The sequence below is a fragment of the Camelus bactrianus genome, chromosome 1 (assembly GCF_048773025.1).
Source record: "Camelus bactrianus isolate YW-2024 breed Bactrian camel chromosome 1, ASM4877302v1, whole genome shotgun sequence".
Classification (NCBI taxonomy): domain Eukaryota; kingdom Metazoa; phylum Chordata; class Mammalia; order Artiodactyla; family Camelidae; genus Camelus; species Camelus bactrianus.
In genome coordinates this window covers 32,064,029-33,064,684 of record NC_133539.1, presented here as the reverse complement: position 1 = coordinate 33,064,684, position 1,000,656 = coordinate 32,064,029, and the positions used below count along the sequence as shown (strand labels likewise).

The 1,000,656-nt window shown below is 33.6% G+C and overlaps 1 protein-coding gene and 2 pseudogenes across 3 annotated transcripts; 2 read left to right on the top strand and 1 right to left on the bottom strand.

Moving 5' to 3' along the window:
• The first annotated feature begins 10,865 nt into the window (after positions 1-10,865).
• LOC105077981 (claudin-6-like) lies at positions 10,866-13,045 on the top strand (annotated as a pseudogene).
• A 21,283-nt stretch (positions 13,046-34,328) lies between these two features.
• On the bottom strand, positions 34,329-982,924 carry CADM2 (cell adhesion molecule 2). 3 transcript variants are annotated; one of them, XM_010966456.3, is made up of 10 exons: positions 982,207-982,924; positions 249,205-249,354; positions 178,112-178,264; positions 175,835-175,972; positions 157,891-158,061; positions 139,216-139,306; positions 121,786-121,964; positions 104,557-104,676; positions 42,803-42,928; positions 34,329-42,003 (listed from the first exon to the last, which is right to left on the bottom strand). In XM_010966456.3, the coding sequence occupies exons 1-10, from the start codon at positions 982,265-982,267 to the stop codon at positions 41,885-41,887; spliced, it is 1,308 nt and encodes a 435-aa protein (XP_010964758.1). In that variant the 5' UTR covers positions 982,268-982,924; the 3' UTR covers positions 34,329-41,884. The 3 variants fall into 3 exon arrangements, with proteins under 3 accessions (XP_010964758.1, XP_074217542.1, XP_045359892.1); XM_074361441.1 differs by lacking the exon at positions 982,207-982,924 and adding an exon at positions 313,113-313,182; XM_045503936.2 differs by lacking the exon at positions 104,557-104,676.
• On the top strand, positions 448,382-449,396 carry LOC105077955 (ribosome maturation protein SBDS pseudogene; annotated as a pseudogene).
• Positions 982,925-1,000,656: the final 17,732 nt, after the last annotated feature.

The window sequence follows — 1,000,656 nt, the reverse complement described above, 5'->3', positions numbered from 1 at the left end:
TTGGTCTGCCAGCTTTCCAAATAAAGTCGTTATTCCTTGCCCCAACACCTCGTCTCCCCATTTACTGCCCTGTCGTGTGGCGAGCAGAACGAGTTTGGACTCAGCAACATAACCAAAATCTGTCAAGATATTTACAAACTTCGCTCTCAGACATCTCTCTCAGTCCTCCTTTCCAGACAATATCCTCCACTCCACCCTCAGGGTCAATCTTAAAACTCTGACTATTTTTTTCCACTTTGTATTTTAGTAGCTACTAATCTGTATTCTTGAGTCAAGAAATTTAGCAAACTTTGAAACAGAAACTACAAAAACATAAGAATGGTCCAGAGTGATGGGGTAAAGGCCTCTGAAAATCTGCCTCTCCATAAAAGCCAAAAGAGTACTAACAAAAACTGTCAAAAGCAACTGTTTTAGAACTCTGGAAATTACTAAAGACTTGTAACTAGGGCATTTATTAAAAAGGCATTTATTAAAAAGAAGAAAGAAATAAACAGCTGAATCTCAGCTTTAAGAAAGGAAAGTGAGATTTGTGTCACTTTAATTTGCCCTAATCATATCCCTTTCTAATTCTTCAGTGGCTTTGAAAACCGATAGCCTGGCAACTGTGGTAGCTCTGAAAACCGTGCTAGAAGCTATGGAGGAGTGAGGACAGATCTGCAGTGCCACAAACCCTTATCTCCAACTGTTACTATTCGACCTGTCTGGCAGCTTGCTGGAAGCTTCATTATCAGACTTTGTCTTAATTTAAACTGATTCTAGAAGTTTACTCAGTGGGAACAGTCACATCCCCAAGGCATTTGTGGTAAATGATCAGGGCTAATTGCTTAACACTGAAGCTGTCTGGGTGGAACTAACAAGAGTCTGAAAAAAATCTTAAAAAGAAAACACTGAGAAATAAAATGTCATATTCCTCTGACATATTCCCAGGAATCTAGTGGGCCATGCATTTATGACGTGCTTTGCACGTGCCTAGGGAAGACATGAGAAGACCCGACTCTCTCTCTTCTGACTGACCTTAAGGCTCTCCTCAAGCAAGTAAAGGCTAAGGAAAAGTTGCAAACTACCTGTCAAACCATTAAACACACACCTCAAGACACACGTGGAAACTCTTGGCAGAGGCTCGGAGATTTAATGGTTCAGAACATCTAAGGAAATCTCCATCCAATCATTAGCTGACAACAGAACTAACCAGAGACTTCAATGGCCTCACATGAAACAGAATACCGACTTCAGAGAATTAGTCCAGGCAAGTCACTGAACAAACAGAAGCAGCATCAAGCAGTGAAAACAACGTATCCCGGAGGGAAGTGGTAGTTGATTTCTAGAGTTTCCACAATATATTACTTTTTAAAAATCAAGTTGTTAGCTTTTTTTTAAAATAAATGTCAACTGTAATCCACAGAGCAGGCTTTAAGAAAATAACTAAAATATATATAGTAAAAGAAGCAACAAGAGAATTGAATCGGTGTACTAGAAGATATTTAACACAAAAGAAGGCAGCAATAAAAAAACTTGAGGAACAAAAAGTAAACAGAACATATCCAAAGAAAATAATTAAATGGGAGACATAAATCATACTTTATCAGTAATTACATTAAATATAAGTGGATTAAACACTCCAACTCAAAGGTAGAAATTGGTAGAGTGAGTTTTAAAAGTGATTAACAATATATTATCATAGGAGACATATTTAAAATTAGATACAGATAGACTGAAAGTACAACAGTGTAAAAAGTTAAACAATGCAAACAGCACCAAAAACACAGCTGTAGTGGCTATGGTATCATACATAAAATAGACTCTAAAACAATTTTGGTAGACACAAAGAAGGCTATTTTAAGGTAAAAAAGGATCAACTCATCAGGAAGACATGAAAATTATAAACAGTATGTATTTAACAACTGAGCCCCAAAATACAGAAAGCAAAAAGTGACAGAAGTAAAAGTAGAAATAGACAATTCAATAATAATAGTTAGAGAATTTAATATCCAATTTTCAGTAATGCATGGAACAAGAGAGAAGATTAAGAAGAAAATAGAAGACTTAAGTAACACTATAAACCAAGTAGACTTAACAGATAGCTATAAATCATTCTATCCAACAATAGCAGGTGACACATTCTTCTCAAGTGCACGTGGAACATTCTCTAATATATACCATTTGCTATACCATAAAACAGGTTTAAATACATTCAAAAAGATTTAAAGTATACAAAATATACTTTCTCTGGCCAAGTGGAGTACAATTAAAACCAATGCAGAAGAAAATTTGCGAAACTCATAAATGCATATAAATTAAACAACTCAATTTTAGAAAAGGAAAAAAAAAAGATAAATTTTAAAAATACATTGGGATGAGTGAAATGAAAACAAAACATCCCAAAACATAGTGAATGCAGCTAAAGCAGTGCTTAGAGGGAAGTTGATATCTGTTAAATACTTATATTAAAAATGAAAGTAATTTCAAATTAATAGCCTAACCTTCCATCCTAAGAATCTAAAAAACAGTAGACAGGAACTTTCTCAACTTGATAAAGACTGTCTTCAAAAAATCTACAACTAACATCATACTTAACACACTTAATGGTGAGAAACTCAAAGCTTTCTCAGTAAGATCAGGTATAAGGCAAGGATGTTCCCTCTCATCACTCCTTTTCAACACTGTACTGGAAGTCCTTGTTCATGCAATAAGGCAAGAAAAGGAAATTAAAGGTACACAGATTGGGAAGAAAGACATAAAAATGTCTTTGTTCACAGGTTACATGATTATCTACACAGAAAATCTGAAAGAATCAACAAAAAACTCCTGTAATGAATAAGAAATTAGAGCAAGGTTACAGGATACAAGGTCAATATACAAAAGTCAACACCTTTCTTAAAAATTAGCAGTGAACAAGTGGAAATGAAAATTAAAAACATAATGTCATTTACATTAGCATCCCTTCCAAATAACATATATTGGTATAAATTTAACAAAGTATGTACAAGATGACAGGAGAAAAACTATAAAACCTTTATAAACAATAAAAAAGAATCAAATAAGTGAGATATTCCATGCTTATGGGTAGGAAGACTAAATATTGTCAAAATGTCAGTTCTTCGCAATTTGGTTTATATATTCAAAGCAGCATCAATCAAAATCTCAGCAAGTAGTTTTATGGATGTCAACAAACTTATTCCAAAATTTATATGGGAAGCTAAAGACCCAGAATAGCCAACACAATACTGAAGGAGAAGAACAAACTGTAGAGGTGATACTAACTGCCTTCAAGACCTACTTTAAAACTACGGTAATAAAGACAATGTGGTACTGGTGAAAGAATAGACAAATAGATCAATGGAACAAAAAGCCCACAAATAGACTCATAAAAATATAGTCAGCTAACTTTTGACAAAGGAGCAAAAACAATACATACACTGGAGCAGCGGGGCAGCGGAGCAGCGGCGGCTCAGAGAGCTGGAACCGCGACAGCCTTCAACTCGCCCAGGACCCGCCAACAGCCGGAGAGACCAACCTGAGGACGCGGGGCCGGGTCGCCGCCGCCACCACGGGGCGCTCCCTCCAGCGTGCCGAGTCCGGCCACCTGGTCTTCACCTCGGCTCCGGCCGCCTCAGGCTCAACAAAATGAAACCAGGAGGCTTTTGGCTGCATCTCACACTGCTTGGAGCCTCCCTGCCTGCCACTCTGGGATGGTTGGACCCAGGAACCAGCAGAGTCCTGAACGTGGGCGTCGGGGAATCTCCGGCAGAGGCAGTGGGAGCCTGAGGAACTCTGCAGTGGAACTCAGAGGGCTTCCTTAGCTCCTCTGATGCTGGACTGACGTGCTGCTGGTCACGGGCTCACCACCAAGACGCAGGCAAGGGCAGAGGGCCCACAGCTGCCCGCCTCAGTCGGCCTTGCCCACCGGCACCAGACTCTCTCTGCTTTGTCTGTGAAGACCGCCTGGGTCGAGCTCCATTGAGCTTGCTGTTTTCACGACCTTCTTCTGAGTAGTGGGTCTTTTTGATCCCTGCTTTCCTAACCCACAGAGCCAATATCTTCCCAGAAGCCACAGAATCCCACAGTATTTCAAGTGACAAACTGAGACTTCCTCTTTCACAGAGGATGGCTGGATACATGGACCAGGAGGGGTGCCTTTGATCTGCAGCCAGGCTGCGCCACCCTTCTCCTGAGCCTCACATACAGCCTAAGATCCTGAGCGCAGCCTCGGACGGATGAGAAGGATCCAGACGTGGAATTCGTTTGTACTCTTTCAGCAACTCTCAAACTATTTTTTTGTAGTTGAGAATTCGTAATAGATTTTTGGATTATGAAAAAAATTACTCAGCACTCACATTATATTGATTCAAAAATAAAGATTATGCAGTTCAACTGCACAATAAAGTACAGCTTTATGGAATGGTAAAAAAAAAAAAAGGTAGTTTCTTGAACAAATAATGCTGGAACAACTAAACATCCAACCACATGCAAAAAAAAAAAAAAAAGAATCTAGACACAGATCTTACATCTGTCACAAAAATTAACTTAAACTCTATCACAGACCTTAGTATAAAACACAAAAATATGTAACTCCTAGGGGATAACATAAGAGAAAACATAGATGACATTAGCTATGAGGATGCCTTTTTAGATACACCAAAGACACAATCATGAAAGACATAACTGATAAGTATGACTTTGTTAAAATTTAAAAAAATCCCTGCTATGTGAAAGACAATACCAAGAGAATTAGAAAATAAGCCATGACTAGGAGAAAGTATTTGCAAAAAAACACATTTGATAAATGGCTGTTGTCCAAAATACACAAAGAACACTTAAAACTTAACAATAGGAAAATAAACAGCCTGATTGAAAAATGAGTCAAAAACTTAACAGAAACTTTACTAAGAAAGATATATAGATGGAAAATAAGCCCATCAAAAGATGCTCCACATCATATGTCATCAGGGAAGTGAAAATTAAAACAATAATGAGATACCACTATACACCCATAAGAATGGCCAAAATCCAGAACACTGACAACACCAAATCCTGGTGAGAATATGACACAGCAAGAACTCTCATACACTGCTGGTGGGAATGCAAAATGGTACAGACATTTTTGAAGAGTTTGGCAGTTTCTTACAAAACTAAACATATAAAATCCAGCAATCACACTCTTTGGTATTTACCCAAAAGAGTTGAAAACTTATGTCCACATAAAAACTTGCACAAAGATATTTATATAATTTTTATTTATAATTGCCAAAACTTGGAAGCAACCAAAATGTTGCTTTAGCACATCCAGATAATGGAACAATTCAGCACTTGATCGAAACAAAAAAATGGAGCAATCAAGCCATGAAAAGACCTAGATGGACCTTACGTGCATAGTACTAAGTGAAAGAAGCCAATCTATACATACAGTATCATTCTCACTATATAACATTCTGGAAAAAGCAAAACTAATGAGTCAATAAAAATCAGTGGTTGCCAGATATGAAGAGAGAGAGAGATGAACTGGCAGAACACAAAGGATTTTTAGGATAGTGAAATAGTCTGTATGATAATATAGTCATGAATATATGTCATTATATGTTTGTATAAACTCACAGAATATACAACACCAAGACAAAACAAACTATAGACTTTGGGTTATTTTGATATGTCAATGTAAGCTCACCCTTGGTAAAAAGTGTATCATTTTGGTAAGTGACAATTATGAGGGAGGCTATGCATGTTGGAGGGATATGGAAAATCTCTGTACTTTTCTCTCATTTTATTGTAAACAAAAGAGCTCTAAAAATAAAGACTTCTAAAAAATTAAATTAATTTAAATAATAATCTAGGAAAAAAACCTAAATCAAGCAGAAGAAAGATAATTATAAAAACCAGAGTGGGAAAAATAAAATAAAGAAGAGGAAAACAATAAAGAAAATGAATGAAACCAAAAGCTGGTTCTTTGAAAAGAACAACAAAATTGGCATGCCTTTATCTATACTGACCATAAAAAAAAAAAAAAAAAAGAATCACATCTTTAAAACAAAAATGAAAGAAGGGACACAATTACTACTCTTGCAGAAATAAAAAAGGATGATAAGGGGGAAAATACTATAAATTATATAGCAACAAATTAGGAACTAGATGACATAAACAAATTTCTGAAGACATAAATACTGACACTGACCCAAGAAGAAACAGAACATCTAAGTGGACTTACGATAACTAAAGTAGTTGAATTAATATTTAAACAAACTTCCTACAAAGAAAAGTTCAAACCACATGACTTCACTGATGAATTCTACCAAATGTTCACAGAAGAGTTAACAAAAATCCTTCACAAGCCTTTAAAAAACAGAAGAGAAGGGAATATCTCTCAATTTATCCCATGAGGCAAGTAGTTCTTTGATACAAAAAAACAAAACAAAATAAAATCCCAAGGGAGGGGGGAAAACATAAAAATCAGTATCCCTTATGGACTAGACCCAAAAAAATTCTCAAAAAAAAAAAAAAATGCTGGCAAACCAAATCCAGCAGCACTTTAAAAGAGTAATACATCACAATCAAACAGGATTTATCCCAAGAACACAAGTTTTGTTCAAAATATGAAAATTAATAATTGTGGTACATACACTATAATAGAATAAGTGAAAAAACCCTCATGATCATCTAAACAAACACAGAAAGAACATTTAGCAAAATCCAATACCCTTTCCTGGTAAAAACATTCAACAAACTATTTCTCACTCTGATAAAGGGCATCGATGAAAACCCACAAATCTGATCATAGTTAATAGTGAAAGACTGAATATTTTCCCCTTAAGCAACAACAAAGATACCCATCACTTGTATGAACACTGTACTGAAAAATTTTGCCCAAGCAATTAAGTAAGAAAAATAAATAAAAGTTTCAGATTGGAAAGAAAGATGCAAAATGCAAAATTATCTCTATTCACAGGTGATATAACCTTGAAGAGAGAAATCCCAGTAATCAAAAAAAAAAAAATTAGAACTAAGAAAGTTCAACAAAGTTTCAGGGTTAAAGATCAATGTACAAAGATGATTTGTATTTTTATATATTGCCAATGAAAAATCCAAATAAAATTTAAAGACAAATTTATTTTGCAATAGGATTGCCAAAAAATATGTAAATATTTAGGAGCAAATTAACAAAAGAAGTGAAAACTTATACACTGAAAAATAAAAAAGAAAATCATTGGGAAAAAATTAAAAAAGATGACCTCAATAAATGTAAGATAGAAAAATCAACTGATAGTCTTATGAGGGCTCCCTCATTTATGCCTCTTTTTTTTTCCATGCTGTCTTTAGAATTTTCTCCTTATCTTTACATTTTTCATTTTAATTATATGTCATGATGTAGGTCTGTTTGGGTTCATCTTGTTTGAGACCCTCTGTACTTCCCTCTTCAGGCCAGAAAGGAGCAGCATGATATATTCAAAAGGCTGAAAGGGAAAAACCTGCAACCTTAGCTACTCTGCCAGGCAATATTATCATTTAGAATTGAAGGAGAGATAAGGAACATCTTAGACAAGCAAAAACTAAAATAGTTCATCAATACTAAACTTACCATGAAAGAAATGTTAAAGGGTCTTCTCTAAGAAGAAAAGAAAAGGTTGTAACAAGTATCTCTAAGAAAGGGAAAATCTCACTAGTGAAGGCAAATATACAGTAAAGTTTGAGGATCAACCACTTAAATAAGCTAATATAAATATTAAAAGACAAAAAATTATAAAATAAATTATAACTACAATAACCAGTAAAGGGATAAACATGAAGATATAAAATGTGGCATCAAAAACACAGTGACAGGAGGAGAGTAAAAAAAAAATGTAGATCTTTTAGTGTGTTTGAACTTAAAGGACTACTTATTTAATACAAGGAGACACAGTTATAGGTCAGCAAATATGAACCTCATGGTTACCACAAATGGAAAACCTAAAACAGATCCACAAAAACAAGAGAGAGAAGAACAGAAGCATACCACTAAAGAAAAATAATCAAATCAAACCACAAGGTAAAAAAACAAAAAACAAACAAACAAACAAAAAAAAACCTAAAAGAAATAAAAGAAAAGAGAAGAAATACAAAGACAACCAGAAAATAAGTAACAAAACAGCAAAGAGCATATCTATCAAAAATCATTTTAAATGTCAAGAGACACAGGGTGGCTGATTGGATAAAAAAAAATAAAACCCATTAATATCTTGCCTATTAGAGGCTCACCTCAGAGCTAAAGCACACACAGAATGGGTGAGGGGATAGAAAAAGATATTTCATGAAAGAACAAGAGAGTGGGGGTGGCAATACCCGTATCAGACAAAACAGAGTTTAAAATAAAGTTAGTAACAAAATTAAAAGAAGGGTATTGTACAATTATAAACAGATCAATACAAGGATAGGATATTACACTCATTAACATATATGCACCCAATGCAGGAGCACTGAAATACAGAAAGCAAATTTTAACAGATATAAATTTGAGAAATCTATAATAATACAACAATCATAGGGACTTTAACACCCCACTTACATCAATGGACAGATCATCCAGACAAAAAAAAAAAAATCAATAAGGAAACAGTGATCTTAGGTCCTATTTGACAAAAAAGACTAGTTGGATTTAGTAGTTATCTATAGGACATTCCATCCAAACACAGCAGAATGCATATTCTTTTCAAGTGATCATGGAATATTCTCCAGGATAGATCACTTGCGAGACCACAAGCCTTAAGTTTAACATAACACAAAGCATATCAAACTTTTTTCCAGCCACAACACTATGAAACTACAAATCCACTACAGGAAGAAGATAAGAAAAACTCAAAAAACACAAGGAGACTAAATAACATGCTACTAAAAAAATCAATTGGACAATAAAGAAATCAAAGACGAAATCAGGAAATGCCTCAAGACAATGAAAATGGAAACAGTTCTCTAAAATCTATGGGAGGCAGCAAATGCAGTTCTAAAAGGGAAGTTTATAGCAAAACAGGCCTACCTCCAGAAATAAAGAAAAATCTCAAATAAATAACCTAACCTTCCATTAAAAGGAATTAGGAAAAGAATAATAAACAAAGCCCAAAGGCAACAGAAGGGAATAATGAAGATCAGAAAGGAATTAAACAAACACCAAAAAAAAGAGAAAAGATCAATGAAACCAAGAGCTCATTTTCTGAAAAGATAAATCAAACTGATAAACCTTTAGCCAGGTTCATCAAGAGGAAAAGAGAAAGAATCCAAAATAAATAAAATAAGAGACTGAAGAGATTTAATCCAAAATGAATTGAAGATCTAAATGTAAGAACTGAAACCATAAAACTCCTAGAAAAAAACAAAGGCAGAACATTCTTTGACATAAATCACAGCAATATTTTCTTGGATCAGCCTCCTAAGGCAAAAGAAATAAAAGCACAAAGAAACACATGGGACCTAATTAAATTTAAAAGCTTTTGCACAGCAAAGGAAACCACTGACAAAATGAAAAGACAACCTACTTAATGGGGGAAAATATTTGCAAATTATATGACTGATAAGGGGGTTAATATCCAAAATATATAAACAGCTCATACAAATCAATATTAAAAAATCTGATTAAAAAATGTGCAGAGGACATGACTAGACGTCTTTCCAGAGAAGATATACAGATGGCCAATAGTCACATGAAAAAAATGCTATCATTAATCATCAGAGAAATGCAAATCAAAACTACAATGAGATATCACCTCATACTTGTCAAAATGGCTACCATCAAAAAGTTGACAAATAAAACAGGGAAAAAAGGAAACCTCAGTACAGTGTTAGTGGGATTGTAAACTGGTACTGCCACTATGGAAAACATTTCATCAAAAAACTGAAAAATAGAACTACCATATTATCATATGATCCAGCAATTCCATTACTGCATATGTATCTGAAGAAAACAAAAACACTAATTCAGAAAGATACATGCATTCCAATATTCATAGCAGCATTATTTAGAACAGTCAAGATATGAAAGCAACCCAAGTGCTCATTAACAAATGAATGGATAAAGAAGATATAGTATGTACATACAGTGAACTATTATTCAGCCATAAAAAAGAATATGTCACATGCAACAATGTAGTGGACCTAGATAGTATTATCTGTATTAAAATAAGTCATACAAAGACAAATACTTTATGTTACCATTTACATGTAGAATCTAAAATAAAACATAAATATATATTTAAAGACAGAAACAGATACAGAGAGCACACTTACTAGTGGGGAAAGGAAAGGGGGAGGGGCATGATAGGGGAACGGGATTAAGAGATACTAACTACTATGCATTAAGTAAATAAGCAACAAGGATATATTGCATAGCAAAGGAAATATAGGTATTTTTGGTAATAATTTTAAGTGCATAATCTATAAAAATATTGAATCAATATGTTGTACATCTGAAACTAATAGTATGAATCAAGAAAAGCCATTTATTAAAAGATACTAGGGAGAATTCATAGGTTTTCTAACCAGGCCAGTCTGAAGAGCAGTATCTAATCACATTTTAAATGTTTCTCTGAGGGCTACAAAGCCATGCGGGAAATGATAACCACAAACGGAATTCTGCTGACTAAGCAAATAGAGCCCCTGGCTATAATCTGGGAAATGCAGGAAAGACAAAGCATGGCCTGGCCTTGGGGAGATCACTCTAATCTGCAGGGGAGTCAAGAAAAGGCAACTAAACCTCACCTACCCCTGGACCCTACACTAAAACTTTAGGCCTTCAGGGCAAGAGAATTGCAATCTCTTTTCTAGGGCTTTCAGATAAAGTTTCCCAAGCCTTCCTAGCTGGTAAATAGTTAAAACAGGACTCCATCCAGGGTCTAGGTCTTGATGCTCAAATGTGGTTTGTGGTCCATCGGTGGCAGCACCACCAGAGCTTGCTACTACCTCACACTCTTACTGCACATTTCTTGGCAGGTAAGAGGACAGTAATTTCTGTGTTGCCTCCTACAGAGGCTGGTTGTAAAAGTCTTTGATGAAGTTTTTAGAACCTTGCAGAAAAATGAGCAAATTTAGGATAGTATAGTGAATTTTTCAAAAAGTCAATTTTAGGCTAAAGGACTTTTTTTTTACAAAAAATTACCTCCTTGCTCTTTTTCTATGATCATGTCTTTTCATGTGTGGTGGTGATGGTATACAATAACATTTTCTCTCTCAGATATCTTTATTTGACAAAATACAAAGCTGGATACACTGGTGATAATATTTTCTTCTTTTTAAAATTGTACTAGTCTGTGAAACCCCCAAGTCTGTGATCCATCATGTGAAAATGCTTGGAAAGCTACAAAACTATAATAAAACATGAGGTGTTACTATTTTTCTCATTTAAGCACAGAATACTTCCAGAGAAAACTCCTGTTTGAAGGGAAGAAGGTCATGCTCAGTGCCCAGAAATGTCAATGTCTTCACTGTCTCCTGGACTGCTTGGTTCATGGGAAGGAAGAGAAGGACCCAACTAGGTGATCTGGTCCTTGTGCCCCTCGGATAACACTAGAAGGTGTTAGGGCCCTCAAGTCCCATGCCTCAGATCCCTGAGTTTTCTGGTAATAAAGTGAATCCTTAAAGTGAAAGTCACTTTTTTGCCACAGTTTCATTTTCATTTCACTGGGCACATGCCTTGTCTTACAAGGGGAAAAGAAAAGATTTGTTGCTAGGTTGATCTTTTTTACAAACTCTGCTATTGTAGGAACAGAAACTTGTTGTAAGTGAAAATAAATGTTACCCTTTCCTATACAAACATTTAGAAAGAAAATAAATCTTTTAAAGCATTGTTTTAAAAAAAAGGCAAGATAGCTGCTGTTTATGGATGAGAAGGTTAAATATGATTGAAAGAGCAAAACACCCCAAATCTGATCTACAGATTCAATGCACTCCCTTGCAAAATCCTAACTCCCCTTTTTGCATAAATTAACACAATGATCCTAAAAATCATATGAACTGCAAGAAAACCTGAATACCCAAAACAATCTTTAAAAAGAATAAAGTTGCAGGACTCACACTTGCCACTTTTTGCATCATTGTTACTGTGACTTTGAAATCAAACAGAAACAACATATTTATTTCTGGAATCTAAAATTCCTGCTCTTTTCCATCCTTAATCTACCATACTTCCTGCTTTAATGCAAATGTTCATACATTCTTGCCAGACATACATTAACATAAATTTTTTAAATTACATAAAAATTCTTTCATGAAATATTTATTTAAAATTTGAATGGAAAAGGAACCACCCACTTAATTCCTCACTCTTTTTTTCCAGATTAGCTAACCACAATTACTAAAAATTGCAACCCACACTCAGCCAGCTACTTCGAATCTTTGTGGACTCCTTCGCAGTGCAGCTCCTCAACCTCCACCTCACCGTGGCCCTTGCTGGTCTGCAAATCCTGGGGATCGTCCTGTCACTGCTTGGCTGGGTGAATGCCCTGGTGTCCTGGTGCCCTGCCCCTGTGGAAAGTGACTGCCTTCATCGGCAACAGCATCGTGGTGGCCCAGGTGGTGTGGGAGGGGCTGTGGTTGTCCTGCGTGGTGCAGAGCACAGGCCAGATGCAGTCCTGACTCACTACTGGCGCTGCCGCAGGACCAGCAGGCTGCCCGAGCCCTCAGCATCATCACTCTCTTATGGCCCTGCTCGGCTTCCTGATCTACCTTGCGGGAGCCAAGTGCACCACCTGCGTGATGGACAAGGACTCTAAGGCCCAACTGGTGCTCACCTCAGGGATCATCTTTGTCATCTCGGGGATCTGGACCCTGATACCTGTGTGCTGGACAGCCAACACCATCATTCGAGACTTCTACAACCCCCTGGTGGCTGAGGCCCAAAAGTGGGAGCTGGGAGCCTCCCTCTATGTGGGCTGGGGTGCCTCCGGCCTTTTGTTGCTGGGTGGGGAGCTACTGTGCTGCACCTGCCCCTCTTGGGGGTCCCAGGGCTCCAGCAATTACATGGCCCAATACTCGGCATCAGCCCCACATACCACCTCCTGGGGTCCCTGAGCGCCCCACTAAGAATTGCGTCTAATTTGGGTAGGGGAGTATGGGCTCCCTTGGCAGTGGAGCCTAACCGCTGAGATGGAACCCTGGAGGTGGTGATCCATAACAGCTTTAGGGTTGGTTTTGCTTTTTATTTTGGGAGAAGGCAGGGGTTGTTAATCCATTTGGTAACCCACCTGGGCTCTGCTACTGGTGTTCCTCACCTTTGGGTTATGGAACCAAAGAGGTGATGCTTCCAAGTTTCTGGCTCTTTCTCCACCCTGGACATCCCCATCTCAGACCAACCCTTGACCTGTGGGCCCAGTGTGAAGGCTGCTTGCTGTCCAGATGCTTTTATCCTGTCCCCAAGAGTTCCCACTGTTTTGGGGGGCAGGGCCTCCCTAGGCTCACAGGGACAAGCCTTCCTGTGATGGTGAGGCCTCTGGAACCCCCAGGGGTTTTGAGCCTCACATAGCCCCTAGGAGAGCAGGCAATAAGTTATCAAAGAACCAACCACCCACCTCCAAGTCTTCTGATCTCTGGCTCCTCCATCCTGAGTTGTTATGTCCCTGCCGTGTGACCCCTGACCCTTTCATTTCCAGCCCCTGTACACTTCTGTCATGCCCTTCCCACATTCACCAGTTTTCACTAAATAAAGCATGTTTTGTTAAAAAAAAAAAATTTGCAACCCAAATTTAATATAGACACTGGAAGACAGATACATATTATTTAATGCTATAAACCTTTAAAATATCCCTCTGAATTTTTAAAGGTAATAATGCCTTACAATCAAAGAGGATTTTAGTATTTGCAAATATCACGCCAGTTCATATAAGAATGCTTTTACTAATGAAATCATGACTTAAGATATATTAAGCCAGCATATAATTGTTCTCTATTTTATAGACTGTATCTTCGTTTTCTTTCAAGAATAAACTTTGTTGGCCATACAATAATTTGAAACTCAGCAGTCCAGGTAAAGAAATTCAAACACTGACACTTCTGTATGAATGAAGTCTTACACGATGAAAAACACTTAGAATTCCAGAGCTACCAGAAATACTGATACTGTCTAGCCAAAGCTCTCACTTCTAATGACACAGGTCTCTCAGACATTTTTACCTCAATGTTTTTTCCTTTGTATAAAGAACACACACACATAATTCATGATTAATACTGTAGGAATAAAGTACAAATGAAAAACACCTTTTCACAGTTTCCCTTCTTTCTCTTACTTTCCTTCTCTAAAATTCAGTTTTATATAATTTATCTTCTCACTTTTTTTGGATGGTGATTCTAAACTCTAAGCATAATGCTCAAAAACACCATATATTATTTAAGCAAAGATATGTATTGAATGCATTCCTGTAGACATTAGGCCCCAGGGCGGCCCCTTTGAAAATGTTGCTTAGTGGTTAAGTCTAGACAATATATTCTTAGCTACAACTGCGTACCCTAATCTATTTCATATACAGTCAACTGCTAGTGCATGGTTTGTGTTCTGCTGCCACTGACAGTATCTGAAAATTCACACAGAACTAAGCTTTTTATCCCATAACTTTTTAAGCATTTCAATGAAATTAGACATTGTGACTGACAGACTAACTTGGCGGACTTTTTTTTTTCCCCTGTAATGAAATTAATCATTGCCTCTAGGAGTGAGTCAAACTTTCTCTGAATTCAATTTGACCATGCGGATTTTACAACTCACTTGAACTATTTTGCTGCTGGCAAAGAATCTCTCCGTCAGCCACTGCTGTAAACTTTGCATTTGGCATCTTTTGAACCATGAAGACAAACACAATAATAAAAGGATATGACTAAGAAGCTAACGGCTTTTGCATCAGTGTTTCTTACATCAGTGGTGGTTCAGCAGATTCTGTGTAATTTTTACCTGGGGATAGAGCTAAGTTAAGAATATGTCTTTTGAAGTTAAAGATAAAAGGTCATCATTTCCTGGGCAGGTATAGATGAAAAGGCAAATTACAAGATACCAGTAGAGTTCAGAATGGCATAGGGCCTCAACGCATTTTGCTGGAGGAAAAAAAAGTTGTACAAACACATTGAATAACTGGCACACACATCATTTTTTCCCCTCAATTCTTCTATAGTCCCACATCTGCCAAGGAAAATAGTTTCATCTGAATTAGCTCTGAAACCATCTTATTTTGAGCAGTTATTTAATGGATCTTCCCTATCATAGAAGGGTAGGGGAATTAGAGGGGAGACACAGTAAGAGACTGGATTAAAAATGGGGTGAATCAGGCTAAGTTCTCCAGAGAAATAAAACCAATAGAGTGTGCATGTGTGCACAAATATGTGTTATAAGGAATTGTCTTATGTGATTACAGAGGACAAGAAGTCCCAAGACCTGCAGTCAGCAAGCCAGAGCACCAGGAGAGCCTATGGTACATGTTCCAGACCAAAAGCCAGCAGGATCAACACGCAAGGAGAGCCAGTGTTGCAGTCTGAGTCCGGAGGCTGGAAGGGACCAACATCCCAGCTCATTTAGTCAGGGAAGAGGACTTCCTCCTTACTTAGCCCTTTTCTTTTATTCAGATCTTCAACTGATAGGATGAGGCCCACCCACAACAGGGAAGGTTGTTTTATTCCATTTACCAATTCAAATGTTAGTCTCATACAGAAACTCCCCCACAGACACACCCAGAATAACGCTTGGCCAAATGTCTGGGCACTCCACTGCCCCATCAAATGGCCACATAAAATTAACTACCACAGAGGGAAAACCAGAGTTGACCATTGAAAAGAGAACAATCATCCTTCAATTGCAATATTTTCATTTGAATTCAGGCAGAAGAATTCTGGCTGTACTCAATGAAGAGCTATCCTTCAGTCGCATGCGCCTACCCCTACCACGAACACATCACACCACTGCAGACGCCGTGCACGTGACTGCATCATCCGCTAGTTTGTGGCTCCTTTAAAGCAGAGCCTATCTGCATCACTCCTGAGTATCCAACACAATGCCTAGAACTTCTTATATATTCAATAAATATTTGCTGAAGGAATAGGTAGATGACTAATTAACATCTGCAATATAACTTAATAAACAACTCACATTATTTACATCATTTTAGAGTTGTCACAGCATTTTAACATCCTTCATCTCACCTGAGCTTTATGGTTCCAGTTCCATAAATAACACATCAAATCCAGAAATAGTATTGACACAGGGCCAGAAGTCATCAGAACAACACTTGAAACCAGAGCTCCTGAAGCCAATCTGTGCAGCACAGCAAGTGTAAGGAAGGGAAAATGACGGCAGAAAAAAGTTAACGTAAACTGACCTTCTTTAGAAGTTAATATAATTATAGATACTATTTAAGACTATAATGGAAAAATGGGGCGTGTTTGACATACATTATCTGGTTTAATAGTTTCGATACCTATATGAGACAAAGGTTATTGTCCGCATTTTACCCTGTGGAAACTGAAGTGCTCGTAAGTGTTTGATCTGCACAAGATTATACAGGTGGCAGCGGCCTTTCGAACCAGGTTTCCCCTTGAGGTCTGGCTAATCCTCAAAACCTGTCCTACTGACCGCTGTCAAATACCATAAGTTATTCTTTAACATATCCACAAAGTATGCATAATTAGATTTTATGGGTAAAGAAGTGGAATCTCAGAAATCTTAAATTACTTAACTAGGCCACAAAAACAATTAGCAGAACACAGATTTTTTAAAGTCAAGTCCAAAATGTGTCCTCTTTACCCACTGACCTCAGCCACCACGGCACTGCAGGTCCTTCGACGTGTGAGACAGTCACTGTACTTGTACTTGTAAGCATGTAGTTTAACAAATAGAAAATTTACAGAAATAGTTACTGGACTCTGAACTTACTTCGAACGTAGAGCTATTAAAGAAATCAAAATTTCTCTGTCGATTGCATGTCAACTGGAAAAAAATGGGTAAGTCCAACTGGTATCAACATAGATGATATTAAGGTAGCACTTAGAAAGAATACTGAACAGGATACAACAGTACAATAAAGGGAGGTTCTTCAAACAACTAAAAACAAAAGTACCATACGATCCAGCAACTCCACTCCTGGGTATTCATCTGAAGAAAATAAAAACACTAACTTGGAAAGATGTAATCACCCCATGTATGCTGCAGCATTATTTACAATAGTCAAGATATGGAAAAAAATCTAAGTGTCCATCAATGGATGAACGGATAAAAAAATTGTGGTGTGTATGTACAATGTAATATTATTCAGCCATAAAAAAATGAAATCCTACTATCTGCGACATGGATGGACCTCAAGGGCATCTTACGAAGTGAAGTAAGTCAGACAGATAAAGAGAAATGCCATTATCACCTCTTGTAAATGTGGAATCTTAAAATCCAAAACAAAGCAGAACAAAAAAGGCTCACAGATATAGAGAACAGACTGGTTGTTGTCAGAGGCAAACAGTGGGGATGAGAGAACTACAAAAAAAATAATAATCCAGTGCCAGGGGTACTCTTTGACACCTACCAGTACATGCTGGCCAATTCAAGCAACTTTGCTGGTGGAGTGTCTTTCCTTCATTATCAGGTCCAGCATGTCCCCATTCAGGTTATGCTGGATTTTAAACCCAGTTGTTGCCCTGGCACCCAGGGCAGATGGTGTTAAAAGCTGGAAAAAAAAAAAAAAAAAAAAAGGATAATCATGGTAGTATTGCATAAATGCAATAATCAGTATTTTAAAAAAAATTAACAGAGAGAAGGAAAAATACAAAAGGCCATTAAACATTTGAAAAATTATTCAAGTTTATATGTAATCAAAAATGAAATTTAACACTCAATCAGTAAATATTTGTAAATAACAAACAGTCAAGGGAAAATAATGAGATACCACTGAACACTTCTTAGAATGGCAAAAAATACATAAACAAATGCATGTTGTGACTCAGTAAGTCTGAAGTATAAACTGAAATTTTGCATGTTTAAAAGTTCCTAGGTAATACCACTGCAAGTAGTCCATAGGTCAAACTTATATGCACCAATACTGTAAAGTGTTTAAATTGATTGAGTAGCGAACAACTGAAAGAGGAGCATTTGCTTGTAATTCAAGGGATTTGGAGGATGGAGGGAAGATAGCATACTTTGAGCTCATGAAGAAGGTCAAGCTAATACAAACTAAAAATAGCACCAGAATATATTTTAGCAAATTTTCTTCTTCAGTAGAGAAACTTAACTATATTATGTGTTTTTACAGGCCCAGGTTGGAATAAAAAATAACCAAAAATATTGGGTAGCAGTACTGGACTAGCAGACAATAGGTGTTTCTTATTCCATCCTGATACAGATGAAGGATGATAAAGAGCTTTGACAAACACTTGATGTGATAAGCAGGACTCTCAGAAGCAATTTAGGCTTTTAGAGAAGCATGAGCAATTTGTTTAAATATACATATTTCTCCAAAGCTTAGATTTTATATTTTTCCTACATTTGAAGATTTTTTTCCTTTTTATATAAAGCCTATCTACTTTCTAAAACAGTAAAGAGGAAGAGACATAAACAGAAATAGAAGTGATTTATATTACCAACATAATAACTGTGATATTTGAGTGAGGTTTTAGTACTTTTGTCTCCCATGCATGACACAAAAAACAGAGTAAGAGACCCTAATTCTTAATTAGATATTAGACAATTTGTTAGAAACCATGCCATTTCATAGTGTACTGTTCCCGCAGTTGGAGGTACTTTTGGATGGAGAACTACATCTCTAACAAGACAACATTCTTTTTAATTCTGTTAAAGAAAAACAAAAGTAATAAAATATTTACATTCAATAGAGAGTTCAGTTAAACAGAGGATATGTAAGTGGGTTCAAAGGTGACACGAAATTAAACATGCTTTTGCAAATTTTTATCTATTTTAAACGCCTGGAAGCTAGCCAAGAACATCTGAAGAATTCATGCCAAATTAATTGTTTCCCTGGGGAGGAAAAGACATAAACAAGCTGACAAACCAATATTTATAAATGTTGATTGTCTGAATATGTTTCCTGGATTAACTCTGGGTAAGGTATCAACATGAATACGAGTTTGTCATGAACCAATCCTGGAGAGACACCAGCATCAGAAGTGTAAACTGGGAAATAATCATACACACCTGCTAGGAGGGCAGATTAATTTCCATTGCATACAGCACAGATGGGACCAGACAGAGGAAGGCAGCAAGGCCACACTCACAGTTACCCTTCTGGAGAAAGCAGAATTACAGGAAGGAAGCAGGGACTGTGGCCTGTGAGAAAGGGAAAAAAGGGCAGGCTAGGCGCAGATGTAGAAATGACAACAATTATTGGAAAATCAGTAAGTTTTCCAAAGCAGCCTTTCTGGGAGCTACCAAGCAAGAATAGTCATAGGCAAACTGAGAGCTGCCAGGTAACAGGCCAATCTCCTGGATGTCAACTTACATTTAACAGCCCTCTACCACAAAAGCAAGCAAACAAACCAATAAAAACAAACAAACAAACAAAAAACCCAAAGCCAGAGAAGAGGACTATGACATACACCTCAATAAAATGTGCAAAGAATATGAAGATACTCTTTACCTACAAATATACATCACTAATACATGAAGGATATATTCACATTAGGTACCAATGATGATTCATATACCAGGTACAAGCAACTCAACATGCAACATATCAGACAGACTCTCCAAAAATACAGCAAAGCACTGTAATTTTCCTATTTCACAGGTGGAGAAACTGAGTCTCAGTAAGGTTCACTTGCAGGATACATTGCCAGAAATTGGCAAATTCAGGATTTGAATGTAAAAGATTCTGGTTCTCAAATCCTGTGCTTAATATTTATTCTATGTGGTCGTACAATTAACAAATTGTATGCGAAACCAAGTAATGAGGTATCACTTTCAACTTCAACACTAATCCTGACATTGGTTGTTGGCAAAGGGAGCAACAGAAACCCCCAGAAGCCATGGGAAAATTATGAGAATATAAATTACTATAGTTTTTATAAATATTTTAAAATAATTATCAATAGTCCATCCCTTTGAGACAATTCTACTTCTAAGAATTTATTAAAAAGAAGTAAGAATGGATGGATATAAAGATTTCACTACAAGATAATTTTTCACAATATTCTTTAAAATGACAAAAACTGAAGGTCTCAAAACAGGGTCTTGGTAAAATAGAGTACATATAGGAGAATATATATGACCTTGAAAGGTACACTGAACATTGTAAATGGGTTAGGAGGAGGGCTTTCAAGGTAACACAGGCAAAGTTCTTTGTATCATTAATTTTTTTTTAATTTAAAAACCAGAATGTTTTTATACGTACATCAGTTTAAGAAAGAATTACTGTAGCCACTCCCTTCATTCCAAATTGAGGAGGAATAGTATAATTCATACTGGTGGGGGAATTTAAGTCTATTTCCCTTTAAGAGACTCCAAAAGGGTAAGAGAAGGTAAAATTAAAATTTTAGACTCTCTTTATAAAGAACTGGATTTGGACCTGAGATCTGAACCCAGTTAGTCCTAAAGACTGAGCTCTTAACAAATCTCCATAGTGTTTTCCATAGTGGCTGTACCAAATTACGTTCCCACCAACAGTGTAGGTGGGTTCCCGTTTCCCATACCCTCCCCAGCATTTATTCTTACCATGTGATTCAGCAATCCCACTCCTGGGCATATATCTGGAGGAAACTCTAATATGAAAAGATACATGAACCTCAATGTTCATAGCAGCACTATTCACAATAGCCAAGACATGGAAGCAAACTAAATAAATGTCCATCAACAGATGACTGGATAAAGAAGACGTAGAGTGTGTGTGTGTGTGTGTGTGTGTGTGTGTGTGTGTGTGTGTGTAATGGAATACTACTCAGCCATATAAAAGAATAAAATAATCCCATTTTGCAACAACATGAATGGATCTGGAGATTGTCATGCTAAGTGAAGGAAGCCAGAAAGAGAAAGAAAAATACCTTCATATCACTTATATGTGGAATCCAAAAAAATGAAACAAATGAACTTATTCACAAAACAGAAAGAGACTCATAGACTAGAAAACAAACTTGTGGATACCAGAAGGGAAGATGGCAGGGGTGGAGGGATAAACTGGGAGTTCGGGATTTGCAGATACTGACTACTATCTATAAAATAGGGAAACAACAAAGTCCTACTGTAGAGCACAGATAACTACGTTCAACACCTTTTAATAGCTTATAATGAAAAATAATATGTAAAGGAATATATGCATGTATAACTAAACCACTATGCTGTACACCAGAAAGTAACACAACACTGTAAACTGACTGTATTTCAATTAAAAAAAAAAAAAAAAAAAGACTGAGCTCTTAAGCAATATCCTGTATGTTTAATTAAAGGCTACTTTTCCAGGGGATAAAATGTGCCAAGCACTGATCCAAGTACTCTGCAAACACTGACTAATGCCGCTACAGCCGTTATGTGGCTGAACACTGCGACACAACTTTACGCAGATGTGAAGTAGCAGGCACGGGGGCCAAACCACGGTCACAGAGCAGATAAGCCGCAGAGCCAAGGCTTTTGACCTGAAAAAGCCTGACACCAGAACTGTGCTTAGCCAGTGTGTGCTTCAGGTTCTCTGTGTTCCCTTCTCGCCCTCCACGCCTTCTATGGCCTCATTCCATTATCTTCTGGGGAACACTGGTATGTATTATTATTTACATATCACCACTCTGTATCACGATTTTCTCCTCCCACGTTCTGTCACCTTCATTGTCAGAGTTGTGGAGCTGAATTGGCATTTACAAAGATTTTAAATTCACTAGTTTTTATTAAGTTGCTCCATTCATCTCTTTGCTAAAGCTTGTCCTCTAAATTCGCTAATTAGGATCGTGTTTCCTGAATTTACAAATTTCTCTGTTATTTTCATGCTTGAATAAGAGTTTAGCTTGATCTAAAATTTCTGAATTGCTCTTACTTTCCCAATGATTTTGAAACAATGCTGCTTCATTTTCAGATTTTCACATTGTTACAACTGAGTTCTGAAGCCAGCTTTATTTATTCCAGTTTAAGGACAAACTGAATTTTCCCTCTGAATGCTATAGGATTATTTATTTTTTTTCTTGAAGTACACTTGTGTCAAATGACTTGAATCTTTTTTTCTTTTTTTTCTAAATACAAGTTGTGATTTTAGCATATGGCTTTAAGTTTTCATGTATTTATTTTTTTAATCTTTGTAATGGAGGTTGGGGATTAACACAGGACCTCGTGCATGCCCTCTACCACTGAGCTATACCCACCCCTCAAATTTTCATTTATTTTATGCAAGTTTTCTTAAACTGTCTCTTTGAAAAACTTTTCCATTTGTTTCTGCTTTCATAATTCGTATCCCTTGTTTTGCTTTCTTTATAAGAGTTAGCAATAATGCATACATTAGATCATCTTTTCTATCATACACAGTTACTAATTTCTTTTAAAATCTTCACACATTTTTACATTTTACTTGGCTTAAGTTTATTAATTCTCTCCTCTATCTCTTTAACTATTTTTAGGATACATTTTTCTTGATTTCCAATGTAACCTTTATTTCTATAATGGTATTTTCCTCCCTCATAAGTAAATAAATGTATCACTTTTCCTCGAGTTCTTGTATTTCACTATATATATACCTTACTTACACTGAGTTGTTTCATTGATACTTACTTCAATTTACTTGATATAACAGCAAAACGTGCATTCCAAATCTCATCTGTTTCAAGGGCTATAATCTTTCTAGCATGTTTCTATATGTTCAGAAATATCTTTTGTATACTAAGACCCATTTCACATTTTATTTTCAGTTATATTTGCCAAGGCCCGTTATATTTCTTTTTACTTCTCTTTATGAATCTGAAATCTTCTACTTACAAGTTCTTTCCAAAAGTTTAGTGCCTGTTGTAAAGAGGGAAGGCAAAGTATTGAGTTAGGGTAACAGACAGATTAAGAATTAGGTGCCTTAAACGGCTGTCATTTTCTCACCAGCATCGCCACTGTGGCATGATGCAACTCTGGGACAGCTAGAAGTTTAGTCATTCCAAGTTCCAATTTAGCCTTTAATTTGTAATCACCCTGACGTTACAGAGCCTACTTAAAATTGACAGAAAAACTAGGAATTAATGTTGATAGCATGAACTTGAATAAGTAGGTATATGATGATGGGAAATAAAAAAACAAAAAACAAAAAAAAAAAAACCCATAAGGATTCTGTCTCATTTCCCACCTCAGACAATCTTGAACCAGGAGTGATCAGACTCTTGGAAACATAAAGGTCCAGCACATATATCTTCATCAGAAAAATCACTTTTGAGTTAATGTCCTCCAAATCTCTAGCTCCTCCAGACCTCTTTTCTAAGCTCCTGTTCTACATTCTCCATGTTGTCTGAAGATGCAGACATGAAATGACCACTCCCCCATAAAAGTCTTATCAAAAAACAAACTTACTGACAGATTGTGTTTCTTTTTACATTTTCTATCCACCTTATATTTTTAGACAAATGTTCTGAATACTAATGCTGCATACAAAGCCCCTAAACTTAGTGGTGTAAAAATAATTATTTGCTCACAGATTTGGTGTCTGGGCTGGTGCCTCAGCAGGGCCAATATGTTTCTGCTCCACTTCGTATCAGCAGGGGAAGCTTGAAGCCTGTAGTCTGGACTCATCTGAAATTTCATTTACTCATATATGCTTGTGCCTCGGCTGAGCACCAGAATGGCTAGGACTCCTTGGCATCTCTATTATTATGTGATTTTTCAACATAGCATTTTCTAGGTAGTTGGACTTGCTACATGGACACCCAGACTTCAAAGCATGTGTTCCAAGAGATAGTCAAGGGGAAGCTGTGTCCCTGATATGACTTTGCCTTGGAATTTACAGAGTAAGGCTTCTGTGATACTCTTTGGTTTGGAGCAGTCTGAAGCCACTTCCCAGATTCAAAAGGGTGGACAACAGATATTATCTGTCCGTGAAGGAAAATGTGATGTTTGACTGGAAATATTTCTGTGGTCGTTGATAAAAATACAATTTGTCCCAGCAAATTTATTTTACTCTCAGACATTTGCTGGAAAGTGTAGTTACTTGTAGCAGGATAACATTCTATAATTATTTATTGTCCTTCAAGAAGGATTAATCTTTGAGAATAAATTACTAATAATTATTTTTGGCTATGGATGTTCCTATGGTTAACAACTATCCCTGTTGTTTTCAAAATTCCTGCCTGATTCCAATTTTGCCTGTTCTTAAAATTGTTACTGTGTAGTGTTATTATTTTAAAATAAAGTGCAAGAGATATAGTATGCACCTATTTAGCTGATACTCATAATGACAGTTACATATTTTTCATATATTCTTCAGATCTTTTATCACATTTCTTTCACTTTCACTCTTGCTCTCCAACTCTTTTATTAAAACTTTAGGCAGGAGAGAAAACTTCTCTGGATTATTTTCCCTAGTATATTTATCTCCTCCTCTTTAATCTACCCTAAAATTCATTTGTAATATGGTCTGATGTAGGAAAATAGTATTTTCCCATATGGATAAAATTCATCCTAGTATGACTTATCATATATTCTATCCTGTCGCTAGTATTTTAAATCGGCTTCTTTGAAATATAACTTATATGTAATAAAGTTCACCAATTCTACACATTGTTTGAAAGTACTGACAAATGCGTACAGTCATGTAACTACAGTAACAGTTACAATATAGATCATTTCTATAGCCCCCCAAATTTCCCTTGTGTAGCCCCCCAAATTTCCCTTGTGTCGCTTCAGTTACCCTCCCCAACCTCATCCCTGAGAAACTGATTAGCTGTCATTATGGTTTTATCTCTTTTAGAAATTTACATAAGTGGAATCATAAAGTATGTATTATGTTACGTCTGGCTTCTTATTCATAATATAATGCTTTTGATATTCACACATCCATGTTCTAGATCAACAGTTCATGCCTTTTTATTATTGAGTACTATTATTGTATAGATATACAATATTTTCTAAGCATTTGCCGGTTGATGTATGTTTGGGTTCTTTCCAGTTTTGAACTGTTATGAATCAACTGCTACTCTGAATATTCTTGGATGTTTTTATAAGTATACATTATCTGCTTGTGTAGATACATTTCTCTTGGGTTTCCAGATTCGTATCATAGATGTATGCTCAAATTTTAAGAAATTACCAAACTGTTTTCTAAAGTGACCCACCAGAAAAAGATCAGGTTCCAGTTTAAACCCTCACCAACATGTGCATCTGTTATTGTGAATACAGCCATCCTAGTGGGTGTGTAGTATTACTTCATCATGATTTTATTTTGCATTTTTCTTGTGACTGGTGATTTTAAGCATGTTTTGTTTTCTTTTTCATTTGTATATCTTTTCAAGTGAAGAGTCCATTCATGTTTTGTCTACTTTTTATCTGGTGATATGTCTTAATTGTGAGGAAAAGAAAAGCCTTTATCAGATGTACAATCTCATTTACCAATATTGTATATTCATTTTCATTTTACTGACAGTATTTTTAAAAGAGTAAAAGGTTTCAATTCTGGTGAAGTTTTTATATAAAAATATGAAAGTTGAAGTAGTCAGGCTTTACTCACACCACATTAAATAAAATTTTGCTGAAAATATTTTTAAGTCAATAGATTATATCAAAAATGATAAATCAAAAAATCATATTAAAATCATACTGTTTAAAAATCTAGAAGAGACTACTCATACCAAGACACATTATAATTAGAGTGTCAAAAGTTAAGAATAAAGCGAGAATCTTAAAAGCAGCAAGAGGAAAATAACTTACTATGTACTATGTACAAGGGGACCTCCATAAGTCAATTAGCAGAATTTTCAGCAGAAATTTTGCAGGTCAGAAGGGAGTGGAACAACATATTCAAAGTGCTGATAGAAAAAGAAAAAAAAAACCCTGCCAGCCAAGATTACTCTACCCAGCAAAGATGTCATTCAGAATTGAAGGAGAGTTTTCCACAGAAGCAAAACCTAAAGGAGTTTATCACCACTAGACCAGCCTTACAAGAAATGTTAAAGGGAATTTTTCAAACTGAAACAAAAGAGCACTAATTAGTAAAAAGAAAACATAAAAAGTATAAATCTCACTGGAAAAGGTAAGTATATATTAAATTCAGAATAATATGATGTAAAGGTGGTAGGCTACTTAGTAATAAAGAATGAAGGTTAAAAGGCAAAAGTACTAAAAATAACTATACGATAATTTTAATGGATATGTAAAATGAAAATATGTAAATTGTATCATCAAAAATATAAAATTACAAAATTACAGGAGGGGAGTAAAAATGTAGACCTATAGAATGTGTTCAAACATAAGTTGTGTTCAAACATAGAATAGCCTGTTATAAATAAATACAAGCTGTTTTATGTAAACCTCATGGTGATCACAAAGAAAAAAAACCTATGGCATATACACAAAAAATAAAGAGAAAGGATTCTAAGAACGCCATGACAGAAAATCATCAGATCAAAAAGGAAGGGAGTAAAGAGAAGAAACAAAAGAACTACAAGGGAGACTTAGAAAACAACAAAATGACAATGACTACATACCTATGAATAATTACTTTAAATGCAAATGTACTATTTCTCCAATGAAAAGACATAAAGTGGCTAAATGGATTTTTTTTAAAAAGACCCATCTATATGCTGCCTACAGGAGATTCACTTCAGAAGTAAGGACACACACAGACTGAAAGTGAAGAAATGGAAAAATATATATATTCCATATAAATGGACACCAAAAAACAGCTGGGGTAGCTATACTTATGTTAGACAAAATAGACTCTTGGACAAAGACTGTAGTAAGAGACAAAGATGGTCATTATATAATGATAAAGGGGTCAATCCAACAAGAGGATATAAAATGTGTAAATATTTATGAACTCAATATAGGAGCACTATGTAAAGCAAATATTTTCCTAACACCAAAATACATTAAAAATTAAGTATGACAGAGTTCAAGTCAAACATATTAGTCACAGTAATAAAGGTAATTGGGTTTAACTCACCTACTGAAAGAAATACTTTGATAACCTTTAGGCAAAACTTAACTCTATGCTGTACTTAAAAGAGACACTTAAAACACAACGAATGAAAGAGACTAAAATAAAGGGATAGACAAAGATTTATCTGGCAAATAAAGGCACTAAGCAGCAGAGGTTTAAATCCTTATATCATACAGGTAGATCTCAGGCCAAAAAGCATTATAAAAGAAGAAGAGCTCTTTAAAACACTGACGACTACAAATGATGACAACATAATATTTATACACCAAATGTCCATCTAAGTCTATACACCGAAAAAACACAGCAGCTATTTGGTTTCTAGTTCTGGGCGATGTGTGGTCTCTAATTGCATGGTCTCCGTCCCCAGGATGTCGAGGGTAAAGGCTTATCGCCTCCCGGGGTGCGTGGGCCAGAGTGGGTACAGCCCTGGAATAGTCTGCATATCACAGACTCGCTCCTCAGAGAACCCTTTGCTAGCACTTGAGAACTGGCTAGCAGGGAGAGGAGCAGTCTCTCCTCAACCAGAAAGGTTTTCTAAGATATCAAAATATCATAATATGAAGAAAATTAAAAATATATACAATATACCCCGTTGGCATGGGCCCAGAGTGGGTCCAGGTGTTTGGCGTATAAACACCCTTCTCTGTTCTCCCCACTTTGAGAAGCAGAAGTGGATAGAACTCCAGAACTTCGCACTCTTCTAGAAATCTCCCTACCTCTTAACCATCAATTTTTACACTGAATCCGGCGCAATCAATGTACTTTTGTTTTTATCCAGTTTCTGTCGGGCTCCGCAAAAATTCAAAGAACCCTAGTCGTTCAGCCTCCGAATGACCACGCCCAACTGTTGGCGGCTCGCCCTCCCAGCCTTCATTAGGATTGGCCTTGGAGGTAGAGTCGGCACAACGCCCGTCTTTTCACTGCTGCTTCAAGCTGTCTCCCATCGTCTCCCCGATCCTATTTTGTATTTTGTTTCATCAGATTACAGCACCTCTGCTGCCTCCTCATATATGCTAACCCTCTAAACAATCTTTCTGCAGTTCTTGCTCCTAATTGACCACAGTTCATGACAACAGTTGTGTCAATCCCAGGTGTTTTCAATATTTACACATATGATTCTGGCCCAGCATTTCCTGCACCCCCTCTTTAGTGATATTACCTTCCACCTTAACTAAGGCACCTGCTCTCAGAATCCTACTGGAGACGTTATCATTACCAACAGCTGCAGGCTTCCCTCACTCTGAATTTCAAAAGCCAACTTTCTCTCCCATTCGCTCAATTTCCTAACCCAGCAAAGATAACCCACCGATATGACCACTTTTTAATGTCTCCCTCTCTCGTGTATTCCCTTTCTTCTTTGCCCAATGTAGAGACCATAGTCCCCGTTACACTCAAGCTTGGATCTCGCCAAGCCCTAGCATCTTTCAGGTTTCATCGTACTCACCGGTCGACAAACTACTCTCAGTCAACGAATGTGCAGAGCACAGGCGCGGGCCGGGAGGCTGGCGCTTCAGGGATCCGCGGGGAGGGACGCCCGCGCCCCAGGAAGGCGCAGGGTGACCGGCTCTCCCCGGCGCGCGTGGAGCGGCCAGCGCACAGCCCCTGGCGAGACCACCTAAGCCCCGCCGGGCGGCGCCGTCTGGCCGCAGCGGGGGCGGGAGCGGAAGTCGGTGTGCGGGTGGGTGGTGCGCGGGCCCGGCTTCCTGGGCCAACCCCTCCCTAAAATACGGTCCTGTGAGCTCCTCTGCTCGAGTCGGCCTGCCCTGACCTCTCCCAGTCTCCGTATAACCCTTCACACCTGAGAACATCCAGATCTGCATCTGGCCCCTCGCTTTGCTCTGGACCCCCAAATGAGACCTGACATGCTCCACCCTCAGGGCGACACTCCCAGACCCCCTGGCAGCCCACCCCCACATACTCCTTAATGGGACTTGCAAGAATCCATGATCTGTTTCTTGCTTACTTTTCTGAATTCACCTCTTCAACCTTCTCGTAATTTGGAGTCAAAGTTCCACCTGGTTCTTAACTTTAATTATAAGGGAATGTAAATTGCTTTTTACTGTTATTCTCTATTTGTTCTTTAACCTATTATTCAAGTTACACTATCTTGTTGGCTTTTTTTTTTTTTTTTTTTTTTTTTGCCACTTCCAATGCTACATTAAGATGATGTCTCAGAAAATAACCTGAGATGATTAGCCAAGCCCTTTCCCTGAGTTACATAAATAGCACAGGGCCATATATTTTATCTGTGTGGTTTGGATTATTTATTTTCAAGAGAATATGCTATCTTTCATTTTTGTACTTTTATCGGCCACACAGTAGTTAAGAATGTAGAAAGAAAAAAAATGAAAACATTAATTTCCTATGTAACTTCTGCCTTACAATTTTGAACCAGTAACACAAACGGTGTGTCTCTCCTGAAATATAGACGTGGAAAGATTTATAGCATGTTTAACCAAAAAATAGACGAAATCATAATTCCATATCCTACCACATACCCATAATCAAGGCATCTGAAAATAGTCGAGGGTCATTCTAAACATAATTTTGAAAATGATTTATCATTCTATACTATCAAAATGGTAAGCATTTTGCAGAGCTCTCTGCAAAATGAAAATGTGACATACATTGTTCAAAAATTGGGGGGAAAAGCTTTTTCTTTCTTGTACTGTCCCTCTTTTAACCTGTAATACTGGTCTTTATCTGCTATTTAATGTTGTCATCCCTTGGGCACAGGGATATTCCCAGATGAGTGCAGATCCCCACAGTCATTGGCCAGCCCTGCAACTCCACACTTGGGGCAAGGACATCCTGACCCAAATGTCCCCATGCCTGTGCCTAAGCCCCCACCTGGCATGGGCTGCAGTGGTCACTGGGTATGAGTCTGGGAAGGGCAGCTGAGAAATGGCCCTGTTGGGCAAAAAAGGTGGCGAGAGGCAGAATCTTAACAGGAGCGGAAGCTCCTGGGCCCCAGCACATGCTCCCTTACCCCACCCTCACCCCTTATTGGACTTCACTTACCAAACACAAATTCTAAGATAAAATTATGAAGAACTTCAAGATGGCCACTGCAGGATATTAAACCTCAAGCACGGACATCCTCTCCACTGGTCACCCACCCATGAAACCAACCCTGATGGTAAGTTTTGGATTATAGCTTCAAGGAACAAGTCATGCTACATAAGAACTAGTATTGCCTGAGATTATAAATGTAAGCAGACCCCTAACTACCTAAATCTGGATTTAAACAGATTCCCATTTGTATATTTGACACAACGTGACTAATTTTTTCAATAAATGGAGTCTGTTGCTTTGGTTTGCTTGTAATGTTGGGCTTTGATTGCCTATGATATGATCATTTCCAGCGGTATTTCAGTAACTTTGCCTCCAGAGCACCAAGCTAATTAGTACAATAAATTGGGAAGATATACTCCTCTTCACCAGGCACTTCCCAACACCTGTATGCTCCCCTGGCGTGACCAAAGCCTCCTCTAGTAGAAAGTTATTCATTTCTTACCTCCATGATTGTCACGTTCCCAAACTGTTCCTTTCTCCTTTACACACAGCCATTAAAAAAAAACAAACAAACAACAACAAAAATAAAACAACGTAACTCCGCTTTGGGTCCTACTTCCCCGTCAGCAACCTCATTAAACACAATTTACATCACACTGTATTTCAATCATTCATTTGTGAGGACACAAAAAGAAGCTCAGAATCTTAGGAGTTTACCAGCAGTGACTCCAAGATTCCTGCAATGTAGATGATGCCTCTGACAGATGAACACAGCTAATAATGTTCTACAAACAATGTCAGGGAATGTCAGGGAAAGGAGAACCTATGTTCCCAGGGGCAAAAAAACTGCATAACAGAGAGGCAATGGCATTCTGTAGTTAGCTTTATGCTCTAAACATGCTCTTCCACTAAATAGGCATGTATGTGACTTCTTATACCTGAGTTTCCTCTTTTATAAAATGTGATACTTGCTTGGGATTTTTTTTTCAAAATTATCTTTGGTGGGAAAATGATATTTCTTCTATGTCTCTGGGGAGGCAGAAAGTATTTAGATTTAGAGACTCACATGGTGGGTGAAGGGAAAAGCAACTCTCTACTCTCACTGAATATTTCTGTAGTCCAAATCTGTGGTGGAAGGGGAGGCGGGGCAGGGATTCCCACACCAACCAATTCTCTGACACCAGCTGTAAGTCCTACAATTGAACTCAATTCTAACACTAACTGTCTGGAGTTAAAGCAAGACCCACAGGTTAAAAGCTCAGTCTCACAAGAGTGCCATGACTTCAGATACCAATTGCAAGCAGTGAGCCCCCAGGTTACCTGCAACTTCTGAGTGACTTGGCTATAAATCATGGGTATCCACAAGCCTCTCAATTTTGATCATGCACTAGAATGGCTCGCAGAACTCAGAAAAAGTTTATTTACCAGATTACCAGTTTATTACAAAAGGATATACCTCAGGAGCAACCAGGTAGAAGAGATGCACAGGGCAAGGTATGGGGAAAGGGGCACAGAATTTGCTAGCCCTCTCCAAGCGCTCCACCCTCCCAGCACCTCCACGTGTTCATCGACGGGAAAACTCTCCCAGCTTCATAGATTAGGGATTCTTTATGCAGGCTTCATTACATAGGTATAATAGATTGGATAACTGGCCATTGGTAATTGACTCAACCTCCAGGAGGTTCCCCTTCCCTGGAGGTCAGGGGGTTGGGGCTAAAAGTTCCAATGCTCTAATCACCTGGTTGGTTCCCCTGGCAACCAGCTTCCATGCTGAGGCTACCTGGGAGCCCTCCACTACCAGTCATTTCTCCCAGCACAGAAAAAGACACATCACTTCTGGAGAGTCCAAGGTTGTTGTTTGTTTGTTTGTTTGTTTTGCCAGACACAGGTGTGTGCAGGGATTGGGGGTGATGGTGCTGGTAGGGGAACAAAAATTATGTATTTCTTATTATGTCGGGGGGATGGAACCCCAATGCCTTACTACCAAGATCACAGGTAGTGGCTGCGTACGAAGGGCAGACATGAATGAGGAGCATTTTCCCCCCTGGGGACATGACACTTGGTGTAAGATTATAGCAGAGAATCTTAGCCTGTAGTTCATGGTTAGACTTAAAATGTGCTCTGATTTCTAACCAAAATACTGTGTGTGCCCAACTTTACATGACTCCATCAGATTAGCAGGAAAATCTGTAAGCAAAATATGATTGCATATGCTAAGGCCTTCCATGCTACCTCAGAAAATAGTAAGGACTTCAGTGTCACCTGAGACAATACATGTGTTATTTGGTGCTTAAGAGCAGGAAGTAGCCTGAAGCACAGGAATGAATAATTTAGGGCAAGAGGCACAAAGTTGATAGGTTTACATTTTCATGGAAACAAATTAATTTTAAATAGGTACTTTTTGAAATAAATGAACATGCCATTGGTAGATTATGTAGGTAAAGTAGGAGTACTTAATCCCCAAATCCCCCTGCAGTGGAGCTGAGGAGTTTGTGAAATCATAAACCCTTTTTGATCCCATTTCATAAAGCTTCTCTGATTTCTGGAAAATGGGTATTAAGATGTTCCCATTTGGTAAAACTGCCAGACAAACCTTACTTTGAAGATTTTTCCAGTTCCCCTCTATTTATTTTTTTCTCCCAACACGTTGGAAAAAAACTCATCTTCTGATATTCTCTTAATTTGGGAGTAAAAAAGACATATAATTCTGATACACCAATTTTACTAGTTAAATATGTTTTCGTATCTTAGAGTGAATGAATGATTAGCACATTCCGGAAGTATTACGTTGCTTTCCAGAAATATTTTATTAGTGTAAAAGTCCTACACAGCATTATTATTGTATACCAACTCCAACAGACGTGAAAATGTAGTCTTTAAATTTGCCATGTGCTCATATTCTATGCACCCTGTGTAGGATTCAGTTTAGTAAAGACAAAAAGTAAAGTTTTGATAGTATGTGCAGGACACCTGTTTTTAGAACATCTAACGATGTTCTCATTCTGAGCATTGTTATAGCCACTCTTCAGAAGGTAAGTTGATTTCCTAAATTTTCTAGCATAATGAACTATTAACTTATTAATCAGCCCTATTTAAAAAAAATCAAAATAGAAAATCTTCATAGAAATAACCATTGAATTTGAGACTATGAACAATGGTTGAAAGATAGGCTATTTGTTTTTCTGTTTGTTTAAGCATGAGACTTTTTTCATAATTATACTTTAAAAAAAATTAGAATTTCCCACTTCTTTCTCCAACACAGTAATGCCAAAAATACAGAAAATGGTCAGTACTTGGAAGGATAATTTAATAATCAAGAGGTTTTTGAAGGGCTAGGCATAAGATGCTATAGTCAGGTTCTTGGGGGAGTTCATGAGGTAAGGGATTTAATATATAGTAAGTATTCACTAGTTCTGTTTTGATTAAATCACATGCAATGTAGAGTAGCACCAAGTAGCATTTAAAATGCAACCGGGAAATTGCTTCTTCCCCCTTTAATTTTCTTTCTATACATTTTTTTAATTTGCCAGGTTTCAAAACATTAGGAAAAAATTATCTTTAAATTTCCCAAACCAAAGTATGGTTTGAAAACCATTTAAGACTATTTCCTGAAAGTTCTTGTTTTAAAGGAGTGTACAATTATTTTTAGCATTATCCCAGGATTGTCACATAGTGAAAATCCTTCTCATAGACTAAAACTCCTCTGCAATTTTTTAAAATTTATTTATTTATTATTTTATTTTTGGGGGGAGGTCATCAGGTCTATTTATTTACTTATTATTAGTTGTTGTTTTTTTTTAATGGAGATACTGGGGACTGAACCCAAGACCTTGTGCATGCTTATCATGCACTCTGCCACTTGAGCTATATCCTCCCCTCCTCCTATGCAATTATTAATTAAAAACACTTAGATTTTATATTTTAGTGGATTCTGTTAAGTAGCATTTTCAGTATGCTTCCTTGATTTTAAAAGAATGCCAAATAATGCTTTGACAGAAACAACAATTGCCATTATGAAAAGATGGAACTGATTTATCTAGGAAACAAGGATGTCATGTACGTATCTGATGGAAGAGCTCGAGTAAGAGTGGGCACTTTGGGTAACTGTAAAAGAAATAAAGAATCGTGTCTATGAATGTATTACTTCAAATGTCTTTCAGTGTTGAATTGGATCTTCCACATAGGATCAAATTTGCTAACTTGTATCACAGGGCTTCTTTTGCTAGGAAAAAATGAATGAAAGTAAACAAAACATTATTTCATAAAATAAACCAGATACAAAATCTTGCCTTGTATTTACAGATAAATTTTAATGGAATATTTCATGGTCTAACACAAATATCAGACCCAATGACACTAATTCTTGTACAGCCTTTGGCTTACCCTGTATAACAAAATCTGTTATTTAAAGTAGACTATAAAATACCTTATGGTAAGTGAACTTCCAAAGACACAAAGAAAATCCTCCATAAATTTAAAAGCTTATCTCAAATTCTTATTGGCATAAGCCTAGAATGGATATATTATTAATTGCATTATCTTAGGTAGTTGAGATATATAATACTGGTTAGAGTGTGAAAATTAAAAAAAAAAAAGTTTTAGGTATTTTTGCTTCTGTTCCTAGTCAGTATTAGTAAGCACACATAAGTGTTTGTAAAATTACCTTTACAGATTTTTGGAATTTTGGCAATTTCAAGCAAATTTCCTTAAGTCAGCAACATTTTTTTTAACCCTTAGCATATTACAAGGTTCGTATATTCCAAGGAGTAACGATTAAATGTTGTACAAATAAAATAACATTTATTTTACTACTGCTTAGTTTTTAAAACTTCCATTAAGAAATTTACAAAGAAAATGGGCATCACTGAGAAAATCTAAAATGAATGGACAATGTATGAAATTGAAAAAGATATGCAAAATGATGTGCTTGGCATAAAATAGTATGTTTTGTAACATCTTTCATAATCTGTCAATGGAAAAAAAATTTTCCACCTTTCAATGTCTGTTTTCAAGCCTAAACAACTAAATGAATAAACAATTCAATAATGTCCAACATAACTAAAACTCAAATTTTATTTGTTTCCATATGTATCAGACAGTTTTTTTCTGACAAGACTTTACTGAAAGATGAAGTGCAAATGGGAACCCTGTAAGAATGTTTATAAGAGTTGTACATGACATATTTTAAGCGCCACTAAGTACACATTGAATACTTTGTAAGTATATAGGCATATCAACATGCAAGTGTCATGTACCTAATATTACAATATGCATTTTGGTTTTTGAAAATGTTAATGGTAACAGTAGATTCAGTAGTTGTGTTTCCTTATCTTCTGTGCAATATGCTTGATTTCGGTGCATCTTCTTTACAGCACAGAGTTTATTTTTATGCTGTCATAAATATACCCTTCCAAAAGTTATGAATTTCATGTCATATAAATAGGACATTTCCTTTTTGAAGCTACATTACTGGGAACACCTGCATTTCTGGGTACCATTTTCTGAGATAAGTCTTTAAATTCTTTTTAACATGGCAGACTTGTTCCGATGTTGGTTATGTTGAAATATTTATGATAAAAATGGAGCTTTCTTGAGGGAATATTTTTTGGTTGAATGAAAAGCTAAACAACCAATTTGCAAATATTGATGTGAAGTGAATATGAAGAAAATAGGTCAGTAATCCCAAACTCATAAATCCTTGGGTTACTACTTAACTGCGTCATTGAATCTACAATAAGTACAGCAGGTACAGTTAAATCAATTTGTAAAGAGATGAATTTTATACATTTAGAAGGAGAAAGAGTACTAGTTTTGAAAATTTTCTAAATTACTTTTCTTTCTATTTATGAGACTCATTCAATACATTAGAAACACAGAGAAAAAGCAAAAACGATAGAGATAACAATTCAGTTTACATTTCAGTTTTTTTTTTTTAACCAACGGGTGACCACTGCTTTCAACCATCAAATATTTTATTGCATATAACTTTCACTATCAGCAAATATAAAGAGAAAAGTATTACTAGTATCATGTACAAGGAAAAGCATCTGAAGAAAGAAAACACTTGAGGTTTGACAGTACGGTGTCTAAGTGAAATGTGGCGTTTCATTCCGCACTTAAAAGTCCATGTAGGAATCACTGCTGTTCTGACCCTGGATGTGGGAAAAGTGCTTAAGTGCTGAGCCCTGGTAGGTTTTTCTTTTGCCCCTGCAATCTTCAGATATCTTTTAAGTTTCTTCTTTTGAAATATACATTATATTTCATAGGGGAAAATATTTTTTTTTTCTTTACATCTTTTTTCACATTTGGGCCCACTCTCTCCAAAATAACTATACATTTATTGTAATATATATATATATGTATGTGCACATATATATATATAGAAAAGATGTTAAAGATTACACCAAATATCATTTGTAACATAACCACATAACAGAAATACCTTACTTTAACTTTAAGCATATTTTATAGATTCAGCATCATAATTTGAGATAATTTTTATGTCCTTTCTCTCTAAAGGAAAAAAATCTCTTTTCAAAGTGTCATTTCCTTTCAGAAGAATTAAATTACAGCCTTTGAAGAATTCATATGTCTATGCAGACAAAATAAAGTGGGCATTTGTGGCAATACTTTGCAGTCACTATTCAGGGATTATTTGTTAAGGAGGCAATTTTAAATACTTAAATATTGGTCTTACATAGATAACACTTCTTGGGAAAATAAATCACATATATGATTTTTACTTAAAAGCACAGTATTAATTTATAAGAAATTATTTCATTTCAAGTAGTAAATGAAATGTCAGCTTGGATTGCAAAGTGTTGCCATTTAAAGTACTGTTTTAAAATCAACACAATTATATCACATTGAAATAGTAAATAGGCATGAGAAGAACTATCCTTAGAAAGTTATTGTATTTTTGCTTATAGGAAAAATTACTGATAGAAAAGGAAAAACAAATGTAGATCCATACACCATCGAATACACTAAAAGTAAAGTTGGCTTTTGAGATCTCCCAGGGGGTGGGGAGCGGACTGTTATGATAGTCCCAAAAGAGTGCTTCCTGGGATATCTTGTAAATAGTTATTTCTTCTATTTATATTGAAGTATCATAGCCCATGTTAAAAGTGAGAGGTAGAAGAATTATTGTAAGTATGCATGGCAGAGAACTTACCAGCTATATCCAATAACTATTGCATTCAATATTAATAATCTCAATACATAAAAATGCTGATGAGTTTAGAACCCATTTTTACATGTTGTCCCCTTTAGCTCTCTTTTCAAATCTTGCTACTTTCAATCCATTGCCTTTGGAAGGGTATAGGTGCAAAGGGCATGTTTGGGATGAAACAGAGAGAGAAAGGGAAGAAAGAATAGAAAAAGAAAATATATTAAAAGGTCCCATTAAGATATAGTGGCTCTAACTATTAAAGGTAACCTATGTTCTTTGAATAAATTTGTACTTGTAATAAAAGTACCACTATCCATTAAAACATACCATATTCAACATAACATATCCAAATTCAACTAGGTTGAATCAAAGTTTAAAACTCAGGTTATTTCTTTCTCTCCAGCTAAAAACTAGGTGTACTAATTTTATTGTGTCATGTTAATGATTAAGTAAGAAAAACTTAATGTGTTGTTATGTCAGTTGTATTTTTAATTAATGCTTTCATATGAGGGAGGCGAAGATTAGCAACCTCTTAGATCTTGAAGAATTTTTTAAAATCCCTTTGCATTAAGTATTCAGCAATAGAGTTGCAGATATTGCACTGAGTGTATTTCCGTATTGCCAGTGTATATTTCAAAACAAATTCTATTATCTACACTAAGATTTCCTCTTTCCCAATATTCAAAATGCATATTATAATTACATGGGTTTCCAACATCCATACACAGCAAGTACAAGATACTTACATGTACGTACACTGTAGTTACCTATATTTTGCATAGTTTTTAGTGTGTACTTTGTGCCACTTAATTAAAAGCATTACTCGGTAATTCTTCTTAGGTGTTTCATTTCTTTCAGCTGTGGTTGCCAGCTGTTTTTTGGTTTTTTGTTTTGTATGGTATATTCATCACAGATTACATTTGCAAAGGGGGATTCTGGTGGGCAGTTTTAGAGGGCTGTAAGTAGTTAGCAATAGGACGGGGAAGTTGCAGTAAGATATGAGGTTTTGCACTTTCTCTATGATTAAAAAATGGAATATGAAATTTCATATTTATCATTCATTGAATTATCCTTATGGCCAAAGAAAAAGAAAAGGTATTTCAAATGTTCCCCTTGGTAACACTTTGCAATAAGTGGCACTAAATTACACGATAACTGCTATGTTACATGGAAGAACCATCACCATCAAACAGCTGCTGTACACGTGCCTATGTGGAATCGCAATGCTGTTACAATCATGAGTACGTAATTACAAGTGAGCCTGTCCTTCTAATTGAGATATTTATATTTTTACAAAGAAATAAAAATAAAGGAGGTGTTAGCTTCTTTGCCATATTTAGGAAAGTTAGTTTTCTTTCTCTATCTGTTATTTTAATTGTGGGATTTCAATGCAAGATTAAGCATCTTGAATCAATATGAGATCATCCAGTTTCTAGATTAAATTCCAATGTCAGGTTCCTTAAACTGCTGCTTGGATTCTCTGGTAAAAGAAAGCAAGATGAACTCTCTCACTTTCCCTCTCTCTCACACACACATGCGTGCACGCAGGCACATGGACACACACACACACATCGATACTTTGCTCATGCTATCTTTGCTCTTGCACTCACAAACTTTCCTTTTTCTTCTCAATTTTGATAATTGTTCTATCTAGGACACTCAAAAATGGAAATAAGAAAAAAAAGAATGCTGTTTACACTTTTTTGGATGGAGGACAATCACTTTACACTGTAAACATTACATGGGCAGAGAATAGCTACTTTGGGGAAAGAATAATGTTCCATGTTCTACCAAGGGTGTGTATGTGTGTACACAGTCCTTCCATTGAATTTTGTGGCTATGGTGGTCACTAAACAAAGACAGAGTTGGGCTCTCTGGGCATACAAGTGTGTACGTTTCAGGCATTGCAATTGACACAGTCCATTTAGAAATGTTATTTCCTATTTTTTTCCGATTTTTTTTTTTTTAGAAATGAGCAGAGTTTCTACAATTTATCTCCTTGTTTGGTGGAAATCAAGTTATTTTTAAAGATAGGAAAATATAATTCCATTGCTATTTTCTTTCAGTAATTGAAAATGATACCTAATTCAAAATCTGTTTTAACTGGCAGAATATTTGATTAGCACTCACAAACCAGTTAGTTTCTTTTACAGAGTTCTAATGAGTTTTTAGATTACTGTAAAGGGTTAAAAGTCAAAAGTCTTGAAATGCAACCAATTTTGGGTTTCTAATTTTACAGTGCTATAAATAATGATTGAGTTATTTAGGCAACAATTTAGCAGTTGGAGCCGAGCAGAATACAGATGAAATGAAGAGGGATGTAAATACGGCATCAATGAAGAGTAGCAATTTTGTAAGTGCATCCTGAAATTAGGCTTTAAATAGTAACTGATGATGCAGTTTATACAACTTACTTCTCTAATAAGAACCCTTCCATTTTGTACTAACAGGATGAATTTTGCTTTGTGGAGTCTTTCTAAAGATTATGCATTGAAAGTTATGAACAGTTTATAAACCTATTCTAGTTTCAATGTGTCTAGTAGCACCTACCTGATTCTCTCAAACTACCATACTATATTAACATATTATTGCATTTTTCCACAGATGGTATGGAGTGAACTGTAAAAACAAGCATGCAATCACATCAATGCAGACTTATTTCCTTAAAATGTCATACTGTATATGATTTATTATGTTAACACTCAACCACATCATATTATTTATGTTCTGTATATTCTGAAAAAGTGCTGCTTGACTGACATCGTCCTTTTTCTTTTGTGAGAAATCAACAAGATAAATGCTTCAACAGTCAAAAAAATTTAAAAATTCTAACGTCCTTAAAAGACTTATACTTTTCTGATAAATAATCTAAGATACAGCACCCTTGTCTTTCATTTGATAGTAATACATGATGTCATACTCAACCATTCTCATTTCCCAAAAATAAATTCCAAGATATTATTTTTAAAACCATAGGCCATCATGCTTTCAGACATCACAAGAATAGCTACCACATTGTCACATTTGTTTTCTTCATAAAGGTGCAATGCTTTTGAATGGGAAAATAATTTTTACCTTACTGGATTTTTTAATCTTCAGCATATAATAAGTCTAATGAGAACTAATCTAGTAATATCGTATTTTTCTTAGGAGAAATAATATGACTTTAGATTGACTCTGTGTCATATTTAAGAATACAGCATTTCTTAATGGTTAAATACATCAAAATTTCAGAAATAATCCAGAGAAAGAGACTTTCACCTTGGAGTTAAAAGCATGGCAGAAATTCTCTATCACTCACTGTTTCATAAGTTTGTACCTCACAAAATGCATAGACAGGAATTTAATATAAAGAATTAGTTCATTTATACAGAAAACATATCTTAAACACTTCTTTTTGGCAAACCAACATAGGTAAGCAGCTCTGGAACTGCCAAATTAAAATTTGTAAATTTTTAGCAAACTAAGAGTTTATTTTTAGGTTATTATTCAACTGTAGTTGTCATTTAAAACCTGAGGCTGTGCACTGGTTGTTAGCTTAAAATTACCTTTCCTTATAACATTGTGCTTCCATTGTATAACAAATAAAAATTAACAAGAACTAGAAAAATTTGTTGTTGAACAGTGCTAGGACATACAGACAAAAATACTAATACATGTTATCTACTTATAATATTGGTTTAAGTAATATCTAAAGGGATATAATGGACATTAGAAAATGCTTACTCATGACTGAATTACCTACAGCCAAAAAAGTTAAATATGTATCAAATAATGTTTAATTGGATTTATTATATGCACTATATACAGATACTAAAATGTCTCAAAATTGTGCCCTATGGATATTTCAATTCTGTTTAGGCAGGTGAGTCTTTGTGGAGCAAATAAATTACAGAATCAAATTAGAGAAATGAATGGAATCTCAGTGACTCTCAAAGCCATAAAATTTATTGGTATATGAAGCTAAAATAACTTGATAGTAGGATCTATATCATTATATACGATACCATGTCATGATTGCACTCCAGACACATGGCTTCTGTATCAAATACTATATTTTTAAATAGCAAATTGATACAGCTTTACCAGTATAATCGCAAACATTCCAGAATCTACACTACAGTGGGTTTTTTTTTTTCAGTTTGTGTTTTCTAGGGCATATGCTTCCAAAACATGTCTTTGAAGAAAGACATGTAGAAAGCATTGTAAACCTCTAATATCTGATTAAACATATGCACATTAGGTCTTTACCTAATCCTGTTCCTTGTGAAAGCTGTCCAGTGGCAAACTGCCAAGATCTATGATTCGAAGAGAATAAAAAATGAGGGGGGACGGGGGCTCTGCATACATTTTTTTCAATGTATAAAAACAATTCAATATCATGATCCAAGGAGATGATTAACATTGTTAAGGCTGTATATTCAAGCACTGTATGTTAAAAGAGCGATGGTGTGGAATTTAGGCAGTAAGAAATGTCCTGCATTATGGATGGTACAGTAATTAAAGAATGATGCTTTTGACAGCTGATTGTTGGTATATACTGGCTACTGATAGCAGTACAGGATGGAAGTTAATAAAGGTAGCAGAAGATGGTAGAAATGAATTCTGAAAGATGATAGCCAGTTTTCTCCAGCAGCCAGCCTGGGAAGGAAAATTCAGAATCTTGGCCTGCATTTTAAATGAAATATTCTTTTTTCTCTTCAGCATTGACTTGGCTGCCCTCAGCATTGATAATGGCTGTGTCAGCATCTGGTGCGTCTTCAGCTCCCTTTGCTTCATTTGTTAAGTATGTTCCTGTGGGCAATGGAAGAAAAGTACGTTAGTTCTGTCAGACCGGTCAAGCAGCCAGTATTCAAGCAACATTCATTTAGGAAGACACTTATGCCAGATTTCTTATATGTTGGAACATATTCTGAGACATAAGAAACCACATAGTTCACCCTGCTAAAGCTGTACGCTTTCTTTCAAGTTTCAGGTCTATGTTGTCGATGAAGCTGTGGCCAAGTTGACTAGAGGCAACAGCCAAACAGGAATGAGTAATGAGTACTTTAATTTCCTTAGTGATGGCTACAGACTATGTGATCTGTGCAGCTGTAGCAATAAGGGTCCTTTGTTAAGATGCTGAAAGCGGTCACATCAAAGATGTCACCACATTCAGTTTGGTAATTCCATTTAAAAGTAGATTATATCAGTAGTTTGCTACCTAGTCCATTGCAAAATACCACATATTCTCCTCACTAATATGGCCACATATGTGTCCAGAAGCCTACAAACAACAACACTGACCAAATGTTTAATGTTAAATAGTTAAATTTCAGTCCTAGAGATGAAGTACAAACTTGCTTGTATTATCATTATTTTTTTTTTAATGAGCCTCTGACTTTTGGCCACTGGCTCAACATTATTTTGCTAAGCCAATCCAACTTTAACATGGAGTAAAATAATCAAGAATTCTCTGAAGTAATTTAGTATTTAGATCTCTCTCTCTCCCCTCACCCTGTCTCATACACACACTCGTACAATATTTCATGATAAGGCTAATCTTCAGAATTTTTTGGCCAAACTTAAGAACACTTTATTAAATATTACCTACCTTTATGTCTTGCCAGATATCGACCAAGCAAAAATATAGAACACAGTGTGACAAATACAACTACAGCCACAATTCCTCCTATAAGAGCATGATCAGGGCCAGTCTGGCCAGCCAGAGCATTGGGATCTAGAAAAGAGAGGAACATTATTGCTCTAGTCAGTGTGTTATTTAGACATAGAGTACATATATGTCTTCAAATGAGTTCATTTGAAAATCAGCACATGAAAATAAAATTTTATTAATGAGTATTACACCAATCATCTAGTCAACAGATATTTATTGTGTGCCTATAATGTACAAGATACTTAGGGGGTATAACATTTGACACATTAATCACTGTTGGCATTGCTTTTGTATCTAAAGGGAGAACCTGGATAAACAAATACACATAAACGATTTTGTGTAGTTATATGCTTTTTCTTCCTCCTTTTCTCCATCTGAAAATATGGGGGGTGTGCATTTTTTAATGTGACAAACACAATTATCCCATGTTAAAAATACAATTATGTCCTAGGAAAGGGTGGGGTCAGAGATTATAACAAGATCTATCATTATATAAATATTATTTAAAGCTAAAATTGATGAACTCCTCAAGGGAGTGAGTCTTGATAGAGAGAGAAAAAGGTCTGAAAATTGAGTCCTGAAAACCCCCATATTTCAAAGCCTGAAGAAGTCAGAGTGGACTGAGAGAGAGAGAACAGTGGGGCAGGAAGAGATTCTGCAGAGTACACTGTAGTTGACAAAGGGGAGGACATACTTCAAGGAGAGGGGGATGTTGCAAATGGTGGTGTGTTATTGATAGAAGGAGGATGATGACTACCCAACATTGAAGACTAAGTGCCTGTTGCACTTTTAGTTTTAAAGGAAGTGGCTGGAAAGATTAGATTAATCGTATACTTTTACATTCTGCCTTTAGTAAGGTATTACAGGAAAGAGCTGAGCTCAGTAAAGGATGGCCAGTTTTCAAACAAATGAAAAAATCAAAGAAAGACCCACATTTGGGTACTCAAAAGTTTAGAAAATCAACTATTGATAAAACCTGCACAAGTACACCAGAAATGGACACATTGTAAACTGACTATACTTCAATAAAAACAAACAAACAAACAAACAAACAAAACCTAAGTGAAGTTTTGAGCAACAAAATTCACTAAGACTCAGCCCTGTGGCAAAGGTAGATTGAGTGTACTGCCTACCCTCCCAAGCCCGTTGCAAATTTAGCTTCACAGGAGCTGATTTTGGCCTGTAAGAGGGATATAGAGGAGGGATAAAGTAAAGAAAGAAATTACACCTGGTAATTATGCTTTCAAAAATCTTGAACTCTGGTTATAGGCACATAAATCTGACAAATAGATTAGGAGTCTACTTTGTTTTTAATGGACCCACTGTGTCAAAAAACATATGTCTAGCTATGGAAAAAAGAAAAAAAAAATGTCTGACTATTTAAAACTTCAAACAATTTTTGGACTCCCAAACTTGGTGAAAGTAAGAGGCTGTGTAGTCCCCACAGAAGGCATATTCCCAAATGCCCACTTCTGATTTGGCCACGGAGCATCACTGACAAGGCTGAATTTCCCACAAGGCAGGATTTCCCATAAGGGAGAAGCAACAAAGAACGAACAGAAAAGAATCCATTTTCTTCAGGGAACTACAACTATTGCCAAGGCAGAGGGACCTTTTCATGCCAATCTGGCATATTTTCATAATTATTATGGATCAGTGACTACTCAGTGTTTCCCATTCTTCCTCTATTTCCAAAAGAGAGCATTTATATTAAGGAGTGCTTTTCCTGGCTCTCTTCTAGTGTTTTATGTATGGGATGGATAGAAGCATTAAAATGTGTCTTCTGGTTCATTTGTCCCTAGACTAATGCATTTGGATATGATGAAGAGGACTGGGCATATTTGAGGACCTTGGTCTTTAAGTTGGATATATTGACTTGATGGGACGTCAAGTTGTCTCTTTGGATAGGGTCTGGCAGTGGTTTGAGTGAGAAAAAAAAAAGGTGAAAAAATATTTGGTGATCAAAATGGTATATCGGGGCAGAGATTTCTAGCTGATAATTAACTTGTTTGCTTTTCTTTCAGTGTGCAGAGCTAAACATTTACCAGCTTCACTTGCAGTTGACTGTAACCATGGGATTTGTGTTCTAGACAACTGAAAGAAGACTCAGCCAATAAAAAGCTCCCGTATGTAACCTTCCAGGGTGATCTCAGGTTTACAAGTTGAAAATAAGAGAGTAACAAGAATAAGTCAGGCCATGAGTAACTGAATATCCACTTGGAAAAAAAAAATTGCCCAACTAAGAATATATATATCGTCAAACAGCTTAAAGAAAATAAAAAGCTTTATTTTCAAAACATTGGGTATTAGAAAGTTACTCTGTTACAGAAACTATTGTTAATTTATGTTTTTATTATATATTTCTTGTATTTCCCTTAATTCCTGGCATTGGCTATAAATATCCAAAAGAAACAAAAAAAAAAAAAAAAAGGAAAATATAAATCCACCATTTCTCTGAATTCCCTATTTGTATTCCTAGCTTGGATACTTTAGAATCAGTTTCAAATTCCCCCTCTTATTCAAGCTCCCACTCAAAACCATATAGTCATAAATTGTATTCATTTTATTTGCTGAATATCTCTCAGGACTGAGCACGCTTTTGGGGAACTGAGAAGTCACCCTTGTTCAGACATCTGTACCTGTCTTACTTCCTGAAGGTAAAATGTGAGAAGTGGTATTGCTGGATCAGAGGATGTAAACCTTTTTAAAAGACTTTTGATAAATACTGCCAGATTATATTGCAGAATGATTACAAATTCATCCTCCACCAACTGCACTGGAGAGATTCTTTTTCTCCATGTAGTACTAATATCAGGTATTACAATTAAAAGAAAAATTGCCAATCTAATATTGAAAGTGTTAAATATTTTGTATTTATTAAATTATATGTTAACATAGATATGTCTAAATACTTTTGCCCATATTAATTAATTAATTTTGAAATGCCTCTTTATGCAGCTTAACTTTTTTTCTATTCAATTTTTCTGTTTTAAGAGCTCTCTCCATAAAAGGATGAACGTTTTCAGCAATTTCTTTATATTTATTTTTCATTTCTAATTCCTTCAGCCATAGATAAGTCTTACAATTTTATGTAATTAAATCTATCAAAGTTTTTAGTTATGATATCTGACTTGTGGGTCATGACTTGAAAGGCTTTTGCTGTAAGATTATACACATAGAGATTTTTGTTGTTATTTATCATTTTTATTATATTTTAATCCACCTAAAATATATTTTGGTCTATGATTTGAGACTAAGGTATAAAATATGAGTTTAATTCTTCTGTGACAGCCAGTTGTCCTCCATATTATTTCTTTCATCAATAGTTTTGTCACTTACCATAAACTAAATGTCTACCTATTTTATGTGTTTCTGTATATTCCAGTCTATTCTCCATGAGGAGAAACTAGTATCGTAGTTTTAAAAATCATTTTCATGTCTTGGAGGAGAAAGCTTAGATCAAGTTCAGAATATTTCTACAAGAAACAAAAATAAAATAAATTATTTATTAGGATTGTACTAATCTATAGATTTTTCTTTTATATAGTGCACATGCAGGAGCATGGTATGATTCTTCAATTATTTAAATATTTAGTGCATTTTAATAAGTTGTGTAGTTTTCTGATACAGGACCTGCATATTTTCATTAATGTTCTTCCCCATTTTTAAACAATATTTTTAATATTTAATATTTAGAAAAAATTAATATTGGTTTTGCAATATTTTTAAATGTTACTAATTTTTCATTAACTTTATGCCTTTTTTATTCCCATTTTTTGTACTCTATTTTCTAAAGCATTATGTCTAGAATTTGTCAAGATTATATTTTTCATTTTTGTTTCCTGACCATCAAACTCCATTAATTTTCCTACTATTTTAAGTAGTATTTCAGTTGTTCCCTTAAGGTTTTTCTTTTCAATATTATATTTTCTTTTTTCTACTGCACTAGTGCTTTGTAAACAATAATGACAATTCATCCTGATTCTGATGATCTCAGAAATGCATCAGAAATTTAAATGGACTTGCCACAATTCTCCTTTTGACACTAGTTGGTCTCTTTACTTATTTTAATATCTAGAGTTACTTTTATAGTTTTTATTTATTGGAAAGTTGATAGTAAAGGTATTTATCCTTTGATGATATAAAGCACACATCTTGTCAAAAGAAAATTTCCTGATAGCAACATTCTTGAACCATGAATATCTAAGTAAGTATTATTTTGTTGTGAATAAACATTCAACTGGCTAAAGAAATCCCTGGTTTTTATCTTTTGACTAATAATAATAGAAACCAATTTGTCAATGTTTTGACAATTTGTTTTGCCTCCATTTCTTCCTAAATAGATCTAACATCATTCAGGTTTGTTTTGCCTCCTCTCCTTTAAAGAAAATCTTTAAAAATCATTCACGTTTTAAAGTGACCTACTTTTTCTGCATGATTGCTATTAGAAAATTTTGGTCTTCCATTTTTTTTTTTTTTTTTGATATTTTAGCTGGATACATTTTGTAGTTTGTCTCTAGTCAGAATTTTGCTTCATTTGCAAACCTACTGTTTTATTAAAATCAGATTTAGTTCATTTGTCTTTTGGTTTATGCATTCTTATTTTCACTCTACTTTTGATTAACAATTATTCTTCTTTCTATTTTCTTTCTTGGAAAATCCAATTACACACTGGTAGAGACTCCACATTTTATGTTTCATATATGTCATTCCCTCTTTCCTATTATTATAATCATTTTACTAGGTTATGTTTTGTTTTCATTGTTCTTCCCAAGTTTATCACGTTTAGATGATTTGATTTTCTACCATAGATTTACCTTATTTCTTCCAAAAGGATTTTGTTTTTGATTGTGACTTTGGTTTAACTACACTTTCTATTTAATTCCACTTTGTGCTTATTTAGCAGATATTCTGAACAGTTTTATAAGATTGACAATAAAAAATGATAGCTTTATAATATTTTCTTCATTTTATTATAATAATTCCATTTAAATGTCTGGGAAAATGGTTTTCCTTGGAGAGCATATATTATTTCTCTTCTTTTATCGCAAACATTTTTCATTGGCTGCAAATTGAAATTTTAAATTCTGTTTGCACATCTTTGCATTTTCTTTTCTTATTTTTATTCTTAATGTTGAGATGTTTTGAAGATGAATTCTCTTTCCTGAGGTTGGTGTTTATTCCTGATAAGCTGTAATACTGCAGACCAATCCAGCTACAGAAACTGTCTTCATAGCAGATATACAAATCATGTGACATCTATACGTAGTGGATGGATTGAAGAAAGAGCCGTGGGATGTAGACAATTATTGTGGAAAGATTTCATTGATTCATTAGACAGAAATGAGCACTGGGTAAAGGGAGAGGAAGGGGGAGGGAACAACCCAGAAAATAACAGTAAGCCTACACTCAGGATAAGGTGCTCCAAAACCTTTTACTTTCTCTAAATGAGGGCCAGCAAAGAAGCTGGCTAGAATCGAAAGCTATGGTTGCGCAGTAGAGAGAAGGACCTGAGTTAACTTGGCACAGTGCTCATTATAATGTAATTAACATTGCAGTTTGAGCCCCATCCCATAGGTGACTCTGTGTACAAAATGAGTAAAAACATGCGTAAAAGAGATGGGTATGCCTGAGTACAAGTCCGTCAATCAATCAGCCTGAGCAGTCAATGAACACAGTAAGCTGTCAATAATCAGTCAAACATTAACATGCCCCCTAAGCAAGGATATAAGAACAGGAAAAACAAAGGGCAGCACCATTTTTCCTCTCTTGGGCTGGCCCGCCCCCAATTCTCAGGGGTGTACTATATTTTACTACCTTTTTACTTTGCTAATAAATAAAATCTTCTGTTTTTAATCAAGCTTTCTGTCTCTTGTTAAAAATTCATTTTTTCTGGGTGACAAAGAACTAAGGTAACTTTTATTTCCCTCCTCCTGGTAACAATTTCACATATTTTTCCCTAAAATCTTCACTTTCAAAATAAGAGTCTCAGACAACATGTAGACCACCCCCCACCCTGTTTTGTACAATTTATTTTTGTAAAAAGACAACTTGATCTGTTAGAAGTTGTTTTAAATCAATTTAAATTTATCATATTCATCACTGAATATACTTTCCGAGTTTCAGATGCATATATATAGATGTAAATAGATAAATATAAAACTTCCAGAGAAAGTAATCTATAACACTTATATTTATTTGACCCTACTCATGAATGTTCTGCATGTACTTTTATAATATATTAAGGAAACATTGCAACCTTTACCTTTAATCTCATCAACAAAATAAGTCAACATACAGTCCCAGGATTTTTTAAGATTTCAGAGATAATATGGTTATACAGAATGCTTCTTTGCATGTCTATTTTTAAACTAACATTTTTGGTTATGCTTTTTATGTTTCCCCATAACTGTTAGAAGTAAAAGCCTGTCCTTAATTTCTATTCTTAGCAACTACAACAAGTGATTGAGGTTGAAGATCAGATAAGTACCACTTGAACAATGCAGAGATAATATGTAATTTAAATGGTTATGTCCCAGTGGGAATCTCTCATATATCCTTGCTCTCATCCCTCTCCTACTGTCACAGTAATAAAAAGATAAGGTTCTTCCTCTGAAGGTTCTTTACAGATAGCTGAGTCTGCAGTATTATTCAGCAAATACACCAAGTGTCTTTAAAGACTATTATTCATCATCAAGCATTAGCCCATGACTTGCTGGAATTAGCCTGTTAACATGGAAGTGAGTAATTTCCAATAGATTTGGCAATATGTTAGAAATCTCTTCTACTTGACAATGCGCAAAACATGAAGAATACTGCAGAATTAAAACTTTCTGAGCTTAACATCTGTTAGTCAGGGTTACTGGACTTTTAATAAAGAACTCCAAAGAGAAAATTATGTCAAATAATTTTTAGTATTAGTAATTTCTGATATTTAGAAAATCACCATATAGTTTTATTTAAAATCTTAGTATAGAGAAGTCCTAAAATATATAATTCTGTTTCTGAAATCATTGCTGGGGATTTCTATTATCAAGTGCCTAGTCTATTATGTTTTGTCCCCATAAAATAAGAAGTGAAAACCCTAAAGAAAAATGATCTAGCTTTCTAGGATCATAGCCGGGATAAATCATAAATACTGCATAGGTTTTTTTTTTTTTTTTTTGAGTGAAGGTAGATTTATTCAGAGAGATAAATTGAAAGGCAAGAGAAAGGCCATGAGGTGTAGGGGTTGGGTGCTCAGATTAAAAGTAGGTACACATTCCATAGACAGAATGTGGGCCATCTCCAAAGAGGGAGAAAGAGGGGCAGCCAACACTGCATAGATTTTAATTTAAGAATTTGAATTATTTTACAATATATATTTCATTGCATATGATTTCCTACTTTAGTAAAATGGTAAGAATTGAAAATCGTTTTATGTAAATATTTTAAATTATGTTCTAAGATCATTTTTAAAAGAAAATGATTGTCCTTATGTATTAAAATGTATTTTCAAAGACAAATTTGCATTAACAATTATAATTTAAAAAAAGATAAATCTCTAAGGACATGCACTATACTAAGAATGCTAATTTGCTTATTTGTGAGGTTGATAAGAAATTTTTACTTATTTTTTACTGAAATCTAATAAAAACTATCTACAAAACTTTCTATGTCAGAGTTCAGACTGCAGGTTCATTATCAACAGTTCAGTATCAATTCAGAAAAAAATGTGGAGTAGTGAATTAAATAATAGACTAAAAATTGCTAGTAAAGTTTGAGACTAAATTCAAGTTAAGAGAAATCTTTGGTAAATCTAGGAGTAGACTTCAATGTCAATATCAAAAAAATAGAAGAGTAGGAAATTCTGGAATGAATAGAAGATTTTGTGAAGAGAATCAAGTACCTCTTACGCAAAACTCACCAACGTAATTTCCTAGTAACTCAGAGTCATGGAATATCAAGAGTTAAATAATCAAGAGAAGAGTAGAATAAGTTTAAGCCAAATATGATACTGGAATGTATGCAAAGAGTCACTTCAACAATAAAGCCTCTTATATTGATACTTTGCATTCATTTTGGAATTTATGGGGTTTTTTTTTAGAAGTGATGGAAAACTCTCTTAGAAATTTCAGTTTAGCAATAAAATGGTTCCAAAATTGTGAAATTAAACTTACAAAAATACATGTAAAACTGGGCTTATCACCGTTAGAAACAGAAAGCATAGTTTTTCAAGTTTAGTTTCCTATATGTGATTCTGTATCACAATCAACTGATATTTAGCAATTCCAGTTAATTCCCTATTTGCTGGGAATTATATCCTTATATAGGATATTTAAGACCTTGGAAAGTAGGATTTTCTTTTCTAAGAAATTGCTGTGGATGAATTATGTCCCCCTCAAAATTCATATGTTGAAGCTCTAACCCCAAATGTGATGGTATTTGGAGATGGGGCCTTTAGGAGAAAACTAAGTTTAAATAAGGTCATGATGGTGAGGTCTTCATGATGAGATTAGTGCCCTCTTAAGAAAATATACTAGAGAGTAAGCTTTCTGTCTCTCTCTCTCTCTCTTAGTCTCTCAATCTCTCTGTCATGTGAGGACACAGCTTGAAGGCAGCTATCTGCAAGCCAGGAAGAAAGCTTTCAACCAGAGCCCAGCAAAGCTGACACCCTGATCTTAGTCTTCCAGACTCCAGACTGTGAGAAATACATTTCTGTTGTGTAAGTCACTCAGTCTATGGTATTTTGTTATAGCAGCCTGAACTGACTAACACAGAAACTATAGTATGATATCTTTTATTTATTATCTCACTTGAATTATGTGAAAATTTAAGGCATTGAAAAATAGATTTGGGCAAGTCTGGATAATGTGTAATCGTCACCAGCTAATGGCCTGTAGACAAGCAGGCCCAAGACTGCCCAGATCAATTCCTTTTAGTGCAACTGTATTAGGTGCTGTAGTGAGTTAGACTACAAACCCCTACCCTCTCTCTGCTCACACCCCAGTGTTTCGTAGTGGTTAAGATGTAGTGAGTGATGTCAAGAGCATCAGATGAAATCATTCCTGGGGTGAAACTATGTTGTATTATGTACATATGTAGAAGGCAAATGGTAGAATGAAGCAGAAAAGTCAGTGAAAGTTTTTCAAGTGGAAGAAATTGCTCACGAAATCCTGGATTTACAGATTGTTTACACCAAACCTTAAACCACTTAACTACTATCAGGTTGACTTTGGGCCAATTTCTTAACCTTCTCATCTGTAGAATGTGAAGACTTCTTATTTCCTAGGGTTGTTACTGTACATAAAGGGCTTAGAAGAATGTCTGACACACTGTAAGGTAAGCATTATCTAAATGTCAGTTATATGAGGGAAAGAAGTTGGAAAATATAAACTGCTGTGTATAAAAACACAGCTTTCTTTTTTTTAATTTTTGATTTTTTAAAAGACTCTTTTAGGACTTTTACTCTCTGTGGTAATGGTGAAGCATCCTAAGTGTCTGAATATTTGAAAGACAAGGGACAGGAATAGCAGAAGATTTGTATAACATGAAATTGGATAAAATGAAACTTGTGGGAGTCTGATGATGGGTGAGGATTAAATGAGAGAATAATTTATTTATTTAATCTGTGCCAGGTTCTGTATTATAAATGGCTTATTTTATTCAATCCATGTAAAGTGTTGACTCAGAAAATCAGAGTTATTATTAATATAAAGATTGATAAACTCTGAGACAGCCTGCTTAAGCAAGTTTTGGATTAATTTTTGAAAAGCTTTAAAAATAATTATGAAAATTCATTTTTAAGATGTGCCAGATGACTCCTATTTTGAGAACAGGAGTTGGTTGAGAAAATATATTCTAGGGTTTTATCTTTTCACATAATTGTGTTCTCTTTTCTTCTGTCATGAAGAGGAATTCAATGCCCATCCCTGCTAAATGACCTCCTTGCTAGTGCTGTTTCTTCCTCCTGTAAAGACTTTCCTTCTTCCCTCTGGCTAGGCGAATTCCAAACCACAGTGACCCGTCTTTCCATGTCAATCAGCCATGATTATTTAACGCAAAAGTTTTTACTCTCGAATTAATTCACTTACTCTGGTTTTATCTTCCCCCTAAAAACTATCTTCTTGAAGATAAAAGTTTTGTCTTAGACTTGTAATATAGTTGGAAAAGCACTTTTACACTGATCTTAGAACCAACCAAACTGAGTGAATCAATTCTTATGCTGAATTCCAGACAGAACTTGGATCTTTAGATACCAATTTGCTGTGCTGAACAGTGGATGGCTACTCCTTCATGGTATGAAATTATTTAATTATAATAATACTGTTACTATCTAAATAGTTTAGAAATTAGTGCTAAGTAAAAATGACTCATCTAGATTTGTACTTAATGCTTCAGATAATTTGATTCTAACATTAAATTAGAATATTTTTATGTACTTAAGATTCAACTTTCCCCTCTTTAAATAGAGTAATGCTTCAGGAAGAGGGTCACTATGGCAAAACATTAGAAGTAGTTATACATAATTTATGCAGAAAAAATATATGTCCTTTGGCAGTATATGACATTGGCAACGTCCCTGGAGAGAAATAAGTCACTATGTTCACTTAAGGGTCATCTATTATCTTTTAATTTTATGTACAATTACTGTTTCTGACAAAAACCTTAAAAACAATCCCTAAAGGATAGAAAACATGAAAATATATTGTTCTTTGTGTGTATGCAGTGACTTACACATAAATTTTACTATAAACAATGTATACGGGGACTCTAAATCAAAGGTCCTAAATTAATGCTACATCATACAACAGGTTTTCATATAAAAGGAAAAAAAATCCCAGCAAGCCCACCACTTAGCCTTTCCTCTCAAGAGTGTATTTATTGTACCATAAATTTGTTTTACATCAAGCTCATAGGCAGCAAACGCCACCGTATGTTTCCAGGTATTAATGGCACATAGATTCTTATTCAGAAAGATTTTGACACTAATTATAAAATCACTGTTTTGTTTGTGTTGCTTTGAATTTGGTGTTTCAAGGTTGTTTAGCTTAGAGATATAATCAATTTATAAAGCATTTCAGCAAGTGAAGTGTGACTGTCATAGACACGAAAGTGAAGTGTTGCTGCATCCTACACTAATTTCATGCATTGAGCTACAGATTTTCTCTTCTGAGAATGATCCCCTCTCAAGATCTACTCATCATTTGTGATGACTTACAGGTTTTCCAATTACCTAACAATTGCCTTTACTAACTTATATTTCTAAACGGTTAATAAAGGGCTAGGCCCAAACAAAGTTTATACTTGGATAAGATACTCCATTTGTCCTTGAGAACAAACATTTAAGCAGAAGATTTCTCTTAAAAAGATATTTATATTTTTGGATAAAGTAGGTTCTAGCAGAATTCTCTTCATTTCACTGATCTTTCTTTCTCTGGAGAACTCAGGGTCATATTTCCTTGATTACTTCAAATGAGGAAAAGTTTCAGCTCTGATGAATTTGAACATTCCAGAGAGCACTCTCAATCAGCACAGTAACATAGCTCTTAGGGCCAGGGCCCTTCACGAAATGCTTCACCTCCTCGTTAGCACTGATATCCAAAAGGGGAGAGAACTTGCCAGATTACCTGCTTGATAACATGAAGGGTGTGGGAGAGAAGAATGGTTTTTAAGGTTATCTATGTGATCAAAGTGAGAATAACATAAGTTTTGGGGGTACCCATGGGTTATTTGCTGCTTGGAAAAGTCAGCTATGTTCTCAGTTAGACAATGACAGAGAGTGTAATTTACCTGAATTAAATAACAGTCTCAATATAAGGGTGGAGGGGTGGGAGGTACAAACTATTGGGTGTAAGAGATGTACTTACAACATGGAAAAGTAGAGCCAATATTTTGTAGTAACTGTAAATGCAAAGTAACCTTTAAAATTGCATAAAAATAAATGAAAAGGCAATTGCTCTTTAAGATCAGAGAAGATCTAAAATAGTATCACACTCAGAACCGTAAGACCCAAATACTAGTCTCAGTCTGACCTTCTAAGAGTTTCAGTTTTTACATCTATAAATAAGGATATACACCTGCTCTGCCTTCCTCAAAGAGTTATTGTTGAAATCAGTTTATATGGAATCTGTGCATATAAGTCACATCTAATAGGTATTCAAGAAATACAATGTGAGTAAAATAATCAGCTTTATACAGATAGAGACCATAAACAAATTTGTATTTTGTAGTTTTACATTGTTTTTTTCAGGAAATAATATACTCAAATTCATTCTACAGTGTCCAATTTCTTTTCTGTTTCTGTGATTTGTAGAAGCTGCTGTTTTTTATTCTATTGCCTTGTGTCTTTCTAACTTGGAACTTTTCTGCCTTCAATGTCAACAATACCTAACTCTGCACATCACTGGTCTCAGTCTACACACATAAAATGAATAAATGGGAACAACTATTAAGAAGAATACAAATGACTAGTTTATGACATTGCCATATTTCTTTTTTGGCATTGTACTCTTACAAATTGAAGAGTATGAATTAAAATATTTTAAAGCAGACTAGGGGCTAAATAAATTATATGCAATGATTTCTGCAAAAGAGTAAAGTTTTGACTTAAGCCCATTTCTTCTTAAACCAAACTAAAAAAAAAAAAAAAAAAAAAAAAAAAAAGACAGCTGACCTGATAATAATTGCATTAAATATGCTTCCAGGGGAAACAACAATAATAGGACAGATTTATTTTTTAAATACTTATAAAATATATAGAATAAATGTTTGACAATGAAAGTATAATGTTCAACATTATTCTAAAATATTCAGTCTGTACCAACTGTTTATGATGTCTGTCCATATGCAGAAATTCTTGAGATGGAAGAATAAACATTTAAAATGGTGGGGAAGGATCACTTGTATAAACAGGTTTATTTTTTATGGGCCAATACACCAGAAACACAATACTATCTCTACTAAAAAAATTTGTTTTATAAACCAGTCATCATTGAAATGTGTACTATCAATATCAACAGTCAATTCAATCAAACAAATTGCATGGTATTATCATTTCTGAATTGATTATTCTGGTGATAATTATTATAGTCATATTGACTGTGTTCATATATGTTTTTAAAACCACGATGAATGGTCACTGAACCGGTTCCACAGTTACAAAAATGAAAATATTCAGAAGAATATAATTTACATGTTCTCTTTATACACCATTTAGGAAAGGCATCACATACGATAGTGAAAGGCTTGTGCACATTTTAAATACTAAAACCTTAAGCTTATTGGATTATTACTCTATTTTTAAAATATACTAAATTACATTTAAATAGAAAATAAATCTCTCCTGTCCTTCCCTTACTGGTCCTTTATACACTAGCTGTGTGATCAATAACCTCTCTCTGCCTCATATAAAGTCTATATAACATAGAATAATAGTATGAATCACAGAGAACTTTTGTGTAAATCATATGAAGTAATAAATATAAAGGTCTTAGTACAACACCTGTCCCATAAAAGATAATAATCATCACTAATATTTATTAAAACCATAATTACTTTAATTACATTTGTTAAATGAATATTAACTAATTTTATCCATAAGTTAATATTATCACATAGTGTTTTCATAACAAATATAGTGGATTTTACTGTAAATTTTTAATAATTTTTTATTATAACTTAGGTATCAAGCTCCAAACTGAAAACAGAACCTAATGCAAGATGAATTAGACTGGTGTAAAATTATTTTCACAGGAGAAGTGCTATCAAGAGACTAGATCATGACTAATGTGTATTGCAAAGTAGCTACCTGACTTAACAGATGCCTAAACAGAAATGTTCTTCTGAACAACTTTCCCACATTTCAGAAGGGATTCCTCTCTCGAGATTCTTTGCTCTATGTGTTGTATTCTCTTCTGAGATCATTCCACGAGGAAATGAGAAATGAGATGTCAAGAAGGAAGCGTCACTGAATTTCCTCCTCACCCCATACTCCAGAATTTAATTTCCAAAATGGCCAAAGCTGTAAATGATGGCTAGATTTAGCAAGATCACAAATAAATCTACCTAGGCCCAAAAGGTAATGAAGAGAGGTATGTTTAGAGTTCAAATTATTGACTTACAAACAAAATTCAGTCTCTTAATTTAATTGATGAGTTATAGTAAAGAAATGCAGTAGGATATTTCACATGCTGTATTATAAAAAGCAATTCAGAATGTCACTTACTATTCTTGGATCTATTGCATAGACTTACTTAACCAAATATAGGAAGAACTTTGGGTGAAGGTTATACCAAACTCTTTTAACATGAATTCTGAGGAAAATATTACTGTAAAACTTCAGTGTAGTTAACTCTTGATGTACCTCCATTGTACATAATTTATATATTTAATACCTATGTGGAGCTGCTTTATCCTTAATCATTAATAGTTTAATTAAAAAAAAGATTATTAGCTTACAGATCTAGACACTGATATAATGACAGAAATAACTGTGTAAATGTTTGTGAGTTTGAAATAAACTCCATTGTTCCCAAAACGAATGAAAAAGTCTGCACAAAACATATCATGCTTAAGTTATGATAACGCTTTCAATTTAAGCATACATGAAATTTGCATATTTATGAATTAATGGAATGTGATTTTTTAAATTTAAGAAATAAGTATGCAAAAATGCAACTAACTAAACCTGTAACAAATTCTTTAGAGAAAACTGACTTAAATATTAATGAGTAGCAGATATACCTATAAAATAATTCTGCCCTTACAAGTTAATATGAAGTATGAGTATATGTAAAATTTTGTTCTACATCATTGTTAAAATTCACTGGGCCTAAATTCTTGTTATGCATAAAGTGTAATTATTCATTTTAAAAATTATTACACAGCACATTATAGTCTAAAAATACAAATGAAAAGACCTAACTAAAAGCTCTGAGATGCATTCACTAAGGTCATTCAAAATAGACTGAAGAAAAATTTGAACGGCAATATTTAAATACCTGTACTCTATATTCTAAACTATGCCATACAGTCATAAGAGTCATTTCCTAAAACCTTTTTGAAGTGGTACTTAATACCTAAGAATGTTTTAGAATTTCAATGACAGAGCCTTGTATCTTTCCTCTACTTAAGCAATATACATACCATTTAGAGGAGGAGATTAGGTCCTTCATAAATATCATTAAATATGTAACCAAAGATAAATCATATTCTAATTGTGAGTTGAAACCTAATGTAGTCATAATCATACTTGCAAATTTAGCATAATTGTTTCAGTTTTTATAATAAATGAAATGTTGCTTCATTCCTTTCTTTCCCTTTTCTCCCACCTCCACACAAAATCACTTTTTCTGCATTCTTTCCTAGAATCTGTCATTCACCAAGAGTTCAAACGGCCTTGCAAGATAACACATCAAGAAACTAACCAAGAGCTAAGTTACTTTCTCAAGGTCATATGGTAAGACTACAGACAGCTCAGTACCAGAAGTGTTAATATCCACTTTTCCATTTTGCTTGCTGACTTGTAAGTGTTTGCTTTTTTAAGTATATAAAAAAAAAATTTAAGTATATAGAATCCATAAGTTTTTTTGTTGCTGTAAGTACAAAATAGAGGAAAAAATGAGCCTTAAAACAATTCTTTACAAAGATACCATAAAAATGTGACACTAAGTGAATCATAGTTCCAATTAAATCTTATAATCCAAGAGGCTCAGACTGGATTCAATCAAGTATGGATTGAATGACTCTGAACAATTTATTTTACTCTCATTGAGCCTTGGTTTATGCTTTTATAAAATGTTATCTTTACTGATCATCTGTCTTTAGCATTTTTGTGAAGGTGAAATGAGATTTGACATGGGAAGTTCTTAGCATGGTGCCCAGCACAGTAGATGGTCAATATATGTTATTTTTGTTTATATAATTGACATTTTTCAAGGTCTATCCTAATTTGAGATGATCGTAGTGATATCAATAGAAAGGGGTCACCAAACTTAAAGACATTCTCAACTGAGATGTGAGAGAGCCACAAAATAGCTGCAGTGTATATAATACTAGCTAAAAGTGAAAAAAAAAAAAAGCTAAATTATTGATAGGATGATTTTATGTTTTTTAATTAGCATTTTAATTAGGATAAAAATCCTATGTAAGTTTATTAGGACAACAGTAATAGCCATTAAAAGAGTTTTGATCAAGTAATAAAATTTTTGAAGTCATTTCAGAATGTGCATGAGATTTAATTACCTATTTCTCATTAGTTATATTATCCTATATTAATAGAAACCTATTATTTTTTTTAGTAATCATCTGCTTTATGGATTTCAAAGTTTTAATTACATTTTTTCCTTGAAAAACAACAAAAAAAAGTGCAACTGAACACTTGGGAGGTTGTGTGTATGTATTTCTTTTTTAAAATTCCTTTTTCTGACTTTGAAAATAAAAAGATTTAATGAAAATATAAATTTACAAATATTAAAGGAAAATGTAATGTTAATTTGAAGTTTTCCATTACCCTATCCTCCAGAGATAACCTCCATCTACTTTTAACAGGCATATTATTCCAATGTTTTTTATAGATATTAATACGGTTCAGCTTTGCTTACTCATGTTTTAGTGTTATATAAAACTACTGAAGTAGAGTGCTGAAGATTAGCTCATTGAATACTAGAGTTTTGCTATTCAGTATTTTCCTAACTGGGAAGTTCTGAAAAGTAGGTTTTGTGATACCTTCCTTTTCCTATCACAAATTCAAGGAAATTTCATGTATATTCACATCCACTAAATTTAAGTGTAACAGATACTCAGGATCTGGGAGGAGACTAGAAACATGGGAATATTTCACTTTAATATGCCTTTGTTTGTGTTTTGATAAATTTTATTTTGTGAGACATTGGCCATGTAATTTATATCACATCTTATTCACTCACCACTCATTGAGGGAGACCAGTTAGAGAAACACGAGTGAACAAGAGAGTAAGTGATATTCTGGCCTGATCAGGAGCCCCTTTCTCCTCTTACATAGGTTAACAAAGCTTTTACTTTATTTAACTTCCTTAAGGTACAATGTGATTTGTAGCAGTACTCTAGTCTAGGCAGTGATAGATGTAAAGTCTACCCAGAGGGTCATGACTACATCAGTTTGCAACTGACAAACTCATTTCCTGACTTCTCTTGAGACACTAATAAAGCTTTGAATCAAAGGTCCAGTGTAATTACCATGTGGATTTCAGATTAAATAAATGTGATAAAAGCTTCCATCTGGCTGTTGATCAAACATGTGGGGAGTTGCTGATTTCCAGTGACATACTGCAATATGTCTATTGTAACAGTCCCTGATGCCTTCCTGTAAATTCCTTACATTTGGGATTACTTGACTTAGTCAGACAGAAATATTACTCACTCCTTAAGTGCTGCCCAATGGGAGTTTGTGAGATGTAGTCTAATCTTATACTTGTTAAGGAAGACGTTAAGAAATAATGGAACCATGTTTATTTTACTAAATGACAATTGTGCTCAAACTATTTGAAAAAGGCAAACTCAATTTCATACACAGCCAGAAACTTGTTCTAAATGACAGAAGACAATATCTAAGGGGACTGGAAATTAAGATACTAGATAAATGTTTGGTTGCATTATAAAGATGCCCAAATTTTGACAAATGAATGAAGTCTGGATATTTACTTTGGCAAACAACATCAATAGCATAGTAAAAGCATTGAGAGCTAAGCAAATTTTTGATTGAAAATTTCACAGATGTTGTGTCAGTCACTGTTATCATTAACATATCTATGTTTTAAAGAAAGAAAACCTAACATATTGGTTTCTAATTAAAATACTGGCAAACAGTAGAAATAAAGGATTTTTTTTGGAGGGGTGGTTTTGGAGTGGGGTATGAATAAAGCCAATCAAACCACTGACCTTTGCCTAAGAAGAAAAAACATAGTTCATTCCTAGTTTCTCTGCTAATGTAAAAGCCCCCAGGGATAGCTTAGAACTCCGAATTTCTCTATCTTGACACTACTGACATTTTTTGAGGTGGGTACTATTTTGTTTTGGGTGCCGTCCTGTGCATTATAGGATGTTTGACAGCATCCCTGGCCTCTACCCAATAGATACCAGTATTCCCCAAGTGGTTACAGTAAAACATGTCCCCAGACATTACCAAATATTCCCTAGAGAGCAAAATCTCTGGTAGTTCAGAACTAACCGCCTAGGAAAATTTGCTTAATAGAGATGGGATATCTATAAAGGATAAGAACAAATAATATAATAAATTATCACTTGTTAAGGTCCTTGATGCTTAATTTATATAGGATGGCAGAGATGTTACCTATTTTAAAAACAAATGATCACAACTGAAAATACTACTAAATTTTAGAAAAATATGCTTATAAAGGTCAGATGTAAACAAAATATTAATCAGAGTGTGTACAGGAAAGCTAAAGGAGAAAGAAAAAACCACATAATCTAAGTTAACTAGGCATATAACATAGAATGTTACAATATAAACTAGCCTTTTAAATTTTTTAATATAATGGTCCTTAATAAGTATTTATTGAACTGAAATGAATTGCATTCTTTGAGTTGAACTTTCAGAAAATGAGGTTGGAAAGCATAGCAAATGGTTGAGAGTGTGGGTTCTAGACTCAGACTTTCTGAGTTAAAATGTGACTTTTGTCACTTTCAAGTTGTGACTTAGGACAAATATGAGCTTCTCTGTCCCTGAGACTCACTAAGTGTAAAATGAGGACAAGAATAGCATTTATTGTATAAGGTTGCTGTAAGAATTCAATAGACTTACCTATATAAAGGACTTAGCCCCCACCTCATTAAAATAATTTTATTTATTATTACTATTACTATCGAGAAAAGACAAGAAAATGTATTGGCCTGGAAAAAAAAAACCTATAGTATGGAGAGAAGAATTCCAGTTACACATAATAAAAAAGGAAGTCCAAGGAAATGTTTCATTTCTGATAGATGAGAAGGCACAGAAAAGGAAAAGTTCCATGGAAACAAGGTTGGAAGGGCAGTTTAAAGGAATGTTTGCTTATGTAGTCCAATTTAGCAGCACATGTTGATATATTCCAGGGTAGATGAGAACTGGATTATGAGTGAATTAATTAACTATTTTCAATAACTTAGACTCCCTGGAAACTGGAAAGGAGCCATTGGAATGCCTGCCTTTATAAAGGAAAGGGGTGATTCTAGAGATTAAAGACCAATATAATTATCTTCAAGTTCCAGGAAGACTGGTAGAACAAATTAGCCAATCAATTTAAATGACCAAGAATAGCACAGAAGCTTATTAGCTATCCTTCCCGCTCCCAATAATGGCAGTTCCTAAAGAAATTCTAAGTACGTTTGCTGCACATACATGCAGACTAAACATTATCTTGAAAAACTGGTAGAAAGAGACTAACAGGAGCTTATGGAAGCAGTGACAGTTATGGAGGAGAGCAAAGAACAATTTTCACATTGCTGTCCTACCTTCCAGATTCTCCTGCTAAATGTTTATTCTAACACTAATTCCCAAATATCTGTCACTAGAGGCAGGAAAGGATGATGGAAATCTCATATAGGCATGGGTCAAATCCCACCTAGGTAATTTACTAACAGTATAGCCTTAGGTAAATTGCTTAACAATGCTATATTCAAGTTCCCTCAAGTGTAAATGAAGATAGTAGCTTCTACTTCATGAAACTTTGCAGGGGCAGAGGAGGGGAGCCAAGGGGAGGTAAGCACCAACTAAATTATGTTAATTAAGTTAAATTAAATTATTATATTGGTATACTTTCTTACTCTAGCTCAGAAAAAAAAGGCATAGAGTTTAGAATTATAAGGAATTTATTATGGAGAATATGGTTTAGAGAACCAGGACATGGACATGCTGGGGAAGTCGGGGGGAACAGCTATAATTGAAATTAGTCTATGGTCAGGTAGGATAAGTTTCAAAGGAAGTAGCTAGCCTGAGGATTAATTAGTTTAGAGGGAAAGGTTCAAAGAAGCCAGGTTAAGGTAGACTCTGAGTCAGAAGACTGTCATTGGGTCAGCAAGAGCTTTGAGGACAAGCCAAAACATACCCTATCTATCTCCTTGGACATGAAATTTCTCTGATAACTTCCAAGGGGCAACCAAAACTCCTTATTCTCAGAGTTCTGGGCTCACTTGTTTGTCTTCATTTCCTAGAAGCCTCACTCAGTGGATTTAATACATGTTAAGAAGAAGTTGAGAAAACAATGTAGGTTTTATTTTTCCTAAAATGAACTTTCTTTTTATTCACAAGAGGAAAAAACTCTACAACCTAATAAAAATCTTAGCCCTAAGTTATGACTTTCTAGCAGTCTCTGAGAGTATATGTTTGGCTTATGATATATTTTACTTTAGTTTATGCCTAAAGGTATTCCAATAAAGAATGTAATTTTTAAATCTTAAAAAGAAATAAGTAAAATACATTTCTAAGAACCTTACAATAATTTATTGTTCATTTGAAATCTAGCCTCTTGAGGTGTGCTTATATGTTACGTATGTCTTTTTACAAAATGTAACTATACAAATTCCATCTCTTTTAATGCCTTATTCAGTATATTTTTGGTGCCTTTCTTTTTCCAAAGAAAAGGTGTCCCTAATCATATTTCCATTCTTCTTTCATCATAGTGCTCTGTTTCTCGCTAAAAGGCACTGCTGTCATCTCTAAAGTGTTAAATTGCACATGGGAGAAAAAAAATGATTAAATTTTCCTGTTACACATCCATTTAACAGCCAATGCTTAATATAGGCTAAAATAAATGTAGCCTATAAGAAATACTGCCAACCTTCCTACTTGGACTTGTGTTTTCATATTACATGCTGTCACTATGGTTACATGTTTGTGCTTAACAAAAGTAGCAAGGGGATTGGGTAGGGGATTGAAGTTTAGCCATTAAACTAACTACTTGGTAGAAAAAAATGGAAAGCAAGAAATATTTAATTATACTAAAAAGTAAACAGGTGATATTATTGAAAGAAAACAACACTGTCATCAACTTAAAACCTGTATATTCAATACTATAAAGCTACAGTAATCAAAACAGTGTGGTATTGACAAAAAACAGACATACAGATAAAAGGAACAAAAGAGAGAGCCCAGAGATAAACCACTACCTACGGTCAATTAATCTTCGACAAAAGAGGCAAGAATATACAATAGAGAAAAAACAGTCTCTTCATTAAGTGGTGTTGAGAAGGCTGGACATTGGCATGTAAATCAATGAAGTTGGAATACTTCCTCACACTATATACAAAAATAAACAAAATGACTTAAAGACTTAAATATAAGACATGAGACCATAAAACTCCTAAAAGAGAACACTGGCAAATCATTCTCTGACATAAATTGTAGCAATATTTTCTTAAATCAGTCTCCCAAGATAAAAGAAATAAAAGCAAAAATAAATAAGTGGGACCTTGTGAAACTTTTAAGCGTTTGCACAGCAAAGGGAACCATAAACAAAATGAAAAGACAACCTATGAAATGGGAGAAAATATTTGTAAATGATGTGACCAAAAAGGGGTTAATTTCCAAAATATAAAACAGCTCATACAGCTCAATATAAAAAAAACCCCAGACAACCCAATCAGAAAACGGGCAGAGGACCTGAATGGACATTTCTCCAAAGAAGACATTCAGGTGGCCAACAGGCACATGAAAAGATGCTCAACATTCCTAACTATTGGAGAAATGCAAATCAAAACTACCATGAGGTATCACATCACACCAGTCAGAATGGCCATCATCAAAAATTCTACAAATGATAAATGTTGGAGAGGGTGTGGAGAAAAGGGAATCCTCCTAAACTGTCAGTAGGAATGTAGATTGATACAGCCACTGTGAAAACAGTACAGATGTTTCTTAAAAAAAATAAAAATAGAGTTACCATATGATCCAGCAATCCCACTCCTGTGCATATACCCAAAAAAGATAAAAACTAATTTTAAAAGATACAGGTACCCCAATGTTCATAGCACCACTATTTACAATAGCAAAAACATAGAAGCAATCTAAATATTCACTGATGGATGAATGGATAAAGAAGATGTAGTATATACATACAGTAGAATATTACTCAGCCATAAAAAAGAATGAAATGTTGTCATTTGTAGCAACCTGGATGGATCTAGAGATTATCCTACCAAGTAAAGTCATCCAGAGAAAGGCAAATATTAAGTGATATCACTTATATGTGGAATCTAAAAGACAATGCAAATGAACTTATTTGCAAAACAGAAACAGACTCACAGACATAGAAAACAAATTTATGGTTACCAAAGGAGAAAGCGGGAGAGGGATAAATTAGGAGTATGGGTTTAACAGATACATACCACTATATAGAAAATAGATAAGTGGTAAGTATTTACTGTACAGCACAGGGAACTATATCCAAAATCTTGTAATATCCTATAAGGAAAAGAACTGGAAAAAATATATGTATAGCTGGATCACTTTGTTGTACACTTGAAACTAACACAATATTGTAAATCAACTCTACTTAGAAAAAGAAAAAAAAACTGTCTGTTAAATGTATATAAAAAGATAAGTTAGTCCTTGCAAGAAAGAGTAGTAGCTAAAAGTATAGAGATAAGTTAAGAACGTTAATAGAAATAGTAACAAAGTAGAGAACAGAAGAACCAGAACTAGGATTTTGGCAAAGAGAACAGAATAGTGAAGACTGATGTCAGAAAGAACTAAATATTGCATATTTGAATCAGTGGCAAAAAAAAAAAACAAACCCTTAAAATCAAAAGGCAATTGTTAAAAATAACTACCACACATACAACAGCTTCTCTTCTATGTTCATAACTGCTCCATGATCATCACATGCAGTGACTCCTTTAATCCCTGTAACTGTTTATGAGAGAGATACTGTTTTATTCCCATCTTACAGATAAGGATATAGACATGCTGAGGGTTTAAGTAACTTTCCCTCGATACAAAACTAGCAAAGTAATTTATAAATTGGATCTAACCGATAGAGGAATAGTTTAATATCAATTTCATCCATACTAATTTTGGAGTTCTGGAGATTGTTTAACCAGAGATGTGGCAGTTGAATGTAACACTTTGGAGAGAGATTTAGACTAAAGAAAAGGATGTCTGATTGCCATGATGTTGAAATTAAAGGAGAGATTGTAGAGAGGGAAGCAGAAGAAATTTAGCAACAGGAAGTAGGAAAAGATGCTAATATAGCGGTCAAAACCTTAGTAGAAAACCCAGGAAGATGCTTAGATCATTATCAAGAAGAATAGTATAAAAAAGAAGTGTTTGTCAAAAGTTATCAAATAACACTGAACGGTAAAGGTCAGTAACTATAAAAAGACCAGTGGATTCCCTGGAGAACTGGGGATGAGAGGTAATGATCCCAAGTTGATTAGAAGGTTAAAATGAGTGAGTGACAAATTTTCAGTGGGTACAAACTCAGTGTATCAAGGCTTTTCAGGGGCATGGAAAATGTAGAATTCTAGCTAGGAAGATTGGTAGGTTGACCTAGGGCATTTTGCAATAGGAGAAATCAGAAAATAATTTAAGGGTAACACCAAAGGAGTTATTATGGAGAACTGGAAGATACGAGCTGTAAAGGGGATGATTAAGGGATCAGTGTCTGAGAGAAATTACGGGGATTCCATCAGGGGCAGAGATCTTGGACTTGATGTTAGGAAAAAAAATTTTTTTTGTGGTTGCTGTTTCTTCTCAGACCAGTATTGATGCATTTATTTACTGTTATTCACTCTAATAATATTTTTAGAGAACCTTAACTGTATCAGGCAACATGTTTGACCCAGTAATACACAAGATATAGTCCCTGTAATTAATAATAATGTTAACGAGATTTCAACTATTTGAGTATTTAGCATCTGCCAGACACTTTAAAAAATATACTACATATATTTTCTCTTTTAATACGTTTGTGTGAAGTAGGTTTCATTATCTTTACTTTGCAGATTAAAAACCTAAACTCAGAGCAGATAAGTGAGGAGACACAATATAGGAGGTAGTGTAAATCTGGAGTAGGGTCAATGAGTCTGTTTCAGGACATACGGAGTATTATCTATAGAATAGTGTCAACTTCTACTGGATAACTGAGCATACAAAGCTGGAGCTCATCAGAAAGTTCTACATTGGAAATAGAGAGTAATTCATACAGTGATTCTCACTGAAACTACTAAACTAGATGGTCTCCACCGGGATGAAGTGAAAAGACAAAAGGACAAGAATATAAACTTGAAGATATAAAGTGGATTAGAAGCCCACAAGGAAGACTAAGAGATGTTAGAGAGATTGGAAGACAAAAAAGTGTTTTTTCACATAACACAAGTACAGAATATTCAAGAATATTTAAGAATGTCACTGAAAGATCAGCTAAAACAAAACTTCCCAAACTTATGCAAATATATTCATCAGCTATCAGTACAGCAAATGCCAGGGGGGGAAATATATCTTCTTGTATCATCAACTGATCAATCCAGAAATTCATAAGAAAGAACGTTGTGTTTTATGTAAAAAATATAATCAAAACCAAGTCTTCAAAAAATGTCTTGTCTTACAACAGGGTTTATTTACCTATTATCTACAAAGCAACTTGATACATGTGTTTACACTTAGAAAAGTTCATATATACTTGAATACTTAGGTAGGAAAATTTGACAAATTTTGTTAAGATAAAGATCATGAAGTTTAGGACCACAGGAGTCCTTGGTGACTTTGTCATGTAAGTTGGTTGTGGAGTGGTGCCCAAGTCTATCAGGAACCACTGAGTTCTGAGGCGAGTAGAAGGTGAGGATATTTGCGCTGTGAGAGTGGAGAGAAAAGATGAGATGGCAGCAGACATTAAGGAATAAAGGAGTTGAAAGAGTTTTATTTTTAAATGAGAGATAAGATCAGATAAGAAGAAAGAGATTGATATAGTATGATTTTACATACAAAGAAAATAAAGAAACATTTCATCAAAGAACCTCAGTATTTGGGGGAAAATAAGAGATAAGTTAATCCGCAGGGAATGAGAAAGGTGGGGGTGGTTTTAAGGGGAGTTTAGAAAAAAATTCATTATTTCATATAAATTACAGTTAGCTCTGAATAAATGGTTTACAAAATATTTGAATATATTTAATTGCCCAGTTAGTGTTCTTACAAAATCTAAGTTCTAAATGTAAAATCAAGGGCATGTGAGCTTCATTTCAAAGTACAGCTCCAAACCAGTAATTGATCAGAATATCATCTTTTGGTCACATCTGAATTATCAAATGATAACAAATTCTTATCATTTATAGTTATAAGTATAGAGTTAAAGCAATTCCATCTTATGCTTTTACTACAAGGTTATATATATATATATATAGTTCATTGACTTTAATTTCTTCAAAGCTATTAATATACTTTATAGCTACATCAGAAAAGGCACATCTGAAGTGCATTAAAAATTTCCTTTTAGTTATTGCTGTTTGCTCCATTTTATTATAACAATTGGTAAGACAAGGAAGAAACTTTTATCCTTTAAAAGCCTAGTTTATATTTTATAGCATTGTTTACTAAATACTTAATGTCTAGTCTAGCCATAACACAGATGTCCTTTGAAAAACCAGCTGTTTTTTAAACTTTATGTACCTGTTTGATAACTGGCAGACAAATTACCAACAGTTTTATTCAGGAAAATTTCAGTGGCCTTCTATATCTCAAATTAGATGAAAGGGATATTTGAGCTTTCTTTGTGAAATATATAAAAGCCATAATATCACAGTGTCTATATGTTGCTAATTTGGTTTGTGAATTTTACTCAATGTCCACCCCAAAACTATAAATTTAGTCAAACTCAGTAACAATGGAGGAATGACTTTTCATTCACATATAGAGAATAGAAAATATCTAAGTTGATAAGATTGCTTACATCAAACTGACTGTAAGAGGCAACACTGTAAGGGTTGAGAACATGTCTTCTTTGACTTTAAACCTAACACAGGGTCTTGAAAACAGAAGGCATTCATCCAACCCTCTTCTCTCCCTGTCCCCAACATACATTAAGTCATATCTATCATTATGATTTCCTCCCCTTCTCATTTAAGAAATTGTCCACAATAAGCTCTCTGTTATGATCCAGGGTAATTAATGATTTTTTTAGCTTAATTATGTCTATCTCTGCTTTAGTATTTTTCCTAAAATGTTCGTTCAACACACCTAGAAGATTTACACTAATACCGTAACTTTTGTTTTACTGACCACATCACGAGTTTTTAAAGTATTTTCTAAAGATTTGAAATCTAAAATACTAGTTTCTTCACACGGTTTAAAAAAACAAATTATTACCTGTGCATTAAGGCATAGATAAATATACGTTCTATGCCTTCATTCATCTATTTATTCATTCATGAATGCCTTCTGTTTTCAAGACCCTGTGTTAGGTTTAAAGTCAAAGAAGACATGTTCTCAACCCTTACAGTGTTGCCTCTTACAGTCAGTTTTATCACCTGTGAACAATGTGGTGAAACTGAGTTTCTGGGCTTATAAAGCAAGAACTCAGTGACTGAACTCCCGCTCACCTGTGTGGTCAAATTTGAATGTATGTCAAACAATTTCTTTGACATTGGTATTTAATTGCCACATCATGTGATATGGACAGATGTCCCAAGGAACAGTAAATGAGAAATTCTTCAGCAGAAAAGCACAGTAAATCATAATCACTACAATTCACATTGAATTTCAGAGCTAGAAATGTCCTTAAGAGCACCAGGTGTTTATCCAGAAAAGAGAAAAACTGAAATTGGTCATTTTTGTTAGCGGTTCCAAGATTTCAACAGCGACATTTTTTCTTTATAAGACTATTCAAATCTTCTCTCTTATGATGCCTGTAAACAGCAACTCAATTCCAAAATGTATCACTATAATTCAGCACAAGTATTCTCTGTCTCCATGTTTCAGGCCACTATAATAGGAACTAAATTTTGCTTTCATCTCCTATTAGTAAAATAAAAACATCCTCTCAAACGTCTTCTTGGAATAGCTAGTCCAAAACAAGTGATATTTCTTAACCCTTATCCATTAAACCTCTCTTTATCACTCTTATTTTTTTTTGTTTTCTCCTTCCTTAACTTACAAATCTCTGTCTCATTTTAAATTACCTTTTATCAACAAGATTCAATTCTTTTTTCTTTGTTTCTCCACTGCTACTTTCTAAAAATACATCTTCCTCAATAATGTAACTTCAAATAGCCTCTCCCTTAGTACTCATTTTCCTGGCAATGTTATCCCTATGACTGTAGATTCCGTGTCGGTGACTCATATAACAATTTACCTCTCCAAAGTCCAAATACAAGTTTCAAATATCAGTATAATGCTAGGCATTTTCTCTTGAGATGTTCTCTGGAATGTTAACAGCCAACCCAGAGTAATGAATATAGTTGTGGTCTAGAATCCAGAAATTTAAAATCTTTTTATTAGCTGAGGGAACAATGGCAAGCCACTTACCCTCTCAACCTTTATTTACTCATTAATAAGTTGATGAATTGAGACAAAGAACCTTTTCCCTGTTCCCATTATCCTTGGCCCAAGAAAAGTGATGAGTGTTGAGAAGAAATGGCAACCACCATTTAAATATTTTTCCAAAATAAATCCTATTATCTTATAACACTACCTCTCTCCTGCTTCTTGTCAGCATTTAAAAATATATTCCTTTTCCTTTGTTCTCTATAAATAACAACCTATTAAATTCTTTTAATTCATTCCCATACTATTAGCTTCCTCTTTTCTGCTATGTCCCCAGTCTATGCCAGATCCTCATTTTCTTTGACTTGAACAATCATATCTTAAATTGCCTCTCAGCCTTTAGACTCTCTCCACTCTTTTGTTCAAAGGCCAATTACAAATTTAATGTGCTCAAAGCACAATTATGATCATGTCACTTCTCCATCCAAAAATACTCAATTGTTCTCCATTGCCCAGGAAGTTAAGTATCTCTTGTTGGTGTGGCATTTAAGACTCATCACAAGAATGTTCCAAAACTCATCCTCTCCAAGCTTATTTCCCTCTATTCGACATCAAAGCTTTTATTTTCCAGTCTAGCTGGCATAGGGGGATTTCATCTTCTGCCTCTTTCTCATGCTTTTCAACATGGCTCCCACAATTCATTGTATCCTTATCCACCCATAGCCAGTCCCCACTGCAGTTGTCAGGACTCTACTCATCCTTTTTTCATATCTCTGAGATAAAAATCATGCTATTGAGGAGCAGCCATTAATGTACTGGAACATTGTATTGGGTACTATAGGTGTTTTCTATAATTTAATCCAAGTGAGGTAATGATTACCCCAATTTACAGATAAGAATACTGATGGTTAAGAAAATTATATAACTTGCTCACTCAGCTACAATATAAAAATGAAGATTTTAATCCAGCTATGTCAGGCTTCACAGCTTATGTTCTTTCCTCTGTAACAGTTGTCTTCAAGCTGTTTAACCCATTTGAAAGTACCTAGAGGTAGTTTGAGATATATAAAAGGGATAGGAAATAGTAAAATATGCAGGTTGTAAGTTTCACTACCCTGGCTCCAAAGAGCCTTTGTATTAAGAAAAGAAGAAGGATGAAAGAAGAAAATACATTTTGGGAAATAATGTTAGAACAATGTCTGAATCTCTTTTATGTGACCTGCTATGCATTTTGCAAACAATTTTCTCTTATGGTTCTTGATATTTTAAAATTCACTTTTATAGTGATTGCTAGCTATGCTTCTCTTTATTAGATTGGAAACTATTTGAAAGTAATTAATAATGCCTTACTCATTTTTCTGTTGTTTATAAGACTTACATCTCAAATATTTGTTAAATGAGTAACTGAATCTACTTTTGTATGTAAGTATATATTACACAAAAGGATTATTTTAACTCAAATACTACAATCACCCTTTATTATTCACATGTAGTTCTGTAGGTTGCTTCTCCATAATCATTTACAAAGTCAACATAAAACATTACTTTGCTGTTGCTATATACATTTTTATATGAAGTTAATGAAATTCAACTTTGTGAGACACACAGTATTTCTAGAAAAGAAATTCATTGGATTACAACTTGGTATCTAGATGTTAACTTTTCAAAATGGACTGTGAGTTCTTTGATCAAAGAACATAGGAATTAAAATTTTCTAAAATAAGGTAGAGGGAATGACCTGTATCCTGGGTCTTTTGAACCTCTTTGCAATAATATGATGATATGGATATTTACCAAACTGCTTTGGGATGCTCCTGAGAGAACAAGTCAATTTTCACTTTGTTGTACATTCCTAAAGCCTAGCCTAGTATTTAATTCATATAGATCCTCTCATTGATGTTTTTGGAATTGACTACTAATATTATTATAAAGAGCAGTAATTTAAAAATTGAAAAAAAAACCCCAAAATTAAAAGCTATACAGTAAAAACTATTTTAAAATAGATTTTAAAGAACTATGTTTCTATTTTACATTTAATACGCTAAAATCACTCAAAGATAACTTTTATCCTCAAGGTATTCCCATAAACATGATGAGTCATTTCACTATGCTATGCCTCATGGAGCATTTTAAATAAACTTGAAAATCAATTATAAGGAAATGGATGTTTTGCTGCTGGTGGCAACACTCAAAAAGAAAATGAGACTTCCTGTGACAATATGTCTAATTAAGAGCAGCTATGCATTGAAAAGGTGTGTCCTAAAATGATTTATGATAAACACAATGAAAAGATGGATGAAAAATGATCATCTCCTCTCTACTGTGGGTGTAAGGGTTTTTCCCCCCCTCATTTTACTTTGGATTATAAATAACATTGTATCATAGGGATAAACTCATGCATTCTGATATGTGACACACACTGCCTGGAAGATGCTTTAAACTCAACAGAAGTAAGTATGTTGTATATAAATATTTCAATGTTATCCAACAAAATCTAAAGGAATAAACTAATGCTATGGAAAGAAGAGTGAAATGGGAGGAGCAAGGTGAGGGAACTACACTGGACAATTAAATTGAAAAATCTCTAAAACATACTTTAAAATGAATGATGATCAATCCTTTTACTTAATATTAATTCACTCTTTTTTCAGAGCAAAGAGTCTGAATTCTATTCATTCTTCTGTTTTTTTTTTTGAGTATCATAAATCTAATATTCTGTTGAGGAGAATCCATCTGGGTTGTTTCTCCTTTTGTAAGCTGTTTACAAGCTGTAAGACAGGTCCTTGCTTAGCCAAATTAACCATAAAAATACATATACTTAAACCAATGTTTATAATTTTAATATCTTGATTTTGTATCTACACAAACTTATGGAGCACCTCCTTTTTTTTCCAGGCAATGAAAATCCATTAAGCAGCTCAGGGTCTATTGGCAGAATCTGGCAGATCAAAAAGAATCACAACAGCAGAGTGGCTAGGTTCTCTAACCCTCTCTTTTATGAAGAGCTGTGAGAACATACAAGATGAGGATAAAAGAGGTCTATCAGAGAAACTGACATCTGTACAAGGTTTACAAGCATAAGTAGAAATGTTTCAGATGGCAAGGCAGGGAAAAGACATACCGAATAGCATCATTTAACAAAGCATGGAATGGCTGATAAAGTGCCAACAAAATATGTCTGCAAGACAGTGACAGTTGTGAGACTGTGGAAGACCTTAATTTCTATAGGACTTTATTGCTTACACCATGGTTTCTACTGGTCTGCACACGTGTGCACGCACACACACACACAAACAGGAAACAATGGTGCAGATATGATTACCTCAAATTTACCAAGCTCAGTGAAAAGCATGACTTACCTAAAGTTATACAGCAAGCAAATGGCATAATTGGGGCTAAAACCTCCAGTGTCCTGACTCTCTGTTTGGCTTTCTTTCTACAGCAAAGTTCTCCTCTAGTCCTCAATCTTCCATGTTTTAAATTCAGATACAAAAATGCAATGCAATGTAATGAAAGGCAGAGAATTCTGGAGTCAGGCAGATCTGGATCTGAATCACAGACTTGCCTGTGTTGAAAAACCTTGAATATACAACTTACCTTCTTGGAAACTGTTTCTAATCTTATAAAACAGCACATTCACTAGTATATAATAAATAATTAATGGTAGCTATTGTTATTTGATTATCACTATCAATATTATTTTACTTCATATGAGCACCTGCATATCTTTCAAAAATAATCACTCTTTTGGGTTGCTAAGAAATAATCTCAAACTTATTGAGTTTATTTGTTTAAATTATGTCTTCATTATTATTAGTCTTTAAATTCCTCATGAATAAGTAAACATTTTTTTCTGTATTCCTCATGCTTAGTACCACAGTTATTGCAAGGTTGAGAAGAAATAAATGAGAGAAGTCAACAAAATCTTGTCATATAAAAATTGTGTAATATAAACCATATTTTTATATTTTATTTTTTAATTTAGATGATACATTATAAACTTAAAACCTAACATCTACCTGCCCTTTCCCAAATAAACAAATTAGCTTAATATATTCCCCACCATTATCCCAAAATCTGCGCATAAGAATGAAGGAAATGTTTATCAGATGAAGACTGAAAGGAAGATAAGGTAAAATCATTTGTATAGAGATCTTAAAAATAAGTATAACTTGAACTTTAGGTGACTATGAGCCAGGAATAATTTTTTTAAGTTCCTAGAAAATAGTTTGTCCATAGCCTTATAAAAAAGATTACTTTAAGAAAAAATTTTGCTAAAAAAGGAAAGATGCTTGTGTAAGCTCCTAGTAGAGGCTAATATTCTAGACCAATGTCAAGAAAACTGACACTAATAGAGCATCACTCATTTTTATACTGACTCTTAAATATGTAGTCAGTTTTGCAAGATCTCTGAAATAACTCCAAACATGCTTGTTGGCAGAAATATTTGCAAAAATGTTTAACATGATCAAAGCTTTTGTTGGCATCTAATAAAGCCAGTTTTTGTTTTTGTTACAGATTTATCGTTACAGAGCATGGACAATTGTGGAGTCAATGTATTAATGTCAAATCAATATATAATTACTCCCAATTACTAATAAAGTCCTAATTTAAAAAGATCTCAGGCCAAAGATAATTTCAGTATTTATCTGAAGATGTGATGAGTTCTACAATGTTCTATAAAGTATCTTTTAGAAAGAATATCATTTTCCTTTATTTCAACTACTGTTCACTACATAACTTCTAATTATAACCCCTCAGTAGAGTTTCAAATTCATGATGCTCTAAGCCAGGACAAGTGAAAAATAATAAAGTTCAGAACATAAATATGCATTGGGGTGATAACATTAGAAACGTGATCTGTCCTGTGTTAAGTGAAAGGTAGGTCAGAACTTATGTAGTAAGGTTTAGACCTGTTAAAGGGGCCACTCTATCATGATAGGGCCAACTAGACAATGATTAAAGGGCTATTCTTCCCAAAGGCTGCATCTCACTGAAACTATTCAGGAAAAAGAAGATTCTAAGGTGAACAGTATCCTATTTATAAATTAATATGATTTAGTTTATCAAACAGTGTGAATTTTACATTGGCAAGCAGCAAGTAGAGTTTTGGGCTAGTGAGGAAAATGAGGGCAAATTTCAATTAAAATAGAAGCATAGACAAGAGCAGAATAGACTATGGGGTATGTCTATGGATTTACCTCTTTTGGTCACACCCGAGATTTAGTGGGAAATATAAGGAAGGAAAGAATTAAATCAGACTTTGCATTCTCCAGATTTGTTCTTAATACAGATTCCTGTCTTTGTGAAACTTTGAGATGGGGGCTGATATTAAGGGACAGTTGATAGTTCTAAAACCTAGCTCCTTCTAAATGGTCAGTGTCATTTATAAGCAGAAGACAGAACTTTAGAAGAACTGTAACTCTGGAAGACAGTTACTGCATTTCTTTCAGAAGTAAAGCAGAGATGCAAGTCATTCTCTAAAAGGTATTAGCAAAGAGCTAAAGATTTATCCAGGATAACTATCTATTTGAGTTGCGGGTTTTTCTATAGTGAGCATCTATAAAAGAATTCATCACAGGATATTCTGAGAGAATGTTGTCTCTCACAGGATACGATGTATAAACCTAGAATGTGTTAACCATTTTTAAACATATTTTGGGACTCAAAAGAGAAAAATTTCTCAATTAATATCTGCCAATATTGGAAATTCATTTAGCATATTGAGTTTTTGAGATTTTGCTATTTTTCCCCTTTTATACTATTTGCCATAGCCTAGTTTTCCTTGCACATGAACTAGAAAGAGGGGAATGAGGATAAAATAAAAAGTAAAAAGTCAACACCCTGCAGATCTTAACCAGAAAAATCATTTTCTTGGTTTTTGCCCTAAATTTTCCATTCCTTGAAGCCTAGTTTCAGTTATGTGGCAATGGAAGGGCAGCCTATATGTGAATGTTTCCATCAGGGTCACTAAAAAAAGTAACACAGCAGAAAGTTTATTTTATGTTTGAAACTGTACACTTTTATGTATGTTTTCTGTAAAAAGTGAGCCAAATTAATAACAAACTAAATTCTTAAGAGCCAGGAATATGACTGAGGCCTGTAAATATTTAAAAAATGAATCATCTATGTTATATATGTTAAATAACCATTTGGAGGTCAGAAAATGAGGAGACACGCACACCCTCTAAGAGTGAGTGTGTGTGTATATACATATTTATACGGAAAAAATAAAAATGGTTATTATGAGTATTTGTAAAGGTATCAGCTTTTACTTATGTTGTATAAGTAGGTCCTCATTTATACTTTCTGATAAAAGTAAGGTTATAATGATGAAAAGGACAACATAATTGAATACTGCAAATAGTTTTAGTTTTTGTGCCAATACTAATGCTATCTAGTGGTCAAGTTTTTTCAGCTATTGATACTTCTCAAAAAGTCCTCTAAATTTTAGGCTGTTACGGACAAGTTCCAGAAAATATGCACTTTTCAGGGCTATTAAGACTAATCTGATATTTTCAAATGAGAAATGTTTTCACTTAAGAATTGCATCACCTACTTGAAGTCACATCTTAGCCTAAATGTAATCTATCTTTGGTCCAAATAAATATGTTTTCCACCGATATTTTTGTAAATATATAAGAAGTGATGAGATAATCTTTAAAAAACAGTTTTAGAGACGACTTGTGCCATATACACACGATGAGTTTATACATTATTGTTAGCTAGGGTACATCACTGTACCGTATGATAGGAAGAAATATATTGCTCTGTGGGGCAGCATAATTAAATAACACAGATTTTCAAAGAGGAATTGAAGTGGATAAATGTAAGAAATAGTTTTCCAGGGCATACATACCATGATTTTTATGCAAAGCCAACTGCAATAACACACAGAATTTTTTTTCCTGTAATAGTATTTGCTAAATATTTTATGACCAATTAAAAGTACTTTATACCTTTTTTTCAGAAATCAAAAGACAGTTTTGAGATATCATGGAGTTAATTAGCAAAACATATCTAGAATAGGAATAGGGCATAATATCTATTTGATCAAATCATTAAGAGTCTGAGGACCTATAAAGATATCTTTTCTAGTCTGTTTCTTACTTATGTTATTATAAAATTATTCACTTATAAGATACTCCAAACTGAAGACTTACTTAGGTGCCAGTTTGCAAACCAGTTTCTCTTCAGCTTGTTCAGAGTGGTATTAACTTGAGGGGAAAGAAATAGTTCTGCAGGACAGCTAAAACCAATCGGCACTAATGCTTGATATATAATAGTTAGAAAATAACTACTGTATTATTTCTTTAGGATTAATTTTCTTATTCTGGAAAAAAATTTAACCTTGTTTTCTATCTAAATATTCTCATTCCAACTTCATCTCTTCAAAAAAGATGAAAGTTTTAAGATAAATCCTTTTGTTACTTTAAATTTATTTTAAATCCCTAATTGAGTCCTTAGTAATTTCTGTTTTCTTTATTATAGAAAAGAACAATTTTCAGGAACTGTACTATTTTATCTTGATTATACAGCAAAGACTATTAATCATCATTAAATATGAATAAAACATAATGATTCCCCTAAGTGTTAACATTATCATAAAATGCCAGAGACTGAATTCAGAAGGTTAAGATTTTAGAAATTATTTTCAGAGACAATAAAAGGATAAGTTTTAAGTTTTCCATCTTTCCCCCATTTGTAACTCCAGGCTGATGAGAATGATAATTTGGTGGGCTATGATTAAAAAACCTTGTGGTAGCTTTTATGCTTTGAGGAAAGAAATGAGAGTTACAACTAGTGGCACATTACTGTACTATCATTTAATTATATTTCCTTCCTCTTTCACCAGAAATTTTCCTTATCTGTCATTAACCTCAAACTCAAAATAATTTTTGCTATAGAATGAGAAAATATGTACACAATTTTCTCTTACTCATATCTTATCTGGAAACTTTTCAAGTGATAGATTGTAACACAGAAAATAATTCTAACAGTTTATCTCATACAAGGTGCTTATTAGTAATTAAACATAAAAAATAGTTAAGTAGGTATCTGCACATATATGTAAGTAATAGCTTCATAACATGTTTACATAGTATTTCCCTCTATTTCTTCATCTCAATAAGATATAAATTACCACCTATTATAAAATAATTGAGCTTAAGAAGTAATATCTTCCTGCAGAATGACATGAGTTAGTTACACATTACAAAATTTTCAAGGTAACTATAAAATGATTTTTTTCACTTAGATAATAAAATTATTAACTTTTCTTAAAGATGGTAATACATCGTGTGCTACCAAGCTACAACAGGCTGAAGCAACATGGGTATGAATTTAAGTCAAGCATATCGAACAGAATGGCTCCCAGAACCTTTCCATGTCTGTTATTCTATTACAATATGCATTTAATTCACTGATATATTAAATACAGTATTAAACTTACTTTATGATATAAAATATATTTATTTAATAACAAATTATAATTTATATATTTATAATAAATTTATAGTATATAAAAATAAATATATGTCTTCATGCTTAAGAAAGAAGATATTTTATATTGAAATTGATCTATTAACACATGGAAACAGAAAATTACAGTAATTTTTAATTGAAGGTTTATTCTTTATGTTTGACTTGTTTATTTCTAAATATTGTTTATATTGCCACTTAATTTTTTTCTTCTATTGTCATTATATTCTAGAATTTTTGAATTAGTGCCAGTGAAAATAATTTGTAATCATCTTTTTACATTATCTTTTACTGATTGCTCTTTTAACAGAATGCTGATTGCTACATTTTTTATAGAGTCACAGACTAAAAATAAAAAATAATATATGCTAACATTTATATAATATTTTATATTTCTATTCAACATTAAAGTATATCTTTCTATTTATTCAGTTCATTTGGGTTCCTCTAAAGTGTATATGGCATTAATATTTTTCTCTAAGGTTCTATACACAATTCTTGTTACAATTAAAAGGCTGTAAACTTTCATTATGTTTTCTAGGCTGTTAAATTTTGAACTTTGTAATCTTTCACTTTACTGAATTTCTCACTACCTATTAATATGGTTAATTATATAAATGGATTTCTTAATATCAAACCAAAGTTTAATATTTAATTATTGATAATAAATTAACTTTGTTAAAGCATATGATTATTTTAACATATTACCGATTTATTTTTGCTAGTATTTCATTTAAGATTTTTGCATCAATATTTACAAATTAAATTTGATTTCCCAGTTTTTTTTTCCTCTGTGCTATCTTTATAAGACTTTACCACTGATATTTTGCTGGCATTATATAAAAAGAAATAAAAATCTTTGCTTTTTCCTCTGTGCTTGGGATGTGTTTAAAAAGAGCATCTATTTCTTTGAGTTTTGATATAATTGACAGGCCTATAATAAAAAGCACATCCCTTCACAGTATCTAGAAATTTATTTACATTTTCTACTAAATAGATTTTTATAATTTATATTTTCCTAGAAACATACTTATTACATACAGTTTCTCAAATCTTTATGAGTTATGGAGTGCATTTTCTTTTAATTGTTTTAATCTTGTCTTTATTGGAAATCTTTATTCTCTTCATTAATTTCATATATTAATGATTTTTTTTTCTTGAAAGGATTAATTAGTGGTCTGAAAGCTTTATTGGCTTCTTTGCTGACTTTATCAGTCCTATGGCCTACTCTCTAATTAGTTAATTTCTGCTTTTATTTCCTTTATTATACTTTATTATATTAAATTTTTTCTGATTATATTCTAAGATTTGCATCTTCCTGTCTTTTTTCCTTTCTTCTTCCCTTCCTTCCTTCCTCTCTAACTCCCTCCCTCCCTTTCTTTCTTTCTCCCAATGAAGATGTTCAGTGCTTGAATTTTCCTGTGAATAACATTTCAGACAGTGCTTACGTATTTCATAAGTCTGCTGTTTTCTAAGTAGTTTTTAATTGAAGGTTTATTCTTTATGTTTGACTCATTTATTTCTAAATATTGTTTATATTGCCACTTAATTTTTTTCTTCTATTGTCATTGTATTCTAGAATTACTGAATTAGTGCCAGTGAAAATAATTTGTAATCATGTTTTTACATTATCTTTTACTGATTGCTCTTTCTTTGCTACTCAATAGATGATTGATTTTTTAAAAATAAGCTTAGTCATATGTAAGAAAAAAAATCCTTATTTGAAGGGCAAAATTGGATATATGTCTATCAGATCAACTCTATTTTTTGCTATTATTCAGCTTATTTATATTTGTAATATTATTTGGCCTGTCAAGGATTGCAATTCCTTATATGTTTCTACAACAAGTAATAGTTCACATGTGTTTTCCAGATAATTATCTGGATAATTCATACTATTATCAATTTGAAGTGACCATTTTTATTTTATTTATTGCTATTTACATGAATTCAAATTAAAGGGTTGAAAAGATTAAATAAAGCAGAGGTTAATGAGAAATTTCCCAGGTAGTCTTAGAAGGAAGAGCAAGGATCACCAAGTCTCAAGCAACTTTTACCAAGACAATCAACAAAAAACAAAGCCATCATTTAAGGTATTACCTAAATACAAAATATAAATGAGAAAATGTAAAATTCAAAAGTAATACCAATAAAATCCATTTAGAAACTTGTCTCAGAATCTTTATTTGACAATTAAAAAAAAAAAGTTTCCAAACAGCTCTTGAAAAGAAAATTACCTTTTATGTTGTGGAAAAAAAAATCAGTTTTTTGTAATTAAATAGCCGCATTGTCAACTACTTCATGTGCTGAAAATGCCAAAGCAGGCTAAAATTTATCAAAATAAGTCATATAAACATATTTTGGAGTTTTAACAAAATACCACTTAAAACTTCTCTTTAAAAAATACAACGAACAACATATCAAAGTAAGGGTATGGGAACTCCAAAAACACAATTACCTTCTTACATTAAAAAAAAAAAAAAAGGTAAGAAAACAAGCTAACTAAATTAATTAATTAATTTGCCAAAGCTTTCAAAACAGATTCTCTGCCCTTAAACTTCTGAAATAATTGAAGATCAGGTTCTAGAGGAACAAATGTTTTCTACCATTTATGGGCACAGGTAATTTTAATACTGCAGTGTAGGTCTACCACAGACACCATTTTGCTTTTGATTATTTGAATACTGGAAAGAATTATACAACACCAAGTCAGCATTTCTTCAAATGTTAGATTTCAAGCTCTTTAGCCTTTAATACGTAATAAACAACTTTATGTGTTTATCTTCAGTGAAAGTCGTTACTGCCAAAAAGCCTGTGTTCTATACTAATTGTTCTTTTCTCATATAGAAGAGATCATTTGGGGAAAAGAAAGGCTGTTTTGTTTCAAATGCACTGATATACTGAGAACACTAGTTAATTTAACATTAGTAAGTGATACTCCATATAATTGAAAACTGAAAAAAAGATAAAAATTAATAGCATTTTTCAAAGCATAATCCTCACAAATTTGTGAGAAGATAACCTTATTAATCAAATTACATAAAGTTCACCTGGGTCAATTTAGAACCAAATTGTCCTTGAACTAGAAAAAACATTAAAATGGACCTCTTTGCTTTTTAATTATTAAGGATCAAGACTGCAAATTAAAATTTAGCCCTTTAAATCCTCTTGGGTGACTAAAGATTTTCACTGTCTTTTGAAACTGTCATTTTAGTTTGCATAGATTACAAATTACCTTCTACCATCTTACCCAAGCATTGAATTCAGCATCACATAAGGTTGGTAGTTTTTGTTTGAAAATCACATTTATGCAAAGTGAATGTAATGATGAGAATCCCATTTTCATTTTTCAAAATTACATAATATAGTAGAATGATTCTACAATGATTCATAATTTTTTACAGTTTGTAATCAGATGTGTATGATGTTCAAATGTTCTGTATAAATGAACTAAAGATTTAGTGTTCTGTTTTTCTTTTGAATGAAAATGTAACTAAATGGAAAAATAAAAGCCAATTTGTTTTATGTTATAATGTGACAGTGAAAAAGAGCTGCACTTTTCTTTCATTCCCAGTCTACAAAGTAAGATTTACATTGACTAGAAAAGATACTGATTTTTTACATCTTGCTGTACTGCCCTTTGGAATAACGCTCTATTTTGGAAAACAAAATTGATTCTCAAATTCAAAATTATCTTACATGTGATGTTAGAATGCCATGGTTAGCTGGAATTTCATGATGTGATGAACCAGGAACTCCCAAGCTATAAACCACATAGCCAAGTCAGCAAAATCTATTTCCAATTCCTTGAGCTACAATTCACATTTTCCTCTTAGCTCTATTTTGGCCTGTCTGAGATTAATTTGCAGGAGATGTTCACTAGAAAGAGCAAGATACTATTCACCTAAAATTCACGATAAGAATGTCTTTTTTGCAGTTTGGTAAAAATGTCACGATCTTTCATTATTTTTCTCCACATTAACTGAACAGAACATGAAAACCTAAAATCTTAGAGGGGTCAAAAATTCTTGTAGTAATTCAAATACTTCCTTGGGCTTGACAGTATTATACACTCTTTAGGAGTGTATCAGCTAGAGAGGTTCAAATCACCAGCCAAAGTCTGATAACCTGTGAAATTCTCTTTTATTTGCTCTTTCTTTGATCTAAATCTCTCCCAAACGTCATTTTCTTGCAAAAGAAAAGTGCGGATTAGGCAATAAGAGGTAAGTCTGGTACTTCACAGCTTGATGCAAAAGAAAAAACTCCATAACTCCATTTTTCCCTTTGCCTTGGTTGCTAGAAGGCTCAGTTTGAATGTATGTTCCATGCCTAACCAGTGTGCAGAATCTTAGAATATGTAAAGAGGAATCTATAAATACTACCCAGTGTCACTTTATTCTTCCTTCCCTTCTTTTTCCTACCCAATTATACCCTCCATTGTTACTACTTTTTATCATCAGTATAATTGTTACTATTCTTTGTACTATATGCATATTTTGATAAGCCTTGTCAAATCCGCTGTGAATATAGGCAGAGTTAAATAAACACTACTAAATTGCTGGAATCTGGGATGCAGTCAAGCTCAACCTGTTACTCCGCTGTTAGATTTAGGGAAGAGAGAGCAGCAGCAGGATGCCAGAGGGACCAGAGCCAAGAGGTGGGTTCATATTCTCAAATGAACAAGACTGCTGCTATAGAAAGCTGCCACCAAAGGAAGTGCTAAAGCAGAATGGTCGTCAATACCAACAACAATGGAGGAATGGTGAAGATACTATCTGTGTAATGGGATGAAGTATGTATTTCTAACCTCAGACCCCTCTCCTGGTTCCTGACACCATGCTGACAATTCTGTCACTAGAGGTGAAAATCTTTGTCAACCTGTTGGGGCTTGTGATTGACCCCATGAGGGGACACATTTTGAACCCATGGGCTCAAAATATACATGAAAGTGTATTTCACAATAAATTAGCATGTTGTAGTATTATGAAGTGTCTTTTAAAATCAGATTATTTGGCAACACTGGACCCATCATTTTCCCACAGAACAATAATCAGCCGGACACACTAAGGGCTGCTCCCTTCCAGAGAAAGATTTTTCTCTTCACTCTGGCTTCACACAGTTCCTACCAATTTACTTCACCTGACTGATTCTAGCAGTTATTTGAGTTTGTTCCTAATTTAATGTGACAAAGAGTTTTAAGTTAGGAATTCATTATTTAAGATACGAAGTTTAGTTTCAGTGTGTTTTTGCCATGTACCTGTGAGTGATGCTGAGCGTGCAGGTGTTTCTATGGCTACTAATACTAGTACTATTCACAGGTAAGGTGTTTTGAAATTATTCCATACATACCAGGCATTATTCTAAACACTTTACATTTATTGTCTGTATACTCTCAGCAATATTATAATCACAACAATTCTATGAGATAAATGTTCTCACTTTTTAATTACAGATATGTCAAGAACTGTGAATGTTTTCAGATTGTATCCTGCTTACAAGCTAACAAGGTAACCTGCTATCGTTTCATAGATGCTGGCAGAAGGTATGAGACTCTTGGGTTAGAGACAAAGGAATTTACTGCCATACAGCAACTCCCATGCACTTCAGATTGTGTTGATTCCCCTTTTACCCCAAGTGCTGGGGGGGGGGGGCAAGGAGGAGTTGACTAGCGGATGCTGCTGTGCACAGTTTGTTTTTATCAGCTGAGGACAGAGATCCCCAGTCCCTTACAATGGACTGCCAGAAGACTTGCCCCATATTTGCCATTTGCCCTGGAGGGTGACATCATCTTTATTGGCTGGTTGGTAAACCTGCCCTCTGCCAAGAGGGGGATACTATCTCTATCTCCTAAAGCCATTTGATAAACAAACAGTCCTGAAGTGGAAGGATGTCTTTTCACAACAGTCTGAAATAGAGAGGAGGGATACATAAAGAATAATATGTTATATTGCTTTAAACCTTTTGTTTTCAAATAATTTTTCAATTTTCTCACACTAAATTATTGCATTATAAGTTTGATGACAAATAATAACTAGAAACCTGCTGTAGGTAGTAGATGGTGGTGAGAACAAGGTATCCATAAAACTGAGTGGGAACCTAAACTCTGAGGATAAAATAAGGCAACATTGAAACATGATTTTGAAAGTCTCATTTATGAACCAACTTTGAAGTAGTAGTTTCTAAACTCTTCTGTTCCAGAGAGCTTTAAAAATCATAGATTCTACGAGTCCACCTTAGATCTACATAACCGGTTCTCCAGGGGTAATATTAAAAATAAAGTTAAGGAAATTTAACTTCAGGAAGTTCCCCAGGAGAAGGTGACAGGTGGTCTTAACCGAGCCTGGAGATCATGCAGCTCTAAAGGATGACCTCCACGTAGGTGAGTGAAGCTGAATGAGGATGAGTTGTGTATCACCTCCAGGAGGCACAGTGGGATCATGACTGTACTAGAGAAAGCATAAAACTAGTACAATTTTCTACTCTTGAGAAAACAGTGTGTTAATAATAGTGCACTGTCAATATGGCATCAGTGAAAAGGGAGCTCAAGTAATAGACTCTTGCAGGTTAATTCAGAACTCTAACAAAGAGTAACACTAATTCTTGAGGACTCAAGGATTTGCTCATTCAAAAGGTATAACCTGTAGAAGAATATAGGCAGCTCACCAGGCAAATACAGGCTGATGAAATTTGCTCCTTATGTTTATACATCTTCTTACTTTGTATCCATGCTCACGTGATTAAAAATTAATTATCGCAAGTACTCTGCCATTAAGAAGAAAATTCCCTGAACTGAAGAATAAATAGTTCAGGGTCTATCAATATTTCAGATTCCTTTTATCCTTTTTGGTGGTGGCTCATGCTACCACCCACTCTTACCTGTTTCTAACCCACTGACGAATCTTCCAATTTTCTTGAACAATTTTTCTGTCAGGTTCACAAAACCTAAGTCCTTTAATGACCCTGGGAAATTTCAATATTCAGCTGAAAGAGACATTCATACATCTACAACTATACATCAATGGCTTATGAACTCTTAGCTCCAGACTTGTATATCCTAGTATTAAACATTAAATTCTAATCTAACCATTATTTCATTGCTTTAAAACCTTTCTCATTCTGATCTTATAGCAGAGTTGGGCAAACCATTCACATGGCCACCCTCTGGATCACTCAGAAGCTTTCCACCTCAGAATTTTTAATTCTAATATTCTTTATTTGGCTATAAACTCTTACTTTTCAAGATCTTATACTCCTTTCCTCTCACTCTCTGCTTGTTAATTCATCTGTGTTTGTCCAGTCCATTAGTCTATGTTTTAGATTAAAAACCATCACTCCTGAGAATCCTTGATCTCTTCCTTTCACTAATTTGCCTAATCTCAACGCCATTTCTTCTTCAATCAAAGCATCTGTACATTCATTTGAAACATGGCCTTTTCAAAAATCTGAAAATAATCAGAAAACTTTGTGACTTTGAACTACTGTAAGTTCATGGTTTCCAGTTGAAGACTGAATTTTCTGTTCTTATATAATCTATCTACATGATCCCAAACTTGGCTTTAGCCAATTCTATATGCCCAATAACTAGCCTAAGCTACAAATCTGTATATTCAATTATCTATTCAATATTTTGTTTCTACTTGGGGATATCAAATACACAACAAGCTCAATATGTTCAAAACAAGCTTATAATTCTACTTCTACCACCAATGTGTCTTATCTCAGTGAATAGCACCACCATCTATTAATTTTAGAAACCTAGAAATTTGGGTAAGTTTGGTAAGCCAGCTTGTGACATATTGATGGTCTTTAGTCCATATAACCAAAGAATTAGAAAACCTACAGATTTTTATGTTAAATTATTCCACCTTTCTGTCAATTGTTCTAATATCCTAGTCTAAACCATTATCGTCTCTCACCAAAATTATTTCAATAGCTCCTTCACCTTTCTCCCACCGTCCTCTCTTGCTCACCTCTTAGATATTTGTTCCCTGACAGACAGAAATATATTTTAAGTGCAAATGTGATTATAGTGTTATTTTGCTTAAAACCAATTTAGGATTCCCTTTTTTTCCTCCTTCCCTCCCTCTCTCCCTTCCTCTCTTCCTTTCTTCCGTCCTTCCCTATTTCTTTCTTCAATTACTCTTAGGATACTAGCTCAAATCCTTAAAATAAGTTTAAGATTCTACAGGATCTAACCCAACTAGCTACTGCACACTTTCATACCATTCTCTTGACAATCTGCATTCCAGTCTCCATGACACTCTTTCTGGATTTTTTAATGGCCACGCTCTTTATCACTTTAGGACCTTTGCATTTGCTGTTCCCTGATTGTGAAATGCTCGTTCTTCCTCCTCATCTCTCCATTCCTCAGTTTCACATCTTGCATAAATCATTCATGTCTAGCAAATATCACTTCCTTAGGAAGGTTCCCTATGATGACCTCCAGGAGCAAATTAGAGAATGTTGTAATAATTTGTGTAATGAATGAAGACATCTTTCCCAGAAATTACAATGTGTTCCTACTCAATCTCCTTTTTCATTTGTACAGCAACCATTTTAAAACTTGACCACTTTCTTAAAGATCCCTTCTATGCTCATTTTATCCATCTTGGAAAATTATCTCCCCTACTTTACAGAGAAAACACAGGCCATTGGGTAAAATCTCTTACTAAATTTCCACTTTCCCTGATCATACTTCCCATTGCTGGCAAACTTTTCTCTGTCCATTACTATTAATAACTTTTCTCTTCAGTCTCATTGTACAGAGAATGTCTCCTTGTGTTCAAGGTTAATGCTTACATTAAAAAATATTATATATTACTATATATACTACATTAAATATATATTATAAAATAATATTTTATATATAATGCCATTTTGAATATTTAGGGATTTATTCTATCAGCATATATCTTTTTTAAACCATATGTTGAACAACTTTTTTTTTTTCCGAGCTCTCTTCTCACAGCATTAAAAAGCAATGCTAAGTTCACACTGTCCTTCAAAGATGTTAATTGACTTTATGTTGCCTTCTGTCTGCTTGGTATCTCCTTTTCTTCTCAGACAACATTCTTGAAATAACAAACTTTCTGTTTTTTCACTGACTTGCTGTACTTTTTACCTCCCATTCACTTCTCAAGTCCTGCAATCTGATTTTTATTCTATTATTTCATAAAACTATTTTTTTCTAAATCCATCAAACACTCCCCGCATAAATCAAATTAAGAAATATATTTCACAGGCTATCGCACTTGGCCTTTCTGAGCCGGCTGGCGCTATGAGCCTCCCTAGCTAACTCCCACCCTAGCTCATGTGACACTTTTCTCTCTGCTGTCATCTCACTATTCTGGCCACAACTTCACACCTTTGCATTTCTCAACATGACCCTTAGATTCTCATCATTTGTTTTTTAAATTACAGGGTATAAACTTTAGCATTCTTATCTTCCTAATTCACACATTCTATTGAAGTTATATTTCTCCTCTATGGCTTACCCTTCATCTATACAAAAGTCAGTCCGAAAACTGCATTTCTATCCTAGATGACATATCTTATGTCCTAGTTATTAAACACCTTCATTTGGCTGTTGCAAAGGTATTTCAAACACTACATGTTTAAAATGGAGCATATCATTTTTCCCAATAAAATTATTCTTTATTCTCTTACAGTCTTTATTCTGATGAAGGCACCAAATACCCTGAAATCCAACTTAAAATCCTGAGAGCCATTTTGGGATTTCCTACCCTTTAAAGTAAAATCTTTTACCTAATCATTAACAAAATCTATCAATTTTACTTTCCCATATTTCTTGAAACCTTTCCCTCTTCTCCATGTCTTTGGCTCCTGTCCTTCTCCAAGTCTTTCTCTTGAATTACCTAGATTTCTTCACTGGCTTCCTGCCTTTTCTGTCTTCTCCAGTCTTCCACCCATCACACCATGACAGAGTGATCTTTCAAAGCTTAATCTAAACTTTCTTCATTTTGCTTAAATTATTTCTCATCACATCCTGAATAAACTCTAAACTTTTAAGCTTCTTATCATTTGCTCCTTCCTGTCCATAGAAAAACTTACTGAATCGATAAATGCATGGATGAATAAATGAAGACTTATCTTTCATTATGCTTCTTTTTTATGCTTAATTGTAGCCTAGCTGATTGTGTAATGCTCCATTTATATACTGTTGCCTCGCACATGCTGCTCTTCCATTCATGTTTTATATCTCCAAACCCTAGTTGTGTCTGAAGACACCTATCTTACAGATAAAAACATTTTGAAGAAATATAAATATTATTAAAGGAACCTATTCCCCAGGCTCCCAGAGAGGGTAAAATTGCCCTTGCCATCAATGTCACAAAAGTGTCAAAATTTAGAAAATTAGCTGCAGAAATAAGAAAAGCTAAGTTGTCAATCTGTTTTATCACACTATGAAATTGGGAATTTTTCCAAACAAAAATGAAAAGAACTATGCATGTATGCTTCCCTAGTACCATTTCCTAAGTATTTCAATTATGCTAACACTGTCTATATCTGGTGGGGCCCCTCTATTAAGAAACCTCTTCACATTCACTTCACCCTTCTCTCCTTTTAGGTAGGGTGATCCTTCTTAATGAAAGGTGGACCTCATATGCTTCTAATCATACTGAATTTTTAATGCAAAATAAAGATTCCAATAAATATTTAAAGAACAAATTGATAAATGATACACGTTTCTCTTGAGTCTGATCTCACACGATTCACTGATACATTCGTTTTCCTCCTGACCAAAATAAAGACCAGACCATGGAATTTCATGACTATTTTAAAAGGTACATGAAAAGTAAAAAAAAGAAGATGAATTGTTTAAGGAAAGTGAAAACATCACCTTCTCCCCATTTTACATGATTATATCACAACTGTAGCAATATTACATAAATGACATATTAACTAAATATTATGGAGGTAAAATTTCAACTGACTAAATTTTTTAAATGGTCCTTTTTTTAAAAAAAAAAGAAATGAGTATATTTTATTTGGGATTTTCTTAGAATATTTATGTTTTTCTTTTCCCACTTAAAAAAAATGATTACTGACAGGTAGGAGTTTGAGAAAGGTTTAAAAAATAAAACAGTAATGAGAAACATATACTTGTGATATTTTACAATTTCTAAACACTTCCCACATTTATAATTATGGCCCCCAGTTTATAGATTATGGATACATAGCCAAAAAGACGCTGTTAAAGTTAGTGGTTCTAATAACAAAATTAAGTTGTAGTTATGCAAATAATACAATGAGCTTCCATTAAGAGTTCATTCTGAAGGTAAATTCTTTACTCCGGTAATTATATTTATGTTGTTTTATCTTCTTTGGGCCTCATAGATAAAACTTTGGAAGTGACTCCCTTTAGTTTTCGAACACCTGAACCTTCAGGTATAATTTAACACAACACTTTCATTTTAAAGCCAAACTGCACTGAGAGAAGAAAGTGACAGCCCTGACCCTGGATAGACTCCAGAGAGGTCATTTCTGGAAGGAAGACAAAACAATTTCAGTTCCATGCTGATAATAAGATGAGGCTTTCCCGACTAGAATGTGTTAGGGGAGGAAGTTAATAAAAATAGCAGGAATGATCAGTAAGTATAAGGACCGGACTTTCAGAGGAAGTTAGGAATCCTTTATCTTGTTTTAAGACTTATTTAATGAATTGCTAAAACTAGATGTTTAAGAAAAGCCAGTGAAATAATTAATCCTAACAACTGTTTTTCAGATTTAAAAATGAGGTTCCCATCAGGTTAAGGTATGGATATATAGAAAATAAAGTATAAAATGTATTTGCTAAATGTTATGAAAAAGAATTAGGAAGTTCCTCAGAATATTGCAGAACAGTAAGGTTTTAGCCAGGTCTAGCATGTTATCTGTATGTTTCTAAAGGAATACTAATAAGACCTTCACACATGTACAAGTGGGTCAACAAAAATTAGTTTACCCGTTGTTTTTCTTTATTTGATTCTCTAAATAAACTGTTGTACTATTTGGAAGGAAGTACAGTGTAGTGAATAGAATTACGTGTTCGCCAATTTTAGTTCTAATTTTGAAACTAGCTATGTGATCATCAGTAAAAGAAAAAAATGGAAAGTCCTTTGCAGATTGAAGAGTCAATGATTCCTAGTGGCATAGTTTGAAAGAATGTAAATTCTCAAATTTTGATTCTCCTTATTTCTGTTTTATAGTATTAAGATTTTTTCAAGTGTATAAGGTCTTGTATATATATTATTTAAAAATCTCTCTCCCTTTTCTCTTCCTAAATCATGTAATTTGGACTACATATAAAATTAGAAAATGTCAATCCATGTCTTTGTCTGTAGGAAAATAATACCTAGCATGGATTACTGTCAAAGAAAAAAATGATTCCAGAGAATATGGTTTTAGGCCTGGTTAGAGCATCAAATGGCATATGGCCATAAAAAAAATCTCATTTTTCTTCAATTCAATTTTCTCACCTAGAAAGTGAAGGTTAAGGTAGGCTGCATGGCTCTGAAGATTATTTCTATCATTCTGTAATTCTGCTACCATTTTAAAATTTCCCAATAAATACAAGAATTACTCAGGGACATTGTGGCTGATAAACCTGACATCAGATAAATGTTGAGTATCACTTAAGAAAGAGTAAAGTTTTAAGGTGAATAATTTAATATTGGGTAGAAGATTATTTAAACTGTTTATCATGATAATAATAATGCAGATCTCTCATTTTATTCTGAAATCAATGAGTGTGACTTCTAAAAAATACCTTTTCAAAATAGGTATTTTTGCCACATACTGAGTAGTAAATTATTGAGATATTTAGAGCTTATAAAATACTGAGTTTTAATTAAATTAATCCACTCAGTAAAGTGGTAAAATACTATTTTACTATAATGTTCATTGGATCTCTTAATTGTTTTGGACTTCAAAAAATTTTAAAAATTGCTGTCTATCTATATTTTCAATATATATTTGGAACCATAAACTCATCTACAGTTTAATATTTCACTATAGGTAAACTAACGCTGACTAAATACAAAAAACATTCTGAAAATTACAATTTTCAGAATTTGGAGAAACGAAACACTTTTTTATATTTGTCCTTTCATTTGAAGAAGTTCATTTAAACTCAGGAAAACATCAAAAGAGATGTGGAATTATAATCATTGACAAGTAAGATAATCGATATAGAAAAGTGATAAAATGCAAAATAACATTCACAATAATTTTTGTATAAATACTATAAACATGTAGATTTTTAAAAAATTTCTAATATTCCCAAACTATAACAGTTTCTTTCAAGAGTATGGGATAAAGAATGACCTTTTCCTTCATTTTGCTTAACATTTTAGAACTAATTTATCTATGATAAACTTGTTTAAAATGAGAAATACAGAAAAATGATTTAAATTGTTAGAAGGATAAATAAATTTTGAAATGTAACTAATCAATGAGAAATAAGTCTGCTAAATCTTGAATGTGTTTAGGTAATTTCCCAAATATTTTATAGAATAATTTACTGGAGGAGTTTAAATATATTTTAACCAACTGGATTTATTAATTGGTTGTTTAAGATAATTGGTTCTATTGGGTCAATATATCAAAGATGAATATTAAGTTGCACTAATTAATGATGATGAAATATTTTAACATGAAAATGGTGTCACTTGCAATTAACAAGCCTGAATTTTAAAAAAAATTAATAGTATATAACTTTAATACATAACAATCCCCTATATTTAGAAAATCATCCATATTATGACAATAACAGAAAATTAATATTTGTTTTAATGCCTAAAATAACCCTGTAAGTAAGTTAATACAATCATTTTAGAGATGAGAAAATTGGAGCTTAAGGTATAATGTGCATATCATGGACCTGGGATCCAAACTAGATATTTCTGCTACTGAAGGCCATTTAAATGCCTGTTAATATTCAGTTAGAAAAGTAATTATAAAATAAATTACTTTTGTTTAAAAATTATGTTTCTGATTCATTTGATAATTGATCTGGTTGGACTGAATAATAAGGAAGTACACGGGGACTCTGTTTTATCTTATTGACTGTAAATCACAGAAATCCTTAAATTTTAGATTTCAAAGAGGACTTACATGATTTAAAGGATGGTCTATTAACCATACATTGTAGCCTTAACCTAGCAACTGTCAGTTCATCTCATTGATACTAACAAATATGCAGTCACTTTTATCCTACCTTGTTTAGATGGTTAAATTTTTAAAAAATGGTTAATAATTATAAAAACTAACAATTATTAAGTATTTGTTATGAGCAAGGCATTTTTTAAAGCAAGTTAAATGTAAAAATACATTCAATTTTGAAAACTACATTGTAAGGCTGATACTATTATTATTTTCTATGCTTTTTCTGTCAGGAAACAGAGGCACAGAGAGTTTAAGGAAAGTCACAAGCCGTATGAGTGGCAAAGTGGAAAAAAGAGCCTAGATAATATGAGTCCAGAAGCCATAATCTTCACAATTTTTCTATAACCATTTTAATGCAGTCAAAAGGGATATCTTAAGTTCCAATAGAAAAGAGTATCAGAAAGTTTGTCTAAGCTGTAGACTTTGGCTACAAAGTAGCTGACCAGGAGAGACCCGGGCCCAACAGCAGAATTGTGAAAATGGACTGTACACATTAGTTTTATGGCCATCATAGCTGGAACTCAATGTTTACTTTACCTCATAATGGAAGGTTGGAAATCTTACTGGTAGAGTGATGTTCAGGTGTATAAAGGTTTGTAAGAGAAAGCACTGGAGGGAAATGAGTGTGCAAATGGAAGTGACGGGAGAAGAGATGGGTCAATGGCTAGAGAAAGGTGACCAAAAGGCCAAATACAGTGAGTGGTCAGAGTCTCATAATTCATTTTTACTCTTTTAGCTTTTCAGAGCATTCAAACATAAAAAGCTGGAAGTGTAGAATGCTAAGGGAATTACTGAAATTATTTAAAATGGCAAAGGGATTTTACCTACAAGCTCTGATTAAAAAATAACCAAAATTATACTCGTCCCTGAAATCCTGGTGGAGGACTCAGAATTGAGACACACCTGGAATTCACATAGTCCACTGGGATGAGGAGAAATGAATTTCCTTGCCTGAGATCACATGTCCAGAGGCCAAGTCAGGACGAAACATAAATATCCTGCCCCCAGCAATTACTTTCACCATCTCATGATGAGTTCAGATATGGCATATTTTGTTAAACTAGTGAATCGATAACTATATGTTTAAATTGTGTTTTTTTTCTTTTACCATTTTTAGCTTTTACTAAAGCATCCTATCATTTTAAAAGTTACTTTAAAACTCCCACATTGATATACTAACATGGAAAAATTACATTGACATATTGCCAAACTGAGTAGAGAAATTAAAAATATGAACATGAACTAGTAAGAGAAGCCCTTAGAATTTACTTCTTATTTGCATACTCATTTCTTTCACCTTGGAATTAAGATGGAACATATCTGGATTTAACCTGTAAGACTGAGAGAAAAGTATATGAAGATTTGTTTGTGGTTCCCTAAAGCAGCATTCTGAGATGTAGTGCTGAATTTCCAGCTAACTTTCAGAACTAGGGGAGAGGACAGACATACCAGAAAAATTAGAATGCTCTTCTTAGTCCTTTTAAAAAACTATTGTAATATCCCACTTGGAACAAAACTTTCTGACCTATCAGAGGGAAATGCTAAGGGACACAAGCTGTCGCACAGACAAACATATTTCAGAGTGAAAACAAGCTGAACTGGTTTTCTTTTATATGTTTCCAATCTACCAACTTAACTCAATTAATAATGTACACATACTTTAAAAACATCAAAGGCATAGAGATAATGCTATATATTAAAGACTATGATTGCTCTTTCTAAAATCTTCTCTCAAGAAAATGATTTCCTATGCTGAAAAGCTATTATCTCAGGACTGAAAATTATTTGTCTAACTGACACTAAAATACCTTAAATAGAAAGTTAATAAGACATATCTATATCAGTTTATTATTAACTTATGGCTAGCTCACTTTTAGAGCTTCTGCCTCCCCGCAACTAATATTTTCAAAGCCCTTAGTTCAAATCCAATATATAGTCTGCGTTCGTACAAGTAGATTTGAAAATATTTCAAATGAGGGATCTCTCATCACCCAACAAACTAGACGGATAGTCCTCATACCAAGATTAAAAATGGCTTTCTCTTGGAAAGTAGGTTATTTAAATGATAAAAATAGACTTTAAAAACATTTCTTTGTGTCTAATAACAAAGCCAGCCCTATCAGGTTCGTAATCTGCCTTCAACCATCTAGAGCACTTGTCTCTCCAACTTAAGCCTGGAAAGGGAAATTATGTGTTAAAGTGAATTGGGAGGGCTGCTCTCTTACCACCATTACTAGTTTTCTATTATAGACTTATAATATGCATGTCTATGAGAGAAATCCAAGACTAAGATAAAATCTGACATTTTAAATCACCCTAAGTGTACAAATTAGACGACATATTCTAAGCAAATTAGATAATGTGCTAAACACACGTATCTCCACTGTTCATTCTCCATCTGGTCCCTAAATCCATCCCTCATCCTTTTGTGCCTTGATCTTTGCTCTGGGAACCTGACTTCTGTGCACTGCTTTGCTCAGGTTACTTGATCTCTGATTTTCAGAGGGATTCAACTAATAGAAAGTTATTGGACGATGAGAGAAGAAAGAGGTGTGAAATTTATCCCTCCTGCTCCAATATCCCCACCTGGTTGAGTGAGATACCGTTTGTGTCCTGTGACCACTGCTCTTCTCGAGCTGCCCCTTTTCTGGCTCCAGTTCTTCTCTGACTGAGATAACCCTGCTCACTTCCTCTGGCTCTTTAGGCCCAGTGCTGGCATCTTACTATTGCGAGCTGGACTGTCCTCCTCCCTTAATAGTTCCCCAAACTCTGTCTGTAAGTCTGTGAAAGTGTCCTCATTAAAAACTCTTCAGCTACACCCGTTTGAGACTGCCATCAGGCCCTGCTGATATCCTGAGTAACACACTATCTATACTAGGAAAAAGTAATAATCTTATAATTAATACTTAAGGAAAATGACTTCAAGGAAAAAGAAAAAAAAAATGTATCAAGACTATTGTAACTTACCCAGTTTAACACAGACTACCCTAGAAAGAGCATTTGTGCTTCCTTCCTATGAAACCTGGGCTTAGACATCAAAAATGGTTCAAATGCCTCTGAAAAAAATACGTTTCTTGGTGAATCTAATGCAATTCCTCATGTTGCTTCAAAGTGCTCCATTCCTATTTAAACTTTCATTGATCAGCATTCTTTGCTTACTAGTGGGTTAAATAAGACAGCCCTGGAAATAGTTGAGTTCATCTCTGTTTTTTCTAAAAGGAAAAATAACTAGTCTTAGGTAATTCCATTTATTATACTGAACACTTTGAACAGAATTCCCTTTACACTAATGTAATTCTTTAAACAATATCAGTGAAGAGAGCTGAGTTTCTATTCTCCCTCACCTCTTAGCATTTAGAGTAATTTTATTGACTCTTTTTTAACACTGAACTAAGATTTTTACCTGTGAAACTGCTACACATCATTGGTCTTGACAGGTTTTCTGGCAATAGTTTAAACTTGTGTATCTACTGGCACTATTGCTTTTTCATAGTCATTTTTCTTAATACTTTTATAAAGACATTTCCTTATTGAAGAGTCAGTATTATCAGAGCTTCAGCATAAGCAATTCTGATACTAAAATTGTATAAATATTACGTACATATTTGAGAAGCCATTTGGAAAACTCTGTCTCCTTGCCCTGCAGTCCCCTCACACACACTTTGCATCAAGTAGCTTTTAATTTCCTGGCCACAGCTTAATTTAAATGAGTACAGAAAACTAATGAGAGATTATTTAAAATCTAGAAAAATAAGAAACTGCTGTAGTAGTGAAGCAAGAGATGTTTTAAAATATCACAATTATCCCAGCACTTACTGCAATTCCAAGAACTTACATTTAATAGATTGTATTAGACTCTTCGCAGAAGTCATGCTTTGTGGCATTTGCTCTTATTTACTGTCCCGGCAGAAAGTTCCAGCTGAAGTCAAGGTCACCTTCTATCCCAAAGTTGGTATAATTAGTATCAATTCGGTGTTTCTCCAAGCTTACATGGGAGGTTATTAACTGTGTTTCATGTGGAGTGTCAAAGAAGCAAAGGCAGTGCCAGCAATCTTCTCAGCTTCAAAGGCACAGCTCATAAATTTAATTCATTGGTTAGTAAGAAAGACACAACCAGTTTGGTTTATTAATGATTTTTAAAATAATTTCAGAGATGTTCGGGAAATACATTTATTCATATTTGTAGCCCAAGCTTTTAAAATATAAAACAGATTATCCTCCTAATAATAAGTAACTCATTTAGTCTTAATATTTTATAGCAATGTGCTTTCTGGAATATAATAATTATGGGACATTTTAATGTAATATTTATATGTATATGCATATTATATAGAGATGAATTCAAGACAATGGCACAGAGTCTACTAGGGGACATTTTCTTCTCTCTCTTAGAGGTTGTTTTGCAGGAAATGTATCTAGTATTAGATTATATTAAATCTAGAATTATTACCATAAAATCAATTAAGATACTTCTACACTTATAGAAGTAGAAACAATATTAGAACTGTTTACTTAAAAGAAATATAAACTAATGGAACAAATATTTCTGTTTAAACTGATCTAAGCCAAGAAATAAATAAGCTTAAAATGAAACTCTTAAAAATGTTTGATGTTTTAAATTGCACAAGCCACAAGAATGCCCTTAGAAAATAGAATAGAGCATAAGTGTTATGCTTCCCTTAATAGGTGGTACTGGAGAGAAAATACGAATGCCAGTTTTCCTCAAATATTTCCCAAATGCCATAAGGAAATAAGTAACATTTAAGAGATTTTCAAACTTTGCCAGAGTTCAACTTCATAAAATTCAGAGGCAAATGCTCCATTTAGTTTTAAAAATGGTCATATGTAATAAGTGATTCTTATTCCAAATAAGATCTACTAGAATAGAAAGAATAACTTTAGCATTCTGTGCTATTTTGGAATAATCTAATCTGAAACATTGCTAATATTCAACTGTGTGCGTCCATAGCTGGCTAAAGGACCGGGAACCCAATCAGCAACCCTACTCATATCCAGACTGTAGCCACTCCCTTCAGTATTAACAATATGGTACTTTTAGTAAGGTTGAGAGCACCTCCAATTATAGATCATACGTGGTGTTTGTTCTTGCCAAGTAAGAAGCATTTTAGTATCCTATTTCCATGATGAACTATGTTTCACATATTTAATTTTGAAAGTCAACTTTATACAATAATTATTGTTTTTAAAAAGACTAGTGGAAATTGAGCTACACTTACAGCCTAATGTGGAAACCTGTCTTTTTGCAGATAAGCAGGTCCCTGTATATGGACCATCTGGAGACTGAATTATTACTTAATTTTTGTCAAGTGAAAAAAAGCCCAACATATTGACACTTAATTTTTGAAAGCTCACAACACCATGCAAATTGTGCTTTATTACCACCGATAAAACTAGAACATTTTTAATAGCTAAATACTCATAATACAAGCTCATAAACAATTTCTTGATTTGCACACTTTGGGATTTAACTGTGTCAAGATGATATATTTTACCATTGCAGATGCTCTGTTTGAATGCATTTATTTTGACTAATGCAGAGCTATAATGATTTTTACTCCATTCATTCTTTCTCAGTGCTGGTGTTCTTTTTCTTTTATTCTGATAAATGTTTCTTTATCTCTTTGTATCCTATTTTTTTTTAAGTATCTATGCCAAAAAGGAAAGGAGGGAACACATTAATGAAATCAAATAAAAATAAAATACAGATAGACTAGATTTTTTCTTTTGACCTAAAGGAAATAGAAATTAGAAGCAGGGGCCAGATCATTATTGCTTTTTATTCTGATTTAATTAAATAGATGCTTCAGATAGTGGTTTGATGTGCACATATATGCATTTTGTATTTATTTTACCTTAGCTTATTGTATTTTGAAACCAGAGAAATTAAAAAATAATTGAAGTAAAGAAATCTGCATACAAAAATACTATTTCATAATCAACATTTTAGGCAATTGTAGTTCATTAAAAATACCCATATTAAATATGAGTAGAATTGTACAATTCATCTCAATTTCTGTATGCTGACACAAAGGAAATACTTTAGCAACTTATTTGCATTTCATATAGCTTAACTGTGGATATACAATTTTTTTCTACAAGTCACTAAGATTGCTTCAAATAGGGAAGATCTTTTAAAGAGCAATATTTTAGGATTGTACTTAATGGTCAAACAGGTCTCTAAATTCACTTACGTTTAAATAGTTAAGTTTTATGATTTATATGATTTGAAAATTACAATGGCAGCATATGGGCTAAAAATTATGGATCTTTAATTCTAGACTGGAGCTATATTCATTCTAAAGCATGCTAAAATGCATTTTACTTTACATGAAGAATTTAAAATATTTTACTCAATGTTGTATTTTTAAACATAAATAACTAAATTAGTGTGTAATCTAATTGTGAAGAATTGAGTACCTATAGTGTAAGTGCTTGACATTAAGCTATTGATTGTGTAAGTGGAAGCACCCATTTCAAAAGACATCCATCTTGAATAAACGTATTGCCAGCTGTAGCAAAACATCCAGATAAGGAACTAGGCTGCCCCACCTGTGAAGTTCTTTATTTCAGAAAGCCCTGGGTAACTTAGACAACTGATCACTTTGAGCAACCTGGCTTCTACCTTCCTGAGCTCTAATTCCTACTCTTATGCTTTAAATTCGCTAATAAAGAGTGAACCCATGAAACTCAACACCCCACCTTTGAACCCTAATAAAGGCAGAGCCCCAGGACCCTGTGCTCTCTCTCTCTTTCTACCTGTGACCTCGCTATGTGGTCCGCCAGGATCTGTGAGTAGTAAATTTTGTTCTTTAAAGTTCTCTGTCAGTTTCTTGCTGAAGTGCATACTGTGATAACATTAAGAACTCAAGCTGGTCCAACCACAATACTGGCCCTAGTAGAGGAAATGTTTGTGGGGGCTCGTACACGTAATGGGAACCGAGGCAAGCATTCCTAACCTAAAGCATCACTGTCAGTAGACTGGGACCAATACAATAGGACCCAGCTATAGATTTGGTGAGATTGGTCTTTATTATTCACTGGAGGTAGTTTGATAATGACTGATTTCTTACCTTTAAAAAAAATACGTCCTTTGTTTTCATTTTGCATGGCCATTCTGAAATATGGTTCCAATGCAATTACCTCATTATAGCTAATAATTTGGTTGAGATTACAGGACAAATGATATTATTTTATTAACAAAAAATTATTTTACCCATTTATAAAGTCTGATGTAAAACTAAATCTATATTTGAACCAATAATTTATTTGGATTTTTACATAGATTATATAAACAATTTCATCATCAATTTTAGGATTTTTTCCCCTAATATATTAAAATTCATGATGTATTTGAACAGGCTCAGTTTTAGGAGAGGCAGTATATCAGATATTTCACATGTTCCTCCCATGTATTTCTATTCTTGTAGCATACTTAAGAGTCTTGCAAAGGCAGAAACAGGTAACTCCTAAACAAATTAAGAGTTTAAGAGTTTTTCTCTCTTGGTAAGTACAAAAGATTCATTTGTGAATTTTAATTTTAAAAATCATGATAAGTAGACATAATCACTAGTACATGTCCCTATGTCTCATATTTGTTTCCTGAATTTTCAATAACTTTATATCATTATCTGTGAATGAGGGTGCTGCTAAAAATTCCTAGATTATGAGACAGTTATAAAATTAAAATTATACAATATGATAAACATTTAAAAAAATGTTTTCAAGTTAAACAAACCATGAAAAAATAGTATTAATACTAGAAATCACATCAGTTCATTTGGAACAATTTTATAAATGATCATATTTAATTCATTAAAATTTATCTGATTAAAATTTACTATAGTGACCTAAAAAAACCCTAAAACATTTATAAGAGTATATGTATATAAGTGCACGTGTGTGTGTGTGTGTGTGTGTGTGTATGTATTTTCTGAATTAGATGATAGGATTGATCAGGTCACTAGTCTTAAAAAAACTGCAATTTCTAAAAGCAGAAATTAAAATGTATTGTAAAGGACTTCGGTAATGCAAAATACTTAAGAGATTTATAAAATGTTTAGATTTTAGATTTATGATACAAATCAAGAATACCATAAATTTCACAGAAAATTGATAAATTATTATATTTGAGGATATATAGTAAGTTCCATATACACTAGTGCCATTTTTAACTTTTAATTTTTTCACATAGTCATTTAAAAATAGGTTGAAATTAAAATGTAATCAGTGCACTAACACCAAAGAATTTTGCAAGAATTAAAACTAGAATTACTATGGGAAAATATACCATTTTATCAATAGTATGATGCAACTACATGTAAACACATTTGTTTTACTAAAAAGAACTGAACAAAATTGTCATACGCTGATTGCTGATTATATTGCCAGAACTTTAGATACTATCCAATCCTCAAGACAATCTTGGAATTAACTGTTTCTTATGAAAATGTGGATGCTAAATTTGGTGCACTGTTCAAGACAAAAGCCTTTGTAAAGAGAAAAACCACTGCTCACACCTAAAGATTCTCCAGGGCTCACTTATTCTCTGTCTTTCCCATGACTGCTCAAGTTTGCTTCCTTCTCTGTGTTTTAGCACCTTTATTTGTAACAAGATACTGCTAATTGCCAGCTTTCTCCCATATGGTTGAAGCTCCTCTTCCTGCACAAAGGATGCATTTCATGTACAAACTGAAGAGATGTACAAATTCTCAAGGTTATGACTGACCATTTGAGCAGCTTCTTTTCCTCTCTTTTATCTTGATTTCTAATATAGCCATAGCTGTAATTCTTTAATTTGTTTAAATTGGATGTTTATCGTATCTTAGTATAGAAAACTCAGCAACAGCAGGGGTGATGAAAGAGTGTAAATGGAGAAGTGAACAGTGATTCATTTGTGGTCATTTATTAAATATATATATATATATATATATATAAAGAAATATAGTTTATGGAATTTAAAGAAATGTCATTTAAACCTAATAAAATTAAATATGGTTATTTTACTTCAGATTACTGAATGAGAGAAAGGGATGAAATTAGTAAACTTAAAAAAAAATCTACAAGCTGAAAATATTTAGCTCTCAGCTTTTCTTAGGCCACACATTCTTATTTTTTTTTCACGTATTCTTTTTATGATATTATTTGACCATAATTTTGAAACATCTTTCACTAATTTATAGATAAGTGAATTCCACTTAAAATATAATTGCATCTGAAGACTCTAATTTAATAGGGAATGCTTAAATAAACAAATATCATATAAATTAAAAGGGACAGAGTAGAAAAATCATAACAATGTTTGTGTATTGACTGAATCCCTCATTCCCTCAAATGTGGACTAGACCATTCATCATGCAGTGGGCTTGGTGATTTCTTCAGTCCCCACTTGTTTGTTGAAGATAGGAGGGAAAAAAATAGACACCAGACTAACATTCAATGTCGGTGCTACTATTTTTTTCATGTAAATTAGATGCTATGAATTGTTATAAAATACATTTTCTTTTCACATATCTTGGTGCCATTTTCAACATATTTTCTTTCAATTATTAAATAAAAAAAGGGAATGATAAGTGTGTGTGTGTGTGTGTGTATGTCTTCTTAGAGTTTTATTTATTCATGTGTTCCTTTGAGTGAAGAATGAACTCTTTTCAGCACTTTTAAATTTCATGGTGTCAAAGTTCATAAAACATCTTAGGAAACCTATAAAAAAGTAAATTTACTTGAAAAAGTAGAAAACTGATTTCATTTTAAGAGGCTGGCTAAAATGAAATTGGTAAGACTTCACTTAAGATGCACGTGAACAAATATAAAAGAATGTTGTTAAAATACTTCACTTTGAAGTAAGACATTTTCTCTTATTTTAGTCTAATATATATATTCAAAAAGAACATAAATACTTTCTACTAATTAAGCATAGGCACTGGTTATTTGTGGGAAAATGCATTAATTTAACTGCTAGTGATTTTAGATACAAAATTCTTATTTTCATAATTTTAGGGCCTGGCATAGACCTATATATACGTAGCAGGTACTCAATAAACATTTGTTGAAGAAAGAAGGAACCATTGATTATTAGGCTTTTCTTGTTATAAGAAGGTCTTTTTAAAAAATAAAGGTTAATATATCTCTCTCCTTTTCCATCGAAAGGACTTGTTTGTACATTCAGAACTTAACATTATCACAGAGATTTTGTTAGTATGCAATAATCACACTTTATTTGAATTACCGTCTGTACAAATCTTTAGAAAGACAATAAATTAAAGCAAAGTATAACTTTAGATATCTTTCATTTCATATAATATCATGAAGTACTTTTTACCTTCTTCTTCATTTTTATTATTTTCCTCCCATTTTAATATAAATTATGAGAAAGATCTTTGAACCGTTCTACTTACAGATTTAGCTCAAATACAGCTTGTTTAGTAATAACAGGTGTTTTTGAGAAATTCTTACTCCTACTGTCATCAAACTTTAGCTCTCAATCTTATATACTGTATAATAGAGTTAACACAATTATTAAAAATTAACAATTAACAGATATTAAAATATTTTTTTCTGGAACAAGAGAAAGTAAAGAAACACAATGTTAAGTCTATCCTTGATGAAATTATAATTAGATATATATATTATTGTAAAGTACCCATGATTTAAAAATAGTTAGGCTTAACACGCATTAGTATAGCCAACATGACACAAAACACATATAAGAAGTAGAAAAAGACAGACTTAAATAGGACAAATTGTCTCTGAACATTGCTTCTGCAGAAATAAAGTTTAAAACGTGTTTTTCTATAATGCGCTCAAACAACTTTTTATTTCTTCTTTATCTACTAACCACTTAATCACTACTTAGAAATGCCTTTTCATATTTCTAAACCATGATGTAATTATGTTTTGCCCTTTAGGGTTATTACTTCAGTTTCTTTTAGGTTGTTCTCCTTGAAGCAAAGATACTTATTAGTAAACATACAAGAAATTACTCATGGAGCCAAATTATCAATTTCTGGCAATCTAGAGCATTCTGCTTTTAGAGAATTCTGTTAGTAGAATAAGTAGATCCACTCAGCAGATCACTTTAGGATAATATGTTGAATATTTACTTAAAAGTTCCATGTGGTGACTAGTTCATAGTGACCCCATGGATAAGGTCAATTTTAGAATAAATTCACGAATGTAGGTATTTTAATCTAATTGCAGAGGAATAACAAATCATAAACATTGATAGGGTCTTAAAAAAGCAAAAACTATCTCTGTATCCTTGAATATCTTATTTCTTTGTTTGCATTTATAAGGTAAGGCAAAACAACAGTGTCCCATGATAACATTTTAAATTCTCAATGTTATAGAGCTCCATATATTTGTAATTTATATTCTGAAACATTTTCAAGAGTCATAAATGACACTAAGAAAAATGATAATGTACTATCTTGGCTCACATTTTAGTCCAATAACCCTAACTGATAGTAATTGGGGTGACTTAATTACTTCTTATAATTAAGTAAAATTGGATCTCAGTTCCTCGACCCTTTTTAAAAAACCCTTTAACGCTCCATTTAATGTGTTTTCCAGGCCGTAACAAAGAAGCATACTGTACCTCTTATGTTGCTGGTTGTTGCAGATGTGGTTGGGCTGGTTGTTATGGCTACAGTGGTTGTGACTGTTGCAGTGGTAAGGGAGGGGATGATAGTAGTGGGAGGCAAAGTGTTGGGAACATCTGGTGAGTGGAAAAAAACAAAATATAAAACAAAATCATATCATGCAAACAAAAGAGAAACACAAATGATTCAAATTATAAATACATACATCTTATTTAGGTTTCACTTTAACAGGCTTAAACAGATTATCAGGTACAAAGCTGGCTGTACCTCCCAGTTCTTGTCATTTTTTTGTTCACTTCTGTTTCTCCTGCTCCTACCCAAAGCAATAAGTTGGAGCAATGTCTGAGAACAAGCAGATTGTTTGCAATATTTAGAGTGAAATTTAAAATGACAAGAATTCATTTGTCTGCTGAGTCATTTAAAAAGTTTGACATGCAGTAGCAAAATACAGATAGATAAAACAAAAAATGACATGCTTTGTCAAAGAAGTAAACAAAGAAACAAAACAACAGAAAATAAACACAAATAACACCACCATATAAGATTAAAGGAATGTTAACGATGGATGAGTATATGCATGTTAAATGCTTTTTGATTTTTTTTTTAGGAAAACTTAATAAGAAATAGGATGAAAGCAATCTTTAGAAACAAACAAAAAGGAAGCCAATTGTTATTATTATTATTTTGCTTTTGCTTTTCTCACAAATGATGTTAATGTACGGCTTAGAGTCTTGCAATTCTTACCCTGGTTAGCTGGTAACGCCTTCTAACAATTTGGCAGTACCTAGGAGTCTTTAACAAGTATTGAGTCAACTAGCACGGAACTCAGTATTATGAAATGTTGAGGATTTATTTCATTTGGCATACCTAGGAGAGGTTACTGAACACAGATTTGAACCATAACATTCAATCCCTAATCCATAATTAGTCAAAGTTGCCAAAAGTTGACAGGAGATTTCAATACAGAGCACATAATAAACAGAAATGGGTTTCCTGCCTTTCACTCAAAACCAGCTGAAAATTTGAAGAGCAGCATAGAGAACACTGAAACAATATAGCCAGTGTCAAGCTACGAAAACCTCGGTAAAATCCTGAGTCAAATCTTGTCTCAAGTGGATGGGCATATAATTTACACAGTGAGGAAATTAGAGACAATTCACAAATTACCTGTAATTACTGTGCTGGGGTTTGATTTCACATGTTTGCCACACAACCCCTATATATTCAGAGTGCTTAACAGATTATTTTGCTATTAAAAGTCTTCCTGTCATTTTCTCAAAGTCTCTGAGTTACACCAAAATTTTTCTAGTCTTTCACTTCTGATAAATAGCCTTACTCATCCTTAGATTTTAACCTGCTAAATTCTCTACACTAGAGACATCAAACAACAGCATGTGTTATCTTTGGTACTGATGTTTACACCTGTTTTTCAACAGGGAAAATGTTTCCTGGCCAGTCAAATTAACAAAACAACCTTCTGAAAATCCAGTGGTGCTACATTAATCACTAGAGAAAATGGGTATTGCCTGGAGTGCGATCACCATGATCATAAAGTAGAACTGACTTTAACAACAGTGTAAATGAATAAACATGCTATATGTGCACATATGCTTCTTGTTTACTAATTTGTATAATATTGTCTTATTTTCATTGTAAGCTTTCCTAAATAGTTTCGGCAGGCTGGAGGTAAATAAAAAGCATTTTCTAAATTAAAAAGCATGTGTAATTTTAATTTTCATGCATATCTAACATAGAAAATAATGTATCCTTTATCTGTTAGCAAAATCATTTGACCATGAGGATCTCAAAATATATGTATTTAATTAACACCGAGGGAAATATCTTCCGGGTCTATCAAATATAAGAACATATAATTATATTAGTCCTGAAAAACTCCATGTAAAGAACTTGATATTACCAAGTCTATCACACTTTATAAAATATTAGATTATTTGCTCTCAAAGGGTGAGACTAAAATTCCATTGGATTTGAAAAGCAGTGTTTCAAAGTTAGCTATATCATTTGAGTCTTAACAACTGGAGTGAAAATGACAGATTTTAGCATTTTAATTTAATTTTTTAGTTAGCAAAAAAAAACAAACGCATTGTTCGGATTTCTTTTCCTTATTCCCTATCAACCAAGATGGGTAACAATAAATTCTGATTTGTTTTGGAGAGTGTCTATATATTTTCAGGTACTATGAGCATTCTTATATAAACTAAACAGTATCCTTACTTCGTGTAATTGTGAAAATGCATGATTTATAGGTTTTCCCCCACCACAGCTAATATTCAAAGAACATAAAAACAATGGGTAGTTTTAGTAATTGTTAATCCACTTTAAGTGGACTTCCCTAGAGTCTTTTAAACTGTCCAGATAGATGAGATAACACCACCCATTATTGACTCAGAGTCTGGCTTCTGCTTAATTGCTCATCATTCTCTTTCATTCTTCCCCCTTGACTTCACATGTACCTAAAAACAAACTGGCTGAGAAGAATTTGATGGAAAGCACCTTGGTCAACATGACTATTAGGTCAAGCCAATGACCTATAAAATAAGAAATCTCTCTCAGTCACTGTTATATATATTTTAGTCACTAGTAACATTATTTCATCCTATGTGTTCTGAAACATCTTAAATATTTTCATTTTTGCAAAAATAGAGGATTTCTTCATTTTCTGCTTTTTCTTTTTAACCTACATGAATGTTCATGCAATTATTTCGACTCTATTGTGAAATTGCAAAGCTGAAATAATCTAAATACTCAACACCAGGAGATTGATCAAAATCAGCTACAATTCAACAATGTAAGATTAACTCAAATTGGTTGGAATGCTCAGAAAGACTAAGGAAATTATGTGGTACTTCTATCTAAACTTTCTATCTGCTCTGATTTTATTGGTGTTAGCCTCCCAACTTGGCAATTAATCTTTGAATGGAAGAACTCTGCCTACTTCATTGTTGTGTCACCTAGCACAGTTTAGAAGGTCAATAAATAATTATTAGATGAATTTGTTCACAGCATAATAAACATATAACATATTTTAGGGGGCCTAGAAAAGTCCACTTTTTAAAAACAATTCCAGCAGGGTCAAGTAGTTAATACAGAACTAAAAGATTTAATTACTTCCGCTCAAAAAAATTCTTCTCTGTCTTTAATATATAGTTTTTATTTTCTGAAGGATATATTTTCAAGACCACAACTTACAACTTCCTTCAATAAATTTCCTTGCTAACAAAATGAATCTTTGCCTACACATCCTGCTACTTTGAAAGCTGTGTGAGCCTGACCTGAGATTCACATACTCTACATCTCCTTATGAACTCTCTCCATCTTGACCTGATTTAAGACTTTTTGAGAAAGGGTGTAAGGCCACGAGGGCTCACTAAGCAATTCTCACTGTGATCAGTGGTGAATGATCATGACAAATTTATGGGTTTTCTATTATTATCCCCATTTAATGGATGAGAGGTCTCTGAGATAGCGTTTCCTTCTCTCAAAATTACACACACACATATAGTTGTATTTCAGAGAGTATTTCCTAAAGATAAGAGAGGTTCTTCCAACATTTCCATCTCAAGATCATTTATTTTATCTGCCTGGTTGTTAACTCTTAGTAAAACTCTGAGTTGTCTTCCTAAATCCAAACATCTATCTCTCTAGTTTCCAATTCTCCAAGCAAGTGGCAATATTTGGCATCATTCAACAATTATTTAAAAGGTCCTGGTTTGGTGCATTTGCTTATGGCCTTTTAGACAGTGGTTGTGACAATAGAGCTACATTTTCATAAGGAAATACGAAATTGGAAACACAAATAATCATTTGCTTCATTTTTGAGCATGTCTGGTACATTTTTAAAGCCATTATACTGTTAATACAAAGAATATACAATCAAATATAGTACAGGATATAAAATGTAGGTCATTTTTTCCCCTTCTAAGGCATACTCATTTTTATTTCTGAAGAATAAAAATACACTGATTTATATGCAGAAGAATTATACACATGCACACACACAAAATAAAAGTAACTTAATCCTGGTTCGACATTAATTTACTCAGTTCATAAAGCCAGATACTCTTCAGTCATATTAATATTTTAAGTAATTTTTTGAATATTACTAGTCAGTTCTAGAAGATTTTAATATATGCCTTACAGGTTAACACTCTGTTATTAAAGAATATTTAGATGGACACTAAGATAACTATAAATAAAAAAGAAAAATTAATGGTAAGCAACTTATTAAAATTCAGAATGATACCTATCTAATAGATAGGTCAATCAATTAACTATATAATATTTCATCTCTGATTCTATAATACAAAGATGGGCTCAATATTTTTATTGTCATTTTCCTTGGAGAATGTGTTGATTTAATCAAATACTATTGAATTTGCCTGACATAATGGCTAAAATAAGAATTTCAGCATTTATAATTTACAAAAGATATTAGCTGTATTATACAGCTTCTAGATGCTAAGGCATAAGTAATGAAGTTAGTCATTGATAAACTATGTGGTGGATAAAAAAAGGTATTTTGAGAAGTGAACAAAGTGAAGATAATTAGATTGAACTTACTTTAGATTATAATTTAAATAATATAAATTATTTAGATATATTTTAAATTCAAACAAGAGAAATTGCAATAAAATTCCTCAAAATCAAAATTTAAAACATACTTTAGTTAATAAGAAATTTGACTGCTATATAACAATTTCTTTCAAGTTGGTAAAAATTTTTATCACAATGTATACAAATACGTTACACCAATTTCTCTGAAACTGTGATTATATGTTTAACATCTTTCACTGGCAGACTAAGTCTTAGGTGACTACTTACCCACTGTATATTAAAATGGATAAGACTTGCTAAAATAGCTTCATGGTTTAAATAAGATATTAAAGTGAATTCATACAGGTCTATGATTCATTATCTAAAACTTTATAATTTTGGTGAAAACTATAGTAGCCATGGTAAAATCAGGGATTTCTTTTAAGGGAAAAATATGAGCATTTTTATTGATAGGAAACTGAGAAAAGTAAAGGTTCCAAGACGTGAAAATATTTGCTTATAGTTTTACCTACACATAAGGTTGAATTAGAATAAATTACAGTTTTCATTTTGCTTGTAACATATACAAAATGCCATTCTAATGTAAAAGGAAAATTCAGGAGTATTTCAGTAATGTCAGACAGAACCCCAAATCTAGTCAACTGCACAATTGCATAATAAATGCAGAGTCTAAGTAGGCTGCAAAAGTTATTCATGTGAATGAATGTTGCGTTACAAATATATGCAATGTAAATACTATGGGTTACTTCTGTAAGAACCTATTCACTTGCAGAAACACAATTTCAGCTCACACAACAAAGTCATTGAATCAGGAAACTAAAATTTTTGTTCAGGGACCATGGCTAAACTTTGTTTTGATAAATTCATCAGTCCACCCTCTCTCCTGCTTAAAACCCAGATGACTGTGATATGAACTCCAATCTGTACCCATCATTGTCTTGAGACATCTCAATGTTAAGGTTTTCTGGAAAAGCAGGGGCTAGAGTTCCCTAGAGCACATATGTCTAACTCCTTGTCTTTATTGCTTATAGTGCCAGGTTAACATAAACAAAAAAGCCAAAGCCCAGCACCCAAGATTTCTGCCCTGACACAAACGTTTTCCCTAAGTTTTAGACTCAGCTCTTTCTGTTCTCTTTGCTGCCATGTTCTCAGAGCCACAACCTGATTCACAACAATAATTTTCCCTTTCTTGTCCATCTTTCAAGTCCAGTTTAAACATAATCTTACTTGTAAAGCAACCCCCAATTCTACACAGTTAACATCTTTCACCAAATGCTTTTAAGCACTGCGTACACACCTCTACACATGTTTATTATTTATCACCATGACATGGTATTTATGTACCTATCTCTCCAATTAAACTATTAGCTCAATCTTTATAAATCAACATGTCTTTGTTTTTTAACATGTCATTTTGCCTTGGGACAAGTTTACTCTGACCCAGTCTCTCAGTATTGTCTAGTCTCATCTTAGAATAGCTTTCCTTTTCTTGATGCACCTAGTAGAATGCTACTCTCAAGTTTCTGCCTGATTCCTGTCTGTTCTGGGAAGACTTGACCAAATAAATCCCAGCTGACTTCCCTTCCCTGAATCCTTTAGATGCTTTCTGAGTTTATCTACGGCTTCCCTCATTTTGTTACCAATACCACTCTCCCATGACGATGATGATTACATTCATGACACACTACTCTGAACATACCCAGAGCTAAGTGCCTCTCACTAGCTCCACATCTCTCTTGCTCCCTACCTCAGTGGAGAAAACCTATCAAAATACATTGCAGCACTATGGTAACATTTTAAAATTTTATCTAATTTACATAAACAATTAACACACTTGACTATTCTAACTCTTATTAATAATAAAGCTCACAGCAAACAGAATACATATAAAACCTCTTCATGAAATTAATGCTTGAAAATTGGGAAGTTGTAACATTCACTTGGCACACAAGTCCATGATATATATATTTCATTTTTTTCATGAACTAACAAGATGATAAGATAACAGAGAATAGACTCCATGGTATACTTCTGTGCTTCCTCAGGGTATCTAGCTCTACGCTTTGTATTTGACTGGTGCTTTATAAATAATACATCTTTTGGTGGTAAAAGCAATGTTGTCAGTAGATTATGGTATAATTTTTAATAACATGAACCAGTAATTGAGCCTTAGATATGGTAAACCTCTGCAAAAAACTGTCCCTCCCTCCTCCTTTTACATGTATGAAATAATTTTCAGGGATTCCTGATAACAGTCTTCAAATCTAAATGATTATTTAAAAAATAAAAATGAAGCACACTGAAAAATCTTATATTCTGAATGCAGACTTTCAGTATTATTAAAAGTGTTAGAGCTCTAAATCATAACTCCCAATTCAAAATAACAGAAAAAGGGCCCTTTTTTTCACATTCTAATGAAAGAATTCAAAAAATGCAACCGTATTTTGTTATTGGAGCTTATTAGAGCACAACAGATCCTGTATAACCTTGTCAAAATAAAATCAGTTCCAACAAGCGCTGTATACAATAAATTGAAGAGTGGTACAGCACCTTTTCCCCAATAACGAGCTTTTCAGGTTAAAGGTATGTTCTGTTCTCTACAAATGCAGTGTACAATAATTTCTAACTTGTCAACCTGTTTTGTTTTGTGGCAGCTTCTCTTTTTAAAAATGGCATTCTGGCCCATTCAGAATGGATTTTCAAAGCAAAATTAAGTCTAAAGAGTCCCAAAGCCCAAGTTGCTTATTTCTCTCCAAGGACCAGTATTCAACAGCAAGAAAAACTGCTACCATTTAGCCTGGACTCCATATGTCTACTTCCTTTCTGCTTCGTATCACTTACTCCCCCAGGGGGGACCCAGGGTAATCAAGAGTGAATCCAAACCAAGGATTATTAGTGGAGATACAGAAGGGTCAGAACTCAACGTGTACAAGAAGTATTAAGGCAAGAAGTGTCTTTTTGATAGAAGCTATTCATATTTCTTAATTTAAAAAAATAATAGGGCATCTTCAACCTTACTGATAATTGCACTGCCATAGGAAGCAATTGTAAGAGGAAAAGTTTACTGTATTTGCTTTTTTGCCTGTGCAGAGAAGAACGTTTATCTGTTCCCATTATGCTCAGCTACCTGTAGCAGCCTATTTGGATTATAGCATAAGAATGGATAACAGCACCAAGGCTCTTACTCAAATGACAACCACCAGGTTGACAAGGCCTCAGCTCGCCAGAGCATGCCTCCTCCTCCAGAGCCCTATGAGAACCTCATCTGCTTCATAAAAAAGAGCCCTTTTAAAAATTAGATTTGAATGAATCCCTTTTCATTCCTCTGATAGCTTCCACTGGCTTCACATACTAAATGGAATCTTTATACAATATAAAAAAAAAGCTGTTCTTGAAAAATGAAAAATGAAAAGTACTGCAATTTTAAACTGTAGGCGGTAACCAACAGTCCTATGTAATTACAAAAAAAGTTTATGAATAAAACCAGTCTGTTATTTGGAAAAAAAAAAAACTGTGTTTTTTTTTTTTCTTTTAAAATCCTCTTTTCCACTCCAAACTGACAATGTAAAGTGAAATTTAAAGTAGGGGAAAAACATGCCTTTGATGTAGGGGATTCTACATTATTTAGCTCCTCCTACTTTCATTCTGGAAGCTCCTTCCTAAAAGTAATTTAACAAAAAGGAAACCAGATGATTTGATCTAATACTTTAACTTCTGTAAGGATTTCAGTTTCCTTTGGGAGACTATCATTGTCACTCATTAAACGAAAACCTTAAATCAAAGATAAATATACACAAGAGGAAGTCTGATGAGTAGAAAAACACTGATTGAGAAATCTGGATGTTTGGATTTTTCATCTAGGTTCTGTGATTAAATAGATGAGAGACATTTTGCCTATAATTTAATCCCTATGTATCTATGCTTCTTCATCTAAAACACTGAGTTTAGACCTGGTCATTTATACAATCTTTTTGGACCAGCTTCTTTATCAGTGATGGATTACAGTTGATCTTCTAAAAGCAAAACATCTTCACTCAAAGAAATTAGTAAATGTAAAAAAATTTACATAACTTCAGAAGATTCATACAGTCCCTAAAGGTGTTGGTTCAGATTTAAAAATGCAATAAAGTAAGCTTATATGGTAACTTATAACTGTAAATTATGTATCTCTCCCAACTTCAAGATAATCTCATGTGCACTTGGAAAAAATTAATGGTAATATGAATGTGATAATAAGAAATGCTAATGTCAGTGAACTTTTTAGGGGACAAAAATCACTCTTCTCATCAAGTCACCCTTATTTAAATATGTCATGCTATGATTCAAACCTCTCTTAAACTTTCTCTGCTTGATCTTATTTTTTTTCCAATGTTTATTTTCCATTGTGCAAAATAGCTGCTTAACATACACGTTATATATTTATATTGTTATATAGACTTCTCATCAGGGAACTTAGATTTATTTCTCGCTTTAACTTGATTTCTCCTCATATTTAATACACAAATTCCATAAATGAGTAACACTGGGATATGGAATCCTGAACTGAATATCCTTAGGGCTTAACTAAGTTGTACTACTATCCTATATTACAAACATGTATAAGTTGAAAAATGCTGCCACTAAATTGGAAGTTATTACACAGCACTAATTTTAGTGAATTCTAGTTTTCACATACATGTTTGTTGTCTGACAATTTTTAAATGTAGTAATTGCATCCAAATATAATATTTAACATTGTAATATAAAAGCTTATTTAATGAAAATTAAATGAGAATGTGAGAATGATTCAAAAAAATTATAAACTTACTATTCCATAGCTTAACAAAACCAACGAGGGCTATCTACAGATACTTTTATGTATGCATATTAATAAATAGAGACTCTTTGATGTACCATGGCAGATAATCCCTAATAAACACTAAGAATAATGTTAAGTCGAATTGTGAAAAATACCTATTGAGTTCCACTTTCCATATTCCCTCCTATCACCGGTATCCCTGGAGTTCAGAGTTCTCACAAAAAGCAAGATCTTTCTTAACCTTAGAAAAGCTTATTTAATAAACTGACTCCCACATGGAATTTACTGTTACAAATTGATAACCTTCCCCAAATTATTTACTTTTAAAATATAGGTTCAACAAAGAAGCGAACATTTCGACAAAGTAATATATTTCTAATTATGGAATTTCATATTCTCCTGGCTATGTCTCCTGGATTATTACAATTAGTGAGAGGACCTTGAAACCTCTGTGAAATTGCATCACGGCGAAACATATGAGTGAAAACACCTCACTGGTATATTTTTACTAAAAAGCCCAGGCACAGTTGAGAGTATTTATTTATTTATTATAGGAACTACAGTGCATGGCCTACCACTTTATATATAGTAGCTACTCAAGAAAGATTTCCTGAAATGGTAAACTATTAGATAGTATAGCATTGGGATGTGAATTTTCAGGCCATGCCTCAAAGAAGTTTTATATATGCTGGGTTTGGTAAGCTAGGGTAATAAGGATTTGGGTTTTATAGTAAGTGTGATGAAATGCCTTTGGATAAATTTAAATTGGGGAAGATATGAAGTAATATGTATTAAAAATATTTATATATTGCAACTGTGTGGAGAAGTGGAAGCAGGGAAGCCACTGGACAATGTTTCAATAGTCTAGGCTAGAGAAGATGGTGGAAAGAAGCAGTCATTCTGGGAAAATGGTTTGGAAATAGTGTTGGCAGAACTTACTGATGAATTGGAGAGAGAAGGGCAGAGCAGAATCAAGGATATTTCCCAGACTCCAGAATAAGCATGTGATGTTGCTACAATGTGTGTAAAAACTACATTGTAAGAAGCTACAGAGCAGGTTTTATATAAAATCTGGTTAAGCATGCCTTTGTTTCTAAAAAGGAATGCCAATATTTCCCCCATGGACCACTGAATATTGCTTTAATTCTCTTATGAATGAATGCATATATACTTGGGTAGAAGAGCTTTGTGCATTTTGTAAAATCATAATCTAACCTTTTTAGCACATAAAAAAATTCAGAAAATCTAAGTGCCATGCGTATAATCCTCATGTTTCATTTATCTTTCTGTAATTGATAGAAAAGATCATATATAAATAGTGCAAGAAAAAATGTTTTAAATGTTGGACTTGCTGGATGATAGAGTCTTTCTGCCCTTCAGGCAGGAATGAGGGTTTTCCTCATGGACATTTCAGTTAGTGGTCCATCTAGGTAGGATAGAAACATTTATTTCTGAGTGGTATCTGAATTTTTGCCCTGAAAGTTGAAACTGTATCCACTTTATGCTCGTCTTAGAGAAATGAAATGAAGTGTCAACTCCATGTTGAGTATGTCTGCACACATCCCCTTTCAAAATATTTTGTAACGAAAGCAGTGCTCCTGTCTTCACTATTTGATCCCATCCCACTTCCCTCTGCAGAGTGCAACAGCATATTCATCCAGTCAGAGGTACGCCTTTCCTGCAGGCATCACAGCTCTCCCTGCTTATTCATGTCCAGAAATGCTCTATTTTATCTCTGCGATTAAAGAAAGTACTGTTTTAAGACTCATCCAACTAGTGTACTGTCTGGAAACTCTCAACCAGAGATGAGAGCAGCAACCACAGGGCTCTTCCCTTAGTGTGATGTTTGTTGTTCCATATGGATATTTTTTCTGTCCTTTTCTTCCTACACCGTATATTTTTCCATCTCTGCTTCTAAAGAGAGCATCTCCAAAGGAAAAATGCTCATTATGAGCATACAGAATTAATTTACCAACTGGTAGGTCTGTTTCTATGTGAGGAAACAGATTTTAGCTGAATCTCTTTTTAATGTTTGCTAGGCTGTACATCTGTCCGTAATCCAGGTTTCTCTTTCCCACCTCCCACCACTTATCTGAGCTCCAAGATTCACTCTCTTACCTCCATCCTGACTGTATCACCTTTCCTAACAGTACAACTAAGCAAAAAAAGAAATTCATGTAGACTCTCAATATTTCTAAATGTTTCATTGCTGGGTAATTGTAATAGTAAATGTAGGTGTGATTGCCAACCTTTTAGTCTAGCTACACATTTACTATGAAGCACAGAAGTACATTTTTCATTTTAATTGATGAGAGTTCTCATTAGCTTTCAAATCACTGATAACCATAAGATGAGTATGTAAACTAGATACTCTGAGACTAGGATAGTATGTATCATAATCATATTTGCTTAGTTCCAGAGTAAGACAAATTTAAAAACCAATTTAGGATATTATTTTATGATATTCCTCACCTGCTTCATAACTATTATGGCATTCACCTGTATTTATATTGATTATTTTGTTAACTTTAGGGTCCGTACTAATAACCATAAAGCAACTGAATTTGTATCTTGCACATTAGTTAAATATTTGAAAGAAATGAGATGGTTTAGAAATGTTTGTTAAAGTGAAAGAAAGGCTACCTTCTATGACTCAGTTTGCTTCTCTCCCATGGTAAGCAAATCAACTGAAAGAGGGAATCAGTATCTGGGATGGAAAGTGAATCTGCCTTTACCTATAGTGTCTGAAAGAGACAGATGTCTAAATGAATGCACCACAGAACTCGGAAGGTTGGTTTGATGCAGCAGTCTGTAACATCCTGCTGTACAACTTTCTGTCTCTGTTTATTTTTGACATTTATTATCAACAATAAAAGCAGAGTGAAATGAAAGTAGCAGTTGTATCGATTTTTTTTAAGCTGGAAAGGCATATTTAATAACTTGATACCTTTCACTAAACTGGAGTCTCTCTTACTATAAAAATTAAAAATCTGAAACACCCTTTTTATAATTGTTCTTTACTAGCTAACAATAAAATGGCATGGATCCTATTCTATATATGTGTTATTTCTGAGGTAAATTATCCTAGTAACAAACAAATAAAAAGCAACATCACATTTTTCATCAGTTTTCATTTCAATGGATACATGAACAAATCAAGCCAACCATGGCTGTCAAGTGGTATTTCAGGGATACAAAGTCAGCAACTGTCAGTAAACTGACTGGCATTGCATGAACATGTTTTTTATCCTATTTCACTTTCTACTATGATAATAATACTACTTATAGAGAATTTTACTTGTTTTTGTATGGCTATAATGATGAACTTTGCTAGGAAAGCAGAATATGTACACATAAAGTGAAAATGTGGAAAAAGTGCACAGTAGATAATTTTATTCAAAATAAGAAGAGCAAGATTTAAAATAATGAAGTAATGAATTGTAAAATCTTATTTACATAAGTTGAAAAACTATGAAGTAATGGAATAAAAGTAGTGGCGAAACAGTTACAAATTTCATGGAAGGATTACTATGTTAATAGGGAAAGTAAATTTGAAGAGTGATGGAGGAGTATCTTGAAAAACTTTCTGGAATAGTGCATCTGAACTCTGCCATGACTGTCTGAGACAAGCCTGAGGTGGGTGCTAAGTGCAGTGGGTTTTCTTATGATCTGGACCTGCTGTTAGTGTAGAAGAAAAAATGTTATTATTATTATTTTTTACTTGTATTACTGTATTTCTTCCTGAATCCTGGTGGGGGGGGGGGGATTTTGAGACTTGAGATGATACTAAAGAGTTCCAGCATCTCTGTCCATCTTCCATCTGTATATTGAGGCGAGGCTGTGAATTTCTCCAGCATGAGTATAAAGGGAGGTAAAAGCCATCGGGATAGTTGAGGAAGAAGTTTAGGAGTTGAGGGGATGTAATAATTTGGTTTTTCCCTCTTTATAGATATTCTTTCAAAATTTCCCACATACTATATGCTTCTGATGCTTTCAAAATAGTATTTTTTAATCCATGGATGACACATAAACATAAAATCTTGAATTATTTCAAACCACAAAATAAGATTAGTCTCAAGTCATCTGTAATTCTCTGAAGCAATTTCTTGTGTGATAAATAGGTATCTTCTATGATTTCTATACTAAAAGATGCAAATATGGGTAGTCTTTCTTTGGGGAGAAGGTATTTTACCCAAACTCTCTGAACTAGATGTTTCATCAGAGAAACAAGAGTGATTATAACTTTTACTATGTTCTCTCTGTATTGCTAATTTGCTACACTGTTGAATTTTTAAGAGTTTCTCTAATGCTTAATTAACAAGAATTTAGAATTTTCTCATTCTTCAATAGGAATAACCTAATTTACGATCTGGGTACCATTCAGGAAAGACTATGGGTAGTAAATTGTATGCAACTCTTAGCTAAATATTATACCAGAGCACTGGACTGAGACTGCCTTAGATATCGTAAGACTACTAGTAATATTATAATAATGATACTCTGACTTATTGCATGTCTGTGTACCTGGCACTGGTGGGTGCTTCCATTTATAATGTATGCCATTTGTTTATGAATAATCTAGCAGTACTGGTTTATTTTAACTTTTTTTAATTCCAGACACTTGGACCATGTTGTCACAAAATCTGAACATCTACATCATTGTATATCCATCTTCTCATAACTATTCTATTTTTATATTACAATTACTCAAATGCTTATCTTCCATGTTTAAACTTCTTGAGTGCTAATCATCTTTGCTCCTACAGTGCCTTTGCACTCCATGAATAAGTGCTAAATATTTATTTGGTGAATGAATATTTCTCTTGACCTGAGTTCTCCAAAAAGTAAAAGCAGCAATGGAATAGCATATTTCAAAACCACTAATATGGAAGTAATTAGCATTCTAAATAAATAAATAAATAGCAAATACCAATAACAGCATGCAAATAACTTCAATATTTTTATACAGAAACAAAAAAACTCAAAGCTACTGTGCTGACAGGAATTCATAGCATAACTATGGCTACCAATTTAGCAGATTAATTTTTCCATTGCTGAACTTGTTAATGAAAAATGAGCTTCTTTCCTAATAGACTCTCCACAGTGCAAATATTTCAAAAGTATAATGCTTTATCTTAGAGGCAGTTGTATGCTGAGTTTCGTTAGGCCTTTCATTGAGGGTGAGTTTCAGACTAGCAGTTTCAAATTACCGTCTGTAGTTCTAAGGCTGAAATTTGCAAAGGTGTAATTAGGAGGGGGGAAAAAACCCTCCAGTGTCCATAACACAAAATGTCAGTGCTGTTAACAATTAAATGTGATAACATTTAAATAATGCACTTTCATTGACACCCAAAGAATAAAATCTAACCATTAGGATGCCATCTAGATAACAGATGATTTCACAGCAAAGTGCTCAGACCTCCATCAAGTTAAGAATCAATAGGACCTAGGTAACTGTGGTGGAGTCAAAGACACGGTCTCAGCTCATGAAAGGCCCTTCTGTGCTGGAGCTTCATTAAATTATCACAGCTAATGTAAAATCAAACTTGGTGTACAAGATAAAAGGGTAAAGTTCTCACAAATGATCACTTATCACTCCATTCTGAAATGCATACAGCATTCATTATAGATAGGAATGCCACTCAAATTTCATCATTTAGTCAGGTTTTGAAACAGCCAAACCATTAACAGAAGAGGACCTTTTTATGTTTATACAGCCAGTGACTAATGAAACATTACACCCTGTGTGTAAAGGTTGGGGGGACCCTTTATTTTGTAATGAACCCAACTGGAGCCCTTTTTAAACACAGTGTAATATTGTTTCACTGTTTCATCGAGCCTCTCATTACTTGTGTCAATAATCCTAGGTAAACCACTATTGAACTTCACAGCATTTATCTAGCAGCAGGAATAGCATTAATCTATGGGGTGCTTTTGATGAATTGTAGTTCAAAAAGCAAAGCCAAAAATGACTTCTTACAAAGTGCTTAGAGAAGTATTTATTAGAAATATGTCAACTGCCAATGACCTAAAGGTAGCTTGGCTATTTAGGAAACCATGCCGTTGGCTAGCTTGCAAACACTGGGAGAACATATTAATTTTCCCCACTTGAATTACTTAAAAAAAAAAAAAAGAATGACATACTTTTCATCTAAGTATATTATTTTTTCTGTCACTTCCCTTCTAATTCTCTGTATTTTTATGTCATATTGCTTTCGACACAAACTGACATGCTAATACAATGTGCCCTCAGGTTCCCCCAAAATGGGAGACGCACTTAGAAAGCTGAGTGTGAATCAGACTTCACTTATGTGACTGTAGGATCTAAACATCCAGGTCAGCATGAACTGAAAGCTACTCCTAGATCCTGCTCTAAGGATCTAACTTATCTTCTTGACACACTCAGTGGTTGTTATATTCCCTCTAGCAGGGAGCCTGGCAGAGTGTGTCTACGGGGGGTTACTGCATTCAATTCCAATTTATCAGTCTAATTTGATTTAGGCTGATCTTTCCCAAAAGCTGGAATTTGCACAATTCATAAGATGTTAGAAACGACTTTCTCAGCCTACTATCTTCAAGATGCTCATATGTAGACAGTAATATTCACTGCAAGCGTTCATTTGCCTTCAGTGACCGAGGGTTAAGAGCTGAGAGATGGTATACACTAAAGCAGTTTGAAAATAAGAAGTTTGTATTTTATTTAATATTATATGTTAATCTATATTATTATTTCTCCAATTTTGGACTGTATCATAACAAAACAAATACCTTGAAAAAAACACAAACAGGATTATTTTTTCCCTAAAATTAAATCTCTTATCCCCAAAATTCCTTTTTGGAAAGGCATAGAATTAACCTAAGTTTCTTATAGTATTTTATACTAAGATTCAAGGGAGAGATGTCAAATAAATATACTTCATAATTTCTAAGATCCACTGGATTTATTACAGCATTGCATAATTTTCACACAATATTCATTCAAATGCTGTAATATTGTGGAGAACACATTAGTCTTAGAAAAGGATTTCTTGGTGGTGAAACACATAAGAAAAATTTTACAATCTCTAATGAATTTTTCTCTTGGAGATTCACATTGTATCATGTAAATAAACTCTGAGAAGTCCTGCAGTAAAGAAATCTGACTAGTTTTGTTTATTGTGATATTTACCAAGCTTATAAATGCTCAGCAAAATCTAACAGTACGTTAAAGCTACCTCGTGAACAACCTGTCATGGCTTTTGGAGGCTGGGAAAAACAGAGTTTCTCTTAATCTTGGGTACTGGTATCTCTTTTTGTCATTTTGTTATATTTACTCAAATTGTGAGATTAGTGTAGAGGAGGAAAAATGTCTTTTGGGCTTTTCAAATTATTGTTCGTAAGAACTGAATGCAGTTATCATTAATCATGTATACCTGTCTTGCTAATCTCAATGACATGCTATCACTCTTTGTGAAACTAGTAATAGTGATTATAAGATGTATGTTTATAATACTACCAAAAATTAACATAAGGGAAATACAATTTTCATGATTCTGATTTATAACTAGGCTTTATTTGTAAAATGTAAAGAAAACCATTAATATGATTTACTATTCACCAAATATTATGTATTATATTTATAATGAAAATATTTCACAAAAATAATTCTTATTTCTAGCTGTATCTTATTTTATTAGTTTGATAGAACATATTAACTGTGAATCTTGGAGATATTTACACTTATGAGAAGTGGTTCTGAAAGAAAGAGAAAACCTGCTTAAATCTGTTTATTATTCTAAAGATTGTGATAAATTTAGGCAGTTTTTCAGGTCATTTATTCTTCCACCTATAATAATGTAAAAAAAGTACTCACCATGTACAATGAGAACGTACTCTGCGCTGCTTTGGCCAATGGTGTTTGTGGCTTCACATCGATATGTACCATTATCCGTTTTGTTGAGGAAAAGAATGTTTAGCTCCCTACCGCTCACAACCATTCGGTCAGGATCCGGTAATTCTCCACCATCCTTCGTCCACAAAACAGGTTCTGGCCTATTGGATTTAAACATATGTACAGACAAAAAATATACGAAACATTACATATTCTGTGAATTAAGTAAATCAAGCAACTTATAAATATCTGACACCCATTTTGTGGATAACCATGTAGTAACATCTATAAGGTACCCAAAAAACCATAATGTACTCACTCAGAAGACTTGAAGGTATAGCAAATATAATTTAATACTATTCTCCTTAACTAAGCACACATGTATTAAGGAACTGATTTTCTAAGTCATTACAGCAGTCACTGATATATGGCAGGTCCTGTGCCCCAGATTCTGTGCCTAAATGGCTCATACCTGCTGGTCTCTGGAGGTCTGCCTTTGGGTTATTGGAGCAGCCTTGCACAGAGATACCTGGAATTATACCTTTGTACCTGGTGTCACCAATGTGGCACAGCTTTGTCTGAAACCGCCTGAAACCTTACGGAAGATATAACTCTTGATTCATGTCTTTAATTATGGCAGGATTTTGAGGGGAAGAAATGGAAGATGCCAACTCAAGAGTCAACCTTGGTTAGGAATCCTGCCTTTCAGAGGCCATACTGTTGAATAGATGAATTCAAATATGGTGAATGCCAGGGAAGAGTATAGAGTTAATAGGTAATATTGTTAGTGCTAAGATAACAAGCTAATAAAGGGCAAAGTTAAAAGCACTTGATATGATAACTCAGTTGAGAGTAATAAAATCAAAAGTCAAGATGTAAGTTGATATTAAGGAACACAACCAAAATGTTCATAAGAATCTCAGTCCAAGACAATATTTATGGGACAAAAAGGTGAACATGAAAAAGTACTATTTTAGTATTAGGCCTAAAGACTGATGATACCATTAATAGGGAATACAGAATGAATGTGGTAGTAAACATCTTGGTCACAAAGAGGAGAATGAACAAAAGCAAATAAATGAAAAAAATTTGGAACAGAGATGTCTGGGGATAAAACACAAACCTGTACATTTAAACCTGAACATTTTTTAGCAATGCACTCAACCCTGGCCTTGAGTATCAGGTGAATAATTTCAGACTTTTGTGAATAATGAAAATATTTTGCTAAGGCTTTTGAGGAGTAAATATACCTTATCAGAGTTTCCCTTAAGAACACCAATTGGACTTATCTGAAAAACAAAAATTCAATGAAGAGACCATATATAGAGAGATCTGAAGAGAGAAAAAGTTTTACATGAAGTTGGAGTGATAATAAAGGAAAGCATAGAATAACAGAAGATACTTGAAAAGCTCTTGGGAAAGGAGACAAAACTTTTTGGAGCCAGAAAATGTATGGTGCTAATGAAAAGAGAAGAGGAACCCTCTTTATGGCGTCTAGTCTGTTTCATAAGAACATTCTTAGTCCTAAATAGGAAAAAAATAATAATGCAAGACCAATCAACCAATCAACCAAATGAAAAACACAACATAAACCAGGTTGGAAACAAGCTGAGAAACAGAGGAAAGGAAAAGTTAATAATTTCAGTTTGAGGAATACCAAATTCAAGTGCCAGAAGAAAATCAAGAAATACATCTCCAGCCAACAATAAGGAAATGAGAAATCAGAGCAGAAGGCAGGACTGGAATTCTTTTTACAGAGAGATTGGAGCCAAGCAAAGGTCCAAAAATAAGAGAAAAAACAAAAGAGCAAATTACCAAACATCATGGAATACTCTTTCTTAGGTGATGAGGATAGAAAGACGATGTAGTTCAATACATCTTAGAGAAGTCAAAAGAAATTAACATTATCAGAAAAGAAAGAATCTCTTTAAACATTCACTGACTTACACATTTACATATATAATCCATCCAATACCTTGACCTCCCAGTTCTCTGAACCTCTCACATCCAATAATCATTTTGTTAGTCCTACTCAGCCACGATCACACACTACACTTTGTCATTATCATTGCTTCACTACCTTAAATATTTCTATTTTTTCAACCATAACCTCCAATCTTTTCAGTTCACTATTCAGCTCATCATCAAAACCTCCAATCATAACTACTGAACCCATAATTTACCTTTCTTCTTCAACCCTCTCCTAACTTTACATCTCTCTTTAATCAGTATTACTGTGCAATCAATATGTTTTTCTTTTCCCATCCATTGTGCTTAAATGGTTAATTCCCAGCCCTGATGAAACCAACTTCTCCATCTTCTCTGTCTTTCTATCAGAACATCTAAACTGAAAAAAATCAGAGAGTAAATGGTTGATTTTTTTAAAAACTTCTTGAAGTCATCATTAAGAACGCACATGAAGACAATGAAAGGCAATTTTAAAGTAAAATACACTTCATGACCGTGTCTTCGAGTATTTCATGACTTAAAAAAAAGTTTTTGTTTTTCTGATATGTGGAAATATATCTCACATATTACCATAAATGTTTTGAATATAGGATTAGATCAACTCATTTCTGCCTTCCATAGTTCTTCAATGTAATATTTAAAATAATTATTTTTGCAAAATCTGTACTTTGGTACAGCTGGTATCATCATTTGTTAATGGAGCTCTGCCCTAATATTTCAAATTTTAGGGCTGGAAAAACACAGTAAATGAAGAGATTAAAAAAAAGAGAGAGAGAAAGAGAAGAAGAAAATTCTTTACTTCTCTTTTAAATGTGTAATTTTCCATTGTGTTTCTAACCTGTTGAAATTATTTTTATTGACTCATTTAATAAGCATCTCTTTGTTTATCTGTGTGTGTGTGTGACAGAAAGAGTAAAACGGTTCTTCAATTTTTTTTCTCATTGGTTTCCACTCTGTTCTGGTGTTAGTGGTTTCTGGGTGTATTCTTCAATCTTGCTATATCTTCATAATTCTTAAGGGTTAGTCTTTACTCAGAATAGATAATTCCCATAGCTGTACAATTCTTGTTATGAAAAGCAATGAATTTTTTTTCTATTTGCAGTTTGAGAATCCCAGTGATTTCTGTTGAAAAGCTCAACAATGAAAGCCCCCACTTAAATATCACCATCAGTATTTCTGACAGGGTCAAAGGTGTTCAATGCAGTAATAAAGTCACTTTGAAGTGGAAAATTCAAGCCTACTTATTGAATTGCAAGTGGAAGGTCTGACTCTAAATTTATCTACTCATGTAAATTCCTGAAATGAACTATTACACTAGTATAGTGTCAAGTAGGAGGAGTCTCTTTACATTAAGAATGAGATTTAGACGGGACAATAACATCAATGTTAACGTCATCATTAGATTTAAAACCTCAGTAGAAAACAAGAAATGGATTTCTTCTATTCTGATTAATCTGAGCATAGGCTACTTGATTCTGATTTCTTAAGGTTCTTCTTGCCTACAAGTTTAGAAGCTTGTAGAAAAGAATAGAAAATAACCTATATGCAAGAGGTAAGTGCTCTTTAGACGACTTGAAAATAATGGCATTTTTGAGAGTGCTGTGAAATCCTGGACCACTTTTTAGCGATAAGGTACCGTTCACTGATGATTATTTTAACACTTCTGAGAAACAAAGCATTCATACCACACACTGTATAATTCCAGCCAATTTGTGGTGCAAAAAATAAAAGATTATCCCCAGAAAAGATAAGATTGCTATGATCCTGAAGGAGTGACAGATTTTAGCACTGAAGGAAAAATATTCAAGACTGTGACAAATGCTTAAGCTAATCTCTCAAGGACTGTGCTAAAGCAAAACAATTACCCATGCCTTATCTATAGTTAACATTTTTTTCTTTGAACACAGAATAATAATTCCTGGTTAAAAGATCAAGAAATCTTGAGTAAACATTCATTCCCTCATCCAAGCAATAGTAAGTCCCTCTGTGTAATGTACATTAAGCTTAAAGACTCTATGATAGTTTAAAAAAATTCTTAAGAAAATATTATTTTCAATTTATTTGAAACTTAATAACTCCTTGAAATTGCCTTTGACTAAGCTAGATTTTGGAACATCTCATGTTTTTTAAATCAAGAACTTGAGTTTGAGTTTCCCAGAATCTGCTACTTTATCAATCTGTATACATTATAAGGACAATTTGATACCATATAAAATATATCTACAAGCATCCTAATCCCTGAAAACCATTCAGTTCAAGGGCACGTTGCAATGATGGGGTTCTATTTTCCATATAAAAGTTACTCTACAATCCATTACTTTCACTACTATAAAATTGTGCTAATTAACCTTATAAGGTCTCATACTTAGGTTAAACACTGCGTCACCATTATAGAATCGCTTCTGCTCCATGACTTGTTTCTTTTCTAATATTAAAACCAATGGTCTTGGAAAAGTAAAAGTAAGTGCACATCATTTATCTGGTAGCTGGGGAATTAAATGCTCCATGTGAGTAAATGCTGAAGATAAATGAAATTTAAGATTAAAACGTTTGCAAGGATTTTAATCATTTGGATGAAATCCTTCTCAAAGGATCAAATTTTTCTATAGTATTAACCAGAACATACTTCAAGTCATTCAACTGCTTTTTTGGAGCCAAGATCTCTAGTTTGAACATACATTACTGGGCAGTCAGTGATGGTTTTAGAGGAACTGAAGTGACCAGGACTTAGCATGTTCTTTACCTGAATGTCCCCAAAACCCAGGTTCACCATAATTGATGTTAATAAAACCAACAATTTTCAAATTTACTGCTCTTTTCTCCTGCTTTAAAAATTTTGTCTATCTCTTTTCTTTCTCCTTTCCTTTAAGCTTCCCAGATATTTTTGGTATTCTGAATTTGAGGGCTGGGCTTTAAAACCATCATCCATCACTAACAGATTCCCCCTATTCTAATTGAAGACATCTGTAAATGTTCATATTTTCTACAACTTCGTTCATTGCTGTTCAAATTTTTTTCAGACTTCAAAGTTTAGGGGTGACTGTATGATTGAGGTTATATTTGGAAAAGTGAAACAATACACACCAAGCATTGTAAAAACACATATAATGCAAGAAAATTTCTTTAGAATATGAATAAATGGCTTTCCACTTAGGAATTTTCTTGGTATCACCATTAACTGAAATAATACTAAATATCTACAGTAATTTTTAATTAATTTTGTTTTCCACATTTTGTTTTCTTCATATATTATGCAAAAGTGATAGTCAAAATATACCAGCACAGAACAATGTACATCTCAGTAAGTTGACTGGTGATCACCAGAAAGATATTAGCTCTAACATTATGACACTGCATGGAAAAAAAAATGCAAAGAGAAAAAAACACCTAATTGAATGGCACTTGCTGAGCAATGGGTTAACACTTTTTTAAATTAAGGATGAGGCACAGTATTTCAGCTTTTTTTAAAGTTAAGTGTGATTTTTGTTTCTATACTTTTCCTTAATTCCCACTTTGATGACTGTTTTTACATAAACACAAATGCAATGTTTACAGATCTTCAAATAAGGAGTAAAATACTTAGATGTAATCTCATAATTAATATATAAAAAAAAGATAAATTTTTAAACCATGAGCCCAAAAGTGCACATCTTAAAAATCTAGTCAAGTATATGACAGCATCATTTCACAGTGGTGTCTTAAACATATTGAGAAAATTTAGTGTTAGAGTTTCCCACTGAACATTTACCTAATCCCTCAAAATAATTGGTTTTTGTTGCCAGAAAATTGCTTCAAGAAGTACATTTCCTCTATGGATCTATAATTATGGTTCTGCAAGCTCTCGTGGGACTTTCACAAGACACAAGAACATTTAATTGAAAATGACTGAGTGCCCAACACACCACAGATGCCCAGTCTAAGTAACAGCAGTGGAGATTACCGAGAGTCAGCTTGTTGTTTCAAAAACAAAACCAAATATATTCAGTCTCATTTCCAAGACAACCACTTGTGTGTTTCCAGAGAGTCAACGTGTGATTAAATTTTGAAGCCATGAGATGGACGCCAAAGACCATATGTGCCTCAGAAAAGAAACTCACACGGAAAGGACAGCACATGGATATATATATTTTTTAATGATGAAAACTTGGAGATAATTTCCCAATATTATTCCTCTGAAAACATTTTAGAAAAAAATGACTATTGTCTTAAACTTTTAAGTAATTAATGGAGACTATCTCTCTATTGTCTTAAACTTTTAAGTAATTAATGGAGACTATCTCTCTCTAGATATCAGAACACAAGGGGGAATAAACAATCTAAATGCTCTGTCACTTTTATCATCCAACCACTGCCTCTGTGAGAGTTTTTACACAATAAGAAGTCCCTCATTATGTTTACTCCACCAGTTGTTTTGGTGACATATTAAGCACAGTATTTAACAAGAAAGATATATTTTTGAGGAGTGTTTTTTTTTTTAATTATTTTTTATTTTCTGCTTATTCTATTTACTCTCTAAGGCTCTGCATCATATACCATTACATTGATATGGTCTTTGCACTGATATTGCTGTGTAGTTTTAATCTGCAGTCTTAATTTTCTCAAAGATACAAAAAATTAAGAACATAATATAATCTGGTTTTTAAAAACATATTTATATTCATTTATAAATTTATAAATTATATTATATTTAACAACATAGTAATTATTATGCATACAATCATGATATCCAAGCAAAAACTACAGATCTATTTAAAGACTCTTTAGATAATGTTTAGATCTGCTAATACAGGTTTGACTAATAACTGGTAATCTTTTACAATGATTTGGTTAAAACACAGGCTTTCCTAGAAGTTTGTAAGAACTCTTTCATTTGTGCCAACTTTACTGGGCTATTGTGAAAAAACAATATAAGAGACTTGAAAACACAACCATCAATATTGTTAAATTTTTAAAAATGTGTCTTTTAATTCCAATTTTACCATTTATCAACTGCGTGAACAGAAGAGGTCATATAATCTCCACAGGACTTATTTTCCTTATCTACGAAACAACAATAATAAGAGTCTTTGAAAACCTTTTATAACAGGGTAGTTGTATGGTTTAAATAAGACAATAAGCATGAATGAACTTGGACACCTGCACCAGAACAAGGTCTTCTACATTACAGACCTGGTTTCTCAACCACACATGAGCCATGCTATTCACTTAGTTTTGGTTTCTTGAAAGCTTCCAGGTCTCCTGCTTTGGCTGTCTATGTTGAAACTAGCTAACTAGTTAGTCTCTTTCATCCCAGCAGAACTCTACAGTGTAGCCTTCTCCACATTCGTGGAACCAGGACTCATTCTCTACCCCTTTTGGTTCTTTCCAATTGTTCTAAATAAGTTTCTACCTGAACACTGTGGAGCAGCTCAGGATTTTCCCATTTCTAGTTGTTTTACATTTGACCCCTGATGAGGGTTCATGCCTCAGCTCCTCTTTCCTACAGCTCATTATTATCATTTAAACTCAACTAAGAAAGCTTTGTTGCTCTGTCAGTTTTGCCATGACTTTAGTCTGGATTCCTTTGCTGTTCATTCTTTAGAAAGTCACAGATCATTGTCCTAGGATGAGTTTATTCTGCTTGGAACCTTGAATTTCAGAGACCTGGAGGACATTTGAGATAATAATTCAGTTTGCAGGGTCATTCTGGTAGCCCAATATCAGCATGAGTATTAGAAACATAATTAAGACTTCTGAGTTTAAACCTTGGTGAGATACACTATATGTAATTGTTTAATAGAATAATAGCTTTTTATCATCCTCATGACTATTATTTATTATGAAATTACTTGAAGGCATAAATTTAGTATCTATTTTCATTAATATTTAAAATGATTTGTTTACTAGATTTTTGTTTCTTTATTTCATAAAATAGAAAAATACTTGGTGACATTGGTGAACTACAGACTTTGGGGTGAAAATGATTAGTCCCTGCAGATTTAAGGTTTGTAATAAATGTACCGCTGTCGTGTGGTCTGTTGATAGTGAGGGAGGTTGTACATCAGTCGGGATGGGGGGTATATGGGAACTGTCTGCACTTTCCACTCAATTTCACTGTGAACCTAAAACTGTTAAAAAATATAAAGCTTATTAATCAAAAAAAATTTTTTGGTGTGGTTAAGCGATTTGCTCAAGACCACTTAGGCCAACAGATACGCACAGATTTATTCTTCAAACCTACTACTGTATTTCCCTTTCTACTGTGTCAGTTTTTTCTGCCCTAGAGCAGGACAGCTTAGGTATTATATCTGAACATAAACAAAGACCTTGAAGATTAATTAGATGGCTTTCTATAGCATAGATGGCAGGAGAGAGATAGGTATTGTATAATTAACATCTACTAGGCATTAGGTCAAATCATATAAAATTATTATCATTGTAACTCATACTCTTTTCCCAAAGTTTGTGAAAGGAAAATCAAAATGGAGTCCGTGTTGTTGAAAGAACTCTCTAAAATGGAGCCAGGAGAGCATTAAGGAAGTGTGACTTCTGCACATCTCAGCCCGATGGAGTCTGACCTCCTGATCTCACTGTTCTAATGAAGGCTTCCAAGTCATCTGCCAGAAACTCAAGATACTTACTGGACCCTTAACCCTAAAATAACTTGAGGCAGCCTATCTACTTATTGGACTACCCTAAAATAATACATGATTCCTTAAGGACAAATATTTTCTGACTCACATCAGAGTCAATCACAATTCTCATCAGGCAACTTTTAACAGTCTCATGCCTTTTGCCTTTTTAAGCCCCTGACTCTTTCTTTTCCCCTGAGCATTCCTTTGGTTTAATCGGAACATGTGTTCTCCTGAATTGCAGTTCTTAAGACCCCAAAGAAACTATTTTATTATTTACAGCCTCTTGCATGGTTCTTTGGTTGACAAATTTATACTTTGTTTTGTTTGGGGCTAATACATTTCACCCTGGATAACTTGCCTTCTTTAACTCGTTTGTTTTGTCACTTCTGACTGTGACTAGATTATATGACAATTAGTAAATAACCTGTGATTTGTAAAAAAGATGCACACTAGGCTGAGAACAGGGACGTCAAATAAAATTGTTTTGCCTTAATTTGCATCTCGTTTTAAAAGCTCTATTATGCAAAAAGGAAAATGCATCAGTGTGTTCTTATCAAATTTCTTCTTAAAGTCTTGATCATTTTGAAAATGGATGCATAAGTGTTCCTCTAAAATATCTCACTAGTTGTTATACGATATGTGATCTGTCTTCCTAAAGATGAAAATCTTTCTTCTTGTACATAATAGCAATGTTATGTGCTATGCAATTACATATACTAGATTTATGCCAAAAACATAAGAAACACTGTGGTTACCAGAAGGTAAAACAGTAAGTACAACATAAACATCATGCTGGATACAGTGAAAAATTTATCAATACCTACAGTTATTTTCTGTTATAGAATAAATAATAAATACACATGACTGAAAATATCCCTTTATTTTTCTGAAGTAAATTTACAAAGTGTTAAACATTTGATTAAAATGAATGATGATTCTTTAGCTGCAGCATGTGAGGGGCAACCCCACACCTTTTAAGGTCATAACTTTAATGTAATATAACAGCTATTTCCCCCCCTCTACTTCTATAAATGGAGAATGCTGCTGCCTGAAAGCTGCCTGGGAATTCAGCCAAAGAAAGACGATGGTTGCAAAAACTCTGGGGACTTGAAAGGAAAGTGGTTGGCATTAGCTCAGTCCTCACTTTAAACTAAAATTAAAACAAAAGACAGACATGTACAGTAATCTCTCTTTTAAGGAAAGAATAGAATGCCTCTATAGCAATGTCAAGTGGAACAATTTGGTCCTGGCCCAAGTTATGCAGCTGTTCCACAGGAAAACAGCAAAAGGCTTCAGTCCAAAGCAGGCAAATAAGGCATGATTGTTCATAAACAGTCACTAGGGCCCTCGCATTTAGAACAAGGAAAACAATATTAGCATACAGGAGGCCAGGCTAGGGAATGAGTCTCAGCACAAGCTGAGCTACTCCACAGTTCTGTGATTTATACAAAAGATAGTGGTGGTATTCTTGGCTACTATTAACGCACCATCATTCATGAATAGCTCATTCTTCAAGATATCATACGTTCGTCAAATATTTTTAGGAAACAATATCAACTTAGTCATGGATTTAAGTCAGCTACAGGATGTAAAGAAATCACATATCCATTATTCATTTCTGAGTCTCACCTGCTCATTCAAGGTGGCTCAGGTAAATGGTAAAGATAATAGAAATTAGGTGTTTCAGGAGCCAATTAGAAGCTAAGCCACAGCATTGCTTCTCAGGGATTCTAAAAATGACAAAATGGGGAATCAGGTGTAATAGATGCAAAGTAATGGGGCAGAACTCTGACAGTGATTACCGGAGTAAAATAGGAAATTCGGACCTACCCCACTGGGTACATATGATATCACATACTTCATTTTTAGCCCCCTGTTTACAGGCTTTTTTGATCCTATCTTAAAATATGGGCAGCCTCTCTACCATTTTTCATTTTAAAACTTCTGTGTGATGTAACTTTCTTTTCTCACCCTTTTCCAGGTTTAATGATTCTTTTTCTGAAGTGGGTGGTCTTCCCATTTTCTTTGCTTCCCCACCAGCTACTAACTTCCTGATTAATCCATTTCAATCGGCCTTCTGTTCTCTTTGCTCTAGTGAGACTTGTTTGCTTTATGATCAGCAAAATTTCCTTCTGGGAAAATCCAATCATTTATTTTGTCTTCCCTTGTTTGTTTATTGGTTTTTGTCCTATCTGCCTCATCTGGCACTATTAGAGATAGAACAAAAACTAAAGAGAGGCTAGAAATAAGACTGTCTTTAAAGAGGATACTGCCTTCATTTATTGGAAATGACAGTTACTTTGAAAATGCAGATGAGTGTATTTTAAGATAATTAGGAAGGACTTAAGAGAAGCAGTGGTCTAAAGGCAAAAAGGAATCAAAGCAGTTGGCTATACCTTTAATGCCAATGACCTTAGGAAAGAAAATGGTAAAACAGAAAGTTGGGAATAAGAATACAATACAAGAGAATGTTAATGTAGATTTAGTTGTGGACCACAGCATAGAGAACATAAAATTAGGATCCATAATGATAAGATAAAACGTAATAAATATTTTAACCCTTATGGAGCTTAGAAGTTAATTGCTGGAAGATACTAAACTAATTAGAGGTTTTAATATGGCTGTATATTCATGCTAGAAATGGTCAGTTTGTTAGGAATTTTGCAAATTTCCAGAAATGGCATACAAATAGAAGAAAGCATGAAACGAGAGAATGGCAGCAGTAAAGTGTCCTGGGAGGAGCCAGTTCTCCAACTTCTAGCATCCAGGGACTGCAGTTCAGTGCTGCACGTTATCAGAGAGCCCATCCTAGTTTTTCAAAAGTGACTTTGGCTAACATAATTGACAATATGGATTCAGCAACTGAAGCAGCAGAAAATCGGTGAAGGAATGTAAGCTTTGGGCATTGACTGAACTAAGTTTAAAGTCTGACTCATCCATTTAAAATATGGATAAATAAGGAACACTGGTTAACACTGAGCTTTAGTTTTCCTTTTTGTAAAATAAGGAGCCTTTTTATTTCCACTACCTATAGCAAAGTGATACTAATTAGGGTCCTTCCGAGAAAGGTGACATTTTCTATTTCTTAAACTTTTAATTCTTAAATAAATAAATGAGAGATCATTGGGCTTTACATTTATCTGCAGTGCAGAGGAGTATTGCACACTGAGTTTGTTTCTAGGTAACTGAAACAGAGACCCACAATAAGGCACAGCTATTCAGCCATATCTGAGCTGAGAGAAACAGACTACTTAATAAACTAATTACACAGATCAGACTCCAAGCATTTATGTGAATAAAATTCTGTTTCTGTTGTTGGGAGTGGATATGGAACCAAAGAGTAGACCACTGACAGGTAATTGGGCTCTATTTGAGCAGGGATCTATTTACTCCCAAGCATTCTATATATTTTCCATCTTCACCTCATTTCATTGCATAAGTTGTACATATATTCTGAATGTACACATATGTACTTTGGGGCAGAACTATGGAGAAAGGGTAAAAGTAAAAACTGATTTGCCATGCCCTGATCCTGATCATCTTCCTTTATTATATCCCCAAATGCTGACTTCTGGGGTTATAAGGAGAAACAGAAGCAAAAAAGAAAAAAAAAAAAAAAAAGAAAGACAGAAAGAAAAGAGAGAGAGAAAGGAGGAACAGAGTTGGAAAATAATAAGCAAAAGGAATAAAAGTTGAAATGGAAGGGAAGGTGAGGAAAAAGTTCTGGTATTAGATACACAGAACCGGGAGTAAGAAATTAGGACTTAAGTACGTCAAACGCTGCCAAGAGTCTATTACACTTCTTTCTTAGTCCAAGTATTGAACTTACAGCCAAAAGCACTTCTTGAAGCTATAATACTGAAATGCACTGCCACATTTAGATAGCGAACTGCCGTTGAAAAATGTTTTCTATAAGCAATTTAAGCTTATCAGAGGGTAAGAACTACCAAAGTGAACTGCACAGGATGAATGTAGTAAAGCTACTATGAAAAAATGTGCTCCTTTCAAGGTCTGAAAATGCCTTAAAAGTTTGTTAAAAGATAGAAAATAGATTAATTTATAAAATTCTCTTTAAATCAGTATATTTTTATTCTCTAGAAAATAATTACTAGAAGAGAGAACAGTTTTAAAATATCAATACTGGAGAGAGAAGTAAGACGGCAGAGTAGAAGGACGCTTGTAGCTCACCCTCTCCCACAAATACACCAAAACTCACATCTACGGACCCACTTAGCCAACCAGAGCACCTGCTGAACTCACACAGAATATCGCACTCTTCGAAAGACAAAGACACCAAAAATCTGGTAGGAAAAAAGGGAAAAAGAAGAAAAAGCAAAACAGTGTAGGACCGGTCCCGCGGGGAGGGAGCGGCAAAGAAGGACTGGTGCTCGTTTGCTGGGTCTCCCCTCTCCAACGGAGGCCACTGGGACAGAGAGGGAGCCTCTGAGGCTCAGATCTGCCCTGAGCACCCCCTGTCCTAAAGAACTGAGTTAAACGGGAACAAAGGGTCCCTGCGACATCCAGCCCGAGATGCGAGCCGGCAGCTGGGGCCGGGACAGGCCACCTGAGCCAGGCGGAGGACTGGGGCAGCTGCACTGAGGCAGCCCTGGGGGACTGCAGGGGGCTGCATGCCTTGGCTGGGAGGGGATATGGAGCAGAACAATCTCGGTCCCCCATAAATTGTGAAAAAAGCAAAGCAACAGGGCTTGTGTGCACTGGGTGGAGGGGCGCCACAGCCTTTGTCTCCTCAGACTTGTGCGCCCATTACTAGGGCTTCTCGCGAGAAGAGAAGCGGGGCTCAGCCACAGCCGTCATACTCTCTTGTGCGCAGCGCCCCGGCGGGGGTGGGGCCAAGACCTGAATCCGCACCTGGGGACTCCGAAACCTCCTAGGCAGGACCGAGACTTGTTTACAGCTGGAGGCAGATAGGGTCTTTCTGCCCTGGCACCTCAGAGAACTTGCGCTTCCAAGACAAATAAGGAGCTGAGATTTGGCATGGAGCAGAGGCGGAGCCATTCCGCGATCTTCCTTGAGCCCGCCTTCAGAACACCGACCAGAGCCAGAGCGGGCAGCTGCACAGAGCAGCGGAGTGACAGGTGCGGGGAAAGGGCAGGTGGCAACCTGCTTTCCTGGCAGGAATGCAGCACCTGACCACAGTGCTGAGAGGGGGTGCGATCTGCTCACCTGCCTCCCCGAGTGCAGCATCTGACTGCAGCATCGGGAAGGGGAGTGACCCGCCCACCCACCGGATAAGAGATCAGCACCAGACCCAGTGTTGGGAGGGGGCGTGATCTGCTAGCCCACAGCCACTGGGAGCAGCACAGACGAGGGTGCCAACTAAGGGCCTCTGGAAACAGCAAGCTGAGTTCATGAAACAGGGCGAAGACACAAAGACCTCTCGATAAAATCATTAAGAGCACAGCGTCTCCAAGAGAACAAGATAACTGATACTCCTTAAGCCACAGTCCCAAAGAGATAATGAGCAATATGAAGAAGCAGAGGAACCACTCCCAATTTAAAGATCAAGAGAAATCCCCTGAAAGCACGATCAAGGAAATAGACATCGATGGCCTACTAGATCAAGATTTCAAAAAAGGAGTGATCAAAGTACTGAAGGAACTAAAAGAAATAGTGTTTAGAGATATAAAATATGTCAAAAATTAAATAGAAGCTATAAAGAAGAACCAAGTAGGATTAATAAACTCATTTGCTGAGATGAGAGCTGACCTAAAGGCTGTACAAAGCAGGCTAGATAATGCACAGGAACGAATAAGTGACCTAGAAGACAGGACAACAGAAAGCACCCAATCAGAACAGCTGAGAGAAAAACAAATAAAAAACAATGAAAACAATATAAGGGACCTATGGGATAATATAAAGCGTGCCAATCTACGCATAATAGGGGTTCCAGAAGGGGAAGAAAGAACAAAGGGGATTGAAGAGGTATTTGAAGATATCATGACTGAAAACGTTCCAAACCTAAAGGAATCAAATATCCAAGAACAGGAGGCTCAGAGGGTCCCAAACAGGAAGGACCCAAACAGACTCACACCAAGACATATCATAATCAAGATGGCCAGAGTCAGGGATAAAGAAATGATTCTAAAGGCAGCAAGAGAAAAGCAAAGAGTGAGTTACAAGGGAACCCCCATAAGGCTCTCAGCTGATTTCTCTACACAAACACTACAGGCCAGAAGGGAATGGCAAGATATATTCAAAGTCCTGAATGAAAAAAAGATGCAGCCTAGGATACTCTACCCAGCAAGGCTATCCTTTAGAATAGAAGGAGAGATAAAGAACTTCACAGACAAGCAAAAACTGAAACAGTTTAGCAACACTAAACCCATGCTAAAAGAAATATTGACAGGTCTACTCTAAATAGAAAAGAAGCAAGATGCTACAAAAATGAGAAACTCATAACTGGAAAGGTGATAACTACCATGAATTACAAAAAGAATAAACACAAAATTGTAAAAGAATACATTTAAATCATTAAGAGTGGGAGAGGAAGCAAGGAAAGCCATTGTGGAAAACAGTATGGAGATTCCTCAAAAGACTAGGAATAGACTTACCATATGACCCAGGAATCCCACTCCTGGGGATATATCCAGAAGGAACCCTACTTCAAAATGACACCTGCACCCCAATGTTCATAGCAGCACTATTTACAATAGCCAAGACATGGAAACAGCTTAAATGTCCATCAACAGATGACTGAGCAAAGAAGAGGTGGTATATTTATACAATGGAATACTATTCAGCCATAAAAACCGACAACTTAACGCCATTTGCAGGAACATGGATGTTCCTGTAGAATGTCATTCTAAGTGAAGTAAGCCAGAAAGAGAAAGAAAAATACTATATGTGATCGCTCATATGAGGAATCTAAAAACAAAACAAAACAAAACAGAAACAGACTCATAGACATAGAAGACAAACTTGTGGTTGCCAAGGAAGCGGGGGGTGAGAAGGGACAGACTGGGATTTTAAAATGCAGAATAGATAAACAAGATTATATTGTATAGCACAAGGAAATATAAACAAGATCTTGTGGTAGCTCATAGCAGAAAAAAATATGACAATGAATATACGTATGTTCATGTATAACTGAGAAATTGTGCTCTACACTAGAATTTGACATAACATTGTAAAATGACTATTACTCAATAAAAAAAGTTAAAAAGTTAAAAAAAAAACAAAATATCAATACTGGTGATAAAGAAATTGTGAGTTCACTTAGTGCGTTAAATAGTATAATACAATACAACTGAGGAAGTTGAAATTTCAGGCTTCTGTCTTAAAATTATTTTAGATAAATTCCTCATGTGATAATATAAAATCTACACTTAAATAACAAATGTTATGAGAAATAAATTTTTAGTTATTAAATTTGATTGGCAGAAAAGCTATCACATACATTTACATATGAAGCAGGAGGAAAGGGGGCAGGACACAACCATTGAAGGAACGACACAGCCATTGAGGACAGGACAAACTGATCAGAACCAAGATGGTGGAAGATTAGACTTCCAGTAGACCTGGAGACTCATGGCACACCCATAGGCACCATGACAGTTCCTGGGCTGACCATAAAAGGTCAAAATGTGGGCACAGGGGTGCATTTCCTGGAAATCCTCGCCCCTTCCCCAAAGTAGGTGGAATAATCCTCCTACTCCTTAGCATATGAAATTGCCCAGCCCATAAAACCTAACAGTTCTGCACCACGTGGTCACTCTTGCTGTCGCTCTCTCTCTTGCCTTCTGAGACAGCCTGCACTCTATGCTGTGTGCATCTACTTTTACTTTAAACTAAACACCCCACACCTCTCAGCTTCTCTCCCTCTCACCTTTCCAAGATGGCCCAAACTCTGCCTAAGGAGTGTTATCTCCTAAGCCATTTTCCCTTCTGAGAGAGACAGACTGCACTTTGTCCATGGGGTGTGTATCTCTCTAAATAAACTTGCTTTCACTTTACCATGCCTTGCTCTTGACTTTTTCCTGCACGAGGCAAGAACCTATTCTCCCCCAACATGTATAAAGAACAATTCAATTCCTCCTATTAAAATTTAAATGGAAATGCAAATCAATTGGAAGCTTCCAAAAAGATCAAATAAATGACTTTCATTTCCAAGTAGAGTGTTACTACAGAAGGATCAAATCACTTTCAGTCTTTAAATAATGCTTATTTTTTCTATACTTGAATTTTGTATTAAATACAGATTTTCTACTAGTTAGCTGTTCATGAACATGGTCAAAAAGTGAAATTTTAGAGTTGAAGTGATATAACAATGAAATCACTTTATAATTAAAAATGTTGAGCTTCTGACCCTTTTCATTCACATTACTTCCAACCATATCACATTCCCAAATTATGTCTCATGGGGCTACATAAGAAATGTAGATTTGCTTTCCCTTATGAAAATGATTTCCCATGCAACTTTAAAACTTGGGCATATTTTGAGTATTCAATATGTTCAAAGTTTTTCATGAGAGAACTAGGTTCAGCAAAGTGTAACTTCTATCAATCTGATGATGTAAACAGTGACTGATTAAGCCCATGCTCCTTTCAGGTTGAAACATCTTAGTGGGGAAAAAAAAAAGAAAACAAAAATCACAGCTGGAAACCTTCCCAGAAACTTCACTAGATGTCAAAGTAAAAGACCAATCTTCAACAGACACTTAATGAAGACATGGTTCAGGGGGTTTTCTGTTCTGAGATCACTTTGCCCACCAAGAAAAGACAGAAACACTGGATTTCTGCAGTTAAAGTCTGCAGTCAAAGCAGGATAGAAGAAACAGTGAAAAACTTTATTGCTCATTAAATTACTTACAGTGGTTTTCCTTTGGATTCACAAGTCAAAATTAAAGGTTGTCCTTCTTGTGGAAAAGGAGTAGATGGTATAATCTTTACTGATGGTGTATCTAGAAAAAAATAAAAAGAAATATTAAGTAAAGTCATTAAACACATATAAAACTACATATTTAATAATTGTACATCCTGGTGTATGTTCAGCCTAATTGTGTATATTTAGAAGGGATATCTTAGATTGGGTGAAAAACAGGGTATGCAATTTTAAGAACCTACTATCCTGTCCAGGAAAAACTAACAACAGTATCTGAATATTTTACGAGTGCCACTGATGTATTACTTCTGAAATCTGAATTTAAAAGTGAAATTGCAAAAAGTGGTTCAGATAAATATCAACCATTTCATACAATTGTTTCTTCAACTATTTATAGATGGCTATGAATACTATTATTATAGACTGAATGCATTTATGTGCATTTGAATAACAACACTTTCATTGTTGCAAGAATACAAGGGACTCACAATAAGGAACCAACAAAGAACTCAAGATCAACTAATGCCTCACAAGCATTATGCAGAATCTTTCTGAAAATGCAGTAATGCAGCACTTAGCACATGCTGTTTGCCCTAAAGTACAGTTAGCAAATCATCTGAAATAGCTATTTAGTGTATTATGAAAAGTTAATATTTTGTTCCATATGCTACAACATAATTGTTATAAAGTTATTTTTATTTAACAATAAAGTCATCCTTGGTGGAAGAGGATGCAAAAACACTTTGACATTTATATTCCTAACTTTTATGCCATGTAATATTCTTTAATCAACAGGAGATACATATTTCATAGAAAAATGAAAAATAAAAGAAAAGATACGCTCTTTCCTTTATGAGACTTTGCTAGTGCATGCTCCATAGTCAATAGGAAAGTATCTCCGCTGATCTTCATATTCTCAACCATAAGCAAACCAGGCTCTGAATGCTCCAGACAGTCACGATTATTCTCACTCTCCCCTCTGTCGTGACAGAAGAACTAAACTACCCTGAGGTTATACTCACTTTCTGACTTAGAAACTAATTAAATAAATATCCACCAACTGTGTCATTTTCAGGTTAGTTATCTTATTTCAGAAAAATATTACTCAGATTTGTCATCTATAGAACAATAAACTCCGATCTTGTGAAGACCTTACATTATACTTACAAATTACTTATACTTTCCAAATGTATTCTTTCTCAATCCTTTAAAAAAAGAAATTCTTTCTCAATCCTTTAAAAAAAAATAATCAACAATAATATTTGGTTTACAAATAGGTATTTCATGTACATCACGGAAAATAACTAGTCTGAAATATAAAACCCAGGAAAAAAATTAATTTGAAGAAATATGACACATATTCATCATAATTTTTAACCAGTAGAAAAAGATCATTTAATAAAAGATTGAAATATACTTCACTAATTTTTCTATTATCATCATCACATTTACAGAATCTATTAGTATGATGATCATAAAATTTTGTCTTCCAAGCAGAACATTTTTAAAAGTGAAGAGGGAATAGTAATTTAATATACAGGGTAACAAGAATGAATCAGAATGATCCTGGGAAAATGAGGACTATCATCTTTTAAACTCTGACCACATATACAAATAGCAACTTTTAATTTCATCTTGACATACAAAATAAAGCTTCAATTCCAGAGAAAATGGTGGGAGAAGAAAGATCAGAATAGTGTGATTTTGGGATAATTTGATGTGTAATTTTACATGTCACTTGGCTACACCATGGGGTGCCCAGATCTTTGGCCATTCATTCATTATTCTGGATATTTTAGTGAGAGTGTGTTGGGACAAGATTAACATTTAAATCAGTAGACTGAGCAGCAGATTTCTCTCCTAAGATAGGTGGGGCTTATCTGATAAACTGAAGCCCAGAATAGAACAAAAAGGCAGACCTTCCCACAAATTCCTCCTGTCCGATGGCATTTGAGCTGATATGTCAGACTCAGACTGGGTTTTGAGACTACTGGCTTTCAGGATGGAACTACAGGCCCATCTCTTCTGGTTTCTCTGGCCTTTGGACTCAGACTGGAACTAAGTCAGCTCTTCTGGGTCCCTAGCTTGCTGACTCAATTTGCAGATCTTGGAATTTGCACCTTTGTAAAAATCCTGTTGATCCGGTTTCTCTGTAGAACCCTGACAAATGTCGAACCCTTACAAACAATCCCTGAGAAATTTCTTTTACAGGGGGTGACCTCAGGGAGCACTGGGAAGTGAGATAGGAAGGGAAGGAAGTAAATAAAGAGTGTATTATTGATAAGAGACTCAGAAACAGACTCACAGACATAGTAAATAAACATGGTCACCAAGGGGGAAGAGGGTGGAAAGGGATAAATTGGAAGTTTGAGATTTGCAGATACTGACTACTATATATAAAATAGATAAACAGCACTTTTTTTCTGTTCAATATCATGTAGTCACCTATAATGAAAAAGAATATGAAAACAAATATATGTATGTACATGTATGACTGAAACATTATGCTGTACACAGAAATTGACAAATCATTGTAAACTGAATATACTTCAATTAAAAAAATTTTAAAAAAAAAGAGTGTATTATTGAGCAGATTACACCAGGGGCAACTGGGAGTCAGTCCTGCTGTGAAACTCTGAAGACAATGTAGGGAACGCCTCAGGGTTCTCTTAATTGATGGGTGAGGGAGAGGAGTATTGAGGGAATATTGACCAGTGCTCATCTGTGTTTGGTTGAGGATTGCTGAGGGTGGGGGTGCGGGTGTTACTTCCCTGGGCCCCCGTCTACTCAGTGCACAGGAATGGTGTGTGCCAAAAGGGCCAGTCACCCCAGCATCTGCCTCAGTGAGTTAAAATACACAGGAGCAGGCAGGTGTTAGAAGAGAGGAAGACAGGATATAGTCTCATTTCTCTTAGTTCGGCCTGCTTAGTTTAAGTAGTGTATTAGAGAATTTGTATAACAAATGGTCCCAGAAGCATGGTTCAGCATTCCCATTAGATCCAAAATAAAGGATCTGAATTATAAGCAAATGCCAAAGCAGATAACAAGTTTAGCATGCATTTCTATGGAACTTTCAGGAAGATCACCAAATAACCTCAGTTACCAAAATCAAGTCATAGAATACAATACTCTTTTATGGTTTTTGTTTCAAAATTACTCACAATGTTGATTAGTCTCTATTTCTAAGAATTATCTTACACACACATTTTTTAATATTCATCCCCCTTCACTCCCCACCCCCTCCACAGACACACGTATATCTGATTTAACTCCTACATTTCTGGCTACTCTTTCTCATATTCTCTTGGGCTATCTTCTTGTACTTAACCTTTAAATATTGAGATTATCAACAATCTGTTCTCACATAATTCTCTCTAGGTCCTTTCAGCCACTCCCATCTCTTCAGTTTCTATCTACTCATTAATGACTTCCACATTTATATATTAGAGCAGTTCTTTACCAGAAGCTACACTTACGTATATGCAGCACCTATCTGACATGCCCACTTGGATGTTGAAAAGACATGGCACATTCATACGTCCAAAATAAACTCAAAGTCTCCAGCCCTTTCCTAACATGTTGTTTTTCCAGCAATTTCAGTTCTACAGACACCACCAGCCTTCGTCCAGTTACTTACACCAGATACCTCCTGTTCTCTTCTCTTTCCTATAACCAATCAAAATTGCCAAGTCTGGTTGACCTATCTTCTAAACAACTGTGAAATCTACTCATTTATCACAACTCCACAACCACTTCTTTTATCTAGTTTACCACAATAGCAAATGGCCTCCCACGTGTCAACTTTTTACATCTCTACATCTTTCTTCTAGAATGAAACAAAACCGTCTTCTCAAACATAAATCTGATGACACCAATATTCTAGTTAAAACTTTATATGGTAAATCATTGCTCTTAGGATTAAAAGCAAAATCATCAGCACAGTCTTTAAGTTCTCTGTGATCACCTCACATATTTATTCTCCTGCTTTCTAATACTCAGTTCCTTCACTGAATTCCAGATAATTATACTTTCTTTCAGGTACTTTAATGAATATTTTTCATCTTGCATTTGTACAAATTACCTGAACTGCTCCATTTTTTTGGGGGGGGGGTCCTTCTCTTTTTTAACTTTTAAATCTTAACTCTTATGATGTGCTGAGGACAATCATTCACTACCCTCACATTTGGTCAGATACCTCTGCCATATGTTCTCTTTTTCATTCTTGTATAATTTTTAAAAAGTCATTGTTGTATCCTCAGTGTCTCACATAGTGCTTTATATAAAATCTGTACTTAATGAATAAATTATTAAATAAATAATTGCACTAAATTTTTAATTTATCATTCTATACACTAATTTTAAAATATTCAAAAATGCTTACTTGAAATTTTGTTGGGGCCTGCATGTGTATGGAAAATTAATCTTAAATATTCATGTCACAAATCTTTGATTAGTCTTTACTTTTAGCACATATTTAGTTTAAGTTAATGGCCATTGATGACTCTCTCTCTGGTATAAATTTTCTGCATGAGATAACATTAGAAAACAACCTTCCATGATTATATAAATGGCAGTTTTTTTTTTTTAATTCATATACTAGATAAATAAACTACTTTTCTCTCCTTACATGTTTCTGAAAGGGGAAGCATTCAATTGTGAAGAGATTTATTTAAATAATTAGCCAAAATTCTAGTTTACAGTTTCATGAAAGGTCAGCATTACTCTTTAAACATGCCATGTTAGCAATATACACAAAATTCCATTTTTTCTGTATCACATACTACAGATATGTGATTATGATCCCAAGTGTGACTCTTTCTCAAAGAATTTTTTTTAATAACAGGAAATACTTTGGGCTTTAACAGGTTTTTAACTTAATGATAAAGATCTCTATCATTACTATTCCTATGATATTTTCGTTAGTCACATTATTATATCCATAAGGAAGTTAATCAAGCACTGTTAGTGAATTGGCCATAACATTCTAGAAATAACACCTTTAAATTAGTGGGGAACTCCTATTCTTACTCAGATATCTCAGTGAGTCAAAAACAAGGCAAAATAAAAACTGTCATCTCAAAAACTGAATTAATTTAAAGAATCTTCAATTTTCAGAATTTCTTCAAAAGATTTATTTTAATTGAAAGCCCCATGTAAACATATTTTTCTATATTTCATATATATATATATATATAATTCTGATATGTATATCAGAATAAGCAGGGAATTTTTCAGAAGTGATGCAATGGAGAGTAGATGGTAGGATAATAGTTTTCTAAAATAACCTTTACATTTATGCATTTATTATGCTATTAATCTTTTCACTAACCCAGATATGAATAGGAATCAGAATGTAAATATTGCATAATATAAATCTTTCAATGCATGCCTTTGCCAAGTTACCTATTAAGAATTATAGAAATAGTTTTCTGGTTTATCTTTTTTCTTTTGCTCCTGTCTATATTTAAGTTATGTGTAGATTTTCTTCTTGGTTGTAGTTTTTTATTTCAAAAGGATTGGAAATATTTTTCTGACCAGAGGTTACTTATATAGTAATTCCATGCTTGCTTTGGAAATAATCTCTCTATTTTCTAGTCTAGGTGCGATATGAGTTGCGTTTCATCCTGCTCCAGTTCTTCACAAAACAGAATGACACTTTTTCTTCAGTACTTTGTGGATGTGCATGATATTCTGCTTTAAAATTACTCATATAATATATTGTATTGTACCAATTAATAACAGTAAAAAAAAGGTAGGTTAGTGAAAATGCATTAGCATTACCACAATTAATTTCGATTTGCTTTATCCTATAAGTTAAACTCAGATTTTTATTTTTGCAAACTAATAATTTTCATATTTGTTTTAAACTGTTTTCAAATAATTCAACTCTAACACCCTATTTATTGATCATAAATTTATGTATATAATACAATATTACATGATATGTAACATTTATAATATACAATTTGTTAATATATACACACATGAATGACAGGAAGAAGTAAATGATTAGGTTTAAATGATTTCATGATATAGGATATATACTGTTATTATAAAATGCTGCACTTAATAAAATGTAATTTTTTTAACATGGCTGTTTCATTAACCACATTTTGAGCATTTAGAATCCAAGATCTTAACCTATTTGATTTTATGTTGTCAAATCCTAGTAAAATGCTTGATATAATTGTTCCTTAAATGTTGGATGAATCAATGAATGAGTTGCTTGCTATTTCTCTCAAAATGAAAGCAAATGAAGAAGTTTTGCAGAAGCATATAAAAAATAGGAACATGGTCATTCATTCACAAATAATTTTTCAAGGATGTATTGTACAACTTGGGGAGTATAGCCAATATTCTGTAACAACTGTAAATGGAAAAGCAACCTTTAAAATGCGTAACATTTATTAAAAAATAAAAATTAAATAAATTAAATAATTTTTTAGTACTTACTAATAAAAAAGCAAAAAAAATTTTCCTCTACGTTTTTTGTAGGAAAAATATTATTCTCCAGAATCCATCTTTAAAATTAATAAAATATGAAAAGAAAACATACCTTCTTAAGTATTATTTCTTTTACTTATCTGACAAATTCTAGGACTCATTTACTTAAAAAAATACAATTACTATAAAGAGATAGATACGGGTAAAATGTTGTTTTTTTAAAATAATTGTTCAAATTTTTAAAGCTTTATGAACTTGGGAAGTAAATACACCTCCTGTTCTATTTAAATGACTAAGGATTTGAATCAAAGTAAAGATACTGATCCAGTGGAATTGACTTTCTATATCTTTAACAAAGACTTTAGAAAAGAGCAAAGATCTGTGAGGAAACTACTATTAGACTACCTAATAGACAAACTGAAAGCCCAGCTCTTAAAGTATTTAGTATCAGTAGTTCAACAACACTTATTTATCACTAAGGGCTTTGCAGGTAGGTGAATAAAAGGAAGTTTTAAATCAAGTATTTTACCAATTAAAAAACTCACTTGCTCTGTACTCGAAGAAATGCAACAGGTTATATATAAGTAATATCGAGCCTATTATGTATGATGGCCAAATTGCTAAATAAGAGAAACTATCATAAACTAACATCCAATATTAGTTTACTGTATCATTTCATGTTGTATAATATATTCAGTAAACAAAGATGGTTTTAACTTAAAGTATCAGTAATTTGCATTGCCCATGGAATTATATGGATCTTTCAGTAAAAGGGAAGTGTTATCTTGATAGTTTTATGATTTTACTTGTCCAGAAAAGTTATTTCCTATGAGGACTCCCAAATGATTCATTTAACAAACATTTATATAGTTCCCAAAATATACACGGCACAGTACTATTACCCATTTCTAGCCATTGTTTCACTGTAATTGTAACACTGTAACATTATAGCATTGTACATTTTAACTTTCATACTGTAACACCTAAAGCTCAAGTATTAGTTTTCATAAATGGTGCTACTGAGGACTTAGCATATTTTTAGGAAAGTAAGCTCATTACAGAAGAGATTATTTCTATTTTGTTCACTGGTTTATCCTCAGTCTTAGAATAACTCCTAGACTTTATTTAAATATTTGTTGAATAAATGAATGAGTAATGTTTTTTGGTAATTTCTTTCCCATAATCAGGACCACTAGTGTGTTATAAAGTCAAATTTATTTGTCACAGTTATCTTCCAGTTATCCTAAACATTGATCAAATACTTGGTAAATAATTGTTGGAAATGCCCTACATGCATAGGCTGATTGAAGTCTCATATCGCATACAAGGTAGGTTCTGTTGTTAACTTTCTGTGCAGAATAGGAAACTAAGGCTCAGAGAAATGACTCACTCCCGTTACACAATCATACATCAACCTCGACAGTGTGAATCTCTCCTGATCTACCACACCTCAGCAAGTCTGTGTTTTCTGTTCTCTTTTGAGTACAAGAGGGATTGATGCTTATGGTAATACGTGCTCTATTGGTATTCAGAATCAACTCTTCCTCCATCTGGTTGAATTGGAACAGGGCCCCAGACTTGCTTTGTCTCTACATGATCTGCAAGTTGTAAAACATATCTGACAATGTTACTGAGTTCTATGCATAACCTTTCTGTCTCTGTCTCTCTAACTTTTTTAAAAACTCTCTCACATCTCTCTCTCATGTCTTTTTTTCTTTGACAGATGAAAATACTCTTTGAGTGAAGGTGATTAACAGGTACAAACTTCCAGTGACAAGATTAGTAAGTTCTGGGGATGTAATGTACAACACAGTGACTATAGTTAACAATACTGTAGTGTATATTTAAAAGTTGTTTGGAGAGTAGATCTTAAAAGTTCTTCTTGCAAGGAAAAAATCTGTAATTATGTGCAGTGATGGATATTAATTGAACATTATGGTAATCATTCAGCTATATATACATAGGTTGAATAGTTATGTTGTATACCTTAAACTATTACAATGTTATATATCAATTACATATGAATAAAACTGGGGAAATATAAATTTGTATATTACCTTATATATTACAATGTATCTTTCTTATTTACATATTCTTCTTCTTCATGAATAACATTGAAATATCCCCACAGCAAATTTCTGTCAAGGGGAATTTAGCAACTTTTAAGTATTTTGCAGGTGAAGGAGTTGTGATTCTTTGCCTTAATGGCAACTATATTACATGGTTTTCGAACAAAATACTTTATTTAGCACCCTTATAAAAATCTCTTGGTAATTTCATTAATACACAGAAAATTATGCAACAATTCACTTCTGTGAAGCCACTTTAGAGTTTACTCTGGAATAGTTAATGGTTCTCCATTAGCAATAATTTTGTCCCCCCGAGGCCATTTGACAATTTCTGGAGACATTTTTGGCTATTACAGTGCAGGAGATAAGGAGAGGGGATACTATCTAATGGGTAGCTTCTACCCATTAGATAAACATCCTACAATGCACAAGACAGTCCCTCCACAACAAAGAATTATGTGGACCCAAAATATTAATGGTGTCCTCCTCTAAGATATTTATATTGACTCACTTCATTATCTATATATCTCTTCCTTGTTACTGGAATTGGGAAGTACTAGAGAACTGTGAAACTGAGTGCATTTATATGTGATGCTTGGATATCTGAAATGAAGGAAATGCTGAATACTCTGGCTCAGGCCATTAGGATACTTTCCTGAAATAAAAAGCTGCAAATCAAGCTCGATCTCTACCTCAAGGTCTATCACTTTTTATTGGGAGTAGTGGGTTGATATACACAGAATTAACCAGAACCGTTTCAGCTGCAGCACTACCTGCTATTCATTCTCTCTGTGTAAGACTGACTTCTTCTAAGATGTCTAATTTATTTTTCCTATTTGTAATTTTCCAGTAAAACTCAAACTTTTACTTTCCTTTTAACTCACAACATTCTTTTCATAATGCTCAAAACTATCAGGTACTTTTCTTTCAACTGTCTGACAACTTCTTATAATTCTAGTGAAAACTTACTCTTGTGGCCATCATTTATTTGCTTGACAAATATGTACAAATAATACATATTTATAATAAGTACAAGACACATTACTACTACTATTCAAGTGCTACATATCCACAGTAATTTAGTCCCAATAAGGAAGATAAATCATGCATAGTTCAAAATAATGCAAAGTTCACAACTGAAAGCAACACAGCATTCTGGTGAAACATCATGGGAGTTCTGGAAGAAGAGATTACACATATTTGTCAGAAACCAAGAAAGTTACCTAAACAAGTCGCACTTAAAACAATTCAAACAATACATAGTATTTAGACTGGCAGAATTTTCTAGAGGGATAAAAGAAAGGAACTTGAGGCAAAGAGCTGAACAAAAGGTTGATGTAGAGAAGAGTGTGGACTATATGAGGCATCTAGAAATACTTCCAAGTGTAGGGTGCATTACCTAAAAATGGGTGCTGAGAGCAGCATTATAGGCGATTATATTTTCAAAGCCTTGAATTTCAGGCCAAAGAATGTGGACATTTTGCTAGAGGCAGTAAGAAGTCATCTTAAGTTTGTGATCAAGTTAGTGTAAGGATCAGAAAGCAGGCTTTAGGAGATACTTGACAATATGTAAAACTGATCAGATCAGGAAGCAATTTAAAGTAAATTATGTCTCTATGATAAAGTAAAGTCACAAGGAAGATCTTATGGAAAAGAAAAAGATGGCAGGAAAAATACACATAATAAATGCATTGATATTTTTGTTTATATTTGAATTCATAAATTTCTATCATTGGGGGCTCCATAGTACATTACTCTAAGCACATTTTCTCTGTATCTCATTTGTTATCTTTACTTACATTTTAGCTTAATATAATTGTTTCTCCAATATTTTATTCCTGTTATTAGAATAATGAAAATATTTAGGGAATAAAGAAATATATAATTTAGGAATTTGTAACAGTTAAAGTAATAAAATAAATAAAATTTTGGAATCTATTGAATGAAACTCTCCTAAACTAATGGTCTGATTTGATACAAACTGCATAGTTTTGATTCAAGATTGTTGATAGAGTTAGTTGTGCTTGGGAGGGAGATAGAACAAATTCAACTAGTTGATGGTTTCAACACTGTGATGGATTACTTAGGAAAAGGCATCAGAAAGGCCAGTTGTCAAATTTCAAAACTAGATAAGACATTTTGACACTTTTGAAAGCCTAGTTTTGAAAAAAAAAGGCTCCATATCATCATTTAAAGGACAAAGCAAAAAATATGAACTCACTGTGTTTTTAAACATTTTTAAGCTGTTTACGTTTTTGACGCTTTTTTAAATGAAGTTTATCAAAAGCAACATTAAATGGATTCCTCATGGGGACACAAAAAGAAACAATAAACAATGGAATAAACACATTTATATCAACTTGTTTTAGCTTTTATAAATCTGTCATGGGATAGCTTAAGCGTTTGATGTTTATTTAACAAACATACAATATTAATACACAATGCACAGGTTAGGTCAAATACAATGACAGCATAAAACTATAAAGCTTAGTGTGGAAGTTGATACTCCATTTCCTGTTTGTTAGCCATTTAGTCAACTATTAGATTTGTTTTTATTTCATACATGATCTAATCTTTAAAATGTCCCCTTAGATATAATTTTGGTAAATATGTGAAAGGCCAAAATCATCATCAATTATCATAATCACCATGACAATAACAATAAAAATTGTAATACTAATTCTTAAATTTAGTGGCATATTTGGAAATATATTTAAATTGAGAAAAGTCAAGTGAAAAAAATTATTGCATAGTTAGAGCAGATGGTCTCCATGAAGTTTCTCCTTTACAATGAGAACATTTTTTTGTAGCTTTTATAATGGAAAAAAAATTGTTTTTATTTTCCTAATGTCAACAAATATGTTTGATTTTTGTCAGTGTAAGATATATTATGATATGATATGTATCATATTTCTGGTAACAAATCTTGTTACTTTGGCATTCTATGAATTACTTCACTATTAACTCATTCCTAACTCATCAATTATCCCCAACTATGTTAAAAGGGATGACATAATGACAATGAAAGTATGATGAAATTATACAGTGTTGCTGACCAATATAGTAACAACATGTGGCTATTTAAATGCAAATTGATTAAAATTAAATAAAATTTTAACTGCAGTTCCTTAGTCACAAGACCCACATTTCACATGCTGAGCAGCCACGTCTAGCCAGCTATTGGCTACTATTTTGGGACAGATATAGAACATTTCCATCATCACAGTAAGTTGCTGATGTGGAAGGATTACACAAGGGTGATATAAATCATCACCACTGCCTGATTCCTATTTACTTACAGGGTTGTTCAGGTTATGCATTTTCCTTCATGATTGTGGAAGAGAAGTTTAGAAATAAAAACACCATCATCATAGTTTCATTTGGTTGTTTGTTGGGTGTTTAGTACTCATGATCTCAGCTGAAAATTTAGAATCTTCATTTTCTGCTCATAATGGCAAGAGAAGGACACTGACAGAGAAAGGTATTTCAAAATTATTAGGTCAGACAATAAATGCAAGGAGAAGATAGTAGAAGTCAAGAATCTAGTGAAAATGGTGAAACAGAAGTCTTCACTTAATCTCGATGAATTTTAGCAAATTCAAAAATTGGTAAGTGAACAATTTATAAGGAAACAAGGAAAGACTTCATACACAGTATTCTGCAACATGATTTTGCTAAAAAGAAAATATGACAATATTCTGTCATCTTTGGTGCTTCTTTGTGCAAAAGAATTTATAATTTATAAGCAGAAACATGTTGAAGGTAATTCATGATAAAGACATTAATAATTTTTTAAAATGTAATTGGTGCTTATAAATCTAAAAATGAAATGTTTTGCAATGATAGAAAAAAGGTATTTTTACTCCCTTCAAAAAAAATTATGAACTATCAAGTGCAGGAAGAAAGAGAAGCAGTTAAGAGAGGACACATTAAAGATATATTTGAAGTCTGGACTCAGTACTTAGAATATGGATATATTCCAGGATCTTGCATGGCAGTTGTTGCCCATTTTGGGAATATATATCATCAAACCCAGAAAATATTAAATAGAAATTCAAGTTTGCTATATTTAAATTCTTATTAAAGAGTCTAATAAAGTTGTTTTTTGCTATCCCTTCCCCTTTATTATTACATCTACACATCATTAAAAAAAACCCCAAAACTTAAAACCTAAAAAGAACTAAAAACAAAATGTCTATGGCTACCTGACATTATAAATTGGTAAGAAGTACACAGCATAAAGAGCAAACTCTAAATTATAAACTTTTGTTAATAATAATCTATTAATATTGGCTCATCAGCCGTTAAAAAAAAAAAAGGGCCACAAAAATGCAAAATGTTAATAATAGGAGACATTGTGATGGAGGTGAGATGATGGTGTATATGGGAATTCTGTACTTTCTGATTCATTTTTCTGTTAACTGAAAGCTGCTCTAAAAAATAAAGCATTTTGATTAAAAAAAAAGTCTACTGAACCGAGATTATAAATAGTATAGACAATCTTTGCTGATATATTAAGAGCTAATCTAATAAAGTTTATATATCAATCTATTACAGTAGTGTTCTAATCATCTATTTTTCTCTTAGAAATGTGTGTCTGTATTCATGTGTGTGTGTGTGTGTTATAATTCATTCAGAAAAACAGAACTAGAACAGTCTTGAAAGTATGAGGGACATTAAAAATGCAGTCACTTTGAAAAAAAATCAGTTTTTAAGTATCTTTTACAAATAGATTTATAAAATAGAATTGGTTATTAAATGGAAACTTTAAAATACTAGCTAGTAATAACATGTTTATATTAGGTTTTACTTGCCAAAATTGTTTCATTTTCTTATTCATTTTTTTCTCTATTAAAATAACCTAACATTATCTGCAAAAGATACACTAACATCTCTACTATATATACATTACATCATTTGGGGACTATTTTTGACTCTCTTTATATGAAGTTAATTTGAATGGTTAAAACAATGTTAAGATTTCTAAAAAGTTTTATAAATACATATTTTATGATCAGTTTGATTAGGAAAAGCCATTTGAGACTATATTATGTTATTTTAATCAACGAATCTGTTGTTTTTAAACATTTAGAATCTATTCACAAACATACACTCCTCTTCATTGGACTTTAATTACACAAAAAATGTTAGACCTATTAATAATAGAAACATTACAGTAACATTTGAATCCTTGCATTTAGATCACTTAAAATATTTGTTGATCCAATTACTTCTAATAATTTGATATTGCCAGGGACTAAATAAAATAGTCCTATCATATATAAAAGAAAAAAGAATTAACTCATGATAAAAATGTGCTGGTAATACATTACTATGAGTAATATGATAAACGGTAATAAATAAGTGTATCTTCCCTGAAAAAGTTGAAAAACCTATTGGCATCTCAAATAGAGGCTGTACATTAGGCTACTTTTGTTAATGAAGTTAAATATCTTTTTGCTATGCGGAATAGATCATTTCATGATTCTAGTATGTACACATTTCATGAGGTTTGTGAAATATTTTGGGCTCTATTAAAAATACTTCCAAGGCACCCTCATGCACAAATGTGACATTTGGTGTATCAAAAGAACAGTTTATTTTAATTTTTAAAATTTAACCTAAAGATAGTTTTCATTTCACCTTTCCTGGTTCCTTTTATAGTCTATGCCTCTGGACCATAGAAAATTTGTCACAGACAAGGTAATTAGAAAATCAGCATTTTACACATGGAACACCAGATGTGTGCGGCATGTTATTTTAAAATGCTACTTGTAACATTCACCTTTCTGTCCAACAAACCTATGTAGCCTCAAACATTTAATCAACTGCTTTCTATAACAAATGGAAAAGTAGTGGAAGCATAGTTGACATAACTAACACAGGACAACTTAAAAGACTCTTACCTGGGCTAAAGAGGTGTACAGATTTGTGTAGGGAGGACTAAGTAGATGGAAATAATTATTTTTCAATCAATGGAAAAAGACAAATGCCAAAGCTACACTTAATAAAGAATCTCTGCCTATATTTGAAAATATTTCTGTACCATGTCAGTCTACGGTGGAAATGAAGTTATAAACAAAATAATTAGACGCCTCCAAACCCATCTGTATTGACTCTCTTCTACAATAAGCAGAATTTCATTTTTTAAATCTATTTTATTGAAATAAGTAGACCCAAAGGGAGAACTAATCATGTATATCACATGACCCAGAAAAGTAGCAGATATGTACAGTTGAGAATTCAGTTCCTCTCAGCACAAAGTAATTCTGTTTAAAAGGGCAAAACAGGAAAGGAATCTCTTTAGAAATACATTTTTAAACATAAGGCATTAAGCAGAAAATGGATTAATTGCACTATTTATTTGCATGTTACTTAGAATGGAAATAAAAGCCTCAAGAAGCTAAAGATCAAGACAGTAAATTGACCGTTTAATTCCTTATGTTATTATAGTAATGGGTCCAGGAGATTTTTGGTTATTAAGGTATATATTGCATTTCTTATTTACAGTCATTAACCTGATTGATCTCATTTAAGCACACAATTTCAATATGGCAGCTTCTAGAGTCACTCACTCCCTCCTCTCTTTCATTTACTTTCTTTTTCTTATATGGTGCTTATACTGAATTTGTTTAGTTGGGTCCTCTTCTATGACATATTTAACCATGTATTGTTTCAAAAGTTGATGACATGCATGTGTAAATAATTATTTGTTTTATAGGAAAAGCATGGCACTGTCACACAGTAGAAATACTAAACAAATATTACTGACAGCTTAAGATTTCATGATTCAATGATTATATATAATGTACCTTACAACACACATACACATACAGACTTAAAATTTGGGTTCTTATTTATCCATATTAGCAGTTCAGTGCCACAATGCTAAAATGATTTCTCATAATACTCATTATTCTGAAATATTTTACTAATCTGTCTCTTGTGTTTTCATTTTCAATAACAGCTGATTTTTATGTAATTTTGTCAATGTCACCACAGAAAATGAATGTTCAGTTATTTTCTTCTTTTCTGTATTTTGTTCATAGTTCTATCTGTTAGAGGCGACACACTATTCTTACTGAGAACTAAATAAAATTTGACTCATACAATCTGTTCTAAAATTAAATCAGACAGAAGTTATTGTTTTCAACGTGATCTGTGTAAAAATAAGAAGATGAATTAGAATATCCATCTGTAAAAAAAAAGACTGGCTTTTCCCACTGCTCAGGTGCAAAGTATGCTATTACCTATTACTTGAAATTTGCAAGCATTTGTGGTTCACAGTGAAAAGTGTACATTTTCTTACATTTCAAGTTTAAAGAAACTTTCTTCCATCATAGTGTCATTAAAATTTAAGATTAATATTTTATAAAGAAATGAATGTTGCTGCGATACTTTTTTTTGGCTTAGTCCTTCTAAATTGTGTATCACAGGGTTACAGAGTTAAAACATTTAGCTCTAGAAATGCAACCCCTCCTACTATTTGTTTTCATTATGCTCCTTGGTGCTATGTGTTTAACCCTTAGGTCATTTCTCATCAAACTTGCCTTTTTGCAATAACACAAGGTTTTTATTTCAGGTGTAGTCATAACTTCCCATTACTGTAGGTATATATACTTGCTCTTGTCAGTCACCACATAAAACAATTGTGTCTCTTCTGCTCTGGGGGTCCAAAAAACTAAATGTTCCTCTACTGGGGCCAGTCTTGGTGAATAATCATAATAGAAACATTGTAAAACAAAGTGGAAATCCTAAATTTATATTCCATACATTCAAGACTAGCTATCTTTTCCCTTTTATAATTCTTCTTTCTATTTCCCCCCATTAGCATCCATGAAATTTTTCACATCATACAAATGTGAAACTTATCTGAAACCATCTGCTGCGTCTGGAAACAACCATGAGACTTTTTTTCCTTATTCTTAGGTGTCTATGAAGACCACACTCAATTTGCTCAGTTTGCTTGAATTTTGATGCCAACTGTTATTAACTGTCCCTCTCTACTTTCCAGTCCTCATTCTACCCCTGGGGAATATTCTGCATCCCTAAAGGAACATTCAGCATTATCATCAGTTAGTTTTAATTAACTTCACATATTTGAATGATGGTACGCTAGATGCTATAAAAAATAATTTAAATAGATTTAGTCTCTGCCTTCTAGCCATTTACATATTAAACCACCATAGAATGAGTTGTTGTTTTTAATTGGCCATCAAGTGTAACATTTTTTATGTAAAATTCTGCAAAAATTAAATAATTCAATTGCCTTCCCCCATGAAGTTTGCTTAATAATGCTCAATGAAATATGGTGAACAGCTAAAAATGCCCGATATGTATAATAGTTCCATTCTGGACTTCCAAGGAAGTGAAAATGACTTTGGTAGCTAACAATTGGCATCTTACAGCTAGGCTGAAATAGCTTCAACAAACATAAGCAATTCTCTAGAATCTAAACAATAATCCGATAAAGCTACTCAGTGACTATGGGGTGGAATAAGAAAAGGCAAGTCTATTCCATGACCAGGTCTGAAAGCAGAGACCAAGATATTCAGCGAAACCTCAAAAATTAGCGTGATTAACTACAGCATCTTTATAATAGCAAATCTAGTTCTGCTTTAACATCTGTGCTTTCTGTGGTTGTAAATGGCCTTCCTGCCATGTGCAGACATGGAGAAAAGATGGCCGACTATGAACCAGGGTAAAGGTCCTCACCAGATACTGAATGTGGCTGCTCCCTGGTCTTGAACTTTAGGCCTCCAGGACTGTGAGAAACAAACTTCTGTTGTTTATAAGCCACCCAGTCTATGGTATTTTTGTCACAGCAGCCTGAACCCACTAAGAAAGAAGGCATTTGACATTTATTGTAGGGTTACTGAATGCCATAAACTTGACTTAAGTTGTCTAGTTTGCGCAGAAATTAATTCTCTAGTTTATGAACTAGATAGAGTTTGTTGCCACTGGTAGTGGTGGTACTTTTGACACTTGGAGACCACCTCACTTAGTTTTGTTAATGATGTTCTACTTTCTTCACTTCTGCAACCCCAGTGCCCAAAAGAATGCCTGTTTCATAGCAGGCACTCGATATATTCTTGTTGAATAGATAAATGAAAACAAAATACAATGAGGCATATTAGAGGATCAGTACTTAGGCTTAATTTAATCTTAATTTTAAGATTCAATGCAATTTTATATCACACATATGCATTCTAAATTGAAGCTATAAATTATCACACATAACAAAGCCAAACCAAAAAAACTCTAATATATGAAATATTCAAGTAAAATGATTCAGAATTATAACTCTTTGTGCTCTACTCTTTTTAACTTTACCTTACATATTTCAATTCCACTCATTCTCATTTTGATAGATATTTCTAGATCATCTACTATATCCCAAGGACCTTGCTAACTACAAGTGTCATGATTATAAGTCTACCATTTGCTGGTTGTATGAACTTGGCCAAGTGACTCAACCACTATAAACTTCAGTGTTCTTATCCATAAATCATGACTAAAGAGAGTAGTAACTATTGATCACGTTGTTATGCGGATGTCCTTACGTGAGATACCATGAATTGAGATAATACCAGCAAAGCATTTAGCACTGCCTGTGCTCACTGGAGTCATCCAATTAATGTTCTTAACACTTGTAAACAATAACGATGTTAAGAAAGACAGCATAATAGATATGCCCCTGTCTTCATAAAGATTTAGTATATTTTTTAAGAATAGTAAAAAAAAAATTCTAATTTAAAAAACAGATGGGAAGCCACGTTTCATATAATAAAGTTATGTTTAGAAAGTTCTTTGAGGTTTTATCAGATTCCCACCTCTCTGATTCTGCCAAAATTACTGCTCTTCCTACCAACTAGAATGCATACACATACATCAAGCCAACAATTGAGAGATAATTAGGAGTTTTAACCTTTTGCTATCTCCTTTACTTTTCTTCCTTGTCAAGAATGATACTCTGGCAAAGACTACTTTCCGTTGAATGTGATTAATACTAGTAAGAGTAATTTTACATCATTTTGCTCTAGATTTTGCTGCACATTTGCTGTAACTTCAGGAAATACTGAAATGATTTTAAATGTAGATGAAGGGATCTGCTGCCAAGATAAAGAGTTGAGGAGTAGCATTTACTTACAGTGTATTTCTAGCACCTGCATGGCCACCTGAGGGGTGGCATTGAGAGATTCGTGGTCCACCCTACAGATGACTGCCACGCCATCGTCGCTGCGGTCCACTCGGAAATCCAGGGTGCTGCTGACTGTGAAAGTCTTGCGATTTGCATCCTCTTCTTTTAAATATTTTACATCTGAAAATAAAATATCCATTTAAAAATTCTGTGAAATTCTCTTTTAAAATGTAACAGATCTCATTTACCCGAGACACTGACTAGAAGCGCTTTCTCCCTATCTTTACCCAATTTTGGAAAGCAAATATTTGTTAGTTTAACATTTGATCCATTTCAATTTGAGCAAAGAAAAATAAAACTACTCCAGAAATAAATTTTAAAAGTTAAACACAGAAATTAAATGGCAGGTCATAGAACTTTTATTTCTTTCATGTAAGTTTTTTTTTATACTTCATTTGAAAAATCAGGCCATTTTACAGTATTAGTATCTTTTCATTTGATTTCAGTTATACTTAAAGATAATCTTAATTCTCTGAACCACAAGTACAGTTGGGAAGGGCAAATTCACAACCATCTGGGTATGCCTAAAAGAAAGTATGCTTTTAATATGAACAATGTGAGGTGGACATAATTGCTAAAGAATACCTAAGATGAGAAAGTCATCATCTTTAGTAAAGGAGGACAGTCATCTGAATTTTTAGAGTATTTAAATATATTTAAATATATATACATATATATTTGCACTGAAATTTATACTCAGATAAATGCTCTTCACTTGGCTGAAGAATTCATTTCTGTATGAATGAAGATACTTTCATCCAGATGTGAATTCACTTATCAATATTTGAACTTACTGTGCATGAGTCAGATTCATTGTTAAATGGTGCACTTAGGGATTATTTGTTCTCGGTGGAAAAGAGATTTAATAATATTTTCATTTCATTTGAAATTTCTCAAGTCTAAAGTAGCTGATAAGAAGAGGGCAATTTTAATGAATTAGAAGTTAAAATGATAGGCTAAGGTTAAGATGTCATTTTAACAAGATCTTAAGTATAGCTGAATGTAGTTGACAGAGAAAGCTGTTCCGATTTCTTAGACTTTCATTTCAAATGAACAATGATATTTTTAAGAAAAGAGTTCTTTTGCATAAAATGCATAAATTGTTTGATGCTCTATGTAAAGACCTGACTTTAAAAATAATATTGAATTTTATGTATTTGATGGGTAGACATTTGCATGGCTCATTGAATTTTACTTATTTCCACAGAAGTATGATTTATCCTAGTCACTGGTTTTAAAAATAAAACAAATATTAGTAAAGAATAAAACTAGATAAATGTTCCATGTCTTGTTTTGAAAATGTATGTTTATGACCATATTCACAAATAAGGAAAATAATGATTTAATTAAGACTTTTACAAAAAATGTACATAATTTAGGCACTTTTTGTGAGTAAGAAAAATTTCTAACATTTGGGAAGAAAGAAAAGAGCATAAAATTCCCAACTCTGTCTTTTAACTATAAATTAATCATGCAGGATACAAGGTTTTTCATAAACATTAGTCTTATGAAATATCTTTTTTGTTAACCAAAGTAATTTCTAACATTTTTACATTCAAAAATGAGATTTAATTTCAGTTAAAAAAATATTAGCGTAAAAGATAAAATGATCCTCTTTCAGTCAAAATGTATCAGGATAATACATATGCATTTATAGATCTCAGCTATATTAAAAAATGAGTTCTTTTATTTTTCAATGTCTCATAAATATATACAAAATGTTGCCTCATTTTCATATTTTATATCCTTTCTTATAAATCTATGTCCAATGAGCAATGTTTTCTTGCTCATAGCTCTAAGTAGTGGCAGTATAAGAAAATTTAGATCTCTTACCAAACCGCTTTTATAATTGTTATACTATCTATGATAAATTATTCCAAAATATTGCTTCCAATTTGTTTAATAATAGCTGCATTTTAAGAACTCACATCTGCTTCCTTTAACTGCTTCTTTTACAAAAGTACCATTTAATGTAATATTAATTGGACACATAAAATCTGACAGCAATTGTATATAACATAAAATTTTAATGAGCATCATTCAACAAAATAAACAAAAGTATAATTTGTTGCTTTTAATATTAGTTTCTGTGACAGCTTATAGGTTTACTAAAAGGCATAAGATGAAAAGGAAAAAGCATGGAAAAGAGCCAATCATAGTATCTTTCTCCAAATTTTCTGCTGACATCCTCCTCAAACAGGAAATTGTACTTAAAATTTATTTCTATTTTGCTTCCTAGCTTTATAAAATAACTGACACATTACACTGTAACAGAAACAATAGAAATTTTCCTTATGTTGCAGAGTTGATTTGCTGCTTCCATGTGTATTCTTGTTTCATCCTGTCTTATTTTAGAGTTTTCATTTTTTTCTCCTTTCCCATGTTACTACGTGACATTGTGATCAAGAGTAGTGTTTCTTGAAAAGGAATGTGCATATGAATCACATTTGTGCCTTATTAAAATGCAGATTCTGATTCAATAGTTGTAGGTGGAGCCTGAAAGTTTGATGCTGGTCCACAGACATATTTTGAGGAGCAAGGGTACAACGGATATATTGATGCCAGAGATGATCTAACCAAAGATGAATGAATGTTGAGACATATTTTACTCACCTTTCTCTGTATCTGTCTTTCTTTCTTTTTATTGCCACTCTAAGCTTCCATTCTGTTTTTACTCTTTCAACATATATTTCTTCTTTTTATTTACATTTTTCAAAATATGCATGTCATATATTACATACTGTGCTTGTACAATGGCCAGCAAAATAGGTTCTCTTTTGCTCCTTTTATTTGGCAATGGTCAGGAAAACCTTATGATACCTCTTTTCACTTGAGAGTACGTTAAGTGAACCTCAGTGCCATTAACCAAAAGTTTAGACATGAGAAGTCAACTTTCATTTGCAATCTCTTCTAAGAAAATACTATATATTTGGTGCACTACATTTCCTTAGGCTGAATCAAAAGGATTACATCAACTGACTGCAAAATATTTTAAAAAATTACCTGTCTCTAAGCCAGATGCCTCAGGGTAGTCACTATATTTGTGTAGATTATAATGCCCTTTCTTCTATTGAAGATTGAATGATTTCTTTTATATTCTATAGAAAAAAAATGTTTTATTGTAGGCCCCCAAAATGATAAAGGATGGCAGAAAAAAAATTTAAAAGCCCATCCATTATGCAAAGTCCAAAAGAAAATTAAAAAAAAAAACAAAAAACTATCCATTTGAGTAAATTCTATAAGCAGCAGGCAAGTGTGACTCCTTTGAAACACATACACGAATATAAGTTTCTAGTCATCAGACAATTTATTTTATGGGATCCTGTTGCACTCAACACATGTAAGAAAAATCAATCTGCCCCTCATCAATCTATTGTGAAGATGAATCATCTGCATCAGTAAAACATTTGTGATGAGAAATTAGCTTTCTGAATACGTTACCATGTTTCTCTCAACCATGTACTACCACAGTTTTGTTGATTATTTTTCAACAGGTTATCTTGTTTTCTGAGCAACATATCATTTTTAACTTCCAATTACCCACAAGGTTATTGGTATTCACAAGGTTCATAATTCATGTATTTATAAAATAAATTCACAAGGGTATTCACAAGGTTCATAATTCATGTATTTATAAAATAAATAAGTTAGAATTTTAATTCTGTTTATCTCTTGCTTTTTTACTACTTTTATCTTTTTTCTCTTCCATTAATCTTCTCCCCTCTTATCTCTCACTTCTTTCCAAGCTTTCCTAATTTTTATACTTCCATATAGTTTTCATATCCAGTATCTAGGACAGGGTCTGGAATATCATAGATGCTTAATAAATCAGCTTTGAATTAATTAAAATAATGGTCATATTCAGTCAAGTAAAGCATTCCTTTCCTTCTAGTAAGTAGAATCATTCCACGTCAATGTGTGTACATTTGGGGGCAGTAGCCAATTGTCATTACTTTTCTTAGTACTGAACCTCTTTCTAAATCCTCTTTACCTCACTCTACAGAAAAAAACTGAAGATGTCATTAGACTATCCTCTGAATAAGTGGGCAGTTTCTGTTTAGGAAGAGTACAAAAGTTAGAGTTAGATGAGCAAAGACTGGGGAGTAGACACACTAAGTGTAAGTAAATAATTTTTATCTAGTGCAGTTCTATTCTTTTGCTATCTTTTCCCCACTCTTCTTGACTGCTATGAATTTTTGTTTAATTCAGATCTGTACTGGCCCTGGGCCGTCTTTTAGTTACCCCTTTACTATTTTCTATAGGCACAGTAAGCCTGAGTGCAGCCCAAATAGTTCAGAGTTTCATGCACAAGAACTTAGAGATGGGAGTTCAGATATATTTAACTGCAGATAAAAAGGGGGAGGAAAGAAGACTGACAATATCATTAAGGAAAAAAACCTAAATTAAAAAAAAACTAAATTAAAAATACACCAAACTATTAATTTTTATTTTAAATTCATACATGATCTTTCTACATAAAATTCATAAAAAAAGAGGAAGAGCATAATTTAAAATTACCTAGATTTACAAGGAAAGGAAAAATTATGACTAGTTTCATCTCTTACAGAGGCAAAAATTAAATTATGAATATAAAGTGGTCAAGAAGAGAAATATAGATTTCTATATGAAAAAAGTAGCAGGAAATGAGAGACAAATGATTTGTAATAATAAAGGAACATACGTAAAGATAATAAAATAATTTATGAGTCAACATTGTGAAAAGATATGAGCATAAAAAAATCAGAGGGCAACTAGGGAATATCACAATAAAAAATTCTGTAAACTCTCTGTCTAGTGAAACAGTCAGAGCTGATGAAAATTATGTAGTAACACACATGCACACATTTAAGTCTCTAAAAATTGTGCTAAGAGCATACAGCAAAGGAAGAAACGATTATTCAAGAAATCTATTAAATCTTAGTAAGACCAGGTAGAGTCTATGGTACTGGACTCATGTCTTGCTCACTACATCTACCCCACCTCCAGCTCAGCTGGAGGGGAGTTTAACTCCTGATGAATGTGACCAAAAAAGATGGGGCTCCTTTTCCCTGCCAGCTCCCAATCAAGGACTACATTATTTTTTTAGGAGAGGCAGGTAGCCAGCATTTTGTATTCCCCTCACTCTTGTTCTTGGTTGCAGAGACTTAATTCCGAGTGAGTGTGGCTGAGAGATTAAGGTTATCTTCCTCTACCCAGTCCCAACTCACTGGCCAAGAATATAAGGATCTCCACAGTTCTCACCCAGTCCACTTACAGAACAGAGATTTTAAGTCAGACAGGCGAGCCAAAAAGACCAGAGGCTACTACCACTTCCCCATATCCTGCTTATAAAGTAGGAGTGAGTGTTATTTCAAAAGAAGGCCATACCACTAGCTCAGGAGAAGCAGTATGGATATTTTGCCCAGGGGAAGAGGCAGGCCATAATAAAAGCATTCTGAAGATCTCTCTAAGGGCACTATTTGGAACAGAGAGTGAGAAAGCCCAAACCTAGGGACCTCTTGAAAATATTAAAGATTTCGGTAGTAAGCAAGTAAGAGGAGATGGGTAGCCCCATGAATTCAACAAGCTAGACCACAGACCAGCTAGTTTATGAGAGAAAAGAACAGCTAGGAAGAAACTTCCTGTCATCAAAGAAAACCTCAAAGACTAGCCTCAAAAATATACTTCAGCAAAGTGTCCTCAATTTAATTGGATCAGGCTGCAGAACAATTTATGCACAGAACATTGTTAAAAACAACAGCACGATCAACTGACAAATGGTGGAGAAGAACAGCTGTGCATAATACCAGTGTACAAGAGAGGGGGAGCTTAACAGAGATATTAGGGAAAGAAGCAGTCAAAGAGAACCCTACAGAAACTATTGTCTTCCTAGGGTGACCATGCACATATCAAAACTTTGTCCTCTGAGTGACGTCAAAGGCAGTGTAAACAGTCCACCCAAGTGACTAAATTTATGAAAAAGCAAACAACAATAAGCTGCAAGGTGAGATCAGTATCCAGAATTGCTCAGTTTATTACCTAAATGTCTAATTTAAAAAAAAAAATGAGACATGAAAATAACAGCAAAGCGTAACTCCTACAAAGGAAAGGAAAGCAAACATCAAAAACTTCTGGGAAGAAGGTCCAAATGATAGATTTAACAGACAAAGACTTCAAAGGATTCATTATAAATATGTTCAAAGAACTAAAATATAACATACTTCAAGAAGTAAAACAAAGTAATTGTGAACATCAATAAAGATATAGAAATTATAAAGCAAGAGCCAAATCAAAGTTCTGCAATTGAAAAATGCAATAACTGGAATGAGAAATTTAGTAGAGGACTCAACAGTAGTTACAAACTACAAGAGATACAAGATCAATGAAGATTTTATAATCTGAAGAAAAGAAAGAAAAATTATAAAGAAAAATTAACAAAGCCTGAGAGATATTTATGACACCATTAAGTACAAAACTTGTGTAATAAGATCAGAAGGAAAGGAATAAGGGAGTAGAAAGACTTTTGAGGAAAGACTGATTTAAACCTTCTTAACTTGATGAAAAACATTAATCTACACATACAAGAAGCTCAGTAAACTTCAAATAGGTTAAATGCAAATAAAAGATCTATATCCAAACACATTATAACACAAATGTCAAAAACAAAGACAAAGAAAAAAAAATCAATCTTGAAAGCAGGAAGAGAAAACCTTTTGACAAACAAAGGGACTCAAAAAATATTAACTGACTTCTCATTAAAAACAATCGAAACGAAAAAATAAAATGTGAAATGGTAGACAGAAATCAACCTATATCAATTGTAACCTTATGTGTCAATCCATTAGAAAGATCTAACAATTACAAACATACACACACACACACACACACACACATACATATATATACACACACATAAAGCACCCAAGTTCATGAATGAGAAACCATAAGACCCAGCAATATCTTTCCTAGGTACATACCCAAGAGAAATAAAAGCATACTTCTATACAAAATCTTGCACTTAAATTTTCATAGCAGAGTTATTCATAATAGCAAAAAAATGTAAAGACCCAAATGTCCATCAACTGACAAATAAATAAGTAACATGAAGTAGGTGCACACGATGGAATAATATTCAGCAACGAAGTGCTGATGTATGCTGGAACACAAACCTTGAATATGTTATGCTAAGAAGCTAGTGACAGAAGGCCATAAATAATATGAATTCATTCATACGAAATATCCACCATGGGCAAATTTATAGAGATAGAAAACAGATTAGTGGTTGCCTAGAGCCAGGGAGGAGATTGGGAGGAAATACGGAGTGACTACTAATAGAAAATTTCTTTAGGATGATGAAAATGTAAAATTACTTGTGGTAAGAGTTACACAATTCTGTGAACTTACTAAAAATCATTGAATTGTACACTTTGGGTAAAGTTGATGGTATACTAATTGTATCTCCATAAAGCTCCAATATAAGAATATATATATATGCATGTGTGTGTGTGTGTATGTATATACAATACATATAAATAAATATAAATATAAATAAATAAATATAAATAAAATGTACTAATATAAAGATTAGTAAAAATGGCTAATTTCATGTTTGACTGCAATTCAAGAGGAATACAAATAATTAACTTAAAAAGTTACTGATTAAAGAGAAAAAAGAAGAAAAAGAAGGAATGGTCACTCTCTTGGAAGATAAACACTACACATGATAACTACTTTCAAGAAACAGAGTGTTTAGTATTCAAGTTAGTAAATAAAGTAGTAGTCAAAGAATGTACTTAGGACTTTATGAACCAACTCTAATCTGTACTACTATTGAATAATCTCAGTAAAATAATCTGTCTCTATCAATTCCCCATTACCAATGCAAATGGAACAAATATTACCAAAGCATTAAGATACTACCTCACTAATGTCAATTAGGCTATAATGTAATTAAAAATTATTTGAATCAAATGACTTTTATTGATCAAATAATTCAATCATTTTTAGAAAGATCTGATTCATAAATTTCATAAACTATCTTTCTGGATCCCAAGAAGATTATTTGCTAAAGTTGATGGAAATAAGACCTTCTCTCTTAGTATCCCACAAAAACCTTAAAGAATTGCATTTCCATGAAAAATCTAAAGCTAAGGAATGGGAGAGGCATCTTTTTTCGCACATGAAAGAGCCATAAAGTGTCTTGGGGAAATAACCTGAGGGGAATTTGAACAGTGATTGAGTTCTCCATTAGCAGATGTTAGCTAAGAAGCTAGTAGGTTTGAATATTTATGTTACTATAACCTCAAGATTGCTTACTGGCTGATGATTCCTGGATGATTGAGGTATACACTTGAACCCTTAAATTAAAAGCATTGATTAAAAACATGAACTAAAATCAAAGAAAAACTGATAGCATGCTCATTCTTGATAATACGTGAAATCCATTTATATTTATCTCATTTATAAATACTTTATATTTATTTATCTCATCATACACATGCTAGAACTTTTCTTTCCATTCCCACAATAACCCATAACAATGCTGAATTTCTGTGGCTACATAAAATAACTTCTAACTTTAAATCTAGCAGTATTGTTACTCTAAAATGTTTTGTCAAAGTGAGCAGGGATACATTTCACTCTAATTCATGTTCATCCTCCTAAATCCATTATATCATCTTAAAACAAATAAGCAATTAGGCAAAATTAAAACACACTATCATTGAAATAAAAGTACTATTTCTCCACATTTCAAAAACAAAGACAACAAAACTTTTGCTTCCAACCCAGTGGAATAACAAAGCTGGATTTACCCCTTACCTGAAAACAAAGTTTTCGAGATACTGAACATCATAATCATGGACACTGATCCCAGAAAGATGGAAAGCTAGTGAGATGAACCCTAAAATCTGTCCCTGTTTAATGTCTTGAGAGATCGTCTAGGCTGAGGTACATGGAGGGAAACCCATGCAGAACCTGGTGGCCTTCCCGAGTTCAGGTGATGGAGCTGGGTGTCTAAGAAGACTAAAGCAGCTAGAGTTTGCAGGATAGAGTATCAAAAAAGAAGGGAACTACACGAAAAGAGACCTTCAGACATCTGCAGTGCCCCCCACAGCATTTGGCAAAGTAAGTACTGATCAGCGTTTCTGTGTGAGGAAAGTGTTTGATGGACAAGAACCATCAAAAAGGATTAGAGGAAATAGCGTATGGTGCTTACTCAGGGCTGGGAACAGTGCTTGTCCTAACCAACCTGACTGAAAAAACTCATTACTGTTACCGTGGGCACTGAGAGGATTTTACCTCAGGAATGAAAAATAAGTAATTCTTATGCAAATCAAAACTACAATGAGATCATCACCTCACACCAGTCAGAATGGCTGTTATTCAAAAGTCCACAAATGATAAATGCTGGGGAGGGTGTGGAGAAAAGGGAACCCTCCTATACTATTGGTGGGAATGTAGTTTGGCACAGTCATTGTGGAAAACATTATGGAGATTCCTCAAAAGACTAAAAATAGACTTGCCATATGATCCAGTAATCCCACTCCTGGGCATATATCCAAAAGGAAATTTAGTTCAAAAGGATACATGCACCCCAATGTTCACAGCTGCACTATTTACAATAGCTAAGACATGGAAACAGCCTAAATGTCCACTGTCAGATGGCTGGATAAAAAAGCTGTGGTATATTTATACAATGGAATACTACTCATCCATAAAAAATAATAAAATAATGCCATTTGCAGCAATACGGATGGACCTGGAGATTGTCATTCTAAATGAAGTAAGCCAGAAAGAGAAAGAGAAATACCATATGATATCACTCATATGTGGAATCTAAAAAAAAAAAGACAAATTTATTTGCAAAACAGAAACAGACTCTCAGACACAGAAAACAAACTTGTGGTTACTGGGTCGGGGGGTGGGGAGAGTGAGAGGAGATAAACTGGAGTTAGAGATTTGCAGATACCAACTGATATATATAGAATAGATAAACAAGTTTATGCTGTATAATGCAGGGAACAAGATTCAATATCTTGTAGTAACTTATAATGAAAAAGAATATGAAAATGAATATACACATGTTCATGTATGACTGGGGCATTGTGCTATACACCAGAAATCGACACATTTTAAACTGGCTATACTTCAAGAAAAATATATATATTAAAAAAAAGAGAAAAATAATCTTACAATAAAAACTACTCAGTCCCACTTAAGGAATTTAAAAGAAGCTCTGAAAGGGTTAAACTCTTTCTAAGTTAACCAGCACAAAGCTTAAGAATATTTATAGAAATAGGAGAATATTCAGCATCAGAAAGGTAAAATTTACAATGTCTGGAATCCAATCAAAAACTACTCTGCGTTCAAAGAAGCAGGAAAATGCTATCTATAATGAGATCAATCAATCTATCGAAACTGACCTAGAAATAATACAGCTGAGAGAAATAAGAGAGAAGTGCATTGAAAATATAAAATCACTCAAAATACATTCAAAACCTAAAAAAAATGTGAAATTTATGGAAGTGATTCTTTGTGATCTTGAATTAGGCAAAAGTATCTTACATATAATATACCAAGGCATGATTTTTAAAAGTAAAAAAAAAATAGTATTAATACAATTAAAAATTTGGATTTCATGAAGTAGTATAACTACGTTAAAAAATAGTTTGGAAATATCTTTAAAAATTACTATACATAGGTCTGCCATTTGACGCGACCGTTCTGCTCCTAGGCGTTTACCCAAGAGAAACAGAAGCATAGATACATACAAAGACTTATACACAAATGTTCATAGCAGCTTTATTGCAAGGCCCCAAACTGTCAATAACCCAAAAGTCTATCACCAGATAAATGAATAAAAAAGTTATACTATGGATATATTCAATAGAATACTAATCAGCAATAGACAGGAAGAATATTTATACTCGCAACATAGATGAATTTCAGAATATTTATCCTGAGAGATCAGAAGAAGAGTATATGCTATATGGTTCTATTTATATAAAATTCTAGAAAATGTAATCTATATGACATAATGCAGAGCAGTGGTTTCCTGGAGGGAGATGCGGGATGAGCAGAGAAGGTCAGGAGGAAGGAATTATGAAGGTATATGAATGAACTTTTGTAGATGGTGAATATGTTCATTATCTTGATTGTGTTGATGGTTTCTATCTCAATAAAATTGTTTTCTTTTTTAATAAGAAATTTAAAAAAGTTTCTTAAAGATTTTTGGTGATCATTTGCTTTCATCAGCTATTCACACCCAGAGAAATCAATTCTTTTATCTCTTTCCAAAAAGATGTCTTATGTATCTCATGACGTCTTGAAAGAGTCTTGAGGTAACACACTCAACAGCATTTCAGAAAACTCCAGGTCGTGTATGTGCACGCGCACACACCCCCAAGCCCCCACTAGCAGGTATTACTAATGCTATTTCTTTTCCTCATTTGCTTTGGGGTCCAGCATGATCCAGACTTAAATGGCAAGGACACTTTCAAAGTGGCAAATTTAAACAAAAGAACACAAAATATCATTGGTTTATGGTGTACACTTCAAGCTTAAATACTAACACTTTCAATTAATCCTTGCCATACATGATACAGGAGCTTTAACCTTAGGAGACACAAATACCTGTTTTACTTTCCTTTGTGTTTAGCTCCAGAGAATTCACAATCTCTGGATTACATGTTAATATTTCACTCATTTAAGTTAAGGTTTTGTACAACTGACATTTAATGAAGCATTAGGCCAAAACTAGTTTTGCAATGCCAGACAGAGTATTTAAATTAAATATATATCCTACCATTTCTTAAAGTAGATTCCATAGAGTTCAATGCAGGAAACACAAAACAAATTTAAAAAGAAAATCATACAGTCAAAGAATACTGCTAAGATGTTGGCTAATGGAATTTTTGCAGTAATTCTCAGAAATGTTAATCCACTAAAGCACATGTCGATTCAGTAGAGAATCTCCTTCTAAGAACAGACTCATAAAGGACACAGAACAATGAGTAATTTTCTAAACTTAGTAGATTGAGACCCCTTTCTTTCTTTCTTTCTTTGATTATCCATGAATCCTCGGCTTCCTGGTCTCTAATTGCATGCATTCTCAAACTACAGTGAACCTAAGGATCAACAGAGGTACTTACTAAATATTAGGACTCCTAGGCCTGAAATCCAGGAGTTCTGATTTTAAAAGTCTGCACTGAGCCCAGGAATCTGCATTTTTGTAACTAGTATCTCAGGTGATCCTAATCCAAGCAGTCTAAAGGCTTTTGAGAAACATAACATTCAGAAATACACTCTACCGTTTCCAAATGCTGAAAAAATTATGTCCTAAGTAGCTCACAGTAAAATTACAATATATTTAGCCAACTTGAAAATGAGCTGCTGCATTATTTTTGATTAACATTAAAATCTAGGTCAAAATCCCTGTTCACACAGGGAAATGCAGCTAAAGAAAGTCAGCTTAAGCTTGATGGTCAAACATTTGGAACAAATGATGTATAATAAGTAAATAACACTTGTAGAACACAGGCAATACTATTAAGTACTGACAAGCTTCAGCAACTCACCACAAAGTCAGGCTTTGATGGATATGCAAGTTATTACATAGCATAATTCTCAGGGTCAGGAGGGAGTCCTGAGGGAGTTTCTGTTGGAAGCGTGCTGTACACATAAAGCGTGATGACTATTTCAAAAAGCTAAAAGTAAAAATGTTCTTCATTAAGAGATAATAGGCCTCTTTGTCAAAATTCCTTTCTTAGTTATAAGTCACCTAACTTTAAAAGCTTGCTAAGCTTCACTTTTAGATTCTATATAGTTACATCAACCTCAATATTTTAAAGAATAAACATATTTATTTCTGAATACATTTCTCCCAATGCCTTTCTTAGTTTCACATGTTCACTATCCAAGTCACTTGGGCACCCAAATTGTACTGTCTTTGACCCATATTTTAGCCCCATTTTCAGAATCATTTACCAAGTTCCTCTGAAATTTATCTTCTCTTTTAAATCCACCTCTTTTTAAAATCTGTTTCATCCATTAGTTCATAGCCTAATTATAATTAGCTCATGCTCTAAACGTCCCTTAAATACTCTTTCAGCCGTCAGCTTTCCTCCCAAACTCGAGACCTGCGTCCTAGAATCAGAATATTCAAGCCCAGTCTTCGCCATGTGTGTGACCATGAGAAATCATTCTTCCTCTCTGGATCGGCTTCCTGTGTTTGCTGCATAACAGATTCTTACCAGCTTAGTGTCCTCAAGCAAAGTGCACTGATTTCACAATTTCTATGGATTAAGAGTTCAGATAGGGCATAGCCTGGTCCTCTTCCCAATGTCACTAAATTGGTGTCATGGTGCTGGCAGGGGCTGTGATTCCCATCTAAGTTTTAGTATCCCCTACAAACTCAGATTGTTGGCAAATGTATTTCCTTGAGCCTACATATTCAAGGTCCTCATATTCTCACTAGCTGTCACTAAGGAACAGCTTTCAGCTCCCAGAGGTCACCAACAGTTCTTCGTTACATGGCCCCTAAAGACAGTTCACACAATAGCTATTTGCTTATTTCCAGGCCAGGAGGAGAATGTCTCTCTGGCTCGTCAATCTTTTATAAAGACCTCATCTCATTATGTCAGGCTTCCCTTGACAATCTAACCTCTGACAAACTCAAAAGGGATCCATAATTATATCTGTAAAATCCCTTTTGCCATGTAAGGTAACATGATTAAGGCGGTGAGATCACATATAGTCACAAGTCCCTCTTACACTCCAGGGGAAAAGATTGTTTTAAAAAATGTGGGTCATTAAGGGTTATCATCAAATTATACCTAACATATTCCTGGAAAAACTAGTTAGCTGGAAAAGAAAATCTTAAGATTTTATGATAACTGCTCATACTATAAATTACTAAACTTATACACGGAATGGAAAGTTTATATAAGTTCTCAGGATGCTGATAGATTTAGGAAGGCAATACACATCTTTTCCCCACATTTAATGGCAAATATCCAGACTTCCTTGCTACACAGAAGATTAAAAGCTGCACTGAAACCCCCTGCAGTTTTGAATACAGAGCTGCCCAGAGGCACCAAAGGGATTTCTGAATCAGATTCAAGGGGAGGGAAAAACAGAGTTAGATGAAAATTATGACTGTTCACTTTCCATTGTTTAAAACAAATAGAAGAAAATGTCTCACCACTGCCTACAGAATAAATTCCAACCCCTTAATCTGAGTAAAAGACCTTCCATGACTTAACTGGCCCCTGCCTTTGCACTCACCTCCCATGTCCACGTCACTCAGAAAGTTTCATAGTTCCTTCAAATGATCACATGCTTTTACTCTGTGTAAGCACGTGGTTCCTTTTTTAAGTATGTTCTACCACCTACTTTTACCCACAACCCATATGATGAATTTCATTCATTGTTTAATACCCCACTTATTCACTTAACAAATCTTTACTGAGGACCTACATTCATCAACAATTCTTGTCTTCACCTGTCCCACAAAACAGGTCTCATCTCTGCTTCTTCCTTGGTACAAAAACTGTAGCCAGTTCCTACATCTATTACTAGACCTGCTAGATCTTATGTTCGTACGTCCACCCCCAAATGTGAATATCTTAAAGGAATAATTCTATTGTGTTTATATTTCTAGGACTAATTCAGGGATTGTTACAGATCATCAATCATGCTCAAGATAATAATAATAATGAGAATAACATCTAAATGTATTCAGTGATTCCTTGTACTATGAAAACACTTTATACATATTGGCTTATATGAAATCCTTGCAACAGCACTTTGAGGCAAGCTTTATAATCCTCATTTAGCAGATGAAAAAACCAATATTCAGAGACAGAGACAAGACTTTTATAGAAGTTGCTGATACTTCCTAACGTTTTATTCTCTTTAGCAATGTGGTCCCCAAACAGAAGCATCATTATTACCCCCACGTTTAACACACTACTAAAAACAGAAGTTCTCAGGTTCCCACTCAGACCTACTCAATCAGAAAACCAGGGCTCAGGGCCCTATAATCTGAGATTTAACAGGCCCTGGAGGTGATGATGATGCTGGCTAAAGTTTGAGAACCACTGCTCTATACTCTAATAAATATCCTGGTCAAGAAACTGTAATCAGCTAGAACTTTGAAACAACGTTCCCCCAGAAACTTGGCAATTCAATTCAAATGTTAGATAGAAATGGACAAAATATTGTACAGAAAAAATAATTCATCCTGAAATCAGAAGTCACTTTGAAGGCCCATCCCTCCATCCATCCTAGAGTCTGAAACTTAACACAGTGTCAATATGCTGACTGGTCAATACTTAGTTAAAACATATGGAAAATAATCCTTCCCCTTACCATAATAGCTACTTTGGGATTTACATATAGTATACATTCCTCTTTATAGGAAAATATTCCTCATAGCTAGTTCTATTACCCCAAAGTCATCTTAAATATCTCCAAGTCAAGGTTCCTCTTTTTTCATTCGGATATTCACTCATGCCCCATAGAATGCTGTGCACTTGGAACACATTTTAACTATTTCTTATTGAATTGAATTTAGCTGGATTTGATTAGCCTATGTTTTTCCATTGCTTTATACTAGGGATTGTCTTTTTAAAAAGTGTCATGATATTATAGCAAAAATTGTTCAATGATAATAGGAAAACAAATTTTGATTTCTGAAAACACAAGAGTGCAAGACAAGGATGGAGCACTGCCTTCAGGGAGGAGTGTCTGCTGAGGGATTTTGGAGTGAACTTCCACCTGGCGTATCTAGAGGACAGCCATAGTAACGAAGGTGCATTCTGCAGAGAGTACTGCATACATAATAGGTGCATATACACCTATAAAAAACAGTTTAGAGCACTCAGGAATTTAACCAGCTAGTTGTGAAGACAAACTATGTAAACATGTGAAAGAAGAGCTGTAAATAGATAAAAAGCTATGAATGCAAGTGTAGGAATAATAAATGCTCTATTGATAGCCATGCATTAAAGAGCATAGAAAAAAAAAGCTTCACTAATTCTGAAAAGAGTACAGAACCTTATGCTCATTCTGTACATGATTTTGTTTTGATTTTTGGTCTAGTCCTGAATCAGATGATTTTAAAGTATACTGTTTATAAGATCCAAAGTATGTATTTTTATATATAAACAAGTCCCTCTATTTAGTTTAAGAACAACTCTAGCATTCAGAGCAGAAGCCAAATTTGTCAAAAAGTAAGATATTTTATAAAACTATTTTTATGAAAACATTATGTGTTTCTCATAAGGCTACCATATAAAAAACAATCAATCAGTATTAATGACTAGTATGTTAGTCTCTGACCTCTCTGAGGACATATTTACACGAACCACAAATAAAATGGTAAGAAATTAAGAAGAACTAACTATGTCAGAATTCAGAAAGGGTTGCATGTACGTGCAGTAATAAAACAATTTAACTGAAGGAGAGTATTTAAGAAGGAAGAATATTCTAGTATAAACCAAGCCCTTCAAACAGAAAAACATCTGATACAAGAATTCACTGCCTGGAGCTTTTTTATAGGCCAAGGAAATCGGATTTTAAACTTATCCTACAGGTTAAGGCTTTCAATCAGAAGTGCTTAAGCAGAAAAAGTGACTGGCTCAGATCCTTGTCATAGTAAGATAAGTCTGGAAGCGATGTACTGGGTCCATTTAAAAAAGCTCTAACCAAGGCCAGACATTTACTGCACATACCTAAACAAACATATCCTAAAGGCAGAATTAGAATGGATGTTCCTGAGCCCTGGCAGAACATAAGAGAAAGTTTAACTTAGCATAGCAATGTGTCTAACTTGTGTCTTGGGTGCTTTAATTGCTCCAAATTTAGTCCAATAAAGTGAATTTATTACAGGTTCTGAAACAAAGATAGTGATTAGAGATAAATTACAAATAGGTTCCTGATTTGAGAAGAAATTTACAGAGCGAGAGTAATTAAAACAGAAAAGAGACATAATTATTATATGGATTATTAACCCATGATTTCTTGGTAATATAGGCAACTCTATCTGTTAGGTCTACATGCCCACTAGTACAACACTTGAATTATAAGTTAAAATAATCAGAATGGTTTGCATAAACCCATCTCCTAGAAGATTACCTTGAGATTGATACATATTACTATATATATATAGGAAACATTTTTAACAATCACAATAAATTATTCTTATACTTGGATTTTAATGTACCAGTGATATCAGAGCCAAGATATTTGCATGTGTAATATAAAAAAAATTATTAACCTCATTAGCCATCTCCCCTATAAACTTAATCCTCCTAAAAATGCATATTTGTGTGTGTGTATGTAAGTTTAGGTGCATGAAGAGCAGAATTATGCTTAATATTTAAACTTCTGTGCATTTTTACTGAGACAAGTACTTTTTTTGTCCTCTGTGAGAACCACTAAAAATCAGGTTTATTGATGTTTAGCTATTTTATTCTCAGAACTTTGTATTTCCAGAAACCAACAAATTGAAGAAATATTCATGGAGTTTCTCTGTCTATAATCCATATACTGTAGAATATGAGTGTGGAAATTAATCATATCTAACATGTACTTAGTGCTTGTTATTGTCAAGCACAAATCTATGTATTTTAATATATTTTTAATATATTAACACATTTATTCCTCCAACTATCTAATTGGATATATATTATTGTAAAATCTGCTTTACATAAGAGAAAAATGGGGCACACACAGATTATATTAATATACCTTATAAAATTACCTAATTTAAGATAAATCTGGTTCAAATTACACTTAATCAGAAAGTGACTGTGGTATGAAAAAGAAAATACAATATGCCCTGGATCTAACACTTCACATTAGTTTCAGCACATTAATTTTGATTTGGAGATCTTTTCCCATTCCTTACCTTTAATCTCTTTGTCATTTTTGAACCATCTTATATCAGCTGCAGGTTTACTACCAGATGTTTTACAAGTCAGCTGCATCAAGTCTCCCTCCATAACTGGTGATGAAAATCCACTAATTTGAGGCTTCTCAGGAACACCTGAAATTTAAGCAAATAAATGAAATAAACATCAATTACCAGGGTTGATTTGTTCTTATGACTATTATTTTCACAAACTAAACTGGGTGTTTAATGGACAATAACTTCAATCAAGAATAATACACTTCTATATAATAAAATATTTAAAATATATAAAAATATGTGTGTGTGTATATATATACACACACATACTTATGTGTCTGCATATATGCATATTTGTATTTATTATCCTGAAAACATAAAGTGCATTTAGTTCAAAGTCTTTTTTTTTTTAATTGAATTTTACCTGTAAAAATACTCTTTGTAAATCTTAAAAGCAACCATTCAATATATCTTAAGATTTACCAGTATGGGGATTTAAGAAGGTAGATTGCTTGCATTGGGAAGTAAACTCTGCAAAGGACATTTCTTTATTATTTAGTAAATTGTGATTTATCTAAAATAGCATCTTTCATTCCTGATTTCATAATTCTTAAAGCTGAAAAACATATTATCTTCTGTGTACTTTGTTCTAGAAAATGCATTTTGGAATAAGGGATTCATCAATAATTGCAACTATACTCCTGATTTCCTGATTCTTCTAAAGTAGAGAATGTCTCTTGATATCATTTGTATTAGAAATGCAATTGTAGTTTTGTGGAGCATAATATGTATTATTTTTAATGCTAGCCACTTAGTACCTTCTCGAGTCCAAATCATCCAATGAATAAGCAGATAACTAATATGCAGATCCCGTATATGAGTGATTGAAATAAAGAAAACTACACATTTTGGGAGTGCAACCATATTCTGTTGTCATGACAGAGGTTTATTAAAATTTCTTCTAAAAGTATTCAGTCATAAAGGCAGGCTGAAAGCTTATTGTACTATTTAATTCAGTTTGAAAAGCATCAAATGTAAGAATACTGGACAGCAGCAATATAAGAAATACAAACTAAAACAACAAGAACAAAGATAAATGACAGATCAACATTTTCCGATTAGCTGACTAGTTGTTTTTTTTTTTTCTGGTTACCTTCATATTGCCTTTAAAAAAATTATGTCACACCACTATTTAATAAACTGAAATTAGCCATTTGTCTATCCTTGGGGTCTCGAGGTAGCTCCTCTACAGAGCAATACATTAACCTTAGGCAATTGTTATCCTGAAATACTCCCTTTAGTGGGTATATACTGTCCTTAATGGCAGACTTGAGAAGATTTTTATAAAAATAGTCCCAGTGGGACTTGCAAAGAAACATATTTCACATCCTATGCACAAAACCAATTCACTAGCAGGATTAAGTTTAATATTCTCACCCAAAAGAATAGCATGCACTAGTTCATTTAAATGCAGTGTTCTGCCTTTATCTATCAAAAAAGGAAGGAGAGCTAGGGGAAAAAAAATCAATCTTTAAATTCCTCTAACTTGTTCAGTACACAGGTGTGTTTCAATGAACTACGGCAATTTCAGCTGATTGGGCCACTGACGTCTGTGGAATCACAGAGAGCTCTGTCTGAGCTGCAGCTTGATTGCCTTGGAATCTCTATGAATGTATTGCTTTTTGGTGTCACTATAACCTTTAGAAAAATCGTCCAATATTTAGAGAATAAAAACAAAAAGAAGCTACAAGATGCATGCACAAGTGACATTATGCACTTCATTTAGAAATCTAGAAAACTACAAAGTCAAAAGGCAAGAAGGTATGTAGAAATGTCAGGGTCCTTTAAAGACACTGAAATACACAAAGGGGTCATATCCAGCAGCCAAAAGATATTAGGGAAGACCCTCATTGGTAACTGATGAGAAAATGGAGGCATATCCTATAGACACGTTGAACTCAGTATGCTCACTATTCTATCACTTTACACAAGGATCACCATATATGCATTATATAGATGAGCTGACACAAAGGAATTTAGTTGAAAATCAAGAAACGTGGTGTCTGTTGCTGGCCAGGAAACAAAATGGCTGTGTTCTCCAGAAGTCATATAAATCTTTACACCTCTCTTTATTTATAAAATGGAAAAGTGACTAAGTGGCTTTTTAAAATGCCCTTGGATGATCCTCAAAGTGTATATTTGTTATTGATTCATGTTGTTGTTGCTGTACACACCTCTCTGGCTTGTGATTACATAGTGTTAGTCCTTTGCACTTACCCAGAACAGTGAGATAGGCCTTGGAAGTTTTGACAGGCATTGTAAATAAAGAACAGGTGTATTGTCCTTCATCAGAGAGAGAAACATCACTGACGCTGATACTCAATTCATGCCAGGAAGCCCGAACTAGCTCGATCCTATTGTCCCTTAAAGCTAGAAAAATAAAATATTGGAAATATGAACAACATCAGGAAAAGTCAGTACTGTTAGGTTACATATTTTTAGCACATCACAATAAATATTTTCTTTGGCTATATGTCTAAATCTAATTTCCTGAAATGTTTTAAAGGAAGGTTTAAATATATTGAAATACTTTATCAGATTTGTGTAACCAAAGTAGAATTAAATGTTCCTTAATGTTCTCAGAAATAACTTTTTAATTAAATGATTCCATCTAGTAAGTAAAACACTTTGGATGAGGTAGATGTTGATAGTGATAAAAATGGCTTTCCTCCACAGTCTTTCACTGGTTACCAGTGCCAAGAAAACTGTAAACAAAAGGGTTCACTTTTATGCACAAATACATTTGGAAAACTATGACTGCTGCATGACCTCTAAAAGACCAACAATGAACCTTAGGATTTTGAAAGTTCTCTGCAGTAGAGATACCTGTTAAACTTTTTTTTTTTTTTCTTTTTATTAAGAGCTGACTTTCAGCTGAAAAACAAGTCAGGTACCTGATGTTTAAATTTGCTCTGATTGGTTGTTTCCTCTGCTGTACCTGTCTGTTAAATACTTTTATATGCTTTGGTTCAAACCACCTTTTCTATCACAGAAGACTTTTTTCACTGAAGATCTCTTAGCTTCTTGCTGATTTATGCTCCTTTTGACTCATTTGGGGAAAATATTAAAAAGTTTAAATATCATTTTACGCCTTACTAAGTGTAGTTATAAAACCTGGAATTAAGCAAGAAGTGACCAAAGGAGTACTCTGAAAGGTAGAAAGAGGAAAGAGGACCAGTTAGGGATACCAGGACCTGAGGAACAACACAGTGGCTCCCCAGCCAACTGTAGAAGGCAACTGAGGCATGGCTTCTCCTAAACAGAACCCAGCAACAGAAAGTGGCCTAGGTAGACCCATTTTTATTGCAGATCAAATGGGATTCCTACCAGGAACTTCAGGAGACACTGGGCTACCCAAAAGGGTAATCAAGTGAGCACAACACTGCCAAGTGCCATGTAAAGCAATCTCCTTCCCCACTGGGCTGGAGACTCCCCTGCCCTCCTGAGAGGCAATGGTCAATTGGGCAGCATGGACGGTGGGTCAGTCCTGCTATAATAATTACTCAGCCTTTGAAATGATCTTCAATGAGCCAAAGAACCACTTACCCCAACTAGAACACTAGGAAATATGGCCTGAGGAAGTTCCTCTGCCTTCTTAGGTGGCACCAGTAGAGATGAATGCAACTCCCCATGGAACCAGACAACTCAAAGTGTCTGATTAGCACCACAAAGGCTCTGAAGATTAAGTTGTTGGTATAGTCATGGTGTACAAATGTAAGCCAAGATCTGTGTGCTAAACCTAAACAAAATGATTGCCTTCTAGAACAGAAGATGTAAATAGGACGGAGTCTCCTAACATAATAGCCAAATGCCCAGGATGTGATAAAAAAAAAAAAATCACTGGTCACACCAAATACCAGGAAAAACATAACTTGAATGAGAAAAAATAATCAACAGATAACATACTCATGGACATAGAAAACAAACTGGTTACCAGGGGGAAAATCTAATTGGGGGGGATAGACTACGAGTTTGGGATTAACAGATATACATTACTATATATAAAATAGATAAACAATAAGGATCTACTGCATAGCACAGGGAACTATATTCAATTTCTTGTAATGAGCTGTAATGGAAAAGAAACAGAAAAAATATATATGTATGTATGTATTTGTATAACTGATTCGCTTTGCTATACATCTGAAACTAACACTGCAAACTGATTACACTTCAATAAAAAATAACAATAAAAAATGTTGAGAAGGAATGAAAGGCAAAAAAAAAATCAATAGATGCTAACACTGAGTTAAAACAGACGTTGGAATTATCTGACAAAGAATTTAAAGAAGCCATGCCCATGTTAAAAATGCTTTAACAAATAATTAACTAATTATCCTAAAACAAATAATAAATAAAGAAAGCAAAATAATATAAAAACTATTTTAAAAGAATCAAAAGGAAATTATAGAAGTCAAAATGCAATAACCATAACAACTCATGAGATTGGCTTAATAGTACAATGTAGATGTCAGTGGATATAATCAGTGAACTTAAGGATAAAACAATAAAATTCACCCTTTCTGAACAAGAGAGAGAAAATAGATTGGAAAATAACAAACAAACAAAAATAAACAAACAAAAAACAGAGCCTCAAGGACTTGTAGGAGAATAACAAAATATCCAACACTGGTACCATATGAGTCCCAAAAGAAGAGAAAGAGAGTGGAGCTGAAAGAATTTAAGAAATAGTGATCAAAATCTTCACAAGTTTGGTATAAGAAATACATTTACAAAAACAAGAAGAGGAGCAAACTGAAATAAGTTAAACCCAAAGAAGTCCTTACCAAGATACATTAAAATTAAACTCCTGAAATCCAAACAGAAAAAAAAAAAACCAAAAAAAACCCTTGAAAGCAGCCAGAGAGAAACATATATTACCTGTAAGAGGACACTAGCTCATATGATAAAAGATTTCTCATTGGAAATCATGGAGGTCAAAGGGAGTGGCATATTTTTCAAAGTGTGGAAACGAAAGAACTGTCGATAGTGGATTCTTATCCAGCGAAACTGACTTCCAGGTATCAAGGGGAAAGAAATATATTCTTAGAAAAAGGAAAACTAAGAATATGTTTCCCTTGCAGATCTGTCTTAAAGAAAAGTTCAAGTTCTTCAAACAGAATAGAAGAAATTTTGGAGCATCAAGAAGGAAAAAAGAACAATTGAAAGAACAAAAAATTGGGATAGATACAATATAGACTATCCTTCTTCTCCTGAGTTTTCTCCATTACATGATGTTAGAAACAAAAATTGTAACATTGACTGATGCAGTGTGCAACACATATGGAAGGAATGCTCAAGACAAGTAAAAACTGGACAGGGCAAAGGAACCTAATGGTTTCCATACCTGACTAGAAGTGGTAAAACTGGTAGACTGTGGTAAGTCCTAAATGTATAGTATTTCAATACCTGGATCAACTACTAAGAAAACATACAAGTGAAAGTGATACAATCAAAAACTCTATAAATAAAGTTGAAAGAGATAGAGAAAAGATTAGTGGCTACCAAAGGTTAAGGATAGTTAAGAGTTGGTGGGGATGGGGAGGGATATGAGTGTGGTTATAACACCACAGCTATATTCAAATTCTTGTAACAAGCTGCAATGGAAAATAATCTGAAAAAATATACATATGTATGTATATGTATAACTAAATTGCTTCGACTATACGTCAATAAAAAATAAGAATTAAAAAAAACACAGCACAAGGGATCTTTGTGGTGATAGAACTGTTTTGTATGTTGACTGTGGTGATGGATATATTAACCTACAAATGTAATAAAATTGAATCAAACTAAATACAGACACACACACACACACACAAATGCATGCATGTAAAATTGGTGAAACCCAAATAAGATTGGTGGACTATATCAATGTCAATTTTCTAGTTGTAACATCTTTGCAAGATGTTATTTGGGTGAAGGGTACATGGACTTCTCCATATTATTTCTCACAACTAGGCATGAATGTACACTAAAAACACAGTTTAAAAAATTTATGCACAGTTGATGGAATAGGGGAAATGGTTAGGTTCTCAAAGCTTAAAATTCATTATATACCTTGGCCATAGAATAAGATAGGGATTCCAAGTATCATATATTCTTAAATTGCCTGTACCTTTCCTTCGTGCTTTGTGAGAGAAGCAGGCAATTAGAAAATATAAAATATTCTGGAAAATTCTAAATCTTCATGATTTTAAGTGTATTTAAAAAAATCATCCTCCCATTTACTCAAAAAACACACACCTTAATGATTACAGTCCCTCTGAGACCATTCTTTGTTAACTCTAATTTCATAAGGAGACACATATTTGCAAAGATTTTAAAAACTGCTTTTTAATGAATATAAAAAATAAGGAAGTTAGACTATGATTGTGTTTACAACTCCATTAGAGTACAGCAGACATTTTATAAAAATATCTATTTCATACTCTATCTCCTACACTCCCTAATATATATATATGCCTTGTTCAGTTGCAAGAGGAAAACAGTGGGACACAGATTTGTCATTTCCTCAATAGGACCTCATGCTATATCAACCATTTTTCAAAGCTATGATTGATTTAGAAAAAAAATTTATCACTTATTTCTTGGCTTTTTAAAAAAGAAGTCACCAAAAGGGAAAACCTCAGGTTCCTGCCATGATACTGTATGGGTAAAACATGCTACTCACTCCCTGTGTTCAATTCCATTTCCTCTAACACAGGTCCCACTGACAGAGGGAGAGCGAGCTTACAATTTTCAGTGAATCTTGGCAAAAGGAATTTAACTCTCTTTTTGTCAGACTATCATATGGTAACTATATAACATTACCAAAATCAAATTAAATTACTCAATACATACAAATATAAAAATTCATATTTAAACCACTTGTGTGCAGTAAAGCTAAAAAGCACTAACTTTGGAATCAAAAGATCTACTTTAAGTACTTATACGAGGTCAGGTTTTCTGTGGGTAATAATGTATCTCCATCTTTGGATTATGATGGGAACTTAATGATATTATGTAATGTGTCAAGTGCTTTAAAACAAATCTGCAATGATATATTAAAATATTTGGGGTTTGGAATCTTGAGAGAATTGAAATTTTTAGAGTCTGAAATGTCTCAATTGACTCAGATTACCAAATCATATAATTTTTTTTTGTTGTTTCATGATCCCTACTAACCTTGACTAAAAATTAGGCTCTGAAAGTAGAATACCTGCATTTTAATGTAAGCTTTGTTATTGGTTAACCATATGAACCCAGGTAAGTCACTTAAATATTGTGTACCTCAGTCTGCTAAGTGTTAGGTAGAGATTACACAACTGAGTAAAAGTATAAGGAATATGGTTTAGAGAACTGAAATATATGAATATATACTCAAAACTTGAAAACATGTTCCCAAAAGCCAAGAAACTGACATAGTTAGTACATAGATTATTTATTGCATAAATTTCCTTGATAATTTATTTTCCAAAACAGAAGAGTTGCCTGAGGAGATCCTCACTGGATTGAACATTTTAAGCAAATCTTACATCTACAGCATTTATCTTTTCAAGTTTGTAAATACTTATGATGTCATTCTTCAATTCACTTTATCACAGCATTTTAAGTATGAAAGAATAACAGGAAATCTTGAAAAGTCCAAAGAGGGATGTAATATAACTCAGTGGATTCTCTGTGAGTGGCGTCTTTGTCTTGCTCATTGCAGCACCCTGAACCATCACTATCTGCATGGGAGGTATTTGGTGAATGACTACTGAATGGAAACTGAAAGCCAAACTGTCTACGGTAAGAGCAGAGTGAAAAAGAACTGAATTAGGAAGTCCTCTTTGATACATCTCTAAGATCTCCCATAGGAGAAAAGCCAAAAAAAAAAAAAGGAGAAAAAAAAAAGTGCCCTGTTTAGATGCTGTTGAGCATAAAAGCCCTAGAAACATGCTACAAAATTTATTAACAAAGTGACTGATCTTTGAAAAATTATATGAAATACTGAATGAGTGATCTCTGAAGCTACTGTCATGTTATCTTACGGTTTCCAAATGAACACGAAAGGTAGCAGTTAATCAGAAATAACCCATATTTTCCACATAGCAAGTCCCATGTATTTATAGTGAACTTCAATAAAGAATTGTCATATTGTCAGCTGAAGTGAATTCAATCATTAAAAAAAAGGTGTTTTTCCTTTGAGAATACAGAATGTTACCTAAATTATCTTTTAAAAAACACATTTCATTAAAAAATAGATTTTAAACATTATCCCAGGAATAATTGAAGAAAACAAATGAGTATGTGTAATAAAGGGATGAAAGGTAATTGCTCACACATCACAGAGATGAAAATGAGCTAGTGGGTTAAGTGGGCTACTCTGAGGTCACAGTTCATCAGCCATTAGGTGCCTATCCTCCACTGGTGAGGTGATTTAACAGTTCAAAACTCTGACCTCTGGAGAATTTAATTTTAGCTGCAAATAAGAAGTACTGACCAATGAATAAGAATCTATTAAATAGCACTTAACTCGGTGAAAATTATTTTCCCAACATACCGTTGGTTCTAAATGGTTCATCAATCATACAAATGTATATTTGGGATTCATATTGGGTAAAATAAAAATTCCTGATGATTACTTGGTGAATTTTAGACACATTTTACCCTTATTTCTAACAAATGTTACTGGCATATTTAATAAATCGTGTATCAATTAGTTTTAAACCAAATTAACTTAATAACATTAATACTATTGAATTTATCTAACACTATTCATTTAAGAAAATAATAGCAATTTGTGCATACTTGTACTAATAGTTTTCCCTCCTTAAATGTTGTGATATTTATAAAGGTGATCACATACTTCATACCAGAAATATTTTCAACTATCTTTAATTTCCCGTAAGTAGTACTTTATGTCATATTTTAGGATGCTTAAATGATAAAAACATATTTCATGATGTAAACACATTTCAGAGACTATTAAAATGTAGCAGATAACATCTCCATTGTTTTTGCATTTCTTCCTAGTTAATCCATTTGATCTAAAACTTTCTGAAATCACGATTATATCTCTTTATATTTATATTTATTTTTATAAGTATTTATATTTCACAGAAGGCTTTACGCATATCACAGTACATAGAGATGCCCATTAAAATTCACTGGATTAAGTTTAACATGTGGGTCATCAATCTTGCATATAATATTCTATAATTGTACATATTAACATCATTTTAGAAAATTCCATATAGTAAATGAGTATTATGTGCTGAATTATTTTATTATAATTCACTATATTTTGTAGACAGGAACTAAAGGAAAGCCTACATGAGGATGATACAAGTAATTTCTAGTGTCATTTTGGCTACTTAAATTCTCAATGTTGAGCATACATTTCCAAGAGCATACCATCCTACACCAATAGGATTTAGCCAAAGCAATCACTGCATATATCTAAAAATTTTCTTAAACATATTATTTTCCAACCAGTAAGTTTCATTGAGTAAAGTAAGTTTAACATCACTAGTGTGATGGGTTTTCAAGAAAGACAGATATGTCAGCCTTCATTCTCCGTGTTCTCAGCTTGTGTCCACCATCCAGGTGTCCCCACTTGATATCTATAGGGAGTTTAGCTATAGCAGTGCAGAAGCCAGGTTCTGCCTAGGGGAAAGATATATATAAGAATGCTGCACGTGGCCTTTGATTCAATATCAAGTTTTATTCTGTTGCTTGCTGACTAATAATGTATTCCTCCCCATGGTTGTGACTTTGGTGTTTCAAGGTTGCCCAGACCAGCACTCTTATTTGTTTCCCGACTTCTGTAACAGGCCTGCTCTCTGTACCCTATCCACTATGCTAACCTTAGACCTGTGCTAACTACTCTGTTTTGCCCCTTCTGATCATTCTAGAACTGATCACTAACCAAATTGATTCATGCCATCTGCCAGCTCTCTGTTTCAGCTCAAATATATACTATCCCCAAGGGTAAAAACTAGGATGAGGAATTAAAGCTTCAGTGAGGTCAACTTTGTCTTTGTGTATCAGAATATATATATATATTTGCTAATTAAATCTGTTTCCTAATAAACCAGAAAGGAAAAACAAGTCAAATAGCTCTAATATAGTTTTAAATGCGTCACAGATTCCAGGCTCTTTTCATTTTCCTAATACACCTATATCCCTACCCAATTATCTCTTTTGTAAGATAACATTTAAATTGTCGCATCACATAAAGCCCTAAAGACCAGAAACATGCTTACTTTTCTAGTCTATTTCTTGACTCTTCTCAGACCTTGCAGTTGGTGTACTGACATGTATGACGTCAAAATATGCCTCTAGATATTATACAAGAGGAAGGTTAAGATGAAAATCTAGCCATTCTTCTTACAAGTGTTAATATATGTTAATTTATTAATATCTCAAGTATTTTGTTAATAGCATAATCATATACTGATTATAATTAGTATATGTTATTTATGATACTACTATGGACCGCCAGAAATAAAGGAGTTAACACATACAGACAGAATAAAATATCAAGCTAGTGAATTCTTTTGTGTTTTGTTCTTTTACAGTCATACAACATAAAACAATCTAAATCAATCTTCTGGAAAATTGGTAAAAACAACCATTGCTCCAGAGCTGATATTTGGTCTACCAAGTTTCAGCTGGGACTGAATTTTTACTGAAACCATATTAAATGGAGTTTTAGAATAGAAATGCGAACAAAACCCAAGCAATAAATCTGGAAACTGTGTCACTATTTGAAGGAAGTTTTTTCAGTGGTAGAATTCAATTTTTAAATCCCAGAGTTTCTTATTTCAAATGTATAAAAACAAAAAGTCACTACTCTCACTCCTCTACTTGTAATCTGTTATTATGAAACATTTAAAAAACCAAAATGTTACCATACCTAACATGTACTAAAAATTAGTAAGCCTGGGTATGGAAAATGTATTTCCATACTTGAGGAAAGGATATAAACTCCATGGTATTTCTACTTTCCACCTTCTCATCTTTGCTAAGTCTTGTCCCTCAGAGTTTCCTCCTCATGGAAACCCCTCCACTTTTCCACTCTTTTAAATTCCTAAAGCTCTGCACACAGACAACATTCATAATGCATCTGTATCCCTGCCCAATTATCTCTCTTGTAAGGTAACATTTAAACTCTCACATTATATAAGGCCCTAATGAACAGAAACGTTTACTTTTCTGATCTATTTCCCCATCCCTCTTCAAAATGCCTAATAATTTAAAAATGCATGAACATTTGTTCAAATATAGAACGTAATCCATGCCTCTTTATGTAAAAACATATATTCCCTGCATGTCTCCAGGTCATACTTATCATTCAAACTAATTAACATATTGCTTTGTTGATAAATTCTTCCATGCTGTCCACCTCAAACTACATTCACTCCTTCCTTTAGGCTTTCGGGGCAAGAAAGTACATGAAGCTCACTAACAATTTGTTGAGTTAATGAGAGATTAAAAGCGAACATTATGTGGTCCATTACTTATATGCTGATAGGTACCATTTATCTTATTATATGGTAATCTCCTGGCGCATCCAGCCACGGATGAGACTGCTACCTACTGCCCACAGCCATGAGCACAGTGCTCTGAATATAATTCCCAGTCTCTCCATCAGGTGAGAGTGAATGAACAAGTGAAAGCTCACTGAATAAATAAAATGGCAGGTGCACCTGGTGAATCATCTCATACAATAAGTAAGGAGGGTATGCTCTAGAAAAAATGACAGTTTTACATGATAATGACTTTGAACTTTTTATGTTCTAATAGATTCTTTGCACCTGATAATTTTCATTTTGTAAAATTTGACTTGAAAGGAGTTTCCAGCTATTGATTTTTAGTTTCTAAATCATTAGGCTAGTTTTTTTCTTACTTATATAGTACCAAAATATCATTAAGAGATCAAAATAAACCAAAAAAAGTTCATAATTCACACAAAACTCATTTTTCTGACCCCATTCTAAATATCTTTCTCCATTTTGACATAAATTGAATTATGTAACTGAAACTTTAAACATCTAAGGCAGGTGAGTATCCCCCTACACCATATAATAGCCCATGCCTGTAAAACTTCTAAACCTATGGATTCAGACTATGAAAATTTACTCCTTCTGTTTAAGATAGTAAGTAGGCTTACCTTACTTTGACTTTTACAATTTTATATGGCAAGAAGAACTTTGTAAAGCCAGGGCAAATGCACTTAAATTTTCTTTCGTATCTCTAGTTAACTGTCTAGGTATCATTACACCCACTAATTTTACAGTAGAGTTGCATTTTAGTGGCTTGAAGTACAGGAAGTTTCTCTAACATGTCAGAGTAAAGGACTGCTCAAGGCCACTGATGGAGGCAATGTACACTACACAAGTATTAGTGACATTAGCTGTTATCTTCATCTTTTGACTGTGAAAACCTTCTGAGAGGAAGTGAGCCTAGGGAAGCATGGGTAGCAAATTTTCCTGGCAGAGGCCTGGAAACACGAATATCACTTGAGTTAACATTCCACGTCTGGGCACATGGCCGTACTTCAAGGGAGGCTAGCAAACACAGTCCAACTGTATGCATTGGAAGGGGCGATATTAGTAAGCAGTTAGTATAGTTTCTGCCTTGCTACTGTAGGTTTATTTGTACCACTACATCTATATATGCTAATGCTTCTATATTAAAATTGGTGTTGATACCCAGGAATGATAGAAAACAATAGATAATAGACTGTCTCTAGTCATAATTCCACTTAGTTACTAAATTATAAAAAAGAATTACCAATCTATTGTTTACAAACATGTTCTCCTTAACACCTCCTTGGATTCAGCAGAGAAGAAATATCTATAAAAGTAATGCTAATTATGTTCTATTGACTATGTCATCTAAGCTATCAGCATGACCTTAGTTTTACAAAACGGGAGAGTTCTACAGATTCTTCATATAATGATGGGATCATCTAAAATCTCTAAAACTTGAGAATTCCATACAAACTTTTACTAAGATAACTACTGGGAAAGGAAAACACTGCAAACACACACACACACACCCACACACACCCACTCATATACTATTAGTATATAGTAATTTCATCTCTCTGACAATCCATACAGTACATTTTGATAAAGAATAAAAGTAGTTCCAAGACTGTAAATCACATATGATAAATATATAATTTAAATTTGGGGAGTATTTTCACTGGACGAGAGAACACTGAGAGTAGATGAAGTGGTTACTGACATGTGAATAGGAGATCATACTTATCCTGATCAAATCATTCAATTTGAGAAGCTAGTAAGAGGTCCATTTGGATTTGATACAGAGACTGTCTTTCTATTTATTGAGCTCTTCACAATTGTAATTAGGAAACTCATGAGAGAGTGGGCTCTGTCAAAAATGTTGTTTAATTAATGGCAACCTGGTCTCCTGCCAGGAATGTTTAAATGTCTTCCTCTCATTGCATGAAAATATGTCCTAAATGACTTTTGAAGTCCCTTGCAATGGTTTTAGGAACCTACTTTTGAAATTTACACATTCAATTTATAAATTTGTTTAATCACAAATATGCCCAGATGCAATAATCAGGAATCACTAACTCAATGGCATATCATACTTGATGTATGCTTTTATCTATTAAAAAAAAACTCAGTAGATTTTGAACGTGTTTTCAAACAGTGAGTTACACTTTAATTTCATTAATAGTATTATTTATCCATATTTTAAAACCATCTAATATGAATTTACACTTTGTGCTCAATATATAGCTGAAATTTGACTGAATTTTAGGCTGAAAATGTTGTCATTTATAAGTTAATGATTCAACAAGAATTGCTGAGATAATTGAGTATATTTCAAAATTTCATCTTTAGAAAATTAGTATGCATATGCTCAAAATGGTTTGTCTTTCTCTTAGGTTTCAGTACTCCCATCAAACAAATGCAAAAGCAAATGTGTGTGTGTGTGTGTGTGTGTGTGTGTGTGTGACTGTAATGCATAAAATATTTTACATCAGATGATTACTTTTCCTTAATATCATCTTGCTGGGATAAAAATTAGAGGCATTACATTCTTATTAATAGTATTATCTCTCTCTTCGAAAAGTGGGTTAAGGATAAAAGAATATACCATTTGTCAGATATCATAAGAACATAACAGAAACTTTGCTCATGAAATTCACACCTAAAGTGCCAAAAGATTCACTTGATATACAAAGCATTTGGAAAAAAAAATCAAATACACCAGTACTAGTAGTAACCTATCAAACATGTTCTGCAAATAACATAGCAAAGCCCGATTTTACTTCAGTCTTCAGAATGCTCTTCACTCCTCAAAGTTTAAATAATTGACAAACATACAACAGCAACTATGATGTGTTACTAACACAAAATGCCCAAATGCGGCTATATATGCAACTACATTTTAGTTTGGTGAATAAAGACCATGTTTACTAGAAGCCTTACCCTAATACGAATACTACACAATTTGTAGTTAATGTATATTATATCTGTTCAATATCTAGTATGGGTAGTTTTATGAGGCATGATTGTTAATAGATAATAATCATAATTTAATAACTATAAAAGTCTGATAAACATTTTCAAAGACTTATACAAACTTTTCTCCCCCATCTCCCACAAATAAAAGTTTGTGAATATTTTCTTGGCTTCTTCAAAACAGTATTTCTCTAGGTGTTTGTCACATTATTTCTTATTTTCCTTGGGAAAATATCTTTCGGCTTTTGATACAGTTCACAATTTGATACAGCTCACTATTTGCCTGCTTTCAGAGAACAAGAAAACGATGTGGTATTTGAACTAGTTTCTGTAAGCTTTCATTCTCTCCAACAACCTACAATATACCAGTCCCCTCAAAGACATATGAAACTAATTTTTTCACATCCCACCATAAAACCACCGTATGTAGCCATGTGGTATTATTCTCATAGAGCAGTTCTATCAAAGAGACAAGCAGATTGTATGTCATGCTATTATGGAAATTTATACACAAAAGTTAGTTGAGAATGAAAAACATCTGCCTTCATTAGAGAAACCAGCCTTTGGTATTTGTGATCTTTTACCTTTATAGGGGCCCATACCCTGTGAAAGCCTGGAACTGGATTTGTAAAATAGGAGGAGAAAATGACTCAAGAATACTTTGTGTATGTTTCTTAGGATCTCAAAGTCTCATCTCCTACAGTCTGAAGTTTGGTTTAAATTTTCACGGTTTTGCCTTCATTTTGTGGACAATATTAGGTGAAATAAATTCCATAGTATAGAAACTTTCAAAATCTAGGCACCTGTTAATATATTTAAGAAAATCACTTTTATACTTTTGAAATTCAGGTAGAACCACAAAAGACATAAATATAATACAGATTTCATTAATATTAGTCCACTGATTCCTATGAAACATGTTTAATATTTTTCATTGCCAATATGTATTTGTTACTGGATGTTTCACAACTTGATCTTCTTTCTGATCAAATGGCCTCAATTTCTCCAGTTTTTACTATGTTTCCTCCTCTTGTGGGGAAAAGGTGTGTGTGAATCTTCCAGAAAGTAAATACTGCCTCTAAAAATCAGCCCATTAATATTGATCATGAATATTGTTTTTAAAATATCTTCTTGTATAAATCAAACATTCTGTGGGAATGGAGTCAATCTCAGAGTAATAAAAATAAATCACAATTTACTGTGTAGAGCTGAAGTATGACATCCAACTTTCTAGGTTTAAAGCATTGAATTTTCTTATATTACATCATAGAGTTTGATTTCTTTTTCGTTCTCTAAATGAGTTTCTAAAAGTGCTACTCAATATTAAATTATACGCTAACATTTAAAAGTCTGGTAATGTGTTAAAATATATGGCACTGATATTTTGCTTATAAAACATTTTAGTGAAAGGTAGATAAATTTAAAAGATAAAAAACAAAATGCAACATATCTTAATATGTCACTACAACTAAAGTATAAAATACTAGAAAATTTTCATATGTATATATTATACAATATATACAGTTTTATATATATGTAGTTATATTGTATATATAAGCTCATACATTTTGTATAAATACATACACTGCTAGGGATATATGTTATATATATATAAATAATCATATATATAAATAAATAAGGCAATTTAAAATAAAGGAGGAAAAAAATCCATTGTACAACTGAAATGATTGAAGCTGAGAAGCCCAGGACACATGAGGAGTGACTGATGAAAGCTAATTTGATAAAAGGCTTTTTAGGAGTGAGTATGGAAAGGGACTTTTTTTTTTTTCCAGTAATTCACACAAGTAATATTCCAAAACTTACTGAAGAGAAAAAATATACATCAAATTAGACACATCATGTGAAATCTACAATAAAAGAGGACGTTGTGCTTTATTGCATTAAATAGAATGGTTCAGCAGTAACCTTGAACTCCTACTTTGTAGCTGGGTTGAATTGAGATATACTGTAGAGGTGCCTTCTGAAGCCCGTGGAGAAAGCACAACCACACACTACTCTTGCTAATTCTCAGGAGGTAGATCCATAGTGTGACATGCACTGCTTCAAAGGCTCCAGTACTCCGTGACTCCCTGGCTTTCCAACCAAGCTCTGAGCTCTGGACTTAGGGCTTTGAGCTTGACTTGGCTTTGGAGACTGAGGTAGCCCAACAACCAGCCTACTCTGTAGAAAAGATCCTGGCTCTCTCTTGGAGAGCTTTCACCGGGATAATGAGGACTGTATGAAAGGAAAGAGTATATAAAATCGCCTTCCGATGAAAGGTGAACAAGAAAAACACGTGTTTTAGAAATAATCTGCTACAAAACTGTATTCCCTTTGTACATTTCACAAAACACTTAGAGCAGCCTTACTATGTGAATACTTTCTGGGATTTCCCTACTGGACACACAAAAAAGGCCTTCAGTCACTAAATAACTGCTGCTTTCACATCAACCAGAATTATGTTCCCACTGAGCCCCAGAGATCTTATGTTCTAAATAAAAGAAATACCTCACCATCAAAATTAGAAGTGGCAGTGGTACATCACAGAGGTTCAAAATTCATAAGAAAAATGTAGGCAGAAGATGGAAACAGGGAGAGCTTTTGTAAATGCACCACGAGGATTGCAGCAGGACTGAGATCCCAGAAAAATTAGGACAGTTGAGATCCCATCTAAGATCAACAGAACCACCTTAGGCCGCCTTAAGCCTCCCTGATTGAGCAAACTACAAATTTGGACCTGTGCTAGGAGTTAACCTATTCATCTACCATCCAGTTGCAGAATAGGAAGGGAACTGAGAAGAATATTTGCATTTTGAATGCCACCACGAATTGATCTGAGTAGATCTCACCCTATTAAAAGAGGAATGAGGCTAAATGACTAGATTTCTAACCCCTCTCCCCCCAAAAAGTGCTCTCCATTTCATCTTTAAATCTAGGAGGTAGTTGACCAGAGTAAAGGTTGTCTCAACAACCCCTTATTTTGGATTAAAGCAATGTGACTAGATTTAGTCAATGAAATATGGATGAAATAATATATTTCACTTCATTGCTGAAGCTTTTAAGAAGTTGGCAAAGCTTCTCTACCCTCTTTCCTTCCCTCTCTGGTTTTGAAGTGGAGGCTTCCAAAGCTCTAGACAATGAAAATGCCACAAAATTGAAGAACTGTGGTTCTTCCCTGTCCCTGAATCTCCTCAAGGTGAAAGGTCACAGATGCAAAAACCTTGTGCGTTGAGTACTACTTCAGAGAAAATTAAATTTGTATTGCCTTTAACTCCTGAAATTTGTAAGTTTATTAATGAAACTTGCACTAATGTAATTAATAAAAATAGGTTAAATAAAAAATAATATGGTTTCAATGAAAAATGCCATTGATCAAAAGAAAGGGACATAATCCCAAAGAATTACTATAGGATTTGCTATAGAAACCAGAAAAAATATTAGATGAGTGTTTAGGAACCTCAGTAGGCTATAAGAAAATACAAACTCTTTTTAAAAAGGCAGAAACACATATAGGAAAAATAGTCTGAAATATAATGAAAACAAGGTATAATAAAAAATGAAGATGAAGATAGATTAAAAATACAAAAGAATTCAAGTCCAAAACAAAGGCAGCAGTCAAAGCCATATAAATGCAGTGAAAATGGAAACAATGATGTTAGATGGCCAACTTGAGATCTCTCAGAAGGCAGGAGAAAAGGTAGTACAAGCAAGAAAAACTATACATGTAGTTTTTGTGTATGTGTGTGTGTGTGTGTGTATGTGTGTAAACACAGAGAGAAATTGCTGAGAAAATTTATACACTGACAACTGTATCTAAAGATGCATTAGTAGAATAATTTATGTGGCTAAAATTAACCTATATTTTTATTCTGCAAGTTATTAAGCCTCTGAAACAAAAGGATTAATTTCATCACCACTTTGAGAATGAGAGGTGATAAGCTGAAAATTTTATAACCAATTTATCTTTTAGATGATATTGCAGTAGAAAAAAATTGTTAGATATGCAAGATCTCAGAAAAAGATTATTTCCCTTTCTTAAGAAAATCATTTGAAAATGTTTTATTGCAGAAAGAAAAAAAAAATCAAGAGAACAGGCTGTTGATTATAGGAGAGTACAGACCTGGTCTCTCCATCCTAGTAAAAGTTATTTCAATTTTAACCAAGATTTATGCACTAAAATAGCCATCATAATATGATTTAGAATAATGAAAAAATATAACTAAATTTAATATGCAATATGAGGAAACAAACTTTTTAATGGAGTATGAGAAAGCCTTCATATTACAAATGAAGACCTTTAACAAAGGGAAATGATGTAAGCGTAATTGAAAAGAGAAGGATGCAAAATTCAGTGTTGAGTATGGTATTGACTTTATGACAAAACAGAAAAAGTACCTAATGGAATGCTGGAATTTGGGATCATTTTTCCCCTGCTTCCTTGCAGTTTTCTGAATTTTCTCATTTCCATCAACTACATTACACCATATCTATTTTAAGAACATTAAAACATTAGAAAACATAGAATAAATAGCAAATTATATTTTTGGTACTTTATAAATGGTATTGAAATTGGTTATTAAGTAATTATTGAGCCACTTCATTTATTAAGGCTTCTTTTTAACAATGAATGTAACATCAAATCTCATTGTAAAACGTGGATGTAAGAGAATGTCAAAGTAGCTGGTGTTTCCGAAAACAGAAAGAAAAAGAAAAAGAATGTTGTGATTACCATATTAATCATATCAAAGTCTTCTTATACTTTCTTCTTCACCACTTTCATTACTATTACAGCTCAGACATCCATTTTCTGAACAAACATACATTATTTAAAGAAATATCCCATTCTTCATAAAATAAACATAATTTAAAATTTTTAAAAAGTATTTCTTGTAGCACTAAACACTTTGGGGGTTTATGTTAAAAATTTTGGAGTCCTCTGTTTGATTTACATGTTACATAGACGTATAAAGTCATTACAGTTTCATTGTAACATAGAATTTTGAGAAAAGAAAATCCACATACCGTATTTACTCTTTCATGGATTTAAGAAATATTTTCCTAGGAAAAATCACCTCTATATTCTGGAGGCTTTGGCAGCAGCATAAATGCTCTCATCTGTGGTAGAGGACATTATATTACAGGAAAATATTTCCATAATAAAATAATATATAATAAATAGGCAGTTGGTGTGTTTGTTTATGAGGATTATGAGGAAAACAGCCTTGAAGACAAATAGAAGAATACACTAAAATGTGACAGACTTGAATGATGACATAATACCCTCTCGTCTGTGATGGTGACACAGAACGGCAGAGGACACAAGACTGTCAGTCTTGTTGTTTATCTTCTATCTGAGCCTAATAAAAGGAGGAGGTGATTGACGGCACAAGACACAAACATCGTCTTAGACATACAGTTGCTACCCTTTATACATATATAAAAGTACTGTGTTGGCGGTTTTAAGGACACCTTGCTTTTCTAGCTTCCTAAGATGCTATCTTTGCCTAAAAAAAGGAAACTTACAGTTTGATTATATGAAACGTTATGCATTACCCTTCTTAGATATTACTCCTTCTTGGTATTTCATTTGTGCTCAGGTTTGTGTGTGTGTGTGTGTGTGTGTGTGTGTGTGTGTGTGTGTGTGTGTGTGTGTGTATGTTTATATACACATGTCTGCATTCAAGCAGGAAGAGAGTAGAAGAATGTTAGTGAAAAAAGGCACCAAGAAATAGAGACAAAATGAGAAAAATAACCACCCAAAAAGAGTGCCTCGGATGTGGATTCTTTTTTCTAATATACGTTTCTTCCAAATACAAAATTAATTAAAACATTTGTTCAAAACACTTAATATGTATAGAGGAAGTTCCAAAGAGTAGTAAGTGCCTGTACTGATTTTTAAGAGCTTGCAATTTGTTTGGAGGAGATGAAACGTACAGATATAAAATACGTAAAGTGATAATTGCAAAGCAATGTGAAAACAAGGGAATGATAATGCAGCAAAAAATTCTTAAATCAGAGCTAGGGCTAGGAAGTAATTAAATAAGAATCTAATGATTTGAGAAAACCATTTTAGAAACTTTGTTATGTCATTTTATTTTATTTTTTACCTTTTTTTATTGAGTGATAGTCATTTTACAATGCTGTGTCAAATTCTAGTATAGAGCACAATTTTTCAGTTATACACGAACATATATATATATTTATTGTCACATTTTTTTTCTGCTATGAGCTACCACAAGATCTTGTATATATTTCCCTGTGCTATACAGTATAATCTTGTCCATTATTCTGCATTTTAAAATCCCAGTCTGTCTCTTCCCACCCCCCGCCCCCTTGGCAACCACAAGATTGTATACTATGCCTGTGAGTCTGTTTCTGTTTTGTATTTATGTCATTTTGGAAACTTTGAACATGGGGTTAGGCCAGGGACTGGCAGCTTTAGGCAGAAGAGAATAAAGGTCAGAGAATTAGCCCAGCAAAGGGAAGTGGGTTTCAGTAACAGTGCATGGACCCCAAAAAGGAGTATGTATTTCTACATGCACAGATTCTGGTTTCTGTCCATCCACACCCATTTTGCACTTCTCAGCTAAATGTAAATAGTTACAGTACACCTGCCAACTTGCCCACTTCTGGGTCCCTGTTCTCATGACATCCTCTGTCTGCTATGCCCTCGTACAAACCTCCCAATTCCAAATTTTTTTGGAATTAGTTTTATTTTGAAAAACTATTTCTCTCATATTCCTCTGCATGAAAATCATGCTTCCCAACATCATTCAAATGCTCCATTTCTCTGAATTGTTTAAATGTAGTTCTCATTTGGGATTTATTGACCTCTAAGACATATTATAATTATCTGCAGTAATACTGTCTCTATTATACTTCAAGTTCCTTAAGAGTGAGATTTTGTGTGTACCTGATTCTTCTATGCACACCTCACAGCTTAATAAAAATCATGAAAAAAAAAGACATGGCTATAACAACTAGAAAATATTATACTCCTGTTATAATAAACAAACATTGCTTTCAACAGAAATAAACTTTCTTTTCAACATTCAACTGCAAAATTTTCAAAAATGTTTCTTCCTGGAAGTGTCAGTATAGTTCACTAAAAAGTTGTTTGTATTACTTTTATATTTTACCAACAAATACGTATCCTATCAGGAAAAACTGATTCAGATATATCAGACATACTAGGGTTTCCAGGTAAGATGGTGCAGAGGTTCATATTTTGACTCAACACATTTATTGAAACGTAAGAATAGTTTAAAAAAAGAATTACATATGTATACATGCATGTATATATACCTACATATATACATATACATTTATATACACACATACAAACTGGCCTACCAAATAAAATAAGCAGAGAGGAACCATATAACAAAGTGGAGAGTGGTAGCAAGGTCTGAAGTTTGCTCCTATGGAGTGAAAGCGATTTAAGTGCTCTCAGACAAACAGGACCAGGAATAGAAAATTCTTGAAGCCAAGGCCTGGAGCTCCCCAACCCCAAAGGCAGCTAAAAATAAAACTCATCACCATCTGGGCTGTGGCTTCAAACAACCTGCAGGTCTCAGGCTGTGAACACACAGAGAAAGTCTTTTCATCAAGAACTGAGTGAGCGGTCTGATTAGATCACCACACCCTGAAATGCCTAAATTAAAAAAAAAAGTGGCTCTGGGCTGGGGGCCTAGGGAAATCAGTGATGTGGTAAGACGACGTACAACCTCAAGACTAGAGAGAGTGAGCACAGGAAAGAGGGGGGAAGAGGGAAGGAAAACAGGGAGGGAGGCAGGGAAAAAAGTTTCCCCACTTTCAAAGAGTATTCAAGACAAAACTGCACAAATACTGCATCTTAGTTGAGCAAAGAATATAAAATGAGTATGGCTGAGATGCCTCCAGTAGTCAATGACAGAATAATTTTCATGAAAATAAAGTAAAAATTTGCAAAACAAAAACAGGCAGAAATGAAAAAATTATATATATATATATATATATACATAGGTTAACATGAAAAGAAGTTAATTTAAAATATTGTTAGAAAGTACAGTCACTGAAACTTAAAAATGGAATGATCAGATTTGTAGCTATTTTTGAGGAATTCAGTGGCAAACAGCTCAGAAAGACAAAGTATATATACATCAGTAACAGCAGTGGAGCAACCAGAGGCTACACTGACAGCCCCCAACATATATCTCATAGTGTATCTATTCTATACCAAAACTGAAGAGGTACTTTTAAAAAGGAAGTCACAGGATAATCTCTCATGAACATAAATGCAAAGAAAACAAAACAAAAAAATTTAGCAAACTGAGTCCACTGAGATATATATATATAAAAGATATTATTACATCCTTGCCAATTTGGGTTTATTTCAATAATGCAAGGTGTTCATACATATAAAAAATCAAACACTGTATTTTGCCATACCAATAAGTATAAAGAAGGGAAAAACCCTCAAAATACATGAGTGTTTTCTGAAATTAGTAACATTCATGATAAAAACTTATAAATCTTGAGATAGAAGGAAACTGGTTATTTTAATTTTATGCAATCATTCCAATCACGCTCATTGTTCCTTGACTTCCTCTCCTCTGAAAATCTCCCCCTCCACCCTCCCTCAGCCACTCTCCGTGGATGTGCTCTTCACTTCATCATAACCGACACATGCAGCCCTTCCATATTTTCCACACATCCTACTTTCTGACAGCTGACTCATCTCTCCAGTGCATCCCTCTGGGACACCTTTAATTCAACCAGAACCTTAAATCCTTTGATCCTACCACACTTTCAATGTCACCCACTCTCTTTCCTCCCCCTCTTCCTACCTTATCCACTGTCAGTTTCTAAATGTATTCACTCAGCAAATCTGTATTGTCAAGTGCTGTTTGGGGTTCTTGGGGGCACTTCGCAACCAAGATCACTCCTTCGTATTTACTCACAACCTCCTCACATCTTCTTTACTTCAATCTCTTCACTTGGGAAGATCGCACTTGAGTTTAACAGAATTCAGTCTATTCCCCTGTTCCTGCCTATAATCTGCATATAGAATGATTTCATCTTGTCTCAGAGCTTCAATGTCATCCATAGCTGACAATTCCCAAATTTGTATCTCCCATCTGGACTTTCCCCCTGAATTTACAACCTATGTACTCAACTAACTTGACACCTCTACTGAATATCTCAAAAGCTGCTCAGAATTAACATGTCCTAAGCAGAGTTCCTGAAAGCATTTCCACTTCAAACCAGCTCTTTTAGTCTTCCACATCTCAGTTAACAACTCCAGTCATATGGTCATTTTGGAAAAAAAAATTTTTTTTGAGTTGTTCTATGCCTCGATTTTTCACGTACAAGGCATCAAATCTATTAGTAAATGCTGGCAGCTTTATACTCAATATATGCCTCAAATTCACCACCTCTCATCTCTACTACATTCACTATGGACCACGCCATCCTGATATCTTACCTGGATTACTAAACATTACCCTTCCCTGTTCAGTCTATTCTGAACATAGCATCCCAGTGACCCTATTATAACATAAATCAGAGTAAGTTACTCTTTTGTTCAAAGCTCTTTAGTGGGTGCCCTTTCACTCAGAGGAAAACTAGAAGTCCTTAACCTCATCTTCAAAGCCCTTGAGATCCAGTCCACTCTCCACTCGTTTGCTACTTCATCTTTGTTCATTTAGTAGGCACTCTGCCTTCTCCTTCACACAAAAGCTCTTTACTTGGAAATGGTTAACTCCCTCATGCCCTCCAGGTCTTTACTCAAATTTCACCTCGAGCAAAGGCTTCTCCTGCCACCATTTTCAAAATTTTAACTCCATCCCTACTATTTCACATTCACTCTCCCTGTTCTTTTTCTTTTTCCTTAGGGTTATTATGAGATAATTGCTCATCTCCTTTATTTTCTGTCTCCATTCAGCAGGATTCAAGCTCTAAAAGGGCAGAATATCTGTTGTGTTCACAAATGATTTCCAAGTACCTAGAATAGCACCTAATGCAGAGGAGGTGCCCATAAATAATTATAGATAAAGAAATTAATAATAAATTGCCAATAGGTAGATACTTCATTCAGAAGAAAATGTAGAAAATATTTTTGTAACTTCAAATAGCAACAGTTTTCTTAAAAGACAATAGAACAAAACATAGAGAGACCATTGCTAAATTTGACAACATTAAAATGTACAACCTCAGTTCAACCAAAGACACATTAAAAATGATAAATGACAGCTGTGTGCCAATTTTATCTCAGTAAAACAAAAGAAAAACCATGGTTAAGGACAAATTGCCCATTGGATAAGATATTATCAAAACATGTAAGTGACAAAGAATTAGGATCCAGGATACATAAAAACAAATGTATCAGAAAAAGACAAATGCTCTTTAAAGAAAATTAGGCAAAGTATATAAACAGACTAGAGTAAAAAATGAAATAACCAAGATTTGTAGAAAAATATTGCCAAACCCACTTGCAGTCAGAAAAATGTAAATTAACTGTTTTACACTTCTGGAATTGTTAATAATTTAAATGTTTGATAGTATAAGCAAGCAATGGCAAAAGTATGAATAATAGGATCATTATGCTTTGCTGATAAGGCTATAAATTGATACGAATACTTTAGAGAACTAGTGAATATCTAGAAAAGTTGAAGACATTCTCATTTTTTAACTAAATGTTTCCCATTTTCCAAAGACAAGTAAATATGCTACAGAAATTCTTCTCACATATATAAGAACATTCCTCGTAATACTACTTACAAATGTAAAATTTCTATGGACAAATTATTGATACACATGGTATTTTTCTCTATAGGAATAGGAGATAGCAGTGAAAATTAATAAATGTAAATACTGAATTAATGTGGATAAATCTCAAAATCACCACTGAGAAAGCAAAACTTCAGGAAAATACATACAATGTGATTTTATTTATAATGTTTGAAAGATGCAAAATGATATAGCTTGTTGATACACACATATGCAGCAACAACATAAAACTCACCAGGAAATGATAAGCATAAAATTAAGGACTTTAACTATTTTGTGGGAGAAAATGACTATAACATGATTAGGAATGAGGAAACAGGGACTTCATTTTGTGTAGTTTTATTTTCTCATATAAAATCTGAAACAAATATTGCACAATAAAGCAATTTTTATGATGCTGGGTAGGGCAAACACTGATGTTTGTTATATGATTCATCATGCTTTTTTGTATTTTTAAAATACAATAAAATAAAAAGTATTTGAGAAATTATGTTCATCATCAAAAATAACTTATTGATCTCTCGCTTCTCTAAAATGCATTTCTTTCATTTAACATGGAATGTATTCTTTTGACAAAGACCAATTTTCAACATAAAATAATTAAATAAAAATTTCACCTCAGTTAAAAATATATAAGAAAGGAAAAGAAAAAAGGAGAAAACTGGCTCTCATACATTGAAAAATCAAATCAAGGTCAAGTGTGTTAACTGTATATTTCACATTTCATCTTACAATCAAATTAATCTATAAAAAATAGTTTGATATCTGGTGACTCCTATCTACTTTCTATAAAATTAAATTCTGGTATCACTCATATGAGACAATTAACAGAGTAACTAAAAATAGTAACTGCATAATGCAAAAAAGTAAGTTATGATTAATCTAGATGAAATAAAATTAGTATAAATTCATATTATTTTCATTTTGTAAACGAATATTGTCACCACTGCCCACAATGTACACTATGTTGGCACAAGCTTGGAAATATTCTAGAAATATAATTCAATGAGTTGTGACTCAAAAGCTTTCTCTAAGTTTTCAACTTTAGTATTCTGTGGAAAGTATACAGTATACAGGATGCCAACAGTTTAGAATTATCTAATCAGGTAGACGTTATATACTGTTTTTATTATTCAATTATAAAATTGTAGTTCCTTGATAAGCACTTAGAAATAAATAGCAGTGAAGAAATTAAAAGGAAAATAAGATGTATCCTAATTGTGAGGATCAAAATGGTTTGTATCTTACTGCTAAACAAAACAGTAAAAGCAAAGTCACTTAAATAAGGTAAGGCATCATTAGCTAAAGAAAGTTTTGAGACTAAAACACACAGGATCATGATCAGAGTTGTTTCTTTCACCAAAGTGAAAATAGCTTTGAAAAACAATGAAAAACTTATAAAATTGTTTGCTCATGCTATTTATTAATAAAAATTATCGCTCTTGTGGAGCACAGAATAGATTGAGCAGACACATGGACAAAGTGTCAAAGTGGGGTGAGGGATGAAATTGAATGTATATGTTTTTAATAATATAATAGGACATGTTATATTAAATTTTCTTTCAAGTTATATTTGACTTACATATATTAATAGCTTTGACTTATTCTCACTTATTAGAAGAAATATAAATCATAACAAATGCTAAATGGCCTATCCATCCCAATGTACTTTAAGACAGATGAGGGACGGGACAGTATTTCTTATTCATCATTATATTTCAGCACCTGACAAATAATTTTTATTAAGTCGAATTTCTGTTGTTATTACCACCATTGACAAATATCTAATGACTAAAACCTAGGCTAATAAGTTTAAGAATGTATAACCATTTCTTCAAGAATTTCTATCTGCAGCCTGTACCTAGCTCCTGAACCCCAGAAGATACATACAACCACAGCTCTACTGGGATGCTTAGGAGTCATCTACAATTTAACACATTGAAGCAGAATTCTTAGAGTGCCTCCCCAGACTTCTCCTCCAGAAACTCCTCCATCTCATGGATAGTACACTCTCGAGGGGAGAGCAGGCAGGCTCAGGTGAGCAGCTGCCCTGAGTTTCCTAGGCAAGTTGGTTACACAGGGTGTAAAAATGAATGGGTGGTATATTCACTGGGGAGGGAAGGGTTTAGGGTAGTACTCCCTGATTTTCATCCCAACTCCACCTTCCTGAAGGGAGAAGGGATTTTTGATTGTTTGGTTTGGATTGGAAAGGTCAGGGTGTCAGTACATGATGGGGTACTTCTAATCTGCAAGGCTAATGTTATTGAAATGAAGGCATAATAAGCAAAAGGTTACATTCGGACACTGGAAATTCCTGCCTTTTCCCACCTTTCTTTGTCGGCCTCCAGGACACTTGTCACCCCCAAATGTGTGATTTCTCATCAGTCCTGAGGTTCCTGCTTTTCTCTGTCTGCCCAGGGACCTCTGTTGTTTACATGATGTATGGTTTCCTGCATTTGGCCCTGTGTCCCTCTCCTTTTTGGCTCAGTTCCTGCCATTTGGCCTGTGTCCTTCTTTCTCTGCTTGTATCTAGCTATCTGCCTGCTCTAACAAAGCTGCATACACTTCTCACCTGCATTGCTGAGACTCCTAACTGATATTTGTGGTTACCTGATTACTCAGTGTGATAGTTATGTGTCAACTTGACTAGGCCAAGGATGCCTGGATATCTGGTTAAACTTTATTTCTGGGCATGTCTGTGAGGGTGTTTCTGGATGAGATTAACATCTGAATTGGTAAAATTTCATCTCTGCCTGTCTATTTGAGCTGGACATTGATTTTTCCTCCCGCCAGTGCTTCTGGTTTTCAGGCCTTCCGATTCTGATTGGAATCTACACTATTGGCTTTCTGGCTCTTTGGCCAGCTTTCTTGGGTCTCCAGCTTGCAAACAGCAGATGGATCATGGGACATCTTATAGTTGTGTGAGCCTATCTATTAACATAAATCTCATTTTACACAGATCTCTGTCTCCCTCTCATTCTCTCTGTCTACATCTGGATATCTATATTCAGGTGTGTGTGTGTGTGTCAGTCAGTCTGTGTGTGTATGTATGTATGTATGTATGTATGTATGTATGTATGTATGTATGTATGTATGTATCTATCTATCTATCTATCTATCTATCTATCTATCTATCTATCTATCTAATCTATCTATCTATCTCTGTCTTATTGGTTCTGCTTTTCTAGAGAATCCTAATAAACCCTCTATAGTCTGTTCTCAACACAGCAGCCAGAGTGATCCTGCCCAAGCCAGCTCACATCATTTCTTATGCTCAGATCCCACCAATGGCCTCCTGTTCTACTCAAAGTAAAACCTCAAATTCTTACAGTGTACAGTGGTCTATTTGACCCTATACAATCTGCCTCCCTTCTACCATTACTTCTGTGAGCTTCCATCACACTACTCTCGTCCTTGCTCACTTTGCTCCAGCTGAACTGATCTCGCTGCTGTCCCAAGAGTACAGCAGATACATTCCCATCTCAAAGCTATTCTGTGATGCTTTCTCCCCGATAGCACAAAACAACTTCTCTCACTTCCTTTAGGACATTCCTGACCATCTTATTCCCCCGAAGTATCTAAGTATCTATTCCTCTTTCCTGCTTTATTTTTCTCCATGAAACATGCATCATATAACACAGTGTAAGTATTATTTGTCTTATTATCTGATATCTTCACTAATCTGTAACCTTCCTGGAAGCTAAGGTTTTTGGGGTTTTTGTTTCATACTGCACCTCCCATATCCCAAAAAATGCACGGCACAGTTAGAACTTAAGAAATATTTTTGAATGAATGAATGAATTTGATACTAAGTATATAGTGTCCAAGAGCAAAACTCTTGAAATTATATAGAGTTCAATGAAGTTTCTACACTTCATAATAAATATACAAATGTCAACAGAGTCATAATACAACATATACAGCTCAAGATATAATAGATAAAAGAGTCACTCAATTATTAATTCAAATATCACTTAGGAACAGGGTGTTTTTAAAATTTAATACATGAGTAGGTTAAATGAAAATGGAAAAAGAATTGAATGAAAAATTCACTTATGAAATGGACAGAATGAATATTATAAATATAACAATACTTTCCTAATTGATTTATAAGTTTGATGCAATTCAAGCCAAAATCCCACTGATTCTTTTTTTTTTTTTTCTTCAAAAACTCACACAAATAAGAACAACATGAAAACTGACCTAAGAACTACAAAGAAAATGTCTGAGGTGCTCTGAGGGCATTTAATATTGGAAAGTGTTCTAGCAAGGAAAGTCAGGAAAATCACCCCTGAGAAAGTGACGACTGAACTCAGATTTGAAGAAAGAAAATTGAGTGAACAAAGAAAAAGTGTTTAGGGGTGGAGGAGGATTCTTGGTAAGAGGAATTTGCAGGAATGTTTAATGGCATAGGAAAATGTTTAGGTTACTTCAGAAAAGCACGATATAACTTGTATAAATCCCTAGTGATGTTTCCTAGTGTAAGAAGAAAAACTAACACGTCAACAGAGGTTGTACCAGAGATGGGGCTGTAGGTGAGGCTTACTCCCTTTTCATCATTTCTGTACCTCTCAAATATAATACAATGTGCATGCTCTATTTTCACACTAAAATATTGCAAAATGGAAAGTTTTTTGACTCAGTCCTTCAAATACATTCTTCTTGTCCACAGATATTCGATAAAAACTGTAACTAACACGGAGTTAAGCTCATTCTACAGTGTGTCAGAAGCATCCATTTGTTTATTAGCCTATCAAATAGCCCATTTATTTGTGTTTTTCTATATATTATAGTAGTAACAATCCACTCCATGTCAGGCTTTGGCACATGATTAATGTGTCAGCATGAAGGTGCTTTAGTGGCCTCTGGCATTCTATTGCTAAAGTGAACTCAGCAAAATCCAGCAAGATACATTTGCCAATCCTATAAAAATACAATATAAACTGTTGATTCGCTGGTTGCATACAACACGGAGGAAGGTGCAACTGTATTCAACTCACGAACCTCAGGTAATAACAGAGCAGTTTATTATCATTACAGGTGCAGAAACCTGCCAACATTTCAGCCATCTGGGCTTCCTCAGGGCAGGACACAAGTAAAATACGTGAATGAAATATGTGAGTTGAATAGTTTTATTCATTTTTTTTTTTCTGTTGTGGGCTCTAACAAAACTGCTTTACATATTTTGGAAAAGCAATTCACTAATGTTAGTTTACTTTAGAAAGCCATCAACTTTTACTAATTTAAGCCCATTAATGATTTCACTAAATTGCTTATGTTTGAATGATAATGGATATTCAGATGGCATTTTATAACAAGAAAACTGTGCTAAATGTAATATACTTGAATAAACAAAAGCTATAATTCCTGAGGGGTTAATGAGCAATCTATCCTTTAGCATATTTCATCAATTGCAGTATGATGACACAGAGGTTCTATTAATTAGCAGTTAAGCAAATGTTATCACAACTTATCAGAAGATTTCACTTTTAGAAAAACACACTAGACCCCCTTCAGTACTAAAGTCAGAGATATTACGTTGCTCCAGACTGTAATTTTTCAACTGAAACATGTTTATTTCCCATCAATGGGTCATCAGAAATTTCTCCATTGCTAACACAAAACTATATAAAATCATTAGGACTGAAAGTTAATGGTAAGATCAATAAATAAGCTTATTATTATTTCCACTGCTGCATCTCCTGCATCCAACAGAATGCATGGCGCACAATAAGTAATCAAGAAATATTTTGAATGAATAAATGAACTTTCTACTAAGCATGTAAATAGTGTCAAGGAGTATATATCAAAACTCTTAAAATTATATACAGTTCAACAAAGTTTCTACAATTCCTAATAAGTATACTGAGGTCAATAGATTCACAATATAAAAACCCAAACCACTCAAGATACAATAGACAAAAGATTTACTTAAGTATTAATGCAAATAACAGGAACAGGATATGTTTTCAAAATTTAATTCATGAGTGGGTTAAATGAAAAGAGAACTGAATGAAAAATTCATTTATAGATTGGAAAGAAGGAATATTATAAAGATGATAATACTTTTCTAAGTAATTCATAAATGTAATATAATTCCCAAAATAAGGGAAGTAAAATCAGGCTTTTTGTTTTGTTTTATTTTGGCTGACAGTGCAAGTATAAGTAAGCAAAGGTGTTTATTCCCCCTAATTTGCATTGCTGATGGTGGAAAAATAAAATTTAATTGAATTTAAAATATGTTAATAATAAAGAAAACACTGATGCCAGAAGTTTCTCCAAAAAACAGTGTCAAAATGCTCATAAGCTCGAAGTTTATGTGAATATTATTATGAGAACTGATTACAAATTATCAGCACCAGTTTGTTGTTTTTTTCCCTTTAAATAAACTAGGCACACCTACCAAGGGAACCTGGGGTCTACACAACAAAAAACAGAGTTTATCATAGGCCCTGAGAACTCTGCTGCAAGTGTTCTCTAAAACTCCCTTGCTTAGTCTTAGATTCCTTGGGCTTTTCTCCATACTGTGACTAATGTTAGAGCAGGCAGACAGCTAGATACGAGCTGAGAAAGGGGGATACAGGCCAAATGGCAAGAATTGGGCAAAAAGGAGGGGCATGGGCTGAATGCAGGAAACCATACATCATGTAAACAATGGGGGTCCCTGGACAGAGAAAGAAAAGCAGGAACCAATGGACTGGTAAGTGGTCACACATTCTGGAGTGACAAGCAGCAGGGAGGCCACCCCAAAAGGTGGGAAAAGGCAAGAATCTCCAGTATCTGAATGTAACATTTTGCTCATGATGCCCTCATTTCAATAAAGTTACCGTTGCAGACTAGAAGTACCCATAATGCACCGATGCCATGACACTTCCAATCCAAACTAAATAAGGACAAAAATCCCTCCTCCCCTTGGGAAAGTGGAACTGGGATGAAAATCAGGGAATAGACCCTCAAACCCTTCCCTCCCCAATGAGTATTCCTCCCATTCATTTTTACATTCTATGTAACCAACTTACCAAACTCTGGGCAGCCGCTCACCTGAGCCTGCCTGCTCTCCCCTTGAGAGTGTACTATCTATGCCTTAATAAATCCTCACTTTACTTTCTTGACCTCTGTGCCCCATCTCTGAATTCTTTCTGCGACCAGACAAGAACCTGTAAACCAGCTATATCTACCAGCAACATTGCTGATCCTGACTCTCAGGCGTCCATCCTCTTGGCTTGTATATTTTACTATGTCTCTGACCATCCTTCAGAAAATGTCTTGCATGGTCTGTCCCAGGGCATGGCTTCACGCATACGAAAGGAGGGAAACCTAAGTTAACATCTCAAGTTTTGCATTTAGCCATTTCCAAACAATTCATGATTAAGTGTATGTTGATGCCTATAATCCTTGATTACGCTTCTGATAGTGATTTAATGATCTGGTCTGCAATAGAAAAGAAAATCTTAAATATTCTATAATGTTCCTGAGGAAACAATGGGTAATACACAGTTTGCGGTAATCTCTTACTATGGGGACAGTATTCCATTATCTTAGGTTAAATAAGTTATGTTTACAGTAGGTTTAGAGAAACTGTTCAAAACCCAGTAAACCCTTTATGAAAGAGTACAGAGTAGTTAACTAAATATATGTTATTTTCCTTTATAATTCTTGCAGAATATGTGGTTTATTGCCTGTATATTTGGAGATAAAATGGAGGAACACAGATTTCTGAAAGGAATGAATCTAAAATAATGATGCTATAATAGGCTAAAAACTTATATTCTAAAAGATATTATTTTTATGATGCTTACCTAAGTGGAACTATACAAGCTTTATATTTTCTCACTGCCAAAGGCCACTAGACTATCACAAAGAGAAAAGAATTTCCATTACTGTAAGTGAAATATTTCAATTCCCAGAACTGTCAAAGAGGAGGAAATTAAAGGATAAGTGTGAACTACTATAATGTGTTGCATTGCTCTCTCTCTTAATCAGTGTTTAAGTAGTGTATGATTGCTTAAGATTAAAATGCTTCTTAAAATGAAGAAAGAAAAGGAAAATGTTTTAAAATCCTTGAAGTCTTTACAGAAAGAAAAGAAAAAAAAAAAAAAAAGCAAATATTGCCCAAATCCTTTTGAACAAATCCTTCATTCTGTCAAAAGGGAAGGTTGGAGATCTACATATCACTGAATTAGAACCCTCTGGATTTAATATGAAATTTTAAATTAACGGGGGAAGAGCAATATAATCAGCCTGCAATGACACGGGTATATTTTATTTGTCCAACTCCTCTGCAGGGCAGTGCACGGATCTTCAAGACAGTTTGGGAAACAGCAAGGGCTGCAGAAAGAGACCCAATGGCGAGCTTGAGAGGCAAGAGATAGTGATTTCACTGTGTTCTAGGGAGGGTGCTCCTTGCACTGTAGACCCTTTTATCTGCTAGGCGGCAAGCTGACTGGGGTGGGAAGGTAATCGATGGGATAAAACTGTAATTCTGAATAGTGAACGAGAGGACATGGTAGAAGGAGGGGAGAGTAGACTAGAACCAGGAGAAAACCTTTCATGGGAGCACGACAAGGAAAGAATTTTAATGGAGTCTGATAAAAAAGTTTTCCATGAGTACATGATATAAACTTCTTCTAACTACAAATATTTGGTAAATTCTACATAGTATATTCATAAAGTAGAATATTCTGGGCCAATATGGGAAGTTACTAAGACATATCCATATTATTAATAGCCCAGAAAAACCAGGACTTCAGGTGGATATCTGAGTTAGAGACGTGACACACACACACATACATTATCTTAGAAGCACTTACAGGGTGATGGTGGATTATGGCATCTGGAAGAAAATTCTAGTTTTTCTACCTACAGGATGACTAGGGTAAATAAATAGGTGAATATTTTCTGCAGAGTTGTAATTTTTTAATTTATCTCTAATAAACATCATGTCCTACTATATCCTAGACACCAGGTAGTTCCACAGTCAGGTGCCCATGTTTGAGTTGGTCTCATTCACTAGTTCCCTAGGTTCTAAGACTTTTAATAGCATCACCACAGATTGGAATGGTATCTTTTACATTTCTGCATTTAAAATTCACTAAAGGAGGAGGTTGACTCTTGGAGAAGTTAGTCCTTGAGCAATGACCCAGAAAAGTTTATTCTGTTGTTTTATAAAAGTGGAATTTCAAGCATTAAATTATTTTGATTACCAATAGCATTTGCCTACTATTTTACTGTTGCCTTCTTTTTAAATTTTTCTGTTAAAAACATCTAAATATTAGATGAACCACTGTGTATTTTCTCATAATCTAAAAAAAATAGTAGTGTAAATATTATTTATTTCAATCTCACTGCATAGTTTCTAGTTTCTGTTGTATGGAAGAAATATTTCATATTTCTCTAAGCAATTCATTCTTTTTTCTCCCTACTTTCTTTTTGGGTGTATTACACATTTACAAGAAGGATAAAAGGAAAGTAACCATGCATGGCAAGGCCATTTTAATCAAGTCATTCTAGTAATTTCATAACCCACAAGGGTAAGAGAATTATCTAGCTTATGTTTTATAATTTAATAATATTCAGGCTTTGATATAATTTTTGTTTAATTGCCTTTAATTTTGGATTTTGTATTTTAAAAAAGTGAAAAAATGGAAATAATTTAAGATAAATGTCCTATTCATTATCATTATCTCTTATTTTTGATGGCTTTCTTTTTACACATATATTTTTGATTTTGTTCCCCTTGGCCTCCAATGCCTCTTTTAAACCTATACATTTGATTATGTGAAAAAATGTAAATTCCTTCCCGCCCATGATGCTTAATTGTTCTTTTTCAGCTGCCCAGTCATCTAGAACTTCCACTTACGGTTTTAATTACCGCTAATGTTCTAATGACAATGCTGGCAGAGAAAGAACATTCTTTAGGAAGATTGTTTAAAATTAAAATGACTTGCCCAGCTGGGATTTTAAAAGAGTTCTTACCTATACCCAGGACTTTTTAAAAAAGTTTTAGGTTGAAAAGGATTAATTATTGGCAGTATGCATTCATTAATTCAATCAGCAAAAAAAGTACTGATTGACTGCTGTGTGCTGCGTGCTGGGGCTATGAGGAGGGAGCCTTCCTGTGGGGCAAGTTGTCTGTAAACAAATAAGTATAACACAAAGTGTTTAGTCCTTATGTGCAAAGAATAATGGTGATTAGACTATTTTAGCTGAAACAAAATGTCACAAGATACAATTTTAGACACCGAAGTTATCACATGCCTCTTCTCTCTGTTTTCATGCCTTAACATTGCCAGTTTCTAGATCTGTATCACTTTTATTTTTCCATATTCTTGTCCTGACCCATTATACTGAAACATTTTTCTTCTCTCCATATTTCCTATGAAATAGGAAAACATACTGTAAATTAGGTGACCTTTTTGCAGACAGATTCTGTAACTGTTCAACTGAACAGTACATCTCACTTGAATATCCATGAATCAATGGGTATTTATTTAATGTCCATTAGTGTGTTACACAGGGTAATGGATGTGGAAGAAGATTAAGACAAGATCTTTGTCTGCAACTAGCAATCAGTCTCTTGGAGAGAGAAAAGACAAATACATACATCTCACTGAAGTCTTTAATCTGTTTATCTATTCATTCCTTTATGCAGGTAACAAACATTTACTGAGTGTCTATTATGTACTTGGAGCTGTTATAGGCACAGTACTTTATCTCCAAGAAAATCAGTTAGCAGGACCAATGAACACCTAGAGGCATACTTAATAAGCAAACGCAGTAAGCATTTGGTGCACTCTGGACAGAGAAAATGGAAATCTAACTCATTACAGGTGATCACAAAGATTACACCTGGAGCAAAAGACCAGTTATTTTGACAGTTACTGCAGTAATGCAGGTAAGCTTCAGACTCTTAGACCCATGTGTTTATATGAAATTTCCATGTAGATACATTACAGGAATCTCAAACTTAAGAAACATGTAAAATAACACATTTACTTAATTCAGCCTCCTCTCTACCCCTGACATACATATACTCTCCCTCATGATTTATTATCTCACAAATAGCACCCCAGCCACCTAAATTGTTCAATCTAGAAATTCTTGATTTCTTTCTTTTCTTCATTGCCTATCTTCATAAAATCTTATGGATTTTATAAATTCTATTTCCAAAATCTCTGTTTCTTCTGCCTATTCTCATCCCCTCTGTAACTCCCCTGCTACAAGTTTAGTTAGCTAAGTATTACTTTTCTGTTCTCAGGTAAATGTATTTCTTAAGATTGTCTTGCCCTTACCAAATTCTCCTTTAGTCTACATTAGTTTTTCCTATTATTCTTTTTCAGAGCACTCAGTCCTTTCTTTGTTAAGATAACACTTCTCACAATATATAATTACATTTTATTTGGGAGGGTGTCTGGTGAGCATTTACTGTTTGCCTCTGTCACCAGACTGAAAATATACTGAAAGGAGCAAACACTACTGTTTTGTCTGTAACTATGTACTCGGTTTGGAAAACTCAACCTGGTACCTAAGAGCACTCAATAAATACATTTTAAATGAGCAAATTGCTATCAACATTTAAACGTAGGCACTGAAGCCAAAAATGCAAACTTTTCACTTTCGTAGCAACTCAGAGAAAGCCTGTACCAATGTTTTTCACAGTCTTGACTTTGAGAAGGGAGTCCATGCCCAGGCATTAGAAAAGGAGTGAGGGTTAAGATGTAAACTGGAGGAAGGGTGTTCCGGTAGTGGGCACCAAAAATAACTATAATCCACTGAAGGCATATGGTATAAAAGCCTAGAAGAGCAAAGGAGATTCTTATTTGAGAAATGGTGGGAAACAGACCTTGAATGATTAAAACAAATAATCTGGAAAAGCAGAATGAAATGCTTACCAAACAGGCAATAAGAAGGATTTGGAGCTTTTAGAGCAAGTTGAAATAATCTGAAAAAATATTTTAGGAAGATTAACCTAATCCTGATAAAGAAATAAATAAATGCACATACCCAGAAGTACAGAGACCAGTTTTGAAGTGATAGTGGAAAATAATCTGCAGTAATAGGATGACATTGGAAATGAACAAACAGGTTTGATTACAGGAAATACATATTTTACAGAAGCAACTGAATAATTTAAAAACCCTGTTTCAGAACGATTTGTTTTGTTTTAATTTTACTTTTTTAACCAGCTGAACAGCTCACATTAGATATAGTTCAAACTAACTGTACATCATTGTAAATAAACATGGATTTGTTAGACAGTTAGATTAGTCGGGGCCACTGTGCAGATGGGTGGAGGAGAGGGAGGATGGTCCAGATGATGGTGTTATGCCCGCCTCCAGCATAAAGGGACTTTACTTCTTCTAAATGAGTGCCAGCAAGAAACCGGTTAGAACCTGACAGCCCCAGCTGTGCATTAGTGAGAAGGACCTAACCAGACATGACTCAATGCTCATTGTAATATGCTATTGCGTTTTAGGTGTCCCTCTCCATGGGTTTTTCTGTGCATGTCATGGGTGAGGACATGCAAAGGGGACAAACATGACTAAGCATTCCAAGGAAGAGCCATCAATCAACCAAAAGACCACCTCTACGCGAAGGTGTAAGAGAAAGGGCAGACAAAGACCACTGCTAGTCCGCCTTGGATCAGCCTGTCTCCCTTTTCTTGGAGGTTTAGTTTCCCTTTGCTAATAAATCCTTTAAGATCTTCTGCTACACAACACTATCTGTCTCCCATCTGTAATCCTATCTTTCAGGCAAGACAAGGACCGGGGTCTTTTCCCTTTGCCTTTTCAGGTAACAGATTTATACAAACCAGATGACTGGCTTTCGAGTTCCATAATGAGAGGTACACACTTAATTTTTAATATTATTTTTGTCAAACCTGAATTTGTATATTCTGTCAATATATGTCTAGTTTCTGATAACTAATTTAAAATTTGCATTTTCCTGTATGACAAAATCTTTGATAGTAGGATGGTGACTTCAGAAAATTTATATTAAGCTGTGTTTACAGTGGATGTTACATTCACGAAAAATGATAAAGTAACTAGAATAACAGATGCAGTTTGTTACCTTTGGATGTTACAAAGTGATACAAGATTTGGTCATAAAATCCATTCTATTTACTAAGAGTAGATATGAGTTATTTTACAACCTGGGGATGTGGTAAGTGGCTGAACTTTCACACTTGTTTGTAAAATGATTCTACGTGAAAGGACAAATAATAGAACAACTGTGAGCAATTTAAGAAAGATCACGCCAATAGGGAATCGCAGCTGGGAAGAATCTTCACCTCCCTATGCTTATTTCAATTAACCACAAGAAACAATTGCAAAATGTCACAATTGTCCTCTAGACTCTAAATTTAAGACAAGAAAGAGACAGCTCATTCAATTATAAATTTTCTTACACAAAACAATCCAAACCAGAATTTGATTGTGAACACAATCAAAATATTTTAGTATATTTTATAAAACAATGGGCATAAAATGATTCAAAAGTTTACAGGGGAGGAAGGATTTTGAGGGTTACATGGTAAGTGCCATTACATCCAAGTTTTTTGAAGAGAGAAAGCCTTTCAACTGGATTGAATTAGAAGACAGGCCCCTTTCTCAAAGGATTTCAAATGCCTCTCCTTATGTTGTAATGTCCTGGAGGCCTCAGCAATCAGTGTTAAGACCACCATGACTCTGACCCGCCAAAGTGACCATATTCCATTCCCAGTGTTTCACAGCAGGCAGCCACATTTGTGCCGAACATAATGGAAGGAACTGTTGCCTTCACAAAGCTTTCTCAAGACCCTAAGATAAAATTTGTATTTAAAATGAAGCTTCAGGGGGATGAGGGTATAGCTCAGTGGTAGAGTGCATGCCTGGCATGGACCAGTTCCTGGGTTCTATTCCCAGGGCCTCTATTAAGGGGGAAAAATGGACATGATGCCATTATCACATCTAAAAATGAAAATAAACAGTAAGTATAAAAAATTAAAAATAAATAAAATGACACTTCAGGTCATATGAAGCTCTATGGGAATGTCCAGGGTGTGTGTGTGTGCCGGGGGGAAAAAAACCTTCAGCATTTGAAGATGCAATAAGTAAGAACTCTATGCAAATCAAAATAATTCAGAGCCACAACAGATACACACAAGGCATAGGATGAAGCACCCTGTGACTGGTGCCTTGCATGACAGGAAAAGTGGCATTCGAATAAACCAGAACAGAGAGTTACACATCAAGAGTTTCTTCGTGAACCACTACTTGTTCAGCTGTGACTGACCAGCACTGCGATAATCCCCTCAGCCCTCCAGAGCTAGAGCCTCGACCCACAGCTGCCGGCCACCAGCAGCACTGTCTACTTACCCACAATGTGCCATATAAATATTGTCATTTTCTATCCGTGCCTAGACATGAAAACATTTGGGAAGCATCGAGTTAATGGACAGTAAAATATATCAAGTTTTCATTCCTTATTACAGATTCAGTCATCCTTCACGCTCTTGATGGGATTCTGAATTGAAAATACCTTCAGTGTGTCCCAAACTGAAACATCTGCCTGTTTAATCCTTTCCTTGGTGATACTCTGTGTGCAAGAGCATCTGAGAGCAACATCTCTGAGAAGTCTTGTACCTGAATAAATTCACTGTATTCTTGAGTCTAGTGTGTACTAAATTCGGACACATCTTACCTCAGGGAATGTCTGTTAAAGTCAAGCCCCTAAATGTTCCATAGAAACAACACTAACCGAACCAAATCAACAAATTACTTCCCTAATTTGGAAATCATGATGCTAAATAAATACCTGAACTGGAGAGGATTACACATGATGACTGACACTCAAAACTTGGTGCTTCTGGTGAGTTTACCCTATAAAAAATATAGAAAGCTGTGTCAACAGGGTTTATTTTTAACTGAGTGTGCTCTGTTCCATCACGTTCTTAAACAAGGTGTGATTGTTGCCAAATTCTGAAGCTGGAAGTATTTTTCAGGAACAGGTTATTTTGAAATTCAAGATATATTTTATAAGAACGTTGATTTTAATTAAAAGGAATTCATTTGGGGTTAAAATTCTTCAGAGAGACTGATAACAAAGTTCAGTAATCAGTGGTATGTATATACTTCCTGAGGTAACAGTAGTTGTTCAAATGGAGAGCAGCATGACTACTGCTACAACTATAGAGTTCTCTGGAAGCACACAATCATAGCAATCTTTCATAATGCTACTGAGACTGACTCTAATCAGTGAACTGGCCAATAGCATTCCCCTGAACATAAATAACCACTGGCTCACGTTTAGGTAATGTTACAGAGACACAGATGGCTGGCTGCCTCCTTAAATGCAGGGTCCTCCTACTGTTCTGTGGAATTGTCTCTGGGAAGCAGAGAATACATCCCCAGGTCTGCTTTCATCTTTTTCGATTGTATGATTAACTTTTACTAACTGGGCTATGAGAAGTACAGACTGCCTGGATTCACATCTTGACTCTGCCAACTATCACTGTATAAATTTAGCAGCATTATTTAAATTCTCTGAGGCTCAGTTTTCCCATCTGTAACATAGACTAATAAAAGATTCCACTTCTAGGTTGATCATGAGGATAAATAGATAGGCGCCTAATACTAATTACCCATTAAATAAAAATTTTAAAATATTCATAATTTCCTCCAGTTATTCTGTGTAATTCCTAAATTTATATTCCAATCTGGGGGAAAATCGTTTAAAAAAATTACTGAATGAGTAAAATAGACAACTCAAAGTAACTCACTGAGAAATCATTTTAATTTTTTTCAATTATTTTCTTCTAGAAATATTATATGCTGAAAATGTAAATACTGCATAACCCAGAAAGATGTGAAATGCATCTAGCCAAAAATATATTTATTAAATATGGTAATAGAGGAAATTAGCAAAATCTTTGTAAAGTTACTCCCTAACCTCCTGATCTGTAAGGCTGAGGATGAGAGTTAATGTATTAAATACTGAGATAAAAATTATTGATAATTCATTTGGTGTATATACTTAAAATCCATAGTTGTTTCTCTGGTTTTTTGTAGAAGAATGATCTGAGAAACATTGATCTTCCTAGTCGATATACTCAGTTTTTATTAACTACCCTAGTCAGTCTAGACTATGCTTTGGGGTAGAGATTAGCTAGTGTGTAATGAGAAAAAGTCTCACAGGAAAAACAATCACCATTTTGAACAAATCCTATCATGTTCAAGTTAGTATGCTAGAGTGGAAGTTATTAAAAAGTTGGCATAGTGTTAATATCAACATGATTACTGGTGTGTGTGTGTGTGTGTGTGTGTGTGTGTGTGTGTTTCTGTTTCCCTAAGGGACATCAGGAGGTCCTGTAAAGACCATGGTGTTAGTAATGGAATACACTATGACTTGCAAATAATATTCTGATGCACAGGGTTCTGGCAACAAAACTGAACAGTCATATTAAGCAAGCAGATCTCATCCTAATATTAAATATATCCTGGGAGGATTTGTTTTTATACAACTCAATGTGACAAATGGTCAAAGGGAAAAAATAGGCACACAGTCTTGAATTTGTAATTTCATTATTGCTTAATTGCAAACACTTATTTACCCTTAAAATTCCATCTTTTTGGCAAAGTATTCACTGAAAACCCTGTCTCTCACTCCCAACCCATGCATTGTGTATTTTGCACATCTCCAGCTTGGAGAGTACCAAATAGGATCATAAGAAATTGAAGTAACAAAAAAATCTACTTGTTCCTAACTGTCTATGGCTCTGTTGCTCAGTCATCCTAGAGTATAGTAGGTAGGTGCTTTTTGTATATTGGTTGAATGATTAAGCAAATGAATGAAGGTTGATTTCTCTAAATTAAGCATTTGGAAATAGAAAGTAAAATGCAAGGCTAGAAAAAAAATTCTGAAGTCATATTTTTTCACTGAAGATCTAGTAATATCTCTGTTAGTGAGAGATATTACTCTTATGACCCACTGTGTTTTGCAGTTTGACACCTAATATAAAATACAGGAGTAATAGCAAAGTTTCATAATTCAAATGATCTTGCTGTCTTCCTCTGATTCTTTTTTAGAAGAAGGATGGCCTGTGATTTCCTCTTCACTTGGAATATCTCTCTTTCCAGTGACACAGAGGAGGATCTGGTATTGCCAGGTCCAGCCAGCCCCACCCCGATTCCAGCTAGGACCTTGAACCATATGAGTTCAGTTTGAGTCCAAAGCCACCAGGAAAACCTGATTGCAAGACAAAGCCAAGTCAAGAGCCACCACCACCAAGACATCCCTGAAGAAAGTTAAATATCCCACCCAAATTTCTGACCACAATTTAAAAGTAGCTCTGTTCCTTAAAAATTGCTTTACCATCTCTCCTTATGTATAATATACACATAAGTGTATAGGTTACTAATACACTGTGAGAATGATTAGGAGATTAGACTCCCAGCGTAAAGGTATAGATTCTAGATTTGTTTTTCAATAGTGCTTATTTTATATATAGCAATATATGAAAAACAAACGCCAATTTGAATCACTGATGAACTGAATATTTACTTCAGAAAGTCTTTCACTTACATTGTTCCAAGTATAATTGAACAGATTATTACTTATTTTCAATTCAGTCCTCCTATTTTTTTTTTCTTCTCTTCATTTTAGGAGTTTTTATTGTGGCTATATCAATCCCCCTAAGCTAGAGCAACGAACATGATTTTTATATTTGTATGTTTTTATTCTATTTTAAAATGTCTCTCTCTTTATCCATGGGGTTAAAAAAGTAACTATTATTGACTGAAACTTGTCAAAGGACCCCTAAACCTCGAGAGGGTACTCTAAACTCATGCTATCAAGTCACAATCTGCTCTTCAGGATAATAAATTAAGTGATCTTTTGTAACTGACTATTATTCTGTTACATGAAGAAAAACTTCTTTGAGGCTCATGAATCACTGATAACCAGATTATTTCGTATATTCCTTTCAAAAACTCTATGAGGAAGATATTATTAATATTAATACCCACTTTGGAGAGATGAGGAAACTAAAGCTTAGAGAGCTTCATTCCCTGCCCGACATTGCAGCTATAAAGAGGCAGTCCTGGGACTGGATGAAGAGACTCTGGCTGAGAACCAGAGTCCTTAAACACCCTGTGCCTCCTGGGTGGGTCCAAGTGCGTGGGAAGGGAGGCAAGAGTGGGAGTGCTTTTACTTCCTAAACTAAGGACATCAGGTTTGTTGTTTTCATGAACTGCCCTGAATATACACACATACAAATGCACACATATGCACGCACACACACACAACTGAATCATTTTCTGAAAATACTTCCAATAGAAACTCGTGCTCAAGCCTTATTTTTGGAAAGTTATAAAGCACATTTGCATTAGAGTTCCTCCTGGGGTTTCAGCTTCTGCTGTTTACCAGGAGCATTGAGGTGATCTTCAGATGTACTGCTGGGCTTGGGAGAAAAGCCAGCTTAAATGTCTATTAATGATAATCCTGCTTAGAGCTAGTTAACACTTCCCCACCCCATAATTCTACGAGGGTAGAATTATTTTTATATTTTTCTCTTATCTATTAAACTAATAAGAAAAAGTCAAACTGGATGTTTATTACCTTTGAATGGAATGGTTTGAAAATCTCATATAAATATGTGTTATTTTAAAAAAATGTGTATTTAAATAATAAAACCCTATGGGATTAATTTTTAAAGGGCTAATTAACCTTTCACTTCATAATAAAAATTTAAAGAACTACCATATATCCTATTATAAATTCACATTGAGAACTAAAAGAAGGGGGTGGAGAGAGAGAGAGACCATATCCTAAGATGTAAAGATAACTTTACAGTTAGGAGGCAATGATTCTGCTTTTATTTTGATTCCATGTATTAATCTCAGCTAAAAAGAAAAACAAAGTAAATTATCTAAACAAAACGTAAGATTTCTCAGTTTTATAAATGTGATCACAATATAATATTTTGGTTATTACTCCATGGCTTTCCAAAATGTATTTTTAAAAAGATGCTTCTAGTTTATGTAAAACCCATGGCAGTTTCCAAAGCCCCAATGATACTAAACATTTCATCATAGTCATATGGTTTCCTTTTCTAATTTCCTCTGCAAATGTACGTAAGTACTACTAGTACGTAATTACAGTTCTCCATTTCTGTTTCATACAGAAAGCACCTGTAACTAGTGTTGTATGAATGCGTGGTCAGAATTCTATATTGTTTTTTATATTTTTAATCTGCTATTTAATGGCTAGAGATTAATGCTAAATAATTTTTATCTACATTATATACTCTAATAATTTATGAATTTATGAATATCTAAGGAATCAATCTATAACCATTTGTGAATCATAATCCTGCCTCCGGCAAGAAGTTAACAGCAAGGGCAAAATCACAACTGAAAGGGACATAAGGATGAATTCAATAAACAGAAGAGAGGTTGAATGAAAACATATGTGACATCCTCTATTTATCCTCAGTTCCTGAGCAGGGTCTGCAGAGGAGGCGTGGAGAGACATGGCTTTCCTACCTTTTTATCTTGCCAAGAAGACATGTGATGGTGCCTAGTATATAGGAGAGCTTTCCGAAAGAAATTTAGATTTGAGATGAATTTCAGTGACCATGAACAGGAAATGATTTGACCCAGGAAGATAGACCTCATTGATCCAAGTCTAGTTTTTGCCACAGAGCTTTGACAAAAAAATAGCAGGTGTCCTGGTCTGAAAGGGCGACATTTCCTGAAAGAGAGTTGGGGAAAACAGGCAAATATGGCTTGCATTCAAGCAGAACATTTTATTTTCTCTATCACTTCAGCTGTTGTTCCCCATCTCCCAGAGGCTGCCCGCCACGATCATTTCGGAAGTCACAACGGATCTATTCTATTCAATCCTCTTGTGGGGATGGGCCATTACACCAGCGGTGTGGGACTTCCCAGAACAGATTTTCCTTCTAGTGCTAATTTGTTTTTCTCTGGAGCAATACGCAGAGGCACTAATCATGATGGCTCATCGTGAATGTTTTCTTGGTAGACTTTTTTTAACCTCTGCAGCAGCTGCAGGGTTGGAAAATACAGGCATTAAAGCAATTAAATATAAAAAAAAATGTAAAAGACACAACATACCAGTAATGTGTATGTGTGACAGAGGGGTTTATTATAGAAAATAAACATATATTAAAATTAGTTACAAGACAAAAACTGTTGATTTTACAAACTACATGCCCTGAAAATTTTCTAACCCTATCATAAGGGCTTCTGAATAAAAGCATATCAATGAAATTAGAGAGATCAGAGTCATTTTAAGGTCAATCAAAGGAAGATGTGACAGATTCAGTGACACTGCTTAAATATGAAATGAGGAAGAATTGTATATGCATATATCTTTATTGTTATCTACTATCTTTACTGCTGTATAGTTATGAGTAGAATCTGTGAATCTAAACAAACATCATGCTATTCTGAAAGTTAATTATATAATGTGTACTAGAGTAATTCGATGTATTTCCCTGGCCCCACCAATTATCACTCATATGGATTGATCGGGTAAAATTAGAACCCAAGTGTGAAAGTGACAACCTTACAGGTTTAAGCTTAAAACCAGTATTTCAGGACCGGCTGAAGATAGTGTGAACTGCCTTTAACGATAGGAAGTTTTCCCTAATAGGAATAGCCAAAGTTTGAGGGAGCATTTGGAAGAATAATATGGAAATTTAAAAATATCAGAAAGAAGGTAGGTCTAGATGAACTTTAAGATCCTTCAAATGCCAGGATTCGTATTTTTTTAAGCAAGATGAACTAAACTCATATAGTACTAGACATAGCTCCTTTTCTTCTCTGTAATGCTCTTCTGTTACATTACTCCCCTTTCCCTCCTTCCCATAAATAATTCTAACCAAGCACTGGAAAATGCATTTAAATATGTGCCAAATGGATGCAATTACCTGCAATGCTCAATTTTTAGTTTTGCAATTGTTATTTTTTTCTCTGAGGAGTTTCACGTTAACAAGGGACTATGGTATAATAATCAATTTAATCAATCCTCTAATTGGCTATTTACTTTTCTTACACTGAACCCCAAAAATTATATTGATTATTATGCTAATATTACAATTATTACAATGTAGATTATAATATAGAGTACTACAAACAAATTCAGAAAAGTTGATATCTGAATGGTTGTCAATAATAATATGCAGTGTATGCATAGTTGTTCTGCTCTTACTTATTAATGTTTAGGGGGGAGGTGGAAGAAATTAAAAGTTTTAAATTCCCAGAGAGGACCCAGTTCATAGTTCAAGTCACATAAATAAATATCAAAGGGTTAATATAAATGATATGAATGCATAATGTATTATTATAATTTTGTACATGCTATTTAAAATAGTAAATACATCCAGTATGTTAAAAATCATAACTCATTACTATAAAGTTACACAAAATAGTCTGGGTGTCATTTTATCCTAAGAGATATTATAGGTAACAGTTTGGTTCCCCAAGATAAAATGCACAATAAAGTTTCGACAAAATACAGATATTTTGTATCACATAATTGAATACATGAAGTGCTAATCAGTTTAACTAAATTGACGGGCCAATGAGAATTCTAGAGTTGTCTTAAATAAGTTTAGATCTTTTAAGATTAGAAAATCAAGTTACACTATTTTTTCTCTTAATAATCAGTAGCAACTCTAAATATGTAAGTCCGTGGGAACATTCCTCCAAGTTACCATGACTTTGTATTATAAGTCTTAGGTGAGGGCTTCCGGAGAACATCAAGTTGTAAGTCATGGATATCCTCATAGAAACAAAGAAAGTGGGTGTCATTTTTTTTTTCTAAAAATGGAAGGGAAAACAGAAACAAGGCTCAAAAACTAATTAAACTTGCTGCAACAGAAATGAAAGCATTTTGATGCAACTTATTAAAGGGAAAATGCTGTGAAATTAACAGTAATCAAAAGCTAATTAAGGTTGATGCAATAGGAACAGTCAAAGAATGCTTGATAACATTTATTGAACTAAAGAAACATGACTGTCAAAAAAGGACACATGTGGAATAAAATTCAAGTAATTACAGAAAAAGGCTAAAACATAGAAAGCACTGGTATATTATAAACAAATACAGAGAAATATGAAATACACAATTTCTAGAAGAATCTTGATTTTAATTACTGCATCTTACTGAGTAATAAGAGATGGGAAAAAAAATGATGCTACCTTTTATTGTCCCCTTTTACTATCCATAATTAGTTGGAATTCTCAAGGATAAATTGGTTCTTTTCGACTGTATGAACCATTTCATAAAATCTGTAAAGAGTACACTGACATTTACTTAATCTAAGCGACGGTAACTAAATTTGGTATTTTTCCTGAATGAGCGATGTATGGACATAGGATACTGATGTTTTCCTCCTCATCATGAAATGAGTGACCGTTACTTCCATGTTTACACTTACAAAATATGATTGCCTTTTCACTTGCAGCTCCCTTCCCTTAATCTTGGTTAATGTCAAGCAGATAAAAAGCTGAATTTTGTCCATGAGTTAAGTATGCCAGTGGCAATGTGCATTCACCGAGCTCCATAACACATACCACAGAATAGCTAGTGTAAAGAAAGTCTCCAGGTTAGAACAAAGCACAAAGAATAATAACCACGTGTTTTCACTGTTTATCATTACTTATATTTAGCCTTTTTTCATAAGACCTAAGTGCAGAAGAAAAAAAATATACAGCCTGTTAGAATAATTACCGTAAATATTACAACAGGGACAAGAGTATATAAAAACAGCAATTTCCATATAATCCAGAATAGTTATTTAAATAAATAGAGGGGAAATTGCACTATTTCAATAACTAAAAAGAGGTTGATGCAGCTAGTTAGACAAAAAAGAAAAAATCAAAGGAGATTTTTTTATTCCTCCCAGGCACCGTGCTACGCAATGAAGTATAGTGACCAGGTGAGCTGCAATGCTAATTAAGGTACTGGAATCTCAGCTGTTAGATTTACTTCAGGAAAAAATAGCTGTGAGGAGTAGGCATGAGGCACGGGACCATGGCTCTTAAACTTTCATGCACACCTGTTCAAGAGAGGAGCTTGGTAAAGTCCCTGTTCTGAGGCCCAGACTCAGAGATTCCAATTCAGTAGGCCAGGTTGAGTCCAAGGCATCTGAAATTTTCATAAATGTCCCTAAGTGGATTTGCTGCAAGGGCCTTTCAATTACATTTGAGCTGTAGGTTATAAGTCCCTTAAAGACAATAATTGTTTATTCACCTCTGAACCATCCAAATGGTCTCAGTTACCTTCACAACCCCATCTTTATTCTATTATTGCAACTGGGCAATTTAAAAAAAAAAATGTATGACAGGTATTTTACATATTATACAAATATAAAATATTACACAGCAGCAATAAGAAGTAATTTAGTCAAATACCTGATGATTTTCAATCTTGGCCACACATCAGATTCACCAGGGGGATCTTTAAAATAAAACTGCTGGAACCGGGCTCCAAACCAACTGAATCGGAATCCCAGGGGGTAGGCCTTGCACATTTTTGTTAAACTCCCTCAGGTGGTACTGAGGCACAGCAGAGACGGAGAAGTCAGTGACCATAGGACAGTGAGAGCAATTTATCAACAGTAGTAAGTTTCTAACAAGAGATTTTTAAATTTCTGATAAACTTAATTACTGTAGACTTGGTTTAGTTAGTACTTTCTCCTCCTCTGTGCTATGCTCTGATAGCAAGGCTTGACTTTTTTTTTCCTCAACTTTTTCCTTACTCACTGTTTTAAATCTCTAGGTTAATTTCTCTCTTCTTAAGAGAAGAGTATAGTTTCTCTTCGGAACTTAATTAGCACCTCTGCCTTCACAGTGGCTGCCGTACTCTGGACAAAGCTTCTGCTCCCAGTACTCACGTCTGTACCAGGTAAGCAAACATCCCCAAACCCAACCATAATCTAGCAGTCCACGGTGCAGTATTTAGGTGACCAAACACAGCAGAATCCTACCTCTTTCATTAAACCTTCTTTACAGTGCAAAAATGGGAAGTAAGACTCCCTCTCTGATCCTGGGAGGCAAATGATGTAAACAACGTAGGTTGCTGGGAACCTTTTTTTTTTCATATTCAACAAGCCAGTCACTATTCTGAGAACATAAAGGCAATAAGCAGAAAAAAGCAACAGTATAAAAAAAAAGAGAGCAAGTGGATTTTAAGTCCAAGATTGCAATTGATTCTGAGACCTAACTTTATCCCAATCCTCTGAATTGAATTACCAATATATTCCTATTTTGGGTACCAACAGCAACTTGGGTTTCCATCACCTGTGCCCAAAGCAGTCTTGGATATTAAAATCTCGGTCTAAGTAATCTTCCTACAATCCAGCCTCCCACGATCACATTGCTCTCCTCTAAAGATCTTCCAAAAGAAAATTCTCTAACATAACTTTGTTCTGCTTGACCTGTTACCACTCCCGACATTGCACACCTCCTCCAAATGAATAAATAACACCACTTGACCACCTGGCTTTTCAGAGGCAGTTATTTTGTTATTACCTACAATAGCACTAAAACTTCAAAACAGAAACAAAATATAGGTTATTAAGTTAAAATTTTTTTTCAAAAAAAATTATAGCCAAAACACTGCAAATAAAAACTGAAGAAAATAACTACTAAAAATATTTTGAGTGCTTAATAAACATGTGCTAGGAACTAGTCTATGTTCTCTCCACTTATAAACTCATTTACTCTTCACAGTTCCAAGCTGGGTCACACAGCTCTCTGTGCTTAGAAGGGCTCCACGCTTGGCTTAAAGTTCTGCTGTTAATGGTTTGTTTAACACTCTCCTGTTGTTAACCTGAAATTGCTCATAAATTTTGAACAAAGGGCCACACATTTCCATTTTTCGCTAAGACCCACTGATTAAGTAGCTGGTCTTGACCCATGAGATCAAGACTTTGATTTCTGTCTCCTTTTAAAGATGCAGGTACTTCAAGTCCATTGTTCAAATTCACATAGCTATTAAGTGGTGAAGTGAGATCCCCACACTGGCCACTTGGCTTCATTGACTGGTTCCTCAGGCACTTGAAACTCAAATTGAGCATGTAGATGAAGTGGTTATAAAATATAGTTGTCAAAAAAGAAAGAATGAAAAAAGCTTGAAGCTTATCTAAATGACCAAACGTTTCATTTGACTTATGTATGCTAATAACAGTATCATCATGAACTGATGGCAGTGTACCTTACGCCAGTAATATACATCTTACAAGGGCTCCGGAAGAAGGAACTATATGAAGAATTAGCCATCATGAAGACAACTTACTTCAATCATTTTTTATTACAATATCTCAGTTAAATGATTTCCTATTATTACATAAGACAAGGTGCCAACACATTCTGATTATATAAAACCCCTTCAGTAAAGTCTAATTTCAAAAGTTATATTTTATGGTAAAAATATACCGTAAGGCAAAAAAGCGACAGAGTAGAGCACTTTTTAGTTAAACAGTATATTGTTTGTCAGAGTTTACTTAGCTATTTTTTAAGAAAAGCTTCTTGTTCTAGTCCAAGATTCTCGTGTGTATAGAACCTCAAAAATGATGGCTGAAGCACGTCAGTTCCAGAGGATGACAAGACATAACTGACATGCACTGGCTGTGCATAAATAATAAAAATAAACACAAAATAAACACAAAACAAAAATAAACACACAAACCGCTGTGCACAAAAGCGTCTCTCCTTCCCTTGCTCCCTTTGCTCCACCCAAATTCTGATGCTTTCAATCTACCACAGTGGACTATTTTTCCTTAAGGTTATAGAATTTCTTTGTATCTGAGTTTCTTTTCCTAATGGAAATTTAGGCAAAAGGAGGACTATTATAAGTGCCTAGTTGGGTTTCTATTTCAAAAGCTGGAAAATACTACATAGTTCAGGGAAACAGTGTGCTTATTTTCACTTTATTTTTGTGGCATTGGTTCACACCAATGAACGAAGCAGAGATCCCCCAATTTAACTTGGTAAACATAAAATCTCCTAACATAATTAGCTATGCTAATTTTCATTTGTGTTGTTTGAACCATGAGGACTATTCTAAAATAAATAAGATTTGTACATGTTCTTTATCACATCAGACCATAAAATGTCCCTTATTAACCAACCTAGAGAGTAGTACATTGTTTTTGCCATTTGCTTACTTTTTTTTTTTTTAATTCATTGCACTATGGCCTATGGAAACTAAAACCTTCATTTTCAGAGCTGAGGAAGCTAACGGTCTCTCTGATGACCGTCGTGATCAACAAGATCAGTTTTTCTCTAAGGTTTAATTATAAGTCACTGACAAACTTCACCTGTTATCTGAACTAGTTTCCTCGATTTAGCTGACCAGCCACAAACATGGCTGTATCAATGCCACTTTGCTCATATCAAAATCTTTAAAGATATAAACTCAGAGTCAATAGATTAATACTCAGTTTCATGTAAAAGGAAGATAGTTTTAAAATGCCTATTCTGCTTCAGTTATGCAGGAGGATCGTCTTTGAAGTTTTCCTGACCACCTTCTTCTGTGCACAACATAAATTACTCCAATTCGGTTTCTATTACCCTCTATTCCAAGCCTATTAAATCTTTCCAAATAGATATCCTTTCTGTCACACACGTACAGCGAAATCCAAGGCCCTTTTTATCATATAGTTAAGGGGTGCCACATACTGCTCTCAAACACGGAGAGTAATTTCCACATTTTAAAGCAACAAATTAATCCTGACCTCTGCTATTGACATTTGAAGAAGAAGCCTGATCTTCTAGGCCTTGATCAGTTTGCCTCTAAAAATTTCTAATTATTGTTAGCAGTTAGCAGAAGGTGGAGAGAATCAGAACCCGAAGCCATATGTGACCACAATACTTTCTTTGCTTTCACTGGAATAAATTATCATCTCCACCAGTAGCAACTGGTCATTTTTACAATCATGCCTTCTGGGCTTTTTCCTTTGACTATTCTCAGCTCACTACACTCTGAGAAAAATGCACTTCACTAGCAAGTTACTACAGTCTTTAAAGGGAGTTTTCGCTTTTTCCCCTGAAAGCTCTTTAAATAAGTGATGATAAAAGGTCAGATGCTATCAGTGTGCTTCAGTCCCTTCATTGCAAGTCAATAACATCATTTTTATTCCATCTGGCATCTCAAAACTAAAACTCTTTTTCAGAACTGACAATTTGTGGGCAATTAATGACATTTAAAATATCTGCCTGTACAAGAGTAGTAGAGAAATATTTTCTTTATTGAGGGTTTTTAAACACATGCAGTGCTTTATAGCCAGGACTTAACTAGAAATATGATGTCGTTTGGTAGAAATAAAAGGAATAACATGAAAAGACCTAATTAAAGGGAAAATTCACTCACAAGAATTTGAGGCCAGAGAGAATATGCTATAGTAGCATCAGTCTATATGAGTCTGTCTTCTGTAAGCAAGGCATCTCTCTCTCTCTCCCTCTCCATATATATATATACACACACACACACACACACACACACACATAAATGACACACATACATATGACACTTGCTATAGCCACAAACAGGGTCTCTACAATTCCCCCCAGGAATCAAACTGCAAGTGCCTTTACTAAAAAAAGTAATAAAAGACAAAGTACATGAGGCTCCTTAGGAAAAACAACAATCAAAAACAAACAGAAAACATTGCAATTCTCTAAAATACACTTGAGGTTTAGGGGAAGCAGAATTCATTCAGAATCCACACTGAAAGTTTCTGTGGCTCGGCTTTGCCTACAGGTTCACAGTACCTAGCACAGCTTCTTGAAGTTTCCAAAATGAAAAATGCCCCTGTGATCTCCACTTTAGACAACCTTTGATTATTTCCCTACAGCTCAGAGTAAACAGTGATTAACAGGATAAAGCCAACAAGTCAGGGAAAAAAAAAAAAAAAAAAGAGGCAGAAACTGTTCTTATAGTAGCGGCCTCTCACACCTTTCAAATTTTAAAGTGTAGCTTTTTAAAAGGTATCAAAATATGTCTATCAAAACATTAATCACAAGTCTATGAGGAAAAAGGAAAGGCAACTCCAACAAAGCTACTAGGGCTGGAGGCAGAGTAATGCTTCTCCTTTCTTCTTTTCTTTCTTCTATTTTTTCCACTGCAGGTTTGACGTCTTTTAGGAAGCTAAACATGTCTTTTATTGTAATGTCTATCATCTCAAGGAAGTCAAGAGGCCATCACACCTGTGATTTCCACATTCGCACACGTGCGTTCTCACGTGCTGGAACATTCTCACACACCCACACGCCGTACAAGTATCCAACTAGCTCATTTTAATTTCTTGGCTAATATAGTTAGATTTCAGCTGTGCCAGTTATGAGTTCGGTCATTATTAACAATTTAACTTCTCTGGGCCTCTGCGTGTTCAAGTTGAGGAGATTAAAAAAAAATGTCACCTATGAAAACTCAATACTGTGGGTGATACACAGAAATCACCTGTGAATGTTAATTCCATTACAATACACCCAAAGCTAACCTCTTCTTCCCCTAAAAGGAATGGGGAGAACTGAGCAAGCAGTACTTGACCCTGCAAATGAGGCCACAATTGTAAGCATTCTGCTCCCCATGTATCCAGTAGATTCGTCCTGTTCTATTGCCTCAGTAGCTTTAATTACAAGCCAAACTCAGAACATGAATTATAGAGACTGGACAAGGAATAAGTACTGATGAGTAAAAGTACATCATTTATTCCTAGAAACATAGTCGCCAAACACAGAGTGAGTCAGAAAGAAGGCATATTTCAATAATACAAAATCACAAAATGAAATGTGATTAAGAGCAGAAAGTGGATTTTTCTGTTTATACCCCAAATCCATCTCATTAGCTGATGATTTTTAACTTGTCTATTTTTGAGCTGTGCTACAGCCAAGTTTTATTAAGCCCATGTAATTAAAAACTCTAGCCCATTAAAAGCACCATGGAAATCTTTGATTTGCATTTAGGATAGTATTTGTGTTTAGCTTGCTTTTCCTAGATTTATGATTTTTAAGGGTAAGTAGTGTAACATTTATGGACATTAAATAACTTGTGAGTATACAATAAAATTTTCTCTCATTTTAAACAAAGTCAAATGTAAAAATGTAAATAAGTACTAAATCCAGGATATTTTGCCTTTACTTTGACAATCATAACAATGCTATTTTTAGACTTTTTTTTTCATAAAATAGAGCTTTTATAGATGGTTGGTGTTTAAATGCTGTAAGATTTCCTAGAAGAAATATGTAGAGATTTCTTTATATGGTTAAATGTATTTGAGGAAAACACAGTACAAAAGCATTCACTGTTCTTTCTAAACACTTACTGAAACAAGCCTCAGGAAGACTTACCCTGTGAAACTTTTCAAGTGAACCTCTCTAATCAATTGTCCCGTTAGTAGTCTCTGTACTGACTCCTACACAATACAGCAAATGGAATTTCTAAAGTGATAAAACGGGTTGAAAATAATTAAGCTTTATATAAGTAAAATAATCTCTCCATTGTCTAATTTATTGTGAATCACTTGAATTTCTAGAGAGTTTTATAACTTCCTTGTCAAAGTTTTTGATGCTAGAGAAAATATAGTATTTCCATGAAACTACACAGCCCACTACACAATACAGTATATATACATTACCACATGCACCTGAAAAAAAGTAGTAAAAATGCATATTTTATGAAATGTACTTGAAATGAAATGTACTAGAATTTAGACAGCCATTATAATTTTCTACTGAGTTACCAGCCACTATAACATTTGTGAGAGATTGCAATTTCCACAAGCACTGCTGGAGGGCTATCAAGTTTTCATGGTCATATATTTTCATATTATGTTGTCCAAAAATGATTATTCATTTACTTAAATGATCAATTTTATTCAATAAAAAGAATGATCTCAATGAAACCTGCTGTGATTCCCTTAATACTCTCACTTAAGGTCATTGAAAGAGGCAGTATTAATGGTGCTTTTCAGCATCCTTGAAGCAGTTTATAGCCTGCTTATGTGACCTTCCATTTTGGGGTCAATTGGGGATAACTTACTGAAATTACAATTTTCGGCATAATCTCCGGACCACAAAGAATTCAATAGTTCCTGACTACGTTTATCTTGAAATCAGAATATAATAACACTATCTCAATTCTAACTTGCACTTCATTTGTAATTGCAGTGATACTCTTTAAAAGTGGTTGCTCATTTTTCAAGGAGAGGTCCAATTCTCCAACTGGGTTAAACAGAGCTCTCCATTTAACAAAACTAAAACTTTTAATATACATTTTGAGGCGGGTTAATAGTCTTTTTCCATTAGGATAAAGGAGCACACACTGAGAGTATCTTTCTGCCATCTGAGTAATCAATGAGCCAATATGGTTATAAATCTTACAGAAATTCCCCATGGTTCAATTCAAAGAAAAGAGTTTATTCTTTTCGGCCCCCAATCCTTCATTTTTTCACTATCATTTGGTAACTGTAGAGGGAATCTTTTCATCTTGCAATTAAGAGAAAGAGGGAATATTTCACACTTTCTCTTAACATCTGCCTATTAAAACAATCCCTATTATATACATGTATGCTAATCATGATCATAATCGTACAAAAATTATCTGGAAAAGAACTATAAAAATCCTACCATCAGGAAAAACCATTAATTATTGTTATTTTAATGACTGAAATGTGAATATGTGATCGGTCATTATTTTAACAGAAGTAGAGTGCAAAGTAATGATTACGTCCAAGCACATTTGTTCATTAAATAGTATAGTGGGCAACTTTATCCAAAAATGTTGTCAGGTTTGCCAGTAATTACACATATGCCATGATAAACTCACTGGTACTGTATGATGCTCCAAGTAAAGTGACTGATAATGTAGTTGGAAAATTTATAATAAATGAGTCATATCACAATGAGGCCTTTTAAAAATTATGCTGATTTTCTACAAAAGTACATGATAATACAAAAGGTCAGTAATTATACTGTCTTGATACAATTACAAAACTAATCTTTTAGCTTTATTATTCTCCTCCCAAAGATTTATTACTGGGATTGTGGAACACAGAAATTATTAATTAAAATAGTTAATACTCTAAATCATTTGAATGCAATCCACATTTCTCGCCAGTAAAGAAATCATCTAAAAAAAAAAACTTTCATAGTATTGAAAGTCAGCTTTCATACCTGACCTGGCACTTCAAAGTAACTGCACATAGTGACTTTAAAACAGATAAAGTTCATTTGGAAAACATTAATAAAATATATATTCCAAATCCTACAGATAGTCCTTTTTAAGATTCCTCAGTGAATAAGTTTGTTACTCACTGTGGTTGTGTCTGATTTCATCATTTCACCTCTGTACACCAAACAGCCCGAGCAGCTGACCCTCTAGAATGCATCTCCCCAGCATCCAGCCCTCAACCTCTGTCCTCAGGTTTCCAATTAAGTTCAGCCAAAGAAAGGCAATGCCAGGAGACTGCAGGGCAGGAGAAGAGCAAGGCAGGGTGTTCCTTTTGACTTTGGTACTGGCTGCACATTCTGGTTATGGTTTAGGTCACATGCCATTTCAGGCTGAGGGAGAGGACTAGCTTCTCACATTGTTGGTCTCTGAGACATCGGCATTTTGTTGGTTTCTGTAAGCCTCCCCATACCTTTATGAGTACTTTCATTATTAAACCCTCTTAACTTGAACATGTTGATGGTGCTATGTGTTTTTGGCTGTGATCTGGCTACATATTCTCATGGTAATTTCACTTTAAATGCTTATTAGTTTTGTACTGTTCTCAAACACCCAAACTGAGCACACTTCAGTTTATGTAATAACACATTTATGTATGCAAATCATTCAATACAAATTACCCTTTCTTTGGAAACTTTTCAAAAACATTCATCATTCTCCCTATTTTCATCCATTTAACTCTTTCACATTCATCTTCTCCTGAAGTCCTGATTTCTTTTTAGGGCATCATATTCACAGGAGTTTGAGACCTGAGTTATCACTGATTTTAACTGACTCTTACCCACAAGTCCCCCTAAAATATATTTGGTAAGTTTACTGCCTCTATAGATTCAAAGTTCTCAGTGCTTCTCACAGTTGCTTTTTCTTTTCCTTCCCCACTTTCTGGTTTGGGTCCTTACTGTTTTCCAGTTGAACTACTCAGCCTTGTTGCACATGGGAAAGACTGCCACTCCACCTGGCAGGCAAATACCCGAGAGCGGAGATGCGATTGGAGGGATGTAGCCCTGCTCTTTCCTCAGACAGCCTTGCTTCTCACATACAAGGATGATTCGGGGCACTTCAAATAGCTTAAACCTACAACTGATTTTTTTGCGACTTCATGTACTTTGTAAACTTAACTAAAGAATGAAACGAAACTCCGCCCGGCTTTTGTGCTTAGTTCACCCTCATCCCACTTGTCACTGGCTCCTCGGGCACAGCGCTGCCAGTGAACAGGACGGCTACACCTTGTCCCCTCAGCCATCTGTCCCAGGGTGCCTTGTGTGCTATGAGCTCACCTTGAGTTTTCCTGGAAAACCTTGTGCTTATTATTTTCCCCGTGTGAATTCACCCTAACCTTTCCATTCTTAGCTCCCACTTAGTCCACAGGAGAGGGCACTGTCATCTGCCGGGGAGCACAGGCTGTAAGTGAGGTCCCACAGCCTACGATTATGCCCTTGCACCACTGCTCTCATTTCCAATTTAAGCAAGTGACTGCACTTGTCTCTGCTTCAGTAGCCTTATATGGAAATTGCATATAACAATGCCTCCATCGTGAGTCTCCATGAGTCAAAGCTTTTCAAACACTCTCAGCTAAAACAGACTAGCCACGATTTCCCCAGTACATCCTACATGGGGAAAACTGTGGCAGGAGACAGGTATAGCAGCAAAACCCACAGAAAGCTCTGAACGCTGTCTTAAACTGCAGCAACTTGTTCTGCCATCTTTTTAAGTCAATCTCAAAATCGATTGTCTCTTCTGAGTCTTTTTCTGCTTTCTCTAATTTGATATAATTACTCTGTCTAAGCTGTCACCACTCTTTATCAGTTTGTTAGTTTCTCTTACAAGAGACACTCTTAATTACATACCTGTATCTTTATACCTATATGTAGATACTTAGGTAGAGATAGACAAATACACTTCTCCATAAGATTCTCCACATTTTTAAGTTCAGATAAAATGTTTTATCTATCTCTTCCTGCAAATACAGGTTTGCTCAAAATGGACTATATTGTATAATGCAATTTAACAATCTTTTAAATCAAATACTTACTATTCGATAGTCACTTTTCCAAGATTATTGTTAATCTTAACCACACCTCTGTAAAGTAGGTGTAATCTCCATTTCACACACAATAGTGCTTCTCAAAGTGCTAGTTACAAACTTTCTTACTAGCAAAGAGATAACTACAGAAGTTGAGAATAAATGCTTAGAAACTTTTACAGTAACCTGACATTGCCATGACTTCCAAGCATGTGATCTCTGTCAATAAATTTGGTTTGTACCTTAAGTTTTCTGTAGATTGGCATGCCACGATGTCAGGGAAACATTTTGGAGTAATCTGATTAAAGGAGCTAATGCAGACCATAAACTAATGTACTGCTTCTTTCATCAAAAAAAGTCTTGCTATACAATAAAGACAAATCAGCCATCAGGGATTATAGCAGTGTAGTAAAATTTTCAAATTATCTTAAAGCTAATGCATTAAGTGCAAAATTATTCTCTTTTTCATCTGACAAGATAGAAGTTTATTATAGACAACTCTACTGCACACCAAGGCAAAAGCTATAGCTTGAAAACTTCTGTTGAAAATGTCTGAACAACAAAAAAGCTCTTGCTTCTACAAGATAAGAAACCAGCCCATTCTCACATTTTATATATGTGAGTTAGACAGCCAGCCTTCTTTATTTGTCTGATATATTTGGTGTCTTTGATAGTCTTAATACTTCCTGCAAGGAAGAAATGCAACATGTTTTGCAATGGCAGGTAAGGTGAAAGGGCAAAACAAAAGTCAGAAGCTTAAAATAATTGTAGAAAATCTATTCTTTTAAGACATGATCTATAAATTAAGTACAATTATTAGTGAAATATGTGATAATCTTGATATTGCTCATTTGCAAAAAAGTGATCACAGACTATCCTACAATACTGAAAGGACATTTTGAATTGTATGTCTCATCAAAAAAGAGCCACACATAGAAACTCATAGATCCTGAAGCGATATCTTCTATCAAAAATTTATTTAACTATAACGTCACAGGATAAATACTGGAACTGGCTAGTAAGAAAGGATTGAAAATGAATTTTGAACCTACCGTAAAACTTGCCTTATTTTGGATAAAAGTTTAAAATGATTCTCTTAAGACTGCTTCAAAATTGCTTCAAAATCTCTTCCATTTCTGCCAACATACTTGTCTGAGATTCATTTCTCTACTCTAAGTACTATTAATATAAAACATGGAAGCAGTTTAGATTATACATTATTCCCTGCAAAAAAATGCTACAGCCAATTGAAGGAGATGAGATAAATTAATGAGGAAGCACATGTCACATTAAAATATTTTAATAATTGATATATACGATGTTCATTCAAAGTGTGCATATAGATTGTTAATATGAACAATTACTATTTATTCTGTAAAGTTTTGTTTTGTTCTGATTACAGGATAACAAAACAATTACAAGGATAATAATAATTCTCTGTACTATTCCCAATACACCCATACTCAATGAACACACACAATTTTGTAATGCTGTTCTGTTTTCATTTGCTATGTTTGTAAAATGTAATAATGAAAAGTCAGGACTTTCATTTTGTATGCTTTAGTATTTCATTTGCTAATAATCCATTTTTATTGTACTTTACAGAAGTATGACTCGGGCTTTATTTAGAGAAAACAGACGGCCCTCACTGCCGATGACGTGAGAAGCGCTGACTGGGCTCCACGAAGGAGGCAGTTTGTTAGCTGTGGTCACTATTGCAGCTCCACACCCAGGATCTTGCCCTGAAAGTTGCAGGAGGCACATCCTCTGACTCACTCTGCATGCAACCAGAACAAATTGCTCCCCTCCCTCCTACTTCCTATAGCAAAACTGGATTAAGCTAAGGGAAGATAAAGATTTAGGGAGTGTTTTGCTCTGTTTATGGCTGTTCTTGCTCTCACTTTATTTTCTTCAGTGATAGGAGGGAACTTAACCTAAGAGTAGGGAGTGGATGGTTCAGTCCCATAAAAGGTTGGAGATGTTCTAAGAAGCTTCCATGGATGTCCAGGGCCAACTTGGGAATGATCTCCTGCCACTTCCATGGCCTTCTGGTAGATGTCATTTCCCTAGCAGGGTACCAATGTCTGAACCTCCTCTCTCTGACCTTGACATCTCCCTGGGAAAGAGGACAAAGTATCCCACCTGGCTATAAGGATTTTGAGGGTTAAGTAAGACAAGGAAGGGCACCCTTAAGGTAGAGAACCTCATCTAAAACACTTACATGTGTGAAGAAACATGGTTTATGCAAAGAACCACAATAGCATCAATTTACTTTCTGGATAAGTATAATATATATAAACATCAAAGGAAGCAAATGAAAGTTGGGATGTTTGCAACTGTTAAATTGCAAAGAAAATACTAATCAGTTTTCAATTCTATCACTATATGTTTTTCAGAATTATTCCACAGGCCAAATGCTGTAATAAATGGAAAGTAGGGGAAAAAAAGGAAAAGAGTATTCAAATTCATGATTCAAATAGGCATTCCTCCTCACCTCCTTAACCTGTTGTTAGTGATGGATTCCAGGGTGCATTTCTTTGACCACTTTCCCCCAGAACCTCTTGGCAGAACCATCCACTCTGATGACACATGCCCACTCTATGTTTAAGGTCTTCAACTTGAACCAGTCCCTCGATTCCAGGCTATATACCTAATTGCTTATTATATAACCCCCTCTTGTACGTGTAATAAACTTAATGTAATAAAGCCAAATCCAAATCTTCCCCAAAACAGTCACCACCCCCATTGCCTGCAATCTTGTCCATCTTCTTTTCAAGTCCACTATTTCAGGTGTTCAAACCAAAAGCCTAGAAGTGACTCCTCTTTCTCTCTTCTACCCCACATTCTTGCCATCAGTTAGTCAAAATACTTTCAAATACGCAGACTTCCATTTACTCTCCTCACCTTCATTGCTATGTATCTGGTCCAAACCAGCTTCATCTTTCACCTGGTTTATTCACACTGGCTTCCTAACTGGTCTCTCTGCTTCTGATCCCACCCCACCCCCTACCCACCATAGTCTGTTCTCCCCATAATAGCCAGAGTGATACTGGTAAAATGTTCAAAAGACAACCTCACTGTTCTGCTCAATACCCTCCAATGGTTTCGCATCTTACCCAGAGAAAAAGCCAGAATCCTTCAGTGGCCAACAAGGTCCCAACTGCTCACACTCCCCACATCCTTACCTTTCTACCTTCAACGCCTCTCTTCTCCCATTCACTCTGATCGGTACACACTGGCTAAGCCCTTCTTCAAACATGCTCAGAGCTTTCATTTCAGGCTGCTCCTCTGTTCTGCTCACGCCCAGAAACAGTAGCACATTTAGCTCTTTATTCTCTTTTGGGTATTTGCTTCCATGTCACTTCCTTAATGAGGCTCTCCCTCAGACGTTATTTAAAACGGCACTTCCTCTCTCCCTCTTAAATGTTTTTCCTTCAAAGAATTCATCACCCTTGGACAAACTATGTATGTATGTATTTATTTCACTACTGGCCAGTTTCCTCCTACTTGAACGTAAGTTGCATGAGGGCAGAGTTTTGCCTGTTTTGTCCTCTGCTACATCCAAAATGCTGAGAACAACTCCTGGCAAAAAGCAGTTCAGTAAGTGTTCCTGAATAAATGACTGAATCTTAATTTTACTTTTAATGAGCATGTAGTGTCAAATTGTAAAGATACAGTAAATGAATGTCTGCTAATTTATTTTGAGTCTATAATCTTAGGACCCCTTAGGAACTGAGAATTAAAATTAATTTCCTTTGTCATATCTTCTCTGACATAAATAGATGGTGGTAGATTAATAATATAATCAATCGTGTGGCTACTCAAAATTAGATTCCTTTGCTCCTGGTTTGAAGACTAGAAATTAATTTTTGGTTGACCAAGCCTAGACAATTCCTTGCTTGAATACCTTTTGAATATATTATTTCTATTTCCTTAGCTCTCTTTTTGGTCCAGGTCATCATCACATCACACCTTAGCTGCTAAAATCATTTTTATTTTATTTTCACCTTTCTATACTCGAAGCCTCCCTTCCCCATAGCTGTTCAAGTACTAAATTTTTTTCTTTCATTTCTCTAATTTTAAAAGGATGTATACTATAGCTGATGTGCTCAGGCAGGAAACAAAAGTAGAAATGTGGCTACTGAAAGGCAGAAGCACAGTTATTTGTAGACAATGCAGGGTAGTATAATGAGAAACTCCAAAAGAAGTTTAAAACACTACTAGGACTAGTCAGAGAGTATTTAGTGAGGAGGTAAAACCAAAATAGAAATATGCATTTTGATTTGCTAGATATCCAGTGACTATATAGAAAGAGGCAAAGAAATCAGTTCAAGTAGCTGCCAGCGTTGGGGTATCAGGACTGGTTTTCATTCCTGTTCTATGCCACTCTGCCACACAGACTCAGTGGCAGCTCTGTAGGAGAGAGAGCCTCAAGCTCTCTTTATGAAAATCTCATACTGCAAGAGCTCACACTCAGCATAAGAAGAAGTGAGACAGAGGCACAAACTACTGTGTAAAATGTACAAGCTACAAGAATATATTGTACAGTACAGGGAATATAGTCAATATTTTACAGTAACTTTAAGTGGAGTATAATCTATACAAATATTGAATCACTGTGTTGTACATTTGAACCTAATATAATAAATCAACTACACTTCAATAAAAAATCACGAAAGAAGTGAGGCAGGGAGGACAGGGAAAGAACTCCCTTTCCCTCCTAGGTTCTCTCCTCCTAACTTGTCATCCTTCCCCCAAAGCCTTTAGGGTAGCAACTCAGCCTCCAAATTAGAAACCTTCATTGCACTTCACCTTCAACACAGGTACAGCACCTAGGAAATGGTGAAGCTAAATACTGCCATTTAAATACAGGGCCTCTGGCCTATGTTCCATTATCTAAAAGGCCTATTCCAGGTATTTACCCATTGACAGCCACTGTCAGTCTAAGGGTAGTACTGAAGATCTCAACTTCCTGTTAGATAGAAACTGTTTAAGTCTTCAACGGCAGACTTTTGTTTTGGTTTTTATTTCATTTGATGTTACAGCATCAGTTTTCCAACATTTCAAAAAGCACAAAACAAACTCTGAGAAGAGTTTCAGCCTGTACACCTGGACAGCAGCGGGTGGCCCTTCACAACCCATTGGCCTCAAGAGGCCTACAAGGTGGAACTGAGATTGGTTTATGCAATTAGTCCAGGTCAATTCAAGATCATGCACAAATCCATGGTGAAACTGGGATTCAAATGCAGCTGTCCTGACTACAAAGTCTGTAAATTTCAACAAACCAATCTATCTATAATGTCTGCAAAATTTCATGAGGTCGGGTTCTAAGTTACATAGAAATCAGTGACAAATAACCAATGATAATTTCCACAAAACAATATAATTACTGGTCCCCGAAGATACTTTTATCATAATTCACAATTTAGGAAAAATCTCATTCAATCTCACATCATGCAATTTTCAGCATTAAAATACAGGTGGGCTATATGTATCTGAAAGGGTTTTGCAAGTCCAAACACAATATGTTACATCTATATTCAAAATAGTATCATTCTTTCTAAATTACTACCATTCTTTCTAAGATGTAAAAGTGAGTATCATAGAACAGGCAGTCCAATCACTCAGCATTTCTCCTCCCCATTTTCCATTTGTCTCGAGTCCACCTACCACTCTCAATATAAATAGCTGTAAAACCGAAGCCTTCATTCTCACAAACACCCACGCTTCAGCACCAAAATACCACTGCTTCCTACATTTCACAGTGCTGCAAAATGCTCATTCACTGCTGTTTCAAAGGATCGCTCACAAGATCCTGCTGGGACTAAAGCAATAATAAATTAAGGAAAATAGAGTACTTACACTAATTTATAACTCTTCATGCTCACACAATATAAAACAATACATTAAAAATATTTATTTGGGAACAGGTATTTCTCAGTTGTTTTATTTTGTTTCAATTGTGGAGAAATGTTACCTGAAGAGCTACGGGAGAGAAGAGAAAGATTCAGCATTTGTAAATATAGGAAATATCTAAAATAATTGAAGAAAACCAAGTGAATAAATTGAAAGGATCATACTCATTAACTTTTTAAACCACAATAAATTCATAATTTAATAGTCTTTTAATTAGTACTGCCATTAATGAATGGCTGTGTGTGTTTCTATTTCTACTTTTTGGTACTTAGACCAATATTTCCAAGTTACTTATTAAAAAAAGCTTCTTGGGATCAAAAAGAGGCTGTACTTATTAGGGGTATCCAAGTAATGATATTTAAAATGAGGTTTCTTACTCATTTTGTACTTCATGTTACGGTTATTTTCACAGAAAATATTCTGTCAAGTGAGAAGAATATTCTGCATGGATTCTACATAGTGAGCCTATTGACTAGAACCTTCACTGAAAGTAGAAGATGAAAATTATATTATTGCTGGGCTCAGTGGCCACACACCCCTAGTTATACCTTAAAGCACAGTAGAGGCACCTTGTATAAGCTTAAGTGATCCATTTCTCCTGGGAATTTAACTCTAGAACAGAGAAGTTCAGTGGACTCTAAATTTTTGAGTAAAATGACTTTTATGTCAGCATTCTAGCACTATTTTATCAGCCTCAAACTCAAAAAAATCAGTACCATTTCTACAATGTAGATTCACATAGGGTTATGACTCTCAAAGTTTGGTGTAAAATATTAAGAAAAACATAAAATGGGAAAACACACTAAAATTAAATAGTGAAACTATAAACACTATGTTTAATCTAAAATAGAATTATATCAGTCTGAATCAAAATTATGTAATTATAAATAGAATTAAACTTATACTTTATGGACAGTATTTTTTGATACTGTTAAGATTTTCCTATGGAACTATAACACTGATGCTGTTTTGAAGTGAACTTACTTAAAAAATGTTAGATTAAATTCTCCATGGTCTCTGTGCTGATTAAAAGGCTATTCAACATAGATACTGTATCAGTATTTCAAAAGGAAATCAGGTCCCTGTATAGTACTTGCTATTTCTTATATTAGACAAATGGTACATAATAGTTTACTTACAATTATTTCATTAAAATATTATCAAAAAGGTATGTTTTCAGTTATGTATATTTTCAAGTCAGATTATTTTTTCCTAGGTTCATTTAGGATATATTTATCCTTTATTTGGGCATTCTGCATCTTCTACAATGAGTCTTATTATGCGGCAGGCAGAATTACATTTATCTACTTGTAAAATGCTTGACCCAATACTTTCCCCCTATATCTGCCACCATTTCTACATATAGGCGATATATGACAACTTGCTACTTGGGGGCAAAAACTCATGTTTTATTTATTTTAGTAGTTCCAATGCTCAGCATAATTCCTAGGACAGAGTAGTATTTCACAAATATGCACAGAATTGAACTGAAACTGACTTGGAAATCTTTTCAATAGCAATATGCTTAGATATTTAGATAAAGAACATTTACTTAGTGAAGTATGCTTTCTTTAATAACTACTAATTCTAAAAGTTGAGGATCTGAAATGTCACAAAAGATATCAAGGCAATTCCCCAGAATCTGGTTGATGATTGCTTGCATTTTTTAAAATTGTTTTAGAAGATGAAAACAGATGGCATGATGCTGTTGACTATCCACCCAATCTGACTCTAGCCATCATCCCACTTCTACGGCCATGACCATAAGAAGTGGTACTCACCAGATGGTTTAAGATCATCGAAATCACTGCTATGTACTGACTCTGTGTGTCTTACAGACATACAAACATATTTGTAAAATATATGCCCAGAAACATACATGATTAGACACTAAAGGAAATCTAATTTTAATCAGGACAACCTGTCTTTCAAGTAGCTCTATTCAACATAGAATGGGCTCCTCAAAAATCAACATGCTACAGCAACTGCAAACAACCTAGCACAACGCTTATCACATGGCACACGGTCAATTATTTAATGAATGAAAGATTGAATAAAAACATGTTAATCATCGGAAAGTAATAAAATATTTTGGTGTTGCAGAAATAACTTTTCTCTTTATGAGGTTTTGCTACAAAAATGTTAGTGAATGGCAATGTGAAATAACTAAGAGGATTTAATTCAAGAATTTGGTCATTTTCACAGAGGTAATTGATTTATTTGTGGTAAATTTTATTTTTATTTTTAAATAAAAACATTACAAAAAATAAGGTAAAAAGTAGTAATATCAGTGAAAACTAACTTCTCTAAAATATAATATCAAGTATGGGAATTATGCTGAATTCTAAAACGCTTAAACATTAAAGTTTGTGGAAAGCATTAGACACATATTTGTGGCTTTGAATGTCAAAGTTTCAAATCTTGATGCTGTTATAGATACCATATAATTAATACAACTTACAATGTATATGATTATATTTTTCTTCAGGTTGCTAGGTTTTAGCATAAAGAGATAAAGGTAGGAATCACACAATGTACAACTGAAAATTTTCCTTCTGCTTAGTGAGAATTTACAATAGTGGCTTTATCATTAGCAGACTAAGTGAAAGCAAATTATTTTTGTAAGAAATTTAATAGCACACAGTTCAAAATATGTATTAAAACTGAGGGATATAACACTGAAACAAGTAATGTGTTTCAGAAAAGGGCTGAGTGTTGCAACTTATTTCTCCCAAAAAGAAGTAATCCAATTGAAGGTAGTTGTGAACACAGAGTGACATAAGGTTTCTGATGGTAATTATCTTTACTGAAAATTGGACAGGGAGAAATATCTATTTATGCTCGGTAAATTGTACTGGTTACCTTCTGCTTATATTCCAGACCCATTATCTTCCCTGGCCTTTGCCCCGGGAGACTAAACTACCCAGGATTCCTTGACCTATGGTTTCCATTTGGGCTCTGCCCATGGGAAGCATTGATAAGAGATCAGAAGGTAGGAGGAAAGAGGAGTCAATTTACATATTTCCACACACCCCTCCTTCCTAACCAGCCTCAGCTTCTCACCAGAAGCCTGTTCCCAAAACGGTAGCTTTTGCTCCCTCTGTCACCCTTTCAGGCCTACTACTGATTGCCTACTGTTACTACTGGTTTCCTACTGTTCCTAGCTCCTGGATGCCACATCATCTTGACTAGTTTCCTTAATTAAGCCTGTACATCTGTAAATAGTGTGTTCATACGTCATTAACTCAAGTGTATCATTTATTTCCTAGTGGGAACCTGATTTCTACTCATTTAATATGGATGCACTTGCTAACAAATCTGCTAATACATATTAAATTATTTGCATGATGTGGTTAAAATATGAGCTAAAGTGTGTTCAGGTGATCTGTCATTGAGAGGGTGACTTTGGAGTAAAGACCTAAAAGAAGTGATAATTCCCACAGGAAAAGTAAAATAAATAAATAAATAAATAAGTAACAACAAACTCCCAAAAAGCAATAAAATGAAGTCCTTATCAGAATGATACAGCATGAAGTGAATTAGGCTTGTCTTAAGAAAATTCACATCTTATCATTATTTTGTCATTTACTACTTGAGTTATTCAAGTCTGCAAATCTCAGTTTCTTCATATATAAAAGGGGAAAACCGACCTTTCAGGGTTCCTGTGAATCCCACAAGAAAAGGTAAACATGTTGAGTGATTTAAAACTTTTAGACTAATGTGTAACTGCAAGTTTTCATCACTGATTTCATGTCCTGATTGTAACTTTTACATGTTATCTGATTTTTCCTAAGAAAGCAAAAAGGAGGGTGATATTGGCCACCTTAATATCTGCTTTACTGAGTTAATCTTCGCTATTTTAAAGGCTGTCACATTGATTGAAACCAGTTGTGGGACTAGATGCTGTCAGGTGACATTGGTTGGCATGGAGCCAGGAGAACGTGTACTTTCATTTCAGGTTCATCTCATTTTTCTTCTCTTTATCACTGCTTGTTTGAGGGAACCCTACTTATGTTCTTCCTCTCTCTCTGTCCCCAGTATTAGTGTAACATTATCAGCAGAATAATTGGATAATTAACACCAGTGATTTTTGGCTATGCCCTTAACAAAAATTTATTTTCATTCCCTCAAGAATAAAATTTCCTTCAGGAAATTTTTGAGATTCACTGAAGCATAATTCAAAAAAGCAAAACTATTATAAAGAAGAGATATCAGAAAAAAAAAGTCATGTATTTAACATTTTGATATAAAAACAAACACAAGCACACACAGATACGTCTGTTAAATGCACACACTGTGCACTCCTGGAAATGTTTGTTCAAAGTATTTTCTGTCAATAATAGGAAGGAACTGAAGTGTTCTTTCCTGAGCATTAAGTGATCAGATTGTATAATTTCAGTTGTTTTTTCCCCATACCTGCAGATCTAATTGATTTTTTTAAAAAAATTTTATTGCCAAATACCACACAGCATTCATGTGGTGTTTCAATGAACTCGCTTCCTTACTCTCTCATTCTCCCTACTCTATTCCAAATGCTTACCTACTATTTATAACAGATGTGGTAACAATTGTGTAAAAAGAAAGAGAAGCAGCCCATAACAAGTGAATGTTGCTTTAGCTACATTTGTTCTAGGTCCCTCTGACCCATAAGACCTGTAAATTTTCCTCTTAATTTTTATTTTCTATTTAGATTTATAGGTTCTTAAGTGCTATAGAACAAATTCTTCCGACAGAAATCATGTGAAGATAAAATGGAATTGTAACTGAATAGCTACTTCATGGGTTGATGATTTCTTGTCTTCAGGTGCACACAAAGTAGAGAGGGAAATTGTTAAAAATGCAATTCTGATCCAAAGACCAGAGGATCTGATTTGGTGGGATATCAATGAGCCCCTTTTCATTCTCTGCCAGGTGATGTCAGAAACAGAATTAGAAGTCACATCTGACTCCCTGTCTCCTACACTACAATGTCCCCATCAAACCTGTGCAATTTAAACAGCAAAATTTCATGTACTGAATATTTGGTAGGTTTTTATGATGACCTGGGGTTTTCTCAGGTGGAAAATCCGTATTTTGCAGCCAAGGCTGGAATTGAACATGATCTATTTTGGCATCTAACAAGTGAATCATGGTCTCCAACTATGCTTTTCAAATAGTAACCATACATGGCTTTTGAGGACTTGAAACATGGCTGGTGTGACTAAAAAAACAATTTTAATTTTTTTAAAATTAAATGTAAGTATCCACCCGTGACTGCTGGCTACAGAATTGTTCTACCCAGATACAGAACACTGTCATCATCATGGAAAGTTCTACTGAGCAGTGCTGACTCTAATGCATCCCTCTGTCTTACTGTATGTCCATCTTCAAGAGTCTGAAAGGAACTGCTGCTCTTTAACTAAAAGGCAGCTGCCAAAATCAATGGCAGAGGCCACCTGGGTTATACTTAATGTGACCTGTGCCCAGGCACCTTTGTTCTCAGGAGCATTCTAGTTAAAACTAACATATGCCACACCTGGATTCAAATCCCTTCATTGCTAGTCATTAGCTGAATGTCTGTGGACAAATTTCCTTGAGTGTTTGACCCTCATTTTCTCCCCTTGTACTTGGGGAAAGGTACTGATCACATTAAATGTGCTGAAGGTAGCAAAGCCTGAATGCACTGACCTCTTCTTTATTTTGCCTGAGTAAGAAATACACTATTAGCTTCACTGTAGCCAATTTCTCCTCCATCACCCCCAGATACCTATCTCCCTTGGGAAGAAATTCCTGAATATTCACATTTAACCTCCCTAACTCCTAAGAAAAGGGGTTCAGCTTAATTTTCCATTAGCTGATCATCAACTGCCCACTCTCTGCATGCTTTACTATAGCTAATAATTCCAAGTAAACAGGAAAGGCTTATTCAATTCTAATTGAACCAATGGGCCACCATCGCAAGAGATCCTTGTTCAGTCCTCACAGCCAGAATCCTTGGAGACCTCCAGGTAGCATAGAAGGCTACTTAGAAATGCCTCTTGGGGCTCATAGTGGCAGCAGCAATGTCAATGAGAAGCATTTGTTTTGTTGTTCTGGCCTTCTCTCCCCTCTTTGTCCCCCTCCTTTTCCCCCCTTCTCTCCCTCCCTTCCTTCCCTCCTTCTCATCACTCTATGTCAGTATAGAAATTAAAGCTCTGGGATATGGAACTCACGTGAGAACTGACTTGCTACATCCAAAGCTTCTCAACCTCAGCTGCATTTTTAATCTTTTGAGATGCAATTAAAACACTGCAATACAGCAAGCATACACCTGAAAGAGTCTGTTTGGAAAGCTCCTGAGAACAACTGGCAACGTAATTTGAGACAGAAATAAGAACAGAGCCATGGATGAAGCCTTTAAGTAGCAGCCACCTGTAGAAGCTGGTGAAATTAGTGACACAGACAACCTTTCATCTTCCCTATTGTTCTCCTGAGCAGCTGTCACTTGCACAACACGTGTGGGTTACTCTAGTCATGCTAACCCACACTTAGCTTTCACACTTCGGCTCTGGCACAATTTAGCATGCTTGTTTGCTCGAAATTAGCCTTAGGATTGAGGAGATCTAGGCAGGTAAATGCAGACAAAAAGACGTTGTGGGGAAAACTGTGATATAGAATCTTCAGAAAGTGCTTTAATTTTCTAACCCTTGCATTTGAAGGACATCAATGCCAAAGATCCCTTCTACTACAACATCACACAGGAACTGAACCAAGGACTTGAGAGGGATAGATAGATTGGGTTGCCATTTCTGAAAGGTTTCTTTATTCAATACTTTTCCTCATTCTGTTGCAACTGATGATTAGAACCACAATAGAATTAGAAAAAGTCCAATACCAAAAATAGAAACCTCCTACATCACACACACACACAGACGGGCTTTTTTCAACGTAGCTCTAAGCTGTTAAAACAATCGGGAAAGGCAAAAAATGAAATGAAGCAATGCATACTTCAACAATACATAGGGTCAGATGTATTTGGTGTTTTGTAGCAGTGTAAAGATTTGGGAACATTGCTAAATATCCCAAATATAACATGATGGGTTTTTCTCACCATGACTGTCCCACAGAAAAGAGGGACTTTCTAGAAATAAAGTCTTTATAAATATACTACAAGTTTCTCTCTCTTTTCTACGGGATAGATGTATTGCTTGAAATACTCTGAATCAACTCTTGCTTCAGATATTCTATGGGGGATACCTTATAGAATCACTAAAAGAGAAGGCAAAGATATTTCATATAGATTTTGGTTTTGTGTCTGAGTATTTGACCTCACCGTTGTAGATGTCACTGTAAACATGACTCAAATATCTCCTTAAAAAGCAGTACAATAAGTTGATATATAATAGGAATCATTATTATACTCCTGCAGGATGAATGAACAAAAGTTTTTCCCATGCTACAAAAATGCATAGTTGTTGCTTGAGACGAATTTCTCATTGATAGTATATTACATTTTCAAAAAAGTGCTGCTAAGCAAGATTATTGTGTTAAATGCAGGAGTGGAAAAAAGCAGTATTTCTAAATTAATTTTTTTTATTATTTGGTTGTTTTTTGGGGGGAGGTTAATTAGGTTTATTTATTATTATTATTTTTTAATGGAGGTACCAGGGATTGAACCCAAGACCTCATGTGTGCTAAACACTGCACTCTACCACTGAGCTATACCCTCCCTCTCATTATGTTTTTATATTAGTTTAAATAGGTACATATAATCAAATTGACAAATTAGTCCAATTATATATTTAACTATTCATGAACATCCTTAAAAGTCTGCTATCTCCCAAAACATTTTCTTCTGAAATATATCATTGGGCAAATGAGAGGTTTCCTTAAAATTGGAGTCACCTTATGTTTGGGCACATATGTTTGAAATATTTACTTACAAAAACTTGTAATCAATTATTATCATAAACAAAAAGAGGTTATTAAATCCCTGTATGTGACTGTTTGCTTATGTATTTAAATTTGTAACTAACAGAACTTCATTCTTTGGAAAGTAACATAAATCACTTGATTTAAAACAAACTCCTACAAACACCATGAAGAAGCTAAGAGAAGTAAACACTGAATTTTTTTTTTTTAGTCAATGTGACTTCTCTACCCTAAAACCACTAGTAAATTTAAGATCAAAACACAAAGCTTACGTAAAGCTAGCATGATAAAACCTAGATATATTTTTGCTAGAAACCAATGAAATAAAAAAAAAATTATACTTTATTTTCTACTTATACAAATTTCATTCTCATTGAATATATCTGAAGTCTAAACTAGTTTATGTGGGTTATATTTGTGGAACTTTAAAGCAATTAATTAATTCATAAAATCAATTTTTAGCTTTTGATTAAAATCCTTATTTAAAAGCTTAAAAATATCACATTAGATATTCCTTAGTTACTTCTCAACGTTATTACAGGAATCATTTCTCGAAATTCTTTCAAACTCAATTCATGAAAATAAAATCACAAAACTTTTCAAAATCATGTAGTATCTTCTAAATATTTTAACTAAGGTTAATAAAAATGACATATCCTATTGCCAAGAGTGAGGACAAAATATTCAATCTATGTACAAGTTATCTATAAAAACAAAAGCATATGGTACAAGGAGCAAAGATAATTGTTAAGAGAAGGCATAAAACTATTTTTGAAACAGAATTAGAACTGTTTATTTTATTAAAAAGTTGACATAGGTTATCTTTAGTGTTTATGACTTGCAAACTAAAGTATTTAATATTTAACATGTTTAAATACAAGCAGTAGCAGTTTGGTAATCAAAAGGAATCATTTGAATCATCTCAGAAAAATAAATTCATTATAATTAGGATATTTTAGAATATGATTAAAACATTTAAAAGAAAATGTATTCACCTTTCTTGTCATCAAAGTACAGAGTCTGTTGAGCTGGATTTGACCACTGGAGGGAGGTGTTATCATTTTGATCAACCCTGCAGGTCAAAATTGCAGTTCCTCCTTCAACAACCGTTACATTCTGTGTTAGTGGAAACTGCCCTTGGCTGCCTAAAAGGGGATTAAAGAAAATGTTGATTAAATGAAAGTTATAAAATGATTAACTTCCCAAAAACTACATGGACTTAACTCCTCACTCCAAGTAAAATTCAAACCAACCAAACAACAACAGCAAAACTATATATTACAAAATGGTAAAAAAAAAAAAAAAAAAAAAAAAATTGAAAACTCTTAATCAAGGACAACAGTTTTGACAGATCATTAGGACTCCTTTATACTTCTTTGCATGCTCCAGAAAACCTTCTTTTCCTCCTAGCCACACATAAAGATGTATATTTAAATAATAACATGATTATCATTAATTTTCCTTAGCCTGGCATTAGTTATAGGGTGCTAGACCTGGTCATCTTTGAAGATAATAATTTTAGATGAACTGAACTCTATAAAGCAGCAGAGGAAACAAGCAAAATACTTGCCAGTAGCTTTTATAATTGCTGAAAATCTATAAAAAATGGATACTAGAAATTTAGATTTAATTTCTGATAAAATAGACTAAAAAAGGATCCTACTTCACCAGGGTTTCTTGTAGACGTAGCTGTTTTTAGAAATACAGAATGTGTTGGAGAAAACAAGGTAAGTATTCTTCAAAAAGTGTTCATCTTACAGAATATTCATCAAAATCTTAAAGTAATTATTCTAAACCAAGAAATAGAGATAATACTTTTCTTTGTTTCATCTCTGTAGTTTCCTGATTTTTTCCAATGAATATACATTTCTTTTATAATCAAGAAAAAATATATTTATAAATGACCCTTGTCACTTTGGATATCATTAGAATGTAATCAAATTTCTAGCTTCCTATGTGTCCCACTAATTCATGAAAGTAATTCATGGAATAACTTGGCTTAGTAAAAGCATTTCTAATAGTTAAAACAAAATTCATGCACACGGAACATAATACATAAATTTCACTACAGCAAGATGATCTGGAGATGAGCTCTGCCAAGTCTGGTAACAATTATCAACATGGAGAAAAAATGACTTTCCAGAGCCAGGTTAAAACACTATTATGTGAGCAAGGTGGTTCATTAAGTCAAGGATAATTTACATGTGCAAGAACATTATGATGACTTAATCACACCCATGAAATATATTTTCCTTTTCTTCTTTAGTTTTGTAATGATTCTATCATTACTACAAGCACCACTTGAGGTTATACTGGAGCTACTGGCATAAAGAATCTTACTACCAGGAAGCCTTACTACCAAGAAGGCACCATAAGAGAGAGAAGAGCCTGAAGGGGAAAATTTCTTTCCAGCCCTAAATGACACAAGGTTCATGACCACCTTATATAATTAAGCCTATCAAGTAGAAAAATCTGATATCAGTAGTTTTGCCTCCTCAATGCCAACCTCTTAAGAGTCACTATGGCAACTCCCAGGATAGCTTCCTGTAAACTTAAGGGTGGAGTTTTTAAATTGAGGTTAGGCAATGTCTGGAATAAATTCTTTGATAGTTGACTTGAAAGTCAACAGATGCCAGAGCGAGATATGTTTTGCCTTCAGCTCAGAGGTGACCTCTAGCAGGGAAACATGGAGAACTATCAATCTTGTGAAGTGAGGTGAGGCAAAAAACAATAGCAGAGAAAAGGTGTGCTAAAACAGAAAGAAGGAATAATTACCAGCGATACCAGATTAGCAGCTCATAAATATGGAGCTCAGAATGTTTTTAAGATAACTTTGCTCAGGTCCCCAGTTATTGACATCATGCATAAACTGAGCAATCTAGGGGAAGAGGGGATTCTTTAGGTAATGAAAAGCACACAACTACTAATAAATATACATGATTCATCCCAGATGACAATTTGACTATCAATGGGTACATAAATAATAGTGTCTTCTTCTTTAAAGAAGTGGAAAAAGCGCAGTGATGCTTGCAACAATTTCATCCACTACATTTGCAAAATAATTTTCAAAACATCCCCGTAAGAAAATATTATCCTTCTCATTTCACAGATGGGTAAACTGACACTGGGAGGTTAAGTGATTTCTCCATGGTGAAACAGTCAACGAACCATCTGAAGTTTGTTCAGAAAGTTTAACATTTTATTCTTATTTTCCCACAAAGGCTGCTGGGTCATCTCATATTTGTTTAAATGTGAATAATACAACAATGAAAAAAAAAGAATACTCTTTTAACAATGAAACTTTAAATTGCATACCTAGCTGAACTATGTCCTCATAAATTTCAGTTTTAATATTAAAATCCGAGAGGATGTCAATGTGAGCTGCCCTTAAACGTCCTATCCTATTTAGAATTTACTTTTAATAATTATTTCAGTCTTTCTTTAACAATCTATAGAAGAAAAAACTAACATTTGTTAGGGGCTCCACAGACACTAGCACACCTACGCTTGTCCTTCCAGTAGGTGATGAGGACAGCTTCCCTCCATCTTCTCCCCACATGGATTCTGACTTTAAAGTATTATGATTTTAGTTCTCTGGGACCTGCAGCCTAAAATCCCTGCAGTCAAATAATTTAGCTTTTCCCAATAGAGAGCAAACTCATGTGGAGAATTTACTAATCCTAAATACCCTTAGGGTATGTAGTCTACAAAATCAACTCAAAAGCCAGTGTTGTAGGCAGTCAAACTACTTCTCAAAGCTTTGAATTGCTTCTTACTTCTGCTTATAACTTGGAGACAGCATCAAGTCAGCTGCTGCTTTTTTCTTTTAATTCCTCCTGGCCCAAGGTCAGTAGGTTGTCATTTAATTAGATCTCAGAGAGACTTTCTAAAGACATCACTAAATTTTCCAATTAGAAATATCAGTATGTTACGAAGTTAAGGATTTATCCTCAATGTATTCATCAGAAAAATATTTGGGGGAGGTTACATCATGTCTTGCCTTGTATGAATCAACACCAAAAGATGCATAGAGAAAGAGAAACTTGCTAAGGAGTCTGCAAAGTAATCAGAAACTAGGAGAGAGTGTGAAGACCACAGAGAAGGCAGTCTAGGTGTGGTGCAGGATTCATCTTGTTTACCAAGCATTGCATTGGTCATACCTTTGAGGCCTTATTTTAGAAAGATCCTTCTTCTGGCTAAGCTCATCACCATCCTAGATTTCAAAGGAGACTTTTTTTTCAAACAAGTTTGTGATGAGACTTAAAGGAAACACAATTTCAAATTTGGAATTGTGGAAGCTGGTTATTTTTCCAGGCAACCTATGCCCCCAAATTTTTTCCTCCTTTCCTTGAATTTATGTCCTTTCATTGTTTTCATAAATAGGGATCTCCCTTACTTGTTTCTAAGCTAATTAATAAGAGTCAGGTGACCTAGGGCATTTTACTTCTCTAGGAATTGGCTACAGGGCTTAACTGTATATGTTAATCTGTATCTGTGTAGGTGCCCACCATACAAAATGAAAGCATCTTCTTAGAGCAGTCACTGCACTTGTACGGGAATTGTGACAGTAGAATGACTGAAGTAACTCAAGTCTGCTGCATTTGTTCATGGTCAAAAATGGAGAGACAGGAGAGAATGATTCTTCACTGAAAAAATATGGGAAAACTAAATCAGAAAAGCCTTGTAAGTATAAAGTCTTAAAACATTTTGTTTTTAAGTTCTACTTGAAAATCTTGAGAGGTGTATGTGAGAAGATAAAACAGATGGTGATCTAGAACAGACATATCTAATACCATTTTCAGCTCCCAAAACAGACATGAAAAGACAGATTGTGACAAATGTATGCTCTGAAGGGGGAAAAAAACATAGAAAACAAAAACTTCTTTTATTAAGCATAATGAACCCTACCTAAGCCCTCTTAGGTAGACAGACCTCTGAAATGGAAAATATTTTATCTTCCTTTCCTGGTCCAATTTCCCTTGCATTAGCATCCATTTTAATAATACCCTTCCTGTGTTATCTCATCCCTCATCCATCACTAAGTCAGCAGTAAATAAATGAAAAATGCAATTAACCTTAACTGAACATTCACATATACTAGGCAGTATTCTAAGTACATTTTCTTTATCAATGATTGATTTAATCTTCATGCCAATCCAGCCATCATCTCTATCTCGAAGATGAGAAAACTGATGCAAAGAGACCTTAAACAATGTGCCCACAGTCACACAGCTAGACAGTGCAGCAGGCAGGATTTGAACTTTTGCCTTCGGTCTTGAGACCTCAAGTGCTTAACCAGAGAACTGCTTTGAAAATAAAATGACCTTAATTCTGATTCAATGGCTGTTCTAAAAGAAACATATAGCTTGCAGTCAAAAATGTCTAAGATGCAGTTAGACCTTTTACATCTATTTTTAATAAAGTGAAGGAACATCTGAGATTAAAGGAAAAGCAGTGATGTGCTCAAGCTAGCTGGCTGACTCCAGCTCGTGAGGTTCAGCCGACTGCAGGGCCTCTCTCTTCACACTCAGTGACAGAAGTCAGGAGCGTGAAACTGACCACAGTGGGAGTATTCTCACCGTGGTAATTGGCTTACAACTCAAGTCAGTGTTTTCTCCCATGGAGCCAGTGGTTAAACATTTACAGCACAGCACTGAAAAAGCCATCCTTAATGCTTTTTCTGAGGGCTGTTACATACATTTTCAGCATAAATAAGGTTTTGCTGTTGTTGTGTCTGAAAGCCAACAAGCTCTCTCCACTGCAGTTTAGTTCTGTTTTTGAAGTTCTTTTTCATCATATTTTGAGTCTCTTCTTTAATCATTTTTTTCCTTTTTTCCTCCAATCACTTTCCAAACAGCCATTTTCCCCTCCCACATAACGTTTTTCCAATAAAAACCTTTCAAATAAGCTCCTCTTTTCTCTACTCTGTGGACCGTGATCTTGAACTTCAAGTCTTTCTTAGGCTGCTGAGTTTCTCTCTAACTAGCATCAGTGGCTGAAAAACATTTAAGTCACTGTTAGTAATTACATGTAAATAAGTTGCTAATTTACTGCTGTGAAAGACAGGTTAATTAATGAAGAATGATTTGTCAATATTTTGAAAAAAAATAGCTCTCCTGACCCTGTTTTTAAATAGCTGTCATTATTCCTTCAATGTTTTCCATCTGTTGTACACTTAGGGAAAGATTGGTTCAAACCTTTCCTTGTCTAGATTAGCAATTACCAAGTTCAAAATCAAATGAACTGAATCTTGGCTTCTGTTCACCTCAGTTAGTTAAGAGTTGTCTTCCCCTCACACGTTTCATGCACACCCTCCTGTCTGACCACCAAGAGCCTAGCACATGTCATGCAAAGAAACAAATTTTAAGATTATGGCCACCTCAACCTTGGTGACAGGCTGTGATGTGCCCGTTGTCACAGAGAAGCAATAGGCAAAACAGTGAAGAGAGGTCTCTGAAGCCAGCAGTATTGTTGAAAGAGAGCATACAGGTGAAGATCATGCTTGAACACCGATCCCAAAGCAAGGCTGTTTTCATAAATGGCGTTATTCAAGCCTTGCTATCTCCTGAAAGGATGATAAGTGGAAGCAATGGTTTTCTCCATCTCTTTTCCTGTGCTAAAGATTAAGTGTGGGCCACAACAGTGGCATGAGTGCATGAGTGCTTACTTAGTAAAAGCAATAATCACCTGAGATATATCTAGACAGACAGGCAGAGGTTGAGGCACTGAACATCTGAGAGGGAGTGACAGTCAGCGACTTTCCAGGGTTAATGATCAAATTTTGTGGGTTATTCAACAGGAACTGAGGACCTCATTATTTTTTTTCTTCCTGAAAATGAGCAAAATTTTCTCAAAGGAAGAACCAGATTTAAAAACAGTGAATGGGAACAAATTAAAGACAAGATTTGCAGAGAATTTAAGATACAGTAAAAAAGTGTAAACCTTTCATGAGTTAGAAAATGCTGCGGATTTTAACCCTTCCTGTTGAAATATATTTATGAGAAGTAAAAACTGTCAACTCAACCTACAAAATTAATTCAGCAGAGGTGTTGGCACCCGAATCAAATGGCATACATAATGTTTTGCTTTGTTTTAAAATAATTTTGTGTCCTCGCAAGAAGGCTGTTTTACATGTAAAATAGTGACCTCATGTTAAGGTTCTCCTGTTTTGGGTATGAAGAGCCCAAAAGCCAAATAGATCAGTAGATGCAGAATAGGTTGAAGGTTCTTAAATACAAACCTCAACAAGAAAGGACAGAAACAGGTAATTCATTTTTGAAGGAAATACAAAGATAGCCTATTATTATTTATGGTCTTCCCTTTAACTCTTCTCCGCTTTGTGTTTCTCTCTCTCATCTCTTCTCTCAACTGGTCTGGGGTATTTACACAAAAAACCCCTGCATTTTAGAAAGTTCAAGATCATTCTTGTTGCTTAGAGTCTAAAAATATATCTAAATGCACACACAGCATGCTATTACTTCCACTAAATTACTGAAGGCATTCTAAACAAATAACCTTCTAATGTGAAAGTTGTGGCTCAGTAGTTGTGTGGACTGAAACACATATTGCATACTAAAGCCTACTGGTTTGAAAAGCACCAATGTCATTAATGCAGGCTGATAATTCTCAAGAGAAGTCCGATGAATGTTCCGTCATGTGAGAAGGGAAATTAGAGGGAAAATTAAGGCTGATAAACAAGTGTAGAAGGTTTCCACTTTTGGAATGCCCCTTTGTTCTTTCAAATACTTAAGTCTCCTACTCATTTATTTATTTATTTATTTTTTTGCCCATTTCACTCTAGCTTTTAGGCTTGTCTGAAAAACGAAGTATTCTGTTTTCACAGTCACTGTGTAGTTCACTTGCAAACAATCTAGTAGTTTTCCCAGAGGTCCCTGGGTCTGCTATGAGTTTCCAGGAAAACTTATTTTTTCCACATTAATTTATTTTTCTTTGATTCTACTTCATCCTTTCAGATTCAGCGTGGCTTTTAGAGTGTAACACCTAGTACCCACCTCCCGTGCCCTCCCCTGCCCAGCCACTGTGGAGCACGGCCATCCATCTGGTGCTGCCTGCCAGTTTCCATAGAGACAGGAAGTACTGTGGAGACCTGTGTTCCATTGCAACTGCCAGACCAAGGCAGGGAAGAAATAAAGCTGGCAGGCAGTGGGTCTTACAAGGCCAGGAAAGGTTGGAAGGGCTCTCTTATCCTGATATCAGTGTAACAATGCCAAACTGGCAGCTTCAGCAGTTACAATCCTGTAGACTAGATCCTGGTGTTCACTACGGCCATTGTGGGTGACCCATTCTGCTCCCAACTCCTGGAGCAGAAACTCTTCTGTACCCAAAGGTTGGCCCTAGTCTTTTGCTGGCTTCTGATCCATGACAAAAGGCTCTTTCAGATTTACAGTGGCTCCCACAGCTTCTGACCCAGAGAATCAGAACTCTCCTATAGAAATTTCACTTTTTTCTCTTTTCCAGAACGTGGTAATAGGTTTTCCTGTATACTCACAGTAGACCAGGGGACCTATGGGATAACTGTTGGGTTGTTTCCAATTGACCTACACTGTGACTGTTGAGTAGGTAGGTGACCCATTTAACTCCAAAACATTCCATCAAGACTAGTTGCCAATTGCTGTGTCTCTGATAGGATTTATAGTTAGAGCTGATTTTTGATTATCAGGATCAGGGCTAGCCCTGGAGAAATTTGCAATATGGGTGAAATATAACATTAATGACTTCTTTTGCATTTCAAAAGCGTTTTTGTGGGACTGTATACCTCAGCCTTTTGTATTATAAATATTCCCACCACAGATATTCTTTCTACATAAAGTAGATTTCTCCAGTTTCTTCCGTTGATTTTATATTGCTAAGCTACATCACAAAATGTATGTTTTCCCTAAATTACAAAATTCTAAGCTTCAGATAATACCTATAAAATCCTAGGAAACACTGTTTTATGGCTGCTTTATGTTCTTGCTTAGTGGTTGTATTGCTTTAGCATGTTTTAAAACATCTGATTTTTAAAATTCCAATTGTTTTTTAACTGTATCTGCACAAAATCAGTTCTTTATATTCTTAGCTTTTTCTTTTCTGCTTATTACCCTGCCAAGATGCATAATAAACAGAACTGTTTACATACCACAGACTTGGTGGACTAGATTAAATATACCTAGCTTTACTACCAAAATAGAATTTTATTTTAAAAAATAAACCATTTTTTTGGTTTTCATTAATTTATCTATATTTAATTCATTCCCTAACATGGCTTTCTCTCAAAAAATTCAAACAAGAGTTTCTTGAATGAAGCCATATAAATGTTTAAGGAAAAAGTGAACTTGATGAATTGTTCACATTTATATTCACAACGATTCTTTTCTTCCTATACAAATAAATCTTCCAAGTTTGTGAGGTAGAAGAAGAAAAAGCAAAGGAAACAATTTTTAAATGAAAAGGAAACTATATGTCTTGTAAGGCAAAATGAAAGAATAAGAGAATTTTCAAATTATTTCTGTAACGTCAAAACACACTTATGTTGTAACTAACATGTTTGCATAAAGTCATTTTATCTTTCTAGAATACTGTTTTCAGGGTGAATGAGCAAGACCTAGAACTGACTAGCTTTACTTGCTAACTGATGAACAGTTGAGAGGCAGCCTTCCATAGAAAAAAAATTTATGACCACAATCACAGTCTGGTTCACAGTGAAGCTCAATCACGTAACTAAATTCTAAATTGAGATGTCAACCTGGAGGAAATACTCCGGAAAGAAACACACAGATGGTAAGACTCTCCTGAAGACAGGGTGAGTCATACAGAGCTGAGTGTACAATCATCAATCTTCTGGAGGCAAAAAAAAGTGGACTAGGTGGGACATAACTATTTAAAATTGAAGTCCCTGGGAAAAACTTCAACCTGATACTACTGAAAAGGGAAAAAAAAAATACAAATAGTTTTGTTTCAGTTGGTAGGACTCATAAGAATGATATCTTTTAAAAAAGCAAAAATATGAATTACAGTACACTTTAAAGTATTTAATAACCTCAAGGAAAATTAAAATGTCTAGTAACATTTCTAGGAGTAAGTTAAATGAAAAGAAAAAAAAAGAAAAGAAAGCAAGTATCATTAAATCCTAATTTCAACTGCATAATTGTTTCAAATATATAAAATACAACAAAATAAGGTAAAGACAGGGAGAAAAATTATAAATTCAGAAAATGTTAGGACTTCAATCTAGTTTTCACACAAATTCTTCCTAATCCTAAATGAAAAAAAAATTATACCAATTCTAATTGTTGCTTAATATATTGTTGCTAGTTAATGATTTAACTTAGATGTAGTAAATATACCTTGGTAACATCTTTCTTTTGGATTGTACCACATCTATGCATGCTCTGCAAGCATAAAATGATATTGACCATCTGTAGTTGCCTATACATTAATATTCTTTTCATCTATTATTCTCTGTAGAAAATTTAAATAATTGCAATGGTGTACTGAATAGAAATACACATACAAAAGAGTGACATAGATGCCTGGATTATAACTCTTTGGATTCTGTGATGCGATAAAGAATTTTGAGGTGAATTTCACACAAGATACACGTAAGAAAAAATGTGACTGATGTCAAACTTCTGTCATTTAATCATGTATAATCAGTTCACATTAGGCATATGAACTATATATAACAGAAAAAACACAGGCCCAAAATGTCATCATTTGGGCTAAAGCCCAGGATACCAAACCTAGATTTAATACCCAAACTAACTGTAGTTTCGACCTTCCCCAGAAACATAATCTTAATCAACCAGTTTGAAATTTTCTGGTCAACACCAATGAGGTCTTCTGTCACGTGGGCCCTCCACATCCCAACACCCCCTAGAGGAAGAAGAGGTGACTTGCATGATGAAACTGGTGAAGTTCCCCTTGCCCCCAAAGATAGCCTAGCCTAGAAATAATCCTTCCTATAATTTTACTAACAGTCTTCCTTGCTCCACCCTTCTTCCTATAAAAACTTTCCATTTTGTACCACCCCTCAGAGCACCCTCCTTGTTGCTAGATGTGATGCTGCCCAATTCATGAACTGCCTACTAAAACCAATTAGATCGTTAAATTTACTTGGTTAAACATTGTTTTTTTTAACATATGTTAAACATATATTTTTAACAATACACATATATAATGTTAATGCTTTCTGAAACTTCTCTTTCCATTTGGAATGGCTTTTGCCTATGAAATATACTTCCAAGACATTAATTAATTCCACAAATACTGCCTAGAATATGCTTCACATGGTAGGTGCTGGGGCTACAACTGGGAGCAAGGTAGAAATGACAGAAAGTTCTATCTTTAGAATTACTGCCTAAAGATAGACTGTAAAACAAGAAAACACAGAGACCCAATGGGAAGGTCTGGCTAAAAAGGTGTTGCTATTTCTGCTGAAACCCAAATGAGGAGAAAGAATTACCCATTTAAAAATTGCCAGAGGACAAGAACGTTTGAGAGGGAGCCAGTAAGTCAAAAAGTAATTAACTGTTGTTAAAGGTCCTGAGCCAGAGGCAGCAAAGAGGCTGGCTATTGAAAAAACTGGAAAAGAAAGAAAGAAAAGAAGAAAAGAAAAGAGAAAAGAGAAAAGAAAAGAAAAGAAAGGAAAAGAAAAAAGAAAGGAAAAGAAAAGAAAGGAAGGAAGGATGAGAGAAAGAAAGGAAGGAAGGAAGAAAAAGAAAAAAACCCAATGCATCTGGACCTAGAGAAGCAACAGATGAGATATGAGATGACCCAAGGTGAGGTAGGAAAGAAGGTTAAGGCAAAGCATGGCAGGAATTTTTTTATATCATAATAAGGAGCTTATATTTATTCTACATGCAACTGTAAGCCATTCAAGGAAATGCTGTGACCCAGTACACATTCTCAGAAGATAGTATTTTTTCTGCTCATTAATCATTATCCCTAAATCAAGAATTTTTTAATCTCAGAGATGAATCACTGTAAAAAGTCTGTTTACAGTCAAGAACCCTACTGAGAAAATATCAAAGAATCCATGAAATCAGGGGGATTTATTGTAAAGGTAACCAACCTCTTGGTATTTTTTATTTTATACTGTAAATAACCTTCCAGTAAATGAAAACCCAAATTTACTGACTTGAACTTATACTAAAACAAAATTGTTACTCATATTTCCACATAACTCCTACTCTTTGATAGAGGATTTATCCCTTCCTTCCACTCTCAAGTGTCATTGCCTTGAGAAGATCCTTGTTATTAATAATGGAGGACTTCCATTTTAGTGTTTATTTTTAAAGTTGCAATAGTTATTTGGGAGAAAGGAAAGTCTTGCTGGTAAACTATCTGTGATATAAATATTATGTTTAAAACAGTTTTCTTTTTCAAAGATAGAGTTCCCTTGGTGGATAGTAATACTATGCTATCAAATAAATAATGAGTTCCCAAAAGAGAACAAAAGTGAGGTAAAAAGACATTTGAGTTTTTTCCTGTATAAGAGTACATTTTATAAACTTTATAAAATAATTCCTCTGACTAATATCATAAAAATAAGTGTTTTCTTTTCCAATAACTGAATTGTTATGCCCAAGGCAACCACTGTTATATAAATCTGAGACGTGTCAAAAGTCCTTGATAGCACAGGCAGAAACAAATCACTTTTCATTCTGCCTTGGACCTAGTGGGCACATTTTTATGAACACGTGAACACTGTGTTCAAAATGATATCCCTTTAATTATTTAAGTGTTGATCAATATGCAGTAACTTATGAATCTACTTGAAATATTCCCCAAAGAACAAGCTCCCTTTTGAAAAAAAATGTAATAACACAGTGGTTAATAGGGTGTGTTTTTCACTGTTTGATCATTTCTGAATGCACAAAGATTTCATTAATGTTGATTTCACCCATCTTGTCCATGTTTACATGCTTTGATGTTCAAGTCCTTTGTAGTGCCACATTAGATCTAGGGGAACATTGCCCTGTGAGAGCAAGGGGAAACTGCTGTGGGAAAACATTAAAATGAAACTTGATACTTTGTATAGATTTGTACAGATAACTCAGCTCAAATAATTATATGAATTATATTTTTGATTAGGCAGAGAAGGAAATTAATACCATCTTCTCATATCCTTTTTGGTGGGTTACTACATCTTTAATCTGTTAATTAGAATATTAGAATAAATTGAAGTGTTTTTAGTGGAAATTATCAAAATTAAACTTCAATAAAATAAACTGAGGTGGAATTTTAAACTATCTCATCTAGTTTCTTAAATTTGAAGGGTGTTTTTTCTGAAGAGATGGTTGCAAAATGGTATCTGGAAAAAATATATGTATCTATAGCAAAGCTGATAGTCTCTTCACTATAATGTTGGAAAGAAAAGATTAGCAGCTGGTTCTGGGTCTTTTCTCTAGTCTCAGGAAATCCTAAAAATCTGACTTTGGTTGAATCACCTTTGCTATTCAAGGAATCCATGGATGTATACTGGATCTATGTACTGGACTAAGCACCTACATTTCACTGTCAAGGTTATCTATTGAATAATAAATGATCAGTATTGACTAGATGTATTTGTACTAGAGACTGGGAACTGATGACACAGTCCTGAGAAGGCTGTGTGACTAGCAAGGCATAAAGCTGAATGGACACCAGAGTGGAGGCTTCTCTGAGGTGAGGCAGCTCATACCAAGTAGGTCTACTCTCGGGTAAGGAGTGACTGAGCACATTCAGAAGCATTTCAGGAAGTTACAAAGCCTCTGGCTAGACGTTGACATCCCTGAATCACTTGTCTTGTGACCTTTGGGTAAATCTGATGTTGGATAAATCTACTTGAGTCTCATGGACATTATCGTGTATATATGAAACCAAAACTGTACTGCTGCTCTAGCAAAGTGGGCACTGCAACGGTAATATCAGATTAACAAAAAAACATTTCTGCATAGCCTGTCTGCTGAAGTAAAGGCTCTTCCTACAAGAATAATCACATTATTCATGCTCAAAACTGTTCTGATTTGTATTGTTTCCTGTCCATATCAAATTGGAACTAAATACATTATGACATATTTCATGAATTCTATAATTTATGCAACAACTGATTTTCACTTCAAATTCCCAGTCATATGTTTTGATAGAAATGAAACCAAAGATATGTGCTATAGAGACAGACACATAGATTTAGAGGTGTAGATATCTTTCTCTTTATGTATTATAAATTGTATTTGTAAATAAAAATATATATATTATACTGATTATATATTATTCATAGTAGCTGATTCATCTCATGGCTCAAATTTAGATATCTACCGAGTATTGTGTTTTTCAAAATTTGTAATAAATAACTGGAAGGTATAGATTTTTCAAATGTCAGGCACTGAATAGAATGAGCTACGGACTCAAAGTGCAAATGCAAGAAGTTCCAACGGGTTGGGGTATTGGCAGCAACATGGAAATGAGTGTACACTTTTAAATACAACTACTTTCAAAATGGAAAATATATGTGTATGTATATTCAAATCAATAATTATACTTAGTAACAATTCATTAAATTCACTTTGGGGACTATAATCCCAACTCTTACTATTGGAATCATTGACCAACTAATTTTAAAGTTACCTATAAAGACAACAAACTTTTTCTTATTAAGGACAATGATAACCAACTCTTCCAGTTTAAAGGTTAAATCTTTTTAAGGAAAGTTTTAAATGCGTGGAATCCATCATTACCCAGAATATCTAATTAATGATAAAATGATCCAATAAACCCTACTATTTGTTAGAATTTAAATTTCATTACTACAAATTCATAACTTACAGTGCCATGATAGTTACTTTAAAAAATATAATGCTTGCTTAATGAGGGTATTTTGACATGTAACGCACTTCCTTATTCTTTCTTGATTAAGCTTGTGTAGCCCCAGGGCACAGGAAACATCAACTCATATGGCAGGGTTGATAAGCATCAATTCTCCCTGCTGAGTGGGCCAGCAAGCTGCTTGTGAATTCAGCAGATGTTTCTACTATCTGGGCCAATGGAAACCTTATGGACCTTTTTTCCTTCATCTCCTCCCAGAAGCAAATGTTAACACAGCAGAAATTTGGACACACGCCAAATAGGAAGCAGAAGGGTTGGTAGAAAGTAGGGTACACTCTTATGCATACATAGTGGTCATCAGTGGTTTGCATTGACTATTAAGCCATTTCTAATGGCTTATTTTTGTACCTTTGCTACTTCATTTAACCAAACCCCTACCAATCCTTCTATACATACATAACAGTGTTTATCCTAAACATGTAAATCTAATTCTTGAATATGCTAGCTGTTTCAAGATACAAACAAAAAATCTGAAATGTACAAAGTAGGAAAATTATTGATTTCTAATAATTTTTTCTTATAGAAATGGAAAAATCATCTAATTGTAACTTGCAGCTTTCTAGACTTAATTTTGTTGACGTCATGTTAAAAAGTAGCAATAACAGGCCCAGTTTTGATAAAAAATTTCCAAGAAAAACTACAGTGTTAAGCTTAGCACTCTATTGAATATCATTCATATTCAGTTGAATTTTAAATGTACTTTCTGAAGAATGCAATTTGATTAAATTCATGTTGCTGTTCCTCATCTCCATCTCCCCACACTCAACTACAGTGACCCAGTTGAGTGCCCATCAATTTGGTGTGATTTAGATTTTTATCACCCATGTTCAAATTTTGTATTTTAGAATTCTGCACTGTCTCTACACAAGTTTTCTCCGTAATCGACACACAGATTTAAAGGAAGAGAACAGTTTTTAAAAGAGGTAGAGCAGATTTCTTAGATTCTAAAACTATGTATTTCCTCCATGTATTATAACACAGCAGGATATATTTTCTGCTGACAAAGCGATTTTAAAAAGTTAGGAAAGAAAATTTAAGACATAAATAACTTAATATTGGTTGATTTTCATCTATTCTAACATTATTTACTGAACAGCTGCTACAAGTAAGGCATATTAAATGCAAACAAAAAGAAACAGCTATAAGCATAAGCAGACAACATAGTATAACAATTGATGGGCATTGTTTCAATAAGCTCAGCATTACCAATGTCCTATGATACATTCAGTCAACTCCAAAGCTATACTGAGTGGCTGCTCGGCAGAAGCCTTATTTTCATTTGTTTCCATGATTACTTTAGAAAGGGCATGTCATTTTGAGCTAAGTGGCAAAGCATTTAAGTTGCTAAAAATAACGTTGGCCGTATTTTAAAATGCTTCCTGTGCATACCATTTATGATAGGTGTGATTAGAAAAGACACTCACACTCACATGAATTTCCAGTGTCAAATATTTAACAATTTTCCCCTCTTGTATTCTAATTATCAGAAACTTAATTTTAAATTCCTTCAAGGATTTTGTGGGTATTACTTAGCTTTGTGAATGAGAATAGAAATTCTGGTCCTGAAAGCTGGCAAACACGGCCATGAGACAGAGGCACTATAGAGAATTAATTTCCTAGAAAAGTATTCTTTGCAAGCTGTGCAAACAGTCTTTGGTTAAACAAGGAATCAAGATGATGGAGATTTTACATCTCAGTGAAACAACCACAGACACAATTTCTGGTTTTTATAATAATAAAAAAAAAATCCTCAACAAATAGACCATCTTTTCATTCGCTATACTATCTTTTAGAAGGAAGACTACAAAAACCTTTCAGAGGCTCAGAATTAATTAGGTAACAAATAAAATAAAAGGATTAGCAATAGGCTCATATCTGCATCATATAAGACAATCAGAAATTGTGTGTGTTATGAAAGAGACAGTGGCCTATAGAATCTAAGGGGAGAGAGAGGTATTTAAATTCATATTCCAAAATGAACAAATCATTCCACTTCTAATTATTGGGGTTTAATAATTCTAGCATATATTCATAATCACAATTATGAAAGTTCATAAAATTTTCAAACATTTCAATATTAAAATAATTTGAAGTTTAAAAATAGCAGCACAACTTAAAGACCTATTAGATGAAGGACAAAATGGGAAAAAAAAAATTGAGAATGACCTTGGGTCTCCAGATAGATAATAGAATAGATGGTGGTGTCACTAATTAAGATTTAGATACAAAAGGGAAAGTAGTATATCTGTTAAATTTTTCTGTTGAGCAAATCACCCCAAAACATAGTGGCTTATATCAACAACCATTTTTATAGTTCATAGTTCTGTGAAGTGGCAATTTGTACAGAGCTCCAAAGGGCACTTCTAATTTTGAATTGTGCTCCCTAAGCTATCTATGGTTGCCAGTCTGCTGCTTTTGGGGGCTCTGATTCTGGGGGAAGGCTGGCTGTCAGCAGGGGTGACAGGTGGTGACTGGGCTTTATTTCATGGCTCTTAGGTTCCAAGAGTACAACCCAATCAGCAAGCACATTTCAAGTCTCTTTTTGCTTTAAGCTTGCTATTGTTCCATTGCCCAAGTCACAGGGTCAAGCCCAAGGGCAGTGTAGATAGAGACAACCCAAGTGAACATGAACAAAATAGCAGCCACTGGATGAGGAAACTAAAGTAGTTGATTACTGAAGAGAGAATGATACATTCCAAGGCAAGAGAATATTTTAAGAATTAAAGATTTTTGCACCTCAGATGTTGGAGGAAAATCAAGTTTATAAAAGATCAGAAACATGTCCATGGGGACTGACCATCAATAGGTCTTAGGGGCTTTGTTATGGAGAGATTAATTTAAAACATAAAAAGAGAGCAGAATGCAGTGTTTTAGGAAGTGAACAAGAGGTGATGAAGTGAAGATATTAGGTGTAACCAACACTTTTCAAGAAACTTGACAATAAAGATTTCACAAAAGCTAAAAGAGAGTACAGAGCTTGAGAGAGATTTCTGTTGTTTTACTGTTTAAGACTTCACATAACTTAGTAGCATTAATGTTATATAAACATCACCCATCACATTCTTATTTTTCTTCATGAGAGCATTAATAGAACTTAAATTGAAATAAAAATACAAAATACTATGAGAGTATATAAGAGTACACTTACACCTCATCTAACATTGCAAATCTGTCTTAAATAATCTTGGTCTTTATTTTGAGAATTATTATTCATTTTCAAGTGCTATAAAAGCCCATGAAATATTCATTTTTTTTCTTTGTCATATGTTGGTAAAAGGCTATTGGCTCATTACATATTACTTAGTCTTTTACATCTTTCCCAATCCAATCATTGTTAACTGGCCATTGTACTATTTCCTTTCCTTCTTGAAATAAATAAGTAAAGAAATCAAACAAGAAACATAAGGAAATAAATGCAGTTTCTCACTGACTAGTAATCCCAACAAATGTACAACTTCTATCTGATTTTCTTTACACAGATGATGGAATATGCAACCTTATGTATGCAATTACAAGGTGTGCATATTAAAATGAGATGGGATGTAACATTGGTGAATTTATCCACTTTGATTTTAAAGTTTGCTTCACAAAGATTGTTCATCATTTCTATGTGGTCCAGACTGCCTACTATTGCTACTCTGATCTGGTACATTTAAGAAGTTCTCTAAACTGGTCTGCCCATAAGTTAGATAATTTGAGATAAAGTTCTTACTAACACTGAGTTTACACACTTATAGGAAATAACATAAATTGTGGGAAGATGCTTCAAAAATTGGATTTCACTTTAAGTCAATCATATTGAAATGAGAAAGGGTAAGAAGGTATAAAGAATAGCAAAAGAATATGGGTAAAGGTGCGAGAAGAGTCAACCATGAAAATGAGTTTAAAATATAGCAAATATGCTCCATTCAACTAGATACACTGGAATGTCATGAGAAGAATGTCATCTAAAATGTATTTATGAAAATGATAATGCTGAAATACAAAATGAAAAATTTGCATAAGCAGAAGAAAGTAAGAGAAAGAAATATATGCTTATTTATATACATCTCGGAAATATAATAAGCAACGGATTTGAGATGGTTTAAAAGGAAACATGAATAAATAATGTATAACCTGATTTATACTAGAGGAACAAATAAACAGGAATGAATTAAACTGTGATTCAAAGACCGTATCAAATCAAGTCATATCATTTAACAAAACTTTTAGGCATATCAGAGATATATCCTGTTTTTCAAATACTTACCATATTACTAAACTCATGTGTGATTTCTCTTTCCCTTTTAATGTAGAAATCTTTAGTTAAATAGATAAAATAAGTATGACTGCAAAGTAAAAACAGTTACCAATGAGTGTTTATTTATGTAAGATATATCAAACATTTTGTTAAAAATAACTTCCCATTTTTGTTGAAAGAGCATTTCTCTAATGCACAAAAATATAGTTCCTTATAATAAAAATGCAGAGATAATCTCAACGTGTAATATTATTGTCATCGGCAATATAAATAAAGATAAGTAATATGTCTAAAAGTACATAGCTAGGGGATGGCAAGATGAGAATTTCAAATTCAGTCTTTTATTAAATAATTTTCTGTTCACCTCTCCACTCAAAAACAATTTGTTCAGCGTCTACTGTATGCCAAACATTATGACAGGCATGAAGTTGTTAAATATTAAAAATGAAAATGATGATTTGAGTTTAGTAGTGTACATGAATTTGAGACATCCAAGTAGAGGTACTTCATAAAGAGCATTTGTTCTTGCTTTCTCTCTCTTGTACTCTAGTGTTTGCAACATCCTCATTTTCAATTCTTAAATTGTAGCTACCATGTCTTTTTATCATAAAAAATTAAAGATGTATTTTTCTATTAATACATTTTAATTTTTTTCAATATAAGAAGACAGAGAGATAGAATCAACATAGTTTTTTTCCCATTTAAATTTTTTAAAATAAATTGCAATTAATTAAATAAACATGTCATTCTTTTACTGGGATAAAATAATGAATTCATAATTATTATTTTACTTTGAAAAACTCTTTTGTACTTTAATTACATAACAAAATGGAATTCTAGATATTTTAAAAATTGCTGAAATATAAGCAACTGGCTTATATATTGATATGCGCATTAAAGTAATTTTCTAGATCAGCGAATTCATGTTAGAAATGGTTGCCTGTACTAAAATTACATTTCTTCTTTTGCTCTAAGAATCCTTTAATAAAAATCTTCTATTTTTTAAATTACTGAATTATTTTAAAGGTAATTTAGTACCTAATAACATGTAGACGTGAATGGATTTATCTGAATAGCAACTGTGTGTTGGAGCATGGTTTTCTCATAAGTGAGAGTATAATTCATTTTGCATGTCAGTAAGTAAGTTTATTGTATCAGATTGCATGTAACTGAAATAATGGAAGATCAACCTCTAGTCTTGTAACACACAAATTCACCTAGTGTTGCACAGAGTCTATATCACAGAGTAGAATTTAGAGGAAGCAAAAATATCTAACAGCTAAAGAAGAAAAGTCATCATAGACAAATGGAAAGAGCAGTTTATAAAATTCTGAATAAAAATGATTCTCTTAATAAGGCACAGTGAATGGATTTTATTTTTCAGGTTTATGAAGCTACAATATAATACCATCAATATAATATACATCATAATCTGTTAAATGCTATGCAAATTTTTTGAATTATACCTTTAAGACCTGGGCCAGGAACTACCATATTACTAATTCCTTCATTAACAGAAACAATGATAATTGTACTAATTCATTATACAAGAAAAGGGTAAAAATTTTTAGATGGGATAGTTTTAACTGTTTTGCAGAAAAGTCAATGTACTAATTTTTAAGATTTGAAATAACTGACAGAAAAGTTGACAAAACAATTTTGGCAAATGAGCATTCAAAGGTTTGGGTCTTAGCAATACGTGACACTGAAGTTCCTTATTGCTTAGATGTCTCCTTAAGTAATCATCTGCTAAACATTCTATTTATTTCTAAATTTGAGTTTGTTTACACCTTAGTTTTAATGTAGGTTTATTAAAATCACTTGACAAAATTTTGATAGTGAAGGACTCATCCTCATCATTATGATGTATGTGCATGTGTATGTGCATCTGTGTATAATTTATATGTATGTATTTAAGTGTATTTTCTAGATTCAACTGATTGGTAATAATTTAGCTATACATGTGGAAAAATTGAATGAAAACTTAAATCATATTTTAGTATCATGAAGATTTATAATACTAAGGCTGTGGGGCTCTTGGCTATTTAATATAAACTATACAGCTGTGCTATTTTCCCAGTTTTTTTTTTTTTTTACAGCCTTCCTTATCCTAACAATAGTTACTAACATTATCCAAAGTTACTGTGCCACATGATTTTATGTCTGACTTAAAGATGATCTATTGAAATGGCAGTCTTCATTATCTTTCAGGAAAATAAAGATTAAATACAAAACTTTAAAGAAAACATTTTCTAATTCCAGAGCTTTTCTTAGTGTAAAAGAGGGAGTAATCTGTCTGGTTGCAAAAGACTGATAAAAAGGTTTCATGAGAATATATTTTTACAACTGAAGGTATAATAAAGAATGAGCATTAAATAAAATGTCCCTTGGGATTGTTGTAAAATGAAAACTAGTTCCTGAATATCTTTACATTAAAATGCATGTTTGTGTATGCTGTTTTGCGTATGGTAGCTGTACTAACATATAAAAATGTTTCATAGAATCTTCCTCTTTAAACCACTGAAAATAGTTGTTTTTCTGTTATTAATTGCTTCTGTCTTATGACAAGAAACTCCACCATGAATAATACTGTATAAAATGTCTTTAGGACATTCACATTAAATTTAAAACATCCATATGCATATGAAATCAACTGAATATTTTCCCTTGTCCATTTAAACGAGGAGACTATACATGTGTTTATTGATAGACAATGCTTGGCCAGTGTTCTTAGACTCTGGTACATTTTCAGATACAGACATAAAATTCCTTTTTTTTTTTTTTTTCTTGAGAAAGCAAAAGGATGTAGAGGAAACAGTGGTGTAAGGCTGAAAAACAGCAAAGAATTTAATGAGATTGCAAGAGCTTCATACCAAGCGTAATCAAAGGTAAACAAGTTCCACAAACACAAGATAAATTTCAAAACAAGAAGTATCAGCCTCAAAAACTAATGTAATGCTTTTCTGGCTAGGTAGAACTTTTTCCCTTTAAAAGGGAAATATTTAGTCTGTTACAGTTAATAATTTAGTTATTACTTACAAGAAATTATACGTCTCATCAACTTTTAGTCTTTTTTGTTCATTTGATACATGTTTATACATATTATTTTAGCACTTACTATGAACAATGTGTCATTCTTTATGTTAGGTATCAGAAATGATCAAGGTTGAAACAGACATTAGTCCTCATTCAACTTCAAGTTTGGGAAAATCAAGGACATTAAACCAATATACAGCAATCTCCAGTCTTTCTCTGAACTATACCCTATTTGACTGATCAACTCACATATCAGCGTGCCTGACAACATTTCCATTGGCTAGAAAGTTAATTACTAAGTAAATCCTCTGTAAGTGATTAATTCATAGGCATATTTGACCACTTAAATTAAAAAAAAATTGATATGTTGAATATAGAAACAAACAAAAGACTTTTTAAGTGATCATTTCTCTAATCTGAAAATACATGTTTGATGATATCAGTGCTTCTGTTGTAGGGTTAAGTGGACTAAAACTAGCATTTAGTGTTATTTCTTGTCCAGAGACAGCTAGCTATTTATGAAAATGTTCCTCTTCCTCTTCCTGTCCTTATGGTAGATCGCATTGCCCATTCTCTACTTTTCAATTTTAGTGTGATCATATGGTTGAATGACAAAGGATTGTGAGCAGAGGGGATTATTTTGTAGGCTTGACCCACCAAAAATTCCCACAGCACTCTGCTATGTCCTCCTCTCTTTCTAGTTGACTGAGATAGCCTCTTAAGGCCTCTTTTTTTCTTTAGAGGATGACAAAGCCCTTGGTAGCTTGTTTCTATGAATTTTCTTGAGAAGGGCCACACCTCAGATCAGGAACACTCACCTCAGATCAATAGGTAAACAAGAAAATAAAAGTACATTGACTATGCCACAAATAACAAATGCTGGAAAGGCTGTGTAGAAAAGGGAATCCTCCTACACTGCTGGTGGGAACGCAGTTTGGTGCAGCCACTGTGGAAAACAGTATGGAGATTCCTCAAAGACTAGGAATAGACTTACCATATGACCCAGGAATCCCGCTCCTGGGCATATATCGAGAAGGAACCCTACTTCAAAATGACACCTGCGCCCCCATGTTCATAGTAGCACTATTTACAATAGTCAAGACATGGAAACAGCCTAAATGTCCATCAACAGATGACTGGATAAAGAAGCGGTGGTATACTTATACAATGGAATACTATTCAGTCATAAAAACTGACAACATAACGCCATTTGCAGCAACATGGGTGTTCCTGGAGAATGTCATTCTAAGTGAAGTAAGTCAGAAAGAGAAAGAAAAACACCATACAAGATCGCTCATATGCAGAATCTAAAAAAAAAAAAACAAAACATAAATACAAAACAGAAACAGACTCATAGACATAGAATACAAACTTGTGGTTGCCAGGGGGATGGGGAGTAGGAAGGGGAAGAATGGGATTTCAAAATGTAGAATAGATAAACAAGACTGTACTGTGTAGCACAGGGAAACATATACAGGATCTTGTTGTGGCTCACAGCGAAAGAGAATGTGACAATGAATGTATGTATGTTCATGTATAATTGAAAAATTGTGCTGTACACTGGAATTTGACACAACATTGTAAAATGATTATAACTCAATAAAAAAAAGATTTGCCTAACCCTCAAAAAGAAAAAAAAAAAAGAAGAACTGAGTTAAAAGTAATGGGAAGCAGCTTCCCAGGCCACTGTGTGGGGAGGGGTCACCCAAGCAGAGGGCTATCAGATGCAGCAGCTGAAAGGAGCCGGGGAACAAGGCTCCTCTAAGACAGAGGTGCTTGCAGCAACATGGTGTGAAGAACGCTGAAGCAAAATCATGTCAGACACTCTTAACATTAAGACCCCTGCTCCACAATCACTGAACAAAAATACCTGTGGTTAGGACCTGAGAAAATAAACTTCAAACAAGTCCCAGGGATGATCTTCTATGTACTATATTGTGAGAATGATGATTTCTTCTTCTGGTCATGGACACCCACCATAAAGCCTCAGATAGAGAAATTGGACAAAAGCAGATGAGGTAATAAAGGCAATGGATGTGTAACAGTGAAAAAAAAAAAGTACATTAACTATGTTCAAATCATCATCTGGGGTCTATTTGTTAGAGCATCTAGTATTGCCTAACTTCCATCAAGGGACTCATCTGACAAAAAGACCACATTTTTCAGCTAGAAAGAACAATGAAGATGAGGATTTGGAGTGAAGAGTGAAGAAAACTGGAAATGAAAACAGACCAAAAGGAAACCTCATTGCTAAACACTAAAGACTGCACTCATAAGAGATGAGATAAAAATGAAAATTTGGTTTCTAAACCAAGATACAAGTGAAATGTAGGTAGATACTTGTAGACCCTCAAGAGGATTTTGTATTTTGAGGTCTGCATAAGCATCCTCCTGTCTTAAACTGAGCTTCTTAGTTTATCCCTGGATGTCAGTCCCCTCTCCCAACTCCATACTTTAAAAAGAGAGAGAGAGAGAGAGAGAGACAAAGAAAAAGTAGGTTAATAATATTCCCTAATGATGACTCATTATTCATTAGCCCTTTGAAATTCTGTAATGAACTATATATTTATATTGGTCACCAGTGTCAAAGGAAGTACAACTGAGCTAGAAATACACAAATTCTTTTCTGAGAAGCAGTCTGTGTGTTCTTTCATGATTTATATTTAAGAACTTATGTATTCTATAAATTCTCCTTAAACACATACACATATGAGACAAAGGCAACATACACATACTTTCCACACACATCACTTAAATATAGGCTTAAGTAAATTAAAGAAAATTTCAATATTCAAATGCAAAAATATCAAAGCTAAAAGTGATTGGAAAGAGCTTTAATGAAAAAAGAAAAAGATTAGTTAACACTACGAAAGCTCTCTTTCCAAATGAATGTGTGTCTTATTTGCACAGGTTTAAAACTAGTCCAACTTGTTTTATGTTTCATAAATGATTTGGTTAGGAACCATCCTGCTAACCTCAACTTCACTCTCTCCCCATGATATTTCCACTTGCCTCCAATAGTGTCAGAGGTGTACAGATCCTTTTATCCATACATTTTACTCACACACCAAAAAAAAAAAAAAAAATATATATATATATATATAATACTATACCAGCTTGTAAAGGTTCAGTGCATTTACTACCCCTTTTGCTGAAAAACCTCACCTTTCTTGATTTGTGACATTCTGGTTCAACTTGGAAAGAAACTGAACCAGTTCTTTCTGATCACTGACAAAACACTCTTAGAAAAGATCAAAATCTTTTCTTCAGCTCATTATAGATCAGCTATCGAGATAGACAGAACATAAAGACAGACAGGTATTTCATTTTGGAAAAAAATGCTTTTCAGAAGTAATTCTATCAGCATGCCATAAATTTCTGTCCCATTCTCCATTTCTTTTTGAATATTTACCTGCAAAGGAGGAGCCCTTTTTGGATTCCTTTGTTCATTCTCACCTAGCTCTCTTCTTCATTTTTTCCTAACCATTTTCTTTAAATATATTTACAATATTTAAAAGCATGTGACATTAAAGCATAGACTCAAAAGCTGAGGCCAGATTAAAAGTATTAAGTATGAATAATACCAGACAGACATATATTTTACTCAAGTAACTTATGGCACTTTATAAGCAAGCTATGTTTCTCCTACCCAGACTCTACAAGAATACTAATTTCTAGAATATTCCTTGAGATGCTTTTCAGTTCTTTTAAACTTAAAGTACTAAAAACATATTCTGTTAATGCATTCAGAGAAAGATTAATTTTTATCCTCCTTCTCTAAAAAGAGATAAGGATTGATTCATGGATTGACCAACAAGTTTAAGAAGTTCAGGAAGTGCTATTATCCCAACATGATAATTATTTAATATTACTGAACCAATGAACTGTAGCCTATGCTTCACTGAACAAAATGCTTATGGTCTAATTTAGATTGATAAAGTGTTCACTTCCAGGGCTCACACACCTTTGCTAGAGGAATTATTGTTTTCTAATTCATAGAAAATAAGAGGATTGGCTTGTTGTGTATGAGAAAGGAGTTAGCAGAGCCATAGAGGAACATATTGGAAATGACAGCGATCACGGACCACATCTATCACAGACCCTGAAGCCCAAGCACTGCGTCCCTGCACTGCTAAGTACAGAAGTTAAGAACACTGTATCCCTGCCCTTATCATGCAGCAGATTACCAAAGTGTACAGCCAAACAAGTCTAGATTCAGGGCTGTGGAAAACCATTTGCTGGCCTTAAATGAGGGAATCAACAAGGAAATGATCCCATTTAGTGGAAAATAAGGAATTAGAAAAGATATGCCAGATATTACAGTTCAATGGCTTTATGTTTCCCATTATCTGTCATCCTCCTGCCACTTTTATCTGGATAAGACTTTCACATATTTCTAGAACAACAATCACAAAGCAAGCTTCACATTTCATCTTCCTATCACATAAAATTATTTTATTTGGGGCTTCGATTTTAGTGGTTTGTACAACAGTGTGAAGATAACTTGAAACTTCAGTCTCCTTCCCAAATAAACACATAGCATTGGATTTTCATCTAGAAATGACATTAGAGTGTGCAATTTTACTCTGTCATGTTCCAGATGAGAACACTGAGGCCTCCAGAGGTGAACTGATTGCCACCAGGGCACAGGGAGTCACTGGCAGACTCGGCAGAGGAACGAGTTAAACGAGTTTCCAGCTTCTCAGTCCAGTATCCTCGCTCTACAACATTCCATTGAAAGAGGCTGAAGAAAAGCTGTTTTTTTTAATGAATCACATATAAATTCACAGTGAGCAAGTACATTTCATTTGAACTCGTATTTTTAATTGAGCTATCAATATTTTATGTCCTAGGAGCAAAATACCAAAGAAAGTTAATTGCTACTTTTTTTTTTCCTCTTTTCTTCTCATTGTATTCTGAGCACTGTCATGTAGATGCCACACACTACTGCATTTTTTACTTACAGGAGAAAATCAGACAAAACCAAGCATTGCTGTCTATTACAAAGGAAATGAAGAGGCAATACCTGTTAACATGTGAAGTATTAGATTAGTATATAAAATATCTAGAAGAACAAACTAAGCATGGAAGGCACAGCATTTTCCTCATAAAATATGTTTACATAACTTTTATAAGATAATCGATTGTATGACCTATGGTTATCTGGACAGGAAAAAGTTTATAACATTTTAAGAATATATTTTAAAATTCTAGCAGCAGCAGAGGCTTTTTTGGGCCTGTAAAATTCTGAAACGCTCAAACTGCGTCTGTACTGTCGCATGCAGTTTTGGGGAAGTGGGAAGTGCTATAACATCATGGGGTGGAAGTAGCACCACTCTCCTGGGTGAAACTGACAGCTACGGCAAGAAGACTAGACATCAGGTGATAAAAGAAGAGATCCCAACAGTCCAGCCGGCTGCACGAAATTTAATGACAGAAAACGAGCACTGCGGCTACCCTGCAACTTTCATTCCTTCTGATCAATAAACATAGGCACAGTTGCATATGGTACACAATTAAGCATATTGCTTGGAGCTAGATCATAAACATGAAGACGCAGTTTTACATTTTTAAACCCCCTCTTGCTTAAGCAGACTTTCTCTTTTCACTAAGTGCCTTTGAAGCAGCCATCCAGGTCAGTTACATGTTGGGAGCAGTGCTCTATGGACTAGCGCTCAGTATTAACACAATCAGCCATTAAGAAGTTACGAGCACGTCAAGGTAAATCAGGTAATATATTTAAATCATTAGATTAAGCTTTGAGGTGGCCACTAACAGAACTAAATATAATTTGAAAATGTTCACTTTATGGTACATACTTAGTTACTAGCGCTAAAACATCTGACACCTACTCACTGGGGTAATGCTTTGGATATACTTCAAGTAAGTTAAAAAATATGATACCCTAGTAGATGTTCCATATAAATATTTATTGAATCCATTTGTTGCTCTACCTTCACTAGGAGCTGCTAATCTATGCCAAAGAGGATGGGCAAAATTGAACACATATTTATTGAATGTAATACATAAAGAGAGAACATGGACTAGATTTTAACACATGATTAGAGATACATTACCAGACTGAGTAAAAACTTAGTGTCTATTCTTCTAGTACATGGAAGCTCCCATTTCAAGGAGCAGAACACTAACAAAACCCAGCTACCTTATTCTTGGATTAGTATTCCATATCCATCTGAACATCCTAGAATTAGGGTGAACATACTTCCCAGTTTGCCTGGGATAATCCTAGTACACGCCGGTGCCCTGGCATGGATGTTAACAGAGTCTCCTGTCAGTCTCAGATCTTCCTTTTTGGTCAGACATGTCTGACAGCACATAAGCTCCAGGTACATTATTTATACAGCTGGTTAGCTGGGGAATTGGCTGTTGCTTACAGAATCAGGGAGGAAATGTCAACATTTTAAAGTAAAATAGACAAAATTAATTCAGAAATCACCCTCGTGATTATTTAATATTATCATTGTTTATGTACTTCTTCTGTTCAGAGTACCAAACCAAAAGGCAGTAAGAACTGAGGAAGATTGCATCTCAACCCAACAGGTCTATGGTAACTTGTCTGCCAACTAGATACCATTAATTGGTTCAGGAACTATGCACATCTTTTCCCCTCTTGTTTGGATATAAGGGATATTCACTGAATATTCATGCTAAAAGAGAGTGGAATCGAAGGCAGTCTGAATACTCTGTTGGAAAGCACAAATATTGGATAAATTTTCCTAATTCATGGATGAGTGAACAAAACAAAAGCATAGGTACGGTCTGACTATGAATAGTAATTCTTCTAAGATGACAATTTCCTAGCAACATACTCAATCAGACACGGAAAATAGTCTCAATGAAACAAGAGAAGAATGAAACAAGAAGAGAACTCTATTTATCATAGAGTTATATGAAAAATCAAAAACACAGGATGAAAAAAATGTATAAAATAAGAAAGAAATGCAAGGTAACTTTACAAAGCAACTGAAGAACTACAGTCTGACTTGGAAGTACTCAAGAGCATCTTGATACTAGAAACCAAAATAAAGGAATTAAAGGAAAAATTGAAAGCTTCCAAGAATGTAAAGATAATATGACAACTGAACTAAAACAGTAGGAAAGAAGATGACAAATATGGTGGATAAGGTTTGGGGCTCAACTTCAGATACATATGAGAGAGAATAAAACATAACTTGGACTGTAAAGATTAAAAATAAATCTTGAAATAGAAATGCACATATATGAAGACTGAATGTCCTTACCACCTCATAGACAAGGCTAATGAACCCTCAGTCAGGCAGATGCTGGAAACATTTAACATTTTAAGAATATATTTTAAAATTCTAGCAGCATCCAACTAGGTAATTCTCAAAAAAAAAAAGCAGGATCATTAGGGCTTATTTTCAGTAGTAATTGCCAGAAGACAAAAGTGTAACAGCTAAAAGTCAGAGAAGACTTTCATATCCACTAACGTAGTTCATTATGAAAGCTTAGAAAACATATTATTTCCTACATACCCGACATACACCAAACAACCAAGAAGGACATGAAAATTAAGAGTTTAAGATTAAAAAGTTTCTGTTATAAAAGGATGACATTTTCTGTCATCCTTACCAAAGCCACCTCCCTAACATTATTAGAAAAAAGATAATCAAAAAACAGAATGAATTGGGTTAGGTTTGGACTCCCTTTGCTATCCCCATATCTCAGTATCACCCATCTTCAGTAAATCACTTAACTTCTCTGACCTTGGTCTATCCATTTAAAAATATAATAATTATAATATAATCATGGCTTTGTTGTAAGCATAAAAGGAGATAATTAATATAAAATTGATCTTATAACACTTTTGTTATACAAATGTAAGGAATTATTATTAATCATTTAGGGGCTTGCAAATTGTTTAGGAGGAACAACAGTCATTTTCACATTCCTTTCTGGACATGACCCTACTTGTGGTGCACTGATACTTCTCTCAGTGAATAAGGAATTTGGAACTGCATAAACCTGTCACAGGAAAACGCTTGTTAAGTCTTTCAAATGCTAATTTTAGGTTTGGGTGTATAACAAGTACACTTTGCTACTAAAGATTTTACTTTGAAAGTGGAGTCTTTCTCAATTCGATGTATATAAGATTATTCCTTTTCGTTCCTATGAAGCTACAGTCTAGCTCCTTACTGAAGTCTTTATCCACTTTTTCCTTATACAGAATGTTAATTCTCATGATGTTTCTCTATTCATGATGTTTTTCTACTTGCAGTTTTAAACTTCCTATTTCTCAAATGACTCAATCTTTTACTAATTATCAGTAATTCTTTTAAACTGGTTACCTGAATTTTTCAGTCATATTACTTATTCTTTCATTTTTAATTATATTTTAGAGTACAGTCAAGTACTCTCTAGTGTATCTCCATGTAGTTTTATTTTCTTCTGGAAAAATGCTGTTCACAAAAAAAATTTTGGTATATGGAAAATACTTATAGTATTTAGCCAAAAAAATGATACAGATTAAGCATATAGTTGGGACTGAATTTTTTTTTAACATAATGCAGAAAGAAGAAAAGAAACACGCTAGCATGATGACAACCAACATTCCTAGATGGTAAGATTATTTTCTTCTTTTCCTTATTTCCCTCTATTTATCTCACAAATTACATAATCATTGAACATGCCTACTAAAAATATATATATATATATTTTAGGGGCAGAGGACAGAGGTCTTGCAAGCCAAGTCAGAAAATGTATGGAAGAGAAAGGGAGGCAAAGTAGAACGACTGTAAAAAAAAAATGCAGTAAGATCGCCAGGTAATAGCAGTGAAGAGGATACAGGTGCAGACAGAGAAAACCAATGCAAAGCCCTTTGATAAAAAACTTTGGGTAGAAACTGCTGTTCTCTGGCCTGATGTCTAGATTATGAAACTAGGAAGAAAGAAATGAGAAAAGAGTCACAGTCAAAAGAATGAGAGGAAAAGATCATTCTGGCAGCTACAAACTGGCAATTGGTTGGAGGACAGTGTTTAAAGTGGGCTGAGCAGGGAGGAGCTGTGCTGTGGTCAAAATGAGAGATGGTCAATCTCTGACCTCTGTAAACAGCTGGAAGAAATGCTTCCAAAACGGGACAGTTGATTCGCTCAGAATAAATTGGTGAGATGGCAATAAATCATATGCTTCTAGGAGAGCTACTGGAAGGGAAATTAATATAAAGCTACCTTTGTACAGGTGGAGATAACATTATTTCCAAAGAACTTCAGTATTGTGGATATATCAGCAAGTGGACATACAGCAACTAAATGAAATGATTCGGTAAGCGTTACATAACTACAGAAGAAAGTAACGTAACTTTAGTTGATAGAACCTATATTATGCGTAGTTAGTATATGATATCAAATAAACACTGTCTGCCTACTAGTCCCTTTTAACAATTAAGACAGAGGCTCTTGCTTTTGGATTCAAAGCCACCTCTCTCCAACTAGTCAGCAGGATATTAATAATTATGCAGTCAGCCCCATGCTAGAAATCATAGGGAATTAAAAGTATCCCTCCCTACAAGGATCTCATATTCCTGTTAGGATGCTCTAGCAAATACATGCCAAGTCCAAGGGTATGTATTATAGCTTTGTTGTAATAATGAAAACTTAAAAAGTATCTAAAGAACCATCATCAGATACAACAGTAAATGAAACTTGCCTTATTCATATAATAATATATGAATTCAGGTAAATGAACATATCTAAATGTGTGAATAAATCTCATATGATGCCATGATAAGTGGGGAAAAAAGTAAATCCTAAAGTATAGAAATAATCTACTATATAATATCCTATACACCTCTATGCACTATACATAGTGTATATATACACATATGTACATATAAATGTATATAGTATACAATTTATGCTATTATTATAAAAGTAAAAAGAGTAGAAACATGAATGGGAAAGTTAAAACTAAGGCGGGGGGGAGAAAAAGGGGAGGGAATGAGGAAGAGGGGAGGAGAAGAAAGAGGACATGCAATGACTTACTAGGAAAAGGCAGGAGGGAGGACACTAGGGAAGGCCTGGGGGAAATGGGGACTGAGACGGACTTGAAGGATGGGAGGACTTGAAATGAAGAAAGAGCAGGTGAGAGAGCAGCATGAGAAACATCTCCAGTTCGTAAAATTAGTGCTCATTCCAGTCACTAGTGAGTACTTCAGAAACAAACCGGGAGTTGAGCCCAAAGAAGTAACATTGGAGAAAGTAAACTGGTACCCAATGGTGGTAAATTGGTGAAGGGCCCCCAGGGGGACTGAAACCTCACTATTTTTAGGTTTCTTCAATTCACTAGTCACAGACTTTCTTGTCTGCTTTATGAAGTGGGGTTTCCTACTGTTCTCCAACTTACCTTCTTCCACCACCAGTTGCTTGTTCCCGGGTTCACCTACCTGGGTAAAGGACTTCCAGTGTTAAATTTTTAAAATACGCCTTAGTTATTTGAACAATCTTTCCCACCCAAATCAAGAAGTCTCCTCCTTTCATTTAGCAATTCTTCAAAATCCAGGTTTTCCACTCATGACTTACTGTCTTCAAGTCAATGAGAGAGAGGATGATGAAGGTCACCTCTCAGACTCCACATCAGGCCTGAGGTGCTCATTCCCCAGCAGCTGGGGACTCCCAGCTGAGCCATTCTCTTGGAATTGTCTTCAGTCAAAACAAGCCAACTGACCCGTGCACACCATCCGCCCTCCCCAGCACACAGCACTTCAAGAGGGACAACTTTGAGAAGTCATCCTAGTTCACACTCCTGAGGGGATCAGCTGAGCCTTTTGCTGTGACTGCACTGCAGCTCTGACTTCCAACCACTTCTGCTTTCTTTGCATGCAGATCTCTGTCTCAGAGTCTTTTCCTCCAGAAGCTCACCTAAGACAATGGGCAAATTTTATTGTTCCTGTCTACCTCGATATGTAACTTTATCATTCTCATTTCACTGCTTTTATCTAATATGCAAGTTATTTAACAAACAACCATACCCAGATTCTCCTCTGGCCGAATAAAATAGATTATCATGCATGTTCCTTGTCTGACTTATATTTAGGCATCCATCATAAAGCCATTAAAAATTATAAGCTCCTTGAGGGCAGAGTTCATTAAGTACTATAAGCCTGATCTCTATGAAAGACAGCACAATGCTGTTGTTGAATTCATTATGCTGTTACCAATATAATGTCCCTCCTGTAGGTTTTTATTTTATCGGATTGATAGATTTTATTCATAGGATTAATTGCTTTTACTTAGGTTGTGTCCCTACTAATACATGGAGAATAATTTTATGTATATATATTTTTTTCCTTTAAAAGACCTGGTAATTATCTTTTAAATGGAAAATAAATGTGTTTCAGAATTTTAAGAAAAGAGGTTCCCATCTCTACTTATAAACCAAACAAAGGAACACAAAAAGTTCAATCATGATAATACTTGATGACTCAGTAAGGCACAGTGTGGGAAGGTGGTGGGGAGGGGGGTGGTTTGCAAATGTTTCTGTAGGTGATCCTGATACGTACTTTCTCTCCTGCCTTTTGGAGGATGAAGTTGAAGGAAATGGCTAAAGGCATTCATTCTAATAATATACAATACTTCCAGTAGGACTTGTGTGTGATATAAATCAATTTTCTATTTCTTAGGAAATAGCAAGTTTGTGTGTAAAAATCATGTTAACAAATTTTAAAGGGTATATAACCTTTCACAGTTTTGTTTTATAGATCATGTGAATATGTTACTTATTTTTAAAGTACTTTTTAAGAAATATGGATTTAATCACTATTAAGTGTCTTCTAAGGAAATGTATACAAAACAGAAAATAAAATATGCTGAGAAAATTCGTTTTAATAAAATTTCTCTTAATGTATTATTTTAAAATATTTCCAAACAACTATAAAGGGATCAAAATAATTCTATTATGAACCATAAAATGTATCAGCTGCTTTGTGTAAGTTATGTACAGAGAAGGCACAGTTCCTTGTGTTGCTAATACTTCAGCACATCCCTGAACGAACACTAACCTCTGAATGTTTCATGTTCTTTTATAATAAATTATGCAGAAGTTCCATATCAGGACTATGCTAAGGTGCTAAAGTTCATGTCAATGAGTTGTTTGTAACTAAAGGTAGTGGACAGACACCTTTCCTTTACATTTGAGTCCAACATTTTATGTAGAATAAATGCCATCAACACACAAAGTGACAAGTTGAAAAGCAACTGCTCCAATAAAATGATTTAAAAAAGAAGAAAAAGAAGAAGAAGTAGGCATCTTTCAAGGGCACAGCTGGGAAAAATTTCAGAGAAACTTGCTGTGCAAGTTATGCCTGCAAACCTCATTAACAGTAATGGAATTTTCAACGTAACAACTAGCACATTGATTTGAACATTTTCCCAATGTGTACATTTTATTTTTAGAAAAGCATTTTTTTTAGAGCAGTGAGAGCACAGAAAACTTTATATTTCTAGTATGTCTGACATTATATATGAATGTTTCTTTCATAAAAATGAAATTATAAAAAACTCTCAAAGAGAAATCACAAAAGGTCTAATATTTTATGAGATGGTAAAACACTAAGAAAAGAAGTACTGGGGCCTTTTTCTCATAAATGTATGTATTATTTTTTAAGTTTATGTATTTACCATGTGCATTTATTTACCACAATAAATATTTTATTCTCATAGGAAATATAAAAGTTTGAAGAAAGTTCATGGGAAAAAGAGTTTATAATTCTGCTGTTTATAAGCTAGTAAACAAAAATCAAAGTAGAGAGAGGACACAAAATTCCCAAGGTACTAAATGTAGTAGAGACTGTTAATCATTTCTCAATATCTGACCTCCTTTCCTCAATTTTATCTGGGCCTGTGACTGCCAGCATAAACACTGTATTTCCAGATTCTCTTGCAGCTACGTGTAGCCATGTAAATACATTATGACTAATGGAACATAAGCAGACGTGTTATGTGGCAGCTCATGAATAAAAAGTATATAAATGCCTCTTCTTCCCTACTTATCCTTTCCTCTACACCACATTTAAAATAAAAGATGTTGCCATCTACAATGATGAAATTGAAAGCAAAAATTCTAGAGAACAGTATATCTAAAATGTCCATGTAGGAGTCATCTCAATTGCTTGTAAAACAACCTAAGTTCTTTTATTGTGTTGTGTGGTACTGTATTTCATCATAAGTGAAAATACTTTAATTTTGCATTGCTTTCTTTTCTTGCTTGAATTTTAAATGATTTAAATGGGTATATTTGAAGAAACTGTAACTATCAGGAAGAGAGCTAGCTAAGCTGGAATAATCAATTACAATATAGGAATTCAAATAGTGCCCTTTATATTCAGATAACAATTCTAACAATAATGAAAAAGACAATTAAAGTCAGACTATTTATTGTATACTGATGTAACTGTTATTTTTCCCCTAAATTAAAAACAAAAATGAAATCAAATTCTGTTGGAGTCCCAACTCAAACCACAAATGAGAATCGGTCCCAAATAATATCCTGAGTTACATATTCAATAGTGTTTCTTATTTCCTATTATAAAAGTGGACTTTATTGAGTCTGAGTATACCAAATGTAAATAATTTATTTTAGGTTTTGTGTCCCACTCCAACTCCACCTCTTCTCATACTCAGGACCATGCATTAAAAATAATATTTATATTTTTCTCTCTTCTTGGCAAAATAAAGGAATATATAGACAGGCTTTTCAACAGTCAAGCAAGAGCACTGAGACTTGAAGTGCACACACAAAAAATGAGGAATTAATGTGAGATTGACAAGTTCAAGCTAAACTGGCAATATAAAAGTCAAAGCAATTAATCCTGAGTGAGATTACTGCTACACTGAAAGTCCCACTCATATTTAGTAATATTTGTCTTTAAATTTAATGGATTATACACTAAACCTCTTTTTCAAATAAAACCAAACCAAATATTGAATCATCAGAAACATGCACAGATGAGACATTTTACTGGAAAGAGAATACAGGGTGTAAATAAATTTGCCTCTGTTTTAGAAAGAACACAAGATATTTTACAGTATCTTCAGGTCCAGATAACACTCAAAACAGTTCTCTGCAAAGCATCTTTGACTAATCACAATAAACACCTAAATGCTTTCTGGACAAAGATGGCCAAAGGGGGTTGGGGGCGGAATGCTAGTCATGTTTCTTTTTGAGTTTATAATTACTATCAACAAATATTTTTTGAGTCTCCTCTGGGCATGGCATTATGGTACTAATGATCAGCTCACTGACCGCCATCTAGATGTCCAATGCTAAATTAGGCTCCTTTGATTTATGTTCATTACTTTATTTGTGCCCTGGCTCATCTGTTCTTACAAGCTGCTCTGCTGTGCTCCTACCAGCAAATTATGTGACAGTACCAACCTGGTGCTAATTTACTGAACTCTGGGCTACCAAGAAAACACTTTTCAGTTTATATATAGCCCTGCCCATTATTGTTTTTCTACCTCCCTTTGTCTCTCAGTGAGCACTGCCAAGTCAATAATATATCCAGAGTAATTAAAAAGCAAATAAAGCAACTCAACTTTACACTTTTCCATCTGTTGGTCTGTAGTAGTTTACATCCTCTCCACATCCTGGTGAAATCCATAAAACTTCCCCTGAGTTTCTAAATTCAGCTGGCCTAGGACAAAGCAATACTCTTTTACCTAGAAACTCTTTTAAAACTTAAATTTGAATAGGTCACTTACTAATTAAAGAGTCTTCAATGGATCATAAAGATTAAATTAGAAATCCTCCTTTAGTATCTGAATCATCTCTCATTCTCCAGCCTCATTTCCCATCATTCTGTTCTCTGTATCATACACGTACACCATAAAAAATCTGAAGTCCCCAGAATCTACAACACTATGACCCTTCTCAATGCACTTATGGGCTTTAGACCCTTCTTCTGCACTTGGCTCAACTTCTATTAAGCTCTCAAAACCAAGTATTTGTCACTCCCCTTATTCAAACTCTTATGCCAGTTAATGAAACACACCTCTACTTATGTTCCTATAATATCTAGTGACTATAAATCCATAAAATTTATCATACCTTTTTTGAATTATCCATTTACATATCTATCTCTCTGACCAGATTATCTGCTTCATAAAGCCAGGATCAAGGTCTTTGTGTCCCTTCAACTGTAAGCTCCTGAAATAACATGAGCCATGATTCTTTACTTTCAGAGCCCAAGAACCTAGCACAATTTGCCTTTCATGTAGTAGATGTTCAATAAAAATATTCAAATGAATCAATACATAAAAGGATGAGCAAATATGTGTATACAAGCCAAACTTTTTATTTAGTTCCTTTCTTATTATCTTCCAAGTATTATAAACATTAATTTCTTCTCCTAATTGCTGTTGTGGTATTTAAGCCCAAGTATAAAGCAAATTTTATTAGTGGAGACTTTCTTTTATTTAATATTTTTGAGACCATAAACAGCTAATATTCAGCAATTTCCACTTAAGATAATCTTCCTCTACTGAGCTCAGACAACCCAAATAGAAATCAATGAATTATCTAAAATATCCACTTCTCTGTGCCAAAAACTCAAATGATGTTTTTTTATTAAAACCATGCTATTCTACTCTATCTACTGTGCAGGAGATTCATTATATAAAATTTTTCTGAATCTTACAGAAATACAGTAAGTTATATTTTCAACTTTTGGGAATAACCTTGTGAAAAGTTCATAAAGAAATAAAACAGCAATCCATTTTCCATTACAGAGAACTATTCAGTGTTGTTCAATGGGATCAAAATAAGGGAAGACTGAAAAAAACACTAATATAATCCTACTAGCTATGTTAAGATAATTTAAAAGAAAATCAATTATTTGACATCAGTCTGAGTTTTCATATTTAATGTGGTGTCTATCTATCTGTAAAATAAACACAAAACATATAATGTCACAATCAAAATATCATGTGATCTCCTTTTATAAATATCCTTTTTGGATAAACACAGTATGAAGTGAAACTACTGTGACCAGTTTAATTGAATAAATTACTTATTTGTCTTTTCCATATGTAATGCTTTCAAACATTAAGTATCATCTATTATAACAATCTTGTCATTTAGAAATTACTTGTGTTTTCTCATTGGCAAAACATAATGAATATCATTGCATATCCTTCTGTTTTTCACTCAAACAAATTTCATTGAAATCTATTTTTTTTTCTTAAAAAGAAAAACACCTCAATCATTACAAGCCATTAAATGTGTGTTATTTCCAAATAAGAAACTGAATGACCCATGGAAAGAAAGATTCATCTTTCTACCTTAAGAGATTTATATGATTTTATCAAAATTAATCAGTTTCTTCAAAAATCCTTAAAAATAAATTTATAAACAAGAAACACCACATGCTGAGTTGAAACAGAATTCACAGTTTGTTCAATTATCATGATAAATTAAGAGTTCCTTTTAAAGGCTGAGGGAAATTAATTTTCTAATTTTAAAGCAAAGTTTAAAATCACAACATTAACTTCATCTTGAAGTTGAAGTAGATACTTAGTATCATAAGTTTATTTCTGCAAACACATTTAAAAATTTCTGGACAGAGAAAGGCTGTTAGAAGCAATAAAACGTATGTTTGTGGTTTTTAATAAATGTAACTATGAGAGAGATTTGCTGAAATATTTATTCTCACTAATATTTAATGACTAACACTTCAGGCCTTACTCTCTGTTTCTTCAATTGCCTCAAGGTTTACACTGTGCTCAGTGTCTTATTATTACCTTCTTTTCTTCATTAAAACTGATCCTTCAGGGAAATATCACCCAAAGACTTGAAGTGGACATTTCCTAATTCCTGTTCTGCCTAGCATCTTTTACTTTCAGAAACTGACTTCCAAAGGACTGGGAGGGGGGATGGCAACAGCCTATCATTTAGTTCTGATTCCATCTTTATAAAGGTGAACACAAGGCTCATGCAGGGTACTTAGAGTACTCAATCCCAATTCTTCTGAAATGGTGATTAGTTTACAACAGACACATGACCCAAACTGGCCAAAGTCGGCTTTCAGAGACTAATATAAACTTGCAAAGAGAGAGAGGGAGGAAGCGGTGGGGAGGGAAGGAGGGAGGGAAAGAGGCAGGGAGAGGGAGAGAGGGAGAGAGACAGAGAGAGAGAGAGAGAGAGAGAGAGAGGGAGGGAGGGAGGGAGGGAGGGACTTTTCCTCATTTTCATTTTGGAAGGGGCAATCATGTAGATATAGAAAATCTGAAACTATCAGAATCCATCATTGCCTACCATGGTCAAAGATCATCTAAGAATAAAGCCAAGTTAGGAAAAAGAGGAGCCAAAAGTTGACAAGAAAGAGACATAAAGATAATGGTATTATTTGAACCCTTATATCCAATTATGTCTAAAGCTAGATTCACCATGGACTTTTCATATATCTAAACCAATAAATCCCTTCTTATGCAGTGGTATAATAAAAATAAATATATTTGGTCTTGGTCCCTGGAACCTGGCACAAGAACTTCAAAAACTCTTGGAATTTCAAAACCCCGAGTGATCTGCATTTCTTTTGTTATTCATAATTAGCCTCTTTCAACCAAATTTGAGTTTATACTAACAAGATGACTAATGGTGGGCCCTTAAAAAGTTTCAAGGGAGGGGCTGGCCAAATGAGTAAAGGGTTGGAACTTTCAGTCCCACGCCACAACCTCCAGAGGTCAGGGAAGCATCAATTCACTCAATCTTGCCTAAGTATTGGAGTCTCAACAAAAACTCTTGAACAACAAGATTCAGGAAGCTTTGAGATTGGTGATTACATCAGTGTCTGGTGGGTGGAATGTCAGGAGAGGGCATGGAGGCTCTTCCTCTCTCCCTCCAACATCCCCTTATAGTGTGCTCTCTTTCTTGCCTCATCCAAGCCAGGACTGCCTTACTACTTCCGCTATAAAGCACATCATTTGAAAAGTATTTGATGTGTTTGAATATTGTATACCAACCATATGTCTTCTGTACAGAACACAACTCCCAATATCCCTGGGAGCACTATTATTTTGTTTTGTTTTTGTTTTTGTTTTAACAGATTCTTCCATATTAAAAAGGAAAAACAGTATGATCAATCATAAGAAGCAGACCTGCCTACCTTTGCAGCTGCAGGACAAAAATATCTCTGTCCATGTATTTTATGTGTACCTACCCAGTAAGGAAAGAATTTATCACAGGCAATCCTGTTCAGTCTACTTCTCATTTTTTCAAGGTGATTTGTTACTTAGCCTCTGCTTTGATAGCCTTTTCCTTTATCCACCTTAGTTGACTGGTGTTTTCCAGATTATTTTTCACATCTGATGACTGAATGATTAAATTCTTTCTGAAAATTTTTTTGTTACTTCAACTCTATATCTACATGATAAAACTTCTTTATTTAACTGAAGAATTAAAACATCTAGAGCTTTTTTCCTTTCCACAGGCGGGGCAATCTGCTTATTCATGTTTGAGTTTCGGCAGGAATACTTTAGAGTTCCTAAGGAGAGGCAGGAGGCATAAGAATGGATGCTCGCTCCCCAGACAGTCCTTTGCCTTCTCTCTTTCTGGATAACTATTCAAGAATTTAACCCATTAGTACAGTCAGAATTCAAATCCTGTATGTCAGCGGATTTGAGAACAGCTTAAATTTGTAGTCTCTCTCTCTCCCTCTCCCTCTCTCTCTCTCTCTCTCTCTCTCACACACACACACACAGAGGAAAGGAGAGGGATTAAAATTTTCCCTGTGACATATGTCTTCCATTTGCCTGCCTAGATCCACACTCCACACTCTACCCTTCCTCTTTTTCTGTCCTGAGACACTGACTTACACAATGGCCTCTCTTGTTCTGACTTTTACTTTAGTTAAGATAACTGCAGGGCCCTTTCAGGAGATGAGAGGAGGAGAGGAGAGAGAAATCAGAATCTCTCTTCCTTTTGGGACACATCAAGCTGGCTAGGTCTCACCTTTGAAGGGGATCTCTCTAGACTGTTCTTTTCTAATCCTGGAAATCATTATCTCCATATTCACTGTCTTTCATTTTGAGGTTGCAGGATGGTAACACTTCTTTGTTACCACCATGGGATAGCACGATGTCCATAATGATTTTCCAACATGCTGCCCACTTCTTTGTTAATAGTCTCACAAATACAGAGAATAAACTAGTGATTACCATCAAGGAGGAAGAAGAAGAGAGGGGAAAGGGGGAGGGGAAAGTTAGAGGTAGAGGATTAAGAGGTACAAACTATTATACATGAAATAAATAAGTTATAAGGGTATATTAAACAGCACAAGGAATATAGCCAACATTTTATAATAACTATAAATGGAGTATAAACTTTAAAAATTGTGAAGCACTATGTTGTACACCTGACATTCATGTAACATTGTACATCAACTATACCTCAATTTACAAAGTTGAAAAGAAAAAAGAAAAGTTACTGTAGATATCAGTCCTTATAAAGACTCTACGTATCTACCAAATGATTTCATTTAGCTCTAGCTCTGAATACTTAAGAAAATCACCTAACATAATCCTTACAAACATAAAAATAACAGTAGACAGAATTTAACATGGACTTAGTTATAAGCACATGCCTTGATAATTGCAAGGGTTGGTCAAGTCTTTAAAAAATACTTTAAGAAATTTTTTTTAAGAAATGTATTAATTTATTATATTGTGTAAATTATGAATAGCAAATGGATACTTCAGACGTGCACTAAAATATCCAGTGCCAGCATCAAATCAAAACTGCTGCAATATCTTAACTTAAACAGATGTAAAGCTGTGCTCTAGGAAAATCATGTTCAATGACTCAAGTCTCTTTGGTGATGGCAAAATTCTGATGTCAAACATTTACGTGAGAACTTTGAATAAAACACCCTTGAAACATGAGAGTAGAAATAAAGTACCATTTCTTAATGAATGGATTTTATAAAATATGCTAATTTAAATGTCTCATTAAAGTGATAAATACTGCAAGATAATATCTAACCATGCCAAGAATATCTTTAAAAGTTTAACTGTTAAAATCTTGAAGACAGTTAAAAAAATATTTTCTTTTGGAAAAATGAAGCTTAATTTACAACTGGCTCACTTTCTAGTGAGGTATAATATGCAGTCCTTCTCATCCCCAAACATACTCCCTTAATGGATTTTAGATTCACTGACTAGGGACAGGATTAGGGTTAGAGGTTAGGGTTACGGTTAGCGTTTGGGTTAGGAGTTAGATTTAGGGGTTAGGGGATAGGGTTAAGGTGAAGGTAAAAAATTAGATGCCTTTTCAAGACCACTGTCACTGCCCCCTTCCTGCCTCAGCTCTGGAGTTTCTCCCCTGATGACTGACTCTCCATGTTTTACTATCTCCAATGTTAATCTGCATCCTTTATTCATGTTCTCAAGACTCCTGGCTAATTACTTCTTTAAAAGATCTATTGCACTTACTTTAGTTAATTCTGAGCTCTTCTTTTCTCTGAAATCCAAATCCAATACTTATATTTAATTTTGTAATGAGTCTTCTGAGAAAGAGAGCTGTAAGTGTTTACTTTTCATGAATCGAGTTTTCACTAGGCTTATTAAATTGTAAGATGTGGTAAATAGTGTCACATCTGAAGTTATGTTTGTGCCCCTGTGGGTAAGCAGATTGATAGCAGGGAGGGGACTAGCTTAGTAAATTAGCTGATAAAATAACAGCCCCAATTTTTTTCTCTCAGTGTCACAGCAATATCAGAGCAATGTCCAAAATTCTTAACTATCTTGTGCCACAGCATTTGACATTTTTCCAACCTTAAAATAGGTTAATAAAACCTTAAAATAGGCTTAAAAAATAATTTATTGAAACATAAAACTGTCCAACTAAGAAATCTAATTCTTCTTACCACTGGGAAAAGAAATACTAAAAATGCTTCCCCTCCTATTTTTCATATGTATTACAAATGTATTTAAAGAACATAAAAATTGAATGTTGAATATATTTGCCATAACGCCTGAGGTTGTAACTCAAAGTAATCTTCAGTGAATCACAGAATGTTTCAAATATGGCAGGAAATCAAGAGGAAGAGTGTTGGTGTGTTTAGTCTAACATTTCAGCCTTATTCCCAGATTTCCAAATGCAGGATTTAAGACGGAAAGGCATGTAGGGAATTTTAGAAAGGGGGGGGGGGTGACATTAGAAAATTAACTAGCTGAGAAGACAACACTCACATTTCAGAAAATGCTAACCTCAGCATCAAAATAAACTCATTCAAGATGAAAACATATTACAAAAAATGTAGAGTTAGCTAGAAAGTCACCAGACATTTTCAGCAAAATGAAAATGTATAATCAATGTTGAACTTTTGATATTAAAAAGAAGAGGAATACAAAAAAGTGTCTAAAGACAGTTCAACAAATTTCTCAGAGTGTGGCTTTTAAAGTGCTTCTAATTCATATCTAATGGAGAATGACAAGAGTAGTGCCTGGGAAAAGCAACGGCATGACCTTACAGGACAGCTTTGCACTTTGCTCCTGATGATCAGTAAACTGAAAACAGAACAGTCAGATACTACTAAAACAAAACAAAAACGGTAAAGAGAGTAAACAAATAATGACAAAATTGATACCAAATGTATCTTCAAATCCTTCCAACTATACAAACAAAAATAATTATAGTAAAAGTAAATATTAGCACTTGAAACTGAAAAAAAGTGGAATGGTAGAATCATGACACATTTACTTTTTTTCAGTTTCAAGTGGATTCCTGAACATCTGCGTATAAAAATATTCCGGATTTAGCGACAGTGACTTTGCTGTTGCATGCCTTCCCTGCACGTAGTCACACAACATAAATACACAAAACGTGTTTATTACTGCATGGACTTCCCTGCCAGTATTTTTTTTCTAAGTCATTTCCACAAAATGTTCTAAGATACAGATATATCTTAAATTGTATCATTTTAGTGGAGGTAATACTCTCTTTTTAGATTGGCAATTTATAACAAAATTGATCTGCACTTCATTAAAGCATTTAATAATGAGAAGATAAGTAGGAAAAAATAGGTTATACTAGAAAAGTAGAGATATTACAATAATTATCATGCTAATTATTTTCATAACAATGAAGCCCATAACAGTTCCCTTTCTTCTAAGGTTGTAGTAAGGATGAAATGAGATAATGGCTGAAAGCGCTTAGAAAAGCACCTGCACTTAGTAAGTGCTCAATAAGAGTTAGCTATTACTGTTTTCATTAATGATATTTATAGTCCTGCACTTACAGCACATCTTAGGCTAGCTTTATCTATGTGTAGTGCTTGAATGTTTTCATAATTCATATATTCAGACATACAGTGAATACCTGTGGATTACTAGGCACTGTACTGGGGACTAGTAGAGTTTCTTACAGTTTATATAAGAAGATAATAACAGTTTATGTACAGAAGATAAAGAAACATACAAATAAAGACAATCAAGTGTAGTAAGCGTTGTAGTCGAGGAAGGCCAGGGGACCATGGCAGCTCATAAAAGAAAGCCATCCAAATGGGATGGGGATGAACACAGCTGTGGAAAGGGAGTAAACCAGGCAGAGAAGGCTTTGCAGAGCAAGTAAAACTCAGCCATACGCAATGTGACTAACACAGTCCCCCTCAAAGTCTTCGCCATCCCATTTGCGTCTAGAGCCCTGATATCATTAGACTCAGATAAGTGAGCATTCAGCTGGAGTAGATAAAGTCAGAGTTCCTGCGCAAACACAGATACCCATCAGACACCTGGGTAGAGAAATAAATTGACTAGAAAGGAGAGACAAGGACAATTTAAGCTGTTTTGCCCGCTTCAGTTTCTTTTGGCAATGCTGTGTGCTAATTTTTTTTAATGGCTGTCTAGACATAAATGTGATAAAGTTGATTAAAAGAATTCAATGAACTTTTCAGTGCTTTTATTTTAAAAGCTAACAATATTGGGACCTATTAAGAGTAGATGACAAGAGTAAGGCTTTGATGTGTAGAAAAGGAATGTTCTTGAAGGTTTCATAGAGAAAAAAAAATCCTGAAAAAGTCCCATAAAGAGTCTTCTTTACCCACTAATGGAGTTATGCTTCAACAGGAAAAAAAAAAGTTCCCAATTTATAAAACAATTCCATACTCATGAATTTTTAAAGGCACATTGAAATGATATTTGATATTATAGTAAAATGTTGAAAATTAACCCTATTTCTTTGATTCAGATGCCATTATAGCTTATGGAAGAAAACTTTTTTACATCAAAGTTTTTTTTTTTTAATATATCAATTGTTATGCTTCCTTGTATTGGGCCCACATTAGTTGTTCTGAATGCTGTCTTATAGCACATAACCTATTAGAAAACTTTCCCAAATGCCACATAATATATACAAACACATGAAATTGATCACACTAGATCAATTTTGATGATCTCATAAAGACAATGATGAGATCAATGACACTAATATGGTCCAAATTTTTCATAAACTTGCAAACTTTTTCATTCTACTTCAAACAATGAAACAGTCTTCATATTATATCTTTGACCACTGATTTCTATTTTTGTATTGCACCCTGCTATCATAAATGTCAAATATCCTTTGCTCAGTTTTAAGGCATTAGAACATCACAGAGGACTCAGATTTCTGGGTTGATTCTATGCCCCTCATCCTCTCGTTCCCACTGATGGTGCCTTCACTTTCTCCAGTGCTCTGTCAATCTCTCACTATTGACTGTAAGTGTCTTATTCACCCTTTCCTTTTAAATAGAGAGAGGACAATTTATTCCTATTAACCTACAAACATTTGAGGAAGTGTAGAGTAAAAAAGAGTATTTGTCATGCAATATGAAGATAAAGGTTCTGTAATGTGTGAACTAACTATTCATAGATAACCCTAAAAGAAATTACTTAACGCTTTTAGCCATATATTCCTCATCTATAAAGCTACTGTCTCACAAGGTTGAATAAAGGGTAATTTAAAAAATATATGTAAAAGTGCTTGGTAAACATTTAAAGGTCAGATAAGTAGATGATGTTGTTTGGAATACTTCTGGTAGTTACTGTAATATGGTGGCGGAGTTTTGAAATACGATTATTGCATTTCTTTCCTGTATCTCCTAATCCACCTACGTCTCCTCCTCACTCTACCCCACTGTCCTAAACTCGGTAGTAGTTAGGCTGTTCAGCATCATGATACAGGGAAAATATGTATGTTCAAACATTATAGGAAATGAAGTTTTCCTGGTTTTCAGATTTTAAAAGCCCAGATCTTAGGAAGTAAAAATTTGGACCTAAACAAAAGATTTGGTAAGAAACATGATGAGGGTGAGTTGGGGAGTTAAGACACATCCACAAGAAGAAAAACCCATGAGTAGGAGAGTGATTTGGAAGTAGGGCCAGTCAGTCCCTGAGTCACGGGAAGAAAGAGAAGCCACAGATGGTTGTGGGGATCCTTGAGCAACTCCAAGTAGTTCCCAGAGCTGGGAATATACATCAGCTATTTACCTCAGTTGTGAAGATAGAATGTAAACTATACGTTTTTCCATATATATAAATATAGATATATCTCTCTATATATCTTGTTATTTCTTGTAGTCTTCCCATCTCTGCTAACAGGAAAGACATCCTTCCAGTGGCATGGACCAAAGTCTTGTAGACATCCTTGACTCATTATTTTCTCTTGCATTCTGCCCACAAACTGTGAGAAATTTCAGCTGGCTATCCTTTCACATCAACTGCAATTTCTTCTTCACCAACTTCATGCTAGCACATGATAAATTACATTTGTGTCTCTACCCCCAACACAGCAACCAGACTTTAAATGCATAAAGCAGATCATGTCACCCCTTTGCTGGACATCCTCCAATGCTGTCCCACTGACTCACTGTAAAAGCCAAATCCATGAGCTAACTTACCAGGCCCTGTGCAACCAGGTCCAGCTACCCATCTGATTTCATCTACTCCTCTCCGTGTCTTCCTTCCTTTCTTTCCCTGCCTCAGTCTGCTCCACGCACACCAGACACCTTGCTTGTTCTTAGGGATACAAGTATATGCCTGCCAGACGTGCTTTGCACTGGTCTTATTCTTTACACATGACCCTCTTCCCTCAATATTCTCATGGTCTGCTCCCTTGCTGCCTTCAGTCTGTCCAAATGTCATCATCTCAGTAAGGCCTGCCATGTCTAATTCATCTAAAAATAGCAATTGCCCCACCTCCAGACATGTCCCAACCTCATTTCCTCTGCTTTCTTCAACTTACAAATCACCTTCAAATATAACTATATTGTTCTCTCATTTTGCCATGCTGTTGTTTGACTTCTCCCACTAGAACATATATTCTATAAGGATAAGGATTTTCTCTTTGGCTTCATTTTCCACTTCACAGAAGCACCTGAAACAGAGCTTGTCCTACAGTAGGTGCCTAATAATTATTTTATAAGTTGATAAATAAGGATGAAGTGCAATCTATTTAAAATATTATTTTATTAATATTGTTTTAAAATTACATCTTGTGAATTTAAGCCTCTCTTCCCTTCTTAAATCCACCCTTGGCATGTTTTAATAAATGCTTTCAAATCTCTTTTCAGGTGATTTTAATCTTTGTGTTTAAATCACTTTCACTGTCAAGCTGCTGTTCTGTGCTATTCAGTGTATGAATTCCTGTGCCTGAGTTTGTGAGAATAAGGCTTGCAGAATATGCCACCAAATACAAGAGAAGGTGTGAATTCCTTTTATAGCAGGATCAATAACCATCTGAATTGGACAGATTAAATTAGCCACAGGCTGGTTTGGAAGCAGGAGGAGAGATGGACAGCTTCTGAGAGTCTCTTGTAGTTCTACACAAAGTGTTTGTTAAAGTTTCAATGAGAAAAAAGGCACTAAAATGCAAAGGTAAACATTCTGCTGTAAAGTGATAGAGACAAATGGCCTTCTACTGCACAAACCTTTTCAGAGATGGTATAGATCATCTGCATTATGTTTTTGTGTTGCCTGTGAAAGCGATGTGTGGAGAAAGGCACTACTTGAAATTCAATTCCAATATCATGTTGGCTGAAAAGCTGTGCTTCTTAGTAAATCCAACCAAATACACTGACATTTTCAGAGTGCATCTGATACATTTCAATAATTAATTCTTAAGTCAAGAAAGAGTCAAGAAATCAGATGAAGAAGCACAGTAGGCTGAAAATTGCCAGTGGGAAGAAAAAAAAAATCAGCCACAGATAGAACCTTTTCAAGCTGAAAAGAGGTCAGTGGGATACTACTGGGAACAGGGATAAAGCTTCAGGGGTTTTTATTATTATTTACATAAACCACCCAGAGAGTAATGTGAGCTGCCCTGGCCATAACTTTGCAGAAATTGGTAGGCTCAGAAAAGAAAAATGCAATTGCATCGTAGAAAGAACTAAATCAATGAAGTACATATATAACAAGCTGTCGGAGGAGAAAAATCTCACACAAAAATACATTATCTTTTAAAGAAAACAGATGGTGGAATGATGGTGCTGCATATGAACTTGAGAACTGATCCAATAAGCCCCTGCCACAAAGTTGTATCTGTTTTCTGTAGGGGGCCTTTATCTTTCGTTGGGAGAATGCCACAGCATTGCCAATTGAAACACTGGACTTATATTCGTAGCTGAGTATTTTTAAATATGGGAAAGATAAATTTCAGATCTGTTTTGCAAACACATTCTTCATGATATCCCAGGTTATGTATTTTTATTTCTGCTCCCAAGTATTCTCAGATATTATCAATAAATGCAATGAAGTATAATTTATATTACTGATAGTTAATTTAAAAATACCAATTCAACTTATTTTAGCATCTATTTCTTAAAGGTTTATAATGGAGAGGCAGATATACTCGGATCATTATATTCAGTGACCTATTGAGATTATTTATTTTTGCCTATTTTTTTAAAGTAGAGTTGATTTACAATGTTGTGTTGGTTTCTGGTGTACAGCACAGTAATTCAGTCATACATTTATATATACATATTATTTCTCATTATACGTATTACAAGATATTGAATATGGTTCCCTGTGCTGTACTGTAGGACATTGTTACTAATCTATTTTATATATAGTAGTTTGTATCTGCTAATCCCAAACTCCTAATTTATACTCCCCCTTCTGCTTCGTTAACCATAGTTTGTTTTCTGTATCTGTGAGTCTGTTTCTGTTTTGTTCATTTGTGTCATATTTTGATTCCATGTATTGGTGATATGTGATATTTAGCTTTGTCCATCTGATTTATTTCACTTAGCATGATGAGCATATTTCTTTATAGTGGCTCTTAATACAAGGTCTCAGGAAAGGTTAACACATGGAGAAAGATATATATGCATAGCATTTACAGTTTGCTTTATCAAGTGAAATTCACCTGCTGAAAGTAAAAGCAACCTTTACAGTCAAATGCCCACAACTTGGCATAGGAACCACTAGGTGACACTATCATAATGCTAGTTCTGATCAATAATCCTAAACCTCTAACAGGGAAAGTAAAATAACAATACACTTATTTTAAGATTCTTGAAATGTCAGTGTGTGCTCCTGCATTCTATAATCTGGTAATAGGAAATGAGGGAGCGTTAGATACTCCTAGACAAAGCCCTTTGTATTCCTAGCTGCTACACCTGTGCTAAACACATAATAGGTAGTCAACTTACTGGAAAAACATGTATCTTATATCCGGAAAAACATATATCTTATATCCCTCAACAACTTTTAAGGAAGTAGTAATTTGTAAAAAGAAGTGTTTTGAATTTAGAAATTCACTACATGATTCCTTATAATTCAAACGACTTGTGAAATAGTAATTTCCAATTGTCTCTGTGAGCCCCAGGATAACTTTGGCAAGAAAGTAAATTATATATGCTTTAGTTCCAATTTTACTTCTAAGTAAGTGAAAGAGTAAAATATACAACTCAAATGGATAGAGTAACAAGTACATTAGATTTTTAAATCTCAGCTTGAATAATAAAAGGTGGTTGTGGCATAGGTAGGAAATTTTCCATATGTGAGATAATCTGTTATGTGGCAACCAAATTATAAGAGTTACTCTATTTTTTTTCCTTTGGCAAAAATAAATTATATAAAACAGGAAGGAGTAAGTTTACACTAATGCACTTACCAATTAAAAGGAGAAATTTCAAAAATACAAACAGGGCAGCTATGGCTGAAATTAATGTCCTTATACAGAAATAGAAGATTGTATCTAAACATCTTAGATGTTCAGCTCAAGTGTTTGAAGAATTTCAACTTGTCTTTGCCTATGGCTCTATTAATTCCTATAACAGAAATGAACAAAGCTCATGGCATGATTCTATCAAATTTAACTAAGTGATACTAGGTATCTCAGTCAGTAGCTATGTGAGAGGCACATAGAAACAAAAAGGGTCTGTCCATTTGCAGAAAAGGGAAGAACTCTTGCCCCGGACAAGAATTATTGATGCCTATTTGAACTATTCTGGAAAAAGCTGCTAGAACAGGTGGGAACAGAATTGAGCTCTGAATGGGGAGAATGATTTGAAAGTGAACATACATATTAATATCAGATATGAGGAATTCATTCAAGCTGGTGAACTGCAGAGTTGCTTAAGAAAAGAAGGAAGTTGGCTCCAAGTGTTTCATGGTAGGATTGTGGGGCAAATTTCTTGTACAGGAAAAGAACAATTAATGGAAGAGAGCCAGCTGACTGAGGGATTTGAATTTCTTAAATATGGATGTGAATTGTTTTGGTAATTTGAAAAAAAGTAGGAAATATGGTGGTAAATGGCTATACTGATACAAGAAGAAATTAGGGCCTCATATTCCACATAATCGCAAGAAGGAAAAAGAGGAGGGAGAAAGCAAAAATGAAGACAGAGAATAAAAAGACAGTGGAACCGGTAATGATAATGAAAGTACCAAGGTGGAGCGAAACTTTTGGTCTCTCAAATAAGAAACCTGAAGAATAGTCACTGAAGACTGAAAAAATGGTTACTTAAGCAAACTTTTAGAATTAGTGTGGAAAAGTGTGAGTTACTTGGTCTCCATGATGTCTGGAAGAGGTCAATATACCTGATCTCTTACTGAAGCTACTGGATCAAATACTATTACAGCTCCCATTGGGAAAAGGCATGCAAACAGGGAATACTGTTTACCTACTGGAAGAGTAAAACATTCTCTAAGTTAAAGTGAGTAGGAACAGCACACTCTATACACAGACAACAGATTTTTCCAAGGTAAAACCACCTGATTAAGTAAGTCTATTTGCAAGAGTAAGAATTGAATGTTTTCATCTCATATCAGAGATCACATTTGCCCTTTGCATATGACTCTCAATAACTGAAATAAACAAATAATAGTTTTGAATGAAGATCTGGATGTCACGTCATGAGGTTTAATAAGAAGAATTCACATTTTTAAAATTTTATTTTCTCACATACCTCTTTTTTAAAATTTTCAGTTGTCTCATGAGATACTTATGTTTTAATTTATATTTAGGCAATTATTACATTTTATCTATTTACAGTGTTTCCTCACCTGTAACTATAAATGCTTTGATATTTAAAATTAAAGTAGTTTCATTATCTTTCAGAGTAAGAGCACTCACTCTCTTACACTGCATTCCTCACAGTAAATGCAACTTACATTTTATATGTTTTTTTCATTGATTTATTGTCATCTTATTCATTTTCCAGCCACTTTACTTCCCCATAAATTACATCTTTTCTCTTTATCAATTATATATCGTTAATTTTGGATCTGTCATTTATATTCGTACGAACTACTGATAAAGCTGAGGCAATTAGATAATTTTCAAGGAAAGCAAATCCTGTCCAATTTGTTTAAGCATGAGTGATAACATAAAATATATCTTAGTGTAGTCATTTCTCTACCAGTTTCAGAAGTGATAGTGTATGACTGACATCTTAAAACTTACTGCCCATATTTCAATCTATTTTAAGATGACAGTCTCTTTTAAGGTTACTGAGAACTTTCCAAATACAAAAGCAGCCTGATTTTATTCCCCCCAAATTTGTTTTGTATGTAAATCAGTACTAGTCAAAGTTTAATAGTAGAATATATAGACTGATAATGCAATCTTCCATTCCATTATGCTATGTGGAAGTCAATGATAAATGAGATAATCTAGGACAAAATTGTGATGTTAATTTTCTTGGGGAAAGTTTTTGCAAAAAGCATTATGCAGTCTTTTTTTTTTTTTTAAAGTCCTGAAGACATATTCATTTCTACAGCTACATAGAGTTTATTTTGAATCACTGATATTGACATGGTTGCTAAGATTTAGATTTGATTTCAAAATATAAAATATACTATCACTATTTTTGACTAGTGACTTACACATAAATTTGACAAATATTCTGGAAATGAATAGATGGATAATTCTATGCGAATGAATTACTATGCCACTAAATGCATTTCTAGTTGCTACATTTTAAAACAGAATAATTGGAGTTGATAAGAAATGCTTTATTTCAGCCTATCTGTTACTAGACTGTGAGTAAATGGGTTTTCTTTTGTTTTATTCTAAGAAATCTCCTAAAAATGACTAGGACTTTTTAAAACTTGGCTTCTCTCAAATTGTCTGCTAAAAAAAAAATAAAAAACAAAAGGAAAAAAAAAGACATGGGGTGAATTATGATGACTGAAATAGCTATAAAAGAAATACTCATTAAACACATATTTAGCTCTAATAAATATGGAGTCAAACGATCATGCTGAAATGACCTCTTGACCATGCCAGATATATTAAATAACATTTATGTGTAAAAAATACCAAAGATTTTGTTAACACCTCCCAAAAGGCTTATAAGTAGTTTTAAAATCTATCTTTAGCTATATAGCTGTATCTCACCTAGGTCTAAATTTATCCCCCAGTTTTATAAGAAAGAAACTATTTCACGCATGAAGAGTAACTTTTATTTGCAAATAAGCAAATACCCAGTTTTCAATGAGTCAAACATCAGATTACATAAAAATATCTATCTCAATTTTTAGGGGAAGCTGTATCCTGATATACACGGATTTAGCTTCCTGTTTCCCAGTTTCCATTTGAATATGCTATCACAAACTAGTTTGCCTGCTATTGTGAATACATATTACTGGGATTTCTAAACTCTGGTTAGGCAGCTGAGAGATTTGACCGTCTTTCCCAAGATGACTTCTGGATGAGTTGGAAGACAATTACTTTATGAGCTATTCGGTGGCTTTTCAAGCCAAACAGTATTCCTGCCTTGTGTCTAGACAGCATGCTTACTGAGTGAACCCAATGCCTGTTGGATGATTATCCCATCTTGGATAAAACAGATTACATGTTATGAATTTGGAATCTTACTCTGCCAGGAGGCGGTTTTTATTTGGCCAGGATGGGAAAACACCTAAGTAGTGAGTTAAATTAATGACCTTTTTGAAGCTTATGCCACACACATTATTACTGCTTTGGTGTCACTCAAATAATGCTATATTGAATTATAGCCAGGAATCTAATGCATAAGTAACTTTTAATCTGCTGTGTTCAAAATAAAACTAGAATATACAATTAAGATTTGCAATTTTTATTACTTTTAGCATATTATTCCTGACAAGTTTTTTTAAATGTAGTTTTCTTCCCCCTGATTTATTTAGACATGGAACTTTTCAATTATTTCAATTAGAAGAATCAATAATATAGGTAAGAAGTATTTTGGGGAAAGAAGATGGAATCTAATATTTTTCTGATAATACAATTTATAATTCTTTCCTTCACTTTCACTTCTGTTCCACAGTACAACATAAATGTACTTTTCTGTGGGTTGACATATTGACAAGATCAGGACTATCATTCTAGGTTTCTGCCTTTAGGTCTGCAGTGTTGATGACAATGAATAGGAATGAAGAATAATAAAGTATTTAAAACGTTTCATAAATATTTAGAGGTGCTTATTTAATTCATGGTTCAGTTTTGTTTTTTTTCCTGCTAAATGTTTCAACTGTATTTTTGAACAGATTTCTATGCTCTCAAATCTGTCTGTTTCTCCTTGATGTTACTACTAAACACTCTAGGCCAACATTTCTCCAGGGACTGCTGCAATTTTCCAGACAATTCAACTTGTCTCTTTGTCATCTACAGTAATCTCTTCTAATTTGTTCTTATGAATATCCAGTAATCTCAAAGTATAAACATGAGAATATTTTACCATCCCCACCCCTATTCCATTTTAAAATCTTTAAATGGTTTTCCATTGTTTTTAGAATAGGAAAAACAAAAACAAAACTCCTCTATAAGAGAAACTTCAAGCCACTGTGTAGGACATTACATATAGAAGACTCCATCAAAAAACTGTTAGAACTAATTAACAATTTAAGTAAAGTCGCAATACACAAAATCAATACACAAAAATCAGTTGAGTTTCTACATACCAACAAACTATCAGAAAGAGAAAGTAAGAAAACAATTTAATTTATAACTGCATCAAAAATAATAAAATACCTAGGGATAAATTGATCAAGGAGGTGAAAGATCTGTATACTGAAAACTATTAAGACATTGATGGAGAAAGGTGAAGAAGAAACAAGTGGAAAGATATTCTGTGTTCGTGGATTGAAAGAACTGATATTGTTAAAATGTCCATATTACCTAAAGCAACCTATGGTTTCAATACAATCCCTCTCAAAATTCCAGTGTCATTTTTCACACAAATAGAACAAACAATCCTAAAATTTGTATAGAACCACAAAAGACCTTGAATAGCCAAATCTATTTTGAGAAAGGAGAACAAAGCTGGAAGCATCATGCTTTCTGAGTTCAAACTATATTACAATGCTATCATAATAAAAATAGTATGGTGTTGGCATAAAGGTAGATGCATAAGAGAATGGAACAGAATGGAGTCCTCATAAATAAACTCATGCATATGTAATCAGTTAATTTTTGACAAAGGAGCCAAGAATATACAATGGGAAAAAGAAAGTCTCTTCAATAGATGGTGTTGGGAAACTTGGACAGCCACATGCAAAAGAATGAAACTGGACCCCTATCTTACAACATACACAAAAATCAACTCAAAACAGATTAAATACTTGAATATAAGACCTGAAACTATAAAACTCCTAGAACAAAATATAGGGAGTAAGCTTCTTGACATTGGTCTTGAAAGATACTTTGGATTTGATATCCATTCTCAATTGACCTTGGCTCCCACTGATTCCTCCACAAGGACTATAATAGGCTTTCTTTCTGTTACCATTACCTTGACTTAGGAAGTTCTTTCCTCACTTCTTTGTATACTTAGTTCTGCCTAGTTCTTCAGCTCTCCTCTGATCATCACTTCCTTCAGGAAGTCTTCCCCAGAGCCTTATTTTACTACAGTATATGTCTCTGCAATCAGATATTATTACACCATTGTACCTTTGTTTCACAGTGGCAGATTTACATTCCTTTAGGTGCATAGTTGATTAATCTCTGCATTTTATACTAAATGACAATTACCAAGGTTCCCAATGACTGCCACTGCTAAATCCAATGGTAAGTTTCTAGTTCTCTTGACCAAGAACACTTAACTCAGTTGAACACCATTTGCTTTTTGAAAACATTTTTTTCACTTATCTTTTTTCCTTCTTCTCTGATTCCTTTGCGTGTATCTCATCATCTGTGTGATTTCTTTAAGGGTTGCATGCTGGAAAACTCAGTCCTAAGATTTTTGTTTTCTACTCTATACTGATGTCTTAGATGAGTTCATCGAACTTTATAGCTTTACTTATTATTCATACATAAAAATGTTCACATCTTTTATCTACAGTGTAGAACTTTCTCCTGAATTTCATATTTATATAGCCAATTTCTTCTTGTCATCTTCACTTTGATGCTTAATAGGTATTTCCAACTTCACTGAGTTCCACTGTTCTATCATGTTCCTCCCAAAGTCTCCACCACAGTGTAAATGTACCTATGTCCTTCCAGTTCTTCAGGCAAAAGCAAAATAAATAAAGCATGGAAATCATCCTACACTTCATCCTTTATATCATGCCCTATTTCCAGTCAGCAAATTCTACTAAGTGTAACTTCAAAAGACCATTTCTCATCACCTTCATTGCTATGAGTTAGTTCTGCTACCATCACCTGTCCCCTGATTATCTTGAAAAAGCTTTCCAAGGGTAATAATTGCAATCTGTTTTCACCAGAGTATCCAGACAGATTCTGTTAAAATTACACCAGCACATGTCTCTCTTCTGCTTAAACTTCCAGTGGCTTTTCATCTCACTTGGAGCAAAACAGAAATCCTTACATGACTTGGGTCCTCATTCCCTCTTTGACTTCCTCTCTTATTTACTCTCCTAAGCTCAGACTTTTCTCACCACCCAGGGCTGTTGAATGTTCCTTCAACAAGTTAGGTGCCTTACTAGCTTAAGGCCTTTGCTCTTACTGATTCCTCTTCTTGGAATGTTTCTCCCAGATGTCCACATGGCTTGGTCCCTCAACATTATTCTCTCCTCAAATGTCTCCTTTATCAGATCTCTGTTCAAAATTAAAATTGCCTGCCTTCTATACTCTACCTAAGCATTCCTGTCTGTTTTCTGCTTTATTTTTTCTTCATAACACTTACCACATTAAAACACACTACAGTGTATAACTTAACTGATATATTTGTGATAGTCTCTGGCAATGTTGGATAAAGGGATGAATGAATGAATGGCCCATAAAGTAAAAAAAAAAAATAAAGAATATATATAAATATATATTTCCTCCCTATTATATCTTAGCAAGGTACAGATATCCAGTAAAACTTTATCAAATTAAGAAACATATTTGCTTTACTCCCTTTCCAAAGATGTTCAATAAGAAAAAGCATAAAAGGAGTATCATTATCACAAGGTCTTTCTATGCACATGGATCACTGACACAGGTAATCAGAGTAAAGGCCACATTTATTTATTACTGAGTATCACGTTCCTGGCTCTGTGATAGTGCATTATTTACTAAATTTACATCTGGATACCAGTTGGCTGTTTTAAAAGTGCCTTCATATATTCCTGTGATTGTTGTAACTCTATGTCTAGGTAGTGCTGATATTTTTATCCCTAATTTACTGATACAAAGAGCAAATAAATCGTAGAGGAGATACTAAACCCAGGTACTCTGATAACCTCCAAAGCCTTTAACATTACACTCTGCTAGTGATAAATATGCTACATTATGCTGTCAAGTTAAAGGATTTTTTTCCTACTAAAAACATGGAACCATCACTCTATCTGATTTGAAATAAAGAAGTCAAATTTATTTTTAGTGTAATTTAACTGTTGGCCTTATAGCACTTGTTGTGAAATGCTCTTAAATGCCTATTATACATTGATCACTTTATTTCTCCTTATTATAGACTTTTTTCTGTTTAGAAACCTGTAAGAAGCCACAAACCTTGGGATTTTAATTACAGACTCTCTAAAGCCCCACACAGCAGCTGTAGAATAAGCAAATATCAATTTTATTAACATAATGGAATGACATAAACCAACTGAATGAACTGAGTCCCAGAAGATCTTGTCTTTCAGATGAGATGTGTTTAGATAGAATAAAAAGTATTACAATGATTTATTTATGAAGGAAATGAGGATATAAACTTAAAGTAGCAATGCTTAAGCTAATTTCTAATTGCTCTACAAAGCTGTACCCTGTTTTGGTGGTAAATGAATTAAGTTTATCCACATGTCCACAGGAAAGTGCAAGTCTGTATTTGCATTTCGAGAAGAAAGAACAGAGGGGAAAACGAAGCTTCATGAAATCAAATAAAAACAATATTCTTTTAGGTTTACAAATAGAGCATCCAGAATGGTCTTTTCAACCCAACACACACTAGTCTGTACTTTGCAACACGAAGAGGGACAGTTACACAACAGTAAGTACTGAGATGCTCCACAGAGCAAATACAGTCAAAACCCCAATACAGTGAGAAGTAAAAAACAGAAACCAGGTCAAATGAAGCTGCAGTTTAAAAACAAGTAAAATTACATACATTTTGACCCACTGAATCATCTCACAATAAAATTTTCATGAACACACTTTTTAACCCTGTTACACTCTTCTGAGTTCAACATGTTATATTAGTTACGCCTAAAGCTTTTCTAGAACATTAGTCATCTTATTGAAAATTAATTATCTCCTCACTTTCTCAAAAAAAAGTAAGTGAGGTTAACATAAGGTGAATGAATGAGAAACCCAGAAGGAAAAGAATAAAAAACAATGAGAAACAAGTCTATTGGGATAATATTTTCTTTACCAATATATCTAGCAAGGTAGGTCCAATTTATTTGTTCCTGATAACATCACCATTCTACTTTACTCACATTCCCAGGCCTATTCCTACCTGGGTGGATGGGACCTAGGTAAATGCACTTCAAGAAATGAAAAAGATTAGGTCAACTGCAATGTTGATTAACCTGTTCTCTTTAGAAACTTTAATAGATTAAAAGCTTGAACTCAGGAGACAGATTTGGAATTGCTGCCCTGCCTCTGACTCATTTCGTGAACTTAAACAAACTTCTAACTCTGCTTCATTTTTCTCACTTTTAAAAATGAGGACAATACTGGTACCCATCTCAAAGAGTTTTATGAAGACTAAATTAGAAAACGCACATGTGAAATGTTTACTGTAATGCCTGGCATATAGTAAACGTTCAAGAAATATTAGCTGTTATAATTATTGTCATGTACTTTTTTAAAAGTTAGGGAAAGGTTGTAGTGATAAATTATATCTTTAAAACATTATGGCACTATCACACAGAGCAACATCTTCAGCAATTTTCCTGGAGAAGTGAAATGAACTAGAAGCTGGATTAAGAAAACAACCTTCTACAAGGTACCATCTCAGTGCCTTCCCTTAGTAAATATGTTACAGAAACATAACATGCTTTTACATTCCCTTACATATGTCTAACACTCCCAACATATTTCCTTAGATGAGCTTTGTGTGGGATAAACAAACATAAGCTTCAGTAATTGTTTCTTGAGTTATTTTTGATGAAGATTTTGTAGCTGTTACACAAAAGTTTAAATAAGTCCTTATATTTTTAAAATTAAAATCTACACATAGTTCAAAAAAAGGAGTTAAGTGATATTTTCCAAAAAAAAGTTATATAGCCTTATTCCTCAGTTTCTTTACTGATAATAAAAGCAAGTAATTTTTGTTTTAAGTATTATATAAACCTTTCTGTGACATATTTTTTATAACTTTTCTCTTTTGACATTAAGTTGAAATTCTTTAATGATATTTATATACTTTGGATTTTAATATTTAAATGTGAAGAAAGAAAAAAATACATCTATTTGGTGGATCATTTACATTAAATTATACATGTTTATTTTAATGTTATAATAAATAGAAACACACGACTGCCACCATCAAGATGAAATAAGCTGGTACTCATACAAAAATTGGAGTTTGGGACTTGTCTTCAACTACATAGCTTTTTGTTTTGTTTCACTTTATTTTCTACGAATATTATTTAAATAATAGTAGTAATGATAGCAACCATAATGATAGGTAAATTTTACTGAGTGTTTACTATGTACCATTTCCTAGGTTAATATCTTTTTCTGTTTTTTTTTTAATATTTTTTATTGAGTTATATAGTCAGTTTACAATGTTGTGTCAATTTCTGGTATACAGCACAATTTTTCAGTCATACATGAATAAACATATTCATTTTCATATTGTTTTTCACCGGGAGCTACTACAAGATATTGAATATATTTCCCTGTGCTATACAGTATAAATTTGTTTATCTATTTTATATGTATCTGTCAGTATCTGCAAATCTCGAACTCCCAGTTTATCCTCTCCCACCCACCTCCTCCCAGTTAATATCTTTTTATATATTATCTCTTACAAATGTCACAACTGAAGGTTGAATGAACTTAATCAATTGTCCAGTTTCTCAAATCAGGTAAGCTGAAAAACCAGGATTTGACCTATGCCTAGGTGACTACAAAACAGAACTTCAAAATATATAGTGAATATTGCATAGGACAGACTGAAATATAGATGCCCCACGTAAGAAAAAAAATCTCAGAATAGTTAGAAGCTATGCCTCAATTTCAATTTCTTATGTGCCTTTCAATTCACCCTCAAAAGGTATAAATATGATGGGAAATGAGGCACACTAAATGTCATATTTGTCAAATATGAGACTTTTTTATTCACACCTGAATAATTTATTTAATAATATTATGTATGACTATTACATAAATAGAATAAATTGAAATTGAGTCTTCTCTAAACTACATATATCTCAGTTTCAACTGCTGAGTGTCCTGCATTATCTTTTAATTCTTATACAAAGTCAGAATAATTGTACTAATTTTTATATGAGCACAAATTATGATTAAATGATTACAAGTAGTATCTAAAATCTGGTATTCTAGAAATGGCATAAAATGTTATCCCCACTATAGTTGTCAAATTTTGAATTAAAAATAAAGTCTAAAAATCAGATTGAACAATAAAAATATATTTACTGAACTAAAACTATTTATGAATTGTATATTATTCTGGAAAATAAATCATTAAGATACATTTAGTCTATAAGTTTGTAACAGAGTGAAATGAAATCATTTTATTTAAAGAAATTTTAGTAATACTCTAAGGTACCTTTTTCTCTATGTGGCAAAGCCTTGATCAATAAGATGTATGAATGTAGGGTATATGAATGTAGGATAGACTGTAGTGTTAACATACGAATGCACTGCGATATATGAAGGTAAGACAGATTGCAGAGTGTTGAGAATTGAAGCAGGAGACAAGTTACAAACTACTCCAGGCAAGCTCTGAGGAATGAATGATCTGAAGAAGAGGAATCCTTGCAAATGCTTCTATTCTCATAGTAAAATTAGGACATAATTAGGACAGTAATTTTATTCCTATAAAATTAGGACAGTTTGATCATCGATTGGTTATGGGGTTAACTCCTCCAAGATGTTTCAAGTCCCTTAAACTAGGAAATTAGGCAAATGAGATGACACAGCAAACCTCGAGGGTTCAGATTTGCAAAGAAAAATTAGAGTTTTAGCCTTTAATATTCAAGTGGAAGTGTTCAGCAGGGTAATGGGAATGTCAGATAGGAGCTTAGTAGTAAGGTCAAGTCTAGAAAGGTGATAACTGAAATCAACTTAAAAAATTTAAAATAAAACTATTATTTTGATTGCAAGCAAGAAAGATTTGTATAGAAAGCTTAATTAAAAGAAAGTTGTGTCAAAGACCCAAAGGACAAAAACAAAATAGAACCTTATGTTAGAACAAGGGATTTAAGCACCATGAGGGCACTCTCTTGACCTTTCACTCTTTGTATATTCCTGCTTCATTCTTTTTTTCCCCCCTCAGGCTTAATTCTTCTTATTCAGTCTACACACAAAAAACAATGGCCACAAAGTGTAACAAAATTGATTCCCCATTTCTCCTCCTTTCTCTTGTTCCCTTTCAGTTTCCTCTGTCTCCTTTCTCCCTTCTCAGTTTTAAGTTTTTTAAGGGAAGAATTTGATTGTATCATTTATCCTTCTCTTAACAGTCAACAATGGTGAGGAACATGGGTTGTGCATTTACAATCATGTAGAAAATGGCTGCTTTTAAAAACTTTTGTAGGAATCGAAGTTCATCTCTCAAAAAGGATGTGGAGACCTGAACCATTACTGTGAGAAGTGATTTCAAGGATCAAATATATAATCTGAATGAAACCTGTATTTCAGAAGAAGATAGAAAAGGAGAGAAAGAAAGAGGCAAAGAGCAGTTATAAATAAAATTAAGTCTGTACAAAGATACTGAAACCAAAGGAAATGGAAAATCAAAAGAAACAGTACATTTAGATTTAAAAAAAATTAGTAATATCAGAATTGTGAAATCAACATTGGTTTTAACCACTAAAGAATAATTAGTGATATTCAGGATGACAGTTTCTGCATAAAAAAGATGACACATAATTTGATGACATTCAGATATATTCTGTTTATGCTACTGCCCTCAGATACTGGTATAATAACCAATATTTTTTTTCAAAAATGAAAGGGAGAAAATTAAGTTAATTTTCTATGCTATTACTAATAGCTGCTGACTTTAAGTACCCACAAATTGTTGGCTTTAGAGTTTAATAATTTTATTGGGAAGGTGATGTCAAATTTACCAGTCTATGGTTTCTCGAATGTAATTCTTTCTCCTTAAAAAATATCTGAACCCATTTCTCTCTCTAATGTTTCTGAACTTCCCAACATTAGCATGATTCCATAAGGATAAATGAATGAACTGTGATTCTCTACAAACTTCCCTGGAGTCCCTGGGATGTACCTTGCTCAGGCCAGGAGAATGTAGTAGTTTTAAGCAATCTGTTCTTGTGTTATCTTGGGTTTTATTTTCCTCTTACCCAATGTTTTTTTTCCTGTTTGAAAACCATTTGCCTTGACATAGAAATTGGACAATAAAAGCATTGAGTAGTTCTTTCTATTATCTACATAATATATATCTGTCTCAATTGTTAGAAAAATTTTCAATTTCTACTCGAGGCATAGTTCATCTTATAAAGTGTTATTTCTTGTCTCTACAACACCCTACAGATGAAAAAATATACGCATAGGGTAAACTATGTCCTAAAGCCCCTTGTAGGCTTGTATACAAGTAGAAAAAAGAGATTCAAATAAAACGGATAGGTGTGGAACAACAGGGATGGTGATGTGGGACACTCTAAATTGGGCACATAAATATGTTTGCATTGCAAAATCCTAGCCAGTTTGAGTCCTGATGTGACTTGACAGACACCTGTAATATAATTTATAGCTGTAATCCTTCAGTGGTGAATTGGTTTCCTGTATTTAATACTTTGTAACCTGTGTATTATAATTTAAATTACTGTTCACTGATTTTAAGAACTGTCAAGTGAACATAGATGTGATTATTATGAGAGGTTTTATATGATAAAATGCAGTGATGACTCATGATTACTCCACTGCCTACTGCATCATCAAATTTATTTTCTCCACTCTTATAAAACCACAGGTCTTCTTTCAAAAGGTGTCCTCACAATATGAAATGAACTATACTTATCCCTGCTTCTATACCTTTACCTACACTTTAAAATTCTTTTTGCCATGAACTACTTTCTTTCTATATCTATCCTACCTATCCTTCAAGAGTCAGTTCGAGCCCCACCTCCCACATAAAGCATTCTCTAAGAGTAAGGATACCTCAATATATACCTCTCGTTAAATCTTTTGACACTCAAGTTCTGCATCCCACCAGTAACACACTATATTATACATTGTTCTTAATTCTTCATTCCTAAAGCTGTACATCTTAATTTTTATTATGTAAATATATTTCATTAAACATGTATTCATTATCAAGTAATTTCTTAACTGTTTTGTGAATGTATTTATTTTTGTCCACAATCAGAAGATTACTGCGGCAAGGACTACGTAAATCTTCTAGCACATTTATTGAAAAAGAGACTAGGCTAGATGTGGAGGATTCAACAAAGGGTAACAAGATATTTGCCATCTTGCTCTTTACATTTTTAGTATTCTATAAAACAAATACACAGCTAGGAAAATAATAGCTATACACTAAATGCTTAGTCTTATAAACAGGGAGCAGTTAACACTCCCAAGATGAGTCTGTGTGTAGTGTGAAAACTAGTACCTGGGGGAGAGCAGGGCTGGAGGGTGGCCTTATGGTAGATGTGCATATGAGAAGGGAAGAAAGAGACAAAACCACCTGGCTATTCCTCCTAAGGACAAAGGAAGGTATTAGGCAGGACAATACTGAATGATAAAGAATCAGAAAATTCTCCTCAAAGAAGAAGCAGGTCTGTTAGAAGCAAAAGGAAACTAGCATTGTTTAAAACACTAGTAGCAGCCAGAAGTTTACTGTTGTTTTAAATATTTTACTTAATCCTCACAACCTTTTGAAGTATTTATTGTTATCACACTCTGTGGATAAGAAAACTTAAGCTAACAGTTACATGACTGGTAAGGTTATTTCAGTTTGCTGTATAAAAATAAATGAAAAAGGAAATACATATATTTGCTATACAAGAAGGAGAAAACATTTTTTAAATATATAGATTGTTCTAGAGAACATGAAGTAAAAACACATAACCTATAAACCTATGCAGTATCATGTATATATATATACACATATGTTTGAATTCTACTAAAACCATAAAGACTTTGACACATCAAGTCAAAAGTCTTTTTCTTTCAGGGAGACATTCTTCTGGCATGAGAAGAGCCTATCTTCTCTCATGAAAATATATTTTCAGGATTCTAGTAAATGCAAACTTAACACAACTAGGAAATGGAAGAAACATCATAAATAGAAAACTGGAGTTTATAATATTCAATTTCTAAACACTAACATTTTCTTTTCATATAATTCTATGAAGGTATGTTCAATTTTGAGGCTTTACATCAGCTTTATTTTATGCTGGATTTTTTTCAATTCTCAATTTGATCAAGAAAACTAAAGTCAACAGGCAAAATTTTAGGCATAAAAACACCTTATTCCACTTGGAATAAAGTGGGAAATAAAACAAGAAAATAAGCAAACTCATAAGCAATCATGCAAACAGAGACATATATCAGAAACTGAACAATTAATATATGTTTGTATCTGGAGCAATGTACAACTAGTGTCTATACACTGGGCTGGTATCATCACCAACAGAACTGGCTCTATTGTTTAAGATGACTTAGAAGACTGAGCAGAAGACAATCACAGTGAATCATGCAGAATGGACAAGAGCTCACCTTTAACTTTATTCTTTGAAGCAGCCGCTGGTACCAAGGAAAGATTGCACAAGGAGAAGAGAACAAACATATTAGATTATTAGACAGAGCCTCTCAAAAGAAAAAAAGTCATGTTATTATTATTAGTTAAAGTCTAAATGATAAATTTATGATTACATGATCAATACACTTTAGATGAATATGACTTACAACAAAGAAAATGACAATTGGTTATATTTTGTTAGTATATGATTAAAGTCCTTGAATAAGAAAGAATAAAAGATAGGAGCCACAGAGCACAAATTCCAAATACCAGAAGGCATCAGATTTTTTTAAGAACTATGTATCTTTCTTTCAGTACGTTGTTTTTAACTTTAAGCTTTAGTTAATAACTCAATTAAGAATACTAACATACAGTTTAAATACATTTCGTATTATTTAACAATTAAAACGTAATCCATAACTTTTGGATAAATCACAAGGGCAGGTCACTTGCATTTAGTGAGTGCTTACTAAATGTCAGAGATGAGGGTTGAGTACTTTACATACATTTCCACGCAATGATCTCAAGAAGTAAGTTTTGCTATCATTGCCTTGCAGATGTGAAAACTGAAACTTCGAAAAGTCAAATTACTTGCTGACTATGGCACAGCTGGAAAGAAGCAAATTTGGGATTTGATCCCAGGTGTATCTGACTCTGAAATCTGCGCTCTAAGATACTACCTTATACTGCTGGGATTTAATGCACTGAGTCAACAACTAACCGAAATGCAAATATCAGGTCTACAAGCCAAAGCAAAATCGCACGATGCGTTAACCTTCAGCTGTTTGGTGCTTGATTGAACACACTGCTCATGAAACTAGAAAACTTCATTACTCTAAATGGCATTATTTTCATTAAGAAGTCGAAACTTCAGTTTATTTATATCTAGTGGTAAACACTATTTGGGGCAGAAGTAAATTTAATGAGGAAGTTAGTACAGTCCTAATAGGAGAATTCTTTACTCAAAGGAAGACCTCTTGACAAAATGCATGATCAGATACCTCTAAACACTGTGAAGCAGTATGTTCTATTCTGACTTAAATACTATTTAAAAAGATTGACAGAAGAAGGAGTGCTCTTTCATTCTCTAAACGATGTTCCAGATGAAGTAACACATCCCCTAGTTGGGAAATATGCAGTCTCCAGTTTGGCATACTGACCCTCAGTGAGGTTTAATTTAGATTGTAGATATAGTATTTATGATCAGCATATGGAAATTTTTAATGTACACTTTATTCTTTCAAGTCACTTAGAGTCAAACAAAAATTTCTAGCAAGTCTAGGTACAGGCCAGACCACTCACAGAGAACTTCATTTCTATCCACAATCACAAAAACTATCTTACTGTTGTATTATCTTCTACTAGTTCATAAAAAATGTACATATTTTTAAATAATATTTTTTTCAAATAAAAATATATTAAATAAAAGCAAAACTATTTCAGGAAACCTTAAGTCCTGTCATAATTCCATTCAAACTCTGTTTATTCCACAACTTTAAAATGAAAAAAAGTGGACGGAGAGGAAGAATGTTCACAATATTGCTATGAATATAAAATTTAAACTAACTTAAAAAAAAAAGACAAAATTAAACTACCAACTATTTTGGCGATATTGTTCCTATGATATAACAATTCATAACAAACTTTGTAGTCCATTAGATTCTCTAAAATATTTAATATTAAAACTTAAAAACCTTAAAAGTCATTTTTTACCAGGAAATTTGCTCCAAATTAATGAATGAAGTGCTTCTATTCCTTTTAGTTTAATATTGACAGATGCCAAAAATAAGAGGGGACAAAGATAACAAAACAGTATCTCATCCTTCTCCAAAAGCTGCTGCTGAAATAATCAATATTAAAAGTTTTCTGTTATAAAAATAAATTTTGCTATTCTTATAAAAAGAAATAACATGTACATTTTGTGTATTTTGTTTCCAAAAACAGGATCATACTATATACATTTCTTTGCAGCCTGCTTTTCCCACATTTTCCAGGTTAATACATGGAGTTCTAGTGCACTAATTTTAATAGTTGTATATGTTTCTCTAGTGTATATGAACTATGGGACTATTTCCCTGTTGATAGATAATCAGGTTATCTTTAGTGTTTTGGTTTTTTTTTCCCTGCTAATAAAAGTACTGTAATACACATCCTGTGTCACATCCCTGTGTACTGTACTGGTGTTTTGCTTCTGTAGGACAGATTCCCAGGGTTTTTTTTTTTTTTTTTCCCTATATTTCTATCCAGGAAACCACTGACAAGATGAAGACCTTAAATACTGCAGATGGAACTGTGGAGAATGTTTGGGAGAAAAATATGCAAGTATATGAAATGTTCTAAAATAAGAGGAAATCAGCAAAAAGAAAAAAGAGAGAAACAGAAGTACAGAATCTAGTGTTCCAAATAACTGCTACACCACAACCTCCTCCTTGGATCTTTTAAACCACAAACTGTTTCATTTAACTCTTCTTACTTTTTATTTTTCAGTTAAAAATTCCATTTTTAATTCCTTGGTAGAATTTTAGTGGACTTCAGAATTCTAATCATTAAGAAATTATTTTCATCTTGTGTATTGTTTTAAGATTACACAGAGCTGAGAGACATTTGTAGATCATACAAAAAATGTTATTTGACTCAATTTCAAAGAAAATATTTCAATATATCAGTATATAGAATTGTTCACGTGAAAATAAATTTTACTTCAAATTCAAATCCATCACTTAAAACTTTTAGTACACATTCAAAGAAAAATTGCCAAAAACCTTTAGAAGTTTTTGCGGTAACAGTTAGCATCAAATATGTAACAGATACAACTAATCTTTTATTAAAATCATCTTTTATTTAAAAATTATTGAAATAAAAATAGAGAAGGCAAATCTTCACATTTCTCAGTGGGATGGAGATGACTTATTGAAAGTTCTCCAACATTACATGAAGGCAGATGATTTTACTCTTAGATTGTTGGATAGATAGCAAAATAAAATAGGAAAGAAAACAAATGCTCTGTGTCTGTTTCTGTGTGTGTTCAGGCAGCTAATACTAGACTAGGCTGGTTAATATAATTGGAAAGAGGCCAGGCTACCAGGCTTGTTAGCCCAATTATAATTCTTTGCATATTCAATAAAAGAAGCCAAGATGACAGCAATACTGTCATAAATGTCATGTTCAATACTTGTAAGATTTTCCATTGTCAGCACAGTCCAATTATAAGTCAATTGTAAAGTGCACACTGCACACCACCCAAAAGTGACTGAAAATTATCTTAAAAATACAATTTTAGTGGTTCATAGTTAAAATGAAAAGAAAGGAAGTAAAGGTACTTTGACCAGACAAAAGTTTCAGATATGACATTAACATTTCTTCACCTTTATAATAAAAGCAGCAAGTTGCAATTATATTACAGTTGTTCACTACTTTTTCCAGAGATAATTAATTATAATATTAACTTTGTAACTGCTAATAATCATACTATTAATAATGTGAAAATTTATGCATGTAACTTTTGAAGAAAAATCATGTGAATAATAATGGAAATACCAGAGCTATTTACACATGGATGCTAAATAGTGAATATTAGGCATTATATTAATGAGGCTGATTTCTAGAAACTCCAATACAAATAATGAAAAAGGAAAAATACAACTAACTGATTGCATTACCAATTAGTTAATTAGTTTGTTGCATTAGTTGACTGTCTATTTGAAAAGTATCACTAAGAATTCTGCAGACTTGGTGGATCTAAAACAGTGTTTCTCAGAATGAAGTACAGGGAGTATAAATAGGGCACAAGGGCATTCTCAGAGAAGATTAATCTTACCTACCCCAAAATTGATTTGACCTCGTCACATTTTCCCAGTTCCTTTCATTTCTATTTCTAATTTTAAGATTAGTGTCATAACAAAATGGTGATATGTGTTATTAGTATTTGCAATGTGTGGATAACGTAGAACATTCTGTGACTGTGGATTTGTGGTTGCCTTTAGAAGTGTTTACTGAAGTTACTTAGCAATGAAGCATTCAGTAACTAGCAAAGACATTACTGGAATTTATTCACAGAGCTCATGCTAAAGCATTACAGACCTTTTTATTTTAGGATTACGTAGACTCTTTTTGAAACACTTTTGATATTTCAGCCTAGTGTTTTTTACTCTTCCTTCGATAAACAAATTTATAGGTAAGAGATTGCTGTTTCTTAATAGGGAAGCAATAAACTTAGAAAGTACTAGACTTTCCAAGGAGACAGAGGTTCCTGACATCTATAACTTCATATTCAGATATATTAGATACTTCTTTTGCCCAAAATGTATCTACAATCAAATGAAACCAAACAAACAAAACCTCATTGCCATTGGTAGATTCCATGCAATATAATTTTTTAACATGAAAAAGTTACTCTTGTATGTTTAAATCATAAAAATAAAAGAAAATACATTGCCACCACTTCCTGGAAAAAAAATACAATGAAAACTAAGAGATCCAAAATACTTCAAAACTGAGAACCAGAGAGGGTAAGTGACTTTTTCTATGTCACCCACTAGTAGCAAAATTACAACCTAAACACCATGCTGAAATTATATATTTTAAAATCCACTGTATCAAAATGCAATCATTAGATATAGTATAGCAATATAGTGCTAATTAATAACAGGTGAGTTTGATTCCTCTTTATAAAGGAGGAAATCACACTGATTTTAAAAGAAGCACTACTACATCAAATTCATCAGATATCACATTATTACAGTCTTTTCAAGAAATGGAAATTAAAATAATTATATTTCAGGGCTAGATAACTACCTACATTTTCTCCCTTTTTCTCTAACTATCCCATACAAAGCTAAACACATTCTTTCACTAATCAATTGAGATTTATTTAAAATAACATCTTTCTTAGCTATCAACTCACATCATCTAAACGTAAGAATTTTCTTCGAAGGCTCATTAGAATTTGAAGACTTGAAAAAGTGTGACTTCATATAATTTCTTTCACAAGTTTTTCTTTCTTAATAATCACACAATTTTCACACTAGGAAAAAATGTGTAAAAATGATGCTCGAGAAAAAAACGCTTGCTAAAAAAATTATACCCCAGAGTAAACAAATATTTGATGAGTGGAAATTTCTCTTCATACAAATACTCCAGCCAACAAATAAAGAGGAAATAATAGAACTAAAAAAAAAAAAAACCACTGCTCTGCAATTTTTACTAAGTTTTCATACATAGGCAGACACGTGTACATAATGCTAGCTAACACCATTAATGGGTGACTACCAGGCATTATATACATTTTCATGGAAGGACACAATTTAAGAAATACTTTTGCCAATATAATCAAATCTGGATAGAATCATGCCTCTACAATGAACTTCCAATGTCCAAAATATAAAGAGAATTTAAAAAAATGCATGAAATCAATGCAATTAGTCAAACCCTGAATGGGGGAAAACACACACAAGGAATTTTGGTATTTGGTTCCTTTAGTAAATAGACATCAGGGATTAAAAAAAAAAAACTATTTGAAGGGAGAACCTAAGAGACATATCAAACAAATGTGCAGACTACTTTGGATCCTGATTTGAGCACTGGCTTTTCTGGTATCACAGAATTACTGTTAATACTTAGTTGGGGTAAATCATATTGCACTGTTTGTTTTTTTTTAAGTCATTATATTTCACAAAATTAAGCATTTGTGAAAAATGACCTATTGCCTGGGGTTCTTTTTAAAATAATCTTAGGATGCATTTTGTTGACAATATTTTCTCTCTTTTTGTAGATGACTGAAATTTCTGATAATAAAAAAGTCTTTAAATATTTAATTAAATATCTAGGTTTATTTCTTGACATCAATTTTCCTATAATGTGATTACATGTAATAGTGTATATAGAACAGCACAGTATCAGCTATTATTGGTGTTTATATTGAATGAGACCACTCTATCATGAAAGTAAGTTTTTATGGTATATGCAGGGCAAACAAGAATCACTGAAATAATTCTGGCTTACGAAATTTAGTCTCTAAAATGTGGAATGTAGTAATTTCTTCTACGAAATAACCATTTTGCTTCTACAGAAATGAAACATAAGTTTATTTTCAGCTTCTAGCCACTTTATTCATGTGTATTTTGAGAATTAAGTAATCTATATAATTATTTCTTTTCCATGTTTCTTCACTCTATAAATACTGAATTAATTATATGTATCAAGATTAACTGTTATTTTGTATTAAGAATTTTTCTCTCCACTGTTTTTATGCTTCTAGCACTGATAATTTACAAATAAAATATTTACACTACTTTATTCTATATTTGTTTCTTTTGCTGTCAAGAATCCCTTAACTTCATGAGTCACTACCAATTTATAAATTTATTTGTATGCTATATTACATACTGCCCTGTAGGCTTATGACTTTTATCCTGGTAAGTATAGAGAGAAGGTTTCAAGACCTTGTAAAAAAAATTGGGCTCAAACTCATGCCTCTAGAAGAGACTATAAAATAAATGCAAACCCTTAGATACATGAGTCATATATTATTATGAAAGCACAAAGGTAATACTAGGATAAAAGATTCTCAATAAATAAAGTACATGGGCAATCTTTGAAGTTATATTTTATGTCTGTGTTACTAAACCAGGAAGCTATCTTAGAAATACCCTAAATCTACAACTGGAATAAAATACAGCCCTAGAGATTAGTCTTATCTTATACCCCAGATCCTCAGTGGCTAATTTTGATGGATAAATTGAGTATACATACGTTATTGTCAATGACATGAAGACTATTAGATTTAAGAAATGTTTCATAAACAGATACTTAGAAAACTAAATTCCATATCAGTGAGATTGGTCACATTTCTAATTTTCTAGATATTATAATTACATTTTCATTTTTCTACTAAATTACCATCTTAATCAGAATTTTTCTACTCAATAATTTATTTAAAAATATATTCCATTTTACTAGTTTAAACATATGTTAAGTAAATGATACCTTTATGTCCATAAATGGTAATGGTAAAATAGTAAAGCAGCTAACTATATATGTTGAATATTTTCTGAGTCATCAAAATTCTCCAACTGTCATGTGGAACCAATAATGGTATGGTATCCACCAACAAAAGCTCACATTCAAAGGCAGATGGTGACATGAGAAAAATAACAGGACATAATAAACATTCTCCCCATGTCTGTATACATATATATGTGTGTATGTATAGAGAACACAGTATTATGCAATCATTTTATATAATCATATACACATATAACAGTTTAACCAGTTCATTATACTATTGGTAACTATTACTTTTATTCTTATTTAGAAAGAGTAACTGCTGAACCCTGTACTAGTGTTGAGGATGATTTTCAACCACGGAAACAAAGCATCACATAGTAAACACATTTAACGACTGATAACAGTTTTGCAATCATTATACTGGATGACTGAGATTCACTGACATAAAGGAAGAGAATTCATACCACCTGGGGTTTACACTGACCCCCAAGAGTTTACAACTTTGGCATAAGGAGGGTAGTGACAGGAAATGGGTTAAGGGGCAGAAACAGAAAAAAAATTTTAACAGAAGTAATCTAATGTTTTCATGAGATTTTTTTTTTTGAGATGCATAAATAGAGATATGAAATCAGGACCGTCTGCTGATTTAGTCTACAGCATCTGAGTAAATAGTTATGAAGTAAATATGAACTCAATGTTTCCTAACTCCTAATTACTAGATAATGGGTTAATTCTAGAAAAGCTGTGCAAACGAAGAATGTGGTTAGGAATAATTTAAGGGAATCTATCTAATCTGCTTCAGTGTAGTGCAGGTAACTTGCTCAATTTCCAGGGGATCCAAAGGCAATCATTTCAGCATGCTAGCAAGATCAAGCCCTTCCGTGCATAAGTACATGATCGAAAAATACTTGGTTGTGCCCTCTAGTGAACCATCCCAGTGAGGAGCCCCCACAAAGTCAAAGGTGACCCCCGGGATGCTGTGCATCAGCCACTGCTGCTTCTCTGATCTCATCCTGCCTGATCCTTCAGGTGGACTCATGATTCCCTAAAATTAAGCCACCCACACTAAAAGAGCTCAGACCCAGAATACACACACTTAACATACACTCAGTATTTAAGGCGTGCTAATTTAAGGAGCACTTAGATGCCTATTTATAGTGTATCACTTCCATAAACTAAATGCAGGGAATATGATCACTTAGAAATGTCAGTTTCAAATTCTTTAGATATGATCTCTAGGAGCTTTTACTATAATATTATATCATCGGCTTCTGACACAGAGATGTTATTAAACCTACAGCCATAATGAGTGACAAGAGAACTTTCATTACTGATTCAACAGTAAATAGGTGGGTAAGCACTCGGTTGTTGATATTTGGTTCCAGTGTATGTTACGGAGAACCTCAATGGCATCTTCTTTTCCTATGTTTCTTTGCTTGTGCTTCCTATTTAACACTTTTACTTTATATTGATATAGTCAGTGCTTTCTACATAATTTATTTTGCCGGAAAACTTCATTAGGTGCTATGTTACCCTCTGGGTCAATAGACAGGTCAGTAGGTATTATTATTCTACTTTGATATAGTAAGGCTAATCATAACATGAATTTTAGGGTAAATATTATGGTTTGAAAGATATGATTAACACTTTATTTAAGGCTTAACAACAAATGTTGAGTAACTGAGGATCTACTGTGACCACATCTTAATTTGAAATCCACCAGAACAAGAGCAATATAGGTGACATTTCTCAGAGATATGATGAGAACTCTATTTTAAGACACACACACACACAAAATTAAATATACCATAATCTGGACCACTTCTAGAGCTTTAGATACTTGTTTAAATGGACTTTAAAATTATTTTATAAATGAATTATAGAACCAACATGGCCCAGACTTCTGTGTCAAATACAGTCTTAAACCTGAATAGTAATTGAAAAAAAGACATACCATCTGGATGACACATGTTTTCATCTGAGACAAATATTTTCTAAACAGAGTATTATAACCATCATTATTTCAATATTTTGAGGGAAGAAGCTTCCAAACATAGTTTGCCTCAATTGGTAAAATGCCAATAGATAATATTAATCAGATCATATGGAGATAGACTGGAAAAAATGGTTATAGGAGTTTAGTTTCAGAAAATGTATTTGCTGTACTTTGCAGCATCTTCTGGACACCAGTTTGGGTAAACTTTTTTTAGTTTATCATTAACTCAGCCCAAAAGAGTATCTTGGGACAAAGTTACTTCAAACAGGCTCCATTATTAAAATATGATGACAAAATAGCAGAGGGAGTTGCAGATAGATGAAAACTCTTGTAGTTACAAAATACATAGTTACAACATTACTACAAAGCCACTTTTAATTTTGCATATGGAAGCAAATCAGGCTACAGATATCTTCAAATGTCATCTCTAGATTAGTGCCAAACGCTAGGAGAAAGGCTGGATGGAAAAAGTTAAAAGTACAAAGTAATGATCTAGATTTCAAGATCCACTTAAGAAAACCAATATTATTATTTTATATTTACATTAGATTCAGGCAGTTTAAAATTATAGCCAGAACACCGCCATTTGAAATGAGCCTTATCCCTGGAGAGAGGGACAAAATACTTTTTGATGAAGACAATTATACAGAAATACGTTCTGGATCCCGATTTTCCCCTGAATCTCGGATTGCAACTGAGAACAAGTAGAAAGATTACATCATACTGTGCTACAGGTAAATTAGCTGCTAGTTTGGGATTGTAAAATACTGCTGAATTGGTAAATAATATGTTCATTTTACACAACAAATACTGCTAGTTATAAAGTTTTAAATATGTATCTGTAAGGTATAATGGTATGAAGCAGTTTATAACTAAATAACAGCAAATTGTTAAAGAAGCTCGTAGTTATTAACATTATTTTTTAAAGCTGGTAACAGTTTACTTTGAGGTCTGTAATAGTCACATTCACAATAAAAAAGTGATAATTTTAGCACTAACATCTAATGTGAGTTCCTTAAATAAAAATTAAAAAAATAAAATAAAAAATTCATAAACACACCAACCTGGTCTAGAATGTAAAGTTGAAAAGATAACAGACCTACAACAACAACTTCACTATATCAAATTGGAAATGAATTCTTAAGATCAGAAAGCTTTCTTTACAGACTATGCTTTATCCTAAATTTTGTAAGGTTGATACTAGCAAATCTCACAGTAAAGAAATAATTTAATGCTTTTTTTTTAAGTTTCCATATTTATCATTGCATAGGATTCACAAGGAAATTCTGAGGTCAGACACTGTTAATTCCAAATTGTAAATGTGGAAATTAAAGCCTGAGGGACAGTTCCAGATTTTCTCAGTACTAACCAGCTTCTAAGGAGAGGAATGGAGAAAGTTCCGAATCTTCCTTCTCCTGGCACAGGGACTTTCCCTCACATCATACATCTTGACTTTTAGTACCAGGTACTGATTCTTCCTACCTGTGGAACAATAGTGCATCTACCCAGGGAAGAGAATGTTCCTATGATGATGCTGTTTTTCATAATTTCACAAACCATTTTATATGTACATATTAATAAACATGTTAAGAAGTCCCAACAGTTTACAGAAAAAAATATTTTAGAGAGAAATAAAATAAAATTGGTTCTCAGGATTTTAAAATAGTCAAACTGTAAGTAAATTTATTCAGGATGCTTGTATTTGCACCTACTGTTAAGCCTAAATCCCACCTGGGATGACTTCAGAGAATCAGAGAATCTCAGAGTTAGAAGATACCATTAGAGATTATGTGGTCTAACCTTCTCAGCAGTGTTGATTATCAAATACTCTGCACTCTAAATAGAGGGCAAGAGACATCGATTGAGCAGCGTACACTGCAACTGTTCATTAATTTTAAAACTCTGAAGCATTACTTAAAAATTAAAACAAACAAATTACAATTGAGCCTTTCAACTCACTCTCTGAAAACTAGGTCTCAACATGAGTCACTCCCCTGTGACAGTTGAAAGCCAATAGAAGATCCCTAAATAGGATGTTCTTCTTAAAGTGTACCCAACATTAAACTTCCCTTGATATTTTACATTTTAAAATAATTTTGAAGCGATAGTCCTTTATGAAAACTGGAAGCAATATTAGATATATCCATGGTTTCATTAGGAGACATAGTGTGAGGGTATTTCAAGTCAAGATACTCTAATATCCATTTATTGAACACGCCCTATAAATTACAGGGATGCTATTGCTCTAGAACAAAGAATATCATTAATACAAGAACCCTGTCCTCAGGCATCTTACCACCTAGAAAAAGAAACAAATATGTAAACAAGTAATCCAAAGGGATGTAAGTGTACTAGGCTACTCCATCAGCAGTGGGATTAAGTTTTAGAAAAATCAACTCACCAGCTACAAAAAGTTGGGTGGAAATCTGAAAAAAGAGGAGAGAGGACTTCCCAGGCAGCTGCATCAGTGAAAAGGTAAGGAGGAAAAGAGGATCATGGTGTTGGCGGAAGGTGGGTGTTTAGCTTACTCTAATCTGAAGCTGGAATAAAAAATATGTGTTCTGTTGATGTGCTCTGCCCACTTCTACATATAATCCATGCGAACTGCTCCACAATATGCTCATCCAACTTTTCCTTCCAATAGACCCAATGGTGGAAGGAGTAAGGAAGGGATGGGCATCAGATTCCATTTCCTAAGAAAGTAACTTGGCTAGAGCACTCAGGTAACACGCTTTATGGGCTATAGAACACTTAACGTTTAAAGGAAGCGTTCATATGCAGGCAGACACTTCCAGCCTACACTGATGCTGGCAACACAGCTATGACGACGACTCCTTAAAGCCTCACAAAACCCCATCTTCAAAAAGATTTATGAGTAATGTGAACTAAATAATGCATGGGACTGCAGATGCCAGCCCAAATAGCCTCTTCTTCTCAAGGTTTCAGTTCGCAGAACTGTGATCAAAAGCCTTCATCAGTCATGATAGTCACATTTGTCCTCACTCCAAACAAATTGTATTTGCATGTGAATGTTTTTCATTGAAATGAGATATATAATATGCCAGCCAGGGCCCAACTAAAAGGCATTTTATGCCGTTTAAATTCAGTCAAATTAAAGGCTGAATGCAACCTAAAAGGTCTACTCTCAGAACAGTAATTTGACATATCATAAATAAGAACCATTTTTTGTTAGCGTAGGTTCAGCACTTGTCAGAAAATCGTACACAGCCATATTAACAAAGTGCCGCCTCTTAGGGAGAAATAAACCATAAGGAAAACCTTGCATGTAAAGCAACAAAACATACAAACAGAGTGTCATATAGTGTCAACTGGTTCAAAATCGACAGTTTTCACTGACATTTATAAAAGAGAGGAGAAAACGTTTTAACCTGCTTGAATGCCAAGAGATACTGTCAAAAATAACTTTTCTGTTTAAAATTTAAACTAAAAATTGTATTTAGAACAAGTGAGGTCATTGCCATTTTGTTTAGAACAAGTGGCTTTAACTCGTCAGTTTAATTCTTATGGGTAGTGGGAACTGGAAACACTGGTAAAATTATAAACTAAAAAGCCAAAACTGAGTTGAAAAATATCAAATGTTATGAAACATTATAATAGTTTTTAAAAGACCTTGGTAATGTGGGGAGCTAAATTTTTACTAAAAATCATGAACAGATGTTATGACTAATTTTCTAGTTCTCACTGACTAAAATATTATACATTTTGAGGGATTTTTAAATGAAAATTAATAACTGCTTTAGGCAAAAGGCTCTAATTCAAGGCTAAAGTGAGCTGTTGTAAAACAAAAAACAAACAAAATATAGAAACTCCATGATTGAAACTGTCCCACACAATTGACCTTATATATTTATTATTTTAAAAATGTCCTCACAAACAACCTGTTCATAACAGACTGGGGCAGGTCTATCTATTCAATTTTCTGCAAATATCAAGTTCATTGTCATTTCTATGTCCTCAATAACATTAAGAAAAACACTGTAAGACTGTATTTTCACATTGCACTGTCTTCATGATGGCTGGATAAAGGGTACTTTACTTACTTTTGTATCTACATCCTTCCTATCTACTAAAGAGATCTGAGATGCTTATTATACAAAATATATGAACCTCTAGAACTGTACAGAAAAATCTCTAAACATCAGATATTGGCACCCAAATTCTGTTCAATGCTTAGAATCAAGTACCTGAAATTCTCAAGGCAGAAAAATAACTATATCTCACATCCTTACCAGCAAATGATAGAAGGCTAAATATGTAGGCAAGTATTTTCCTAAGTCCTCTTTTTGTAAAATAGAAAGGCTTTCAAATAAAACTCTTCACATCTGGTTATGATGAGACTTATATCCCACACAGGTGGGGAGCATAGGAAAGTAAGAGGAAAATCCAGATTACTGATATTTTAACTCTAATTCCTTTCAAGTGCATGCTGTTAGAAAGATTAAAATAAAAATGAAGGGAATCTTACACCTTAAAAGGCAAATTCCACTGATACATTGTTTTAAAAATGCTAAACTAAGGGAATCTATATTTTTGCTTGATAAAAACTGTGGGAAAGTACAGAGGTTTACGTGTCTCCAAGAGATAAAACTGAAGTGTTTTTACATTACTACATAACATTAAATTAATCTGTATAATCTCAAACAATGCACCTTCCTGTTTTCTGGTTATGTAAACTTCTCGGTGTAGATTTTATTCCTCAGGTTAAGAAAAGGCAAGTAAGAAAGACATCATATAACAAAGCAATACAGGCATATAATGAGGATAGTGACTTTTACCTTTAAGGAAATTTCCTAACTACATCAACTATATTTTTCAATGCCCATTTTACAATAAACTACATAATGATTGTCTTGATAGGAAATTTATATTTTGGTGAGCAAAAAAATAATGGTATTCTATACAAGGAAATGTATAAAATCTAAGAAGCTTCATTCAGAACATCAGTTCTAAGTCATAACTACAGAGAAGTAGAAATTTTACAAATTCCTCACAATTTTTATAATTTCATTTTGTCACATTAGGGGTAGATATTCGGTAAGAAATCATACCGTAATTAAATATTAATACAAAGTATATAAAATATCAAGTAAGCCTGTAAAGTATATAGAATATAAAATATACCTGTACCTGTATAAGTATAGATTTAAATATATATATATATATATATATATATATATATATATATAATTAAAGCTATGCCATCCCATACATGAATATCCAGTAGAATATATTGGTTATGACGGTTATCTGAACCACTTTTTCTTTGTTCTGACTTAAAAAATAGTATATAAATTGTTACAGGCTTTTCAGCATGAAAATTAAAGAGAAACAAGCAAGGCTTTTTATGATGACCTAGATTTTCTTTTCCCATACCAATCTGTGAATTGCTTATTCAGATACTGAGATACATATATATGTGCATTTTTCATATTTCAGTAATAGATGTCATCAATTCTGAAGCAGACATAGTCATATGTAAATAAACCACGTAAACAAGTCAATACAAGGAAAATATCTAATATGCTAGGGAAATTAGGACAATTCTGATGCAAAGGTACTGACTTCATAGGAAAACAACAAGGAATGGCTTGTGGCAGAAAAACGCACTATATCAGTGGGAATGCAAATGCTAATGAGAGGAAGCCAAGAGATGAGGATACAGCAGCGAATTTTCCAAGCAGACACTGATGAGGGCAGATGTAGAAAAATGATTATCAACTTTAGACCCCTAGAGCAACATGAATGAAATCACATCCTTGTGTTCTGGGAAATAAAACAGGCAACTTGGATAGGAATAAAGAGAGGCTTTAATTATCTAAAAGTAAATTGGGAGCAACCCATGATAATACTGAAGTGGGGTTATTATAGAACACAATGTAGAGTTAATTCAGAAATCAGTTTGTTCAAAAACATCAACAGCTGGGTTTAATAATAGACACAATGAATCAGAAATGAATAAAACCTTGAGATGGAAGATTATCTGAGCAACTCTAATCATATTATTAGATTTACTAAGGAAAATAAAAAGACAAAGAATCTATAAAAAGGAACTTATTTGGATGAATATAGTTTTAAGCAACATTTTTAAAGAGATTAATCTGAGGTCATGCTAACAGTATACATATTCCATGAACACTTTTTCTAGATTGTATGCCACAATTAGCAAATTATATGAATGAGAAGGGGCTCACTATACATAATCAAAGATAAAATGTGAGGGGAATATGTAACTGTAGGGTACATTTTTCAGAGTTAAATTAGACTCCAATTAGCTTCTTTTTTCTTAGGCCTTTTGAATGTGAAGATTAGGGGGTCAGATCCCAGACTTCTCAGACTGTTAGCAAACATTTAATGAGCCAAGCTCACAAATGGCAGGAAGTTCTGCGGGATAAGTTAAATGCCTCAACATGTGGAGTTCAAGAGAACATATAATGAAAGCCCCCAAAAGCTTATGATCCGGAGCTGAGTCCTTGTACTTACAAACCAATTGAGGGATGATCATGGAACAAATGGAAATGCAAGAACGGGTTTTTGCAAGGTGATCAATTTTCTGTTAAAATTGCCTACACAGTGTCGCTTGTCATGTTCATGTAACACAACTACTTGTGAAAAGCATTCAACACCAGGCCTAGAACCCCAGGCCTCATCACTTTTTGATGTGAACTTGAGCATGATGTGCTATTTCTCTGTGCCACAGAACTGAGAGATAGAGATCTCCCTCACTCCCTCCCTTTCCTTCCTTCCTTCCTTCCCTTCTCCCTCCTTCCCTCCATCTGTCTACCTACCTATTTATCTATGTAGTGGAAGATACGTATCAGTGTTATACCACAGAATTTACCAATTCATACAAACTAAAGAGCATTGAATGGTGGCAACAATGTGTAAAGAAAATAAATAAACAAAGGTAGAGGGCACTTTTATCCAAGCTTCATTATGGGTCCTGGCAGAATTTACCAGTTTAGAATCTGACAAGACTGAGACCTCTAGGAAAAATGTGAAAGTATAGAGATATGGAATTCATAAAATGATGGCACAAAACAATGCTATACACGTATGGATGTGATGGTTTAAACACATAACTGCAAATTCTTTGACACCCCTCCCATTGAGACATGGGTTTATGTCCTGACCCTCTGAATTCAGGCAATCATGTGACCCCTTTGCTTAGTAGAGTGCAGCCAAAGAGATGCCACATGACTTCCGAGGCTAGGAAGGCCCGGCAGATTCCATCCTGCTTTCTAAAAAACGTGTTTTTGGAGGCCTGAGCCTTCACGTCCGATTCTGACCATCTTAAGGCACTCATCAGACAAAAGTCACAAGGCACCAGTCAGTTGTGAGTGAAACTTTCTTGAACTCTACAGACCAGCCCTTTTACCAGCTGAATTTCAGTGGGTGACTTTCATTGATGCCATAAAAAGGGAAATTCCCAGTAGTGACCTGGCTAAATTTTTGCTCCCCAGAATCATGAGATATAGTAAAATGGCTATTGTTTAAGCCACTAAGTGTTTTGGTAGATAACTAGGTTAGGGGAGGTCACAAGATCTAAACAGTGAGAAAGATGAATCAAATCTATCAATAGTTAATCTTACTTTAAGTTATTATTACATCAGTGAACAAGCAATGCAAAGATATAAGTAACCACACAGTTGTGGCCCTCCAATCTCTCCCTAGTTCCTTAGCAGAACATACATACTAACTTGAGTGATTAATGCAGGATGGAGCAAAGAAATCAGTATCATACTCTTTCCCTCTTATAAAAGTTCCAAATATATTTGAGCTATACAACATTGCAAACACATACACCTATCAGTTATAAAGTATTATATAATGAACAAGAGGAAAACACCAGCAATCCAAGAAAGAGAACATCACCAATAATTTGCATCTACCCATATGCTTCTCACCTATTCTGTATCCCAGTCTCCCTCCCATTTATACCACTAGGGAAAGGGGAAGGTCACGATGATATTTATCAACTGGCATGTAAACAAGTAATTGCTGCACTATACCAAGAACTGGAGAGCTTATAATTCCCACTAAAGAAGTACAACAAGAACATAATTATTTTTTATCTGGAGTCATTGTTTCTATGTGTTACTTTACAAATATTTGAAAATAGGTTACTTGTTTCACTGTTACTAAGATCTTCAGCATATATGCAATTAAAATAGGGGAATAAATTGGAATTTGGTTATTTTGATTATATTGTACATCTAACTCAGCTGGAATAACCGACATTTTTCAGGATTCACAGCTGCACAGTCATTGTGAGGTTATCTAGCTGTGTGTGATTTTTATACATCTGTCAGTTAAATCACATATACAAATGTAATATCTAGCATTGGGGAACATTATGTGGATTCATGACACTCCCTAGAGGATTATGGATCTAGAAAACCAAGAATGAATTACAAGTGGAAAAATATATTGCTTTCATCGATGACAGATATAATCTAGCTGCAATACGGTTCGTATTATGTGCAGAAAAGCTAAATGGAGCTGCAATCAGAAACTTAGACAATAAAGTAGAGCTTGTGGCAATAAATAGGGCTCTATCAAGTCTAGTTAGTGCTTTGAATCTCCAACTTGTGACATAGTCACAATGACCTTAATACTACTCCTCTGTTTATAAAAATATTTCACAGAAGTATAACACTATAGCACAAAATCTATGTCTTTAATTTTTAAGATGAGGTGAGACATTTTTGAGAATCCAGTCTAGATGTTACAGGATACCCCAGCCGTCACCTAGCACTTCTGAGACACTATAGTCCAATATAGACATGCACATGATGTTATCACTCTAATTGAATACCAATACTTCAGGTAGATATTACATTAAAATAAACCGAAAGACAACTTAAAGAATAAATACATTTTTAAACTTCTCATAAATATAAAGGAACTAAAGAATGTACTGACCCACTACCAAAATTATTTCAAGCATAAATATGAATTACCAAGTATTCCAATCAATCAATAAAAGGAAAACTATATGCTTCTAACATGTTATTATAAAACATACCTAAAATTTAGCTTTATGTTTTCATATGAAACTATACTCCAATTATTTTATGTGCAATATTCTTTAAAATGCTGGGTTTTTTTTATAATTTGAATTCACTTTACCAAACACATACAATCCACTTCCTACTGTTATTCCAGAGAAACAAGGAAGTTCTTTGAGCAACTTAAGTTCACCAAAGAGACCACAATTAATAATGCAATATGGTATGTGATGGCTATAACAGAGTTATAAACCAGGATGGATTGGATCAAATGTGAGGGGCAATTTATTTTCACTATGATGGTGTGAGAATCCTATTAGAAGGAGAGTGTTATGACAGTTCAAATTTGAAAAATTAGTAGTATCTTAATAAGCAGAAATGGGGTTGGAGCATACTTCAAACAGTGCAAGAAGACAGACAGAAGTGCTTGAACGTGGAGTGTTGCAACTTTCCACTCTGGGCTCGAAAGTACATGAGGACACAGTAAAGGAGTCCAGAGCCAAAAAGATAAACTGAAAGACTGTAAATACCACACCGATTAACTGAACTGTACTTTGCAGGTTCCAGAAACACCTTATTTGTTATGAATTTTTTTTTTCTCGAGTAGAGCATTAGCACAACCACCATTATGTTTTTCTAAGAGAGTAACTTTGTCATCAGTATAAAGAATGAAGAAGATTAGACCACTTAGGAGGTCCTTGTTCAGACAAGGTATGATGGAGGGCTGAGATAAACTACACCAAGAAAAATAGAAATAAGGGGGTAAACTTTCTTTTTACTGAAGCACAAAACTATATTGTTTTGGCTCATTCAATTTTTAATATACATTTTCTTCAAAACTATTCTGTGCTACAAACTTCCAACAAAGGAAGCCCAACAAAAGAAGAATGAAAGAACCTAGAATCAAGAACAGGATCAGAGTCCTTGACCTATGAAAACTCTTTAACTTCCTGACTCGTATACCTTTAATAAATTCTTCCTAATTTCAAAATGGCAAGGCAAGTAACATGTATGTGCACAGTCTGTGAAATTTCTCTATCAACTAAAGTGAAATGTCAATGGAAAAAGAATAGAAATTTGTTAAGAAATATAATGTTAATAGATTAAGAATATATATACTTACAATAAACTTCTCACATTTTTGGGAAATTGAAGAATCATCACTATGAGACAATAAATATTTAAATCATTATTTTGACAGTTTTTTGGAGGGGACGATGGGCTACTATGATCTGGCACTAAACTCTGGAAACACAGCAACAATCAAAAAAACAACAGCACTAGACTAGGAGCTTACATTCTGAGAGAGAAGGTCAAGGAGAGGGACAGAAATGTTTCAATTTAGGGTCATTTAGTTCTCATTCCATGTAACTCAGGATATGTCTAACTGAAATAACTGGGGAAAGAATTATACGCTCCACTGACAGAGTGAGGACACACGCCATGTCACTCATTTTTGGACTCCCAGGGTCCAGCAAGTGCCTGAACACAGTAGGTGTTCAATATTCAATTCAGTGAACAAATTAATAAATGCATGAATACATTTTATAAATACTAATTTGGTACTTATTGATACTTTATATTAAATACCGGAAAAACAGACATGCTATATTAATCTGTTAGGACTGCCATAACAAAATACCACAGAATCCTGGTTTAAACAACACAAACTTATTTTCTCACACTTCTGAAGACTGAAAGTCTGAGAGCATTGTGCTGGCAGGGTTGATTCTTCCTAAGCCCTCTCTCCTTGGCTCTTGCTGTGTCCTCACATGGCCTTTTCTCTGTGTGCACATCTCCCTGGTGTCTTTCCCTCCTGTAAGGACACTGGTCATATTGGCCTAAGGTCCCACCCTCAGAGCCTCACTTAATCTTAATTACCTCCTTAAAGGCACTGTCTCCAAATACAGTCATGCTAGTGGGTAAGGGCTCTAACATATGAATTCGGGGATGGGAGAGATACAAGTCAGTCCATCACACACACTAACTTGCTTTGTTTTATATCTTATTTCAATCACTGTTGTTATTGTTGTCATAATAGATAAGAAAAACTGCTCCTTAGTCTGAAGAAAGACAGATCAGATAGCCTTCAAAAAAATATTTTAAGTTTAAAGGGTTTATTAGAAATATCTCCAGAATTTCTCAAAACCACCAACAGCCAGTCATCCCTTTCCTTGTATCTATTGCTCAAGAAAAATATCTTCCTTTCTTTGTAAGTTTTTAATGGAGTTTAGAACAGCTGGTAGGGTGGGATGTAGGGGAAGGAAAAGGTATCCTTTCAAACTGCACCATCAAAATATACTAATGAGCTTCCCTCAGGGACAATGAACAAGAACTGGAATAAGTGCTGAAATAGGGCTTTGCGCTAAATATCTCTGATCTCATAGTTTAAGAAACCTAATGGCCTCTACGCCTTGGAATGGAAAATAACTGGCAATCAGTAACCAGAGGGTAAGTTATTCAATCACTGATGGTGTATAAACAGGATGCATTAAATCAACTGATAGTTAAACTGATGATTTCACCAGCCCAAACTTCAAAATAAAAAACTTCCATAAAGCAAAAGAAGGATTAAAATTGCAGGTTCAACTAATTAAACTGGAAGGACTGGAGTTTAAAATATTTAAATTTACTCTAAAAATTATAACATGCTCACTCTTTTCCTCAATATTTTCTACACCTGAATATTTGACTTTCTAACTTCTTTTTTCTCTAGTAGCTTCAATACTTTCTCTTAGTAATATCAAGATTTCACAAAATTTGTGGCTTAAATGACCTTATTATATACAGAATTGCTAGGTAGTGCCAAATGTGCACTGCATAAACATGTCTGGTTGAATTTCAACCTGCACCTCATTGGCCAAGATGTGACTCTGGAGCCGGCTGTTGGAAGTCTAAGGAATGCTTTTCTTTTCTTCTTCCAAAACTGCCATCTTCTTGCCTACACCCAACAGTGTACGCCTGCCTGCCAGGGATGAGGCACCTTTTTCTAAGTTGCCCTATGGGATAGTTGTTGCTCTACATAAATGGAATAGTCAGCCTAGTTTTCAGTGGAAACTGGTCATCAAGAATACTGCCCGATGTCCCAGGAAATTCTGCTTCTCCTAACAATGGAGTGTGCTACTAAGAGACAGCAGGAACCAGGTAACACATTTGTTTCTCTTTTTACCTTGGCTGCTAGGAAGCAACATGCCAGCTGGTACACTCAGTTTTGCTCCTCTTATCAGCTAGGGTAGCATGACATTCATTTCCACTCTATCCATATCTCTCCTCCCTCTATTTATGTCTCCTTTTGTGTGTTTTGATTATCTTTTAATTGTATTAATCAGTTTGAATTTTCTCATAGCTGTGCCTTCTCTCTAAATGTCCTGTACTTTTCATTCTCCCCACAGAAACTTTACATACACAGGCTCTACCGACTTCCCCAGTGGATCTGAATCCCCCAGGCAGGCAAGTCACTGGGGTTCACACTAGTGGTAGAGGCATTGTGCTGATTCTATCCATCACTAATTCCTCAGCCCCATTCCTGAGAAGGCTCTACTATCTCCGTTCTCTTATTTCCTCTCCTATAGTAGAAAAGCATGAAGCAACTCCTTTCTAATCAACTGCCTGTCACATTTCCCTTGTATCACACTTCAGAGACTGTCAGCAAAGAACCTCAGTCATCTCTTGGCTTCTCTTTTTGTCCAGATCCAATCATATGTAAATGCTGTACTTTCCAATTATTTTTCAGAACCTTCTCTGTTTTTCCTTTCCTGTTGTCCCTATCCTAGCAAGCTTCCCATTACTTCATAAATAACTTTATACTCGTATTTCATATGCGTGACTCTGGGAAGAAGACTCATGTCTTATTCATCTTCACATTCTTCACAGGCCTTATCTTTAAGCACAGTTGGATTTTATTGGTTCTTCCTACCCCTTTTATAATTGCTTCATAAATGATCTGCTCATTTTCAGTATCTTTTTTTTAATCAAATCTATACCTCACATCTTAGAAATTCCTAAAGAACAGCTCTAAACATGTCATGACCCAGCAATTCCTTATTTTCAATGAAAAATCTATATCATTTGCCAATCTAGTCTCAACTTGTCTTTCTGTACCTATTTATTCTGTCCTCACTAACTCTTGATAATCTCTGCTCCAGTCAGCTGTCCTGAACTGCTTCACCTTAGCTGTCCTCTATGATGCCTCTACTTTAACTTCATTTTATACTTAACTCTCCTCTCTCTACACACACATGCATTTATGCTCATATATCTACACTTACATAGACACACACATATATATATATATTTATAAACACACATACATACACATTTACTACATATAAATACAGAATGTTGAGCTACATTATGTTTTACTGTTTTTGTATTGGTGCCCAACTTTTCATGATTTTATCTTTGTAGTATTTTCTAAAATAGCTTGAAATACAAAAATTACATACAATAAATTGTACATATTTAAAGCCTGCAATTTAACACCACCCTCCTGCCTTTCCCTACCTCTACATTTATCCCCAGGCACCACTGATCTTTCTGTTATAGTTGTTTTCCAGAATCTTATAAATTGAATCATATAACATGTGCTGTATTTTGTCAAGATTCTTTCACTCAACTTAGTAAGCTGAGATTCATCCATGTTGTTGCACTCATTCTCAGATCTTTCCTTTGCATTGCTGAGTAGTATTTCTTTGTATGAGTATGCCACAATTTGTTTATCCATTCTCCTCCTCCATTTGGGTTGTTTATAATTCTTGACTATTACAAGTATGGTTATAATAAAGATTTATATCCAAGTCTTGTCATGAAAGTGTTTTTGTTTCTCCTGGGTAATTTCCTAGGAGTGAAAAACTTGGACCATATGATAAGAGTGTTTAATTTTTAAAATCTTCCAAATGGTTTGCCAAAGAGGTTATAGCATTTTTCATTCCCAGTAGTAGGTTATGGGAGTTCCACTTCCTCCAGACATTCACCAACACTTGCTATGCTCATTTAGGATATTATAATAGGTATGTAATGGTATTTCACTCTGGTTGCAATTTGCATTTTCCTACTGACAAATGACGTGAAGAATCTATTCATTTGCCTCTTTACCATCATGTATCTTTTTTGCTAAAGTAACTGTCCAAATCTTTTACATATTTTCAAATGGGGTGTTTGTCTTATCATTGAGTTTTGAGTGAAATGTATACACCTGGTGCCTACTTGAGGCTCATGGTCTACGAGTTCCTATGTTTTAGAACTGCTAGCATTCTGTAAAATCAAGCTGAGGAATCCAAGACTATTGAAGCTGAAACAAGAAGAGAACTATGCATATCTAAGTCATTCACACATTTTAATTGTATGTTCTCACATTGGCACACTGGTTTATTTTGCTTTGGATTGTCTTCCTCTTCCAAGAATTAGAAAAAAATAAAACACATCAATATTATTTACTAACCAATCATAACATTTATATACATCCTTTATATACATTTCATCCAAATGTCCTTTATTTCCTCTTGAATTATATTATTTTTAACAAATCTTTCATTCTTACACAAAACAGAAATCCATTCTATCATTCTTTTTCCTTACCACAATTTTAATTACTTCTTTTTCACCATTATTATTTTTATATCCATAATCTTTCATTTCTTTGTTTGCATGTCTCCTAACTTATATAAAGTTAAAGAAGATTGTTAACATTATTAATAAAATAAACATTGGCTGGAATAATTACATTTGACTTATTATAATGGCATTCATTTAAGTTTCCCAACTATAAATCATTTTGAATGTTCTAGTCTATAGGTAAATAATCATAATTAATGATGCTGAAATTCAGTTGACCTAGTAAATGTAATTATCAAATATATATGTATTTTTTTTACTGTATGATATACAATGCTATTTTAATTCAGCTGAGGGTTATTTGATGATATATTTGACACCAAATTAAAATTTTCAAAACCAAATTTTTGGTATCATACTTGATTATATAAAATGAACATTAAGTGATTTAAAGATTTTAATATTTTAAGTTATTAGTGACCATAATCCATAAATAATTTAAGGCCAAATATTGCTAGCCCTCTAATATTAATTCTTCTTGGTATAGAAGTTAATGTTCATCATCAAAAACAGTGTCACTAATCACATAAGCCATAAAGATATATGTTGAAGATATATTTCTAAATATTTAATTAAAAATTCACTAACATTTTAAGGATACCAACTGTTGTCGTTACTTTACAAGTACATGTAAGGCAACTGAGACTGCAAGCATAGCCATCGTTTTTATTTTTTTCAATATGCACGTGATTAATGTTGGCAGAAACTGAAGAAAGACTTGAGGTAAAACTAAAATTTTAGAAAGCACCAATGTAAACTTCAACTGTAGTCTTCGATGTTAGAAATATATTAGATGCTAAATAGAAGGAACTGAGTATTGTAATCTGTGAATTTATGCAGCCAGCATTTGGGCTATAATCAACAGCTGCTTATATACGTCATGTAGCAGAATGTACATATTTACATGTATAGAGAAGAACTTGAGCTTATGCCTTTAAGGAGAAAACGAATCATAATAAATTTATGTTTAAATCTCTATAGCCAAATAAAATCATGTGATTGTTTAAACTGAGGCCTCCTATAAAAAACATTATTCTCTATCAGTATGAGATAGGATATCTGAATTGCACAGTGTATTTGAATTATTCTGTGGGAGCATGTCTTTAGTCTGTAATTTCATCAAAAAAAAAAAAAAAAAAAACCCCAAGCAGCCATATGCTACAGAGGTGCTAAGACATGTCTTTATGTATCTTAAAACCTAGATTTGGAAGTTTGTGATATCACAGGGAGAACAATCTGAGAGGCAAAGGGGATGTGCCCCTATGACACACACTGCCATCTTTTAGACCAACGGGTCTCAAACACAGATGCATACAGGGCTCACTGAGGATCCTTTAAAATGAGGATTCTGACTGAATAATTTTGAGGTGCAGATTCTTCATTTCCAGCAAGATCCCTGGTTTTACCATTTCTGCTTGTAGGGGGCTGTTTTGAATAGCAAGCTCCTGATTATGTTCTAGGCACACAAGACTCTGGAGCTAGCTGTCCAAATGTTTTCCAGCCATTTCAGAACATAAATGGGTCTCTCTTCTGGTTTGCCCACTGTTAAACTAATAGGCAATTGTCTTTAAGGTGTGAATGCAGAGTTGACATGTGATTTGGGGTGTCCACACTTTAAAGCAAAGATTTCTCTTACACAAGAGAAATCTAGGGTAGAAAGTGAGTGGCCAGGGACCAGGTACAGCTCTGTGTGCATCACCATGTTAAGTGGAGAATTCAAAGAATCCAAGTATCCTAAATGGAAATCAATGCTTCCAGATCTTTAGGGCAATGCAAATGTCAAGGTAATCGATTCAAAAATATTTTAATTTATAGTTTATTAGCATGATTTGTATTTTTAAATATTAAGACCTACTGTATGTAGGTTTCCATTTGTTCTCTTGGTCCACACCTTGCAAATGTTAGGGTTGGTCTGCAAATAGGTGTGAACATATTATATCATATTTCTCTAGTTATATTCAGGAGAAATGATTCCTAGGGTTTGCTGAGGAGAGCAGCTCTCTGCTATAGCACACAAGACACACAAGCACACACAGACCCACTAATATTATCACAGATGGAAAAAGTACAGTGATTACTTATTCAAAGGGTTTATTCTCTAAGAGACCTCTTGCAGGAGTAAAAAGAAAGACAGTAAATTAGGACATCTGGGTTCTGCTAACATGTCCACTGTTTTCTCTATAACTGAGGGAATCAAGGATGCAGCTGAAAATATAAAAAAAAGACAGTTTTCCTACTGATACCAGGCTGGTTCTTTATTGTCCTGGGCAATCTGAGCATTTTGTCATGTTGAATATTACTGTAACTATTCAGTCAAAGAATTTGACCTTCAGAGTCACAAAGGATAAATCAGTCATAATTTGGAAAGCAAACTTTAGCTTTACGTTTTATTTTTCATGTAATCTTGAAAATATAAACTGGTATAATTTTAAAAGAAAGCACAAAAATAAGTGGAGCAGGATCAGTGTGAAGTTATTAGATTTCCACTAATGGTTCTATTCATCAAAAGACTCACCCAGCTCTACTGCATTCACACTGATTTTAACTTAAAACAGGGAGAGCATCATATAAGCAAATCAGACAACCATAAAGAACAGTATCGTGTGAGGTAATTCCGAATAAATACATTAGGGAATTTTGAGGCTTTTAGATGGAATAGTGAGCTGTCAAAAATATCTTTCAACCTCTCAACTCTACCTTTTTTGTTCACCCCTGGAAAAAAAAATAGAAAAGTTCAACGATTTAGGATGTATTTCCTCCTAAAATATATTCTATGATCATATACACTTGTTGTCTAAGTGGCACTTCGAGTAAAAACAGTTTTATTCTGTTCATATAATTTCACCCACACTGCATAAGTACACTGGGATACTGAACCCTGCAGCTCTTTCTAAATAACTTTTTGGGGGTTTCTGGTTTTTTCACTTAATCATAAAAAAGAGAAGGCGTTGGCACATATTCAGTAAGACATGAGATTAGTTTTACATTTGGTCATGTTGTTCCCACCAACCAAAATTTCCTAGACTTGAAGATACTTTTATTTTCTTATAACTCTACCATGATTGTGGAAATTAAATAACAAAGGACACAAGAGTCATTAAATGCTCCTTTTGAAACAATACAAAAGAAAGACACGCAAAACTACCTTTAATAAGGCGAAATTCAAGATCTTCTTTGTACTAAATACAGAATATGAATTTGGCTTTTATTTTAAATGAAACTTTGGAGTCAATCTAATTTCAGAAATTATGATGAAATTAAGTACAAAATAAAAACATGTAGTGTTCTTGCAATTTTTACTGTATAAATGATTTTTTAGCTATCTTAAATTATGCATTCAATATATTCAGTGTCATCTGAAAAGATGTAAATTAACATTCTTTTGGTCTCTAAATTCAGTTTGATGAACACCTTCATACATCCCTTAGCTGGAACAAGCTTCCTGTAATGTTCAACAGATAATCTAAGGAAATATGGAAAATTTCTATTAAAAAATACTATCACTTTGTAAAAATGTGGGTAGATAATCTAATAGATTACTAGAAAGGACTAGATTTCCCTCTATTTAGAAAGGCAAAGAATTTAAAGATGGACAGATTTTTAAAGAATTATTGTCCTATTCTGGTCAGTTAGTCAAGACTGATCAAATTAACGATTTATGCCCAATCTCTTTTTCTACCAAGTACTTTCACCACTTTATTATTCGACATTTTTAGTGCTCACTCACTCCTATAATGGTAAGTGGATGCTGAGGCAGACTGTGACTTTTAGCTGTATCATTTAATTTTTCAGCTGAGCTTTAGGTAATAAATCTATTGTCAGCCTGTCTATTTGTGTCACTCTGAGACACATGAGGAATGAAGCTGTGAGAAAAGCAAACCAAAGCACATTCCTTGCTTCCTGGCTAAAAGTAACAGATCAACAGCTAAATAAAAATGCCTGTCTCTTACACATTGCAAAATGCATGTTGAGGTCTCTACCACACTTTTCTCAACTTGCAAAAACACACCATTGACACGAGATAAATCAGGTATTTGCAGAAGTCCACTGCTATGTTTTTGCAATGACCTTAACCTGGAAATTACTAAATAATTAATAAGAAGAAATGGACCAGAACTTAATTGGGAATCCTATAAGCAAAAGATATTTAGTTTTTTTTCTGTGATAATAAGAGGCTAAACAGATTGGTAGAGTAGGAAAAAATAATTTTAAAAACTTTCAGAAATTTATCATGAAAATTTGAGGACTCATTTGACTCCACTGGTATCAGTTCCATCACCTGCAAAATGAAGCAGCCAGTTTTAGATGATTTCTAAGGTTACTTTCAGTTCTAACATGCTATGCTATTTTAATGTCATAAATCATACACTGCCTCTCATTCACATATATATGACTTAAAGATTATCATTTAGAGAAAGCTTCATATTTAATGTATGCCACTAAATCTGCACTGCAATTCAGTATGTTCATTAAATTTTGTTATAGATGGAAAATTCTTCAACCTCACTTGCAGCACTTAGCTTAAAAATTAGGTAGAATGTGCTTTCCCAAATATACTTGCAAAAATTGATATCCTTCTTATCTCTATTAATTTAATTCTGAATGTAATCAGCATGCCTAATGAACTGTAAATCTCACACCTGCCTCTGGACCCTATATGGTAACATTCACTCATGATGCATCTTCTCTTCCATGCGTTCGTTATTAATGTAAATTTTTTATTATCAGTGGCCAGTCATGAAAATCACTACCTATATTTCAGACCCAATGTGACAAAGTCTATTTTTGTATGCAGTGGTAGAATTTTTCATGACACGCTGAGCGTTTATTTACAGGGGCTGTCCAGCATCTAAAAGAGCCCTGTTAACACAAACAAGACTTCAGGTTCTTCTCATTTACTGTCTGATGGAAATCGAAGAACAGTATGCATGCCAATGAAGGACCATGAATTTTTCATATATTTTGTTCCTTCTTTACTCCTTCAAACATCAGTATTCTCTGAAGTAATTACACAGTTCTCTACCAGGAACTTTATTCCCTGAGTGGCAAGAGGCCAAAGGAACATGAGCTGGAACTGCCCTTTTGATAAGTTTGCACCATTTTTGCAGCCTTGGAAGAATATCATGCTAACTCCAGAAAGCAAGCGATTCATAAATCAATAGAACGAAAAAAGAGCGAGTGATAATTAGGGAGAGTTTTTTGCATTTCTCTAAATTTAAATATTGCCTAAAGCAAAGTCCTAGTAAAATGATACGTAAAATGCTGTGTGTGTATGTATATGGGTGTATATACACACCATTTGTCAATTTATATTGCATGGTATATATGACACAATTAGGCCTTTTATAATTATTTATTCACCCTGTCATTCAATAAACACGGAGCACACAGAGCACTGACTATATGCTAGATACACTAAGAAACATTGAAGAAAATAATCTCACAAAACATTAAGCTCAGCATACTTAAGTTGCTAGAGATCAATTGTGTATGGGGTATATAGCTGTTCATAGAGGTATTTTATTTACCTGTTACAATAGAAACAGGTTATTCCTTTTATGAAATTTTAAAGATCAGCCCTTTATCTTTTCTCTGAAAGAAATTTCATCAAAATTCCACTTCAGCCAAAGATGATTCTCTTAACTTTTATTTAAAATGATTTTTAAAAGTATGTATTACTCATTTTCTAGAAACATGAAGGATGTTCGTAATTTCACTAATCCACACTGACACCTTCACTTCCATTATAAAATAGAATGTAAATTCAGGGAGTATTTTGAATGGATCAAAAGTATTCTTTTTAGGACATTTCCCTGCGTCTAACAAGGGCCTTTGAAAAATTCATCCTCCCATGTTAATAGTAATTGAAAATTTTTCACAAGAAAATCTCAGATTCCAAAGGGTTTTTCTTTTCTTTACTATATCTTAAAGTATTTTATGAGTATTTATGTTAACTTACTGCTGATATTAAATGGATTATGGTAATTGAGGGTCTTACAAATCATCTGAATTCTTCATGTAGCCAAGTGACTATTTGTCTTACTATTTAAACAATTTTAAATAGTCACTACAGACACAATGACTCCCTGACAAATGGCAGCGGTCAGGCTGGGTCTGAGATGGGAAGCAATCCCTGAATTAATCGGAAAGATTGTCAAAGGCCCTACGATTCCCCCAAAGTGGAAACAGGCATAATACAATCTAGAAATTGGATTCCCTGGAAAAAAGCATAAGTCGAGTTAGCAAGGTTATTGTGTACCTTTTATGTCCCAATATTGTTCAAGGTGCTCCATAGTATAGAAAATAAATACTGTATTTGTCATGTTCTCCTCCTGGGAATCTGCAAACTTATTAGAGAGAAAAGACTTACATACATAAGGCAACCAGAGATCGGCCTCATCTCTCACCACACACACCCAGTTTACTCTGGTCCATTCCCACTGGCTTTTCTCCTACTCTTCGATGTGTGATGCTCCTTCTCTCTTCAGATCCTCTGCACATGCTTAGCCTTGTGAACTCTTACTTTTCCATTAGATTTCAGTTTAAATATTGCTTTCTAAAAAGGTTTCCCTGACACTTCCCTCCAACAGAATCTAAATTAACCCCTCCAGCTTTCTTCTTTTACAGCAACCTATATATTATTTTCCATTGATTTATCACATTTAATATCTATATATTTAATTTAGTGGTTATTGATTTTATATCTGCCTCCCAAACTAATGACATAAGTTCTACAAGGGAAGAAATGTGTCTGATTTGTTAGGCATTATATCTGTTAACCTGACATCATGGTTTCTCAGCCTCAGCATGATGGACACGTGGTACCAGATGATCTTTTGTTGTGGGGGGCTGCTCTTTGCCTGACAGGTTTAGTGGCATCCCTGACCTCTACTCAACAGTTGTCAATAGCCATTCCTCTCAGGTGTAACAAAAATATCTCCAGACATTGCCAAATGTCTCTTAGGGGGCAAAACTCTCCTCAGTTGAGATCTACCATCTTATGCTAGTATTCAACACATAATGCACATTTAATACATATTTGTTGAATGAGTAAATGAATCAATGAACTGATACAGGCATCACACAAACACTAGACCATGTGTGCCAAGGTTAAGTTGCCAATTTCATAGGGATTTTTATGAGAATTAAGAGATAATGCATGGAAAATATCTGGTCAGTTCCTTGTACATGTTAAATCTTCAGTAAATAACTATTAGCAATACTATTAGGAATGAAATTTATTATCAGGCTATATGGAACAGACATGGACTACTGACCATCATTATGGATTGTTAAGCACAGCAGTATTTTTAGAGGACTGGTCTGACATGGTATGTAGGATGATGAAGGGTAAGTACCCCAAGGATTAGTATTAGTAGGAAATGAAAGGTATGGAAACTAGTTAACAATCAGCATGAAATTGGAACCATGAGCCAGCACTAGTTAAAAGGTACCACTCTAGAAATAGCCTGGGACCTTCACAACTTCTGGGATTAGCTAAGTCCCTTAGACTGAATAAATGAATAAGGTCCTGAACTAGGATGAGATGCCCACAAAGGTGGTGGTCTCACTCCCTTCACTCATCTGTTACTTTCTGTTTCCTGGCTCACTGCTTACTGAACATCTCCCCTGTGACATCAATCTTCCTCGTGTTCTCTGCTTTCAAAGCACCACTCGATTCCCACCTCTCAAAGAAAACTGATCTGACATTATTGGCCTGCATGGATCTCTCAGACAGGACTTCTTGTCAATTCCAGGTAGTATGGCAAATCATTGTCTAACATCCTTCTGCATTATCCTTTCATTTCTGGTAAGCTCCTGTGAGGCTAGACTTTGTTTCTGATTTTTTCGAGATATCTAAGTGCAGATGTAGGTATAGAAAGTAATGTTTTCTTTAAAAAATTTATTTTTTACTCTCTTTGTCATAGGGTATTAAAGGTAGAAAAAAGGCAGAGATCAGGTAGCAGACTCGGCAGAAAATTCATGAATTCCCACTACAACCATCAGAAATATGATTAATCAGATGCTGCTTGTCTGTCTCCAGTAATGGGAAGATCACTATTTCATCACACCACATTTTTTGGAAGTCTTGTCCTTGATCATTTCTTTTATATATGTAAACATCAACTCTTCAAGGATGCTTTGTGTAGCTACTCACATCCTGTTCAGAATATCTCCTTAGTGCCCATCCTTTATCACTCAGTCATGCATATCACCCTTTTGAATTTGCAACATATTTGCTCAAAAATAGTCTCTTATTTTATGTATATATTTTCCTGTAATCTGTATAAAACATTTCTTAAGACGAGGGATTCACTGTGTTTCTTTTAATCATTTTAATTCCACTCTTAGTTTACCTTAACACAGCACAATAAATCTTCAGTAAATATTTATTCTATAATTTGAGGTCATTCCCCCAATCATGTTCATGTAAAATAGCTTCTATTCCCTGTTGTGCTTATCTCTTTGTACCAACCAGCTCTCACTGCATCTGGAGAAATAAATGACACCATAGAGGGAGGGCCTGGGTAAATACTAAGAATGACATAAAGTTGGAAATAATGAAAAAAAAAAGCTAAAAATATATTCACATTCATGCATTATCAAGTATTTGGTTGAATCCAGCCAGATGACTATCCCCAAACCTGTAAAATCACTCCTTTGATTAAAAAAAATACACACAACTAAATAAATATATACTGTAGATAGAAGGTTGTTTATAAGTATTTTAATCAGCAATAAAGTCAATACATAATGAAATAATGAGATAAAACTAAAAAAGTTCATTCAATTTTAGGCCACATTTTTGGGAGTGTCCTATGTGGGCCTGAACAGGGCAGTTATAGTCCCTTGTCCATTGTGCAGACAACATGTGAAAGTTGTATATAATCTAGGATGTCACATTTTTAAGGTAATTTAAAAAAGGACGAGGGAAGAGGGTGTTCAATGATGAACAGGATGACAAGGAAATGTTAAAGCAACTGGGGATGTCTAACTTAGAAAGATAAGATGCTTGGGAAAAAAGTAGTTTTTATGTAGTGGAAGGATTGTCATGGGCAGAGGAATAATACATGCTCTTTATGAATAGACTGTAACAGGTGTAAGTGGATCCTATGGGAAGAAATCAAGTATCAACTTGATAGAAGGAAACTATTTGCAATCATCAGTAAGATACTCAAGATGGACAATTCTACGTGATCCAGAAATCATTTCACATGGTTTTAACAACTAGCTTTTAATTCTTACTACTCTGGTCTATGCTGCAATAATCAAAAGTACATTTTTAACAAACAGATAATTTAAGACAAGTTAAAGAAAAAGAAAAACTATTCATCTTAAAACAGCATCATATTTTAAAATAATAGACATGGGTTCATTGGGAGATTCTATCATCAAGAGTTTCTTGAGTAACACAGATAGCAGGAGGCAGGGATTTTTATGCCAAATAGAATCCCAGCTTTCTATTGGGGTTTGGGAGGGAAGCAGACAAGATGAACATTACACCCTCAGAGTCTAGACTTCTATGATGTAAAACTAATTGATTTTAAGGGGACTGTAAGCGTGTTTATTATAAAGGACAGAAGCGCCATGGAGTTAATGGGCTATATTTCAATACTTAGGCACGGAAGCCTCATGCAACAGATTTATCCATGGGAATCAGGAAGACATCAAAGCGAGGTGTCTGCTGTGGTGTCAACAGCCACGAGCTGCCTGGTGACTGCTGGCTACCTCGGTACAAATGAGTGCCGAAAGCCAAATGATACAGTATCTTTTCAAAAAAGGATGGTCTCGCTAATTAGCCTGAAAATGCTGAAAACCTGAGAGTAGTTAAAATATGCAGGGATTTCTTTTTTTTTTTTCCCCCAAATTCAAGCCATGAAGATTATTTCCTCTCCATTCCATTTCCTACCCACTAACCAAAACTCACACACATACAAGAACAAATCTACCTTTCTAATAAGAAAGTCCCTTTTACCTCTCAAATTCTTTGATCATATTTAGACAACATTTTGGTCCCAAAGTTACACTGTCTGTGATTAATGCACGTCCGAGTGTGGATGGTTTCTCCCAACACATCCTATGAAATCCTTCCTTAACTTGCCCTACAGAGACACTCTGATTTGTCCATTTCTTCTTCTTTATCTCCACCAACAAAAAATTGTTATTAAATAACTACTTTATGCAAAACACTAGACAACAATACCAGGAGAGAGGTGTAAAGCAGAGAATTCTGTCTGTCTGTATGTGCGTGCATGAGAACAACAGACGGGACAGTACGTATGTGTGCCACTTGGCTTCTAAAATTCAGTTCTCTAATCCATGGTGTAAACACAGCAGTACTTATATTCACTACTTTTTTCTTTTTACATTTAAATTTCTCATTAAAAAGATATATTGAAAAATGAAAGCATTTTCATAAGAAGTTAAAATAGCTGTATTTAAAAGTAAAACATGAATTCTAAGGCCAGTGGAAATGTGAGATTCGAAAAACTAAATGAATTTCTGAAATTCTATAAAATATCAATTAAAGTTTAAATACTATGCGGTAGAAGAGTTAAATATAACCTTAAAAATGGAGATTTGGAACATTCATATCTGGATATGGATAACTCGTTAAATTATTATCACTATGAGATTTGTTAAAATTTTATATGCCGTAATAGTATAAATGAAAAACTGGCATGTGAATACTTTTCCATTTTTCTAGTAGTATGTGGAGTTAAGAGTGAGTCAAATAACTGAACATTAGTCAGATGTTAGCAAATACTGAGTAAGGTGAAAATAAAATCAACCATTAGATATTCCTATTTTTGCTATACTCAGGGCAAAACTTAAGAATGGCCTACCTGTCAAAATTGGGCCCAAAACATAACTGTTCACTTGTAGGCATAAAGGGCAAACATCTTTTTACAAACAGAAAGTCAACATTTAAGCACAAAATGTCTCTTATGATGCTTGTAATTCTAGTCACATGAATGACACCAAAGTAGAGCTGTTTTCACCAGGAAGGATATTAATGTGGTGAGAAAGATTTTATGATGAACTTTGCAGGCAAATCAATACAAATCATTCCAAAAATACTGGTGGTATCTTACTTGGACATTTTTCTTGCTGAAAGACCATGAAAACCATGTTCATCACAAGCAAATTAATGATTTTGCCCTCATCTATTTAAACTATCTCATTTTAATATTTCAAAAACCAAGAAGTCATAGCAAGGAAGTGAAATTAAATATAAAAGAAAACAGCTCTCCAGAGCCCAAATATTTCTATAGCAATTTTTCTTCTCTGCTTTATTAATATTCCTGGTGACTTCTTTGAAAGATACCTTAGAGAGTTTAAAAGATTTCAACTTAGTCAACTGTAATGTAGCTCAAATGTAAAACCTAATAATTCATTCTTTAGAGTCAAAACACAAAATAAAAATAATAATTTCTACAACACTATCTGAACTGAAAGCACAATAGAGAACTTTCAAGATAATATAAAATACTAATTTGAGTATAGTAATTAAAATATTCAGCCATAGTTTTTTTATTTTTTGAAGCTGATATTCTTTTTATTTATTTTTTAATTGAAGTACAGTCAGTTACAATGTGTCAATTTCTGGTGTACAGTATAATGTTTATAAAGTATTTATTCATTAATTATAATTTTCATTAATCATTTGAGCAATGCATTCCTAATTACAGGAAGATAAAAATTCAGATTATCCTGTTCCAAATTATTATTGGCAAACCACTGGTTTTTATTTTTTTTAAATAACATGTGTTTTAGGTTCTTGAGACTGTAATTACCGTAGGATGTCATGGACTTAAAATCACTATGGGAGAACATCTGTAATCTTTGTATCTCGCTTTACAGTCCTCTTCAGGTCTTTCGTGGGTAATGGGAACGAAAAGGCTCTGAATGATGAGAGCCTGTCCACCTCTCCACCCACATCCAGCTGCAGGGCCTGCTTTCCTTTGGGCTGCAGGCCCCTTTCTGCTGTCTTGGTTCACCTTCTCCCACCACTGTACCTCTGTACTGAATGCTCCTGCTGCCTTCCTGTTTAACTCCTCTACACCTTCTACTGTCTTCAAATACCCCCACCCCAGCTGTACTGAGATGTAACTGACTCATTATACCACACAAGTATAAGGTGTGCAACATGATGATTTGATACACAGATATATACTGCAAAATGATTACAGTAAGGTTAATTAACACCTCTCTTACCTCATATAATTACCATCATACACCACAACTTTAAAAATCCTTCCTTAATCCTTCAGACTAACTATATGCTGTCATAACACAGAAGACTTTTCTTTCATCGTACTGATAGTGTGTAGGTTTTTGTTTGTTTAATGTTTATCTTTACGTTTGTGTGTGCGTGTACAATAACTTGGTGTATTTTTGTGTGGGTGCTATATTTTTATTAATATCTGTCTCCTCTATTAAAATGTAATCTTCCAGAGTACAGGAATCCTTTCTGTTCTCATTGGCTGTTATGTTCCCAACTTAACACTATTCTAGCTCTTATTAGGAGTTTATTAAATAAACAGGTGATCTTGAGAAACAACGAGGTGTGAAAGTTGTCCATATATAAACAATTGGAATGAATCTTAGGCAGAAAGCATCCCAGAATCTTTTTCTTTATGGGATTTCTGGGTAAAGTCTTTCAATGATAATCCTAGCACAAAAGTCTTCATTCAAATAAAAGACTTAGTGTTTCTGATTTAGCGTCCTTTTCTCCATAGTCCACAAATCTCAAGGAAAGTACAAGGATTAATCAAATTCATTTGGGTTTAAATGAGCTGGTAACCTAGAGTAGGAAGTATATTGTCTTCCCTTCATCTCTTTTTGTCTCATTCCCTCCCTCCCTCCCTTCCAATTAACATCCTAAGTATAGGTCCTTCAGAGAGAGCAGTACTGTTATCTCTATCATCAATAGTTCTGTTTGGATTGTAGTTTCTTTAGGTACTTCTTCATACCTAATGGATAGAAATGATTATTTAGCTTTGGGGGAAGGCTTTTTCCTACAACAGTAATCTAGATAGATTGCCAAGCAAGCACATTGGAACCTCAGTAAATTTATCTATGGGAACACTCACATAAGCTTGAAATTAGTATGCCCCTGGAGACTACCCAATTTTTCCATCTTAATCAGACCTTTAGGTGGGTAGCCAGGGTCTTAGAACTGAGCAGACAGAATCTCTAGCTGAATAATGTTGGCTCACAGAATGCATTCTTTTACACTTGGAAGAGAAATTGTGACTAAGTGACAGTGAGGTGTTTTGTTTCTTTTTTTGTTTTGTTTTTTTTTTACTTGCATGCTGTTTGTAACCTTCTGTCGCAATGCACAGGCAGAGGGCTTTCTTGGTTAATGGGCTGGGTTTGTGGAACACTTGTCCCTTGATGCTGTGTCTGAGCCCTCAGGTCAGGACACAAACAATTTACATCCATTTACCTGACATTCTTTATACTCAAAGGCTACCAGTGTAGTCCCAGAAAGCCTGACCCCACCATGGTTTGATAAACAGGCAGGCAAGAAGTACTGCATTAACACAGTTCTTATATTCAGTCAAGGGAAAAACTACAGAAGCATAAGGTATTATAACACTGCACGTATTCAGCTCTTATCAGGCTTTTAAACTGCCATTACTGCTTACTTGCAAAATCTGATTCAGTTTAAATTAAATAAAGAAGAAAAATCTATGTATTTTCTAAATAACCTAGCGCTAAGATTGCTTAAACATTTCTTTATATACACAACCATTTCTGTTAACATGTCAAAAAAGAAAAGGTATTTTCTAATTTTATTGTGTTTCTGGCATAATTTCAGAGGATTTAAAAATCAATTGAATTAGTGGCTAAATGAATGTTTTCAACCGGAATATTTTTTGATTCATCAAAGTTACCAGAAACTCAAAGGAGTCATTTATCTTTCCTCCTCCAAATGAGTACTAATCTCAGTGATATGTTACTTTAAGAGATACTGCTATTTAAATAACCACAGAGCAGAGGCTTATTTTTACCCAGTTACTCAGTATCAGTGTAATCAGATAGATTATTTTTTAAAAACTTAGAAGTATATTTTAAAGTCATGGAGGTATTACCTGCCTGTTCATCTTTCTCTTGATTTATTTTTGATGAACTCTACTACAATTTCAACTTATTTTCCTATGCTAATTTTTTGCTTCATTCATTCAAGGAATGTTCACTGAACATCTACTCTATGACAGATGCTAAAGTATTTTTTGTGGATTCTGTAGTGACCAGAAGAGAAAACTTCTGCACTCATGAAGCTTACTTCAGAGGCAGTGTATTTTTAAAATAACGTGAGAAAAACAATGGACATAAGAGAATGTCAGGTATTTCTAAGGACTATGAAAAATCAGAAGGAAATACCAGGGGAGAGAGGGTAATGAATGGTACTAATGTGGAATGAGGGATCAAAGAATTCTCATATGAGGAGATAAATTTTAATCAGAGGTTTGAATAAACTGAGAGTGAACCATGTAGGTATCTGGGGAAGATATTTCATGCTTAGGGGACAGCAAGTGCAAGAGTCCTGAGGAAGTGAGTCATTTGATGTATCTGAGAAAGAGGAAGAGGGCCAGTGTGCCTGGTGTAGATTTAGGGAAGGAGAAGGGAAAAAGTAGGCCATGATGTCAGCCAATGTAGGGTCTTTTTGGTTTCAAGGCTGTGGGATGCAGTGGAAATCAGGTGAGGAGTGAGATCAATCCTGGTTTCATTTCTCACTTCAGTCACTTGCCAGCTATTCACCATATGTACATTTGCAATAGGAGTAACTGCCTTGTAAATAGAAGGGTAGTAGCCAACTATAAAGACATTAATGTTTAGCACAGGGAACTATATTCAATTTCTTGTAATAAGCTATAATGGAAAAGAATCTAAATATATATATATAACTGAATTGCTCTGCTGTACACCTGAAACTAACATTATAAATCAACTACACTTCACATAAAAATAAAATTAAATTTAAAAAGAAATTAATGTTTAAGTTAATAAATTGTTAGAAAATAGGTCCTTTGCTCTCCGATAACAATCACATAGTGACAATTATCAGAGGAAGAAAAAAGGTGCAGTACATTTCTCTCCTATCCTCATCCCAAAATACACAAGCTTTGAAATCAAGCAACAAATATTTATAATTTTAGTTGGCCTTTGTGGTTGCAAGCTACAGAGATTCATTCATGTTGCTCCAAGTGACAGGAGATTTATTGTAAGTGTAGAGACCAAAAAAAAAACGCAATTTAATAGGAACAGTGAGGGTGGCAAATTCTTCCTTCGATAGGCGAATCATCACTCAGCTGCAGGAACTGGCAGCTCTTTTGTTCAACAAAGTGCTTTGATGCCCAGTTTGGCTAAGAAAGGCCAAATCTTACAGACACTTGGCCAAAAAAGGGTTGTCTGGGCAAAAAGATCACTGAGTCACTGTGCCACTTAAAAAAGTTGAATTAAAATATTACATTTTGACTCTTCTTTGTCAGGAACAATAGACAGAGGGGGAGTGGATATCAGCACATGGATGAGAAGGGCCGAAGCCACTTAGCTTAGGAAGGGCAAGAGTAGAGTGACAACACACAAAGAACAGGCCCCAAATCACAGTGACCACAGTAGTCACCCCAATGTCTGCTCTGGAAGGCGGCCCTCGTCAGGTCTCTGCTCTTTTGACCAGCAGTTTCCTTCTCTCTCTCCTTTATCCTTTATCTCTGCCTCAGAGTTAATGCTCCCAACACAACTACAGATCACACATGCCATCAGAAATGAGTTAACATTTCATACTTAGCTTTTACTCCTATTGGTTTATATTCTTGGTCTTTTTTTGTGTGTGTGTGTGCTACCTGCTGGGAAATGAATTTGATTGGCTTGGATCCGAGCTGACCTAGGAAGGAATGCTGGAAGGCTGCAGGTGGATAGAGCTCGGGGACTTGGAAGAAGAGAATAATGACACACCAACAACAGAAAAAGCAGAGATTTGAAAATCATGCTTAACGAACCTCAAGTAATAGAGAGTCTTGAATAAGGGTTGTATTTGGGATACTTGAGATTGGAAAAAGCAAGACAATTTAAGGCATACTTCTTGCTTGTTGATAGAAAAAAGGAATATATGTTACTGTTATGATTCATCTCTTTCTACACATTCTCTCCTGAACAAAAAAAAAATACAGATTTCTTTTTAATTAGCAAAAGTAATTCACATGTGAATAGGAACCTGAGAAATCACATGAAGAGTATTGCTCATTTTTTTGCGCTATTCACTGAGGCTTGATGTGTGGGTTCTATGTCTTCTGCACTGGGACTAGAAGGAGGTTGGTAATATCATTAGAACTGGGGAATGTGCTGGAAAAGACCGTTTAGAGTATCTAATCCAATTCTTTCATTCTACAGATGAGGACACTGAAACCCAGGAAGACAGTTTGAGTTTATTAAGATCACATTTAACAGGGGAGCTGAGAAGACAACCCCAGGGTCCTCTGTCCCACAGCACTATCTCCCTTACACCATGCTCCCTCATCATAATGGTACAGACTTACAACAACAATAAAGTGATCTACATATGAGAAAAAGTAGTCTGTGCTTCTGGCCTCATGTTAAGTGCTGCTATTTTCAATTGATGCTGCTTTTTAAAATAATTCATTGTCTGTATATTAATTGTACTTACATTATTCATAGGCTTAGACGTGTGTTATTCTAAGGATGAGTGAAAGAAAGAGATCCTATCCTTTTGTACTATTATATCTGTCTTTTATATACTTCTGTTGACTACATGCCTCCTTGTTTTCTGAAATTGCTCCAAAAGACTTAGGCATTCACAATGTGTTGAGATTCTTCAGGGCAGAAAGCGTACATCACTCTTCAAACTGTGACAACCATAATTGCTTTTAGACTGACCACTGCTTAGATTTTAAGAATGCAAGTAAAATTGGGCTTATTTTTTAAAAAGATATATCTATGCATTGTAGCTGCATACTCCTTATGCTCAATACCTCCTAATACCAGTTACAAAAAGACCTTTAACCTTTTGCTCCTCCTTTCATTGAGTGAAATGCATCAAGCATTTCTCACATGTGCCAGCTGAACTTCTTTATGATGTCACAGATAATTGTTTTGGCCTCGGGGAAAGAATGTGCTTTCTGCTGTAAATGATGGCTGTGGAACCATCTAGGTAAAAAATGAGCTAGTCCCGAAGTCTCAGGGTTCTTTATCTTATCAATTATTGAAGAAAGCAACTTTCTTTAGCACTAAGAGAATACTAAAAATGTCAAGATAAAACGATGGGAAATGAAGTTGAGGATAGAAACAGATACAGTAAACAAGCGTGAAGTCAACAAGCTCTTTAGTGGATGAGATAGAGGACATGTTAACCTCATTTACATTTTATCAGGTGAAATTATTTCTGCTTTTTAAACAACAAAAAGGGAAATTGAATTTTTTTATTATCAGGGGAAAAGTGAGACAAGTCTGTCATCTGTGAAATCCACATCCATTTCTTCCTGGAGAAATAAATGTATTTGACTATTAATGACAATGAGAATAACCAGAGGCACTGTACAGAATCAAACATATATAAACTACGTGGCAAGTGCATTTACACTCAAGGAGATGAGTGACAAACCATGCTGTTCATCTAAAAAGCAATAATCTAATTCATTTATGTTTAAAAGCTAGGTTTGTTAGAACTTTTTGCTTGGGCACTAGGACAACATGATCAGTCTTTCTCATTCTCAGGGCAATGATGCTAAAGCTCAGTGTTTGATGTCTTCGTCATTTTCTGAGTATGCTCTCAGAAGGAGAAAGAGCAGCAAGTCAAGAAAAGGAAAAGGTCACCTCCACCACTGTCCACTACCATGACATAACTGGTGATTTTCCAAGATTCTAAAAATATCAAAATATCCAAAACTGGCAGTAAAAACTACTTGCTACTTGATTGATAGGCACTTTCTATAAGCAAAATTTTTGAAGATCTACAATGAGCCAACATTGTTAATATAGAGGTAGGTTAAATTAGTCTTGAATATGAAGAATGAATAGTACCAGTTAACATTTATTGAGCAATAATTACTGACAAAGGTGCTGTGTTGATCTCTTACTCCCACGATGTCATTTCATTTCCACTGCAATCCTATGGGGAAAATAGTATTAAGAATCCCATTTTATGGGTGAGGAAATAGAGATTTAGAAAGTCAGAGTTAACATTACTTAAACAGTAAGTAGTTCTGACAGATGACTCATTACAATGTAATTAGCATTGCGGTTTGGGCCCCCTCCCATAGGTTTTTCTGTGTGTAACACGGGTAAGAGCATGCTCAAAACAGATGGGCGTGCCTGAGCACTCAAGAGACCAGAGCCATCAATCAATCACCAGAACACCCCTAAGCCAGGATACAAGACAGGAGAAACAAAGGAGTTGCGCCGTTTTCCTTTCTTGGGTTGGCCTGCTTTCAATTCTTGGAGTTGTACCCTACGTTACTAATTTTTGCTCTATTAATAAAATTATCTGTTTACATCACACTTTCAGTTGCCCTTTTAAATTCTTTTTCTCGGGTAAGACAAAGAACCAAGGCCTTTCTCCCCTCCTCATGGTAACACAGACACATATATATAGAGGAAACCACATTAATCATTTCAGTTGCTGCAGGACAGACAAGAGAACCTAGGTAGCATGTCTAAATCTGGTCAAAGATTTGGGGGCTGAATATTATGGCATTAATGGATACCATAAGAGATGGAATAACCGAAGGTGTAATAATTCAACACTGAGATGGGCTGATTTTTTTGCTCAAAGAGCTTACAAAAGCAAAAGCTTCCCTATTACTACTTGGGAATCAGGATTCCATATCTGAGACTTTATTGAGAAGACTGAATGGATGTGGGAAGTAGAAGAGAATCATAACATCGGATGAGAATGAGAACTATAAACATTTAATAAAAAATAAAGACGAGAAGTACAATATAATCAAAATTTAAAGTGAAATTTATCAGCACTGCTATGGAAACAATGGGGGAAATGGGTGATTACCAGGAAAACAAAGGACACTTTTCAAGACACAAAAGACTTTAGTGAAAAAAATAAAATCACTTGGCAAAAGGATCCTTCTATTTTCATTAACAACTATTGGCAGTAAAGTAATGGGGTAGCACAGCCTGGATACAAAGTTAAACTTCTGCCATTCACTTTCATTTGAAGGAAACCAATCAAAAACAAAATTAACTGTTATTAGAAATCTATTTTAAATAGCAACTAACTTCCAGTGTATAATAAAGAACCAATGCAGATTGAAAGAGCAAACACGTATCATTTTCTGTAGGATAGTATCGATAAGGATCCCAAGATATTACAACATTTAAATATTTTTTCAAAATATCAAAATTAAATTATAGTCAGCAAAATTGGGCAGTTAAATGCATTTTAAGATTTTAGAAATGGTCATTTTATGAAAGTGAAGATTTTTACAACTACTGAGCCTGAACCACATGTCAGATGCTGCTATACAGCCTTCAAGTAGAAAATACTTGTGTTTAATAGAAGAGAACATGGAAAAGACAGCTGAAAATACTAACAGCTCCTACTTCATTCATTACTCAGAAATACTGAATGAGACTGTACTACATACATGGCACTTTTCAAAGTTTCAGGGATTTGGCAGTAAACAAGGGAGGCTGTTACAGAGACAAGAAGTGGTGATGGCCTGTGTCAGGGTACTTGTGTGACAGAGTAATATGCACTGGATTGATTCTGGGTAAACAATGAAGGTAGAACCACTAGGAATTGTGTTGAGGCATGTGAAGTAGGGTGTGACTAAAAGAGGTGTTTGAACGAGGTGTGAAGATACCTCCAAGTCTTTTGGCCAGAGAAACTGAAAAGATGGAATTGCCACTGTCTGAAAAAGTAGCAGAATATGAAAGAAAGGCATTTTAGGGGAAGAGAAGGACTTCACTTTTGGACATGCTGATTTTAAAATGCCTTTAGATGCAGAAGCGGACATTGGCTGAATATGTGATTCTGAAGTTGAGAGCAGATGCTCTCAACTATAGATATAAATTTGAAAATCACCAGCTTATGGATGGTTTTTAAAAGCATGGACTGAACAATGTCAACAATAAAATGAAAGTAGACAGAAGAGAGAAGGGGCCCCAGGGATGAATCAAAGTCTAGATGTTGGGGAGTTAAGAAGACACCACCCAGAGTCTGAGAAGGAGCATCCTATGAGGAATGAGGGGAAATCTGAAGGGTGGGTTTCTGGCAGGCAAATGTTTCCAGCAAGATTCAGTAGTCAACTGTATAAAATATTTTCATTTAATTAAGTCAGGTGGGAACTCAACAATTTACCACCAACATTGCCTAGAACAGTTTTGAAGGAGTAGTGGCAGTGGAAGAGCAAGTTTCTGTGAGTTCAAGCCAGCATGAAAGCAGAGGAACAGGTGACAATATTGATAGCTCCTCTGAGGAGCTCTGTTGCAATCATACAGAAGGGAGAGTGGGCCTGTCGCTACAAAGGAAGTAGGGCCAAGAATTATTCACAGTAGAGAAAAATAGCAGCAAGCTATTATACCAGTAAGAAAGATTAAGTGGAAAGGTGAAAAATTTATGCTTAAGAAATTTTTTATGCTGATGTAGAAAAGAGAAAGGGCCATTTGCTGAGGCTCTGCAGCAGCTCCAAATGAGAGAAGACGGGGTCTGTACATAATTTCAGAGTGAGTTTTCACCAGTAACAACTAGTAATGTTAAGAGAAGAGGTAGCACACGTGAGCACACAGTTTGATACGTAGGTGGAAATATAGTGGCCTGGTGTGCCAAGTTCAATTCTGATTGCTTTTATTCTTCTCCGTAAAATAGAAGCAGAATCATTAGATGAAAGCAAGAATGAGAGATGTGTCGAAGGTGAGAAGGGAAAGGTTGAACACGGTCACCTAACTGAAAAGCTGGACAGACTGGGAATATAGTATGATTCTTAGAAACCATCAAATGAGTGAGCATAAATCTAAAGAGTCCAACCAACATGCCGTGTGTGCTCATTTGCAACTTTATTGGGCTTCAGGGAGTATGCAGTAATCTTCACTGTAGCCCTATGAGGTAGGTACAGCTGCCACCCTCAGGTAGACTTGAAGAAATGCAGGAACAAAGAGGGCTTAATGAAGTTACCCAAGATCATAGATTAGTCAGCATTAGTCTTTAGATTCTAATCTGTACATAGCTTGTATCACTTCCCAATATACTTACTGCTTCTGTGAATTCTGTATTCCATGAAGAGACCAAGTACTTGGTCAGGGCAACAAGGTGATCTTACTGGTATTGTTCAAGATACAGAGTGCAGAAAGGGGAGAAGGTGTCACGCACAGAAACAAAGGATTTAGGAAATTACTGGAATTTTGTACTTTTGTAGTGGAGGTGGGGCTGTGAATTTTTCTGAAATAGAACAAGGTTCTGGCTCTCTGGCTCTTAGGAGAGAAAGAGGCAATGAAACAATCACAATATACCATGAGAAGTACTATAATTGATGTTTAATGGAACTAGAGAGGAGGAGTGCTCACCATTCTTGGAGGAGGAGGGAAGAAAAGGTGTCAGCACACACCTCCTAGATGGTAAGATGGTTAGTCAGGTTCCTGAAAGGTGAATAGAGTCCTCAGGCAAAGAACAGAATGTGCAAAGGCATGAAAAAAATATCACTTGCAGGGCCCTGATAATACTCCATCTGGGAAGAATGGGGCAACTGTAGGGAGATGAGACATGAAAGGTAGGCTGGGAAGAGCTGGAGAGCTATTTAGAAATCAGAGGTGGGGGAGTGGCAAGAGGATTTGCATCTTATGAAGGAAACACTGAACTCAATTTGAAGGATATACTGGAAAGAGAGTGAGAGGGAATATTTGAGATGCTGAGACCATTTTAGTGATTATTACAGCTGCACAGTAACTGAGGGTAAAGTGGCAATTGTGAGAATGAAGAAAGAGATGAATTCCTGACTAACAGAAATCTCTCGAAATTGTTTCACTTTTTATCATACTGCTTTTTAATCATTATCCCATTCTTGGTACATCTAGAACCAAAAAAAAATCACCTACATTTTCAGCATTTTAAAGTTAAATATTATTTTAAATTAATTGTTTAAATGTAATTGTTTATCAATAATCAATAAGTGAACAGATATCAAACTCTTCTGTCAAAGTATTGCTTATGCTGTAGTTAGCAATCTCATTTTGAAGATTTAACTGCCATAGAAATTTGGCATAGATTTATTCTAACAAACTTTGAAATGTCCCCAAAAAACTCAAATATATTAAATCCTTTTGGAACTAAGGTAGATATAAACAAACAAGTAATAAAATTACCTACTCGTTTGTTTAACTAAATGAGAGAAATAATAACATATAATGGCATCTTGCTTTTAGTTAAAGACAACAATATATTACAAGTATTTATATTTATTCTCTCTATGTGAAACTAAAACTTAAAACTGTTATTGATTATTTTCGGTAAAACTTTAAAAAATGACTTTGGGGTACCTATAAAATCCAAAAAGTGTCTCCTATAGGCCTTGGTATAATCTTCATTTTATTTTGTACAGCTACCTGAGATTTTCTTCATTAACATTCTTTTAATTTGGTCATCTGAGCTAGTAGTCATTTACTTTTTAGTATGAGATAGTTTATCCAGAATTGCCCTCTTCTTCACATAACTAGGGTAATAAAGAAGGCATAGACCCTTTATATCATGAAAAACTCTGGCAGCTGGCCAACTGAGATAGCCTCCATCACATGAAGCTCCCACTGAATGCCTCACAGGGAGGCTATACTCAAGGCAAAGTTGTACAATGAGAATCTGGTCTCACTAGCATCTTTTTTCTTTTAGGTCCCTGTGCTCCCAGTTGCATTTAAAATTGAAAACTAGTCAAATTTATTTAAACCCAAAGTCCCGCATGATCTCATTTACCCCCAAACTGAAAAATCCATAATCAGACAGCATTCTCCAGATCTACAAGGAAGTCAATCCTTAATCTAATATGTTGCCAGCCATACTGAAAGGTCAGCAGCTGATAATCCTCAGAGCACTGCCACCAAAGATACTTTCAAAATACCAAAGAAGAAGGCTTATATTTCAATGTTAATTTATTATCAGAGGCAAAGCTCTTACTCCTGAATTACAGCTATGGAACTGCAAATTAACAACCCCCAAGTGGAGGACGGTCATGCTCCCAGGTCGCAGCAATAGTTAAAACTGCTGCAATGCAATACAATTCAGTACTTTCTCAAAGAGCTGAAGTCTTTAAAATCTCATTTAACAATCCTAACCTTCACTCTGAAAGTGATGTTTGCTCAGTAAATGAAAGTTAAAATTGAGCAGTTGTACCTCTTGCTTCCTTTTTTTAAAAAGGAGTTTGATTATAGTTTATAATCATCTAAGGACTGGAAGTCATAAATTTAAAGAGAGAAAGGGGAAAAAGTGCACCATACATGCTGGTCAGTTTTCTCTTTGGAAATATCTGATCTTATTCTGTGTCAAAGTCTATCTGTCCATGATGTTATTTTTAAACCTTGAAGAAGGAGGAAACTGATTGATCTTAAACGATTTCTAAAAACCTATTTTTCCCCCATACTTTGCCCATTATAAGCCACAGGGATCAACCTGCCCCCTGCTGATAAACTCCATAGTTTGGAAACACTAATCAAACAAGATAGTGAAATGATCAAAGTGTAGTAGTCTGATGCCTCCATTCAGTGTACGACATCTGTGAACTGAAGGAGAGCAGGAGATTTCAAATAAAGACTAAAAGAACTCTTTTAAAGCATTTTTTTTGTACTTGAAAATTTGTTCATTTTGAGCTATAAAAAAACAGGAGAGCTAAAAGCCTAATAAATTCCTTTGATCTGGACATGGCAAGTTCTTAAAGAGAAAGCCTAAAAGGTTGCAGACTGTCTGCTGTTCCCTAAAAATTAAAATCCAGCAAAGCATCACCTCATCTCCCCACTGCCTCCCTGCCCCCACCAACATACTATGTATTCCATCCATTTTAGAAAGACTAGAAACTACCAGAAATGATTAGAGTAACATATAAATCTACTCAAATATTTTGACCAAGAATACAGGAATCTCTCACCACTTTTGTAGTCCCAGAGAGGGCACCTCTCATCAAGAGCCTCTCCTGGAAACAGATGAATCACTGGAATCATTTGGCATGAACAGAGGCAATGAATGAATGGGCATCTAAACCCTAAATATTCACCGGTGGAAAACTGATCATTTAAATTACAGAGGTAATAGATTTTGAAGTAACGAAGTACAAACTGGATAAACAGGAGAATTTAAGATCATAAGAAGGCATTTAAACTCCTTTTTAAAAAAGGTGAAATCCTATGCTGGTTAAACAAAAATATGTTCATAGCTGCAGGTGATTCTCACTTTGTGCTCTAGTCTAAATGATGCTACTCAAAGTGAGGTCTACACAAGGGCTCCATCAGTCACATCTTGAAACTTGTTAGATACATCAAATTTTAGACCCTACCCCAGATCACCTGAATCAAAATCTGCATTTTAGCAAGATTCTGGGTGACACAAATGGACATCAAACTTTGAGAAGCACTGCCCTGGACTGATCATGTTTTTGATATTGGTCACAAGTTTTATTTCTAATTCACACCTGAATTTATTAGTAAATGTAAATATGACTAAAAGTTTTATAGAAAACTTTCTCTAGAATTCTGAGCTAAAGGAGGCCAGAAAATATAAATTTCCAGTAGCACGCATTCCTGAAATGATTTTCCCCTTACATTTTTGCAGATTTCTGTGTGTGTGTGTGTGTGTGTGTGAGAGAGAGAGAGATATGTGTGTGGATGTTTTTCTGCATTATTTTTTGGTTTGCTTTTTTCCTTTTCAGTTAAATCGAGTTGATCCCAGAACTTTCATTGAAAATTTTTTCTTGAGCAATGTATTATTACATAAGGGATAAAATGATGAGTAACATATAGTCCATATCCTCAAGTATATTAAATTTTAGGAGACAACTAAACAATAATTCAAAACAACTATATAGCTGGCGGCTTGGTGATCAGGAATACATTATAATACTGTAAAGGAATAAAGAGAAAAAAAGTGCAGTAGGCATATTCTAGTACACTGGAATACCCTCTTCGAGGAAACCACCACTTTCATTAAATAGTGAAAGAGTAAGGACAAGGCTGTACATTATATTTTCCAGAGGTGGGCTTAAGACCAGGCAGTGAAATCATAGGACTATATTCTTGACATTAAGGACAAAGCTGGACAAGAGATTCAAATATGTCCATCATAAACTACTGAAATGATATAAGGACCCTAACAGAAATCAATTTTTTTAACTGGAATCAAGAAAGATGTATGTTATATATGTATATATACATACATACATACACACACACACACACACACACACATGGAGAGAGAGAAATACATGCAAATATTTATTTATAATAGTGTAAGTGTCCATCAACATATCTATGAATAAAAGCCCACATACAGAATGAAGCCAACTAAAGACACCAGGATATTAAGAGGAACAACTATAATGATATAATTTGTAACCTTGGGTCTAGACGTGCCTAGACTGAAATCCTAGACTGAAAATTCCTGATCTTTCAAGATATTAGAACATTAAATTCCATTTCCATTAAAGGTAGTGTAAATTAGATTTCTGTAATGTAAAAATGGAAGTCTCCTGCCTGTTAACAAAACTGACACTTACTGAGAATGCTTTATATAAGAGGAGTATACCATGACCTGTTAATGGTAATAAATTACTTGACTTATTCCTACAATGCACTATGTACATCAACATATGTATTATTATCTTCACTTTATTGACAAGAAAATTGAGGATGAGAGATTAAGTAAGTAGAGATAATTATTAAGATCTGGGTTTAAATCCCTTCTGTTTGTGTTATCCAGATCTGTGTCACCTTAAAAAGTTTGATGAGAAAAAGTACTAGAATTTGCTATAAAAGGCCTAAAGAGGGAGAGAGAAGATACAGCTAGCCAGGAGATTAGGAAAGTCTTCACAGAAGAGATGCCTTTAATCTGAGGACAGAGGCCGTGGGAGAATTTCAAAAAGTTAAGAACATTCAAGAAAAATAAAACTGTATGAATACTTGCTTAGTTGTAGTAGATTTAGGACATATTCAGAATCAGTGCAAACTGTTTTGAATACAGGAAGATGGAACTGGGAGTCTAGACTGAATAGACTAGTTGATACCATACTGTATATCTCTAAATTCAAGGTGTTCAGTTTGGACTTAATTCACTGAAAATTCCTGAGCTGAGCCATGGGTTGATGAGACTTTCACTTGAGTGACTGATTTAGTTATGATGTGTAGTTTGGATACAAGAGGAAGAGACAGGACACAAAATGCTCACATAGGAAGAAATTTTAATAGTCTGGGTCCATTTTGCTTAAACATGTCAGAGTTATATGTAAATAAATTCTAATTATTGATAATGACAGATGGATCTATGGAAGTTTCATTTATTCTATTTTTTTCCCATAATTTTTTTTAAAGATACTCCAGTATTATATGTGTGAGATGCTTTTAGAATATCAGTGTTTCAAGGTGTGGAGGGGATGGGAGCAGGGAAACTGAGTAGGGGGTGAAAGGCTTGAACTAGGTTAGTGAAGAGGAGAATAAAAAGAAGGGGGGCCTTTGGAACAATATGAGGGAGGTGTCAGTGGTAAGAGGAAGATGAACTGCAGCAGTTTTCAAAATGGGGTCCCTGCAGCAGTGTTAGCATCAAATGGGAAACTGTTACAAATGCATATTCTTGGGCTCCATCTCAGATCTACTGACTAAGAAACTTAGGGAACAGAGCCCAACAATCTGTGTTTTAATAAGCACTTCTGGTGATTCTGATGCACTTAAAATTGGAGAGTCACTATCTACATCTGGTTAGGAACATGGTGCTGGGTTGACATTCATGATTCTTTTACTCTCTCTCTCACTCTCATTCTCATTCTCTTAAGCTGACTCCACTAAGGCTTTTGTCCCCATAAATTCACTGAGCTGCTCCTGTCAAGGTCATCAGTGACTTTCAGGATGCTTAATCTAATGGTTAATTCTCAGTCTAAGTCTTACTTACAGTAACACTGAACAACATTGATCCTTCCTTAAATGTTTGAAATGCTTCCCTTGCTTGGCTCGTGGGATGGTGACTTCTGATTTTTTTCCTAAGTTACTGGTCACTCTTTTTGAGTCTTGTTTGCTGCCTTAGCCTCGTCTTGTAAATCTCCTGAAGTTCAAGTGTTCCAATGTTTGGACTGGTTCTCTAGTGGAAATTCCTCCTTAAGCAATGCCATATACTCTCATAAATTTAAAAACCATCTATATTCTGCTTTTTCCAAAAAGATCTATTATCTGAACTCCAGAATAGTGTATTTAACATATCCTTTTGAATATCTAATACGTATCACAAATCTAAATTGTCTAAAATTCCTGATCTTCCCCTTGACAAACCTGTTACTCCCTTTAGTTTTTCCCTTCTCAGAAACCAACACTCACCATGTTCCTGTCACTTAAGTCAAAAACCTTGAGATCCTTTTACATTCCTCTTATTTACTCACATACAATAGCCAAGACATCAAATGATACTGTAAGTTCCATCATCAAAATATACCTAGAATAATTCAATTTCTTACCCCTTCCACTATTACTGCCTTTGCCTGGGTCACTGTCATCTGCTTTTTTCAATAGCTTTTTATTGGTCTCCCTATCTCTACCCCTGCCAGTGAAAGTGTACTCTAAACTCATCAGCCTGGGAGAAGATCAGATTACACCTGTATTCAAATCCCTTCCAGGGTTTACTTCACTCCCAGTAAAAGTCAATAATCTGCATAATAATCTCTAATACCCTCATTTTTTTGCTACCAGCAACATCAACATCACTGTGTTGGACATGCAGAATCTGAGGCACCATTCTAGATTTTCTGAATTTAAATCTGCATTTTAAAAGATCCCCAAGTTATTCATACGCAAATTGACATTTGAGAAAAATCAACATAAATAATCTTCCACTTCTCTTCCTCTGACTTCATTTTCTATCACTTTCTCCCATCACTCTCTGTATTCCTCTTTGCTATTAGGACCTTTGTATTTGCTGTGTGCATTAAAACTGAGTCAGTCCAACAGTCACTGAGGAACTGAATGCTGACATTAATCACCACAAGTGGGTTTAGAAGCAGACCATTCACTAGCCAAGCCTTGTGATGACTGCACCAGCCCCAAACCTTAATTTTAGCTTTGTAAGATACTCTGAATCAAAGGATCCAGCTAAGCTGAGCCTAAGATTCTTAATTCAAATAAACTGTGAGATAAACATGTGTTGTTTGAAAGCACTAAGTTTTGGGTTGGTTTGTTAACATTCAATAGATAACTAATGCATATGTTGCATGCTGGCTCCTGCTTCTAGAAAGCCCTAACCAATTAATAGACCTTTGAAACAATTACTAAGATCATGGTGAGGGTGTAAGGGAAGCAGTCATTGCAACTCTTGGGTCTCAATACATGCACCCCATAACTGGGTAAATAAGAATGACCTCATAAACCATTTTTTTAATTTAGTTAATAGACTAATGTAATCAAATGCTAAGATTATAGAATGTAAATCGTAAGTGTGGTCAGAGTTTAGAAAGAAAAAGTCTAGGAAGGTTTGGGACCCATCATGGTTTAGTATGACCTGAACTTCACTTAAAGAAAGATAAGTCTATACAGAAATTTATACAATCTCTAAAGAAGACAAAACAACTGAAAATATTTTATTATAATCCATTTTCAACATTTTTATTATATCTGAAATCACTATTTGTCCTTCTTCATCTCTCTTTCCTTATAGTCCTGTGGAAGTCTTTATTTGCCTCCTAAAAATCATTTCTATCAGGCTTCCTCTTTATCCAAATTCCTTCCTGTTAATTCACTGTGCCTTTATATTGCCCAGAGTACAAAATATGTAAGTAAAATCACTGTTATAAATCTTCAGGGACTGGAAAAATTAAACAGGTAGATTACAAATCCCCAAAGATAAGACTGATTTGCAACCTGCTTTCTTCCTTGTTATTGCTCTTGTTAAGCGACCTTTAATATGGCCTGCAGGTATCAATAAACTCAGGAATAGCAATGAGACATTTACATTGACTCTCAGCTCAATAGAAAATGTTTCTTGCCTTTTCCAGAATGTATTTAATTAGTACTATTTGAATTTTTGAAATGAATTAAATTATTCCATACTTGTGATGTGGTATGGTTTATACAAGATACATTTTTACGTATGCTGTAGCTCTGAAGAAATGCAATAAAATAGTTTATTTCATATTTCATTTTGAAAAGTTATTCAAACCATGAACCTTAACCTTGGTGGACCATACTCAATATATTCCTTTCAATCTGCAACAGGCAGAGATGGAGATATACTTGGGAGCCAATTTCAATCAAGCTATCAGCAAACCAGTGCTGCAAGAGCGGAATTTACAAAGAAGTATATACAATGTGCTATTAAGAGGGCATCTTTCTCTAGAAAATTAACATCGTAGTACATTCTAAAATCAAACAAACCCTTGTTCATCAAACACCAGGGAGAAAATAAATGTCTTGTAACCACATCATCTAAAGTACTGTTTCTCAAACTTTAGTACCAACAGAATCACCTTGATGGTATTTAGGCGTATTAAAACTCAGATTGCTGGGCTCCATTCCCAGAATTTCTGACTCAGCAGACACAATTTGTATTTCTAACAAGTTCCCAGGTGACAATGATGCTGTATGTCCACACTTTGAGAACAGTTGGTGGCCACACTGTGAGGACCATTGATCTGGAGAAATCATATTTAACATTTTGGCATTTATCTTTCCAAAAGATTTTTTTTATCCTAAAATATAATTTATGTATAGAAATACCTACAAATTCATATAGTCATATATTCAAACACAAATTAGTATCTTTTGTTGTTTGAACTGTTTTTTTGTCTTTTGCTTTATTTAGTAGAATATTATAGCATTACTCCACGTTATTACATGTACTTGCTTGTCTTTTCCAATACTACTAGCAAAGGCTGTTCAGAAAATAGGTCTTGATTACTTGCAACATTTGTCACAGAAATGTTTCTCCCTACTTCCTCATCATGTAATGGGTATACATGAAGATCTCAACTTCTCCTGGAGGAATTTTTCAAAGTTCCCCCCTTGTGCCCTTAGTGCACAGGGGAAGCTGAATGCTGAGACCATAATCTTCTGCCATATATATAGGATATTCAGTTACCTGAACAGTAACAATGATTGAGGAACTAAAATAAGTGGTAAAAAAGAACTAACATACAAGACAGAATATAACAAGATCGTTTTAATTATATGGAATTAGAGCTACTAGGATTTAAAAGGAGAGGCAAGGACTCGCTCCAGAAATGAAGAGATTTCAGAGAAGACACTTGAACAAGTCTGAAAAGGCCTTACAGTGGTGACTGTCATGACTATTGATTGCTTCCTTGCTCTCCTTCAATCCTGATTTCTCCCCAGTCCTCTCCCATCTGCTCCTGCTCCCAAAGACCAGGTTGTCCTGTTGTGCAATGTGACAGAACCTCTTCTGACCAAAGCTAACCAGTACTGGACCAAATAAGAGTAAATCCATAACTGGACTGAGCCAACTAACTTTTAGAATTTGAACCATGAGAAACAGAAAGTGAATGAGCTCAGAATGGCAGAACTCAAGACGAGAGCCTTTGGTGATCTGCCAGTTACTCTGGTGACGTCCATTTTTAAGCCTTTCCTTAATTCTATGAATACATATTCTTATAATAAATTCTTTCTCTTAAGATATCATGTAATTATAATTTTTGTAACTAAATGCACCCTAAAACAGTGATATCTGGATCAGTATCACAATGAAGCATAATAACTAAATGTTGCTCATTTTAAGAATATATTTTTTTCACAGATTTCAAGACATGGAAAATAGAACTTCCTGAAAAACAGAATGCAATCTAGAAATTCAGAAGCAACACATATCTCAGCCATACTTCGTGGCTACTTGTTAGCTTTTCTGTTCTATAAAATAATTTAGAATGATCATTTCAAGGATTCTACGAAAATATTACACTATATATAATCCTAAATAGCACATATAATCGTTTACTCCTAAATAACTAGAAAAAAAACTCTTAAGAAACAGAAGTGGTCTCAGAAAGTAGAGATTAATGTTAAGATGTCCATTATAGAAAAAAATAATGCTAATCTCTTCTCTTAGGAATTGGTCAAGTAGCTTAAATTCAAATAACTCTTTCTGTAATGTACTTATTGTCTAAATTGCTTCTATTATTGCTTTAAAACACATTTTATTTTAAATGATCTCAATCTCCATACAGAAGGATGTTACTCTGTTAAAAAAAAAAAAAAAATTCCCCCAGACAGCCTGGTTAACTTTTTTTTTCTGAAGAGAAGGGAAGTAGAATATGTAAATATATACATCATCAAAACAGTAAGGTATTACTTTTTTTTTTTTTTTTACATCACATGAAATCCACTGTGGGAGGGAAAAAGAGTGAGGGAAGTTTTATGAGTCTGAATTTTAAGTAAAAATATAACAACCTAAACTACTATTCTTGACATACTATTTACTTCTTTGAATATTACATGACTTTTACAAAAGCAAAATTCAAAAACACATCAAAAGAAAAAATACTAATATTTTTATAATGGATGTGTATGTATGTATGTAAAACTAAGCCATTCAGGTGAAATCTCAGAATTAGAGAAAATGTTCAATGATTATTAGACTTCTCCTCAGAGTGAATATAACATTTCTCTATAAAATTTTTCTTAATAGCATTTCTATAAAAGTTCCTTTAGGTTTAAACAAAGCCAACAGAGTTATTTGTTCCATATCATAAATGATTTTTATACAGTAAGGCGGGCATAAAGAATCAGGTATAATTTAAGGACTCTAGTTTTAAACTAATATTTTATCCACCACACTGTAGTAAGATATATTATACTTCTATTCCTTTCTTCCTTTGTATTCCATTACCCTTTTCTGGTTTCCAGGCATGGAAGAAAAAACACAAAAAACCTTCAAGAGCAAATTAAACTACTACGTAAATGAAGCAAATACTACTTACAACACTCAGCTTAAAGACAAGAGGACAATTAAAACATCAAAACAGTGTCTACTTAAAGATTATTTTAATAATCACTATTTATTTGACAGACTAGCATAACCTGTGTACTGCCTAGTGGTGATGGTGAGACATTAAATAGGAAAAAATATGTCATATCAATGAAACTAATTGAAAGTGAAGAGATGGAAAATTTTAATTAACTTTGTGAACTGGCTTTGTCTCTGCCAATTACCTAAATTACACTATCAAAACATGGACAGAAATCTGTATTCAAGTTCAGACAAGAGCACTGTGAAAAAGTTCCTTGATGTGCAGGAGATAATTCCATTTATTTATTGATTTAATATACAATTGAAATGATTTAATAGAAATGTAGAATAAATGAAGGAGGAAATACGTGTGGGATACTAGATAAATTATAGAAGTAGACTGACTTAACCCCAGTAAAGACCTACAGGTATAAGAACACTGGACTGAGTAGCAAATCAATTCCTTCCTTTTATTTTTGTAGACATGTGAAATATTGATCACAGCTGATGTTCAATGACAACAGATATCTACTTGACTCTTCAGTTTTTTAAGTACAGAAATGTCTGAAGATAATTAGTATTCTAAACATAATTATAAAATAAAATGCATCTGAACTATTTTTTTGCCTCTTGTACTATGTGAGCACATAATACACATTATTTTAAGATGGCATTTGATTAAAATCAGCTGGAAACATAAAAACATTTACATGTTGAAGAGTTTCCTCAAATTTTCAAATCACAAAAATATTCACTTTCCAAAAATTTCCTCAAGTTTCCAAAACAGATGAACTTCAAATTGATTTTACAAATGTATATATTCAATAAATTATTGGGATTTACTATGAATAAGGCACCATTCTAGACACAAGAAATCATACAATGAAAATTTTTGAGGCAAAAGGAAGACTCTGTGATTATCTGGATACTAGGATTACAAAAAGGCGTCATCTTCTGTGCTAAAGCCAAGTGATATTCAATGGCTATGTGGTGAAATTTTGGACAAATATTCCAAGTTTTGAGTAAGAAAGAATACATGACTGATTATCTGAGTCTTCCATGGGGGTGTAGCGAGGGGTGAGGTTGTGGGAATTTTTGTCTCTCATATTTTCCATCCCTGATCTAATTCAATTCCCTTCATATGACATCAAAGCCTAAACATTAAATCATCCAAAATCGCAAATCCAACTAATGCTAGAAAAAGCTCTAGAACGAAGGTTTCCCAATTTCCATAGATTAAAAAAAAATTATATATTATGTACAGACATACTTTATATTTCTACAAGAGACCTATACCATATTTAATGTTTTACCATAAACCATAGATAGACAGTACTCCAAAGACTTTATTTATTATTGCTACTTTTTAAACAGAAACAAATTAGATTAGATCAACAACAGCAATATACATTGGCAGTTAACATGAAAGATATGTCTTATGATTACTTTATCTCCTAATTTTAAAGGTGGCCTGGTCTTTAAGTATAACAGATCTTGTGCTTTGAAGGGCAACTAGAAAGACTGCTACTCCAAATAATTTCCCTTCTTCCAGGTGTCATGGCACCTAAAATCTATTCCTTTCTTTGGGTCTTCAAGACTTTTTAATGGATTATTTAGAGTGCCCCTTCCTAAAATGTAAAACACTTGGATAAAAACTACTTTATGATTAGCTAATACATTTATAAGCATATGTGTGCTTAGGAGAGAGATACTGAATGGAAGAGTGGTTTTCTGGAGCTGGATTGGGAGAGGCGATGAAACTGAAGACAAATTGCCAGGTTCATAATTTCATTCTGTTGCAATGGAAGACTTCTCTTTTCAAGAAGTCAGTTTTTGTAATCCTACTCCTACTGCTGGTTTGACCAATGATCTCCTTCAGTAACTACTCACCAGTAAACAAATTAGGTTTTCAGGATTTTCAGAATAATTCTTTCAAGCAAATCGTATAAACATGAAAATTGATTTTGGAGTGATTATCTGATATTTAACTGGGTTGGTACCTCCACAAACAATTCTAAAGCTAAGCACTCATTCAGTCTCCTAAAAAATGGTAAGATTTGAAGTCAGCTGTTACGGATACTCATATAAAGATTATGTTCTAAAGGAGAAGGAGATTCAAAGGCTTAAATATTCGAGTTTGACACTGAATACAATTTTAATCTCAGAGGCTATCTTCAATGACAAGGAATGTTCCACTAGGATCCTGTCTGAGCTAGAGTGCCTTGATTGATAAGGAAAGTCTACAAACAGAAATGTATTATTTGCTGAGTCTGGTCTAGATACTTCACTTTCCTAACTTATGAAGGCAGATCCAGTTCAAACACAATTCTAGAAGAGACTCCACAGCAAGGACATCTAAAGTCAAGAATGATCCATTTTGAGGATTTTTTTAAAGAATATACTTAGGGAGTTCTCCCCTAAAAAGTTCAACTTTTCAAAATAAACAATTTTTTTGTTGTTGTTCTCTTTTCTCTTTGAATATTTTCATTTAAAATATCATTGTCTCATTCTTAAAACAGAAATAAATATCATATTCATAATGGAAAGGTATTTTTAACTTTTTAATTTCTTTTTACTTTTTGAAAGTTCAATTCAATATACATTATTTTATTATTATTTCTAAGATTACTTTTATAAAGGGTATTAACAAAGAATATTTTTATTTAAAAACAATCATTACAAATAATACTTAATTCTTTAAGTAAACATATCTTTATTATTACTCAGTGACTTTGATATAACCGTATCATAGCTTCCTTACTAAACACAGAAGCAAATTTATATTTGTTTTTATATAGAAAACCAAATGAGTAGGAAAAATTGAGGACTATTATCTAAATGCACAGTCTTTGCCTCAAAAGTCTAATGTGTTTAAAATATCATTTTCTTGAAAAATGTATTTGCTAGATAGAAAATTTTTATAATTTTATTACTTTATTTCCAATAAAGACTTCTGCTTAAAATTAATTTACAACGTAGCTACTTTTATACAGCCATACCTTGGAGATACTGCTGGTTTGGTTCCAGACCACAGCAATAAAGTGATTATTGTAATAAAGTGAGTCACAAATTTTTTGGTTTCCCAGTGCATATAAAAGTTATGTTTACACTATACTGTAGTCTATTAAGTGTGAAACAGCATTATATCTGAAAAAAAAAGTGTTATTAATTAAAAACACTTTATTGCTAAAAAATGCTAACCATCATCTGGGCCTTCAGGGAGTCATAATGTAATGTTTTTGCTGGTGGGGGTTTTGCCTCGATGTTGATGACTCCTGACTGATCAGGGTGGTAGTTACCGAAGGTTGGGGTGGTTGTGGCAATTTCTTAAAATAATGACGTTTGTAGCATCAACTGACTCTTCCTTTCATGAACAATCTCTCTGCAGCAGGCAATGCTGTTTGATAGCATTTTACCCATAGTAGAATTTCTTTCAAAATTGGAGTTGATCCTCTCAAATCCTGTCACTGCTTTATCAACTAAGTGTATGCAATATTCCAAAACTTTTTTTTTTCATTTCCAACAGTCTTCACAGCAACTGCACCAGGGTAGATTCCATCTCAGTAAGCCACCTTCTTTGCTCACCTACAAGAAGCAACTTCTCATCTATTAAAATTTTATCATGAAGTTGCAGCAATTCAATCACATCTTCAGGCTCCACTTCTAAAATTATAGTTCTCTTACTGTTTCTACCACATCTGCAGTTACTTCCTCCACTCAAGTCTTGAACCCCTCTCAGTCATACATGAGGGTTTAAATCAACTTCTTCCAAACTCCTCTTAATGTTGATATTTTGACCTCTTCCAATGAATCATGAATATTCTGAATGGCATCTAGAATAGTAAATCCCTTCCAGAAGATTTTCAATTGATTTTGTTCAGATCCATCAGAGAAATCACTATCTGTGGCAGCTATAGCCTTCAGAAATGTATTTCTTAAATAACAAGACTTGAGAGTCAAAATTACTTCTTAATCCATGGGCCACAGAATGGATGCTGTATTAGCAGGTATGAAAACAGCATTAATCTCATTTTACACCTACATCAGAACTCCAGGGTGAACAGGTGCATTGTCAATCTGCAGTAATATTTTGAAATAAATCTTTTTTCCTAAAAAGTAGTTCTCAAGAGTTGGCTTAAAATATTTAGTCAATAATGTGGTAAACAAATGTGTTGTCACCCAGGCTCTGTTGTTCCTTTGTATAGAGCACAGGCAGAGAAGATTTAACATAATTCTTAAGGGCCCTAGGATTTTCAGAATGATAAGGGAGGACTGACTCTAACTTCAAGTCACCAGCTGCATTAGCCCCTAACAAGAGAGTCAACCTGTCCTTTGAAGATTTGAATCCCGACATTAACTTCTCTTGGAGGAACTAGATGGCATCTTCTTTCAATATAAGGCTGTTTTGTCTACACTGAAAATCTGTTGTTTAGCATAGCTACCATCATTCATTTTCTTGGTTAGAGCTTCGGAACTTTCTGCACCATCTACAACAAGTAGCTTCACTTTGCACTTTTATGTTATGGAGATGCTTCTTTCTTTAAACCTCATCAACCAACCTCTGCTAACTTCAAACTTTAACTCTGCAGCTTCCTCACCTCTCTCAGCCTTCAAAGCATTGAAGAGAGTTACGGCTTCGCTCTAGATTAAGTTTTGGTTTAAGGGAAAGCTGTGGCTGCTTTTATCTTCTATTTAGACCGTTAAATCTTTCTCCATATCAGCAGACTATTTTACTTTTTTTAATCATTTGTGTATTCACTAGTCTCACATTGTTAATTTCCTTCAAGAACTTTTCCTTTGTATTCACAACTTGGCTAACTGGTCTAAAAGGCCAAGCGTTTGGCTTTTCTCTGCTTTTGACATGCCTTCCTCACTAAATTTAATCATTTCTAGCTTTCAATTTATAGTGAGGGATGTATGACTTTCTTTCACTTAAACACTTGGAGGCCATTGTAGGGTTTATTAACCGGCCTCAGTTCAATATTGTGTCTCAAGGAATCGAGAGGCCCAAGCAGAAGAAGAGAGATGAGGGAACAGCCAGTCAGTGGAGCAGTCAGAACACAGACATTTATCAATTAAGTTCACTGTTGTATGGGTACTGTTCAGGGGCCCCAAAACAATAGCAATAGTAGTATCGAAGATCACTGATCACAGATCACCATAACAAATACAATAATAGAAACGTTTGAAATAACGCCAGAACTACCAAAATGTGACACTGAGACATGGAGTGAGCAACTGTTATTGGAGAAATGGCCTTGATAGATTTGCTGGACACATAGTTGCCACAAACCTACAATTTGTAAAAAATGCAGTATCTGCAAAGCACAACAAAGCAAAACACAATAAAACAAGTTCACCCTGTAAATACTTCAACAGTCTTGTCATATTTCTAAAACTGATCAAATACCTTACTTGAAAATATCCAAAAATAAATGATATGGGGTAGAAAGTAAAATTCTTAAATATCAAATTTTAATTTTTCAAAAATCAGAGGTTTAAAATAAGTATAAAAACTGATGCCTGCATATGTCCCACAGAACACTTTCTAGTGAAGAGAAGACAAGAGGATTTATAATCATTTTTTTTGAAAATTGAGAAATAAGTTTAACAATTAAGATTATTAAGTCTTTTTTTTTTTAAAGCACTTAATAGGGCAAATCCTTGTATCTGTGCCAGTATACTTAGGAAACCAGAAAACAAGTTTTTCTGGATGTATAAACAATATTTTGAACCTTCTGGCTCAAATGAAGAGATGAATGACTAAATCACCAAAGAGCTGTCAGACAGTAATGTTCTGCTGGTTTGGCAACTGTTGAGACTTCAATGTTACAGAAATATATAGTGGATTTGTAAAAATGAGTGCAAGTCACTTAGTTCTGCATCTATGCTTGGCCAAGAGCTACCACACTTACTTTTGGGCCAAAGCTTGTTATCTGTGACCAAACAACCCATTCCTTGAGGGTCAACTCTAAAAGGATTCCTGCAGCTCTGCCTGTTTCCTCCAGAGGTGCTGGGGATACTTTAGGCTCTAAATCCTGCTGCTGCCCCTCCCACTGCCCTGAGCTGCTGCTGGCAGTGATGGTTCTGCTCTTCTGTCATTTGCTTATTGCATTAAGTCTGTTTTGTACAGGAACACTGATCAGAGGTTATTATGGACTTAAGTGCATCTCCCCAAATTCACATATTGAAGCCCTGACCACCCCTTCCAACTAATGTGACTATATATGGAGGTAGGATCTACAGTTTGGTAGGTAATAAGGGTTAAATGAGGTCATAAAATTGGGGCCCTAACCTGACAAGACTGGTGTCCTAAGAAGACTACGAAAAGACATCAGGGGAACCCCCAACACCGCTGCCTCGCATGCAGAAGGCCATGAGGACACAGAAGAAGGTGACCATCTACAACCCAAGGAGAGATTCCACACCAGACACCAACCTACTGGCACCCTGGTCCCAGACTTCCAGGCTCCAGGTTGTGGGCAAGTACAATTCTGTTGTTTAAATCACTAGCCTGTGGTTTCTGTTACAGCAGCCTTAGCTGACTAACACAGTGGTGGATGGTTTTCTCTTTCCTGAATCTTAAATATCCAGTCGTTTAGGCATGAGTCAGTACACCTTGCAAGGTTTTTATATCTAGGAATTTGAAAAAAATCCTGAATATACCCATGATTAAACAATGATTCAACATATATTTAAAATGATCCTTACAAAGTTAAATTATATATAACATTGTATTATATGTAGCAATTAAGAGAAAGTTCCGTTCTCAGAAAACTAAAAGTAAGATGCTAATGTGTCGTACTGTAGTATCACAAAGGAATATAAAAGGATTTTCAAGTTTAGAATGTCCTTAAAGTAGTGAGTTCCCCTCCTGCCCAAACATAGTAGACTCTACTGTATCTGGAGTATAGAAAACTCCCCTCCCCCATTATTTAAACGGTATAAACTATAATTTTAGTAAATCAAGCAAAGAGCTAATCAAGTTTTGATTTGCTAATTACTTCTCAATTTGATTAGAGCTGGCAGCTAATCATCTCTGGATATTTAAAGTCAATCTTTCACTCACATTTGCAAATCAAGACTTCAGTGTAAAACAAAATTGGGAATACAGCATAAAAGTTCATTGTGTTGTAACAAATAATTAATTTCTCCTTGTTGCTACAATTTTAAAAATAAAGAAAAGTTTTCTAGGATGCTTCAACAAGTTGAATTATGCATGCAGTGTACCACCCTGTGCTGGAGAATTTTTTTAAAAAGTAAGCCAGTTTTATACAGCTTTGTGAAACGGCACATTCTGAGCCAGGAAAGCGTACATGCTACATTAAACAAGAACAATATAATTCAAAATCACCATTCTGATTTTATGGTCAACAGTAGTTTGCAGAAGAAATATCTGCCAAGAAATTGAGCCATGAACAATCAAGATTATAACTGTTTTTCCAATTAAAATCAGTATTTTAAAACATATTTAAGAATTATTAATATACCTAAGACAATATCTCCTTGAAAAATATGCCAAGGTACGAAAAAAATGTCATTTAAATTCAACAACGGAAAACATTATGATGAAACACCGTGAAAAAGAAAGCAAGGTAGATGAGTTGATTCTAATTTCAGGGGAAAATGTCTTTCCCAGTCATTTCTCAAACACTGCATTTAAATTGTACCCAGTAACAATGTTTCCTCTATCTTTGTCACTTTCTGCTCCTGTCACAATTACACAACTTGAAACTTGCTCAACTACACTGCACTGAATAATGAATCATCTTTTCAGGAGATATTTCATTATTACCACTGCCTCATTAACAGCATTTCCAAGCAGTACCTTCAGAAGTAAAGTTACATGAAATTGTAGACAACTATATCCTGTAGCATTAGGCTGTCTGAACAAACAGCAGACACCTGAATTCTTTCCTACGATGTTTGCCATCATATTTTAATTTCTTATTCCTTTTACCATGATCATCAAGAGCAACGAAAATGACAATTTTTTCTTATTCAGACTTTCCATTCTATTCTTCCTCCTCTCTATGAAGTTGGTATTTTTTATTTACTTTCATTTTCAGTCTTTTTATTTTTTTGTTTTTCTTAGACAATTTAACATTTTAGTTGCTCATTTTAGTAGTAAACCAGTACTTCCTAGATTTCATAGCTCAAATAATATCTTTATTGTGCTCAGATTTTGGCCTTATTCTATGTTTTATCTTTGAATGACTTTCTTGGTGACTATCCACGCTAGCCAGAAATTAGGGAGTAACATTCGAAACTGCTTTACATCAAAGTGTGAGGAGACACTCGTCACACAACTCTGTAATGCATACAGGAACAGCCTTCCATTAATCTTTGCCAAATGCATGAATAACTTCCTTCTTTTCTTATGTATCCATTTCCACCTGAACTCTGTGAAGTGGATTTTGAAGTTCTCTTTTGAAGGTCAAAGAGATGGAAAGCTCCGGAACTGTACCAAGTGCACTCACCTCATTTATACCTATACTCCAGCCATCACAGCTGATATTCCTCTCTCTCAAGAGGCTTAAAGAAAATATTTTCTTTAAAATATTATATGTAGTTCTGTAGATACTATCTCAAAGTCCTTTTCCTTCTCTGCTAACAACAGAATTTGGGGGGGAGGGAAATAACCTAAGACTAAGACTGTAGGCGGCTTCAACCTGATTTGAGTCTTGTTAGAAAATATCCAGCTCTAATTACTCCCTCTTTCCCATGAAAACCATGTTATTAGGAAAATTATTCTGGAAACCAACCTATTACGAAGCTTTCTCACTATAGTTCTATGTGTTTATGATGCTAGAGATGAGATGTTGGGCAGAAAAGAGAATTTTATATAATAGATGGTTAACTGAGCTGGAAAAAGAGCATTTCCTACTACTAGTTTGTTTGTTTGTTTGTTTATTTATTTTTAATGAAGAAGCAGCAACAGCCAAGGCTAGAAACGCATTAATTCAGTACATTAGAACAATAACATGTTCATGACATTTAATTCTATGACGGTGCCTAATTTAAATTTGAACATGCTGTATCTTATAAAGCTAGGATTTAGTAGTCTAAGTCATTATCCAGGCTCTGGGCTTAGGCTAATAATGCTATCACCTTGGTTTGACTGTTCAAATGATGTTCAGCTGGGTTTGGAATGTAAACACAATGGGGTGTAGCTCAGTCAAAGTCTAAGATAGTGATAGACCTTACCATCTGAAGCTAAGTAGAAATGTAGCTCAAAGACTTCCTAAAATTGCTGAATATCCATTAGACCCAGTTAAAGACATCTTGATTCAGACCTACTTAAGAACCTTCCTCCTGGATTTCTCAGCATTTCTAAACCTTGCCAACAGTCCCTTTTCACTTATTTATCCTCTAAGGAGCTATCAGAATGATCTCTCACTTGGCTTGGGTAACTTCCACTGACACCTTGTTACCTTCAGGAAAACATCTAGAATTTTTAGCACAGTGTCTGAGTCATGTCATCATCCGGTCCCAGCCTGCTTTCCACCCCACCAATCCTGTGCTCTAGACACATGGGATCTCTTACTGTTCTCTAAAAAGGTCATGCTTTCTTATCCCTTGTAACTTCCCCATATCAACACAGCTCCTCCTCAGCTCTAGCAAATATCTGATTATGATTATAACAATCACTTAAATGTCATCTCCCCTATATGAACATTATCAAATCTCCCATAATATACTCTCTCATAATATATAAAAAGCACCATTTGTGGTTTTGAGCCTTGTAATACAAGGGTTTGTAAGCCTGTAAACATTCTTTAAAGCAAGGATTGTGCTTTGCTCATTCATTCAACATTTGAGAAACTGTAATTGGAAGGTATTAAATTTAGTAGTGCAAATACAAAAATGAGACTTGGAATGTACAGTCTACTGGGGGTGAAATAGAGAAATAGATGACTGCGATACCTAGTGGTGTGTTCTAGAGCTGTGAAATATACAGGCTACTATGGCAGCACAAAGCAGAGGCAGATGACATCAGAGTGTCATGGAGGGCACTTATGAACAAAGTCCTCTCAGAGCAGCTAACACATTGCCTGGCACTTAGTAGGTGCTCATTAGACATGCTTTGAAATAATGAATGAATAAATTAACAGACAAAAGCTAACCTGGATGCTGTATTTCTATTTTATGTCATATGTCTTATTTTCTGAAGCTTTGGACCATAAAGAAAGTTGGAGGTCAGGCAGAAAGTTTCCTTTTTCAATATTTTATATTTCCTTTTATGTCACCTTTCCTGATCCTGATTGGAATTACTACGGCCTTTATATATTACACATTTCATACCAGGATCCAGGGCTTGATCTTATTAGGATGCTTTGCATTTCTCCAAATAATTTACTATTGATTAGGGTAAACCTGAGTCAAAATTGGTAGAAGAAAAACTGTCTGATACTCCCTGCCTCTGCTCTGAATCCTTCATCCCTCTGGCTGGCATCCTCTCTCTTAATGTTCCTTTATATCAAAATTTACTGTTCAAGCACCTCAGAAGAAAATGTCTTTCCTCTAAATTACCAATCTAAAAGAATCAAAAATGTTTACTTGTTAATAAAAAAATAAATTGGAAGACAAATTATAGGCCTGTTTATCAGTTTATAGAAAACACAAAGAGCAACATGTTACAGGACACCATGAAGAAACTAAGACAAATTCAGGATGTGGAGCACTCTACAGGGTAACTGAATTTGATACCTGAAGAAGTCAATGGTATGTGGTTAAAAAAAAAAAAGTTTTCACATAGCTGATACCTTTCCCTGTACCCACTAATGGTTGGTCCCGAGCTTCACACATAGTGTAACATATTACAGTAAACATGTAAAGTCCAGTGTGCAATGCAATGTTTAGGTAATGGAGACGTATAAATTTCCCTTCCAAAATTTCTGATGATTGTAAACTACTTAAACACATCTCTAATTGTGACTGCATGATCCATATCTTGAAACTAAAAGGAAAAACATCTTTGAATTAAGGGTTTTCTTTTCACTCTTGACATTGCATTTTCCTTTAACACATATTGTCTTCCATGATATTGTCCTAACAGAGTTCAAAGTGAAAAACTAAAAGAAACTAATTAATAACATCTTTGGTATATCATAACTTTTTAAAGCAAACTATCAATTTGTTTTCTATGAATTTAAAATTATTTTTGGTTCTTATTTTACTCTTTACAAGGCATTTGCTCTGTAACTGCTACCTTTAGAATCATAAAGGTCTAATATTGTTGCTTTAAAAGGTGTTCTATTTCTCCCTTCTGTCCTTTTTAAAAATAGTTCCTAAATTTACACTGGAAAAAACACCTTGGTAACTACTATAGTAAAAAAAAATCTTAATATTTATCTTTTTATGTACTTTATATGCATGCTTACGAGTTGCTGACATTATATTTGAGGTTAAGGAAAGAAAAAGCAAAGAAATACTGTTCTTTAGAGAGAAAGAAAAAATAAACTACAGGAAAGGAAAATATACATGGAATACTTAAGGCACTTAAATCAAAATTTAAAAAACATTCAGTAGCATTTTCAAATTTTACCTATTTTTTAAAAACCTACATAAAGGATAAAGTAAGAAAATGCTTATAGTAAAAATTCTCTGTAATATATTCTCTGTGCTAAGTGTAGCTCAAATATCTTTCATTTGCAGTAAATTTAAAACATTGACATCCTATGAGTTTCTTAAAATAGAACTTATAAGTAGTTCTACTGAAACATGTAAAAACTGTATGTAGAAAGAAAATGCCTCTTGTCCTAAACATTGTAACTTCGGCCAATAACAAACATTCAGTGTTTGAAAACATATATTGAATGTTTCCACAAATTTAGCTGCAGCTATTTTGTGGAGGTAGTTATTTGGTAAAAGAATTTCTGAAATACAGAAATAAAATGTTATGATTTTGAAATAAGTCCAGAATTAGAGCAAACTTCTTTATTCATAATATAATACTCTTTCAATGTACTTTGAAATTTATGCATTTTATATGAATGTTTAAATTACAGCTTTCCTCTCAAGTTGAACTCTTCTAAAGAATATTCTCTCTGGCTTAATTTGAGTGCTCAGGAGACAGCTGTAATGTCTACATATTCACTTAGTAGATAACAGTGGTAGTGTACATCAGCATCCACTAAACAGTCCCTAACTGTCAGTAAAACTCCTTAAGGGAGTTTATTTCTTCAAACAGTCTTTTTTTTTTGGTCACAGGAATTGTACTCTATAGAAATGTTACTTACATAATTACATATTCTCTTGTTCATATATAGAAACAACTAGGATCAGCAGAGTATAGCACAAAACACATGGCTGTGGGAAGCTTTGGCGCCTTGATTAGACTTGATTCTACTGGGCTAGGAGATTTGTTCTGGCCTTATTCTCATCTAGTTTGTGATAAATATCTCCTCCTCCGTATGTTATTTTTCCTGATGCAGTCTTGAATCATAGGTTTTGAAATCAGAAGACACGCATGCATTTGAGTTCTGTTATTGCATTCACTTACTAGGTGCTCTGGGATGAGTTATTACCACTTTTGGAAATTTAGTTCTTCCAAAAAAAAAAGTTTAACATAGCTTTCTTCCTATGGCTTTTATGAAAATTAAATGCAAAAGGAACTCAAGACCTAGAACATATTAAATGGGAAAAAGGTTACATTTGAATTAAATTATGTAATATTTTTATTAATATTATAGTTTTTGCAATGTGATTTAATATCAACCTGCAATTTTTTTTTGCATTTCTTTATATCAGATGATATATAAACTTGGAACAAATGCACACGTTTCAGTAAAGAGAGAATATGTGTGACTGCAGTCACAACCAGGTTATTTGGTGCTGAAACAGTACGAAAAAGTGAAGGATTTAAGGGTAATGTTTTGCTTTCAGAAGAATTATTGGTTATTCTATTTTAAAATTATGTAATGAAATCCAGTAGACATTCAACAATTTCCTATTGAATGGACAGATAAATACATATATTTTTCATTAACATATTTTTCCCAGATTCAAATCAAAATAACTATTATATAGTAAAAACATCTAGATTAGTATGTATTTAATTTCTAACACTGTATGCACTTAATTTTTTTGTTATATCTTAAAATGGATTCTGCATGATATAGCAGATACTATTCACTAGTGTTACAAGGAAAAGTCAACATGAAAAGAGTGAAAAGGAAACCCTTAATTCAGATTTTTTTTTCCTTTCAGTTTTAAGATTTGGAATATGCAAAATGTTGAATGTTTAGGGAAATTATTTCTATAAAACTGTTTTATAGTGTGCAACAATTTTAGAAACACTATCAAAAAATTGTTTTTAAAGACTATTCCACAAGGCTACTGTGACTAGCCTTTGGAATGCTGGACTTAATTCTGTAATAGCAATTTCTTTAGCCATTTATAAATATCTTTACCATGTGAAAAAGTAGACCCAGTGTGATTTAGGAGAATATTTCAAAAAAAGCGAAAAGAGGATCTAGGTTCTTTTCCTACAGGTACCACTGACTGCTTGCGTCCTTGGGAAATGTTTATGCATCAGACAGAACGTGATTCCTATCATTTTAATGAGACTATTAAAAAAAAGAAGCTGTATAGCGATGGAGTTTTAGAACAAGCTACAAAGAAAGGAACCATAAGAAGCATCCACTAATTCCATTAATTTTATAACTAGTATTTATTTAACCTCTTATTATGTGACTGTTACTGTGCTAGTTATTTCTCATGATTAAATAATTTGATCTTCACAACGTTTACATGAGGTAGGAACTACTGTAATCCCTATTTTCTAGGTCAGTAAACATGATCCACAAATTATTGGAATAAATTGTCAAAATATGTATTTACATATCAACACATACTTTAAAAGCTTTTTTAAACAAAATATTCAAAACATTAAAAAATGTTTGAATTGTTTCAAAATTAAATGTATAGAGTAGCTATATAATTTTTAAATTTCCTATGTAGTCTCTGTGACAAAATCTACCTTTGTCTTATCAGAAAGTTAGGGACCGACCTGATATACCACATGGAGAACTTGTTAAGTGTACATCTCTTATATGGATATATGGATAAAATTGTAGTATCCATAGATAAATTAATTTTTTAGAGGCTCATATGATAATCATCCCCAGGAAACAATGGTTTTTCAAAAATGGCCAAAGAATACAAAAGTGTACTAACTCAAGTTTGGTTTGATAGCAATTTTGCAACCTTTTTGACACAGGTTACTACAAGGAGACAGTTTCTTCTTTTCTTCCTGAGAAGCTATCTAAAACTCACATAAGTCAAAGCCAGCAATTAGGTGCAACTATACATACTCCTTTTACAAGAAAGTGGAAAATGAAAATACCTTGAAAACAATACTTAAAAAGAAGTCCCGTAAAATCCATCAAATAGTACATCTGAAAAATGTGTAGTTCCTGTACAGGAATCATACCACAATAAAAGTGTTAAAAAAAGAAAAACTTATCAAGAAAAAAAGAAAAAGAAGTCCCTGGGCAATGTCTTGATTTCAGCGCATTGCTCAGTCTACTAGTCTCATAAAATACTTATCTATATGAAACAATAAAACTTTGGAATTCACATGTTTGCAACTCCTTTAATACATCATGTAAAACTTTCTCTTTATTATCAAGTTTATCTATGAGGAGAGTCGCAGTGCATTTTTAATACTTTATTGAAAATAGCCAGGTTTACACTAGCTAGTTACTTTGTCTTATACCCTCTTCTCTCCTACCTTCCCCAACATCTCTGCTTCATCTAGATTCTTCTCTCTGTGCCTTAAAAACCCCTAATAGCAGTCTCAGGCAAGGGAGACTTTAATCTAAATAGCCCTGAAATTTGAACTGAAAGAGCGCTTCTTGTGTGTGTGTGTGTGTGTGTGTGTGTGTGTATGCATGCATGCATGTGTATATTTATTTCCAAAACTTGATCATACTTTTCCAGAAATACTTTTTTTGGGGGGTGGGGGGACTTATGCTTAATTAAAATCAGGTAGGATCAGTGATACTCTTAACAACCACTTTCACTGCTTTATCATCCACTTAGGAAAGTCCATGTTTGACTGCTACATGGCACAAAAGTAAATTTGAATACATTTTAAAATATTTTGACTTTGCAGCCTCATTAAAAAAAAAAAAAACCTTTTCTTTTTTTTTTAACTTTTATTTATCCTTTTGTATGGAAGGGTTATTCTGTCCATATAATGACTGTCTCTATAGAAGTGGAGAATATGAGATGCTATGAAAAAATGTATCAGTGGTTCTTAATCCTACCTTCATATTAAAATCACTTTGAATTTTCAGGAAATACATATGCCCTTGCCCCACCATTAATAATTCTGATCTAAGTGGTCTGTGGTAGGTCTTGGACATCAATATTGTTTGAACATGACTCCACTGAATGGGATATGTCAAATTCAGTGTTAGTGACATATTCACTGTCAATTTTGTATTGTTCAGCAGAATAGATTATCATATTTACTTCTCAAAACCATTATATTTTATGGTATTCTGAAATGAGATTATGTCCATTTTCTAAATTAGAAAATAAAGGATTAAAGACTCAATGACTCAATCATTACACTAGGTTGCTTAAACAGAAAGTAGTGGCACTTCACTTTAAAAATGCAAATATCATCAATGAAAGATGCATTATCTTCAGTAAGTTAGATCTGCTGAACCAGCAACGTAAGTCACATGGGAAAACGTGCAACAAAATTAGCTATAAATCTGAAAACCCCCCAAAAAGTTTATCTATTTTTGCTTCTAGTTTTATAACTAACAACAACAAAAAAGATTATAAGTAACAACAACAAAAACTAATGGTAACAGTGAGCCACAAATATTACTCAACTATAAACATTATGATTAATCAAGATTTAATTCTGGAAACTAAGTCAACTGCATATACTGATATTGTTCCTGGCTATAAAAATTGCTATAGTTGCCAACAGATTTGATGAATAGCACATGTACTTGACAATAGTTTACTGATTTCCTAAGTTCTACATTGAATTTCCAAGTATTACCATGTGGATTAACAGTAACCTTTCAAGAAAGACAATACTCAATTTATTGTATTTTCTGCAACATTTTTATCCAGAGTGGTATGACAACTCACATTAAACTTCCATGCAAACATAATATACTATATTTTCAAAAGATGTAATTTCAAGTCAACATTTCATGAGGAAAACTTTTGTCCCCACAGTGACTCTGAAGAAACTGCCAGTGAACTCAGGGTCTATTGTAGACACTGGAAGATTTCCAAAACACTCACAAAAGTGCACCATAATGGGAGTAATAAAAGCAAGACATTTACCTCATGGGAATCTCTGAATGTGTTGCTGTCATGGGCATAGTCTAAATTTAGTTCTTGATAATTTCAGCACTTATGGCTGAAGTTACAAACCATATGGTAGTGGAGAAAATTAGCCATATTTTAAAGAACCAGCCAAAAAGCTTCGCTTATTTCAGCCAACAAAAGTGTCTTCCATAGAAGTATCTGGTCACAAAACAGCTCATCAAATGATAAATTATTCTGGTTTTGGTATTACTGCTCATTTGCTTAATTCACATTAAAAGGCATTTAAGTTTTGCAGAGAAAAAGCAAACCATAACAAAATCAAAGTTATAATACTAATTTTCAAGTTCCAGTCAATTTGCTGATATTTGGTATTAATAAAATAAAGTATTAATAAAATAAAAACAGGAATTTGTATGGAATTGAAATAGCACCACTATCATCTGTTGAGATTTAAACTGGACATTTTAGCAAAGGTGTATATTTTGATTAATACTAATTGTTCAAACTCTCCCTATTATTTTTTGTTGATTTTAAGACATCATTTCTCTTAGTAATATAAAAACATAGACACACTAATATTCAAAATGATTGTTAGAATGTTATTGCTTTAAAACATTTAGGCTATCAAGTATACAAAGCTTTTATAAGGAAAGTAGCTGTTTCAGTGACAAAGTAATTTTAGGGAAAGACTTAATTGCCTAGTTAATTTCCTGCTTCCTCCCTGATTTCTCTTATCTATATTTTCATATAACTTCATTACTGGCTCAAGTGGAAGAGACATTCATTCAAATTGTGGATGCACCTATGGCCTAGTTTGCCCTTTTATAACTAGTGAAAGACTTATTTCAATACACAAATGTGAATATTTTAGCCATAAAATTCTGTAATTCATGGAATAAGAATATGTTATAGATATGTAATAGAAAACAGAATTGAGCTTTTATTATATGTAATCCATTCATTATTCAATGCATGTTTATTGAGCTGTAGTGTGCCAGCTGCTGTCCTAGGTGCTGGAAATACTGTGGAGCAGTATGAAAAGGGGCTGGAGGTGATGGGAAATATTTTAGATACGGTGTTCAAGAGTGCCTCTCTGAAGAGATGATATTTGAGCTGATATCTGAAGTGATGAGACTGAGCAACTGTCTGCAAAGAGGAGTGATCCTTGCCCAGATAAAAGTGGGGACAAAAGTCCTTACTGTGAGCACAAGTTTGGTGTTTTTGAGCAATTAAAAATAAATTCAGTTGAAAAGATTTTTTTTTTAAACTGGGAAATTATTCTAAAAACTACAACAAGAAAGATAAGAAGTGACCAGACATGCCTTGTAGGCAGAGAAACAGGTTTGGATTTTTCTTCTCTATTGGCAATAGAACTTTAGTAGACAGTCTTAAGCAGGGGATCTGGTTGATATTTTAAAAGATCTAACTGCTCTGATGGAGGGGATTATATGGAGAAATGTGATCAAAGGTGAAAACCTAATTAGCATTTAGAGATTTTAAGAGGTAAATGCTTAACTTTATTTCTTAGTAAGTCTACTTTTAATGCCACATTCACTATGCCTACTGAATTATTCCAAACTAATACTTGATATAAATTTTACATATCTTCCTAATAAAAACAAACTTTCAAGTATTATCCTGGACTGTACAAATATCATTTACCTCAGTTAAAAATGCAGATTCTTTGACTTCATCTTTATATCTTTTGAATTAGTGTCTGGGGATAGAACCTAAGAAGATACACTTTTTAATAATCTACTCAGGTGAGTTTTATGCATGTGAACATTTAAGAACCATTGTTCTGAGGAGTGGACTGTTCCTACAATGCAGACCTGGCAGTAATGCCAGGTAAGACTTCCAACAAAAAAGAATTCTCAAATTGAATCCTGAATGAGAAGTCAATGTGTGCCAAGAGAATGTGATAAAAGTATTTTCTATGCAACATGATACACAATTAAAGATGGTCAGGAGGTGTCTGAATGGAAGTTTATCATGATTAGATATCAGGGATATAAGGGAAGCAGGGCCAGGGTGGGAGGAAGAAACCAACCCAAGGAATATCTGAATCTTGCAAATTCATGAACTGACCAAGCATGGCAAAGATCCAGGCCCTAAAACCTCGCATAATCACCACAACTATGAATAATAGAGGATAAATAATTAGAGGAAAAAATGTATTGCAAATATCTAAAGTGAATCAAGAACATTTTATCTGTTTTTGTCTGTTTACTGTTTGTCATTTATTATTTACATCATAGGTATTAATGTCAAACCCCTACAGAGACCAGGTGGTAGAGAAAAACAAATAAACAGAAACATTTAATAACCACCTGACACATATCAACTCATTTAAACATTATAACAGCCCTATGAAATAGGTGCTTTCATTATTCCCATATTATAAATGAGGAATTTGAAAAATTTAATGAAACACAGTTGTGTAACTTATCTGCTCATCTCTAATTAATTTTGTTACCTGTCTGGTCTGCTGTGTATCTACAGAATGTATAAAGTCAAAGTCCACTGTGAATCTCTGCAATGGTAGGTTTTTGCATTAGCCAGGCATTAGACGACCTACAGGTCACCTCCGTTTAGATGTCTGCCTTGCGAAAGTTACTTGTCCTCTGTGTGTAAAGGAACCTTCTTATAAAATGTCAACTTCATAGCATTTTATTTTTTGCAAAGATTAAATGGTAAAATACATGCAAGCCATCTAATAGCACGTGCCTGACATCTAAGAGGCCATAGATAATTGCCATTGCTTTAATCTCCCTTCCCCCTTGCAAACTGCATTTACTAAAATATCTATTATTAATTTGCAACCAATCACATCAACTCACCTATAAAAATTAGTCAGTTCAAATGTTGTTCTCAGTGTTGTTGATTAGGCCATTTTTTCTCTGACCTCTTTATCATCAGCCTTTGCTGGTCTTTACTCCTTATTGCACCACTTTAGTGTCTTGTTTCTTTCAGCAGAGAATTTGCCCACCATTTTGTTGACAAAATTGGGATGACATTTCTGAAGCACAAATAAGTTTGGCATTTAAATATTAAATGGAAATTAAGTTTTATTATCCTTTGTACTTTCAATAAAGTACTATCCATAAGATATTCCAAAGTATCTTTGATTAGTTACTTGAAAATTCATATATATGTTCATATATATTATGGCCATAATATACCACATGGAGTTCACAGAGATTGCTATTATATGTATGTACATAAACTATTACCTGTGTTTTATATGCTTTCAAAACTAACTGCATAAATAAGTTTTTTATAAAATCATAATCCTCACATCTAAAATAGAGAAAGATCTTATTTCAAATACTTACTATGTTTTGAGCTTAAATACATGATGTTATGCCACATTAAGAAAACAGGAAAAACCTAGAATGATAACAATATAGTACTTTTATGGCCCTTAATTTTTGGAATATTAAGAGAAAAATGATAAAAAGTCAAATAATCAAAAATAAATGTGGACACACATGTAAAGAACTCTGTGGATTTAAAGTATTCTCATGGAATAACCCTTCAAACTTTTGTTATTTCTTGTTATAGGATACCTGCGTGAGTTAAATACATAAGTATTTAATAGATATATTATGCAGGTAAATCCTATAGCAAGCAAATGTATATATACGGAAAGAAGAAGAGAGAGACTACAAAATATTTCTATATTATAGAGAGCTACGATTAGTAAATGACTGCAATGGAGTGTTAGGAGTTAAGATGCTGAAATCCTAGATAGATTGCAGGAGTGAAATAGATGCCACTACATTTTTTGTTTAGCAGTAAAGCAGAAATAAAAAGAACATAAAATTCTTGGGTTTGATTGATATACCAACACGATGACTAAACAGAGCTGCAAGTAACAGCTGTAAATAACATCAGGTACTTCTAAAGCAGAGCCACCTTCTGCAAAGGCAGAATTATTATGTAATTATATCTACTTTTCCAAGTTGCAAACTATTCCCTGGCAGGGATCCACTTCTTCATTCATTACGATTCAATGTAATTTGAGCTGCTAAGGTAAAGTGTCTCCCGGCAGGAGGCTGCAAATGAATCCTGCTGATGCTTTTATTACTACCGATTCATACTGTTCGGCCCAACATTCAAACAACTCCAGCGCTTGGGGAAGCGTTTGCAAGTGGTTTATTTTGAAATAGAGCAGAGAACCACATCAGGATGAGAAAATCTAGGGAATCCAGTAAAAGTCATACCAACAGGCAATCAGTTTGCCGTACCTGTACCAGAGTTGATCGCACACAATTGTCCAAATTCTCTAACTGGTTTATATCTTCAATAAAAACTTTAAACTTTATTTTCAACTAAAATGAGAAATGAACTGTTGGAGGGCTGATATTTTCCTTGCTGTATATTCCTTTATTTGGGTATTATTTTTGTTTTATTTTGTTATCGGGTATAATTTTATCTTTTTATTTTTTGTCCCTCAAATTTTAAGTAACAGAGTGTTAGATTTTTAGTGAAGAAAAAGCCATAATTATCTTCATTTGAGTACCTCTGGCGAAATTATATCTCATATGCTGCAGCTATATGGTTGGTCATTTCACAGGCTCACAATATAGAATACTAAATTTTAATGTTAAAACATTTTGATTCAAATAGCCTTTTTCTATTTTCTTATATGACTAACATTTACTACAAATGTATTACTTTTACATATCTACACATAGTTCTTTTGCATTTGTATGTATAGATACATATATATACAAAATATATGTGTATATATATACTCATATATGGATATATATGAATATTTACATAAGGATGTGTGTATATGTCTATATATACACATACACAATTGGAACCTCATAGAAAGACAATTAAGATCCATTCCAAATTGCTGGTCCTTAAAGTACATCTCTGCAGGGAAGGTGAAATGGTTTCTGAAAGGAAGCAGAATTACAAAGCCAGCATCTAGAAGAAAGCTTCACTGTTCTTGGGACTGAATTATATTCAGTAATACAAAAGGTCATCATTTTACTGACCTTCTAAATAATGTTGACTATGGGTGGTTTCTAGACACTCACAAAATAATAAAGGGATATTTACTAAAAAACAAACTATTTTAATGAAAGTTTAGTTTATTGCTACTATTTTAAAGTGCAATGCAGTCTTTTCTTTGAGTCCCTTACTAATACTAATGAAAGCAATTTAACTAAAATTCCTACATAGTGCTCAATGAAAACTTCTCTAGTTTGACCCTACAGTCTCCACAAGCTGTTTGAAGGACCAGTGCCTTTAGCTGTGGCAGTTAAATATTCATCCACAGTAACGGGTTTCATTTCTGCTCTCACTGATTGAAGCCAAGCTATGTGCACTGACTTGATATGCCAGCAGGCAATTTCAACTTCCCTTTCATGTGTATCTAACTGCTTTCAAGGAAATAAAGGGAGAAAATATGGCATCATTAAAAATAGAATGCACAATGCTAAAAGTTAGGGGAAAAAAAGACATTCATAGTAATAATTACAGTTCCTGCAATTTACAGATTTTGAGTTAATAACTGATATTCTTCAATTACATAAGAAACTTTTCTGCCATCAATATAAACTGACAAAGTAAATGCTGTTTTATTGACAATATTTTTAGAAAATCAGGTAAAGTTATTAAAAATTATTAAAAATTAAATAATAAGATATAAATATCTACCTAGAAATAGTTTCCCGTAATTTCTAAGTGTGAAAAGACATAACTCAGTCATGGATGTCATTTTTTTTTTTTTTATCAGAAGAAAGATTATTACCCTTCATGGGTGAGACATTTGATTTATTCTACTGAGATTCATTTCATTTCATTGTAAATTAAACTGTTTAACTCAACATTTTCAATACTACCTGCTACTGAAGGGACATCAGTGATAACTAAGAGAGAGCTGATAGATCAGCTATATTCATATTAAATAGGATGTTTGTAATTATTGTCATAGGCAGGCTGTCACTTTGATATCATTTAATCTTTTCCCTTTCTTATGACCTTTCAATTTAACTAGAAAGTATTCCTCAACTGCAAATCTCCAAAGCACACACTGTGTAAAATACTACTACAGTATTCAGGTTTTCATCCAAGCCAATTAGTAATATACATTTAATTTATAAGCATTGGTTACAAAACTGATAAAGATTTACTATTACTAAAAATGCAATAATGTGCATATGTTTAGATATATAATTTGGCCTTCTGATTTTAAAATAATATTGTATAATTTCAAAGAATTTTGCTTTATATACAATTTTCCAAAATGAATGACAGTGAAGTTTGATATGAAAGCAGGATCAAAGTATCTGTTGATTTATAATATTTTAAATATAAATATTGAGAGCAATTCATAAAAGCAGATTTAAAATCAGTGTTTTATTTTTAATTAAAGTACAACAGAGAGAAACTTAGTTCTGATACACAGAACCTACATTCATTTTAAATTATCTCTAGATCACAGCATAGAATAAAAGTTTATTACTTATATAAAGTTAAAAATCATGACAGGTAGGCACCTTCTCACATACCCTAAGTCTTCTCCATTTTCACTCTTCTAAACATTCCCAGTAAATATTATGAATAATAAAACGCTTTCAGAAAGTTAACATTCTCACTGAGGTACACATTTAGACTGCATCTCTACAATTTTAAAGGATATTAGGGGCTTTTATTCAATGGGATGCAACAAAAACATATTACTTTGTTGAGTGAAATTACACATTACCAAGAAGACCATGTAGCGTTTGTCTACTTAAAGTTATGCTTAATAATACTAGAGGAAATAAAATACAGGAATGCAGCTGAAGTCCTGCCAAATTACCCAAGTTTGATAAAGAATTTAGATCTGAGTTTTCAGGGAGCATAAATTTTTTTAAAAAAGATGTAAGATATAGCAGTAACAGCAGTAGTATCAAAAACTATTCACTGAGCAATTTTAGGGACTGTAGGAATGATGCTAATAACTTTAAAGGCCAATGTGTTTTTATTTTTTCCTCATATAAATCCTGTGTGGGAGTAATGTACCTATTTTCCAGGTGAGCAAATTGAAGCTAGAAAGTTAACCAATATTAAGCTGATATTTGAACCCCCATGTCTCTAGTTATGACAGCCATCTACTTCCCCAGTCTATCACATGGACTTACAATAATGAACAATATTTGTTCATGAGACAAAAACATTTTTCCAATTGATCTTCATAGCCAGGGAACAATGCAAATTAAGTAGTAGATTATAACTCCCGAAAGTAAATTTATAGACCAGCTTGCAGGATGTGTTCTCAGTGTGTCCCTCCACACAAGGCAGGAGTATAATGTGAAGATGAGTTTCTACGAACACTATAAACACTCTCTATGAGAAGCCAACCCATTATGCACCAGGTCTACAACTGTCTGACTTGATTTTGGGATATGATTACACATGTGAATTGTTAAAATTAACTGGATTTTCAACAAAAATTATTCAATTCAGGTTCAAATTGTTGTCAAATAACCTAACTGTAGGTAGTATATCCACACATACACTGTCTATAATTAAGCAAAAAAGCTTCTTGGTTAAACTACCATGAACACCTGTTATAGAGTAAATCACTATAGACTTACATGAATTGGCCTGCTCTTCAGTATTTTCAAATATGCCAATTTTATACTGAAGAATTATGCAAAATATGATTTTTAGTTTTAAAGCAGCTGATCTTAAGCCAACACTTCTGACAGATGATTACTGAAACCATTAAATATAGTTAGCTATTAAAACATTGTTACAAATAGTAAAAAAAAAAAAAAAGTCTCAAAATAAAGCAATACATTTACCTCTTTTCCCAGTAGAGAGTGTGCTTCAAAATCATCCGCAATAATTACACAATTACTTTTCTTAAAAGAAAAAGGAGACTACTATGAAACTTCCAAATATTGTATCTTTGAACCATTCATACAATACTCTTGAAGTAACAGTTTATAAGAGAACTGTGAATGGAAATGCTGTCTTATGAATCAAGAGTTATGAGGTGATTGATGTTATTTGAATTGACACAGTGTATTTATAAAATTTTCCAGTTTAGGGACACACCAAACAACTTCCTACAAAACAAGAACTCAACATAAGAGGAATGTAGTATCTCTCTAACTTACCCTCTGCCCTCTCATCTCACCCTGTTTTTTCTCATCTAAGTACTCTTGTCTACGCTCAGCCCAGGGATCTCACACTTAACAGTGTGTGCCTGGATCATTCAGTTCCTGTGCCTACCACCTGCTTCTTTTATCGGGAAAGAAAAGACAACTTAGTATTGATGTTAATCCCTACGCAGTCAACATAACACCTTTATCTGAAAAAATGAATCAAGGATCTTTAGTAAACATAATTAAAGATACATATTTTTCAAAAATATTTAAATTAACCCTGTAAACCTGAAAGGGCATATGCTTCCCACATCAATAAAGCTAATGTCCAGTGCCATTTTATTAAGCCACTTCAGGTGCTAAATGGAGCAGAAGCTATGTGTAGTTAACATGTGCATTGAAAAGAAATAAAATGCTTTCTTACTAGTTGTGATAAATGGCATTTTGTTCTCAATTCTGCCTTTCTTGCCAGCCCATGCTATGACTTCACTGTTGGTAAAATAAACATCACTGCCTCGTTGAGTTTGGGTGCAGCCATTTGATTTGCTTTGACCGCTGGAATGTGGGCAGACATGAGCCATGTTGCCACAGCAGAAACTTTAAATGTGGCTGCATGATTTGTCTTGGCCTTTTCTACTCCTGTCAATCACCGTGAGAAGCACTTGCTCCAGTAACTCACGGGCTCTTTGAACTGGAGCCAAGAATAAGAGACATATGAGTCAGACCTGACCTCAACCCAGAGCCTGAAGCCCATCCCAAATGAATCCAGAACAACCCCAGAAAGCCTACAGACTCATGAGTGAGAAATAAATGCACAGGCCTCTGAGGTTTGGGGTGGTTTATAACATCTTCCTGTTGCAATACCTGACCAACAGTGGTTGCAAACAAATAAACTGAGGTTTTTAAAACCCAGTGGAGAAAGGAGTGGGGAGTATGATGGTTAGTCACCAACATGAGTATGTACCTTTAAACAGTGGAAGAAAATAAAGTCAGTAGGTTTAGGCTAACATTTGTTGAAGGGGGAAAGATGGTTAAAGAACAATAAATCTTCAGAGGAAGAATCAACTACAAAAACCAGGTAAAAGAACTTGTGGAAGATTGCATGTGATAATTCTAGATAGGAAAATACAAAAAGGCAAGAGAAAACACACACGTAATGCCAGCAAGTCTACATGAACTAAACTACCGTAAAGTACCTAAAGATATCCTATTCTTAAAACGCATCTTAGATTTACAACATTCCTTTAACATGGAGATAATAAATTAGTTTGGTGCAGAGAACAAGATTAGCACTATATGTAGAATTTGTATTTGACATATCTTAAAGAAATACTAGACAGAGATTTATATTTAACAACAGAATATAGTGTCTTAATTATAAAGTAAACTATTGCTCTGCATTTCTCCTTTCAAAAAAAAAAAAAAAAAAAAAAGAGTCCTCCAAATCATTATCATTATTTGTGGTGATGGGGAAGGACTTCTATCTACAAAATCTACTTGTAAGAATTCAGACCTTGTTTCTAACCATATGTGACCATATGGAAATAGGCCATCTCTCATGTAAGGTAAGGAACTGTTTGAATTTCTAATTTTCTAAGTTTATAGTTTTATCTGTATTCATATCTTTCATGTGCCAATTTTAACTTACATATATACTTTCATTTTGTGAAACTACAGTAATCCTTGGAGAAGATGTAAGCAGTGGAATGCAAATGGGAAATTCTTTTGTGCTCTTGTTGTGTAGTGTTTACTCACTTTTCACCTTGTTATCTACAAAACATGAAAATGCCTAGGTAGGCAGGCATAGCACTTCAGTCTGACAAGTTGTCATCATGCTCAGGCCAGTGCTGGTTTTGTGATTGCTGGATGTGTCAGAAACGTTGCGATGGATTTAAAAAATCTGAAAACCCTGTGTTCATTATCCAAATCATAGGATTTTCTCAGATTTCCAAGGGAAAGGAAATAAAAAAAAGATCTGAAGCAATAGAATCTAGTAGAAATGAGTATCTCCCCAGAATAAACTTGAGTCTATTTCATTACAGGCTCTCATGGTTACAACAGAGTAATTGCACTGAACCAAGAGAGGACGTATAAAGACATAACACATTTCAAGTATAAGTTACTTTCTATTATATGTACTGGGCAAAATATATCTAAGAATTTAATGCAAAATTTCAAAGTTAGTTAGTGATTCTAATAGGTAGATGCTTATAAATTATTAACATAGGAATATGATGTCCCCTCAGAATCATTCTCTCCTTATTTCATTTAAAATGTTTCATTCATGAGTAGACATTACCTTTTAGGAAAAAAAACAACTCATAGAACTTAAAAGCAGCTTCTATACACTCGTTTATATAACACATCTCTGAAGCACAATTCATCATCTTATTTTTTTAAATATATAATTGTAAAACATAGTTTTTGATAATCTGGCAGATACTGGATTTACTACAATGTAGCTAGAAAACCACTGTATGTTTCTGTCAGAAAAGAGGACAACTTATATACTGGTGTTTAAATACAGTACCATTATTAGAGGAAGCCTCTCACTGTTGAAGAACATTATCTTGACATAGCATCCTTTGAGCTTTATTTCCTTTTTTAAAAAAATAACAAAGAACATCTTACTTCAAAATGGAAAGCATGAGAAAGTGGATGTCACCTCAAAATAACATTTTAACAACCAGAACGAACTCAAAAAAAAAAAAAAAACTGCCATATAAAATGGTATTCTTCCAAATCTTAGAAGTATTTGCCTAAGTTAGATATTCACCAGCACAGTCACAAAAAAATATGGCAGCATTGGGGAAAGGTGGGGATAGATCAGTTTTTGATCTTTAACATTTCTAACTGTAGCAATACCCCCAGGACTGATACTTTGTGTCATAATCTAGATTATATCAAATCATTGTTGAAAAGATGATGTTTTGAGGATTGCACAGACATTTAAAATTAAAATTTTCTTTCGAAAAATATTTTGTATGTTCAGTACTTCTACAAAAATGCTGGCTGGCACTGAGAGAGTATACTATTAGTAACGAAGTAATCACTATTCATACGTTTACATCTCAATCTATGGATACTTCTTAAAGGAATTTTCACTAAGTTTTTCCTTCATAATAGTCCCAATACTGTATTTGTCTGTCTATCTATTATCCTTATACATAGGTGTATGTGTGTGTGTTCACTGCTTGCTCTAAGAATTTTACACATAAAATTCTATCATTTTACATTAAGTTTTAAAATGCACTTTTCTACAGGAAAATGCAAGCCAAATAATAAAGATGTCTTGTTTATTCGATTACACTATTTATGTTCTTTGTTTTAAAACAGTACATGATATAAATATTTCTAGTTGTTCATTCTAATACCATCTCTTTAGCTTTAATTCTATTCCATGTCAATTCATCACTCTGGTATCCATGGACTTGACAAAAGAGAGGATACTGGGTTATTGGACATGAGTCACTTTTGCTTGCCAATAGCTTAAAGCTTTGGCATCATATTCAGTGTCTATTCACACATGTGAGCATAACTATCACTTTCATGAAAAGACATTTAATCACACTTTGTAGTCAGCTTTGTATAATAGATTGTAAAATGATTTTTATCAGTTGATGGGTTGCTTTGTGTTTGTCTTTTTAGAATTTCTAACAGTCTGAGATTTAGGAAATTTAGTTACAAATTTGCTTTGCTCTTATGTAAGCAATGTTGAGTTTTAGTTACTCATTGACATGCATTGAGAATAGAGGCAAGGGGTGGTGGTGGAACTCTTCCTTAAAGATAAGATGCATGATCACACTATCTAAATCTCTTTCTAAGGGATGAAAAGAATTTCAAGTGTAAACTCCTGAATATGAAAGAAACAAACTTCTAGAAAGGCAAAAGCAAGGAAGAAGTGATCTTCAAGATATCTTAATCCTCAGAAGTCCTTTCACAGCAACTCTTGAAATAACACTGATGGGTCTGATTCAGATAAGCTAGTTTCTTCCCTCAGAGAGCTTATAATCAAAAGACCCAAACTGAATTTAACCTATGATTGCAAGGATGAGGTGGTTTATGTAACTGACAGACAGTGATCTGCACTGACCGAGGGTCCCTTGAGTGATACAGCAAGGAAACTGGTAAAATGAGGATTGATACTGCAGTTGGTTTAAGATGTTGGTTTCCTTCTTTCTTTCCTCTTTCCACTCCTCCCTCCCTTCCCTTGCTTTCTTTCTTTGTTGACAGCTTAATTTCCTATAGCATTTTTTTCCCTAAAAAAAAAGAATTTCCAAGGAGTGAATATCTATAAATCTAGGTGCTGGTGACACATAGTTTTTGTAATTTCAAGAGACACACTGCCTGAAATGATGCTTATATTTTCATCCACTGTATGTCAATACTCACGGCACCTTCACTGCTAAAGTAACAGGCAGAGTGGTAGCACCCACAATTTGAATATTTTTGACCACACCCCATCGTGTATTCTGGATCCATGGGTTCTGGAAGAGGATTTATTGAGTTATGTTTTAATTTTTTGGAGGCATTTTTGTTCTCCTGTGAGATATTAAGGATTTTAAGTGTCTAATGTGTGTTTTGTTTTTCTTCTCATTTACCATTGAGCATGGTATGGTGTCTGGCCCTCTGGTGTTGAGTTGATATTCGTTCAGTTAATACTTGTTGAAGGAGATGCAGATAAACGCATGAGGAAATAACAATGGCTTTCTTTACCGAGGACTTGAAATATGCCAGGCGCTCATATCACACCACTATTATCATCATCTTACTAAGCAGGAAGTTAAGGCAGAGAGAGGTTAAATAAATTACCTAAAATTAACAACTAATAAGTGGATTAGAACTCAGCCATAATTACTGGATTCTATGCTCTCAACCACTGTTAAGCACTAACAGATGCAATCTAATGAGTGGCTAGGATTCATACCACACGTTAGGAAAAGGCAACAGACAGTCTGAAGGCCTGATAAAGGGGCTAATCTGAATGTAAGAGTGAACTGGCTCTGTCAGAGGACACCAATACACTCTGGACTGCCTAGGAACTATGTAACCCAATCCGGATCTTTATTTTGGGAATAAAGTGAAAAGTATGGAAACTATAGAAAGAATCCTGAATTTTGCAGTTACTTTTATAACAATAAAGTCTTAGTTAAAAAAGAAAGAAAGAAAGAAAGAAAAAAAGCAGTTGACTCAAACAGCATTCTCTTGATGTGAGAACCTGCCTGCGATGAGAAATAAGACAAAGAGGGTCGGCGTTTACTGTTTTGTTTTCTGGGTTTTTCGGAGAGAGAGAGAGAGAGAAAGAGAGAGAGAGAGAGAGAGAGGGAGAGAGAGAGAGAGAGGGAGTGTGAGAGTGTTGAGGGTAATTCCTGTTATTGTTATTAATGAGACCTAGGGAAATTAATGTATGAATTCTAATTGTGGAGTCAGATGCTGCAGAAACTTCAAAGCTCTAGTGCCAAAGACTTTAGGTATTTCTATTCCTTTGCCTATAAAGCTTTATTTAATGAATATTTATGTTTCCAAAATATTTAGTTTCCTTGTTTTCTATCCCACATATACTCCATATACAATGAACATATATAAAACTCAGTTTTTGAAATTGTTATTTATGGAAATAATTTTCCTATTTATAGTTCCATTTTTAATGTACTTGAACATTATTTTTTTAAAAAAGCATCATACTGTTTTTCACTGAAATCATTTAGATGCTAACATAAATGTTAAGAATTGTTAATAAATTCTGTTTGAATGACATTATTTAATAAACTCTTACTATAATGGTAGACATACAAATTCATTATAATTATAATTATTTAGAGAGTTTAAATTATTAAATCGTTATTTTGAGACTTTATATATAGTGACAAGATCCACTGAGCTCTAGGTCACACACACATGGGCTCTCTCATTTCGTATCTGCTAGACTTTGTGTCCACATCTATAGGAGAGTGACAACGATATCAATTACTTAAGGACTGAATACATTAAAATCACCTGACACATTGATAAAATATTCTAAAGCATCAAATTTAAAGAAATATGTATAACCATTAAATGTAACCAGAAGAAAATGTTTTTGTAGAAGTTACTTGCTTTCTGATAACTTTAGTGTGTAAATAATATTTCAGTGTTTGTTTGTGCATTATCTATATCTTTGTAAATTATACTTTACACCATGCTTAAGATTTTGCTTTGAGAACTTACAATTAAATTGGGTAATTTGGATGTTAATATGACTAATAATAAATCAAGAAGTAGATCTTAGTTCTCATGAACTGCTTTTATTCCAGTACTGATCTAGTATCCCAGATCATAATGCATATCATTACTAGTTATTATCAAATTTTGTCGACTCTTTAAAAATGTGGATCAATTCAGTAACAAATGCCTGATAAATTACAGAGTAACTGAACACGCACCCATTCAGTATGTCACACAACAACTCTGATTTCCTAGCTATTACTCAAAGCCTGCCTGTCCTTCCCAGAATAGAAGCTCAGAGTCCTCTCCCTTACTATAGTCTTTTTTTTTGGGGGGGGGTTCCCAAAATCTGCTGAGTCAATGATTTTCTTGAAATTGTAACTGAGAACACTATACCTTTTGACATGGCTTGAAATGAGATGGAGAGTAATCAAATGTCTTAAATTCTATAAAGGTATAAATGATGTAAAGTCAAATTTTTCAGCATGTGACTATAAATATCAGGGGCTTTTGGAATGAGGGAATTCTGGATCCAGGGGATAACACCATATGGATACAGAACTGGTGGTGCAAATGAAATCTGATGAGTTTAAAGAAATTCTCTTAGCCTAAAAAAGTGTCATCATTATTTTTAATTTCTCATATGTCTAGTTTGCAGTGAATTTTTTTCTAGAAGAAAGCAAGAAAGAGAGAGGGTGAGAGAGAGAGAAGGAGGGAGAGAGAGGGGAAGGAAGGAAGGAAAGGAGGGAGGGAGGGAGCGAGGAAGGAAGAAAGGGAAAGAAAGAAAAAGAAAGGAAGGAAGAAAGAAAAAGAAAACTGACAAGCATTTATGATATCTGGAATTAATCTGATCAAATTCTGTTTATCAAGACTGTCTTATTTTGGTTGGAGTAAGTAATTCTTATTCTAAATCCATGTTGTATATTTGAAGGCCATTCAAATTTAGTAACATGGCAGTGGCTGAAAAGACCAAAAAGGTTCACAATGTCATAAAGATTCACTGAAATAGAAAATTTTTCTAGAAAATACTGGCCCTAGGAAATCAAAAAATCAAAGATGGTCTTTTCTCCCTCACTCTCTCTCTTGTTTTTATTTAACAAGGTATCAAAGAGAATATCCAGAGGCATAAAGGCATCTACATCAAAGAAGTAAATAAATAATAATGAAATTAGGATTAAATAAAGAATATGAGATATAAAGTTATCTGTATAATAATAAAGAATTGGGCATGCAAATATTCACTCAGTAGTACTTTTTAACAGCAACCCTAAGTGTCTAAAGCAATGCTGCACACTTCATTTAGCTAAAAGACAGTGAAATCAATGGCTCAAGTAACTATAACTATATTTTGGAATTAAAGTGGTCACTTTAACATTTATATCAAACACACTAAGTTCACCTAGAAATAAAAGGGCCTATTAGGCTTGGTCTGAATAATGCCAGCACAATAAAAGAAAATAAAACAAAAAAACTAAGTAGCCATGTAGCCATAAATTCACACAAATTTTCAACATCCAGGTACTTTATGTATACACAAGTCAACTCTTTTTCACATGGGAAGTTTGTATGTTTGTAACTATCTGGCATTATACACACACAGGCCAAAGCAAGGGATTATGAGCAAGTCACTATCCCTGGCACACTGGTGTCATTAGATACCAAAATGAAGGAGAGAGTATATGAATTCATGAAGAAATCATTCTAAAGTGAAGGGGAGTAGAATGTAAGTAAAACTCATGTTTTTTCCCCCTCTTTTGCTTTATTTGTACTGCAGACCAACTAAGACTATTTAAGAGCTACACAAGATCTTTTTCAATCCATTATATTATTTTTAACCTAAGTATCATAATTATTTTTCTTACAATGTGAAGGTTGTATTATTCAAAGACAAAAAAACTCTAAGTCTTAGTGACTTTAGAGAGCACATATAAGGTTTCACTGCCTGGAAGAATTTGATGTTGGTATGTCTGACTCAGACTAAACACTTTACTATGTCCTTAATGTTCTGATATTAACAAAAATATATTTTATTAACTAAATTCTATGTTTAATCCTTTTATTTTCTAAATAGTATAAGAAGAAAGTCCAACATTCTTCTATTATCTCATTTTGAATTAGCAATCATTTAACTGTTTCTTAGTCATTTTAAAGATCCACAAAACTAGTTACAAAGAAGAAATTTTAAATTATGCTAGATATTATATCATCCTCAAACCCAAAGAGAAAGAATCAGAATTTTGTTTCTTCAACCTGGCATCTTAATCATTAAAACTCATAAACTTCACCAAAATCATTAATGTTCAGAATTAATGTTCTTATGAGTCTGATACAAGGACCCTCAGGGTTGTGTGGAAAGGAAGGATGCTACACTCTCACAAAGTGCTACACCCTGACAATGATTGACTCCTTTAAAAATCAAAGGCAGAATGGGTGGCAAATATCACATATATATATACATATATATGTGTGTGTATATATATGTATATGAAATATTAACTAAGAGTTGATAAGTAGCGCTAAACTTTTACTTTGTAATATTTTATTTAAGTTGTATGCTTTTATTTAATGGGTTAATATGTTGAGGAATATTCAACGTTAAAGCCTGCATATAACTGTGTATTTTTTTAAAACAAAAAATTTGGACAGATGCAATTGGTAGCACATTCTTTGACTTCCTCACTCCTTAATAGTTCCTTTGTATTCTTGCTTTTGATTTATCAATATATCTGCATGCGTTAGAAAGGAACTTTTCGCATCATGAATCCATGTAACTACCTTATTCCTGTGTGTGTTTATACCCTTTTTATATTCAAACTGTGAAATTTGTCATTAAGCCACAACCAACCTGTGAAATCTGTTATTCCCTTTCTGTAATTTATAGCAAAAGACTCCATGATCAATTAGGGCTGTACTTAAACATGTAATCAACAGGATGACTGGTCACAGTGCAAATTAAGAGTCTTTAAAAAAAAGGCTTGATTTCAGTTTAGTAAGTCAGTTACCTTAAGGTAAACAGACATCAATATGAGATTGATATACTTACTGAGATTTAACTGTCAAGCTAATAATAAAAATTTGTTGCCAATATAGCTTTTTCCTATTTATAGTTATTATCTTTCAATAAATGTCCCTCACAATAAATCTATTATGTTACAAAGTTCAACTGAACGGGAAAGTGGATTTCAGACTATCACAGGTAATATTTAATATTTTTCAAAGTGCTGAAAATTTGGCATTATAGCATTTAAATCTTAAATTTGCTAACTTGTTTTATAAACCTAACATACTGTATCTTGAGCCACAGATAAACTTATGCATTTATGTATTCCTTATCCATTTCATTATAGGTTAGGCACTCAACTAATCCTTGATAAATGGAAATCTGGTGTGTGTGTGAGTATGTGTGTGTGTGAGATGTACTGAGGTCTGTTATTAATAAATTATTGGCGGTGTTCTGAAGGTAGCCAAAAGAATGATTTTTACAGGTAATGAAGACACATGGGAAACATCATCAGCATCATATTATCATCAATGAAGCAAATGTATGTTTTCACTGAGGAAATAATTTTGTATTACCCATGACAAAGCAGTGATCAAACATTCTAACATTTGACTAAATCAAACATATTTTTTGTTATATCCAAATCGTGAAATGCATCTTGAAAAGCATTATGTATGAGTTTTTCTTAATCCTCTGACAGTATCTCTTTTGATTAATTATACACATTCTCCTCTCCTTTTATTTTATTAGATTTCATATGCCAGCAAATTGACCTTCACATCTACATGGTCAGTCACGTCTGATAATCCCAAAGTGAGTAGTAGTTACAATCCACTGATCTACACTTCTCTTGTGTTACACTATGACGTCCAGAGAAATGAGTACAGGATAGTCTCTCAAGTTTCAACTCATGAGGATGTATTATACAAATAAAAACAAAATGAAATAGTCCATACAGATCTTCCTTGGCTTATGATGGGGTTATGTCCTAAAAAACCCATAAGCTGAAAATACTGTAAGTGGAAAATGTATATAATACACCTAACCTATCAAACTTACCTACCAAGCTACCTACCATACCAAGCTCAGAACAGCCTATCTTAAATATGCTCAGAACACTTACACTAGCCTATAGTTAGGCAGAATCACCTAACGCAAAGCTTATTTTATAATAAAGTACTGACTATGTCATATCACTTATTTAATATTGTACTGAAGGTGAAAAACAGAATGGTTGCCTGGGTATAGTATGAGTTGAAAGTACATAAGCTGTTTATACTTGTGATCACGTGGCTGACAGGGGCTGCGGCTTCTTGCTGCTGCCCAGCATCACGAAAGAGTACCGTACCACCTACTGCTACCCTGGGAATAGATCATCTGGAATCCACAGTACAGCCTCTACTGTATGCACACCCCACTCTCATAAAGTCAAAAAATTTCAAGTCAAACCATCATAAGCCAGAGATCATCTGTATTTGACTACTCTACTGAAAATCAAATATAAAATCTGTCATAATCATTCTCAAAGTATTTTAAAACCTTTATTGTATTGATATTTTTAATATGTCACCTTAATATTTATAAATTATGAATTTGAAAACATTTTTGAGGTATACTTAACACATTTATTCCTAGTTGCCATGATGAAGTGGTTAAGAGCAGTCAAAAGAGTGATATTTTTGAGTTGAATCTCATCTGTTTCTTACTAGCTGTGTGATCTTGGTGATGATTCTTTAATATTCTTGTGCCTTAGCTTCCATCATGTTTCACAAGAATTAAATTCATTAATACGTATAAAGCAATTGTAAGAGTGATTGACACTTTGTAGCACACACAATAGTTGACTCAGTACCTTGCTTTGCTTTTATTTTAGTCAACTGCCTATTACATCTATTAATATCAACTCTTTAATATACACTATTTTGTGACACCGTTAATTGTTCTAGAGATTAATTTAAAGATTAATTGTTCTAAGGATTAATTAAAAAAAACAAATTACCAAAAGAAACATTTTATAATTATGTATAAGCATAATTAATAAAATGTTTAAATATTTTGAATTCAAATAACTATATAATAGGAACCACTAGCACTTTTATATTAAAAAATCTGCTACAGAAAGATTGTCTTGACAGTTTTTATTTAGTATTTTAAGGTTCAGGTACTGTGTTAGAGATAAACAGGTATCTACAAAGTGGATGGGTCACTTTGGCCATTAGAAAGCTCTTCTCTCTCAGTTCTGCTTAAAACAATAAGTAGTTTGTAAATGGTATCTATATATCTCTATCATAGTGGAAGAATTAATCAGAATTTCGGGATAAAACATGTCATATAAATAGTGGCAAATATGATTCAGCTAACGTATGTGGTTCCATTCAGGAGCTGCTTCTTATATAAACTGACCCTCTGTTGACTTGGAAAAAAAAAAAAATCCCTTTTTTCTCTATGATTGCTGCTTCTATTCTTTTGATTTTCCTGGAAAATAAAACTCCATTCCACTGATCATTTTTTAAAAATCAAAACACATTATTATAATTATCAACTTAGAGCCTCAGTTTGTACCAGCACTGCTGACCAAACATTAAAAACAATAAAACAAAACAACAGTTAAGAGGTGTAGACATGATCTCCAAATCAACTTGATTATAAAATAGGTTTATAAATCCCCCCCATTCATTTTTCAAAACAAGCTATTTTAGCCTAAAGGCAATTAGACAGGTAGTGTCAGTATTCAAATTCCTAGCTTGAAATACCTAAGGCCTTTGATTCACTCAGTTGACATTTTATTTTTGAGAACCTATCTTGTACCCATCACTGTGCCAGGTTCTATAAGAATGAAAGAATCTGCATCAGTAATACTACAAGGTGAAATAACGCTCTAAAATGAGCTGATTTGTTTAAAAATTAACGTAACTCTAATTTTGAATGTGTTTAGCACATTGGTAGAAGTAGACAGAAACACTGAGGATAGGGAGGTATTTGAGGCTGGGCAACTGTATCCCAAGCAAGAAAGATCCGGGGAATATAGCAGGCACTTTTTTATTTCTCTTTTTTGAATGAATGAACATGTTGGCACCCCTCCTAAATTTGTGGAAATGCTTATCCATTATTGATTCTACCCACTGGAGGATCTTTATCTCCTATTTGATTCTATGCAATGTCTCTCACAACTTGTTATTTAATATTTCAAACAAGGAAGTTGTTTCTTCCATATATTTGGTATAAGAACTACTGGTGGACTCTTTATAACTGTAGCAATGAAAGCAACAAATTTCTCTAGGACTACTTATTTTTTCCACTATGTAGCCTACTATTTATTTTCAAATTATGTAAAATATTAGTTTATTTAATTATTAATAGGTCAAGACAATTTTAGTCATAATAGACTGGTCAGGTGCATGTTGCAGATACATTAGGTACATAAATTTAACCCAAAATACCAATGGTTATTGCCTTAATCTATCAGGTACTGTTCTTCCCACTCAAGGACGAGAACAAAGCATAATATTTAAAATGAAGAAGTAAAGTTAAATATATATATTTTTTGTATTCAATGTACATTCAACAATGTTTATAGAGCTCTTAACATGAACTAGTCATGTGCCTGTCATTTCCCTACTGCCTCTCAGACTACAGAAATTCAAAGAGTTAGTATATTATGAAACATGTGTTAGGGAATCATCCTTCACACTGATGGCAATCTAGAGCAATTCCTGTAGCTGGTAAGCCAGGGATGGGCCTTGTCACACAAATTTGTCACAAGGTGGACATCCTGTGAGAGCGGAGGTAGAAAGTAGAGCTGAGAAAGAGCTTTGTAAAAGCATGAAGGAAATCTGGTAGCAGCGTCAATGAAAACAAAAAAATATCAACTGAAATTAAAAATAAAGACATAAATATTTGAGACTGTAATTTAGATAAGTAGTACTGAAAATATGGAGTTAATTTAACTTGAATTTTACTTATTTTCAAACTCAGGTATGCGGAGAAAAATTAAAGTGAACCAAGAATGCTTTTAAATACATGTCTCCCTTGATTTTTTTTCCCCTCTCATTGGGGCTTTTTTGTTTATTAGATTATTACTTACCCTAAAGTAACTTCAAATTAAGTTTAACTACTAACAAAGCAACAGGACAGGAGAAATCTTAGTGATAAGATAGAAGTTCAATTATCCTAGAGAGTATTCTACAGTGTATAATTAGTTTGATCAGCATAAAATAAGCCTTGAAGTCTCTTAAATAATAACGTACAACTGAATTACCTTGACTTTTTAAGCTGACATAGCTGGTATGTTTGGATTCTTTATCTAATGTATTTTACAATGCCATTCGTTTGTGTTTGCTCTGAATTAACAAAATTCAATAGTTCTAAGTGACTTATTTATCACCACTGGAGTTTTCAAAGCCAGTCAGTAGCGTTCTTAACATGCCCCACAAAGTTTAAACAAGTAAAAGGCAAACAAAATCAAGCTTTTTGCAATCTTAACCAGAAAGAAATTTAACGTGACTAAATTCAGAAATTCTGAGGTGAAACAGAGTGATGATTTATAGTAAATCTATGACTTAATTAATAGGTGGTTCTACGCAAGAGACTATCCCTTCAAGTCTAAAATATTTACTGAAAATATACTACTTTGCAATATATGAGCATATATTCAAAAATATAAATCTTATTTTAAAAATAAAGTTTTATCAGATAATTGGTGACAAAGAGCAACTGTGAACTAAAATTAACTAGTTAACATATGAACAAACTTTCCCTGCTTGCACAGTTTGAAAATAGAATACTGAAATAGGGGGCGGTGTTAAGCAGCTTTATATGCAGTGGCTAGGATAGAAACTCTACTACGTATCAGTTTAACTATTAATTTAATTATGAGTTTATGAATTGAAAGAGGATCCACTTCAAATAAACTTATAGTTGCTTGAATATTATTAACTTTTCAAAACTCTCAATTCTCTGAGGATCTCTCTTAATCTTTCACTACCTTGACGTCCCCTGTGACACTTGCTTAGTTAACCTACTTTCCCCTTCCTACACCCCCAGCCATCAAGCCATTCATTTCCATGTCTTCATGAACATGTAAGAGGCCCTTAGCTTATTATGCACTCCTGTCATCAAATGTGTATTCATTCATTTATGAAAATAGTTTAATTTTTACTTTCTTTGCTGTTTATAGCCTTCATCCCTGTGAAGAAATTGTTCACCAACACCCATTTAATCATTAAATGTTAATCACTCTTCATCTTCTTAAACCTCTTGAAAAAAATCCCTTCTTTTTAAAACTCTGATGACCTTGGGTAAACTAACTCCTCTGAATTCTAATATTTTTATTTGTTAAAAACTGATACCTGATTTTAGAAGTTTTGAAGAAATAACCAACATAATATGTGTAAAGTAGCTACTGCACAAAAGCTCAATATTGTTATTCTTGTTTGCTATCACAGCCTTCTCATTGGCCTCTCCATCTTCAATTTCTCTCCAATTCAGTCAGCAAACTTTCTCACTGCTAATAATTTGAAAACTGTCTGCAGGCTCAAATCTCTTCAATATTCCCCACTTCCAATTATGTGGCTTCAATCTTTCCTTCTAGCTCATTCACACATTATTCCCCAAAGAGACTCAGAAAAAGCAGGATGTTTCATATCACCTTCAACTTGCACCTATTACCTTGTGTTTGCCTGAAATCAGTTCTTTCCCCTTATCTCTTCAAAATCCTATTCATACATTAAGCTCTGGATCAGATATGAACTCTTTCATGAAATCTTCATTGATTATCCTAGTAAGAAATCAGTATCCCCATCCTGATTGCCTGCAGGAACCTGCAATACCCTCTAGGCACTTTGCCCAACCTGCTTCACATTGTAGATATCCTATCCTCCTTCAGCTCCAGAAACTTTCAGACTTTATTTTTATATGTCTCATATCACTTAGATAATGGCTAGAAGAAAGTAGGTGCCTCCAAATATTGTAAAATAATACAAGCCTCTATTATACATGTACATTACTTATTAAATATTATATTATATATTCTATAATTCTAATTTATTATAAGAAAACTGAAAGGTTGATTCTATTGTCGCAGATTTCAGTGTGATTCTTGGCTACAAAATATTAATGAATATCTCATCTTCTCTCTCTCTCTCTCTCTCTATATATATATATATATATACACACACACATATATATATGTATATATGTGTGTTTCTTGTATATTATTCCAAAAGTGAGATATATTAAATCATGATTCTACAGAAACTAAGATGTGGGCTCTAGGATTCTGCTATGCATATATTAACTTTCAGTTGTTGGGGATCAGGAAATGCAAAAGACAGGGAGCAAGTGTGATGTAGAGAATTCTAGTACATGGAAGGCAGTTAGGGTAGTAAATGTTGCGTTCGTATTATTGGGAGGAAACTTTTACACTGATAGATGAAAGTGCAAAGCCTCCTCTGATACTCAATAGCTTTAAGACATCAGTGAGTAATTTAACATCTCCATACTTTCCTCATGAAAGTATGAAATAGGGATAAAAAAAAGTTGTGTAAAGAAAACAGTTGCTGTCTGCAATGCTCTCAGTACCATGCCCAGCCTATATTAGCTACAGTTGCTGCTGGCTGCTGCTGCTGCTTTTGTTATCAAAGCCAAATTCCCAATTGTGGCTAAGAAGAAGCCGCCTCTAGAAAGTCATTTGCAGCACGGAAAGGAAGGCATGTCTGCCTCACAGGCTCTCTTGTCCCACTCTTCTTTAAGTACTAAAAGTTCACAAGTAGACTTATCCTGGGGTCACGAAGCTTTATCTTTGAGGTTTGTTACTCAAGCAAGAGTTTCTCAACACAGGTGAGGTGATCATGTGTTACTGTGTATAAATCCTTGCTGAAATCAGGTTTAGCTAAAAATCAAGAAGGGTGGGAAAACATGGCCTGGAGGGCAGCTCACTGGGAGGATAAAAAAAATTGGAAAGGTATGTAAATAGTAAAATTTATTTGCATCACAGTTGTACCCAGAATTAGGGGTGCTAGAGCTGCTGGAAAGGGGATGGGGCTTGAGTCCCCACAGGATGGATTTAAGCTGGCTCTTTATGAGTGTGTATGCAGAGGCAGGACAAAATCAGAAAACACAGAGCAACTGGAGGTCCGGATTCCAATCTTCGCTGACCAGCTCAGTATGAGTATAATTTAACCTCACTTAGCCTGCTTATCCATCAAATAATTGGTTTGGGTCATATGAGCTCTAAAATCCCTTTCAACATTTGAGTTGTTCACTCTGATTATACTGTCTTCAGAAAGGACAGAAGTTCTTAATGATAATTATACTCACATTCTAAAATCGTCCTCTTTCAATCCTATGAATATTTGTTCCCTAGATTAAATTTCAAGACTATAAACTGGAATATGTGCTACTGGAGAGACCAGAAGGAATTTGCCTCTCTGCGTTTTTATAAGATCCTTCAGCCGTACTTTTGTCATGCTCTTTATAGTTTACTCTTCTCATTATACTTGCTGGGGGCTCTTTAATTTCATCCTTGGGTTGTATATACACATTACCGGTATTTTTAGAAGCACTTTATGAGTACAAAATCTATTCCCTGTGCCCTCATCAATTTGAAATTACCATTTTAAGCCTGATTAAATAAGGATTAGTGCCAATGTTCTACTTATTAGGCTGTGTCTTCAACTGGAACTGATGATGTAGTATTTGTCAATAACTAGTTCACAGCCTTAAATTCCACAAAATGAAACCTTTGCATCAGAGTCCATCTGTCTGAAAATTTTCAGGCAAGCTTCCATGAAGAGGAAAGTCATCTATTATATGATGATATAAGCATAAAGTGGCATGTATCACAGCTGTTTGATTACTTCTGGGGAGATGACTTGCATTCCCCCTAAGCCCGCTATCAGAATCCAGCAGTGATGGATTGAATTTCCCTTGCCTTAGCATGATGATGGATTACTTTAGGAGGATATGTAAGAAAAGTAGAATCTAGGCAGAAATTAATTAACATCACAACGAAAAGATGCTAGAATTGATCTTCACCACAATATGAAACTGATCTAAAGAGTTGGTAAAACATCCACTAAACTTTCTGAAAGTATAAATGATCATCATTAGAGGTTTTTGGTTGGTAACACCTGGTTCATCATCGTACAGCAATTGCGAGCTTCAAAATTTATATTATTGCCAGATATTTCATACACACACACTCACAGATCTTGTATGCATAAACTAATATAATGTTCTTGATGCATGGCTCACAATGTACATTTGGTAGTAGCAGTCATTAGAAATGACACTGGGTAAGAGAAGGAAATGAAAGGATTTCATAGTAGATACATCATGAGGTAGATGCAAAACATACTAGATGTGAGACAAGATGATATCAAGTCTTCACACAGACTGTCACAAGACAGACCTGTTATTCACCTCTCTGAGCATCAGATCCTTTGGTGCAAATATTGTCATCTTTTCAGCCTATTTCACTGGGTGAGGGAACATAAAGATTAAATAAAATATTTTAAAGTATAATAAATTTGAAGCATTAAATCAATCATATGTATATGTGATATTGATCCTTTTTCTCTTACATATAATAATTATGTGAATGAAAGAAAGGAAACCAGAAAAGTATAAGTAAAAATAATGCACTTTGAATATTTATAGTAAGGTTCTAATTTCTGTAAGGGGAGATAAATGGTTTAAGAAAATATTTTCTAAATTTCAACCTTTTCTTAACTAAAAATGCAAAGAAAAAGAGAAACTAAATAATAACTTTAAATAACAGATTTCATTTTTAGAATATGGATTAAAAAGATAGCAAAAAAAATTAATAACCACTTACTTGATGAGAATAAAGTCCTTAAGAAATCTAGTTCACTTTTGGTTGTATGGATTAATTTGGAAGACCCCATTTCAAAATATGCAGGGAACTTTTAAAACATGTTTCAAGTATATTGCTTGAAATTTAACTGCTCAAGCTGAAATGAAATCAGATCACAACCAAGTACAGAGGAAACAGAAAGCACTAATAAAACTAAAATTGATCTGCCTGGGAGACAGGTGCCAAACCGGTGAAAAGAGCCTCGTGACTAACAACAGTGCACAGCCCCTCTTCATTTCCCCCATTTTTTTTTTTCAGTTTAGTAACAGTGAGGGAGTTCCTGAGGGAATTATCCAAGAAGGCTGATAGAGTACTGTGAGCTGACACATGAGTCTGTTCTTGGAATTGATGAAAAACAAAGGTTTATAAGCTAAGACCTTCTGGGGAAAAAAATGAAAAGAAGTCATGTAAAAACTCATTGTTTGCAAAGTTAAGTAGTTGAACAAGTGCCCAAAGACATGAACTCTAGACCACATCTCCCAGACCCCCAAGAGAAGTACTGTCAACAGAGCTGTTGGAAGAGATACAGCCTGGGAACCGAGTTTCTGCATGATTCAGTCTCAAGGGTGGGAGATTTCTACTCCTTTATGCGTTCAGGGTTTGAACACAAATTTGGGATCTGTTATGTGACAGACATTGTGTTAGGTGCTAAGAATATAAATACGAGAAACTTACAAACATGTAAAGAATATAAACATGAGAAAGCATTAAGAAATGTATTACCTCTTAGGGTAAAAGAACATAACCAGCATAAGTAAAATAACATGATTAGTCTTATTGTAGACACTATAACCTGGTGCATAAAGAGGGTTTTGCTTTACTCTTCTTGTGTAAGTCAATGCAAAGAAAAGATTACTCCAAAAATAAATACATAAATGAACAAAAGCAAACAGTACAATGGTGAGATGAGAAATCTAGGAATTTCTGATGAAAAACAATCTCTTGAAAACATTGAATTTGAAATATAAGAGCGAGTACCACCAAAGGTCAAATGCAAATTACAAAGAAGGGATGATGTAACTAAATACCTTTGCTAGAATTAATTGCAAAATGTTACATCTAAAAGTGCCTTTGTTGATCTTGAAGATGGTGTGGCTGACCCTTCCCTACCAGAGTATTTTTCCAAGTTCTACTACTGAACTCAGACTGATTTGTTCCATGAGAATCAAATATGAGCATTCTAATACGTGATCCTATTTTTAATCATATGCTCAGCAACCAAGATAAGAGGGACTCATGTTCTGTTTAGTCTTCAATGAATAAATAAGTGAAGATTCTATATAAAAGCAAATGTGGAAAAAAGCAATGCCTCAAGTTTTTAGACAGTGCTATATGATTTGTTATTTGATATGGCATGGGAAGACAACTAAGTTTGCAAAAATGAATGAAGATTTCTGTAATCTTTTCCACTTCTCTCTCAATCGATATTTAGTTACAAAATAAAGGTTGTCTGATAGAACTCCATTAAGCGAAAGCTAGTTAATTTAAAATCTTTTTGTCCTAAATTATGTTCTTATATTTCCTAGGGTAATTTGTCACAGAATTTTATAGTAGTCATCAAGATAATTAAGTTCTGAAACAGGTTCTAACAGCAGGGAGCGATGGAACATAAATTAAAAGAGTTTTAAATAACCACATTTTATTTAAATCCCCAACTGTACACTCAAACAAATTTACCTTTGTAGCATTAATAGACTTACATTGCTACATTTTAAGGAAAAGTCAAAACTGAAAGCCTTTAATCACAATTGCTTTTAATTCTAAGTGAAAGTTTGAATTACAGCAGTAGCCATTGAAAAGAAAGGGTATTTGAAGTTGTTTCCTGCTGACAGTTTTAATTTGACTTGCTTTGTATTGTTTCTGGCCGCTCTAAGGTTTCAGCTGACGTTGCATCAATTTTAAGTCACACTTCTGTTTAAATAAATTTAAATACATAAATGGAAGATGTGAGGATAACAACTGAGGAAAACAGAAATGGAAAAAATTGACACAATTAAAGAGAGAATATGAAGTAATATGAACAACAGACTCATGAAAATTGCTGAGCCTAATGCATAATAAATGAATACAAAGAAAGAATTCCAAAAGGGAAGTAGAGAAATTACATAGGGATATGGTCTAGATAAAAAATAATAGTAAATTAAACAGATTTGAATATATATTTACCTAGGAATAAAGGTTTAAAAATTAGTATAAGTTATCCCAAAGAAGAAGAAAAAGCTGAAAAAAGATTTTATTGTTTACAAATATGATGATTTTAATTGGGATCTGTCAGTTGATCTAAAATTGGAATTATTCAAATAACGAGAATAACAAAAACATTCCATGAAATGAAATATCCTATCATATGTGATGTTAAAAAACTCAGATGTTCTGACAAACAACCTGAATTAATGTATCATAATTGCAATATAACAGGTTATTTTAGATATTTTTAAAATAAATACCCTTCTTATAAAGATGCTTCCCCAGTCAAAGAGAAAAGAAATGCATATGCAATTAACATAGCATGCTACTCATATTTCAAAAATAATATTTTTAAATATTCAGCATAGAAAGACATCAATGTTACACAATTTCATGTCTCCTATATCTCATTTGAGAGCAAATGACAAACATATCTACACATGCAGAGTATGCTGATTGTTTCCGTTCAACATGGAAAAGATAGGTAAATAGATCACAGATTAGACAAATATAGAGAAATACATGTAAACATACATATATGTATACAATAATTTCTAGGGCATTTATCTGTTTCAATATTTATATCTCCAAGTTACCTAATTTTTGTGATTGTGTCTGTGGAACTGTATTCAAAGTCAAGAAACATGATCATAATTGCTATCCCCATCCCCAACCAATCTAACTATCCTTCCATTCTGTTTTAGTAGTAAATTGAATTAGATTGACAAGATTAATCTTTACAATCCCATAGAGTCAACCCCAAATATCTATGTTAATAGAGTACACTGTTAACAGGAGCAGGAAGAAAGACAGAATGATGTAAATGCATACAAATGATGGGTTCTGTTGGCAGGAAGATAGTAGAAAGAACTCTGGACTCTGGACTTGGTTCCAGCTCTGCTACCAACGGTCTGTGTGACCTTGTGCTCGATGGTTAAACACTGTGAAATCACAGGATAGTACTAGATGATCTTTAAGACCCATCCCAGGTGAAAAGACTTTAATTCCAACTACAATGTAATGTTATAATTCAGCCCTTAAAAGATATTCAAGTCCTAATAGTGGCCTCAAGTCAGAGTAATTGCTAACCTTTGCTCTGTAACAAATACAACTTTTATAGCAAGTAATTCTAAAAGATAGGGACTCAAAGGATAAAAGAAAATGAATAGGTTACACTGCCAAAAAGAATCCTAAGGTGGATAACAAATCAGGTGTCTGCCTTAAACTCAGTATGACAGTAAAGAAAGGTCATTGCTATTGTAGGATACACAACAGCAAAACTGAAAACAATAGTTTCACATCATGCAACTTAGCACTTGAAATCGGAAGTTCAGTATGACTCTAAAGTGTTAGAAATGATTTGATTAGTAAAAATCAACAATAAAATGAGCATTTCCTTGCATATTATTGAGGTCCTCAGGATATATTTATAATGTCTTTGGATTAAAATATCTATTTATATCTACCCATCTACTTAAGTATATGCATGCATGAGAGATAGATACATATAAATATGGAAATTAAGCAATTTCCACAAGATAATTGCTAGGATGTAAACTCATTAAATGCTGGAATTTTTTAAATTATTTTTTCTACTGAATCATCAGTGCCTAGAACAGAAAGTTTCGCACATACTAATAATACATATTTATGTCAATAAATATATTTTGAAAGATGATCAATTAAATAGACACATAACCAGTGCTAGCTTTCAAGTTTTCTAATGACTAGAGCAATATTTTCACTATACTTAGAGCTCTTTTTTCAAACTAAATTATTTAAACTCATGAAATTTTGCTCCCTATGTGGGATATTAAATATTTTACAATGGAATATGCAGATAGAGCACTTAAGTGACACAAAATGGAGAAATAAATGTTGTCTAAGAAACTTCAAAAGAGTATTGATTCTGGAAATTCCAGAACTGTTAGTATTCTAGAAGAGGCAGAAAAAGGGTGCTTATCTTTAGGTAAATTTCAGGACTGCTTCAAATTATAGGTCCCTAATCTAGTTTCATTTTTATGGGAAATTCTGAGGTCAGTGAGAGTTCCTAGAGCAAGATTAAAGTCCAGCCTGAATGCTGAAGTCAGCTAGCATCTCATTTGAAAAAAAAAAAAAAAAAAGTCGTTCAGAATGTTGATCTGGTGTGAGTTTTTGTTTTTTTGCTTGTTTACTTTGGTAATTAGCACAATGTCAAAGTATAGTGGAAAAAGTCACACTTATAAATTTATAAGTTTCTACCATAGTGTCAGTCTAGATGAAATATAAAATGATTAAAATAATGTTACAAAAAGAGAGTCGATAACTTACATATATTTCAAACACCCTATCTACAAGTACTTAAAAGTAAATGTTTAAAATTTCTCAACATTCAGACTTATTTTACAAAGTAAATAACTTACAGATGGTTTTAAGGAATATTAAATATATTGTGACAAGTACTATGATTTGAGTTTTTTAGTAAATAGTGATTAGATTTGTACTGTTTTTTTAATCAAAGAGGGGGAAAATCCTCTAATCAACCTTGCTGCTTTTAAATGATTTTTTTATTGACATTTAATAAATCTTTCTGATAGCTTCACATATTAAGATACACTTTTGACAAAAATGTCTTTCATTATTATTCAAAATAGCACATTCCAACAGCTTGATTGAGTACCTGTAGCACTATCTACATTTCAGGAGTTGAAACTAATAATTAATCTTAAAAGCAGAGATTTCTAGCTCCTGTAGGTATGAAAACATTGCAATTGCTTTGATAATTTGTTTTCCACTATCATGCAATCTCTCGAGAGTTGGAAACTAAAATATCGGTGTTACATAGATAAAGCATAAAGGCAGGATGGAGAGTAAAAATGTGACTTGCAAAGAGATAGATATGTACATTATATACAGATTAGCATGAATAAATAGTATTTAAGATATGCACCTATCTAGACAAGCACGTTGAAGGCTCAGTTATCTTGAGTTATTGCAAAGCATTATTGTAGTGCTAAGTAGATTTAAACAAATTTAAGATGATATCTAACCTTTCAAGTACCATATGGATTTGAGAGTTTTACAAGCTTCCTGTATTGAGTTACTTCTTGTATAGAGTAATTTTTAATCTCTTGACAATCTTGTGCACCCTTCTAGAAATTAAATATAAATTATTTATTTTGTCCTCTCTCCCAAAACACCATAATATCTAATATACCAATTTAATCCTGAGCAATACAAAGTTATAATTAACATACAAAGGAAACTGACACACTATAATTACCCAAAGTCCATAGTTCACCTTACATTCACACTTGTTGTTTGTACATTCTATGGGCTTGGTAAATGTAAAATGACATATATCCATCATTATAATATCACATGGAGTACTTTCACTGCCCTAAATATCCTCTGTGCTTTGCCACTATTTCTCACCATCCTCCCCACCCCTGCAACCACTGACCTTTTTATTGTCTCCATAGTTTTGCCTTTTCCAGAATGTCATATAGTTGGAATCAAACAGAATGTAGCTTTTTCAGACTGTCTTCTTTCACTTAGTAATATGTATTTAAGTTTCCTCCATGACTTTTCATGGTTTGATAGCTCATTGATTTTTAGAATGAATAATATTCCATTCTCTGGATGTACCACAGTCTACCTACCCATTCACCTCCTGAAGGACATCTTGGTTCCTTCTAAGTTTTGTCACTTATGAATAAAGGTGCTTTAAAAATTTTTGTGCAGGCTTTTATATGGACATGTTTTCAACTCCTTTGGATAAATATCAAAGGGTTCAATTGCTGGATTATATGATAAGACTATGTTTAGTTTCGAAGAAACCATCAAACTGTCTTCCAAAGTGTCTGTACCATTTCACATCCCCACCATCAATAAATGAGAGCATTCTTGTTGCTCCACATCCTCTCCAGCATTTGATGTTGTCAGTGTCTTGGGTTTTGGCTGTCCTAATAGGTGTGTAGTGGTATCTCATTGTTGTTTTAATTTGCATTTCCCTGATGACATACAATGTAGACCATCTTTTCATATGCTTATTTGCCATCTGTGTATTTTCTTTGGTGAAGCATCTGTGTTGGAGAAGGTCATAGAGAGAACATGACCTCTGGTTGACCTCCAATGCTGGACTCAGGCAATCAGAGGCTTCTTATCCATTCCTCCACCCTTGGAATGTGTGTTCTACTCACTGTTCCTATAGTAGGAGTTGCTTTAAAGCTGTAGCCTTGAGAGAATAATGTTTTACTGAGACTATCTGGACTGTGTATGTGACAGAACCCCCTTAAAGCTTCTTTATATACTCTTAAGATTCTGGTAGGTGGATGCAAAAATCTACTCAGCTGAAGCCACCCAAAACAATCCTAAAATGTAAGTTCCCATGTTTATTAAAACTGGCATCTTCCCATCTGGAGAGGCCTACCTTTTTCTTCATCTCTCTTGTCCTCCAGGTAAGGCAACCAATTTCAGATTTCACCTGGAAAACTCCTGATGGTTTCAAGTCAACAGTCTGTATAGGTCTTTAGCCCATCTGTTAATTGGGTTATTTGTTCTCTTACTGTTGAGTTTAAGGGTTTCTTGTATATTTTATATTAGGGTCCTTTATCAGATATGTCCATTGCAGATATTTCTCTCAGTCTAGGGCTTAGCTTTCAATTTTCTTGATACTGTCTTTCACAGAGAAGCTGTTAATTTCCAATGGAGTCCAGCTTATCAATTATTTAATCAATGGATCATGTCTTTGGTGTTATAATCTAAAAAGGAATTACCATACCCAAACCAAGGTCACTTGTGTTTTCTCTTATGTTATCTTCTAGAAGTTTTTACACTTTTGCAATCCAATCCAAAAATGGGCAGAAGACCTAAACAAGCAATTCTCCAATGAAGACATACAAATGGCCAATAGGCACATGAAAAAATGCTCAATATTGCTAATTATCAGAGAAATGCAAATCAAAACTACCATGAGGTATCACCTCACACCTGTCAGAATGGCCATCATTCAAAAGTCCACAAACGATAAATGCTGTAGAGGGTGTGGGGAAAAGAGAACCCTCCTACACTGCTAGTGGGAATGTAGTTTGGTGCAGCCATTATGGAGAACAGTATGGAGATTCCTCAAAAAACTAAAAATAGACTTACCATATGATCCAGCAATCCCACTCTTGGGCATATATCTGGAAGGAATCTAATTCAAAAAGACACATGCACCCCAATGTTCACAGGAGCACTATATACAACAGCCAAAACATGGAAAAAGCCTAAAGATCCATGAACAGATGATTGGATAAAGACACTGTGGTATATTTATACAATGGAATACTATTCAGCCAAAAAAAGAATAAAGGAATGCCATGTTGCAACATGGATGGACATGGAGATCATCATGTTCATCGTCATTTTTTTTTTTTTTGGAGTTGAAGAAAATCTTTTCTTTTTTTAAAATTGATTTATAGTCAGTTTACAATGTTGTGTCAATTCCTGGTGTACAGCACAATCTTTCAGTCATACATGAATATACCTATATTCATTTTCATGTTCATTTTCACCATGACCTACTACAAGATCTTGAATATATTTCCCTGTGCTATACATTATAAACTTGTTTATCTATTCTATATATGCCTGTCAGTATCTATAAATCTCAAAATCTCAGTCTATCCCTTCCCACCCTCCTCCCCTTGGCAATCACAATTTTGTATGGAGATCATCATTCTAAGTAAAGCCAGAAAGAGAAAAATACCATGTTATATCACTCATATGTGTAATCTAAAAAAAAAAAAAAAGGCAAAGACACTAGTGAACTTATCTACAAATCAGAAACAGACTCACAGATCTAGAAAACAAACTTAGGGTTACCAGGGGAAAGGGGGTAGGAAGGAATAAATTGGGAGTTTGAGATTTGCAAATATTTATATATATAAAATAAACAAGTTTATACTGTATAGCACAGGAAACTATATACAATATCTTATAGTAACCTATAATGAAAAAGAATATGTAAACAAATACATATCTATATATGTATGCCTGAAACATTATGCTGTACACCAGAAATTGACACAACTATATTTTCCTTCTCTCTAATGACCTTTTCTTAATATTCATGCAAGGCTGGTTTACTGGCAACAAATTCCTTGAATTTTTGTTTGTTGGAAAAAGTCTTTCTCTTTCACTTTTGAAGGAAAATCATACAGGGTACAAAATTCTAGATTGGTGGGAATTTTCTCTCAACACTTTAAATATTTCACCCTCTTCTTATGTGCATGTTTTCTGAGGATATGTCATAATTCTTGTCTTTGTTCCTCAATAGATATTTTTCCCCTTTGGCTTCCCTAGGATTTTTTTTTTTTAACTTTGATTTTTGGTAGTTTAAAAATGATATTTCTAGGTGTATTTTTTAAGCATTTATCCTGCTTGATGTTCTCTGAGGTTCCTGAATATGTGATTTGGTGTCTGACATTAATTTGAGGAAATTCTGAGTTATTGTTTCAAATATTCTTCTCTTCCTTCTTTGGTACTCCCATTAAGTGTATGTTACACCTTTTGTAGTTGTCCCACAGTCCTTGGAAATTCTATTCTGTTTTTTGTTTTTTTTTCCCCCAACCTTAATTCCCTGCCTTTTATTTTTGGAGATTTTTATTGAGATCTCCTCAAGTTCAGAGATTCCTTCCTCAGCTGTGTCTAGTCCACTAACAAGCCCAACAAAATCATTCTTCATTTCAATTTTAGTATTTTTATCTCTAGTATTTCTTTTTGGTTCTCTCTTAACATTTCCACTCTGCTTCCACTGACCATCTGGTCCAGCATGCTATTTACTTTATCTACTGGCACACTTGGCATATTAACTTGCTGACTCTTTAAACTGAATTTTTGCTCTTGGCATGCCTTGTGATTTTTTTCTCAATAGCTAGGCACAACATACTACATAAAAGGAACTAATGTAAAAAGGCATTTAATAATCATCTAGTGGTAAGGTGTGCCGGGAGGGGAAGCATTCTACATTCCTATAATTAGGTCTCAGTCACTCAGTCAGTAGGGATCCTTTTTACCTCTGGACTGCAAACTTCACGAGTTTCTCAGGTTTGTTTTTTCTCTCTTCTTTTTCTTTTTCTTTTTTTCCTCCCTGCTAAGACGGTACAGGAAAGCTAGAGTGAGCTGGAGTTGGGAATTTCCCTTCTTCAGGTCAGTTAGGCTCTGATCATACTCCAGCAGGTTTGGCTCTAGTTAACTAGTTTCCCTTGAGGGCAGGCCTTGTTGAGAAGACAAAATGCTCTGGTATATTTCACATGTTTTTTTCACCTCCCCCATGGAGATGGCAGGGAGGAGATGGGGAGTATCTTTCTGTGATTGCCTGGTGGGATTTTTCTCTGATATTTACTGTGGGAGCCTGGTCAAGCTCCTGCGAGTAAACTTTACATTATTTTGAGGTCTTCCCTATGGCTGAGGCCCCTGGAGGTTTTTTTTTTTTTTAACTCTCAAATGTGTACACACTAAGTATTCAGCATTTCAACAATTACAGTTCAAACTCTTAAAATGGAAACAGGTTGATGGAAAATAAAGTTTCTAAAAATTGTGAAAAAAAATCAATTACAGTTCAGGTCTTCCTATCCTGGCACTGGTTTTCAAGGTGGCTTGCACTTATGAGTCTCTGCTTGGGTGTGTCTTGACTCCCTGATTTGTGCCTGTCTTTCCAATCTTGAGAACTTTGCCCTGGGTTTTCCCCTTTGCTTATGGATCCAAGAAAAGGTGCTGATTTTTAGGCTGTTCACCTTTTTACTTGTTAAAATGTAGTAGAGACTTCCAAGCTCCTTAAACGCAGAACCTATGATCTGAATTTAACTGAAAATATTGCATCCTTGATTCATAAATTAGTCATTTGGGTCCTAAGTGACAAACTCAGATCAAGGTGGGCCTCAAGTGTGGTTACTCTATTGGACCTTGATGGTCAAAACATAAAATAAGGTAATAAACTATATACATAAACCAAAAGGAAGACAGAGTCACAGAGACATGTGTGGGTCAAGAATGAATGTTATGTATTTTGCAGATAGTTAAATAAATATGCCAAAAACAAAAATATAAAATAATACTCCCATAAGAAAACAAACAGCAATTAATTTAAATAGCAAAATTTACTTTAGGTTGAAGAAAAATGCAAGCAATAACTTGGTATGTTGATAATTCAGTGATGGATAAACAAATATACATGATAAAATTGAGACAGGAGGGAATGGGGAAGGACATAGCCATTCAAGGAATGTTGCAGCAATTTACACCAAAATGGTGGAAGATTCAACTCCCACTAGGCCCTGAGGCTCAAGATGGCAGGAGATTTAACTTCTAGTAGAACTTGAGCTTCATTATGTGCTCATTGTAATATATCAGCATGATTAATAACATGTCCACAGGCGCCATGACAGTTCCAAGGCTAACCACAGAAGTCAAAGAGTGAGCACTGTCCCAATTCCTGGGCATCCCAGCCCCTTCCTCAGGGTAGTTGGAATGGTCCTCCCACTTGTTGGCATGTAAAGCTACCAAGCCCATAAAAACTAGCAACATAGCACTTCATGGCCTCTCTTGCTGCCTCATCTTCAGAGATGGCCTGCATTCTGCCTATGGAGTATGTACCTACTTTTACTTAAACCTAAGCACCCAACCCCTACAACTCATGGCCTTTCTTTCGCCTTCTGAAACAGCCTACATTCTATGTAGTATGTATCTCTCTAAATAAATCTATCTTTACTCAACTGTGGCTCGCCTGAATTCTTTTCAGCGTGAAGCCAAGGACCCACAATTGGCAGGGCATGCCTCAGGTGCTCAACCGAGACCTGGGACACAGCCCTCCTCTCATCCCACATTCATTTTTCGTGTATCAAAATTACTCTCATATTTTAAATTTGCTTTAACAACGTACAAAATTCTCTCACAGAAATGGGATTTTTTTTTTTGCATTTACCAGAGCTTCCTGGTCAAAAAAAAAAAAAAAGAAAGGTAATCTTTCTGAAGACCTCACCACTGAAGAGATAATACATTTGTTTAGTAGTTTTATTAAAAGAGAGAATTAGAACACATTGTGTTTAAATATGACCTTTTAAAATTTGGAGCAAGATAAACATAATTCAGTTCTAGAGAAGAGAAGTTACTAGACTATAACAGAGAAATCAGTAAGTAAAATGAAATGATCTATTCTAGGAAGTGTTCGTCTTAGATTCAAGAACTATATGGAGGATTTATTTTCATTACTGGTTTTATTTTACATTGGACAATTATAATCCAGAATCTGCAGTGTTTAAAACAGGAGAATTCTTATATTTTTCACCCATCTAACAGGAATACTATGAAATACTCTTCATGGTAGCTAATCATTTACAATTACATTACCAAGTGTGACTAATGCCTCACAAGTCACTCACTAAAAGACTTCTCACAAAACGGTAAGATTAAGATATGCCGAATATTGGTAGAACTATGGAAATGATACAGTAATTTAATATAGTTCTGTAAGGTATTTACATATTTTGCCAGTCTAACCACGTTCTTCCATTGGACAACATTAGAATACCCAGAATAATTTTCAGTGGACAAAGTAGATCACTGAATATACTATTAAATAACACAAAGATTTCTAAAGGTGAGTATTAGGGCACATACCTCCATGCCCAGCTACAGATGCTACTCTAATAGAGAAGTCTCTGTGATTTATAAATCATCTATAAATACTGTTGCTCTATTCAGCCTCAAGAATTATTTGAACAGACACTTCAGTCCTGCAATGCATTAGTTCCTACTATAATTTATATTACCAACCAGCAGAATAAATTGAAGTAAAAAAAGCTTGGGAATCCTTGGGAGAAGTACTTGTTAAATGTAACCCGAAAGCAGATTTGAAAGTTTTTCCCTTTTAAATTTATTTTCCCAGGGTCCTAATAAATGAAAGCTGGGCTAGTATCCAGGTTCCAAGTCACTAGAGCCTGATTGTTTTCTATTTGTTTCACTATTTAAAGCCAACAAAAGCTGCATTAAAATTGACGGTGCCAAGTAGTAACAAGCATACTTTAAGCATGGCTAATGTATGAACCCACAGCCTGAGGTTATAATATTTCAAATGCAACAGAATTTAAAGGCTAGGCTCTTTGTCACTGCATTTCATGAGTAAAACATTTTTTTAATATATCTTGTTTATGAAAACACAAAAAAATCTTCCTAATCACAGAATAACTTGTATTACTCTATGTTCTCTTTTTGCATTTCTAGTCACAGATTACTTATACCCCTATCTTTAAACAAAAGCTTAAGCATAAATATATTATCTCTTTCATATATATATATATATATATTTTTTTTTTACTTCAAACACACACACACACACACAATTGGTCCTCGTGCTTTCTTCCTGACTTTTGAAAACATTTCTAATTTTAATCATTCACATCCCTGTCAGCCACTTTTGAGCAACAAAAAAACTTCCTACTGTCTTCCCTCCAAAGCATGAAAAATATAATTATATTTAAAATGTCTACTGAATTATCAGTGAACTCTATGTCTATATTTTCATTTAAATAAATTAAATGATTTTGGTTAATTCATCTCTGGGATTTTTATATTTTATTATTTCCAATTTGTTCAAGACAAAAACTTGCATGCTAACATTATAAACCTTTAGCCTGAGCCAGACAAAGGGAGGATCTTTAAAAGATCTTTAAGGATCCGTGCATTTTTTTACATTGAATAGTTGCAATTACCTTTCAACTGTTTTCAGGTTAATAAAGAAAATATTTTGAAGACTGTATACTTTTAGAGAATAGGGCTGAGATGTCTGATATTATAATTACTGTTTTTGAGCATTTACATGAGTAAATATGTAACCAGCTGTGGTCAGGATATAACATACATCCTCAGGATATTTAACTATAATCTGCTTTACCTTTTTCCCCCTCCATTTCACTTGGCTGATACAACTCCAATGTTAATCTTCAATTAACCTATATTAATCTGTCTAATGATTAACAGAAATAAATCTCTATTGTGTCTCCCTCTGTTCGTACTCAGAAAGGAGTGACGATGAGAATTGTTTCAAGTGTTTGGAAAGAGTCCTTGACCAAGTTAACAGATAATGTAAATTCTTTCATTTGACTCCTTCCTGCTTAGCACTCCATAAAGATTCATTGCCTTTTGGAGTATAAAAATCCTTATTTCAACATCAGAAATCTGACATCCAAATTTGTTTATTTTCCTATCAGATCTTTTAGAAATTATTAATTTTTATTTTATTAATCACAGCAGCACCCATGTCTTATATGTGCACATCATCTGTTTACTCTGTCTCTCATACATTTTTATCCGCAGGTCATTTGAAACAACCCCTTTGTTCATACCTAACAAATATTCTAAGACTATAGGAATCCTTCACAAAGGGCAAGAATACAGCTACGTAAATTTTTTAATGGTTGCTATATTAATAATCATCTGATCCACACTGTTCATTTTATAGATGAAGAAACTAAGGTTGTAGAATTTCAATTGTCTGGATCATTATTCAAGGGGAAAAAAGGATAGTGATTTTATTTTTCTTTTTATTCTGTTGCCTACACTTTCAAATGAATATAATCTTTTTAAAAAGCTAAGCTTAGACTGTATATGGAGGAAAAACCCTGAAAAATATAGACACTATGTTCAAATAATAGGAAAAAATACTCTTTCAAACCAAGGCACTATATATGACACCAACCACTGGCAAAGCACTTGGAGGCAGATGGAGTACAGGCTCTATGAAGTCCCTTTTAAATGTAGGACTCATAAAATTCTTATTAAGGCAATTTCTCTAGTTATAGTCATGCCTAAATCTGTGGCTGTGAGACTATCATACTCACCACAACACATGCTTTTTCTCTTTTTTATGAAGGCCTAGATATAAAAGTACTGCTGACCCAAAACTATGAAAAAGAGTTAAATTTCATCCTCCACCTTGTGATTCCTTCAGGCCAAATTTCTGTTCGCTCACTGATTTTGTGGTTACAGTTTTTTCCTTCTATTCATATCACTGACGGTTTGAAAGCATCTCCTTTAGAATCTGGTACTTCAAAAACTGAACGGAGACAACTGTTAAATGGTGTGGCTGTGTTGCATTTTTCTTAGTGGAGGAGGTGAAACTGTAGGTGTTGAGAGAATCCCTTGATCTTCAATATATCAAAGTCTTTGTAATAAGGTCAATCACAATGACCATTTGTGGTCATTAGAATCCTTCTTTAATTTTTCTTTTGTGTTGCTGTTTGCATTACATAATAATATATTTTACTAATATTTTGTTTTCTATCCTGTTATACTCAATGTAAAATTAATTTGTATTTTTTAATTATATTATAAATTTACTCTTTTCTAAAAGTTTTTGTGATGACTAAATTTGTATTTTAAATTATACTTAAATAATCTCTCTTAAAAATCATACTTTTTTTTAATGAGTTTTTTATATACTGCAATAAATCCAAAACATTACCTAAATGATTTTTCACTTGGTTTCTTGTATATTTGACTGCATGGTCTATGTCTTTTCTATTGTCTTATTGAATTTCTACCCACCAGTCCTCTACTTACATGCAAGTTTCTCCTTACCACTCCTTTCCATCAAATCCAGAGATTATTTCTCTGTATAGAACTCATTGGGAACAAAGTGTATTTTACAAGTATTATTAGATCTTTTGCTGTGACTCACTCCCATGCAGATGGTACACATCTGAAGGGGCTCTATTCTAGCTAGGAAAGATCCAGCTGATGCTCTGAAAAATTATTCTCTCTTGGTGAAAAGTTAGCTTGCCACTGCCTTCCCTGCTGCATTATTAAACACGAAGGAGTGATTCCCTTAATCCCAACCATCTGCTCTTCCCCTACTAAAAAGTGAAAACATCCCCTTGTGTTTACAAATGTTGCTGCTAAAGCTTCACAAATTATAAGAGATGGTTGTGAAATTTCTGTATATGCTACAAGATCAAAACAAAATCCTCGTCACCAAAAATCTGTAAGAAATAAACCAAATTTATATCACACGATAAACCCAACTGTGTTTTAATGTAATGCAATTATATTTAAACTACAGCCTCAGAATGTAAATTCTTTTAGCATCTCAGTACAATATTTGCATTTTAAATATACTCCTACTTGTCCAGACTTCCAAAAGTACATACACTAAGAAAATGGATCATCTTCAATTCTTTGTAATTTTCACAGATTTGTAGAGTGTACAGAATTTGAGCATCAGGAAAGGTTCAGTTTCGTTGGAATTAAAGAAAAAACAAAATATCTGAATGCTCAGTTGAGTAACAGACTCACAATCTCTCAACTAGGAACGCAGGAACAAGTGTTGCACACCATGTTTATGATTTTCAGGACAGTGACTTACACACTGAAGTATTACTAGGTGAAAACAACGGTACTGCTTTGTAGCAGACTCTTGTTTTCCTCACAGAAGGCACTGCAAACTAGAATCATCCCAGTTTAACAGCTCTAAATTACCAACCAACTCACCAGAAACAACCTTATAAGCAAGAGAAAATTCGAATTCCCCAATATTTTTATTTGATGTTCATTTTTTTTTAAATTGTGTATAATGTAACCTAAAAGTTCTTCCTAGTTCTCTTTTGCTTCTAGTATGAAGATATTTTAATTAACATTAAATTTATTTTTGTTGAAGACAAATTGCTTTAGCTTCCCTTTAGGACACTGTCTTTGTCAACAGGCCAATTTCTATTTCATAGTTTAGTCCTTTTGTGCTTAGCAAATAATTCCTTATCACCTATGTTCCAGACCCTTTTCACCCATTTTTTCCTCAATGCTTTTCCTTTAATTCTTGTCCCTCCAAGTTCCTTTTAAGTCTATAACAGTTCTGAAAACATTCATTCTTACTTAAAATGGAATTCACATAATTAGCTGTTTTACTGTCACAGTACCTGGTAAATAAAATTATGCTTTCTTTGTAAGCCTTTTCTTTCAAATATCCTTTCAATTCACTATAACATACCATGTGTTTATTTTTCTAGTCCATTTACCTGTCCTAGTGATTTTCTTGCTTTCAGTCTGAAAATCTGAATTATTTAGGTAATGAGTTCACTGTGGTCAAGCACAACGAAACATCTGCCTTCTTACAGCTTCTACACTTGTGGCCTCGAGAGTTCACTCCTTGATATTTATGACAAACTACTTTCTGTACCTAAGCTGGGACTCTGGGGATATGTCAAAGGCTACTTTGGAGTAGATGTAGCTAGTAAAATAAACTTCCCTAGATAATTTTCCAGTTCTCTGGTTGGCTCTACCTATTCTAAAAGCATTTTAATCTGGATTCCAGTGAACTTTACAGAAAGGCTCATTTTTATGTGAACTTTCAATGACCACCAAGCTAATAGCTTCATGTCAAATTTATTATCATCTAAACAAAATATACACTTTGAGTCGGTTCTTAAATCTATCTTTCATGAAACTGTCTCCTAAGATCAACTTGGTGCCATGTTTCTTTTTTCTTATCCTTAGCCTTGTAGTAATACTCATATTTCCTAATTTCCTACTTGGGCCGAGGCTTTTTTCCCTTAAACCTGGTAAGTTTACTTTGATTTTACATTTTTTTCACTTCTTCCATTAACATATTTTCAGTTTTATGTTCTTACTCCTTCTTTCTATTCACTGTCATTTTATAAATTCTCAACCCTAACTCCACCAAGTTTTTTGTAATTTGGTCAGGACTTTCCTGATGATTACAATCATTCTCAGTTTTATTTTTAAATAGCAGCAATGCACTTCAAAATAATTCAATAATTTTTTCTTAATAGAAGCAAAGAGAAAATTGCAAATATAAGTCAATGTAAAACTATTCTTTTTGTCTTTATATTTTCAATGTGTATATTCAGATGTTATTGTCATATTCATATACCAAGTGGAGCCAAGAATGAAGACAAGTGGTAAAACAGCATAACACACTGGTAAAGCTCATAGTTCTGATACAAAAGGAGGGACAATTGTGAGATTTGGAAGTCATGGGCCAGAAGCATGATTGTGTACTGTGGACTGGTTAGAGTAAATAGTCCTGCAGCTAGGCAGCAGGGGAACTGGCTATTACTTTGTTGTGCTTTCAAGTGAATCACAACTACTTTCCAGAGTGAGATGATTCAACTCAAAACCACTTTGTCTAAATAATTCAGATTTTAGAGTCAGGAACTCAAATATTATGGCACGAGAACTAGGAATATATGGGAGTTCCCAAATGAGGCTGCAACTCTCACTTCTGGGCAGTGAGTCAAACAAAACAGTGGAGTAATTAAAATGAAATGTTCATTACATACCCCCTACAAACACACACACACACGCACAACACACAAACATCATTTCTTTTATTTAGATTATTCCCTCCCCACCTTCCTAATCAAAATTTTTACTCAGGACTGGCTCTAATGAGCCCATTCATACTGTATGTGTCTAATATAACTTACAGCCTTTTAACCCTCCCTGTGGTGTTTATTTTTGAATAGGGGTAGCATTTTTGGAAACATAAGACTTAAAACAATGAACTTTTACCGGTTAGATATTTAATGCATCGGCCAGCAGTAAGCGGAATGGACATTCTCAGGACTCTGGAAATCCCACCATGAGGGCAGTTACCTCCCACTTGGTGTCCTGCGTTTACAGTCTAATGTAATTGGTTCTCTGCGCAGGTGCACTATTTGCACACGTCCTCATGTCTGCCCTAGTGCTGACATTTACCTTTGCTTATGGCCTCAAAATATAGCTAAAATATTCCCTCTAGCATACTGTTGCTATTGGAAACATAAGTTTAAGCTCTGATTTGCTGAGTAGGGCTGCATAAAAAAAATCTCAGTACATAGCAGAGCTAAAGATGATGCAGAGATACTTAGATGAAAACAGACAATTTTGCAGCAGATTGCCTAACATATTGGCAGTTCTCAAATCACATCTCAAATCAGATGAAATAAGTTTCAGCAAGTTATTTAGCATGAAGAATACATTATTAAATTCAATGTATAAAATGTTAATGCAGATTTGCTGGCTCTTAGTGCTGCTTGCTTGCCATCCTCCTCTTGCAACACTGGTATCATAAACTTAACTGTCAGTGTGGGGTGAGCATTCTCCCTCCAATCAACTAGCAGGCATGCTTTCTAGACATCATCTCTGCATCCTTAACCATACACGGGTCACCTTCCAGCTCTACTGAAATTAAAGCATCAGAGTCTTAGAATGAATTTTTTCTATGTACCATCAGTGGTGGTCAGGTTTTTAACAACTATCTGTATCTTTCTGTTACCTGAATTTGTGTTTTTTAGTAATACTGTGTGGCAATTACATTAATAATAGGTGAGGGGTGCACTGTTTACTATGACACATTTTATTTCTGAAATTAGTCAGCTGTGGATTTTACAAATTACCCTCCTTTAAGATCCTGCCACTGAATTGAGATCAATTCATACAAATTTATGGGCATGCTATTTCTGACTGTCATTTCATGTATCTCTCAGAAGAGGCACTTCATGAATGGCCAAGAAGCTCATGGGATTGGAACAGCCATTTGGTAAACAGGTTAAAGCAAAGGGTCCAAGAGATGTGCACACTCAAAGATCAGAGAAGTTGACCATTTAATGTGACTAATCAGGAATTCCAATATTGTCATCTTACTTTAGCGTATGTTCAGTGGCAGGTTATTTCGAGGCAGTTTTCCTAATACTCTTTGAATTCTTTACCGAAGACATTTCATTTGGTATATGGATGAGGAGACCCCTCACCTTAATTCATGGAAGAATGTATTACACAGGAATACACCTTAGTTTTACCGGAGCAAGTAAGTTTTTCATAAAACTTATGTGGGCTCAGTTTTTCCTGATGCATTAATAATGTCTTTCATGGGCAGCCATATTTCTGACATCCTGGCCTTGGTTTATGTCTAACTTCCTATCTTTTCCCAGAGAATACCACCTAGTAGCTTCTATTGACAACACATTTCTGCCAGGCACTATCTCATCCATTTTGTATCCAAGTTTTTTTTAGTCCTTATAGATTCCCAATGAGGTAGGTGGTAGTATGCCCATTTTACAGATTAGAAAACTAAACTTCAGTAAGATTGGTAGATATAAGGTTAGAATCTTCAACTGTAGGGTACCAAAATCACTTTATCTTGATAAATCCCATGTGCTCTCCATTCTTCATTTTGCCTTCCATATACTGGAAGCTCCATGTGGCAAACTTCCTAACTTCCATACGGCCATTCTCAGGATTGCATATAGGCTAAAAGTTAATTCCTGACCTACTGCAAAGCCATTAGGCCTACACAACAGAATGTGGAGACTATTTAAAGATTCTCAATTGCTAAAGTGCTTTGAATGCATCTTCTATTTTGTAATGAAACAATAAGTCATTTGAGAATAATGCTTAACGTTGGATTTTCAAAATGATCATAGATTTGGACTTTTAAGATGTTATTTATTAAAGTTGTGTGGCCAAATTAGGAGGTATATATACTTCTTTGAGCTTTACTAATATACATGGTTTAAAATAATGATGTTTGTCTTCTTTAAATTGATATTTGTACTTCCAAAAATGAATTTTATTCTCAGTTACTGTAAAAACTGAGATATCTGTAACTGTCCTTATTTTTCACATCTTGTCTAATGAAATCTAAATGGGAAATAGCAGTTTAATTATGAAATGCTTTTTTGTAATTTATCCTTTTCTCTTACCTTGCTTCATTCACATTTTCATTAGGAGAGACAGATACATTTGATTTTCATAGAAATTCTGTGTGCTTCATTGTTTTTTTTGGGGGGGGGTTGTCTGTTTGGTTTTTTAACTAGGCTTTTGCTATGAATTGCTTAGAATTCAGTTGATCCTGGATAAATGGAAAGTAAGAAGAAGAAGACTGTGAAACGGTTTTGTCTCAGCAGGCTCCACTGTGAAAGCCCAGCATGTGAGAGGAGGGTGTGAGGCAAGCCACACTGCAGCTGATGGCTGCCGTACATTGTCAGTGTTGCTGAAGTACTATCCATAGATGATGGGGTAAAAAATGGACAAATGTGAACAGCATGAATATCAACCACATTTTAATTAGTGGTGGCTCCTCAGTAAACAAAAGTACATATTAGATTGTAGAGCAAAATCCCAAGCAGCAGCATAGCTAGGTTTAACTTTATTTTAGATGGGATCCATTAAGCAGTATCACATCCATTAAATCAATGGTAACATGTATGCTTATATGACTAAAGTTTTACTAAGAGCTTTCACACATGTATTATCTCATTTGATCTTTCCAAAGCCCTGGGGGATAAACAAGGTATGTGTTTTCTCCTCATATTATAAGGTCATATGGCTCAGCTGTGTTAAGCAATGTATTCAACATAGTAATCAGAAGAGTTGGGGTTCAAAGTCATGTCTCCAAACTCCAAATCTTTTATTATTGTGGTTCTGGTACCATCTTTAAAGACAATTGCATTCTGAATAGATATTCTACACAACATATTTTGATAAATTTCCTAACCACTAAATTTGATTTGACAAAGCTTTATTCTAGTTCATTCTCTAGTAAAGATTAAGTTTAATTGATAAAATCTTTAGAGTTCCCCCAAAAAGTCAGCTTATAACCACAAGCTTTGAATTTCAGGAATAACAGTATAAGACCACAGGTTCCAGGGTAATTATATGGGAACTGCTACACTGTAACTTTCAGATGCTACAAGCAGAGCCAGTCACTTTCAGAACTTATAAAAATTTAAAAATACTGTGCTTCCCTAAGCAAGAATGCAAGAACAATCCATGTTCCAACACTACCCTGTTTCTCTTGTTTGGCTTTTTTTTTTTTTTTTTGAAACAAACTTTGGCTATGTGAATATCGGGGACAAAAAGGGGGTACTTTTTCACACATATAGCACCATTTGGTGCAGGCAACCCAATTCCTGTTTGGTGACAAATACTGTAACATATATTTATAAACACAAAAAACTAAGTAGTTAAGTATTGGAATTTCTTTGCATTACTATAGATAAATGGATGGCATAATATTATTTGCATACTGTTTGTATTTAAATTTGAACTTTATATCTTCGTATAAAAATGAGCCCAGGTAGAAATGATTAAGGTGGAGGGATTAATTTCCTACAGACTGAAATATACAGAATATTCCCAAGAGAATATTATCAATATTCTATAGACTGCTTTCCAGACACCTGGATTTTTCTTATTTTTTATGTAAAAAAAAGGAGTGCCACCTGCAAGCCAGGAAGAGAGCTCTCCAGAATCTGACCATGCTAGCAACCCTGATTTTGGACTTCTAGCCTCCAGAACTGTGAGAAAATAAGTTTCTGCTGTTTAAGCCATCATGTATGTGGTATTTTGTTATGGCAGCCCAAACGGACTAAGACAGTGCTTTTATACTACCTTTGCAATAAAAAGTCTTAAAAATTGTTTACCAAGCATATTAAAATTAATAATTTATCATCTACTTGAACAACTTGTAGATTCGCTTGTTTATCTAACTATGATTTCTGACTCGTTACTTTTCATACTTTATTTGCTTGTTTATTTTTTCTTCAAAATATTACTGAGTAACTCTGAAATAACAACTGCAAATTAAACACCATGGTTTAAAATACATCTTAACCAGACTTCATACCTTAAAACCTTCAGTTCACCTTTCTTTGAAGCCTAAATATTCATGGAGCTCACTAAGCATTTGCAGTGTCTAATGGTGTCTTTATTTGGCTCTACTTTTGTCTCGAAATTGTCCAGGTAATTATCAGATCTCTGGGAAATAAAGACACGATAGCCCAGCTTTCCACATGTAAGCAGGTTTATTCTGCTCCAGGGATTATTGGGTAAGCTCTCAAGTGTTGCAGGGTTCAATTCTAAAATCTTCTTAAATTAAAAGTAATTTAACAATGGATTGTTTGTAATTTTGTTGCAACTATTAAATGCTGTTGCAATGACTAGATTTCTTGAAACATACTTTCTTCCTCACATATCCCTTCATTCTCTTGCTTCATAAATTCCTACTTACTCACAAGATCTTTACTGACTTCTTCAGGATTTGTTCTAATTCTTAGACATCTCTGCTTAGTAATTATGATAACAGATAATTATTTTTACTCATATAAGTTTCATCCTTTAATATTAGCTTCTTTCCTAAAAGGGATGTTATAGCTATTTGTTCACGGACCTACTGTTCAGTATGTCATATCTCTGTTGTTTGTTGATTGATCTAATGAATAAGAGAATGTGAAAATATTTTAAAAGAATATTCAAATGTAGATGTTAATTACTGCTGAAACAGATTTATATACAATGTAAACTCACGTGATTGAAATCATTCCAGAAAAATAGACATGTTCCTAAAAACTATGGGAAAAGAAATCATTAAAAAAGTAATCTATGGAAATACTCCAAAAAATGATAATTTATGTTCAATAGTCTCAACAAGTGAAAACAAACAAAAAACCCTAAAGCAATGCTGGATATGTTAATGTACTACTCTTTGAAACTGCATGCATATAGAAATCTATACCTTCATATATTGGAATGAATCTACATATAATAGTAATAATGATAGCTAACATATTCAGAGCATTTAGTATTTGCCAAATCTTGTTCTAAACTACTTTACATGTACTAACTCACTCAATTCTCACAAACAAAATTTGATACTAACTCAAGGCTATCATAAACAAAAATTTACACAGCACTTTGCAAGATTTTTGTAATTGGATTTGCTATGCATTATAGTTTACCAAAAACGTAAATTTGTTAATGAAATAACATTTAAAAAGTCCTTTGACAATTTCCATTTATCAAAAGTCTTCTATTTGACACCAAAAAAGACAGCAAAAATAGGTCAATATTTAGGTCAATTATACCAAGACCCTCCCTGGAATAAATCATACCTATATTTGAAAAAGGAAATTTGATTAGTAATTTATTCAATGCTAATTAGTTTCTAGCCACAAGCCACCTTTACCACCCACGTCACCCCTGCATTCCAATACCTTAGGGTTAGTTCCAATCTTACTCTGAAAGTTGTTTAACCTAAAATGTCTTTAGGGGATAATTTTCTAACCACCTTTTAAATTACCACCCACAGTTTTCCACAAACTAAGACGCATTAGAAAAGTTCCTTTTTCTTTTTCCTTTTCTTAAATGGAACAAAGGAAATAGTAAAATGTAAGTGACACATGGCAATTTGATACTTCCTACTGGAGATAATGTTCTCCTACATATAATATGGAAAAATGTGTCTAAATTCTAAGTTGATGGCATTGTAGTAAACAATTAAAATTATTAAATGGGTCAATAAATTGTCTAAATTTCAAATCTTCCCAGTTTTAAATAATATGAATGATCTTAATTCCAAATAACTGCTATAAACTGAAAAACTGATGGAACTGATTCTTTGTTGTCCTGAAAATTTTGATGTCAAAGCCATTGACAATGACTTAGCTGAGTAGAAATATTTACCTATTTGAGGTATTTGTATACCAAGAAATCAGACTGATGACTTCCTCCCGTATGTATATATAAACATTCACATACTACACAATGCATGTGTACACATAAAAACATGCACACAAACATATAAATGTATTTATGTAAACCAGAAAAATATACTGAGCCCCTTTTTTATTTGCAGAAGGCCATCAATTATTTTAAGTGTGTTTTATTAGGAAACTGGCTCTTATTTTATATTATTACTTTAATAATTTCAGTCACTAAAATTTTTTTGAGTCATACTCCTTTTATTATATTTATCTTATAAAAATCTCATATGTATTGTAATTATATTATCTGTTAATTTCATTTTGCAAAGAAAGCATTACAAAATATTTGTTACATAAAAGGTGTCTAGCATCTGATAGAGTTTTAACCACTGCCTTATTGTGACAATCAAATGGCCTAAAATATTTGAAAACACTTTGCCAGCAATAAAGAATTACAAATTCTAGTTTTTACTAGATTTGTAGTGATATGACATCTCTTTCTCATTTTCTCCTTTAGGACAAAGGTGAGGCATTACTACCCCCATTTGACAGATGTAGAGACTAAGGCAGCAAACAGGGAAGGGACTTGTCACCTAGTTAGAGAGAAATGAAGAAGAGTCATTTTAGCACCCAATCTCCTGACTACCAGCAATCAGTCTGCTGCCTTACCCAAAAAGGGTGACAACTGTGGATTTTTGAACAATTTTTCTAATACGCAGATTTCTAGTCTTATGCTGTCAATTATGATGAGATTTAGTCTCTGCTGGTTTCTTGGAGGTAGTCAAAATGTAATTAATATCAACAGCCATTTCCATTTTCACTTTCTGCATCCTTTGGCTTATGGCACTGCTTCAGTAACTCTGAGACTTAATTTTGCCATTATGTTCTCAAACTCAAAGTAAGTATAGTTACATGGAATAAATCAATAGCTATCTCACTCTATTTTCAAAAACATGACTCTATCATTAAGCAATGGGGAGCCATAGAGTACACTGATTGAATTTACATTTTAGACAAGTTGGTCTAGCAGCTTTGTGGAAGGTGAATTTGCTAGTCAGACATGCCATCTAGGAGTTTACTGTCAGGCTCTAAACTAGGGCAGTGACAGTGGAATCAAACAGATGCGGGGTAAGGCAGAGAATAAGGGAAGAATCCTACAGTCAGTGGATGCCTGGTATTCAGTAGGTTGCAAAGAATATACAGGGGGAAAAAAATAAGGATGAAGGTTTACAGAGAAGTTTTATATTTTAAAAGAATTAGGTTTCAAACACTATGCATTAAGCTAATGATTCAAACTTACTTGCTCAAATCAATCTAACTTTAATGTAAGTATCTTGCAAATTAGTTGTTTTAAATATTAGTGCAGGATTTAAGGTACTTGAAAATCATTTATTTGTGTATTCATTCATTCATTTATTCATTTAAGAAAATAAGACACAACTTGAAATTAGCTTAAAAAATTTACCAGCTCTGAACTTTAATATCTGACATTGTGTTTTAATGTTTAGAAAACTGTGGCTCTTAATTTGAAACATTTCACACTTAGTTAAATTTTAAGATATTTTAAAATGTAAATTTCAAACACAAATAAATATAATGGAAATGTGTGAATGCCTTGACTTTATATTCACAGATGGGAGGGTATAAAGTTGGTATCAATAGCAATTGAAATTAGAAACTAATCACCACTAGTGTTAAATAAAGATGGCATAGAACAGAATATCTAATCTAACTTAATTGAAATTTAAATTCATAGTATGCAAAAGAATAAGAATACAATCATCGTTTCCTCTTTTATCAGCACACATAAGTAATATCGGGTTGCACAATCACATTCCATTGCAAAGTATCATGATGCTATTTCATGAAGAATAGCTAGACAAAGCGATGCTGACGAATAAATTATGGTTTCAAGTGCTTGAACTGCATATAAATTTACCTTCTAGAAGGGCTCTTAAACAAAACAACTCTAAAGTCTTGATCTATTTAGAGTGTTACAAAAAACTGTATGGCCTTTGCCCTGTTTTTAACCTCATTTAACTCTCATTACAAAACATCTCTATTATACCACTATGAAAATCTATTTTAAAAGAAAACCCGGGGCCTACTCTCAAAGTGATACTGCACACAATCCATTTGATGCAATGGTAAAAGGTTTGCAGGGGATGAGTGGTGTGTCTTTTGATTGACCTTTTGGAATACACTCTTTTGTGCTGTTAGTTTTGTTTTAAAACACTACCTAATCATCAGTACATCTGACAATACTGACTTCCTACCTGTCAGCACATGAAAGCTAAATGGAAAAAAAAAAATGAGGAGAGATTAATAAGGAAAGTTTGTATAAATCCTATAATATTAGAGGAGAATTTTTCAGTGGAAAAGAGGACCTGATTTGGGAGACTGAATGGAACCTCTGTTTTTAAAACAGAACATATAGTTTTCTAAGAAATGTCTTCTATTTGTCTGATTTTACATAGAAATGTTTTTGAAAGAATTACAGCAGAATATTTAAGAAACTATTTTTTTTAAAAAACAACAAAACAACCATAAAAATAGGCTTTAATCTTCAATGCTAAATTTAAAATGTGTTTTTAATAGAAAATGTTTGAAAAATCATTGTCATTAAAATGCAGCTAAAAGGAACTAAAATTTGTAGTTAGTTTATAAATGATGAATCCACAATGTAAGCTGGAAAACCCATTATAATCAGCAAAAAACAGAGAAACAATAACATTCAGATGGATTATATAAATTTCACTGTCTATATAGGAAGCTTAACAGTTCATTGATAGAGACAAATGTCTTCTCCTAGACTTGATATCTAGGAGAATTTTGTTACAATGGTCTTTATTTTGGTTAAATAACAATAGGATGTTGTTAGCAATTATGTTCCATTTGTTGTTGTCCCTTCTTGGGGGCTCTTGGTAAACACTAAAGGATTACTACATGAATAGAGATAAAATATTTTAAAACTTATATTGGGGAGAAAGCACAACTTTTAAAGAAAATGTGAGAATTTATATAGTACTGCCAACTCCTCAATTTGAGAAGTTAGAACATTAAATCCAAATGAATAAACAAACAAAAGAGCAATAACATACTGTTACTAACATTTTACAAAAGAAGACAGAACTTCCAAGAGATGAAATATGTGTTACACCAACAAATATATATGGGTATGTGTGCATAAAGTGTCTGTGTGTACACAGTGTGTGTGTGTGTGTATATATGTATATATATGCGACTTCTCAGTTTTTAAGGTGGCTTTTGGGAAGGACTGCTGTAAACTCATCTTTAAAAATATCTCTCAGATTCAGGGCTTTGACAGAACCTATCTGGAAAGAATTCATATTTGATGCTTCCAGATTATTTTTTATTCTCAAATGAAGCTGTCATGCAGTTTCAATCTGGCAAGTACTTTCAACCATTTCTCAGCTATGGGGACTGTACATCTGCAGTTCTAAGATACTACCACCAGAGGCCAGTCTTGCCTATTTCGTCAGGCAAACAATAAATCAATAGAGATGATTTTCTTTACGAAAATCTTTTTATTGAAAAGATGTAAATTTACTGCTTATATAACTAGTTTTTACAATATATAAATTATGTTTAAAGTAAAATTGACCATCTGTGGGATACACTAGGAAATTCACATAATTTATTTTCTCTAAAAAATTAATGCAATAACCATTTACTGAGCAATTTTTTGGCTAAGCACTTTCCACAAACTGTATTAAGACTTACAAAACCCTACAGGAAAAGTATCATTCTTATCTCCATGTTATGAATAATGGAACTAAGGTTCAGAGAAATGTTCAGAGCTCTTCATAGACTTCTGCTTACATGTTATGTTGATTGCCACCTTTAGTCCTAAGCTCATGGTATGTTGAGTTACTTGCAGCTTGCTAAAAATCTTCATTACATATATTTGTGCATTCTATTTTAAAAATATATCTGTAATACATTTCCACTTGCAATCTCCCTTCCTTTCTTTTGCTCAACAGTTTACCTAACATCTTACTATACTACAAGTGTCATCTTAAATATTTTCTGTGGAAAAAACCTAACCTGTACACATAAATAGGTTATGTTTTACAGAGTTCTTGTCAGCCATTTTTCCATAATAATATTATCAAGTATGCAATTACAGATAATCAATATAATCTATCAGTATCATGTTAAAAGAAATATTCCATATTATCTCTTTTTATCCTGCATGAAAATCTACCAAACCATTTGATTATCAAACTATTAAGAATCATTTTTAAAGGGTATGTTTTTGGCAAATCAAAGTCTCTTGCTTAAATGATTGTAATTGAAACTAGGTTAAGCAAAAAGGAAAAAAAAAAAAAAACCTGAACTATCAGAAAGAAATTAAGGAAACACTATCATTTACTATTGCATTAAAAGTAATAAAATAGCTTGGAAGTAAAAGACCTGTACTCAGAAAACTATAGAACACTTATGAAAGAAATTGAAGAGAACACAAACAGATGGAAATAAATATACTGTGTTCTCAGATTGGAAGAATGCTATTAAAATGGCCACACTACCCAAGGCAATCTACAGATTCAATGTAACACATTAAATTGCCAATGGCATTTTTCACAGATCTAGAAAAAGTAATTTTAAAATTTGTATGGAAACATAAAGGATCCCAAATAGCCAAAACAATCTTGAGAAAGAAGAATGGAGCTGGAGGAATCATGCTCCCTGACTTCAGACTATATCACAAAGCTACAATAGTCAAAACATCATGACAGTGGCACAAAAACAGACACAAAGATCAATGGAAAATGACTGAGACCAGAAATAAACCTACACACTTATGGTCAGTGAATCTATGACAAAGGAGGCAAGAATATACAGTGGAGAAAAGACAGTCTCTTCATTAAGTGGTGCTGGGAAAACTGGACAGCTACATGCAAAAGAAGAAAACCGGAACATTCTCTAATACTATAGATAAAAATAAACTCAAAATGGATTAAAGACTTAGATGTAAGACTGGAAACCATAAACTGCTAGAGGAAAACACAGGCAGAACACTCTTTGACATAAATTGTGGCAATGTTTTTTGAATCTGTCTCCTAAAGCAAAGGAAATAAAAGCAAAAATAAACTAATGGGAACTGATTAAACTTAAAAGCTTTTGTACAGCAAAAGAAACCACTGACAGAATGAACAGACGATCTACTGAATGGGAGAAAATATTTGCAAATGATATGACTGATAAGGAGTTAATATCCAACATATATAAACAGCTCATGTAACTCAATATAAAAAAAAAGTAACCTATCCAAAAAACAGGCAGAAGAAATGAATAGACATTTTTCTAAAGAAGAAATGCAGATAGCCAACAGGCACATGAAAAGATACTAAACATCACTAATCATCAGGGAAATGCAACCGAGAACCACAATGAGATTTCACCTCACACCTGTCAAAATGGCTATCATCAAAAAGAACACAAGTAACAAATGTTGGCAAGGGTGTGGAGAAAGGGGAACCCTTGCACACTTTTGGTGGGAATATAAACTGATGTAGCTACTGTAGAAAACAATATGGAGGTTTCTCAAAAAATTGAAAATATAACTACCATATGAGTCAGCAATTCCATTTCTGGATATATATCCGAAATACCCCAAAACACTAATTTGAAAAGATACATGTACACCCAACGTTCATAGCAGAATTATTTACAATTGCCAAGCTACAGAGGCAATCTAAATGTCCATCAATAGATGAATGGATAAAAATGTGAGAGATATATACGTATTTATATATATATATACATACATATATTAGAATACTACTCAGTCATAAAAAGTGAAAATCTGCCATTTGCAGCAATATGGATGGACTTGGAGGGCATTATGCTAACTGAAATAAGTCAGACAAAGACAAATACTGTATAAATCACTGATATGTAGAATCTAAAAGATACAACAAATTAGTGAATATAACAAAAAGCAGACTCACAGATACAAAGAACAAACTAGTTGTTACCAGTGTAGAGGAGAGAATGGGGAAGGGGCAACTTGAAGGTAGGGATTAAGAGGTACAAACTATTATGTACAAACTAATATGTATAAAAATAAGGATATATTATACAACACAGGGAATATACCCAATATCTTATAATAACTATAAATAGAGTATAACCTATAAAATTGTGAATCATTCTTTTGTACACCTATAATATATAATGTTGTACATCAACTATACTTTGACACTTTTTTTTTAAGAAACCCTTCTTATTGGTATGTGTAAGTGGAAATTACAGGAGTAGTCTCATTAAAAGCTGGCTGGATCCAGACATCCATACCTCTTTCTTCACCACCATCTGTATTTCATACTCAGCCTGACACTGGCAGGGCCAGAAGGGCCATAAACTAATAAAGAGTTAAATACCCTTACAGAAGGTGATTTTAAAAATAGAAGAGAAATATGCTCACTCTCTCAGCATCCATTTCATCTCAATGAGGGACTCCAATCCCACTTGGATAATAGGTCTTCCTTCTGGAGAAAAGGATGAGGTTCTATGACTGGCTAGGGCAGGGCCACTTGTCCCTTCCTCCGACTAGAGAGTGCACAAAGTACAATAAAGAATAATTTCATCAGAAACACGTGGATTGGGTGAGAGGAGAAATTTTCCAATGCATAGATGGGGCTTCTAATATAAAAAAGAAGAAATACCTATTCTAGATGCATAGCCAAAGGAATATATCATGCAATACAGGATTTCATGTTGATTTTCTACACATTTTACGACATTGGAATTTTTGCTTAACATAGATCCATATGAATATTTCTATGATGCTAAAAGAGATAAAACAACTAAGTTCGTGAAGGTTAGCAATGCCATAGGAAGCTGAGCAGATTGTGGGTCTGTACCTGATTCAGCCAGAGGATACTTTTTGCAGATGATCCTGCCCTGGAGACAACAGGAACACAATCTTGTAACTATGTATCATTTTACAGAATTGGAACAGTGTAATGGACTGATGATAAGTGGACTGAAAATGGAGAGAATAAACCAAGTTGCTACAGGCAAAGTACATTTGCAGACTAAAATCCTCATTAGCAGCACAAAACCAGAAGCCAAAACTTTGCTGCCTTAGCAGCACCCCAGTCAAGGATGCACTAATTAGATAAGGAGATAAACTGTGTTGCTAAAGCCAGCCCATCCTTTGTTTATGATCAGGCACTGAGTGACAGCAGTAATCATCAAGATCCAAATTCCAGTCAACACGGATAAAGAGCAAGGGGATGTCTAAGACTAAAACACTTGCCAGAACCAAGGACCAGTAAGACGGGCTTTGCTTGAACTTTAACCGAACAAAGTCTGGCCTTACACAGATGAGGACATCAGGTAAAGTGAAGCGGAGGGATGCACAGAACGATAAAGTGATTATTTCCTGGATATATTAGAGCATAATCAGGAATAGCCCATCAGACTATGGACAGCGAAGAACAGCAGAAGCTGAATTTTAGAACTATCACTTAATTCATATGCAAATCACTACAGTAGGTTCTCAACTGGTATCAGTGATGTGGCAGAGGATTGTGGGGACTGGGCACTCAGCAGAAATGTCATAAAGACCAGTACAGTAAAATGACTCAACATTAGTAGTGAGAAAGATTCTACAAAGGGTAAAGCAGGGAACAAGATCAGATCAACTTGTAGTGTCAGCAAGCCATTGTGAATGTCATAGTTTCATTTTAGGTATCTTAGATCTGGACCCTAATCTGGCTACTCAATTCAATGGACAAAATATGGACAGGAAAAATTACCTTCCTGAGAACACATATTTTTGCAAGATAAACCTGGATTAAAATTCAAGAGATTTCTAATCTTTCACTGTATGGTTATAGGTAACAGAAATATAGTCACTGAAAGCACACATTTTTCTACATTATATTGTTACTGACATTTGAATCTTGAATTAAACTATATTTCTGTCTGAAGACAATAATAACTTTCCCATTTCTAGCAATGAGATCTGTTTGATTAAAATATTTTATTTACTGGTCATTGCATTTTATGTATACTCTTTTAGAGCACTATGTACACGCATTTAAGTGTATGTGTGTCTGTATGTATAGACTTTAAAAAGCTATTTTAATTCATATATTTCATATAAACTTTGTAACATGAAAATTCACAGCAAGTTTTGGATTAGAGCTCTGGTAAGCTAGCTTGTTATTAGTTACATGACAGATTGGGAAGTTGGCCTTATGTTTGACATGTGCAATATCAGAGCTCATTACATACTATGAGTAGACTTTGTCTCAAGTCCATGCCTTTCATGACATTAGGTTAAGGAGGGCTGATGACTGTATTACAGGAGTTCAACACTACCTGGAAAACAGACCTCTTTCACAAAATAGTCACCAACTTGTCCATCAATGCCACAAACTCATTTAACAAAAGATATAATCTATCAACAACTAGAGGTAAGAATTACCTTAACATCCTTGAGTGAGACAACATATTAAATTCTCAATAAAGCATGAGAAAAGTTATCTTAGTCCACAGTGTGATGTAAGAATCCAATATGCTATAGACATTTATCCGTAAGTAAAGGACATAGAAATATATATTCATAATCATTATTAACAAGAAAACTTAACTGATTTTTAAACCACCAATTTGTTACTTTTAATTTTTTTCTATTTTTCTTTAATGTTTAAACACATACACACATACACATATTCCAAGTTAACATTTCCCAAATGAGTAGTGTAAAAAAAAATCAGCAGAAAAGAAAAAACTATTTGGAGAATTTTGTCATGTTTTCTTAACTGTAAGAGTCCAAGGTCATAATTCTATTTCATTAAGCTTTATAACTCAACCGAAGAAAGCCATTTTGAGGAAAGAAATTATATAAAATGAGAATACCTGGCATAAATTATTAACATCTTGAAAGTACATTCATATGGATAATGTATTAGTTTAATGTTCTTACTTTGCAGATTCAAAGGCAAAAAATTAGAATTTTATGTCAAATGATGGTCTCTGTATAGAATCATTACTTCAGAATGGTACAAGCAGAAGTACAGATAGCAACAGCCTATGTGCAGTAATGGGAACTCTGTTCTAGAGTAGCCTCTGAGCAGCTCCGTATATGAGCCCATACTTGACCATCAGCTTTGCATAACAAGGATAAGAAAAATAATGATCATACTGTTAATATTTAGTTATTCTTATAATAAAGTTAAAAAATAAAAAAACAGGTAGTTCTTTAAAAATCTTAATTCAAGTTCCCCTTTTCTGAGCTGCAACTCTTACTTTTCAATAGCACTCCACAGCTGATTAGATTCTCACACAATCTCGGTAATACTTTCACTGGAAGATGGTGTAGAAGATAAATTATCAAGTAATCATGTACTCTCCTGAAACAAGTTCTATTGATTTTCAGATTTGTGGCAATAGATTCTATCTGTAATAGAAGAACCCAGAATTCTGTATTTTTCCCTTAGATAATAAGACAACCATCTGTCATAATGTACAGTATATCCACTCACTGTGTTAGGTTATGTATTTTTCAATACTCTAATTTAAGTTTCAGAGTCAGTTTTTTTTTTTAACTACCTATTTTTGTACTCACAAAAATTCTGTATGCCAGAAAAGAATTCATGTTAGAGCACGGGAGAACTTTAATACTAGAATCTGTACATTAACTGCTTTGTGTCTATGAAAGTGAAACTAAACATACAATTACAGTTTGTACTGATGAAATCAATTAGTTCAGCTCCTTACAGGATATGTCATTCCTTTTTTGAGTTTTGGTATTAATTTCTATTTATTAGGGTTTCATAAGTGTATTACTTGGGTTTCATATACTATTTTCCCTGTAATTGTGGGATTCTCCCTGGTAGCCTCCATTTTCATGTGTAAGAACTATTAACCCATTTAGGCTTCTGTTGAGACTATAAAAATTCCCCAAGGTAAGTGCAATAAAAGCAAACAAATGGGACTAAATCAGACTAAGAAGCTTTTTTCACAGTGAAGGAAACCACAGACAAAATGAAAAGGCAACTGAATAGAAGAAGATATTTGCACATATTTCCAATAAGGGGCTGATATCCAAAATACAAAAAGAACTCAAGTAATTCATTATCAAAAAAAAACCTCATTTAAAAATGGGCAGAGGACCTGACTAAATATTTTTCCAAAGACGACATACAGTGGGCCAATAAACACATGAAAAGGTACCCAACGTCACTAAATATCAGGGAAATGTAACTCAAAACCACAATGAGATAACACAGCACAACTGTCAGACTGGCTGTTACCAAAAAGATAAGATACAAGTGTTGGTGAGGACATGGGGAAAAGGGAAACCTCATGCACTGCTGGAAGGAATGTAAATTTGTGCAGCCACTGTAGAAAATAGTATGGAGGTTTCTCAAAAAAACACAAATAGGATTATAAAGTATAAAGTATAGCAATTCTATTTCTGGGTATTTATCGAAAAAAATAAAAACACTAATTTAAAAAGATATATGTACCATTTTGTTCACTGCAGTACTATTTACAATAGCCAAGATATGGAAGCAACCTAAGTGTCCATCAATAGATGAATGGATAAAGATGTATGTGTGTGTGTGTGCGCGTGTGTAAACACATACAATGGAATATTACTCAGCCACAAAAAGAGTGAAATATTGCCATTTGCAGCAAAATGGACAAACCTGGAGAGTATTAAGCTAAATGAAATAATTCTGACAGAGAAAGACACTTCAGATATCCTTCAATGATTGAATGATTAAGCACACTGTAATATATATTCTTACCATGGAATACTACTCAGTGATCAAAAGGAATAGTTTATCAAATGATACTGCATAGATCACTTGAAAGTACCAGAAGTTTACAACACTTACTTCAACTGAAGTAAACACAAAAATTCAACACATTTCAATTCTAATACACTGAATAGATTTTCCAAATTTTGAGTTATTAAGGTGAGGTGATGTTATATCTGATTCTCGCTATTGCCTGATAGTTACAGAAAGTCTCAGCCTAGCACACATGCTGAATCACACATGCTGAATCTCTGCTTGCAGAGTACTTTTCTGATCACTGTCTTGGTTCAAAGCAGAAACAGTGCTCAACAAGGCATTTTATTTGTTTGAGGCTGGGATTAACTGAATAATATATTCTGTAAATTGACTGTCCTGCTTAAGTATTAGAACACTTTTAGAAAGAACTTTAAAAGTCCATATTCTCCTCAATCATTACACACAAAAATAATGTAAAGCAGTATCTTACTATGAGATAGTTTCATTTATTAATAAGTTTTCAGTATTTTCTAGAAATAAATGTTTTATTTAAAGAGAAATGAAGAAATGTGTTCATACTGACCCAAATAAGGGAGATCAGGTTACATACATTCAACTCTAAATATAATAAATAATTGTTCAAATCAACTTCTACAGTGAAAAGCAATGCTTCTGAGATTTACTTATTATTTTATAATTTTACATTTCTGTAGTTGATATTTTAAAATATGTTTCTAGTTGCTTGCATTTTACCTAAGTTATTTTTCACTTGCCTGTAGATTGTCTGGATCTTAGTTTAAATAAGACTTAAAATATACTGTTAGGGTGAAATCATGCATACATTCAATGGACAGATTATTTTTATTGTGGGTGAAAGACCGTAGAGTTTTTTTTTTCATAACTTAAAATATACTTCAAGGGTATTAGATAGGTTAGTAAATTGGTTCTTAGTTTTTAAGTCTGAAACTTCATCACCTGCCTTTGAAATATCTAAATAAAATGCATCATTTCTTGTTTTGTATTCTTATTACTAATGTTTTGATGAGAACTCATGTAGAATCTGTTTTTAAAAAAAATCCTTGGAACTAAATGCAAAGTTTTTTGCTATGTATATTAAGGATTTATTGGCCATTTGCAAAATTAAAATTTGGAATATTTTATCAAGCAATAATTCTGATTAGTTAACAATATGAAGTATTAAGCAATATTTTTTTAAAAAGCATTGGAGAGTTACTAGCATTCAAATATTATTATACAACTCAAGTGAGACTTGGAGAGACATGGTTGGCTACAGCCAGCCAGCACTTCCTTTTTTTTTTTTTTTTTTAAGTTGAAGTATAGTCAGTTTACAATGTCGTATCGATTTCTGGTGTACAGCATAGTGTTTCAGTCATACATATACATACATATATTCATTTTCATATTCTTTTTCATCATAGGTTGCTACAAGATATTGAGTACAGTTCTCTGTGCTATACAGTATAAATTTATTGTTCATCTGTTTTATATATAGTAGTTAGTATCTGCACATCTCAAACTCCCAATTTATCCTTTCCCATCCTTTTACCCTCTGGTTACCATAAGTTTGTTTTCTATGTCTGTGACTCTGTTCCTGTTTTGTAAATAAGCTTATTTGTGTCTTTTTTGAGATTCCACATATAAGTTATATCATATAGTATTTTTCTTTCTCTTTCTGGTTTACTTCACTTAGAATGACAATAACCAGGTCCATCCATGTTGCAGCAAATGGCATGATTTTATTTTCATGGCTGAGTAGTATCGAATCATATTCCATACTATACATTTTTGTGGACATTCAAATACTTATTTATAAACAAGTTGGAATCCCTAAGCCAAAAAAAAAAAAAAAAGCATTAGTTTAAAAAAAAGATGAAAGTTTTGGGGAATTATTTAAATGTAAAATAATTCTAAAAAATATTTAACTTTAATTATCCCTATCTTAGAGCTAAGAAGAGTTATATTTTCCAAGTTTGCACACCTAATAAGTGGTAATTTAAAATGTGCTTTTTTTTCTGTTTAAGGAGAATATAGATATGATTCACAAAGAGATACGGATATTTCTTAAATTTAGAACTTTTTTAGGGTAGAAAATTTGGCATACATCAAATGCAATGAGTTTACACTAAAAATAAACAGTTCTGTGCTCTAAAATGGTTTCATTTATTTCATTAATAATTGCCATAATTTATAAGTCTAAAAGGTACCCTGAAGATGTAACATTCCTGCAGCAGACACTATTAGCAAATGTCACACTGCAGTGTTCTTCATATATAAACAGAAGCCTCAGGAGACAAAGATGAAACTTCTTACATGAAAGATTATGCACTCTAAATGTCAGTCTCTTAAAATACTCTAAACCCTTCTTAAAGATAGTTAATGCAAATAGCCTAAAATGTGCTTCAAGTTATATTTCAAAGTATTTTTTTTCCTAGACAAACTGGTTGGCAGAAACATGAACAATTGTTTCACTTATAGGGCAGTCTGCGGGCGTTGCTGTGCTGCGCGCCGCCGGGTGATTACATCGAGCCGCCGGTGGCCCTCAGGCCGGAGGCGCAGGTCTGCCTTGGTTCGTTGGACCTTGGTCTGTGAGCAGCCACAATGTCAATCTTCACCCCCACCAACCAGATCCGCCTAACCAATGTGGCCGTGGTACGGATGAAGCGAGCCGGGAAGCGCTTCGAAATCGCCTGCTACAAAAACAAGGTCGTCGGCTGGCGGAGCGGCGTGTTAAAAGACCTTGATGAAGTTCTGCAGACCCACTCAGTGTTTGTAAACGTTTCTAAAGGTCAGGTTGCAAGGAAGGAAGATCTCATCAGTGCATTCGGAACAGATGACCAGACTGAAATCTGTAAACAGATTTTGACGAAAGGAGAGGTTCAGGTGTCAGATAAAGAACGGCACACACAGCTGGAGCAGATGTTTAGGGACATTGCAACTATCGTGGCTGACAAATGTGTGAACCCTGAAACAAAGAGGCCGTACACCGTCATCCTTATCGAGAGAGCCATGAAGGACATCCACTATTCAGTCAAGCCCAACAAGAGTACCAAACAGCAGGCTTTGGAAGTGATAAAGCAGTTGGAGGAGAAAATGAAGATAGAACGCGCTCACATGAGACTTCGGTTCATTCTTCCAGTGAACGAAGAGAAGAAGCTAAAAGAGAAACTCAAGCCTCTGATCAAGGTTGTAGAAATCGAAGACTACAATCAACAGTTAGAAACTGTGTGCCTCATTGACCCTGGCTGCTTCAGAGAAATCGATGAGCTAAGAAAAAAGGAGACAAAGGGCAAAGGTTCTTTGGAGGTACTCAATTTGAAAGACGTGGAAGAAGGAGATGAGAAGTTTGAATGACATCCATCAGTCTCCTCAGCTGTTAGACACTAAAGCCTTTTCGTTTCCCACAGTCCTCTTTTCTTTCTGTGATCTGCCACATACTTGCTCAGACGATTTGACATTTTCAAATGAAATGGAAATTAAACAACTCTATAAGCAATTATAAACTGTGCTATTCAATGAGCATAAACATAAGAACTCCATGAAGTATGAATAAGATGGCATGATACCATCTGCAATTAAAAGCACCATAACCCAGTTAACTGTTTTGTGCATAATGGCTAGTGAATCCTTGTCTGGCTCCTAAAATTGCCAGATGTGCCCTGATTGGCATAAATTAGGTCTACATGTATGTGAAACTTTGGGCTGTATATCTTGCATCCTTATAGAATATTTAAGTACTTTTTTATATTACATTTCAGTACTCTTCAGCAGAATAACTATTCAACATATGTACTTCACAAAGTTCGAAGTTCACATTTAGAAATAAGACAAGTATGTCTTAGGTGAGTTGTTTCTTACCATGCTAGGGTAGTTTTCATTTTCCAATCATGAATTAGTACATCAGTACACCTCATATATTTTGATCCTCCTTTCCTGCAATTTATAATATCTAAGTATTTACATGCAGGTATTTTTAAAGATCCACCAATATATTTTCCTGGTTTAAGAAAAACATATAAGCATGCATATTAAAATTATTTCCAATGAACACATGTATATAAATACATGATTTGATGTTCTGAAGATAAATTCATCACGTCTTACTAATATTTTGCAGTTAAAGTGTAGAATAAAGATTCTATAAACTTCTTAAATCAAGCAAAAAGTTCATAGGAGTATCGATATAGGGACAGGACTGCACAATGTTGAAGAATGTTTGCTGTCTCAGTTAACTTTAGTCTTCTCATATGAAGGACCAAGGGACTATCCAGGCTAAACTCTCCTCTGGGACTTCTCATCTCCTTGACGCATATCTCATCTCTAAGATTTTTATGCTATAATTATTACCATTAAATTCCAACTGCTTTAAGGGAGCATGCCTAAGAGTGTGATCGTACTTAATGCCACAGAATTACACACCTAAAATGATTAAATGTTAAATATTGTTCTATATATTTACAATAAAAAATGCAAAAAAAGAAAGAGAATACAATAGACTTTCGACATTATTTACATGCAAATTTCACCTAATAGTGTTGAACAACTAAGTTTTCAAAATCATGCTAAGCAGTAATGTGCATAGAGACTAAAGACATATCCAGCCCTGAAATTATTAACAATCTTATCATAAAGGCAAAACAAGCAACTGAAAAGACTAAATGTTGCTAAAGGAATTCAGGGGCGGACTTTGTTAAAATATTCTTGGACAAATTAAAGACTTGAATGAATACTAAACAGCTCTGCTCATTTAAGATACTGGTTCTGTCAGTAAGGGAAGCGTGGTCACAATAATCAGGGAGGCCCCTGTTCTGTGATTCCTGACATCTGTGGCACCACTGCAATCATCACGTATGACAGTCCTTTGGGATCAGTAATTAATGGGGGAGATTTTAGTCACTTGCTTCATTTCCAGTTGCCTCTGTCCTCTGTGGCTCCATAAGTAAACAGAAATCTTGACTCAAAGCCTTGGAAATCTGTTCTCTTTTTTAAGTTCCCAGGAAAATGAGAATTGCCCTTAGAACCCCTTAGTGACTTCCAGTGGTCCTATATAAATCTGAGGTTTCGTTCAAGGAGTCATGCTGGCCTGTACACAGACATCAAGAGAGTTGAAAATGGCGCTTATCTACCCTACTCTTCAAAACAAAAATTAAAAAGCTATTTTGCTGACAGTTTGTTTCTCTAAGGAGAAACAAAACTACTGGCTTTCCTCGTATCTTGAAACACCTAATACACTATGATTGAAGTATTAAAATATAATAGATCACATATTATTAGTGATGCAAAAAATTAGTCCTATTACAGTCCTATTTCAGTCTTATTACAATTTTACTTGACTAACTGAAATTTGTCATGCCTTGCTTTGAAGTATTTACTATTTTTAGTTTAATTGCAGCTAAATACAGATTTTAAAGATGCGGCTTCATTCTCAAAATGTTGTATGAAAATAAATATTTTTGGAATGCACAATTTCATATCTTTAGGAAACTCCAGTGTTTCTCTTCCTTGTATTTTCTGTCTCATAACTGAGTAACATCAATTGAACAGTTTAGTTTGGGTCTCCTGTTTTAACGAAATTGTTTTTCCTCCATAAAAATTCTGTTTTTCCAATATTTGGAATCATTTTCTAAGCCATAAAAGATCTACAATTGTGGTGTGGGTAGGTAGGTTTTTGATTTCATTATCAAATTTTCAGCCTAGTCTTCTGACTCAACTCCTGAAAATCAGTATTACTATGAGCAGGTTTTATTGCAGGTATCCTGCCAGGTTTGCTCCTGTTTGAATGAATTTTATGTGATACTGTCCTCCTCTTAACCCCAGTAGAATTTCATGTTTTTAATAATTTATTAAGTTCATTTGCTTGGTGCTTTCAACATTCTGGCACAGTTGTGTTGTCTAATAATTTTCTAATAAATAAAAATCTTATTTTCCCGTGTGATATTGTAGCACCAGTTTCAGTTTATAAATTGAGCAAGACGACAGAAACCAAATGTTTCAGTTCAGTGCTGTGTTCACATTTCAAGGAATCTTGACTATAAACTGTAAGGACATCATTGCCTTTCTTGTACAATAACTTTCTTAGAATTAATGTTATTAAGTCACAAATTAAGTATTTCTCCACATTACATAACTTCTCAATGAAGAATAAAATGGAGACTGTGGCATATTTACATGTGGACAAGTTTCTAGGATTTGGGCAAGGGTAAAAGTAGTGTAACAAGAACAAAGTATAGCAACCACATTTTAGTGTCTGTTTTGTGCATTTGTTACCCATTTAGTCCCGGGGTGGGGGTGAATAGAGGAAAAAGAGGAGTGCATGCATATTTTAGAACAGGCTGTAAAATATGGAAATTAATAAAAAGGGAGCTAGCAATTGTTACGTTTCTACCATGTGTTAGGAATTACACTAAATACTTTATGCATGTCTTCTGAGTTGAAGTAGGTATTATTGTTTTGATTTCATAGTTAACAGTTATGAGAAGGTTCATAAGACCAGTAGTCAGACTCACATCTAGATGTTTGGATTCCATGCTCCTTCCCAAAGCATCTACAGTATTTAAGCCAAAAATTCATCTGTGCATAGTGAACACTACCCAGCTTCAAGTACTAAGGTTGAAATACATTTATGGGGATGTTTTTGGTCTCACTGAACCTGTTTTTTCACCTATAATCTGAAGTATTTTGCAAAATTATCTTCAGAATTTTCCTGATTATTATTATCACCTCCTTACCAAATGGTTTTATTCTTTCTTGCTTACTTCCTGCTTATAATCAAGAAATGCCACTTTAAAATTATAAAGCTGACATAGTAAGTGGAAGCAAGATATTTTGTAAATTTGAGTCTTAAATTAGAAAAATTAAAATTAGAAAAAAATTAAAATTAAAATATATTATTTGCCTTTAACATTTTAGCATTCAACACTAAAAAGGACAGGAATAAAATATTTTTACTGAATGAATGAATGAAAAGATGAACAGATGGTTTTGTTCATGGATGTATCTCCAATGCTGCTTGTAAGCACTGAGATGAAGGTATTCAAAAACATCAGACTTCCTCTTGTTTTGAACTCCTAAACAACTTTATGTAAGTCAAGGTCTTATTATTATGGAGGATCAAATCAGGAAATATGTATTCCCCTAGGAGACTGAAATTATATGTCCTCTGAAGTTTTTTTTTTTTTAAGTGAGAGTTTCTTTACCTAAGAAATCCATTTAACCTTTATTGAATGACATTATTGGCAATAATGATGAAAATGGAGTAACATTTATTATTCCAAGAAATTTAACGTCTTCTAATTGAGCAAGAAACACTGCACATATTAAACACGGCATCAACGTACTGACGGTCACCTTAATTTGGAATTTTGACTTAAAGATTATTGGATACTATTTGACATATTAAAAAAAAAAAAAGAAAAGAAAAAATAGAACCATTCTAAATGGACATTAGGGTGACTAAATAAACCGCTGTATAGTCACACACTGGATTACTACCTAACACCTGAAGAGCCTGAACATGAATAAATATCAAAAACATTTTACTGAATGAAACAGAAAATTGCAAAGGGATAATTTATCAGTGCATTAGCACTCATTCAATCAAAAATTTTGATTCCCTTTTGGAGAATCTTTTATGCAGAAGCTCTTATTCTAGGCAAGGGGTACAGTACGGAGAACAAAATCAATAATATACATTTTCAAATAAATAATTTATATTAACATGAGAACATATTAATGTATAAAATTCAAAGATACATATGGCAGGGATATCACTCAGCTTATTTCATTTTTAAAACCTGAGTAAAATATGGCAAAATATTCGCATTTGATGTTTGGGCCTGAGTTCATGAGTGACTGCCATTCTATTTACCATACGTTCTAATGTTTAATTATTTTTTGAGTAAATCTATGTTAATAAGCATATACACCAAGAAGTACTGTATAAACATGTAGCAAAATATAAACACGTAGCAAAACCATAGCAATTTGGTGACTGAGAGTTGAGAATATTGGTCTTTGATCAAAACAGGAGGGAGTAAAAGAAATGCCTCATTGTGAAAAAAGGAAAGGAAAACATCCTGTTCTTGCACAATTCAGCATCTGAACTGGCACTTTGCTTTCAGTTTCAGCGTTGACTTTTCAGTCTTTCCAACTTCCTCCACGCGGCGTGTCTGCCTCTGGAGTGGCAGCAGCTCTCACGGCTGCTTTGGCTACATTTGGCAGTCGTAATATAAGAAATGAGCCAAGCGCTTGAATCCGGGTCTTTTTTTTTTTAATTCATTCTTTCTTTCCTCTATGTTTTTAAAGCAACATCTAGTACTTCAGCTCATTCCTTGGCAACTGCTATCTTGCCTGGATAGCCATCAATAATGGTGTTAACACAGAGTGACTACGGTCAGAGACTCAGGTTCTGTGGCACCAGTGGCCTTGCTGGTCATGCAGCCAGTGCACCTGCTGCTGGTGCAGCATCAGGCTGTTGATAAAACTGTAATCCCCTCATGCTTCACCAGTTTAGCTTTGAAAGCCACCGCGGGCATGTAGGAATGTCTCATGGAAAGAGTGAACACATTCCCAGGAATAATTTTTTTTCTATAAGCTTTCTTCTACATTTTCCTATACCATAAACAATTACTTTTATTCATTTTAGAACTAGCAGAGGCGTAAGTTAAGTCTCCAAACTGGAACTAGGACTCAACTAACTCCTTTCCTTTCCAAGACACTTCAGTGGTCAACATGGGCATGTTTACCTCAATTTCTTTAGGGAGGCTTATTAGGAGGTGCTTGGGGCAAAATTTTTCTTAGATGCAAAATTCTAATCTGAAAATTCCTTCACTCCTTAAATTTTCTCTTTGAGTTATATCATTCAAAAAATTGTCATCACTGAATGGAGATTCCCTCTACCCATCTCTCAGCAAATCTTAACCTGTTTTCAAAATCATATGAAGTTTGAATTGTTGTAGAATTACAGCTCAGGAAACAAAAATAATTTTCTAAAAAGTTATTTGTGTGTTCTGAATGCTTAATGATCCCACTAAGAGAAGAGAAACTCAGCTAAAACCACATTTACTATAAAATGCTCCACCCAACTTCAGTCTATGGAAATAACTGTGGCTTATGAGTGTGTTAATATATGTTAATTTAGGAGCTTAATAAATCATTGACAGTTCATGTCACTATTAAACATAGACTGTATTCTGATAAAATGGAAACCTATTAATATAGGTCATTTCCACTTAGATCTTGACTAGGAAAATGCACATAATATTAGGTTTATCAAAGTAGATGCCTCCTCATATATAAAAACAAAATCTAAAAAACAAATTACTTTTACATATTAAAACTATTACTAATTAAGATTTTGATAAAATACTGATGTATATGTATATATATATGCTTACATTTAGTACGTATTTATCTCAGATATTTTCATGAACATGTTTATAACATGCAATATATAGTATGCTTACATGTTATTATGTTTATAATAGGTAATGCATTATATATTTATATGCTATTACATGTTTATGATATATACTATATAACAGCATAACAAATAATCAAATAAAGAGAGTAAAATCCAAAAGTTCTCAGAAACAGACACAAGCTATTTGAAAGTTATTTTATAATACTCAAGAGAGTGTATGCATAAATAAAAATAGCACAACCAAAACAAAGATAATTCAATTTAACTCTCATATAATCTAATGCATACTTATCAGTCTTTTCCTTGGCCTTTAAAAATGGGTTTGGCTTACTGTCTGCTGAAGAAAATTCATTCTTGGCAAAGGTTTTAGACACAGGAGATCTGGTTTATTTTGATAAAATTGAAATTTAAAGACCACTTCTTTCCATGATTGTTTTGGTGCCTGTAAGACTTCCAAATGAAGGAGATGCTTTAAACATATGGATGGGGTTAAGATGCCATCTGTACCCTGCATGGGACCTCATACATACTAAATATTGGGATAGCTTTTCAGACAACACTTCTAACTGAAAAGTAGAAAAAATGGATACTTAAGCCTTGGTTAGAAAAACTCAAGTTATTATTATAAGTAGCTGCAAGTATAAAATGTACAAATATTCACATATTTACATAGAAGATATTATAGAAAATACTCCTTTGTAAAATTGATGGCATTAACAGAACCATAAATTTAAAGTCTGCAGAATTCTGAATTAACTTATTATATATCTATAAATTGAGTCCAGTAAGAAAAAAGCACCATAATATTAAGTACACTGGTAGATGTTTTGAAAGCCATTTTGAGAAGAAAATGCATTCCAGATTTTATATGGCAGAATCAACATCATTAATACCATTTCTTTTTTATTCCCCAAATAGAGTCACTTAGCCACTATTTGCTGCAAACCATAAAATTAATCCAGCTTTAACTTAAGGTACAAAATTTAAATGCAAAGTAATAGAGTGAGGCTTCTTCCTCCAGACATATATATACATTTCTCATAACAATTTGATTCTATCTAATGAGCAGCACATGAGTACTAGCAAATTTCTAATAAAATGCTGTGGAATTGAGAAACAAAGCGAACACAAGGATTCCTCCCTCCCCTTCTCACATGCCCTATAGGCACATCAGGAAAGTACTTGCGGTCTGCATTCCTAAGGTACAATTAAGACTGGTTTTATGAGCAGACAAGTAAATATGAGAAGTACCTGAAAGCATGCCCTCTGCTCCTTTTTTCTTAGTCTTCAAATGCTTTGTCTATATTTGTAAACACGAAGACTGGCTTTGTGTTTACAAATATAGATTTATGTCTATTGGATTAAACATGAAATTGAATTTTGAATAACACCTACTATTATCATCATAACAGTAGTGAAATAATTTCTTATGAAAGACCAAGTCATGTTGTCAAGGAACATGGGATAAAGGATGAGAAATGGACTCAATAGATTTAAGTGTTCTCAAATGCCTACAAGTAGCAAAATGAGTATATGTTTATTTGTGGCTTTTTTCTTTCCTACCACTAAGTGAATCATTTTGTGCATCGATACATTCAACACAAAAGTAGAAAATATTGTTGCAACGGAATACTTTAGTTGTGTGTATAATCTTACACTCTTATTAAAACTGTAGAGAGGGATGCATTTTCTTTTTAATTCTTAAACAGAACCACAAATTGAGTCATACGCTAGTGATCATTATATTTAATTATCTTTGGTTTTGCTAAGAAAATCCTTTTCATAAATGGAAAGATTTAAATAAAAGCAATAGGTTAAATAGTAACTTAAGCTTTTCCATTTTTTTGAAAAATTGGAAATTTATGTTTTCAGTGTTTTTTAAAAAAAAAAATTTAGGGGGAAGGTAATTAGCTTTATTTCTTTATTTTGTTATTATGTAACAGAGGTAATGGAGATTGAACCAAGGACCTTGTGCATGCTAAGCATGCACGACCACTGAGCTGTACCCTCCCTCCCATAATCTACTATTTCAATAATGGTTGTTTATTTTAATTCCTATATCATTTCTCTGATCTCCTTGTTCTCTCCAAATTCATAAGTAGCAGAGATAATTTTCATCTTAGTTGCAGTTAAGTATATATACACACACAAAAACATACATATATGTGTGTATAGATTTGTATGCTGTTTTTAATTCAATTTTTAAAAAAAATTATCACCTAAGCTCATTTTTATATGAAATCTCAAGGCATTAAAGCAACTGTAACAGAAATTTCCCCTACCTTCTTTAAAAGGCAAAAAAATGCCCTTGTTGATTTATAACTCTTCATCCTGCCCTGCACTGATCTCTTTTTCTAGTTTTTGTTATGCAATCACAAGGTTACCACAAAGTGACATGGAAATGGTATTAAAATAATAAAAACAATAATTCAGAGTAAATGGTTTAGGAGTCCTGCTTGAATACCTTTCAAATTCGTTCATGAATAAAGAATCTTATTTTATTGGGCTAAATATATTGTTAAAATCTAAAAATTTATTCACATTGACACTGTGAATTATTTTCTAAGCTCAGTAATTTTGATGCCTGTCCTGATTTGTAAATCACCATATAGCTGCCTAAGCATGCACAGGATATTATGTGCCTTGTAAAATGAGCAGTAAATGATTTTCTGTACTGTTGTTCTTAATGAGAGAATACAAAGCTATTCAGAGAGAGCTACAATTGTGAAATAGTTTCTTTACTGACCTAGAGCAATCTGTGCTCTCTCTCAACTGACTTCATGAACATTAAAATGCTGTTTTGAGATAAGATTCAAGATACAAATAATCACTGCTACCATTGTAAACTGCATGAAATTTTATAACTCACTTACATTGCTTAGATTTTAAATTTACCTTAAAATATTCTGAATAGTAACACTTCTTAAGGTAAATCTATAAACATTTAAAAGGTTATAGTATATTGTTAAGGATATACGTTTAAATATATAAACACAACACACTTCTATATGTGATATATGGACAATACCCATTCTTTAAATTTTAGGGCTTACTCTGGTTTTAGTTAAATACAAAAATCTGTATGTATGTAAATACATTAAATCTTTAGTTATTTAAATATTAAAAATAAATATTTTAAATGCAAAAATATTTAAAATATATTTCCAATTTCTGAAATGAACATTAAAATCTGATTTATAACTAGGTATATATACTTTTTTTGTTGTAATTAATGAAGAATAACTAAAATGACAGTATATGAAACCTCTCCTACATGTAACTTTGGAGATTTGATTTAAAATATCTTGTGAGACAAATGACAATATGAAGGTATATTCAACAGTAAGTCATAAAGTATTTCTATGCTTCAAAAAATTTACTACTTTTTTTCTAACAAACATTTAAAAGTATAATATAGACTCAGGGTACAAATCAAAATAACACCAAATTTCAAAGTAAGATTCATTTCCTTTCATGTATATCTTCCTGCAACGTAATTACTTTTGGTTATACAAAGTATATTTAAATTAAATAAATTTGAATCACATTGAAAGACAAATACTACTAGACACTCCATCCTCCTGTTCTTGTCATATTTTGTCAGTATCCTGACCAAGGTAGTTATTTTAAATCAAGAATAACCGCATCTAAGATTTTGTGGGAAAAATGTTAGCTTGAATGTAAATACCAAGCAAGAGACAAGGAGTGTGATGGAAGCAATATGGGTTACTTTAAATTGTTGAAAAGCATCAACTAGCAACTATTCAAGTCCATGATCACACACATTAAGTGTAGGTTAAACTACCTATAAAACAATTTTTTGTGTTTAATATTCCTATAATTGGTATGATTATTATACTGGAATGATGTGTCCTAACTCCACATTTTACTTTACATTAAAAACCCAGGGGAAGTAGTGACATATTTATACTATTTTTTTTTCAATAAAATCACTAGATTTTAAGTTAAGTAATACAATGATTTGAATTATGTTTTTAAAGACAAGCACAGTTAGCATAAACTCATGTCAATTTGAAAGCAAATCAAATTTTAAAATCCTATATGCCCTTTAATTTAGATGCATATTTCAACAAAAAGATGAAAATTTCTCATTCCTGTACCTCTGTATGTAACACTGATTTTTAAAAGGATAAACCTCTTTGAACCATATTTAATTTCTGTCATTCATTTTTTTAAAAAAATTTCATTTACTGAGGTCTCAAAGATAATACAGTATCACCTTAGAACACAGATAGTATTAATTTTGAAGTATACACAGTACATCGATTTACTACCTATTTACCATTTATTATAACATATAGCACAGATTTCCTTTTTACTCAGAACAAATACTCTGGTGCTTTTCTGATAAAATAGCTGTGTGAATAATCTGTGTCATACCTGTCGAGGATAGAGTTTATAGATGGTCATTCCTAGAGCTAGGGAGTGAACCTTTTTGTAACACTTATTTTTAATGTTCTAATGTTTGGGGTTTTTTTTAAAATAGTTTAGTTCTAATAGTTTTCTTAATTACAAGGGCACTGGGACCACCATCACTCCTGGATGTGGATATAAAAATGCATATTACTGGGCCCCACACTAGTCCTAAATCCAAATCTCTGGCAGTAAGTGCTCAGGAGAAGGCATTTTGAAAATGCTTTCCTTGGATTCTTATGTATGCCCAGGTCTGAGAACCACTGCCTTCCAGGAGAAGATTATAGGTTAGACTGACTTACATATTTCACACATATCACTTAAGCAGAAGCATAGAATTCTAATGTTTTATAAAGAAACTGAGGCCAAATTGTGATTTTCTCACATGACTAAATAGTTTGTGTAGCAGAGTGGTTCAAAAAAGCTTTTCTCAACACCGGCCAGATCTGCAGCACTTAACAATTATGTCTATGGGAAAGCTATGCTCTTGACAATTCATTTTTTTCCTATATACAAAGAATAGTATCTGCTTTCCTTTGAAGAATAGAATATAATAAATTATCTAAAGTATCTGATACATGGTAAATAGTTATCATCATTAACGGTATCATTAACTTTTTGGTCCTAATTCCAACTCTGTTGTAGAAGTACATCTGTGTTTCCTTTTCTCACATTCACTTATTTTCTTATGTACCCCAGTGTTGTTTATTTAACTATAGGTGAGTAATTTTACCTTAAATATGGAAAACAAGAAATTACATTTCTAAGAACAGTATGTTAATGACATATACCAAAACATATGTAGTCAAGAACATAAACTCTTAAAATCAAAAACAGGACGCATTCCTAAAGGAACACATAGTTTCAAAGTCCCATTCCAATGAGACTGCCCTGAATAACTTAAGTCTTCTTAAACAGCTTTCAGAGTAATTTATTTTAAGTTTTATGGATTCTAACATTTGATAAAGTACATCTGTCTCCAATTTATTTTTTAAATGTTGTCATCAAATGTCATAGAACTGAGCTCTAATTTTAGATCTGCTTCCTAATTGTTTGATCTCTAATGAGTCAATTATCACATTTAGATCTCAGTTCCATCATGTATAAATAAAATATTTGGACAGTTAACATCTAAAGTTTTTTGTACTTTTGAAGTTTTAAAATTCTAAAAATTTTATTTATTTAGCCATGCCTTTTTTATACTACTTGTCCCAAAGATTGATTCCAATAAAGTGAAAAAATAATACAAATGATAAAATTTTTAAATAGTAATCATAATGTATCTATTTTTGCAATTTAAGGATATTGCAAATTTGAAATTTTTCATTTTATGAAAAAGCGTGTATAGTCACAAAAACATTTTAATTTAATTAATTTAAGATTTATAGTCCTTTTACTAAATTAATAACTATCAGTAAAACATAATTCAAAATACGGAAGAATGAAAATTTCACAGGACAAAATTATGCAAAAATACTTTTATCTGGACTTCAGGGTGTCTGTGAGTTCTTTGAAATTATATGCAAAGTAGACTTTTTTTTGAGGAGAGGGTACAGAATTTTCTTCAGATTTCCATAAAGGTACTCCAAAAAGAACTGCATTGTGTGGGACCTGATAGTAGGAAAGGTAGGTAACACCATGAATAATACTTTAAATGACAAGGATTTTTTGTTTGTTTTCACAAAATTTGAGAAAATCTTTACACAGACACTTCATTATTAATTCTTGAAAAGGCAAAAGACATCAACTTTTTAATTCATAAATCATTGCATGCTTAGAATTTAAAGAAATACAAAGGAAGTAATGCATGCATTCATTTGTTCAATGAATCGTCATATGATCAAAGGTCACTTACAGTACCTACCCAAACAAAGCTCACAGTCCATTCGAGGGGCAAGACATTAATCATATCAGTACCTATACAAATGCAACCACAATACAGGCTTCGAAAGAGAGGTCATTTTAGGTATAAAATCAAAAAATAAGAGGACTTGCTAGTCACAGCTGTCAGTGAAGGATTTTCTAAGGAAATGATCATTAAGTTCAAATCTAAGACTGAGTTGGGTTTAGTAGAGAAGAAGGTCAAAATTATTATTAACTTTGGGGAAGGCATGCTGAAAGACCTGTGGAGGGAAATGACGTGGCCTCAGGGGACTGAACCACCTGTGGCTGGAATGAAGAATGCCAAGATGAGCTTAGTTCAAGAGGAGCCTAGAGAGGAAGGGAGAGGAATGAGAAAGTAAGATTCTTTAGGTCAAGTTAAGAATTTTTGTCTTTTGCTTTGTAATATTGGAAACTTTTTTTGGTGGAAAGAGGAGTTTGGGATATAGCAATACAATGAGCTGTTTTTCAAATCTTGCATATGAGTTTAGGAAATTTAAAGAACACATTTCTTTGATTTGCAATGATCTAATTTGCCAATAGGAAACAGCTTGTGCTATCTAGTAGTGACTCCCAAACCTAAAAGTGTTCCAGAAATCTCCCAGAGAAACTGTTACCACACAGATCACCAGGCTCTAATGCCAATTTCTGATTCAATATATCTGAGCTAGGTTCTAAGAATTTTCTCCTGTAACAAAATCCCAGGTACCGCTGTGTTGCTCTTGTGGAGACAACACATCAAGAATCACTGATCTCAATGAATGGACCATGGACCTAAACTTTTGAACTTCTGTCCCGTATCAGAGTCTCATGTGAATTTTCCTTAATTAGATCAGAACCAATTCATAGCTTATAGTCTCAATCTAAAATATGTGATGTAGCCTTTATCTTCTCAACTCCAGAAACACTGGATAGTTGTAGCACAAAGTCATAAACTAAAGCACAAATGCTGGGACCAGACTACTTGAGTTCAAATTGTTAATTTCATCGTAAGTTTTGTGTCTTTATGCTACTCATTCCCCACTCCTCCCTCACTCATAAAAGCCTATGATAATCATTGCCTCCTAAGAGTGTGATGATTATTAAATAAGTTAATATGTCACTTAGTACAATGTCTTGTATGTAGTAAGTGATGTTTGCTATTACTATTTTCATCATTTTTTCTTACTTTTAGTAAAAAAGATTTCTAATTTAAATTTATTTAATAGCTAAAGAGTAGTAAACATGCTTATTAGCCATTTTTGTCTTTCTTCTTCTATCAAGTATCTGTTCTTATTTCTTAATGTTCATCTACTGATTATTCACATACTGGAAGTATACGGAAAAAAACTCTATTATGTGAATGTATGTCTATATCTATGGTTCCTGTTATTTCTCTAATGCATGCAATTGTTCTAAAGTATAAGAGCCATACAAAATTAATTGCCATAGATATCATACATGTGTCTTCAATTCAGTTTTTCAACCAGGTACTCCGTTACATTTGTCTTTTCTGTATTCTCTATCTTAACATTAGTTTACATTCATTATGACTTTCATCTCACTACTGTTAACTCCACAGGTTGCTCTGTCTTTCCGTGTGTTTCCTGGATAATTTGATTCTGGTATCAGAAAATGTCTTCCACAGATGTGAGCATGTCATTAACAAAATACTTAACATGTGCTAATACTGACCCCTTAGGACTCCCTGCAGCTCTCTACTTAGAGGGCTTGGGTTTCCTGATTATGCTTCCTCTCTATGACCAGGTTTTCTTTCAGCTATTTATCTAATTTATAGGCACTTATAATGTAGCACTATAACAAACGCCTTTCTCAGATCTAAGTGTGCAGCATCCTTTCATTACTTTTATCTCCTAAGTTAGGAGAGATGCCAAAGGAGGCTATTACAATGTATGACGTGACCTACTTTTAACTAATTCACATTTGCCACTTACTTTATTAGACACCTTTCTCCCTGGTGTTCACATTTGGACTCTTTAATTATATGCCCAGCCAAAGACTTCTAATACATGAAGGCAATTTAGGAAGCAAGGATGTGAAGCTCTGCAGACATTTCAAGATATAAAAATAAAGACAAAAGGAGGAAAAAATAGTATTACAATTCTAGAAGGATCTGCCTTCCCATAACCTTCAGCCTTAAAATTGTCTTTAAGATCCTAGGTTATTTCTAATTTTGGCCCTTAAATTACATCTTACACATTCCAGACAGCCAGGGCAGTCTCCCTCTACTTTTTCTTATTATTATTCTGATTATTTAATGCATTGCAAATGGGAACTCTGGGACTCCAGACTTCTTTTTCCCCCTTGAAACCTCTAAATAATTAATTAGACTGTCGAGCTCTCACTGCTGCAGATTTCCCCTTCATGTTGGCCAGAGTGGTGCACATTTCCCCTAAGGCAAAGCCACAGGCTAAAACAGTTTCATATTAGCTAAACATCTTAAGACGATGGCATGTTATCTCTGAGGTCATAACAGGAAATTGCTCAAACTCAATGAAAGAGGGTGAATTCAGTCGAGTTTTCTGATGAATGTAAGGATTAAATGAGAGTTCCAAGCAAGCTGTCAGCAACGTGAAATCCAAATCACCTGTGATTTAATCAGGCAGTGTGTGTTGATTTTAATAGTGCCACAGAGAAGGTCTGGGGCCCACAGTCTCACGCAACACACTGCCTAAGGTGTCAAGGGAACAGAGATAGATGCCAGCTTATTTATTAAGTCCCCCTCCAAAATCTCAGATGGGTCCCCTGTGATCCTTTTTAACATAAAAAAAAACATTGAAAGGGTCTGAAATTATTCTCCAACTTGTTGTACGCTCTATACAGCTGCCGTAGGTAAATAATATGGGGACTCTCTTGGTAGGTTTTTTTCAAAACAGAAACAAACATGTTGTGGAGGGTCCACTTCTCTTCCCAATGGTAGAGAATTATCAGTCCTGCTGCAGCACCACCCCTGAGGCCTGGGGAGGGGCTGGGCAGTCAATGAGTGGCAGTGCCTTTCGGGCAGGCCACGGAGCAGCAGCACAGAAGGCAGGAAGAAGGTAGTGTTCTGGGCTTGTGTTTTCCCTGGTCTGTGGCTAGACAAAGGGTTCATTTTTCAACAGTGCCTTAATCTTTCCAAGCAGAATTAGAGGCTTTCTCTGTAATAGTCCACACTCTTCTGTACTGTATGCTGTTCTGTGGAACAAAGATAAGCTGTTTGGTCTAACTTAAAAAAGAATGCATAAAGCTTGAGTAAGCACACCCCTACCAGACTCTAAGAGTATACTCCTGAACAATTGTGAAAGCAAAAAACACAAACAAATGGAAATGAGCCAATTTGCTGGGGGAGGGGGGAACTCCAGGGATTCCATCTCCTCAGCAGAGCAATCATTTAGGGAATATGATGGGAGAGGATGTGAATTAAATTATCCATGTCAGCCACTCTTCATCTCTTATCCTGTTTTCCTTTCACAACCATTATTTTTTATCATAATAATACTGAATTCAGTTACTGAGCACTTATTGTCTGGTGAGCACCATGGTAGGTCCACTATAAAGTGCAGTTTCTTCAGTCATTCTAGAATACTATGAAGCAAGGGCCATTTTATAGAAAAAGAAACTAATTCTTGAAAAATAAAATAACTTGCCCTAGTTAATGCAACAAGTGGCAAGGTGAGGCTGGATTACATACAACACAGTTCTTGGAACTGAGATCAGGCTCATAAATAAAGAATGATCTAACACTGTTTTGTCCATATTGTGTAGTAGTTGTCCACATGAAGTTCACGTCCTTGGCCCTGCCACTAAAGGGCAGAATGAATCGTTTTTTTTTTTTAACTTCAATGTTTTATTTAATCCATCCTATTCAAAACATTATCATTTTCAATGGGTAAATATTTTTAACAATGAGGTATTTTGCTTTTTTTGTAATTGTCTTAAAAGATTAGTGTGTTTCAGATTCTCAATTTGTATAACATCTCAACTTGGATACTAATTTTTCATGAGAAAGACCTGATCTGTGGGTTTCATAAAAGGTACAGTTGAAAAATAGATTCACATACCCAAGTTCCTAACATACTTTAAAGTTTTCTAATAACTAAATCAAGTTAATAGTTTTTAAACTTGTGTAAATTGAACAAAACTAAAAATCTGGTTCTACAATTTCACTGGCTCCATTTAATGTTCTACATAACACGTATGTCTATTGACTGCCATGTTGGCCAGGAGAAATGCAGAAAAGTGGTTTGTCCAAGTGTGGTCTCCAGATCAGCCTTGGCCCTGCCACTGAATTGGTATTGGGCAAATACTGCCCTACCTATCTGGGCCAATTACTTCTAAAAGCCAATTCAATGAATGTGGAGATGACTTGTGATCTCCATGCTAAGGACTTTGCTGGAGTTTTCAATGCATGTCCAAATACTGATTGTCTTAATTATAATGCACACCAGTGATCTGCTATTTCAGTATAAATAATACATAACATGTTGGACAAAGTGGAGCTTCCTCTTTGTGGCTGGTTGGTTTACAGGTGTTACAAAGACTCATAACACTTTTTGAGATGGAAAGGGCCTAAGCATTCCTCAAATGCCTTCCTATTTTAAAACCAAAGAACCTGTGATGAAATCAGACACTAAATAGGTTAGTTTTGGAACAGACAGTAGAACTGAGGGTCCCTAGTTGCTAGGTCAGCCTTCTTTACATGATACCAGACAGCTTCCTATAACAAAAAATAAAACAAGCTTATTAAATGTTGCAAGTGGATTTTCAATATGTAATTACAGCTTAGGCTCTGATTTAATTATTTGGATAATTTACTTCATATTTTCTTGGTTAATTGCTGCCATCCATTGCACTGTATAATTCAAACAATCATCGATAGCAGCTTGAATTTTATAAAATCACCATGCCAAAATTTCCAAGTGCTTAGCACTGAACAAATATTTGCAAAAAACTATCCATTTGCTGGATATTTTTCTATTACAGATCTGCTATCACTAAATTGAAAAAAAAAGTTTTCAAATGAAATTCTGCATTATTATAACAAATAATTCATTTTACTTGAGTAACTTCAATGTATATATGTACATATATAATCATCAAAATAACATATTCAACAAAACATGTTTTGTTAGGTATTTGAATCCCTACTTCCAGACTTATTAAAACATAAGAAACAACGAAATCTCTTCATTTTCATTTTAATCATAAAAAGCTTAGACAATGAAAAAGAATATATAGACAATGTCAAATATAAAACCTTGATAGAGAAAGATGGTTTATGACATATTTCTCACTGCTCAATATGCAGAGAGTCTTGGCTTACATGTCTCAAAAAATGTCTTTTTCCATTGACTACACCTTGAATTATACAATGCTCCATTTACCTTCTCTGGCCTCATTCGACTCACTTCTTTCCATTTGATTATATGATCTGTGCTTCATCAGCAAAGATAGACAGATGTTAGCAGGGAAATGACCTCATCAAAGTAGTTATCATTTATAATTCTGAATGTCTGTGAGTAAACTGCAGCTGGTAATCTGCAGCTCAGTTTACTACCTTTACCATCCTTTTTTGGTCTTTTAATCCAATGAATCATCTCTGGGTATACTTTAATGATAGTAATATCCTTTTTATTTCTGTAAACACATTCTAGTGTTAACAAATGCTAGGTTATATATCTTTAGGGTATCTTTCTTCTGGTCAACTTTTTTAAAAAAAAAAGAAGAATATGTTGGGAAGGATGAAAAGAAAGAAGGCAGAAATGCTTTCTGCATCTGTTATCAAGGGGGAAGAGACGGAGGTGGCATGATTAGCTGTTTTAATTGTTTATTTGAATTCCCACTTAAATAAAATCTGGATGGTGCTATTAAAGTTGCAACTCAAAACGTAAAATTGCCAGGCAAACCTTAGTATCTCTGCAGGTGATTAATTACCTTAAAAAATGAAAGAGATGTCAAGGTTGACAAACAACAGGCCCACCTAAGATTTGCTCAGCATGATGCTAGAATTTTGAAGAACATCCTTATCAGATCACCTTCTTAGGTATATAAAAATCTATATCCTAGTGACTTCAGCATAAAGGCAATGGAGTAATATAATTGAGGACATTCTTAAGAGCTATTCCTGTGTTATGAGCTGCCATGGTCAGGTATATTCCAGGTAATCACATTACTACTGTCTATATAGTGTGTGATATTTAATTCCAAGAAAACGAAACCTTCCCCTAAGAAGTATAAGTTTCTCTATATATGGTCATCTCTTCTGGTGCTGGGAAACTGGACAGAGAAGAAACTGGACAGAGAAGAAACAGGACTGAAGGAAGAAACAGGACTGAAGTTAGAAATCATTCTTACCTATATATTCTCATCCCAAGATTTAGATGTCTGGTATGCTGAGAGTATAAGATAGAGATCTTGGTTCTTGTTCATCCAACCTGGTTTTTAAAAAGTGAGGCTTTTTTTTTTTTTTTTTTTTTTGAGGAGGAGGAGGAAGTTGAAGGTGAAAGATGACTTGGAAAGCACTACATCTCACAGTTTTGATCCTAAGCCACATGTGGGCCTGGGTTTGGGATATGTAGCAGCGTTGATAGGTCTGCCTAAGGCTGCCAATATTGTATGTACCCAACCTAGATGTGACAAAAAGACCTTACAAATTTTAAGGCATCTAGGTAACATTGGGTTAAATGTTTGAATAGAGCAGATCCTTCCTTTCTTCTTTCCTTACTCATCTCCTTTCTGTCTCTATTATATATATATATATATATATCAATCATCAAGTTTGACTTTAGCCATGGAATAAGAAAATTCATAAAAGTGGTCCATTGTCTGTTATGTCCAGTCTAGGACTTCCACCCTGGTAGTAAAGCTATCACATAAACTGACTTATTCTCTTGCATCTCTCTTTGATCTTTTGCTTGTGTTTCTGTGCTTTTCCTCAAATAATCCTCTAAAGCAGAGAACGTTTCTCATTGGTTTTCTCTCATAATAATATAATTCAGGCCCAGCTCAGTAAGCCTCCTTCCAGATCTTCCTGAAGTTCGCAATTACACACTGACCCCAGGTTGAATATGTCTCTCCTCTACATTTAATCAGAACACATCTGTTCAAAAACAAGTATGTGATGACTTGCCTGCATCTTACTCAACATTATTGTTTCCTTTTAAGTTGTGTTATAATTTTAACTATTTTCCATCTTAATTTTCTTCAATTTTGGATATTACATCCAAGAAATCTTAAACTTATAATTTGTAAAAGACAATTTAAATAACTAAGTAGAAAAGAGGAAGATTACTTCAGAGCAGAGAATAGATGCTATCAGGACACTGGGATGAAATGAATTTTTAGTGAATGCATGACATTTTTATATTCTGAACTTTGGGCCAAAGGCGTTTTATAAAGGTAAATATGTGTTTAGGAGGCAGTGTACCTGTTTGTTAGGTACACTGTGGAATCTGCTCTATTTTTGCCTGCACAGAGACCCAGGACTTCTGCTACCATTCAGAAGAATGAACTTCTTGAGAAAGTAACAATATATGCAAACAAATTTGTACAAGTTCTTGAGTTCCTAGTTTTGCAACATAAAACATAATAAGAACATTTTATGATAAAAATTATTAGTGGTACAATCTGACCCTATGTACCATGTGATTTTGACAGCTTTGCCCTCATTTGGTCCTCCAGGATGAGTTAGCTAAACAGTGCATTCTTAAACAGCTGAATGATTTGAATCATTACATGAAATAATAAAGTGTCGCTCACTTAAACGTAGAGTATCTATCACTATTGATGATAGGTTTCACATACTTGATGCTAAACTCTTTTTCTTATAATAATTAGCTAATAGGTTCAAATGCTTCCAAATCTATACTTTTTTAGAAATAATAAAGTCATGTCAGCAATGATGGGTATGTTTTTCTCTCTTTTTGCAATAGCTGGACGTGCAGCCAACCCTAGTAGCTATGCCAACAATTCTAGTAGCTACTAAGTTTGACTGGAGAGCTAGGGCACAGATTACCATTTAGAATGAGATTTTTACTTTGTTATACAATCATTCTTATAATGACTCTAGTTTTAATAGTGGCATGGTTACATGGGTTTTGAGAATGCTATAAAAGACTGATAAATATACAACTTATCCCACAAAGTGAAAAAGGTGAAGGCTAACGAAAACAGTGCTTTAGAGAATCTTTGATTCTGCTCTGAAGGAGCTGTAATAGTATCTAGTACAATGTCTGGAATATAATTAATAATGCTCAGTGTTTTTTTGTTAATAAACTGCATTAATGTTAGGCCAAACTCCTTGATGGGAACAGAACCAGCTCTCATGGTAGGGACCAGAGAGTTCTGGCAGTGTGATACTCCTTTTCTCCTGGTGCTGCTTTGGTACTGAGAGAGCTGGCCTTTACTGAGCTCCTACTGTGTGAACATTCTAGGACAAGGCTAGCTTTTTGTGGTTCAGTGAATGAGAGGCAGCTTTAAAATCTGGGCGAGATGTCACAAGGCATCCCAAGGCTTTACAAGAGCAGTGAAATTTATGGGCTGCCATAATGCAATCAACTTGTGGGAAGAGGTGAGCGATCAATCACTCTGGGAAATGACAGATTATGTCTTAGTGGAGAGCAGCTGAGCTACTACTATACTTTCATGGGAGAAGATTGGGAGAGGCTGATTTTTTTGAATTATTCAGAAAATATTAACAATGTACACTCCTTGTTGTCCTTCTATTTGTATCCCACTTTTTATTTCCACTTAACCCACGGGTAATAATAAGGAATACTTGAGGCCCCTTTACCTATATCACATAACTTAATTCCATCAAAAATTTAAGTTATTATTTTTATATATAGGAAGAACTAATTGATCTGGATTATACAGTCAGTGGTGCCAAGATTTAAACCTATTCTCTCTACCCCTTGTACATGGCACCTGTCATCCTGTAGTATGGTGTCTAGTTATTTTTAAATATATAGTCCTCTTATCTTTCCTTTCTAAATCCTCCTATGGTCCCTACTCTCATTTCTCTACTTATTAATGATACATGTCTACACTCTAAGAACACTTTATACTTATAAAGAAGTTACTTCATAATAACTTCTATAATTTATATACGTGTGTACGTATGTGTCTATGTACACACATATATACACACGTATGTGTATATACACATAATGCATATATTGAATATATACATACATATACTTGTGCTACACTGACTGGGGAGTATTTGAGAGAAAGATTATATTTTAATAATCATTTTATTGGATTTAATATCAATTCAAATTCATATGTTGAAGCCCTAACCCCATAAATGACAGTAATTTGAGCTGGGGGCTCTAAGAAGGTAAATAAGTTAAAATGGGTCAAATAGGTGGGCTCTAATCCAATAGAACTGGTATTCCTATAAGAGGAAGAGACACCAGGAATGTGCACAGAGGAAAGCCCATGTGAGGACACAGGGATAAGAGAGTCATCTGCAAGCCCAGGAGAGAGGCCTCAGGAGAATCCAAACCTGCTGACACCTTGATCTCAGACTTCCAACGTTCAGAATTATAAGAAAATAAATTTCTATTGTTTAAGCCACCCATTCTGTGGTATTTTGTTATGGTACCTCCTAGCAGATGAATACAGTGTCCATCACAATAAATGCTTTCTATGAAATAGTTATTTGACTACTGTTTGACAACTGCACATTAAAATCATTGTGGGGGATGATAAATGGGATTCACCTTTCAACTAAAAATCAGAGTTTGAAATAACCTTCTCTGTGTGATGTGCAGGGTATAGAGTAGTACTCTGAAGCCAGGTCTGGCCTCAAAAATACTGTACTTAAATTTTGATCACATTCCCACTGGCATAAAGGTTGAGGATGGCTTCATGGATGAGCATATTTGTTATCTCTAACTTTTTTTTTTTTTTTACATTCAATATGTTTTAAATAGCCTCCAGTCTAACATGAAAAGAATCTGTCCTTAAAGATGTCAATGAAATATTATAGGATTATCTATTGACTTCCGTATCCAACAAAGACCTACAGAAGAGTACAAAACCTAAAACAATCAAAACACTTTGCAGGTAGACTGCTGGTAAGAGGCTTTGTTGTGTAAGTCTCTGGAAATTAAGAGAGATTTGGGGGTAACTTGTTTACTACAGGTGATAACCTAGTATAGTTTTATTACAACCACCTTTATCCTACAGATTTTTATAAAAATGAATATACTCCTAAGGGATTTCATTTGGCTTTCATGATAACATGAATAGTATGATAACATGAAATTTGAAAGTAAAAATTTTATTAAAATCACACTTAATGGGAGGATTGATTTATCATGATGAAGATCCCAAGGGCTTTCTCCAAGGCACTGGTCTTTCTTTTATTTTCTCTTGAGATAACTGTAACTATTCTCCGAATCAGACATCCTTATTTCTAGTAATATTCCTTTTCTAACTCTAGACAGATACTGAACTTTCTAAGTAACATTTCTGCGTTGAAGTCACAGAGACAATTCAAACTTAACATTTCCTAAGTTGAACTCTTGATTTTATCCAATTTCACCAACATCTGTAAGTTAAACTTCACCTTGTCTACTTTCTCCTATTTTAGAAAATGGTACTCGCATCCATCCAGAAGCTCAAGTCAAAAACATTGGTCATCTTTAATTAATCCTCGTCTCTTATTCAATCCATTTCATTTTCCTCTCTCATTTCTCCTTTGGGAAAACAAAAACTAACGAATGGAGACATATTGTGACTAAAAAAGTATCAGTCATTGACAAGAACATGAACTACTTACAAAAATTTGATTAAACTACCTGGTAGACTTCCAACAGAAGTCCAGACATACATATTAAATGGAACAATAGAGCTGGAGTATGTAACACAAGTAAGTTGAGGAGTGGGGTGCTGGGATAGAATTGCAAAGACATTCCTGCACACTGGGTATCACGAGCAGTGGGGAAGTAAAAACGAGAACTGAGAAACATGAAAACTTCAAAGGTTTCACATATTCTGGACACATTTCATAGCAGTAATTGAAAATAGGAAGTCTTTGTAAAAATTTAGTATCATCTTAAAATATTCTATTTTACTGATAAAATTAGGTCATTGTGACCTTTCAAGCTATGCTGATTTATGTGTCAATATAATTGATCTTTGTCATGCTGATCTATTATGACATTCTTATGTATCAGTATACTTGGCAAAGGTGTGAAATTACAAGTCAAACTCTGGAAGAATCTCACAAAGCTGGATTTTTGTTTTTTGAAAATGTAATCTTTATAATTTTGATCTAAACAGCTGTCATCATGAAAGCTCTTTAAGTATCATTTAAACCAAGAATGGATGTTTGTGAATCCCTCACAGAGATTTTCAATGCAGACTTCCCCATCGAAAATACCCACAATCTGAGTGTTGAATTAAAAAGCTTTTCTGACTTACAAATATATTCACTCGTGGAAAGTGTACATTTCATATCCCTTGCCTCTTCCACATAACATCACAAATGGCTCTACAATACAATGTAGTCACTTCATATCGTTGCCCTTAAAGGTGAGTGTAGCTGATTAGGCACCCATTCCTGTATCCCAACCATCACCTCTCTCACTTCCCACGTCACACTGACATGGCAGAAACCCAAACACATCCCACAGTATCAAATCTTCTACAGAAGCAGTCAATGTGGGGTGACTTTTAACACTATGATTTTATTACAAACAGGCTGGAAATGGCATCAAAATTTCCTGACAATAGTATTCTTGATAAAAATTTCATATAATACAGTATCTGTCATCTGACCCTGACTTCCAGACCCATGGCTTTTAACTTTGAAATCTTTACCAGCATCTCAAACTTTTCAGTGATTTTTTTTTCCTTAAGAGTTAAAATAAACATGAACAAAGCAGACTCCTTCTTCTTTCATTCATGAAAGCAGCTGTGGTGAAGCAGAAAGGGCACAGCTACTTTTAGACCTGGACCCAAGTCTCAGCACAGCCCCTTCACAACTGTGTCCCCCTGTACCAGGAGCTCAGCATCTCCACCTGTATCACAGATCTAATGAGACTTACTTCAGAGAGCTGTTGACAAGTTCAACAGGATCAAAAGGGAACCATTAGAATGAAAGTGGTTTAGACACTGGAAATGAAACGGTGCTATTAAAGGACTGTATAGGAGAGAGTTCTTGTTAGAATTATGTCTTGTGGCTTTAGAGGGAACAATTTCCTACACCTCTCCAATAGAATAAATACTCACCTCATAACCCCACATCCAAGGACAATCTACTGGAAGGAAAATGAGTAACTGCAATATTCAAATTTTATATGTCTTGGTTTTCACTAATAAAGGGAAGAATAACACCATTTTTTAAATAAAACAATGTAGATGTTGGTTTGAATAGAGCTTTTGTCATGGGTATCTGGATTCAAATCTTGATACTGCTACTTACTACCTGTGACCACTGCCATGTGAATCAAATCTGAGTCTAAATTTATCCCAACCATAGAATATAAATGTTATAATTAAAAGGTTATGATAAGGCTAGAGTAAAATGATGTTAAATCTCTCACACATGATGAGTTCTTATTTCATAGTAGCTAGTATTATTTTAGATGGAATCAAGGGATGAAATCATTAAAACAAGTATGCAGTCTATTTTACCTAAATTAGAATATCACTCAATTGAACTTGCTATAATCCTGACATGTTAAAATACTCACCATATAGTGTGATTCTATTTATGGAAAGAAAAGTGTTTTCTTCTTATATTAACATTGTATTATCTCTTACTCACACACACACACACCATACAGGTATTATCATCAATCTGCCTCTATAACCATATAATATCTTAACATATATTCTACTCTGTATATCCTACCAATTAAACATAGAATTCAGAATTGCATTTGCTGGAAGAGTAACAAATTCAACTCTGTTAGTGTCCTAATTTTTAACAATGTTCTAGCAATGCTAATATATGCCAAGGTAGATAATTCTACATGTTGAATACTTTGAAACCTTTTAAGTACTTATTAAAAAGTCATGGTCTTAGTGATTTCAACATTCCAATATGTTAGAATACATACAATTCTGCTAAATTTAAAACATATTATCCCTTGAGAAAACATTACGGGCTGTAAGAACCAAGCACACCTTTTCTCTCATCATACAATTATTTTATTAAATAAAGATTCAAAAAAACAATTCTTAGAAGTGTAAAAAGTTATTTACATAATACTTTACATAACAAACTCCTTATGAGAAATGAGAATATTAAAATTTCAAAAGTACCATCACAGCAAGTGGTAGGCAAGGCAGAAAGATAAATCAAATCCTATTTTTTGCCATGCTGTGAAAAGACTGCTGGCTTTTAATCATCCTGATGTGCCATATGTAAATTCCATCAAAAAGGGAGTTTGGTAAATGTTATATTACAAAACCACAGGGAACAAAGCTATTTATAAACATCAATTAAAATATATACCATAGTCTAAAGTCATTAATAATATTCTACTAATCTGACTACACATATCTCTCAAATTTACTAAATCTTACTCCTACTTCACATGCAAACAACAAATTTCTGAACTACCAGATGTCTTCCTACATACTTCTAGTTTACTCAAGGTCACTACAAAGTTCCTCAGTGGAAAAGCTATAAAAGCTCCTTATTAAGAAATTCAGTGAAAAGAAAATCCAAGTGGTAACAACCTTGGATGAGTATCTTATATAAAACTTGATGTAATCAATGTGGGATAATCATTCTTGCAAAAACTTAGGTAGGATAAATATCACTTTTGATCTTCAAAAAAAAAAAAAGGAGGAGGAAAAAAGAAAACAATACAGCAATTAAAAGTATCCAAAAGAGGCCAATCTTGAGCCTAAATATAAATGTAAAAACAAGTTAAAATATTTAGCTGCTAAAGCATTATCAGGCCAATTACCATGATTGATTATACTTTCTTTTCTATTGGACTGTTCAGCGTTCCTCTGAATTTCCCTCTCCTAATGGATCCCGGGTTTGTATTATCCTTTCTCACATCTGAATATTTTTTGTTTAAACCAATCCTCTCTTCCACTTTTCTCATAGTCTTATTTTTCTTCCAATTGGTGTTTCCCTTCTATCAGTTAATCAGTTTAACATAAAATGCCTGTTTCTTTTCCATAGCTTGCTTTCTAAATACCCTAGAACACCCTACTAGTCTGAGGCTTCCCCACCTCTATATCCCTTCTCATGTGCTATAATTTCCCATAGCATTGCTGGGACAAGAGTTGCTAAATTTTACTCCCCTTAATAAGCCATTCAGTTATGCCATAAGGACCACATGAGGACATAAGTCCAAAGTCCTAAAGTATCATTCCTTCTACACACAGCACTAGTGTGTGATGGCCAACTGACCCTACAGGGTTACTCTGCTCAAGGGTTGCTTTTTCCAGCAGACCATGCTAGCTTCCCTTCTGTGGCTTCCAGGAATAAATTCTCGCCTGCGGTGTCATGCTGAACATTTCCCCTTTTCCTAACGCTGAGTCAGTGGACAGAAGGAACGGAAGCTGCTTTGAAAAGAGGAAATATGGCATCCTACCAGGGAGACATACAGCACCAAGTATCACAGGGGTAGACGACATAATTATCCTTATCATTCCCCATGACCAGAGGCAATGACAAGAGGAAACAAACTCCTTCAAAGGGGATGGCATCATGTGAGATACAAGGAATTGCCACAAAAGATACTTGCAAAGCAATGTTTTATTTACATTGTACCTCAGACTTGCAAACAGAAATTGCCTAGTTCACAAACTACTGCAAACCACATAGAAAATGGAATCAACATTGTCAGGTGTCTATTTTAGATAGACAGTTTTATTACAGAGAGATGGTTATTTAGGGCCCATGGAGGGATTGGTAGCCAAGAGTTCCAAATCTCCAGCACATCCAGTATTCACATGTGCATAAAGTGAACCCTGTCATACCTGTCTTCTGATTAAGAGAAATTTAATGCTGCAGCTCTTTGTAATGTTTGTTTTGTTATAACTGGTGTGTAGATTGAATGGCAGGTGATATTTCATAAGATCTAAATAAAGTAAGAAATTAATCAAATTAACATACTGCTTTTCTAAAGTATAATGAGTCATTTGCATATAAAGTGCAATCGAGTCTGTAAATACAAAATGAACTTCAAATTACTGAGGAACATCGTGAACTGCATTTGTTACATATAAGACAGACGTGAAGAAAGAGGCTTCTAAATATTTCCAACTCCAAACTGATTTATGATACATTTTGGGGCTGTAATGGCAGGCTTAGCCATTGTAATACCCAGCATTCCCTGTATCTACAGAATTTATGACTTCAATTTGACATAAACAAGAGCAGCCATTCCCTACAATCGTTTTCCTACCTGGATCTGAAAAAGCACTTAAGGCTATCCCTCTGCGGGAAGAGCCCTAGACAAGAAAAGACTGGGACCTTGAAACATATTTACATAAAATATCAATTACATAAAAATTAAAAGAATGGAAAACAAAAGTCAAGAGTTGCTCCTTGTTATAACTCTTAAAAATGTACTTTAGACTATGGTCTAGATCAGAGTTCAGCAGACGTCTTTTGCCAAAGGCCAGAAACTAAATATTTTAAGATTCATGGGAGACACTGTTATCTGTCACAACCACTCCACACTGCCTCTGTGGAGTAAAGCAGCCACACGTAACACTTAAACGAACAGGCATGGCTGTGTGCCCGTTAAACTTAATTCATAACAACAGGTGGTGTGCTGGATTTGACTAACAGGCCATGGTTTGCCCACACATGGTCTCGAAGAGGGGGCTGTCCTAGAGCGCTTTCCCTGATGATGGATGAATCTCTATCTACCTATGGCTACTGAGGACTTGAAATAGAGCCAGTATCACTGAAGGAAACAAATTTGTTATACATTTTATTTTAGTTATTTTAAATTCAAATTTAAATAACTACATGTGGCCAGTGGCTACTGTATTGAACAGTATAGATATAGATGGTTCTCTATGACAGTAACAGTTGAAAAGCAAGAATTATGGGAAACATTAACATTCCAAGACAATGGATTGCTTTAAGCAATCAGATATCACAAACTCAATACATGCTGTTTAAACACAAATAAATTGAGTATTCTCCTAAGTGGATGGTGAATTTTTTCCTAAAGAATACAAAAAAGAAATTATCAACATATGGTGCACATCTGAGTAAATATGGAGAGATCAGATTTGCTAGGACTGAACTGCAATATATCATCATGCATCTCAGCTTCTGTGACAGTAGTATTTCTAAAATGATAGGCTTAGAATAGTTTATAACACTAACAAGAGATCTGAAGAGAGGGAGATTCCCAGATTATCTATAGAAAGATTTGTTCTTGTCCTAGAATTTAAGGACTTATTCCAAATTAATAAAAATCATTGACCACAATTTAAAATAGCTTTCTGGTGTCCAGATGGCCTCCACAGTGCATGGCTTCTGATCTGGCTAAAGATCAAACTCACCTTCTGCTTCTTGTTCTGTCTCTAAGCTGGCCCTTGATTATAGCTAATGACCCCCAGCTATAGTAATTCCTTAACCTATTATTCTTCCTATTTCTGTCTGGATTTATAGGGCTTTACTTTTTGGGGGAGCAGAGCATTTATAACGATCACCACAACTCTGTTTGAAAACAAGAAGCTTACTTTTTTCTTTTTTTTTTTTGAGAAATGGTCACATCTTGGCTCGTATCACTTGCCACTTGAATAAAATTCATACAAGCCAAATTTTCATTTATGCCTTAATTTGATGAAATCTCAGAAAATTTGTTCTGCTGGAACTGTATTTTTGCTTCCTCAGAAATACTTTAAAAATCAGTTTTCATTTAGGTGTCCATACTGGACATATTAAAGTATATAAATAAGTTTCTCATACCAATCATTAATCAAGCTCACCTGCTGTGCTATAGATTACTGAGACAGAAAAGACCACCTCTATTCTCCTTTGGACATCAGAGGACAGGAAATACATGGGTTGCTTACAAAGGAAACTTCATAGACCAAGTTTTCTAGGAGGCTCATGCCAATATACCCAAACATGCAAAAAATCAGCTGCCCTAGGAGTTTTTAAGGCTACAGTGTTGAGGAGCCAATGAAATCTACACTCTCTAGCCATTTGCCACCAAACATCTACACTTCTGTTTTTAAAACTGTAAAGCAGTCTTTACATGGGTAAAGATTAATGAGCATGAGTAGAGCTGAGCAGGGTTAACTGGTTGAGGGCTGTAGCTTCAAAACAGTGATTTGCTCTACTGAGATATTTAAAGATTTTGAAAATGCAAATAGCTTGTGAAATGCACTTACAAATTTAAAGAAAGAACAAAAGGTGAAAAATCTTGCCCTAAGTGACAGGGATGGTGCACATATGCTTTGACAGAGGTTTTCTCACTTTCATATATTTCAAGTCAATGGTAACAAGTACTTCAAATTATTACAGTTTGAGCAGGGAAATCCTGCCTGTATGTAGCTTCTTCATTAAGAATTATTAACATCAAAATGCTGCCTGCTTACTTTCCTCCATATTTTCATTTGTGTCACGTGTAAAATATTAAAATATAATTATGTACCATAATCACAGCAATTGAAGGACTGACCCATGGCAAATGACTACTCTGTTTCATTTCATATACATTTTTCTGACCTATCCATTTTTCTTTATAGATCATGGCCATAGTTTTGGATTTGGGAGAAAAAAGGCACTTTCTTTGCAAGTGAATATTTTCCTAGCTACCTTTATTGGATAAATCATTTTGAGAGAAGAGAATGAGAAAACAGATCAGGAAAGCCAGAGAGTTACAAATGTATATAGTAGGAGCAATAGTCTTGCAAATATTAACAGTTACTTAAATTAAAAATATCCCTTTGAGTGAAATTTGGCACTAATATACATTATTTCACAAACCCTTAATCTGTCGTCTATGTCTCGTTTCAAGTGGTAAATTATACTCAGACCACAAAAAACTAGCATCTCCAATAGTTTATGAGTCCGGACTGCCAAGAAATAAGCTACTTAAAACAGAAACAACCATCACAACCATCACAACCATCACGAGCCTCTTTACAGGTTCTTAGTTCTAATCTTCAGAGGTGATTGAAAACTACTATAATCATTTACCAACTTTCTGAAATAAAGAAAGTAACACCATATTTAGTCATGAGCTTGTAAGGAAAAAAATCATTCTAAATAAATGAATCAAAATAATGACCAACTAGAAGAAAACTAAGGAGCTACTCTTACAAGGCAATTGTGATTTTAATGAAAGGATGTCCACTGAATAGTGCTCACATGTAAAAATCAGTGCTAGGTCTTGAATGGAAAGAGAAGGAAACACACATACTGAGCCAGAAAAGCTGTAGACATTTCATTTTCAAAATATTCTCACAAAGAGGGGGTGTTTATACCCATGTCACTGACAATGAGGAATCTGAGTTTCAAGAATATCAAGGAACCCTCCTAAGGTCACCCAGTAATGATTTTTTTTTCTTTTCTTCTTTTTTTTAGCATATACCAATTTGATTATGAAACCCATATAATTTTAGTTAAGATAGTATCCACCCTTTTATTCATTCCATTCAGCTGGTTATGGAATGTTACTCAATTAGAAATTCCAGATTTGGACTTAAGATTTCATTTCTTTATCTCTAGAACCAGAAAGACAGGACTTGATAATTAACACCAACTCTTACTTTATATCTGATCTTGAACAAGCTATTTATTTTAATGAACTTTAATAACGTTATTTGTAAAATGGTACAATACTCTTTTGCAAAGTCTAGTGGCCTTACTTTTTAAAAATTCTTATTTTTTATTGACGTGTAGTCAATTTACAATGTTAATTTCATGTGTACAGCAAAGCGATTCAGTTATACACATGTATATATATATACACATTTTTTTTTCAGTTTCTTTTCCATTATGGCTCTTGTAATCTGTAAAATTATAAATTTATAATCTTATAAACTTAAATTTATCTGTAAAGAAATTTTAAAAATTTAATTATCTTATAATTTATAATCTATTTCTTATAATAGAAACTGAATATAGTTCCCTATGCTATATAGTAGGTCCTTGCTCTTCATTTTATATATAGTAATGTGTATCTGTTAACCCCAAACTCCTAAGCTATCCCTTCCCCTCACTTCCCCCATGGTATTTTCTTGACAGGGTAGTTGGATGATTAAAAAAAATTGATACTGTCAAGTTTTGCAATGCTTAAAAATTTATTTAATAAAGTTAACTATTTCCCTTATTTGTCTTTCTGTTAAAAATAAGTAGAAAATTTTTGAAAGTAAGTATCATTTATAATCATGGTTAAAGAAATCATACTTATTTATTTTTTTAATAGAGTTACTGGGGATTGAACCCAGGACCTCGTGCATGCTCAGCATGTACTCTACCACTGAGCTATTCCCTGGCCCCCATGTTTTTGTTTCCTTATTTCATTGTTTCCCTTGAGAGAAGACGTTTATGATAAGAAGGAAATAAATAACATTACTAGGAATGCTCTAGATTTGGGGACAGTGTGGGAGAGGTACATGACATGAATCACCAAAATCAGTATTTTGTTTCTGGCATACGTTTGCCTAAATGAATCTTTACTTTTACTATCATAGTCAATGCAATAGTAATAGTAGTAGCATTAGCGGTAGCAGTAGTCATAGCTAACATTTACATGATAACTATTACATATCAGGCCCTCTTCTCAGCATAACAAGACTCATGGGTAAGTATGTTAGTCACTCCCATTTTATTACTAAGAAGATTGAAACGCAACAAGATTATGCAATTTGTCGAATGTCACACAATTATTTTTCAAAGAGCTGAGATGTACACCTGAAACTAAGACAATATTGTAAATCAATGATACTTCAATTAAAAAAAAAAAAAAAAAAAGCTCGGTTTTGAACCCAGGAAGCTTACTCCAGATTCTGCACTCTTAAGCACCAAGCTCTAAAAAGAAAGATTTTACGTGTACACTCCTCTATGTATATGTGGGTGTGCTGATGTTCCCCACTATTTCTCGAAAACTAAGCTACCCTAGGATTTTCCCAAAATGTCCTGGGAGAGCACAGCAGCAAACTGATAATGTGGCACTTAGTGTACCTGCAGTGATTACATGAGGAAGGTGACAGGAGAGGTTCCTGCGGAAAGAAACATGAAAAAGTACTAAGACGGATCGCTGAGTTTGGTCACTAGAAAAATGTATAAATTTAAAAGGTGATAAAAAGGTGGATATCTGTGCTTGTGAAATTGTGGCAGAAGTGGCATGTGTCTCTAAGTGCAGACAGGAGACATGGAATCAGACTGAGAAATACAGTCTCAAAGATCATGTATGAAAAATGGATGGTTAAAACATTTTACCAAAGAATATTTGACAGAAAGGGAGATTAACTCAAAATAGACTAAAAGAAAATGTCATACTGAAAGAGCATAAAATACTACTAGTAGGGAAAAAGTGTAATCCTCCTGATAATGATTCAGAGCGCAGCTAATGCAAAACATTTTAAAATACTGCCATAAAATCGTAGCATGTGATTTTACAAGTGGTTATGACATTTGTCAAGCCTCCAAAATGCTGCTTCTTTGACATTGTCAATTTATAGCACACATGACAGAAATTTATATTTTATCACAAAGAATAACCAAAACATGCTCCATCATAAACTATAAAAAGTGAAAGCTACTGCCTTACAGGTATATATTTTGATATTTTTCCAGGACTGAACTAAAGAGTCTTTTGGGTGTGTGAGAGCCAAAAACAGAATTTTAAGGAAAACAGTAACATTAATTTTGTGTATAAAATTAAGTTCACTTACTGAGAAAAACACTTGGAATATTTATTGTAACGCAGAGTTTATGGAAGCAGCAGTACATAGCTATAGATACTATGGAATTTGAGATATATTTAGTTCGTGAAATAACAAACGCTAGTGAAGAGTGTTTGAAAATCCTAGTATTAACAGATCTGTATCTCAAAAAATAAAACATTCTTGGAAATTATTTTATGAAAAAGAGGCTAAACTCTGCAGAGAGAAGTAGAAAAAATCTGTATGAAAAGTGAACTGGGTTCAAATCCTTTAAGAAATGCTTACTTATTTTGTGTATCCGACCTTATTTTATGGAGATCCCTTCTCCTTAACTATAAAAATGGGATGGTTATTTATTTTCACAGAATTTTAAGATGGTAACTTAGTATACATACTGGTATTCTGACACACTGAGCATTCAAATTTATGCAACTTGATACGGAAACATAGCCATTTCAATGGAGAATAAAACAAGCATTTTAGAAGTTCTATTATGAGCTAAATAGTCGGGTTGGTGTTCTGGTCTTCAATATAATCTTGTGAGCTTGGAATTTTTAATTTGGTTTTTCAGGCAACAAAAATGGGTCTAAGATAGACTATGTCATTTGTTCAGAGTCTCACAGAGCTACATTCCTGGATTTTAAACCAGGTCATCAGACTCCAAAGTCCAGTTTCTTCCTATTATATCTCACACAGAATTAAATCTTTGTTTTGTTTTAAATGTACCTCCATAATTCTTAGTCCAAGAAGGCTTGGGATTTGAGGAGCTAAGTGTGTGTGTGCGTGTGTGTGTGTGTAGTCTACTCAACTTACTTTAGAGGGCCAAAATGCAGTAACAAGGGCCAGATTTACTCTCCTACTGCGCCAAACGAAATATATGAAGTAGCAGTTTGCAAAATATTGTTTATCAGACAAGAGATAAAAGAGAGTGAGCCCTGAAGATGGACAAATGAGGTAAGCCGTTGACATACTCCAGCTCACTGTATCGAGATAATTTCCATTTCGCTGCAGGGACGGGAAACCCAGGAGGAGCCTGGCTGACTCCCAAGGCAGCCATAGTTCTCAGAAGAGAGTGCTGGGGAGAAGAGATAAGTGAGTTTTTGAACAGAAATGAGAACAACATAGTGTGAGGTTTACAAACTGTAAAAGTAAAATGTGTGGCAAAAATAACCCTAACCCTAACATGCTCTTTTTTTTTTTTTTAACGACTTGCCATAAATCACTTAAACTCTCTGCCACAATTCCCTCACCTGTCAAATGTGAATGAAATTCCAGGACTCACTGAATATGCAAATTAGCTACAGGGTTTTTAATTTTTTGCAGAAGATTGGTTATCTTAAATACTCATTGTGCTTTAAATAATTAAGGAGCTTTAAAAGTCCATTTGCTTACCTTTGTTAATCTTTAATTACTTTTCATTTTCAAAATATTCATTTACAGAAAGGAATTACTTTCAGTGAAAATTATGAGCTTACAACTGTTAAAACAAACAAATCCTAAAGAGTGCTTTGTTTCAATAAACAAAGATGCAAACATAAAAGAGTGACCCAAATCATCACACTTAAACGCAAATGGTGTTAATAAGCACATACCCATAAGTACCTGATAACGCAGAGCGTAAAAAAGTGGATACAGATAGCCAAGATCTAGAAAGCTCTCATACATGGATATGCAGTTTTTGGGAAAAAAGTTAATTCCTCAAAAAGATGCCATTTATTATAGTTGTTTTAGTTAAGTTTTATAGTGGATTTTCCTAAAGTTAAGAAAAAAAAAATATATATATACCAGTGATACATCTAAAGTTAAGCAGAGAATACAAAGAAGCATGCAGAAACCTGTCCTAAAGTATTCACTTTTCTTCAATTTTCTAGATATTTTGAGGAAGAGTGAATATATTGGCTTTTTCTAGACAATTATTTTCATTTTCACAATGCTAATAGAAAACAGATTACATTGGGAAAAAGTACATCACTGAATGAGTTTATGAGTTAACCGGGGAGATTACATGGTATGTCGTGTACCTGTATAGTGACAGTTAATCCTTTTTGAAGATAAGTTACGTTACACAGCATTTTTTTTAAGTGGAATAGCAGATATTCCAACTGGAACCTGGAAATGTCCAATCTAACTGAACTATGAGAGCTTAGCATATTAACAAACCACACCAAAAACTTTTTTGCAGTGGACAATAATGCTATTCACCTCTCAATCTACAACTACAATGATATGGAAGAAAATGTTATTTTTTTAAAAATCACAAGCTAGTTGGTATATCTTAAAATTTCTAGTTTAAATGTACTGAAAATCATTCTGATTTTTTTGATGTATTTATTTAAAGGAAATTATTAAGGTAACTAATTTGTATTATTTTTCTTATCTGACCTAAGCTACAAATGGCCGATGAGTGTCTAAAAGAAAACGAATCTGTGCAAATATCCAAAAGTCCAACTCTTCACAATCATGATGTAAGTAGAAACTGAGATTATTTAATGTACCTAAGATAACTGCAAGAACTTACTGAAACAATGCAAATAAAGTTTCTAAGTCACAGTACATGGGTGCTTAAAAACATTAATTTCCTTATTTGTTGGCTCTGAAAATTCAAAATTTGCATTATATACACGAAATAAAGTGATTCATGTATTTATATACATTCTTACAAAAATATTTTGGTAAATAAATGATCAAGTATGTATATTGGTTTAAGCCACAAGCCTGTGGTCATTTGTTACAATAGTCATAGGAGACTAATACAAATATTGATACCTAAAAGTGAGGTGTGTTGTAACAAATACCTAAAAATCTAGAAGTGACTTTGGAATTTGCTGATGGGTACATGCAGAAAGAACTCTGAAGCATTGAATAGGAAAAAAAAAAAAAAAACCTAGACTGTTTAAATTAGAATGTTGGTAGAAACAGGGACGTGAAAGATGTTTTGTTGAGGTCTCAAGATGAAATGAAGAACACATTATGGAAAACTGCAGAAAAGTTGATCCTTGTAATAATGTGGCAGAGAACTTCACTGAACTATGTCTTATAGCTATGCATTTATCGTTTAAAATAATTAAGAAGACAGTATATTCACTATAATTAAAAGAGTGCTGTCAAATAGAAGCAAAAACAAACACTGTATTCATCATACGCCTACTGCCATCCTTCCCTCCCCCCAGGACAACTAACCTGATTCAGTGGTTGAATCAGACCTTGCATTAGAAATAGTATGTGGCTCAGTGAGTAATGGATGGTGTTTTTAAGTGAGAAATGGTATTTGGCTCTATGACATTAGTCTTCACATTGTTTGAAAATGGGGTGCATGTTATATATACATTGCTTTGTAAATAATTTCTTTTTTATTATTCTAGTTGTTATTAAATAGTTTTACTAAGTGAAAAGTGTCTGGAAAGCATCCTTGATACTATCTGTAGAACTGTGCAGTTAAAAGAGCCAACTAAAAGTCAAAAAGCCTGAAATTTAGACTCAAGGATAACTACTATTTTCTGTTGTCATTATATTAAAATCATGACAGTGATATTAACAGCCCAAAATTCCTGATGTAAAATGACTGCATAATTTAGGCTGGAACACAGAGAGTATGTTTTCAGTTGAAAATGAACATATGGATTCAAGCAGATTCCCACTGATAATGGCACTTGGCTTATTTATGCCAGAGTTTTGGCATATGGCAAAATGATTTATACCAGAATTTGTTTGTTTGTTTGTTTGTTCAATGGAGAAGCATATAAGTTGAGAAACAATGTTATTTTTACAGTTTCAGTAGATGAATCCCAGAATGTATTCAAAATAATTTCTTAATATTCAATAGTCAGTGTTCTAAAATTTAAACAGTAGATATATTTGAAATAGCTCCAAAGCTCTAAGTATTAAATTTAACTGCAAGTAGCAGTAGCATCAAGAATATTATGAGAAGCTTTTCTAAATTGTTTTAGGTAGAAACAAGGGAAAATGGAAATTCAAATGTGAATATTATTTTTTTAAAACCTTTAACATAATAATATCAACATTTTTTGAGCTAAGAGACTAGGTATTTGTATATCCATGCTTATGATACTATAGGAGAATTAAAAGAGCATTCTTTTGAACTTACAATAACCAGAGTGGTCTAGTTGTTTACACAGTAGTATATTTTTGGAGAATTATGCATGAGTAATAATGACAAAACCGTCAAAGGAATAACGGAAAATAAGTGTTATCCAACGCAAGTTAGAAAAAAATGAAGGAAGAAGAATAGGTCTAAGTTATATACTGCAAATGGTACTAAACAAATAATTTTCACTTAATTCACCTATGCATTTATTCACTTCCTAATGTCAAACACTAAACTACTAATAGAAGTAGTTCAAAGTTACAATTTTGGAAGTATGACAGTTAAAACAAAGTATTTTTTACATTTAGAGGTTACTGTCCAATTGGACCATGTTTCTTATATTTCCTTTTATAAATAAAATACTTCATATATTTATGTTTTGTTCTACAATTAGATAATGAAAATGACTTTTTTGAGAACAGATTTCATGCTGCCTTCTTTATACATTTCAAGAACCTGGCATAGGTTCTGAAAGAGAAAAAATGGTTGCACACTGAATATTTACTGCTTATTAAGGAAACTAATATGTGATACTAATGGTTATATTTCCAGAATCTTTGGTAATCTAAAAGACTATGACAATGAACAATTGTTGTTAAATGAAGTCATTCTTTTTTAATCTTTCTATACATCTATGTATGTAGGTAGGTAAGTAAGTACCTATCTACCAATCTACTAACCTACCTTTCCTTGCCTCTTTTAAGAAGCAGTTTAAAATAAATAATTTGTAATAAATAATTCATTAAATTCCATTATGGTTATACTGTGTGAAATCTGGCATGTGGTCAATATAGAGTTTTTCCCTGTAAAGCAATAGGTCAACAACAACAACAAAAGTATTCACAGGAACCTAAAATGTAACAACCATTATGGCAGGTAAAGGGGCATCACAAAGGGGAATGGGACACAGCATCTCCACTCAGGCAGCATCCAACAGGATAGGCTAAATTTGGCCATCAGTTGCTTATTCAAATAAGAGCTTCAACCATTTGAGGACTGTGGCAATGATAACAGGATGATCGTGGATATTATTAACATTTTTATGAATGTATATCCACTGCCCATGTGAAATTTTAAAACACTTGCTCATTTTATTAGAATTATATTTGATTTCCTTTCCATAATAAGGATGAAGGTTTATGTCATTTAAAAATTTAACTTTCCACCATTTGCTAATTATAAGAATACAAAGGCTAAATTGCCTTATTTTATTTTTAGAATAAGGAGATACGCATTGTCATTGCCTCATAACTGAGCAGGGATGAGAGTACATTTTAAGAACAATGCATTTAACTTTAAGGATGGGATGACATATTCAACCTATCCCAAAGAAACACTTAGGTAGAAAAAGAAAATCCAAAAGGTAATGTTAGCTTTGTTATCTGATCTCACCTGTTATTTCTCCTAAATTATGACCTAGAAAAGGCTGGTTAGCTTAATTGTTTAGAGTACCATTCTAAATAGACTAAAGTCACGGCTTTGATTTCCAGGTCAGTCTCTTAATAGATTTTTATCTATAGATCACAAAAGGCCGAGTTAATAAGAAGCTAGTTGAGATGGTGCAAAAGCTTTTATTATCAAGTAAATACGACGAAGTGTATATTCTACTATTACAGTATCATTAGTTTTGCTTCCATGTGCAAAAGGACAGCACATCTCTGAATGATCTCCATAGAAAAGGATATACTTCTCTTTCAGTGAATGTGATTAATGGGATAATGTAATAATGATGCACTGTACCATATTAAATTAATCATGTCTATGTTGCATGAAACCCCCTAGAATTTAGTGGAAAAGTAAAATCTTTGCTTACCAAAATAGAAAAGGATAAGATGGTGAAGAAAGAAAAGTTAATTTCAAGCTTCAAAGAAGATAATACAGGTAATGGAGGTTAAAATAAAACTGAGACTATAAAAGAAATTAAGAATGTCCCTTTAAGGAGCAATGCATGAGAGACTGTGATAGCCCCAAATTGTTCATATTTGCATATAAAAGGTCACAAGATATCACTGGACTGTTAACACTGAGCAAGAGACTTCCTCAGAAAAGGGGAATCGGACTCATATTCCATTACAAGTTATCAGATCTCCTTAGAATTATAATACATATAATCACTATTATGGTATTATATAATTTTCCAAGTTTTCCTAGGACAAACACACTTTCACTTAAGCTTATAGATTGTTTTTTCCTGCCTAGAAAACCCCTGATCAGACCTCTCTAATCCTCAGCATGATCACTCTCATATTTATCCTAAATCCCTGTGTGTCCTCATATAAACTATGAAATAGTGTAATTCAGTTACAATTACATTGGTTTTTATTGTGTTGCAGCATATTACAAGACCTGCATAGAGAATCCAAAAAACAGTAGTGTCTGTCTCTTGATATTTTTCTCATTACAACTCTGTATAATGTGACAGGTTTGAAATACAACGAGAAACACAGAAAGGAACATTCTGATAACATACGTTATTGTGTTTCATTAACTCTCCAAGAGTATTAAAAGAGTGAATCACTAATTGAAAAAATGACTCTAGATGCCCTGAAACATAAAAGAACTCTACGCCAGTTTATGGAGTAAGTGATTCAAAGTGTTTGCCCATTGTTGTCCTTATTAAAGTTAATGATGTTTGACCCCATCTACAGACATTCACTTGACCAAAGACACATACAATTGTTAATTATAATAACTGTGCATAAATAGCAATAGTATTCTTCTGTTGAGGTTACATGTCATAAGAATAAATCAAATTGCATGTTGAATTTCAAGGAAGAGCATCTGCTTGGAGTACATCAAACAACAACAGATGTTGCTAAATCAAATAGCTATCAATCTTAGACTCATAATGTCATTGTTGGGTGTTCACATTCAAAGTATAGCCTCCAATGGACAAAGAACATATATCATATAGTCTGAAATACTAACATTAAGTAAAGCATCAATTATATGGAATCCAACTAACAATGCCAAAAAGTTTGTTCTGCTTTTTATTTCAGAGAAAATGTCAAATAAAATGAGCTAAGTATGAGACGGCTAAGAATTTTTTTTTTTTTTGCTTGTACTTACATTTTTTTATTTGTTTGGGTAAAAGCACCGATACATGTATCTTTCGTCTCACAATGTTCTATTAGGCCATTTACTGCAATGGACCCTGATACATAGCATAATTCAGTTACCAGAGAAAGACTAAAGTATATTTCTAATTCTATGGTAGACAACTATGCTAATTTAATAAATATTTTTCATCAATCAAATTTTAAAATGTTTTCTGTTTAAGATTCATTTAATCAGGTCACACTGCCCAAGGCAATCTACAGATTTAATGCAATTCCTATCAAATTACCCAGGACATATTTCACAGAACTAGAACAAATTATAATACAATTTATATGGAACCATCAAAGACCTAGAATTGCCAAAGCATTACTGAAGAGAAAGAAAGAGGCTGGAGGAATAACTCTCCCAGACCTCAGACAATACTATAGAGCTATAGTCATCAAGACAGCATGGTATTGGTACCAAAACAGACATATAGACCAAAGGAACAGAATAGAGAGCCCAGAAATGAACCCACAAACTTTTGGTCAACTCATCTTTGACAAAGGAGGCAAGAATATACAATGGAATAAAGACAGTCTCTTCAGCAAATGGTGTTGGGAAAACTGGACAGCAGCATGTAAAACAATGAAGCTAGAACACTCCCTTACACCATATACAAAAATCAACTCAAAATGGATTAAAGACTTAAACATAAGACAAGATACAATAAACCTCCTAGAGGAAAACATAGGCAAAACATTATCTGACATACATTTCAAAAATTTTCTCCTAGAAGAAATAAAAGCAGAATAAACAAATGGGACCTAATGAAACTTACAAGCTTCTGCACAGCAAAGGAAACCAGAATTAAAACAAGAAGAAAACCTACGGAATGGGAGAAAATTTTTGCAAGTGAAACCGACAAAGGCTTAATCTCCAGAATATATAAGCAGCTCATACGACTCAATAAGAAAAAAATAAACAACCCAATCCAAAAATGGGCAGAAGTCCTAAACAAGCAATTCTCCAAGGAAGACATACAAATGATCAAAAAGCACATGAAAAAATGCTCAATATCACTAATTATCAGAGAAATGCAAATCAAAACTACAATGAGGTATCACCTCACACCAGTCAGAATGGCCGTCATTCAAAAATCCACAAATGACAAATGCTGGAGAGGCTGTTGGGAAAGGGGAACCCTCCTACACTGCTGGTGGGAATGCAGTTTGGTGCAGCCACTATGGAAAACAGTGTGGAGATTCCTCAAAAGACTAGGAATAGACTTACCATATGACCCAGGAATCCCACTCCTGGGCTTATATCCAGAAGGAAATCTACTTCAGGATGACACCTGCACCCCAATGTTCATAGCAGCACTATTTACAATAGGCAAAACATGGAAACAGCCTAAATGTCCATCAACAGGTGACTGGATAAAGAAGAGGTGGTATATTTATACAATGGAATACTACTCAGCCATAAAAACCGACAACATAATGCCATTTGCAGCAACATGGATGCTCCTGGAGAATATCATTCTAAGTGAAGTAAGCCAGAAAGAGAAAGAAAAATACCATATGAGATCGCTCATATGTGGAATCTAAAAAACAAAAACAAAAACAAACAAACAAAAACAAAGCGTAAATACAGGACAGAAATAGACTCACAGACAGAGAATACAGACTTGTGGTTACCAGGGGGGTGGAGGGTGGGAAGGAAAGACTGGGATTTCAAAATTGTAGAATAGATAAACAAGATTACACTGTATAGCACAGGGAAATATACACAAAATGTTATGATAACTCACAGAGAAAAAAATGTGACAATGAGTGTGTATATGTCCATGAATGACTGAAAAATTGTGCTGAACACTGGAATTTGACACAACATTGTAAAATGATTATAAATCAATAAAAAATGTAAAAAAAATTCATTTAATCAAAAACATAATAATCTTCACTTAAATTTCAGGTTTTTGAATATGGAAGAGTAAGTCAAAATATTTTGTTTTGAGGTCACAGGGTAGTTTTGATTATAAATTTCTATAAAATTATCTCTATTTCATTATCATTATAAAATGTGGTCACACTGACAAAAATTTTGAACTTTTTCTCCCTAACAGATACATTTTGACAGAATGAAAATAACTTTTAGAATTAAAATAAATGGTTTCAAATATAACTACAATACTCATTTCAACATATATTACTAAATCTTTCCAGAGAAATACTCAGCTATGAAGCATTTAGGAAGTTGCCCATACTTTCTTATATCATAGACGTTTATCAATGCTAACAAAAAGAGGTCTCAATTAAATTCACTAAATATTAGTTCCTAATTAAAACCAAAAAGCACTTACTTTAACAGAGTCCCAATGACTCACATTAAAGAAAAGGTAAAAAGAGAGTAAAACAACAGTCAAATAAGCCTTCTCTCTTCTCAGTCCCCTGTTATAAAGGATCCTTTGTATCATATTGACATTGATATAATATCTCTATTTAAAATCAGCATCAAATAATTACATTCAGAAAATTAAACCATACCTTCAGCAGGACTATTTAAAAATGCAAGTAAAATTTAGCCTCTCTACTTACTAAAGACTAGGTTCACATGTTTGTTTGGAGGAAGAACACCCTTGCTGTACCAATTAGAACATTATTTACTTTCAAACCACTATAATGAATGATGATGGCTCTTCTACTAATTAAAAGCACTTTCTCCTTTTCTGAGATAATGAGTGAGTCTCCACCTCCCCTTCCAGTGTTACCAGGCTCAAAAGTAATAAATTCTAAAGCCATGTAGGTCCCTGGATCATCAATGTGTTGTCTTTGTCCTAAAAGGAACTAAATATAGTTATGTGTCCCTAAAAATGCCTGCATATACTGTACAGGATACAAAATTGAATTCTTCGGGCCTTCAGTGCAAAAAGTCAAAGTAGCAAGCTAAACCCAAAGGAATTATAAGCACTCTACTGTATTTTGAAATAAAAAATTTTGGATATGGAACAAATATTTCCTATAATATATTAATTAAATGTTAAGGGCATTTCTTATGTCTTAAAGTAGTTAATACATATTTCTAATACTCAATATGACACACAATTTCAAATACTTCAAGTTTACAGTACTAACATCAGAATAAAACAGAAAAACCCAACATATAGATTTTCTACAGGTATTTTCAGTCTTTAGTTTCAAAAAGAAACATGTCTTTAACCATTTTTCCTAAAACATCATATATATTTACATGCTGATTAGTGTTACGAAATATAATTTTATCATTTTTACCTTGATGCAGTCTGATTATACCAGGAATGATTTATGTGCTTACCTAAAACAGAAAGAAACAAAAACATGCTATTAATTTCAAAAGAATATTTCTCTGAAGTTTGCAGTGGACAAAATAAGACATAGCGAATAAACAATCACAACCCTCATTCCAATCTGTTTTCCTTTGCACCCCAGAGATCTTTATGGTTGTGACAAAATCAAATGGAATAATTTGTTTCCAAAGCCACATAGCCAAAAGAGCCTCTACAGATGACTTGGCATCAAGTACATTTTTATTGAGTTGAAGACTTGTATTTTTGTCATTTCTTTTCTGCCATCAGCATACAATGATTCAAATAAAAAATAACAACAAAAGTTTTGTGGAATTGTATTACTTCCCCAAAGATCTTAGAAACATCCTTACAATTAGTGCTCTGTTCATGGTTCTACTACAGTATCAATCATACTATCCCGCCTGGGAATTTTTAGAATGCAGGAGTGTTTAACATCAGGTTTAGTAATAATGAAGTAGAAATAATAAAGTGTCTAAAGAGTTATGCTATGTCTATGAATTACACATCATATTACATGTTACATGGCATGTACATTTTAAATGTCATATGCCTATGAATTAAAAGCAAATTATAGGCCTACAGTAAGACTAGAAGTGTCATATTTTTTCTACTTCATATTAGCAAACCTAGAGGTGAAGCTAAATAAACTGCTGGGATCTTCCAAAATAAGAGTATTCATGATTGGTAAAAGTTTACATTTTTCTATTTTGAAAAAGGAGCCCAAATTCGTAGGGCACCGAAGTCCCTTCTTATAGGGGAGACCTGGTTTGAGCAGAAGTCCTTTACATCACCTGAACTATGAGGTTCAGCATTCCAAATGTTTCATGTGTGAAGTATCACTATCTTATTAGGGGTCATAAATGAAAAAAGATATATTTAAAACTCAAATATAATTAAATTTGTGAAATGATTAGTTGCTTCCTCTCATATTTTCCTTAGGAATCTGTGTTTTATATTCCTTATTTCAGACCACAGTTTATCAGCTCTCTTTGGATTCTTTATTTTTGTAGCCATTTTTTTTTTGAGTGCCATGAGATGATAAATCCTATTTTACTTTTTGACTCTAACATCTAGCACAGTGTTAGACGTTTAGCAGAAACTCAAAATGTATTTTGTAGAATGAATAAATAGATGGATGAAAGAATATTTGAACTATCACACAGAAAAACTAAAAATTGGTAGTTAAGCTATTGCCCAATAAAATCCAGGAGAACTGAATAGAGAACTGAGTAATAAACACACAACGTATTCTTTGTTTATTTGGTTATTTAGCTTTCACTTTGTTAAGCCCAAAGAACAAAATTTCATTAAACTTTTTAAAATTAAACTGGAAATAAAGCAATAGAGTTTTGTCATTCAATAAACTGGAATGCCACATCAATAGGACATTAGGGAGTAATTTGGGGACAATTTTAGGCATGGAAAACAATAATCCCAGGTTGCTATTTACAAATAAAAATGTAATTCATTTCATATAATATCTGTATGGAGAGGTAGAATTTCTAATTGGAGTATACTGACTTTCTAATTAACGTAGTCAAGGCAGATTTGAACATTTTAGGTAAACCGCAGTTTCCTTGGGTGATATTTCTTCTATATTTAATATGTTGAAAGGACAGGTAGCTTCCTTTGTTTTCTTTTATTTATCTCAAAGGGACTTGTGAAGAATTCTACAACAAACAAACAAACAAGAAAAACCCCTATATACAGACACACATAGGTTTTTATCAAAAGAGATTCATGACAGGTAACAATTTTTGATCAAGGCTTCGACCAATTACTGTTCCTTCTTTTTTCTTCCTCATAGAGTCAGTTACACGTATTAAGTATTTATTATCTTTCTTGGCTACATTATATATATTTGTGATAATCTGGGCAGTGAGCCCAGATTGCTTTATTTTTTGTTTATTATCTGTAGACTGTCCTAGATTCTTTTGAAAAGGCTTATTCCAAATTATTATTACCATAATTATAGGAAGACTGGTATTCTGTGAGATTATAATATAATTCACTCATTATTTCATAATGAGCTAAAGACTATACTTTTTTATTAGTGATACATGACATGGATAGAGCATTTTAATTTTAATATTTCTGATATGTCTAGACTGTTCAGAACACAATATAATTTCAACTGTGTCAGGCTATTGTTCAAAATCAGAAACCTATCTCTAGACTGGTTTTATTTCATTTTTAATGTAATTATTTATTATTGTCACATGTTCCATAATGTTCCTCTTGAAAATATGAGATTGCAAATAAACTATAACTTTTAAAGCAGTAGACTATCTCTACCTTCATAGATGAAAGCCACAAATAAATTCTTATAAATTACAGACATGGGGGTATAATATTTGAAAACTGAAAACAATTAATGTAACTTGAACCCTTTAATCATGTCATCTAATTGTGTCTGTATTTATTTTTTAAATACAGTCACTGGGGAAAGCTAAATAGTATATCAATTTCCTAACCACACCACAGTGGCCTCCTAGGATATGGACTGCAATGTTGTTTAGACCATGACAGTGACAATGATATCGTCAAGCATGTTTCCAACATACTCTGCTGTCTGACTCTTACGGAAACCTTGTGCCAGTAGTTCATGGTGATTACTACTTTCTCTTATTAGGGTTTATTTATATAACACATCCCCCCCCCCCACCGCCGCCCAGTTCCTGGTTGTTTGGATAGATACATGAACATAAGACTGGAAGGAACTTAGACATGGTCTACATATTAAATGTGAAAAACAGTAATGTCCAGAGAGGTTGAGTGATGTGTCCAGGATCCTACAGATCTTGATTTCTAGCCTAATGGTCTTTTCACTTCATTTCAGACATTATTGTCCCTTTTTCTCTTCAAAATAAATACATTCTTTATAGAAACATCAATCCAAATACGATTTAATATATTCATAGCATACTTGTGACATATATAATTTGGCTTCATCTGGACAGTGACCTCTAGCCACTCGTTCTGGGAAACGTGTGCACGCACAGCTTAACACACAGACACAGAGTACGCTGACAGGATTTCAGAATCAGGTTCTTTATTCCTAATTCACTCTTCTCAGCAGCTCTGTTACTGATTTGCTCTCAAGTATTAACATCTCACAAGTTCCCAACTGCTGGACTGAAGCCTCCCCTTATTAAGTTCAAAAGAAGACCACACTATTTTTCATGTTGCAGTTTCATAACTCCCACTGAACTTGTAGTCCCAAACAGAGAGGTACCAGTCTCCCTGCCTCAGTCAGTCCCCATCATCCTAATCCTCCTTTTGAATTTCCATTCCAGACAACTTTCTTTTCACTCTGAATTCTTTACTGTCACCCCATCTTAGGTTCTAGAACCCTCCCAAGTAACTGTAAGCTGAAAACTGATGTGTCTTTTTAAAGCATGTTTTTAAAGACTGTTTTTGAAAAAATATTTGTTAACAATTTAATGCACAGCTCAACTGGCTTTCTCTTTATAGAATACACATTATTTACAACATAGTATTAATCAAGGATCAGCAAATTATTTCTGTAAAGGGACAAAGATTGCTGACCACTGAAATTAGCTAATTTTGGAAAAAATTATCTCATATACCTTGTTTACCAACTCATGATATTGTGAGCATCAAGTGAAAGAATATGTCATAAATAGCAAAAAGAGGTAATACAAGAAACAATATGTGCTTGCGGAGGTCTATTTCAGGAGTGGCCACAAAGACAACTCCAGGATTTCGGCTCTTTGCACTTTATTTCCTGATCCATATTGAAGGCATATGGATCAGATAATCTCCAAAGATCTTTTACACTGAGACATGGTGGGAAATGTTAGAAATCATTACTATTGATAAAAGAGACTCACCACTGTGTAAAAATGAGCAAGAACGAATACCTAGTGCAAAATTCTATACATGTCTATAACTCCTATTAACTTGGCTAAACAATAATTGCATTTTTTTTAAAAATGTTATAAAATTTTATTTGTTATTGTTTATCTGGATGTAGTCATGAATGTAAAATTGCTTATTGGTTAAATTATCCCTGAAAGACAGATATACTTAGTGACTTTTCTGTTACATTTTTGAGATCATGAGAAGGTACTGAATATAAAAATCCATAAATACCATATTGCTGAGGAGACTGAAGGACTAAGTTCCTCTTTTCTTTCACTCATTTAAACATCATGGGAGGCCCTGGAGCTATGAAGACAAATAGTTTGTTTACGATTCTTTTCCTTGAAGGAGAATATGGTCTAATGGAGGAGTTAGACTTGTAAAGTGACAAATCCTGTGGATATTAATCAGATCTGAATAAACGAATTCTTCATTATAAAGATACTATTCACCTTGTTCTATTTAAAAAAGCTAACATGAGTCTTTTTCACAATAATAAATAGGTTTACAACTGAAGCTGCATAGCATGATTCAGACAAAAGCTTTGAAAAAATCACCTTGGCTACCTTCATAAATTTATCTGGCTATTATAATTAATGGTTTTTATATTTGATTTGGTTAAATTATCTGAGAAAGTGTTTTAAGGTAAAGAGCTTGAATGATGAGATACCTGGTCTGGGATCTGTTATTTTTTAAAATGTTAGACAACACTTATTTTTAGCATTTAATTCTACAAAGATAATTTTATCTTCAATAAAAGAGATGAATTGTTTTGCAACAATTATTCAAACTAGCAACTCAATATTTATTTAGAAAATTGGCAATTGATTTTACTTGAAGTATATATCAGGTTAAGTATAGTTAGCACAAAGCCTGAACAGACTACAGAATATCAGAATTTTGTCAAATGAATACACAAACTTTGAAATTATTTCCTTTCACATTTGTGCTGTATTCATTTTACATTTCCACATGTGTTACTGAGGACTGACCTTCTGTTACTGAAAATGATCAGTACTAAGGCTGGAAAGTTAGCCTTGCATATCCTGGTCCTGCTCACACATTCTAAATAGATGTCAAACTTATTCACATCACTTGGGCTGGTCAAACTTGTTTATATCATTTAGATCTTTTCTGAATTTGACTTTCCAATGACTTTGAGAGTTTCACGCTGAAGAGCAGCTAAATTAAGCAGAACAAAACAAACAGCACCAGTAAAAAAAGGAACACTGAAGTCCAAATCAACTCATTCACTAAGTGTATGCTGCTCTTCTCTACAAACCTGAGCCACCTGTACGAAACAACAGGTACCAAGTAGTGATGGCGAGGGACAAATGCAAAGGCTCAGAGCACTTCTTACAGGTATTCAGTGCCCTCAATCTCTGCACATCTCTACACTAATGCTAACCATTTCATAATCATTACAATTAAATTTTGTTATTCATCGTGAGTGAAAAAATAGAGCAGATGTGACTGCAAACGAGAAGAGACTATAAAGCTCTGAGGATTCACAAGAGAAAAGCTGACCTTCAGGTGAAAAAAAAAAAAGATGAAATTACAAACTTAAAAGACACACAATACGTAAATACACAAATAAATAAACCCCACCAACTATTTCTCTTTAATTACTGTTTAACTAGAGCTAACATATAATTACTTGAAAGAGGATGGAAAATCAATTACAACATTTTTAATGTTTCCAGTACTTCCAGTGTTGATCAATTAACTGTACTATTTGTCTCTATGATACTCTTCTCATTGACTGGTACAAAAGTAAAAATTTGAATAAGCATAGAATGTAATGTATTCAAAATATATGAATAGCCCCTAAACAATTTTTATACTTGTCCCAAGTTTCCCTTTTCATTTATTAATCTGTAGTTTTTGGTGTCTAAATATTATCAAATCCTAATATGCCAACTGTCAAAAATCACAATGTGAAAGCAAAATGAATTTTTTTTTAATTATCATGATTGCTACTCTATGGCAGAGGTTCTGGAACTTGGCTTCATGTCCTAATCACCTGGAGAGCTCTAAAATAAAAAACAAAACACACCTATATTGCCCACATCAAGTGCTGGGACTTACTGATTTGATTAAAGACCATTCATCTGTATGTTTCAAAACATCTCAGGTAGTTCTAAATAAACAGCAGAAATAAGAACCCTGTTCTAAGGTCTTAATCTTCTCAAATTTAGTTTATTTGTTGTTACTATGTTAATCATTGATTCTTCTCCTGATCACTACACCTGCAATTTTTACAGTCTTTCCAACCCACAGTAAAGAAATGCATTGTCTGATGTAACCCTATGAATACATTTGAACATATAAATCCATACGTGTATATATTTAACTAAAATAGAAGTTTTATAAACCTATAATTCATATACTTGTATCTTTTTATTCTCTTCTGTTTTTTAATGCTAGTCATAAACAAACTTTTAACATAACTTACTAATAGGTCACATTCTGCAGTTTGAAAATCATTGCTCAGTTTTCATTTACATGGAACACATTATGCATGGACATAATGTACTCTAAGAAAATTAGAAAAATACAGGAGAGATTTTTGTCTGCTTGTAGACTCCAGAACATAGTCATCCATTCATTGTGTTGTTTCTGTACACATTTTTCAAAAACTAAACTTCAATGAGTACGTGTATTTATCAGGTGGTTGTGAGCTTTGTAACTGATCACTCTATATACCATGTACTATCTGGACACAGCATATATTTTTTAAAGGCAGAAGTGGCAGAACATTAAGATTCTCCTTACATATTTATCATTTGACCTGATCAAGTATCGAAATAGATGTGTGAAGAAGTATACACAGGCACTGGCAATGCACAATTATCATTCACCTATTAATGCATGTGTGAAAATAAAAGTACTCAAACTACTCAGAAAATAAAATTTCTTCAAAGAAAGAATTAAAGATGAGGCCAGCATGATCTAAGTTGTGTTATGTTCACATGAAATAAAGAAACACAAACAAAACAATGAAACCTAACTTTTTCCCATTAATTTTGAGGTAATGAAAAAAACCTTAGCTTTACATTGTTCTTTATGTAGAACTGTAAAACCTGGTAGACACTTTTACAACCTGTCCTTAAACAGTGACATATAAATTAATTCAACTATTTTGGCAATGCCTTTGATTTCCTGATCATGTTTTCTAAGAGCAGCAAGGTTATCCAGTTGCAGAAATACTTTAGATGATTGTTCCATTAAATAAATTTATTTAAAAACTTGTTACTCACTGATTTAAATATTTCTAGCAATCCACAGTGTTCTTAATTCCACTACTTTCCCAATTGTTCATTTTCTGATATAAAGATATTTGAATAAATAAAAATATATTAGGAATATGATTAAATGTGTGTCACTACTGTATCATCTAAAACTTGGGCTGGGAACATATCTGAGAAACTTATAAAAAGCTAAATAACTTACATTTCTTGTAACAGAAAACATAAAAAAAAACCTTTTCTGTGATCTATATTCCCTTTTTAAAAAGTCACTTAAATAAATCCTCAAAAAGAGGTTATACCATGAGGGAATAGAGGAAGTACTTTCTGTTGACATAAACAGTAATTGATAAGGTTTTCTTGAATACTTTCAGAGAAATGCTGATGTATTACACTTAGGATTACTAGTTAGCTCTCATTTCCTTTCAACTTTTGCCTCTGGATAAGCTCAACTATTCCCAGGAAGAAACACTGATCAAGTACATTTGTCATGCAAGCAACTATAATAAGGTAATTCATCACAGTCTGTCAGAGTTTTATTCTAGAAAGACTGCTGCATTTTTATCCTTACTTAAAAATCTGCTGTCACTCCTGCTGAAAATTTGGTAGACATTTTGGACATGTTTAAAAGCCCTTCCAAACTGATAGTGGCAGATAATTAAGTTATCAGCTATCAAAGCTCCTTCTTTTCTTTTCCTTTTTCCTACGATATGTATGATACCACGAACCTATCTGGCTAGTTTAATCTGCCCTGTTCACAGAGCATGATCCCTTGTTCCCTTCCCTTTTTCCTCAATAGTAGCCAATGACCAAAGAAATTCACAACGACAAATGAAGCCTTTCTCAAGAGTCTAACTGAGCAATTTTGCTTTCCTTTGCAAGACCTGAAATCCACAACATTCTGAACTTCATTCACTAAGGTGGCAAGAAATAGCAGTCACAAGGAAACTAGGTGGATTAAGGATATCTGAAGAACAAATAAATAAACTCTGCCTAGGTGCACCACATTATAACTCAATAATATTTCTTGTCATTCAATTCATCTACTCAATTACTTACACCATGTGTGTCCTTTACCTGAAACCACTCTCCATGAAGTTTCATTCTGATGGGAATTTTATTGAGTCCTGAAGTCTTGGTTACGTCTCTCTCATTCTTTATTTTATAAGACTTCCTGCATCTTTCAGTGTTTAAATTTGCTTTTTTTTAAGGAAGAAATATATCAACCTTTTGCCAATTTTATGACAGTTTTGTATACTATCTTAGAAATAGATTTTGTTCAGTTTAAGAAGGAGACTTCATAAACATGTAATAATTTGGCTTCCTTTTCAAACTCATTTACATTATTCTCATGTCATATACCTTTTATATAATTAGTTATCAAATCTAAGAACATGCCCGCATGATACCAAAGCACTGCCAAGGTAATTAAACATAGGAGATACGCATATGTGCATGTATATATTTGTGTGCATACATACCTGCTAAGTGTAAAAATAATGTAAATATAAAGGTAATAACTGTAAAAATCATAAATGATAGAAATACATTTTTATTCTCTTCTAGTAATTTGTATTTTTCCAAGCTAAAAATCAATGTAATTTTGAAAAGTTCATAGAGCTCTAATACTTTGATGATCCTTTCTTCTTTCACCGCCAAATATTTGAGTAATTGCTATAGTTCCAATACTATTTTTCATCTCAACGAAAGCTTGGTAAGCTTCTTTGAAAAATATTATTGTTCCTAACTTAACAGGAGCAAAAGACATAGGTGAAATTGATTTCCTCTGCACCAGATAGTCATTCGCATAGGATGTAAAGCATCATCATCATTCTGCTTATTTTCTTCTCCTATCCCTTAGAAAAGAATTTTCAAACTTTTTAAGCAGCTGGGATTGAATACGGACCTTCTTTAAAAAATTGATGCTAAATCACCATAACTACAACATTTTTATAAATCCTCAGCATTTGCTTTGCCCAAATGCTGAAGGCTTGATACAAAGTTTTTTTATTTTTATTTTTTCTGTTTTTCACTTGGAAAAAAGTAAAACTGAACTGAAGTAACTGCATGGATACTTCAGATTTCTGGTTGATCCAATTCCATGAAGTATCATTTTCTGCTTAATCCCTCCAAATACATTTAAAATGTTTGAGAGTACCTAACCAAAGACCACATACAAATGTACAGAATTTTTTAAAAAGTGATACCATTATTTAATGTTTAGTATTTTAATAAATTTAGATATTTAGTGTTATAATAATTTGTGAGAGCATATACAAATGTAGGCATTATTTTTTGCTTATAAATTTCTTGAAGTACGAATTGTAAAGAGGAATAAGCTCAGTAACATTTAGAAGGCAACCAAGTCCTCATTCTATTTTTTTTCCTGCCCTTTGTTATTTTCCTTCCCGACTACCTGATACATCAGGCATTTTGATATTATTACAAGTGCTTAAATATTCACAGTATTTCATTATAACTCTAAGGTAGCAGGAAAAAATAATTTTGTCACTTATAATACTGCCCAAAATTTTCTCTTCCTCTTTTTTTCAAACTAGTATATACTGACATAAAAATTAAACAAAAACCAGTGCCAGCCAAAAATGTGTTATTACAAAATACCATTTTATAAAGCAACTCTAAAGCTAAACTGCAGCTGCTATGGAATATATTCCTGACTCTAAGTATTATTAAGACTTTGATAATATATCTGGAATTAGCATGAGGGAATCACCCATTTTTGGCTTTTACTAAGGACTAAACTGTGAAACTCCCTTTGAAGAAGCAAGACCTTGAGAAATGTAAACGATCACATGGCAAACAATCCCAATAATAGGAACTCCTCAAGTCAATTCAAAAACATTTCTTCCACTTATCAAAAATATGTCAGAAATGGAATTTACTTCACCAAAACAATAAGCCATCTATTATAAGGCATATAGTAATTTTATGTATCACAATGAGAAGAAATTGCATAAATTAAACTACAATACACCATTATCAAACACATCCCAATTTCAGAGATGGAAAATGTACCTTAGAATTGATGAACTGTAACATATGATTTTCTGAGAAAAGGAATTCTTAATGATCCCTAAAGACTAAATATTTTGCATTTTTACTGTCTGGAAAACATGTTTTAAAAAGCACTGGATAGTTGGTACAAATTGTTCACCAAATTTGTCAGAGAATTAGGACAACTGAATTGGAAAAGTGTATACAGAAAAATAATCTCAAGGTGGGGCTAAACTTACAGAAGAATCATTATATCAGCACTCTATTCACAAAAATACTGACTGGTCACTAAATTAAAAATTGAGTCTATAGGCTAAATCTACCAGAATATTTCTAAATAATATCAATAATGTCTGATTAAAGAATTAAGAGGTATCCCACTCACTATATCAGTTTTTTAAAAACCTGAATTTTATTTGGTTTACTGATAGATTTTAACAGTTCTACACACAGAGTTTAATCTAAAGGACATATATTTTGGAAACCCCAGAAAAGACTTCCCGGATATCAGAAAAACTAGTCTTAGTTTTGTAGCTTGCTTATAAGTTACAAAATAATGAAATTTTAAAGAGGCCCCTGAGATGCTCCATCAACAATGTCCCTACTACCATAACCATCAGGAAATAATTGTATAATTACACACAGTACTTTCTTTTCACAGAAGAATGTGAAAAAGCTATGTGAGCCCAGACCAAAAAACTACATTGCCTTTACGAGAAGTATGTTCATATTCAAATAAACTAAAGTCAATGTTAATTTTCACATGCAGATAAGATGAATTTTCACTTCCAAGACTCCCAATGCAAATGCCAGACTGGAAAGTTAAGACGATTTGGGTCTTAAAACTGTCAATCTACCAAGGGAGCTATAGGACAGCTTAACCAGTAGGAGACCTTTAAATACTTGACCTCTTTGCCACAGACCAAAAATCATGGTGCCTGGAAAGCAAACATTGTCAGACTGTGAAATTTACTACAGAATAATTCAAAAACCCCATGAGAATGATGGAACATTCCCTGTGATTATTTTTGACACTCTGTCACACTGTGTCTTTGGAGAAAAGCAGTGTGCTTTGTTGTTATCATAATTGTAACTGTTGTTAGTGTTTTTGTTGTTCTAGGAGGAAGTGACAAGAACATTCCAAAATTTGTGAGACAAATAAAATGTATAATTACAGAAGTTCTCACTATATTCAAAACATGTAATTGCTGATACTATGAGCTCAGAACTGGTTTTTGATATACATACATCAACACTGTTGCTTTAAAATAACATTTTAAACAAAATCTGATTCCCAAATGTATCTGTAAAGACTAAGTTCCTAATATGTAAAACATTATGTACATGTCAGTTATTAACATTACTTCTTTTAAAGTGATATATTAGACTCTCAAAATAGTCACTAAAGTTGACTCTGAGTAAAAAATGTGTGTATGTGTATATAAATATCTATCTATATGTATGTATGTGTGTGCATGTGTAGTTAATGCTCATTATTCATGGCAGTTATTTTGTACAGTCACCATGGACACTGAATTAGTGAATACTAAGCCAGTGCTCCTAGGGGAAATGCAGGGTTAGGTAGGTTCCTGAAAGCCTCTGGTAATAACATTTCTGTCAGCGACCAATACACAACATTTTGTTTTACGTGTGTTTCTGTTTAAAGATAACTTAATACGCATTTTTATACTATAATACATATTTTTATAATAATGTGCAGTGTTTACTTTTAATAAACTACTAGCTGTGAAGGGTTTAATGTTTTCCTGACTATGACTATGGGTACCATGAACAGTCACTTCTTTGGCTTTCAGCCTAAGAACAGTGCCATCCACTGTGCAGTTTTCAGTATTTAAAGGCCAATTATCTCAGCTATTCTCCCAACTAATAGACCTTGGTCTTCCCCCTGTGTCTTTTCTAAGAGAAATAAAGTGTTTAATGTAAGAAAATGAGTCATTTTTAGGAAATCCTACATGTTCATATATCAGTGTTTTTGAAGTTATATCCCTAATACAATAATCATACAATAAATAGAATTACAAAGCTTTTAAGAATTATAATAGCTTCTCAAACACATTATTTTTGCTTTTCCAGTATATTCAGAAATTAAATGAATACTTTAAAATATAGTTTTCTGTATTTCCTATATTTAGCTGAATGAAAATTTATTATTCCAATATGTAAACATAATAGCTTGTAATTCTTTGGAACTCTATTATTTTCCAAAATGGGTGGAGAGACTAGAGCCAAATAATTTAGCTTCACTTTCTACCAATTTTTCCTCATACTTCATGCCATAGTAGGGTGCTTTGAGTTCTTCACATTTTTGTACATGCTACTTGCTCTGATGAAAAGTTTTATTCTCTTTTCTTCACCAGATGCACAGGTTCATAAATGCTTCCTGGTTGTGGCCATTTTAACTGCCCTAAGAGCCACAATAGATGTTCTGGAGATACTATCTATTTTGACTTAAAATAATAAAGTTGCTGAATATGTCAACCTGGGTCTTCTCATTCTTTGCATTGACCCACACAAACTGAAGTAAAAAATGATAAAAATAATAATTATTATTATATATTTATAATACTGCTTATTATTTATAATACTTATTTCACCACATAATATAGTGGACTTTAAAAATAAACTTTAAAGACAAAAAATTCTATGACATTTAAGACAAATTCTTAAAACATAATAAAGCATAATTTTAGAAGAAAATGTACTAAAGATTAACAAATATTTTAAGTAGACTTAGGTTTTATTCAACTTTGAATGCCTTGAACTTAAGTAAATAAAATCCCCAATGTTTGATAAACAAATTAGTTAAAGAGTTAGGGGTCCTATAGTTTTTAGAAGGTGCAGGATTAACAGATGAAAAAGAAAGCATTCTTATTTTGCTTTTGTTTTCTCAAAGAGAGAATTTTAAGGTGGAAATAAGAGGGAAAATCATTTTTTAAAGGATAAGTTTGGTGCAAGAAATGTAGGAGAGCCCCCAGGAAATTCAAATACTTTTCAGTTTTCTAGTCCAAGTAAAGTGCGTACTTAATTGATACTCCTTCAGAAACTAAGAAATATTTATGGTGAGAAATATTCCAGGTGGGTTTTTTTTTTTCCATTTTAAAATGGAAAAAAATCAAAAATCATGAATTTTAGGTACTCTGAAAATACCAAGTACTTTGTATCATGTTAAATTATTCAAGAATGAGATATGCCCCAAACTAATTGTTTCACCTTTTGTTCGTTGTTTCACCTAATATATTTAAAGAGGATGCCATAAACCAAATTACAATATCTCAACTTCTAAAAGTAATTGAATCAATTTTATTTTGTTATCTTTGTGAATAAGATGAAGAAATATGTGTTGAAAGGTAGCAAAAAAATTCTACAAGCAATTAAAGAAAATTCTGCTCCCCCAAATAGTGAACTATTGTATCAATATAAATTTGAAGGGCATCCCTGTTTTCTTATTTTAACCAGTCTTCAACAAAAAAACTGAACATCAAATTTTTTTCAAATTTTTTGAACATCAACATCAAATTTGCTTGGAAAATTCCAGAATAAGATAAAAAAGTGATATTAAAGTCAGTCCAGTCAGGCAAGATCCAAATGGGAACTTACGAATAGGTAACACTGATAGAGACTGGAGGATTCAAATGTGAACAGCAGTGATGGTAAGGCTGTTGAATGTCTGAAGTCACTAGCTGCACTGAAGCACTAAATCTTTATACTTAGAGGTATGAAAGAAGAATGCTGAAGTCTGGTGGTGTTAACCTTAAAAAGGAGAAAAATCTGAAGGAGATGAAAGCACCCTTCAAGAATCTGAAGGAGTTTTCCAAGGCAGAATCAGGAGATATAGTCCACTTTGTCCCTAAGGGTATATAAGAAGGACAAACATTTAGAAGCTAATGAAAAGTAGATTCTTCTTCAACTTTAGAGAAGATTTCTAAGTCCAGCATGTCCAATAGGAATTGGGCAATTTGGCAGAGTAGTGAGCTATTTATCAGTAGATGGACAGAAGAAAAGTGAAATGACCTGTGTTTTAGATGGTTCAGAAAGAATTCCTCCCATGAGGGGGACGAGTTCTAAGCTCATTCCAATTCTTTTTGATTTTTTTTCTCTTAACATATAGTGGTTTCAACAAACAAATATCACTTCCAAAATATATACAATCCAAAATTATTGTATTGTTTAGTGAAATGTATTTCAGTTATGATTCACAATATGCACTTTCAAAAGAGTAGATAATTATTGGGAAAGCGATTAGGTAACAATTCATACATTTCATAATGATAGCAACTATTATTATCCTACTAAATGCATTGGTAATACTTACATAATTTGGGAAGACTAATCTCTATTTAACAAATACACAATTATTGGTGGAACTAACTTTATTGATTACCACATTGAGAGTCTAAGAAAATAATCTTTAAAATTTTTTTCTAATTAATGAAGAAGTAATTGCATCACATTAGAAGATTTCTGAGATAAATTATATATGATTATTCACTTTTCACAAATATATAAAGAAAATCCTCATTTTTTTATGTATAAGACAACTAATATATCTACCTCCTTAGAGGGGGAACATGGTATGTTAAAATAAGCATATATTTAAAATCAAATCCAGAAATAAAATCTATCATTTTTATTTCCTGGCAAAGAATGAATGGGAAATGTGAAGAAATTTCTTAAGTTAGTGGTTATTATCCAACATTTAATTTAAACTAAAACAGAGAAAAAGAAAACTCCTATCTCCTTAAGAGATAAACAATTTCATCATGGCATGCGAGAGGTAGCCCTAAATGTTCCTGCACTGATTAGCAAAAGCGCACTACTGGTTTTAGACTTTTATTCAGTTTACCAGTTAGAAATCAAAAAGAAATTCTAAAGTTTTTAAAGAAAAATGTTTATTACATTTTGCATAACATGTTTCAAGAGGGACATTCAGACTAATGTTTGCCACGTTATTTAAGGATGAATCAAGAGTTCCTAGGCTACACTGACGTATTTGGTCTTGGGGTAGGATAAATCAGCAGAATAATAGGGATCAAGTAGGCACTAGATTCTTAGCTAGAGAAAAAAAGCAAAATGACCTGAGACCAATTCACATATGTGTAATCTGAATTGATAATACTAGGACTTTCCCTTGTTAATTTGAATTCCTTTGGGATACCTCATATTGCACTTCAAGATAAATATAGAAATAATAAAAAAAAATGTGAATCTATCCTCGGTTCAAGTTTTATAAATCGTTTCAAGGTCATAAATCAATTATTGGGGGGGGTCTGTTATTTTAAATTATCTGCCCCACTGATCCCTCACAAAAATGCAGCTCATCAGGCATGGACTGAATAAAGATATTCATGGAAGAACACAAAATTAACATTAGTTGTAACTCTGAAGAGCCTGTGCCTGCTTTACCACAGCCATCACCCATTTCTTTTTAACTACTTGCAGGCTACTTGGTTGGAAGCATAATTTAAGCTTGTTTTGTTTAAACTCCTTTGAACGTCACCCACAGATTTACCTGACTGGGAAATGTGTCAGTTCATGCCACACACACAAGTCAGAAAAAAAGATGCTATCAGTTGGCATGCATGATAGTAAAACAAGAAAACAATATTTTCAAAAATATAAATCATGTTTAATGCCTTCTTTCTCTCTGTTCATCCTCTAGTTGATTGGCGTTCTCATCAGCAGTGTGACATCGGGAGCGACCTACAAGGGAATTATAGCAATGCATTTTCCCTAGGGCTAGCATTTATACTATAAATTATGAATGTATTATTATGCTGCCACTTTGGTTTTGAAGAGCTTATGTTAATTAAAGGCTAAGAAAGCACACATGCAGCACAATTATTTTTAATTAAGACTAAAATAATTCAGTATGTCAATATAATCCTTAATGGGGATGATGGCTTAATGTGTCACCTCAGTTTCTTGTCTGTGTAGTACAGCCATGTCTAATGCTTGTTTTTAGTTTCTTACTTTTTAGTATATAAATCTCAAGGTCATCCAGAGATCAACTTCATGCTTGAGACAGTGCTGCATATAAGCAGTTATGGAGTGAATACTATATACTAAAAACTATCCTTTTTGAAACAAAAATGTAAAATGCAATATTTTATATTTTAGGAATTTGGAAACATGTTTTAGGTGACCTCTGAATTTGTTAATAAAATGGAGGCTAATTATCTTGTATAAATTTAAATAACAAAACGGCATATAACGAATGAGAAGCATATAAAAACAAATATATTTGACTGTGGTATTTTAAGAAGTGTGAAATTTCAGACTTTTTCCTGAAATTTAAAATGAAGGAACTGGGAGTTAACTTTCTTTTGATTAAAAGTAAGCCCAATTAATTTTTTTCTTTTTAAATTGTTACAAAAATAAATATTACATAATTGAGTAAATTTTGTTTCCTTAATTTAGAATAACTCCAATTTCCCCATGTCTGCCAAGTTTATAAAATCCAAAAAAAAAAAAAAATTTGATTTTGCAATGTATTTAAAAATACTCTTATTCCAAAAAACACCAACACCTCCAACTCATGGCATTTCTAGGCAATAAAGAGTTCAGTCTTGCTGTTGTGTTGCTACATGTGAGGATTTGTTTTCCTCTGAAATGAGACTTGTCAGAAGTATTTAAATGGCAGTTTCTATAAAAATGGAACTTTTATAATCTATCAGTTAGGAGAAATCATACCCCACACAGGGATATGCTCAGGTAACATCTCTTTTATTCCTGCCAGAGGTACAAATCTTATAGCTGTCAAGAAATCTAAATGTTTAATATTGTCACAGCAGCAAACAAGTAGACAGGCAAAGCAGTGACCACATTCCTGATGACCGGTGAGCAAGAGAGATTACTCAGAGAACTCAGGGGCCGAATCATTAGAGCAGCATGCCCAAATTGACACTGTTGTGACTCTGGCAGAGTGAAAAGATATAAAGTCAAAATGTAGAAAGTATAATTAAAATGTTCCTTTTGACAGTTTACTTCACTTTAATTGGCAACTTAACACCTGTGCTTGTTTCAGTGCCAAAGTTCTATTTTTAACAATGTTCCTTCATAGATGACTCCAGTAAATTACTTAAGAGAAAAGAAAAGTGCAGTGTCTGAGGAAAAACATGAAGTTCAATAAACACTGGTATGTACGTTACAGAGTATTCATATTATTTAAATTGGGCATTTTCATAAGGATATAATTAATACTTGTGTCCGAACAAGAAGGGAAAACTGAACACAATGGGGAGTAACAAGGAATTAGAAGTATAGGAAAGAGGATCTTTAAATTTCAGTTGGTAATCACAAAAATTTACTTGGAAAAACCTTACAATCAGTTTCCTGAAGTACATCTAAACTGATTCATTGTATGCTGCTTTTACTAGATACTAATATATATTGAAATGATACTAAAATGATTGTATTTGTGACTGATACTAACATTGTTGGCAAAGACGCATTTTAGTATATGCAATAAAAGAGCAGAACCAACATTAAACAGTTGATTTTGATTTTTTATTGGATAGAATTGTTTTGCCTGGGTAGCCTCAAGCTGTAACTAGTAACTTCCGTTCTAACCAACCTTCCCTCTAGGTCCTCCTTGATTGGTTAATATTTCCTTATTTATACAGATATTGAAATGTACTTATTAGTCTAGTATCAGAATAAATAAGAACCCACATGCTACCAATTCTGGCTTTCCTGTTCTCTCCTATAAAATATCTTGCACTTTGATGATGACTTTACTATCTGGCAAAATATAAGAATCTTCATTATTACTTCTTTTTATGTTTTCAGATATAATCCCTTGTTGACAGTAGCTCTTAATTCAAATATAATTTTCAATAATGAAAATTATCTTCGCTAGATAAGTAAAAATAATACACACACAATTTTATTCTGAACGAAATGTCTCTTTAACTAGAAACAATCAATTTACAAGGAGAAAGGCCTTGCTTACTTGGATGTTAAGGGGAGGAAAAACAGACCCATAAAGTGTATCAAGACATTTTTAGTAAGTTAAATAAATTACTAGTGAATTTTATTTTAATATTTCTGTTTCAAAAATGAGTATGTAGAGCACATTTTTAGTTCTTAAAATATATGATAATGAGGACTGGTTGTCTTCAAATTTGGTTCCTAAAATCAGAATGCAATGAATGAATTAATTAAATGTTGAACTATGATTAAAAGAGTAACCTTCTCCATTTTGGGATGCCTGGTATCTTTTATGGGAGATATTAATGGAGTAATGCAAATGAAACATTTGAGAGGCTAGAAGAATGGATGTGTGACCACAACTGGTATATTGCCAAGAAGAGATGAAGCAAAGGAGACATAATTAAGCTTTTCACACAATTTAAATAACTCTAAAATGTTTTGAAATAACTTCCAAAACTTCAAATGTTCTTTATGCCATATATGCTCACAGGATGTTAAACTATATTTCTTGGTTGTTTTTATAGCTGTAATTTTATTGGAAAAATTATCAAGCAAATTAATTTCCCATAAAACAGAAGCTATAATTCTGTGGAAACAAGTTAAAGTTAAGCCAAGTAAGCAACTCCCTTGACATTTTTACTATGCTTTTTTTTTCATTTTGACTTATTACTTAAAAATTTCAAATCCAAACACAACTCTAACGTATCCATTCCATACAGAATGACACAGGGTTCCATCTCAGCTCTCATATAACTACAGGCACGTTTGCTCTATAGTCCATACTTTTCACTGATCTAAGGCAAGAGTTTTCCATGTTTGCTTTGAAAATGAGCAAAGTATCACAACCATTGAACACATTTATCATCTGCACAAGGCAGTCTTCAAGTTTTAGGTTATATGGCACGATATACGCTCTAATGTTCTGACTTAACGTGACAAACGGTGAATGGGGTATTCTGAGAAAAATCGAAGAAAAATTTTATATATTTTTTTAAATATTAAAAACACTTTGAATAAAAATAAGTCTGTACCTGCCTAGATGTGGCCTAAGTTATTTTCAATTTTTTTCCCTGCAGGTATCTTCATTCAAGGATATCTGTGGTGTGTTATTTTTCTCTTAAAACTAAGAGTTGATATTTTTCCTTGGTAAAGACAAATCACATATTACTGATTTAAGAACTGTGGATAGCAATTATTCTTGCAAGGTATTTATCGTGAAAACACGTCAGAAATGTTCAATTTTCTATGTTACATATCAGAAATAAGAGCAGGTCACTTAAACACAGCAGGCTTTTTATTAAGTAGAATATTGAGTGAAAGGAATACTGTGATTAATCAAATTTTCTTACTTTGAGTTAAGAACATTTAGAAAACTTTTTTATTCTTGATTTTTTTCTTAAAATGGTTCTTAGCACGTTTATTATAACTTGTGTAGCCAAACGCAGGGGAGTGAGAACTATGAAGTCAAAGGACTTGAGTTTAGGTTTTGAGCCTATGACCTTAGGTGTGTGACCCTGAATCTATCACCTTAGGCAAATAACCTAGTCCATATGAGTTTAGTTTCTGCCTGTGTGTAATAGGAATATCAATACCTATTAAAATGATTTTTGTGTGAATTAAATAAGAAAATATAAGTAGAAGTAGCTTCTAAAAAGCAAAGAATTTTAAGAAGCTAAGGTATCATAAAATTTGCTAATGGATATAATCAACTATTAGGTGACCCAATCTTTCTAGTATTTTAGAATTATGATTCAGAATAAAATTGCATTATACAGGATTTCAGTGGTGAATATAAAAAGTATATGGCAGTTATTTGATCATGTACTGACTCTAGGAAGACAGGGTTATTTTTGTACATAAAATCTACATATTAGTTTGGTTTGATATTGCTTGTTTCTTTCCTCTACATTTAGAATATATCCTCTTTAAAAAAAAAAAAAGGTAAGTTTTAGGGATTCATTATTTTACAGTTCCTTTTATCTAAATTACTAATGCTGATATATTACTTGATGTTATAGATCACAAAAATATTTAAACAATATAGTTTTAAAAGGAAATGTATGTTAAACTTGTGAATCTATTAAACTAGAAACTGTACTATCCTTACTGTAAATTTAAAGACTACTATGCTATCAAGATCTGACTAAAGAGATACAATGTAACATAAATAAATGAATCCTTTCATTTGAGGAATTTTATTCTCCATTACTCTAATTATAAAAGAACAAGGTTAATTTTTTACTTGGCCATTTATAGTAAGATAGAATTTTATTTTATACTGCTATAAACACAGATGCCTTCAGTCTTCAAGTTATAAAAATCATATAGGAAGTAATGTAAGATAAGGTTTGTATTTCTCTTTCTTAAAATGTTAGTATTAATTATTCTGAGATAATACTAAAACTGAAGTCTTTCATTTGTTGAATAGATATGACCCTTGAGAAGTACCTTTATGAGATTCTCAGCATAGTAGCCATGGATAGATGTAAATAAATAGGCGCAATATTCTGAACAAATTTAATAGCGATGCATAGAAAAAAAATTTTTGTCATTAAATTAAGGTCTATTTTAATTATTTTTTACTCTATCTTTCATGTGTGAGGGACAAACACATCTCACCCTTGGTAATACTGAACAAAAGAAATAATAAAATCATCTACGTCATCTCATAATCCTCAGAAAGGGCTGCATCAAAAATACACCAAAAGCGGACTACTAAGTATTTCAAAATTCCAGTCATGGCTACTACATGTAGTATGTTTGAAGATGTTTCAGTACCTGTCCTAAAGACATGCCAACTATATAATTTTAATATAAAATATTTAATATAAATAAAAATTGCCTTTACCTTGTTTTATTCCTTGTGAAATAAAAGTACTTTGATGGGAAAAACTAATTTAACTTTTACCTGAATTTCTTTTCCTCATCTACCATCTATTCAAACATTTGAACAAGGGAAAAACTGAGAGGCCCTCAGCGTTAGTAGATTCAACCTTACCTTCACTACTGTGTGTGTAAGTTTTAACATCTTTAACAGAAGAAAGAAGGATTCTGCATCATAAAAATACAGCAAATCACATTTTTATTACTTGTAGATAACTTTCTATAATTGTTCTATTACTGATGTATAAAGTTTTTTAAAATGTTTATATTGATGAGATTCTGGATAATACCTTCCTAAAATAAATGCAAATAAAGAAAACAGGTAAAATTAAAGAGATGTTCTATTCAGTGCAAAATGGGGTGTGCCATTTGGAGGGACAAAAGCAGCAAAATTTTACAGTAACTAAGAGACTGATGGGAAATTACACCTTACCATTGATGATGGAAGAAAAGAATAAGGTGTCGTTTGTCAGATAGTTTTTGTTAGGCATTAAATGCCCCAGTTCCCCGATAGGTTTTTCTTTTATTCATTCCCATAATGTGCACGGACTTGTTCAAACACAGCTCAGGCATGCTAGAAGGATCAGAGTATTTTGGGAAGCCCATCGTGGTGTTGGCATTGCCTACTAACACTGTACTAAGAAGAAATTAAGGTAAGAGTTGGAGAAATGGAAAAAGATTGAGGCCAAAAGGTTTGGTATTTCAGAAGAGATTTTCAGCTCTGTAAGTCAGTTACAGATCATTTCCTGGCCTCAAGAAACATTCATTCAATGAAGTAGATGGGGTGCTCCACTATGAATTTTTATTTTTAACTAAAACTACTAATGTTCTATTTCCAAAGGAGTGGAAAAAAAACTTAAGGATAATATTTTGAACTTACATTCCTTTGGATCTGACACATATCACAGAAAATCATGTTTGAGACTGGCATTTGTTAGTTTCTATTCTTTCAGGATTCAGTAAGCTACTTAGAATCAGACCTAGTTCCCTCTGCCTACTGAGAGTCTTCTACCATAAAGTAACTTTAAAATATATGCATTCCAATTGGCCTCGCTATTGTACATATACATCTGAAGGATAATCAAACCTGCTGGAAATCTTTTTAATAGAACCTACTGGAAAACATTTGCTATTCTGTAGTCAACTAGTAGGATATAGTTTGATATTACAAAATAGAGAATGAGAAAAAAGAGCTTTTCCTAAATAACAGAATTTTCCAACTATTTAAAACAAAAGTGGAAATAAAATTTACACTTTATCTAGTTAGGCATTTATGCCTAAACTAGATTAATTAACAATCTTTTTTTCCTAAGCTATTATAACACTTTTCAATGTGGAAATCAAACATACTTATGTATATAAGATTATAACAGACAATATAACTTTATGTAAGTATTCCATTATTGCTCAAAAAACTTTCCATTTCTTATTATTGCCCCCCTCCATAATTTCCTATAAAAATGCATACCTATGCAATGTAAATTACACAAACTATAAAAATTAAGATGGCATTCATTTTCATGATAATTCTTACAGATGAAAGAATAATATTTTTGAGAAATGATTTTCTGAAGATAGCATTTAATGTCTAGATCATTTAAATAATTTGCAATATAAAAAATTATAAATCATATGTTACACTGAGGAGCAAATGAGTTTTACTTTAAATGTGCCTAAGTTACCTGCTGTGACCCTGATGTCACCATTTTCTACTCTGCTATTCTGTTCCTAACTCAGCAGCAATAAATAAGAGCAAGTTTTGAAGGTCGTCATTAACTTTAAATATGAATTCTACTGAATGTAAAATACTGTTCCTGATGTTAGCAGAGCCTTTGAATTCTGAAACAGTACATTATGAGATTTTGTATTACCACATACTCATCATCTTTTTCCATAAACATCACAGAATTTCCAATGAATTACCCATAGGCACAGAGTTAAACATGCCTCCTGGGGTAAAACCTTTTATTTCTTCTTCTAAGAACTCTTAGAGAAGGGGGAAAAAAGTGAATCAGAGAGCTTTTTAATTTATAGGTTTTATATAATGCAATAAATGGTTACTTTTCACATTAGTAAAATATAATTACGTTGACAAGAGGGTAGTTTATAAGTTTATAGGCAATTAATCCTGATTTTGCTGATGGCCAATTTGAATTCTAGCACCTCAATGAAATAGATGCCGCTGCTACACATAGCTGCTCAAATAACTGTGGGCTACCACACATGCAGGATGTTGATGCGTTTGATTTATTTCTATGGATGTGGTTCTTTTTCCAGTTATCAATCACCTGCTGGGGTTCTTTAAGGAATAATTTGAAGCCAATGTCTGAATAGGTGCAGCGAACCACGAAAGAAAGAAGTTAACAATGCTTTGGGCTTGGGCTGATTTTCAAACATGAATTTATATATAGTGGCAAGTCCAAAGGGTTATAGAGTCAGAATGTCTTTTCTTCAAGTGCATAGTAATTTATTCTCAAAATATGGGATAATACTTTTAATTTTTAAAATATGTGACACTTGGCAATTTGCACAGCTGAATGTAAGTGACATGGGTACCTGATACGCCTGATTCCTTTTTGTGTTTCTATACCTGCGATGGTGCTCAACATAGATTCTAAATATTTACTGGGTGTCAAGGCTTATCTTATTGTTAATTAGGAGCATAAACATACACATACGAATTATTAATCTTATATTGCATTTTGAAAAATGTAAATTATAATCTATATTATTCTGGATTGCTATACTGTTTTTAAAAAGATGTTACTTTTTTTCTTTTTATTCTTTAAGTGTTACTGTACTGATAAGGATCTGTGAGTACTCAAGTATATACAATCATTGCTATACTATATTGGCAAATTGCATGAAAGGCAACAAATGACTTTCTGTAAAATATGAGTCAAAAATATGAAGTCTGTCATATGACTGTATGACTGTGGGAGATGGATGACTGTTAGATTAAATTTGAGTCTCTAAAAATAGTTTCACAGAGTATCTATGAGGCCAATGAAGAATTAAGGATAAAGAATGTCAGAATAATTTATAGTAGTTGCATTTTTAAGATCTGAAATTTAACTTGTCCTAATGCTGACAAGGTCAGTGATAGGAGGCAGAGATGTGTATGGTTTTAAGGTATTGTAGTGAGAAGCGGAAGTTTTATTTGACTACAAACGTGGAGGTTAAAAGGAAAGGTAGTTATTAGTCATATTATCAGACCCCCTAAAATAGAAAAATCTCATCAGCATGAATGTATCTGATGGCATTTCATAAATACAAATTAAAATAAAAAATATGGAAGGTTGTAGAATTTGATTTGGTAAGAGGGTTGGTTTCTGGGAAAGGTTTCTGGGTGCTAGGAAAGGGGTGTTGACACTTTTCCTTTATCAAATACTTTCTGTTAAGGTTTATATAATTCTAAGAAAAACATACCATTAGTTTTACACATAAAGCAGAAGGCCTTCAACTTAGGGAAAGGGACGACACGGTTTAATACTGAGCATAAGAGGCACAAACATCAAGAGAGCTTCAGTGCTAGAGTCAGTGCCTCCTTAGAAGCATGTTGAGATGGCACACTAATATCTAATAACCAATTTAAAGTACCTTGCTCAAACACCTCCAGGAAAGCAGAACTTTGTAGCCTGGTTCTCTTTGTTAAAATAAAGTTGTAACTGCACAGAGAAAATCTGTATCTTATATATACGTTGGATTTGCTTCCAAGCTACTACAGACCATTGGAGAAGAAACTCAGATATTTTCAGAGCAGACATTTTAATGGAAGAGGGAAGAAAAAACTCAGGATACTGAATTGTTCAAAACAAAAATAGTAGGACCTAACAATAAGGAAGTAGACAAATTTAGTAGCTCATTCTTAGGAAATTATATACCTTAGAATTTTTAAAAAGAGTAAAGGCCAAGAGATAATGGTAACTTTTCTTACCAAGTTACAGAATAGCAATTAGGGGAGATTTTTAAAGTAAAAATACCATTTGTGTAAATGTAAGAATACCATTCATTTCGAACAGGGTATATTATTCCTTCTTCAAAGTTATTTAACATTACAGAAATTTCATTCTATTTTATATATATCTGAATATGACATTAGACATGGTCATATATACATATCTTTCCTTGCTTACAATAAGGTTGTACTCTGATAAGCCCACTGTAAGTTTAAAATGTTGTAAGTAAAAAATGCATTTAATAATCTAATGTCTTGAAAATCATAGCTTAGCCTAGCTTACCTTAAACACACTCAGAAAACTTATATTTGCTCACAGTTGGGCAAAATCATCTAACACAAAGCCTACTTTATAATGAAGTGTTGAATATCTCATATAGTTAATTGAATACTGTACTGAAAATGAAAAACAGATTGGTTGTAAGTGTATTGGTTGTCCCACCTTGTGATTACATAGCTAGCTGGAGCCATGGCTCAGCATCAAGAGAGAGTATTGTGCCAGTTATCACTAGTCCAGGAAAAGATAAAAATCCAAAGTAGAGTTTCCACTAAATGTTTATCGCTTTCATGCCATTGTAAAGTTGAAAAATCTTGTCAATTTTCTATGTCTGAGTCTGTTTCTGTTTTGTAAATAAGTTCATTTGGGTAATTTAATATAACACATATAAACGATACATGACGTTTTTCTTTTTCTTTCTGGCTTACTCAGACGTAAGTAAGACTTAGTATGACGATTTTCAGGTCCATCCATGTTGCTGCAAATGGCATTATTTTATTCTTTTTTATGGCCGAGTACTATTCCATTGTACATGTGTATGTATGTATGTATATATATATATATACTACAACTACTATATATATATATACTACAACTTCTTTATCCAATCATGTGACAATGGACATGTAGGTTGCTTCTGTATCTTGGCTACTGTAAATGCTGCTGCTATGAACATTGGGGTTACTGGGGAAAAGAGGGTCGGGGGATAAATTGGGAGTTCAGGATTTGCAGATACTAACTACTATATACAAAACAGACAAACAACAAAGCCCTACTGTATAGCACAGGGAACTATGTTCAATACCGTGTAATGGCCTATAAAGAAAAAGAGTATGAAAAGAAATATATACATATATATATATATATATGTGCATAACTGACTCACTATGCTGTACACCAGAAATTAACACAGCACTGTAAACTAACTATACTTCAATTTAAAAAGACCTATTTAAAGAAAAGAAAGAAAAATCTTAAGTTGAAACATTATAAGTTGGGGACCATCTATATAAAATATATACATTATACATACATAGTGTGTGCATATATATACATACTCACACAACTATATGCCAGTACTATGTATATACAAGTTGAGCATATTAAAATGTACATATGAAATCAGAATCAATTTATAATGTGTGTCTATGTCTGATGCACTTAAAAATATGTATATCATTGATACATTATATGATCAACATGTGGGTAAAAAACTGTTTACACTATATGATCAACTTGGATAAAAAATTTGTTTCTTGGTATATATATGCACACATACATATACATATGAAAAAGCATACAAGAAATCATTATTTCTATATACTTATAAACTATATACAATTACATTTCACAAATTCAATAAGTATATTTTAAATCTTACTATGGGACTGTTTAATGAGTAGAAATTTTTTGTTTAGGGTGATGAAAAAGCTTTGGAAATAAATAGTGGTGATGGTTGCACATTATAAATGCATTTAAAGACTACATTTTACTCTTAAAATGGTTAAAGTGGCAAATTTTATATTATATACATTTTATCAAAATTGATAAAACATAAATATGAGTTTAAAAACATACTATGCTCTATCACCTTCAGGGCAAATCATGTTTAAGGGAATGCAGAAAGGGCAGTTTTGTAAGTGCTTGTTAGTGAAGACTGAGTGAATATGTTTGTGTTTAGATTCTAACAGTGAAGTCAAGGGAATGATGTAACAATTATAATTTCCTAAAATATTTATGTATCCGTAAAATACTTCTAAAAACTTGCTAGGACATACATAAGTTGTCTCAATATATCTTTAACATTATTTTCAAATAAAAATTAACTTTAAATATCAAAATTGAAAAATTGAATATTTCCACTTGCATTACTGTTTCATCCAAAGTATGCATATTTTCTACATTAAAAGCTATAGAGTATAAGAATTGGAAATGTGCTCTCTAGTTTATAATGCCCCTTACATAATAATAGTCTCATGAGTGTTAATCCAAGATGGGATCCTTCCTTTTATTATGAACCATCAACAAAAATGCGCTAAATTCTCTTTGAAAAATATCAAGCTAAACCTCACACACAACTTGTTTAAACAGATCTATAATATATAAATACCTCACAGCTGTAGGTTGCCTTACTCTAGGCACATGTCCAGTACAGTAATATGCTTTTCAAATATAAAATTACTCATTGCAATCAAGGGGAGAAGGTCAAGGAGACTGCTAAGTAGAGCAAGGCCTTTAAGATTGACTTAAACTAAGAAATGGTTTTAATTGTTCCACTATTTTTGGAAGTCTCTGAAAAATTCCCCAAAACTATTATGGAATATTCAGACCTCCCAGAAATATGACTGTAACCAAAATAAACCCAAAATGTTTCATTAAACTTAGACTTGAAACTCTTAACTAATTGACTTCCGTTTTTCTCTTCAGGAGAAAGGTAGGTTATTGTGCTTTCTTCTGAGTAGTGGGGATGCCACAGAGAATTTCCCATATCCACAGAGAAGAGTTACAAACTCAGTAAATCAGCATAGAGAATATTAATTGTGCACTAAGAATAAAAGAAATATTTTGAATTTCAATAAACATTTACAAAAATGAAGTCTTTTTTTCTAATATGTATTCGAGTAAGTCAAATCATCTTGTACACTTTCCCCTTTTACATCTGTAACACACGAAATTGCCCAGCAGGAAGGAGAACAGCACACATAGTTCCACTGATCTGTGTTTATTGTTTTGCATTTTCAATTCTTTCTGACTTCTTTTGAGGTACAACTTTCTACCCAACGCACAAAGAACACTAATAACATCAATAGAGTGTTCATCAGGGTATTTATATTTTAAGAGTAGGAAAGAAAAAAATAAGTTCTTTTGAATACCTGAAAGAAGAAAGTTTCACTTTGATTGTTATCTTGTGCTGACAGAAATCCTAGCACAAGAATTTAAATACACTTTAAACAAACTGACATTGTGCTAAGGGATATTAAATCTTTCCCCCCTAAAATCTCAGTGGTAATTCTCTTATTATAGAGCAAAACCTTCTTACCCCCTACCTCCCATGTTTATGGGTGGAAATCACAAAAACTTTACCAAGTTGGAAACAAATAAAAGTGCCCTTTCTGACTTGTTAATGAAATGGTTCCAACATTTTTATTCACCATCTTAATAGTCATGCTGTTAGGAGATTATATCCAACTAAGAAAGTTGTTCATTTAAATAAGAATATATTCACTCTTGCAGAATTCACAGAAGAGGCTTAAGCAGTATGAATAAAAGAAGAATTTACTTGTCTGTCAATATGGGAGTACCTAACTAGATCACTGGTGATAAATTAACCACTTAAGTATGTACTTTGAGTTATTTTGATCACACATATAAATACTAAACACTGTGGCTTGATTCTACGTCAAACACAAAACATAAAAATATAACATAACCATTATATACATATATGCTATATATATTATGAGACATTAAAAATATTGTTTATATATTTAAAATTTGCAAAGAAAGAGTAAACTGAGAAAAAAAAACATAGCTACATTTATTTCTATTTTGCTACCTCCTCTTGTATGCAAATACAGGCCTTAGAGCTTAAGATGAAAGATGAATCAAGTTCAGACTCCAATTGTACTGAGCGAGAAAAGTACACTTATACTTTATGAGGAAAAAATGTATTCCTACCACAAATAAAGGAGAGCACTGTTGATATAAATACTTTGAGAAAAAATAAAAATACAACAATACAAGCGACATTAGACTTCTTTGCTTTTTAAAAAAATATATTCATGTGTCCTAAAAAGCTGCTACTGTATATCTTGTCCATCATATAACTGAGGATATGAAGTGAACAACCTATAGTAAATTGCCTATATCATTATCCTTCTCTCCAAAGACAGAACGACTTGGTCATGAGTTTCTGCACCAGATGCAGTATACATTACATGATGTGGAGGATTGGGTAAAAAATAATGTAATTAAATTTTCTTTTTGACAAATGCAATGAAAGTTGGAAAGATCCAGTGGTAGAAACAATGACCAAAATAACTTTATCTATTAATCTTAGCAGTTTGGTTGCCTCTACTATCAAAGTGGTAAAATTACTTTTCGCTGAAATCCATGAACTCATATTAGGACTATCTTTGAATGCTTTACTTTCTATGCAGAGTTTTTAAATTAGAATAAAATATATAAATATTCTCTAAAATGATGTACCTCCAAACCAAAAAGTTACATAATAAACCGAAAATAGCAAGACTCCAAATCAAGTAACTCGACAACTTAATCATTGTTTACATCCTAAATTTAACTGTACTTTGATCAGAAATTTGAGAATTTGAAGTAAAAGAAATCATTTTTTAACCAAAGTTTAGGAGTCAAGATTGACAGTAAAGTGTGCTTTAGTAAGTTACTCCCTAATACTGTGCCACTCAGATTGGAAATTAGGACAGATCTACCATAGAGAGAGCCTTGACAAGTATGAGCCTTAGACTGAAGTATAATTTAGAAACTCAGCATTTCAGATAAATGACATCAGAGGTCAATCTAAGGGGAAAGCTGTGGTGAGGATACATTGAGGTGTGAGGAAATTACACGGATTTGTAGAGCAGACAAATTTGGATTTGAATACCTGCTCCAGTACTATCTTGCTATGTGACCTAAGGGAAGTTATTTCACCTCTTTGGGTCTATTATTTCTCTCCTCTGTAAAATCAGAAAGAGCCAATATCACCTTAGAAAGACTGTTGTCAGGATTTGATGTAATAACATTATATGGAGCAGTTAATAGAGGATGGCATGTCATAGCAGTTCAGTTCCCCTGTATCACTCCACTTACATGAAACTTCTCTTGATATTTGGACTCTAGATGGGAGTTTCCCCAACCAATAGCTACCTTTTCACAGTGCAATAGTTAAAATACTTCATATTTTATATATGTGGTCCAAGAAGTAAGCGATAAATGCCTATGAAAAACATGGCATAAGGCTGAGCACACTGCAAGTGTGTAATAACTTCAATAACAACAATACACTATGTCCTACTGCCAATGTCCCCTTGGCCATGTCCAATGGCTCCTTTTTATCCATCTCCTGCCTCCCCTCCACCCTGCTTCTTTAGCTTTACAATTCACCAGAATTCAATGAAGTCTCAAGACATTAGGTCAAGGAAAGAGTTCCATTTCAATAAAACATTATACAGCTTATCCCTTATTAAACTTGTTTCTGCAATAATCAAATTCCCTAGGTTGCTTCCTACCCTAGGAAATGGTAAGTTTCCATTTTTTGTTTGTTTCATTTTCTGGTCAACTCTTCCAACCAATTGTGAAGGTGAAATGAAGAGCCAAATCTCATTGCCACTTAATCGAACAAAACTTTATCACTCAAAGCACCTTGTTCAATCACTATATTACCACATTCACATTTTCAGACATATTATAGATGTATACAATGACTCAGATTTAAAAATAAAATCACTGATAACAAGGACTCAATTCTCTTATAAGGTAAGCCAAAAGTGTTTCATGTTCCATAACACATCACTGTTGTTGAATAATCTCAATTTTCAACATCATTACGAATATTTCACATTTAGTAAATAGATTTCAAAACAGAAAACTTTGTATTAACATTTGCCTTTAGACTGTTATATATAACATGCTGTGGAAAAGCCTTATCAAATTCATGAAAAGAGGTTTATAAAAAACTAATTTATGAAAGGTCTCCATGGTCAGGAAATGATTCTAAACTAATCATACTATCTACAGTTTTCATTTCAAATTGTTATATAATTAAAGAAGATATTAAAGCCTTATTAGAAAGCCCATATTACGGTTCAATTTAATATTTCACAATAACTCTTATTTTGAATTATGGTAGCCCATTAATAGTTTTCCAACTATGTTTTTAAAATAAATAAAACCTTAAAATAGCTAAGAATTTTAATACTTTGCTAGTTAACTGGAGTGATTTAGGGGATAGAGCCAGATGGAGCTGCTATTAAATTATTCAGGGGTCAAGACTATCTGACCGGTTCATTGTACACATAGCCCAGGGTTCCTTCATCATCCTTGCAGAAGGCAAGAGGATGGTCCAGTACAGTATCTAGATAACCCAGAAGATATCATTTAAAGAATTGTTAGAGAAAGATAAATGCTTCAGAAAATGTTGACCTCAATCATTCTAGCTCACTCTACTCTTTTATCATCGTAACACTTAACACTGTACATCACCTTGTTCCTTAGTTTTTTCTTCTAAATGTAAGCTCCATGAGAACACAGAAAATAATATATACATGGGAAGAGGATCTAATCTACTCTTCTATAATCTATAAAAGGTGCTATATAAACTCTAAACTACCTTTACAGTTCAGAGTATTTAGAACCACTACTAAAAATTTTAACACATTCTTTTTTTTTTTCTTATATTCACCTTCTGCTTAAATCTCTCCCTTCTTTGGATATATAAGGATGTTGACAAGCCAGGTGTTAAAGTAAAGGACTATTAATAGAGAATTTCCTATAAATAACTAATACTAGTATTTTTTTTAAAAAAAAAGGATGAGATCACTTAACCATTGAAAAGCGAACTTTTAACGTTTTTTCAGTCAGTAAGAGTAAGAGAAAAGAAACAGATGACTTTTTGACCATATGGTATTCTTGCCTCTTGAAGTTTGGAAAACATATACCTAATGGTTATGTCTTCAGGCAAAATTTTAACTAATCACGCTACTAATCTGCTGCCCAATGTTAACATGCTGCAAATCATGTGAGCTGAAAATAGAATGTCATCAAAGAGGTTTCCTATACGGTCATGATGAATACTGAAATAGAGAGGAAATGATTATCTTTCAGGAATGTTTTAATTGCCCCCATAATAGATGGGTGGGTGAATGTGTCCAAAATCTTTGCTTTCACAAAAGTATATCCAAACTCCCGAGGTTTTACTGTCATGTTCATAGATAGGTGAGTAGATGGACAGACAGATGGACAAAACTAGCATAGTGTACTTTTTAAGGATACAGTTTTAAAGTAGATTCTGCTCCTGAGTCTCTAAATTATTTTGCAAGCTAAGTATTAAGAATAATAGTTTACTCTGTGCATGGCAATTGATTATTAAAAATGAAGGGATAGATTTTAACAGGTTGAGTAGTTTGCACAATCTGCTTTTCTCAGCTCTGTAGCGCACTGGCAAATCGTCGATCTTGCACTGCAATAGATAACGTGTATGCAACATGAAAAAATCTCAAAGAGTGAACAAGAAGCAAAACAAGCTGAGTTTATTCATCTACCCTCTTCAATTTGACATTTCTATACTATTCCCTGAAAACTTCCTTTATTTTTTTAATATTACTTTTTAAGTGAAGAAATATTTTCTTCAATATGTATATTATTAAAAAGAGATGGAGGAGAAAATTCTTAAGCATATACAAATAGCTTAATACTGAAAAATGTTTACATGTAATTGTAAGGCTAGAATAAAAGTTCAAATTGTTCTACTTGTCTCTTCCCCATTTTATTAAGTTTTATGAAGAAGCTCACTCTTTATAACAGTTCTCAAAACTTTGTGCATCAACATACTGATACAACTTTACCCAACAGATGCAATTTATTTTTCAGTATGTCAGGTCTTCTGAGGCAAATCTCTTTTTGAAAAAAACAGACATCTCAATAGATTGGTGAATCATCTGAGGCAGTGTATAATTAGATTGAAATAAAGACAACCCGCAGACAATTTTCCTTCAATGATTCATTATTCTGTCTTACTTAGATGATAGGCAGGAACTCAGTTTTCTGTTATTTTTTTTCCTTTCTAAGTACCTGTGTACAATGAATGTAACAGACATTCCAATCTGAATATTTTGAATATTTCTAGCTCTGCAAAATAATAAATGCTTTCAACTGATTTTAATCAAAATAATGAAATAATAATAATAATCCATTTAGAAAATTAAAACAACTAGAAACAGTGCCTGGTCCTTAAAATTTCTTTCATATATTTAAATTTCCATTAATTTTAGAAGTTAAATTTTTTTTAAAATCTGAGCAGTTTAAATAATTAAATAAGCATATTCTTTTGCTACAAAAATATTCATAATTAGGTAGGTCTGTATTTACAGATTGACATAGTCCTTAGACTCCAATGCATTATTACATAAAATCCATGACAGCTTAGCAAAAACTAGTACCTATTTAGACAGATAATAAATGATTACATTGTAAGAATATAACCAAATCAGATAAATGTAGACGCTATGTGGGTCCTCAAAACAAAGGAGGAAAGAGAAAAGATGGAAGTCTTTAAAATCTCTTCTCATTACAATGATTATTTATAATTCAAGATTATTGCAAGAGCTGAAAAACATATTGTTCAATATAAAATTTAGCATAATACAATATACCAATTGGTAAAATTAACAGAGCTGAAAAGAATAATTACTGGCCAGGTCCACACTAGCCAAAAGCCCGGCAATGCCCAAGCACACATCTGTTTCTTCGTACTGCAATCAGATTAATTGAAGCAAACCTCAATTAAAAAGGTCTGAATACCTAAATTCAACTTTCTCTGAGTTCTATACTTACTATTCCAGTATTAAAATCATCTGAAAATAATCTGTACGTTTGCCTAACTCTTACACTGCCAAATAAACACCTGAAAATCAAACCCGCAGGAGGGTAAAAACACCCTACGTATTTACCAGAACCTCCCTGGCTTTCTCTTTGTTACTCTTCCCAAAAAAATTTATTTTCTCAGTATCAAGCTAGATTGGAGAGTTTTGTAGGTGCGTGCCTGCCAGGTGTAACTGTTATGTCGCCTGGAGCTACACCTGTGAAATCGTTCCTTGAGCTGCAAAGACGTTGAGTCTGCAGCTTAGAAAGATTATCAACGCATGGAGCTTCTCTCTTGGCCAGGAAGCAGGTTAACATTTACAGGCCTGGCCCATGTCGACTAAGTCGTTTTTAAGATACAAATAATTTATAACATAGAGTCCTTCAAACTTGCCAGCTGTGTGAAGTGCTTTACATAGACCCACTCTTCAAATCTGCACAACAGCCCTCTAAGTGGATATCAGCTCACACACACCCACACAAACACACATTTTAAATGCCAGGCTGTCGCTATTATATAAATTATACTCTAGATCCTGATACTTCCTCTTTGAAGGTGCAAGTTTCCAACTTGAAATATGATGTAAATATTTGAAATATTCATAGGACTACTTTAATCATCCAATGAAGTGACGTGATTGACAACCTGTGTGCCAAAACCGCTGGGCCATGGCGCCCAGGTATTTGGTCAAACATTATTCTCAAAGCTTTCTGTTAAGGTGTTTTTCTGAGTAAGTTCAACATTTAAACTGGTGGACTGTGAGTAAAAGAGATACCCCCAGCAATGTGGACGACTATGAGTAAAAGGGATGACCCCCAGTAATGTGGACGGGCCTCGTTAAAAAACAAACAGTTGAAGGCCTTAACAGAGCAAAGACTGACCTCCTGTGAGCAAGACGAACTTCTACCAGCAAACAGCTTTCAGACTTCAGCTGCCGCTCTTTCCTGAGTTTCCAGCCTCCCAGCTGACCAAGCTGAATCTGAATTTACCAAACTTCTGCAATCTCACGTAGAAATAACTTTAAATACACCCCTGCCCTTCCCTCTCCACTCTTTCTCCGCTTTCTCAATCCACTGTTCCCAGAAGCAACGTAATCTCGCGGTATCTCAGGCGTTCTCGCGGGGCGGCGCGGGAATCCTGGGATGAGACACACCTGGTGCCCAGCTCTCCGGCGCCTCCAATTCCAGACGCCTTGCTACGGAGTTTAGCTCAAGCAAACCCTAATTCTCATCAGCGCCCTGCCCCCACCCCACCTCGCCCTGCCTCTCTTTACGTAATTACTGTTTCTCCCGTTTCTCTGAAGAATTCCGACTAATATGGATAAAGGTATAAAAATAACTTTGAATATTATGTGTTATCACTCAAGTTTTCATTACTTTCATTAGTGAAAACTCTCCTGATCTTTGCAACGATACTTAAGGAATGCAAGGAGCGAATTATATTTAATGTTATTTCATAAGTAAGAGAACTGTAGCTAAAAGAGGTTGGACAAAATGTTTGAGAGCTCCAGTTTCGAGGCATTGCTGGATCAGAACTCAGAGTTTGTGACTGCTTGATAATGGTCTTTCTTTCTTGGCCTCCGTAATCCATTATTCGCCCTAGTCGTTGGTCCTCTGCCACTTTTCCGTTTCAGTTCTTTAACAGAAATGGAATCTCACTAGCTGTCTCCATTCAGCATAATTCCGGTGACTCTTACTTGGCAAATAAAAGAAAACTGGGGGTAGAGCTGGAAATATGTGATGCTTTATATTTTTATTTCTTCTCTTCCTCCCTGGTTTGAAACAAAACAAAACTCATACAGTTAAGTTAAAACTTATTTAAACTTGGCCTTAACCAAAAATATCAGAGAAATTTGAATGTGTATTCACACAAATTATGAAAACTAGCAGCATATCCTCTCCACTAACTTACCCACTCTCCTTATTTTACAATTTGGGAACATCTTCACAAAATGAATTATAACACAAGGTTAAGTCTTGAAATAGAAATTGCTTCCTCCACATTTAATTGAAATTATATGGGAATTCTAACTCTAAGAAATGTCAACCTGGCTTAAGTGGCCTAAAAGTAACAAAGAAAATAAAATCTGTCTCTCCATATTTTAAACTATTCGATTACTCTTATAGTCTAGAAGCAAGATGATTAAACCCTGATGCAAAGGAAAGATAAAGAGTATGTGTGACTCAGTGGCTCTCAAACATCTCCATCATCAGGACCTCATGTAAACCCCTGTTTAGGCTAAATGGTTGCCTGAAAAAGATGCAGGAGTCTGTACCTATATTTTTAAGCAATGCTCACCCTTCAAGGAGCTGGAAAATTTGGCAAAATATCAACAGAGTTTTTCAGGAAACAACCTTCAGTCCCTCATTAAATATCCTCAATTATTTTAAATTTTTTTTAAAAATTAAAAATTTTTGAAGAGTATTTTCTAGGCTCTGAGATCAAAATTTTTTTTTACATACTTTTTACGTTTTACTCCCTCCTCAAGCCCTGTAAGAAAGGTAAATAATGTTCAAAAAAAGCATATATAATCAAGGGAAATAGAAGAGAGAAATGAGGGAAGAAGAGGAGAGAAGGAGAGATATTTGTAAGCTGAAAAACAGAGGAACAAATAGGTATGTTGCCTATCAGATGTTTGGAAGAAACAGAATCCTAAACTAGTAGTTTGTAAAGTTGAAAACCAAATTGATTTACACAGCAAAATATCCCCCAAACTTCGGCATCTTCACCATTACAAATGGAAGTGGGAATGCAACGGGTTTATTGTCTGTTCAGGACACCAACAAATGCCCCCCTCCCGTTTCGCCCATGTAAAAACTGGTGGGCTTTACTCTGGAAAAGTGAACATGAGAGGTCCTGAACTGAGATAAGGTGTAGGACTGAGTAGAATACTGCAATACATACATATCATAGATGCTGAAACTGAATTTCGACCTGCTATGTGGTCTCCAATTTCTTTTTTTATTTTTCATTTGATTGTGGGGAGATGATCCAACTATGAAAAATAGATCAGGAAAGTGAACTAATGCACACATTAGTTAGCTTTGCTGGCCTAAAAACAATACTCTTAAGTGCCCACCATTTGCCAGGCACTGTTCCAAGAACTTAATCTACATCAATTCATTTCATCAGTACAACCCAATGAGGCACACAGATTATTATTTTTATCTTTTAGATGAGAAATTTTGGTCACAAGGATGTAAGAGTTTGTCCAAGTGGTAGAAGCTCAGATTTCTATCCAGGAAGTTTGGATCCACAGCTTCTACACTTAAGAACTACCCTTCACTGCCTAGTAGGAAAGAATACGTACTCCAAAATTGAACCAGAGAAAAAAAATGATAGGAAAGAGAAAGTCTGTAATCTTCCCCAGGGAGTTATCAGTGACTTAAAGATCTAGAACTGTCTCCAGAAGGTGACTAACTACAAGATAAAATTTTATTCACCAAAAAATAGTTTGGTCCTTATAGGAAAAACTGGAATTAGATTAAAATAATTCTACACTGGTGAAAAAAAAAGCTTATTTGTACTCCTTTTCCACATAAAATCTTGTCAAATAATATTATTTGAACCACTTTAAAATATATGATGATACTGATTGCAGCATGTTTAATTTTCCAAAGTATTTTCCGTATTATTTTTTATCATAGTCTACATTGCTCTGTTTGTTAACAAAATTATATTAATATCTTCATCCCCACAGCATGATCTACCTTTCATCATCTTTGCCATCACTAAAAGCTCATCCAAATCACAAAAAAAGGGGACTTAGAAAAAATCAACCCTCTCTAATGCATAAAATGATGAAAAAATTCAAAGATGCTAATTAGCATTCTAGAAGCATATCAGCTTTCCTTGCCAATTTCATTGAATTTTTATGTCTTAAAATTATTTCTCATAGTAACAGTATTTTTCTTACCTTGGTTTTGTGTAATAGTAATAACTTTGAATGTTACACTTGAATGTTACATGTTGTATTAACAAAAAATAATTTTTCCATAGTGATAAAATGATCTGTAAATATGACTTGTCTCATAAATCCTATAGTCTTTTAGATAATATTAAGTCATATTTACCTTGGTCAGTTATAGTTTTGAATTCTGAAATCATAAATTTTGATTCTGAAATCAGTACTTCTTATAAAATATTGTAATTTAAAATGCTGGTAATGGGAGAATTATGCAAATAGATCCGTTTCTCAATTTTCTAATGTGTATTTTCAAATTTTATTAGCATAAAATAGTCACAAAATTATTTGCATGGGATCAAATATACTCTTGGACTCTAAAATCAGTTTAAATTCCAATACAAAAGTGCTTTACCACTTCATTTCGAAGTTAAGTGATGAAGTTGCCATTCTTTGCCAACCATGGTTCAAGACTTTCTCTATTTGCACCCAACAATTTAGGATTGAGAATTAAAAATTGGGTAAATCTGATTAACTGAAGATCTGTTGTCACTTGCTTTTCAAATATGAACATGTTTCCTTGATACATACATGGAGGAATTTCCAAAGCATAGAGCTATTTTGAGTAGCTTCCAGAAACATCTCTTTGTAACACCTTCTTAACTGTGATTTCCTAATCACTATGCAGAAGATTTCACTGCCTAATTAAAGGACTGGTGCAGTGATGAAGATAAAGAATACAGAGCAGGGCTGCAAGCTAATCTACAAGCAAAACACAGGAGCTACTTGTCAACAGTAAGGGCATATTTTATCGACAGCTGTGTCCAATAAGAATGAGTTATGTGGTAAATATTTAATATTAATGTATTTCTGCCATGATTGTTACTGCCTTCATTATCTCTCACTGTGCTCAGTAAAATAATTAATACAGTCATTTATTGAAACTCCATTTTAAATGGCAGAATTTTAAAGAATAATATTCATTTTCAATGGAAATCTAACCCTCATTATAATAACTGACAATATATAAATCCAATGAAATAAATAATCAAGTTAACTGTTCAGTTTATTAAGAAGATTCTGTTTTGATTGTATGAAATAGATACAGTATTAATTACACATATATGAAAGAAAGATAGTATGCATAATTGCCATCACTGTTTTATAAGAAACTAGTAACTCAATATGCAAAGGGAAATTTAGCAGTAATTTACAAAGGGAATTTATGTATTGTGACAGAAAGGCCCAAACTTTAAAGTCAGATGCTCTACCAACTGATAGCTCAGTAGAATTATCAAATACCTTAATCTATCTGAGACTTAATTTCCCCATCTTTTAGAAAAGAGAGGGAAGTATTAATACTATGTACCATGTGGAGGTTTTGTGAGCATAAATAAGATGTATATAAAACACATGGGGCATGCCAGGCTTTTAGTAAGTATTTCTCCCCCAACATATATAACATGACATCAGCTCAAAATTGCACAAGCCAAAAAAAAAAAAAAAAAAAAGAACAATGAACATTTTAAATGTAATCACTGAAGATTATTATTGAAAAGATTTCATATTTAGATTTATAATTTCAATAACTATATATCATATTTTCTAATGTGACCCAATTTTTGTGAATGTTGGTGGAAATGTCACAATAAATTAGATACAGGAACACAGAGTAGATTTGTATATATCTACATCTGCATTCATGTCTATATTTCTATGTCTTTGTATCTTTGTAGATATCAGTATCTATATTTACATTTCTGTGTATTCCATCTATCTACAAACATATCTGTATATAAAAATCTAAATCTTACACATTTTCTTCAGGACAAGTGAGAATAGTTAAGAAAATGTTCTGTGTAATTTAAAAAGAAAATGTTTTAGCAAGCAACTAAATGAACAAAATAGACAAATAATTGAGAAATGAAAAACATATAGTAAATATTAAGTTAAAAAGAATTTTTGAGTTGTAGTGGAAGACTGTGGTATAAAAATACATCATTAAAAATAAATCATTCCATTAAACTATGTCACCAGAAATAAGAAAAGTCTGGATTACTTTAAAATAATTGAAGCTTCCATCATCAAGTTCTATACAGTCTGTTAAAGAATCCTCTTATGTTTGCCTAGAGATTGAAGGCTACACTTAAATTTGGATTTTATTAGATCCCTAAGGTAGAGAAAATGTATGAAGAATAAAATGACCTGGTGTATTAGGATTAGGAGTTTCTTCATTTATGTACAAACTGATATTAATCTTAAGTGAAGATATTACAGAGACTTGTTTTTAATAAAAATACTGCTTTATAATTCTAATGTTTAATGTCTAATGTCTAATTAGTTCCATTTTGCCTCTGTCAGAAACAAACTTTCACAATAAAAGCATAAAGACACTAAAACTATAACCAGGAAAGAAAATGACAGTAGATTATCCTTAAATCAACTATGGTAATTTTCATGTTCCTTTGTTTACCAAAAGATACATACTCTTAGAGAAATGTAACTTTAAAAAATTCAAACACCCTGATGATTTGAGTAGGTTGATACCTCATGTTCTGTCTTTTATTTTGGGTGTTTGGCACAGATTGGCCACCTAAATTTGGTTTTCTGTCTCTCCTTAGCAATATATTGGTAGCAGGGCAGATGGCTGCCGGTTTCCTTTGAAGTTAGGTATAATTAAGCTTTTGTTGATAGAATTAAGCAGAAGTGAAGTATATTGCTTCTGAATCTGGGACTTCACACTTTGATCTCGTTTCCTTCCTAACTTTTTTTCTACTTCATAGAAGCTGGAACAATGGTTTCATCCAAATGGGACCACATGGACAAGAAGTCAGCATTCTATAATATGGCAGAGGGACAAGATTGACCAAACCTGCATCCCTGAGTGATTATATGAAATTGAGACTCCTGACAGCCTGGAACACTCCCTTGCTTTAAGGCTACTGCATAAGAGAGCCATAAAAAAACTATGTATTTAAATTAGTCTATTTTGAAATGTCCATTAGAGCAGCTTTAGCCTCTGCCCTAAGTGATAAAGGTAACCACTAAATATCACATCAAATAAAAATACCATGAATAAAACAACAAATCTGCAGCATGCAGCTGTGGAATTTTCGTGTATTTTAAAGTTGTTTTTAATGTATCACAAAACAAGTGATATCATTTCAAATTAACTGATATGACATGTTAAACATTGGATTTTTTTCAAGGATGAAGGATACTCAGTGCAATTTTGAGAGGTAAGTGAAGGAGCTAGAAATAAAGAAATCGTCTTTTATTTTACATCGTTTATTTCTGACTTTCTCACACCAGTTTTCGTGCTTATGCCACTCCAGTCATCTTCTCATTTGAAATCTAGTAACACACTCATGATATCATCAAACCCTGAATTTTAAAATACAAATAACCTTGGAAAACATTTGTTTGACTATCTACAATTAGTTGCAAAATTTTTCCTTTACAATCTTTTCAGAAAATCATCATAGTCACTCTTGGAACATTTCCAGAAGAAAAATCACCAATACATTTTTCCCATTTTAAACTACTAAATTCTCACAAACTTTTTTCTAAATTCAACTTTGAAAAAACTCCATGTGACTCCTTCCTCTATTTCTCTTTTATTTCCTTTTTCTTTTGAATCACAAATTCCACTTACATTTCAGCATATGGTTTAATTTTTTTTTTAAGTTTTTTGAAATTATCCCAACATCCTCCTTTTTTACCTTTATTCCTAGGTCATAATTATTCCACACCAAGTGGTCCTGCCTTGTTAACTCATATGAATTTCTGCATCACCACTTTATAATGTACAAGTTTTTTTTTGCATTGTTATTTGATTGTGTGAAAATGCAAATATATTTTATATCCATAAAAAGTTTGTGAGTTCTTTGAAGGCAGTGTTAAATAATGATATGTCTCATTTTTTCTAAGATTCTGAAATCTAAACCTATTAAATCCTTCCATTTTATCCAGGGTGTAATTCAAATAGGCAGTTTGAATATAAATAGACCTTATTAAATCCAGTAGAAATTTGAAGTAAGTCACTTTCTGGTACTAAGGATGGAATGGTCCAGCTGAATTCCTCTTCTGATTTTCTCTAACACAACCTCCCTTGCCAAAAATGTTCTTTGCCTGGCTCATCGTGTTCTATTACTCAAGGAACAATGATCAACAAACAGATCGAAGTACCCATTTGTCCATTCTAATAATAGTTTTTGATCACCTTCTACATGTCAGACACAGTTCTAGGCATTTGTAATACATTTGTGGATAAACAGACCAGGTAAACTTCTGGATTTTAAATACTGTAGTCAATTCTAGCCTAACTGAAAAGATGAGACTTTGGTTCAGGTTTTCTTCCTTTAAATTTTACTAGTGATATTGCATGGTACACCATATCTTCTCTCCCATTGTAAATTTCACTCTTACCTTGAGTCACAACCCACTTGCTATCTTTTCTTAACTGAAGTTGAATTCTTTCTTCTTTTCTCTCGCTTCCAAAGTTTCTACAGTACTGCGCATTCCTGCCTGATTCCCAAGAAATACTCTAAAGATCGTACGTGATGCTGTTTGATGGAACCTAGTTCTAATCACTTCTATTATTTGAATTAAACTTTTGGGTCTCCTTAGATGCCGTTCCTGCATGGCACACCTGCCCACTCAGGACTAGTCTTTTCTGTTACTTCTCCATATTCTTTACAATACTGAGCAGCTTCCTGTTGACTCCAGTTCAATCACATTTCTAACAGACAGCATGTCACCAAGGTACCATCATGTATAACATTTGAATTTAAATTATTACACTACTTTAACCCACTCCCACCACTAATTTTATCACACTGTTTTATAGTATAAGCTAAATAGGTATCTGTAAAAATGATTTTACTTTTACTCCTCCCACTCCCATATCAAAAACTTAATCCATGTTTAACAGAAGCTGTGGATACCCTGCTTATATATCCATGGCACTCAATGACCCCTTACACTTTGCATTCAAGCTACAAACTCTTGAAAAATTAAGCGTGAAAGCTTTTTCTGACTTGCACAGGCCTGAACTGTGCAGTGGTGCAGGCAAGAATGGTAGGGAATTAATGTCCCTCCCCAGGAAGAGTCTTCAACCAATGACAGGTGGGGAGGTGGCGAAACATCCAGTAACCTTCAGCTTCCTTCATCTTAGGTAGGACAACTCTGAGCCAGAGTCTATGCATTCCCCCAGGTGTTGCCAACAACCTTGAGCTCCAGATGCCCACAGTGGTAACCTGTTCATGAGCACCCCTCCACTTTAATTCACTCCCGTAACAGAATCACTTCTTTATTCTATGACCAGTGCTTCCTAGTATCACTAGTCAAATCAACTACTTGCACACAAGTCTCTATATCAGGGTCAGCTTTCAGGGAAACACAAAAACTGTGGTTAAGATGAAAGAATGTGTGTCGATATATTTGACCAGTCCTATTATGTTTTTCATGTTTTACAACATCACACATCGGAGAAAACATTCTTTTATCTCACAGTTAGTAGTTTCTTTAAAATACTAAAACAGTATTTAAAAGCAGTGAAGAGAATATTTTTAAAAAGCAGCCCATAAGTTTTATGTTGTATAGTTTTGCTATGCTTGCTCAGCTTTCCTGATATAGCTACCACTTCTCAAGGACTTGGGTCATGTTTTCTGGTCAGAAAAATCTGAAGTAAATGTCCAATTTACAGTTGTAGCATGGTAACAAGTTATCAATGATAATTACCATCTTTAAATTTTTAATATTTGAGGTATTCAATATCATAAAACACAATACATTTCTTAGAATCAATAAAAGTAGCATTGCTGAACTGTTAAGTGATAATTGATATAAAAATTTTAATAAATAGAGCATACCAAATTATAAATTCTAAGATTGCTATCTTAATTTAGTTTTTAGCAATCATATACCAAATGGCAAACTGTGTCACTCAAAAAAAATTTATAAGCACCCAGATTCTTCACCATTTTTTTTTACTAGAATTCAGGTTTGTTTTTAACCTATGAATTCTGGTTTACCGCACTTTTACATTAAAAAGGAGACTATATATCTTATTAGCAACATAGGGCAATTACAAAAATTTAGGTTGTGTATCTGGCTAGGAGGGTTTTTAACCCCAACATATGTACTGTGACACTGTTTTCCACATAACATTTAGAGAATTCTAAAAAAGCATTGAAGCTGGCAGTTATTCACAGTATTGGCTACAGGAGACCAATTCTCTGCTGGATCAAAATGTTAAGTTAGTTCCAAGACAGAATGTGAGAGGAAAGTAAAAGCAATTTCTCTTTCTTTGGAGTTCTAAGAATTCACATTTTCCCAGACTGGCTGAAAACATTTTCTATCAGCTGATACCATCCAATGGGAGAAAACTGTCAGAAAAGGGAAACTACAGAAAAGTAATACATTTTTTTTTGTTAAATAATTAAAGGAAAGAACTAAGTTCAATATTACTTTTATTAGCAAAATGTTTAGCCTTTAAACTTTTTCATCTAAATATTTGTCTTCTTATCTTTATGAAATTAATCTGATACTACTCCACAGACCATTGAAGTCTAGTGTTTTCTATTGAGATTAAGATTATTCATATTCTATGAATTAGAATGACTGGCCCTGGTGCAGAGAGGACAAGCTAGATGTGATGACTGCTAGATGAGACTAGCAAAAATGGTAACTACTTCATTTTTCAACTAGAAAAAAGTCAAAGCTTTTTTTCAATGTCTGTCTTATAATTCCATTTCTACTAAAAATAGTTTCACATGGATATATTCCCGCAAAATTCATGCTCTACTTATTTAATGTTAAAGTAATTTGGAAAAACTCCTCCTGAAATTAACCTTTGATCAAATTATAACCCCCAAATGACAAAAACGTATAAAATTGGGGAAGATAAATTTAGTCTGAAATTACTGAAAGCCTTCATTAAGCCTTAATATATGCTGTCAGCTTTAAACTAAATAATAGATGAGATTTTAACATAATCAGAAGAAAACTGCTGCTACCTGCCTCTGTTACTGTCACAATGAAATTGACAAGATAATTTTGAAAATAAGGCCTTCTCCAAGTCACTTCATGAATCTGACAAGCGCACGGTGTTTAGAATTATATCTATTCATACAGAAAGAAGATTTATCTACAAGGATATAAGATTGCTGAATGGAAGATCAAATATATTCTCCTTTAGAGAATGGGGTGTCACTTGCTTTAACAAATAAACACAAGTACTTCATATGTTAGCAATTCTCTGCTTTCAGAAAAGATTCCATTTTCTGTCCCTTCTGTAATGGTCTTTAGGTAATCTTTATGCAGTTGGATAACCTACAAGAAGTGAACAAACACATAGTCTGTGTAAGTTATACTGAATTACTGTGTTCATTTGATCTCTTAAACTTTTCCTTATATTATTAATATATGGAGCTTTAATTATGACTACCAATAGGAAGCATTCGACTGGTTTTCTCACTGAAGGGAAAGGGTATAAGATAACAAAGAAAAGCCACATATGCCTATAATCTTCAAGGGTATGTATTAGGACAAAGCTAAGATTTAAGTTTAAAAATATTCTTACCTTTCTTTCCAACTCTATAAAACACAAAGTCTCCAATGATTTCTCTCTTTATCTAGGTATATGTAACTCATAAAAAATAATGACATGATTTTGGACCCAATAAACACAAAGTTGGAGTTGGTAGAGAGGTATTATGAACTAAAAGTTGTTTAGTTTTATATATATATACACACACATATATAGTTATATATATATAAATCATGTCATATACATATATATGATGTTATTTGACATTTTTCATAACTCATGAGTTATAATTTCAATCATAAACATTTATGTCTCAATTTCAGTGCATGCCCAGGTGCTGAATGGTGGTAGCAACTACATACGATTATTATATTTGAAACCAGATATCTCTAGCTCTTTAAAACATTATTTAAGCAATCTCTCATATGGCTATGCCTAATATGCTTTGTTAAGCATATTATTGGTGTTGGAGCCTAGGTAATCAAAGAAGCAGAGAATATTGCTGTAAGATATTTAATCAACCAAACTAGAGTTGTCTATTTTAGGATTAAGAATTATTTTCTATATTAGAACATTGGATGTAACTATAGTTCTTTTAGGTACAGAGCTGTAAACTTGCATTATCTAGATACTGTACTTCGTTTTTTAAATGAGAAAACTAATAGTATCCTCATATAAACTATGCTGTTAAAAAACACAGAGAAAAAAATCATTGCTATTATTCTTCCATCTGCCTAAAATGGGACAGGAAAGAGACACAGCAGGAAGAAACTCATGAACTCACCTGATAGTTAAATACAATAGATAGGTCACATTTTTGAATTGCCAACTTTGATGTGTCTTTACTTCTACATTACAAATCATGTCATATTCAGAAAGTTTAAACGTTAAAGGATCTATTGAGTTCTGTCCCTGATCTTCAAGAAACCTGAATTTCCAAAGAGACATACAGATGGGATTTTTTTTTTTTCATTTTGTCCTTTTCATTAAATGTCTCCAAGCAAAAAGTTCAAGATGGAGGAGGAAAAAAGAAAGTTCTAGGAGCTTGATCTGAAGTGATCATTTTTTTTTTGTCAGAATAGCAAAGAAAAAAATCAGTTTAAAAAAGGAAATAAAATCACATTTCAAATCTGTCTAAATTTTATACACATGTGGAAAGAGATAGATTTTTAGGATGTCATAGTCATTCATAAATACTGAAAAAGCTTTAATAACTAGGCTTTCATCACTCACCAAAATTCTTTTCAGAGCTTCATATCCAGAATATGCTCATTATTCTTACACTTCACTGCTCATACTCCATCTTGGAGAATTACATATTGATCACCAAAGTAGAGAAATACAATGTATGGTGTGCCAAAGTTCAAGTAAAATTTCCATTTGAATCAGATATTATACCTCAATAACATTAAGCCTATTGAAATAATGTACTTAAAAATTTGAGGTAAGAAGTAGACATGAAATTTATTACAATTGGTGAATCTTCTCTTTCCTTTGGCAGGAATACAAACAAAGAGTATAGGAGTATAGAGGTTTTAAAAGAACTAAAAGAGAACTAAAAATAATAAAACTAACGTTGAACTTTTGGTTTGTTAAAACTGCTTAGGACATATCCTGTAAAATAATTTCCTGAATCATTTTAAAGCAAATTATTTACCTACCTAAGCCACATAGCATGTCTTTCTATTGAGGGGTCAGGAGTGGAGGTTGAAATGTAGAGCAGATATTTTTATCTCACTCATAGGTAGATATTTGTTGATATACATTTTGAAAATTTGTGAATAGCATCCCTTCCTCTTAAACAGAAAATAGGACACTATGACCATGTGAATCCACTGGGACCTGAAGAGCAATGGATCTCCAAGTTTATTTTAGACCCTCAGAAGACTCTGAGTCAATAAAGAATTCTTGACCGTGGGTCTTTGAAATATTGAAAATGATTCCTTGAGAGGGACAGATTTGTTCAGACCAACCAAATCCAAGCCAATAAAGTTATAGACTCTCTCACCTCATAATGAAAGCTTATGAGAAGAGACACTTTGTGACCATCTGCCATCCAAAATCTGTTAGAACAATGGGGAAATATTTTAGAATGCCGCAACCCCTGGAACTTGTTTCACATTCACAAGACTCATGAAATGGGCACAACTCTGGAGGTCTCAGTAAAGTCAGTCACAAAAAGTGAAGCAAAAGGTCTCTGACTACCTAATCTGCTTCAATAAGCCAATATCTGAGAATACATAATCACAAGAACTAAATTTGCTATATGTAATGTTCTAAGCACTCTGTATGTGTTAAATATTTTAATCTTTCGAATAGCCCTGTGATGTGGGTACCATATTTTCCTTGTACAGATGAGGAAATTGAGGCATGGCATGGCAAAATGATTGCCCTATGCCAAAAGTGAAACTCCAACCAAGTACTTTAAACACAAATACCTGTTGAACTATATCTACCAGGTTAATACTGAGATGATTTTTCAGCAATGTGGTCATATTACTTTCACAATGCAAAAATTTACATGGTATAAATCTGCTTAATGGGAGTGTGCAATGCATATCAAAGACACTAGAGTTCAGTGTTTATGCTTTTGAAACTTATTTTTCTAGAATTGCAAATCCCATTCTAGTCTAAGGCTAACATAGTGTTTTGTATCTTTAGTGTCTAGATGTTGGAATGATTTAAGACAAAACTAACCCAGAATAATTTTTGCAGCAGAATGAGTTATTTTGCTAAAGTCACCATGAAATAATGCCTAACACAGATTCCAATAAAAACCTTCATCACACTAATCAAGCAGAAGCTTAAAAGATGTGTGTCAAACCAATCTGATTTTTTTAATAACATCTGTGGGCGACTTAGGCTACATTTTCAGGATGTGCCTCAAGAAATATAGTTTAATGGAATTGCCATGTCTTGGTGTGGGTTTAGAAATATGGATTTGTCATCCATAGATTGCTACAGGTGTTCTGGTCTAAGGGGAGTAAGTCGCTAGAGATAAATTCACATGAGACTAATTCAAAAGCTAGAAGCAAAGCTTCAAATTATATTGGAGGGATATTCTGGGGCTTGACAAGTGGGACAAGTCATCTGCAAGGGCATACCCTCCTGGGTAGTAGGTTCTCTAGGGGGCAGAAATTATAGATTAGATGTTTCTCTTGAGAGCACAGAATTAGAACAAAGGGAATTGAGTGGTGTTAAGGGATCATTTTATCAGACAGTAGTAACCTGATTAATTGCCCTTCCCGCCTGTTCTGCTGATGTTTCTATCTAAATAACTGGGCCAAGGTACTGTGGAATCAGAGCACCTTTCTCCTGCTCATTTCCACAGAAACAGTGGAAAATCCAGGCCCCTGAAAAGTCATTACTCTCTTCTATTCCAATATGTTCAAATTTGCTATATAGTTCTTAAATGAACTTTATCTAAGTCTAATGTTTTAGGACATAAAATTTAGTATTGATTAGATAGCCATAGAGGACAGGAAAAAGGCAATGGAAGCTTTATTCTTTCTTTCTTTCTTTCAAAGTAAAGAATTGACTGTGTCATATTTGCAATTTGGGAATATTCATGGATGGTATTAAATAGAATCGATTAAAATAGGTCAGGATTGAAAAATGAAAGATTATTGTAAAACCCAGCCCAAAGGCACCAAGAACTTGACATGGGTTGGTGTGGAGATTACAGACAGAAATAAAAGAACAGGTGTAAGAAACATTTGGGGAAGAGAAAGTTATCATTCTTGTCTCCTGAGTCATAACATGACCGAGTACTCAGAGCCATAGACTCATGGTAGCTAAACTTTTACTCTAAATAAACTAAAATATCAATAAAAAATTCAGTAAACATATCATAAAAGTGTATGTTATAAAGTTGTCGGAAAGAAAGTGTAAAGGAAAACGACTTCAAATTATTTTAAGGTCCTCTTCACTGCCTTTTTATTTAATATGATCTCTGCTTGTCTTTGCTAAACTTGCTGATTTGTGTCTGAAATCTTGCAGAGATTATCCGACAAAGTGTAATATTACAGGTTGCTGGGTTGACTGGGTGAGAGAGCAAGCCTTTTTATGTGTTAAACTGCTGTGCTTAAAGTCTTCTTTAAAGTGTGGACCTCTCATGCCAAAACAAGAGCAAATACTTCTTTGATAAAAGCTGAAAATGAATGTATATGAGAGCTCTCTGTACTTTCTCTTCATTTTTGCTGTGAACCTAAAACTGCTTTATAAAAAATAAAGTTTATTAATTAATAAATAAAATGAAACAAAATCAACTGAAAGTGAAATGACAGGCAAAAATAATACAATCTTTCTCCTTTCCATTCCCAGACCTTTCTTTTTCTGTCTTGGAGGACAGAGCTCATATTCCCTGCGACAAGGAAAAATTCCCTTTTTGGTTTGAGTATTTTCCTCTTCAGTGTTCTGCCTCTCCAGAAACTACCTCACAGCTTTGTTCTTACTTCCCATAAATCTGAGCTCACCTCCCTCCCCTAGCAACTCTCCTATTTTATGAGGAAAATTTTTTAATGGGATGGTCACATTTTTCTTAACATAACACATAACACAAATGTAAATAAAGTACACCAAAAATATTAAAGCAATTTAATAGCAGGCATTTTGCCTCACCTACCTTTCAAAGGAATGGGGATAGTATCGGGGTGATGTCCTATATATATGTACATACACTTATGTATTAACTTATATATTAATTTATATATTAATACTACATTGACAGCAACTCAAAATGCAGTAGTTAGAATTGATATTGAATTTTACCCACCTGCCTATGTACTGTTACCAAGATGCCTGATACATGAAAAAGATCCTACTGATAAAACAAAATACAAAATTTCACTATAAAAATTTAAAGGCATCTTCCTGAAAACATGGATTGGAGAGTATGCCTCCATTCTTTCAAACCTCCTTCAAAACTTCAGATTTTCCTGCATTCTAAAACTTCAGTTACATTTTAGAATGCAAGACAGCTTAAAAATAGCTTTTGGAGGTCTTTTAATTATAGATCAGTAAGTGTGTCTGAGTGCAAAATCAATTATTAATTTATGTAAGCTGAAAATTGGCATATTTTATAAAGTTGGGCTCTATCTTCAGAGTGATCTTTGCTTTTTGGTAACAAATTAAATGGATAATGCAATCTTTCTGAACCTCTAATGTTTCACAATTTTAAGAAGTGTTCACTACTGAGTTGGAAAACTGTGAACTATATGTAAAGTTTAGTATGAATGTTAAATGGGAAAACTATAAATGCTAAGTTCTTGAATACTAATTCTGCAAACTGGTTTTCTGTAGTTTAAGGTGTCATTATACAGTGGAATAAAGTTGAGGTAGAAGAGATGAAAATATTTTCCACAGTATCTAATGTTCTCTCACATAAAGTCAAAAAATGATTTATCTTTTGGTTAAGCAAGTCTTTTAAAAATATGTTAATCTTTTTTCTCTGGCAGATATAAAATAGAATAATGAGATGAAACAATGTAGTAACAAAGACCCGTGTTTGGTGGACAGAAAAACAAGCATCAAAGAAGGGAAAAACACAAGCACATCTTAATTCACACTATACATAAATGGCACCAACAATCAAAAATGCATGCAGAGTTCAAACAGACTTGCTTTTAATCTTTCTTCAAAAGGCAAAGTAGTAAATGACAATCAAATATGAATAAACTGAAAATGAATCAGCAATAAAACAAATGATACACAATTAACCGTTTGTAATGTTAATACTGTAAGAGAAGAAAAATCATAAATTAAAATGATGCTGTTTATTCAAAACAAATGCTTTAAATATAGTTTATTTCAGCATCTGGTTAGGGTCACACTAATTAAATATAGATAAAAATTTGGCCCTTTTTTTTTTCTTTCTTTTTAAGCATTCCTCCTCAGCACCATTTTTCCATTGCTGTTTGGTACAAAGCAGACATTTCGCTGCCTTCTTATTGCTAGCAGGATCCACTACCCTTGAAAGAAACTGAAAAGCTTACACACTACACTTTCTAGCCTCTCTTGTTAGTAGAGCGTGGCCATCAACCCACACCTAAGGAAGGTATGCTGATAGCTTCTGGGAAAATTTTGCTCCAGGTCAAGAGGAGAGTGAGATGTGAGGAAGATTTTTTTTTTTTTTCTCTTTCTTGTTTGGGACAAAATCATGAGAGGACAAGATGCTTGGAGCTGCTGCAGCTATCTTGCTCCAAAAAGAAGATGCAGAGAATCTCAGGGAAGATGGGCCACTGAACCAACCCGGACCATGATTATCTAAGCCGTTTTACTTGAGTGTTCTTGTACCAGAAAACAACTAACTGAGCACTGGTTTACCTTTTAAAAGAAATTCAATCCTGTGTCTCTTCTAAAGTATTTGGTCTTCAGGAACACTATATCTTCTATAATCATGTCCCATTTTCTATTAAGTTAAATGATACAATTCCCTTTAAATTGTGTGGCACATCGCAAAAACAAGTTCCACTTTGAACACTGACAGTGATTCAGCACAAAAGCAACATAATATAACAATGCAATGTAATTCACCTTTCTGAGATTGCCTTTTTTTAGTACCGTGTTTCTTTCCACCATGACTTTCAAAGTATTTTTTTGTTTTATTCCATCGATTAAAATTTCTTTATCCCCCCACCCCAAGAATTCTAATAATAAAGCAAGAAAGAATGTTAGTATTGTCCTGATTAAAGAGGAAGAGGGTGGAGTCACAGAGCTCACTCCCCACTTGGCTCCCTATCTTTTTTCAACAGCACCTAAATGACTATGAGAAACACACTTTCAAAATCACTCCTCTAGTCTTAGAATGGAAGCAAAAAGGCAATGAGAAGAGAAATCAAATTGATCTTTTACAGACGTTCTGGAAAAGAATGGCAAAATGCAAGTCAATACAACCTTTTCTAATTCTCTACTTCCCAACTCAGGTAGTATACCAATAACCACAGGGGATCAATATATATTTGTTGAATGAATGGATAAAACTTTCAGACCGCTGGGTTGCAGACTGAGCCCAGGCTTATTGTTGTTTTTGTAAGCAGGACTTTCCATTATATAAAGATGTCCTTCCCACAAGTAAAGGAGTGGTATGACATAAAATAATAACTGTATATATTTGGGAAGTCCCTGATATGTGCACAGCATGAAGCTAGGCATTTCCAGGGAACAATGAATAGATAAGATCCAGTTTCTGTCAAAGAAGAACATTATTTAGTAAGAGAGACAGGATAAAAGGGGCATGGCCGCAAGATACAATGCAGAAAATAAATGTCACAAGAGAAGTAAAAAAGTATTTTAGACGTTCAAAAAACAAGGGTTTGTGTCATGTAAGGAGGATCATACATGAAGAGACAGTTGAGATTGACCTTGAAGGGGGGATTGAATTTCAGATAGAGAAATGTGAAAGAAAGAGTTTTTGATGGAAGAGATGATAATGTGTTCCTGAGTAAAATAGTAGCCCACTTTTCCTTAAATACCAAAAACATAAAGAGAGACAGGGGATATTAAAGTGGAAAAGAACTTGAGAATTGTATTTTGTGAATCACTGAATGCTGAAAAGAATTCTGTCACCTCGGGACACACTCTCAAAATATATCCAAAGTCAATTCAAAATATCTAGCCTAAATGGAAAATTTTAAACAGTTACTATAAAATAAAAATAAATTAAGAAGACATCCTTTTTTATCATAATCTGTAATATAATAGTGTCCATTAATAAAAATAATGCTAAATTTGCATTAGACTTCAATTTGTAATATTTATAACTAAGTCCTCAATTATCTTACTTGGGTCTTTAAGAAATGAGATAATAGTTGATATGTTCACATATACTGTAAATTGTCAGTAAAAATCATGTTATTTGATGCTTATTTTTATGTAGGCTGAGACCTAATATTAAACTAGAGAAAATGGGAAATACAAAGTAAGACATACTACTAACACTTTAATCCTTTCATGCAAACACTAAATTTTAAAATATGAGATTTATAATAGATCTTTTTTTTCCTATTAAAGAATCTGATAATAGATTTGAGGATGATTAAAAATCACGCACCCCCCCCCCAAAAAGGCTGACTTTCAACAGTACATCTTAACTGGTGTGTCTTGAAATAAAAATTGTTCAAAAGTTTATAGAAATATTGCTCTAATTTGCCTCTACACTACAGTATCAGCTGTTTTTTAAAGGGCAATCATCTATTCTTGTCATTAAACAACCTGACAGCTTAAGTCCTGCTTAGTAAAAAAAGGAAGATCTAAAACCAACGTGATGTTGTAAGGAAAACATAGTTTTTACTAAGTGATCTAGCCTCCTTGAATTATTATATATAGCCTGGCAACTTTCAAAACGGATTTTCAGCTGTTCCTAATAGTCATCTAAACTATAGAGATATTAAAATACAAGCAGAAAGGAAACCTATAACAAGTTTGAGCACAAAATTATATCTATGCATCCTGGAAGTCCAAGGAAAAGGGAAACATGACAAGAAATGTGTATCGTATAACTAAAAGTTAGCACATCATTCATTGGGAGACACTAGTGTTTTCTTAGCATTAAAACTCCAAAATAATGTTGTTGTGTGGATATTCGGATAAGGAGAGCTGAATGATACTTTGTGCAATGTCTTAGATATATAACAGTCTCATGAATATTTTTATATGGCCATCTCTACTCACATATGAAACCTAATAGCCAAGTGTTACATAATACTGTCTATGTAGTATTGTGTGATCTAGAAATCTAACTTTGTAGTGACTGAAGTAGGTATGGGGTCAGAGCTTAGACAATGTCTAGGAATGGCTGCCAAATAGACTATCAGTCTCAGGTATCAATTTTCTCAACCAGGCCTCAGGCTGTCTGGATACCAGATGGTTCAAAATGGTGTCTGCTGATACCAAACAATACTGCTTTTTTGTTATAAAAAATGCTTAAAATCAGAAAGTTAGCCAATATCAACTGAAGTGTGTTTTGGATGCACTGACAGGCAGACACAAAACACTCCTTTGAAAGCAGCTTCTGATCTCCCTATGGGTCAAAATTAGTTAGGTAAAGACCTGAAGTTCTGCACCTCTGAGCATGGAAAGAAGGTCATTTAACGTCATTTTATTATTTTTGTCTGTGGCAGTCATTATTTTTCATGTCACATATTTTTAGATGATACTGGTCTTGCTTGGGTTTGTTTGGGTATTTTATCTCATCTTTGCTATCATAAGGCAGAGTACTCCTAGAGATTGAGATTGACCAGTATCTTTTAAACACACACACACACACACACACACACACACACACACACACACACACACACACACACACACACACACACACACAGATACTATTTTATTCCTGTGTCCCAGCCGGTCATATAATTTTTTTGAGGCTTATGAGCTTTGTGTTTCTGTTGGCTGCTGGCCAGTGAACACAATCATTAATAGAACTCCCCTTCTGCTGAGAAGACCTTTTGTGATGCCTCCAGTTGCATCCACAGGATCCTGTGATATTAAGTATGAGTTACAATGGACATGCTAAAAAAGAGCATCCACATGCCACAGACAGGAAGAACTGCATTAAATTAGTTTTTGTCGGAAGTCCTTCTTTGAGTATCTTTACCCATGCTATCAAGTCCATCCAGGCCTTAGGCTTACGTTTTTTAAGCTGAGACATTTTTCTACTTATCAACTTACAAGTTCTTTACTGGTAAAACTGTGACAGCACTTTCTTTGAAGACATCAGTAGGGTGGATGTAACAGAATACTGTTTGATCACAATATAAAACCTGTTTTTGTCACTTAATTACTCATGCTATGAAAGATGAAGGTAATAAATGCGACAAAATAATTAGTGCAATTAGCGACATGTACTGAGTTACTTAGCAATATTTTCCTAAATACCCTTTACTTTTGAATTCAAAGGGAATTTTAAATCTTCTGCATTTATGTTTTATTGTGGCTTTAATTTTTAAACTTTTTTCTTCTTTTAGCTAAACTCACTTAATAAGGTAGATTATCCTCATGGGAAATCTACTTTAAGGGAAGTACATATCAAAATTTCATTAACCCATGTAGATATTACTTTAGACTACAGCTGTGTTGACCACAGCATAGTTTATCTATATAGTGAAGCTGTTTTGGTTGTGAATGTGGATCAGTCTGAAATGACTTACACCAACCAATGTAACCATCAAAAGCTATGGTAACTTTGAGTCAATAAACCATCTCTTGAAGATATAAACTACATTGCACAATTGCTTTTCATAGCACGTATCACAATTTATGATATGCTTATATGTGTTAAAATTTGTTTAATAATAATATCCTCTCCCATTCAACTGTAAGTTCCTTAAATACAGGAACGATGGTTAATGTACTCAATGCTTAAGCATTTCAAATTGGTTCACAGCGTATGTCGAATTAATGGGTATATATTATTCGGCGAGTTTTTACGTCTAAATTGAATGTGAACGTTTATTTTGATGTAGTTGATAATTTAACTCCCACATTTTGATACCAGTGGACATTTTGATTCCATATCTGGTTTCTTTAAGCTCTTTTGCCCCTTCAAACCTAGGAGTAGTAATGTTTTCACATTTTTTTCAGTCCATTGACCATTAGTTCTTTCATTTGCTCAGTTACACTTTTTCAGTTTGACTTCTGCTTTCTTAGTAGGACTCTGACTACTAAGTGTTCATTGTGTCTCCTGTATTTTTAAAAATTGAGATGGCAAGTTTAGTTTAATATGGATGCTTATTTATATTTAATTAATTTTTCTTGGTTCTTTTTAATATTTAAATATTATCTACTATGTATAAGAATTTTTACCATATGAAATACTGTCATATTCAGTTTTAATTTTTATGGTTGCTTTTACCTGTAATATTGTAGTGCAATGGACAAGAGACTAATGCCAAATTTTCAGAATACTCAATCTATGCAAAAACTGTGACTATTTCCTTTCACATATTCCAGAATTGCTCTATCATTTGTGATTAGTATATTTCATGAGAATTTTTCATACACCTCTTAAACTTTTAAAGTTGTATATTAAAGAGATTTTTAGGCAAGTAAATACAAAAATAAATATATTCTGTATTATTTTGAGTCACATACATCATTTTTCATACTAACTTTATTATGAAGGTAGGATGTAACTGCTAAAATCATGCTAATTTAGGAAGTGCTTTTAATATACTGAAGGAAACCAGACACAAAAATAATATTAATATGTGGAATACATGTTAAAAGAGTTGAAAGGAGTGTGAAATTTTTTTAGAAGAGATACCCTCTCTATTCAGGATATGTATTTTATCACTGTATATTACAAAAATACACAACAAAAAATTAAATGATATAATTTGTGCCTTTAAATTTAATTACCTACTTATGTGTGCTAATAAAGTTATTTTAAAGTAAAGAAGTAAAGGTTAGCTGTGTTTTTCTAATACTGGTATTTTTGTAATCTATGAAAAACTAGGACATTTTATGTAAATATTTATGTAATTTTTAAAAGTTACTCTACATTTAGTTATTACAAAATATTGACTATATTCCCCATGTTGTAGAATACATCCTTGAACCTCTCAATAGTTTGTACCTTTGACTCCCCACTTCTGTATTACCCCTGCCTCCTCCCCACTGTAACCACTAGCATGTTCCCTATATCTGTGAGTTTGCTTCCTTTCTGTCATATTCACTAGTTTGTTGTAATTTTTTTAGATTTCACATATAAGTGATATAAAATATTTGTCTTTCTGTGTCTGACTTATTTCACTTAGCAATATGCTGTTCAAGTCCAACCATGTTGCTGCAAATGGCAAAATTTCATTGTTTTTAATGACAGAGTAATATTCCATTATGTGTGTTGGACACTTAGGTTGCTTCCATATCTTGTTAAAATGACTATACTACCAAAAGCAATCTACAGATTTAATGCAATTCCTACCAAAATACCTACCAGTGGCATTTTTTACAGAACAAATAATTTTAAATTTTGTATGGAAATGCAAAAGACCCTGAATAGTTAAAATAATCTTGAGAAAGAAGAACAGAGCTGGAGGAATCACACTCCTTGACTTCAGACTATACTACAAAGATACAGTAATGAAAACAGTATGGTACTAGCACAAAAACGGACACATAGATCAATAGAACAGGATAGAGAACCCAAAAATAAACCCACACACTTATGCTCAATTAATCTATGACAAAAGAGGCAAGAATGTACAGTGGGGAAAAGATAGTTTCTTCAAAAGAGACTTAGTAAACTACACAGCTACATGTAAAAGAATGAAATTAGAACATTCTCTAACACCATATCCAAAAGTAAACTCAAAATGGACTAAAGATCTAAGTGTAAGACTGGAAACCATAAAACTCCTGGAGGAAAACATATGCAGAACTGCCTTTGACATAAACTTCAGCAATATTTTTTTGGATCCATCTCCTAAAATAAAGGAAATAGAAGCAAAAATAAACAAATGGGATCTAATTAAACTTAAAAGCTTTTGTACCACAAAGGAAACCGTTGAAAAATGAAAATACAGCCTAATGAATGGGACAAAATATTTGCAAATGATATGATCAATAAGGGATTAATATCCAACATATATAAGCAGCTCATACAACTCAACATAAAAAAAAAAAAAATGAACAAACAACCCAATTAGAAAACAGGCAGAAGACCTGCATAGAAATTTTTCCAAAAAGGAAATGCATATGACCAACAGACACATGTAAACATGCTCAATATCATTAATTATCTGGGAAATGCAAGTCAAAACCACAACGAAATATCACCTCACACCTGTCAAACTGGGTATCATCAAAAAAAAAAAAAAAAAAAAAAAAACCACAAATAAAAAATGTTTGTGAAGATGTGGAGAAATGGGAACACTTGTACACTGTTCATGGGAATATAAATTGGTGCAGCCACTGTGGAAGACAGCATGGAGGTTTCTCAGAAAACTAAAAATAGATCTACCATATGACCCAGCAATTCCACTCCTGGGTATGTATCTAAAAAATAAAAAACACTGATTCAAAAAGATACATGCACCTCAATGTTCATAGCAGCATTATTTACAATTACCAAGATAACTTTAAATTTTAAAAAGTCATTCTGTCTCAGGAGGCTTTTTAGTTTCTAAATGACTTTTCTAAGCAAAATTTAAGAGTGTACGTTTATGTGTGTTGTGTGTTTGTGTGTGTGTGTGAGTGTGCGAGTCTGCATGTTTGTGTGTGTACGTGAGATTCTTCATTTTCATAAAATTATACTGTCATAACTTTTATGCAATTTTTTGCTAAATATTTTATTACATTCCCCAAATGGTCGCCGTACATCACATCTGCTGCAACAAGGCAACTTCCAAGATTGGAACTGCCTCTGACCTTTTATCTGAGGATTATCTCTTGGGATGATCTAGGGGAGAATTTCTACAGAGTCCAAAAGAAAGAGAATTTTTAAAAAGTTCTTTCAAAGAACAAAGACTGATGGCTTGGTACAACTATTTGTCTCTGTTTTTTTAAATTGCCTTAAACAACAACAGAATGTCACAGGTGGGGATACTCACCACCATACAATTAAGGATGAAACAACAACAGTATGTATTAAATGCATTGGAAAACATGCAACAAATTAATAGAGAAATTAAAACAAAATCCAACAAAGCAGAAGAACAAAGACAACAAACAGAATAAAAAGAAGCATGAGATTCTATAGACTTTGAGGATGTCAGAGAGTTTCCTTTAAAGCAATCTTTTCCCTTTCTGCTTTATCTTTAAATATCCATTGTTGCTGTTGTTGTTCTGGTAATGCTGTTTTTATGCCATCTTAAAGAAAAGAGTATGAAAGGGAAAAAAAAAAAAACACTTGGAATGATACTGAAAGTCTTGGATACCACTTCTCACCTGGCCATTCACCTAACATATGAAACCTTGGGCAAAGAAGCTGAAACTCTTCAAGTCTTGGATTTTTAAACTATCAAATGGGGCTTTAAAAAATTCCCCTAACAATACTGGTGCTGTTCTAAGAATCAAAAATATACTCTAAGAATCTTTTGAAACTGCCACATACTAAGAAAAGTGTTATTTGAGTGACAAAAGCACGTGAAAAAGTGTTGTGGGATGTAGATGATATTTCAAGTAAGAATGTGAAGAAGCACTCCTCTCTAATTTAAAGCCAAAGTCATCTAGACTTGCCAGAGAGTGAACTAGTGAAGCATTTAGCTTAGAAATTGAGTGCTTTGGACTGCACATAAGTACCTTAAAACTCTTTTAAATAAATGCTTCCATATCATCCATTTCACAGGACGGATCCCTGGTGAAATGACACTTCACATTAATAGCTAAATTATTGACCGCTGTTAATGTGTTCCTAAATACAAAACGGATATAAAGATTTTTAGAATAACATTGTTGGGTAGTAATTTAAATAAAATGTCATTTTAAAGACATCAGCTCTGTGCACAGAATAGCAAACACCAAACTGGTAATTCATTCATTCACTAACCAATAAATGATCAAGAGCAAATGGTGTGAAAGTTGCTGTGCTAGGCACTCTGAGATTTTCAGAGGAATAAGACAATGAGCTTGTGAACCAGAAGGGACTCTACAATGTGTCTGCAATCCCTATTTAGCAAGGGAGTAAATGAGGTGTCCAGAAATTGTACAACAAAACCTCATGGGTTTTCAGGGACAGAACTGTTATTTCTGGCTAGGATTAACAGAATATTTTCTGAAGCAGTTACAAAAATGCAACTATAGATGGTTATTAAATACTCATCAAAATATCTTCCTTTTCCTGAAATAAGTATTAGTGTGATCCTAAGTAATTTGAGCATTATGTGATTTCATCTGGGTTCACTGGATTTTCATAAATCCTGCTAATTAAAAAAATCTTAACATATAGAAATATTCATATTCTCTTTGAATGAAACTGCATGATTTTTAATCATCCCATTTTTAAATGTTCATTTTGTGTTGAACATCTTGTGTTAAATATAAATAAAAGGTAAATTTAAATTAAAAGACCATAATCTATTTTTCTTGAAAAAGTAGAACCCTAAACTTTAATTCAATTTTTGATTATCTACCTATCTTTGTAAGTCAGGATTTGGAGCCAGAGAAAATATGCTGAAAACAGTCTAGAGTTTATTTTTTTTTAAAACTTACTAAATTAGCCTAGCTGCTTATATGTTATCTCATTGAATCTTCAAAATCATTCCAGTTCATTATTTTTAACCAGAAATTATGGAGATTGGGAAATTTGTCCAAGTAATTTACCTCGATTCAAATTCAGTACTATTTGAATTTGAAGTTCATGTTCTTTTCGAGTTATTTTTTCAGGCAAGATAAGTTCAACTGATTATTTACTATTATACAGTATTTGAAGGAAAACCTAAACTTCAATTAATAAATTGAATATGTTTATACAACATTATGATTTTTCTTGTAAAAAGGTACTAGTGAATCTATGACTGGAAGTTTTATACCTCTGTTAAACCACAAAATTTCAGAGTACCTAAGTATCAAATTTCATGGAAGTTTACTTTCACATGGTGAAAATGAGCCATTCATTCTATCCTTTTATATATTACTGCATTATTTAATCTGCATTTTCAATTTGAGTTCTAAATTAATTGTTAGTCTGAACAGCAGACCTAAATCTATTGTTCAGCATAATTTGCTGTCATTTAATTTGAGATTCAGACTCATGTATGTGTATTTGTGTGCAAGATTATAACAGATACAATTAAATAAACTAACTTTCCCTGGGTGCCAGCAAGGAGATATGGTGATGCATTTATTTTCATTTATTTATTTAAATTTACTTATGAGACAGGTAAATTATGCTATGATTATACATGACATTTAAAAAAATTTACTCCAAATACTTTTACCAGTCCCCTACATAATGCAGTTGAAATACACGAAGAATAAGCTTCTGGTTGACAGGTTTTTCTTCACTGATTTGATGTTTTGGCTTCATTGGAATAAAAAGGTTAATCTTTTAGATCTTCTTACAAGAATCAGGCAAGCAGCTCATTTAGTTTGATGGGAACAACTTTTCAGTCTTGTTCGGTTTACCTATTTCCTAACCTTATCCTGACATCCCAGGCCCTTTACCTGTCAGCCATAAGGCAAGTACTCATTTAAAAATTAATCCACTGGAACCAATTTGCATTGAAAGTGAGGCAGCCTGTATGCTAGAAAGATCACTGGACTGCGACAAAAAGTCTAGTATCAGCTCCACTACCATTTAGCTAAGGGACCATGGGCATCTACTTTTATCCATTTTTATTCATTTTTCCATTATCTGTAAAATGAGATATCTGGATGAGTTCATGTCTACAGTTTTCTTAGCCCTATAATATTCTTGTGAACATAGGAGAATTTTAAAAACTGATAGTCTGCTTTCTACATTCACTTTATTTTATTTTATTTCATTTTTACATTCACTTTAACATGAATGTAATATTTAAGTCAACATTTTAACTTCCACATAGGAAATAAGGAGTTGATTAGAGTATCCCTTTATGTGCCAAGGAGGAATTAATTTCAGAAAAAAAAAAGTCATATTTAAATAATGTATTATATCTGAAAAAGACTTTTTACCATCAGGTTTTGGGGGTTTTGCTTCCAAATATCCTCCAACTTTATTCTGTTACTAAAACTATTTAACACAGAAGGAAAACTCATTCAAATGAACTATTTCTGAATTTGTATGAAAGCAGTGATGACTCTCTTGACAGTCATGATTCACAGAAGTGCACTTTGACATAATAAAAGAAACATTCTAAATCTCCAAGATGTTTTCGCTGAGAGGAACTAGCCTTTCTATAAAGGAGTCTTCATCCAGATTCTATCTTTCATGAAATATTTTGAATATTTCATATCAAAGGACTTTATTTAACAGCCCTAATGAAAAATTATAGAATGACATGCTGAAGACTGGTTTATCTCTACCTATAAAAAAATCCATGTGAATCAACGTACAATGGTAGAATAATGAAATTATAGAATGTTTTATTACTAAAAAGCTAGAGGAGACTTGGGCAGTCAGTGAGGCCAAACTTCTTGCTTGATGAATGAGACAACCAATGCCTATGTAGATTCAATAACTAAGTGACTTTGACAAGGTCATGAATCTGTTGAAGGAAGGGATCAGTATGCGGTCCTACACGTGTAAACACACATAAACATACAAACCCCATACATGATGACAGCTTTATAGGGAGAATCCCTAGGTCTGGCTGTGTTATACACACACTGGTGCATTGCCATGTAAGACTGAATTTTTCAGTTTTTCAATTATCTGTTTAGAATCATGAGGACGTATACCCAGATGAAAAGTATGCAATGAAAATTTCAATAGCTTCATAAAAAATCGTAAGAACACCAATTTTAAGTGAAAATAGATATATTTGCTAAGATTATGCACACTGAAGAGTCACCTTTTGTTTTGTTTTGTTTTGTTTTGTTTATTTTCTTTCCTATAATGCCTGGCACATAGAAAGGACCAGGATTACAAATAAAATTTTGCTTTGCCTTAACTAAAAGCAAATAAGAACTATTGCACTGTACAGTGCACTGGCCAATGTATAATTAGTAACTAGACTTTAACCTTGAACAGAGGCATGATGGGAAAAGAATACATTCAACTCATGTCTTTAAACACAAACAAATATTCAAAAGCCTTGGGACCCCAAATCAGAAATGCTTTTGATTCAGCACAACAGACTTTGATGTAATACCGAATGTCATTTGCTTAGTCACTGGGGCATGTAGGTAATAAAAATTTCGTGAGCATGTTTGCAAAATATAAATGCTTAAGCAATCCTTTGTAGCAACAACCTGTGGTGTAGGTGGAATGCAATCTTGAATAAACAAGATGAGTGAAGTGAAGGGTAGTCACTGCTTTATCATTCTTTATGTAGACTACTCAGTCCATTGCCTGTATGTTTAAGGTGCAAAGCTTTATGATTCTGAACAGTGTGACCATATTTTAAAACCATTATTAAAAGCAAATTAGATGTTAAGTTTAGCAGAATGGATATATTGAATAGAATCTAAAATCAAGTAATTTACCATAGAAGTAACATTACAGTAAGGATGTATCAAACTATAGTATCTAAAACATAAATGGCAACAACTATTGTCTAAAATGTTCTTTTACATGTCTTATTCCACTTCTCCATGTACAGTTTTCCCAGGATAATGTAGATAATGTTTCTAGGATAATGTAGATCTCTGTTTTAATGCACCTGTCCCCATGATTCGGCACTTACTCCTTGAATCATAGAGCTTCTCCTCTAGGGCCCAATATGGCAATTTAAAAAACCTATTCAACCCATGGCATAGTTTCAAGTTCTATTACTGTATGTATTACAACTATGAAATTGACAAAACATATATTAATCCTAAGTCATTTAAATATTTAGCTGCCAGAAGTGATGTATAAACATATTACTGAAGAGGCACTGAAAATCTTTCATAAAATATTCTAATAATCTTTTTATCCTTATCTTCAAACACTAATTCTTTTTCAAATAAGGAAAGCTGAACAGCAGAGCAAATGTTTAACTTTCTGACAGAGTCAGTAGTTAAATGATGCTACAGGAAAGATTTTCTGAAATCTGAGGAACTCATCATTCAGAAAGATCCTACTGACCATGGTCTTGCTGTGACATAAATAATACTTTGAAACTACAATTATGGGGCATTTTTATGTCTCCCTATGGGCCTTCTGAATACATAACTCTTACGTAAATTTTAATTAAATTCATGTCCTAGGCTCTGATTACACTTCCAACTTGTATCACTGAATAACAAAGTTCATCATTTCATTAATTCATTATATCATTCATTACTGACTTCCTTCTATGCTTAAACACTTTGATAAGCACAGTGGAGATACAAAAAAAGGAAAAAGAAGCTGATATCTGTCCTCAATGAACTTATAATCTATTAGAGAAAGTAAGAAGTATCAAATAACTATACCACAAGGTAAAATGCAACAGATGCTCCTGTGAGGTAAAAATAGTGTGATGACTAGTCAGGGTGCTTAGTCCTCACCTGCAGGTATAATCAGAGAAACATCTGTGGAAGTTCAGCATCTCGTCTGCACTTTTGAGGATGAGCATATTTTCAATAGTCTCATATATTATGAACATTTTGTACTATATTTACATAATAATATACTTTTATATTATTTCAGAAAGGGTTATTCCCTTTTAGCTAGTGCATTTTTAAAAAATTCTCAACCCTTGGTCCCCTTTTCCAAGAAGGCAGCCTGTTCTCTCACTGCACTATGTTCATACATCAATCAGAGCCTGTATCAAAATGCAGTGTAATCATCTCTTCATTTCTACCCCTCCCACTATGAAATCCTTGTGATGGGAACTCACTAATGTTGTTGTCCTATTTCCAAAATTTAGACTGCATCTGACATATTTTAGGTATTAAATAAATGCTTGTGGATTGACTAAACAAACAGATAAATAATCTGCCTTAAGACAAGAAAACCTATTTTCTACTGTATATTAACAAATATTAATTGAATCGAATTCTTGGGAATATTATGACATATTTTTGGACAACAATTTTTATCTGCTTAAATCTCATTACAGACAAAATAATATTATTGTCTTATTTGACATACATTTTAAGAATTTTGCTGTATTAAATTTCATAGCCATGGCAAAGTTTTACAATTTTACAGTAGAATATTTTTCTACAGATTTAAATACAAATTCATGACTATGTACTGCTTATAGTATTTTATTAGTAAATTAAACAATTTTGAAGCAAACCTAATGGAAAACAAGTATAGTTTAATGAAAAATTACAAGCATTAGATGTAGGCAGATCTAAACTTGCATATTAACTTTGCAGCATATAAGCTGTTTCCTTTGGCAAATTACTGAAATTCCCTAAGTTTCAGTTTACTCATCAACAAAATGATAATACCAAAAACTACTTTTTTTCAAAGTTATTGTCAGGACTACACACACAGTGTATGTACTCATTTAGCAGTAGTTACGATAATGATCTTAATGATACGAATGATAAAGCACAGTAAGTACTGATAACAAACACATAGCACTTATTATGCCTCAGGCTTGTTCTAAATATTTATATCTACTAATGATTCAATGGGAATATGTCAAGAATACCTCCTTGTGATATTGCAACCCCCTGCTGGACAGTGCCTGTAATTTCTTCTCTAACGTTTGTATTTAGTTAATTAATTTAACAAATAAAAATTATACAAAGAGTGGTTCTAGGTGGAATCATAGAGAAGGATTTCGTCTGGAAGAAAAAAAAAAGGCCCAACACTCATAGGGCTTAATTTCTAAATTTGGGAGACAGATAATCTACAAAACAAATAAGCCAATTATATAGTATATTATATGATAGTTGTAGGAAAGGATAGGAGTGTGGGAGTAGGGACTGAGGACTGCAATGTTAAATGATGAGAAAGCATTATTTATAAGGTGTCATTTGAAAAGCTGAGGGAGTGATCTATGTGGGTGTCTCAGAGCACTGCATACCATAGAGAATCATAAGGATGAAAATCTTGAGGTCAGGCTGTGGGTATGAGAGTGTGTGTGTGTGTGTTTGTGTGTATGCATGGAGGGGCGGGTGGGTGTGCATGCGTAGGTGTGTTTTAAGGAAAAAACAGGAAGTCAGTGTGACTAGAGTGGTTTCAAATTTGGCAGTATAGTAGGATATGAGTTTGGACAAATAATAGATCCAATTCTAACGTTTTCATCAGATTTTAGTTTCTATTGCATTGAGATGGGAAGCTGTAAGTAGGGAAGTGACCTACACTGACTTATGTTTTCACAGGATCGCCCTTGTTGCTGTGTTGAGAATAGATTTAGGGTAGCAAACCTTAGGAGTAGAAGCCGGAAGATTGGTACATGACTTTTGCAGTAACTGCCCCTCAGACCCAAAATAGGGCGGTAGATTTGGCCATAGTACAGATTCTGTAAGTGTTAAGATATAATTTTAAAAACTTGATTATTTGAAAGTAAAGCCAGTAAGATTCTTACTGGGTAGTGTGTTGGATATGAAAGAGAAGTTTCTTAGATCCAAGCAACTGGAGAGTTGGAGTGGCCAACTGAGGTGGGAAATACGGTCAGAGGAATTGGTTGTGAGGATAGGAATTAGGAGAAAGCTTTTGGACTCATTAAAATTGAGATGACTGTTAGACATCTACATGGACATGCTGAGTAGGCAGCAAAGGACAGATCTGAGCAAACAAATATAAACGTGAGTGCTATCAGCATATACGTGAACTTTAAAACTATGAGCCGTGAAGAGATCATCAAGGGATCGCAAGGAGAAAACGGGTTCAAGGGCAGACACTGAGTGCTTCCCTGTCACCAGTGGGATGAGAAGGAGTCACGTGCCAGTTAAAAAGTGGCCAGCTGGGCTGAAAAGTCAAGGTGAAGTTTTCATGGAGACGGCAGAGTAATCAGCTGTTTCCTATTCGCCAACAGGTCAAGTAACATGAGAAACACAGAAGTGTGTTTCACAGCATGGAAGGCATTGATGATCTTAACAAAAGCAAAATTGTGAAATAGTGGGCATAAATGCCTGACTGAAAGAGGTTTGGAAAGAAAGAGAAGAAGGCATTGAAGTCATCTTTTGAGGAGTTTGACTCGAAATGTCTGCAGACGAATGGGATGGGGCTGGAGAAAATATTGAGGCTACATGGTAGCCATTCATAGGATTAGTGAGTTGAACTGAAATACTGGTTGGATGATTATTATTTCCCTATAATTTGTTCCATAGCACCAATTTAGTAAAGTATGGTTTCATATAATTTATGGCCAAGATTACAGTAGGTCTGTGATGTGTATAATTTAAATTTACTTAATAATTCATAATTCAATTAAAAGAAACAACATGACATAATTGTGCAACACACAGGCTTTACACCCTATTTGAGGTATACAAGAAATCAAACTTGCTCCAAAATCAACTCAAGGGCATTTATTACAATATAGTTTGTTAAACAATTAAGCATATTGGTTTACTTAACAGGATTGCATCCTGATTATTTATAGGATTGACTTAAAGAACTTACACACTTATCCTAATTCATGATGTAGATATAAGATATTTAGTATATCAATATATGCCCTCCTATTATAAGTCAAGTATATCCGAACAGTAAGAAGAAATGCTCAACAAACCCTCTCTTATAAAAAAGGACTCATATTTAACTTTATTCAAGAACTGATGTATATTTCCTTGTGCTATACAGTGTAATCTTGTTTATCTACTCTACAATTTTGAAATCCCAGTCTGTACACAAAATGTTATGATAACTCACAGAGAAAAAAATGTGACAATGAGTGTGTATATGTCCATGAATGACTGAAAAATTGTGCTGAACACTGGAATTTGACACAACATTGTAAAATGATTATAAATCAATAAAAAATGTTAAAAAAAAAAAAAGAACTGATATCATAGCCATTACTTGAATCATTTTTCTTTTATTGTTTCTATTTCTCATTGAAAATTATTTTCAAAGTATTCATGCAGGTTATCTTTGGGTTTAGATAATATTATAAACATATCCCTTTGTCCCTTCTCTAATAGTATATTTAATACTTCAAAGACTGCAGAAACAAAACAAACACAGGCTTAGACTCTCAAACTCTGAAATCTGGCCTCTTGGCTGAGGGCAACATTTATATTGTCAACTGACCAGAAAATGTCATCGACTGTTCAATAACTAAAATCCCTTTTGTGAAAAAGAACAAATATATATTTATGGAAAGCATTATTTTTAATAGTTTTTGGGCTTTTATTTTACATTGTTTTTGTATTCTTAACCATTCTACTTCCTTTCATTCTGTTTTAAAGCAAAAGAGAATTATCTACTTTCTTGATGTCTGTATATACACCTGTTCATGTAAAAACTGATGTCTTTGACTTCTTGGCAAGCTTTTTGATATTCTGTAGCCATTTACTGTGTTATAATGAGTCAAATGGCATGTAGTATAGATTACTGTGAATAATTTTAAACTTTATTGTCTGAAGGTGGGGGGTGGTTCCATCAGTATGCAAGAGCAACAATGAGAGTGAACAGGGGTAAGGAATTCACAAATCATCGAGAAGGAGAAGACATCAGTGTCACAACTGTCAGGTTAGATAGAGGGCAAGGAAAATGTAAACAGGAGATGACCAAAACAGTGCATCTCTTAAGAAGCACATGAAAACTTTCTTGAATCATCTGTATAATATTATGTGAACAAAACTTGGTTGATGGGCAGATTGTGTCCATTTCCAACATGCTTTCTCTGGTTTTGTATACATAAATTAATATTTATGGGCAGCAAACAGAAGACATAATACGATATTACATTTAGAGCAGGTCTCTGTCTGTATACATTTTCAGTTAATTTATTGCACATTCTTATTCTGTTCTTACAATTTGAACTTTTCTCCCTGTTCTTCACTTCCTCATCTTATATTGTTTCTCTCAGTCAGTTCTATCACTTCTACATTGTTTAAAGTTCTCTATGAACTTCAAATGATTCTTCATATATTTCTTTCATCTCCTCTGTCATGACCTCCTTTCTTATTACAGTTTGATTTCTTTTACATGTAATTTTCTTTTGCCACCACTATGTCTCTCTACATGGGAGATACTTGTAAAATTATTTTTAGGTAAATGTGGTTATTTGTTTTATCTTGGTACCTAGGTAATATTACCATACTTGGAGGGATTCTGCACCAAGATGGCAAATCCAGAATGTTAATAAAGTGAATTAAAATCAACTTCATATTTATTTTTATGAACAGTGATAGCCAAAATAAAGAAAATCAAGTTTGGTAAACTATGTTAAAATATAACTCTGCCTATTATGAGAATCAACTAAAAAATGGGAAACATGTCATGAATGTTAAGTTCATTGACTAGCATTGATTAAATGGCATTACTAAGATAGGGGGATTAAAATCCAAGGAAGGAAACACTGAAGGCGACCAAAGTAATACGAAATACTTGACTACCTGTGAGAATTATGACTGAGTGTGTATACACATTAAAAGAGAGCAATATCTAAAGTTGAAAAATATTGACTAACAGAAATTAAATTAATAAAAAGTGATGGAAACAATGTTATATCATGTCACTGAATAGAATTCAGATAGCTCCTTTTCTTGCCTAAGAGAATTAAAGGCCTATGTTATCATTGTGGATTTTAGGCTGAAAATAAATCTCAGAGATCCTGAGACCATCATTTAATGGTGACGACACTGAAACCTAAGGTCACATAATTTTTTAGTGGTGGAGCAAGATTAGGACTCTGACCTGGTGGTTGTACTTGTTACCCCCGGCTGCCTCTTCATCTCAATTTTTATACTAACTATGTTTTTGTAAAGTTGATCAATAGAATTTTGGATTTAGAAGAGTCCCTAAAAAAGGCTATTAATTATACAGACAGAAGCCTAAGACCAGGAGAGGTTAAGGACCAAATGGAGGGGAATGAGAGGCTGAATAATGAAGTAGGGCAGGTTTCTTCTCTGGGTTTTTATAACCTTGAGTAGCAACCAACTTTCCTAATAATGACTAAAATGAAAATGGCACCTTCTCTGGTTGTGGGGAGCAGATCAAGTGATATCCTGTAACTACTTTAAACTCAGGCACAAGATCATGCATCTCTGCCATCTCTTCTGCCTTTACCATTCATGAATGTAGACATATCTGCAAAAACCTCAGAAATACATCAATTCTCTGACTTCTAACTGCAATGTACCAGTCTCACCTTTTAATCTTAAAATATGTTGCACATAAGCAATTCTCCTAATGGAATTGCATTAGATTGAATTCCTCCAATAGTAATGTAACAAAATGAAATAATTACTTTCATTTATAAGAATGTTTTACATTAAATAACTCTACCTTGCTTTTACATTATACAGATAAGAAGATGACTTTGAGTCTGACTCTAAATTACTTTAACCTTCTACTGTTATATTCCTGACAACTGAATATTTTGATTAGAAAATTTCTAGAGTGCAAATACCATCACTACATTGTCCTTTTTGATACATATTCCTTATTTGTCTTAGTAGATTGTCCATAAAATTTCAGGGACAGTCAAGCAGCCCAAAATGCATGGCATACTGGAGTATAGAATTGTTGATTGAGTTAATGGATGGCAATCAATTTGACTTGAGAAATTAAAGTGATTAAATATACTGATTTTCTGCTAAATCTCTGAAAAATTTCATAGAAACATTGCACAGAAAAATTATAGTACAAAAGGGAGAATTTGTTTGCAATTCATAGAGAAGGTGATAAAGTAATTTACATTCAACCAGAATTTCACGTTAAATAAATCAACTCATTAGTAAGTCATATGTGTACTTTTTCCCTATCTCTTCAAAATATACACTCCCCAAACTCATTTCAGATTCCTGTTCTATATTAATTATCTATTGAACTTTGTCTTTATGAATAGTAGGCATTAAAATGCAACCATACTCACTGAGAAAGAAAGTGAAATATCTATCAATCTGTCCTTTATGACTATTTTGTATACACAGTGCATATAAGAATTAAAATAATTTTTTTCAGAATATGGCACATGACCCTTAACTATCATTCCTTTGTCTTGGAACTAGGACAGGATTGAAATCTACAACTATTGATAAGAGGAAATCATTAACCATCATTTTGACTAGGTTGATATAAATAAAATAATATAAATAATATAAATAATAATATACATAATATAAATAAAAGACAAGTAGTTGAGTACATCCTTTGGCATTTATATTCATGGAAAATTATCAAATGTGGCTGCTTTCAAACACTAGGAGTTAGAAACCAAACAGATCTAAGATGCAGATAATCATTTGCACTTAAATGCTTGCTGTGGCATTATATATTCTATTAAATTGAAGTATTGTAAACCAACTGAATGCCTTAAAATAAGGGAATCATTAAATAAGACTTAAAAAAAAACTCTGTAGGGAATAATTTTTAGTAATCAAATTATATTTTTGATAAACTTTTAGTGGTTAGATACATGCTCAAAACTAATACTAAGCAAAAGAATAAGAACAAAAGAAGAATGCAGTCATCTACTTGCCTCAATTCCCATTTTACATTATTATCATTACTATTACTATTATCTCCTATTGAGAAAATATTGAAAGAAAACATGCCAAGATATAATGAAGCATTAACACATAATTTTAGTACAATGATTGTAGGGTATCAATGAGCATTGTTAATGTTCTGCACAATGAGGTAATGAGTGATTTTTCTTTCCTTTGATGTGTTTTTCTTAACAATAATGCTTTCTTTGTATACTCAGAAAGTAATAAAAATTTACTATTAATGCCAATGTGTGATTAATAATAAAATGGCTATTAAAGCAAATATATTGAGTTAAGAAGGAAATATTCCTATGGGCTGTTTCTAATGCAGTTTCATAAACGAGGCGGGACTGGAAGGGTATGATGGAAAAGTAAACATAAAAGTTCTGGTATGTGGAGTGTGAATGTGATTTAGGTAATAGGGATGTCCTCCTCTAGTGAAAGCAATATTTATTCAAGTAAAAACATGGTGGTTTTCTAGAATGTTTACTTTTATTTAAAAATTTCTTCATGTATAGTTTATCTCACTATCAACCAAATTTTTAAAAATTATCATTTCAAGGAAGTATTTTTAAGAGAAATTTTGTTATAATATACTTTCTAAAGTCAGATTTAGTTGAATAGTGATTTTGTTCCTTTAGTAAAAGTATAATCACATGATATCTATCTAGAGTTTTCAAACTACTATTTGGAATCCTGGTAAATGCTGACAATCATTATATGTATGTACGATATATATTTTATTATTATTTTTTACTGGAAACATGACCAAATTAAAAAGAAAAAGAAAAATTATCTCTACTCTTCTAAAACCCTGTTGGAAGCTGAGTTTAAAGAGTGTGTACCGAGTGGCTGAAAGTCTCTTAACTTCTTCAGCGAAGAAGAAAATTTTCAAAACTCCTAATCAGTGCTAAGAGAAACCACACGGCTTACTTAGTTTACTAAATAAATTCTCTCATTTAATTCTGTAGGATTTTCTTTTCAAATTAATCTCTGTATTCCATAGTTATTCTCACTTCATCAGGCTTCAAAGTCCAGACTAATTTGGCAAAATAGAAATGTGGCACACGTTTACACCGGCCCCAGCCTAATCACAGAACTACCAAGGCTCCCTCAATGTCGATCTAATTCAGTCACACATTATCTTCTCATTACCTTAAATCAAAGTTTGCTGCTTCATCCCTCTTCATTTTACTAGTGGATTGAAAGAACCACTGGCCCACAATATGTCAAAGATTCAATGGTGTAAAATATAAGAGCTGCATTATGACCCCATTTATTGGGTACCAATTGCATGCCAAACACAATGCAAAGTAATTTGTACTATTACCTTAGGAGAGGAGGAGGAATGGTTTTATGACAGATGAGAAGACCAAGAGTCAGAGAAGTTCAAACCTGCCCATAGTCATCACGCTGTAAAAGTTATAGAGCTGTTCCCGAAAGCTGGGTGTGCCTGACTCTAACGTCCAAGCTTTTCAACTCTTTGATATGGCAAAAAACAAGTGGAAAGCTAAAAATCACAGTGAATTAAATCCATAGCATGTGAAGAATTGGTATGAACAGTAAATATGCTGAGTTGTCATCTATTATTTGAATAACTCATTGAGAAATGGGCCTGAAAAATAAAACGATCAAAACTAGGCTTGTACATAATCCCTAAATGTAAGTTTCTGACTAGTTATAAACAATCATTATATACTGGTGTATTTTATCACCTCCATTGAACACTATCTCTTCTCCTAAGTGGATAGAAACTGAGACAGTAAGACAGCAAAACAGTAAGATCCTATTTAACTTTAAAATGACACAATAACATGAGCAAGTAACAGGCGGTGAGGGATCATGGCTCAGCAATTTTACTTTTGTTTTCAGAAGCAATAAGAAATTAAATAAATTGGTTTGACTTTGAGAGGATAATACTGAAAATGACTTCAAAATGATCTTTAGGTATTATCAGAAATATATAGAATAAAATTTCGTTAAAATAAGCAGACAGCCAAAACAAGAAACATTGTACAAAACCAAAGCAGAATGACAATATGTAATCTGATAGTCAACAATCCTCATGAGAATGTAAAATTCAAAGTGCAGGTAATAGTATAAATAAAGCAATAATTTGTTTTTCCATAGCTGTATTCCCCATGTTTCTGAAACATGATGGGGTTTTATTTGTTGAATGGTTGAGTGAATGAATGAATGTGTGGTTATATTGATATTTTGAGAAAAATCTTAACTTTGACACAATATTTTAATAACTGTTTTCGGTTTCTAGTGCTATATTAGTTTGAAAGTTTCAAACTCAAAAAAAGTGAAAATTAAAATGTTGAGGTCGGTTAAGAGACAGGTAACAGAACTTACGAAATTAAGAAATTACAATCTAAGTAAAAAGGAAATTACACGCTGATTTTAGTTGATAAAATAACAGCAGTTAGTGAAAATCTTTAAGCATATAAATTTAGTAGTACAAGTATAATTACTGAAAATTATTTCTTTCTACTGAAAAAATAGGAGGAAATCTGCTTAAAGTGAAGGAGATACTAGGAAAACTTCGTAACTGTGACCCTGCTAAAATTTTGCAAAGGATACATTTAGCAAAGTTAATCAATAGATTGACATCTATTTTATCATTTACCAAACAAACATTTACTGATTGCCCACAGATGTCAGGAATTGGAATAGGCACTAGAAATCAAAAGAAAGCTTAGAGGTATAATCTGGCACCAGCGTTCCAAATGAATGATTTTTAACCCAGCCTGAGAATGAATTAGATGCTCTTCAAATTGTAGTCTCTGAGCACTGTGATATATTGTGTTACTATGATTCTAAGCATCGTTTCCTGTAGAAGTTCTCTTTTGATTCATTCAAAATAATGCAATTTATAGAGAAATAGTTAAACTTGTAGCTCTAAAGCATGATCCAAAGAAAGAAGCTGATTGTTAGTCTAGCCATATTTCTATATTACCCATAATCGGAAAAAAAAATTCCATTCTCTGGTTCTATGGGGCGATACGCAAATCAGAATTCATCTACACAATGGAGTTTTGTGATTTCTCTCAGCATAACCTATCTCTATTTGCTAGCTCCTTACATGACAGAGGGTTCAATAACCCCCACTTCTCCAGCACTCTGGCAAAGGAGCAAGAGATTGCTTTCCAGGCGGGTAGTCACAAGTAAGCAATTTCAGGAATCCTCTAATGAGGCCATCCATAAGGTTTTCCTCACTGAGTTCGTTCACCAACCACAGGGGGAAAGAAAAGGTAATTCTAGCAGCCTGTTTGAAGGAGGAAAACACACATACATACATACATACATACACACACTTCCTTGTGTTAAAAAAATGCATAAATAAATTGATCATTATATAAGGTTGTCTGGGACAACAATTTATGCATGTCATTTGATATATTCTCTAGGCCTTGACTAAATTTAGACTTCAAGGAGTGCTTTGTTTTAAATATTCCATATTTAGTATTTTATTAGCTTAAAAATTCTCCTTTTTGGAAAAAAGACTCAGAAATAAATGTATGTTTTTATTTTAAATTGAGATCTTAACGTACATGTGCTCAATAGTTGTTTATATATATCTATGACTTATACCTAATAGAATGAAGTGCATCACCTAAAGTATTTATTTCAGCTGTTTGGAATATTTTTGTTCTGTTCTCTCTCAGTGGAATAGTGAGCTCTATGATTGGAACATAGTGAATTTTTTTTTCTGAGATAGTGTCAAAAAAGTGTTCAAAGGTATGAGATGACTATGACCTCAGACATACAGGTGGAAGTATTAGGGTGATATTAGAGATTTCAGGACTTTGTTGTCAATCTCATGCAAAGCTCATTAATTGCCATGAGGAATGTTTTTTTTTTTAAAAAATAAAATGTTATGCCCTTTCAAAGTTATCTGAACCAGGAATTGTAGGATTGGAGTCTGGAATTTGCATTTGTTTGTTTGTTTGTTTGGAAAATGTAACTTTTTTTTAAATTGAAGTAGAGTCAATTACAATATGTCTATCTCTGGTGTATAGCACAATACCCCAGTCATGCATATACATACCTACATGGGCTTTGTATTTTGAACACACTCTTTTGGTGATGTTTTATGTACAATAAAGTTCTGCTACCGTTAATCTGAATAGTTCTCATCTCTTCCTCCAATGCATAAAATAAACCCCTCTAATTGAAATTATTACTAGTATAAATTTCCATAGACTTCTAGAATAAAAAATGACTAAAGAATTCAGCCATTCAAATCCTCCCCACAACTTTGGGGTAGGGGAACTAATTCCAAATTTCTATTTACAAACTTTAAATGAGTCATTTCTACAGAAATTCTTGGCCCTGCCCCCAAATTCAAGCCCCTGAGGCAACAATTTTCAGGTCACTCCTGTCCTTTGCCACTGCTCTGTGGCTCCTTCCAACTCTAAACTCTCCTTCCACCACAGCTCACTGAAGACATTGGCATCTTATTCCCATGGCTATGCCTAGTCTGTGTCACCAGCCATTATGGATTTGATATTTCTAGGGGTATCTTTGATGTCAATTACTAGTTCTTGGCCCAGGTCTTTCTAGGTCTCTCACTCTCACTTGCCGATATCCAAGTTCTTCAAATTCACAGAGACTTTCAAGTTCCTTGATGTCCTATCTTCTCCCAATTTTAGGAAAGCTACTTTCAGGTGTTATGTTATATTCATAATCAAGAGACTGTGTCATCTTCTACACCAACAATGCCCTCAACTTTACCGGGGACTCCACCTCACCTTATCCTCCTTCCTAAGTTGCTCTCTAAAACCTCACCCCTTCATTCATTCACTTAGACTTACGAGAAAGCTTGGCTGAAGAAAATTATGCAATTAAGTATAAGTCAGTGGTTTTCAAACTCAGCTGGTCAGCTCAAAAGTACTTTTGTTTCTTTTTTATTTTCCCATTCAGTAGTCATTCCAAAGTTTCAGTACCCATTCTTAAACTTGTTACCTACACCCTAAGAAAATTCTCAGCAAACTAAACTTATTGCACTTACGGATGAATTGTCATCAAAAGTAATCCCTTTACCCTTCCATTCAGCTTGTTTAGGCTCCAAATGAATCCTTTCATCTCCTCAGGGTCCCTTCCATATCAACAACCCTATCACATGTTTGTAGCTTTACCCTGTCTTTAACACATCTACTGACTCCTTCCTCTCAGCAGGTACATGATGTAAATGATGCTCAGGGGTTAGAGCATCAGAGATGTATGTGTGTGATATGTTGAGGAGGGGAAGGCAGAGAGAGTATTCAAGTATGAAAATAAGCATCACTAATTGAACAACACTTATTGAGCATGAATCTTGTAATGCAAGCTCTTTACAAATATCCCCCGGAAAACCCTAAAGGTGAGTGTCATTATCCTAATTTTACAGCAGAAATCTGAGATTCAAGCTCTACTACTTGTCCAGTTAGGTAATAACAGCTAATATTAATTTAGCTCTTACTACTTATCGGGCATAGTTCAAACCACTTTATTCAGTAATGTCATCTTCTCAATAAGCTTATTAACTAAATAGTCATATAGTCCCTATTTTATAGTGGAGGAAACATCACCCAATCCTATCTAGCATCTTTTTCTCCCTTAACAGACCGAATTCTTGAAAGCACTGTCTGTCTTCAAGATCTCTTCTCCTTCTCTTTACAAGGACTCTCACTAGTTGGAGTTTTCATACCAAGCCCCTTTTGCTGACACAAAGGTGCAACACTACTGCATCCTTGTTTCCAAATCTATTGTTTCTCTATTGCCTTCTTGTCTCTCCATCTATCTCTGTTTCGCTCTGTTTCTCTTCCTACCTTCTTATTCACAGATAGCAGATTATAGTAATAATCTCCTACCAATCTTTTTACTGCCTTCTGAGTGTCCCTTCTAAAACAAAAACATGATCATAATCAGTTTGTCCACTACTGAATTCCACGAGCCTAAGGATAAAATTTCCCAGGCAAGACACACAAGGACTTGTCCTCCAGCCCTCCTGAGCTACTGGTAATTTTCTGCACTTGTCCTCACCTGCCCATGCACTCGAACATTCTCTGCTTTCCTTTCCAACATATCACCCACACGCAAACACACACACACGCCCACACAGAATCACACTTCTGTCTAGTTAACTCTGTATGTTACTCACATTACATGACCCACCATATGCTCATTCAGATTTTCCCTAACTTCCTTTACAAACAAACTATTCATACTTCATTCGCTTTGATCATCGTTCTAGATCAGAGCTCAACAAACTGTTTCTGTAAAAGGCCAGATTTTAGGCTCTGTGGGCCTAGAGGCAAAACTGAGCAACTGTTTTCTTGGAAAGACTAATAGTCTGTTTAAATTTTACATCTGACATTTAATAATGTAAAAAATCATTTTTACTTCTTGGTACATACAAAACAAGCAGTGGGCCAGATTTGATCCGTAGGATATAATTTGCCAATATTTGTCCTAGATAATAATTATTTTTATAATTTACCTATCTTCCCTATTTTACAATGAGAATATAGGGAATGTTTTATCTTTTTTTATTTTTTAGTGATTATCTCAATATTTGGTCATTTACTAGGTGTTAATTAATGTAAAGTAAATAAGTGATATTTAATCCTGAGTCCGTGCCAAAAAATGCAGGCAAGCATTTCATTTTATAGAAAAAGAACTTGCACTAAGAGAAATGTTAAATGGCTTAACTAAGTTTATAGTAAGTATAAATATATACTTCTATTTAACCGTATATGATGAGTGCATTATAACATAGTCATTTGTGCATGTTTCTTATTCAGGGAGGGAGAGATTGTGCCTTATTCCTTTGTTTATCCTAGGTCAGCATTCAGCATTGAGCCACATAATTTAAAACCATGCAGTTGCTTTCATCACGTGGTGCATAAAACCTTTTTAAATACATTTTACATCATCACATTATGAAAAGATATTATGAAGGAGATATTGTTATCCTTATATTGTAAATGATGAAACTGACCATAAAGAGATCATATAACTTCTCTAATACAACATAGCTAGAACATGGCAGAGTCAGAACACAAACCTAGTCTTCTGATCACACATCCAGGACCTCCTCATTATAAGTTTGCTGCTTCCACATCAAAAGGAAATATTTGTTAAACTCTCTAGTGATGTTCTTTCAAAATTCAAATAATATTTTATTGCCAAAATGACAGTCAATTAAACCAGGAGCTTCAAACTTTTCAGCCAAAAGAATAAAATTCTCCCTGAGTTTGCAGCTTATAGAAGAATTTAACTATTAATGCCCCTGAAAATGTTTTTCAATTCAGTAAATCGGGGCTCTGCCGAGATCAAGCTTTTAAAGTAGTTCCTGATATTATCAATAACCCAAGTAACCTAAAGAGGCAAAATAATGTGAAGAAAAAAAAACTTCACTGGGTCAAGAGAAAATCAAAATGGATGATAGATGCAGATTGTCACAAAAATGCCTTTCAATTAGTTTTGTATTATGCACATCCCTTTAGTAGTTGCTCTATTTCTTTTTTTAATTTTTGCATCTTACCTGTAGTGAGAAAGTTGTTTCACTATTACTATTTAAGTGTAAGACTATACATTTTTCATGATTTTTTTTTACCCTGTGCCTTTTAATTTTTTCAGCTTACATATAAATTATATACATACCTATGATCTATGTGAATTTTATATGACAAAGTACTCAGTGGTTCACAGTGAAAAAACAGTGTTGCATTAATAATGGTACATTTTGTGCAAGGCAATTTGGAAATGCTTCTGCAGCCGCATTATGAGCACGGCAAGAATGAGTACCTAGCTACAGCTGAACTAATACAAAAGCTATCCCTGAGTTAACTGGAATAGAAACAATTGCTTCATAGCTTCAAATGATACATCACAAATGTTACAATTCCACTGGAGTTACAGATGCACAGACTACAAAACAAAGGTTTCCATGTTTCATCTCTAAGAGCTGAAAAAAGATTATTTCCTTAATGTTAGAATTATCCAAAGCAAGATGTAATTAACTATGAGTAGGAGGATGTTTTCAATAGCCTTTACATGGAGATTTAGACATATTCAAAATGATGACAGAAGTTTTTGCATGAAATTAATTATTTGTTGGAGATAATGCTGGCACTATTGTGACTTTCATAAACTGCTGGAAGGTAGCAGCGGTTTCTAAGGATGGTTTGATAATACAGCTGTTACATTCTGAGTGAAGGATTTAAGTCACAAACAATACCTGCTCTGTCATTTCCTAATATTTTAGTATGAATTCAGAAAGTGATGACTCTTAAAACTGGGTGCTTTTACAAAAGGAATTATGACACACAGTGTTGACTTTTAGACTATTAGTGAATTGACTGGCCAACTATTTCTTTTATACTCTCAAGAAAAGGCTAAATACTAGATGGTTAAGCTATCACAAATCTAGAAGCTAGTAAAAAAAATTTCAGGGAAGAGAATGGTGGATATTTTACATCCTACTACTTGACCTTCTAATCAAACAATTTTGATGCATAAAATATATTCAGCTTCAACATTTCACCCACAGTCTGACTTCTTGGATTTGGATAAAATGAGCTCCTATCTTCAGCTTACAATTACTGTGCAATTTAATTCATAGGTTAGCCATTCAGTCAGCTGTAGTTCATCTATTTTGTATTTGTCAAAATGAATTTGGTTATTTCCCCTCAAATTATTGTAGCTATAAATTTGTCATCTAGTTCTAAGATATAAGTGAGTAATGTTACAACTTACTTAATAAATGATTCTTGGTTTTAGGGGTTACTAATAGTGATTCTAGAGATTAAATATAACTTAGATATATAAATTGCTCATATACTTGGAAAGTTTCATGGACCGTTCTCCTCTTAGAAACAATGTGGTAAGCAAAATAAAATATTGTAATTTTCAAAGACCAGGCCCATTAAAATTTAAGGACATAATTCTAGAAAAAACCCCAAAAAAGTCACAAATTAAAAACATGGTCTCAACTTCTTCTCTTCATAATCCTAACATGTTCATGGATTTATTTCTGAGAGCTATGTTCACATTCTAGGTCAAGCAGGAAGTTCTGGATCTTTTCCCAACTTTTCTTTCTGCTTTGGAGAAGGTTACTAGGAAATCCTATTAAATAAAATTCTTAAAAGATAGCTTAAAATAAAGATATTTTTGCTGCATTAAGCCTGTATGTAATGATTGAAAAAATAAATGCTGAAAATAGGGCATAAAAAGATGAAAATACTGTACATTTTCAGCTCTTTTAACTAGCCATTACTGTTTCCAAGAGAGGATCATTAAGTGTGGTAATTTATAGCTAAACATTCTCTTTTGAACCCTATCTCACTTTTTCTACTTAGATTAATTTGCTTAAGTATGCATGATGGAGAAGGTGGGGCAAAGGTACTGATTAGAAATGTACCAACTTATTTTTTGAGTAAACAGTATTTGTGACCTCCTATATTTATATCTTAATAAGACTTGTATTTCTCTTATTTGGAGGAATTCCAGATGAACTTTTTTTCTTTTCTATTTTAGCACTCTTTGTAATGCTGTCTTTGAAGCTTTTGGTTCTTATTAAATGGAATCTTAGGTTAACTTGTATTTTATCAAATTTTATCAACTTATTACTATGTCAAGTCTAGCATATAATAGCAAGTGTATTATTTGAAATTAACTGTATTTTCAAACGTTTATGAAAATATTTTATGTAGGTTAGTATGCACCACTTTAGTCACAAACGTGATGATTTTAAACATTAGGAATTATATAAAATCAAAGAGGTTTTTAAATAGGCATAAGAAAAGCTCACTTATCCAGTAAGAACATGAAAAGTTACATATTTGAATATATTTAAGACACAATTGTTATAATTAGCCTATTTTTCTATTTGGATTTTATAGGACACATTAATATTCTCCTTGAACAAGCAGATGTTAAAAACCATTCAGGAAGCCAGATATAATCCCCTCTCTAAAAAGGATGATGTTGGGATTTATGGCAGAAAACCCAGAATCCTTTATTTCAGTTTTGTGTTAATACTTGTCAATTAAGACAGATGTGTGTATGTGTGTGTGTGTGTGTGTATGTATGTGTGTGTGTGTATATATATATGTAAAATACATATAAAATTTTGTTGACCACCAATTCTTTAAAATAGGTGAGAAGTTGAGAGGTAGTGTCATTAAGAAAGAAAAAAGGCATCTTTTCACTCTTTACATTTATCAAATAATAAATGATCAGTGTTGGAAAGGAATAGATCCCATAACCTATCTCTAGGTTGGTAAGATCTAAATCATTACTGAATTTCTTTCACCTAAAGAACAAATCCAAATGCTAAAAAAAGACTGTTGAAACTTCAATCACAATTAAGAGAATTGGAATGTGATCTAGTTTTCTTTTCCTGTTATTTAAGTCCATTTACCAGGCTGCTTAAGAGTCCTCTGTGTTGTAACTTTTCACAAACTTGATGTTAGCCATGTTCAGGTCTTTGCTCTTCTAACTCTATTAGCTTTAATATGACTTGAAGCATATTAAAATTTTTATTCCATTCTTTTCAATCCATTTTAAAAAGAAAAAAACTCAATTCATTAAAACAAAACAAAAACTCTAATATAATCTCATCAATATTTATAATAGAATGACTGAGATGGCAAATTTTATATGTCAACTTGGGTGGGCTAAGGGATGCCCAGGTACCGTGTAAAACATTATTTCTGGGTGTGTCTGTGAGAGCATTTCTGGAAGAGATTAGCACTTGATTTGGTAGACTGGGAAAAGATGGTTACTCTCACCAATGTGAGTAGGCACCATCCAGTCCTTTGAGAGCCTGAATAGAACAAGGAGGCAGAGAAAGGGCAAAACCACTCTGTTTTTAGCTGGGACATCCATCGTCTCCTGCCCTCTGACATCAAACTCATTATTCTCAGACTTTCCTGATTCTTCAGCTTTTAGACAGCAGATCATAGAACTTCTTGGCCTCCATAACTGTGTGAACCAATTCTTATGATAAATATCTATCTATCTATATGTATATCTATATCTATCTATATTCTATTGGTTCTGTTTCTTTGGAGAACCCTGACATATCTTGCCTAGGTCCCATCTCTACCATGTCATATTGTTATTAATCTGGGGTCATATAGGATTTGACTGTCATATTTTTTTTTTCAGCTTTTGTCCACTAGGAACGTCTGATCTTCTGACCTTTTTTTTTTTTTTTTTGAGTCTCTTCAGACATAAATTAATAGCTGTTTTATCCCATAGTGCATCTAATATGTTAACATCTGTCAAATTTACATACTCTCAACGTTTCTTACATTTAGGACCATTTGTACAATCCTCTTTATAAAACTGAGCCATTTAAAAAAATAATACTTTTCTTTCTTACTTCTTACTTTCTTAGAGAGGGTGTTTCAAGTTTTGGAAAAAGATGAAATAATCTTTCAAGTTCTTTCCTTTGTTTTTAAGAGTCTACTATCTCTGTATGGTTTTGACTATAATACAAAATAAGTATTATTTTAATCTCAAATCAGTTAAATTACAAATGCTACTTTGAGATTCTGATGAGTGGTATTTTAAAAGTCTGAGCCTAATTTATTTCAAAATTTCTCTAAATAAATAAACAAGGTATATTTCTCTCAAAAATCTCTCCACTGCTGTGTTAACTTATTGGCAGTATTCTACATGTTAACATGTAATAATAATGACAATAATAATTATATTATCATCATCATAATTATTATTATTTCTCTTTATTGTGGTTTTAAAGCATAATATACAGGCAAGCAGGTTTTACTTCTACCAGGAATTGGGCGAAAAAGGACAAGGAAGAAAAAGGATTAAAACGGGTACTGGCTGATAATAAAGGCTCTTTAAATAAAAGACAATAGTTGAATCTGAAAGGGAAGCTCAAGTATAAATTTTCAGAAAAGGAATTAGTATCTTCAACCTGGCAAATCTGCTGATGTAGAAACAAACAAGTTACTACAGGGTGATTAGATTCATACACAAAATTTAAAACTCAGTAAATGAAACTAAGACTGAGAGAATGCGTAGCAATGAGAGTGGCCTTGATGAACTTTAGAGGGTATACACCAGGCTCAGCCCACTGGCAATCACAGGGACTAGAGTAATTCTGATGACAAAATAATGAGTTGCTAATTGAGACAAACATCCAACGGCCACCCTCCAACTTCTGTTTCCCTGCTAACAGACACATGCTTTGGCTCTAATACCATTTGCTTCAAGGGAGGTTGAGTGCCTCCATAGTCTCAGAGGTGAATTTAGATTATTCTAGGTTGGCCTGTTATGACACTTTATTCCCCTTTCCTATCCTTGGTTTACAGAGAGACATAGGCTAAGATTAATAAATGAGTCCACATACCTTCAAAATGTATACAAATGTGCAAAGATCTTTATATATGAATAGTTCCATTAAACATTAATACAAGCAGGAGTGAAAGGAAGCTATAATATGGAAGTATTTTAAAAGATTGATGTGCTGTTTTAATTGTAAATGATTAATCCTGCTTCTGGCATTCAGGAATAATGATGATTTTTGTTTTTTGAAGAGAGATTTTTTCAGCACATTGCAAAACTTTAAAAGTAACATGAATTGTTATTACAATCCTGTGTGGCTCATGTATATTTATATATGCATTCTAAAAGTTTTATATATGCAGATTATAATGCATAATTAAATAACACTTTTAATTAAAATGTAGAAGTGAAATATATGTGTACACAAAAAAACTTGCATTGAACTCTAATGTCAATCCCTTAGGGAAAGAACAAAGACACAACTGAAGTTATCACTGACAAGTAAGGTACAAACTTTCTAGGTTGTTTTCTTTCCCATTTTTTTTTCTATAAAACAATAGCAATAGAAAATGTCAAGAAACAGATTAAATGAATCTTTGTTTTGATACTTAATGCCACCATACTGATTAAACAGAAAGGGAATTATATGCCATATTTACTTGCATAATTGCTGCCCTTTTCTTTCTTGCTTTGTAAACCACTCAATTCAAATTAACCTATACAAAAGTCCACATACAGCAATTATGCACGGTGACCAATTTGTGAGTAAATACAGCAAATGAACCAAAATACTGTAAACATCAGCAAAGCACAAATAGTGTGCTGAATTAAAAACAAAAAATAAAAAACAAAAAACTAACTGGAAGTGAAAAGGAGAAGATGTAAAACCATTAGGTAGAGGTAATCAGTTTGCACGTACATTTGGAGGACACATGGCAAACTTATCACAAATAACTTAGTAATCAGTAGGCAACTTGAGAAGAAACCTAAGAGAGTAAATGTTTCTCATCCTTCTTGGCTTTGAAAACATGATTCTTCTGCATGAATTAATTTCTACATGTTAAATAAAGAAGTTGAAGAGATAACAACCATAATTTAAGTTAGCTCCCAAATACTGCCTACACTCAAAAAGAGAAACACTTGTCTATAGAAATACATTAAAACAATAAGCAGTAAATGATGATCACTTTTAATGCCAAATGCTCTATTTTTAACAGCAGGAACAAACACAAAGAGAATATAATCATAGAGGGTGGACTGAAAGCAGAGAGCTCCACATGGGGTAAAACCCCCCAGATTCCCAAATGTTCCTCAGTTCTACCTGTCTTGTAGCCTAGAATTCTTTGATCTTGTATGTCTTTTCTCAAAGTCAAATGATAGCATTTCATCTTCACCTTGAGTCTTATATTCTTCTAATCAGTAAGTCTAAAAATACAAGCATTCATATTTTGCTTTAGGTAAAGAGTGTATTAATTTTTATTCTTCTAATTAAATAACAACAAAAATTACACATATTTTATTAATGTCATAGCAAGTGAGAATCTGTGATATCAAAACTGTTAGCAGGTCTGTGGTTCACAAAATTACCCCAAAATATTTACCTTGTCTTTAAAAAACTGAAACTCAAATATAGCACTTATCATAAGCCAACAAAGGTACAGTAAGCATCAACTCTGACAAATTAAAAACAGAAACCAAAGAAATTTCATTTGCTTCATTCAGTGCCATCCTTCTCTGAATCACAGTTTAATTCCCCTCACCTTTTTTTGTTATTGTTAAAGTAATATGATTGGCAAAAATATTTTATGGCTCTCTGTACCTAGATGCGAAGATTTTCTATTTCACTTTTTCATTATTTTGCCTCCACTATCATCCATTTCTAACAATTTCCAACTGGAAACCTGAAAGAAAAAAATGGGTCTTGGTTTTGTAATAAAACACATTGCATGTCTCTTTGCAGAGGAGTGGTTTGGGCTATAAATTCCTTTCCTTCCATAGGACATCCAAATAGAAACCTTGAAAATTTCATCATCATGTTACCGCATATTCACCATAGAAATTAAAGTAAGTCACTTATGTCCTGTCTTTCATTTTTTATGCATTATTGTCTAATTTGGAATGTAGAACTAAACTTAAAGTATACTTAGCAGTTAATGATTGGAAGAAATACATCAGAAAATGAAATCCATATCAGACACGGGTAAGTAGGTGCCTGTATAAGATCAAAAGAGCGTCATTAGGCATTATTTCTAATTTTAGTTCAGCAAAAGTTTGAAAGAGAACTCAGTGCCAGTGTAGGCATGTTAAATAACAAGTAGGTCTTCTTTCTTAGTCTGCCTGCCTTTAAAACCATCTCAGAAAGAAACCTTGACATGTGCCTCACTTTTTAAATGGACCCTCTTTCCATGGTGAAAACTATTTTATCTCATGAAGCTTTGGCATGATTTGTCATCAGTCATTTGATTCAGTATAGGGGTCCTCAAACTATGGACCTGAGGTCACTAACACTGGCACATCTGCTGTGAGCTTGTTGGATATGCACACTCACAGGCCCTGTCCTGACCTGTGGAATCAGAAAGCCTGTAGATGCAGGAGGTCAGACGCCTGGGTTTGAAAACTCCCCGCGTTATTCTGAAACATGTCAAAGTTTGGGAATCACTGGTTTAGAGGATGCCAAGCTTAATTATTAAAAAGGCAGTTTATTATTATTATTGTTGTTGTTTTAATATTATGATGATTAGTTGTAGTAGTAGTAGCCATATTTCTATGATGGGTCCTAAGATGTTATATTTATTGCAATTATACAAGATGCATGAAAATTTGTTGGAAATGCTAAGTGGCACCTGTCATGATATCATGGAGGACATTCATCCATAAGAAGAGGAGAAAAATGAGTCTTCATTCCACCCAGCTTAAGCCTCTATTGTTCAACATTCAAGACTCAAAGTGGTCTCTCAAACTTGATATTCTAGAACTCAAGATCAAGCAGCCCATAACAATAAGTGACAGCGGTCTTTAGCCCATGTTTTTTTCACAGCATATGGTCAGTATTATGTGATGAATAGATGGTCTACATGAGTGAGGCCAATGTTTCAGTGTGGAAATATGAGTATCCACAGAACAGGTCAGTCTAAAACAGTGGACAACAAAATTGCTTTTGTACTTGTCTGGAATCTTTGCACTCTTTGTTTTCTAACCCTACTCATTTTTTCTCTCAAAATGAGCCAGTAAGATTTAAAAATTAGGAAAGTGGGTCAAACATAATCGAATATTGAGAAAAAGTATAGATGGAGAAGCTACAGGCTCTACTATTGTTAGACAGTCAGTATCTTTTACTTCTAAATTATTAGAAGAGGAAATTCTTCCTGTAACCACCTCAGTAATGCTCAGCTGCCACTATAAACACTATTTTGAAGGGAGGGAGAGTGCAGTTTAAATTTTACATCTGAGTTAATTAATTTTTTTACTTCCTGATTGTTTCAATTGCTACAAGAATTACTCAATTCACTAGAAATATGAACAAGCCATATATTCTTTTACATAAAAATGTTTTTTGGATAAGCAGGATACAGTCTAAGATTCAATGGCAATAAAAGAAACGTAAAAAAAGTTTTTATCACAGTGATCACTCTCTGGGTCTAACCCAACTAAAATAGGTAACACTCGTCATAAGTGAAAAAAAGTGACACTTGCCTAGCAGTTTTTTGTTTGTTTGTTTGTTTTTAATTAATGGGAATTATTTTCATATACTTTCAAGTTTGCAGAAAATTGAAAGGAAAGTATAGAAGAGTTCCCATATACCCTCCACCCCACTAGTATCTTCCATCACTGTGGTACCTTTGTTACAACTGATGAACCAATACTGATACTTTATTATTAACTAAATCCACAGTTTACAATGGGGCTCACTCTCTGCGTTGTATAGTCTATGGATGTTGACAAATGTATAACAACATGTATCCACCAATGATATTCAGAATAGTTTCACTGCTCTAAAATCCCCTGATCAGACTTATTTTTTAATTATGTTATACTGATAAAGACAGTTTAAAATCCATTTGGGATAGTTATAGGCGATATTTAACGTTCATTCTTTACTGAACTCTAAAGAATGTTTCCAGTAAAGCTTATACTTACATAAAAATATATGAGAAGATGGTATAGTTCAAGCTCTAACACCTTGCTGCTTGTCTGAGGTTGCTCCATCTGCTATAACAAATTCCCATAGCCTGGGTGGCTTAAACAACAATTATTTATTTCTCACAGTTCTGGAGGCTGAAAGGTCGAAAATCAAATCTATCTTGCCAACATCTTGATTTTGGACTTTTCAGCCTTCAAAACTGTGAGAAATCAGAGTAAAATGTGAATGAACAAGAAGAAAATAAAAGGCAGGATTTGCAAACAAGTTTTGACATATGAATTTAGTTAGTTTCCACGTTGATTTTGTTGGAATGCACTATGCAATGTGCAACAGCTGGTAAAGAATGTATGAATACAAAGTGCAAATTTTTATGACTTTAAAATTTAAAACTCAAGGCTTTCCTGTTTCCTCGTCTTACCATGTTTGATGAACTTTTTATAAGCTTTTCAATCATCTACAAAAATTGAATGTTTTTCTATACATTAGCATTTAGTCATCTTATGCAGTATTTCAAACTGGAAGTCCACAGCACAGACTTTTATAACCAAAGCCTTTGCTTGAATAGAGCACAACTGAAAAGTAAAGCTGAGTGTTAGTCAAAAGTTAAGACTCAGCCTACTTTTCATTATCCTTTTAATGAGCCTAAGATTAACTTTGCAGGGACAAGATGTTGAGACTGCCTGGGATATGGGACATTCTCCTGACACAGTATTTAACTTCAGAATTGTTAATGACTGAAAGTTTTCAATTTATGCATTTCGTATGCATGTATCTACATCAATATTTATTATATGACACAGTATTATTTAATCAGAAAAAATAAATTGTATAGGCATACTTTCATGAAACTTTTTTTTTTCACATTTAAGACCTGCCCCTCATCCTCACACAAACGCTCGATTGCTCTACACAGCACCCTGACTTCTGTCTTCTCATTGCTCATTTGGGGTCAGACTAGCACGGGCAAAGCAAGCCCTGAAGAGCAGTGGCAATTTAAGGTCATTTACAAAATGTATGGGGCCCAGTTCAATAATCCTTTTCTGCTGTATAATTCATTGTGCATATGTAAAATATTTCTATTTTCTAACATCTCTGCAGGATACACGCAGAAATCTTTATTTTCATGAGTCTAAGGTCTTCTGCCTCTAACAGTACTGTACCTTTTTAAAATGGAAAATACAGTGAGTTAAGAAATATAAGTTTGACTGTATAGGTAAATAAAGAACAATTTAACTGAAAGATTATCATCAAAAGCATAAAAATAATTGAATAATGAAAAATTTCAAAATATTATATTTAGTTCTTGCTACAAGTATATGAATTCCCTATAAGTTAGAAAACTCTGGAAATAAGGTTTTTAGGGGTATTTACTTTTTTTAAAAAAATGGATTTTAGACCTCTGGGCTTCATTCCTATTACAAAAGAACAAAATTTTAAATCACAGCATATATTCATCAAGCTATTTTATAAGGAAATAAATATGCATGTATAGGAAAAGTTAAATTTTTAGCCAAGAAATGTTTTGGTATAAAACAACATGATGATTTTCTGTCCTCTGGGGAGTTCTATTTTAATTCTTTAGCTTCTAAATGGCATTGGCATTACTATGATGTTGCTTAATCTAGCATGAAATGCCACAATAAATAATATATTATACACTGCTCCCCCCACAAATTTGCAATAATTAAATATTCTTGCTGCTTTATCCCTAAGAGAAACTCTAATGTATTTATGTATGATTCTGACAACACATCTCTCTCTTACAGGCTTTGATCTTACTGCAGATGAGCCTTTAAATCCCTTATTTGTATACAAATCATAACCATAAAATCAAGGCATTAGGCTAAAATTTTGTTTGAAGTACATAGCTTATATCAGAAATGTAATTAATAGCTCTCATGAACTCATGCTATAAAATGTGCAGCATTAGTAATATTGAGTAAAGTGTGTCTAAATGTCTCTTAAAATATACTACCACTAAAATGAAAAACAGAGGAAAAGTACCCAAAGAATCTGTATAAAAGAGATTTTCTATCAACTATTTTATCTTTTCTATTCATTTGTAGAAAAAATAGTCAGTGGGACAGTTAATAGACTTTTTTCTTCATTGAACGTACGATTTCCTAGGCCAGGTTTGGCAAAGCCTATTTGTTTATCCATTTTCAAGACTTCTTGAATTGGAATTCCTGAATGGGAGGACCCTAGAAACACGTTTAAACAAACACTTTTGGTGAATCTTATGTGCACTAAGTTTGAGAACCATGGCTTTAAACTATGTATATAGATGCATTCAAATATTTTGTACCAAACATCTCTCTTTCTACATCTCCTGAAGATGCGGAGGGTAAGTAAATTGATACCAGGTTCTTTGAAAGTCAATGAGACGACCACTGCTTATAGGTATGATGATAAAATATCTATGTATACAGAGTTAAACACAAAGTTTTATAGTGGAGATAACACTACACGTAACAAACTCTCAGTGGTTCAGATTGAGGTTCTTTAAAATTAATGTCATGCCAAAATTGCCTGGTCAACACTTGCACTTTACAAACTTCTTTCAGTTTTGCAACACTTATTTTTTTAAACTAAAGAACACACACATTCTTCTGGCTAATAGTCAGACTTTCAGCTAATAATTGAAAACAACTCGATAGAGTTCTCAGGAAAAGTTATGCCTCTAATATAGGAAAAACAAACAAACAAAAAACCACGTTATGCTTGAAGGAGGAATAGCATTTCCCCTTCACTCTTTTTCCCAGTTACACAGAGGCAGAAAAAGGAGAGTGTCAGAAATATATGAGAAATGACAGGCAATGTAAGGTAAAGTTTGAATAGAAAATGTGAAAAGCTTGAGATGGTTGCAGAAATCCATAGGGGAACTGGTAAAGTGCTTATTAGAATTATCAGCTTTAAGAATTCCATAATAAAAATGTAAATCAAAAGTTGCTCCTGGATTGCTTAGCCAGCAGAAAGAACTGAGACTACAGGACTGAACAGTGCTCTACAGACAGAAAAAAAGAAAGAAAGAAAGAAAAAAATCCAACACATACAGGTTGGAGAGAGAGAAAGAGAGAGAGAGAGAGAGAGAGAAACGGGAAAGAGAGGAGAGAAAAGAAAACATGAAATCCTTCAGAATTTTGAGGGGAACTGTCTCCTAACTCTAGTTTTACTTATATAATAAACATTTTACTGGACAGATCAAAATGACATAGTTGCCCTGACCATTGAATGGCCACCATTCATATCTGTAAAGTGTTAATGTTTTCAAGTCTGCTTTTTTCCGTCTTTATGAAGAATTTACCTAAGTAGGTTTTTACCCAACAATGTTTATTTGCTAACTCTTGTTGAAGTCTTTGGTTTTGCTGAAGATCATTTCACCATGGTGTTAATTACTCAGTGGATTGTTACAGTTAGAGAAGTTTGCCTTAAAGGAGATCATATGATCAGCTATGATAATTCACTAATTTCACAAGTGAATTGATTTATCAAAATATCTTACCAGTCTCCTGGCCAGCACCGAAATGCATGAAACATAGAATTGTGTTTCCATACCAAAATGTATAAATGAAATAGAAGCCCCTCTATCCACACTTTCCCTATTCTTGCCCATTTCATTTTCTTACAGCTGGACATTTCTTCACCTTAATCATATGTGCAAACTAAGGAAAATGTACTTGCTTCTGAATGTGGGCCTATGTAAATTATATACCTACAGAAAAATAGAAAATTATTGCTAAAAAGCAATGAAGAAAATTTGTGTTAGCTCAAAAAACTTCCAAGTTTTCTTGAAATGACAAACTTAAAAACATTTTTTTTAAATCAGTGTTTCAGTAATGAAAACCCACATCAGTTTGAAACACATGACTATCCTTTCTCAAGCTATACATAATTAGAATGTGGTACATTTTGCTAACTACCTGTACTGTGTGGCCTTAAGCAAGTTTCATACTATCAACCCCATGTTCTTAATTGTGTGTTCCTATTTTTATTTCCAACAGCAGAATAATTTTGCAGGAAGGGATACTTCTCTTCTCCACTAGAGTTTCACTTGCCCTTTATTAGAGACTGTACCAGGTTGATTTAATTATACCTTTTCCATTAAATTGGTCACTCAAGAGCAAGATAGAAAATTGAACTAGCTTGGGACTAGAAGACTTCAGTTACAGTCTTAATACAAACTGATCATGTGCCATGAAGAGAATTGATTTTATGGTTTGGATTTGCAACTTTCTACCTCTAAAAACTTTGCTCGTTCTAAAATTCTAGAGTTTATCTACTGTGTATTACTGATTTTCACTTAATAAACCACAATTTCAATAAAATTCTTCTGATTCAAAATTCCCTTTTTTTGGTAAACTTCTTACAAAAAATTGTGATATGCATGATATGATATCTTTCTTGAAATGATGCTTTTAATCTAAATTCCGTGATGTCCTGGAGCCAGTTCCTATAAGAGCCCTTATAGGCATCACTTCTCCAAACTCTGTGTTCAGTGCTGCCAATGTATTATCTTGAAATCAGCTATAGTTAGAGTATTTTAATCACAGAAGTTGTTAAATGCTGCAGATCAGGACTTTTTGCCCCCAGAGAGCCAGCTGTTAAGCATTTATCAATACGCCACTTAGATTGGACCCAAACTACCTTTATGATACCATTCAGTATGGAAATCTATATTTTTGTTACTGGTAATTTTTTAAATCATAATCCACAATTTGGTGATGAGTTTCTTTCAGAAAAGAATGACCACCACCACCTTGTTTAAATAGGTATATGTATAAGTGAGTGATATCATATGATATTTGTCTTTGACTTACTTCACTTAGTATGATCATCTCTAGGTTCATCCATGTTTTCTGCAAATGGCATTATTTCATTCTATATATACACATATGTATATATTTATTGAAGTACAGTCAGTTTACAATGTTGTGTAAGTTTCTGGTGTACAGTATAATGCTTCAGTCATACATGAACATACATATATTCAAAAGAAAACTATCATATGATACCACTTATATGCCAAATCTAAAAAAAAGACAAACTTATTTACAAAACAGAAACAGACTCACAGATGTAGAAGACAAACTTATGGTTGCTGGTGGGGAAGAGGTGGGAAGGGATAAATTTGAAATTTGAGGTTTGCAGACATTAACTAATATATACATAATAGATAAACCACAGGTTCATACTATATAGCACAGGGGACTATATTCAATATCTTGTAGTAACTTAAAGGTGAAAAAGAATGAAAACAAATAAATAGGTATATTTTAATCAAAGAACCTAATTGAACACACTAAAGTATATTGAACTTTTATTGATGTTACCAGCACTACAAAGTTCTAAACTTTGAAGTTTCTATGAACATTTAACACAGCAGGTGAAGCACACGTTTCGTTGGGATTTCCAGTCATGCTCATGAATCCTACTGCAGCTCAGCACAAATTCATCTTTCCCTCGTCTTGTGTTCCCTTCCTAAGCCTTTATATACTCTAATAAGACCCCTAGAGTAACCTCCTTTCTAAATCATATTGCTTTTTCACTCTATCAGCCACCATACAATAGATCAGTTTATAACAGCATGTCTTCTTGGTACCATGTCAAACTATATATAACCTACAGTAACATGTTTTCAAGGGCAGAATGCATTATGTACTTCAGGGTGCCCTTGTCAAAGTATGGCTTGAACACTTATCCTTTGTACAGAAAAAGGACACCTCTGCATCCTTTGCATGGGATTGCAGATGAGAAAGCTATTTGCTTGCACAGTTCTGCCTGCAATTAGAAGTAGACTACACCACCAGCCCTCAGGTGGGTCACCAGATCTGGTGTCTGAGGCTGTTCTTCCTTTGTGGTTCTGCCTGTTTCCTTTCATAATTTATACTCTTCTTCATCAGGATCATTATATTTCTCCTGTACACTTGTTTCTTTTCTGTAACTATCACCACAAAGAGCTTTAATTCATGATGTACTTCAATATCTCTAAAACATTTTTTTCCTCCTTCAATCTGATGGTTCTTTTCAGGGGATAACTTGGCTGTTGCTTAAAATAACTTGTTCTCAATGGAGTTAACTGTTGTTAACCAATTTGCAAAATCTGACATCAGATAGTTTTACTACTTTGTTTTACCTAATTCTTTTTTAAGGCAAAATCCATTAGAAATAGTCCTTGATTAAAATAGAAAAGAGAAAATTATGAAGGTGATCCAATAATAGTACATATGTAAATTACCCCAAAATGGCAAATATGTTTGGAAAGTGTGCTGTATGAGAAAACTCAACATGTAGTGATTTTTTTTTAAAAAAAGAAGAGATACATGTAAAATTGAAATGAGTGTGAAATCAGATACAATGCTCAAGAATACATTTACCTAGAAGTTTCCCTAATGCTAGAAGAACACTAGATTTGTTTAGTATGGCTCTCAAATAAACATAACCATTCTTTAAAAGTCATTTGGTGAGAATTAAAATTCACAAATCATGGGGTATGATGGGCCTCAGGGGCGGTATGCATATGAACGCACACAGTTGTGTATTTAATTATTTTAACTGGAGTTTGAAACGAGAACATAATTTGGAATAGCTCTGTTCTACTTCTTTTACTGCTGGATCAAACTTGGTAGCATGTGTTCCTTCTTGTCCTTCTCCCCTTACATATCAAGTACGATGATTAAACCAGGGAGGATGTAAAAAGAAGGAGTTAGCATGCTGAAAGGAGAAAATGAGTAACTACAGGGAGTACTCAGAGGATGTCTGGAGTGTAGAACTTGTATGCAAAACTGTTCAGAGAACGGAACAGGGTGTTAATATCTACACATTTTCCACTCTCAAATCTGCCATCAATTCTTGATGTTTTTGCTGAAATATAATTGTCTCCGATAGAAAATTTGTGGCCAACTAACTTCTAACATATCTGTAACCTGCCCATTTAGTCATGAGGTTCACTCAGTGCAATTTTGTAAATATGTCTGCATTTAATGTTAGAGTCTTCTCTGTGGTCTTTATCAACTTAACCCAGTTTAAGGCAACAGTCTATGAAAAAGTCTCCCTATCTCTATTCTCTTCTCTCTCCAATATCATCTGCCATGCTTCCCAAAGTAGACCTGTAAAATTTACATCTGATCATATCACTCTTCCATTTCACTTCCTTGGTGATTCATTATCACCTATAATGGAAAGTCCAAATGTCCTGGTATAGCATAAAATCTCTTTACAATGTGGCATCTGTCTACATCCCTATACCATTTCTCCCCTCAACAACCTGGCAAAATTCTCAATTCTGAAATTCATTACAATTCTACTTCAACATCATTTTAGTTGATCCCCAGGAAGGACTTAATATGATGCTGACTATAATTAAATTTCAGGGAAAGTCCACTTTCCCGTCTCCGTTTCCCAGAGTAAAACCTTATAACTTCAGTTATACTCTTCTAGAAGTTGAGAAAAAAAGCATATGCTTCTGGTATTACCTCTTCTCCAAAGCAAAGGCAATGATAAAGTTTAAAGGGAAATACCTTTAGAGAGGAAATTAGAAGACACAATCCAAGTAGGTATATTTGCATAATCAATACAGCAATAAAGCTTAATACACATTTAGTGAAATAAATAGAAAAGTATCTCTTGAATGGTCCTGCAAAATCAAGCACTTATCTATTATGCAATGTTCCATATATAGAGAAATTTAGAGGTCAGGGAGGTACAATTTCATTCTATTTGAAAATGTAGGAGCTTTTAATAAGTGCTAGCTCAGAAAAGGCTTTTCAATTTATGAAGGAAGTTAGTTTCATAATTAAATTTGTGCCAGGCTAACATTGAGTGAATATATTTATATCTAAATCTATATATAAATTATTGAATTTGTTAAGGAATTTGAGTCAGAAAAGCAGTACCACAGAGATATTAAAGATGTGAAATTTGGCTAACTGGAGCTCACGGTGCCCTTCCACCTGTAGAGGGTACCATGGTTGGTTAGTTCTAGTCTCAAGCTCCCAATCTCTCCCACTGCAGTACCCAGATAATAATGGCTGTACCATGAAGAGAAAATGAAACATGATGTAAATCTCTTAGCACAGTGTCAGGAACAGAGTATTGACTCAATTAAGTTATCTGTATTATTATCAGTCAGTAATACTATGTCAGGCTACCAAAACCCCTGTAGTATAAAGAAATAAAGAGATTTTAAATAAAAAATACATAAAGATGTTCTAAATGGACGCTATATTCTGGTAGATCTTTCAGAGTGACCAGTTGCAACACAACTCAAAAAGTTGTCTCTCAAGTTCTTTAACATTATGTGTTTAACTACTGACGATGTCTGAAAAGTTGCACTTTATCCAACAGTTGGCTATTTCTTAAAAGTCGTTATTACTTTCTGCTAATTTGTCATGACAGAAGCGTATGTCCAGTGTCCAATACACCCATTATATCTATCACATATAATACAACTTTAACATGAAAAGACCCGTGTAAACTGCTAAACTTTTTTACAACTCCAAAATTTGTCAAAACCATTTTCTCCCACTTTGATTTTTGGCAGTAACAAACTTTAAAAGAGCTGAAATTTATTAAAGATTTTATTCAAAGTAAGCAAACAAGCTTAGTGCCTGATAGCAAATTTTGTACATAAAAAAGCTTATATTAGTATAATCTCAGGACAATATAAAGAAAAAGCCATTGACATCTACTCTATGCAGATGTCCCCAAATTTATTGGTATTTTTATATTTTAGAATTATTCAACTCAAGCAGATGGGTTTCAAAACAGAATTAAAAATTAAAATTCATTTAGCTTTGTCTTGAAGATTGATTTTTTCCTCTAAAATTTACAGAAATTTATAGTTTACAGAAAATTCAGGGCAATTGAATAACAATTCCAAAAAAACCAGTTAGTTCTTATAATCATTGCACATGGTTTCTAGCATACGCTATGGAAATGCCCTTCCTAACTCTTTTCCTTTATTCTTTTCCAATCACCTCACCTCTTGATAACTTACTATTTCTTGTAAGGAAGATAGAAAGTACACACACATATGCAATATACAAATCTTTATTTAATCACTAAAATTATCATTAGGTTCCAAGAGCCAGAAGATAGAATGAAATGGAAAAGACAGGCATCTTACAGAGCAAGACTGCTGTGCTGAATGAAGAGAGGGGAAAGGGCAAAATGGCCTGTTGACCACATGTAAAATTTCCAAAATAAATTCTTGAATCTTTCCCAAGTTTAAAATTCCAAGGTAAAATCAAACTTACAAGCTAAATTAAAGAATGCAAAACTAGCACAATAAAGGTGCAATCTATAACTTTAAATCTGATTACTTACATTTGCACTTTAAATATGCATGTCATATATTCATATATAAAGTATATAAAGTATATATTACACATAAGCCATAAATATAGTTGTTAATTTAATTTCCCTTTACACATAAAATTCCATGCCATTTTTACACCTCAACTGGTGTAGGCCAGTTTTTGAACATTTGATTAGTTTTTACATAATATATAATTCAGTTATACAACCTGACAAAAAGTACAATATTTATTGATTTTTTTTAAAAATTGAATGCATTTTTAGCATGTCATATCAACACAGCCTTTGTCCTCAGCACTCTTCAGCTAACCACATATGACAGCTTTGGGTAGATAAGAGCATAATAAGAAACGCTTTGCTTATTTAGTGTTCTAAAAGTTAGAAATCTAAAAACCAAGATTATGTCTCCATGTCAAAATATATATATCCCCAGAAATAAACGGACATGTATGCGTTTGAAGGTTTAATGATATCTAAGTTGGTTATGTTTTTAAAAAATGCTTCTAGTATGCATCCTGTTGTCAAAGCTAGAAAATGTGCCTTATCAAGAATAAGATCTCTCCTAATGTTTCTATATTATGTTATATGCAAACTGCATGTCAGAAGAGATAAGAGATCCTTACTAACTCAGATGGCTAAGATTTTGTTTGTTTTTCCATAAAAGTGTTACAAGAAAAATGTACAGCTATACTGGTGTATAGCATAGCTACAGAGAAATTAGGTACAAGCAGAACTGCCTTTGAGAAAGAAGGTGTGAATATTAACACATGAGGATCCCACTGAATTATTTCGTCCAATGCACTTTCCACTCAGTTTCACTGTTTGATATGCAGTGAAGAACCATATCTTTAAATTTTAAAGAATACAGTGTCATTGAATTCACAGAGAAACAACTTATGCAGTATAAAATTGGCATGAGGTAGGCAGTTAAAGATCTAGTAGGACTTTAGAATATACCCCCCCAAAAGAAAGAAATTCATACATCTTTTCTTGAAACTTAGAACCTCTGAAAATCAAACACAGAAAAACTACTAGTTCATAGCAAAAACATCTCAAACAGTAAAGCTTCATCCTAGCCTTTCAAGTATGTTTAATGTGAGATACTAGTGATGCTGAAAACATGGTTCCTAGCAAATCATTAAATTATTCATTACATTGTCAAAATAGGTTTTACATACATGTATGTCTGTGTGTGTGTATATGTATATATATATATGTATATATATATGTATAGACATTAGATAAGACACCATTTTGAAAATGATTTACCAGTCCTTCAGGATGGGTGAAACAATTTCTTCTTATTTTTTTGCAAAGTTCTTGTCCCAGGGGATTGAGATTGATTGCTTTGTACAATTCATGGTGACAAAAAGATTTACAGTTTTTGATCATAGCTCCTAGTACAGGCATTGGCATCTTGAAGTATTACTTGAAAGACTGCACATTTTAAGATAAATTGGTCTGGAGCAGGACCTCTGGTGCGCTCCTGGGCTCGAATTGCAAAGTCACAGTTTGTTCTGACATTCTATTTCACTGCTTTGGTCAGCCCTCCTAGTTCATAAGTTTAATAACAAGTTGATGGTTTGTTTTTTTTTTATTAGCTGCTTCAAATTTTTATTAAGAAAAATATTCTTTTGTGACCCACAAAAAGGTAAAATATGGAGAATATCCTATATAGAATTAAAAAAAAATCTCAAGACAAAAATCTATAAAGGAGATGACCAATAAATAGTATGAGTAAACCTATTGAGTTTGATGTCCTTTCAAATATTAGTGTAGCTGTATAAAAGGAGCATAAATGTAGTAGCAACTGAACTTATAAATTAATTTAAAAAAATCTACCTACAATTATTGGGGCAAAATGCTACCATTTTCTGTAATCATTAGTGGCTAATTCCATGGAGGGTAGAACTTGTTTGTAATGTATGGTTAAGGATCCAAATAGATTGGTTTGTTGTTTGTACTCACATAGTGCCATCTTCTTTGTTTTGTGTATTGTTGCTGTTCTTAATAGAAATGGTCTTTATTGTCTTAAATGTCTCTATCCCTGTCAAACTTCAATGATGGTTGAAATAAGTTGTTCTTTAATGTAAATATAAGTGTAATACTTTTACTATCTAATTCTAGAAGGTCCAATGAAGTGGAAATAATGGAATCACAGAATTATAATAAACATATGTATTTGAAAAATACTATCTTAGGTATTACTATACTACTATCAAAACTCAATAAGGGTGATTGTAACATCAACTAAATAACCACAGTGAAACTAAAGATATAAACCAAAAGCATTTTTCAAGAGAGAAAACACAGGCAAATATCATGCTATCATTGTGGCCGTCCAAATTTCCCTGCTGTGAAAGTTGAACTAAACGGGCATGTGACCCTGAATCCTTGAGCCTTTCCAGTGTGAGTGACCCTTCTTCTTCCTGGGGGGCCTGATTATCCAGGGGATCTCTGATACTTGCGGGTCTCTGTGGGCTGCTTGGGAACAGTAGGAGCAAACAGGTCACTTGGAAAAGGCTGAAACTTAAACTTGTGTTTTACTAGCATTAGTCTGTCGTAATCATTTTCTTTTTTGTGTTTCTTGAGCTTTCTCTCAGTCAACAGAACTGCCATCCAAGTTTCTTAAACTCTTTTCTCAGAGAAAAGTGTCTGGTTTTGATAGAACAACATGGTTCTTTCCAATTCTTTGTCTATGGCTATGGCCATCTTCCTGTAGAAGTTCCCCTTCTAATATGTGCAGTTCACATTTCCATACACTTTCTCAATCTCTAAGCAGTGAATTTCTTCCTCAATTGATTTTCTCTGAAGTTGCAATCCATGTTCTTGAGGTATTTCAGGAGTATTTGTCATTCATCTTAAGCTTCTAACCTCACATTCAAGCTGAGTATTTTCAGATTTAAGATACTTGCTCAGTTTGGAGACTTCTTTCTCCTATAAACTCTTCATTCTTTTGATTTTCTTCACCTAATTTTCTGGATGTTTCTTGTTTTTTTGTTTTTGTTTGTCTGTTTGTTTTTAAAGGAGACCCTGAAAAATATAATAAGTTTCTTCAAAACGAATCCTGACTTATTCCAGGTGATCTCCATCTTCTGATTTACTCTTTTCCTCTAATTCCAATTTGCCATCCACAAGATCCTCTCAAAAGAGATCAAGGCGAACTTAGGATATTCAGCATGGCTTCAGTCCAAGATTTTTCAGTCTTGCTACCATTCATGACCTGCTTGTCTCACACATTTTGAGTTTTCAAACATTTCTTTCTGTTCCTTCATTTTCTGCACTCTCTGCTTCCGTCCTCCAGTTTCTTGAGCAAGCAGCAATAGACTTCCCTTATGATGAGTATTGACGTCTGAATTCTCCATTATTTTCTACTAAAGTTGCTCTACGTTGTTCTGAAAAGCTTTCAAGATGCTTTTTTCATTAGTCACTTGGTGCTGGGGAAACTTTGATGCATCTTTGAATGATTTTGTCTGCCCTTAAAGGTAAGCCATCATCAGTCTATGAAATGAAAGTTCAGGGACTCACTTTTCTGTCCTTTTTTGAGAAAGTCTCCTGTGTCTTAAAGTGAAGACCTGTTTAGATTTTTATAAAGTGATGCCAAATACAGCACTCATAACTTCAGGTGGTGGTGCTGGCTCCCACCACAGGCAGCTTGAGGGCTTCACGGGCTTGTGTAATTAGTCCAATCTTCTCACTGGCTTTTTGATACTTCTACCCAGGCAGAAAATCTTTTGAGAAGCATTTTTATTTTGAAGCATGTCAGTTCCTTAATATAAAGATCACCATAGCAGTACATACCAGAGTCTCCCAGAGAATTCAGACTTGTCTCAAGCGTTGACAACATCAGCACAGTCCTGCATGAGGCTCCAAAACAAGCTGGGAACATATTTTTGAGGCAGTCAGCAGGCCCTCCACAGCTCGGGAGGCATGGTCACTCTGCCTCAGGCTGCCAGTATTCTATGAGTCACATCTAACCACATGGAATTCTGTGGAATGTTCCATTTCTAACAAGGCAAACAATTGTAGGCCAACTAGGACAGACCATCACTTGGGCTGAGGCTGGGGGATGACATTCAGATTCTAGACAATAGTTCACACTTTGCTCTGCTTATAGCTCAAGGAGAAGTGATTACTTGTACAGTGCATTTGGGGAAATAGAAAGTGCTGATGGCTGCCAAGACAAGCCTGGAGCTCAGGGCCACTCTAAGTCCCACCTGGCCCTACAGCAACATAGACATCAAAGCAGTGTCATGCCAAACCCTCTTCTCTGCATCTGAGCATTTCCGGGCATAAGGGTGGAGGCCTACCTCCCTAAACTCATTTCCCTGATTTAAAGTTTCTTTCTGTCACAGGGAACTTGATCCTGCTTCCCAAGATCTCAGGGATCTCTCTCCTCTGAAGGCTCCGTTTTTCCTTTGTGTTTGGTCAATGTAGACAGTCAGGGGAGAGGATGAAGGTGTTTCCTTAAAGGTATTAGCTCAGACACTTGGATTCCAATTGTAACATCTTAGGAGAAAGTTACCTCATTTAAGGGTAATTGTACAATATTTGACTTTTGTTTCTGATTTATTTCACTTAGCATAATGTTTTCAAGGTTCATCATGTTGTAACATGTGTCAGAATCTCCTCCATTTTTTAAAGCTGAATAATATTCCATTGTATGTACACAATACATTTTGTTTATCCATTCAACAGCTGATAGGCATTTGGGTTGTTTACTTCTTTCAGTTATCGTGAATAATGCTGCCATGAACATTGGTGTGCAAGTATCTCTTTGAGCCTCCACTTTTAATTATTTTGGGTACATGCCTAGAAGTGGAACTGCTGGATTATATGGTAACTCAATATTTAGTTTTCTGAGGAATTGCCAAACTGCTTTCCACAGCAATGCACAAGGATTCCAATTTCTCATTATCTTCACCAAAATTTGGTATTTGCTGGTTTTTGTTTTTGTTTTTTTATAATAGCCATCTCTAATGCATGTGAGGTGGTATCTCATTTTGGTTTTGATTTACATTTCCCTAATGGTTTGTGATATTTAGCATTCCATGTGCTTATTGGCCATTTGTATATCTTCCTTAGAGAAATGTCTATTCAAGTCCTTTGTTCAGTTTTAAATTGGATTGTTTGTTTTTTGTTGTTGAATTGTAGGAGTTCTTTACATATTCTGGATATTATTTATCAGACATATGCTTTGAAAAAACATGCTCTAGGGATTGTCTTTTCATTTTCTTGATAGTATCTTTTGATGTATAAAAGTTTTTAATTTTAATGAAGTTCAATTTATCTATTTTTTGTTGTCTGAGTTTTGGTATCATATGCAAGAAATCATTGCCAAATCCAATGTCATGAGGTTTTCCATATTTTCTTCTGAAAGTGTTACAGTTCTACATGTTTAGGTCTTTGATCCATTTTGAATAAATGTTTGTATATGGCATAATGTAAGGGTCCAACTTCATCCTTTGGCAAGTGGATATCCAGTTTCCCAGCTCCATTTGTTGTTTTTATTACATTTTGTTTTGTTTTCTTGTCTTTTGGGGGGGTAATTAAGTTTTTATTCATCTATTTATTTTTTTCTTAATTTTTTTTGACAGGGGAGGTAATTAGGTTTATTTATTTATTTAATGGAGGTACTGAGGATTCAACTCAGGACCTCATGCATGTTACGCACACACTCTACCACTGAACTATACCCTTCCCCCCATTTGTTGAGAAGACCATACTTTCCCCATTATCTTGTCATTTTAAATGATAAACATCAAAGGGTATTTTCATAATTTTGAAAAATAATGAATAATACCAACATTACTTTAGTTATATTTATAGACAGAATAACATGGAATTTCAGTAAATATGGGATAACCACAACATGTGGACAATACAGGATCTGCTGCTGCAATTAATTTAAATGTTTGATGTGAAGGAAAAATGTATTCACTTAAGTAATTTTATTTGCCAATAAAGTAATAATCATTACCAGTCCCATGAGGAATATTACAACTAAGTTATAATATTACTGATGACTTCATCAAAGAAAAGAGGCTTGAGTTACCATTCCTGCTATTCCAGTAAATGCAAATATGGTGAGGCATAAAAATGTAGATATTAAAAATAACATATAATTTGCCATGAAAAATTAAATTTGAGCATCTCCTGCACTTACCTATTAAATAAACAAACAGCAAAATATTAAAAATCTCTAATTAAATAAAAATAATAATTAAATTCTCAGTACGGTTAAGTAAAAATTCTCTTGAAAGTTTGGACTTTTGACTACAGGATCAATATTGAAAATATAATTGCATATTTATTTTTTAAAATGATTAATTATCACTTTATCACCATTTTGAAAATGGTAAGTTAATATTAAGCATATGTTTACACTCATGGCAGAAGAACATTTAAAACATGAGTATAATTTTTTAATTGGCATAGAATATGCAATCTTGAAGAAATATTAGAAACTGCTCTAAAAACTTTTAAGAAAAGCTTTCAATCATTGTTGTACAATTTGCATAATGGTAACTCTTAAATGATGTAAAATACTGATTTCTTATTATCTTTTGAGAATGTTAGTTTAATGAGATTTTTTCCCAGCCAATATATGAAATATTGGTCTCATTATACTGAACAGTTTATATATATTCTCTTGTATTTTTATTGTGTAAAAAATCCACAGGCTTTTCCAGAGAGGCACATACTTCTTTGTGAAGCAAAATTTCAAACTCACCTGTACTGCATGTATTTTAATGCTGGCATTATTTTCATTTATATTTATTAAATGATAGGGATTTCTCAATTTTGAGATATAATATGCTTTTTTAATTCAAATCTATATTGAAATCAATTTTTAAATAATTACATTAGATTTAATTATTTTCAACACTAAAACAATCAATTTTTCATCACTTTCTGAAATCAAATATATACCTTATTATGCATTCCTTTTTATTTATGTGTTTCTGTTTCAAGCATTAAGATGACATGATTAAAAAAAAATCACAAACAACTGCTTCTTTTGCTGAATTTTTAAAGCATCATATGTTGAATGTTATGATATTTTAGGAGAAAAATATGGGAAAGTCGTTTTGTCAAGATCAGTAAATATAAATTTATAATCAGAGATTGTGTTTTTGCCTTTGCATGAAAGGCATATAATTCTACACATGCTGAGCTTTTCCAAGCAGAAACAGGGATGAGAAAAGATAAAAGAATTAAGCAATCATAATACTCTACAAACTCTTTCCTCAACTGTTCTCTCTGACATAAATGAATAGCTTATAAATAATGATCCAATACATATATAAATCATGATAAATGAAATTCCAGAAAGATAATACAAAATGTGGACTGCCTTCAAATTAAGCCAGGGTTATACAAGTACCATCAGTTAACTTTATCCAGACTATTTAAATATGAGTGTCAGGACTGAAAGTAAAAAAACAGCAAAAAATTGTTCTGAAATTAATGCTGAATTTAAGAAGCATAGTAATACACTTAACTTCTTAAAGATGAAGCTTTGAAAATAAAATATTTTAATAACAGGTAAGGGAAAATAGTCACCATTTAAAAAAATAACTTAATGAAGATTTAAGAGTGGTTACAATTTATGTTGAATCTTTAAAAATTAATATTAAAGAACTCCATTAGAAGAATACTTGAAAGACAAGTACAATATTTTTTGTTCTATTTCAATTCATTTCTTCCTATTATGTTAACTCTTCCATGTGTTTTCATAGAACTTCCTCAAGGTTTTTCTCCTTAGGCTGGTATACAACTTCTGTTATCCATGAGTTAATAATTTTATGAAAATTTATGGCTCTTAGAAAAATGCTGAGCCCTTCTTTGGGCTTCAGATATCATTTCTGAATAGATGACTATCAAGTATCTACCTTTAGCATTTACCTTGGTTCTGTGTTTCAGGTCAGCCTCCTCCCATCACCTGTATGTACTTTGGGACTTTCTAATTGTTTGTACCACCATCACTTCAAAGTTAATATATCTAAGTCAATGTCCTCATCCTTCTTTCCAACCACCTTTTCCTTTGGGACTCAGTATATCTGTCAAAGTTACTGTCAGGTTCTAAATATCCAAACTGAAAACCTAACAGTCCAGCTGCTTTTGATTCATTCTATTTCCTTACTACATACATCTAGTAAGTCACTAGTTTTTGTTAGTTTGAATTTTTTTTTTGTTAGTTTTTTTTTTTTCATAGTCTTGCCTACAATTACCATCTTACTCTAGGACTGTTTGACCTAATACCTGGACTACTGCCAATTATTTGCTAACAGGCCTTTTGCTTCCAATTTTTCTGTACTTCATCTCAACATGTACACTGCATCCCTGAAACTTCACGCAACTCAGCCTTGTAAGTGGATCTAAACCTTATTTGCTCCCAGTGTGCTAAATGGAGCATGGAATCATTGTCCAAATAGTTCCCAGTAAGCTACAAGGATGAGCCAAAGTTAAAAATGATAGTAGCTAATAAGGATAAATATGAAGGTCTCCACACAGGGATAAAAAAAATTAGCTACACTACAGGTGAAGAGAAGTTGACTCAACAGTAATTTGTATTTTGTTTTGGTTTGAAATATAGAATTTGAATTGACTTTACGTTTATCAAGCATTATTGTGAAATGAAGGTGCCCACAAAGTGAGTTAATAGAATTCTTATATCCAGAAAAATAACTTTACTTCATTGTATTCTGGCCAGAATTTATCTTGAAAATTGTTTTAAATTTGGGGAGCTGCTTTAGGAATCTAATAATATACTAAATGTCCTCAGTAGAAGTGTTACTAGAATAAGAGGATGTATGTTCTGCCTAAGCAAGAGAGGCTCATAGTAAGTCTGTTGAAATATTTAAGGACTGTCATGTATAAGACAAATTAAATTTATTTTGTAGACTCCAGGGAGCAAACTAAGATATTGTTAAATGTTTTTTTGTCTCAATATAAATTAAAAATTGATAATAATTGTAGCTGTTAGTCCCGTTAGAGTGTGTTGCACAGTTATGTGTCTTCATTAATGCGAAAACTTCAGATTAACAACTATTAGAAAAGTTATTTCAGCTATACCAAGTGGGAAAACATCTAAGTGAGAGAAAGGGACTTTTGCAATCTCTTCTCTCACACTTTGGGTATCGGATTTGGATATTGCGGTTTAGCTTTAAAAAGATCACACCTTGATAGATGAGGAGAAATCTAGCAAGACACGCTTACCTAGGGCAATCTTTCAACCATACTGAATATTTAAAAGGTCAGTTCCCAAGTTCTGGGACCTTTGTTATTTTATCTTCTTAAACATTTTTGCAGAAATATTACTCCTCTTCTACCAACAATTTAGTATCTTTTTTTAAAATTCACAACTTCCAGATTTCTCTATTTCCAATGCTAACATCCTTCCAAATTGTGATGTACAGCTAATAAAAATAGATTTTATGTCATTTACAAGTGCACAAACAGATACTGGTGTTTCTCATCTCAAATTCATTGTAAAGGGAATTCTTCATAGAGTTGGATCTGAGGGTGACCTGGCCACAGCCTCTTCTGACTTTTGATCATCAGTATTGATGCAGATAATCTAAATGGCCAGGGAGAAATGATCAGTTTCTACCCCTCTGTGTGTGTGGGTTCTAAAAGGTCTGAGCAGATCACATTCTCAATCAAAGAATCCATAATCAATATGTAACTGATCTGTATTTTAAGGGATGAGATTGTTATGTACCCCAGCTAGAAACTACCTGCTTGGCATTTAGGCCAACAGACTATTTAATGTCCTTATCAAAACCAAGCTTAGAGTACTATACAGTACAGTATAATTCTTATTTGCCTCCTTCATCTTGTCAACTCTGGACTATTCATTTTCCTTTAAGCATGCCATTTACAAGTAAGGTTCAAGTCTTCGCTTTGACCTGAATCTTCTTCCTCATTGCTTGTCACTCAGTTCTCCTACTCCCACAAAATCTGGGTTAAGTCCTAATTCCACCAGAAAATCTTTCTAATTATTCCTAAACATCAGTGAATTCTTCTACTTTAAAAGCCTTTGTCTTTATTATATCTTCTTGGGTAGATCTTTGGAGCTAATTGTCTTTCAGTAAAATTTTCCATATATTCTTTTCACAACTAACTTACTATTTCTCCTCCTTTTTTTTTTTTTTTTTTGGCTTCTTATTTTTAGTCAGTTTTTTTTTCTTTCAACTAAAATTAATTGATCTCTTTTTAACTGTGTTAGGATATAGAGTTACAGAGACAAGAGACACAATTCACACCCTCTCAAAACTCAATATTTTGCGAAGGAGAAACATGTGACTGTCAAATTCAGTCTGAGTAGAGGTACTGCAGTGGAGGCATCAAGAAGTGCTAAGGAAGTCCAGCTCCTAACTTTTCCAATTCTACTCATTACACATTTAAACCAAACCTGGCTTTTCATAGGTGGATATATGCATGGCTTTCTGGAACATCCTTCACCTTCTTCCTAACATCACATGAATATAACTAGAAAGCTGCCCTAAATAAATGGTAGCAACACTGAACTTGATACAAGCAAAAACTGATCTTTACAATTTGGCTATGAATGGAGGAGACTGTTGTGTATTGGAATTCATAGAGCTGAGAAAATTTTTAAATGATTTTTAAGTTGGTGACGAGAAAATTTTTGTGCTTAAAAAAAGTCATAGAAATGAGAGCATTTATCGTTGTCTATGAACTTGAATACACTGTATGCTTATTTATTTTTCAGGACAAAGATTGGTTAGCTGAGGTGCTTCAAGAAGCAGACACCAAACAGGGTTAAACCTACAAGAGACATATTGGAGGAAATGTCTGTGAAACATAAAGGAGAGGGAGCAGGAGTAGGCAGAGAGAGTCTTTGGACCACGGGTAGGAAGAGTCTTAGACTGCAACACAGTTCTAATGGAGTTTGGGCCAGGCTGACAAAATGAATGTACAGAGGCAGCAATGAATAACACGGTGTATGGGAGTGTGTGTGTGTGTGTGTGTGTGTGTGACTTTCTTCTTCAATGCCTTGAAAAGGAGAGAGAAAACAACCAAAAGAGACATGGTTGAAGAGCAATTGATTAACTTAAGAATATAAACAAAGAACTAACGATTTTAAAGCTTACGTGTTTTTGAAATAGAAGTGAAGACAAGTAATGTTGATTGCTTCTTCAGTGGAAGATAAAATAAGCAAACTGTATTTTTAAATTTAGAAAAAAATTCATTCTCAGAGTCTAGCATGATGTCTTATATTGGATATTTGTTAAATAAGTATTATCCAGGGGGAAAAAATGTATAACGTAAAACTTCGTAATGCATTTTTCAAATCATCCCTCTATTTCTTCTTACAGGTATTTTCACAGGTTTGATTTACTGTGCCAATTGTGTCTTCCGAAATTACAGTGCTGACTCATTCTTTTACTTTACAAGGATTTGCGAAATATGCATACATTTTTAACATTTACTTGCCCTTTTATCAACAATTCTCTTCAGAAAATCATTAAATAGGAAGAGTAGGAATAATATGAAATGCATCTAATTGTCGAAGTACTTTGCAAATATCGAACGAATAAGTAACATACTTGGTCTTGAAATTTTGAAGGCAATCCTTTGTTTTTCCATTTGATTTTTCACACATAAAATCGTAAGAGGGAAAGCAAAAATATTTTACTGGAAAAGTATTGTTAAGGAGAATCATAAAAGATAGAAAATATTTTGGTGAATGTAAATACCCTAACCAAAGAAGGATTTGAGGGGCACATATGGTATATTCTCAATGTAGAAGATTGGGACTTGGGCTTGAATACAAAATAAAGAGTACATATAGAACACTGAAGTAGAATACAGACAGAAATGTAAAATATAGAATAAATATAGAAAAAAATAATAAAATGAACTAGTTAGGCCATTAGCAAGAATATCTCACAAGTATGGCGATGAAAGTGCCTGACTAGAGACTTCGTGAGAGCTGTAAAAGGAATGTGGAAAGGAAGGAGTGACATAACAAATGATATCAAAAATGTCTAGGACTAAAGAATTTAGGAAATTGCTGAAATTTAATGGGAGAAAATAATTGGATGGCAATAGAAATATACTTATGGCCACAGAAAGGAAGATACTAGTGGTATTATTATGAATAAGAGATAGGATATGTTTTTTTCTCCCAAACAGGTAAATAATGATACATATATATTACTGAAAACCAACTGGATTAGAAACAAAAGTTGGACAACTTTTGTGAGGAGTTTGGCTCAAAAACATGGAAGAATATTGTAAAGTAAGGAAGTTAGCCTTACCCAAAGAGGTCTGGCCTTTCTTTATCTTTGGCTCTTAATAGGTAAACTCTAAACCTTTGAAACTCCCTAAGTGATAGGAGTGTCTTTGCTATTCAAGATAAGCCTGTCTGACCACACCTAGGAGTTTACACTTAAAAGATAATTCAGGTTGAGGCTGCCCTCACCTGATAGTCTTAGGACTGGCCACATCAGAAAGGCCAATCATAGGCTTAGCAGGGAGCTTCAACCATGTGATATCAGTTCATCCTCCCTGAAAGGTGTAGGGGCTGCTGGAGATTGAGTTTAACCACATGGGCAATTAACCAATCAATCATGCCTATGTAATGATGGACCAATAATACTCTGGACACTGAAGTTTGAGTGAGCTTCCTGGGTTGGCAACACTCTGTGTTTATTGTCACACATTGATACCAGTAGGGAATACATCCTGAGAACAATGTAGGCTTTGTATTTGGAGCCCTCGTAGACTCTACCTTATAGGACTCTTCTTTCAGCTGGTTCTGATTTGCATCCTTTCCCTATAACAAGTATAACTAGGAGTATAATAGGTTTCAGTGAGATCTGTGAATCTAGTGAATTACTGTATCTGAGGATGGTCTTGGGAAATCCCCCAACACACAACTGTTATCAGGAGGGAGGGTAGTCATATGCAGACTATTCTTTCTAACTTTGTAGTTGAACCCTAATTGCTTGCAGTTGGAATCACAAGCCTTAAGTAGACTTGGCAGCCTGAAAGACTATGCCTTCCATCTCACAGTCTGTCTAACTCCAGATAATAGGTAAGTAGCATAGTCCTTGATTTCAAGATGAGATACGACACTGTGGAATAGCTGAAGCAATGTTTTGACAATAAGTGTATGGGCAGAAAAGAGTTCTTCACTTCTGGAACTTAAAAATTTTATATGGAGAAAGGGTTATACTATATAAATAGTATTCAACCATATGTATATATGATAAATATGTACACAAAGGTACACACAGTGAGAATATGAGTATACAGTCGACATCCCATTGAAAGCTACATATTTATTTGAGAATAAATTTGAGAATAGAAACCAGAATTAACATCTTTTCCATTTCCTGTGGTTAATCCTTTCCTTCACTTATATATTTTATTTCATCCACTCAGTTATAGTCTAGGTCCCTGGAACAGTACTATCTCCTCGTCTTCCATCCAGAACCCTGTTCAAGGAATGAATTCTGCTCCCTCATGCATGCTTTGCACATCTCCTTCTAAATGGCTACCATCCCCTGTGCCTACTGGTTCACTTGCCTAAAACTAACTTGTGACCTAAATACTTCTATTCCTTCAAGCTGCCATGCAGTATCATTCTTTCAACACCAAAAAACTTAAAAGAAAATCTTAGCCTTGCTCAAATCCTTTATTGTTCTTGGTAATCCAGCATATGTATAATTTCTATACTTGCTTTTTAGAAATGTTGCCAATATTTCATTACATTATATTAATTGGGTCAGAGAAAGTTTTCTAAGCATTGATGTTCTTTGACATCTCTGCAATGCTGTACTATGTTGAGTACTGCCTTATTTTTGAAACAACTCTCTTGGCTTCTAAGATGCTATACCACCCATGCAGTTTTTTTTTTTCCTAACTACATTTTTGCTGACTTTCAATGTAATTTTTTCCTTTCTCAGTCTCTATATGCCAGTGGTCTTAAGGTCTTTTCTTTGCTCCTTTTCTCCTTTCCCTATGATTGATCATTTGCTATCTCATTCATTTTCAAGGTTATTACTGTATCTCCTGTGCACATGCTTCACAGATCTACAAATTCATTTCCAATGCATTTTAGAAATTCTTCCTGTTATTTTGAGGAGCTTATATACACATCACCTTCTGGATGCCTTGTCACCACAGGGTCAAGACATCCCAAAGTGGCCATTAACTTTCTCATAAATATTCTCCTAATTTTGGATCAACTCAAAAACTTCCAGTTTCATTTCAATCAAAGAACAAGTAAGATTTTGATAGGAATAAAAAAAAAATCTCTTTGGATCAATACAACTCGTTATTTCACATTAAATTAGGTCTCTGATATCCTACTCATCTCTATTGTATAGAGCTATGCTTGACAGCAATTGCAATGTAAAGGGTATGCGTGTATAGATTGATAGATAAAAGATAGATAGATAGATGGATAGCTAGCTAGCTAGCTAGATTGATTCCAGGAACTCAGGAGATTATTGCAATTTGTATTATTCTAGTCAAGTGAGTAGTTTTTGACTTAGTCTCACAAATAAATCTCACTTCTCTGCCTTGCTCCATATAATTGGTACCTCAGACTATCTGTGAAGCTCTTGTTTTACCCCTGGATATACTCTTGGATCACCCACAACTCAAAGGCCCTAGGTTTGCCTCATATCTTCTATAAATGTTAACCTCCTTTAAATTTGGACCATTACTGAATCATTCAATGCTGCCCTGACATTTTACACATTACTTTTATACTATTTATGGCATCGTATTACTGGAACAATTATATTCACTAATATGCCCTTCCACTCTGTTCTGATTATGACTATTTTATTTAGAAAAAATTATGGGCATGAACTGGACCTTCTAGGATAATTTTTGAATGATTAATCAATCTAATTACTATATGGTACTATAGAAATGTACCTAGGTGATACATTATGCCTAAAAGGGGGCATTCCAAAGCTTAGCTTTAACTATAAGAATCAATGTGCAGAATTTGTTTTAAATAACACCTGAGAAAATACTTCAGTGTCACTGGAAATAGATCAACTCTCTCAGGTCACAAGGGAAAGGATATCAGAACTTCCGTTTGTTCAGATCCCCTAGTGGGTCTAGGTTAAGTATGTTCACTGAAATATTCCTTGTCTTTAGAAAGAAACTTGTTGTAAAATATTTTCTAATACTTATTAATTATCATGATGTGCACAAGGGAAAAAAAATCAAAGCACTTGATGCCTTTTGAAAGGGACTAGATGGAAAGATATGACTTTTCTAACTGTATTTTTTTAATGGTAGAGGTGGGGTGGTTGTCACATTTGATTTGATTGATGGTTTTCCCTTCTCCTCCTTAATTGGCCAGAATTTCCTGGCTAAAGTAAGAAGTAAGACTGGACTAGCTAAAACATCAATCACTCTGGCAAGTGCTGTTCCCCGTAATCAGAAATAGCATATAATAAGGTTGTATACTCTATATATTGCATAGCTTTCCTTGGCTCTCAGGGGGAAAAAAAAGACATTGAAGTGAGAAGGATTATTGTCATTTCAAAAAGATGTCATATATATTATATACATATTTACATACATACACACATTTATACATATGTACACACATATACATATGTGGTCCTTTCTTAAAAAATTATTTTTTTAACTTTAAAACCACATTTTTTAAAGCTTCAAGAGTTATGCAAAGAAACCAATAACTTTTCTTGAGTCTTTAAGGAAATAACCTATTCTAAGAGCAATTCATCTCTTGGAAAATTACTTCTATTCTGATTTTTCTTATCTGCAAGGTGATCTGATTCAAAACCATTAACAGTTTCTTCAGCAACCAAAAGTGAGACGCAAAAGATCATATAAAACTAAAGCAAAGTGTCTATGTATAGACTCGAGGATCTCCAGTGTTGTATCTAAGCTTCCATCTTAAGTTTCTGTGCCCATAAATCACATGTACTAAGTAAAATAAATAATTTTGAAAGGCATGATGACAGAATTTTTAATTATTTAGAAGAATACCTATAATAGTATATGTGGTTCAAAATAATAGTGAGCCTACATAATTACTAAAATACAAAATTTTATTTCTTTATATATGAAATTACATGAAAAATATGGAACCAATTAATATAAATATTCATTCTGAGAGTTCTGCCTCCAAAAATTTATAAATAATTTTAGTGTTTAACTTCTCTGTTATTTATTTGTCATTATCAGAAAAAATTGCAGTAATACATATTTACCACTTGAAAATAAAATAAATGCCACTTCAATTAAATGAAAAGCATATAACTAATTTTAATAAGATTCTATTTCTAGGTAGCAAAATCATAAGAGAAGTATACAATTTAAATTGAATGAGAGATCTTATTACATTTTCATTTTATTTATGGCAAATAGTATTTATTTTTCTACATTATCTCCTTAAAATTTTCTTTCAGTACGCATGCCATGTAAAATAGAATAGGTAATTATAATATGATGTCAGACTCACATGAATGACTTGGGGCAAGGGTGAATCACTTTTCTAGACACCTGCAGTAAATATAGCGTAGTGGGCATGGTTTGTTAGCTGGTCTGTTTTCACTCCCTCCTTGCTACTTTCTACAGAACCTTAATTTGTGTACCCTTGCCCCAAGTAATCCATGAGTTTCATTGTCTCCTAGTTCCGAGGGCCTGCCTTGGTTAAACTGAAACCATCACAGTTATCCCATAGAAGGACATTGCGTTAGGAACCCCAACTTTAGCCAGGAGGTATGGCCAGCCTATAGACCTGTTATTATTTGTGGGGTGAGACAAGGGAATGAGAAAGACAGAAACCTACTGAAGGGAATGATTTGAGGGCTACACTGGAGAAAGAGGTCCCTCTCTGATGCATACTGAATATGAATAAGGAAGCATGTTGTTCCAGGCCTTGTTTGCTGTGTTTTCCAACAAACATGTGGAGATTTTCTGAATTCAAAGTCTGTACTCAGTAAATCTGTCAGTCCCTCCATTCCCCACCACCAAGCCCCTAACTTTCTAACAGTGGTCTTTTTGTATGCAAAAGAGAGTATTCAAGGTGCTCAGACTGCATTGTTTCCTTTATCATTGCAACCCTGGGGTACTGCATCTCTAGTTGCCAGATTAAAAAACAAACAAACAAAAAACCCTGAAGCACTAAAACTTTTAAATTCTCTGCTCACAAACACAATGCTGGTGAGAAGCACAGCCAAGGTTTGAAAGCCTGTTCTCTTACTCTAGCTGGAGTGAGCATTCCACATGGACAGGGATGAACTGAGAATCTGAGTCCTTAGACATACTGCCAGTTAAGGAACAGACAGAGCCCCCAGCCCACTGCCTTGATTTCATAATCCACAGCTTGCTCGGGTGACCTGTCAGGTGCCCTGCCCTACCCCACCCCTACCCTCCAGCTTCCAGATGGTACCCTGCTCTCCTTAGTGCCCTAGGATTTCTCTTGTCCTCTTTTTTCTAGAGGATCACATACACCACAATCTCTGCTAGTTTATGGAGGATTTATTGGTCAAGGGTATATTCCTCAAAATGTTAGAGCAGGCATAGTGAGATATGAGCAGATAAAGGGGGATGCAGGCCAAATGGTAGGTTTAGGCAAAAGGAGGGGCACAGGCCAAATACAGGAAACCATACACTGTGTAAACAACAGGGGTCCCTGGGCAGGGAAAGAAAAGCTGGAATGTCTGGGCTGGTTAAGTGGTCACACATTTTGGGGTGACTAGTGGTCTGGAGGCTGACAAAGAAAGGTGGGAAAAGGCAGGAATCTCAAGAGTCTGAGTACAACCTTTTGCTCATTATGCCATCATTTCAATAAAATCAGCCTTGCAGATTAGAAGTACCCATCACAGACTGATGCCATGTCACTTCCGATCCAGACTAAATAAGGACAAAAACTTCTCCTACCTTTCAGGAAGGTGAAGTTGGGATTAAAATCAGGGAGTAAGACCCCCAAACCCTTCCCTCCCCAGTGAATATTCTGTCTATTCATTTTTACACTCTATGTAAACAACTTGCCAAAGAAACTCAGGGCAACTGCTCACATGAGCCTGCCCGCTTGCTCCTTGAGAGTGTCATATCTATCACTTAGTAAATCCTCACTTTACTTTCTTAACCTCCATGTCCCCTCTCTGAATTCTTTCTGTGACAGGAAAAGAACCTAGTCGTCACTGGCAACAAAAGTAACAAACCCCCAAAACGACTTCCAAATTAATTAACTATGGTGAATTTATGTTGCATCTCCAAGTATGGAATCATTCCTGAAATTCGTGTGGGCTCCACTCTTTACAGCCTCATGAGCACTGAGGCAAAGATGCAAATAAAGTATCATATAGCTAAAAGAAAAAAAAAAAGATTCCTTCAACGAAGAGCTCCTCATAAAGAAAATCTCACTCCATACAACACATTTTTTCATAGGGACCTTGGTCCTATATTTATATTATTTGCTCTAAACATAATCTTTGATACAAATTAGAACATCTTCATTTGTCCTTAAAATGTGTTTACAAATGTGACACACAAAATCAGTGTGTGCATTACACCCAGTAGAAACTTTCAGAATAGGATACTCAATTTTAAGTCAAAGGGAAAATGCTGTTCAATATATACAGACTTAAGGCATCCAGTTCATCAAAAATGTTCTCTGTCCAAAACATTAAAACACCTGTAAGATAATAAAGTGTTTCTTAAAGGGTATTTTCAGTTACAAAAAGTCAATGTTTCACATAATTAAAAAAATCACATTCTCTCTCCACTGGGAAAAAAAAATGGAGATCTCTCAAATAAATGGCTCTTAACAATGTGAACCTGTCAAAAAAATCAATTCTTTCCTGTGCTATTATTCATTTGATAGATTTTACTACATCATAGCCCAACCTCATAAAACAAGGATGAACAAGTTATTTACCAAACATGTCCATGATTAAGTTTTATTTATTTGTGTAAAGCCATAGGATACGCACTTCTAAACATTAACAAATGGGCCATGTCTGTGATTCTCTCTCCTGTTGTCAGTTAATCTATAGTCTCTCCCTGCTCCATCTACACACAAACATCACAGATACTACTTTTGTTTTGGAAAATTACGCATGTTGTTTGATTTTTTTTCATACACTGGGCACCATGGTTGCAAATAAATTAAGCTTTTATCAGGGAATATAGGAAACTATTTCTATGCACCTAGGTTTATAACCTGTTTCTTTTCCTAAAGGAAAAAAACAATAAATTCCAGTACATTGAAATTTAAACCATTTATTTATTAAAGGTTATAATACAAAAAGAAAAGCTATATCCTATTGAAAATAGTTGCTATATATATACTAATATTATTGTCCTGAAAAGGGAGTTGACTTTGTCCTATAAATTTGAATATTTGCCTATTCTTTAATCTAGCAATACCATTCTTGGAAATTATTGTACTGGTACATCATTTATAAGACTTTTCAGGGAAGCAGTGTTTAAAAGAAGAAAAATAGAAATCACTCAAATATTCATCAAAGAAGGAATGGACGAATAAATTGGGTAAGTTACATTCATTAAATAAAATACTATAGAGCAATGAAAATCAATTTATGAATAAATGAATGGAAAATCTTCAAAGTGAAATGTTGGGAGAGAAAAAGTGGGTGTTAAAGAATATATACAATATGAAATCATTGATATAAAATTAAAAATCATAAAAAGCTTAAATATCATGTCTATAATAAAAAGGAAGTAAATGATAGAAAAAAATAGTGATTAACCTTAGGAAGAATGAGAACAGCATTGGAGAGAAGCATGGGAGACATTCAATGGTATGGTTGCTAGTACTATTGACTAAAAGTTTTCTGGTGGATAAAAGTTTATATATGCGGACATTTATGTGTGAAATATTTTTTAAAAGCATTTTTTAACCTCAAAAATTTCTTCCATTGTCTTGCCTATAAAATGCTTAGACTATCACTCTAGTATTTTTCTAGTAATCAGAAATTTTATATTTTCTTATATCTAAATTTTGCATTTTTAAATGTTGATAGTTTTACTGATGTAGATTTCACATAAAATGTTACAAGGATATAGAAGTACAATAAATTCTAATTTCCTCCCTCTTCATTTGAAATTATCAGATCTTTGATTTGTGTATTATTTGTTTCTTTTCTCTATTCCATCATTATAGGCAAGTCAGTGGTAGACACTAATGATGTTGTAAATGATAGGATCATTTGAAAAGTTTTATTTTCTATCATTGTGTTTTGACTTTAATAGCGCTCTGCTTTGTAGACATGAATATATATTGCTATGCTCTACTAAAGGACTGAAAAATACTATATCTTATCAAAAAGCAATACATAATTTCAAAATATACTGGGAAACAATTCTTAAACAAATGCAGTTAAAATAGATGTCTTGCTTTATTTAGTGAATAAGATTTATTTATTTTCATATAAATATATGTATATATACACACACACACACACACATATATATAAAATCAGATAAATATGTAGAACATGAGAGTCAGGAATCAGAATAAAGGTAAGAAAGCAAGCTGCTTTTTGACTATTATTAGAGCTCAACTGTGCATCTGGTACCCTTGTAGTGTTATTTCCCCCTACCTCTGTTTAAGGGGTCTAGCCATTGCTCATTATCTCATGTGACTCTGGACCTAAATTAATGCTTGTTGTTTACACTTGATAGAGTCCTCTTTTTAGCACAGACCACCCTGGAAACCACCTAAACACTTCTGTGCTAATATTGCCCATATTCTAGAATGATCTAAAATAATTTTGAATACAATTTACTTTGTTTCCATTTGTGTTGTTATTGCTTTAGCTTGTTTCATTTTTGTTTCAGAAATAAGGAATTATCATACAGTAAGTCTCCAAGGATGTGTGTATTTATACAATAATTTTTTGAAAGCCACACTGCAATGTTTCAAGATTGACTCTATTTGTAATTGATCACACTAAATTTTTAGCACAGATTGCCAAGACATAAAACAATGAACTTGATAAGATTAAGTACATGTATGGCAGTGATTTCCTGCTGATTCCAGAGGAAGTGAAGTGTTGGCAGCAAAAGCAACATCTATGAAAGTCTTTTCTGCCTTAATCACTTTACAGGGGCCCAAACTGTCATTTCTAGAGCTGAATAAAGGCCAAGTAAAGAAGGCCTCATCTTCTTCTAACCCTCTAGCACTCTTTCTTGGGCCTGCCTTTTGGAGATTCAGGCAATGGTTTTCTGAGTTTTCCCAGATATCAACATTTTGAAAGACCAATGAAGAGCAGAAAGCCAAGCTTACAGCATTCCCTACAGAATCAGCCCTGGCTGCTGACGATTCACCCAGCATCCTGCAGACTACACAGGCCATTGAAAGGTCCTATGACAATCCAAAACTCATAAAACCAAAATTTTACTTGGTTGGATAAAGTACAGACTCTCAAAAATATTTCATTATTAAAGATATATCTCATTGCAAGCAGACTTTTGGGAAAAGGCTATGTAGGTTTTAATGAAAAGGAATGAACACATAAAATTCTCATTTGTAAAATACATTATTGTAGTAACTAGAATAAATTGCCAACAAACAGTTTATACTTTAAAATAATGTAGAGATAATTCAGAGTATAGGGTTAATTCTTCTACCATCAGTATCGGCTCCCAAGAAATCAGAAGCCAAAATCTCACGGAATCAGTACAAAATGAAATGTGGTTTTCATCAATTACATGTAATGCTTACTCAGCAGAAAACGTAGGGACAAAGCTGGTAATTGCACACTGTACTGTTATCTGTATTCCCGACTCAGCAGAATGTGTCACTCAGAAATCAGTTCTGATCAACCATATTTGCCTTTACAAATTACTTCTTTATATATTTTACACATTCACATATACACAAGTACTATGTTCATAGAAAGAATAAAATATATAGGTAGGGGTATTTAGCAAACATGAATATTTACTAACAAATGCTGGCTCTTCATTTATTTAATGTTTTCATAGCTATAGTTTCTCACTTTGTATTTATTTTCTAAAATATTGTTTGATGTTGGAGGTGCTTATCCTAGTCTTCTCCTTTGAAGATTATTTCATTAAAGTATTAATTGGGTAGCTAGCGTATGAAATTCATCAGAGCTATTTTAAGTTGCTTTAACTAAATAGGATGACATCTATTCTACATTTTTTTGCAACTCTTTTTGATTTTACTCTAACCACAGTATCTGTCTTCAAAGAAGAATAATTGACTATCTGAATCAGAAGGAAACATAAACTGTAGGATAACCTGAATTAAGAAAATCAATGATTTATAAATATCTATACTGAATTTAATATCAAAAATGTGAATGAATTAAAGTTTAACTGGATTTTTGTTATTCAATTATTTGGATGAGTGTGTTTGTGCTTCAATTCACAATTAGGAGAGGGAAGAAATTAATAGATTTATAACACATTGATACTTTCTCAAGCATATTTTTGAGTTTAACCAAAGCAATCATACTTAATTTAAATTAACATTTTAATAATTAAAAATTAGATCTCACATTAAATATGCTTATTAAAATAGCTTTATATAATATATATGCAACTTAACTTGTGTACTCTAAAACTGTTAAAATGTTTGATATTATTTTTCTGATTCATATAAGTATTTTACCTTGAAATTTATATTGATTATAAAGCAAAGATATCAATACTTATGTTGAGATATATATATATATATATATATATTTACAAATATTATGATTACCTCAATTTAACATTATCTTTAAAAGATGTCATGATTCTAAATCAATGCTACAGGGTTACCTGGCAGATTTCTCCTACTTCCTACTTCTCATGTGGTCAGGAAAAACTTTAAGTTCTTGAAAACTTAAATACCACTGATAGTTTCAGTCAATATTTATATTAATTGCATACTGTAATAATATGCCTAAAATATTATTAATCTATTTATATTATAATCTACATTAATGTGCATCTATAGATATTTATAATAGAAATTTACTGTTACAATCCTTACTCATGTGCATATAGTAATCAAGGTGATTTATGTAATATGGGGAAGATAGTTCAACTTTACTCTTTGAAAGGGGACTCAACACTGCTTACCATTAAATATCACATTTTCCGGAAATACTCTTCCATTCAGCTGCTGCTGACTTTGACAAACAGATTGGAAAATAGGAATGTTTGCCAAACCTTTCTTGCATAGAATGTGCATTTTTCATAACATATCAGAAAATAAGATGGGTCACAGTAAAGAATGAAAGCTGAGTGTGGTATCAACTCTAGTTATAGAATGAAAGCCACTGTTTCAGTCTTTATTGTGTAACAGTTGCCAGTTGTATAAAATGAATTTGATGGAGCACCAAAAACATAACAAGTTGAATAAAATGTATTTTTGTTGATAAAAAAAGAAAATAAACTTGTGGGTCACAATTTCTCGATCCTGTGAATTCAGATTCCTTTGAAGGATATAATATTGATTTGTGGAGTGTGTTGTTATTACTAAAATCTATTCCCTTTACTCTGATGCTTTTCTCTTGCAAAAAAGAAATGAGATTATACAGCTGATATCATTAAAGCTAGAGCAAAATTGCATTACAATGAAATATTTGGATACTTGCACATGAAAGTCAAAGAATTTGCCTCCCCATCCAAATTTCTCAAGCCTACAAACACATATCAGAGTAAACTCAGATCAATTTCCAAAGGGAAATAAAACAGCTGACTTTTATTTTCAAAGTTTTTCTTCTTCAGTTACTTAGGAAAATATACAACATGTATTTACCTTAATCTAAAACCTACAGTTTAAAATAAATACCATTACACTTAAAGGATTATCTTCCTTTAAAAATAATTTATAGATGAGCCCAAAACTATCTGGTGTGACAAATTTTACCATATTGTTTAGATAATAGTGTTTTCTGGTTAGCAACACTCAAGCAATCTTTATGAAATTGTGGTAAAATAAGTAAATTAACAACATTAACTGGTTTTTTTTTTATTGATTTCAGATACCAAAACCACTTGCTTATGTTGTTGTTGTTATCAATATTATTATGATTACTTTTATTATTATATATGTAATGAAACCAGGCCACCTGAATCTCGGAATCTGTAGTTTTCAATCATTCCTCTTCACTACGTCTTATTACCTTCATCAGTAACAACTTCAAAACACCACCTTGTTATATATTTAATATTATATTATTTTGATGGTGACGTCTAATAAATTTTAGTCAATGCCTCATTTCCTGAAAATAACATACTCAGTTTGCTTTTCTTTTCTGAGTATTTACGCTTTAGAATAGAATGAAAGAAGAAAGAGAAGTCTCTCCTCTTACCCAATTTCCCTCAGTTTTTATGAGAGAATCTTAAGTATTCATTCAAGGAAATGTTCAGAATACCTGCTTTGTGGCGGGCTCCATCCCACATGCTGGGGATTTGATGGTGAACAAGATTAATATGGTTTGTCCCCACAGGGCTTATTGCCACACACAGAAACTAATTTTAGAAGGCACGAAGTACTACCAGGCAGCTGAGATAGTCAGGAACACTAGACTTTAGAAAAGACAAGGGAAGGAAGACCTCGCTGAACAGAGAAAAGTGATACTGATATTTTTTTAAAAAGAGCCTCCTGTTGGGAGGAAAAGGTAATAGAAAGGTGTTGAGGCACCAACTATTGCATATTGCACAATTTGGCATATTCAAGGAGGTTAGCAGCAGTGTGGCTGAAGCCAAGAGCAGAATGACCTGTTACAGTTCAAAGACAAAAGCAGAGCTGGGCCACACAGCTTCCTCCTTTTCATAGTAAGGAGTTTAGATTTTATTCTGAGGGCAAGAGAAAACCATTCAAATTAGGCAGGATGATAAGAATGGAGATTTATTCAATTTAAAATTTGAAAACAACATGTTGTGGGAGCAATGATGGTAAAAGAATCTTTCTAATATTGTTTCATGGGAAGCTAGCCACACAGAATGATTCCTCAAAATTTTAGGAAATACTAGATACCATATTACCCTTTTGGATAATCATAATATTCGTTACTGTCTTAAATACAGAACATTTTTATAATGGCAAAAGCTGCTTAAACTTTCACTCAAATTTCCAAATAAACCCGACCTCAAAATTGGGTTTTCTGATGACATCTGGCATTTCTCTTGGGCACCATGCTTTGGAAAATATTTATATTAAAAAATGATCAGTATGATTCAAGTGTGCTATATCATTGGAACTGCCTTGCTTCATTTCAAAATTCTTGTAACTATTAAAAACTTAAATTTGTAAAGACTTACGTCATTATAGGAATGTGCCTTGCATTCATTTATTTATATCCACCTAAAAAAAAAAAAAAACCTCACTCATAATGCAATTAACCCTTTTGAAGCCACTAATGGGATAATTCTCCTTCATGAGCTGTATTATATTTCATGTTTCCATTGGGCAACTCTGGCATTGAGTATGGATAAAGTAATGGTTTTCATAAGGATGTCCAGGATTAGAATGTTAGGATGATTTTAATTAGTCTTCATCAGCAGGACAGGTTTACCTGTGTGCTTGTCCATGTGAAATGCATATAAATCCTGAAGCATCACCTATGAATTTAAATCAGAAAGCTCATCAACTTCTGTTGGCAAGGTGAAAGATAAAAGCCACAGAAGGTCCTTCCCAGCCTCTGTCACTAATGATAAACAGCATTAACTGCTTCTGTAGACACTAATGCTGCTATCTTGGGAACACAGGCAGCTACCATGAGAACTTTACAGCTTCACTAATCATACTTTTGTTTGTTATGAAACATAAAATAAAATCTCAACAAAGAAGCAATAAATATTAGCATTTATGAACAAAAGAAGGTCACATAAATATGTAGATCTCTAAATATGCAATGCATTCTTCATTAACCAGATATCATGTTCATTATTATAAGCTCTTATTACAGGAGAAGGAGACAACAGAAAAGAGCAAATTAAATGAAAGCGAGGGGCAGAGTCTATTACGTAGGAAGAGTTTTCATAAAAAGATCTGGTGACTATATAGAAACAAATACTTTAATGATGTGAAACTATTTTATTTGCTCAAAGGAATTTTCAATAAAAATTAATATTTCAAATTCTGTTATATCAAAATACCAAACTTTTCTTCTAGTTCATTGAAAACTTGTCTTTTTGGCATTATATTTAAATTTGAATACCAAAATTCTAGTTTTTTCATTTTAAAAGTAAAATATTCATATTGAATATATTCAATAATGTTGCTTACAAAGCTCAAACAATATGTGCAGTAAATTTGATATGTAATATAGAGATAGCCAAACAATATTCTTCCTTAAAAATATAACAGGATGGCACATCATTAAACTAAGAAAACACTAACAAGTTCAAACAAGAGAGCAAACCATCATGCATATCCTTTTTCAAAAAAATATATAATGTTTGCCTGATATTCAGCTTATTTTTCATAATTTTAGGCAAGAATATTAAATTCCTAGTTCTTTAAATGACTTCTATTATGTGCAGTGGCTTCATTTCTTTTTTACAGTTTTCCTTTTTTATATTATATCTGTAACATGTTTTACTGTCATTTTTTTTCTCCTCTGCTACATTTACAATGAGATTAATAAGGTGATGGGTCAAGTAGATTAAAATTAATCAACTGGCAAGTTAACTGTAATACTAGTTACACAACAATCTTGTCTTATGATCCTTGCTCTGAGTAGGTATTAAACATGTCTCACTATTACTTCAGTTACTAAATCCTGTTGAGATGTATTTGTTAATGTTATGTGAAAACTCAAAGTGCACTGAGGGAACATATGTGTAATTTAGGAGACAAGTATGAAGAACCAGAGCATGCATTTTAAAAGTACACCTAAATCTCAAAACAATTTAGTGTAGATGATCTTGAGTCCAAGGGCTTGGGTGTTCTTTGAAATCATTAGTTGTATTACCGTCAAATGGCTTAATGATAGTACCTATTTCACGCTGTTCCTATGAGAATTGTTACATATGCATATGAAATACTCAGCGTAAAAACAGATCACAGTCTGTACCTAATGACTATCACTTACTATAATTTACTTAGGCAAATTTAAGTGTTGTTATTGAAATCTATATAAAATAATAAGGGAATAATCACAAGTGGATTTATTCACTAATGCAAAGGGACTGTAATATGTTGTACAAACAGCACATAATTGCCAAGGGAACAAAGTATTAAAGTGTTTATAGGGAAAGGGTTAATAAGACTAAGTTATCTGGAGAAAGGAATTGGGAATCAGATATATATTTTATAATTTTATAATTTACATAAACAAAAAGATGATTTACATGAACTGGGAAAAGAGAGAGCATGTTGTACATTCATTTTTATTAGACAAAAAACCTATTGAAATGATCTCCAACTCAACAACCTGTTCTTTTTTTTTCTTTCACTTTTTATTTTCAGCTTATACAATTGAGAAACTATTCTTTCATTTCTATATTGGGAGCTGAGAAGACAGTGAATGTGACCTTATTGGGAAAGATGAGAAGAAGAGACTAGAAGAAAAACTGAAGTTGCATAGTGAAAAGAACTTTAATTGGAATCAAATAGATATTTGTATGCCAACTCGATGACTCATTGGTTGTATCAGTTTGGCCCCGAGTGCAGCTTCTCTGAACTTGAATTTCCTCATCCTAAAAATGTAATTGTATAACTAAATGATAGTCTCGTTTAGGGGATTAGAAAATACGTATTAAAGCATTTAGTTAGCAATTATTTTTGGGACATAGTAATGTCTTAAGATAATGCTTATTGAGTATATTGACTAAATGCTGTTTTTACCTGAGGAAACATCAAGAATCTCTTAAGTAACAAAATGGAACTAATGAAACATAAATAGGTATTTAGCACTACAGGAGGATTTCTAGTATCAAACTCAGAAATATCTAGCTATCTCATATGTAGACCAAGATCCCTGGATTTTAAAGTCCTACTCAATTTATTTGCACTCTATCCAGGTAAAATCATCTCTACTTAAAGAAACGGAAAGATATCCCATGTTCTTGGATTGGAAGACTCAATACTGTTTAAATGGCCATACTGCTCAAGGTAATATACAGATTTAATGCAATCCCTATCAAATTACCCATGACATTTTTCACAGAACTAGAAAAAATAACCCTAAAGTTTATATGGAATCACAAAAGAACCAGAATTGCCAAAGCAATACTGAAGAAGAAGAACGGAACTGGAGGAATAACCCTCCCAGACTTCAGACAATACTACAGAGCTACAGTAATCAAAAGAGCATTTTGGCATAAAGACAGACACATGGATCAATGGAACAGAATACAGAGCCCAGAAATAAACCCACAGACCTGCGGTCAGTTAATCTTCGACAAAGGAGGCAAGAATATACAATGGAGAAAAGAGTCTCTTGGCAGCAAGTCGTGCTGGGAAAACTGGACAGCTGCATATAAATCAATGAAGTTAGAACACTCCCTCACACCATACACAAAAGTAAACTCAAAATGGCTTAAAGACTGAAAATATGAGACACAACACGATAAACCTCCTAGAAGAAAACATAGGCAAAACATTCTCTGACATAAATCTTAGCAATGTTCTCCTAGGGCAGTCTACCTAGCCAATAGAAACAGAAACAAAAATTAACAAATGGGACCTAATTAAATGTATAAGCTTTTGCACAGCAAAGGAAACTATAAGTAAAACAAAATGTCAGCATATGGAATGGGAGAAAAATATTTGTGACTGACAAAGGTTTAATTTCCAAAATATATAAACAGCTCATACAACTTAGTAAGAAAAAACCAAACAACCCAATCCAAAAATGGGCAGAAGACCTAAACAAGCAATTCTTCAGTGAAGACATACAAATGGCCAATAGACAAGTGAAAGAAATGCTTGATCAATATCTCTATCAGAGAAATGACAATCAAAACTACCATAAGGTATCACCTCACGCCAGTCAGAATGGCCATCATTCAAAACTTCATGAACAATAAATGCTGGAGAGGGTGTGGAGAAAAGGGAACCCTCCTACACTACTGGTGGAAATATAGTTTGGTGCAGCCATTATGGAAAACAGGATGGACATGCCTCAAAAAACTAAAAATAGACTTACTATATGATCCAGCAATCCCACTCCTGGGCATATATCCTGAGGGAACTCTAATTTGAAAAGATACATGCATCCCAATATTCATAGTAGCACTATATACAATAGCCAAGACATGGAAGCAACCTAAATGTTCATCTACAGATGACCAGATAAAGAAGTTGTGGTATATTTATACAATGGAATACTACTCAGTCATAAAAAGAATAAAATAATGCCATTTACAGCAATATGGATGGGCCTAGACATCGTCATTCTAAGTGAAGTAAGTCAGAAAGAGAAAGAAAAATAACATATGATACCACTAATATGTGAAATCTTAAAAAAAAAAAGAAAGAGAAAAGAAAACACTAATGAACTCATCTACAAAACAGAAACAGACTCACAGATAAAGTAAATAATCTTATGGTTACTGTGGGAAAGGAGGGGGGAAGGGATAAATCTGGGAGTTTGAGATTTGCAAATGTTAGCCACTATATACAAAAATAGATTAAAAAGACTTTTTTTTTTCTGTATAGCACAGGGAACTATATTCAGTATCTTGTAATAACGTTAATGAAAAAAATATGAAAGCAAATATATGTATATATAAGCACAACTGGGACACTGTGCTGTACATCAGAAATTGACACATTGTAACTGACTATATACTTCAATTAAAAAGAATTATCTCTAGATGTTCTTCAGAAATTAGTTTGGGTAGCTATAAAAATATTTTTAAAATCTATGAATTGCGATCAGTGTAGGTATAACAGCATTTATAACTGCTGATGTTACAGCCTTATGTTTAGTTTTCTCCCAGACATATTTAGTTTTCAAATTCTGTTTAAGCAAGAATGCAACTTTTATTTATAATCCTTCTTTTGATTTTGCTATTTCTTTAAATAAAACATTTCTTTCAATGAGTAAAGGTATATCATGTCAAAATATATTTAGCATCATCTAATACCAGTTTTTTGTCCTTAAATATTTTGGAGATTTCCAGTGGTAATTTCCTATAGAACTATTTATGAAATCAATTTTTTTAAACTCAGGAACACAAGGGATTTGTCAAAGATGAATGGGATACAGTCAATGGATTATCCAGGCACTTCTCACTATCTCCTTAAAATATATTTATATAACAATTTCCCATCATTATTCTTTGGTCCAAATCTCCATCATTAATCTTTGAGAATCTCACCCTTATTTACATTCAGGATTTTAGTGCAATAAATTGGTCACTTAATTGGAATAAAAATATTTTAAAAATTCTGTCTTCCTTTGGTAACATCTTCAACCTTAAAAAATGTTTATTACAAAAAATTATTTAGGAAGAAGGGTGTATATAGAGAGAAATAAATCACGACTTCTTAAAATTTTTTTTTCCTTTACATTAGATTTTATTTTTCCCAAGATAAAGTGAGACAGTCTATTGTTATTGGCCTAGTCCTTTTTTCTTGGTGGGGTTGGAGACTGGTTGTGAACAGAGATTGCATTACAACCTTAACCAGTGCATGGAGTGGGCAACTGAGACACAAATGGGCTACACAGAGTGGTCTTTAAACAGAGAGACATTAACGAATGATGATTTTCCCTTCCCTGTTCATCTGTTTACATCTAAACTCTCTATGAAAATAATTAGAAATATATTGTCTTCCCTGCCAGGATAAATTGTATTCTGCTTGGGAAAAGGAGCCATGTAAGTATTTTAAATAATTTATACAATATATGTGCATGTGTAGGTAAAATATGTGGAGAAGGCAAAATAAATGTAGGTTTGCATTACCAACTAAAATGCTTTTTTTCAGATAGTGTATATGACTCTCATCTATACTTATTCTATTACCATGGAAAATTGGGAATTGACTGCAGGGAAATGTCTGAAATAATATTGGCCCCTACAGGGCTCAGCCCACTCCCTTCTAATCATTTACATGTACAATAGCTAAAACACCACTTTCAACACTGTATTTTTTGCTCTTCCTTGTAGCTATTGTTGAAGATGGAATTAGATCATCAGATGCTAGTGGTCTGTGAAGGGCACAATACTTCTCTTTCATTGTTGAACAATAGTTAGGGATGTGTAACTCAGAGCCTTGGACCTGAAAATTTAGAAGCATTCAAGTGCTCTAGTCAAATTGTAAATTCAGTTGATAATAGCTTTAGTAATTTCTAAAATTATTGAAAGGCATCTTTGCTAAGGGGCCATAAAAATGTACGCAAATTAAGATAAATTAGATAATTCATTAGTGCATTTTTAGTTCAATTATTTCTTCAGTGTGTAGCCTAAACACACCACAAGATAACACATTTTGAGAACATACTATTCCAGCCCTCATCACAATTTTGAGAAGGTCATATTAATTGATTTCAGGTACTTTCTAACTGCAGATTCCAGATTCTCAATTGTAGCCATGTATGTGATATATATATGAGTGAAGTGGGAAACTTAAGGACTTGAAGACAGTGAACAAAGATTGATATTATATCACCACAGTTATTTGAATCTCACTCCTTATAATGCAAGTCACTGGGCTGAAAGTAGGCAGAGCAGCATAGCAGGGTCTATAATGTTGACCTAAGAAATATATATGGTACAGAAGAACTCATACTACATAAACTTTCCCCCAACTTTTACAGCAGTTAAGCATTTAGTTAACCCACTCAGTAAAAGAAATATTGATTGATTCCTTATTATGTGCCAGGAGCTATCCTGGGAGCTAATGATGTAATGATGAACAAATACGGTCGCTGCCCAAGAAGCTTATGATCTTGAGTTAAGGCTCCAAGCAGCGAACAGACAACTGCAAAATAGTCTGAACATCACGGAAACATAGAGAAGTGATTTTCTCAGCCTTGGTATCACTGTACTTCAAAGTAAAGTTCTGTAGCCCAGGAGAATGTATTGTATTTCTTTGCATGCCTTTTGTGTATTACTTACTGGCAGATACATGCAAAATAAATATTTATGAAACAAATAATAATATAAGGCATTTTGCTTATGAGTTGGTTAACAAGAAACAAATGTTGATGGCAAGTAAATTTAAACTATTTTACATTTATGTAAATAGTTATTCAATAGGGAGAAAAGTCTTCCTCAAAATTAATATGTTGTTAAAATTACATCATCATGAATGTGAAATAGATGGATATTACTTGATTTGGATATTATGTATCTGAATTGTCCATCATGAATTAGACATAGCAGTTTATGATATACTATGATATATTTATTTTTACAGAATATGTTTCCTTTGAGAAATCAGTTGAAAATACATGCCAGGATACTTACTGTGTAAGGAAAAACCAATGACATAGCTAAGCTATCTGTAATAATTTTAAATCTAGTTAATTCAATGTATATTTTACATAAAAGCACTGTTAGAAGATTAAAATTATTCTTTCCACAACCCAATTATTATACTTGCTATTTGGTAGAAATCTAAGATTGAGTTGTAAATGAAAAAGAAAGACAATAAAATAAAAGATATATATGAAATAATATAGTGAAAAAATTAATTCTTGTATTAATTATATGCCATTCACAGAGTGACAGATAAATATAGATTTTAGTAGTAATGGTTTGATATCAAAGATTTTTAAAACAGGCATGTTTAAGGCATTTAATCAAATACTTCTATTAAATTAGTTTATTTATTTGGTCTGAATTAATTATCATATAAGGACTTAAAGTCTTATTTACACAATATGGTGACATCTCCCCTGTGGTTAAAATTTTCTCTGATAAAAGCCTTAGAACTTTCTCCTTTCCAAGATTATAAATGAAAAATTACAACAAATAACAAGCCTAACAAAACAACATTCTAACTGTATTGTCATATTTATTATAAGACACTTGGTTCACTGCGTTTTGGCATTTTATACAACTGGTTCTGACAATGATTAACACGGTTTGGGCTTCTGCAGTTTCACCCAAGAGAAATAAAACACCAAAAATCTCCGCAGGTGTGTAATGGGCCAGAGAGTTACAATCTGTTCTGCAAAGTCAGACTTCAAAGACTCGAAAAAAATCCTAAAGTTGGCAATACCTCTATCATCACTATTATTTAACGTATCTTCTAGATTTCAAAAGGAACTGTGTGGCTAATGGCAAAGATTTCACCTCCAATTTTGACTTCTGTGCAAGTCTCTTCAAAAGGCAGTTTTCATTATACATCTGTGCATTCCAGGTGAAGCAGACAGCACCTATATGAAGCCACAAACTAAATAATTAAGTATTTACTTGTACTTCCAAGGCGACTTCACTTGAAGTATATTGCATTGTTAACTGATGCTAAGGAGAAGTTGGGAAGTACCAAGGTAATTACCAAATGACAATCAGGCAGCAGCACCTGGGCTGTGGCAGCCCCAGGACAAGTGCCCATAATTGCTTCCATGATTGCTTGGTGTGAACCTAATACACAACTTCCCCAATAAGGGTCAGAATGCACATGATGATTTCAATTACAGGAATGTTCACCTGCCTGAGAGCTTCTCACAGAGGAAAAAGTTCAAATGGTGCAATTTAAATTTTTAAATGTGAGAGTTTACCCATTGTAGTGGATATCAGGTCTACATGTGTGCTTGAAAGGGTGAAAATTGTTCTATCTTTTCGAATTTTCCACTTACGTATTTTCAAATGTCATCTCCGTGGTTTACGACTCCATGGATAAACAATGGATAAACAACACAAAGGCATATCATCTTAATGATAGGCCCCTCAGAATATCAGTTGTAGATTACTTTCTTTAAACTTGAATTCTGTCCATATATTTCAATAAAAGCACCCAGTAATCTCTCTGTCAATCAAGGCTATTACTAACAGAAATGAAATAAATTGAATAATGGGCCAATATTTTTAGTCAATTTAACCACCAAAGGTTTTGATTGTTATGATATTTTGCCTGAAGTATAGTTCTCTTTACTTCAAGTATGTTTGTTGAAAATTGTCAAGGTCATAGATGCACACATTAACCATATCAGTCAGAGTGGCAAAGAGAAAAGCTTTCTTCTATTACAGAAGATTGCATAGAGTGCATGCTTAGCATGCATGAAGTCCTGGGTTCAATCCCCAATACCTCCTCTAAAATTAAATAAAACCCTCTTCCCACCAAAATAAAACATAATTAAATGCAAGAAGACTGCAGCCTTCATCTCAACATTTTCTATCATCTCATCAACCTTGTTTAAAAGAGGGAATAATGCTAAAAAAAAAAAAAGGCTTCTTGACCCATAAAGAATGCTTATGTACTATATATATATACCAGTTGTGTGTGTGTGTATATATATAATTTCATATGTATATTTATATATACATATGCTCTCAAAATACAAAGTATATATATCTAAATAGTATGTATAATATATAGTGCAAATATATCACAGCATTACACGTTCTTAAGCTTTAGATTTCTTAAAATATAAGAATAAAATATTCATTTATCAAAACTATTTCTTAAAAATATAAACAAAAGATCTAATTGCAAATGTGCTACCAAAGTTTGCAACACTATGTGACCAATAACATTCTGTCATTTACCAATGTTATACAATCCTACATTTAATTATCTTTCTTTTTTTCTAAGTTCTTGCAATGGGAACAAACATACCATCCAGAACAAGCATCAGAACCACAATGTTATGTTCCTCGACTTAGTTTCCTGACCGAAGTTATTGCACTGCATCTGCCAGGATGCTTTAGAAAGTTTCAATCAATAATGTTAACCTGAAGCCAGCACTGACCTAACTGAACTTGAACTTGCTGTAACATTTTATTACAAAGATTGGAGGATGTAATAATTCACTGTTTTAAAGTAAGAAAAAAAGATCCTTTTAGATTGATATAAAAGCCATAATTTATGTAGTGATGTTAATTTTGAGGGTATGATGGGCTTTAATCTCTCATTCTGCTTGCCATTTTGTGACAGAAATGCTGAAGCCGTCTGAAGGTTACAAACAATGTTCACTAATAACGAGCTCTTATGTCCTTGTAGGCTTCACTTTGATGGATATCTGCAGTGTTTCCCCATGACATAATTCTACTGAGGAAAAACGCGTCTTGAAAACACAGCTTGTGCTTTCACCTTCAAATATAACTACTGCGATTTTTAAAATAAACTAAAAATAAGACATAAATGCACATTTTGGTCATAGTTTTGTAATCATTTTTATTATAGGTACTGCCAGATTTAATTGGCAAAAATAAACATGCTATAGAAAGAAGAGTTTATACAGAGGATTGCTTTCTGTGGATTATATATATTTTAAAATCTACCCCTTTTAGTCATAAAACAGTAACATCACTCTAATGAGACAAGTACAGCACATGCTGTCTCTGAAAAGCTTTCTGATTTAATAAAGTCTTAACATAGACAATTCTCCAGGCTTCAGTGTCCATTTTGGTGGAGGGTTTATAGTTAACTTCAACAATCCCTTTAACTTTTATATTACCTATTGGCTCACCTTATAAACACAAGGCAATGCAGAATGAAAACAACCAAAGATACCTATGTAAAGATTCTCTCAAATGCTTCTGTTGTCTACATAAAAATATAGAATCAAAGCATTACAACCCTTTACATAATCAATAGCTGAAAATTACATATATTAAGATGTGCATGCTTTGTGTAAAGGCTAAACTGGATTTTTAAACGAGCTTCTGACTTGTTAGCATTGGCAGAGCTTGGTGTTTTGTAACTAATTCCAGTGCAGATCAACATGAAGTGTTGTCGACTGAATCCACAGGTGTTTTAATCAGAAGTTAGTATTTGGTTTCCATGACTTTCTCGACAGATTTCAGTATAAAAATGACCTCACTGATTTACCTCTAACAGATGTCTGTTTCAGTAAATTATGCATGTTCATTATCTTTCTCAATATACACAGGCTATGAAATGACCTTATATAAAACTCTATACAAGAAGGATCAAATTTAGAAATCACGTGTGAGATGATCACAGAAACCCATTATTTGCTTAAAACGCTTATGTCTCATCTCCTGTGCAGTGCTGGGTAGCTTAGGGATTCCATGAATCCAGGGCGAAACACAGGCGTTGGTGAGACTTTGAGTGCTCAGGCAGAAAACAGCTGTTGTAACTCATACAAATTCAGGCTTTATCCATGACACCATGTCAGCATAAATGATTTACTGAAAGTATGCAATAAACTCAATAGAGATGCCCTGAGAATCTTCACACGAACAACTTACACTCCTCGTAGATGTAAGTGTATGAATTTTGATATGTCCTTAACTATGTGTTTCTTTCTGTATTGTAATACAATCGTTTCAATGTTAGTGGAAATGTGATACCAGAAAATTCATAACCGTGTAACTCTGAAAATGTGAAGGAAACACCTTTACACATATACAGTGACAACAAATGTATAAATGCTATAAACAAACAGGAGTTTTTAAAAATAGTAAAACAAATTAAAATCTTTTTTTTTCCTTGCCAAGAATCTGTATTTCATCATGTAGAGAATTTTAATGCTGATTTATAGGTGTACATAAAGAGAAGTTACCAAGGACAGTCTTTCATTAGGTTTTTGAAAAGTAGTTTCTAAATATATACATGTCACTTTAATGAAAAGAGTGATGATAGTAATTTCTAAATGACCTACAGATGTGTTTATATAGCACCTGCCGATCTCTACTGGGCAGATTTTTCATTTAATTTCACATATATCAAATGGAAGAGTGTGGGCAACTGAAGTTACAGCTATTTGATATTCCTATGAAGAAATTTAGCAATTTCTTCAAAAAAGATGTCTTTGATAAGGGAAATGTGGGCACTATCTTGAAAGGTAGAAAAAATACTGTCTCTTTTATTCGAAATGGTATTCTGCGAAAAGTGGAACTATTTGAAGACGTTCCACCTGCTTCAGCAAACATGCAGCTCTCCCTGTGCTGGGGAACATCTGGTTTTAAGAAGGTAAAATGTGATTACTGCAGGGAGATCTGAGCTATTCCATATGCCTAATTTCATTGGGCAGGTCCTACGTTTGTTGAAGGTCCAAACAAAAGTTGTATGGGCTTCTTTGTTTCTGAAAAGCGTTCCCAAGGCTGATGCTACCTCAAATTCCATCCAGAGTTGTTGGTAACAAAAAGTTATAAACAAGGACCGTCTCCAGATAACTGAAATCTACTCCTTTACCAACACCTTCAGAAAGTGTTAGTTTCCACTGAAATACAGTACACATGTTCTTGCTTTCCTAAGTCATGTGGTAGAGATGGAGAGCTAACTCCCAAATATTCGTAGGGAAGAGTATCGGTGGATGTAGCTTCCCAGACAATGACTGTATTTCTTTACTCCACTTACAATGTAGGGCTTTTTAAGCCTTGGTCCGTTTCCAGTTTCTCAAATTCCTTCTGCTGACCAGAAGGAAAAGATTCCCACACCCTGCGCAATGGTGACGCTACAAGATGGAAGGAACTTGGGTCCTGAAAAGCCACCCTCTGACATGCAACACTCAGGTTAGACTGTTAGGTGATGACGAAGAAAGGAGCTGCTATTCTGTTGAACCACGGGAGTTTGGGAGAGAATCTGCTCTAGCTGCAAGTATTATCTCAGAATGTCAGCACCGTCAGTGTGCTTGCCAACTATGGCTCAGAAAGTCCATTCAATAACCATTCAGCACTCGCTATAGACCAAGAACTATGCTAGTCCCTTGGAATAAAAGATGGCTCTGGCACAAGATTTTTTTTATGGTCTAAACAAGAAAGAGATGAATAAATGCAGAATTATGAATGATATAGTGTGTGCTGGGGCGTAGGAGGGATGGACCTGCAGGTGGCAGCATGATCAAAGGCAATGAATGGGAAACGGTACGTATGCTCAGGATGCTATGCTGCAGAGGATTCTCTGTAGCTACACGATGACTCTGAGGCAAGGGAGTGGCTTGGTGAGCTCTACAATAGGTGGATGAATGTGTTGAGAGGAACAAGTCTGGAGTTGAGAATGAGTTAGTAATTAATGCTTTTGTAATGCTCCAGCAAAATATAGTGAGGGCCTACACCAAGGCAGTGGTGATAGGAATGATTAATTTGATGAACTGGATTTGGGAGAGAAGGTGAGACAGATGTAGGTTATTCTAAATGGTGGTGCCAAAAAGTAAATATTCAAGGAGAAGGCAAGTTAGTAGAAAATATGATTGATTCAATTGTTATTACCTATCAAGCTTCAACTGTCCATATGCTGTGGAAGTTGTGATAACCAACTAGCAGTTAGATACACAGATCCAAAGATCAAAAATAAGTCTGGCCTGAGGAGTAAATTTGATGTATGGGAGTCAGATTTGTGTTTCTGCATACTTAAAGTTTATCGCTATGTTTTGAATATTGATGTTTTTCGAGACACTACCTTTTAATACATAGATGGATCATATATGTATATATATTTTTTATCCTGCCCTGCATTACACGTATTTTTAAGCTTACTTTACACTTGCCGTTTTATTAGGTGAATATATTAGATGAGTCACTAGTAATATAATTCCTATACTTTTCCAGAAATACATAGAAGCTTTCTATGTTCTGCTTACTAATGGTTCTCAGTACTCTCTTTAGTAATTATCTATAATATTTAATCTGCTTAATTTATTAAAATCACTTGTATTCTAGAAACTGAGAGAAGCTCTATTTGCTATTTTCAAAAATGAACAAACTTGTGTATTTATCTTTTGTATGTGTATATGTTTACCATTTTAGTTTAATTGAATATTCAGTATAACATAATTATCATATTATCAGAAGCCCTGGATACAATGGCATTATAGCAAAGCTGAATTTAAATGCTTTACTAGAGAATTGCAGATTTGATTCCCTAAACATAATTTGATAGTCTGCCTGATAGAATATTATTTATGCTTAAATATTGTAATTTAGTTTAATTTTTAAAGGATAATTTTGTTTTCACAGGTCTAGGGCCACATTTTTTGTAGCACTTACAATATGCCAGGCACATGGGACAGTGCTACAGATGCTAATAAAATATTATTGTCTCAATTTACTTATTGCCTATTAGTGGAGTTATAAGAGTCTACATTGGTCTCCCTCTTTTTCCCCCTCACAAATCTATGTCCACAATGGCCTGGAAAAAAGAGAATCTCAAAAAGAATCAGTAGTTCTGATAAAAAAGAGGAGTTTATTATTAATGCTGTGTCAGGACCCTGCTCTATCCCAGAAGGAAGAATGCTATTCACTGACTCATAACCTGGCCAAAGACTGTGCCCTAGAAGACATCTTGGAAAACCTGATTTCCAAGAGGTTTAGTCCTTAACCATTTCCATTCCACGCATATTGCCTCTGCCCCTTGTTATCCTTATGCTTGTCCACTGTCAGGGCACCACTCGATAAAATTGCTCTGACCAGCTCTAAAGAGGCAATGCAACGCTATCCTGATAATGCTTTTTCATGGATTACATTACTTTGAAAATCTCAACAGAAGGATAATAAGAATAGACAGAGATTAATCCGTTTCTTCTAGAAATGCTGCCTTTTAGTCCCAGGGAAATATGCTCATTTGCATGGTTGAAATATAGCATACTGAGTTCCTTAGCCCCTTCCACCCTTCTCAGTCAAGCCTAACACCCATGAATCACTGGCAAGCGTAATGAGGCTGTAAAAGAAGACATCCTGGTGGAGAGATGGTGCCAGTTCCCTTAGGGCTCTTGAGACAATGATTTATTTTTGAGTTTACATAACACCACTGTCACATTACAAAGTGTTTCAGAAATGACCAGCTACTAACCTGCAGTTGATTTTGCACACTTTCACATTAAGTGCAACCCACTATCCACAAGCTTCTTTCCTCTCTGCAGTTTCCATTTTTCATGGAAATCAATGTTTGGTTAACCAGGCACTAAAATAGCCTCTAAGTCTTAAGTTATCCATTTCTGTACCACACATATATTATACCCTTAATTTACAATTTACTTAACAGCATGCAGTGGATATGTCTTCATAATGAATATTTCTTGCGGATGTTACACACAAACAGCTTTTCTAAGATCAGTGCTCAATTTATCCCAAATTTGTTTTCAATTTTATTGGCTATGCAATTTCTTTACTTTGGTCAATCATTCTTTAAATTGGCTGGTTTAATGCATCACAGCAAATGATTTTCAGAAGTCATTAGGCACATGAAAATGCATATTCAGCTCACAGTTTTAATTGACCGCACTCACACCTACCGACGGCACTTCTAGACAATCTGCCCACTTTGCTGCTCTTCGTTTCATTAAACTCTGAGTCTACAAGTGACTTGCAAAAATCTTTCCTCTGAATCTGAGCTATGTTATCTCCTTGGAAAGGATTGATATGACACTGGTGTGAATAAGACTGGTCTTGGTTTAGCAAAGAAGTTCTTAGATAAGTAAGTCTAGAAAGCAAAGCTCAGAATAGTTTACAGCAATGGTTTTCAAGAGGGTGAGTTGGCTCCTGAAGCGGACATGTTTGCAGACGTTTTTGATTGTCACAGTCGGGGGAGGGGGGGTTGCCACTGGCATCTAGTGGGTAGAGACGAGGGATTCTGCTAAATGTTCTATAGTGTACAGTTCAGTTTCCCACAGCAAAGGATAATCTAGACGAAAATGCCAACAGTGTTAGGTTGAGATACCTTAGACTACAGTACCCCCTAAAAATGCATTTGAATTGTAAAAGGATAAGAACTGGCCCCAGAAACTACTGTGAAGTCAGAGAGATCTGAGTTCACTCTGTCAGGCTGCCCTTCCTCCATTTGATGGTACAGCCTGAGTTCTCATCCTGGTTTGCATCCTGTCTTGTCAGTCTTCCTGAATGTAACTTGCTTCCTTAAGTCCACTTTTCACCTTATGGATAGTGGTTAATAACTTTAAATAATGCAATCTGTACTGGATTTTTTGCCATTGATACTCTGTATCTCTTTGGAGAGTAGACGTGGCATTTTCCTGCATTGTCCTGCCTTCCAGGCTCTGAAATATGAGTGCATTTTAACATAATTCTTGGGAAGGTATTATAATATAGGTGAACAGTTATGGGAGTAAGACAGACAGGGTTAAATTTCTAGTTTTGCCATTTATCAGCTACATGATACTGGAGAATTTGAGTTTTCGTTTGCAATATGTGTAAAGTGATTCCTTCCCAATAAGATTGGTGGGATAACTGAATAAAACACTATGTGTTTAAAATAATAGGCTATAATGGGTACTCAGTAATCAATGTTAATTTTCTTACTTTTGAAAGATGGTCTGAATCCAAAGAATGATTCCAATAATAAGAATTTGGTGAAAGTTAGGTGGAAGAAATATAAATAATTATGTGAAAGGTAGTAGGAATATATATTCAAAGGTGAGTCAGAGAGACACATATATTAAAACGTTTTTTTGCCTTCTGTGATACTTGATTTCTACAGTAAGTCATTTTTCCCCCCGAGTTTGGCTGTGATTTCTATAAATTGGTACTGAGAGTGATAGAGAGTGCTGACAAACCATATTTTAAAAATTAAGCCAGTAATGACTACCTCACTCTTATTTTTAGGGTATTTTTTCCAAATATGTTGAAGTCTATGTGAAATAAAACAGAGTATTTAGTTGAAAAAACTAGAATAAAATATTAAAATTTAAAGTGATCTCAATGCAATTATAAAATTGAAAAAACCTTTTCCAATAGCCTCATTAATCACAGAAAAGCTTGTGCTAACTAATCCCTGTACTCTGTGCCATCAGAGAGTAGAATGTCACTGATACCATGAATCCTCTGACTCAGTTTATTTTTAAATCAATTTTGTAGAATTTTGGCTTGGAGAAACCATTTAACATTTTCCAACATTTTTGCTTAATTTTGTATTTATAAATAATTGTTTTCTGTCACTGTGTCAAATGCCCCTTTCAGAGGCGTCATAAAATAGTAGGGGTTCCATGTAACAGTTGTAAAATAAAAGTCAATACAAATGTCAAGTTGAACAGAAAACTAAAGCATCTGAACATGCCCAGTTGCCCTGTTTCTACCTGTGCTCTAGAATCCTTAGTGCACCTTGCAAAAGAATATTGTGTATGTAATTCTCTTTCCCATGCCTTGTGGGCTACTAAAAGTCAAGAACTTATATCTTATAGGTCTTCAAAATGCAGATCCCATCATCTTATTCCACTACAGAAAATCTTTTTCTACTTTCCAATTGCCAAAATACCAGAGTCCCTCTCAGGCCTGCAGACTGTGCATGTGGGCTGGCCCTGGACTAACTCCATCTGCTCTTCACTGTCTCCTGGAGCTCTGGGTACCAACCACCCTGATGGTTTCTCAGTTGATAGGGGGTGCTCTGCTCCATCACACCACAGCTCTTTCTCTACCACCCCTTAGTATTTTTTTTCCTTATGCTCTTCTCCATGCTAATTCTCAATCATTCCTCAAGACTGATTGTAGAATTCAATTGGTTGCAGAGGAAGACATCCCTGAACACTGTGGCCCTAGAACACTCCTATCTAGCTTGCTCTTGCTGTATCTTCTGTTGAAATATTCTGATAATATATCTACCTACCCACTATATAGATTGTTGTTGAGGGTTGGCAGAGAATCTATTCAAATTCTGACTTAATAACCATTTATTTTTCCATATAAGACATGTTCCACAGTATTAGAATGAATTCTTTATTTAGAACATGCTTTGAAAATGACCTATTCAGTGGATTACAGCACTCATACCTCCACTTAGGTTTAGCCTTGACTCTTTTTTTTTTTTTTTTTTTTGGACCAGATGTCTTATTTCCAACTCATGTTATGACAAAAATGGAACTTGGGCAGCAGTTGTCCAGTTTGTCCAGAGCAAGTTGGGTAAATTAATAACTAGCTCTCTGTTTTCCTTCTGTATAAACCACAGCAGCCCTTTCACTGTTTCTCAAAAACAATAGACCCACTCTTTCCTTGGGTCTTACCACTTGTTGAAATACTTTCCTCTGTTACCACATGGCTTTATTCAAAAGCCACTCTGCATTATATTACAACTCCACCTTTCCCTGTTCTATTCCCTCTTTACCTCTTACCACAATCACTATACTACATATGTGACTCACTTACCATGTTTTATCATCTACATACCTGCTACAGTTCAAGTTTCTTGAGTAATGTGAACTTTAATTGCTTTGTTTCTGCACTCAGGATAGTACTTGGCACATAGTAAATACTCAATAAACTCTTATTAAATAAAACACATTTTTTAAAAGCCTGAATAAAATTTCTTATTAAATTATACTGAAAGAAACTAGTCCAATTTGTCTGAGGTCAAGAATCTACAAAGTCGGTTTAACATTTCTGAATTTAACAAAAAAATGGGCTTGCCTTTCTCACTCTGTTTGGTATTTTTTATACAATGACATATGTATGTAAAATACACATGTGCACACAAAACCATGTACACATACTTATTTTTTCACCTGTGCAATAGACTGTACTTTTGTTTGATATATTTTTGTCACTGAGTAGGACTCTGCAGGACTTCCTGGAAGAGACTCCCCCCATATCCTCTGCTGTAGCTCCTCTCTGAAGCATCCAGATAATAGTATCTCCTATATATATTCTGAGTTTCTCAGACGCTAAATACCAACACCAAATGGAAGAAATTAACTACTTAATGATCATGAGCACATGGCCCCAAGACCTTGACTGGTGACTTGGGATTTATAGTGTTGATTGCCCTGTTACCTCAATCAACCAATCAGAGAATTGTGCACGAACTGATATGTGACCCCACACTCCCTTACTGGGCCTTTAAAAATGCTCAGCTGAAACCCTTCAGGGAGTTTGGGGTTTTCTTGGACATGAGCCACCCCATTCTCCTTGGTTGGCCTTTCAATGCTCCAAACTCCAACATTTTGGTTTGTTTGGCCTCACAGTGCGTCAGGCACACGAACTTGAGTTTGGTAACATTTTGAAAAAAGAATAACTATTTGTCTAAAATTTCATATATGAATCAAACATTTTCCAAATATTGATTAATTTAGCCACTAGAGAATTAATTATTATATGCCATTCTACCTAAAAATAAAAACCTCTTTTCATTATATCACATAGTTGGTTACAAATAAAGACATATTTTAAAAGTTGATATGCCCAATTCTGTAAATCTGTTTTATTCCTGATTCATGGTCTCCTTCTAAAATATCACATTGGAAAGTAAAGGATAATATTTGTACTTAGATTTAATTAAGAAAAATGTACACATGTGGTTATGCATAATCATCTCTCTTCTTAGAGCCTAAACTAATTTAATGTTTATTGAAATGAAAAGTTAAATATTCTCACTTTTCTTTGAAACAAAGTGAACATTTTTATTTGTATAATTCAAATACTCCAATTATTATAAAACAGGATAAGTGATTTATTGCTTAATCCTTCACTAATTTCTAATGCACTGATTTGCAAATAGAATTTTTAAAAAATTGTGTATAAAGAAAAAAATAAGCAAGAAAGATATCTAATGAAGATGCTTTACTTTGACATACAAATCAAATTACATAGAAATATTATGGCCAAAGATATTTTGAAATGAGTGTAACCTAGGGGGAAAAAAAGATCTAAGGAAAAAGAAACCAAAAAGTCCTAAATAATGACTCACTATGATAAAATAACATTGAAAAAAATACTTGATGCCAAAAAACCAAATAGAATTCATTAAGCTGAAAAACAAAGGACAAAACTATTTCCTTGAAGCTCTGAAACTATGCTCATTTATATGCGAAGGGAGGAGTGAGAGATGAAGTTGAAGGGACAAGAACAGAGATGAAGGAAACATAAAAATTATAGAGACAATTGTCATTTTTATAAAGTTTCCTACAATGCAATTCAGAGGTAGGTGACTGCATAACTGGGATTCTTTCCTGAAGGGTTCTAATACAGTGGACTCCTATTGCATGTTTCTTCTCAGTTATAAAAGCCACTGACTTCGAGTTTGCTAAGGAAAGACTGAACTTTGGAATTCTTCTAGTCCATGGAACATACCTTGTCTCCTCAATTCTTTAAAGCATAAAAAATAAGCAAATATATTAAAACACTATTATCTAGAAAAAAATAATAGACAGAACAAATTATTTTATTAGAAGATCCCTAAGACTAGATTAGCACACACTCTAGAGAAGATCAAGTGGAAAATGTTCACTGTGGAGAGAGAAATGTTCAAGAACTCATATGTGTTAAAAAAAAACAACAAAACTCGGTGTAGACTGTCTTAAAAAAACTTCTATTTAAGGACTCAGTGGTACTAAATTAAAATTTCTGTAAAGCTTAGCATGACTCTGTGAGCAGCAGCATAGCACACTGTCTGTCCCTTTGAGGAAGAACAATTCAAGTGTATTACTAACCTGAACCACATGGATGCAGTTGGTCCAGAGAATACAGCATTATTTGAAAAGCTAAGTTGGATTTGACATGGTCAGTCATTTTAGACAAAAGGTGATTTTTCTTTTTACATCACAAAATTATAAATATCAAAAAGCCTCTTTTTTGGGGGGGATGGGGAGTCTAGATAGTATGGAAGCAAAATTAGCATGTTACCCTCCTGCCATTGAGAGTCTGTATGTCACCTTCTAAATCAGGAAGTAAGAAAACCACAACAACAAGATCAACACCTATGAAACTCTGAGAAAAACAAAAATTAATCAAGTCAGCGCTGATTCCCCAAATGAATAAAACTGTGAGGTGAACTTTTAAGCTTGAATCCTCAATTAAAACCACATGTATCCCTGACTTTAAAATGTGATAACCATACATGAAATTTGATGTTTCCACCATTAACATATGAATGCAAACTTGTTAGCTTAAATAATCTTGCAGTTATTTTCTTACATTTTACTTGGCAAGACAGTTCTACTAAAGTCAGACTCACAACTTAAAAAGAAGTAGACGCTGTTGTTTTCTAAATGGGTTTGCCTTCAGGTGTTATTTTCATAATACAGAAAATGATAACACTTAATCAATTTGCATAAATTCTATAAAGTTATCTTGGATATACCAGACGTATCATTATTAGATGTCCTATAGTGCTTTAATTCCTAACCTGTCAAGAACCATTCAAATTATACAGTCAAATATGGGAGTTACATGTACTTTTATATCAAGGGATAAAAAGTCATACACTTGTATCTGCTTTATGTGTTTAAGCAGATAATCAAAGTCAACTTTGAGATATAGCTTATGCAGTATTTCTAAAAACTACCATGATACAAATTTTAGGATATACAAATTACATAAATACATGCACGCACGCACAATCTTTCCACTATTTTTCTAACAGTAAATATGCAAGGAAATCAGTGACCCACAAGCTAGGCAAAACTGTCTCCACAATTTTCATACAGTCTCTCTTGAAAAAATAATCCCACCCGAGAGAACGATATTCTAAATCGCATTTTAAATGGCGCCACTCAAATACAGCCAGCGTCAGGCCTTGAACGCGTTAGCTCACTTAGAAGCACTTTCCCAAGTTTTCAGGACTAGACATACTTGCCAGCTGAGCAATTCCTGCATTCCCTCAGCCTGTGCAGTAAACTTTACAAATGTGGGAAGGATGCTCCTGTCAGGTCTTCCCTGGGCAGCTTTTCAGAGTCTGTGTGTGCCCTGATCAAATGAGCAGGTGGTTAAATACTCAAGGTCACCTGAGGGACAAAGTGGAACGTGGCTGATGGAAAAATAGAGAGAATAGGAAGAAAAGTGCAGCAAGACTTTACTATTTTTTTACCAATATACGCCCCTTCAACAACCTGAAGAAGAACCAGTTTTGCTTTACCTATAAGTTATGCCTATTCTGATGTGATATCATTCTGATGTCCTTGCCTGAACAGAGCACATGCTAATTCTAAAATATGAAACATTTTCCTCCACTGTGGTAAGCAACACCAGCTGGTAGGAACACCTCTTAAGTTCAATCAAAAACTCTTTAACTTGGCAAAGATAATCCTTTTTCTTAGTTCAATCATGCCAAATTTAGAAATATTTTATTTGAGTAAGCAGCTGGAATATGATTCATCAAATAATCAATAGATTTAATGCATGTATGTATCAAATGTTCACACACTCTTCTGAGAAATGTACTGAGTGATAAACATGAAAAGGTAGAAACAGTCTATTACATCAAATACTCACTTCAGCATAACTTAGCTTTGCCTTTAAAAAATGATTTTTTGAGAAAAAAAATTTTCCTTGTTCTTTGAAAATATTTTCCATTTGATCATAGCTACATGCAAAATATTGCAACATTCTTTCCACACTAACTCATGCTTCAAGTAAATACCCTTGTTTTAAGTCGCTCCTTGTCCCATAGGGAAACATCAACCCATCTTTCAAAACAAGAAGCCACCTCTTCCATGAAGTGGGAAAATTATCTATTCCCCCTTTCCCATTTTCCCTTGCTAATAACCCAAACTTTCTTGTCCCAGAGAATGGGTACAGTCTTGCCTCCCTGCTGAAGTGAATACTCTGTGAGGGTACAAATACAGCAGACTCCCCTTTCCACGTTCAGACTCTAATTTATATTAAATGCACAGTATTTTTGAACTTCTGAATGATGTAACTGAATAAGTGATAGATAGATACTACATAAAGGTTAATTCAGTGTTGTTAGGAATGAGAAAATAAAAGAGTAAGAAGTTTGGGGGGAAGATAATTGAGTAGAAGTATATTAAGGAAAGATGCAAAAAAAACCTGGCTGTTGGGGGTTGTGAAGTAAACTAGGAATAAAGCAAAGTATGAAGGAAAATGACAATCTTATCAAAAAGAAGGATAGGTTACATATTTGATTTTGTGAATACTGATTTCAAAAGTGGCCTCATTATTAGACATGTACTTTGTTTTGAAAGGAAATTACATTGACATGAACATAATTTGTAGTCATTTTGGATATGAAACAAATTCATATAGCAGAGGTATGAAAGCATTTACTGGATACCACTTGAGAACCAAATCTTCTAGTCTCATACTCAGCCCAGACATAAGAACTGAAACCACATCTTACTGTCAACATTAACATGATTTTGTGCTAATCTCCTGTCTTAGTTATCTTGACTTTATTCTTCCAGAGTCTTCTGCCCAGGCAAAGGGTTTGACTGTTCAATTTTTGTTTGAAACAAACATTTTTTGGAAATGTCCAATTTTCAATAAATTCTGACCTTATCTTCCCCAACTCTAAGACACTATCTACTATCTAGGTTTCGTTCTGTTTTGTGTTCTCCCTCACCACTTTTGTCTTATCTTCTTATCAACAAGTTGCATTGGTGATATTTAAGGAGTAAGCTTTTGACATATTCAACTTAGGTTGTATATTCAAGTGGACACTTGTTTGTCCTCAGCCAAAAACAAAAGCAATCAAAGAAAGAAAACTAAAAGACAGTCATTCTGAGGAACTTATAGGAACATTTCTTTTCCCCTGTTCAGTGCTGAAAGTAAACATAGATTGTGGAAGAAGACAGAAAAGGGAAGAGGAGGCAATGAGAAGGAGCGAGGCTTTAAAAATAAACACCCAGGATAAACATCAGTGAAGCTAGTTTCAGCTGTACCCAGGTTCACATGCAAACACGTTAAGAAACAGAAAAGATTGGTGTTGGCAAGAAGACAACTTCATTCCATTTAACTGTTTCATTTATGGTTAAATCTCTGGACGCTGAACCTTAATAAATGCTGAGAGGCTGTGTGAAGAGAAAACAATCTCTAGACGCTTAAAAGAGCAATTGAAATCTCTGAATAAGAGATAAAAGATGCCATTTAGGACAGTGTAGGTAATGATTGCATTACAAATGTCTTGACAGAGATGTCCAGAACAGAGTCCATAGTAGGTAGCTCTGAAAATGCAAGATTACACAGAAAATTATGATTATAAAAAAGGACATTGAATGACTCTTGTTATCACAGCAAATACTAGCATGTGTGTAATAGGGCAAGTGTTTTTTTCTTTGTATTCTCTGTCTTTGAATCAAATCAGTTGAAGAAAGATACTGAAGTATATTGGAAGAATAAGAAAGTATTTTTCTGTATGTATAAAATTATATTATTTACAAAGAAATAGAGTATTTGAAAATCTATTTAAAATACTCTCTCTTGAGTAGGGTTAAATCTTTTCACAAATTTTTGTATTAATAAGACCTAGTCATTTTTCAAGTTTATAGGTAAAACTCTCATCCTTTAACCTCTGATTGCCTAATTCTAACTGAGCTTGTTGGTATCTAAATATTTCACAGGGCTTATTGTCATACACACAGGGTCAAACACTTGACCAGCAATTCATAAAGTAGGATGGACCTCTGAGTGTACATTTTGTCTTACTGTATTTAAAGATGCTCATTGGAAAGCAACTTCACTACTAAAAGCTGATATCCCTAGAGGCTTACATGGATTTCCTGTGCTAAGATGTGATGGTTAATTTTACTTGTCACTTAACTGGGCCATGTGATGCCCAGATATTGGGTCAAACATAATTCTCGGTATTTCTGTGAGGGTGACTTGGATGAGATTAACATTTAAATTGGTTGACTGAGTTAAGCAAAGTGCCCTCCATAATAAGGGTAAATCTCATCCTACCAGTTGAAAGTCTGAATATTAAAAAAAAGCCTGAATAACAGAATACTTTCTGTCTAATGACCTTTAGAGTGAGATGTGGGCTTTTTTCTGCCTTCTGACTAAACTAAAACATCAGCTTTCCTGGGTCTTGAACCTGCTGATCTTTGTACTGGAACTACATCATCAGATCTCCTGGTTCTCCAGCTTGCCAACTCACCAGCCCCCATGATTGTGTGAGCTAATTCCTTAAAATAAAGTGCTCTCTCTCCCTCTCTCTTTCTCTCGCTTCTCCTCGCTCCCTCCATATATATACATGGATATATAAATATGGATATATATACACCTTCTGTTGGTTTTATTTTTCTGGAGAACCGTGACTATTAATAAATAAAATCAATTAACAGAGAACTTCAAATTTAAACTAATTCACACTATTTGGTAAAAGACTAGTTGTTAACAATTGAGCTAGCGTAAATCAAGACAGAGAAGGCAGATCTCAGAGTGAATGGGGACAAAACTCATCACTTCTGACAACATTAGAGAGAACAAGGGGAACAGGGCACTTCTGCAGTTGGTTGGGGCCTGCAGCACAGCTGGTAACAACATGATACATACAGAGGAGATAGCGGGATGTAGGAAAAAGAAGCTGAAGATGTTAGGAAAGGCTAAAAGATGACAAGGATTCATTAGAAGCAGAAGCCAGTAGAACCTGATGTCTGCTTTCCTTAGTTTATAACCTTGCCTGACAACATCCTGACTTAGAGGTAACTCCCTGGAAGGAAATGGTCTTGAAGATACAGAGGGAAATGCTTTCTCATTTTCACAGTAAAAGATCCTCATCTATTTCCAGGCTTCATAACTCCTCTGGACCTGGGCCTGCGGGTAGAGGTGTCCATGCCCTACAGCCTAGGGCACACTTAGTAGATCAGTACGACAGTCATTGCAATATAGTAGTTAGGATTTTTATATAATTTTAAAGCACCAGGAAATAATGGAGTTAAGATTTGGAACTGTCTTAGAAAGATTTGGAGTTTATAGTCCTTGCTCCAGTAGCCTTTATCCAACATCTCTACTCAGTTTTGACAGCGAGCTTTCTCCCTGTGCACATGGGGACCCACGTCTGCTTATTGAAGCACGACTTAGTCAAACGGCATGAACTGTAGAAGAATACAATTTTGAGTTTGAATCCTAGCATGGCCACTTTATCTCCGTATAACATTGGACTATTTATTTTACCTTGTTTTTCAGTCTCTGCATTTTTAAAATGTGGGTAATAACATTTCCAATCTTGTTGTAAGCATTAAAGATAGTAGATGAAAATGATGTAGCAAACAGCGTTTACAGTATCCTGCTCAGCCTAAAGCTTCACTTGGAAGCCCTCTCCCTGTCAAGCTCAGTGTCCTGCCTGAACTCTGCTCCCCAACTCCCTCACCGCAAACCTTTCCATTCTGTGTCATATTGGCAGAAAGCCTGGCTCATTGGTTGATTATGACAACTGAAAAATACTGGCCAAGGTTCTTAATGGCCTAGAATTTATATCACCTAAATACGATATTTGCACTTCATTTTTAAGAATTTAAATAGATTAATCTGACACAAGCAATGCAATAAAGGTGGTGTCTTAATAAAACAGGGTAAATAAGGGCTTGGATGTACCTTAAATTATACCATTTACAGCCACCTATTTTATGCAGAGGACCTTTCTTCACTACCAATTGATGTGTGTTGGGGGGGCACACACGCATATGTGGTTCTAAGAATACAATTGCGTTTTTGAAACATAAATGGCTTTTGTGCTCATGTAAAAGATTCTGGTATACTTAATGTAAAATAAAAATTTAAGCCTTTAAAAGTGGCACATCCTTTCAACTCAGAAGCATACATTTTTATGACATAAAATCAATTTTCCCTGGTATCTGAAAGTTACCTGAATGTGGTATTATATACTTTTCTGAAAGTTTGAAATGTTGACATGTACAGTCAACCTTGCTAATTCTCACTCCTCTAATGTAAAATTTTATTAAATCTCACAATATCCTCCCATGTCTCAGCCCGCTTCCCAGAAACTACTTCAGGAAAGGCTTTTGTAGTAAAACAGTTTAAGAACTGAAATTTTTTAGACACTTCAAAATGAGTAATTTTTCCTATTCTAAAATAGGATGTATTTAAAACAAATTCTAGACAAAACTTGGACTGTGAGAGTTTGAATAGATGTATTTGTTGTATTGTCACACACTATCGCCATACCCAATGTGTTAAACAGAGTAAATATTACAAAGGTAAATAAATATATGTATGTGCACGTATGACTGAAACACCAGAAATTGACACAATATTGTAAACTGACTATACTTCAATTAAAAAAAAAGAGAAAAAAAGTTATGGTACTGTCCTGAAAAACTAGCTACTTGATCTTATTTTTTGTTAAGATAGTTTGCTTCTCTTAATTTCTTAATGGAATTTTAAAAAGATTATGCCCCAAATTACTGTTATTCCTTAATAAGGAAAATGACTAAATATTACCTCTAGCTTATAGACAAATTATATCACTTTCCTCCTGTTTTTGCTAAGCTTTAAATTATACACAGTATAAATAATCTGGGTCCTGGTTTAAGTTATTTCTCTCTAGTGGTAAAATATTGATACTATTTAATTTCAAATTTAGTTTGAGTAGTGGCTTTAATAGCCCACAATATGGAACTGACAGGAGTTGGAAAAATGAACACACACTTTGTGTTTTTTAATATAAAAAGTTTTTGAAGAACTTAAAAATTTGTGTGTATTATTGTGTCATTTCCCAGGACCTACCCTTTTCCCACTGTTAGATGACAACCAATAGTGAATATGTGTAATTTTTTCCCCAAAATTAAATGTAGGAGGAGTAACTAGGACCCACTACCCTTCCTCAATATTATTGTTGTTATTCAAAAAAAAAGTGCTTTATGACAACCATTTCACTATAGATAACAGAACAAACTACAAGTGACTTTTATCTGACCGAGAATCATTATCATGCGTCTTGCCACCTGGGCCATTCAAAGTTTTTATTGAAAAATATGTGTGTTTGCATATTGCCTGAAGTGGATATAAACAAAGAAAAAAAAGTGTTTCATCTTATAAGCAGAGTGTCCTTCTCCTGTGAAAATTTCAAAGTAACACAGTAGCAGATCTATTTGTCTACTTTATTCTCTATAGGAAGTTATTTAAAACGAATTCAAATGGTGGTGTGAAATTTTCATGGCAACTTATCAGGGAAACTAAGACAGTTTTAATAAAGTGTTCAACACCTTAATTTAAGTGTAGATTTAAATTATAGCTGTGTTTCCTTTAAACTCAATTTGGTTTTTTGCGTAGTCGGCTGAAATATCTTCTCTATGACTTGATTCCATGATTACTTTTTTTTAACTTTTTTTTTTTATGAAATAATCTCAAGTATACAGCAAAGTGATAAGACCAATGGAAAGGACTTCCATATGACTTTCATCCAGATTCCCCAATTGTGGACATTTTATACTAGTTGCTTTATAATTTTTGCTGTATATATAAATGTATACATATTATTTTCTCTGAAAAAGTTGATATTATCCTGAATACTACAGTACATATTTTCTATGAATAAGGGCAATCCTGTAAAAAACCACAGTCCAACAATCAAAATCAGGAAATTGATGTTTACACATGGTCCAATTCATAGAACAAATTAAATTGTATTAATTGTCCAGTGATTCTCTTTACAGCAGATAGATCCAAACCAGTCACACTCGGCATTTAGTTGTTATGCCTCCTAGGTTTCCTTCAATCCCAAACAGTTCCTCAATTTTTTCTTTACTTTCATGACTGGCATTTTTTTTTTTTTTAAATAATTAAAGGCTACTTTGTAGAAAGCCCTTCCATTTTGGGTTTGTTGGTATTCCCATATGATTAGATTCAGGTTAAGCATTTGGACAGAAATGCCACAGGAGGCAGGCTGTATTTTCGTTGCATGCTATAGGTGGTGCATGCGTTTGATTCTTCCTATTACTGGAGATGGTAACTTTGATCACTTTTTAAAGGTGTGCTCCAGAGTTCCCCCCAAAAGGTGCAAAGGTATACTCCTTATCCCTTTGTAATTAATAAATATTTTGAGAGGAAGAGCCACTGAAATTATATGATTTACCTAGTCTTCATAAAACTTCCACCCACTAATTGTTGCATCTGCTGATGAGTTCTGACTGAATCCTTACCATCCTGGTTACCAAGTGGTGTTTTTCTAATTCCATCTGCATTCATTAGCTGGTACTTCCCTATAAGAAAGCTTTCTCTTCTCCCAAAGGGTTCATTCATTTATTTAGTTACATCAGTATGGATTCAGGGATTCTTATTTTATTCAAGATGTCTTAATCTATCACATCCATTATTTATTTTGATGCTCAAATTATCCTTTACTTGGCAGTGTGGGCTTGTCATTCATTGAGTCCTTCCTTAATTTCTGACACAACATTATGTTCTAGGCACCTTTCGTACTTTTCCTGTTCCAGCTTTAGAATAAGTAATTTCCCCGCAAAGAAACCAAGATCTGGGTGTTAGATGTTGCTTTTTGCTACTGGGGTATCTCTGCTCCCAAGCCCTCTCAGGGGAGAAGACATATGCACACCCACACACACATACATACTTATATCTATAGTTCTTTCTTTTTCAATCTATATGAAAAATCGCAATAACTAAGGATAAAGCTCACAAGTCTTTGGGTTTATTCAGGCTTTCCATATTTGTAATTTATTTCTCCAACTGTGAGAATCCTGGCTCATATTAGCCTCAAATATATTATTTTCGCTGTTTGTAACCAATCTCCTAAACTGCCCGAGCTGTCCGGCTGCCTCCTGACTCAGCCTCCTTCCTTGATAAGTGCTGACAACCACTAAGCAGTCACATTGCCTGGCCACCTTCCTTGCTTGGTTCCTGTAGTTTCTAGACCTCTTTAGGCTTCTTTTCTTTTCTTTTTAAATTAGCCCTCATTAGAAATAAGAAGGGAAAGAAGAAAGGAGAGGAAAAAGAAGGAAGAAGAAAGGATAAAAAAAGGAGGAAAGGGAAGGAAGGGATACTGGAGAAGAAAAATTGCTTATTTAAAATAGCAAGTTTACCAATAAGCCTCAAAACATCCCTGCATCTTCTAGCATAAGACTGCGCTGAGTAGAGACTTCCACTGCCTTCTGATCTCAGGGTAAACCTGAGGTTATTTGCTATTTCCCCAATGTCCTACGTGTCTTTCTAATCCTGCCTTTTGTTTAAGCCATCCTCACGACTTTTTGTCTTGTTTGTATCATCATTCCTTTCACATTCATTTTCTCCCAAAACACTTTACAATTTCCTTGAGCAGTCTTGTATCCCTTAAAGGTCTTTTATTTTATTTTCTTGTATGTTATAGTTATGTCTGTTTCGTTCCTTCGCTGAAGTTACAAAATCATTAAAGTAAAAAAACTTTTTTTTCTGGATCATTAGTATCCTCCATAGCATTTATCACAAGCCTTAGATGGTAAACATTTAGTGTTTCTAGGCTGTGTTTACTCTTTGAAATGATTTGAATGAGTAACTGGTCCTCAGAAAATTATACACTTGAAAGGTTAACATTTGAAAATTACTAAAAAATCACTTTTGGAATCAGGCCCTGCTCTATTTTTTAAAAACCAAGCAGTCTTCTTTTTTTGCCAATAACTGAGTATCACATTCAAGAAAACAAGGTGAAATGGCTTCTGGAAATTGTACAAAAATCATCTAAGAGCCTGAGTTATTTTCAATAACCTTTCTGTCTTTGCAGGAATCAGGTCTTGAAAAATGTGTACAATAACTTGCTTAATTAAAGATCACACTGCATATCCAGATAGGTAAACAGATAGACAGATAGGCATGCAGAGGGCTGGGAGGAGCATTAGGGGCATTAAGTCATACAGGTCATCTTTACTGATCTGCTATTTGGAAGAAAAAGTTGTTAGATATACTCAAATGAAATTCCCATAAATAATCATAACATTTGATCTTTCCAGTAAAACTAAATTATTTGGTGAAATGCCATTAAAAAAATCCACTTCCCAAGCTAAATTCCTCTGTGAGGGTTACCCCAAGATGTACAAGTTTGTCTTGTTCCACATATGTACACAGAATTTCACGAAGCAGAGGTTTGTATATATCTTTTGTTTAGAGGTGAAAACATAATAGTTTGTAACTAATATACTAATGACAGGTATTGAATCATTAAAAATTCTAAGTTTCTAAAATCAAATAACCTCCAAATTTATCCATCACTAGATAAACATGAATTAATAAAATTGTTTAAAATGTTACATTTTTGCAATCTTAGAAACTTAGATTTGGCTCATCACTATTATCAAAACAAAATAAAATGATTTAAATATGCACCGAATCTTTACTATGCAGTAGACACTGTGCTACATACTATATTTTAACATGTATACTAATTTTTATAATCCTGGTGCCAATTTTAAAGTAGAAACCAAAAAGCCTCACTGGGATTTAAGCATTTTAATCTAACTTCGGAGCCCTTACTTGTAACTGCTAGAATAATCATCTTTCATTGAGACCAGTCTCCAGAGATATTATCTGACAAATTATCTGAGTACATTTGATGTATATGAATTATAATATTCTTACCAGACTTTGTTAGATTGACAAAATGGAAAGAGAGTGTTCCTAACGAGGTAAATTTAAGAACTGGGTCTATCCCTAGCTTCACTGTGTCCAGCCAGTAGTCACAGTTCATTGTTTAGTGAGCAAATCAGTCTACATATATAATGTGCAAGTGTAACCAAAGTTAACGAATTTCCTATGAGCTGACCAATGCAGATATTAAGGAGTGATCATATCTTTTGAAATATATATTTATAATCTACTTTTTACAAATAAACAGAGAAAGTATTTGCATGAGAAACTTCATGCTCACTCTCACACCTTGGGACTTAATTCCGCTTGGTCTTAATGGCCTAGAAACCTTCCCATTCCCCATTTACTTACAGTAACCAATCTATGTAAGTCTAATTTATGTCCCATCTTTACTCAAATACTTCCCTGCTCTTTGCATCCTAAAAACAAAAGAAAACAAAACAAAAAAACTCTGCATTTTTGGACTCAGATTTTTTTTTTGACTATCCCTGTAATTATTGTAACATTTAATCATACACTACTTTAAGATCATTCATATTATTTTTCTATTATGTAACTTTTAGTATAATCATGCCTTGTCTCTTTAACTAGATTTTTATCATTTTACAGGCAAAAGCTCTGTAAAATAATTCCAGCAAAATGTCTAGCAAAGAGCTAAATACACAGTACATTTTCAATAAATATGTAAGGAATTTAATCAAATCAAAAATTGAAAAAGGAAAGAGGTTATGAAGGTGGAACTGATACAAAAACAAGATAATTCATAAATAAATCAAGGGCACGGTAAAAAGCTCAAATACAATACAGCTTCTTTTTGAAAGTTTTCTCCCTGATTCAAACACTCTTAGATTCTCTTTTATGAATTGCCTTAGTAGATGCTATTGAAGCAGTGCAACTGAGTGTTGGTTTATCTTAGTTATATTGTTCATCTTCTACTCTTCTTTTTAGTCCGCAACCTAATATTTTCCTGAAACAGAACAGGGACTCAGAGAATGCTGATTGGTTAGATGGATGATTTATCTGCTGCACTGTATGGAAGATTTATCAATTGATTGGAGAAGAGTAGGGGAAAAAGAAATTCTTATATTGTTCTTATTTATAAAAGAAAGGTGCTATAAAAGATTTGGTGCTCAGTGTATAACTTGAAGGAAATAATTCTAGAAGATATGGAGAGACTCTAGAATAGTGTTAAGCAAGAGATTTCTAGGTACAGATTATATGAGTTCCTATTCTAGTTCTATGAATTTGGAAATGTTACATAACCTCTCTTTGGTTTAGTTTTCCTAGCAATAAAACTTGATATATTACTATGTACCTCCAAGTATTCTTGTGAGGATTAAATGAAATATTGTGGATCATTATGGAGAAGTATGCCCACACTTGACACAGGTAATTCTGTGTTGTGGGAGGCTCACCCACTCGATGCCTATAGCACTCGCATCCTCAACATTCAATAATGTCTCCTGAGGGCAAACCACCCTCAGCTGAGAACTACTGGTCTAGATTTTGCAGTGCATTATGAAAAAAGCAGTGCTCATCTATTATGTTTTAATACTAATTTAAGATCTGAAGGTTGACAAGCCTATAATGTAAAGCTCAATTTGTATAACGTGGTCCGAAAATAAAGACTGGGATATTTTTGTAAACACTGGGATAGTGAAGATACAGTTGGAGAATGCTAAAAATATATTCAATTTAATAAGTATTTACTCAGTGGTTGTAGAATTTTAGAGAATGTGAAAGCTGACTGCATAAAGTGCCATTTACATATAAAGTAATGTATAAGATAAACTATTGCCAAGAAAAAAAGGATATAGGAAGGTAATAGAAAAAAACAGATAGTAATTTAGGTGTTTATTTGTTAATACAAGTGTTATTACCCTAAGTCAGTGGTTATCAACAGCGTATTTTTGTGAACTCTTTTTGTAGTAAGATATGGTCACACTAAACAAAATACTGATGCTGAAGGAAGAATGGCCAATGGTGGGGCTGAGGAGGACAAATAAGAAGGGACTAGAGCTTGACTGATTAAAGAAAGGGAGAGAAGCAATCCTTTCTAAGAAGTAATTCCTAATCCCAGCTACAGATGTGCCCTCACATGACATATATATGATTCTCTTCTTGTTGTGTCACAGCTTGGGGTAGAAATCTTCACAATTTCAGATATGCTTGTGTATGGTAAAAACGCATTCCTACTCCTACCTCACCTTCCACTTTGTAAGATTTGGTTTTAAAAATTGAGATAACTCCTCTTAAAAGAAGAGAATACGGGTCTAAAGCAGAGCCTGCCCAAATACAATGAACAAGGGTCAAAGACCACATTGAGTAATACCGCATCCCCTACTCTAATCTTACAAGGCCTGCCGAAGAATATTCCTTTGTGAGAAACTTGAAAATCATTCTTTACATGCTTTTTGTTTATGTGACTCTTCCTCTGAGTGAGACTTTTTTGTTGTGTCTTGACTGTCTCTAATCTAATATGTCATTTTTAATAAACAGTTGATTATTAAATAATAAAGGCAATAATCTATATATATTTGAATAAAGAAGTTATAATATTCTATAATTTCATATTTAAAAAAGTAAAATTTCCATATCAAAGAGTAAATTTTGCATTTTTGACTATGAACCTAAAAAGTTTTTACAACTTGCAATTCATCTTTCTTTCAGGTGATCAAATTTCTTCTTCAGTAGAAACATATTTGTTAGGGTCTTTGTATTAATATGTATTTCTAATGTCCAGCTCAGTAACTGACATATAATCGTTCTATAAATGCTTATTGAAAAAAAAAAATCCTTATTTAAGCTCCTTTATTCTTCTTGTCTTTGGAAGTCATTATGTTTCAGTTCATTTTTAAGCTTCATACATGCAAAGGGATATTAATCACTCTGATTTCTTATCTTTCATTGGATTTATATATGCTGCATTTAGCAATTCTTCCAACTTCTTTTTCCTAAGTGTTTTATTTTTTGCCAAACACGGACAGATATAGTTGAGCCAAGCACATTATCTCAACATTTTTAGAGTTCACAGTCCAGTGTTCTATAAATTAATGTCTCTTTTGATAATAAGGCATATTTATACTAATCAAGTTTAATAATACTCTTTAATCTATAATTGTATTTCACTTCCTTCTCATTCCTCTCTTTAATCCAATGTCTTGATATAATAAATACTTGTCTAAAAATTCTAATTAGAACATTTTTAGATTCTTCACCATCAGTTGAAAAATTTTAGTTTAGTTTTTTTATGTTCTATATGTTGCTGATTTCATTTTTATCACTTTATTTTGTGGCAAGCTTTGAAAGAAGGAAAAGAGAGAGAGAACTGGGGCATAAACATAAAAAAAAAAGAGCTTGAACAATAAATATTAATATCATTGTTGAATTGGGGCCTGAGACCTGCAACACAATGACTAAGTCTTTAGTATTACAAAAATGCAAAATCCTAGGTTTTTGCTGATAAATTCCCCAACCCTGCAAGCCTTTAACTAAAGGTAATTTGAGGGTAGAAGGAACTTGGCAGAATATATGCAAGATGAGATAAAAAGCTTCATCAATGACAGCAAATAACACAATAATTAATCTCCAAAGACAGTGGTGATTATTCTTCAGGGATTTCATAAATTCATCACCTCAGAAAATTATTAAATTCTGTGGATGGGCCTTCAAATAAAAACAACCATATAAACTGACAATATTTCCCATGGCTTCCAGAGATACTTTTAAGGATGTAAAACCTAAATGTTTTTCCAATCATTTTTATCAATCCTGAGGTGATCAGAAAAGTTCTACTATCCTGGGTTCAATAAATTAAACCAAAAAAAAAAAAAAAAAAAAGAAAGAAAGAAGAAAGAAAAGGCACTGTGGAATACACATTCAAAATGCAAGTACTAATTAAGAAAAAGATTTTTTTGAATATATACAAATATATGTTTATAGGTACACATATATGTACCTATATTTGTCTATCTATGCCTATATGTGCTATGAACACACACACACAAAGGCTGTAGCTTATTGAATTAGCACTTAGTCTAGAAGCTACCACAAGGCAAAAAAATGTTCTTTATAATCCCTAAAATTTCTTCCTGTGGAAATTGCAGAGAACATTATGTGGTTGTAAAATTTCCTGTTAAACATCACATAGCAGAGGCTTTAATTTTTAGCGGTTTTATTTCTTTATAAAGAGCTGTAGCCAAATGGATTCTACTATTAGAAATTCAATATTTCCTAAGCTATATTCATGTCATTATATGCAATGCTTTTTAAAAATATATAGCATTAAGATGCACTTTTTCAGGTAATTTTTAACCTATTATTCAAATTAATGTACCCATCTCCACTGACTCACTTGGTAGAAGAAAACTTTCACATGTATTCAGTTATCTTGACTATGCTCTAGAAAAATAATAAAATATATTATATTCCTTTATTAAGAAGCCATAATTATCTTTGTCCTTAATCATGACATTTATTTACTTATGCATTACAGGTATATCATTGATTATAAAAATAGAATGATTAAAAATGTCAGAAGAGATCTTAGAAATAGAAGAACTCTTAGAAATAGAAGAATCCAGGATTTCCTTTATAAAAAGAATTATCCTAAACTTCGGGTAAATTTGGCTTGTAGTCAATTCCTTAGAAGCAATTAGCACAGCCTAATGATACCAAGTCACTGAAAGCATTTTGGAAACTCAATTACTCCACAAAAATTGTCCTAGTGACTTGGGATAATGCCTATAGGTTCATGCTGTGTCACCTGAAGAAAATATTTTTTAAAAATAGAATAAGCAGTAAAATGGAGAAAGAAAGAAAAAGGGAACAGAAAGAGGCAAAGGGCATAGAAAAAAAAAAAGATGAAAATGTTTGCATAAATTTCTACTTCTGAGGAGACCAAGATATCCCAATAATGAGAAATGACTCAAGAAACCAGAGATAGTAAATTAGAAAGATACAGTCCTTATTTATTTGGTATGCATTATATGCAGTTATAGAGGTATATTTTTCTTTCAATATTTTAAAATCTATCCTTTAATAGCTTGTCTTTAGCTAGGTTATTAGAGATATTTTTATTATTTAAATATACTAGGCTAATTTGTCTGCAGTATTTATTTTTATTCAAATAGTAATATCTGACATTTGATGAATATTTACTGTATGCCAGACATAGAGTACAGAGTGCTTTGCACATAAATATAAAATGGGTTTATTATCTCTGTTTTCCAATCTAGGCTCACAAAAGTGGAGTTGAATATTTTACACAGCCTCACTGTGTCATAAAGGTTAGCTATCAGATTTAAACTTTTCAGAGTGGTGCAAAGGCATTTTAAATTATCTCAGTTACGTAAAATTCTTCTTGGCCTCATCTACCTTTTTTTACATTCTAAAGACTTGATAAAACTTAAAGATATTATTTAAAACTTAACTGTCTACTATTGCTAACTCTCGTGGTTTAGCAGATATAGGCATGATAAATAAAACACAAGTGATGTACACTCAATTTTACTTTATCCTACTCAAGAACTGAAATTCAGTGGAATTCTAGAATAATCTAGAGCCAAAATCTAATGTCTTTCATCATCACTGTCATTGCATTAGTACTTGTAGTATAGTCCATGGTAAGAATATCAAGAACAAGAAAAAATACTTGGGAGTTGGCAAAACTGTAGTTTTGTTCAGATTTTGCCACATCCTAGCTCATAACTGGGAAATTCAATAATCTACTGAAAATGGATGAAATTAACAGTTATTAAGAATGTGCTCTGTAGCAGAAAAGATTACCTATCTCACAGGGTTTTTACTGAATTAAATAAAATATTGCAAGTATAAAAACCTCATTGCAACATTATGTAATGTAAGTTGTTGTTACAATAATGATGACAATTATTAAATTATTATTATATTATTGGCCTGTCCAGGATTATTGTGCAGATTACTTCATATGAAGGTTGTCCGCAACTAATATAACTGTTAAACAAAATTAAACATACTGTTAGAAGAACATCTAGGTATAAGGATGGATTGTATTAAAGAGTTACTAAACTGTTTCCATTAAACAGACCAAAATCAGCATGTATCTAATAAGTATCTTCTTTGTGTACAGAGCACTAGACTCTGCCAGTGACATGAGACATACAATTCTAATGTAAAAAAGCTTATATGTAACCAGCTGATAAGGCTTGCTGTTCCTGCAGGCACACACATCTTCTATGCAAGTCATTCCCCTACTATACTCAATCAATTAATTCAGCCTGATAAGGAATGCTAATATCACTTTGGAGTAAGCAGGCGTCTGTTAATAGATCTTTCCAGATACTTGGCATATGCAGAGGCGCTGATGGCGGCAGTGATGCTTAAGGCAGTATTTTGAATGACTGTAACAAAATGCAATATGTTTCTAACACTGTAAATATCTCCCTAAAGTATAATGTCTAGATACTAATACAGAAATGGTTCCAAGAGATTAAAAATATGTGAGACTATATGAATGTCACAGCATTATTTATAAATAGGGCCTGTAAGACAAAGAACCTATGAAATAAGGAAAAGAGTGAAGATGGAGAAAGTAAAAATTCTATTTCAAATAAATGTTCATGTAGCCTGCCATCTGCACACTCTATTACTCAGGATCAAGGCTTATGCTCTGAGTGTTTAGAATTTTTTAGAATGCAAAAATACTTAGATCTGGGCCCATTTGCTTCATTTATGCTATGGCTAGACTGTCAAAATGGCAACTAGTATCTAGAAAGAGTTTGAATTAGTTTTCTTGTTAAGCAGGTTCACCTGAGGGCAGAAATACTATAATGAATAGTTATTTGAAGGTCAGAAAGGGTAACTAGGTTATGTCCTTCATTCTCTAGGCTTTAAAAAAATCCAATTATAGCAATATATGTAAATATTTATTTCATGTTTTTCCATACCACCAATTAACAATGATGTATATGACTTAGCTCACAATGTCATTCCTTGAGACAATTAATATACTTAGAGGAATCTTGGAAATTGTAAACTGTCTTACTATTTAAACTATTATTCAAAATTAAAATTAGATTTAAGCCATATCATTTTCACTGTGCCACATATTGGAATTCAGATTAATCATCACATTAAAATATGAATGTTTGCCTGAGTCTGAAGCTAACACATCTCGACAGTTTAACATTTTTATTTCTTGGTTTTTAAACCAATTGTTATTGGCCAGTGCCATGTCGGGGGCAAGATGGTAGATGGATGGCCAAAATATTAAGTATGTCTTCATTTAAATGGTACAATTCTAGTAATGAAATATACAAGTAAACTGTATATATAGCAACTGTTCCTTGCTATGATTTTGGTATTTTTATCAACTTTAAGAAAAATTGTATCTTTAAAATGGCAAGATATTATTAAAAACCCTAAGATCTCTATATATAAAGTTTTCATTTTTAATTCTTTGAAGGTAAACTATGAACAATTTCATATTTACTTCTTAGTAACATAAAATTCTTCCTTCTTATATTTACTTCTTGAAAAAAAAATCATTGATATTCATTGCTGAATGTAATAATTTCTACTTGACTATTCTAATTAAGTAATCCAGGTTTATAGTTGAAAACATAAATCTTATATTTTACAATAAAAACTGAAGAGTATTCTTCAGCTCTGTTGTTAACATATATTTAAAAACATTTTTATTAAAAAAAATTGAAGTGAGAAAAACTAGGAGTTGCCATTAAGCTTTCTGAAAATGTGATTTTGATGGTCTAAAATATAAATTAACAATCAAATAATTTTTTCATTATTGTTAACTTTATATTACTAATTATAATTTAATCTGTCTAAAACCAATAAAATTATATCATGCTAGAATTAAAGCTGTTGTTAATATCCACAAGAAAAAACTGCTTTTATTTTAGTTATATTCAGGAAAATGTCAAGAGTTAGAATTAAAAGGTAGGATGAAACAAACTTGGAAAGGTCACAATGTTCTACTTGAATATGGTGAGGCATTCAAGGAGGGGACTTTAAAGGAGGTGACTGATGATAGTTCAGAAATTAATGTTAATGGCCTGAGGTGAATTGATATTGAAAGGTAAGACCTGATAAACTAAACATATGTTTAGAAACTGGGAGCTATAAAAATTGGATACTGGATGGAGTATGGACATACAATTGGTTGATGGTGAATGAGAAGGACAAAGATACCCAAGATTTTTATTTTATTGTTTTTGTACATATCAACACCATTCAAAAAGCAAGGAATGCAGAGAAGATAGTCTGTCTTTTGTGGTTTTACTGTGGTTTGCCTACTCTTTTAATTCATGCTGTCAAGGGAAACAGAAAATAATTCACTTGAACAGACAGACTCTAAAATGCCCATACTGCCTCCAAAGACATGTACTAGTCCCAGAAATTAGCGAACCACTCATGAGTCAGATCTTGTCAGAAATTATAGATCATGGAAGTCATATGAAAGGACAAACTCCTCAGAGAAGAAGGAGCAGATCAGAAAGGCACAATAAAAAGGCAGAAGCTATAAACTTGGTTACACCATCTTTTAATAGTCAGAGAAAAAGATGACTTGACAAAGAGAGCATAGTGGTCTGATTTGTGTTGAGGAGGTTGTGGTAGTAAAATCAAAGAGAGTATTTAATGGAGAAAAGTGCCAGATACTAAAGGGATATAATGTTGGAAGTCACTGACTTTTGGAAATTAGGAGGTAATTGGCGTCTTGTGACAGCTTTAAAAAAAGAATTATGTTGGTGGAGAATGTGAGCCAAATTGCAGTGACTTGAGATGTGAACTGAAAGTGAATTTGTGAAAATAGGTTGGAAATGGTAAAATCATTGTGGTTAGAGAGGACAACTTAGTTTCAAGAATATTTTATTTCTTTTGTTTGCAGTATTTTGTTTATTTGCCTCTTTTTTGCTCCATGTCTACAACATAGAAGTAATCCCGCAAGTAATTTTTCCCTTTTTTCCATTTTGAGCTGGGATACTTTCCTGTTAACTTGAGTCACTTGGTAGTTCTATTTTGATTAATTTCTGAAAATATAATTCACTGAATTACAATGAATAATCGGTTTCTGAGATCTCCCTTCATATTACTTTTTCACTCTCAATGTAAAACAACATTAAGGATTGAAAGTGGCCACACCTCCTATCTTGGCTTCTTCATGGTTTAATTTAACCTCAGTATTTGAAGGGAAGGTAAGTTAATTCTTAAAATTGAAAATAATTAAGATATTAAAAGTTTAGTTAGTTAGATAGATAGATAGATAGATAGATATTAAGGTACTTTGTTAGACATTCTTATATATTAACACTTAAAAACTGGTAGAAACAACATTGGTTCCTTCTCTAAAAGATCATAAAATGTAGTTAAGTTTTAGGATCATTTTGCTAAGGAGTCTGACTATAATAAATGAGTAATCAAGCTAATGATATATTAATACATGTGTATGTTACCAGTCAGAGCTGAACTTTAATTTATCGTCATGGTAAAATTAAGCTGACCAGTAAAAGTGCATTATTATACTATGATACAAATGTTTTTGTCGAAATCTTTCCCATTGTGCTTTTTTCCTGAGCTGGCAATTGCTGTTACAAACTATCCTGCAGTAAACATCTCTCACTGAAATCAGCCTAAATTATTCTGATGTCCATATGTCATTTTTCAGATGTAAGCCTGAGACATCATTAGCACTAATGATGTGAGGCTGCTTTTTGTTGATACCTATTGCTATTTAATGACCCAACTACCTGAGGCAGTTTTGATAACTTGAAAAAAATGATAGAAAATCATCCAGTATTTGCTCCAGGAGAGATTTGATTACAAGTTGTTGACTAAGCAAGCCTACATAAAAGGTTTTCCGCTATCCTAGCAGAAATGATGAAAAACCTAGGCCTTCAAATTATTTTTGTTTGCTTCAAATGCAAATATTTGGTTATATTTCAGTTATAGTTAATATAAAATTATTTACTTTTTTCATATTTAATGGAAATGAAGGTCCTATGTTATCACTTATATATTTTAAAAAAACAAACCCATTCACTGATGCACACGCTTATAAGGAAATTAATTATGTGTGCTAAGATTTTTCTAAGAAAGTGAAAAGAATGTGGCCATAAGTATATAGAAAACCACAATATATCATTGGGACAATTAGTACTTGTCCCACCTTACTAGCTCTTCTCAACTTACCTCAAGACATGATTGATATCTTTTCATGAATTAATGATAAACCTTTATAAAATGATTCCCTTAATGAGATGTATTGACTCAATCAAGTATTTGAATTTTAGTTTGTAATCTGTGTCCTCAATATTGGAAGGCCATATTAAAAACATTTTCAGTAGCAATTTCAAAACTGCAGCAGGAGCAGAAAAACATGTTTCTTCAATAACAAAAATTATTTAAAATCATTAACCTAATTAACATTTTCACCTGGTCTTCATTTAATGCGCAAAGAGGCAGTTGACGACAATAATTACTCAACTACAAACTAAGTGGTCAATTAGATACACAATTACCCAATTTGCATGCACAGAAGTGAGTGTTATCACTAAAAAGTTATTCCTAAGCATTACAGACATAGTGTAGATATAAAATTTAGTCTGTAATCAAACAATGTAACCATTGCTTTCCTTTTTTTCTAAGTATCACCTTGAGGTATATTCTCATACTCACTATTAAAATGGCTCCCTCATGTTACAAAAAATGGAAGAATGAGGTAGGCATTTTGAGAAGTTAAGCTTATTATTTTTATGTATATCACCATTGTAGCATATCATGAATATTCCATTTATTCAAAATCATCCATACAATCATTCTTTTATTACTTTATAATTAATAATTAAACACTGATTGAGTCTTCCACTGCAAGATTCTATTCTATGTGTAATGCAAAGATTAAGTCTCATAGGGATGTTGTATTAAGTCAAGGGGGTGATACAATGCACATACATGTCTAAAAAGAAGAGAGTGCCAAAAGCTACAGTAACAGCAAAAAACCAGTATGTAAACAATTTCTTACATATGTAACGAGGTTTACTTACAAAGTATTGAAAATGTTATAAGTGATGGGACAATGAGACTAGTTTATTTACTTATCCAGTGATTTATAAATATCATCAATTACTTAATGCATAGCAAGCCCTGTGCTAAGAAATGGGGATAAGAAGGTCAGTTTAGAGGTTTTTGAGCCAAATCCTTAATCCTACCTACAAGCTAGCAATGAGTCTTTCATCTTCCTTTAATTATTTGAATTTCCACAACCTTTTTATAACAGAGAAAACTCAGAGTACATGGAATTCAGTTTAGGACTCCACAGTACATATTTCACACAGATGTCAGTTATTTATAAAGTAGAATTTTCATTTTAAAGTAATATACACATTTCACTTCATTGTTATGTAATAGGAATTGAAAATAATATAACACTCCCAAGTGCTCCAAATTTATAGACCCAGGTTGCATCTTGAATGAATTTCAGTAAATATCCCCCATATTATCCATTATTTAAAAGGTCAAGTCTACAAACCTAGGGAAGAATCTCTGCCATCACAAGTTTTCAAGGATTCCACTGTACCAGGACTTTCCACAGGTTTTTATCTAATTAGCACTAATTCTGATATATTTCTCTAGTGTGACACACTTTTAAATTGGGATATTTAATTCTCCCTATATTACAGATCTATGCTTATTATATAACACTAAATATTTACTACTTTCTCGTTCGAAAATTTGAGAGCCTGCACTTCTCAGGATCCAGCATTATAAAGTAAGCTTGCACCTACTATCCCACTATTGACAGTTTTATCTGCAATGACATTTTGAGCAATCAGCCAGGATTATTTGGAATTTTTATTGATCCTTTCTCAGGCTTTGTTCAACAGATAGGAATCACCTATAGGTTTGACAGCATGAAGTTCTTATAGAATTCTGGCCATCAAACTTGTCCCTATAGTAGAACACTATCAAGGAAAGCAGCTTAGAATAATAGATCCAACCGATGTGGGAACACTTCATTTTCAATGCATAACACAGTAATTTCTACTATGGCTGGATCATGTAGTAAGTGTATATTTAACTTTTAAAGAAATTGTCAAGGATGCTGATCTATCCTTTTGCTCTCCTCCACTGGTAAAATATTCATTTATGTGCAAATAATACTGCAGTACCACTAAAATAACAATAATTGGGTTTCACAGACTAACTGGGATAGCTCTTCAATGATACTATCTCCAGAAAGGAGAATCAGTGGTTTGTAATATGGGTTATTGTTATTTGTAGATACGGTTCTAAAGTTTTCAAATAAGCATAGAAGCTTATCTGAACTTATCTGATTCATTTTCAAAGGTACTCATTTTACCATCATTTCTCTTGGAGGATAGAATAGGTAGGCATATCATGCAACTTAAATGCTGCCTTGAAAACAGTATTTTTAAATTAAGGTGGAGTTGTGGGTTATACTTTCTGTAAATATTTTAAACTAAAATTATTGAAACAATTCTTAGTGAAATAATGCTTTGCTTCTCAAATTAATTATCCATTCATGCATCTACTAATACAGGACTTTTCTTCTGGGATATTTATGTTCTCCTTTACTCTCTAAACAGGTTGGAGCCTTTCATTCAGAAATATCTTTATTAGGGTCCTCAATCTCCACAAAAAGTTATTTTTGGGTAATAAAATGTGTTTCATTGAGAAATAGAATAACTTTAAATTTTTAAAAGTTTTGAATAATTTGAAGATATCATTTGTCATTTCCTCCAGATTAGTGGTTCTCAAACTGAACTGTTCAGAAGAGTCATGTGGAATGTTTGCTAGAAATATATTGTCTAACATTAAATTAATAGACCAGGGTTGGACCTAGAACTTTTTACATTAAATAAGTGTCTCAACTAGTTCTGATGCTGTGGTCAGGGGCTTAAGTTAGAATTAACACATATATGAATGTGTGTGTGTGTATATATACACACACACAAATCCATATTTGTGTGATAACAGGATATATGCAGTTTTTCTGTGGCATAATTGCAGTGACATTAGAAGCAGTGTAGCAAAGTAGATGGCAGTATACACAAAAATTTTGCTGTCTTTGTGAAGAGCTTTATTGAGATAGAATCAACAGAATAAACTATACAGATTCAAACTGCACAATCAACATACACCCATGAAATAATGACCACAATCTAGATAATGAATATATTCATTACCTTCTAAAGTTTTTTGTGCCCTTATATTGCTGAGTAGTATTCTATTGTCTGGATAAACTTTTCACCTGTTGATGGACATCTGGATTATTTCCAGTTTGGGGCTAATACAAATAAAACTGCTATGAACATTTGTATACACAGCTTTGTATTGAAAATTGTATAAATAACTCTTTTCTCTTCAGTTAATAATAAGTGTGAAAGAGCTGGGTCACATAGAGAATGTGTATTTAACCTTTTACGAAACTGCCAAAGTTGTTGGAACATTTTACATTCCCATTAGCAATGTATGAATATTTCAGTTCCTCCATTTTGCTTATAAACATTTACTATGAATAACCTTTTATAACAGTCAAAATTTTAAAGTTGTCTGCTCAAATATTTTTTAAATAGTTTGTTTCATTTCTTATTATTTTGAGAGTTTTTAAAAATACATATTCTGAATATGTCTTTTATCACATAAAGCTAAAATATATTTTCCCTATGTTTTTCCAGAATTTTTTTTTTAATTGATGTATGGTCAGTTTACAATGTTGTGTTAATTTCTGGTTTACAGCATAGTGATTCCTTTTCATATTCTTTTTCATTACAGACTCATAGATATAGAAAACAAACTTCTTATGGTAGTCAGAATTTTTGTGTTTGTTTTAGGTTTGACTTAGTCTTTTTTTTTTTGCACAGGGTAAGGTATAGGTCAATTTCCTTTTTAAGACACAGATATCTAACAGTTTTAGATCATTTGTTTAAAAGACTCCACTGACAGGTTTACATTTTGGTAATTTAAAAATATATCATATTTCCTAATGATATATTTATTGACAACTGCATCAGGAATTCACTGAACCACTTAATGTGACCAAAATAATTTCTTATCATTTCATTTTAAAATAGCCTTGCTTAATAATAAAATGCAATATTTATACTCCCAAGACCAGAATAGAAGTATATTTTTAAAGTCTTAAATTTCTCATAGGCCTTTTTTGGTTAAATCTCAAGGTTTAAATTTTCTTTAAAAAGAAAAAAAATACTGAAAGATACATATATATATTTAATTTCTTTAAATAATCTTAAGTCAAAAAATATTACATAAAAAGCTAGAAGGATAAAAGGAATTCTGAAATCTTACTTACTTCTACCAACGTTGTGGGTCAAACAGAATAGAACTCCCTACTTAGCTTTAAACTCTTTTTCTACAGCCTAAGAAAGCTGCTTTAGCATCCTAAATATAAATGATTCATATGAATTTAATTATTGCCTTTTTAAAATGTTAACATATCCATGCTTACTATTTTATCCAATCACATGGTGTCTAATAAATTTTCATAAATTGATTTTGTTGGTGAAAAAATATGAAATTGATTTGGTATTATTTGTGGTAGGAAACAAAAATATTCCTATTATATAGCATTATAATTTCATGTAAACATCCCCCCAAATTTATTGTTGTCAAATTTCAGAAGTGTTTTTTTTTAATAAGTTGGGATGTATTTATAAAGACTTTTCCTTTTTGGGGAAAATCCAGGTATATTTTTATTTTTTATATTTCAGCTAACTTACTGTATGCATATTAGAAAAAATGCATCAGGCAATATAGAAATGAATACACAAAAAAATAAAATATGTACACTCCAGTGGTACCAGTGTTGCTGGAAGACTGCAATAAAAATTTTAAATTCATTTGCCATCTCCAGTACTTTAAAAATATTTGAAAGTTAAAAACATACAAAAGTTTAAACAAGGTTAAATAAATCATAATAATACAAAAAATGTGACATTATTGGTAGAGATGGTAAGTCTTACGAGAGTTCAAAAGAGAGAGAGCAGTATGTCTAGTTCAACATTCCTACAGTGTAACAGAAAAACAGACTGAGAGGTTAGGTGAAGTAGCCAAGTTCAAACTGCTGGTTAGTGGCCCAAATATTTCTTGATGTTAAGGAGATCCTTGTGAGTCCAGACACCAAAAAAAAAAAAAAAAAAAAAATCTAGCAATTCTTTGAAAATGTAGGGTTTCTCTTATGTGAACATGAAATAGCATTAGGAATGACTTTATTTCTACCATATATTAAAATAATATCCTCAAGATGAATTTAATCAAGAGAACTGTGAGAAATTAGTTATCTCCTAAACAGCAGTCAAGAAAATTGATTTTTGTATTTTTAAAGATAGATAAGAGCTGTTAAATATTACTAAGCATGAAAACTAAAACTCTAATTCTCAAATATGCCTTATTTTTTTTTCAAAACAGCTAATCCAGAATTGCATGTTGTCATTTGTTGTCACAAAACATATTTTTAAGGAAAATATTAAATTCTAAATGGTTTAAGAATTACTAGTTGAATTTATGAAATACATAAAATATTTCATGTATTTGCATTTAAATATAGTTTATATTGTTATGTAATTAATACATGTAATATATGTGTATATTTATACGTATTTATATAGATCATTTTGGAATTTAAGAAAAATAAATGTGTGTATTTGCTTTTTACAGCCTCCATGATAAATTACCACAAACTAGGTGGCTTAAACAACAAACATTTATTGTGACATTTTTGGAGGCTGAAAGTCTGAATCAAAGCATTGACAGGATTGGTTCTGGAGGACTTTTGAGAACTGCATTTCTCCTTTTAGCTTGTAGAAGACTGCCTTCTCCCTGTGTCTTTGCATAGTCTTCCTTCTGTGTGTGCAGTCTTTGTGATCAAATTACCTCTGGTCACAATGTGAGATAATGAGTTTTAGGACTGCAAGATATCTTTTTGGGAAAAGGGGGATATAATTCAATCCATAACATCAGGCTGTGGTTATATAAAATTATAGACTAATATGAATATTTTTGTACTGCCATGGAAATAATACCAAATCAATTGATGTCTATCTATCTATACAAATCTCCTGAGGAGGCTTTCTTTAAACTTAATATTTTCAAGGTTCAGTCTATCTACTAAATATTTTAATTATTGATTTAGATGTTCAAGGATAAAATTTCATTTGCTGATTTGAGCTTGCAACATCCAAAATTTAATCCTTTCTACTTCAGAATTTGTGACACTTGAGGAAATTTCTGTGTTAAAATTTGATTGATTTGGAAGAGAAAAGCCTGTCATAATTTGATCGTTCTGCTGTATCCAGTGCGATTTGGAAATGTGGAAAAAACCCAAAAGTTGTCATTGGTTGAGCTGTCGATTTCAGAGTTTGCAATTATTGTCAGAAAATCCCAGGAAAGATGAGGCACGTTGGCAGACCAACTTGGAAATTTTCATTTTAATTCCAGCTTATACAAGCAAAGACTTACTTAAATTAAAGTCATAGTGACCTTTTCCCCCTCTAATTCATTTTTAGAAAAACAGTACATGTTAGAATCATACATAAATATACCAAAAGCCTTTTTATCGTTTAAAGATCCTTAGGGTTTTGTTTTGTTTTGTTTTGTTAGGGTCACAACAGTTTTGACCTGTAAGATATCAGATATCAGATATCACTAAGGGTTTCAGAGATACCACCGGTCATGAGAGCCGCGTTACTCTTTACCAGAGAACTGCAGAATTGCACTATTTCACCAATTTTAAACACTTAGCTAAAAACAATGACTAGAAGGCTAATTCCTCTCTTCAAGGATATAGAAAGGAGTCTGACTTAAAACAATACTCAGAGATTCATCTAGAAGGTTTAAAAAAGATTGCCATGTAACTTAATATTATGCCTTAAGTTTAGCTGGTAAAGTAAATTGAGAATACTGGGGATTACAAGGGGCCGTGCGAATGCCTAAATTAGCTGCCAAGAGGACAATTTCAAATGGCTACTTTTAGAATAGTTTTTACATACTTCAGACTAGAAGTGTAATTCACAGTCATGAGATGGCATATGAATTACCGAAGAACAAGCTAAATACAATTTAGAAATAAAATTAGGATTTGCAATACATTATCAGTAGAAAACAATTGTTATCATTTGATAAACTATCTGGTCATTATCACTGGTTTTAAATTTAGCCTACAGGACAATTGATTCATTTTATATATATTCATTTTATATATATATATATATATATATAAAATAAACATTTAAAACATATAGTTTATATATAATGAAAAAATGTTTATTTTATATATTTATAAATATAGATACGTGTGTGTGTGTGTGTGTGCGTATGTACATATATACACAGAGAGAGAGAGAGAGAACAAGAGACAGAGAGAATGATTCCTTCTTTATTAAGTCACACTTTTAAAAGACTGAAACTTTAGAAGTGCAGAAGTACAGAACTATAAGCCACGACAAAGCAATTCCTCTCACCCTACAGCAACTTGTTTAATTTTAGTTGAAAAGGCAGAAGGAAACATTTTGTGACCTGAGATTACAAACAAAATTACAAAATAAAAGACATTTAGTTATCAACCCTAATATCTTGTTCCAGACATAAATCAATCCAAACTTTTTGTGGAATTTTGTAATCATCCATTATTCTTATTTCTTCTCACTTTCTTTGGTAATTGTGTTTATACTATGAAAAGCTATAGAACGGATTTAATTACCACCACCACCAAGCTAACATATATTTCTATTTAAACCATGGCAAAAGCACAACAGCTTCAATGCTTAAATTTCCTAAAAACATAAGCCTGTGGACATGAGCGGACTATTGGCCTCCTTCCTGGGGTAGTCCCGGGCAGGGTGGAGGTGGGCACTAACCTTTTCTATTAAGCATTTACCACAGAAAGAGGTAAATAATCTTGACATTCTGTCAAATTGGCCAAACTTAAATTCATTGTGAAGAATCATTCCAAGATTCACTGCAGTTATTTTATTTTTCAAAATTGATACAATTATTGATTTTATAGAATTTGTAGATATTGAAAATAAACTCAAAATTATTGATTTGCCTTTAAAAATAGGTTTAACTCCTTAAACCTATGGGCTATTTCATTGGCTTAACTGGAAATAAACTCAGGTCATTTTAAAAGCCATTCTATCATATTTCCTACAAGAAAGATCAGTATACTAAGAGTACACTTTCCATGAGACTCAAGTCAGTCAATATACTTGTTGTGTTCTGACCATTACAACTACTCTTAAATGGAAAAAAAAAAATAAACTGAATTTCCATTTTCCTAACTTTACATTTATTTTTAATTTCTGAAATACTTACATTTCACTAGAAAAACAATAGAGATTTTAGATTTACTCGAATATATACAAAACACTTGAAATCAAAGATTACTTACTCAGTTATTGAAATTGTCTCAGTCTCTGAGAGATATTTGTCATGTTATTTTAGCCTTGAAACACAGGTTATTGAAAAAGAGGAGGGGATGGATGAAGACAGAGAAGGTTAAGAGAGGACATATTGTATCATTCCTACTTAAACTTCTGTTGATTCAATAATAAAACTTTATTACTTTTCAAATACGAGGTCTAAGTTGTCATCAATCATTTTCTTACATGTTTAACTCTAGACTCAAATTCTAATTCGTATATTTGCTATTGAGAGCAACTTGTTAAGTCCCTTAAAGAAAGGCCCTTTGTCATTTATCTGAATCTCAATGCTGACTCAATCACTGGAACACAGTGGGGCATAGACTGAGTTTTAAAATCAGGTCACCTGATGGAAAATTAAGTGACAACCTATCCAAGGTAGACATTCACTCTTTACTTCGTGGATTAGAAAAGTGATTCGTTGATATTAAAATCCACAAAGAGAGAGTGGAAAAAATAGAAAAATTTACTCAAGAGATAAGGAGGAGGGAAGGAAAGAAGGGAGGAAGAAAAGGAAAAAATAGGAAGGAAGGAAGGAAAGATGGAGGGTGAGAGAGAGAGAGAGAAAGGGAGAAATGAAAGGGAGAAAGGGAGAAATCTTTTGAAGATCATATGCCAGACTTATGCTTAACATTCAAGATTTATTAACTCATTTAGTTCTGATATCTGAAAACAATTCTATGGAAGGGGTGTTTTTGTTTGTTTGTTTGTTTGTTTTCCTACAGAAGAGGATCCTGAAAATTAGAGAGGTTACAAGACATCCTCAACATGAGAGCTGGTTGGTGACTATGATTCAAAACCACATCTCTCTGCCTCAATAGCTTGTGTTTTTGCTACCATTCTATATAGAACATAAAGCAGCCTGTGTTGCTAGACTTTTCCAGGTAAGAAAAATCAGGCAAAGTTTAAACCTTCCTGCTTTGATTTTTAATTTTATGTAGACTCTTGCTCTGTGCAGAACCAGCAGCAGAGGGCAAGGGCTCGCAGAGCTGACAGAAGAGAGCACATTGAGATAAACTGAACACACAGTTAATTAATGGGAAATAAGACTGTGACACTGCTGCTGACTTCAAAGGCCAGATTTGATGCTCCAATTTCCGTGGAAGCTGGGACAGTGGAACTAGGGAGAAGATGCTCACAGAATGTTTTTAAATATAGACATCTGCAAGTGTAAATTGGAATACAGCCAAGGTGAATATAAAACAATATGTTAGGAGAATACAAAGCAATTCCTCTTTCAACATAGAGTCATGCTCATTTAAAATATTATGTCCAGGTGATATATTTGGGGGATTACGTTTAAAATAACCTAGGGACAATTTATGCAAAAAACAACTTGTCATATTTTATTTAGACAATGTATTTTTTTAAAGAAAGTGCTTTTTTGGTCCCTATCTCATTCACTACCATTTCTGGAGAAGAACAGCTCGAAAGGCTATGATTTATTTTGGGTGCTGTTTTCAGACCATACACAAAGTCCTTGTCAAGATTCAGCAGGACTGGATTTAACTGATACAGCCATTAAGAAGAGTCAAGGTAGTAGGCGGAAACAGAGTAAAGGGCTGAGGATCTAACAGACTTGATTTTGATACTTGGTTCTGTTACTTAAGAGCTCTGTGACTTCGCATACATGACTCAAATATTTTGAACCTTAGTCCCATACACTGCTAGTAAGAGTAATAAGTATATTTTCCTTTTTCTTATAAAGAGGGAAAAAAGTGAAAACACTTTGCAAACAATAAGGTCTCACACAAATCTCTATTGTTCTTGTTATCTATTGATTGAGCAAATATGTCTGGAGTACTAATTTGAGCCAGTACTCTGATAGGCACAGAAGACATAGAAGAGACTGAAGTCTCTGTCCTCTTGCTACTAAGGCTAATGGGGTGTAGACAGAAATATAGATACATTGGCATTATTGACAGCAGCACAGTCAGTCTTACTGATCATCTTCTGCACGCTAGATTCTATATTAGGAAATAGACTTAGATTATTTCATATCATACTGTCAACAACCTTATTCTCTCAACTACCATTATCCTCATATTGCCATATACAGGTGACTCTGGGAAGCACTGAAAGCTGGTTTAATCAGGCTTGTACTTCAGAAAGACCATTGTGACTTTTCTAGAGGAATCAAAATAGTTGGCAAGAATATTGGAGCAAGGAAATCTAGTTATGATGCTATTGCTTTTAGCTTTATTATGAAAGAGAGAGAGATTTTCTATATATATATATATATATTTATATATTTTCTCTCTCTCTCTCTCTCTATATATATATATATAATGATTCTAGTAATATGTCATAGGTAGAATTGATATGATTTTGTAATTGCTTATTTTGGTAGTAAAAATGGGATCCAGAGAGAGGCTCATTAAACACAGAGAGGTGGTAGGAAGGTAGGAGGATTTGTTTAGACTTGGACAGGTCTTTAAATCTCCAAGGTATGTGCAAGCTGAATTGTCAGATAGGCAGTGGACTACACAGGTCATGAGTGAGATCTGAACTATTGAGTGATAGGTGATGACAGCTATGACACAATCTGGAGGAACACCAGTATAACAGAGCAGAAGACAGTGCAGCCTGCACATGAGAACAAAAAGCAGTATTAAGACAATTAAGAGGAATGCTAAGAAAACACCTAGATAAAGGAGTTAAAGGGATAGAATTTCAAGATAGATATTTCAAGATACATATATATATATATATATATATATATATATATATATATGTATGGATATATATAAAAATTAGAATTAAATGCTGTCAAAAAGTTTAAGTAAGGTCTTAGGGATTCCCTTTGCATCCAGTCAAAAGGAAATTGTGGATATGCTTGGTGAAGTCTTTTTGGAGGAATGGGTAGAGGGTGGTAAAGAAAAATATCGACTAAAAGGAATCCTATTTCTCTCTCTCTACTCACAACATTTCTGACACCAAGTATGTGTGTTCTTCTCTCATACCAACCAATTCTCCAACTCTTGGGACACTATCAATTTGGTGTCTGACAATTCAGTTCTGGAACTAATTATCCAGAGTTAGCACAGAACCCCTCAGGTTAAGGGCCAAGTCCCACAAGCCTGCCTCGCATTTCAGATGTCAGTCATAGGTCTGGGTCTCCTGAACTTTTGACTGACTCGCTATAAACCATAGGTTGCCATGACCCCTTCTTTGGGGTGGATAATTTGCTATAAGAGGCCACAGAACTCAGAAAAGCACTGTACTTACTATTAGCAGTTTATTATAAAGAATATAATTCAGGAACCACTAAATAGAAAAACACACATATGGCAATGAAGTGGCAAGGGGTGTGGAGTTTCCATGCCCTCCAAGAGAATCAGCCTCTCAACGGAAGGTATTCAACAACCTGGAAGCTCTCCAAATCTCTTCATTTAGGGTTTTTGTGGAGTTCCTGTTACGTAGGCATGACTGATTAAATCTTTAGCTATTGATGATTGACTTGATGCCTAGTCCATCTTCCATCCTTGGGTCTAAAAATGTGAACCCTCCAATCACGTGGTTGGTTCCTCTGGCATTTCACCTGCTTAGCACAAGCTCAGGTTTGGTTGAAAGGGGCTAGTTATTAATAGCAAAAGATGCTCCTATTACCCCTACCACGCAGGAAATTCTAAGGATTTTAGAAGCTTTATACCAGGAACCTGGAACAAAGACTAAATAGATATTTCTTACTAAATCACAGGTAGAGATTGCATCAGATTTCAGAGTGAGTGACAAGTGAAGAAAGCAAGTACAAACAACTTTTCAAGAATATCCAGGCTATGGGGAATCAGGATTAGAAAGGCTAAGAAAGCTGAAATAAAAAGGGAAAATTGCTTTGTTGGATGTGTATGAAGTGTTAAAATGGGCAGGACCAATCCATAGACTTGGAGAAACTCAGGCAGAGATAAATCATCAGAATGAGAGAACAATAATAGTTGTTCTTGGAGTCAATATTGATTGTTACTGTTTTCTCAAAGTGTCTGGATATGCAAGGGATTTCTTTTTTTTTTTTCAGGATTAGTCTTCATTGGACAAGTTTGAACTTCTTATCCCATCCAACAGCTTCTTGCCTCTGTTCTAATGTGGGCTTCATCTGAATTTCCACATCATCATAATGGGTCTCAATGATTTGTCTTGGAGGCTACTTTTAAGAGCTCTGTTTAAAGATAGAGATTTCTTTATAAAGGAAAGGAATAAAGGAAAAACTTAAACAGAACAAAACAACTAAAGATGTCATTTACAGAACAGAAACCAATATACTATTTTCCCCATTATTTTTGCATACTTATTTATTTACACTTTCAGAATGGACATTTCTACTAACAATTTCCTGAGCCTGGTGACAATTCACAGGCGAGGGATTGTGGCATTATGAGCAAATACTTTGTGTCATCAGGCTGCCAACAGGTAAAAATGAAACACTTTTCACCAAAGGTGTAGACTCCTTGTGAGGAGCACTACAGACTGTGAATTAGAAAGCATTCCTCTACATAAGATGCATGTTCAAGTGCAGAGCTTGAAACCCTTGCCTTGAGTTTTGCGTGGAAGATGAAGACATGATTGAAAGATGACAACAACTAAAATGACATCTTGAGGGAAAAAGAACAGGACCCGCTTTCTAAAACATAAGAGGCAAACAAAACTGGCTACTTTAGAGAGTGATTTTTTTTTCACATAATATTGAATAATATTATCATATAATTATTGAGATTCATAAACTTGATGGAAGACATTTATATTATATTGCAACTATTAAGTATTTTGGAATGTGCTTTGACTCTTAGATAAATTAGTTGTTTCCATAAAGCAATATTTAACTCTAGACGGAATTTATTATACAATTCTTGATATTTCTGTTCACTGGGCATATATATGTAAATAATATTTTGAGCATGGGAAAAACTTACAGATTCTAGTTTATCAAATCATGCATATGATTTAGGATAAATGCTTTATATAAAATACTGCTTCATACTATAAGTGTGAAAAATATAACAGGAATACACATTATTTGGTGTAAAAATACATAATATTTATACAATGAGATCTGAAAGTTAAGAGTTTTATATTTTATTTAGAACTTATTATTCTGTAATATATCTCCTTAGGCTTCATTTCCTTTTAATTCTGGAAAACAGCATTCTTTATTCATGGACTGACTGATCAAAGACTCATATGTAGCACAGTTCAGATTAGAAAAATAGATCTTGAGATTCATAAGCCCAATTCATGAAAAATTAATAGGGTCAAATCATATTGTTTTCAATTAATTTCTTGAGGAAAAACATGAAAAAATAAAATTGAGGACAACATAGTACTTCATATAATTTTTAAAGAGATAGTAATATTTTTAACCAATTGATACCTCCTCTATATCATTAGCTGAAATAAAGATATATCATGAATACATTTTAAGCAATATAGTTTTTATTTTTCCTGATTTAATGAAATATTATTTCACTTCAAATGCAAGTTTTATCATCTTAAAACTTAAATAAGAAATTCCTGAATTAGAATGGTATGATAGCAGATGCTGATAGAATTTAAAAGTAATCAAACAGGAATAGATCACCACTGTGGGAAATTTCATTTTCATTTCCAATATACTTCCTTTTAGAGATATGGATCACGATAACTGGTATCTGAAACACAGTAATCGATGAGATAAAATCCTGGAAAGTATTATGAATTAAAAATAAATGAGCTAGACCCCAAAAGGAAGTTACAGAAAACAAAATAAATGCTTTATCAGCATTAGAGCAAGCTATATTACTGAGAGATTGCTGACACTGGAAAAGATAAGGCATTAATACTTAAAGGGAAGTGTGTCAATATCTTTTATTATTTTTGTCTCAATATAAATGCATGTAGAATTCTGAAACTGGAGTGAGCAAAGCGGAAGTCTGCTGCCCTGGTGTGCATCTGCTATGTTGTCAAGATTGTCTCCTTGAACCAAACTGATGTCAGGGGAAAGTTGCCGGCAGCTACAGAAATCATACTATGGAGACTGCCTGCAGAGAGAAAACTTTCATACTGGAGCTTGTGTTACGTGAAAACTATGAAGCATCTATGAGATGCCAGTCAGTTTCAAACCACAGAGAAGTAGTGGTTCTACTGTAGAAAAAAAGTTCATATTTTTGCTTTGCTTTATATTAAACAGAGCATATTTTTATTATTCAATTTGATTAGCATTTTATCTAATTGAAATCCTAGAGCAGTGTTTCTCTACTGTGGCACCCCTGACATTATGGTCCAGATAATTCTTTGTTGTGGGAGCCTTCCTGTGCATGGTAGGATGTTCAGCAACATCGCTGACTTCTACCTACTAGATCCAAGAGCATCCCTGCTCCTGAATTATGACAAACAACAACGTCTCCAGACATTACCAAAAATTCCCTTGGGGACCAAATTTTTCCTTGTTGAGTGTCATTGTCCTAGAATAATTATTTTAGTTATATCAATGTGACAGAATTTTAAAATTTATTGTTACTTCTATCTCATTTCTATGAAAAGGAGATTTTAACAGTATGTATTTTAAGGGACTCACAAGGTGTAAGTGACAAAATGAATGAAAGTATAACATTTTTTATTTTAAATAAATAATAGTTATTATTTTGATCATCAGAACTTCTAATATAACATCTTCTATCATACAAGCTCTTAGCCTAATTTTTTTTTTAATTTTATTTACATTTAAGTTTAAAAAAGAAAAAGAACATATGAAGTTGCTCCTTTAAATTTTATTCTCTCATAAAACACTGTTCAAAAGAAGCCACAGTTTAATCATGAAACCTGAAGTTAAGAGAAGAGCCCTAAAGTTGCAACTTTAATAGTAAATATAATAAGTAGTTTCTATTATTCATTTTGTTGAATGAAATATGTCATTAAATTATACCACATTATTAGAAAAGGAACCTAATGATGGATATTTTCATGGAAACTTACATATGGTACCCTTTCTTGTTAAATTAGCACCCTAACTCATTCTACAATGCTCTACCTAACTCAATACTATTTCATTATTTATTGCTTTTTTTGAATGTTCCAAGTAAGAGTTTTGAAATTCCAATAAAATATATTGTCTTTAATTCAATTTTAATTTTAAAAAATACTCATACGTGAAGTGAATTCTAGAGGAATCTGAAGATATACTATTTTTGGTCTTCATTTTTACTGATGAGAAATCTACTTACAAAGAAACAAGATTTAAAATAGCAGTAATCTACCTTGTCTTTCTGCTTTTTTCTGGCTTTTAAGTTTTTTTTTTTCTTTCTGTCGTTGGTTTTCTGTAATTTTATGACAATGAGTCTAGGTCTAAGATTTGTTTTTATTTATCCTGTTCAGGACTTGACATGCTTCTTCAAAATTAGGATCTGTATCTTCCTTTTATTCAATTATAGAAATGTATCTGCCATTATCTTAAAATATTGCCTCTTCTCATGTCCTTTATCTTTGTACTGCTTCATTTTATCATTCCTATGTCTCTGCCTCCATTATATTTCCTCCTTTTCACTTTTCAGTGCTACAGCTTTGTAATGTCTACTGTCTTCCACTTTAGTTGGAAGCTCTTGTTCTGCAAACTGCTGGTTAACCCATAGTTTAAAATTGAGCATTATGTGTACATTTTGAAGTCTGGAAGATATTATTTTAAATACGGTTTTTTGTCTCCTTCCCATATATTTTTTAAAAATTTTATTTAATCTGTTTGACATTAAACATTCTTCTTTTATCGTCTCTTTCACATTGTTCCCTGATCAAATGTTCATGCTATGTTACTTATTCTATATGCTTTAATGGGCTACTTTCCCTCATGTAGTTTATATGTTATTATTGGTCCGTGTTTAATATTTTGTTCCTACAGGGGAATTGTACTCAAATAGGGTAAGAGAACTTCTTTACAGAATACATCTGCCCGGTCCCTAGGGAGTTCGCTGGTTCCAGGTGAAGTGTTACGATGCTATCTTAGTTTGTGCTTCTTGTACCTAGCAGGTTATAAAGGTTCAGGAAACCACACCCATGCTTGCTGCAGTTTTCAAAGAGAATTATGTTTTCAACATTCAAAAATCTAGGAAGGTAGACAAGCTTCTTCTGACAACAGTATTTTTCTTATATTAGTTTTATGACTGTGGGGAGGGGTTCTCATAGGGTCCCAGATATGCTCAGAAGACTCATTTTAATCTACCCATTTCACACTGATTCCAAGCCCTATCACCAATATCTGTCTTGGCATCAAAACTCTAGCTCACAGTCTGAGTCTATAGCCATTACATGTTACTGGAACACACATCTAGACCCTTGGGGCATTAGATTGTGCCCTTAATACCCTGGCTTTGAGTTCTTTCTCTGTTTTGCCATCTGGGAATTTCTCTTACTTTCTACTTTATGTAGCGTTTCTACATGAATGGGATAGGAGCTAGCATGTGTCAACTCAGTTTGCTATGTTACCACAAGTATCCCTCCCTTTCTTATTTAAACAAACAGGTCTAAAACTTAACATTTTTGTCGTAGTTGAAAATTAAATGAATTAAATAGCAAGGAAATACACTCTATGATAAAGAAAGGCCAAGGGGCATTAGAGATTGTCATTATATTATGTGAATCTATTTGACAACAGAGGGCCAAACTTATTTAACAAATGTTTCACAAAAGCACTCAAAATGTAGATTCCAATGTGCTCAAAACCATGGAGAAAGCCACAGTGGAAACAAAACAATGAGATCTTTGTTACTGACACACCACACTCAGCCAGTTCCTCATTTCAGCTGCATACTAAACAGAGGATTAGAATCCCTCTGCAGCTAACCTGTGATTGTGCTTCACTATTTAATCAAAGCTGAACATGCATATTCTGGGAATGACATTCTACACTGAAAATTATTTGAAGGAAATATGTTTCTAAAAATATTGTGTGCTCCTAAGTGCTTAAAGGAAGAGATTTGGTTGCATAGTCTATAAAGCATAGACATAAAATATTTGAAGGAAACTTTCAGATGAGGAAACTGATGTCCAGAGAGATTAGGAATAGAGACAGAGAAACAGATAGGGCCCGTATTATTTCATTATTGGTTTTATCTGAAATTAATTCATTTAAACTGGAGTTTGATTAAAAACTAAGATGGATTACTGTTAGCATACTCTCTTCTTAATATCACTTGTTTATTTCTGATTACGGTTAGAAGACAACTTGTTAATACTTCTCTTTTTAAAACATCTTCCTTCTTGATATTCCTTAATAATACATATGTATACATAATACTCATTAAATAATAAATCAGTGTGTCAAAATTTTGTTAAGGGAAAACATATTTTATGTTGCTAATATATTTTCAAAATTACCCAAACTCTAACTTTTCTAAAAGAAATTCTGATCTTAAATAAGATTAATGAACTCAATGCTGTGTCATGGGTAATAAGTATGTACACAGAACTCAGTTTTTCCTCACTTTATATTTAAAAAAAAGTATTTGCTGCTAATATTTGGTAATTAAGAGATTGACTATTAGGCCTTTATTTTACCATGGTAAAAATTATAAGTGGCAGCTATTTTGACAATTATCCAAAAAAGTCACATACAGCCCCAACAATTTGCTACATCCTCACTATTCCCTATTTCCGTTACATTTCAGTCACATTCTTTGTCATTTATATTTGCTGCTTCAAATTTTTCAAATTTATTTTTCTTCTAGTGGTTGTAATGAGTGGAATTGTATGCCACAAAAAGATATATTGAAGTCTTAAACCCAGTGTCTCAGAATGTAACCTCATTTGTAAATAGGGTCCTGGTAGATGTAATTAGTAAGATGAAATCATATTAGAGTAGGACAGACCCTCAATCTATTATGCCTGGTGCCCTGACAAGAGAGGAGACTGCTAAGTGAAAACAAGAGACACATGAGAAGACAGCCATGTATTAAAGAGGTAGAGACCGGTCTTTAAACTGAGAAACACCTGAGGTTGCCAGAAGCTAGAAGAGGCAAGAAAGGATACTACTTCAGAAGCTTTGGAGGTCCTGCCAAAACCTAAATTTCAGAGTTCTATCCTCCCAAACTAGGAAAGGAAGTTAGTTAAGCCACCTAGTTTATGGTTCCTTTTTAGGGCAGCTCTGTGAAACTAATATAGAAGTATAAAGAGAAAAGTGAAAATTGTCTTATATGCCTGTCTTTATTATTACAAAAGAAATAAACACAAAAACCATCTATTTATGGGTGTTTTTTTTTGGCTTACATTATATGGGTATTTGCCTTCACAATTTCCCCTTTAAACCCAATAGGCTTTTCCCCAGAGTTCAAATTTAGATTCTTCTATTTGAGACATGGTTTTTACTATCAGGAAAGAGTAAAGGCAAAAATTTACAAAAATATAAAAAAAAAATTTACTTATTTATTAGGAGCCATCATTAAAGGAAAAGAGTTATTACTAAAATAAAGTATAAATATATCTTACATCTAAAAAGAAATTAAGCATTTATTACAGAATTATATGTATTACCTGAGTTGGTATTTCAAAAAAAACCATAGATAATATATTGGCCAGGTAATACTTTTCTTGTGTTATAGATAAGAATACTAAATTTTTGTTGATGCACCTAATAAAAGGCAGTGTTAAGAATAGAAAGAATGTTAAAAAAAATAGAAAGAAAATTAGTTGTTAATATCCAGTAAATAATTTTTAATGTGAAAAACTATTTTACCAATTTTGTTAAAAATATTTAGAAAACTGAAATAGTATGACTTTTCTGTAAGAAAAAATTTGCATAAAGCAACATAAGTTATAAATGCATTACTAAAAGTACATATAGAATAGCTCATTCGTGGATATTGGCCTATAATTTTCTTTTTTTGTGATATCTTTGCCTCGTTTTGGTATCAGGTCTTGTAGAATAAGTTGGGAGGTATTCCTTCCTCTGCAATTTTTTGGGAATAGTTTGAGAAAGATAAGTATATAAAAGAACTGTACTCAGAAAACTGTAAGACACTTATGAAATAAATTGAAGATGACACAAAAAGATGGAAAGTTATGTCATGTTCCTGGATTGGAAGAATTAATATTGTTAAAATGACCATATTACCCAAGACAATCTGCAGATTCAATGCAATCCCTACCAAAATACTAATGGCATTTTTCACAGAACTAGAACAAATAATTTTATAATTTGTATGGAAACACAAAAGACCCCAAATGCCAAAACAATCTTGAGAAAGAACAGAATGGTGGAATCAGGCTCCCTGACTTCAGACTATGCTAAAAAGCTATAGTAATCAAAACAGTAATGACACAAAAACAGATCAATGTAACAGGATAGAAAGCCCAGAAATAAACCCATGCACTTATGGTCAATTAATTTATGACAAAGGAGGCAAGAATATACAATGGAAAAAAGATAGTCTCTTCAATAATTGGTACTGGGAAAACTGGACAGCTACATGTGAAAAAATGAAATTAGAACATTCTCTAACACCATATACAAAAATAAGCTCAAAATAGATTAAAGACCTAAGTGTAAGACCATATACCGTAAAATTCCTGGAGGAAAACATAGGCAAAACACTCTTTGACATAAATGGAAGCAATATATATTTTTTGGATCTTTCTCCCAGAGTAATGGAAATAAAAGCAGCAAAAAAAAAAAAAAAAAAAAAAGAAGACCTAATTAAACTTAAAAGCTTTTACATAGCAAGGAAACCATGGACAAAATGAAAAGACAACCTACTAAATGGGAGAAAATATTTGCAAGTGACATGACCAATAAAGGGTTAATATCCAAAATATATAAACAACTCTTATAACTTAACATCATAAAAACAATCCAATTAAAAAGTAGGCAGAAGAACTGAATAGATATTTTTCCAAAGAGGAAATACAAATAACCTACAGGCACATGAAAAGATGCTAAACGTTGTTAATCATCAGAGAAATGCAAATCAAAACCACAATGAGATATCATTCCACACCTGTCAGAATAGCTATCATCAAAAAGAATACAAATAACAAATGTTGGTGAAGGTGTGGAGAAAAGGGACACTGTTGGTGGGAATGTAAATTGGTGCAGCTACTGTGCAAAACAGTATGGAGGTTTCTCAAAAATCTAAGAATAGAACTAACATTCAACCCAGCAATTTCACTCTTAGGTATATATTTGAAAAAATAAATATTAATTTGAAAAGATACATGCACCCCAATGTACCTAGCAGCATTATTTACAATTGCCAAGATATGGAAGCCACCTAAGTGTCCATCGTCATAGGAATAGATAGAGGATATGGTCTATTTTTACAATGGAATACTACTTAGCCATAAAAAATAATAAAATTTTGTCATTTGCAACAACATGGATGGACTTGGAGGGTATTATGCTGAATAAAATGAGTCAGATAGAAACAAATACTGTATGATAACAACTTCTATGTGCAATCTAAAAAAATACAATAAACTAGTGAATGTAACAAAAAATAAGCAGACAGATATAGAGAACAAACTAGTGGTACTTTTGGTGAGAGGCAAGAGAGGAGGGACAATATAGGGGTAGGGGAGTAAGAGGTGCAAATTATTAGGTATAAAATAAGCTACTAGGATATATTGTACAATATGGGGAATACAGTCAGTATTTACAATAACTATAAATGAAGTATAATCTTTCAAAATTGTGAATCACTATTTTGTACATATGTAACCTACATAATCTTGCAATATCAACTATGCTTTAATACAAAATGAAAACTAATTCAGAATAAAAAAAGTTTAAAGTACTTATAGAACAGCTAGCAACAATAAGTTACCATTTTTGTTGTATTTGAACAAGGCAGTGAAAGGGGGAGAAAACAATGAAAAGCAAGAATGAAGGAGTGACCCACAAAGCTAAATTCAAAGCAGAGCTAATGTCTTCCTCTACATATTGCATTTTGTAACCAATTGTCTTAAGAGAGAAAGTAGTATAACCAGAAGAGATTAGCAAAGCAATCTATCACCCTATGACTCATAAAGAATTACTTCTCATCGGTTGTGATGTTTTTGTGTAAGGAATGTGAGGGCTTCATGTGTGAGTTCAGCCATGGGACATGACAGCAGACTTTCATCTAACCAGGGACTGCAGCTGTACAGTCATTCGCCAGGCTGGATAGTGGCCACCACTGCATGCCATGACAGCAGAGACCATCTCCTTTGCTCAAGATTGCAGGACACTAATGTGTGTTCTCATCAAAGGCATATTGGGCCATAAGTGAACCAAAGATTTGGTACCCATGGACAATGTTTTACCCTCCTCCTTTAAGAGGAGAAAATACAAAAGCATAAGCAATAACCCTGGAAATATTTCCTGTGGCTTATAGGAGAAGCGTTTTAACATTTTAAGTATTTTTAACTTTGCTATAAAAAGTCTTGTTAAAGTGGTTTAGAGGAATAAACATAAATAAAGCTCAACTCTTGACCCAACTAATCAGATTTCCTATGAGTTAGATGTGCATCAGTTGCTAGTAGCAGGTAGTAACCATTGCATTCTGTCTCTGGATATCCATCAGCCTTTAGGAGTATTAGCAGCTTCACAGAGAGCTGCTTGCCTAGAGAGAAAGCAAGGCTCTCCTCATTAACACATGGTAGTGATCCACAGGGTAGCCAGCATTTGATTATTAACATGAACTGTTTGGGCCATTAGCTGTCACCTGTTTCAAAAACCCGCGTGGTGCTGTTTAGCTTTGGACTTTCTTTCCTGCTGTCAAATTTAGTTAAAATATGCCTCTGGGATCAAATGTCGTAAGGGGAAATGCACAGTTGGAGCAATTTCATAAGTCTTCCTCCTGTAGGAATCCTGGCTGAAAACTAAATTAATTCTTAATACATAATATTTTGTACTAACTTCATAGCTCCCTAAACCTTAGGATAGAAACAATATTTATTAATAATGTCCTGAGGTTTTAGAGTCAGTATGCACTCTTATAATTCATTTTATCTCTTTTGAAATAGAAGTTGCTATAAATTGATTTATTCCCCATTGATGTTTGAAGTTGCTGTCAGAGAACTTTTTTTTAAATTTTAATATTTGGTAATTATGTTAATTCAAGCCTTCTGTTAGATTTTTACAGTGAGTATTAATAAAGTAAACTTGGAAAAATATTAATGCATCTTTTCCTATATTAATGTTCACCTAATAATCAACATGAATATTCCAAACAGAGAATAATACCTGAACAAAAGCATTCCTATGGGTGATTTATAGCAAGTAAAATGATGATATCAAATCATGGCTCTTCATGTGCTCACATAATCCATTTTACAGAATGAAAGAATGAAAGATCTAGAATTGGAAAGATCAGGTTTGTTTAATGTCTAGCTTATTTATGTCTCTCTTTTAGGTAGGACCATTATTTAAACATCATCAACCACACCACAAAGAACTACACCACAAAGAACAACAAATAATTATTAGCTTACATTTTGATATCAGAAATGACATTCTATTTAATTAACTTTAAATTACTTTATTAATCTTTCTAAACTATCATAATTAAGTCATAATCCACTGATACTTAGAAAGAAACATGATCTTTTTTATGATGTACTTCAATAAACTATCGGTATTTTACCAATAAAGAGATGAATCAAAGGCACAAGGTAGGATTGTCAATTTTAGAAGCTGAAGGTCAGGCAGAATGTTCCCTCTAATGAATATATGAATGAGTAAAAGAATAAGTGAGTGAATAAACAAAGAGGGACCTCTAGAATAAGAGTTGACATATTAGAACACAGAGAACCCTCAGTGTCCTCTGGTGAGCAAAATAATTGTGGTACCCGCACTGATGGAGTACAGACCCTTACCTAAATGCTGAACTGCAAGTATATAGTCACATTTGTGAAATTTTTATTGCTTTATAAGCCCACAACTGTTCATTGCCAGGGGATTTATTGTGATTTCAGATCTCTGAAAATCATTTAGACTTTGAAATTTTGCCTGGGGTGGGGGGAAATCCATAGAGTATTATTCACCTTCCATTTTGTTTTGTTGTGAGATTTGTGATGACCCAGAACTTAGGAACCCAGAAAGTTTTTGCTTTAGGAGCTAGTGGGCTTGATCATTTTATAAATCCCAACTCTGAAACAAAAATGATTATAAAGCCAATGTATCCAAACAAAAATATGCATACTGGCTATTTCAGTTTTTAAGTGTATACTGTTAAAAGCAAAAGAGCACACTTTAAATTAAGATCTAACTTTCAGGTTTTCAGATTTATCAACAACTGAGAGTTTTATTAGTAATGGTATTTAATCAAAAATAACTATTGGTAAAATGATATCAGCAGATAATTGGGATAAGTAATACATGTATATATCAATTTACTAGAAATTGTTGGGGAAAGAAAAATTAAGGCCAACTGATACTGACAAAGTTATTTTCTTTAGGATGTTCCTGCCTGCTGATCATTCTGGCTGATGCTTGATAGTGTTTTCCAATCTGCAGAATAACCATTTTCTCATGTTACTGGCCTCCAGCATAGTTTAGAAGCATTCATTTTTTTCCTACAAAATCACTATACTTCATTATGAGAATAATATTTCGAACTCTATGATACAGAACATATAATTTTTATAAACTAATAAAGAAAATCCAGTTCTACATTTCTCTATGTCCACACTGAAGAGAACAGGTTCTGGGAGAGGAGTGGTGGTACCAATACTGCTGAGCATCCCTGTTTACCTTGAGAGGGCCATCACCAGGCGCCCACATGGTGCTGAAGGGAATGGAAGCAGGCAGTGTATTTTAGAAACGACTGATGGATGGTTGCATAAATCTGTTTTCTCATTCTCTTTAGCTTTCCAGAAAATATAGCTTCAAGTTTTGCAAGCTTTTACATAAATGTTCAAGGGACTCTTCTGCTTAAAGTAATGCAGTGGGGCTATTATGTCAGATTCTACCATTTACAAAGATGACCTTGATTACAGAGATGAATGTATCAGGGAAAAATTCTTGAGCACGACAATAGGTGCCCGAATGCTTGTATTCTGGCTAAGTGTAACACCTCCCTCTCACAACGTTTTTTAGAACACTGTGCAGACCAAACAAAAGTCAAAGATCTGCCACTTCGTAACTTCTGGTTTACATGATGTGACTGTAAAGCCCTCTGCCCTCCAAAAAATTTGTGCCCTGAAATTTTATCATCAATGATACATCCTCTTCTCTCTCCTGAAGGCAATCTTTCTGTATACAAATATTTCCTATTAGGGTAACATTTTACATTCGAAACAGGAAAGGGAAAATTTATTTCCTAGTTTTCATTCTTCCTTGACCATGGAGATAGGTGAGTGGATGGCAACACTTTCTAGAACTGTACACGTTAAAAGAAATCTTCTATTTATTATTAAAGTGCTTTCCTGCTTCCCAAAAGGATGAGGCACTTTAAAACAAAAGAAAAGATATACTAAAATCATTAAACTTAGCTCTAGGAAGAATTTATAGCCAGAGTCTTTGTCTAAGGGACATTAAACACTAAAATGGACATTATCTTCACTCGCAGTTTTGCAAAAAGAGCAGAGGCACTCTTCCTGTGGCCATTTCTTGCAGTGACCTTTGATAAGAAGCCAAGGGCATGATGCCAAATCAGAGCTCTGTGAAGGCATTTCCGAAGGGGTTCAAAGTAATAGAGGCCTGGTATGTACCATTCTGATGGTCTGATTGATACTGGGATAAAGCCTAGAAAATCTAGAGGGATGAATGGTTGACATGTCCAGAGACTGTCAATTCCTCTGGAATTTCAATCAACTCAGTTATCAGACCATTTAACATTGAGACTTCTGTTGGGCATTAAAATGTTTATTTTTTCTGCGATGTTCATTATTAGAAACCTACATAATAACAACAACAATGACAGCAAGAACAATGAAAATAATAATAGCTAACATTTAGTGAGAACTTGCTATGTTCCAGGTCCCATGCTAGTTAATTTGCATGACTTAAGACTTGTGACAATCACGTGAAGTATGTATTTTTCATATCCTGTCCACTGTACAGAAGAATAAATTGCAGCTTACAGAGGTTAAGTAAATTGTACGTGCTGCTCCGGAGAGTAAATCCAAAAGTTGGAATTCTGAGTCCAAGAAATCTCACCTCAGATCTCAGTGGCAATATTCTCTGTGAGCTCGTTATATTTTAGACACTGAAATTATAGGTAGAAAAGTTGTCCTTTTGTTACCAAATAAAATAGTTCAGCTTGTAGTCTTGTTCACTGAAGATTCATTTTATGTCTTCATAGAAGTAAGCCTCAGAAGTATCTCTAGAAACAGTCATGATTTTAAAAACTCAGTCATCTACCCTAATTAGAAAAACTCATTTCGGCTCTTTGGACCAGTTCAAAATTTAAGAACTAAATTGAAGTCTTTGAGAGTGAGAACTTTATCACCAATTGTGGAAAGTCACCAATAAATCTTTGTTACTGCAAAAATAATTTTTACTACCTTCTTGTGCTTATTGAGAATACTCCTGTACTGCTGTAGCATGAAACAAAGTCTCAAAGATGTAGTTGCCTGTCTTATTTGATATGGTAAATTGATATGTGTACAAGGAATCTAAGAATTGAATCAAGTTACTGAGTAAGTTTATTACAGAAGATGCGCATGTTGGTAGAGACTGGCTAGGACATGGTTCCGTTTTACATACTGGAAAGCCCTATACTACCCATACTAATTCTAAAGGTGGTATTGGGATAAAGCCTCTAAAAAATAATTAAGATCCTGTGATCTATATTGAGTTAATGGCTCTACAGAATTTAATGATTGCTCAGTATATCCTATAAAAAGTTAATTTTCTAATTGGGAGAATACAGTGAGTAGCTAAGCTCAGTAAGTTGTACCTTGTACCCTCCCTGAAGTCCTTCAGAATTTTTAACTGATGCTTGTTTGGTACTTAATTGAATGAAGAAAGAAAGTATCCGTGTACGGAAGGGATACAAATAGGACTCGTAGGTTTGTAACGTGGGGGAAAACGTGTGAAAAATACTTGGAAAATTATAATATTTTCATAGGATTTCTCCAAAGCCTAGTTCCCTTTTTAATAAGATGAAACAAATGAGAAATAAGAGGCAAATTGTCTGACAAGAGAAGGAGTTTCTCCAAATGTGTATGCAATTTTAAAACACTTAAATAGACACTAAAACAAAAGTAATTACTGAGTCTTGGTTGAAAAGTGTCTGGTATCTTCAAGATATATGAGTAAAATTTATAAATGTTACGTATTTGTACAGGGTGAGGCTAGGCAAATTACACACATTTAAACATTTTTCCAATCATAGAAAATTTTATGCTATTTTTTCAAGGGTGCACTTTTGGAAAAAAGGTATAATTATTGTTAATAGCAGCATTTTAAAACACTTATCAGATTCAATTCTAATGCTAAAAGAAAATTTTCAATATAATTTTATTTTTAAGTTAAAATAAGTTGTTCCTTTTAGCTGTTATCCTAGTGGTTTTTTTTTTTTTTTTGAATATTTGATTTTCCTGAGTTGTAAATATTTATGTGTAATTAATAACATTAAAATTGACCTTTTTTTTCTTATGAGATAACAGAAAGGTGAAGAAATCATGCGACCTAGTAAGCTGGGAATTGTTTCTCTCACACCACAAAGCACTATCTTAACAAAGAGCAGAGAAGCATGGTTGAGACTTTGACATCCTAAACAATGAAATAAAATTGCAGCTTAAAAAAAATTAATTACAGTAAAGATTGATTTTTTTTTAGTTTAATTGTCATTTCAATAACAAACTTCTGCCGATTAGGATAAAATGTTTAAAAGAAGAGCTTTGGGGGAAGGTATATTCAAGTAGATAAATCACCAATCTAGGAATCAAGGAACAAAGAAATTCAGTGATGATTTTAGGAATAACTCACTCCTTCACCTTGGAAAAGTATAACATCCCTTTGATATTTATTTTGAAAAAAGTTCACAGAAATTTCTGGATTTCTATGCTTCCTCAGTTTATTCTAACAAAAATGGCCAGGTATAAAACAAAATTCTGAAGCTTAAATAATAAGGCAAACAAAGCTGGTTTAAAATATAAATATACTCTATACGTAAATTAATACAAAAGTTAAAGTATTGGTTGTCACATAGTTATGATTTCAATTGATATGTGAATGAAAAGCTTTCCTTTAAAAATTCTGAGAATTAAAAAACACATATATATATATATATATATATATATATATATATATATATATATATATATATATATATATAAACTTCAAGAACAGGCCAAAGTTTCTGTGGGGATAAAAGGTGAAATAATGGTTATATTAAAAAAACACACATCTATATATATGAAGTTTAAGAATAGACTAAAGTTTCTATGGGGACAGATAATGGTTACATCTGGGAGAAGGGATATTGACCAAGAAAGAATATAAAGGGTGTTGAAGTATTCTATCTTGATTTGCATATATATTTATTACAGAAGATGCGCATGTTGGTAGAGACTGGCTAGGACATGGTTCCGTTTTACATACTGGAAAGCCCTATACTACCCATACTAATTCTAAAGGTGGTATTGGGATAAAGCCTCTAAAAAATAATTAAGATCCTGTGATCTATATTGAGTTAATGGCTCTACAGAATTTAATGATTGCTCAGTAGATCCTATAAAAAGTTAATTTTTTATTTATAAAAAAGAATTAATCTGCACAATTAAGGTTTAAGCATTTGATTGCATGTGTTATAATTAAAATAAAGAAAAAATAAGCATCTTGTGTGTATACAGCCTAGGCATAAAAGCAGTACTCCCTCCAGGCTACATAATATCTTTATGGAGTTACAGAGGGTACTTCTTCTGGACAGATTCAGCTTCTTGGGCGTAAAGTTTGACAAACAGCAAAGGGCAGAGTTTCAGCCCCCATGCACTTGGAAGAACCTACAGCCTAGCATATCTATAGTGCTGTATAAAAAAACATATTATAGAGGAAGAAACAAAACATTAGTTTGAACGAGTTTAATCATATCTTAAAATTTGATGAAAACTGTTCCATATCAGAATGCTTTAGAATTAGTGAAAGAAAGAATGCTTTAGGATTAGTGAAAGAAAACATTTTTAATTTTCTATGGAAATATATTTTAATGCAGATTTTGACCGGTGTAGTTAACAGTTATTCAGTATTTGCTCAGAAAAAGAGACCTATATAGAATACAATTTCCTTCATGAGATTGACATGATCACTAATCTGTTTACTTGATTACTGACCATAGAAGAATTAGTTTTATCTATATCACTCACAAATCAGTTCTTTAACAATAAGACTTATACTTAAATAAGATATATTTACACTAAGAATAACCGGACCCAAAAATTAATTAAATTGATGTTTCTTATTTATGAAATTTAAGAGTTCAGATTGTATATTTGGAGAATTGCTGTGGAAATTTGTAGTTGGAACAATCTTGGGAACAAAAATATCTTGAGCTACCTTTGGATAATTCATCAAAGAATATTTTCATTTCAGAAATTATAATAGGAAGAAATACGAGGTTTTCTTTCTAGCAGTGATTTCTATGATATTGTCCTCCTTCTCTGGAGACCTTGGGCACGAAGCTCTATATAATGTGTTGGTCAAGATTGGAAAGCAGATTCTGTTGTGTTGAGTGATAATATACTCATTGCTGAATCCTGTTAGATGTTTGTTTTCCAAATGTAGTACCTCTATTTCAAAGAATAAAGAGGCAAGAAGCTTTATATGTATTTATATTTGTTCCATTTGTTTACTTGAAATGGGTTCTAAGTAATGGACTTAAATAATTCAATTGCTTAAACTTGAATAAATTAAAACTTCAGTGGATGAACTCTGAACTCCCTAAAAAAAAATTACAGAAGATCAAAAAAAAATAGAAATTAATATTCTCATTTGCAAGATGGTGATGAAATTGTTGAACTACATTGCCAATATCCTGACTTTGAAAAGGCTTATATTTTTAGTGTTAATCCATTTTGCAATTTAGATTTAATAAAGTGCAGATTTAATAAACATGATTGTTGGTAACTGGTGGTTTTAATCACTGAATTGACTGTCAATTTACTATTTCGACTATAATTTAGTTGTGTGATCCTTCAGGATTAGTTACTTTCACAAGTTCTATTTACTAACTCTGAAATTTGGCAAGAAATTGCTACTATTAATTCTCTGTTAATGTCTGTACATATTAAAAACGTATTATAGGATCTCTGGCTAGGTAATTCACACACATCATTACATTTTTTTTTTGGTATAAATAGAAAGAGAAGAAAAATGTGGGATTCTTCTCTTTCAGATAAAAATAAATTATTTTAAATTTTAAATTCCAAATATAGCTAAGCTAGTGAGGTAAAAAGAAAATGAAATAATCTCATGATGGATTATTTAACAGGAAATTTCATAAAATATCTTGCTTTTGCCACTAAGTGGACACTATTCTCTATTAGAAAAGTCTGTGTTAAAAATTCATTTTGCATCAGTAATTTATTTATCATTACAAACCTAGAGGGAAAAATATTTAGAATGTAAAGTAAAAATAGAGAATGTGGTTATTTGGGGACAAATAAATAATAAGTGTAAATATGTTTTGTAAACTATCGATTTCTTTAGTAAAATCACCTTTCAATACCTATAACAATGTTTAGTACTTCAAAACCATTATTGTCTTCATTGACAAATAATTTATCACCTACCTTGAACAAAGGTATTGTGTTTTACTATAGGAATGAAGATTTATAAGTAAAAGCCTATGTCCTTCAAGGACTTACAGTATAATCAGAAAGAAAGAGCATATAAAAAGAAGGCACATGATAATAAAGAGTTATGTATGTGAACTGCCAAAGGAGTGGAAGAGGTAATAAATTCTGTGGGAAATCAGAGTCGGGGGTCATGATGAAATTAAGTCATTGGTGTCCTTATGCAAATCAATTCTAAATTGTTACATCTTAAAAAACAAAGTTAAGAGTATGGTCAGTTAAAAGAAAGGTCAGTTATTACAATCATTTATTTTTCAACTTTAATATGCTGTCCTTTTCCTATGGAAAACCCATGCCCTCTTGTGGACAGGACTATCAGTTTTACGAATTTCGAAGGTGACCCTATCTTTTTTCCCAATATCAATAAGCGTGTGTTAGAAGTGGAGTCAGGACTGTCAGTATCAGATGGTTTTTAGTGTCTTAAAGGTCACTGAATTAACATTTTGCAAAGAATTCATTTTTCACAGTTACATAGGCATAATTACAGCTTCTAGAATTTTCTAAGATACTGAAAGAATGTTCTGTTCAATTGTGATCTGCACTGTGAAATTTCTAAACACAATCATATAAGTCTCTAGTATTTTGATATTCTATGAAGGTGTAAGGTAAGAATAAGACAGCTACCCTTTCCATGTGATCATTTCACTACTGACAGTCACAAGTTTCTGGACTTTGGACATTTTTTTCCACATTTCTTAGAAAAGCAAACCTAAAGCAAATCTGTGTATCTGCCATCTTCCTTAAATGGTCATGACCTTATAGAGCGGAGTTGCGAGTAATAACATTCCTTAAGGGAAATGTCTTAAAAATGGAATGAAACAGTTCCATTTGTAAAAGCAAGCATTTAAGACTTATATGAGACTTATAGGATTAAATTCTCAGTTCTCAATTTCTAAGGACCTAGATTAAAGTTCTTAGTAGCTTGTTTTGGGGAAGCTGTTCATTGACATTGCTGTTTTTACTCTGCCATTTATTTCTATTTGCATACATTATCCAAATTATTTAATTTTATGCGTTACTTTATATGCCAGTCACATTGCAATGAAAGCCTGAATTTAATGTTTTTAAGCAAACTACGACACAAACTAACATCTCTTGTTAAACTAAAAGTCCTAAGAACTTATCTTTGAAAAAAGAAAAAAAAATTCATTGGGCTTGACATTATATACATTATCCGATAGAAAGAGAAAGTCAAATGTTCTCTCTCCTTAAGGGGTACACTGGATAATATATATCATATGACCTGAAGTTTACAGGCAGAAAGCATTTTACATTGGTTTCTTATTCAAATTTTAGAGATTTTTCACAAGCAATTTATGTAGGTACAAGCTTCTTAAAATGTCCTTTGGGCACATCTGTCTTTCCAATTTCATCAATTCAGCTGAATATAATACCCGTGTCCCCAGGTAAAAGTCATGATGCAATTCTATCAGACAGTTGCTGTACTTTGCGCAGTGTGGGTGTGAGAGCTAATTTTGTCCTTAGATTCAGAAGCTTCATTAACAGTCTTAACACATTCACTGCAGCTTTCTAAACCTCTCAGGCTTTAACACTTACACTACTGCAGAACCAGGGAGAAAGAAAAATAAAATGTTATCCTTGTTTTGAAAACACATTCCTCTGACTGGCAACAAATACAGCTCTTTTGTGTACTTCCAACAGTGTCATGCAATGGAAGCCTTTTGGCAACGCGCAATTAATGCTATGAGAAAAGTACTTTTATACGCACACAGACACACACAAAAATTTTGTCCAAACATAAATAACAAAGACTATGCTTAGACTTTATAGGAGTTGTATATAGCTGCAAAGAGCTTTTTTCTAAAAAAGTGACTCTTTGTGATTGCATTTAAAAAATCTAAATTCTAAATTATTGTAATTACTCAATATTAATATTAATTCCTCAGATTTCAGTGATTAATATTCAGCCAAAACGCTGTCTGGCTTTTAAATGAAAACATTTATCAAAGTCTAACCTTTGATTCTCAATATCTATAGTCAATGATCATGCCAGTAAGGGTACATAGTTGTTATATTATACAAATGTTAAGAAAAATGCAAATTATTTCCTTAGAAATTACAACAAGCTTCGTCAGATTCACTCAAGCAGATATACCAGAGTGATGTTGAGGAAAACGTTACAACAGCTGTATGGCATTCTTTCTATCTATTACTAACAATATGCCATGATTATAGTTCATACAGTGTCCAGTTTAACCAGTTTAAACTTTGATTACATATATGAAAAACACTACAGATGGTTAATAAGGAAGTATATAAATTACAATTTACATATGTTAAAATTTCAATAATTAAAAGTATTCAAGATGGGGAAGAATAAGTATGGAATTATCAGCAATTGCTTACTTTTAATTCTTAAGGTTTAGACTGCTCATTTTCTTAGACAATATAATGAAATCTCTAGCGAGGCAAAGTCATATTTTTTTAATGGACGCACTCAGGATTTCTACATTGTCTTAAAGCTTACACAGAAAAAGTTGTTGGGTTTTTTTGGCACTAATCTGGGAAATATCTTGGAAATAGGCTCAAGTATTAATTTAAAAAATGCAATAAAGCAATTTCACATATATATCTACAGTGAAAGTCACAAAAAAAAGAAAGCATGCCATCCATATTTAAACAGTATGTAAGGATATATGAATGATCAAGAACCTAAATAGATTGGATCATAGAGGCAAAGAGTTCCATTCACTTTGTGGTGTACACGTTAATACAAAGTAATTTAGTTGTTTGCATGACAATGACACATATTCGAATACACTATTCAGTCTGATATCATCACACATGATTTTCTAGCAAAACAAGGACCCACCATTTAAGTTGAAGGGAAAAAAAGACTTCTAAAAAATACTCATTTCAAAAAAGATAAGCATATAAAAATTTCAGTTATTAAAGAACCACATGTAACCCACCATTTTTTTCTTCTGAGGTTTAAGAAGCTTTAGAAATGCTATTCAAAATACACAATTTTGTGGGGAAGTTATAGCTCAGTGGTAGAGTATTTGCCTAGCATGCACAAGGTCCTGGGTTCAATCCCCAGTACCTCCATGTAAAAAAAAAAGTTAATAAATAATTAAACCTAATCTCCTCCCCCCATAATACAACAAAATACACTATTTGGGGAACCATTTTAACTAGGATATCAGGAGATTTGAAACTACTCACACGAGGAGATAAATGTATCATAACAGGACAGTCATCAGCCCTATCGGTACTTTGCCCAGCATCCCTGAAGTGCAGTATTCCAAAGCATTCTATAGTTATCATGTTCTCTCGTTATAGGACACCTTACACCCATAAACAGCAGAACAATTTTATTATGGAAAACAGACTATATGTAAATAATATTCCATCATATGTAAACGTAGCCCCCACCCATCCCCAGGGAAACTAAAGATTTAGGAATCATCTTCTAGAGTTTATTTATTTTAATCCTATGTATTATTTCTTTCTCAAGCACTTTTGGTGGCTGCTAGGATAAATGCTAGCACACAAATGGTAGCAGGCATTACAACGTTGAAGGGAAACTTAGAGGGGAAAACATTAAAGTGATAAAATTCTATTTATAATCTCACCCTCTTCCTTCCTCCACTCCCCACCAAATAGTGGGAAAGACGAACAGTCCATTCCAGCAGCTGCATGTCTTGACCCAGCGTATGTTCTTTATAATTACAGCTTGAGAAGTGAAGGGAAGATTTACTTGGAAGGGTCCCCTTTAGCAGGGGCTGTGTTTACATTACATCCAGTTTGAGGAGGACTGAGCAAATGTGATCATTCCTGAAATGTAGACTTCCTGTGGTGTAGTCTGGCCCATGTCTTATTTTCCCTATTCACTGTGCATATAATGTATAGCTCTTGTCTCACTGCAGATACCCATCATAGTTTTATTAATAAAAGGGGACAACCTAGAATTCTTCCTTTGGTAATCATTTTCTTCCTATGGGATCTTGATCTTTTATTTCTTATTCCAGCAACCTAACTCTGATTTCTGCTCTCTCCTTCATGTGGCATTCTGACCTCTGAGTTCTTGATCCTGGATCTCTCCCAGACACTGATTAGATTATAGCTGCTCAGAAAAGGCACCAAAATCTTCCCTCAACAGTAAGCCTGGCGTCTAAAAGAGATCTGGGAAGTATCAGGTGCCAATTTTACTATCAACATATTTCTCTGTGACAGTGGATCTAGTATTTTCTATTTCTATAACCAGTCAATTAAAAACAAATGGTAACTAATAGGAAGTTTCCATATTCATCAAGCAAGAACTCTTAAATAAATGCCATCTATAGAATACCATTTATAAAAAATAGGGTATTTTAACACCAAAGAATTAGGAAAGACAATCTCAGAATAACTTATATAATCTTTATGAAAGGCACAATATGTGAAACTTAAAAATATACATAGTTTTCTCATTTTCCTGCACATCTATGGAACCTTCTCCAGAGATCTGATCTGATCTAGAAACCAGTAACTGGGAACCATTGGCATAGTATTTTGTACACTTGGATTACAAGTTTGTGGAAAGTGTCTGGACAAGGAATCATAATGATTCAGAGAAGTATTCCTCAGGGTCTCCATTTGAAAATGGGGTGAAAATATCTATTATTCATGCCTCCCATAAGTAAAGGACAAAAATATATGTAAAAGATCCCTATAAATAATAGAATGCTTTGTTAATCTACTTAGCTATTAGTGTTGAGGATATTGGTCATATTGTTGGAAATTTGTTATTCTTTGTTTCCTTTTGATAGATCATCTACAAAGGAAACAAAAATATTTTTACTTCAGGGTCTACCTGAGTCTTTAGAATTCAGAGTAGGAAAAGAAACTACATTATAATAATCTGCTGCTGAATCTTTAAAAATAACCTAAGTTTCATGTACTATAGTTCTCATGCTTCTGGAAAAATCACAAGCCAATAACATAAGGCAAAGGAAAATCAGTAAACTGGTTGTTTTGGATTTGAAAGCCCTCTACTACCCTCACCTCCATTACAACCTCTGAAGTGATACAGGCAGAAAGGAGCCCTGGTACCATAGCTCTACAGCAGAGTCTCCACTGTCAAGTGGACTCACGGGAACTAGACTAAATACTGACATCTCCTAAAAGGGAACCCTCCTTCACTGCTGGTGGGAATGTAGTTTGGTGCAGCCAGTATGGAAAACAGTATGGAGATTCCTCAAAAAACTAAAAACAGATACAGCTTACCATATGATCCAGCAATCCCACTTCTGGGTATGTATGTGGAGGAAACTCTAGTGTGAAAAGATATATGCACTATATACAATAGCTAAGACATGGAATGAACCTAAATGTCCATTGACAGATGATTAGATAAAGCAGTTGTGGTATATTTATACAATGGAATACTGCTCAGCCATAAAAAAGAAATAAAATAATGCCATTTGCAGCAACATGGATGGACTGAGAGGTCATCGTTCTAAATGAGGTAAGCCAGAAAGAGAAGAAAAAGACCATATGATATCACTCATATGTGGAATTTAATTTTTAAAAAAATGAACTCATCAACAAAACAGAAAAAGACTCACAGACTTAGTAAATAATCTTATGGTTGTCAGGGAAAGGGGGGTGGGAAGGGATAAATTTGGGAGTTTGAGATTTACAAATGTTAGCCACTGTATATAAAAACAGATCTAAAAATGTTTCTTTTGCATAGCACAGGGAACTTAGTTCAGTATCTTAAAATAACCTTTGATGGAAAAACATATGAAAATGAATATATGCATGTATATACATGACTGGGACATTATGCTGTACACCAGAGATTGACACATTGTAATTGACTGTGCTTCAATTAAAAAAAAATTTAAAAAATAAAGTTAAATACTGACATTTCCTGATCCGTACCACATTTCCTATGTTACCCTTAGATCTACACTCTTATGATTATCCCCAAAATATGACATGAATATTTGTATACATCAACCCCACAGAACTGGGGTGGGTTAAAAGTCCCTTCTATGTCGAATTTATGCAAGAAACTGACATGTCTGCATGATGCCATCTGACACTAGAGAACTATAAAAAATCCTAAATACTTGGAGTAGAAAGTATTTGGCCATATATATCCTCATTCCATAATTCATAGATGTTTTTAGTTCTTCTCCAAGAAGTTAGGTCTCTATGAGGAGCAAAACACTTAGTGGAGTCATGAGTGGTGAGAAGGAAGTAATTATGCAAAGGTTCGTGGCATGGGATGGGGAAGGAGGCAAGATTTCTGAGCAAGCTAAAGAGTCAGTTCAAGGCCCAAGGCTGGCAGTTCTTAGTTTTCCTTAAAGCTCAGTTGCTTGGCTGGGACCCTATGGTCCTGTGTATTTCTCTCCCACTGCTCCCTATTTTATTACAGGCATCCTGTGCAAAAGTGAAAGCAAACCTAAAACCAAGAAGCCACGTAAAGGAGTCTGAGTGTCACCACCACCCCCAGGAACTCCTGTCGTGCTCCTCCATCTCCCCACCACTAGACATATACCCTTAGAGAAAAACACCAGTGCAGATGAAGCCAAAGTTCACCCTACCCCTTAAATATCACAGTTCAAAGCCTCATGAATAGTACTGTTACATCCAGAAAGACATAAGGATTTTTTTTTTTTTTTTGAATCAGAGATCTAGGTATAAATCCTGGTCCACAGGATCATAAGAAATCACTTAACCTCTCTGACTCCTAGCTGTATTCATAAAAGTTCACGTTAGTCTATGTTGGTCTATCTTAGTGTATTTAATACATCTTATATTGGAAAGCTTGTAAGTTAAGTAGTGTGGAGTATAAAATGATTAATAAGATATTGCCTCTTCCCTAAATGTCCATAGCATCTTATAAGGGTGACAAAGTACATATAAAAACTACAAAAGGCTCATTAGAAAGTAATAAAAGTAATAACACCATGGGAAAGAAATCAATAAGTGTAATTAGAATTAGAGTAAAAATGTATTATATTTTAGCTGGGGGACTATAAATGGGGGAAGTTATCTTTATGTGTTAAACCTTGAATTACACAGTATTTGCAATCAACAGATAAGGGTGTGCATCTGTACATCTGAAAGTGGGAAATCATGGGGTTTGTTTGAAGACGATTACCCCATCTAGTTTGATCAGATCTCATAAATAAAAGGAAATAGTGAGAATGAAGCTGGGAATGTAGTTTGGGAGACTGAATTTTATCTTGTAGAAATGGAGAGTCTCTAAATCTTTCATATTAAAGGATGACATGTTAGGTGTCCTTTAGTAATATATTTGTGTTTCAGTATGTAGGAGAATTAGTGGTGGGGAAAGACTAGGCTGGAAGGTCTTGTTGGATTACTGGACTATAAAACATGCTAATGAACAAGTACATCATATCCATACAAGCACGGCAGGGGTAACAATCCTTGAAAGAGATAAACCAACAATGTTTATTATAATATTCTATTAACATAGATAATTGTAAAGGTCTCTATTTAGAACTTTAAAAAATTATTAAATTTAAGGTATGTGTTGTTGTCTATAAACAATATGTAGTATCTTCTAGTTCTAGCACTACTGTTCAGAATACTACTGCTGCATTCTTAGCTGTATTTAGACTTCATAAACTAAAGCTAGATGTGCTTTCTTAAAGTTATCATTTGTCTCTCTGGATCAATGCTCTATTTTAAATTGAAAATATGGATTGGCTAATTTGATATTACATTCCACACATTTCATAATTTTCAAAAATTTGACTATCTTTAATCTATTATAGATATTAATTATAGTAAATAAAAACTACAGATAAACCCATCTATTAATTACACACAAGATTTCATACTGAGCTTTAGTCATGAACTTTAAATAGAGACATCTGACACGCTTTACAGAAAAATTCACATTGTGACTTTACTACTTCCTAGGTATATAACCTTGGTTAATTTACTTAACCTCTCTAATTTCCTGATCTTTAAAAGTAAAATTCTTTAAACAGTCTTAGCAATAAGTGCCTGTTAAAAACAGCATTTATTGTTATATCCTAGGCACTTCCTCCTATCAAAGGGCAATTTTATTTTAATTTAAATAATTCTTAAAATTAAGAGATTGATTTGGAGTAGGGAGAAGATAAGCCATACACTTTAGTGACATTATTGCTTTTATCCATCTAAAGTCTACAGAAATCAAATTGAAGGCAAAGTTAGCAATTAACAGATCAATTCAGACTATGTCTACAGTTAACTCAGATTATATACACTAAAGAAGGTTCATGTTGGGGCTTGACTGGCCGTCTACATTGACAAATTAACCAGATAATTGACATCTCTTATCTGAATGCTGTATTATAAGCATATAGGCAAGTCCTAGCCTAAGTGCCATGCACTATTTCAAGACTAAAGTGAATTTGACACAAAATGTGCAGTAGTTTTGCTTTCATTAACCCATTGACATTCCTGTCGCCAACCTCATTTAAAAAAGAAATTCCACAGAGATTTCATAGAATTAAAAGAAAATGTAGTCTCTGTGCTTCACCCCTCCATAATTAGCAACGTGGAGAGAACGTGTTATAATTTGAATGGAAGTCAGGATACACACAATGCCTTCCTCACTCTCTGTAACTAACTAGATGTGTAAATTTAAGCAAATTACTAAAGTGTATCTTTTTATTTTTTTTTTATTTGTAAAATGGCAGTAGGATGGATGATAAGAAAGAGGTACTTAGCAAAGAAAATTCACAGGCAAGCACTGTTTCAGGAACCTTGGTACTTGGCAAAATGTATGATACACAGTAGGAGGCAATAAATATTTATAGAACTAAACCTAATGTTTCCAGCCAAAAAAAAGGTATACTTTATATTCACCTCCTGAAATATTGGTAAAACAAGTAGCCTACTTAAATACTGAGTTTAGTATCTGTCTAGGAAGAAACCAAAAAACAATCAAGAAAACAATAATAGTCAAGGTTGTCAATTTAATCTATCTCTGGGAAATTAGCTATGACAGAAAAAAGAATTTACTGGTAAAGTAGAAGACTGGAGGAAATAAAACTGACTCTAACTGAGGTATCTTTAAAGGAATATACACCTAAACTGCAGCACTCAAATTTGCATCTGAATCTTATCTTTGAGATTTGCATGTGTGCATACAGATCAGGTTAGCCTAGCTAACTTTCCATTTCACCCGTGCAATTACTTGAAATATGCATGTAATTGAATATATTACAAATTCTGCAGATGTAATTTATATGCCAGCATAAAATTTGTGCATTTCTCCTACTTTTAAAATATAAATTAATTTAGCAATAATTATTATATATTTTAATACGTTTAAAAGTACTTGCACTCTTTTTACACTGTTTTCTTTGCAGAATATATACATTCATACATTTATGTGTATGTACTTAAAATGTATATATACTCACATATACACATATATATATTTAAAACAACAATTACTAACCAAAACCAAATTCAAATCATCCATGTAAATATAGAGGAAAAAGTACATTTCTAAAAGCTTACAAATGGTAATGGTTGCAGATTGCTCTACACAGAAGGCATTTTTACTTTACCTGTTGTAATTCAGTATATTCCTGTCTCTAACTAGTTGTCCTTTTTACACTACTTCAAAGTCTCACAGTGATATTCCAAGGTAGAATGCTGTACCAGTTTAAGAGATGAGGAAGCCGAAGTTCAGAAAGTTTTTGTGATTTCGCAGTCTCTAACTAGCAAGAGCTTGATCTGAGATTTAAAAGCTAGGACTGATTGAATTCTATGCTAGTGGTAGCTTCTTTATAGTGTATCAATATAATTTTCTTCAGGAAATGTACAGGAAATAATAATTGGAACACTTCATGCAGTCATATTCTATAATTATTAAAGTGAAATACTTAGTTCTCAACTGCCTAATAATTAATAATGGCAAATATCCAGAAGAATAAGGTCCTTGCGTATTTGGAATAAACAATCAGAAGAATGACTTTGTTATTATTTTGATGCCACAGGACTGATAAATACAAATGAATAATCTATTTTTTAAAGGAAATTGATTCTGACAAGAGAACGAGAGGAAATCTCTTGAGTGTTCAATTATTATTACTATAATTAGCAAGCCAAACAATCCCATTTCCCCATTAAGATACAAGTTAGGCAACACAGAATACGAAACTGCCTGATAAGGCTATTAAGAAAAGTGAACGTAAAATTTCTTTCATGATCAAAAATCAGGATGCATAGCCTATTCAAAGAACAATGTGTTACTTTCAGGGACAGTCATTAGTGACTAACTTGAAAAAGGAAGAGACAGGATACAGATACAGGGTATTGCCCCAGTAGTTTAAAGTTCGGAATTTGTCAAAGGATTAGATGGGAAACAATGCAACGATAATATTAACAGCAGATTTAATTAACTCCTTATTGGTTTGATTACATTTTTATTACTTATTCAAGACGTTGCCACCAATTCAATTGAGAGCAGGACTACAGTAAATCTGAAGCTATTTGTCCCGTTAAATTCTGTCTACTCCAAAGACGTTAATCAGAAAGAGTGACTCTCAAGAAGGCTTCTAGGAATTTGGATCTTTCTGGTTTGGTTCTTTAGTGTAAATTTCTAGGACTTCAAATTACCGATACTAAATAATAACTAAAATATACATTCTGAAATCATAAAACTTGTTTTTTTAACCTTTTATTATATGTTAGTATAGACAATATCCCACCCATACCTCTAGCACAAAACACATGACAATAAAGAAAAAAGTGCAATTTATACTCAGAAAGATAAGACTCAAGACTAGGCCAATTAGTAGCAATCAACTAACTTATTTGGGCTTTAGTTATCAAATGATACTTAAGAAAATGTAGCTAAAGTGCTTTCTAGCTTCAAGACTAAAAGTTAAATGACAGCAATCTTTAGATCTTATTTGTATGTAATTTGCAACCATAATTTAATTTTTGTACTCACTGTAAATTGTGATGCAAATTTCAGTAACTTCAGTTACTTCTCTATCCCAAGTTAAATTACCTGTGGTCATTTAGTTTTAATTACAAAGCTTTCATCTTTACTTTTTAACTCAGTTCTAAATATGATCCACATAACTTCCTTCAGCATTGAGACAGTTTCCAGTGCCTTTCCCACTTTCCTTGCCACAATACGTCTCTCTCTGTATATGCTGGGTCTTGGTCCTCAGGCCACTTCTCCATCTACACTCACTGATCTCTCAGTCATCAGTTATAATCACGTTGACTTTTATACCATACATGTGCTGAAAATAGCAAAATCTGTATCTCCAGGTAGAACTCACCTCTAAATTCCAGATTCATATATTTACTATTTCCACTTGAATATCAAATAGGATTCTTAAACCATGTTTGTCCAAACCTCAAATCTTAATTCTTCCACAGTCAATAAACAGCAGTTTTGCACTTCTAATTGCTTTCTCCAATAACCTGGAAACCATCCCTGAACCTTCTCTCATACTCCACATTTAGGGCATCAGTAAATTCTGTCTCCACCACCCTCAAAATACAGCCAGTATCTTACTACCATCTTATCTCAGCGCTACCTCTTTACCCCAGAAACCACCATTTTTCTCCCGAATTACTTCAGTAGCCTACAAAGTGATCCGCTTGCTTCCTCCACTGCCCTCTCTTTACTCCTCTACCTACAGTCTACATAGGACACAGCAGCCAGCTCTTTTCCCAGTGCAACATCATGTCATGCCTTTGCCTTCTGCTGCTCCCACACTCCTTCCCTGACTTTTCCCTCCCTCCCCCATGAGATGATTTACTACATCAATATCAATCCCCTATTCACCAGCTCAGTAGCTCTGATGATCCCAATTAGTAAAATTTGGAATCTTTTTTACCAAATCTTGAATAATGTAGGCCAACTTCTGTCTCTAAATATTATCACTTGCTGTTCTCTTTACCTGGAATGCTGCTCCCTCAGCAATCCTTATAACTTATTCTGTCAATTAGTGGGACAATGCGATTCAACCCAGTTCTCAAGAAAGAAAATTTGGGCCTTCTTGTCAAATTTTAAGTTATTGATTCTACTCTATATAGTTTAATCATCAGATTTGAAACTTTAAAATGTATTCATCGGGTATAACCTCTCTTACATTCTGGAGTTCAATATTATTAATCCTCTGGTCATCTTTTATTAAGCTATTACAATATCCACTTCTTCATGTACACAGACTCAACACTATTAGTAAATTATTGTCACAGCTTCAAATGTTTGCTTTGGCAATTTTTACTGATATTTCCAGACTCCTTCTTCAGAGGCTTTGATAAGCAATTCTGCAAACTCTAGGTTATGACTTGCTCCCAAATTATTACTTGGTTGTCCTCAAATCTCTCAGTAAACCTTGTTCTAGTTCATATTAAATTGGCTCAATTTCACAATCTAAAAGCATAATGTGCATCACAGATATATTATAAACAAATCTGAGGCAAATTATAGGATTCATTTGCTGCACGCTTTTTTCATAAAGTGTCTCACACTTTAAATATAACAAGTCACAGCATTGGTGAGAACCACAATAAAAGACCAACTAAAGTGTAATGTTCGTCGAATGCATAAGTTAGCATATGCAAGTAATACAGCACTATAAATGCAAATATCAGATATACCAGTCTTTTAGTAAATAATGAATCTTTGTTGCTTGCTTTATGATGTGAATCTAAGAGTATCTCTATTTCTTGAAAATAACTGTTTTTTGGTGCATAGGCATAATTCATGTGCAATCCTTACATTTACAGAATTAAACAATAAAGAATTGAATAAGTAGAATAAATTTACAGATTCTAGTATTAGAAAAATGCATCCATGAAAATGTGAAATTTCTGTGGAAATATTTTATTTTAATTTTCTATAATAGTACTACCAATATTATTAAATGTAATAATTCCAGAAAAATAAAAGTTAGAAACAAAAAGTCACATTGTAATATTAGAAATTTTTCAATTAAAAAAGTTAGACTCAAACATATTTTTAAAATATAAAATATAACAACTTGCCAAATATATCAAAGGAAATCATTATTCCATGCACATAAAATTTAACTTCCTATGTACATAAATATAAATCTCTAGTATGTACATGTTATGTACAAATCTTCACATCTGTGACTTTTTTGAGGATTTACAGAAGAATTGTGCATGCTTTACTTATTACTGTTTTACTATGCTGGATATGTACAATATGAAATTGAAACAGAAATATTCCTATTTTGAGGTATAGTCTTAGCAGAATATGTCTGTATAATAACAGTATGTAAAAGGACTAAATAGAATAACACCTCACATTTAGTTTGTTGCAATCTATGTAGGTTTAAGTTTAAGGGAGAATTATATCTATATTTGAAGTATTTTGGCAAGCATTGACTCTGGTTTATATAACACTGTCTAGAATTTTTTTTAATTGACAGATTTTCATATTAGAATTGGTCAGTATTTTATAGTAAAAAAGTTTTATTCTATATATGTTGAAATATAAATTTTAAAATATGTTTCCTATATATTTCATACATGTAACATTTTAAGTATAGGTTAGCTATATTTTTAAGAATTCTTCAGGTAAATATAATTTGCCTTACTGTTGAGTAGGATTTATTTTAGGATTATTTTTTCTTCACTCACAGAACTCTCAGAGTAATGAGATTTTATAAACAGAACGACAAACCATTTAAAGTGAGAAACGAGCAAACAGGTGTACAGCTTGTGCCTAATAGGCCTTCCCTTAGTTTCACAGTCTGATAATTTTCTTTGCATACTGCCTTGACCTGATTATTCATGACTTTTTGCATAATGAGAGAAAGCTTTTAGACATGTTGGGTATGACATACAAAATCTGCAGCTATTCAACCATTCTAAGAAGTCCTGTTGATTTTTTTTTTAGGTAGATTTAGCAGTCAAATAATAATTTGATGCAACATGATTAAAATGTTGAACCTATTTAGTGAGTTCTTCAAAAACACAAAGAGCTTAGTCTATTTCACTGCATCATCATATGCATAAAATTATTCTCACACTTGCTTAAATGTGTTTAAATGAGCAATTAACACAGTTTGCCACTCTTTAAAAAGTTCTCTAAAGCATATTTGACTCTATGAGATGTGTTACCTTAATCCATTATTTAAAAACAAAAATTGAAACAATATTCTAGTCACAAATATCATTTGTAAATTTGATTTTGAAATAGAAAACTTCCAGAGATAAATTTGATTAATAGGTCTTGAGAATATTTTCTGATAACATGGCCACAATTTTAAATAATATTTGAACTGGGATGTCATTTACCTATTTGCATCTTTGTTTTTCAGAGTTATTTTTATTATTTGAGTTAGTGCTATGATATTTGCCTATATCTTTGATTTTTCAATTATCTTAAGTTACTGTGTCAAAAGTTTTAAATATTTTATGTACTCTTTACATACATTGACAAATACATTTCTGAATGGTTGTACTAACTTATGCTCCATCCCAGATCATGGATTGAAGATTCTCTTTGGTTTTAGTTTCTTTTTACTGGACTTATTTACGACCAGTATTTTGCTATTTCGTGTCATTTTCTTTCTTGTAATTATTTTTGATTCTACTAACTCCTTAGCTAATACTTTCCATGTGAAGTGCATAGGAGGCATATTTCCAAAATCCTTCAATAAATATATCTTCAGTTTTGTCTAGAATTTTGTTTTTATTTTGATTGCTTTGCTAACTATGTGACACTAAACAAAAATTATTGCTTTTATTTGGAACAGAGAAAATACTTTCCTTGTTCCTTCTGTAGTACTTGCCATTGCTGGTGAAATTTTTTAATAGCAGTAAGATAATCATTCAGTTTTAGTAATCTCTTATTAAACTATCATGAAATTGGAATTTTCTTTTTATCTTTTATTTCTTTATTCCTTTCATTTTTCCTGTTTTGTTTTAATTCACATTGCTAAGCACTGGTGGGCCTTTTCAATCTGAAGATGTATATTCTATTTTAGTTTAGAAAAATTACCCTGGAATGTGAACACCATTATATGTGTACGTGTGTGTGTGTGTGTGTGTGTGTGTGTGTGTGTGTGTATTTCAAAATAGCATTTGTATCATATAAAAATGTAAAAAACTAACAAAACTGAAATACTACATATATTTCCTGGGCTTTCGCTTTTGTTGATTTTTATTTGCACTCTGTTTTTCAATACAATTTATACACTTATCCCCATTTGCAGTCTGATTATAAAGTGCTAAGTGGCAGAATAAATACTTTGGGGAAAAAAAGAGACGCAAAGCCACGAAACTGAGTTTCATACAACATGTCTATTGGGGCAGGGGGAATGTCTGGGAAACGAAAGAGAGTAAGATAAAGTAACAGGAAGGTTTGAGCTAAAGTTATTTTAATCATATTTGTCTTTCACTTCTTGTTTAAAGATGCATGTGAACTCAATGTAACCAAAATTCCTCTGTGTGTGTGTGTGTGTGTGTGTGTGTGTGTGTGTGTGTGTATTTTTTCTCATATCCATTTCCCTCTTCTCTTCCTGCAGAACCTGCATTATACTGATGTTGGAATTTTCATATTTATCCTCTCTCTTTTGTTTCATATTTTCTATCATTGTTCCTTTTTTGTTTTACTTTCTGGGAAATTTATTGAACCTTATGACAGGTATTAGTCTTAAATCCTGTTTATTCAATTGTTAATTTTTTTACTTTTTTAACAAACTCTGAGGATGCCAGAAGAAATTGTGAAGTTCCTATTTTCTAAATTATTTCTACTATGTCTGTGATAAGGGGCATTCTTATTTAATCTTGGTTCCTGTTTCTATGATTCTGGCTTTCCTCCTATATGTGCTATATTAGATACCCCATATTCTATTCTTGGAATCCTCACAGGCAAATAACCTGTTTAAGACTCTATTCTCAGAAAATGCTTGGTGTTGGTTGTGATATGTGTGTGTATGTGATGGTTTAAAGGGGCTTTGAATTTATGGTTCCTGTGTTTAAAATTTCTTTGGAGTTCCCTCTTCACACCCTATTCTGATCATAGAAATTTGCACTATGTTTTTTTTTATTGCTATTACAGTGTTTTGTATTATGATTTCCATGCACTCTTTCTTCATCATTTCACTGTTACATGCTTTCCACACTCAAGAATTTTCTTAAACATAAAAAGAAATTAACATACGGTCCAGGAAAGTTATGATTTTTATCCTTTTTAGAAACAACATTTCTAAGATTACAAAATTACCTAAGGTAGAAATAGTTTGAACTATCAAATATCTGAAATTAGAATTGCATTTAAAAATTTTAAGGATGTAGAATTTTTATTCTCTGTATTACTGTCAATTTTTATTTTTTCTTCAATGCCCTGAAAGTTTACATATGTTAAAAAATTTCCTACTGCTCTACCCTAACACTTCTCACTTGGTTACACGGGGACCTTTAAAATATTCAGATATTCATTTCAGTACTCCTGAAATTCACACTCTTAAAATGGAAATCTTAATAAACACTTTAGATGAAATTACTAATTTTATTACTAATAAAAATTGGTAATCAATAAATATTAAAGTAAGAGAAGCACTGACTTAATAAACATAATAAAAGACCTTGTCAATAAAAAGCTTAAAAATTCATAAACATGGAGAAATAAAGAAATGTTTCTTCAGGAGGATATATAAAATTGAATCTAACAAAAGTTTAAATTTTATTTCCTCAAAAAGATGTATCTAGACATTCCCATTAATAAAAAAAGATCAACATATACACACTGAATCTCCTTTAGAAAAAAATGATTATATCCCCTAACATAATATTTTGATGATTAATACAAGTATCAGTTGTGTATTTTCAGTTGTCAAAACCTGAAAGTGAGTAAAAGTGTCCTGGCTTGTTTGCACTGAGTGTCCCTGACTCATTATTACAGTGTATTCAGACCAATTCATTTATTTCAGTAGAAAGGTTGCCAAGAGTACAAGACTGTCGTGAACTCTAGAATCTCATAACATATTTATAGAAGTGATTAGGGACTGGGATTTCTATGGCAGAGATTTATACTACCGAAAAGTACATGCTACATTTATGCCCCAGTGGTAAATCACCATTACTTTTTATTTATTGATTTAAATGAAAGCATATTTCCTACTCTTGACACTTCAATATAAGCCATGTTTACACACCTTGTTTGTTATTGAACAACTGTGCTATAATTATTTATTTATAAGCTATATGAATTTCCAAAATTTGATCAAATCTGCACAACTATGGTAGTGCAGTAGAAAAGTCAAGGTAGAAAAGTCAAGGTCACAGTCCAGTACTATTATATGATATTCCGTAACTGGGGTTGTAAACCTGCTCACATTAAGTCAGAAATATTTTCAACATATAAAAGATAATCTATCAATTTATCAATCTGTAAAACATTTGTATACCTACATATATTTACAGGTATATTTACATATATCTATTTATAAAAATAAAACATTTTGCAATGGTGCTTAAAACATTCCTACTTTTCCTAAAACTACTAACACACATGCACACACACACACACACACACCCCATCAACATCAGTCCATTCCTGGAAATACATCTGCTTAGGAGGAGAGTCTGAGGTACTATATAAACAAAAATAACAGTATGTTTTCTAAAGCACAATGTTAGGCATACAAAGATAAAGAAGAATAAAATAATATATGTGACTTCAGAGGATTCAAGATATATTTTGGAAGAAAGGAACAGATACAAAATTTTAAAATATCAACGTAACTAATGTAATACTACGTGCTAAATGAGCAGGACAAGTCTTATCATGCTTTAAAATTTTAAAGGAGACACCTCCAAGGGCTCAGAAAGTAGCCTGAACTGTACTTCAGAATGAAGGTAGAGTTCACATGGGTAGAGAGACAAGTGAGACAGCATTATGCATAATGAGTAAACAACGCTGTAGAGTTGAGAATGGGAATGGGAGAATATTTAGGAAATAATGCCCAGGTTATGTTTACTGGGGAGGATAATTTATAGGTGACTGTTGGTTGAAAAGATCAATCTTAAAAAAGAAAATGATTAATATTTAGGGATTAGATACCTATTATTTTTAATTTATTAAATGTGTTAAGTAAAGTTCAAGGACAAACATATAACACAGATTTTAGAAAAGAGACTAGAATTAGTGAAATAAAAAGGAATTTGTGGAGCCAGTGGTGGGGGAAAGGTAGTTTTCATAAAAATAGAAATAAAGAGATAAAGGAAGAATCACCAGGACTGCTACCTGTATATGCGCAGGAAGCAGAGTCATACACGGCCATCAATATCTTAGCTTTAGACAGTAGGAAAATAATAGAATTTTAGACCAAAAGAAGAAAGAAACAGTTATTTATGAAGGAATGGTAGAGGCTCATGGGAGGCATTTATAACTCATCTAATTCTCCAACTCTAACTTTTATAAAGAATCATTTAAGTTAGAATTTAAAAAGGCAAAAATACCATACATTTAATAAATAGAAGAGTCAACTCTAGCCACAGAAAGGAGGATCTTTAATTAGGATACTGTACCACCACTTAGCATTTACTTACATAGCATTTAATACAGTTAGTTTTACAGTATTATTATCTTAAAATGCAGTTCAAAGTGGATGAGAACTATAAACTAGCCATTATGTTGACCAAGTTGGAAAACTCGAACTGAGAGAAGGCACAAGAAGACAAGTTACTGCTAAACATACGGGAGAAGTTACTAGGAGTCAAAGACAGAATGCATGGCCTTGAGAAATCAGGAATTCTGAAATAGTGGTTGGGTGATCAATTGACAGGGATATAATAGAAGCTATTAAATCCATGCTGTGTCGTTGATTCAAAGGACTTTTTAAAGAATCTTCCAATTGTGATTTTCAATTACACTGAAGTGCATAGTTTCAGTATAAAGACTGCTGTAGCCAGATGCCAGGATTAAGGGCTATGTAAAGTTATACAGATATAAACATTTTGAATGTAGTAAAGAGAAAGATTTAAGCTTAAATTAATATCAAGGTCAAAGAAAGTGTGTCTGTGTGCATGTGTGCATGCACACACTCCTGTGTGTTTGCTTGTTTTTTTGTTTTTCTTTGTAGGAGATACTGACAAATGATTATATATCTTAACATTTCACTGTATAACATTAACACCATAAAAGTGAGATATCATTGCAAAACAAGTATCTTCATTTTTTCCTTGAAAATAGTGATCTGCTTTGACTAACTGACAAAAATGTTAGTACATGGGTCACTGCTTGACAAAGAAATTTTAAATTATTCGGAAATACCAATAATAGTCCTCATTTTTATATTATACTATAGTTCACACATCATGACCCTAAGGTTCTTTGTAATAAGTGTTACTTGTCAGAAAAATAAGTCTGCTTTATATCTACAATTCAAAAAGAAAAATAGCTTCGAAACCATGAAATCAGGGTCAATTTTATATTAATTAATTTATTTTTAAATATATCCTTGGCTTCAGTAAAGGAAATCAAAGATACTATGATCGTTAGCCCAGCACCTAAGAAATCACTTAGCAAATGCATGTATTAAAAGAGAACATTTGGCAAAATATGCAGTTGTAACAATTTGAGAGCAGAAGCCAGATCAACGAGAAAATGAATGGAACTGAATGCTTAATCACGATGTTCAAACCCATGCAAGGTTTTTGTGTATATATGGATTTTATATTTTCATTAAAAAGATAAAAGTGCAATCCAAAAAGATGTGCAGATTTTATATATACTTATATATGTACATATATGTGTATATACATATAAAAAGACATTTTTGTAGAAAGCAGGGACAATTATTGCAAAATAAAATAAAACTAAAATTAATCATTAAGGTAACCAAACCTGGCAAATATGGCATATACTAAATCACTCTTCAATTTATGCACTATGTAAAAGTATTTTAGAAGTTGCCTTAGGAACTTCTAAGTACCCTTTGCAATTTTTAAGTGTGCCAAATATAGAAGAAAAACATCCAATACTGTCACTGGATACCAAGTTGCATATTTTCATAATTGTTCAGAAGGAATTCAATTAGGCAGTTTCTTAAATGAGAATGCCCCAAGTTCCTCTTCTGTTTCAAAACCTTTGCTAGAGCTTTTAGACAAAAATAGAGTATATAAAATGACCTTAATGTGTCCCTCATTTCCTCTTCAGCCAAGTCTCTTGTCTCTTCCTCCCTGATGATCAAATTTTATAGCTAGGCTTCTTTTTCTTTCTTCATGACTCCAAGGTCCTTCCCATCTCAAAGTCTTCACAGATTCTCTGGCTGGAGTCTCTCTACTCAGCCCCAACTCCTAACCACTTTTACTGATGACTTTTTAAAGTTCCGCTTCTTCAGGGAAACCTTCTCAATCACTTGAAGCAGGCTACCACTTGTCTGAAATTTATTACAGCTGTAGACTTTTAAATTCATTTGCATAATTACATACTTAATTCCTGCCTCAGATACTTCATGAAATTTCACGAAGGCAAGGAATTTGTCTATTGTGTTCACTGCAATTTCCCCAGTGGCCACAGTCCTATTCACTTATTGAAAGAAAATGTAAGAATCATGTGCAACAAGTAAAAACATGTTCCATCCCATAATCCTGGCATTAGGTAGATGATCTTTGGATTACTTTCTCAGCACCTCATTTAAAAAGATTGATTAAGCCCTATGGGGGAAAATATTAAGAATGTTGAAGAAACAGACTCATAGACATAGAAAACAAACTTACAGTTACCAAAGGGGAAAGGGGGGAAGTAGATAAATTAGGAGTTTGTCATTTGCAGTTACTAAGTACTATATATAAAATAGATAAACAACAAGGTCCTACTGTATATCTGAGAGAAATATATTCAATATCTTATAATAACCTATAATTAAAAAGAATATGAAAAAGAATATATATGTATAACTGAATCACTATGTTGTACACCGGAAACTAACAGCATTGTAAATCAGCTGTACTCTAGAAAAAAAAAAAAGACTCTGATGAAATACTGTGTGCATGACCTGGGTCTAAGACCCAGTTCTGCCATTTACAAGCTGAATGATCTAAGAAAATACTTTAATGTTACTTGGATTGTTTTTTTAATCTTAGAATGGAGATGAAACTTAACATCTGAGATGAAACAAAAGCAGTTACTAAAACACTGTACTAAGACATATATGCCTGAAACATTTTCAAGTGAAGTTAAAGCCAGCGTGACTTTCTTGTTTGCAATATCCAATTAAGAACTATGCTTATAGTTCCTTTACCTTCTTTCTTTACTGAGTCTTGGCTCTCACCCGAAGACAAGTCTTTCCCTGAGGTTCTCTAACAGCAGTTTCCTCTTTCAAAATCCTGTCACTGTGCCTGGAGGTGGGCGTGTGCTCTACCTGGCACTTCCAAAGGACTCCTCGGTGTCAAGAATCCCACACTTTAATCATACTTCCTTTTTCTCCAGCTCAATTTCTCCAATAACGTGACTTCAAAAAGTTAATTTAACTGCATATGGACCTATAAACCGCCCACATTTTCACTGTCACTCACTCCCACAAGTTCTCTTTTTCCCCATTATTCACTTCAGTGACACGGCTACCATCGTAATCACTACCTTGCATGTACCTTCAACTTCCTTGTCCCTTTCTCACTTCTGTCATACTTACTCAGCTAAATCCTAACCACAGTTAAACCTAACTCTAAATCCATCCCATGCCTGTACTCACACAGTTAAACGTGGCTAAAGAAAAGCACATAAATGAATATGCTATTTTCAGTAAGATTAGGCTCATCCACTTCAAGTGTACTTTTAATGCTTCAAATAAAAAAATATTGCACGTCCAGAATCTACTTTCTCTCCCATCCTACGAGTGAACTTTTTAACTTTTCAGTCTACATCAAAACTCCTCCACCTTCTCTACATCTTTTCTTTCACCTGAAAATCTTGCTTTCAAAGCCCTTAGACTATAAAATGAATTAGGAAGGATCTTCTACAAGCCACCACCACCTCGTCTCCTGCCATCCTGAATTTATGTCCATGCACTTAGATATCTTTCCTTAGTGAATGAGTGTTCTGTGCTCTAAACTTCAGGTTTGTGCTCCATGCCATTTGTGTTCTAGAATCCATCCCTTCGTGTCTGATCTAGGACATCATGGTGATAACCTATGTTGCTGTATGAAGGACATCACCACTCCTTTAATCTGATCCTCTCTCTCCTATATCAACTATTTTTTTGTTGTTTTATTATAACAGCTTCAGACACACTTCTATTTCTCCTATCTATATCTATTAAACTCACTCCACTTCAAATATTGCTCAATTTCTCTGTTATCTTTTCAGCAAAACTCTTTAAAAAATCTGTATTCACTATCTTTAATTCCTCTCTTCCCATTTTCTTTTTAACTCACAATGTCAATGAAATTGCTCTTGTCACACTTACCCATAGTCTTCACACTGTTAAATTCTATTTCCAATTCTCAGTGAATTGAAATTTCAATTCTATTTGACCTACTAATAGCACCTGGCCCAGCTGATCTTTTGCTCTGCCTTGAAACACTCCCTCTACGTGGCTTCTGTGACATCTCACTTTGCTGTTCTTTTGCTGCCTCACCAGTGGCTCCTTCTCTCATTCACCTTTGATACTTCCTCCTTAATTTTCTCTCTTTTCTCTCCTATAAACATTAGTATGTCTCAGAGCACAGACTTTGAACATAACCTCCTCTGATGTACATTCCTCCCTTGGTGATATCTGCCAGTTTCAAGGCTTTAATTACCATTTATATGATAATGACTCATAAATTTTATCACCCATATGGGCCTCTTCTCTGCTCACATATCCAAGGGTTTATTCAACACTTCCATTAAGTGTCTATTAGCTATCTCAGACCTAATGTCGAAAATCAAAATTCTGATCTCCTCCAAACAATTCCATTTAATTTCCTCTCTCTTAACAAATGGCAACGTCATCCATGTAGATGCTCAGATCAAAATCTCAGAGTCATTCTCAGCTTTCCTACTTTTCCTCATGTTCTTTATTCAGTCAGTCAGCATATCCCACTGGCCACATTTTCAAACTACGTCCAGAATCTAGTCATGTTCACCACCTCCATTGCAAGCAGGTGGATGCACGTCACCACCATGTTTCTGTAAGATCCTTGCAGTAGCCTCTTAGTTGTGATAACTCTAGTTTACTGGCAACACAGCTGTCAGACTGATTTTGTCAAAATGTAAGTCAGGTCATGCTCCTCTTCTACTCAAAATCCTTCAGTGTCTTCCTATTTCGTTAGAAAGAGCCCTTCAATGGCCCAGGGGACTCTATCAGATTAAACCATCATTCATTTTTACTTTACTATATCTTACTAAGTTCTCCCTTATTTATTCAGCTCCAACCATGCTGGCCTACTTGTCATTTTAAAATAGTCCATACACAATCTTGCCTCAGAGTCTTTGCCTTTTAAGGTCCTCCTGACTACATCTTCTTCCTCCAAGTGTCCACATGTGACTCACTCCCTCACTTCCTGCTGGGTTTCATTCAAAATCACCACCTCAGTGAGTCCTTTTCTGAACACTAGTCTTCCCCCTTCCTCATCTCTTTGGCACTTTTTTCAGCCTTCTTCCTGATTTTGCTGTCGTTGTTACTCTTCATACCACCTACTTTGCTCCATAAAATATATTTCACTTATCAGTTTGTCTAGTGTCTGAAATGTTTGTTAAGGCAGGGATTTTTGTCTCGTTTGTTCATGGCTGTATCTCCAGTGTCTGGAAGATAGGGGATTTATAAGTATTTTTTGACTGAATGGATGAATAAGCACAGGAGAAATGTTGGCTTAATCATAAAGAAACTCTTTATAACCATTAAAATAATAAAATTCAGTAACTGCAAACATAAATGTGGGAAGTCAGCCATATGATGATTGGTACTATTTTTCACTTCTTTCATTTTAGTGCTGCGACAGAGAGAAATCACCATTTGTATCACTACATAATAATGAATCTCAAATAAATTTAAGAGTCTGTATTTAATATCATCCTTTTGTTTTTTTTCTCATTTGAGAAAAGAAGCATTTTTATAGAAAGTTGTTTCAATAGAACTGTGCAAACAACTGCCTTTTTTCATAACAATAACTTGATTTTAAGTATTTTTCAGCATAAAAGTGAATATGATTTAAAATTGTATATAATAATATACTTCTTTTTCATCAAGAAAACTGTAGAACAAGTTGTATATGCTCCTTAAGAGCAAGATTATTTTACATGTTTGTTTTTCATGTTATATTTTTACTGCATTTAAAAAATATTGTTCTTCAAGTGAGTAAGCCATTTTTCTCTTTTCTGAAGCTGCTTTGTATGGTGGAAAGAACATCAGATTTTGGCTTAGAATCTGTCATTCCTTTGCCTGACTCTGCCATTTTCTAGTCCTGTGACCTTGGATCATTCACAGGAAACTTTTTTTAAAATCTCATTTGTAAAATGAAGAGACATGCCCAGCCTTCCTCAATGGGTGGTTATGAGGCCAGATAACTTACAACAGTGGTCTTTAATAAAATGTTGGATTAGTGTTGGCCAGTGTTAGGATATCCTTTGGTCTACAGACATGACAAAAATAAGTATCAATGATAGGGTGCATGATTTTTAGATTAAAATTAATTATATAAGGGATTTTCTTTAATTTGCTATTAGGTATTTCTGATTTTTAGATGGTTTTCTTTTCTTTCCTTATAATTATTTAATTTTACTTTCGGATTTTATTTTTGATGAAATAAAACTCTGAAAACCCCATGTCAATCCCCTGATTTTATTTATTTGTAATTTAAAAGCTACTGTGAAGCTCCAAAATCTATGCATGATGAAGTTAATATAGTGCTATTCTAATTTTGACAACTTGTCCTAACAAGTTAAGAGTTAAGAGTCAGAAGAGATGGTTATTCTTCTGGTTCTACCATTACCAAGCATTATGACCTGGGGTAACACACTAATGCTTTCCAGGCCTCCAGTTCTGTTTCTATGAAATGAAGGAAACAAAATAAAGAATTATAGAAATTCCTTCTTATTCAAAACTTAAAACTAAACCAGAGTATGTCACTTGCTATCTTGATATTTCCTAACAAGTTTTTGAGTCATACTTCTGTGCCCTAAAAGACAGGAAGGCATTTTGATAATAAAACCTTCCATAAAATTTTATTATTATGGCACTTATTAGTATAGCAAATCTTTTACTGATCTCTGGTAATAAATGTTTTAAATAAATAAAAGCAGATACAAGATTATAACAAAACAAAACAAAAAACAAACTTATGCATTGATTTACCAAACAGCAGTATTCAAATAAGAGCATGAAGTCACTCTGAACTATTTTCCATCCAGCAGGCTATTTTTCTCAAGACCAACTGCTAATCATTCATCTCTTCAGATGACATTGACTTCTGGCCCAGGCACTGTGAGATTCTAAAGCTTCATATGGTGTTCCAATCAGAGTGATTGTGTAACAAAAAACATGAAAGAGTAACAGCAATTAACCTTCCCCAGCTTAAAATTCAAAAAATTGAAGACAAACTAGAAAGTTTGAATCCATAGGTCAGACATGGCAATAATCATTTTCATTATTTTTTTCCATGTTCATAGCTTATTGAAGGAACTTATACTTAATAAATATTTTCATAAAATTCATATTTGGGGTAGGAGCATTTAGAAAGAATCAATGCTTACATATGAGATTTTATTTCTCTTCTGCTTTAACCATGTTTATAGATATGTGTGGAATGAGTACCAATGAGAAGATTACAGTGAATTTTATGCCCTGGACAAACAGCGGGGACCTGCTATTTGAGTTTTTTACTGTTTGCTGGATTCACATGAGGCTTGGTGGAGGACCAGAAATCACTCAGCTTCTTCTCACCATACCATGGCCAGCTTCATAGATTTGGAATGTTGATGCCAAAGAGTAAACAGAACATATGGCAAAACAGCATGGTCACACACGTATTAGCCATAAAGCTTAAAAGGTCATATAAATAAAATAAAACTAGTTTTCCAAATAGAATATTTTAGGCAAAGTGGCGGTAATAACCTTGTACAAAATATTAATTATCTACATCCCAAATACGAAACATGTAGAATCTATCACACACAAACCCCACCCTCACACAGGTATACACACATGCATATAGAGTTTAATTTCCTTCTTGGGTGAATATGGTATATAAACCAGACACCCCAGACCTTAGGAAACTCAAGTAAAATCAAGATTTTCTTTGATTCTTAATGTAACTCTAAATATACTGGAAATTACTTGAAAATAGCCATCGTATAAAGTATGATGAAGGTTTAAAGAAATGATGAATTTCATGACTGAATGTGTCAATAGGATTGAATGCTTTATAAAAAATTTCATCTCAGGCCAATAAATCTAGTGAATAATTTAGGAGTAGAATTTTTGAGGTAATTGTAAGAAGAAAGTAAAATTCTGCAAAATTGTAAGAAGAAAGTAAAATTCTGCAATATATTAGGCAAAGCAGATTGACCCAAACCCTATGGTACTTGAAAAACTGTATTATTATTAAAGGGGGTTTGTGCTCCTTTTTCCCCAGAAACCTAAGTCTCTAATGAAAAACTATTCTTTTGCCTGCAAATGAAATTACTGGTCCCAACATAATGAGAAAGACACCTTAGCAAATAATACATTGTATGACTGAAACATTTTAAAAATTAAAAACAAGGATAAAACTCAAAAGACAAATATAAACAGAAGTGTCAGAAAGAAAGAAATTTAAAATACTCATTTTCTACTTGAAACAGATGGTTTGCATTGATTTGGCCTCAAAAGAGAAAGAAAGTGAAATTGAGGGTTGTTAGGGCCATATGTCTCTCTTTTTGTTTTTGTCTTTTTTGTCACATGGAATATAGTGATCCCAAGAGGAAAGTCCCAGTGGCATGTTATCTGACTCAGCGCACAAGAGATAGGGAAATGGTAAATCAACTATTCAAAATGGACTCTCTCATCATGAAACTAACCAAAAGGTCCCAGTGGTGGGAAGCTACATCCTTTTTTAAACACATTTTTTCCTCAGATAGCAGATTTATGTTAATACTTTTATTGTGATATTAATTCTTCAACATATGAGACCAAGATTGAATAATTTACCTGATATTTTTGCATTATATTCTATATTTTAAAAACTAAATATCTAGCTTTTAAATTTGTTTATTTCAAGTAAAAAAAAGTAAATAGCCAAGTTTCAAGACAATATTTTATCTAAAAGTTACAGTATATATGAATAATTCTAGATAATTTTGTAGGTGTCCGTATTTCATCAGAATGTCTTATTAGTTGGTTTTAGAGGTAAGTATTCAAACTATTTACTAGTATTACATTTCTAGTTTTAATGTTAATTATAATATTTTAAAAAAATTTCCTGAGCATTTGTATTTATTCTATTCATTAGCATGATGATATTGCTAGGTACTTTTTATTTCTAATTCAAAGTACCTTATTTTATCATATTTTATCTTATTTAAGTATGAATACCTCCACTAGATTTTTGTTGATGCTGTGTGTTTTTTAAATGTTAAAATAGATGGCATAAAATAAAATTTGATTCATTTAGTGGTATGGAAAATGAATTTTTACAAACTATGACTAGCAATATCATTAGGGAGTAGTTCAAAGAAAAATTGTAACATTCAAAATTAAGAGAATTATATATGAGTGAAAGAATGTTTTACTTCTTTTTTATATTTCACTTGAGTATTTGAAAAGAATTTTATGCCTCATAGAACATAGCTTTATTGATTTTCTTTAATTTTAGTTTTCTTTATAATGGCCAGAAATTCTGGCAGCATGGCAGAGATGTCCAAGGGCTTGGAGTCATACAATCTGAATGTATGATCTTCGTAGGGTTTCGATGCCTAATTAATAATATGGGATTCAATGAGTTTTTATATTTTTGTGAGTATCAAATTACAGTATATATGCAAATGTGTATTAAAATTGTAACTGCTTTATACATTTGTGGTGTTCTTTGCTTAGATGAGATGCTTACATTGTATATGTTCAAGGAAACATCTAATAAAGGAATTACCAAAATTGACAAAGTTGACTATCAAAAATGTCAGTTTGTGAAGCATCTATTTCCCTCTTGATTAACAGAAATTATTAACTTAATAAAACTTCAGTGTTTCAGTTTTGAAGGAAGGCTTCACATTATATTCAATTTAGTTTAATAAATATTAAAAAGAATTACAAATGTGCCACATGATGTTAAATCCTATTGAAAATCATTTGAATCTAAATAGTTTCAAATTAAATAAAATTATTTGTATTAATGGAAATAAATGCAGTGTATCAGGTTGCTTCAATCTGCCATGGTTTTTTTCCAAAAATTTTTCCCTGTAACACAGAGCTCTCTGCCCTTTCTCTTTTACGTAGTAACCAATACTAACCAATTCATTCTCAGATGTCAGTTTAATTGTCACTTCTTCAGGGAACCCTTCCATCATATTCCAGACTAAGTCAGATCACCTTATTATAAATTTTAATAAAATTCACTGATAACATCTGTAAGTTCATTTTTTTTGTAAGTTTATCTAAAACCTGTTTCCAATTCTGCCGACAAAAAGGTCCCTTATTTAACTCAACATTTCTTATGTGAATTGTACTGAAAGTTGGGAAGACAATTAAGAATCCTACTATGTAGAGAAATTTGCTTTTGTCTAAAATTACTTTATTAATTGCTGATTTTTCAACTGTACCCTAGATTGAGACAAAAAAAAGGATACATTTGTAACTCATTCAAAATACTTTCGAAAAGATAGTCGTTTACACCTTTCTTTAAATGTATTATGCTCCTTTGGTCTTCGTCTAGGTTACTTAATATTAAATCCCCATGCACATTACTTGATAAAGAGAAATTCTTTAATACATTGTCAGATTTCTCTACATAATTAGAGGACTGCTGTTGATTACTGATGAAGAGCTGCTAGTTAGATTTTTAAATAGGTATTTTTATGCTTTAAGTTAACTAGCAATGTCAAGTCATTGATCCAAAGTGGGTTTTCCCCTCTATTTCCCCTTCAAAAATAATCTAGCTCTTCTACAATATTAAAGCAATAAAATTGCTGATTACCCAAAGGAATGTCATGAAAATAGATCATTAAACACAGTTCAATATGAAATGCCCAGTATCTGTTCCTGTATTTCTATCTTAATAAAATGATACCTGGTGTTTTAAAGACATATGCAGAAGCAGTTAAAACTTTGCAGTCTTGACTTTGCTTAGCTAGATCCTTTATATAAGGGATACTTATTTTTTTCTCATCTTTAGCTGATGTGAAAGAGTCATTAAAAAACTGTATCACTTTAGTCTTGTCTTGCCCTAGTATTGTTTTTATTAGTAGTACTCCATGGTTAATAATGAGACATAATTATTAAAAATAAACCTATTCACCTGTCAGCCTTCTCTCATAGTCTGTATCTATCACCCATGCTATATATCATATATTTAGTTGAAAGTGGCTTGTAAATTTTTAATTAAATAGCCGTAACATTATTTTTCCTCCTAGTATCATATTTAAATTCATTTTACAATTTAAAACAATTCTAGGTTAGTGTCTCGAAGTTTGAAGAGTTTAACTCTGAGATCACAAAAACTCAGTGGGAAATAGCAAAAATTGTTATTTATGGCATATTTATCCACCAACTCCATTCCCTATTGTTCGAAGGCCATCTCAACACCTCCAGACAGGTAGCACAACATAGCCCGAGAAAGAATCGAGTCATTTATGAATTCAGAAAGCCAGCTTACTATTTTCTATTACGAGACTATTTTCTTCCAAACCTGAGGGCACAGAAAACAAATTACTGTTTGAAAAAGTTGACAATTTTGGCTCTATTAAGGTAGAAACAGCTACGTTCGAACATGTGGATGAATAAGAAAGTCTCTTCAGACTTAATGCTGGAAGGAAGAGAAAGGAAGTCGGCAAAGCATGTATTTATTATATGATACAAAGAAAGTAGTTTGGCAAAACTGAAGGCTCCGAATAGAAGTTAGTCTTCCCATTTAAAGTTTCACAGTGCTCTACATGATGTACTGTAATTCGGAATCTTCCTCTCAGATATGATAGTTTGAAATGTGCCTTAAGGGAAAAAAATCCACAGATGTTATTTATAAGGAAAAGTATTCCAATAGATAGTACATTTGTAACTAGAGAGGGGTAAATAACTCGGATATGTTACAACGAATAAAATACAATCTTTTATGTAATATTTTTGCTATAATGCAAGAAGTCACATTTTATCTTTGTAATCATAACATGTCATATTCAAGGTAATATGGAGTCTGGTCTTTCTTGTTATAACTTAAGTAGATTTTTTTTTTTTAAATAGGAGCCAAGCAGTATCTACTAGTGATCACTTAACACGTTCTGAATGCTGTTCTAAAGGCTTTATGTATGTTGTTTTATCTAATTCTCACTGATGATGAAATGCGTGGGTCAGAGAGGTTAAATAAAATGCCAGGAAAATACTGAGCAAAATTAGGTTTCATCCTATTTCAGTGGGTTACTGGAAACATCTTATACTGGCTTGTGAGAGCCAACTATTCAAATTTCAGGAATTTGTCTGACTTGTCAAAAACAAGCATTATTAAAAATTAAATGACACTAAAAGTAACATATAAGTTATACTTTAAAAGGCAATACATACTCAAAACTCATCATTTACTAATTAAATTTCTAAATTTTACTATTATCTATATTCTTGAGGTGTTTTATGACTGTTGTATGGACAAAATACTATAGTGTTATTGCATATCTTTTTGCAACTCAGGATTCAGTAGCAGTGCCTTAGTAGCTTGAAATTGGCCATTTACAACCACAGAAACTGGCAAATATTACAAACCAGGGCTGTACATACATTTTGTTGACTGTCTAAACTCTATACTTAGGAAAATAATGCAGATCAAATTTTAAAAGTCTCTGTAGCTGTTACATAGTGAATAGCACAAACATTGAGGATAGGTTCTCACAGTATTCAAAAACCATTATCCAATTCAGCAAGAAGTCACTCATATCACTGACTCAGGGCTGTAGTTCCAACATATGTCTTCTTTTTTCCAGAAACATTTCATCTATTAAATTAAAATTATCAGAGAACATCCTTATCAGAAGTATTCTTATTTGTAAAGTGCCCTATGGTGTGGCTATGGGCACAAGAATTGGGCAAAAATTAACAAAAACATTCTGTGAGAACAAATTGGTCATATGCATTTTGCAATGACTAATATATATTTTATTATTTTCTAAAAATTGTGTTATACATCCTTCATAATAAAATTTTTAATAATCTTATGTATGTATACATACACGTATTTTTTTTCCAGAGAACCAACTGTTAAAAACATCACTTATTTTCCCTCAAAGATGGTGTTTCACACAATGCTATAGTATCTTGCTTTAAAAAAAACTAATATAATATAATTAGGCCAACCCAAAATGAATGATATTGAGGAACACAGACTAGAATTTTAAGTTGGCCTGGTAAACAAAAACCAAATGTTTATTGATTTATAATGAATCCAGCACACCAAAATTAGTTGTGAAATTTGAGGTTGGTCTGTCACATTCTGGACTTGCCACAGCCTACCCAGCTACAGTCCATCCGGAAGATGTAGAGACTGTGATATATTCAGCATTGGCATGTGCACTTACAGTCAGCTCTGAAGCTACACAGATCTGCTAGCAAAAATTAGTTTAAAAAGAAATTAATTGTAGAGAATCAATAGTTTCTAGATGGGCTGGCCATGCAAAGAAACATAGTCTGAGAAGGAAGCCCAAAGAAGAATCAGAGAATGAGGTCAAGCAAAACCACTGCCTATAACTAGGTGAGTAAAATATATCCCAAAGAAGAAAGGAAAGAAAGCATTTTACCACTGATGTTGTAACAAGCATAGGATTTTTCAATCACAGTTTAACTAGACTATGAAGAAGTAGCGTTTTACCCATCATGTGGTGTAAAACATTAAGAGAACAATAGCATTTGGAAGAAACACACTTAAGATGAAGAGAAGTTCTTTCAACAGTCATTTCCCTCTAATCAGCATGGCTGGACTGGGGAAAAGGGTGTTAAATGTTAGTTTTAGGTTTGGAGTTGATTTTTAATACTCAGAACACAGGTGTGGGGCTCAGAAGATAGGACTAGAGAATGAATATGAAAGTCTTTGCTGAGTTTCTAAATCAAAATGAAAGAAAACACACTTCTATCATTTTCTGTCAACTACGGTTTGAAGAAGGGAGCAAAGAAAGGTCAGGCCCATAAGCAGACGCTTTAATGATGACAGATGGCAGAGAACCTATAAAATTCCTTCTCTCCCTTTTCCCTTCCATATTTCCCCCCCAGAACGAACAGGAAATTGGAAGTGAGAGAAAACATTTAAAAGTCAGGGACATTGTAAGAGAGACAGGAGATACTACTAAAACAATAGGCATTTTGAAGCACTTACACATCTACAAAGTCATCTTCCAGATTATATTTTTTAAAAAAGAATGAAGGTTACAGATACAAACAGAGAGGCACTATTTTCAATTTTTGTTTGAAATCTCAGAAAAATATAAAAAGTTCCAAAAGATCAGAGATGCTAAAGTTTCTAATTTGCAAAGAGGACAAATGATAACCATTAGAAATTAGGAGAGGGTGATCTTGATGTCATTACTGGGAAAAATTCTTAAATACAATAAGTCATTTCAAGAATGTGTTAATATGTTAGAGCACTGACACTGGGGTCAGTGAGACCTGTATTTAAATCCTGTGCTGCTGTTTATTAGCTATAATATTGCAAAATAGAATTGCCTCCCTAAATCTTACTTTCCTCAACTCCAATATAAGGATTACGGTTATGAGAAAATTAAATAATATATCATGAATGAGAAGATTAAAGATAATATTGTATGTGAATCACCTGGTATGACATCATAGTTAACAGTTAAAGGATTAGGTTTCATTACTGACTCCATATGTACAGTTGACCCTTGAGTGGTGTGGGGTTAGGAGCTCTGATCCCCGTGCAGTCAAAAATCTTTAGAGTTGAACCTCTGTATCCACAGTTCCATATCTGTGGATTCAACCAACCTCAGACTGTGTAGTACTGCAGTAAATATTTTTTGAAAATCATCCATATGTAAGTGGATCTCCATAATTCAGACCCAAGTTGTTCAAGCATCAACTGTACATAGATAGATAGATAAATGCTTCTAGGCAGATCTATATATATAAATATTTGTTTCTATCTAGATTGGTCTATATATCTACACATTTATAATATATACATGTATATTATATATATATGTGTGTGTGTGTGTACATACAAAGATCATGGTATCATATAACTATAAAGATAAAAATAGTAATAATCTTCTGAAATCATGTTATATTTTAAAAACTGATTTAACACATATATTTGTTTTTTATTTTATCATTACTTTATCAAAATATCTGTGTAGGGTGTATTTTTTCTATTTAAATAGATGTGGCAACTCTTGGAGGAGCAAAGTGGGAGACAGCTTTGTGCACTAGAAGATTCCCTGGACATCGGGATGTTTTATTCCCGATTCTGCATGTGTAAACTATGATTTTTGATACGTTATTTAACTCTCTGAGTTTCAGTTCCATACTATTGAAGGGGAGTAACAGTGACTAATTCACAGGGGTTTTGTGAAAATAAATTTGAAGACTTTATACAAAAGTACTTTTTATACTGTGGAACCATTTAAACAAAATATATAATTAATCTTGGTTTTATTATGAATTTTCCCAAGAAAATATTATAAATCCAGCTTCATTGAATAAACAAACTTTAATAAATTGAATAAAGAATCCATATCAATATGGTTTTATGAGTCCTTGGTTTAATATATTTAATGAAAGATTTGATTAGAAGAGACAGAAATCATTAAGAGTCGAGACAGCTGGATGCCAGAATTAAGGTTCAAAACCATCTCAAGTATTGACAGAAAATTATAATATATAACATGAAGAGAATTGTTAAATTGGGTTAAATATGCCTAACAAGTCATTTTAGTTAAGAAAAATTGGGTCTCATTTGAATCTATGCAGTTTGATTTCACCCAAATCCAATAAGGTTTAATACTGTAGTTTTGAAAGCAAATACATGCTTATGCGTTATTAATATAATCATAGACATCATGAACATAACTTTTCAGAAAGTCACTGAGTTACATGATGAAGATGAAAATAGAGATGAGGTGTGGTATATGAAATCTATTTTCAAGAATTTGAAAGCATCTGACCTGAATAAAAGAATGTGTGGAAGTAGCTTGATTGCTATCTTCAAAAATCTCAAATAATGCCGGGAAGAGTCAGACCAGGGTTAGGACTAACAAGCAGAAATATAGATTTAACAACTATTGAATTCAAGGGTTGTGATATTAGCGGAAGCTTTTTTTTTTTTTCTTAAAGAGCTATTTAAATTGCCAAAAATGCCTGTAGGCTCCTCTGTATGTTAAGTAATTCAATGTGACCCTTAAAAAAAATCCATTCTTTAAAATGAGGATGTAAATATCATCTCAACATTATCACAAGGATTAGTGGATACAAAACAAGTGAAACATTAGATCTGATATGTAAACACTTAATCAACATTAACTTACTATAAAAAACAGAATACTCACTGAAGGCCATAGAAAAGTATTCATAAGTCAGTAATGTAAAATGAAAAAAAGGACAGAAAATGATTAGAGTAGTGATTCAAAAAAGAGATTTTATGTTTAAATAAAGTAGGAAATTGGCACAATTATGATTAATACTGATCAAAATGTCTACTTGGAGAGAAAAGCAGTTGACGTTAGGGGTAATAGAAAAGGCAACAGAGAAGGGGAAAAAAAGAAATAAGACGTATTTCTTCATCAGAAATGAACAATGTCAAAACTGTTTTGTCCAATGTTATTCAAAGTGGAGCCCAAGGAATATACACTGTTAACTTGTCAGAGTTCTGAGAAACCTAATGGAAACTCCACTGGTTAGAGATCTCCTCTTGGAGTCATCTTAAGACCTGTGATCCATAAACATGGTGTCGCCAGGTGTAGCAAAAATTTGTTACTAATTAATTATAGCTGAAAAGCTATAGCTTTTGAATGGTTTACTCTCTGAATTATTTAGAATAGATTTAAGATTATACTTATCACTGTATTCACTGGGTTGATTGACTGCCAGAGGATAAAGGTAAAATGAAAACAGTACGCTGGAAACTGCACATGACTTGGGATCTTCCTGACGAGGTGCAGGGCATGATAGGATGATGCCAATGTGAAGGACGTCTGTCAAGGGTGACAAACAGATTGAGACCCACTGCAAACTCCATTTATTACTTAGGAGCTTTTATGCTATCAAGGCATTTTAGGAATGCCATTGCAATAAGTACAATTATTTATAAATGCAAGAAACCCATTAGCACTTCAGAAATATGTTTGGTTATGTTGAGGACTTGTTCATTTTCTTTTCCTAGAAGAAAAAAGTCCTGAACACAGAAAAAGCCATAGCATTTCATATTTTTTTTCAGCTGAATCTAGCACTTTTCTGTAAATTGCCAAAAGACAAAGATGATGCTAAAAAAATCAATTAAAAGGGATTTGGTTTGGAAAGTGTCTCAAGTTGGTGTCAATAATTGATACAATAATAATTATTTCCTGAAAACGTTGGCTTTTATTATTTACAAATTCATAAATCAAATTAAAATGGCTGACCCAGTATAATCACATGTATTTATGTCAAACTAATTTAAATCATTTTTTCACATTCATTGTGATTACATGGATTGTTGTATTCCACTGAATTGGGGAGTATTATTCATTTCAGAAAGAAAATATTTAAAATTTGTTGAAGCAAAATGGATTTTTGAAGAGGCAAACTAACCGAGGAAGGAGTGTCTACTTCTCTGTTCTAAATAGTATTCGAGTGGCTTTAAGAGGTCACTCATCTTCAGAAGAGGACTAACCTTGCAGATTGTGTCTGAACTAGGAAACCCTGGCACAATGATTTTGGAATGAGCCAAGTTCTCAAAAAACAATTATATGTTATTATTTTTTTCCATCTTATGTTAGACCCATAATCAGATTGGAAATCTATAGTCAGCGATAATGGAGCACTGAGACAATTGTCCATGCCATTCAAGTCCAAGAAATACTTTGATTTCAAATTCTGTATCTAAATGACTGAGGCCAGAGTGCTCCTGTGGTTTGAGTGATTTGGATAATTGGTTCAGTTCTCCACTCCATCTTGCTGGTATAAATTGCCCAAAAGCAAACGTGTGAGCTACCACATTCATGCAGTGCAGTGAAAATACATACACATTTTGTGGCATATAAAGTTTGTAAACGTTTAAAGGAAAATAAAACTGAAAACGACTGAAGGTATCATTTACATATTTTCAGTACCTCCTTTACAGAAAATAAATTACAGCATGCACGCTCACACATGTTCACTAAATTGCATTTTGGTGTAGCTATTTATCACTAAACCATTTCTGAAAACTAAACAATTCTTAAAATTTGATCATCACAAATGATGAAGAAAGAAACCAATAAAATTCCTCTAAATTAAACATGATTAAAACCCAAATATAAATTCACTTAGTGTCCCCAGTTACCAGAATAAAATATTCATAAGTTGCAGAACCAGAATACAGGAAGAAACATGCACCTACATTGCTGCCATGCTGCATGTTCAAGGCTTTGCTGAGTTTTTGTTGCCATGTATTATGATTGCTATGTACTAAACGATAAGCAGAAGCCAACCACACTTCCCAAAGTGGATCATTGCACTTGTTTTAGTTTCCCTTTGTAACGCCTAATTCCTGATCTGTGCCTCAAGCACTAAGGCAATCAATGCTGATGAATGACTAGAAATGGTTTCTTTATTCCAGTCCTCGCTGAATAGAAAGTTTCCATTATCTCGTTCAACATCTTCACTCTATCAATCTGACAGGGGCAGGCAGTTGCACACTTCACTGCCTTCACTTTGGAACAGTATTCTACTTATCTATCTGTTTCTAAAATGAAAGAAAAATGAAAAAATAATAAAGTTTGGAGAAAACTTCTTGTTTGCACACGTGAACATGCCATCTTTCATTCTTCTTTTAATTGTTGTTCAGTTTTATTTGGAACATAATCATTTAAAACAAAGTGGCAGGAAAAAAAAATCATAGAAGATAGAGACCAATTTCTAACATGTTAGGTAAAATAAATCAAGTTTTACCCGTTGGAAAGAAATAAAAAAGCATTGTCTTCTTTCTGTATGCTTTTTGATCCTAATGGATATGGTACTTTTGTTCACTTTTCAAGGATTGGATAGCATCTTGGCATCCTCCTGAGGCTTTGTTCTGGCAATCTGGCAGCTTAGAAAGTCACCCAATATGCACATCTTGGTACTGTGTGAGTTGCTTTTTTTTCCCCCCTCCTCCTTTTGTGAGTATTGTCTATCTCTATGGAGCAGAAGAGCACGCTGGAAAAAAGGCAAGGTGTGAACCGGCCTCTCTTTGGCAGCTAGTCAGTAGGCTTTTGAGAAGAAAGGCATCCAAGGTAACAGCACAAGATGTCAGAAAGAAACTTTTTAGAACAAAAAAAAAAAAAAAGAGGAACACCATGGAAATTGCTTGGGCATTAATTACCAGAAATGGCCATTTACAACATTTTGTTCTCTGCCAAAACTTTTCTTAATGCTGCAAAGACAGTCTTCTAGTGTGCTCAAGGCACATTCTTTGCAGAAGCAAGGTCCAGCTTCTAAATATCCTGGATAATCAGCTGTGAACACAAGTTTGGCTACTCAGGTTGGCCACGTTGCCTCATACACAAGCAGTGACCGCTGGGGAATCTGAATTCATGCCACAAAGAAAGATAATCTTTCTTTTCCTACCCTTTTGTACCTTGTATTTTTCCTTGTACATTTCTGATAATTGCACCTGTGAAATAAAGATCTTTTTGAAATGGGAGGAGCCACACAGTTTAGAGAAAAGAGCATTATATTTACATGACAGCAAATTGCCTGAATTATAATCTGAAATACTTCACTAATTACATGTTTGTACAGTATCAGTTGTCTGACATTTCATTTTAGTTTAGTTTGTGTCACTACAAATATAAATATATATATGGTTTTTATAAAACCTCTTGAGAAGAAAAAAGTGGTAAAAATGAGGAAGTATAACAGAAATAACTTTAAATCCCATCCTCTACATAAAACTGACGAAGGAGAAACATCTAAGGATGTCACGTCTCCGGTCAGTGACCATAATCCTCCAGACACTAACCCTGGGACGGGACACCAACCCATCAATGCAAACGTCTAAGTGTTAATCTTTTCTTCTGTTAATGAAAAGAAAACCCTCAAAATTACATTTTCAGACACTGAAGATGATGCTCCTAACAAGCTTCAAAACTTAACAAATAGGCCAAAGATGGATAAACAGACCCAACTAGAGGGGAATAAATCAGTGTTTGATTTTCACTGTCTTTCTCTCTCTCCCTGAGCTATTTTAGGTTTAGCTGTTTATGCTTGTGCTATCTTAATCGACTACATTAGTGTAGGTGGTTTTTAAGAAAAAGTAGAATATACTGTCCAGGTGCAGTTATCAATATGTGTAAAATAATAAATTTGTCATGGATAAGAAAGGATAATCATATTTTGAGGTTTTTTCCATCACATATGAGTAAAAGCATTCTGCTACATTAGTACTCTGTACATACTTTGGGGTCAGATAAAAAAACGTGGTTTACCACTAAAACATAATATAGGGTGGTTAAGAGTAGGTGTCTGCCTAGTGTCTGCCTTCAGTACCTGGCTCTGCCACCCACTGGCTGCATCGCCTTTGGCGATACTTGACCTCCCTGTTCCTCAATTTCCTATTTTGTAAAATGGAACTAAGTAATTGTGCCTACCACTCAGAGATATAAGACAGATAAAAAGTGTTAATATCCTTAAAATGGTAAAAAGGCTGTCTGGCATATAAAATGGTAAAATAAAATACATTTTCAGAAGACGGGTTTTTTCTGTGTGATAAATCCTGATGCAAATGTATCTATTTTTTTCCAAGAAGTAAGTGGCAGAAGAAAATCAAAGTCAAACCACAGAAAGGAAATATAACTGTTTTTACAATGCAGTAAAATACCACACTTTCAGAAAAGCAACAGAGGAGCCAAAACAGTTACAAAGTGGAAGGCATGTACTAAAAATGCAGTTAAGCTTTTAATATATTTGTAATGAGCCTTTATAATCTTCGAACCTTGGTGTTAATCAAAATTAGACTCTGTGAGCATTAAAAAGACTCGTAAATAATGAGATTTCTGAGAGAGTGAAGATACCAATAATTGAGTAATCTCTAGAGTTCAACAATTTACTTTGGGGGGTAGAAATATTTTATAGCATTTTGTACAAAGTCAATATCCAAAAATTCATTTTCTATTGGTTTGGCTTAGGCCTTTGGCCTCAGAGGTACAGCTTTTTGAATAGGAGAGCTTGCTTAGTTTCCACAGGTGCATTTCCTCCGGCAGATTTATATGCCTCATAAAAGCTTTATATAGCTCATAAATGCAGACTTTCAATCCTACAGGTACTGCTGATCTAGAAGTTTTATTTTATCTTTCAGGCTGATGAAAATGACACATCCTTGTTGGGAGATGCTACTATGAATGACAGAGCAATGGAATAAAAATGGAAGAGAGTGATCCTGATGGGGAAAAAAAGCTGGAAGAGGAACTGTGACGTAGAAGTCCACAGGGAAAGCGAGAACTGCTAGCTGGGAGTTGTCAGGGAGGAGAGCATCACAGGGAGAGTCCGGAAAGGAGTGTGTGTCACTGCCTGAGAGCAGGAGCCAGGAGATGGAAGACTGTAGCAAATGGAAACGGCATGGGCTGGAGATGCACTGGATGCTGAGAATTCTTACAATCATGTGTACTTTCATATATAAGGATAGTGCGATTCAGAATTTTTTTTAAGCTAGTGGAGGTTTTCAAAATATCTATTACATTAGAGGTAGACTTTTTCTAGAAATATAGATATAATAATATTAATAAAGTTTTATTCCGTATGTGGTAGAATAGAATCAGCATGTCTACTCTTGCTCTGTGTGGGGAATTAGGATTAGAAGTAGGGAAAGACTGGAAGAAGAGAATGAATAAAGACATATTTTTATCGTCCAGTAAGAAATAAAGCCTGTAATGGGTGCAGGCAGTGGGGATGTGGCAAAAGATTGAGATCTATTTTGAATGTGAAATGATGTATCTAGTGTTTAATGCATTCCAGAGTTTTTCTAGAAGTTTTACATATATGCCTTCATTTACTTCCCACAAGGATCTAATAAAGTAGGTACTACAATTCTCCCTATTTTACAGAAAAGAAAATGAGTTTCTAAAGGAGTTAAGGTAAGTCAGACAGCTATGAAGTGAGGGAGTCATGATTTCTGGGCCTTCATGTGTGTCTGTGTTGGTGCTTCATTCCAGAAGGAAAGCGGGCAGTGGTTGCATTGGGACTGAAATCCAGCTCATGCTGCATTAACCAAGTCATAGTGTGTCTGCCACCTAAAGGAATATAGCTTCTTCTGATTTGCTTGAAGGTAACAATCTTATAGGATTTGGACCCAGGCAATCTGACAGGAGATCTATTTCAAATGCCATGCTAAACACACTATACATGGGGAATGAAGGAGTATGCGGATTCAAAGATGATTCCTCAGTTCCTCTTTCAAGCAATTAGACCTGTTCAGTAGTTAGATAAGTGGGGGCACCAAGCAGATAGGTGGAGCAGAGCGAAGATGGTCTGGAAAATGGTGGTAGGCCTGCCTTCAGCATAAAGAGGCTTTACTTCCTCTAAATGAGTGCCAGCAAGAAACTGGTTAGAACCGGACAGCTGTAACTGTGCAGTACTGACAAGGACCTAACTGAACATGACCCACTGCTCACTGTAATATAATTAGCATTGTGGTTTAGGCCCCCCTTTGGATTTTTCTGGGTGCATCATGGTAAGGACATGCACAAAAGGGGACAAGCATGACAGCAGGAGCTGTCAATCAATCAAGAGACCACCTCTAAGCAAGGGTATAAGAGAAGGGACAAAGGCTATTGCTCTCCGCCCTTGGATCAGCCCGCCTCCCTTCTTGAAGGTGTACTTTCCCTTTGCTAAACAAAACCTTTAAAATCTTTTCATTACACAATGCTTCTGACTCCTGTCTCAATCATTCTCTTTTGGGTTAAGACAAGAATCAAGTTTTTCCCTTCCCCTTTTGGGGTAACAGACTCATGTTGGTACTGTTTACTTTTAACAGTGAATAATTTAAAAATTGTGTGCAGTTACTAAGTAAATTATATTACACAAATTAAAAAATATAATTGGAATATTAATTTTAATATGATTTCATTTTATCTTTATAAAAGATAGGTGCCATCACCCTTCACAAACTGACTTTTAGTCCCAGAGTCTGACCTGCGCTGGCTCTGGCTCTTGGGTGAGACTGGCCATTAGGAAATACCAGCTGGAGACAGGAAGGAAGGAGAGGGATATCAGGGCATCTGTTTCCTCAGCTGGCCACGTCCTTCAACTAAAAACATCAGAGTTCCCCCTAAACAGCCTTTCCTGTACAACTCCATATCCCTTTTTATCCAATTTCACAAATTGTTCATCCCCTACCCGCTTTGGGTGCAGGGATGGTCAGGACCTCCTATTATTACTAACATTGTACTGTGCTAGTCTTCTAGTCTTACTGTATCCTTCCCACATTTATAAATAAACCCTTTATTAAATTCTCCTTAAACACAATTTAATTACTTACATTATTCAATCTCTTTCTCGACAGGACTCTGACCCACGCAGTACTGTTACTCCCAATTTATATCTAAGGAAACTCTAGGTCACACAGCAAGTAAGTTCAGTTCAGTTCGAGACGTATGATGCTAGGCAACAAAGAGAGGAAACAGCAAACTTTGAGGACTTAAGAAAAAGTTTTACAGAGGCTCTTAGAAATTCTAGAATTTCATCTGTTCCACAAACAGAAAAGACATTGCAGGCAAAGAGCATCCTGTATAAAAGCAGGAAAGAGTAAGGTAAAGGAAGACTGAGGAAACTACAAACAGATCTTTGATGCTGCCTTGCAGGGAAGCAGGAATGGTGGAAAGTGAACTTGTAAAGGTATCCAGGAGACTAGATAATAAGAGAAAAAAAGGGGTGTTCGTCAAGGAAGGAAACTATAGGGTTTTAACAGGAACATAAGCCTGAGTGAGCAGAAAATTTAACTTGATTTCCCAAAGCTTGATCATAATCACACACTAACTTTGATTTTAAAGACAGTATGTATGCAGACATTTGCATACATTTCCTCTGCAATCATGCATCTATTGTATACATATAGATAGGCCATAGTGCAGTTACCTACCTCTGTGCCACGAGAAAACTAAATATCTTGCTAGTAATACCTAAAGCCCAAAGAGTTTGAACGTTGGTGAGCATAATTTTAAATGCAGCGTGGCATTCTTTAGAGAATATTTGTTCTGTTTTATCTTTTTGTTTTATTAGTTACTGAGAGAGTCATTATAACTTTTAATGGAGGTTAAACTTTATGACTGTATTAGGAAAAAAATTAAAACATTATCTTAACATATGGGCTTGTATAAAACCTCAAAATGTATACAGTTTTGTTTTCCTAAGCTTGATAGCATTTTTTACCTAATAACAAGGTCATTAAATTAGGTGACATGATTTGTCTTTGTGAGCAGTCTGATTCTGAGAAATACTCCACAGTCAGCAGAAGGGGCAGATAATACTGAGAGCAGATGAGTTCTTTACAAAAAAAGATAAACTTAACCTCAATGGTAGACATAGAGAGGCTAGGTTCTGGAGTCAGATTCCTTGAGACAGAATAGTGTTTAACCCTCTGTGTCTGTTTCCATGTTTAAAGATGAGCATAACACCACCTACCTTGGTGTATAGGAGGACTGACTGAAGTAATACACATGAAGCACTAAGAATAATATCTGAGAATGAGCACCATACAAGTGTTATGTCTTATGATTAAAGACATTAACACATTAGCTGCCATGTTCTAATAATATTACTTATTACTTTGTACATCTCTGCTTACATATAAAACACCATAACAAACTCTAGAGCATGTGGCATCCAATAATTGAATGAAATCCCACATCCAGCTCATTCTCACTTATCTATTCCTTCTTCATTATTACAGAATTACTTGGTGGTGTCAAGTGGCCATTTGGAGTCTTGGGGATTTTAAAGACGACCTATGAAATTTCACCTATTCCTGAGTATATCTCAAAATAGTTATTGCCATATGTTGACATAAGCAATTCATTTTGTTTACAGCATTCATGATAAATTGTATAAGCTGTACCTATCTTTGTTTAGTGGATCAAGAGAAAAAAAAATGAGATGTCAAGAGCTATGATCAGAAGAATATTTGGCAACTTTTCTCATTCTGGGCTAATTCTTATTACCCTATCTCCTAAATCTTATGAGAGTTGATGGAAAGTGCTGGCCTTGTGACAAGGCGATTAAGAGTGTTAACATGACAAATTCCTGATAACGGTAGGGGGAGATATTGACCATTACGAGAAAAATCTATAAATTACCAGAAAAAGGGAATGTCATTCAGGTTGACCTGATAATCCTTCCAACTCTATGGAGTTAAGGAATATTTTTGTGAAGTTTCTTCCAAGGTCTCACAATTCCTTCTAGGTTTTGATTGCCTTCTGTGTAAAGTAACTGATAGTTATTTGAAAATATCAGAAAAGTAAAACGGCATGGTGGTAATAAATGTAGTTTTCCTGTCTTTATTTGAGTAGAGAAATATACTAATTATTAGGGTTACCTGTATCCTAATCTTTATAAAAGACACTATTCTGCAATGGGTTTTGTTTTTATATTTCTGTAATGAGCACTGACCAAAGGAAGGACACTAGAAGTTGAGATGATACAGTATTTATGATAACACAGATTTCTGCCTATGGGGTTATTTAACTGCTTCTGCTAATGTCATTATGGTTCTATTTTCACATTCAGTTTAGCAATGTAAGAAAAATCCTAACCGAAAGAACAAATTTGCCATATTGGTAAAATAACTGATTGAAGTCTCTTTTCAGTCTATATGATTTCTTGTCTCTATGACCCATTTAAATCAAGATGTTTGTCTCTGTAATATTTTTGTCTCTGTAATTTTCAAGTTGGATCTGGACTTAGAATACATACGAGGCTTTGCCAGTGAAAGGATAATTGCCATGAAAGGAAGAGAGGTTTAGAGAATGGGACAGTGAAGAAATGAAATGGGTTAAAGTGTCATTTTTGCTGAGAGGCAGGCAAGGCCAAAGTAGCTGACACAAATCATTGATAAGTAAAAGATCATGCAATAATAGCTATTTTTCTAAACAGAAAAGTGAAAGAAAATTCAATTTAGAACCAAATTAGGCATTATAGGCCAAAATAAATTCCTAAAAGAGGATGGGATTAAATGTCAAAAATACAGTCATAAAGAATTTGAGTTAACTGGAACAAAGAGCTTTCTCATGTATAACACTGGAACTTCATAATAAACCTATACAATAAAAAGAACAGCATAAGTAAACCCCCTCTCAAATAAACACCTCTCTAGCACATTAGGAAATTCATCCCTAATGTTGCTATTTCCATTCATTTGGTTGAATCCAATATACTTAACAAATAGCTTCCCAGACAATTACTAAAACTGGGAATATTCATAAATGAGAATTGTCAGAGATTCCACATGAATTTATTATACAACCAAAATAACTGTCCATCTATAAAAATAGAGATCTTAGATTTGGACCAATAACATTATTCCAGTTTTATTATTTGTGTTTAAATTATTATTTTTTTATTCATTTCCAAAAATACTCAGATTATAAAATACATTTAACTTGATATATATCAATTAGTTTATTTTAGGCAATTCCTTTCATTCACAGAATACATTACATTAAACCACCTGAAAATATTGTTTTTGTAGTTCAAAATGGTTGGAGATTGGCAATGTTATATGATTCTACCTAACATATCTAGGATATAATTGCTCAACTTATGTAGTTGTGTATTATGGTCTAGATAATAACATTGTCATTTTCAGACTCACATTATTTTAAAGTACCTGTGAAAGGCATCAGTACATTTATTCTCTATACAGAGAAAAATAAAATACTATTCATTTTCCTTGATAAAATATTAGTAGGATTTTGTCTGGTTGCTTACCAATTGCTGGATTAAATAAACAGAAGAGTATACTTTAACCATATGATAGTTTACTTCAATTTCATACTAATATATTTAATAAGAGTTTATGATAATCCAAGTAAATTCCATTTCTTATTAATTTTTAAGGGCAAGAGGTAGTTTGACTTTACTACTGGAGGCTTAGACCAAGCTGGCAGAACATTGTTACTAGGTAAACTGTTTAAGAATGGCTAGAATATTCTTTAGAATTAGGGAATAAAAAGAAGCAGCTAATATGGTGAAATAAAATATACTATAATATATAATACTTGTTCGGGATTTATAAACTGAAATAATGACCCATACCATTAACAAAATATTGGTGAACTAAAAATGTTCAGATGTAATAAGTTATTTCATTTATGTTGTTTTATGGGATCGTCAGTATGGTCATTAGAGAATTCATTAGAAATTTAATGAGGATCCTTTATAGAGGCTCTTTCTTTTAGTTTTTCATGTTAACTTTCCTGTCCCACTGGTAAGTAAACTGAATGAGAATTAGAGCTAACAACTCTGAATATATTAATCACAAATGTCTGCTTAATCCATTAAAATTTTTCAATTATCTCTTTGTATACTTCTCGAGGGACTGAGCAAATGAGATTAGAAAAAAATTAGAGCAAATAATAAATTTAAATTGTATATATTTTTTAAAATTTATGATGTTGTCTTTCTGAATTTTATTCTATATGAAAATAAATGTATAAAGTATTATTTTGGTTTCAAATGAGTCACAAAACTGTTTTCCAAGGGACAAAGGGAAAATATCCTGGCAATGTGAAAGGATAATGATTTAATATAATGTTGAATAAATTAATATGGACAATATAAATGTTGAGTCAACCATGACTTAACCAGCTACTGAAACCATCAAATGCCCTATGTATTTTAAATTCTAGGATCTGGTTTTACCCCAGGTGTTTGAAAGTGATGAGAATCGTTTTGCAAAAACATTATTTCAAACAGACAGCAAATATGGAAAAAAAAAAAAAAGAAAAAAGTTAGAAATATTCTGATGGCTCTAGAGAGTAAGTTTTTTACAATGGCATTAGCTCACTTTACATTAAATATCTCAGATAATAGCTAACTAGAAGTTGCTAAGTTTAAAAATTATAAAAAATTCATAACCTGATCTAAACATAAGCTACAGTAATAGCTTTGTTTTGGAGCAGGAGATACTACCATATGAATATTTGATCTAAAATAATTAAATCAATACAAATAAAAATATTAAATTATAATAATATAGAGAAACAATTTGATAACAGCAGTTTATTTTTTCTCACACTATAACATAGCAAGGAGTATTCAATTACACTATGTAGTAACACTGATAAAAGAGGCTTGATAAATTTTTTCTTGAAGCTAAGTAATTATGCTACAGATGAAAAACTTTTCATATACTTTATTAATTCTACAATATTTTGTTTTCCAAAATCAAGTTGCCTAATTTTTACTGTTTTTTCATTCAGACTTCTCTATGATTGAACACACTTATGATGAGAAAGTTGATTTACCAAGGATCCCTAAAAATGACATCAGATGTTTTCATTTAGGTCAATGGATCATGTTTCCATGAAACATTTTATTTATTGCCAAATTAGAGACTATCTATAAATAATTGTATTCTGGGTATTACTTCTTTTATATATTTGACCCACTTCTGTTTTAAATATTTTGTTCGTCTACCTTTCATCCTTATTTGGAGACAGTGAATATACAAAGTTATAGCCTAGCACAGAAGCATGCTCATAGGAGGCAGTAAATAAACTTCATGTAATGAATAAATATTTGTTAAGTGAATATATGAATGTGGATAATGTGGCAGTTCATAGGGCTATGTGAGAGAAACTTCAGAAGGCAATTGCTCTGCATGTAACTCAAGAAGATTATTGTTCTTTGGTTTAAACATAAAGTTGTAATTAATATTAAAACATTTAAAGTATAATTTTATGATATTTTAGATTTTTGCTGGAAAAGAGAATAATTCATAAACAAGTAATTGTTGTAAAATATGACAGACTGAGAATTTTTCAAATTAACAACAGGACAGATTTTTATAATGTTGTTAGATATGCATTTTGGGTTGAATTTAATAATTCTAATGAATAAGACCAATGTTAAATTACACATGTATATCAAGAATCTTAGATCAGTTTTACATAAGACACTGAACTAGCATCTCCATTGTATCCACTATAGTTTAATATTGTAATACATGTTTGGCAAGTATTGGTTGAATTAAAATTAGGATTTTTTTGTTCATTTTCAATTACCCATCATGATAAAGGAAAAAATAAAGTGGCCAAGTCAGCATCAGCAAACATCCCAGAAATCTGACTTTGTCAAAATTATAATGAAGAGCAGAGACAAACAAAATTCACACTATTCAAAATGAATGGTTAATTTCTAAATAATCAAGAAATTGTATAATAATGTAAGAGTTATTGACCTAATTTAAAATGATTCATGGAAAATATAATTAATTTAAGTATAAAATATAATTTTGTATGTTGAATTTTTTTTAAAAGGAAAAATCGTTTTGAGTTATTTTTGAAGTATTTGTTCAATGTAAAAACAAGTTCTAGTTTAAAAAAATCTTCTGTAAATTATATCCCAATTCTTGTTTTAGTTGGAAATGTTTACACTACACTTGGTACTTTCAGTGTAAACTTAAAAAAAAATTATTCATATAGCTTGTTTCATACTTTGAGCATTAAATTACTCTTTCACAGATTTTAGAATATTTTGTTTTGGTTTGGCAAAAAAGAAAAATCTAACATAACACCATACTTGTTCTACTATAGATTTTTTTGGTGTATCAATTACGCTGAAATTGATATAATTTAATGTTTTTATAGCTCTTTGTTATGCCCTTTTCAGAATAAGATGTTAAGTTAATCATGTTTTTAGACATGCAGTTTATTCTATCATTTCTAGTATCATGTGCAATATCAACAGCAAAAAGCTTCTCATTATTAATTGCTATATCTTAACCATTTAATTCAATTTCTTTGTGACTGGGAATAAAAAAGTCAGATGCTATTAAACATCAATATATCATGAATAGATTAAAATACTAGTTGAATTGATTTTTAACAAATCAATACAGGTATAAAATAAAATATCAATAAAAATACAAAGAGCTGTAGCAAAAAGTTTTTCTTTCCTCTTGCACAAACACAAATAAAAATATACATAAATTTCAGAACTCTAAAAGCAATTTAAAACCAAAATAGCTTTATGTTTCCTGAGTGTCTTACTGACTGAGAGTAAAAATTGAACTCTTGCATTTCCTTCACAATATGTTCTGACTAAATTATCTGATGTATAGTTTGTTCAGTCACTAAACTATATTTCTGAAGTGTTTTTGCTAGAAGCCTGGTTAAATTCTTACAAACTCTGATTTGTTAACTATTAAAGAGGCTCCCCTCATATCAGACAAGTTTGTATTTTTCAGTTCTTCTGAAGATGATTTTTCATTCCAAACATTGTGTTAAATGACCCCTAATTTTAATTTGTATCATTTAGTCTTACAGATTTTATACCTTAATACCAATGACAATTTTTGAGAAGTTTGAAAAGTGATGTTTAGAACACACACACAAAGTAACTAACCAAGTCTATTTACATTAACAATCTTTAACTTTCTAGGTCGTATAATGCAAATGTAGAGGGAAAGCATAGACTTTGTAATGACACAAATCTGGATTTTAATTCCCTCATCACCACTTGCTAGCTAGGTGACCTCTGGCTTTTAATTTACCACCATGAGCCACTATCATTCACAGACAAGTTATTAACCTCTCTCTTGTTTGGCTCTTGGGAGGCTGAATATGCAATGCATATAGCATACTGTTTGGCACATGGTAGTTAATATATTATAGTTAATATATTTATAAATAGTCATTTTTAATTGCAAGCGATTTACATGCCATTGAATTTGAGGAAGAAAGGTAGAAATAAGTTTAACAGGTGACTAGATTAGCAAAGAATCATTTACCCTTGAATACTGGTCAAATGGTCAAGTCTAAGGGACACCACCTAGACACACACAAACGTGGATGAAGAGGAAAGTCTCAGGCTGAATTCTCATTTAGTGGGTATTTAGTTTACTCTCCAACTGTTTTAGGGTTTTATTACATGTTCTGGAATCCACAAAGCTGATCCAGATTTAAGAAATACTCCAGGATCATTTTTCTTTGATGGTTCACATGACAACTTCAGTATGGTTGCCTGGATTTCCCTAGTTATGTAAAGGATTGTCTAGTTTTCCTGGCAAGACTCCCACTTATAAAGAATCATGTAGGAACAGCTATTGTATGACTCAAGACTGACACTGTTTTCTAGGTATTATTTTTGTCTTTTGTAAAATAGATTAAAATAATAGGGATTTAGCCAATGTATACTTTTACAAGAAAAAAAAAATCAAACTATACTATTTCTAATCACCTTCCAAATTCCAATACTTGGCAAGACTTTGTAAAAAAAAATTAAAGCCTATTAATATTTTCCTATAGTTTTCAAAATTTTAGCAAATTAATGCTTGGTAGCAGGATGGTGAAAAGTGTGGGAGTGAAGGACTTATTCAACAAGTAGATAGAATGGATTCAGTGACCTCAGAAACCTGACATCCCAAGGGTCCTATAAAAAGAGCTACTTTGGAATGGCAGCCTGCAGTGGAAAGGAACTAAATTGATTCCAAAGATTTATACTTACGCTTTTGCTCTAAATCATAGCTTTGAAAATGAAAAATAATGGCTAACAAGAAATAATAGTGAAATTGTTACAAACATAACGCAAAGTATTCTGCAGAAACTTTGTTTTCAGAATACTTTCCTTTTTTGCAAGGTCAATAAAAAATCAAAATAAAACTTTACAATTTTATCCAATATTATTTAATCTGGAGCTGCCAAAGATAGATAAATAAAAATATTTTCATATTTGGTTTCAATAAGTTGAGCCAGAGGAAGTTCAATCGATGCTTATTTTAAAACCTTTTACCGTGCAAGGTTTTTGGCTGAGGTTTTACCTCTCTTTATTCAAAAGGACCCAAGAGAGACATTATCCTTCAGTCAAGTACACAGCCCTTGCATGTTGCTGAAATTTTTGCCACACTATTTGTTATAATAAACTAGAGACTGAAAAGGTGGTCAGCATGATTAGCTATGTACCCAACCTTTTCATAGATAAAATGACTTTTATACATATTTAAAAGGAAATCTGTATTTAGTGTAGGAGATTTTTTTTAGCAATGTAAGAGACTCAGATTATGGCTCTTCAGTGTAGAAAATACTCTAAAATTTAGCTTCTGATCTTTAACAATATCCAATTACTACAGTCCATTTTTCCATAAGATGTTAGAGGAAGGAATGCACAATATGTTTGGGATTTAAATAATCAATTTCATAATGCTTTTTAATATAAATATTTGAATATTAAATACTTAAATAACAACAATAATGAAGATGATTAGGTCTGATCTATCAGAATACACTGATTTCTGAATTTTGTTCTGACAGTAACTAACCTGGGAAGAAAGGATTATGCAAAGTACATGAAGAGGACAGTGGGCCTATTTTGAGAAATTCTGATTCTAATATAACCAGGGAAGTTGATTTTTTTTCCCCTTTCTTTATTATAGACAGGTCCCTACCAGATATGTATTCACCTTGGTTTGAGGGGACATTAGTTATGGCTGAACACTCTGATTCCTCACTCCATCTGGACAATTTAATGAGCAGGCTCCCTCTTTTAAGACCAAATGAGATAATGCATGCAAAATCACTTTGAAGAGCATAAAAGTACTTTACAAATGCAAAGTATTATTACTTTGAGGCAAGTAATTAGTGCTTTTAGTAATAAAGGAGTACCACTTGACAATATTAATATATGAATGACAGTTCTTTAGAAATGACCTTCTAATCAGTTGGGCACACACCTATGTGAAAAGTAGAATAACTTAAGTTACATTATCTTACATTCCTGATGAGAAATCAAGAAATTTCATAAGAACCAGACACATCATGCTATAAAGATACATACTGCCTTGTAGTTTTCATTGAACAACATCTAGAACTCTAGAAAACATCATCCATTAAGCAAATCATTCATAAATATTTGTTAGTAACTAAGGTCAAACATATGCAATGCTATTAAAATGCAGCAGAAATATGATGTCTCAGTATACCAATGTGAGTTATTTTCATTCATTTAAAGTTTAATTTTTGATCACATATTTTGACTCTATTCTCAATAAAACAAGGTCATTGGCATGTAGTAATTTCAGGTCTTTTGAGGAGCAATGAGTAATGAATTGCATCATTAAAAAAAAAGTAAAATAACCATATGAGAGGAGGAACAATATTGAAAATTATTTTTTACGAACAAAAGTTCAGATTTGAACTGTCAGAACTGGCATCATGCACCATTATTTAGGCTTTGACTTTATGATTTAAAAAAAAAATAATTACTAGTGAATCTACACTGGCAAGATAATATTAAAACCTGAGCATCTCCTAAGGTAAAGAATCAATTAAATATTCAGAGGACCAAAAAGCCAGTATCAAAAAATCCCTAGTGATTTTTAATCTTTTCAAAATTTGTTCAATATTTTAAAATTTGGTTATTTATTAATACGTTAAAAAAGATCTGTGGTAGTCTTTTTTAAAATTGAAATATAGTTGATGTACAATATTATGTTAATTTCAAGTGTGCTACACCGTGATTTGACATTTGTATACTTTGAGATATTCACCATGATAACTCTAGCAACCACCTGTCCCCATACTAAGTTATTACAGTATTATACACCATACTTCTTACACTGTATGTTACATTCCTGTGGTTTATTAATTTTATAATTGGAGGTTTCTATCTTTTAATCCCTTTTACTTATTTTGCCCCTAACTCTCCTACTCTCCCCCTCCCCTCTGGAACTCTTTCTTTCTCTGTATCTGTGAGTTTGTTTTTATTTGGTTTGTTTTGTTTTTTAGATTCCCTATATAAGTTAGATCATACATTATTTGTCTTTGACTTATTTCACTTTGCATAATATTCTCTAGATCCATCTATCTTGTCACAAATGGCAAGAATGCATTTTAATGGCTGAGTAATATTTCATGTTATATATATATATATATATATATATATATATATATAAAAGAGATGTGTGTATACATATATATATGCATATATACACACACATCTATTTTTTATCCATTCATCTATCCATAAGACTAAGGTTGCTTCCAAATCTTGGCTAGTGTAAATAATGCTGCAGTGAACAATGGAGTACATGTATTCAAATTTGTATTTTGTTTTCTTCAGGTAAATACCTCAAAGTGAAATTTCTGGATCACATGGCAACCTTTTTTTTTTTGAACCTCCATACTGTTTTCCATAATGGCTGCACTAATTTTCGATTCTACTGAAAGTTCAGGAGAGTTCCTTTTTCTCCAGATATGTGGTAGTCTTAATACACGGTCATTAGACTTGAAACAATAAAGAAATATATATATATATATATATACACATACATACATACATATATATGTATTTGTAAAGGTGAGAAGTGAATTTTATGATGTTTCTTTAAACAATAAGCTTTATATTTTCCAAATAAAATCTAGCTTATTTACAAAGTGAGGACTATATAGCAATACTGTCCTTTTCACCACTCTGAAAACACAAACCTCCCCCTATATTAAAAACAAAAAACAAACAACAACAAAAAAACTCAGAGCAAATGTAACAACAAAAAGAAATACATACAACTTAACAGAAAAAAAAAAGAGAACTTATATGGTATTAATTTGACATCCTATAACATGTTTTTATATAGATAGTTGAGAAGTCCACGTAGAAAAGTTTTATATACACTACTTCATGAGAATACTTAGAAATACTTTATATAAAAACTCTCCTGAGTCCCAAATAGTATATAAGAAATATTCAAATTGAAATTTTGATTTCCTTAACTATATAAGAAATAAGATTCTTGACTAAGGGATGTTATCTTGGGCATGCAGCTGTTCTATTATTATCAGCTGAATCACCTTTCACAAGATACTCAAAAGAAAGGTCTAGAGAGGAAGATTGGATTGTGAATATTTTCAAGTAAATTTCTAGTATGCTAGTTCTGGATAGAGTAGATGCATTTAGCTTTTCCTTCACAGAATATAATTCTCCAGAAATGTAATTTTTTAAAATTAATTAAACCATATGCCTAAAAGAGATGAGGATATTTTTTAGCTTATTTAAATTTGAAATTAATAGAAAATGTGCTTTTTGATAATATATATCTACCAAAAAATGAATATCTTTAATAATTTTGATGATACTATCTACTGGTATAATTAACCTAAATTATTTTATCAACTATGTTTTGTTGACCAGCTGAACATCTGAACTAAGATTCCTGCTCATTCTTGAACAAAGAACATCAGTCAGTTGATATTATCCTAAGAGTCTATTTTATAAGCCAAGTACATTTTGGATGAAAACTGAATTTTCATTGAATGAAAAATATTTCAGTTATCTAAAGTCTCCTGTGTATTACATATCAACTTTAAACTGTCTTTTAAAAACTTGTGCCTACTGTAATTCTTCTCCCCAGAGCATTTCTTTTCATAAAGCCGAATGTTCCCTAAAATCAAAGCCTTATCATGCATTTCATCAGCAATGAATGTCCTATCATCATCTAGTCTAATCTGCTTTTCAATATTCTCTTATTTTTGAAGCTCTGGACTTTTGTTGATGTTACATGGAGGTCATACTTGTAGGTTTATGATGCTTAATAAAATTTTATTGCTGCTTTCCTGTCAATCTCAAGAGTAAGTTAAATCTATACACTTATAATTAAACACATGGATGCCTAGGAACTAATTCTCAAAAAATAAAAGAGGTTCAATTCCAACACTTATCTTACTTTTCTATATGCTCAAAATTTATGCTACTTCATCAAATTTTGACAATTTAGCCCCAAATATTTATGAGTAAATATTGTGATAACATTAAAATGATGACAAATTTTGAAATAATAGGTGTATATATCATCCAAAACAAAACCTTCTTTACTAGGTGTCCTAGCAGACTGAGAAAATAAGCAGAATTTTGAAACAGCTTAATCTCAGAAGAACTAACCTGGTAGATTTGTCCCCTTGAGAATGCTGTACCAAACTCAGGGACAAGTTCCCTATTAGAAGTGTCCCCAGATCATTCATTTTGTCATATTAATCACCACCAAAATAAGAGCCATTACCCTAGACTGATGAGCTTGAATATGTTATTGATGTTGGTCCAATTAAGTATTTTATGGACAAGAGTATTACATCAGAAGTTGAGACATGATAGCACTGGTACGCATTTTGTTAATTTCTATAAACTTCACAAATAATTTTCAGGAATTAAAGTAAATACATAATCCTATCACAAGTAAATCATTTCAAGAAATAGCTTTTTTCATATTAAAAAATATATCATGCCAAGAAACACAAAGTCATAAATGTAAACATAGAAAAAATACCTAGTAAATTGTACTCTACACTGAAATTTGACACAACATTGTAAAATGATTATAAATCAATAAAAATGTTAAATAAATCAATTAATTAATTTAAAAAATTTAAAAAAAGAAAAAAATACCTAGTTCTTTTCTATCTTCTTCCATGCTTAACAATATATTAAATAAAGCAACAATATAAAAAACTAAACTTTTGTCTAAAATATTTATCATCTTACTTTACTTAAATTTGGTAGCAAAACCAATATCATATTTTATGAATGCTAGCAAACCAGAAGCAGACAAAGAAAAGGAAAAGAAAAAATTCCTTACAAAATGGCATCATGCAATCACATTAGAAATCTGATGATTCATTCATCCATACCGTAAGGATACATTCTCCAGAATATATTCTTTAAATAACATAATTTATTAATGCTACAATCAAATTTTAAGGAAACTAATACTTTCATTTTTTGAAATAGATTTCCAGCTCATAAATTTCAATGTGCACTAATAACCTCCATGAATACAATTATATATTTAGTAAAGAAGCCTTTGCTGACATTTGGATTTCACAGTAAAAGCTGTTTTCTCCTTTTAAATGATTTTTGAAGAGTCATTTATTTTAAATACTTCTAATAACTTGGACCAAATAGCATTTGTTAAAAAATGACTGACAAAAGAAAACAATTCCCAAACTAATTCTATAAAAGCCCTTTTAATAAAATAATTTGAAAGGTTTTTCTACTAGATTTTAAGAGTAGAATGATTCATTTTCTCTCAAGATCTTGTTCTTAAATATTAACCCACTGTGAGTGTGCTCCATTTGATCTATATTTAATATTACATTGGTTAAAAAAATGAAATCTATCATATTTCCAAGATTAAAAATCTAATTTCTATAGGTTTTTCAGTAAAGCAGTTTATTTCTAGACTTAATATAATTTTATTTTTTACCATTTTATAGACTCTTCAGTGTTAATAGCTGGAATAGTCAAAATCACATCTCCAGTTACATTTTTTAAACAATCTTCCATTTGAAGTAACATCCACTGACACTAACTGTATCAGAGCAAGTCATTGGCATTCGAATATAAAGCAGTCTAATTTACTTGCATACTAGTTCTGAATGACACAATTACAAAACATAAAAATAAGAAAATATTCAGCCCTCAGTACTTATGGGCCTAACTTTAAATAGTTTTCAATATTTGATCATGTCTCCCAGTGACAGAGTGCCCAACTCCTCACTAATTTATGTCTTTTGCATGATTCAGCATTCAATCTGGTGCTTAAGCCAAGTCTGTTTCTTTACTTACCCACAGGACACTAATAAAAAAGCATATAATACTTCATATCCAGGAACTCTGATTTTAACCTTCAGTTACTCACCTGTAAGAGAAAAGAAAGAAGGATAATGGTTAGTATTTAATATACTTAATGTTTTGTTACATTCAAGGAGCATCGTAATATAAAAGGGCATTCCTTACTGCCTTGCACTTTGATATGTATATTTATACAACAATTTTGCAAAGTCAATTATATTTGAGGATTTTACATTGTTAAGATTTTAGGAAGGTCTTTTATTTTCTATGTCAACTTACTTAAAATAAATAAATAAGTAAACAAACAAACAAACAAACAAACAAACCTGGCAGGAAATAATCAACTTAGCCACCTGAACAAAGTATCTTAATATTCCAAATGCATTACCTTGGACAATACTTTATCAAATTACTTAATTAAAACAAATGTTCTAGTCAAGTATTTGTTCACTGTCATCTAAGCTGTTGATCAGCTACTTGACTTTTCCCTTTGGGCCTTTCCCTACATTCAAAGAGCTCAGAGGAAAGACAGGTTATCCCAAGGGAAATTATTACTTCACTCCTCTAACCTCCGGGAGCTGAATCACCAGAAGTTGCTGTTCTTCAGTGGTCTGAGACCACATTGTTTTCTTTCCGGAATTCTTTCTACATCATTTTTCCCTGTCACAAATAAGTATTAAAATGATGAGAATGGTTTGATCTGAAATTACAAAACTTGACATAAGAAGTGAAAAATAACGTACAGAAATTAGTTGTTTACTATATACTCATTAAAATGAGATTGTATTCCCTTCTAGGATGTAAATTATGGCAAACTGGTAAGTTTTTAAGGAAAATTCTGGAGAGTTAGAGGGTTCTTTCCTCTCCTTGAGAAATTAGCACAATAGTAAATGATTTTATTGCCAATAAAAATTGATATATTTTTAGAAAAATAGCTACATATCTTGAATTTATAATGTACCAAGCCAGAAGAGAAGATTTTCATAAACTGTATCAGTTAATCCTGAAAATAGTGCTATCAAGAGATGTTATTATTATTTCTATTTTTATATTAAAAAAACATAATAGTGGTAAATGGTGGGACTAGTGTTAGAACCCAAAGTATTTTTCAAAAAAATCAAATAAAATACAATAATTCAAAGCCAATTTTAAAGGGAGAATGGTAATTAATTATATGACAATCACTTTCCAAACAACTACACTGATCATTAAAGATCAGTATTTTCAAAATCCTCCAAAACTCTCCCCCATAAAATATGTCTTTACCTCCTCATGTTTATAAAAAGCATAGTACATGAAAGTATAAAATTTGATGCTTTGATACTTGAAATCCACTTTATTTAAGAAGCACAATCTTTTTAATAACTAAAAAAATTTTAATAAGAGAGATGAACAATTAAAGTGGCATGCAATTATGTTGACTTAGAACTTGTATTATTTACATAAGTGGTTATTAGAATTAATTTAATTAATCAGAGTAAGTTTTCAGTTGTCTAGTTGTAAGATGTTTTTCAAATCTGGTCAATTTTTCCATTATATATAGAATGAAAAGTTGTCATCACTGTGAGGTAACACAGACACGTATCCTGATAGTTTTTCCTATAAAATTGGGAATAAGCTCTGTAATGAAATTAGTTTTTCTTAGAGATTACTTTTAAACCACAAATCACTGGGAATGATATATTATTTAAATCCATGTTTCTAATACATGCAGGCAAATTTAATCCTAATAGATATTTACAGTTTTCACTAAGAGTTGATCTCACCCTCCTAGCACCCTGCGTTCCCTTCTTTCTGTCTAGTCTAGCAGTTAAGAGCTGTAACACTCTGGAGTTCGGCTGGTCTGAGTTTGAATACTACTCTCTGACCTCTGGTATTTGTGTGGCCTTGGGGAAAATGACAGCTCTAAGCCTCAGTTGCCTAATCTTCAAAATGGCCATAACAGCCCTCATCAAATATTGTTTAATAAATATTAACTACCCATTCAGCAAATATTGCTTAAGGGCCTATTTAAAATACTAGTTTCTATACAACTATCTGGAGTTGCTTAAAGTCTAGTACAGTTTCATTCATGCCAGAAAGTGACCTCCTAAGAGAAGGGATTATTTTATTGCTTCTCTTTCTACAGCCCTTACTGCTAAGGACTCCTCTGTCACTGAAGTCCCCACTTATACTTACATCAATCTCATCAATGACTTTTCTCACACAGGATCCATCAATACCTTGAAATACACTAATATGTGTGTAGAGAAAGAGCTAATGATGGTTGGTATGGAAGACCCATTTGCAGCATAGCTTGTCATACATGTAAAGAGTTCTGTCCGTGAGTCTCCAAATTAATGTTAACTATATATTAGTGATTTAAAAAAAAAATATTTAAACCACAATCTCATCTTTCTACTCAAAAAGAGTTTAGAAGAACACAAGTAGTAAAAATAGCATACATTTTCATATTTTACAATTAGCTCCACAAGTCCACATGTTATTTAAAAGTAAACTTTAGAAAAATAGGCAAATGAAATATTTTAATATAATCACAATACAAAAAAAACCTCCAGTAAAAAAGATACTTTTGTACAAATATTCTTTGCATTTTGTATAGTTAGTTATGCGTAGAATGGATATCTTAATCTCTCTCCCAATTATAATGTAAGAGATGCTACAGAAGTGAGGAATATTAACAATCCCAATAACTAATATTAATGTATGGAAGGACACCTGAGGGGACAGAGGTATTTGGTCCTTTGTGGGGAGAAGCAGCAAGGAGTTCAATAGGGGCTAGCACCATCTTTTACTACAGATGGATGATTAGCTGGGTCAACTGTGAGTTGTACTTTTTTCTCCCACAATGCCCTGGGAATAACATCATCCATCCCGAAAATATTATGAGGCAGAGAACTCCTAATGCCAGCCAGGTTTCAATTGGGTAACAACAGGGAAGCAATAGAAACTGACATGGTTGGAGAGCAGATAACAACAGATGCAGGCCAACATACCCTGAAACATCCATAGGGATGATCTAACAGGACTTAAAGAGAACAAATAAAAGCCTTCAGCATGGTTGCCTACAGAATCAACTTTTAAAAATCTACTATACTTTCTCATCAATTATTCACCAAAAAATACGACAGAAAACATAATTTGAGATGTTATTACAAAGGCAAAAAAAGCAAAAAGATGGGAAGAATATCTATAAAAGATACCAAGAAACAAATTTAGAGAGAGATTTTGCCATGGTGAGATGACAGCCCAAAATAATATGTAATTGTAATGAAATTATAGTGAAAATAAAAACCCTAATACAACTTCTGAGGATGTTAATGAAATTATTATAAAATGTAGGTTAAAAAATGAATGTCTATAAATATTTACATCAATTATTAAAAGAAGAGCAAATTGAATCAAATGCAGTGCTTTTAACAGTATATCAATTTTGTGTTTTACAATTTATCATTGCAGCAATTGATAATTCTTGCATCAAAATACAGCATAGACCCTGATGATCAGGATTGGGAAGACATTATTTGGGTATTTTTTTGATAGTCCACTTGAATAGAATTCCAAAGTAAATAGAATTTAGGGTTGCACTACAAGTTTTGTTGTCACTCATACAGACTCCAATGTATAGAGGTCCCAGGAGGCCAAATGTCACTCAGCCTTTCATGAGGGCAGGCGACACCTGATCAAAAAGCAATAGAGCCAATGATTGTGGTCAGAAAATGTCCAGAGTTATTACAGTGGAAATGTCAAAGAGCCATCCGCATGAAGGATCCTATATTTGATTTCATCTCGAAGGGGGATGTGACTAGTTTTTCAGTTTAGAGATTTGGCCTCCATCTCTCTTTGTTACAGATTATATAGTAGGAGAATGAGAGAGAGAGAAAGAGAGACAGAGACAGACTGATAGATGCCACTCATAATAATATAGACCAGAGAACTGATGTTTGAGAGTGAAAGTGACAGCATAACTGTCACACCCAGTGTTCACCACACAGAGCTCATTAGTTCAGACTAGCTTTTGGATTATAAATTTTATTCTACTGTTATGTTTTCTACAGTTGTTTAACAAGAACATTTCACAAGCCTAACCTCAAATTCTATGAACACGCCACTGTAATTATGTAGCTCATTTAATATTCCCTGTGTAGACAATTTATCTCAATACCATACATATGTAAGTGTTTGAAATAAAAGAGAGGCCGCAATGGTGGATGGTGGAAGGTAACGCAGCAGTTAACTATTCAGTGTAGTGACTGTATAATCAGAGTTCAAATCCTGTTCTACCACTTGCTATCTGTGGAACCCTGCAAAATTTACTACTTTCTGTAGAGCCCAGGCATTCTAATCTGTAAAATAGGGATAATAGTGCTTAATTAAGTGGTAAAGTTTGAGGATTACCTGAGATGGTCCATACAGAACTTCAGAATGGTGATTGGCATAGGTAAGTACTCAGTAAATTCCAGGTAACATTCGTATATTGGTTTGCTGAGAGTGGCAAACACGCTACAATATTTGTAAAATTAATTCTAAGTTTTTATGAATAAATATTTTTACTAATGACACAATACTTTAAATTATTTATATTAGACTTTATTAATAGTGATTCATATTCCTAATTTGACTAATAATATATTTTGTGAAACAGGTCAGTATTAACAATGCTACTTTTAATTTTTTCCAGAAAGAATCTTCCTAAACTACTGGAGATTTTATTTCTAGCTCTTGTTTTTCAAGATCTATTATCAATGAAGTAGAAATAAGTAAAAAGTTATGTTTCTTAGCATATTCAATAACATTAATCAAATCTCATCTGCACTGTCTCTTTAATATGCATAAAACAATGAGCAAATATCAGTATTGGAAAGAAGGGTAGAGACTACATTAAAGCACTTTTTGTTTCCTATGTATTTGTAATAGACTGTTTTATTAAGTTTACAGAAAAATTATACAGAAAGTACAAGGAGTTCCCATTAACCCCTCTATCCCCACACAATTTTTCCTGCTATTAACATTTGAACATTTGTAAGAAGTATGGTACATTTCCTACAATGAATAAAACAATATTATTAATTAAAGTCCATAGTTGACAATAGGCTGTACTCTTTGTATTGTAAAAGGTCTGTGGATTTTGATAAACACATAATGTCACGTAGCCACCATTATGGTATCATACAGAATAGTTTCAATGAACTATAAAGTCCCCATAATCCAGGTATGCCTCCTTCTCTCTCTTACCCTGAGCCCTTGGCAACCACTAATTGTTTTTTTTTAATTGTCTCTATAGTTTTGCCATGCCCAGAATGTCATATGGTTGGAATCATACAGTAACTTTCAGACTAGTTATTTTTTTAATTGGTAATATGTATTTAAGGTTTTCTCTATGTCTTTTTGTGGCTTGATAGCTCATATCTTATCACTGAATAATATTCCATTGTATGGTTGTATCACAGTTTGCTTATATATTTAACTATTGAAGGACATCTTGGTTGCTTCCAATTTTGGGCAATTATGAAAAAAAGCTGCTATAAACACTGGCGCGTGGGTTTTTGTGTAGACACAAATTTTCAACTAATTTGGGCAAATACCCAGGAGTGCAATCACTGGGTTATATGGTAAATCTGTGTTTAGCTTTTTAAGAAAAGGTCAAACTGTCTGTCAAAGTAGTTAACACCATTTTGCATTCCCACCAGCAATTCATCAGATTTTTTGTTATTTCACATCTTTGCTAGCATTTGGTTTGGTCAGTGTTTTGCCAGTTTAGCATTCTTAGGAGTGTGTAATGGTATCTCCATGTTTTTTGCAATTTCCTGAAGTAATACAGTATTGGGCATCTTTGCATATATTTATTTGCTATCTGTATATATTCTTTGGTTATACATATATTCAGATCTTTTGCCCATTTTTTGATTAGATTGTTTATTTTCTTATTGTTGAGCATTCTTTATATATTTGGATACAAGCTCATTGTCAACTGTAGGTTGCACAAATATTTTCTCCCAATCTGTGGCCTGTCCTTTTTTCATATTTTTTAAATTAAAGAAGTACAAAAAAGAGACTGTACAATAATCTGATTATTCATGGTAAAGATCACAAACAAATATAAGCTCAGAGGAAAACATCTTAAAGAAGTATGCACAGTTGGGTGAGGGACACAGTCTTCCACATTAAGCCCTGCTTTGGTACTTTCTAGAAATGTCTCAGAGCTGCCTGAGATCATGCTGTCCCTGTGTTCCTTTCTTTGACAGTTTTAAAAATAGTTCATATATTAGAGGCTTTGCCATATGTTGACCAGTAAATCAGCATTTTACGTTCACATTGGACAAAACTACTAAAACAAAACAAATTTGAAATAAGACACTACAAAAAAGGAACCCAAGGGGGCGGAATTGAGAAACTGGCATGTTCCAGCTCAATGAACTACTGCTTTGATTATTACCTCCTTTAGAAAGAGAAATAATGACATCTTTTTTCTCTTGTTTTTCAGAAGCCTGGGCTCAAAAAACATCAAAAGCTACCCATCTCTACTTCCTTTTTTTGATAACTGGTCAATAAAGCTCCTGAAACACCCTACCTCTGTGTCCTTCATGGAACCCAGGAAGAGAAAACTGATTATAATATCTGAGAGGTCCTGACCTGTGTTTGACCATCCCTCAATTCATTTTCCTTCCTTCTCTTTTATTCACCCTCTTCTTTTCTTCCTACTTTTCTGTTTTGATTATCCATGTTCACTCTGCATAGCAGTCAAAAATTGTAAAAAGCAAGTAACTATGGAAAACTAAAGAGGTGATGTCACAGTGTCAGAGCTGATGCTACTACAGAGCCTCTCCCTCATGTGAATTAGGGATATTTTTCAAATAAAGAAAAATATGCACTGAATATATGGAAAAAACTTCCCAGTTCGTATGAACTGAATTGTGTCCCCTCAAAATTCATATGTTTAAATCCTAGCCCCCAGTGATTCAGGATGTGACTGCATTTGGAAATAAAGCCTTTAAAGAGGTCATATAGGTGGGCCCTAATCCAGTATAATTGGTATCTTTATAAGAAAAAGTGATTAGAATGGAGAAAACCCACAGAGGACACAGTGAGAAGATGGCCATCTGTAATGCAGAGAGGAAGGCCTCACAAGAAACCAAACCTGCCAACACTTCAGTCTTAGACTTCCAGCATCTAGAACTGTGCAAAAATAAATTTCTGTTGTTTAAGCCACTGAGTTCATGGTATTTTATTATAGCAACTGTAGCAAACTAATATACCAGGGGTCCTCATGTGTCCACCTATTGGCAAAAAGAAGGTTCAAGATGACATGAAACTAGATTATTACAAATCAAACAAACAAAAAATGCCAACTATTTCTTGTACTTAAAAGATTTTAAGAGGATTATGCAGAATGGTTAATTTCTCCTGATTTTCTCTATATGAGCAGTATGTGATAGTTAATACTGCTGTTAATGAGACGTAAAAATAAAGAACAGCAGTAGAAAGGGTCTCCTGAAGCATTTGATAGAGCTGCTCCTTTCTCTCTGCACCTGCTTAGTTAAGCTTTTTAAGCACGAGTCTATTTGTTACATAACTGGATAATGACTTGATTTGAATGAGTTAACAATTTCACACTTTCTAAGCATAAGGTGAATACTAAGTAAAATCACTAATCTAATATCCTCACGTAGGTCACTTTTATTACCTATAATGGAACAATGAGATAAACTTGCACTTTCAAATTCAAACACTCGATTACTTGCACTAATGGAGGGGATAAGAACCACAGATAATCTGAGAGAGTGTCATTTTGGCTTAGCTTTGGAATACGTTTTGCATTCTCATTCCTTCATGTTTAATAGTCTAAGGACCCACATCCATCCAAATAATGAAGTTACAGTATTTAAAACAAATACCAGAATCTCTGAAGCCTACCACCATACATCTGTGCCTAAGATTCCTTTATCACGTGCTCCTTGATGAGGAAGCAAGAAATAAATCTTGTAGTTTTTTGGACAAGGGAACAAATCCTCTAAGTTTTTAACATGTGCCATTTATCAGACCAGGCCAGCGCATAGGGAGAAAGATCCCCCATTAGATTTCTATTGCTTAATCTCTGCTGCTGCCAGTCTGAATTGATTTCCCAGCATCACAGTTACTGGTCAGATTTAAATATGGGAAAGGTCATTATTTCCTGAGAACTTAATGTCTTTCTCATCAGTTTAATAGCACAAGTTAGCTTACAGATTCATTATTAATGGTGGAAAATAATGGAGTGACTGCTTTTAAAAAATGCATGATTAGTAAGTTACAGGCGTGATACGTAAAGGGCAACAGTACATCTTTGGTATAACAAATAAAACATTCAGTTTCAGAACAGACCTGAAATCCCATCCCCCCTGTATTCTTCAGAGTGTCCATGGTAATCAATATAAAACACAGATCCTATTTTGACAACCCATGCTTAGAACTATAAATGGCTTCTCATTGCATTTAACAGAAAAAAAAAACTTTTCTATGGCCAATTTCTACTTGCTATGACACCTACCAGCTACCAGCAAACAAATATTTTTTTAAAACATTTTAAAACAAAAAAATTTAATGATACCCTAGGTTCGAGATTCCCAGAAATAGGGGTGAAACAAAAACACTGATCCCATTATATTTTCCATATCAAATGGGGCAGACAAAAAGTAATGAATGACCATGCAAGAGAAAATATTTTAAGTGTACCAGTCATTTTTAAAGATGAAAGAAATTAAATTTTAAAGTTTTATGAAAGAGATGGCCTTAAAGATTGTTCTACTAAGTCATGGAGGAGTTAGAAATGTGTAGGCAGAGAGGACAATTTAGTTTGAGGGCATAATTTGAATAAGAGCAGTGAGATAAAAAAAAACAAAACCTCAGTTGCCCATTTTGCTTTGAGCATAATAATAAATACTAGCATATAAGCAAATGCTATCTTTTCACAGATGATATATAATTTTCCTACTAGCCAAATTAATCAGGTATTATTATCTCCAATGTATAAGTGAGCAAACTAAATGAAATGGAAAAGATCTAAGTGACCCATTATTCCATATCTTCCAGGAAGAAGATGCTAGGAGAGATGATTACATATACAAGAAATTTATGAGAGAAAATTCCTGTGTCAGTTAAAGAGGTAGGAGCCACTAGAGGCTGGAACTGTCAGATTGTGAGGCAGCCCTACCCTGAGTGAAGGGGAGAAGGAAGGAAGAATAGTTGAGTGGAAACACTTTAAAGTGCAATGAAGTTTCAAGGAAACTTGGCAAGGCCATCTGGTATTCTTCAAAAGAATCACCATCAGAGGAATCAATCGTCCTTCCAGAATGGACCTATCTTAATATCCCTGCCATGTTCAGCCATTGGCTAGGAGTATCTAGTGGGAAATGATGTTTCAATGCCAACCACAGAACCTGGGGTCATAGGTCCAGTAGTTCCTGCAGAGATCTATTCTCAAGGTTACCACAGTAACAAACCCAACAAGGCACTGAACAAATATTCCAACCAACTCCATGTGATGAATTTAACCAAAATACAAAAAGAAACACACACACAAAAACCAGTATTATGTGTACATTTTTTTCTCACAGACTACATCTTTCAATAATAATTTGGTCTCTAAATATTTTTTCACCATTAATTTAGTCATGATAAAATGTTGATTTCTTGTTGTATTCTTCTTAGATTGCATTTGCTAGAATTCTAGATTTTCTTTTGATTTCTGAATATTTTCAATCAGTAACATTTTAGGTTTCAAAAGCCTAGATTGATCTAGAGGTCAATTAGTCTAACCTACTCATGTTACAGATGAGCTAATTCAGGCCATGAGAAATTTCATGCCTTGCTCTGAATCCCTAAAAGAATTAGTGACAGTTGGGAGTGAGTGCAGATGTCCTGCCTCCTGTTTACAGTGGTTATCACCACTTCCCACTACTTTTTTCCTTCTATTTCTCATCTTTTATTAAGTTTAACTTTCCTTCTATGTAATTACTTCTATCATGATATCCTTATAAATTCATTTATCACGCCCTGCTTACTATTACATAAAAACTAGTATCCTTAAAGATTTAGCATAAATTGCATAGTCTCTTCTATTTTCGAAGAGTTTTCATAACTACCAGCTCATGTGATTTTCATTGTTTTTAGTTCAGTTGTTTCTTTCTCTATTTGGTCAACAACTATGAAAGTAGATTGCTATACTGGCAATTAGCTTCATTTATTTATTTCATTTTTGTGGCCAGTCCAATTACTAATGAAACCCATGTCATCTCCTGAATTTAGTTTCAACTTTGCTAAGCGAGCAAATGCTAAGAAAATGGAGGTTAATAGCAGTATTTTTTTCTTTCTGGCCTGCTCACTTTTATCGGTTTCAGAGACTAGTCTCAGAAAACTATGGATGTAAATGAAATTGCGACTATTCAACAACTTTGAATTTATAAGCCTGGCAATTTCATGTTTCAACTTAATAGATTCCTGTCTTGAACATTTGGAACACTGAAACATTTGGGGAAAGTTTATCACAAGGAAATATTTCAGTTATTAAATTCACAGAACATCAAAATCACATAAGTCTGTAGAGAATTCCTCACCCAATTCTTTACTCCAGGCATGAATTCTGTAATCTCCGAGGCAGCTTACATCATCTGCTCTTTGAAGATATCTAACAACAGCAAGGCATTCTAATTTTAGACAGCTATAATTTTGAGGGAATTCTATCTCATATTAAATTTCCTAGGAAATCTACCCACTGATCTTAGCTTCTTGTGCCTTATAGACTCAGGTTAGAGTATCAACCACAAGACAATGTATTCAGTATTTTTTAAAAAGCAGATTCTCCCTAACCAACCATTCTCTTCTTAAATTTAACTTCTCAGTAACCCTGATCATTCTTCCCATGGTATGAAGCCCTCTTTCTGGCATGGTCATTATCCTATGGGTATACCCTAGCTTATCAATGTCTCCTTCAAATATGGGTCCAATAACTGAATATAGTATTCCAGATATGATTTTAGCTGAGGAGACTTAAATTTAATATGACAATTACTTTCCTTGGCATAGTCAATATAACCAATAACAATTATCATTGGATTACAAGCACAAACCCTAAATGTTTAATCTAGTCAGACACTGAGATGCTTCCAAGGATCTGAACTGTTATGTTTGAAATTACAGAGGCAATCATAAAAAAGGATTGATATTTTTCACTTTCTATTTAAATGTGTTGGTAATGACAGACTATGTCACATTTAAACAGTGGTATAGAATGCTGAGTATATTGGTCTTTGTCTGTATCCCGAGGAAACATGTCACCAAATTTCCCACCAAAAATTATTTTATATTAGAGACCACATCACAAATATCATCATCAAAATTGGAACTAATTGGCACTTTTCTCAGTTGAAATCCCAGGAACTAAAACAGACCTAGAAATTGCCTGAGGCTCATACATAACTTCTTTAAGAAAATACTAGCATATTGTAGGAATATCTATACGGATTTCTATTGTGTTACACTAGAGGTGCAAAAAATGAGAGTTCACATTAACAACTTATCAAAATTTGTGACTAATTGAACCAATAAACATAAGAATGTTTATTTCATCAGCCTTCACTCTAGCTGTTAACATTAGCTAATAATATTATTTCTTATGCAGACCTACTTATTCTAAACTCCATAGAGCTTAAGATAAATTTAAAATAATTAGTTTGAATCAAATTGTATGCAGTTGTATTACAATGATATCATTTCTCACCTTCAGTATAATCCCAGCTACTAAAATGTACTTGGCCGATATGCTCTTTCTTTAACTGACAAATGTATAATGTTTTTCAAATGGAAAACAGTTTCTTTATATAGGTGAGGTTGTGAACAGTAGTTGTTTTGGCATCATGCAGGTTATAAGAATATTTTTTAAAATCAATATCAAGGTCACTAGGTAGCATATAACCAATTTTATTCACTTTTTTGACTAATGACTACAATTTTCTTTCACAGTAGCATAACAGAGAAATGTAGTTGCTTTAAAGGCTTATTCACTGTATTAGCTCTCTTTGAAATATATGTTGAAAGAAGATACCAGGGTTTTTATATAAAAATAATGTATATTTAGGCAGAGCTGATGGCTACTTTTAAAGTGACAGTTACCTTCAATTACTGTTGGCAGCACTGTGACAGAGCAAGTGCAGTTCTGTTTTGAACTGAACAGTTTCGAAATGAACATTTTAGGTTATGACAAGGTCAGTGTTATTTTTGTTGTCTATTTCTTAGGGCATTACATTCAGAAGTGGCTGAGTTTCTCAATCCATTAAATTTTACTAAAAAATAAATAAATAAAATAGAAATAAAGTAAAACAAGACAGAAAAGCTCTCTGATGAGGAAATTTTCTACTCTGTGTCAGTGCACACATTGCTCACCTTGGCAGTGTTATACAACACTATCCCTTTCTTCACTCCCAATATCCTATTATTTTTTCTTTCAGCAATTCAAAACCAGTACTATAATACCTCCTATGCCTTTTATGGTCTTCTCTTTCAAATTGCTCTTGGAGTAAGTCTTTAAGGTTTATACAACCGATAAGGTTTATAATCTTATATTTTACACAATTATCTTCATAATATTCAAGTTAATCATTGCTTGCAATCCTTTTCATCTTTTTTAATCTTATTTCTTGTAAGTTTCAACTAGGAGGCAAGGCAGACTTTCAGGGACAGTCATGCAGGATAACTAGGTTATACTCCCGTGTTTTCAATAGTAACTAAAATACTATTTGCAATTCATTTAAATATCAGACTGATGGCCTCTGCATTGAGGATTCAATCCTGGAAACAGGGGACAAAGTTTTATCAGAAATGTTGAGTCATTATAGTTTGATCCTTTGCCTATGCATGCTAGAGATTTTTTTATAACTATTTAAACAATTGGGAAGTTTAGGATAAATGGATTTTTCTTCTCCAAATTATTTTTATACTGTTCTAACGGTAGATTTGGCTAAGCCTAGACTATGATGCACTTCCAAGTAACCTTTCATCTATGTCAAGCTAGCATACAATTCCTATCTTTACAATTACTTTAAAAAAATACTACCTTGCATTTCACATAATCTAATATTTTATTTCATAAACCAACTATGGTATTACAAATAAAATAAAGTTTGTTGTTATTATCAAATGTTCAAAGACATGAGAAAAGCTATCTATTGCAAAATGCAGTTTGTTTAGCTAGAAATGTTTTTAAATGATTGGCTTACAAACACACAGCTGAATGTCTGATTTCTCAGTATACGGTAAGTTTCTTTGAAAAGGAAAAAGAAACTGGACCAACATTTAAAAATTATAGAAATGTTTAAGTAAATGTAATTTCTTATCATTGATGGAAACATGGTCTTCTGAAAATGAAATAACACTTTTATCATTATATTTCATTTTTTTAAATTTCCACTTATACTTAAAAAGATACTTAAACTCTATTTCTTATTTTCCTGAAAGTTGAGAATGAGACAGTCTGTTATAATTCAAAAGTGTTGTATTTACAAGGACAAAAATAACATTAAATAGCCATAAATGATTCCTCAAATGCCTATAATTTTGCTGTTTTAATTTATTTTCAACAATTGCTATCATTATGTTGGTATTAAGTATTATAATATTTTCATGCAGGGAAAGACTATTTATTTCTATTTATAAGAAAAGTCCCACAGATTAATATGCAAATAGAGGTGAGTTGGCATTTATATTTTTTAAAACAATTCCACTTTCAATTGCAGATTATAATTTTTTATTTCTAAATAGACACTACTTGATGTGTGTGTGTATTTAGAAATCCTTACACGCTGAAGTGCTCACATCCTTCATCTGTTACTGTGTTTCAGCTGAATCTACAATGACATATTTTCTGACGCTTTTCTGATTTCAGTTCCAGCCCTATATGAATGAAATTGGCTATGTTTATTTTATGGCTTTGTCAAATAAACATTAGCAAACAATGACATTAATGTTATGATAAGTATAAAAAAAGATATACATACATACAGGCAAATGAATACTTCTATGCGAGCTATTTTGTTTAGTATTTTCTAAGCACTCTTACGTTTCGTGAACAATTACCCAATATTTTATACAAATTTAATTTTTCATTCAGTTTACTTGAGAATTAAATATGTAATATATAATTATAAGGAAGAATATGTTGTCACTTAATTACATTATATATTCCTTTGAGGGAAAAATGAGGTTAGATGGTACAAGTAATAGACAACATAAGTGTAAATTTTAAGAAAAAGTACAAAAAAATCTCATTATAATAAACTTTTAATCAATGTTTTTATTACCTTTTTAATGATACTTTCTCACTTCTTTAAGAAGAGTATTATACATGGATACCCTATTAAAAATTATCTCTGCATTATGCAATGATACAAATAGCTAAAATTCTGTAAATAATTATAAACACAATCTTTACGGTGGGATAAACAATAAATCAATCTTTTTGAAAAGGCAAATTTATAAAGTTTCTTTTATATGCCTTTTTTTTAAAACCAAAACGTTGAATGAGACAACATTACCTAACATTGGTGTCAATAAGGTATTTGGTAGCTTTTTGTCAATCTTAAAGACCAAGTTTATTGTATCAAAGAATTTGACTTTCTGGGTCATCTTTATCCATGATTTCTGAATTTAGAGTGATAATATAATCAGCCCTTATAAATGAATCTCTGCATAGGCAATTGTCAAATTATCTATAAGTGCCTTAAATCTCATTTGGAAATGAAAGCTTACATAAATCATTTAAAAATATTAATAGACTAAGACCCCAAAGTAATTTGCAAATATATTCTTTATAATTTGGGATAATATGTTCCCATTGAAATAATATTATAGAAATGTAGCTATGATTTCAGATGCAGCTATTTAAATTCCGCTAATGTCTCCAAGATATAGAAGCCAGTCATTATATATGTACAAATACATATACTGTATGATTTTTATGAGGAAGAGCTTGCAGAGTTCCACTTTAAGATGTCAATTCACAGATGGGAGATAATCTCTCTCCTCTCACCACCCACTCAAGAAAAATTAGGTAGCATCATCACCAAGCTATTATTGGTAACAGCTTCTAGCCCCTCTATGAAGGAGATGTCCTCAAGAGAGAAGCACAAGTCTACGATTTTCTGAAAAGCTTAAGTATCTAAATAAGGGGGTGGGGGAGAAAGGAAAGAGATCATTTCAGTTTCAAGATTCATAATAAAAGCCTCCCTAGTGTTTGATGGAATATAAATTGAAACAGGTTCCCATAGTTCTCTAGATATGTGTTGCATTTAATTTCCTCCCCCCATTTCTTTAGCAAGAAAGGTATATCTTATCTGTAGAGTCAAATAAAGGCAGCATGACTTCACTTCATATCACATCATATTAACTTATTTGTTATTTTGACATGTTTAGTTTTAGGGAAAAGTAGTCATCTTGATGGATATAGACTCAGCAAAGAATCTGGCAACATCTCTAAGAAAGCTTTGTGTGCAAGATGAAGAAATGCAGCCTGGATATGAAGAAAACTGACTGGTTGATAGGCTTAATGCAAATGATTAAGCTGAAGAACAGTCTAATTAAACAACAACACTAATGTTAAAATGGGGGGAGAAGCTACAAGACTTCAGAAAATGCTGTTCTCTTTAATATATTCATTAGTAATTAACTGTCTTCTTCAATTTATTAATTAGTGAGAAGAAAAAAATACTATTCTTTATGATATTTGGTAAAAAAATGATGCTAGAAGTGATTGTCAAAATGCCAAGAGACTAAAGTCTGGTTTCACAAAGGTCTCAACAGACTTACAGGACCACCCAAATAAGTCAAAATGAAGCAACTGATGTTTCTTATGACTTAACACCAAAGTTATCTAATTTCTTTGACACCTTCTAAAATAGCATTATGGCATTACTAGACTTTTCCTGTCTGATATTTCCCTTCAGTCTCTATTTTTCTTCTAGAATTCCATAACCTTCATGGGTGAGCTATGGTTCTATATACACATGTTAGAATCATCACAATACTTATGATATGTTACTAGATACTTCATGTTTATTTATCTTCTCTCTGCCATTTTGTGTTTTATCTTCTATAAGCCTGTCAATTATATTTTTTCACTCAGAATTGCTTGGTAAGATTAGAGAGTTTCCGTCCATGATCTGCTCAAAGATTTTGGAAAGTACAGAATTGGTAGTATTCTAAATTAAGTCAAATTAGTTCATTTTCAGACTAACGAAATGTGAATGTCGTGCACAACAATGTTTCAAATAAGCTTTTTTTCTTCTTTTTTTTGGGGGGGTGTGTGTGTGGTACACATGCCTAAAGAAACCTGATCTGTGATTTGAGCCATAGGCATAAATGTATCTGTGATTCGTGCTGCTTCATTTTCAGACTATGAAGTCAAATTTGTGGGAGGAGGGTGATCAGAGTGAGTATCAATGCATTAAAAAAATTATAGCATTATTTATTTCCACATAAATTTGAGACACAACCTTTATAGCGATATTTAGGTGCATATATAGAAAAGCTTGTGCTTTCTAGAGAATTTTAAGGGCCAATCTTGTCTTTGTTGCTGTGTTCCTTTTTGATCTTGGGAAATCAAGTTAACCTTCCAGGACTTCAGTTACTTTATCTGTAAAATAGATAAAATATCTTCCTCCTAGGACTTTTATTGGGAAAAGTAAATGCACACAAAGCACCTAGCACACTGCTTGCCTGAATGCTTTGATAAATGTTTGTTTCATTCTCCAAATCTGAGCTTATGTATTTAGGAGGCTGTGTCCTTGAGTTGCCTGAAATCGTAGGCTTTCAACATCATGTTGAAGAAGAAATCGTGAATATTACACTAATATTTGACTCAGTTTGTAGTATCTGGAGAAAAAATCAAAACATCTTTATTTTCTTTAAAGCCAATCATGCTAAAAGAGCTCTACACAGGCATAAACTTCCTAAAACTAAAGCATTCCATTTTTTCCTATGTTTACAACTCTCAGAAAGCTTAATCTATTTAATATGTTCAAGATCCAAAAGATTATTTAAAAATACATGACATAAATATGTAGCACAGGTTTGGGCTGTGTTAGGATGAATACCAGAGAGTGTTCTCCCTGATTAGGAACAGCATTTCTTATCTGGAGTGACATCAGGTGACACCCGTGAATGTTATTTTTAAATCATTGGATCTGCTTGTTGTTCCAACTGCACCAGCACCTGGTGAAATATGCAGCTGAGGGGACTTGGCAATTTTAAAATACGTGAATCAGAGATTATTTTTAATTTCAATTTCAAATGCTATAATCACCTGTATTTAATATTAGCCATATTTAGACAAGCTGCCTGTCTCCACTTAAACGTATCCTTTTTACCTCTGTCATTCTGCAAGTCAACATTTTAACTGCTTTCTTTCAATATGTAGATTTATCTTCTCCCATGGCTGGGTTGTCATTAAAACTGTCACAAACTAATTATTTATGTATACCTATTTATTATTAAACCAGTAAAATCCTCACCCCCACTGACTGCCTTTCTCTCCGGTCACCTTGTGAGCAAAACTTTGCATTTTTCAATTCACTGTTGGTTTCCCATACATCTGTGTGTATATTAAAGCTGCTCTGCTATCGTTAGGGCAAGTCTTATCTGACTAAGTCATACACCTTCCAGTATTGCTACCCTTTTGTTACAGTCTTACCATTGTACTTTTATTAAAACATTTCTCGTAACAGCACACAAAAGGGTGTTATAACAAAGTATCCCTAAATCATAAAATTAAATTTGAGTTTTGTAGTATTTGTGAATTGACCTAGAGCCTGGGGAATTTAGGTCATATACTGAGGGAAAACTCAACACTCAAGCGTATCAATAATGTGAAAAGTGCAAGGCAAATCACTCCTTTTTTGAGATACTAATATTTAGTGCCTTTGGATGACATTTGAGTCACCATACAGTGTCAGAATATAGACTTTATAGAAGGCATTATGTGTTGAGCACGGTCAGGGTAGCAAGAATTAAAAACAAAAAAAAACTGTCTTTACTCTTACAAGGGACTTCCAGTCTACTGGAAGAACTGCATGTGTATCTAACTACAATAAAGGTTAATGATAATAATTACCATAATAACAAAAATACATGAAATAAAGGGGAGAAAAGGAATGAGTTTTCTTATGCCCTGATTTTTTTTAAAGTCCTTCCAAGGTATATAGTTTATTAACTTGTCCAGTTGAGCATATAATAACTATAATATGCCAAATGTTTGTCAAAATGAATAGAATCAAATTAAAATTATGCAATTGGTTGTTTTCCTTATTTTGAAGAGACTCCTAACTGAACTTAAATGTCTTTATTTCTTTTTCACCTACTTTAAATCATATTCTTGACTTTTTTAGTCTCCATTAAACCCGTAAAATACATTGATTAGTAGAAATGTTTCAGTATACATTATAATTTTGAAGTTTGATAATTTTGAATTTTAGGATTGATGGTTGCTAAAATAATAGCAGTGAAGTTTGGGATTTTCTTGGGAGAATGATTATACCACACAGCTGATATAAAATAAAACAGAAAGACATAAGAATTTCTAGATATCATACATGTGTATCCAAAATATGTTTTACTTGAATAAACTATAGGTGTTATAAATGATAATGTCAGTTACCCAATATACAAAGCAGAAATGGCTCTAAAAAATGAAAATAAATATTCAGAGGAGGAAGCAAATAACCATAGATGGCCCATTCATTTATCCATATCCTGAGAGATCTGGAACAGGCAGTTTGGATTGATATCATAGAGGATAAAAAGAGTTATCCTTCACAAAGGAAATGAGAACCAACATTTATCATTCTGACAAAAGGTTATGTGCTTGCATTAAAACTTGTTTCATGCAAATATTTAAACATATGGCCTGTATGTTTAACCTCTCAATTTTGAAATATCCTGCTACTGTTTAATAGTAAAATGAGTATTTGTAATCATCATATATGTGTGTATGTGTGTGTGTGTGTGTATTTTTCTAAGTAACTGATACTGCCTCGTAGACACTTCTCTTTAATGTCTTTTCTTTGCAGGGTCTTAAATATTATTTTCCTAGAGAAGGTCAAGACAGTAATTAGATTCCATTTCAAAGATTATGATTGTGAAGTTAATTAAAAAGTATTTCTAATTCAAGTCTTTTTCTTAGCAATTTAATATTTATAATCTTCAACTGTTTGTGTGTTCATAAGACCTAAAATATGAAATGTCATTTTTTATGTAAAATCAAAACATATATAAAATAGATAAGATTCAGTTAAATTGAGATTTTACAACTGGAAAAAAAGACAGTGAAAAAAGCTTGACTTTTGAAAAAAACTTAACTAATTTATCACAACTGGCTGAAAAATGTCACTTAAAACAGTTTATAAAATGACCTAAATTCTTCCACTGTGATTTGATTGTATGATTTGATAAGCTAAGATTTCATTTATAACAAAATAATGACTTCAGTGACCAAATATCCCAGGGTCTGTTTTGACAGATGAGTAAAATTAGGTTAAGAAAAATTAAATGTTATCATCCATAACAACACACAAAACAAATCTGGGTGACAGGTAAGTGCTAAACTTGGAAAATGGATTATGGGGCTCAAAATTCAGAACCCTTGGAAGATAAAACTTCATGAAGTATGTTTTTTGGTTGCTTGTTATTGTTTGCTTCATGTTTTTGTTTTTCAATAAGTTTAAGACACCTCCCAAAGGAAAATTTTACATGATGAATATTGAAGGGCACAGGAATCACAAGATCTGTCTAAAGAAGTGAAGGGAACATCATGGGCTCAATATTCAGATTATCTTGAGTTCAAAATCAAATATTAGTATAGTGTGCTGTCTAACTTCATATTGTTTCCCTTTAAATTTAGAGAGTTCACAAATATATAATCATTGGGAACTAGAAAAGTTTTTGATAATATTATACTGACATCAAGTTCTTCTGTCAAAAGAAAGCTTAGCCCAAACCCTTTCATGGTACCTTCAAACTTTTATTGAGAGTCAAACCTTGATTTGGCTCTGTCACTACTCTATAACAGCATATACTATAGGAGTCAGTCACTATTTATTGACTGTTCTTTTCTAGAAAGACTTTCAGGGCCACTGTATGGTCCAAGTGACCTGCATATCTATTCCTTATAGTCTAAGCACTTTTCATTGACTCAACCTTCTCTAAGCTCCTCACCAGTTATCTTTAGCCCTGTGTCCCATGTTATCAGCATCTAGGAAATAATAGGTGCTCCAGATGTTCACTGAGTGAGTGAAAATATTTTCCCAGAAAGAGTTAATTGATGACTAAGGAGACGTCATTGGAAGTTAACAAATTTGCATACCAACTAATACCAGTATTCCTTCTATCATACCCATAACCTCACAAACCTCAACAAATCTGCAATGAGGGCTTTATTCACTTAACTCACTTCCATTTTATAGATTAGAAACCTGAGTTTCCAAGTTAGAGATGTGCCTAAAAGCACATATCTTAGCTAAGGACTCCACATGAATATTTTCACTGTTTTCAATTACTCCTAGAAAGAGCAATTGGGACATAAAAATAGATGTTTCTAATTACAACATCAATTACTTGCATGTATTTCTTTAGAGTTTACTAAGCACTGACACACACATTATACAAGTTTATCTAAATAAGACATCTGTGAGTTTCATAGATCACAGGTCATAAACTGTGTCCTTTTTAAGAAGCAGCTGAAGTTTTTTCTGTACAATGTCACTGGTTTTTTCAGAGCTGGTCATATTTTCCTCTTAAGCATGATTTCAGTGTGTTTTTATGTCTAAGTAGGACTTCCCAGGATTAATTATAACCACTTGACTCCAGGTTTGTTTCCCCCACTTGCGCATGATAGGTTGGATGTTAGGAAACTTAGGGGTTTCTTCCCATTTATTCAATTAATTCAAAACACTCTTCTTTACATCCGTGCATTGCTGTATTTATCAGAAACCCATGGTTCAATTCCTCCATCACATGTATTAGAGATGCGTGAATTCAATTCACCCGTATTCAAGAAAACATTTGCCATGAAAATGTACAATGCTAGGCATGGAGGGGAAGATAAAATGAAAACTTACATTTACTCTTAAAATTTTGTAAACACTGAAAGTCTGATAAAAATTAATTTTTGAAATATCTAATGAAAAAATTATTTTCTCTCTTTATGTTTGTCAGTTTCTATTTCTTTTTTTCTGATTTTCTTTGTCTTCTTGTTTTCATTTGTCTCTCCCTTTCTTACACACACACACACACACACACACGCACCACAGAGAATTAATTCAGATGACACTTTCTGGCTTCTTGTCCTTCCCACATTGCTAATCCATAGTGAGAAGATCACAGAAATAATGGCTCAGACATTATAACATGAATATGAGCAGTTAGAATCACCAATTGCTCACTGTAGATCATTTAATGTTTTATGTACACTAAAGCACATATTAAAAATGTCATGAAGAAAAGCCCTGTAGTTTGGTAGTAATAAATGTAAGACAACATGAATCATAAAAGGACAATATATTATAATGGAACAGGAAAGATCAAATGATGGAAAATCTAATAGAAGTTAAAGCCATAAATAGCTGCACTCTTGTAGTGGAGGGAAATTAAGCATATTGCAATTAAAGAAGAATGAAGACAACATTTAATTCACATGGGGAGAAATAAGTGAACTTATGTCATACAGGTAAGAACATTGAGAGAATCAATACATTTTGTTGTTCACAGACTACAGAAGTGTCTAATGTCTACTATAATATATATATATATGCTTAATAAATGTAAATCATATGTTAACAAATTTTTTAATCAAATTACAAAATTACCTGTGAAAGATACATTGTTCTCTTGTAGTTTGTCATATGATGTTAGCCAAGTGATACTACTAGTGGGATTTATGCCTAAATTGGGGCATAATATGTATGGGGGGTATTGGTATGATGCAAAAACAAAAAACAAAACATGCTGCCAACATTATTGTAAGCACATAAGAAAGTTAAATTAGATTGTAAACAGTCACAGAAAAAGGATATATAGACATACAAGAAAATATGATTAGAATAAACTCCTCCTCTAGTGTGTTCCAATGGACATTTTAATATTGCTAAATTTTTTATACTGACAATTATTTTGAAAATGAACACTGATTAATAGGTTATCAGTGTTCGTAAAAATTAGATTTCAGAATAGCATTGCTTCTCTAAACACTGGAAGGGAACAATAATTATAAAGTTATAATTTCTATAAATTAGGCCAATTCATTTCAACATTTGTGTTCTAAGTACTACTATATCCAAGGCTCTGTGCTCAATACTGAAGAGGATAGAATGAAAGAGAAGCAGAGTTAAATAAGTTATATCTCTAGCTTCACTGGGGTAACTAAATAGGGCAAGCCAACGCACCAGGGGAAATATTTGCAGAAATAAGCAGTGATGAGAATTTATGGGAAAACCATTGTGATAAGCAGTGCAACCTGCCCCAAGACAAAAGACTTCATAGGGATGATGGATCTTAGATCTGGTTATAAAAGCAATAGGCCTTTCAGACAGTGTGAACATTCACTTGGGCAGATTATACATTTTAACTATATTAAACATAGGTCCTCCTCGGAGGCACCATTTAAAAAAGTAAAATATAGGGCAGCACCAGGATTAGAAATAAATACTATGACATTTGAAAAACATAACACCAGACTTAGATAATTCTCTTATGTAGACTTGTGTCAGTGATACTGGACACACTGAATCCCCAAAATGGAAGAGTCCCTAAACAGTCCTGTCCAACTTCAGTGCCTAAGTGAATTAGAGGAAGCAGCAGAGTGGAATCTAACATATTTGGGTTGGAGTCCCAGTTAATCAACTATCTGTATTATTTTAGACAAGAAACCTTATGTCTTGGAGCTTTTATTTCTCCATCTGTAAAATGGAGATAATACATAGGTTTAAGGTCATCTCAACCTATCTTGTGTACTTACACTTATCTCTAGTGTCAAACAGAATGGCACAAAGTACACACTAAATAAACGTTTCTTGAATAAAAATACTTATAAAATTCCTGGTATATTGCTTTCGACTTTGTGGGCTGTGGGGTTAGGTTACCTTGTTAAGCTACCATTGTAACATTGCATTAATCACAACTTGATTATAAAACTATTTCTTTAGCATTGTTTTTATTCCTTTACCTTTAACTAAACATACTCAATAAATACATGCTCCATGTATAAAATAAGCACTCAATACATCTGATTCTTTTTCTTCAAGACTGAAAAAACAAAAAGAAACAAAGAAAAAAGATTCTAACCAGGTTATTAGGGTATGCCAGCTTCCGTAACTGATAACTGCCAATTATTGTACTAAAACACAGAGAAGATTTTCCCTAGGCCAATTAAGATTTCCTTCTTTACGGAAACTCACAAAATGCTTTACCATTTATACTTGACTTTCATTTTTATATTCTAATTTGAGTCATTCATTCATTAGCAAATTCTGAAGTGCCCATTATCTACCAGGGAATGAAAGCAAGATGGTCCTTGCCCACACCATGCCCACAGTTCAGCAGGAAATTGAGTCATCTGATTCTCAAAAACCCTTGTGATATAATTAGGACAGCCATTTTTAGCTTCAATGTACAGATTAGTGAACAAAAACTTAGAGATACTTAAATAACTTTTCCCAGATGATAATTAATAGGTGTCAAGGTCTTCTAAGAATAGGATTCTTTCAACACACTATGTTTTCTTATATATTTTCACATCTATCATCAACCAAAACAAGTGTTCATGTATTTCAAAACAGAAATCAATGCACTGCTCTATCTTTTCTAAGATAGACTATCTTAAACCTGTAAACCTCTTTATAGTTTTCTATATCCTCTTAGCTTTGCCAAATATTATTAAAGTTGAACTATTTTCTCATAAGTTATAATTTTAAGTATTAGCATCTGCTAGATTATAAAATAGGTATTTGATCATACTTTGATTTGTGACTCATAACAAAACATGATGGAAGATAACCAAAAAAAACCAGTAGTCACTGTCTTTTTAAAATCTGAACCTACTGAGCAAGCTATCAGAAAATTATAATTTATTTTTATTTTTGTTAACACAGAAGAAAAGCTCGTACAGGGTGTTTGCCCATAACAGTCAATGCACGAAGCCGCCTCATATTTTTGGCACTCATTTTCAGTCATGTTCATAACGACATGTTTAAAATGAAAGCAAGCTGTCATAAGGCAAGCTGGGGGTAAAAAGAGTTTGGCAATTAAAAAGCTCCAGCACATTTACCAATCTGAATATCCAAGAATTGTAAATCATTAATCATAAGTAAACTACCTGCTGGGGACACTCTAAGCCAGGATAAAGATTTGTCATGTGCATAATTGTCAGTTTCGGATTGAATTTTCATCCAGGGAACAATAGTATTCAAAATGATTTGAGTGAAACTTCTATTAATTTTGAAAATAAAAATCGTATTCCTCCCTGTATTTCAAATATTGCAGTAGCTCCGTTTAAAACGACAATTGTTTTATATTCCGTTTCATTTTTGTCAATTATTGAATAGCTCACTCTTATAGGTGATGAGACAACATTTAACCATTCTTGTGGTTTTAGCCTGCTGTAATTGGAAGCAGAAAAGAAACTGACTTGCTATTAACCTAAGAGTTTTAGGTAAGCATGCACTTGTCACTCAGTTTTCTTAGCACATAGATGTAAATTTATAGCCTACTTTGCTATGAACTGCAAGCTGAATTTTTACAATAACTAGATACTCTCAACTCAGGTCTATTGAAAGTTTTTGAACCCATTACAAAATGTGTGTGTGTGTGTGTGTTTGCTGGCTTTCATGGTTTGTTTATATTGTCAAAAATATATTGGCTCTTTATGATGAAATGGCTAAAAACTCATGGGTCTGACTTAACCATTTGCAAAACTTAAAATAATTTCAATAGAATAGAGGAAGAGACTCTCCTTCCTCTTGATGCTTACTGCACCAAATCTAGCTTAAACACTCCCTACATTACAGACTGGCATTTTGCTAACACAGAGTAGAGAAGGCCACCACTGTCTCAGCCTTGCACAAGGTAGTTCAGACCTTAGGTGGGGGACACAAAGGTTTCACAGTACCCAGGTGTGACATGATATGACGCAGAGATACTGGCTGCCCCTAAAGCTGCTCACAGAGGTAGGGTTCAAAACTCAGAAATGCAGAGGACATAATTTTGACTAATGAGAGAGTTAGGAAACTTGAAAAAGCCAATATTTTCCACAAAAATCCACAGATTCCACAGAAATTTAAAAGCTTATACACTGTTACCCAGCCAAGTGATGCAACTATAATTTGAATTCCAAATCTGTATGAGCAAAGGTTTCCCAGTATTGTGAGCATGTGCATTTTTGACACGTGCCACACACATTTTGAGAATGTTGACACTAAACTCCACCTAGGTATGTTTTGCCCATTTCTCAAAGGTTAGATTCCATCAAGAAGACTCATAGGACTTGTTAAAAATACAGAATCTGGGCTCCGCCCCTGTCCTCCCTCAAGATATTTTTATATGCTTGATGATACCAATGCAGGTAGTTCTCAGATTAAACTTCAAGAAAATGTGATACGGTGGCTCCTGGAATAATGGGATTGCATAGCTTCTTAAACCAAATGGCAAAGCTGCTGAGGAAATAGACTCCTGGGTAGCAAGTCTATGATGGTCCTAACAGGTTAGGATTCTAAATTTTCCATAACAAGTATAGATGTCATTCTGCCGCCGCCCCTATGACTTTCTGGCTTCCCACTTATCTGTATTCTGTCTCATCTTTTTACCCTTATTTCTACTCTTTGTCTATATTCTTTCTTCATTCTGTACTGTAGTCAAATATAGGCATTTACTTCATTTCAGTTATCAGACAGTAACTTCTTTCTTCCCAGATCTTCAAGATCACCATTGTCATCCCATGTGTCCTAGCAAGCACTCATTGGCCTCTTGGGTCTGCCCAGACTGATTAGTCCCTGCCAACCCACCATCTTTGATCTTTTCTAAATGCATTTCTGTTCATGCCACCCTCCTACATAAAACCTCCCATTAGCCTCCCAACATTTCAGAGTAAGCTTACCAGTCTGCAAAGCACTGCATGTTCTATTTCCTCTCTTGAGCATGGTTTCGCAACATTCTGCCCCCACTCTCTCTGTTCTAGACTAACTGACAAAATTTAAGTCCTTACTACCCAGCATATTTCTGCATGCAAATGACTATGCAAATGCTCTTCTCCCTAGAACCCTACAGCATGATAGCCCTAGACTCTTCTTCCATGAATCTATTACCCTGATTTTATTTCCTAGACTACTTTCATAGGCAGTCATCTCTGACCTCCCTGCTTGGGTACAATCCCAGTTATAGGACCTTGCAAACTCCTCAGTGACACTTTTCACAGCTGCAATTTTACATTTTTGATGTAATTATTTGATTAGCCACAGCCTTCCCCACTGGACTTTAGGTACCATGGCTGTGGGCACCATGTCAGTTTTTGCTTTCCTACGCCCTCCCAGCCAGTGCTTGGCACATTTTAGGTGTTCGGTGCACACATCTGTTGAATGTACAAAATATTAAAAAGGTCCTTTGTGTTTCTAGGTAATTGGGAATTATTCTATGAACAACAAGGTGACGAACTCTGTAAACTGGGCATATAATCAGATCCATGATGTAGAAAGATGCTTCACAGCAAAGGGAGATGGCACTGGAGTGGGAACAGACTGGAAGTGAGGACAGAGGGAGAGAGCTACTATATCAGTCCAAGTTAGAAAGGGTGAGGGTCCAGACAAGGAAAGTCACATGGGATAGTGGGTTGGGGAGTGGGGAGACTAGCGTTTGAGAGCAATATGGGAGTAACAGGGATCATTAATAAATGCATATTCAGAAACAAGGAGAATGAGATAGGAGGACATTCTTCCTCGTAAGGAGGTAAGGAGAAGCAGATTTTGGAGAACAGTATAAATTCATGGTTGAAAACAGTGAGTTATCCATGAGAAGGTTTTATAATTATGCATAAGTCTGCTGCTCCAAATCTAGAACCATCAGCATAAAGGTGGACACTGAAACAAGGAGACCATATACAACCTCGTAAATTCAAACTTACAAAGTGCTGTGACTGCTACAGAAACTGCCTCGTCTCTACCATATAAACCTGATGTTTTTATATGTGTTCTTCCATATCAAGTTTCTTGGAAATATAGCTATACTTCTTCATTTACACTATCCTAATTTCTGGAAACGTGAACCCTCCTTACCTGGCCATGAAAAGCCGAAGCATCCCCCTTTATAAACAGCTTCTCCATCTCTTATGTCTACTGTCCATATAATCCACCACTCATTATCCTGCCAGAACCATCTCCGTAAACCATGCTTTCATCTTAAAAGAATTTGTGATGGCTCTCTGTCATCTTGCACACATAAGTCAAATTTAGTCTTTTTAAGGCCCTCAGAAACATACCTGTCTTAACTCTGTTCTCCAACATGAAATCTATAGTAATTTAAATCTTATGGTTACAAAATGGCCGCCTTTTTCTTCTCCTTTTCTCCTATTTCACGCCATGCCTGTCATCAATTTAAGAGCCTGGTAAAAATCATACTTCCCATCTCCTCCACAAATACTCTCAGCCTTTCTCATTTCCCACTAATCTCCATTTTTTCACTTTCTTCGGTACACATTTATTGTGAAACTTCTGATACATATTTTCACTTTTAAACCTCTTTGGGTTTCCTTCCTCCTCCATCACTTCTTGGCATCCACACAGCATGTAGCAAGGCATTTAGCACATGCCAGGTGCTCAGTATGCTCTCTTGCTGATGACTAAGGGAAGATGAGCTCATATGAATGCACAAGAACAATGAAAAAACTAAGATTTGCCAAATAGTTTTACCTTAATGTCAGTATGACACAATGAAATCTGCTATTGAATAAAATGAGAGGATAAGTGCCATTTTTTTACCAAATAATTGAGTTCTCAAAGACTTTTGTTTAGAAGTTGAGGAAGAAGCAATTAGAATTTCCCAGTAAAGAACTACTTCAGGTCTTGAAAATTCAATTTTGTGTAACATAATTGTATCATTTAGTACACCCTAAAGTTGATTTGAGGGGCCTCTTATTTCTGCCCTTATTTCCTGACAATGTGATATATTGTTTCTCATTATGAAAGATTTATTATGAGTTGTCAATAAATATATCACTTTATAAGTATAATTCTATTTCATCTGACAAAAGAGTTTATGACAACAAAGTTAGATTGAGTTTTGTGTAGGTAATGAAAAATAGCTGCCTTATTCTATTATTTATTCAGAAGCAGCTCTTCCATAAGATGAATTTGGTGACCCTGCATGTGAAAGCCTTCCAGAAACTACAGGTTTTATGCTGGTTCAAAATAAACACCTCTGGAAATTAACAAAACAGTGTCTCTGATGACTGGTATTTGTAAAAGCTGGGTCATAATTTAGGCTTTCTGAATTCAGTAATGCTTTATTAAAACCCCAGCTAGTCATGTAACATGTTTATATTTTCATTTATTCACTCATTCATTCATTCAACAACCATTTGAATATAAAATGGAGGGTAAAATACAGCCTCTACCTTTATGGTGCTTTTATTCAGAGCTGTTGACTTACATCAGTTACTACAACTTTGTAATTACACCACAGTCTACTTAGAGCACAAATTCTTATAGATTCACAGTTCCAGCTGTGGGTAAATTACTTAAATTATTTGTGTCTCATCTGAAAAGTAGATATTATAACTATTTTTGTCAAAATATTATCCTGAAGACTAAATATATTAATATTATCAAACACTAAGAAAAGTTTCTGTTTTTAGTATTACACAGTAAATGCTAAATAAATGTTTGCTGCAGGTTAATTTAATATGTTATGATTACTGTAAGTAATGTGTATTTGTTGCAAACTTAGTTGCTTATTGTTGATGATTCAAAAACAAGGTGCGATTTACCTAAAAATGTATAAATAAAAGAAAATGTGAAGAGTGTGACTTTTGATTAGGTTATATAAAAAGAAAGAGTAGGCAACTCTAGAAGAATGGAACTTCACATAGCTATTTATTTTCAAAGATAATTAGTAGTTTACCGGCCTACATCTGCTCTAAGGACTTCTACTTGTTTATAAATGTTTTGCCTATAAAATATCACTCATCTATACTGATTACAAAGCACAAAATAAGCTTTACATTTCCCTTTTCTAAATATAAAATTTGAAATAAAAAATATTTGCTATATATTTTAGCTCTTTATATACCTGTATTTTAACTCTTTTTTAAAAGATCGAGTTAACTGAACACTAGGGATTTTATATGTACTTGACTAATTAATTGGTGCAGTTGCCAATCTCATTGCATTTATTAAGAAAATTTTATGAGGACAATAAATCCTACTTCATCAAGGGAAATTAAAACTTACGGAAGTTGGTAAGAAATAATAATCACTACATTCGACAAGTTGAAGATGGCAGCCCATAGGAGGACATTCCCTCGTTACATCCAGTGATTCAGATTTGATGAACATTACTTTGCTCAGTACTTCCCTACCACTTCTTGTTCCCTACCCCCTCTAAAAATGCCCTGCTCAAAATGATCACCTTTCTTTTAAATTTCTGCAGGCATTGATTTTGTGTAAGTTTGGGGAATAACATAATGCCATGGGCAAATTTCACTTATTAATTTCCTTCATTCATTTGAAGTCCAACCACAACATAACCAGGACTTTCAGACCACAACACTTTGCACAACATGAAGAACATAAAATTCAACAAATGAATGTACCTCCTTGGTCTCACATTTAAGATGATTGAGAAAGTGTGGTTATAAAGATTTACAGCATATGGAAAACATGTGATGAAGGGAGAAAACAAAATACATTTATTGATGGAGGGAAAATGAAATAACCACAAAAAGGAGAGAGGAAAAAAAAAACTTTAGCTTTAGAAGAGGACAAGCATCATACTAAGGGCTGGTGGTGCTGTCGTAGGCAGTCTCTAAAATTACCCCCAATGATACTGGCCTCTGAGTATTTATACTTTTTTGTAACTCCCTGATTTTGAGTGTGGTCTGGACCTAGGGACTCATTTCTAAAAAATACAATATGGCAAAAGTAATGGGATGTCACTTCCCACATTAGGTTACAAAAGACTCTGGCTTTTGTCTTGCCCTTCCTCTCTGGCTCTGTCTCACTCATGCTGAGGGAAACCAGGTGCCACGTATGAGCTGCCCAAAAGAGAACTGATATTTCTGGACAACAGCCACTGAGGACCTGAGAAGTGCCAACAGCCACATGAGTGAGCTTGGACAACGACCCTCAGTTGAGCCTTAAATTGGCTGTAGCCCCAGTCTGCACCTTGACTGCAGCTTTGGGAGGGCCCCTGAGCCAGAGGGCCTCCAGCTAAGGCTTGCCTAGATTTCTGACTCACAGAAATTAAGATATGATAAATATTTGTTGTTTTAAATGGACCATCATTTACTCCACTTATCCCAAGTTATCTGTGCCTATGCACGTCTATGAAGTTACTGTTAAAACAGTAAACTTCCAGAGGACAGGCAGAGTAATGCCTGACAAGTTTTGCACATTGTTTATTTCAGAACATAGATGCCTATCAGTTATTTAATGTGTTCTCTTGATGAGCATAATAGGATTTTCTACCAAAATGAGCTACGGATTTGAACTTCAATTACCTAAATAATTGCTTGAAAGCCCTGTTTCACTTTAGCTTTGGAGTACTGGGTCTGAAAAATTATTAATTCAAGGTTCAGTTTTCTTCTGTTTGTCACTTAAAAAAAAATAACTTGCAATGTAAACTTGAGGAATGGAAAGTTGATACCAAATCTGTAATCTGTCAGAGAAAAACATCTCCCTTTCACATCACAAGAAACCAAAAGCATGAAATGTCATTCTACATGGTTTCACTTACAGTTAATTCCATAAATTGTGATTAGTTTGAATATATGTAATATTAATAGCTTACTTTCTACATCAACAGATGCAAACTTCAAAACCCTTGTCTATTTGCTCTTCATTTTTAAAATGCTTGCTTAAAAGATATAGTATCAAGGGCTTTTCATGCTTAGAAAAAAGACAGATAACCAAATGTAATCCTAAGATAATATTCCTGTTCAAACTAGGTTATAATGATTGACATGTACAGGATATTTTTATGGGCATACAAATATGAAAATATGAAAAACAGAAATACACTCATTGAATTCCATGTATTCTGGAAATAAAATGTCTGCCTAGCAAACTTATCAATATAATAAATTCCTCTACCTATGTGATAAAAAACAAGTAATAGGCAGAAAGCATCCTGAGCAAAGACAGAAATAATTATAAATATGTATAATTATCACTTCCATTTTTTTTAATCAAATACATTTTCAGTACATATACTGGGCCAAAAACCCACTCTTAAAACTGATAAGCATATCTGATAGACATACAGCATTTTTGTAGCCACTTGCATATGCATTTTTGAAAAGATTTATCAGATATCTTTCAAAATGGTTTGTGTATACACTGAGCAATAAAACAAAAACAAAGAACAAGTAACTTGTCAAAATATGACAGCATAGAAAAGTTATGCTGAAAATATTTTAGAAATGTATGTCCTGCCAAGGCTTTTGCTATAGAATTTAAATTCTATCCAATGGAAATTACAATTACCAGTTAATGTTACTATCTAAATTAATTAACATATGAGTTAATATTTCTAGCATCAAAATTTTAAACATTGATAGATTTTAATATATCTCATTAATGCTTATGTTATTGAATATAAACATTAATTATCACTTGCATCATTATTTTATGTACTTAGAAAAGAAAAATCCTGGCAATTAAACTCTGATACAGCGGGGATTTTAAGATGATTCACAAATTCAGATATGTTGAAATGTGAAAATAAAATTGTGCATGTTACTCCAATGAAATACGATAATTACTTTATATGCCTATACAAAATACTCCAAAAAAGCCTCAAGGTCTGCAAAGATTTGACAAGTGTCTTCATGTTTAAAAAAAAAAACCCACTAAAATCACTTCTTTCAATTACATTTTTTTTAGACGAGAGTTTCTATTTATGTACTTGTAAAAATCCACGGCGTTTTTTAATGAACATCAATGACACTTCAATTTTTCATATTATTCATGAAAGAAAATAATTTAGACTCCTTTACAGAACTGCCAATTGCAATTTACCTTGGCTCTTTCAGGCAAGGGAAGGTTCATAAATCAGCAACTTGAGCATTTACTAAATGACAAAGAAACAAAATTACAAATGAATACTATAATCCAACATTTTTCTTCAAATAACAAATTCAATACAGTTTTAGTAAAGAGGTTCTTAAAAAACTATGAAGGGAAGGGATGTTTCTCTTTTATGTCTGAGTTACATTATTGGAAGGACTCCCAAAAGGAATAAGAAAAAATGTTTGGAAAAATAATTAATATTACATTGTTTCAAAATTTTATTGAATATGAAGTCTGAAAAGACTGGGAAAGTTTTAAAATAATAGCCAGCTAAATATTATACTGGAGGCCTACAAAACATAGAGATGATACAGTATTTTCTTATAGCTTCCTAAACCATGCAATTTCACTATACTAAGAAAGAAAGGCTACCTGTTTTATTAAGAAGAGCTAAGTTTGGATTCTAGCTGTGTGGCCTTGGACAATATAAGTCCTCTGGACAGTAACTTTCTTAACTGTGATATGTACATCCCATACGTATTTTTAAGATTAAATAATATGTGTAGACTAATTCAGTACCTTAAGTTCAATTGCCATTCACTGTAAAAGGAACTTGCATTATTTTACAAGAACATAAAGAGAAATGTCGTGTAATAATCATTCAATTAATACTAACACAATAGCAATTGACAAATCTTTCAAAGCATATTAAAATAAAGAAAGCTCACCAAATATATTCATATGAAAATTATCTGTGCCTTTTAGGTCTACAGTATAAACCTACACTAAATAGAACTACACACATGTAATGTATCCATTAGCCTTGTTGTATCCCTTAGGGTCCATTTGGTAATGGCTGCAGACATTTTTGATTGTGAAGACTAGGGAGGGTCTATTACTGGCATATCTAGTGTCTAGTGTCAGGGATGCTGCTAAGCATCTTCAGATACACAGTGTCCTCAGAACAAGGAATATCCAGCTCCAGATCTCGACTGAGTTGTGTTGGAGAAGCTTGTATTAGCCAGGTGTTTCTGCAGGCAGCCATTTTACCATGTGAAGAAATGAATTATAATAAATAAAGTGACAGAAACATGCCTGAAAAGGGAAAGATGTACCTACACTGTTTTGTTATCAGATTTAGTTTAGTTTCAAGATTTTAAAAAGGGGTTTGCTAATGTCACTGTGATATCCATTTGTGAGTCGCTGGGTTTTAGATTATGAGATATTCTAGTTTTTTTTTTTTTCAAAGTCAAGTTGGTGACCAGTAGCACTGTTTCACTATTGCACTGGAAGGCAATTATAGGCTCTTTCCTAGATGGAACCTATTCATAATTTTGGTGGAACTTGTCTCATTTTCCACCTTGAAATGGAAGAAAAGAAAACAACATTCCTGGCAGATCTAAGGATCTATTATGTGTCAGAAACTGCCACCTCCTTTTGTTCTAGTTTAAAAATATACGTAAATATACAGTTTTTAACCCTGTATACTGCCAGCAACCATGTCCCTGAGATCATATTCAGATGCCTGTACCACATCCAATTCCACGCCGCCCTACCACGGCGGCACCTTCCAGCTACGTGGCACTCTGCTGAATGCTACATGGATCAAGCTAAATTGCCACAGTACCTTCCTTCTAAAAGCTCCAGAAAAGTCTTTTGCAGTTGAAGAATAATCAATTACTTACCCAATTCAATTCAACAAATATTTATTAAGCATTCATTCATTCATTCTTGTATTTTCTCCCTCTGTGGGCTGCTATCCTTAAGAGCAGCTAAAGAAGCAAAATGACTCCCGTTTATTAAAGACTTTTATTTTAAAGATGCTTAAGTGCAGTTCACAGTTCTTCAACTGCTCTTACCAAATCCTCAGAGGCTCCACTGTAGAGGAAATTCATGTTCCATCATACAGAAACAAGAGTAATATGTTCCATTTGTATTTTGTTAAGAAAATATCAGCATTTAATGACGGGACGGATGTGCAGAGTAGAGATGTGTGTCTAAATATGTCATTATACACTACTACTATAAATAAGCTGATTTATAAATTCATATTAGATAATAAAGAATGTGAATTTACCTCTCAAAACACTATAGATGTTAAGCGTTTGTACTGCATAGTCTATGAAAAAAGAGCATATTTTGTTTAGTACATTTTAATTGCTCCTGGTTTATATCAAGGTTTAGATAATACAAAAGTCTGCTAAATATTTTGAGAAGCATATGCTTCTATTTCCAATAAGAACCACCACTTTTTTTTCCTTTCTCCTGAGGAGAAGAGAGAGTAGTTAGATGCCAATCTTAAAATAAATATTCTTCATTTGGATCGATATATAGATGACTCCTTCCAAGAACATTAGTCATGGTACTTCTGGGAACTGTCTCCAGATTTATCCCAGCCACAAAAAAGATAGAGCATCTTCTCTAGAGAACCCCTGGTGTTCTGCTTTTTCCACCTTGGGATTCAGAAGAGTACTCCAGTACTTTCTCATGGGAATGTCAAAAATAATAGCCTATCTGTCACCTGTCTTGGAGTCAGGATTATGTTTCTCTTGTAAGAGGCCTACTGCTTTAGCACTTTGTAAGGTCATTCAAAGTCAACATGCCAGGTGTGTCGGAAAGTACTACTGAAGATGCTGCAAAGGCATGCGTTTTCCCCTAGTTTCAGCACAGCCTAACTGACCTTTTCAGGCAGTCCGAAGTTCTCAGCAGAGCTCATGTGCCTATAGGTAAAGGACTGAGGTCTGGGATCTTCCAAAATCCTATCTTCTAGACACTTCACAAACATAAAAATAAACATTTATTATAATCATAAAGGATGCACAATAAACTTGATTTCCTAAGCTTGGCATTAAAAGCTCTCACCAATCTGATTTCAGCCCAGTTTCCTACATGCTTTTCCCTCCTGAGTGCACGTAAGGAATTCTCTTATGTATTTTAGAGCATGGTCTTCCTTACACTATACTCTTTATCATTTTTCCACAAATACTTTTTATAAAAATTTCATTTTCTCAAGGAGAGGGAGCATTATCTTGTTCATTTTAATGCCACCCATAGTGCCTAAGACTGTAATTTGTACACAGTGGAAACCTAACAAATGTCTGAAGAACTGGAAATAGTAAGTAAAATAAAACAAAACAAACTGGTATATTCTCATTACAAAAAGGGAGAAAAAGTGAAATAAAATATTGGATCATTTTTCAGCCCTGAAATGTAATCAGTTGTTAAAGGAATGCTGGCCTTCAGACCAATATCCTTTTCTGCATTATTCCACTTACTAAAAGACATGCCTTCGCCTGCATTTCTTTGTAAGCCACTGGCTTTTTAACCATTATGAAACATGCTCTTAAATCTATTGAAACACTTATATCAAGGTCACTTATCATCTCTCAATCAAAAGTCCAAATATCTTTCTCATTTTCTTCTCTTTATCAACGTCCTTGCTGTGTTTGCCTCTCACACATACATCTTAAACTGCTTTCACTTCTTGGCTTCTGTGACATCCTACTTTCTCAACTCACTTCTCTGATCATCTACTTACTGTTTTATTCATATCCTGTCATTTAAATACCTAAACATCTACTTTTATTCTTTATTATCATACTCTTACTCCAGTTAATGTAATATTTTAACTTATCTGTTGCTTTATGATTAAAAGGCACAGCCTTCACTTTTTCTAAAATTCAGATTGCACGAAGTAAATATTTATCAAACTGACTGAACTGAATGCATCATTCTCCTCCTGTCTCATCACTGTCACAATAGTAAGAAAAATACTCCCATTTCTTATTTTGGAACTGTGTTCTGCAAATTGAGCCTCACATTATAGACTCTGCAATCTTCAGGGCTTAAGACAGTATTAATACCAAATAGGTAAAAATTGCTCTTTTCATAATTCTCTGTATAGCTCAACTTAATATGAAACAGTAAGATTTATGAAGAGATTAGTTTTTATCTTCAAATCTAAACATGTTCAAAATAGCCATTGTTTCAAATTGCTGTCTCAGCAGAAAGAGCTTTCTGAAGGCACTGGTAGGGTTGGGCTAAGCATCAGCAGGTTAGAAAGTGTCTCAGGCATGGAAATTACTGCATATCTGGCTTCTCTCAGCACCTAAATGCATACATGTATATACTGAAATGGAACATACTGTTTGTTCTTTTTGTGTGTGTGAAATCTTTAAATAAATTTAGAAAAGATATTACCCTATTGTGCGTTTTCATAGGATAATATTTCAGGACCACGATTACAAACTAGAACAACAGAATGTATTGCACAAACATGCTCTATTTTTATCTTGGTTGGTATTAATAATCACATGCAGTATTCATTTACAGAAGCAAAATTTTCATGGAAGATAATAAAAAGTATGTTCATGGTTCAGTAAATGAATCTCAGATGCATAACCACACTTGACAGATTTTAGCCCCTAATGCCTTAATCCTTCCCCAGCTTCACTGATGCAACCTCTGGAAACCTAAGTATTAATTTGAGAGTATAACTTTTGCTTACATCATCTGGAAAGGAGGATTCAGAATGCTTTTCGTGTAAATTGCAATTATACATAGCACACTTTGTAGAGCCGTTTTCATATAACTTTACATAATTGAATTGTATTCACCTTATTTATTTTTTTTTGCATGGGAATGAATAATGCAGTCTAAACATCAGTCACTAAAATTAAAGTGAAACAACGTGGTTTCTAAATCACAATATAATACTTGTAAAAGTTATCAGGGCACAAGAGTTCTCCATTCCAGACTGAAAATACATGCTTTACCAGAAATAACATTTTTTAAAGCACTTAATCATAAAATAATGGTATTTTAAAACAACTAATTTTTAAGAGAGGTGCAAAGACAGTATAGAGGATCCCTTATTCCTTTACCCATTTCCCCTTAGTATTAGCACCTTACAAAACGATAGAACTTTGATCAAAATTAAATGTTGCATTCAAAATTGTAGAGATAAACAAGATTATACTGTATAGCACAGGGAAATATATACAAGATCTTATGGTAGCTCACAGAGAAAAAAATGTGACAATGAATATATATATGTTCATGTATAACTGAAAAATTGTGCTCTACGCTGGAATTTGACACAACATTGTAAAATGATTATAAATCAATAAAAGATGTTAAAAAAATTAAATGTTGTGTTCTTGGTCCAAGCCAATATACCATGTTGCATTTAGCTGTCATATTACTTATCCTCTTTCAATCTCTGATTCCTTGTCATTGACAGGATTAAAGAGTAATGGTTAGCTATTTTGTAGACTGTATTTGGGATTGCCTTGCATTTTCTCGAGATTAGATGTGATTATTGATTTTTAGGAGAGAATACTACAAAGGTGAAATTCTTTTTCCATCATATTATATTATGGGTATAGACACCAATGTGACATTACTAGTTAACTTAGATGTCTAGGTTAGGAGAGTATCTGCCAAGTTTCTCCAGTATAAGTTATTATTTTCCCTTTTCTAGACTCCATTAGACCATGACATCTTTCACAGAACAAGAACAAATATCTTAAAATTTATATGGAATCACAAAAGACCCAGAATTGTCAAAGCAATACTGAAGAAAAAGAATGAAGCTGGAGGACTGACCCTCCCAGACTTCAGACAATACTACAGAGCTACAGTAATCAAAGCAGCATGGTATTGGCATAAAACAGACACATGGATCAATGGAACAGAATAGAGAGCCCAGAAATAAACCCACAGGACTATGGTCAATTAATCTTTGACAAAAGAGGCAAGAACATACAATGGAGTAAAGAAAGTCTCTTCAGCAAGTCGTGTTAGGAAAACTGGACAGCAGCATGTAATTCAGTGAAGTTAGAACACTCCTTCACTCCATACACAAAAATAAACTCAAAATGGCTTAAAGACTTAAATACAAGATAAGACATGATAAACCTCCTAAAAGAAAATATAGGCAAAACATTCTCTGACATAAATCTTAGCAATATTCTCCTAGGGCAGTCTACCCAGGCAATAGAAATAAAAGCAAAAATTAACAAATGGGACCTAATTAAACTTATAAACTTTTGCACAGCAAAGGAAACCATAAGCAAAACAAAACAACAACCAATGGAATAGGAGAAAATATTTGCAAATAATACGACTGACAAAGGTTTAATTTTCAGAATATATAAACAGCTCATACAACTTAATAACAAAAAAAAAAAAAAAAAAACCCAATTCAAAAATGGGCAGAAGACCTAAATAAGCGGTTCTTCAGTGAGGACATACAAATGGCCAATAGGTACATGAAAAAATGCTCAATATTGCTAATTATCAGAGAAATGCAAATTAAAACTACAATGAGGTATCACGTCACACCAGTCAGAATGGCCATCATTAAAAAGGCCACAAAGAATAAATTCTGCAGAGGCTATGGAGAAAAAGGAACCCTCCTACACTGCTGGTGAGAATGTAGTATGCTGCAGCCATTATGGAAAACAGTATGGAGATTCCTCAAAAAACTAAAAATAGATTTACCATATGATCCAGTAATCCCACTCCTGGGTGTATATCTGGAGGAAACTCTAATTCAAAAATATACATGCACCCCAATGTTCACAGCAGCACTATATGTAATAGCCAGTATATGAAAGCAACCTAAATGTCCATCTACAAATGACCAGATAAGAAGTTGTCATATGTACATACACTGAAGGAACTAATGAACTCATCTACAAAACAGAAATAGACATAGTAAACAGTCTTATGTTTACTGGGGAGAGGAGGTGGTAAGGGATAAATTTGGGAGTTTGAGATTTGCAAATGTTAGCCACTATATATGAAAATAGATTAAATAACAAATTTCTTCTGTATAGCACAGGGAACTATATTCAATATTTTGCAATAACCTTTAATGAAAAAGAGTATGAACATGTATATATATATGTGTATACATATATGTGTATATATATATACATGACTGGGACAATATACTGTATACCAGAAATTGACACATTGTAACTGACTATACTTAAAAAATAAAAGTGAGTCACTAAATTTAGCTCTCACTCAAGAGGAGGGTAACAAAGCTCCTCCTTGTGGAGGGAGTAGTTTCAAAGAATTGTAGACATATGTAAAAGCACCATAATTAATGAGTATTTAGAAGGAGATACTTAACGCTATAAATTTATCTTCTTTCTTCTTATATATTTGCCATTAATTTGGCATTCAATCTACCATTTACACTCTAGAAATGGAAAAATATATATGATGTATATATGATATCTATAATGATATATATTATTTAACATATAACGTTATTTAATATAAATGATGCACATTAAAATATACATGTATAAAGAATATATATATATATATATATACACACACATATATATATACACATTCTTTCAATTCTTCTCTTAGCCATTTGATTTACATCAGCTTATCCCTGTATCTCTTACAGAATTCTTATGTGGTAAATTGAGATATATATATAATTATTATATAATAATATAATTATAATTATTAGATACATGTGTAATAAATAAAATATTGTTAAAGAAACAAATAGAAAATAATTCTGTTAGTAGTCTTGATAATATCTTTATAAAAGTTTAAAAAATAGTAAATAAAATAAATGTAGATTTGCCCATGGAGGAATTTCAACCAGCATGGGCTAAATTTATACCAAATATTCTCTCATTTATAGAGAGAATTTCCCCCAAGACTTGCAAAGAATGATATCTTTACACTCAATTGCCAACTTATATGCTGTCTCCTCAGAAAGAGTTTCATTAACTCTTTAGGTTACTGAAGTCACTCTCTCATATAACTCTTCTATTTTCTATTTTCTTAATTTTTTTTCTCATCTCAATGGAGGTTAAGCTTCAGAAGACCATAGAAGCAGTGTCTGCCACTTAGTTGCATTCCCATAGATTTTTATTGGTTAATTGAATAAATGCATTATTGAATCACTAAATGGGTCTCTTGGGAGAAATTTTTAATAAAATCTCCTGTTGCATTTCCCTGTTATAAAACTCAACCTATCTGACTTGTTAAGTGGATATGTCATGCTCATTTGTATGCATATTCCACTGCACCCTTATAAAATTCTCATCAGATTATTCCTTATATTACCAAGTTTTTCAATCCAGAATTATTGCATTCACTTAAGCCCTTCGAGTGAATGTTTGGTATCTCCTTATTCTATTACTATACACTATTTCACATACAACTTTCTCAACGATGAGCCATAGACCCTCTGTTTTTCCTTCTACCTAAATCCATGAAAATATTCCATCACATTCCCTTTTAGAGCCTAATCATTTATACCCCAGAAATAACAGTATCACAAATTCCTTAAGGATCTGTGTGTCTTATCCAGTACCTTCTGGATTATATTTCAAGATGTGTTTGATGATAAATATGGATCTGAATCACATTAGGGAAAAAAAGCACTATATATACTAGAAGTTTACCTTGTATTCTCATTCTTTACTGCTAAACAGAACAATTTACATGTATCTATTCCTAAAATTTTGATAGATATTGCCCAATGCTGGCCTTTTGTAATATTCCACCTGAATCTCTCTGACGTTGGAGATCACGTCTATTACAAATCAATCTCTCCCTCTCTATCCCTCTCCCTCTCTCATTTTTTTTTTTTTCTGATCCAGTCTCTCTTTAAGCTCTGCCACATGATTGGTATTTTCTAATAGTATATAAAAATCCTGTGGAACTTTGCGTGTTTTAAATAGAAATAGTGAAAACTAAACATTTAAATTAAGGAGAAAACTGACTGAATGTTTAGAAGTGAACAAGTGAGAAAAATTTATTTCCCCCTTTTTTTCAGCCTGAAATGATTTTTCCCAATTCTATGCTTCCTTCAAGTGTCAGAAGTCATCTTAATCAGGCACTTAATACTATACTATATATATAGTAACTTGTTTATTATGCGTCTGTCCTGCTATGTAGAAGAGAAAAGAGATTATTTTATTATGTACTATAATAGATTATATCTATTAATCATTTCTTACGTACTTTTCTGTGTTCCCAGGTTGCCATTCTGTACCGTTCTGCAAACCCAGTGCCTGAAGCATTGCTCTGCGTAGCACAGATGTTCAATAAATATTTGTGGGACTATAAATGTGAATAAAGTACTAAAGTGATCCTCTCAAATGAAACTGAATTTGTATAATTGATCATATTAACATTCTATTAAATGAAGAATATAATCTCAACATAAACACTAAAGTGGGGCTGATTTAAATTCTATATTTAAAATATAAAATAAATTTAACTCTGTGTTTCAGGGTGTACTATATATATTTGACTGATCGGTGTCAACTTAATACAGCTAATCATACATTGACCATTTGTTGTCGGTTTCACATGTGGAAGGAATATATCCAAAAACTATCTTCTAAAGACTTATTAAAGAATTATAAATAGATACAAAGATAATCCATTTAAATAAGGAAAAAAGTAAGTCTAGAAATTTAAAAATTGTTTCAATAAGCCTATTGAAAAAGACCTGTACTATGTTTAAAAATTAGGATTTAAACATAAGTAAAAGAAACTTCTCTGAAAATTTCTGCAGGTTTTTATTCAAGACCTCCAGAATTAAGAAAGTATGTAACACATGGGCATCCACTGTCACAAATTCTAAATTTGTCTAATTTCTCATTTAAAAAATAGTATAATGCATTTTGGAGATTAATAGGTAAAAATGTTTCCAAAAAGATACAAAGAATAGAACTCAGTACACAATTTCTGAATAATCTAAAGCTTATTCTAAGGTGTTATTCCAAGTAATATTTACATGTAAATGTTTAAATTACCTATTCATTCATAAATTTCATATATAATGTCTAGCGATTATGGCAATTCTAGAAGAGTAAAAAATACTCATCAGGTTATACTTGGTTGGGTCTCCTAGGTAAATAGTTTTAATTTAAGCCATTGAAATATACATTAGCCAAAGTGCTACATTCAATGCTTAATCAGCATATACGAAGGGAAGAAAAAAAAACTGTCCTCTATGTTGTTTATAATACCTTCTAGTGTTATACATATTTGTTGCTATCATTCCCAGGCCATCTCAAAGTAGATACTGGATTATAGACTTATTTCTGAAGATCAGTACAAATTATTTGCATGTTTAACATTAAATCTGTAATCAAGAGCACATAAGACAAAATAGCTTGAAGTCAATGGCCACTCACTCATATATGTAGAGGAGATTAGCTCCCCTTACACCAGGAGTGGCTAATGGAGGCTTTCTCCCCAACTGGTTTTGGGGCATCGCTTTGCACATGGAGTAACTGAAAAAAGTGAAATGATTTTATCTTTATATAGAACTAAGTCCTAACAGGTGAACAAGTATACCTATTACATTAAAACATGCACAGTTCCTATTTCCTAGGACATGGTAGGTCTAACCAGGATAGACAGACTCCAGCTCTAGATAGAGAATGAGCCCATACTGTCTTGTATGTACTTGTCTTCCCTAAGCCAACTGCAAGTGGCCACAGATTGATGCCTGCAGAGCCTGATTAATGGGCAGTCAGACTTTGGTTTTAGAAACACACATATCACACTTATTTTTAACATCAAAGATAGCTGTTAAATTTTGCTTCTCTATGCGAGGTGGCATTCAATCACTTCATATTCATTTGGTCTCCGAAACTCAAACCCTGCCAACTTTAGTGTTATATGCATATCTAAAGTAGAAAATAATTTTTCCAGCTTTATCTTTTGTAATAGTTTCATCAAACAGATATCAAAAGCCTACAGAGCATTAGTCAGGGACAGGGTGATTAGTTTCTCTCTTTATGGATGGGTAATTAATATAAAAAGGATGGAAAAAATCCTTAATCCCATTACACTTGATCCATCATTTAGCAATGCTTTTTGACTCTTCAAGGTAAAATCTGCATGTGAATTTCCCCAAAGCAATCAAGTCGTCAGTTTTAGAAAATTATAAAATCCCACAGCAAACTGCACATCACTGATAGAAAAAAGTGAGGTTTCTGACATTCATCTAAGAGTATCTCATTGAATAAAACTGTTTCAAAGATACCACTTTTTAAATTATGCCTAATAGTATTGACCTAATTTTGCTTTAGCTTATTATACAAGTCAAGGATAAAGGCAATACCTGCATAACAGAAAACATAAAATATCAAAAGAAGTGTAGATATAAATCTACAGATGAGCCTTATGAATTGGCAAGGCATTGTGGCTCACAGAAGAGTATGTAGTGTTGCAAAGTGACAGAGCAGTCTATTGCATCACAAAGGCAAGCCTTTCTCAGAATGCTCAAGGTAACTTTTCAAAACCTATTAAATGGATTTGTCAAGATTGTGTATTGGCCTGACCCACAGTTTTAAATGTTATTGTTTTGTCTTCTTGCCTATTTCCATTTTCTAATGTACCACACGTCATAAGATTAAGATGTGACTCAGATGAACTATACTGTAATTTACATAAATTGTTGGATGTGACAAATTACATACAGACACATACTTTAACTGGAATTTCTTTTGCATTCACTGCTCCCCCTTTTGTACTACTTCATTTCTCATTGGAACAAATGACCTTTTTTTAAAATTGTGGTAAGAAAGACATAACATAAAATTCACCATTTTAAGCATTTTACCTGAACAGTTCTGTGGCATTAAGTGCATTCAAATTATTTCGCAACCATTGCCACCCGTCTTTTGGACTTTTTCACATTCCCTACTGAAGTCTATACCTATTAACCATTAGTTCTTCATTACCTCCTCTTTCCATCCCTTGGCAACCCACCATGCTACATTGTCTGTCAATTTGACTACTCTAGGAACTTCACATCAGAAGAATCATACAAATATTTGTCCTTTTGTGTCTGCCTTATTCCACTTAATTGAGTATCTTCAAGGTTCATCCATGTTCTAATTTGTGTCAAGTTTTTTTTTTCCTTTTTAAGGTTGAATAACATTTTGTTGTATTTATATACTACACTTTGCTTAGACATTCATCTGCTGATGGACACTTGAGTTGCTTCTACCTTTTGACTTTAATAAATAAGGCTGCTATGAACATGGTATACAAGTATCTTCTGAGTCTGCTTTCATTTCTTTTGGCTATATACCCTGAAACGAAATTGCTGGATTACGTGGTAATTTTAAGTTAATTTTCTTACGATATCATCATACCATTTTCCACAGGGTAAGTACGAAAAATATTTTCCATTTTATACCCATCAGCAATGCACAAGTGTTCTGAATTTTCCACATCCTAACAGCACCTGTTATTTTCTGTTGGTTTGTTTGCTTAGTTTTGGTAACAGCCATCCCAAAGGATGTGAAATATTATCACTTTATGGTTTTATTTTATTTTTTTCCTCTCCTTAATGACTAGTGATGAGCATCTTTTTATGTACTTACTGGCCATTTCTATATCTTCTTTAGAGAAATGTATATTCAAGTTCATTGCCCATTTTTTAAATTGGGTTTTTTGTTTTGTTGTTCTTCTTTGGTTGTAACAACAATCTTTTGGGTACAGAATCAAAAGCAAACTAATACATAGGACATAAATGAGGTACTCGTGTCCCACTTCCTGATTTTGGTACATCATCATTTTATTAGATGAAGTCAATCTTCTATCTTCCCTTTTCCCTCAATCGCATTTAAATATGATCAACAATGACTGGGAAATACTTCTCCAAATCTTATAATGTCAATACAAAATTTAGTAAGCTTAAGAGAGCAGATATAGTTTATAATAAATGTATTTGTATATAAAATAAAGAGGAATTAAAAGACAAATACTGAATATTAGTTGAATTCATTTCAACTATTGGCTCTCTAAAATTCATCTTTATGCTTTTATTTGACTGTTAAGACAAGCTTAATTAAGAAAGGAGCCAACTGGTGATAAGAAACTTCAAACAGAAATTTTCTTATGGGGAAGAAACAACCCATATCAACGCAGTGGGGTATAATAAACCATTCTCCAATAGTTAATCTCATTTTTCTGAGCAGATAAATAAACAGAAGAAAACAAAAAATAAACCTGACAATTTATCCCACTCATATGTACATTTCACATACTCTCAGGGCACAAAGCAGTCCTCAAATATCTGAAAGTCTATTATGTCAAAGAAAGATTAGACTCCTGTGTTTCTCAAGAAGGCAAAGAGCCAACATTTAGAAGTTAAAGTGAGGCAACTTCCGGCTCAGTTTAATAATGAACTTTCTAATCCTGAGACCTGCACAACAATGGGATGGACTGCTTTGGAAAGGAGTGAATTCACTGTGCATTTTCAAGGATAAATAAGAGAATCAGAGGCCAGGAGTATCACAAAAGATTTTTGTTTTTGTTTTTGTTTTTGTTTTTGTTTTTTTTGACCAGGAGGTTAGAATAGATGACCTCCTGAGTTCTTTAAAATTCCTGTGTTTCTTTGATTCTAAGGCTCCCCTAAATATTGTATGGAATATAAAAAGACAAAGTTTTTACCCTAAGGACCAAACATGTAAACAAAATAATAAGTAACAACAACACAACTAAAATATGCACTATGAATGCTACATACAAAGGAATCAGGCATTATTCGGAAAGTAGCTGATTTCTAAGAAAAGATTTTGCCAGTAGCAGCAGCCTTAAAAATTGAATTGTTTGCATTACTGCTGGGCTCAAATGCCTCATTCCCTTATGCTTCAATGGATTTTCTTTAAATAAAATAAAATTCCTTACTCTCTAAAATGTCTTCCTATCATTTCTTATTTGTAGACTGCCAAATATATATGTACATACGTATATGATAGTTCAGAAATTTATCAAATTGTCAGTCACTCAATAAAAACTTGATGATTCAAAATCATAAAATGTCAGAGAGAACTATTATATTTGATCAACAGAAACCTCAAGAAATTTTAGCAGAAAGGTTGAATTAAATGAATCAGTAACACAGATTAAAAAATGCTCAAAAATAAAAATATTCTCTATTGTTACATGAACAAGTTAGAATCATCATTCATAATTTACAACTACATGAAATTCTTTATTTTGAAGAGTTCTGAACTGATTTACAAAATCGTCAGAAATCATCTATGTAACTTGTAAGGTAACATTGCCTCCTCCCTATTCCATGTTTAACCTGGAATTTTTAAATTCCTGTTTATTCAACTTCTTAAATACATATACATATTATATATGAGGTTGCAAGCTTCAGACGTTGAGTGGTTCATCCTCTGAATATGTGTTACAGAGATTGAAAGATATTAGCATATATGGTCTTTCATTTCTCACAGCCATTATTCTAGTTCAGATCTGTCAATCCTAGGGCATCTTCCAATAGCTGTAATTCTAGATCACATGATTACCTAGATCCAGCCTTTAAAACATTCAATATATAGAAAATTGTCTAGAAAATAACATTCAAACTTCTTAAGCCTGGTCTTCAAAGACTTTCACAACTAGTTTCAGAATATTTTCCTTCACTCCATATGCAGCCATCACTACTACCATCACAGGCTTTATTCTTGTCAATTTCTGGCCCTTTGTTCATGCTGTCTCCTCCACCTTTATTTCTGTCCTTATCTCTTTTACCAATGTCCTATCATTTTCAAAACCTCCTAGACTTCATTTCAACCACTTTTCACTTAGACAAGTTATCTTTGAGCTCACCATCTGAAAGTGATCAACTGCTCTTTAACTTCTATAAATTCTATATATTTTATTTGAATAGTTGTTTTTATAATGCCTGTCTCATCAGGTACTTAGTCTCTTAAGGGCTATTACAACCTTTTATTTTGTGTGTGTGTGTCCTCACTTTTTTTTTTATATTACTTTGCTAGAAAGTAATCAAAAGTACGTGTTGAATTGAACTCTCTTTTTACAACTGAAGAAACAAAAGTGAAGGCTGTTAAAGAGTCTTGCAAAAGATTAGACTGGGCATTATTGGGTGATTCTAAGAATAGAAACTGGGGCTCACCCATGACTGCAGTCTGGTGATCTAACCATTAGAGAATATTCATCCCCAGGTAACCTAATTTTTTTTGACAGCAGGCAATGCTCTGCAACTGCAGTACAAAAATAATTACTTAAAGGAAAAGTAATGTGAGACTAATTTATTAGAATAATACATTTAACTCTAGCTTTTTATTTAGATTTCTATAAATTGCACAAGAAAGTAAAATATAAATATTCTGAGTTTAAAACTGAAGTTCATTATGCAATATCAGTTTAATTATATACTCTACTTGGAGTGTAAATTCAGACAAATCTTGAGTTTTAGAGACACAAAAATAAGTCAGGTACTGTTTATATGCAATTGCTGCTTGAAACATCTCACCAAGAGATTGACCTACACTGTTTGATTTGAAATTATATTTCAAAGATTAATTAAAATATTCATATTTGTGTTGTTACATTTTTGCTGAAATAACAAAAAGACAGAACCATACATATAGAATTATTTAATCCTTAAATCAATTGATAAAAAGCAACTTACATGGGGTTACTGAAGAATGAATAAGAACCAAATATAGGTGATTAATCTGAGCTCCATCCCTACATTTATGTACCAATAAGCAAGTAGATAAACCTTTCTGAGTCTCATATCTATAATAAGGATTATAATGTTTACTCCAGTGGAAGGTCATAAGGATTAGTTAGTATGTACAAAGCATTTTAAATGTGAAAGGCTATTTTTGACTGCATACATGTATAAAAATACGCATTATTCCATCCCTAAGAATAATTTATTTTATCATGTTGTACTGTTATGCAGTTAGATAGAAATTAGCACTGGGAGAGGAAGGGGAAAGGAGCAACCCAGAAAATAACAGAGAGAAGGACCTGGCTTAACCTGACCCAATGCTCAGTACAATGTAATTAACATTGCAGTTTGACCCCTTCCTGTAGGTTTCTCTGTGTGCATCATGGGTAAGAACATAAGCAAAAGAGATGGGCGTGCCTGAGCACAAGGCACACGGGACACAAATCAATCAATCACAAAAATGCCCCCTAAGCCAGGATACAAGACAGGAGAAACAAAGTAGCAGTGCGATTTTTTCCTCTCTTGGATTGGCCTGCTCCCAATTCTTGGGAGTGTACTATATTTTACTACCGTTTTACTTAACTAATAAAATCTTGTTTATGTCACGCTTTCTGTCTCTTATTAAAAATTCTTTTTTTGGGGGCGGGGAGACTAAGAACTGAGGTAACTTTTATTCCCCTCTTTCTGGTAGCAGTCTTAGCTGACTGAGAAACCCTTAAGGTTCACACAGGTACCTCTCGTCTGTGTGGCCCACTGTTGTCTATGGGAGCATAACCTAATAAACTCTTTTTCTATATTCAAAAAGAAAAAAAAAAGAAATCCTTAAAGTACAACACATATGAAGAACAATGATTCTTTTCTTTTAATAGAAAATCTCCACACTTTTAACTTATAATTATCATAAAGCCAGTAGTCACTCTCAAAAGTCTTTCTAGACTCATCTATTTCAAGGATGTTGGCTGGTATTTATTTTGGCCACATTTAAGTAGTATTCAAATTAACAATTCTAAGGTATAAATCACCTCATGGGTCCATATGGAATCAAGCAAGCCATAAAATAATACAATGGAAGATGATAAGCACTATTTTGTTTGAATAAAAACACTTGTAACTTCAGGTCATTAGCTTTAAAAAAAATTTACCTTTGCTTTCCAATATGATTAATGTATACATATTTAAAATTCAATGAAAACAATTGTTTCAGGGACCAAAACCTTGTCATCTAAGGTCACTACTCCAATGTTCTGGATTAATCTATATATGTTTTGACTAGCTGAGGATATGAATTGGCTGCACAAAAGTTTCAGGCTTTTGATACTTGAGCAAAACAGTCATGCTGTTTTCAAATCACAGCAGACTTATGTATTTTGTGGTGTTGGTAGCTGGAAATAGCATTAAAATACTATTCTGTTATGTAAAGAAACTTAACCAAGTGATTGAACACTCAACTTATTCAGGTAAATGGGGTTAGTGAGAGTTGTCTGAGCCAATAATTTTTTTCCCGTGAGAGTAGATCTGGGTCATCTCCACCAACAAAAGGAGAAGCAAACATATAAAGCCTCAAAGTTCAACACTGCAGAGAAAGGGCACAAAAATTTCCCTTGGAAAATTTATAAAACAGATATTATTAATCCACCATCACACTCATTGAAAAGCCACAATATTTTACCCAGGACACATCTAATTTTCTGCAGCATAATTTACTCTAAAAAGCTTCAGGGTAAATTAATTGCCAAATGTATCCCTGGTTAAATAAGTAATTTGACCCATGTACGAAGATATTAAGTAGATGTCAATTAAATAGCAGAGAATAGCTTAAAAATTATTGTTGTTGTTATTTTAATTTTAATGCAGTTGATTTCAACTATTATTTCTGGTAGTAGTTTAGATAGTAAGGCCATTTTCCTGTTGAGGTTTCTTAGTTTGTGACAATAATACCATATTATCAGAACAGGAGAAAATACATTTTTTGAATTCTCTGTGGCAAAGAAATATAATTTACACAACATCTTCCGTGAATGAGTAATTCTGACAAAAAATATTTCCACAATAAAATAATACTATCATAATCTTATCTGATGAACTGTTTTCTCGATACACTGAAAATCACTGTATGTTTTTAGTAATCTGATTTCAAATTTTCTTTGGTAGTTTTCACAGAAAAAGATGAAGATGGAAACATCCTGCTTTCTATAGGGAAATCATCTTTCATAATCTTACATTATAACCCTTCTGAAGAGTGATAAGAGGTTGCTTACATTTCAAGCTATGCATTATTTTGCCTACATAAAATATACTTTATAGATAATACATTTAATTTACTATGAAGATTGAGCTAAGGGCAGATGAACAAAATAGGTAAAGAGGATTAATAGGTGCAAAGTTCCAGCTATAAAATAAATAAATCAAGGAGACAGACTGTACCAATGGGGCATACAGTCAATAATACTGCAACTACTTTGTATGGTGATGATGGAAACTGAACTTACTGAGGTCATTATTTCATAATGTATAAAATATCAAATCACTATGTTGTAATGATGTAGTAGCGTATGTAACTTAATTTTTTAAATCATCTAAATAAGCATAGACATATGGACACAAATTGGAAACAAAAATGTAATAAATTTTACTATAATTCAACAATTAAAATTCTAAAACTGGGGTGTTTGTACTTCTACTTTTCAAATATGTATTAGGTGCCTGCTGTATGTCAGAGAATTAGACAGACATGGAATTTGTTTTAGTGTAGCTAGTATTCCAGTAAGGAATATGAAGAATGATGACTATGCTGACTTTTACAAAAGAAAAACCAGATTGCATTGAAAGCGAATGTGAGATACATTAACTTAGTCTTACTTCAGAATCTATAGTATATTTACATGGGGCCCAAAAATTTGACTGAGATAGTGAAGTGAGAAAATAATGTATTGAAAATCAGTACCAACAAGGCAAATTTACAGATTAGAAAAAATTTAGGCAAAAGGTATGGTTTTAAACAACACCAAATATCACCAGTATGAATTTGTCCGGTTTTATACAACAAAAATATGTTTCAAATGTTATCTGAATTATATTTCTTGAAATACCAAATAAATGGTGAAAAATTAAAGAAACTAAATATTAAAGTTATTTGTATACATATTTAAAATATGTATAATACTAGAATGTAACATAGACATTATAAAAATTGACAATATGCAAAATTATACGTATTATAATCCTTTCAGAAAAATCAACTTATAAACATTAGTTAACATTTTCACTCTATGTAATAACCAAAAAGTTTCATTCAATCTTAGTTCCTTTCACTGTTAAGCTCCAAGATTCATGATGGAGGGAACCTAAATTTTGCTTGTCCGTACATGGGCCTATTATGAACCTATATGTATCAAACATATGGAAAAGTTCCAAGGAATTTGTGGTTAATGAATACATAAGCTTTCGGTTGTATGACTATGGGTATTTAATTTTTTTTTCTGATGTAATTTTCATTGTTTGTGTACTTTATAATCAGCATAGGCTACCTTTGTAATAAGGCAGGATATTATCTTTCAAACAAAGGTACTGAATATCATTAAATGTAAGTTAAAATATCTTCTATAAATTAGAACTTAGAAATTGATTTTAAGGTTTTAATTATGAAATAAAATTAATGCCAGGACAGCACAGTAGTTGAGGGCATGCATTTCAGAGTCAGGCTGACTTGGGTTTGAATTCCCTCTAGTTCAGTAGGATGACTTACTTCTCCATGCAAATCTACTGTAAACTTGAAATGAAATAATGCCTAAAAGATTCGTCATTGTTAGTTGCTCTCAAATGATAGCTGGTTTTATTATTATAAAATGTCATATTAAAGTGAGTATTCTATAGACTCTTTATACTTAGAATTATACTCATTTTCTTGCCTACTTCTTTCCAATAAAGTAAAATTACTGCAAAAACAATTATCTTTGTTGATTACATAATAAAATATTTCTCAAACTTTAAATGGAATTTAGAGCTGGGCATATTCACTCAAATTTACACTGCATTTTCCACTTAATAATGCATTATTGGAGGAAAAAAAATTACCTAGTTCCCATGTAAGCTTCAAAATCTTTCCCTGGAAATCATGCTTTATACTGGAATCATTCGAAACCATCCATTCTTTAAAATAAGAAACACAAATGTTCATCTGAAACAAAGGTTAATCTCACAGCCTCAAATATACTGATAAAGCCTTTAGAAAATTATTTTTATCATGAAATCTCTATTTCTAAAAGGAAAACTAAGGAATGCTTCAATAGTATGAAAATCTGCTTTTGAAATAGATATTTTGAACTAGGTATTTTTCTCTTAATTGAACATTTGTGTCCAGATGATCTTGTAAGTAAATAAATCTATTTTATTTAACTTTATTTCTGTGAAATGTTAATAAACAGAATTCTGCTCTAGAAAAATGAAGGTATAATTTAATGGCATGATTGGCATGTTTTCCAAGTATCTAATAAAATGGCATACATCAGCTTTTCTACCTCTCTATTGATGAGTGAACTCATGTCTTTTAAAAATAGTATTTAAACTTACTGTTTTTGACATAAATAAAAGAAAAAAGATATTTTGACTTGGCATTTAAAAATCTAAGCTTTTAAATTATTATTTTAAAATTTCCCTAAATCAGCACTGTATGAAGACTAATGATCCTTATATTTTCAAGAAATTATTAGTTATTTCTAATCCATATTATACTATATAAAATTTTGATTCAATAGAAATGTGTATTTTGCTATGAACCCTCAAAAGGGTGAAATATTTCTTACTGTTCTTACAACTGTGACTAGAACAAGTATGTTTAAATTTTTTTCTCTAGAATATAGATATTCTCATACTTCATGCTTTCTACCTTATTACAGAATAATCAAATATCTATGCTACATACAAACTTTTAAATGTATTTTAATACTTAATTCACAGTTTAATATATAACATGTCACACCAAGTTAAATTTTCCAGAAATTACAGCACATGGTTTGTGGCGTAAGGGGTGTTTTAAATCTTTGTTTTCTAAAGATTAGCACATTCCATTTACACTGGTTTGCTAGATGCTTTACCAAATACAAAGGCAGACTCAATATAACGGAGTAGAGCTTCACTAAGAGTTATCAAGCACTAATTGTAATTCCAGCTTTATAAATGACATTATGATCTCAGGCCTATATTTCAAACTTCTATGCCTTAAAGAACTATATCTGGGTTAACTCAATCTACTTCACAAAACTGTTGGGAAGGAAAAATGAAAGATTGCTTTTATAAAAAGATACTAGACAATTTAAGATACAATCTATCAGAATTTAATTTCCTTTATTTTACCATGTAGTTACATGACTACATCTCATATGCCAAAATGCCCCCAAGATAGTTGATACAAATCCACTGAGAATATTACATTCAGAGAAATATAATTACTGGTTAGTAATTTAATTCTCCTAAGAGGCAAATACTATATCACTCACTTTCCGAGAAAAATAGTAACCAATTTTAAATGTAAACTTGACATTTTATAGATTGTTGTGAGCATTTTTTAAACGTAACTTCTTAAGTTGGTATAAACTCTTTATCTTAAAGAATAATATTCATCACATTTATTCATTATTTGACACACAAAAGCAAAGGAATCCCTAAATATTTTTTTAGTTTTTTTAGTTTTTAGTTTTACTATTAGAAGCATATGTCACTATGAAAAAAAAGTCAAAACTGTATACCCTTAAGCATACATTACATCAATATGAAAAAAACACTTACTTCCTTTTGCAAATTTATTAAGTGAAGCCTAAAGCAATATAACGTTAGGAATAATTTTTAAAATAGCTTAGAACTTCCTTTTTAAGTGCATTTTTAAGTTCTTAAGAATTTCTTAGATCACTGAGTTAACTATTTCTCTTTTAAGATTTACGAATATATTTAGCTTTATTTAGAAAATAAATAATCTTTGTGGAAGCAATATCATCTCATGGAAGGGATGAAGTATTTTAACATCTGTCCTTTGTGATGTGTTTTGCATATATGCAAGGATAAATGTAATTCAAGAGCTCTGATTAAATGAGCTAGAAATAAATTTATGAAATTGGTACGATATCTTATTACAGTCCCCAGTTAGCAGATTTAATTAAAATAGTTTTCTTATATTCCAGGACTCTTTATCATGTAGCTATTGACCTTTGGACTTTTAGGTATTTTCAACATTTTTCATTCCTTGTGATGTCTCATACTGATATTAAATATGTGTATTAAAATACATTTCATATTCAAAGTACTACTTCTATATAAAACATTTTTTTGAAAAACATGTCACATGCTCTTATCAAGTTTGAAAGCAAGTTTGTCATTTCAAAATGGAAAAAAATACTTCATGTAAAATGTACTATTCTATAAAAATAATAATGTATAAATATCATCATGTTTAAACATGTGAAAGATAAGTCCTCAAGTAAGGGCACATCCTAATGTGTCTATTCATTTGGGGCAGATTCTCATTCTAAAAGAAATAATAAAGCAATTGCAGAGATTTGCCTATACAAATCAAGACATGCTTGATTGCATTCTGAACAAGTCTCAGGAGATGTATGCCTACAGCATCTTCTAGCAGGAAATGGAAGAAACTTTAAATACTGGAATTCAATGAGGCCAGGCATTCCCCTGATGGACTGATGTTTGGGTATTTAGAATTTTGAAAATAAGATCTGTGTCAGACAGCTCATTGGAGGCAAAGGCTAGAGTTAGAAAAAGGCTCAAATAGGAACAAAGATTTACCCAGACATCTCTCAATATTCCCTATATCAGTTCTCTCCTTGAGGGAGAAATTATGAATTATATCTTGATATTGCCTGTAACATATTTGAAAAAGACAACACCAGGAAGTAACTAAACATTTCATGATACTTGCCGGTATCTCCCAGTTATCTTTCCTTCTTTTTTCCCCCCATCATATGCCAGCTTGCCTTCACACAGCTATCTCAAGTTTGCACATTAAAATATATCAGATAAGCAAGGAAGGCAAGGAAATCCAAAGACAAAATGAAACTTGTGTCTATTCATTTCACAGTAGCAGTTTCTTCAAAAATAATACATGCACACTTAATGGTATCAAGTTTTAAGTACTGAAATTGATGCCAAAGTTTGTGACAACACATAAAAATTACTTCTAAACTATTATATGAATACAGATGGCCATAAAAACAAAGTACAATGATTAAAAGTGAAGAGAAAAATAAATAAGGATTTCTATAGTCTTTTCATTTTAATACATAGCAGTTCTCATTTTGGGGAGACAGGAATATGTGAATGTGTTCCATGTGTGTTTCTTAGATCTTAAATACACAGCTTTATGGTCTGAGAGTATAAAGTCCAGAGGGTCCATTTTACTTGCCAAATAAATTACAAAGTCTATATCATTCAGTCTGTTCATAGCCTGACAGCCACTGACATATCAATTTATCTTTAGTATAGCTAAGAGGTACTACTCAGTGTTTATTGAAATTTTTCCTCCTTTTGCACTTCAGTTCATGTGGTTCCTGACCCCAAGATGCTTTTCATCACCTCTCCCATCTTGTTCAAAGAAGTTTTTACCAGAGTATTACGATCTATCTAAAATGCCATCTGGTAAACACCTACTTACTTAGCTATGGATCCCAAAAAATAAACTGCTTATAATACATTCAAACTACAAAGCCTTTCAAAGACTTCTACAATCTTTTTAACACAGATTAGAGATTTGCAACTCGCAGAAATGCAATAACGTATATTGGTTTTTGTTAATGATATGATCATACTAATTACAAATTTCATGTTATAATTGAATATGATGTGCAATAATATGACTTTGTTGCATGGAGAATGACAACTGAATTACCATTATGTATGACTATTTCAAATTTACATAGTGAGTTTGAGTCTGAGGTTACTTGAATTTTTGTTTATCAGAAAAGTAATAACTAAATTACATATTTCTTCCAAGTGACCTACATATATATGTCTATTTTCTTTAATATATTTCTGTCTCCATTGGCATAATACATGCTATTATTTGATATTATAGTGGCACTATTTACACTTACAAATATTTTGTTGCTAAGGATGCTGCCAGTACATGATTTACACAAGAATAAATCTTGATAACTTTCTGGAAAAAATTTTTGCTGTGCAATTTGAATATATAAGTAAAAGCTGAAATTCTAAGATTAAATCCTAAGACTCTAATATGTCACCTGTAGAGATTTACTAATTTAAAATACTATGTTAATAAATAATATATAAATCTCATCGAAATTAAGTGGTCTTCCTTTTTATATAAACCCTAGAAACACAAACCTCAACCACGTTTTTTTTTAATATCAGGTATCTGTTAACCGACTTCCATTTGGCCTTTGAAACTTCAGAATAATGGTCTTTCTAGTTAACTCTGATGCTACCATAATCATTAAATTAACAGGTGAAATTAGAAAGAATATTTAGAAGTGTAAACCTTCACAAACACACAAAAATTTTCTGACAAATTTGTACAAATTAAAAAGTCAGTATTTACTGCATGATGATCAGAAACATTTGGTAAACACTTTCTATAAATCTCTATAATTAGGATTATTTACACATAGTGGAATTCCTGTTACAATATACATATTTCTTCCTATAGATGAACTTCTTTGATCATACATTCATTCTTTTCTTCCTCACAATGACAAAGATTTTGAGATCTACTAAAAGACTAAACTGTAAGACCTCACCCATACCCCACAATATAAGGAGGAACTGGCCAGTTATGGTAACTGCTAAAAGCCTAACAGGACATATCTGGTTCATTTAGTGAGCTCAATAAATATTTGTGCAACAAATAGTCATTGATTTAAAAAAAAAAAAAAGCTACTTAGTTTCTCTAGTTGTATTCAACATCCTGATTTAATATAGTCTTACCTTCCTACCTGTATCAACAACATGACTCAGATACACGCTCTCATGCCCTCACTTTCAGCAGACAAATGCATCCCATCCCCAGGTTCCTGCCCTCATTTATTTGTGGTTGTTGATTAAACTGAGAATTCCTGACAGCACATTCTGTGTACTTCACCTAGGATTTAGTAGGCTGTGTGAACCCTGAGCCCTGAAATTGTGGATGCCCTGTGCTCAGAGGGATACCGTGCTTAACCAAGCTTCTTAAGTGGGAATCTCAAAGCTGGCAGCTGGCCCTGAGAAAATGGAGGACCTGAAACATCCATTTGGGATACCAAAACAGGAGGGAGCCTGTCTTGGGACCTCCTCTCAGACTTCACGTAAGCACTCAGCCAGGCACGATGAGCTATTTGACACCTGCCCCTCCAATTTTCCCAGCTAAATCCTTGAAAACTTTTGTTCAACATTTTTTTCCCCACACCTCTAAAGCAAATGTTTAAAACTTGAATATACTGAAATTCATTTCAGCAAAACCGGTCAATAAGTGCTGTGATATAAAATGTTTTCTGGTTCAGCTAAAGTGATCAATATTAGAAAACAGGAGAGCATAGTTTTTTTTTTTTTATAACAGAATGGGACAAATAGAATTAATATTTCATCTATATTTTATTTAATGGAACCAGGACAAAAAATGGCTTTACCAAGATACACATCTGTCCTGCAGCTTTACAAGCTCACTTTGCCTCTGAGACAGACTTAGTCCACAGAAAGGGGAAACTGGCTAATAATTTAGAGTTCATATCAAAGAGATGGGATAAATTATTCAATCATTTTTATTTTACATTCAGGACAGGAGTAATATTTATTTCCTCTGTCTCCCATTAGATGTGAAACTCTTCCAATTATTAAATTCCTTAGCTGGTTATGTAATTCCTTAGAGTTTTATTCCTACATGGGAAGACTAATTATTGCATAAATGTCAATTTCTTGAGAACAAATGTGTAAGATTTGTGCAAGCTTAGACAAAATAACAATGGAGCATTTAAACTTTAAATAATGCTTTTAAATTTTATCCAAAAGAATAAAGAAAAAAAAATATCCAAGACAGATTTTGAGAAGGATAATGAATGAGATGGCTTCCATACTAGATTTTTAAACACCTCACTTTTTAAAAACCTACAAAATGGACAACAAATAGATTAATCTTAGAGATCCTAATGTAGATGTGGATATAGATGTGTGTGTTTGTATCTGTTAATGTGCACTGTTCATGTGTGTAAGGGAAACTTGCAAAACAATGAGAAAAGCATAGTTTTTAATTTTCGTAAGAAAATTAGCTTCATTTCAAAAATCAAATTAGATTTTTACTTTGTATTCATTAGGATGAATTCTAGATGGATTAAAGAGTTAAATCAGAAAATTAAACTACAGAAATAAAACCATAAAAAGAAGTTGTGAATAAATAACTTTAAAATTGGGAAGTAACTTAAAAGCATAAGAATAAAGGAAAAATACACAGATTGATTTAATGGGTAACATAATAAATCATGGGAAGTACTAAAAACCCTCACTCTGGAAAAATATATTAAAATTATAGATAATATTCCATCTCAATAATAATAAACAAAACAATATTTTGATGCCATCTTCAGCTACCACCTTTCCTTTCATATGTATGTGTATGCATATTTATACAGATATATATCTACTTTTATCTATTTAATCATATTAATGATTACTAAAAAACAAAGTTAAATTGCTGAAAAGAATTTCAAATTATAAAACTTTGTGAAAAGCAAATTGTCAAAAGTATTCTAAGGGTATACATTTAGCTCCAGTAAATTCCCCTTCTAATATAACATAAGATTATAATTAGATAGTTACATAAAAATATACATTACAAAGCTTAAATAGTATAAATTGTAAACAACATGAGAATAGTTAATAAATCATGTTCTATTGCTATGATAGGCTATGATGCAATCACTGCAAAATCATTTTTGAAGTCTATTTATATGGAAAGATGTTAGCAATTCAAATGGTTAAATGAAGAATTTATAAAACACATCCATGGTAAATTGGTTTTATGTATATACACATGTGCTATCAGTTTGAACGTAAACTATTTTGTCAGATCTTGCTCTTGGTTTCTCTCTCTCTCCATCCCACCCGCCTCCCTTTGTGCACACACACACACATCATTCTTTCACAAATATACACACATGAACACAACCAAACACTAAAATAAAAAAAGTGTTAATCTCCAATACAGGTAATTTTTATTCCCATCTTCATAATTTTCTTCTCCAAATTGCCAATTGCAGGATACTTTTAAAATGCTCATTTTTTGAATGCAAATACATCAGAAGAAATATATGACAGAAGGTTATCTATGTAGTCACATGTGGTGAGCTAAAAAAGAGGAATATAAAAGGGAACTTGGGGGGAGGTGGGGTATGATCACAAAACTGCACAGTCAGTAAGTGCTAAGAAACGACAGAAAAACCTACTCTAATGAACAAGATAAAGTGCTGTAAGCAAATGCAGTATAAGAGAATCAAATAGCCCCAGTCACCACTGATTCAGTCAGAAGCAGGGTAATGGAGCAGGCAGTGGTCCACATGGAGGTTACCATAACTACAGTCTCCTAGAGGCCCACATCCTTGCACATGCATGATTCACCACTGGCCTAACACAGTCCTGTGTGTGTGCAGGCAAAGCCTCCAGTCAAGAGTAATTAAGGATATGAAAAATAGGAGTGAAAGTAGGCTAACATTAACGAGTATTACACAGACTACTAGTAAATAATACAAACTGGGTTTAACTAGACTAGGATTAAAAAGCTAAAAGGTGAATTAATAATACAGAAAGCAATCACTAGGTCTTCTGTCTTCCAGGGAAGACAGATAATAAGAAATGGAGCAAAATAATTTGAGATTTACAACATATATAAACTTGAATTGTTATATAAGAAATTTTTGTAATACTGAAGTTACTGTCAACAGACATTTGAAATCAAATTAACTTTTTCTTAAAGCATACAATATTCTATAATCTAGAAGCTCTTTAATAGACTCATCATTCCTAATATTAATAAAATATTGTTTCCAGTTCTCTATGACCAGCTCAAATCGATCTGCCCTGAGATATAAACCTGTAACAAGGCAGGCCAGTCTAGTTGCTGAGCTCATCCTAGGCACGTTAGAGTGCAGTATGTTCAGAAGACTGGACGATGAAAGGCAAGCGATTGTGAAATTTATGAGAGAAAAATATAGGCAGTTTCAAATGAAACTGTCTACTTTCCCAGTACTTCTTCATTAGTTTTCTAAAACCAGAAATACATACTTCCAAGGAAGAAATATGTGTGATAAAACGTTAATTTTCTAGCTTATCCTTCCCAAACCCATTCCCCACAGGAACTACCAAAATACTGATGATAATACTAATGAGTATATCTCAAGCATCTTAATCCTTCACATGATTAAAAGAGCACAAGATGGGGCACTGAACATCCTTCAGTGACCATTAGGACCACCAACAGATTTTCCAAAAATAGTAATACTGGCGTCCCAACTACAGAGATTCTGATTTCTTTGGTTGAAAGGAGTGAATTGTTACTTTAGTGGTATGCAAAGGTAAAATCAGAGTGACTTTAGGATTTCTCAAGGTGATTCTGATGTTCAGACTTAGTCAACTTCCATTGGGCTATGAACTCTAAGACCCGCTTTCTTGTAATGTGGGCAAAATTTTTTTAACCTCCCTCACACTCAGTTCTACTGCTACAAAATTGGGATTTTGGTAGACTCTGATAGAAGTATTATGTAGAATAAATAATATCACTTTTGCAAAGAAACTATTACAATGTCTAGCAAAGAAACCAAGTACTCTGTAAATATGTTTTTATACCACACCATACACAACTAAATAATGATACAGAACTAACCAGTGTCACAACTTATTTCTGTACTAAATCCATTTTGAGTTTTAATTACCTGCCATAGTAGCTATTTGCTCCAGTAATAGTAACAGGAAGCTCTGAGATCTTGGAGTGAGAACCTTTCTGTGCAGTTTCCCAATGACCAGCTATACTAAGGCAATGTGTTGAGAAGATTAATGCTTTTCTTTGGCAGTACAACCTGTAAGGTTATTAACATTTGAGAGAAAGTGTTTTCGTCTTCTACCCTAGGATGAAATAACACAGGGCTCCTTTCTGCAGTAACAATGATAGTGGGAGTATATAAAAGGGCAAAACTAGCTGTGAGAAGGCCAGATCAGGAAGGTACAATACAGGAGTGAAAAAAAAAATCCATAATCATCAACAAGGGAACTTTTGGAGGGAAGGATTTCAAAGCACAGGAACAAGGCCAGGGATAGAGTGATGCATGAGTAAAAGAAAAGCTCAAAATTAAATAAGGAGAGAAATTTGTACATAGTTAACTGGGCAGCCTCTATAGTGCTCCCCAAATCAGGGACAACATCAATCTGGAGTCTGAGCTGGGGCTAGGTGTATAATTTGATACCCATACTCATTCGTTCTCTGTTACATCCTTGTGTTCCAATCTATCATTGCTCTGCTCGTTGAACTTGAAGGCAAATTCCAAGATGTGAGTCTCAATAAACGCAGGGGAACCTTGCCCTTTGGTATAATTAGATGGTGTACCCATATTACCTTCTAAAAATGGCCCTTGCCATCTGATTTACTTTAACAGATTGAATTTCAGCAAATGAATTAACTTAAAATCCTAGCTGAGCAAGTTGGTAAGGGTAATGATCACACCTGTATGCTAACTATCTTATAGCTTCATAAGGAAAATATTTTCTCTTCAATGAAAAAATCTCTGGCTGTGCAAGAAATATCATCAGATACATTTAAGCGATTATTTTATTTACTAACACTCACAGTTTAAATGTCCTTTAAAAGTGCATTCTTTCTATCTGTGTAAGTGTAGTAATGCCTTTGTATACCGTTTCCCAGCAGCAGAAAGATGATATACTCCGGCCTTCCTCCTCTGACTCCCTTTATTCTTAGCAAAGGCCCCTTATGAAAAACCCGTTAGTTCTCCAGGGTCACCACTTATTATGGTAAATACAGACAAAAAGGTCCTGTCATCCTATAAAATCTTTCAGTTTCTGAAAGCTAAAATTTAATTCCCTGTGCAAATTCAAATATAACTCAAGAACAGAACAGCTTCTCTATGTAGTTGATAGGATTATGACAAAAGGGTAGAAGAATTGATTTTCAGCTGAAGTGAGAAATTAAGTTAACCTTAACCTTCACTCAGATATACACGCTGGTGTACCAGAAAAGATCATGTAGCTTCTTTCTAGTTATCAGAAAATTCAACCTACCAATATCCATTGTTAAGACACTGCAAAAATAGAGGGGGAAAGAGTTGGTGCTTGAGAAAATTGTGATTCTATGATACTGTGGATATAAGAGTTGATTTCCTATTTAACAGACTCAGACTTTAATTATAAACAACCTATGTAGAAGATGTAGATGATTTAATCTAGGTGGACTGAATGGATGTTTTTAAAAATTAAAAGCAAGCATATTTATATGCCACTATTTATTAATTCTTTGTAAGTCCTATTTTTAAAAGTAATGTTAAAATGACACTATTTGAACTGCGGACATCTATTTTCAATATTATGGCTTACTATGTGCTCCAACTAGAGAACAACTTCACGGAACACTTTTTGAGGTTTTGCTGATCTCCCAAAGGGTCAGGGATTTCTCTGGGGATACAATCATCCTCTCTGTACCCCAGTTTCCCGCACAACTAGGGAGGAGTGGCTGAGAAATGGAGCATAAGCTTCTCAAAGAATGGATAAGGCACTCCCGAAGAAGTTTTCCGTAGTTAGCAAGGGGATGTTTTGTATTCTTGCAAGGATACTACCTTGCAAGGTATCAAGACTTCATATGAATCTATGGTGATGAAAGTTTGTGGCATTCAGGAACAGGTAGCTATACTGACCAGAATAGAACCCAGAGAGAAACACACCCATGATTGCAACTGGACCATAAGACGGAATTTGCACTTCAGTTTCGTGGTTTCGTGGGTAAAGGGGAGCTATTCATAAATCAAGTCAAGGACAAGCGGTTACATATGTGTTAAGGACTAAATAATAGTCTAACTTTCCACATGTGCAAAGTACCAATTAAAGGGGGATTAAAGTCTCAATTGTGCAAATCAAAATATTAAAGAAATTTTTAGAAGAAAATATCTAACAACTGAAATGTCTTTAAAAAGTCACAACATAGTACTAACCATAAGAAAATTGTAAATTTTACTATATTGTAATTAAGAACTTATGCTTATCACAAGGAATCATGAAGAAATTGAAAAGACATGCCAAATTAAAAGAAAATATTTGTCACACGATTGCTTTGTGGGAGTTCTTTTTTTTAACATTCAGGACATGAAAAATATTCAGTTGTATGTGCTATTAATAAAACTAAAACACATTGCTATATCCTTTTCAACATTTTGCATTTGTGTCCAATAATTATAATTTCTATATGCCACATGAAGTATAATGTAGTTTTCTACCAAAAAATTGCATATTTCTTTTGAAAGTTGAAAATTTCAGACTTATTTGTTTAGCCATGTTCTTCATAGCTCTTGAGATAAGCTGCATGCTGCCCCCTCTTCTCAAGCAGCGCTGAAGGGGGACACTGCCTGGTCACTGCTGCAGCTGTTCCTCTTTGAGCAGCCTAAGCGGCTCTGCTATCTGCCAGGCTGAGCACTGGAATTGAGAGAGGGCTCAGCTGTCCATACAGCTTAGAGAATCAACCTTCGTTGACCTCATTTTAGGCTAATGCTTTTCTGAACCTGACATGTCTGTTTACACACTGTGATATTCATTAAATGACCTGTCTAGATGGGGTTGGGTCAATATCATGCCTAACAATGAAATTGCGAGTGCTACAACATCTGATATATAAAGTTTATAACTTTAAGTGGGATCACTCATCAAGCAACAGCAACTTGGTATGATTATATATTTCTAAATCGTTTCCAAGTTATGTAAATTAACAAACGTGCTATTCCACCACTATGTACATATTCCAATTTATACTTAGTGGTTAGTAATTAATACTAAAAACATTACAGAGGCTTTCCATTTCTAATTTTCATAGTCAGGTCTTAATTTCCATATATATGTCATATTTATAGCTTGTAAAGGACATGAATGGAAATAGCGTAAATTGTTGAGCATAAATGAAATTCTTAATCATGTAACATCCTGAACAAATTTATAGATAGATAAATAGGTACATTCAATTGATCTACACTGGTTTCCCACATTGGCAAATGAACAAATATTTCTGAAGGTTGTAAACAATTCAAACACGGCAGAATTAAGAAAACTGTCAGCATAAAGTAAAGAAAAACTAACATGGATTAAAAAATATTAAATTAAAAAGAAATGTAATATTAGTAATTTTTATACTAATACTCATAATGTTCACACTCTACAGTTTACAAAGGGTATCTACATACTTTGATTAACCGAAAAGTTTACATCTCAATATGTATCTCTAGAGCTCTCTCATAAAAATGCCTCATTTTCTTCCTTTCAATCCTGGTCATTTTTATTATATTACTGCCTAAACAATCTGGTCACCTGTTAATGAAATCTTACTCCCTACTAATGTGGTACTTCACCTAGTTCTTATGGTTTTGTCTGCTCAATCCATTATTTTATTCAAGCCCAACCTACTCCTTTTCAATGCCTTTAAGTCTTCCTCATCTTCAGGGTGGCTTTTAAGGAATTACATCTCAAAACACCAAAATCTTGTGAATGTAAATTTCAAAGTGTCACATAATATAATCATTCTTCAAACTCCATGAAATAATGCCTCAAAACCACTTATTTAGACTGTGTTTTTTAGGTAGATAAACCTACACAAGCTACCTATACAACTATGCACCCACAAAAGTAATATTTGGAAATTTAACAGTTCATGTCAGAATTTTATTTATTTCAAGGAATAAATACAATCATACAAAATGTGACAACATAATAATTATTTCTTTAAGTCAATGATTACTTTCATTAAAATATTTAACGTTAGTTATTCTTAAAATAACTTTTAAAATTTAATTATCATGATATGTGAATAAAGAAAGTTAATAGAGTTAAAATACTTATCAAAGAGTAATTTACTTCGGTTTGTAGATTCTACTTGCTCTCATTTGCCAGTGCAGAAAACAAAGTCCTAATTAAAAATCAAAGAAGGAATGATGATGCTTTGATGAGACATTCATCAACAAGAGTCATCACAAAAAAGTTTTAATTTATACCCTTACATAAAGCATAGAGATACTAAAATACAATTACTGTTAAAATTACAGAAAGCCAACAAGAACCTTATTGGGTTATCTGAGTGTTGCTTAAGAAACCATGGATGCCAAGTCTAGTTGTTAACATAGTACACGCAGCCACTGTTCTAAATGTTTACAGATATCAACTCACAGCAATCCTAGGAGGTGTGAATATTAATCTCATCTGTCAGATGAGGAAATCAAGGCACAGAGAGGTTAAAAAACTTGCCCAAAGTCATACAGCTACTGAGCAACAAAGTTGGAATTCAAACCCAGAGAATTTATCTTCATTGTCTGTATTTAACCTTTTATGCCAAACTGAAATAACTTTTCTTAGTTTGATATTGATCCAGATAATCTGCTTGGCCCAAAGCTTATAATATTGTCATGTCAGCATCAGGTATTTAGCAGATTAGGTAGAGATGGGAAAAAATTAAATGTTCCATGTAAATTAAATTTATCCAAAATGTCACATATTGTGAAATATCCTGTTTCTTGATCTTCATCTGTGTGCACACAAGTAAATATGCTAGCTAATATACATGGACTTAATTGCCCACAGATCAATTTAAATTGTATCATTCCATTATTTCTACTTGCCTATATTACTGAGCATGGCAGCAATAATCCCCTTGTCTATCAAACTGGTGATAAACTACACTAATATAAAATATTTGTGGTCTTCAACTTTAATTTCTCCCCTGCCTTATAGTCTTTCAACGTTTATGATAATCCTGAAAGCTAGTTTATTTGGTAAAGTCCCTATTCTTTACCATATAGATTTGCAAATAAGAGACTGCTATTTAGTTCTATACATTGACACTAGGAAACAGAATACTGAGAAAATGAAAATGTTCTTTATTGGAATCACAGGAAACCTGATATAAATAGAAATATGGATGAGATAGATATTGATTAATATGTACCCAGTATTGTTCTAAGAAGGTTGATAAAAATCAACCCAACATTAAAAAAAAAAACTATACAAAGAAGTGAAGCAATAAAAGAAATCTGGAAACTATAGTAATGATTTTCTTGCCCATGGTAGATAACCAAATAAACATTCATGGATGTAAGTTGAATTCAAATTCAAAAACATATGATGTGTTAAAGCAATGTCTCTAAAAAAATTTCACAAAACTTTCTCCTTGACATAGAACAGTAAACATTCTATACAAACTGGAACTTGGCTATAAGTGGTCCATTTTATGTGAGAGCTCGTGTCTTTGGGTTAGACTGATTTTACAGAAAGATGTGCAAGATTTACCTTATGGCTTGGCATACACTTGGCACATGATCTTATATGCTCCAGACTGCATGTGCACTGTATTAATTCTGTTCTGAGTGATAAAAATGGCTTGCTCTCTATTCAGGTTCCATGTTTTTACATCTTTCAGCATCTCTGTGTCTATTGGTACAAATAATAACATTTTCCAAGTTCAATTCCATGTATTGGAGACACAGCATTGAACAAAACAGACCAACAAATCTTGCTCTCATGAAACTTACATTTTACAGAAGTGAGAAAGATTGTGTGTGTATGTATCTATAAAATACAGAATATGTTGGTGGTAAGTATAATGGAAAATGAACAGGGTAAGGATAGATGATGAGGAAGTATGTCAGGAGAGTGGTCTGGAAAAGGCTAACAGAGGGTACTTTTGAATAAGACCCTGCAACATTTCTGATGCAGTAAAAACCCAAATGGATCACAAATTATTAATGGAACAAACAGCAAAAACAGATGAAGAGGCTTGATGAAGAGATATCTGAGCTATGTTACTGGCACAGGAAAGAGACCAGAGCTACTGGAGCAGACATACGTGGTAGGAGGTGTATATGGAGACCAAGTCAGAAATAGCCACGCTGTGTATAGCTTTATAGGCCATTGGGAAGACTCTAGTTTTCTCTGAGTAAAATGGGAACAACTGTAGAGTGTGAGCCATGGGATTACATGTTTTGACTCATATTTTTATCAAAAACATGCTGGCTGCCACGTTGAAAACAAAAATAAAGGTAGCAATAGGGAGGCCACTTATGAAGTTAGGGCAATATCCTAGGATAGAGATGATGATGATTTACAGTTTAGACAAAGAGTTAGAAGTTAAAAGTTGACCTTTGAACAGTTCTTGAAACAGAAATGATACTTTGGGGATTAATTTTTTTTTCAAAGTGAAGTGTTAATGTTAACACAAGCATTTTGTGGTACACCATTAGAAATCAGATGGAAAAAAATTTTAAATATTTTAAGTATACACTTATTTTCACAATGGAGTTACTCTTTTTTAGTTTAATTTTACTTTAAAATTATTTTGTAATTCTAAAGACTAAAATATAAAATGTGTTTAGTATTTAGGTTGTGAAGCTTTGTTTGGTTTTGTACTATTGTTTTGCTCATCATTAGCTAGAGTTCTTAGCCTGTAATTGTAATCTCATCCCTAAAAGAATTTACAATATATTTGCTATGAAAATTTACAGTATGTCTTTAAATACAATATCAAATGAGATAATGAGATAAATTGGAAAAATAATTACTTTCTAAACACACAAAACAAAATCTTTGCCTTTACACTTCAGCAAACCCCACTAACTGGCAGACAATTTGTTCATTAAGGTCACCGTCCTGACTTATATTGACTCAGAGAGACAGTGCAGGAATTCCTTTGGCTGGTTAATACAGCTGAAATTAACAGATTGACTCTGCCATGCCCTATTCATTTTCCATGAAGAGATTCAGTTAAAAGGTGCATAGCTTATGATTCTTCATTTCACAGGGATGAAAGGTAGATCATCACCTAAATTTGCTGCAATTTATCCTCACTTCAACTCATTGGGAATAATTAGTTCATTTTCTTCTTCATAATAATGCTAAGTCTATAACCATTTAAACTATTTCAATAAAAATAATCTAAAAAATACCTATAGCAATTATACATATATTGTGAGCAATGTAGGTGGGGGACAAGCTTCCCATATGCATTCAGAGTGCTAAGAGGCTGTCTGCCAACACCATGTCCTTTTGGATAATTTCCATTTTCATTCATATTTTCACATCCTTGAACATAAAGCATGCTTAGTAAAGCAACCAAATGTTAAGAAAAAATTCCATATTCAAATCAAGAGTTTGTACATTTTTAACTGGTTCACAGTATATATTTGATCAGAAAGCTAACTTGAAAGGCCAGTGGCTAGGCAGCTAAGATCACAGTGCAAGAGAGAAGATAAGTGAGTTTCCCAGTGTGAAGATCATGAGAGCTGTTTCCAAAAACTCTTCTCTGACACAGACAGATCCACTCTCCTTTTCTTCCTTTGAAGTGAAGTGTAAACATGTGATTTGCTTTGGCTGAAGAAACATGGGTAGAAGTGATATGAGTTTCTTCTTGTCAGTTGTTTTAGAACCTCTCCTACTTCACCACCTCCCTCCCTCTACTGGAATGATGGTAAAAGCAGGGAAACATATGCTGAAGTGGGGTCTCAGGAGCCTGGATCTCTGAATGGTGAAAATGAACAGATTCTTCTTCTAGCCCAGGTTGGGCCAACATCTAGCTGGATCAGAAATAAACCTCCATGAAGTTAAGCCACTGAGATTTGGGGGTCATTAATAGATTTGGGGGTTGGATGGTTGTAGCTGCACAGACAGAGCAAGTAATCTTATTATCTACTGAAAGAAGCAGATGGTAACAAGACTAGAGAAAGTAGCTATATTGAGATGTGAAAATGTGCTAAATTGCCCAAAACACAAGAGACTATGAGGCCCAGGGGAGTTCCAGATAATTGTGAGTTTTATCTAAAGAAAGTTTAAATTATTTTTATCAGCATATCTCCTTCTATCTGTATTTCTAGAGAATATGCTGGAATAAAAATGGGTTGGAAGTCAATTAAAATCTTATAGATAAAAGCATACTGTTATATTTAAAATATGATATATAATAGGGTTTACTGTTAAGAAATAAGTAAGAGGTTTTGGTCAAAGCACATCAATAGCTGTTTCTGTATGAAGCTACTACTATTACTCTTCCTCTTCCTCTTCCTCAAACAGTACTAATAGAACAAATTGTTTTTTATTTTTACAATGCTTCCTATATGCCTGTTGAAGCACTTTATATGTGTTACATATTTAATTCTCACAAAACGTATCCTACCAGTTAGGTACTGTTCTCATCCCAATTTTAGAAATTTCAGGAAACTGAGGCACTAAATGTTTAACTGTTTTGTCCAATGTTATACAGGTACTAACTGGCAGAACTGAGATTTAAACCCAAACATCCCGTCTCCAGAGTCTGTGCTTTGAAAACTGTAATCTACTGCTGCTCAGGAAGCATGAGAAGTTAATTTCTTTCATTGTATTAAATAAGATAGCTAGTTCTCATATGAAATCTGGGGGGTTTTTTACAAAAGATGAAGCCAGACAGAGGAAAATGACAGACTAAATACTATGTGATCCACGTATCTAGTCCCTGACGAAATTTACCTTCACTGTCAAGAAATCAAGTTTAAAGGACCTGGATTAGACATCATGGGTTTTATGTAAGTTGGTTTCAGCGAGGACCAGGGCGCTCTCAAAAGCAGAGTCTCTGGGTTCTACACCCCTAAGGAGTGAGAACAGCTAATTTAGATAACCAGCATTTATAATTAGCTAATTAAAAGCAAGACTGTGAATCCTGCCAGGTTAAAGACAAGCTGTGATATTATGCCATGCATCTGAGAAGCAGCAGCAATTTTAAAAGGATATATGACCCAGAGAAACTGGCTCTAAGTCCAAACTGTCTAAATAACTTTCTAATCACTGGGTATGTGAATTTTAGCAAGTTATTTAACCTTTTTAAGCTACAAAAACCTCAAGATAATAATGCTACCTCAGGATCAATGTAGAATTAAGTGAGAGAATGTTTGCAAAGCACTTGGAACATTTCCAGGCGTGTTTCTAGATATGACAGGGCTTATAAGACAGTTTTTAAAAGGTGCTTGAGAATACAGCTGTGTCTTAAATCCTTATTCTAATATATACTATCAATTTATATATTTAGTTTCAGTTTGGAGCATTATTTGCCCTGTAACTTCAATTTCCCCCATAATCTTCTCACTTTCCTCCTGAGTTACTGAATACATATTGAAGACACTATGTCTTCCATGACCTTAGAACCTTACAAAAAAAAATTATTGTTTTCTAATAAAGAATTTAATTTGTGTTAACTTGTATTAGCATTATTAACTATACATTTTCTAGTTTTCACAACTGAAAGAACAATGAATCCCAGTTGCACTGAATAAGGATAATTGTGCTTAAAATGCCAAATAAAAATATATACAGTAATTTAGATATAATTTTATGCATGTAAGTTATGTAATTATTATGTAACTTTATGCATGATCCAACAAAACCTGGTAGAGTGCAAGCCTTTTAAGAACATATATGTAGCTTTCTGAGGGCTGAGCCCACATTTTTAAACTGATGACTCTTTGGTTCCTGAATCTTAACTATAACCCCGGTTTATGGAATGTTATCTTTAGGTGATTAAGTATTTGTGCCCATGTGCTAATGGCCCTCCCTATCCACTGGTCTTGAATTCCAGGCTGAAACTAAATTTGCCATCTGTTCTGTTCAGCCCCACTTTCCTGTCCTCTTTCATCTCCAGGTACCTCCCCACCCAGGCTTGTACTTCCCACGTTCCTCCCATCAGTCCACAGGTAAGATGTTTCTCCCTTCTCGCAAGGTAATTTTTCTTTGGAAAAAAAAAAAAGCCCTTATATATCATAAATATAATTACCTCTTATTTGAGAGAGAAAATTGAGCCCCAAAATCCTCTCTCATTTTTGCTAAAATTACCAAAGCCCATAAAAATGGATACAATTCCTCATTAGTTAATTAGATATCATAGCCCAACTTACATTTTTACTTTGACTGACTATTCTAGAATGTCTTTCTTTCATGCTTTCCTTAAGCTTCTTTGTAGCTTTTCTGCATGATAACCTATAGCTCTCATAAATAAAATATGCATATAATAAATACATATGTGATTTGGTCTACAAAGAAAAACTCACAGTATTAAATACAAAATCAATGAGCCACAGTTTATTAATTGTATAAGCTGGTAAAGCACAAGTACTCTGAGATAAGAAGTTAGTACATGCCAACTATATCATGTAATTATGAACATATAAATATTGATCAATGCAAAGAAATAACTCAAAAGCCAAAATATGACATTCAGATGAAATTCCCATAAACTTAAATTGTCTTGCCTCAAATGGTGAATTTAAGCATATGACTTGATAATTCAAGAAAATACCAAAGATCTTGCTCTCTTTACTCACAGGAGAAAATAGATGTTACGTGTGTGTGTGTGTGTGTGTTGACATTGTTAAAATGTATTTATAGTGACAATAACTTCATACCTACTTCTCAAGGATATTTTTAAATAATTAGAGGATGCTCAAGGGAGTAAAATTTTAAAAGACCAATAGGAAGACCGATATTATTGCAGAAGGGTTAGTAGCAGGGTTAATTCTGTGTCCTGTGTTTGGCCCTCATGTTCCAACCAGACAGAAAATTCCCAGCTTGCACAACTGGATGACTACGATGGATGCAGTACCTTTTCTTATAATGAGCTCAATACGCAAAACTCAAACTTGCCGGGTTAATTGCACTTCTACCATTTCTCAGCATTGCCCTCAGCTTCCTAAATGAGGATTAAAGAAGCCACACCCATCCTGCCTTTCAAATCCTTAAATACTATAGCTTACTACAAAGCAACTAAAGCCAAGGGAATGTGAATGTTTGCTCAAAGTGATGCTGTTAGAGTTACACTAGTCCCCAGGTATTCCATCACACCGGGCTGTCTTTGGGATGGTGAGACTACTGTGAAGAATATAGTACTCTTATAAAGACAAAATAGTTTCTGATGTTCACCATTTACTTTACACAAATTATATTTACCAGGAACTACTGATAAGATACAGTAAATTTTTGTCCTTATGAAGGGAATTATTAGAATAGTACAATATGCCAATAACTGCAACCATAAATTGCCTTTTACAGAAAATAAGCATTGAAAACTTAGGAAGGGAAATACCTTGCTAGATAATAAAATTTAATTTCACTTGATATTTTTTCATAATAATCTATGGATTATTAATCCCTAATTCCAAATTTCCAAATGGATTTGGAAAATAAAGTGTGGACAGTTCACTAATATCTCACACACACACACACACACACACACCCTAAAAAACATTCTAAAAAATTATTGAGTTTTTCCTGTATTTTCTCACCACTTAGAGTGTTCTTTGTCACTCCAAAAGCAGCACTTTTCCATTCTTGAGGAGAGTCTCTGTAACCCATTACTAGGAATACATAATAAGTATAAAAATATATTCCATGACACTGCAGATAAAGTGTGTTGGTGCAGTTTTCCCTGCTGGGGACAGAATGCAACAAAGGAAAGAACAGCTGAAACCAATGACCTGACTCACTAAGGAATTCTGACTCTCACTGGTGAATTACCAGTAGCTAAAATTTACTCCATCCTAAGAATTATGAAAATAAATTTATCCTGCTCTTTCTGATAAGGTAGAAAGTGGTCAAGATAGAAAAGAATCTATTTTAATATTTTTGTGTGAATACATATTCATATAAAGAAAAACCTTTTAGTTGTCTACTTCAGGATTAAGAACACTAATGATTCTGTATTTGAATGTTATATACATTAATTTTAATATATATTTATTCAACATATTCATAAACATTATTTTTTGCAATTGTGCAACTGAGATTCAGTCATTTTACTGATACACTAAAATTAAACAAATATCTTCTAATACTAAAATTATGTTTTAATATACCTAAAAATCAATCAGTAAAATTATTTCTATTACTAGTGACTGCTGTGCATTTAAATCATGGCAACTTAAATCTAGAAATATTAAATCATTTCAAAGTTCATTGGTAAAGACACTGGAAACTCAGGAAGTTGTGTTAATTGGTATTTATATTCTGATATCATCTAAATATCAGAGTTTACAATAAATCACCAGGATAGAAAATATATATCTATATAATTATTCAAACACTAGAAAACTGCTAAGTCAAAATTTATTAACATTATTAAACTATGACAACTACCTAAATATTCTGTGAAAACATGTTTTTATATTTGATAGTAAAAATAAGTGTGTAAGCATTTGTGCTTTATTTTATCTACTAAATGCATTCTTCTAAAATACTGTGGATCTGGAAAAATAATATTTTTGGCAACAGTACAAATAATAGCCCTGAGCGAGTGAAAAGATGTAAAAATTCTCATGAAGTTTCTTTATAAATGTTAAATTTAAAAATAAATACATTTTCTTAGTTTCAGAAATAAAGAATTCCCAGTTGTTCATTTCTTTGAGCACATAGATTGAAAGAAATCCACTTCATTGATTTAATTGGTATCTTAATGATGTGTCATACCCTCAGGAAAATAGAACCAAAACAATTCTAAAGACATCCTGGGTAGATTAATTATTTATACTTCCATGTTATGATACCCTAACATAATCCACAGTTGGGTTATATAGGAAAGAAATATTTATATATTTTTTCTTAATTGCTGTTGTTACTTAATTGTGGGAAGTATCTTATTTGCATATATTTTTAAATATAAAAGATGTGCCCTCTCATTAACATGTTGCTACAATGTACACTGAACCTCATAATTCTCTTGATACAAAATGTCAAAAGGTGATGTATTTGGCATGTATTTTTGTATGTCTATGAATTTGTGCTTAAAAACAAGAGCAAGTTCAGAATATGGTAGCTTATGTAAATGTAAAGTTGCATTTTTGTGGTAATCATTCATCCAAATGCATCTTGAAAATTATTTGACTTATTTTTTAAAGTTAGTGATTGTGTTCATAAATAATATGCTCTAAAAGTTTTTTTTCTTAACATGAAGATACACTGTAAATTGAAATATTATTCATACTAAGGTATATCATCTTCAAACTCTGTTCTAAATTAACTATCAATTTGCATTGTAATTCCAATGTATCTGATTATTATGTGTATCTCTCCAGATCAGGATTTTTAAAGCAGTCCCATTGTTAATGGGAAGGCTTGTGATTTAGTAGAATTCAATAGAATGGAAGGCTATGTGGATATTTCATTCAATTACAACACATCAATTCAGAAGAAACATACTCTTTGCCAAATAATAGGTTAAAAGGAAACATTTGCACTAAATCTTGTAAAAAGAATCATCACATTTCAAATGGGTCCTTATGGTATAATGTAGAGTGACACGATTAGGTAAGTCACTTATACTCTCTGGAACATTGAGAATACTAATGGTAAGGTATTTAAAGTAATTAGCATGGAGCCTGGTATATAGTAGTCAATTTATTTCTTTACCTGCAAAATACATGTGTGGAAACATATCTCAGAGATATTATGAGAATCCTTTGAAAGATGAAAACCTTTTGAAACTAGAAAATGCTACATAAATTAATGAAATGTATTGTCTTCTAAGTGGCTTAGTATAGGTCAGTGAATAATGAGGATGCAAGGATCAAATATTTTGGATAAAAAATTGTGTCTTGTTTGAGCACAAGTGTTCTAGGAATAGAGATATTTACGTGTTCTCACATTCCTTCCCCCTTTCTATCTACCCACCTATCTTGCTTCCTTAAAACACAATAATTTCTGAGAGCCAAGGGAATTTTTTTAATTCTCTTAAAGTCTTCTTTGAACTTACCCATTACTGTTTGCTGTAATTTTCATGGGACAAAATTTATTTTGATGTATCTAAATTAAATATTACTTGCCATTACTTGTGAAAATCATGATACATTTTATACATCGATAAGGTTACATATAAGAATTCATATAAAATGAGTGACAACTTTCTATTAGTAATTTAAGGTGAATGAAAGATAAGATAAAGTCTGCTTATGAAACAATAGATTTCAAGAGACCATAATAAAACACCGTATAATATTAGGACTAAAGTAAGTTATTTGCATTCACATACTCCATATGACCAATTATTTTATACAGGGACAGAATATCTTTATCTTGAAAACTTCGTAAAAGTCCTGCACAATTAATCCCTATGTTGTATCTAACCTCATCAATATTAGATTGAATAAATTTACATGTTACTTAGGAACTGACCTTGATTAGAAACATTGGATATCCCACTAAAAACACTGGTTAAAGACTTCATTGGTTCTATATTTGCAGATTTTCCTGGACTTAGGCAATACATCTTTGTGGCAATCAGATTATATTCTTCAACAATGGTAAGGCTACAGGAAAAGTGTAGAGAAAACAATGCTATTTAACAGTTTAAAATAAACAATGTTTTAAACTCAGAATGGTTAAGAGAAATATATCAAAGTTGTTTTTCTACTAGTGCTATAATAGGGTACTAAATCCCCCTTGTGGGGGTCTTTAAGAATCTCTTGAACATAGCTATATAAATTACCCTTGAAGAAACATATAAAATTAAAGGATTTATTTTATTCATATGGTCTAGAAGAGGGAGGTACTTCAAGCCATGCTGGGGACCATATGGGATGACCTCCAAGCATCTTTATCACAGATTCAGGTAGAATACAAGTAAAAGGAGTGAGGGAATTTCACTGGACTGTTTGAATATCACTAGATCACTATCAGAGGAGAACAAGAAGAACTTGTGGCAGGGACCAGCCTTATAACACCGGTGCTCTTGGTCACCTGGGTTGGGTGCTCAGATTGCTTGCAGGAATTTTGAGGCATCAGGAAAACATGAAGTTTTAAAATTTACAATACAAATGTCACCTTGGTTTGTATTCAACAAATAATCTTGATCAGGGTAAATAAGCACAATTCTAGGGAAGTATATGCCTATACTGTGACAAGAGAAGCCTGAAAGCACGAGAACAAAGGTGTCATAAAATAGGTCAGACTTGTTTTCAGATGGGTATATAATGGGTTTAGTATAAGTTTTTATGCATTCTTCCACCTTTGTATTCAAATTGCTTTCATTGGATAATCAAAATCAGAGAAAAAATAACAAAGTTCAAACTGTATTCTTAAGAAGGAACTATCTGTGGGATTCTTGTAATATCCAGACCAAACTACATTCTGATATATAGATTAAATAATTGGAAGTCAGCCACAAAATATTCCTCTATAAACTTGCTGATAAAGAATTAAGATGTCCTACGGGGTATTCCCCAGTTATTAATTAAGTTGGAGTGACACAATACAAGCATGCATTCATATATACCCACATACCAGCTTTCTGACAATCAGGTTGTTTTCAGGTTCTAGCTAAATTCCATGAAGGGTGGAATTACAAGTATTTGAGAAAAATAGAGATGAACTGGCAAATAAAAATACATTATCATACTTTGTGTAGAGATTTCTTAATTTGTCTGGGGAAATTTCTAGCATCAGCATTTTTTTCCTTAAAATTCCTCAGGTGATAAGAATGAATATGCTGGTCAGAACCACTTACATGAAGAAGTCATATGAATTAAGCATCAGTAGGTCAGATAGGTGATTTTTAATGTGGATTCAGTATGAATCAAACTATTACTCAAATGTGACATATAAGTTTAAGAATATTTTATGATTATAGTAAATTATAGGAAAGAAAGGGGAAATTAAAGTGATACAGTAATTTTTCCTTAAATATGTAATCACCTAAATTTGGGAAATAAAATGGAGAAAATAAATCAAATGAAATACAAATGATATGCAGTTAAGAGGGTAAAATCATTAAATGGAAAATCAAAAAAAATAATTTAAAGATTATTGTTTAAGTAAGATTCATAGTTTATTCTTTTACTTTGGCTATATTGCAGAGAACCACCATTTCCAGGAAAAGTGAGGTAGAAGGCTTTAGTTCCCAGATGCTCTGTTGAGCTATCCTAAATTTCCATGGACCCAAACATTGACATGATGTACTGGCCACAGGCCAGGTCCAAGTGCCACTGCTGTGATTTGTATCACCTAATGATATTTTGGTATGTCAGTAAGAAAATGAACATGTATTTCAGAAAGGGAAGGATGATTAGAACTGGAATCACGTGTAAATGAGGGAGACCATATTTGCTAGTAGGTAAATATATTTTTAAATCTCAATATCTGATATGTATATTCTGAAAAATTATAATTGATTTTGGAGGAGGAATTACATAGGAAATAAACTATATATAATGATAATTTCTCTTCTCTCAGTAAATAGAATCATAAAATAGTCTTTAAAATTCTGCTTTTACTTCTTATAGCAATAGAAGTTGTTTCTACTACTGAACCTTGATGATGAAGTACTGGATTAGTCTTAACATGCTCATTTATCTGGTTTATAGATATTTAGATCTTTGGGAGATCTAACCCCAAAAGACTCATTGGAAGAGGAATTCACTGGTATATATATTCATGGCCTGTAAGTAATCTATCTGAATAATACCATTCACCTTCTGACTAGTCATGAGGTTCATCAGACTAATTTAAGGTCTTTAAGATACAAATTAAATTTAGCCCACTTGCATAGTCTACTATCATCACTAAGCTTGTTTGAATCTTATAAACTGTGCAGACATTTTATGGAACAACATCAATATTTAGGTCATAATGAAGAACCTAAACAGATCCATACATTTTTTTAAACCAAGAATTAAACATAATTTCTGAAGCTCTTAATAATTATCTTCTTTGTATAAATGCACCTGACTGCAAACTTTACCCCATGTTGTAGGGTCAATGATGAGAGGATAGGAAATTAAAAATGGGGCATTATAAGTGGCTGATCTTTCTGGGACAGCTGAACTCTCAAAAAGCATCTTTTTGGGTGCCCAAAGACCTGGAGTCTAGTTTCAGCTTTGCTATTCATAGAGCTGTGAAGAACTCAGGCTGACTTTTAAAATGTAAATTCAGGTACATTATTAATCAGTAAGAAAAATATGAATTAGCACTGCTCAATAGAATTTTCTGCAATAATGGAAATGTTCTGTATCTTTACTGTACCACTCTAACCGCTAGCTACATCTGGTTCTTAAGGACCTGAAATAAGGCTAGGATGATTGAGGAACTAAATTTTTAATGTAATTAATTTTAAATGATTAAATATAAACAAATAGTTACAGGCAGCTAGTGGATACCATATTGGACAATGCAAATATACACAGTATTTGAATACATTTATTGGGAAGAATAAAAAAAATCATGGATCATTATCACAAATGAGTAAGTCTTGAGTGAGTCTCTAAAAACAAAATATGTTTCATAAATAGGGATATCCCTAGAGAAATGTATAGCCTCAATCAACCCTTATAGTAGAGGGAGTCCAGGTTGAACCTGACTTAACTGAAAACTCAGCATAAAATTAATTAAAAGGATCAATTTGCAGAAGAAAATAGAAGTCACAATACGGCAATGTCAAACCTACAGCCTTTGTAAAGGAAGAATTATTATTAAATTTTTTTCCAGGTAAAATTATAAATAAATTGTTGAATATATATGGAATTCAGGACTTTTAAAAACTGAGCCAGCTAGAAGCCCCCAACTCAACTAGCTGTTAGAAGTCAGTATCATGTAATGGGGAGCCAATCATACAATGTCATTCAGCTTGGGTTGAAATTTGATCTATCAGCCATTTATAAGAGCACTTTTCCAAGAACTCCATATAATCTTACAACTGATTTTACACAAAATATATAGCATTATAATGCAAGATGGAATCATAAGGTCCATAACTCTAACAAAATTAACTTAATTTCTATTTTTTTAAAAAATCTCCTGGTAGGTCTATTCCATTGGAGCATGCAGCTATTTAGAGGAGGTTTAATAAATGTAAATGCATTTCAGTATGCATATTTTCTACACATTAGGAGAATAAAAGCTGGTTTTCCCTCTGATTATGCTTAGGAAATGGATTGCCCATGCTGAATACTAATAGTAACATTTTAATAGTTAAAGGTTAACAATTCATATCATTTAGAGTTCATCATGAATCTACTAAAAATTGTCCTTAAAAATAAGGTTCCGATTTATTGCATAATGAAATCATAATATTCTCGGCAGATACTTACTATCCAAATAACATGCAATGCATGCACATACTATATAGCTATTTGCATAATGAAATTAGTTTTTAAACTCAATCCAGGTGCTTTTCCTCTATACTAGAAAAAATAAATTAACAGAATAACTGACAGAAATAAAATCCCCCATCCAAAAATACCAACAAACAGGAAAAGATAAAGCAATATATATATATATATATGTGTATGTGTGTGTGTGTGTGTGTGTGTGTGTATATATATATATATATATATATATATATAAAATAAACAAAAACACTATAACATCTACTTATTTTTTATTTTCCTTGAATTTATTTTGGAAAGAAGCAAACTCGTTATAATGTGTCACAATGTGTCATCATACTTGACAGGTTATAAATTTAAGAAAGGTTATAGACTAAGAAAATCTTAGTAATTTTCTTAATTTTAACTATGTATGCCAGGTATGGTTAATACAAAAATAGACACTTTAATGGGAATGAAAACAGTAGCATATTTTATATTGTAACATAAAAGACCTAAGGTAAAAATTTTTAAGAGGCAATGTATCTAAATATATATCTATATCTATCTATCTGTCTATCTATCTATCTATACATATATAACTTTGCAACAAAAAATATTTTCTTATGTTAAAAATTTTAAATTCCAACCCCTGAACTGCCTACTTTCTTATTTTTTTCTATGGCACTTACAATCTTTAAAAATACTGTATTGTTTATATTTTTCTCCCAGATGCTAGACACTAGGAATGTGAGATTTGTCACTGTTTGGTTTATTACTGTATAACATTCTAAGACAGAGCCTCACACATAGTAAAGGGAAAATAAATATTTTTAATTAAAAAATTAATTACTATCCTCATTAATTCTAACTAGTAAAGTATTAAGGAGAAACACTGCCTATAAACAAATTCTTGAGGCTGTAACAGTGGAGCTATCCAATTGCAATGACCATACAGATAAATTTCATAGTGTTGAATGCTACTTAAAAAGTAATTCATATTACTTTTATTTATGTTTAAATGATAGCCTATGATAATATGTAATTGTTATTACTGACTCTGAAATTGGTTACTTTTCCCCCTGAAATTATCTAGAAAATATGGAAACAAAAATACTGTAAATATTACACAATTCTCTTAAAATAAAAAGAATGACATTTTATCTGTGTGTTAGTTACTGTAAATATTATACAATTCTCTTAAAATAAAAAGAATGACATTTTACCTATGGGTTAGTTTTGGATTTAAGAAAAAAAAGTTTTAAATTTGGGGCAATATAAAATCATTTTTATTCAAAATTCATATTTACCAAAATGAAGCTAAATAAATATACCCTAAGATTGTGCTTGCGATGATTTTGATCTAAGATGCGCACACAATGAATAGAGTACTATTTTTTGATCATGAAACTAATCTCATTTCTTTACTTTCAAGATGCCTCAAAAAATTATGAAATAAATCAATTTCAAAAACTGAAATAGTTCACTAAATGTCTTCCCATTTCAGATAAAATAAATATTTTCTCTATATACATAAATATTTGTTATATATTTTTATTACCATAACACAAGCAAGTACCAAACTAATGATGAAAGTTAGCATAAACAAACAGGCAAACTTATATACTAAATCAATTGCAAGTATCAGCTTCCCATTATTTTGAACCTCTGACAGATTTTTTTTTTGATTTTAGTTTTTTTAATTCCTGCCAAAATATTATGTAATTGAATATAATTGATATAATATCTCATGAATAAAAAGAGGTTTTAGGAAGGATAAAAAATTAGCCTCTACCTAGACATTTTGTTTTCGCTAAGGTATCTCTCCCTTCAAAATTTTCAAGATTTTTAGAGAAATAGTCTTTTCGGGAATTTCACAAATGCAAATCACTTTTTAATGCTATAGTTTTCTTTATTAATATAATGCAGTGTTTCTTTCACTTATTTTAAGCCTCCTAAGTAAGTAATGGAATACTGTCAGGCAGTAGATAAATCACAGAAGCTCTTTAGGTAAAGTGACAAGAGTTCCCAAGCATCTAAGATCACTCGTATCTTCCCTCTCCTCTGAAATTCTTTTCTTTAACTTTGTCACATCCATTATGGTGTCACCTACGTGAACGTTTTTTAAATATGCAAATTCACCTGAAACGTTAGACTGCCATTTCTTCATTAGTGTAAATTAGTTCATCACACTGCTTTCCTCCTAACTGATGTCTTTAGCTCTGTTACTCTGAGGCAAATTTCATAACAAAATGAAACTACAGGCATATTCCTCTACTTAACATGGATCTATAGAATCTGAATATTCTTAAAATGCCTATGAACCAAAATGTCCTTATTGTTTTCCTCAGCTTGACTAGACTTTAGACTTGACCTCCTTTTTTTTTCTTAGAGATTTTCTTTGGTTCTTTCTCTGTTCCTTTGAAATACATGTAAATATTTTTTAAAATCTCCTGTCAATTTTACTACACAAGAATATTTTTTCAAGGACCTGGGAGCCATCCCCTGAAATACATTCATTTAGGAAAATAGCACCTATATCCCCCAGTTTCTATTGTGGGGATGGAGCCTAACTTTGACAGGTACCAAATAGCAAATACAGATGGCCCAATCACAGAGAAAAACATTTACAAATGGAGGAAATAACTCACTGTGCTCCACACATCCCACTGAGCACCCTCCTCCATAACATCCTCCAGCATTTTCAACTAGCTCATCCCAGCTCACCCTTAAAAACCCTCCACCAGCTGTTACAGTAAACTTGAGGCTAGACTTAGATACAGGCTTTGTTCCCTACTGCAACAGCTTTGAGTAAAATCTTCCTTGTTTAATTAACTCTGTTCTGTGCAATTTTTGCTTTGAAACCATCTATGTTAAATATAAGATCTAAATGCAATAATCATTTGTAACTTTGGATAACATTATGTGACCTTTGAACATCTGTGTGGCAAGACCCAAGAGGGTCAGAAAAAATGAACCAAAATAAATAAACCTGAGCACAGAAGAGCAGAATGAGATATGTAATACATAGATATATAGACGTAGATATATGTTTCATATATATGTTACTATCTGTGTGTGTGTGTGTGTGTGTGTGTGTATATATATATATATATATATATATATCAAACAACTTGCCTATTGTGCCTAGAAACTGCTGAAGACCTTTAAGACTTTTTTCTCATATTTCAGTTATATGCTTCCTAGGAAAAAGATTATTCACATTTAAATAAATACTTAAATCTCTTTTACCTAAATACTTATATTCCTTTTACCAATTATTTGGATGACTGTTGGTTCATCAAAACTTAGCAGATTTATTCAAGAAAACAATCCTGTTAATTTTTGAGTAATTAGTTATCTGATAATTGTTCCTCACAGAGGTCTTTCAAGATTTTTGGATCTTTACAATTAGCACAAATAAGTAATATTCAATACTAACTATACCAAAAAAAGTAATAGTAAAATAAGAATTTAAAGATAAATCTTATGACCATCCACTGAAATGAGGAAGTACCCTGAGTCAAAAAACAATGATTGATAATTATAAGATATTCAAGAAATGTCATTGCTTTGCTTTTTAAACTATAATGACAGATAAGGACACTGTTTCTTAATTTTCTTTTAGTAGTGTTATCACTCTGGAGCTATTGACAAAGAAATAAACCAGGTCCAATAACACAGTGTCAGTTAACTTGCCCAGAAGCTGTTTTTATTTGTTTGTTTTTCCTATTAAGGAAGAGAAAGCCATAGGAATCTTAGTTAATATTGATGGACTAAATTCAGATGACTTTAATGAACGTTTGCTGATCATTAAAGATGTGTCAGCCACTGCTAAATTCTGAGATAACAAATAAAGCATCACTCTTTGTCCTGAAAGGCACAAAACACACTCACTGGTACGCAGTCACATTAGAAAAGGGTTATTTTATTGGGGCCAATGCCATGCTAAATATCCATGGGATGACAGAGGAGAACGCATAGCTTAATCTGAGATTTAATGGACTTTTTCTGAGAGGGTAATTCCCCAAAAGATCTAAATCTAGATAAAAATGAATGAGTTGGCCAAACAATGAAGTTAGAGAGAGTTTTAACATGACATTTAGTTCTTTTTTCTTGAGTGACTAGGTGGTACTGTCAAATGAAATGAGGCAAGTATTAAGAAAAATAGATGAAAGCTGATGTGTTTAGGAAGTTTGCAGAATCTTAAGTAGATATGTCTGTAAAGAAAAAGCCCAGATGGGCTAACGAGCTAAGTCACAAATCTAAGTGTGATAAGTGTCAGTTTACTGATATAAGTTCTGCCGGGCTAACTCGTAAATCTAAAGTTTAGTGTCAGTTTACTGGGCTAACAAGCTAACTCATAAATCCAAACTCAACAAGTGTCAGTAACGTGATCTGTTCCAAACTGATAAGCTCCAGTGTACTGATTCCTTGTTTTTTTGTGTTTGAACCTTATTGGCTAATAGCCCCATACTTGTAATTAACCCTATAAAACCTCATGTGCACGTCTTGGAGGTGCTCAGAGCTTCGGAGCAGAAGCCCCTCTGAACCCGCCGGCATAATACATCTGAGTACTCCAACCCTCCAAGTGGTGCTTGTTTCTTGGCTGGCCTGTCATTTCCGTAACATGTCCAGCACAAATACATATATGAACATAAAGTCAGGAAACAGGCCCGGATCGAAGATATGGGTTTGGGGATTATAAAAGCCATTCACGGATCATGCATAAAACTTGAAAATAGATGAGATAGCTCAGAGGAAGTCAAGAGTAATGAACCTAAGAGAATTGTGGACAACCCCAACATGTAAGTGACAGGTAGAGCAGGAGCCCAGAAATGAGAAGTACATAGAGTAAATAGTATAACAAAAGTATTGTATTAATAATAATAACAGTATTCCAGAGAGTAATGAGTTCTAGAAAGTCATGTCTGGCAAACAGTACACTCCAGTAAGTCAAATTAATGTCTCACTGGATTTGACAATATTGAGTTATTGTTTAATTTCACTTTAGATGTTTAATTGGAGTGGTGAAGACTAAACTAAATTGTAATATGTTGGTGAATCAATTTAATCTGAGAGATGAGAGATGGTGAATATAGTTAAGAGTGTATAGAGCTAATAAAAGACTTTATTTGAAGAGGGTTATGGAAAGGGGAGACAGAAGAACATTTTTTACATACAGGATGAGAAGAATAACTAGAAGAGTTTCATGTCAAAGGTAAATGAAATAGAGAAGATATTGATGGAATAAAGTCCCTGTTGACAAGAAAAGGGATGAGAACAAGTATAAATGTGAAAAGACTGGCTTCCATCAAGGGAAGAAGCACCTCATCTCTGGTAAACTAAGTGAAGAAAAAAAGAAAGTGAAGATTATACATTGGAATAAAGACAGTCTCTTCAGCAAATGGTGTTGGGAAAACTGGACAGCAGCATGTAAAACAATGAAGCTAGAACACTCCCTTACACCATATACAAAAATCAACTCAAAATGGATTAAAGACTTAAACATAAGACAAGATACAATAAACCTCCTAGAGGAAAACATAGGCAAAACATTATCTGACATACATTTAAAAAATTTTCTCCTAGAAGAAATAAAAGCAAGAATAAACAAATGGAACCTAATGAAACTTACAAGCTTCTGCACAGCAAAGGAAACCAGAAATAAAACAAGAAGAAAACCTACGGAATGGGAGAAAATTTTTGCAAGTGAAACCGACAAAGGCTTGATCTCCAGAATATATAAGCAGCTCATACGACTCAATAAGAAAAAAATAAACAACCCAATACAAAAATGGGCAGAAGACCTAAACAAGCAATTCTCCAAGGAAGACATGCAAATGATCAAAAAGCACATGAAAAAATGCTCAATATCACTAATTATCAGAGAAATGCAAATCAAAACTACAATGAGGTATCACCTCACACCAGTCAGAATGGCCGTCATTCAAAAATCCACAAATGACAAATGCTGGAGAGGCTGTGGAGAAAGGGGAACCCTCCTACACTGCTGGTGGGAATGCAGTTTGGAGCAGCCACTATGGAAAACAGTGTGGAGATTCCTCAAAAGACTAGGAATAGACTTACCATATGATCCAGGAATCCCACTCCTGGGCTTGTATCCAGAAGGAAATCTACTTCAGGATGACACCTGCACCCCAATGTTCATAGCAGCACTATTTACAATAGGCAAAACATGGAAACAGCCTAAATGTCCATCAACAGGTGACTGGATAAAGAAGAGGTGGTATATTTATACAATGGAATACTACTCAGCCATAAAAACTGACAACATAATGCCATTTGCAGCAACATGGATGCTCCTGGAGAATGTCATTCTAAGTGAAGTAAGCCAGAAAGAGAAAGAAAAATACCATATGAGATCGCTCATATGTGGAATCTAAAAAACAAAAACAAAAACAAAAACAAACAAACAAACAAAAACAAAGAGTAAATAAAGGACAGAAATAGACTCACAGACAGAGAATACAGACTTGTGGTTACCAGGGGGGTGGAGGGTGGGAAGGGATAGACTGGGATTTCAAAATTGTAGAATAGACTACACTGTATAGCACAGGGAAATATACACAAAATGTTATGATAACTCACAGAGAAAAAAATGTGACAATGAGTGTGTATATGTCCATGAATAACTGAAAAACTGTGCTGAACACTGGAATTTGACACAACATTGTAAAATGATTATAAATCAATAAAAAATGTTTAAAAAAAAAAGAAAGTGAAGATAAATTGGAGATAAATGAAGATGTCAATATAGCTGAAAGGAGAAAGAAGAACACTAAATTAGTTTATGCTAAATGACTTTAATTACGTTTTTGAATTTGTAGATATACTGGAGTAAGAAAGGTGTGAGTGGGTAGGAAACGTAAGAAGTAATGGCTGATATAGTCAAATGGGGAAATGCAAGAGCTGTCCAAAGACAGGGAAAATTACTGATGAGTAGTACTGAAGACTAAATAACACAAAGTACTTCTAAATCATTTATTGATTTCTCTCTTGTCCTTTGCATAGTTTAGGTCATGCACGGGCATCTTTGAGTTAGCATCTCATGACTGTATTCTTTGTGTGCTCAGCCTGAAGCCCTGTTCTCAGCTGTAAGCCTCCCCATGTTCTCCTTTCTCCTGACCCCTGCGGACCGCTCTTGTCCTGCCTCTTTGTTGCTGTCACCATCCACTCTTATTTGATGTTCTGTTTCCCTCAAGACCAGAGTGAGGATGTGATCATTTTTCCCTTGGTATTTCTTTCTGTTTTTTCCAAAGACAGTAAATAAGCCCTCTTTAAAATTTGCAGTTTCACTACTAAAGACTCAAGGAAAACAGGCAGCATACAGTGAAGGTTATACCTTACACACATCTCAAAATGACAGTAAGTGGCTTGTAATTACTGATGACCAGCAAGGAATTATGAATGGACACCACCTAGCACTCTTCCCTCTGCTTTTATTACCTTGAGGACAGAGCTCATGAAAAGAACCTCCTCCTTCTATTCTCTTATTTATTGAAATTGAGTCCTGAAGACGTAATCAAGACAGAACCACAGGTGCCCCTTGTCTCAAGTGGGTCATTTGCATCTCAAAGTATCTCTGGATTCTAGGTGATGACTTTTCCAAGGGGTTTACGCTTCTTCCTGGAAAGATCACTTTTGGAATTTGCTTCACAGGGTGTTTCATTAGAATTGCCTTTTATTACTCTGAAGATCTGTCAAGTGATTGTGCCCAGCTGAGATTTCCGGAGACGCAGGGCCACCTATCTTACAGAGCTATGTGCTTGCTCTAGGAAACCTCTCGACATAAACACATAAAACCCAAGTAAACAATTAAATTAATTTAACCCTTTAAAAGAATGACAGTGAAGTCCAGAAAGTAAGACAATGAAACAATGTGACAGGGAAAAAGTAGTCTGTTGTTCTACATGAAAGTCCATTACTGTGGTAGAGTCTAGTAAGTTTTAGATTTTAAACAACCAAAAGTTCTTAACTAAAAAATTATGTACGTCTACTAGAGCTGAGGGAGGCTATTTTCATGTGTAACAACAAGTGGACAATATTAAACCTAATTGATCTTTTCACAAAAAAGGTTGGTTATATGGAACACATTCACTAATTTAAAAAAAAACCAAAAATTCACTGTGATATTTTTAATGTATGAATTCTAAATTAATGTTTTATAGTCCCCAATGTATATTTGTTGATTAAGTATTTTGCATAAGTGTATACAAAATGTTCAGAGAATCAACGGCTAAACAGTTTTAAATTACAGTGCTTGAAGAATTTACAATATACTAAGAAATAGAGAAAAATTTTTTGTAAGGCAGCAATGGCAAAAGTTCTAAATAAAAGTGTGGGTATTGTGCAGGGCAGAGAGTTTGAAGAAAATACTTTGGTGAAAGGGACTAGCAATTTGACTGATGCAAAGTTTGAAAATGAATTTCAATAAGGAGACACAGGAAACAAAACTGGGAAGAGAAAGGCACTTTCTGAACCCTTAGAGAGCCTCATGAAGCTTCCTCATAACAGGGTGAAATCCATTATCCACTGAAGTGGATTTCCAGTGACATTATGGTGAAATCCACAAATGAAAATTTCTCAAAGAATATCAAAAAGAAAATAACTGTTAACTGCATATACAGGAGGAAAATACGTAGTGACATTGATATGGCTTGTAAGTATCTAAAACCTCAAAGTTTATTCTAGGCTGAGTTACTCATAAAATATATGGTAAATGAATGCCTTAGGTTTGGAAAAATAATATCACTTGATAAAAATACCCTAATCCCTATTAACATCCTATAAACAGTATTTCAGTGAAAAACAATTCATTAGTGACATTATGTTTGTCATTTTTAATCAACTGTAATGCCATGTTGAAATCTGACAAATACACTTCAGATAGATTAGGAGAAAAAAAAAACAAAAAAAGCCCTAAGGCTTATTGTGACATTCCAGCCTATAGTGCCTACTGTTTTATACACTGTTCCATAATTGATGGCTCATGACATTGCCATTTTCAAGCCATTAGTTACACAATAACAATGTTAATTGTGTTTTAATTAAGTCAGCCATACTCAAGCTTGGAATTGTTTAGCTTTCTTTCTGCAATAGATGGTATTTCCTAGAATTATTTTCATTTATATCTATTTTTTAAAACATCCTTCACTATCTTGAATGATTGAGAATGAATTTTGACCATCATATTTAAATAGAGAAGCATAAAGCTTACATGTCATCATTCATACTGCACTCTATACCAGTAAATAATTCCTAAGGCAAGGACATGATTTTTGTGATAATGATTATTTCTAGAAGTTTGACACAATGAAATTCGTTCAACTCTTTCACTAAGTTTGACTCATAAGAGTGTAGATTATTTATTAGTAATTAGTCAGTGTATGAAAGCTAACTTAGCTTTGAAATCCTGGGAGCTTGAAGTTTATTTTTCTAATTTTCTTGTATTTAAAGTAGTGCTACAAAGAAAGAAAGAAGAAAAAAGAATCCTTCTATATAAGAACACGTGTATATTTATATAAAGTCAGTGGTTTACCAATTACTTGGATCCTACTGTTAATGAAAACAAAGTCATGGATGTGTTAGTGATATGGTTCAGTTAATAGAATCACTTATGCTCCCATTCATATCAACCAATACCCTGCTCAAGATGCATACAAGAGGGACCACATGAGAGGGAGTGATTTATTTCAGCACATACTTGTCATCAGTATGAGCTTACAGATCTTAAACTATGGGTCACTATCATCATCTCAATTTGAAAAGAAAAGCCTTATGATTGAGAAACAGTAACATAACAATAAATATAACAAGCACATAATCATTACCACATATAGAAAATCTACTATTAACTTGAAAGTTGCACATTAATAATCTTTTAAATTGGCATAATAAACTTGTGGGGCAGTTATTATCCCAGACTTTTACAAATGAGGAAGGTGAAGATCAGAAAGATTCAATCACCTGTTCAAGGTCATGCAGCTGGTGAGTGCTTACCTTGGACCTTGACCCCTGCTCAATGGGACTACAGGGTCCATGCCCATTCTCCTCATCCTCCCAGGAAGGAGGAATAACAAACCAGGATGACAGGCAGTAAGAAGCAGGCAATATACTCACATCTATGCTCCCACTTCATACTCGCTTTATAAATAATAGATCTGCATTAAAAATATTAATGCACTTTTTACTTTTAACGTCCTGACATAATTCAGACCTCAGAAGAGTATTATTGCGGCAACAGTGATAATTGTAATTAGAAATTCATCTGCTGCTCTTGAGGGTCATTTTAAAATTCTGCTTATTAACTTATAGGCATTTCCCCTCTCAGATTGACTGTCATTTCCAGGAATAAGTTAAGGTAGCTCAGACCTTGTATGGTAGCAAGAAGTGGGATGTTATTAAAAAGAGCATTCAAGTAGTTAAAGAAGAAGTAGAAATTTATCAGAAGTAAATTGGCTATTAAATCATCATTGGCTGTTCTCTCATTTGAAATTTTAAGCATTCCAGGTGGAGATAAATGAAATAACATTTAAGACTTCACTTAGAGTTTGGAGAACGTTTAAGAATAGTAAAAGGGCCTGTATGAAATATTTCAGTGTGGTTGTAGTTGGCTCCACTATATGAAAACCTACACATGAACATTTCTGTGTATGAACTAAGATCCAGATTCCCCTAATCCTTTCCCTTTAATATAATGAATGGTCACAGAGAAAGCACTGAGTGCTTTTTATATGATTAGAATACATTAGAATATAAAATGATTCTAATGATAACATAGTATTAACCAGCACAGACTATTATCCTGCTTTCACATATCAGGGAACTGAGTCTTACAGAGGTTAAGGAACTTGTCCAAGGTCACACAATTAATAGGTGGGAGAACAGTCTTTAAACACCAACCTTTCTCACACCAGATCTGTTGCTCACTGAACTATCTAAGCCAATTAATGACAATAAGCACTGCCCAGTTATGTCTGAATTCAACAATGAAAGAACCAATTCATCATACTGCAGCCAGGTTATTCTCAGAACCACAGAGTTCCTGAACCATGTTTGGGCTTGCTAATTGCACTTCCAGTGACTTCCACCTCCAGACTCTCTCTATAAAGTCAGCTGTAACCAAGACCTGATTTTTGCAGTGTCCCGAGTAGGCAAGGGCAGGGCGACCTGAGTACCTACTACTTGTCGTTCAGCTAAACACAAAAACCCCTCCTCATTTACTGACACCTCCTCTGAGGGTGCCTATCTCCCATCTACGTCCACACCAACCTTCACCACAACTATACTTCCATCTCATCAATTCAGGTCACAGGGTTTCCGTATGCTCCTCCACTACTCACCCCCCACATTCCCCACACACTCATCCCCTGATGAATGAGGCTTGAGATAAACTGAAATTTGGGGACATTTTTAAGGAACATCGGTAAGTTTTTAATCAAAATACTTCAGAACCTTCATATAAATATACACAATCGACAAATTTGTATACTGTAAAAATTACAAATTCTGGGATATAAGGGCTTACATTTGAACCCTGGCTGTATCAGTTTTTTGGCTGCATCATCTTTAACAAGTTAACTTTTCTAAGATTATGTGTCTTATCTATGAAATCAGAAAAACTAAATGCAATAAAGCAGGGGAAGTTTTAATTATATATATTTTTTAAGGTATAAAATGAATATGTAACTGGTATAAATACCAGTTGTTATCACTATTGTCATAGAATAAGTTAGGAATAAATTTGAAACTATTTTTTTAAACCATGTGGCCTCTTGATAAAGGAAAGTGAAATTTGAAAAGAAAATGTTAGTTTTTATAAAAACAATTTAAAACACTTCTGGATGATCTCCTATATATTTGAATTTTATCTGATTTGAATTCTATTCTCTTTCACCACAGCTATTATGATGAAAAAGACATTTTATAAATTATTAAATATTATTTCATACCTATGTGATCTTAAGTGCTCAGAAGGGAGGCAGATTTCTTTAAGAAGCAAGTTGCTCTGGACTCGGAACTGATATTATAAATCTCCCAGAGTGGTCTGATGTCACAAAGAAGTTCCTCATGGTGCATTATCTATCTACAATAAAGGCATGTCAGAAAAAAACTGTAGAACAGAAAGACTCACTGATGCCCTGAATAATTAAAATATATCTATCCAGAATATGAGGAGAGAATCACTTTGGATATAATATATATATACACCAAATGTTCCTAGGTTTGCTGCTTTCTTTGTGAACTTGAAAGAAATAGATCATGGCTAATGGGACAATTTGATAAACCTTTAAATAAGAGGCTTTGAGATCTTTCCTCCTCTTTTGCCCTCCTGTTATATCCTTCTGCTCCTCCTTTGTCTCCACCAAGATAATTAAATAAGTTACTAACACTCTTATGTCAAAGCAAATGAGTGTAACTTTTTCTGACAAAGCAGAAGTGTATATCTCCAAACCAAACAAAGTAGAAAAGCCTTGAATTTCCAACAGTGCCAACATGTTTATTTAAAGCATGATTGCTGATCTACTGAAAACCTTTTATGGATTTATATCCTTGCTTTATAATATGCGGCCCCTAATCAATAATTTTTGAAGAATTTCCTTCTTTGTTTGTCCTTCACTTCCCATTTTCAGCACTACCTGTGTTTCAGGTGAAGGACTGGTAATTGTAAAGGTATTAGGTTAAAGAATGAGGGTGATATGTCTGTATTGATTCTGTTCACATCAATGGTGGACAAAGTGAGAAAAAAAAAAGAAGAAAAAAGAATGGAGCTGGTAGAAATGAAATCTGTCCCAACTACTCCTCTTGAAGTTGTATCTATTTGAGTAGACCTCCTAGTAAAAACAGGATAACAAGGAATTAATTGGACCATTAGTCCCACCTAATTGTTCCTTTTTTCTTCTTCATAAAACTATTCTTGTCCAATTTGTTTTCTTCTCAATAGTATAAGGGAAGCCCTGCTCCAGATGAAACTATTATACAGCAACCTCGAACATCCTCCTCAGTGACTACTTGTCTCTTTCTCAGTGTCTCTTAGACCAGGTATTGATTGCAGACAATCACCCACTTTCAATGTTCAAGTAAGTGAGAATTGTTTTAAAGTGGGTTATCTTTTCTCATACAAAGTGTTTTGATATACTTAAAATCAAAGACTTAGTAGGAAAAATTACATAGGCATGTAAAACAATGGCTTGAAGACAATAAAATAAAACAACTTGACACCAATACTATATATAAACACACATTTGCTAGGCATATTGATTGTATACAGCATTGTGGAGTAATAGACTGAATGTTTGTGTCTCCCCAAAGTTCACATGTTGAAATCCTAACCCCCAATGTGATGGTATTAGGAGGTGGGACCTTTGGGAAGTGATCAGGTCATGAGAGTGGCACTCACATGAGTGGGATTAGTACTCTTACAAAAATGACTCCAGTGAGCACTCTCTCACTCTCATTCCACCATGTCAGGATACAATGAGAAAACAGCCATTTGCAATCCAGAAGAAGGTTCTCACCAGACCCTACCAGGCTGGTACTTTGATTTCAGATTTCCTTCTCCAGAACTGTGAGAAATAATTTCTGTTGTTTGTAAGTCACCAAGTCTATCGTGTTCTATTATAGCAGCCTTAACCAAGACATGGTGAAGAAGCTTACCAAAATTATACATATAATCGCCACTCTACTGTACCACAAGTATTTATTTATTTAAAAACACATCAACTATGATAAGCAATTAAGAATCTTTGCTTCCTGTTTCTTTAGAAATCCAAGGTTTGGAGTCTAATATGGTACCATCCTTACCTCTTCATTTTCTCCCTCATAACAAGAATTTTACACAATGTTAATGTTGTCAGAGTAGCCCTCCAGCTTGAGTAATTCATGGTTCACTAAACTATTAAATGGCTGAGGTTTTAAACACAGACATCCTGAATCTTTACTTTAGATCCTTGATAATCCTCAAAATTAGCCTTAAGTAGAGTACCAAATTTCTTTAGGGACTGCGCCAGTTTATGCGTGATGTCTCAGTGTATGTATTTATAGCATCTTTGTCATCCTTTTTCACTCCCAAGTGTCCTGATTCAGAGGATAAATTATATGGGCACTCTGGTTATGGAGAAAAAGAATTTATACATGAAACCTTTGTCACCTTTGGGGGATGGCTTTTTGCTATGACAGTTGGTACTTATGGATAAACTGTTTGCATAACAAAACCATCAGAGGGTTTTTGCTTTGTTTTGATTTTTTTAAGTAACTTGATTGGAGCCACTTCCTCCTCCTCCTAACTCTTCCCTGAGTCATTGCCCAAAACCCAGCATGTTGCTGAACTAAATGGAAAAACTGAAGAGTAATAAAAAAAAAATGGTTAAATGAAAACCACACAAAATAGATGCTGACCATATTAATATATGCCACAGCTGGTGTAATAAACTAGCTAATCCCACATTTATTATTTTGGGTCTTAATTAATTATCTAGTTATGTCCTAATTGCCTAATAAAAGGCTTGTGTTTTGTATTTCAGCTTGATTTCTTCTAAAGATCCATCCTCACTACTTTTTCTTTTTTCTTTTTAAATTACTCCACAACTTAAAAACATGGTTAGTTCTTTCTGATTCAAATTCTATAATAATTTCTTCTTAAATTTACATATCCTCAAGCTCCCACTTAATCTGCCTTCTATTCATTTTTCAGAATTGTATTACTGAGGTAAAATATACATGCTACAAAATTTAGTTTTAGCAACTTCACAGTGTACAGTTCAGTGGCATTCAATATATTGTCATTTATATGCAATTATCACCACCATCCATCTTCAGAATGTTTTTGGAGTTTCAGAACGAAATTCTGTAACCATTAAACATAACTCCGCCTTTTCCTCACTCTCTAACCCCTCAGAAACTCTATTCTAATTTCTCTCTCTATAAATTGGACTATTTTAAGTACCTCTAAATGGAATCATACAATATTAGTCCCTTTGCATCTGGCTTATTTCACTTAGCATAATGTCTTAAAGATTTATCCATGTTGTAGCATATATCAGAATTTCATTCCTTTAAAGGTTAATATTTCATTGTATGTATATACTATGTTTTTTAATTTATCTATTGAACATTTAGGTTGTTTCCAACTTTTGGTGAATAATGTTGTGATGGACATAAATAAACAAATATTTGTCTCAATTCTGCTTTCTATTATTTGGGGTATAGACTGAGAAGTGAAATTGATGGTTCATATGGTAATTCATGTTTAATTCTTTGGAACTACCATACCATTTTCCACAGTAGAAATGGAAAACATTTTATAATCTCATCAGCAATGCACAGGGGTTCCAATTTCTCCACATCCTCATCAACACCTGTTATTTTCTCTCTTATTTTTTTTTAAATAGTCATCCTAATGGCTCTGAAATGTTACATCATTGTGATTTTGGTTTGCATTTTCCTAATGATTAGTGATATTGTACATCTTTTCAGGTGCTGTTTAGTCATTTGTAGATCTTCTTTCATTCTTCCTTTTATTGCCAAAACTCATAAAATAATCACATACATACTCACTGTTCTTCTTTGCAAAACCTTTCAACCTCTCTATCTCAACTTTCAACACACATCCCTGTATGCTATAGACTTTATTTAGGAGCCTAATGTTATCTTGTGTCAGTACCAATACAAATTCTCAGCTAATGCTCTGCCCTTGTAAAACGGGACAGTGATAGCATGATCAACTCATATCTTCCTTATGACAGTCAGTTGTTAAATTACTTCCCCGGCTACTTCTTCCTCCCTGTCTTCACTTCTGCTTTTCCTCCTCCTACTTCTTGTACCTTACGTGGATACTCAGAAAGGATATACCTACCTTAAGTCTCTTCTATTTCTCATAATTCTTTGCCTTTTTAAAATTATCCAAACTTAAGACTTACCTGAACACCTATGAAAGGCTAATGATTTTCTCCAGCTTTGACAAGTTATATGTTGAATGTGGAATATATATGCTACACTTTCTGACCATTTTCCCTCACATTTCCCATCCCTATTCTGCCTTAGTTGACTCTTACAGGTTCTTCAGCTATCTGCCATAGCAAGTTCCTCGATGGGCCAAGGCTGAACTTCCCACATGCTTGTTTCCATTGAACTCTACAGATTTCCAAATCCTAACCTACACATACTGAATTATAATTGACTGTTTAGAGGGATACATCTTCCATTAGATCATATATAGAAGATATTTACATCTTTTAATCACTTCCCAAGAGCTTAGCATAGTGCCTATCACATAATAGGGCATAACATTTATTTGTGAAATAAGTGAATAAGGGACCTATGTCCAAACACATTGCCTCTTTTATAATATGCATTGAGAAGCTCATCTTGGATGGTTCACTAATACCTCAAACCAGGATGCTGCAAACTGAAGAAAGTGACTTCTCTTTCAAACCTGTTCCTCCTCAGCTATTTCCTTTTCTGATACTATTAGTTTTATTGCTCTGGAATGCTAAGTGGAAAATCCCTGTCTTTTAATTATTTTCATCTGCTCATCTTTGTTTACATATTATCATTTGCTCTGTCTTATATCACTTTCAAAATGTTCCTTAACTCACTCCTGTTCTCTATTCCCAATTCACCCATTTTTACTTCAGTAGCTCCTGTAGTTTTGTTTGGATTAATATAATCCCACTTCCCTGACTCACCAGACCTCTGTTCTGCCAAAACAATTCTCTCTTGTTAAAAAATCATTTGTGAATCCCACTTCCTTTCAAAAATTACACAGCCTTCCTAACAAGGTATCCCAGTTCCTTATCTTCCCTCTTCCACCTGCTCTCCATCCACTGAGGTCAACTCACTAATGTAATTCAAGCACTGGCTTCTTTCAACTATTCAACGTTCCTACACATTATATGTCTTTCCTTATATTCAAGTGGGATGCCTCTCCCCGTGCCAGATATCCAAAGCCTACTCGTCATTTAGAGCCAAAATTAATATTTTCTCTTCCATGGGAATTACCCTGTTTCCAATTCAATGAAAGTTAGAATTCATTACACCTTCCACTGAACATCAATGCAATTACTCTGTGTCTTCCTTATAACATTTGACAACTTCCTTTTAAAGTATTCTTATTTGGGAATGTACCATTTTCTTGTATATATTGAAAGGTGCTTGCAGACAAGATGCTAGGATTATTTATCTTTTATTCCTTCACAATGAATTATATAGGAGACTAGCACACTGAATTTTTTATATTTTTTACAGACGGTCAATAATTATTTCTTAAGCAGGTGAGTAAATGAGTGAGTGAATGTATGAGATTTTATTTATAGTTGCATTGAAATTCCTCCCTCCTTATATGTACGTAATTTATTTTTAGAGGCTCTCAGTCTTTTCTTACAAACTGCCAGGAGACTCTCTTCCTAGTCTCTAAAATCTCTGATTTTTAGTCCCCACTCCTTCCTCTCCTGCAACACAGACTTAACTAGCCAGAAGATATTAAAACTATCCATTGGGAATATATTCCTCCATAAACTCACATAAGTATATTCATTGTAAGTGCTTTTTATTTACCCTGAACATTTCCAAGGTAGCCTTTCCCATTTAAGATTCTGTTTCCTAGGAAATTGAGGACTGTCCACTGTTGCCCAGCAATAGAATGCACACAGCCCGTATTCTATATTTGAATTGTTCAGAAATGAGTTCTAGGTTACCATATTGTTAACTCATAATACCTATGAACAAAGTCTTGATTACTTTATGGAAACATTTATATGTGCTTTTTCCTTTCTTTTTCTTTTTTTTTTTTTTTCTTTAAAGTAAAATACACTGGTGTAGGAGGTGGTGCAAGGAAAATCTGGCAAAATAATGCAGCAATTTGAAGTCCTAGATACCTTCACTTATGCTATAAATAGAAATACAGGAAATTCAGCTCACAGCAGCCCAAATACAGGTCAAGAATGGCCACAACGTAAATTACTAAAATATTTCTGGTTTTTGAAGCTTGGTGCTTCCCTACTTTAAAGTCAGTGTGAAAAATCAGCATGTTCTGTCACCAATGAACTCTTCTCCAAATATTACAGCTCTTTCTTACTCCTCTGGAGAAGGGGCTTCTTTGAAACTGGGAAGGAGCACTGTTCCTCATTGTTTCCCGTTATACACTACAAGAGAGATGCAAAGACCAGCAGGAGGATAAAAGGGAAATGTTCCTTCTTTCCAGTCATGATTAGGTATGTTGAATATCAGAATCTTTTCCTATGGTCTCTGTGCTTATAATTGTAATAAATTATGAACTGCTTTAATAATGCAAATGCCACATCAATTATTTTTGTTTTCCCAGGAACATTTATAAATTTATAAAATTTTCTCTTTATCTATAATACACATGTTTATTGCTTTAATAATATTCCAATAAATAATATTCCAACAGAAATGTCACAGCACAGTATCTAAAAGAAGATGAAATGACATTTTATCTAAAGTCTATGGCATAGGAATAGTAAGGATGGGTGCTCAAAGCCAAATTAAACTTTATATTATGAGAAAACAGCACAGGCCACTTAAAACAGTAAAAAAAAAAAAAAAATTAGAATTCCATTGCCATTCTGATTTCTGAGTAAGAATAAAAATCAGGCTCCAAGATTTTTGCAACATACTAGCAATACCATCTCATGCACCTCCGGTGTCCAAAGCGTGTATTTTACTCCTCTTTAATAAATCACACAAAATGTCAACAATTCAGGAATTTTCTGGATAAACCACCCGTGATTAAATTGCATACAAACATTTGCCAGACTTACTTAAGACTTTATGTTAAATAAATAGCATCATGAACATGTTAATTATTAATTGCTAGTGGTTTATATTCCATTCTTCTATTAAGAAGCACCCCATGTTTAATGCAGCATTATTCACAATAACCAAGATATGAAAATCTAAATATCCCATCAATGGATGAATGGATAGAGAATATGTAGTATATATGTAAAATGGAATATTACATAAACACGAGAAAGAAGGAAATCCTGCCATTTGTAACAACATGCATGGACCTTGAGGACATTATGTTGAGTGAGCTAAGTCAGAGAAAGACAAAAATACTCTAAAATGTCACTTATATGTGGAATCTTAGCAAGCCAAACTCATAGAAATAGAGAGTAGAATGGTCATTACCAGAGACCTGGGCATGGGGAATTGGGGAGATATTGTTAAAGGGTATGAACTTGTAGTTAGAAGATGAATTGTTAAGTTCTGAAGATCTAATGCATGGCATAGTGATTACAATCAACAATACTGTATTATAAACCTCAAAAGTTGCTGAGAGACAAATCTTAAATGCTCTCACCACAAGAAAGAAGTGATAATTATGTGACATGGTAGATGTGTTAGCTAATGCTATGGCGATATATAAATTTATCAAATCAACATGTAATACACCTTAAACTTACACCATGTTGATTGTCAACTATATTTCAATTAAAACCAGTCAACAGACCAAAAAACCCTCTTAGGCTTATCTCCTCATCTCTCTAAACAAATGCCTCCTCAAACTGTAATGTGGTCAGCAGTTGTAGGCTAGGTTATATCTAACCCAGGGATTCAGATATGCCTGTGTGTCTGAAAAGCTGGTAATGAAGCCCACTAGTCTATGTACATTAGAGACCCAGAAGCTTCCTCAAAGATAATATACTTGAAGAAAAGAAAAATATTTGACCCAATTATAGAAAACTAATTTTTGGTCTTTGGATGTGGACTAAGATTCTGAATATATTCACATATTCTTCCTCTGGTCCCTCCTAGGGGGAAAGAAAGCTATGATTTAAAAGAGAAAGTGTTAAAACTCACAAACTTCTCTACACAAAGTTTAATGATTTATCTTTCTTGCAACAAAGAATATTGTGCCTTGTGGTAAACCTCAACTCTGCTTCATATATCCAGAGGGCTCAGGTACAACTGGAGTGTACATGGCAAGACATTACTTAGGAAATGGAAAGTTTTGATCAGTTCCTCACACTGGTTAATGCTAGAAATGGAGCGATATTTGCCAGGGTTCATAGGGCCTTGAAAAGGCAGCAGTGATATCTCATGGAATGAAGTACCACGAGGCTTCACAGGCAGAACCAGGCATCCATGTACAGCATCCACAGATACAAAGTCTGCAGAGATAACAGGCACATTAGCAGACAGTACCAAGAAAGTGAGGTTAGCAGGTGAGTAAGAAACTGTAGGTGTCCTGGCAACTAGAAGAATTACTCAGCACAGGTGATATATAGAACTCCCAGAAATCATTGTCAGGGACACTGCAAGGCCAAGGACCCTCTAACAGGAAGAAAAGCAAGAGCCAGTGAAAGAAAAATTACCACCAATGAAGTGACTCTATTTAAACCTGTGTTTAAGTGTAATAACTAGCTTATCCCAGGTACCATATGATAATTAATTATTGACTCCTTTGAAATATGGGGGAGAGAAAGGAAGGAAGAAGTTCTTCTATTTGAGCATGTCATGTAAAGTCTTTAAGAAACTATATGCAATCCTCTATAAATCATTAAGTCAACTCAGTAATTTATTGGTTATAGTAATTTGCTTCCCATTCCATTTCCTGTGTTCATTTCCTTGTAAAACAGCATCAACTTCCTTAATAGACTGCCCTCCTTACAAAGCCATGTGACTTTGTATGCCCTCCATACAAAGACCTATGTGACTTTAAGAAGCAAGGGCATTGCTCCAGCAGTCTTCAACTACTAGGGCAGGCCTGTGTTCCAATAGGAACAACTCCTGATGAGGTTAATGGACTCTGTAGGACTCATCTTATAACTGTAGGGAAGGAAGAATCATTTTCCCTCTACCCCTTCACCACTCACAACCTCACATAATTCAACTGTGAATATCATCAACATACTGAAATACGGACTCAAGCATCTGTATATAATAAAATCCCCAATCCTATTCACTCAAGCATCACCTAAGTATTGTATAATTGAAGCTGTCCAACCAAAGATTAAATATCCGATTAAACTCAGCAACTTCATCAAATTATAGTGTTCACTCACCCCTAACTATAATTTTAGAAACATACTTCGAAGCTCAAGTCCTGCAATTCTGAAAAAAAAAAAAAAGTTTGAGACTTTTTTTTAAAAAGTACTGTTAATAAAATGGATTAGATACATGCATTTCTTGTATTAGTGTCTACTATATTACGTTTGATGATTTTAATAGGATAATGCTTCTAAGATGAAACATGCTCATGTAAGATATTAGACTGATAACTGATCAAGAAAATTTAGGTTTAACACTATAACATATTACATTTTAAGATACTTAAATGGTCTGCTTTTTATCTTTTGGAGGGCTGTATATCTGATACCATGTCTTGACAGAATAATGAGCTATTACAAAACAACTGCAGAAGACTAGCAACATAAAATAGTATTTGACTAGTTTGTTGATCTGGATGACATTTTATTCTTTGCCTGAGATTTTTCCTAATGTTCAGTAGTTAGATTGAATTGCACTTGACAAAAGTATATAACAACCCTATTTGATTTTTTAAGACCACTTTATACAGGATCTAATTTACATATGACACCACTGAAAATAATTTTTGAATTACATGTACTTAAAAAAAAAGCTGATTCTAAAAATGCAGTTGATGAGGATTTTCCCATTTCTTGTTATCTGTGACAATTCTTACTTAAAAGATCTGTGCAGCTGCAAGAGATTCATTTCAGAGTATTTTTAAGTCTACTGCATCTCAGGATTTTAAGGAAAATAAAATTTCAAGTTAAAGATCCAAATTCATTTTAAATCTTGACTATGTTATTTATGTTTTAAATATATTTTGGTAACATTTACAGAAAAGATCCTATAGATGCTAAGGGTGAGCTAATGATATTTAACTTGTTCGTCAACTTTCCAATCTACTACATTCATAAGAAGATAAATCCTAGTTTTGGTTGGAAGTAGTTTTTTTAACTGATTATGAGAAATAAGGCATTTTTTTTGTCAAATTTTTAATATTCAGCAACAAGGTAAGAAGAAAAATGTTATAAGAAAATAATATATAGCCATACTAATGATTGCAAGCTTGAAAGAGTGCTCTGCCCTGTTTAATGAGGTAACCTATGACTGATCAGTTATGTAGACAAGCAGAACTTAATTAGACATGTAGAACAAATGTGATTTAAAATAGTAACCAAAATCACTTTAGCTTTACAGCTATTTCAAAAGCACACTTAGATCCTGGAGTGGAAAAGAAACAGTATTACAAGAAAACCATGAAGCCATCACTTGGGAATTTTTTTTAAATTGTGGAACAGTGTTTTACCTGGGAAAAAAAATGTAGAGCAGCAGAAGCCCTAGGAGAGAATGTGTAACTGTATCTCAAGGAGCCATGGTGACTGAGTGAATTGCTTCTAGCTCCCTTAGTCAGCAGGAAAGCAGGAGGAGAAGCAGAGCAATGAGAAAAACAGTAAGAAATAAATAAAAATTCAATTCTAAACTTCAAAGATGAGCAATGATAGACATACTTTAAGGTAGACTCTCTATTGCTCTGGTCCCCTGCTTCCCAAAAAAGCTTAAGAATGTGAAACCTATGCTGTCACTTTAAAATTTCCATCCCTAGGCTGCCACGTTGCCCCGTGTGCAGAGCATTTCAGTAGAAAATAATTACAGGAGAGAAGAGCTGAGAAACTGGGGGTTGATACACTGGCTGAAAATACTATCTTTAGCAATCAGTAACAAAATTTCTTTTACAAATTATTTGAAGAGAGGGAGCACACTATGCTCTATATTAGAATGGGTGGGGGAATGTATGGTTGCTAGGTACAGTGGGTTAAACAACAGCTCCAGAAATGCCGAATGAATGGTAGGGGAGCAGTGGGGCAGAAGATACAAGGATTCTTTGATACTTCTTAAAAGAAATATTCAAGAATTTAGAATGAAGACAAAACAGGTTTACCAAAATTTTAGATAACACTAAGCTGGTTTTAGGATTGACTGGAGTTAATAAAATTGAAACACAATCAAAATAAAAAACACTTTAAACAGACTAGTTGGACACAGTTGAATGAGATGAAATTTGATATAGATAATGCTAATTTTGTGGTTATATTAAAAATAATATTACAATTTGTAATAGTACAGAGCAGGAGTGGCGTATCTTGGCAAGATTTTATGGGAAGTGGGGTCATCTTGGAATTTTTCCTGTTAACATGTAACAAGAGATAGAGCTACTGAAAAATTTAAATCAGTATCAGGCTACATGAATGATTATTCTGAATCTTGGGAAGTTAGAGAATTCTAGTGTACTCTGTTCTGAGAAGACCATATCTGAGTACTTTTAGTCCCACACAATCAATTTGTCAATTTGATGATGTTGAAAAATTAGTACATTTTCAGATAATGAAAGATCTCCAAAAATAGTTAAGAAAATTCTATGGGGCTATCAAATGGACTCATAAAATTAAAGTTTAAAAGATCCCCAGAGAAGATTTAATCTAACCTTTTCATTTAAAGATGAGGCTGGCTTAGAAGTTACGGTCCAAACTAGGAATAATAAAAGATATATCTGACTTAACATAAGAATAAGTTTCTAATATTTAGAACATTCTAAACATGAAAGATTAAACTGCTAACTTTATCTTCGTATCCTACAACTTTGTACATGATCAATAAATGCTTATTGAAATAATTAATTACGTGGAACTTGAAATAACTAATTATTAACGTACCCAACACAACAATACAGCAATGATAGGTCTCTTAGCTTTCAGACTTTCAATTTACTTTAATGTTCTAATTAAAATAATATGATACTTTAAATTTAAATGTTGTTATAATTACCATGTTTACTCATATTTATGATGAGAATATAAGCCTCTCTTTTTGACTCCATGTGAAGGATTACATACGTATCGGCTTTTACTAAGAGATTTAGTACATGTTCTACATCAAGTTACTGAAACTAAGGGAAATTTTAACTAAGTCACATATTCCCCATGATTATCTTATTCACCTCATGCTTCCTGAGAAACATTTAGATGCAAGTAAAACATTAAAACCCTGCATGTAAAATCTTGTGCCATTTCAGATTATTGCACTTTGAGAAAATATCTTTACACTTCCTTCTCCCTCCTCTGTATGTTGCAGGAACATTCTCTTAAAGATGCCAGGTGCCTTCTCCCTGGAGGCAAATTATGTTGTCTATAGAGAACATGAATATTTGATATTCTCTTTAGTTTTTTTTCTGGTTTAGCACTGAAGGACAAAAGAAGCACACATTTTTAAGCTCTGTTCTATCCCAGCAAAGTTCCTGCTGAATTTCTGTGCTTGTGACCGGTTGAAAATAATGGTGATAAATTAAGTGTTTTAGAGGAGTATAGTCTTCATCAGAAACCAGAAATTTCAAGCATCGATTTCCCACCCCCCTCCATTTAAAAAAATTTTTTTCTCATGAAGTTCAAAATGCTTACCAGGATAAAAAATGAGTAACTGTTGTAATAGTATTTATGAACAGATGAGAAAAAAAGCCAACATTTAGACTTGTGATAACTATACTTTATGTTTGCTAGTTGCCATGAAACTTTGATTATGGCTGTAATGAATACTGAGTTTTCTCTGAAGTCTAAAATTCCTCTTCTTTAAGAGTTTTGCTCTTCTATTACATAATTTCATCTTATTTATGAAAACAAAGTTAATTTGTACAGATCTACAGTTCACTAGCTTTAGTGTCTAAATGTTATAGCCTCAGTACTGAACTCCATTGCCTATTATATTTGGGATCAGATAAACTCAAGAAACTTTTAGGTAAGAGGACTGTGGTATGAAAACAAAAACATTGCCGTAATGAAAATAGCTGTGCGCACGAGAAGGATATCATGCTAAATATCAACAAATAGTATGTATCAAGCTCTCATAAAATTAGTAATTTGTAGTCTTCCGTAGAATGCTAGGATCATATCAGAATTCCTATAAAATTATATTATCTTGCTTCTACAAAATAAAGAGAAAATAAATAATAGTAACTAAATCATTTCCTTACTTCCAAGTTCAGTATATAAGAATTGGAAGACATTTTGATTTTATCTAATCCATGTAATAAATTTTGAAGCTAAGTTTCAAAAAGGTGAAGTGATTTATGCACGGTTATACAATTTGATAAGTGGTAGATTAAAGACAGAAAGTTAAGATTCCTTGGCCTAGTCTGATATACTTTCTCCTTACTTTTACTCTGTATATATTTTATACCTTTTGGCTTTGGGCAAAATTCTAGATGAAACAGGACTTTTCATTTTCTTGAAGGTGATCTCCAGTATGGAAGAATAAAGAATCCAGAAATTCAATCAGTCGGATCTAGCAAGCAATAGATTGTGCTTCCTCTCCTTCTCAACCTAGAATGCCCTTTGGATGCTTCTATCATGCAAACAAAGACTAATGCCAACCACAATGGTGCAGAAGATGTCACGCTGTGCCACATCAATCCTTGTATCCTAGAAACCGATCCCATTTCTTTTAGTGCAAAATCATTCTCCAATTATTTACAACTCCCATTTCCCCAATTTATGTTTGAGAGTTTATTCCAGATTCCTTGGGTAAAATTTAGATCCTATTAAATTGGAAGTTTTGTGAATGAAGCCCAGAAATAAGCACTTTAAATGAGCACAATAGATGAATTTCATGGAAGATAAAACTTGATAATGATAAACTTAGGGGCTGTTATGGATGATAAGGAAAGAGGCAACGTGGATGAAAGGACAAAAGAAAAAATCTTTCAGCTTTAAGATTATTCTACTCATTGGTATATAAATTTGACAGAGTAGATAATAAAGGGGTTGGGGAAATGGGGAAAAATAATTATTATGAGAGAAAATTTGCCAACTGCAGCCATATGTAAGACCAAAGACACACATACTAAAACCCCTTTAAAATCTAAATGGAATTCCAAACAAAGATACTGGCATATTTAGTATTTTCAAAATCTTTCCTATCACTCCAAATGTGAAAGGTAATACCAATAATGAACAAAAAAAATAAGTTAGCAGTCCAAATTCTCTGGAGATTAAAGATAAGACAATAAAGTGAGATGAATATAACGAAATTACCTAGCAGTCATGTATTAGTAAATACTACACATTGCAATAGAACGAAGTACAAGAATATATTCACTGAAATGTTAGGAGATCTACATCAACCCTGGATCTGGGAATAGTTCATATCTATAATTGACAGGAATATGATGCTGTTCTTAGTATAAAATGTATATAAAATTATTTTTCAAATACAAAAACAAACCAAAAAAACACACAAAATTTAATTTGCTGCACTAACACTTTAACAGATATATTGACATTCTGATATGTTAAATATAAATTAACACGGAGCCCAACTTATAAATCAAATACCTATTTACCTGATGTCCTAGAGTAAATATCTGGAAATGTTTATTAAGAATCTCTCTTCCTGTAGGACAAATCTAATTAGACAGACATCAAACAATCCACATTGATCTCTCCCCTCTCAGATCTACCACACTAATAGCAGTATAGAGTTTACTATTTAATCTCTAATTGAAATCATGCAGACTTGGAAGTTGGGGAGTCTTTATAGAGACTACCTACCCCAATCACCCAATGTATTACAAATGTAGATGGTAAGGCTGAGACTTTCAATGACTCTTGTAGAATTCTGTAATTGGGCCTGTGAGTTAAGGTCCACCACTTGTCTGTCAAATGTGCTCAAGAAACTCTAGTGCTGCATAGCTTGGCAAAAGGAATTTGGACAGAAACAAACATGCTTAATGGTTGAATAATTTTGGAAAACTGATTTAAACTCATTTATGCAAGTTTGTGTAGCAGGATTTTTCAAACAAATCTATTAGGCCAAAGAAGCTTTAAGCTAATATTATATATATATATATATATATAAATTAATATGTATTTAGGGAAAATATGCTATTTTGAGTTTGGCTTTTCTTTTAAGCATCTTTTAAATGAGGACTATGCATTCCCCCATAAAACCTAGTGATGTGCATCATAAATATTTGTTTAAGGATCATTTATATATAATTAAGCATGTATCCAATCATATAAATGAATCAGAGGACCAGGTATTCCAAAAGCAAAAAATAAGAAAATGTCACATAGTTTCTTTGTGAGCCTACCAAATAATGTGACTCATCCATGTTAACCCAGAAACAAGACTGTACTTCCAACTTACTGGGCCACACTAGAAGATCCATACTTGAGGAAAGGTCCTGTTAAAGACAATTGTCCCTCAATATCCTGGAGCCCCATCAATGTGCTTTTGGAATGACTGCAGGGGCCAAATTTTGATATGTATGCACATATCTAGGATTTAACAAGAACACAATGAGTAAAATTCCCTATTTCCTGCCTTTCTATTTACAAATAAAATATTTTAAATGATTATTTTAAAAACCAAATGTAGTTTATAAAGATATCAAAATCAATCCATTGGGTAAGAGTTTTCATATTCTATAAATAATCCACGGAGAAAGAATAAAAATATTTGAAATGAATTCAGAAGAAAGGAATATCAAGATAATTGTTATCTAGTAAGTCAAGAATTCAGATAAATGGCCCTTTAAGAATTTGGCACTTATTAACAATCAATTTATGTTGGAAATTAATCTACTTTCAAAAACATTCTCCCATGAGTACTGGCACCTCAATTTTTTTATTAATGGCAAACAAGTAGGTATTATACATTGAAGGTAACACATTTGATAAAGTAGTTAATGTGTCATTCTCCCCTTGTACCATTACAGATAGTCATCATTTAAATCTATCTTTGTGCAAATGTATAAAGTTCTAAAAGCCAAATTATAATTCCCTAGAATTGATCAATATTTGTTGAACTCTTTGTCTTTGTTTTATGTTTTCCTGGCTGATGTGGAAAGTTATCTTTTTAAAGAAAATTCAGTGAAACTACTGACCCATATTCAGAAAGAAAATACATTTTAAAATGTTTCAGGTTTTGTTTTTAACATTTTCCCAACAATAAACCACAACAATGCTGATCTCTACCACCCTTCGCTCCGGCTTTGTATATGTAGCTATGTAGTTAGGCATATGTACATAAATAACTATACATTTATAAAATGATTGTCCATCAGAAAGGCAATAATTTATTGCTTTTACAGAACAACATTACTAGGTAAATACAAGCCTCAACTCACTGTGTTAAACTCACTAAAATTACTTCTTAGGTAATTATCATTGTATAAGTAGAATGGTAAGTCTCTAGAAGAAACTAATTTATAAACGATTTTAAAATACATACGTAAATTTGCTTCCTATCAAAATTGGTAGAACAAATATCAGGTTACTCTAGTCTCACTTTTCTACATTGTATCAGCTCAGCTGAGAAATGTAGTAAATGTAGGGCTCTATTTTAACCAACTTGGCAGACATCAAATTTGCTTCATTATGTTTTAATTTCATTTTAAATGAAAATCTATTACACCAGTGTACAAATGGGGATATCAGTTACAGATTCATCTCAGGAACTGCCCTAGAAGCACCTCTCCTCCCACCTAGCTTTGCTAATTACCTTACCTTCAATCTCCTACCTGTCAGCCCTCCTGCTGGAAAGGACTCATTTATTTCTGTCCTCCCCCAATCAGCATCTCCTCTCCCAGCACACCGACCCTCCCCAAGGAAAGTCGACAAAACCACTTCTGGAAAAACCTGTCTAAATTTTAAAATAATAACACTTTCACTCTCGGAGTATAGTGGATATATGCCTTAGTGCAGATATTTGATATGCAGGGCAGTTTTTCATTTAATAGCATTTGTAATGACATAACAGCAATAGTTTAGGACTAATGTTGGAAACATTATTTTATGTAAATAAATTCTTCTCAATTCAATTCTTTGATTTTCCTTTGATCTATGGCTTACAAACCTCACATGGCTTCTTTATATTCCCTTTAGTTTGCTAATGTTATGTTTAATAAATGAAATTTACAAAGGAATCATCATAAAACTTAACAGTTCATGTGAAGATATATTTGCTTGTATCAATGTGTCTTAACCTGGTTCTGTGTGTCAGCACCAGTGAAGATAATGGTCACCATGGCAGAAATACAGTCCTCTGATTTATATAGTAGGAAGGCTGGGCCTCTAAATTTTGTCTGGGGATATCCAGCAATGTAAAAAACCTTAAATTGAGAGAGTAGATAGATGTTAAGCAAAAAAGGAAGAATGTTCTAGAAAAAAGGGAAAACTTGTCCAAAGTCCTGGCATAACAAAAGGCTTTTACTTCACATAAAAGAAGAAAATAAAGCCTGAAAGAACTGCAGGTTTCCAGGTGGGAGAGTTACAAATGTAAATTTGAAGCAACAAGAAGACATCAGAATATGCATCACGTTTTAAAATCTGGACTAATTTTAAAGGCAAAAGGAAATAATTGGAGAGTTTCCAACAGTGGAGGTACATGATAAATATTATAGTTATATGTAGAATGAATTTTAGGCAGTGGTTGTGAAAGAGAAGGGATTTGGAATCAAAGAGATTAAACTGTTGGACTAATCTGTGAGAGGTGAGGGGGTTACACTTAGAAATAAAAGCTGAGCCTCAAGATTGAAATGCCAAACAAATAGGTCTAAGCTGATGTGCAGTGGTAAATTCTGCCCATAATCACCTGTGCATCTAAAGCAAGAATTCATACATTCATTCACTCATTCATCCATGTTTATTGGACATGTACCAGATAAGCAATGCCATGGATATTAGCAATGCAAGATGCTGAAAATGTGGCAGTGAACATTACACATGTACATAAAATTCAGAAATTTAGAAATTAGGAGACAGATTTATTTTATTTATTATTATTGAGTAGTAGTCATTTTACAATGTTGTGTCAAATTCTAGTGTAGAAAACAATTTTTTAGTTATACATGAACATATATATATTGTCACATTTTTTTCACTATGAGTTACCACAAGATCTTGTATATATTTCCCTGTGCTATACAGTATAACCTTGTTTATCTATTCTGTGTTTTAAAATCCCAGTCTGTCCCTTCCCACCCCCCCACCCCCTTGGCAACCACAAGTTTGTATTGTGTCTATGAGTCTGTTTCTGTTTTGTGTTTATGGGTTTTTTTGTTTTTAGATTCCACATATGAGTGATCTCACATGGTATTTTTTTTTTTCTCTTTCTGGCTTACTTCACTTAGAGTGACATTCTCCAGGAACATTCATGTTGCTGCAAATGGTGTCATGTTGTCATTTTTTGTGGCTGAATAGTATTCCATCATATAAATATACCACAGCTTCTTTATTCAGTCATCTGTTGATGGACATTTAGGCTGTTTCCATGTCTTGGCTACTGTAAATAGTGCTGCTATGAACATTGGGGTGCAGGTGTCATTTTGAAGTAGGGCTCCTTCTGGATATATTTCCTGGAGCAGGATTCCTGCGTCATATGGTAAGTCTATTCCTAGTCTTTTGAGGAATCTCCATACTGTTTTCCACAGTGGCTTTCCTTGCTTCCCTCTCCCACTCTTAATGATTTAAATGTCTTCTTTTACAATTTTGTGTTTATTCTTTTTGTAATTCATGGCAGTTATCTACTTTCCAGTTATGAGTTTCTCATTTTTGTAGCATCCTGCTTCTCTTCTATTTACAGTAGACCTGTCACTATTTCTTTTAGCATGGGTTTAGTGTTGCTAAACTCTTTTAGTTTTTGCTTGTCTGTGAAGTTCTTTATCTCTCCTTCTAAAGGATAGCCTTGCTGGATAGAGTATCCTAGGCTGCATCTTTTTTTCATTCAGGACTTCTTTTTTTTCATCCTGTCTTCTAGGTCACTAATTCGTTCCTCTGCATTATCTAGCCTGCTTTGTACAGCCTTTAGGTCAGCTCTCATCTCAGCAAATGAATTTCCTAATTCTACTTGGTTCTTCTTTATAGCTTCTGTTTCATTTTTGACATATTTTATATCTCTAAACACTATTTCTTTTAGTTCCTTCAGCACTTTGATCACTCCTTTTTTGAAATCTTGATCTAGTAGGCCATCAATGTCTATTTCCTTGATTGTGCTTTCAGGGGATTTCTCTTGATATTTTAATTGGAAGCGGTTCCTCTGCTTCTTCATATTGCTCATATCTCTCTGGCACTGTGGCTTAAGGAGTATCAGTTATCTAGTTCTCCTGGAGATGGTGTGCTCTTAATGATTTTATCCAGAGGTCTTTGTGTCTTCATCCTGTTTCATGAACTCAGCTTGCTGTTTCCAGAGGCCCTCTGTTGGCGCCCTCATCTGTGCTGCTCCCAGTGGCTGTTGGCTAGCAGATCGTGCCCCCTCCTAACACTGGGTCAGGTGCTGAGGTCATTCCCCCTCCCAATGCCACAGTCAGATGCTGCACTCAGGAGGCAGGTGAACGGATCGTTCCCCCTCCCAGCACCGTGGTCAGGTGCTGCGCTCCTGCCAGGAAGGCCGTTGGCCACCCACCCTCTCCAGGCGCTGGTCGCTCCGCTGCTCTGTGCAGCTGCCCGCTCTGCCTCAGGTTGGCACTCCAAAGGTGGGCTCAGGGAAGACTACGAAATGGCCCCGCCCCTGCTCCGTGCCAAATCTCAACTCCTTGTCTGTCTTGGCTGCGCAAGTTCTCTGAGGTGCCAGGGCAGAAAGACCCTATCTGCCTTGGGCTGTAAACAAGACTCAGTCCTGCCTAGGAAGTTGCAGAGGCCCCAGGTCCGGATTCAGGTCTCGGCCCCACCCCCGCCCACGCACTATGCGCAGGAGAAGATGGCAGCTGTGGCTGCGCTCCGCCTCTCCTCGCGAGAAGCGCCAGTAATGGCGGTGCAGGTCTGAGGAGATAAAGGCCCCTCCCCCTAGGGCACACCAGCAGTGTTGCTTTGCTTTTTTCACAATTTATGGGGGACCGAGGTTGTTCTGTTCCTTATCCCCTCCCAGCCACAGTGCGCAGAACCCTGCAGTTCCCTGGGGCTGCCTCAGTGCAGTTGCCCCAGTCCTCTGCCTGGCTTGGGCGGCCCGTCCTGGCCCCAGCTGCTGGCTCACATCTCGGGCTGGGTGTCATGGGGACCCTCCGTGGCTGTTTAACTCAGTTCTGTTGGTCAAGTGGTGCTCGGGGCAGATCTGAGCCTCGGAGGCTCCCCTTCAGTCCCGCTGGCCTCTCTGATGGAGAGGAGAGACACAGCAAACGAGCGCCAGTCCTCCTTTGCTGCTCCCTCCCCGCGGGATTGGTCCCTCACTGTTTTGCTTTTTTCTTCTTTCTTTTTTCCTTTTCTCCTACCAGATTTTTGGCGTCTTCATCTTTCGAAGAGGGCAACGTTCTGTCGGAGTTTGGCTGGTGCTCTGGTTGGCTAAGTGGGTCCGCAGATGTGAGTTTTGGTGTATTTGTGGGAGAGGGTGAGCTACAAGCGTCCTTCTACTCTGCCATCTTGCCTCTCAAGACCGAGACAGATTTCTTAAAAGTAAAATTTACAAATTTGTGATGAATGCTACAACAGAAATTAGTAATTTTAATTAAGACTGTGATCTCTTTTATAATATTTTTTGTTTTTTAGTTTAAGAATCAATGTGCTGTAATGGAGAAGAGTTTGGGGAATGTGAAAATGAAGACACATAAGAGTAAAAGTAGTGTAGAGGAATTAGGTGTCAAACAAAGCAGTGGCAGGAGAAACAGGAAAAGAGACAGATTTGAGATATATTTAAGAGGTAGAAGCAATGGAAATTGAAAATAGTTTGGCTGTTAAAAAAAAGAGAAAAATTAAAATGAAAATGAAAAGTGAAGGATGATTCTTAGGACCTTGACTATGAAATAAGAACAAGCTATTTACTGATATGAAGTAATTTTTTCATAATGTGCTTGAAGTTGGAACCATTGTTGAATTTTGGACATGGCAACATTGTGAGACATGCAATAAAAGCACTAAACTGGTAGCTGAGCTAGTTTGATCTAGAAACCTAGATGATTCAATTATTTTAGACAGCTAATAGCCACTAGATCAATCATAAAACAATGAATTATGGAAAATGCAAACATTTTATTGTTTATAAAAATGACAACAATTTTGTTTTTTTCTCTACTTCATAAAATATCTATATATACCAGTTATCTTAAAATGAAAAGATCAAAGCAACAATTCATCAAAAAATAGAAACACATATTCAAAGTAGTTAAAAACATGACAAGAGTAAAAGAAATAACAAAGCAGAGGACTATTCTGTGTTTCTTTCCTGTAGAATTGATTCAGTGGTAGAGCTGACAAAATATAGCATTAAAGAGCCTAATCTGTAAAATAATTATCTATATTTCATTAATAAATAGATGTCTCTGAAATAAATTCTTTCCCCTTTGGCCACAATGTGTGCTCTACATTAGTTTAACCTTAAATAGATAATAACCTTACATTTTTAAGTCTATATTTCCAACAATTTATATAAGTCTGCTACTCTTCTCACACAGAAGAGGTCACAAAACCTGCTTACTGAAAATTCATCGAGAAGAAATGTTGCACTTATCATAGGCTTTAGACAAGAAGTCATATAAACTTGAGAGTAGGTTTCTCATATTTTATTATTCCTCTCTACTTCCAGCTATCACCAAAATACAAAAATGTTTTTCAGCACAGGGTGCATCATTTGCATGATTTTAAGTGTGGCTACCTTATAAAACTACAAACAAAAGAGCACAAGGGATTCCATTTAATATAGATTAAAACAAAATTAAATATAGATTAAAATAAAAATTAAAACAAAAAATTTATTTCAAACATTAAAATGATCAATTTAATCAAAGTCAGGCCAGAGGGGAGGATATAACTTAGTGGTAAAGCACATGCTTAACATCCACAAGGTCCTGGGATCCATCCCCAGTACCTCCTCTAAAAATAAATAAATAAACCTAATACCTCCCCTCGCCAAAAATAATTAATTAATTAATTAATTAATTAAAGTCAGGCTAGATTTTGAAAATCTAGTCACATATACAACTATTTACTCAATTACCACACGTTTCCTAGGCTGAAGAGACACTTAACATTTTTTGAATTGATGTTTAAAGATTGTTCTCCTTACTCATTAGATGAAACTCAGTGGCTGAAGCAAAAACATATCTTCAAATAAAAAAATTAGAAATGCATTACAATGCAATTTACAAGATAAATACTGACGTGAAATATTTCATATTGTTTAGATATTTCTGAAACAATTTTTAAAAGAACTTTCAGCAAATATTTCTCTACTTAAATTGATCAAAACTTAAAAAAAGTAGAAAACTAGTTGCAGCAGTTTATAATATATTTTAATACATAAATTAAAAAGCAATTTAATGTTTATATTTTAAAACAGTATGGAATTTGAAGTTATATTTTACATTCAATACATGCAGACTACTGAGAACTATTTTTCCTGTGCATTCTACACTTAAACAAGCACTCCAGCTTAATCAACTCCTGGTAATCCCCACCCACCCTGCTATGAGTCTTAAACTCTCTGGCTGGAGAGCATAGAATTTTGTTGAGTTGAAGGAGATACCGGAGAAATCAAACAGGCTAATAGGCTAACAAAAATTATTTTTAATCTTTTTTTTTATTAGTGCATAGAAAAAGTCCACTATCAATTTATGACACTATTATTCCCAAGTAAAGCAAAAACAAAGACAAACCAAAACAAAAACTAAGAAATGCTTCCATAAGAATTCACTTCTCTAAATGACCATTGTCAATTTCAATATTTCATTGTAATTATCATATCTAATAATGCATAATTATCAGATTGAGAAACAAGTTTGACGAACATACTTACTTAGGCATCTTACAACAAGCTCACATAAGATGAACATATCCATTGTGACTATTTTTAATATTCACATAGATTACTTGTCATAATAAAAATTAAAATTAAGTTTTCAAATCAAGCCAAAAAAGACTTACATAAATTCATATACCCAAAATATGAGAGCTATTTTATATACAAACCTACCTGATACACATTTCTCTCATATTCAATTTAAATATCAACTCAATATATGCCTGAAAAAAATTGGGGTATGAACTAAAAGAAGGTTAAAATATTAGCACTTAGCAATGCTGAGCCAGTTCACTGGACTAAAACACACTGATAAACAACAGTTACATGGAAATCCAGAGAAACTCCTTGTTTTAGCCAATAGAGACGTGGGAGAAAAAAGAAATTCAATTTGTTTGGCACATCAACATTTCAAAGCAGAAAAAGGAACATTTTTCAGTATATGAAGATAAACATAGTACAAACAGAAAAGAACTGTGGGCAAGAACACCTCATGCTGTCCTATTTTACTCTGTTTTCTTTAGGGTATTAAAAATTCAAACCCCAAGCTTGTTTTCAGTACGGGCAGTCTGGAAGCCAAAAGTAAATAAATGTACCCTAATTAAGACAAAAAAATGTTCTAGTTAAAGGGTAGAAATACTACTGTTCATTCCTCAGCCCTGAAATATTATTTTCTATTTATTGAAATAGAAACCCCTCTGACTTGGTCTAATCCTCTGATATAAGTTTAATTATAATCTATTGAAAATTATTTATGTGAGTCAAAAGTTCAGTTGATAATGAACTTCTGGACTAAACTGCTGAAGTTGGACACAATCTGGTGGAAAACAGGCACTGGGGAAAGAATTTAAATGACTTGGATGTGAGGAATGAAGTATTGTATCAAGTTCTTAAATAGTCAAATTACTTCATTGCATTTCTGTTGCAAAATATTCAAGAGAGAAAAATGGGACAATTTTCTAGGGAATCAAGACTGGAGGAGATAATTTAATGCCAAAATGTACTGAACCATTATTCTTTAAAATAAAAAAAAAATCATCCTTGGAGCATTAACCACATTTTTAAAGTCCAAAATTCTACATCATCATCAGATTTGTTTAGAATACAGACAACCTCCATGAGATCAATAGATCAGATTAGGCAGAGGACTGTTTAACTATGGCTCAGTAAAGTTTCAATTAATAATAATTAAATGTAATTAGGCAGAAAATATTCAGCTTTAAGACCAATGCTTCAAATAGTCTACAGCGCTATATTATAAATCATCATTTAAAGTCAACAAATTCCCATCTATTAATAAGTTTCATTAATTGTCTTATACATCTCCCATGCCTACAAAATACTTCTGATAATGATTACTCTAGGATAAAAATGCTATGGAAGCACACATTTAATACAAGTTGATAATATCAATTAAAAACTTTCTAATCATGCAATTGTCAATAGAGAGAATAATTATGTCAGTTGCATCACTTAATAAACCAATAGGGGTAGAATAATGCAGTACTATTTTCCTTTATAAAAAAGATTTTTATGTCAAATCAGTATGTCTTTTTTTGTTTCATACTGCATGCTTGTCATGCAATTGTAAGCTTATTCAGTTCTGACTATGTGGGCCTTAACTATAATCTTGAAATTCCTTTTTCCCTCTTTCTGTTTATTTGATCCTGATAAGACCTGCACCCAGTTATTTTCAGGAGCCTATTTCCCAATTATGATCAATTATTCTGCTCTTACTTTTCCAACTTTGAAGGTATTACCATATGTGCCAAAACAAATAAATAATGGTTTCAGATAAACTTCATTAATGATATCATAAAAAGTAGTTTTTCAGATTCTTGCAAGCCTTGCATACTTTTAAATTTTGCTAAACAGTATGTTTAACAGATTATCACACCAAAATGCAGTTGGTGTTCACCCACAGATTTTAAATGTATACAGTTGGTATTGTAAAAATTTCTTAATTAAAAATTTATAAATATTTTCTCTTGTAGATACATGTGTCTCAGCTGGTTTTAGGACTTGAGCCATTACACTGCATGTGAGGAAAGCGTCAGGAAGCAATATAAATTCAGTAGCTGGTCCAAGAAGTAGAATTAATCAAATTGAAAAAGTATGTAAAATTTATGGACAAAGATGTCAGAATGGAACAGTAGATAGCAATATTTTCACTCAGGAGTAGACAGAAAATTGTGTTTATTCTATTGGTCCTCAGTCTTCTGATTTGCTATAAAATAACTATCATTTAATAAACAAATATTTACAGAATACCATGATGTACAGTGGAGATGTAAAAGGAATGAGAAAGAGTCTGCAGTCAAACAGGCATCAACAGTCAATAAAAATATTAAGTGCTATTGTAGAAATATGTAGAAACTGGTAAGAAAACTTTGAAAAAATGAAAGAGCTTAGCACTATTTGTATTCAGGCTTCTGTATAGAATATGCAAGTATATGAGGAGGTGATGCTATGCAGAGGTATAAAATTTTTTCCTCTGAAAATAATGAATAACTCTGTATGAACATGTGTGCACTCAACAAATGCTCACAAAAATATGTGAAACTGCTAAAAAAAAATGTGAAGCCTCTCAATTACCCAGAGAGATATAAAAATAACTTATCCAAAAAAAATTTATCCCAAGTTAACAGTGATGGACCAGAATTATATCTCCCAAACTAAGACTACTTTATAATATTTGCTTTCTTTATCAAGATAGAAATCCAAAATGAACTAATAAGGGCAAAAAGAAACTATCATTCCCAGCTCCATAGTCTCTGTGTATTGCTGAGCCTAGAAGATTAATAACTAATATTTAGAAACCTCACAAGTCTTTCCTGTTTGAAGTAAAATATATATTTGCTTACAATGATATATAGAATAACTTATGGTATAATTGTTAAATAAGATTTGTTTACATGAAGACAAATATATGCAGATAGAAATAGAAAAAAATACATAATTAATCAGAAATTTTTCTTATCCTATACCAACTCTATAAATATCTAGAAACATGTGGAAGTCCAGCATCATGTAGCTAAAACCCTTGAGACGGTCAGTAAACTACTCACTGACCTTGCTGTTAACTGAGATTCATGGATGCAAGGATCATCTTTTAGATCTTACAAAAAGGATTACCTTTTTCTGCTGTCATCAGAAGTTTTTGACCTTTCTGTTTCTTCCCCCAAGAAACTGCTCTAGAATTCCAATTTTATCTTTATATTTTTAGTGTTCAAGCCACAAAACTCCTTTTGTTTTTTTTTTTAAATGAAAGCATCATCCTTCTTCTGGTTTGCAACATTTTATAGTTTTGTGATTCTGAGAAAACTGGACGCAAACATTTACTGTCCTCAAATGCAAACTAAAATTTGCTTAAAAAGCAAATACCCACACCAGATAAAAAGTGCTAATAAAGATCTGACTTTGGATAAAATGCAGATTAAATGTATTTTTAATAAAGCTTATCATTTGATGTTTCAGTATTTGATTAGGGAAAATAAATGTAGATTTTATTCAAAAATAAATATCATTTAATGGACTGTACCAAACAGCAAATGCCTTATCTTCTTTTCTGGAGAGACTTGGGTGGCAGGGATGAGGGATGGGAGAGGCATGGAACTAATTCTATGAGCCTTTCTTTTGATTTTCTTTGGGACTTTTCATCAGTTTGTGTTGAAATATAGGATATATTTTCCTAGCTGGAGAAAATAATACACATTAAAAACATTTTAACTTTTTTTTTTCCTCTGTGAACTACTTCTGGGATCGAAGGCCCATTTTTGAGAATTTTTAATTCTGGTATCCCATCTTACTATGTTTCTTATTTGGTACTGTGCTAGAATTTTTTCCTCTTTAATTTAAAACTTAGAAAGTTTCGTTAAAATTTGGTAAAAGATATCAGAGCCTTCTTTTTAAGTATTCTGTGTGAAAGGAAAACATTTTGCCCTTGGACATCCTCTTGATTTATCAAAAAGCAAAATCTAAGCCTAGACTGTCCTCACTATGATGATGTGCAGTTTTTAACCCTTGCTTGCGATCACCAAGCCCACCCTGATACTCTACCCATGAATAGTGTTACTTTAAATCTTCCCAAGTGTTTGTGATGTGATGCCCATAGGCATACCGAAAACAAAGTGCAAGAAACAGAAGAAATGACTGGCACGATGTTGTTTGGGGGAATTAACTGCTGGTGCATCGGATACACGTGGGGGCCCACTTCAGTACATATTATGCTCGCTTTTATTAGTTTGTTTTAAGACTGCAACACATACAACATACAGATATGAAGAGAGTTCTGGAGAGTACAAAGAAGGATGAAATTGTTCATGGAAGAAAAGAAACAAAGACTTATAAATAATAAAGTACTTGATAAATGACATCCAGCAAAGTAATATGTCGCCTCCACTACTAGAATTACTCCCCAAAAAGTTTTTGAAAATCTTTAGAAAGAACCAAAGGAAACCTAATATTGAAAGATATACCTAAAATATGGCATAGCTTAATCTGTTTAAATACAAGTCATATATATAATTTTAAATTTTCTAGTAGCCACATTTTAAAAATGAAAAAAAGATGAACTTAACTTTCATTAACATATTTAACACAATTTATTAAAATATTATCATTTTACCATGCGATCAATACAAAAGTTATACATGAGATACTTTATAGTCATCATATTTCATACTAAGTCATCAAGACCTCAGCTTAGACTAGCCACAGCTGAACTGGTTATGTGACTAGTGGCCTCGGTCGTCGGCAGTACTGGTTTAATGTGCTCTGTCCTGAAGTTCTTTTGTTTTTTTCCCTAAGCAAACTGTACAGAAGTGAGAGTTGGATACTGAACACCTTAACATTAGGGCATTTCATTGGTCTTAACATGAAAAAGACTGTCCACTCTTTAAAAAACAAAAACAAACAAAAGTTTTCTATGGCTACAGGCAAATTTTAATGTATGCATTTCCAATATTCTAAGAAAAAAATAAAAAGAAATCAACTCTGGGGTACATAAAGAAAAACTTATAAGGATTCTTTTGCTGTGTAAATGGTTTTAAAAGCAAAAGCATGGATCATGCTATTAGCATTGACTTGGAACTGAAGAAAAGCCTAAGGAAATCAGAAAGCGTATCAGCTCAGCAGACCAGTCACAGAAAGAGAGATGCCTTTCACATCATGCAGCTTATTTCAAACCGAGGACTGACAATCTGCAAGAGTTGAAAACAGCAGGGCATATAATAATTGGGTACTTCATTGCATGCTAATGACTCCGTCAGGATATCAGTAAAAGTATTTAATGCGGGTAGAAATACAATCGATCATTATAGGTTTATTTTCTAATGGGCTATTTCTTTCCATAGGAACTTAAATTCAATGCTAACAACATTTTCTGTTTCTATGGAATACATGTTGTGCCATTCTATGATTGTGAAGCACATATATTTGTGGAAGTTTCTGTTTGCATGCCTTTATTTTGCTTACAAAATATTGTATCCACAATATTAAGAGTTTAAAAAAAAAAGATAGACAAAGGAAAAAAGATTTAAAGGAGATTTTTAAAATGCAGCTTTTCTAAAGGTAGAGAAAAACATTTTGACCGTTTTCTTATTGTTGGCTGAGTTCCCCAAAACTATACACCATGAAATACCCTGTAGGATATTTTTTAGAGTAGGATATTCTTAACTGGATCTTCAGGAGCAAGAAAATAATGTACCTGATTAAAAACTATCTCTCCAAATGGTGTGATCCTTTTATATTCAAGATCATATATGTAAAAGGAGAAAATAACATATCAAAAGCAATTACACTGTCCATAATCCTTACCCAAGACTAGGTAAGAGATAGGAGAGGGCAAAGTAAGATTTCTTACATGGAATACATTTATTATTAATGTTATATTTTTGATTGAAATTTAATGAGAAAATCTCTGATGGAAAGATAAAAGTGAAGGATGGAGATAACTTTTTCAGTCTTTGGCCAACCATTTTTGCCACCACAGTTTTATATTCTGGCCTTATCAAGGTCAAGACTTGACTGCTTATGTACCAAGTATATGAAAAATAAGCTTTCATATCTGGATGACAGACATATATATATATTTATGTGTATATAGAATATATAAGTATCTATACAAATATATATAGAGATATATATATAAATTTCGGAGATACAGAAACACACAGATGGCTATCATCAACCAAATACGGCATTCTCAAAGTTAAAAAAAATGGTATTTAAAACATGAAAACTACAACTTGGAAAATTTTTGCATAAACATCCTCCCAAAAAATTCTTTAGGACATATGCAGTTAGTTGGATTCCACTGAATAGCGTGTGAGGAAGGGTTAGGGAAGCTTTGTGTTTGCTGCCAACATTGCTACACATCTCCCCGTAATCAAATATGCCTTTGTTCTTTCAGATTATGTTTTTCAGACTGTAATGTGAAGTGCCCTTGTTCAGGCTTTTACTAGAAAATTACTCACTGCACCTGTGCAAAAAATCTCCTACCAATGTACCTTAAAGTCTACACATCTATAAGAAAATCTTGATTGTTATGTATTCAAGCACCCAGGCACCTAGTTATCGAGTCATTTCTATGTCACAGGTCAAAGAAATGTGTTGAGTTTTAACAAAAGTTCAGTGATTTATGCCATTAACTGAGAGGAAAAATAACTATGAAGAGAAAAGGGCTTTGCATTTTTCAATCTGTAGTCACTGTTCTAAAGAAAGAGTGTGGCATTTGAGAACTGTGAAATAACTTTGTCCTTCATAAAGAGTCACATTATGTCCATGTATTGCAAAATAATATATCCCGCTCATTGGGGTTCAGCAAAAAAATCACAACTATTCTGTAAAGCATGCATGCAGTTTAATTTATCTTGCAAAAATATGATGAGGTATTCAATAGGGCCCTAAGCCAAGTATATCTCAATCTGTTTAATATTATTATTTCTCTCTTTCCTCCTTATGATGCTTTTTCCCTGCCTTGGATTCTCAAGAGAGTAACCTGGTTTCAATATATTTATAAACATGAGATAGATACGGACCAGAAGACAGAAGACCTGGTTTTGATCTGACTATGTCATTTACTAATGGAGGAAACCTGAGCAAAAATTTTAACTTTTTTTTCTTTCCCTCCTGCATTAAATGTGGATTTTTATATATATATATATATACACACACACATACATACATACATATACATACACACACACACACAAACTCTCAGAATTGTTGTGAGGTAAAATGAGGTGGTATTTATGAAAGTTCTTCTGTGACATTAAGTTTTTCTGCGATATTAATTCTCAAGAATCTATCACAACTGTTCTATCATCAAGCTGACAAATACTTAGCAACAATATCTGGTAACTGGATTATTTTTTGCCACAAACTCAGGCTCCCTTTTGTCTTATTTTTTGAAACATTTGAAACACTCCTTGTTCATATCCAGACAGATCTGCATGACAGACAGTGGTACACACTCTGCTGTAATCATCCTCCTTGTAAGCATTTTTTTTTTTGGTAAGCCCAGTAAAGAAACTGGACTCCATCTCCAAAGCCCAGAAGAGAACTATTAGAGAGATGCTAAGGGCCTGGAAGGAGGCTGTAATCAAGCTCTCCTTCACTCTACACCCAGAGTGGGGCATTACTTATCTTCCTGTCTTAGTCAGTTGGGATTGTTATTAAAAAAAAAAAAAAAAAAAAAAAACATAAATTGGGTGGATTATAAACAACAGAAATTTCTCACAGTTCGGGGAGCTGGAAAGAAAAGATTCAGGCCCTGAAGATTCTGTGTCCTATAAGATCACAATTCCTCCATGACAGCCACTTTCTTACTGTAACATCACACAGTGGGAGGGCAAGGCAACTTTCTCAGGCCTCTTCTCTAAGGGCATTAATCTCACTCATGAGGGCCCCACTTGTATGACCTAACCACTTCCCAAAGGCCCCTCCTTAATACCATCACTTTCAAGGTTAAGTGACACATGAATTTGGGGGCACACAGACATTCAGAATATAGCACATCCCAAACACAAAAGGAACCATCGAGATAATTGAACTTGGAAAGGTACTTCACAAGTTTATTTTCTAAGTAGAAATTAAATTGTTATCCACAAAATGTAGAAAGAAATTCTCCTCATATTTATATATATATTTTTATATGGCACCAGCTCAAATCAAAATGGAATCAGAGTGAAGGACATTACCACATATTCTGTTCCTATGAGGTCTATGAGGCTTCACAAAGGGTAACTCACTGTAGTTTTAGACATAAGTTAACTGGACCCAGGCAATTTCTGAAATTTGCCCATGTCTGGATAGTGGCTAAGTAACATGCTTGCATGTGTCTGACGTCAACAGTCACCAACCTAACAGAAGAGCAAATAATTTGCTATAAAATAAACCTAAAACAAAGTGCAATCCAATCAACATTATGAAGATTTTTCACCATTCTACATTATGAAGATTTCATACTGCATATCATATTTTTGATAAAAGCAAAGGTTCTGTAATGTATTCAAGATTACCAGAGGTACAGCAATATATAGATATGACTCTTAAAGTAAAGTGTAGGTGGTTACTCAGACTCCTTAAGCTCAGAAACCTTCCATTTTTCCACATTAGGAAATATGTCTAATTTCTCTGTCCTATAAATAAAATACACAGTCCCAGATTTCATTTTAATCATTAGTTTTAATCTAAAAGGGAGAATGTGAAGAATATTTTAGAAACATAAATATTATTTTCCATTTTTTCTGTTTGTTTTATGACAATAACCTACTTTTCTTTTTCTTTTTCTTTTTTTGGGGGGTGTAGGTAATCAGACTTACTAATTTGTTTCTTAACGGAGGTACTGGGGATTGAACCCAGGACCTCATGCATGCTAGACATGCACTCTACCACTGAGCTATAACCTCCTCCCCAAGATTTCTTAATATAGGACTGAAAAACCTGGAGAAAGAGGCACAGTACAAGGATAAGTTGATCTAAATTTAAATAGCAACATCAGAAGTGAACAAGTCAGGGGTCATCTGAGAATGTTTTAAATCAAAATTATAAAATCAAAACTTTTCAAAAAAAATTTGCATGTGCCATTGGCATGAAAAGAGAACATAAATGATGATAATATTTCAAAAAAAATTTAATTATATCCAGGAAAAAAGAAAACCGAGGTAACATTAAATTTAATAAGATTTTTATTTTGATATTTCCACTGAAAATTCCAAACTTAGATGTTGTTATTCTGATTATAAGATGTATAATCTTTCTGATGTATATGACAATTGAAGCTATATGTTTGGTGTTGCCTGACTTGAAGATACTATTGAGCTTTTTTTGAATTCCTACTCCTCTTTTAGCACTTAAATCACTTTGACACATCAGCTAAACAGAAAGAATACGTATTCGCTAGGGTTTTGCCCAAGCATGAATCCATGGTTTGCTAAAGTGACTATACAGTGAAATATTCACATGAAAGAGGAGTTAAGAGGCATGTCATAAAATTTCTAAAGGTAGCTATCTTCCTATCTATCTGTAAGATTGTAATGATTAGTCTGACCAGCTATGGAACAGACTAGGGTGTGAGGAAGTTTGCGATCAAGTTAAGCGATGCATTTGACTTCACATTTCATTTCCAGGTATTTAAAAATCCTTCCAAGATAACAAAAAAATGTCTGTTGCACATAAAATAGTGTAATATATGCCTGTTTTTAAAACTGCTTTATTTTATTGAAATACTCATTATAGATGTTTTTATATGTTTAAATTTCTACTATTTCTTAGAAATACCTAGATTTACAAAATACTAGTTATCATTGAGAATTTTTTTTTCCTTTTGGAGGATAAAACTTAAAGAATACCTACAAAACTAATTTAAACTGAGCTTATTTGGATTTACTGTGTTTTCTTAGTTATTAATAGCACAAAATAACCATTAAAAAGCAATCCAGTGTGGTAAAAGCAGACCACTTAGAATATTCCTTTTTTATAGAAGTGTTTTTTAACAGCAGTAATGCAAAATACTCTGTCAACATTTCTCTGTTCCTTTTAGACACCCCAGAAGTGCAGACTACCTAAGTTTATTGCCCTATAGGAAGCGTGAAAATGAAAGAAAGCCTTTTGACAGGAAAGAAAAATAAGGCTGCAAATAGTATTAAGTGATGCCCTGTATGCACCTGAACATGCCCAAGGGGGGAAGTGGATATATCTTTCCCCAATAGATTGTAAAAAGCTCATTTCAAGAAGGAAAGAAATAATGGAACGTTGCAGAGAACGTCTATTCCTTAAGCTCTTCTGAACGTAAGTTATGAATGTAAAATTGGGAGACAGTTTCTGGGCTTTCTGCTGATAAGATATCTGCATATGAATGCTCTGTTTCAATGATTCCTGTAAAGCTTTACACTGATGATGTAATGCTACAAAAGTGTCCTTACCCCAGCTCTTTTTACATGACTATATGCAAACGTTATAAAAGATGCTATGTTAATCCAAAATTGAACATCTTTGTTTTGTTCTTCTTAGCTCTGAAAAGCTGGTGGATGATCCCAAATCACAATGGCTACCTTCTAGCTGTGGTAGGAAAGAACAGTTTATTTGTATTAATGCCATGGAGCTCAATATGATTTGTTTTCTGAGATATTCAAAAAACACAAAAGAATTGTTATTGGTTGACTACTAAATATGGATTTTCTGTTCTTTCCTTTCCTGCAAGACAAGTTTTAAAAATAGGATAATTTACAGAAGTCAGTGGCACAAAGAGCTAAAAATGCTTAGAGGATAGCTACCGGCATTTATTCCTTTACTAAATGGCTCTCTCTCAATAAGATCACTGGCAGTGTTATTTTGAACCATATTTCCATACAGATTCTCTGTAAAATTTGATGCACATAAATCTGCATTAAAAAATTAAACATTGAAAACAGTCAATGGAGCAAAAGTTGTAAAGGTACTTTCTTTTTTTCTTGGTAGAGTTTGTGTGCACCAAACATGAAACCAAGGTTTGACACAGTAGTTAAAAACATATCATATGTTATTAAATTAATTGTGCTTTACCAAAGAATGGTATTTCATTTATAATTTTGCTTACTTTTAACACTCATTAGATAAGAAGTCGCTTTTTTATTAACACAACTATGACATGGCAATTGGCAAAAAAAATTATTACGTTATTTTATGTCAAAATTGAGTAAAATATTTAATCTCACACACTTTTATTTGAAGAATTCATTTTAAAATATGTTTATAAGTTTATATATATTTAGGTGAATTTAAAAAGACATAAAACCTAGTACATACTTATAAAATAAATCAATGGAGATTTTATAATTTTGATTTACAAATATATAGTCATCATCTCAAAATGAATCACCTGTGATTGTTAGTGACAGTGCACATATAAAGTGACAATGACTAAACAATTTAGTACTTGAACATAACAGTTATGGTTATGCTATATAAAACAAAATTTTAGAGCAAACAATATTGGTCTCCAAAGACAATTTTTAGCAGAGAAAAACTGATAGCATATCTCGTATCTCTTAACTATTAAATCCTTAGTCATCCTTTCCAATAAAAAAGTTTCCATTTATAATAAAACTCTTCATAATACTGGAATATTGCCAAGGAACCTCAGCTAGTAATCACTGAACACATGGCAACAATTTTTAATTACTTTTGACCTTGATGAGATGCAATGATAACCTCTAGGTAAAGAGCTCTTGGATCTATTAATGATCCTGAGGTGTCTTCTAGCATGCATAAACAGAACCAATATTTAAGAGGTTTAGATTTCATTTCCCAAGGAGTTTTCATTGGTCCATTTTAAATGACACATACCATATATTATAAAATTGTTCGTAAAATTAGAATTTGTTTCAACATATTTTTTTCTTTCTTTTTTGTGATTCAGTAAGTTAATAACTCAGTGTCTAGCATCAAATTTCCTCAGTTAAAATCCTGGCTACAAAAAAGGGAAGAAGTCTTAACATCATTCCCAAGAAGAGTAAGCATAAGACAAAGAAGATTAATTAATCAATCTGGCTGTCCTGAAATGCTATCAAGGGAATGAGAATGGCAAAATCAGCTGCCTTCATCAGGAGTGCCCTTCAGATGAATGTGATGGGGTTTTAATGGCGAGCCGCTTTGACAAATATTATCGTGGCCAATACTGTCTGATCTACGGCTTCAATGAACCAGAAGACAAGCCATTATGTGAACTAACAACAACATAATCTTATCTGCATCCCTAATATGAGCAAGTTGTTTAACTTCTTAGTGCCTTAATTTTCTCGTAAGCCATTTTGGGGGGATAATAATAGAACCTGCCCCATAGGATTTGTGTAAGGATTAAGTGAGATAATGCATGGAGAGCATCAGAAAAGTACTTGCCACATAGTAACTATTTTATAAGTTTTTAAACCTAGATAATCTTGACATTTTTTCATATATCTAAGTAAATTTTTATATTAGCATAGTTTTAAATTGACAGCAACGTTTCAAAGACCCTACAGAGAGCACCATATACCTTGTACCCACTTTCCCCCAGTTGTTAACTTTTTACATTACTCTTGTACATTTGTCACAACTAACAAACTCATATTGATCTATTATTAACTAAACTCCACATTTTATTCAGATTTCATTAGCTTTCCCCTAATGGCATTTTTCTGTTTCACCATCCCATCTATGATATCACATTGCATTTAGTCATCATAACCTTTTAATTAAGACTATTTTTTTTTAGAGCAGTTTAAAGTTCACAGCAAAATTGAAAAGAAGGTACAAACATTTCTCATTTACTCCCTGTATCCACACAAGCATACTCTCCCCCATTATCAACACCTTCCCTTTCCTCACCAGAGTGGTACATTTGTTACAATTGATGAAAATCTTGACATTTTTTTCCCTAAAAGAAATACTTTTTCATATTTTTAAAATTTTTTACACACTAAAAATAATATATCCTGACTTCAGTATTAAGCATTGCAACTATTATGTAATTAAAGTCAATTCTAATATGATTTTTTATGCAACTACATTTGACAGTGCCTCTGTGTGTTTATCTAGTTGGATATATGGAAAACTGATGGCATGTAATAAGCTCTCAATAATTTAATACATTTTAATTCAATACTTGAGTTAAATTTTGAGAGAATAAGTTTGTTATGCTTTAATATGACATTTTCCCCAAGAAATAATGACTACTTCTGGTAAATAAGATTCATTTCCAACATGGCTTTAAATACCTGATTTTAAGTACACTTTATTGTGGATGAATAACATTTGGTTAAGTGATGTTAGTTTTACATTAAAAGGAACTCATCTAATTGTTTTCCATAAGGAATATGAATCATGTTAAAAATTGTGCCCATTAAAAAAATTAAAACCCAGAATGAAAAGAACAACAGCAAACATAATAACATCAACAAACACACAATTACCTTGACAATATTATATCTTAGAAACTTTTTTTTTCTCAAGTCCTTACCTGCCTCACAGAGAGAAGACAGATCTGAGAGTCTTAGTATTTAAGAAATATCAAACTGACTTATTTCCTGGTTATTTTTATCCTAAAGTAGAAACCTACAACTCTTTGAAGAGACTTAACCTAATGAATATAGCTAGCAATATAATTGATATTAATTATTAAAATGGCACTTCAGTTTTGATTAGTTTTCAGTAGTATTAATGGAAATACTATTTTAGTAAGATCATTGTCCATCCCTAAAACAATTTAAAATATCAGTAATAACTTTGGCTTTATAACAACAAGCACTTTAAAAATCATTAAATTTGATTTAATCAATCAACACTATTTTCCTCCATTGTCTTTTCAAGCATTGAACTATCACTTTAAGATGAGAGAGATCACTTTTCATTACTTTTTCTTTCATAGTTTATACTATATTATGAGTGAAAATTATAATTGAATGTATATAAAACATAATTATATATAGTACATATATACATATATACATATATATGTATAAACAAATATAAAATTGGAAACTGGTTCTAGTTTCTCACTACAAAACTTTTATACATCTTATATTTACTACCATATCAGAGAGATAATAAAACCACAACAGGAACAAGGCAAAGTGGGAATATTAAGTAAATGTAACAGATACAAGTTAAAATGCTCTGATAATGTCCCCCCAACGAAGTTCATCTTTTCTGTCACAAATAATTTCTCCTCACCTCTGGAATCCTATTAAAATTTGTAGGTCTCATAAAGAAATTTCCACTTTCTATATTATCATTTCAAGTATGCCCTTCTTAACTAAATGCTCCCTAGCTGCAGTGAGTTATTTATTTTCACATTTTCCCTGGCATACAGAACTCAATTATTTAGAGAAGAAAAGTCTACATGTAGCAAGTTATACCATTTCCAGGCTTTGCTAAACTTCTATTGTTTCAAATTATGTTTTATAGCCCCTTATGATGTTAAAAAAAAATTGCTTGAACCTGATCACTAAATTAAACTTATTTTAGTGAATTTTATACCTATGTCTCTCAATACGAGTTCTTCACCATCATAAGTTCCCTATTCATTGTCTCCAATATTGGCCATGTCCATTTCCTCTCATTTATTTGTTCACTGTTTTCCCATTATTGGCTCTGCTTTTACCATACTCTCTGGAGTGCAGAGACTTGCACATACGTACAGCATCAGATTGCTAACTGAGCTATGCTAAATTGCATTTTGCTCCCAGTGGATGGATTTATTCAAAAATTTTTGGAATAGTTGTTAGAGAGGAATAGCTGTAAGTAGGATTTCTAGAAATGGAAGGAGATGGAAGGAAATTCTACAATGCTGGTTCCATTTTCCTCATAATATAGAGGAGAAAAATCTCAGTCCGGGAATTGTGACTTGGCTTACCTAAGGATACATAGCAACAGAGATGAGAGCTGAAATTAGGTCCCCTGGCTCTCTGTCTAGTGCTCGCTGACCCTATCTTTTTCCCAGGGGACATTTAGTACAGGAGAAAGTTGGATGCTTAAACAGAATATCACAAAGTAGGGTCCATTAACTGCCCCTCAGTTTGCAAACCCAAACTGTAGGAAACTATTTAATTATTAATTCAGCAAAGACTTACTGAATGCCAATTATGTGCCAAACACTGCTCTACCTGCTTGGTATATGTCATTAAGGAAGAGGGATAAAATATTCGTATCATCTTGAAACTTATATCCTATTCAAGGGAGAAAGAACATAATCAACATTTTAAATAAGAGTAAATCACTTAGGATGTTAGCAAGAGAGAAGTTTCAAGGAGAAAAGAATGAAAGCAGGATAAATGTAGAGTGAGAGAAGTGATTTTTCAATAGCAGGGTCAGGGTAAATTCCACTGAGAAACTGAGATTTGAGCAAAGGTTTGAAGGAGTTCTGGGAGTTGGCTATGTCAATATCTGGAGGAGAAGCATTGTAGTCAGAGGAAACAGTGCAAAGGACCCAAGCTAGGAGAGAATGTCAGAGTTTAAGGGAGAGGAAGGCAGCTGATGTGGCTGGAGAGAAGTGGGGAAGAGAATAGTAGAAAGCAAGGTCAGAGTGAAAACCAGAGCTGTATTAAATAAAGCTACATTATGCAATTTGGTTACCACTAGCCACACATCGCCACTGAGCACTTGAAATGTTCCTGATGCAACTTAGAAATTAAATTTTTAATTTTACATAATTTTAATTAATTTATAATTTTATAATTTATATATAAATTTATAAATTATCTTTTAAAACTGAAGCATTCAGTGTGGATGCAGATATGACAAGGAATTTATTTTGGCAGTTAATTCAGTTATTGGAAAATTTTTAAGTATATTTAAACATCTTGAGTATGTGAATCTACTTTTCAATTGTAAATTTTATGAAGTCCAAGTAACGTGTATCCCTGTGTAAAATTTAGTGTCCAGACTGAGAGGAGATGAGGTGTAAAATATCCACTGGATTTTCAAAGATGAGTATAAAGGTGGAAAATAGCTAATTAATAATTTTCAGTATTAATTATTTATTGAATTGGCACTTTAGATATACTGGTTTAAATAAAATATAAACCAAATCATATAAAATATTATATAAGCATAATTTTAGCTGCCTATTAATGTAACTACTACAAAGTGTACAATTACTTATATTTCTTATATTCTATTGAATTTTACTTTTTATAATTCTACTGAAAGTACAATAGGCCAGTATAAGGAGATTGGCTTTTGCTTTAAGTGAAATGGGGATCCATCAGAGGTTTTCAGCAAGAGAGTAATAAGAACTGTATTTTAGTTCCACTTTTTAATCAATTATTTAATTATAGCTGCCATTTACATTCCTCCTGTAAATTAATATTTAGATAGATTCATACTTTATGCATATTGCAACACAGATAAGGCATAATTTGGTTGATTAGACAAGTGATTTATCTTTCTTTCCAATTATATTACTTATTATTCATTTTTATAAGTTCATCTAATCATGAAAGAAAAGGACAGCCCACATAAATGCTGTATATTATCTCATTCTAACTTTTCTTAGATTTGGACAACACTAGCAAGTTGTGTCCACTATCTCTAGAAATGAAACTCAGAGTACCTTCAAGTCTTTATGCTAATTCCCAACTGATACATCAGGTAACTCATAAAAAATGTCCATACAACTACCACATGATCTATCAATTCCACTTGTTGGTATTTATAAGAAAAAAGAAAAACACTAATTTGAAATGGTATATGCACCCCCTTGTTCACTGCAGCGTTATTTACAATAGTCAAGACATGGAAATAACCTAGCTGTCCCACAAAAGATGAATGGATATAGAAAATGTGGGGTGTGTGTGTGTGTGTGTGTGTGTACACACACTCATACACAATGGAATATTATTCAGCCATAAAGAAGAATGAGAGCTTGCCACTTATGACAACATGGATGGACCCTGAAGGCATTATGCCAAATGAAATAAGTTAGAAAGAAAGAGGGAAATAGCATATGATCTCACTTATATGTGGAATCTTAAAAAAAGAAAAGAAAGAAAAGCTCATAGAGTAGATACAGAAACTAGATTGGTAGTTGCCAAAGGTAGGGAGTGGGGATTGGGGTGGATAAAATAGGTGAAGGGAGTCAAAAGGTACAAACTTCCAGCAATAAAATAAGTCACGGGAATGTAATGTATGACATGGTGAATATAATTACATATTTGAAAGTTTCAAGAGAGTAGATCTTAAAAGTTTCCCGCACAAGAAAAAAAAATTCTTTAACTATGTATGGTGATGGATGTTAACTAGATTTATGTGGTGATCATTACACAATATATACAAATACCAAATCATTATGTTGTACACCTGAACCTAATATAATGTTGTATGTCAGTTACACCTCAATTAAAAAATTACTTAATTGAGGAAAAAAGTCCATACATTTTGCTTTTGCAATCAATGAGTCAAAGAAATTATTTTGGACACCCTACTGCAAGTGCCTTAAATATTCTCTACACTAAAGCCACAATGGAATTAAGAAGTTGGATAAAGTCAACAAAAACTGGAAAAAAATCTTCTTTTAAATGTTTAACCAAGGGAAACGTATAGTTTTTAAGCTTTCAATGATCTATAACAATCTAATAATCATCAATTAATTTTCAAGGTTTTTTTTTTTTAAGGTTCCCATATCCTGTGATGATTCAATAAGCAACATGCAAGATTAACCCCAAATAATCATATTCAGGAAAAAGAAAAACCCTCTGTAGTTGTAAGGCAATCATTCTAAGATTTTAAATGATAGAAAGATCCCTCTAAAGTAAATCTGTCAATAATTTAAATACCCTTATCATGGAACTCCTAAATTTCTGCCTAAATTCAAAATTTTACATAGGTCTAGAAAAGAAAGGGGTATGTAGTTAAAAGTTAGGAAAAGAGACTATTTCTTTTAAGTGTATTTCTGTTTTATGCACAAAACTACCATCACTATTAATGGGAGTTAAACACATAAAACCATTGTGCATCAATAGAACGGAAATTGTAATCCATAAAATGAATGAATTAAATCATTATAAGTAATTCTTTAGCACATGAACTCCTCTAAGTTCTATGAAGTATATAGTCTGACTTTTTGAAATGGCACTTAAAAAGGTTTTACACACTAATTGAACAGCCATTCACTAGGCTTATTTTTCACTTACATCTCTCCTAATACCTGTGAAGTAGGGTTTTTAAAATAGGAGACTGGATGGTAAAAGCAGCAATTTCTCATCAGGGAATATTTAATAAGTGGAAGCTATTAGCAAACTAAAGGACACAAAATAGATTAATCTTTCAAAGATATGTCCTTTTGGGATTATAAATTGTTCAGTTTTCAGGGAGAAAGACTGACAGCTGTGTAAGGATAGGTTTACATTTAATATTCCTCCATAATACATGAGAAAAGTTATTTTAATTTTTTTCATAATAATCATTAATTAAGATTATTTGAAAATAACCAGGGGTAAAAATAAGTTAAAGCTTATCCAATTTGGGTCATAATTTACTTATAGATTGCAATATATTTTTGTTTAAAGATAGTACCATGAAAACTAACTTTGGTATAATATATTATTTTATTTAATACATATTTACATAATATTGTTATGATATAGAAGAAAATCTAACTCTATGCTCCCTGACTATGGTTATAAAAATATATATAACTGGAGAATGACCTTACTGACAGAACTATGGTTTCTAATTAAACATCTCTCTTTGTCCTAGAAAAATGGTCATATATCAATAACTTTTACAAAGAATTATGTACAATACATAACATAAGAAAGTTGGATTCTGCTCCTTTTATTTTGAGTTAAACTTAGAATCTAGGCTTAATTTACATGTGCTTTTACAATTTTATTGGTTACTTGGACTTAATTATCTATCCATCCCCTTAAAAAAAAATACATAGTCATCATTCAAAGACCTTAAAAACAAATGTACACATGATTTGATATTTACAATGAAATAACTGAAGACCACCTATAAGGCAATCTATTGAAAATATTTTAAAGGATCCTTGAGGTTATATTTTTCAAGAGCATAGAGAATTGAATATAGGAATCCTGACAAAATTTGGGAACACTGCTGAAAAGTTACTACTTAGGTTTCCCATTCCTTTGTCATGGGCAAAACTGACTCTAAGAAATTTTGTAACACAAAAAGTAACATGCCTTCTCCACTATGTTTTATAAGAACTTGACATCTGTACCTCAGGAAAATCTCTTTCTTGACTTCACCTCCCTCCCACACTCTTCTCCTGCCCCCCCACTCCCTCCCCTCTCATCTGTCCATCCATCTTTCCTACCTTTTTTCCTTCTCCTCTCCCCGTCATACATATTTTTAGAGCTTTATACCAATGCATGTATTTTCTATTTTGTAAGCAAAGACATTAACAAAGTATTTTAATATTTATTAATTATTTAACATTGATTATAGAGAGCTTCCTCTGTGCTAGTCACTGTACAAGACACTGAAAACATTTTAAAAATACTAACAAATAATAACCTTATGAGGTTGACAATAAAGGTATCTCCATTTTATTTACCCATAGAGACACCAAGGCACAGAGCTCTTAAGCAGTTTGCTGAAAATCATGTGTCTATTAAGTAAAATGGTGAGGATTAGAATCAAGATTCTATGACTCTGAGGATGCATGTTATTAACTATTACACTATGGTGCTCTTACAAATTTCAGAGTCTATCAAAAATAAAAAATATTATTTTTTTCTGAAAACTTACAAGAAGGAAATTGTCAAGTTAATTCAGATGCAGGTTTATTTAGCCTAAGAATTGCTGGCGAACTTCCAGATAGATGTCAGCTTTAAAGTACAATTCTACTTTAGCCTCTTTTAAGAACCATTTATGATGCTGTGGTTCATACATCTATTCAAGACATTTTGAATTAAATTACATTTCCTTTCTAAACCACACCTTGGGAGTACTAGTCTTAGGCATTTGCTTTAAGTTGCAGGAAGTAACACTTCATTTCTTTTTTTACTTAACCTTATTTCATTTTATAGCTCAGGTTATAGTGAAAAAGACTGTTTCCTACTCATATAGAAATAAATTTTAATTTGAAAACTGAGACCCTCAAAATGGTAATCTAAAATTTGTTTTTCCTTAGGTTGAAGTGTTTAAAAATTAACAGATGAAACTACTTTTCCTATTTAATGCTCTAAGAACATGGCTCTGAATAATCTGGAGGAGTGGAATCTAATTTTTCCATAAGAATAAATTTTTTATGAAATGTAGTGGTGCTACATATTTTGGAAATTTGTGTTAAATGAATAAAAGAGAAATCCACATGTATTTTCTCTAATTTGTTCACATTTCACATTCAACCATTTGGGCATATGTTGAAAAATCAGTAATTTTAGCCCACACTATCACCACATTTTGAGATAAAGGGCACTGCTTAGCTGGGGAAGGAAAAAAAAAGAGTGCCAGTAGATAAAATCAGATAGGCTGTATAATTTTAAATATAGTCAAATGTCAGTATTTAACACGCTCTTATCATTTATGTATAATAAAAAATACTTTTTAAAAAGTTCTGCTTGTCTAAAATGGAAAGTCAATTTTTCAATTGAAGAGAAGACAATGCTTAGCATATGAGTGCACTAGAATACTGTTATTAGAAATGTATACAATTATTAAATTTTCAAAAAAAAAAAAAATAGATGATGGTAAAAACCCAAGTCGTGGCAAAAACATAACAACACAGTCTAGGTTACAGCAGTCATAATCAAGTTTAGGAGAATCACATCAGCTTATTCAGATCTACTCACACTCAAAAAAACAAAATGGTCTGAATGGTTAGGTCGTATGTAGTCATTAAGAAAAATGATATGTAGCTCACACATTCATATACTTCTTACGCCTAGGCTTTACAGAACTGTAACTTGTCATCGTTATGATTGATATCCACTTCTTTAGACTATTTTCTATTTATAGGTGGTAAATACAGAGCAAATTACAAATAGTGAAGACAAAAAATAAAAGCAAATATTCTAATTCAGGACTGATTTTCCAACTCTTGCCTAAAAATGATCATCAAAGGAAACTTGATTTTACTAGAAAGCTTAAAACAACTAAAAAAAAATTCCTTGTTTAACTTGTGCTTTAAAAGAGGGTTCTGACTTTGTTACAAAAAAAATTTGAGTTGCTTTATTGTATCACATTTATATAATTACACGTATATTATGCAAAAGTATCTTTGTGCTTTTTGGCAAAAAATATGAATTTTTTGGCAGAAATGATTTTTTAAATGAACAAATAAAACAAATGCAATATCCTAAAATTGTAGACAAATCACAAATGAATATAACTCCGTAACAACAGTCACGGAAACAAAGATTTAAGCCAAAATGCTGAATTCTAAATCTATAGTATCAAATCTTTTCTTCTCTCTTTTCCATTATTCTTCCCCATGGGGATCATCCAAGTTTTGCCCACAGTAATTCAGGAGCACTGGTCCTGAAATTGAGGGGAAAGGCATCGACAGCCATAATTGAGCCATTCACTCAGCTTTCCTTTGAGAGCATATTTGATTGGCATAATATAAAAATAGAACACACATTTAGAAATAGACTTAAAACTTCTCTTGAAATGGAGACTAAATGGTTCATGAGATTGATGAGACAAAGATTCTATTACTTCAAATCACTGGTTTGAGTCTAGCTCACATGAAAGTGACTAATTCATTACCACAGGACAATCTTCAGAAAATGATGTAGTATAGTAAGATAAAGTCTCCATATGAAGAGATCTTTCAACGAATGCTACTTAACAAAAACAAGAACAAAACTTAATTGAAGCATGTATACTGTATCTTGTAGACATTCTGAAAACATTTGAAACATTCGTGATGAGGCAATAATCACTTTACTCTGAACACTTATACAAATGCTTCCTGAGCCACCATTACATCAGGGATTGTGTAGTTTATAGACATGACTCAGAACACACAGTGCCAGAGGAACTTCAGTGAGCAATATTCTAATGTGTTTTCTGCCTAAATGGGCTATTGGGATTATTTCTTATTTCTTCAGTGTTCTAAGCCTAACTTTGTGTTTCAAAGTTTAAATTTCAACCTTGGGATCTAACTTAATGAATAGAGCTTTCCAAGCAGTATGGACTGATCTGTCCTTACAGAGTTCCAGCTTTGTGTGTCTGGAATGCAGTCCCACTACTGCTGTCCTCTTCCAGCTCCTTCAGTTCATTAAGTGTGCATTTCCTGAGTCTTGGCTGGGGAGATAATAGATGAATGTGTGGTGGGATAGACTGACTGATGGATAGAAAGAGTGATGAGTATTAGTCTTGTTTTGTTTAGGGAGGAAATCAATGTATAAATAGATATTCCCCAATTTTCCCATTGTTAAAGTTGCCAGGAAAATATTATAATGGAAGGCTTGCTCAATATCTATCCATAACAACCATTCTCTAAAGTATACTCTAAAAACAGTTACTAGGAAAAAAATGAAAATATTTTCTTTGAGCTTTTATAATTTTTTCCTTTAAGAGTTTGCTCTCCTACTTCCACTCCACCTCCCTAAAAAAAGAAAAGAAAAATAAACACACACACACACAGACACATACACACTTCTTGGGGGACATTTGGTGGTAAATGATTAAATAAATAGTCCCTAACCATGTCACAATGCCTAGTGTGCAAAGATAGCCCACATAAATTTTATTTATTCCTCACTCTATTGAAAATTACAGTAACTGAATTTCTTAATAAAGAAACAATATAAATAAGTATTTTAAAAACAAAAGGCTGCTTAAACTAATTCTGTCCCCAATGCAAAAACTGGTTTACCTAGACGGAAAATAATTATTTGACACAAATACCTGAAAGAGATGGTAAATGAAAATGGAACTCCATTGACAACACTGCAGAATTAAAAAGAAAGGAAACTCTCTTGTGGTTGGGCTTTAATGATGTTTCCACAGAGGTTAACAATAGTGACCACAAATAAAATATAGTGGCCCCACAGTGCTGCCAGATATCACACCGTTCCTATTTCTCTGGGTAAAACCAGTAAGAAACTCCCTCTCTTTACATGCTTTTCATAAAAAAGAGAATCATGAATATATTCTACAAACTTCAAGCATAAGTGAAATAAATGTCCCTGTTAAACTCCTATAATAAATAGGTTAGGAAAGCATGCTTCAGATTATAATCAAAAGCCAACACTTCATTCCTCCTTGAAAAGTATTTCTTTGGACCCAGAATATTTAATGCACATACAAACAAACACACACACATATTCAATTAAGTGCACATTGCTTTGAAACTACTGTAGGCAACACCATAATATTAGTTATACTTTCCTAAAAACAGTGACACTTTTATGAAATATTTAATATCATGAGAATTCAGATAGCAAATGCTGTTAGTAAAATTCAGGCAAATACAAGCTATTCATGAATAAAATTTTAAATATATGAAAATCAGTATATCAATTAAAAGGGGAGTAGAGGGTTGGTAACTAACAATTTTCTTAATCTTATTTATATACTAACCTAGATTAAATGATTAATATCTTATCTTAAAAATGCAAATAATACCAATATAGCACTATGAAATAAAAATCAAATCTCCCCACAGCACTGCAAGATCTCAAGGAAATGAGAGATAAGGGAAAATATGATATACAAAAAAAAGGACATGTGTGAAATAATGTAAAAATGAATGGCTTAGTCTATAGAATAAATCTCAAGGTGAATCCACGTTAGTTAGGAAAGTTCATGGAATATCACAGAGTTTATGGAATAGTCCATCTAGTGGAACAACAGATGATGTAAGAATATGAATTAAAATTTTAATGGAATTTTTGTATCATTCTTTAAAAAAAATATTTTGTAATAGTGCCTTGACTGATCACCAAACCCCATTGATTGAAACAGATGGGAGAACACTATTAAGGAGAAATTGGAAGTGCCACCCTATAAGACATCACAAAGGAGATAACAATTAACTGGAATTTGAAGGGACAATGAGATTTCACCAGAGGACCAGTGAGGTAGTTTGAGGTGGAAGAGCACAGCAGAGGAAGACTAGAAGACATTTTTTAGCTGAGAGTGCAACCCAGTCAGAAGAGAATGTGAAGTATAATAGGTAATGGGAACAGAATTTCTTAGGGGGTTAATGAAAATGTTCTAATATTACATAGTGGTAATAATTGCACAATTGTGTGAATAAAACTCACCGAATCATACATTTTAAAGTGTGGACTTCATGGGACATGAACTGAATCTCAACAAAACTGATATTAAAATATCTTTACAGCAATAGGAAAAAGAAAAAAAGAAGAGAATGTGACAGCTTGGAAATGTTACATTCATATCGAGGCATGTGTATCACTTTGTGCATGTGTACTGGAGGGAAGGGGTTTATAGTGTTTAAGAGGTGAGGCTGAAAAGATTGGTGATGACTGGTTATAAAGGCAAAACATCATTTAAAGGTTTGAACTGCAAGTAATCTCCCAAAATGGCTGCATATCACATCACACTGGTAATTTTAAAAAATACAGATCCTGGGGTTCCCTTCCTAGTTGGGGTGGGAGAGGGCATCTATTAGTTTTGTTCCACCCAACTTCTCTAATGATCAGCCAGCTTTGGGAGCAACTGCTACAGTCTATCAGCAATAGGAAGCCAAAAAATCTTCAGGACGGCCCTTACCTGATGACTTTCTCTCCCAGCTATGCTTCAGGGACAATGACAATCCTCTTGTCCAGCATTCAATAAGTGATGTTTAAGGCCACCACTTCAGAGCTTACTTCCCAGATTACACTATCTGAGGTAGCTTGCCAGTTACTTAATGTCTCCTTAGGTTTTTAAAAATTTTGGTTTTTTTTAAGACATATTGTAGCATTTTAGCCTGTTATTTGTTCATGTATTTGTTTATTGTCTAGTCTCAGCCCCACTCTATCCACATATACACAACCTAATGATGCCTCAGCTTGAGAAAACATAACTGGTAGTGTTCAATGCTTATTTGCCTCGTCTTTAGAATGGCTCGTGGCTTGGGAGTAGGTTCTTAATAAATTGTTGTGGTTTAAGGAAAATGTTCTTGTATTTTTTTATATAAACCAAATCTGGACGAAAGTGAAGTTCTGCATCAGCTTCTGTGGCAAACACAATCGAAGTTGATTGTCAGGCAAATAATTCCTTTGTGAAGATGAGCAGAATGGATTACATACACATTCTGTGGCCCACATTACCTGCTTGTGATTAGAAGGATGAGTAACAGCACAACTAAAAGGTCATTTTTTAATCATTCAACATTTTCAATCATTCAACAATATTTTTTCAAAAAAAAAAGAGGCTAGATCATCAAATGCTTTGAAATCATTCTTTCAGAAGGTAAATGCTAATTATGAGCTTGATACAGTTTATAAGCACTGCTATAAATCAAGGAAGTTTAGGGCATGAAGGTACAGTTGAGATTTTCTGTTCAATCTATTTATTTTACAAGTACAATCCAGGGACCAGAAAGAAAAAAAATATTAAAAAAAAAACTGTTAATTACTAGTAGTTAAATCTTGATATCAAAAGCTAATTAATTTTAAATTGAGGAATATCAACCCAATATATTTTGAAATGAAATGTTCTAGCTTATAGACTAAAATTATAGTATTTTTAACATATAAAATGTAGTTTCAACTTGATTTCATTCACTAGATCTGTATGAAATAAATTTAAAATCTCCAAATTAAAATGTAAATTATTCAAAGAGAAACATCAGATAAGGATACTTCAGATAACAGCCATCACTGTAGTTTATTTCCATGATAAAGGTTTACTAATTTGCAAATTAAAGGAAAATTAACATTATCTATAAAAAAATTATTATTGCATACTGTAACTTCATTTTAAACCTCCATGTCTATAAAAATAACCTTTCTAATCTTTTTTATTATGTTCTATAATATAAAATATGATATAAAAGTGCTATTTTGAAAGCACATCCATCCAGTAAAATACAATGCATGAGGCACACTGGTGAAGAGGAAATGTACATATTGCTCTGTTAAATTCTAGTAAAATAATCTCAATTAAACCAGTAGAACTTGTATTCCACCTTGCTAGAAGAGCAGTTCTCATCTTTTGTTCAAACAGCTAACAAGGAAAAGGGAGAAATAAAACTATATAATGGGTCTAATCTGACCAATGAGCAATCAAACATATGTTACTGCCACAATAATGCCTAAGTATTCCCTAAAAAATTTCATTTCTCTAGTTTCCTTAGGTAGGAAGCTGTTCACTGGTCTCAAAGAGCAATAGTCCTTCTTCTTTATGAACAAAGTGAGACCAAATTTTTTTTTTAAAAAAAGAGGCAAGATTAAGAAAAATGTTGGCTCTGATCACAAACCCTATGAAAATATATAGCTCTATTTAGCAATTACAAATTATAGTTCACAATAAAATATCTGAAAAGTCTCTTATTATTTTGTTTAAGATTCCATTTATCTTCACTAAAGCACAAGGCAAAAAAAAAATCCTATCAACGAAAAAATAGATGATCATAACATGGGAAAAGTAGATCATTTGATCATTCTTGGGCAAAAACATTAAAAAAAGAGAGAAAGAAAGCTTATGTCAGAATCAGGTAAACGGTTCATTTTTAGAACATGTACTCTTCCAATATTCTTCTCTAAAGAATATCTCAAAATCTTAAATCTCACTGGTATGAAACAAAGCACTCTTTGGAGAATGAATGACAGCAGCAATATTAGTCCAACTTTATCTCATACTGGAAGCAGAATGCATAACAATTGATACAAATTTGCTTCCTGGAGCAAGGTTAGCAAAGGCAAAGAACCTCTGAGAATTCCTTGGGGAAAAGAAGCAACCGTACCAAAAACAACTGAACAGATTATGTCAACTATCCAAAGTAATCGGTTTTCCTTCAATATCTTATCATTTCTCTACACAGCTTGAGACACAGAAAAGCAGCAATAACTCGAAGAATGAAGTGTGGAAACCTACTGGGGAGGGGACCTGAAATGTACTAAACATGTTTGTGGCAGAATTAATTCCAACACCCAGGAGGAAGCTGCTAATGCGTTAGAGTGAGCTGTCAAGTGAAACAGGAAATCTTTTCCATGCACTTTATAATGAGTTTTAATATACCCCCAGTATTTATTTTAAGACATTCCGCTTGTCAAGGTGGAACTCCTGTTCTCATTTTCAGATAATTGACTAGTTTAAAAAAATCTTTATTCTATTTCAAAATATTAATAAAATAGTCCACTTCAAATACAATTCCCTTTATCCCGAAGGCACCTGATTAATTTCTTTTTAAAGCCAACTAAAATAATAGCCCACTGAAAGTTCATACCACTACTAGCTCTCTTTTCTTTCATTCTGACTCATGATTCAAATTTCATTTATCTTTTTCTATGATCCAAATACTTGGATGTTTAAAAATATTAAAGTTTGATAGTAAGACTTATGTCATCTCATATGTGCCTTTGACTATGACATTTAGTACACAGCATTAGCTCTGTACTTCTAAAATCTGCTGTTTGCCGATTACCACACTAAAGCCTTTTCTTTGATTATGTTTCTTTGGATCATTGGAAATTAAATTCAGAAAACATATCCCTAGTTAGAGTGAATTTGATCTAAATCAAGACATTTAGAAAATTGTTTAAATTATTAGTCAAAAAGATTTAATTAAATTTCCATCAAAACCTTATTGTAATTTCATGGAAATAATATATTTTTCCATGACTCAGAGACAAGTTAGCTTTACTTTGGAATGTAAGTAAAAAACATTTTAAAGTTTATATTTTTATTATCAGTTATAGTAGAAAATTGAAAATTATTATTTACTTAATTGTAGTTAATGCTTATAAATATATTTGCAGTTTAAATCAGATTAACAAGAGATTCCTGAATACTGTGTTACTTATTCAACCTCCCCCTGTTTATTCATTTATAAGAGGATTTAAAAAGTTGAGTTTTAAGACACTTTAACCCTTAAGTGAAGCCTTAATTTAAACCAATATAGTCCATAGTAAATAACAGTCCAACAGTAAACCAGTTTAGAGCAAAAGAAGAATACATATTTAAATAATATCTGATATATTCCTGATATTATTTGTAGGCTGAGATTTAATTTTAAAATAATTCCATAATGAAGACAAACATAACAATTGTTAGGGATGAGAATTTTCTGGATTTTCATGTTATAGAAATCCTCCATCGTTGTCACATTCAAACTAAAGTTCTGAGTACAGTCAAAAACTGACAGAAAAATAATAGAATGTCATATTCATTCATTTTTAACAGTTAAAATATTGTATTAGTGCTTTTTTACCCTTTATATTAATGTTATGATCCCATTATATCACTTGTTATGAGCTTTTTAAATAATTAAGGACTTTTAAATAAATTAAATAAAAATTATTTAAAACTAAATGACAATTTCAGATTATTATTTGGCTTTTATTGACTCAAGTATTTTCATTTTATTTTAAGTGGAATATTTCCAATCCATTTAAAGTCACTTAGGATAAGAATATATGCAAAAATAACTTTGAAAAACACATATGCTTAATTGCTGGTAATATTAAATAAAAGCAAAAAATGATTATGGGAAATTTTTGTCATTTACTTATTTTTCATTGATTGATTTTTTTGCTTGATTTGCTTAGGTCTGCAATGCTCTACCAAAAATAGTATTTATGATCTTTTTCCCTCCAAATTTTAAAGCTGAAATATTAAACCATAGTGTTGATTGTATAAGATTTATTTTACAATACATTGAAAAAGTAGAATTTAGTTAAAATAGCAACAAACTAGAAGTTTGGAAAAAAGTTGTGTGTGGGAAGTAGGGATCTGACTCTGTCTACATGCCTGTGGGGGTGTGTCTGTGTAAGCTCTTAATTATGAACTTAGTTATGAACTGGAACTTTCTACTCTACTCCTCGAAAGTATTGTTTTTCTTGTAGTATATTCTTAGAAAAAAAATGCTCTACCAGAATATTTTTATTGCTCTCATTTGTACTGTTAAATTAAGTGAAGGAAATACGCAGCTAAGCGAATCAACAAAAAAGCAAAAACTATAATAAAAAAGCTACTTCATTTTAATATTAAATGCAAATAAACAGTATTGATATCCTACACCCTATTTGTGCTTTATTTTTTATTTTTTTTTTATTTTGTTTACAGCTGCATCAATGTGCCTGAAGTTTAGGAGGTACTACTTGCATTTGGACTGGAAGAATAAAGCCTTTCCTAGTGACAATAATTAAAAATCTCCTTCATATTCAGTTAGATTGCCCATGACCATCAACTGCAGCTTGTTCACAGGCTATCAGCTACTGCTACCCACATATATCCTTGAACAGACCCAAAGGAAATAGGCCAGGTAGGGATAATCTAAACTTGGTGAGATGTCTGTCCTGCTTTGTCTTTGACAAATTAATCATTTCTAAGAAATGTTTTGTAAACTCTATGCCCTTTTTATTAAAAAAATCAAATATTGGCTATGAATATAGTATTGCCAGTAGTATCACTGATATGAGATTCTGGTATAATATATATTATTTGAGTTACATGCAGACCATTTACATGCATCTCTGACATGGATTGTAATGCTGAGAATAACTCCTTATAAAATAGTCCCCCTTGCATTGTCCATGACTAGAAATGAGCATTCTAAACTCTTATTGGTAGTAGTATTATTCCCCCATTAAAAGAAGCATTTTAATACTAAATACTATGCTGGAGGGACAGTTTCCAGTGAAAATTACAGTCAACCCTTGGACAACTTGCGGGTTGGGGTGATCCTCTATGCAGTCAAAAATTCTCCTGTAATTTAATGACGGCTCCCCATGTAGAAGGTTCCCTCTATCTGCTTGGCACCACAGACTCAACCGTCTGGGGTGGATGTGATCCTGTAGAACTGTGGCATTTATTACTGAAAAAAAAAATTCCTCTTGTAGGTAGACCAGCTCAGTTCAAATCCTGTTGTTCATAAGTCGAAAGTACATCTCTCACATTGCTATGAAAGTCGGTGAGGAAGTATGAATTAACTTTCAAATATTCATTTTTAAGGCAACATTTTAGGAATAAGAATCTATCATTTCTGATAGTTGTTCTTTGTTATCGTTATTACAGATGAATAGTTCTTCAGTAACTGTCCTTAGCTCAGAAACTCTTCGTGCATTGTTAGATGTACTGTCATGTATTGCTATTTTGGATGGGACTATTTTTCTATTATGTTTTAACTGCTTGTTGATGATATAAAGTAACAGTATTGATTTGAGGATGTTGGTCTTGTATCTATCCACCTTGACAGAGTCTCATATTAATTCTAATAATTTTGTTCATTGATTCTCTTGAAATTTTGAGGCTATCGTATTATCTGCAAATAATGAACACTTTTTCTTCTCCTTTTAATAGCTAAAGGTTAAATGATAGTAGCAATAGCACACTTGTATTATTCGGTATGTAGTGGAATTTCCATTACATCCATTTAATTTTATGTTCTCTTGCATTCTCAAGAATATTATCTATCATGATAAAATTATTTCTCCTAAGAGTTTTTAAATAGATATTTATCAAACATAATAAAACAATCCCTTCTTTAACCTACAATGTTAGAATTACTGTCCTTAAAAAATTCTTACATTATAAAATTAGATTGCAATATTAAATAAAAATGAACATTGTTGACTATTACATAAAATCTAAAGGCTGGGATTTGTATCTCTGGTTTAAAATTTCAACAAAATAAGTATTGTGAAAATGATGGATACTTTTTTTTTGATGTGTACTTTTGATTAATGATTTGGACAAAAACATGTAAGGCCTAAAGTAAATATTTTTAAACAAAATACTTTCAGTTACCACAAGATAACTCCAAAGGAAACTTGTTCTTAATTTTTATGATTAGGACATATTTCAGGATGTTTTAAGCAGGAATAAAACCAATATTTATTTTTGACACCAATAAAAGCCTGAAGAGTACAAAAATGTATCATGCATATTAAATCCGGATTCTGGAAGTGTGACACAGGAAATCAGAAAGACTGAAATAGAGAATTATTGACATTAAAGAACCGTAGTGAGACATGAAGGCATAGAACTGACTTTTATCCCTGGCTCACCTTTTAACTATATATTTATGGGTTCATAATTTATTTCCTGTGGATGACAATTGGCCCATCTATAAAACAAGAGCTGAACCACATGATTCTATTTGTCTACTCCCTAGTGTCTCATCATTTTTATTGATAAATGACAGTATTTAAAGAGAAAAAGTCATAAAAATTAATTGTTCTGATATCCTAAATCCTTTTATCTTCACTTCTTTTTCTAAAGTGAATCCATAAGACTTTACAGAAATTGTTTTTAGAAATTTTGATACTTCTAAAAAACAAGTTATATAAACAAGTATATAAAAAACAAGTTAATAAAATTTAAAATAAAATGTTTAGAAACATTGATACTAATTTTAAAATCATTTTAACAATAAAAATAATATGGGCATATCAAAAAGATCTCAAAATTGAGTGTGTAAATGCAGTTATGAGTAAATTCATATATATGTGTGTATACATACATCTATATATCTCTGTATACTCATACATTCACATGTATCCATATATATTAATGCCCCCCCCTTTTTAAATTTTATGTTGGTCTAGGAAGATTCTCTTTCTTATGTAACTATTTTTATTTTTTCTTCTCTGCTAAATCTATAATAAATTTATAGTTTGATAACCTGAACAAACCAATTCTGCACTTCATAAAATTTACAACCAAATAATTACTCTTTGGAGTTTCACACATGTGCACACACACATAGGAGAGAGAAAGAGAGACAAAGAGACACAAAGACAGAATATGATAATTACATTAAAAGATTCTACAAGAATTATTTGCTGCACTATTTTAAGATAAAAGAATCTATCTAAATCTTAAGAGTCAGAAGGCTTTTGAAAGATGCCTAAAATCTACTTTGGAAAAAAAAATCCTTCAGTAAAAATACTATTATCAAAATACAGAAACTTCTGGAGGAAATTCAAGTGTACTAGGAAAAAAGACTTCTGCAATAAAAAGATTCACATTCAAGACACCTGCTAATCATCAGTCTTCTGGAAACAAGATGTGAATCATGCAACAGAGGAGCTGATTCCATTCTTTTGTATTAGAAACACCAGTGGCAACAACAATATGCTATATTTAAAACTGTCTTATTCTAATTTGTCTTTTGATCAAATTATGGTAAATTTTCTATCTTGCTTATTTGAAAATAAGCAACTACATCCTGCTCAACTTTGAATATTTAAGAATGGACAGCTATAAACATTGTAAGATGTGCTAACAATGGAAAAAATCCAAATCACAAATGCTGCTAAATCTTGAAAATCTGATTCTGCAGGTAAATAGTAACTAAGTCAAATATTTATAATATTAACATATTTTAATATAATTATTTAATAATGTTTATGATTATCCAGATGCATATCCTGAATTTGTATAAGATTGAAAATGGCATAAAACTTTTTTCTTTAATGAAGGATTATAGTAACACATGAACCAACTGGAAGATCCTATCACAGCGAAACATTTCAGAAAATGAGTTTCTAGTTAATAATTATCCTTAAATGACTTTTTCTGCTGTTGTTTAGAGATTTATTTTTTTTCCACTGAAAACATGTTGTTTGGATCTTACTAAGTATTGCCTTTGATTTGATGAGGGAGTGTGTGTGTGCATAATAAGTGTACTCACATGTAAGTTGTTGACAGGGCTTGAATTTCATCTGTTTAAGAAATCTGTCAATATATTCTGTTCATTTATAGCATCTGCCAACAATGAATTCAAGAGCTTCTCTGCACCAGGGAGGGTCAACTGTAGTCGCACGTTGGAATTACACAAAAGCTTGTAAAAACCTGACACCTGAGACCAAGTTATTTTGAAACTCTGTAGAAAGGGCCTGAGCATGGGTATTTTTAAAACCTTCACATGTGATTATACTGAGCAGTCGTTATTTAAAACCACAGATCTACACATTTAATTTACATCCTTCCTTCAGTGTCCACCAGAAGTCAACTGATAATACCCAACAGCTTAGAACCACAGCTATTCTAGGATTAAGTACATGTCAGATGAATATACTCAGTTCAATAAACCTTACAACCAGGACATATTTGATTATCTGCTGGATACTCCTCAAGGATTGGAAAGTATTTTACAGTCAGTAACCCTTTATGTAATGTAGATACCAATGTTATAAATAATGAGTATTTATATCTAAATGTAATATCCTCCAAAGCATTATCAATAAATATATTTTTGCTATTTTAGTTATAGAAGTTGAAAATTCATTGTAAGTGCAATTATTATTGACCTTTTGTGTACGATATTATACTAGGGGATATATTACATACATTTTCTCATTTAATTTTCATAGCGGCTCCATAGACATATTAAGTAGAAAAAAGAATAGATAATTGCTTAAAGCCAAACAACTTTCTGTAAGTGGCACATATGTCTAAATCCAAAACTTGAGTCTCTAACCTTAACCCCCTTGCCTATTTATATCAAAGAAACCCTGGCAATATAAAGATTTCAATATGAGCTTATAATTAAACATGAATAAAAAATTCTTATTGGTAATATTAGCCTTAAAATTTTACATTGAAAACATTAGATACACTCTAGTTCAAACTCATCCCCTCATTTTAAGCAAGAAACTAAGACTGACATTTTTAAGTAATTTGCCTCACAGCATATCACTAACACAAAAGAAAGTTACATTTATAAACCATTTCTTCTCACCTTCCATCCTGAGCTCTTTCTGCCGCCCCACACTGTCCACTCTCTCTCGTGATTGAATGAGTACTGCATTCCTTTAACAGATGAGTCCGTTTAAAGAATTGCCTTGCAAAGGTGAAAGCATGAGGGATATTAAGAAGAGAAAGTGCTAGACATATACTCAGGAACTATCACTTAAGGAATAATTAATTTGTATAATAACTTTGACCTCAGTGGTTCAGCAATCTTATGGCTAAAAACATAATGTTCACCATCTATATAGTTATATTTTATATTCACAGAAAAGTTAAGAGCACCCAGCTTATCTCTTGTTACAGAACTTGACTATGATAATTTGACTTCAAACTATTTTACACTGCAAGCTAAAAAGAGTGGTGCTTCTCAAACCTTATAGGGCATATGAATCACATGAAGAGCTAATTAACATGCAGCTTCAGAGTCGGTAGCTCTGGGCTAAGGCCTGAGGTGCTGCATTTTAACAAGCTTCCAGGTGATGCCAATGCTACTCAGAATGTGGTCCGTGGATCTCACTTTGACTAGCAAGTAACAGAAACATACCACAGCATCCTATAGCATCATTAATGGAATGCCTATTAAAATTACTTTACAAATAGAAAAAAAAGACAGTAAAAGAACAACAGGTGTCTGCAATGGCAGAAGTTATGCTACTCTGCGACAATGGACACCCAGTGACAAGCAGCAAATAATTCACAAGTTACATCAGGCTCTATGTTGGCCGTCTTAAGTGAGTAGGCCGTGGGACCCAGGTCAAAGTTCACAGTAACTTGCATGCGTATGAGGTAAGAAGTAAATGTACGCATGCGCTAGTAGCATGAGTGCGCATTATGAACAATACGCATGTGCCAACAGCATGAGTACGCATTGTGAACAACAGACATGCGCAGGCATTATAAAAGGACAAGTGCGTACACCTGTGCGCGCCACCCGGTTGTACTGCAATAAAGTGCTGTTTTGCTTCATGTCAGCTCCTCACGCCTTCTTCCGGTTGGGCAGCTCAACTCCTCAGATCCCTCTTCAGCCTCCCTCAGCTGACACTCTAAAAACTGTCATAAACGCTCAAGAATAGACATACTGCCAAAATATGCATATAAAATACGTGAGAGAATCCGCACTTGAATTTAAAGCGAAGGCACTTAGTGCATGCGAGCTTTTAATAAATCCCACTTGCTGATGACACTCACTTTCTAATAATGTGGATGATGATGGAAGCAGAGTAAGGCATGCATGCAATTTCACTTTATTAACTTCATGATAAGTCTGAAAACAGATTTTTCATGACTTGGAAAAGAAAGTTGCCAAGGACAGCTTTAGAATAAGCATATCATGTTGAGAAGTTTTGTGTCCTTGATCCATAGGCTGTGATTAAGCCCTAAAATATGTCGTCTTACTGGTTTTTAAACAGTTCTGTGAACAGTCAATTGAACTCTCAGTTTTAAAATGACATAGTCCTTTTTTATTTATCCACACCTTGGATGGCCCTGCTTGCCTTTGGGTTCATTATGATAAGTAAGAATTCACAGAAAGAAATGAACAGAATAATGGTCCCGGGGGATCATAGCAGAAGTACACTGACAGGCCCCATCAAATGCTGTAGTTTAAAACACTTTCAGTGCATTAGGGACAAAATGAAAACCTTTTCAGCACTTGATATTAAGTACATTAAACATTCCATTTCTGAGGCCCCATCCACCGCTTGCAGCAGTAGTCATAATCATTTTTCACGCCAGTGAAGCCTCTCAAATATTTAATAAATATTTCTTTCTCAAGATTCATATAGACTTGGGGCTATTTACTCAAGTACATCAAGCATCACAAAGAGAAGCAATTGTTTTATGTTTTTAAGTAGTGTTTCCAAGCAAGTGTCATTTATCATCAAGAGGACTTGCATGTCCTTTGCCAGATAAAGTCTGTATCTATACATTTAGTGGACAGAAATGGTTACAAGAGCTCTCCTGGCCACATTTTTTTCTAACCAAGAGCATTCAAGGGTTTCCAAACATGACTGAAGAACAAAGAATGTATTTCTCGCTTCCAACGAGCACCCTCTTTCCAAAAATTCTCAGCCAGACAATTTTAATAACCTTGTAACTGGTTATTCTGAAGCCAGGCTTGCCCCTCTTTTAACCCATGCCATGTAGTTCATAAAATTAACCTTTCCAATGGGCAGTCCTCTAGCTCACCCCTTAATCATTTCTTGTTGCCTATGGTATTAACTATAAAACGTCTAAGCCTTAAGAAAGCCATATCTGAGATCTTCCAATCACATCTCCAGCATCAATTCTCAGTTTATTTAAATCACAACTTACTATGTGTTCTATATTCTTCTTCATTTCCATGTTCTCCAGCTTTTTCATATACTTGGATTGTTTTCTCTGTCTCTGCCAATTCAAATAATTTCCATCTCTCACACTTATTTTAAATATCACCTCCCTGTTTGTCCCCTCTGAAGCTTTTCCTGATTTTCCAAAGAGATAAACTATTTTTCTTTTCTTTCTTTCTTTTTCTTTTTTTCCTTCTTGCATCTTTATGGCACTATTTTTAATTCAAATAATCTTTGTTACATCTGCCTTATACATAAAAGGCTCTCAGTAAATACAAACAACAAATTTAACTATATAGTTCTTACAGTAGATGATTAGTGTGATAATTAGGTAAGCATTTTAAAATTACTTAGCTCTTTTAACAGAAGAAATATCACAGAAGGTTTATTGCAATCATGAGGACTACAGGAATCTGTTCTGTTAAAATAAGAAATTCAATTAACTAAAAACATTTCCATCTGAAAAGAGACCTTAGAATTTGATTGGCTGTCCCAATTAAACATGAGGGTGGCAGTCATTCCAGATGGTAAAGACATATTTATAAAAAGTTTTACATAGTCAGAGAACTTCAGTGTAACAAGGGACATTTAAGTTCATCTAGTTTAAACCAGTATCTGAATCATTTCTTCTACAATTATGTGATCCCAAATTCTACTTAATCCTCTTCACAGATTAGGAATTCACTATATCTAGAATGGCCTTCTCATTTGAAGAACAAATCTAATTTCTAGAATCTTCTTTATAAAATGTTGCTTTGCCTTATTTCCTCAACAATCATCATTTGGAATGAGACATCTGTTTTTCACAGGAGAGCCCTCTAATGTTTGAAAACCATGATGTTGGTCATCACAAATTTTGTCTTCAACTAGCTTATTCTTAGTTCTTACAATGAATTTGACAGGTGATTTTTCCTTTGACTTCCTGCAAACTTTGTGCTATCAAAATAGTTTTCTCCATATAATTTTAATACAATCTCCAGACTGTAGGGATGGGCCAAAGAAAACAATAGCATTTTCACCTTTTGGTGAGAGGATATTATACTTGTATTCACTCAAATTTCTCATTAATATTTTGACAGTCTTGTAATGTAGTTCACTACTTTTGAGCTTATAACTTCAAACTTTTGATTTAGCTCTAAAAAGTTTAGCCTTTATTATATAAATTAAATCATTTTTGCTAGCATGGCAAATACTCTTCCCGTCACTAATAATTTTGAACCATATTTCGCATCCCACTGAGAAATCCTTGATACCAGCATTTGTCTTCCAGAATCTTAAAATTGTGATTTCATTTCCTTAATACAGTATTGGTCTCTTCACACTAATCGAAGTTTTTTCATTCAGAGCCAAATGAGCTATTCTGAGTTGTGCCAAGGAAGCTTGCTATAACTATTCATTGAAATTGCAAAAAACAAGAAAATTTGTCACCACTTATAATGCAGCACTAATTCATTTTTCATGTCTGAAAAATGTAATTATATGGCTTTTGTAATATAAAAGACATTGCTGTATATATGTAACAAACATTTTACAAATGTAAACTAATGGAAATACATGTTTTAAAAGTAGAATGGTTTTAAATTATAAGTTATATACATTAGGAATTCAAGGAAATTTTATCAGGCAAACATTTATGGAGCTCCTGCACAAAACTATTGTAGGTTCTGTAGGGCAGGGTAAAAATTTAAGTCAATTGATTAAGTCATTTGATTTAAGTCAGTGATTACTGGATAGAGAAGAGTTGGATACTTTCCACAGACTCATTCATGTTATCAGAGATTTTCCTCAACCTTAGCTTCAGGGGCATGTTTACTCTCATTATCCAGTTAGGCAAGTTTAAGATCTGAGGAGCAAATGGTGTAATTAAAATTTAAAAAATCCCTTTATCTGTAGTATCTTAAAGGGGAATTTCTATCCCAATTATCCCATAGAAATAATTTACAGTTGGCCTTCCATAGCAGTGGAAATGTATACTAAGCCATTTTATATGGGGACTTGAGCATCTGTGGGTTTTGATGTCTGTGGAGATCCTGGAACCAATACTCTGCAGATACCAAGGGCAGATTGTCTTTGTTTTATGTCTCAGCCCCAACTACTGTTTCAATTGTAATTTTAATAATGAGATCTAATTAAAACAAATATTAAGGGCACTCTGGAAGAGAAACAAATTGAAAAAATGAGTAAAGTTTGCCTCAAGGAGGGATTGATGGTTTTATGTGGAAATGTAGAGGGCATGTCTACCCACTTTGCTTTCACAGGAGGCTGGGGGTTATTCTTGGGTATTTAGATGCATATTGATACTTTAAAAAATATCAGTAGTGATACCAACATGTCTTCCATCAGTAGTCTTCCTAAGATGCTGCCAAACCACCAGCAAACCCAGCCCTCAAAAACATGAGATCTTGAATATTCATCTGTTAGCTATGTAAGGTAGGCATAGTTTGACCTTGATAAAGAGAGATTTCTGAAGTATCTCTAGTGATAGTTTAAGCCAACAACTCTTCCCTACTCCATCTGAAGTGCCTACATGCATGTATCTGAAGATGTCTACATTTAATATAATTGCAAGGTATTTACGGGGAGGGAAAAAAATAAGCATCCTATACTTAAATAGTGAAGATCTCTGTTTTAATAGATATAGTTGAAAAGCCTTCATACAGCCCCCAGCCATGAAAAATTATTTTGAAGGTAGTAATATGAGGCAGGACTTCTTAATTAGAGTCACTTAATGACCTTAAATTTATACCTAGAAGGACTTGTACAAAGTTTCTGAATGTCAGGGCAGCTCAAGTGACAGATGAGAAAGTCATCAAGCCATTCTGAATCCCAGAAGTCTGGCTAGTCTCCATATAAGCTTTGGAAGGGCCTGAAAGCTTTTTTTGCTCGTTCCTTTAAGAATAGCATGAAGCAGGCTGGCAGACTTTCTGCAGCAGTTGAGTGACTTCTGACAGTCCTAGTATACTCCCTCATGCCAAGTCAAAACTGACATGAGAAAGGGGCTTATCCCTGCCCCCTTCATCATGTGTGCCTGGAATATATGGAGAATTCAAAGCTTCATATCCTTACTCTTTAGACAGAAATTATGCATCACAGTCATTTTTAAAGTATATGAGGGAAGAGTGAGAAAGGACAATTTAAGATAGTTTCCACAATTTGAATACCTTGTTACTAAATTTTCAAGAATATATAATTGCGTGCAGATATAGTTCAGGGCAGACTTTCCTATAATTAGCTTGAATAACTGAGATTAACCAAATTCTAGCAATGTGTCTGCTACCTAGAGACCTTTTTAATGTTTGGGCAAGTCATTTAATTTCTAATCTCTCACTTCCCCATTTCCTCAATTGTAAAATGCTCATAATACCTCTTTTCCTACTTAATGGCTTTGTTTTTAGTATCTAATGAGAAAAATATGCTTAGAAAACTGTAGAACTCTCTGCAAATGATTGCTGATTTATTATAATAAGTCATGGGGAAATCCTCAAATTGCATTCCATTTTAGTCCATGCCAGGTTTTGAAGTTTTGGTCATTTTCCAGAGTTTTATTTCTCTGGATATATTTTTATTTATTTCAATGTATTTCCTACTTACTCGAGGTCAGATCTGCCCAAATAAATTCTGCATATGGGGTGTAGATGTCCTTGAAGATCCTTATGCCCTAACTCCTTGAGGCAAAGGCAGTTTGATCCTTCTACCAGGGCATTCAGACTTCTGGTCTCCCACAAGAGTTATCAGAGGCTAGCAGGTTCCTATTAGTGAGCATGGTGAGCAATGCCTGGTAATCCATAGCTCTCTGCTCCACACTGAGTCTGGCCTGAGAGATGCTCTATTTGCTCTGCCTCAGGGGCCCTCCATGGAGTACACTGATTACCAAGAGGACTGGTGGAGTGACGGAAGGTTATCACTCTTCCACTTGTCAAGAAGGAGGGAGGCCAACCCAATGTGTGGCTAGTGAGGAGATGGAGAGGTCAGCTGGGGATTCCTATTAAATGCAGCAGCCCTGAATCTTTGTCTTCAAACCAGTCAGGAAATTTTCTCCACCTGCTGCTGATACATTGTTTCTGTGGTGCCCAAGATAAACTGCAGAGTTACAGTTCTAACACTGAATTCAAATTCTGGAAATCAGCGATTCATCAGTATTTTGAATATTTGATACCAGGTTTTCACTGGATTGGAAACTTGAAATCTGAAAGCAAACATTTTGTTTGGAATTTTAAATAAATTCAATCTATATTATCTTCCCCATGCTCTTTATTGATTTTATCATAATATTTGATATAGAGGCATAAAAAATCTTTCACAAGACTCATATATAGCCTGATTCCTTCTAGTATTAGCCAGTACACATAAAAATTTTAAAATAATATTTTCTACATTTGTCATGTGACAAAGGTTGAGCAGTGCTGCTTTAAGATTATTCAAGGGTTTTACCATACAAAATATTTAGTTGCACAAAATATTTTAGGGGAGTCATTTTCAAAGCCATTTATCCTACTATGAAATGTATACTTTGTTCAGCATTGGAAATTCTAAAATATAGTTTCCCTAAGGCTCTTTAAGCAACATTTACCTTTAACTTATTCCTTTAAAAGAAAAAAAAATTATTTTGGAAAAGAAAATAATAAGGAGCAGTTGTTTAGATAATCAGGTACTCGGGGGGTATAGAAAATTTTAAAAGGGTGGACATATATTCTGGAAATTGTGTAAAACTTTTACATAAATTACCTTATTTAATCTTCACAAGTGTATTTGAAATCAATTCCCTATTTTCCTATAAAGAAACTAAATAACCTGAAAAGATTTAGATGCTAATTCTTGGAATAATAAGGACTCAAATCCTGGAACTTCTGATTGTTATAGTATGTGATTTGCAACTCTTTGCCATTGAAGATGGCCTATACTATTAACATTATATGTATGTCACAATACATGAATATTATTTTACACACATTAGAAGCTTATGGTATACTTCTTTCTTCACCCCAAAGAAAGCTTTTTAAATTAGAAGAGATATAATAGTTTAAGATGGCAAATTGGCAAAGCAAAACTATATTATAGAAACTTGCTGTGTAAATTCCATTTTTAAAATGCAGGAGTATAATGGGGGGAAAACTAATGTTAAATCACTGAAAATTATGTTACTGAAAAAGTTGGATGAGAATTTAATTATCTACCTGTTGTTCACCCTATCATTCGTTTTCAGAAACAAGTGAACACTCCATTATGTAGGTGTTAATATTTAATTTTTTTAAAGTCATTGCTCCAATCTAAATATAGGTTCTATGCAGAATTTCTAATTATACATTCAGATCTCAAGGAAACAGATAAAGAAAACATTAAACACGCAACCCATATAAGTTAAATTTACCTTTCTTACTTTTCACACTCAAGGTCTTGACAAAATATTATACTTATTGTTCTACCACTTCTCTTTCAATTCATGAGACCCAGAAAAGATAACTTCCATTCTTAATACTTTCACTGAAACTGTTGCACTAAAGCCTCCAATAATCTAAATGCCAGAGTCAATGAACCATTTACTTCATCATAATTAACCACTGTACTGTTTAATACAATGAACCACTTCCTTCTCACTGTAACTTCACCATTCCTTACTTCATTCTCATTAAGACCATGTGGTTCTCTTCCTATTATTTTTTCCTAAGGACTCTTAAATGCTGAATTTCCATATATTCAACTTAGCCATCATTTTCTTCTGGATCTCCTTTGGAATACTCCTCCCTGCTGACTTTCTTTATGCCCCAAACTTTGCCATCATTGTGGATCCTGAATTTTCTCTCTCCAATCTAGACCACATTTTAGGCCACACATATGGCTGTTATCTCTTTCTATGGTTCACAGAATCTCAACCTTGGCTACCCTGAAATGGAACTCATCACTCCCTCTTACACATCTTGGGAATCTTGGGGAACTCCAACCACAGTTGCCTCTTCCTCATAGAACATGTAATTGGTCACCAAGTCTTCTCAATTACACATCCTAATTTTATTTTGAGAACTTTGGAGTTCTGCCTCTCCATTTTTATGGCAACCATCCCAGTGTAAATCCTAAAGGTACCTTATCTTGATTACTACAACAGTTAAACTGACTTTGTTTTCTCAAGGTTGATGTTTGCTATGACATTTTACTGCTGCTTCTTGGATAGCCACTATAATCAGTTTATCCTTTCATAGTCCAAACTCCCTACATGAAATACAAGCTCTGGGAAATTTTGCCCTTGACCACTTTTCATACTTAAGTTCCCTATGTACAAGTACAGTTTTAGGCACCTTATGCAATCTCTTGAAACTGAATATGTTTTTATCTATCTAGAACACCTTCCTCCAACCCTTTTATTCACAAACTCATAATTATCCTTTAAGACAGATGTCAAAATTTATCTATTATATAAACCAAATCAAATCCCCCTCTGATTGCCTATAACACGATATACTTCATTTGTGAACTAACAACATTTTCTCCATGCATCCTTTCATTTCTTAGAACACTGACTCTGAACTATTTCTCCAATAAGTTAAGAGTTTCTCGAAAAAATGTTTTTGAATTTTTATTTTTATTTCTCCTGCGAGTACGTTACACAATGCTTAGAACATTGTATGTGCCCCACAACTGTATTGCAGATGTACATGAGTCAAAAGATGGGTAATAAACTTTATAATTTCTCACTTCCCTCAAAATTAAATTTCTATGCCATTGTCTTGATAATTCAACGACAGTCATGGCTGAGTTATGAGTGATTATATGTAAGTTGGTCTGTAAGAATTGGACATAGGAGTTGAAGTAAACCATTGAATAAAGCATTTTATAATCCTTAGTTAATTTAGTTTTTTTCTTGTGTATAAAAAAGAAATATTAATTTTAAAACCATTTGTGAAGATTAAATAATTTATGTAAAAATATTAACATTGCTTGTGACATACAGTATATATTCAATCCATTTTATTCCCTTTAATAATTTTCTTTCCCAGCACAGTACCTTGATTGCAAACTCCTGCTCCTTGATTTTGTTTCAACTTTTTAAAGAGAAAAATATAGACATTTCTGTAAGAGTTACCCTTTATTGAAAATACCATTAGTAAATTGAAATAGGCTTGGGAACCCCTTATTATAATTTCCATCATCAGAGAGGCTTTATTACCTATGAGTAGAGTCATAGAACCACTATTAGGTTTTGTATTGCAATTTCCATACGAAGATATGTGAGACCCACAGTAGCTTATAAAGCAAGAGTAGAAAATTCTATTTTCATTAGAATAACGATTTTGTGTGTGTGTACTCTGTGTATGAAAAATGGGTAGGTCATGAAGGACAATGATATGGTGAAAGGGTGGTGAAGAGTATCCAGCAAGGACATCATTGCTCTACAACAGAAGAAAATGCAGAGTCTCTGGTGACAGAAATAATGAAAAAAAGGCTGGAGCCAAGGTATATGGTGACAGAAAATTGGATAGGAATTTTTGTATAAGGGAATGTGATATAAAAAGAAAAGTTAACTTTCAGAATATGATGTTAAATCTTTTTTATGTTACTTAACATGTAGTTCATTAAATATCTCTATTTAATTGACTCCATGTTATAAAAAATAAACAGGACTCCTCATTTCTTATTTTGGGGGATATGCTAAACTGTTGCTCACTATTGTGGATCTTTCTTTTCGGGCTCATGGTAAAATTCTCACCTAGTTTTGTGATCACTGAAAAAGAATATACATCCTAACCACTATTTAATTAATGTAACAATAATCTTTACATGTAATCAAGAGTATTTTAAAAGCTATTATTTTCATTATTTAATTTCATGTTAGGTAACCTTTTCAAAAACTTTACAATGTTAGCCCATCCATAAGAATTATTATAGCTAAAATGTAATGGCAAATAACGTTTTATATTAATTTCATAATTTTTCTAAGTTATATTTAGTCATTTTTATAGTCACAAAACATGAAGATTTTAAAATGATATTCTAAAATTATACTTCTTTGTAATTCATTCTTTAATTTTATTTATTCTGTTAGAGATAAGGTGAATTTGCATTTTTCTACTAATTAGTAGATGCTTACATGCTGAAATTTTTAATTATAACTGAATATTGGCAACTGCTATACTGTTCTTTACACTTTAGAAGATATAATCAACAAAGCAGACCAATAACTATAATTGAACCCACGGGTTTTTGCTGTTGGTTATGAAAATGGTAGTTTAATTTCATGCCTAGGGTCATAATGAATTAAGGGATTTATCTTTATCTCTTAAAAAAAAAAAGAAATTCATGATGGATTTGGGAATATGGCAGCTGAAGGAGAAGTAAAGTTTTGGTTCACTAAATCTTTGTACATATTTTGGAATAATGCAACATGGTAAGGTCCTTTGGCTATTTTAAACAAATCACCACCAGAGGCCAAATGAACAAGTAATGACTTCTGACTGACAGTGTAGTCAGAATTATTAAACTTCCTTAAAAATAATTAGACCTCTCAGGAATGGAATTTGTGTACATTGTTTGTTAGTTTCCAATACATCAACCACTACTTATAATCAAAACACAGATAATAAGTTTTTCATTAATGTGAACACCTGTCTTGGCTTCTTCTGTCTTCCTACTTTTCAACCTTTCTGACACTCTTTCAAGTGGAAAAGACAGTCAGTGTTCCTAAAATGTTTGTTTCGGAATGCTTCTGAATAGACCTATACTAAAAATACACATAAGAATATGGAATTTTTAAAAATCAAATTATATGACCCTTTTCCCAATATGTACTTTTTTAAAAAAGAATTAAGTCATGCTCCATGAAACTGATATTATATATTCTTACATCAGTAGAGTGCTAGACATTTATCAATATATCTCTTAGTAAAGCAATTTTGAAAGATGTCATTAATTTTGTTTTCCATCTTTCTTCAATTGCATATTCATAGCAAAAAAAAAAACAGTTTGTGTACACTCCCCACATATGCACACTTTTATTTTTAAAATATACACACATACTAACCTACTTACTCATTATAAATATTGTAAAATATACATAAAATCAATTTTAAAATGAGATGAGATGAAAATAAACAGAAATTAAATTTCTAATATTTTTCCATGCTAGAGCAGATTATCTCGTATACAGCTCACATTGTAAGCAACATACTCATACCAAGAAGCACGAAAACAAAGAAGGCACCATGCAAACAAGCTAAACCAAAAACTAGATATCTTTGAAAGGTTATGTAAATAGAACACTTTATTTCCTCCTATTAAATTTGCATCTTATATAACTAATAGCTAACCAGAAATTGGCAGATCAGATTTTCTATCATAAGTTTCTAGAAGGAAACAAGAATGCCAAATGAAATAGCTCTTAGGCTACATAAATAGTATATCCAGGTTCAGGATTTCCCCTATTACCTGGTGAGTTAAAGTAGGGTAATTGAAGCTGGGTTTCAGAATAAATATTTGAAAGATACACCAAACTGCAACATCAAATGATGTGATAAATCAGTGGGCTGCTGGGAAACAACTATAGAGTCCAGCCTAACAGTCAAAGATGGGGTAGCTTTTTAAAAGAATATCTCTTGCATACCAGGTCGTGTAGAGGCAGGGTGACATTTCAGAGATTGCTAGGCACTCTTGCAGTGACAGCTATAATGAACCAAAGGACATCCTTTGTTTGGGTCCACTTTTGAAGAGTGTTGGAAACATATCAGTTTGAGGGATTATTTTTTCTATTCCATATCCATTCACTAGCTGGCTGTCTATCAGTTGAGATTTTTTCAAAAAAGAAAAAGACACTGAAACTTTTTTTTTATAGACGAGATGTTCTTAGCTTAGATGCCAAATATCCACCCAAGAATTTCACTGATTTTTCTTGGCAACTGACTTTCCTGGAACCATCCCTGTCTGATTGGTAAGTCTTTCCTAAAAGGTAAGAACAGTGTACAATATTTTAGCCCAGAAAAGACTTGGCAGAAAGTCTAAGAGAGAAATATAACCTATATCAAAGAATATCCTCACTGCTGAGAGGAAGCAATTTTAGAAAGTTGATATACCAACCACTGCTAATTTCTTCTGGAATGTATCCCTCTATAATGGAGAGAGGACAGACCTTTCCAACTGACCTGAAATCCTTTGCCAGAAGCAAGTTTCATCACTCAGTGCTATAACAGATCATCACCAAGCAGAAAAGCCAAACTGCCTGAGGGATTACATTTTATATCTCACAATCCCGAGCTCTTTTTGGAGATTAATTTCATTTACCAAGAATAGATTTGTCCCTGTTCTGAGCATGGTTTTGGCTGTCTGCAACAAATAGGAAGCATCCTTCCCCTCACCCCAATTGAACACACAAGTCCCAGAATCTCTTCATCTCAAATCATACTCACAAGAGCCTCTGTAGTATTAGGTGGAATGAGAGAAACAAGTTCAGTGATTTAGAAGCAAGGTACAGCAAGGTGATGGTACCTGTCCTTACTCAGGCCCAAAGGAAGTTGGGGGAAACACTGATGAACCAGTGTGTATTCACACTGTGAGTGTCCAGCACAGAGAGATTCAGAGGTCCAGGGACATGGTATTGCTTAAAGTGGGGAAGAAAGCACTCTTTTGTTTATGACTGGAACCAGACCTCTTTTCTGGTGCTCAAAAAAATCAGACCTTTGGGATCATCCAAAAATAGCTCCAGTGTATGGATACTGGGTTTTACATCTCAGATAACAGCAGAGGTATGGTTTTTTTCCAAGTGGCTTTGGGTCCTCTGGACAAGGATAATTGTAAACAACCAGTAAAGGAAGATGCTGATGAGGGCTGGAAGAAACCACACGGTGCCTGATGTTGACAGACTTGCTTGCAAGCACATGTGACCACACACTTCCCTTTAGGTTACTGACTCAAATCACCAGGAGGGCAGTCTGGAAGAGGACTGAGACTGCTACCATTCACGTGCAGCTGTCAGGCTAGGTGGCACGTGGCCTGGACAAAACCATTCTGCCGCGGTGAACGTAAAGAGACACTTTCATACACCATTCATATAAAACATGATAGAAATTTTGCAAGTGATACAGATGTAGAAGAAAGGAAACCTGACTGAAAAAGGCTTAGTTACATATTGCAGAGTTTCTATAAAAGAAATGCAAAAATAAGCAGAGTGGAAAAATATAAAGATATCCACAAAAACCGCCTCAAAATCCCATAAACAAAATCGAAAATTAATTTGGTGTTCATTAAGCAAGCACTGCCGCTGCCTTATTTAAATCTGAGCTCCAGATAAATAAATAAATAAAGTTTAAATAAACAATTCAGTTTTAAGCATGAAGATTGCTTTCATGCCTGAGACAAATAATAGCTGGGTTGAAGCAGTTGTTCCCAAAAAGAAAGCACAAAATTAATGGGCGCTCACTCTCCCCGTTGACATTTGTTTTCCTGATTTGTAAGCAACGCACCTCTGAGTGTGCATTTATGAGAGTGGGTATGGAAGAATGGGTGACTGCTGGAGAAATTATTTTTGGCCCCTGATGAAGAAGAGTGACTGATAGGGTAATGTAAGGTAATTACATTCTGAAGGAATGCACACCAATATTTAAAGATCATTTCCTTTCAACATTATGCATGTGTGAAACAAATCTTTATTCTCCTTCAAATGCTCCTTTATAGTTTGGTGCCTGTTACAGCAAATAGCAGAAAATAAGCAAAGTGACAACTGTCACTTACTTTAAGTCACTTTTTTTTCTTTAAATTCTGACATTTTCCATCATTTCTACAATTAGCCTATGGATCTGGCTGGAAAGTCACTGCCTGTCTGCCACGACACAATGAAAATACGAAATAGTAACACCATTTTCTTCCTGCCAAAGATGACAAACCTCCCAAAGGGATAATTTCTCCCTGGGGATAAAGCCACACAAGGCTCTGAATCAGGTCTGTTTTAAGAGTCTCCTGAGCCTGAATGCCAATTATGCACAAAATAGTGCAGGAACTACCATAGATGACTAAGTCCCCTCTCTTTGAGGTTAGAAATAAGGACCTTGGTACCTGGAAGACAAAGCAGAACACGTGAGCCACACATGAAGGGTAAAAAAGAAATAAGATTTTAAGAGCCTAAAAAATACAATAGGACCCTACAAATGAATTCTCTTATTCTTTTCTCTTTCCCCTTCAGACTCCCACTTCTGTCTGTTTTAGATGCCTACCCGTCTCTCTGTCTCTCTCTCTCCCCCTCGCTGTGTCCCCATCCCACATAAACTCACCCACAAACTCAATGAAAAACAAACTGCTCATTGTGTGAATAAATAGAGATCCATGACTAAAGTTAAACCCTGATAAAAATTTTTAAGATTAAAGAGCATGCAAAAAGATGAAGTATAAGGCAGATTTAAGTTGCTAAGCAACTTGGCGCTCACATGAAATCAGATATAGCAATTTGCTTTGGCAAGACTACATGATAAGTTTAAAGAAACAAAACCAGTTATTAGTTTGAGCTACTAAGTAATTAAAGGAAGAAGAATTAAAAGATTGAACTGAATTAAGTCAGTGTTTAACATATAAGAATACAACCAATTTGTCTCAGAGGCCTGAGGGTCCAAACTGATATTTAATTACAAGACAAAAGATGACTGTCAATTTGACAAAGGCAAAAATAGATTAAAACATGATACTATATTTAAATCGGATCTTGTACAATGAGTTTTGACTTCCTGCCAAACTCCTGTAGTATCATTTCTTACATCATGTAATAAAATGCTCATGTAATAAAAATCTCCCTGCACTTAGATTCCGATTTATGCATTCCTTCTGCTGTGCCACCTCAGCAGAGATTAAAGTGCTGAATCTAGTGAACATTCATTTCAGAAACTTTGTTTCTGAAAAAAAATGAAAATATGCATTATTATTAAACTTTAGGATTGTGCTTGTGTTGTTGCCATCAGCTACCATAATCAGAATGCAAAGTAGCAGAACATCTATTCCAAGGATGGGTAATCGGCTCCTTTATAAACATCAGAGTAAGAAAGGATTAAGCCGATTGTTTGTTTGTTTGAGATGGCTTAATTCTCCTCTAGCAACTAGCCCCTTGGCTTTTCTTCACTCAAGAGAATATTTCGAAAAGGAAAACAAGAACTGCTATCTCTAAGTGTTGCTCACTTCCAGACACTAATCTGCGTTAATGAGTCTCTATCACTCCAGGTAACCGCAGAAGTGGAGCAAGGATGGACTTGATTCAAACAAACAAGCAAACAAGCTAACAAAGGCAAGGAACAAATCAATCCTTTAAAGGATGTTCCAACTAATGAACATTTAATTCTCTGATCAGCTTATAGGTCTGAAATCTGCATGGGTTCAAGTACTTTCTGCATTTAGCAATTTCAGTTTCTCATACCTCCAGGCAAAGTTTAGGAAAAGCATAAAGTGTAACTTTAACTGTAAAGAGGTCACATTTCCTTCATATTTTTCAAAATCTTTGCGTGAAATGTTCCTTTGTTTTCAGGCTCATTATTAGACTCGTGAATACTCAATACTTGTGTGCTCATATTTCTCCTTATGTGAAAATTCATAGAATTTAATCCTTTGTGAACTGAGAATCTTGGAACTACATTCATTTATATTGTCTGAAGGTTTGGTCTTACTGAAATCAATCTAATGTGTGGAACTTTTGCTTTTTATTAAGTCTAAAGGAGGTACTGATTTTGGCTGCCAAGACTATAGCTGAGTGGTGCCAATTTTTTTCCCCCTCACTGTTATTGCCACTCAGTTAAGATAGGGAGCAGCAAGTGACAGGACAACACTGGGATTCTTGATGTTAAAAGTGGAGGAGAAGGTAATTGATTTCCCCTTCAATATTTAACTTAACTAGATACTAGCAACATTAAACAAGGAAGAAACTCTCCTACTGGTCTCTCCATTCTCTATCTTTGTACTTTCCTTTCAAGAGAGAGAGCATTGGTGGGACTCAGAGAGAAACATACAGGTTTAAGAGGAAGACACATAAGAGCAAAAACTAAAATTTGTGTAACTATAGGTCATTTAAATGTTGTTAAAATATATTTATTTCATCTTTCTTTGAGTATACTATAGCTCTAGGAAAATTTATAAAATACATGAATTATTTGTGGGAAGCTGAAACTTAATTACTACAACCACAAGGGCTGAGGGGTAGATTGTAAAATAGAACTAAGGTATTTAGACTTACCCCTCACTGATAACCAATTTAAATCAAAAGAATCTCATTTCACAAATCACAGGAAAAAAATCCCACAATTTGCCCAATAGTTTTCTAGTGTTCTCTTAGTGTCGTAATCTTGTTACAAATGTACCCAATGCATTCCTTTATTTAAGATCATTTCTCTGTGTGTGTGTTACGTTTTATCCTTTTGCAGAAAACAGAGAAGACAATATAAAGTATATAAAAAGATAGAAAGGTTTTGAAAATACTTTCAGAAGCCCATCTTTGATGCAAATTCCTCCACTCAAGTACGGATTTATAATGCTAAGGGAGTGAAAAAACCGCTACATTTGTGTTGGTAATATAGATAACCCCAGGTCAAAACAGTATTTCTTATTTAATCTTGGTGTTATAGCCAACTTTGGGAAGGTCATCAAATTATTTCTTTGTAGGAACATATTCCCACTACATTATAATTATGTGATTATAATTATGTGATTTGCTAAGTATTTACTATATGCTACATAGACAACTTACTTACTCCCATTAAAATAAGCTTAAAGTGTTTCAATAACTAGATCAAATTACATGCTAGCATCAAAGATTGGATTGGGCTTAAAAAGGTATAAATCCCATGTCTCAGCACCCAATCACTGAGGTGTGTCTTTCAACAGTAGCAGAGCCACCTGTTGAGACTGATTTAAAAATGTATGTACCTGGACGTGGATTCCCGCATCAGACCCACAGAGTTTGTAACCAGCACATTTGACAATACCTGAATATGGTATTATCAAGGTATCCCCTGAGATGTATAGTATACAATAAGAATAAGACACAGTAAAGTTAGCTAAACTACCTTCGTGTTTAGTACTTATTATGTTCTAGGACAGGAACTGAACTATATATATGTCATTTATTTTCTTGTTTAATTTTCACACAATCCTCTGTGGTATAACAGGTGTCCTTTCCTTTGCTTGGGAAGACGTGGCTGTGATAAAATGAGCCTAAATTCTCTCACGTTAGACATGGTGATCAGATTCTGCTTTGCTCTTCTGCACTTGTCCTTGATATTTGTGAAACAGAAACTGAGATGAATTTTCAAACTATCAGACGAAGTTAGGTTAAATTATGGAGGCGTCTTTTAACAAAGTACAAAGAAAAGACTGCAAACTATACCAGACCTTCGGATTTTCACTTCGCCCATTTTCAGAAGCTTTCTTCTGTCCTTACTTTGACCTCTAAGAACTCAACAGCTTTTTTCTTTTTCTATGTTTTAGTTTTCAGGCTACTAGAGAGGCTAACCTTAGCCCCAGTAATTATCTTTGTTATTAAAAAATTGGATGAAATGGAAGAAGAAAAAAGTGAAAGTGAGAAAGCGAGATTGAAAAGAAAGATTAAAGGAAGGAACGGAGAAGGAAAAAAAAAAGGTGCAGTGAACCAGGCCACTTCTAGATAGGAGGAAGACACTTTTCTCATAAGCAGTCTCTGCTTATAAGAAAGGTGTCTTGTGTTTTAAGTTAAGTAGCAACATTCCTAGGCAAGGCTCTGTCCCAAGGCATATATAAAGTAATAGATAAAGGAAACAGACACAAAGAAAAGGTCTTCTTGGTAAGGGAGAAGAGTCTGCCACACAGTCAGGCTAAGTGATATGCTTTTAGAGAGACAGGGATGGAGACTCCCACCCTCCCGGCCACTATAGAGGTAGAAGGCATTTTCAGAGATCATTTGAAAGGGGTAACAAAAGATCGGTGTACCTCCTGCAGTACCTGAATAGGAATAAAAGAAGTTTTCTGTACAAAGCAACCATGAACAGAAATAGAAAAGGCAAGAGTGACATACTGTTGGTGATCTCTAATCTAGGCCTAGAGCTGATACTTTCAAGAATCAACTTTGGGCAACTCCACATAGAAATAGTGAGTGTCCGTGCAGATTTAACACATTGTTATTCATCTGGCTAATTTGCATGTCCACTGTGCAAAGTGGAAAATGTGGGTCAAAGAAATAGGAGCAGGGCGATACAAGAATATATCTAACAGAGACCATTCATACTTATCACCCTAACTAATTCACACTTACTACTCTAACCAATCTTGGCTTCAGCTAACACCTCAATGATAGCAATACACATCCCCATGTTAATACAAGTCCCACATTGTGGTTTTACCAGAGAGATACCTGAACTAGGTGAGAAGATCAAATGGACTTTTAATACTTCATCTCCCAATTCCATAGACAAGTTAATTATAACCATTATAATTGTCAGTAGTCCAGAATCCTTGGTTAATTTCTTTCCTCCTTACCCCTGAATCAATTGTTTATAATTATTTAAAATTTATCCTTTTTATTTTGAAACATCCTTATTATCTGAAGATATGTTTATCTTTTTGCATAATTTGTGAACCAGGAATAGTGATATCTAGCCCTTATTGTCAATGGAATAGGTAATATGTATCAGGAAGAATGATTAGCACTGTGCCTTGTATGTAGTAGGAAGACAAAAATGGTCATTATCAGTAATCATTCTATAACTTCAGATTGATTAAAACAATGAACACATGTTTTCCTGAAAGACATCTTAAAGGAAAAACATTGGAAGGCTATGGGAGAGTTACTATTAGAAAAATGGAATACCTAAGTATAATGACTAGAACCATCAGGGAACCAATATTAGCATAGCATAAATGCACACATACAAAGAAAGATATGGAAATATCCAATAATGCTTTCTAGTTAGACAATAAAAGAAAATCCAAAATAGGTTTCATAAATCGCCTTGTGGCATTCTGAATGTGGTGAATCTACAGGTCCTTTTGATTGCTAACCACTTAAGCCATTTCTCCTTTTGATACAGATATATTGAATTTACCTTTCCCCTTTGTCCACAAACAAGCCAACATATTCATTAATGTTTAATTGGTCTCCAAGCTTCCATAAAATCTCAAACTGTCATTCTTTCCCCTGCTTTTATGTCTCACTCCTTTCTTCATTACAAAACTTCCCTTTTTAGACAATTTATTCCTTATCATTTTATTTGTGACAGTAATTCTTTTGCCCAGCATCATAAACCCATCATGAAATAAAGGAAATATGATCAGAATACAAGAAACAATAGAGAGACTCTGTGTTAACATTTTCGAGGAGTAGAGAAAGGGGATAATGCTTGTCTTGGATATGTTTCAGCAAACCTATAACAACTTTATTTAGTGTTGAAAATTCTCTACGTTGCCATTTAGTTACACTTGTTGCCAAGAGTTTGAAAGTAAACAGTATAAATACAAAGGAGCTACCTAAAAATAAACTTTAAATTCCCATTCAGTGAGCACCTTGGGAGAAAAATTCAATCAGGAAAGTGTGAAATGTAATGTGTGTTTAGGGAATAAAACTGCCTTTTAATTACTGTTGACAGCTAGAGAATATAGTCCCCACAACTAGTTAATTTCACTTTTTTGTGTGTGAAAACAACATGAATTTTTCACCCCAGAAAGCATAAATGATAGCGCATAGGCATAGAGACTTATCCTTCAATTTGACTTAAATAAAAACAAAAGCAAAACATCAGCTACATTTCTTTATCTGCAAATTTAAATACAGAAAGTATTTTTTTTTCTTATCCTTTCCAAATACAAAACACTGATAGCTATGAAAGAGAGAGATAGCGGGAGAGAGAGAGAGAGAACATATACTGAAAATATCTCAGCATTAGAGAATAAGCTGAGACAGGTTTTATTAAGAAAAAGAAATGTTCTTTTCTCACAGATGCCGTGACAAGGTTAATGTGCAATCTTTCCTTAACTGGGCAGCAAAGAAGGGCACTGAAGTCACAGCACACATATTTAATCTATTTCTCTCTCTCTGTCAAGGTAAGTCATGCAGGAATGCCTGCATAGCATGTGAACAATGAAACCATGTGAGAGAAATATTCCTAAAAGTCAAAGCATGATATTCCACACGATCAATTTGGCGGAAGCTACCCAAGCACAAGTTTCAATACAAGAATTCAGACTTCTTCTTGGGGGATTAGGAGGGGGAGCTAAATATTTCACTGTAATGCATACATGATTGATAGATAACATTAAAGAGAAAAATGCACCATAGACTAAATTTATATATTTTAATTCAAAACAATTATACTGAGTTAGATCATTTCCTTCACATTTCTCTGTAAAAATAACACCACAATTTTAGTAAATTGTGCATGTGTCTCTAGGGGTAAATTTGTCTCTTTTAATTCTGAGTGTCCCTACATAACTTCCCCTGTCTCTGTGCTTTTGCAACAGCACTGCAAAAAAAAAGAAAAAAAAAAAAGAAAAAAGAAAGGCTGCTTTTCCAAAAATGTAACATGGTCCTCTGCCCACAGATTCCCTTGAATTGTCTTTGATGCCAATGTTATCTCTGTGACCTTGTTTCCAGGTCATCCTTTCCAAAGTATGTAACTCAAGATAACATATAGTTAACTGGGGACTATTGAACCTTCTAGAAAGTGATTTCCATTTCAAATATAGCCATTTTTTCATTTACTTCTCAAGCAGATTACCCACAACAAACTGTATTCGGCATATAGATGACACTAGTGTAGCAGTAGGGAACTCAGGACTGGTAGAAAGACAAATGACATGCAGATTAATAAGATACATAATTATTGACTATCTAACATTAACCAAGCAATAAGTAAATACAGAACATACAAAGACAAATGAGATGGAGACTTTGCTGTAAAGATACTTGCAGGATCATAAAATGGAAAAATTCCTATTTTGGAGAAATATAAAGATTTAATGGAAAATAGGATGGGGTGATTAATTACCTGGCAACAATTAAATATATTCAAAAATAAACATTTGAATTGGCTAATGAAGATGAATTTCAGGAGCTTGAAAAGAAAAGGAAAATCAATCTGGGCTGGAGGAACATGTGCAACTACCCAGACAGTCCCCCGAAAGAGTACACTATGTTCTGGGATCAGCAAGTGGTTCAGAAGGGCTGAGAAGGAAAACCAATTAAGATATGGTGACTGTCTTTCACGTCCCCCTTTAGACTCATCTTCGATTCTTCTTTAACATGTTCTATGCTCTGCAAGGTTGATATACTAATTCAATTGTCTCCCTTGTCCTCTTACTGAATGTTGAGTTAAATCAACACAAAGCATTGGTGGGCGACCAAAGAAAGGAGAGGGATTAGAGTTCTGAGTTCTGAGTATTTATTGCCCTGGCTCCATATCTGTGAATGGGGCACTTGCTGCATCTATCAACCAAAGGCCCTAGCTGCTGTCAGGAAGCCCTGTCTCTGTATCTTAGCTCAGGATCCACATTCTCCCCTCACATTTTCAGTCTCTGAATAGTAAAGTACCCCACTGTCACTAGTCCCTGGTACTTTACTACCCATTATGTTTTCCCTACATCCTACCTACCCCTCTGTAAAAAGTCCCTTTATGAAGCTCTACTCAAATTAAACTAATTTTAGTATACTATCTGTTTTCTGCTGCAACCCAGATTGATAAGCAAACTGAAAAGAATTTATAGATTGTTAAGGAGGAAGTGAGACAGAAAGTTTCAGAGTAGAAATTAACCAAAAACCAACATCATGGAGGAGGCAGATGATCCAGGACAGAAGATCTGGCTGGGAAAGAAATGTGTGTGTTGTAAATAGTGTTCTCTTACTCTGAGACAGGAAGGAAGAATATTATAGAGCGATATGAATAAAATGGAAGGTCACAGGAAGTTAAAGAAGATCATGTTTGAAAGGTTTGACTTACTCTGTTAAGTAGATGGCATGGTAATTTCTTACATTTTTAGGAAGTAAAAGATGGTCTCAAAAATTAAGGATAAAGAGAATGATTTTGATTAGTTGTGGGAAAAGGAGCCAAATATTGACAACCATAAAGATTACTAATCAGCTGAGTTTGGACAATATTCATGCATAAATGTGCTCATCTGCAAAGCCTGGCCATTTTCTTTAGTAGCGTCTTACAACTAATGATACATCTGTTGGGCAGATAAGGGATGAGAAGAACAGAGCAAAGAGATGCAAAGCCCTGGTGAGAAGCTGGATTGTTTCACTGTGTGATTCTGGTTAAATAAAAAAGGAATTAAACTGGCATGACTAGGATAGGAGGGAGTAGTTAATGGTTTACGTGTTTTAAAAAGTGAAACAAAGGGAGCAGTGTTATTAGAATAGAGAGAGGTAGTCAGAGAGTGAATCCTGGAGTCTGAAAGAGTAAAGTAAAGTAGTTCTGGGAATGATAACGTCCTGGGATCAGAAGTGTGGGTTGCTGAAGTGGACTGGAGCAGAGGAAGTGAGAACAAAACAAATCCGTTAAAGTTAATAATGTGACATCTGCAGATAATGGAAATACTTTAGCATGGGGTCCAGATTTAAAGTTAGAAGGATGAGAGTAAGAGGATGAACAAGTGCTGGTGGAATGTCAGCCCTGCCACTCGTGTAAAATGCTAAGTGAAAGCATACAGGCAATGTTCTGTAGAAAGTCTGGGATGAGAGCTAGTCTCGCTAGTCAAATTCAAGGTAAGGATTCAGTTTAACTGTTATAGAAGGTTTTCAGAGAACACAGTACCAAGAGTTTGAAGGGAGATAAACAGGTGGAGAATGGATGTAAAGAGTGAGGTCTGAAATGAATAAAAATGACAATCCTGAAGATACAAGCCCACTAAACTTTAGCACTGAATGAATATTTCACTTTATCATGAAAGTGAGGAATCCACTACCCACTGGTATTAACAGAATCCATACATGAGTGGCTGTGGCCACCACTGATATCTATTCTTTTCAAGATCCCTACAGCTCATGATACACCTTTTCTTGCCTTGTGAAATTTAGCAAAGTAAGTCAACTGAAAGAAAACAATTAGCATCTATTTTTATGGACATCATTTAAGAGAAAGAGCCTCACCAAAGAGACCTTCATCCCATCTTAAGAAATAACTTCTACCATCTCATAGGAAACTCATTGTTTCAGTTGCACTAAAAATTTTATTTGGATTGACAAAATGCCAAGCATGATGAATAATTCAGTCAATAAGTAGCCAAAATACCTAAATAAATTGTGTTTAATTCGCTATTATATGCACAGAACACCAGTCAAATGGCAAACCTTTAATACCAAATTGAATTAGAGTGAAAAAAGCAAAAGCACATTTCATTCCTCCATATATTAAAAAAACACTTCTAAAATAGTTTCTGTTCTTCAAACAGAAATAGATACGAGAGTATAATTCTACTTAATAACTAGCTGATAAGTAGCCAAGTTTTGGTCTAAAATCTATAAGCGAAGAAGAAAATAAATGCTATAAAAAGTATTGAAACACATTTAAATTACTATATTTAAGTAAAACTCTAACAGAATAAATTTGAATATCCAATTAATAAACTACACATATTCTAGGGATGTGGATAACAATTTTGAAATGTTTTTAAAGAGTTGAGATGACAAATTTATGACACTCCTGGTGTGGAAATTGGTGACAGGAGGATCATTTTTACCTTGTTTCCTGATTTCATGAGTTTTCACTCTGATGTTAGAAAACTTCAGACTTGTCCTTGGAGATGGAACTCTTAATTCTTACATGGGTGAGTATTCCAGTCTTGTGTACCCTGACACCAAATAGCACAAGATTTCTGTTCTCCTCCTTGAATATGCTGAAATAAATTGCCTTTCTCTGCATTAAAGTAGAGGCCCCAAATCAAGGCTTTCAGAGATTTTGATATTAGACACATCTATGTACAAAGCTAATGACTGGTACTATTATGCTTTGGATAAATCATATATATTTTCTGATTCTCAGTGTTCTTAGGGGTAAAATGAAAATAATGATGCCTACATCACATGTATTTGTGGAAATTAAATAAGAAAAACTAATGACACTATCTTCTACAAGCCTGATAGCTGTTATATATTTATTAGACATTATTGATTCTCTCCTCATCTTGAGAATAGTGGTTGAGGGAAAAAGTCACAGTCACAGGTGGTTTGGTTCCATGTAAAGGACGACACTACAGGTGTTCTGAACGGAGTTTAAATCTGGCCTCTATCATGTGTTATGTGTCTCACTTTGATATGTTTAAACTCTCTGAGGATAAGTTTCCGTATTTGTACAGTGGGAACAACAATATTCAGCTCAGATTATGCTACAGAGGAGTAAGTGGGAAATCTATGTAAATAATTAACATAGTGCCTGTCATACACTAGCAACTCAAGGAGTATGTTTTTTCCATCAGTCTCCTTTAAAAATATGTATGATTTTTAGAGCACAATAGCAACATGATTTGAAAGAGAAGAAAAGAGCATTCTATATGTTTATATACAAATAGGATTTTTAGTGAAACTATAGGGAACTAATTTTATGATAGAGATTTACATTAAAGTTAAGACTGGTTTGGGCAGATATGTCAGCGGACCTGGATTCAAAACCTCTTTGCCACCGACACACTGTGATGAGCAATATCACTAACATGACTGTTCTAATGCCAACAATATAACTACCTCAAAAGTTTGATTAGAGTACTGAATAAAATATTTTATGCAAAGCTCTTAACACAGTGCCTGGCCTAAGGTAAGTAATCTGAAAACCTTAGACTTCATTATTCTGGCAACATTTCCACTTCCAAATCAAAATAAATGCCATTGTAAAGAATACATTTGCTCATTTTTAAACATAGAATTATTAAAACATATGATGAAATATAAAAGAACATAAATCAAGTATAAAGCATGATTATTAAGATAATTATATATTTATAGCATAATAAAAATTATTCCAATGAACTTTCTCAGTTATTCCACCTACTTACCTAAAAAGATTCTTTTAAAGGAGCTAAGAATAGTGTCCTAAAAGCATCACATGAATAAATATCAAGAACACTAAAAAAAAAGATGTGCTAACAGAAAGAGAGCCTGCAAAAAGCAGATGCCTAAATTTGATTAGTCTCTTATTGCCATAAGTTGGTTAAAAGCAGTATATAAAATAGTTGCTTACAAGAAATTTATTACAGGATGTCCACACTAGTATCTTTAAGATAAAACCAAGTATCTCCATTTTCAACAAAGCAGATTGATGTAGAACATGTACTTATATCCCTACCACAATTTCAACCCAATATAAAAAATAATGCTTTCTAAAAAGTGTTGCCAGCCCTAACAATAAGTCACTTGTTGCTCAGTTCCTCCAGGCAACTTCTCTATTCAATTAAGAATGTTTTCAAGAACTGTTGGAATTTTTGGTACATTGCCTTTTGGGGTACACATAGAAGATATGCTTCACTGATGCATTTTGTTTTCAGTTTCTCTTAAAATTTAGTTTAATGTAATAAATCATGAGGATCAGTAGTACATACATAAAGGAAAATTATCATAATTTGATGAAAATATAAAACTATGAGGAGGATTAATCTCATATTCCATTAACTATCAAGTTAAATAACAAATAAAATAATTGAAAACTATTTGTCTTTATTGGAAATATTTTAAATCAGATTGAAAACTATGCAATTATTTTCACACAAATATATTTGCAAAATATTTTAATTTTTTAAATGAACAATCATTCTGTATTTCATTTAGCAACTGGCTTACTATTAAATATTGAGTAAGTAATCAATTTGTCCATATAAGTAAAACAACATGTGATTTTCACTTCATACAATGAATATTTAGTACAAGATAATAGACAATACTTTTGGAAATCAAAAAAAATTTACAAAGAAATCTTAAACTATTGTGAAAACTTACTCTTAAAAATAATGCAAATTCTTCTGAAAGAAAATATTTACTCTTAACTTACGATTTTACAAGTCTGAGACTGACATAAAATGAGTTAGATCTGCCATTTATATAGTGTTCTATTGTTCACTGGCTTGACCATAAAGTCCTTGAGCACTGCCTTTGAATAATGTGTTGGCAAGGTGAGAAGAAGGTAAACGAGGTTGGGAGCCAGAAAGCCTTTATATCTGTGAACAAGTCACTACACTTTTATGGACCTAATTTTTCTAACCCATTAAAGAAGAGTTTAGATCAATGATCCAGAAGCTCTCTGCCATCTTTGGAATTCCAGAAGTAATGTGTTTTATGAAACGTGGTATAGTGAAAACATTAAAAACGAGTAACTTGTTTACTACTAATTCCATCTCTTACTATTTGAACAAATTTAGGAGAAATACTCTACAATACTTATTCCGCAGGGATGTTTTGAGAACCAGGGGAACTAATATGTGAAACAATGCACTACATGAGCTTAGATATTATTAACTCCATTGTTCAATGTTTGTGACTTTTCACTGGCAAACAGGAGAGGACATACATGAGGACAATGACTAGGGCAAAAGCTAACAAGCCCAATTTGTCAGGTTAGAGTAATGTATCTTACTAAGTGAGCTATCTTTTGTTTAATAGGGGCAGTATTTTCTAACATTTCCCCATGGAAAAAAGAACAAATGACCCTAGTGAGTAAAGAATATGATTTCTCTGAACTTAAACTAAACCATGCTTAAATAAAGTATGTCTCCAAACTTTCCATGATTTTGACATTTGAATCAGTAAGTTTCTTGACTGTAACTACTTCTACATGGCCTCGGTTAACCTGCTAAGAACCTCAAGAACACAGTCAAAAGTTATATTCCAATTAACATAAACCAAAAATAATTTAACTGACTCAACTGAAACATGAAAGAAGCTTGTTTCACTTGGATAAAAATTACCTCATGGTTTTACAGATCACTGAATTTCTGTACTTTGAAAAGATGAACTGAATAAGGAATGTTAAGTAGTGTAATTATTTTTTTCAGTCTCAATTGACAAAGACCAAGTTAGTTTTAATTAGCTATAGAAATACCTGGCTTAAATACTGTTTTTTTCAACTCTGAATGACATTCGTCTAGATTTATATTTAATGAAACAAGTAAGAAAAAGAAAACTTCAACTAAAACATATTCATACCTTACCCACTTACTGGATTTCATGTTTCCATGAATATTCACATGATTTTCAATAAACCTATTGTATGTTACATATTAACCAAATTTTCCTTCTGAATCAAATAAATATACATGTACACTCAAATGCAGAAATTACTTCCTTTACTTAGTTGTTTCAGTTTTTAGTGTTTTGGGTCTTTTTTAAATAATGGTTTAGGGGGAAGATAATAGCTCAGTGGTAGTGAATGCTTAGCATGCACAAGGTCCTAGGTTCAATTCTCAGTACCTCCATTAAAAATAATAAATACAAAATAAAAAAAATAATGGTTTAGTTAGTTAATGTTTTTCCATTAGTAACTCTAAATATTAGTAAACAGTTAAAAAGAAAAACACTATAATACTGTATAATAGCATCCCTTATTTAACCAACTACAAATCTATATTAATATCTCATAATTGGCTTTATAATTTGGCTTATATAACTTGTTATGTAGATAAGGATATAACATCAATTTATTTTGATCACACAGTGAAGTGGAATAGTTACATATAAGCTGAGATCACCCTATGCATAATCAGAAGTTTTAATAATTTACTAATGGTCATTACATAGGAAATAGAGGATTATGATTAAGTGCACAGTCTTGGGAATCAGACAGACCTGGATTTTGAATCCTAACTTCCACATTAAAAAGTTACCTCACCCTGAGCAACTGGCTTAAATTCTCCATGATTCCCTTTCCTGTCTGCAAATCGGAAAAGGAATATGAGCCACTTCAAAGAATCTACCTGAAGATGAAATGAGAGGAAGCACAGGACAGTGCTGGACTCCTAGGGTTCACCATTAAGTGACAGTTATTGTTATTTGTATTTTTCCTTTGATGACATATAATTTGTGAGATATTTGTGCTTCTCATATCTTTAGACAAAAAAAGGATTTACTCATGTGTCACTAGAGCACTCCCGTTCTGTATTTTTGAATCACTTAAGTTTAAAAGTGTCACAGCTGTGAAAATGAATATGTATTTGGTACCTTCATATTTAAGCCACACAAAATATGAGAAAGACAAATTAATGTACTTCTTATTTGGAAGTGATACAAAAAACTTCTAGAACTATTAACTACCTGTGTATTATATGACTAGAGGAGCAAATCCCAAATTCTTGGTAATATGAATAAAAAATGATTTGTTCTGGATAGTGAAGATACTCTTAAGCTCATAGAAAATAGGTATAATGGTATAATGAAACAAAGAGACCACAGCTATTTCAAGCATCTCATTTTAAAACACAGAGCACTAAATTAAGAACAAAGGCAATGATAAAAATAGGTAACTAAATGGCACAGAATATTCATATGTGTACTTTATTTAGGAGAGATTGTCACTTATTCTATGTTAAAACATTAAGTTACACAACTTTTATCCTTCACGTTTAAAGCTATGATATTTATTGTCTAAATAGCAAGATATACTTTATATTCCTGGTTTGAATAAAATTGTGGTTTGAATTTAAAAAAAAAAAATTCAATTCAAGTAAAGGGAAAGAGGCGGAGACCTTTTTCCTCCAGACTCAGTGAAACAAGGAATCCAATCTATACAACTAGTAATAAGCCTACTGGGAAAACTGACAGGGCAGGCAGGGAAAAACAACAAAAACGTGAAATTGGTGCAGTCGACACAACCTTGTTTCAGGAAGAAAGGAAAGAGAAAAATTGCCTGAGAAATCGCAAATAAAAGGCATTTTTGATAAGACAGAAGACATATTAAAAGGAAAAAAATATCCTACAACTCAATCCTACTGAGGTAATAAGTAAAAATGGTACAGAGGATTTCTTAGCTGAAGCAGGATACTAAAAAAGAAAAAAAAAAAGAAGAAAGAGAGAAAAAAAATATCCACAAAAAATAAACAAATAAAAAAAGCCAATAGCAACAAGAAACTAAGTAAAATTTTTGCCATGTCCCTCTAGAATCTGATATGAATCCATTTTAAAATCAAACAGTTCTGCAATTTTCATCCATGTTAATGGCACTTAACTCAAAATTCTTTTCTAGTAGAAATACTCACTTTGCTTATGCTATGAATTAATATGAAAGCATTTCAGCAATTCAATGGCCTTTGCTATCTCATATAGAGTAAAACACTTATTTTTAAAATAGGAAATTTAAATCATAGCAGCTAAGATGATTCCTCTAATAGATGTTCGAAAAAAAGTGAGTGTCAAATAGGTTCTATACAAGGTAATAAAATAAGAAAAGCGTCTAGCATAAAATTCAGGAGTCTTAATGAATGCACTGTATTTAGGATTAAGATAAAACTAGATGGTGTGAACTCTTGTATGTGTACTTCTTTTTCTCTATGGATATTTATTGAGTCTCTACTACAGGATGTAGACACAGTGAATATATATTGATGAATAAGTCATGGCCTCTGCCTTAACAGAATTCAAAGAACAATGAGACAAAAGCACATTGGAATAATTCCAATGCTGTGGGGCAACAGTTATAGTAGGGGTACACACAACATGCAATGGTAGAACCGAGAAGCAGGGTGATTTGGAGGCTCATCCAGTGGAAAAGGAAGGGAAAAGTATTTTAGGTTAAGGATCTAGTAAGGATGTTGTGAAGGCAATTATCAGAAAAGTTTGAGAATTAAATAAATGACAATTGAAACATTTCTTTTGGGGAGTAGAAATCTACCTTTGTTCTTGAATAAAGACTACTAGGAAAATAAGAAAGACCCAAGGAGGACCATTTCTGTGTTGCTGCTCCAAAAATAAAGATGTTTCTGTATTTAGTCTCTGAAGTTACAAGCTTCAAGTGTATACAAGCATCAATTACAAACTCAATAATCAGGGTAAAATATATGACAAAGACCAGAGATGCTTAGAACATCTGCAGATGGGGATTTTGGGAAGCCTGGTGTTCTCAAGGGAATTCCTATAAACAAATTTAGAAGACAGACAGTGTTACTCTGGCAGTGTTCCAGATGATCTCATGTCAAGCTGTTCTTTCTTCTTTTTGTCCAATACCATCGATAAGCCCTGGGTTCTTAAGCCGTTTTGTTCCTATGTCATTTCATTCCCTTTCTTAGTAGCTCAGTGACATTGACAGAAATGTACAGTGTTATTAGAGGAAAGGTATGAGTGATAAAACGCTTCAGCCCCTGGATGGGGAGACACAGTGGAAGAAACAGGCATGTTATACTTTAATGGGACAACCTAATTCCATTAGGAATTCCCAGACTGAATTGTGTGAGATCATAATAGGTCTTCCCAAACTTAACACAAATAGATGCTAGCAATATATTCCTCTAAAGAGTATTTTTAAATATGAGAAGGAAAAAAAATTCTGGGCATATTTCCATAGCTAGGCTTATTCCATAATGTTTATCTTTTTCAGAAATGATGTCATTCTTTTTTTTTTTATTGAAGTATAGTCAGTTTAGAATGTTGTGTCAATTTCTGGTGTGCAGTATAATGACTCAGTTATACATATACACACATATATTCCTCTTCAATTTCTTTTTCATTATAGGTTACAACAAGATATTGAGTATAGTTCCCTGGGCTATACAGTAGAAACCTGTTGTTTATCTATTTTATATATGGTAGTTAGTATCTGCAATCTTGAATTTCTAATTTATCCCTTCTCGCCCCCTTTTCCCCAGTAACCATAAGTTTGCTTTTTATGTCTGTGAGTCTGTTTCTGTTTTGTAAATAAGTTCATTTGTGTTTTGGTGCCATTCTTGATAGATTCCAAGATGTAACGTGTAAAGTCACCTGCCTGATGCACCAACTTGTAATTTTCGTTCATTGATGTATCAGAAGCATTTACCAATTTACTGGGGAACACATGCTGAAAATGAAAAGCAGGACCCTGTGCTTTTAAAACTGTAATAAAAACAGAAAAAAAATTTGAACTATTTCACTGTAAAGATGACATAAGCAGCTTTGTTTCTAAAGAAAAAAAAATATATATATATATAACATGACTCCCTGAATGATATGATAAGCACCCAAAATGTCAGTTCTAGTTTTCTCCTCTGCTACAAAATAACTATGAAAAAATGGCATTTTACATTATGTTTCAAAAATAATAAAATTCATAGAAATATGTTTCTATGTATTGTTATACATATAATACTATAGATAATATATGTATGTAATATATACACATAAATATATATTTGTGTATAATGTGTATAAATATACACACATATACGATACTTTATCTGATTTCTCAACTTCATAGCTAATATTAAACTGATATGTGATAAAGACAGAGAAAGATGTTCTCATTCTAAAGGTGATACTTTTTAAGCTGAGTACTATAACCAAAATGTAAAATGAAAGATGCTTCTCTTTTTCTTCATTATTTGTACTCTTTACTCTTAATCAGATAACATTATTTATGTTTCTATTTCATTCACTTGTAAAGGATAAATCATGAATAAAATGAAACTGTTCATTACAGTTATGGATATATGCACATCACTATTTTTACCTCAAATCTGATTGATGTGATCATTCTACCTCATGACTTATTGCTGATAGCTAGATACCTATTATAATTTTTAAATTGTTTCCATGATCAGTGAGAGTATGGAAAACTCTGATCTAAGCAGCCAAAGCATTTATTACCTAATCCTATAGAAAATGGCAGCAAAAAAATACTTAACTCTATTAAAGGGCTATACCGGGTGTTACCTCTTCGGATATTTTAAACAGGAATTCAAAATGTTTCTCACTGAAACCACCGGACAACATAAAGAGGGTCCAATTGTTATGACAATCTTTATATTTAAAAACTTCAATTACTTAATTTAGGATCAGTCCTAGACACAATAGTTTTTACTTGATATTAAAACCTATTCCAATCCATTTTTAAGAGAAGAAAAAATTAACTGTCCCAGAAAGTAATTTGTTCTTCAAAGCTCAAAGGTTGATCAATCATGGTATCTCTGTTTGGAAGATGACTACATCTGTACACATTGAAAATGGTATGGTTAGGAGTCCACATCATTTCAAATGTGTGTGTGTGTGTGATCATCTAAGATCAGTGACCTGAAGGAAAGAACTTGGCATTTGCAGCTGTTTTAGAATCTTGTCTACCTTTTAGGAGAGTGTGATTTTGGACTGGTCAGTTAACCTTTCTGAACCTCAAGTTCCATCACTTTAAATGGAGTATTTTATATACTTTACTGGGCTATTCTCTTGGTGATTATATATAATTTGCTTGGCACCCTGTAGGCTCTCAATTAATGACGATTAATAGTGGCTTCTGTTATTGCTTATTCCCTGGGCTAATTTCAGGTTTAAACTGTAATTCCTGGATAATATTTTGGAGCTCTTGTTGCTATTCTCATTTCTCTACTATGAAATTTAATTATGTATATAAATAAAGCATTTCATTCAAGCCTGTGGCACCCATGGTTGACAGGGCTAGAGTAGCCAACTGTCCTGGTTTGCTCAGGACTGAGGAGGTTCCCAAGATGCAGAACTTTCAATGCTCAAACTAGGAAAGTTTCAGTAAACTAGAATGGTTAGTCATTCTATAGTGATCACCTAAGTTTTGACCTCCTTGTTCTTAACTATATTTTAGCCAGAAAATTTCCTATCACTCTGATATTTAAGTTGGTTCATGTGACTAGCTCTGGCTAGTGGAATAAGGGTGCACTGCTGAGCCAGGAAGTTGAGTATCCAGTGGACCTCCCCAGAGCTCTTCTCTTTTTATCTGCTGATGGATGGCAAAAGGCATGCTAGTCTTAAAGCCACAGGATCACTGAAACCTATGAGGTGGAGATAGCCTGGGGTCCTGAATCACTGCTTGGAGGTTTTTCCAAACCACATCAAACTGTGAAATGAGAGAAATAAACTTCATTGTGTTAAATCACTGAGGTTTTGGAGTTATTACATTAGTTAGTGTGCCTAATTAAAAGACAGAACCTATTTTTAAGTAATATTGAAAGTGAAGGTAATTTGTCAATTGTTCTTCTGCGCACACACATGGCAGCTATAGAAGGGCCAGTCTTCAAGAACAACACGCTGTTCTAAGAAAAGTCCCCCTAGCAACTTCGAATTATCCACGGACTGATTTACTGCTTTCACTAACCTAAACAGGCAAGTAGCACCATTTCCTTCATTTCAGAGGATAAAAAAGGACTTAGAATGGTCACTTCTTCTCCCCTAATTTGCACAAAGATAAAGACCAATCCTAAGAATAAAACTCATGACTTCTGATACCAAACTCCATACTTTTTGATTAAGCTGTTTTTTTACATATCCTATAATTACACGTACACACACATACACACATACTGCAAAGCGATAATTATAGTGAGAACATGTCCATGTTCTTTTCAAATGAAGACACCTACAGCTATCTGCCCAGAATGTTGTCAGGAGTTGCAAAATCTGATTGAGATTCTGACAAGTTTGTTCTGAAATACAGTCATTCTGATAACACGTATTCACCACACATTATGCAGCACTGTTAAGCAGTATTTTTTTTTAAGTTTTCTGATTCCCTTTCCTAAGTCATATTTATTCCAGTCTAATAATGCTCTTCTCTCTGTCTTTCAATGACTTTTAACCTGAATTTTCATAACAAAATGAAACCCTCAGGTTACATAAATGAATACTATTTTCCTCCATGTCATGGAAACAAGCCTGAAACTTAAACACAATAGTACTGTGTTTAAGATTAAGAGTTTATTTTGCAGAGAACCTTATTACACACCTAACTTCTAAAAAAAAAATTAGCTGTAGAGTCAATAATAGTAGATTTTAAAATCAAGACAAGGTGACAAAAGCTATACAAAAACTTGATTGGCAGGATTTTGTTGAAATCAAGTGAGAAATACAGGACATCAACTCTATTGTTTAAAAGTTAATATTTAGCAAAATTACTTCAGGATAGGAATTATTTTTCCCTATGGCTGAAATAAGAATTCAACTGGGGAAACACTTATTTTCACATGAAGATAAAAATGAGAAAGGAAGAACATTACAGTATATTGTTGGATCAGATCATCGGTTGAGCCTTATGCCAAAGTATCTAGAGTTGCGAATATTTTCAGAAATTCGACTCTTCCTCTAATAATCTGTTTGCAACTTCCAAATAAATACAAACTAATTTCAACTTTAATATCTCCTTATACTATCATATTCTCTCTTCTTTTCACCTTTATTTCTTGAAAAAATGATGTATTTCTAGTAAGTCCATTTACTTACTAGTCACTCCTTCTTTAAATCCATACAATCTGTCTTCATTACTTCTTTCCAACTGCTTTCAAAAAATTAGATGTGTCCTTTCAAAAATTTTTATCCACCTTCTAAAATTCTCTGTAGCATCTGAAATTGCTAACTACCTGCTCCGTCAAATGCTTTGAATCTTAGGTATGGCATAAAGGTGTTAGTTACTCCTCCAAATGCTCCATCTCACTCTTTGTTGGGTCTCATTTATTTCCACCATATAGATGACCCTTGAGGTTGCTCTTCACTCTCTAATGCCCTTTCACTCAAGTATTTTATCTACATCCATTTCTATTTACCCTTACTTTATCTCTATCCAAACTGTGGTCTTTGGCTCTAGTTCCAAGTTTTTCTTGAAAGACGGATGGACAGGTGTTTACCTGAGATTAAAATGTGCAAAGGAGGAGGCAATGAATCCTACATCTGTTGAGCTAAATTCAAACTCATAATTATATCCATCCCATAAACCATTTTCTCTCCTTATTTCCCTTTCTTCTGATTGTTCCAATTGCTTAAATTTGTTTAGAATATTTTTTACTTTTCTTTGCTTATTTTCTAAAAAAACATTTATTCATATAATTAGTGCTTCTCCATGTTTCTCATTCAGCTTCCTTCTTCCCATTCTCACTGTGAACATTCTAGAGGAGGCTGGCCTTGAACTGTCCTTATAGCGTAGGAATGAATCTGCTTCACTAAGTTACTTTACGTCCTTGTGGACTTCTCTCTTTGCCTAATGAATTTTCATCCATCTTTTCTTACAATAATTCATTCAGATATATGCTTCTAGATTAATCTAAGCACCTATGTGCTCCTGTCTCTCTCTTGCTCAAAATGGATGTCCATTTCCACCCAAATTAAGAATTAACACCTCAATCTAGTGTTTAGAATCCTTCTCAATATTCCTCAGAGATGCCTTTATAATCATATAACACCTGCTTATTAAGTTTCATCCAAGTAAGACAATCGTGTGTTCCCCAAATCAGCAAGACGATTTTGCATCCTCCAAACATGTTCCCTAGTCCTGCTAGTTCTAAACTCTTCACCAAGGAAACTCCATCCTAGTTCACCCCTTTGGAAACCTCAACCATTGTTTAAGACCTAGCTCAAAAAAATCCATAAAAGTTTTCTTTCTCTCCTTACCAAAGGCCATTTGATAACCCTTTTCCTTGAACCCACAAAGCACTCTCTTTGTGCTTCACTTATGATAATTATCTTAGCTCAAATAATGGAATCTCCTGTGAATTTGTTTTTCCCAAAGACAATTCAAGGTTTCTTGTGAGCAGTCATTATAATAATCATCTTTGAATGATCTCAAATGCTTAGCATAATAAATATCTTACACATTTTACAAACAGTACTTCCTAAAAAAAGGTTCATCTGCATGGAAGAGCATCCAATGTAAGGTATTGTTTTAGAAACAATGAAATACCAAAGAGTCTAAATGTATATGCTTGGGAGTATATATGGAGCTGTTTGGGATGCAGTAAAATGTGAATAAACTTAGATAATCATGAAGCAAATTCATTCTAAGTAAGTATCATATGATGATTAACAAGTTTTTATCTAGTGAAAAAATATGGAAGTAAAATTTCAGTAAATTATAGCTGCTAACTTATTTTTCAAAAGTGCCACATTTTCCCAATGAACAGTTCAACCATAGAAAATAACTTCTAGATGTATTTTTCTGGTTTAGGTAAAATAATATAAAACTATATAAAAATTTCTATTTCTATATATTTACATATGTGTGTATGTATATATATGATATAACAAAAATGGAATGTCCTATCAAAATATAAGAATGTTGGCAGTTTGAACTTTTAAAAACAATTATATTATCAAACTGTAACTCTTTCTCTTACGTCAGAAGATGATTTTGTGTTTCTAGGAAGTAACTTTAAAAAGAAATAGAACATGCTAGATAGGCCCCAAAATGACTCCCAGGGCCTCCTACCTTCTGGTATTCATGCCTTTATGTAGTCTCTTTCCAATTTGTACTAGAGTTATTCAGTGTCACCAAAAGCATATAGCAGAGGTGATGTATGTCATTTCCTAAATCAAGTTATAAAAGACAAGGACTTCCATCTCAAACACTCAGATCTTCTCTCAGTCTCTCTCACCCTGGCTCTGGGGGAAGCAAGCTGCTATATTGTAAGCAGTCCTGGGACAAATCTTCATGGCTAGGAATTGAAGCTCCTAGCCGAAAGACAACTGAGGAACTGAGGCCCACGACAAACTGAAGGCTGCTACCAACCATGTGAATAAGCTTGGAAGTGTTAGAGCAGGCATATAGCCAGATATGAACAGAGAAAGGGGGACACAGCCAAATGGCAGGAATTACACAGAAAGGAGGGACACAGGCCAAGTACAGGAAACCCTACATCATATACGCACCATGAGTCCCTGGACAACAAAGAAAAGCAGGAATCCCTGGGCTGATAAGTGGTCACAGCTTTTGAGATGATGAGCAGCCTGGAGGCCAACAAAGAAAGGTGGGGAAAAGGCAGAAATTGCCAGTGTCTGAATGTAACCTCTTACTCATTATGCCTTCATTTCAATAAAATTAGGCTTAAAGATTAGAAGTGCCCATCATGCAACGATGCTATGACACTTTTGATCCAAACCAAACATGGACAAAAATCCCTCCTCCCCTCAGGAAGGTGGAGTTGGGATGAAAATCAGGGAATATGACCCAGGACCCTTCCGCTACCAATGAATATTCCACCCATTCATCTTTACACTCTAGGTAACCAACTTGACAAAAAAGCTCATGGGCAGCTGCTCACTTCAGCCTGCCCACTCTCCCCTTGGGAGTTTACTATCTTACACCTAATAAATCCCCACTTTACCTTCTTAACCTCTGCATCTTGTCTCTGAATTCTGGGATGGGACAAGAATCTGGACACTGGCTACATCTACCAGCAACACAAGCACAACCTGAGCCTGAGATACTGTAGCCTCTGCAACCTTGTGAGAAACCCTGAGCCAAAACCAGCCAGTAAACCTGCACCCAGACCTCCAACCCTCCCAAGCTCTGTGAGAAAATAAATAGGTGTCCTGTAAGCTGCTACATTGAGGGATATTTTGTTACGTAGCAATAGGTAACTACACATATACAGATAGGGAGAAACTTTGCCACTAAGCCTATATAATAAAATTAATAATGTGTACCTTAAAAAGGATTTTGTTGACTACAATTTTTTATTAACTAAATCAATAAAATTTCCTGAAAATAAACATTTTTATTTTAAGAATTTAGATTATATTTAATTAAAGTCATTACAACCCCTTAGTTCGAAAGATTTGATTTCTCAGGACTTCTAAAACCATAACAACTGTGGGTTATTTTTCTTTTTCTTTAAAATAAAATGTTTAAGGATTTGGTTCTGTTTACTCTAGTATTTCTCAAAATAAGGATCCTAGGTAAGTTTCAAGGTGTAGGTGAAGATCAGAAATATAGAATTTTCAACTGCTGTTTGGACATAGCAAGAAAAAGCAATAGGTCATATGAAAAAGATAAAGTACATTTTTCTTCCTAGATCCCTTCCTTGTGTTTCGTTGAACCAGTTTTTAGATTTGCTACATACAGGCCAAAGACAGAAGTGGTTTTTCTTCTCCATGATTCTTTTCTTTTAATTTTTTTTTCACGATTTTTTTTAATTGAAGTACAGTCAGTTATCATGTGTCAATTTCTTCTCCATGATTCTATGAATCTTATTTTTTAAATTTCTAGTTACAGGAATCCTCAGAGTAAGTCAGATCATAGAGTGAAAAAAATTTGTTAATAATTTTTATATATAAATTAATATTATGATATATCCATCACTATGCCAAGATTTTATCTTAAAAATATTACTTAGAAAATTAAAAGGCACTTTTAATTTTAATACTGACTCTTTTTTGGATATCTCCAAAATTGTATATTCTTGCTAGTAAAGAACCAATAAAAAATACAAAAAATAAGACTATATATCAAATAAGTGAATCTTGGTACTTTTTGTGTCCTGCAGCTATGCATATAATTGGCTCCATCAATCTAAATAATACTATGATACTGGGATTTTATTAATAAGGTCAATATTAGATGATTCATAATTTATATAATGTAGAAATAAATTTTAATTGAATTCATTATATATAATATTATTTCATTTTTATAAAATGGAATATCTTTGCTGGAAGAAAGTAAGGCTTTTAAAATTTTTTTCATACTTTATGTAAATGCATAAAATGTTTAAACAGTTGTATATTTTCTTATTACTGACAGTGAAAAGAAAATGACTTCTTTAAATATAATAGAATGTTCCAGGTTATGACCTAATTTACTTTAAAAAATTAAACAGGGATCTCTTGCATGTTATAAATAAAGAATATATTATACATATATTTAATATACATATATTTAAACTTCATATGTTATTTTATATTGTAAGAAATGAAAGCCTTTTTTTCGGAGGGGGGTAGTAATTAGGTTATTTATTTATTTTTTCAATGGAGGTACTGGGGACTGAACCCAGGACCTTACATGTGCAAAGCATGTGCTTTACCACTGAGCTACACCTTCCCCCTAAAATGAAAGTCTTAAGAAGCTAAATACAAATTAATGATAATAAAGTAAACATTTTATAAATAAATGTTTATAAAAGGTAATATTGGAAGAAAATAGTCATTTACAGAGTTGAACAAAGTATGAAAAAACTGGAAAAGTCTTTAAGTTTACTACAGGAGATATGCCATAATGTTGTCAGAGCCATAGTACTCAACAACCACCATTATTTTCAAAAGCTGACTTGTAACAAAGACAGATATAACAATGTTTTCATGCTTTGCATCCAAACTATTCATAACTAAGTCATGACTGAAAAAATGATTTTTCTATCTCTGCCTTTAAAATATCAAGAAAAGCAGATTCTTTGCCATTATATCTCAATGGCTAAACTCTTCACTTCTTTAGAGTTTAAATCAAGAGTTGAATAAATAATTTAATCTTTTATAGATGAATACATTCTGTGTGTAAACAGTATTTCTGCTCAAAACAACAAGCACATGTCAGGCTTCCATATATTTAAAAATTCTCTTCAATCTTCTGGTAGTCAGAAGACTGCTAAATTCTACTGAATCTTTGGAAAACAAGCATAATATTTATTTTTATTTGTTTTTTACATATCTTATTTAGAAATAGATTACTATATTCCACAACAGGCTACATGAAATACATATGTTCATTTTTTTTAGTCAATCAATTATTTATATGATGCTATATGTAAATTGGTTTCACAATCAAGAAGCTTAATCTTATCCCATAATTAATTCTGAAGTTTGTGAAGGAAAAATTTCCCATCAAAATCTTGCCTATAAGCAAATCAGAGCTGGAAATCCCACCTAAGTAAATAAAAATATTTTAATAAAACACTTTGCTAAGTAGTGCAGGGAACAAAGAAATGAGTAGATGCACGTACCTTAAAGATTATAAAGATAGATAAATTGAATAGACGGGTAGCTCTACTGCAGGTCAGAATATGACTGCCAAATATGATCTAAAGAGTGATTTTGGAAAACTGAAGAAGAAAAAAGTTTCAGAGGGCTTACAATAAAATCCACAAATTATTTTTGCAATGACCATTGCAATACGAATTAGCTAGTACATTTATGTGTCATAAGACACATATGACAGTCTTTCAATACCTGCCACAGGAAGAGAGAAACAGGGGCAGGTCACAGTCAAGCCTAGGGAAGGAATTTTTATGATGTAGTAAAAATATTCTTTTTATTCTATAGGTAACTTTAATGCCAAGAATCGACAGAGTTCTAAATGCTTAGAATGAAGAGTTAGAAAATTATTTCAACTTTACTGTCAGTAATAGAATCATGGGATGTTAGAGGCAGAAATACTCTTAGCCCTTAACATGATGTGAGATGGCTCAGTTCATTCTGTTTATTTTGTAGTGCTAGCACCGGGATATAATAAAATACAGGACTTGACAGTCTAGTTACTGTATCAAACACCCTGTTAGTTTTCAGTTTTCCCTTGTTTTCTTAGGTTGATTTAACCTCAGCTTTTGTGGTTTCATAACATGTTCCTTTTTATTGGTGGGGGGTGGGGGTGGTAATATATAGGGATATTGAGTTGTTTTAAAAAAATGTTCTACTCATTTTTCAACTTTCCCAGATACCTAAACGCTCCTTATAGGTATTCACATTTTAAAAAGAGCTTTCAATTAGTTGAAAATAATTGTCCCAAAATCCCTTTTGGGACACCCTCTATTTACCAGTATGATAAGGAACTCTTGTAAAAGAAAACGTAACTGTTTTTTTTTGTTAAGAGTCAACAGGTCACCATGTGACTTTTAGGGGGTTGAAATACTGAGTATCTTTTACTGTTATATATGTGATAGTGAATTTTATATTTTTAAAATTAAAATTAGATGTTACCAAGGCCCAGGAATTTGTAATTATTCAAAAATGAAATAAATAAAGTGACTGGAATCAATGTCATCTGGTACAGTTCTCCTTTACACACGAACATCAGAGAGAGTAGGTTAATTATCCAAAGCTACACATTTAGGTAGTTGCAATTTTGAAATGAGAACCCAGGACTCCTGCCTCCTTTAGGGCTGTGACTTAAGTAGGTCCACCATTTATATAAAATCCATCTTTCACTCAGATCCTATCAACCACAGGTAACTTTTACACATTTTTCCCTATTAATCTTTTGAAGCCACTTCCATCTCTCAGTGTTTGAATCTGCAGGCAGAGATTAAAAATACCAGATAAAAGAAGCCCTAAATACTAGAAGACATGCCAAATGTTGAGAGAGAAAGTTTAGGTCCACTTATTCTCAGCCTCTTCCTGTGATCCACAATCTGAGAATAAGCCCTATCCGAAAATATTCCTAAAAACTAGGCTGGTTCTCTTAAGTAGATCCCCTGGGAGAGCTTATTATACAAGCAATGAAAGCCAAAGCTATCCCAACAACACATTTCACCAGCTCTGTATTCTCTTTTCCCCAATCCTTCCAATACTACCTTTTTTGTTCGTTTTCTTGCTACCTTTTCTCTAAAATGCATACTAAAGATTCCATTGGTTATAAGTCATTCAGGCTCATCTCCATTCTAAAAGTACAGAGATGGAAGACATGAGCCCAAAACCTAATTTTCTTGGTGTCTTTAAGAAAAAAAAAAAAGAAAAATAACCAAAATGAAATACATATAAGGCCATAAACACTTTCTGTATATTAAAAAAGTGCTTTAATCTTTTTTAATTCCTTCTGCCTCCTTTTCAACCTCTGAAGTCAATTGGTTATTGTCTCTCTTGTATTTATGTATGTCCTTTTCCTTTTTGATTTCTAATCTGTCTCTTCTCTGTTCCTACTTCCCTGTATTTTTTTTTTCCACTGATATAATGAAAATTAGATCCTCAAGACTTCCCAATGAAGTTTAAAACCTTGTCAGGCAATAAGATTCTAAGAATAAGTGGGCCCAGTTATGCTGCTTAACAAGAAGCACCCTGACAGTTAGTACCAAGTCATGAAAAGTTAAATGTAAAATGTAAGGTAATTCAACATCCAGCTGATAAATGAATGGGTGTATTGCCATCAAATGAGACCATATCTGACTGGGGAAAAATGAAGATGTGTTCTTCTTTCGCATCAAAATTTTCAAAATAAAATAAAAACCAATGTAACTTTTTTATAATATATGCAAGAAGTAATAGAAAAATTCACACATGAATACTTAGCCAGGAATGAGTTAAGGGGCCTCCTACCTCATTCCATCAATTGAAAACTAACAGATGTAAACTCTGGAGTTAGTGCCGTCTGCAAACATAATTTGCACGCAGAAATGACAGCATCTTAGGTAGCTGAACCAGCTGATCTTAGAGGCATTGATCCTTGTCAGACTCACTCTTTTAGACAGTTATATAGGAATATTTATCCAGTCTAAAATCTCCAGGAATATCCAACTCTCCTCTCAAATTCCCAGAAATTTGGCATTTCCATTAGCTCTTCTGACAAAGCCAGCTAGACCAGTGACTGTTGCCAGGTCCTTCTTTTCCATTTCTTAGCAGAAGTATTTTCCTAACAGACAATTGTCATTTCACCCCGTTAATGTTAACATCATTGATGAGTACTTAACAAACACCAAATTCATTAGGATTCTATACAAGGCACTAATGTTAATGCCAGCATCATCTCTGGGTACACCTGGTATATTCCAATGCCAGATTTAAGAGCTATTTAAATAATACATTATGGGTTTTTTTCTGTGTCTTATGTTTAGGACTAACTGTTCACTTGCTACTCTTTACTTTTTCTAGCTAGTTAATTTTTACACATTATTTAAGTGTCCATTTAAAATGCTAAACTCTGCCAAAGCAATCTTGAGTAATAAGAACAAAGCTGGAAGTATCATATGCTCCAACTTCAGGCTATACAACAAAGCTACAGTAATCAAAACAGTTTGGTACTGGTGCAAAAACAGACACATAGATCTATGGAATAGAATAGAGAGCTCAGAAATAAATCCACAGACCTATAGTCAATTAATCTAAGACAAAGGAGACCAGAGTATACAATAGAGACAAGACATTCTCTTCAATAAGTGGTGCTGGGGCAAGAGGAAGATACATGTAAAAGAATGAAATTGGAACATTCTCTAACACCATATGCAAAAATAAAATCAAAGTGAATTAAAGACCTAAGTGTAAGATTGGAAACCATAAAACTCCTAGAAGAAAACATAGGAAGAACACTATTTGATATAAATCATACCAATATTTGTTTTTTGGATTTGTTCTCATAAGACAAAAGACAACAAAGCAAAAATAAACAAGTGGGATGTCATTAAACTTAAAAGATTTTACACAGCAAAGGAAATCATCAACAAAAGAAAAGTACAATCTGCTAAATGGGAGAAAATATTTGCAAGTGACATGACTGATAAGGCATTAATATCCAAAATATATAAATAGCTCATGCAACTCAATATCAAAAACAAACAACTCAATTAAAAAATGGGCAAAAGACCTGGATATACATTTTCCCAAAGAAGACACACACATGACCAACAGGCACATATAAAGATGCTCAGCATCACTAATATCAGAGAAATGTCAATCAAAAACACAATGAGATATCACCTCACACATGTCAGAATGGCTATCAACAAAAAGTCTGCAAATAACAAATGTTGATGAGGATGTGGAGAAAAGGGAAAACTTGTACACTGTTGGTGGGAATGTAAATTGGTGTGGCCACTATGGAAAATAGTATGGAGGTTTCTCAAAAAACTAAAAATAGAACTACCATATGATCCAGTAATTCCACTCCTGGGTATACATCCAAAGAAAATGAAAACACTAATTCAAAAAAATACATGCACCCCAATGTTCATAGCATCATTATTTACAATAGTAAAGACATGGAAGTAACCTAAGTGTTCATTAACAGATGATATAGTATCTATGTACAGTGGAATACTACTCAGCCATAAAAAGAATAAAATTCTTCCATTTGCAACAACATGGATGGACCTAGAGGTTATTATGCTTAGTGAAATAAAAGGCAAATACTCTATGTTATCACTCATATATGGAATCTAAAAAATAAAATAAGCAAATGAATATAACAAAACAGAAAAAGACTCACAGATAAAGAGAACAAACTAGTGGTTACCAGTGGGGAAAGGGAAGAGGGGAGGGGCAATATAGGCAAAGGGGATTAAGAGATGTGAACTACTCTGTACAAAATAAATAAGCAACAAGAATATAGTACAGCACAGGGAAATGCAGCTATTATTTTATAACAACTTTAAATGAAGGATAATCTACAAAAATACTGAATCACTATGTTGCACACCCAAAACTAATATAATACTGTGAAATAACTACTCTTCAATTAAAATAAATAAAAAATAAAATAAAATGCGAAACTCTGTGTAAAGCATTGCCTCAGTTAAATTTAAACTCTGCATCCTTAGAACATCTCCATCCTATACTACATTTAAACTTAGTAATTTCTTTATACGTTCCTATTACCCATTAGACCAGGGGTTGGCTGAGAAACTTTAGACACTGGCCCATATATGACCCTCTGTTTTTGTTAATAAAGTTTTATGTTATCACAGTCACATCTGTTTACATATTGTCTATGGCTTCTTTTGTGTACTGGTGCAAAATTGAGTAGTCACCAAAGAGACATTAGAATCTTAAAAACAATCACTCTCTGTACCTGTACAGAAAAAGCTTGCTGACCCCCTTACATATGAATCCTGTGCCACATTCATCTTTGTATATCCACAAGCTTGCATACTATTTGAGAAGGGAGTAAAATAGTTGTTGAATAAATGGATAAATTTTTCTTGACCTTTTTCCACATTTATTAATATTTTATTTATGCTCTCTCATCTATAGAAGTAATTCTCATGAAGAAACTGAATGATTCCAATAACCCTAGTACATAGTTGGCACTACTTATGTACAAAATACATATGTAGAAAAATGAATTTGTTTAAGGTTTCAAATCTAAGCAATATCACTATTAGACACTATTCAACCTAGTGTCTAATATATTATTACACACTAATTGATAGATGGAAAATACCTTAAGGTATATTAATGCAGGAATATTTGATGTTTAAGATGAAATAAGAGGGATTAGGCTGTCAACTTCAGAAGCACTAGAGAACATGCAAATTCAAACAAAGCAGACAAATAAAAATAGTGGCATGAGTGATTCCTTTTACAGATTTTATCCTCTAAATTTTTTAATATTATTATAATGGATTCTCTAGAATTATTAATAATCCTCTTACTGACCTTCACATGTAGTGATGAAGATAAGATTATATATCTCAATATACATTTATTAACTTAGCAATAAATATCGCTGTCCCACAAAAAGGTTAATCAAACTGAGGATAAACAAACCAGGCTGGCTTTTCCATCCTTGACAATGTTTCTGGCATTTATTATGAGGATACATCCAGAGACATAGGTATAGGAATTGCAGTCCAAAAAGTTAGACTTCCAGTAACTTCAATTTTTCTCAAAATTAGAATAAAACATACATTTAGTTGTAAGTCAGAAAAACCCCTTTCCAACCATATACAACCATATATATTTTTTCCACATACCACTAGAAACAAAGGGACTATTTTGATGCTTTCCTTCAGGTTTGCAGATAATCTGTCTGACAGTGAATGTGATCTACGGTTGTGTAGCTCAAACAGCCAGTGTAGCTCCCAAAGTGCTTTCCCCATTGGGCACTCACAAAATACGTTATTTGATTGTAAACTTCTGCCTCCTTCTCTAAGACCTATTTCTGGTCATAGCTCTTTTGGGCTCAGAGTCAACTCTAAGTTTGTTTTAAGTAAAGAGAATTCCGTAAAGCTGCATTGAGGTTGATCTGCTGGCTACTTCGATTTCACAGCTACCCAGCTATGCCACATTGTTTGCATTTGTATTTCCGTAAGTCTTAAAAGCATTTCTATTCCTGTGACTGTGTGCAATTACTTTTGCTGGTCATACATCTATACAAACTAGTAGGAGAGCATTCTCTTTGGTATTTATTAATAGAGCAGCAATTAGAGTTAATTTTAGATTCCTACTCAGTTAAAATGCCATAAGAAAAAAAAATTAATGGTAAAATAATAACTGTATCCCATTTTAAGCTGAGAAATTAAAAATTTGTTACTAAACCACTCAGAGCTGGCAACTGGAAAATAAAACATCCATTCCACTAAGAAAGACAGGAAAATAACAATAGGACCCCTATCCAGGTCTTAATCCAAATCAGATCAAGGACTATCAGATAGATAGATAGATAGATAGACAGACAGACAGACAGATAGATAGAAAGATAGATAGAAGGTAGATAAATAGATAGATAGATAGATGGTAGATAGACACAAACGTTTATTAGAACTTAGAATCACTTGCTTCTTGGTAAAACAACTTGTGTTGTGCCATCTCTGGACTCTGTATTCCCAGACAATGGTGCTGGCTTATTATGACAAGTGCATAAAATGCTGTTATTCTTATTGCATGGTGGATTTGTCCCAATTTATCTCCTCACAGTTTCATCTTGTCTGTGACCCACGGTATAAACTAATAATTTTTTTAAAAAATTAGGGAAAAAATTTTCCCAGTGTGTGTAGTGAAATCAAAGGTGTACTCTGCTAAATGTAGTAAACCTGAAGTATCTTGGTTTTAATTCCATTGGCCACATTCCATGAGGCAAACTACAGCCAGACACCCAGCTGTCTCTTTTTATGAATAAAGTTTTACCGGAAGACAGCCATGTCCATTTGCGTACATTTGTCTGTGGCTACATTCACAGCAACAGTGTTGGGTAGTTTCAACAGAGATCTTAAGGCCAGGAAGTCTAAAAGATTTACTAAAAGATCACTTAAGGATAAGTCTGTCAACTGCTTCTCCAGAATATAGCTTCTCCAGACTATGGTCTCAGATCAGGAGTACTGCCCTCTGATTACCAAGAGCAGTGGAAGATAAAGTAGTCCAGATATTTAATTCAGAGACTAGAAACTTAATACTGACATGGAACATTGTTTCTTATGATATTAGACCGACGTCTTTTCTGAGCTTCAGACCAGAGCACTCAACTGTGTACTGGTCCTTTCAGCTTGGACATGCCAAGTCATCAAATTCTCTTCCTCTTCCCAGACATTAATCTTAACCATCCTTTAGTCACTCCTCCATATTGTTGCCACGAAAGCTTTGAGAAGACAAAATTGACATGGATGTCTTAAAATCTGTAAGCATCATCCCATGTACTTTAAAATAAAGTCAAACTATTTAGTCTGGCTTCAAATAATCTTCATGAGATGGATCAAATCTTGTATTCAACTTATTAACAAACTGGCTATCTGAAATTCCTCTCTTGCTTCAGGGCCTTCAAGCAGTAGTCCACATCCTCAACCTTTGCCTGGCTAAAGACTCATCCAAAGAGTCAGCGCAGATGTTGATCTACCAAGAAAATGTCCTGAATTTATCCTGACCCTACATATGTGCTTGGCACTATGACCTTATCAGTCCTATCATGATAGTATGAACTTACATTGGAATCATTTTCTTTACTTTGCTCAATGATGTATTTTAAAATTAAGCATCTTAAGGATAGGGCCTTATTTTATTTTGATTTTTAGTTTTTAAGTGCTTAAAACAAAGAAAGTACTTCTTGAATGTTGAATAAGCAGAGTACTGCCTCTGCTTTGGTAAGACACAAGAGCCTACTGGAAAATAATTCTAGCAAAGATGTGTAGGATGAGAAAAAGCTATTTTTGTGATATACATATTAATTAACAAAGGCTTCTTTGGCTTCCGCCTTCTACAACTGAAACTTTTGGAAAACAAATGAATAAAACATAATGACTGGGGGGAGTGTATAGCTCAGTGGTAGAGTGTGTGCCAGCAAGCACATGATCCTGGATCTAACCCCCAGTACTTCCATTAAAAAAATAAGTAAATAAAACTTAATTGCCCCCCCCAAAAAAGTATAAAGTGCTGTATGTCAATTATACCTGAATAAAACTAGAAGGAAAAAAATTTTTTAATCAGCCCTTTAAAAAAATATGACCAAGTGAAAAAAAAATTAAATCCTAACTTCTTCATATTGTCAGCAATTAATAATTCAATGATAGAAGATACTGTGTTACCACAACACTGTTTGGTGGGAAAAGGGCAACTGTCAACTGCTTCTTAAGTTTATGAACTGAAAATTTGTTTTTATCCTATCTGCAAATATTATTAATACAGCTACTAGAGAACTCTCCTTTTACAACTAAGAAGCTATAATTACGGTTTACACATTCAAATTAGCTTATTATCTATATTTTACAGATGAGGAAACATACATACACAGGTAAATTAAACCATCTATTTCAAGGCCATAAGGTAAGTAATAAAATTGTAAATGCATAAATTTCCATCTCCTTTCCAGGGCTAATGCTTAAAATTAGGATTTTTGTTATCATATTTTCTTCATAAAGTTTTCAACAGTAGAGTAAGAGCTATTTGTATAACAATACATCAAAGCATTCCCTGGGAGTCCTTTATCATTGCACCACACTCTGTAAGAAATGTGTACATCATAGCAGAAAAATCACAAAACCCAGTTTTTTTAGTCAAAGTAGTCACAGTTGAAACAGGCTGTTAATAATAAAACTTGCTAACTCTAACAGCCTAACAGATTACAACAAAAGACTGTGCTTCCAAAAATAGATTCCATTTTGCTGTCTGATCCTTATCTATCACCAAATATGGTGAATTCTCTATCTTAGCCATCTAATATTTTTAACGCTTCCAGTTACTTTCCTAGTTTTCCCACAAGATTTCCAGCCCCATAAGTTGTAATATCTTTGAAAAAATTGTCTCATCTTTGAGAGAAAACAAGCAATAATAGATCACTGTGGCAAAACACATTATTTACTTCTTAACAAGGAATGATCTGAAACAAGTTTTTCTTAACTCTTAGAAATCATGTCATTCCATACCAAGTAAAAGTGAGAATAAAGCTAAATTGAGACTGGGAAGAAATCATTTTAATGAAGAATTAGAATAGCCTTTTTAATATTTGGCCCTTTTATTTCAAACCATCAAGAGTTGTAACAGGTACATCTTTCTCATGATAAAGGTCCTCCAAGGAAAGCCAGGTAAAAGGCATTTCTTAGAAATTTTGCCAAATGACGCTGCAAACAGACACTTTCAACATCAATGTGTTCACTAGCTCGTTGTTAGAAAGCCAAAGTTGTAAAGAGAGAAAAAGAAAAACAAAAAATGGGACATATATACTCCAGCAAATCATTCTCTAAATAACCTGTAGTTCTAAAAACACAGGATTTTCTTTTTAAGCTATCTGAAAATTGGTCACTCTCTGCTTCTTTTGAATGAATCTCTACGCTTTTACTTTATGTTGTATGTTTTACAATTTGTATGCTTCTGGTTGTGCTGGGCAGTAAAGTGAAATTGACTCTTAATTCTGATCTTTGTAACACTACCTTTAACAAGATCAAGAGTCTAGGAAATTCCTCTTGGCTGTCACTCACTGACAGAAAGGTATATCATAGTGCACAGCAGGAGGTGCAGCCTTGAAAAACACCACGGGACGTACCAATAAAGCACCTAAGAAGTGAAGGCCATCCCTGGGGAAAGAACAGAACACACATAGAGCAGAGGCAGAGGAAAAGGGGGCCAAGAACACAGCCAGAAAAGATTCCATGGATAGATATAATAACTAGGGCCGAGGTTCACCAGCAATATTTACAAATGAAATTAGATTAATATAAATATCAGATTGAGCAAAGCATGCTAAAGAAAAAGAATTTATGATCCTAACCACCGAATATAGTCCTAATGCACACTGAAATTTAAAAAGTATTAGTTTACCTAACAAATACTTATTAGTCAAAGAAGTCATCCCAGTTTTTCTTGGCTAGATTAGAGTACCAGCAAAATATTTAGTAGTTTTGATTCAACTGAGTGTTTCTGCAAATGTCAATCAGATATTTGAAAGTATTTAATAATTTCAAATTGAGGTATGTGACATCTGGTGGGTGACATAGATTGAAAGATTGTGTTCCCTAAAATGTATGTGTTGAAACCTAATCCCAAAGTGATGGTATTTGCAGGTGGGGGGCCTTTGGGATTAGGGCGATGACATCAACAGGGTACAGCACTCAAGAATGGGATTGTGCCTTTATGAAAGAGACCTCAGAGAGATCCCTCGAGCCTCCCACCACGTGAGGTTGCAGTGAGAGGCTATGTAAGAACCAGGAAGCAAGTCCTTACCTACAAGACACTGAATTGTCTGGGACTTTCCAGCCTCCAGAACTCTGAGAAATAAATTTCTGTTATTTATAAGCCACCTAATCTCTGATATTTTTATTATGGTAGCCTGATTGGACTAAGACAATGGAGTGGAGAATATTTAAGTGCTTTATTTTTTTAATTTCACATGAAATAAATTGTATTCAAAGGGAAAATAGTTCAAAGGTCTCAAGAATACTAATGCTTTAAAGTTATTTAGTATTCCTTTTGTCTATCAAGCTATCAGTATCAACAGCAATTCCTTCCAGAAGGTACTACCATGTTTTTAATGCTGTGGTGCAATGAATCTAATCTCATATACCTTTAATACACCTCTGTGAGACATATCTGTAGAGATATGAAGAGAGTCATTCAGATTAACAAATGACCATCACTAGGTGAGCAACAAAAAGAACTTGCCTTTTTTATCTTTGGACATATTGATTACTATTTTAAATAAATTTGACAAAAAATAAATTTGCATATTTAGGGCACCATAAGCTATTATAGTTATGCCCCAAGGGATAATTAGCTGGATAGATAGATAGATAGATAGATAGGCAAAATTTAATTAGGTAATGATAAAGTATTAAAAATATTGAATAGGGTCACAGACAGCATAAATTTTGGTATGAACTCAAAAACAGATATCTAAAAAGAATTTGAGTAACTCTAAAGAAATTGAAGACAAGTGGATAGAGAAAGAAGGCAAGAAAAGAGATACACAGAGGGAAAAGAATGCCAAGTGGGCAATTACAAGACATATAAATCCAAATAGATCCTAATGAGTTTTTTTTTTTACACCTCAATTCACTCATTACATTTTAAAAGCCCAAGACAGATTAAGTTATCTATGTTAATATAATTGTAACAATCAGAATATCCACCATGTCTTATTTTATGGGCAGAAGGTAGAGAAAAGTACACTGAAAAATTGCACAATCATACGAATTTAATCCTTTGTAAGACCAAATTTTATTAGTGAAGCCATTAACTTTGTTTCCCTGTTGGTAATGTCACCAGAATGACTAACTATGGTACAATGTATATACATAAATATATATGCATATAATACGAACAATCACACACACACTTCTGTGTGTGCATTTGTGTGTTTTCAAAAAGCATTTGGACAAAACAACTGAAGATAGAAACAAAAAATGAATTTGTATCAGCCAATTGATTTGTAAAATATTGAACAAAAAGTCATATTCAATCTGGTAGAAAGCTTTAAAACTGTGCTTAAGACTGTCTGCATTTAGCTTTTATTCTTTTACTCAACAGTTTGAATGAAGGCACAGAAAACATAACAAGTACTAAGAAATCTTAAGATAGTTCACTTAGAAAAATATCAGTGTATTAGCAACCTTGGAATTTCTAAAGTATTTTTCATGTGAACAAAGAAAAGGATGTATGCTCTACATCTCTAAAAGACGAGAAGTAGAAGCAACTGATACAGGTTTTATTAAAACAGCCAAAAATCATAGTCAGTGCTGGTATAATTCATAGGGTACCAATCATAGTAAGTGCTAAAGCTTAAAATCCATGTTAATTCTTCAGAGATGGTTTATGGGGAATTTTTACGTGCTATGGCAGTTTGAACTAGTCTTATCCTAAGATCTCTTCCAACTTAAAAATGTCATAATTATTTTCCAGCATTAAGAGGAAGCTGCATTCAGACATTATAGACACAAACACATTTCAAAATCATTCTGTTGACAACATTCGGTACAGTGGGTCCTCATTTTTCCCAGATTCCATAATTTGAATATTCAGCTCCTCACTAAAACTTATCTGTCACCCTCAAATGGATACTTTCAGTGCTTTCAGTCATTTGCAGCCATGTGCAGAACAGCAAAAAAAAAAAAAAAAAAAAAAGTTGCCTCATGCACACATTCCCAGCTGAGGTTGAAAAAAGGGACACTCTGCCTTCTGGTTTCAGCTTTCATACTCTAAAAAGTGTCCTTTTCAAGGTCTATTTAGTGTCACATTTTCACATTATTGTGCTTTATGTTGATGATTTCATTCTTTAAAATGGTTTCAAGCACTGCACTGAAGTGCTATCTAAGGTTCCTAAGCCCAAGAAGGCCAGGATGGGCCTTAGGGAGAAAATACATGTGTTAGATAAGATTTGTTCAGGCGTGAGTTGTAGTGCTGTTGGCCATGAGTTTAATGTTAATGAATCAACAATATAAATTAAATTTAGTGTCTTCAAACAGAAACACACATCAACAAGGTTATGTAACGATCCATTGACAAAAATGTCATGACAAGGAATCTCTCCAGTATTTTTCCAAGGAGCAAGGGTTCAGTACTCACTAAATCAGTGTTTCAGAGACTTCATGGAACACAACCACTGCAATAATGAGAACAGACAGTATTTCCCTACATAAAGCTAATACTGAATGCATAAGTCTCTCAAAGGTGTTCGCAATCAAGGAGACGAAAGGATCTAGGTTAAACTTAGCTTCACAAATGAATACCTTATGGCTTGGCATTCATAGTGTGTTCTTTGTGAACCAGTGATAAGTGTAATCATGTTTGGGGAAAGTCTGCTAGCTCTGTAATGGAAAATCTTGCCATACTCCAGATATACACGTAACTTTTAATGTCTCGTCCGTACTCTTACAGTATGAGATCAAGCTATCTGGGAGATTATCTAGAGACAATGTTGTAGCATATAAAGGTTTTTTGTCATTGTTGTTGTTGTTTTTTAGCATTTACTTCTTTATCATGAAAGCTATAACCATCAGTCAACCAGGTGGCTATTTATTAGTGCCAAATGGGGATCTGCAAATCTGAGCCCCTGGCTGCCTGCCCCTGACCGCATAGGATAACATGCACTGCTCTGTGTCTGCTCCTGGAAACCTCCCAGCCAAACTTTTATATGGCTGTTATGAAGGCTGAGAAATCCAAAGAGTTGCTAAACAATTGTTAGCACTAGTCACAATACTTAAAACTTAACGTAAATATTTACAGAGCTGCAAGCTAGTCAAATCCACACTCTCGCTCAACTATAAACAACATCACAAAATAAAATTTCACAGTTTGCAATTAGATCAATAGTTATGTAGCTGCTGAGATTTGTTCCTCAGTACCTGCCTCTGTTGTTACACATTTTCCTTCATCCTGTACTTTACGTATTAAAAAGGGAACATTAGGGTCTTAAAATTACGTGGGAATTTTTGGTTCTAGAAAACATAGTTGCTATATTAAAATGGCAGCAAAATCTGTTATTAATTTAAACTCAGAGTTTAAAATACACAGGATTATCTTTAAGTTTATAAAGATACTCTAATGAAAGATCACTTTTGGAAGATCATGCTGTGTGGCCAAGTTTCACAAAATAATTTCCTCCATTTTATTATCTGAGCCTCATAATGAATATCTTACTGTACCTTAAACAGGTTAAAAATAAGCCTTTATGAAAAAGAACACATAGGGAAGGCTTACTTAGGTTTGTTTTTTATTGTGAAATCTACATATTGCCTTTTCCTATTGAACAAATTAAGAAGATACAGCCCACGGGCAAAGACAATCCAGCAGTAAAAGGGCCCCCTGAAATTTTACGAGGGGAAAAATGAACTTTACAGTTAAATAACACGCGTTTCATCAGGATGACAACAAAGGAAATGAGTTTCAGAATATTCTGTCAACATTCAGCAACAGCTTTCTCATACTGAGAATGTCACTATCTTTAACCTTTGATTGGATTATCAGATAAAAATCAACCCTGTATCACACATTTCATTATAATCCAAGAGAACCATGATGTTGGTTTTGAGGAGTTTTTGTTTGTGTTTGTTTTCAATTTTAATATATCAACTTGGAGAGGTTTTTTTTTTTTTCTTGGACATTCATATATATAAGTTTGATAGTGTTTAAAACTATAAAAGGAGATAAATCTAAGAATACAAGTCAGTAACTAAATGATACATAAAATAAATACAAGATCAAATATTACCAAATGATATATAAAATAAATATAAAATCAAAACAACATATGGAAAAAAAACACTTACTTCAAATGATTTTCACTTTATCTTTTTCTTTTCATAAGAAATGCCAATATTTTTCTCCAAATTCACAAAAGAAATGAGAAAAACAGGTTTATGTTTTCCATGTTTTAAAAGTCTCTCTCTGGCTTTTAAATAAATTCTAAAAAGAAATACAATTCTTTGTAATTCAGATAATATAAATACTAACATGAAAATCAATTATGCTGTACACCAGAGACTGACACATTGTAACTGACTATAATTCAATTAAAAAAAAAAAAAACTAATGGTGAAATCAGTCCAAAATTTAAGATATTTGTTAATTCAGAGAGATTTAGGGTCTACTCATCCAAAAATGCATCACATGAATCTTGGGATGACAATGAAAGTAATACTGTTTAACATAGAAAATGATTACAAATATGAGAACATGTGCCTCAGCTCAGTACAAGATGTGAAAATCCTTTCCAGGAGGCAGTAAAAACTTCAAATTTTTAAAGTTTTCCTTGAACAAATCAGAGAAAATAACTGACATAAAGCATCCTCTAAATACTGTTGAGATAAAGAAAAAATTTAAATGCTAATTTTAAAATCTAATTCTGGGAAAGAGTTCTGCTACATGGTTATGAAACAGAATCATGCTGTGACCCAAATGATGCTTATAACAATCACTCTTATTGTCTGTAGGAGATGTAAGGGTTGAGAAACAGTACTTTTTTTCAGTATCTTTCAATAAAAGCATCATCTAAACATTTTCTTGAAGCTAACTGTCCCCATGTATTTTCTTTCCATCTCAATTAATTCAATGTATTTCTAAGATATCTTTGAGCATTATAGGTTTATTCAAATTTATCTAGTCAAATTGATCCAAAGGATATCACTAGAATATTTTCAATGATGCTGACTTCATAATTATCTTGTTAATTGAAAAGACAGTGATATTAGATAAGTAGGTTGTATTTTTAAATTCCTGGACAAAAGGAAAAGGAAGCATAGGGTAATGCACTTTCTATACAAAATACAAATCATATGAGACCTGAATAAATTACACAAAGCATGGTTTTAATTAATAATGGAAAATGCATAATAATTTTTACTATTAAACCACTGAATGAGTGACCTCACTGTTAAAAAAAATACAAAAAAGTAAAGCAATGTAAGTAAATAAAGCTGCCAAAAATAGTTTTTTGCATAGTCAGTCTCATTAAGACTAGTTCAGAGTAGTTGAAAATGTAGTTATGTATATACCATAATAAAGTTCTTTTTATACAGGTTAATTAACTATAAGGTGAAGCACAGATTATAGGAAATAAGTACACCAATACTTGTGAGTCACATCATTATTTCCTCATAACCATACTCCAAACATTAATGAGGCAATTTAACTTACTTTTAAAAACTTGTCATTTGCTACTACCCTATTCCAAAGAAAACAAGTTTGTACCCAATTTATATTTTGAGTATAAACATGCGTCACTATTTTTCATTATGTATTATTTTTTAATTTAAATAAACTTGGTGTTATCCACATTTCATCTGAAATTGTGAACACATAAAGTGAACAATTCCATCAGGGAGCAGGGGTGGGAAGGTAGAAAGGTTAGGCGTTGCTTGAGTTAAAAGATCCTGTACATGTATCTGCTCACATCTCTAACAATTAACTGAGACAGCAGGTTATAACCTCTCATGTCACTGGGGTTTTTATCAGTTTTCTTAATCCCCTTCAAGTGATGAAAAACCCATCACTTGATCAGCCCAAGGATAAATACCATCTTTGGCCAACTTTAAATCATCCAGGTTCTTCTGTAGAAGAAATGAATTTCCACACAGGCTTAAAAGCCTGTTACGGAAACAAGAAGCCAGAGGAATGGTCAAAATTCTCAATCATGAAAGGAAATAGTATAATACTAGTCTCTTTTATGGACCAAGTATATAGACAAGCACTACGCATAATCCCCAACAATTGCCTGAAGTATTATTATCCCCTATTATAGACAAGGAAACTGAGGCTTGGAAAGATAAAGCAACTTCCCCAAATTCACCCATACCTAGTATTCCAAGGCAGGTGTCCTCAAATCCAAATTTAAGTTTCTTTCTAATACAGTGCAGTCATATTTGAATTAAACAAATCTCAATTAGTGCAAGTTCTCTTAATTCACATATTTTGAAATTATATTAATTCCAGAAATTATAAAATTTGCTGTGAATCACATAATATCAAAGTTGGTGGACTAAATCAATTCTAAACTGTGTTTGCTTTTAATTTCCACTTTAGCTGCTTAACAAATACATTTGCCATCCTCCATAAGGATCAGTTTTAAATTATATTAGTTTGAAATTATAGCAGGTCTTCAGCAGCATGGCACCTTTAGAGAATGTCACTGCCCACATATGCTGCCTCAACGATTTCAGATAGTTAGCTTCTGATAGCTGTTTGTACTCTTATGCAGAAAGATTTTCTAAAAGACTCAAGGAAATGAATGTTTGTGGATGGACTAAACTTTGTATATTTTAAATTAGTTAAAAATAGTTTTTGATATATCCAATAATAATAAAATTTATTTTAAAACAGTTTATTAAATCACCCTCTAAACATTTTGATGTTAAGGGGAGAAAACAGGATATAATATTGTATATAAAGATGATCTCAACCAAGCCAAAAAGCAGTTAAAAGAAAGACTGTAAGGAAATACTCTAAGTTTTAACTGTCCAACTTACAGGGTTTAGGAGAATTTTAATGACCTTCCTACTCACCTAAGGACATAGAAAGCTTCACTGAAATCAAGCTTTTAAATGTGCATCTTAATGAGTGATCACATGTGAATCAATGCTGTCTTTATCATTTGCAAATGTTGAGGTTTGCTGTAAATACAGTCTAAATGTATTTATTCAAAATATCAGTAAAAACCATAACTAATTAAACCACTCTTGTCATAACACATACAATATTGACACTTGAAATAAGGGAACTTCAAAAATGGTGAAAATATATTTATTAGGATGTATTTATACCGATCTTGGCAGGCACTCTTCAGACTTAGAGAGTTAAAGTGGAAATGTGATATCTGTGCCAAATTCCTTCAAAAATGTTACACACTCTAATACGGTGTACATGACAAGCCTGAAGTGTTGAAAGGAAGCCATTTGAATTATCTGAGCACAAAAAAAGGCATCTGGAAAATTACCTAACAACTGAAACATCCTATTCACATGTTCTGGAATCCCATAATGCTGAAAGGATGTTCGGCAGGTCCCAAGTTTACACTAATTTGCAAGCTTTTGAACAAGTATAACAATTTCAAAGAATAGATTCTATTTGGTGGGTGTACCACTAATGAAGTATGATTTTAACAGAAGACAAAGAACTTTAACCTTAATTTTGTTACCTTTGTGTCACAATTCCTATTACAACATTAATATTTAGTGTCATATTAAGGTGCATTTAGAGATAATAGCAGGAAACACGGGTCATAGTTCATCCTTTGTTCTGGTCCCTAAGGCTACCAAGCATGGAATGAGCTAAATAAAGCAACCTAGCTTCTTTTAAAACATTTCCGAAAGGAAAAATGACAGTTCTTATCAGCCAGTGTGCTTTTGCTAATGGCTTTCAGATTTTCACTTCAGGAAGCTGGAGTCAAGGTGTTTTCCGCGGAAAGCCCACACCTTTATGACTTTCTGCTCTTCATTCCCTAATGGTGCACCACTGATCACCAGTGCGCAGTTCAAAACCTCCTCTTTAAAGCTGACCCTGTAACAGTCACAACTAGGACCTGCAGTAAGTTGATCTTAACTATTACCACCACTTCTTCTCCCACAGTTAGTATTATCTCTTTTCTCCCAGTGTTCCTTTTTCCTTGCCCAGGAAACTACTCCATATGATTTGGGAACCAGCAGCGCTTTAGTCATTAAGGTGGCTTCTGATACTGGACCACATCAGCGGGTGTCAAAATATTAGTTACCACATGAGATCCTAAAGATGACTGTAGTGGACAGGCACGTTCCTGTTTCTCCTTTGACAACAAACCTCCCTTCTCTGAGGAATCTCTTCTTCAACTCTGCATTCCTACTGGGGCTGATAAACAGTCGCATCCCTAGAAGTAGCAGTGGAATACTGAACCAGCCTGGGCTACTGAAAGACTCCCCAGCTTCCTGTGCCAGTTCATATTTTTTTCTCTGAAGCTAGTTTGTTTTGTAAGAGTTGAAATTACTAGAGTTACTAAACCACACAATCAGGGTTGACAACATTCAACACCCGGTCTAAATATGGGAATCATCCTTTATGTTGGGGCAGGACATCCACTACCTGAAAAGGCTGCTTCTGTCCACCTCCACTTCTTGCACAAATTCTCATATCCACTACACCTGTTGTCATGGCAGAGCAAGATCTGTTGCTTCTGGTTTTTAGCCATTTTTGAGTGGCAGTCTCTGTGAGTCTTACTGATTAGCAGCTGCCTTTAGAATATGACTTAAGGTATAAAAAGTCCCTAACTATCTGGCTCAATCCAGGAACCAAAGAGACTAATTATTTTACTAAAGATCCATTTTTGTATGTTAAGTAGCATTTTCCAAATATTTTATTTTCAATGTAAATTCTATAAATGAATCTAAAACATCAATTTTTTTTTCTAGGATCTGTGATTGATTTCATTTATGAAATTGTTTTATAAGAGAGATTATGAAAGCATTAAAGAGACAAAGGGCTGTCCAGAAAATTAAAAAATACCACAAATGCACTTTGCTATTTCACAGTTTTGCCCCAGCTCCTTTCCAGGATAGGCTTAGTGCGTAGGTTGCAACCGAGGAATTGTTGCACCTAGAATCTGGGTCTCACTCCAGAATGGCCTGTGGTCCAGTGAATATTCCAGTACATTTCAGAGCCCTATATGGATTCATAAGTTCTTAAGTGTAAAACAGACCCTGGAAGATTTCTATAGAGATCTGAAATACCAGAGTAAAGGCCATGAAGCTAACATACAGAACCACAAAATAGTTTGGAAATAAAATGAACAAGCCTCGTGGGCCAGGAATTATCTTGGAATAATTAACCTTGACTTACCCAAAAGAGTAAAAGGCAGTAAAAAAAAGAGGTCTAATGTGTTTCTTTTGACAGTTACCAAAACAGGAATTTAAAGAAGAGAGTTGTAACCCATTATACATGTCTATATATTATTTTACCTATTTCTTAAATAAAACAGTAAAAAAAATTAAACACCATTTATAAATGTTCTTAGAATACAGTGTTGGGTGCTTTTCACCTTTGTGATTTTTTTATCTAAGAAAAAAGAGTTAAGAATCTGTAACTTACATAAATTAATGAGTGAATTTTTTATGCATTTGATTTTTCTCTTTGAACAGAGAAAGGAGTTGAAAAAGTAACTGTATAAGGAATGTTAGACTAAGAGTAAATTACAGATCACTTTGATTCCTATAAAGAGATACCTCCTCCAAGTCATCTTCATTAAACATATAATCAAAAATTATAAATAATTTTAATAAATGAAGAAAGAATGTAGATTCTTTGTCTTTTGAGGGCAAAATGAAGGAATTTTTTTTTAAGCTACAGCTACAGGAATAAGGCAATTAAAACTAAAAACTGATTTTTTTTAATGCAGGAAAGAGTCTTTAAATTATTTTAAAATCAATGTTTTATACTTTAATGTTGAAATATTATAAATTTAGTTATATCTCAGTTACTGTAGCTACTTTAGAATTACTCAAAACAGTGCTTCCAAAGCAAAATCATTACATAAAATTGCATTGGATCATGTGCCCAAATAAAAATACTATATAAATCAATTCAGTAAAATATTTTGTTTAATTATCTAAAATACCAAGAAATTCAGACAAGGTTTTTAGAGGCCATTTTAATATATTATAAACGTGCTTAGTCTTTAAGGACAATTACACAGATACTCATTTACATGAAACCTTTCTGTTAATAGAATTATATTCTTGAAACCCATACACTCTCATATTTTATTAAATATAATGAGATCATTAAATATTAAATACTTCCTTCAGTAGAATATTGTCAGAATATACAATATTCAATGAATTAAGTACTGCACTTAAAGTATTCATCAATTGTCTTCATAAAAATCTATAACCCTATTAAACTTTGTTCTTAGTTTATTTCTTCTATTTTTAAATAACAAGGCTTTCTTCTTTCATTATCCTTTTATTTTATAATGTTTCCTTAAAAACAGGTAAGTGTAGAAATGATAAATGAGCTGGGGAAGAAAATAATCGTTAATACTTAAAATTTATAGAAACCTTACCACATGACAACCATGGTGCTAAGTTTAAAAAATTATTGCAGTTAATTATCACATTAACACTACAAAGTAGATAGTCCTGCTAAAGTCAGCCTCACAGCGTCAAAGATGAAGAAACCAAGCTATGTACACAAAATCACATGCAATTTGCTGGGGAGCAGCCAGGCATTAAGAGTTTTAATTTTGACTAAAATTTGGAAGTTGACAGTTAAGAAGATATTAGTTCTTACAATATACATTAGCTAAACAAGTATTTGTTTGCAAATATATGAAAATATACACTAAGAAAAGCATAAAGAGGAAAATATTCTACTGGAACACAAGATGAAACTGGAAGTCTTTTAATCATTATGGTCAACAGAGATAGCGTGCCCATTACAAAAGCATCAAAGCAGCTATAAAACTACTTGCAGAATATGTTAATTTTAATTGTCAATGTTATTGACTTACCTGTTTACATAACTACATATTTTAAAATGTTAGCCTGATCATCTGTTGTAAAACTAACCCAGGCTTAAAGTCAACTATAATGAAACCTGTCCCAAAAGGCAACCAACCGAAGGGATTTAAAACCTAGGTGAAAACTCAATGGAATATTTTGGCCAACCTTGTTTTACATTAAGAATAATTATTTTTAAAAATCTTATCCCATTTAACACAAAGATAACTAAATTTTAAAACCACAAGAAACTTCAGATGCGGTGTAGTACATCTACTTCTTTTTCACATGAAGAAACTCCATTTGTCCTCCAAGTTTGCATGAATAGCAAAGTCTGCCAAACAGGAATTCTAAATTAGCCACAAATGGCACCTTAACCTAAACACTTGACCACCTCCTACTTTGTCTTTTGTTTCTGTCTATATCCTCAAACCTAGAACTGTATCTAGAATCTAACAGGTGTTCACTATACATTTTCTAAGTTAATCATTTTTAAAAATCACAAATATTTGAGCTACAACAGTTTAAGCAGAGTACAGCTCAATGCAGTGGATGGAGAGAAAAGCTAATTGCATCCTTTATTTAAGTAAGAGAAAAATTTATAGATAATATAGGCTTTCAAGATTGAATTTAGTGATATGGAAAAGGGTTACTGAGTTAAAAACAGTAATACCAACACGTTCAAAACTTACTAAAAGTTTGAATAATAGGAACCATATGATTAAATTAATTCAGTTAAACATGTTTGAGAGCCATAGATAAATAAGACAAAAATTGAGGTAGTGTTCAAAATGACAAATTAGGGTTTTAAAGCAAAAGAACCTAAGACAGACTGTACAATAATATTGTGTGATCCTAAGAATGTAATCAAAGTGAAAAGAGTTACATTTATATGATGGCAACAAATTTTTATTGAAAATTTACCATATGTTGGGACAGCGCGAGGTGTTCAGGATGGAGCAATGAATAAAACAGCTAAAAACCCTAGTCCTTAATGAGATTATAAATAGACAAGTGTTCTATATCTAGGAAGTTACAACAGTGTTGCCGGAAAAAAATTGTTGCTGCAAAACCAGCCTCTGTACCGGGATAGAGGAATTGAGATTCGGAGGCAGTTTTGGGAGGATAGAAAAGAACAGCTTTATTGCTTTGCCTGGCAAAGGGAGCCACAGCAGGCTGATGCCTTAAAGACTGAGCCCATCGTGGAGTTGCGATCTTGAGGTTTTACAGAAAATCTGGATGGAACATAAAAGGTAATAACAATCAGGGCGTTCTACAGGGTGTTACATTCTTTTCATCTTGATAAGAACTTGCTGTTGTTATGGAGAAATTTAGAAGGGTTGGCCCATTTTCTTGAGGATCAGTCCAAGACCTTCTTTTAAGACCTCTAGGGTAAAAGGTTAAGTTATTCTAAGAAAAGAACGCACAGGGAGGGGAGCATGTTAGTCATAAGATCAGTTTAGCTAAAAGTACAGGCCTGAACAACTCAATAGCTATCTTGTTAATTTCCCACTCTTTCAATAATACAGGGGAGCACTGGCTAAAATTTGGCCTGAGGCTAATGTTACCAAGGGTGCTATAAAGGAAAAGGAAACAGAGGTAGTAGATAAAATGTATACCAGAGGCTGGTGCCAAATCAAAGGATACTAAGATCTGGCACCTACCTAAAATGTCTTTTAGAAGGAAATGCTCTCTCTGTGTTTCTCAGAAACTGAAACAGGCAGGCAGAAGATCCAAAAGCAGCATCCAACCCAGCTCTGGCTGTGTGGTGGTCAATAAATGGGTGGGGAGCATGGGAGAATCACTAAAGCAACTCAAGTGTTCTCTTATTTTTCTCCCTCCAAATCAGAACCATCCCCAGAGATAATTCTCATCCTTCTACCCCCAGATAAGGGCTGTGTTCAGTGAGTTTATGACAGCACACACATCCCTGCAGGGGGGGAACTGGACTCATTTATCCTTATCAGTTCCAGCAATTAGGAAAACAGATGCATCACAGAACAGTTGTGGTGCATTAGTAGATGGCAAGGCACTGCATGGTCTAGGGAGTCAGGGAGACAGCTGGGCTAGGCATAAACAAATATGAGATGCTGACTGCTTGGAAAGTTCTATATACACTGTAACTTTTAACAAACACACATTAATAATCACAGTTAATACTATTGTGGTTACATTATCAACACAATTGGGGCAAATTAGCCCATTTTAACTCAAATCACACCACTTACAGACGGCCTACCAAGTTCAAGTAGACTGCATAGTAGAAGAGAGGTAAACCTGGCAAGCTAGCCTTTAGAAAGTTTGTCAGCTGGTGGGCAAGACATTCACATGAATAATATGAAGAAGACTATGATTAATTATAGATTAAATATGATGGGTGATATTATTAGTAATTATTATAGACTCAGAGTCCTATAGAAAAGGAATTCAGGGTGTCCAAGACATTTCTTGAAAGAGAATTGGCACTGCACTTTAGTTCTCCTTCACAGCTAGGAGAGAAAATCCTTTAGACCCAGCAAATTACCTTGCATTTCACAAAAAAGCAGAGACTAGCAGTTTAAAATGGCATCTAGCTGGCAGAGATCCTTGTTCACTGTTTCCCAACTTCCCGGTACAAACACCAAGAGAAGACACTACCTCAGTGAGGGTGTCTGGTGTGTCAGCCAGGCTATGATACACATACCCATTGCTAGAATCAAGGAAGACTGCTCTAATCCATACAAAACCCATGAATCTGGAATCCAAATGCACTTAGACACAATCACACCCTTGTTAACGTGGTTAGGAAGCCTATCGTCCTTCTTCAAATGTCTGCACTGATTTAGAAATGCACGGTCCATTCCAAAGGGAAAATCAGAAGCACATTTCTAACCTGTAAGTGTACCTATTTGGCACACTATTAATATCTTCCTTTTTACATTAAAGAATTTCATTCTAATAGTAGTGGAAGATGTAGTGAGCCACCTGCCCTGCATTCAGGGAAACTTAATCCCCACAAATTAGGTTCTGTGGGCAGGTACACAAAAGTACCATCACCAAATAATTACAAGAGGAAAACTAAACATTTTAATCACTTTGCAAGTCACATCACTAATGTCTGATAAAATCTGAATAAATGCCTTGCAGAAAAAAGTTAGTATCAAGTGAAAAGGTTACACTCAAGTTTATTGCAAATGGAATAACTATGGTTCCTTAATAAATTTTTATCCCTCACTTCAATCTAGTATTTCCTCAATCTCCACATTAAATATCTTGATTGTTTTTTACTCAATGTTCCTTTCTCTGAAATTAAGCAATGGTAGTTGTCTGATGAAGTTCATTCGAGGCTTTCATAAATGCTTACTCAGCAGCAACTGGCTACGCCAAAGGAAAGTTGTATACCACTAATGGGGTCAGTGAAGCCATGGACCATTTTAAAAATATGAAATCATAGTCTGAATTTAAAGCAGTCAATATGAACAAGAGCTTTCCTTAGGTTAGATTAGAATCTTTTAATTGCATTAAGGTACATCACTTACTGATGCATTAACTGAAGTACATCCAATTTAGACCCACTAGCAATTATCAGGTCAGCATTGCTACTAAAATAGCTGCTTTCATTAAAGAGCAAAAAAATGTTATGGAATAGTTTGCTTTTAGTGATATTATGGGTCATGTGCTATACATCTGGCAGAGTAAAGTATACATCAAAATATCTTAAATGAAATATGTGTAATCATTTTGTATCGCAGAAGTAAATGTGGATGAACATGCATTTTTCTTCTCCACTCATCTTAATTACTATTAATGAGCCATGATTAAAAATTAATTTTTAGAGTGATTCAAATCTTTGTGACAAAGTATAAACTAAAACTCTTAATATTCTATTAGCTTAATAAAAATTATATTTTTAAAACCTTGTGATATTACCTAGTTTTAATCAACCTTATTTTGACTCAGATTTTGCAATTCTGATTAAGAATTAAAATATCAGCTGACCAGAAGTGCCCATGCCTTTTTGAATATATTAACTTCAAATATTGAGTGATAATTATGACATAGTTCATTAGATTATAACATAATATTATCAACTAAATATTAGATTATAACTAACACAGACCTATAAAAATTCACTTTGGCTTGAAGTACTGGAGTTATATAATTAAATCAAAACCTGATCACACTTAGAACAATAATTACTGAGACCAAAGCATGAGCCTACAAAGACAAAAACCCCCAAATCTGTTTTCTTTGATTTCATTTTGTTCACTTCTTTTGGTATCTGTACAGACCTGGACTAACAAATTTATTATCAATTAGATTTAATTATTAGAAACACTTTCTCATAAAGCTCTGGGCATCAAATGTGGCTTATTTTCAAGATTACTTCAAGTTCCGCATGGACTGATTAGTACACTCTCTTACTTGTTAATGTTTAGCATGTGAAAGGCATAAAGTCATATTAAAATATGTGCGCTTTGGGAAATGCTGCAAGTTCAAGGGAAACAGGACTCAGAGAGTGGGTGGGGTGGTTAGCCACAAGTGCCCAGCATTTGGGGGTGGAATGAGAACGCCTTTTTATGTCATGATCAATAGTTTGTGCTTTAATTAATTAGTGTTGAGAATAGAGAGCCTGTAGTGAACTTTACGTAGAAGAGAAAAGCAACCAGACTTTTTTTTTTTTTTTAATATAACCCTAGAGACAGTGTGGAGGGTGAGGGGGAGTGGGGACAGATTGATAAGAGAATGTAACAATAGTACAGATGAAAGATTGCAAGAATTCAAACAAGATCCTAACAATGGAGGTGAAAAGAAAAGGCCACATATTGGAGACTGTGGGCTAAGTTAAAGTAAAAGGTCAGGAAGAAGTTAAAGACAACATCAAGTGTTGGGGCAGCTACAATGGCATTAACTCAGATGGGGAATTCCAGAGATGCAGAGGGCTGGGAGCGGGTAGCTGAATGGGAAAGATAATGAGTTCGCTCTTTGGGCCTGCTACGTTTTTATGTGCCTACACATCTTTTGGTAAAATACCCAGGAAGCAGTTAAAAATAAGGGGTTGTTATATGGGAAAAAGTTCTGGCCTGGATAGCTAGATTTGTTGGGTTCTAGCCCTTGCGTCCTTGTTTGTGCCTTATTAAATAAGTCGATCAATATATTATTTAAGTGGATTTTAACACTTTTTTTCCTTTTTGACTTGCATTCTTAATATCAAATTGTAAAGAGAAGTTAAGGACCTGACGGTCAAAGGCAAGCATAATGCACAATTAGGAGAGAGGCATGAAAAGCTCAAAATCATTTGTAGAACTCTGCTGTCTAGCACAGCAGAGTATGGGCTAATAAGTCCTGAGACACTCAGAAAAGGTTAAATTATTTTTCTCATTTTCCACAAAAGAAGAAATAGTAGGTTAGAGAAAGGTTTCCATCAAAAGTGCTAAAAAGAATTTTCCAGGTGTCCATAAAACTCTTATGTGTCGCAAAACATTCTCCCAAGATGTTGGTTACATTACGTTACTCTAAGGTCAAAAGTTGAAATACAATGTTTATATTCTATTATAAGTAGAAAAATAAGATGAAAACTGAAACATGTCTGAATGAACTGATTTCTTAGGATGTAAGGCTAGGAGCCCTGTACATGGTAGACACAGACCCAGGCACGGGACAAAGATCCACATTGCAGGAACCCACTGTCTCTATCTCCTGGAAATACATCAGTCAGTCTGATTCCTGGAAAAAAATATTACATTATCTCCCTTTTAAAGTATATTGGTAAACAAATTAAATTCTTAGTGCACATTACTAGCACATGATAATTAACCACAATGAAGAAAAGCATTTGTAAAGATAGAAAATCCACAGGTAATTTAAAATTTGGGGCAAAATTTTTTATAAAAAATAATTTGGGGAAGTTGATAATTGCACCTATGTATATCACACTCTCTGGATGTTTTGATATTCAGAGAACACATTTTTTTTTCAGTTTGTCTTTATATAGCTAAAAAAATTTACATTATTTAAAGACACAGCTGTGTTGTATATTGAAATTGCAAGAATGAAAAATAAAAATATAATGTAGTGCAAAGGCTAATGTTTGACAGAAAACTCTTCTGGCTGCCACATCTGAGTTGACAAGTTAAAAGGCAAAATAATATGGATTAAATGCCTTTACATCCTAGCAGGTGTCCAGTCATCAATAATATTCACTGAAGGCCATTGTGTGCAGAGCACTTTTCTTCCTTTCTTAATTCCCTGCTTGGCTCTCAGCAGAAAGGGAGGTAGACAATGACTTCCGACACCTCTAAAAAACTTTGCACAGAAAAAAGCCTTTCCTTGCAATGCACAAGTATCATTTCATCAACATTCTCTTAAAAATTATCTCTTAAAAGTTATTTCTTATACAATTTGTTTTGTTAGAAATTGGTATCTGTGGAATTCCAGGCATAATAGTAAAATTCCAAATGACTACACAGAATAAGAAAATCTGTATGTTCAGTGAGCAAAAAATAGATTTAGACAGGAACTCTCCAAAAGAAGAAACAAACTGATTTTATAAGGATTTGTTTTCAGCATCACACGTACAGAGCAGAAGATTCAATCTCTGAAGTATTCAGTACAAAACAAGAAACTGATGAAAGGTATCTTAATATGCATTTTAATGGTCTTGTAGTTAAAGCACATAAATGATACATATGAAAATAAAATATCAAGACTTTAATATTTAAATAGAAAATAGGGAATTGTAACTATTCTATTTCAAAAGGGGTACCATAAAGAGCCACCTTCACTAAAGTAACATTCAAAAAAATTGTATGGTTTGTAATTTTTATCTATATCTCAATACAATATATTGCTATTTCATATTTTAGTGTTTGATACACTTTTGTGCTCTTATTTTATTAGAGAAAAGTAATTTTTGTCTATTAATTAGTTTCATATCTTCAAACAAGTATCTTTTTAAATCCCAGCTCAAGTTCTAAAGAATTCTTTGAAAGAACAAAGATGATTTTCCCGTTTTATATATATAGTACTCACACATATAACCAAAATAATATAACTCCAATCCTAATCTTTTCCTCAGTATAAAAACATACTTCTTTGCCCTTTCCATAATACTCACTCAATTAAAAAATGGTGTGTGTGTGTGTGTGTTATAAGAAAAACCTAAAAATTCAATTTTTTATAGGCCTGGTAGAAATATCAATGCTGGATTTTAGCTTCATATTCAGATATTTAGTTCATGTTGGTACAGACTATTTGCATAAACTATCATAAAAATAGTTACATGTGTTTAAAACACTATTTTAAAATTTATGTTCTATATTGTAAAATACTAAAAATAGATTTTATTTTACAGCTACATTTAAAAACACAAATGAATATTTTATTTAGTAAAAAAACATGGCCAATGTGCATATTCTATGACCTTGAAAATGATGAATCTTAAAAAGACCTACTTTCTCACTGAGAAAGTGTCCTTTTAGCACAACATCAGAAGGACAAACAAGCCCACACTAATCTATTCAACTGAAAGTCAGTGAGTGAGGGGAGATACCATATTTTGGTATCCAAATGTGTGCAAAGCAGGTCCACTACCAACTTTCAGGATAGCCATTTAAAACTTGATTAGATTATTTAAATGAAACCATTTAAACGTTGTGAATTTTCTAGAAAGCTTGATTAAAAGAGGAGCTCAAAGACAATGTGAGCAGGGTTTCCCTTGTGGTTTAAAATAATGCCTTCTACGAAAATATAATTGTACTTGAAATTAAAAAAAAAAAACAGGAGAATATAATCACTCTATAGACTTTGGCAACAGCTCCCACTTGGGTAGTACAGTTTTTGGCTATGCTGTTGATATTTGATTTCATTTAGTTTCTGAAATCCATCCATACAAAAGTAAGATGACTCTTTTCAGGAATGCATTTAGTACTCTCATCAAAGGAAAAGCCTCTCTCCAATATGGAATTTTGATTTACCAGAAGGAAGGAAGGAAAGAAGGAAGGAAGGAAGGAAGGAAGGAAGGAAGGAAGGAAGGAAGGAAGGAAGGAAGGAGGGAAGGAAGGGAAAAATAGGCAAGTCGAAGCTGTCTACACTCAAATACAGAAGCGTTCTTCAAGTTGTCTCTATGGCTATAGAGTATCTAAAATGAAGCTACTTAGCTTTAAAGTATATCGCTATTACAACATTTTACTGCCTCTCTTCTCCCAATACTTACATATAAATTTATAAACAGCAATATACTACATTGCATCCTCCCTTTTCCTTCCATATTTCTCCCTTCCCCAGTGCTCCTGCCCAAACAACTTGAGACTATGAAATGAGAGAATATGATGTTATATCCTTTTAAATTTTTCTGTAATTATTTTAAGGGTTCTCCCATCTTCCTCATTTGATTACCTTTTAATTCCTATAATACTGTCTTTAAAATATTTTACAAAATACCATTGAGCAATGTGCATCCAAAATTCTGAGGACCTAATGCAAACTTTAGATTTAACAATTTTTAAAATTTTCTCTCACAATTGATTGTGTCACAATTTTCCAAACATGATTATCAGACATTTTACTATGTGAATTAATTAGCCCTCACAATTACCTGTGAGATGGCTATCACAATTCTTACTTTTTAGGTGAAACACCTTAGGCTTAGAGAGGTAAAATCACTTGCTCTATGTTACACAGCGAAGCAGGATAAGAGGTCAGTCCTGTGTAATTTCAAAGAGAGAATATACCACCCCCTCTGCACCGGTTATCCTGTGGTTATATTTCTCTAACTGCAGGTAACAGCACAGCATAAAACGGTTACTGCTTATTATTATTATGACTGGGAATACCAAAAATGAATAAAATAGAACTGAGCCTGAAGATAGTCTCCCCAGGTTAGTTTCCCAAATGTGACTAAATGGATTATTTGAGAACATGCACATGTGCAAAAACTCTCCTTATCTGTTTATATTTTGCTGTTCATAATAAATTAATTTGAAATCCATTAATAGGGTAAGTGAGGTGATCATCACCCTGAATTACATTTCCTAATTCTGTTCTTTCCGTCGCAATTGTAAAATCCACAGGCTTAGCGATGGGTGGGAAAAAAAAGAATGTTCTCTGCAGCTGCAGCTGACTTTCTGGCAGATTCGGAAAGCAACTGTGCTGGCAGCTTAACCAGGCATCTGGGGCTGTCGGTGAATTGGTCTGAGTATCGACCTTCCAGAGCGCGTATAAACACTCTGCCTTTGCCTTGCTCCATAATGAAGGGAATTTAACTCTTTGTACGATTGTGATTAGAGGTTATTAATGAATCCTCTCTAAATTAATCAATATAACCTTTATCTAATGACATACTTACAAAGGAAATAAGCGTTTGGCTTTCTTAAGAACAAATTCTGTTTGATAAAAGTGAAAATTTGGATTCGTTAGAACTTGTGCAAACTGGTTTCTTGAAGAGCTATCTCATGATTTGAAGCCCTTCAGTTCTCTTAATTTATCTTTAAGAAGCCACACTTTCAAATCATTCAATAAAGATGAAAAAAAAAATCTGTCCTTTTAGACACCAAGAAAGCATTTCACCACTTTCTATTCTAAAGTCTAGTACTCCTGCCTGGAAAATTATTTCTTAATTAAAGTCTAAAGAACTCTTGGAGTAGTTTAAGAACATTATCTTTGTTTTGAGCCTTAATGAATATAAGAAATAGTTGTTTATGGCACTTGGTGTAAAATAATCTGTATTTATTGAAGTCTATTCCTGGAATCATCAAGCTTTTTTTTTTTTAATCTCTTTTAAGATAATACTTTTTAACAGTTTTAAGATTTTTCTTGTAAGTGTATTACAAAATAAGTATTTCTTCAATGATCCCTTTTCTAGTTATTCATGCCTCTCTTAACAGAGAATAGGGTGAAAAGTCAGAAATGCAATAAATTATCATGCACACACATTTTTAAAGCAAATGAAATTAGAATAAGATGTATTGGTTTGTATACTAATATATCAATAGTAGGCCATATAATAATACATATACAAATACATATACTCATGCATTTCTAAAAACACGGTATTTATGTATCAGTAGAAATTTATAAACACAGCTGGTGATTGATTTCATCATTTTAATACACTTTTATCTAATTAAAACTTTCAATTTAATGATGAAGACATAATCATATCCTAATCTTTGCAAAGTATATCCATTTATTTTATTTTAACTGCAGACTTGTGGTCAGTGTTCAAGGTGAGAGAGACTGGAGATGATCCAAGTCTAACACCTTCTGAGCAACTGACCCCTAGAGAGACGAGCTGTTTCCCCAGGTGACAGAGCCGATGGCACAGTCGTCATCAAAACTTTAATTCTTGATGCCCTATTCCTTGTACTTTCCATTTACATTATGCTGCCTCTGAAATAAGATTTAAATAGGGTTGGAATGAGATCATGTTTAAATCTAAAGTACAGCAGAACTTATTTTAAACTTTCATCCAATTTTACTAGAACATATTTCTCACGTAGAATCTCCCCCATGGCCTATTATGATCCTTGGCTTTATTTTTTTCATATAATGCAGTTATTATTCCATGACTTCAGACAAATTTCTGATATAAATATGTGAAGAAAAAGCTGGGCTGGTCTAACAAGATAACTCACAAGTCTAGGAATGTGGAGAGGCTGGGCTGGGCTGGCAGGATAACTCACAAATCTAAGTATTGGAATACTGATCTGAGTTCTGCTGGACTAACTTGTAAATCTAAGTTAATTAGTGTTGGTTTGCTGTTTATGTTTTTTTGCTAGCCAGCTGGATTTTCAAAGATACATATCTGGCTTTGGAATGTTGGTTTGCTGCCTCCCCACCTCCACTTTTGTGATGATAATGCTGCTAAAGCTGTTCCATGCCTATTGGCAGAATACCCCAAGCTTGTACTTTACCCTATAAAACCTCATGTGCACGTCTTGGAGGTGCTCAGAGCTTCGGAGCAGAAGCCCCTCTGAGCCCGCCGGCATAATACATCTGAGTACTCCAACCCTCCGAGTGGTGCTTGTTTCTTGACTGGCCTGTTGTTTCCGTAACAAATACACACACACACACACACACACACACACACACACACTGAACTATATACTAGCAATGATAAATAGCTAACATAGAAAATATATACTTTGAAAATTTTTTCATATGGCATTTCAAAAAGTAAATTCCCCTGCTTTTAAATGAGCAACAACACTGCTATGCTTTATTTCAAGTCTCATGCAATAAACAGAATTACACATGTTCTCAAACAGCAAATGGTCTATAATCAAATGTGGGACATATGTCTAAAAAAAGGACTTAAAGAACTTTACTACATATTAACTAATCTTAAGTAGGTATATTTTAAATATAAGTGTTAATTTGGTTTCTGTTCACTATAGGAAGTTGTTCAAAAAGTCTTTTATTTAAAAAATAAATCAAGAGCATCGTATTCATTCAAGCAAAAAATTTTATTGAACAACTGTGTGCCAGGTAACAGTCCGAAAGTAGGAGATAAAAAGAGAAAACAATATCCCTGCACTCCCAGAGCCTATCCTCAACAGAGAAAAGGTAGAAAATACAAACATGTTAATAAGACAACAAGATAACTTCTGATGATACTAATGTTTTAGATAATGTCAGGGGGACTACCTTAGATTATTATTACATTTAGATTAAATTCTTGATGTTTAGGTTAGCCAATATACCTTTTTAATTTCTAAATGCTTGTCACATCTCTCTTAATTTACAAGATATTTTTGTTTCGGTAAGTGAAATGAGAAGACAAACTTTTTGAACTGCCTTAATTCTCTTTTAAAAGTTTTTATTTATGTTTAGACTTTTGGATAAGGAAGATGGCTCCGTAAAATGTCAAATTCTCCCTAATTTTAAAAATTTTATTTTCAAACAAGCAATGTTGCCTTTAATGCACCTGCTGATTGACATATTGGGTATTAAATGTAGAGACTCCTTTTGTAAGTTTTGTTTTGTTTTGAAGTCAATATCTCAGGAAACTAATCCATGATTAAACCATTGTTCTGTTTTAAGAACTGTTCTGCTGTGGTATTTTTCCCAGTTTCACATCTGAATGTATGTAGTTAATAATAAGACATTGTAAGCAGACAAGTTAGAGGGGTCCCCAGAGAAAGAGAACTAGGCATGGCTTTCTGGACATAAGAGAAATCTAAGTCACTTTGTAATCTAAGCCTGGTCACAATGCTTGTCCTTGAACAGGTCTCAGTAATTAAGATCTTAAGGGAACAAAAGAATGCAGGACTGTTATCAAGCAAGAGAAGTACCAATAGCAAAGATAATATATCAGTTGTAAAGATTCCCAATTCTGTTTCACGGGTAAGGTTAGCCTGAAGCGCTCAAATACCAGATCAACTGGAACCTAAGGGATGATGATGTTGACCTTTCCTGACCGTCCTGACTTCAGTCAGCTAAAGCTTGGACTCTCTAGACCTTTGCCTCCAGTTCTATGCTGAATTTTCCTCTGCTCAAGCCCCTTCATGAATATGCATATACCCCTACCTTCAAACTTCCCCAATTTTGCCATTTGTGGAAACAGTGCTTTGGGTAAGATCCCGAGTGTTCCTCCCATTTTCTGCAAGTAATAAATCCTTCCTTCTCCTGATCTTTAGTTTGGTTGTGTGTTTTGGCTCAACACTCATCAAGAGGCAAACCCACTTTTTTGGGTAATAATAAAGTTTTTGAAAAGTTGACATTTTTTAAACTGCCACAATAAATCTCAATAAGAAGAGCTTCTCCTGAGACTGAACTTCAAAACACAAATACTCCCTAATTATCATATTCCATTATTTCCACTCATATTAATGCTATAACAAGAAGACCAGGGTTCAAGTTTTAGGACGAATTAGAAATTGACACAATCAAAGCCAACTAGGCGAGGTATATTTAGAAAGTTCTCAGTTTGTTCTAAGTTGTACATGAAAGTATATTGAGTTTGTGATAAAATATTTCCCCCAAAAGTTATTTATTGTGTTATTCTTGGTCATATGTGATTAATATCAACGATACCTATCTGTTACAATGTTAGAATTATTACTTGTGCTGTCTCACTACAATTAGGTTCTGGACATGCTGCACCAAAAATCATGTAAAATTCTTGTTTAGTTATATTCTAATCTCCTTCACCATTGCAGTGTCTCTATCCATTAGGTCCATCAAAATTTGATTGTTAATATCAACTATAATTTTTTATCAGGCCTCATTTGGAGATACTATTTTCTATCAGCATAATAAAGAAAAATATACTTAAAGGTACAAAAGATCTACATCCATCTTCTCCATAATACTGTTGTTTTTATTCTCTTAATTATCATCAGTCCTTTTTCTGACTTTTTCACCTATTCTGCTATCTGACTCTGATCTCAAAACAAATCCAGAAATCCCTTACTCATGGTTGTTTTTTTTTTTGTCTACTTTTTTAAAGTGAAAAACACCTTTAGATCCGTGAGAGATAAATCTTTCATCATTGATAAAACATGGCAAGATGAAAAAGGATCCTCGTCAGAAGTTACCAAAGAAGCATTTGGAAAGATGGAGCTCTTCCGAAAAAAATGACACGCCAAGTAACCCATCTGCTGCCACTACTAATAGTCAATGGCTTATGCTACATTGCCTGAGATTAATCGTCATCAAAAATAATTGTGAAGAAAACCTCTTCTTATTCTAATACTAGATCTCTAATAAATAAATAATCAAAATAAATTATGAAAAGATCATACCATATTTTTCGTGTTAATTCTGGAGCCTCACTACAAGAAGTAAACACATTGTCAGGGAAGTATTTTAGTGTCTTCCCTTCTAATTTTACCTCTAAAACAGTAAGTAGTCAGAGTTATAATACAGGTTTTTGTATTTTTGACACTTAAGAAATAAAATGAAATAACCTGTACACTTGCTATATTCTGGAAGGAAAAATAATCTTAAAATATATTCATTTATGATTTAGATGTTTTTCACCAAATATCATGTTTTATTTAAAGTATTGGGGTATTTTAAAAATAGGCTATCTACAAATGATTGGTCCTAATGACAGTGCCATTTGACTTTCCATAATATAAATCTGGCATCTAATATGTTAACGTTGAGTACTTTATTATTAGTATTGTTGCCAAAATGTCAACTTTGAAAAAGTGGATGATGCAAAATCAGAAATGCACTGCATATTTTTGAGCATGTAGATATGGCCTATCTATGAATACCCGTCATAATTTCTTTGTCTAATCCAAGCTTTACTCTCTTAACAATAGTATGTAAAAGTTAGAAAGTATTTTTGTAATACAAATAATTAACACCCAAAATAAAAATATTGACTTTTTATTGAGTCTTATAATGTTTATTATTAGGTTTCTTCACCTTTTAAGGTTACGGCAGTATAAAATGGGACTTACATAATCCTTCTTAGGAAAATTCTCATTTAATAGAAAATGAAGGCATTCTTGGGAATGAATAATCTCAATATTCTTATGCAGTTCCCCTAGTCTGAACTCTTATTTGACAAATGTTTAGCCACTGATATTCATCTTAATACTTGTGACTTCCGCTGTATTCCAGGGGACCAGACACGGGCACAGGAGTATAGCAGCACTTTCATTTAGGCTTATTAGCCTAGAAGATGCTCATCTCAGAGATTCTCTCTGCATTGTAAGATGACATGCCATGGAACCATTCTGCAATTCCATATTGATTTGTCTTCCAAAGATAAAGATTTGGGAGATAACACAGAAGAGTTTTCTGTGTAACATTCACTTTTTCATTAAGGTAAAACTGAAATATTTTATGATGTAATTAACAGCAAGGAGGATTTATTGTATCAGAGAAAAGAAGGATATAAATTATTTTTGTCCCCGTTCAAAATGATAGAACTATAGTTCTACAAGAAAGCACGTGGATAAAATTCTTGAAGCACTTTGCCCTTATTTTATATCCAGATTTACATTAGAAAATAAATTATATGATATACTCTTCTGCAAAGGTATTGAAAAATCATTAAAAAACATAACTTACAAGATGATTTTTGATGGAAAAAACTGCAACCCTTTTAAGTTTCCTCTTATCTGATTCCCTAAACCTAATGGTATCTGAAAGAAGCCATAATTCTTATTAAGAAAATAAATATACCTCAGAAATACCAGTGTACAAAATACACATGGACAGTGGAGTACCTTTGTTGCTATTTAGTTTGAAATAAGTCTATTATTTTATTTCAGACCATCAGGTACCACCAAGATGATTGGAAGACACAATTAACTTAATGATATCTTGAAACATGAAAAGATTAACTGACAGCCTAATTGAGGTCACTTTTCTTATAGGGAAGTAAATTGAACAAACAACTTCAAGAGAAGGATTTTTTCTTTTTTAAAGGTTTAATTCAATTTTTTTTAGTATTTCAAATAATGTAAGTTTTCCTTAAGCATGTATATTTTGTGGCATTTTTATATTAAATCAACTCTGTGCAAATATTTGATCACTTTAAATTTTGATTAAATTGATAATAAGAGTTTTGGCAAGTTAAAAAAAACAAAGGATTTAAAAACACATAATAACATAAATATCTTAAGATTTCAGAATTTAATATATTATCTTAAATAGTGAAGAAATGAGAGACATTGTAAACTGTGACATAGCTTACTGCTTAGGAGGAAGGTTTTTATCTGCTATACGAAAATACTGCTGAAAAGAAAGATGCAAGATCAACATACGCTTAGTTGGTTAATAAAAATAATACCACTATGAGACCAAAATTGTATCTTATCTAATGCACCTATTGTAAGAAAGTGTTTAATGAATCAAGAACAGGACCAAAGAAGTCACTAAGACACAAAGATGACAGAACAGCACCACCTAGTTCCTTCTGTAAGTTTCCAAATATGTGTGCATCTCTGACTTACTTTGGAAAACTGAATATACTTTCAAAATAAATCATTTAGTATAAACTACGCTTTCGCAAATTATCACGTGCAACAGAACATTTACTTGAATTGCTTTAATTTTAAAGTTTCCTTTAAAATAAAAAGAAAGCAAAATTAAAGATAATGATTATGCTGAGGTTTTTCTAGCTGTGCGATGTACTGTTGAATGTAATCCAGATAAGTAAGTCTCTAAATAGAGGAACTATACAAGCTAGACCACCTCATTATGATTTCCAAAGTATATATCAATTTTTTATCTTATCTGTTACAAGATACTTATCATCTACTCCAGGGATACCACTGGCCAATGAGTTATACTATTTAAAAACATAGAAATATAATATTATTTGCACATTGAGGTCATCAAAGTTAAATACTGAAGGAAGTAATATAAAGACCTTAAGAGTACTTATAGCCCGTTCAGAAGATTTTGTACTTCCTAACATTTTAAATAATTGTATAGAAAATTCATTCTATTTTTAAAATTTTAAAATTGTATCCTCATCCATTTTCCAGCTTTGTTTACCAGGTGATCAATATTTCAATCATATTCAGAGAGATTCAGCAGGAAGAAATATTTCAGGAGTAACATTTAATCGGCACTCTCAAGAAGCCATATTACAGTCGTACAGGTTTTAATCAGGCATGATGTACTGTAATATAAGCAAGGGATGGAGACTTAATATATACGACACAGTACAAGGAGCATTGTTTCTAGATAGGACACTTTAAAAGTGTTTTCCCTGAGGCATCAGCAGCTCTTTAAATGACTGTTGCTGGTAACATCAGAATTGCTCAAGCAGAACTTCAGCTCTAAAAAACTAAATATTGTTGCTTGTTACATAGATCCTTCTCACAGACCTCTTCTCCCCTACATTCCCTCTGCTGACCTGGTCATCCGCAGTTCTGGCCCACTGAGCCTTTATGAAATTAAATGAATCATCCTCTTGAACAAATCAGTTAGAATAGAGCATGCTTGAATATTTCTTGTTCACTTGTCAGCTTCTTTCAAGTTGTATTAATAAAAAAAAAAAGAAACTGGCATCTTACTGAGAATGTTTTCAGGATAAACGACCACAGGAAATGAGAGCTCTTTAATCCAACCTTAAATAAAAAATGTTAACAGCCCAGTGAGGTTTATTATATTGTTACTAAATCAGTGATTTCATATCCTCATTGATATACCCACATTTTGTTGCTGTGGAAGAGATTTTAACACTAAAACAAAAATTTCATTTTTTATTTCAGAGAAAAAAGAATTAAGTCATTACAATATTTTGATTTGTTTATTCTGTGTTTCAGTCACTAGAGTGTAAGCCCTACTAGGACAGAAAATTTCCATCTTGTTCACATCCAACATTTACAACACTGCCTTCAAGTACGTATTTGTTGAAAAATGGATCAATACTTAAATGTTATGTTTAAGAAAATCAAAGGCTATGACAAATAAAATGATTGTAGAAATTTTTACATATGCACATATTAAATGCACAGAAAGACAAAACTGAACTCAAAATTAAACCTGAATTCAGTCCACTCCCTGATAAAGGAGCAATAATTTACTAATTTTCAAAACTAATCTATGGGCATAATTTCATTAGAAAAAAATGTATGACCCAAATTCAGGTAAATGCCTACAAAATTAATTTATAAAAGTCATTGATGGAGGAAAAAAGTTATGAAATTTATATAGACACATGTATCAGAATAAAAATCTCTTAACATATGTAGAAAATTTAAATACTGAATAAATGCATGAGTAGATATAAAATATTAAATTTTAGTAAAAGGTATTTTAAGAGCACACTGTTAATGTTATGCTGAGTGTGTTATAAAACATCTTTAGGTGGAAAGTGAAAAGAAAAATGACATTTCTGCAGTTTGTCATCATCCCTAAGATCTTTCTACAACATTGCTAAGGAATGGATGTGGTTCCAATCTCTCAACCTACAGATGAAACTAAGCTACAAGAGAACTAACTTGCTCATCCCTCAGATAGTGGAATGGTTTGATGAGAACTTGGGTCCTTTGATTCCTACCATTATGTCTTGCTGCTACAGGGCACTTCTAAAAAATCAAAGTCTAAATTAGTCCAATGATACCTCTTCCCCCTACAGAATAGAGAACTCTCACTACAAAGTAAAAATACTCACAAGGCCAACTTCAGTACCACTTCCGCACCAACTGTATATTGGCACTGCTGCTGCTTGTATTTACTCAAGGATCATGGGTATCTCTTATTATCTCTTCCTTGATCACCGAGTCATTCCCGTTCTCCATCTTGGTACACCAAGATGATGCAAACGTCTTAGGAGAAAATATTCCTAATGCCTGATCACATTTACTGCTATTTTATAGGAAGACCATTATTAAACAATAAAAAGATTATCAGTCTTCCAATCTGTCCACACCCATCTGTCAAAAACACTTGTATTATAAAATGCACTTTTATGCTGTTACATCCCTCAAGGATAATCTGTTCAGCTTTTTTGGTAGTCTGTATTTGTATAGTCAATAAAATTGGGTAAAGCCAAACAAAAATTTAAAGTAAATCTGACTGTAATGACCAAACCTCTAAAATGCTATGAACTTACCCATCTATCAATATCTTTATCTTGGCTATTCTATAGAAGTAAAAGGATGTGGAGGATTGAAGTTTCACAAAACCATTAGTCTAACCTCACCCATAACATTTCTATGTTAAAAAAAAAAAAAAGTAAGCCAGTGGAGATGAAACTCTCCTCTGTAAATGTTTCTTGACCTTTAAAAATATATTCGTAAGTGTTGTTGAACACACAATTCTTTCTCATGCTAGTTAGCATCAAATCTTTTTATAAAGACAATGTATTTAGTACAATATTCTTTTAATGAATATTGTAGGTATTGTTCTTTGGTGACGCTGAACAAGAATGTTGGTCTGAAATGCTTTAGCATTTAAAGTAACAGATAAAGGCCCTTCCTTCTTACATCAAACTGAAAATTCAATTTCTAAATAGGCCATTATGACAAAAATGTTGAGAAATATGAAGGTGTGATTCTTTTTGAATGTTTTAGATACTATGTGGTTACACATAAAAAAATAAAATGTCACTTCTAACCACAGATTTATAGGGATATCCTCGATAAGATGAATAAAATTCGGTAACATATTAAAATAATTTTTCTTCAAAACGTGACATAGTCAACAAAAAACTATTCCCAAACTATTGTCCCTTTTATTCACTAGGCTCTAGAAGGTGGATCAGCAAGGCTTGAACAGCAGCCACCTTAAAGACGAGGTTATTCTTGCTTGGCTGTTGCATCATACTGACACTCACATCTTAACATAAAGCAAGATTTTAGGTTTTAACAGAAGCTGTGGGAGGATATAATTCTTAATATCAACTCCATAAAGTGGCAATAACGCTTGATAAATTGAGCTAGTTTAATTTACTTTGGATATTTGTTTACTGAATGTGTATTTCTACACGAGGATGATACAGTGATTTGGCTTCAGGTAAATCTTAAATTAACTTACTTAATAATATCCTTTCAAATGCCCAGAGTCATGAAACAAGTCAAAAATCTGAAAGACATCAGGTAAACTGATTTTTCAAATTTGAAGAAAAACTATATAACCGTTAAGAAAAGCTACATTTCACTGGTACATTTTAGAAAAAGTTTTCTTAAAACATTTTATGTGGAAACAGCGTCACTACAAATTGTAGAAAGTCTTTTCTCCCTTGGTGTTCAGATCCCAGTTAACTATATTTAAATTATCTTCAAAAAGTGGTTAATATTCCCATCCTACCTCCCACTGTCTTTCAAAGTGCAGAAAGAAAACTAATCAAATTCAACCATAGCAAACATGTGTCCTTAATGCAGAGGTATGACTAAGCATTTAAAAAAAAAAAAAAAAATATATATATATATATATTCAGAATTTTCTTTAAAAGTTCTTTTAAATAAAACAAATGGAATCTACCTCGGTTAAACTGAGAAGAGTGTACCCTGAATCTGTACTTCAGAGACTACTCAGAGAACCTTTACTCTATAGCTTGGCAATAACAAAAGCAGGTCAGTCCTCACTGATAATCTGGCAGATCAAGGTCAGTTCGTAATTCCTCTTTGTTTATACATTTATCCAGAAATACCAGCTACTCTAAATAGAACAGTAAGGTGATTTGGCTTCATGTTTACCCACAGTCATCATCAGGAATATTTTGGGGGCCAGGCATAGAAATCTTTAATAAGTGGAAAAAAAGACAAGGGGTTATGATGCCGACAGAAATCAGGGAGATTCAAAGCTACGAGACAAATGTTTTTAGGACAAATTTGAACTGATTACCTTAACTGAACGGAGTGATTCTGCATTTTTTTGTGAAGTATGTCATTATTTAGAATTATGTTACTTAGTATCCATTTTTGTCTTCTCCCTCGTACTTGACATACGAATTTAAGTTGATTGCAAATATTTATTCTATTCAGAATACCATATAGGCATTTTGACAATTATAAAGACAAATATTATTTGGATCCAATTAAAGAGATGTGTCAGGATGAAATGGATTAGAAGAGAACTAATCAATCAGTGGAATGAAAACATTAAAAAAATACACAGGCTAGACATTCGATTAGGCACTTGAAATAAAATGAAGACCATGACCCTCTAATGGCTTACAGTCCACTAGGGGAGGTGGATAGATAAGTACCTAACATTCAAAATGCTGTAATAAAAATATACTAAGGGATATAGATCATAGCATAGACAAAATAAAATGCTTAGGTATCTCATAAACTAAGAAGACACAAATGCTTAAAATAATCAATAAAGGGCAAATGGCATTCTTTTGTCTACTAAAACACATCAGATTCTGCTCAAAAATTCTCATCAAAAACTCCTATGGGTTCCTGGATATCAACATTGTTTTAGCCACCATTAATAATAATATGACTTCAAAAAAAGTTGTGCAAAATAATGAAACAAAAATTGGTTAAAATTGTTAGTATATCAACTTACAATTTTTTTTACTGCAATAGCCATAAAAAAAGAAAAAAATTAAGTTATGTTTACAAATAAAATTCAAATTTTCTGATGATATATAGCACACAGGAATGCAAGTCAAAGGGTAAAATTAACATATGTACACTCTCAGACTCACGCAATGTAGGAAAATCTCCTCCTTATAAATGATGACATGTACCAAAATGAGCCCCTTATTGCACCTGTCCCTCCACTAGTGTATTCCCTGTTAAAAAAAAAATGTTTTTCTCTCTTTCTCCCTCTCTTTCTCTCTCTTGTTCAATATCCCTGTATATTTTTACAGTTGTCCACATTGCATCCAAATCAAAAACTGAAAATATAATGCCTCAAGTTTGGCAATGCACTGACATTTGTCAGCACATAAGATTGCAAGCAATTAATACTACCTAAAAATCTATAGCCTCAAATAATAACCAGTACAACTTCAAGATCCCACCACAGCAAAAATGTGTTAATGGGCTAGTTAAGGAACAGAGTATTGACTTAAGAACAATTTCTGAGTCGTCTTTTCGTTTGGGAGAGTGAAAGGAACAATCCCTATTCAGGATAGGGGATACACATTTTCACTCATTATTTTATCTCATTCCCAGAGCAAAGAGCTATTTAGAAATAACAGATAGTGTATTATGTATCACAATGGTGAATTTCATTCTGCCTTGGCAGGGTAACTAGTAAGTGTAGAATGTAACTGCTTGCTATACTAGAGTCACAGATATATAATCGCCTTCAGAAACTTCCTTCTCTGAATACCACCTACACATTAATACATGACAGTGAACTTACAGCCAGACCCCTGTTCTATCCCACATGATCCCTGAAAAGGCTTTGAAATGAGGACACGTGCATAATTAAGGCACACTGAATATCACAGTACATGTAACAAACCAGAGTATTATGAATCCGTAGGGGAACCTCATAGAACTAATACATTTTCTAAAGAAAGCTGCACACGAGTGAAGAGAGCCTAAAATGCTAATTAGATCCTCTCTGTGAAAGCTATAGAAAAGTTGATTCTTGAATCCTGAAGTTGAGCACAGAATGGAACATTTGTATACAGAAAGACTGAAGAGGAAAAAAAAAGAATTTGGCATAAAAGCCCTTCCAAGAGATGATTTACACAATTTGTGAGAAAATAAATGAAGCAAAATAGAAACATAACAGTAGAATTCCAAACCACCTGAAAGGGTTAAGTAGGAGAAGTGATTTCCTATTAGAACGGGGTTATGTAACAGCAGAGGGAAATACTCAGCCTAGCATATGCTAATTTAGTCGGCTTTGCCAGGCTTTTCTGTGTGTGTTTGGCTGGCTGACTCATATGCCTTCCCTCCTCTTTTTGCCATTTTTATTATGAGACTAAGGAGGTTGCACTCTCAGAAAATGCAATAATAACAATAACAAAAAACTACTAAAAGCACATTGTACATGTTCTAGCCTTGCTAAAGCACTGGGGTACACGCTTTTTAGGTTGAAAGAAAAAACACCCAATCTGTAGGTATTCAGTACACAGACTAGATTTAGCAAAACTCCCTTTAACTATTCTTCATTCCATGTTAATTTCTTTTAATGGGACTTTCAGGTTGGTAGGTGGTGTGGAGTGGGGAGATTTTATATTCCTAAAGAGTGTAAAGGAAGCTGAGTTACTAATCAAACTTCAGCCCATAAAATAGAGTGTAATAAAGGAACAACAATTAAATAAGAAGCTTATTGTGCAATTTCTTATTTGCTTTTAAATACAAATACTCTAATCATCTCTCATTTCGGTTTAGGTCTCCTACTTAAGATTGAAAGCAGCGGACAGGTAAGGTAGGAGAAGGAACAGAAGGTATAGGCGTCAGGGACATTTTCTCCCAGGGAGGATATAGGACAAGTGAATGTAAAATATGAATTTATTACCAAAGTAGAAACATATTTTATGCATCATAAATTTAGGCTTTGATGTTTAAGTAAGCATTATGGGAGGCACTTGCATCTTTAAATGCAAACAATTTAGCAAAGAAGCTAAAAATATTTCTTTACAAGAACAAATTAATTGGCTTTATAAATTACACTGAATCAATATAACAGCTATACACTTAGCAGTCGGCAGCACATCCTTGTCAGGAAAGGTGCCTTCTCACTCTGTTTTCAAAGAAGACTTCAGATAAACAATGCACCGTTACTGTAAATAAACCAACATCAAACACATAAAATTATTAAGGGAGTCAATTTAACCTATAAATGAACTTTTCTTTGCTTATATAAAATTATTTGCACTCTTTGACCACACTTAGCTTTAAGATTTTTTGGTTCCTTAAGGCCAATGAATGCTTATTTTTATTTTCTAAACTATCCCTAGTGACGTCAGTATCTAGCCCCTAGAATAACTGTGCAACTGTGACTAAACAGGGGCTTCCCCCTTCAGCATTCAAATGGCTGAAAGATAATTTAAATACTCAAGTGAAAGCTACTTGCTGACTCAGAAAGAGTTATCCCCAGTGTGGAACAATGACTGTCTTAATATTTACTTCAAAGACGTCTAAAATAGAATGTGAATAATTAATGTCCGGCTCTCTCCCTGGCAGATCTCCTTACAACCTCAGCCCCGTGTCTATTCAGGTAGCAGTGGGTTCCCATCACTCAGTTTCACAAGCACAAAAGAAAATTCAGAACAAATGTTCAGCTCTGTCGCAAATTCAGAAACTCTAAACCTTGCGTGTGCATGTTTTTAAGTGGAAAAGTTAATCATTGCTACAGCCTAAGAAAATGTAGTCTAAAAGTACCTTTTTTAACCTCCATAAAAAGGGTAAAAGAAAATAATGAATGCAAACAAAATAAACTTTTCCCTTTTCCTCACACTTCATCCCTAAGAGCCCCAGACTCTAATTACTCACAAAATGTCCTTCAGACCTAAAAATAACTGTGTATTTTAAGCGTGTGCATATGTGTATATATATAGATAAATGACTGAGGAATATTTCCTCTCTCAATAATTACACCTCTGATTTTGGCATTAATATTTAACTCATACCTAATTAAGCAGAGTATTTCCTAATTTTCATATATATACATACTTCTAACATGAAAACAATTTCATATCTGTTTAAAGAAATCCACTGAGCACATAAACAAGACCAATTGGACTTATTTCTAGAATAAAAATCAATGTGCATAGTATGTTCAATTATTTTGTTCTGTAGCAAATGGGATGAAAATAAACAATGCTACATTAGTTACTGTTATCTGATAGGCTTCCATAACAATTGGTCCACAACTCTTACTTTTATTAAGGAACCTATTTGATGCTTTTGCCTCTATGATAAATAAAATTGTTCAGAAAAGAAATACTCTCTGCTGGTTTGACATTAACAGAAATTTCACTTTATGGCACTAAATAAACTATTTGAACTACATTGAACAATTAATTCCTATTTCTTTTAAAATTACTATATTCTCATAAAACAGGAAAAATTCTAATAAGGAAAAAAAGCCAAGGGACTGATTCTTACTCACTAAAGGAAGAGAGGGATAATAGATTATTGCCCAGTTCAACATTTATTAGGTCCAACACATGTAAATAACTGCATAGAAATCCTGTTTTAACTTTGCTATTTATTTTCATTAAACTGACCCGTGGTCCTGATAGTTTGCAAGATAGTTGCAAGTTTGGACTATTCACCATTCATTTGATGAAAACGTTGATAATTTTATTAGGATTTATTTATTACACTCATCTCTAAACAAAATTCTCTCTTCTGCTGTGTCATGAGCTCACGTGATTAGAAATATTCTCTGGATTATTTCTGGTTATGAAAAGCTGAAGGATGGTTCATGTCCACTACAAGCTATGAAAAGACTTCCCATTTCACTTATGCCACATGACTGCGTTCCTGCGAGTTTGTCTGCCGCTGCAGAGCACGTTAGACCTGAGATGCCATTTGCATCATCACACAGCAGGGGGCTTCAGCTGCCACAACTCTAGGTTAATCCTTACCCACCTCTTTACACAAGGAATTTGCAGAAGATGTCTTTTTTTGATACGACAGAACTGCACTCCAAAAATGCTTGACATTTTCAAATAAAATGTTGGCAATGAACTTGTCCTTTCAAATATTTTAGGTTAAATCAGTAAATTTAAATCATGCCCTTCATTTTTTTTTCCTCTCATGGATCTCCTGTGAAATCTGGGATTTTTAATTATGGAAAAGAAAAACATGGGTAGGGGTATATCAAGTTAAAGAATAACTGATCAAACTGCATTTGTTTAAGGATGTTTCTCAAGAGCTATTGCTATTATAATTTTCTATAGGAAAACTGTTTCCTAAACCAATACAGCCTACAAAATGTTACAAAATGTTAAAATTAACTCTTACACACACTATTTAACAAAGTATGAGTGCTGACATATTATGAAGAGAAGGGACCATTTAACACCATCGTGACTGATTATAACATACTCATTATTCAATCCAACACTATTTATTATGCACTACTAAATTGAGAATAAGAAGTTACACAGATAATAAAGCTCAGGGCTTGCCCTCAGGAAGCTTAAATTGAATGTAAATCAGGCAATAGAGCTGTTTTAAGAGGGTAAACAATTCCACAAAGGACTTCTGATTTCAGCTCTTCAGCTTCTGAGTTCCACTTACTTGATCTGTAATTTCCCTTTTCCCTGCCTCCTGTACCTACTCGGCCAGCTGCTACACAATGGGTGACTTTGCCAAGGAGGTTTAATGCAATCTATTAAAACAAGGACTTTTTTTAATCAATAAATCTCATAGAATGCATCAGCTGATCAAATAAAACATCAATATGATATGTCTATGTTCTAATACTAATGTACCCAAATCCTTCATAATACATGTTTTACTTCTCTCAATCATCTTATTCCCCAGAGATTCTTTATTTTAAAAAGAAAATTGATAACCACTTGATGTTGACATTGGGCTCCTTTAAAAACGCATGCTTAGAATGTTTTCCAACATTTTTTGCAGTTCTACTTGCTGTTTAAGTGATTTAAGTAAGTTTTTCTTTAAGAAAAATGACATTACCTCACTATTTAAATGTGGGGCAATTATTTTTCAAGCATCTGACCTTCTGGTGGACAAGACAGGAAGAGATCAGCCATCTCAGTTGATGCTTACCTTTGTCATATTATGCTCCCCGAGTTCTAATAGTTGTAGAAATGGGGAAAAGACAATAATGTAAGCTTCCATATCTTGATACTAAATTAGTCAAGGAAATTCTTACATTTGCAGAGAGATTTTCCTAATTACTAAGTGTTTGATGTTTGACTGTTTAAGTCATAGTCACTGACTCTTATGTACAAAATCTTTTCAAAGTTTCAGCTGTTAGTCAAAAAAGGGAGGAGTGAGCTCTATCCCAGGAACTGCCTTCAGCATAAGAAATGAGCTCGACATGACTAAGGTTACCACATGCAGAGGTAAAAGAATGGGAGAGACATGCTTTTAGGAAGTATTAAGGTACCAGAATTTTACTGAGTGTGTAAGTGTATTTTGTATTATAATGTGTTTCCTAAAAATGTAAGGGGAGGTGCAGGACACACACTGAGGCAAGAAATATGTATGTCCAATAGGTCTTTAATTTGAAGATCTTTCTTTATAACACATCATTTACCAAAATGTCCCATGGCAAAAACGAAAACAAACAAACAAAAGAAACAACTAAAGCCCCAGTATTTGTGTTGGATGTGTTTTTGTGTAAGACTAACTCTAAATAGGAAATAAAGTTCTCCACAAAATCAGGGCTTCTCTATGTGTGTCTATTTTCTAGTTATATTTTGCCCTTCTTTCTTTTTTTGTCCTTTCTATGGGTTATTTCCTGTGCTAAACAAGACAGCCTCCATCTTTGCAGTGTCCCCTCAGGCATACAGCTTCAGGGAGGGTTAGAAATTGAACTAGATTTACTCTGTAGCCAAGAAGAGGTCTTAGTTACAGGTGGCAAGCTTCTGCACTCTTCATTGTAAAGAAATTCATTTGTCTAAAGTGTCCTCTGCCCTTGCCCCAGATTTTTCCCTGTCTATGACGGAGGAAAATAAAAAAGGATGCTATATAGCTTAACAATGAAGCAAATTTTGTAATCTACATAGTCTACATTCCAAGTTATCCTTTGGTCAGAAATACATTTATTTTCTATCTAAATATTCATGTCCTAAAGACTCATTGAGGATGAGCTGGTAGAATAGAATTGTCGTCGAATAGAATTATTTAAGCCTTTTTTTAAAAAAAAAACAAACTCATTTTGTCATTAACTTGATTCTCACCACTGGCTTATCAATCTACATATTAACAGGCCTAAAGATTGAGTTTGCTTCCTAGAAAAGTTAAAAAAAAATTGATGACAATGTAAAACACAGTGAAGCCACAGGGAAGATACGTTCAAATGAATATTCCTGTCTAAACTAATGCACACTGCAAAAAAGGGGATAATAAAGAAAGGATAAATAAATTGATAAGTACTACTTAAGTGACAAAATACCACCATAGGGGTGGTAATGCTAAATATAAGGAGCTGGAGACTGCCTACACTATTTGCCTAGTCATAACTACTAGCAGGCAGAGCAGACTACCTCTGTCCAAAATCAGTTGCTCACTAGTTCCCTCACTACTCTTCCTTTCCTGGGCATAGAGAGGAAAGACCTGCTAAGTATTTAATCTGTGTCCAGGAAATAAAGCTTTCATTTTACAACCTAACCAAGCCCTAATAAAACAGTAGAGTGGTGGGAGAAACATAAACCTGGACCCTCAAGCAATGTTTTTCAGCCAAAACCAAGACCAGGAAGGCATAACAATTTGTTTGAGCAGGAACTGACAATATCAACAAAGTGTGATGTGTCTGTTGGAACGGTGTTTGATAAATGTGAGGCAGCCATAAACATGAGAAGACAATTCAACAGGGGTTTTGCGCCTCCTCCCCCTTCTAGTTTATTTTTTTATTTTTTTCCCCCTTTAAATTCTCTTCTCTCTTTTGGTGTATTAATATGGCTTGATCTAAGATGCTCAGAAGTACAGATAATCCTTGAGCTGGTGCTCTTTCTACGGTTTCTGTTTAGGACACTATTTATTTATTTGGACCTGATGCTGGTGCTGCTGCTGGTTGCAGTGGTGCATTTTCTCTGGTTATCAACACCCCTTCCACTCCCCCTCACCCCTTCACCCCAGTCTGCTGTGAAAAGCAGCACTGTCTTAATCATTGGTTTACATACTTAATAAAAGAGACCCATGCCCTTAATAAAACATAATGCAGCTGATGGAATCTCTCCGGGTAGAGAAAGAGTAAATCCTCCTTCAGGCTGAGAGAGAGAGAGAGAGAGAGAGAGAGACTAGCAGACAGTTATTTTGCAGTGCACTGAATAGACAATTCACAGGGAAATGTTGAAGGCAGAGAGGAGGCGACCCCCAAGTGTAGTCCATTGCCCACATGCTCTATAATAAATAATCTTCTTGCACCAGCCCAGCAGTGTGTGCAGTGACGTGCCGGGGCCGGCACACACAGATTGGCAGGGAAAACACATCCAGCGGTGTCGAATTTTCATCGCAATCACCAAATTAACTGATTTCCTCATATCACATTCCCCTTACCCGGCGTGGTGTGAGCGGATGCGCGCGCGCGGGCACACACACTCTCACACACACACACACACACACACACACACACACACACACACACACATATAGCAGAGCTGAGAAATACAAGTTACTGAGAGGTGAAGTGAGGTCTCCGGAAGGATGTTTCAGCACGGATTGAAAACCCAAGTAATGTGTCCGCCATCGGGTTACTCGCGAGGGTAGGGGTGTGAGGGAAATGGGATCAGGCGGCATAAGCAGGAAGAATGGGCTGTCTGCCTTCTCAGAGATTCTGGCACATGACATATCTAAAATTTACATCAAACAAAAAATACACATAATTACCACAAAATATTCCAAGAAATATCTCTGCAAGGTCAGTTAGTTAATTTAGGAAAATTATGCCCATTATCTCTTTCACATTCATAAACATGCATAAATAAAATACAGTCCTGGTCTATATACCAGAGGAGGACAGGAGAGGATGCATTCCAAGAACTTGCTGAAAGATGGTTCATTGACCTCATTTAAATCCTCCAAAGGCCGACTGGGTTTTGCACTCCTGTTCTACGTGAGTCTTACTTTCAGATTCCTTTTACCCAGGGACAAATAAATTTGATCAACTTATCTTTCCTACAAATACACAAATGATGACAGAAGGGTTAGAGGTGGGCAAAGAATTATCAAGAAATCAAATCACCTAGCTTAAAAAAAAATCATACGACCATCATTTCACATCCATCCTTCCTGTATCTCACACTCAAGCCACATCCCTACACTACTCTCTTCAAAGCAACAATCTTCCACCTTACAGCCCCTGTCCACTCAGTCCTAGCATGCCGCCTCTGCTTCCACCACCACCCAAAGTGTGCTCTCCCCAAGCACTCCTACTCCGTGTATTGCCATTTATTTCATAATCAGCCTCGTCCTCCCATTCCACACAGCTCCCTCCTCCCTCCTCCAAGAGAGGGTCTGGGGAAAAGTGCACCCCAGTTCCATAGCCAGTCCACATCCAAACCCAGTGATTTGCATAATAACAGTGTTTTGTGCCGTTTCCCTCCACTGCGGTCGCCGGGGTTCTAACATTTCACGTGAAAGGATAATATTAATTATGGAAAGAAGCGGCAGAGAGCGTATGGAGAGGTTAGGGAATCTAAGCGAAAATCCCTTAGCAGTAAAGTAACTGCTACAGTGCATATATTTCTTGGCTTTAAGAAAAGAAAAAGAAAAACACACAGACTGAATAACAACAACAACAAAAAAAAGTCGGTTTGTTCACAAAGTGGCTTTGAGTCTCAATTTTTCCCTTCCCTTGGCTCTTTTTATTTCTTGGTTCATTTATTCATTCTTTCTTTTTCTTTTCACTCTTTTTTTCCTATCGTATCTTTCTTCCTTTCTCTTTTCCCCTCTCTTATCTATTTATTTATTTAATTTATCTTCTTAACCCCAGCCTCCTCTCTTCCTAGGTGAATGACATGTCTCACAACACATTTCCCTCCTGGGGATGTTATTGCAATGCACACGGTGCTGCCGCTGCTGCTGTTCTCGCCGTCTCGATAGCTCGCTCCCAGACTCTCACACACTTTTTAAAGACACACGGATATGATGATGGTGGGAAGAAGGGGAAAGAGAAAGGCGACCCGAAAAGGGGGAGGAGGTTAAAGAGATGACAAGAGATGGAGAGGGTCGGTCAGGAGCGTGATGTGGGAGGTGGCTGATGGGGGTTGGTGGGAGGGTGGAATGTTCAGAGAAGGCACAAGTTGCCAGCCAAAAGGCGTGGGAGTGTGTGTGTGTGTGTGCGTGTGGGGAGGGGCTGCCGGCGAGGATGGATAGTGAGAGATGTAGGAAGCTCAGGTGAATGAAAAGGCGAAAGGTGCCGCGTAAGGGGCTGACTGCTGGGAGAGTGGGGTTGAGCCAGCATCAGAAATTCGAGGGGCTGGAGCAAACTGCCACTGCCCCCTGCCGCACCGGGGAGTAGGGGGAGGGGGTGGAAATCGCCGGGGACTGAGGGACTGGAAGGGGGAGAGTGGAAATATGGGGTGGAGTGAGGATGATGGGGAATGGGCGTGAAGTTGATGCTCCCCGCGGCGGGGCGGGGATTACCTTGTAGCAGGAGCCCGCAGACGCTGTAGAAGCGGAGAACGGCGCTGCGTTTCCAAATCATGGTCCCTTCGCTAAAGGGTTGGGGAAGGAATGAGAGGGGCAAAGAGATGCTGATAAGCGGGGCACCAGAGCTCAGAGCTCCGCCGGTGTCTTCCTTGCGGAGCCCGCCGGACCCACGGTCCGCGCCGCTGCGGTGCTCGAACCCTCGGACGCGGATCGGCAGCTGCAGAAGCGGCAACGGCAAAGCACCCGCAGAATGGGGTTTCGGTGGGCAAAATAGTTTCTTTTCCTCTTCCTCCTGCTGGTGGTGCAGCCGTGACAGCCGGTCTGCCAGGCACGGGTTCGGAGCTTGCCTTCCTCTCGGCGCGCACAGCAAGTACCAGCGCCCGCCGGAGCTGTCGAGCAGGTGGTGCAAGGATGCCGGGGTGTCGGAGAAGGTGCGGACGAGGGCTGCAAGGAGTGGGTAGGTCACGGAAGGGAGGGGCGGTGAAGAGGGGGAGCAAGCAAGCAGCAGCCGCGCTCGCGCTCGGGGTGTCTCGGGGTCCTGGGAGGGGAGGTGGCAGCGGTGGAAGCGGCGCTAGAGGCAGTAGCGGCGGCGGCGGCGGCTCCCGGATGCTCAGGCTGCAGCAGCAGCAGTGGCAGTGGCGGCAGTGGCGGCGGAGGCGGCGGCGGCGGCAGCGGCTGCGGCGGCAGCAGCTCTACAGAGCACCAGACACAAGGGCAAGCTCAGCGCGGCGGAGGCCCCGCCCCAACCCTGGCCAGGGACAGACACCGCCCCCTGGCCAATGGAAACACACCCGCCCACCAGGGCCGGCCAATGAGAGAAAGGGATGGGTGGAGACAGGCGCCGGGAAAAACAAACAGGCTTCTCAAGGACCCTTCGGGCAGGAAGAACTAAAGCCCCCATTCACACATCCCCGGCGGGTCTCACCTCCTTAGAGAGTCTTGCCTTAACTTGCAGAGAAGACAGCGCCTTCATTAATCAGTGCCTAGCATTCGGGAAGGGTTCAGCCAATCGCCACCGCGAGGGGGCGGGGTTAGCGTGTCCCAGCAGGTTCTGGAATCCGTGGTGCCTGGGCCAGGTCCTGGGTGCGAAGTTCTTTTGCGCATTTGGACTCCTAGAGCAGATGGTGGCTGCACCTGCCCACTCACCAGCTGCAGTTGCATTCTCTGAAGCTCCCAGCAGCAAAAGGGAACGATTGCAGAGGGCGTGGGAGAGGCTAAGTATAGGGAGCGGAACACCTACCTGCCTACAAGAACTTGTGTGGCAGAGGGAAAAAATGTTAGGGGTGGAGGAAATTAATTTGTTGTTATTCATGAGAATTTGACTTAGTCTACGCATAGATCTCAGTAGAGCCTAGCAGGTGACAGTATCGTACAGGTCAGGTCAGGTATACCTAGATGAGGTAGACCCGGGTTCAAATCCCATAGCTGTCACTTCTTGCTTCACAGTGCTTTATTTTACTTGAATGTTTAAATCAGAAGCCTCCTCAACTGCAAAATGGGGATAATAATAGTACTTAACTCTTGGAGTTGTAAGGATTAAGTGAGAATGCAAACATGTTAGTACAGCAATGTGTAAGGGCTTTGACCGCTCTAGCTGTTTAGTGGGATTTTTCTAATTCAGGATAGCAGGAAATCTTAGGCAATCTCTATAAATGTCTTAACAACAGCCTTAAGGAAGGGAGAAAAAGCATAACTGTACTTACTTCAGAGACTCAACCAAAAGTGATCATAAAAAGAAACTCAGGAATCTGGAAAGAACCACCTCTATAAATCAGCACCCTGAAAGTGCCCTTTAGAAGCAGAGATATAAATAAACAGGACATAAATTAATCAGAAGTTGTGTTTCCAAACAAGCTTGATTCTCAGGCTTTTCCCTATGACCAGTTTTTAACTGGACCAAATTAGCAGATGATGGACTAGTTCAGTAGTGTTAAATCAGTCACACCATAAATAAAGTCTGCTTTGTTTCCGAGACTACACAATAGAAACCTGCAAGCAAGGAGACGGAGGGAAAGATGAGAGGCAGGATCAATACTGAGGCCCTCCGCTCTCTCCCATTTGTTGCTTACTTTGCCACAACCTTTCACAAATTCAACTCTTGCCTTTTAACTAATGACCCATTCATTTCTCTCTCCACCTTTCTCCCCAGGTTTTCAAAATTAAGAAGCAAAATGTCCATAATAAAACTGAGAGTGGACTTTAGAAGAAAGAGGATGTGTGAATACTCTTGTTATTGTAGTAGATAGTTGCCTACTGTGAGTTTTAGCTGTTAGGAAAGTCAGTTAAGTCTAAAGATACTGCTATCATTTAAACTATTGTGAGCATCAAAAGGTGAAATTTTAATCATTATTGACTCTTGCTTATGTTTTGTGCCAGGGAGTATATAAAGATGGAAATGCCAAAGAAGTTAAGGTTTCTTTATTGAAACTGTAGTCAGGGTTCCTGGGTTCCAGGGCACATCCTCTGCCAGCTGTATGACCTTGGGCATATATTCAACTTTTCTGACCCTCAGTTGCCTCAACTATAGTATAGTATGAGGAAGCTGCATTTGATGACTTCTAAAGTCTCACTGAGCTAAAAAAAAAAAAATTATTACTCTAATATCGTTATAGTCAAGGAAATGCCCCAATTAAACATGAGTATCTCAGCATTTGTGGTCAATACTCAGAAGCAAACTGTATTCTTTTTCTTCTTGGTAACTGCCAGAGAAATTAGGATTTATATACTAAAACAGTCTGTAGGTTTGCTGTGCAGTATGTGATCTCAGTCCAACACTACCACCATCACTTGGGAATTTTGTTAGAACTGCATAGTCTGAGGCCCCATACCTACAAAATCAGATTCTTCATTATAACAAGATTCCAGGGTGATTTATATGTACTATGCAAAGTTTGAGAAGTTCCAGTCTTTTTAAAAAAAATTTTATTGAAATATAGTTTATTTACAATGTACATTTCAGATGTACAGCAAAGTGATTCAGTTGTACATATACATACATATATACATTTTCTTTTCAGATTCTTTTCCATTATATGTTATTATAAGAAATTGAATAAGTTTCCTGTGCTATACAGTAGGTCCTTGTTGTTTATCTATTTTATATATAGTAATGTGTGTCTGTTAATCCCCAACCCTAATTTATCCCTCCCAGTCCTTTCCCCTTTGGTAATCATAGTTTGTTTTCTATGTCTATGAGTCTGTTTTAGGTTTGTAAATAGAAATTGTATTTTGTTTTTAGATTCCACATATAAGTGATATCATATGATATTTGTCTTTCTCTGACTTACTTCACTCAATATGATAATCTTTGTTGCTGCAAATGGCATTATTTCATTCTTTATTATGGCTGAGTAATACTTTATTTTATAATAATTTTTTGTGTGTGTATGTGTGTGTGTGTGTGTGTATATACACACACACACACATACACCATATCTCCTTTACCTGGTCATCTGTTGATTGACATTTAGGTTACTTCCATGTCCTGGCTATTACAATTAGTGCCGCTATGAACATTGGGGTGCACGTGCCTTTCTGAATTATAGTTTTTTCTGAATATATGCCCAGGAGTGGGATTGCTGAATCATATAGTAAGTCTATTTTTACTTATTTAAGGAACCTCCATACTGTCCTCCATAGTGTCTACACTAATTTACATTCCCACCAAACATGTAGGAGGGTACCTTTTTTTCCACATCCTCTAGCTTTTATTATTTGTAGACTTTTTAGAGAAGTTCTAGTCTCTAACAGTGCTTTACTGCACACTCAACCCCAGGGAGAATTTTGTGGGTGTTCTATGAAATGGAGGAGACTAAAAGGCCAAGAGGATTTTTGTTACATTGTTATTTTCAGGAACCCCAGGAGTCTCCTTGTCATCCCAACACGAAAGTAACTCTTCTTGTAAACCATAGAACAAATTGATTAATTTAATTAGATAGGTTGAAAATGGTTGTAGGTTTGACTGTGATGAGAGTAATAAACTTTAATGTGATTAAGAGCTCTCTTTAGCCAACACACTCAGGGGAATGGAAGAGAGTTTGCATTTATTCCAGTCCTGGGGCAGGGCGGGGGGTAGGGAGGACACTCAAAACATGAGCTCTAGCCATTTGAATAAACAATGTCATCCTCAAGTACAAAGAATAGATAATGCTATATTTTCTAAATAGTCGATTCTTAGATGCTATTAATCAATTAACTTAAAAATATAAAATGCTCAATGGTTGTAAAATCTTTCAATATTTTAAAGTGTGACAAGGGTCAATATGTTGTAGAGTTGTCATTGTATGGATAACTTCATCTCTAAAACTTAAAACATTTCTTAGAATGAAATTAAATATCTTTACATATCTTAATTTCATAATTTTAAGGCTATTATTATCTACATAGATTATCAGTGTCTCTGTAAATGTACGAATTAACTGACCTCTTATGAGTCATCACACAATGAATTAATTTCATAAATTGCCAAAAGATGGCATCTATCTATGCTTTCCTATATGCAATAGTATAAAATATTAAACCTGTTTGGAAGATTTTCTATACTTTTTTTTTTTTTAATAATTAAGTCTTGTATTCTCCTTTACTTTATGGCAAAAATATTTTGTTTTGAAGTAATTTTTAAATGTTTTAAATACAAGCCTTGCATTTAATACTCATTTTAAAAGTTATATAATGATAGCAAATACTTTTTCCCTGCCTTGCATATTATGGTTCTCTTTGCTGTACTGTCACAGTAGAGGATGACAGCCTCCTCCTCCTCCAATTGTACTATAGATATTAGAATTCTTTTAAGATAGATTTCACAGAGGAGACCACAGTAAGCTTGTACTTTATGACTTTTTTCCACCAGTTTGAAAATTTTGGTATTTATCATAAATGTGGTATTTATGCCTTTTTTATTCAATTAGGAGCAAAGTAATTTGTCAGCAGTTTTAAGGTGATGGGTGTCATAATTAACTAGACAGGTAAAATCCTTTCATAATGTATACTTATATCAAATCATCACAACGTAAACTTTAAATATATCACAAATTTATTTGTCAGTTATACTTCAAAGCTGGAAAAATAAATAACAAATAAAAAAGTTTTAATTGTGGCAAAAGTTTTTGAAATGTGAATGGGAAAATTGTGTCAAGTTTTGACAACTATGGATAAATTTACTGGGATTTCACATCGTTAATTGAAATATTTATATTTCTCTTTTAAAATATTAAATTTAAGTGAAATATCTAAACACTTGAAATATACAGTCATTATAGATATCAGGACTAAAACAATCTAAAAATCCATGCTAAACTGACTCTCATAGAAAATTGACTCTTGCAGTAAATGGACCTAGAAAAAGAAAATTCATGGCCTGGTGAAAATGTAGACCATTGTGAAAGAAAATTAACTTATTGAATACTGGAAGCATTGACTGTCATTCTCCAGCTCTCTAGCGTTTTAAATATGAGGTCAGCTGCCTGTGTTGCAGAGACATTAAGAATCCTTGGGTTTGGTATATAGTATATATAGTATAATGCATACTATATAGTATTATTTATTTATGTGCATGTGTGTGTGATAGTATATAGCAATATTAACTGCCTTTAAATGCATTTTTAACTTAGCATTTTGCTACTACTTACAAAACATTCAATATCCTTAAGTTATGACCTATTATTTTACCCCACCCCACTTGAAATACCTTATAGCTAGAATTTCAACTTATATTGATGATGTTATATAAATATTGAAAAGAAATTCACAAATTTTCAGAAATTTACAATCTCAAGATTAACTATTTCTTCATTTTTCCATGAATAAACCAAGTGGCAATATACCAACATCTATATATTGCCTGATTTTAAAATATGCAATTGCAATATATAGAGTAAAAATGACCTTGTGATGTTATGCAGTATAACTTCCATCTCTATTATGATTGAATCTAAATGATCTAAGATATGTGGCCATCATGCACTTTCTTAAATTCATCCTAAAAGATGATTCCTTTTAATAGCAACTAATATGTACCATAGTTATTTTACAAATGACCAAAGGTAAATGGAAATATTCTGGAGATAACTCTCAACTCTTGGACAGTAATATTGAAAATCAGCTTTATTAAAAGACAAAGCAAAATAAACCAAAAGATCTCTAAAGAAGATGACTCTATCTATTCATTCAAGTTAATTTCATACTTGCCACAAGGTTTTTGTGTGGGGGGTGTTTTTTACGTGGAACATTTTACTCAAGATCATGATATAGTCATTTTCTTACTTTTGTGAGGAGTCTACTCAAATGTGGCATTTCCAGAGAGTCATTTACTGATGATCCTCTGCTCCTCCAACCAAATCTATCTTTGTTTTATTATTTTCATGCCCGTTATAAACCTGAACTTATTTATATATTATTTAATTTACTTTATACTTGTGTATTTGTTTTCTCCCCAACTAGAATACAAGTTGGAAGAATGCAAGGACTTCAACTTGTTGACTGGATTTTCAGCAACTAGAATTAAAGAGCTAAAACACATTAATCATTTAACATATACTTACTGAAAGAATGGATGAATCCATGAAAAGCTGATTATCCTCTAGTTTAACTTGTATAAATACAGACTTACTTAACTTCCCTCTTTGTATCTTTTTTAGGCATTATTTTCCTTAATAAATAATTCTAAGTATTAAGTGGCACCACTCAAACTACAAATTCAGTGCTTATAAAAAATTAGATTTAGCTTTTTGTTTACAAAAGAAACACATGAGTTGGCAAAATACAAATTATGTAGAGATAAATAAACTGAAATAAATAAAACAGACACCCAGCAAAAGTTACTTTAGTGATTTTATTCCCAATACATAACCACTATTGACCATTGTTAACTATCCCTCACTTTTTTCGACAGCAAAATGTTTGGAATATATAGATAGAAACAACTACAGTTTACATATTAAAGTATACACAACTGTTTTTTCTCATTTTTGTAGTCTGATGTTTTAGGAGATTATTTGTATTTGTACTAGTATTAATATAACTTCTTTTAGGAATATTACAGAGTTCTACGGAATAAGCCAGGTTCGATTAACAATACCAAAACCAAATGAGAACTCAGTTTTTAGTCCAGATTGGCCAAATAAAAGGAGCTATGTTGGTAAATAAATAGCTGCAATAAAGAATTTTGAAGAACTCTATTTAATAGTAAATATAATATTACTTGACTCCTAGTGAAATATTAAGCTACCTTATAATTCCCAATGATTGAGCAGCCAAGTTGCTCTACATCTCTAGGGAACATCTTATTTGTACCTTAATAAAATAAAAATAATCAGAATAACAAAGCATATTGAAGTAGCAAACAATTACTAAAAGGACAGAGGAGAATAGGAGGAAATAAGCCTGGAAAGTCAACTATAAGGAATAGCATAGCTTTAAAACTATGGCTTGTTCCTAGAACTGTGCTGTCCAAAAGATAGACACTAACACAGTCCAACTGTTTAAATTTAAATTAATTAAAATGAGATGAGAATTTTAAACTATACATCTTAGTCATCCTATTCACATTTTAAGTACTCAATAGCCACATGTGACTAGTGACTAGTGACTACTCTATTGGACTACACAGATTGACAACATTTCGAAACATCATCATAGAAAGCACTACTGGACAATGCTGTCCTTGGTACCAAAATATTTATTAGTCTAGGATCTCCAGAGAAATAGAATCAATAGGAGAATAGATAGATAGATAGATAGATAGATAGATAGATAGATAGATAGATATTGATTTATTATAAGGAATTGGCTCATGCAGTTACGGCAACTAAGAAGTCCCAAGATACGTAGTCAGCAAACTGGAGACCCAGGAGAGCTAAGAGTGGAGTTCTAGTCTGAGACCAAAGGCCTAAACAAGGAGAGTCAATGGTGTAAGTTCCAATTAAAGTCCAGGAGGCAGAAGGCTAATGTCCCATACTGAAAACAGTCAGACACAGAGAGAGAATTCTTTCTTACCTAGACGTTTATTCTATTCAGGTCTTCAACAGATTCTGCAAGCTGGAGACCAAGGAAAAGCAGTGATATAATTCCAACTCAAGTCTGAAGGCCTAGGAATCCCAGTCCAAGGGCAGGGGAAGACCAATGTCCCAACTTTACCAGGCAGGTAGAAAGAGGAAGAATTCTCCCTTACTCTACTTTTTATTCACTTGGGTCCTCAAGGAATTGGACAATGTTTGCCCACTTTGGGGAGGGCTATCTACTTTACATAATCCACTAATTCAAATGCTTATTTCATCTAGAAACACCATCAAAGTCACACCCAGACATAATGTTTAATCTGGGCATCCCATGGTCTGTCAAGTTGACATAAAAAATTAACCATCACAGAGGGTAGTCCACTTTACTCAATCTGCTGATTTAAATGTTAATCTTATCCAGGAACACACTTAACAGTTTCACCCAGAAATATATTTAGTCAAATATCTCAGCAACCTGTATCCCAGGCAAGTTGACACATAAAATTAACCACCATACTTTTCATTTGATAATTATCATGTTGGCATCATCATCACTACTATAATATTTATGCAACTTTAGGTCTAAGTCCCAGGAATTAAAACTCAAAGGATATGCCAAGATCTTGCCTAATGCATTTTGTTTGTTTTGCTATAGATTTGCTTCTTTCTAACATTGATAGTAAAATCATCTATTCTTTTGCTGATGAGGAGAGGGGAAGGAGCTCAATAATCAGAGTATTTTCCTACACTATGGCTCTATTAAGATAACCAAGGATGAACAGGTTTTAGTCTAAACTTTAGGTTGCAAGTGTCATAAATCCAAATCAAATTAGTTTAAGCAAAAACCAAAGTAAAATTTTTTAAAATATATATTAGTTAATTTAACTTAAGTCCATGGTTGGAAGTTATTTCAGTCCGCTTTGATCCAAAGGTTTAAGTGATATCATTAGGATTGTGTTTCATTTCATCCAAGGTTGAACTCTTATTTAAATTTCCTTTGTATTAGTTAAAGCTTAAGCTGGTTTTCCACACAGGTACACCAGGAGGGTCAAGAAATTTCTAGGCTTACTCTATAATTATATTGAGGGGTTCCAAAAAGAAGAGCTGTTTCTTCATAACCCAAACAAGAGCCCTACTATAGCTAAGAAACAGCCTATCTTTCATTACATGCCCGTCCTTCAGTCACTCACTCTCTCTGATTGTGCAATGAAAGCAAAGATGTGAATATATGATGGATTAAACTATTTCACCAAAATGGGAAGAGGTCAATTCCTAAAATAAAGAGATGCTGTACAGACAAAATGTAACATACGTCCAATACAGAAGACAATAAAATTATAGAATGTGATACTGGAGGTATTATCTTGACAAGAACGTTACTTTGTTGCCTATGGTAGTTAGAAGGAAGTATCAGATGAGAGTCTGTAGCATTTCACTCTTAAACAGTAGGGTACCAGTAAATAGTTATAAGAACCAGTAAACATCTTTCAGTAATAAAGTTCTCACTACTGGCAAAATTTAGAAGAGGATTATCCTCAGATATTACAAAGCCAAAAGATTACTTTTCTGCTTTTCCATGATAGCTCATAATACTGTGTATCTAAGTGTCATATCAGCTCTTGAAAATTAACAATTTAATGCTGATTAATTTTCAGCTTTTCTCCCCATAGTTTCCACATATTTTTTTACAAAATTGCTTAGAGTTACTCCTGTGCTTCTTGCACACATCCTTAGTCATTTCTCCCTTTGTACTTACCCTACAGTTGTCGCTATTAAATTTCATACTGTTTTTGATGGATGACTTCTCTAATTTGTCAAGGTCATTTTAAATTCTAGTTAAGGCTTCTGAAATCAGAGCATCTTGACACAACTCAATATCACATTGGATGTGCTCTTAATTCCATTATCTAAGTTTTCAAAACACACACCCACATACACACACACATCATGCGAATCCCAATCAGAAATTATACTACTACACTATTTGGTACCACAGAGATTATTATTTTTAAGGATTTGTACAGTAATTTAGAGCTAGGTAAAAGAGAACTAGCTTGCAAGCTCTTTACATTGTCTGGGATTTCTTGCAGAAAAAAAAAAATCAGTTCAGGAAGGCAGGCAAATACATACTATGTCTACAGAGTTTTATAGACAAGAGTGTAGGGTGACCAGAATTCTGAAACTTGGGATCAGAGAAAAGGAAATGCAAACCTGAAGACCCAGAAAGAAGTTTGGATCAACATGAAAACAGAGATTTGAGACTACAATGCTCAGAAAAAGATCCCAAGCTCAAGACAAAAGCACAAGAACTTGATAATGAACCAAATAAATCTTAAGTATGGATTCCTAGCTCACTTCTTGCTCAGAGTAAAGAAAAAATTTGTTTTCAGAATTTTGGTGATCCTGAGCCCTCAGATGGAGGCATTAGGTAGCTACCACTGCCCAGAATGTGTGAAACAAGGTTTGAGATCTACCAAATTCTAGATCCATGTTTAAATATCTCTTGTGATTATTTCATTTTGTTCTGTGTTTGAACTAAATGAATGTATATAGATTATTTTAACTAACTACTTTTATAAAATAAAAATACATAACATATTACAAATTACACATAAAGAGGTTAGTGACTTATCTAAAGTCCCAGAGCTTTTTAAATAGAAAGAGAATAATAGTACAAAGTGTTTCTTTATACACAGCCAAATGTCAAAAATAATATACTTCCACTGCAGCTTTGTCATCAGGTTTTTTTTTTTTTTCTTAGTGGACAGTTTTGGCAAAAATTGTAAATAAGCTATCTCCAAAAATTTCTCCCTTATGTGAAATCCCACTGGAAGTTGAAAGATCACACATGGATTATTCAAATACATTTAGACAGTTTTAAAAATTATTCAGTCTAAAAATGCCCCACTTGATAATCAAGTTTATATGATTGACTATCTCAGCAACTGGCATCATAAGAATGAACTCATTTAGACCTCTACAAGTTGGTAATGAATTAGACACTAGTTTTTCAGTAAAGGATTATGGAGGAGAAGAAAGGTCTAAAATTTATTGGCATACTTTTTATGTGAGATGCCATGTATAATCCTTAACAACCCTATAAAATATATCCAGGATGACTGCCACTTAATAAATAAAAATTCTGGACTTAGAAAGGTATTTTTTGCATTTTTAAAATTTATTTTATACTTTTTAATTGAAGTGTAGTTGATTTACAATACTGTATTAGTTCCAGGTGTACACCAAAGTGATTTATATATATATATATATATATATATATATATATATATATATATATATATATATATATAGTGGTTATTTCACCATATATATGCACACGTGCACACACACACACACACATATGTGTGTATACTTTTTCAGATTCTTTTCCATTATAGGCTATTGAAGTTAATTGAATATAGTTCCCTGGGCTATAAAATACGTCCTTGTTGTTTATCTATTTTATACATAGTAGTATGTATCTGTTAATCCCAAACTCCTAATTTATCCCTCTCCCCACTCCCATCACTTCCCCTTTCATAATCATAAGTTTCTGTTCTATCTCTGTGATTCTATTTCTGCTTTGTAAAGAAGTTAATTTGTATGTTTTTTTAGATTACACATGTAAGTGATATCATATGATATTTGTCTTTCTCTGAAAGTTTAAACAACTTAAGTTACAAAGATAGCAAATGCCTGATCAATTTAACTTTAAATCTTGGGTATCCCCATTACTTCTTTTGTCTTTTATCAAACACAAGCAAAGAGAGATATAAGATTATTACTACAAAATATGCTTTGTTCTATGTACACGTAGCCTACAATAGGGAAATCCTACTGGGTAAGAATTCAGCACCATGGTCAGAGTCACACCCCAAAAATAAAATATAAAAACTTGAGCCCTGTTGGAGAATAAGAAAGAGATGGGAAAGTGTAGAAGTTATTCAAACACTAAAGTGATATTTTGCCCCAGCATACATTAGAATATCTGGATATACATTCCATAAAGTAAAAACCAATATTATTTTTTAAATATTTCTTAGTTGTCTCTAAAGACTTCCCAAGAAAAACTTTCCACAGGTTTTTCATTCAAAAGGTTTCTGTACTTAAAACATATTTACAGAAATGGCATTATCAAATATCATTTGAAAATGTCAATGCCTTTCCTTAGGCACACAAGGCTTCTATATTTTTCATTTTCCCACTTGTGCTCCTATTATTTCTACAGTACATATTATCCTTCTAACTCATAAACTAGGTTCCATGCTTTTATTACTGGTCTGCATTCCAAAAACCCTAGAGGGATTTTATCCTTACCTTATATTCCATTTTGCATCATTTAAAAAGAAAAATATGTTTCAAACTCCTTTGGACCTTCCAAAATATCAAAAATTCTTATGCCTTAATAATTATATAAACAATTTGCAAATAACATATTCAACTAAAATTTCTAATTTGATAGTTCTAATCAATTCTCTGAAAGTGGCCACCTTTCTTTATTCAATATGAATAAAAAATAGTAACAGAATCAGTCTCTAAAATCAGAATTATTTGATCTATTTAAATACAAACTAATATTTTTTTCATGTCAAATAATTCTGATAATATCATTCCCTAGATTGTGAGGTACACTGATTTAAATGAGAGTGAATTTTGCTCACAGCTACCATGTGTTTTGGAAGAAACAGCCTGCAGCTAAAGTTACCTTTTCTGCTGGCTTTACATAGAGAAAGAATTGTAGAATTATAGCTAATTTTCAGCAACCTAAACTTAACAATGTCTTGTATTAAAAAAGTTTATTTGTAATTTTAAAGGGAACTAAAAAATAATACTTTTTATTATAACCTGAGTTCTGAAAATTTTGACAGAAAGACAAAGGATAAAGCATGTCAAAGCATTAGCTTTACAGTTGGTAAATGATAAACTGGGACATTTAAGTTAGTCTGACAGTAAAGGGGGCCTGAGTGCCAGATTTTCACAGACTTATCTATGTCATCAAATGTACTGTGGTATTAGGGGCTTGTCCTTCCAAAGCAGGACTTAGGGAGAGTTTAGTGAGGGAGAGTTTAGCTGAGGGGGAGAAACAGTGGTCAGCCTAAATTAGATTTATGGCACTGAAATCAAAATTCTCAACAAAATAAAATGTCTTTTCCCTGTGAGAATTTCATTTCCAAAATGATAAATGGCCAACTTAATTATGTCAAAATTATTATTACAAAAATTACTCATCAAATAGTCATGGCATCTCCATTGAAATAAACAGAGGCCACGAGTTTCTAAGTTACTGATTCCCTTACACAGGAAGACAACCCTGGGAAAGAGATGTTTTCTAACTGATGTCATTATCGTAATATGTCACAGTTTTTTGTTTTTCTTTTATTGCTGTTTTTCTTTTAACTAGCTGAGCATCACCATTAAATCTATAGCCAAACAGGGTTCTGACTCTTCCTTTGGGGAGAAGATGGATAGTACTTTTAAACAATTCTGCTCCCACTTTTATGATGCCAGGCTCCCAGTTGCAACCATTACACTTTTGTTATCTGCCTGGGATCACTGAACAATGCAAGCAGACAAAAACACATTAATTGGATCAACTGCAAGTCTTCACTAAGGCTAAACAGCCATTCCCTATTCTATTTCTCACTGCAAATATTGTACATTCACTTAATCCAATATAGGCCATCTAAGCCCTTCCATGAAATTGAAGGTTGCATACTCCAAGAACAAAATACATAGATTCTGCAATAAAATACCAGCAACAAAGTGATGACTCAAATTTGAATATAATCTCTCTCCTATCATAAATTTCCAAAGGAAAATTAAAACCTCAAAGATTAGGTCCCCTCACAAATTAAAGTCCTAAAATGTTAAAACTCAGAGAAATTGAAGTCCAAAGTAAAATTCTCTTTGTCCTTGCAATATTATATTTCAAATAAGTTAATATAAAATTGCACCCTTCCCAATTTCATATTCTATTCAATCTTGGATAGATGGATCTTAATGCTTGAGTTTTGGTCCTTCAGTACCTACAACCAGAACTCTATCTCTTGGAAATGGGCGTGATTCTTAGAGTCTTTGGAGCTGTACTATCTTAATGCCAAGTCTACAATGTCCCACTTTTACAGAGTCCGAAGAGCACATTAATATTTCAGAACATGGGACCTATACCTATCAAATGCAGAACAGAAGTCTCCACATCTAGAACATTTTCACCCTGGCAAAATCTTGTTCACAGAACTCATTTTTTAATGCTGTAAGAGACTGTAGCGTAGGTTTGGTGTTAAGTGAGTAAAGGTAGGTTTTTTTTTTTTTTTTTATGGGTTCAGAAACATGACTCCGATGTGATCTACATTTGACATTTCTTGAAATTCCAGCTTTTTGGAAGAAATGAGTATAACCTGGACTATAGCCTTCCTGGAATGACCAGGAGACAATTTATTCTTTGTCATGTCTCCAAAATCGTCTGAACTAAAACATTCCTATCGAGTGATTAATCATGGAACTGTGGTTAGTTACCACATTAATTGTCATTTCCCTTCAAGCAAGGGGTTTCTACTAGTCTAATACTGACCACATGCAGACCACTCTCTCACATAAACAGGCATTTTCACTTCTGAGTCATTTCCACTGTTCCTTTCAGTGTGCAATCCTAGGCCTAGGGAACCTGCCTCCTAGAGAATGTTTCCTTTTCCACTTTGGTTTCAGCTAAAAAGACATGCTCTGCAGCTGAAGCTGCTGTTGATGTTTCTGAGGCCAAGCCCCTAAGGGGCCAATAAAAATCAACATGTGAGGCATAGTCTTTCCTTTGTTTTATTATTACAAACTTGAATAGCATTTCACTATCGCTGCATTTTCTGCAGTAGTGGGCTAAGTGGTATTTTTGTTCTTGTTTGGCTTTTTAGTGTTTTTCCATTATCTCATTTTGTTCATCTATTCTAGAAAACTCAAATGAAATAGGAGTCCATCCAGCCCTACATTCTTAGGTCTGGAACTCACAGTTTAAAGCTAGAACCTCCCTAGTGCTGCTAGCACATGTGGAACACAGCTGCTGAGTAATTTTAAAGTAGCAAATATTGTTCTGCCAACCCTTGCCTAAATGGCCTGTGAAGACACTCTTTTCCTATAATTGTGTATTTGCCTCAGCTGTGCCTGCTTACGAAGGCCTCTGTGATTTGCTAGCATCTGCCAAGGCATCTGGTAGAGCCCTGGCTGCCAGCATATATGCTCTAAGTGTGGTTTAAGATCAAGCTGCAGCCGTCTGTATCCTAAAGTCCCCCGTGTTTGGCCAAGACCACCCATGCTTTTGCTGAGGCCCACGTGGCTCATGCCTTTGCTTGCTAATCCTCTCTTGCAGCTGTCGTCCGCCAAGGCAGCCTGCACTCTGAAGCCTTTTGCTCAGTCCACAGAAGTTAAAAGTCTATAGTACACTGTAAATGCCCTCTAGCCCCAAATAAGCCCCTATACATGCTAAGGTCAAAATGCCTTAGCGCAGAAGGTCCAAAGCCACATGTCCTAGCTCTAGCCAAGATCCTCCTCCTGTATATTTCCCCCCCCCCAAATTGTCACTTTTTAGTTTTGTATATTAGTGTTCCTTAACTCTGAGCCTGTTTCTGGAGTCATTGAGGGACTCCGTATTTATCATTGTCTTTCTCAGCTTAAATCTAAATTATTTATTCTACATATTTCTATTTATTCTATTTCTTTTAAATTATTATTATTAATTAATTCATCCTGTTTATTCTAAACAACTTATTGAGAAATAAGATATCTAGTAAAGTGTTTGGAAGCAAAAACAGTAACCTGAATACTAGTAAGAAAGAAGTTGAAGACATAGCTTGGTGAGGAAGATATGTGAGTATGTGTGTATGTCTGTGGAGGAAGGTATGATCAGCTACTAGTTAGTAAACAGAGAAGCAGCACCCTGAAGGTACTTCTATTCAAAATTAAAAAAAAAGGATTTGCAACAGTTGAACATATCCAACTTACTCTCCCCAAATTCCACTGAGGTAGAGGAAGAAAAGGGGTGGAACATGTCATGAATAATATAGTAATTGAGATATCAACAGCAAGGAAACATCTGGAATGCAGTAGAAGCATATCATCCTAAAACGAAGACTTTTAAAAATATTTTTCTGGAATGTAGGGTAGGGTATGGCTCAAGTGGTAGAGCACATGCTTGGCATGCACAGGGTCCTGGGTTCGATCCCTAGTACCTCCCTGAAAAATAAATAAGTAAATAAACCTAACTACCTTCCCCCTAAAAAATTTAAAAAAATTTTTTTCTGGAATGTAGACATTTTTTCCCACAGAAAGTTCCATATGTATTTAATACGTTAATCTCTCAGGTTGGTCCATTTTAACTATTTTAAATTAAAAAAAGTACCTGAAGCACAATAGGGTTATTGAAATCACTAGAGAAACTATCATATACAACAATCTTACTTAAAAGCAATGCATTCTAAAGTGCTTTGGATACCATAAAATCCATTTTTTTCCTTTTTGTGGCTCTAACACTCTGGTGGGGTTCCCTCAAGTTTCTAGCAACTGTTCATAACACATGCCTGAGGGCTGGTTCTCTGGTAAAGAGGATGACAGGTAGGAGGGGGAAGCAGTAAGCAGTAGCTCTGGGGATAAGAGCTGAGACTCATATGGTGATTCTGGGGGAATGATGAATTGATGGGATAGGGAATAAATCAAGCAGAGAGGATGTCAGGGTGTTCATGGACAGGAATAAATATGGTAGATTGTGGAGTCCATTTATTTAAGAAAATGGTTAGTGTTGAGTATATGGATGATGGTTTCAAAGAAAAGAAAGTATGAAAGGCATTTTTCCAGTATTTTCATTATCTTCTTCACCTGTCACTATCTCCTGAATTAGTTACCACTTTGGAAAAGTATAGTCAACAATGTCTTCAATATGGAGGAGATCTGAGGTGGAGGAATTTCTAGCAGAAAAGGAAAAAGGTTCTTAGAATATTTTGTTGGGCAATTCATTTACTTACTAGAAATGAGGATGTTATGACTGCAACAAACTGTTTCTATTAAATTTCATTTTATAACATTTAATTTTGTCTAGGAAGATCTAATAAAATATATATATAAAAGAGAATATTCTTTCAGAACATTTATAAAAGAGACTTTTGCAGCAGCCATTATAACAATTATATAGCAATTGCAACATCTTTTAAAACTTGTATAGTATTACCAAGTGTTTTGCAAGTTAGATTAGTAACTGACACATTTAAAAAAAAAATAAAAACAGAAAATCAAATTTTCTATCATTCAGATTCTGAGTTTTCTAAATTTTTACTTAACTATAACTTTGGTGCCATAGTTAAAATGCATCTTTTAATGCATTCACCAAATTGTCTTTAATTGCAAGCATTTTCCATGAATGAAATTCCAATTCTGCTTTCATGATCTTGTCACATAAACTTCTCTGAAAAGAAAAGGAAAAGGAAAATCCCAATCCCATCTTAAACATTTTTATTAAGTACAATTGCTATTTAACACCTTAAAATTACAAAATACTAAACAAAACTCGAAAAATATATATTAACTTGTTTTCAGTTTTGTTACTGAATGGATAGCTTAACACTGAGTACCTACTGTCAATCTCGACTCACTGCAAGACACAGAAAAAAATATATTTTATGGTAGATAAATGTGTTTATATTTAATAGATAAATAAATAGGATATTTGTCAGAAATTATGATAGAATGGTTTCCCTTTTATTTTATTTGATGTTTACTGCAATAAGCAGAAATGCTCTCATTGTATTTTGTGACTTAAAGATATATTATTTATGTACAAGTGAAATTAACCTTAATTATAATTATGTTCATCTTGAAAGACTATATCAGAACTTGCAGTATATATCTTTGTATGCACATATGCTCAAACACCCTCTCCCCTCCCACCCCGCACACACACCATACCCTGAATAGGAAAAGCCAACTTTATTAAAATGATAATAATTTAAAAAATAATATAAATTCTTTTGCTGAATTTTATATTTGAGTTTATTTCACAATATTTTACTCTTAAAGTTCCTAAATTTGAGTCGATATTTATTTTTATATAGCTTCCATTAAGCTTTTACTTTTGTTATAAACTCTGGATTAGGAAAAAAATGGATTTCTTTAAATTGTTAATCTTTAATGATCATTATGCTCATTTCAAAGTAGTAACATTTCACAGCAAATGGCTTTTTAGAGAGCTTTGCCGATTTGCAATTTGTTTTATCAGAAATTTCTTCAACTTTTATTTTCCCAATTATTCTCTTTGAAATTAAAGAACTGTATAATTGTATCTTCATTTCTTTAAAATAGCAGTTAAGACATTTGTAACAGTTTTCAACCATTTCCTACATTCTTACTCAGCATTTTATTAAAGTTACCTAAGCTTACATTATTAATTTTCTTTCTGCTTCCTCTAGCTGTGGTAAGA

Bases quoted from the DNA above. Each gene is read 5' to 3' on its own strand.
- CADM2 (XM_074361441.1), bottom strand. From the start codon at position 313,182: ATGTTTGTTCTCTTCTCCTTGTGCAATCTTTCCTTGGTACCAGCGGCT. The intron at 121,965-139,215 runs GTAAGTAATTTA...TAAATCCAATAG, and splicing joins GAATCCAAAGGAAAACCACT to GCCAGAACCTGTTTTGTGGA. The intron at 42,004-42,802 runs GTAGGTAATATT...CATTGCCCACAG, and splicing joins ATATCTGGCAAGACATAAAG to GAACATACTTAACAAATGAA.